Below are 1,007,287 nucleotides of genomic sequence, written 5' to 3'. Positions count from 1 at the left end.
TAAAAAAGTGCTTTTCCTTAAAAAGGCATGGTGAGCAGTAGTGTTAAAGCAGATTCACCAAAATGCGAATCAATAAACCCAACTGTGTAAATTTAAAAAAAGTTTGTGGCACTAGTAAAATAGTTCTTGTAGTCTAATACATATCATTCCAGTTATAAAGCTGCATGTGAAAGAAAACGTAAACTCTGGTTATGCGGGACACATGGCTGTAATATAAAACACCAACACATTTCACTGCCTTAAAGAGGAACAAAGGGTACCACGTTTTACAATGCAATAATACAAGGTAATGTTTAATGTATAATTTAGACAGTCTTAACTGATGTAATTAACTTTGCACATGTGCTGCTTAAAACAAAACATTTTGTTATTTTGTTTTACCTGTTCACTTCTCCTTTGCTGACCATTTGAAAGATGTAGGACTTTTTTAAATGCTGCTCAGCTGCTCTGACCATGATTTCCTGGAGGAGGCAGAACAAAGATGAAGCAGAGAAAGCAAAGCATTAAAATGATCTTAGCTCAATGTGCCTATTACATTTGAGTCAGTGAGACCTGGTCTTGTATGTTTGTGTCCTCATGTCAGTGACACACTCAAAGGCCTTCTTTGTTGTCTTTCTGTAATTTCTCATAAACGATTACTGCATTTCAATAAAAAAACATGAATTTTGTAAATGTTTATTGTAAATAAATGTACCTATTTTTATTCAAAGTTATACTGGCATGATGTATGTATGTATAGGTTCAGCAGCTAATAGAGACATGTCACACCTCTCATTTTCACACATTGAAAATTTGATGTTGAAGTTTCATTATTTTGTGGTTACTGAGATGGATATGGTTCAGTTTGATCTGACAGAGTGGGATCGCCCCCTGCTGTGTGACTTGACTTAGGAGCTGAGCTGTGATGCTGAGCACAGACAAAAGTAGTGAATAATGATTCCCACAAGCTTTCTCCAGATCACACTGCAAAAAATAACACAAATAAGCCAATGACTGCAATCACTGGGAGGAACAGATCATTTCTTTCCCATTTCCATCTATTATTGAAATGCAGCAGTTAATTATTTTACTGGTTAGCTAACTCTTAGACCTGTATGGGCAAATCAAAACGTCTGTAGTTATATTCAATTCTCGATTTTCACTCCACATCTGCCCCAATGGCCATATACAACATTCACCTTAAAATACTGATAGGGCCAACAAGTAAACAAAGTATTATATATATATATATATATATATATATATATATATATATATATATATATATATAGTAACCAATTTAGTTTAGGACAATGTAAACATCTAGCTAGGTTACTCTCATTTTAGCTCTTTTTTAGCTGCCTGAGAAAAAATACTGGCATTACATTAACTAGATAGCTAGCTAGTTGTCAGAAGTTCCACTGAAAACACGCCTTTTGATTAACGTTACAATTATATGAACAGTCTAAAATAGTATAAATTTCTCTTGTATTATAAAGCACTGATATGTGTTTATTTTATTTGGTTTAACTAAGTTGCTTCTTAGCTAGCGTATTTGGAGCTAACGTTAGGCTAGCTAACATTAACTAACCTTACATAGCTAAAGTTAGTTTTTGCTGCTAGCTAAATGCGGTGTAATTTTTTCACCATCATTTTTGAAGTGTTCATGCACTTTAAAGTTCTTGTCGTTGCCATTTTGTAACGTTATTGTGAGCTGCTCAAATGAATTCTAAATAAAATAGTTTTTGCATCATTTGTAAAACGCTACCCAAGTCAAAAGGCAACTAGTTGCTAGCTAGCTATCTAGCTAACACTAGCTCCAAACCCTCAATGTTCTCACCTTGGTAGGTTAACGCTAGCTAGATTGGGTGGCATCTTCTTGGGGTTAAACAAACTGAAGCATTTACTTTAACATTCACCAGAAAACAATGGTGGAAGGTGGAAATGTAAAAAGGTGGGAAACAATCCAATAAAAAAGTCAATAGCGTTGTTCCCCTGGCCGACATTTTCGACCGTTAATTCCCAACAGGAAGAAGGAGGACGACGACGAGCCGCAATCTTTGTTTGGTTTGAGAATTTGAGACGCTGCTGTTCATTACAGGCACACTTCAAGAACTCAACAAAAACCAACAAACATCGTGTATATCTGCAATATTAGAACTTCAAATATCAGTTAGTCTTTTTATGAGTCGCTTGGAAAAAGCAGTGAAAAGCGACGTCTCTCCAGAAGGTAGTTAAATAATAAAATGATAATAAAACCTTCTTATTAAAATAGATTTGTAATTGTCATTTAAAAGCACACTACCTATTTCCCTCAATAAAAACAGTATAGCTAGTAGTATCCCTCCTCTCTGGCCACCATATATGGGCGTCCTCACATTCAGTAACCCCTCCCATGTTTAAAAGAAAAGCGTTTGCTTACCTGTCTGTCAGTGGGAGTCACCGCTAAATTCATAATAATCTTGAACTGGTTTAACATTAGTTAGTCTGAACCCCGTCCTGACAGGAGGGTGTATCTAGAGCTGTTTATAGCATATCTGTGACATGGACAGCCAGGGGAGGAAAGTGGTGGTCTGTGACAATGGGACAGGGGTAAGTTTAATATCCACAATACTGTGTCTGAGTGAGTATTACTAGGTTGATTTTTCCAGTGGAAATTATATTGAATTTGAATTATGTTGTATGTATAACATTATTCATATTAATCTCGTATTACTGAGAGAGATTTATACAAACCTAACAGGGGTTATGTTTTGAAATGATTCTTCTTACAAAACATGGGACCAGGATGTGAATCTGTGCGCAGAGTGCAGCCTGATTCCACATCTGTCTGGACTTGTTATCTGCCTCATATGTGCACACACTGCCATAAATGGCTGTGATGCTTTGAACTGAGCAGCAATTGGATGAAAAACAGGAAGAGAGATTTGAAGTGATACAACCTCAGGAGTGGCTGTTTAATACTGTACTGTTGCATTTAAATGTTGATACAGTGTAGGTGAAAAATATGTGGTGTGAATCGTACCTGAAGCCAGGAACTGGCTGTAGCGTATTTTGCCACTGAGAGGAATGTGTTGCACACCTTCAGGTTAAGGAATGTGTCTATGGCCACAAAGACAAGTTGAGACAGTATAGTATGAGGTGTAGTCATGACAGGCAGACAGGTAAATAGTCTGCCTTAACTATATACTATTTAGAGGCCATGTAACCCTATTGTTTTTACACAATGTCTGCGAAATAAACAATTACATGTGCTTTTAAAAGTGTAATGAAATTGCAGTTGCAAGAGATAATCTGGTAAATGCATTAGAGCAATACACTGCAGGTTCATTTCCTGGATGCAGATTAAGTGCACAGCTGGATTAAACTGAACAGAACTGATTTATCAACAGATATTTTCCATAGAGCAGGCTTACGGTGCAGGATTGGTTCAGGGTTATACAAACAAACTCTTTGTTTCAGTCAACCTGAACCAATGAGAACTTTATTCACACACACAAATGTGTTTCATTCTCACATCCTTTCTCAGTTTGTTAAATGTGGCTTCGCTGGATCCAACTTCCCAGACCACATCTTCCCTGCTATGGTGGGTCGACCAATCATACGGTCAAACAACAAAGTGGGCAACATCGAGATAAAGGTAAAGTTAGATTCAAATAAATAGACAGTGCTCGCTGCTTGTTTTGGTGTTTGTACCAAAATGAATGTGTCATTTGTCACATACTGTCTTTTGACCCAGGACCTGATGGTTGGGGATGAGGCCAGTGAGTGTCGCTCCATGCTGGAGGTGTCCTACCCCATGGAGAACGGCATTGTGCGCTGTTGGGAAGACATGCTCCACCTGTGGGATTACACCTTTGGTCCTGGCCGCTTGAACATTAATCCATCAGAGTGTAAGGTATAAAACAGCTGGGCAGATGTTGTACTGTATGCATTTTTTTATTCTGCTAAATGCTGTATGCATTTTATATTTTGTGTCCTTAAAAGAAGCCTGTCTCTAAGCCTGCCTTGCTTCTTTCACCAAGGTTTACAAAAAAACTCACTGGTTCAAGGTTTCAAAATAAAGCTCAGGAACATCATGTATATACAGTTTATCATATTGTGACATAACATGAAGTAACAAAAGAAACTTGATTAGGACTAAAACTCAGTTAATTGTAATCAACCGTGTGTGTTTATGCTCAGTGCTCCAGTGTTGCCCTATTGTACTGTAATCTCCAAGAATTGAGAAGTTTTCATATCATGCCTGGAAACACACTAAACATTCTGCTCTCTCATTTTTACTTCTTCAAGATCTTGTTGACTGAACCACCCATGAACCCAACCAAAAACCGAGAGAAAATCGCAGAGGTCATGTTCGAGAAGTACCAGTTCCACGGCATCTATGTGGCGATTCAGGCCGTGCTCACTCTGTACGCTCAGGGTGAGACACGAGCACTACAGCAGCTTCCTGCTTTCAAATGAATATGTAATGGATTAAAGCCTCTGTAATCTGACCTCTAGGCTGTACTGATTAATGGACAGATTTACAGAATATGGTTAATGGTTCAATGAAATAGTCTACTGAGAATCACGCTGGTCTCCAGGTTTACTTACTGGTGTGGTCGTTGATTCGGGGGATGGTGTCACCCACATCTGTCCAGTGTACGAGGGCTTTTCTTTACCCCACCTCACACGCAGGCTGGACATTGCAGGACGTGAAATCACCCGCTACCTCATTAAGGTGACTCTCAGCTCAGTGTTTTGTACCTAGAAAAACTGGACAGAAGCCTTTGTGTAAACAAGCATGTAAAAAAAATGACAAAAGCACCTTTTAATCCCCAATCTAACAAGTCACTTTTTACATATCTTCTCACCATCAGCTCCTGCTACTCCGTGGCTACGCCTTCAACCACACTGCTGACTTTGAGACTGTGCGTATGTTGAAAGAGAAGCTCTGCTATGTGGCATACAACATTGATCAGGAGCAGCGTCTGGCCACAGAAACCACCTATCTGGTGGAGTCATTCACGGTACACTTTTGTAAAAACGACATTTCATTGGAATAATTTGAAAAAAATATATTATAAACTTATTGCCCTCTGAATATTACATATATAAGCTACATAGTATATGCTTAGGATTGTAAATGGCTCCAAAACAGTCTTGTTTCTCTGGTGAAGCTACCTGATGGGCGCCAAGTGAGTGTGGGTGGAGAGAGATTTGGGGCTCCTGAAGCTCTTTTCCAGCCTCACCTTATCAACGTTGAGGGAGCAGGAATGGCTGAGCTGCTGTTCAACACCATCCAGGCGGCAGACATTGACCTCAGGTCTGAGCCTCATTGCTGCTGTCTTTAATTAACCTGTACAACTATAAATATAAAAAAGGAAAGGAACACATGGGAAAAAACAGTGCTTGAAATCTGACTTTTCCCATCTACCATTGGTTTTTCTTTGCAGGGCAGACTTCTATAAGCACATTGTGCTGTCAGGCGGGACCACCATGTACCCCGGCCTTCCATCCAGACTGGAAAGAGAGATCAAGCAGCTCTACCTGGAGAGAGTGCTCAATGGAGATACTGACAAACTATCAGTAAGAACTTTAATACTCATGGTAATTCTGCTGTAATGGAGAATGATGCAGGGGAGATGCTGGGGTTTAGAGTATGGTCGAGTCTATTTGAAACACAGCAACATCAGGATATTAAATAAGATGTTATACACCTGTTGATACTCTATAAAACCTTTGCATAAATGCCTTAAACCATTAATGTAAAACGACATAATCTGTAGCATAAGCCAAAGTGTCAACATAATACATTTTCCATTAATTTAATGAATATTACATGATATATACGGTATACTGACATAATACTTTTTTCTCATTTTTGTAATACAAACTGCATGTACAAAACAACTCAGCTCAAGATCCACTTACTCACTTGTTGTGTCAGTCTTTTGTATCAGTCAGCTGCTGTATCAGTCTTCATCAGCAGATTGTTCAGTCAGCATGAATTTGTCACATTTCTACATATCTAAGACTCACAATTAGAGCAGGTTCAGAAGTTTTTGATAACATGACAAAGTGAAGACAGAAAGTAAGTGGACCTTGAGTTAAGAATGTTAAAAGAAGTGCAAACACACAGAGAAGCTCAGAAATACAGGGCACTTTTGATGCATAAACCTTCAGTTAAACATAAAGGAGGTAATACTGTTTATGACATCTCCCCTCTTTTCTCTTCACCTGTGTAGAAGTTTAAGATCCGCATTGAGGACCCTCCCCGTCGTAAACACATGGTGTTCCAGGGCGGAGCGGTGCTGGCCAACATCATGAAGGACAAGGACTCCTTCTGGCTAAGCAGGGCAGAGTACCAGGAGAAAGGTCTGGGAGCACTGCAAAAACTGGGAAGTGCAGTCCGATAAAAATAAAACTAATTAGGGAAAACAACATCCACCAAACATTCCAGACATTTAAGTTTTTAGAAAGTTCACTTAAGTGTTCAGCTAGAATTAAAATTATTTGTTTCAGCCATTAAGACAGGACTTTTGGAGTGAATCTAACCGCATGCTGTGCCTTGGACATTTCTTGTATAAATGGTTATGTTTTATATATGCTTGAAAAGACCTCTGACTGATGTAGACAATGTAAAATGCTTAAACTAAACTTAAACTTTTCAAACTAGAGGAGGAATGCAGTTTCTAAGATTTATTTTTGTTATACTATTGTCAAGATAAATTGTCAAATGTTATAAAAAAAACATTTTCCGAGATGCTCTTTTCTGAAATGATCATGCATGCCAACCAACCCTTGTGCATAAAGTGTGTATTTGCTGTTTTGCATGTGCCAAATAAATACCAGTGCCCATATTAGAAGCCACAAAACTTAGTGTTAGTATTTGCTGCACTCTGCTGGTTGAGCTGGTTTAAGACAGCAAAAAATTACTGTTCACAAACCCATTGCTGTACAAAACTAGATCTAACCACATATAGTGTACAGATATTGCAATTTTTTATTGCGATACTGAGTTACCTGACAAAATACAGTAATGTGTTTCTACACATAAAAGAAATAGTGAGCTCTCACAATGAACACATGCTTCACACACACACACACACACACACACACTCGCTCGCGCACACACACAACACACGCTTGTTGTGGAGCTTTCGATTGTATCACACACCACATTCGCAGAACCTTCACATTAAATGAAAAAGCATGCAATAATGTTCAAAAACACATCACAGTCCTTAAAATGAGCCTCCTTCAGCAGGTTAAAACCTGCAGATATGTTGAAAATCCATACTTAGGTTTGATATCTATCCAACAAATTGAACAATTAAAAGTTAATTTTAAATACACAATATGATAATTGATAATGACACTGAGTTGAACAGTCAGTTGATAGTGATGACTTGCAGCAGGAGCCACCAGAAGCTGGTGACGTTTACATTCTACCAGTCTCTGAGGACCTGGTTTATTGGTCAGACTGTCCTCTCGGTCCAGGTTGTAATGCAGTATTATTTTACAGTATGGCCAAGAGAAACAGTAGAACTCAAAAGCAGTGAACTGAAATGTGAAATGAATGCATTTCTGAAAAGATTAAACTCTGTCACAAAAAAGATTTTAATACATTCGCAAGTCATTCAATAAATCTGTTGCAGGCTGCCTCAGTGTGTCGACGTGATGGGTTTTTTTTCCTTCTCACATGGTTTAAAAACAGAGAGCTGATGCTTTTCTATCACTTCCCTCCTACTCGCCTATTACTCCACCTGCCAAAAACGCTTAATAGAATACGCAAGCAAGGAGGAGAGTCTGCGCTTTTTCTCAAAAAAGTACAAATAAAATTGTCTCTGTGGGTGATTCTAAAAATACACGGCTGATTTAAAGCTTCCTTTCAGCTTATAAACCCGATTTCTTTCAAAGTAAACACTTGTATTACAAAATTGCCCCGTTTGTATGTTTGTTTTTGTTACTTTGGTTTTAAGGTTCAGTCTTGGCTATAATACATCTCACCTTTTAGTCAAACTATATTCCAGGGGGTATCCCCAACAACTTTAACAATGTTTTTCTCTCCAAAAATCTGCAGACTTTTATACATAAAGGTGAAGTAATAAAACAAGTGTCTTTTAGAAGTTGCCCAGTTTTATACTGTGAAAGGGTTACATCACCACACGGGGACAATTTGCCTTATTGTGTGTGTACAGAAAGTGGTTTCGTTTCCAGGCAACAGCAGTCACAGAATTTGTCTTTGGATTTGAGTCTGCTCACGTTTTAATGACGCAATCCCTTCATGGTATAAGTCTGGGTTCATATTTCAAATAACAACCAATGTCATTTATTACATATTTTTCCATGTCACAAATGGTACACTCCTTTACACTAGCAGCAACACTGAGTGGTACATAGTACAACTTTTGGCAACAGTCCCTATGTTGGTCCTGCTCTGCATGTTTGGTCCATTTAGGGAAGTTTACCATTTGTCTGCTCCTAGTCTGGAGAAGGGCTGTAGTTTTTCACAACAAGTCCTGACCCACGATGAGACACAACACACCGCCGGAGAGAAAGAGACAGAATAAGAGAGAGAAAGAGAGAGAAAACAAGAGTGGCCATCCATCTCCTCCTCCTCCTCCTCCTCCTCCTCCTCCCTCCTTCCTCCATCCCTCCCACTCACTCCTCACACACTGACTCGCTCAGGTCCACGGCGCCACCTCTGGTGAGTCGCCGCATCTTGCTGAAGTCATGGTCGGTCCTCAGATAGGAGAGCGAGGGGCCTCCCTCACTGTGGCTGGCCAGGTCCTGGGGCTGGGCCTGGGGCGGCAGGGCCCTCATCTCACCGCCGCTGCGCCAGTACAGGGTGTATTGCTGCGGGTCGGACACTCCAAAGGTGGCGGCACACAGCTGTGCCAGGGCCTGGCTGGTCTCCCCGGCTCTCCACTGCAATGTCCGCACAGCGCTCCGCTCCCCGTCCTGGAACAGTATCCGAACGCACCTCTGGGTGGAGAGGAGGAGAAGGAAAAACAACAATTAGAAAGAAAAAAAGAGTAACTATATGCTGTATTCATGCAAAACCGAGTTCAAGAGGCTTACAGAGTGAAGGGCAAAAGAGGGGGAGGAGAGAAAGGTGAAGCCAGAGGAGGAGTGAGAGCTGTGGAAGCACACAGGTGGATAATCCACTAGAATAAATGAGCCAAAATGATGTTTGAAAAGAAATTTTAACTAAAGCAAAGCTTATACTCCGCCCCCCACACACACTCACACACAACTAGCTGGTCCAAGAGCTTAATATGAAAATCATCTTCATACAATTTCTCTTATTTCTGCTGCATATTACAGCCTCATTGACAAACTCCCAGTATTAATCCACTAGAGCATGTCCACGTCCAATCTCATCAAATATAATCCATTAGCTCACTCTGTCTTGGTCTTCAGGCGATGTTTTCTCTCAGCACTTTAATCCAAACAGAAACTTTTTGAAAAACACAGAACTCATAGAAGTAAAGAGTCTGTCTCAACAACTCACACTCTTTAAACACTTAGCGGCAATTGTGCTGTACCTAAGTTATTACATAATGTCAGATTCAACCACCTACAGACGCCCTCACAACTCTCTTTAAAACACACACGATGAAAACATACTGAACATAATCCTTTTACCAAACATCCAACCTTGAGAATCCAGCGAGAATCCTCTTCTCTGCCACACACACACACACACACACACCACCCAACCTATCTGTACACACAACCTTTTCAACACACACACACGATACACAAAGTGGCCAAATATGCTAAAAAAAGAAAAAAAAAAGAAGAAAAAACACACTAGCAATTACAATCAACAGGTCTGCCATCATCAAAACTTACAGAGTCACTGAGCTCCTCGCTGTCCGTGTGCATATTGTGTTTGCCTGCTTCGATGGGTAGATGCAGCTCAATAAATTTCATGTTATCTGACCGCCCACTTCTTCATAGCACTTGGCTCACTGATCCCCGCCTGTGTCAGAGGAAAATCTGGCTGCCGGGTGAGTTAGATCGGCTATTTGAAGCCAGGAGAGGCACCACGTGATGAGACAGAAACGTTGTGGATGACAATGCCTTTTTTCTATGGCATCTGGTGAACCTTCATACCAATCTGGGGGCCCGGAAAGTGATAATGAGAGTGTAGGGAAAAAAAAAAAAAAATCAGGTTGTGTGTGTGCATTAGTCCATCATAAGCCGGCAGCCCCAGATCAGCGGATTACCTCTAAAAATGTCTAAAAACTAATCCCCTCAAATGAATTTGAAACGTATTTGCACGCAAAGGAGGGAAACCCAGGTGTGTTGTCTGACTTCAGGTGAATGGGCTGCTGTTAGAGTGAAAATATTAACTTTTTTCTTGAGCTCTAATAAATTTGAATACTGCCTTCACGTTCCTTAAGCAGGAACAGCACCTTTAAATTGAACACGGGTTACTGTTACTTGTTGTACCTCCACCTGCCACTGTCAGATTTAGGACAATCTGATGCTGCGCAGCATGAAATGCCATCAGTATAATTAATGTAACAGTTGACCTCTTTGGATGGATTATCTCTTGTTTTGTCTCTGTGCCCTTTGAAAGACAATCAACAGGGTTCAACACTGAATTGTAAATGTGTTGATAATTCTGAGTGTCTATTTAAAACTTCCAGATTAGCCAGAATTGCTAATTAGCTAAAACTACAGGTGTCGCTCATTACAGCCACAAAAATCATGTTTGATGCCAACTAATGATGACTGCAGGTAGTTGTTACGGCTAAATCACAGCTCTTAACAGCACCGTGTACGCTCATCACTTCCAGCATTTTCCTCCCATGACCATCCTGCTGTAGCCATAAACACCTAAAGTAAAAAAGTATATTATATGGTTTTACACAAATTCTAAAAACAAATATGGTATTTCCTCTAACTGTTAAGTGCCATTCAGTTTTGCCATTACAGTATGTCATTCACACGGCCCAGCAGAGACTATCTCAGAGAATTATTTCACTGCATAATAAGGAGTTCCCACTGTCCACACATCAATCTGCACTTCACACAGGGCATCTGTGTGTGACAGCTATAAAGTAGATTACTCTACTCACCCACACATAATGCTACCAGTGTTTCTGTGCTGTGCTACTACGATCAAAGAATCTGGTTCCTACCTGGTTCTGCTGGTTCTCCTTTTGTCTCTGGGCTTCACGGCTCCGTCTGCAGCTCCACTCCTTCAGTGTCTCCTGAGCCTCTGGTGTCAGGCAGCCTGAGAACGGCTGCTCCCTGTCCAGGCTCTGGATCAGACACAGACTGGCATACACACTGGTCAGGTAGTACCCACCTGGAAGCAAAAAAAAGAGGAGATATTATAACACCACATACCATTAATCTGTGCTTGTAATGACAGACTTTCACCATTAAAACTTCTCTGTTCCACTGAGTTTATGGCTTTGCACTACTGCAAACTATTACAAATAACAGTCTCAGGAAAACATTAGACTGGAACATGGTCATCAGTGTGAAGTACAGGTAACTAGTAGTACACTGTAATGCATTTTTATCATTTTACCACCTTTTGTTTTATTTACTGTTTTGTCTCATTGCTCTCATCAAATTCATTTTGTGCATATCTATACACTGTTGTGAGCAAATAAAAAAAAAAGTGACTATCAGGTGTTGGAGTTGGTGGAGGTCAAAAACAAACAAAAAAAAAAAGATTGCACTTACATTCATCAGTTGCCAAAGACGAATGTTACTGTTGTTCTGGTGTGGGACAGGGAACTGTTGTCTTTACAGCTTGCTGCAGTGTCCCAAAGTAACCAAAATCAATCCATTTAAGTAATTATGTACTTATGTACAACAGATTGTTGTCCTGACCAATGTATTTGTCACTTATTTAATCCTACTTTAAAATGTAACCACCAGCAGAGCAGTGGTTATTATATATGATGTATTCTCTGAAGAATATATTATATACTTGAGTTCAGGTCATGTGACTCGCAGCAGATGCACATTTATCTGGAGGAGGGTTTATCCTGTTTTTGGGCCACACATGAAGTTAGTCATGTTGTGTGATTACCTAATGTCCGTGGATTTGTTAAACAATCGAAAGACAAAAAATGGTCCACAGCTGGTTCACTGAGCTACTGCTGAACGGCTGACATTTTGGGTTGAAGTCATACCTTCTCCTCCGAGCCAGGAGGGCTCCAGCAGCTCCATCATGTACTCCACCTCTATCAGGATATGAGGCCTGTTACACTCTACGATCACATAAGACAATGACGGCAGGAAGTCATCCCAGCTCACTTCCTGTCCTGCAAAGAAACCAACGGCAGTACAGTATAAGACTAGGTTAGGATTTTATTATTTTTGACACACTGTGCCATCAATTTTAATTTAATTATTGATATACTGCTGCAAAACATGGAAGATATTTGTCTTTTTTCTCTTTAGTAAGAAGAGGAATTTATCTTTGGGTGTTTGTGTACCAATTTGGACCAAAGACCTCTGAATCTGTCATGTTGCGCTCAGCATTTAAATGAAAAAAAGTCATAAAAATAGTCCCGCCACCAACTGTGTTTGAGGCATACAAGAGATTTGATTTAGCCTAGTGTAGTTGCTATAATAAGATTTGGCTAATAGCATCATATAAATATCAAATGAGACACTATGGACTAATTACAAACAATGCGCTGAGTATTTGATAGGATGATGCTTTAATTTCCTCCCACCAGCAGGAGGTTACGCTATAAAGCATACTGGTTATGCTACAGCTCACACAGATACAATATGTCTGACGTGGAGCTTTTGAAAGTAATATTAGATGTTGATTGTTGATCATTCCTTTTACAGGAAAGCTGTCATGCAGCAACTAAAGTATGTTACAGCAGAAAAATACTTCTATTTTTATGCATTTGATCATCTAATTATGTCAATGCAAAAGCTTGAAATCAGTGTTGTTTTAAATAATGACTTATAAACCTGTTCTTGCTTTAAAGCCTCAAAATCCCTAATAATAAAACCAGTGTGTTTTTGGTCTCACCATGTAAGGAGCCCATGGCCTTGTGAACGCACTTGCAGACCTGCAGCAGCAGCAGCACCTTGTCAATAGGTGAGTGCGTCCTCTGCATCAGGATCAGTTTTTGCTTCACCCTCTCTACCTCACGACTGTCTGGGACACCCGTCCGCACGCCGAGCCGCTCCATGGCGGCGTCCCCTTTCAGACGGAGCAGGTTCTGGGTGAGACGTTGGATGGAGCCGTCCTGATTGTGCAGTGCCACCAGGGCCTTATCAAGCCTAGACCTCAGTGGCCTGAGCACACAGGAGAACATGGCCCGTTCCAGCGCCAGATCTGGGGACAGAGGAATGGGTTAATTTTTTTTTGAGGACTGAAACCAAACATTTTGTGTAGGACATTTTGTTGAAGACTAAATTATGTTTTTTAATTTGTTCATTTGTTGGTAGAGAACACAAATATTAGGGAAAATGAAATGAAATGAAATCTGCCACATCCTGAATTTCTCTGCTGGGGGATCAATAAAGTCTAATTTTGACTTATCCTAATGTCCTGTTTTCATCATCAGATTGTACAGGTGTTAAATCTTTTTGTGTACAGGTTAAATCTTTTTTGTCCAACTTGTGTAAGATCAACACTTTAAACTCCTGTTTTTCCACCACCCTGTGCTATGTATAATTTCTCCATTTGCCTGTTTTGACTGCAGGAACTATTTTAGGAATAAATCCAGGCAACATGGGCAAATAGCTAAGCTGCAATCCAGCACTAGTACTGAAACGTGATGGTTCCAAACCTGGCAAACCCACTGTCAGAATGAGTCTCTGGGAAGATGTTCCCTGCTGTTGTTCGCCAAGACATAGTTACAGCACACAACCGCCCATAAATGCACAAATTGTTGTTTTTGCAGTGAAGATCCAATGAAAGCAAACAAATGACACAACACTGCCTGCACCACTACTTGCATATCGCTTGGGCATGTTGATATTTAGAAGCTAATGAGTAGTTAGTTTGATTGCAAACACTAAGCAACAACAGAGTTAGAGTTCTCAATTAATGACTTTTGGCCAAGCAGAATATAAGTATGGACAGAAGGTAAAAACAAAATGTCATGAACAGCCACTGTGGTCACTTTTAGGAGCCTCTAAGCGAATTTCACCCTTGTGGTTAAAGAACAGATTACTCATAAAAAAAGTTATTGCAATAATTTTCTAATTACTCAGCAGCAGAAGTCCTGTTTAATTTGTTACTTTCATTAATAAGTGGCCTTTAAACTCCATATCTATGTATATTTTGAATTTCCCTTCAATATAGTTTATCTTATATCCTCCGCACCCACACACATTTTTTGGATCTAAAGTGTTTCCACCGTTACATATGTGCAGAAATATGCAACAAAACATTAGAGTGAGCTTTGAACCTGCTGGTATGGGTGTGTTACTGAACATTGGACAGAGCCAGGCCAACTGTTTTTCCTTGTTTCAGCCCTTTAAATGCTAAATTAAGCTAAGCATCTCTTGTCTCTCGCTATATACTTAAGACACAAACATGAAAGCAGTATTGATCCTCTAAGTGTATTTGCCAAAATACTGCTCCTTTAAGAACATAAGAAATTAATGGTCTTAAAGCTAAAACAACACTATTTTTCCTTCTTCTCCTAAAAACACACATCTTGGAAATATAACTGTTCTTTTTTTAACCTGACAACAGTGATACGTAATACTGTAAATCATGTACATGTACAGTACACATGCACGTCCTCACACGTGGAAGCACGCACACAGTGATTCTCCTGTAGTTAGTGGGCAGTCCTGACTAAGTGGGTAACAATTCTCCAGTGCTCACTGTTTTCCACTCATCATCAATATCCTCCTCTCCCTCCTTCATGTTTCCCTGCTGCATAAAGCCCTATCTACCTTACTATATCATTCCCCCTTGTGATTAATCATTCACGCCCTCCACCCGATTTCTCCACCTCCCTCCCTCCCCTCTCTGCTCAATCCCAGCATCCATCTTTTACCAGCTCTCAAGAGGAACAGATTACATGTAACTTCATGACAGCCTTGTTAGTTACTGGCTAGACCCAAAGAAGTATATTTTTTCAGCTATTACGCAAAGATCTGTACCTGATTACATTTTCAGAGTAACCAGCCTATTTCTATCCCTCCCTCCCACCCTCCCCTGAATCGTGCTTCTTCAAGTGAGCGTGGGACTGTGATATCTTTTTATGATAAACGAGGGGGAGAAAAAAAAAAATGCAAATGCCTCCCACCAACGCAATGTGAGATAAATCAGAATCAGAGTGCAGGAAAGAAGGAAGGGAGGAAGGAAGGCAGCGGCCGACTGCTCTTCCCTGAAGCCTCTGCACTGCCAGCCGACCATCCATCATCACACATTTACACACAAACATACCTGAAAAATACACACTCAGCCGCACACAAAGGAGTCCAAAAAAGAAAAACCTACGCACTGTGCGTTGTGTCAAAAGCTCTATCTGCAATCTTTCCAAAGTAACACCCTGCGATGTCTTTACAATAGTAATGAGAATCACACTTTGAATGCAATGGATGGGAGTGCAGGCGCGTTGGGCAGGGCATTCCTAATGCTGTTTTCTAAATACCAGAGACTATATGAGCTCTAGTGAATGAGGCTCTACCCCCCACGCAAACTACTTTGTGTTGACAGTGCCTTTCACTGGAGCCTGGACAGCCCACCATTTATCAAAAAAGGCTGTCTGTTTCCATAGACCTGTGTCCTCTGGCACTGTGTTTATTGAATCAGTGTTTTCTAATGGTACAGTTTTTTTCCTCTCTCTCTCCTCCAGTCCTCTGCTGATGTGATAAAGTAATAAAGCATGTATATGAGAAATTCAGCTTGAGAAGATAGAGCCCACAATTTAATTCAGTACAGTCAGTTAAATTCAATTAAACAATGCACTCAGTGAGACTAACTTAAAAGTTTAGTTGACTTGCTAATTAAAATCAGAAGAATTTCAAAGAGAATCATGTAAAGCAACTTTTCTGTGTATAGTTCCACAACAGAAATATATCTGAATGTATTTTTAATGGAATTGGAAACACTCGTATAAGGCACCTTAGAGAAGATTTATAAGCACTAACTAATAGCTGCAATACTGTTAAAAGTTTGAACATGCCCCTCTGCTTGTAAGTGAAAGTGTACAGTTGTTATTCAAAGACATTCACATGGCTGTTTTCTTTTATACTTGCATTGGTTTGCTGAGATGGGCTTATGTATATATTAATGAGAACCATATGTTTGTTGCCTTTGTCTGTTCTATAACCAGCATTTGCCTTCTCTTCATACAGTTTTGAATCCAAATTTTCCACTGAAACTGTCTACTAACTGAAAATATGAAAAAGACTGAGCAAGTTATGAATAAGGAGCCTGTTCATAGTTAAACGTCAGTGGATGTCAAACAATTTTTAAAATGTTGAAATTCACAGATGAAACCAAGTGGGGAAAAGATAAAGCTTCAGCTTTCTTCTTTTATTTCTGCTACTAAACAGAAAAAATACAAACTTTACCCATGTTGTTTTCTGTTGGAGGCACTCAGTGGTCAACAGTGAAAGACTGGATGTACTGGGCAGCTCCCAGGTGTGAATATCATTCGTCAGGCAGTGTAATGAAAAGGAATTGGCACACTCCACTTTAACGAATGAAAGTGAATTGTCCATTGTGACGGTCCTGGCAGGTGTATTGTACCATAGGGATTGGCAACGAAAACCCAATGAGCCTCAAGTGCTAGATATCTGTATTTGAAAAACAGGTTTATGCTACGCCTCAAATAAGTGTTGTGCACTGATATGTACTGACACATTTATCCGGATTCTTTTTATTTACCTTTCTCATTCTCTGGCACCAGGGTTTCAATGGGAGGCTCCAGCTCTCCACTGTCCAGCAGGCAGCACTTTGCCTGCGACAGAAAGAGTCGCAGACTCTGCAGGACCTGCACAGAGCTCACACGTGATGAGGAAGAGGACGATGATGAAGAAGAAGGTGAGGTCAAGGATTTGAGCACCTCTCTCTGTGCCAGGAGGAAGTCCTGGACCATACCTCCAAAGATGGAGCGCCTGTCTCTGGACAGCTCCTCCACCAGTCGCGTCAGTCGTTTGTCCGGAGCAAAGAAACACACAAATGCTTCACTCATGCGGTGCAGCCCACCGCGGCCTCGAGAGCGTACAAGAGGGGGGCGCTGGTATGTCTGCATTTGGGTCTGGACCATGCTTTCTGAATCTGAATCCTCATCATTGTCCTCATCCATACTGCTGAAGGAGCTGCTGCTGTCAAGCTCAGCCAGGGAAGGAGCCGGGCGGCGTTCCAGGGCCAGAACCGCCACCTCGATGCCTGGGTCCTCTGCTTGAGCTGACTGCTGGGGTTTTGGAGGCTCCGCCACCTTGGCAGATGTCTTCATCAAGAAAGAAATAATATTTACAGTTGTCAGTAATATATGAGATATATAAATAAAGAATTATAATAAAATATTATAATAAATAAAATAATATAAATAAGATACATTTGAAACACGACTTTATATCACTGTCTTGGCCTTTTAGAAGCTTTTGAAACAGCACTTTCCAACCTTTTTGTCTTGTAACAATGGTCATTGTCAATCAGGGAATTAATTTCTTTTTTTTTCTCTGTAAGATGCCAAAGGAAATAAAATTATCCACTTATATTTAAGAATACAGGATTGCCTAAAACTGGTGACCTGTCCAGGGTGTACCCCTGCCTTCCACCCGAAAAAAAGCTGGGACAGGCTCCAGCAGATCCCTGTGACCCTGGTTAAGGAATAAGCAGGTATTGATAATGGATGGATGGATTGCCTACAAAGATAATTCAGGCAATATTTTTTCTGCCTTCTCATCTTGTTAATTGTCTTGTGATCCATCAGATTTACTTGACTCCTGTGATCCCCTGAGTGGGCTTGGAACTACTGTTTTAGAAAATGCGCAGCCAGAACGCCTTCAGAAAAAACCAACAGCATGCTCAAATGTATCCACATCAGTGTAGGCAAGGTCTGAAAGATAAATAAAGATCATAAAAGCTATTACTTGTGGCACATTGACAGACATCATGTCCTCCTCCTCTGCAGAACCAGGTGACACAGCCGGGGTTCTCCTCAGGACCCCAGCCCCTGCATGAACTCGCCTCTGTGGGTGACCATCAGCCTTCTGCAGCCTCTCCGACCCACTGGGCTGCTCTACTGATGGGGGAGGCGAGAAGGAGCCGACCCCCTCGAGAGACAGATTCATGGAGGTCTCCGAGAGCCGGAGCCGCATACTGCGCTTGAAGCGGTGCCGTTTATTGGAGGCACTATGGTTTGTAAGTTGTGGTTGCTATAGAAAAGAAAAAGTGGAATTAGTACTTCACCTTTTAGTACAAGAAACACTGGCTTTCTGTCATATATGAAGGTAGATTTAGAGCATTTGTAACGATGTGTGTGATGAGTCCTTGTCAGTAAATGATCTCAGGAAGATGAAAAGATGATAGAACCAAACAAACCTTGATAAACTCCAGCTGCAGAAAGAGTGGGTTGATGAAGCAGAGTTTGCCTTGTCTGCCTTGGGTCAGCAGAGTGCATCGGCCCTCAGTCATTGCTGTCTGGGCCTGGCTGCTGCTGGTTGATGCAACTGGGTCCACGGGTCCGTTCTGCATGTCTGAAGCACTTGGTGAGCTCCAGAAGTCTAATAGTGGATGCAGGAGGAAGAGAAGAGTTTTGGATTCAATACTAACAGGGACATTGCATCACCAAATCCATTTCTGTTCATAAAACTTGCTTTCAACTGTGCTTAAAAACTAGAGGAATAAGTAATTTGGTATTAAAATAATTTACAAACATATGCAAAAATGCAAAATGTCACTCTGACACAAAGGAATAAAGTGTTTTTCTTCTGTGAGCTGACTCGAGCACAGCCAGATTTTGCAGAACCATGGTGAGAAAGTCTCGTTATGCTTGAGCTGCAGTAAGTGACACATACTGCATGTTACTTGTGTCATTTTTAGCCATCATGAAGTCACAGTTTGCTCTCTGCTACTGTGCTGCCATGTTAAAATAGATGCAAGCTGGCAATCACTGCTTTAGTCAGTTATTGGTTTGTCTCACAGTTGCAGTATGTAACGTTCATTTTCACTTGGTCTCTAAAATGTGTTTTACCTTTGCTGAATAGAGACTGTTGCAGAGAAACTTCACTAAATCTTTAGAAATATTTTGTATGTATGCTAATGTAAGGCCAGGGATCATCAGTGTTATTGTATTTTATCATGAGAGGAATTTGAATTCTGAGCCAAATGTAATGGCAGCTGTTGAGACATGTTCCATTGGTGAACTGACTGACACTCTCATTAGCTAACAGGAAAATAATAATTATTATTTATTTATGTACCGTAGTAAGTTTAGCTTAAAAATGTGGAGGTCTACTGTGACTGTACCTTGTCCCATGTGTGAAATGGCTTCCAGCTGCCTGTGTGTTGCGGCTTTTGCGATGGCCTCTGGTAGCTGCAGCGGGAAAGGCAACACATCCCTGTAGACAAGAACAAAACTCAGATTAGACGTGTGATGAGTTTACCACAGGGTTTAACAAGCTCTTGTGAGAAGACTTTCCACAAAACTTCTGGCTTCTGCTCAGCCAAAGGCACATTAGTGAGGCCCAGCAGTGTTGTTGGGCTAAGGCCAGGCTTACAGCCTCTAGTTCACCCACTCAGGACTATGTGTGGACCTGTCAGGTTCCACCAAAACAAACTGAATATGACTTCTTTATAAAGCACAGGGATGTTATCATGCTGTCACACATTATTGACTATTATGTCATGATGTCAGTTAATATAATGAATTACCTGCTGATACAGTAGAAGGCCACCAGTCGACACAAATCAGGGAAGCTGAGTGCTGAGCTCTCCAAGGCGAATGCTGGTTATAGAACAGACAGAGTTTGATTGGCGGCTGTGGAGGCAGCAGGAGACCCGCACAGATTTAACAGAAAATGTGTTGCAAATTTTTTGGAGGGCCCATTCACATCACTTCACCCAGTAAGTGGATGAACCGCAGTGTAGCCCGAGACCAGAGAAAATGTGTATGTTATGTGTATTTCTCTAGCCACTGGTGCTTAATACATGCTAATCCAGCTGGTTTTATACTCACTGGAGTCCTCCTCACAGATGAAGCACTCCTTAACTGAGGAGGCACTTCTGTCCGCCGTCACTCTAAAACACAGCACCTTCCTCTGGCTGGAGGTGCATTTGCGCACCAAAAAGGTCTGTAAGCACCAACAATCACCACAGGTGAATGACAGGGAGGTCATTGGTTTTTTTCCCCACCAACAAAGGTGAAAACAGATGGTGCAAACAACAAAGTACCTAAATAATTTCTGTGTATGATTTATTCAAACAATCTGTCAGTTTAAATGTGTTTACTATCACATTTGCAAAAACTAAAGTTAATTGCACATAAACCTGCGTATGTTTTAACAAGTCTGCTAAGTCCCATTATTTTGTGTGGCAAACTGCCAACATGATTTTAAAAAACATGGCTAGATAAGATTGCCTTTATAAACACCAAATTCTTCTATTCTTTTATTAGACAAAGCTTGATTGGTCCTCACCCCAACGGGCTCTCTGAGCAGGATGTAGAGGGCAGAGTCCTGGCTGAGTGACAACTGCAGCCACACGGGATGTGTGATCAGCAGACGATCCAAGACGCTGAAGACACGCTGAGAGCCTCGCTGAGTACTGCCCACCGCGTGCATCTGAAACATAGATTTTATTGCACAAAACGTATTTAAGTTTCAATACTTTATTTTGTTTGGGCAACCAGATTAATTTGTGGTTAATCTGGATCCTGGGGTAAAAATCTGACTATAGGGCCCTACTGACGCAGATGACAGAATCTGATAGGGTCAACAAAGGTTCCCACCTGAAACTGGGGTGTTGGAGTTTAGGTTCAGTATTTTAACTAAAACAGAAACAATTAGGAGTTTGTTTTTTTTTTTAAAGAAATGCCTCCATTTTTTCAGTTTCATCTTCTCCATTATAAGCTGGTGCTCTTTTTCTTCATATTATATAATAGCAACAAACTCTTCACCTAAATCAGACAACTTAAAATATCTCAGATGGGTTTAGGAAACTTGAATTGTAACAAATTGTGCTTTTCTTAGTCTTTTTTATGAGAGTCTAAGGCCACATTATTAATTTTTAAAAAAACATGTTAGATCAATCAAATAATCAGTAAATGCAACACTAATCTGAATCCATAAACCATAAGTGGGACTCCAATTTTAGGCAACTTTTACCTGCTAAATAATTTGTCTCAAAACTTCAGCTCAAAGTTCCACTATTATATTCAAGCAGCTTTACATCCTCCTGTTGAGTCAATGTCAGCGCTGTGTGTTTGAGTGTTGCTGTTGATGCTGTAAACCTCTTCTCCTTCTGCGTTTGAACTTTCTGCAGAGATGCAGCTTTGCATGTACTTAAAAACAACATAACTCATTTTGAACTGTGTGTTATCCTTATTTTGGCCCTTTTCATATTAACATTCAATCCCAGATTTCCATTCTCTCTCTCTCTCTCTCTCAGATTGGCTTGCTGCTGGATGTCACACTGTGTGGGCTGCTGGTGAACGCTTGCGAGCGTAGCAGCAGATGGTTGCCATAGCAACCTGGGCCTACACATCCTACCAGGCATTCCCACTCAGTGAAACACCCTTTCGCTGACATGTTGGAGATGCGCGTGCGTGCACGACCATACAAACACACACATGTGCAAAGTATGAGCACACAAACATGCACACACACTGTGTTAAAGGGCTGACATGTTTTCCAGGGTGCGGAGGTGATTTATTTCCAGGCAGCTTTATTTATGTGACTTCACTTTTTCTCTAAGACTAAAAAAAATAAAATAAAATAAAAAAAAAATGATGCCACTAATAATCAGTATTTTTTTTAGCCACTTTCTGCTTCACATCAGACCACTAATGATCATTTCTGTGCAATGACTGTGCTGCTCTGAAATCAGATGCTGCAACCTGTTTCAGTGCTATTAACAGAAGCATTATGAACATTGTTTTCCTTGAAAAACACATTTAAATTCTTCACATTTTTCATCACCTTCTGCCACCTTTTTTTTATACAAGTTTCCCATCCTTCTGTGGAAACCAGTTATTCATACACCAATATGCGGTCAACAGTAGATGGTCAATAGTATTAGAAGGGTTAGAAATCGAGTACAAAAAAATCAGGGGGGGACAGTACATACAGTATTAGGCACAGGTTTTTGATGAAAAATGCAATTAAGCAAACAACTCCGGAAGACTATGAGAAAAAAATACAGCTTGGTAAGCCCATCCCCGAAGATGGAGTTTGATTACACTGGTACAAGTTTTGGCTAAATAAAACCAGTAAAAGTAAAGGCAGTGGCATGTTATTGGCTAACTTTACTATCTTGTGCTGTTACAGGTTCCATTTTTCACAATAAATAAATCAATAAAACACTTTGGATATTACTACCTGTAAAACAGGCACAGTTCACATGAGCACTTCAAGTCAACAAGCATCAGCATCTTTGAATTAGGAGTCAAATACATCTGATTTCAAGGTGTGCTTTAAAAATAAGGTGTGTGTGTGTGTGTGACTCTGAGTGGGCCTGCAGAGTCACCCCATTTCATATCTGCAGCCAACCACCACGCAGATCCACAGTCCGATGACCCAACTGCATACACAACCACACAGGGCTATAAGACAAGCAGAGATAAGACAAAAAAAAAAAAAAAACTAAGCACAAGACCCAAGTGCTTCGCTAGCCATTTCCAGGTCCGCCTTACATAAAATGCAATGCTGCCCACACACACAGAAAGACTTATGTAATTCCCTCAGAGAAAGAGAGAGACACAGAGAGGGAGAAATAAGAGGAGAAAGATAAAAGACAAAATCATGAAAAGAGCAAAAACACAGGACTGAAATTTAAAGCTGGGTAAGGAAACCACAACTTCAGTGGTGCCTGCAGCGCAGCAGTTCAAGCAGGCAGACTGGAAATGTAGTAAACAGGAAACATACACTGTATATCTAGCAAGGTGTTCATGCACCTGAGGGCAGTGGCAGCAACAGCAGACAGGAACTCAGTGGGACAGACCAGAAAGCCTGATGGGGATGAAAGCACTAAGCACTTAAGAAAAAGATGAAGAGGCTGAGAAAGACTTGTCTGAAAGGGGTTACGGCTAAGAGAGGGAGGAAAGAGTGCTGAGCCCAGAGTGGGAATCTGTGGGGAGTTGTAGAGGAAAGCAGAGTTAAATTATATTTCCTCTACTGGGGGTCAAGATCACTAGAGGGGTAAAGTAGGTATTTCAGAATAAAAACAATAGACTTTATGATAGAAATGTTGACTGACAACAGAAAACCTGACTAGTTTACACCTTTTTGCAGAGAAGAGGAGAAATTTGGACAGAGATGTGTACATATCTGCAACACTGGACAGAAGGACCGACTGATGCTGGCTGAGCAATGGAGTGACTCAAGCACTTCCAGAATACAATCTTTAACAGATCTGAGAAAGCACAGCAGGTGCCATAGGTATCAGTGTCGAACTTCATTTTCCTCTTGCCAGATTTATTAAGATTTTGAGGGCACTTGTACAAATAAAATCACTGATTGTGCAGTTCTGATGAGGACAGACAACATCACCAACTGTCACTCATCAGACCACAACATCATTTATGTGTTAACAACAGTTTGGTTAGATGGGATTCAGGGCTGCAGGAAGGCTTTCAGAGCTGGAAGGCAAGAAAAAAGTTACATCAGTAAAATAATAACACAAGGACAGAATTTAATATTTTTACAGAACAGTGTAGGATGAAAGAAATTGATAATGAGCAGCTGCTCAGTCTGATACAGATGGACAACGTCACTGTGCCCAGATTTGCAGGATGTAGTTTGTCCTCGTCCAGAGAAATGTCCTGTCAGGCTGCAGAGGAGCACAGTGATGCCCCAATGGAGCACCACTTTCAAGCTTATTTAAAACTCTACACACTGCCCCACCTCCAGATATCATATTATGCATTAGTGATCCAGATGAAGAAGAGATCAGGAGTCTTGTTAAGAGCACTGCCAGGTGTTTTAAGCAGAACCACCTGCAGTCTGGTATCTGTAAGGTGGAGGAGCTTGTAGCAGATTTCCAACAGAGCAAAAAAAAATCACCATACATCAACCAGAGGGAGGTGGTGAATGAAATAAATCATATATCAAACAATTCAAGCAAACTGGATAATAAGGAAGAGCAGGTTTAAAAAGAGTCAATACGTTTTTCAACATCGTACAATATAGAAAACAAGAGGATACGTCATAATTTTACTCTGAGAATGTGCCTAAATCTAAACTGCAATGGAAAACCTGTAATTATTAAAGTTTCAAGTCTCTTAATTGATTTCTATATAATACTAAACTGAACAGAAACTTGCACAGAAAATTGTCAGATTTGAAGTTAAACGCTAGGAATATGCAAATATAGAAACTGCTCCATTAAAATAAAGTTTTGCTCTTTACAAGATCAATAACTTCCAATACTTGGATATGGTAATTTTGCCTTCTTGATATTTTCACTGTCTCAACCTGAGCTTTATTCATAAGTGGATGTTGCCATAATAACAGATAGGAGAGAAAAACGTTAAACGGGGAAAAGAACTGCTCTATATACTTAAAATATCTTGTAACTGCATTGCATAATAACCTTTTGAAGAAGCCATCAGAGGAAAATAAGTTAAAATGACAAAAGATAATCACTGAATTTTCATCCAAAATAATTAGGCTAAAAATGCTGCTGATGTTTATTATTTCATTTTAATTTTAACTGCAAAGTCCGAAGACAGAGACTCGAGAGACAGCAGCAGAAGGAAGATGAGGAGGAAAGTGAATCCATGACAACATCTCCACCCCCTCGACACCAAGCTGATGCAGCTACAGACCATCATCAGCCTCTGCCTCATCATCCAAGGTGCAACAGAGAGTCTTCACAACACTCAGGATTCATTTTTCTGCACCAGTGTAACCTCCAGCCAATAAACATGTAATAATAGTGATACTGAAAACAGACAGCAATGGTGTGCACTTTGCTCATTGTCACATCCTACATACGGTATTTCCATCTGGAGTTTTTGATAAGCAGGCAGCTAGAAAAGCACATATCCTCTCAGTGTAAACTCACACATTTGCTTTTTATACTCTTGTCTTATATTTTGATCTTAGATTTTTTTTTTTCTATATGTTACCTAACACATATGCATAATCTGATGTAATGGTTGTCTTATTCTCAGTAATTCTCACAGGTCTTGCACATGCAAATGATGCTAAACTACATTTTTATTCTACTTTCATTAACTGGTTCCAGTTTTATGCTAAACTAGCCATTTCTAGAGTTGGAGTGGGTGTGAGTGTGTGAGGTTGTTTGTCTCTATGTGGCCCTGTGATGGACTGGTGACCTGTCCAGGGTGGACCCCTGCCTTTCACCCAAAGAGAGCTGGGACAGGCTCCAGCAGATCCCTGTGACCCTGAATAGATGATGGATGGACAGATTACCTGAGATTTCGCCTGCTGGCCTTTTAGAATCCAGCTTTGCAGAGTTGTACACTGCTTTGCTGCTTCCCTCGGTTCTCTCTCTGCTTAAGTCTCCTCCCTTAGGAAAGCTTTGTCTACTGAAAGCACCTGAAGTTAATATTACATTAAACGCCGTGCATTGCAACTTAAACATTAGCTACGAGTTGCCATCAAACATCAATAAATACAGTAACTTCTGTCAGTGACATTTGCTCGCTTATAGAGAAGTCATTACAACTTGAATGATCCATGCTCCACAGCACGGCTAGCAGCTAATACAAGTTCGAAAAAAGCTAACGGCCACGTTAACTAACGCTAAGTTAATTTTGCAAACCTATGTGGACATTGACAACATTTAAGCTGCGAGTTAGCCTCCTTTAGCTTCCTTAAGCTAGCTTACTTCAGCTAGGGTTAGCATAATACAAAACAACATTGCAGGACGTAAAAGTAACGTGACAAGCTACGCATTGTTCAGAAGCATATGTGCAGAATTTTTATTTTATTGACATTACTGTCCGACTGCTTATGCAATTCATCGTTAATTTTTCAAGACTCACCCGCAGCTTTTACGTATCATCAACGTCAAGTTTGGACGCTCTGTTGTCACATGACAGGGGTCAAAGGGTATGGCTTTGTACCGCTGCATTTCTATGTCCCCTGAAAGTACCTTTTAAGGATATGGTGATTTAATTTAGTTTGCCTTTAGTGCTTATGCACTACTAAGAAAAAAATATATAATTTTTCCCATAGCACACAGAGCGGGAGCTCAGCCAATGAGGACGAACGGGCTGTTGCCAGGAACGTTAGTCTGCTTTGTGCGTGAACTTAACATGGAAATTACACATATTTTAAAAACCTAGTATTTTATTCATAATAAATGTGCCTGCATCAATGTTCATAGTATTAATGTATCCAATCATTTTAACAACGATAAAACAATGCCTTGGTTAGTACTGAATAATCATTAAATAACTACGACTCATTAAATGCATTAGCTATTGAATGCTAAAAAATATTATTCTTTCTAAGCTCTTTTTATAGAATAGTTTTAGAGAACACACTCATTTGCTTCTTTTCAAGATTAAAATAAGATAATCAATACCACCATTTGTCATATAAGGATCAGTCTCACCTTTTTACACATAAATACTTAGGCTAAACTGCCAACTATAGATATAGCCAACAATATAGACACTATAGTGTCAACTTCACTTACTCTATAGTTTAAAAATACACCAATCAACACCTCACTTATTAATATGCTAAGTCTTGTATCTTCTTAGAAAAGTAAAAATGACAATTGTGTTCAATGTGAACAACAGTGTGAAGCAGATGTGAAGCGCCACACACTGGGGACGCTTCACATCTTATATGCTCTCTTTCTTGAGGACACACATACTTCACTTCACCTCTCTGTACAGGCTGACAGATACCAGATCTCCATCCATAAAGCATGTTTCTCTATTATAACAAAGAAAATAATAGTTGGCCACACATTAATGGGCAGCAGTTGTTTCCTCACAAACTGACTGCAAACTTCATCAACAAAACATGTCAAAACAACAACTGTGTACCTATTATTCATCTCTATTCATCACGCTTGACGCCAACCACAAGCATCAGTCTGTAAAATCTCTCATTTGCACAAGAGTGACCATGACGGTGGCTAAGTATAGCCAGCAGCCCATCACTGCATGCGTAGGATGACTAATGGAACAACATAATTGCAGTGGGCTATAAGTATCCACAGGGGGCAACAGTGGGCATGGGGGCCTGCCAACCGATGACAGGTGTCCATTTTAATGCCTACAGCAAAAGTGCTGTAGCGATGGCACTCAGGGCCAGTGACAAGGAAGTGAGAGCTCTGTGTTAATGCGTGTTTATTAATGTGTGTATATGAATGTGTCTGAGTGTGTGTATGACGAAGTTTTTCAAAGGCATTAGTATGAGTCAGAAGCAACACTTGGGCTGTAGGAGAGAAGAAGGACTGTTAGCATAACTGTGAATATTAATAATTTTAGAAGCATATCGGTTAACTGGTGAAGTGATTCAGAAAGGACATTATCACAAATAGTTGTCAGACCAGTGTGTGTGTGTGTGTGTGTGTGTGTGTGTGCGTGTAAGAGGGAGAAGCTGCAGACTATCCATCATGATGTCATAAAATCTTTAAACCGTCTCATATTTTTCCATGAGTAACCCACAGTGTCTTTCCTGGTTTTTCTCTGCAGTGTGATACTTAACTAAATTAAACTCTGCACTAACACTGAGAAAAACAGCTTTGACTATATAACACTCTGTATACATGCAATTATTCACAGAATACCTTTTATGTTTATTGCAGGACTAGAGAGATAATAGCCTACATATGATAATTTTAAAATGTGTTTCAATCAGAGAAGCTCTAAAATGAAATTAGAGGCTGTTTGAGGCTACCAGATGCCTCAGAAAAAGTTTTTAAAACAATATAAGCGAAATCAACATCATATTCATCAAAATATTGTTTGATGTGTGTATATCATGAGTTAATTTATTTCCCGGATCCACTAGGCTGTTGGCACATTTTCACATCACAGAGTACAATTTTAAAATAGATTTAGTACTTTTAAAACTTGGGCTATTCAAATGGAAAATAGTGGGAGGGGGTTAGGACACAACCTGTATGAGCCAATTCTGGTTCTAATTAGTGGGATAAAATAAATAGAGAAAAATGCAGCAAATTAGTAACTAATTAAAGTTTTAAAGGTCTGTACCCCCGCAGAGTCCTGAGAACAGGTCAAATGAAGTATGTTGAGGTTTTAGCTCATTGTTGCTATACTGTATGTTTCAGTTGCTTAATATTTTTGATTGAGTGAGTCTATCTTCTTGTCATCCCAGTGTTTCTTGGCTTGTTTGGAAATGCTGCACTTGCCAGCTTCATCCATCTGAACGGGTCATTCAGTGTGGCACTGAGTTTTGAGACCTAATTTTTCTCTCATAACAATAGGATAACTTGGAAGAATAACAGCCTGGGTCCACTTATCTCCTGTGAAAACTGAAAATCAACTCTCACTTGGTAGTGTCACTTCTTTAAAAACTAGACATTTCACAAATATAGATATAGATGTTTGTTAAATTACAAAAATTAAATAAAGATTGAATAGCAGCTTCAAATGCATGGCAACATTTACACTTTGTTTGAACTGAAGTTTTTGGTATTTGCACTTGTTCTTAAAAAGGTTCTTCAGCATCACATACCCTGCCTTTCCTTATCTTTTTTTGACCTCTCTGTGACTCACAGTGTGACTAATGACAGATCGACATGAGGAGCACTTCATGCGAAACACTACTTTTGTAAAGGACTGTTAGGTAATGTCAGAGGTTTTTGATAAGTAGGAGTGAATAACACCTCTAAAAACCCAATGCTTTTTTAAGTTTTGTTGGGGATGTTTTAAGCAGATGCTGCTTAAAGTTCAAGGCAGAACAGATTTTCTATTAATTTTCTATAATATTCATGTTTATCAGCATTTCCATCATTTGATTTAATCACTCTTGTGCCAGTGATGTTTTTTGCACAAGCTGCGCAAAAATCTTGTTAGAGAAAACCCCAAAACATGTAGAACAGTGAGCTAACAGACAAAATATTGAGCATTTTGAACAATTAAAAACTATTAATTTCCCCTATTTCATACATCTCCCTACACACCCATTATTTATAGTTCATTTTATTTCTCAGCCCTCTCAAAGCTTTCTACACCCTTATATGAATCGTTGAGTGTAGTCTTGACAATGACAATGAGGGATCACTTTCATCTTCCATTTTCAAATTGTGTTAGAGTGACCACAAGAGGACAAAAGCCTGCATTAATACTGCGCTCAGTGAAGCAGCAGAGGAGGGAGGATGTTAAGTCATCAGTTTCAAGTTGTCCTCTATTGTCACGTGTTTCTAATGTCTAAACCTTTGTCACAGCTTTCCAGAAAGACTCCAGCCAAAGTCAAAACAAAGCTCAGGTGTGTTGCTTCGGCCAGCCAGGTGTGTGTTTTATGACTCTGAGTGATCTCATGACACATCTAAAGAGTTACACCAAATCACAATGTTTGATTTTGTACTGCATCATTAAATCACTGTCGCTAGTAAACCATACTTTTATCCATCTATCTTCACATATTAAAGATAAGTGGGAGACTGAAATTGGCACAGGCATTACCTCAGAAACATGGGAATAGGCTTGTGAACAGGCACATTTGGTGACTAGCTGCAGTATCTGGAGAGAGCTCAGATGGGAAATTCTAACAAGCCTTAAGTAATAGTTAAATGGGAACAGGTTCAGACAAATACTCATTTTGTAGTCATGCTCAAGATTGAATAAATATTGCAAGGATGCATTTGATGCTCTTAAAGAAGTGTTCCAGTGTGAGATGCCCAGAGACCCTACAGTAGTTCTCCTTGGTGTACTCCCTCAAGGTGTTGGTGGTAGAAATAGTGTATATTTACTTCAAATCCTATTGTGAACAGCCATCAAGTGTTTTACATGTAAATTGTTAAATCCTGAAACCCCACCATAACAATGACAGGACCCAGAAGGTATGCCACATATGCCTTCCTGCTTCAGAAGCCAAACTTTTTAAAGAGGTGGATGCCCACAATGCCTCTGCTATTACAGCAAGATAATGGTGCAGAGTAAACCTCTCTAATTTAATATGATTTAGGCCACTTACAGTACACCCTCTCTTTCACTGCTTATTTCTCTCCTTTTCATTGCTTTTTATTATCATCACTTTTACTTTTATGATTTTTTTATTATTAGTTTATTATTAGTTTATCTTTGTGGAGTTTATATAATTTGGTGGAAATATGTTAAAATGGCAAGTGAACATTGTATTGGTTTTATACTATTGTAATTGTAAATATAATAATAAATAATCAATAATTGTAACGTCATTAAAAAAAAAAAAATCACTGTAGCTAGTGTATATATGTTGAAAAAAAAATTGGAGCTCCAGGCCAGATTGTCTATATTAGAGCTTTTATCTACTATTCTTACCTAAGAAAAATATAAAAATAAGCTTCAGAGATGATTTACTGGAGGTGGCTTCTTAGTGTAAAGGCACACCTTCTCATAGCACCCAAATGCTGGGATGACATTTTGGGATTTGGGGGTGTTGAAAGGTGCTATAACAAAATCAGGGAGTGAAATGTTTTTTTCCAAGCTGAACTTAAGCACATCTCATGGATGCTTAGCAGCTAAATGGAAAAATTCAAATTCTGTCAGTTCACTATCAATCATATGATCCATATGTGTTGGCAAGGGGCTGATTAATGGGCTTCATCAGGAGGTGTTGAGGAGGAGGAGCAAAAAAACATCTAATTTAACCATAGCAGTGACATCATGCCTTATTTATGCTGAAGTTGATTTTGTACATTTACCCTCTCTGGAGTGGTAGGATGAGTGGGGGTGTGTAGTAAAAGATGGTGTGGTGTATGAAGGAGGATGGGTGGTGTGATTTGCTGCTAATAGTAAGAAAATGGAAAAAGTGTTTTTTACCAAGTTACATAACAATCCATCCATCCATCATCTATACCCACTTATTCCTAATTAGGGTCACGGGGATCTGCTGGAGCCTATCCCAGCTCTCTTTGGGTGAAAGGCAGGGGTACACCCTGGACAGGTCACCAGTAGTTACATAACCCTTTTCTTTTAATGGTGGACACTTGCTTCAGGAATGAAACTCAGTTTTGGTTTCTATGTTGCGTTGCATGATGATGACACAATTCCTGAGCAGCGACGGGGGAAGCCTGCCATATACATGAGTCAGGTTACTGTAAAGTGTCTGTCTTGTGCACCGCTTGCTGCACTAAGGACAGACTGCTCAGCAAAGGACTGAACTCTGTCCAACAGCTCTGAGCGTCATGCTCGGGCACTCTGCAATCGCACTCCTCCTACACAACACAGGGCAGAATGCAGCCCCCTACACACGCATAAATATGTACACACATTTGGTCATGCCACCTTCAAAATTAACATGTCATTCCACACTCAACAATCAGAGACTTCATATAGGTAGCCTATGTAATCACAGCCAGGACTTGTAAAGCAATCAGTCCTGCATGCTCTGGGCCTCATCTGCATCAAACCCTCCCCAAAATCAGCAGACATGTAAAAGTCACAAAATGCCACTTACAGTAATGTGCCTCTCAGAATTAACGAGCAAAACAACAGCAAGGAAGTGGGAACATCACATCTACTCCCACGCAGGCAGGATGGCACTTCAGTTTTAAAGTTATGTAACAGTCCAATGGTGTGAGATTACATTCACTTTGCCCTCAGAGGGGAGACAAGAGATCAAGATACTTAAAAATAAAAGTCTGAGTGGCTAATTGAACAGTGTTCTGGCTCATAAAGGTGCAGCTCAGCCAAAACACAGGTGGCCAAATGATGTTAGTTCACCTCTAATCCAGTGAAAAAGCAGATTTGAAGTGATTTGAATGATCTCTCATGGATGCTTGATTTGATTATGGTGAAACATCAGCTGCAGGAAAACCAAACTTCTGCTTGTGCATGCAAAGAATCAAACTTTTGAGACTTTTGTTTGTTTGTTTTTTTCTGCAGAACAACACTCAGGTGTTTCCACTGACTAAACATGAAAGAAAAGCAAGCTCACAATGAGTCTCTGACAACCTGAGCATGAAATGTGGCAATGATTAGGTTTTTTTTTTTTGAACGCCTACACTTCACTGCAAATCTTTTATGGGAAATGGGCAATTTACAAAGGCAGCACTGTCACACCTCATTCCCATTGTCCTGATCGCTAATTGATTAATTGGCAGAGCTTGATTGTAAACGGGGACACATACGCATGAATCACTTAGTAGCATTGTTTACCAAGACGTCCCCTGGTGACCGGAAACTACGTTAAACAACAAACGCCGACGCGCTTTGAACTTGAGGACAGAAAGAAACCATCAAAGGGAGGAGAAAATATTCATACAGATATTGCAGCCATGCAGCCAACCCGCATGTGCCAACTCTCCAAGAACTATTTTTCCTAAAGCATGACAAGCAGTCGCACTTGTCTTTGTTTAACGCAAACTCCCCTTAAAAAATAACTTACCTTCGATCTGAAGGTGGGAACAGGTGCTGCGCGGCGCTGTGCGTGATTTGTTGTCTAATTAGGCGTCCAAGAGAGTTTAATGGTTATGTATGAAGACAGCGCTGAGCCTCTGAGTCCGAGCACCATGCTGTGGGAACACGGGCTTGTCAAGAAAATGCGCACAATACTGGTGACAAGGCGGAGGAGCGCATTTTTAATTCTGTCTGAGCATCTGAAGTGATACACAGTCACAGGAGAGACACTGTGTGTGCCCCCACCCTCCCCTCTCCCTCCTTCCTGATCCTGACACACACACACACACCAAAACCAAACCAAATCACATAATGCCACTGAAAAATCCTCATTATGTCTCTAACACATTAAAAACATATCCACAGAGGGTATTTTCCTGCATGACAAGCCTAAAAAATATTTCAATGAATAGATGTCTCAGCAAAACTCTTAAGTCCCATAAGGAATATTATAGGAAAAGCTCCAATGATAGCTGAGGGAGGATGAATATAAACTCTAATAAAATGATGCTGATGATGAGTATTTACTTAAAATGAGGAGGAAGATGACTAAACGCACAAGCTCTAATAATAATAATAAACAGCATAACGTCTATATCATATCATATGTTATAGAGCTATCATGTATAAACCATCCAAAAACTAGTTAAAGCCACAGAAACAATCTTTTTTCCTCCTGATATGCGCCATCACATGAAGTGCATGTAAACACAAGGGAAGAAAAAAAAAGTTAGGATATGAAGGTAGGAGTTGAATCATTTTGCATTTTTCTTGTGAGGCACATTAATCGGAAATATGAGAAACCGGAACTGGACTTTGACGCACGGTGAGCTATTTCTGGATTACTGCGTCCATCATTTATTTATTTATTTTTTATTTAATTTTTTTTTTCAGGTGAAGATGTGTGATTCCCACACTGGCCACCTGAGGGCGCCACAGGCCGTACTTTTTAATCTTCACCTGTACAGGGGGGCCAAGAATACCCATGATGTCACATTATGGCTCAATATAAAGAACAAAGGATGCAACAACAGAAACGTTTGGAGCTGGTGTTATTCTGTTTCATGTTTATGGACCTGGCAGTGATTTGAATATTGTATTGTAAAACTGATCAATCCAATCTGATCAAATCAACTGATCTATCATAAAATCAGAGGTGATGAACTGCATCATATTCAGAGGTAAATTTAATATCCACCCATTCAGGTTAAATACAAGGGCATGTGAATACAACACCACCTTTAACTATGATCTCAGTAATTCAATGTACACATTTCCAAAAACTTCAACAAAACCTGAATATTACAGCTTTAAGGGCTGTTGTAGTGGCCTGCATTAGATTGTAGAGGTGTTTCTAATAAAGTGGTCACTGTGTGTCTGTCCGACACAGCATCTTCTTCACGTATAGATCACATATGACCAGACACACGGATTGTTTTCTCCAGTAAAACTGTGTTTAACTGGTTTTTTTTTCTCCCACAATTGGAAGCTATTGTTGATTCCATTGCCAGAGATACAAATGGAAGGAGGCCGTGTCTGCTTTTGTGTTACCTTGTTAAGTTTAACAAGTAACATAATTAATCATACTGCTGCACAGAAAATTAATTGAAATACCACCCTCACCGCAGCCATGCCAAGTCTCAGACACTTTTATTTATGGTGTTACATAAGTCATTAGTCATTATTAGTTTTGTTACATTAATTAGATAGTAATATATTAATTTTAAATAGTGGTAAATAAGTATATGGCCAAAAATGTGTGGACATATAGTTTTGTGTACTTCTAGTATGTTTTTTGGCGGCTGAGGCTATTGGCTCCAATTGTTTTTACATTAAAGGCCATTCCAGCTTTGCAGCAGTGGCTTTGGGAAGGTCCTGTCCTGTCTGAACATGACAGAGATTTCCATTTAAAAAATAATTTTTGAAGTTTGATGCTGAAAACTCCCACAAACCATCTTCCTTGGCCGAACTGCAACTTTTTCTAATACTGCTGCTCGACTTCTTTTTATTGGCATGCAGTGAAGTATAGAATTGACTTTAAAATCTTATTGATTGTGTTAAAGGCACTCACTGGGCTGGCTCTTTTTCATATCATAGACATTTTAAACCCTCCGATCTCATCAAGATCTCTGACCTCTTCACACCTAAAGCTGCTGGCAGTTCCATCGTCTAGACTGGATTGTTACAGGAGATTACACTTTTGCTATTATGGAACAGCCTCCCTCCTGTTGTAATAACTGCCCCCGGCAAAACAAGGCTAGTTAATTTGTATAGCGCCTTTCAACGACAACGCAATTCAAAGTGCTGCACATAAAGCATGTAGGATATTAGGGAAAGAAATACTGTAAAAGGCAGAGTAAAACATACATAGATGGGATTTAGAACTTGGGACAGCCTAAACAGGAAGCCATCATTATACTGAAAAGTCTTCCTTCTTTTTGGGCATGAATATTTCTATTATTTGTCTGCCCTGACGTCACCTCCATCTAAGAACAGGCATGTCGGTTGTGAGCCAAGTCACTACACTACTACATAACTAATGCTTCTATGGCTGAATGACAGCAAACTCCTGCAGCCAGATTCAGAAATCCTGTAGAAAGCCTATGCAGCCTGGAGGCTGTTTTAGCAGTGGATTTATACCCATGGTCTTAGAACAAGATGCAATCAAATATGGATGTGCAGGTAGCATGTCCACATACTTTTGGCCATATGGTTAGTGTAATGAAGCAGGAGTTCAGGCATAAAGATGATTCGTGGCATTCCTATCCCATTTGTGATGAGATTAAGTTTGAAACATGGTAGTGTACCTTCTAATATACATTCATCTCTGTGAGCTTGTGTGTTTGAAGTGTTTTTTGGTGGTCTGCCAGATCCAGATGTTGTCTGGTGTCTGGCACTGGATCATCGTTATCTGGGCCTCAGCCAGGCTTCCTATAATCACATTCATTCTTATGCCTCTTTAATCTAATTAAGTTTGTTTTCTTCTTTCTCCCAATAAGACTTGTTTTCTTGTCATTTTCATGCCTCTCTGAACTAATTCTTGCACAAATGATGAGTGTAACTGTGAAATCCTGCCATTCTGACAATGACAATGACACTTACAAAATGATGGCTGACATGAGTGACTCAATGACTTTACAGCACTCAAGTTTTCCTCTATAATTTAGATGATGTGGTGTTTAGAGAAAATGTGTTCTTAAGCTCATCGCTGCTCTTTGCGCTTCTTGTACTTTTGTCTCCAGACTGGTAATACCTACTCTGTCTGTATTTTGGGACTAAATTACAAAACTGCAGACTCAAAATTACAGATGGTAGCCCTGTCTGCAGTGATGAAAATTTGGATGATGAAAATACCAAAATTAATATCCTGTAACTTTTTATTTTTGCTTGTTTTATATACAGCATCATGCACAATAGAATCACCTTCCTCAAAAAGTTGTACAGATAGAGCCACATTAGCTGTGCCCCAATCTGCCTCAATCTGACTCAATCTGACCAAACTGGAAGAAGAAACTACATTTTCAAGGTCATGATGTGTTTTTTGCATCCCATTTTCTCAAGCTGGGGTCTGCTAAACGCCTTCAGGATTGCGGGGTAGGTTGACGCTGCTTCAGATGTTGTGTGGCTCTCAGTGTTTCTTTGCTGGGTGTTTGCCATGTTAGGACAGCTTCCTCTCTCCAGCATTATTTCATGTGCCAAATCACTGTGGGCCAGTTCCTCCATCCACCAAGTGAGAAAACCACTAGTGTGGCAATCTGCAGCCACTCGGAAACCAGCAGCACAGAGCTAATGCTAATTAATTGGAACACATGCACTTAAGTTATCTTTTTTTCTTTCTGCCTTCTTGCTGTCTCTCTCACTGACACAGACACACACACACACACACACTCTTGCCGCCCACAGCCCTTCAGAGTGTGAACTAAAATGGAAGTGATGTGTTGTGGTCTCAGTGCTGTGCAAAGCATCTCTGACTCATAGAGAGAGAAAAAAGCAGGGATACAGACTCTGCTCATATAAAATACTGAGTGTGTGTGTGTGTGTGTGTAGGAATCATGTTACAGTCATGTCAGATATTATGTACTGGCTCATATACACCCTGGGCAGTTATGGAAACAAAACTGTGCTGTTTTTTAGGATTGCCCATGTCAATCATTAGCTCTTTGGGGAAGGTAAGATGACGAAGGGAAGACAGGTAGCTGCGTAGCAATAAAGGGAAGTGTGTATAAATCAGAAATGGTTTAACATCATAGTTACAGCAAAATATAAAACGTAGCTTTAAAAGAAAAAGGAACACTTACTTTTGAGATAATGATTTCATAAAAACAGAGATTCTTGTGGTTAAATATTTCAGACAGGACCTTTATTGCTTCCATAAAGTGCTGGAACAAGCTGATATACAATATATAGTACATCATTCTGTCAAATAGTAATGGGTGAGATTTTTTCTTAAAGCTAAATAAGAGGAAATTAAAAAGGAAAGTAAGGGGTTAAACTAATAATCAGCTTCAAAAAAGCTGAAAAAGAAAGGAAATTTAGCCAACCCATGGCCACCTATCAATAATAATAAAAACATCAGAGTGTGTATCCACACACCAACACACTATACATACGTGCCAAGACTCTCACATGCACATTTCCCACAATGCTCGAGGGCCGAGCAGCACATGACAACAGGCAGAAAAGCTGACTTGGTCTTCTGTGTCCCTGTTATTCCTGTGTCTGTCTGCGTTCACGCCCTTCATATCAGATCACTCCTGTGCTGCATGACTGCCGGGCTGGCACATCGCTCAGTCATGCCTCGACTCTGAAACTTACAGCTGAGTCACAGATTCAACCAAGAAACCAGATCCAGAAAAAAACATCGGTGGGCTAGAATGGGCAGGTAGAGTTACGCAGGCCATAATCTGACATTAGTTTAGTTAAACTTCAGTCTGGTCAAAAAAAAGCATGAAACTGATTTTCAGAGTGAAAATTGAAGGTGTTTGCCACATGGACGACAGACAGAAGGATGTGACCTGTAATTAAATTTTTTTTTTTTGCCAAGCAGTCAGCGTCACTATAAAAACTATTGACATTTAGTAATAGAAGTCTGAACACACTAAAGCAGAAGGTTTATACCGCCTGTAGATGACTGTAGCTGGTGTTTATTGGCTGGAAAAGACGTTGGGTTGGGTTTAAAAGTGTCCAACAAAATGTCAGACCGTGCGTCCCGCTTTGATACAAGGACATGACTAACGTTTATACATTAACTCAAGTTAACAATGATGAATAACACTGCTGTTAACATGTGGACAGGCCATTGTACAGGCCACTTAGATTTAGTCTACATTATATTTTTGGCCTATAAATGTTTATGGGTGATGTCAGTGATTAAAAGAATTATAAGCTTAGTTGTATTTAAATGCCAGTAGGCGCCAACCTGACTGACTAACAGGAGTGTGTGTTCTGTGTGTATCTCTGCATCTGTGTAAGAAAGACAGAAGGAGAACAAATAGAAAGGGACAGCCTGAAGCCCCATATCAGAGCCCATCGACTGGAACAGACATTTCATAAAAACGTTCTGACACCAACATCTGTTCAAACCGTCAGCTGACGTCTCCTGATCTCCTGCAGCTGTCCCCGCTCTCACTTTACCATCATCGCAGAGTTTTAGTGCGTCTGAAACACTGAAGTTAACATCCCACAATATAAACTAAAATCTGTGACAGTGTCAGATGTACTGCCCATCAACCTGCAGGTATGTTTGGCATTACTATGTCTGTAAAAACACATTACTCAATTTACCTATCTTTGCAACTCATTAAAAATGATTGAGAGATAACAGTGAAGGAGCCATGCCTATATTTCTATTTTTGAGGGTTTGTTACGATATAAAGTCTAGATTTGGACTGGGATTTAAAATATTCATAGTAATTCCCTCCATCTCAAAAATAAACAGCTTTAAGATGGTGTTTAGTCATGTGAGCACTGATGTATATTATATTGCTTTATAAATCACACTGCACTGGCATAAAACACAAAAACAACAACATATGTTGTTATTCTAAACATTCATATAGTCAGTTGTTGTGAGTAGGTTGCATTAGGCACTAATGTGAACATAATCCAGGGCTGTACAAAAATCCCTGTGTCACTTTACTTCCTTCTTTTGTCCATACATGCACACAGACGCTCCACCTCCAGCGTTTTCCTCTTTGTCTAAGTGGCACCAGAAGCTCTTACATATAATATATTGCATAAGCCTGTCCCTGCCAACACCATCAAGTCATCTTACAGAAAATCTTCTAGACAGAGGGAGAAAAGGAGCCAGAGTGTGAGAGAGGTGAGGGTGTGATGGACGTGTGTTTGCGTGAAGGCGAGAGAAGGAGGGAGAATATGGTTAAGTATCTTTTTCCACCGAGGGGGAGGGGTGGTGAAGCGAGGGATGTGTAAAGTGTGGACTGACAGGCGTGACAATCACACCTCTGGATGACTAATCCCTCCTCTGCCATCGCCAAATTAATCTGTTAACTGATGAGAGGCCCAGATGATTGACAGGTGGATCGATCAATACATAAAATAAAAGAATAGTCGTAACAAAAGATAAATATACAGTATATTGATTTATACCAAAATATATCTGTGAGTCAGCTTTAACAAAGCGATTTCCCTCTTGAGATCAAGGCTATAATATGTTTTTTTCATTGAAAAAGACTTCCAGAGAATATTTGAAATGAAAATCAATACATTTCCTTTTGTATAAGTCCTAGTTTTTATGCACAAACACACAATATATTATTATGATGTCCACTCTCTTCAGATGAGACTGGGCTTTGTGTCCCATCCTGTATTAAGTCTTTTCAGACTTTCATTTTTTTTTTATCAGCACTTGGGAGCGGCACAGAAAGCTGTAAATGCAGGAGTCAAATGTTCTCACTGTATAACATTAGAAAAACGTATGTAGCAGGACGTTATTTGATTTTGCAATGATTTGTCGGTCTGGATTTTAATGGTAATGTTTTGGTTGATGCGTCGCCAAAATGTGTAATTCGAACACAGATCTACTCTGGAAAACTGTCTCGTCTTGACAAATTAACAGCGTTGAAAGTTCAGCCTTAACTTTAGAAATAGGACGCACCATTCCTGTGAAATCAGACTAAACACACTTTTCTTAGAGAAAAGTAAACTGGTCGTTTTGGCCTCTTTTCAAAGGTAACACTCTAAAGTTTTTTTTTTCCCAAGCAGTCAGCGTCACTATAAAAACTACTGGCATTTAGTAATAGAAGTCTGAACACACTAAAGCAGAAGGTTTATACCGCCTGCAGATGACTGTAGCTGCTGTTTATTGGCTGGAAAAGACGTTGAGTTTACAATGCCACAGACAACCATCACTTTAAAAGTGTCCAACAAAATGTCAGACCGCACGCACTTCCCACTTTGATACAAGGACATGACTAACGTTTATACATTAACTCAAGTTAACAATGATGAATAACACTGCTGTTAACATGTGGACAGGCCATTGTACAGGCCACTAAGATTTAGACTACATTATATTGTATATAGTGGTGACTTTATCTGCAGAACAAAAAAGATCAAAATCAATTTCACAAACACACAATATATTATTGTGATGTCCACTCTCTTCAGATGAGACTGGGCTTTGTGTCCCATCCTGTATTAAGTCTTTTCAGACTTTCATTTATTGTGTGTTTTTTTTTTATCAGCACTTGGGAGCAGCACAGAAAGCTGTAAATGCAGGAGTCACATGTTCTCACTGTATAACATTAGAAAAAAGTATGTAGCAGAACGTTATTTGATTTTGCAATGATTTGTCGGTCTGGAGTTTAATGGTAATGTTTTGGTTGATGTGTCGCTAAAATGTGTAATTTGGAAGAGCGATCTGTGTGTCAGTGTATCCCCAGACAGTATGAAGCTTTGTCTCTGGGTCAGATTGAGGTTTGATTTCATTGCCATCAAGGACACGCACACAGTTGTGTTTCCTTTACTTCAGAGGACATTACAGTGACTTTCATTCATTTCCTGCAAACATACCCTAACACTTGCCTGAGCCTTAAATGAGGACTTGGTTTTTGTGCTCAAAAGGAAGTCCCCACATTGTAGCTATGTAAAGAAGTCTATGTCCTCACAACATGAGTAATACAAGTACACACACACAGCATGACGCATGCTTTCAATCCGCTTTCAAAGAAGGAGTCTTCAGGGACAGACAATAGCAGCACATGCATATATTTGGACAAGTAATGAGGGCACAGTCTACCAATTAAGAAGGGCTGGTGTGTGTGTGTGTGTGTGTGTGTGTGGACCAGTAGTCCCGGCAGGGGATGGAGACAGAACCCAGCGGAGGGGAACCGACCCCATTCAGAGCTGGTAATCCAATTCTTAAAGCTGTCTTTCAGGTGGAGGATAGTGTGTGTGTGTGTGTGTGTGTGTGTGTGTGTGTGTGTGCGCGCGCGTGTGTGTGTGCAGACCAGTCTGGGTGGGATTACTGGGTAAAAACACCAGAGAATGGCTCTTCAATGTGAATGCAAAGCAGAAGAGCCCACAAATTACCCTCCTCCTCTCTTCTCTTATAACCATTCATTTGTCTTTTAAATCCATGTTTCCCGCTCTCGGGGGTCATGCGGACATTTAAGACCACCACGTCATCCCTTCTCCTGCACCACCACCACCAGCTCCTCTCTGCCCTTATGTTCGATAACCCAATAATAGTGCTTTTACCCAAGGCTCAGGTTTCACACTCTTGCAATTTGGGACGCTGAACATGGCAAAGAGACCCAAAAGAGAAAGAAGAAAGGGGAGAGGAACATTGTGTTGAAAGTATATCTGAGGTCAGACCGTTTAAAGATTAGACATTAGTTTAACAAAATAATGAAACGCTGGGTTTTTTTAAACAGCAAGTTTAAAAAGATCAATTTCTGGGTTGCCAGGTTATTAAAAATCCCTTGCTTGTAAGTCATTAATAAATGTTCCGTGCAATAAGCAAGAAAACTGGTTTATTAGAAGGTGGTCTACTACTGGGCAGCCAAATGTAATACTCCTACATAATACCTGTCTCAGATAAACTATCAGTAACATAAACAGTAGTGGAAAGAAGTTTCAGTTTATATCCAGAAACTTTGCACTTCGTTGTCAGCAGATGAAGTTTTGCCTCCTGCTTCTTGTCACTAAAAAGTTCGTTCTGGCTGCTCTGAGACAGGAGGTCTTAGGAGTAGCACCACACTCCTGAACTCTGCATAAATTTACAAGGTGAACCATGACTGAGTTTTATACCTCAAATTTCAGGCGAGCAAAGAGACATCTGTCCCCTGCAAAAACAGACCTTACATCCCAAAGTGGGAAAGATAAAGAAGATACACATCAGCCAGAAACTGGCAACCCAAAGGTTTTTCTGGCTTACAATAGATATATAAAATACCACAAAATAATTTAGAGAACGTGTTTTCAGATTGATCTTTGATGTAGACTTTGACTCTTCAACAAGAAATTGTTATAACAGTAACACTCTGGCTTTGAGGCCGTGCTGAAGCCTCTGGCCCCTGAGTCCTGATGGGCCTAGCTCATAACACAGAAACAAAATGAGCAACAAACAGACTAAAGTGAAAAACAGTTGAAATAATCTCACCCCATTTAAAAAAAATCACTGAAGCTCAATGAAAAACAAAAGAATCTTGGGTTTGATGTGGTGAATTGAGGAAGTAGGCGAGAGGAAAGTGGAGTAGAGTCCACTGAATAATGTAGGAATGTATGCTTTGGACTTCTGCATTATTGAAGCAAGGCAACAGAAGGCACTGCCCCCTCCTCAGTGAAAGTTACTGGCCCTCAAATGTTGAGTAAAGAAAGCATGGCCTTGTTTTGAAACACAACACGCATTGGAATTTCAAAAGAAAATCCTGAAACTCGAAGGTGGGATATATAATTCACCTGCGTTTTGTCAAAGCCAGAGGTGTCTGAGAAATCTTAGAAAAGAGAGATGGTGTGAGGAAAAAGGTGATGTATTTACACTTCACCTTCACCGGTGGTGAGCTTTGAGGATTTGTTTCTGCCAACATCATGTTTTATAATCATTTTTAAGCTATGTTGGCAGAAATTCTGCCAGTGAAGGCCAGATCGAAGACTGAAGAGACACTGGGAATACAAAAAAAGTGGGCGTGAGAAAGAAGAAGATGAAGAAGAGCAAGGGAAAAAAAGAAAAACGAAATTGAGTGTGTGAGAGAGACTGAAAGAGGGAGAAAGAGAAGGGCTGGATATGAGCAGGGCGAAGGGTCCCCTGTAAGGCCCAGCAGGTCTCGACAGGCTGCAGGAAGAATGGGGCTCTGCAACAGAACGGCTGTTATTTTCTTTGTGAGCCCGGGAAACCAGAGATGCTCCTCTGCTCGGCTACTGAGTGACATCTACCGCTTAGGGAGATGACACACACACACGCACACACACAAACATCCACACGCATTAAAACACACACTGGAAGAGACGCACACTCCCACAAACCTATATACATATGCACACAGACACACACACAGACATCCCTGCATCCTCTAAATGGCTAAATATTTGCATAAACTGCTGTTCCAATTATCTTCCTGTCTTCCTCCTCTGCTCTTTTATCTGTGGGTGAAGACAGGTCTATGTGAGGTTTAATGAAAAGCGAGACAGGCCCTGTCATCCCTCTCACACTGCCTGCAGATTCTTCCTTCATTATGCTATAATAACAAAATGGGTAAAAACACCATAAAAATCAAGAGGTCTTCTGTCAGGCCATAGTCGTAATGAGGACTTGTAGCATCTAAAGTACAATATACACATAGATTGTAAATAACAAAAAAATGTGCCACAAATGATCCAATCCCTGCTTCATGGACTCTGGCTCTAATGTTATTTAAGCATGTAAGCTGCTGAGAAAGGGATGTTTTTAGACACAGCAGGGATCCCTTAAAATTTGCATTTTTTGCTAATGTCCTGAAATACGAGCTAAAAAGTAAAAAGCTGAGTGTTACTTGTCCCTAATGCTATGGAATTACAGCACCTTAAGCTGATTGAAACTGAAGAGCAAAATTGTTTTTCCACCTTCGGCCTGTGGCATTTCTTATGCTCTTTGTAGCTCCGCACACCCACACACTCACTTCTCCGCCGCGGTTGTGCTTTCTTGTTTGATGTTTAGAGCTAATGGAGGAGTTTCCACAACCTGCCAATAATAATGGCATAGACAAACTCGAACACACACGTGTGCATTCAAACACAGCAGAGAAACACTAAGGCACAACAATGTACTGTATGTATACACAACTGCAGAGACACATATAGACAAACGCTGCTTTGAAGCTACAACTGAAATCCACTAAATCCATCAGTATGCAAACACCGTGGATGAGCACAAGAGAATAAACACACACGGGTTTCCACTCTTTTCTCTCCCTTGCTCACTTCAATATAGAGCGGGCTTCACTCTGCAGAGAAGTGTTTGTTTTATTTTAGATCATAGCTCCTGTGTGGGCTTGGTGGGTGGGGGGGTCAGGGAGTGGTGCACTGCAGAGGGGAGAGTGAGGGGCGCTTTGAACTGCGGTCACTGGAGTCTTACTTAACAATGGGGCTGTGGGCAGAGGCTTTAGGTCTGCAGTCACATCAGATCCCCTGCAGGCTGGTAAAGATGAGAGTTGTGTGTGTGTGTGTGTGTGTGTGTGTGTGTGTTTTTTTTAATGTGCTTTATGGATGTTCCCATGAATCATTATCATGTGTATACCTGTAGATCCACACATGCTGCTGTAAGGTGTGATAAAGAGGTAAGGTGGTGACAGCCTTAAAAAAAGAGTGAACTCTGTTTACCTGCATCATCATCCAGTGATTCTGTCAAATAACATTGTCTTCCAGATTTAAGCAGATTACAGTGATCAAAGCTATTCTGCAGGGTGGGAAGTTTGGATTTTAGGAAAAACCTGGGAACGTGTATCGGATATTTATTGCCGTGGTATTCTAGATTCAACTGGACTGAGATGCTGGAATGAGACCCAGAACAGGCTGTAGGGATTATACATAATATCTGACCTGTATTTGGGTGATTTTGCAATAGAGTTGGATTATTGTTCAGTGCTTGTTGTGGTACTGATTGCTGTGATGCAACAACACAGTTGCTTGAGCAAGATTAAATGGTGCAGAAAAGTACCCTTCCTGTTTTATATGAAATATTTAGGGTCAATAAAAGCTGATCATGTGACAAGAGTTACCTTCTTGTTTAGAGGAGAGATGCACGTCACCACTCCATGCTCTACCTCCCATCTGTCTTCTCACCAGTCATTTTCCACTGCCTGGAAAAAGAGGGGATTATGGGGCATAATAAATGGTCAGCGATATACCAGGCTCTGTCTAAAAACGTGGACTGCCTCGGTTTTCTCCTGCCTATATTGTATCCAGTCTAGTCTTTGCATGGACAGACAACTTTGAAGAGAGCCAGTCCCCACAGACACCACTGTGATTGTGTTTGATTAAGCCATTTGTGAATCTGCATGTCTGTACGTGTCACTTTGTGAATCTGTTTGTAAAGAGAAGCTGTGTTTTCCTGCGGTGCCTTCATAAGTGTCAACTTGTGCACAAGTATTTGTCTATTTCACGTTTATGCAGAGCCAAATTTGGCCCTGGCTTTCTCCCTCAGGCATACCTCCACTTCCCAGACACACACACACACACACACACACACACACACACACACAGAGAAAGAGAGAGGGATGTGGACTAATTAACTCAGCCACAGAAATTAGACCTAACCTCCAGCCCTTCACTGGCTCATTTAAACAAAAACAACAAAACCAACTTCAGCTGATGGCTGTCCATCCGTCTGTCCCTCCAGATAAAACTTGATCAGCAGCCTGGCCGTCTGCTGCCTGGTGATTAAGGCTGACAGAAGTCCATTCAACCCAGAAAAGCAGGCTTTCCTCTTTTTCCAGATCCTCTCATCACATCATGGCTTCATTCCTTCATCTGTTCACCCCCCTGTTTGACAATCTTTCCATGCAAAAGTCTGCATGACATTATAAATGCAGTTTCTATAATATATATATGCAGGTCAGCTATGATGTGTGTGAGGTCAAAGAAGCTGATTATGGCAGAAATTGTGGTTCTGGTAAATTTACTGTGATGATTGCTTTTCTTCAGCAGATCAAAATTCAGATTAGGCAGACAGCTATAGACTAGTGTGGGTAGGTTGAATTTAGAGACTCAGCTCGACCTCAATAATTACCATTTCTCAGCTAATGCAAGGTGTTCCTGCCTTTTTCCTCTGAACTTTTAAAACTTACCCAGCTCAGAAAAAAACTCTCTGGCTTCACCAGCTGAGGTCTCGCTCACTCAATTATATAATTCCTGCCTCAGAGAAACACGTGTAAAACTATAAATTTGTTCTCTGCAGAGGAGAGAGTGAAAGCGAGAAGAGATTCAATGTCACTACCACCTCTGAACCAAGCCGAGCGGTTATTCAGAGAGGGGATGAGCGCACATTATCAGGGATAAGCTGCTCTAACAGCCCACCCAGCCAGCCTCCTGCGCTCCTGCATTGTTCCAACACCCTCTGACTCACAGTAAGGCAAAAATACATCGAAACCTCAGTGCCGCTGTGCCTCCTTGCTGTGTGACTCACAAAGCTGGACTACATTTAGCCTGCAACATCCGCCGCCAACACAGCCTGACAAAAGACCTGGGGAGCTGTGTGCATCGTTCTGCTGGTGTTAAAGCTGAACTGTTAAGGCTGTGCTTAAAAAAAGGGATTGGTAACTGTGGTAGAAATCAGAAAATTGTGACCACAGGACACTAAAAAGAGACCTAAAGAATCTGACAGGAAACCAGTTTGATTTCAGTTTAAGAGAATATATTCTAAAGGCAACAAAACAGCAACAAGCCTTTTGTGAATCTGCTTCAATTGTCTCATAACTCAAAAGTAAGTTATTTTTCATACTATTACTAAAATGAATTATGTGGTTAGAACCGGTGTCAAAGTGCATTTGTATTTAATCCAGCCACCATTGTTTCTTTCTGTGATTACAGCAACACGAGGCAAACATAAAGGCTGAAAATGCTCTTTCTTCCATGATAAATAGGTACCTGACATTTTAGGCCCAATCACAGAGCAATCAAGGCAAAGCACTTGAGCTAAGCTATGACAATTCACTGCCTGCAATTTACCCAGAGATCCACTTGAGCACAAATGCATAATACTATAAATTTTTGCACAGAACATCATGTGCACAACACATAATAGGTGGTTATAGGATTGATAAAATCCACTGCTGGGGCTTAGATTTTCCTCCGTAAATGCTCCTCTGTGTTTGTTGCATTATTGGCGTTTGAGGTCTCCTTTTGGTTTTGTGCTGTGAGGGAATTTGTGGTTGAAAGGCCCTTGTGTACATATGTAAAGGCCTATTTATACATTAACAACGGATGTAGTATGTTTGAGTGGATGGTGCGCATAAGCAGCTGTGTGTTTGCGTGTGTGTTGCATGGGAGCTAAATGTGATCTTGTGAGTTCATGTAGCCTGATATCCCAAATGAGTGGCCATTGTGTAAACCACTCCATTATGCTCTCTTGTCAGGGGTTTTCTGTGTAGAGGATGTTCATCTTAGCTCCAATGTCATGTAATACAGGACGAACAGCAACCAACTAGTGTTTACATAACATAAGTTAGTACATCATCTTAGGTTGCTTTTTTAAATATGCTAACATTTTCTAATAGCAGAAACAAAGTATTTTGCCATCAGTACTGGACAAATTAACATTTTGGCTTGATGATGGTGCTAGAGGAAAAGTCCAGGATGATCAAATGTGATGATCAAACTGATTCTATCCTTAGGGCAACATGAACATATGGACAACATGTATGGGCAATCCATCCAATAGTTGACAGAGATATCTCAGTATGGACAAATGCAGTGTGCCTGTATCCTTGCAAATAGCATGCCTAAAAGGTCAGAAACTCTGACAAAGCTATTAAATGTTACATTCATGTAAATTTCCATCTATATACAGTGCAAGCTGTAGTGTTTTCGCATTTTATTCGTTGGTATTGTGATGTTATAGCATTACTGTAATTACGGTAATTACACCTATAATTAACAATTATTCTGTAATCATATAAAATGATTCTATAAGAGCACCGAAGAGAGCAAAAACTCAAAAACAAACAAAAAAAAACCTGAGAAGAAAAACAGAGGCTATTGGTCTGGAGGGTCACCTCACAGCAGATGCCGCCATGGCAACAGCAGGCCATAATGATAGACAAGCAGAGGGGGACACAGCATCATGATTGCTTCAATCACTGTCTTATCAAACACACTGCTTTGCATTTTGTTTTTGTCCCTGTGAGAAGCAATTTGTTCATTCATTTAGGCAGGCATGCTAGATGGAGGTAATTTCAAAGGACTGATTGCAGGCTGAAATGTCTGGTTTGGGTCTTCGGGGAAATAAAAACCATTTAGAATCAGAATCTTAATTGAGCAACTGTCGCTGTGTGTTATGTATCGCCGCTGACGGAGAGCGTGTGCGTGCGTGTGCATTGCTCTAATATTCAAAATAATCCAAGTCAGTGCATATCTGAATAAATCTGCATTGAAAAGAGAAACTGCAGAGACAAAACCACGTTCAGTTTCAGATGAAGTGAAATCATTCAAACTTTATTCATCACCATCCATCATTACAAAGCTTTGGGGCCCCTAGCTCTGATTGTCGCCAGCTATTTGTTTTAAGCCCCATCACCCACCCAAACTCTTCCACTCAATAACAAAAAAAAAAAAAGGACTGATTCTTCTCAGTTCACAGATTGGTTTATAAACAGAGGATGGAGATAACTGATGAGCATTTCAAAGAGGCAAAGCAGGGAAATGCAGTCAGAGAATCATCAAGTAAGCCGTTTTCACCCAGTGACGATGAACTGGCTCAGCAAACACCCAAGAAATTTCCTCTGACACCACAAGAAAGAAGCCCATTGACATTTTCTAGTAAACTTAGAAAACTTATACAAAACAACAGCTTTGCAATGTCACAAAAGAAGTAGGGGCAGCTAATGTGAAGAAGATGAGATTTTAGTCTAATGTTTTTACAGCCCGTCTGGCATATTCTAAGAACAACAGCCAACACTTTAGACATGACAGCATGGCCATTACTGAAACTCTCTAACAAGAAGCCGAACAGCCGGGCGAACAACTCATACAATCAAAAAAGCACTTAGAGAGATTCACAGCCAGGGAAAAAATAGAGCATAAATGAACAGTTGGGGGGAAATAAAGGCATTTTCTGCAGCTGGCTTCCAGTCACACATGGAAGGAAAAGCATTAGCAAATACTGTACTACTTATTATTTATTTGACCACTACAGAACTGCATTTAAGCATCAGGTTATGTAAGTACTAACAGTACCTGAAGATATCCCAGCTGTTTTCAGTAAACATCAGGTTAAAGGTTATTTATCATTTCAAGTTTGCTCATGGAGACCCAAACAGGTTTTTAAAAAAATTAAATAAATAATCACAATAAATACAGACAACTCTCATGAAAGCATGAAAACAACCTATTAAACCTTTAAAACCTGTTAGGAAACTTTATTTCATCCTCCGTCCGACATTAACAGAAGTCTTTTATTTCATTCCAGTAATTTTTATTTCACAATGTCCTATTTCCAGAGCGGGATTCAGAGCAGCCAGTCACATAATTGGCTAAATCTCTTAATCATGGTCGACGAAAAAACGACTGTGGTGGCATCAGGAAATAAAACATTGGTAAAAATGCAAGCATATCTTAATTGAAATGAATTTTAAAACATAACATACAAATAACATACAGTGACCATGAAGGGAGACAATGAAAAATCAGCAAGCCAAACTGAGCTTGAAAAATATATTAATCATAATTAATGTTATTTTTTTTGCTTCATTCATCCATTGTCACATTATGTCATAATGTATTATTAGTTAATATAATATTAACCACTTAGTCTCTGCACATTAATTCAGGAGTTTCAGTCAAAGCCAAAATAGTTTCTAAGCAGCTGATTTCACAGATTCAATTATAGCTGAGAATTCAACTAAATTAAAGATACTAGCTCCACTGTTGCACAGAGAGTATAAAAGTCACACTGAACATGGGCATTATAGTTGAAGGATTCATTCTACTAGTACACTTAATGTGTATTCATCCTCAGCTGAAAATAGTCCCCAACAAATAAATATTATTTACTCCTGCTGCATAAATGTTTTCTAAAAATGACAGTGTCCAGCTGTTTTAGAAAATCAGTCATTGTGTCTTTTTTTTTAAATTAAACCATATATTTGTGACTAGTTTTTAGAAATGTATGTCTTTAGTAGAAACCAGAAACATTTTAAGCCGAGTGTCACAGAGAGCATGCGTAACTTGACAGGTGAGAAACATTTGTTTTTTTGGTCTCTTCATGGAATAAACAGAAAAAAATATAAATAAAGTCATTTTTCCAGTGTATGTCTCTAAAATTAATATCAAATGTAAATAAATTAAAACTGTGCTGTGCATCTCATGCTTTTAAAGCTGAAGTTCCCTCAGTAAGTTCAGATAAGCACACTTTAAACTCCAATATTCACAGGCATCTCATCAAACTATGCATCCTCTGCTCAGGTCTGTTTTCCACCTGCTCCCCTTTTTTTATTCCTGTCAGAGCAGCAGTGGTTTCCGTGGTTTTCATTATTCTAACCTACAATGTGACAGACCACAAAACCGACTGTGTGGTTGAGCACTTAAGCACTGCTGAATGAAAGATTTATTTTAAAGCGACAAACCCTGTGCTGTTTTCAGAAGTGGTCTTTGTAGGTTTGCATTATTTAAAACACGTATAGAACGAACATTTATACTGTTGCCACGTCCCTTGTTTCTGTTGCCTGAAGCGGTGTACTGAACACCAGTGGCACAGTTTTTACCCAGTGATTCAAGAAAATGTGAAAAATACAGAAATGGGACTCTGTAAGTCCCAATAATCAATAATACATAGTTTTAATAAACATACAGAATTAACTTTTCTTGCAGCAGCAACTTGGATGGTCATGGGAAAAAAAAACATGAAGTAAAGAGACCCACTTCCTCATGTTCATCCCCACACAAATATACAGACATACTTTCTCTACACTTCAGTAACTTAGCGGCGCACTGCTGATCACCGCGGGAATAAAAGAACATCAGTGACACATTACATATGAGCCGAATGTGTCAAAAATAGAGCAGAGCTGAGACAAGTGATGAGCATCGGCCTCACTTTGTCCTCTTGCACTTCCAGGTTTAAAAAGAGCTGCCTTCACCTGGTCCAGCTTGCCCGCATGGCCGTGTAACCCAAGAACATGAGCCATAGGACGGCCGGGAGGGCAGGCGATTAAATATTCAAACATTGCAACACATTGAATTTTACATGTGAGCTTAAGAATGAAACCCCACATTCAGAAACCTTGTTGCCACTAAAAGATGTGATCCCAGCTGGTGGTCTGAGGGGAGACCACAATCACATGTGAACCTGGGTGCAGAAAGCAAAATGTCATGGCTGCTCTCTGGTTGGTTGGCCTGACCAAGCGGAAGCAGCGGGGAAGAGAGTTTGGAGGAGGGAGAGCAGGATCCAGGGAGGAAGCCAGAGAGGTCGAAGGCTGAAGAGACACTGTGTGTATGTGTGGGAGTAATAGCAATAATGGGTAGCCAAATTGAGATAAGGTCTTTTTCTGACCCCACTCCCTCTTTAGCTTTAGAGTCCAGAATTTGTTAGAGTAGAACAAGATTGTTTGTGCTGTTGTTAAAAGTATGGAAGTGAAGACAATCCCTTTTTGTCATTATGGCTCTCTCAAGAACTTTAAGTGGCATATCCTAAGGGGAGGGCGGAAAGAGAGCTCCAGGAACAGAGAATGGAAACAAGTAACATGACACTATACTGGTGTGACACAAACAAAGCCCACTCTGTGCCTCACAACAGGCCTAATATCGCCACTTCCCCCATTGAGTCCTGGTTGTAGATAACAGATTTGCTTCAAAGAACCACGTTCACCCAAAACCCTCTCCCAGCCACTGTTGTCAGGCCAGCAGAGGTGTGCAATAGAGTCAATACCCAGTGTGGATTTCTCCCACTCTTTTGTCTGCCAACCCTGATACTGTTTCACGGACCAGAGAGGGGAGAGATTCAAGTTCAAGTTCATTCAAGTTCCCTTTCCTTTATTTTTCCTAATTTATTTTTATGTCAAACTTTATTTGGAAGAGATAGGAGAGAGACTGATTCCAGAAGAACCCAGAATTTTCCCAAGGATTCAAACACCCCTTTCCCTCAGAGCCAACCACTACAGTCTCATGGGCTGGATGGGTGGAACAATACAGTCTGTTGGGCGCTCACATTATATTCAAGTCTCTATTTTCCAGTGAAAGAGGTCTGGGTCTGTGAAGATTTAGTCCCTAACTTTGTGGTCTGACGTTGATTTCCTGTGGCAGATTTCGGGGTGTAGGTGGAACCTTTTCCTGAGGCAGGGCCAGAGACCGCAGGCAGTGATTGACTGTGGTGCAGTTGACTATGTCGAGGCAGGACTGTGCGTATGGGCTGCTGGGGCGTATGGGACTGGTGTAGAGGTTGGCGCTGATAGCTTCGGCGGTAGCGCAATGATTGGGAACGTAGTAGAGAGCGTGTATACTGCACTTCTGGGATAATGAGCTTGACGCAAAGCTCTTGGGCCTGGCTCGAGAAACCACGGCTGATATTTACCGGGAAGTCATAGCCTACAATGTCAACTTCTCCACTAGGCTGCCAAGGGCGGAAATCCTTGTTTTTGATCTGTGTAGCTGAGCGGAGAAGCGGCAGCTGTTCACCGAAGCAGCTTCTCATCAGCCTCTCCTGGGCTTGCTGAAGGAGGCGCACCTCTCTGGCCACACAAGTTAGACCAAGAGCCGACAGCTGGCGCCACAGTGAGGCATTAAAGTGGTCATAGAGACGTGCATCTAACGAATTCCAGGCGCGGATCTTTGCAGGAAGGCCTGGAGTCAGGCTCCGCTTGGAGCTCGGTGTTCGCATGTTGAGCTTGACATACAGAATGTCATCAAGATCCCAGGAGAGGAGATGACGAAGGAGTACCAGTGACTCATCAAAGTACTCAGCAATCATCACCAGGGAGAAAACCCGCTCCACCTCTGCCACAAAGGTCTGCGCATATGCCACATCTTTTGGTGAGCGATCCTTATCTCCACCCAAGTCAAAGGTCAAGGTGTTGTGTGCGTACATGGAGTCCTCTTCATCTGGCTGGTAGTAACGCCGGGGATCTTCTAAGAAAGCTTCCAAAGAGCCATTGGGGACCCTCTTGAAGCTCTCACAGTGCTTGTTGTAGTAAGTGAACAAGGATTCAAACATGGAGCCAGGCTCTCTCAGTATTGTGATATATATTGTATCGTTCGGCATCAGATGTCGCAGCTCTGTCTTGTTGAAGCGCATGTGGCTGGTGATGATGTTCGGCGGTACGGTGTGTGGGTGGACGAAGCGGGTGGTGAAGGGACGTGGGTAGCAGAACTGGTGGCTGCAGGCCTGCACGGGCAACGCCACCATCAGGCGGTTGCGTTCTGCAAAGCGGAACAGCACGTTCTGCATGGTGGTGCTAGCTGTTTTGTGGGTCTTGAGGAAGGCCACGTTGGTGTGCTTAGGTTTCAAGCCCGGGGCAGGATGAGAGCGTAGAGCTGGACAACCGAGGTAGAAGCCCTCAATAGTCCTGGGAAAAAAGAAAACAAAGTGTAATCATTTATTTGAAGCTCCATTAGCTCCAGAAAAGGGGGTAAGTGCTCCAAATTAGAGATATAATTGCACTAGACAGATAATGAAAGATACTGATGTGTAGAAAAGGACAGAGGTAGTATAACTATAAAAATGTGCATGTGGGGAATTTAAATGAGAGGAGACAAAGAAGAGTGGGCAGACAGTGGAACAGCATAAAATCATCTGAGGAGGGAGTATCAGAATCTGAGAGTGTAGGATAACATGAGGTGCGTCTAGTTTGCTGTGATAAATACATATTACTGTATAATTTATTTACTTTCAATGGAGTGTGACGATATATTGTGTTATCCTTCACAAAATTCAGGTATCCAGACTGATAATGCACAGGCACGATCAAATTAATATTTGTTTCATGTGTAAAGAGTTTCCTTTTTAACCTTATTTTGTGTGCTTGACATTCCTGGATGTTGGCCATGCATAGCATCTGCAGTGTGATGGTGAAAATGAAAAGCAATTTAAGTAGCAACACTTTAAACCTTTGTATAAAAAAGATGACAAAAATGAAACAGGGTGCATCAGGAGTGCTACGCTCTAAGATGAATATTCATGATACAAAAGCTAAATATAAAATTAACAGACAAGTCCAGTCATAGGTTTTACATGGAAGCAGTCCCAAGAAATACAGCATGTAATATTCACTGGGGATACCAGAGTGTCAGATTTTAAAAGGTGTGGAAGTAATATGCGAAAAGTGGAGAGATAAGGGGCAGAGCAAAATCCCTCAACAAAGTCAGCAAAGTCTTCATGAGCAAAACTTTAAGTTGAAAAGGGCGTGAGAACAGAGTGCAGGACTGTCAATTCTTTACAGCCCCTCTTCTCTTATAATTGGTCCCTAGACTGACTTGGCAGTGCTCAAAGTCCCCATATCTGAGTATTATAATGGTCCCTTTAAAGGAAGAAGGGACTGCCAGTGTCAGATTTTTCATTAGCAGCATTAAGGCCCTATAGAAAGATGGGGGGGGTATGTAATGTGCATTTGCATAAGTGTGGGGCGTGTTTCAATCACTCACCAGCTCAAGTGGCTCCCTTGGTGCAGCAAAAGACTGACAGTACTTATGGCAACAACGACCAGGAATATCTTCTTCTGCAACATCTCTTTATGCTTCACTGGGACTGTGGGAGACACAGGAGAAAAAGAAGAAGAAGAACAGGGTGAATACAGAACATAAGCAAAGGTGGAGCATGAAGGCGTAAGGAGGAGACCAGGTGGAAGTGTAATGAAAAAATTGAGGATAAGGTGGAAGGAGAGAGATGGTGGAAACAGGTGAAGAAGAGTTTGATGGAGGTTGAGAAAGGTTGAACAGAAATAGAAATGAGGAGCACAAGGATGGGGAAGAAAAGGGATGAGAGAAAATGAGAAAGAGACGGGCACAGTTAACACATTAGCAGGAGAGGGTAGTGGGGCTTAGTTTTTGTCACTATGTAATAATATGATGAATGATAGCTTCATTACCTTCCACAGCTGTAAGAGTAATATTCTCTGTTACACCGTTTTATAATCTCTTGGCTCAAAGTCTAGACAGATGGCCCAGTGCATTAGAACCCATCAGTAATGAAAGCAATGCATATGTGAAAAAACCAACAGCACTTCACAGTGAGAATGCTCTGTGACAGAAACTATTCATGTCACTTGACCCACTGAAACCCTGCAGCAATGGAACCTGGGAAGGAGTCCAAGCCTCTCTCGTCGGCATCTCACTTGCATAACAATGGCCAACTTCTCTCTCCTTGATTACACTGTTCTGTCACAACTCGTGTTACTCCTAGAAGCTGTATTTTACATTGTATAACTCCATGTGGAATATGCTTTTATCCAAATCACGGTGCATAGTGCATGAGTGCATCCATTTCAAGCATGGATGGTCCCAGTGGGAGGCTACTGGCCATGACAGTGTCACTGCCACCCACTCAAGTAAACACAATCATTAAAGGTTTGGTAGACAGAGACGGATTTTGGTAAAGGAGCTAAAAACGCTTTAACTTTGGCCAAGCATAATGATATTTGAATTTAGACTCATGCCATCTGTTTTCAATAGTTTTAAGATCACAAATAATTGTTTTCTTTAGCGAATCATCAGTCATTGACACTGGAAATAAATTACTTCGAGTATGAAATGTCCAAAAGCAATGAGCTATAATGTCAGTACTATTTTTGTAATCAAGGAAATGCTTTGTGATACTACACTTAATGTCACAAAATGAAAATCTGACTTGCAGGAATAGTTAATGAATAAAACACCACCATGAAAACAATTAAAGCAGCAGACAACACCAAGCCTCCGTTTTATGGAAAATACCGAGCTCATAAATAGAAATGCGATCATTTCATGTGCAAATTAAGCAACTGTGGTGAAGAAACACTGAAGTGCAGGTTCAAGTAAAATCACAACATGTTTCCCAAATAGTAATTAAGCATTCATTGAATATTTCACAGCTGACCTCGTGCTGTGATGAAGATTGAGAGAGAAATGTGAATATGGACATTAACCCCCCCTCCAAATAGCTTGAACAGCTGGGACTGAGCTGCTTCAGTGGCTGTGCTCAGTGGGAACGTGGGTAAACACATGCACAGACACACACACGTGCACATAAAACACTGAGCCTCTAATACCAAACAGCCACTGATGCTCTCACACTAATTGGTGCACAGTTCATTGTAAGCACGGCTTGATTACTTTTTGGGATGTGTCATTGCTCATTGTAGTTTTTTCAAAAAAAAAAGTCAGCTGAGTGGCTTCGCTTCTTATAGGCATTGTTACAGTTGCACTTATTTCGGAATCATTAAGTGCCTTGCTTTAGGGCACTTTGACAGATGTTGAGGGAAGGGAGGTTATTACTTATTCATAACCCCAATGTACTCAGCCGTTCTAGAAAACCTCTAGTGTACAGCTAACCCCTTTTTAGGCTTTTATTACACAGAAGTGTGGGCAATTTGGTGGTTTTCATAACTTGCACACTGATGAAATGCTACAGGGGCAAAACTGCCACACACACACACACTACAATTTCCTAGATATTTCCCAAGGAAATATCTTCAAACAGGCTGATTTGTCTAATCAACAGTTGCATGGTAAGTCTGACCAGGTTTTTGGGCTAGACCTAAAGTGGTTTTAATGTACCTGTTTGCTATGGAGATTGAGGGTAAGTTAAATAGAAATGATGAGAACTGGTGTGCTGTCTTTATCTAGGGGGTGTATCTCCTGTCAGACATAGCGGAGCTGCCCCTCTGGGCTTCAAGTTTGTTGTTGTATTAGTGCTGCAGTACACTTGGTCAGAGCATTGCTTGGGAACACGGCAAAGAATACGGGGGGTCACCATATAATGGTGGACATGCTGCTCTAATGGTACCTGCTGCAAGCCAACATATGTAACTGCATGAAGACTAGGGCTGATTATCTACAAGCATGTTCTTGGTTAGGCAGGTAAGCACCAGACATGGTAGTTCGGTTCAGACTGCAGCTGTTGTAGTATGCAACCACTCTCTCTGCGCCGCCCTCCCTCTGTGAGAGCACCGCCCCGGCTCTCACACTGCTGGCATCGGTACCTAAGATGAACGGCTGCTGGGGATAGGGATAACCCAACACTGGTGCGTCAATCAATGCCATTTTGAGCTGCTGAAAGGTGCCGTTGTATGCTTGAGTCCACGTAAAGTCTCGTCCCTTTTCAGTCAGCCGGTGGAGGGGGCTGGCAATGCTGGCGAAGTCCATCACCAACCTCCTATAGTATGTCGCCAGCCCCAGGAAACTGTGGCACAGTGGCTTTGAGAGAAGGGCCAGATGGGACTCAACAGAGGCAAACTTGATGCACTTTTAAAGTTGGGAAAAGATTCCTTTATACTATTAAATAGTAAATATATAAATAAATAGTAAAATATACTATTAAATATACTATTAATTTCTTTATATGCTTCTTCTCTCTTTCACATTGATTGTCTGAACAGTCGGAGTAGTTAGAGGTATTCATGCTTTCCCTTCTTCTGAAGCAGGCATTTGGTCCCATTATACATTGTACAGGATTTAAAAAAAAAAAAACAATCTTCAGTGATTTGAAAATTGCTTGAACTGGATAATCCATAAAGATGTCTGTCAAGACATACTCTAAAAAAACATTTCACCTTAGTAACTATATCATCCTGTCCATTTGTCCAAACAACGGATGGCAAAAAAGTGTCATTATACTAAATAACACAAAAACCCTGAAGATGTGTTTAGGTTAAATTTAATATTAGAAGAGGCATGATTGTCTACAAACCAAAAAGAAACTGGGTAGAAAGTTGTGGTTGGAAGGCATGCAAGACAATCTGGCAGAGGACAAAGGAAAACATACACTATATGCTGGGAGGTTGATGAGGGAAATAGAAACAAGAGTAATGAGATGACAGGGGAGTGACAGTTCAAACAATAGGGCCACAGTCAGAAATGAGACTGTGACACTCAATCTGAGTGAAAATCACCTGAAGCTAAAGGAATCGACTTCATGAATGAAGAGCAGAAGAAAAATCTGTACAGTCCACATTGGCTACATTAGCTAATGAAACAGAGTGACTACACATAATAATGTGGTTGTGCATTAATAATAATGCAGCATTTATTCTATAAAAATCACAATTACCATAAAAGTACAGTGACTTTTGCAGGTAGAAACACATGAACCTACCAGAGTGATAGATACCAAAGTGTCAAGTTGTTATATCAGTAGTCTGAAGACATCCATCTTAGGTTAAATGGAGACTCTATCTACCATAATTGAATTATTCTCTAAGGAATAATCCAGCCGGGATTGAGGGTGATGTACCTGTGAGAGGAATGTGTATTGCCTAACATTAGGGTGACGAGAACGGCAAGCATCGCAGAGACCAAAATCACTCATGTATCGTTTTAGAATGTCTACAGATGGCTTGACTAGGAAGGATCCGTGCGCATGTATGGATACGCACATTGTGAAATCGAACTTTCTAAGTGATTCCAGTCATGAGACGTACAATGTTTTGAGTGTAAATTGCTTACCATGTTACCATAAAGAAATACGAGAGGAGAGGAAAGTTACTACGCGTTAGTGGAGCCAGGGAGTGGACTCATAGTCGCAGTACAGCTGTTGATATGCAGTTTCTTTACTGCTGTGACCACTTTAGACCCACCCCCCATAAATTTCTTATTTCAGATGGGAATAGGATTATGCATTGACCCAGGATCTCTATAGGGAAGTGGTCGTAAAACTTATCTTAAAACAAACAGGAGGCCAGTGAAGGGATGCTAACAAATATATGCCTTGAAAAGAGAAGCAAAGGGACCAAAACTCTGAATAGTCAGTGCCATTTTTGTTTGAGCTAAATATTATCAAGTCAGTTTTACTTTAGTTTGCAGCCATCCATGTTTTGACATCTGAGAGGCAGTCAGCCAAGGATTTTAGGGCCAGTTTGTTTTACAGGGAGGTACAACTGAATATCATTAGCAAAACAATAAAAACACAAGCCATATTTCTTGACAATGAACCCAAAGGGGTAAATATATGTCAGAAATAACATCATGCCTGGCTCTGGTGGTGGGGAGATAGGTGGCCCTGGGAAAGCAGTGGTCTATCTGTGGGGCACTGTTCGCCCCGGGGCCAGCACTTGCAATACCCCCGTATTGGGCCTGGGGCCTGCTGTATTGCTGACATAGTATAAGCATTGTTATTGTTTATATTGTGTATGCATCACTGCAGTTCTTGCTTTCTATTGTCTGTCTTTTTCACTCTTGTCTATCTATCTTTCTCTACCCCTATCCCTTCTGTGCCCCCAATGCCTGACTTGTCTTGTAGGTGGCGTCATCATGATAAACATGATCTATTCATTAAGAGGAGTTGATTCAACACCTCTTGGGAAAGCAACTCTGTTGGCTTAAAAAGGCATCCAGAGCCTCAATACTGTATGCCAAGAAGTTGGACAGGACAGGTTTTAAAAAGAAAGAAAGAAAGAAAAAAATTAAGCCAAGAATAGACCCTTGTGGGACACCAGAGGAGAGAGGGGCAGGAGAGGAAACAGGAATACTAGTGCAGTACCTGAAACGCCAAGCAGGTGTTCACAATTAGTGTCAAAATCTCTGGAAAGATTCAAAAATAACAGGGCAGCAAATTTTCCTGTATTTGTAGCCCACAGTAAGTTATTAAAAACCTTGATGAGTGCTGTTTTAGTGCTAGCGTTAAAGCTAGACTGGTGTATTTCAAGTAAGCATTTCAAGTTACTTAATGGTCTCTTTTGAAAAAAGAGAGATCTACGGGCTCAAACCAGGTAAATAGAGAGGCACTAACACCAGTGGGAGTTAAGTCCATAACAGGAGAAATCTGAAATTTAATATTAAATAGTTTCTCATAAAAAAAAAAAAAAAAAAAAAAATAGCTAGGCTCCTTGTGGTAAGAGGAGATAGTTCACAGCCCTGAGTGTGTGTGTGTATATGTGTGTGTGGGGTAATGGAGGTAGATCATGTGTCACAGAGTTAATAAGAAAGGGATTTAAGTGGCTCACCCCTTCAACCAGCCGCATCTGCTGCCATCTTGTCTGCCCCTCGCCTCCTTCTGAACCAACGATCTGGCCTCTTTAATTAAAAAGGTCTGATTGAGTTTTTGTAACGATCGCTGAAGACATGAGTGCAAAGGGAGCCAATGCTTTAGAAAAAAGGGGATGGACAGAAAAAAAGTGTATTGTGTATTGATTTGATGATTAAGTGAGGGATAATCCACAAGGATGTGTGCGCTCTGAAGGATTTCATCACGTGACATGAAGGTAAAGAACCACATTATGAGAGGAGAAGGGTGGCAGCCTCGATGGAGTGCTTTAACTAATCCTGTAAGGCAGACCTCAGAGTAGGTTATCATTATTATTACATTGTGGTCACTTGCCAAAGACTGGAAATAATAGCACTCACCATTTTCTACTTAAGGTTTTCGACTGCATGTAGATAAAAAGAAGGCAAAAGTTAGTCCTTCCCTTGATGAGTTAATGCCCAATTTGTTTTAATATCTGGCAATTAATTTCAAGCTGAATTTGCATTAAGGCGCAATATCAAATTAAAATGTTTTTATATAGAGGTCTGAGTAAATACAACTGTACACAAAGTGCTTTACAAAAAAGCTTACAAAGCTTGGATAAAACCGTTCCAGTAGACCAGGAGCGTCTTCCAGAAAGCAGATTTAACAAACTGTGAACCTAACCCTGAACTCTGAGTTGATTAAACTTGAACAACTAACTCTGAGTCGACTAACTCTGAGTTAACTGCGTGCACAAACTCAGATACAACGATTCACCATAGCAACAGAAAATTAAAGTCTACGTTTTTCACTCAAGTTGAATCAAAAATTCTTATGCGGAACAAAAAATAGGTACGTTTTTCTATTTTCTGTTTTTCCATTGCCTTTTTCATAGACTGAAAACTGTAAAATCAAGTTAAAAACTTAATTTTACACTGTATTAACAAGTATTAGAAAATTTAAGAAGAAGGAAATCCTTTAGGACGTCACTTTTACTCACTGCAGAACTTGTGAACATACTATTCTAAGAACGTGTGTATATTCGTACAATCATATTTAGCTGAGTTTGAACTGAGTTCATACAATCATTGGTGAGGTGCACAGCTGGTGAATACTGGAAAGGAGGAGCAAGCATAGTAGTTGCATTGAAATCATTAGTAAACTGACAAAAGTGAGTATTACAAAGTAGATTTTTCTTTTTTTAATAAATTGATTAAAATATGAGTTTTTTTGTTTACAATGATCTTGCCCTAATAAGTCTGGACAGTTGCAGGGTTTGTGGTTCCTCAATTCTTGTTTTGGTTCCCTCATCATTTTTGTCATTGTGCTCAACACAAGATTTGCTGTGTCGCTAATACAGCCAGGAAGGAGCAGCGCTAAGGAAAGATGGAAAGTCAAACAGGTTGGATAAAAAAATCCAAAACCTAATGATTTTTATTATCTTCGCACGGATGTGAGGATGAAAGATCAGTAAAGACGACACATCTCGAGCAGCAAAATAAAACACAACAAAAAACACACAAATAAACAATGTGTCTGAACTTGCATGCGAGCACTGGATCTGCTTACAAACATAATATGATTTCAGGCGGAGCTGTGCGAAGGAATTATTTTCACATTTCTTTTTATCTCTCCCTGCAGGTAATTCAAACTTTATTTCCTCTACACTTCTTTTTCCTTCTGTCTCTTCTATCTTTCTGTCAGTTTGCCTTCATTTCTCCCAGAGGTCTTCGGTGTTTTTTTTTTAGGTTTTTTTGCACATCACTGCTGCTGCTGAGAGAAAATGCAGCACCACCAAAATGTCAGTTTTTGTGAATCAATGAAAACAAACATAAGAGGTTTGGAAAGAGGTTTGTCTTCTGGTATGTATGTTCTCAGGACAAGTGTGTCGCGGTGCCAGTCTCCGCAGTGAGACACCCAAATGGAGAATTACCACACAGTCATAATACACACCGAGAAGCAGAAAATAACTATTGTAATTATGCACAGGGAAGCAGTAAAGACAAAAGCAACATGCACTAAATGGCAAGGGAACAAACAACTTTCGGTCCCTACACACACACACACAGATGTTCACCGCACACACGCTTTTCCCCACAGAGCCACACAGACACACAGTCGACTGCAGCCTAATGAGCGTATGAAGGTCATGTGCAGTCCTCCGGGGCAGCAACAGCAGCAGCTGCTTCACTCTGTGATCATCTGTACTGTGCTCATATGATGACCTTTGACCTCAGGGACTTTTATACATTAAAGAGTAAGTTGATCTCACACACACAGACAGACAGACACACATATTAGACTGTTGTGCCCCATTCTCTGGCATATGCATTTCTGTGTCTGAACCAGACAACATACAAAACCACGACAGCGATACCTGATGAACATATGCCAACGCACAAACACACAGACCACCAGAGAGATGGCCCGTGCTCAGGCTACCAGTAACAGGATGACCAAGGCCAAGGGCAAAACCCACCGTACATTTGTACAGCTGAGAATAGAGCCACATTAACACAAGCGCACACACACAGACCTGAGGGGAGCATTAGCATTTGCTGCCCTTCAACAACAATGTGGGTAATACTAGTTTTCCAGCAGGGGAGTTATCCTGGTGCAACAGCCTGCATGAGTTAACATAAAAGCGAGATGGGGAGGCAAGGATTAAAGGGTCAGTTCACACAAATCACTACTACCTATGGTGAACAGTACAAATTAAATTTTTGTTAGTTGAAAGCAGAAATGTAAAAATCACATCAAAACAAAACTATCTACATGGCCGAATAAAATGGGATATGTTTTAAAGCCTGTGATGGGGGCGACTCAGCACCCACCCTCTGAAAAGTCCTCGAGCAAAACACTGGATCCCTCTCAGCCTGAGGGCTGCGGACCTCAGAGAGCAGCTCAGCAATTTTCCACCCTGCAGGGATCAATAGGTATCACGTCTGATTACTACTGTTTACAGGGAACAGTGACTTGGACTTGACTTTTTCTTTTTTTCCCCCAAAGTTGACCTTGTTGGAGGAAAAAAAAACAAAAAACCAAGGACTAGAGTGGAGGTGAAGCCTAGGATGTGCTGGTAACAGCTGCCTGATACAGAAATGTGTCTTACCATTAACATCTGAAGCTGTTTGAGGGCAAAGACTTCATTCTTTTAATGACTTGAGGATTTAGCAAGCGTGAATGTTAGGACCATTTTTTAAGCTATGCAACACACTGTAGAGAGCTTCTGTATAAATCATGAGGGTCTGGTTATGGGGAGAGTGAATAAAAAGCATGATTATGTTTTAAGAAATCCTCAAAGGCTATTCTTGATGATCTAAGAAATTCATTCATTTTCTAGGAAGGAGGTCTGTTTTTATCTAAGCCTCTATCTCAAAAATCAATCTAAGAGATGAAGCTTGAAATTATTTTCCTCAGTTGTGCCTGTTGCCTGTCCGCCTGCTGCTCCATCCCTTCACATGCTATTTGGTGAAGCTAAAGATCCCAAGAGCAGAGTTATTTTTAAACACATTTCATACTTAGGTTAGATGGGTAGGTCAAGTCAATATCGAGTCTTGTTGTCCACTGCTAAAAAGACAGAGGTTTGTCTTTGCTGGAGCAGCAAAAAAAAAAAAAAACCTCTGTAAGATGCTTCCTGCCTCTGCAGCACAAAGTACTGTAGCCGTTGCCTCATATTAGATCAGAATATACATTTTGTTACCAGGATAAATGTACTACATCAGCGGGATTCAAACACTGCTGCAGGACTCAAGGCTTTTGGAGGAGCCTTGAGCTGAGGCGGATCACAGCAGATCATAGCTCCTGTGCGAAGACATTTTCTGTTATTGCTCTTTGCCCACTGTGTCCCTCCCACCCTCATTACTTGAATCTTAACTGCACCTCTCTGACTCTCCCTCCCCCTTCCTCTCTCCATCACTCTACTCTCCAACCCTTTATCTTTACAGTAAAGACAGTCTGAGCTCTCTGGCCAGTGATCCTATGGTGCTTTTTAAGCATCTGCACCACCCTGTTCCTGGACCTGTTAAAGAGACAGAATCAAATCCAGTGCCTTTCTGCACTCGAACATGTACACCGCTGTCTCCGCTCGCATGTGTGCTGCATGAGCGCGCCTGTCAGTGTGTCTGGATCATTACTTGTCTGCAGGGTAGACTCCCTGTGGACCCAGAGATAGAAGCTTTATCTCACCCTAAATGACTCCCCAGATAGGATGATGAGAGAGCGCCAGAAAGAGGGAGAACACGGGGAGAAAATGGGGCGAGTGGAGGAGAGGGAAGCCACAGGCACTGAGGGAGGATGATGTGATTTGACTAAAGACAAAGAGAGAACAAGGGAACATGGAAGGAGAAAATGAAAGGGGCCTGAGAGTAATTGAGCGGACAGAATCAACATCAGGCCTTGTACTTGTGTACTTATTGATGAAAGCCTTTTAGATCATTTCTTACCGGCAAACGCCTTAAGCCAAATCCAGAGAGAGAACAAGAGGGAGAGACAGAGAACATCAGTGAGACAATTCAACTTCTTGTTGTTCTTTCTCCTTGCACATAAACACACTCTCTACAGCTTAATCCCACACTGGGATGTGTTGTTTTCCTCAGTGTGTGATAATGTGTGAGTAATAACAGGTTGAAGGAAAGCTCTTCACCACATTTTTAAGCAAGATTAAAACTGTCAGTATGGCTTATTAGAGCTGCTCGTCAGATGGTCACCTAGATTTGGAAACAAAACACACACACACACACACACACCTTTCTGGCATCAGGATTAGGGGGTGGCTGTGGGTTTTTTCATTCTCTGCTCTCTCTATTTGAGTGCAAAGCCATGAACGACTTCCTCTGAGAGACCGTCTGCAACTGGGAGCCGTTACCCCTGCATTTATATGATTCTTGCATCTCGCCCCCTGTCTGTGTTGACCAGCTTTTCACTCTGCCTTCCAGTGTGGCTCTCCAGAACAATATAAACTTCTTCTATCACTGTCCTTTTCCAGATATCCCTGCCCTACGCACTGCTGATCACCTTGATCAGTTGTGTTCAGCCAATCAGAAACTGGAAGGGCAGGGATAGTTGGAAGACCTGCAGGACAGTAGCGCTTGAGGACCAGGGTCCTGGTTCTTATTACATAACCCAGTCTACAGCTAAAGTATTAAAAGCACAGCAGAGCTTTGAACCAAATGCTACCACAACATGTTGACAATAACAGTTTTCACCAGATATCAACATCCTAAAAACTATTTAGCATGGTTACCATCTTTAGGGTTGCATGATACCAACATTTTCACAAAAATACAGTGCTCCATAGCACTGAAATGCTGCTTTTTTTGGATGAGTGATGGGTGTGTTTATATCTATGGTTCAAACCAGCAAGGACGTGTGTGTGTGTGTGTGTGTGTGTGTGTGTGTGTGTGTGTGTGTGCGTGTGCATGCACAGAGTGAAGCACTCTCAAAAATATCACTCCCTCTTTATTTATCTGCATTCATATTCTTCTCAGGGAACTCAATGTGCTTTTGCGACTCAGCTGTTCATTTACATAAGACGCAGGCTCCTCCCTGCCAAATTAATTTGACGTTGTGTGGCAAAGCCCTAAACCTCCACCACCAGGTAAAATTAGAGCCTCCAGCCAGTCAGACTGGAGTCACATCAGCTCTGCTATCCAGGTTTGTTGCTTTTGATGATGTTATAGAAATGCAGTTGTAGGTTTGTCACAAAGCCCCCTCTGCCTCTGCTTTGTACTTCAGCTTAGTGCCAATAACTAGCGCAGTGTCGAGGGAGCTGAACAATCCAGCAGGTTGGTTTGGACCGCAGCCTATTTTGCATTGCTGGTTTTATTGGATGACAGTTTACATTGCTGCACTGTGCTACTAGGAGTTTTTTCCCCCTTCTGACTAATAATAAAAGAGGAGGCCCCACTTCATCAGCGTGGCAAACAAGCAAGAATTAAGAAGATAAACATGCCAGCACTTTTCAGCTGTAAAACTCTCAACATACTGTAGCACTATGAGCAGCTACTCTGTCCATGTGTAAATAGTGGTGCCACACACACACACACACACATATATATATATGTAACATCAGTGATCCCCCTTCATCTGTAATGATTATTAGAATAAAGCTTTGACTATACAATTCTAAAACATTCCATCTGTCACTTTAAGGTCTTCATTTTCCCCTTTAGTCTGGACCCTATACCGAGAACTGCATCTCGTAAAAGACTTCACTGGGTTTGTGCTTTATTTGCAGAATTAGAGTGAGTTAGATTTTCTCTGTCTGGTGAAGCATAATAAAACTTTAGAAACCTAAAAGGACAACCCAAGTGTATACATAAAAGGTAGTGCCAGTAGTAAAATTAAAAACACAAGATTAGAGCAGCTCTGTTAATTGAGTAATAACTCTGAATAAATTATTTTAATTTTTCTGGGACATCTGAAGATTTATTTGTATCATTATGATGTATTTGTATGATGATTGGAGAACAACAAATCCTAAATGCTGTCCCTCTGCAGTTCTGCTCTGCTCCTGACTGTCTTTCTCATTGTAGCTCACTACGAAGTTCAGCCCAGAACATCAGCAACAGATTCCAACATTTGCCGATAAACCTATTTTGTCCACACATTTCCAAGATTCAACTAAACTATGTGCGTGGCTCAGACAGGAGGGACGCCCTTGGGAGGCCCTAATCATGTTTCAGATACAAATCTGTCAAACTGTTGCACCCATCTGGAACTGTTCTTCTTGTTTTTATTGTTAATGCGTTTACATAGATGAGTAACATCTTTACTGATTAAACACTAACAAGCTTTAAATAAACAGCAGTGCCACCCACAGTAAACACACAGCAACAATAGATGGACCCAAAACCCATAGGCTGACTGAGCATTACCAGGAAGTTTAGGAAGTTTCCTAAAAGTTGCAACAACCATAAAATAATAATGTGTTAAAATTCTTTGTGACCACACTGCAAAAGCAAGGAAACAGAATTCAATAGATGATGCAAGATCTCGCAAACAGATGCCATTAACCCTAACGCTGAACCCTAACCCCTCCTGCCTTTACACCCGCACTGTTGCATCTGCAAACACAACACGGTAATGAGCCGATAAGCCCCCACGCAACCATCAATACACAAGTTCAAAACATACTCGATCAATGTAACATCGCTCTGATAGCGGAAATCTCTGCGAGCAATTAGACAGCACTTGAGAAGGTGCTGTCCTCCTTCATATCCAATTATGACTGGGTCAAATGGGCTTAATTAGGTGTCTAGTTTGTTGATTATTGCTAGAGCAATACTGATAGAAGCAAGGTCCCTGGTTAATTCTGGTTGCGTCTGCAGTGATAATTGAGAAATTAAAAAGCAAATAAGCCGTCATGTTGTGGTCTGTATTTCAGGATAGATGATGGAGTAATTAGTGGGATGTGCAGACAGAAAGGATGTCCAGTTCTGATTAAACCTGGCAATTAGAGGTGTTTCATTCAAGGACTAGCAATGAATAATAATCAAAGATAAAGACAGGGAAGTAAAACATTTAAATCTGAAGGCAACTTATTAAAATAAACTAAATATAAGTCTTTGCTTATATTTAGTTACTATCCCAGCATCATTTAAGGCAAAAAATGACAGCGATGGAAGGAAATGAGCAGGTGGAAATAACAGATATTTGGCAGGCAGATGATCACACAGATGAGAGACAAACAAAACGTGTTGAGCTGAGGGAAAATATGTGGACAGATGGTCGTCGAAACGATAGAGGCAGGTTGAAGGAAGAGCAGACACAGGAGGATAAAAGGACAAATGGATGAAACAAATATGGCTGTCCACGAGTTGACGTTTTTTGTTCACATTCTACAGTGAATGCAGAAACGGGGAAACAAAGCCATCCTCATCAGCGAGGTGCTAATAAAGCTGTGCTGCCCAGACAATAACCATGAAAATGATTATACCGGCAAATATTTAAATTAAGGTGCTTTACTGTCATTTTCTACTTCATTACATCCTGAGACGATGTGCACATGACTGAAATAAAAGCATTTCTATAAAAGGCTTGGGCTGAAATTAGTTTTGTGTTTTTACCCTCACTAAAAGAATAATAATACGAGATAAGAAGTGTTAGGAATGGATTAAACGGTGGAGCCATGTAACATAAGCTGCAAACATTAGCGTGTACAAATGCCAGCTAGAGACATTGTGTTTCCAGCCAACACATACATTTAATTAGAAAAGACATAACATAAGCCTATTGTCAGCACGCTACAGCAGTATACTTGTCTGTGTTTAAAATCAATGCACAGCTCTTAAAATTTGTATTTTGATGCCAAAACCTGGTGTTTAAACCTGAAATTATAGTTGTGGAAAGTGAAACACCAACTGACAAAGTTGCCCTTAGTGCACTATTTGTTTAAAACTAGCACCGGAGCAGAGCACGCTCCATCTGCTGCCGGGAGCGGACTTTACCTTTCAACTACAGGATGTCTTTCCATCCAATGAGCCAGCCCTTAGCACCTTTATATACCCAGAGTACTGATGCAGGCAAGAGAGACCCACAGAGGGGAAATGAAATATCAGGCAGAGGGCAGCCAGACAGGGCAGGTGAGGCGGCAGTAACAGTGATCGCCCTCCTGCCACTGAGGGAAGCTGTGTAAGACCGTAATCAGATTTCACACACCACTCAAGCACCTCAACCAAACACTCAGACCATGCTGCTGAACTAATGAGCATGTGTGTCACAGGAAGAGTGAAAGAAAAAGGAAAAGAAGGTGTTTATGAAACAAAAAGTGTGTGTATGTGTGGGCGGGAGTACGAACGTGCTGGGACACGCATGAACGTCCACATTTGTGTGTCTATATAAACAATTTGTGGATGCAGTGTATATGTTTGTACACTCAGCTGGTGTGTAGGTATGTTAGTCTGTCTAACCACCTGCTTACACACCTGTATTTACTGTGTTTCTGTGCCATGCTTACTTTTGTGTATATGTGTTTATATTTCTGTCTATTCTCTAATCTCTGTAAGACCCAACAGAGCTTGAGCATAAAGATATTTTTGGAAAGACAGGACCTTTTTTCCTGCTCCTTACTTCTTCAACTGGCAGTTTTAGTGTTGAGCTTAGAGTTAGACTAGGTTAAGTTAAGTTTTAGGGTATGGTGTGGTGGTTTAAGGAAAATTCTGGTTCGCTGTGTATCTATGTGTGTGTGTGTGTGCATTCTGCTCTCTGGAATCATGCTGTTCGGATGCAGCCAAGCTCTCTGTAATAGCCTGATAACAAAGACCCTCCGGCCAGAAAACGGATTAATTAAGGGGCCAGACAGGAACCCCCAGGGGAGGACGCCCTCTACACCACCTCTCAATCCAACACACACACACACACACACACACACACGCACACACGCACACACACACACACACACACAGACATTGGTGTGAATAAATAAAACACTTGGTGCAAAAGCAGGACATCATAAAGTCACAACCATACACACAGATAGACATGGGAAAAGAACACGCACACACACACTGCTGGTTTAAAACAATTGTCACGCCCTGAGTGTGTAAAGTCCTTCTCTAATGACGCTGGTAGTGTTGGTACGACTCTGGAAAAAAACACCCTTTGCACTTTACAGGAGCTTTTATTCCCAATGCCAAGTCAAATATTTCACTGCTATAAATCTATTAGTATTTAAATGTCAACACTAAGTAATCAGTAGTGAATAAATAAATTAAAAAAAAAAAACATGTAGCTCAAACTTTACCAATGCATTTGTTGGCACTGTTCAACCCTTGGAAGGTGCCCTATATTTATGTTTCCAGTGTTTCACTGTTTACTTTCTGAGTAAGAAGTAATATAGACCAATGCAAAAAGCTCTTTATCACTGCTATTCAAAAGTCAGTGTCGTCACATGTTCGTCTGAACCCCAGCCTTCCTGATGAAGCCCTTCATTGAACCAGCAGCTGAAAAGCGATATTCAGTTTGGAGTGTCTGGTTTCTGCATTAACCGGTGCAGTGGATTCTATAGATAGCGTATCGTGTGGCTCGTTGTTATGAACCCCGGAGTAGATGGCCGGCACACTGTCCCCTTACTGACCAGACTCATTTGCTCTCCTGGATGAACTGTGTTTTGTTTGATGTGGCTTTCTGTGCTCTCTAAAGCTTGCCTTTCTCTTTAGAGGAGGTTTGTGTTTCCCAAGTGTTCATGGGAACAGCACCACTCTGGGAAGGACGTATTTACAGCACCCGACTTCTCCAACCAGAACTCCGACCGACTTTTCGCCCAGACTCAGCCAATGTCCTTATGGATTTTGAAAACTGGTCTTTCCACTTTTCTAACTGGCATCAAGTGTTTTACTATAAAATACAGTGCTGTGTGCTTCTTTTTAAGCTCTTATATCAAATGACTGAGCAGTCCAACACTTCAGTTTTACATGTATTACTAAATTCTCTCTGAACAGTGTCATCTTACTCCTAAAACAAGCCAAACATTAGTCAAGTAAGGCAGTAAAGCACTGCGCTCAGGTCAGTTAATATACATTAAAGTCTCTAAACGTCATTTTAATTAAAATACTTACAGCACATAAATCTGAAGCTCAGATAATCAGGACTAAAATTAGGTTCAAGGTTTGAACTGTATCTCATTTTTGAACCTGAAAGGATTTGGCAAACTGAGAAATGTGTCTGACCCTAACATCCAAACTGAGATGCTCTCAGCATTCATAATAAATAATGGATTTCATGTTGTGCAGAACAGCAGGGCAGTCCAGATACAGGACTTTGCCCCCATAATCTTTCTGCCCACACCATTTTAATCCAGGGTCTGCTGGAATCTGGCTGCTGGACATCTACAAGTAGATGAAAATGTTCGCACCAAGGCCAGCTCACTGGATCCAGGCCCAAACCGCAACAAAACCCTCGCCCATCTGTCTTCATCTGGCACCGACGGCAACAGACAGAACCATAGCTAACACACCAGCAAAATAAAAGCCTTTTAAATTTTCGTCAAGGGCTAAAGAGCCCTTTAGAATACATTTTTAATTACCTGAAAACATTTTCAAAGCCTTCGCTCCCTCATTTAGGAACAAGTCTGTTAATGCACAGATGAATCTTATTCAGCTGGGGACTGAGTGGCTCTTCTGGGGATCCATTTGACTCAACGACAGCAGCAGCAAAGGGAACGAGAGGTCATTTTCAACTTTATGCACACTCTGTAAGGATGCTACAACTCTAATCTGGCCTCTAATCTGAAATATGGTAGCATTGCACATCCAAATCAATTTGGTCCCAAGCCACATTGAGGATAAAATGCACCTTTGCACTAATGTATCAAAGTGGCTAAAAGTTGGCAAGTGTTCAGTGTTTTTTGTGTGTCTCTGTGTGTGTGTTGTGTGCATGCTTATATGCTTCTGCGAGGAGGGTTGCTCTTGGCCAGCATTAACCAAACAGGGGATCAAGTAGATAGTGTGTGTGTGAGTGCATTTGTGTGTATGTGTTTTGCAAACAAGCCAGGGTCAAACCAAGAGCTTTGTTAACATGGTGCATTAATCTCACTTGGGCTCACGTCCACAGTTTGCAAAAAAAAAAAAAAAAAAAAAAAAAATACAAATACACACACATCCCCATAGGTCTCTGTGGTGAGCCGAGATGCTCATTAGTAAATTTTTAATCACAAACTCTCTAATCACTCAGAGTCGATCTTAAACACCAGTCACGACCTCCACTAATACGCAGCAGGAAGACCTGAAGAAAGAGGCCAACATCTCATCCTCCTGCACCCTGCGCTGTGGGCCCATGTTACACTGCTGTCAATACCAGCTGTCCAGAGAGGAACAAGACAGTCCTCTCTGCCTGTAGTGTCCTCTTGTGAGTCTGAACTTTGTGCTGCTCTGCCCCTCACACTGAAAGCTTTACAGAGACTATCATGGCTTCTGCGGCCCTCTGCAAACTGCTGCCCTTCTTTTCCCCACGTCACCGTCAGGAGGGTTTTTCCTCCTCGTGTCATCTCTCATCATCGCAAGGAAGAATTTCATCTCAGTTGGCTTGACAGGTCGAATAAAGGTTAAATAACAAAGCAAGGTGAATTTAGCGAATCCGACTGTGTCAGTATTTGTGAAAAATCGTGCTGACATTTCTTGCAACATAGTCTAATTGTGCAGTGAAAATGAGTGTGTGCGTTAGAGCTGGAGCTTCCCATTTTCACCAACTGACTTTTATTGATTATAGCGTTACCATATAAAATATTAACTATCACTGACAAAACCCCATAACAGTGACATGAGGTAAAATAATGCATTCAGCCTGGCAGGCACATGATACACTTAATGTATGATATGAAACGTTTAAGCTCAAGAGCCCTCAAACCTTCGCCTTTAAGGCAACACCTGCAAACAGCCTGACTGACGGCCTGAATCTGTGTCACATGCCAACATTTCTGGGGGTTTGTTGCTCCCCTTCCAGGACACTATACAACAAGCAGCCATAGCTCTCTATATCACTGACTGTGTAACAAAGAGCATTGCCTTTAAAGGGCATCCTCACTCGAAAAAGACTCTTGTGATGTGGTTCAACACAGAGGTGCAGTTAATCTTCGTCAGCACAACGCACTTTATCATATTGGCTTTTTTTAAGAGGCTTTGTGTGTGTGTGCGTCTGCATGCGAGCACCTATTTATGAATATGTGTGTGTGTGTGTGTGTGTGTGTGTGTAACACTCCCTCTCCCCCTTCGCCTCCTTCGTTATTCCCTGCACTGCTATTCTCCAAACAGAGCACACATTCATCACTCGGTCTTGTGCCTTTCTTATAAACATGCCAGGAAAATTTTTTTTTTTTTAAAAAAACAGAACTTTTTCAGGACTGTGCTTGTAAATGACCTGCCACAAAAAAGGTTTATTAGGTCAGTCCCTCTACCTTCTCGAAACCTACAGAGGAGTGAGGCAGGTGGACAGACAGGAGCAGGAATGGACTGAAATATGGAGGGAAAAAGGTAACGTGGGGAAAAGTTATGCAGTTAGTTCAAGTAAAGAAGAAACAAGAGTGGTCTCCCACAGGTCCAGCCATTTTTAGCCAAAACGATGGCATTACTTTAAAAAAAAAAAAACAGAATGATTAAGATCAAGATGTCATCTGTCTTATTTTTCATCATTTTGTGCTTTTTATTGCAGACCAGCACCTGCGAAGACTTTATGGATGTCTGTGCAAAAAGAGCCTATTACAGCTTAATGGAGCCACAGGTGATGCCTTCAAATCGTTTTGTCCAAAAAACAGCTGAAACCCCATGAGATATAAAATGTCCAGTCACAGTGTCTCTATGTTAGACTGATTCTGGGAAATAAATCAAATTCGACTTGTCATCCACAACTGTTTGACAGTCATGTAACTGGTTTTTTAAATTATTTGTCGTATGTTGATATATTGACCACTGATGTTAACTCTTATACAGCACTTCTCTAAAAGTGAAATCACAAACTGCTTTACGGTCAGAAGGTAGAAGAGAGCCGTTAAGAACAAAAACAACGTGGAGTGACGTGCAACAAAACAACCATGGGACATTTATTTCATGAATCACAAACAAAACAACAAAAACATTACACGTCAGTGCAAAGCGTGGTGAATAGACAGGTTTTAAAGCGCATGACTGAGTTAGTGGATCCAACTATTGCACAAACCACAGCGCCACGAGTCTTATATTTTGAGCGAGGCACAACTGGAAAGAGCCAAAATTGGATTCAAAAGCTCAATAATATACGACTGAGCCAAATTGTGTAGTGATTGTTGGCGTGAGAGCGCGGAGAGAGAGTCAACCTCATCAGGGCAGAGGGAAAAAGTTGAGCCAACTTACACACAAACACAAACCAATCAACTAATGGAATCAAAGCTGCGTTATGGAAAATATTGGACACATGCAACTATCCGGGTTAGTAGCGCGTGCCACAGCCTATAAAGCTCCAGATATAAATAGTTAGTCATTCATTATTGCCCCCCACCCCCCAAAAAAAACAAAAAAAACACACACACACACACGCGTGGTTAATCTCTGCGTGCGGTTTAATTCATATTTGTCGCCATAGGTGTTCACGCGCGCTTAATCTACCCGAACAGGTAAGAATCAATCATCCCGACAAGCCTCGGGCGCTCAAGGAGACAATCGAGCTAAACCCATCCCCAGTTTCATCCTCCACACACACACAGGCACAAAATGCGTGTTACAGGTCACAAACGACAAAAAACATCCCCTCCAGAGGTCTCGTGCCGCCAAATGTGGGCCAGGTCAGATTAGATTTTAGGCTCGTTGTGAATAAAATCACTCCGCCGCGCATCTCCAAATGGCACACATGAAAATATTTTTCTTGTGGAGAAAGTATCACCCGTCCAGCCGTGATTACCCCTAAACGTCTCCTAACAGATGGGCGGGCAGCGCTGGCACAGCAGAAACGAACAGAAACGCGTCTTGTGCCACACCGGCCCCGTTTTTGTTCCAGCACATCAGACTACTTTTCTACAGTTGGGGACAAAAGACGTCATGTTGGACGCGGGTGTGGATGTTGCACAATGTGAACACACCGTCACCCACCTTTGTCATCTCAGATGATGTGGCGGTGATTTCTCCCCCTAGACCTGCTCCGTGTCCCGGCCAGCCGGCTGCCTGCACCCGCTCTCCTCTCCTTCTCCTTCTCTCCCCCTGTTATGCTTCTTTTTGGAAAAGCCTCCGTCCCTCCTGCTCCTCGTCGTCACCTACGGTTCGGTTGGTGTCGGTGCTGTTTGGTGATTGTCGGTGTCGCAGTCAGTCACGGAGGCGGCAGCCGACCTGTCTGTCATCGGGAGCTTCTGTCGACTCTTCTCCTCGTGTAACAAAACGGGAGACGGTGCTTCTCCTTCTCTCTCCCTCTCTCACCCCCCCTCACTCCCACCCCCCTCTCTCTCGCTCCCCCCCCCCCCTCACTCCCACCCCCCTTCTCTCTCTCTCCAGTAGCAAATGCGTGCGTGTGTGGCTGTGATGCGGGAATGCGTACTGCAGGGCGCACGCAGGCACACAGCGAGCACATATGGTCCACAACGCGCGCGCACACACACACACACACGGACACATTAGCGCGCATGAACAATTCTCTTTTCTCTAATATTTCAGGCACTTGAAGTACATGGTGTATATTCTTGAGATAATAACTCATTGTGCGGCTCCTGGAGGGATGGCGCTTTGCACAGGATTCACTGGATGAAACAACAGCAATAAAGCCCTTGAACCTTGAATCTTGGACCTGGTTGTGCCAATGAAGATTATTTTATTTTGATCTGGAAACTTAATAGCAAGGTAGTTACATTTTTATATAAAAGTTTGCAAACAGAGAAAATTCAAAGTGCTATAGAGAGTCAAAGTAAGGGATTAACAACATTAAATACAATAAGCATGAAAACAAAGACAAGTCAACTTTCAGTGATTTGCCAAAATATGTAAATTTGGAGCAGTCAGGGGTACATTTAAGGATCATGCAAATGCAGGACAGGGGCCCCCTCAGGCATTCTTCACAGTTTTGTCCTAACAGCAAGTGATGGTGGTATTATAGAGGATACTGACTGTAATGGATGCAAGTATTTCCCTTGGGTTTTGCCACCATTCCTCCACATAAACCGTTCTCTCAGCTTGCTGCTGCACCAACTGGTGGCTCTAGATTATGATCTTGTAAGGCTGATTTAAAATGTAAAAAAAGGGAACAGTCAGCAACCTGTGAAAACTAGCAAGTCCTCAAAAATAACCAAAAAATACTGCCTTCCAGTCGTTTCCCGATCTGACCCTCTGCTCAGCAGGAGCTGCGAGGACCTCCTAAAACCTTTCCAAACCACTATCTGACTGAGAAATCCTATGGTTAGGGTTTGGTTTCAGCTGTGCATAAAAGCAGTAAATGCTATGGCAACATGGTGGTTTATTTGGGAAATGACAAATGACTGGGAGGTCTAGTAAAAACAGTATTGTATAAGATGCAGGAAGGGGAACGTCTGATGTTAAAATGCTTTTTGTTGCTTTATGTTTTTGGATCCTTGGAACAACTGTGGTATTTTCAGCCAAATCTGTTATATTTTATTTTCCCAACCATTTCCTCTAGTATTAGAAACTCATACATTTATGCCAGCAATACTGAATATGGTATATTATTAATTTGACACCTTTTCTATGCTGTTTTATTTTTAATGTGTTTCATAGTGAGTTTCACCTACTAAGTAGCAACTTTTAAAAGTTTTTATGTTGTAGAATAATTTTCCATGCAGATTAATGTGTTGTAGCCTATTTAAAAGATCATTTAGAGCTGGTCACTTTGTGTTAGCTTTTATTTCTCACCTCTACATTTGTCCAGCGGGGCTTAGGATTCTTGCTGGACGGTGACAGCCAGCTTGAGTAATGATCTGGACTCGATTATGTAAAGATTTAATGAGTTATTGTATTTGGTTTTCACGCTGCACTATATTTCCTCCTCCATGTCGGTCGATATTCCAGGAAGGAACAGTAGACTTTGATTAGGCGTTGCTATCTCTCCTTGCTATTGATTCTCTCTGTGATGAGCTGTAGAGTTTGTCCATAGCTTGTTAAACACCAAGCTGGTATTATAATTCATCGCATTCATTGTGTTAAGCGTGTTTGTCGGGTCAGCAATAATACATGACACCTCTGCGTTGAATGGGCAAAATGTATTTTAAGGAGCTGTTTCCTGATTGATTGGATGGACTCAGGGCGTCTTGTGGTCTGTGGCTGACTTCCGTCAGTGTAAAGTTTCTTTTCCACATGACTCATTGTTTCAGAGTACGCTTTGACTTTACTGCATGGTATTTATCTCTAAAGAGATCTAGTTATACAGTTTTACTTACTCATTTGCTGCAGTAATATTCTACTGATACTGGTAATGACTAATCCTGCCTTCCACCCAAAAGAGAGCTGGGATAGGCTCCAGCAGATCCCTGTGACCCTGGTTAAGGCATAAGCGGGTATAGAAAATGGATGGATGGATGGATATTTTATGATTCATGACATCAACCTTACTTATAATTACTTTCATCGATTTTAATTCACACTGGAATTGGGCAAACATGAAATGGGCAAAAGTCTAAAAGTGATTACACACTCTTGGGACATGGTTTATTTTCGGTCATGAGCCTTACTCTGAAGTGTATGTCCTAATACACACCATCTACAGCAAGAGTTTCATTATTATTTAGAGTTTTTATGATAATTTAGCTAAATTAAAGGCTATTCCTATTATTTTGATTTATAAGCTTTGTGTGGACTGGGACTGATCAATTTCCTCAGTCAGCTGCTTAGCAATTTTATAAAAGCCAAAGCAAGCATCCATCAGTTTCCAGTAAGTGAATGTTATAGTCCTGTGTGGTTTATTTTTCTAAGAGTAAAACTAAAACAAAGTTACTGCCCATATATTTTTTACAAACACAGAGCGCCTACAGAGGCGGTGGGCTCCAGTGCTAGACACCATCCTCTGGACACGCTTGGTCTCATTTTATATTTGAGCTGTCAGGGTGCAATCAGCAAACACGGAGAGCACTCCAGCTGGGCTGTGACATTACTCCGACCTCTGCGGGGTCCCACACACCACCAACAGGCCACACCACTCCTCTTGGGAGCTGAATAATTCAGCATCATGAGGTTGTGGATGGTGTCACCTAAAGCACAGCCGCTGGTCTGAGTCTTTATGGGATCAGCCAGGCTAGAAAATGTATGTGGCACAGTTTTGGATGCCACAGGAGAAGAAAAAGGAACAGAGCATCTCTGGTCATGGTTTTACATTATTTTTCTTTTTTTCAGCTGGAGGAATCGGTTTTGTGTGTCTGCCTGCATGAATGTGTAAACATATGTGGGAGAGAATGTAAGCAGAGACAAAAGGTAAATGTAGAGATGTGTTGATGCTGAGAATCCAGTGTGTGTTATTGAGATGATCTAAACTGGCTGCCTAAAATGTGACTGTACAGCCAGAGTTTGGTGAGTCATGAAACAGGCCAGGTGGTGTTATAAGTTTGTTTTTGAAATGTAGCAATGAGTTTTTCCAAGTTTGACTAATCGACTGTTTACAGTGCACTGTAAAACATGAATTCAATATAAATTATGGATTCATGGAATCAACTTTCTCCAGGTACTCTGGTTTCCTCCCACAGTCCAAAAACATGTATGTCAGGTTGATTGGTGACTCTAAATTGCCCATAGGAGTGAGTGTGAGTGTGTGAGGTTGTTGGTCTCTATGTGGCCCTGTGATGGACTGGTGACCTGTCCAGGGTGTACCCCTGCCTTTCACCCAAGAGAGCTGGGACAGGCTCCAGCAGATCCCTGGGACCCTAATTAGGAATAAGTGGGTATAGATTATGGATGGATGGATGAACTACAACTAAGGTGTCAGTAACTGGAAAGTCTTTTAATGAGAGATGTGAATTCTCTCCAAAAAGAAGCTATGCTTCCTAATACATTTCATTAATTTCTGCTCAACCTTCAGTGACATTCCCCTCTGGGTTATTATGGATTTCTATATGATGAATTACTTTTTGTAAAAACTCTTTGTTTTGATCAATCCAAGTGAACTAATGGTTTATAGATTTGTTGCTAATACACCAAGTGAATTTTTTGATTAATTATTGAGAACTAAATTTCTCGTATGTTTGTTTGGTCAATAAAACTGATTCTGATTCTTAAATCCTTTGATTTGTTTATGCTCAGTTTGTTATTGCTAAAGAAGAGCAATGCAAATTTAATGTGCAATGTAACTCTTCTTCAAGGACATCATTTATTTAAGAAAGCAATTAAATACTACAGTAAACAACTCCTGGCATTTTCCTGACTTACTCTTTTTTTATTTGCTGTTGTGTCATACACAGGCAGACAGTGCAATCAGTTTCCAGCATTTAGGGCATTTTTGCTGAAGCTAATTTGCAGCTCCCGTCTCTGTAACTGTCATGCCAAAGCTGTGTCGAAGGCTCTAGAGTTTTGGCATGAACAAACACAGCTTGGACCCTTCTACAATTAATGATCTGTCAGTCCTCAGTGTCCTAACCTCAGCAAGAAACCTAGCTGCCACCAGGCCATATGATCTGAAAATTGAACCATAGATACACTAATGATGTATTTTTGTACATGAACACATTCCTCTAAGCCTGTATCTTAGAGTGACACATACATAAGCAGCCTAGTCTCCTGCAACCTAACAACTGCAGCCAATGTTAAGCTTCTCTAGCACTAAAATACGTCTTTCTTTTGTCTCTGTCACTGGAATGTGTAACAAAGGTCAGAAATGTGGGCACAGATGAAAACTGTGATCTTCAAACTCTGAAATAAATCATCTGAAGTTGGTTAGATTATTGAAATACTGTGCTCACTGTCAGAACCTTACCAAGGAAAGACATTGGATTATCTTTGTGTTGTTGTGGTTGTCTCTTACATCCGAATGTGCTTGTTTTAGTTGACTTCTCTGTGTAGGACAATGTGTCTGCCTTGCTCTAAAAATAACGTTGTGCTTGCTTTGCTTTCTTATATTGGTCACTGAAACACGAGCTGCTTCACCTTCTTGAAGTTTTCAGTGTGAGATTATGAGAGTTGAGGTCAGGACTAATGGGAGGACAGAGAGCAGGGAGAGCGCCTCATTTAGTACAGATAAAACCTCTTCTGTTCCTATCTAGGCTGTCAACACTGCCCTCTTCAAACACTCACATTGTTCTTTATCATCTCCTGTCTTGTGCTGTTTCTGTTCCTTTTCCTCAACCTCTTTCTAGTCTCTTCTTCCTCCTTCTTGTTTGTTCCCTCCATCACTCTCTCACCTCTAATCCTCTCGACTACTCTTGTGTTGGGCGGCGTCGGAGCAGTGATTAAGTTTCATGCCACTTTCTGACTCGTGTGTGTGTGTGTGTGTGTGTTCTGTATGTATATTTGTTTATTAATGAAATCCCCCTCCCTCGGGCGCAGGTGTCACTGCAGCTCTCCCTTTTCCTCCACTCCTTTGAATGCTATGAAGAGCTCAGTGCTGAGGATCAACATAAGGCCAGAGGTTCTAGATAGTTTCCAGTGCGCTGAATAAATTAACTGCTGGTGTGCAGGGTGATGTGTGTGAGACAGGCAGGAAAAGTCTGTGTTGATGCGTTTTTGAGCTCGGAGCACAATGGCTCAGCTCTCTCAAAAGCCTGTGGTCATATTTCTGAGGTCAAAGGTCAAAGCCAATGAGCCACGAGACACAGAAGGGGCTGTGTTCTGGCTGAGCTGCCGCTAGGCTTTCTTCTGTGTGAAACATTGGCCTGTTGGTGTTTTTTTTTTTTATTTAATGACAGCCGTGTTTCGGGATCAACACACATGGTAGACCAGTGCACGTGCGCGTGCACGTGCGCATGGTGAATATGTGTCACCGTCTAAACTCAGCCTGCTAAATTTAGTTAGTTGAGGTTTGATTTAGAAGCTTTTATTTTAGACTTGTGACCCAAATTTTATGCCATATCATGGCGATCTGCAATGTCCTATGGCTTATCTGTGCCATCAAACAAATGCCAGGAGGTGTGAGAGTGACGCTGACACAGACACACACACACACACACACACCCACACACACTGCTCTCCTCTTAGCCGCTACAAATTTGGGAAGTAGTCACCAGCTTAGTGGTGGGCTCCGATATCAAGTGCAAGAGCTTTAATCTGCAGCTCAACATTGTGACAAACTATACACATCATGAATTAAAGTCCACCACATACCGGATGCAGCACTTGACATTACTGCCTACAACCTTCATGGAGATTTAGTTTTATCAATATACTACAATCCTGTGTCCACATATCCATCTTCTCTGCAGCATGACCCTGTTAACAGCCATTAAAAGTTTATATGTGTTATTGTGCATATACAGAACAGCTGAAGTGTTTCACCACAGCTTGAAAATTAGTCCAAATATGTTCAGAAAATGATGTTTACATAAAAACAATAAACAGTATTTGATTTTATGCATCCAGCTCATGACATGCCATGGGTTTTCAGATCTTTCACTGAATTGATTGATTGAGGCCAATTGACTGAATTCCTCCCTGGTTATTTAAACGATTACAACATGTTTGTCGAATTATTACTGGATTTATTTGTCCAATATACCTGTATTGATCCCAAGAAGGGAAATACAGGCATTGTTGCTGCACAGGACAGAAATATTCACAGATTTATAGACTAACTAAAAACAAACACATAGAAGTACATCCAATAAAAAATAAGAACGATATGCAGTACACGTACAGTACTCCCAACCAGCGCTGTAAACTAATATTGTAATACTACCTCTACTGAAGTGACATAGTGATGTTTTTAATAGCATCCAAGTCAGCAAAGTGAAGTATACTGTATATAGAAGTAAAGTGATACTATCTACTGTGACAGCATGCACCAAAATACTGTATTATCTTAGGTAATCATATCTAGTTTTAGTGTTACTATAAAGTACAATACTAGAAAGTGTAAAATAGTATGAAATAATTTTTTAAAAACTCAATTAAAATTAAATTATTCTACATTTACTTGAGGAAAAGGTCTGAGTGCTCCTTCCACCACCATAAAAACCTATCACTTATTTGTCAGATGGATTAATAAAACACGGGAGAGACAAAAATGAAATGACTTGCAGTTACAGGTAACTGACACCTGATGGCGGTAACGTGCAGTAACGTCACTATGACCTCACAAACATGGTGGAGGCTGTCAGCAGGTACAGTCAGTCCACTTCCGTTTCTTAAAAACTGTTTAGTTACCTATTTAATCAAGTTCTCAGCGGCCGGGCGGTGACAGGATGGACTCAGAGAGGCCAACCAAGGTTTGACAGACGCTTTTTTTCTTACGTTATAGCGTCACGTCTGAGTTTCATCCACAAATGAATCGTCAAAAACAAAAACAGGGCTACTCTGCTCACTGACATGTGCAAGTGCAGTATGGTCGCGTGTTATTAACCACAGCTGCTTTGTGCCACAGCTGGAGTTTGCAGTGCAGATGACGTGTGAGAGCTGTGCAGATAAAATCAGAGCCGCTTTGGAGGCTAAACCAGGTGAGGAAGCATGACAGTGTATTGTGGAAGTCACCTGTCACCATGACTCAGCAGTTTCCTTGTCATGCCCTCATGTTTGCCTACAAGTAATACAAGTACAACAAGTATTGTATGTTTCTGTAAGTAATATTTTACTGTAGCTAATAGTGTAATGAATAAAACACTAAACATTCACAATGTGTGGCAATATCAATAGCTTATCTCGCCGTCAGTCAACATTACAAATATGTTTAACAAGTGTCAGTTCTCTTGTATTTGATTATAAAGTCCAGTGGTTTGAATGTGTTTGCAGGAGTGCAGTCCGTCAGTATTGATGTCAGTAAAGAGCAGGTGCTGGTGGAGTCCGCTCTGACCACTGCAGAGGTGCATGCTCTGATAGAAAGCACGGGGCGCAGGGCGGTATTGAAAGGTATCGGCGGATCAGAGCAAGGTGAGAAACAACAGGGGTAAAGCTGAGTGTCAGATGTTATTATCTTTTTAGGTCTGGGCAGGACATGTCAAGTTCCACACTGTCAAGTACTGTCCAGGGTGTACCCCTGCCTTTCACCCAAATAGAGCTGGGATAGGCTCCAGCAGATCCCCGTGACCCTAAATAGGAATAAGCAGGTATAGATGATGGATGGATGGGATTTGGAGGCGGTCAAGGACATACTATATGCAATCTGATATGTAGTGTGAATGCAAATTCATCCCTGACCACATTATAAGAGTGTCAAGTCAAGTTTGTAGGACATTTATCACAGTGACACAGAGTTAGTTATGGTTGATTTGCTCCTGCTCAGCATATCAGACATATCTGTCGGTATTCCAGATGATATACGAATATCTGCTTCTGTAGCTTATATGTCTGTGTGATTTTATATTCAGCTCACAGTTTTCAATGTCAGCTTGGAAACATAATCTGATCAGAGGCATTCACTCGAGACGGCTTTGTGATGCATCTTCGTTCTTACTCTATATGCAGACAACGCTCGGTGTCACTAAGATTTAAGCACAATCTGGATGTATCTAAACGTGACCAAGGTCACAGTCATTGACATACAAATAGTTTATGCTCTGTATATATTTCTTTGTTACAGACCTGGGTTCAGCAGTGGCCATGCTGGCTGGTTCGGGACCAATCCAGGGGGTGGTGCGTTTGCTGCAGCTGTCTGAGGAGCGTTGCCTGATTGATGGGACCATTGATGGATTGGAGCCTGGACCCCACGGCCTCCACGTCCACACTCTGGGGGACCTCACACTAGACTGCCTCAGGCAGGACCACAACAAAGACACAACATAATAAATTTATAGACAGAAAACACTGATGCATTTTACAGTATTCAGCTTAAGTTTTAACAACCTGGACATTCCCACAATAGCTGAAAGGACTGACATTTTTAAAAATAGAGTTTTCTTTTAAAAGTATGCTCTAGTGGTCCTCGATATAAAAATGCAGGAGTCTACCAAATAAATAAATTATATTATAGCTTTATTATTATTTAAAGGTGCCCTGTGGAGTTTTCTTGTAAACAACAGAAGTTATGTTTACATCCAGCCTTACTCACCAGGCACATTGTGTGTATCCTTAAGCTGTAACAAATGCGGTGAATACATTTCCTTCCTACTAAAACATTTACAAAGCTGATTTTTTTTAAAATGTATTTAAAATCCTAATTTGTACGGCCATATTTACTTCCTCACAGTCTTCTTCTCTCCTGCCTTTGCTGTCACCTCGCATCACGTTTCGGCGTTGATTAGTGAAATACTAGTGAAATACACCATCATGTCACCTTCATGTGCATGTAAGTGCTCACATATACGAAAAACTAAACATACTTCAGGTCAAAAACTCCACAGGGAACCTTTAATGTTTTATTCAATTTTCCAGCATTCTTAATGTTAACTCCTGCCTAAAGCAGGTTAATGTAACAGCCCTTGATCTTAATTATATAGAAATGTATATTATGATGCCCGTGAACCTCAGCTCTTATGGAGGGCAAGTAAATGTCAAAGAAAATCACAAATCACAAATATATAAACCATTCAAATGCCTTGTATACAAATATCTCTCTACCCAGCATCCTCATAATCCTTTCCTGTGGTGGCATCACATTAATTATATTTTATGTTATTTCTGCAGTTGTGGAGAGCACTATAATCCCTTAGGAAGACAACATGGTGGTCCAGGGGACTCTGAAAGGGTACAGTCTTACAGTCTTCATACTTCATCCTTCATACAATGATTCATTTTTATAGGCTTAGAGCCTACTTGCTCTGTTGTAATGATCAGCTGTGCCAGAACAGTTGGCTGTAAGAGGATCAAGGAGCCCGTGTGAGGCAATAAGAGCCTTGTATCATAAATTCTGACCAAATCACCACTTATATATAATAAAGCTTCAACACAAGCCAAATGGAAGATGTGATACCCCTTTCAGATGACTAGACTTGTCCCACAGGAGCTGTTTTAAGCAGTTCGTGTTCCAGATGCTAAATCCTCAACAGCATGTGAAAGAGCTGCTGCAACTCAGAGACAGTGTTTTTTGCCATTCATGTTGTATAGACGTGTTATTTCTTCACTGTGTATTATTTAGTTATGTATAATTTTCACATGCAGTCTTGTTGTTCAGCATGTAGGTGATCTGGGAAATATTATTGCTGGACCAGATGGCAGAGCCTCATTTAGACTAGAAGACAGTCAAGTGAAGGTAACACACACACAAACACACACACACAAACACACAGAGTCATATTTGGCACTGGTAGTAAGCCATGTAACTGTGGTATACTGTGTGTAATAGAGATTTAGAAAGCAGATATGTCAATATATCATTTCCAAAATAACACCACATGGCAGGTTTTAATTTATTAATACCTTGCAGGTATGGGATGTGATTGGTCGATCGCTAGTAGTGGACGCTGGGGAGGACGACCTGGGTCGAGGTGGCCACCCTCTCTCAAAGCAGACTGGAAACTCTGGTGAAAGGTGGGTCTGCAGCACCTGTTTGAAGTTAGCACATACAGAATAAGGTCAAGACAAGATGGGAGGTACTATATGCAGTCAGCTTGGCGTCCAGTTGTGATGCAGGCGACATAATATGACGCCTCGGAAAGAACACCGAAAACAACATTCAAATTTTGCAAAACAATCTGAGAACTGACCTTGAGTTGGGATCGTTTTGTTAAAGTACTTCCACTGTAGTATTCCTACCAAAACAAAGGACAAACTTTGATATGATTAGAACAATCTATAATTCATTACAGTGCATTAAATAATTTTATCAGCACTTTAAAAACCATTTGGCAAACAGTGAGACCATTTTTTTCATTGTTGTAAAAGGACTTTTATCGTTTCTGTCTCTCCGTTATAGACTGGCCTGTGGGATCATTGCCCGATCTGCAGGCCTTTTCCAAAATCCCAAACGGATTTGTGCCTGTGATGGGGTCATGCTGTGGGAGGAGAGAGACGTGCCGATAGCTGGGAAGGGTCGGAGCAAGGCCAATACAGAGACGCCACCAGCACACCTCTGAACCTGGGGCACACACTCATGCCAGTTTGAGAAATGAGAGCATCTCAGACAGAAACGCGAGGACATTTGTCCAGAGCTGAAGCGAGGAAGATGGAGCACTGAGAAATGTGTTTTCCAGTCGGCTGGACACACTGAAGAAAAACTGCCTTATTTTGTTGAAAAATGTCTCTGTGATAAAGTCTGTTGCAGTTACGTGTCCTGTGAGGATTTTAAATAAAGTAAAGCACATTAAAACAAGCCAGAACCTTCTGGAAGTCACCTCTGATTAGCTATATATATATATATATATATATATATAGTTTCTAAGTGTCACTGGGATTAATGCCCTTCAGTGTCTGTGTTAATTATCTAACTTAGCTAAAAAGAGTAGTAGTGAAAAAGTATTTTATATCAGCTGGCACTGTGATTCCCAACGAGGCTCCTTCATGGTTTCTGCAGAAAAGCTTTGAGCCACTGACTATTTTAGACATTCTCTGGTTAGAAATTTCATTATGGTGAAAATGCAATATGAAATTCAAAACTCCAACCTGCTGACACTTGTTGATTTCTGTTAACACATTGAATATTTTCCCTTTTTCGATGAACACATCGATATTGTGTGCACCACACTGGGTGGTAGCAAGTTTTGCATTGATTTATTTTTTTTTTCAAATTGAACATCTGTCTCCTCCTGCTGATGCCTGGTTGAGCTTACTCATTTTTTTCCAAATGTCCTTTCACACCTGTCTCTGGAAACTGAACATGTTGATTAAAAAATGATGAATTCACTTCATAGACCCAACTACATTCAATTTTCAGCCATGTAAAACAGAGAAAGGAAGAAAAACCTTACGCACAAGAGGCCATGAATATAACCTGACATGGATCTGTGAATCTTTAACAGAGTCTCTATTAAATAATTTTGCACTTTTAATTGTCTGTAAAATGTCTTGTTATTCTATAGCACACACAATGAGCTCTTAAACTGAGGCCACTCACTTGTTGCTCGTCCCTTTGGACTCAACCCTGGGTCTTTTGGAGGTGGCTTTTATTCATGCAGTGGCCCTAACAGATCAGACCTGTGTGCACGACCTCAGTGTGATTGTGCTTGTGTGGTTTCAGAGGTTTTTGTGAGGATCAGCATCCTCTAGGTGCAGCAGCAGCAGCAGCAGCAGCAGCAGCAGCCCTCCCCCTCCCCCTCCGCAGCCTCTCCAGCAGTATGCCCGACATTCAAACGGAAGCAGGCGCTACCATTTTGAAATACAGCACCGCCTAGGTAAGATGGTAGATCCTTTTATTTAATCGCCTTTTCCGCAGCGTTATTCTCATCCGAGCCGCATGGGAGGTCATTAATTCCGATTCGTCTTGAAGTTGGACTGTTTTTTGCGGGTATGTTTCAGCGACAGAGACTGTTAGACCGTGTGTTCGCACAGGGATCAGTCGGTGTTACACTGAATTCATTCCTGTGCTGTGGGGGAAAAATGTATTTGTGTTGTTACACAGTATCGATCTCCTATCGAGAGCTTGTTGTTAATGTGCGTACACTAAGTGTTTATTAACCGTGACGTCTCCCGCGTAGTGAGATGCGTGTGTGTGTGTTTATTTTTTTTAATATTATTTATCCGTTTCCCCGCATTAGGACTTGTTTTGTTTTTGGTGAAAACCAGCAAGCATCTCGTCTCGTCATTCACATTTCCACAGCGGGCTGAGCTGACGCCGTCCGACGTGTCAAACCTCAACTAAACCTTTTCAACTAAAACTCTTTTAGACGCGCGCGCGCGCGCGCGTGTGTGTGTGTGTGTGTGTGTGTGTTTTTAACTCATGTTGTACATGTGAGGTGGAAATGTGTTGACTCGGCGTCGTGCTGCGTCATCAGAAAACCAGCTTCCCCCCTCAGATGGAAGCGGTGTGTGTGCAGCAGCCATATGCAGGGGGCTGCTCTCATATATATATGTATGTATTGTCTCTGCATGCTGAGGCAAATTACTTGCATCTCTATAGACAGATTTTCTGTGAGGAAGAGGAGGAGGAGGAGGAGGAGGAAGTGTAGTCCATACAGTAGCAGCTGGGCTGAGTCTTAACCAAAAAATAGAAATGTCATTCTCTGGTGTCATGTTCCACTTTGCCCTTTGATTTACAGCCAGTCATAAAGGTTATTCAAGCATAGTGAGGAGGAGGAAGGGGGGGGGGGGGGGGTGTTGGCCAACCTGTGGCAACACTCCTAAGCTGCGTATGGTGCGTTCAGGGGCCCGGTGAGGGAGGACCTTATGAAATGTGCTGCATCTGTTTGAACACAAATGTGTCATTGAGCATCCTGAAAGGCTGGAGGTTCTTATCATCATCATCCTCATCATCATCAGGGTCTGCTTTGTGAGGGTGACTCAGCTCTAAGATATTTAATGAGATCCCTTCAAGCTAAACCTCCAGATCCTGACTTATTGCAGTCTCTCATTTGAGGGAAAGTTGGATAGTTTTCTACGTGTTCTTTTTCTGCTTGATGATTCTTGATGGTAGAGGTTTTTTGTTTTGAATTCAAAGTACGACTGTAACGGTTAAATTTGAAGTTGCTTTTTTTCCCCGAAGCAGCACTGTAGCACTCAAGTCTTTTGAGTCCTGTTCCTTTAATCTGAAATCAGCCGCACCACAGCCTCACAGTGTCTTTGAGCCCTGAAAAGAAACTTAATAGCAGGGTCTGCAGTCTCCCTGTGTTCTGCAGATCCCCCTTTGTGTTCAGATAATTGCACTCCAGTGCCATCGCCTGCTCGTCTGCTCACTGGAGAGCTGGAGATGTGGCGCCGTGCTCACTCTGCAGATGTTACATCTGTGGCAGCTGATAGTTGGACTGTGTAATTACACACTTTACTCATTTCCATCCATGCACCTCACTCCTCTGTTTCTCTGCAGCACCATGGACAAGAGCCACACAGTGAAGCTCTTCGTGGGCAACCTGGCGTTGGACACTACCCAGGAGGAGCTGTCAGCCATCTTTGAACCCTACGGCCAGGTGGTCAGCTGCAGTGTGCTACAACAGTTTGCCTTCGTCCACCTGCAGGGCGAGGGTGCCGCTGAGCGCGCCATCCGGGAGCTCAATGGACGGGAATTTCGTGGTCGGAATTTGGTGGTGGAGAAGTCGAGGGGAAGGCCGCTGCACTCCACCAAGGTGTTTGTGGGAAATTTGAGTGGGATGTGCACCACTGAAGATCTACAGCAGTTGTTCCAGACGTTTGGGAAAGTTCTCGAGTGTGACAAAGTTAAAGGTGAGCGAAGTCACATTTAAGTTGTTTTAAATGTTTCTCATTCACATCCTTCCCAGGTTGTGCTTGATAGTAGTAGAATCAGTGTATGTTGAGGTTTGAGAGCCTGCAAATGTAAAGTTAACAATATGACCATGTGATATTTTAGGATACACAAGTTGTTATAATGCAAAACATAATTAACTTGCTATTATAAAGATGAATAAAGTGCTTTTATTTTGGTAAAATAAGTTTCCCACAGATGTTATAACTAAATTCCCCTGACTGGTGCTGTGATCATAATTGTTGTCCTCACTCTCAATGACAGCCAGGCATTCCTCTTCCGCAGGCTATGCCTTTGTTCACATGGAAAACAAGGAAGATGCCCTCCAAGCCATCGAGGCCCTGCACGGCACCTCATTTAAAGGCCGCCCTCTGTCTGTAGAACTGTCCAAAGTCCAGCCCAGCAAACAGGCACCTACAGGAAAAATCCCCTGTGTTAACTGTGGAAAGCAGGGCCACTACGCTGGAGAGTGCCCTGTAGGGAAACCTTCTCTGGAGCAGTACCAAAGCCAGGCGGCGGTTCTGGCTGCGGCTGCTGCTGCAGCCGCCGGCCTGCCTCTACAGGTCCAACAAAGTGTGCACAATTCAGTCTACAACACCTCCACATTTGATCCCACATATGCAGCTCTGACCGGGATCACCACAGGCACACGCACTGATGGAAACCCAGTGAACCCAGCTGTTTATGGTGCTCTTGCCAGTCAGGTGTATGGTGCCAATGTTGCCAATCAGCTTTATGGAACAGTTGTGAGCCAGGCAGCTCTCACATCAGGCGCCACCCAGGTGTACAGTTCGATGACCCCCAATATCTATGGCCAGGTGGCCGCATCTCCAGCGGCCGCAGCTGCAGCTGCTGCCTATACAACTCCAGTTTACACCCCAGCTGTGGCCAACCCTCCCGTTTATCTGGCTGCTGCTCCTGGGCTAGAGATGCCAACTGCAGCGGCTGCTGTAAACCCTGCTTACACTGTAGCTCCAGCAATTTATGGTGCGGCCACACCAGCATACGCTCATATAAGCGCCATGGGAGCAGCGGACCCTGCTACAGCCATCTTTGAGGCAGCCAGGCAGGCACATTACTTTGCCCAAGGCCAGCAGGTTGTGGCTGAGCAGCAGTCGGTGGCTGCTGCTGCAGCGGCAGCGGCTGTGACAAAGTCTGGTGAGAGGGACCGTAGTCCCCTGAGGAGGTCGGCACCCCTGCTACCAGACCCTGTGATGAAGCCGTTCATTTACCAGAGAGCCAAGCCACGCCGACCCCTGCTCCCCACACCAGCTGGCCGAGCAGCAGAAGAGGCAGTTGAGGCTATAGAGGACCCCATGGCCAGGTAGGAAAGATTCTTAGATTTTCATTACTTTTTATAGTGTTAGTCACACGTTTACCGTCTCCTACATTTCTGGGCTGATTATTGCTTTTCTGCATGTTTATTTTCTTTTTTTTTGCTTTATCACTCTCTTGTTGCACTCTTTGTCTTGCTAACTGCCTTCATAAATGCACTTCCTGCCTACCTAAACCCTCCTCTTCGTCCCTTAACCCACGACCCTCAATTCCCCTCTCCTCCCTTCTGTTAGGTATTATGCAGAGTACTACCAGCAGCTGCAGCAGTACCCCCAGTTCCAGTATGCCTATCCCCCACCAAGCACAGTGACAGCCATCCCTGGTATGCCAGGAGTGCCAACTGTGCCAGCAGTTCCTGCGATGTCTGCCCAGCCGGTTGCTACGCTGGATGCTCTCAGGCCAGTGGTCCCCACCGCTGCGGCAGTGGCAGCCGCCATGGCTGCACCCAGGGTGTATGAGCCGCCGTTGCCGCCGCCCACACGAAAGGAGGCCATCCTCCGCCGCCCCGAACTCTCCCTTCACACACCTGAGCCCCCCTTCCGATAGTCACACACAACTCTCTGCCCCCACCGCTTCCTCTTTGTCCTGAAACCCCACCCCACCCGCACCCCTCCCACCCCCACACCCCACCCCACCCCCCCAAAACTTGATCACCTTACAGAAGCTGTATGTGTGTATATGAGGGAGTGTGTGTGTATGTGTGTGTCTGGGGGCTGTAAGTGTGTGGGGTAGGGTTTGACACAGGGGTCTTACTGGTTTATTAACCTGCTTTGCGAGGGACCTGAGCCGCTAACCTTGGTCCTGTGTGCACACAAACAGTGCAGCCATGAAAAGGAGACTCTCATCTGGCGTATGGGCATTCTTTGTGCTTCTCAGTTTTACTTTTTTATTGTGCCAGTCTCACACTTGTGCCAGTATTACACTGACCTAGTCAGTTGTTTCATATGCCTTTATTTCTGCAACCCAGTTATGATTTTCTAAGGCCAAATCTACAATTAAAGGGACATTGGTTTTCAAATCAGCCATCCTCCTTAGGCCTAGATGATCAGTTAGGGCAGCTAATTTGAAACCTTTTTTGCCTTATGTTGACGAGTTTAGATTTGTAATGTAATCGGAAGGGAAGTCAGACAAGCACATATATTGTGTCTTGGCTGCAATGCATTGTGTCCAGCAGAACCATGGTTGATGTGTTTTGGGGGAAAAGGGGGGGGCGGGTGGTATTTGTCTTGAATGTGATGCAGACGGTTGTATGAATGAATGAAAGTGAGAGGTATGTGCGGGCTTCTGGCCATGCAGTGCACAAACTCAGCAGCTAAGACTGCTCCTTGCAGGAAAAAAAAAAAAAAAAAAAAAAGAAGCACACACAATACATACTGCAATGTATGTTTGGATCTCTCATTTACACCTTTCCTGAATCCCCCAACCCCCACCCCAACCTTTAAATACAACACTGAAAGACACTGCTTCACCTCTCTTTCTCTTTCTAACTACAGCTGCCTACCTCTGATAGTAAATTTCAGTGTTTATTCTTTTCTTTTTATACAGTTTCACACATCTTACCCAGTCAGTTTAGGGAGGAGCTGCATTTCAGTGACACTGACTTTTGTAGATAGTACTTCTTCATGTTCAGAGGCCTTTTTTTTTTTTTTTTTTTTAATAATCTATGTGTTTTGTTTGTTTTAGTGCAGTTTACATGTAATACAAGTCAAACTGGGGTGTAATTCATTGTAAATGGAAAAAACAAACCCTTGTATGACTTTGAATGAGCTGTTTACAAAGGATCTTTACATTGCATCCTGTTAGGAATTGTGATAATATGTGACAAGCTCAATTATGTGCCTATGAGTGAAGTGCATTAAGTGGAGGGATCTCCCATTTTAAGTGCTTTTGACATTACGTTTTAATCATTTCAAGGGAGGTTTACAGGAGCCCTCTGGAGCTTAGTATCTAGAAGGGTACAAGCTTTCACCTGTATTTGTACTCCTGTATTAGATTTTTCTTTTTTCATATCATAGTGTTTTAAAAAGCCACAGACTGAGCCTCACAGGTTCACTATTAGCCACTGGTTTTAAACAGAAATGACAGTAATAGCACCAATGAACTGAGATATGGGGCAGTGTCTTCCAGTCGCGCAAACTATCCTTCTTTTTCCAAATACCAGACCTGCTTCAGATTTTAATTGCAAAAAATAAAAAATGTTTGTTTTAATTCAATTGCTGCATCTTATGGGTGGGGTTTCCCACATCCCTGATGTTGGGATATTAATAAAATACAATCTAGACTAGTCTGTTTTACATACGCAAGTTTATCCTCACTGGCAAATTCCACCCATCTGATTCTGCAATCACTTAAAACAGTCACTTAGTGTTTTTTGCAAGGACTATTTTGCAGCGGTCTGATGCACACACAGACATGCCCTCTGAAATCACCTTACTGCCTCACTCTTTGCCCCCTTCCCTCTCCCCCTGTGGTTTTTAGTGGTGAAGAGACTTTTTGCATCTCACAGTGTAATCTTTGTGTCGTATATACAGGCCCATACCAGTTGCATCTTTGTAGAATTATGTGGTTTGCGAAATGTCGTTTGCCCTGTTTGAGACCCAATTTTTTAGAGAAGTCTTTAATTTTGCCTTTTTTTAAGGAAAAAGACAAAAGAAAAGTAAAAAAAAAAAAAAAAAGCATGCTTTTTATTGAGAATGTGTATATTATAAACCTTACTATAATAAAGAATGTGTGGCTGACTACTGTGGTAAAGAAGGGTTTGGAGATTTCCCCTTCTTCTTGTTTATGTTGTTCTTCTCCACTATCTGTTATTCTTGTGTAAAATGACCACCAGACCCATTTGACTGGGAACCCAGGGGGAGACAGGTGTAGATGCTGGCCCTGCTTTGCTCTCTTTGGTCAGAGTAAGTGCAGGTGAGTGCTCCTTTCTCTCTCCAGTGTCTCAAACTGTGTGCAAACCAACATTTATATCAAAGGGTTCGCCCTTGAGTAAATGCGTATCAGTACTGAATTTTGGCAGGAATGGTTTGGGGATGGTCCTTTAGATTGATTTCAATGCAGAAAGGACAAAACACACAGTGTGAATTCATGTTGAGAGCTGGGGAGAGGCACACAGATAGAATCGCCTGGGTGCATTTTGATCTGTGGAGCAGTCCTGTTCCTGGGGCTGATGGGTGTGTGTCTGGTCTGGTCTGGTCTCTCCCTGCTGCACCAAATTCTCCCTCTCCGTATGTCTTTGTGTCCACTCTACTCTCAAACCTGCATGTGTGATAATCTCTAACTCTGCCGTAAACAAAAACCCGCGACAGTCCAGCTCTGAACTAACTATCTCAACTGAATTAGGTCACCGGGCCACCTGGAACAGCCAGCGTGCAGCTGTGCGTGAACGTGGCGGCGTGAGCCATGGGGACGACTTTTAGCGCGACGCCACTGCAGTGGGAACTTGTTCTCTCTCTCTTCACCACCAAGGTAAATGAAAAAAACAAAAAAAAACAAAACAAAAACAACAGCACTGACCTCTCCTCTCCCCACCTGCCACCCCTTCCTTTGACTGTGCCTTGACCAAACACTCCTCCCCCTCCTCTCCTCTGCCATCACCACATCCCCCTTTCCCCACTCTGTAATTCCTCCTCTGCTGCAATGGCAGTGCCACACCTGCAGCCTTGGGCTTCTCCTTGGTGGGGGTGGTGGGCAGTATGGGTCTAGGACCCTCTCCACAACATGGAGACCTGTCTCGCATCAGCATACAAGGCGATTGACTGTGTCCTGCTGTTTGTTTGAACTAGTGAATAAAGTGTGTGCTTGTCCTTGTTTGTGTGTGTGTGAGAAAGAGAGAGAGTAACAGAAAGAGATCATGGATGCCTGAAAAACTTTAGTTGGTGTTCCACTGATTGGCGAGGCTTGGCACATGCGGACACACCCCTACCCTTCCCCTGCCCGCTAGTGAACTCCTTTTCACCGCCGTATTCGCCGCCCTCACCCCTCTCCCTTACCCTTCTCCCTCACCCCTCTCCCTCCCTCCCTCCCTCCCTCCCTCACCTCTTCCCTATTCCCCTTTCACCCCACCCTACTGTCCCTATGCGCCTCTCCTCTCCGCCGTTCACACACAACACAGCGCTTTTTCCGCCGCCACCGCCGTCGCCACCTTGGATCTGGGTTCGTGGCTCTGGCTCAGACTCAACTTCCCAGAACCACCCACCTAACCCAACCTCCCCACCCTCCTTTGTTGCCATAGAGGCCTGGGCTTGCCAATGGACAGTGTATGTGTGGTGGCCCGCCGCCGGACTCCGTAACATGACAGAGAGAGACTTCAATGTCGGACCAGTCGCTTTGCTAAAACTGTTGAATGCTGGGTTTGCTCCACATGGCTGTGGAAGGGATCTTAACTCCTGTTTCCCAAAAGAACTTAGCTTCAATACTTCAAAAATAAATTCCTACCTTTTGGTCCCTCGCAGCCTGTGTGCCAATCAGAAACATCCTATAAGATAGGCCTAGGTATGAGGCCAGTCTGACCTGTAGATTCTCATCAATCTCAGGGTTCCTATAGGACTTTTCTGGTATGGCAGTGCTAGTTCTCTAATACTGTAATACTGGGATCAGCTGGACTGGCTGTGTGCTCTGAGTGTATGTGTTCATACCTGTTAAGTTTGTCCATTTGCTAAGGCGGGGAGCTTAACCCTCACACACGATCCCACGCTCACTGGCTTTCAGTGTGTCAAATGAGTTGTCTGGTATTTGCTCTAACAGCTGCAAGATGGCGTCAAGGCAGAGAGGGCGTTGCTTTCTGTCCACCTAACAAACAGAAGGGAAGAAGAAAGGGAAATGAATAGATGAGTTGATTATAAGGTGAGTTGGTAGTGGGAGTGCCCCCCCCCCTTTAACCTCACCTTCCTGATCTTGGAGGACCCTAGTGTTGATTTTTTTTTTTTTTTAGTTTAATGACTATAGTGTGTTGTGATGATGCTGCCTTACTTCTTAGGTCTCAGATCTCGGATGCGCTTTGTCTTTATTTACTAAACTAAAATTCCATTTTTGCATTTACTGCCAAGATAAAGCAAATGCAATCTTTCCAGGAAGAGCAATGCAAAAAGCCAGTTAAAATGCTCTTGAAACAAAGCTGCTGCAAAATGAATAAATAAGCACTGACTCCCTTCTCGGCCTCCATGATCAGGGCACATGTTTGCTCTAATTTCTTTCCCTCCAGCCACCTCATCCTCCCCCACTCTCCCAAATCCTTACTAAAGGCTTCTTCAGGTGCTTGCGAGTCTGGGCTTCCAGTGCTTCGGTGAATGCAGCCATGCATCTCTAAATTGCCCCCTGCTCTGAATTCACAGCCACACTGTACTGACAGCCTAAGCTCCCCGCAGCCTCTCCCCTACTTCCACTTCCTCAGCAACTCTCCCCCTCCTTCTGTGGTATGGTCAGCCGAACTGTAATCCAGATGCTCTTTATGCACGTCTCTGTATGATTGTGTTGTTTTGATGGGATCCCGCAGGTTACAGCTGTTCTCCTGCAGCAGGTATCAGCTGAGATGTGCAAGTATGTGCATCTGGAACAGAACCCAGTCCTGTTAGGTTTGAGCACAACCCATACAGACCATATTGCCTTTTCAAGTTGAGATTGAGATAGTTTCATAAATGTGAATCCTCCTTTTTCAGATAAAGATGCTAGCGGTCATACCTCAGCCATTACCTCAGTCACAGGGGATGGGCACACCATGAACCTTTGCAGAATGCAATAGGATTCCTTTTCATTTTCCTGTATGAATGAAAAAGTTGATTATGATTACGTTCTGTAGAGAGTTGCTATAAAAATGGATCATTCTTGATGCTTCAGGGCACAGTGGTGCTGTATTGACTTGCATTATATTCTGAGGTGTTGCTGTTATTTTGCCCACCCACTGAGTGCATATGTTTAACAGTCACCAGAGGCCAGTTCTGTCTTTCTCTGTGGTCCATTTCATGATCAAATCTGGCAGCGTTGCTTTACGTTTACAGCGATCAACTTAAATTCCCTCAGCTCAGTAGTAGCACAATAATGTACCTAATGGTAACCACAAATAGTCACACAGTAGCTAAACATCATCAAGTAGGTTAATGGACCAAGCCCTGTGTAGTTACATTTGAATGCTTGATTAATTATAATATAAATTATTCTAGTTTCCAAAGACAAATCAAAGATGACAGAATGGTGTGTCATCTCCAGAGAATAGCAATCTGCTCATTTCAAGGAAACTGTTCCAGCACAAAGCTGAACGGGACGGGGGTGGGTTTTAGTTCATGAATGTTAGATGAAATGTTTAACATGTCAACATGTTTACTGTGAATGAACAAATTCTGATCTAAAATCATATTATTTGGGTGTCTGTTCATATATATATGCCTTTTAAACATGTATTTCTTAAAACGAGGCAGTTTTCAATCTGCATGCAAGTCATGAATAAATTAATTTTTCTCATATAAGTGACTGAATCTTTTATTGTAATTGGATTTCTGGATCGAGAATACAATGAATATGTCCTAACAGATTGTTGAGTAATTTGTGCAACAGTTTATAATTTGAAACGTCAGTATAAACTCTGCATTTACTTGTAGTCTGAAGCAGCGTGGAATGAGTTTTCGCAGAGCTATTTGCTTGAAGTGGTAACTGTTTAATTCATTAGACTCAGCATTTTTGAGAATTTGGGATTCAGCTCTGTGATCCCTTTTTTTTTGGGAGAGGTTGACTGAAACTACAGCAACAGGTGCGTTGCACAGGCCATGAAAACGTCTGTGGGGCAAGAGAACTTAAATGACACCTCTCCACACCACTCACAAACACCCTTAAACCCGCCCGCGGGAGACTACCCCGCCTTTTAAACCTTTTTAGGGTCAGAACCTGATACCCAAGCTGTCAGTTCTCATACTTATTGGGGTGCGGTCACGTGTGTCACTTCGACCAGGAAAGGAGCACCGGCCAGCAGGGTCTTCTGGTAGTGGGAGCACCACCTCAGTACAGGCACCTCGCACCAGTGGAGTCTGGTCTTTGCAGCCCCTAACTGTCTCTCCCCTCGAAAGGAGGTTCTTGCCCTCACGGCGTCGTCGTAGTAGTTTCTATCACTCATTTTTTTTACTGTAAGCTGAGGAGGACGTGAAAAGTCCTGACAGAGGCGGCACGATGACAGCTGTCGAAACCCATATAACATACAGCAACTCCTACACGATCCACCATGAAGACACGTACATGACCCAAGAGGAGGACTGGGACAGGGACCTGCTCCTGGACCCAGCCTGGGAAAAGCAACAGAGGAAGGTAGGTTTGGATCTGGAGGCGTGGAGCAGCGAGCGACGATTGTGCCACCATGCGTAATTACGCACAGATTTACCCATGCCCTCACGAGTGCGTTTTTATGCATTTTAACACGTTAACATGACAGATAGGATTATTTTCACAGTCACCGACCTCACCCTAATTATGTGAAGACTGAACCAGCCCAACATGAAACTGAGCATCTGCGCCTAACCAGTCCTCGCACCTGGCACAGGGCTGCTAGAAGCTGTGCGGGCAGATATTTTAAGCCATGAAACTTTCTCAGTGTTGTCTTTCAGTTACCCCCGATTGCCTTGCGAAGACTGTCTAAATATAATCCACCCTCACCAGTCCCTACTCTACATTTGAATCAGTATTTATAAAATCCATATTCGTTGATGTGATTTTAAAATCCTTACACTAAGCTAAAGTATAGGTGCAAAACGCAGCACTGATTGCAGAGGCAGAGTTTGCAGTGAAGGGACAGAGAAAAATACAAACAGTCAGTGGGATGTAAATAAAGCAGGATTTCCAACCACGATCAGCTGATCCTGTTTTATTGTCAGAAATGTGCACCACTAAAGTACAATATCAGCTGTAACAGCTCATCCAGCGTGTGGTCCACAGCCTTATAGACATACCTTAAATGTTTGTGTCTCTTTTACTGATGAATACAGGAAACAGGTAGACCAATAGCAAAAAAAGAGAAATGGTAAAATGTCCAGCCTGTTGTTATCTGTGTTGGGCCCGCCGTTGCCTTGGCGACCAGCGAGCCCAACAGGTGCGTTTAATGAGCGTCGACACTGACGCAGCTGAGGCAGGAATCAACAGTAACAGCAATAACGCAAAGTTTAACGCAGGTTTGTCGTCTGCCATTTCACTCCAGTGTTTAAGATTAGTGGAAAGAGCCTTTTCTTTTAAAAGCATCTTTGCTTTCACATCTTATCGTTAATGTACATCTATTTTTAGCCGCGCTGTGTTCGCCTTGGTGAGCTCCCGGAGCAGCTTAAAATAAGTCACAGGTAGGCCAACAATAAATGCAAGTTCTAAGTTTTTATTACTATTAGATTTTTTGATATCAAGGTTTGAGAGTAGACTATTTTAGGCCTAGATAGTGTGCAAATACACTACAAGTCAATGAATGTTAGTCATTGATTAATTAAATCTCCAGTTAACCTCTTCTATCAGTCTGGAACAAAGAAGTGCCAAGTCTGTAGCTAATGACTGATAATATTGGGATATGAAATACAATAAATAACTTTTATAAAGATAAATACGCCTAAACAGTAAAACCGTTAATGAAGGAATAACAGTGACTTGGGGCCAAACTCTGTGATTGGCTGAAAGTGATTCCCAGCTTTGAAAAGTGGTTTAAAAGGTTTCTAGATGCTATGAAACAAATTTTGTTTTCTTTTGTTCCAGTCAAATAGAAGAGTCTTTCAGAAATGTTTGCAAAACCGCTGTAAGTGGTGTTTGAAAGAGATGCACTTTGCATGGCTCAAACATAATCATTGGAGGAAAAGAAAAAAATAAAAAGCTCAAGACTGTAATGGCTACTCTGCACAACGTGGGAGACACAAACTGGTGATATCAACCAAAATATATTCACTGGCTTTCAATTCAGTACAATTTAGGTTTGCCATTTGCTTTGTTGTTGGATGACTGCACCAATGCATTATTTTAAATGTTGAGTGATACAGACATCAGTGTGTATTTTGTTGCTTGGCTTTTCAGGCTTTAAAATGTTATTTGTCATAGCATGCCTGCTCTGTGGTTTTCTATAGTCAAAAGTTAGATAAAATAATTAGACACATTTTATTATTATTAAAGTTGGTATTCTTCCATGCCAAAAGTACATATTAACACTTTTATACAAATTAAGATCCTTTTTTTTTTTTTGCATTCTGTTTCCTGCACCTGTCACAAGCCCACAGGGATAATTTAAGTCCAGTCTAATTACATCCAGCCTGCACTTTTGTGGCACATTACAGCACAGGGCAGCGCAACAGCAGTGAATCTGCAGTATTATCCTGCCAATGTAAAATGTCCCCCCACATATAGAGCTGAGGCAGTGTGACAGGGTGAGAGACCCCAACAGATGGCAACAGAGAAGTAAAGAGAGAGAGAGAGAGAGGGGCTGGTAGATATACAGCCTGGGTTGGTTTCTCAGACCTACAAATAAACATCTTCCTAAAAATACTTTACAGCTTGCTGTGGTGCAAACACCCTCCCTCTACGCCATGTTTGCTTTCTGCTGCTCTTTTTTACAGTCAGGTTGAATACTTCCTTTTACCACTATGCCTGAAACACCCCTTTGCAGATTCTCTTTCCTTTTTCCGTGACAGGCTTTGTTCAGATTTTCTGTCTTTTGTCTATTTGGAGACTTGCCCTTTCTTCACCTCATGCACCTGTCAATCTTTTGCATGTAAGACGATATAATAGGCCTTGAAAAACCCTGCACAGTGAAGCAAGCCCCTCTCTGTAGTCTTCCCAGGGGAGTAGGTCATCGTACTCCATTGCTCTTCGCGGCATGTAACATCTAGCTTGAGGAGCTGATATCAGCCCATAAATATAGCCAGTGCATCCTTTTGCAATGTAATGAATATGAAAGGAAATCCTTGCACCACCTGTTCTCTCTTCTATCCTTGAAATTTCAGTGGAAAAAGCTGCTCACCACTTGAGGCAGTAGTAAAGTGTTTATCAATACACAGAGATGCTGAATCTGATACCGGTCATTAGAAATAGTGTGTGCTTGCTGTGCACGTGGTGCCCGTCCGCGTGTTTGAATTGCGCATCTCGACAGTGGTTTATATTTATCATGAAGCAGCTCTTAGAGACGGCCAGCTAAATGATTCATGGCCTGGTTTGGAACAGGAATTTAATTTAATAGGAGTTGGCAAAAACTATGATACGTGTTGCATCGAGTGAAAGGTTTCAGATGGAGATCTGGCATTATTTCATCTCGGAGATAGTCTTTCCGCAAAGAAATTGTAATCCTAGAAATAAGAAGGGCTGGGTTGTCAGGACAGAAGTAGATGTTTCCCTGAACTCTCAAAGCTCATTGATATCAGCCCTCTCCTAGATGCCGGGCTGACAGCTTGGAGAGGTCTTACTTGAGTACAGCTACAAAACCTAGTGATCGGTAGAAGAACGATCACTAGGTGTTTAAAGATTAATGCTCACTGCAGAGAACTGTACTCGCTAGACCATCAGTAAAGCTGAACACGTGGCTTTTAAATTAGAGAAAAGTGTGTGATGGTTGGTGGCTATATGCTGGTACACAGTACTGCAGGCACTTTGACTTATTACTCATTATATAGGTGAGCTGAGAAAATAAGATTGTTGCTAACCCTATCACCCACATGACTTTATGCATAAATACATGCATAAAGGAAAATAGGCCCAGCCTCCTGATCAAGTTGGCAATTTTGATAAAAGTAGTTGGTATGTTTGTTCACTGGGCTACACTTTTAGTTTTATACTCAACATTATAATCATGGGATGGAAACAAAGACCAAATAAATGTTGCGATAAAATAGATATGACCGTGTCCTATTTGTCGCTATCATTTGGAGTAATCCTGCCAATGAATGTGATGCCAGTGGTAGAAAGTAATTAGGTGCATAACTCTACTTAAATACAGTTCTAAGGTATTTGTACTTTACTTAAGTTTCTCAATTTTGGCTACTTCATACATTGACTTCATTACATTTCAGAGGAAAATATCGCATGTTAGTTGATAACTTCAGGTACTAGTTACTTTTGGGAATGTATAGAACAAAATATAATATAATCATAAAACTTCATTGATCCACAAACTACCAAGCAGTATGTAAAATAACTTAAATTATAATCCTATATGTAAGTTATTAGCTCCACCTTAACCATCTCAACACAATCAGGTGTCAGTAAATATGAACATGAATCAGTAATATAAAATACATCAGTGTGAGATGTGACATTGGCTAAAAGGCTTTGGCATTTTCTCATAAACACTTTGTGCTTTTTTTTTTTTTTTTAATGGTACTTAGATATTTGTTTTATTTATTCCACAGTGTGTCAAATGAAAGAAGAGACCAAAAGAATGATCACTGACAGCCTTAAGTGTTGAAAAGGTAGATTCAGAAATGTGATATTTATCTACTCTAATGCAATGCTGAGAAAGTAGCTCTCCAACAGTGCTGTGTAATCTAATCTGCTCTCATCTAATCTCATTTTGCACTTTAATGACTCCACAGGATCACTGATTTCACCTCCTCTCTGATTTTTTTTTCTTGTGAAACAAAAACACTGATTCTCCTCATGTAATACTACAGAAGTGATTCGCATTGAGTTTGGTTTTTTTGTAAAATCTTTCTTGATTTGTATTTGACAACAACCTGTAGTAACCTATGTTTCAGATTCCTGCAAGTGTGAGGCATTTCTGCCTTCAGGCCAGCATGTCTGTGTTTGTTTTTATTTATTTAGTCTTTGGGAAAAGGTGCATACCAGCTAAATAGTTTAGCCATGTTAACAGGAATGTCTTTGCTTTTTATATTCCTGATGTCCTCAACTAAACTTGGTGCATGTTCTTTTTAATGTCAAGCTGATGATCAGCTAAATTAAAAATACTTAAATCAGAAACACGTCTTGGCCTCAACTGGGACTATTAAGGAGGAAATTGCACAACTGCTTTGTAATTCAATGCATTAGAGCTGCTCCACTGAACTGTGCTCACTTGCCCAGGTTACTATACCTAATCCCAAGATGCAACAGGGAGAGTGAGCATCTTAGATGTCCACCCATGATTCACTCTGTTGGGGTCATGTGATGCCAGTGCAGGAACAGTTACCCAGTTGAGTTGGTTTCTGGACCTCTCAGCAAAATTGCCCTCACCAGACCGGTGGGGGCCAAAATAAAGCAAGAAACTTTAACAATGGTTAAGGCGTGGGTTTGTGTGGGGCACAAGATGAGAGAAATGCCACTTTTACAGCCAAGACGAAAAGAGCAGAGCTGATTTCCTCCTTGTCCCTGCTTGTATGTGTGCGACAGAAAAAAAGTTAAGGTTTACTCCAGGTTGTCAAATTGTGACAAAATGGGATTAATGGGAGCAGTGTCTTGTATCTGTGTTGTGTGATACATCTAAAGGGTATGTGTTCGATGGTTAAACATAAGTGGAGAGGTGAGAGAGCTTGCAATCAGATCAAATGGCAGTTGCTATTCCAGAAGCTGTGTCCATGTAGGGAGGCTTCTATAAACTGCTTTAGTACAGGAGCCCTGGGAGGCCAAAGGAAGGGCTGAGGCGCTTGTGTGTGTGTGTGTTTGTGTGTGGGAAGTGTGTTTACAGTGAATTTTGCAGAAGAGGTCTTACCAGGCAGTTTGAAGACAGAAAAGCTCTGACAGTGTTGTAACAAACGCAAACACACAGTGGAAGATGCAGTGGCGGTGTCAGGATCCACCAAATGAAAGCAGAAATGATGATTGATGGGCTGTGAGAGCAGCTGTCCTGATCTCATCAGTCCAGTCCTGTGGGTCTGTAATAGAATAAAATGTTGGGTTAGTTAGAAAGTATTGCCTGGAGGACAGCGGTGCTACTTCTTTTATAGTTAATTCTGCAGTTTTGTGTTTGTGCAAACAAACTAAACTGAACTAAAGCTAAAAATAAAACCATTCTGTGTTGCCAGCAAATGAATGTTTGAGAAGAGTAGCAGTACAGAGCTGCAGCCTTCCCAGTTGTCTATTATTCTTTGGGCTCAGTGCTGCTGTTGAAAATAGAGACCTGTGTTTATGATGAAGCAGAAAGCCACGAGCTGCCAAGTCTTTGACCTCAGTACCAAATGACACGAGTTACATGGCTGAACACCTGCAAAATGTCAACTCAGGTCCTAATTGTGTCAGACCCAAATACTGAATTTATGTCGATCATTCAGCTTCCTGCAGTAATGAGACGACCTGAAAAATGAAGCTCTGTTATAAAAAATGACCTAAGCTCATGATGTTGGGACTGAATACTGGATATTTATAGGTAGGTGGGAGCAGAAGTTACAGTCATCAGTTGGAGGGCTGCTGAAATGATGGGTCTCTTATAATAGGACTGAGGTCATCAAGATATCATTATGTACTTTATAATGGCTTAAAAAGCTGCAGTCCCTGGAGCATTGCTAGATCTAGTTAAAATATTAAAATGTGATCAGATGATCATAGTTTTTGTCTCTATCTTGTGACTGCCATGTTTAGATTTGGTCAAAACCTCCAAGTAACATAATGAAATCAGTTGAGAGACCACTAGAGCCTTAAATGACCTTTCTGTGGTTTTCAGAGGCTGAAGTATGATGACAACGCTGACAGTGACTTGTTCTTTGGCTAAATAAAAGCTGGGTTGCACTTTACTGTAGAGAGCCTTAGGTCGATTTCACACACACAGGCCCCCATGATCATGGTTCCTTTTAAGATGGAATTACCTGACCCCAGATCTGCCTGGACAGTTTGCCTCTTATTTCAGAGAAAGAACTCACCTACTAAAATTAGACACAAGCATCCCCCTTCCTCTCCCATCCCCCCACCCCCATCCTCCTCCCCCTCCCCCTCCTCTTCAGGCCAGCCGCACTGTCATAAATCCTCCACAATCACCTACATCAATTTATCTCCCTCGTCAGACTCTGAGTCCAGAGCTCATTAAATGACAAAAGACTCGGCATACTGCTGCCCCCGAACATGAACCTGGACACTCACCTTTATTTTCTACTATCGATCATGCTGTCAGTCAATTCATCTGATGAATTGTGTAACAAGACAAAGCGTGACAACTGTATTAGTGTGAACAATGAAAGATAAGGATGTTATGTTTGTGACTGTGTACGTGCAGTGCAAGCAGACAGCGAGCATTACGCTAGAAAATCAAGAAAAAGTGCCGTTCTGGTATTTTTCCATCGCTGGCATTTCAGGCTGGGATCATCATTCCGGTTGCACATCAGCCTGAAGCCATGTGGCAGTGCAACACAATGTAAAACGCCACAGTGCAGCAATGCAGGACACAATGTTTTCCCCCCACGCTGAGCCCAAGCAATTAATATGACAACAAGGACAGATGGCGGTGTCAAAACAGCTGATTGACTGAACCAGGTTGGTCATCTGTTCCCTCGAGCTGTTCAGGAAATCAGCTGCAGACAGAAAATAGAGGACCTGGGTTATAGATGCTGTGGTGCAGCATTATCAGGATATATTGTTATCTCTTAGAGCACATACACATTTAAATGCTGCAGGTGATGTTGCTGAATATCAGATATTGTATGTAAACACTGCTTGGCATTATGGGTACACCTTTTAGAGATGAGCCCAATATCATGCTCTGTTTTGTACAGACTGGTTTTAAATCTATGAAACATTAGCATTGTTCTTACTGCATCTGTGAGTGGACTGTCTTTCATCAGCTGCTCCACCTGCTCTCTCACCAGCTAAAACCCCCTGTGCCTACAGTTTATCTCACTGGAATCTGGCACAGAGCTGATACACACAGACGTTGACTAGGAGAGGTGTCCTAGGCTTTTTATCCTCCGAACGCAGACGTAAATCCGTTGGTTTGGCCGGGGGCCCTGTATCAGTGGCCAGCAGTGTCCCCTGCTGTCAGCTTGTTAATCCTTCACAGAGAAAAGCTGGAAATGAAGACTGATAAATTGATGTTAGGAGCAGATTTGTTTTACAGTTCAACCTGCTGAAAATGTAACACGAAACTGCTGTTCACAAAATACTTACCAAGATTTTGTTTTGATACAAGAAAACTTCTTCCTATGTGCCTGGAAATGAGTGCAGCAGGGCAGTGCCTTTTATGATACCAACAACTGACCCATGTGACCTTTTGTGCACTTCCTCCTCTGCTGACAGCAAAGTTGTTTTTTTTTTGTCTAGCACCGTAATATCTGTTTTAACCTTTTCATCTGGTGCTTTTCCTTCCCACCATGTTTATAACACACAAAACCTGGGCTGCAACTAACAGTTATATTCTTGATTCCTCACTGCCTAAAGCTAAAACTAAGACATCTGTGAAAAACGCCAGTTAAAATGTACCAGAGCCCAGTCCAGAATCCAAAAAGGTGTTCATTTCACTGAAAAAGAAGCATTTTGACATGAAACTTTTATTGTGTCCGATCTTTTTGTATGATGATGTTTGAGTTTTTCCAGGTAGACTGGTGGTTTATTAGTAATTCATGCTACTGTTTATAGTGAATTATAATAATAAACGTCACCACAGATTATGTGCAGCTGCAGAGGTGAGGTAACCCAGTGTATTTATAGTGTGTAAGAGGAAGCTGCTCAGTGTTGCTCACAGCAGTTCCTCGCAGTATGTGTAATAGTTGTTGAAGTGTTACGTGGGGATTAGGGGTGAGTCCGTGGGGCAAGAGAGTTCAGGCAGGCCTGTTAGAGGTTTGTGTTGGGGTGGGTATTGGGGATCAACAGTTGGCTCTTATGTCATTGTTCCAAATCGTTCGTGTGGCACCCAAGTTAAGGCGCCCAGGTCTGTTTGAGGGGTGGTGCTATTTACAGCCCACAGGGGGTAGAAAATAAGGAGTTTGGGGGGGGGGGGGGGGGGGGGTGTCTCCTAGTGGCTCCTAAATGTCGGCTACACCTGTCGTATGTTGTAACTCATCCACGATCCCTCCCACCATCACAACCATGTTCCTGTCACTTTATTGACTGTTGAAACTCTGCAGAGGAATCCAGGCCGATTGTTTACCAGAGAATCCTGATGCCAGAAGGTGATGTCAGGCATAGTTAGTTAGATAAACAAACACGATGCTGTGTGAGCGACGCAAATGCAGTATTGTTGTTATGACCGCACAGAGCCAGTTTTGCAAGTTCTATTAAAATTGTCAATTGTCTGTTTCACTTACTGTCATGCTCAGCTGGGATTGTGGCCTGGTCAAATAATCTCCTTTTTTTTTTTTTTTTTTTTTAGTCAGCATTAAGATTTGAGAAATGAAAGTGTTTCCTAGATGTTCATACTTGTCGAAATATAGCAAAGTGTCTATTTATATTGTCATTCTTATACTGTTGTGTTTATAGATTTCACTTTTGACAGTGACAGAGAAATTACCAGTTAAGTTCCAGTAGTTTAAAATCCAGCATGACACTGTTTTCTGGAGTGTCTCCAGGACACAAACACAGCAAACCTTCCTGTTTCCAAAGTGCTGTGTTGTTTATTTATTTATTTATTTTATTGACACTTGCTGAGTGTTGATGGGGGTGTTGTTTGTCCACTCTGAGCTGATATGGCTCAAGGGTGGCTGTTTGAATCTGTCAGAAGCATTAGGCTGGAGGACTTGGATGAAGGCTGTCACAGTGTCGGCTGTCTACGTTCTTCTGCTGTGCACAAATCTAGAAAACATGGCAGCAGTTGTTGCAAGTGGTTGTTTTCAAGCTATGGCACGCATATGTGGATGCAGTTAGTACTGAGAAAGATTAGCAATTCTTTATATATTTTCTGTTTTTATTTACTGATGGGATGAGTTCAGAAGTAGAGCTCAGTAGTGGAACAGTTTCACTTCATCAGCCCTGACAGATGAGAAAATGAGGCTCTTTTCCTCCACTCAGTTGTTGCTGACAGCTTGTTACATTAGCGTCCTACTGAGACTTTGAATGGCCATTGATAATGGGAAGTTGTCTGACATTATTTATCTCTTACATTATCTAATCTTTATTTATAAGGTTTTTTAAGCACAAGTTGGATATGGTTGTACTGGGTGTCCATTAAATCTGTTCAGCCCATGCTAAACAAGACAAAATGAAAAACATAAGAGTCATTTATGGATCTCACTTTGGATGAAATTGATTCTTAGTGTTTAAAAAGCTAATAACAAACATGAGCTAAAATTGCAGTGTGGGGTTCTGTGAACCTTTTTGTGTTTTGTGTTTTTAATAACTACTGAACTGACCTATGGTTTGTTGACAATGGGAGCTGCAGGTTTTTTATCGTAAGGTAGGGTACACATTCTCCTCTACGTGCAAACACTTATTCCTGTCAGACAGGTGGACTGAGGTGGCAGCGGCACAAAAACGTGGGGCTGCAATAAAGCTACAGAACAACTTTGATATTTAATGTTTAAGACTTTAAATTAGGGTTTATATTTTCACATGCATTATTTAGTCTCCCTGCAGTATTTAATGTGGTACAGCCTTACACAGCTTCCTTTAAAAAGTTTCTCTGCATGCATTTGGGAACGATGCATCATAAACACAGTGACCTTTCAAACAAGAGAGCGCAGTGTTTTTATGTGCATCTATTATTGTGTACAATGTGAGTGGACTGTGGTTATGTGCCATTCGTGGATGTGTGTGCGTGAGTCCTGGTGAGCAGGTGTGTGGCAGAGGTAGCTGCAGTGGACAGGTGTGAATGGAGTCAGTCATGTCAACCTTACAGGCAGTGACACACAGCAACTCATTCACAGACAGATTAGAAATGATACAGTTAGAAAAAGAAAGAATAGAAAGGCAGAGAACGGGCAAATTAAACTGTGCTCATTGAATAATGTTCAGCTTTTAAGGTCTAAATAAAATTAACTTTTTTCTTCTGTAATAATATTTGTAGATATATGAAATGTATTTAGATTGTTTAACTAAATCGGCTTAAAGGAATGAGTTTAGGAGCTCAAACATAAAAAAGGGATGTGTTACCTCAGTGCTACATTTATTTGAACCAGCAGGACCTTGGGTTTAATGTTGGGCTTAAGGTTCAGAGCTGAAAGAAAGTTGTGTTAGTCCATCATGAGCACACAAGGTGATTCTCTAAGACATGTACATACAATAATATAAGATTCATATGTGAATTACAATGGTTCTTCTACACAGTGTGTTCCTAAATTAGCCCTATTAACCCTCTACATATTGTTTCCTGCACCTCCTCATATTTTTGTTTACCCAGGCTTTGTGTGAATGGACTACACAAAACCTCCAAACCTTGAGCATAATAGATGATAGATGCACCAGCAGATTTCCCTAAATAGATCAGCTGCTGTAATTAAATTCACACATATGTGAGAAACACTGGACACCGGTGAGGAAACACTGAAGAGGTTAGGTGTGCACTAAGACTGTCCTGCAGTTTGATGTTACCATCTATCTGATTAGCTGAGGTTTAAGGTCTGTTGTTTATTTCTATGTCAAAGGATGGTTTGAGACAGACGAACGGAGCTCGCTAGATGTGAAGTGCAACTTGACATAGCTGGGGTAACACTCACTGTGGGCTAATCAGCAGATCAGCCACAGCTGAAGTGTGTGTGTGTGTGTGTGTGTGTGTGTGTGTGTGTGTGTGTGTGTGTGTGTGTGTGTGTGTGTGTGTGTGTGTGTGTGTGTGTGTGTGTGTGTTGGAGGGCAAGAGGCACAGTATGTACAGTGTGTACCTGTTACACACTGTAGCTGCAGCCAAAACAGGCCACTTTGAGTCTTCGTCCTCTGTGGGCAGAGCTGTCATTGCTGACAGTAGTGAAGGGCAGAAATGCCTTTATTCTGCTGTAACCACACTACGTCAGCACCTGGCTGAGGTAAAATAAGAAGTGCAGATATTAAACAGGTCTGTTCAGAAACTGCATCTTACTCAAGGCTTCCCCTGTGAGGGCAGCAGCAGTAACTCCAGGCAGTGCTGTAGTTGCATCAGCTCTTCGACAAACAGTCGAACCGGCTGACGTTATTAAGAGCTGGTTCAGATGGGAAGAGTGTGTGTGCGTGTGTGTGTGCGCACGTGTGTGTGCGAGCTGTGTTAGGGGGTCAGCAGGCCTGATTCCCCTTGGGAGGATTGGGGGACAGACATAGTTATGACAGGCATTCATAAGGGCTACTGTGACTTTACTGTGACAAAAAGGACGTATAAAAAATACAAAGCCTCGGCTAAGCAGAGCCGGAAAAGACCGACAGGTGTGGACTGACAGTGGAAAAGGAACTGGGGGGATGCCAGGATGGACTGTGCCTACAGCAGGCATTAAAACAAACCCAGGGGATGAGATAATAGAGATGCAGAGGACTAATTGAATAATCATAGCTCTCGCTGTCACAGGTACTGCAGATAATTGTTTTTTTTTTTTATCCTGCTGTGCTTTGTTAAGCATTTTGGATTTAATGAGAGTGGGATTATGTTTGCACCAGCTTTATTAGGTTAAATGGATCCTTGATTTCAATCACCATGAGTTTAGTTTCTCACAGCTCCTGCCTCAGTCTTCCCGAAAGTTTATTTCATCTTTTGTCATTTTCTTCAGTCCTTCCTGTCCTTTTCTCGGTCTGTTTCTGTCTTAGACACTTACAGTTCACCTCAGGAATCCTGCCTTCTCAGCTGTCCGCTGGTGTCCCATAGCAACTTGATTTAGCCTCCTCCACCTCCTCCTGGCCGTCTCCACCCTCTCTCCACTTTTGTGTCTTTTCCCTTCCTCTACCTAATTTAGCCCCCACCCCTGCCCTCCCCTCCTCCCTGCTTCTTGGGCCCTCCTCCTCCCTCACGCACCTCGACTCCTCTCAGGCTTGGCCTTGTGGCCTGTGCGTGCTGGATTAGGAGTCTTTCTAAATTTGGTCATGCATGGCAAAGGAGACGAGCACCTGCCAGGACCCCGACTGGTTGGACAGGCGGCCTCTTCTCCTCTCCAGCCCCTTACATCAAATTACACCAGGGCCTGGGCATTCCTGTCGCTCCTCTCACTTCACTGCCTTTCTCTTTCTGCAGCTTTCCTTCTACATGGCTTTCAAATTCAGAGATCTGAATGGAATCATGTGTTACAGGCTTTTAGTTTTTTTTTTTTTTTTTGTCTGAATGTTGTCATATTTGAAGAAAGGTCAATGCAAGTCACCATCAAGTACCAAAGAGTCAAAAGTAATCATATAAAGTATTAATTTGAAAAAATACATTATTGGATTATTTTGCAAGAAAACCTGTTGTAGTTTCCAGAAAGAATCAATTTGGTTTCTGTCCTGTGCCCACGCAGCACTTTAATCTGCATCCTTTCTTTGTAGACCTGCCAATTTCTCCACCTCAACCAAACATTAAAACTTCAAACAAAGTTTGAAAGTTTTTTTTTTTTTTTTTTTCAAATTGAAAATGCAAATGGATAATGTGGGCACAGTTTCAACAACATGAAGTCTTGGCAAACTTCATTTTCAGCATTAAAATGCATAAGCCAGGATATTAGTAGCAGTTGTCAAACAATTAGATTCACTGGATAAGTGCTGTAGACTCAGGTGCATTATGTCTAACACTGTAGTTTTTCTTCTCCAACTCGACTTTCACTCAGTTACTGCTGAGGGTTTTTCTTTTTTTTTTTTACCTCCCTCCATCTCTCTGTCAAATGCTCCAGATGCTTCTTCTTCCCCTCCTCCTCTGTCACTCTCTCTTCTGTCTGTCTCCAGTACTTTGCTTCTCTGTCCATCTGTGCAGCTCCAGTCATCCTCTCGCTGAACCTATCTTTGCTAATTTATACATCTCTCCCTGTGCCTCTGCTCGGTGTCGTCACTCCGCCCACACAATCATCTGTACTTAGTTATTCAGCTCATGTACTTATTCTGCTTTTACACCCACACACCCTCCGGTCCAAACCCTGGCAAAGCTTTGCTGTACAGTAGCAGCCCTAACACAAACGCACACATACAAACACTCGAGTTTGAACACACACATCTCATATTCACACAAGCAGCCAAACACAGTGAAGGCCTCTCAAAACACCATTCAGCGATTGATTGAATGGCATGATGGAACCAACTGAATTGTCCCTGACATCCGCCACCGACGCCATTAGGCAATTTTCCAGACAGACCAAAAACAAGCACTCAGCGGCTGAGAGCCACGTACATTTTCACCGTCTTCATTCAGCACTATCACCTAGCAAACAGTTTGGGTTCTGAAATTATAGACCTGGCACCTGCTTTTACAAAATTGGACAAACATGGGACTTTATAGAAGCAGAACATTAATAATCTAATAGAGGTCTTCCAGTGATTTTCCAAAAGGACATTACCCAGTTATTTAAAACCACAAGTCAGTTTTCTCTTGTTCAGGACTGTTGAATCAACAGCAGCTGTCGGACCAACGTGTTACTGTGTCTCTGTCAGCAACCAGAGTCGTAACAAGGTCACAGATTGAAGTGGACAGTTCAGGCCTTACTAAGCAGCGTTGGCCCTGCTCTCAGCAGCAGAACAGTGTATTCCAATGTGCGGCTCTTTCTGTCAGTGTGTGAATGTATTTGTCACACAGGTGACACTGTCTCTCTCTCTCTCTCTCTCTCTCTCTCTCTCTCTGTCAGACCTTCACAGCTTGGTGCAACTCCCACTTGAGGAAGGCTGGGACACAGATTGAGAACATTGAAGAGGATTTTAGAAATGGCCTGAAACTCATGCTGCTGCTGGAGGTCATATCAGGTGGATGTCATTAACACACACACACACACGGATAATGTGCCGTGTTTGCCCATAATGCTGTTTGGAAATGCTTCCAGGATCAGGTTTTGCTTCTATTTGGTAGAGACACACTGTGATCAGCTGATGCTCTTAAATGATTATTTTAGATTTAATCATTTTCTCAGTTGCACTGTCAAGAAGACACATTCATCATCGTCACATCTGAAAATAAAGTGATATTTCTATCCAGACTTATAAAAAGTTGTTTTTCTGGGCACCGATGTTTGGACTGAAGGACAAGCCCTGGTGATGAAAAATAAATATTAGCACTGTAACTGATCCATTTCTCAATCAAGGGCTCAGTCTAAGAAATGTTAGAAGAAAATGGAAAAACAAGCAGATCCTCTGAAACCAGAGAATGACATCTTGGCTTGAAGATTTGCTTAAATAATAGTTGACAGATTGGTCAAGCAACAGTTTTAGTAAATATTTTTCTCATGTTTCAGGTGAGAGGCTGCCCAAACCCGACAAAGGCAAGATGCGTTTCCACAAGATCGCCAACGTGAATAAAGCCCTGGACTTTATCTGCAGCAAGGGGGTCAAGCTGGTGTCTATTGGTGCAGAGGGTGAGAGTCCTGCTTTATACTAACAGCCTTACATTATGATCCTCCTGGTGCTGCCTGTTTTCATTATTTAATAATACACAGTCATGGACCTATTTTTGAGCACCAGATGGCTGAGGCAGTTTACGGCATCAGGAGAATTCAGATGAGTTGACGACACATCATCTACCTGGGAACTAACTTGACAAATTAGCTGCAATTCCTATTTTTAAATTTTGTTTATTCTAAGTGACCATATATTATTGAAGCTGTCCTTGACCAGTTTGCTGACTTGGACGTTTTGTCATTTTTGTTACACATATAAAAGTAAAATGTGACTTCCATATAACAAAATAAAGGCATTTAAAAATGTATTATTGAATATAATTAAATGGTTCTACAGGAAAGTAACAGCTAATACACTGAAGTTAGAAGATGTTGCAGCTAGTGAGAAGTGGAGAGATGAATTAAAATAATGAACATCTGTAATAATAGTAACCAAGTTTAAAATTATAGTCATTGTGGGATTTTGAGTCTTTACCCTCCAGATCGCGATGATTCTTTGATGCTAAACTGACTCAACAGGTAAAAACTGCTCAGACAGTTTGTGAAAACACACTGAGATGTTCCCTTGTGCAGCATTTACACTGCAGCACATCAAAAGCAATTAGTGAATTTCTGTGTGACTTTGATTTTCTTCACTCCAGCTGCAGTCAAGGTTTCGTCTGAGCCTTCGGGCTTCATGAAATTTAACAGCACAAGCTTCAAATGGCACATACTTAAATTTGTTTCAATAGCAGAGTCATGAGTGAAAAGCCTGATTTTACTCTATTGCTGTAATTACTAATGTGTGTGTGTGTGTGTGTGTGTGTGTGTTTACAGAAATTGTTGATGGCAATGTGAAAATGACCCTTGGTATGATCTGGACCATCATCCTGCGTTTCGCCATTCAGGACATCTCTGTGGAAGGTTTGTGATTATATAAACTGACTTTTACAAGTGTGTGAACATTAAAAACAGCTTAAAGAGACGTGTGCCTGTTAAAGGTGGTAAGTCATCAAATCGTCACCCCGATAAAACTGTCACTTTTGCAAGTCAGCTTTAGAACAGATTAAATAAATCATGGCCTTGGACGCTGTAAGTCTTCTTCTCATATAACCCTTGGCAAGACATTGAATATGGCGTATAAGAAAAAAAACTAAGAAAACCTAATAAAAAAATCAATTTGTTTTTGTGATCAGACTACCAAGCTGTGTGACCTCTCACCAAAACATTCAAATTCTACACTTTCTTCTATCAGTCACGTGTGAACTGAATGTCACATCACCAAGACTTCCCAAATTTCATGACTCCAGCTGTTACATACCTCTGTGCAGTAAATCACATTATTTTATTTATTCCATCGAGCACATTTCCCTGAACTTTATCTGCACCGCATTTAATTTCATTCAGCCTCTGTTGTCAGGCAGATCCACTCAATAAAATGGTTGTTTATAAAGACTCAGACCTTGTTCACCTTGTCCTCCTTCCAACCTTTGACCTTCACCTTCAAGCCATTTTCTTTAACTCTCTTTTTATTAGCCCTGTTCTTCTGCTCCTTTGTCATATAGCTGGAGTCCTCTGCCACTGACCTCTATCCAACCTCTCATAACACCTCAATCCTGCACCAGCGCAGGGAAATATCTGTAAACTACAAGCTGCACTAACTTGACTCTAAAGGTTGCTTACTACAGGCAGAAAAATATATTAGCTACAGCCAAATTGAGCCGCCTCTAATCATTTGCATTTCCTCCAATTTCCCTGCATATGTCCGCTTCACCTTTTAACTCTCCTCCTTCCTTCATGAGTCAAACCTGTTTTCATCTCATCCTGCTTCACCCTCTGATAACCTGCTTCTTGCCATTATGCTTCCTTATTTCAATGAAATGTCTAAAATGCTCAGCATCTCCTTCCCTCATGTTTTGCAGAGACCTCTGCTAAGGAGGGTCTGCTGCTATGGTGCCAGAGGAAGACTGCCCCCTACAGGAACGTCAACGTGCAGAACTTCCACATTAGGTTGGTCTACAACACAGAACTGTGGAATTAACAGTGAACTGCAACCATTTATCTTACTGCTTTATAATTGATCCTTTTACTATCTTTCTGCCTCTATGTTCCAAATATCTTTGTTTTCTTCTGCCCTCATTTACGATCAACACCCTTCACTGTTTTATTACTTACCTCTTTGCTTTTCCTCATCCTCTCTTCCTGTCTTCACCCTTTGTCCTGCAATTCTTCTCCTTTACTCGCCCTTTACACTTTCTTTCCTCCCTGGTGTGTCTCCTAATTTTTATTCACATGGACTGTCTTTTTCCTCCTCTTCTCTTCTCAGTTGGAAGGACGGCCTGGCTCTGTGTGCCCTCATCCACAGACACAGACCTGACCTCATTGACTACTCCAAACTGAGAAAGGTGACCTGTCCTTCCTCCCTTTTCTTCTATGTTTGTACTGAATCATAATTAATGGTCTCACATCTGTTCATTGCTCTTTTGTTTTTTAATTTCAGTGCTATGTTTATCTGCCTTTTGGGTGAAATTGTGTGGAAATACTTTATTCTGTTATTTCTGCACCATATGCTTTCTAGTATTTAATGTTGCAATACTACATTTGAAGATTAATCGATGAATTTTTGTCCCTGCCAAATTGTTGGCCGAGAAGATAAAATCCTCTTAAAACAGTGTGGGATAGAAACAGAAACCACATCCACACACTTACAGCTCGATGGCCAACGGCTGCTAAAAATCTCTGACAGACAGATTGGTGTTTTACATGTCTGTCTATTATTTGAAAGCAATTGTGTGTGTCTGCAGGATGACCCTATCGGTAACCTGAACACCGCCTTCGACGTGGCTGAAAAGTACCTAGACATACCTAAAATGCTTGACGCTGAAGGTGAGGCTGACAAAACTGTGAAACAGATAAACAGAATGACAGATCTCTGCAGGATCCTGTCTCTGTGGCATTAGTGCTGTCACACGCTCACGAACCTCCACTACAGCAAAAACCCATAACGGCAGATGGTACCGCACAAGGACAAGAGGTCCTTCTTATTTGAAATTCAACCATCTGCATTAAAATATTAATGTTTTTTAACCCACTTTAAAAGCCCTGAGGGCTCTGACCTCAGAAATGACTATTTTGCAGGCATGTGTCCTAAGTTGACTCATAAGAGCAACAGTAAATCCTAATTGTTTCTAATTCATGTCAGTAATCTTTTCTGTGTAATTATTATTCTTAAATTGAAATAGTGTAGCTATAGATATATATTTTTATAATGATTTTAAAACACTAACCAGGAAAGGTGTATAAGAATAAATTAACCACATCCTGTTTTTTTTTTTTTTTTTGCCCTCAGATATTGTGAACACACCTAAACCCGACGAGAAAGCCATCATGACCTACGTGTCCTGTTTCTACCATGCCTTTGCTGGTGCTGAGCAGGTTAGACAGTGTTTAACGTTGGTGGATTCATATTTTTAAAGAGAATAATACTCTAATCTCACTGTAAGCTGTATTCAAATTTTACAGTTTTCTAAATGATTAAAGCAGACTCAAAAGCGCCAACATGATATAACTGCATGACTGATGAATAAATGTGAGAGGACTGGTTGTTTATCCTGCTTTGTAAACCTAGATTAAATGTTGTTACTCTCTTCCTGTCAGGCTGAGACAGCTGCCAACCGTATCTGCAAGGTGCTGGCCGTCAACCAGGAGAATGAGAAACTGATGGAGGAGTACGAGAAACTGGCCAGTGAGGTGAGAAACAGCTGCAACCAGATACTCCCACTCTCCGTCTGTCCTGCTCATCCTCCTCCTGCAACAGCACTTTCAGCTTTTCTCTCTAACTTTCTGATCCTCCTTCTGACTTTATATGACACGGTGCAAAAATCACTGCAGGCAAATCAACAATACGATAGTGTGAAGAATAAAAGCAGCTACGAACAGTATACATATAATTTACTGAAATTAAGAAAATATAGACTAATGCACAAATGTTAGCAATAACTCAAGTGACCATCACAGGTTTCTACATCACCTTCAGACTGTAGTCTTACATACAACAAATGAATGCAAAGCACAAACTGAACCTTTTGAATACTCTTCAAATGTCCTTGGCTTCTGTAGCTGCTGGAGTGGATCCGCCGCACTATCCCCTGGCTGGAGAACCGTGTGGCAGAGAAGACCATGCGTGCCATGCAGCAAAAACTGGAGGATTTCCGTGACTACCGCCGCGTCCACAAGCCACCCCGTGTTCAGGAGAAATGCCAGCTGGAGATCAACTTCAACACCCTGCAGACCAAGCTGAGGCTCAGCAACAGGCCTGCCTTCATGCCCTCTGAGGGCAAGATGGTGTCGGTGAGCAGGGACACATTTTCCTCTGTGTATTATCGTTGCAGCCTCATTGTGGATTTTCAGGCTTTCACCTCAGTTTGAAGGGTTATGTCTTCTTTTGTTTTAATTCAGTCACATTCTGAAAAGTTACTTTTTCAAGTCACAATCACTTGTCAAATAGATGATTCCTAGAAGCCAGTTGCAGTAGATCTAATAAAACCTCTGTCTCTCCTTCAGGATATTGCCAATGCCTGGAAGGGCCTGGAGCAGGTTGAGAAGGGCTATGAGGAGTGGCTGTTGACCGAGATCCGTCGTCTCGAGAGACTCGATCACCTGGCTGAGAAGTTCAAACAGAAGTGCAACATGCATGAGTCCTGGACTGCAGGTCAGAACAAAATGAAGACATTTTCCAGGATTACAGGCTCTTTTTATTTCTCTCATTGCTCTTTGTGAAAACAAATAGTCAGATTGGTTGGATGTTAAACTAAAGGAAGCACAAGTAAGACCTATCTGTAGTTATTTATGTGGATAATAAAACGTCCTAATGAGTTGTAGCCGAAGAGACGTGCTAGCTGCAGTGCAGAGTAAACAGAAGACAGACTGACTAAACAGAGGACAGACTAAAATCAGGGCAGTGTATTGAAAAGCAGTCTTAGCTTTACATTGAAACAGTTCTACCCCAGATCAAACATCTGTATATTTCAGGTAAGGAGGACCTGCTCTCCCAGAAAGACTATGAGTCCGCTTCTCTGATGGAGATCAGAGCCCTGATGAGGAAGCATGAAGCCTTTGAGAGCGACCTCGCTGCTCACCAGGACAGAGTGGAGCAGATCGCTGCCATTGCCCAGGAGCTCAAGTAAGACAGGCTGGGAATTGTGCAAATGTTTTAAGGGTTACTGCTGGAAAAATATTAAAAAACTACAATTTTAGATGCTATTTCACCTTTTGGATTGGAGTTCAATGTTTTTAGTGGTTTTATTTGGTATTTTATTGGCGCAAACGTGGAGCCTTGACCTCCTGAGGAGGAAGAGGTGATGCAGAGGAGGATAAGTGGAAGGGAGTAAGGGATAAGAAGAAGGGCAATGATGTTTCTATTGAAAGCAGCAAGGCGTATCTGAAAATTGTAGGAGGTAAAGGAGAGGACAAAGTGAGACTCGAGTATTTTAAGAGCTGTAATGGTCATGAGAAGGAAGATACGTGGAGAGCAGTAAAAAACAAAAGATGCAACACACGAATGGAAATCATACTAATGAGAGAGATGAAAAGATAAAAGGATGTTTCATGAATGAGCAGAAACCTCTGATCTTACCATTTCGTTATTCGTTGCTAGTCCTCGTGGGGTTTTTTTCCCCAGATTTGTGATGCTCTCTTTGATGCTATATACAGTAATATATGAGCTGTTCACCACCATAATGCTGAGTATGCCACCCATCATTTATCATTCCCTACTTCAAAAACAGATATTATGCATAATGTTCTCAGATGACCCCTCAATTGCTGGATACAGTTTGGTTAAATATAGTACATTTACACATATTTGGGGAAAATGTGACTGAAAGTGGCAGTTACTCTGCTTCTTCTTTTTTCTTTAGAAAATAATCGTAAAGCAACAAACATTGACCTTCAGCTTTTTTATCTGACCTGATGATTTTTCCATGAGCCTTAAATTAAAGAGATATTATGTCTCTTACAATGAGCCAAAGCAGAACAATGCATGACAGATTTGTTTCTATTATTTTGTCCACGCCTGTCATCCCAGTGGGAGTAGCATGAATAACAAACAGCGCTCTGTAAAATGCAGCACAGTTGAGCAGCAGCCTCCAAAATGATCAGTTAGCACAGTGAGCTGCAATTTAATTTTCACAAGTGTAGCTCACTAAGGGTGTTGTCTCCCCCAGTGAGCTGGACTATCACGATGCTGCCTCAGTCAACTCCCGCTGCCAGGCCATCTGTGACCAGTGGGACAACCTGGGTACCCTCACCCAGAAGAGGAGGGACGCCCTGGAGGTAAACACTGTTAAATAGTTTAACCATGTTGAGGCAACTTAGTCTTTGGGTTGTAAAGTTCCATTAATATAGTAGAAATAACACATTTTACACGTGTTTCAGTGTCTAAGATCTTGTTAAAGTACTAGTGTTTAGTCTTTCACAGCAGCCACGGCTCCTGTCCACACCTTTGGTTTGATAATGTGTTTATCTCTTTCTGGGCCTGTAGCGTGTGGAGAAGCTGTGGGAGACCATCGACCAGCTGTACCTGGAGTTTGCCAAGAGGGCAGCGCCCTTCAACAACTGGATGGATGGAGCCATGGAGGACCTGCAGGACATGTTCATTGTCCACAGTATTGAAGAGATCCAGGTACACTTGGCACCATGCATACAGAACACGAACAAAAAAGCATTATTTCAATATATGTGTCTTATTTGTAATGTGGACTATAAATCACTGTACTAATGATTATTATTAAAAAAAAAAAAAAAAAAAAAAAAAAACAGCCCACTTTGAACAAAATGACTGAGACAATATCTTTACTGCCCTCAATGGTATTAACAATCTAGCAGTGTTGCAAACCTAAACAGTGCAAAGCAGGTTCCCTTTAGGTAAAAACCTGCTCACCTCCTGTGTTATCACATATAGAGTCTGATCACCGCTCATGACCAGTTCAAGGCCACTCTGCCCGAGGCCGACAAGGAGCGCATGGCCACCCTTGGCATCCACAATGAGATCCTGAAGATCGCCCAGACCTATGGCATCAAGCTGTCTGGCATCAACCCTTACACCAACCTCACCTCCCAGGACATCACCACTAAGTGGGACACTGTGAGTTGAATTTATTATATCAATAGTTTGCCCAAAATCTAGCAGAATGGCCATCTGCTTTTAGTTCTGGTTTGTGTACATTGACCTCATGTGAACAGGAAATGTTAACTCCGCGTGCTGCTTTTGGTCATCTGGCTAATAATAAGCACAGCACATATATAGCGATGGGTCAGAAATAGCACAGTACATTTAGGTTAGAGCGACACTGAGTACTGCTGGCTGTGAGCTCTCGACTGCAGAGCACAATCTGTCAATGCAGTCTGTCTGACACATATCAGACCATCTGTGCTGAAAAAACAGGTCTGTTTCCGTGGCAATCACAAATAACTAGTTGGTTAACTGCTTAACCAGCTTGACCACATGTAATTTGCAAATATAAGTAAAATGCAATGGCTTCTCCCAAACTCATTGAAAAATATTCAAACTGGGTCTGTAGAGTTGAAGCACTATGTTGAGCAAAACGTAAAAAATAAAGTTGTATAAAGAGGAAATTTAAAATTGCAGGTGAAGCACCTTGTGCCCCTCAGAGACCAAATGCTTCAGGAGGAGGTGGCTAGACAGCAGGCCAACGAGAGACTGAGGCGCCAGTTTGCTGCCCAGGCCAACATTATTGGACCCTGGATTCAAACCAAGATGGAGGTACAGTGTTTCTGTAACACTACAGTGTTAGTGATAGAAAAGGAAACTCCTCTGTTGTACACAAACACATTAAAGGCATCTGACTTTTTAGCTGGGACATTGGTATTTATCCAATATTGACACATTTTATAAAGTTTTAGAATGAAAACATTTTATTGATTCCAGTGGGTGAAACGGAAAAAGTTTTTTAGATACTAGTATTTTAATTCCTGATCACATCATTTAGAAATAAACAGCTGTTTTAACGTAACTGTAGATATCAATGTACAAATAAGAAAAAAATGTAAATAACTTCCTCTCAGATCTGTATTTGATTTAAAAGTTCTGTTGCTTCCTGCCTGCACACCTGCAGGAGATCAGCCATGTGTCAGTGGACATCGCCGGCTCCCTGGAGGATCAGATGAACAGCCTGAAGCAGTACGAACAAAACATCATCAACTACAAATCCAACATCGACAAGCTGGAGGGAGACCACCAGCTCAGCCAGGAGTCCCTCATCTTCGACAACAAGCACACCAACTACACCATGGAGGTATGTAAATGTTAGTGAAGCCAGACGGACCTGACGTCTTCCAGCTGTTCTTACCCCCTACTTTTTTTTCTTTTGTTTCACGGTTGTCTAAATCTTGTTACCTCCACCACTGCAGCACATCCGTGTGGGCTGGGAGCAGCTGCTCACCACCATTGCCAGAACAATCAACGAGGTGGAGAACCAGATCCTGACCCGTGATGCCAAGGGCATCAGCCAGGAGCAGCTCAACGAATTCAGAGCTTCCTTCAACCACTTCGACAGGGTGAGGCATTCACTGACCCTGCTGGATTCACATAGTCACATATAGAGAACTTTAAACTATATGTCTCCAAATGTGGTTGATTTAAAGGTTGCACTGGTGGCAATAGACAAGTTTTCATAAGAATCATGTCTGTCTTTTAAAACGTCAATATCAACCTGACATATGCACGATCATTAATCCACGTTGTATTTTCTCTTGCAGAAGAGAAACGGCATGATGGACCCAGACGACTTCCGTGCCTGCCTCATCTCCATGGGCTACGATCTGGTATGTATTTTCTGAGCAAAATCAATTTAATCTTCTTATTTAACTTTTTAGTGGCATTTTGTTAAAGAGTAAAGCTGGCCATTTTCTATATTAGTAGTATTTATAATAATCTGGCCTCCCCCTGTGTACAATGAGAACATGTAAACGTAGAAGATTCAAACACAAAGCCATTCTGTCCTGTTTAAACAGTAAATGTCTGAAGTATTAAATCATTTTCTCTCCCATAGGGTGAGGTGGAGTTTGCTCGTATCATGACCCTGGTGGACCCCAACAACACAGGTGTGGTGACCTTCCAGGCCTTCATCGACTTCATGACCCGCGAGACCGCTGAGACCGACACTGCAGAACAGGTCATGGCTTCCTTCAAGATTCTGGCCTCAGACAAGGTGAGTTAAACAAACACACCATTGCCTCACCTTTACACAGAAGAATAGCTAAACTATCAGTGTGTCAAGTTTTTACAATCAAGATGAGAAGAATTGGAACGGAATAATTACACTAGCAGACTAGTACATTGTATCACCAGTCAGAGGTGAACATGTAAACATCCCAATGATCATTTTTTAAAATTGCAACCATTAGCTAGATGATTAAACCTACAGAAACAAGATCCATATAACCCTGTAATGCTTTCTCAATTGTTGTTTTAGCTTGACAATGCTAACTTGGAAAAAAAGGCTGGTAATTTTATATATAAACAGTATTTGAACTCTCCCCATTCTGAGAACTGACTGTCCTCACAGTTAATGTACGTCAGTGTCCAACATGGATTAGTTTAGTCGTCATTTGTTTTTGTTGAAAACCAGTTCACACTTGAGCCAATCAAACCTTCAAACAGCTGTAAGTCTTTACAAGGTCTGAAGCAGAGTAAACTGTGAATGTGTGAGCTCAATGGAGCTCTACGAAACAGACCAATAAGATAATCCGGGTTGGACACATTAACTGTGAGTAGAAGTAGTTCATTGTTTTAGTCTCTGGCTAATGACCAGTCCTTACCTTTTATAGCTGAGCAGTTCAAATCACAATGATTTGAAGGCTGTTACAGATCTTTAACAATTTGCTCTATGAATCACACCTCACTTCTCTCTCCTCTCTCCAGAATTACATCACAGTGGAGGAGTTGCGCAGGGAGCTACCACCAGAGCAGGCCGAGTACTGCATCACCCGCATGACCAGATACGTTGGGCCCGACAGCCCCGTCGACGCCCTGGACTACATCTCCTTCTCCAGTGCTCTCTACGGCGAGAGCGACTTATAAACACAGTTGTTTCCCTTTACCACCTCCTCCCATCCCTTCTTCTCATCTCCCCCTATTTCTCCGATTTGGAGAAAGCAATTTAAACCCTTCCACTGTCCTGCTAATCTTAACCCTTCCCCTTTATTCTTCCTTCTCCCATGCCCCATTACGATGTCTAGAGAAGGTGAGTAGAAGACTCTGCTCAAATCTCAGAAATAATGTTCAGACTCATTTCTTTCAGAGTGCCTTTAAAGACCAGAAGTGTGCCAGGTATTGCACAGAACTTATGTAAGCAGCATACATTTAACATACTACCTGCCACCTTTAGGAGATGCTTAACAGAAGGAGACAATGAAGGATAAAGACGGTTAAAGACACCTGAGTTTGAGCAAAGCCTCCTGCTCTCCTCTCTCTCAGATGACATTTTTGTAGAAGGGTAATTAAAGAAGAAAACATGATAAAGCTGGTTGGTTGTGTATTTGTGCAGATGCATGCCTATGTTTAAGTTTAGAAACTGTCTTTGAGCCTCTGGCTTGTCCTTAAAGGACAGGTTTTGGATTTTAAGGTGGTCTCAAAACAATACTGACGAGCCCATATGCACGTGAGAACAGGTCTTGGTTGGAACTTTTCCTATGCTCCACAGTGACCCTAAACCTGGACGGCGACTACACTGTGAAAAATGAAGGACAAATACACAACCATCGATCTGTGCAAAAATTCACTCCAAAGCTTTTCTGAGGTTCAGATGAAGCAGCAGTCGTCACACTAAGCTCACTCATCAAATTCTTTCAAAGTCTGTTTCCCAGGAAAGTAGTTCCCTGTTGAGCTGAGGCGGAGGGATACTTTTTACAGCTACTCTCCTGATATTCGTCTTAAATTTTGGAAGATACCAACTTGATTGAGCTTGGTGGAAGAAGCTGCAGCTTCATCTGAGCCTCAGACAAACCTCAGAGTGGATTTGCACAGAATGAGGGCTGTGTATTTGGCCTTCATTGTTTTTGTTTTTTTTTTTTACATTGTAGGTACATTCAAGGGGAAATGCATCAGGTTTGCTGTAGTTGTTAGGAAAACACACATCTAAGATCTGTTCCTGTGCACATATGGACACATCTGTATGGTTTAAGACCAGCTTGAAAACCCTGGAACCTATCCATACAGCCAGCATCACTAGGAGTTTAAGATTTCATTCAGCAATGGAGTTATGCCAGTCTAACACTGAAAGTCTCATTCACACTTTCTGTTTAAAAAAAAAAAAAAACCAAAGGAAAAAAAGAACATACCACGGCACTGTGAAACCTGAACATTAAAAAGATCAGATTCAACCTGCAGATCTTAAAACCTTGAGGAGCTCAGGAACAAAGGGAGGGTGAATGAAAGCACATAAAACTTTGAAGCGCTAAGAAATAAACAGAGCAACTCAAAAGCAAAGCACTGTGGGTAAATGCAGACAAAGAGAGGCACATGGCTGGATGGGAACTCAGGAATGAAGACAGGAGGACAAAATTACAGCCAGAGAGAATGATCCCTCATACCTCTTCCCTCTGTCCAAACTCCTTTAGCTTGAGACGCTTTTAAGCCAATTTTAAATGGCGTGAAGGAGGGACACAGACAGAGAAGAGGGGTCGAGCAGTGAGAGACAACAGGGCACCAGGAAAGTACTGTACATAGGACCACAGCAGGCCTATGTCACTGAGGAAGCGTATAGGGTTTTGGTCCTATTTTAAATGATAAGTCAGCCATGATAGCCAGTGCGAGTTGACTCGTGATATTCCCTTCATCTGTGCTCCATTCTCCTCCTCTAACTCATTCTGTCCATCATCAGCAATGCCACAAAAAACTCACTTGCACAGTTGAATTTTAAAAGCCACAACTTGGAATAAAAAAGGAAAGTTATATTACTAAACAGCTGTTTGTGTTTTTTGTTTTTAGTACAACTAAACTACAACTAAGATCAATGTCCAAATTATTTCTTTTTGTTTACACCTCTGTCTGGTTAGTCCCATTACACTATAGAAACCTGTTTGGTTCAGTTTCCTGGTCCACACATTCAGGGTTTTTGAACATGAAACCTCTCATTTCTGGTTTGATCTGAGCTGTACAGAATACAATAGAAACTTGGCGACCACTAACCTCTGTGCAGAGGTCACATGTTATGGTTATTGCCAGCAGAGGTGAGAAGGGAAATCTAGGCATCTCTCCTGGGCGTAGCGTGTCCAGCGCTCGTCGTCGTCTCTGTGCGTTAGATACCTGCAGCACGTCCTCTGCTCGAACTCCCTGAGGTCACACCACAGCTGGAAGTCCTGCAGGAGGAAGAGGTACGAGGATCAGGAAGGGGAGAGGACCTTGAAATGTACCTGAAAAGATGCATGTTTTCCTTTCAAGGTTTACATCTTATTTACCATGTATTAAAAATACTGAACGTACATTTCAATTTATTTCTAGATTTAACTTAGTATAAAAATATGACTTATTTTGTTATATTGCAAATCTTAATTACAATTAATCACCATATAATTAAAACTAAAGAATTAGGAAAATATTTTTTCCATCTTTATGCATTAATGATGTACTAAAGGTAAATGTGCAACATAATCACAGAAGATTCAGACAGATTACATATATTTGGACACTCATTATCACAGGAACTAAAGAACCCCCCCCCCCAAAAAAATCCTGAAAACATGATCTAGGTTTTTTTAGTCTCACCGTCACAATGGACAGAACCCTTCTGTCATTTGGATGTAAACATGCACTGACCTGCAGCCAGGGGTGTCCCAATGCTTTTCCCACACTGAACCTTCGCCTCACAGACACCTGCAGCAGGTTATTGATGAGACTCACAGCTGCAGGGGGAGAGACACAGACTTATTAAACATCTTTTTAAAAATGGTCCACTGGAGCCACCCAGTGGACTAAAAAGGAAAATGAGAACAATATGGCTGTCAAACCGTTAAAAAAAAAAAAAATGCTGAGGGAAAAAAAAAATCCTGGTGCTCTCCAAATATTCATGAATATCTAAACACACCAGAAGATTTTTTTGGTGATTGCAATCATGAATAAAGCTTCAATCTTATTCACTACTTCAGTAACATTTAGTTGCTGTGATATGATTTAAAATTGTATGTTAATACTGTTGCAACACTCATACTGATGATGCATTCAAGGACACTCAAGTCTGATTTCTGCCAGAAGGCATCATCATCTCACAAAACAGAAATCCAGCTTACCCTCAAGTGAGATAGAGGCCCAGGTTTGGCGTGGGTACATGAAGGCAGCGTTCGTGATCTGCTGCTTGATGTCCTCGTCCTCGTTGAACGGGAACGTGCCGCTCAGGCTCACGTACATGATGACTCCAACGGACCACATGTCCAGGGAGCGGTTGTAGCCGCTGCTGCTGATCACCTCGGGCGCTAGGTAGGCCGGCGTCCCCACGACCGAACGACGAAACGACTTCTCGCCGATGATGCGGGAGAAGCCGAAGTCACACAGTTTCACCTGCCGCACAGAGAAAATTGATTAAAAGCGCTGTTGTGAAAACTGTCTCCTGTCCTAAATGAATAAAGTGATTAAATCCCACCTGAGGAAAAGGGTCTGCAGAGGACAGAAGTACATTCTCAGGCTTCAGGTCACAGTGAGCGATATGCTTGAAGTGCAAATACCGCAAAGCCTCAAGGATCTGCATATACACACACATAACGCTCAAAAACATGGTGGTTACAGTACAATATGTTCTCAACATCTTTAATGTTTACTGAGGAACAGCTCTTAAACCATCAGAACTAACATTACAGACTGGGACATACTTCATGTACCTGCATGACCAGGAAGCGTGTGGTGCGTTCAGGGAGTCTGCCTTTCTCACTGGACATAATCATCTCCAGCATGTCTCCGTGGAGCTTCTCCATGACGACAAAGACGTGCTCGGCGGTCTCGAACATCCCCTCCAGTAGAACCACGCCGGGGTGGGAGAGTTTCTGGACAACACAGAAAGACACACACGCATATATGAGCTGTTGCAGTAAATAATTGTACAAAACTACAACAGAAATATGTGTCAGCACCTGCAAGATGGACACTTCATTCCTCAGCTGTGTCTCTTGTTTGGGGAAGCGCGTCTTGTCGATGACTTTGATGGCGACGGGCCGACTTGATGTCCTGTGAGTTCCTGAAGAAGCAGAAATGAGTCACTTATGTAACGTTATTTCACCAGACACTCAGTTCCAGCCTGATGTTAGTGCAGTGCTCTGTCTCTGACATTTAAGGTTATTCTCAGCCAGTTTTTTTTACTGTGTTGAGGGTCATAGTTCAAAAAACGTTTTAGTCTACAGAAGTTTTGGTCTGTTTCAAAGATCCATAATTCCTCTTTTAATGGAGAGATCAAATTCAAGTAGTACTTAAATTACTGCAATTCCTTAGTGACCTAAGAGTAGGTTGGTCTGTGCACAGTAAGTCAAAATGAACTAAAAAGCAAGCAGTGCAAAAATGTCCCAGCAGAATTAAAAAAACAAACAAACAAAAAAAAAAAAACAATCTAACAATGTGGTCAAAGTCAGCTCACCTCTGTAAACCACTCCAAACTGTCCTGAACCCAGCAGCTCTTCTGTAAAGATCTGATACACTGAGCTGATGTCCTGAAACACAAAACCACTGTGCCACACTGTCTTCACAAGAGCAGGTTATAAATTCTGCAGTGCACAAGTTTATTCTTACCGTGCTCTGTCTGTGTGAATGTTTACCTGTGAACAGAACACAATCATTAGGACAGTCTGTTTCATAAATAAAGGTTCATAAATTTAAGCGCAAGTATCCTGAAATTCTGAAAAATATTCTGATTTCTGGTTCATAAACCCTCCTCACCCTGGTTCTCCTCGCTGCGGCCTGTGCCGCTCTGCACGGGCATCAGAGCCTGACGGATTGCGTCCTCCCAGACGGGCCCGTCCTCTCCAGCCACCACACAGTACACCAGCGAGGCGGTCACCACCTCAAACGAGTGGGAGCTGTTGCCAGGCAACGAGGGCATGGAAAGTTGGGCGGGTCCTCGGATCCGCAGCACCTCAGACAGTGGGATCTCCTGCAGGACAAAGAGGGAATTTATCAAAATTCCATGTTACATTAAAATATTATACATAATAAAGTTCTCCAGAGTTCCTATTAACTGATTATACTGTCAGTGGTAAAACAAAATATACTGGTGTTACTTTATAAAAATCTGTTTCCCCAACTCTGTCTGATGTAAAGAAAACAGTCTAACTAATTTTTGGTATAGTGAGTACAGTACAGTACAAAGATCTAACATCTACCACTGAAGCATTTTCTTCTACCTTGTAGTACTTGGTGCTGCTCTCATTCTGGTACAGGGTGATGCTCTTACAGTCCAAGGTCCAGTAATGACGTTTTCTCTGGGTTACGAAGAAAAAGAATCAATCTTCAATCAAGTCTTTCATTTGTGTGGGGAGGTTATGACCTTATTATTATTATTATTTTTTAAGAAGAGTCTCCCTGGTGAAACTAAGGTTAAATGAAACGGAAGAATTATAACCAGAACAACTTATGTTTGTGTGTCTCTCACCAGTGTGTCAGTGTTGGTGTGATGCAGCAGCCATCCCTCTCTCAGGACTCCACCGACTCGCCTCTTGCTGTTGTGCACTGACTGAACGAGCCTCATCAGGGGGATGTAGCTGCTGAAGCAGGGACTGATGGAGGGCAGGAGGACAAAAGACAAGAAGTGAATGAAAATGGCTCATTTTGGGATGAAAACAGAATTTGCCACTTTACTGTTCAGCAACAGACAGTTGGGACCTGTGAAAACACCCCCGATTGCCTCTAGGGGGCAGTATGCCCCAAGCTCACTGACAACAACAAAGCCTATAATATAGTCACTGATGAGAAATAGGAAAGGTGAGTGTGTGTGCAGGTGACACATGAGGACAGCTGTGAGTCAAAGTCATGACATCAGCACCGGACATCTTTCAATGGGATGGCATCAAAATAAATGAACAACCCACTGACCTCATGGGCTCTCGTGGTTGGGTGTCTTCATTGGGCAGCGAGTCTCCGTCGGTCAACATGTCGTCGTCAGAGATATCTAGTGTTGTTGTACTGGTGAGCTCTGACTCATCCTCCTCTGGGTCTGGTGGGCAGCTGTGACCAACTTCTGTGGATCCTGGGAATATAAAATCATACGTACACAAACAACAAGTTAGACCAGTGACAGATGTAATAGATCTACACATAATGTCATTAATTAGTAGAGTAAGTGAACAGGACAAGCTGATTATCATTAAATGCCTGTTTTGTCCAACCAACAGTCCAAAAACTAAAAAAAGTCACATTTTAGAAAGAGAAATAAACTAATAATTTCCATTTTTGTTTGATTCATGAGTTAAATCCCTTAATCCAAACTGTTGTTTTTTTAACTTTGTCCATGCTCAACATTAAAGGTGAAGAAATAAAATAAATTTAACAGGGAGACAGTAAAAGAGAACAGTATAATAAAAGGTAGAGCTAGACCCACAGCTCACAATGTGTCCCTACTTTGGTTAAAAAATACAATATCAAAAGCATCAAAAAAAACAAAAAAAAAACAAAAACATAATGGAGCAACTCACAATACAAAAACAACACAAGAAGTAATGTTCAACAAAGTCTGGCAACAGGATCAGCCTGATTTTTTGTTTACCCTCATGAGCGCCTGTGGTGGAGGAGGATACAAAACAAACTCCTATCTTGAATAATTTTTCCACTAACATATACAATTTCTTAGTATTTCTATTTCCAGAAATGATGATTAATGTTCAGGATCATAAATCTACAAATATAGACATACAGGATATTTTTAAACCTTAAATAATAATAAATCCTCTGAAGAAAATGTGTTTTCTGGTAAAATCTTACTAAATCTCATTAGGTTTGATCACACTGTCCTGATACATTGTGACTAATCAGCTTCACAGCATGGGCAAATGTGATGTTTCTGGGAATTTAAATCAGGCTGAGCACTGAATCTATCAAATATTCTTAAGGGTGAATCAGCACTGACTCATCACTGCTGTATGAGAACATCAAGGCAGGAAACAACCATGATCAGAGGCCAGAGTTACAAGCCAGGAATACTAAACAGGAACCAAAGGTCCAGAAACTGTTTCTCACCTTCCCCGTTCATGCCTCTCCGCTCTCCCGGACAGTCTCTGGGGACTAAAGGCTCACAGCGGCGATGGCAGTTGAACCTACAGTCTGAGAAGACAAAGAGAGGAGGGGTAACGGGTTCAAACACCGGCGAAAAAAAAAAAAGGGACGAACCTCAAAATTTGTTTTTACATTAAGATTCTAACAATATATTTATAAAGTCTAGGTTATTAACTAGTCAAACTCCAACATGACCAGAGGGACTACATACAGCCCTCCCACCTGAGCACTGTAGCCCTTGTCTGAAGAGCCCTTTGAGCAGTCGATGGCAGTACTGGCAGACGGTGGGTTTGGTGTAGCTGTGGATGTGGAAGGTGTGAGGGACCTGAGCCCTGCTCCTGCTACTGTATCCGACTCCCAGCCAGACCGGAGGCTCTGCCCAGGATGGAGGTCTGGATGAGGGCTTAGACTTGCTAATCTGGTGAAGCACAGTGAGTGAACATCATCAAAAGCAAACTAAAAATCCCCCTCTTCTGCATTAATATATGATTCAGACAGATGATTCATTCCAAGTATGTGCAAACATTTAAAAAGAGGCTTCAGTAGAAATCAAGGGACATTTTTATTAATTAGACAATTACAAATATTTCCTTACCTCTTCTAGACTGCCTCCTGCCTGACTGGACAGCGAGTGTGAACGGGGTCGACGAGGAGGAAACAGAGAGAGGCTGGTGCTGACCTGCCGTCGTGCTCGACTACAATCATTAGCCAGCTGGAAAGCGCAACGCTTATGGAAGTCTAAACCACAACCTGAAGAGAGGCAGAGGCTGATTGTGGTTTTGCGAAAGAGTACTCATCAGTCAGCTGTATAGTGACACTACTGAGCCGCCATAGCATGTGATGAGGCATCTAAATAGTTTTACCTTCACATTTTAACCCCTGTCGAACGAGGCCCCACAGCATTTCTCCGCAGTGGTGACAGAAAGTGGGAGTCCGGTACGACTGGACCGCCAGGGAGTGTGGACGGATCCTCACCTCAGTCACTGAGGATGATCCTGAATCAAATCAAAAAGACGACGCAGAATATGTCACACGAACAATCTCTAGTCAAGTTATATGTATATATATATATAGTTATATAGTAGTATTATAGTAGTATAATAGTTATATATTATAGGATATATATCACTTAAGCAGAGATACTTATTGGAGAGTATTACCAGCAACCTGATCTTTCTCATTAATTCATATAGGTGGAACAACATTGACTGACTGGTCTTCTAAAAGACCACCTGAGCAAAGCAGTAACAACAACCCATACTTATAAAGTGTTTCCCTTAAAATAAGACTTCCATTTCTCACAAATAACCATATCTTATCAAACAAAATCCTTCATGCATGAATAAACTGTTAATAAGTCAAGGGGACAATGGGATAAGGGGCCAATAGATAACTGATCTGTTGTCCTCTAACCTGCGATGATGACCTCGATGAAGTCTCCATCTTGCAGCTCGTCATGATCTGACATTCGGTGCAGCAGCTGCTCGGAGGTGGGCTGATGTCTGAACAGCAGAAACTTCTCTCCGACGCCCATCACGCTGCACTCTGGAGCCTGAACACACAGACAGTGTCTCAGCGTTTAGCCATGATAGAAGCTAAACATAAAGCCCTTTGAATGGCTGCGGTGTGTGGAAGACACAAACATTTAGATGATTTTCATGCTTTAATGCACAGGGGGTGGTGTTACACAAACCTGCACAGTACAGTATCATTTAAAATGTACATTATAAAATGACATACACGCAGCATAGTGAATGCACACAAAGACACCCTCTTTGTGCGCTGACCCTGATGCCGATAAACACGAGAAGATCAAAGTGGAAAGCAGCACTAGTGCGAATTAGTCAGCCTGGTGTGTTTGTGTGTTTGTGTGTGTGGTGTGTGTGTGTGTGTGTGTGTGTGTGTGTGTGTGTGTGTGAAACTGAGAGGGAGAGGTTGTGGTTGGAAAGTTTTCTGTGCTGCTGTCAACCACAGTCCCCTTAACAGAGGCAGTGTGAAGACCAGACCAGATGTCACACACACACATACACCGGCACCTGCAATTCACCAACGCTGGTGTTTAACCTCAACGACTTCCTATGCAGCATTAACTTACTGGCTGTGTGTGAGACTGGGATACACTACAGCCAAACCCTCCACAACATCATTCAAACTGAGCATCAGTCAGCAATTGGATGCTCATGAAAACCGCATTAAACACTAACCTACACAATCCTCCTTCATGACCTTTTCAAAGTCCACTTCCTGACAGCTTTGAGAGGTCTGACAGGGTTGAAACGTCTAACAAATATTTTCCATGTGGGACTAGGTTAAGGGTTGAAGCAGGTTGTCATCAATTTGCTTGCTGCAAAGTCATTTTAGTTTTATTCCTCACTTTGGTTATAGACTGAGAGTCATGCCTAAAAAAAAAAAATACCAGTTGCCCTCATACAAGTACTGATTGCTAGGCCTACTTTTAAAACTCTGTCTCTGATACGTTTTAACCAACCTACCTGTCAGAATGACGTTGCAATATAAAGAGCAGGCTACTTTTCTGACCATCTCTATTCACCCACCCACTCACAAATATCAGTTTGACGATAAATCACCCAGGTCTGGATCCTTAAAGTGATACTACATCAGTCTAATGTTGCACTTCCATAAAGATTAAAAGGTTTAAGTTAATTAAAGTATCAGTGTGGCGTTGCCCATGCTTTTATTCCACTGTGATGTTTTGATTACCTTGCGCTCTATGATCTCTGCAGCCAGCCTCTTGGCATGGCGGTAACTCAGACTGCCAGCAGGGACGCGAACCATCTCCCTGAATAGGCCGAGCTGAAACTGGACCAGAGCCAGCACTTTGGAACTGGAGGGAGTCACTGCAGACATGGAGAGTGCACCTGTAGAGAAATTTTAAATTATTATTATCACACCTGTGCAGTTTTATCTTTGTGCTACTGAAACAAAAACAGAGATAACATCTCTGTATACTTAACAAGTAGTCTTACCTTCTAATCCTGGTTCAATCAAGCAGCAAATTACCACCTCAGTTCCAGAGTTGTATCTCAATGATGTGACAGCTGGTCAGTTTGTCATTGCGCTGCCAATACTTCACATCAACTCTGCTGGGTCTGGTTTCCTTTTTGTGGAGCTCAGCTGTCGATAAGACAGGAAGTTACAAAGAAAGCATCACCGCTGCAAAGGCTGTGACAGTGCAGCATATGGGTAACACCCCCAGCCATAGCTGTGAAGACAGACATGCATATACTGACACATACATACACTTTGAAATGGTCAAAGCCACATCTGTCCACGCCCAAAGCTGATTTTGAATAATTTCTTTATGTGAACGTACATTTACAAGACACAGAATCAGTTTGAAAAGTGGAATTTGGATTTATTGAAACTTTGATAAAACACACATTAGGTTGTTCCCTTCATAATAAGATCATCAGCAGTATGGGTGTTGCATTTAAGAGTCCCTACAACATATACAAGAACCTTACACCCACTCCATAACTATCTGGACAAGTTCAGCAGAAAAACAAAGATCTGATTTACTGTAGCTTTGAATCAAAACCTTCCAGCAACAGAGATTCAAGATACATATTTACAATTGTGACTTAGTTTACTGAGCAACATAGTGTCTTCATTTTCATGTATTTATGGAGTTCACGATTCCCAGGACACCACCAACACTGTTCCAACCCAGGCTGAATAATATAAAGAAGTGATTAGTAGTAGTATTATGTAGTATTGCTATTATGGTGGTTATAGTGACATGAAGCACTAATTTCTATACTTTTTTTTTTAGGTACCTTCAACAACAAATTAGTGTTTTATACATGACTACGTGGATTTTAGGATTGTGTTTGATTAGATGAATTTCCTGATTCTAGTTTGTGTGTGAATGCAACATACAGTAAACATACACAAAGGTCATACACTGATTACTCTATACATTATTTGCTGCAAACAACACTTAAAGCACTCCCCCCCGACACCTTTCCAACGCACTTCCAATTTTAACATCTTGCTTTAACACATACTTGACATGTTCTCAACACGTATCTTCATCTTTATTACATCTTCTCAAAACCGAAAACTCAGCACAATCAGAAGCTGTGTCACTCTACAATGTGACTTCAACAAAGGTGATTTCAAAAAGTGTGACTTTAGTTTATTTAGGCATACGGCAACAGTGTGCATGCAGCAACACTGACAAACTGCGTTCACAACAATCCTGCGTCATCCCATTGTTGAAATCACACTCGGGTCATCAAGACTTTACTGTTCTGATTATCTTGGATTAGAAGACTAAGGAGAAAAGTAAAAAAACAAAACAAAACAGTGGAGTCTGCTTTTGACTTCACATAAAACATGTACATTCTACAGACACTTCTGTTGGTATTGGTCTTCTTTTGGTCAAGCAACAGCACAACACACAATTCCAGTGTAAGTGATAACAATAAAAAAAAATTCAGGACCTTCAGCATAAAAGTTCAGAGGCAAAACAAAATTCACTGAGGATGGATGGTCGTCAGTCAGATTTTTGCGGGCATTTGATTATGACTGATGAGCCCCATCTAGGTCAGCAGTGAAATGCGACTGAGGATTGGTTTGTACACATTGCTACACATCCAGCAACAATAAACAAGGGGGAAAAAAAGATTAAAACACAAAAGGAAGAATCCCATTTTTCAAAGTTAACGTATTGTACAGTATTGTACAGTAGTCGATGCACTTCAGCAGCTTTGAGTGAATACTTGTTACCCACATTTTTAAATAAGATTTGATTATGATGTGAACATCATGATTGTAAACAAAAGTTATTTTTAAATCTCTCCCACATCATTTCACTTAAATATTATTCAGATGTCTCCCTGTTTTGTCAGCCTGAAATTCCAACGCAAAAAATGTCTCATTAGAAACAGAAGTGGGGGAAGAGCTACCTGGAAGCAATGACTACAGTGCATGATTAAAGTTCCTGTAGTACCATAGAAGTAATATTAATAAAAATGTTTGAGATGTATTTCTAAATTTACTTTCTGGCCCCTTTGCTATTTCCACATTAATGTTTGCTCTAAGCAGGAGAAGATCCAGTACCACATACAGTACTGTCATGCTCAAAGTCCTTTTTGAGCTTAGAGCAAATGTCAGTGATTGAGGTACTAAATCACCAGCATTTTCAACATTTTAATGAACAACCTATTTTTCCTTCATTTCCAGTCTTCTCCCTTTAGATAAGTAGCATTTTCCAACTCTTTAACCCATTAATGTGTACAAAAAAAAAAATCAAAGTGCTTTATATACAAACAATGAAATAATTTAAAACTGTATATACATAAAAACAAGAAGGCAAAAAGTGAGGTTTAAATGGTTAGTGATGTTTTTTGGAAAGAAATCCGGTTTGCTTGTATTCTTTTTTCTGCTTTCTTGGTTGTAAAGGATTTTACTGTGTCATCTGTAGTATGCATTCAAAGAATGATAAGCATCAACAAACACTTTGTGCTACTTGTGAAACATACCAAAGTGCAATGTGTGTCTTTGAACTGAAACCAGAGTACCTTCAGCCTGCCTAAGGTTGAGTGTCTACATGAGTGTCTATTGAGGAAACAGATATGTCACAATGAGAATTATGTTGCTTTGCTACAATTGCTATGAGGCAAAAACACGAGGCGTTCAGGTGCAGACATTCCACTTTCTAGAAAGCAGCATGCTGATAAATGTGTATCTAAATATTCTCTTTTCTGATCTGTGGCAACAGTTTGTACAGCAAACAGCAGCAGAGACTATGATGACATGTAGTGTGGTAATGCTTTTTTCACTCTTCTTTCAAAAATATGCTGCAAGTCTATGATCTCTGTTCTCGAGCTTAAAGTGTGTGCGTGTGTGAGATCAAACCAAACTGAAAACAGCCTTTCCTCATTGGACAGCTCTGTGCCCCCCGAGTCCCACCTCTGGTTTCTAACTAGCCAATCAGGGAGCTGCGTCTGGATAGGTCCACATTGCTTGCACTAAGTCCCCTGGAGTCCGACAGTCCAGAGTTGGTGTCCTGACAACAGAAGTAAGTGTGAATACAAGAGTATATAGAGTACATACTACATATAAATTCTATATAGTTCCCTCTGAGTCAGCTGTACTTTTATCATCATCATGCCATTTTGGGCACTATTACAAATCAATAAGCCAGACTGATCTGACAATATTAGATTCAAAGGATTATTGCCCCGATGTCATTAACGAAATGGATTTGTCAGTTATTTAACAGGATTATCTCAAAACAGATTTTCCTTCTGAATCTGTTAACAGTTTCTGTGTTAAATTTTTGAAAACGTAATATACTGCGACATAAAAGCCGTTACAAGATGATTTTGAGTTCAATCATGTGGCAGCTGTAATGAATAAATGAATAAAATCTTCTGTACCTGTGTGGTCTCTTCAGTGCTCTTGTTGAGGAAGTTGAGTGAGCTTGCTCTCTTCATTCTGAGCAGAAGAAGATAATTTAACACTGAATTCAAACGATAAACTTAATACAGATCATTGGGTGAAAAGTACAAACAAGACCACCAACTTTTTTTAATCTTTTTTGCCTTGTAATTTCACTTAAATAAACAATTAACACAGAATATGGTGAGAGTCATTAGTTGCAGTCTTACACCTAACGCCTCAATGATTTTACTATGAGGTCATATTTACGCACAGACAAAATCTTACCCTGGGTTGCGTGGCTCCTGAGGTCCACTCCCCTGCAGCTTCTTCACCAGCATCTCGCTGCTCCTTCTCAGGGCGTCACGAATCTTCCCGAAGGAGCCACTACGACGCAGAGACCCATTACCATCCTGTAGAGAGGGGGGGCGGTTTAATAGAGCTGAGGTTTTAATTAGAGCTGAGAGCAGAGGAGAAAAAACATTTCTCTTTTGTTGTGTCATGATTTAATTGACGAAGGCATTACTACATTTATTAATATTGAAATGAATTAATATCTGTAAACTGACCCCGTTCCACTCAGCAGATTCGTCACCCTCGCCCTCCCCACGCTGCGCCCCTGGCCCATTGATTCCCTCCCTGCTGTGTCGTCTGTCGCTCCCTCCACCCACTCCGTCCTTCAGCAGCTCCACCACCTTACTCTGGTTAATAGCGTCTATACCCTGAGACAGTGGGACAAAAACAAAGATTCAGAGTGTTGAAGGGGGATGGGCAAAAAATATTGCCTTTTCCACAAAAGCTTACACAGCATGTGTACTTTAATGATTTTTACTACAATGTGCACAAATTAGCTTCATGACTGATCTTTAAATCAGTTTGGTGTAGTTTATGGGCTGATAAATCATTGCTGGAGTGTCTGTTGAACTAATCCTGCTTTTTAACTGAAAAAAGAAAACGTTGAAAAGAGCCCAGACGATTAATTTAACAGCACTAATTCAACCAGTAGCTCAACAGTAGTCAGGAGTGTTTGTGTGGTACCTGTTTCCGTGACTTGCTGGCACACTCCTCCAGAGTTTCTGCTGCCTCCAGCTTCCCCTGGCGACGATACAAAGCTCCCAGGCTTTTCAGGGTTGTGTTCACTGTGGGGCTGCAAAAGAATCCATCCAGTTATTTCTTTTGAATTTACTTTTTAGAATGTGTGTAACCATGTATAATAATCCTAGCTTTATAAAATGGTTTTAGTGACTTGTATTTTTCAAATGAAATGGAATCAAAAACTCTTATGTTGCTTTAAAGAAATTTATCAGTATAGTTTCTTCTGTCACAAGGTTTAAACAGAGGAACTTTTATGGCAAAGGGTGGGAAATTATGGGACTGTTCAGTGGTGATGCCCCTGAAACTGACACCAGTACACATTATTGGGTTAAAGCATTGGAAAATGCTACTTATCTAAAGGGAGACAACTGGAAATGAAGGAAAAATAGGTTGTTCATTAAAATGTTGAAAATGCTGGTGATTTAGTACCTCAATCACTGACATTTGCTCTAAGCTTAAAAAGGACTTTGAGCATGACAGTACTGTATGTGGTACTGGATCTTCTACTGGTCCTGCTTAGAGCAAACAATGTGAAATAGAAAGTAAATTTAGAAATACACCTCAAACATTTTTATTAAAATTACTTCTATGGTACTACAGGAACTTTAATCATGCACTGTAGTCATTGCTTCCAGGTAGCTCTTCCCCCACTTCTGTTTCTAATGAGACATTTTTTGCGTTGGAATTTCAGTCTGACAAAACAGGGAGAGGTCTGAATTGTCTTAGCTATGCAAGAATCAATTTTGGTAAATGGCAAAATGCAATTACCATATTTCCTGGACTATAAGTCACACTGGAATATTAGTCACTTTCAGCAAAAACAGTCTTGTAAAACTGAAAAAACTTATACAAGTCATATTATTTTTAGCAGTGAACTGACATATCTTACTCACCTGTCCACCTTGCAGGCCTTATACCAGCTGCCATACTCTACATATGGACCAGAGTCCTTGCGTTTGCCCTGAGAGAAAGAGAAGGAGAGAGATAAGGGAGTTGGAGGAGTCAGAGATGAAACATTAGTCCATTAAACAGCCTATTAAAAATGTCTTTGCCATTTCTTCAGTCTGTTGCTCTCCATCACTTACTTTGCTGTCTAGTTTATTTTCCATAATGGACTATGTGCCTGCCAATGGCATCAATGGAAAAGGTCAAACTGAATAACTGACCTTGCTCTCCTCTCGCTCCTCTGCATGCATCCAGATTGGCTTGTTATCATCTGCAAAATGAGAACAAATGAAAAATCATATGAATGCCATTTGATACACAGCATTATTATGTGTGCATGATATCACTGAAAAAAGTTACACCAGGAAGTTAACAAATTTGAAAGAGTACAAGATAAATTCTCTGGAAAAATAGCAAGGATCCCTGGAGTGAGCTATTTTCCAATGGAAAGCCTCTGTGTCTATGTAAACAGATGATTTCATACAAAACACACAGCTGGGAGGCATGTGAGCACATAAAGGTTCAACAGGCTTAGCAGCAATGGGAGGGAAACATCAACATTAAGCCTCTCCGCACGCTTTGACAGCACAAAATAATCCTATGACCTGCTAAGAGAAGCAAGGGCCACAGGAGGGATGAGGGTGCGGCCAAATCACAACCTAAATCTCACAGCAATTGTCACAGGAATAGGATGACTAACAAAGAGGTTTCACATGTTAAAGTGTAATAAACTCAGAAACTCTTCATCATTTAACAGAGTTATTTGTGATGAAGATTTGGCTGTGTATTAAACACTTACCTGGTCAGTATGAACGACTATACTCAAACCTGGTGCACATAAACCAGCAACTAGTCTTCTCTGCAGAGTTGAGGTAATTCAGGTGGTTCTGACCAGGATGTTTTTATTTGCTCAGTTCAGTGTGACTCAGCAACTTGACAACTTACTATTAACAGATCCAAACTCCTTCTCGTGTGCCCTGGTCAGGATCTCTTTGTACAGAGTCTCAGCATCTTTGAACTTCCCCTGCTTCAGGTAGCATGTAGCCTGTGGAGGAACAACATGGACAACCCATTATCCATATGGTAAAACCGCTCTATTGACATAAACCCAAAATAAAATAAAACCAATGAAATCAGAATTTTTAAAATATGTACATATTAACATATCAAACATAAGACTTTCGAAAAAGGTTTAAAGTTTATCTTGAACTTTAAATAGAATATATTACATGTCCAGTGTCTGTTTTATTGTACCAATTAAAAAGCACCCACCAGATTATTTTTGGTCTTAGCCACATTGGGGTCATCGGCTCCCAGTTTGGACTCATATATCTCCAGGGCTCGTCTGTAGTAGTACTCCACCTCGTCATACTTGCCCTGGTTCTGACACAGCAGTGCCAGGTTGTTCAACTGCTTAGCTACATCTGGGTGGTATTTCCCCAGCACCTGGAGACAACAGAAACAGAAATTTTTGAGGATATGGACACGTTAGCAGAACGAAATCAAATGACAAATTTATGAGAGTAGTAATAAGATCTTACATGATCCCTACCTATCTTCTGTTTAGAGAGGATGTTAGATCAATTACCAAAACTACATTTTTGCAGTTAAGACCTGACATTGGTGCTACTTTATACCTTCTCTCGGATCTCCAGCGCTCTCTTGCAAAGGGGTTCAGCCTCCTTGTATTTGCCCCTCTTTCCATAGAGCACAGCCAGGTTGTTGAGCGTTGCAGCCACAGCTGGATGATCCTTCCCCAGTGTCTTCTCTCTGATGGCCAGGGCATCATTCAGGAGGTGAGCTGCTTCTTTGTACTTGTTCTGGTCCCTGTAGGATGAAACAATCATTTAATTTTATTTGACAACCTCAAAAAAAGTACATGTTGTGAAACACCTCCTCTCGATGCCTCACCTGTACACCAAGGCCAGGATGTTGAGCATGGTGGCTACGTCAGGGTGGTCATGCCCTGAAGTCTTCTCCAGGTCTTCCAGGGCTTGTTTGCACAACGGTACGGCCACTTCATACCTCCCCTGGGAGGCATACTGGATCACCAGATTGTGCAGAGTCCGGAGGCGGGCTGGGATCTCATAACCTCCCTGCTGAGCTGCCACCTCTCCACTGGGCTGTGCTGTAGGACCAACAGGTTGGTGGTGCCAATTAATTTTCTGCCAACTGACTAATTATCAGTTCTAAATTTTACAAACTAAAGAAGAACAGATGCTAGTTACCTTACTACAAAACTACACAGATAACCATAAACAAAAAACATGACTGGTCTCCAAAAGTAGCAGTTAAATAAATAATCATCTTGTATTTTATCTAGAACATGCACATAAAGAGACCAATCTTCCGAAGAGCATTTATGAGTATTTAGCCAGTGGTAACTAAACCAAGAAGCAATTACTGCAGCTGCTTCCGTTTAACTAATGCAGAGGAAGGCTGGACAAGCTATACATTGCACTGTGCTGCATGAGCCTTCTTACAGCTGCAGTCTAAAAGTCCATTTACAAACATGAACTTCTGTTTGGCATTAACAAAAGTCACAGCTCCTGCTTTAAATATGGTTTATGTCCTGTACGTGTGGTAGCATGTGTGAGGTGTAAACTGCAGGTTTGCTACATATAAAAGTAACTGTGTGTTAAAACCAAGACTAGAGAAGAACTATAAGTTCAGGCTTCTGGGTAAGTTACTGGCACTAAAAGGCATGACTGTGTTGAGTTGGCTTCATTTTGACACTCTGGACTTTCCTTAATGTACCAGCCTTCGATGAATGAATATTGTGTAGCTATATTTGTTGATCTGGAAAAGGCATTTGATACAGTGAACCATCGTATATATCGCTGGACAGGTTAAGAGACATAGGCCTTTCAGAGAGCTGTCTGGCTTGGTTCAGAAGTTACTGTACTGGTTGTACACAGCCCATAAGGGTAGAGAGTTTTTTGCCAAATCTTCCATCCCTGTTTAAGGGTGTTCCCCAAGGATACATACTGGGTCCTACACTATTCAATATTTATATTAATAACATTGTTCATGCTGTAGAGAGTTCTCATATCCATCTGTAGGCTGATGATACCATTATCTATACATCCAGTCCTTCCTTGAAATCTGCATTGTCTTTACTGCAAACCAGCTTCAATAGGCACTTTTGAATCTTCATCTAATACTAAACTCAAATAAAACAAAATGCATGCTCTTCAGTAAAATTCTACCATAAATCCAGTGTCCTACAAAAATTACCTCCCTGGACAGTTCTGTGATTGATTTTGTTGTCTTGAAGTATCTTGGTATCTGGTAGACAACTCACTCTCATTTGAATTTTTTATACTGTACATATTGTATTTTTTTTGTGAAGTGTATCCTGGATGAATGTGTATGTGCTGTAGATGTTTTTTCTCTTTTGTACAGCCTGCTGTTTATGCTGCCTTTTGGCCAGGTCATCAAAACAAATGAGAATTGGTCCTCAATTGAATTACCTGGTTAAATAAATAAAATTGAATAGTACGATTTTAATAAAACAAAACTATTATCAAATGCTGGTTTCAGGGAGACTCTCCCCCTATAGCTCTCTTCATAAACATATCAGTTACATACAGCACTTACCTCTCCTTTTATCTCAATACTAATGGGCGACTTTGCTTGATCCCTGTATAATGAACTGCTCCTCTGTGTTGTATGTACCATAATACCGATCTAATATCTAAACTTACACAGTGAATAAAAAAAAAAAAAAATCGATATGTGTGCTCTGTCTTGTATTTATTGTGTATTCGTCTGTTATATTGCTTCCACAAAGGCTTTGTAATGTACACTACAAGAGACTTGACTCGAGGGTTAGTTATTGTTACTGGGCGGAAAAGGTCAGACATGCAAAATCACTGTGACTACTGACTGCATGACCAATTCTACCCTCTTCCTGTGGTCTACCGCTGCTGGTTACTCTCCTCCAGTTTCAGTCACATGATCATTTAAAATGAAATCATATGCTTTTTCTGCTAGAAGTACTCAGTAGTTTCTAGTTTGGGCATTTTTAGACTTAATACTAAGGAGCCAATTCTCAAATGTCAGGATCTGCTTTTTTATTTTATTATTGTAAATTGAATAACAAAAAACAAGCAATTTGAACATTTTACCTGGAGCTTTAGAGAAGATGTGTAAATATACATCAACATCGTAACATGCACAGTTAATATCTATCAAAGTCAAGCTCAGTCCTGTCTGAGGTCTAATCTCCATTGCTGATGACATACCTGGTCCCTGGTCATCATCATTAGGGAATAAGTCATCCAGGCTGTCCTTTGAAGTGTCTCCTCCTCCGCTTCCACCCCCACCGCTGCCACCAGAGGTCTGGCTCTTGTCCTCTGACGGTGACACATCGTCATCAAACTTCTTGATCTGATTCATGAACTCCAGGTGCTTCTTCTCCTCCTCCAGCTGGGCGACATTCTGCTCACTGCGCTGCAGCTTGTGCTGTGTTCCAGCTAGCTCGTCCCGCAACCATTGATTCTCCTGGCAGAGCCGACGCACCTGAGCACGCAGCTTCTGCTTCTCTGACTCCACAGCGCTCAGGTGGCTGGACAGCGCAATGATCACCTGGGGAAGACAGATGATGTAAATGTTAAAAATGAGAAAATTTAAAGATGCCATGACATTTTTCAACTAAATTGTTGCTTGCTTGTTAAATTTAAAATAACACTCTAAAGTCTTAGCTTAGTCTCACCTGAGCCTCTCCCAAACCGAGCTCAATGGCCTCCAGACTCTTGCGTAGCAGCCCGGACTTCTCCTGAGCAACAGGTGGCTGGCTGCAGTCCAGCAGCGAGTTGAGAAGCTGTGCGTGTTCACCACGCAGAGTCTCCAAGCCCTGCATGACAGCCTTGGTGTTGAGGACGATCTCATCCTGGCTCAGTCGCTCCAGGGCTTCTTCGCGTGGATACACCATAGTGGACATTGCCTGGTTTCATACACACTGAGGAAATAAGAAAAATAACATAAGGGAACAAGAATATTGACAGTGTTTTATTCATAATGTGGCCAGGAGGGATTTTACTGACAGCTGCTCAGCGCAACCACATCCTTTATCTAGTGTCCACTGAGGTCCAGTGGAGAATTGCTAAAGTGTGTCTAGTCCTGAACAAAAAGTCTTAGTTTTTTACTGCGAAACTCCCATGATATAAATATACATCTCCCAACTATAGCCTGGTCTGTGTGGAAAGATGTGACACAGCAGTTAGTCACTTTTCATGCTGCGCATGAGGCCAGAGGGTCTAAATATTGACCATCTGTAAATGAAACCGTTGCAGCAGCAGGAGGACAGAGGACTCAATTGTGCAACATCGTGACTTTCTCCCTTTTCCTGCGTTGATGATGGAGGTGCACCTGTTCTCCTCTACTGCTCCATCGCTCCATCCTCCCCCCTCTCTCTGTCTGTCTAGCTCCCTCACTCACCCATCCTCCTCTCCCCCTCCCATCCGCCTTACACACTGACTGCAATGCACCATTATCCACTCTTCCCTTCAAGTTCACCGCTTCCAAAACACAGAGGGAAGATGCAAAACTTAAAAAACAAAAAAAAAAGCATCCAAAAACTCAGGTTCTCAGATATTGATGCATATTTAAATAGACTATTTTTAGTTGTGAACACATCACAGAGCCGCTGGATGGTTGAGGCCTGTTCCTGGGAGGAGAGGCAATGTTTGGCTTGGCAGTAGATCTATCAAGGTGACCGACGATAGAAAGCACTGTTCAGAAAGGACACAGCTATAACAGATGATTCAGTAAATAATTAGCAGTCACTGACAATACGTTGAATTGTTAACTTAGCTTCCCACATGTAAACTGTTTGTAAACAGTGCAGGCCCGATCTACAATGTGTTACACAAAACATACTGATGCATTTAAATGAGTCGCTTATACGCCAATATATCTAATGCCAAATATGAATATGAAACTACAATGTAAAAGAAATGAATGTTTAATGGGTGGCAACACTAGCGGATGCGGGTGACACGTTTATCTCGCGGAGGATGTAGCGTTAAGGTTTGTTTTGACAGCTCGCTACAATACCGATAAATTTCCCTCACAGTTAATAAACTGATATTTAGATTTGATAACTTGAAGCCTACATAAATGTGTTTAATCTGGATTTTACCTTCATCGAAGACAAGTGCGATGCCTTCTGTCCCTCGAACAAAGCAGCAGGATAATGTTGTGATGCTCCAGAACAGGCAGCAACTCGGCAAATGCGAAGCAAACTGTTTCCTGATGCACTCTTTCAAAATAACACGTCGTTTTCGGTTTTAGTAGCGTAGAGCAGGTGATCAGTGTGGACGAAATCGTATTATATGAAAACAGGGTCCTTTATGTCCAAAACGCAATCCAGCAAAGCGAATTAAAGTTAATGTAATTTTGTAATGAACACTAATCTGACTGTTACACGGACATAAAATTTACTTTGAAGGAAACCGGACGCTGTTAGCTACCGTTACATGTCCTTTTCATTTCACGCCTCTCACGTTTTTTGGCCCGTAAATACGCACCAAAATAGTTCACGTACCACCGAGTTAACTTTAATGAGATTAAAATCACAAATTAAGCCCGTAATTTAAATAACAGCCGCCTTGGCCGGCTCCTTAGGCCAACTAGCGTTATCTTCCCCTTCACCTTGACTTACCAGGCTGTCCCTTGACAATGAAAGCTTGTGCAGGCCGTTACTGACTGCTTATCCTCACTACGCTTTCCTTCAGTAAAAAAAGGTGATGATGTCGTTAAAAATGCTTCAAATGTGACAAGTAGGAGTCGAAAATGGCTGTTCACCCTCAGCCAAAGATGAAGTAAAACATCAAGATGATTGGCTCACGCTTTTGTCATTTTCCCAAGAGGGGCGGGAGACTACTTGGCGCATGCGTACATACGAAAGCTGCTCCCTTCGCATCTCCTGTCACTAGCAGGGGTATCTTCTATACTTCTTTAATTTATTTATTTATTATTTATTTTTTACGTCTGTCTAAAAAGTACATCGAACATTTTGAAGATCTGAAGATTTCCATCTATCGTATAAGATAACCTGACAAAAGAAAAGAAAGCCTGAGCTACAAATCAGGAATATTTTTATTTTAAAAAACAAATGTAACAATGAACATTTCCACTTTTCATCCCACATCTGTTTGATTGACAAACATAATAATGAAAAAGCAATACTACAAACTGTGTCAAATTAATAAAAAAAAAAAAAAACAGAAGAACTAAATATAACAAGTACTATCTGATATGTACAAGCATTATAGTTTGTTTATTTATAATTATTGTTATAGGCAAAAAGGCAAAAAAGCTGAAGACAGCTGCTGAAGAAACAATGGCATGTGCAAAATACTTTTCACAAGTCCACAAGCTTAGGGCACTCTCCTCTGAGCAAAATCTCATCAGGCAGAAATCTACTGCTTTCACAGGCAAATACCGTTCCCATGAGGACAGATGGCAAATTTACAAGCCATGAAGGAACGGGAACAACATCTTTATAGGGTGATTTTATAAAGCTAAGCTTGTGGAAGCCTGGTGAAGATCACTCTCTCATCGCCAGAGCAACATTTTTCTGAGGATGGTGGAGAGAAAAGACACTGCTGATCACTGACAGAGATTATTGATGGACCGAACAGCTCCTAATCTCTAACCACGACTAGTCAAAGACAGAGAAACCATCATTACAGCATCACAGGTACAGAGGTACAGGTACAAACACACAGGAACAAGTTCAAGACTCACACACAGAACAGCCAGGATTTTTAGAGACTTTAGTAATTGTGAGTGAAGTGGAAAACGGCCTAAAGGGGATAGAGACCGGAAAAATGGCAGAATGTTGTCGCGATAGAAAATCATTCAGTTCCTCCAAACATTGAAATGATAACTTAAAAACAAAAATCGTTATGTTAATGTTTTCAGCTAACAGCACCCCCTAAAAAGACACAGATCTATCTGACCATAATCACATATTTTTCACATTTTAGGTTTGGCAGGGATTTTATTTTAATGCCTCACTTTTAGTGGAAAATTTCTGTTTCAGTTCAATCAATGAACAGTTTCAAGCAAGAGGCATCAAGATATTATGACTTTACACAATTTAGGAAACGTTTAGCTTCTCATTTAAGTGATTAAACAGCACTACAAAGCAAAGAGCATTGTGAGTTAGTTAGAGGATGTTTCTAAAAGCAGATACAAGATCACTTGACCCTCCACATTTAAGGTTTAATTAAAAAAAGTGTTTCATTCCAAAATGTTATATAATCTTTGGAAGGACTTTATGAAATCCAATTGTCAATTAAAAAAAATATACATATAATAATGCACCACAGTGACTCTTAAAAGTCAACGCTTACTTCAATAATATTTTTTAAGATTTGATTATGTAGTTAGATTTTACATTTCCCCTTGAGGATTAATAAAATATTCAATCCATCTATTTATCCACCTATTTATCTTAAAGTGCCCAAACTCGCTGCCTACTGGGGTGGTGGAACAGTTCATTTTTAAAATCTGATGTGAACTGTCATTTTGGGGTCACATAACACTAAATGATTTTATTCTCTCAAACATATAAACCAATTTTCATACATTCAAATATTTGGAAGTACTTCAAATCAATCAACACCAAACCGAGCGTTTGTTCAGTGGTGACAGATGAGCTGTTAATCAAACAGAGTGAACAAACAAGTGAGCTCCAAAACCAATAAGCCTGAAACCTTGTGTAACAGGCGCTGTCCAACAGAAGAATGAGCTGAGTGTGAGACATGCCGCTGAGTGTAACACTGTAACACCAACTTTCTAATCTATTTTCAAACCAAAACTGCATTTAAATAAACACACTGGCATTAACGCTATTTAAAAATCTACTTTGCTAATACTTCACTGGAGATATTAGTGTTACGATGTAGGTGACACGAGGCAGAGCTACACGAGCTTAGTGAGCTTTTAACAATTAATTATTAGAAATGGCTAATGCATATGCAGCACTGAATTTCAATCTATTTTTTCACTTTAAACGAATTTATTTTGGTGATTTTTCTTTTTTAGTGATTAAAAAAAAAATAGAAATCTGCATTTGCCTTGTGTCAGGCTACAAAGTAAACAAGATGACCACTGCAGTTTGGCAGCCCAAATCTGATAGTGATATTGATCATGACCACATCATCAGCACACAGTGCTAACACACATACACACATGCCCTCTGTCACATGGTAGAAAAAAGTATTTCTTGTATTTAGTATTTTTTTTTTTTTGTTTCTGACCACATTACATTTATTTCACCACACACACACACACACACACGCACGCACACACACACACTTGTTACCAGTTACTGTACACTCACTAATCACCGCACGACATCTTAGAGAAAGCATGTAGCAGACCGGTGCCAAAATAACTCATAAATGAAGGTTATTACAGGGCTCGAGAAACGGGAATGCTCAAGAAATATACATTTTGACCAGGTCTGCTGTTTCCACTGATAAAGCTGCCAGTCTGCTGCCAACAAAATGAGGATTTTCGGGGGGATTGGTGTCAGCATTGTGCTTTATTGCATGTGATTAACTCCCTCTTATGTGTTGTAAATAGTCTTGGAAAAGCAGGACTTAATGTAGGAAATCCCCCTCCACTCCCATCAATGCTGAATTTTGGATTGTTTAAATATGCATTTTATTGTTTCAGTTTTCCTGTTGCATATTTGGTTGGATCTGCTGTTAAGAGGGTTAAGCTGTATTTCAGCAGCAAACACTCAGGTCCATGTGTAGTTGTAAGTGCATAGCCAATAAGATAAAGAAAACTGCACATTAGAGAAGCCCCTGTCCTGAAGTCCTGGGACTCTTCACAAAAATGCACACTATGCATCACAAAACAGCATTAAAGGGAAGGATTTATTCATTTTCACTAGAGCACTATTAAAAAAAACCCCTCCCCTTTGTTTATATTCTTTTTTTAAAGGAAACATTTGATATATTAATAACTTAACTTATTTTGGTAGAGAGATAAAAAATAAAATTGAAGTTTATGTTGAACATGTAGGGGAGAAATTCATCACATGCCAGCCTTTTTTTTTGGCAAATGCAAAGCAAACTGTTTCCTGATGCACTCTTTCAAAATAATTTTATATGTGAGCAGAGTAGACTTTTCTGTGTGTTCTCATTGGCTCATGCAAACACTGAAGCCCTGCTGCATTATTTTTTATTTTGAGTTACTGTTTCCGGCGCATGACTGGTGTATCTGTTAGTTCGGACCATGCACGTGTGGATCAGAAGTTGTTGGTCAGACTTAAAGTTGGTGATGTGTTGCATGCTATTGCATTCCATAGAACGGAAACATAAAAGGCAGTTAGCTAATAAACTTGTGCTGTAAACCCCTTGCAAACACACACACGCACACACTGTACATTCAAATGTGCATACACACTTGCCGCACACACATACACATTGAAAGGGGCATTAAAGTGACTAGTAACAGGGCCGCACCGTAAAGCCACCCTCCTCACCCTCCCCCTTCCCCCAAAGAAGATAAGACGACTATAGCGAACGTGAAACTAAAGAAGGAAAAATAGTCCCGCTGCTCGGCATCTTTTCTCAGCCCTGTGGGTGCTGGCAGGTGGGGGTCTGTGTGCGAAAGTGTGACAGGATCGAGGAGAGTCAAAGGTCAAGTCAGGGTCAGAGGAGTCGTAGGGTGCTCACCCCTAGGAGGGGGGTTTGCTGTAGCCAAAAAGTCCGACAGGTAAGTATTTGACATGAGTGGGCCACTGGGCGGCCAGCTGGAAGAACTTAACATCATTCCACTCCACTCCGTCTATGGACACTGGAGAGAAGAGACACCAAAAGTCCACTCATTTATTAGGAAATAAAACCAAAACCATCCTTAATGAGGAGTGAAAGTGCTGCAGCAAACACAGGAAACTGAGGTGCTGCATCATCCTAATTGCTCAGGTTACCTTTCAGGATGGTCTGTTGCTGCTTGGCAGAGCAGATGAGTCGGCTAATGCCTTCAATGACTTGGCTCTTTGAATCCACATCCTTTTCTTTTGGCTTCTTTCCCAAGAAGATGGTGGGGACTAAAGAGGGAAACAGGGAGACAGACACTAATATCAACAGCATTTCTCAAAGGAGAAATGTGAAATGTGAACAGGACTGTGTGTGTGTGTGTGTGTGTGTGTGTGTGTAAAATAAAGGGTGTAGCACAACAAACTGAGTGTAAGAGCAAGAGACACTTATATGTATGTAGCTGCCATCTTATCCCATCTGATAAAACTTACTCGTCTCATCTCTCTCACCTTTCTTGTTCTTCTCCTTGGTGACCACAGTCATGGCCATGGTGCTGACCTGGGCCTGTGGATCGCTGATGCCTCCTCCTGGCAGCCTGCTGACCTGCAGTGAGCGGAAGGCGCTCTTCAGCGTGTTTTTACAGCCTGTGTCACGTCGCTCCCCCTCCCGCCGCTTCTCAGCGAGCGAGGCCAGCCAGTAGTCCACCTGTAGGCCGATTGCGTCCACACCGTGAGACATGCTGGGGCTCCTGTGGACAGACAGGTGGTCAAAACTAAAACTTTCCCAGCAAAAGGACAAATCAGTTGCTTTATGATATACTCTGAAGCGCTGATCTACTGAAACGACAGTTGCAGTGAAACATTTCTTTATCCCTTCACACACTCTGCTTTGTGCCTCTGCAGCATGTGATCTGCCACAATTCATTTCATTTCAGTCTGAGTTTAAAAAAAAGGTGGATGTCACTGTTGAGAATTTGTATATTTTGTTCAGCACTTGCCCTAAATGTATTCTGCTCAGACAGTGCTACAGTCTGGCACATCAAAGAGGAACTGCACTTTTCATGGCACTTCTTTTTTCTCATAGCCGTGGTTACCGTTACTGTGCACGGCAAAAGTGCTAATATATGATTAAATGTAGTTTAATCTATCCAAACACTATGTGAAGCAATAAACCAAACACCAGCTGCTTCCTTTAAAACCTCCTCTGCTTACACACTTTAATTCAGTACTATGAAATAATCATAATCTACACAGTTTGAGTTTATGGGTTATTTTCCAACCCTGAAAAAGAGGGTGTGGAAATTTGGAAACAATATGATATGAAGCCCTGAAGGGTTTGGATATGAAAAGCAGAAGAAAAGGGAGAAAAAAAATAAGATACCGTGAAGTTGAGGAGGCAAAAAAATGAAGTATTACCCTTGTACGGTCAGGACGCTGCCCATGGAAGGGGAGGAAGGGGGAGTGGCCGCCTCTTTGATCATCCCGGTTGGAGAGCCATGGGAGGGTGGAGATGTGGATGGAACAGCCAAGCTCACAGCCACGCCTTCTTCTGTATCTCCTGACAAATCATGAAAAGGGGGAAACATCAGTGCTAAATCCAAGCAAACTCACCTTTCGATTCTGTGTGTGAAAAGTGCACAAAGTGTTTCCAAGCGCTTACCTGTTGGAGATGGGCCAGACTCTATGAGACCAACCTTCACTACCTGGTAAACAGACAAAAAAATAAAAAAAATAAAAAAAATCAAGAAATCTGAATGATCAGCAGCAATCACTTCTCAACCTAAACCTCCTGCAGTTCCATCCCAAACCACATTTTATCACTAAAATCTTACCCCAATAAAGGGAATGAATTTCTGGTAGGAATCTTCATCTCGCCTAGAAAGAGAGAGAGAAACAGAGAGCATTTTTGATAGTCGAAATTGTTGATGCTATGTTTTTATGCATAATATGGAATCTGTACTCACGTCCTGTGTTTACAGGTGAGCATGGCCTCAGCAATGGGCAGCTGATGTGTGATGGTTGCCCCGCTGATGTACTGGGTGATTCTCCCCGCTACATCCAAGGGATCTGGACATCACATAGAAAGAAACCACAGATGAAAGCAAATAAACGTGTCTGTGCATGTGATGACAATAGAGGTTGCATGTATTGGTCTGTAGGACTTACCTATCTGTGGTGGTTCAGAGCGGCTAAACATGTCTCTCCAAGCCCCGTCCAGAAAGGAAGAGCTGTAACGGTTGTCAAGGGTGCCAAGGTGCTTAGCAACCGGATGGGAGCCTGATTAAAAAGATAAGAAAAATTGAGAAGAAGGATGGAAAAAAGAGGATGGATTTGGATTAGAAGAAAAACCAAAACCTTGGCCAATCAATGCAACATAAAAGACACAATCCAATCAGGAACAGACGCCTGAATAAATTAAGTCACTTCTCGAGAGGTTCCCTGAATGCTGCTACTCATCTCTGCTGGAACAAGAGCTTCTTCGTCACTCTCTCTCTTACCCAGTGGCACCACCAGGAAGCGCATGTGGTTGAGCCAGTCAGACGTCTTGTTGGCGAGCTGAGTGACGAAGAACTGCAGGATGGCTCCGAGGTAACTCTGGCTTCCCACCGCCACCACCTTCACTGCTCTGGGCATGGACGAGTTACAGTTACAGCTACAGGGAGAGAGAGTGGTGTTATCAGTGCTGTGTGGAGCCAGATCTGCAGGAGCCTCACCAATTATTACTGGCATAATTAAGCCTTTGTGTGTTTTCATTTTCCTTAATATGCATTAGAAAATGACAGGTCATTAAAAACAAACAGAGAAACACAATACAAGTAAGAAAAACAGAGATATACAAAGTATTTTTAAACATTACCAGAAGTAAAGATGTATATAAATGTCTGAATGTTTCAATTGAGGACTCACAATTTCTGGATGCGAGTGAGCACAGCAGACAGGACCGCCTGGATTTCAGCCGGCGAAATCGTGCAGACCACCGGGTGTCTCTGTACCTGGAGCTGCTCTGCAACATACTGCAACACACAAAAAAGTGAGATGTACTGTAATGTGGAAAACCAGCCATTATTGTTTTGACACAGGGAAAAGCTTCGCACGTGCACATGCCACCGTACCTGCCCCTGCCAGTCGGTTCCATTCACGAGGATCAGGCTCTCTGGGAGCGCCGAGTCCGACAACAAGATCTGGTTCAGCTGGTCAATGACTGCCTTCCTCAGGATCTTAGCAAACACAGATAAATCCAGAGTGCGTAACCCACCCCTTCAGCAACACATTTACTCTTCAGATGACTCATCAGCACATACATTATTCATTTCTGAGCTCCAGGCGAGTTGTACTTTATCAGGATGCATTTTGGGAAAAAAACAAGAAGGGAGTGGGTAGAACAGGACACAAAACAAATAAAACATCTTCCTTTTTTAAGTGTAAATTCCTATGTGGGAACACTGCAAAACGCATATATCATTTTGTATGTTTGGTTAGAGTGATGCAATAATTTATGATGAGGAAAATTCCCTGACTCAGATGCTAACAGAGATTTTCAGCACCATACCGGTGTGCTGTGCGCTGTCCCCAGCTCTGGGGATCGCTCCGAGTCTGAGCTGTTGGTGCGTTCACTCAGAGGTTTGGAGAGTTGTCGCTCCTTCATGGGAGTGCTGCTGCGCTTCTGTCGGGGCGTGTGGCCTCCATCCAACCTGGTGGTGGGGGGGGGGGGATAATAATTTTATTTCTAATTTCTAAATGCTAAGCTAGCACAACCTTGAGACTTCTATCCAGAGGACATATGAGTGTGTGTGTACAGCGTGTCAGACACGTGTCACCACACCACTCTCTCTCCCTGTAGCTGTATGTGCTTGTCCCAATGATTTAGCTATAAGTTCCCACCCAAATGAATGTAATATATAATAATTGTTTTTTTTTTTCTTAATTTGGGTCATTTGTTACCTTGGAGACGGCATGGACTGTATTTCACTTTTGCTCTTCATGGGTGTACAGGGTTTCTCTGCCACTGACACCATGATGGAGGGACCGACGTCAGCACACAGCTCCTGATCTGTGAACTCCTACACACACACACACACGCACACGCACGCACGCACACACACACACACACACACACACACAGAGACAAACACAGAGTCCAAAAGATAAACTATCAGTGTCAAAGAAAGGAGATACTTGAAATCCTAAAGTCATCGTCTCCAACACTTCATCAATCTTTGCTCCTCCCCGTCACTCTCTTTCAATCTGTCTCAATTACAACACACAGTCCCCTCTCAAATTGATATTAACAAAGATCCCTATGCACCATTAATTCCGTCTCCTTCACAAACATGCTCAGCACACATTTTTATCAGTCGTACCAGTGTGTCAGTCTCAGAAAGAGCCTCCTCCAGGTTGCGGCTGCGGGATGGCTTCATCTTCTCTAGAGGAGGCTGCTCCCCCTGCTGGGAAGACAAAGGTGCTGCACTCAATCTACAGGCTTAGTGAGATTTGAGAATCAGTAAATAAAAGGGACAGAAGCCATGGAGTTCAGCTTTACTGGTCTAAAATATCAACAGTGACGTCAGGAATATTTTTGGTTCAGATGACACTTTGGATCCTATTTCACAGTAAAAAAAAAAAAAAAAAAAATTTAACAAAGACAACCACTCTCAACACTAAGAGGAGAGATTGCAGCAGTTTGAATGCAGCGGACACATCCAGCGGGTGAGATCACACACTTTGTATTGAGCAGATGATGACATTATGAAGCTAATGGATTTTTGTTCCATCAAGGAAACATTAGAAAAGAATTAAATGTTACATCAATGCAATGTGCACCACTGCAGGGGGTGATTTTCATTAGCTTCTGATTCCAGACATTTACCACATTAGTGCAAGTCACACATTGTTTTCACGCCTGTGTTGCTTCATTTTATGGCATACACTGTATTCCCACAGTATATATCACCATATATTTACTGCCAATGTTTCAGTGTATTTTTATTGGGTTGTTATCTTGCTACATTTGAGTGTGAAGCACTTTGTAAACTTACTGTTAGGTCACTGCTATATGAACAAAGTTTACTTATTATGACAGTATTGGTTAGGGGCCAAAGAAATAATGTCTAACCATGAGATGAGGTGTGGGATTCCAAAAAAAATAAAATAAATTTATATCTAAAAGTGTGCACAGCAGATTAAGACTTTTATCGACATATCACGGTGGTTCCCAACCTTTGTGTTTATGAGCTATTAAAACGAAGCTCATGCAAACCGTCATTATAAGCTGCATATGTTGACTTGTTCAACAAGTTCAACCAAAGAGTGACTACTCCTTCTCAGAGTATTTATCGGCATATGCTTCAGTGCCCTAAAGAAATGCCATATCCAGTAATTATTTGTTGTGAGACTGAAAAAATAAACTGCTAGCTATGTCACAACACCTCCTGACATTTATCTCTTTAGGGAATCACAGACAAAAAGAAGCTCATAGAGAGCTTATAGAAAATCCTTCATGTGATTACTAGCTGGAGAGTTTTATGATGAGTTGTAGGTGTGTTCTGTACTTGTAAAATCTGTCTTGTATACAAGTTCCAATGCGGTCTGGCTGCAGAATCAGACAACCTTTGGGGGACAATAAATATTTACTGCAGTCAGATCCTGGTGAAAGGGGAATAAAAATAATAATAAAAAAAAAAAAAACAGCTCTAGCCATTCAGGTTTTCTTAAGCACTGCACCCACACATACTGACGCTGTGGGCGACGCTTCCTCACAGATCCCAGTTACTCACCGGACTGAAAGTGTCTCGGCCCAAGCTGCCTTTGCTGTTCAGGCTGCCGATCTCTGTCTGTGAGCTGGACTGAGACATTCCCTCAAAAAACGGCCTGAACAGAGACACAAGAAAGCTGTTTTTAAAAAAAAAACAATACAACAATTTAACACATTCAATGCAAAACTGGCTAGATTCTGTCTCCTGTTATGCTTTAAATAATGAGCCATATTCACCATCAGAGGAGTCTCTGAACTGTTGTTCAGTGAGACCTGTGAGATTTTGCGGTGCCAAATGTGACATTGTCAAGTGTCTTGTGTTCGTCCTGTTACCTCAGTTTAGGCTTGGGTGTGCTGAGGATGCTGTCCGTCTCCTCCATCTCCGGCCCGCTGTCGCTGGGGTTGTACATCTCCAGACTGTCGTAGAGCTCGTCCAGGTCCTCCTCCACCTCCTGGATCTGCTCCCTGGACACGTGCTCCAGGCCAAAACCGACCTGGACGACACAGAGCAGACCACATAACCAACAGACACACTGCAGTTCAGCTTTCCATTTCCATACAACCTGGATCTACTGTATTAGCACGTACATTTGGATTTTACTCTGAGTTTATAAAGTTTGAGTATTAATAATTAATGCATTAATAAACAGGAGAAAAGCAGCCAGACAAACACCAGTGTATTGTTCAGAACACAGAAACACACACATACACACAGATGAAGTACTATGAGCAGCATGACATCAAACACACACATTTGGTTGATGGATTCACTCCAGAAACACATAAACACAGACACATTCCTGTTCTATTTTAATCTACAATGTTTAGTGTCTTTTCTTTTGAGCTGCCAGCTGAATCTCAGTTATTCTGCCACATCTCTCCCACACAGCTCGCTGCGTCCTCAAAGCCAAACCGAAATCCATGTTGACTTCAGCAACACGTCTGAAGCAGACACACACGTTGAACCTTTCACATGGAGTGGAAGTGTTGATATGTGATATAAGTTATATCAGGAGGGGAGCAGCCGTGAGAGGAGACAAAAAAAAAAAAAAAAAAAAAGGTGTGACAAATAAACTGTGGTGCTTACCTCATCAGTGACTTTAAACCTTTTCAGCAAGGCGACAAATTTCTGCTTGATGTTGGGTTGCTGAGAGAGAAAATGAGAAAAGATTAGGGATGGTATGACAGTCAGGAGATGGATGCTCAGGAGTGTGAGGGGGGTGTGTAGTATAGGAAGGGACGACAGGAGCGAGCTATAGAATTTCGAGTGCTCTTTTCACGCCCGATGACTCAGAACAACAACAGGCTGTTAATGGATACAACATGGGGATGTGCGCCTCAGGGGCTTCTCTTGAAATATGTGCGTGAAGTCGCTCATCAAGCATCTGGATAATTTAAAAAAATGTGTTGGAAACAGCTGGTGTGAAACAGTGATGTCACTAAATCTGGAGCCCTCCACACATCTTAATACAGAAACAATATGATGCCACTGGGCAAAAATATAATATTACATTATACATCACCACAGCTCTCAGTGCATTGTGGTTAGACAAATGGGGTGCTTATTAAAAAGGCCAGAAAAATATATTTAACAGATAGTAAAACAACAGATATCCAAATCCAATTTGTAGAGCGACCACTGTAGTGTAACTGATTTATACATATTTAAAGGGACTCTAGTGTATAATCGCAATCTCATTTCTCTTCAGTTTTTCCATTTTCGTTTTCTATTACCTGAGATCAGCAGTATCTTCTTAATCAGACTATATTTTAAAACAATCTCCTGGGTGTTTTCAGTAAAAACATTAGAAACCCAAAAAAGACTTCATCAGCAACATAATGTCTGAGTGGATGTGGAGAGCTGTAGTGTTGTAGGGGTTGTGTCCTAATTTGGTGCTAGAAAGAGGCAGAGGGTCGACTTCATGCCGTATGGGAATGTATATATGTGTGTATATGTGTGTTACCATGTGCAATTTGCAATACAGGGCAGAAGGAGTTATTGTTATTGCGAGTATTGGTGGTGAGCTGTGTCAGTGTTTGCCTCCTGGAAAACTGGCCTAAATAACGTGTATTGAGAATGAGAGGGAGCAAATGGATTTATGAAATAAAAATAAAAAAAAACAAGGGAGGGGGAGAGAGAGGGGGGAGCAGATAGATAAGGAGAGCAGGTTGAATAAGGTGAGGTAAGAGGCAGCAGAAGGGGGGGAGGTTCAGCGGTGCAGTCAAATCAAATTTTTTTTTTTTTTTTCATGAGGCAGGTTTGCTGCAAATTGCTTTACCGACAAAACAAGCAGGTAGCGAGATGGGGCGCGAGATGGAGAGTGCAGATGAATGAGGGGAGGTGAGCTTTTTCTTACTCTGGTGATGGCGGCGTTGGAAGGCAGCTTACGCCTCGGCTTTTTCTTCCTCACCTCCTCTTCTTCGTCAAATAAGTACTGAGAGGGAGGGGGACACAGAAGGTGAGATGGGTAAGGAGGGGTAACAGATTACTAATAACTGGGCCTTTTGTTTTTTAAATGAAATGACAACCCTCAGCAGTCAGAATTATACACACACAAAAAAAAAAAAGTGAATTAACCCTCAAGTTGAAACAGATCTGCTGTGACTCGTTTATTGCGTGTTGTTGCGACTCTATCCTTTCTAGTCTCGGTGCTTCAGCCAGTGTCCTCACCCCTGCACCATCACCTCACGCTCTTTATCTTCCCTCCTGTAGCTCAAGCTTTCCTCCATTCCTCCTTTCATCCTGTTCAATCTGGCCCCCAGAGCCTTGTTGCTCCCTTCTTATCCCCCTCCTTTATCTTTTTTGCTCCTTTCACTCTCTCCTCCATTCTCTTGCACTGATGGGTGCTGAGCCCTATCACATCCCCCTGAGCGCCGTTGCTTTCTCGCTCAAAATCCCAGAAAGCAGGTGACAGGAGAAAAAGAAACACAATCTCTCTGCTGATGCTTACATCAGTTTGGATCTGAACCTGCTCCCTGTTCACTGAAGGACACATCACAAGCAAATGAGGATGAAAATGGGCCAAACCCCAATCAGTAATTCAGTTTGAGCAAAAGCATAGACTGACTTCTATGGCTGCCTTCTTCTTGTTTTTTCTCTTACTAATCAGTGCACAGCTGAAAATCTTGCATGTTTTATACATGCAGAAGAAAATCTGGAACTATGGAAATGAATTAAAAAAAAACTGAAGTAAATTGATAGAATTAGTTTTTGTACATCTTATACTACTTTTAATGCAGACATTTATGATGTCTGCTCCTCATATGGTTTTAATAGCTATTATCAGAGTATAAAACAACAAAAAGGACATATTTACTCATGATATCTAAAAAAAAAAAAAAACTTCATATTTAAGCCTTCAACAAACAGTAGCTTCAAGCATCACAAGGCAAATTAAGGACAAACTGGGAGATAATATTTACACTACTTCCTAAAGTGACAGAGTGACTTAAGAAGGCTAGATTAGTGAAGTTAAAATAATCACTTGTTGCAGCTAGTATCACACAACACACCTGTCCATGAATGGGGTCATCACTGCCCTCCTGTTCTGAAGAGTAGCTCTCTTCCTCTTCTTCAGAGTAGTTGTCGATGTCTGGAGATCGGTCTGGGAATGCAGAAACAAGGTTAGTTAGAACACAGAAAGGGTAAGATGATGGGACACTAAATAAAGCAAAAAGCCTGTCCTCACCAGACATCTTGGCTTTGGGTGCCTCGTGGTCGATGGGCTGGCTGGACAGGGAGTAGACCCTGACCTCAGCGACAGGCACTGACGCATCCTTCAGCTGGCTGTGGAGCCCCAGAACCTGGGCCCCCTCGCTGGGGTGCTGCATCACCTGGACGAAGGAAAACAGATGAGACTGTGTCAGATCACAGTGGAGTTAGGTTCTCATTAGACTGTAGGTTTTAAAACTATTTAACCTCACAATTGTACAAAAGTACCATCTCTGCATGAATTTAACATCAATGTGGCACTGCCTGTAAAAACAGGAAAACACAGATACAGTTCTATGTCTATATGTTTATTTTTTCCCCAAACTCTACACCCTTGTATGGTTTAGATAAAAATCTGACAAGGTCCCAAAGAAACTGTTTTCTTACATGAGCTGCATCTGGACGGTAAATAATACTGCACAAATGGAAACAAGACTATTACTGAAGGAAACAACGTCAGATGCATAAAGCTCCTAAATAAAGGAGACTTCTTTCAAGAGCGGTCCTATTATACACACAGCAGAGATAAACAAAGCACAAAACGTGATTTAAATAGCAGAGAAGGAGGAATACAGCCAGACTAGGCAGACAAAGGCTCTGCAGATACAGGGGGAATAGGGAGAGAAAGGTTAGACAGCAGCATGTCAAGAACAGGAAGATAATGGAGGAAAAGACGAGGCTAAATATACAAAAATAACAGTCAAACACAACATCAGACCGTCGCCGACGACGACGGATGAAATGCAAACGTGAGGGAGCAAAAATCATCTTGCTCTGCTGCTGCAGCGAACAGCAGCTTCACGCCTCCTGTGTGTGTTTGTGTATCTACCTGAGCGACACACAGCCTCCTGATCACACTCAGAGAATGAAGTCTGAGCAGCTTATTACAGAGACGACCATAGCCACACATTAAAGACGCATACTGACATACATCCATTCACCTGGGAGATGCTCAGCTAACCTGCGTCTGATGCTTTAAACACTGCTGTTAAATGCTGCTTTCTAAAGCTTCGAGCAGCTGGGAGAAAGACAATTATGCAAATTGGTTCAAGCAAACATTATCAAGATTCAGGTTTCTGTTCTGAAATTCTGCCGTGGCTTTTTAAAACCCATTTATAAAAACTACAGAGTGAAACTACTGCATTGACTGATGTAATGCATTATGTCGTGCAGCATGTGGTGAATTCCTTCCTAAAACACACGTTTATCACACAGATAATAACAGCTTTTAAGTGTGACTATTTTCTCTTTCCATTACTGCGAAGCATTATGTGCCCTGCATGGCAGAGAAATTACAAAATGAAAACTGCAGCAGAATGAGGTGAAATTGTGCAAATCCTAGTTAAATGGCAGAACAAAACAAAAAAAAAAAAAAAACTGTTATGACCACAACAGTCAGAGTCGTGTTAGGTAAAAACAAAAAAAACAACTACAAAAAAAATTTGCTAAAAATATTGAACCTGTGAGATATTTTTAATGTATTTTATTACTAAAATGAAAAACAACTTCTCAGTATCATGAAAGCACATGCACAATAAATGACAAAACATTTTAGGCCTTGTTACTTTTCCTCGCGTTTAAAAATAACATCAGGTAGTAACGTGACATCCTGAGCAGTTCTTTACTGCAAAGCATTTATGACTTTGGTTCAGCAGTTCATTTTCACTGCTGGGTCAGTGGAAACTGCCTGTCATGTTGAAGAAGCTGTCAAAATGACATATCTTTGTAACTTCTAATGAGAATGTCTGAACTGAAAAATCCAAGCGAGTCCCCTGTAGCATTATAATTTCTCTGACACACAGAGCTTTAGGCGGAATATGCCAAGTGAATGTCGTTCAGGGACTTTTACTGTGGCTGGGAAGGAAAACGAGTTTGAACCTTTCATGCATATGAATCTGCATTTGTGTCCTTTACCCTCTGTGAAGCACTTTGCAGCCAACCTGTCTGCTGAAAGAACCTCATGAATAAAAATGTGACTTTATTTTACAGAGGCAGCTCTCGACAGCCGGCAGGCATCGCCCAAGACTTAAGTAACACAATAGTGTTGGTACAGAAGCCGTTTCATCGGGACTAGCAGTTTGCCTTAGGGTTGTTTGTACTGTATAAGCTTTTTCTCTTTTTAGTTTCAGTTTAATTTGCTTTTGATAGGAGAAACATCCTGGAAACCAAACCTACGTCTTCATTAACTGTATCCTCTTCTCTTTATAAATGTTTTGTGGTCAGACACAGCCTATGAAAACTAGAAAGAACGTCCACACACACACACACGAAATCAAACTTATTTGTAACAGCTTCATTTTGTGGTAGACAGAGGATGCAGGAAGCTTTTGGCAGAAGAGCTCAAAATCTAATTGGAAAGTTTGATCTATGGCGACATTTATGGTGGGCGAGAAAAGAACAGTGGGACAAAGACCGAAATCCAGCGTGCACTTTGTTGAATTGAGTTTAGATGAAAGTTAAATGAAGGTTATCCGGTTACTGTGATAAAAATTTCCTCATGATAACAAAGAAATATGGAAGAACAGATCTGTAGCATGACAAAAAAAAAAAACATCCCCTTTCTTCTAGTTCGAAAACACTTTGTGATGACGTTGTGAAAAGAAGTTAAACTGAGATCAGCCTGAAGCAGGACGCAGACGCTGTGCGCTTAGGGAACTGAACTTGTGACTGGTAGTTTGTCGGGTCAACAGCTCGGATCAGTTGGGACATTTGTCTGGCTGAAGAGGATGCGACTCTGCTGACTTGACAACTCACTGCTGACGTGCCCTCAAACACGAAACATAACCTCCATCTGCTGTTGGAGCTGCTCTGTGCCAAAAATACCCCAAAATGTTCCAAGCTGCGTGCATGCGGCCTTTCCTCCATCTACCTGCACTCATTACTTCAGTCACACACTTTACACTAAATTAGTTTAGTTTTGGTAAAACTGTAGTTTTTTATAATTTGTGCACCAAATGCTTTTAAATGGTATTTTTAAAATTCTATTTACCGTACACTTGTTTTTAATAATCACAAAGCTTAGATTTTATTTAGATTAATAAACAGATTCCCAGATGTTTTTCAAAATAATTAGCCCTCACTTGCTATCAAAACTTCATCAGTGGCTTTAAGGAATTCAGGGGAAAATGGATTTGTAATTGCAGCAACAGTATAAAGAGAAAAACACTTGTTTAACAGTAGATTCTAGGTATTATACCTCGGCCATGTTGATAAGACCCAGGGCCAGAGTCTTGTAGCCCAGGATGGTGCGATTCTTGTATCGCTTCCGTCTCTGCAGCATGATCTGAAGCTTGTTGGCGTCTCTTTTCAGGAAGTGTGGGTACTGTGGGTACAAACACACACGTCAGCAAACACATGCCCAGGTGCAGTCACAACAGCAGCTGCCAGGCAGGTGATTGACCTGTTCAGACCAACAGAGAGATGGCATTTGTTTCCTAGGGTCAGGGTAATTAGGATGAACTAACAGGCTTGTGGTGCAACAGCAGTCCTCTGGTGCCTCTGGTGTCAAACCCTTTAGCCACATCTGAACTATGACATAACCCACCATTAAAGTGCTCACCAGATGCACCACAACTGGAACAAAAGAAACTCCTGCAACAATGTGCAAAGTAGTGAAGTAACTCTGCTTTTCTGTTTTAGCAGGTTTCCTCTCTGCAGAAGGTTTAATGTGCCACGTGTGGCTCAGTGCACTGAGTCAGATCCAGACAGAGAAATTCCCTGAGCCTTTAGAAACATGGTTCATGTTATTTTTCCTCTGATTACTAAAACATAATATGAATTTGCTGTGGCTTGTGAGAATTTTTCTTTTGTTATTTTGGATTTATTTCAAAAATGTGAAATCTCTTTAGCTTCTGGCAGTTCTCATGATCTGGTGAGAAAATTAAGATTTAAAATATGTTATGATAAGATTGGTTTTGGTTTCTAATTAAATAAATATAATAAAGACAAAACCTATTTAACCAATTTCTATCAGACAGAAAAACGTAGAGGTTTTGTTTGCCTTTGAGACAGACAGGGACCTGACTTTCCTGAACCTGGGCCCGTACCTGCAGGGAGAAGGTGAGCTGCAGGTCGGTTTCTGTCAGCCCTGCTGAGGACAGCAGGATCTCATTGGAGCGCAGGATCCGCTTGGAGCCCTGAGGAAGTGACGGAGGGAGAAAAGAGAGAGAAAAGATAACAGATGAAAAGATTTCTATTAGCGTGCCCTGGCCAACTCCAGCAGCCAAAACAATGAACTCTCATCAACCGCATGCAGAGAGAGGAGCGTGGGAGAACCAGAGGCCGAGCAAAAGGGAGGTGAAGAAGATGAAACTGACTGATAAGGGGGAGCAGAGAGGGGAGAATGTGTGAGTGGCAAGAAGCAGCATGGAAGAAGAATTAAAACAGCTTGAAAAGCTTTATGTGCCAGAAACAGAGAATCCAATGGTGTATGTAGTTAGAAAACAAGACAGAGAAAATGAAGAGTGAACAGAAGCTAAAGAACATAAACGGATGTCTTAACATCTTAATCTGGATAATTTACTAAATTACAAGAAAATTGTTGGTTTATATCAGTGAACAAACTAGAGATAAACACATAAAAAAAAAAAAAAAAAAAAAAAAAAGAAATTGGAAGTGAATAAGGAGAAATATTATGCATGAAAAGCTCCACAAAATAAACCAATATACAAAATTTAAATGGAGTCAACAGCAATGAGGCCTTTAAATCCCCAAACTGACAATCTTTATGTTGCGGGAAAAAAAAAAAAAAAAACTTTTAATACTGTTGACAGACAGAAAGCTGTAAACATCTCTATTCCTCGCAAGCATAAGCGGAAAGTCATTTAGTGTTCACACACTGTGGAGGAGCTGCAGAAAGGCTTTTGGCTGTAAAAGGGGAGGAAGTGTGTCCAGAGAAAATAACCTGACTCAGCAAAACAATGAACACAGCAGAAGTAGAAAAAGAGGAAAAAGTGATACTCTGTGGTTGATTCAACATTTCAACATCTACTGGTCTCTTGGGTTGACATACATAATGAAAAAAAAAAAAAGCTTCAACACAGTTTTGGTGATTAAAGATAAAGAAATCAAAGTGACTGTGGTCTGGTGAAATAGTCCTTTTAAATGTGATCATTACTGCATTTAAACAGTCCTCCTGCTGTCGCTTTTGTTTTCTGGCTGCAGAGGCACCTCATACCTGCAGTTTGACTGCGATGACCACAGAGGTGAGGTCTTTATCCAGCTCCTTTAGCATGATCAGCTTCTTCAGAGTCAGGTTGAACAGCCTGCAGGAAACACACAAGAAGACCAAATATCAGATTTCACGCTTCAAGCAACATGTCATCAACGATTCATTCATTTACCACAGAGCTAGGCTGTCAGGTTTGGCCAACGTGTGGACAGTTTACCAAAAAAATTTTTTTTTAAAAAACTGCTTGACACACATTTGTCATCAACGCCTACTTAAGATATTTATACTGCTTATTATTTCCCTGCTTATGCAACTCCCTGTGACTAACATTAGTTCTGCCTGGAGAGTGTGAAATGGATAAGAAACTGTCAAATCGCTCACCAGTGATATACTGTATCTACAACTTGTAACTCAACAGAGCTTGCATTTGCGTTTCTGAGTGATGGTACCTAAACATGGCTCTGCTGGCATATCACTCCATCTCATCAAAAAAAAAACAAAAAAACAAAAGCATTAAGCATGAAATGCAACTGTAAAGATGAAGCAACAGGCATACGTCGAAGCCCTCTATATCATCAGACTAAAGCATAATATAAACTAAACGTACATATGACGTCATGGGCTCAAAACCAACTTATAATTATGGTAATCTGTCATTAGCTTCCTCTTCCATCCCTACATGCTCTCTCTGTCAAGAGGACAATCCAATAAAGCAAAATAAGAGAGGCGTGTAGAGCAGCTTTGTGTTTTAGTGGATGACAAGTTGTTCGAAAAGATTTAATTCAGTCCACAATGGGAATGAAAATGGTTTGCTATTTTTATAAGTCCTTTTATCCAACTGTAGCCAACGCTTACGTCAGCACAAAAACACAAATATAACTATATTGGATACCTTCCATTTGCAGAAACAAGGGTTCATTTAAGTACAACCTGTACATTAGCCATGAATTTCCTTCTTAGTCACAGTAAACACACGCACACACTCACACACACGCACGCGCGCACACACACACGCACACACACACGCACACACACACACAAGAGGCTTAAAGTGTTCGAAGACACAGAGACATACAAGACCAGAAGCACTTAAAGAACTGAAATGGAATCAGAGAAACGACACCACACCCAGACGGCAACTGTGCAGCCAGGGGTCAGTCTGTTCAATAATTCATCTCAAAGGCTTTAAAGACAGAAAGAAAACCACGAAAAACCGAGCTGGTGGGAGCGTCTGGGGGGATATCAAGAAAAGATGACGAGAAACAAAAGGGAGGGGGGAAAAACAACATCTTCACAAAGAGTGATACGAAGTAAAAAGGCAACCACAGACAGGCTGACAAGAACCAGAGAGAAAGGAAAATTACATAGAAGGGAGATAGAGGAAAGTGACAAACTACAAAAAGGAAATTTCGAGACAGCAATGAATATGGAGAAGAGGGGAAAAAAAAAAAAACAAGCAGACAAAGACAAGAGAAGAGAGAAGGCAGGAGAAAGAAACATGAAATAGAAGAAAAAACTGAGATCTGTGGATGACAGATGCTGACAATGTGTCGGGAAAGAGATTAGCTGTCTGGCATCACAAATATGAAAAAGTCTTATTTTATTCAAAACAGCAGAAGATGCATTTAACATTCCTAATATGTTCCATGCATACAAGAAGAGTCTAGCTGCCGGAGAATAAGTGACTATCATCACGTCACATGCAGTGCAGTGCTGGCACAGGGAGTGGAGGTCAGAGCCTAGAACAACTCTGCATACAGGCAATAAAGAGTCGACACAATCAATAATGAAAACAGCTGCCAAAGCTCCATATAGATCAATCATCCAAACAGGACAGAGGTTATCTGATGACAACCAGGGAGAAGGACTGATACATAGATAGATACACACACACACACACACACACTCCAACTTCAATGCAACTCTTCATGACAAATAGAAAGATTAAAGGCAGCGAGAGTGGACAGAAAACTCACAGCTCAATACAAACACACCCTCAGCTCCCTCTCATCTCACCTGGGTCTCCATCCAAATCCACCCCACTCAGTGCCTTTCATTTTTCTTGCAGCACTCCCAATCCAGCTCTAAAATTGACTTCAAGTGGCCTCGGCCGCTGATGCAACCACTGAAAAACCCGGCGACAAACACCAAGAGCATTTTCTTTTTAATCCCAGGGCTTCCTGCACGAGATCAAAGTGGACAGGCTGAACCTATGTAATAAAAAACGAATCCATTCTCTTCCCTCTGATGGAGAAAGGACAGCTAAGATCAGCTTGTGTCTTCACTGCGGGATGTGAATGGAGTGAATCAGGGGAGGACAGAGGAGAATGGGGGAGAGATAAGGGACATTCAGCCTGAAAGACTGAGAAAATCTGCTTAAATTTAGCAGACAAAGCCAAATGCAAGCCACACTAGCTTATTTGAATTAGCACAAAACTCTATCTAGATCCTGGTATTTAGGTCACTGGGCTACATATAAAAACGTGAACTTCTGCACTACTGCGATCTGCTCAACTGGAACACATTTTTCAGCAGGTAATGTGGAAGGATGGCAGCTCGCCCCACTACACTTTGTATGACGTCAGTCTTGGCAGTTGAGGGCCTGCACCTGCTCCGTAGCGTTTCCCTCCTAGAGTGCGATCAATCAAGAAGCTGATGAAATTTGAAAAATGATTATGAGACCACAGTGGCCTTCGCAATCAGACATCAGAGCTGCTGGGTTATTGCTTCAGAGGGTCCTAAACCAGTGGACACCCTCAAATCAGTGCAGAGCCAGTACTGAAATAGAGGCAGAAATCCTCAGTTTACTAATCAGGTAGCAGAAAACTACTCTCTTAATTCTTAACTGCTCAGTGGATCATTACTTGCATGATGTAATGGCTGCACAAATGCTGAATTTCCCTTGAGGAAAAACTTACAGTAAACAACTAATCAGTACTTCATTGTTACTGAGTAAATGGATGCAAATACCAGTGGGATTTCTGCAAAGGCTAAAACACAAGCTTTCCATTAAAGCATCACGCAGGAACTCATTTTACTGCTTCTCGATCAGGTTAAGGATCAGACATCTCTTTATCAAAAGGGAAGATCCTTAAAGGAATTTATAAGCAATTCATATAAAAACTTGTAAGTAATGAGCAGAAAAATCTGAAAAACAGGATAGAAATGACAGAAAACCATAAGCTTCTAGTTTCATTCATTATTTTTACATTTATCCCATAGGACAATTTGCAGGCTACCTTTATTCAGCCACCGTAAACACCTATAGATGAGACGCTGTCTTAAAAAGCACAGCTACAGCCTTGACTGCGGCACAGCTACACTTACAGTAACTTGTCCCCACAGCTGACAAGGGGAACCACGCATGGTAAAGGTCAAAACAGTCCGCCTGCCATGAACGTTTCCTCTCCAATCCAATTCACACTTGTCTGCTGTGCCTCCTCAGCAGCCTGTCACGACACCTCAACGGTCACTAGGCATTATTATCAGAGAGCAAAATAAATCAGGGTGTGATGGCAAGGAGGAAAGGAAAAATCTTTCTTGTACAAATATTTACAAACCATCTATAGAGCAACAGCTGGGATATAATTATAGGCTGCAATTCATAATGGAAAATACAACAGGCCAATTTGTCTTTTTAGTGAGTTTGGCTTAGCCAGGATTTTGATTAATTCCCACTAGGCTCCAATTCTCTGTGGACCTCACACATACTGCACTTTCTAGCATGAGGGTGATCTGATAAGATGGAGAGAAAAACTAGGGGTGAGAGACAGGCTCTCATTAAAAAAAATTACACCACATGATTGTACAATTTGGACACTGTACACAGAGAGATCTGTAAAATACCCATTAAAAATGCATTAGTTACTTTTGCACAATAAAGTGTATTTATTTAAACTGTGGTGAGATTTTAGTTCCTTCATCCATGCACTTTGGTCAGGTATACTACCATCTGGTGAAATTGCTATTTTCACTAAAAGAACGGAGGCTGACTCCTGATTGAGTCTCTGCATCCATCCTGCATGTTCTGTCAGTTTCTACAGGCTTGGTGGAGCATCATGCTCAGTAAGACGTAAAGTAGCGGTTACTCACAAGTGCACTAAACTGGCCAACGCTTTTCTGTGGTTTGCCAAACTGCACTTCACTTATTATATCATCTGTTGCAGCCCTTCCTGTTAAGCACCTACAGACGATTAAACAATCGTCTGTAAAAAGTTCAGTCAGGTGCAGTTTGAGTAAGGCTTGTTCCTTTTCACTTGTTAAAGTCAATACTGTGAGCCCCTGCCAGGTTATAGGCTCCCATCGAACGCTTGTATAAAACGATACATCATCTCGAGGATGTGAGATGAGTGGGGCAGCTTTCCAGTTGCAGCATAAGTGACATATATCTATCATATGCACACTTATTTTCACCACTGTTTCAAATGCACATAATGTCTGGAGCATGCCACAGCCCCAAGAAGTGAACAAGTTTGTTACATATCAGAAAAATAAAGAAACCACAAGCAAAATCTTTTCTGATACTAAATATAATAAATTGAATATTCAGTTAAATGATGTCAGGTTTGCCTCTGGGAATGGTAAGTGTTAGCTGGAATTTCTATGTTGTTGCGTTTCTCAAAGTTAAATTACCAGTAGGTAATTAGTTGAAAGTTTTTGACATATAATTCATATGTTGATGAGGACCATGCAATAGGGTCAAAAGCTCTGAAACAAGCGAGTAATTAGAGCCTGAGTTGAGACTGGCCCATCAGTTTGGATTTTTGATGAGCATTTCATTATCTCATTTACACAAACATGCCAAATATTTGCTGGTTCCAAAGTTCAGTTGGCAGTTTTTCTTGGTTTTAGATCATTTTACATAAATTAGTATTTGGGAGGCTTTGACTAATCAGCAGTGAATAAATGCTCAATTCCCCTTTGGCTGCTAACGCCTCGTGTTTTCCCAGCTATTCGTCCTATTTGTTTATGTTTATTTGCTGGGAGAAAAGGCATGGGCGGATGAAAGGAGGGAGCTGACTGGTAGAGAGCAGCTCGATATTGTCTGTGGGAAGATTGACCTCTGACATTTTACAAAGGCCAGTCTCCACAGTCATAAAACAACAAATATCAAATAGAAGGAAGGAAAAGCAAGTTGACGCATGATGTAAAAAGAATCAGTATTAGCCATCACTAATTTACATTGGCTTCAGAAACTATTCAAACCCCTTTATCTTTGGCATACTGTGTTTTGCTGTGGATATAATTTTAAACCTTTTGGCAGCACCGAACAACAGACACACAGTTTGATGACAGTTTGCCATATTAACCTGTTCCTCTGTTGTGAGACACTTTAAAATGATACACAAAAGCAGCAAATCCTAAGATTTTGAAGCTTTCTGTACAATGAATGGTTCTGGTAAGTACAAGCAGACAACAATACAGTAACAATGACGAATTTAACCACAAGTGTGCGGGTGTGTGTGGGTGTGAAGGCCTGTGGCTTTAAGAGGAAGATGCTTATGGTTCCCTTGACAGGAGTCCGTCATGGGAAGTGTGACCTTGTCATGTCGTGCAAGACAAACAACACACTAAGTACACAGTAGGAAAAAATGCATTTTCCACTGACCTTCAATCCACGTCCTCTAATTTACCCCTCGATAACTGTGATCAGTGACGGTGCCAACTGTGACGTTGACAGAAAGAGTGAGTGTCTTAGCCTTCGTCTTTATTAGCTTCTGCTGCCCCTCTCCTCCAGACTCCTTATCAATCCATTACATGGATTAGACCACCCCTGACCCCACACCCAGGCCAGATGCTGCTTGTTTTTGGCTGAGTGACAACCAGTGGGTTTTACATAACAGAAACAATATTCTGAATCGATGTCAGTTTCATCACAATGTCCAGTCAATCTCAAACTGATTTTTTTGGATGTTCCAATAAATAAACCACAAATCAAAATAAAGAGATGAAGTAAACAGTAAACAGTGAATATTGAACATACCCGCATGAGTACAAAAATACGATTTATACTTTAAGTACTTCAAAATGAAAACTACAAATAGAAGCTAAGGGACTAATGAATGGTTAGAACATGACAGTGCCTTTAATATGAGCTAAATCAGATACAACATGACGGCAGAAAACAACAGGATGATGTTAATGAAAACAGTTTCCACATATCGATGTATGTGACAGAGCTGCAACAACAGCAAACTGAGAATTAACTGGCAACTATTTTGACAATTGAATAACTGTTGAATAAATGTAGTCTTCATCTGAAGAAATAGAATTTGCTGGTGTTAAATGTCATAACAAATAATGAGCAGATTAAACAACCGTAAAAATAGTTTGCTGAAGCCTCGGAACTACTAACCAAGATGACAACAGATGCTCAGAGAAGCAAACCATGATCCAGTAATGCTAGTCACGTCAGAAAAAACAAACATTAACTCATTTTGTTTAGTTCACTCTCATCAACCCCACTAAGCTGCCCTCCAGCAAGCCCCGTAGCCTGATCTGTTCCACTGGCAGGACACAGACTGTGGTTGCAGCTGGTGTTGCCTCTTCAAGGCAGGAAGAGTTTCAAAATAAATGCCTGAGCTTTGTTTGGACAAAAGAGCACTTGCTGTTTATTGTATGATAGATTACCTAAAATGCTTCGAGCCACATTTAAGGACGAGACCAGACTTGTATAAATGTGCAGACTAAAGCTAGAAAAACAATAGCGCAGTGCACAGCAGAGCTATCACTCAAGCTGTCAGTATAAGCCATCAATGTGTTGTTTTCAGGGAGGAAACTTTATAAAAAAAAATCCATCTGACAGTTCAACATGATATCATGTTGTTTTAATACACCCTGGCATGATTTCATAACTTATTTCTACTAATTTAAATGACATGCGATTCATGATCTCCATTAGAAACATCATTTTTCATGGTATCACCGTACAGAAAATGTTTATTATATATTATAATAAATGTTTAATTAATAACTAGCTAGTCAAATATTTAACTAGACACGTAACAACTGAAACTATCAGCACTTACTCAGCAGTTAATGACATGTTTTAGACATCAGCTTAATCACACACTAGCATACAGGGGAAATGGACACACCAGAATGTGATCAAAGTGGGTTTGTGTGTGTTTAAGTGCCAGCATTTGGTAAAGTCAGCCAAACCCTATTTCCCCTTCATACACACTTTCAAGAGTCACTTTGATCTCGGAGGATTTACGGCCGAGCTTATAGGCCTTCACACACAGATACACACACATCTGTGCAGTAGCACTTTTTGTGTGTGTGTGTGTGTGTGTGTGGGAGATGAAGTAGGTTTTGATGCTGAGGTGGTCAGTGAACTTACCAGTGGTCTTCACGTACACATGCACAAGCCACACAGTCACTCCGTAAAGACAAAGAGGGAGAATCAGCTAGAGAAAGAATGAAAGAAAGGGCTCTCCCAACAATATTTGGTAGTGCGGACACTCACAGGCAGCAAAAATAACAAGCGTTTGGTTCCTCACTAACAACAGTCTTAAAATAGCTCTCGGCTGAGTGGAGACGGCCTGTAAAGATGTCAACAGTTTGGCAGAGCAGCGCTGAATCATTTCGCCTCCTCTTGCTTTTATATTAAAATGCAAACAGCATAATTCTTCTGAAAACAGATCTCAAGCACTCAGTACATTATTAATGAGTGACAGCGTAGCATGAGCTGGTGAAGTGTAGACGTGTCTCGACTGCAACAACACACTGTGTGGTTAACTATGTTTGACCTTGTAGGCAAAGAAAATGTATGTGTGAGCCTTCAAAAACATCTTATAGCACTCTCTGATTTTCATGTCACCTTTTTAGCCATTAAACGACAGACTGATGAGAGCCTAGCGTCATTAAAGTAATGAGTAGGAGGAGCAGAAATGAGGATCTGGTTATCTTCTGTTCCTCTGCTGTGGTCAAAGAGACACAGACACTGTCACTGCTCATTTTACTCCAGTGCTGATAGAAGGAAAACATGCCTGATACAAAAATAGCTGCTAAAGAATGAAGTAGTTTCGTTAAAATGATGTCACGCATGAGTTTCACACTAACCCACAGCAAGAATACTGAATTTATACACCTGATGACCTGCTCACACCAACCAACAATAAAATGCTTAGTAGGATCCCTAGAAAGGACTAGCAATGGATGGAGAACATCTAAAATAATGCATGAATGCTACCAAGCCATAAGCTCAGAACATTTTCCGGACTTGCACTTGCAAGATCACATTATCTCGACTTCACGCCCAAAGTTTCACTTTCGAGAGTGTCGTCGAGACGGAGATCTGCCTACGTGAGGTCCCCAAAGAGCCGAGGACCTGTGGTTGCCTTTATTTTATCTGAAAGCCCCTCTCTCTAAAGAGCACAACCTGCCTGCAGAGCAGAATGAGTCATAAAGCTCTGCAGTCTGCTCTGCTTCTCATCCATGACCCTCTGACATCTTTGTGACAGCCAATGAGCTGCTGGAGGAGGCGGGACCTACAGAGTGGAGAAGGGGCGTGGCGTTGGGTGGCCAAGACGTCAATAATGGGGGAGAGAAATTGTGTTAGGGCTAAAGATGGGGTTGGCGCAACCCTGAGCAACGCACGTGTGTATGTGTGTGCAGGTGTGTGTGTGTGTGTGTGTGTGTGTGTGTGTGTGTGTGTGTGTGTGTGTGTGTGTGTGTGTGTGTGTGTATAGCCTATACCCCCCAGCCTGGTCTCACTTATCATGCTGGTCACAGAGGCGGTTAGATTCCAGTGAAGCTCCCACAGTTTTGCAGCAGACTACTGATCCACTAACATAAAAATGAATAGGGACCACAGCAGAACGTCTGTTAGTGAAGAAACGACACGTTCTTGAAGGGGTGTGTTTGAATGCTTCTGTGTTTTTACAGACACAGACAGATCAACAACGTTTTTGCCAATCTATGTTTCTTTTCAAGGTAGTGTTTAGATTTCATCTCTACCTTGTCTGACTGCAGATGAAACACAGCGCATAAACATGTGAAACACTTAAACACACCACAAAATGCTCACTTAAAATTCTAAGTGCATCATACGCCAGCTAAACATAAAACCTGCAGCAGATGCATATTAAACAGGCTGACTGCTGGATTCTCAAACGGTTCTGGTTGGCACGTCAATTAAATGACTCAATAAAAATAAAAAGCTATATCCCGAAAAACAAATATCAGCCGAGAGTGGGAGGAATCACATCTAACGTTGTCTGACTCATGGAGCTGGAGATGTGTTTGATTTGATGAACAATCTCGTTCTAAAAAGTATTGCTTGTGACTGTCAATCTTTCTCTTAGTTAGCCTGATTCAGCTTTCAACAGCGTGCCATGGTTTTCATCAGCAGACAGTTGTCTCAGATAACTGGCTTCCAGAAAAAGCTAGTACTCGAAGTAGAACTTACATTAATGTTTTAGCATTTGTTGAAATCCACTCCTGAACACTGGGAGGGAACCATATAAACATGTACACAGAGGAAGCGAATTGCGGTTCAGCAGATCAATACGCATGACTGCTTTACTATTATAAAAGGAGGGAGAGAGAAAGAGGGAGAGAAGAAGAAAAGGGGAAAAGAGCAGCAGGAGAGCAGGGAAACAGGACACTAATCCAGTAGCTTTTAATATAGTCTGTGTTGATCCAATCTGCATTTCTCCAGTCGCATTTAAAAGCCAGCGTCTGCCTCTATTTATTATGGTTAAGCATTGATTTAATAACTGTGTCCCAGACTTTGACTGATCCACTGGTGTACCGTGCCTTTAAGAGCCGCTAACCAGATTAGTTTACTTTTCAAAATAGTGTCTCAGAGTCTGTTTGATACCAGATGTAAAATTCATATCTTAGCTTTAAATGCCGCTTCATTAAGATTTCAGTCTGTAGCTGTGAGTACATACAAAAAGCTCAGTCACTTTTTTACTATTTTAGAGGCTGGTGGAGGGATGTAAGAGCTCATCACCTCAAAAGCAGAAAATGTCACCAAATTCATTATCTTCTGCTTAAAATACATGGAAATTGTTCTTCCCAAAATGTTTGCTCATATCTGTATAAAGAATTACAAAGAGGCACCAACACAGTAGATTTAAAACTCACCTTGACATACAGGGTGCGTTTCAACAAATCATAAAAGCGAAGAACAACGTAACATTAAACTACCTTTCATCAGCTAATGGCTTTGGGAGACGTCGGCCTCCTGTTGCCCTAATCTTTTCGCCTGTCTCTGCTTTTGTTGTTGTGGTTTCAGTACCTGTGAGCTTCCATGGCAATCTAGAAGTGCTTTATTAGGGGTTATAATTAAATGCAGTGTGAGACATGACTGTAGTGTGGCCACTGACGTTCTACTGGATAAGAGACGTTGGGTTTTTGCCAGAGAATTGTGTTCAGGTGGATAAGAAGTGAAATGACGCTGACCTGCCAGGCTCTGTTCCTCCTCTATGACATTTCCCTTTTCCATTGTGTGTGTGTGTGTGTGTGTGTATGTGTGTGTGTGTGTGCGTGGAAGAAAGACAACCAGCATTTATTAACTGAATCTATTAATAATTCCGCAAGCCTGAGCCTGTCACTGTGGGTGTTTAAGCGTTTTTCGTGTAACTAACTGGATGTAATATCATTTGGAAGGTGTGTTTCCTGCATCGGAGGATGGCAGGCTCTTACAACATGGGTCACGGTCACACTGACAACACATTAGGACATCAGGAAATGTGTTTTTGTGTGTGTTGCAGGCTTATTGTCTCCTTACTCTCGAATTTCCCCCCATTTCTTATCTCTCCCAGTAACACAAGCTGTCCACCACTGTCCGCCAACAAAGAGCACGACTGTCCTTCTGCTTTTCATCTCCTGCCTACTCTCTTCTCTCTATTCAAGTCTTTTTCCATTTCTCCTCTGGCAATCTATGGTTCTACATCCTCTCCATCTGTCTCATCTGATGGTGCCTCTGTTTCCTTCTATCCCATCATCCTGCTCCTCCTTCCGCTCCAGTTTTCACCAATCAAACCAGCCCCTGCCTTTTATAAAACTGGTATGCAGGTACTTTACTTTTTCAAAATCAAATCCCCCCCCCCCCCCCCGCCTTGCTCCAAACTAGGCACGAGTGTCAGAGCATCTTGTATCAGTCACACTATATTACAATCGAAGTGCCATGTATTGAAAGCATAGGGCTACTGTTGGACCATCATTTGCTGAGTAAAAACAAGATGCATTAAGTTTTGTCTGATTCAACTCGGGATATGACACTGATTGATCAAGACTGCACTACCTCCACTATCTCATTTCCAGGGGAAAACCAATACGTCTGTAAGTAAGGTTGAAGTGAGGTGTAAAAACCTCAACATGCAAATCCAAAAAAACAGCTTCAACACGATTTACAAAATCAAGAGGTATGAAAAGTAACTGGGTTGAACTTTGGAGCTAATTCTGAGCTAATTCTCATTCTGTAATACAAAAGTTTGTAAGTGTCTAACTTCAAATGTGTGAAGATGCCTGAGGATGCTAAACATCAGCACAAACAGCTTATGAAACACCCCAACACTTCCCACCTCTGTGCAGCGGCACGCTTTTAGTCGACAAAAACACCCCCCACCCACCCCCACCCCCACCCCTCCACCCTCACCCCACACACACCCTTCACACAAACTGCCTTCCTACTCCATCCTGCATGCACCAGGTCAACTTGCGATGTGATGAGCTCCTACATGGGTGTTTGCACTGGTGAATAAGCACATCAGCCTGCCAGCACGTGTGTGTGTGTGTGTGTGTGTGTGGTGTGTGTGTTACTGAATTTAAACAGTGAGTAAATATATGTGTCAGAGTATGTGGAGAACAACAGAGTGAAAGAAAAAAGAGTGGGTGAGTGTATGTCGGCATAAATAGGTTATAGGTCTCACATAACATGACGGTGGTGTGTGTGTGTGTTGTATATTCAGTACAACCATGGACAACATGTACTATATGCACCACTGAGCATGTGGTTTCTTCATACTGCTAGACCATAAAGCAGTTAATGTATGTCTCTATCAGCGTGTGTTTGTCACACACACACACACACACACACACACACACACACACACACACACACACACACACACACACACACACACACGTTTATATGAAGCTTCTTATTGAACACTACTGCCCCACGCGTGCACATGTGTCTGCGTGTGCTCAGCTCAGACCAAAACCTGGCACGACTCTTCACTGTGTGCTTTTGCCCACAGCAGGGGAGCTATTTGAGCATGTGACTGCATGTAGGTGGTTAGGCACTCCATTTTTTATTTTTTATGTTGTTATACTAAGCTATCTAGTATGCGTATCGGTACGTGGGTGGCAGCTGCCTGGTTTTGGAAGGAATGTGAGCTGTGCGTGAGTCTTAGCGAGGTGAGCTTTCAATCAAATCCCTGGATGAAATGAAAGATGGACAGATAAATAATGAGCACAGAGCAAACAAGTGAGACAGTGAAGGTGAGCACATCGAGTTACAGCGCATGAACAATGTTGTGTTGGTGACGAGGGTAGGGGGAAAAAAAGCAAGTCACTCATGAAACTGTATAGATGTATGAATGTGTGCTGTGCTTCCCCTGGGGGGCTAGAGTGCCATCTGCACACCGACATGCAGCTTTGCTCTACATCTCAGCTGGAAAAAAAATGTTTTAAATATATTATATATAAACATATATATAATATATGAAAAAAAAAAACAAGGTTCACAGATCACATCCAATCTCCTCTACAAACACAGTTATACACTTATTAGACTGTTATGTGACTCCTAAAAAAATATGACACAGGAAGAGATAAGCAGCGTTTTTCACAGCAAGAGTGACAAAAAGCAGAAAGCAGCATATGGCCTGTGAAACAGAGCATTAGAAACCAGGAAGACATGGACCTTATGGTGCCTTCAGTAGGTGTCGCACACACAAGCCCAACACAGATCTGACTTTTTTTTTTTCCCAAGTCTCTTCGACATTCACATGATTGTAATGCAGAGCATTAAGGATGAAGTGTCACTTCTGATAGGAAACCAGAAACGAATATTGATATTTGTCCTCTGCACTGTGGTAAACAGGCAAAAAACCTGATGTAAAAACAAACAAAAAAAAAAAAAAAAAAAAAAAAAGCAGGAACCCCTTAACATCATTCATTGTTGCTGAATTTAACATCATTCATTGTTGCGGAATTTAACATCATTCATTGTTGCTGAATTTACAGTGAGAATCACCTGAAAACACAACACGGTGTTTCCATTTCAAAGCTCAACCACATGTAAGGACTTTCAGGGGCTTTTAGGATGGGAAGTACCAGTTTAGTCCAGCCAAAGTTTCAATAGACTTCAATCCACACATATCTTTGTTTTTGAATAGGGAGTGCACTGTGGGGTGTTTGCTTTGTTTCAACAGCATTTAACTCCTACATGAAGCATAATAACTGGTAATGGACAAACAGGTGGAGAGGTAGAAACTCAAGAACACAGGAGGGAGAAGCAAAAGATGAGGAGGAAACAAGGGTGACAAATAAATTAAAGTGGAGGAATCTGCCATCTCTATTCCTTTCCAACAAATCACCCTGACTTTGATGTTGTCCTTCACTAATAACGCCTCCCTTTTTATTTTTCCTCCCATCAGCCTTTCCTCCCCCTCCCCCTCGTCCTCCTCCTCACCTTCATCCACTTGAGCTCATTTTAGTCTCCTTCACAGGCTAATCCTTTTTTCTCCCCTGCCATCTCTCCCTTTGGCTTCACTCTCCCTCCGCCCTGACTTCTCACAATGGGCCCTCCTCGCCTTGTTCTCATCATCCTCTTCTCGTCCCCCTCCGCCTGCCTTGTTTCATCATTTGTGCATGATACATATTTTCTCTGCTTTACCCAGGCCCTTTAAAAGGCCATTTTGTTACCACTCCATTATTCAGTGTGACATTGTCTTTTATTATGCCCTACACAGTCACTACTGAATTATGTATTCAGACAGTTTGATGTTGTTCTCGGTTCGTTAACTAATGTACGTGCAGCACAGTTGAGCCTCTTTAAACAAAATGGTAGTAAATGCTGCAAAGAACGGTTTGCTGGATAAATGATCGATAACGTGTCACAAAGTGACCTGGTGCAGAAAAATATAACAGCTCCAAAGCTGTTCTACTATTTTCCTATTATTTAACTGTATGCAGACAGAAGCCGGGTTGGAATACTAAGATCTGAGATCTGAGATAATATTGTTGGCCAGCTGTCTTCAACAGACATTTACAATCAGCCTACTACTATTCTATAGTATCTGTTGCTGGTATATGCTGTTTTTTCCATTCATCCATCATCTATACCTGCTTATTCCTTAACCAGGGTCACAGGGATCAGCTGGAGCCTATCGCAGCTCTCTTTGGGTGAAAGGCAGGGGTACACCCTGGACAGGTCCCCAGTCCATCACAGGGCCACATAGAGACAAACAACCTCACACACTCACACTCACTCCTATGGGCAATTTAGAGTCACCGATCAACCTGACATACATGTTTTTGGACTGTGGGAGGAAACCAGAGTACCTGGAATAAGCCCACGCATGCACTCGAAGAACATGTAACCTCCACACAGAAAGGTGGAGGTTACCTTCTTGCTGTGAGGCAACAGTGCTAACCACTCAGGCACCATGCTGCCTTGTGCTGTTTTTTAATAGGAAACAAAGAAAGAATATTTAGGGTTTGGTGTTGATCTGACAAACCAAGTATTTTGAATATTTCACCTTGGGATCTAAGTAAGTCTGATGTGAATTTTATCACAATTATTTACTTTTATTCCTCCAGTGTCCCAACAAGACCTCCAATGGGCTCGGTCTGTAAAAGTAATGTAAAGTAACAAAATATAAATAGACAAATAAAAAAGAAAAAAAAAACAGACATAAAAGAGAAACACCAGACCTTTTTGAATTCCTGAAAAAATGTGAGACGTGGGCGACAGCTCAGAGCCCTGAAACCAGACTAACCTCCCCCTTTTCTCTGCTATGGAAGAAGACTCCCCACCAAACCCTCCCTCCTCTTTTCCTCTTTCTTTGCTGTGCCTCTGTAGAGAGCAACAGTCACCCTGCTGACATGAGCTGACACTGTAGCCTGAAGCAAAAACACCCCGCCAGGACACGTACACACATGTGCACACAGCGAAGCGCTGTTTGATGTAAGCCGCTAGGTGAGGCAAGACGATTTGCGCTCTGTGAAGCATACAGTGGTACTGCAAGGCACACAAATACACACTAAATCACAGATACACACACAAAACAACCAGCGTTTAAGTGCAAGGTCAGCCAGGACACTGATTTGAGTGCTGCAAAACATACTGTATAATGAAAGCAAAAACAGAGCATGAATAAACAACACACACACACACACGCACACACACACACACACACACCTTCTACCAACACTTGATGTAATGTGCAGGTAAGACAGGCCAGATTCAAGCACAGCAACAAATGCATGATGCTTTAAAGCACAATGTGAACATACACCTGTGTGCGCGCACACGCACTCACTCACACTCACACACACACACACACCATTTACTGCAACAGCAAGGTGAGGCAAGAAACAGCTGTATTGAAAATTATACCAACATAAACACACACATACCATCCTTTGAATCAACAGGCCCAGAGTCACAGCAGACCAGCATGTGATAGAATAGAACAATAGAATAAGTTGAGACCAGATAAAGGCTCAAGTACTTGTTGTGAAAAGGCTTAATGGGATGATAGCACGGGCACACAATAACACACCGCCGTGCATTTGATGAGAGGCTCAAGGTGAGACGTGAAGCAGCTTTCAGAGCAGCAAAAGGTGATAAATATAGTTCCCACCACCATCTCGCTATTAGAGCTGTAGACACTCTTCTATCCTCTGAGATCTGACTGGCAGTCTGAATATACAGTATAAGGCACAAAGCGTTGAACTGAATGGAATCCGTTGCATTTGGCATGTGACTGTAGATTGAACACCCCCACTACTGTGTTTTACCCTTTCATTCTTTTCCATTTAGCTCTGCCTGTGCCCATCACTAAAATCCAACGTACCTCGAGGAAATCTTAACACACAGGCAGAAAAGGGGAAGTTTTATGCAGTAGCACAAACACACACGCCCAAATTTGTTTTTGTCAGCTAGGAAGACATCACAGTGACACTGCTTTTACTTAGCTACACTGATACAAGGTAAGTATAACAACCTTCGCCCCAGGTGAAGTACCATGTTCCATATACCGTATTCTAGTCTAACCTTGATTTTAGTCTCAGCTCTAAAATCTAATTATTTACCCTCCTGTGCCCGAATGAGAGGTAAATCCTCATTATGTGACTCTGCAAGAACAAACGCACATGCACACATGGGCTGAGGTGTCACAGCCACAAGGCAAGTACACACTTACTTTCGAAAGAGAGCAGAATTCAACTCTACATGCACACATTTACACTCAAACACATATTATAGCACATTTATCTCTGTCAGTATCATGTTTACATCACAAATAAGCACCTTGGGTCAACTGGAGGTGGGCATGTGCTGCTGCATTCAGTGACTGCACGAAAACAAAATAAAAACACCATGAGCACAAGTTTATCATTGTTGGCAAGTCATGTTTTTGCTAGTTTGCACTTTGTTATCTGGAGCAAAGAGCTGTTTTCTGGTTTCTCCTGCTCTTGTGGGCCTGTGAGACTAAGCATGTGACCTGCAGTGTGTGTGTGTGTGAGTGTGAGTGTGAAGAGATAAGACGGTGCTTCTGTTGAGAGAAAGTGGAAAATGTCTCTTGCTATCAGACCTACTTCACGTCCATGTAGCTGTGTTCCATTAAATATGTGCGAGTTTACAATGAAAACAAAGCTGCTCTCGATTAGAGCACCCAGCAGGAATACTCTTTTGTTGTCCCACACACACACACACACACGCACATAATACAATTGACTCTTCGTTAAAGCGATTACACATTAATGAGCAGAGCACCCACCTAATCCAGTTTAGCTCGAGACAAGGAGACAATGCCATCAGAGCTCGCCATCCACAATCGTGCACAACCGCACGTTGCTGGATTGGTTACCATGGACCAGAAAGCCTCTATCTGAGTGGGTGATCATATGAGCTTCCTGGTTATCGACCAATCAATGCCACTCCTGCCAAACACAGGCATCATGAGTGTCACACTGACAGTGTGAGATGACTTCGGGGGCAGCAGCTGAGCCAAAAAGAACACTCAATATATTTGGTTTTTCCATAGGGTGTCTCTTAAAATATCTTGGTCTGTAAAATGATTAAACCTGAACCTAAACCTAAAAAACAAAACAAAACTGCCTATTAAAAAAAATATATTTGGTGAATATGCTTATTTGCTTTCTCACCAAAAAATAAAACACAACAAAAAAAATATTAACAAAAATAATAATTGTCAGGGTTGTTTTATTTGCAAAAACCCCAAGCTCATGCAGAATTGAAGAAATGTCGCAACATTAATGTTAGCAATCCTTTAACATGGGCACTGTGTCAAGGTCAATCTGTGTTAAGTGCATTATAAGCTTGTGTTATCACCCAGGGGAATGGGTGTGTAACCTGAGCCAGGGAGGATTACAGTCGTGCACATGCAGTATTTGTGTGGATATAAACTAACAACGCACGGACACAGATTTGTTGAATGTTGAGCTATTTACATCCAAGTGTGCGTCATGTCTATATTGTGAGTTTATGTGGGTGTGTCACTGCAATATACCCAAAATACTTGGAAGAAACGCAAAATATAAACAGGTTGGCTATAGATTATGTCTCATATTCTTAAGTATCAGGTCAATCCAACACAAGGCTGAAAATGGGATTATACTTTGTCATAACATGATCCAGTGTGAGTCAGTGTGTGTGATTATGTACCTGTTGTCAGCATGGTTTGTGTTTCCCACACACTATGTCCTTTCATGCAACTGGAAGCCTGTGTCCTTGTTTGTAACACATTAGATAAAGCGAAGCATATGTCAGTGACATTGTTGGTGAATTGGTGTCACTACACCTTAGAAATGGAAATCTGTGTGTGTGTGTGTGTGTGTGTGTGTGTGTGTGTGCGCCAGATGAAGGTCTATGACTCCACACAGGGATCACTGCCAGGAGACACAAACGGTGTCGCTCTCAAAAAAAAAAAAAAAAAGCACATAAACATTACAATACCGCAACAAAAGCCTTCTCAGACCACAGCAGTGTCATCGACCACAACCTCTACACTGCTGCAGCAGCAGCAGCAGCAGGAGGACAACTCAGCGTCACCACACATATTCTCATCTCCTCTTCCTCTGTCTAACCCTGCGTGAGAGAAATTAAAACCAGTGCCGCCACCAGACAAATTATTTCTGTTTGTCTGCCACAGCCACTTCATCACCAGGAGACTCCTTCCTCTTCCAACACCTCGAGAGCTTTAAAAATACAGACAGGCCGATAATTAGCCATATTGGCCAGAACATAAAACGACTGGAAATTACATTTGGGAAAAGCGGGGGGTCATATAATACCGAGGATCCAACATCAACACTGCTGCATTGCAGGTTGTTTTGAAGTTTAATGTTGCTGGTCCAGTCATTTTCTTCAAGTCAGTTAATAGTGCGTTTAAAGTGTTTAGTTAGTTACAGACTTTCTAATGGCTTGTGTAACGTCTTCTGCTGCCATGGAGGAAATAAATTCCTGACACATGAAAATGAGTCAGAAGCGTATGCATCAACGTCTTTTCAGGCGAGACATACCAAGGACTAAATCATCTGTCAAGCAGCCAAAATCTACAACGGTCACCGACTGTGTTCATAAGGAGGTGAAAAACACTGTCAGTCTGAAAAATACCAACAGCCTAAGAGTGTGTGAAAGTGTGAATATGCGACCGAAAGACAAAGCTAAACAAATGTACGATATACACCAGGGGAAGTAATTTGTGTCTCACTTTAAGGGAGAAACATATTTGAGGAAGCTCAAGATTATTTTAATCACAGTTCAACCAGTCTTGGTTTTAAAGTCTCATTCCATTACCGATAATTTTCTTTTGAATAAATTTGAAGCCACCAAACTGACATTGTGACCCAGTGAATTTTTATTCTTAGGAAGGTCAATAAAAGAGCATTTACGGCACCATTAGGCATTAGAGCACAAAAAGACATAGCAGTGAAATTCTTTTGAGTGGGTTAGCAGCTTTTTAAAGCTGGGTGAGAGGTTTGGCTGCAGGTTTACACAGCCTGCCAGCCTTCAGGCTGCTGAGAAAAACATTTTAAAGCTCCCTTCACTGCGACAGCCATGTCAAGTGTAATATTATTGCTATGAAAGCTGCATATATCCATGTGTCTTTGCAAAGCCAGGAAGAAACAGACGGTTAAAGTCAACAAAGACCATATATGTCGTCTCTCATGTCTCCCTGGGGATCGGGGCTGGAAGGCTGCTATCAGAAATGGTAAACAATCATGGAAAGTTGGGCTTTGCACTTCACACTCTGTCTCCTTCAACAGCCGCAGAGGAAACTTCAGACCTCTCGGCCACTCAGCTGTGCGGAAGAACAAGCAGCGCCGGGGCAAGTGGCAAAGCCCAAGCTTCTTAATGAACACCACCACCCCGTGCACGTGCGGCTGCGTGTGCATGACAGCCTGTTGGCGCTCACTCCTCTTCTTTCCGTGTGTGTGTGTGTGTGTGTGTGTGTGTGTGTGTGTGTGTGTGTGTGTGTGTGTGTGTGTGTGTGTGTGCGCTAGGCAGGAGGGGCATAGGGGGCAGGGTGGATAAAGTAACGCCGACACTCGAGGAGCGGCGAGTGTCATTCCACTATTGTGCTGCGGGGCAATTATAGCAAACGAACAAACGCACAATGTATAATTCAGCACATCCTTCATTCCTACACTGCACTTCTTCATGCCAACAGTACTCATTACCAGGCCTGTAGATAAGCATTAAGCTTAATGCAAAGACCCTGCTGTCTGTTTATTTATATGTATATTTGTAGCTGATACTGCTTTACTTTTAACTGATGCTCTTTCGGGGAACGTACAAAAGAGCTCAAGAGTACTGGAAATAATTTCTGGGTAAATAAAAACGAACATTTTAAAAGGTTCTTGACATATATGCTACACTCTCTTGCACCTTCACTAAGAAACACACATGCATAATTGAGGATTCCAATGAATGTGCTTGTCACTGTGATTCAAAATCTCTGATAACTTGGTTTACAGGACACAGTGCTTTGGTTCATCAGTTTAAGCTTGTGTCCTCCCCATAAATCAGTGAACCGTGCAGCCCAGAAGATTGAAAGTGGAGTTTTTGAGGATTTTTTCTTTGATTAGAAGAGGAAATCAAGTGGTTGATACTGTTGACCAAGTGCTAAAATTAAATAAAATGCACAAACTATCTGTTCTGGGTGAAGGCGAATCAAATCTAAACTATAAAAGAAAATAGTTTGGCATTTTGGAAGAAATCTGGTTTACTGGCACTTCCTGCAACACTTTATTTTAAGGTGTTTCAATGCCAAGTTGGGAACTACTGGAGTGCATCAAGCATTAAGGGTTCTCTATGGTACAAGTCAAGTCTCCACACTCCTTCCTATAGACCTGATCTGTGGCTGCTCTGGGAAAGAGACTCCCTGCTCACTCATGGTATGGGGGCTGCAGTAAAGCACAGCACAATAACCTAGCATCTGTCTGTAGACCTACGTTTCGGGACTTTCCCTCTTTGTGGCACGAGGATGCTGTCTTTAATAAAGCTCATCGTGGAGCTCTGCGCCTGGGCCCATTCCTGTAAGGCCTAAAGCAAAACAGCTGCATGAAGAGGCCTCAAGCTAAACTCTGCTGGAATCTGCAGTCCAAACCCCTTCATGGTGTGAACAATGGCCGCCACTGTCAACAATCCACCTGACTGGACACACTTGAGAGCTGCATATCTCACCACAGCCACACAATGTGTGAGGTTTGGCTTTGAGGCTGGTGGAGCAGCTACTACTCAGTGGGATCATTTGGCTGTAGGTGAGATGAGGGAGAAGAACCAAGGAACCAGGCAGAGAGGAGAGTACCAGGTTTACATAAGCTATGTGTGTGAGAGACACTGCAGAGAGAAGTAGCTGGTCTGGGGCCGGTGAAATTATTTATTCCTATGAAGTAAAGAATAGAATAGAAGGTCAGGGAGGCACAAAACAGAAATGACCTCAGAGGCACTCAAGCTGTGTTGATGGCGGTATGAGGAAGGGTGGAGCTGATTTTGAGATGACTGTGCTTCTGTGCCCTTCAAAACAAATATATGGGGGATCCTGCTTGTTCATACTCGCACAAAGTTTGACTGCGAAAACAACTGATATCATCTCTCACTCTCGAATATTTCCTGTTACTCCCCACCGAATACGACAGAAAATACCACAAAACAAACAGGACGCTGTCGATATGTTTAGAATTTTTCCAGGTTTCTCGGCAAATCGGGATTCGGAGGCGGCAGCTGAGCACATGTTTGTGCCTGCCAGGGCGAACTCAACCCACAACACTTAGAAAAAAACAAAAAAAAACATACCAAGTGGCGCAGGAAGAGGTTAGAGCAACAACACCTCAGCTAGAGAGGGGGAAGTTGTCAGTCCTTGTTGCAAGCAACAAAGATGAAGCAATATGAAAGACAAAACTCCAAAACACCATCAGGACTGAATTTCTCTGTGGACGCCAGTTCTGATTGCTGTGGGAGACAGTGGCACATTTTAGTATTAGCCATGTTTTCTGTGACTTTTCTGATGCCTCTCTAGGAGAAATCCTTTTTAAATGAGGAAGACAGAGCCACCACTCCTACTTTCATCTCCCAGTCTCATCCTCTGTTTTCCTACAGCCCCCTTTCTGTTGCTGCAACTGCAGTGAAATCGAACATATTTAACGGACCATGAGGCTTGCAAAAAAATAAGACATCTGAAATGACATTTCAAACTCACGTCAACGAATTATTCCAAATCGGCAGTGGATTTTAGGACACGAACACAACAAATGCAAGAACCTGCATCTCAAATCAAAAGTCAAGTTAAAAAGATATTTAAATGAATGCTAACAATGGATGTTTTATTCAATACAGGTCCAGGACTGGATCATTTATTTACAAGTGCATGACACATAACCACATTCACACACACGTTGGCAAACATTAGGAAGCAAAACATACCCTTGGGGCTTAGCTTCTAACGCAGTAAAGCCCCAAAGCATTTTAGAAAGCAGCATTAAGATGTCAACATGTGAGCTTTGCGTGATGCTTTTACCGGCACGCTTCATTTCTACGAATTGCTTTCAGGAACCTGAACATCTGGGCTCATCTGCAAGGATGCAGTTCAGTGCACTGACCCGGAAACACGACAATTTAAAAGGCAAATTTACATTTTGAGTTATTGGACATCACGATTAATTACAGCATGACAGCCTAAATGTTTTCGTCAGCTCAAAAGATCAGAATAAATAGATGGGATTTCCATTTTCTACACTCCTCTTTGCAGATAGATTTGCTGTAAAAATCCATCGCCGGCTCTCCAGCTGTATATTTAGCCAGGGTTATGAATCACATGAGAAGCACTTCAGTCCCAGTGGTTAACCTTTGACCTTGAATCCAACTCAAGACCATAAATACAGGAAGACAGACGTGGACAGGGCGAACGTATATTAACATCACATCCGATATGTTTCTTCTCAGCACACAGCTATCACACAAGCGGGTGCATCTGCTTGTGTCAGCAGGGTGACACAAGTGCCAGCCAGCTGAATCCCTTTAGGTGAGTGTCTCAAACAAAGGCGCCTACTTGAACGTCTTTTGTTTAGGACTGAGCCCGGGTGCAGAGGGTGTCTCGCCTACTGTGACCTTGCTGCATTGCTCACAAGAACGTGCACAACAACTTTCAGTGCATCGTAACCTAAACCGATCAACGTGTCAGGGGAAACCATGGTGAACATATTTTCAGAAGTGAGTCATTTCTTTGTGCACAGACACCTCGAAGATCACTCCTACGTTCTTCTTCTCCTCCTAAACAATATATCCCAGAGCGTGATGCTACAGCTGTATTGTGTGCCCTTCTACAGTTGCAGTGACGGTCTGCATCACAACGCTTCATCAATCTTTGTGTCTGCATTGATCGGCTGGACAACAACTGAGGCTATCTGCTATGGAAAATGCTACAGCTGCCCCAATACAAACAGTCTTATTAGGAGAGGAGATAACCAGGAGCCAGGGCTGTTTGTAAAGATTGGGAATTCTTTGTTTATTACTGGTGGTAGTAAAACTGTGGTCTGAGGACCCCAAAGGGTCCTGCTTAGGCTAAAAAGGGTCCAATAGAGAATAGAGAATAAGTAAGTACCCTAATTAGTTTCAGTGTAACATATGGCAAACAGGGTGTTTGGTCTGTGTGAAATCCCTCAGTGTACATAAACAGACTGGGTCATTTACCATCCACAACCAGCCTGAAAATGATAAGTCATGCTGGGGCACATACCTCGGCACACAGCTGGGTGAGGAGCGGTCCACCTCCCAGGTAGCGTACAGGTTCATGTGGACCGGCCGGTTGGAGGAGATGCTGACCGGCTTGGAGGGCTGCATGTGCGGCGAAGGTACGCCTCCAGTCCGCGGGAGCCCTCCGCGCTCCGACATGCTGGAGGCTGAAGACGAGCTTTGAGACGGAGCTAATGCGGGGAATATACGTGGTCGCCTGGCTTCTCTCGGTCCTCCTCCTCCTTCTTCCTTCGCCTTATTATTTCAAGCTTTCAAGCTCCTGTTGGTGCAAATGCGTAAAAACGCACCCGTGTGCAGGCGGAAAGTTGACCCGTTCCGCGCTAATCGCCGCCTGATAGTGAAAACATTGCAGTCGTCGGGGGGTTGTACCCGAAAGGTAGGTGGCAAATCCCCCCCGCCCCGTCTGTCTGCGTCTGTGCGAGTGTCCGCTCTGCGTCCCTGTGCCTCTGCCTGGACTCGGATCCGTGTGCGCGGCTTGTTTATCGATGCAGGAAGCGGAAATTTCAGTCGCCGAAGTGGCACAATGAGCAGAAAGCAGCGAGCTACGCCTCTTCGGGTAGAGGACGCACAGCCACTCCAGAGAGAGAGAGAGAGAGAGAGAGAGAGAGAGAGAGAGCGAGAGAGCGCGAGAGAGAGAGAGCGAGAGAGCGAGAGAGAGGGAGAGAGAGAGAGAGAGCGAGAGGCCAATAGTAGGCTGTGGCTCTGCTGCCGTGTTTTTCAAACCACTGCTTTCCTTTTATTCTGTTTTTAAACCGAACTGTACTTTATACACAGCCTGTCACTACTGGTTGTACTAATATTAAAGCATTGCCTTAATAAACATGGATGCATGCAAACTAGTTACTTATTCAGGTGCATGTCAACAAGGCTAACTAAATAAACAAACATAAACAGAGGGCACACTAAACACTAAATACTGAACAAGATGAATAAATCAATTAATAAGCATTTTAATTATGTTTTTATTATTAGTAGTATACGATCATGTTTTAATATTTAAAGATTTCATTTAACACTAATCATAATACACTCTGCAGCATAGTAATGTATAATATTATAGTATATTGTGTATAGTCTAGTGCAATAGTCTAGTTATTGTGTGTGTGTGTGTGTGTGTGTGTGTGTGTGTGTGCATGTCTTTCTGTCATTGTGTGGACATATTTTATTATGATACCGTTCTTGTGAGGACATTGGCTGGTCCTCACAACCTCAATTTTGAGGGTTAAGATTTCAGGGTTAAGGTTAGAATTAGGTTCAGGTTAGGCATTTAGTAGTGATGGTTAGGGAATGCATTATGTCTGAGTGTCCTCACAAATAGTGAGACATGACTGTGTGTGTGTGTGTGTGTGTGTGTGTGTGTCCCAGTTTTATTAATGATGTAATAATGTGGTCAATTCCAAACCATTTTCGAGTCTGGCTGATACTAGTATCAGTCAAACATAAATTAACTCATAGTGTATTGATTTACCCATAATTCAGAGATACTGTATATATTTGCTTGGGGCTGAAAATGGTTTGGTTGTTTTAGGCAAATCAGCTAACAGTAGTAGTTTATGGTGTCACACTGGTAAAAAGGTCAATTTATCACAGGCCTCAAATCACAGGCCTGTAAAATTCCATATTTTCTATTTATCATTAGATAAACATACGAAGCAGATGATTCGTACCAATTGCACAGAGTGAGAAAAGACTCTTTGTCTTCACAATGGCATTGATTAAACCATAGATAACCTTTGGAGCCAATATTTACTCATCATTCACTGTTTCACACTCACATTCCCTGCAGTTACACTTGTGTACACACAGAAATATTTCAGCCGTTTTTTGTGTTTTGCTGAGGATCAGAATCGGCACATTTGTGAACTATTTTTGGCCCATGTGACACTGACTGGAGTCACAGGTGTTGCTGAAACGATTTCTATTAGTCATACACACAAGCAAGCTTACACACCCACCCATCGTCTTTCGGCTGTAAAACCGGTTACAGTCTGTGAATTTACCTCGTTTTCATTTCAGTTTTGCTCTTCTCCTGTAATGACGTATGTGAAAACCAGACATATAGAGGAAGCCCAGCTTTGGCTTAACACAACAGACTTGGTGCTGATCAGAAGGTAAAAAATGAAGCATACATTTTTCCAAATAGTCTCAAGCTCTAATTTGTGCGAAAACAAAACACATAAATGCTCGTGTGCTATGTATTTGCCCACCTTTGCTTACACTCACTAACTAAAAGCTGCCTGTTTCCACTGAAACGCAAACCACACTGCAGCTTTGCCAGGGTTTGGCTGCCTGTCACTGCAGCATGAAACAGGTGCACTGTTCGCACCCTCAGGTGACAAAGGGAGGGCTGTGATTACCATCTCTGAATGCAAATATGCATCAGAAAGTGACCTAATCGCTCCACGGATGTCCCAAGAGGGTGAGCTGCCATCAGCTTGACGTTATTCTAATGGTAGATTATCACAGCTGTGATCAGGGCTTTCACCAGCATAATGTTCTTGATGTGTTTCTGAATGGTTTTCAAACGTGTGTTGCTTTGACAGGCTGGTGATACGCTCGTAACTGGAATAGAAATTTAAAAATGTGTTATCTCCTGGAACAGTTATGTATATTTGTATCATGAAGACAGCCTGATTTTCGTTTAAAACAAAAGCTGGTCTCATTAGCACTCCCTCGTAAAATGAATGTCTAACAGTCGGTGAAATCGGCTGGTTCATTGATGAGCTAGAATTAAAACCACACAGTGTTTTTGGCTGGCGATCCTTGTTGCTGGTCTGTTGATCTGGATAATCAGCTAAATGACTTAACCCCAACCCCTGCTCTTTTTAACTGTTTCTCTTACAACCAGCTCCTTCCATTTTTAAAGAGATTAGAATCAGCAGATTAAAACATGGTCACAGGATCATCCTGCGTTACTTTGTACACATAGCTCCAAATCTGCCAGGTCACCAAATGAGACTGCACGACCTCCACATTCAATCAATCAAGTTTATACCAGCTCGTATGCAACCCAACTACATATGTAGTTCTACACAGGATGATTTTACTATATATGTATTGTGTGCAGTGTTATTGGCCAAGACGACATATTGAAATCACTATATACCACAAACGAGCAAGAATCATGTTTGTGGTATAGAAGCAGGAAGCAGTGGGGTTTTGGTATTTTTTTCAGGAATTGCTTATCAATACATCAACTCATTTCAGCTCTAACACTCTATGATCATTTCACTATATACTTCTTAAGTGACTGTAGAAAATCAATTCATTAATGTAATAATGGTAATTTAGGAATTAAGACTGTTGATTGCAGGAATAATCAACAGTAAAACACTGAATGATGGGTCTGAGTGGAAGCCTATCATCAGCCTGTCCCCCCCATGACAAACCAATGAGGCTACAAGAAAACAAATTTCAGCTTCATGCCAGGAAATCATGCCATTCACTCCTAGAGATGCTTAAGTCACAAAAGAGAAACTGTAAACTTATATTGCCTTGTACTAATGGCTGAGCCAGCGTGCGGCTGCTGCAGCTATTTAGGTCACTGTGCTTCCAAAGTGGTCAGGTGACTGATGTTTAAAGTTTTTTACTGCCCCCTAGCTGTAGAAACACAGATCACAGCTTGGTGTTTTGGAAAAAGCAGCAAAACCTTTTGTGTGTTTGGGAATTAATGAGTCATTACATGAAAGACTGACGCATTAACGCTGCAGTCCCTCATGAATGCAACGTTCCCCCAACATCCTTGTTCATGCTGAGATGACATCAGCAACCAGTAAGGTGGTGCCCCGAGACAGCCACACCTCTGTGGTCTCATGCAATTAATATGAAATAAAAATAGGATTTGGTTTCAATAATATATAGAGGTTTGAAAACATTTGTCCGAAACCCTAAAAATATAAAATGGCATACTTCAGTGTCCTCAGTGGTAGCTGGCTCCATGCAATTACTGTACCAGTAAATAAGATGAAGAAAATGAGAGCACTCACTGTTGTGTATTATCTATTATAACATAAAGCCTTCAGAAGTCTCAAAGTAATCAAATGGACATCTTGTGGCTGAACAGCTGTGAACTCCTGTCATCATTCCATTTATTTACAAAATCCAATGGCTACAGTAATAAAAAAAAAAAAAAAAAAAAAAAAAAAAAAATCAATATGTAAAATGTGGGGTCAAACAGAGAAATCCATGTCACCCTTCTCAAGAGACAGTGATTACATGAGATGCATCGTGACAGTACATTGTCTGTACATTGTCTACTGAGTTTTAAAAAGAAACAAAACATATATTTATTGTTACTGCTCTAATGGGCGATTGGTGTTGCTTTCTGCATCCTCTGAAGTTCCAATCTAAGTACAGTTCTTCCTCTTTCATTTCCTGTTGTGGCTTATTCTCTCGTATCACTTGTGCTTGGTGTTTCAGCTCTAGAACTTGAACTCTTTGTACTTCTTAGCACCGCCTCGTGTGTCCTGTGGTTGGGCCTTCCTCTTTTTTTGCTGCACAGTGAAAATTAAGTAGAAAGGAAGCGGGGGGGGGGGAGATTAATATTCAAACGTCACTATGTGGGGAAAACTGAAATGACTAAACTACCAGCCTTCACTTTCCTTTAGTTTAAAAATAAAGCTTCTATACAGTCATGCATTAAAATAACTTCAATATTTCTATAATAACCATCTTTCATGTATTTATAGAACAATTATACTACAGCTGTATGAAAACAGAAATAACTAAACAGGACATATATTTAATCTATATCTATATATAAAATTAATACCAATCAGCAAGCAAAAACATAAAACAAGAATGTTTATTTGTATGAAGGACTATAACTTAATGCAAACACTGATTATATGCATATGTATGTACCTTCTGTTTGGCAGCATGCTCAGCCACCATGTCGCTGAAGTCCTCCTTCTCCACCTGGGCCTGCTGCTCTCTCACATGCTCCTCGTACTTCTGGGTCATGGCCATGGGGTCCAGCTCCAACTCTTCTGGGGCCAGGGCCACCTCCACACCCTGAGACTCCTGCCCTCCACCTGCCTTTCGTCCTGCCATGGCCTGGAGACAGTGAAGAGGAAAAACAAAGGCACAGGAGGAGATTTAAGGCATGGCTACAGGCAGCAGCATTTTCACTGCTCTTGGACATAATTACATACACAAAGATCTCATAAGGCGTTGTCTTACCGTTGACATGTCATAGATGTGTGTTGAGGCCATCATGGCTGCTCCTACAGGGCCAGTTCGTCTCTCAGGGAGCACTGTGAACAGCTGTGGCGTCTCATTTCTAAGAAAACAACAGCATGGTCAAACCAACAGCTTCAGAATTTAACATCTATTTGTAATTCCTCATTTTCTACACAAAATACAGTTTTAGAACAGGACCAGATGTCTAAATAATTGGTGGTTATACAGAATTTATTTCAAATTTAGTACAGCACAACCCCATGCACACTTGTTTTAATAAACGATGAGAAATTCTATTATTTTCCTTATTCCAAATCCCTACACTAAGCCCATAAGATCAAACTGAACCCAAACAGCAAGAGCGCCAATGTTGGGATTAAACAGTGAATTAAAACAGTTGTGACAGTACAGAGCGACACTCACCCGTCCATGGCCTCTTCGATCTTTTTCTTCCTCAGCTCAATCAGTTCTGGAGTCTCCATCCCGGCAGGTACTGATGAGAAGCCTCCAGGGGTGATCAGTCCACTGGAAAACACGAAGTACAATACATCATGAATTTATCCATGCGTGCATCTCTGTATGAATGTTTAGCACTACATGACATGGTATGGCACCACATACTGCATAAGTACCTATCGGCTGGTGTGAAGAATCCAGTTTCGTCCGGTTTCTCCTCATCGCTCTCCTCCTCTTCCTCTTCCTCTGATGATTCCTCGTCTGAAGGCTCCAGCTCTCCCCAAGGTGTATGGTCCACCTCCTCCTCCTCCGCTTTGGCCTGGACACGCAAACACACACAGTTTACAAACCTCAGGAAGGTTTAAATCTTTTAAGTTCTTAAATTTAGTTTAACAGTTTTACATTTTTATTCTGAAATTACATGTCCTTCACTTCATTTGTTTCTGCCACTGTTTAAAAGGTGCAGTTGACAATGTGATGACATTTCCAAAACACTGCTAAGTCTAGAAAATGTTTTTCTTATCCTGTACAAACTTGTAAATACCAAAAAATTGGATGTTGGTGTGCATGTGTGGGTGGGTGAAAGAGGATGTGTTGCCTTGTTACCTGGAAATCTGCAGCATTTGTCCCAAACACGTCACCGTAAAGAGGTTTGCCCATTTCATCTACTGGCGGCTTCCCCCAGCCTCCGGCGTGATAACCAAACGTACAGTTCTGACAGAAAGAAATAGAAATGTGAAGACAAACATCTAATAAACAGCTTTTAAATTTGCACCACAGTGTTATTAACTTTTTGAATGGAAAGAGTATGATTTGTACAAGTAGAAAAGTTCTCTGAAGGAGGATATGTTTTACACTCCCTTACGTCAGGAATGGGAGAGTTGAGTCCAGGGATCTTCAGGTTTGGGTATGATGGCGGAGGGCCGTACCTCTGCATAGCTATAAGCCAGGGAGGAGGCACCTTGTGGGCATTCTGGAAAAAAATAGTTGACAAAGTAAGTTGCCTACTCAGCACTGCTTCCTCAATAACATGTTTTTTTTTTTTTTTTCCTTTTTAAACAGAGGCCAAGTCAAAGCTGCTCCACTTGGATTCTTTGTGGAATACTGAGCCGGTCTTCTGAGGGTTTATTTGTGTAAATAAGTTTAGTCAATGTTTATTCATCCATGCAACTGTTTAATGCAACTGAAGATTTGAAAAGAAAAGGTTGTCCAGGTGAATTTGACGCCTGTTATTATCTCAGGTGTCGTGTTCCTCTTCTTGTTACTGTCGTGTTTCTGAACAATCAAGTGTCATCTTACAAGAGGAGATTTGCTTTCACAGCCTGGATATTCATACGTTAAACAGCAGTGACAAGTAAAGCAACACAAGAAAACAGAAAGTGACACTAACAAGGTAACAATAAGGCAACAACAGTATGAAGTAGCAGATATATAATGCATTTTGTATTTTGAGAGAATCTGCACCTCATTTCAAAGTTTTGCTAACTTTGGGGTTGTAACTTCTTGTGCTTTAGCTCACTAAATTAGCAAAGAATTATAACAGGGATGCTTACAGGTCCGACTGGCATGCCCAGAGCAATTCGCAGCTCATCAGAGAGATCACCTGGCTTCTTCTCTTTCAGACGAGTCTCAAACTCTTTACCCTGCAGAGATGGAGAAACAACAATACAGGATTACTTGTGGGTCTTCTCTGTACAAAACAGCTTGAGACACAGTCATCATTCATTTCGAGCCAGGGTGATCGCAAATTCCCCAATGGAAGTAAAGTCGTTTTAGCTATAAAATAAGAAAATGGGACGAAACTTAAATTCTCAGGGTACCTCGTAGTAAAGGTCTCCATGGATAGTTAACTTGGGTTTAATCTGCCATTTGAAGAAAGCATCGTGGAGTTTCTGATAGTCGATGTCGATCTTTCCCATCTTCGGTCGTACCTTCTCCCTCATTTTGGTTTTCATGGTTTTAGCATCCTCCTGTCAACAGATAAAGATGTTTGTACTGCATTGTTGTGCACAAGACAGGAAAGCTTAAGTGCTACTGTACCTTTCAAACCCACCTTCTCCTGTAGGGCCTCCCTCATCTCCTGGATTCCTGTCCTCTTGATGAACTCAGGCAACTCAAAAGGAGGTTTCTCTATGCCCCTCTTGCCCTGCAGATACTTTCTTTTGAAGCACCAGTGGCGTGGGACTGGCACTGTGTTCCTGGTGGCCTTTAAGTGCACCAGCAGTTTGGGCTCCTGGGCTGTTACATCATGCATTTCCACTACATCAGGACGGGCCACCAGCTGAGGGAAAGATGCAGGAGGAGAGATTAGATGAAAAGCTACTAAAAAAAAAAAAAAATCATCCTTCCTTTCAGACTGCAACAACAGGCTGAAAATCTACAAATCCAATTTATTTTAACAGGACAAATGGATTGGGAATATTTGTGTACCTGTTTGAGTTCAGCCACAGTCAGTCTGTTCATCCTTCGCAGCTTCTTCTTGGACAGTTTAGGTGCATCCTGCTTGCCTTCCTGTACATGACAAAATATTTCAAATGTTTACCATGTAAACAAAGGGGATTTTCTTCACTCTGGGCTGTTAACAGATGGGAGGATTCAAACCTCATCGCTTTCATCGCTGTCTTTCTTCTCCTCCTCAAATCCCTTTTTCCGCAGCACAGCGGTCTCCTGCTTTTCTGCCTTTTCTGGCTCCTTCTCCTTCTCTTTCTTCACATCATCTGTCAGCTAAAAAAAAAAAAAAAAAGAAGAAGAAACCAAATAAGTGCAAAAGAATTTTCAATCATCATTACAGCAATTGAGAGTATTCTTCCATAGAAGCAATGTGTCTCTCACCTTGAACGCCTCAAAGATCCTTTTGAAGAAGATGTAGTTGGGGTCGTAAATCTCCGGCTCCTCTGTGACATACTCGATCTCCACCTCTGTCTGCTTATCTTTGTCCTTCTCCTTGTCACCACCTTCCTTTTTCTGCTGCTGCTGCTCTTCCTGCTCCGCCTGCTCCTTTTTCTCCTGAGCTCGCTTCTTCTTGCTCCTCCTCTTTCGGTTCCGGCGCTTGCGATTTTTCTGAGGAAAGGGTTGGTTTTACAAGTTCACAGGGCTGATTTCAGGTGATAACTTGCAAATTTGAAGACCCAGAGAGAACTGACGCAGTAGTGTGAAAGCTCTATGATTAGTGTAGGCTCTTTTCACAACAGCAGCACACATGACTGCTATGATTTGCAAATAAACATTGAATTTACCTCAGGATTACCATAATTCACAGTAGTACAACAGTATTGTGCTTTTAAAAGAAAGATGTGAGGGAAGACTTACATCTTTCTTAGACATCTGGTTCTCATCATCTTCAGTCTCCGACATGACTGGAGCAGAAGAGTTGGTCATATCCATCTCTGCTCCCTCATCATCATCTTCCTCTTCTGAAGAGCAGATATAAGAAAACTTGATAAATTAGATTCCAATTGCCACAATAAAAGGTGCACTGACAGACCCATAGCGCTGGTGTTGATTCCTCTCTTAGTTTTCTCAGTTTTTTTCTTTGGCAATGAGGAAAAATTCAGCTGACAATACTGACCTGTGGGGTCAGTGAGCTGCTCCTGTCTGATCTCCTTCAGCTGGAGGATCTTCTCCAGAGCCTGAGGGATCTTGGGCCCACTGACGCTTACCTCCTCATTCTGCCAGACCTGAAACAGAACTGGCCATTTAGTAGGATGTAAAGCAGAAGGTTGACCTCATCTATCATTTTATGCCCCACTACCAAAAACTGTCATCACTTTTGCGAAGTGCATACGCCTCCCGAATTACAATTACATAACACACACAGCCTGCTCACCTCTCTGTTATCCTCTCCTGGAGGAGGTGGCACTCTCTGTTTCTGGGTAGGTAACATACTGACACCAGGAGGCAATGGCCCACGAGGATCCAAACCTACACACAAACAGTTTGCAGGTCATTTTAACTTTTTGTTTTGGTGTGATCATTTACAACAAACCTGTGATATAAAAATCAGCTCTAAAAATTTTCTGGACATCAACAAGCTTCACTGGCAACAAAGGTTGACAAAAGTTGCGATGGATCTGAAATCTGAACATTATTACTGCATCACCTACATACTGTACCTCTCACTGTGCTGACAGGTGGCATGGGTCTGGAGCCCGGACCTTGCATCTTAGCCATTTCCTGCTGACGCTCCTGTTCCAGCAGCACTGCAGCCTGACATACAAAGAGAGCAAAAGGCATGAAACACATCTTTTTAAACAGCACTGAATTCAATCTGAAGAAATAAAAAAGAATTTAGCACCACGAAAGACACACATCTATTTCTGAAACTTTCTTTCATAATAAAGTAAAACTATTTATCTACTCATCATTTATATTAGTGATGTTATGAGACAAAGTGACTGTATATTCATCCCCTCACCCTTTTCTGCTGCTCCAGAAGATCCTGTTCATCCATGACTCGAGAATCACCCTGTGATGCAAAAATAAAAATCAATGACTGTGCAGCTCTGTAAAAACAAAAACTTGTCCTGCACCATTTTGAAAGTGCTTGTTGGAGATATGCAACAAGTGGATTACACAGTCAGTAAACCTGTTTTCCAGCCATCCTCACCTGCTGCTTGGCCCTTTCCTCCTGCTGTAACACCATGGCTGCTCTCTGCTGAACCATTTTCAGCTGATCATCCTGTGACAGGCCAGGAGGAGGCAAACCTGGGGGCTCCATGCCCATGTGTATGCCAGGTGGAGGGGGCCCTCCAGGCATCATGTTCATCGCCTGGAGCATGCCCATACCAGGAGGCATAGGTGGCATAGGCATCGGGGGCATAGGAGGGATACCTGGCATCTAGGAGGGGAGAAACACAGGAGACTGAGGAGAATATAGGGCTGTAAAATAAAAACAGACTAAGGCTCTGAGATGACACTCCTCTTATACACAAATTTACAAAACACAAACTTAGTTCAACCTTTCTTTAGCAAATTTACATATACAACATTGTGATGTAAGGAAATGATCATAATATACTGAGAAAAAAACATTAAGTCATGCATTACAGCAATTTAATAATGTTTTTTATATAAGCAAAAAGTTTTTATAGCACTTACCTGAGGGCCCATTGATTTATCATCAGTAGGTTTGCTGAGGATGATCCTAGTCTGCAGAGGGAGACAGGCAAATAAGAGCCTTCTGACCCATGATAATATTAGAAGTAGCAGTATCCAGTGAACTGCTTCATAGTTGTTAAATACATTTTTTAAAACCTCTTTAAAATCTCCTTTCTTAGCAACTGATACTGATAAATCCTTATTTTGTACCTTTCCATTTTCATGTAGGTGGAAAATGCTCAGTAGCAGAAAACTGAAAATGTACCAAACTGCACTCACACAAAGCACAACATGATAACAGACACACACCCAACTCAATATCATTTCCTGTTAAAGTTTCACAGGTAAAACTAGAGACACGCAGGCCAGGCGCATATTTACCTGCATCATATAGCCTTTCAGTCTGTCAACCAGCTCCTCTCTGGGACCTGGAGGAGAGGAAATAAATTTAAAATGTACAAGGCGCTGTTAACACGAGTCTGAATAGCTAAAAGTTGTAATGAGTCTATGAGTTTAAAGTCAGCCATGGTTCGCCACAACAGCTTAAACAGCTCGATGTTAAATGCACAAAGTCAGCCTACCCTGAAGATTAGCATCCAAACCAACTAAACTAATGGGCTAATTATCCAAAGGAGCAAAGAAATACTATCAGTGTTGCTTTGTGAATGTAGCGTTTATTAATTAGCAACATATCTGCACATTGAGTGTGTTATTATGTGCTTTAAAAAGTGTAAACACATTTTGAGGCCTAGCTTCAGCTAACTGCAGCTATTGCGTTTGATTAGCTAGCATTAGCAAACGACTAGCTACTGTTAGCGAAACACAGCCCCTCTTCCAGTCGTGTCCTACCCATTGTCGGTGCTCCCAGCTCCGCAAGCTTAGCCTGGAGTTCTGGGTTGGTCCATGTGTTCAAAGCCGCAATAGCACTCCCTAAATCGGACGGGAGAGACTCGGTGCCCGGTGGTCCGTCGGATGCCATGTTGAGCTTCTCTCAATGGAACAACGGCGGCAGCACGCAGGAAACAACCACTGCAAAGCGTGATGGGAAATACACACTGCCTTATGGGAGATGAAGTTGAAAGAAGGATCGTTGCATTTACACTTTGCAACCTCTAGATATCAGTGTTGACTCCTTGCTTAATATCTTTGAATCATTATTTATATGCTCGACGTGATTAGATGCCCCAAATAAACTATTTAAATGTAGTTTTACATTGTTTTAAAAATAAAATTTATAAGATTAACTTATTCAAAATGTTCATTTAGGTACAAAAGATAAATTAAATTAGCAACACATAATAAAAATGTATAAAATGTTTAGTTGCAAATCAAAGACAGCCAAAACTACAGTAAAAATGCAAATCACATTCATACTTTTTAATACATACATTCAGCCTTTTTAATGTATCTGGTCGAGGCTAATTAACTGTTCGGTAGTTCAGGAACGTATCCTACTTTATTAACAAACAATAGTGTTTGTATATTAAATATTCATAGTATAAAAATACTTAAATGCACAATACAGGAAACACATATAGTGTTTATACTTTCTTGGATCCAGCGCCAGTTTAATGTTAGATACCTGCTTTGCAATGCAGGGTAAGCTCTAAATAAATAGAATATAAAAACGCATCTGGCAGTTTAGTGGGCACTGCGCAGACGCAATATGAAGGAGGCGCATTGGATCAGTACATCAGTGTAGAGGCAATAGGGCGTTTCCAAATAATAAGGGTTGGTGCAGAGCAGGGGAGGGTCGACTTATACTAAACATGGAAGGCAAATGAGAAAGTCAAGTTGCACATTTGAAGTATAAATAGCTGCATTTTGAAGGAAACTTCGGGCAAGGTAAATCTAAAATTCACTCTTCAACATTGTTTTTACAGCTTGTGTCAGGCTTCAGGGAGGTGAACACTTTAAAACAGGACATATGAACATATGAACCTAGTCTGAACTTTTTTTTTTCTCTCAGGAGATCGTGAAGTGGCCTTTTGTGCCGTTGTGTTTTGCAAACATCCTAATCATGTAAATCAAGACTTGTATTTCGTTGCACTTTCCACGAAAGTAGAAAAACATGAAGTTTGACAGTGTGTGCGGTTATCTCCGCAGTCTCCTGCCGTCTCATGCATGTTGTTCCGCTCTGTGTATACGGATATAATCTTTGATGAAGTTAGACTAAACGCCCGTTGTTCGTGTTGCAGTAAAGTTGCAGTTTCACAGCTGGTCATTGTATTTCCTCTGAGGCACCACACCTACCATTAGATTACAGTCTTATCCGTGTGAACCATATGTCTATCTAAAAGTTTTAATATGCATCAGATTATACTTTATAAATGTACTCAAACGGCGTGATGTCCGACCACGCAGTTTCTAATAGTCGCATCCTACTTGTACTATCTGTCTTTAAGTCTTTGGAGTTGTAAATGTTGTTTCGTCACACACTTTGATAAAATCTCTCCCAGGGCCACTGTTTAACTGCAACATTTGACACTGTGTGCGTGTCTTGTTTCTCTGCAGGTCTATTTTCTCTATGGCCTTAAAGCAAACACTTTGACTATTTCATTTCACACTGTTTGGAATATGAACCCCTGTATGCAGAAATATACCAGAGGCGCTCACAGCACAAATACTGGTCCTCATACACCCACAGCCTTAGTTAACACCAGCACACATTCAAACAACCTAACAGTTCAGACATATATCAGAAGAATGTATTAACAGGATGTCAGCTGCTGAACTCATGTGACCCCTGTGGGCCCTTCAAATCTGTCTTTATCGTATGTTTCCTATCTTCTTTCTGCTGTATTTATGATACATATGCTTAGTAAAAATCAGCTCATATGGATTATTGTCTGTAGTTGCATTAAATGGTCTGTTATGGAGGAAAAATTAAGCTGATGCCTTTGGAGGTGTGTTGCAATTCAACTTTGTGTTGTAAGAAATTTGCTTGTGAAAAAGCATGCAAGCTTCTTTGAACAGTATGAGTGTGGGCATATAGTCTACTGCTTGCTGTCAGTTCTCATAGATGTCACTTCCTACAGTATGGCAGAGGACATCTATGTGCATGTGTGTGTCGGGGAGATAAAATATTAATTATGGGTTGAACTGATGTTGGGCAGAATGTGGCCCAATAACACGAAGGGCAGATTTGGAAGAATAAGACTGAACAACCAAAGGGTCTAGAAATTGAAGAGAGCTGCTGTACATTTCTGATGCAGTAATGTGAGTGTACCTTGTTGTGATAGTAGTGTTAGTGGTAACTGTAGTGAAATCATTGAATCTTGCATAATTTTGATCTGGAAAACTGCTGTTTCATGTTCTCAGCAGGCTTATTTTTCAGACGCTGAACAGGGCCACTTTTAATGGGTGTGGTTCAATGTCTGCAATAAAAACTGATCCTGCTCTGCTGTTCTCTCTGAGCCAATAAGAGCCAAACCCCTTTCAGCTTCTGCTGTGACTGACAGTTGGGTCTTGAAACGGGAGAGTGTAGTTTGGATAGCACAGAGTTGTGGTTGTAAGAAGCCACAGAGCTGAAAGAAATAAGAAATGTTAAAAAGCTAAGCATGCCCTTTGTGCAAACTTATTTCCTTTGTGTTGGGCAAAAATAGAAAGAGAGAAAGAAAGGAGCACGAAGCAGGAACTATGAAGATGTACGAATAGAGATGAAAGCTCCAGTTCTGTCAAAAGTTTTAGGTGGCACTAACTTCCACCTCACTGGCATTCCTTAATGAAGTCGGAGAGAGCTTTTGCTTGTTCTTTGTCTTGTGCATTAAGAGTCACTGTGTTCACCACCAATACTTACACAGCGTCACATCCATGATTACACATGGACAAACACTGTGTGCACGTTCACAGGTGCACCACATATATGCCTATTGTGACTAATCCCTTTTCTATGTATATATGGCATGTGTGTTTGCAGTTGAGTGGAAAGAAAAGGGGAATGTTTGTCAGCTGTTTAAATCCCAAATGTGTGCATACAGTAGAACATGTATATAGCTGCTGCTTTAGTCTGTGTAACTCTGAGATGTGACTTTTTTTTCAGTCTCTCATCTTTAACTTCTTTCTTTTAGGGTTTAGCTGCAGTGGGACGAGGAAGGATTGACCCTCTGTGCTCCTCATGGTGTCAGGATATCTCTCTCCAGAGCCTCAAATTTTTTTTTTAGCTTTTAAGCTTCTTCATATGTGATTGCTATTGCATTTGAAGCGTCTCGCTATAGTTGAGCTACAAGTACCGGAACCAAACAGCAATCCTTGTTTCATCAATTTTTAATAGCTTCTTAATAGCTACTGATGTTTCATTCCGATTTATAACTGAGCCGTAACCATCTTATATCTACATAAGTGCCGCCGCAGTACTTTATATAGAAGCTGTTATAATAAGTCAGAGTTGCTTCATTTATTATTGACTTATCTACCACACATCAAATATCCAATAGTGACAGTTAATCCTCCGCTGTTAACGTAACAAGCTCAGGATGGCAGTAGAGGAGCCTATTTATGCCACAGGCATGGCCCAGAGGCTGAGAAGCCAGTGGGATCGCGACGAGGGTCTGGGACAGAACCACAATGCGGTGAAGTTTCTGGGTCAGGACTACGATTCTCTGAAAGCCCAGAGCCTCCAAAGCGGGAGGCTGTTTGAGGATAGTCTGTTCCCGGCTGCTGTATCATCGCTGGGATTCAATGAGCTTGGACCGAGATCCTCCAAGACCTCTGGAGTCCGCTGGATGAGACCCACGGTAAGAAAGGGAGGGAGGGAGAGAACACTAATAGATCTGTTGTGTGTTGGCTAGTGTTGATGAATTGTTGTTCTACACTTGGTGCTTGTCCTTTTGCAAATCACGCATTATATTTTCAGATCTTAAATATAGTTTTAGATTTTAAATATATATAACTTAATTATTGAATACACACATTATGGTCATTTGAGATTATTCAATTAGAATCAGGTCCTTTATTCTTACTTTTTCTTATTATTTTTATTCTATGTCAAAGCTAAATTGCCCCTGCTTGTAATAAAGCCACTGACTATGAATCTTTTCAGTTGCTGTGTTCAGGTGCAGTAGGAAAGGTTCAACAGCTGGCAATTTGCGATCTTTATATTGCAATAATTTAATTTAAGTGATTTATTACACAATATGTTCCTTTTTGGTTTTACTTGGCATCTGATGTTGCAACAATCCAGGGTGTGATTGCAATGCTGCTAGTCAGCTCTCTAAGATATGGGCACTTGAAGCCAGCACCTGAAAATAAAGGGAAATTTTGTTAGGTCTGAAAAAGTTATTGGTAATGTTTAGGTCAAAGTAATCCTTTTAATATGAATTATTTGACTGTTGACACCAAGTTATCTCAACTCTCAGGTAAATTAAAATGCTTTGTATCTTATTATTAAAGTAGACATTATCTGCAACATGCTATAAATGATATCTATCAATGAGCCATATGACTGTATGAATTATTGTTAAGGAGCCTTAAAGTGGTGTTTAGTTAAAGGATATTTATATACTCCTACTTCCTACACCTGTATAAGTGTCATCCAACAATGCAGCTTCTCCCATTACACACAATGGACAGGGTTTTAACCAAAATACGAATGAATCGAATCCATCAGCGCAACGCCTGTAACCATTGTAACTGTACACAACAGCAATGGCGACAATATTTTTACCTTTCCAAAACACTTGAGTTTCATCTGTTGCTTGGTAACTGAGCCTTCTGTCAGAGATGACTGGTAGATTTAGTTTGGTTTCACCAGTTTGTGACTCTCAGAGAGGTAATGGGCATATAACATGTCTTCATGTTGATTTATTCTTCCATGCACCTGCCCAGGCATACAGTTCTTTTCTGCTTGCCTTTTTCTAGTCCGCTCTCTCTTCACTGCACACTACATAATGTAGGTGAATGAAGTGTGACTTCTTCATTCGGTGTTGTCACGACAGCCCAGAAGAAATCACATTCTCATTACTGTTGAGTGTCCACATACCATGACAGGCCGCTGCTCAGCGCTGTAATAAAACAACACAGGTCGTGATCATAAAAGCTCTCAGTGTTGTGATCATCGCTATGCCTGCAGCCACTTGGCTCTTCCTGCAGCTCTAGTCTGAGTGTGTGTGCATGTTTGTCAACATGTGTAATGCCTTTGTGTATGTGTGTGTGTGTGAGCTTTAATGCTTCCTGGGGGTCTCCAAAAAGTCCATCGTTTCATAATGCATGTGCTCCTGCCTGCACCAGAGGATCTGTAATATTTACACTGCATAAGAGGACTTTTGATGTTCACATTCACCTCAAAAAAATCTGTGCTTTGTGTGAGCCTGGAAAGAGAATCTTAAATCTGTGTGTGATTACTTAGTGTTTTTGTGAACTCTGGTGTGTGTGCAGCTGTATTTCTTTACACGGCTTCTCCTGGGGTTTTTTCATGCTCAGTACACTGAGTAGAAGATGCTTTGAGAAACACTAGAATGCAACATCTACTATATCTGCAGGTCCAAGTGTTAATTTTAACAGTACACTTTCATAAACCAGATACAGTAAATGTAATGTTGAAGCACTAATTTGCCTGTTTATGTGTGTGTGCATGTCACAGGAGTTCTGCAGGCAACCTGAGTTCATCGTGGATGGAGCTACTCGCACAGATATCTGTCAGGGAGCTCTGGGTAAGTCTTGCTGAGGGAGTTGCATGATTCAGCTATTTAGGCGAGAGGAGAGCAATGTCCGAGATTTAATCTGCTAGAAATATTAAAGTGAAGAAGGCTGGAGCCAGCCAAATGAAAACAGGCCATTGGACGGGAAAGCTGCCAGTTTCAGTCCAGTGTCTGTTTGGGAAAGCCTGGATGTAAGTTAGGAATAAGTAACTCCTCTCCCCCTCTCTTCTCCACTGAGAACATGACCATGAACTTGACACTAAACTCTTAACATTTAACTACTAACAACTAAATCATCAACTGTAGTACCAAATTGAAAACATATCCGATAGAAAACTTCTTGCCTCACTGCCTCACCAAGAAGGAAGGGAAATTAATATGGGTTAAAGTTGTACTTTAATATTTTAGCAAGTATTGTCATAAAGAATAGGTGGAATATATTATATATTTTAACAAAACCACTGTTCTAGGACATTGTACTCAATTGTATGCCTGGCAGTAACCAGTTCCTCCTTCCTCCTTGCATGTGCAGCTGTAAAATAGCCTAAGCTCTTTTGTCAAATTACCAGGTTTTTAAAAAAAAAGTCAAGGTCAACAGAGAAAACTGAACCAAGATATGAGTGACAGGTAGAGATGGACAGCTTGAAGGAGAGAGAGAGAAATGGAAGAGAGTTAACAGTCAATCCAGCAGTTCCAGTAACAGTTTATTGCCTGACACAGCTGTATCTATAATTAATGCTTTGTTTCTCAACCTCACATCTGTAAACAAGGCAGCCCTCCCTCTGTTTGAGTAGCCCTGGCAGCTCAGAAAGCAACCTCCTCCATTTCCAAATGAAATAAATGCTTTACCCAAACAACCCCGTCGCTCCCAGAGCAGCAGCTGCACTGCAGAACAGTAACCCCAAAAATGTTGAGCTACAACACATCATGCATCATTTTGTTTTACAGACAAAATACACCATGAATGACTAGTCTTGATCAGTGCTGTGGGACCATCTGTTTTATGACCCAGCAGCTGTTATCTGAGTCTGTTGATGATCAAATACGATATGAGAGCACACCAATCAAAATGTTACAGTCCTCCTGTAAAAGATTAAATATTACTACCCCTTTGGAGCTGACTGGATTATTACAGATCACAAACCACAGCCTGAATGTGTGATAAAACTGCAAACAGTCAGACACCACGACCATCAGGGTGTTTCTCCAGCTGAGAATGTTTTGCAGTAAGATATAGCATACTGTTTCTGTGGCTTTAGTCCTTTGTGTGATTCGCAGAAACAACTGCGTTAAGTTCAGTGGAAGGAGTGCCTCTCCCATTTCTCAAGGGCAAAGCTTGTTCAGACATTCCTGTCTCTTGCCTTTGCTGAGCTGTTAATGGGTGAATTCCAGTTTTTTCAGTGCCCCCACTGCATCTCCAAGTGCATTCAGGTTTTATCTCAGCAGCATGAATGAATTAGACCTAGGGGGAAAAAAATGACTCATAAAAGGAGAGAATGTGGTGACAGATGTTTTAAGCGCTTCCAACGTGGGAATGGATTCACTGAAATTTATAGATTAGTTTGACATTAATGTTTAGAACCTGTTTTACAAATACAACCTGATGCTGTCCATGTTAACGTGCACTCAGTGAGCAGGGGAGGGCTAAGTAAAAATATTTGGCATTCATGGTTGGATAGGAGTAATTCGTGTGTGTGTGTGTGTGTGTGTGTGTGTGTGTCTGTGTGTGTGTTTTCACAGGGGATTGTTGGCTGCTGGCAGCCATTGCCTCACTGACCTTAAACGACAACCTCCTCCACAGAGTGGTTCCTCACGGCCAAAGCTTCCAGCACGGATATGCAGGGATCTTTCACTTTCAGGTGCCGATGGTTTCACTTCCTGCATTGACACACTCTGTAAATCACAACACCTCACACACAACTCACAACATGCAACTGTGTCTGACTATGGCATATTAGCTGTAGTGTCGGTCTGAATGCAGTTTAGCTGTGATGTTGTTTTTTTAATTTCTGAAATTTCTCCTCTTTTATAGCTGTAGTGATTTACTTATTTGTTTATTTATTTTTGTTTGGAAGCCACACTGAGCAGCTTGATAAATGAAGAGGCTTAATGATTCTACAGTCTTCTTTCTTTCTCAGCAGTACTTGATATTTCAAACTAGATAGTCAGTGGCAAGCTGACCTCTCAGATCCACACCCAGTCAGTCAATACACTTCAGATGGGAGGATTTGAGTCACCATCAAACAGATTTGAGCACACTCTCCTAAAGTGACCAACACCCATCACTTTATCTGTCAAGTTTTTTTTTTTTTCTTTCCTAGAAAGATATAATCATTCTCACACGTCTAGATAAAACTACCCCATACAGTCAAACCCCGAACCTCCACCTGAAGAACCGGTCCTGCTGCTTTGTGACATATATTCAAATTAATTGCTCTGTTTCTGTCTCTGTGGTGTGAGTCTCCGACAGACTGCACAGCCTCATGAGGTGAACTTTGCTTTGTACGCAACACCATTACCCGTGTGAAGGCAAACACAAAACCACAGGCGCAGATATGACGAAAGCTGCTGCAGACGCAGGTGACACCAAGCTTGAAGCCTCCTATGCTGCAACAGCAAATGTTTTCAGTCCAGGGTGAGATAGGGAAATCTTGCAGCAGAGGTTTATATGTATGATTCTAAATTTGAATGTGGTTTATTCTACAACCAAAATGAACAAAATAGGTCAAAATGTTGGTCTGAAAGGAACTCTTAGTAGAGTTCTGCTATAGATGCATTAATGAAGAAGGTTGTGGGTTGTCTGTTTGTGTGTGTCCCCTCTTGTGTTGTCGTCAGTCAGCCATATTGTTCCTCCAAGAGGTGGATTCAGCCCAACAGGGCATTTGGTTCTCAACCACCCGCTCATCAATCTGTCATCGTCTGTACACACACACACACACACACACACACACACACACACACACACACACACACACACACACACACACACACTCTCTCTCTCTTGAGCGGTTGCCTTTTATCTGACAATCTTGCAGCAACTTCCTTCCTCTTTCTTTCATCTATAAATCCATTTGCAGGTTTTAAATAAGAATCATCTCTGTATTACCACATTTTTATTCCTCTTTCACATGCGCTTTTATTGTGTTCTGTAGTCTTGAGTGCTTTACCCAAACAACCCCCTTGCTCGACAATAAGCGAGGCATCTTAAACTGTTTCAGCTCCAGCGAGTGGGTGCACATGTTTGATCTCTCCCTAGTGTGTCCATCCGTCTGTGTGGTGTGGATCCTGTGAAGCTTCTCTAGTGAGAGGAAGCTGTAAAGCCCAGTGTCTACAGATGTCATCTTCCCCATTGATTAGAAGCAGCTTTATATTTTAACACTTTAGGAAAATGAACTAAAAAAAAAAAGTTATCAATAATTTTCCACCATCTTGACCTGTTTTGTCCCAGAGTGTCAGTCACCATGTATTCAAAAGGAGCGAGATAGGGAGGACAGGAGGAAGTAAAACTGGGAGCAGACAGGAAGTTCTGACACATTAAAGTCACGTATTATGTGCATGGGAACCAACTGATGCATGATACACATGAAAATTAACACAATGTTCATCCTGAAGAATGACAAATCAACCTGGCCACTGTCGGTTGGCACATATTGTACACACACATACATGCAGGTTATAGTATAGTAAAGAAATCCATTTGTCTCGCTTTAAGCATCCTTTTCTCTTTTTTTTTTTGGTAATCATCCATGTTCTGAAGCATCTGTGAGAACTCGTTTTAGTTCTGGGACCTGTTGTGCTGGAGCTGACTCATCTGATATAAGAGGATCAGTAAATACTGTCTCATACACACAGTCAGTCTTTGTGCTAAATGGACTGGAAATAATAATCTGCTTTGCTCTGAAGGCTTTTTGTTTGTTTGTTGAGCTTGTGTCACAACCAGTACATATTTTTTATCTTTGTGTGTTTCTGTTACTTTCAGTTTCCCATTTTTCTTATCCGTTTTATCAGTTTCCACTCTCTGTTCACTTCTGTGTGCTGTTGAGTCTTCCAGGGATTCCCCGCCTTTTCTGCTGTCTTTTTAGGCCTTTAAGCCTCAGGATATGTTACTCAGACCTGGATGAGTCATCCCCAAAATGTTATTATGTGTGCTGGCAGTGGGAAGCTTAATTAGATTGAGGATTATGGAAAAAATGGAGGGGGGAGTCAGTGTGAAGGAGCGAGGTAGGCAGACAAAAGGAGGGAGAATAAATGATAAAGTAGGCAATCTCAGCCATCTCAGGCAGAAAAAAATAAATTCGCTAACTAGGGCAGAATTCTTTATTCATTTCTTAGTGTAGTGCATGTACACAGAAAGCCTAAACAGTATGTTTAAATGCATTAGGAGATGTGGTAAGAGTTTATTTCCCATAATGAAGCTGGAAAATGCACTCACATCTCTTTGAAATAAAGGCTCAGCAGTTTCATTGTGATGGGTTAAAATGAAGAAGTTGTGTGTTTGCGTGTGTGTCCCTTTTGTGTTGGCATCACTTCACATATTGTGACACTACTCCTCCCAGAGGTGGATTCAGCTCAGCAGACCGTTTGGTCCTCATCTGCCCACTCATCTGTCATCCGGCTGCACACATATCTTATACACACACACACACACACACACTGTTTTATTTGACAACATTTCTGCAACTTCCTTCCTCCTCTTTCGCTCATCAATTAATCCAGTTACCCTTGATAATGCTGTATCACTGCACTGCTCTTCTCATGTGTTTGTATTGTACTCCTGTCTTAAGGTTTCTGTATCTTTCCAGCTTGTTGTCAGTTTGCAGTACTTTTTTTTTTTTTCTTGCATTACTACAAACTCTCTTAGCACAGCTTGTGCATTTACTGTCTTCACCACTTGTTTTAATGCTTCAGTCCTGGTCAGTCTTTGAGCAACAGGCCACAAGCATGAAGGCCCAGGAAAGATACTGCAACCTCATCTTTTAATATTCCTTGAGAGATTTTAAACAGGTCATACTCTCTTTTTGCGCTGAAATGCAGAACCTTGTTTTACCTTCTATCATGTTGACAGAGTGGTTCTTTGAAATTATATAACGTTTCAGAGAACCTGTCACAGGGTTTTCTCCTTCGTTTTTAACCTGGAGAATTAATGGTTTCCAGTGACAGCAGGTGAGTAAGTGTGAACAAAGCCAGCTGACTCATCCCTGCCCTAGTTCGTTAACCAGTGTTTTACTTGCAATAAGTGTACTTAAGGAAAGAGACTTTAATGCTGTGTATTTGACCTCTGAATCTATTTTGGGGTTGAAGCACCTAAGCAGGCTGGGACCTGCAGCATTTCTCAGATATCAGGTTTGTCTAGTTTGTGTGGTGAATGTTCTTCTTCTCTGTCCTTTTCCTGCACTCTGTGCTCCAAACTGCAGTAAATTTGAGCTGAGTGAAAGAACAGTCGACGTTACATTGAGCCAGCTGCATGAAAATTTAGACAGCACCAGAAATAAGATCGGGCTGATTGAGCTCTGATCAATGGCACACAGTGGAGCTTGCTAATGGAAAAATGGGGGCATATTTGTTAGGTGAGTTTTAATATTGGTGTTTTCTTCTGTCTTCCTTGCAGTTCTGGCAGTTTGGTGAGTGGGTGGACATAGTGATCGATGACAGGCTGCCAGTGAAGGATGGGAAGCTGCTGTTTGTCCACTCAGCAGAGGGAACTGAGTTCTGGAGCGCACTGCTGGAAAAAGCCTACGCCAAGTAAGACTAATGGACGGACAGGACAGCATTCGAAATGTTCAAATCCCTGACACTTTCAGTCTGTGTACAAGTCGGAGTTATTAGATACATGCATCAAACTATCTGTAATTGATTTACTTTTTTTGTCTCCAGACTGGAGGATTTTTGTTCTAAATCTCCAAACTAGATGTAGGGAATGAGTACAGGGAACCCGATTGCGAAATACTTGAAATTCTTAAAGATGCATGAAACAAAACTGTAGTCCAGCTGCTGCAGTGGACAGCTGTTCTCTCAGATGTGAATGTGTGGAGCTGTAAGAGTGAAGCATTGCTCACACCAGTGAGTGCCAAGTGGGCCTCCCAGACGGAGACACAGCAGAGGGATTTTAAGAGGAGTGTGATGTAACAGTGAGATTAATGTTTTGTTAAACACTGTTAGTATCTAAGTACATGTACATGTATGGGGGCTTTGCATACCGTAGAGTACCCAATGAGCAAACTGTGCCTCTCAGCATTTTTCTTGTCCTCAGTCCTCTACTTTCACAGTGAGACTACTATGAAGCAAAAATAAAATATACCTAATAATTCTTGATGTGCTCGTTGAACGCTCATTAACCTTTGTGTTGTGTCTCAGGTTGAACGGCTGCTATGAGGCTCTGTCAGGCGGCAGCACGTCAGAGGGCTTTGAGGACTTCACAGGTGGCGTGACTGAGATGTTTGAGCTGACTAAACCCCCTGCTGACCTGTACAACATCATGAAAAGGGCTATAGAAAGAGGATCACTGCTGGGCTGCTCCATAGATGTCAGTACTGCAACATTTCTGCATCCAAGTTTGTCATAGCAACAGAAATAATGTCAGTGTTGTGTTCACACCTTGTTTCTGCTGCCCCCTAGTGACCAAAGCACCATCTATCTAACTGGCCAAGAAAGCCCAGTACATCTCTGCCAAAATAACAGACGTGTTGAAGTAATAGCAACAATATGTTTTCACCAGTCAAAAAATGGTAAAATTATCCCAAGTACAATCATCAGAAACAATCCATTGACCTCCAGTATGTTTTTTTTGTCGACTCCTCTGCTGTAGATCAGCCATGTCTAAACCTTGAAAGCTGGGAATTTTCTATATTTCACAAAAAGTATTCAGTCTATCTCATATATCTATTATAGATGAGGATAATTTGATTAAACTGTAAATAACTTAGAGTGAGTGTGTGCTGTAATGTTACAAATGTGGGGAATTTAATCAGTGACACCAGTAGAGGGCAGCAGAGCTTAGCAGCCCTGTGGTTAAAGATTCAGGCTGGCAGGGATTCAGTGTAATTGTCAAGGTCAGTACAGTGATACAGATGTTTGCAGGTAGGAGGGTCTGAACTCTGGCTGTCATGATGAAGGACACTTTCTGTAATCAGTAAGCCTCTCTGTACTGCTCTGGCTGTGTATCAAGAGCTGCCAGTTTGGCTCACCTGGCATAACACAGGCAGAGACTAAGAGCTTTCTGATCCAGAACCAAATACATGGAGCTTGGCTCATTTTTACTCTGACAAGGTTTAAATGAGACAAAGACAAATGACAGTGTGCTTACAAGCAGTGTTTTCAATGTGGCAGACAAATAAATGTACATTGGAATTTAGAGGTACTAGTATAAAACAGTCAGGAGAGCATCTTCCTGCTGATCTGACTACTATCATGTGTTTTTAAATTAGTTAAAACAAACAAGCAATGATGGTCATTCTGCTAAGAGATTTCAGTTTGCGGATACCCACCAACACACACACACACACACACCATCTTTGTACTGATTTTGTGAAATGTGTTTTAGACAGTAGTGACCTGTTTCACTCTCTCATCATTAGATCAGCAACTCTGGAGACAGGGAGGCTGTTACGTTCAAGAAGCTGGTGAAGGGGCATGCCTACTCTGTAACTGCTGTGAATGAGGTGAGAAGGACTGTGGTCTGAGCAGATACATGCTGCATGGACATGAAATGGTTTTTAACCTGTCTTTTACTCTTCAAACACACATTCAGCAGCAAAGACTAAACACATACATCAACACTGATCCATTTGCACAATTTCATCCTTAAAATGTCCATGACTTGACTTGTGCCACATATTACATAGGTTTCAGTGTCATTCCTTTAACGTGTTTGGCTAAGAGGATGCACTTTAGCTCAGATTTATGTGCTTGGGTTCAATTAAAAATTAACTAGCTGAATTCAAAGTCAACAAGAGTTATAGTCGGGTCTGTGTTATTGTTCGCCCTGCAGTATGAGCCCTAGTTGGTTCATTTTAACACAATAATATCACAAGGCGCTACCAACTTTGTAAGGCACCAAAAGACTAGTGTTGACACTGGCAAGGCAAAGACCAGACCAGCCCAAGAGATATACTGGAAAAGTTTCATGCTTTGTTATCAAGTCTACAGGACCAGTTGCTGTTTTTCTTCCAAAACGGATCAACCTTGCAATGTGTGGTATTCTGTACAAACTGAGTAACAGCGATCATTGTTCTGCAAAATCACCTTCAGTGAAATTACATCCCCAGTTTCAATGTCACATGATGAATAAAGCCCAGACAGCGTGAACACTTTGCTGTGACCTGTATCTTCTCCAACATATTCAAATATGGTTTCTACATTTATTTTGGTGCATGTTATTGTAATGATTCATTACAGACTGACTCACAGGAGATACAGTGGGTTTGTGAAAACCTTCAGCAACATGCAAAACATAAATGTTAGCCGGTTTTTTTTTCACCCTTAGGTGCCATACAGGGGAAACATGACCAAACTGGTTCGCATCAGAAACCCCTGGGGGGAGGTCGAATGGACGGGCCCCTGGAGTGACGAGTAAGATTTTACTTACTGTGATCGCAAAGAAAAAAATGGCAGGAAAAAAACACATGTATCTGTATTTTTTGTGAACTAATCAGCTCCAGAGAGTGGGACAGTGTGGATAGGTCCGTCAGAGGGCAGCTGCAAAATCGCAGTGAGGACGGGGAATTCTGGTGAGTCTGAACCTTTTGCCTCCTGCAGCAAGTGTTTCTGATTTTAGCAACTGAAAGATATTCAACTATGACATCACCAATGAAGGCATCCACACTGTCGTAACTGTGTACCTGTTTCCGTCTGTCAGGATGTCGTTCACTGACTTCCTGCGCGAGTGGAGCCGTCTGGAGATCTGTAACCTGACGCCCGACGCCCTGCAGAACACCCAGATGAAGAAATGGAGCACTTCACTATTTCAGGGAGAATGGAGGAGAGGCAGCACAGCTGGAGGCTGCAGGAATTACCCTGGTATGAAGTGGTGAAGGAAGGAAAGGGGCAAACAGGATCCCATGATGGTCTAAGTCCTGGCCCTGGAACACTGAGTACCCCGTCTTTTATTTGGAAGGTCTTAAAGGAGGGAGGAAGGATTTGGATTAGTTCACTAAAAGAATGTGAACCAGTGACTCCCATTTAAACAACAAATCCTGAAACAATGGCCAGTTTTAAAATAAGTGTCCTGTCATGAACGCAGACGTGTGGAGCTGGAATCTGTTATTGTTGACGGTGGCCTTAAAATCTGTGGTTTTATTGACTATACTTCGATTAAAAACTTTCAACTTTTGTGTAAACACTAATTATTCATAATCTCTCCAGCAGGGTTGGATCCTGTTGATGATTTTCTTGGTGTTTGTCTTTCATAATGTATCAAATTAACGTGAGCATGAAAGGAAGAATCTGACTGCTTCACCTCTCGTCTCCAGCATCATTTTGGCTGAACCCACAGTTTAAAATCGCGTTGCAGCACCCGGACAGTCCCGACAAACCAGACTGCAGCTTTTTGGTTGCCCTGATGCAGAAGGACCGCAGAAAGAAACGTAAAGAGGGCAAAGACATGGAGACCATCGGGTTCGCTCTCTACGAGGTTATATCTCTTTTTCTTTAAAGCCAATATTCTACTTTCATTTCTGTTTTTTAATTATTCCCATCGTATCACTAATGACAATCATTTCCATTTCTTGTTTACAGGTTCCAAGTGAGGTATGATCTTCGCCTTCTGGTATTCAAGAATACAAAATTTACATTTAACTTTTCACATAATTTGAGAACATAACTGCTCGTGCCAATCCTGTCAAACCTTTGCACTGATCTGAAGATTAACTCTCCCGACCGCTCTCTCTCAGTTTCTGGGCAGGACGGGTGTCCACCTGAAGCAAGACTTCTTCCTCAGACACGCTTCCAGCGCCCGCTCCGAGCTCTTCATCAACTTGAGAGAGGTCAGCTCGCGGCTGCGGCTGCCGGCCGGAGAATACGTCATCGTCCCGTCCACCTTTGAGCCAAACAAAGACGCCGACTTTGTCCTCAGAGTTTTCTCCGAGAAGCCTGCTAACTCTGAGTGAGCAGAACAAACCACTATACTTATAGAAGGATCCAATTAAGTGTGCTTGAAAACAATTCTATGACCTAAAGTATTTAACACAGTGTAAACAAATCATTCTAAAAAAACATTTAATAAATAGTAAGAAACTCTGAACTAAGAAACTAAAATGGATAAAGTAACTGTTTTCCTCTTTCTGCTTCAGGGAGCTTGATGACCAGATTAAAGCAAATCTTCCACCAGAGGTGAGAAGATAAGACAACTGTCTCATAACACATGACCCTCAGTGATGTGTGGAAAAGCCCCACACTGAACACATTTCTGTTTCAGGTTCAGCTGGATGAGAGCCAGATCGACGAAGGCTTCAAGAATCTCTTCAGGCAGCTGGCAGGACCGGTAAACGCTCGCACAATAGGAGTAGTACTGATCAGTGATATATACAAAATCCCATTCAACATGTTTGACCTTCTCTGTTTGTGCCAACAGGACATGGAGATCAGTGTGACGGAGCTGCAAACCATCTTGAACAGGATCATTAAGAAACGTTAGTTTGCTTTACCAGTTTTAACAGTAACAGCAAAGAAAATTCAAACGTTCACGTCCGTCTCGTTGTTTCTTGTGCTGACAGATAAAGACCTGAAGACTGACGGCTTCACGAAAGAGTCTTGCCGCAGTATGATAAACCTCATGGATGTATCCTTACTATGAAATGAAATATGCAGCTAAAGCGTCTCACAACGTTAATAACAGTAATTTTCCTCTAGGATTGATTTACCTGTAACGGCCCATTTTCTCTCACCTCTGGATTCTTTCATGTTGACCTCCTGTGACGATACAAATGCAATAAAACCTTTGTTCTGCTGTCATAGTTGTCGACCATGAAAGTTGATGGCATTCCTTAATTTTTCTGCTCAGACGGACGGCAGTGGCAAGCTGGGCCTGACAGAGTTCCATGTACTCTGGGAAAAGATTAAACGATATGTGGTGAGATTAAACATTGATCGGTCAAGTAGGGACATCTGGCTAAATAGTATTGATTTAGTTTCACTGCGTGTGCGTGTGTGTGTGTGGGCCTGTTTTATTTGTCTTTCAGTCTTTTCTTTTTTGTGTGTTTCCATCTCTAACTGCTTGTTTCTTTCCACTTTCTGTTTCTCTTCTTTTTTGTCTTCTACTTTCTTCTTTCTCTGTCTGTCCCTATCACCCTGACAGACCGTATTCAAGAGTTTTGACTTGGACAAATCAGGCACCATGAGTTCCTATGAGATGAGGATGGCACTTGAATCTGCAGGTACTGTCCCTTTTCATTTAAATTTAAAAAGTCCTGACTGGGTAAAAAGCTTTTCTGACACTTTGATTACTCTGTTGTAAAATCTTTGTTGTCTTGTGGTCTGATCTTCCGTCACCAGGTTTCAAACTGACCAACCACCTGTTCCAGCTGATCATCCTTCGCTACACGGAGGATGACATGGCTGTGGACTTCGACAACTTTGTCACGTGTCTGGTTAGACTGGAAGCCTTGTTCAGTGAGTTCGATTAATGTGTACCTTAAAGGAATAGTTCACTTAATTTTCATCCCGTGTTCGTCACAACTTCACAGAGATCAGACCCAGATTGAAAAAATTCCATTCGTAAGTGAAAATATAAATCACTCATGTGACACTTTTTAAAATAAGTTACTCTGTCTCTGCAGAAACCTTTCAGACTTTGGACACAGATGGAGATGGTCAGATATCCCTCAACTTCTTCCAGGTATTCTATTGAACAGAAGTGCCACCATGAACTGACATCATTTCAAAGAACTTCTTAGCTATTTATGCAGATTTAATTTATAAGACTGTTTTATTTGATTACAGTTTCTATGCTGATTTATTCCCTAACTCACATCTCTCGTTGTCCTACAGTGGATCACCCTGACCATGTTTGCCTAGAGATGAGAGGACTGTCTTACTTTGCACTGCGTCCTGCTGCAGCTCCAGGTCCTGTATCTGTTGTTTCAGAAGTGCCTTTTCCCCTCCAGTTCTTCTTCTTCTCCATACTAAAACATTGCAAATTTCATTTTTACCGTGCCTGTATTGGAAACGTCTGCAAGGCTTTAATAGGTCTATAATTGCACCGACTGTCAGCTTAGCAGCTTTCTGAACATTTCTTTCAGGTAGAGCTACTCTAGGGGCAGAAATAATCTTATTGGATACATTTCAGCAGGTGGAAACAAAAACAGCTAAACATTTTTATGGTTAAAAAAAAAAAAAAAACTTCAATATATGTAGTATTTAAAAGAAATGCTACCCATAATATTTTGTAGCTAGAAAAACCAAACCTTGTAAGAAGGTAAATGAAAAATGAACGTACTAATAAACACTTCATTATTAAACAAACAAATAATGCACAGAGATTGAAGGAACAATGGGTATTAATTTCAAATGATATTTTATTGTCATCTCAGGAGTTTTTATTTTGAAGGATTTTGCATAACAGCTGATTTTTTTTTTTTTTTTTTTTTTTTTTTTGGTCATGGGCTGCTCCAACTTTATTTGCATGATCTTATTTAATCTTCAATATAAAAGTGATGACACAATTGGGGAAAGAAATAATTTATGAAATGTTTTCGATTATTTGACCAGAATTTTATGTTTCTCATACAAATGTATCTAATTAGTAATTATGTTTCCCATACTGTGCTGTAACTAAACCACTAAGATTATTTTTTCCAGACCTTAAGTCTGCAGGTTTTGTCTCTCTAGGGTTGCCAGGTTGGGCCTGCTCTCAGTCATGATAACCAGTGCCAGATTTAGCTGATGTGGGGAGGTGTAGTGTGTCACCTAGCTAGTTCTGCAGTTCATTATCTCTGCTCGGCCTTTGTAGCAACACTGCAGGCCTGGAACTTTCTGTTTACATCTTGTGCCAAACTCAAGGGTCCACTTGACTGGACCACACAGTGCAAACACAACTGTGGTGGGCTGTTTCATAGGGAACGTGTGGAATTATATTTCTTTCTAATTAATCTTGTTGAGGTCTAATGCATGCCTGTTTATCATTATGAATGGCACTTTTTAAGACTGTTTTGCAAAAATGAAAAAAAAAAAAAAAAAAAAAAGAACTTTTATATCTTAACTAAAAGTGGATGTTATCTGGGTTTAAAAAGGGATGTCAGTCTTGCTTCATGCTGCAGTTTCAAAGAAGCACTCAGTATCTTTGGTGGAGGTGAACTATTACTAAAAATGAATGGATATGTTGTACACATGTGGTGTTACATATGATCTAGTGTCTCCCTGTCCTGGGAGAGCTATTTGGAGGATTGTATTCCAAAATAATACATTATGAATTTGACAAATTTTGTGATTTTGTAAATAGAAGAGTGACTGCCAGCTTTCTAACCCCGGGATTTTGCAGTATAATGCTTATGTAACATTAACTAAATGTTTACAGTGGGAACATTCTGGGTCCTTTTTGATCCACTCTTCATACAATACATTGGTTTACTGTTTTTTTCTGTTAAACTTCAATACTCACTTTCAAAATAAACATGGGAAGGTTTTCATGAGATTCTGAATCAATTATTACATTTAAATGTGTATTGAGTCTAGATGAGAACTGACAGTTACTGTGGCAAAACTATTAAAATGAATGAAAGTACATGGCTTCTCTTTATGCCCCAAAGAACAACACAGACAGTATAGTAATAAATAGCACTTTTAGTAACAATATTCATATTAAAAAACAAGCCCAGTAAAATACATTAAGTCCACTAATGTACACATTTCAACAAGATGATAATAAGATGTTTACAGCAGATTTTGGCTCATTAAGTTAAATTGCAGACATTTATACAGGCCGATCATATAAGTTAGAACAAATAAACCGGGTTTAAAATGATACAAAAAAAAAAAAAAAAAAAAAAAAAACAGATCTGTGACTTTTTCACCTGGAGCCGCTCGGTACAGGAATGTACGACATCAGATGAGGTGAAGTGACATGAAAACAAAGGCAGTGTGCGTTTTGTATATGTCTAAATGAGATTCTTGTAATGGCTACGATGCTATCAGCTTTTGATCTAAGACTAAAAATAATAATCTAGTTGGGATGGTCTTTGGCACAGTAGCATTAAATGTGAACCATAACCACTTTAAGTCTCTATTAGTCATACTAAAAGGCTAAAAAATCTAGCTCCTAACATGCACAGCAATCACTTAGGCGTAGTTATTGTGCTCGATCCTGGTCACCATGGTGGAAACCAGACGCTCCACCTGCTGTTCTCGCTGCTTGCCTGTCTCAAGAACCTCTTCGTGATTGGCCTTCTCTTCGCTGTCATAGTCCATCACCGCCTGGTTGGTGATGAGGGACAGAGCGAAGACACGCATGCCGCAGTGACGGGCAACGATCACCTCGTACACTGTGCTCATGCCTGGTGAGGAAAAGAGGGCATGTAAGATAAAACCTCAGGATAAATATAAAGATACCAGGGCAGATATAAAAAGGATAAATATGTTTATTTTTACCACGTAGAAACTGACTAGGGGTCTGATGTTTAAATCCAAAGTCCAGCTTCAGGACATTATATTAAACATTATAGTTTTGATTTCTCTTTCTGTGTGTTAAGAGGTGTGTTAAAATCTTACATATGAGCAAATAGAAAAGTCTTTTTTAATGTGGTTTTGAAAGTACAGTATATTATTCATGTCTTATTGCAACTATAGAATTACCAGTACTGTAGTGACCAGTGTGAGGTCCATCAAAAAATGACTTACCCACAGCATCAGCACCCAGTCTGTGCAGCATGCGACACTCAGCAACAGTCTCGAATGAGGGGCCCCCCAACACACAGTACACTCCCTCCCTCAGGAAGTCTCCATAGCCAAGCTCCTGTCCCACGTCCATGGCCAGCTGCTGCAGCTCTCTGTCGTAGGCGTCGGACATGCAGGGGAAACGCACGCCGAACCTGGGGGAGGAAGTGCATGAACAGACTGAATGCTGGGAGCAAAGGGGGGGAGCAGGCCTGGTCCTGACTTAGCTGAATATCTGCAGTTTGACAGGCCTAATGATGCAACTGAGTTTGTTGCAACTGCTCACTTCAAACTATATGTGTAATATGAAATGTCTTTGAATGTGCAGGATGTTTACAGACTTTTTTTTTTTTTTAAATCCTGACACACTTACCTCTCATCGTTGGGTCCAGCCAGCGGATTATTGCCGGCGAAACCAGGCATGTTGAGATGGTCTTTGATGATCATAATGTCCCCCACTTTAAAATCTTGATTGAGGCCTCCGGCTGCGTTGGTCAGCATCACTGTCTCCACACCGAGCAGCTTAAAGATGCGCATAGGCAGTGTAATCTGGAAACACACACACATATGTATAGTCATATAGTTGTGTAGTCATAGCAGGCACTTTGGTTGAAAGGATCTTTAAGCAGTATGACTGCATGTACAGCATTTTTAAAGGCGACTGAATGCTCCTGAAACTTGTAGAGGCACACACACCTTCTGGATTGAGTAGCCCTCATACAGATGGAAGCGTCCCTGCATGCAAACACACGGTCTGCCCTTCAGTGTGCCAAACACTAGCCGCCCTGCATGACCATGCACTGCAGAGAAAGAAGTGGGTGAACATCAACAGTACACGAAAACCAACTGCAGCACCTGTTGCAGCTTATCTCACCGGTGCTCTGTGGAAAGTTGGGGATGTCCTTGTAGTTGAAGGCAACCTGGTCCTTTAATATGTCAGCCAGACCTCCGAGCCCTGAGCCGCACACGATGCCCACTGTGGGTCGAATGTTTGTCTGGGCCATTAGCCAATCGGCGGTGGCCTTACAGTCCTCGTAGGTGTAGCTGGATGACATGTAAAGAAGGTTGGATGTTAGAGTGACCACACAAACCAAAATCACAGCAGAAGTTACTTCATCTTTTAAACAAGCACAGCGAGATCAGCAGCACTGTGTGATCTTCTTATTTTAGATTTTTTATACATTTCTGCAGGAGACATGCCTTCTTTTACTACTGAACTGCAATACTGTCAGCTTTTCTTAGCTTCTTTACACAGCTGTCTTTGCCTTTCAAATATTATCAGGTTACAGGGTAAGAGATTTTTTTCTGGGCAGCAGGCCGGATCTCAGAACTACTAGTCTACAAATAAGGATAAGACTTCTGATGACACTCTCTCTCTCTCTCTCTCTCTCAGTGGTGACGATACTCGTGGGCTATGCGCAAAAATAGCGTTTTAAAAGCTCATAAGTTAATGTTAGATGTACTGAAATCCTCAAGTTTACAAGTTTTTCATTGTCTCATGTTCCCCACAGCGCATGTCCAACATTTTTGCCACCCCCTCCGTCCCCCCTCCCTCGAGACATCCCCAATATATATTTTGGCCCACTGTCCCGTCATGCCCATGAAGACGCCATGGGCTCAGGAGTATCGAAACAGGAAAGCTTAAAGTAACTACAGTCTGAAGTGTACTCACCCTTTGCTTGTCTCTGGAAACATGGCTGAAGATTAAAAAAGTCTATGGTAGAGTTCAAAATAAATGTGTGACTGAAAAGTTTTTTTTTTTCAACTCTTGTTCCCACAGCTGCAAGACGCTGAATTGAAGCCCAGTTGTTTGGAAATAAAATGTATTATTATATTAAAATGTGGCTTTTTTTGTTGTTTTTTTTTTTTGTCTTCTGGTCTTGAATCCTCTTGAACTCGTCCGTTGTTCTCACTGGTCTTTGGAGGAAAAGCGCAGACGCCGGGATTATTATAGGACCCCCCCCCCCACACACTCAGGGCCACTCCCTGCGCTCCTCCTCTGCTCGAAATGACGCAGGGTGGATGCTGCAGCGTAATTGGTCGGTCAGACACACCTTCAAAACAGCGTGCTATTTAACCAATAACACTGTATATCACTGTGTATCATCTGTTCTTCATGTCCACATCACTGGCAGGAAATGACAACTGTTGTTCAACAATGATGGAACATGTTGTTATTGGCCAGCACTGCAGTTTTTCTGCTAAAGTAAAGTATTTTCAACATGACTCAGCCCCAGAGACATCACGTGTCTACTAACAAAACTAAAATAACATCAAACTTTTTATAGAATAATACATGTATAATAATATAAAACCTCTACACAAGTACTTTTATTTTTGAAAGTAGATAGTGTTTCCTGATGATACTTCTGTACATTTACTTAACTAAAATATAGTATTCAGAGTATTCAGAGTATTTGAGAGTATTTTGGTTGCTTTTACTTTTTCAATAATTCTTTTGTTTAGGCTTAATGCAGAATTCAGGCCAATAAGTGTGGGACATTCTCAGCAGATGTACAGATCTGATTCAGAAACAGGGGAGGGGCACTTGAGTTGACAGGACTTGTTTGTTGATGTTGCCGCAGATTGTGCAGGTCACTGACATTACATATGGAGGATAACACAGGTGAATACAGGACAAAGGTCACCAAAGTCTCGTCAAAGTCAGACACCAGACAAACACTGAGCACCTACAATGCGACATGCATCCTGACGTTGTTGGACCTTGTGTTGCTGTGGTTCGGCACTGACGCACCGTACAAAATCTCAGTGTTTGTCAGCTGCCTCTCTGTTCGGGTTCTGGCTTCTTCATATCTCTTGTTCGTTTTAAGGACAGCTGGGAATTTTGTCTGATAAACCTGTGTGAGTCACTGACCTGTCTCCCCGGTTATAGCTAATACGCCTTTGGCTCAGCCAATGAATGAGGGCCATCTGACTGCAGTAAAATGACACAGTGTAACTCATAACATGTTCCCCAGTTGTTTTTTTTTATTTTACAGTCAATCGCAATGTCAATACCTGTGTTCTTGAAGACTCTCCCATTACAAACTCTGATATCAGGAAAAACACAGCAGCCATGAAAAACACAGACTGTTTATAAGCTTCACTGGTAGCAATTTTATTTATTCAGATTTATGCCATAGCCAGAACTACAAACAATACTAATATTTATGTACTTAAAAGTCCTTGTACTTTAGACGAACATGTGTGCTGAAAGGTAAAAACATTTCAGACCAAATTTAAAAAGAAAACTACCACTCAGCATGGTTTTATATTTCCTTACAAACTCCATACAAATACATATGACATAGCCAGACGTGTTCTCCATTCCACATGGAGCATGGTGGATATGTGCAAATATTTTTAGCGCTGAAATACTAGTCTTGCTTTTCTCTGGCATTGGCACTTTTCTGAAAACATAGAGAATTGGTTGTTCTGATCACAGTGTCCTACGATACAAGCAAATATATGCCCAGTTGCCATAACAAAGTTACATAACTTTCATGGTCGAATCGACCATGTGGGAAAAACTGTGTGTAAAAGGTTGATCTGACTTTGATCCATGATTGGACATGAACGTTTTCATTGGAACAGAAGTTACAAGTCGAGTTCTTAGAAAATTTGCCACAATTTTAAAACGATAGAAGCATTTGCTGTTTACAAGTTACACATAAATATACTATATGTGTATGTATGGATGTATGGACAGTAATGCTAGTTAGATATTTCATTCAGCAAAATTTAACAACTTTGAATTTTGCAGAGAATCTAGCTCTTTACCTTTTTCCTTGTGTTAATGTAATGTGTATGCAAATTATTTCAATGCATATTGTCTCACTTATACTGTGCCTCTGAGGAGTGTGTGCATGTGAGAGATAACCACCAGATGGAGTGAGTGATTCATGTTAAACTTATCTATTGTGGTTTTGTCAACTTTAAAAAGGTATTTAACACCAGTCACTTAAAAACCACAACATCTTGCATATATCCTGTCTCATTAATGCAGAGCATGAACAGCCACAGAAGAAAAAAACACCCATTTGGGAAAGTAAGAGAATCTGCAAAGGAGGTGTTTTGTGTTGCTTGTGTGTGTGTGTGTGTGTGTGTGCGTGCGTGCGTGTGTGTGTGTGTGTGTGTGTGTGTGTGTAGGGGTAATGGAGCGCATTTGAAATGACAGACTAGAAAGAGAAACAAAAGTGGAGCTCAACTTGATGGAAACACAATCTTCATCCCGGGGCCAAAGAGACAGCTCCACAAAGAAAGGGGTGGAAGAAAGGAAGACGGAGGTGCCAAAAGACACGAGCCTTCCGACTGGTCATCACCGTCACTCCGCCATCACCTCTTTCTTTCTCTCCTTCCTCCCAACCTCCTCTTTCATCATCTCTCCACAATCTGGCCTCTAGTGCTTCTGTTCCTGCCTGTTTCACTTCCTTCCTGTTTTTCTTTGTGTACTCTTACATCTCATTGTCTTTCCATCACATACTTTTTCTAAAAGTCTCATCAGTCTGCAAACAAAAGAAAAACAGTGTCGCGCTTAGAGTTAAATATGACACAGAGCAATACTGAGCCTCAGGGTGCATAGTACAGAGTTCAGTACAATATTGGAACATATGAGTCTGGCCTTTTCTCATTTAAAAGGGTGACAAACTCATTCTGAAGAGATTATGGGAAACATACATCTGTTTAACATTTAATCTGCAGTTCAGCATCTCTCTAATGATCTTAAAAATCTTGATAGATTTGTTTGAACTATATTAATCAGCTGCTTTATGACTTCAGGTGAAGCTCTTCACCCAGCAGGCCGAGGATGAAAGAAGCCATAAAAGACACATATAACCTAGGCTCCTGTTGATGGAGGGCCCCATTGCTCTGGGTAAGTGGAGCCCCAAACTCTGCAGGGCCAGAGAAGGTGATGAGGAGGAACAACAACCGCTGGAAGGTGGGAGGGGCCCTCGCAGATTGATGTGTGTGAAACCAGCCGGGCTAAATATCGCCCAGCTCTGGGTTTATTGTGCAGCGTGTCTCTACTGCAGATTCATGTCTCTGGGGTTTGCCTGGGGTCTCTCATCTGAACATACAGTAAATTTAACTCCTGTCAAAACAGCATTAAAAGGCGAGCTTTGAATGGTGCACTGACACAATGCCCTTTTTACTTTCTATAAAAAACTCTATGTATAGACACAGACTAACTCTGTAAGGACGTAGACCTTATACCTTGTTATATTCATTTGTTAGCTGTTGCATAATCTCATAATACAGATGTAGTGTATACTGTCGTTCACCTGTGGAATCATAATATTTTAAAGTGAATAGCAAATATGTTGATCATTTTTTCATATTGTTTCAGTAGTGATTAGTAGTAGTTTCAGAAATAAGTCATCCTGGTCATCCTGTACGGTCCATTCAAAGCAGGACCATGACTTTACCTCACGACCCCCCTCCGTGCAGGCGGACGTGGCACAGCTTCACAGAAATACACCGACTTTGTCCATTCACGGCACGCTTGCCAACGCAAAACTGAGCATAAGAGCCAAGTACAGAAGAAAAAGGCACTGTTTTCTTTTCTGTCTTTCATTTGTAAATACCTCAGCTACAGCGCAACAACTTCCAGGCTTGTATCTTACAGGCATCAAACATTTACATGAGAAAGTTGACAAAGGCTGAAACAGCGGAGGAGGCTTCACAACAAAGAGGCCCATTTATAGCGTACAGTCAGAGAGGGAGGGTAGGAGGAGAAGCTGGGAGGAGAGTTGAATTAATGAATTAAAAATGCTGTGAAACAGCGGCTGACTGAATGCTTTTGGGTTTATATAGAGGGGCATGCAGGGGGTCCTGGAGGAGTGGACAGCACAAGCTTCTTTGACTTCTCTCGGTCCGGACACACAGGGATGCCTCTCCGCTTCACATGCGAGAAGAACTGCAAGCTGTGCTCATCTGGTTACATAATGAACCAGTAACAGGGAGCTGGAACCGGTACCACCAGTACCAGTGTGCTGGGAGACACTGACTGACCGCTGGCTAGTCCTCATCCAGGCCTCTCTTCTGACGGGTTTCATGTTTTTTCCTCCTGAGAGCTTTTCCTTTTTGAAATAAAGGATGACACCGGTGTAGAAGAACTCCATAAGAAAACTAAGAAAATAATGTGATGTCAAAGTGAGAGGTCATGCAAAAAAAACAAAACATGTGTGCGCTCTCAATAAGTGTACATCATTCAGAACCCTGAGGCATTGTCTTGACTTGACTGTGAGCTGTAGCTTTTCACGTTTACTAGACAGTGAAAATCATTAGGTTTTTTCGGTTTCAAAGGTCTGGTCAAAGTGAAAGTCAACAGAAAGGTAAGAGACACAGACTCATTTCTCATCTTTATCTGTTGTATCTGCTTCTTCCTATCAAGACACAGCTTCTCTCACAGCTTATGTGACTTCTGTGGTTCCATGAATGTTGGTGTAATTATAACACTATTTATTTCAATATAACCAAATGCATTCAACTAAAGAGCCCTGCAATATACATATAAGAGCTTCTATATTTACCATACTGCATTTAATAATACACTTGTCCACTATGTGCTTGTTTTTGGCTGTGATGTTGTTATTCTATCCTTACACTAGTTCATCCCTGAGTGTTATGATGTTGGAAATGATCAGAGACGATCAGAGGTCAACAAACATGTGCTCAGTCCTCTAAAATCTATTGTTGTGTTTACGACGCAGAGGGATATTAGCAGTGTGTAAGAATAAACACTGTCAAATCTGTGCCACTCTCTGTGCCACAGATTTACAGCAGAGAGTCAAGTCTGCGACCGACTTGAACGAAAGCCGTAAATGTCAGGACTAAATTATTGCCCAGTCGCCGGCAGCTGCTTTCCATTGTTTAATTTAGATCAATGTCATAAGTCTTCAGCAACTAATTCTGGACATAGACGTGGAGGAGACCGGTTTGGGGAAGTGTTAGATTTAGGTAGCGGTTCACTGGGTGCAGACACATTCAGACATAAATCTGATCACCATGGTTACCACTCACTTTTACTTCCTGTTGTTACTGTAAAATCCACATTAAGTTAAATGAAGCACAAATCAGCCACAACACAAATAAAAGTGCCAATGAATTACATTTACACACAAGCAATTATATTTATGGGAAATATCAAAAAATGATGTGTGTTATCACCAAACATGAGCAAACCTGAGCAAACATAAATTAGAAACCTTTTATAAAGTGTACATAGTTCAACCAGGACTCCTTTGAACCAGCATTACTATGATCGCCCTATAACTACATGAAACATGTTTTATATTATTTAAAGTGCAGTGTATCCGCTCCTTAATATTTGCCATATTTGCTGTTGTCAAGCAGTTTTTTTTTTTTCCACAGAAATCCTCAAGTTTTTGGGCTTCAGAGACAGTTTTGGGGTTTCTGGGGTATCAGGTCTCATAGAGGACCAAGATTTAAATGATCAGATGTTATTCAAGCGCAGAAAAAAAGAATAATTGTGTGTGTCTGTGGGAGCTCTTCTTCTTACTCCTAGAAGTTATACATATGATAGAAGTTAGTTTTGAGTGTGTAAGGTGATTTTTCTTTTGTTTTAGCTTACTTCAAGAGCTGATTTCTCTGTGGCCTCACTTGCACCTAACAGTGATGATAGATTGTGTTTCTGTGCACAAATCACTGCTAATTCGCTGTGAATATAAAGAGACTGTGAGACAACAGTAGCTCATTTGTATGGCAATGTGTGGTGCTTAGTTTGGCTCCAGTAAGTTTGTGCTTTTTATCGTCTGGTGCTGGCTGAGCAGATGCAGTTTTGGCGCGGCCTGTGTTAATGTTTGGACAGTCCTTTCAGTCCGGTGCAGAGTCTGCAGTGGTGTGGACGGCGTTCACAACCATTCAACTTGTGCTGTATTGAGCCTTTTCATAGCGGTGTACTTCCTGCTAGGGGTTTTTATGGATGTGCAGGGGTGCCGAGTAGAAGGGATTACTCTCTCCTCTGGAATACTAATGACCATCTTTTGTCACTGACCTGTTTCTTCCACCTTCACTCCACATACCTCTTCCACTCTTTTGTCACCCGATCCTCAATTCTCTCTCAATCCTCCCATCAAAACCAATTATTCTCTCTCTTCTTCCTCCCATCGCGGCCCACTCACAATGCCAGGCACCGCGCACTCACACGCAATCAAACGCACACCACACAAACACACATGATTCGACGCTCAGGCCCGCTCTCCTCTCCCCGTCTAACTTGCTCTCGTTTCACTCACTCACTCACCCAGTCGTATTTTTCAATGGTGGCTTTTGTCCCTTTCATCTCTTCGAAAACAAAAGATTCTTGTGAAAACAGGACAGAATGAAGGAGAGGGAAGGACAGAGAGGAAGAAATCCTAACCTTGAGTGTGGTCATCCAATGGTCACTCTACCAGAGAGAGAATCCATCACTGTCAAACTGATACTGTCTGTAACATTTTTGAATTATTATATTCAAATATAATATATATTATATTCTTGCAGCTTTACTAAAAACTGCAACTACTCTAGAAAATCTCAATTTTAACTTGTGTACTTGATTTTAAAGCTGCACCAGTCAGTACTTGGATGCAAACAATGGAAAAAAATGACTATGTAATATAAGAGAAGCTGCACACAGACAACATTATCATTAGGTTTCCATGAGGGTGGAGTGGGGTAAAACATTGTTGGTGAATTGGTATCTTCCAGCTTCTGATTGGCTGAACACACCTGGTCCACGTAATCAGCAGTGGGTGGTGCAGGGATAGTTGGAAAACAAGCAGGACAGTGAACCTGGAAGAACATGGGTTTGATTTTTTGTTGATTTATCAAAAAATGCTGATGGTGCCCTGTGTTAGCTAAATTTGTAAATGGCCAATACATTTGGCATAATATATTCATATCAACAGATTAATGTCTTTAGTAGAAACAAAGGAAATATGGCCTGAGTGCAACAGTCAGGGTAGGGAGGTTAGAAAATATGTGTAAAGTGTAAAGTATTTACAATATGTGTAGGCAGGAGCTCTGTGGGGTTCAGAGTTCAGCTGGAGATGGATGCTCTCTACCACATGGGCCTCCTCTTGACCCCCCCCCCCCCACCCTCCACATCTTAGTATTCAGAACACAGACATCAACACAGATCTCTATTCATTCCCTCAGTGTGTGCTCCGGCATGGAGAGAGGAGAGAGTAGGGTCAGAAAGGACAGGAAAGGACAGAGCGTATCAGATCACCCGGTTTCTAGGCTCTTGTTTGTGTTGTTTTGTTTTTGGGTTTGTTATATTCACTCCAGAAAGCAGAGGCAGCTTGAGACAAAAGGGCCATTTAGCAAACTGTGAGTGAGGGCAACACAGAAGGACAGAAAAAGAAAGACATGGAGAAAGATAAACTGCAGCGTAGAATAGGGAAACACTGACAGGACTGCAGAGGGGACGATCTATGCAGTGACAATTAGTGTGGGACTCCTCTTATTTACACTTGTACTGTCTCATCACATGACACCACAACTCTGACACTGGCATTCACTTTATACCTGCATGACAAGCACTTGTGTTGAGTAATACGTGATGCTGGAGTCGCATGGGAATAAAAGATCACCCATATGAGTGTTAATTTGCTGCTGTAACAGATGCTTTAGAGATGTGATCACAATCATCCACATCTTTACTGTATGTAATAGCAAAGTCATGATAAATACCCAGGTTTCACAGCCAATAAGTGAAAGGTAGAGTATGAAAAGAGCTTTAAGCAAAGTGGGAAAGGGGCGGTCACCAGTTGGAGATCACAATGACCATTTAGTTTCTTACTGTGTTTTATGTGTGGAATAACAGTCAGTAGTGTGTCCTCATCCCAATTCATTAGCCATCTTGCGCAACTGACATGTGAATGAGCCACCATTATCATGCTTTTAATGTGAAAGAACAGCTGTGCTTTCATGCTGAAAGAGGGCTTTTATTTTGACAAAGCCAGCTGCCTCCAGTGAAAGGAGAAAGAGGGGCTTAAATGGACCACCGTGGACAGCACCGAAACCGTCCGGTTAAAAAAATGTGCTTCTAATCTCCTTCTTCTTCTTCGTCATTATCTACCTCTCCCCCAGAATGTTCCACTCTGCCATTTGTCTCATTCATGTGGTTATTTTCTGTTTTTGTGCACCATCCTGCCCCTTTTTCATTTGAACTCACCTGCTGTTCATTTGGAGCCCTCACAATCTGCAGCCTTTCTCCTCGCCATCTTTCTCCTCTTCTTTTCTCTTCAACCATACCTGCCCTCTTCTTCTTACCACCTGTCTCTACTGTCTGTCTCCAACCAGCTGCAGCACCAGTCATGACCTCAGCCACCCCCCCCTCCTCTGAAGGCTCTTCCCCTCAGAAAGTATGCCACTCTCAGACGCAGACGGACATCACCAAGCCCCTGCTGGCCTCCACGGGGGGGACTGGGGGCGCAACTGCAGGTGGAGGAGCTGGAGGCCCCAATGCTCTGCGAAGGAGGCGCCGTGTCCTCTCCAAAGATGGGCGAAGCAACGTACGCATCGAGCACGTAAGTGGGCGAAGTGCACTTTACCTCCGCGACCTGTGGACAACTTTTCTGGACATGCAGTGGCGCTACAAGTTCTTCCTGTTCTCTGCTACCTTTGCTGGGACCTGGTTCCTCTTTGGAGTGCTTTGGTACCTGGTGGCAAGGGTTCATGGAGACCTGCTGGGTAAGGATGAGAGACTTTTATACAGTAGAACCAGCAGAAATAGTAAAAACAAAAATCAGTAAAAACTACAGAGGACAATGTGTTAAAGGTCATTCGACGCCAGTTAGAACATCTTTACCACTTGTCCGCACTTCTCTATTCCAGTAAAGCAACACTGTCTTGAAACTGACACAAAGGTTAATTTCTCACACTGCAGACGTGGAAGTGCACAAGTGCTTTTCGTGATTGGTTAACAATGAAGAAAGACACAGAAATGTGGAAAGAGCATGAGAAAATGTTCACTGAAGGACAAAATGTTTCTTGATAGTTTGTACATAGCCCTAATTCATGATCATCTATTCTTCCTCCCCACCTCCTCCAGAGTTTGACCCTCCCTCAAACCACACGCCCTGTGTAATGGAGGTGAAGACCCTGACCGGGGCTTTCCTCTTCTCTCTGGAGTCTCAGACCACGATTGGCTACGGTTTCCGGTGCATCACCGAGGAATGTCCCGTTGCCATCGTCCTGCTCATCTTTCAGCTGGTCATCACCATGGTCATGGAGATCTTTATCACTGGCACCTTCCTTGCAAAGGTAGTCACGTGTAGCTTTAGGTCTGCAGAAAAACCACAAAGAGTAATTGTCAAAGAGGTGGAGCTCATTAGAAATTTAGTGGCAGGCACTGTACTCTGCTGTCTTCTTTATTCTAGTCCAGGACTTGCCTAGATTTGCAGCAGGTTTAGATAAGTTTTGAGCTTCTACACATAGTAGCATGGTAACTGAAAGGGCTAAAATTAAGCATTATGCTGATATGTATTTTTACCTCTTGTGGTTGCATTTGACCATCTTGTACCACACTGCTCCTTCAATGTGCAGCTTTATTTTGTATTAATGTAAATGCACTAATTGCATTTGCTTAAATATTGTTTCTATATATTAAAGGATCTTTTGGTATTTTATGATTGTGTTGAAAAGTCATCTGGGGACATTGCAACTCACTGGTGGCTCAAAGATTTTTTTATAAACCCTCTAAGTTATCAGTTCTGCTTCCGGACTGTGCCTGTGTTGAGCATTACCACATCAAACTGTGGAAAGCATCACTATCTCAACAGTTTCTCCCTCTCTAGCAGTCTAACCACTTTTTATTTTTATGTTCCTGTATGTTGCACTTTCCTTTTCTGAACATAGCTTATTGTAGCTTATTATAGGGCAGGTTATCTTGTACATAGAGAACTCAAATGGCCTGTAAATGAAAATATTGTAAATATGCGGTAACAGGAATATACTACTAAGGCTGACATGTTTTTCTTCTCCTGCAGGTTGCTCGCCCCAAAAAGAGAGGCGAGACGGTGAAGTTTAGTCAACACGCTGTTGTATCAAACCATGAGGGGCGGCCCTGCCTCATGATCCGAGTGGCCAACATGCGTAAAAGCCTATTATTAGGATGCCAGGTATGCAAACAAAAGCCCCTATTGAACATATTCTATTTGTGTAGCAGTCTGATTTTATTATTTGCATAGGTGATGTGACAACTAAGTAACCCTCCACTCATCAAATGGGCTTTGTAGTCTCAGCTAGGCTTTCTTCCTATAAGTGGTTAATGTGCACCTGTAGTAAGTAAATCCATTTGAATGCTTGCTGGTGTGAAATGTAGTGACTCAAGCATTGACTGAACATGTCAGTCAGGACGTGTCGCTCTTGATGGAGGCCTTGGCCGTGGCAGGTATTAAACCTGGGGCCTTTTGGTTACAGGATACCTTCTGCAACCTCTTGGCTACATTTACTGACTCCATCTTGGCTCCCAGGTGACGGGGAAGTTACTTCAGACATCACTGACAAAGGAGGGAGAGACGGTGCGGCTGGACCAGCGCAATGTGCCTTTCCAGGTGGACACATCCAGCGACAGCCCCTTTCTCATCATCCCCCTGACCTTCTATCACATCATTGATGACAACAGCCCCCTCAGAGCCTGGGCAGCAAAAGGTAGACTGTAGAGCCCTCTGCACAGTCCAAGATGGGTCTTAGAAATTTTGGAAATCTATTGAAAGTTGATATAAAACTTTAGGTTTATTATATTAAATGGTTCATTTTTTCATGAATATTGATATATAGACAATTTCATAATTACAAGTGAAAACAGTGTCACCACTTTTGCTTGTATTATTGGAAACTATGAAATTCAAATACCAATAAACTTTAGCAACAGCAATTACTTAAAGACAAAATGTCCAGTGTGCGTCATTAAAAAGCTGATTTCTTTATTTTAAATCAAGATTTTCATGTTTCTTGAGGGTTTACATTACAGTCAGTATAGATGTGTATGTAGGTGTGCTGGTATTTACAGTCATGTGCTGCGTGCTTGGAGTTGGACTGCTACGGCACTGGAGGAGCAGGTTTCTTTGGCTGGAATGTGTGTGAGCATGATTGCCAGGGACACCCCTCATTAGAGGACAATGCTGTACAGTGCAGGGTGCTGACACGAAACCTGCAAAGATCCAACCACAGCAGCACAGATCTCTCAGCAGTGGAAGCCACAAAGGCAGCAGAGCTAACTTGACTGATCAAATCACAGTAAATCGCTGTATCATTTACACTGCAGTCTTCTGTTGACGGTGCCTATCGTTTCATTTCTTCATTTCCAGATAGTATAATTATTGCCATATTAATAGGATTATAAATAGTAGAAGGGCACTGAGCATTTGATACAAGCTTCCACTGGAATATCATGTGAATTTCCTCCATGCGAGACATTCAATAAGAAGACCTGGACACGTGGTGTTAGTCCATGGGAGAGATGTCACTATGGTCCAAATGACTGAGCTCTAGTATCAGCACAACCCCCTCAACCACACAGCATTGTCATATATGTCATTCCACAAACAGACAAAAACTGAGGATGTTGGTTAACACTCTATTAACCCAATCAATGTTCTCTGGCAAAGAACTGCCAGAGAAACTATTCTGAAAGTTTCGGTTTTCTTCATATCAGATCTCTGTGGTTGCCGTGTGCTCTGAACAGCTATAGATAAGCAGGCAGGAAGTCTAAAATGTCACACAAGTTAACAGAATACAAGTGGCTGAAACAAGGCAGGGGATTAAACGCTACAGCAGGAATTTAGAGGAATGCACAACCTGGCAACGAGGACCATTTCTCTGTACTAGTCAGGTGCCACCTAAATTTACTGTGTAATATAGATGGAGCCCTCGTTAGAGAATCCCTCAACCATGTTTGTGTTGCTGTGAGTCCAAGCAGTTGCTAAACATTGTGTTTTGGCCCTGGTGGGAGCGGTACTGCATCTGGGTTAGGCTAAGGACTGTTCACACAGATGAGCCTGTTGATGCAGGTGTGCTCTTGTGTCGGTGCATATGTCTTTTAACGTATCCTTTGTGTTACGGTGTTTGTGCATTGACAAATGACAAATACATTCTGCACACGCTTTTAAAATATGTTAAAAGTCTTTTAAAGGAATGTTTCCAACATGCGGGAGCTTTTACTTTCTGTGTGAGTGTGTGTCTCTTTCACTACTCACACACAATCTTTTTTACTGAATGAATCAATCTGTGACCCAGGCTACAAATTTTCAATACAGTGCAGGCTGGATGCAACAACTAAAACACTGTGGTGCCCACTGAGGCCGTATCATCTGTGCCCAAACACTGATTGTTAATATATAGTGACAGTGGATCCAATAACATAAAAGGATCAGTAAAGCTAATTTTAGCACGGCTTTGGTTTTCTGCCTCACAGCTCACAACAACTCACTTCCAGCTGTAGCAGCCAGCTGTTCTCTAATAAATCCACTCTACCTTCTTCTCTCTGCTCCAAACGGCTCCTAATTTCTAGCTTTACTCATGTCATAATTACTGTGGTTTATAAAACCTAAGTCCTCGTCATAAGCTGCATATGGACTGTTTTGTTTTTTACACAAGAGCGGTCAATTTTAAAGCTGGTTTTCAGTTTCTTTTTTACTGTAACATAATTGTAAAGGGGTGAAAACCACAAAATCAGTTCCTGTCTGAAAAGGCCCAAACTAATATGGAAATATATGGTTTGCTTTAAAACTACTAATTGTTTCTAAAGGTTTTTAAAGTCTAGATATGAAAAACGTTATCGTTATCTTCTGTCCTCCAGGTGGTGGCTGGACAGACCCAGAGTTGGCTGACTTTGAGCTGCTGGTGATTATGAGCGCCACGGTTGAGCCGACCTCCGCCACCTGCCAGGTGCGAACGTCGTACCTTCCAGACGAGATCCTCTGGGGCTACGAATTCCCCCCTGTTGTCTCCCTGTCCCCCTCAGGAAAGTACGTGGCAGATTTTGCCTTCTTTGATAAAGTGGCCAAAACCAAAACCCCTCCACATTTCAAGCAGGCCCTGCCGCCGAGCCCTCCGTCACAGGCTTCACATTTCCATGGCGACAAGGAGGATGGGACAGCTGCGGAGAAGATGCAACTGGAGGAGAGCTACAGGGGAGAGGAGAGGAGGCGAGAAAGGGGGCGCATCAGGGACAGCAGCCCGCTGAGTGTGAGGATTAGTAATGTTTGAAGGAAAAAAAGAAGAGGTTGTGGAAAGTTGATGTGAAACTGAAATATGGTAAAAACAAAGAAAAAAAAAGAAAAGAAGCTGCTGCTCAACAGAACACATGAAAACAATAAGTCTCCCACACGCAACACTCTGCCTACACACATTTAAACTGTGGACCTTATGACAGGAAAATAAACACCTGTGTGCTGCATTTCCGGGCCTACTAACCACACAGGCGCACTACCAATGTGCTGTTGCAACCACAGGTTTTTAGAGAAGACACTGTCAGCAACTGCAAAGAAAACAACTTACAAACCTGATATGTAAATTGTGCAGCACTATATTCATTTTTCACTTTCATGAAAGGACATGGTTTACTGTAACTGGTGGATACTCAAAACCCTGCAAAAATCTTTTTTTAAGCCACTTTCATTTTCACTTTTACAGATCACAGGGTAGTTGTAATAACACAACCTGATTGCAATTGAAGCTGGTTTAGAAATGAATGTGTCTTTCTAGGAGAAGGAATATCACTGAACTTGATTCTGGTAATTGAACTAAAGGATTTAAACTGGAAATAAGCTAAAAAGAAAATTAAGAACGTAAGAAGTCACTTACATCTAAATTTACAGATTTTATGGAGCAAAGTTGAACCTCTGAATTGGATGTTAATCACAAGAATTACTGTACTGTTTTTCTTTTTTTTATTAATAAAATGCCTGAAAAAGGTTATTTTTTAATGAAGGAATATTACATATTTTATATACCCGATAGTTTTTAACAACATCGTTACTTCTTAGACATGAGAATATTGTGCTCTTTGATATGAATGTTAAATATGTTCAATAATAATAATACTAAAAGCACTTTAACTTGAAGGAAACGTGGCATTTCACATAAAGGAAATAACTGATCTAACTCTGAAATGTAATGCACTGTAGTAAAGGGGGTTATATGTTTTTGTTTGAGTGTGTGTTTTTTGTATTTTTTTTGTTCTTTGTTTGTTTGCAAATGCTTAACATTGTGTGTGATAATACTATTTTGCATGAATCTTTTTTGTGAAAAGTTTCAAATGTCATGCACAGTATGTGTTTTAATGTACAGTATGTGTGAAAATATTTTTTCCTACGTTCATTTCTTTATGTCGTGACATTTGATAAACAACGTTACTTCTGTACATTACAGCACGCCCCATGTTTCACTGCTGCCACTGAGACATCTGAATTTCAAAGTAAAGGTCTTCGGTTGGTAGGAACTTTTTTTTATACTTAAATGTGTTTTTGTTTCCATAGTCAAGAAAGCATGTTATTGCCTGATGTTGATTGTTAAAAAATATAAAGTGCTATTCAAATGAAATCCTGCACTGCTACAAACAACTCCAATGAGTAATACATAATACATGTAATACCATAAAGCACACCGGAAAAGAATGACTCAAATTACTGGAACATATCAGTCTAACTGGTAATGTATTTTTAAGTGCCTCTTAATAAATTTGCTATTTACAATAAAACTTTATGTGTTTGCACAAAACAGAAAGATTTTTGTTAGCCTCCAACCAGAATATACATAAGAGAAAAAAAAAACACCCAAAACAGTGGTAATATTTTCTCATAATCATTTCCATCCATCCATCCATCATCTATACCTGCTTATTCCTAACCAGAGTCACAGGGATCTGCTGGAGCCTATCCCAGCTCTCTCTGGGTGAAAGGCAGGGGTACACCCTGGACAGGTCCCCAGTCCATCACAGGGCCACATAGAGACCAACAACCTCACACACTCACACTCACTCCTATGGGCAATTTAGAGTCACCAATCAACCTGACATACATGTTTTTGGACTGTGGGAGGAAACCCATCTCATCCCATTATTTTTGTGTAGATACAGACTGATTCATTCTGGGTTGTTTTATTTGATGTAGCAGATGAAGGTCAGCCTCACATCAGTCCCTCCTGCAGTTAATTTAATAAGGTTTTACTGCTTTAACTGATCAAAGTGCTCAGTGCATGGCCAAACAGTGCGGGTCTGGGCAAGTCTCTTCCTGCAGGAACCTGATGGGTGAAGGGTGGAGTCAAACCTGGTGGGCAGAGTCTTGTTAAAAGGGAGATTCAGCTCACCTGGTTAGGGTGCACCACACACTGTTGTCTTCCCTGGTTTTCACTCCATTTGGTTTTGTGGTATTTAGGTTGTTTGTAATCTTTTATGTTAAGTAGAACTGTAGTAACTCTTGGTTTCACAGCAACATGTGCTTTTCCTAAGCTAGGTTCAGTGAATTGTTTTGCCACAGTTTAGGCTGCAAATGAAGTATACAGGTACTATCGCCTAGAAGTAGATTAACTGAGCTTCTGTGACTAATGGAGAGTCGAATATAGTCAATGCAGACTTTATAAAGCTGTGGGTGTTTTCTGATGAAGACTGTTCAGAAGTTACAAGACCTGTAAACACCATGGGGGACCACAGTCAGAGCCTCTGAGAATAACCTTTATCGTGAAAAGTAAGTACTACTTGCCTTTACTCAGTTTTTCAAAGCATCAAATTTAGATTATTATGAAAGTCCCCAAGGCAGAGTACTGTTATTCACCCTGGTGCTTTTTTAATTCTCAGGTGAATAGTTTTCACTATTGCTTTGATGGGTGTGAAATCCACAGTGATCACATTTTAAGCAGGTGTTTTGACCCGCTGAGCTGCACATATCTAGCAGGCTGCAATTATGTGTCCTACATGAGTCTATTTCCTGCACAGCTAAACCAGAGGCAAACCTCACAGTCGCATCACTTGATTGCAATGGCATTCAAACCCCAACCATGTGTTTATCTACAAATATATAGTGCAAGGTAGGGAGACTGCTTCTCTCTCTCTCTCTCAAAGTGCTGTTAGGACAAGGGGAAACAAACAAGTGGTGAAGAAAAGCCTTCATTTTGTAGTGACTCCACAAAAATCAAAATGCAGAGACTGTGATTGAAAATGAATGCAATCAGAAAACCGCACTGACTAACCATGGAATCAAATGTGTTGAGAAGTAACACATGGAAAAATTTTAGTTTCAATATACTAACAGTGGATAAAAGTATGACTACCTTAACTACATGATCACAAAAAAATTCCTGCTCACCTTGAGCCTCAAATAAGATGAATGTGCACCTTAATTCTACTGTATAGATTATGATTACATTAACAGGCTAAACAAATCTTTGAGTCTAGATGAAACTTTTTTTTTTTAAAACTTTTTCGTGCACCGCTTCCTGACCTTTGTAAAACACCTGCTCTGATCGCTGTGTGACATTCATGGTTCACTGCACTGCCATACCCGTGTACAGCTTAGTTTCCTGTTGTACACCAGTTAACATTGTGTGCAACACGCCTGAGGTGCATTGAAAATGCTTTTTCTTCTGATTTGTTGGATTAATGCAGGTAAGATAAATTAAATGAATTCATGTGGATGTTAAATGTCAGAAGAAATTAATCAGTTTTTTAATAGACAGCATGAGGTACTGTAGAAACAAGACTCTATGTAGAATGTACGAAATTTAATGTAGGAAATTTCTCATTTATTTGATATTTCCTTTTTTTTTTTTTTATACCAATGCCACTATGTTAAATTTGGGAATATAATTTTGCATCCAGATATATTTAGTTCACTAAGAATTGTGTATTGTATGTAAGGTAAATGTTGTAAGGTGCAATGATGTGTTTTCTTTTACCGCCAATGTTTCTTACCAGGGGTCATGGCTGGGGAACCTTCAGTCATGCATTACCAACTAAAAAACAGCTCAGTATGTCTACATGTAAGAAATCCGCCACCATATGAACGTGCCCTGTGGGAATTTGCTGAACAAATTGTTGCTGGCGAAGGAATCAACAACCCCAAATATGCAGGGAAATTGGATTATAAAAACCGCTCTTTGTGTATAAAAGAGTTGACTGATGCAGACAGTGGCACCTACAAATTCTCATTTTATGACCCTGATTTTAAATCTAAATCGGAGAAACACACAGTCATTGTTCAAGGTAGGTTCTATGTATTAATTTGACTTTAGATAGTAGCTTGTTCAGCTTTATAAGTTTAAACATGTCTGAGTTGTTATTTACAAATAGTCGCCAGCAGAGGGTGCCATTACACCAAGCCCCATTAACTTACCTGCCTGGCCCACTGTTGCAGAAATTGTTCCTAGACCTGTCATCACAGTGTCGGCACTACGCTCCAACCTGTCGGCTGAATTCTGCAACATCACAGTCAACTGCTCCATCCACAATGACTGGGTGTCATCTGTCTGTGATGAAGACAGCTGCAGAACATCTCAGTGGTCATTCAGCAAGGTCAACATCACCATCTCCACGGCCAACAGAACTCTTGTCTGCAGTGGGCACAACCATGTCAGCATGAATAATGCTTCCGAAAACATAAGCACAATGTGTAAGTATTATGTGTTGTCTTTAAATAGCAACTTATTGTGTTTGTTGAATTATTAATTTGCTCACTTAGTGTATTCAAGCTCAACCTCAACCTCCTCATAGTAATATTTTATTTGTCAGTTCCTTTTTGTGTCTGATGATAATAATAATGATGATACATTTTTGTGTCTTTCCAGGCTTCATTAAATCTGATCCTGAACATGAGAAGGAGTCACAGTCGCCCCTTTTGATAGTAATAGTTATTTTATTTTTCATGCTTCTCTGTGGATTTTGTGTTTTTTTCATTAAGTGGCAGATTTCAACACAATATAATCACAATCAGGTAAGCCTCATTACTGAGTAACATTTAAACCATAATTATCATAGAACTAAAAAAAAAAAAGGAACAATCTGATGACAGGACAGGTGCACTGCTGTTTGAATACAGTGATCTCAAGTTATTAAAAAATAAACCAAATAATTTTACAAGGATGTAAGTTTTTCTTTAATGATGGGAAGTACTTGTATTGAATTTGAAAACAGATTTTATTTCTTATTTCCATGGACAGACATCTACTGCTCAGTTGAGACAAAACCAGACGGTGGTAGCACAACCACAGCCTGAGTCTAGAGTCTCTACATCTTCTTCCAGTCAAGCTGAGGCCTCTTATGAGAATGTGGAAGTCGCACGGCAGAGCCAACGCAGCCAGACCAGCAGCACGCGAGAGGAATTGGGATCCATGCAAAGTCAGAAAGTAGATACCGTCTACAGCGTTGTACAAGTACCACCTGTGGCTCCTCCGCTCGGCAAGAGCGAGAGCAGTAAAGATACAAGAGGACACAAACCTGAGGCTTCGGCCCAGGGTGAGGCAGTGTCCTCCATGCAAATTGACACAGTGTACAGTTTGCTGCAAAAGCCAAAACATTCCAAGTCACAGCAAAACCAACAGGTCAGTCAGGATTTTCGGACACCAAAGATATGAACAAGGCAAAGATGGCACTCTTATACCCTGTGAAAACCAGCATGACGTTAAGGACATTTAGATTTCCTTTAAATTTATTTTGTACAGTGTTTCTGTGTTGTGGTATTTAATTTTCAAGTAGGTTCTTTGTAATTCACACATTTAAAAAGATCTGTAACTTTATTTTTTAAAATCAGTGTTGCCAACAATCACAAGGACAGAATTATGTCATGATAATTTAAGAGGTTCATTAAAATCACTTATTAAACCCCAGTTAAAATTAAAGCTTTTTCTTTAAGTGACCACAAGGGGGAGTCATACTACCCTAACCCTACTCTGCCCTAACCAACACTCAACAATCGGTTCTCCTCTTATTGACCAGGGCTGATGTCTCAGCATGTCGACCTCATATCATCACATATCCAGCTGTGACTGAGTCAAAAACCTGTAGTTCACCCTTAATGCTGAGTTTGTGAAAAATTTCAATCTTATATTTTTCATATTGTTTTGACTTTGTTTTTTTTTTCTTGTCCAGATTCTGTTTATCTATCTTACTTAGCAGACTGGGCTTAGTCGCAGATGATTTAATCACAGGTCAGTCTAGGAACGGATCATGTTGATATTATATATAATTATGTAATATAACTGGTATGAAGTTAAATCAATAAGAATTTATGTTAAACTAAAATCTCATTGTTTTTCTTGACAGATCATCAACCAATACTGCATGTCATTCACTGTCCATATAAAGTGTTTGATCAGTAGAAATTAGCACATTGTGGTTGTATAGACTTGACTTAATATTTAACTATTAGATGAATAGTCCATTAACTGCCTCAATCTAATTATTGATATTGTTAGATATTCTATTAGTCTATTTCTATTAGTAGTGCAAAAATACAAAACCTTCACTCCAATAAGTTTATTTTTATTTGACAAACCTGCAGGTGAATCCAATAATGTCACATAACATTTGAATGGAAATGAGAAATAATGACAAATGAAAAACTTGACTTTAATGCTAAAATGTTCTGTGGATATGTCGCTATAGTGTAATGCAAACTGTTCACTGAGCTGTGTGTATTTCTGTGCTGTCTCTAATTAGTGCTGCAGTACCACAATAAGAGAAACAGGCGTTGGCTCAAACCAAGTGTCTGCTGTCAGGACGATGACATGTTTGACACCTGCCTGACCACAGTCAGCAGCCTGAGGTCAGAGGAAGCACTGAAGGTGCAAAACCTTCCTGCTTGGTTTGTTTTCTTCTGAGAAATATATAGAAAATATATTGAGCATCCCTTTTCTTATGTTGCTACGTGTTATCGACATATTCATTGTCATTCTTTTACTAAAATGTGTTTTTATTGCTGTATTATTTCTACATAAATTATTGATTTCAATTTTCACCACATGAAAAACTGACATTACAGATTCCTGTGTGTGTATATATATATATATATATATATATATATAAATCTCACACCTCTTTGGTCACAAACACATTTGCCCTGGTGTGAATGTGGTGACAGTTGTGTGTTTTCTCCTCTGACATACAACTTTCTGTGTAAAGAGGAACTGGAAAGTTAATTTTTTTTAACTCATGCTAATAAGAAGCTGCTTGACCTGTTTGCTCAACGCAACATGGTTGTTGCACACAATGGTTATTTCAGCATTTTGTTTACTTTATTTCCTCTTTTTACATTTAGTTTCTGAAATCATTTTAGAAACATGGGGTCAAAACAAATTACAGCTTTTTAAATTACAAATACTCTATAAAATCCTGCAAGTGAAATGAAATGTATCATAAATGAAGGTCTTCTGCCCTGTCTTAGTTTTTAACAAATGTCTTTAAAGGAATTCAGTTTAATTACATTTAATGTTTAATATGTAAATATCACCAGACTCTCACAGGCTGGAGCAGGATTAGGATTAGAGTGACTGCTGGGAGAGGATGTCATCTGTTTTTGGACAAGCTCTGTTTTTCACATCAGTTTTTAGGAAGTTTATCAATAAGATCGATTGTATCATTTCTGAGCATCAGTCAGAAGTGTAGCTGTTCCCTGTTTGATTTTAGTCTGAGACGTTTATCATGTTGCTGAAGACCAGACATTGCTGTGTTTGTTCTGTTTCCCATGAACTGAATGAGACAGCCCAGTATGCAGCTTCACCTAAAGACCACAACGCCCATTAGCTGAGTGTCAACACACAGTTAAATCACATGGTGACTGTTGCTGTTGAAAACTGACAAAAATGACTTTGGTTCATTTTCTCAGTAAGAAAAACCTCCTGAGTGTTGATCCTGACCCCTGTGTTTTCCTTTAAAGCTGTAGAGACACAGGCACTTTAGTCACTGTGGAAGGGAAATGATCTGTTTATTTGTCATATGTTAAAGTTGGATCATGACAGTTTCATGGAGAAAAGTTTGCATGTCTCATTCACAATTATTGTTTCATTATAAAATGAGCACATAGATCAAACAATTCCACTAAATAACTAGGAAAGTGTACATGAGATGAGAAGCTCTATATTCTTCAGAAACAAAAATGTATTTTGCCATTTACTTTTTATGGACGGAGTTGACACGGGATGATTAAATGTTACACCAAACCTTGAGGAAGAGTCTTTCACCTTCACCCAAATGGGTTTTCAGTTCATGGTCTTATCTGATCAAAGGGCAAAATGAACAAGTGGAGAGTGCTGCTAAATGTAATGGGACGAATAGAATCAAGTCAAATTTATTAATATAGCAAATTAAAAACAACATCCAGTTGAGTAAAGTATTTACTCATAACTGCACAACTGGACACTAAACAAGGTGAGGGTACATGATATGTACACAGATGTGCAATAGTTACTTAGTTATTGTTAATGACATTTGAATTGAAGAGTTTAATGACCAGGCACAAACCTTTGCACAGCAGACAAGCTAATATATTGTTGCAGTGAGCAGGAAGTCTGAACATGTCAGTGTGTTGTGGTTAAAGCCATTGTAGATGTGTGGGTTTGTATAAAAAGGACAGAAGAAGAAGAGGCAGGGTGTACTCAGGAGGAGGAGCTGAGAAATATTCTGATGTCATTTTACTAAATAAGAAAAGCAGCTTCTCAGTCTCTTCCTCTTCTTTTTTCTGTGACATTATTAATGTGAGACAGAGACATTTCTCAGAAGCAGAGCAGCAGAGTGACAGTGTCAGTGGATGTGAAGATGGGCCACACTTTTCTCTGTGTGCTGTCATTTTGCTGTGAGTACATCAGTGGTTTTCCACTTCTGTCCCTTTACAGGTTCACTCATGTTTTGATGTTTTTATCAACATGGTAGTTTTGTAGTTGCAACTTGGTCACTGATTTGGCTTCGCTCAGAGTGGAGGACAGTGTTAAATCCACTACTGGACTAGTTATTGTTGTACAGTTTATTGGTAGATGTGTTGCACAATGAACTGTATTGTCTCAGGTTTTTACTATATAGTTTTTCTTTTATTTACATAAATAACACCATTTCAAATGTTTTCAGTATCAGCTGCTTCTGCTGAATCTCCACTTGGTCTTTAAATGTTTTAGTGTTTTATCATATTGACTTCTATCAGACTGATCATGGCTAATGAGCTTTTATTCTTTATTTTAGGGCTGAATATCCTTTTCTGTGGAGAAACTCAAGGTGAGTAGTTGCCTTTATCTCTTTATTTTCTCATTTATACAATATTATATATACTATATACTATTATTTATATAGTATTATACAATTATATACTATAATATATATATATATATGTCCTCCTGAGACCCAGCCCACTGACTTGTGTCCCTTGTAGTGGACAGTTTGTTCACATCCAAACGGTCCTATGGTCCACTACAGTGGACATGCTATAAAATTAAAAATAAAAATAAATTTAAAAAAGTCTAAATTGTAACATGTTTTTTTTTTTAAATAGGTAGGAAATTACAAAAAACAAGAAATTATTTTCCTTGGTTCTCAGGAGGATAAATATATATATATATATATATTATACTATGATATACAATATTATATATATATAATTGTCTCCCATTATGAGTTACTGAAACCATTTTAATCACATATTTTAGTTTGGATTTTATCATGTAGACACCATTTTACTTATTGTATAAATATAAATTATTAAATTACCAGATTAGTGTCCAAAGGGGTGACAGTGTATATTCTATTTATTTTTTGTATTAATTTTGGATTTTATTGACAGTTTTATGCATGTTTATATACTGTAGAATGATCAAATGTTACACTGAACCAGTCTGTTACCTTTATTTAAATGGGATAAATCTCTTCATGCTCTTAACTGATCAAATTAAAAAGACAAAATAATGAAGAAATGGAGTGTTAAATCCAATGAGAAGAACAGATCTCAATTGTTTTTTCTGAAGATTTTAATAAAAAGTGTCTTATTAATTGTTATTAACAGACACATTAATGCTCACAGTTTGAGTAGAGGGATTGGTAGATAGATACTTTATTCATATTGGTAATGGAGGCAAACATGTTCTGTTATTTGGTGTTTAGATGATGATGCTTTATAGTGATGTTGAACACTTGACTCCAAAATCTGTAGTTATTCAGTTGTTGAGCTCTGGTGGCAGCAAAGTCCATGACACGTGTTTCACATTATCATCAAACACATTAAACCATTCAGTGAGACCTGTGTCCTGTATGAAAACATCTGTGTTAGTTCACTTCATATAGACAACATTTAAATTCAGCTAAATGTTTTCTGTCAATACATTTGTGGTTTGGAGTCAGTGTGTTACTGTTTGGTCTGATTTCATAAACACATGGAACCAAACAGGCTAAACCTCAGCAAAACATTATGTATAATGTCAAATATATGTTGTTTCCATTGTGTTATTTAAATATGGAAATACTTTACATTATCATCATTTTCTTGTTTGGTTGTTTTTGTAGCTGTAGAAGAAACTGGAGTCAAGGCCACTGTGACAGCAGACAGAACAGTCATACCAGCAGGAGGCAGCGTGACACTGACCTGCTCTGTGCAGGACCCTACTGTCATTAAATATGACTGGTTCAGACAAACCTCAACCAGTAAAAAGGATTTTTACAAAGAAGCTGGTGGATCAAACAGCGTCTCTGTCTCACAAGGAGGAATTTACACCTGCAGAGGACTGAGAAAGGAGACACAATCTATCACAATTGAAAGTGAACCAATCACTATTCTGGAAACTAGTGAGTTTACACATTTACTCTGGAATAAAACAACATGGATCCTTTAAATGACTAAAAAGCACCTGAAGTGTGGAAGAGATCAATGTGTGATGAAAAATGAAACATGATGAATGAAAAACTAAAGTCCAGGAACTTTTATGTCTTTGTGAAAGTTTGAAATCAATAACTAAATATTGATCATGGTATTAATGTAACATTTGTCAGATCCTTTAATTGATGAACAGACACAGTAGAGAAGCTGAAGCTCCTTCATTAATACTGTTCAGATTCATGTTTAACCATCTGATCCTGGATAAAACCTGTGACTTCTTCATGCAGTGTTTGTGGATTTGATTGTGTGATAACTTATTAAACATTGTGATATAAGCTGAGTGTTGATGAGACAAAGGCTGTGGTTGTGAATAAGGAGGTTCATGTGTATCTAAACTCTGAAGGACAAACACTGATCATACAAAAGATGTTAAATATTTTGTTTTTAGATGATGGTGGCTTATAGTGCTGTCTAACACCACAGCCTTTTCTTTTGTGTTGTTGTTCTAGGTTTTGCAGAAACTGGAGTCAAGGCCACTGTGAGAGCAGACAGAACAGTCATACCAGCAGGAGGCAGCGTGACACTGACCTGCTCTGTGCAGGACCCTACTGTCATTAAATATCACTGGTTCAGAAAAACCTCAACCAGTTATAAAATTTTTTACAATGAAACTCGTGGATCAAACAGAGTCTCTGTCTCACAAGGAGGAATTTACACCTGCAGAGGACTGAGAAATGAGAGATCTGTCACACCTGAAAGTGATTCAGTCACTATTGAGGAAACTGGTGAGTTTACACATTTACATTTTGAAACATAATGAATGAAAGACGTATGTCCAGGACCTTTTGAATCAGTAACACAATACTGTTCAGATTCATGTTTAACCATCTGACCCTGGATAAAACCTGTGACTTCTTCATGCAGTGTTTGTGGATTTGAATGTGTGATAACTTATTAAACATTGTGATTTAAGCTGAGTGTTGATGAGACAAAGGCTGTGGTTGTGAATAAGGAGGTTCAGCTGGTCGGGAACACACATCAGTGGAAAAATGGCTGAAATATTTTCCCATTTGTAAAGTTGATGATAAATTGTGCTGGAAGTTGAACATGCTCTTCATGTCCACATCTCAGCATTTGTTGTTATTCCATAAAGAACATAACATACTTTATTAATGCTGAACACAAAGGGCCTGACTCTTGGACCTTTTATTGAATTCATTTTGGAGGATCACTGTCGCCCTCTGTAGGCTCAGTTTCAGATTCTCTCCTCAGGCTGTGGTTCTCTGACAGAAAGATGTTTCCTAACACTTTACTCTTATATGTTCTAAATATCAGTGAATCTCCTGGTTTCATCAGTTTCATGAAGATTCTTTGCTGAATCTTTTCCTAAATGTGTTTCAGTATTTTCACTGAGCTGCTGGTACAGAAACCTGGATGTTAGAAACAAGACTCAGCTCCAGAGGATCATCACAGTGTTGTCCAAAATAACTGGGGGACAAACAGCCTGTTCTGTCTGCTCTGTGTAAATGTCTGTGCAGACTAGTAGTATTTTGGAGAACAGCTGTCACCCTCTGTTTGCTGAGTTTCAGCTGCTGCTCCTTAAAAACGTGCTGACAAAGTCCTTTTACCTCTGGAGAAAGTTCTGCTCCTGATGCCCAGTTGTTACTTTTCTTCTTGGTTATTTTGTTTCTTTACGTTGTTTTTTAAAGACACTGCTCCAGATGTTTTCATCTGTCTGTGACTTCAACTGATTTTGTTGATGTTATTTTATTTATTTAATATTACAAAAATCTAATTGTCACTATGGACAATAAAGATGATTAACATTAGAAACAGAATGAACATTTTTCTGTAGATTTTCTGTCTCTGTTAGTTTCCTAACTGTGTTTTTCTGTGAACAGTTCCAGATGAGGCCACTGTGACCCTGCAGCCCAACTGGCCTCTGATATACAGGGGTGAGACCATCACTGTCAGATGTGAGATTCAGGGAGGTGGACGAACTGAATGGACGTATGAATGGAAAGCAGACAAGTTAGACAGACGTCCAACACACAATGAATACAGGATCACTGCAGCTACTGAGTCTGACAGTGGAAAATACAGCTGCCGGGGTAGAAATGACTATTTATTGACAGAGTGGAGTAAAGTCGTCACACTGACTGTGTCAGGTAAGATGAATAAATGTTTGTTGTACATTTCTTTTGACTATGTTTAATCTAAACCAGGAGACAAAACACCAGTTTTTACAGGCACTGAGAAAAATGAGTTGTTTGAAGGAGTCCATTGAACTTTATGGTTTTTACTCCCTGTGACTGTCCAGATGTTGTATGTCTCCAATGCTGTTATGATGCAGATGTTTCAGTGGTTTTAGTGCAAACTACAGCTGACACTTGATGCACATGGCTGCCACATAAATGAAGTAGAAAATATCAGATGACACGTGTGTTAGTGTTTGTCTGAATATCTTTTCAGATACAAGTCATTCAGTTTAATTCCAGTACAAACCTCCTGACTGGGTCAGTGCTGCATAACATCATGAGTGTTTAACCACTTTTCTTTGAAGAGATGTTGTGGAATTGAGTCCAGTTCTTTTCCAGTCTAATAGTCATTGGTCCTTTTTGATTTGGGTAAAATTTAGTTTAGATTTGAAAAGTTTCCACTGAACAACTTTATCTTCTGTTTAACATAAAAATATACAGCATATTTAAATAAAGTCAAATGACTAAAAAATCTTGTGAATCTGTTATGTTATTCTGTTATACAGCAACATCTGTTAGAGGCTAAAAATACTTATTTTTGGAACAAATCCTGTTTCAACCACTGACCTGTTTTGTTTTTCTCTGTAAACTGAACAGCAAACACACCCCAGGCCTCACTCCGAGCAGACAGCACAGTCGTACCAGCAGGGGGCAGTGTGACCCTGACCTGCTCTGTGGACGGCTCTGAGGGCTGGAGATACAGCTGGTTCAGACGAAGCTCAGAGTCTTTTGGAGCTCAGACCATAAGAGATGATGCAGCACAGTCCACTGTCAGTATTTCAGAAGGAGGCATCTATCACTGCAGAGGAAGAAGAGGAAACATCTTCTCAGAGAACAGTCGTACAGTGAGGATTGAGAAAACTGGTGAGTGGAGGGTTTGTTTAGAAATGAAACATATTCAATATTCATTCATGGTCAACATCACAACACTTGAGGGTCTTAAGTTTGAAAATGAAGTTTTCATTCTTTAAATGAGATTAAATTGGTGGGATGTCATTTGTGTCTCAGACACACAGATTTTCTTTTTTTCTGAACAGTTTCCAACAGGGTCACTGTGACTCTGCAGCCCAGCTGGTCTCAGATATTCGTGGGTGAGACCATCACTGTCAGATGTGAGATTCAGGGAGGTGGACGAACTGAATGGACGTATGAATGGAAAGCAGACAAGTTAGACAGACGTCCAACACACAATGAACACAGGATCACTGCAGCTACTGAGTCTGACAGTGGAAAATACAGCTGCCGGGGTAGAAATGACTATTTATTGACAGAGTGGAGTGAAGTCGTCACACTGACTGTGTCTCACAGTAAGTCAAGTCATATTTCATTCAAACTATGGTTGTTTTCAATCTGCAGCTTCTGAAATACAAGAATTCACTGGACAAAAAGACTTTATTTCAGTTTTAATTTATTAAAACTGTATTTCACAAAAAGATGATCAAAACACACTATATCCTACAATAAATCTGTTACACTGACCAATAAAAATCAGCAATAAAAGACAAAATAAATGTAATAAAATCTACACATGAACAGAACCAAAACAAACATTTATGGTAATAAGGCTAAAATAATAAATGACAACCAGTCTCTAAAGGTTGAGTCATGGCAACTGGACTTTCAGTTTTAAGTCAAAATCTTTCACCACCCATCCAGGTGGCTTCATCAGTCTGAGAAAACAGCTGGACTGGAACCTCCAATATGTCTCCCAGGTTGGTTTCACTCCACCACTAGACCCATAGGTTCACTAGTTGAGCTATGGAAATCAGGTGAGAGTCGTTAGACCCACACCCCCACAACTCAGGGGGGACCAAAATTTCCAAGTACCAGTTAGAAACCTGTCAGCAGCATTCTGGACCATCTGGAGGCTCCTGAGGTGAGATTTTATAAGATCAGAAAAAAGAAAACATTTTAGTAGTCCAGTCTGCAAGAAACAAATGTGTGAATTATTACTACTTCAATTTCTGACTTACCTGAGAATATTTTTAATCTTGAAATGACATGAAGCTGGTTAAAAGCTGATTTGGTCAGTCCTTGAGTGACTGATCAAAAATGACCCAAAGACTCTTGGCAGTTGAAGTTTGTGTAACATTACAGTTACCAAGTGTTAATGTCCTGGTCACAGAGTGTGTCCATGTGTGGAGGACAGATTAGCAGAAATCTGTTGTTTTTTTGCCATTTAGGAGAAGAAAGTTCTGTGTCATCCAAAGATTTACAGCAGTAAAACAGTTGATGTCCAGATGTTCAGATTTAATCACGATTAAACTCAGAGAAATAATGAAACTGACTTGCAGGTATAGTTGGAGATCATCAGCCTAACTATGGAAATTAATATCAAAACTGTGGATAATTCTACCAAGAGGAAATATCTAGAAAGAGAAAAGTGCAAAGAACAGAGTCTTGTGGTGCCAAAGTGTAGAGCTGAGACAGTAGACAGGCTGTTGTAAAATAAAACACATTATAATTTGTATTTTATTTGTAGCTTAGAAAACTGTGTGTAATATAAATGTTTCTTCCACTAAATCAAAGTGAACTTCAGACAGTCAGTAGTGAATCACCTCCATAGGGTGAAAGATGTTTGGAGTCAGTTCACTGTTGTCGTCTCATGACACGTCTGCACATTTAACATTCAGGTGTTATTGGACCAGAGGCTGCACACATGAAAACTGACCCAATTCAATCATTCTTAGCAAAATCATCACATAAAGAAACTGTCATTTTAATATATTTGCATTGTGACATGGATACAACCATCTGAACAGTGACATGTTTTTATCTGGAGATTTTTCTGTCATTATTATAAAAAAGTAAATATTAGTCAAGCAATGGAAGTGGTGAAGGAAGTGTTGAAGTTTGGGAATTAGTGTATGTACTTAAAGTGCAAAAGTTGAAGTACGCAGCATACATGTAGAAAAATAGTCATTGGTTTACAGTTCTCAATAAATTTATTAGACCTCCAGTCATAGAGAGATCAGAAACATTGTAGGAGCTTGTCAAGACATTTTATCACTATAACAGGAATGAGGAATTTCAAATTGATCACATTTCTCTAACCAGCAAACTGGACTTCTCTTAAAAGTAAAAACTGAATCAAGCAGAACAATTACCCATTAAAACTTATCTTTCCCATTAAGGAATGTAAACAACTGAAAATTGACATCCAAATAAAACATAACCTGGGGTTTCCTTTTGGTGGTTAAATTAATTAGCATAAATTTCACTGTATTTATTCTAAACATCAGGTAAACCAAAGGCCCAGCTGAGTGCTGATGACACAGCTGTACCAGCAGGGGGCAGTGTGACCCTGACCAAATCAAACTTCATCAGTCATCATTTTAGATTTTTCAGAAACTGTAGAAAAGTATTTGTTATTTAGGTAATTATACTTTAGATAGTTCACCTTTATATTTGTATTATTTGTTTTCATCCTGAGAAAATCTGTTTCCACCAGATCAGCCCAAACCTGTCCTCAATGTGTCTCCATCATGGCTGAGTCCTGGAGCCTCAGCAACTCTGAACTGTGAGGTTGAACATCCATCTGCAGGATGGAGGTTCTACTGGTATAAGGCTGTTCCCAAACTATCAGGCGACTCCTACAGCTATGAGCTGCTACCTGGAAACAGCAGTGGGACTGAACAGGATTCCTACATGGTTCATGGTCAGACACACACAGCAGGATATGTGTGTAGAGCTGGAAGAGGAGACCCAGTGTTTTACACTCAGTACAGTGAACTGAAGTTGGTCTGGTCTGCAGGTCAGTTTGTTTATTTCTTCATCTTGGTCTTTCCAGTTGTTTGTCTGTGACCAAATAGTCCTGAGAAGTAAAGTCTGTGTCAGTATGATCCTAAAGGAAACTATAGGATTATTTCTGTTGCAGTGGTTTAATGTTACTGTCCAGTTGTGTTTATCTCACAAGTTCATCATGTTGTTTGTCAGATGTTGATCCAGCAGCGTCTCTCACAGTGAGTCCTGACAGAGTGCAGCACTTCACCTCTGACTCTGTGTCACTGAGCTGTGAGGGAAACTCTACTGAGTGGAGAGTCAGGAGGTTTCCTGAGGACAGGTCCCTGTCATGTCCCTCTAAGTGGAGAATGACTGGATCCACATGTAAAATCTCCACTTCACAGTCCAGTGCTGCAGTGTACTGGTGTGAGTCTGGATCAGGAGAGTTCAGTAATTCAGTCAACATCACTGTCCATAGTAGGTTTTATTAGCTTTTAATTTTATTTCATTTTGTTACTGCATGTGAATTATTTTCAAAATCCTATTACATCAATTTATTTGTGCTGAAATTATAGAGCACTGAAAAAGCTCAAGACTTGTGTCATTGAAGTGTTATTCATGATCACTTTATATAAAAAATTAAAATCCATTGCCAAATAATACATATTATTTAGATGCTAATAAAATGCACAGTTAAGAATTTCTCCACATGTTTAGTCAGATTTTTATTTACAGATGATCAAACTTCTAAAGTATTGTACAATCTATAGAACATTGTAGAAGCTGTTTGTTTTTTGGTAAGAAGTTTCTTTAAAGAAACAAAGTAGGTTGTGAGTCCACGAGACCAAGTTTCAGGTCTTATAATGATCCTGTAAAATAAAGAATCATCTGTTCTCATCATTGTACATCAGCCTGTTGTGAAGATCTGCAGCAGCTGATCTGACTGAAACTGTTTTCCAGATGCAGATATTATCCTGGTGAGCCCAGTCCGTCCTGTGGCTGAGGGAGACTCTGTTACTCTTGGCTGCAAGTTGAGAAAAGACAAATTAGTTTCCAGTGTGTTTTTCTATCTAAATGACAAAGTTATCCATAATAACAGCAGAGGGGAGCTGAGTATTTCTGCAGTGTCAAAGTCAGATGAAGGTTTCTACAAGTGTCAGTTCTCAGGACAAGAGTCTCAACAGAGCTGGATGTCAGTTACTGGTGAGTAGATTGAAAACATGTCATGATTTTCCTTTTTTAGGTTTTGTAGATATTCTTGTCTTTCCTAAAGCTTGAAATCACCTGACTGATTTTTGTAAAAGAAATGAAGTTCATTCATATTGTATTAAATCTTGTTGTTTCCAGTAGCTGTGTCAGGAACCTCTGTGTTTCCTGTGCTGCTGATCGTTGGGCTGGTTTGTGGATTCATACTCATTGTTCTCCTGTTCCTGTTGTTTCGCTACAGACGCTCCAAGGGTGGGGTTTTTTTATTTCTAATATTTGTTTATTTATTACTTTCTCTGTAATTAGACAAATACACAGATTATTTAGATCCTTTAAGTTAAAACTTTATTTTATAAAATCATGTAACAACACATATCTTTTTTCCCAGGTGCATGCTTCACGAGGTTGGTACAACACTCTTCTTCTGTCTTATCATCAGCTCTTTCAACTTCTCTATTGAATTTGTTTTTATTATGTCTTAGGGGGATCCAGTCAGAGAGAACCAGACCAGGTTCCACTACAAATCACGGAGTCTATGAAAATGAAACTCCTCCCAATGAACTGTCCTCTTCTCTCCATGGTTGACATTTAAACTAACCTTTATGATTATTATGTTTATTTTATTGTTAACTCTTCATTAACTCTCACATTCTGGTCAGATGTTTTTTTTTTTGCTTTCTTTCACAAGCAGAAATCACCAAAACCCCCAAATCAACCATTTGGACAAACAGTCTGAAGAAATTCTCATGTCCCTCACTGACCACATGGACAAAAGATCAGAGTTAACATAAAATATTAGACATCAAAAATCCACAAATTCACTGTTTGATCATAATAATATATACGCACATGATAACATTGTGTTTATAGTATAACAGTATTTTTATAGTTTTGTTTGTGTCTTATTAAATAACTGCAACCACAGAGAAAGTTATAATTTTGATAAAACTTTTATATTTATTTGGTGTAATGGAATTAAAATGATTACTTAGACTTTGTTTTTTGGCACTTTTACTGTAAATAAATAATACTCGTCTGAATCAAAGACTTGAAAAACATTGATTTCCTAGTGATCAATGAAAGATGTTGTCATTGTTTTTCAGATGCAGGTCAGTCCCAGGATGTTACATATTCTGTCATTGAATTAGAAAGCATTGGAAAAAAGGGTGAGTAGTCCAAATAAATAAAATGACTAAAAAACACTTAGAGACATTTTGACCTGTGATGTCTAAAAAGTATCTTAATGTGAAAATCTTTACAGGAAAACATCATAAAGCAGAGAAGAGCCCTGTTTACTCTGAGGTGAAGACCAGACATGCAGGTACAGTCATGCTCAGTCAGAAACTACTGACGTGTCCCATCATTAAAAGTATTAAAAGTATTTAATAAAGGCCAACATGCAAATCAGTTAATCTCACTGACCTTAAGTTGCTATGACATAGGTGCTACCACTAGGTGGTGACAAAATTTTACATATGTACAAATTCTACACAGATATGGCATCAAACAATAGTTTTCTGTTCTTTCTGTTCTCTAGTGATGTAGTGTGGCAGATGATGAAATATATGGGTTTTTATTCTGCTGCCAGTTTGTCTATTCTTTAAAATTATGGCTGCAGATCAAGTTGTGTCTGTACTTATCATTAGAAACATACAGAGTCATCATTTGTCTTTACTCAACCACAGCATCATGACTCAGACCAAACTGTCAAACAAGACAAGCCACAAAAAAGCACCTTTGTTCAGGTGTCACTATGTGTTTATGTGAGAGCATCACAGGTTTATTCTCATTTCATTGTACCTGTCAATCCAACTCTTCATCCATCAGCTGTATGTATATCTCTGCTGAACAAAGAAATCCTGAGATCTGCCTTCTGTTTTAGATAACGTGTGTCTTCATTCACCTAAAGCTGTAATTGTCCAACAAGTTGAGCACAGTCATGTATATGATGTGATGAATATTCGTAAAACAATCGCCTGATTTTAATAATGTGTGCTTATCTTGTAGATAGTTTTCAATCTAATCATGTCTCCATTGACAGGAAACATTTCTGCTGCAGCAGCTTATGAAGTTGTTTACTCTGAAACAGCTGTTGGTAATAATGCTGCTGTGTAATGTGAATACTGTACAGATTTTTTCTACAGGTAATTAAATGGGTTGTAAATGACAATAACATGCCATAACACATCCTTACATCCTGATTAACCCTGTGTTTTGTGGTTTTATTGCAGGTCTGTAAACAGAGACAAAACCAAAGAAAAACTCTTGGGAGCATTTTGTAAAACTATTGTGTGCAGTTCTTCAAATATCAGACACGCTCAGTGTTTTCTATTGTCAGTTTGTTATTAATCTATATATAAAGGTCTTATATTGGATGTATATAATATTCTCTTCTAATAAGACTTAAGGTTGTTCCTGTTAAGTGTTTATACACTGTGTTATTATTATTTTTCTTTTATTGCAATTATTTTGTCATTTATTTGTGAAGTTATTACAGGACATTTTTAGTGCAGCTTTAAAGTCAGAATCTTTTTCAGTGTCAGATGAGGATGGACACCAGCATTTACTTTTACTGTGTATCTGTGACAGTCCTCTACATATAATGTACAAACATGTACAGTTAGGAATTATAGGCAAAATATCTAATTCATCTTCTCTGGTAAGACTTTTATACGTCAATAAATATTTGTTTAGCAGTAAGGAGTTACAGGTGTTTTTGTTGTTTTATATACTGTAATGATTTACACGGTTTGGTGTCATGGAAATTCTGTTGTTCAAGAGTCAGAGAAAGGCCTTTCTGGGTTTTCATTACACTCACAAACTGACTGTCGGTCATCAGTGAGTTCCTTTAAGCTAAGAGCAACTTCCTGAGGCCCATTTTAAGGAACAAGTCAGATTCATGTCAGCTGTGTGATGGCAGAAATGTCAGAGACGGATGTTTTAAAACCAGAACAAATATAAAATAAAGCATCTTCATGACGAGATACCACTAAGTGTTGGTGTAGTGAAGGCATGTTTTACATCATGAACTAAACAGCACATAAAGCAAAATGAGACTATAAAAACAGAGCATCAATACAATAGTGTTCAAATTTTCAGGTTTACAGTTTATACAATACTGAACACTGAACTGTACAATATTGAGTATTTATTGTAATTCTCTACTAATACCTGGTAGAGGGCAGGACATTTCTGACACCAACATCTGTTCCTTAATCCCACTACATTACTCATACTTCTGTTTTAGGGTGAACTTAGTCAATTCCTGTTGGTGAAGTTATGAGCAAACCTGAAACGAGAAGAAACGAAATGATTCTGCGGTGAAGTAACTAACTAATATTTCATGTTACAGCACTGGAGCTCAACTTTGTGATTTAGACTGAAAAACTTGACACATTTTTGTTGATGTGGTTTTGACACTTACACCATTTAATGCAATCACCAACCAAGAGTTATTGAGCTTCTGCATGGCTGCAACATCTTTGACAGAAAGGAAATGAAAACATCTGTTGATGCTGCTTCACACATCATTCTACTTCCCCTTTATGGTTCATCAGTTTAATGAGAATCACATTGTATTCTTCATTTTAATAACATTTTAATTTAATATTTTTGCAGTGTTAGTAGTAGTTTTGTAATCTAATGTGGAAAAAGCTGAGAAGTGATCATTTACGTATTTTGTAAAATATTCATCCATTTTGCTGTTAAAGCTATTTTTTTATTATGTATTGCCATAAAACACCACCATAGGTTTAGAGTAATGTTTCTACAGTGCTGGAAGAGGAAGTGTCAAGCTGTCAAAGTATGTGTCAATCCCAGTGTTGTGTAATTTTTGTAAAAGGGAAGGAAACAGAAACAAATATGAGAGATCCTCTGATGTGATGTTTATATAAAACGAAGCTTGAGTTTCTCCACAGTTTTTGGTTTCTCTTCATGTGTCAGTGCTGGATGTGAGGATGGGAAACATTTTGCTCAGTGTGCTGGAGATTTTCTGTGAGTAAACCATCAACTAATGTCACAGATGAAGGAAAATGTTGTAGTGAGAAAAACACAGATTGGTTCAGTTTCCCTGAAGGTTTGGACAGAGCAGACTTGTTACCAGCTTTGCTGTTCTATAGACTTCATGATTGAATGTGGAGGGCTGTGTTAAATCATTATAGAAAACATCATTAGTTGTTGTGTTTATTGTATCACTTGTACTAAGTTTCATCCTTTATTTCAGTGCTGAGTACACTCCTCAGCTCTGGACACACTCAAGGTAATTACAGTTTTACTTTTCTTCTGCTTTAATTTAGTCACTTAAGATGAATCTCAACCTTCTGTTTCCTACTGAACTTCTGACTTTTCTCTTTGTATTTTCACATTTTAAAAGGTTGTGTTGAGTAAACTGTGTAGTGTTGTGTGGATGTTGTTGTGTTTTAGATGCTGTGCTGACCCTTGAGCCCAGCTGGTCCACTTTTTTCACTGGAGAGTCTGTTTCCTTCATATGTCACATGAACGAAGGAAAAGACACTGACTGGAAATATAAAATAAACAAGGATGGTCAAGAGTTTCATCAGTACGTTTCAGAGAAACGCTTCATGTTTCAACCTCTGTCTACAAACTACAGTGGTGAATACCAGTGCTTTGGTCACCACAACAGCTCACAGTTTACCAAACAAAGTAATAAAGTGACTTTGACTGTATCAGGTAAATCATCAGTGTTTTATCATCATGTACATGTTGATCATGACTAACATAGTTATTTAACATAAGTTATTTATGATCCCTGAATTTCTGAATTAACAAATGTAGCTGACAGAGCTGTTCAGTGAGGACAGAGCTACTTTGAACAAAGTCAGAACTGTGACTTCAGGACAGTAACACTTTGTTTTAATTTGTCATTTAAAACATGTTTGAGTAAAAAATACATTTTATTGAAAATATAGTGTCAGTGTCAGGTTCAGGTCTTGTTGGGGTGTGCACAGATTTCCTCAATAAGACTACGTGTATTCATGAGAATACATTACATTTATTTCTAGTTAACAGCAGATAGACCCAGGGCCACAGTGAGACCAGGATCAACCACCATACCAGTAGGAGGCAGTGTGACACTGACCTGCTCTGTGGACGACTCTGATGGCTGGAAATATGTCTGGTCCAGACGAAACTCAGTTTCTACTTTTGATCAGATCATAAATTTATTAGACCACCAGTCATAGACAGAACAGAAAATTTTAGGGGCTTGTCGAAAAATGTTATCACTATAACAGAAATGAGGAATTGAACACATTTCTCTAACCAAATTTGGCTCAGCCCACTGGGCTTCTCTTAAAAGTAAAAATTGAATCAAGCAGAACAATTACCCATCCATCCATCCATCCATCCATCCATCCATCCATCCATCTTCTTCTGCTTATCCGGGGCCGGGTCGCGGGGGGCTGTAGCCGAATCAGGGATGCCCAGACTTCCTTTTCACTGGACACTTCTTCCAGCTCTTCCGGGGAGACACCGAGGTGTTCCCAGGCCAGCCAAGAGACATAGTCCCTCCAGAGTGTCCTGGGTCTTCCCCGGGGCCTCCTCCCCGTGGGACATGCCCGGAACACCTCTCCAGGGAGGCACCCAGGCGGCGTCCGGAACAGATGCCCGAGCCACCTCAGCTGACTCCTCTCGATGTGGAGGAGCAGCGGCTCTACTCCGAGCTCCTCACCCTATCTCTAAGGAGCGGCCAGCCACCCCGTTAAGGAAGCTCATTTCAGCCGCTTGCATCTGAGATCCTGTCCTTTCGGTCATGACTCAAAGCTCATGACCATAGGTGAGAGTAGGAACGTAGATTGACTGGTAAATCACCTGGTCATTCTCACCTTCTCGTCAACTGGTCCTTCTTCACCACGACGGACCAGTAGGCTACAGTGACCGCATTACTGCTGCCGATGCCCTGATCCGTCTGTCAGTCTCATTGATACTTAAACTCCTTCACCTGAGGCAGCATCTCTCCCCTGACCCTGGAGAAAGAACAATTACCCATTAAAACTTATCTTTCCCATTAAGGAATGTAAGGAAACAACTGAAAATTGACATCCAAATAATAATAAAAAAAAACAATATTTTTTATTTATATTTTATTTTTATGTATTTATATTTTACTCTTAAATACTACTGTGACTAAAAATCTTGCACATACTGGTGTATTAACCTAGATGTTTAAATTTGTCATATCAACAGTAATAACCAAAGTGTCACCTTTACTTTGATATCAACATGATCCAACATTATCAAGCAGGTCCAGGGTTTAACAGGTTTAACCATTACAGAAAAGAAACACAGAAAGAATTTGGTACTAACCAAAACTGTCTGCTTTTGGTAGCTGTGGCACAATCCTTACACTGAGTGGTGGTCTAATCAATTTGCTTCTCACTGTATTTATTCTAAACTTCAGGTAAACCAAAGGCCCAGCTGAGTGCTGATGACACAGTCATTCCAGCAGGGGGCAGTGTGACCCTGATCTGCTCTGTGAAACCATCATCTGGATGGAAATACCACTGGTACAGAGGTGACACATCTTCTGAAGTCCTGACTGGACAAGATGCAGTTTCCCACTCACCTGGACAAATCAGTGTGTCACAGGAAGGACTGTACTGGTGCAGAGGAGGAAGAGGAGACCCAGTTTACTACACAGAGTACAGTGACTCAGTGACAATCTACAAATATGGTGAGTCTGGTAAAACTTTCATGGAATACAAAGTGCAGAGAAACCTATTGTGTATTTATGAATATTTCAGAATAAAACTAATGGTGTGATGTTGATTTAACCTGCTGTAATTTTTGTTTTGTTGTTGCTGATTGTTGAACATGAACAGTCCCAAACAGGGCGGTTGTGACTCTGCAGCCCAGCTGGTCTCAGCTATTCAGAGGTGAGACGGTCACTCTCAGATGTGAGATCATGGACGGAGCAAACACTGAGTGGGAGTATGAATGGAAAACAACTAACTCACTGAAACCTCCAACACAACATGACTACAAGATTCAACCTGTTTTGTCATCAGCCAATGGAGAATACAGGTGTAAGGGCAGAAGTAAAGGTTCACAGTCTTCAACAAAGTGGAGTGATGCCACCACACTGACAGTCTCTGACTGTGAGTCAAATCAAACTTCATCAGTCATCATTTTAGTTTTTTCTGAAACTGTAGAAAAGTATTTGTTATTTAGGTAATTATACTTTAGATAGTTCACCTTTATATTTGTATTATTTGTTTTCATGCTGAGAAAATCTGTTTCCACCAGATCAGCCCAAACCTGTCCTCAATGTGTCTCCATCATGGCTGAGTCCTGGAGCCTCAGTAACTCTGAACTGTGAGGTTGAACATCCATCTGCAGGATGGAGGTTCTACTGGTATAAGGCTGTTCCCAAACTATCAGGCGACTCCTACAGCTATGAGCTGCTACCTGGAAGCAGCAGTGGGACTGAACAGGATTCCTACATGGTTCATGGTCAGACACACACAGCAGGATATGTGTGTAAAGCTAGAAGAGGAGACCCATTATATTACACTCTGGACAGTGAACTGAAGATGGTCTGGTTTGGAGGTCAGTTTTTACTTATTTTATTTTTTCCCATTTCTCTTCATATTGTTGTTTGTTCTTTCTCATTCTCCCAAGAAAACAAAAGTAGTTTTATCTCAATAAAAGAGAAATCAGCCTTTTTTAAAAGATAAATTAACCTGTTACCACAAGAAAAAACAGCTTTATTATTATTTCTTATTATCTTAAGAACATAATTCTCTCCTGATCTTGATATAACAATGTTAATTAAATCATTTCTAGTACAGTGTTTTTCTTTTCGTCTTATAAATTCATCCTATTCTAGAAAGTATTTATATTTTGTTGTGACTGTACATTTTACTAAATGCTGTTTTTCACTGACTGTACTGCTCCAACATGTGATATTTCATTTAGATCCATTAATACAGTTTCAAAACCTCATTTAATTTTTTATATAAGGAAACTGTGTTAAATTGAAGCATGTTACTCTTTATAACTAAATACATATATTTCATTTCTTCACATATTTCAACAGGTTTTTACTCATAAAATGTTAATAACTGCAAATAAATGTCCCATAATGACTTTTAAACAAACTAAGCCTAAAGGATTGTTTCTATTGTCACACAGTTCAGTATATAATTTATTAGCTTTTATCAGTTTCTTTCTATTTTTGCTGCTTTGTTGGTCTGAAGCACATTGTTTTTCTGTTTTATTGTTTGTTAGTGTCTTTATTATTTGACTCTATGTATCCACACAGACTGTGAGTAGAACAGAGAATAAAAGTGTAATATGTGATATTTCTAACTGTGTAGTGTTGTGTGGATGTTGTTGTGTTTTAGATGCTGTGCTGACCCTTGAGCCCAGCTGGTCCACTTTTTTCACTGGAGAGTCTGTTTCCTTCATATGTGACATGAATGAAGGAAAAGACACTGACTGGTTTTACAGATTCACCAGTGATGGCAGAGAATTTATTCAGTACAACTCATATAAGAAATACACATTACAACCTCTGTCTACAGGCAACAGTGGTGAATACCAGTGCTTTGGTCAGCAGAAGAGCTTGAGGTTTATAAAACATAGTAATAAAGTGACTTTGACTGTATCAGGTAAGTCAGAACTTATTTATGAACCTGTTTAAATAATCACTATAATTGTGTTAATATGTGCAGTATAAATGTACCTGTGTTTTAATCTAACATCTTTGTTTGAATAACCTGAAATATTGAGCAGGATAAACTTTATTTTTTCATGGTCTTTTCTCTCAGATTTCAATAGTTATTAAAAAGTTCTGTTACGACTTGGCTGTCGTGTGTGTTTGAGGAAGGAGACACACAGATACAGTGGTAAAGATTAGTTTTATTAGTATTAGGACGAGATGAGTGGAGTCTCAGTCCAGGAAGTTGAGGTGCAGGTAGTGAAGGCTGAGATGACGACCTGAGAGAAAAACCCTCAGTAAATAAATATTCTCTTAAGAGAGAAAGTCAGCCAAGGTGAGGAACTACCTGGTAGGCAGGCTGTCTGATGAACTAGAGATGTGACTCAGGAAGATCGGGGCTTTTATTGTATGGGATGTGGAAACTGGAGGGCGTGCCATCTGGCCTCACACACCTGTGGAGACTTAGACAGACGAGGACGACAAACACAGAAGGAAAAAAGGGGAAATGAGTCACAGCTGCCTCATGACAAGTTCACATGTGCTGTGATCCAGATTTATTGTACTTTGTATGTCGGTGTAAATCACCAACGATTAAAGATCAAATCATGAGAAATAAAACAGATTCTTCAACATCAATAATCTCACAATTATTTGTGGGTCAAACACAGGACTGAATCAGGCTGAGTAGGAAGAGAAATGTGGAATTTGTGACTTGACCTGAAGGTTTGTGTCACGTTGTGATAAGAGATTCAACATATGTGACATAAGAAAACACCTAATATTTCCTGTCTTGTCTCCTTTTAGGTCATTTCCATTTGAATAAATGACGTGTTTTATTTTTATAACAGCAGATAGACCCAGGGTCACAGTGAGACCAGGATCAACCACCATACCAGTAGGAGGCAGTGTGACACTGACCTGCTCTGTGGACGACTCTGATGGCTGGAAATATGACTGGTTCAGACGAAACTCAGGTTATACTGAAGCTCAGATCAAGACAGAGTCTACAGACAGAGAGATCAGAGTTTCAAAAGGAGGAATCTACAGGTGCAGAGGAGGAAGAGGAAAACCAGTTTTCTACACTGATCCAAGTGTTGACGTCACCATTAAGATAACCTGTGAGTTTAATTATTGTGTTTGGAATAAAAAACATACTTTCCCAGTAACAATTTTAAACCTATGAAGTTTTCTCTGTTGGTTTCATATTTCTGTTTGTGTCCCAACTGGATATTTTTGGTGTGAACAGTTTCCAACATGGTCACTGTGACCCAGCAACATGACTGGCCTCAGATATTCAGTGGTGAGACCATCACTGTCAGATGTGAGATCCAGGGAGCTGGAGACACTGAGTGGGACTATGAATGGAGAACAACCAGGTCAATCACACATCGGACACACGTTAATATCTGGACCTTCACAGCTTCTGGGTCCAGCAGTGGGGACTACATGTGTAAGGGCAGACTCAGAGGGGACTGGTATTCTTCAACAAAGTGGAGTGAAGCCACCACAGTGACTGTATCACGTAAGTTTTATTTGTTATGTTTTCATCTATTGTCATGTCCACACACACAGGACACCAAGGAAAAATGCTGCTGGAGCCTCTTGAGTAACAAACTGTGGTTGTTTTCAATCTGCAGCTTCTGAAATACAAGAATTCACTGGATAATATGAAGCAAAGGACATTTTTTCATTTTTCTTGTTTCCACCAGATCAGCCCAAACCTGTCCTCACTGTGTCTCCATCATGGCTGAGTCCTGGAGCCTCAGTAACTCTGAACTGTGAGGTTGAACATCCATCTGCAGGATGGAGGTTCTACTGGTATAAGGCTGTTCCCAAACTATCAGGCGACTCCTACAGCTATGAGCTGCTACCTGGAAGCAGCAGTGGGACTGAACAGGATTCCTACATGGTTCATGGTCAGACACACACAGCAGGATATGTGTGTAAAGCGGGAAGAGGAGACCCAGTGTTTTACACTCAGTACAGTGAACTGAAGTTGGTCTGGTCTGCAGGTCAGTTTGTTTATTTCTTCATCTTGGTCTTTCCAGTTGTTTGTCTGTGACCAAATTGTCCTGAGAAGTAAAGTCTGTGTCAGTATGATCCTAAAGGAAACTATAGGATTATTTCTGTTGCAGTGGTTTAATGTTACTGTCCAGTTGTGTTTATCTCACAAGTTCATCATGTTGTTTGTCAGATGTTGATCCAGCAGCGTCTCTCACAGTGAGTCCTGACAGAGTGCAGCACTTCACCTCTGACTCTGTGTCACTGAGCTGTGAGGGAAACTCTACTGAGTGGAGAGTCAGGAGGTTTCCTGAGGACAGGTCCCTGTCATGTCCCTTTAAGTGGAGAATGACTGGATCCACATGTAAAATCTCCACTTCACAGTCCAGTGCTGCAGTGTACTGGTGTGAGTCTGGATCAGGAGAGTTCAGTAATTCAGTCAACATCACTTTACAGAGTGAGTTTTAATCACATTTTCCTGAATGATTTTAACATGATGTTTTGTTACTTCATTTATTGAAAGACTGATTCTACAAAGGTTCAGTCTATATTCTGACACTAACCTGCCAGTCTTCATTTCATTTCTACCAAATCTTTGCCAGATGACAAATCTTCTTTTCAGCCTAAATTTGAATGTGATGTTTGTTTTACCAAAATCTGCTCAACAGCTTCAGTCAGTTCACAGTAAATATATGTGATGACGTTTGGCTGCTTCAGTAAAATGGGATTTACTGATGTCATTTGAAACTAAATAAAACTGTTTCTAGTCTGTCATTTTTATTGATTTCACTGTTTGTCTTCACTCCCTGCTGTGTTTCAGTGTCTCTGACCATTTATTTAAATTTCAAGAGCACCTTAAGGCGTCTTGGATCATTTCTATTGGTGACACAGTGAGAACGAGGCCATTTCTTTTGTCTTCAGAAATGTTCTAACATGTTTTACTTGTTTCTTGATCTTTAAAAACCTACTGAACACACACATGTAGAAAGGTGCATTTACACTACAACACATTGAACTTGTGTATATACAAATGTCAGTGATTTGCTACTGTGAACTTCTTCTTTAAAGTAAACAGTAAATATATTTGAGATTTGTTTCCATCTGCACCAGCTGATGTTTGACTGAAGCTTCATGTTGTTTGACTGACAGATGACATCATCCTGCTGAGTCCAGTCCTTCCTGTGACTGAGGGAGATCCTGTTTCTCTCAGCTGCAAGTTGACGACAGAAAATCTTCCCTTTAATGTGGAGTTTTATAAAAATGACAAACTGGTCCAAAGTGACACCAGACTGGAGCTGAACATCTCTGCAGTGTCAAAGTCTGATGAAGGATTTTACAAATGTAAAGTAATGAAAGAGTCAGCACAGAGTTGGGTTTCTGTAAAATGTGAGTAGGAATAAAAACATTTCTTCAGAATTTTTTTTCAGATGTGTCTGATGTAGAAATGTAATCACTACATTTGTGTTTGTTTAAATATGCATGATTATTTGTTCCACCAGTGTCCAGACATGAACAAGTCTCATCATTTCTTGTGCCATTGATCACTGGGTTGGTTTGTGGAGTTTTCCTGATTATTCTCCTGATGCTGTTGTTTTGCTACAAAAAGTCAAAAGGTGAGTTTTTTTCTTTTAATTCACTAAAACCCCAAAATCACAGATGTGTCGTGATTTAATTCCATGTCCTGTAGTAATAAACAGAACCATGTTTTTATTGATTCACACTTTATCAGGTTGGTCCAACTGTGTCTTCACTCATTGGGAATAAAACAACAGTACAGTACATGTTCCTTATTCAATCTGTTCTGTCTACTACACAGGTTGGGGGCCCACCAGGTCCCAGAGCACCAATCAGAGCCCTGCTATGGACCACATGATCAACCAACAGGAAGCTCAATGCACTGAATATGCTTCTGTCAATGGTCAGCCTGTTATATTATCATATACTGTTAACTCTAACATTATGTTTTTGGTTTACTGACCTGAAGATTATGAAAATGATTTAATGGGATTCAAATAATTATTGACTTTATTTCCTGTAGATTATACTTGTCTCTATGAATCAGTCAAAAGCCCTGAAGGTGCTGAAAATGGTACAGTATTCACCTTTTAGTTAACATGGAGAAGTCAGAAAGGATGTTAGTGTAAATGACTGATTCTCTCTGTAATAATAAAATCTATATTTCAGATGAATCCAGTGAAGTCACATACTCTTTGATTGAGCTTAAAAATGTTGCTAAGAAGGGTGAGTATGTTATTTTATGTAAGAGCCACATGCAGCAAATAGAAAATAGTTGAGATGCTGTTGTTGTCCAGCAGGGACTAAATAAATCATGTGATTGTTGTAACAGAGAAGACAAATGAAGCAGAGGAGAGCTGTGTTTACTCTGAGGTGAAGACTGGATCAGCTGCAGGTACGTGTCATTACATCACTGACTCAGACTGCTGAAGCTTCATATCAGCACAGAGAAACTTTAAACCCATTTTTACACAAATGAGGACTGTGGATGTGATGAGCCATCACTGACACTGAACGCTCTTTAGGAAGGGATCTTGTAATGTGCAGGTGTGAACAGGAGGGAAGATTAGAACAAGCAGAACCTGATGTTGTTTTGAAAGAGAAGAGCAGACCACATGTTGTTATTGTCTTTATTCTGCCTCTTTGTCCGTCCACATGTAACTGTTGTTCAAATAAAAGTTGAAAAATGTCTTTTGTTTTAGATGATAACCAGCTGTACGCCCAGGTACGCTCCCACAATAAAGCTAAAGCCAAGAAAAAGAAAAGTAAGTAAAACCTACATCCACCTGAAGATGTTATTGTCCAACAATATATTTCAGTATTTGTAAAATGGATTCATTTTAGCAATTTTATGTTTATTTTGATGATATCATCATTTTTCTTTCCATTTTCTTAAATTATTACTTGAAATTCCTCCTGTCAGATTATTATTATTATGGCCTTTTCCAACTAATATGATCATCTGTTAAAATCTTGTGCTTTGTGTTGGGTTTTGTGCACCATGTTTATCTCACAGTACAGACATTTATGTACCAACTAGAACAGAGCAAATTGAAATGTCACATTTGAAACTAATCTATTTTGAACTGTGTTTACAGGGAAACCAAGTCCTGAGGATGAAACTGTTTAGTCTGAAGTCAGAACAGGAGCAGCTGTTGGTAATAATGCAGTGAAAACATCATTTTGTATTGATGTATGTACAGATGAGTAAATGAGAATTAGAAATTAGAAAGCCTCTTTAATTTTTGAGTGACCCTATATTTAAATAAATAAGGTCATTATGGGGAAAAACAGTGGAATGGATGACAACATGAAAAACCACATCTTTGTTTTGACAATATTTGCATCTTTTATACTGTAACCATTATATACACGTCTGCTCTGCAAATATCACAGTATTTTGTGCAGTTAATCTACAAGTAGCTCATTTAAAGGAAATGCATCATAGTAATTTAACCCTCTGTTGTACCTGACAGGGAGACGACACATTATCACCTATAATAGTTTAAATGTTCCCATTTAGTGTTTATCTACTATAGTTATGTTTTATTGTTAGTTTTTAAGTTTAAATGCAGCTACAATATGTTAATTTTCCTCTGCCATTGTAAAACGTATATAACAGGTACTGTATGTATTTATTTTCACCAGGATGAAGTAAACAACGTTTGTCCTATGGTTTATTCTAATTTTGCATATATGTGATGTTTTTGTTTCTTATAGTGACCCTACAGTGTGAAATAGATTTATCTGTTCATGTTCAATTTATATCAGCTCATAGTGAAAAACTGGATTTATTATTGTGATCTACATTTTAAAGGAATAGTTTGTGATTTTTCCGTTGGTGTTAAAACAATGTTGAGGGATATTTATGTCTGTGAGAACAGGTTTCAGTCATTGTCACTTCTACTCTCCACACTGATCCTGAACGTCCATCTTCGGTCCCCAATGGTCCCCTGCCCTGCTTCTTTTCTGACTAACCCTTTACCCACTGCTGATTACCTGGATCAGGTGTGTTCAGCCAATCAGAAGCTGGAAGATACCATCTCAGATGAAGGTGGAAGTTAGAGAAGACAAAATGCATTGATATCTTTCATCCTGGACCTTCACTTTGAGTCGGAGATCAGGATCAGGGAAGATGATCACCTTTTGTCAAGGTGAACCTGTATTTGAGTTTGTTTAAGACTTGATCAGTGGACGGGGACCAGGCAAAGATTGATTTACTAGAGGTGAGGTGGTGAAATGGAGCCGCCAAGGTGCTAATTATAAAAACTAGCAAAACCCTGGAACCTCTGAAGTTGGTTGTGGTTTTCTTAGGGGTCGGTCATTCACTAACTTCAGCTCCTCTGGCTGGATCCATCTCGATATGTACTGAATGAAACATGACAGACTGGGAGTGGAATGAAACTATCATACAGTTGTTGGTTACTGAGAGCCTGTACCTGGATTATGGATACAAGGGATTCCAGAGGGATCTGTATCTGATGAACCAGGTCCCTGTAATGAAGTTTGCATCAGCCCCAGAATCAATAAAAATAACCAGAATAATATGATGGTTCTTGATGCTGAGCGTTACCTTCATCAATTATCAGAGAGCAGGTGCCGTGTTCCAGCACTGATCCGGATCTTTTACCAGACAAGCCCACACAATCTGACCAAGTTGTGCCACAGAAGATGCACAGCTTCAGGATCAGGCACTGCTCTCTTGCCTCTGAGAGACTCTCCTCTGGGAGGCTACTTTAGTTTCTGCTCCTCCTTCCATGACTGCCCTGATCTCTGACTCCTGAGCTCCCCCATGTGTGGAGATGGAGTACTGATGCTTGGAACCAGCCTCATCGGTTTTGGAGTCCAGAAAGACTGGGTCCCCTCATTCCTCTGTCTGTGGCAGGTGTTGAGGGAACCAAGAAAGTCAAGAGGGTGAAGGTGAAACTCTTGGTCAGGACAGGAACAAAAATCAGGCTTGTGGTGAGTGACAAGGCAAAAATATGAAAAAAGAGGAGGCAAAAACAGGCAATGACAAGCAGGATGAGACAAGAGGTAAAACGACACACTGGACAATTAGACACAGGTTTCAGTGAACAGGTAAAGAGTGTGATCAAATCAGTACAGAGAGGGTGAGACCAAAACAGGAAGTCATATCAAAATAAGAGTCTGCAAGCACTGGATCAGGAACTGGATCAGGACACTGTCAGTGAATTTTTATGTTCCACTAATTGTTTAATTGAAGTGTAGAATCATGTCACAGTGTAAACGTAACAAACGTTGTTACATATTACACAAGTTACTTATGAGCACATCTCCTTATATCAGTGTGAATTCACATATATCTGAATATATATGTGTGCACAGCATGTCCACCTAGCTGCACCAGTGCTTCATGTGTCTGCTGTGGAGGCGTTCAGGGACCATAGTGACTGTTGGTCAAAACACAGTTATTTTAAGACACCAGTGTCTGATGGCAGGGCTGTGGCAAATAAGGAAATTCTTTGACTTTAGCGTTTGCTATTGTTTTCTACATGTTCATGTTGACCAAAATATAATAATTAATGCTGAGAGAGGCAAAGTGTCCTTTGAACATACTAGTTCTGGTGAATGCTCAGTCATTGTTCATGCTATTGCAGTAACACATCTCTGTGGTGTGAAAACAAACTGTGGTTATTTTTCAAAGTGACAAGTTGTGGTGTTTTTCTTGTCAGTGTAGCTGTGAAAAATAACTTGATGGGGAACATCACACATCACACTATGTGTCCAGCTCAAATATGCTGCTACGTTATCTGTGAAATGTAGCTGTACCATTTCTACTTTGTGTTTTATTTGACAACACAATTAATGTTCTAACTCACATTAAAAAGTCAGAAGCAGAAACACTAAGAAAACAGAGGACAGAGAGGAGGAAACAGGGAGAGAGACAGACATAAACACACAGTTTGGACACTTGGTCACTTTAATCTTGGTCTAACTACAACTGTATGTGTTATACTGCAGTTTAGCTTATATTCTATATATTTAGCAGATGAATTACTTATTAGTACCTGTGGGGATTTACTGTTGATTTATACAGGTGGTACTTTGTCTCCAGCTGGCATCTTGATAAACTTTGTACCTTTGTGAATTCAGTTTCCTCCTTATAATAATCAGTTATGGCCTGTTCCATCATATTTTTATTTGGTTCTATATTTTCTCTTTTGTAAAAAGAGTCGACTTAATTTGTAGCTGCAGTGGCCGAGCAGGAAGTGTAACCATGACAATCAAGTGTGTGGCCAAAACCAGAAGTGTGACTTTGGTGGAGCAGAGAAGGAAGCAGAGTTGATCGAATGATAAACTAAGAAAACTGATGTGATACTGAACTAGTGTCTTGTGCACAGTTCAGTGTTTCTCTTCATACGCTGCAGTTTGAAGTTTTGCCTTGAAACAAAGTGGAAATATTTGTCAGAGGCAGAACAACAGAGTGTCAGTGATGGATGTGAGGATGGGACACACTTTGCTCTGTGTGCTGTCGTTATTCTGTGAGTACATCACTGACTTTTACCAACATGGTTGTTTTGTAGGCAGGATATTGGCTGGTGACTGGGCTCAGTTTGGATCAGAGAGCTGTGTTCAGTCATCACACAAAGATAATGTTGCTTCATCAGCAGTGTTCATTTGATGTAAACATTATACATGTTCTACATTATTCAGCCATAGTTGTCCCTGATGACAATAGAGGGGGGATTTCAGAAAGTCGGTTTAGTCAAAACTCAGAGTAGTTTAATCCTGAGTTGAGGGAAACTCAGAGTTTGTGTTTCCAGAATCACAGATCATTTAAACTCAGAGTCAGTTACTGTGTAATTTACTAACCTGCTCTCTGACAGGTTTTCTTGAAGAAACTGAGTTTCTGTGTCTCCTTCCTGTGGAGTCTGCAGAAGCTGTCAGACCGTTTCATTTCCTCAGTCATACAGTTCATGTTGAAGTGTTGATCAGAGCACATTCATTTTCAGACGTTTGCACCAGGAGAAGCAGATAAAATCCTGATTAGACAGTAGTTGAGGATGTTGAGATTAAAAACTAAATATAATATTGAGGAGGATTGTAATGATTTGCAGGTGAAACACATTGAAACTGTATTGTTTTTGGAATGAAAGCTACTTTATGTTCAAATAGAGCCAATGGATAATGTTTAATTTCTTTAATGTATCAAATAAGGTTATAATAATGAGCCTATACCTTTCCTGTCTGTATGATGTTCTTATATTTAATTTGAAGCTGCTGCCTGATGCTTATGTATTTGTTTCTGTCAGTTTGATAATGTCTGAAGTTTCTTCCTTTATTTCAGTGCTGAATCCACTCCTCTACTATGGACACGCTCAAGGTAATTACACAGTTTTACTTTAGTTTCTTTCGATTTTTTAACAGATGAATCTGCTTTGTTGGTCTGAAGCACATTGTGTTTCTGTTTTATTGTTTGTTAGTGTCTTTATTATTTGACTCTATGTATCCACACAGACTGTGAGTAGAACAGAGAATAAACGTGTAATATGTGATATTTCTAACTGTGTAGTGTTGTGTGGATGTTGTTGTGTTTTAGATGCTGTGCTGACCCTTGAGCCCAGCTGGTCCACTTTTTTCACTGGAGAGTCTGTTTCCTTCATATGTGACATGAACGAAGGAAAAGACACTGACTGGGAATATAAAATAAACAAGGATGGTCGAGAGTTTCTTCAGTACAATAAATATAAGAAATACACATTACAACCTCTGTCTACAAACTACAGTGGTGAATACCAGTGCTTTGGTCGAAACAATAGCTCAGATTTTACCAAACATAGTAATAAAGTGACTTTGACTGTATCAGGTAAGTCATCAGTGTTTTATTACCATGTACATGTTGATCATAAATAGAACTTATTTATTAAACCTGTGTGATGATGTGTCTGGATCCTGTTTCACCATAATAGTGTTAATATGTGCAGTATAAATGTAACATCTGTATTTTAATTGTTGTGTAAACATTATTCAGAACATCCTGAATTACATTAATTTAACAAACCAAGCTGCTGAGTGAGCACAGAGCTGTTTGGAACAAAGGAAGAAGTTTGACATCAGGACAGTGACACTTTGCTTTAATTGAATGAGCCATTTTCAGCTTTTATTTGACATCATTTAAACCATCTGTTGGAAATCTGAGTTAGATTAGTTACTAATGTCCAGATTGTGGTTAGGTCTTGATTCTTTCATTTGTTTGTGTTTGCAAAAAATTGATCACATTATAACTTGATCATTTATTTCGCCTGTTTAGCTTTTAATGGACTGACTGTTGGAGGTATATTGTGGGTGGGGTTTGGTTTTAATTTTACTTTGTTCAGTTCATTAGTCTATTTTATGTTAATGGGCACTTTGGTTAACTTAAAGTACTCACATACTATACTTAAGTAGAAGCACAGATACTTGCATATTTCATATATTATGACTGAAAGAGCGGTGCAAACATTTAAAAGCCTTATGAAAAAGAGCACAGGAGATTCACTTGAAACCAGGCAGACAAGAGCGATGTTCAGTTATCAGTCAACTACTGGAAAATCACCTACCCAGCTGTTGTGTGGACATAAGCTGAGGTCTACCCTAGATCTGGTTCACCCTGACTTCAGACGTCTAGTGCAAGACAAGCAAATGAAGCAGAAGTGTTACCATGACCAGCGAGCCAGAGAGCGACATTTGAGTGTAGGTGATGATGTGTATGCCAAGAACTTCAGTTCAGGACCTACCTGGATTTCAGGAACAGTACAGAAAATGACGGGGTTGTACAGCAGACAACTGGAATGACACCAGAGGACCCTGTATCAGAGACTTTAAAAGGGAGAGGAGCAGCTTGAACTCAGAAGATCTACAAGAACGAGGAAGTTGCCCAGTTACTTCAAAGACTTTGCTTAGATTAGTGGTGAGTTTCCTGAGTTCCAGGGCAAAACTGCATCCTGGACCTCACTGGGATGGAGGCAGTCTACCTGAAGCCCTTAGCTTAGGCTGTGTGATAAATTGTAAAAAAAAAGTGTTTGTAGCTGATTTGTAGAAGATTCATATAATGCAACACTCCCTGGATCCTTTTCTTCCTCCATGACGCCCTGCAAGTTTTCTCTCTATCATAAGCTGTACACTCTCTAGCTAGTTATGTCTTTTACGTCACGTTGTCATCCATGGAGGGTGAACACGAAACGTTGTTTTGATAATGTAAGGAGTAGAAAGTACAGATATTTGTGTTTAAATGTAGGAAGTAAAAGTGAAATGTCGTCAGATTGAGGAAAAATAAGTAAAGTACAGATGCCTGAAAAATCTACTTAACTACAGTAACAAAGTATTTGTACTTTGTTACTGTAGGAGGAAGAGGAAAACCAGTTTTCTACACTGATCCAAGTGTTGATGTCACCATTGAGAGAACCTGTGAGTTTAATTATTGTGTTTGGAATAAAAAACATACTCATAAACACATGGAACCAAACAGGCTAAACCTCAGCAAAACATTATGTATAATGTCAAATATATGTTGTTTCCATTGTGTTATTTAAATATGGAAATACTTTACATTATCATCATTTTCTTGTTTGGTTGTTTTTGTAGCTGTAGAAGAAACTGGAGTCAAGGCCACTGTGACAGCAGACAGAACAGTCATACCAGCAGGAGGCAGCGTGACACTGACCTGCTCTGTGCAGGACCCTACTGTCATTAAATATCACTGGTTCAGAAAAACCTCAACCAGTTATAAAATTTTTTACAATGAAACTCGTGGATCAAACAGAGTCTCTGTCTCACAAGGAGGATTTTACACCTGCAGAGGACTGAGAAATGAGAGATCTGTCACACCTGAAAGTGATCCAGTCACTATTCTGGAAACTGGTGAGTTTACACATTTACTCTGGAATAAAACAACATGGATCCTTTAAATGACTGAAAATCACCTGAAGTGTGGAAGAGATCAATGTGTGATGAAAAATGAAACATGATGAATGAAAAACTAAAGTCCTGGAACTTTTATGTCTTTGTGAAAGTTTGAAATCAATAACTAAATATTGATCATGGTATTAATGTAACATTTGTCAGATCCTTTAATTGATGAACAGACACAGTAGAGAAGCTGAAGTTCCTTCATTAATACTGTTCAGATTCATGTTTAACCATCTGATCCTGGATAAAACCTGTGACTTCTTCATGCAGTGTTTGTGGATTTGATTGTGTGATAACTTATTAAACATTGTGATTTAAGCTGAGTGTTGATGAGACAAAGGCTGTGGTTGTGAATAAGGAGGTTCATGTGTATCTAAACTCTGAAGGACAAACACTGATCGTACAAAAGATGTTACATCTTTTGTTTTTAGATGATGATGGCTTATAGTGCTGTCTAACACCACAGCCTTTTCTTTTGTTGTTGTTGTTCTAGGTTTTGCAGAAACTGGAGTCAAGGCCACTGTGAGAGCAGACAGAACAGTCATACCAGCAGGAGGCAGCGTGACACTGACCTGCTCTTTGCAGGACCCTACTGTCATTAAATATGACTGGTTCAGACAAACCTCAACCAGTTATAAAAAATTTTTTACAATGAAACTCGTGGATCAAACAGAGTCTCTGTCTCACAAGGAGGATTTTACACCTGCAGAGGACTGAGAAATGAGAGATCTGTCACACCTGAAAGTGAACCAGTCACTATTGAGGAAACTGGTGAGTTTACACATTTACTCTGGAATAAAACAACATGGATCCTTTAAATGACTAAAAAGCACCTGGAGTGTGGAAGAGATCAATGTGTGATGAAAAATGAAACATGACGAATAAAACATAGTCAATATTCATTCATGGTCAACATCACAACACTTGAGGCTCTTAAGTTTGAAAATGAAGTTTTCATTCTTTAAATGAGATTAAATTGGTGGGATGTCATTTGTGTCTCAGACACACAGATTTTTTTTTTTCTGAACAGTTTCCAACAGGGTCACTGTGACTCTGCAGCCCAGCTGGTCTCAGATATTCGTGGGTGAATCAGTCATTGTCAGGTGTGAGATTCAGGATCCAGGACACACTGGGTGGAAATATGAATGGAAACCAACAAATGTCGTCACATCCCCAACACAAAATGAAATCAGGATCAGTGAAGCTACACTGTCCCACAGTGGGGACTACAGGTGCCGGGCTAAAGGAGACTTTTATGTCTTGACAGAGTGGAGTAATGTCGTCACACTGACAGTGTCTCACAGTAAGTCAAGTCATATTTCATTTAAACTATGGTTGTTTTCAATCTGCAGCTTCTGAAATACAAGAATTCACTGGACAAAAAGACTTTATTTCAATTTTAATTTATTAAAACTGTATTTCACAAAAAGATGATTAAAACACACTATATCCTACAATAAATCTGTTACACTGACCAATGAAAATCAGCAATAAAAGACAAAATACATGTAATAAAATCTACACATGAACAGAACCAAAACAAACATTTATGGTAATAAGGCTAAAATAATAAATGACAACCAGTGTCTAAAGGTTGAGTCATGGCAACTGGACTTTCAGTTTTAAGTCAAAACCTTTCACCACCCATCCAGGTGGCTTCATCAGTCTGAGAAAACAGCTGGACTGGAACCTCCAATATGTCTCCCAGGTTGGTTTCACTCCACCACTAGACCCATAGGTTCACTAGTTGAGCTATGGAAATCAGGTGAGAGTCATTAGACCCACACCCCCACAACTCAGGGGGGACCAAAACTTCCAAGTACCAGTTAGAAACCTGTCAGCAGCATTCTGGACCATCTGGAGGCTCCTGAGGTGAGATTTTATAAGATCAGAAAAAAGAAAACATTTTAGTAGTCCAGTCTGCAAGAAACAAATGTGTGAATTATTACTACTTCAACTTCTGACTTACCTGAGAATATTTTTAATCTTGAAATGATATGAAGCTGGTTAAAAGCTGATTTGGTCAATCCTTGAGTGACTGATCAAAAATGACCCAAAGACTCTTGGCAGTTGAAGTTTGTGTAACATTACAGTTACCAAGTGTTAATGTGTCCTGGTCACAGAGTGTGTCCATGTGTGGAGGACAGATTAGCAGAAATCTGTTGTTTTTTGCCATTTAGGAGAAGAAAGTTCTGTGTCATCCAAAGATTTACAGCAGTAAAACAGTTGATGTCCAGATGTTCAGATTTAATCACGATTAAACTCAGAGAAATAATGAAACTGACTTGCAGATATAGCTGGAGATCATCAGCCTAACTCTGGAAATTAATTTCAAAACTGTGGATAATTCTACCAAGAGGAAATATCTAGAAAGAGAAAAGTGCAAAGAACAGAGTCTTGTGGTGCCAAAGTGTAGAGCTGAGACAGTAGACAGGCTGTTGTAAAATAAAACACGTTATAATTTGTATTTTATTTGTAGCTTAGAAAACGGTGTGTAATATAAATGTTTCTTCCACCAAGTCAAAGTAAACTTAGTGAATCACCTCCATAGGGTGAAAGATGTTTGGAGTCAGTTCACTGTTGTCGTCTCATGACACGTCTGCACATTTAACATTCAGGTGTTATTGGACCAGAGGCTGCACACATGAAAACTGACCCAATTCAATCATTCTTAGCAGAATCATCACATAAAGAAACTATCATTTTAATATATTTGCATTGTGACATGGATACAACCATCTGAACAGTGACATGTTTTTATCTGGAGATTTTTCTGTCATTATTATAAAAAAGTAAATATTAGTCAAGCAATGGAAGTGGTGAAGGAAGTGTTGAAGTTTGGGAATTAGTGTATGTACTTAAAGTGCAAAAGTTGAAGTACGCAGCATACATGTAGAAAAATACTCATTGATTTACAGTTCTCAATAAATTTATTAGACCACCAGTCATAGAGAGAACAGAAACATTGGAGGAGCTTGTCAAGACATTTTATCACTATAACAGGAATGAGGAATTTCAAATTGATCACATTTCTCTAACCAGCAAACTGGACTTCTCTTAAAAGTAAAAACTGAATCAAGCAGAACAATTACCCATTAAAACTTATCTTTCCCATTAAGGAATGTAAACAACTGAAAATTGACATCCAAATAAAAACATAACCTGGGGTTTCCTTTTGTTGTGCCAACAATAATATTTTTAATTGATTTATATTTTACTCTTAAATACTACTGTGGCTAATGATCTTGCACATACTGGTGTATTAATCTATTTAATGATCCCAGACACAAGATGTTTGCAGTAATATACACTATGCTAAAGGCTACATACACATAAACAGAAGAAAGACTGCTAAAAGCTCAACAAAACCCAATTTTGGAAAACAAAATCACAGTCAAACTACAATTCTAGTAGAAATAGAAATTTCTAATGTATAACTTGGCCTTTTGTGTCAAAATATCTTCTTTTGTCCCAAAAGTTGATTTACACCAAGATATCTTGTTGGATTGTGCATAGATAGTAAAAGCTTTATAACTTTGCTCTGGTTAAATTTATTTATTATCTTTGCACAAGTGACAATCAGATGTTGTCTTCATGCTTATTTTTGGATTTTTAGGCTGCAAGAGCATAATTTTAGAGGGGATTATCAATATAAATGTGTACATATATTTATGCGAAATGAAACCCAAAACGTTTGGTGTGTTCCATCTTGATTCGCTCTTACCCAGTAGCTAGATGTTTAAATTTGTCATATCAACAGTAATCACCAAAGTGTCACCTTTACTTTGATATCAACATGATCCATATAGACCTTGCAGATGCAAAAAAAACTTTAGTCATTTTATTATATTATTTTAGTTATTTCTCATTTTCAATCAGGCCCAAGGTTTAATAGGTTAACCAGAAAAGAAATGCAGAAAAAAAACTTGGTAATAACCAAAACCTTTGGCAATCCTTACATTGAATGGTGGTTTAATTAATTTGCATAAATTTCACTGTATTTATTCTAAACATCAGGTAAACCAAAGGCCCAGCTGAGCACTGATGACACAGCTGTACCAGCAGGGGGCAGTGTGACCCTGACCAAATCAAACTTCATCAGTCATCATTTTAGATTTTTCTTAAACTGTAGAAAAGTATTTGTTATGTAGGTAATTATACTTTAGATAGTTCACCTTTATATTTGTATTATTTGTTTTCATCCTGAGAAAATCTGTTTCCACCAGATCAGCCCAAAGCTGTCCTCACTGTGTCTCCATCATGGCTGAGTCCTGGAGCCTCAGTAACTCTGAACTGTGAGGTTGAACATCCATCTGCAGGATGGAGGTTCTACTGGTATAAGGCTGTTCCCAAACTATCAGGCGACTCCTACAGCTATGAGCTGCTACCTGGAAGCAGCAGTGGGACTGAACAGGATTCCTACATGGTTCATGGTCAGACACACACAGCAGGATATGTGTGTAGAGCTGGAAGAGGAGACCCAGTGTTTTACACTCAGTACAGTGAACTGAAGTTGGTCTGGTCTGCAGGTCAGTTTCATCTTTTTTTAGTTTTATTTTTTCCCATTTCTCTTTATATTCATATTTTCTTGTAATTTCTAGTACAGTGTTTTTCTTTCGTCTTATAAATTCATCCTATTCTGTAAAGTATTTATATTTTGTTGTGACTGTACATTTTACTAAATGCTGTTTTTCACTGACTGTACTGCTCCAACATGTGATATTTCATTTAGATCCATTAAAACAGTTTCAAAACCTCATTTAATTTTTTATATAAGGAAACTGTGTTAAATTGAAGCATGTTACTCTTTATAACTAAATACATATATTTCATTTCTTCACATATTTCAACAGGTTTTACTCTTAAATTGTTAATGATGATAATTGAAAATAAATGTCTCATGACTTTTAAACAAACTAAATCTAAAGGATTGTTTCTATTGTCACACAGTTCAGTATATAATTTATTAGCTTTTATCAGTTTCTTTCTATTTTTGCTGCTTTGTTGGTCTGAAGCACATTGTTTTTCTGTTTTATTGTTTGTTAGTGTCTTTATTATTTGACTCTATGTATCCACACAGACTGTGAGTAGAACAGAGAATAAAAGTGTAATATGTGATGTTTCTAACTGTGTAGTGTTGTATGGATGTTGTTGTGTTTTAGATGCTGTGCTGACCCTTGAGCCCAGCTGGTCCACTTTTTTCACTGGAGAGTCTGTTTCCTTCATATGTGACATGAATGAAGGAAAAGACACTGACTGGTTTTACAGATTCACCAGTGATGGCAGAGAATTTATTCAGTACAACTCATATAAGAAATACACATTACAACATCTGTCTATAGCTGACAGTGGTGAATACCAGTGCTTTGGTCAGCAGAAGAGCTTGAGGTTTATAAAACATAGTAATAAAGTGACTTTGACTGTATCAGGTAAGTCAGAACTTATTTATGAACCTGTTTAAATAATCACTATAATTGTGTTAATATGTGCAGTATAAATGTACCTGTGTTTTAATCTAACATCTTTGTTTGAATAACCTGAAATATTGAGCAGGATAAACTTTATTTTTTCATGGTCTTTTCTCTCAGATTTCAATAGTTATTAAAAAGTTCTGTTACGACTTGGCTGTCGTGTGTGTTTGAGGAAGGAGACACACAGATACAGTGGTAAAGATTAGTTTTATTAGTATTAGGACGAGATGAGTGGAGTCTCAGTCCAGGAAGTTGAGGTGCAGGTAGTGAAGGCTGAGATGACGACCTGAGAGAAAAACCCTCAGTAAATAAATATTCTCTTAAGAGAGAAAGTCAGCCAAGGTGAGGAACTACCTGGTAGGCAGGCTGTCTGATGAACTAGAGATGTGACTCAGGAAGATCGGGGCTTTGATTGTATGGGATGTGGAAACTGGAGGGCGTGCCATCTGGCCTCACACACCTGTGGAGACTTAGACAGACGAGGACGACAAACACAGAAGGAAAAAAGGGGAAATGAGTCACAGCTGCCTCATGACAAGTTCACATGTGCTGTGATCCAGATTTATTGTACTTTGTATGTCGGTGTAAATCACCAACGATTAAAGATCAAATCATGAGAAATAAAACAGATTCTTCAACATCAATAATCTCACAATTATTTGTGGGTCAAACACAGGACTGAATCAGGCTGAGTAGGAAGAGAAATGTGGAATTTGTGACTTGACCTGAAGGTTTGTGTCATGTTGTGATAAGAGATTCAACATATGTGACATAAGAAAACACCTAATATTTCCTGTCTTGTCTCCTTTTAGGTCATTTCCATTTGAATAAATGACATGTTTTGTTTTTATAACAACAGATAGACCCAGGGCCACAGTCAGACCAGGAACAACCACCATACCAGTAGGAGGCAGTGTGACACTGACCTGCTCTGTGGACGACTCTGATGGCTGGAAATATTACTGGTTCAGACGAACCTCAGGTTCTACTGAAGCTCAGATGAAGACAGAGTCTACAGACAGAGAGATCAGAGTTTCAAAAGGAGGAATCTACAGGTGCAGAGGAGGAAGAGGAAAACCAGTTTTCTACACTGATCCAAGTGTTGGTGTCACCATTAAGATAACCTGTGAGTTTAATTATTGTGTTTGGAATAAAAAACATACTTTCTCAGTAACAATTTTAAACCTATGAAGTTTTCTCTGTTGGTTTCATATTTCTGTTTGTGTCCCAACTGGATATTTTTGGTGTGAACAGTTTCCAACATGGTCACTGTGACCCAGCAACATGACTGGCCTCAGATATTCAGTGGTGAGACCATCACTGTCAGATGTGAGATCCAGGGAGCTGGAGACACTGAGTGGGACTATGAATGGAGAACAACCAGGTCAATCACACATCAGACACACGTTAATGTCTGGACCTTCACAGCTTCTGGGTCCAGCAGTGGGGACTACATGTGTAAGGGCAGACTCAGAGGGGACTGGTATTCTTCAACAAAGTGGAGTGAAGCCACCACAGTGACTGTATCACGTAAGTTTTATTTGTTATGTTTTCATCTATTGTCATGTCCACACACACAGGACACCAAGGAAAAATGCTGCTGGAGCCTCTTGAGTAACAAACTGTGGTTGTTTTCAATCTGAAGCTTCTGAAATACAAGAATTCACTGGATAATATGCAGCAAAGAACAGAGATCTATTTGTATTTTACCTTTCTCTAATATTTATTCTAAACTGAATATACAAGTAGTTAGTGAGGTCAAATATAACACACTTGAAGTATGACTCAGTGTGGTTTATATTTTGTTGTCTTTCTAATGCAAAGCTGCAAAAGTACCCAGACATAGCACAATAGTATTAAGACGTGTCTTGTACTTCATTTCAGCGCTGCCTGGTCAGCCCTCTGTTAAAACAATGAAATACCTTTGGCACAAAATGTAATCGTAGAAACTAAGATATTACAGGTACTACAGGTTTCTAATGTAACGAGTTAGGCACAGACTATTCAAATACGTAGCCACAGTGTCCAAATACTTATGGCCAGAGGTCAGTCTAGCTGCATGGCTAACAACTCACACTTATTGGGAATAAACAGGCCACTTTCCAGCTTCACTTATGACCCTCTATCTTAAGCCACACATATAAACTTCTCTCATGCCTCCTGCCCTGAAAAAGTACACAGACATAGCACAATAGTGTTGTTAACACGTGTCTCTTGTACTTCATCTCAGTGCTGCATGTTCAGCCCTGATACTCTTCTCCCTGGCAAATACACTATTTACTTGTGTGCAGGGAAACTGGAGCACAGATAGATGTAAATAAACTAAACCATAAGGTAAATGTGCCAAAGAAACAAAGAAACCACAGGAGCTCACAGTTTACAAAACATAGAAATAAAGTGACTTTGACTGTATCAGGTAAGTCATCAGTGTTTTATTACCATGTACATGTTGATCATAAATAGAACTTATTTATTAAACCTGTGTGATGATGTGACTGGATCCTGTTTCACCATAATAGTGTTAATATGTGCAGTATAAATGTAACATCTGTATTTCAATTGTTGTGTAAACATTATTCAGAACATCCTGAATTACATTAATTTAACAAACCAAGCTGCTGAGTGAGCACAGAGCTGTTTGGAACAAAGGAAGAAGTTTGACATCAGGACAGTGACACTTTGCTTTAATTGAATGAGCCATTTTCAGCTTTATTTGACATCATTTAAACCATCTGTTGGAAATCTGAGTTAGATTAGTTACTAATGTCCAGATTGTGGTTAAGTCTTGTTTCTCACATTTGTTTATTTTCAAAACTTAAACTTTCATGTAAATATCTAATAGGGCTTGTGTGTTTGTGAATATTGAACAGAAGAATTTGAAGCAATAACCCTGTAGCATTAATCTTGTCTCAGACACACCAGATCTTTAGTCTAAATTTAAAACTTGCATTTTTGGAATTGTGTTTAATGGATTGACTGACTTTAGTGCATGTTTTATTATGTCTAGTTTCTTTATTTATCTTTATTGTCTCTGTGAAGTGTTTTGGTCAGTTTGTATGTGTAGAAGTTAATATATAAATCCATTCTGATTGATTCGTTGATTTAAAAACACGTGTGAACAAATTATAACCTGCATTGAAAATATATTGTCAGTGTCAGGATGAGGTCTCCTCCACAGCTGAATCCTTTTTTCTCAACCAGTTGATTTAACCCAGATGTCTTAAAGTTGTTTTTGTTGTTTGGTGTGTGCACAGATTTGTACAATAAAGTTACCTGATAAAAAGGTTAAGAAAATGTGTTTTATATACACAAGATTACATAGAATATATTTTCAACGTTTTCTGTTTTGTTTTTATAACAACAGATAGACCCAGGGCCACAGTCAGACCAGGAACAACCACCATACCAGTAGGAGGCAGTGTGACACTGACCTGCTCTGTGGACGACTCTGATGGCTGGAAATATGTCTGGTTCAGACGAAAATCAGGTTATACTTTTGATCAGATCAAGACAGAGTCTACAGACAGAGAGATCAGAGTTTCAAAAGGAGGAATCTACAGGTGCAGAGGAGGAAGAGGAAAACCAGTTTTCTACACTGATCCAAGTGTTGACGTCACCATTAAGATAACCTGTGAGTTTAATTATTGTGTTTGGAATAAAAAACATACTTTCCCAGTAACAATTTTAAACCTATGAAGTTTTCTCTGTTGGTTTCATATTTCTGTTTGTGTCCCAACTGGATATTTTTGGTGTGAACAGTTTCCAACATGGTCACTGTGACCCAGCAACATGACTGGCCTCAGATATTCAGTGGTGAGACCATCACTGTCAGATGTGAGATCCAGGGAGCTGGAGACACTGAGTGGGACTATGAATGGAGAACAACCAGGTCAATCACACATCGGACACACGTTAATATCTGGACCTTCACAGCTTCTGGGTCCAGCAGTGAGGACTACATGTGTAAGGGCAGACTCAGAGGGGACTGGTATTCTTCAACAAAGTGGAGTGAAGCCACCACAGTGACTGTATCACGTAAGTTCAGGACTGTCCAGGGGAAAATGGTCAGATTTAATTATTATTAAACTTAGTTAATGTAATTAATGAAACTGACTAGGAGGTATAGTTGGAGATCATCAGCCTAACCATGAACGTTAATACCAAAACTGTGGATAGTTCAATATGTATAAAGAGAAAAATAAAGGCCAAAGCTTAAAACTGAGAATGTAAACAGACTAAATAAAATGTTATTTGTGTTTTATTTGTAGACTACCCATTAAAACTTATTTTTCCTTTTAAGAAATGTAAGTAAAACAACTGGAAATAGGCATCTGTGTAAAAAAATAATTATGGGGTTTGCATTGATTTTTTTTTCTTTTTTTGCAACAACAATAAAAACAATTTGATTTTACTGGTAAAAGAACTTCAACAAAAAGAAACATAAAAAAGCTGTAGCTCAAATGTGTCTGCCGGTCATTTAGAGTCCACACTTTGACTGATGTTTTTGCCCATTTTATTCTTCATGAAGATTCATACATTCATACTCTGAAGCTTCTGACACACAGTGAAAACTATAAACAAAAGTGACAACATAACATATACAATCTGAATAACAATCAATGAACACACACTCTTTCCCAAATAAAGTAATACAGTTTATCGACAACTTGTTAACAGTCACCGTGTTCACCAACAGAAAGGAATAATAACGAGACAGGAAGAAATACACTAGAGAACCCGCCAGTTCTCTTTGTTATTCCCGCGCTATACTTTGCCCCTGTGCCATGGGTCACATGACTCCACACAACTTTATTGACAAGGATGAACACAACAAAATAGTTATTAAACAAACAGCGTTCGATGACTGATGACTTACATAAATTAAATTATGAGCCATAGAGTCAGGTTCATGGCGTTTTCTCGCAACATATGGAGGCTTAACGGCGTCAGCTACATCAAACCTTATTCTGGGATGTGGTTTTATAAATTTGCTACTCACTGTATTTATTCTAAACAGGTAAACCAAAGGCCCAGCTGAGTGCTGATGACACAGACATTCCAGCAGGGGGCAGTGTGACCCTGACCTGCTCTCTGAAACCATCATCTGGATGGAAATACCACTGGTACAGAGGTGACACATCTTCTGAAGTCCTGACTGGACAAGATGCAGTTTCCCACTCACCTGGACAAATCAGTGTGTCACAGGAAGGACTGTACTGGTGCAGAGGAGGAAGAGGAGACCCAGGTTACTACACAGAGTACAGTGACTCAGTCAGGATTGACACAACTGGTGAGTTTGACAAGATTTGAAACACACAATGTAGAATCTGTTGTGTATTTATGACTCAAGGTTGAGGCCAAAATAACATTATCTGAAATTTAACCTTTTGACATTTTAATGTTTCTTCTAAAAAAAAAATCCTTGGACAGTCCCAAACAGTGTGGCTGTGACTCTTCAACCCAACTGGCCTCAGATGTTCAGAGGAGAGAATATCACTGTCAGATGTGAGATCCAGGGAGGAGACACTGAGTGGGAGTATGAATGGGAAACAACCAGCTCCAACAAACCTCCAAATAAAAATGAATTCAGGATCAGTTTTGTTTCTTCAACCCACAGTGGAAACTACAGGTGTCAGGGCAGAATGAAAAATATAAAATATAAGACGACAGAGTGGAGCAATTTCATCAACCTGACAGTGTCTGACAGTAAGTCAAGGCATATTTCATTGAAACTCAAAATATAAACAATCAATTTATATTTGTTCAATTATACAGTTTAGTTATTTTAGAAATTATTTTATAATAAGTTGTGTGACATGCAGTTCTGTAAGACATTGTATTCAGTCTGAATAGAGCAACATGTTTCATCCTGAGAAAATCTGTTTCCACCAGATCAGCCCAAACCTGTCCTCACTGTGTCTCCATCATGGCTGAGTCCTGGAGCCTCAGTAACTCTGAACTGTGAGGTTGAACATCCATCTGCAGGATGGAGGTTCTACTGGTATAAGGCTGTTCCCAAACTATCAGGCGACTCCTACAGCTATGAGCTGCTACCTGGAAACAGCAGTGGGACTGAACAGGATTCCTACATGGTTCATGGTCAGACACACACAGCAGGATATGTGTGTAGACCTGGAAGAGGAGACCCAGTGTTTTACACTCAGTACAGTGAACTGAAGTTGGTCTGGTCTGCAGGTCAGTTTGTTTATTTCTTCATCTTGGTCTTTCCAGTTGTTTGTCTGTGACCAAATTGTCCTCAGAAGCAAAGTCTGTGTCAGTATGATCCTAAAGGAAACTATAGGATTATTTCTGTTGCAGTGGTTTAATGTTACTGTCCAGTTGTGTTTATCTCACAAGTTCATCATGTTGTTTGTCAGATGTTGATCCAGCAGCGTCTCTCACAGTGAGTCCTGACAGAGTGCAGCACTTCACCTCTGACTCTGTGTCACTGAGCTGTGAGGGAAACTCTGCTGAGTGGAGAGTCAGGAGGTTTCCTGAGGACAGGTCCCTGTCATGTCCCTCTAAGTGGAGAATGACTGGATCCACATGTAAAATCTCCACTTCACAGTCCAGTGCTGCAGTGTACTGGTGTGAGTCTGGATCAGGAGAGTTCAGTAATTCAGTCAACATCACTTTACAGAGTGAGTTTTAATCACATTTTCCTGAATGATTTTAACATGATGTTTTGTTACTTCATTTATTGAAAGACTGATTCTACAAAGGTTCAGTCTATATTCTGACACTAACCTGCCAGTCTTCATTTCATTTCTATCAAATCTTTGCCAGATGACAAATCTTCTTTTCAGCCTAAATTTGAATGTGATGTTTGTTTTACCAAAATCTGCTCAACAGCTTCAGTCAGTTCACAGTAAATATATGTGATGACGTTTGGCTGCTTCAGTAAAATGGGATTTACTGATGTCATTTGAAACTAAATAAAACTGTTTCTAGTCTCAGTCATTTTTATTGATTTCCCTGTTTGTCTTCACTCCCTGCTGTGTTTCAGTGTCTCTGACCATTTATTTAAATTTCAAGAGCACCTTAAGGCGTCTTGGATCATTTCTATTGGTGACACAGTGAGAACGAGGCCATTTCTTTTGTCTTCAGAAATGTTCTAACATGTTTTACTTGTTTCTTGATCTTTAAAAACCTACTGAACACACACATGTAGAAAGGTGCATTTACACTACAACACATTGAACTTGTGTATATACAAATGTCAGTGATTTGCTACTGTGAACTTCTTCTTTAAAGTAAACAGTAAATATATTTGAGATTTGTTTCCATCTGCACCAGCTGATGTTTGACTGAAGCTTCATGTTGTTTGACTGACAGATGACATCATCCTGCTGAGTCCAGTCCTTCCTGTGACTGAGGGAGATCCTGTTTCTCTCAGCTGCAAGTTGACGACAGAAAATCTTCCCTTTAATGTGGAGTTTTATAAAAATGACAAACTGGTCCAAAATGACACCAGACTGGAGCTGAACATCTCTGCAGTGTCAAAGTCTGATGAAGGATTTTACAAATGTAAAGTAATGAAAGAGTCAGCACAGAGTTGGGTTTCTGTAAAATGTGAGTAGGAATCAAAACATTTATTTATTCATGTATATTAGGGGATGTGCTGTTATATATTTGTGTGTATTTAAGTGTGTTAATATTTGTATATTTTTTATTTGTTCCACCAGTGTCCAGACCTGGAGTCTCATCATTTCTTGTGCCATTGATCACTGGGTTGGTTTGTGGACTTTTCCTGATTATTCTCCTGATGCTGTTGTTTTGCTACAAAAAGTCAAAAGGTGAGTTTTTTCTTTTAATTCACTAAAACCCCAAAATCACAGATGTGTCGTGATTTAATTCCATGTCCTGTAATAATAAACAAAACCATGTTTTTTACAGATTCACACTTTATCAGGTTGGTCCAACTGTGTCTTCACTCATTGGGAATAAAACAACAGTACAGTACATGTTCCTTATTCAATCTGTTCTGTCTACTACACAGGTTGGGGGCCCACCAGGTCCCAGAGCACCAATCAGAGCCCTGCTATGGACCACATGATCAACCAACAGGAAACTCAACATGAATATGCTTCTGTCAATGGTCAGTCTGTTATATTATCATACAGTATTGTTCAAAATAATAGCAGTACAATGTGACTAACCAGAATAATCCATGTTTTTAGTATATTTTTTATTGCTACATGGAAACAAGTTACCAGTAGGTGCAGTAGATTCTCAGAAAACAAACAAGACCCAGCATTCATGATATGCACGCTCTTAAGGCTGTGCATATCATGTGGCATTCAATCAGTGAGGTCATCAATTTTGTGAAAAAACAGATGTGAATCAGGTGGCCCCTATTTAAGGATGGATCCAGCACTTGTTGAACATGCATTTGAAAGTCTGAGGAAAATGGGTCGTTCAAGACATTGTTCAGAAGAACAGCGTACTTTGATTAAAAAGTTGATTGGAGAGGGGAAAACCTATGAAGAGGTGCAAAAAATTATAGGCTGCTCAGCTAAAATGATCTCCAGTGCCTTAAAATGGAGGGCAAAACCAGAGAGACGTGGAAGAAAATGGAAGACAACCATCAAAATGGATCGAAGAATAACCAGAATGGCAAAGGCTCAGCCAATGATCAGCTCCAGGATGATCAAAGACAGTCTGGAGTTACCTGTAAGTACTGTGACAGTTCGAAGACGTCTGTGTGAAGCTAATCTATTTTCAAGAATCCCCCGCAAAGTCCCTCTGTTAAAAAAAAAGGCATGTGCAGAAGAGGTTACAGTTTGCCAAAGAACACATCAACTGGCCTAAAGAGAAATTGAGGAACATTTTGTGGACTGATGAGAGTAAAATTGATCTTGTTGGGTCCAAGGGCCATAGACAGTTTGTGAGACGACCCCCAAACTCTGAATTCAAGCCACAGTACACAGTGAAGACAGTGAAGCATGGTGGTGCCAGCATCATGATATGGGCATGTTTCTCCTACTATGGTGTTGGGCCTATTTATCACATACCAGGGATCATGGATCAGTTTGCATATGTCAAAATACTTGAAGAGGACATGTTGCCTTATGCTGAAGAGGACATGCCCTTGAAATGGTTGTTTCAACAAGACAATGACCCCAAACACACTAGTAAACGAGTAAAGTCTTGGTTCCAAACCAACAAAATGAATGTTATGGAGAGGCCAGCCCAATCCCCAGACCATAATCCAATCGAGAACTTGTGGGCTGATATCAAAAATGCTGTTTCTGAAGCAAAACCAAGAAATGTAAATGAATTGTGGAATGTTGTTATTGAATCATGGAGTGGAATAACAGCTGAAAGGTGCCACAAGTTGGTTGACTCCATGTCACACAGATGTGAAGCAGTTATAAAAAACTGTGGTCATACAACTAAATATTAGTTTAGTGATTCACAGGATTGCTAAATCCTAGAAACAAAAACGTTTGTACAAAATAGTTTTGAGTTTGTACAGTCAACGGCAGACACTGCTATTTTTTTAAACACACCCCTTTCAACTAATTTCCCAGTTGCACAGCCTTAAGAGCGTGCATATCATGAATGCTGGGTCTTGTTTATTTTCTGAGAATCTACTGCACCTACTGGTAACTTGTTTCCATGTAGCAATAAAAAATATACTAAAAACCTGGATTATTCTGGTTAGTCACATTGTACTGCTATTATTTTGAACAATACTGTATACTGTTAACTCTAACATTAACATTTATGTTTTTGGTTTACTGATCTGGAAGATTATGAAAATGATTTAATGGGATTCAAATAATTATTGACTTTATTTCCTGTAGATGATACTTGTCTCTATGAATCAGTCAAAAGCCCTGAAGGTGCTGAAAATGGTACAGTATTCACCTTTTAGTTAACATGGAGAAGTCAGAAAGGATGTTAGTGTAAATGACTGATTCTCTCTGTAATAATAAAATCTATATTTCAGATGAATCCAGTGAAGTCACATACTCTTTGATTGAGCTTAAAAATGTTGCTAAGAAGGGTGAGTATGTTATTTTATGTAAGAGCCACATGCAGCAAATAGAAAATAGTTGAGATGCTGTTGTTGTCCAGCAGGGACTAAATAAATCATGTGATTGTTCTAACAGAGAAGACAAATGAAGCAGAGGAGAGCTGTGTTTACTCTGAGGTGAAGACTGGATCAGCTGCAGGTACGTGTCATTACATCACTGACTCAGACTGCTGAAGCTTCATATCAGCACAGAGAAACTTTAAACCCATTTTTACACAAATGAGGACTGTGGATGTGATGAGCCATCACTGACACTGAACGCTCTTTAGGAAGGGATCTTGTAATGTGCAGGTGTGAACAGGAGGGAAGATTAGAACAAGCAGAACCTGATGTTGTTTTAAAAGAGAAGAGCAGACCACATGTTGTTATTGTCTTTATTCTGCCTCTTTGTCCGTCCACATGTAACTGTTGTTCAAATAAAAGTTGAAAAATGTCTTTTGTTTTAGATGATAACCAGCTGTACGCCCAGGTACGCTCCCACAATAAAGCTAAAGCCAAGAAAAAGAAAAGTAAGTAAAACCTACATCCACCTGAAGATGTTATTGTCCAACAATATATTTCAGTATTTGTAAAATGGATTCATTTTAGCAATTTTATGTTTATTTTGATGATATCATCATTTTTCTTTCCATTTTCTTAAATTATTACTTGAAATTCCTCCTGTCAGATTATTATTATTATGGCCTTTTCCAACTAATATGATCATCTGTTAAAATCTTGTGCTTTGTGTTGGGTTTTGTGCACCATGTTTATCTCACAGTACAGACATTTATGTACCAACTAGAACAGAGCAAATTGAAATGTCACATTTGAAACTAATCTATTTTGAACTGTGTTTACAGGGAAACCAAGTCCTGAGGATGAAACTGTTTAGTCTGAAGTCAGAACAGGAGCAGCTGTTGGTAATAATGCAGTGAAAACATCATTTTGTATTGATTTATGTACAGAGGTAAATGAGAATTAGAAATTAGAAAGCCTCTTTAATTTTTGAGTGACCCTATATTTAAATAAATAAGGTCATTATGGGGAAAAACAGTAGAATGGATGACAACATGAAAAACCACATCTTTGTTTTGACAATATTTGCAGCTTTTATACTGTAACCATTATATACACGTCTGCTCTGCAAATATCACAGTATTTTTTACAGTTAATCTACAAGTAGCTCATTTAAAGGAAATGCATCATAGTAATTTAACCCTCTGTTGTATCTGACAGGGAAACGACACATTATCACCTATAATAGTTTAAATGTTCCCATTTAGTGTTTATCTACTATAGTTATGTTTCATTGTTAGTTTTTAAGTTTAAATGCAGCTACAATATGTTAATTTTCCTCTGCCATTGTAAAACGTATATAACAGGTACTGTATGTATTTATTTTCACCAGGATGAAGTAAACAACGTTTGTCCTATGGTTTATTCTAATTTTGCATATATGTGATGTTTTTGTTTCTTATAGTGACCCTACAGTGTGAAATAGATTTATCTGTTCATGTTCAATTTATATCAGCTCATAGTGAAAAACTGGATTTATTATTGTGATCTACATTTTAAAGGAATAGTTTGTGATGTTTCCAGTTGGTGTTAAAACAATGTTGAGGGATATTTATGTCTGTGAGAACAGGTTTCAGTCATTGTCACTTCTACTCTCCACACTGATCCTGAACGTCCATCTTCGGTCCCCAATGGTCCCCTGCCCTGCTTCTTTTCTGACTAACCCTTTACCCACTGCTGATTACCTGGATCAGGTGTGTTCAGCCAATCAGAAGCTGGAAGATACCATCTCAGATGAAGATGGAAGTTATATCAATGCATTTTGTCTTCTCTGTTTCATCCTGGACCTTCACTTTGAGTAGGTGATCAGGATCAGGGAAGATGAGCATCTTTTGTCAAGGTGAACCTGCATTTGAGTTTGTTGAAGACTTGATCAGTGGACGGGGACCAGGCAAAGTTTGATTTCCTAGAGGTGAGGTGGTGAAATGGAGCCGCCAAGGTGCTAATTATAAAAACTAGCAAAACCCTGAAACCTCTGAAGTTGGTTGTGGTTTTTTTAGGGGTCGGTCATTCACTAACTTCAGCTCCTCTGGCTGGATCCATCTCGATATGTACTGAATGAAACATGACAGACTGGGAGTGGAATGAAACTATCATACAGTTGTTGGTTACTGAGAGCCTGTACCTGGATTATGGATACAAGGGATTCCAGAGGGTGTCAGGGCTCGGGGAATTATTATAAAGTTTGGACCAAAAGATGCGCCCACTCTGGTACTTAAAGGTTCAACTCAAGACTTTTATTTACAGGGTAGGAGAAACAGGAACCAAAACAGACCAAGAAGGGGCAGGTCTAGGCAGGGTAACACAAGGACATGAAATATAAACAGGACATCAGGAATCAAGGCAGGGGGGTCTACATGAAAACATGAACATAGGACAAGGACACAAGGTCGGAGGAATCTGGGTCACACACACTCGGGGAGACGCACCAGATCACACAGACACTTGAACAAGAAAACGAGGAGTCAGGGCATGAAGGTCTGGGTCACACACACCTTGGGAGACACACCAGACCACACAGACAATTAAACATGAGAACGAGGAGTCAGGGCATGAAGGTCTGGGTCACACACACACCTTGGGAGACGCACCAGACCACAAGAGAACAAAACACAACTAGGGAGTTATAACATGAGGTAGTCTGGGTCACACACCACTGGGGAGACGCACCAGACTACAAGGAAACAAGAACGAGGAGACAGGGAGTCAGGGCATGAGGTAGACTGGGTCACACACACGTACAAAGAGGGAGACGCACCAGCCTACACAGAGAACAGAATCATAGACAAGGACAACAGGGCAAGAGAACACAGAACAAGAGACGAGACAGTGACACAAGAACAGGAAACATGGGGGAGAGGACAGGGAACAAAATAAAGAAGGCAGAATACTTAACTTAAAGCTGAGGGTACCAAAGTAACCCGGAATCCAAAACTCCAAAAGAAAACAAGTGAATCAAATAGGGTCAATAGATATCTTGACAGGGACTCTAGACAAAGCGTAACAGAACAGACAACCCGGCAACTAAACAAAGAGCAACCAAGGTATAAAAGGACCGGGCACAAAACAAGAAACAGGTGAAAACAATCAACCAAATTAGATTAACATAAAGGAAACAGAAATAATCAAAACCAGTTCCTGTCAGGATCCTTCAAAATAAAATAACAGGAAGTCCAGAGAAATGGATCCTGACAGAGGGATCTGTATCTGATGAACCAGGTCCCTGTAATGAAGTTTGCATCAGCCCCAGAATCAATAAAAATAACCAGAATAATATGATGGTTCTTGATGCTGAGCGTTACCTTCATCAATAATCAGAGAGCAGGTGCCGTGTTCCAGCACTGATCCTGATCTTTTACCAGACAAGCCCACACAGTCTGACCAGGTTTGCCACAGAAGATGCACAGCTTCAGGATCAGACACTGCTCTCTTTCCTCTGAGAGACTCTCCTCTGGGAGGCTACTTTAGTTTCTGCTCCTCCTTCCATGACTGCCCTGATCTCTGACTCCTGAGCTCCCCCATGTGTGGAGATGGAGTACTGATGCTTGGAACCAGCCTCCTCGGTTTTGGAGTCCAGAAAGACTGGGTCCCCTCATTCCTTTGTCTGTGGCAGGTGTTGAGGGAACCAAGAAAGTCAAGAGGGTGAAGGTGAAACTCTTGGTCAGGACAGGAACAAAAATCAGGCTTGTGGTGAGTGACAAGGCAAAAATATGAAAACACAGGAGGCAAAAACAGGCAATGACAAGCAGGATGAGACAAGAGGTAAAACGACACACTGGACAATTAGACACAGGTTTCAGTAAACAGGTAAAGAGTGTGATCAAATCAGTACAGAGAGGGTGAGACCAAAACAGGAAGTCATATCAAAATAAGAGTCTGCAAGCACAGGTCAGGAACTGGATCAGGACACTGTCAGTGAATTTTTATGTTCCACTAATTGTTTAATTGAAGTGTAGAATCATGTCACAGTGTAAACATAACAAACGTTGTTACATATTATACAAGTTACTTATGAGCACATCTCCTTATATCAGTGTGAAATCACATATATCAGCCATGGCCTGTGAGAAGAAGCTGTCTCGCTGTTAGATCTCTCAAGGAAGCACAACACTGTATCTTTCATCCGAGGCTTTTCGATTATTCTGAACAGCAACTTCACATCTGCACGATCACAACTAACTCTTCATCCCCCTTTTCCTTCTTCTTGTACCCTCTCCTTCCTACTTACCACCTTAATTACCACTTGGAATGAAAGTCTGTGAGTGTTATAGCATATCTGCAAACAGGGGTGGCTGTTTCAAATGATCTGACGACATCCAGACCCAATTTTTTCCATGGGTCCTCAGGAAACTGAACTGGCTGCAGCACTGGCTGGGGGGAGTTTTGTCATTGGACTGGCAGGGAATGCATGTAGATACAGTTGACTGGACCTGAGAGTCCATCTGCGGCCACCAGTAAAGTTCCTGTAGTCTCTGTTTTGTACGCACTACTCCCTGGTGAGCCTCACGTGCCAAGGAATTCACAGTGTGTCGAAGGGCTACAGGGACTAACAGCCTTGTTCCTCTGAAAATTAAAGCATCTTTTACTGAGAGTTCGTCTCTCACTCTGAAATATGGAATCATGTCCTGACTCACTGCTTTGATGGAGGGTGGCCAGCCACGTGTGATTTGCTGTCATAGTTTTTCCAGTTCAGGACAAGCAGCACAAGCAGTTTCGAAGTCAGTCACAGAAAGAGAGCTCAGTGTCGAGGAAATGAACGCAACAATTTCAGGCTCCACATCAGCAGAGGAATCTGCAGGTGCAGGTATGGGAAGGCGACACAAGCAGTCTGCTGTGTGATTCAGGGAACCAGGTCGATAGACAACATCGTAGTCAACACAAGGCAGACGTGCTGCCCAGCGAGCAATCAGCATTCCAGCTTTTCCCATTCCCGTTCTCTAATCCAGGACAAAGCTGATTAGTGACTGAACGAACTGCTCCTTGTGTTGACACCTTCTGAGGTGTGTTGCCAGGTGTTCATTCACTCACAATGAGGTGTTTGTATTTGAATGTGGGTGTGGTTCCATAAATAAAGAATAAAAACTCAGATCAGCCTCTGACTGATGACAAAATGGCGCTCTACTGATGTCACATGAAGTAGCCATGTGAGGAGCACGTGAAGCACACAAGGCAGCGTGAGCGCTGAACATATTCGTCTTACAGAGCGTTCATTTATCCAATATATATATAAATATTTATATATGTATATAAAATACTAGAAAACACATTATTGATCAGGTAATAATTATTAGAATAAGATGAGCAAGAAAAATACTCACTTTCTTCGAGGACGCACACTGATCAACACCTGCAATCACAACTGACAGCTGTTTCTCCATTTTGAAGCCTCTTTGCTCACTCACTTAATACTGGAAGATAAGTCCAAAGATAACCTCGAGGCTTGCACTAAACCACGCCCACTTCACGGACATGCTGATGAACTGAGTCGACTCTTTAAAATGAACAAATCTGAACACTTAAGACTCTTTTGTACAGCCGCCCCCAAATTTGTTTAAGCAAATTTGCCAGTGGTAAAAGTTAGTTAGTTCTTGGTGTCAGGGGGTAAAAAAGGCAATTCAATCAACTTAGTCACTGGTCTTGTGTATGTTTGACCCTCACATTTACCTTTGCTGTTCTCACCCTACCATCTGGATTAGGAAGAATGGAGGAGACTGTGCCAACTTTCCAAAAAGCTCTTGGAAGCTGCTCATCAACAATAAGTACAACAGTACCAAGTGCAATGTTCTCCTTCTCTCTGAACCATTTCTGCCGTGACAGCGGGTCTTCCTTACTATTGACTGTGTGTGGGTAGTCCATGTGAGGTCCTCAGTGATGTGAACACCAAGGAACTTGAAGCTATTGACCCGCTCCATTGGAATCATGTCGATGGTAATGGGGGGGATGCTCACTGGTCCGCCTCCTGAGATCCACCACCAGCTCCTTGGTCTTGTTGATCAGAGGGAGGTTGTTGTTGTGGCACCAGTTAGTCAGGGTGCGCACCTCTTCTCTGTAGGCTGATTCATCATCGTCGGTGATCAGACCTAGAAACGTCGTGTCATCTGCCAATTTGATGATGACACTGGAGCTGTGTGTGGCGACTCAGTCATGCGTGTAAGGCAAGGCAAGTTTATTTCTATAGCACAGTTCATACACAGAGTAATTCAAAGTGCTTTACAGAAATAAAAGACAAGTTAAAAGCACATAAGCAAAAATCAACATAAGAAACAGCAAATAGTGGAAGATGAACTTGAAATAAAATTAAAGGAGACTGAGTGCAGATAAATCACTTTGGATAAAACACTGTCAGTTGTTATATGCTGGTTGGTTCGTATGGCACCAACATGTTAGCGATGTACGGTGGTGCTGAGCCATGAAGAGACCTATACACAAGCAGTGCTGTTTTAAAGTCTGTTCTCTGAGAGACAGGAAGCCAGTGTTTGTACTTCCTGGTTCTAGTCCGGACACAAGCAGCAGCGTTCTGAATGTACTGCAGCTGCCTTACAGCTCTTTTTGAGAGCCCCGTGAACAGGCTGTTACAGTAATCTAACCTGCTAGAGATAAATGCATGGATGAGTCTCTCCAAGTCTGGTTTCGACATGATCCCTTTGATTCTGGCAATGTTTTTGAGATGGTAAAATTCAAGTCTGAGTCCATGATTACTTCTAGATTTCTAACTTGATTTTTAAATTTTAGAGAAAGAGACTTGAGGTGACTGCTGACACTTTCTCTTTGTTTCTGTGGCCCAAAGATGATTATTTCAGTCTTGTCTCTGTTTATTTGGAGACAGTTGTTTTGCATCCACACAGTGACCTGTTCAATACAGTGACACAGTGAATCGACTGGTCCATATTCACCTGCTGTGAGTGATATGTAAATCTGAGTGTCATCTGCATAGTTATGGATGTACAGGAGAGGACCGAGAACACAGCCCTGTGGGGCTCCAGTGTTAAGGGTCAGCGGGTAGAAGATGTTGCTGCCAACTCTGACCATCTGCTGTCTGTCTGTCAGTTCTTGCTGTAGGCGAACTGCAGTGGGTCGAGTGATGGTGGTAATACAGAGTAGATGTGATCTCTGATAAGCTTCTCTAAGCACTTACTGATGATGGGAGTCAGAGCAACAGGGCGCCAGTCATTCAAGCAAGAAGCTTGGGTGTCTTCTTGTAAAAATCAGTTATGGCCTGTTCCATCATATTTTTATTTGGTTCTATATTTTCTCTTTTGTAAAAAGAGTCAACTTAATTTGTAGCTGCAGTGGCCGAGCAGGAAGTGTAACCATGACAGTCAAGTGTGTGGTCAAACCCAGTGCAGAGGTGTGAATTATGTGGAAAAGAGGAGGAAGTGGGTTATTATATTAAGATATTAAGAGGTTATAGGTGTGTCACTGAACTAGTCTCTTGTGCACAGTTCAGTGTTTCTCTTCATACGCTGCAGTTTGAAGTTTTGCCTTGAAACAAAGTGGAAATATTTGTCAGAGGCAGAACAACAGAGTGTCAGTGCTGGATGTGAGGATGGGACACACTTTGCTCTGTGTGCTGTCGTTATTCTGTGAGTACATCACTGACTTTTACCAACATGGTTGTTTTGTAGGCAGGATATTGGCTGGTGACTGGGCTCAGTTTGGATCAGAGAGCTGTGTTCAGTCATCACACAAAGATAATGTTGCTTCATCAGCAGTGTTCATTTGATGTAAACATTATACATGTTCTACAATATTCAGCCATAGTTGTCCCTGATGACAATAGAGGGAAAGTCGGTTTAGTCAAAACTCAGAGTAGTTTAATCCTGAGTTGAGGGAAACTCAGAGTTTGTGTTTCCAGAATCACAGATCATTTAAACTCAGAGTCAGTTACTGTGTAATTTACTAACCTGCTCTCTGACAGGTTTTCTTGAAGAAACTGAGTTTCTGTGTCTCCTTCCTGTGGAGTCTGCAGAAGCTGTCAGACCGTTTCATTTCCTCAGTCATACAGTTCATGTTGAACATTCATTTTCAGACGTTTGCACCAGAAGAAGCAGATAAAATCCTGATTAGACAGTAGTTAATAATTTTTCTTTACTGATGTGATTGTATTTATGATCAGTCAGTCAGTGATCTTTCCTCCACAGTGTGGATTTATCCTCAGTTCAGTATAAACTCTGTAGGCTGCCCTCTTCATTTATTACACTGACACTGAGTAGATTGGCCTATTAGAACAACTGTGATTTCACTTGATTTCAGTTGTGTAAAATACTTTTCTTCATTGGTCAGACTGATGTAAAATTAAGTTTTAGCTCAATTTTCTATCCATGACATATCCAATGGAAAAATGAAAAAACTGATATACCTATTTTTCATTTCGCAGCAGATTTTCTGATTCCACTTGTTTGACCTTTTTTCCCTGTTGTCATGGTGAATCGTTGTGTCTGACCTCCATTGATGATGACTTTTCATAGTCCTCCTGCACACTGTTAATTCAGGGTTAGTCAACTCAGAGTTCAGGGTTAAGTTTGTTAAACCTGCTTTTTGGAATAAATCCCCAGTAGTTTTATTGTGTCTGTGTTTATTCTGTATTTGTTTCTGTCAGTTTGATAATGTCTGAAGTTTCTTCCTTTATTTCAGTGCTGAATCCACTCCTCTACTATGGACACGCTCAAGGTAATTACACAGTTTTACTTTAGTTTCTTTCTATTTTTTAATCAAGATGAATCTGCTTTGTTGGTCTGAAGCACATTGTTTTTCTGTTTTATTGTTTGTTAGTGTCTTTATTATTTGACTCTATGTATCCACACAGACTGTGAGTAGAACAGAGAATAAAAGTGTAATATGTGATATTTCTAACTGTGTAGTGTTGTGTGGATGTTGTTGTGTTTTAGATGCTGTGCTGACCCTTGAGCCCAGCTGGTCCACTTTTTTCACTGGAGAGTCTGTTTCCTTCATATGTGACATGAACGAAGGAAAAGACACTGACTGGGAATATAAAATAAACAAGGATGGTCGAGAATTTCATCAGTACGTTTCAGAGAAACGCTTCATGTTTCAACATCTGTCTACAAACTACAGTGGTGAATACCAGTGCTTTGGTCACCACAATAGCTCACAGTTTGCTAAACAAAGTAGTAAATTGACTTTGACTGTATCAGGTAAGTCATCAGTTTTTTTTTTTTGTTACCATGTGGATGTTTATCATGACTAATAGAACTTATTTATGAACCGGTTGAAATAATCACCATGATTGTGTTAATATGTACACTATAAATGTAAATGTATTTACATCTTATAGTTAATCTTATAAACATTTTTTAGAATAGTCTGAATTAATTCATTTAGGACACAGGAGGAGATGACATGAGAGGAGCTTGGTGCATGATGGGAAGTCCCCAAGCAGACCAAGCCTATAGCAGCATAGCTAAGGGAGGGGGAAGTGGTTGATATATTACCATGAGACAACAAATTTTCTCTGTGACCATGAAAATATTAGTTGTAGTACCAATACTTTATTATACACTTGTTTTTAAACAAAAACACAGTAATAACCTATTTTTTTCTGTATTTCTCGTCCTAAACAATAGAAAAACCAAAGGCCCAGCTGAGTGCTGATGACACAGTCATTCCAGCAGGGGGCAGTGTGACCCTGACCTGCTCTGTGAAACCATCATCCATCCATCCATCCATCCATCTTCTATACCCGCTTTTCCTGTTCAGGGTCACGGGGATCCGCTGGAGCCTATCCCAGCTCTCTCTCGGGTGGAAGGCAGGGGTACACCCTGGACAGGTCACCAGTCTGTCGCAGGGCCACATATAGACACACAAAGACAGACAACCTCACACACTTGAAACCATCATCTGGATGGAAATACAACTGGTACAGAGGTGACACATCTTCTGAAGTCCTGACTGGACAAGATGCAGTTTCCCACTCACCTGGACAAATCAGTGTGTCACAGGAAGGACTGTACTGGTGCAGAGGAGGAAGAGGAGACCCAGTTTACTACACAGAGTACAGTGACTCAGTGACAATCTACAAATATAGTGAGTCTGGTAAAACTTTCATGGAATACAAAGTGCAGAGAAACCTATTGTGTATTTATGAATATTTCAGACTAAAACTAATGGTGTGATGTTGATTTAACCTGCTGTAATTTTTGTTTTGTTGTTGCTGATTGTTGAACATGAACAGTCCCAAACAGGGCGGTTGTGACTCTGCAGCCCAGCTGGTCTCAGCTATTCAGAGGTGAGACGGTCACTCTCAGATGTGAGATCATGGACGGAGCAAACACTGAGTGGGAGTATGAATGGAAAACAACTAACTCACTGAAACCTCCAACACAACATGACTACAAGATTCAACCTGTTTTGTCATCAGCCAATGGAGAATACAGGTGTAAGGGCAGAAGTAAAGGTTCACAGTCTTCAACAAAGTGGAGTGATGCCACCACACTGACAGTCTCTGACTGTGAGTCAAATCAAACTTCATCAGTCATCATTTTAGTTTTTTCTGAAACTGTAGAAAAGTATTTGTTATTTAGGTAATTATACTTTAGATAGTTCACCTTTATATTTGTATTATTTGTTTTCATGCTGAGAAAATCTGTTTCCAATAGATAAACCCAAACCTGTCCTCACTGTGTCTCCATCATGGCTGAGTCCTGGAGCCTCAGTAACTCTGAACTGTGAGGTTGAACATCCATCTGCAGGATGGAGGTTCTACTGGTATAAGGCTGTTCACAAACTATCAGAAGACTTCTACAGCTATGAGCTGCTACCTGGAAGCAGCAGTGGGACTGAACAGGATTCCTACATGGTTCATGGTCAGACACACACAGCAGGATATGTGTGTAGAGCTGGAAGAGGAGACCCAGTGTTTTACACTCAGTACAGTGAACTGAAGTTGGTCTGGTCTGCAGGTCAGTTTGTTTATTTCTTCATCTTGGTCTTTCCAGTTGTTTGTCTGTGACCAAATAGTCCTGAGAAGTAAAGTCTGTGTCAGTATGATCCTAAAGGAAACTATAGGATTATTTCTGTTGCAGTGGTTTAATGTTACTGTCCAGTTGTGTTTATCTCACAAGTTCATCATGTTGTTTGTCAGATGTTGATCCAGCAGCGTCTCTCACAGTGAGTCCTGACAGAGTGCAGCACTTCACCTCTGACTCTGTGTCACTGAGCTGTGAGGGAAACTCTACTGAGTGGAGAGTCAGGAGGTTTCCTGAGGACAGGTCCCTGTCATGTCCCTCTAAGGGGAGAATGACTGGATCCACATGTAAAATCTCCACTTCACAGTCCAGTGCTGCAGTGTACTGGTGTGAGTCTGGATCAGGAGAGTTCAGTAATTCAGTCAACATCACTTTCCAGAGTGAGTTTTAATCACATTTTCCTGAATGATTTTAACATGATGTTTTGTTACTTCATTTATTGAAAGACTGATTCTACAAAGGTTCAGTCTATATTCTGACACTAACCTGCCAGTCTTCATTTCATTTCTATCAAATCTTTGCCAGATGACAAATCTTCTTTTCAGCCTAAATTTGAATGTGATGTTTGTTTTACCAAAATCTGCTCAACAGCTTCAGTCAGTTCACAGTAAATATATGTGATGACGTTTGGCTGCTTCAGTAAAATGGGATTTACTGATGTCATTTGAAACTAAATAAAACTGTTTCTAGTCTCAGTCATTTTTATTGATTTCACTGTTTGTCTTCACTCCCTGCTGTGTTTCAGTGTCTCTGACCATTTATTTAAATTTCAAGAGCACCTTAAGGCGTCTTGGATCATTTCTATTGGTGACCCAGTGAGAACGAGGCCATTTCTTTTGTCTTCAGAAATGTTCTAACATGTTTTACTTGTTTCTTGATCTTTAAAAACCTACTGAACACACACATGTAGAAAGGTGCATTTACACTACAACACATTGAACTTGTGTATATACAAATGTCAGTGATTTGCTACTGTGAACTTCTTCTTTAAAGTAAACAGTAAATATATTTGAGATTTGTTTCCATCTGCACCAGCTGATGTTTGACTGAAGCTTCATGTTGTTTGACTGACAGATGACATCATCCTGCTGAGTCCAGTCCTTCCTGTGACTGAGGGAGATCCTGTTTCTCTCAGCTGCAAGTTGACGACAGAAAATCTTCCCTTTAATGTGGAGTTTTATAAAAATGACAAACTGGTCCAAAGTGACACCAGACTGGAGCTGAACATCTCTGCAGTGTCAAAGTCTGATGAAGGATTTTACAAATGTAAAGTAATGAACGAGTCAGCACAGAGTTGGGTTTCTGTAAAATGTGAGTAGGAATAAAAACATTTCTTTATTCATGTGTATTTATGTGGATGTGCTGTTATATATTGGTGTGTATTTATGTTTAAGTGTATTAATATTTGTATGTATATTATTTGTTCCACCAGTGTCCAGCCCTGGAGTCTCATCATTTCTTGTGCCACTGATCACTGGGTTGGTTTGTGGACTTTTCCTGATTATTCTCCTGATGCTGTTGTTTTGCTATAAAAAGTCAAAAGGTGAGTTTTTTTTTTTAATTCACTAATTGTTTTCCTGCTGCTGCATTTTGGGAAAAAATAAACGGTGAGACCTTCACATACTTTCTGAGAATTTTCTGAAAACCACTGATGAATTCAGATGTTTTGAGATAAAGCAGTAAAACAATGTGATTACAAAATAATGTAATACTGTTTGTATTTTTAACAGATTCATGTTGCAACAGGTTGGTACAACACTCTTCTCTCATTTTAAACAGAATTTTTTACATTTTCCTTAGAAAAGTTTCAGTGTTTTCTGTGTTTCAGGCCCAGTCAAGACTCTGCTACACAACAAAAAGTCAACCAGGATGAAATTGAGGATTACTCTTCTCTTCTTCATGGTCAGACTTAAACATGTTTATTTTCACACCATTGCTAACACTCAGTTTGTAGTCAAGATATATATTTTTTTTTTTAAGTGACTAAATTTGACTTTGTCTTGATTTTCACTGACCTGTAGGTGATTTTTGTCTCTATGAAACAATCAGAGTCTCTGCAAACACTGGACGTGGTACAGTATAAACTTTGATTCATGTGAATCTGTCAGATTATATGATTATTACTGAATGATCAAAATTCATGTTGCATTATAATTTCAGCTCAGCCAACAGATGAATCCAGTAATATGACATCTTCAGTTCAGGCTGGAGGTCTTGACGAGAGCAGTAAGTCCACATGAAAGACTTTATAATAATAATGAAGTCACTGATACTGCAAACTGCAGTCTGATTGTAGATAAGTGTGTGTTCAAATCCATTCATGTGATCATCTGAACAGGGGGATGTGACGACACAGAGGAGAACTCTGACTACTATAATGTGAATCCTGCTGCAGCCTCAGGTACAAATATCACCACCACAGCCACTGAGATATTACTGCTCATATTATTCCATTATTCATAATATGAACTAAACTAATACATTGTGTATCTGGGCTGTGGCATTAGAAACCAAATATGTCCTAAGTCCAGTCCAGGAGTACAGAGTAATCTGAACTACGTTAGTGTTCACATGCAGTACTGATTCTTGTGCTGCATCAAACACAATATTTCCACACCACTTGGCACAAGACAGTTAGAGAGCAGCATCACATCTACATTATGTGTCTGTTTGTCAGTGACATTTACTGTGGTTTGGTTTCAGGTCCATAAAGAGAAGTGCATCATCAGTAAAACATCAGACATGTGGACAACAACATGAAAAACAACATTTATGTAGAAACAGATTTGACAACATTTATATGCTGTATAACTGCTGTGTACATTTTAGCTTTCCAAACAGCAGATACACAATATTGGTGGTCCTGCCAAACTGCACTGGTGCAGAGAAGGCAAAAGTATCAAAAATGAGGAGCAAAAACTTGTCTCATTTGAGCCCAATGGTAGATGTGGTTGATATCTATTAGGTGGTGGTAAAATCAAACTTGGTCACAATCTGTCAGCAGGCACAAGAAAACAGCTGGCTGGAAGATATTAATGTCAGCAACATACAATCTGATAATGACAACAGGGATGAGGAAGGTAAAAATACATGTTGGACAATTAGACATTAGAGTCAGTTATCAGGTTAATGAGCATGATCAAGTTAATTAGGCCAGTTAATACACAGCAATAATGTGTCCTACCATAACTATGTAGATGACACTCAGATTTACATTTCACTCACAGCTGGTGAATATGGACCAGTCGATTCACTGTGTCACTGTATTGAACAGATCACTGTGTGGATGCAAAACAACTGTCTCCAAATAAACAGAGACAAGACTGAAATAATCATCTTTGGGCCACAGAAACAAAGAGAAAGTGTCAGCAGTCACCTCGAGTCTCTTTCTCTAAAATCTAAAAATCAGGTTAGAAATCTAGAGGTAATCATGGACTCAGACTTGAATTTTAACAGCCACATTAAATTAATTATTTAATGTGGTTTAATTATTTAACTATTTGCTGTCTTTTATTTTAATTTTTGACTTGTCTTTCATTTCTGTAAAGCACTTTGAATTACTTTGTGTATGAATTGTTCTATACAAATGCAGTAACACATCTGTTGTATGTGTGAAGAGAAGCTGAGATGTTCATTTTCAAGGTGACAAGTTGTATTTGTAGTAAAGTAATCTAGTATTTGTAAAGTGGATTCATTTTAGTAATTCCATCTGTTTATTTAGATGATATATCATATTTTTTGAAATTCCACTTGTCAGATTATTATTATGGCCTGTTCCAACTAATTTGATCATCTGTAAACAGCTTGTGCTTTGTGTTGGGTTTTGTGCACTATGTTTATCTCACAGTACAGATATTTATGTAAATATGTACAAACTAGAGCAGAGTAAATTGAAATGTCACATTTGAAACTAATCTATTATGAACTGTGTTTACTGGGGCCGGTTCTTCATACATCACTTATTACATCTGAGATCAAAAGACCCATCTGAGATGATATGATCCAGCTAATCACTATCTGGCTAATTTGGTTCTTGGAACACACCTGTTGTTGATGATTAGTGTGGCTGGATTGAGTTATCTGAGATCATTGTGTGTCCATGCTCTGGTTTAAAAGAAGCTATGTATCGATAGTAGAAACACTGATCAGCCAAGCTGCTATTGGTTGCCCACAATGGTCAAAGAGCGTGCAGGTGATTTTATCACTTATTACAGTATATGTTATAGACTTGTCTTTTTTTAATTTTCATAATTACTTTAATCTTTTATATTAGAACCACCAAGGGACCCACTAGAAACTAGGAACAAGTAAAGGTGAAATATAAGAATATTTTACAAAATGCTAATATTAACTACATATACAGTCTTTTGTCAAAAGACTGAAATGATGTGCTTGTTTGTTTATATCAGCAACTAAGAAAAAGGCAGAAAAAAAAAAAAACAGGTGACAGTCAACCCTCAGATTTTTCAGACACTGAAATCTTCCCTTTAGTCGCCCAAAGGTCATTTCAATACGTGCCCTTGTCCTGGCTAGAGCTGCAATGTAACAGATATGTGGCCCAGGGTTGGGGTCAGTGTATGGGGTCATAAATCACTGCCTACAGGCAGAACCCCTGTCCCACAAGTGTGTAACAATTGAAATTAATACTTTTCTTACCACATTCAAATAATGTGCATAAACATGACTCTGAACATTCTTGAGTCATGCACAGATCCTGTCCATTTATCTTCCACATTTGTGATATGGCACATAGAGTCACACACCATCTAAGACATTTTAGTCAATCAACTGTGTACTTATGGAATACATTCTTGTATATATTACCAGTCTACAATATTAAGAATTGTAGTAACTCACCTGCACATTTATACAGTGAACCCCCTTTAGGTTTACAAAATCCCCTTCATTGGGGCCTGGAGGGGCCTTGATATGAATGTATGTGTAACTAGTAATGTAATGCAGTAATGCAGTCTATGGCACCAGTCACATTTGGAAAGCCTGGGAGGATCAGGAAAGATGATCACCTTTTGTCAAGGTGAACCTGTATTTGAGTTTGTTTAAGACTTGATCAGTGGACGGGGACCAGGCAAAGATTGATTTACTAGAGGTGAGGTGGTGAAATGGAGCCGCCAAGGTGCTAATTAGAAAAACTAGCAAAACCCTGGAACCTCTGAAGTTGGTTGTGGTTTTCTTAGGGGTCGGTCATTCACTAACTTCAGCTCCTCTGGCTGGATCCATCTCGATATGTACTGAATGAAACATGACAGACTGGGAGTGGAATGAAACTATCATACAGTTGTTGGTTACTGAGAGCCTGTACCTGGATTATGGATACAAGGGATTCCAGAGGGATCTGTATCTGATGAACCAGGTCCCTGTAATGAAGTTTGCATCAGCCCCAGAATCAATAAAAATAACCAGAATAATATGATGGTTCTTGATGCTGAGCGTTACCTTCATTAATTATCAGAGAGCAGGTGCCGTGTTCCAGCACTGATCCTGATCTTTTACCAGACAAGCCCACACAGTCTGACCAGGTTTGCAACAAAAGATGCACAGCTTCAGGATCAGGCACTGCTCTCTTTCCTCTGAGAGACTCTCCTCTGGGAGGCTACTTAAGTTTCTGCTCCTACTTCCATGACTGCCTTGATCTCTGACACCCTCAGAGAGGGTGAGACCAAAACAGGAAGTCATATCAAAACAAGAGTCTGCAACCACAGGTCAGGAACTGGATCAGGACACTGTCTGTGAATTTTCATGTTCCACTAATTGTTTAATTGACGTGTAGAATCATGTCACAGTGTAAACATAACAAACGTTGTTGCATATTACACAAGTTACTTATGAGCACATCTCCTTATATCAGTGTGAATTCACATATATCTAAATATATATGTGTGCACAGCATGTCCACCCAGCTGCTCCAGTGCTTCATGTGTCTGCTGTGGAGGCGTTCAGGGACCATAATGACTGTTGGTCAAAACAGTTATTTTAAGACACCAGTGTGTGATGGCAGGGCTGTGGCAAATAAGGAAATTCTTTGACTTTAGTGTTTGCTATTGTTTTCTACATGTTCATGTTGACCACAATATAATAATTAATGCTGAGAGAGGCAAAGTGTCCTTTGAACATACTAGTTCTGGTGAATGCACAGTCTACTGTATGTTCGTGCTATTGCAGTAACACATCTCTGTGGTGTGAAAACAAACTGTGGTTATTTTTCAAAGTGACAAGTTGTGGTGTTTTTCTTGTCAGTGTAGCTGTGAAAAATAACTTGATGGGGAACATCACACATCACACTATGTGTCCAGCTCAAATATGCTGCTACGTTATCTGTGAAATGTAGCTGTACCATTTCTACTTTGTGTTTTATCTGACAACACAATTAATGTTCTAACTCACATTAAAAAGTCAGAAGCAGAAACACTAAGAAAACAGAGGACAGAGAGGAGGAAACAGGGAGAGAGACAGACATAAACACACAGTTTGGACACTTGGTCACTTTAATCTTGGTCTAACTACAACTGTATGTGTTATACTGCAGTTTAGCTTATATTCTATGTATTTAGCAGATGAATTACTTATTAGTACCTGTGGGGATTTACTGTTGATTTATACAGGTGGTACTTTGTCTCCAGCTGGCATCTCACTAAACTAGTCTGAGTCTATACCTTCGTGAATTCAATTTCTTTGTTACTGTGTTCATTATCGTCAAAATGCAATATTTTCCGTTTGTTTCCTCCAGAATAAAAGTCAAAGGCTAACTCTTGTCCTCAAACAACAAATGCAAGTGTTACTAAAAATAATTATGGCCTGTTCCATCATATTTTTATTTGGTTCTGTATTTGTGTTTTATACCTTCATCTTCTTTGGTAGAAAGAGTCGACTTAATTTGTAGCTGCAGTGGCCGAGCAGGAAGTGTAACCATGACAATCAAGTGTGTGGCCAAACCCAGGGCAGAGGTGTGAATTATGTGGAAAAGAGGAGGAAGTGGGTTATTATATTAAGATATTAAGAGGTTATAGGTGTGTCACTGAACTAGTCTCTTGTGCACAGTTCAGTGTTTCTCTTCATACGCTGCAGTTTGAAGTTTTGCCTTGAAACAAAGTGGAAATATTTGTCAGAGGCAGAACAACAGAGTGTCAGTGCTGGATGTGAGGATGGGACACACTTTGCTCTGTGTGCTGTCGTTATTCTGTGAGTACATCACTGACTTTTACCAACATGGTTGTTTTGTAGGCAGGATATTGGCTGGTGACTGGGCTCAGTTTGGATCAGAGAGCTGTGTTCAGTCATCACACAAAGATAATGTTGCTTCATCAGCAGTGTTCATTTGATGTAAACATTATACATGTTCTACATTATTCAGCCATAGTTGTCCCTGATGATAATCCAGTAGTTTTATTGTGTCTGTGTTTATTCTGTATTTGTTTCTGTCAGTTTGATAATGTCTGAAGTTTCTTCCTTTATTTCAGTGCTGAATCCACTCCTCTACTATGGACACGCTCAAGGTAATTACACAGTTTTACTTTAGTTTCTTTCTATTTTTTAATCAAGATGAATCTGCTTTGTTGGTCTGAAGCACATTGTTTTTCTGTTTTATTTTCTGTGTTACGTGTTGGTGGAGTGTTGGAGAGAAGGAGAGGCGTTAGACCCAAATGGAGGACAGGAAAACAAGGTTTTTATTCTCCTGCAATAACCAGGGCTCAGGAACAATACAAATAGTATCCCAATGTAACAGTAACACAATATATTCTTAATGTGACGGTATTAGTACACAAACGCACAGTAACTATTGCCAATGCTTCCACAACACACAAGGGGGAGCAGGGCACATATGGATAAGGAAAAAGATAATTGACTCAGGTAAGGATCACAGTTAATTAGTGTGTGAAGCTGCCGGGGATCAGTGCAGGGGAAAAAGGAAGTCCTTACAAAGTAAGGGTCCCAAGCAGGAAGTCCCAAATTGGGAATCGTGACAGGGGAGGGAGAGAAGAGTCAGGCTGGGGGGAAGATACTCAGGTTGAGGGAGAGTATTCAGACTGAGGGAGGGAGTGAGGTCCCACGAAGCCAGGGGCTAAGCATGCGTCAGTGATCGAGGAATTGGGGTAGAAACCCTGGGAGCTGCTGGCGAATCTGGGAAAGACGGCGGGGAAGCCTGTGACATGGCGAGAGGGCAGCACAGTTCCCGCTGTGCATCACCTGGTGTAACCTGGTGTAACTTCAAAAAGGAGTAACAAAAACAGTTCTGACACAAAATGGCGTTCAGCTACTGCATCCCAGGATGAACAAAAAGTCGAACTGACCCAAAACAATGGCATGGTAGCACCATCTACTGGCGGTAACTTTCTACTGCCCTACATGTCCACACAGACTGTGAGTAGAACAGAGAATAAAAGTGTAATATGTGATATTTCTAACTGTGTAGTGTTGTGTGGATGTTGTTGTGTTTTAGATGCTGTGCTGACCCTTGAGCCCAGCTGGTCCACTTTTTTCACTGGAGAGTCTGTTTCCTTCATATGTCACATGAACGAAGGAAAAGACACTGACTGGTTTTACAGATTCACCAGTGATGGCAGAGAATTTATTCAGTACGATTCATATAATAGATACACATTACAACCTCTGTCTACAGCCTACAGTGGTGAATACCAGTGCTTTGGTCGGCAGAAGAGCTTGAAGTTTATAAAACATAGTAATAAAGTGACTTTGACTGTATCAGGTAAGTCAGAACTTATTTATGAACCTGTTTAAATAATCACTATAATTGTGTTAATATGTGCAGTATAAATGTACCTGTGTTTTAATCTAACATCTTTGTTTGAATAACCTGAAATATTGAGCAGGATAAACTTTATTTTTTCATGGTCTTTTCTCTCAGATTTCAATAGTTATTAAAAAGTTCTGTTACGACTTGGCTGTCGTGTGTGTTTGAGGAAGGAGACACACAGATACAGTGGTAAAGATTAGTTTTATTAGTATTAGGATAGAGACGAGTGGAGTCTCAGTCCAGGAAGGTGAGGTGCAGGTAGTGAAGGCTGAGATATAAAAAAAGAGAATTAAAACAGATTCTTCAACATCAATAATCTCACAATTATTTGTGGGTCAAACACAGGACTGAATCAGGCTGAGTAGGAAGAGAAATGTGGAATTTGTGACTTGACCTGAAGGTTTGTGTCATGTTGTGATAAGAGATTCAACATATGTGACATAAGAAAACACCTAATATTTCCTGTCTTGTCTCCTTTTAGGTCATTTCCATTTGAATAAATGACATGTTTTATTTTTATAACAGCAGATAGACCCAGGGTCACAGTGAGACCAGGATCAACCACCATACCAGTAGGAGGCAGTGTGACACTGACCTGCTCTGTGGACGACTCTGATGGCTGGAAATATGACTGGTTCAGACGAAACTCAGGTTATACTTTTGATCAGATCAAGACAGAGTCTACAGACAGAGAGATCAGAGTTTCAAAAGGAGGAATCTACAGGTGCAGAGGAGGAAGAGGAAAACCAGTTTTCTACACTGATCCAAGTGTTGACGTCACCATTAAGATAACCTGTGAGTTTAATTATTGTGTTTGGAATAAAAAACATACTTTCCCAGTAACAATTTTAAACCTATGAAGTTTTCTCTGTTGGTTTCATATTTCTGTTTGTGTCCCAACTGGATATTTTTGGTGTGAACAGTTTCCAACATGGTCACTGTGACCCAGCAACATGACTGGCCTCAGATATTCAGTGGTGAGACCATCACTGTCAGATGTGAGATCCAGGGAGCTGGAGACACTGAGTGGGACTATGAATGGACAACAACCAGGTCAATCACACATCGGACACACGTTAATATCTGGACCTTCACAGCTTCTGGGTCCAGCAGTGAGGACTACATGTGTAAGGGCAGACTCAGAGGGGACTGGCATTCTTCAACAAAGTGGAGTGAAGCCACCACAGTGACTGTATCACGTAAGTTCAGGACTGTCCAGGGGGAAATGGTCAGATTTAATTATTATTAAACTTAGTTAATGTAATTAATGAAACTGACTAGGAGGTATAGTTGGAGATCATCAGCCTAACCATGAACGTTAATACCAAAACTGTGGATAGTTCAATATGTATAAAGAGAAAAATAAAGGCCAAAGCTTAAAACTGAGAATGTAAACAGACTAAATAAAATGTTATTTGTGTTTTATTTGTAGACTACCCATTAAAACTTATTTTTCCCTTTAAGAAATGTAAGTAAAACAACTGGAAATAGACATCTGTGTAAAAAAATAATAATGGGGTTTGCATTGATTTTTTTTTCTTTTTTTTGCAACAACAATAAAAACAATTTGATTTTACTGGTAAAAGAACTTCAACAAAAAGAAACATCAAAAAGCTGTAGCTCAAATGTGTCTGCCGGTCATTTAGAGTCCACACTTTGACTGATGTTTTTGCCCATTTTATTCTTCATGAAGATTCATACATTCATACTCTGAAGCTTCTGACACACAGTGAAAACTATAAACAAAAGTGACAACATAACATATACAATCTGAATAACAATCAATGAACACACACTCTTTCCCAAATAAAGTAATACAGTTTATCGACAACTTGTTAACAGTCACCGTGTTCACCAACAGAAAGGAATAATAATGAGACAGGAAGAAATACACTAGAGAACCCACCAGTTCTCTTTGTTATTCCCGCGCTATACTTTGCCCCTGTGCCATGGGTCACATGACTCCACACAACTTTATTGACAAGGATGAACACAACAAAATAAATAGTTATTAAACAAACAGCGTTCGATGACTGATGACTTACATAAATTAAATTATGAGCCATAGAGTCAGGTTCATGCAACATATGGAGGCTTAACGGCGTCAGCTACATCAAACCTTATTCTGGGATGTGGTTTAATAAATTTGCTACTCACTGTATTTTTTCTAAACATCAGGTAAACCAAAGGCCCAGCTGAGTGCTGATGACACAGTCATACCAGCAGGGGGCAGTGTGACCCTGACCTGCTCTGTGAAACCATCATCTGGATGGAAATACCACTGGTACAGAGGTGACACATCTTCTGAAGTCCTGACTGGACAAGATGCAGTTTCCCACTCACCTGGACAAATCAGTGTGTCACAGGAAGGACTGTACTGGTGCAGAGGAGGAAGAGGAGACCCAGGTTACTACACAGAGTACAGTGACTCAGTCAGGATTGACACAACTGGTGAGTTTGACAAGATTTGAAACACACCATGTAGAATCTGTTGTGTATTTATGACTCAAGGTTGAGGCCAAAATAACATTATCTGATGTGAATTTAACCTTTTGACATTTTTATGTTTCTTCTAAAAAAAAAATCCTTGGACAGTCCCAAACAGTGTGGCTGTGACTCTTCAACCCAACTGGCCTCAGATGTTCAGAGGAGAGAAGATCACTGTCAGATGTGAGATCCAGGGAGGAGACACTGAGTGGGAGTATGAATGGGAAACAACCAGCTCCAACAAACCTCCAAATAAAAATGAATTCAGGATCAGTTTTGTTTCTTCAACCCACAGTGGAAACTACAGGTGTCAGGGCAGAATGAAAAATATAAAATATAAGACGACAGAGTGGAGCAATTTCATCAACCTGACAGTGTCTGACAGTAAGTCAAGGCATATTTCATTGAAACTCAAAATCTAAACAATCAATTTATATTTGTTAATTTATATAGTTTAGTTATTTTAGAAATTATTTTATAATAAACTGTGTGACATACAGTTCTGTAAGACATTGTATTCAGTCTGAATAGAACAACATGTTTCATGCTGAGAAAATCTGTTTCCACCAGATCAGCCCAAACCTGTCCTCACTGTGTCTCCATCATGGCTGAGTCCTGGAGCCTCAGTAACTCTGAACTGTGAGGTTGAACATCCATCTGCAGGATGGAGGTTCTACTGGTATAAGGCTGTTCCCAAACTATCAGGCGACTCCTACAGCTATGAGCTGCTACCTGGAAGCAGCAGTGGGACTGAACAGGATTCCTACATGGTTCATGGTCAGACACACACAGCAGGATATGTGTGTAGAGCGGGAAGAGGAGACCCAGTGTTTTACACTCAGTACAGTGAACTGAAGTTGGTCTGGTCTGCAGGTCAGTTTGTTTATTTCTTCATCTTGGTCTTTCCAGTTGTTTGTCTGTGACCAAATAGTCCTGAGAAGTAAAGTCTGTGTCAGTATGATCCTAAAGGAAACTATAGGATCATTTTTTTCTTTCTTTCATTTTTTTTCAGCTGCATCTGATGTAGAAAAGTAATCACTATATTTGTGTTTGTTTAAATATGCATGATTATTTGTTCCACCAGTGTCCAGACCTGGAGTCTCATCATTTCTTGTGCCATTGATCACTGGGTTGGTTTGTGGACTTTTCCTGATTATTCTCCTGATGCTGTTGTTTTGCTATAAAAAGTCAAAAGGTGAGTTTTTTCTTTTAATTCACTAATTGTTTTCCTGCTGCTTCATTTTGAGAAAAAAAACAAAGGGTGAGACCTTCACATACTTTCTGAGAATTTTCTGAAAACCACTGATGAATTCAGGTGTTTTGCGATAAAACAGTAAAACAATGTGATTACAAAATAATGTAATACTGTTTGTATTTTTAACAGATTCATGTTGCAACAGGTTGGTACAACACTCTTCTCTCATTTTAAACAGAACTTTTTCCATTTTCCTTAGAAAAGTTTCAGTGTTTTCTGTGTTTCAGGCCCAGTCAAGACTCTGCTACACAACAAAAAGTCAACCAGGATGAAATTGAGGATTACTCTTCTCTTCTTCATGGTCAGACTTAAACATGTTTATTTTCACACCATTGCTAACACTCAGTTTGTAGTCAAGATATAGATTTTTTTTAAGTGACTAAATTTGACTTTGTCTGATTTTCACTGACCTGTAGGTGATTTTTGTCTCTATGAAACAATCAGAGTCTCTGCAAACACTGGACGTGGTACAGTATAAACTTTGATTCATGTGAAGCTGTCAGATTATATGATTATTACTGAATGATCAAAATTCATGTTGCATTATAATTTCAGCTCAGCCAACAGATGAATCCAGTAATATGACATCTTCAGTTCAGGCTGGAGGTCTTGACGAGAGCAGTAAGTCCACATGAAAGACTTTATAATAATAATGAAGTCACTGATACTGCAAACTGCAGTCTGATTGTAGATAAGTGTGTGTTCAAATCCATTCATGTGATCATCTGAACAGGGGGATGTGACGACACAGAGGAGAACTCTGACTACTATAATGTGAATCCTGCTGCAGCCTCAGGTACAAATATCACCACCACAGCCACTGAGATATTACTGCTCATATTATTCCATTATTCATAATATGAACTAAACTAATACATTGTGTATCTGGGCTGTGGCATTAGAAGCCAAATATGTCCTAAGTCCAGTCCAGGAGTACAGAGTAATCTGAACTACGTTAGTGTTCACATGCAATACATCAAACACAATATTTCCAGACCACTTCATTTAGAGATTAAAACTGTTGCTGTTCTTTGTGACTATCTCACCACAGTCCACAAACAGATGTGCTGTTATTTTGTGTTGATCTGATCTAGTGGTTCTCAAGCTTTTTCTGTCAGGTTCCCCTTTGGAGAAAGAAGAATTTCAGGGCCCCACCAACCCCAGCAAAACTGCAACAATAGCACAAATAAAACTTCGTTTGAGAAACACTGATCTGAACCAACCATCATATCTAATGAATGCATAGCACTGTCTAAACATTTGAATCACTTACACACATCAACAACTTTGGCACAAGACAGTTAGAGAGCAGCATCACATCTACATTATGTGTCTGTTTGTCAGTGACATTTACTGTGGTTTGGTTTCAGGTCCATAAAGAGAAGTGCATCATCAGCAAAACATCAGACATGTGGACAACAACATGAAAAACAACATTTATGTAGAAACAGATTTGACAACATTTATATGCTGTGTAACTGCTGTGTACATTTTAGCTTTCCAAACAGCAGATACACAATATTGGTGGTCCTGCCAAACTGCACTGGTTCAGGCTCTTCCTCTCATGAGTCCTGTGATCCTGGGCTTCCAAGATCCTGCACTGGTGCAGAGAAGGTAAAAGTATCAAAAAAGAGGAGCAAAAACTTGTCTCATTTGAGCAAAATGGTAGGTGTGGTTGATATATATTAGGTGGTGGTAAAGTCAAACTTGGTCACAATCTGTGGTCAGCAGGCACAAGAAAACAGCTGGCTGGAAGATACAGTGGGTACGGAAAGTATTCAGACCCCTTTAAATTTTTCACTCTTTGTGTCATTGCAGCCATTTGCCAAAATCAAAAAAGTTCATTTTATTTCTCATTAATGTACACTCAGCACCCCATCTTGACAGAAAAAATCAAATGTAGAAATTTTTGCAAATTTATTAAAAAAGAAAAACTGAAATATCACATGGTCATAAGTATTCAGACCCTGTGCTCAGTATTGAGTAGAAGCACCCTTCTGAGCTAGTACAGCCATGAGTCTTCTTGGGAATGATGCAACAAGTTTTTCACGCCTGGATTTGGGGATCCTCTGCCATTCTTCCTTGCAGATCCTCTCCAGTTCATTCATCTTTCCTTCAGTTGCAACCAGTCGTCCTGTCCCTGCAGCTGAAAAACACCCCCACAACATGATGCTCCGACCACCATGTTTCATTGTAGGGATTGTATTGGACAGGTGACGAGCAGTGCCTGGTTTTCTCCACACATACCTCTTAGAATTAACGCCAAAAAGTTCAATCTTGGTCTCATCAGACCAGAGAATCTTATTTCTCATAGTCTGGGAGTCCTTCATGTGTTTTTTGGCAAACTCTGTGAGGGCTTTCATGTGTCTTGCACTGAGGAGAGGCTTCCGTCGGGCCACTCTGCCATAAAGCCCCGACTGGTGGAGGGCTGCAGTGATAGTTGACTTTGTGGAACTTTCTCCCATCTCCCTACTGTATTTCTGGAGCTCAACCACAGTGATCTTTGGGTTCTTCTTTACCTCTCTCACCAAGGCTCTTCTCCCACGAAGGCTCAGTTTGGCTGGACGGCCAGGTCTAGGAAGAGTTCTGGTCGTCCCAAACTTTTTCCATTTGAGGATTATGGAGGCCACTGTGCTCTTACGGACCTTGAGTGCTGCAGAAATTCTTTTGTAACCTTGGTCAGATCTGTGCCTTGCCACAATTCTGTCTCTGAGATCCTTGGGCAGTTCCTTCGACCTCATGATTCTCATTTGCTCTGACATGCACTGTGAGCTGTAAGGTTTTATATAGACAGGTGTGTGCCTTTCCTAATCAAGTCCAATCAGTTTAATTAAACACAGCTGGACTCCAATGAAGGAGCAGAACCATCTCAAGGAGGATCAGAAGAAATGGACAGCATGTGAGTTAAATATGAGTGTCACTGCAAAGGGTCTGAATACTTATGACCATGTGATATTTTATTAATTATTTAATGTGGCTTAATTATTTAACTATTTGCTGTCTTTTATTTGAATTTTTGACGTCTTTTATTTCTGTAAAGCACTTTGAATTACTTTGTGTATGAATTGTTCTATACAAATGCAGTAACACATCTGTTGTATGTGTGAAGAGAAGCTGAGATGTTCATTTTTCAAGGTGACAAGTTGTATTTGTAGTAAAGTAATCTAGTATTTGTAAAGTGGATTCATTTTAGTAATTCCATCTGTTTATTTAGATGATATATCATATTTTTTGAAATTCCATTTGTCAGATTATTATTATGGCCTGTTCCAACTAATTTGATCATCTGTAAACAGCTTGTGCTTTGTGTTGGGTTGATGTTGTTGATGACTAGTGTGGCTGGATTGAGTTATCTGAGATCATTGTGTCCATGCTCTGGTTTAAAATAATTTAATTTTCCTAATTACTTTAATCTGTTATATTAGAACCACCAAGGGACCCACAAGAAACTGGGAACAAGTAAAGGTGAAATATAAGAATATTCTACAAAATGCTAATTTTAACTACATATACAGTCTTTTGTCAAAAGACTGAAATGATGTGCTTGTTTGTTTATATCAGCAACTAGGAAAAAGGCAGAAAAAAAAAAAAATCCCTCAGATTTTTCAGACACTGAAATCTTCCCTTTAGTCGCCCAAAGGTCATTTCAATACGTGCCCTTGTCCTGGCTAGAGCTGCAATATATATGTGTGCACAGCATGTCCACCCAGCTGCACCAGTGCTTCATGTGTCTGCTGTGGAGGCGTTCAGGGACCATAGTGACTGTGGGTCAAAACACAGTTATTTTAAGACACCAGTGTCTGATGGCAGGGCTGTGGCAAATAAGGAAATTCTTTGACTTTAGCGTTTGCTATTGTTTTCTACATGTTCATTTGTACCACAATATAATAATTAATGCTGAGAGAGGCAAAGTGTCCTTTGAACATACTAGTTCTGGTGAATGCACAGTCTACTGTATGTTCGTGCTATTGCAGTAACACATCTCTGTGGTGTGAAAACAAACTGTGGTTATTTTTCAAAGTGACAAGTTGTGGTGTTTTTCTTGTCAGTGTAGCTGTGAAAAATAACTTGATGGGGAACATCACACATCACACTATGTGTCCAGCCCAAATATGCTGCTACGTTATCTGTGAAATGCAGCTGTACCATTTCTACTTTGTGTTTTATTTGACAACACAAATAAAACACAATAATGTTCTAACTCACATTAAAAAGTCAGAAGCAGAAACATTAAAAAAACAGAGGACAGAGAGGAGGAAACAGGGAGAGAGACAGACATAAACACACAGTTTGGACACTTGGTCACTTTAATCTTGGTCTAACTACAACTGTATGTGTTATACTGCAGTTTAGCTTATATTCTATATATTTAGCAGATGAATTACTTATTAGTACCTGTGGGGATTTACTGTTGATTTATACAGGTGGTACTTTGTCTCCAGCTGGCATCTTGATAAACTTTGTACCTTTGTGAATTCAGTTTCTTTGCTACTGTGTTCATTATCTTCAAAATGCAATATTTTCCGTTTGTTTCCTCCAGAATAAAAGTCAAAGGCTAACGCTTGTCCTCAAACAACAAATGCAAGTGTTACTAAAAATAAATATGGCCTGTTCCATCATATTTTTATTTGGTTCTGTATTTGTGTTTTATACCTTCATCTTCTTTGGTAGAAAGAGTCGACTTAATTTGTAGCTGCAGTGGCCGAGCAGAAGGTGTAACTTTGTCAAAGTGTTTTGTGGTCAAACCCAGGGCAGAGGTGTGAATTAGGTGGAAAAGAGGAAGTGGGTTTGGGTGACTGAGATATTAAGAGGTTATAGAAAACTCTTATGTGTCACTGAACTAGTCTCTTGTGCACAGTTCAGTGTTTCTCTTCATACGCTGCAGTTTGAAGTTTTGCCTTGAAACAAAGTGGAAATATTTGTCAGAGGCAGAACAACAGAGTGTCAGTGCTGGATGTGAGGATGGGACACACTTTGCTCTGTGTGCTGTCGTTATTCTGTGAGTACATCACTGACTTTTACCAACATGGTTGTTTTGTAGGCAGGATATTGGCTGGTGACTGGGCTCAGTTTGGATCAGAGAGCTGTGTTCAGTCATCACACAAAGATAATGTTGCTTCATCAGCAGTGTTCATTTGATGTAAACATTATACATGTTCTACATTGTTCAGCCATAGTTGTCACTGATGACAATAGAGGGGGGATTTCAGAAAGTTGGTTTAGTCAAAACTCAGAGTAGTTTAATCCTGAGTTGAGGGAAACTCAGAGTTTGTGTTTCCAGAATCACAGATCATTTAAACTCAGAGTCAGTTACTGTGTAATTTACTAACCTGCTCTCTGACAGGTTTTCTTGAAGAAACTGAGTTTCTGTGTCTCCTTCCTGTGGAGTCTGCAGAAGCTGTCAGACCGTTTCATTTCCTCAGTCATACAGTTCATGTTGAAGTGTTGATCAGAGCACATTCATTTTCAGACATTTGCACCAGGAGAAGCAGATAAAATCCTGATTAGACAGTAGTTAATAATACTCTCATTTAGTTAGTAGAGTTTGCCTGTGATTTTTCATTGTTTTTTGTGGAATAAATCTCTGACTTCTCCTGCACTTGGGTCCTTTCCCTTCATTATTTCAACACTGCTGTCGCTGTGTTGGTTTTGTTTCAGAAAATATGTTCATGCGATCAAGATTGATTTGAGTTTTGTAAAATTATTTTTTCATTTGTTAGACTGGTATAAAATTTAAGTTGATTTTTTTTATCCATGGAATATCTGATGGACATTTGAAATACTGACATATTTTTCATTTTGCAGAAGATTTTCAGATTCCACTTGTTTGACAAACCTTTTTTCCCTGTTGTCATGGTGAATTGTTGTGTCTGACCTCCACTGATGATGACTTTTCATAGTCCTCCTGCACACTGTTAATTCAGGGTTAGTCAAACTAATCCTTATGTTGAATCTCTGTATGTGTCCAGCTCAAATATGCTGCTACGTTATCTGTGAAATGTAGCTGTACCATTTCTACTTTGTGTTTTATTTGACAACACAATTAATGTTCTAACTCACATTAAAAAGTCAGAAGCAGAAACACTAAGAAAACAGAGGACAGAGAGGAGGAAACAGGGAGAGAGACAGACATAAACACACAGTTTGGACACTTGGTCACTTTAATCTTGGTCTAACTACAACTGTATGTGTTATACTGCAGTTTAGCTTATATTCTATATATTTAGCAGATGAATTACTTATTAGTACCTGTGGGGATTTACTGTTGATTTATACAGGTGGTACTTTGTCTCCAACTGGCATCTTGATAAACTTTGTACCTTTGTGAATTCAGTTTCCTCCTTATAATAATCAGTTATGGCCTGTTCCATCATATTTTTATTTGGTTCTATATTTTCTCTTTTGTAAAAAGAGTCGACTTAATTTGTAGCTGCAGTGGCCGAGCATGAAGTGACAATCACGTGTGTGGTCAAACCCAGGGCAGAGGTGTGAATTAGGTGGAAAAGAGGAGGAAGTGCGTTATTATATTAAGATATTAAGAGGTTATAGAAAACTCTTATGTGATACTGAACTAGTTTCTTGTGCACAGTTCAGTGTTTCTCTTCATACGCTGCAGTTTGAAGTTTTGCCTTGAAACAAAGTGGAAATATTTGTCAGAGGCAGAACAACAGAGTGTCAGTGCTGGATGTGAGGATGGGACACACTTTGCTCTGTGTGCTGTCGTTATTCTGTGAGTACATCACTGACTTTTACCAACATGGTTGTTTTGTAGGCAGGATATTGGCTGGTGACTGGGCTCAGTTTGGATCAGAGAGCTGTGTTCAGTCATCACACAAAGATAATGTTGCTTCATCAGCAGTGTTCATTTGATGTAAACATTATACATGTTCTACATTATTCAGCCATAGTTGTCCCTGATGACAATAGAGGGGGGATTTCAGAAAGTCGGTTTAGTCAAAACTCAGAGTAGTTTAATCCTGAGTTGAGGGAAACTCAGAGTTTGTGTTTCCAGAATCACAGATCATTTAAACTCAGAGTCAGTTACTGTGTAATTTACTAACCTGCTCTCTGACAGGTTTTCTTGAAGAAACTGAGTTTCTGTGTCTCCTTCCTGTGGAGTCTGCAGAAGTAGTAATATTCTCATTTAGTTAGTGGAGTTTGCCTGTGATTTTTCATTGTTTTTTGTGGAATAAATCTCTGACTTCTCCTGCACTTGGGTCCTTTCCCTTCATTATTTCAACACTGCTGTTGCTGTGTTGGTTTTGTTTCAGAAAATATGTTCATGCGATCAAGATTGATTTGAGTTTTGTAAAATAATTTTTTTTCATTTGTTAGACTGGTATAAAATTGAAGTCGATTTTTTTTTTATCCATGAAATATCTGATGGACATTTGAAATACTGACATATTTTTCATTTTGCAGAAGATTTTCTGATTCCACTTGTGTAATGAACTTTGATTGTGTAATGAACTTTGATGTGTAATGTGTTTGACAAACCTTTTTTCCCTGGTGTCATGGTGAATCGTTGTGTCTGACCTCCATTGATGATGACTTTTCATAGTCCTCCTGCACACTGTTAATTCAGGGTTAGTCAACTCAGAGTTCAGGGTTAAGTTTGTTAAACCTGCTTTTTGGAATAAATCCCCAGTAGTTTTATTGTGTCTGTGTTTATTCTGTATTTGTTTCTGTCAGTTTGATAATGTCTGAAGTTTCTACCTTTATTTCAGTGCTGAATCCACTCCTCTACTATGGACACGCTCAAGGTAATTACACAGTTTTACTTTAGTTTCTTTCTATTTTTTAATCAAGATGAATCTGCTTTGTTGGTCTGAAGCACATTGTTTTTTCTGTTTTATTGTTTGTTAGTGTATTTATTATTTGACTCTATGTATCCACACAGACTGTGAGTAGAACAGAGAATAAAGTGTAATATGTGATATTTCTAACTGTGTAGTGTTGTGTGGATGTTGTTGTGTTTTAGATGCTGTGCTGACCCTTGAGCCCAGCTGGTCCACTTTTTTCACTGGAGAGTTTGTTACCTTCATATGTCACATGAACGAAGGAAAAGACACTGACTGGGAATATAAAATAAACAAGGATGGTCAAGAATTTGTTCAGTATAGTTCATATAAGAGTTACTCATTACATCTTCTTTCTACAAACTACAGTGGTGTATACCAGTGCATCGGTCGCCACAATAGTTCACAGTTTACAAAACATAGTAACGAAGTGACTTTGACTGTATCAGGTAAGTTATCAGTGTTTTATTACCATGTACATGTTGATCATGACTAATAGAACTTATTTATTAATCCTGAATTTCAATTAATTAATGAATTTCACTGAAGGCAGCACGATGGATGAGTGGTTAGCACCACTGCCTCGCAGCAAGAAGGTCCTGGGTTTGCAACCTGGCCTTTCTGTGTGGCGTTTGCATGTTCTCCCTGTGCTTGTGTGGGTTTTCTCCAGGTCCTCTGGTTTCCTCCCACAGTCCAAAAACATGTATGTCAGGTTGATTGGTGACTCTAAATTGCCAATAGGAGTGAGTGTGAGTGTGTGAGGTTGTTTGTCTCTATGTGGCCCTGTGATGGACTGGTGACCTGTCCAGGGTGTACCCCTGCCTTTCACCCAAAGAGAGCTGGGATAGGCTCCAGCAGATCCCTGTGACCCTGGTTAGGAATTGTTGCATTGTAACAAATCGACTGTAGAATTTACAGTAAATACCTGGAAATAAAGTTTTGTAAAATTTGCTTTTAATTACTGTAAAAAGAATGACAGTATATTACAGGATACCTTTTACAGGGTTGTGTTGTATGTAAATTACAGCAATGTATTGTTGTTTTTACAGGAAAACAATAATTAATTGTAATCTAGTTTACAACATTATCTTGTATTCTGTTCAAATTACAGAAGTTGCCAGTAAATACCTGTGTACTTCACAATATAATATTTTGTTGTAGAATATTTTACAGTTAATTTCTGTTTTTTACATTAACAGCTTGACAAATTATACATATTGTGAAGTGTTTTGAATGAGACCTGGCTTGCTGTTAAACCAAAATTCATCAACATTGCATTTGTTTCAAATAAAACCAGAGTCAGAGCTGTAACAATTTTTTTTAAAATTAAAACTCAATTTTACAATCGCTTTCAGAACCAGAGGTTTGCATATGACTTAAGCTCAAAGCCATTCAAAGTCCATTACTCACCTGAGAAAAGAGGAGACTTGAGGACTAACTGAGTTGTTCCTCTTCTTTTGCTGAGCAGCTTTGCCATCTTGGTGCCACTGGCTGGGCTGATTCCAATGAGACGTCTGAAATCACAAAATCACATGACAAGAAACCTCTTAAGAAAACTGTGCTCACAGCTGTTTAACACAATAAACACAGCTCTAACTAATCACATGTCAAACCAAGCACAGCTCCAACCAGTCTAATTGGTGCCACAACCTAAAGACAAGTGTTTCACTACCACACCTAAAACGTTACGTAAAGTGCAGCAAGATGAACAAACTTAGCTTACTTGAGCTAAGGAAGCTGCTAAATCAGCATAGAGCTCATCCTGAATGTCACAGAAAACAATTACACACTCGGACGCAATCACATAAATGACAAATATTCTCACCTCAAAATTGTCTTCAGCGATGTGTGTTGTCACTGTGCCTTCAGAGGTGGTGTTCAAGCATGGGGCTTCCCTCTACACTAGCTAAACGATACACAGCCTCACATTCGCTTACCAATTAGATTTACGAGTTCATGTCGGTATATGAGTCCAAAGTAATAATAAATTATCTTAGGAGTAGTTAGATATTTACAGCAAAACCCGGCTCCCTTACCTCTAACAATGTTACATGCCCCACTGTTCGGCGGGCTAATGCATGCAGCTAGCTTTAGCTTCACTTAAGCTCGTTTTAGTTAACTAACTAGCTAATGTTTGCTAAAAAACACTGCAGACTGTATATACAGAATTTAACTGTTATAGCATCATCTACAATCACAGCACAGTCTGCCTGAAATTTTGCAACATGTTAATGTAGAAAAATTCTGTTAGCGACTGTAATAATTTTGGACCCATGATGCATTGCGATATACAGTTAAACTAAAATGCCAGACAAAACAAGAAGTTGCTGTAAAATTTTACTGTAGAAATTACAGCAGTTTGTTACAGTGTGGGTAGATGATGGATGTGACTTCAGGACAGTGACACTTTGCTTTAATTTGTCTTTTAAAACATGTTTTAGTAAAAAATAGATTTTATTCAGCTGAACCTGTGTTTTCCTCATTCAAACCCAAAGTATAGAAGAAAAACTAAATTAAATTGATTTATTCCCTGATGTCTAAAAGTTTTTTTTAAACCATCTGATAAAATGGTTTTTCTTGTTTTAAGTACATTTAGTATATTTCTATATGGAAAAAAAAATTACCTGACCTCAAGGTTTCTGACATATTGTGATAAGAGCCTAAATATTTGTGACATAAAACATACCCAATATTTCTCGTTTAGTATTTTTAGATAATTTCCATTTGAATAAATTAAGTTTTGTTTTTATAACAGCAGATAGACCCAGGGCCACAGTGAGACCAGGAACAACCACCATACCAGTAGGAGGCAGTGTGACACTGACCTGCTCTGTGGACGACTCTGATGGCTGGAAATATGACTGGTTCAGACGAAACTCAGGTTGTACTTTTGATCAGATCAAGACAGAGTCTACAGACAGAGAGATCAGAGTTTCAAAATTAGGAATCTACAGGTGCAGAGGAGGAAGAGGAAAACCAGTTTTCTACACTGATCCAAGTGTTGATGTCACCATTAAGATAACCTGTGAGTTTAATTATTGTGTTTGGAATAAAAAACATACTTTCCCAGTAACAATTTTAAACCTATGAAGTTTTCTCTGTTGGTTTCATATTTCTGTTTGTGTCCCAACTGGATATTTTTGGTGTGAACAGTTTCCAACATGGTCACTGTGACCCAGCAACATGACTGGCCTCAGATATTCAGTGGTGAGACCATCACTGTCAGATGTGAGATCCAGGGAGCTGGAGACACTGAGTGGGACTATGAATGGAGAACAACCAGGTCAATCACACATCGGACACACGTTAATATCTGGACCTTCACAGCTTCTGGGTCCAGCAGTGGGGACTACATGTGTAAGGGCAGACTCAGAGGGGACTGGTATTCTTCAACAAAGTGGAGTGAAGCCACCACAGTGACTGTATCACGTAAGTTTTATTTGTTATGTTTTCATCTACTGTCATGTCCACACACACAGGACACCAAGGAAAAATGCTGCTGGAGCCTCTTGAGTAACAAACTGTGGTTGTTTTCAATCTGCAGCTTCTGAAATACAAGAATTCACTGGACAATATGAAGCAAAGGACATTTTTTCATTTTTTCTGTTTCCACCAGATCAGCCCAAACCTGTCCTCACTGTGTCTCCATCATGGCTGAGGCCTGGAGCCTCAGTAACTCTGAACTGTGAGGTTGAACATCCATCTGCAGGATGGAGGTTCTACTGGTATAAGGCTGTTCCCAAACTATCAGGCGACTCCTACAGCTATGAGCTGCTACCTGGAAGCAGCAGTGGGACTGAACAGGATTCCTACATGGTTCATGGTCAGACACACACAGCAGGATATGTGTGTAGAGCTGGAAGAGGAGACCCAGTGTTTTACACTCAGTACAGTGAACTGAAGTTGGTCTGGTCTGCAGGTCAGTTTGTTTCTCTGCCCTTTTCTAAGAAGCAGATGTTTTGTCATCACCTCAGTTCATCCATGTTTTGATTCTGACCAACATGAAGTATCTGATCCTCATGTTGACTAATAATTAGCTTCATGCTAACTGGATGATTTTACATACTGGACTGGGCTGGGCTGAATTTCCTGGATTTTTCTGTCCTTTCCAGTTAATCTGCAGACATGAGGAAACAAAAGAGAGACATGAGAGTTTAACTGAAATTTTATAATGAGAACTTTTCCTCTGGATATTTAAGCTCATCCTACTGTTTATACAGATTATCAGCCATGACATGTTCAGTTAACAGAGTTTGCTCAGTGGTCTGGTTGGTGTCCAGTGTTTGAGCTCATCCTCAGTAATAAAAGATCAGAGTAGGAATACTGTATTTTGAATCTTCATGTCTGAGCTTGGTCTGATCCTTCTTTCATGTTGTCAGATGTTGATCCAGCAGCGTCTCTCACAGTGAGTCCTGACAGAGTGCAGCACTTCACCTCTGACTCTGTGTCACTGAGCTGTGAGGGAAACTCTACTGAGTGGAGAGTCAGGAGGTTTCCTGAGGACAGGTCCCTGTCATGTCCCAGCTGGACATCAATGACTGGATCCACATGTAAAATCTCCACTTCACAGTCCAGTGCTGCAGTGTACTGGTGTGAGTCTGGATCAGGAGAGTTCAGTAATTCAGTCAACATCACTTTCCATGGTAGGTTTTATTAGGTTTTAATTTTATTTCATTTTGTTACTGCATGTGAATTATTTTCAACATCCCATTACATCAATTTATTTGTGCTGAAATTATAGAGCACTGAAAAAGCTCAAGACTTGTGTCATTGAAGTGTTATTCATGATCACTTTATATAAAAAATTAAAATCCATTGCCAAATAAAATGCACAGTTAAGAATTTCTCCACATGTTTAGTCAGATTTTTATTTACAGATGATCAAACTTCAAAAGTATTGTACAATCTATAGAACATTGTAGAAGCTGTTTATTTTTTGGTAAGAAGTTTCTTTAAAGAAACAAAGTAGGTTGTGAGTCCACGAGACCAAGTTTCAGGTCTTATAATGATCCTGTAAAATAAAGAATCATCTGTTCTCATCATTGTACATCAGCCTGTTGTGAAGATCTGCAGCAGCTGATCTGACTGAAACTGTTTTCCAGATGCAGATATTATCCTGGTGAGCCCAGTCCGTCCTGTGGCTGAGGGAGACTCTGTTACTCTTGGCTGCAAGTTGAGAAAAGACAAATTAGTTTCCAGTGTGTTTTTCTATCTAAATGACAAAGTTATCCATAATAACAGCAGAGGGGAGCTGAGTATTTCTGCAGTGTCAAAGTCAGATGAAGGTTTCTACAAGTGTCAGTTCTCAGGACAAGAGTCTCCACAGAGCTGGATGTCAGTTACTGGTGAGTAGGTTGAAAACATGTCATGATTTTCTTTTTAGGTTTTGTAGATATTCTTGTCTTTCCTAAAGCTTGAAATCACCTGACTGATTTTTGTAAAAGAAATGAAGTTCATTCATATTTTATTAAATCTTGTTGTTTCCAGTAGCTGTGTCAGGAACCTCTGTGTTTCCTGTGCTGCTGATCGTTGGGCTGGTTTGTGGATTCATACTCATTGTTCTGATCGTTTTGTGTTGCTACAGACAATCCAGGGGTAAGACCTTTTTCCTCTGATCTAAGAGGTTTAAGTCCTTCATCATTTATTATGTGGATTATCAGAGGAACAACTTACAATACAAACCATGTGACATCACACGTCTTTTCTTTTTTCCAGCTCCCTGTTTCAGCAGGTTTGTACAACACTCTGTCTTCACTGTTCTCCATCTTAAAAACAGCAGGAAACATGTTTCATTATTAAATGCAACTTTGACTGATTATCACTAATATGCATTTGTATAAACTCCATGTTTCAGGTTCAGTCAAAGAGCCAATCAGAGCTCTGCTACAGAGCAAGCAGTCAGCCAGTATGAGAATCAGCCAGTATACAGCTCTCTTCTCCACGGTCAGTCCTTCATCTCGTTCTGAACGCTGCCACAGCTTTTTCTAACGCTCAGCTTCTGATCAGGAGCCGTCAGGAAATGTTTTGGTCCATTTGTGTCCAGCTTTACAGAAGTGCCCTCAGCCCCTCTGCTGCTGCTTTAACACTGTCACATGAACCCACATGTGACCTGAGGAAGCTCTTAAATCTGCCTTAATATCACAGACATGAGGGACTGATGGGACTTTGTTTTGACTCTCACTGACCTGTAGGTGATGATTGTGTCTATGAAACAGTCAGACGCCCTGGAAACACTGGAACAGGTACGGTATCAACTCTGATCAACATATGGGCAGTTTCTAATGAAAGAGTGTGTTGTTTAATACTTTCATGTGATCCTCTTAACAGGAAGACATGACAACATGAAGGAGAGCTCTGACTACTATAACATGGATCCAAACTCAACCACAGGTACATGTTTGTTAGTGTTTAAAATTTCTCTCTGAATCTAATTACATCTGATTTTAATGTAGTTTTACAATGAAAATACACGACACAGCTGTTATATTTGGTACATCATAGTTTTTATACTGAATAGATGTTTGTTTTTAGGATTTTAACTGCATTTCATGTAAAAATCTGGTTTTATTCATTTCCTTCTTCATGTAAGGTCCTGTTTTCATTATTTGTCCTATTTGTAATTATTTCCCTGACTCTGTGATTATGTGTGATTTTGTTTCAGATCCATAAAAGATCAATACATCAACAAAACAGGAATGAATATGGCTGTTTTCTTCTTGACTGCTCCTTTGTTGTTCTGCTGGTTTTAAATACCAAATGTAGCCTCCTTCCTATTCTGCCAAAGTTATAGTGTCTTTTTCCAAGTCATCAGTTTTCACAATACAACCTTTATTGGACAGAATAACAATAATAAAAAGTTAGGAGCACTGGTTTTCTGGGAAAAGCTTCATGATGGACTGAAATTTTTTTATAACTCATGCAATGTCAGGTTGTGTCCAGCAGATGTCGCCATATTTGAGTGTGTCAGAGGCTTTGACACAGTGACCTGTTTGAATAAATCTTCCCAAACCTGTCCTCACTCTGTCTCCATCATGGCTGAATCCTGGATTCTGCAGTGATGATAGTCTGATCCAAAGTGAGGACAGAAAGGAGCTGAATATCTGCTAAAATATTCTGTGGATATGTCGCTATAGTGTAATGCAAACTGTTCACTGAGCTGTGTGTATTTCTGTGCTGTCTCTAATTAGTGCTGCAGTACCACAATAAGAGAAACAGGCATTGGCTCAAACCAAGTGTCTGCTGTCAGGGCGATGACATGTTTGACACCTGCCTGACCACAGTCAGCAGCCTGAGGTCATAGGAAGCACTGAAGGTGCAAAACCTTCCTGCTTGGTTTGTTTTCTTCTGAGAAATATATAGAAAATATATTGACCGTCCACTTGTTGGCACCAGTCATTGGACTGTTCAAAAATCTTCTTTTATAAAAATGTCATTTTACAACTTTGTGTGTAAAGAGGAACTGGAAGGGGATTTTTTTTTTATGCTAATAAGAAGCTGCTTGGTCTGTTTCTTCTCAGGCCAAAGTTGCCCAACACAACCTGGTTGTTGCACACAATGGTTCAGGGTTTGGTTTAATTGATTTCCTGTTTTTGCATTTAGTTTCTGAAATCATTGTAGAAACATGAGGTAAAAGCTAAAAAAAATCTCCTTCATTGTCACTTCTGAGCATCAGTCAGAAGTTTAACTGTGTCTTGTCTGATTTTAGTCTGAGACGTTTTTCATGTTGCTGAAGACCAGACATTGCTGTTTGTTCTGTTTCCCATGAACTGAATGAGACAGCCCAGTATGCAGCTTCACCTAAAGAGGTGTACTGGACCTCAAATAAAGATTGGATGATTATTCTTTGTACAGCCTGATCTGTCCTTTGGAGTGTGTTCTTGTCTTATTTGGTTACGGAACCAAACCACACAGTGATGGACGAGCAGTGAAAAGACTCCCCTGTACCACCAGCTTCTGGGGCAGTTTGGACTTTTTGAGTAGACACAGGGAAAACATCCTCTGCTGTGCCTTCCTGATGATGGTGCTGATGTTGGACATCCACTTTAGTTTGTGGAAAATTGTGGAGCTCAGAAAGTTGAAGGTCTCCACTTGTTATCCACTGACAAGGTAAAGCGTACGTCTTCCTGTAGTTGATCAGAGACCTCTATATGTGTCCAACTCAAATATGCTGCTGAAGTGTTTGCTATGTATTTACATATTTTAACAGGAACTGTGTAATAAGACTAATAATAAATATATCGTGTGTGTGTGTCCGTGTGTGTAAAAGTCATGAGCTCATACTGATGTATCACTTCCTTTCACCCACAGGTCTTGGTTTGTCCTCATGTATTTTCAAGAATTAAAGTGGAAACATTTTCAGATGCACAGTGTCAGTGCTGCATGTGAGGATGGGCCACACTTTGCTCTCTGTGCTGGGGTTATTCTGTGAGTACATCGACATTTGTCTCTTTAAATGCTGCACGACGTGTTTTAGTGGTTTGTTCAAAGTGTGAACAGGGAAGCTGTGTGGTGACAGCAAACACGTGACACTGCTGATGATTCAAAAGTGTATACTGTTTATCATTGTTTTTAAAAATGTTTTCATTCAGCAGGATCTTAGTCACTGAGTGACTTTATAGTGGAGGACTGTGTTGTGATAATGTTGATGGAAATGTGATAACTGATTTCTAGATTATCCAAACATTCATCCACTGGGCGTGTTTTTCTTTCTTTTGTCTAACATATGAATCTGTGTTGTAGTGCTGAATACAAACCTCTACTGTGGATACACTCAAGGTGATTGCACAAATTTCCTTCTTTCCTGTGTTCACCCCCAAAAAATCATCACTGTAGTTTGTCCTTTTTCTTTTAATTGGGTTTTTGTGATCATTCCAGATGTGGTGCTGACTCTTCAGCCAAACAGATCTGTTTTTTTCAGTGGAGAGATTAACTTTACAATTGAGATGAAAGTAACAATGCAAAACTGCAACTACAGCATTCACAGGAAAGATGAACAAGTTGTTTCCTGTGGCATCAAAAAGTCCTGTTCACTTAAGATACAGAAGAACCACAGTGGTGAATATTGGGCCACCGTTCATCACCAGAGCACAAATGTTATAAAAAAACTGAGCAACAAAGTGAATCTGACTGTATTAGGTAAGTCATGAATTTGTTCAATACCAAGTTTATCGTCATATAAAACTTAACTCATCAATGTACCAGGTTGGTGTGATCATTTATACATAACGTGATCATTTTGAAATTAGATTTTTTTGTTTGTTTTTTAATTTGATAATGTGATTATACATTATACACAAAACAGAGGTAGTGCATAGAAGCGATACACATTGCATCAACTGACAGTGTTAACACAGTTACTATATTAGAAGTATGACACAAATGTGTGAGAGCTCCTGGCCCCTAACAACGATGTGCATTTGTGCTATATTCAGTGATGGGTGGAGATGGTTTCTCATCACACTGCAAATGTTCAGTTAGTATATTTAAAACACTTAAAACACATCTGGAGGTACTGTTACTTTAAAAAAGAAAAAATAAGCAGGGTAGAGACATTGTACATGATGTTCTAAGAAGAGTCACAGTCACACAGCAGGTTTTCATCCTGAGAAAATCTGTTTCCACCAGATCAGCCCAAACCTGTCCTCACTGTGTCTCCATCATGGCTGAGTCCTGGAACCTCAGTAACTCTGAACTGTGAGGTTGAACATCCATCTGCAGGATGGAGGTTCTACTGGTATAAGGCTGTTCCCAAACTATCAGGCGACTCCTACAGCTATGAGCTGCTACCTGGAAGCAGCAGTGGGACTGAACAGGATTCCTACATGGTTCATGGTCAGACACACACAGCAGGATATGTGTGTAGAGCTGGAAGAGGAGACCCAGTGTTTTACACTCAGTACAGTCCAACTAGGTTTGCCTGGTCTGCAGGTCAGTATATAAATTATTTTTCTGTCACCAATCATATAATTAATTCTCGTGTTTTCTCATATTTGGATTATTATAATAAATAAGGTAAATGATCATTGTTAGCACTCCTGTTACCATGCATCCCCTTCCTGTTTCTTCCTGTTTAAGCCTTGGCATATATCAGTAAGAATTTGAGCCCTTGTAGACACAGCAGATACATAGCAGGTTTAATTCTTTACTTTATAGTCATACAGGTGTAGAGGCAGACAACAACAAGGCAAACATGGCTGGTAAAAGTTGGTCACTTCCTTTACTCACAGTGGTTAAAGAGAGCCTGAATTAATGATGGAGCACCAACTAATGAGAAAGCATTATCTGGGTTGAAAGTTGGGACGTGCTGTGCTGTTTATAGTGTGTTGATCCCCTTATTAAACACTTTTCCACGGACTTGGTGTCACTGAGCTGTGAGGGAAACTCTAATGACTGGAGAGTGAAGAGGTTTTTTAAAAAGAGCCTGTCAAAGTGTAATGACTGGGGGACAATGACTGGATCCACGTGCAAAATCAACCAGTTAACAGTGAAAACTGCAGTGTACTGGTGTGAGTCTCCGCCACATCATTACAGCAATGCAGTCAACATCACTGGACAGAGTAGGTTTTAAATAATGTATGGTTTATCATTTTTAGTCATTCTGTTATCTTGCTTCATCTTTAGGATTTAAATGTTCATGTAGTGATGTGTTGAAGAGCAGCTTGAGCCTAACATGATTTTAGTAAGAACAGATAGTAATTACAATATTTATTAGTATAGGCATGAAAAATGCAACCACAAGGGGGAACAATCCAGTGTCTTCATGTGCCGGTCCCAAGTCCAGGTAAATGCAGAGGGTTGTGTCAGGAAGGGCATCCGACATAAAATTTAAGCCAAATCAAACATGCGAATCACAAATACGACTGGACCACTGGTGCTGTTGACCTACAGGGTGCCAGTGGAAATTGGACTACTGTTGGTCGAAGCAGGAGAGGAGGAAGGCGTGTTCGTACGCAAAGAGAGAAGAGGAAGGGCAGGAGTGTAGGACTTAGAGTAGGGACTTTGAATGTAGGGACTTTGTCAGGGAAAACTAGAGAGTTGGTTGATATGATGGAGAGAAGAAAGGTGGATATCTTGTGTGTTCAGGAGACCAGGTGGAAACGTAGCAAGGCCTATAGATCAGGAGCAGGGTTCAAGCTGTTTTATCATGGTGTGAATGGAAAGAGGAATGGAGTAGGAGTTATCCTGAAGGAGGGTTTTGCTAGGAATGTTCTGGAGGTGAAGAGAGTGTCAGATAGGGTGATGAGTCTGAAGCTGGAAGTTGAAGGTGTGATGTTGAATGTTGTCAGTGGTTATGCCCCACAGGTAGGATGGGAGTTAGAAGAGAAGGAGAAATTCTGCAGGGAGATGGATGAGATGATTCAGGGTATCCCTAGTGGTGAGAGAGTGGTGATTGGGGCAGATTTCAACGGACATGTTGGTGAGGGAAACAGAGGTGACGAGGAAGTGATGGGTAAGTTTGGTATGCAGGACAGGAATGCAGAAGGACTGATGGTGGTAGACTTTGCAAAAAGGATGGAAATGGCTGTAGTGAACACATTTTTCCAGAAAAGGGAGGAGCATAGGGCGACATATAAGAGTGGAGGCAGGAGCACAGAGATGTTTCAACCTCACAGACGTTTCAACCTGAAAGATCAGTGACTGCAAAGTAGTGGCTGGGGAGTAGTGGAGGCCAGGCTGAGGTCAGAAGTGAGTATTTGTGAGCAGCAGTATGGTTTCATGCCAAGAAAGACTGGAGCTGAACATCTCTGCAGTGTCAAAGTCTGATGAAGGATTTTATAAATGTAAAGTAATGAAAAAGTCAGCACAGAGTTGGGTTTCTGAAAATGTGAGTATAATAAAAACATTTATTTATTCATGTGTATTTATGTGGATGTGCTGTTATATATTGGTGTGTATTTATGTTTAAGTGTATTAATATTTGTATGTATATTATTTGTTCCACCAGTGTCCAGACCTGGAGTCTCATCATTTCTTGTGCCATTGTTCACTGGGTTGGTTTGTGGAGTTTTCCTGATTATTCTCCTGATGCTGTTGTTTTGCTATAAAAAGTCAAAAGGTGAGTTTTTTTCTTTTAATTCACTAAAACCCCAAAATCCCAGATGTGTCGTGATTTAATTCCATGTCCTGTAATAATAAACAGAACCATGTTTTTATTGATTCACACTTTATCAGGTTGGTCCAACTGTCTTCACTCATTGGGAATAAAACAACAGTACAGTACATGTTCCTTATTCAATCTGTTCTGTCTACTACACAGGTTGGGGGCCCACCAGGTCCCAGAGCACCAATCAGAGCCCTGCTATGGACCACATGATCAACCAACAGGAAACTCAATGCACTGAATATGCTTCTGTCAATGGTCAGCCTGTTATATTATCATATACTGTTAACTCTAACATTAACATTTATGTTTTTGGTTTACTGATCTGGAAGATTATGAAAATGATTTAATGGGATTCAAATAATTATTGACTTTATTTCCTGTAGATGATACTTGTCTCTATGAATCAGTCAAAAGCCCTGAAGGTGCTGAAAATGGTACAGTATTCACCTTTTAGTTAACATGGAGAAGTCAGAAAGGATGTTAGTGTAAATGACTGATTCTCTCTGTAATAATAAAATCTATATTTCAGATGAATCCAGTGAAGTCACATACTCTTTGATTGAGCTTAAAAATGTTGCTAAGAAGGGTGAGTATGTTATCCTATGTAAGAGCCACATGCAGCAAATAGAAACTAGTTGAGATGCTGTTGTTGTCCAGCAGGGACTAAATAAATCATGTGATTGTTCTAACAGAGAAGACAAATGAAGCAGAGGAGAGCTGTGTTTACTCTGAGGTGAAGACTGGATCAGCTGCAGGTACGTGTCATTACATCACTGACTCAGACTGCTGAAGCTTCATATCAGCACAGAGAAACTTTAAACCCATTTTTACACAAATGAGGACTGTGGATGTGATGAGCCATCACTGACACTGAACGCTCTTTAGGAAGGGATCTTGTAACGTGCAGGTGTGAACAGGAGGGAAGATTAGAACAAGCAGAACCTGTTTCATTGTCATATGAGAACCTGATGTTGTTTTAAAAGAGAAGAGCAGACCACATGTTGTTATTGTCTTTATTCTGCCTCTTTGTCCGTCCACATGTAACTGTTGTTCAAATAAAAGTTGAAAAATGTCTTTTGTTTTAGATGATAACCAGCTGTACGCCCAGGTACGCTCCCACAATAAAGCTAAAGCCAAGAAAAAGAAAAGTAAGTAAAACCTACATCCACCTGAAGATGTTATTGTCCAACAATATATTTCAGTATTTGTAAAATGGATTCATTTTAGCAATTTTATGTTTATTTTGATGATATCATCATTTTTCTTTCCATTTTCTTAAATTATTACTTGAAATTCCTCCTGTCAGATTATTATTATGGCCTTTTCCAACTAATATGATCATCTGTTCACATCTTGTGCTTTGTGCTGTGCAGAGTAAATTGAAATGTCACATTTGAAACTAATCTATTTTGAACTGTGTTTACAGGGAAACCAAGTCCTGAGGATGAAACTGTTTATTCTGAAGTCAGAACAGGAGCAGCTGTTGGTAATAATGCAGTGAAAACATCATTTTGTAATCATTTATTTACAGAGGTAAATGAGAATTAGAAATTAGAAAGCCTCTTTTATTTTTGAGTGACCCTATATTTAAATAAATAAGGTATTTATGAAAAAAAAGTGGAATGGATGACAACATGAAAAACCACATCTTTATTTTGACAATATTTGCAGCTTTTATACTGTAACCATTATATACACATCTGCTCTGCAAATATCACAGTATTTTGTACAGTTAATCTACAAGTAGCTCATTTAAAGGAAATGCATCATAGTAATTTAACCCTCTGTTGTAGCTGACAGGGAGACGACACATTATCACCTATAATAGTTTAAATGTTCCCATTTAGTGTTTATCTACTATAGTTATGTTTTATTGTTAGTTTTTAAGTTTAAATGCAGCTACAATATGTTAATTTTCCTCTGCCATTGTAAAACGTATATAACAGGTAGTGTCTGTATTTATTTTCACCGGGATGAAGTAAACAACGTTTGTCCTATGGTTTATTCTAATTTTGCATATATGTGATGTTTTTGTTTCTTATAGTGACCCTACAGTGTGAAATAGATTTATCTGTTCATGTTCAATTTATATCAGCTCATAGTGAAAAACTGGATTTATTATTGTGATCTACATTTTAAAGGAATAGTTTGTGATGTTTCCAGTTGGTGTTAAAACAATGTTGAGGGATATTTATGTCTGTGAGAACAGGTTTCAGTCATTGTCACTTCTACTCTCCACACTGATCCTGAACGTCCATCTTCGGTCCCCAATGGTCCCCTGCCCTGCTTCTTTTCTGACTAACCCTTTACCCACTGCTGATTACCTGGATCAGGTGTGTTCAGCCAATCAGAAGCTGGAAGATACCATCTCAGATGAAGGTGGAAGTTAGAAAAGACAAAATGCATTGATATGTTTCATCCTGGACCTTCACTTTGAGTCGGAGATCAGGATCAGGGAAGATGATCACCTTTTGTCAAGGTGAACCTGTATTTGAGTTTGTTTAAGACTTGATCAGTGGACGGGGACCAGGCAAAGTTTGATTTACTAGAGGTGAGGTGGTGAAATGGAGCCGCCAAGGTGCTAATTAGAAAAACTAGCAAAACCCTGGAACCTCTGAAGTTGGTTGTGGTTTTCTTAGGGGTCGGTCATTCACTAACTTCAGCTCCTCTGGCTGGATCCATCTCGATATGTACTGAATGAAACATGACAGACTGGGAGTGGAATGAAACTATCATACAGTTGTTGGTTACTGAGAGCCTGTACCTGGATTATGGATACAAGGGATTCCAGAGGGATCTGTATCTGATGAACCAGGTCCCTGTAATGAAGTTTGCATCAGCCCCAGAATCAATAAATAACCAGAATAATATGATGGTTCTTGATGCTGAGCGTTACCTTCATCAATTATCAGAGAGCAGGTGCCGTGTTCCAGCACTGATCCTGATCTTTTACCAGACAAGCCCACACGGTCTGACCAGGTTTGCCACAGAAGATGCACAGCTTCAGGATCAGACACTGCTCTCTTTCCTCTGAGAGACTCTCCTCTGGGAGGCTACTTAAGTTTCTGCTCCTCCTTCCATGACTGCCCTGATCTCTGACTCCTGAGCTCCCCCATGTGTGGAGATGGAGTACTGATGCTTGGAACCAGCCTCCTCGGTTTTGGAGTCCAGAAAGACTGGGTCCCCTCATTCCTCTGTCTGTGGCAGGTGTTGAGGGAACTAAGAAAGTCAAGAGGGTGAAGGTGAAACTCTTGGTCAGGACAGGACCAAAAATCAGTCTTGTGGTGAGTGACAAGGCAAAAATATGAAAACACAGGAGGCAAAAACAGGCAATGACAAGCAGGATGAGACAAGAGGTAAAACGACACACTGGACAATTAGACACAGGTTTCAGTAAACAGGTAAAGAGTGTGATCAAATCAGTACAGAGAGGGAGAGACCAAAACAGGGAGTCATATCGGCGTCCACCCAGCTGCTCCAGTGCTTCATGTGTCTGCTGTGGAGGCGTTCAGGGACCATAATGACTGTTGGTCAAAACACAATTATTTTAAGACACCAGTGTCTGATGGCAGGGCTGTGGCAAATAAGGAAATTGTTTGACTTTAGCGTTTGCTATTGTTTTCTACATGTTCATGTTGACCACAATATAATAATTAATGCTGAGAGAGGCAAAGTGTCCTTTGAACATACTAGTTCTGGTGAATGCACAGTCTATGTTTGTGCTATTGCAGTAACACATCTCTGTGGTGTGAAAACAAACTGTGGTTATTTTTAAGTGACAAGTTGTGGTGTTTTTCTTGTCAGTGTAGCTGTGAAAAATAACTTGATGGGGAACATCACACATCACACTATGTGTCCAGCCCAAATATGCTGCTACGTTATCTGTGAAATGTAGCTGTACCATTTCTACTTTGTGTTTTATTTGACAACACAATTAATGTTCTAACTCACATTAAAAAGTCAGAAGCAGAAACACTAAGAAAACAGAGGACAGAGAGGAGGAAACAGGGAGAGAGACAGACATAAACACACAGTCTGGACACTTGGTCACTTTAATCTTGGTCTAACTACAACTGTATGTGTTATACTGCAGTTTAGCTTATATTCTATATATTTAGCAGATGAATTACTTATTAGTACCTGTGGGGATTTACTGTTGATTTATACAGGTGGTACTTTGTCTCCAGCTGGCATCTTGATAAACTTTGTACCTTTGTGAATTCAGTTTCCTCCTTATAATAATCAGTTATGGCCTGTTCCATCATATTTTTATTTGGTTCTATATTTTCTCTTTTGTAAAAAGAGTCGACTTAATTTGTAGCTGCAGTGTCTGAGCAGGAAGTGTAACCATGACAATCAAGTGTGTGGTCAAACCCAGAAGTGTGACTTTGGTGGAACAGAGAAGGAAGCAGAGTTGATCGAATGATAAATTAAGAAAACTGATGTGATACTGAACTAGTCTCTTGTGCACAGTTCAGTGTTTCTCTTCATACGCTGCAGTTTGAAGTTTTGCCTTGAAACAAAGTGGAAATATTTGTCAGAGGCAGAACAACAGAGTGTCAGTGCTGGATGTGAGGATGGGACACACTTTGCTCTGTGTGCTGTCGTTATTCTGTGAGTACATCACTGACTTTTACCAACATGGTTGTTTTGTAGGCAGGATATTGGCTGGTGACTGGGCTCAGTTTGGATCAGAGAGCTGTGTTCAGTCATCACACAAAGATAATGTTGCTTCATCAGCAGTGTTCATTTGATGTAAACATTATACATGTTCTACATTATTCAGCCATAGTTGTCACTCATGACAATAGAGGGGGGATTTCAGAAAGTCGGTTTAGTCAAAACTCAGAGTAGTTTAATCCTGAGTTGAGGGAAACTCAGAGTTTGTGTTTCCAGAATCACAGATCATTTAAACTCAGAGTCAGTTACTGTGTAATTTACTAACCTGCTCTCTGACAGGTTTTCTTGAAGGAACTGAGTTTCTGTGTCTCCTTCCTGTGGAGTCTGCAGAAGCTGTCAGACCGTTTCATTTCCTCAGTCATACAGTTCATGTTGAAGTGTTGATCAGAGCACATTCATTTTCAGACGTTTGCACCAGGAGAAGCAGATAAAATCCTGATTAGACAGTAGTTAATAATTTATCTTTACTGATGTGATTGTATTTATGATCAGTCAGTCAGTGATCTTTCCTCCACAGTGTGGATTTATCCTTAGTTCAGTATAAACTCTGTAGGCTGCCCTCTTCATTTATTACACTGACACTGAGTAGATTGGCCTATTAGAACAACTGTGATTTCACTTGATTTCAGTTGTGTAAAATACTTTTCTTCATTGGTCAGACTGATGTAAAATTAAGTTTTAGCTCAATTTTCTATCCCTGACATATCCAATGGAAAAATGAAAAAACTGTTATACCTATTTTTCATTTCGCAGAAGATTTTCTGATTCCACTTGTTTCACCTTTTTTTCCCTGTTGTCATGGTGAATCGTTGTGTCTGACCTCCATTGATGATGACTTTTCATAGTCCTCCTGCACACTGTTAATTCAGGGTTAGTCAACTCAGAGTTCAGGGTTAAGATTGTTAAACCTGCTTTTTGGAATAAATCCCCAGTAGTTTTATTGTGTCTGTGTTTATTCTGTATTTGTTTCTGTCAGTTTGATAATGTCTGAAGTTTCTACCTTTATTTCAGTGCTGAATCCACTCCTCTACTATGGACACGCTCAAGGTAATTACACAGTTTTACTTTAGTTTCTTTCTATTTTTTAACCAAGATGAATCTGCTTTGTTGGTCTGAAGCACATAGTTTTTCTGTTTTATTGTTTGTGAGTGAATTTTCTTTTGGTGCCTGTCGTGAAAACACAAATTGTTCTTCGCCGTTCGGCGGACAGGCAGACAGGAACGGGAAACTAAGGCTGTGGTCGGTATCACGTGTACACACATTATAAGTGCCATAATGCTCTGGCACGAAACAAAGGGACACAGGAGATATATATACACAGAAACTAATGACTAATGAGCAATCGAAACACAAAGCTACCTTGGATTAACACAAACAGAACCGGAACACAGGAAACTGACCAAAATAAAAGACAAACAGGAAACAGATCTCGGGGCCTAACAGTAACTGCAGTTCTCTTTATATGTTTTGCTTTCCTAGCGTGTGATATAAATAAACACCAAGCCAAACTCTGTTCAAAAGCCAGGATATGAGCACCTTGCTCGTTTAATAGTCCAATGTGTAGTTTACACAATCAAACTCTGCGGCCATTGAACAGAGTAAAACTGTAAATGAAATAAAAGAAATATAGAAAAATATAGCCTCGAGCGAACCGCCTCCCCCGGTGCACCGCCCCCGCGAGCGACCCGCGGCCGAAGCCGGCCTCAAACCACGTCGCCGGCCGGGTCACCGGGAGCCTTTTGAACGACGGCACGAGTCCGAGCCGGAAAGCCGAGGCGGAGGATTTTTTCCCGATCAACGTGCGCTTTAGAGACAAACGGCGAAACACTTCACATGTCCACGGTAACCACAGCAACAGTTGAAAGCACAGCTGCGCATTTCCAGATGTACAGAGACACAAAAACACACAGACACACATATTAAGACATTAACAAACATATTCAGCCACACAAACCGTTGCACACACCGTGGACACACGCAGACCAGCAAACCTACACATTTATCATTGTAAATGTTCATTTGACTGGACGCAGAATTCAGACCACATACAGACACACAGAAATGCAGGACCAACAGCAGCAGATATTTTTTTCAGCCATTGCACCTTTAAGCTTAAAACTGCCTTTGAAAAACAATGCTGGATGTCAGTCATTGCCACAGAAACAGCGTGGAAAATAGAGCTTTACTGCCACCTGATGGCAGAACTGAGGATGTGCTCCCAAACAACACTCAAGTCAAGTCTCTTGATCAGCAGAGTAAAATCCAGCTCAAGCTTTCTTCCTTCATTATTGTAGATGGTTTTGGCACTCCTAAAACAGGACCCCAGCTTGGCTTGATACAGTTTTCCACAAACACTCACTGACAGTGCACACATTTCCAGATGTACTGAGACACAAAAACACACCGACACACATATTAAGACATTAACAAATATATTCAGCCACACAAAACATTGCACACACCCGTGGACACATGCAGAACAAGAATCCTACACATTTATTGTCCTAAATTTGCATTTGACAGGACTACCAAAGCTGAGGTGGGGGATTTTGTAAATCACTCCAGAGGCCACAGTACAAATCAGAAGCTCACATTTTTCACATCACAGTGAAAAGAGTATTGTCTCTCAGAAAACACAAGATTTATTCAATGCCAAGGTCAAACTGTGGATACAGTCACCTCACTGGGAGCCTTTTAAGTCAGAGGAGAATTTGCACCAGGAAAGGTGAGGTGTGGGATTTTGTTAACTGCTGCAGAGGGCACATCTCTTAGGCCACAGTGATACAGGCACATACAGACACACATACAGACACACAGAAATGCAGGACGGCAGCAGCAGCAGACATTTATTCAGCTATTGCACCTTTAAGTTTAAAACTCATTGAAAAACAATGGAGGCTGTCTGCCATCGCCACGGCAACAGTGTGTAAAATAGAGCATGGCTCTCATTGGCTTTTTTGATTGGGATGCTGTAAAGGCTTTGTCTGCAAAATCTGCTACAGTTTTGACAAACTAAAATGTGGCTCGCCATTCAAACTTGAAAGCTCTTACAAAGGGGGCGCCACTGTGCCCATTGTGACTTTGATCGGTCACATGGGTTCAGGCCTACAGGGAGTGTAAGTGATTAAAATTTGACAACACAGCAGCTGCAGATATTGCTACAGCATTTGCATTTCTTTAAGTGTAAAACTCCCATAGAAAATGAATGGTCGGTGTCTGTCATATCCAAGGCAACAGCGTGGAAAATAGAGCATGGCTCTCATTGGCTTTTTTGCTCAGAATGCCCTAAAGGATTTGTGTGTAAAATTTGGTCTATTTCTGACAAACTAAATTTTGGCTCTCCATTCTAATTTTTGCAAATTTTCAAATTGTTATACAGGGGGCGCTATAGCGCCTACAGTGATTTTGTTAAATCACCTGGATTCAGGCCCCCGGGGTCTACAATTCATCATTTGGTCCGATTCCAATCCGACCATGCGTGCGCGATCTGCGACACCTCGAAGGTGGGAAAAACCTACGCCAACTTGCCGCGCCCGCCAAAGGAAAACCGTAATACTTATTCAAAGAATATGGATAACTTTTGCAGCCCCATGAGTCTAGGTGACGCTGGCCAAAAATGAGCACAATCGGTCAAAAGCCCAAGGAGGAGTTCGAAAGAATACGAGGTGAGCAAAATCAACGAACTCAATGACCTCGAGATAAACTCCCAGCTGATGGACTTCCTGTTGGTCACATGACCTGGACACACTAAGCTTTTTTGCTTGGCCTGACATGAAGAAGAGATGTGCCAGGTGTGGTGACTGTACGATGAAGAAAATGTCAGCGGGCCTCCCATTGGCGTAATGTATTTTGACTTTTGTCGGGGGCGCTGTAGAGCCATTCTTTTGAGGTCGTTTATGAAACCCATAAAATATCACATTTTCACGCGATTCTCAGGGACATGCAAATTTTAGTGAGTTTTACACACGTTCAGGGGGTCAAATTTGAGGGAGTAATAAAAAATAAATAAATAAATAATAATCCTAACAATTTCCAGGCCCACGCCCGCGCGGCACCCACATATTATACATTTTCGGAAAGGTCTCGCGCATTGCCACGTGATGGCGGGGTGCGGGTAGACGCTAGACGATGCTTAAAGACGCTTATTATATGCTTATGCTTATTATAATAGTCCCTGCGCTTGGACCTTTGGTCCTTGCTCGGGCCTAATTATCAAACTGTAACAACTTATAAGTTCAACAAATACATGTATACGGATACATGGCTAACTCCGAGGCAAGTTAGGAGCATGCTCCATGCAGGGCACTAGCGTAACTTGCGATTTAAATGCGTGACAACATTGTAAGGCTTGCTGCGTTACAAGCTTTCTGCTTCTCGGGTTCGCTGCTTCCCGTTAATCAATGTGCGTCGCTCCTGGAAACATCAAAATAAGAGTCCTCACATAAGAATTTCCACAATAATGGCAGGAAAAAGTAAACTTATACAGAACATTATAGCACCACAAAATATAATATTGGCAAAGGCAAATGTCTTTAATAAATTGTACACAGCCTCTATCAGAGGCAGAACAGTAACAGATGCCGTTAAGCTGAAGAAGGAGTCCTATTGAGCCTGGTTGGCTTGTGGGACTTCTTGAGGCAGCTGAGATGTACCGGCAGGCCAAGTGTGCTTTGGTCTGTGCGGTGGCAGAGGCAAAAACTGTGTTACAAATAAAACAATATTTGTTCATGACCGCAAAAACTGAAGTTTTCTCTCTTTCTCTCAATGTGTTTATTTGGGGGGACCAGTTTCCAACAAAGCTGTGATAACACAGAGGCCCAGCTGGTCACAGATAATCAGTGGAGAGGTGATAACTCTAACATGTGAGATCCAGGATGGTGCAGACACTGAGTGGGAGTATGAATGGAGAAGCAACAGCTCAGAAACACGTCCATACAGTCAACACTGGGTTTTCACTGCTTCTGCTTCCAGTCATGGAAACTACTGGTGTAGAGGTAAAAAGAAAATGGACCCTTATACCTCAACAGACTGGAGTCATCCCATCACACTGACTGTGTCATGTAAGTTTCATTGTTGTAATGTAATATTATTCATTATTAATGCAATAAATATACATTGTGTCCATTTAGTCACCTTACAGTTTAAAAAATAATTTAAAGGTGTCTTAATATTTTTGTTCTAAATTGAACAGCTCATAAACCTCAGGCCAAACTGAGTCCTGACAGCACAGACATTCCAGCAGGGGGCAGTGTGACCCTGACCTGCTCTGTGACACCATCATCTGGATGGAAATACCACTGGTACAGAGGTGACACATCTTCTGAAGTCCTGACTGGACAAGATGCAGTTTCCCACTCACCTGGACAAATCAGTGTGTCACAGGAAGGACTGTACTGGTGCAGAGGAGGAAGAGGAGACCCAGTTTACTACACAGAGTACAGTGACTCAGTGACAATCTACAAATATGGTGAGTCTGGTAAAACTTTCATGGAATACAAAGTGCAGAGAAACCTATTGTGTATTTATGAATATTTCAGACTAAAACTAATGGTGTGATGTTGAGTACAGTGACTCAGTCAGGATTAGGAAAGCAGGTGAATGTAGTTTATTTTGAAATTAATCAACATTCATTCATGATTATCATCACATTAAGTTTTATTTTTTGGATTAGAAATAGATGGTTTTAAGTTAACAGGTCTCAGTGGGTCACAATCACTTTTGTCAGATGAGATTATCTCCTCCACTGAAACATTTTAATCCATGTGTACATATTTTCTACACAAGACACAATTTTTCTTTAAATTTGACCTGTAATATTGATGAAATGGCCACATTCTCTTTTTATAATTTAGAACAAATTTTCACTGATTTGCTGGTACTACGGTGGCCGAGAAGGGCAAACGTGCTGCAAAACAAAAACGCTGCAAAAGAGAAACGCTGCAAAACAGAAACGCTGCAGAAGAGAAACGCTGCAAAACAGAAACGCTGCAAAAGAGAAACGCTGCAAAACAGAAACGCTGCAGAAGAGAAACGCTGCAAAACAGAAACGCTGCAAAAGAGAAACGCTGCAAAACAGAAACGCTGCAAAACAAAAACGCTGCAAAAGAGAAACGCTGCAAAACAAAAACGCTGCAAAAGAGAAACGCTGCAAAACAAAAACGCTGCAAAACAGAAACGCTGCAAAAGAGAAACGCTGCAAAACAGAAACGCTGCAAGAGAGAAACGCTGCAAAACAGAAACGCTGCAAAAGAGAGAACACAACGGAAGTGTGCCAGGCCGATAGGGGGACCCCGAACTGAGGGGTGCAATGAACAAAGAACTTTTACAGAGGCGAGAGAGACACATGTAGTGACATAAGTCACGTCTCATTTTGGAGGTTGCATAATGACGCAGGTTATAGTGTTGAATTGCAAAAGAATTGAATGAGCGACCTCTGATGATTGTTCTCATGTGCTAATATGTGCTAACAATGTTCTGTTACATTTGTTTACTTGATCAAAATGTCATACAACGTGGGGGGGTTGGGAGATCTGAAGGTGCGTTTTCCATTTGTTACTTAACACTTGGCCGTCATCTTTTACAACATTGTACTTTTATAATACTGTAAAACATGACGGCCAAGTGTTTAAAAAATAATAAATGTAAAACGTACTCTAATGCCCGCTAAATTCACAGCCAGCAGACGTTCTTTTGTCACTTTGCTTTATTAAGTTTTTAGTCAGAACAGGTAACAGGTAACAGGCTACTGTTTCAGCCGTAGCCACGCTAAGTAGGGATGGGAATATCGACTCTCTGGAATCGATACTTCCATACTTTGGAGTCGATACTTTCTTAAGTATCGCTCGATACCACTCCTAATAAAAAACGTGCAATTAGTTTTCACTTCTGAGAGTTTTGGATATGTGAAAACCAGCCCAAGCGTATTTTAAATGGTCTTCCGTATCACATGATTATGGCAGCCAATCAGATGTCAGAGCTTTCCAGAGCCAGTCATGCACTGCAGAAGAAAGTATTACTCTCTCCATTCTGCAGCGTGGAGGGACCTCCTCCGTCTCAGTGCTGACAGGCACGGCAGCATGAAGATAGAAAAAGAAGCATTGTGTGGTGCTATTTTTCACCCACTACGAAGGGAAATGCTATTTATTTATTATCATTTTATTATTAGCATTTAAACAAGTATTTATGTTCATGAGCATTATTCATGTTGCCATTGCAATAAAGATATTAATCAACACTGTGCAATAATGATTTTCCTTTAAGGTGCAGAAGGTATCGGTATCGTCGATACTGACCCTGTAGTTACTTGGTATCGGATCGATACCAAATTCTGTGGTATCGCCCATCAGTAACGCTAACTCCCCTCACCGAACAGCTCTCTCACCCTCCCTTTCTTCCCTCCACACACACTTCTTCCCTCCTCCCTGACCCATCTCCCTCTAGCTCACCCTACCGACTCCCCAAAGAACACCCTGAACAAGACAACAACCTATAGTCATTACAGCACCTTCAGATCTCCCACCCTGCAACACCATCCCCCCCCCCCCCGCCACGTCTCCCGACGTTGTATGACATTTTGATCAAGTAAACAAATGTAACAGAACATTGTTAGCACATATTAGCACATGAGAACAATCATCAGAGGTCGCTCATTCAATTCTTTTGCAATTCAACACTATAACCTGCGTCATTATGCAACCTCCAAAATGAGACGTGACTTATGTCACTACATGTGTCTCTCTCGCCTCTGTAAAAGTTCTTTGTTCATTGCACCCCTCAGTTCGGGGTCCCCCTATCGGCCTGGCGCACTTCCGTTGTGTTCTCTCTTTTGCAGCATTTCTGTTTTGCAGCGTTTCTGTTTTGCAGCGTTTCTGTTTTGCAGCGTTTCTGTTTTGCAGCGTTTTTGTTTTGCAGCGTTTCTGTTTTGCAGCGTTTCTGTTTTGCAGCGTTTCTGTTTTGCAGCGTTTTTGTTTTGCAGCGTTTCTCTTTTGCAGCGTTTTTGTTTTGCAGCGTTTCTGTTTTGCAGCGTTTCTCTTTTGCAGTGTTTCTGTTTTGCAGCTTTTCTCTTTTGCAGCGTTTCTGTTTTGCAGCGTTTCTCTTTTGCAGCGTTTCTGTTTTGCAGCGCGTTTGCCCTTCTCGGCCACCGTATAGTACAGTAGATTTTCAGTCAGCTGGTCGGGAACACACATCAGTGCCATCATAAAATGGCTGAAATATTTTCCCATTTGTGAAGTTGATGATAAATTGTGCTGGAAGTTGAACATGCTCTTCATGTCCACATCTCAACATTTGTTGTTATTCCATAAAGAACATAACATACTTTATTAATGCTGAACACAAAGGGCCTGACTCTTGGACCTTTTATTGAATTCATTTTGGAGGATCACCTTGAAGTGATTTTATTGTCCATGGCTGCTGAATTGACTTTGTTTATTTAACTTTAGAAAAACCAAATTGTCACTATGGGACAATAAAGATGATTAACATTAGAAACAGAATGAACATTTTTCTGTAGATTTTCTGTCTCTGTTAGTTTCCTAACTGTGTTTTTCTGTGAACAGTTCCAGATGAGGCCACTGTGACCCTGCAGCCCAACTGGCCTCTGATATACAGGGGTGAGACCATCACTGTCAGATGTGAGATTCAGGGAGGTGGACGAACTGAATGGACGTATGAATGGAAAGCAGACAAGTTAGACAGACGTCCAACACACAATGAATACAGGATCACTGCAGCTACTGAGTCTGACAGTGGAAAATACAGCTGCCGGGGTAGAAATGACTATTTATTGACAGAGTGGAGTAAAGTCGTCACACTGACTGTGTCAGGTAAGATGAATGTCATTCATAAGAAAATGTTTCAGTGTTTTTCTTTGACATACTTATATATTAGGTTATTAAATGTGTCCAGTAAATGGCATAATGCAACAGAAGTGTCTCTATTTCTTCTTCCTGTTTCCACATTCAATAAGAGGACTGGATTTTTGGTTTTTCCAGTCCCACGTTTCCTCTGATATCACGTCTGAGGATTGAACTGTCAAAGGCGTTTTTTTCCACTAGCAGCTGTACATGTGGACTAGTACGAACATCTTATGATGCACCTGTTTTAGTGAATATTACAGCTGACATGTTATCTAATTGATCTGGGATGTTTCTGATCTGTACAAAATTTAGTGGAACAGTCTGGTGTCATGAGCATCATCTTGTGTTGCCAAATGTGATTCACACCAAAACTGTAAGATTATGGGGAAAAATGTGTGTGACAAAAAAATTGATCCATGTTACGACCATTTTTAAAATAACAGGGTAATTTTTATTGACCTGTTTTTTTCTCTGTAAACTGAACAGCAAACACACCCCAGGCCTCACTCCGAGCAGACAGCACAGTTATACCAGCAGGGGGCAGTGTGACCCTGACCTGCTCTGTGGACGACCCTGATGGCTGGAGATACAGGTGGTTCAGACGAAGCTCAGAGTCTTCTGCAGCTCAGACCATAAGAGATGATGCAGCACAGTCCACTGTCAGTATTTCAGAAGGAGGCATCTATCACTGCAGAGGAAGAAGAGGAAACATCTTCTCAGAGAACAGTCGTACAGTGAGGATTGAGGAAACTGGTGAGTGGAGGGTTTGTTTAGAAATAAAACATATTCAATATTCATTCATGGTCAACATCACAACACTTGAGGGTCTTAAGTTTGAAAATGAAGTTTTCATTCTTTAAATGAGATTAAATTGGTGGGATGTCATTTGTGTCTCAGACACACAGATTTTTTTTTTTCTGAACAGTTTCCAACAGGGTCACTGTGACTCTGCAGCCCAGCTGGTCTCAGATATTCGTGGGTGAGACCATCACTGTCAGATGTGAGATTCAGGGAGGTGGACGAACTGAATGGACGTATGAATGGAAAGCAGACAAGTTAGACAGACATCCAACACACAATGAATACAGGATCACTGCAGCTACTGAGTCTGACAGTGGAAAATACAGCTGCCGGGGTAGAAATGACTATTTATTGACAGAGTGGAGTGAAGTCATCACACTGACTGTGTCAGGTAAGATGAATAAATGTTTGTTGTACATTTCTTTTGACTATGTTTTATCTAAACCAGGAAACAAAACACCAGTTTTTACAGGCACTGAGAAAAATGTTGTTTGAAGGAGTCCATTGAACTTTATGGTTTTTACTCCAAGTGTCAAGGGACTTCCTGCCGGGGGACCTTTACGCTGAAGGGACTTCCTGTCTACCCCCTGCTCTGGTCCCCGGCAGCTTTACTTTGGTTATTTGTGTTCATTAGTTTCACCTGTTGTCTATTGTTTATCCCTTTCACCTGTGTTTAATCACCTGTTGTGTTTTCCCTATTTATACCTCCCTCCATCCTTTGTTCCTCGCTGAATCAGTAGTTGCTGTAAGTTGTAGTGAAAGTTAGTTTGTCTGGACCGACGACCGACCCATCCGGTCATTCCTTAGTTTTACCGTTTCATCCAGTTCCCGTGTGTTTTTGTCTTTTGAGTTTTGTATTTGTTGCCCTGGAAGTCCCAGGAGAAATAAAGCCTTTGTTGTCCTGCATTTGGGTCCTACCTTCTCTCCCGCACCTCCACTCCGACACCAGTACATGACTCCAAGTGACTGTCCAGATGTTGTATGTCTCCAATGCTGTTATGATGCAGATGTTTCAGTGGTTTTAGTGCAAACTACAGCTGACACCTGATGCACATGGCTGCCACATAAATGAAGTAGAAAATATCAGATGACACGTGTGTTAGTGTTTGTCTGAATATCTTTTCAGATACAAGTCATTCAATTTAATTCCAGTACAAACCTCCTGACTGGGTCAGTGCTGCATAACATCATGAGTGTTTAACCACTTTTCTTTGAAGAGATGTTGTGGAATTGAGTCCAGTTCTTTTCCAGTCTAATAGTCATTGGTCCTTTTTGATTTGGGTAAAATTTTGTTTAGATTTGAAAAGTTTCCAATGAACAACTTTATCTTCTAGGGCTGTTCAATTATGGAAAAAATCATAATCACGATTATTTTACATGTTTACTCAGTGATTTTGGAAATATGTTGTATTTATTGAAGAAAAAAATGAATAATCAAAACAAGTAATAGAAAATATATTCAAATGTACAAACAGCGGTCCTGACACCACCACGTAGTAAACCCCATAATATGTTTGTGATCCACGTCCACTTCTTCGAATCCAAACTTTCCAAACAACAGAATTGCTTCTTCCTGTTTTGTTGAACAAAGACTTCTGTGGCTGCTCTCTTGCTACACTCGAGCTGATTTTTAAATGGCACCAAATATCACATACGCCACTTGTTTCACTGACAGAATAGGCTGAGAGAATTCGGGTGAAAAGTGCATCCGCGTGATTCAGGCCAAAATAACTGGAATAAAAACGGAATAATGCTTTTTTTCTCGATTACATAGTTTTTGTGATCATTGAGACCCGAAGTCAAAATCAAAATTCGCACAGCACAATTATTTTCTATGTTTAACATAAAAATATGCAGCATATTTATTATATAAAGCCACATGAAAAAACTGTGAATATGTGAAAAGCCTGAATATCTTGTAAATCTGTTATATTAAGTTAAAAATATTTATTTTTAGAACAACTCCTGTTTTAACTACTGACCTGTTTTGTTGGACATGTTTGCTGTTTGTTGTTTTGTTGTTTTGTTTCTTTTGTTGTTTTGCTTGATAGGATCAACACTGATACCACTGTTAGGATTAACATTTTATTATCCAACATTATCAAACAGGTTCAGGGTTTAACAGGTTTAACCATTACAGAAAAGAAATACAGAAAGAATTTGGTACTAATCAAAACTGTCTGCTTTTGGTAGCTGTGGCACAATCCTTACACTGAGTGGTGGTCTAATCAATTTGCTTCTCACTGTATTTATTCTAAACATCAGGTAAACCAAAGGCCCAGCTGAGCACTGATGACACAGACATACCAGCAGGGGGCAGTGTGACCCTGACCTGCTCTGTGAAACCATCATCTGGATGGAAATACCACTGGTACAGAGGTGACACATCTTCTGAAGTCCTGACTGGACAAGATGCAGTTTCCCACTCACCTGGACAAATCAGTGTGTCACAGGAAGGACTGTACTGGTGCAGAGGAGGAAGAGGAGACCCAGTTTACTACACAGAGTACAGTGACTCAGTGACAATCTACAAATATAGTGAGTCTGGTAAAACTTTCATGGAATACAAAGTGCAGAGAAACCTATTGTGTATTTATGAATATTTCAGACTAAAACTAATGGTGTGATGTTGAGTACAGTGACTCAGTCAGGATTAGGAAAGCAGGTGAATGTAGTTTATTTTGAAATTAATCAACATTCATTCATGATTATCATCACATTAAGTTTTATTTTTTGGATTAGAAATAGACGGTTTTAAGTTAACAGGTCTCAGTGGGTCACAATCACTTTTGTCAGATGAGATTATCTCCTCCACCGAAACATTTTAATCCATGTGTACATATTTTCTACACAAGACACAATTTTTCTTTAAATTAGACCTGTAATATTGATGAAAGGGCCACATTCTCTTTTTATAATTTAGAACAAATTTTCACTGATTTGCTGGTGCAGTAGATTTTCAGTCAGCTGGTCGGAAACACACATCAGTGGAAAAATGGCTGAAATATTTTCCCATTTGTGAAGTTGATGATAAATTGTGCTGGAAGTTGAACATGCTCTTCATGTCCACATCTCAACATTTGTTGTTATTCCATAAAGAACATAACATACTTTATTAATGCTGAACACAAAGGGCCTGACTCTTGGACCTTTTATTGAATTCATTTTGGAGGATCACTGTCGCCCTCTGTAGGCTCAGTTTCAGATTCTCTCCTCAGGCTGTGGTTCTCTGACAGAAAGATGTTTCCTAACACTTTACTCTTATATGTTCTAAATATCAGTGAATCTCCTGGTTTCATCAGTTTCATGAAGATTCTTTGCTGAATCTTTTCCTAAATGTGTTTCAGTATTTTCACTGAGCTGCTGGTACAGAAACCTGGATGTTAGAAACAAGACTCAGCTCCAGAGGATCATCACAGTGTTGTCCAAAATAACTGGGGGACAAACAGCCTGTTCTGTCTGCTCTGTGTAAATGTCTGTGCAGACTAGTAGTATTTTGGAGAACAGCTGTCACCCTCTGTTTGCTGAGTTTCAGCTGCTGCTCCTTAAAAACGTGCTGACAAAGTCCTTTTACCTCTGGAGAAAGTTCTGCTCCTGATGCCCAGTTGTTACTTTTCTTCTTGGTTATTTTGTTTCTTTAGGTTGTTTTTTTAAAGACACTGCTCCAGATGTTTTCATCTGTCTGTGACTTCAACTGATTTTGTTGATGTTATTTTATTTATTTAATATTACAAAAATCTAATTGTTACTATGGGACAATAAAGATGATTAACATTAGAAACAGAATGAACATTTTTCTGTAGATTTTCTGTCTCTGTTAGTTTCCTAACTGTGTTTTTCTGTGAACAGTTCCAGATGAGGCCACTGTGACCCTGCAGCCCAACTGGCCTCTGATATACAGGGGTGAGACCATCACTGTCAGATGTGAGATTCAGGGAGGTGGACGAACTGAATGGACGTATGAATGGAAAGCAGACAAGTTAGACAGACGTCCAACACACAATGAATACAGGATCACTGCAGCTACTGAGTCTGACAGTGGAAAATACAGCTGCCGGGGTAGAAATGACTATTTATTGACAGAGTGGAGTAAAGTCATCACACTGACTGTGTCTCACAGTAAGTCAAGTCATATTTCATTCAAACTATGGTTGTTTTCAATCTGCAGCTTCTGAAATACAAGAATTCACTGGACAAAAAGACTTTATTTCAGTTTTAATTTATTAAAACTGTATTTCACAAAAAGATGATTAAAACACACTATATCCTACAATAAATCTGTTACACTGGCCAATAAAAATCAGCAATAAAAGACAAAATAAATGTAATAAAATCTACACATGAACAGAACCAAAACAAACATTTATGGTAATAAGGCTAAAATAATAAATGACAACCAGTCTCTAAAGGTTGAGTCATGGCAACTGGACTTTCAGTTTTAAGTCAAAACCTTTCACCACCCATCCAGGTGGCTTCATCAGTCTGAGAAAACAGCTGGACTGGAACCTCCAATATGTCTCCCAGGTTGGTTTCACTCCACCACTAGACCCATAGGTTCACTAGTTGAGCTATGGAAATCAGGTGAGAGTCGTTAGACCCACACCCCCACAACTCAGGGGGGACCAAAACTTCCAAGTACCAGTTAGAAACCTGTCAGCAGCATTCTGGACCATCTGGAGGCTCCTGAGGTGAGATTTTATAAGATCAGAAAAAAGAAAACATTTTAGTAGTCCAGTCTGCAAGAAACAAATGTGTGAATTATTACTACTTCAACTTCTGACTTACCTGAGAATATTTTTAATCTTGAAATGATATGAAGCTGGTTAAAAGCTGATTTGGTCAGTCCTTGAGTGACTGATCAAAAATGACCCAAAGACTCTTGGCAGTTGAAGTTTGTGTAACATTACAGTTACCAAGTGTTAATGTGTCCTGGTCACAGAGTGTGTCCATGTGTGGAGGACAGATTAGCAGAAATCTGTTGTTTTTTTGGCATTTAGGAGAAGAAAGTTCTGTGTCATCCAAATGAAAATGTGTTTTACATACACAAGATTACATCGAATATATTTCCATTTGAATAAATGACATGTTTTGTTTTTATAACAACAGATAGACCCAGGGCCACAATGAGACCAGGAACAACCACCATACCAGTAGGAGGCAGTGTGACACTGACCTGCTCTGTGGACGACTCTGATGGCTGGAAATATGACTGGTTCAGACGAACCTCAGGTTATACTGAAGCTCAGATCAAGACAGAGTCTACAGACAGAGAGATCAGAGTTTCAAAAGGAGGAATCTACAGGTGCAGAGGAGGAAGAGGAGAACCAGTTTTCTACACTTATTCAAGTGTTGGCCTCACCATTGAGATAACCTGTGAGTTTAATTATTGTGTTTGGAATAAAAAACATACTTTCCCAGTAACAATTTTAAACCTATGAAGTTTTCTCTGTTGGTTTCATATTTCTGTTTGTGTCCCAACTGGATATTTTTGGTGTGAACAGTTTCCAACATGGTCACTGTGACCCAGCAACATGACTGGCCTCAGATATTCAGTGGTGAGACCATCACTGTCAGATGTGAGATCCAGGGAGCTGGAGACACTGAGTGGGACTATGAATGGAGAACAACCAGGTCAATCACACATCGGACACACATTAATATCTGGACCTTCACAGCTTCTGGGTCCAGCAGTGGGGACTACATGTGTAAGGGCAGACTCAGAGGGGACTGGTATTCTTCAACAAAGTGGAGTGAAGCCACCACAGTGACTGTATCATGTAAGTTTTATTTGTTATGTTTTCATCTATTGTCATGTCCACACACACAGGACACCAAGGAAAAATGCTGCTGGAGCCTCTTGAGTAACAAACTGTGGTTGTTTTCAATCTGCAGCTTCTGAAATACAAGAATTCACTGGATAATATGAAGCAAAGGACATTTTTTCATTTTTCGTGTTTCCACCAGATCAGGCCAAACCTGTCCTCACTGTGTCTCCATCATGGCTGAGTCCTGGAGCCTCAGTAACTCTGAACTGTGAGGTTGAACATCCATCTGCAGGATGGAGGTTCTACTGGTATAAGGCTGTTCCCAAACTATCAGGCGACTCCTACAGCTATGAGCTGCTACCTGGAAGCAGCAGTGGGACTGAACAGGATTCCTACATGGTTCATGGTCAGACACACACAGCAGGATATGTGTGTAGAGCTGGAAGAGGAGACCCAGTGTTTTACACTCAGTACAGTGAACTGAAGTTGGTCTGGTCTGCAGGTCAGTTTGTTTATTTCTTCATCTTGGTCTTTCCAGTTGTTTGTCTGTGACCAAATTGTCCTGAGAAGTAAAGTCTGTGTCAGTATGATCCTAAAGGAAACTATAGGATTATTTCTGTTGCAGTGGTTTAATGTTACTGTCCAGTTGTGTTTATCTCACAAGTTCATCATGTTGTTTGTCAGATGTTGATCCAGCAGCGTCTCTCACAGTGAGTCCTGACAGAGTGCAGCACTTCACCTCTGACTCTGTGTCACTGAGCTGTGAGGGAAACTCTGCTGAGTGGAGAGTCAGGAGGTTTCCTGAGGACAGGTCCCTGTCATGTCCCTCTAAGTGGAGAATGACTGGATCCACATGTAAAATCTCCACTTCACAGTCCAGTGCTGCAGTGTACTGGTGTGAGTCTGGATCAGGAGAGTTCAGTAATTCAGTCAACATCACTTTCCAGAGTGAGTTTTAATCACATGTTCCTGAATGATTTTAACATGATGTTTTGTTACTTCATTTATTGAAAGACTGATTCTACAAAGGTTCAGTCTATATTCTGACACTAACCTGCCAGTCTTCATTTCATTTCTATCAAATCTTTGCCAGATGACAAATCTTCTTTTCAGCCTAAATTTGAATGTGATGTTTGTTTTACCAAAATCTGCTCAACAGCTTCAGTCAGTTCACAGTAAATATATGTGATGACGTTTGGCTGCTTCAGTAAAATGGGATTTACTGATGTCATTTGAAACTAAATAAAACTGTTTGTAGTCTCAGTCATTTTTATTGATTTCACTGTTTGTCTTCACTCCCTGCTGTGTTTCAGTGTCTCTGACCATTTATTTAAATTTCAAGAGCACCTTAAGGCGTCTTGGATCATTTCTATTGGTGACACAGTGAGAACGAGGCCATTTCTTTTGTCTTCAGAAATGTTCTAACATGTTGTACTTGTTTCTTGATCTTTAAAAACCTACTGAACACACACATGTAGAAAGGTGCATTTACACTACAACACATTGAACTTGTGTATATACAAATGTCAGTGATTTGCTACTGTGAACTTCTTCTTTAAAGTAAACAGTAAATATATTTGAGATTTGTTTCCATCTGCACCAGCTGATGTTTGACTGAAGCTTCATGTTGTTTGACTGACAGATGACATCATCCTGCTGAGTCCAGTCCTTCCTGTGACTGAGGGAGATCCTGTTTCTCTCAGCTGCGAGTTGACGACAGAAAATCTTCCCTTTAATGTGGAGTTTTATAAAAATGACAAACTGGTCCAAAGTGACACCAGACTGGAGCTGAACATCTCTGCAGTGTCAAAGTCTGATGAAGGATTTTACAAATGTAAAGTAATGAACGAGTCAGCACAGAGTTGGGTTTCTGTAAAATGTGAGTAGGAATAAAAACATTTATTCAGCATTTTTTTCAGATGTGTCTGATGTAGAAATGTAATCACTATATTTGTGTTTGTTTAAATATGCATGATTATTTGTTCCACCAGTGTCCAGACCTGGAGTCTCATCATTTCTTGTGCCATTGATCACTGGGTTGGTTTGTGGACTTTTCCTGATTATTCTCCTGATGCTGTTGTTTTGCTATAAAAAGTCAAAAGGTGAGTTTTTTCTTTTAATTCACTAATTGTTTTCCTGCTGCTGCATTTTGACAAAAAAGTAAAGGGTGAGACCTTCACATACTTTCTGAGAATTTTCTGAAAACCACTGATGAATTCAGATGTTTTGAGATAAAGCAGTAAAACAATATGATTACAAAACAATGTAATACTGTTTGTGTTTTTAACAGATTCATGTTGGAACAGGTTGGTACAACACTCTTCTCTCATTTTAAATAGAATTTTTTATATTTTCCTTAGAAAAGTTTCAGTGTTTTCTGTTTCAGGCCCAGTCAAGACTCTGCTACACAACAAAAAATCAACCAGGATGAAGTTGAGGTTTACTCTTCTCTTCTTCATGGTCAGACTTAAACATGTTTATTTTCACACCATTGCTAACACTCAGTTTGTAGTCAAGATATAGATTTTTTTTTTTTAAGTGACTAAATTTGACTTTGTCTTGATTTTCACTGACCTGTAGGTGATTTTTGTCTCTATGAAACAATCAGAGTCTCTGCAAACACTGGACGTGGTACAGTATAAACTTTGATTCATGTGAAGATGTCAGATTATATGATTATTACTGAATGATCAAAATTCATGTTGCATTATAATTTCAGCTCAGCCAACAGATGAATCCAGTAATATGACATCTTCAGTTCAGGCTGGAGGTCTTGACGAGAGCAGTAAGTCCACATGAAAGACTTTATAATAATAATGAAGTCACTGATACTGCAAACTGCAGTCTGATTGTAGATAAGTGTGTGTTCAAATCCATTCATGTGATCATCTGAACAGGGGGATGTGACGACACAGAGGAGAACTCTGACTACTATAATGTGAATCCTGCTGCAGCCTCAGGTACAAATATCACCACCACAGCCACTGAGATATTACTGCTCATATTATTCCATTATTCATAATATGAACTAAACTAATACATTGTGTATCTGGGCTGTGGCATTAGAAACCAAATATGTCCTAAGTCCAGTCCGTGAATACAGAGTAATCTGAACTACGTTAGTGTTAACATGCAGTACTGATTCTTGTGCTGCATCAAACACAATATTTCCACACCACTTGGCACAAAACAGTTAGAGAGCAGCATCACATCTACATTATGTGTCTGTTTGTCAGTGACATTTACTGTGGTTTGGTTTCAGGTCCATAAAGAGAAGTGCAATTGTATTGTCAGAGTAGAAACGTTCTGTATATGCTTAAGCCCAAGTTTCACATGTGTTTAAATGATGTGAAATGTAGGGCTTGTTAAAATGGTCTAAATATATAAGGCCAGAGAACATCAATAATCGTGCCATCCCTTTCCTGCAGTGCCCTCTGCTGACGACTGAGTGAACTGATGAAAGACCTTGTCCTCAGCTGCCAGTGCACATGAGGAGATCCTGACTTTAAGACGGACGGAGTCATTAGGCCACTTATCTTGGACTGTATATGTTTATATTGGTCTGTACCAGCCATTGTCGCTCTTAGAAACAGTTGTGTGTGATACGTGTGAGACAGTAAGTACGACTCATCTGAACTGTGTTGAGGACGAGTTCCTTACTAATTGAAAATCATCAATTGCTACTTGCGTGTGGATTGTTGGTGTTTGGCTGTTCACATTTGTATATGTCTCATGCAGATAAGTAGTGTCTCAATTCTTGCTATGAATAATATTTGTTGAAGTTTCTAAGCATGTTCGTTTTCTGCAATGGGAACTCGTCACAGTATCTCAATTTAGTAGATTTATTTGTATTGAAGACTCATCAGCATGTACATTGACCTCTCCTTGTTCAGAAAATCGCAGTTAGTTGCAATAGCATCTTTCCAAAGAGAAGATGCTATCCTTAGCATTACACAAACTTTTGTATGAATATGTGACTATCTGGGTCTATACTGGTGGGGAGTAACTGTGGTTTAGACTTAGCTCTCCCTTCGTTGGTGCTCAGGCCAGTGCCAGCCTCTTGGCACTTCCATCAGCCAGTCCCATGCGACAGCGCCCCATCTGTGAAATCTTAAGAATTCTTTACTGACCGTTTCTAGGTACTCCTCATTCTGAGGTTATCTGACTTGTAACACGTTTACTAAGACTGGTTTCTGAGTGTAGCCACTTCTGCTTCTCTCTCTGTTCCTAGTCACACTATGCTGCACTCAAGGTCACTTACCTTTGCAAGCAGTTGATACAAGCATATAATAACTTCTAATCCCTACAAGTTTCTATGGAGGCTTCTTCGAGTAGTTGGAGAAAACAGCTTGTTCCTAAGTTGTGGAGGAGAACACAAGGGATGTTCATCCCTAAGGAGACAGATTCAGACATTTTAAGCTTATTTGTCTTCTGAATGTAGAAGATAAGATTTTCTTTAGTGTAGTGGCACAAAGTCTAAGTTATAGTAATAGATTTGACACCTCAGTACTTTAATGGCTGGCAGCTAGTTATAGTTTGCAGCAAAAGAGTTAACTACAGCGTGGCAACAGTTAGAGAGAGGCATTATGGCAGGATGAGCAATATTTCCATAGTTTTTACCATCCAAGTGGGTGGAAGCAGGGAGAGTCTTCAGTCGGGACAGCAGTTATCACCAATATGTGTATATATGGATGACATAACAACCACTGACTAGCACTGTGCCAACAGTGGTGCCTGCAGTTTTGTCATTGCCCCTGACAGTTTACAATGTAAATCCATTTCTAAGCTAGAGAAAACATTCAGTGCCTCCATTAGAAAGTGCCTGGGAGCACCAAGCTGTCTAAGCTGTGTGTGCCTGTATGGCAAAAGGATTTTGGAGTTTCAGTGTGCTAAGGTTACACTGGAGATGACATGGTCAGAGTCTAGAGATGATGTGTGAAGCACAGGAGCAACAGTCCCAGCAGGGATGAAGTGGAGCCCAAAGGAGGCAGATGTGCAGACTCAGGTAGATCTTAGACACAGGATGTTTCAGGGTGTAGATAAAGGCAGGGACGGACTGTCAGTTGAGTTTAGATTTAGGAAGTCAGCTCATGGTGCCTCAGGAGATGGTTAGTACCACTTTAGGACAATCTAAGACCAGATCTTGTCCTGAAGCAGTGGATTGTATGTTTTGTGGAAGGTGTAGTTCCCTGGAAAGACACTGTAGAAACGAAAGGATAAAAGTTCAGATATACAGAAGCAGCTATGGAGACAGAGCAGTGTGGCTGGAAAGTCGGTGTCCACCCAGTGGAAGATGGTGGTTGAGGGTTTGTTGGAAAGTCAGTCTTGTCTCTGAGTTGAACTACCCCTTCATAATAATGATGGTGTATGCCTGCAGGACAACAAACATGATGCTCTGATTTGTATTGAATTTACTGATTTGTGTTTCTCTTTATTAGCATCTAATATTAGATTTAAGCTGATGACTCTTACATTGCCTGTAGGTGTGAATGTGAGTATTTGTCTGTATCTGAGTCAGTCCTGTGATAGACTGATCTGTCCAGGGTGTACTCTGCCTCACTCAAACATTTCAAATTATCTTAGCTCACAGGAAAATCATCTCCTGCATTAAAACCTGAAATTGTTTATTCTGAAGTCAATGTTTTGGTAAAAATGCTTTCATAGAACTTGCATAATGCCTTTATCGCTATTATATTCATTATTAAATGGGTTCAAATGGGGTTTTTTAATGTCAAATATGCATCCTTATAATATATCTTAATAGAATATAATGTGTATATATATATTTTTTTTTTTTCTTTCAGGTCCATAGCGAGTAACTGTTACTGTGCTTTTCATGTACTGTATAACCAACTCTCTTGTCTTTTAAAAATGGATTAATGGATATTTTTTTTAACCCAGGGGTTATGTTGCAATTATTAAAAAGCTTGGTCTGTAACTATTTTCTGCAGCAATAAACTCTTTTCAGTCCTGCAGTGTTTTGTTTTCCCTCTTTTTTTTTGTCTGAGTATTACAGTACTTTTATTGTTAGTGTGAAGCAATAGATGCTCAAACTCCGAGTTGTATATAGTGTTGACGTGGGAGGCAGCTGCAGTTTCTTCAGTGTATTATATCTGGTAGGTAAATACATTTAATTTTCTCATCATTTGTCACAATTTTCTAATTTCTTTTCTCTTCTTCAGCAGAAGTTTTCAGATTGAGCTGAAAATATTCCGTGCTGCATGTGAGGATGGACCACACTTTTGACTGTGCTGGGGTTATTCTGTGAGTACATGAGAAATATTTTCTCTTTAACAGCACAGCTGAAGAGAAATACAGTGATGATAAAGATTTACTGTGATGGTTTGTCAAGTTTTTGTTACAAAAAACAGCAATAATGTAAATCTGACTGTATTACGTCATCACATGTGTCATAAGTTTATCATATATAACTGCACTCATTTACTGTATGGCTGGTGTGATAATTTATACATAAAGTATGATCCATAAAATTAAAGACAAATAATGAGCTGGAACCGTTTGTGATGGACATAATTGAAGTTCATACAGTGAACACAGCACGATGCAACACCTTCTGCAGCCTTAACAGATACTATATTAGAGGTATGACACAAGCATGAATGAGCTCTTGAACCTGAGCTACTTATGTGCAAAAGTGCATTTGTGCTGTAGTTGGTGGCAGGTGGTTTTTTAAGTGTTCACTTAATATATATTTAAGATGTTTATGGGAAGCATGCATTACATGTTTTCAGGCAGTATTTATAAAAAAATAAAAATAAATAGTTGATAGGCAGCATACAGACATTGTACCTTATGTACCAACAAGCATCCTGTTGTTCAGCAGGTTTTCAGCCTAAGGAAATCTGTTTCCACCAGATCAGCCCAAACCTGTCCTCACTGTGTCGCCATCATGGCTGAGTCCTGGAGCCTCAGTAACTCTGAACTGTGAGGTTGAACATCCATAAGCATGTAATACATCCACATGCCACATACAGTGCATAACTAAGCTGTGCTTTTAACTTGGTACATGTTGCAGGACACTGCTGTCTGTGGTACCTTGTGTTTTACTTATCTAATCTCTCTGCATTCAGCTGTTATTAGTCATGGAGAGTAGTTCTGTAGTTTCTGGTCTGAGATTGAAATGTTTTTGACAAAGCTTTGTTCTTGGTGTTTGTGGTTGTGAAATGGATTTTAACCATCTTCTTCCTCATTCTTTATTAGCAAATACTAGAAATAAAGATTTGATTGCTGTGTGCAGAAAGATAAGTACCAGAGATGATAAAGGTTCCAGTGTGATGACTCTGATGAAACATCAATTCAGTGACATGATTTGTAGGAGTGAAGTTGAGTTTATCACATACTGAGGCTTGTTTCTTCTCAGGCCTCTCAGTTGGCTGTGGCAAGTATTTAGCAGCTAGTGGTTTACAGTGTTTATGCCCATGTTGCAAGAGCAAGACCGAGCACTTGTTCCTGTCTGTTTCTGAGAGACTTTACTTCTTGTGTGTGCTGTGTTCGGAGCACAAGTCAAGATGTGTGCACAATATGGGGGAATTTCAACAATGTCACAATGTTGTCACAAGATTCGCAAGCTGCTATTCTTGCATTGTCTTTACATCAAATGCTTCTTTTTGTGTAAAATAAGATGTTTAAAATTACAGCTTAATTGTGGTTATTCATTAATGTCCATCTTCAAGCTGCGCTGTGACAACTACTGTGATTTGAGCTGACAAGTGTGTTTTCTGAAAAAACTCCTACCAATGTGTTCACTGTTGTCAATGTTGAAAATACGCACTTCTGTTCTTAAATGAATTCTGGTTATGAAAGTTGTAAAGTGTGATAGACAAAGTAATAACAAACTTTAACTAGACCTACCCAGTCTACCAGTGTTATTTACCAGGCTGTATTGTCTGTCTGCTTTCAAAATGTTAAATTTACATAATCTTCATAATTTAAAAAACATAATAAAAAATGAATCCACTATTCTTTCTATCATTGCTCTCTTGTGACTTATGTACACACCAAACACATGACATGAAGCAAAATTTGGTATTTGCTATTTCTCATTTGCAGGGACAATGTGGTGGGTCACAGTGTATGTTGAAATAAGTAGTTACACCCAGTGTAATGTCTTTTTTTTTTTTTTTTTTTTTTTGAAGAAAAAGGAAATAAGCTTACTTCCAGAAAGAAGTGGTAGAAAACCTCTTTTCTCCCTCTATAGCACAATTCATACAGAGTAATTCAAAGTGCTTTACAGAAATAAACAAGTTAAAAGTACATAGACAAAAATCAAAATAAACAGCAAATAGTGGAAGATGAACTTGAAATAAAATGAAAGGAGACTGAGTGCAGATAACTTATACAAGACAATTTTTACCACACAGGTTTCATCCTTTTAGTAAATGTGCCAGAAGTATTACTTCAGTTTGCTTTAAATAATGGTTATCAGCTGTTTCCCTGATCCTGGTCATTCATGTAATCTGATAAAGGCACGTCGAGAAATGCTACTTCAAGTAGTGATAAGTCGTGTTGAAATTAAAACATGACATTAAATATATCAGATGGCCTTATGTTAGTGAAAGTGTAAAAATTAACATCTGTTATGTTAAGTTACAGCGAAACATCGAATCATTGGGAGGCATTACACAATCGAATGCATCTGCCTTGCAAATACATTCGATTGTTTTCTTTCTTCACAACACAGGAGGTAAGGGTGCAAGTGCACTCTGAATATTGCACACAAACTAAAATGGCATATATGATGGAATTTTAGTTTCTTCCATTAAATTCTTTATTCAGTTTTTTATATTTCTACTCTTAGTTTATTTTTCTTCTACTTTTTGAGTCCATTTATATTTGCAGTGGTCAGGCAGGAGGTGTCATCATGATAAAGTGAACTGTTGTCAAACCCGGTGTAGTTGAGTTCTGTGCAAAAGGAGGAGGAGAGAAACTCAGAAAAAGTCTCTCCCACTTCTTTCTCAGTTGCAGTTCCACATTTTGTCTGGGGACAAAGTCAGTGCTGGAGGTGAGGATGGGACACACTCTGCTCTGTGTGCTGAGGTTATTCTGTGAGTACATCACTTTCTCTGAGTAAATGGTACAGAAGAAGAAAATGTTCATAGTGTGAAGAACAGTGTCAGAGGTTTGTCCAGTTTCTCACTGAGTTTGAACAGAACAGACTTTTTATCAAAAGGTAGTTTGACCTGTAACATCCCGATTGTTGGTTTGACTCAGTTCGGACTGGAAGACTGAATCAAACACACTGAAACTGTTATTTTTCCACAGTCTGTGTGTTCAGTCTAATGTAACAGCTTTTTTAAGTGTTTGATGTCATTTATCCCTTTAACTGATAAAATACAGAATATCAGCACAGAAATGTGTGAAGTTGTTTTAGGATAAACAATAGCTGCTGCTGCTGCTGCTGCTCATTTCTGAAGTATTTTCTCTTTCAGTGCTGAATCCACTCCTCTACTGTGGACACACTCAAGGTGAATGGACTATTTGTTTGTGTTTTGTTTTTGCTCAATGTGTGTTTTTGTATCACTTTGTGCTTATATTTTAATGAACCACCATAATCAATATGATTGTATGAAGAAGTTATTTTTTTGTATAAAAAAATTTCTTCCAAGCATATTTTTATCCATATCCATTGATACTTGATGTTTTTAACGATCATGGAGGATAATTTTACTTTTGTTGAAGAGCTTTTCATTTTCATGACATGTTCAGACCAGCAAATGCTGCTCACAGGAACACACACACTTAAGGACAACAGTGTGAAACTTTAGAAAAGTAATGTTTAAAACTGATCAAATCTGTTTAGTTTTCAACATACAAATTATGAACATTTACAATCATGAAGTAATGATTTTTTTTTTTTTTTATAAGACTGGGCTGAGTTTTAAACAGATTTTCCAATAACTGTTTCTCTAAACGTTGAGACTGTGTTTTGTTAAATATGTTCTTACAGACATGTAATTTTAACTAACCAGTGCATCCAATTCATACTGTTCAGACAAAATGAACCAAAGTATGTACTGATAAATTAAAATATGTGGAATTTTTGATGGTGCATCCAAGACGTTGTCTAACTTTACTCTTTTTCTATCTTAAACAGAACCCAAGGCCACATTGACAGCAGACAGAACAGTCATACCAGCAGGAGGCAGCGTGACACTGACCTGCTCTGTGCAGGACTGGAAATATCAGTTGTTAAGACAAACCTCAGATATTCCTAAAACTCTGTCCTCTGAAGTTGGTCAATCAAACAGTTTCACCATCTCACAAGGAGGCATTTACAACTGCAGAGGACTGAGAAAGAAGACCAATGCTTTCACATCTGAAAGTGATCCAATCACCATTGAGGAAACTGGTGAGTTTACACATTTACTCTGGAATAAAACAACATGGATCCTTTAAATGACTGAAAATCACCTGAAGTGTGGAAGAGATCAATGTGTGATGAAAAATGAAACATGATGAATGAAAAACTAAAGTCCAGGAACTTTTATGTCTTTGTGAAAGTTTGAAATCAATAACTAAATATTGATCTTGATATTAATGTAACATTTGTCAGATCCTTTAATTGATGAACAGACACAGTAGAGAAGCTGAAGTTCCTTCATTAATACTGTTCAGATTCATGTTTAACCATCTGATCCTGGATAAAACCTGTGACTTCATTAACATTAGAAACAGAATTAACATTTTTCTGTAGATTTTCTGTCTCTGTTAGTTTCCTAACTGTGTTTTTCTGTGAACAGTTCCAGATGAGGCCACTGTGACCCTGCAGCCCAACTGGCCTCTGATATACAGGGGTGAGAACATCACTGTCAGATGTGAGATTCAGGGAGGTGGACGAACTGAATGGACGTATGAATGGAAAGCAGACAAGTTAGACAGACGTCCAACACACAATGAATACAGGATCACTGCAGCTACTGAGTCTGACAGTGGAAAATACAGCTGCCGGGGTAGAAATGACTATTTATTGACAGAGTGGAGTAAAGTCATCACACTGACTGTGTCAGGTAAGATGAATGTCATTCATAAGAAAATGTTTTAGTGTTTTTCTTTGACATACTTATATATTAGGTTATTAAATGTGTCCAGTAAATGGCATAATGCAACAGAAGTGTCTCTATTTCTTCTTCCTGTTTCCACATTCAATAAGAAAAATGGATTTTTGGTTTTTCCAGTCCCACGTTTCCTCTGATATCACATCTGAGGATTGAACTGTCAAAGGCGTTTTTTCCACTGGCAGCTGTACATGTGGACTAGTACGAACATCTTATGATGCACCTGCTTTAGTGAATATTACAGCTGACATGTTATCTAATTGATCTGGGATGTTTCTGGTTTGTACAAAATTTAGTGGAACAGTCTGGTGTCATGAGCATCATCTTGTGTTGCCAAATGTGATTCACACCAAAACTATAAGATCATGGGGAAAAATGTGTGTGACAAAAAAAAAAGATCCATGTTACGACCATTTTTTAAAATAACAGGGTAATTAAATGAACCTTGATTTCTGGAACAAATCTTGTTTTCAATATTGACCTGTGTGTTTTTTTTTTGTTTTGTTTTTTTTTTCCCCCTGTAACAGCAAACACACCCCAGGCCTCACTCCGAGCAGACAGCACAGTCATACCAGCAGGGGGCAGTGTGACCCTGACCTGCTCTGTGGACGGCTCTGAGGGTTGGAGATACAGCTGGTTCAGACGAAGCTCAGAGTCTTCTGCAGCTCAGACCATAAGAGATGATGCAGCACAGTCCACTGTCAGTATTTCAGAAGGAGGCATCTATCACTGCAGAGGAAGAAGAGGAAACATCTTCTCAGAGAACAGTCGTACAGTGAGGATTGAGAAAACTGGTGAGTGGAGGGTTTGTTTAGAAATAAAACATGAATTCATGATTATCATGAAAACTGAAGTTTTCTCTCTTTCTCTCAATGTGTTTATTTGGGGGGACCAGTTTCCAACAAAGCTGTGATAACACAGAGGCCCAGCTGGTCACAGATAATCAGTGGACAGGTGATAACTCTAACATGTGAGATCCAGGATGGTGCAGACACTGAGTGGGAGTATGAATGGAGTAGCAGCAGATCAGAAACACGTCCATACAGTCAACACTGGGTTTTCACTGCTTCTGCTTCCAGTCATGGTGTACTTTACTGGTGTAGAGGTAACAAGAAAATGGACCCTGATACCTCAACAGCTTGGAGTCATCCCATCACACTGACTGTGTCATGTAAGTTGAATTGTTTTACAGTTTCATTAACATTGGAAATGTGATGCTTTGAATTCCCACCGTCTCTGTCTAATTAATGCAATAAATATACAGGGTGTCCATAAAGTCTCCTTACAATTTAAAAAATATATTACAAAGGCAAGTGAGATATCTTAATCAGATTTGTTCTATGGACTCAGAGGTTATTAAAGTTCCTTCTACAGGGTTATGTTAAAGATATTGTGTAACGAACAAAGATAAGGGACATCACTGATCTGAAGCAAAAGATCACTGATGCCATTGCCACCATTGATCAGGCTATGCTAGAGCGAACAGGGCAAGAAATCAAATACTGTCTTGATGTGCTTTGTACAACTAATGGTGCCCATATAGGGTGAATTAAATGAGGCTAAAAAACTTCAATATCTACTCCTCATTTTGTAATAATTTCCACATACTTGTTTGTTCATTTGCTTTTGTAATACTTTTTTTTTTTTAATTAAGAGACTTTATGGACACCCTGTACTTTCATTCAACACTTAGTCAACAGTGCAGCAAAACATAACACTCAAGGTTTGAGCTCTTTACATGTGAATTGAATCCAGTTGTTTTGTCTGCAGGTTAAATACAGAGGTAGTCATTATTGGTCCTTTTTGAGTTCAGGGCAGTTTTAGACATGAAGAACCTCCAGTGCAGAACAGTAACAATAACATCATTTGTTCTGTCTCATTGGTGCGCAGCCCTCTGGGCTACCGCTATGGGTCATATTCCCTCTTCACGCCTGCGCACTGAAGAGAAATTCATTTACACCCACCCGGGGTGGGCCCCCCTCGCCCGAAATGAGTGTCCACATGTCCGCAGCTCCCATATATAAGGCGGCGGTTCTGCTGGCCCACTCCCCGGAGGAGTTCTGCCAGCAGACGGTGGAACTAGTGGATCATTTGAGCTCTTTAGGTTTCACCATAAATTAGAAAATGAGCGCGCCCCAGCCCACTCAGTCCATAGTGTATCTGGGGATGGAACTGAGCTCATTACAAATGAGGGCCTGACTCTCAGAGTAGAGGTCGGCGACCCTCTCCTCCCTACTGCGTCACTTCGCTCCACGCAGAGGCGTCTGGGCTCGATCGGTGATGCGCCTTCTGGAGATGATGGCAGCGGCTAATCCGGTGGTGCCGCTTGGCTTATTGCATACGCGGCTGTTTCAGCGCTGCTTTATCCGACTGAGGTGCGACCCAGTACGTCACCAGTGACGTTATACTATCCCTCCTCCAGTCAGTGGTTCTGGATCTGCTTTACTGAAAATAAAATACCCGCGCTCTGACCCAAGGGGTTCCCCTCGTCATTCCATCGAATCACGTGTCAGTGTTCCGGATGCTTCCCTGCCTCTCCCGGACGGTAAAGGGGGAGTGGACGATCAGGGAGGCGGCGCATATAAACGAATTAGAGCTGCTCACAGTGTGCAAAGTTTGCCAGCACTTTTCTCCACTGTTGAGGGGTCGCTACGTCCGGGTCCGAACTGACAACACGACAGCTGCGTATTTTAACCCAAGATTATGTGAATTGGGCGCAGCCTTGTGGGCTGTGGGCCCCACTGATCCCTTGGGCCGGCTGAAGAAAAGACCGGTTCGTTTTCTTAGGGAAGATCTTGCCCGAACCGCCGCCTTATATATGGGAGCTGCGGACATGTGGACACTCGGTTCGGGCGAGGGGGGCCCACCCCGGGTGGGCGTAAATGAACTTCTCTTCATTGCGCAGGCGCGAAGAGGGGATATGGCCCATAGTGGTAGCCCAGAGGGCTCCGCCCAATTCACAGAATCTTGGGTTACGATACATAACCAACATTTCTGATGATGGTAACAAGATCAATCTGTGGATGTTAAATTACTTTAGTGTGGACAGTGGGCCTGGATGTAAACTGGGTGAAATCTGTTCCACAGAAGACAGTTGGAAGAACTCTTCCTTAAAAAATGTGTCCAGAGTTAATGACCATTGATTTATTAACAATTCTGTTTTAGTCATTGGCCTATTATGTATTTCTCTGTAAACTAAACAGCAAATAAACCCCAGGCCTCACTCCGAGCAGACAGCACAGTCATTCCAGCAGGGGGCAGTGTGACCCTGACCTGCTCTGTGGACGGCTCTGAGGGCTGGAGATACAGCTGGTTCAGACGAAGCTCAGAGTCTTCTGCAGCTCAGACCATAAGAGATGATGCAGCACAGTCCACTGTCAGTATTTCAGAAGGAGGCATCTATCACTGCAGAGGAAGAAGAGGAAACATCTTCTCAGAGAACAGTCTTACAGTGAGGATTGAGAAAACTGGTGAGTGGAGGGTTGGTTTAGAAATAAAACATGAATTCATGATTATCATGAAAACTGAAGTTTTCTCTTTTTCTCTCAATTTGTTTATTTGGGGGGACCAGTTTCCAACAAAGCTGTGATAACACAGAGGCCCAGCTGGTCACAGATAATCAGTGGACAGGTGATAACTCTAACATGTGAGATCCAGGATGGTGCAGACACTGAGTGGGAGTATGAATGGAGTAGCAGCAGATCAGAAACACGTCCATACAGTCAACACTGGGTTTTCACTGCTTCTGCTTCCAGTCATGGAAACTACAAGTGTAGAGGTAAAAAAAAAATGGACCCTGATACCTCAACAGCTTGGAGTCATCCCATCACACTGACTGTGTCACGTAAGTTGAATTGTTTTACAGTTTCATTAACATTGGAAATGTGATGCTTTGAATTCCCACCGTCTCTGTCTAATTAATGCAATCAACACTTTCGTTCAACAATTAGTCAACAGTGGAGCAAACACACCCCAGGCCTCACTCCGAGCAGACAGCACAGTCATACCAGCAGGGGGCAGTGTGACCCTGACCTGCTATGTGGACGGCTCTGAGGGCTGGAGATACAGCTGGTTCAGACGAAGCTCAGAGTCTTCTGCAGCTCAGACCATAAGAGATGATGCAGCACAGTCCACTGTCAGTATTTCAGAAGGAGGCATCTATCACTGCAGAGGAAGAAGAGGAAACATCTTCTCAGAGAACAGTCGTACAGTGAGGATTGAGGAAACTGGTGAGTGGAGGGTTTGTGTTGTTCGTTCATTCATGGTTAACACCTGAAGCTCATACAATATAGTTTTATCATTTTATATATTTTGTATGACCTATACTCACATTTGGGTTTAGTATTTTGTTTTGTAATGTTGATAAAATTCTGAATAAATGTCACTGTGTGTGACACAAGAATAGGACCTGGTACTTACTGGATATGCTCATTTATCATTGATTGTTGTTTATGCTGTCGACCATTTACTGAATGTATTTTAAAGTTTTTCCATAGTTTCTTTTTTTTATGAGTTTTCCCCAAAACAAGTGCATTAGTGGCTTATTATTATTGCTTGATGTGATTTCTGTCAATGTGTGTAATAAACCTGGTTTTAAAAGGGCTGATTAATGCTAATTATTCATTGCAGGGTGCAGGAGTGAAAAGTCTTCATTTACTGCTCCGTTCATCACTGGGCTGGTTACTGGAATTTTCCTGATTATTTTCCTGCTGCTGCTGCTGCTGCGTTTTGGCAAAAAGATAAAGAGTGAGACCTTTTTTCTTTTTGATCATTTACTGAAAACCTGAATACACATGTTTTGACATTACACAGTGGGACAATATGATAATAAAACAATGTAATTGTCTCTGTTTTTTAACAGATCCACATTGGACCAGGTTGGTACAACACTTTTTTCTCATTTTGAACATAATTCTTCACATGATTTTCATGATTATCTGCGTTTTAGGTTCATTCAGTTTCTGAACATCAGTCAAGACTCTGCTACAGAACAAACAGTCAACCAGGATGATCCTCAGGTTTACTCTTCTCTTGTCCATGGTCAGCCTCAAACATCTTTATTTTATTTAACTGTGTCTAACACTGTTTGTAGTCAAGATATAGAATTTTTTTTTTAAGTGACTAAATTTGACTTTGTCTGATTTTCACTGACCTGTAGGTGATGTTTGTCTCTATGAAACAATGAGAGTCTCTGCAAACACTGGACGTGGTACAGTATAAACTTTGATTCATGTGAAGCTGTCAGATTATATGATTATTACTGAATGATCAAAATTCATGTTGCATTATAATTTCAGCTCAGCCAACAGATGAATCCAGTAATATGACATCTTCAGTTCAGGCTGGAGGTCTTGACGAGAGCAGTAAGTCCACATGAAAGACTTTATAATAATAATGAAGTCACTGATACTGCAAACTGCAGTCTGATTGTAGATAAGTGTGTGTTCAAATCCATTCATGTGATCATCTGAACAGGGGGATGTGACGACAGAAAGAACTCTGACTACAGTAATGTGAATCCTTCTTCAGCTCTAGGTACAAATATTACCACCACAGCCACTGAGTTGTTGTAGGATTACTGCTGAAATTACATTTCCAGTTAAAATGTCATGACCTTTTGTTTTACTAATTGTAATTCAACTTGCAGTTTTAATTGATAATGCTGTTACGTAAACACAAGGAAAATTCTGCTTTTGCGTGATTGATATTTTCATAGAATGGGCATACATACATACATACATACATAAAAAAACATTAAAAACATGGGTGTCTCAAAACACTCCTGCTAACACGGTACAGATAATGATGTATTATCTAGCTGACAAATGATGTAAAAAGTCAGAGCAGTATCACATCTTCTCTCTCTCTCTCTGTTTTTCAGCTTTTCAATGCATGAGAGAAATCCATCAGCAAAACAACAGACGTGTGGTTAAAAGAGTATAACAAAATAACATTTATACTTAAATCCAGCAACAGTAGATACACAATATATTTGAGGACTTTGATTTCAGGTCATATGAAAGATTTTCATGATGTAGATTTAAATCCATGTTGAGGTGGAAAATGGAAAAAAATTTGCTTTAACTTGCAAATCACTTCAATCATTAGCTTGTGCTTTTTGTTTTTTATTGTATTTTCTGCTTATGACTTGCAAAGGCACTTAAATGTTTTTGAAATATGTTTCTTTTGGTTATTTTAGCATTAGTCATTTTATATACATGGGCAGTTTGATTGTGGTTGTTTATAAGTGTAAGGAAATAATTAATGTAAGGGGAAAACTGAGTTTATATATTATTGAGCTGATTTAAGGTTCTGGGTGTGTAGGTCTCTGTGTGTCCCTGCAGCTGCTCATTTGTCATGTAGGTTTAAACAGACCAGGAGGTGGAGATTTCCAGTCACTGTAAGATTATATTGGAGAACACTGTGTTTTTGTTCACATCTTAGCAAGCATAAATTTACCTACCTGTCAAGATGTGAGAGTTTTTATTTTTCCTACGTTTTAATTGAAAATAAACATTGATAAAACACCTTTTGTATATATGTGTTTTATAAATTCACTTTTTGTACCGTGCTAATCAGATAATATGAAATGATGCCAAATGTGCCAAAAGGACCTGTAATAATTATTGGAAGTGTCATCATGTTAAAGTGAACAGTGGTCAAACCCAGTGCAGACGTGCTGAGTTCTGTGGAAAAGGAGGAGGATCATTTTAATAAAAGGTAGTTTGACCTGTAACATCTCGATGGTTGGTTTGACTCAGTTCAGACTGGAAGACTGACTCAAACACACTGAAACTGTTATTTTTCCACAAATTGACTGATACTTGACGTTTTTAATGATCCTGGGGAACATGTTTGAGTTTATTCCCATTGATTCTCATTCCTGAATATTTTAATACACTTTTTTATTTATTTATTTATTTTATTTATTTATTTATTTTTTTCAGATGAAGTGTTCACACTATCACATTGACTACAGGCATGGTGTGCCGGCTGCTACAGTGACTTATGTCTCTTATAAACCAATGGAACAGGCTAAACCTCAGCAAAACATTATGTACAATGTGAAATATAAGTTGTTTCCATTGTGTTATTTAAATGTAAATATTTTACATTACCATCATTTTATTGTTTGGGTGCTTTTGTAGCTGTAGAAGAAACTGGAGCCAAGGACGTGTTTACAACTGCAGCAGACTGAGAAAGGAGAACTCTCACAGTTGAAAGTGATCCAGTCACTATTTAGGAAACTGGTGAGTTTAAACCTTTAAACAAAAACGATTAAAAGAAAGTTTAAGTGTATATAATACATTAACTGTAAATGTTGAAATATTAAATTCTTTATATTGTTTTTACTTTTTTTGTCCAGATTCTGTTTAGAGACTGGTCTTAGTTGCAGATGATTTAATCTAAGCTTCAGTCTGGGAATGGATCATGTAGTGATGTTAAATGATATATAATTCTGTAATATAACTCAACTGATATGAGGTAAATATATCATAATTCATATTATACATAATTTTATATATTATAAAATCTCATTGTTTTTCATGATAGGACACCAACCAGCTGTCCACATAAACTGTTTGTTGCTGGATCAGTAGAAATCACCACGACGACTCAATTTCTACCACAAAACAACTTCACACCTTTTTGGCCATAAACACATTTACTTTTCTGTAAGTGACACAACAGTTGTGAAATTATTTTCTATCACATTAATACAGTTTTGTGTGTAAAGAGGAACTGGAAATTTGACTTTTTTATTTTCCGTTTTTTTTTAACTTACGTTAATAAGAAGCTGCTTGGTCTGTTTCTTCTCAGGTCAAAGTTGCCCAACACAACATGGTTGTTGCACACAATGGTTATTTCAGCATTAAGTTTACTTGATTTCCTCTTCACCTAAAAACCACAATGGCCATTTGCTGAGTGTCAACACAGTTAAATCACATGGTGACTAAAGTTGGATCATGACTGTTTCATGGAGAAAAGTTTACATGTGTCATTCACAATTATTGTTTCATTATAAAATGAGCACATGGATCAAACAATTCCACTAAATAAGAAAAGTCTGGATCATATTTTCTGTCAAATTCACTGAGCAAAGTAATGAGCCCACACATACAAGACATGTTGCACATGTCAGTATACACAGTATAACAACACATTTCTGACACCAACATCTGTTCAACATCTGTTCCCACTTCATTACACATACTTCTGTATGTAAGAAACAAAATAATTCTGAAGTGAAGTAACTAACTAATATTTTTTTGTTACAGTACTGGAGCTCAACTTTGAGATTTAGACTGAAAAACTGGCACATTTTTGTTGATGTGGTTTGTTATGACCCTGGGTCATTAATAATGTTGCTGTGATTTATCATTGTGATTGTTGTCAGCTCTCTCTCCTCCCCTGGTTCTGTGTTTGTGTGTGTGTGAGAGAGAAGGAATGACTGGGTGTGGAGTTATAGGTGGATCCATGGGGATTGGCCCATTTGAGTTAAATTGCTGTTTCAGGATTGGTCCAGCCCTTCCCTGAAGTCTATAGAAGCACCAACTGACAGCAGCCTGGTCTCCACTCCACCTCTGCCTCTCCCAAGGGAACAAGACGCTGTATATTGTGAGTTCTGTGTACTTGTGAGTCGTAACCTTAGAGAAATGAAGTTGTGAATACGGTAAATATTACACTGTACATATTGAGCACAAGGTAGCACTTAATAGGAGTGAGAAGCCCTTTTATGTTGTATTTGGTTTTCTCCTGTTTCTGGATTTAGAAGTTTTCTTTAGTTTTGTTTGGTCAGGTAAGGTTAGGGTTTGTAGTAGAATTTTGCTTTGTTGTTTTGGGCATTTGTTGGACTCTAAGGCAATAAATTTCTCGTTTGTGCTGCTGGTTTCTTCTTGAGAGTGGGAAAGTGTGGAGAAAGCAACCCTGTTATGTCTGGGTTTCCCCTCGGCCGGGGCATAACAGGTTTTACACCATTTAATGCAATAACCAAAAAAGTATTATTGAGTGAGAAGTTTGAAGCTGCTAAAGTATGTGTCAATCCCAGTGTTGTGTAATTTTTGTAAAAGGGAAGGAAACAGAAACAAATATGAGAGATCCTCTGATGTGATGTTTATATAAAACGAAGCTTGAGTTTCTCCACAGTTTTTGGTTTCTCTTCATGTGTCAGTGCTGGATGTGAGGATGGGAAACATTTTGCTCAGTGTGCTGGAGATTTTCTGTGAGTAAACCATCAACTAATGTCACAGATGAAGGAAAATGTTGTAGTGAGAAAAACACAGATTGGTTCAGTTTCCCTGAAGGTTTGGACAGAGCAGACTTGTTACCAGCTTTGCTGTTCTATAGACTTCATGATTGAATGTGGAGGGCTGTGTTAAATCATTATAGAAAACATCATTAGTTGTTGTGTTTATTGTATCACTTGTACTAAGTTTCATCCTTTATTTCAGTGCTGAGTACACTCCTCAGCTCTGGACACACTCAAGGTAATTACAGTTTTACTTTTCTTCTGCTTTAACTTAGTCACTTAAGATGAATCTCAACCTTCTGTTTCCTACTGAACTTCTGACTTTTCTCTTTGTATTTTCACATTTTAAAAGGTGCTTGTACACAGATTGTGTTGAGTAAACTGTGTAGTGTTGTGTGGATGTTGTTGTGTTTTAGATGCTGTGCTGACCCTTGAGCCCAGCTGGTCCACTTTTTTCACTGGAGAGTCTGTTTCCTTCATATGTGACATGAACGAAGGAAAAGACACTGACTGGGAATATAAAATAAACAAGGATGGTCAAGAGTTTGTTCAGTACAATAAATATAAGAGTTACACATTACAACATCTGTCTATAGCTGACAGTGGTGAATACCAGTGCTTTGGTCGTAACGACAGCTATTTTACAAAACGTAGTAATAAAGTGACTTTGACTGTATCAGGTAAGTCATCAGTGTTTTATTACCATGTACATGTTGATCATGGATACTAAAATTTATTTATGAACCTGTTTAAATAATCACTATAATTGTGTTAATATGCGCAGTATAAATGTGCCTGTGTTTTAATCTAACATCTAAAACATTTTTGTTAGAATAATCTGAAATATTGAGCAGGACAAATTTATTTTTTCATGGTATTTTCTTTCAGATCACAATAGTTATTAAAAAGTTCATGTGCTGTGATCCAGATTTATTGTACTTTGTATGTCGGTGTAAATCACCAACGATTAAAGATCAAATCATGAGAAATAAAACAGATTCTTCAACATCAATAATCTCACAATTATTTGTGGGTCAAACACAGGACTGAATCAGGCTGAGTAGGAAGAGAAATGTGGAATTTGTGACTTGACCTGAAGGTTTGTGTCATGATGTGATAAGAGATTCAACATATGTGAAATAAGAAAACACCTAATATTTCCTGTCTTGTCTCCTTTTAGGTCATTTCCATTTGAATAAATGACATGTTTTATTTTTATAACAACAGATAGACCCAGGGCCACAGTGAGACCAGGATCAACCACCATACCAGTAGGAGGCAGTGTGACACTGACCTGCTCTGTGGACGACTCTGATGGCTGGAAATATGACTGGTTCAGACGAAACTCAGGTTATACTGAAGCTCAGATCAAGACAGAGTCTACAGACAGAAAGATCAGAGTTTCAAAAGGAGGAATCTACAGGTGCAGAGGAGGAAGAGGAAAACCAGTTTTCTACACTGATCCAAGTGTTGACGTCACCATTGAGATAACCTGTGAGTTTAATTATTGTGTTTGGAATAAAAAACATACTTTCCCAGTAACAATTTTAAACCTATGAAGTTTTCTCTGTTGGTTTCATATTTCTGTTTGTGTCCCAACTGGATATTTTTGGTGTGAACAGTTTCCAACATGGTCACTGTGACCCAGCAACATGACTGGCCTCAGATATTCAGTGGTGAGACCATCACTGTCAGATGTGAGATCCAGGGAGCTGGAGACACTGAGTGGGACTATGAATGGAGAACAACCAGGTCAATCACACATCGGACACACGTTAATATCTGGACCTTCAGAGCTTCTGGGTCCAGCAGTGGGGACTACATGTGTAAGGGCAGACTCAGAGGGGACTGGTATTCTTCAACAAAGTGGAGTGAAGCCACCACAGTGACTGTATCACGTAAGTTTTATTTGTTAAGTTTTCATCTATTGTCATGTCCACACACACAGGACACCAAGGAAAAATGCTGCTGGAGCCTCTTGAGTAACAAACTGTGGTTGTTTTCAATCTGCAGCTTCTGAAATACAAGAATTCACTGGATAATATGAAGCAAAGGACATTTTTTCATTTTTTCTGTTTCCACCAGATCAGCCCAAACCTGTCCTCACTGTGTCTCCATCATGGCTGAGTCCTGGAGCCTCAGTAACTCTGAACTGTGAGGTTGAACATCCATCTGCAGGATGGAGGTTCTACTGGTATAAGGCTGTTCCCAAACTATCAGGCGACTCCTACAGCTATGAGCTGCTACCTGGAAATAGCAGTGGGACTGAACAGGATTCCTACATGGTTCATGGTCAGACACACACAGCAGGATATGTGTGTAGAGCTGGAAGAGGAGACCCAGTGTTTTACACTCAGTACAGTGAACTGAAGTTGGTCTGGTCTGCAGGTCAGTTTGTTTATTTCTTCATCTTGGTCTTTCCAGTTGTTTGTCTGTGACCAAATTGTCCTGAGAAGTAAAGTCTGTGTCAGTATGATCCTAAAGGAAACTATAGGATTATTTCTGTTGCAGTGGTTTAATGTTACTGTCCAGTTGTGTTTATCTCACAAGTTCATCATGTTGTTTGTCAGATGTTGATCCAGCAGCGTCTCTCACAGTGAGTCCTGACAGAGTGCAGCACTTCACCTCTGACTCTGTGTCACTGAGCTGTGAGGGAAACTCTGCTGAGTGGAGAGTCAGGAGGTTTCCTGAGGACAGGTCCCTGTCATGTCCCTCTAAGTGGAGAATGACTGGATCCACATGTAAAATCTCCACTTCACAGTCCAGTGCTGCAGTGTACTGGTGTGAGTCTGGATCAGGAGAGTTCAGTAATTCAGTCAACATCACTGTCCATAGTAGGTTTTGTTACGTTTTGTTTTTATTTCATTTTGTTACTACATGTGAATTATTTTCAACATCCCATTACATGATTTAATTCACTGTATCATACATCTCCGTTGTATAAATATACAGTCGACTTTGTGAGTTTGGTCCTTTTACTGTGTGATGACAAAACACATGAAAGTTTATCACATTTCAGCAGCATCAAAACCTGGATGGTAGGTCCTAAAGTCACATGTTCTTTGTTCCTCAAATAAGTGTAATCTCAGATGTGCTGAAAATACAAATCACTATACAAGCTCAAGATTTGTCTCACTGAAGGTTTATTCATGATCAGATTATATAAAAAAATGTCTTCTGATTTTTGTAAAAGAAATGAAGTTCATTCATATTTTATTAAATCTTGTTGTTTCCAGTAGCTGTGTCAGGAACCTCTGTGTTTCCTGTGCTGCTGATCGTTGGGCTGGTTTGTGGATTCATACTCATTGTTCTGATCGTTTTGTGTTGCTACAGACAATCCAGGGGTAAGACCTTTTTCCTCTGATCTAAGAGGTTTAAGTCCTTCATCATTTATTATGTGGATTATCAGAGGAACAACTTACAATACAAACCATGTGACATCACACGTCTTTTCTTTTTTCCAGCTCCCTGTTTCAGCAGGTTTGTACAACACTCTGTCTTCACTGTTCTCCATCTTAAAAACAGCAGGAAACATGTTTCATTATTAAATGCAACTTTGACTGATTATCACTAATATGCATTTGTATAAACTCCATGTTTCAGGTTCAGTCAAAGAGCCAATCAGAGCTCTGCTACAGAGCAAGCAGTCAGCCAGTATGAGAATCAGCCAGTATACAGCTCTCTTCTCCACGGTCAGTCCTTCATCTCGTTCTGAACGCTGCCACAGCTTTTTCTAACGCTCAGCTTCTGATCAGGAGCCGTCAGGAAATGTTTTGGTCCATTTGTGTCCAGCTTTACAGAAGTGCCCTCAGCCCCTCTGCTGCTGCTTTAACACTGTCACATGAACCCACATGTGACCTGAGGAAGCTCTTAAATCTGCCTTAATATCACAGACATGAGGGACTGATGGGACTTTGTTTTGACTCTCACTGACCTGTAGGTGATGATTGTGTCTATGAAACAGTCAGACGCCCTGGAAACACTGGAACAGGTACGGTATCAACTCTGATCAACATATGGGCAGTTTCTAATGAAAGAGTGTGTTTTTTAATACTTTCATGTGATCCTCTTAACAGGGACACATGACAACATAGAGGAGAGCTCTGACTACTATAACATGAATCCAAACTCAACCACAGGTACATGTTTGTTAGTGTTGTATGTTTCCTGCTCTGTGTAAGGTCCAATATTCATTGTCTTATTTGTAATTATTTACATTTATTTATGTGATTTTATTTTGCTTTGGAAACACTGGAACAGGTACAGTAGAAACTTGGTCAACATGAAGCTGTTGGAAGCTGCAGTGTTTAATGACATGACACTGTGATTTTTATTATAATTGCCACTCTCTAATGAAAGAGTCTTTTTTAATAACACTTTGATCATTTTAACAGGGAGACATGACAACATAGAGGAGAGCTCTGACTACTATAACATGAATCCAAACTCAACCACAGGTACATGTTTGTTTAAAATTTCTAAAGCTAATTACATCTGATTTAAATGTAGTTTTATTCTGAAAATACACGACACAGCTGTTATATTTGGTACATCATCATTTTTATACTGAATAGATGTTTGTTTTTAGGATTTTAACTGCATTTCATGCAAAAATCTGGTTTTATTCATTTCCTTCTTCATGTAAGGTCCAGTTTTCATTATTTGTCCTATTTGTAATTATTTCCCTGACTCTGTGATTGTGTGATTTTGTTTCAGATCCATATAAAGATCAATACATCAACAAAACAGGAATGAATATGGCTGTTTTCTTCTTGACTGCTCCTTTGTTGCTCCTCATGCAATGTCAGGTTGTGTCCAGCAGATGTCGCCATATTTGAGTGTGTCAGAGGCTTTGACACAGTGACCTGTTTGAATAAATCTTCCCAAACCTGTCCTCACTCTGTCTCCATCATGGCTGAATCCTGGATTCTGCAGTGATGATAGTCTGATCCAAAGTGAGGACAGAAAGGAGCTGAATATCTGCTAAAATATTCTGTGGATATGTCGCTATAGTGTAATGCAAACTGTTCACTGAGCTGTGTGTATTTCTGTGCTGTCTTTAATTAGTGCTGCAGTACCACAATAAGAGAAACAGGCGTTGGCTCAAACCAAGTGTCTGCTGTCAGGGCGATGACATGTTTGACACCTGCCTGACCACAGTCAGCAGACTGAGGTCATAGGAAGCACTGAAGGTGCAAAACCTTCCTGCTTGGTTTGTTTTCTTCTGAGAAATATATAGAAAATATATTGACCGTCCACTTGTTGGCACCAGTCATTGGACTGTTCAAAATTCTTCTTTTATAAAAATGTCATTTTACAACTTAGTGTGTAAAGAGGAACTGGAAGGGGATTTTTTTTTTATGCTAATAAGAAGCTGCTTGGTCTGTTTCTTCTCAGGCCAAAATTGCCCAACACAACCTGGTTGTTGCACACAATGGTTCAGGGTTTGGTTTAATTGATTTCCTGTTTTTGTATTTAGTTTCTGAAATCATTTTAGAAACATGAGGTAAAAGCTAAAAAAAATCTCCTTCATTGTCACTTCTGAGCATCAGTCAGGACGTTTAACTGTGTCTTGTCAGATTTTAGTCTGAGACGTTTATCATGTTGCTGAAGACCAGACATTGCTGTGTTTGTTCTGTTTCCCATGAACTGAATGAGACAGCCCAGTATGCAGCTTCACCTAAAGACCACAACGCCCATTAGCTGAGTGTCAACACACAGTTAAATCACATGGTGACTGTTGCTGTTGAAAACTGACAAAAATGACTTTGGTTCATTTTCTCTCTAAGAAAAACATAAAATGGTGTATACATGATGAAAGAGAAAAACCTCCTGGATCAAACATGGATCAAATAATTCCACTAAATAAGAAAAGTCTGGATCATATTTTCTGTCAAATTCACTGAGCAAAGTAATGAGCCCACACATACAAGACATGCTGTACATGTCAGTATACACAGTGAACATGTGTTCACAGTGTCAGGGACATGAAGTTTACACTGTGATGGGATTAAATGAAAATAAATGGTCCTAAGTTTCAGAGATGTGCAATAGTTACTTAGTTATTGTTAATGACATTTGAATTGAAGAGTTTAATGACCAGGCACAAACCTTTGCACAGCAGACAAGCTAATATATTGTTGCAGTGAGCAGGAAGTCTAAACATGTCAGTGTGTTGTGGTTAAAGCCATTGTAGATGTGTGGGTTTGTATAAAAAGACAGAAGAAGAAGAGGCAGGGTGTACTCAGGAGGAGGAGCTGAGAAATATTCTGATGTCATTTTACTAAATAAGAAAAGCAGCTTCTCAGTCTCTTCCTCTTCTTTTTTCTGAGACATTATTAATGTGAGACAGAGACATTTCTCAGAAGCAGAGCAGCAGAGTGACAGTGTCAGTGGATGTGAAGATGGGCCACACTTTTCTCTGTGTGCTGTCATTTTGCTGTGAGTACATCAGTGGTTTTCCACTTCTGTCCCTTTACAGGTTCACTCATGTTTTGATGTTTTTATCAACATGGTAGTTTTGTAGTTGCAACTTGGTCACTGATTTGGCTTCGCTCAGAGTGGAGGACAGTGTTAAATCCACTACTGGACTAGTTATTGTTGTACAGTTTATTGGTAGATGTGTTGCACAATGAACTGTATTGTCTCAGGTTTTTACTATATAGTTTTTCATTTATTTATTTTACATATTTTTAAATCTTGCTACATTTTTACAACATAAATAACATTTCAAATGTTTTCAGTATCAGCTGCTTCTGCTGAATCTCCACTTGGTCTTTAAATGTTTTAGTGTTTTATCATATTGACTTCTATCAGACTGATCATGGCTAATGAGCTTTTATTCTTTATTTTAGGGCTGAATATCCTTTTCTGTGGAGAAACTCAAGGTGAGTAGTTGCCTTTGTTTTCTCGTTTCCTTCATCATTTATATATTATTACATATAATATTGTCTCTTTTTATGATTAATTGTAATACTCTCAATACTATTATCCATCATCATGTAAACACCATTTTACTTCATGATACTCTATAAATGATTAAATTACCAGATTAGTGTCCAAAAATATGAAGCTGCTTAATCTTCAGAAACATTTTATTTTGGTATTTACTTTTTATGGACAGTGTTTTACATGTTGATGTTGGACGATCAAATGTTGCACTGAACCTTGAGGAAAAGTCTGTTACCTTGACGACACAAATGGGTTTTCTCTTCATGGTCTTATCTGACCAAAGGGCAAAATGATGAACAAGTGGAGAGTGCTGCTAAATCTAATGGGCCCAGTGGATCAGCCACAATTGGGACTGATTTTAACAAAAGATAAAAGATTATACTAAAAATCAGTCTAATTGTTAGACAGGAAGTGTTTCTGCTCTCACTTTGAGGAGAGACGTGGCTGCCGCAGTGCCTTTTCTGTTGAACTATCAAAATTGAGAAATCACAATATAAAAGCTTCACATACAGATGTGTGACAAATGATATAAAGTGTCTAAGTAACAACTTCAGTGATTGTTGGTGTGTTGTATATTCTGTGTTTGTGACCACTAGACTCCAAAATCTGTAGTTATTCAGTTGTTGAGCTCTGGTGGCAGCAAAGTCCATGACACGTGTTTCACATTATCATCAAACACATTAAACCATTCAGTGAGACCTGTGTCCTGTATGAAAACATCTGTGTTAGTTCACTTCATATAGACATTTAAATTCAGCTAAATGTTTTCTGTCAATACGTTTGTGGTTTGGAGTCAGTGTGTTACTGTTTGGTCTGATTTCATAAACACATGGAACCAAACAGGCTAAACCTCAGCAAAACATTATGTATAATGTCAAATACATGTTGTTTCCATTGTGTTATTTAAATACTTTACATTATCATCATTTTCTTGTTTGGTTGTTTTTGTAGCTGTAGAAGAAACTGGAGTCAAGGCCACTGTGACAGCAGACAGAACAGTCATACCAGCAGGAGGCAGCGTGACACTGACCTGCTCTGTGCAGGACCGTACTGTCATTAAATATGACTGGTTCAGACAAACCTCAACTAGTAAAAAGGATTTTTATAAAGCTGAAGCTGTTTCAAACAGAGTCTCTGTCTCACAAGGAGGATTTTACAACTGCAGAGGAGTGAGAAATGAGAGAAAATCTGTCACACTTGAAAGTGAACCAATCACTATTGAGGAAACTGGTGAGTTTACACATTTACTCTGGAATAAAACAACATGGATCCTTTAAATGACTAAAAATCACCTGAAGTGTGGAAGAGATCAATGTGTGATGAAAAATGAAACATGATGAATGAAAAACTAAAGTCCAGGAACTTTTATGTCTTTGTGAAAGTTTGAAATCAATAACTAAATATTGATCATGGTATTAATGTAACATTTGTCAGATCCTTTAATTGATGAACAGACACAGTAGAGAAGCTGAAGTTCCTTCATTAATACTGTTCAGATTCATGTTTAACCATCTGACCCTGGATAAAACCTGTGACTTCTTCATGCAGTGTTTGTGGATTTGATTGTGTGATAACTTATTAAACATTGTGATTTAAGCTGAGTGTTGATGAGACAAAGGCTGTGGTTGTGAATAAGGAGGTTCAGCTGGTCGGGAACACACATCAGTGGAAAAATGGCTGAAATATTTTCCCATTTGTAAAGTTGATGATAAATTGTGCTGGAAGTTGAACATGCTCTTCATGTCCACATCTCAGCATTTGTTGTTATTCCATAAAGAACATAACATACTTTATTAATGCTGAACACAAAGGGCCTGACTCTTGGACCTTTTATTGAATTCATTTTGGAGGATCACTGTCGCCCTCTGTAGGCTCAGTTTCAGATTCTCTCCTCAGGCTGTGGTTCTCTGACAGAAAGATGTTTCCTAACACTTTACTCTTATATGTTCTAAATATCAGTGAATCTCCTGGTTTCATCAGTTTCATGAAGATTCTTTGCTGAATCTTTTCCTAAATGTGTTTCAGTATTTTCACTGAGCTGCTGGTACAGAAACCTGGATGTTAGAAACAAGACTCAGCTCCAGAGGATCATCACAGTGTTGTCCAAAATAACTGGGGGACAAACAGCCTGTTCTGTCTGCTCTGTGTAAATGTCTGTGCAGACTAGTAGTATTTTGGAGAACAGCTGTCACCCTCTGTTTGCTGAGTTTCAGCTGCTGCTCCTTAAAAACGTGCTGACAAAGTCCTTTTACCTCTGGAGAAAGTTCTGCTCCTGATGCCCAGTTGTTTTGTTTCTTTACGTTGTTTTTTAAAGACACTGCTCCAGATGTTTTCATCTGTCTGTGATTTTACTGTCCATGGCTTCTGAGTTGACTTTTATTTAATTTTAGATTTTCTGTCTCTGTTAGTTTCCTAACTGTGTTTTTCTGTGAACAGTTCCAGATGAGGCCACTGTGACCCTGCAGCCCAACTGGCCTCTGATATACAGGGGTGAGACCATCACTGTCAGATGTGAGATTCAGGGAGGTGGACGAACTGAATGGACGTATGAATGGAAAGCAGACAAGTTAGACAGACGTCCAACACACAATGAACACAGGATCACTGCAGCTACTGAGTCTGACAGTGGAAGATACAGCTGCCGGGGTAGAAATGACTATTTATTGACAGAGTGGAGTGAAGTCGTCACACTGACTGTGTCAGGTAAGATAATAATATAATAATAATAATAATACATTTTATTTCATGGCGCCTTTCAAACTCTCAAGGTCACCTTACAGAGAGAAAAAGGAAGCATACAGCATGAAATACATAGAGTGCATTAAAACAACAATAAAATCAACAATGCATTAACAGAGGGCCAGAAAGTAAAGGCAAAAGTGCGGAGCATCCAGGAGGTGGGCGATGCACAGCAAAAGCAAATTGAAACACAGAAACCCAGATGACAGAACAACAAATATGAAACAATATGAGACAATATGAAATAGGCAGAGGGTGGTAGAACATCACGGGCTGCTTTGAGAAGTTAAGACAGTTAGGTGGAAAACACTATACGGAACAGATACGTTTTGAGTGATGATTTAAAAGTTGATAAGTCCGGAGACGACCGGATGCGATGAGGGAGAATGTTCCAAAGGCGGGGCGCAGTGTGGCTGAAGGATCTAGCGCCCATGGTGGCCAGGCGCACTGTAGGGGTGCAGAGGAGAGTGGAACTGGAGGAACGGAGAGTACGAGGCGGAGAATAGATGTGAAGTAGATCAGTGATGTATGGTGGGGCAATAGAGTGGAGGGCTTTGTAGGTGAGAAGGAGGATTTTATAGTTTATACGGAAGGACACAGGGAGCCAGTGAAGTTGTTTAAGGACAGGGGTAATATGATGTGAGAATGGAGTTCTGGTGATGATTCGGGCAGCAGAGTTCTGGACAAGTTGAAGTTTATGAAGTGATTTGAGAGGTAGACCAGTGAGGAGTGAGTTACAGTAATCCAAACGAGAGGTGACAAAGGCATTAACGAGTATGGCCGTGCTATCGATGGTGAGTGAAGAACGGATGCGGTTTATGTTACGGAGATGGGAGTAGGCTGACCGGGTAGTGGTATTGATATGCTGAGTGAAGGAGAGAGTACCGTCTAGGATGACACCCAGGCTTTTAACTTGGGGGGAGGGGAGGACAGTATTGTTGTCAATTAAAATGGAGAAGGTGCTGGTTTTAGAAAGGGTGGATTTGGTGCCCACGAGGAGAATTTCAGTTTTGTCGGGGTTGAGTTTCAAAAAGTTATGGGTGAACCAGGATTTGATATTATGTAAGCAGGTAAGGAGGGAGGGAGGGGGGAGGGTAGAAGATGGAGCAGCAGAGAGGTAGAGCTGGGTGTCGTCTGCATAACAGTGGAAATTGATGTTATGTTGCCTAAAGATATGTCCGAGAGGAAGGAGATAAATAATGAAGAGGAGGGGCCCCAGGACAGAGCCCTGGGGCACGCCACAACTGACAGTAGAGGGCTGGGAGTGGAAGTTCTGGAGATGGACGGACTGGGTGCGGTCAGAGAGGTAGGAGGTGAACCATGAGAGGACCGAGCCGGCTATGCCGATGGAAGCAAGGCGATGGAGGAGAATATTGTGCGAGATGGTGTCAAAAGCTGCAGTTAGGTCAAGGAGGATGAGGATGGAGACAAGGCCAGAGTCTGCGGCTACTAGGAGGTCGTTGGTGATTTTGACCAGGGCAGTTTCAGTGCTGTGAAGATGGCGGAAACCAGATTGAAAGTGTTCGTATAAGCTATTGGCGGCAAGGTGGGTATGGACCTGGTGGTGGACAACTTTTTCAAGAATTTTAGAGAGGAACGGGAGATTGGAGATAGGGCGGAAGTTGTTAAGGTTCGCAGGATCGAGGCCAGGTTTTTTTAGGATTGGTGTGATGATGGCTGTCTTGAGTGATGGGGGTACGATACCAGAACTGAGGGAAGTGTGAATAATGTGGGTAAGATGAGGAAGGAGAGAGGGGAGACAGAGCTTGACGAGGTTGGTTGGTAGGGGGTCAAGTTTACAGGTTGAGGGTTTGGATTTGAGGATCAATGAAGAGATAACGGTGGTGGGTGGAATGATAAAACTCGAAAGCGGGGAGGATACTGATAGACAGGGTAGGGTACAGTGGAGGCAGTTCGCAGTGTCACAGATGGGGGGAAATTGCTGGTGTATATTTTCGATTTTTGATGAGAAGAAATCCAGGAAGTTATTGCACAAGGTGGTGGAGAGTGAGGGGAAGAGAGGAGTATCGGGAGGGCCCAATAAATTTTTGACAGTGGAGAAGAGGGAACGCGTGGAGCCAGAGGCGGATACAATAAGAGAGGCATAGAAGTCAGATTTTGTTTGGGTAATGGTTTGCTTGTACTTCAGTATGTGGTTTAGGTATAAGTCCTTGTGGGTGGATGAACCGGTTTTTTTGAAGAGACGTTCAAGGCGACGGGCTTGGGTTTTGAGGAGGCGGAGTTCGGGGGTGTACCACGGAGCAGAGTGCGTAAAGGATACAGATCTAGTTTTGAGTGGGGCGAAGTTGTCGAGTAGATTTCGTAGCTCACGGTTGAAATTGGATAACATGTTGGAGAGGGACGGTGTATAATTAGAACATGAAAGGTTGTTGAGAGCAGCAGTGAAGGAGGGGAGGTCGATGTTCTTTAAGTTACGGAAGGTGATGGTGCGGGAGAGGTGGGTTTTGAAGATAGGTAGTTTGGAGTTAAAGCAGACTAGTTTGTGGTCGGAGAAGGAGGTGTCGAGGGTAGAACATGACTGAGCTGTGACGCCAGAGCAGCAGACTAAGTCGAGGGTGTGGCCTAGAGAATGTGTTGGGGAGGTGATGTATTGTTGGAGCCCAAAGCTGTCCAGACAGGAAATGAAGTCTTTTGTTGTGGTGTTGTTGGGATTGTCGAAGTGGATGTTAAAATCACCAAGAAGAATTATGTTGGCTGACAGAGAGATGAGGTTGGCTAAGAGGTCAGACAGTTCATCCAGGAAGGTCGGGTTGGGTTTTGGTGGGCGGTAGATAGTGGCCAAGAAGGTTGGTGTGTGACCGTGAATACGTGCTATGAGAGCTTCAAAGGACTGAAAGGTGACAGTGGGGTGGATGGATATTTTGTATTTAAGGTTGAACAGTATGGCGAGGCCGCCACCGCGTCCCGAGAGGCGTGGATGGGTGAGATATGTGAAACCAGGAGGAATAGATTGATTAAGTTCAGTGAAGTCGTTGGGCTGCTGCCAGGTTTCAGTTAAGCACAGGATGTCGAGATTGTGTTTTAGAATAATGTCAAAGATGAGGGATGCTTTTTGAGAGAGGGAGCGAACGTTAAGTAGCCCAAAATGAGTGTTATGGAAAGGTGTAGAGTCCATGTGTCTGGGGATGTTAGCTAGAACAGAGTGGTTGATCAGGCGTATACCAGGTTTCCTCGGCTGAGGTCGGGAGGATGACCAGATGGAGGGGATTGGTAGTATGGAGTCAGATAGTCAGGCTTGTGGGACAGAATGGACAGGTTGTCCAGTGTTAGCGTGTGGGGTACAGTGAACTGCATGTTGAATGTTGGTGGAAAGTATATGGGAGCCCAGGCGGTTGGGATGCAGACCATCTCCTGCAAAGAAGGCAGGTCGGTTCCAGAAGAGGTTGAAGTTGTCGACGAAATGGAGATTGTAGGACAGGGAGACAGACTTGAGCCAGGTGTTGAGATTGAGGATTCTGCTGAAGCGGCCAGAGCCTCTTCCAAACGTGGGGATGGGACCAGACATGAAAATAGTCTTACCACAGTTGCTTAGGAGGTGGAGGAGAGAGAGAAAATCCTTTTTAGTTAGTTCAGACTGGTGGAGTGACGTGTCACAAGTTCCGATATGAACAATCATTCTAATGATGGAAGACGGAAGTGTTGGCAGTAATCCAGGAAGCATGGCCAAGATGTCTGAGGTCGTAGCTCCAGGGAAACAGTGAGTAGTGGCGTTGAAAAAGCGTACATTCCTTATAGTTGAGTCTCCGATGATTAACGTGGTTGGGGGGAAAAGGGGGCGTGGAGAAGTCGCCAGTAGTTGGCCGTTTGAGTCCTGTCGTCTTGTTGACTGGCGGGGAGGCGGGGCGGTGACATCAGGTGCTGAGGTGGAAGATGGAGGCGGCAGTTCGGTTGGTCCGTAGCTAGGGTGCCCGTGAGTGTGCCTGAGCACGGCCTCGCGAAGGATCCTACGGCGCACGGATGTAGTAGCTGAGCGGGATGGAGACTGTTTTCCGCCGGGGCAACGGGCTTCGCGAGGAGGAGGAGGAGATGAATAAATGTTTGTTGTACATTTCTTTTGACTATGTTTAATCTAAACCAGGAAACAAAAGACCAGTTTTTACAGGCACTGAGAAAAATGAGTTGTTTGAAGGAGTCCATTGAACTTTATGGTTTTTACTCCAAGTGTCAAGGGACTTCCTGCCGGGGGACCTTTACGCTGAAGGGACTTCCTGTCTACCCCCTGCTCTGGTCCCCGGCAGCTTTACTTTGGTTATTTGTGTTCATTAGTTTCACCTGTTGTCTATTGTTTATCCCTTTCACCTGTGTTTAATCACCTGTTGTGTTTTCCCTATTTATGCCTCCCTCCATCCTTTGTTCCTCGCTGAATCATTAGTTGCTGTAAGTTGTAGTGAGAGTTAGTTTGCCTGGAAAGTGAGTTTTTATGATGACCGTCCCATCCAGTCATTTCTTAGTTTTACTGTTTCATCCAGTTCCCGTGTGTTTTTGTCTTTTGAGTTTTGTATTTGTTGCCCTGGAAGTCCCAGGAGAAATAAAGCCTTTGTTGTCCTGCATTTGGGTCCTACCTTCTCTCCCGCACCTCCACTCCGACACCAGTACATGACTCCAAGTGACTGTCCAGATGTTGTATGTCTCCAATGCTGTTATGATGCAGATGTTTCAGTGGTTTTAGTGCAAACTACAGCTGACACCTGATGCACATGGCTGCCACATAAATGAAGTAGAAAATATCAGATGACACGTGTGTTAGTGTTTGTCTGAATATCTTTTCAGATACAAGTCATTCAATTTAATTCCAGTACAAACCTCCTGACTGGGTCAGTGCTGCATAACATCATGAGTGTTTAACCACTTTTCTTTGAAGAGATGTTGTGGAATTGAGTCCAGTTCTTTTCCAGTCTAATAGTCATTGGTCCTTTTTGATTTGGGTAAAATTTAGTTTAGATTTGAAAAGTTTCCAATGAACAACTTTATCTTCTAGGGCTGTTCAATTATGGAAAAAATCATAATCACGATTATTTTACATGTTTACTCAGTGATTTTGGAAATATGTTGTATTTATTGAAGAAAAAAATGAATCATCAAAACAAGTAATAGAAAATATATTCAAATGTACAAACAGCGGTCCTGACACCACCACGTAGTAAACCCCATAATATGTTTGTGATCCACGTCCACTTCTTCGAATCCAAACTTTCCAAACAACAGAATTGCTTCTTCCTGTTTTGTTGAACAAAGACTTCTGTGGCTGCTCTCTTGCTACACTCGAGCTGATTTTTAAATGGCACCAAATATCACATACGCCACTTGTTTCACTGACAGAATAGGCTGAGAGAATTCGGGTGAAAAGTGCATCCGCGTGATTCAGGCCAAAATAACTGGAAAAACGGAATAATGCTTTTTTTCTCGATTACATAGTTTTTGTGATCGTTGAGACCCGAAGTCAAAATCAAAATTCGCACAGCACAATTATTTTCTATGTTTAGCATAAAAATATGCAGCATATTTAAATAAAGCCACATGAAAAAACTGTGAATATGTGAAAAGCCTGAATATCTTGTAAATCTGTTATATTAAGTTAAAAATATTTATTTTTAGAGCAACTCCTGTTTTAACCACTGACCTGTTTTGTTGGACATGTTTGCTGTTTGTTGTTTTGTTGTTTTGTTTCTTTTGTTGTTTTGCTTGATAGGATCAACACTGATACCACTGTTAGGATTAACATTTTATTATCCAACATTTTATTATCCAACATTATCAGGTCCAGGGTTTAACAGGTTTAACCATTACAGAAAAGAAATACAGAAAGAATTTGGTACTAACCAAAACTGTCTGCTTTTGGTAGCTGTGGCACAATCCTTACACTGAGTGGTGGTCTAATCAATTTGCTTCTCACTGTATTTATTCTAAACATCAGGTAAACCAAAGGCCCAGCTGAGTGCTGATGACACAGACATTCCAGCAGGGGGCAGTGTGACCCTGACCTGCTCTGTGAAACCATCATCTGGATGGAAATACCACTGGTACAGAGGTAACACATCCTCTAAAGTCCTGACTGGACAAGATGCAGTTTCCCACTCACCTGGACAAATCAGTGTGTCACAGGAAGGACTGTACTGGTGCAGAGGAGGAAGAGGAGACCCAGTTTACTACACAGAGTACAGTGACTCAGTGACAATCTACAAATATGGTGAGTCTGGTAAAACTTTCATGGAATACAAAGTGCAGAGAAACCTATTGTGTATTTATGAATATTTCAGACTAAAACTAATGGTGTGATGTTGATTTAACCTGCTGTAATTTTTGTTTTGTTGTTGCTGATTGTTGAACATGAACAGTCCCAAACAGGGCGGTTGTGACTCTGCAGCCCAGCTGGTCTCAGCTATTCAGAGGTGAGACGGTCACTCTCAGATGTGAGATCATGGACGGAGCAAACACTGAGTGGGAGTATGAATGGAAAACAACTAACTCACTGAAACCTCCAACACAACATGACTACAAGATTCAACCTGTTTTGTCATCAGCCAATGGAGAATACAGCTGTAAGGGCAGAAGTAAAGGTTCACAGTCTTTAACAAAGTGGAGTGATGCCACCACACTGACAGTCTCTGACTGTGAGTCAAATCAAACTTCATCAGTCATCATTTTAGTTTTTTCTGAAACTGTAGAAAAGTATTTGTTATTTAGGTAATTATACTTTAGATAGTTCACCTTTATATTTGTATTATTTGTTTTCATGCTGAGAAAATCTGTTTCCACCAGATCAGGCCAAACCTGTCCTCACTGTGTCTCCATCATGGCTGAGTCCTGGAGCCTCAGTAACTCTGAACTGTGAGGTTGAACATCCATCTGCAGGATGGAGGTTCTACTGGTATAAGGCTGTTCCCAAACTATCAGGCGACTCCTACAGGTATGAGCTGCTACCTGGAAGCAGCAGTGGGACTGAACAGGATTCCTACATGGTTCATGGTCAGACACACACAGCAGGATATGTGTGTAGAGCTGGAAGAGGAGACCCAGTGTTTTACACTCAGTACAGTGAACTGAAGTTGGTCTGGTCTGCAGGTCAGTTTGTTTATTTCTTCATCTTGGTCTTTCCAGTTGTTTGTCTGTGACCAAATAGTCCTGAGAAGTAAAGTCTGTGTCAGTATGATCCTAAAGGAAACTATAGGATTATTTCTGTTGCAGTGGTTCAATGTTACTGTCCAGTTGTGTTTATCTCACAAGTTCATCATGTTGTTTGTCAGATGTTGATCCAGCAGCGTCTCTCACAGTGAGTCCTGACAGAGTGCAGCACTTCACCTCTGACTCTGTGTCACTGAGCTGTGAGGGAAACTCTGCTGAGTGGAGAGTCAGGAGGTTTCCTGAGGACAGGTCCCTGTCATGTCCCTCTAAGGGGAGAATGACTGGATACACATGTAAAATCTCCACTTCACAGTCCAGTGCTGCAGTGTACTGGTGTGAGTCTGGATACGGAGAGTTCAGTAATTCGGTCAACATCACTGTCCATGGTAGGTTTTATTAGGTTTTGTTTTTATTTCACATTTCCCTGTATATGCAGTTTTCTCAACATCCCAGTACATGATTTAATTTACAGTTTACTGTATCATAGGACACAGTTGTATGAACATACAGATGACTTTTTAGGATTTTGACCCTTTACTCTGCTGTCTGGTGACACAAACTTTAACATCACAACTCAGCATCAAATCCTGGGTCCTAAAGTCACTTAGATCTTCTGTTTGTCCAAACAGTATAAACACAAATATGCTGAAAATACAGATCACTACACAAGCTCAGGATTTTTGTAAAAATGTTGTTATTCATGATCACTTCATAAAAAATAGTCAAAAAGAAAATAAACAAACTAAAAGAAATCCATAATAATATAGTTTGTTCAGGTGCTGGTCAAATGTTTGAAAATAAAAAAAAAAGAAATTCCCCAAAAAATGTTTAGTCAAGTTCATGTTTTTTTTTACATGTGATCAGAACTAAAATGTTTATGTCTGAAGTTCAAAAGTATTGTACAATCTATAGAACATTGTAGAAGCTGTTTATTTTTTGGTAAGAAGTTTCTTTAAAGAAACAAAGTAGGTTGTGAGTCCACAAGACCAAGTTTCAGGTCTTATAATGATCCTGTAAAATAAAGAATCATCTGTTCTCATCATTGTACATCAGCCTGTTGTGAAGATCTGCAGCAGCTGATCTGACTGAAACTGTTTTCCAGATGCAGATATTATCCTGGTGAGCCCAGTCCGTCCTGTGGCTGAGGGAGACTCTGTTACTCTTGGCTGCAAGTTGAGAAAAGACAAATTAGTTTCCAGTGTGTTTTTCTATCTAAATGACAAAGTTATCCATAATAACAGCAGAGGGGAGCTGAGTATTTCTGCAGTGTCAAAGTCAGATGAAGGTTTCTACAAGTGTCAGTTCTCAGGACAAGAGTCTCCACAGAGCTGGATGTCAGTTACTGGTGAGTAGATTGAAAACATGTCATGATTTTCCTTTTTTAGGTTTTGTAGATATTCTTGTCTTTCCTAAAGCTTGAAATCACCTGACTGATTTTTGTGAAAGAAATGAAGTTCATTCATATTTTATTAAATCTTGTTGTTTCCAGTAGCTGTGTCAGGAACCTCTGTGTTTCCTGTGCTGCTGATCGTTGGGCTGGTTTGTGGATTCATACTCATTGTTCTGATCGTTTTGTGTTGCTACAGACAATCCAGGGGTAAGACCTTTTTCCTCTGATCTAAGAGGTTTAAGTCCTTCATCATTTATTATGTGGATTATCAGAGGAACAACTTACAATACAAACCATGTGACATCACACGTCTTTTCTTTTTTCCAGCTCCCTGTTTCAGCAGGTTTGTACAACACTGTCTTCACTGTTCTCCATCTTAAAAACAGCAGGAAACATGTTTCATTATTAAATGCAACTTTGACTGATTATCACTAATATGCATTTGTATAAACTCCATGTTTCAGGTTCAGTCAAAGAGCCAATCAGAGCTCTGCTACAGAGCAAGCAGTCAGCCAGTATGAGAATCAGCCAGTATACAGCTCTCTTCTCCACGGTCAGTCCTTCATCTCGTTCTGAACGCTGCCACAGCTTTTTCTAACGCTCAGCTTCTGATCAGGAGCCGTCAGGAAATGTTTTGGTCCATTTGTGTCCAGCTTTACAGAAGTGCCCTCAGCCCCTCTGCTGCTGCTTTAACACTGTCACATGAACCCACATGTGACCTGAGGAAGCTCTTAAATCTGCCTTAATATCACAGACATGAGGGACTGATGGGACTTTGTTTTGACTCTCACTGACCTGTAGGTGATGATTGTGTCTATGAAACAGTCAGACGCCCTGGAAACACTGGAACAGGTACGGTATCAACTCTGATCAACATATGGGCAGTTTCTAATGAAAGAGTGTGTTTTTTAATACTTTCATGTGATCCTCTTAACAGGGACACATGACAACATAGAGGAGAGCTCTGACTACTATAACATGAATCCAAACTCAACCACAGGTACATGTTTGTTAGTGTTGTATGTTTCCTGCTCTGTGTAAGGTCCAATATTCATTGTCTTATTTGTAATTATTTACATTTATTTATGTGATTTTATTTTGCTTTGGAAACACTGGAACAGGTACAGTAGAAACTTGGTCAACATGAAGCTGTTGGAAGCTGCAGTGTTTAATGACATGACACTGTGATTTTTATTATAATTGCCACTCTCTAATGAAAGAGTCTTTTTTTATAACACTTTGATCATTTTAACAGGGACACATGACAACATAGAGGAGAGCTCTGACTACTGTAACACTATGTCATGTGTATAAATTAATGTTGTTGTATATCTGTATAGAAGGTGTTGTTCGTCATGGACGGAGTTCCTTTCATTATGTGCATTTAAAGCTTATTTTTCTGTGTAATATGTGGCAAGAAAATTCAACTTTCTTAATTAGCTCTGAGCATTGTGTCTGTTCTGGTCTTGAGTTGCATGAGTTTGAATCACTTGTAACACAATCCCATTTATTAATGTGTCATTTTCACAGGCCGATGCTGTGACAGGTTGGTGTGACACACTTTTCATCTCCAAGTTAACATTTAATAAAGTGCTAAATATAATTTACCAGCTGCTACTAACTACTGCATCTTTTTAAACTACGTGTTTCTGTCAGGTTTCGAGGAATTATTCTTTACTTTAGGACCAGTAATTGCCCACTCTGGTACTCAAGGTTCAAACAAGACTTTATTTAACAGAACTGGCGAAACAGGAAACAAAACAATTAGCAAAGTGGGGACGGGTCAAGGCAGGGAAACCCATGGATATGAAACATGAACACGGGACAAAGACATGGACATCAGGGAACAAGGCATGAGGGTCTGGGTCACACACACTTAAGGAGCCACACCAGACACACAGGGAAACAAGAGCATGAATACAGGGAATCAGGGCATGAGAACACCAGGGGATAAAACATGAAATGAGACAAAGACACATGAACAGAGGACATGGGAAAAGACCAGAAAACTAAATTTAAAAAAAGGAGGCAGAATACTAGTGATGGGCAAATGATACCGAGGCTCTGGAGCTTGTGTCACTCTTCCTGAAGCGGAGTGATTCGAAACACTGTGTCGAGGCTTGTATCAAAACACCAGTGTCACGTGACTGATGACGTTTGAACATCATCACTGTTTCGCTTCACTCTTCATTGCTTCAAAGTGTTTCAAAGCTTTTCATTGGCTCATAGTCTTTCAGTGTGTGTCATTGGCTCATGGCGTTTCCATGCATTCTGAGGCAATGACAGCTTGACAGGTTTGACAGGTTTGAGTGGTTTGGTGCCATACCAGCTATATAAGATGCATCATTCTGCTTCAGGATTTGGAGAGTGAGAGTGAGAGTACTTTGGCAAGTTTCACGGCGAGTCCCACCAATAAGCGACGTTCTAAAGTTTGGGATCATTTTGATCTCAAGAGGTCTGAACTTTTACTGCTGTCATGGGATTGAAACAGTGCCAGTACTTCATTCGTGCTCTTTAGAGGTTGCTATGGCTTCAGTTGTCCACCAGATGTCACCGTCACTGAAGTCTCGAAGCTTTGAATCTTTTTCGGCACAATTGTCAGAAAAGCCTCAGTGCTTCATGAGGCTTCACTTGCCCATCACTATCAAAAATCCAAGAGAAAACAAGTGTATCAACAGGCTCGAACAATGTCTAGCAGGACTCAAAACCATGCATTAACAAACAACCTGGCAAAGGACAGTGGCTAAACCAAGGTATAAAAGGTAAGGGACAAAACAAGGCACAGGTGAAATCAATAACTAATTGGGGCAACAGTCAAGGGAACAAAAAACAAAAACTAGTTCCTGTCATGATCCTTCAAAGTAAAACCAAAACAGGGAGTCAAGAATACGGATCATGACAGTTTCAGGTTCACCCAGACACAAAGAGTGAACGAGGATGAATCTCAGCAGCATGTTTACTCCGTACTTCTTCATGGTCAGTCTTCTGTTGTTTTCCAACAGTTTAATCCTAAACACTTTTTCACAGAGGTGATTCTTCAGGGGAAACATGTCAATAGAGTATAGAAATCTGAGTAAATTGTAGCAAATACTTTGGTTTATTGACAAATATTTGGTACTTTTTCTTTCTTTCATTATCACTGACCTGTAGGTGATGGGAGTGTTTATGAAACAGCAAGAGGCTTTGAAGATGCTAGAAAATAAAGGTATGGTCTAAACTTTAACCTGGGGCTGTTTACTAACTCAGCAATTCAAATTATGGATTAATTAGCAAGACAAATGTTAGTGTTGTCTATGAATCAATGAGAAGCTCTGAAAATGTCAGTAATGAACTTGACAACGTTTAATAAGTAAATACTCAGTTTAATTTAAAGGCTTTTATTCTCTCCTTTGTCTCTTTTCTACAGCTGTCTTTACAACTTTTTCAGATGCTGTGAAAGCATATTTGGATTAGCCAAAGGAAGTCAAAGATTATTATGAAATCATGTGATGATGACATCTCCATTTGATTTTGAGCATGTTGGCCACACACTGTTTGTATCTACTTTTGAACTTCCAATTCATGTTTGAGTTGTGCTGTAAAGCGTGTCTATTCTAGCTTGGTTCTCTCTTTTTTTTGTAATATCTCCTGTCCAGTATCATTACGCTGCCATTGCGTCACTTCTCCTTTCAAATGAAGTTTTGCAAATGTGTTACGTGTTAATTACATTTCAGAGTTTTGTCATGTGCTTCCCTAAATGGGAGGAAAAATACAAAAAACAAATAAATAAATGCAATAAATAAACAATAAATACATATAAAAAATAAATATAGCCTTTTAAAACAGTGTCTTCCATGGGAAAAATGTTCTGCATGCATTTCCTAAATTGTAGTAATAGAATTCATTGTAAATATGTTTTAAATGATATAACTTCATGCCACATACAGTGCATAACTAAGCTGTGCTTTTAACTTGGTACATGTTGCAGGACACTGCTGTCTGTGGTACCTTGTGTTTTACTTATCTAATCTCTCTGCATTCAGCTGTTATTAGTCATGGAGAGTAGTTCCGTAGTTTCCGGTCTGAGATTGAAATGTTTTTGACAAAGCTTTGTTCTTGGTGTTTGTGGTTGTGAAATGCATTTTAACCATCTTCTTCCTCATTCTTTATTAGCAAATACTAGAAATAAAGATTTGATTGCTGTGTGCAGAAAGATAAGTACCAGAGATGATAAAGGTTCCAGTGTGATGACTCTGATGAAACATCAATTCAGTGACATGATTTGTAGGAGTGAAGTTGAGTTGAATTATCACGTACTGAAGTTTGTTTCTTCTCAGGCCTCTGCTGGCTGTGCCAAGTGTTTAGCAGCCAGTAGTTTACAGTGTTTATGCCAAAGTTGCAAGAGATTTTTGTCTCGACAGACCACTTGTTCCTGTCTGTTTCTCAGAGAATTTACATCGCTTTTTGTGCGTTGTGATCGGAGCAGAAGTTGGGTTGTGTGCACAATATGGGGAAATATGTGTAGATGATGATGTGACAATATGCTGCTGAAGTTGCAATCTGGTATTCTTGCATTGTTCTTAAGTGAACTGCTTTTCTCTCTGTTTGTAAAAAGAGATCTTTAAAATTACAAATTAACTGTGGTTATTAATGTCCTTCTTCAAGCTGGGCACTGACAACTAATCTACTTGACATTGTTGAAAACAGACACATCTACAGAACATTAGTGTTTATAGATTGAGCTAAATTTAGCTTAAATTTTACTAATTAAAGAGAAATCAAATGTCTTAACAGAAACTTGTCTGTTTATCTACAGAAAAGTGGATTACACCAGTCCAGTTTTCACACCTTGGCCTTCCTGACATTCCTGATCTTGTTTTTGTTTTTCTTGTTTTTCACAAAAAAAGTTAAAGCTGCCTGTCATCATTCTCATACAGTATTTTTATACACACAGTTTAAATATTCATACATTTAGTTTATACAGGTACAGGCTGTTTAGTGTAGGTAAGACATGCACAGAAAAGGACTTGTAATAATTATTGTCACTTCCATCACAGATTTCTCATTTTACTGTTTTATTTGAGTCAGTCCATTTATATTTGCAGTGGAGGTCAAGAAGCGTCATGTTAAAGTGAACTGTGGTCAAGCCCAGTACAGAGGTGTGAGTTTGTACAGGAAGCAGACATGCACTAAATTGTCTTTCTCAGACGCAGTTACACATTTTGTCTTGATACAAAGCATCGGTGCTGGATGTGAGGATGGGAATAGGGTCTGTGCAAAGTCATAATGTAGAAACTGTCTACAGCATTTTGCAAGTTCTACATGTGGCTCCTTCAATTGGCAAGACTGACAGGTGTAAAAATGTGAAAGGACACCAGGAGAGAGATGAGGCTTCGGCCCAGGGTGAGGCAGTGCTCTGAGTGTAAACTGACCTAGTGTACAGTTCGCTGCAAAAGCCAAAACATCCCAAGTCACAGCAAAACCACCAGGTCAGTCAGGATTTTCAGAAGCCAAAGAACATGATCTCATGAATGTCTCCTGTGAAAATCAGGATGATGTAAAGGATTTAAATTTCCTTTTAAATAAAACCTTTTTATGGATTTTGTAATTATGTGCAGTTTTTGATATTGTTGTTCACTTATTTAAAAAGATTTTTAAACCTGGTTTAGTTTCTGTGTTACAAAATATCACAGTGACAGCATAATGTCATAATTCATTAGATTCAGAGATAGGAAAGTATTGGTGTGACATTTTCCTGCTTGGTTTATTTTCTTGAGAAATATATATTGACCATCCCCTTCCTTATGTTACTTGTCATTTGGGTATTCAAAATTATTCTTTATAAGAATGTGTTTACAACTTTTGTTTGTTTTTTAACTCTGGCTAGTAAGCAGCTGATTGGCCTGTTTCTTCTCAGGGTTTGCTTTCATTAATATCCTGTTTTTGCATTTAGTTTCTGAAATCAAAATTGAGACATGAGATAAAAACAAAAGAAATTCTGTTTGTCATTTCTGAACATCATTTATCATGTTGCTGAAGACCAGACATTGCTGTTTGTTCTGTTTCCCATGAACTGAATGAGACAGCCCAGTATGCAGCTTCACCTAAAGACCACAACGCCCATTAGCTGAGTGTCAACACAGTTAAATCACATGGTGACTGTTGCTGTTGAAACCTGACAAAAATGACTTTGGTTCATTTTCTCTAAGAAAAACCTCCTGAATGTTGATCCTGACCCCTGTGTTTTCCTTTAAAGCTGTAGAGACACATATTGCAAGTTTCTCTTAAATTCAACAAGGAAAGTATTAAATCCATGATATATGCTATACATGCCTACACAGTATAATCATACGTATAACTGTAAATTGTGTATGAGTATACACAAAACACACACCTCATCGCAATAGAGGCTTTGTGGAAATGAATGCAGTGGCCATTAGGGTACAACATGACAAAAACGTGTCAGGGACATGAAGTTTACACTGTGATGGGATTAAATGAAAATAAATGGTCCTAAGTTTCACAGATGTGCAATAGTTACTTAGTTATTGTTAATGACATTTGAATTGAAGAGTTTAATGACCAGGCACAAACCTTTGCACAGCAGACAAGCTAATATATTGTTGCAGTGAGCAGGAAGTCTAAACATGTCAGTGTGTTGTGGTTAAAGCCATTGTAGATGTGTGGGTTTGTATAAAAAGACAGAAGAAGAAGAGGCAGGGTGTACTCAGGAGGAGGAGCTGAGAAATATTCTGATGTCATTTTACTAAATAAGAAAAGCAGCTTCTCAGTCTCTTCCTCTTCTTTTTTCTGAGACATTATTAATGTGAGACAGAGACATTTCTCAGAAGCAGAGCAGCAGAGTGACAGTGTCAGTGGATGTGAAGATGGGCCACACTTTTCTCTGTGTTACAGGTTCTCTCATGTTTTTATGTTTTTCTCAACAGTTTTTTTTCTTTCTTTTAGGGCTGAATATCATTTTCTGTGGAAAGACTCAAGGTGAGTAAGGGCCTTTCTTTTCTCGTTTCCTTTATCATTTTTGTAAACACCAGGTATGTTTTTCGTTTTTTCTCTTTATTTTTATTATTCTGTCGTTTTTCGGTCGCTGTCTAGTCCTACACCGTTCGACGTAGAAACTTCATTCGAACACCGTCGTGTTCAGCTAGATGAGGAGACGGTTACTTCTATTTTTTTTGGCGATATCTTTTATATTTTCCGAGATATTCCAGGTTTTGTCGGAATTTTTTTTACATAGAAATGAATGGAGAGAACGTTAAAAGCCCCTTCAACTTTGTCCACTTTCAGCTTTAACTGTGTCCGCATACTTTCAGAAGTAAAACTTTTTTTTTTTTGTACCAAACACACAAAAAATAATGTGTTACTCACATCTAGATAAGGCATCTGCTAGTAGGTTTTCGGAGCCCTTCTTATGGCGGATGTCTAGATGATAGACTTGCACCATGAGAGCCCATCAGCATTAGTGGCTGGTTGTGGTTGTACATTCGGGCGAGAAATACGAGTGGGTTATGGTCAGTGTAAACTATGATAGGAAGATGGCTGGAACCAACATATACTTCAAAATGCTGTAGAGCTAGTATTAATGCCAATGTTTCCTTCTCAACTGTTGAATACCCGGTCTGGTACTTATTAAACTTTCGAGAAAAATAACAGACCGGATGTTCGATACCCTCCGAATCGTCTTGGAGAAGAACAGCTCCAACTCCAACATTGCTGGCGTCAATGTCGAGCCTCAAAGGTTTGGAGTGATCAGGAGATCGTAACACAGGTGCATGACATAACAGAGCTTTTACACATTCGAAAGCACTTTGGCAGTCACAGGTCCAGTCAAACCTCTCTTTTGGGCTAAGCAGATCAGTTAGGGGCTGAACAACTGTCGCAAAGTTTCGGCAAAAGGTGCGGTAGTAGCCTGCCATTCCTAAAAATCTACGTAGCATTGGACGTGTAGTAGGTGCCGGAAAGTTAGCAATAGCCTGAATTTTTTCTTCCACAGGGCGCACCTGTCCTTGGCCAACTTCCTTACCTAGGTAACGTACAGTGGCTTGGCCAAATTCACACTTGGCAAGGTTCAGAGTCAACGACGCTTGCGCGAGTCGTTTAAAAACAGTGCGTAACACATCCATGTGTTCAGACCAGTGTTGTGTGTACACAACAATGTCGTCCAAATAAACGCTGCATTCTTTAATATCCTGTAGGACAATATTCATCAGCCTCTGAAAAGTGGCTGGTGCGTTACACAACCCGAACGCCATAACTGTGTATTGCAATAAACAGTCGGGCGTGACAAAGGCAGATATTTCAGAGGCACGTTCAGTCAAAGGGACTTGGCAGTACCCTTTTAGCAAATCTAATTTAGATACAAACCTAGCAGATCCAACATTATCCACACAATCCTCCAAGCGAGGAAGTGGGAATGAGTCAGGCACAGTAACATGGTTTACCTTCGGGAAGTCAGTGATAAATCGTGGGGTACCATCAGGTTTGGATTCCACCAAACAGGGGGAACTCCACGCGCTGTGACTAGGCACGGCAAAACCATGTCGTAACAAGTAATCTGTTTCAGTTTTCATTACTGCACGTTTTACAGGGTTTACCCGGTATGGATGCTGTTTCATTGGTTTAGCATCCCCGACATCTATGTCATGTTTCAGAACATTTGTGCGAGTGGGTACATCACTAAATAAACAAGGAAAAGCTTGCACAAGCTGTTCCATGTCAGCTTGTTGTTCGTTGCTCAGATGAGTCAAACGTTTCAAGTCTACTTTTAACTCATCGGAGTTTGTAAGCCTACCCGTTTGACGTGCTGTAGGGTATGTTTCAGGTTCCCTGTACTCAGGATTATCTAGGTCAACATTTTGTACGTTGACCGCGGCACTAGTGTGGGTTATAACTGGTTGAGGAATATCCACATTAGCAGATTCTCGGGTAAAATATCGCTTTAACATGTTCACATGGCAAACTCTTCTGTTCCGACGGAGATCGGGGGTGTGAACCACGTAATCAGTCCCACTAAGTTTTTTTTTTTTTCAATCGTATATGGTCCATCGAATCGAGCATTTAAAGAGGAGCCTGGTTGAGGTAATAACACCAAAACCTGGTCTCCAACAGTAAACTGTCGGGGTGTCGCAGTTCGGTCATGGTGGCGCTTCATAACAGTTTGTGTGTGTTCTAAGGTTTCTTTGGCAAGTTGATTCGCCGTATGCAACCGCTCTCTAAATTTGCTTACATAGCTTAAAACGTTACATGCTGGTGCATTAGCGTTCAGCATAGTCTCTTTGACAGCTTTTAGGGGGCTGCGCGGATTATGCGCGAATACTAGTTCAGAGGGACTAAATCCTAATGATTCCTGTTTGGCATTACGTGCCGCAAACAGCACAAAAGGCAAACCTTCATCCCATTCCTTTGCTGTTTCCAAGCAATACTTACGAAGCATACTTTTTATTGTTTGGTGCCACCTCTCCAGGGCGCCTTGACTTTCCGGATGATAAGCACTGGAGGTCACGTGCTGGGCCTCCAGAGTTTTCATTAACCTGTTGAAAAGTTTTTGACATGAAGTTTGTTCCTTGGTTGCAAAATATGTCAGTAATGCCTTAACGATAATGGGGGCAGTGATTCGCTTTAGCGGTAATGCCTCCGGATATCTAGTGGCGGTACACATTATGGTTAACAGATATTGATTTCCGCTGCGAGTTCTAGGCAAAGGACCTACACAATCAATAATAATCTTACCAAATGGTTGTGTCACTACCGGAATTGGACAGAGGAGGGGCACGGGGAATACCCTGATTCGGTTTGTCACCCCCGCTATACCTGGAGTGGACTCTGCCGCTACTTCATGCTTGCAAGGATGTTTTGGAGCTGCCGGTAACTCCGTCTCGGATTTCCCTGTCTCTGCAAATAGAGGCATAAGAAAACTAACCCCAATGCAAACATCAGTATGGGCACGAGCTTGGGATCTGGTAATGGCACATACTGGAAATAAGGAGGACTCCGTTTGCATGCTAGACGTCATAGGCACACCCACCACCTCTAAGGAAGGCAGTACTTTTCCACCCGCTATATCATTTCCCAACAACAATGCTACACCCTCTATAGGTAGTTCATCACTCACCGCTATAGGAAAGTAACCCGTCACCAACTTAGATTTTATATAAATCGTATGGATGGGTCTGGGGGTGTAACCCATTTCAATCCCCCTCAGGATGGCACTATAACCACAGGAGGAGTCTGGGGAGAAGGGCAGGACACTAGACAGAATGATAGATTGCGATCCCCCCGTGTCTCGCAACATGGTTATGGGTTTACGCTCAGTCTTCAGTGAGGGATATACAACCTTCCAGGATAAAAGGTTTAAAACATGGATCAACTTTTCCCTTACCGTCGTGTACAACCTTGTTCATAATAAAACCAACGCCTTTTGCGTGGGCTCTTTTGGTCTTTTGTGACAGTAAAAACATTGTCTTTCCGCCGGCACATTGCTCTTTAACCAAATATCGCCCCCACCTGAGGTTTTTGACAAACGAACCTTCGTAACAGGTTTAAACGTGTGCTTATGAATTTAAGTAAATTCATCGGCGAGCACTGCCGCATCAGTCAATGTTTCCACTTTCTGTTCATTTAAATACGTCACCACACGGTCAGGAAGACACTCTTTAAATTCCTCCAACAAAATTAACTCTTTCAGAGCATCAAAACTGTTCACATTACATGATTGACACCACTTATCGAACAGATTCATTTTTAATCGTGAAAACTCTATATTCGTTTGTTGTGGGTTCTTCCTTAGTTTCCTAAACTTCTGCCGATAAGCTTCAGGTACCAATTCATATGCACGTAATATGGCACTTTCAACCTTCCCATAGTCCAGGCTGTCTTGCAGAGGAAGAGCCGAAATAACTTCTCGGGCTTTTCCTTGCATCTTACATTGAATTAGCACATCCCAAATTTCTTCAGGCCAGTGCAATGCAATAGCTAGCCTCTCAAAGACTTGAAAATATACATCCACTTCAGTTTCTCTGAACACTGGAACTGAAGTAACGTGCTTCCTTACGTCAAAAGTGGGTGTCACACTGCTGACCCGAGGGTCATCAGGGGTTTCATGCTGTGGTGCTGCCATCTGCTGGGCAACATATGGACGTACATGGGACTGGCCTGCAAGTTCCAATTGCCGAATTCTCACAGCCGTGTCTGCCTCAATCTGCAGTTTCTTTACTTCCAGATCGAATTGTATTTGTCGGGCCCTCTCCTGGGCCTCAAGATGCATACGGGCGAGGCGGACCTTCAGCCGTGCCTCTACCCTAGACCCGGATCCAGTCAATGATGAGGGATCGAACCGAGGCAGACTGAATGGTATCTTACCTGTCTCGCCTTCGTCCCCATCACTGGCTCTGGCGTCTAGGGGTTCCACCCCCGCCTCTTTACCTGGCACATCAGTGCTGGCATTTGGGTCTAATTTCTTGGCAACATCCGGAACAACAGTAGGATGCAGGATTCCCCGCTCGGTCAGAGTGTCCACCAATAACACTTTCAAGTCGCGCTTAGCGATTTGTTTGGAGAAAGGGACCTCAAAGCTTGTGGCAATTAACACTAGATCCACTTTCTTGCACTTGTCCAGTAGTTCCAGAGTTGGAGAAACCAAAAACAACTCGGCGTAATTAGTTGCCATACTATACGACACGCTTTCCAATGGCCTGAAATGCTGTGGGTTTTTGGCAGTTCAAAGACAGAACAATCCCGGATGAGCCCCCACTTATGTTACAACCCAATAAGGTCTAGGGGAAGTTTGAGGAAGTAACATTATTATGCCAGATGTAAGAAAGGCAAATGATATTTATTTACAGGTCAAGGAAACAAAAGTACCTATGGTCTCTTTACAATGTTGTACAGAAAACAGGGTCAACACTGGAAATAAATGCTCTAGCAGAAAACCACATAAACAAAAAGGAAATCCTAACACAAATCCGAAACTCCAGGTCTTAACAATCACAGTCAACATAAGAACCAACATAAGGAGAGTGGGGTGGCTGACTAGACCAACCCGCACTACATCAGTCAAACACTGTGTACGTAACCAAACAGAACAACGATAAAACTTATAGAGAAGTAACGCCAGCTAAGCCGCCACGCGGTGTACAAGCCTATAGCGAACGCTGACACACAGAAGTCTAAGGAAGAGAGCCACACCACACCAAGGTGAAGTGACCATGGGTAAAGAACAGCCAACCCGAGCGGTGGAAACTACGGGGTCTAAATACGTGATGTGCTGAGGTGTGGATAGTTGATTGGTGGGAGGCTGGAGCGGTTGGCCAATCAGGCGAAAGAAGTGCGGACCATGGTTGATCGCCTTGCAGCTGCGGATTCGCGACTCCATCGGCCAATGCCAAACCAAAACAGCGCCACCATCCGGTCGGAGGTTGTAGTTATGGATGCCGATCTTCTTAACCGGGGCGGCCCCAACCGGAACACACAGGAAAACAACAACACAACGGAGGGGACGAGAAACAAGTAGGCCGGGGGCCGTAACAACTATCAAAATTGAGAAATTTAAAATAGAAAAGCTGATCTTACCAACCATGTTCTGTTATTTGGTGTTTAGATGATGATGCTTTATAGTGTTGAACACTTGACTCCAAAATCTGTAGTTATTCAGTTGTTGAGCTCTGGTGGCAGCAAAGTCCATGACACGTGTTTCACATTATCATCAAACACATTAAACCATTCAGTGAGACCTGTGTCCTGTATGAAAACATCTGTGTTAGTTCACTTCATATAGACAACATTTAAATTCAGCTCAATGTTTTCTGTCAATACATTTGTGGTTTGGAGTCAGTGTGTTACTGTTTGGTCTGATTTCATAAACACATGGAACCAAACAGGCTAAACCTCAGCAAAACATTATGTATAATGTCAAATATATGTTGTTTCCATTGTGTTATTTAAATATGGAAATACTTTACATTATCATCATTTTCTTGTTTGGTTGTTTTTGTAGCTGTAGAAGAAACTGAAGTCAAGGCCACTGTGACAGCAGACAGAACAGTCATACCAGCACGAGGCAGCGTGACACTGACCTGCTCTGTGCAGGACCGTACTGTCTTTAAATATGACTGGTTCAGAGAAACCTCAACCAGTAAAAAGGATTTTTATGAAGATACTCAATCAAACAGAGTCTCTGTCTCACAAGGAGGATTTTACAACTGCAGAGGAGTGAGAAATGAGAGAAAATCTGTCACACTTGAAAGTGAACCAATCACTATTGAGGAAACTGGTGAGTTTACACATTTACTCTGGAATAAAACAACATGGATCCTTTAAATGACTAAAAATCACCTGAAGTGTGGAAGAGATCAATGTGTGATGAAAAATGAAACATGATGAATGAAAAACTAAAGTCCAGGAACTTTTATGTCTTTGTGAAAGTTTGAAATCAATAACTGTGGTTGTGAATAAGGAGGTTCAGGTGTATTTCTGAACTTTGAAGGACAAACACTGATCTGTACTATGTTACATCTTTTGTTTTTAGATGATGATGGCTTATAGTGCTGTCTAACACCACAGCCTTTTCTTTTGTGTTGTGTTTCTAGGTTTTGCAGAAACTGGAGTCAAGGCCACTGTGACAGCAGACAGAACAGTCATACCAGCAGGAGGCAGCGTGACACTGACCTGCTCTTTGCAGGACCCTGTCTTTGAATATGACTGGTTCAGACAAACCTCAACCAGTAAAAAGGATTTTTATGAAGATACTCAATCAAACAGAATCTCTGTCTCACAAGGAGGAATTTACACCTGCAGAGGACTGAGAAAGAAGAGAACTGTCACACCTGAAAGTAATCCAATCACTATTCTGGAAACTGGTGAGTTTACACATTTACTCTGGAATAAAACAACATGGATCCTTTAAATGACTAAAAAGCACCTGAAGTGTGGAAGAGATCAATGTGTGATGAAAAATGAAACATGATGAATGAAAAACTAAAGTCCTGGAACTTTTATGTCTTTGTGAAAGTTTGAAATCAATAACTGTGGTTGTGAATAAGGAGGTTCAGGTGTATTTCTGAACTCTGAAGGACAAACACTGATCTGTACTATGTTACATCTTTTGTTTTTAGATGATGATGGTGGCTTATAGTGCTGTCTAACACCACAGCCTTTTCTTTTGTGTTGTGTTTCTAGGTTTTGCAGAAACTGGAGTCAAGGCCACTGTGAGAGCAGACAGAACAGTCATACCAGCAGGAGGCAGCGTGACACTGACGTGCTCTGTGCAGGACCGTACTGTCTTTAAATATCACTGGTTCAGAAAAACCTCAACCAGTTATAAATTTTTTTACAATGAAACTCATGGATCAAACAGAGTCTCTGTCTCACAAGGAGGAATTTACACCTGCAGAGGACTGAGAAATGAGAGATCTGTCACACCTGAAAGTGATTCAGTCACTATTGAGGAAACTGGTGAGTTTACACATTTACTCTGGAATAAAACAACATGGATCCTTTAAATGACTGAAAAGCACCTGAAGTGTGGAAGAGATCAATGTGTGATGAAAAATGAAACATGATGAATGAAAAACTAAAGTCCAGGAACTTTTATGTCTTTGTGAAAGTTTGAAATCAATAACTAAATATTGATCATGGTATTAATGTAACATTTGTCAGATCCTTTAATTGATGAACAGACACAGTAGAGAAGCTGAAGTTCCTTCATTAATACTGTTCAGATTCATGTTTAACCATCTGACCCTGGATAAAACCTGTGACTTCTTCATGCAGTGTTTGTGGATTTGATTGTGTGATAACTTATTAAACATTGTGATTTAAGCTGAGTGTTGATGAGACAAAGGCTGTGGTTGTGAATAAGGAGGTTCAGCTGGTCGGGAACACACATCAGTGGAAAAATGGCTGAAATATTTTCCCATTTGTAAAGTTGATGATAAATTGTGCTGGAAGTTGAACATGCTCTTCATGTCCACATCTCATGTATTCAGTCTGAATAGAGCAACATGTTTCATCCTGAGAAAATCTGTTTCCACCAGATCAGCCCAAACCTGTCCTCACTGTGTCTCCATCATGGCTGAGTCCTGGAGCCTCAGTAACTCTGAACTGTGAGGTTGAACATCCATCTGCAGGATGGAGGTTCTACTGGTATAAGGCTGTTCCCAAACTATCAGGCGACTCCTACAGGTATGAGCTGCTACCTGGAAGCAGCAGTGGGACTGAACAGGATTCCTACATGGTTCATGGTCAGACACACACAGCAGGATATGTGTGTAGAGCTGGAAGAGGAGACCCAGTGTTTTACATTCAGTACAGTGAACTGAAGTTGGTCTGGTCTGCAGGTCAGTTTGTTTATTTCTTCATCTTGGTCTTTCCAGTTGTTTGTCTGTGACCAAATTGTCCTGAGAAGTAAAGTCTGTGTCAGTATGATCCTAAAGGAAACTATAGGATTATTTCTGTTGCAGTGGTTTAATGTTACTGTCCAGTTGTGTTTATCTCACAAGTTCATCATGTTGTTTGTCAGATGTTGATCCAGCAGCGTCTCTCACAGTGAGTCCTGACAGAGTGCAGCACTTCACCTCTGACTCTGTGTCACTGAGCTGTGAGGGAAACTCTACTGAGTGGAGAGTCAGGAGGTTTCCTGAGGACAGGTCCCTGTCATGTCCCTCTAAGTGGAGAATGACTGGATCCACATGTAAAATCTCCACTTCACAGTCCAGTGCTGCAGTGTACTGGTGTGAGTCTGGATCAGGAGAGTTCAGTAATTCAGTCAACATCACTTTCCATGGTAGGTTTTATTACATCCATCCATTTTCTGTGCCTGCTTTTTCCTGAAAGCCAGGGTCATGGGGATCTGCTGGACCCTATCCCAGCTCTCTCTTGGGTGAAAGGCAGGGGTACACCCTGGACAGGTCACCAGTCCGTCGCAGGGCCACATATAGACACACAAAGACAGACAACCTCACACACTCACACTAGGTTTTATTACATTTTTTTAAATTTAATTTTATTACTGCATGTGAATTATTTTCAACATCCCATTACATGATTTAATTCACTGTATCATACATCTCCGTTGTATAAATATACAGTCGACTTTGTGAGTTTGGTCCTTTTACTGTGTGATGACAAAACACATGAAAGTTTATCACATTTCAGCAGCATCAAAACCTGGATGGTAGGTCCTAAAGTCACATGTTCTTTGTTCCTCAAATAAGTGTAATCTCAGATGTGCTGAAAATACAAATCACTATACAAGCTCAAGATTTGTCTCACTGAAGGTTTATTCATGATCAGATTATATAAAAAAATGTCTTCTGATTTTTGTAAAAGAAATGAAGTTCGTTCATATTTTATTAAATCTTGTTGTTTCCAGTAGCTGTGTCAGGAACCCCTGTGTTTCCTGTGCTGCTGATCGTTGGGCTGGTTTGTGGATTCATACTCATTGTTCTGATCGTTTTGTGTTGCTACAGACAATCCAGGGGTAAGACCTTTTTCCTCTGATCTAAGAGGTTTAAGTCCTTCATCATTTATTATGTGGATTATCAGAGGAACAACTTACAATACAAACCATGTGACATCACACGTCTTTTCTTTTTTCCAGCTCCCTGTTTCAGCAGGTTTGTACAACACTCTGTCTTCACTGTTCTCCATCTTAAAAACAGCAGGAAACATGTTTCATTATTAAATGCAACTTTGACTGATTATCACTAATATGCCTTTGTATAAACTCCATGTTTCAGGTTCAGTCAAAGAGCCAATCAGAGCTCTGCTACAGAGCAAACAGTCAGCCAGTATGAGAATCAGCCAGTATACAGCTCTCTTCTCCACGGTCAGTCCTTCATCTCGTTCTGAACGCTGCCACAGCTTTTTCTAACGCTCAGCTTCTGATCAGGAGCCGTCAGGAAATGTTTTGGTCCATTTGTGTCCAGCTTTACAGAAGTGCCCTCAGCCCCTCTGCTGCTGCTTTAACACTGTCACATGAACCCACATGTGACCTGAGGAAGCTCTTAAATCTGCCTTAATATCACAGACATGAGGGACTGATGGGACTTTGTTTTGACTCTCACTGACCTGTAGGTGATGATTGTGTCTATGAAACAGTCAGACGCCCTGGAAACACTGGAACAGGTACGGTATCAACTCTGATCAACATATGGGCAGTTTCTAATGAAAGAGTGTGTTTTTTAATACTTTCATGTGATCCTCTTAACAGGGACACATGACAACATGAAGGAGAGCTCTGACTACTATAACATGGATCCAAACTCAACCACAGGTACATGTTTGTTAGTGTTGTATGTTTCCTGCTCTGTGTAAGGTCCAATATTCATTGTCTTATTTGTAATTATTTACATTTATTTATGTGATTTTATTTTGCTTTGGAAACACTGGAACAGGTACAGTAGAAACTTGGTCAACATGAAGCTGTTGGAAGCTGCAGTGTTTAATGACATGACACTGTGATTTTTATTATAATTACCACTCTCTAATGAAAGAGTCTTTTTTTTAATAACACTTTGATCATTTTAACAGGGAGACATAACAACATAGAGGAGAGCTCTGACTACTATAACATGAATCCAAACTCAACCACAGGTACATGTTTGTGTTTAAAATTTCTTTCTAAATCTAATACATCTGTTTTTATTGTAGTTTTATCCTGAAAATACTCGGCACAGCTGTTATATTTGGTACATCATCATTTTTATACTGAATAGATGTTTGTTTTTAGGATTTTAACTGCATTTCATGTAAAAATCTGGTTTTATTAATTTCCTTCTTTATGAAAGGTCCAGTTTTCATTATTTGTCCTATTTGTAATTATTTCCCTGACTCTGTGATTATGTGTGATTTTGTTTCAGATCCATAAAAAGATCAATACATCAACAAAACAGGAATGAATATGGCTGTTTTCTTCTTGACTGCTCCTTTGTTGTTTATCCATCCATCTATTTATATTTGTCATGAACTTGGTCGTGGTCAGGAGCAAACTTCAACCAAAAACACAGGAGTGAAGGGAAAGGGGCTTTATTGAACCAAAAAACAAGATTAAACAAGAACTAACACACAAGGCAGGAGTACACCAGGACATGGAACCTGAACATGAAGACAAGACAGGGACTCAAGGGCAACAAGGCATGAGGGTCTGGGTCACACACAAGGAGGACTCACAGACCTAGGGGGAAACATGGACATGAAAATCAGGGAAGGCAAGGAAGGAGCACACAAGGGCATCAAACATAGAAAAAAGACACATGGACAGAGGGACAGGGAATGGACAGAGGGGTGCCAAAAACACAAAAGGAACGAGACAAACACACAAGACAGTGGCAACGTAGTAACGGAAAAATAAACCAGAACAACTGAGTGTGAAAAAGGAGCAATCCAGGAACAACATAATCCAAAAGGAAAACCAGGAAAACCAGTGGCGTAGGGTGGCAAAAGAAGTCTGGCAAGCAAGGCATGGGCAGCACGACAGATAAGGTAGGACAACAGACATGGTACAACAGACAACCTGGCAAAGGGCAGTGACTGAAACATGGTACTTAAAGTGAGGGAGAAAACAAGGCACAGGTGAAAACAATGAACTAATCAGGTCAAAAGGTCAAGGGAACAGAAAACAACCAAAACAAAATCCTGCCATGATCCTTCAAAATAAAACGACAGGAATTGCAAAATGCGGATCATGACAATCTTCTTCTTCTTCCTCTTATGCGGGGCCGGGTCGCGGGGGCTGTAGCCTAAGCAGGGATACCCAGACTTCCTTTTCCCTGGACACTTCCTCCAGCTCTTCCGGGCGGACACTGAGACGTTCCCAGGCCAGCCGGGAGACATAGTTCCTCCAGCGTGTCCTGGGTCTTCCCCAGGGCCTCCTCCCGGTGGGAAATGCCCAGAACACCTCCCCAGGGAGGTGCCCAGGGAGTGTCGTGAACAGATGCCTGAGCCACCTCAGCTGGCTGTCACCACTACGGACCAGTACACCGACCGCATTACTGCTGCTGATGCCCGCTGCTGCTGGATCTGTCTGTCAATCTCACGTTCCGTCCTTCCCTCACAGGATCCCAAGATCCTTAAACTCCTCCACCTGAGGCAGGATCTCTCCCCTCTACTGGAGATGGCAAGCCACCTTTTCCCGATTGAGAGCCATGGCATTGGACTTGGATGTGCTGATTCTCATCCCAGCTGCTTCACACTCAGTTGCAAAACCGCCCCCCCCGCACACCTGAGGTCCTGGCTCAATGGAGCCAACAGGACATCATCATCTGCAAAAAGCAGAGATGAGATCCTGTGCTCCCCAAACTGGAACCCTCCGGCCCCTGGCTGTGCCTAGAAATTCTGTCCACCTAGAGTTTAACATGCTGTTACAACCCAATATAGTCTAGGGGAAGTTTTGGGGAGTAACATACGTTTCCAGGCACGGGAATGTAATCAGGTATTTATTTACAGGGTACGAACCAGCGATTCTTACAGAAAAATACAAATAGGAAAATGGTGTGACACTGGAGTAAACACTATTTTAACAGCAATAAATAACAAAGAACCAAAGAAGAAAACAGAAACAACCCCAAACTCCAGGTCTAAACCAATACAGTCAACTTATAAAGTAACAAAGGGAGAGCTAGGAGGTTGACTAGACCAGCCTGCTATATAACATTAACAGCGCTAAGAAATGTTACCAAAACACAGATAACACAATCCCACAACAGGGGTAACAAACTAGAACCGCCACGCGGTGTACAAACCTATTTAATCTAACACAGAAGTCTGAGAAAGAGTCACAACATCAAGGGTGAAACTGACCACGGACAAAGGCACAGTTTCCCCCCGAGCTAGTGAACTCTCCGAGCTCTAAATGCGCGATGGGCTGAGGGGTGGATCGCTGATTGGTGGAAGGCTGAAGCGGTGGGCCAATCAGGCGAAGAGGCGCGGTCCATGGTTGATCTTCTTGCAGCTGCTGTTTCGCAACCCCGTCGGCCAATGACAATCCCGAACAGCTGCACCTATCAGTCGGAGGTGTATTTCAGGAATCCCAATCATCCTCTTCGTGGCGCACTCAGACAGAGCACAAGAAAACAGTACGGGGGGGGGCGAGAACCAAGAAGGCCTGGGGCCGTAACACCCCTCCCCTTAAAATTTTTGCACAATCCATATGCAACTCATGCACAAAAGTTTATCAACAAGAATAACACTATTTTGTCTATACCAAACAAAATTTTTGTTACTCACATCTAGATAAGGCATCCGCTAGTAAATTTTCGGAGCCCTTTTTATGGCGGATTTCTAGATGGTAGTCTTGGACTGTAAGAGCCCATCGCATTAGTCGCTGGTTGTGGTTGTACATTCGGGCGAGGAATACGAGTGGGTTATGGTCGGTGTAAACCAGGATAGGAAGGTGACTGGATCCAACATATACATCAAAATGCTGTAGAGCCAATATTAATGCTAAAGTTTCTTTCTCAACAGTTGAATACCGAGTTTGGTATTTGTTAAACTTTCGAGAAAAGTAACTAACCGGGTGTTCAATGCCCTCCAAATCGTCCTGGAGTAGAACGGCTCCAGCCCCAACATCACTGGCATCAATGTCGAGCCTAAAGGGTTTAGAGTGGTCAGGGGATTGTAACACAGGTGAATGACATAACAGAGCCTTTAGACATTCAAAAGCACTTTGACAGTCAGGGGTCCATTCAAACCTTTCTTTTGGGCTAAGCAGACTAGTTAGGGGTTGAGCAACTGTCGCAAAGTTTCGACAGAAAGCACGGTAATAGCCTGCCATTCCTAAAAATCTACGTAGCATTCGCCGTGTGGTGGGCACAGGAAAATTTACTATAGCGTGAATCTTCTCTATGACAGGGCGCACCTGTCCTTGGCCAACTTCCCTACCTAGGTAACGTACCGTGGCTTGGCCAAATTCACACTTGGCAAGGTTTAGCGTCAACGACGCCTGTGCGAGTCGCTCGAAAACCTTGCATAACACATTCACATGTTCTGGCCAGTTTTGTGTGTACACAACAACGTCATCCAAGTAAACACTACATTCTTCAACATCGTGTAAGACGATGTTCATTAGCCGCTGAAAAGTGGCAGGGGCGTTACACAAGCCGAACGCCATGACTGTATATTGCAATAAACAGTCAGGCGTAACAAAGGCAGCTATTTCAGAGGCACGTTCAGTTAACGGGACTTGCCAGTATCCCTTTAACAAATCTAGCCTAGATACGAACCTGGCAGAACCAACATTATCCACGCAATCCTCCATGCGAGGGAGTGGATATGAATCAGGGACAGTAATGTGATTTACCTTGCGGAAGTCGGTGATGAATCGCGGGGTACCGTCAGATTTGGCCTCCACCAAACAAGGTGAACTCCACGCGCTGTGACTAGGGATAGCAAAACCATGTCGTAACAAGTAATCCGTTTCAGATTTCATTACCGCACGTTTAACGAGGTTTACCCGGTATGGATGCTGTTTTATTGGCCTAGCATCTCCAACATCTATGTCATGTGTTAAGACGTTGGTGCGAGTGGGTACATCATTAAACAAACAAGGGAAATCTTTCACAAGCTGTTTTATGTCAGCTTGTTGCTCTGGGTTCAAATGAGTCAATCGTTTAGAATAACTCTTTAACTCCTCGGAGTTTGTTAGTCTACCAGTTTGACGTACCGTAGGGTATGTTTCATGTTCCCTGTCCTCAGGATCATCTGGGTCAACATGGTGCACGATGACTACGGCACTAGTATGTGCTGTAACTGATTGAGGAATGTCAGCATTGGCGGACTCTCGGGAGACATATCGCTTTAACATGTTTACATGGCAAACTCTCTTTTTCCGACGGCGATCGGGCGTGTGAATCAAATAATCCGTGTCGCTAAGTTTATTATCAATCGTATATGGACCAGTGAAGCGGGCATTTAGGGAGGAGCCCGTTTGCGGTAGTAATACCAAAACCTGATCCCCAACAGTAAACTGTCGGTGTATTGCGGTTTGGTCATGGTGGCGTTTCATGACAGTTTGGGTATGTTCTAAAGTCTCTTTGGCAAGCTGGTTTGCAGTATGCAACCGCTCCCTAAATTTGCTCACGTAACTTAACACGTTACATGCTGGTACATTCGCATTCAGTATAGTCTCTTTGACAGCCTTCAGCGGACTGCGCGGAGTATGTGCAAACACTAGCTCATAGGGACTAAATCCTAATGATTCCTGTTTGGCATTACGTGCAGCAAATAGCACAAAAGGTAAACCCTCATCCCATTCCTTTTCCGTCTCCAAACAATACTTACGGAGCATACTTTTTACTGTCTGGTGCCACCTCTCCAGGGCACCTTGACTTTCTGGATGGTAAGCACTAGAGGTCACGTGCTGGGCCTCCAGAGTTTTCATTACCTGTTGAAAGGTTTTTGACATAAAGTTCGTTCCTTGGTCCGTTTGGATTACCTGCGGTAGTCCAAACGTTGCAAAGTATGTCATTAATGCTTTAATGACAATGGGGGCCGTAATTCGCTTTAACGGTAGGGCCTCCGGATATCTAGTAGCGGTACACATTATAGTCAGCAAATACTGATTTCCATTTCGAGTCCTAGGTAAAGGACCTACACAATCAATAATAATTTTACCAAATGGTTGTGTCACTACTGGGATTGGACAGAGTGGGGCACGGGGAATACCCTGATTGGGTTTCCCGGCCAACTGGCAAACATGACAGCTACGACAGAATTTACCTACATCTTGTTTTAATCCTGGCCAGAAAAAATGTTGCAAAATGTGATGATACGTCTTTGTAATTCCTAAATGTCCAGACCAGCAACTTTCATGGGCTAATGACAGTACCTGCTGCCTAAAGCTCTGCGGCAACACGACCTGCGTCACGTGTCCCCATTCATTATCTTTACTACCGGGCGCATACCATTTTCGCATTAGTACCTCATTTTCCAGGTATAACTGAGCACGTTTGTTAGATTGGGCTGAATTTGACCTAGGCATATTGTCCTTCCTTTCCAATCCCTCAAAGCACTTGTATAATGTGGGATCCAGCCGTTGTAACTCGCTAAGCCGTTTGGCAGGTACAGCGGTTGTCACCTCCTCCATACCTGAAGGGGACTCTGCCGCTACTTTCAGCTTGCAAGGGTGCTTTGGAGCTACCGGAAACTCGGTCTCGGTTTTCCCTGTCTCTGCAAATAGAGGCATGAGAAAGCTATCCTCAATGCAAATATCAGTATTGGCACGAGCTTGGGATCTGGTAACGGCACATACAGGAAATGGGGCAGACTCATTATACATTTCAGGCGTTATAGGCACATCCACTACCTCTAACGATGGTAGTACTTTTCCACCCGCTATGTCATTTCCCAATAACAAAGCTACTCCCTCTATAGGTAGTTCATCACTCACCGCTATAGGAAAGTAACCCGTCACTAGCTTAGATTTTATATAAATCGTGTGGATGGGTTTGGGGGTGTAGCCTAGTTCAATCCCCCTCAAGATGGCACTATAACCACAGGCGGAGTCTGCGGAGAAAGGCAGAACACTTGACAGTGTCGCTGGTTCGTACCCTGTAAATAAATACCTGATTACATCCCGGACGAGCCCCCACTTATGTTACAACCCAATATAGTCTAGGGGAAGTTTTGGGGAGTAACATACGTTTCCAGGCACGGGAATGTAATCAGGTATTTATTTACAGGGTACGAACCAGCGATTCTTACAGAAAAATACAAATAGGAAAATGGTGTGACACTGGAGTAAACACTATTTTAACAGCAATAAATAACAAAGAACCAAAGAAGAAAACAGAAACAACCCCAAACTCCAGGTCTAAACCAATACAGTCAACTTATAAAGTAACAAAGGGAGAGCTAGGAGGTTGACTAGACCAGCCTGCTATATAACATTAACAGCGCTAAGAAATGTTACCAAAACACAGATAACACAATCCCACAACAGGGGTAACAAACTAGAACCGCCACGCGGTGTACAAACCTATTTAATCTAACACAGAAGTCTGAGAAAGAGTCACAACATCAAGGGTGAAACTGACCACGGACAAAGGCACAGTTTCCCCCCGAGCTAGTGAACTCTCCGAGCTCTAAATGCGCGATGGGCTGAGGGGTGGATCGCTGATTGGTGGAAGGCTGAAGCGGTGGGCCAATCAGGCGAAGAGGCGCGGTCCATGGTTGATCTTCTTGCAGCTGCTGTTTCGCAACCCCGTCGGCCAATGACAATCCCGAACAGCTGCACCTATCAGTCGGAGGTGTATTTCAGGAATCCCAATCATCCTCTTCGTGGCGCACTCAGACAGAGCACAAGAAAACAGTACGGGGGGGGGCGAGAACCAAGAAGGCCTGGGGCCGTAACACATGCACTGAGAACTGGTCTGACTTACTGTCAGCAATGTGAACCAAGCTCCTGCTCCGTTTGTACAGAGACGGGATAGCCCTTAGGGTTTGCAAAGGGCCTCGATGCCATACTCCTGGAGCACCCCTCGCAGGATGTCGCGAGGGACGTGGTCGAACGCCTTCCCCAAGTCCACAAAGCACATGTGAACTGGTTGGGCAAACTCCCATGAACCCTCGAGCACCCTTGTGAGATTATAGAGTTGGTCCAGTGTTCCACGACCGGGACAAAAACCGCATCGTTCCTCCTGGATCTGAGGTTCAACCACCGGCCAGATCCTCCTCTCCAGCACCCTGGCATAGACCTTCCCAGCAAAACTGAAGAGTGTGATGCCTCTGTAGTTGGAACACACCCTCCAGTCCATCTTCTTAAAAGGAGTGACCACCACCCCAGTCTGCCAATCCAGGGGTACTGTCCCCGATTGCCACGCGATGTTGTACAGGCATGTCAGCTATGACAGCCCATCAACATCCAGAGACTTGAGGTACTCAGGGCGGATCTTATCCACTCCCGGTGCTTTGCCACCGAGGAGCTGCTGAACTGCCTCAGTGATCTCAGCTTGGGTGATTGGATGGATCAGCCTCCGAATCCCCAGCCCCTGCTTCCTTTATGGAAGACATGTCGGCAGAGTTAAGGAAATCCTCAAAGTATTCCTTCCAATATCCCCAGTTGAGGTCAGCAACTCCCCACCTCCCCTGCATACAGTGTTGGTAGAGCACTGCTTCCCCATCCTGAGGCGCCGGACAGTTTGCCAGAATCTCTTCGGGGCCGACCGGTAGTCCTTCTCCATGGCCTCACCGAACTCCTCCCATACCCGGGTTTTTGCCTCCGTCACCACCTGGGCTACAGCACACTTGGCCCGGCTGTACCCGTCAGCTGCCTCAGGAGTCCCACAAGCTAACCGGGCTCGGTAGGATTCCTTCTTCAGCTTGACGGCATCCTTTACCTTTGGTGGTGGACACCTTACATAAGAGGACACCATGGCTTCGTTGTTCTACTGGTTTTAAATACCAAATGTAGCCTCCTTCTCATTCTGCCAAAGTTATAGTGTCTTTTTCCAAGTCATCAGTTTTCACAATACAACCTTTATTGGACAGAGTAACAATAATAAAAAGTTAGGAGCACTGGTTTTCTGGGAAAAGCTTCATGATGGACTGAGATTTATGTTACTTGTTTGAGTGTGTCAGAGGCTTTGACACAGTGACCTGTTTGAATAAATCTTCCCAAACCTGTCCTCACTCTGTCTCCATCATGGCTGAATCCTGGATTCTGCAGTGATGATAGTCTGAGGACAGAAAGGAGCTGAAAGCCTGAATATTTAGATGACTCTCCACACAGTTGGCTGTTGGTGTAATGAGAGAAATAATTCATTTTCACTTGTGTTCTACAGTATGAGCTAGATTAGTAACCACATATGTCACTTTGTTGCTTAGTAGATCAGGTTCTCTGTCTTATTTATAATTATGTCTTATTTGTAATGTGTTTAGCAGATTTAGAAAGTGCTGTGTGAGATATTCCTGATGGATGCACTTGTTATGGCTAAGACACAGATCAGAGCTATGGAAACTTTGCACAAGATAGTTTTACAACCTGAGACGTTGTGTGTTTGTTGAACAATGACTGTTTATATTGTGCTTCATGTTATTCATTTGACATTATGCAGGACTTTAAGTTGTCTGTTTATCTTCAGCAGGCTCAACTACTACGTGTCTTTACATGCGTTTTCATACAGTATGTTTGTACAGATACCGTTTAAATATTCCTACATATACTGGTGCTGTCTGTTTACTGTATGTATGACATGCACAGATAATATGAAGTAATGCCAAATGTGCCAAAAGGACCTGTAATAATTATAATAATAATTTTCCAATAATTATTGGAAGTGTCATCATGTTAAAGTGAACTGTGGTCAAACCCAGTGCAGACGTGTTGAATTCTGTGGAAAAGGAGGCTCATTTTAATAAAAGGTAGTTTGACCTGTAACATCTCGATGGTTGGTTTGACTCAGTTCAGACTGGAAGACTGAATCAAATGTGTGTTCAGTCTAATATAACAGCTTTTTTTAAGTGTTTGATTTCATTTATCCCTTTAATTGATAAAATACAGAATATCAGCACAGAAATGTGTGAAGTTGTTTTAGGATAAACAATAGCTGCTGCTGCTGCTCATTTCTGAAGTATTTTCTCTTTCAGCGCTGAATCCACTCCTCTACTGTGGACACACTCAAGGTGAAAGGACTATTTATTTTCTCATATCCAATTGTTATATTACTTAAATTTTTCTGTTTATATTTTGTAATGTTTGTATTATATTGACCAGATTAGTGGAATTGGTAAACTCAGCAGAACATGTTTCACTGTTTGCCAGTCTGTTCCCATTGATTCTCATTCCTTAAGATCTTAATGTGAATGAATAATGAAATTTTACAGATGATTTTTACAGATACTATCCCTTACATCATTGTCTTTCTTGGTTGTTTTTGTAGCTGTAGAAGAAACTGGAGCCAAGGCCACTGTGACAGCAGACAGAACAGTCATACCAGCAGGAGGCAGCGTGACACTGACCTGCTCTGTTCAGGACCCTGCTGTCCCTGTGTGAAATGGTGCCCTCTCTGCAAGTTGACACAGTGCACAGTTTGCTGCAATACCTAAAAAAAATCCCAGGTCACAGCAAAACCACCAGGTCATCTAAGCCTTGGGTGTGGCCCAGGGACTTCATGGTGCCCCCCTTAATGTGAGTGAGTCTTGTGGTTGGCATGTCATTTCAGGTATACACATCAAACTTGGTAGATGTATGAATCTCTCTACTATAAACATTTTTTACATATGCATTGCTATAGCAACGCCCAACAGGAAGTGAGATATTTTGTGTGTTTTCACCCACAATTAATTTAACATACTTATTAGATCTTTCATGACATTTGTGTCAAATTTGGTATACATGATGTCAACATATTGCAGATGTCAAATTGTGAGGCTTTTTTTGAAATATGACAGAATATTGTTACAATGAATTTACACCTCTCACCAAATAAACAGGAAGTGTATTTAAAATGCATTCCTTGACAAACACCAAACACATGTAACATGGCAGACTGACAGAGCCACCGTGTGGCAGGCTAGCACTTAGAGCTTCCTGTGTCTAAAGGTTGTTGAATTTGACACACACTCATTAGTTCTGTACATTTGATGGACTTCTCATGTTGAGAGTACAATATTAGATGGAGACATGTCAGGGCTTGTAGCTGTATTTTCTAATTAGTGCTGCAGTACCACAATAAGAGAAGCAAGCATTGGCTCAAACCAAGTGTCTGCTGTCAGGGCGATGACATGTTTGACACCTGCCTGACCACAGTCAGCAGCCTGAGGTCATAGGAAGCACTGAAGGTGCAAAACCTTCCTGCTTGGTTTGTTTTCTTCTGAGAAATATATAGAAAATATATTGACCGTCCACTTGTTGGCACCAGTCATTGGACTGTTCAAAATTCTTCTTTTATAAAAATGTCATTTTACAACTTTGTGTGTAAAGAGGAACTGGAAGGGGATTTTTTTTTATGCTAATAAGAAGCTGCTTGGTCTGTTTCTTCTCAGGCCAAAGTTGCCCAACACAACCTGGTTGTTGCACACAATGGTTCAGGGTTTGGTTTAATTGATTTCCTGTTTTTGTATTTAGTTTCTGAAATCATTTTAGAAACGTGAGATAAAAGCTAAAAAAAAATCTCCTTCATTGTCACTTCTGAGCATCAGTCAGACGTTTAACTGTCTTGTTTGATTTTAGTCTGAGACGTTTATCATGTTGCTGAAGACCAGACATTGCTGTGTTTGTTCTGTTTCCCATGAACTGAATGAGACAGCCCAGTATGCAGCTTCACCTAAAGACCACAACGCCCATTAGCTGAGTGTCAACACACAGTTAAATCACATGGTGACTGTTGCTGTTGAAAACTGACAAAAATGACTTTGGTTGATTTTCTCAGTAAGAAAAACGTAAAATGATGTATACATGATGAAAGAGAAAAACCTCCTGGATCAAACATGGATCAAATAATTCCACTAAATAAGAAAAGTCTGGATCATATTTTCTGTCAAATTCACTGAGCAAAGTAATGAGCCCACACATACAAGACATGCTGTGCATGTCAGTATACACAGTGAACATGTGTTCACAGTGTCAGGGACATGAAGTTTACACTGTGATGGGATTAAATGAAAATAAATGGTCCTAAGTTTCACAGATGTGCAATAGTTACTTAGTTATTGTTAATGACATTTGAATTGAAGCGTTTAATGACCAGGCACAAACCTTTGCACAGCAGACAAGCTAATATATTGTTGCAGTGAGCAGGAAGTCTAAACATGTCAGTGTTGTGGTTAAAGCCATTGTAGATGTGTGGGTTTGTATAAAAAGACAGAAGAAGAAGAGGCAGGGTGTACTCAGGAGGAGGAGCTGAGAAATATTCTGATGTCATTTTACTAAATAAGAAAAGCAGCTTCTCAGTCTCTTCCTCTTCTTTTTTCTGAGACATTATTAATGTGAGACAGAGACATTTCTCAGAAGCAGAGCAGCAGAGTGACAGTGTCAGTGGATGTGAAGATGGGCCACACTTTTCTCTGTGTGCTGTCATTTTGCTGTGAGTACATCAGTGGTTTTCCACTTCTGTCCCTTTACAGGTTCACTCATGTTTTGATGTTTTTATCAACATGGTAGTTTTGTAGTTGCAACTTGGTCACTGATTTGGCTTCGCTCAGAGTGGAGGACAGTGTTAAATCCACTACTGGACTAGTTATTGTTGTACAGTTTATTGGTAGATGTGTTGCACAATGAACTGTATTGTCTCAGGTTTTTACTATATAGTTTTTCATTTATTTACATAAATAACATCATTTCAAATGTTTTCAGTATCAGCTGCTTCTGCTGAATCTCCACCTGGTCTTTAAATGTTTTAGTGTTTTATCATATTGACTTCTATCAGACTGATCATGGCTAATGAGCTTTTATTCTTTATTTTAGGGCTGAATATCCTTTTCTGTGGAGAAACTCAAGGTGAGTAGTTGCCTTTGTTTTCTCGTTTCCTTCATCATTTATATATTATTACATATAATATTGTCTCTTTTTATGATTAATTGTAATACTCTCAATACTATTATCCATCATCATGTAAACACCATTTTACTTCATGATACTCTAAAAATGATTAAATTACCAGATTAGTGTCCAAAAATATGAAGCTGCTTAATCTTCAGAAACATTTTATTTTGGTATTTACTTTTTATGGACAGTGTTTTACATGTTGATGTTGGACGATCAAATGTTGCACTGAACCTTGAGGAAACGTCTGTTACCGTGACGATACAAATGGGTTTTCTCTTCATGGTCTTATCTGACCAAAGGGCAAAATGATGAACAAGTGGAGAGTGCTGCTAAATCTAATGGGCCCAGTGGATCAGCCACAATTGGGACTGATTTTAACAAAAGATAAAAGATTATACTAAAAATCAGTCTAATTGTTAGACAGGAAGTGTTTCTGCTCTCACTTTGAGGAGAGACGTGGCTGCCGCAGTGCCTTTTCTGTTGAACTATCAAAATTGAGAAATCACAATATAAAAGCTTCACATACAGATGTGTGACAAATGATATAAAGTGTCTAAGTAACAACTTCAGTGATTGTTGGTGTGTTGTATATTCTGTGTTTGTGACCACTAGACTCCAAAATCTGTAGTTATTCAGTTGTTGAGCTCTGGTGGCAGCAAAGTCCATGACACGTGTTTCACATTATCATCAAACACATTAAACCATTCAGTGAGACCTGTGTCCTGTATGAAAACATCTGTGTTAGTTCACTTCATATAGACAACATTTAAATTCAGCTAAATGTTTTCTGTCAATACGTTTGTGGTTTGGAGTCAGTGTGTTACTGTTTGGTCTGATTTCATAAACACATGGAACCAAACAGGCTAAACCTCAGCAAAACATTATGTATAATGTCAAATATATGTTGTTTCCATTGTGTTATTTAAATATTTAAATACTTTACATTATCATCATTTTCTTGTTTGGTTGTTTTTGTAGCTGTAGAAGAAACTGGAGTCAAGGCCACTGTGACAGCAGACAGAACAGTCATACCAGCAGGAGGCAGCGTGACACTGACCTGCTCTGTGCAGGACCGTACTGTCATTAAATATGACTGGTTCAGACAAACCTCAACTAGTAATCAAGTTTTTTACAAAGAAGCTGAATCAAACAGAGTCTCTGTCTCACAAGGAGGAATTTACACCTGCAGAGGACTGAGAAAGGAGACACAATCTATCACAACTGAAAGTGATCCAGTCACTATTGAGGAAACTGGTGAGTTTACACATTTACTCTGGAATAAAACAACATGGATCCTTTAAATGACTAAAAAGCACCTGAAGTGTGGAAGAGATCAATGTGTGATGAAAAATGAAACATGATGAATGAAAAACTAAAGTCCAGGAACTTTTATGTCTTTGTGAAAGTTTGAAATCAATAACTAAATATTGATCATGGTATTAATGTAACATTTGTCAGATCCTTTAATTGATGAACAGACACAGTAGAGAAGCTGAAGCTCCTTCATTAATACTGTTCAGATTCATGTTTAACCATCTGATCCTGGATAAAACCTGTGACTTCTTCATGCAGTGTTTGTGGATTTGATTGTGTGATAACTTATTAAACATTGTGATATAAGCTGAGTGTTGATGAGACAAAGGCTGTGGTTGTGAATAAGGAGGTTCAGCTGGTCGGGAACACACATCAGTGGAAAAATGGCTGAAATATTTTCCCATTTGTAAAGTTGATGATAAATTGTGCTGGAAGTTGAACATGCTCTTCATGTCCACATCTCAGCATTTGTTGTTATTCCATGAAGAACATAACATACTTTATTAATGCTGAACACAAAGGGCCTGACTCTTGGACCTTTTATTGAATTCATTTTGGAGGATCACTGTCGCCCTCTGTAGGCTCAGTTTCAGATTCTCTCCTCAGGCTGTGGTTCTCTGACAGAAAGATGTTTCCTAACACTTTACTCTTATATGTTCTAAATATCAGTGAATCTCCTGGTTTCATCAGTTTCATGAAGATTCTTTGCTGAATCTTTTCCTAAATGTGTTTCAGTATTTTCACTGAGCTGCTGGTACAGAAACCTGGATGTTAGAAACAAGACTCAGCTCCAGAGGATCATCACAGTGTTGTCCAAAATAACTGGGGGACAAACAGCCTGTTCTGTCTGCTCTGTGTAAATGTCTGTGCAGACTAGTAGTATTTTGGAGAACAGCTGTCACCCTCTGTTTGCTGAGTTTCAGCTGCTGCTCCTTAAAAACGTGCTGACAAAGTCCTTTTACCTCTGGAGAAAGTTCTGCTCCTGATGCCCAGTTGTTACTTTTCTTCTTGGTTATTTTGTTTCTTTAGGTTGTTTTTTAAAGACACTGCTCCAGATGTTTTCATCTGTCTGTGACTTCAACTGATTTTGTAGATGTTATATTATTTATTTATTATTACAAAAATCTAATTGTCACTTTGGGACAATAAAGATGATTAACATTAGAAACAGAATGAACATTTTTCTGTAGATTTTCTGTCTCTGTTAGTTTCCTAACTGTGTTTTTCTGTGAACAGTTCCAGATGAGGCCACTGTGACCCTGCAGCCCAACTGGCCTCTGATATACAGGGGTGAGACCATCACTGTCAGATGTGAGATTCAGGGAGGTGAACGAACTGAATGGACGTATGAATGGAAAGCAGACAAGTTAGACAGACGTCCAACACACAATGAATACAGGATCACTGCAGCTACTGAGTCTGACAGTGGAAAATACAGCTGCCGGGGTAGAAATGACTATTTATTGACAGAGTGGAGTGAAGTCGTCACACTGACTGTGTCAGGTGAGATGTGTCATATTAAAATGTAATTTTTTACAATTTTCTTGAACTTGTTTTATCTAAAAAAGAAAAAATTCCAACTTCTTTTTTTCTTCTTTTCCTTTGGCTGCTCCCTTCAGCGGTCGCCACAGTGAATCATCTGCCTCCATTTAACCCTATCCTCTGTATCCTCCTCACCCACACCAACTATCCTCATGTCCTCCTTCACTACATCCAAGAACCTCCTTTACCAATGTTCACTGTCCCTCCTCTAAACATGTCCAAACCATCTCAATCTGGCTTCTCTGGCTTTTTCTCCAAAACATCTAACATGAGCTGTCCCTCTGATGTCCTCATTCCTGATCCTATCCATCCTCATCACTCCCAGAGAGAACCTCAACATCTTCAGCTCTGCTACCTCCAGCTCTGCCTCCTGTCTTTTTCTCAGTGCCACTGTCTCTAAACCAGACAACATTGCTGGTCTCACCACTGTCTTGTCCACCTTTCCTTTCATTCTTGCTGACACTCTTTTGTCACACATCACACCTGACACTTTCCTCCACCCGTTCCAACCTGCTTGCACACGTCTCTTCACTTCTTTTCCACAGTCTCCGTTGCTCTGGACTGTTGACCCTAGGTACTTAAAATCCTCCACCTTCTTCACCTCTACTCCCTGTAACCTCACCGTTCTACTTGAGTCCCTCTCATTTACACACATGTACTCTGTTTTACTGCAGCTAACCTTCATTCCTCTCCTTTCCAGAGCAAACCTCCACCTCTCTAGATTTTCCTCCACCTGCTCCCTGTTCTCACTACAGATGACAATGCCATCTGCAAACATCATAGTCCAGGGAGATTCCTGTCTAACCTCATCTGTCAGCCTGTCCATCACCACAGCAAACAAGAAGGGGCTCAAAGCCAATCCTTGGTGCAGTCCCACCTCCACCTTGAACTCCTCTCTCACCCCTACAGCACACCTCACCACTGTCTTACAGCTCTCATACATGTCCTGCACCACTCGAACATACTTCTCTGCCATTCCAGACTTCCTCATACAAAACCACAGCTCCTCTCTCTGCACCCTTTCATACGATTTTTCCAAATCTACAAAGACACAATGCAGCTCCTTCTGGCCTTCTCTGTACTTCTCCATCATCATTCTCAAAGCAAATATTGCATCTGTGGTTCTCTTTCTTGGCATGAAACCATACTGCTGCTCACAAATGCTCACTTCTGACCTCAGCCTAGCCTCCACTACTCTTTCCCATAACTTCATTGTGTGACTCATCAACTTTATTCCTCTGTAGTTTCCACAACTCTGCACGTCTCCCTTGTTCTTAAAGATGGGCACCAGTATACTTCTCCTCCATTCCTCAGGCATCCTCTCACTCTCCAAGATCTTGTTAAGTAGCCCAGTCAAAAACTCGACTGCCACCTCTCCTAAACACTTCCATATCTCCACAGTTATGTCATCAGGACCAACTGCCTTTCCACTCTTCATCCTCTTGACTCCTTCCTCACTTCATCCTTACTGATCTTTGCTACTTCCTGCTCCACAACAGTCACCTCTTCTATTCTGTGCTCTCTAACATTTTCCTCATTCATCAACTCTTCATAGTATTCCTTCCATCTTTCCATCACACTTGTGGCACCTGTCAACACATTTCCATCCCTGTCCTTGATCCCTCTAACCTGCTGCACATCCTCCCATCTGTGTCTCTCTGCCTCGCCAACCTGTACAAATCCACCTCTCCCTCCTTAGTGTCCAACCGATCATACAAACCCTCATACGTTCTTTGTTTGGCCTTTGCCACCTCTATCTTCACTTTACGCTGCATCTCCCTGTACTCCTGTCTGTTCTCTTCTGTCCTCTGTGTCCCACTTCTTCTTAGCTAACTTTTTCCTCTTAACACACTCCTGAACTTCCTCATTCTACCACCAAGTCTCCTGATCTGCTTTCCGCTTTCCAGATGACACACCAAGTGCCCTCCTATCTGTCTCCCTGATCACTTTAGCTGTAGCTGTCCAGTCATCCGGAAGAACCTCCTGACCTCCTAGAGCCTGTTTCAGCTCCTCCCTGAAAGCCACACAACACTCTTCCTTTTTCACATTCCACCACTTAGTCCTCTGCTCTGCCCTTGTCCTCTTCATCTTCCACACCACCAGAGTCATCCTACACACCACCATCCTATGCTGTCTGGCTACACTCTCCCCAGCCACTACTTTGCAGTCACTGATCTTTCAGGTTGAAACGTCTGTGAGGTTGAAACATCTCCTGCCTCCACTCTTATATGTCGCCCTATGCTCCTCCCTTTTCTGGAAAATGTGTTCACTACAGCCATTTCCATCCTTTTTGCAAAGTCTACCACCATCTGTCCTTCTGCATTCCTGTCCTGCATACCAAACTTACCCATCACTTCCTCACAACTTCCTGACCAACATGTCTGTTGAAGTCAGCCCCAATCACCACTCTCTCACCACTAGGGACACCCTAAATCACCTCATCCATCTCCCTCCAGAATTTCTCCTTCTCTTCTAACTCCCATCCTACCTGTGGGGCATAACCACTGACAACATTCAACATCACACCTTCAACTTCCAGCTTCAGACTCATCACCCTATCTGACACTCTCTTCACCTCCAGAACATTCCTAGCAAAACCCTCCTTCAGGATAACTCCTACTCCATTCCTCTTTCCATCCACACCATGATAAAACAGCTTGAACCCTGCTCCTGATCTATAGGCCTTGCTACGTTTCCACCTGGTCTCCTGAACACACAAGATTTCCACCTTTCTTCTCTCCATCATATCACTCTCTAGTTTTCCCTGACAAAGTCCCTACATTCAAAGTCCCTACTCTAAGTCCTACACTCCTGCCCTTCCTCTTCTCTCTTTGCCTACGAACACGCCTTCCTCCTCTCCTTCTTCGACCAACAGTAGTCCAATTTCCACTTGCACCCTGTAGGTCAACAGCACCAGTGGTCCAGTCATATTTGTGATTTGCATGTTTGATTTGGCTTAGATTTTATGTCGGATGCCCTTCCTGACACAACCCTCTGCATTTACCTGGACTTGGGACCGGCACATGAAAACACTGGATTGTGCCCCCCTGTGGTTGCATTAAAAGGGAAAAAAATTCCAACAATATTGTAAATTTCTAAAATGTTTATTTTTCAGTTTTGAATCCAGAACTGAAAAGTCGCTTTTACTGAAGCTTCTGAAATATAAGAAATAATATGCATCAAAGAACAGAGCAGTGTAGTTTGTACTATATCTTTCCAACGCATAAAAAAATATTTCATTAAATTATAGTGCTCTAGTTGACATGACATTTGTGTTGTTAGGGTCATTTCCGATCCAGTTATGAAAATATTATCAAGCAATAATTAGAGCCAAACTGAAATCATAAGTGTACTGTCAGCCAACACACTGACAGCCAACAACTTTCCCCAATCGTGAGCTTTAGGGGATTCTCATTTTGCCTTGTTTTCCAGTATACCTGCAAAAAAACAAAACAAAGATGGGCATGTCCAGACATGTGAGGTCAATTCAGCATAGAGTTGGTGACTTGCAGAGTGCACATCTCCAATTTGCAGCATCCAAAATAAGAAGAGGATTTACAGTGAGCCAAGTTCTTGATCATATTTTTGGTGAAAATGAGGAAGAGAACACAGAGCGGCATACCGATACAGATGAGCCAGTTTCTGAGGACAATATGGAGTATCATCCAGAAGACATAGACATATCTGATGAGTCTGATGAGGAGTTCACCAGTGGTGAAGCTGCTCCCGCTGACAGATTCAAGTCCTAAAATTGGAAGATCTGTTGGAGCTCAGTACCTCATGATGTTTATGGCAGGGCAGCTGCTGCAAATGTCATCAAAATGACCCCTGGTCAAGGTTTGCTGTAACAAGAGTCAGTGACATCAAAACATGTTTTGAGCTATTTATGCCATTGTCACTAAAAAGAATCATCATTGCTATGACAAACATTGAAGGTGTTGATGTCCTCATCAATGCCTTTCCACGTGTTGCCATGGATGTTTTTTCCTGGATGCTTATATTGGTCTTCTTCTTCTTGCTGGAGTGTACAGATCCTGCAATGAAGCCACTGATAGTCTCTGGGACACTTCAACAGGCAGACATATTTTCCGGGCAACAATGTCACTTCAGACTTTTTAAATGAAATCAAGAGTCCTCAGATTTGAGGATTTGACAAGCTTGCCCCTATCAGGGATGTCTGGGAGAAATGGGTGCAGCTCCTTCCAGTGATGTTCAACCCAGGGTCAGAGGTGTCTTGTCCCTTTCCCTGGAAAATGCCCTTTCTGGCAATACATGCCCAGTAAGCCAGGGAAGTATGGCATAAAAATCTGGGCAGCCTGTGATTCAAAAACTAGCTATGCCTGGAATGTACAGATTTACACAGGCAAAGCTGTGATTGGCATCCCTGAGAAAAACCTGTTAATAATATTAATATTAAAATAAAAAAATAAATTAAATTAATTTGTTTAAGAGATGTGTTCTAATACTCCTCAGTAATAGTCAGGTAACACAACAACCTTTTAGTTATTTAGTGATTCTCTTGAGGTTCATTTTACTTTTTTTTAAAAATTTAAATTAAGGGGTATACTGACAAAAAAAAGGCCCAGAGGCCAACACCAAAAATATTAAAACCATTTTTTTTATGGATAAGGAAGTCTAACAAGGTAACCAAGAGATGAGAAACAAATTGGATAATACATAATAGTTTGTGTATTTTGCAGCTGATTTACCACGGGTCAAAACCGATGAGAGGTGGTAACAGAAAGTTAACACAGGAGGAAGGTTAAAAGCGGTAATTCTGTCAGCTTCTTCACAACAAGAAAATTCCAAATTACATTGCACAGCCTTCAGTAAAAGTATAATTTATGCCCTGTAATTCACATATTATGCTTTGAAATGATCCAACTTGACTTTTACTTATGTAAACACACTCAGCAATAAAGAAACTCAAATCTCTTTGATTTTTTTTTTCTTCTCCCCAATGAGCCTAGATTTTTCTTTTTTATTATTATTTAATCCTCTGTTGTCTTTTTGTATCATTATCTTGTGAAGCTTTATCCTTCCTAACAACTTTTTGTTTCACCATCAGTCACAATATGTTCAGGACAACTATATAGTACATAGAATTAAATTGCTAATGCTGTTTAATCATTTATTTTGATGGATAATGACCAAATTAAATAATCCACAACAAATAATTTCTGAGTTAATAATAAAAGAAAACCCTAGTTAAGTGTAAAGCACAAACTGAGCATACTGTATAATGGTTTTACAGCATTAGTCAAATAAGTAACATCAGTCAGCAGAGCTTTCACGCTTTGTCTTGAATCACTAATTGAGATTGAAAGTTTTTAGGTCTCACTTACTTTTAGTCCAAAAAGAAACTAGTTTGATTTGTACAATTTTAACTTTAAATGCTGATAATTTAAATTTCATCCCAACAACTTTTGACAGCTAATAGTTTTTACAGCCACTATTGAAAAGTCCATGGAACTTTTTGGTTTTTACTCCAAGTGACTGTCCAGATGTTGTATGTCTCCAATGCTGTTATGATGCAGATGTTTCAGTGGCTTTAGTGCAAACTACAGCTGACACCTGATGCACATGGCTGCCACATAAATGAATTAGAAAATGTCAGAAGACACGTCTGTTAGTATTTGTCAGAAAATATTTTCAGATACAAGTCATTCAATTTAATTCAACTCAAAGCCTCTTGACCCCTTTGGTGCTGGATAATGTAAGAATAAGGAATGTTTACCACTTTTCTTTTAAGAGATGTTCTGAATTGTCTCCATCAAAATTCTGTTTTCTCTCTACCATAAAAATGTACAGTATATCTAAATACAAATAAAATGACTGAAAAGACTGAAAAGAATAACTGTAAACAGTTATATATTGTTAAAAGATTCAAAGATATGATTGACAAGGATTGAAGTGAAAAAAATATTTCTGTAGTAAATCCTGTTTCAACCACTGACCTGTTTTCTCTTTCACTGTAAACTGAACAGCAAATAAACCCCAGGCCTCACTCCGAGCAGACAGCACATTCTTACCAGCAGGGGGCAGTGTGACCCTGACCTGCTCTGTGGACGGCTCTGAGGGCTGGAGATACAGCTGGTTCAGACGAAGCTCAGAGTCTTCTGCAGCTCAGACCATAAGAGATGATGCAGCACAGTCCACTGTCAGTATTTCAAAGGGAGGCATCTATCACTGCAGAGGAAGAAGAGGAAACATCTTCTCAGAGAACAGTCGTACAGTGAGGATTGAGAAAACTGGTGAGTGGAGGGTTTGTTTAGAAATAAAACATGAATTCATGATTATCATGAAAACTGAAGTTTTCTCTCTTTCTCTCAATGTGTTTATTTGGGGGGACCTGTTTCCAACAAAGCTGTGATAACACAGAGGCCCAGCTGGTCACAGATAATCAGTGGAGAGGTGATAACTCTAACATGTGAGATCCAGGATGGTGCAGACACTGAGTGGGAGTATGAATGGAGTAGCAGCAGCTCAGAAACACGTCCATACAGTCAACACTGGGTTTTCACTGCGTCTGCTTCCAGTCCTGATAGCTACTGGTGTAGAGGTAAAAAGAAAATGGACCCTTATACCTCAACAGCTTGGAGTATTCCCATCAGACTGAATGTGTCACGTAAGTTGAACATCTTTCACATTTTTTAATTTGTTAAATTGATTTTGTTAGTGACCATAAACAAATAGCTTCCCATCATGCAGTAGTGTATTATGATGGAGTTCAGTAATTAGTCCCCAACACTGTGAGCTGCGTCTTTGGAAATGTGTTTTTGGTGATAGCAGCCAAATGAATCTGGGAATATTAGCAGACTTTAGTGAGAACAGGAGGCCTGGATATAAGTTGTGTAAGATTTGTTCAACAGAAGACACCTGTAATGACTCAGTAAACATATTGACTGTTACACAACTGATGAGAGTTTGTGACCAGTCATTTTTATTACAAGGTATTGAAGTGAAAAAAATATTTCTCTAGTAAATCCTGTTTTAACCACTGACCTGTTTTGTTTTTCTCTGTAAAACGGAACAGCAAATAAACCCCAGGCCTCACTAAGAGCAGACAGCACTGTCATACCAGCAGGGGGCAGTGTGACCCTGACCTGCTCTGTGAAACCATCATCTGGATGGAAATACCACTGGTACAGAGGTGACACATCTTCTGAAGTCCTGACTGGACAAGATGCAGTTTCCCACTCACCTGGACAAATCAGTGTGTCACAGGAAGGACTGTACTGGTGCAGAGGAGGAAGAGGAGACCCAGTTTACTACACAGAGTACAGTGACTCAGTCAGGATTGACACAACTGGTGAGTTTGACAAGATTTGAAACACACAATGTAGAATCTGTTGTGTATTTATGACTCAAGGTTGAGGCCAAAATAACATTATCTGAAATTTAACATTTTGACATTTTTATGTTTCTTCTAAAAAAAAAAAATCCTTGGACAGTCCCAAACAGTGTGACTGTGACTCTTCAACCCAACTGGCCTCAGATGTTCAGAGGAGAGAATATCACTGTCAGATGTGAGATCCAGGGAGGAGACACTGAGTGGGAGTATGAATGGGAAACAACCAGCTCCAACAAACCTCCAAATAAAAATGAATTCAGGATCAGTTTAGTTTCTTCAACCCACAGTGGAAACTACAGGTGTCAGGGCAGAATGAAAAATATAAAATATAAGACGACAGAGTGGAGCAATTTCATCAACCTGACAGTGTCTGACAGTAAGTCGAGGCATATTTCATTGAAACTCAAAATCTAAACAATCAATTTATAATATTTGTTTATTTATATTTTAGGTATTTTAGAAATTATTTTATAATAAACTGTGTGACATACAGTTCTGTAAGACATTGTATTCAGTCTGAATAGAGCAACATGTTTCATGCTGAGAAAATCTGTTTCCACCAGATCAGCCCAAACCTGTCCTCACTGTGTCTCCATCATGGCTGAGTCCTGGAGCCTCAGTAACTCTGAACTGTGAGGTTGAACATCCATCTGCAGGATGGAGGTTCTACTGGTATAAGGCTGTTCACAAACTATCAGACGACTCCTACAACTATGAGCTGCTACCTGGAAGCAGCAGTGGGACTGAACAGGATTCCTACATGGTTCATGGTCAGACACACACAGCAGGATATGTGTGTAGAGCTGGAAGAGGAGACCCAGTGTTTTACACTCAGTACAGTGAACTGAAGTTGGTCTGGTCTGCAGGTCAGTTTGTTTATTTCTTCATCTTGGTCTTTCCAGTTGTTTGTCTGTGACCAAATTGTCCTGAGAAGTAAAGTCTGTGTCAGTATGATCCTAAAGGAAACTATAGGATTATTTCTGTTGCAGTGGTTTAATGTTACTGTCCAGTTGTGTTTATCTCACAAGTTCATCATGTTGTTTGTCAGATGTTGATCCAGCAGCGTCTCTCACAGTGAGTCCTGACAGAGTGCAGCACTTCACCTCTGACTCTGTGTCACTGAGCTGTGAGGGAAACTCTACTGAGTGGAGAGTCAGGAGGTTTCCTGAGGACAGGTCCCTGTCATGTCCCTCTAAGTGGAGAATGACTGGATCCACATGTAAAATCTCCACTTCACAGTCCAGTGCTGCAGTGTACTGGTGTGAGTCTGGATCAGGAGAGTTCAGTAATTCAGTCAACATCACTGTCCATAGTAGGTTTTATTAGGTTTTAATTTTATTTCATTTTGTTACTGCATGTGAATTATTTTCAAAATCCTATTACATCAATTTATTTGTGCTGAAATTATAGAGCACTGAAAAATCTCAAGACTTGTGTCATTGAAGTGTTATTCATGATCACTTTATTTAAAAAATTAAAATCCATTGCCAAATAATACATATTATTTAGATGCTAATAAAATGCACAGTTAAGAATTTCTCCACATGTTTAGTCAGATTTTTATTTACAGATGATCAAACTTCAAAAGTATTGTACAATCTATAGAACATTGTAGAAGCTGTTTATTTTTTGGTAAGAAGTTTCTTTAAAGAAACAAAGTAGGTTGTGAGTCCACGAGACCAAGTTTCAGGTCTTATAATGATCCTGTAAAATAAAGAATCATCTGTTCTCATCATTGTACATCAGCCTGTTGTGAAGATCTGCAGCAGCTGATCTGACTGAAACTGTTTTCCAGATGCAGATATTATCCTGGTGAGCCCAGTCCGTCCTGTGGCTGAGGGAGACTCTGTTACTCTTGGCTGCAAGTTGAGAAAAGACAAATTAGTTTCCAGTGTGTTTTTCTATCTAAATGACAAAGTTATCCATAATAACAGCAGAGGGGAGCTGAGTATTTCTGCAGTGTCAAAGTCAGATGAAGGTTTCTACAAGTGTCAGTTCTCAGGACAAGAGTCTGCACAGAGCTGGATGTCAGTTACTGGTGAGTAGATTGAAAACATGTTATGATTTTCCTTTTTTAGGTTTTGTAGATATTCTTGTCTTTCCTAAAGCTTGAAATCACCTGACTGATTTTTGTAAAAGAAATGAAGTTCATTCATATTTTATTAAATCTTGTTGTTTCCAGTAGCTGTGTCAGGAACCTCTGTGTTTCCTGTGCTGCTGATCGTTGGGCTGGTTTGTGGATTCATACTCATTGTTCTGATCGTTTTGTGTTGCTACAGACAATCCAGGGGTAAGATCTTTTTCCTCTGATCTAAGAGGTTTAAGTCCTTCATCATTTATTATGTGGATTATCAGAGGAACAACTTACAATACAAACCATGTGACATCACACGTCTTTTCTTTTTTCCAGCTCCCTGTTTCAGCAGGTTTGTACAACACTCTGTCTTCACTGTTCTCCATCTTAAAAACAGCAGGAAACATGTTTCATTATTAAATGCAACTTTGACTGATTATCACTAATATGCATTTGTATAAACTCCATGTTTCAGGTTCAGTCAAAGAGCCAATCAGAGCTCTGCTACAGAGCAAACAGTCAGCCAGTATGAGAATCAGCCAGTATACAGCTCTCTTCTCCACGGTCAGTCCTTCATCTCGTTCTGAACGCTGCCACAGCTTTTTCTAACGCTCAGCTTCTGATCAGGAGCCGTCAGGAAATGTTTTGGTCCATTTGTGTCCAGCTTTACAGAAGTGCCCTCAGCCCCTCTGCTGCTGCTTTAACACTGTCACATGAACCCACATGTGACCTGAGGAAGCTCTTAAATCTGCCTTAATATCACAGACATGAGGGACTGATGGGACTTTGTTTTGACTCTCACTGACCTGTAGGTGATGATTGTGTCTATGAAACAGTCAGACGCCCTGGAAACACTGGAACAGGTACGGTATCAACTCTGATCAACATATGGGCAGTTTCTAATGAAAGAGTGTGTTTTTTAATACTTTCATGTGATCTTCTTAACAGGGACACATGACAACATGAAGGAGAGCTCTGACTACTATAACATGGATCCAAACTCAACCACAGGTACATGTTTGTTAGTGTTGTATGTTTCCTGCTCTGTGTAAGGTCCAATATTCATTGTCTTATTTGTAATTATTTACATTTATTTATGTGATTTTATTTTGCTTTGGAAACACTGGAACAGGTACAGTAGAAACTTGGTCAACATGAAGCTGTTGGAAGCTGCAGTGTTTAATGACATGACACTGTGATTTTTATTATAATTGCCACTCTCTAATGAAAGAGTCTTTTTTTATAACACTTTGATCATTTTAACAGGGACACATGACAACATAGAGGAGAGCTCTGACTACTGTAACACTATGTCATGTGTATAAATTAATGTTCTTGTATATCTGTGTAGAAGGTGTTGTTCGTCATGGACGGAGTTCCTTTCATTATGTGCATTTAAAGCTTATTTTTCTGTGTAATATGTGGCAAGAAAATTCAACTTTCTTAATTAGCTCTGAGCATTGTGTCTGTTCTGGTCTTGAGTTGCATGAGTTTGAATCACTTGTAACACAATCCCATTTATCAATGTGTCATTTTCACAGGCCGATGCTGTGACAGGTTGGTGTGACACACTTTTCATTTCCAAGTTAACATTTAATAAAGTGCTAAATATAATTTACCAGCTGCTACTAACTACTGCATCTTTTTAAACTACGTGTTTCAGGTTCACCCAGACACAAAGAGTGAACGAGGATGAATCTCAGCAGCATGTTTACTCCGTACTTCTTCATGGTCAGTCTTCCTTCACCTTCTGTTGTTTTCCAACAGTTTAATCCTAAACACTTTTTCACAGAGGTGATTCTTCAGGGGAAACATGTCAATAAAGTATAGAAATCTGAGTAAATTGTAGCAAATACTTTGGTTTATTGACAAATATTTGGTACTTTTTCTTTCTTTCATTATCACTGACCTGTAGGTGATGGGAGTGTTTATGAAACAGCAAGAGGCTTTGAAGATGCTAGAAAATAAAGGTATGGTCTAAACTTTAACATGGGGCTGTTTACTAACTCAGCAATTCAAATTATGGATTAATTAGCAAGACAAATGTTAGTGTTGTCTATGAATCAATGAGAAGCTCTGAAAATGTCAGTAATGAACTTGACAACGTTTAATAAGTAAATACTCAGTTTAATTTAAAGGCTTTTATTCTCTCCTTTGTCTCTTTTCTACAGCTGTCTTTACAACTTTTTCAGATGCTGTGAAAGCATATTTGGATTAGCCAAAGGAAGTCAAAGATTATTATGAAATCATGTGATGATGACATCTCCATTTGATTTTGAGCATGTTGGCCACACACTGTTTGTATCTACTTTTGAACTTCCAATTCATGTTTGAGTTGTGCTGTAAAGCGTGTCTATTCTAGCTTGGTTCTCTCTTTTTTTTGTAATATCTCCTGTCCAGTATCATTACGCTGCCATTGCGTCACTTCTCCTTTCAAATGAAGTGTTGGCAAATGTGTTACGTGTTAATTACATTTCAGAGTTTTGTCATGTGCTTCCCTGAAGGCAAAGACAACTTTATTTGTATAGCACCTTTAATACACTACGCAATTCAAAGTGCTTTACAAGGCATATAATTTCATTAAAGCATTGAAAACAGCATTTAAAAATAAAGACATTTAACATAAAATAAATTTAAATCAAGTAAAGTAAATTAAAATAAGACATAAAAGCACATTAAGAAAACAAGGATGAACAATTATTCGAAGGCAACAGTAAACAACAGAGTTTTCAGTCCTGATTTGAACGAGCTGACAGTTTGAGCAGACCTCAGGTGTTCAGGAAGTTTGTTCCACAAGTGAGGAGCATAGTGACTGAATGCTGCTTCACTTTGTTTGGTTCTGGTTCTGGGAACACACAGTAGACCTGTCCCAGATGACCTGAGGGGTCTGGAAACCTCATAGGGAACTAATATATCTTGGATATATTTTGGTCCACAACCATTTAGTGCTTTATAAACTAGCAATAAGATTCATTTTTGGGGCCAAAAACAATCACTTCTGTCTTGTCTGTATTGAGCTGGAGAAAATTCTGGCGCATCCATTCTTTGACTTGATTAATACACTCACATAATAAAATTAGAGGACTATAATCATGAGATGATACTGATATATAAAGTTGGGTGTCATCTGCATAGGTATGGTAGTCAATGTTGTAGTATTCCATAATCTGAGCAAGGGGCAGCATGTAGATATTGAATAAGAGAGGACCAAGAATAGACCCTTGAGGAACCCCACATTTCATTTTTGTTCACTCAGACTCATAGTTACCAAGTGAGACAAAATAGTCTCTATCTTGTAAGTAAGATTTTAGCCAATTTAACACTGAGCCAGTAACTCCCACCCACGCTTCTAGTCTATCAAGCAGCACATCATGATCAACTGTGTCAAATGCAGCACTGAGATCCAGTAGTGCTAAAACAGAGGTTTTGGATTCATCATTATTTAAATGTAAATCATTTAAAATTTTAATAAGCGCAGTCTCGGTGCTGTGGTGTGCGCGAAATCCAGACTGAAGTGCATTAAAAAGATTGTTTTGCACCATAAATCTGTGAATTTGTTGAGAAACTACTTTTTCAATTATTTTTCCCAAAAATGGAAGATTTGATATTGGCCTGTAGTTACTTACTGCTGAAGCATCTAGATTAGGCTTTTTAAGAAGAGGTTTTATAACAGCAGTTTTTAAGGCCTGGGGAAACTGCCCTGACTGAAGAGAACTATTGACAATCTGCAATACATCTGGAGCTAAGCTGTTAAAAACATTTTTAAAAAAATTTGTTGGTAAAATATCAAGGCAGCATGATATAGATTTTAATTGTAGAAGTGTTTCTGCCAGAGCTCTGTGATCAAGGAGATCAAAATGTTCTAGATTAACTGGAGAACAAGGAGGCACAGGTGATATTGTCATGTTCCTAGGACTGCAGCTAGACATAGTTTGTCTTATCTTTGATATTTTGTCTGTGAAAAAGGCTGCAAAATCATTGCATGACTTTTTGGACAGCAGTTCAGAAGGAAAAGAGGTGTGCTGGGTTTGTGAGTCTGTCTACAACAGAAAACAATGTGCGGGAATGGGATTTCCTCCCTAAATGGGAGGAAAAATACCAAAAATAAATAAATAAATGCAATAAATAAACAATAAATACATATAAAAAATAAATATAGCCTTTTAAACAGTGTCTTCCATGGGAAAAATGTTCTGCATGCATTTCCTAAATTGTAGTAATAGAATTAATTGTAAATATGTTTTAAATGATATAACTTCATGCCACATACAGTGCATAACTAAGCTGTGCTTTTAACTTGGTACATGTTACAGGAGACTGCTGTCTGTGGTACCTTGTGTTTTACTTATCTAATCTCTCTGCATCCAGCTGTTATTAGTCATGGAGAGTAGTTCTGTAGTTTCCGGTCTGAGATTGAAATGTTTTTGACAAAGCTTTGTTCTTGGTGTTTGTGGTTGTGAAATGCATTTTAACCATCTTCTTCCTCATTCTTTATTAGCAAATACTAGAAATAAAGATTTGATTGCTGTGTGCAGAAACAGAAGTACCAGAGATGATAAAGGTTCCAGTGTGATGACTCTGATGAAACATCAATTCAGTGACATGATTTGTAGGAGTGAAGTTGAGTTGAATTATCACGTACTGAAGTTTGTTTCTTCTCAGGCCTCTGCTGGCTGTGCCAAGTGTTTAGCAGCCAGTAGTTTACAGTATTTATGCCAAAGTTGCAAGAGATTTTTGTCTCGACAGACCACTTGTTCCTGTCTGTTTCGCAGAATTTACATCGCTTTTTGTGCATTGTGATCGGAGCAGAAGTTGGGTTGTGTGCACAATATGGGGAAACATGTGTAGATGATGATGTGACAATATGCTGCTGAAGTTGCAATCTGGTATTCTTGCATTGTTCTTAAGTGAACTGCTTTTCTCTCTGTTTGTAAAAAGAGATCTTTAAAATTACAAATTAACTGTGGTTATTAATGTCCTTCTTCAAGCTGGGCACTGACAACTAATCTACTTGACATTGTTGAAAACAGACACATCTACAGAACATTAGTGTTTATAGATTGAGCTAAATTTAGCTTAAATTTTACTAATTAAAGAGAAATCAAATGTCTTAACAGAAACTTGTCTGTTTATCTACAGAAAAGTGGATTACACCAGTCCAGTTTTCACACCTTGGCCTTCCTGACATTCCTGATCTTGTTTTTGTTTTTCTTGTTTTTCACAAAAAAAGTTAAAGCTGCCTGTCATCATTCTCATACAGTATTTTTATACACACAGTTTAAATATTCATACATTTAGTTTATACAGGTACAGGCTGTTTAGTGTAGGTAAGACATGCACAGAAAAGGACTTGTAATAATTATTGTCACTTCCATCACAGATTTCTCATTTTACTGTTTTATTTGAGTCAGTCCATTTATATTTGCAGTGGAGGTCAAGAAGCGTCATGTTAAAGTGAACTGTGGTCAAGCCCAGTACAGAGGTGTGAGTTTGTACAGGAAGCAGACATGGACTAAATTGTCTTTCTCAGACGCAGTTACACATTTTGTCTTGATACAAAGCATCGGTGCTGGATGTGAGGATGGGAATAGGGTCTGTGCAAAGTCATAATGTAGAAACTGTCTACAGCATTTTGCAAGTTCTACATGTGGCTCCTTCAATTGGCAAGAGTGACAGGTGTAAAAATGTGAAAGGACACCAGGAGAGAGATGAGGCTTCGGCCCAGGGTGAGGCAGTGCTCTGAGTGTAAACTGACCTAGTGTACAGTTCGCTGCAAAAGCCAAAACATCCCAAGTCACAGCAAAACCACCAGGTCAGTCAGGATTTTCAGAAGCCAAAGAACATGATCTCATGAATGTCTCCTGTGAAAATCAGGATGATGTAAAGGATTTAAATTTCCTTTTAAATAAAACCTTTTTTATGGATTTTGTAATTATGTGCAGTTTTTGATATTGTTGTTCACTTATTTAAAAAGATTTTTAAACCTGGTTTAGTTTCTGTGTTACAAAATATCACAGTGACAGCATAATGTCATAATTCATTAGATTCAGAGATAGGAAAGTATTGGTGTGACATTTTCGTGCTTGGTTTATTTTCTTGAGAAATATATATATTGACCATCCCCTTCCTTATGTTACTTGTCATTTGGGTATTCAAAATTATTCTTTATAAGAATGTGTTTACAACTTTTGTTTTTTAACTCTGGCTAGTAAGCAGCTGATTGGCCTGTTTCTTCTCAGGGTTTGCTTTCATTAATATCCTGTTTTTGCATTTAGTTTCTGATATCAAAATTGAGACATGAGATAAAAACAAAAGAAATTCTGTTTGTCATTTCTGAGCCTCAGTCAGAAGTGTAACTGTGCCCTGTTTGATTTTAGTCTGAGACGTTTATCATGTTGCTGAAGACCAGACATTGCTGTTTGTTCTGTTTCCCATGAACTGAATGAGACAGCCCAGTATGCAGCTTCACCTAAAGACCACAACGCCCATCAGCTGAGTGTCAACACACAGTTAAATCACATGGTGACTGTTGCTGTTGAAAACTGACAAAAATGACTTTCTCAGTAAGAAAAACCTCCTGAGTGTTGATCCTGACCCCTGTGTTTTCCTTTAAAGCTGTAGAGACACAGGCACTTTAGTCACTGTGGAAGGGAAATGATCTGTTTATTTGTCATATGTTAAAGTTGGATCATGACAGTTTCACGGAGAAAAGTTTGCATGTGTCATTCACAATTATTGTTTCATTATAAAATGAGCACATAGATCAATATATATTCTGTCAAATTCACTGAGCAAAGTAATGAGCCCACACATACAAGACATGCTGTACATGTCAGTATACACAGTGAACATGTGTTCACAGTGTCAGGGACATGAAGTTTACACTGTGATGGGATTAAATGAAAATAAATGGTCAGAAGTTTCACAGATGTGCAATAGTTACTTAGTTATTGTTAATGACATTTGAATTGAAGAGTTTAATGACCAGGCACAAACCTTTGCACAGCAGACAAGCTAATATATTGTTGCAGTGAGCAGGAAGTCTGAACATGTCAGTGTGTTGTGGTTAAAGCCATTGTAGATGTGTGGGTTTGTATAAAAAGACAGAAGAAGAAGAGGCAGGGTGTACTCAGGAGGAGGAGCTGAGAAATATTCTGATGTCATTTTACTAAATAAGAAAAGCAGCTTCTCAGTCTCTTCCTCTTCTTTTTTCTGTGACATTATTAATGTGAGACAGAGACATTTCTCAGAAGCAGAGCAGCAGAGTGACAGTGTCAGTGGATGTGAAGATGGGCCACACTTTTCTCTGTGTTACAGGTTCTCTCATGTTTTTATGTTTTTCTCAACAGTTTTTTTTCTTTCTTTTAGGGCTGAATATCATTTTCTGTGGAAAGACTCAAGGTGAGTAAGGGCCTTTCTTTTCTCGTTTCCTTTATCATTTTTGTAAACACCAGGTATGTTTTTCGTTTTTTCTCTTTATTTTTATTATTCTGTCGTTTTTCGGTCGCTGTCTAGTCCTACACCGTTCGACGTAGAAACTTCATTCAAACACCGTCGCGTTCAGCTCGATGAGGAGACGGTTACTTCTATTTTTTTTGGCGATATCTCTTATATTTTCCGAGATATTCCAGGTTTTGTCGGAATTTTTTTTACATAGAAATGAATGGAGAGAACGTTAAAAGCCCCTTCAACTTTGTCCACTTTGAGCTTTAACTGTGTCAGCATACCTTCAGCTAGAAACACCATTCGACCTTTAAACGGGTCAGAAGGCATTAATCTACACGTCTTGTATTCAGCTTTTTGATATCATTTACGGTTTTTTTAATCGCAGTTTACGTTTTATGTTTTTTTAGGCGTTTTCTGAATTTTACATTGGTGTGTATGGGAGAGAGCGTTGGCTCTTCAGCTTTTTTCAAATTTTTTGTCTCTTTTCTTCTCTTGTGTCAACGTTCAGCTATATAAACAATTTATATATCAAAGTAGTAGAGATTTTTGTCTTCTTTCAGATAATGCTGTTCTCATTTTGATAGGACCTATTCCACCAGGTGGCCAAACCCACAGAGAATGGCTGCTCTATCTCTCATTCACTCCCATTATAAAAGAGCTCCAGGAGTTCTGGTGAAAAACAGAAATGAAGGCTGTTTCTAACTCGCCACCAATTCTTCATTTTTTGGAATATCTTCACAAAGTCTTCACAGTCTCTTTGTTGAATCCTCCTGGCACTGTTAGTGAAATAATTGTTTTGATAGGTCTTATAGCTTTTCTGTAGTCCTCCATTTTGTGAGGTGAAGTTTTCTCAGTTTCTCCATTCTGCGTGTGTAAAGTGCTGTGTCACTCCCCCTCCCACTCTGGGCTTAGGTCACCATAGCAACAGCTCACAAAGCAATAGCAGGGCAACAGCTGCCTGTGGTTGGTAATTAAGAATGACTGGCTGCCTAATGTCCACTACTTACGCATGGGGACTATTCTCAGCTATTTAAAGCAAGTGACTCTGTGGCTGTTTTCAATGTCAGCCATGGTTTCTGACATGGTCAGACTTTCACAATAAAATGAAAGATATTACATTTTTTTAAAGTAGAAGGAATATTCAACATGAACTCCAGATTCTAGTATAAGGTCTTATGAGTCTTGTACAGCATTTTGGCCTTTCAAAATAAAAGCCTTTTTATAGCATTTTCTCAAAATAAAAGCCCTGAAACAGCAACATGATTTTAAAATGGTCGTATACAGCTTCAGGCACCAATTGAGGTCATTTTTAATGTCAGCCATGGTGTCTGCTCCCAGGACATGGTGAGACTTTCACAATAAAAGTGTATAGTTATTTATAGGACGATATTACACTTTTGTAAAATATAAGGAATATTCAAAATACTGTACAGATTCTAGTATAAGGTCCCGTGAGTCTCTTGTAGCTCTTTGTCCTTTCAATTTATACCTCTCGATTATTCCAACTGCGTCAGGCGATTCGAAATGTGCTTCAGTTGTTTAACGGCCAGCAACGTGGCTTGCCTCAAACTTTTTGCAGCAGTCACCAGTCTAGTTAAAAATAATATTGTCTCCATTTATGATTAATTGTAATACTCTCAATAATATTATCCATCATCATGTATACACCATTTTACTTCATGATACAATATAAATGATTAAATTACCAGATTAGTGTCCAAAAATATGAAGCTGCTTAATCTTCAGAAACATTTTATTTTGGTATTTACTTTTTATGGACAGTGTTTTACATGTTGATGTTGGACGATCAAATGTTGCACTGAACCTTGAGGAAAAGTCTGTTACCTTGACGTCACAAAGGGGATTTCTCTTCATGGTCTTATCTGACCAAAGGGCAAAATGATGAACAAGTGGAGAGTGCTGCTAAATCTAATGGGCCCAGTGGATCAGCCACAATTGGGACTGATTTTAACAAAAGAAAAACAAAAGATTATACTAAAAATCAGTCTAATTGTTAGACAGGAAGTATTTCTGCTCTCACTTTGAGGAGAGACGTGGCTGCCACAGTGCCTTTTCTGTTGAACTATCAAAATAGAGAAATCACAATATAAAAGCTTCACATACAGATGTGTGACAAATGATATAAAGTGTCTAAGTAACAACTTCAGTGATTGTTGGTGTGTTGTATATTCTGTGTTTGTGACCACTAGACTCCAAAATCTGTAGTTATTCAGTTGTTGAGCTCTGGTGGCAGCAAAGTCCATGACACGTGTTTCACATTATCATCAAACACATTAAACCATTCAGTGAGACCTGTGTCCTGTATGAAAACATCTGTGTTAGTTCACTTCATATAGACAACATTTAAATTCAGCAAAATGTTTTCTGTCAATACATTTGTGGTTTGGAGTCAGTGTGTTACTGTTTGGTCTGATTTCATAAACACATGGAACCAAACAGGCTAAACCTCAGCAAAACATTATGTATAATGTCAAATATATGTTGTTTCCATTGTGTTATTTAAATATGGAAATACTTTACATTATCATCATTTTCTTGTTTGGTTGTTTTTGTAGCTGTAGAAGAAACTGGAGTCAAGGCCACTGTTACAGCAGACAGAACAGTCATACCAGCACGAGGCCACGTGACACTGACCTGCTCTTTGCAGGACCCTACTGTCTTTAAATATGACTGGTTCAGACAAACCTCAACCGGTAAAAAGGATTTTTATGAAGATACTGAATCAAACAGAGTCTCTGTCTCACAAGGAGGAATTTACACCTGCAGAGGACTGAGAAATGAGAGATCTATCACAATTGAAAGTGATCCAATCACTATTCTGGAAACTAGTGAGTTTACACATTTACTCTGGAATAAAACAACATGGATCCTTTAAATGACTAAAAAGCACCTGAAGTGTGGAAGAGATCAATGTGTGATGAAAAATGAAACATGATGAATGAAAAACTAAAGTCCAGGAACTTTTATGTCTTTGTGAAAGTTTGAAATCAATAACTGTGTTTGTGAATAAGGAGGTTAAGGTGTATTTCTGAACTCTGAAGGACAAACACTGATCTGTACTATGTTACATCTTTTGTTTTTAGATGATGATGGCTTATAGTGCTGTCTAACACCACAGCCTTTTCTTTTGTGTTGTTGTTCTAGGTTTTGCAGAAACTGGAGTCAAGGCCACTGTGACAGCAGACAGAACAGTCATACCAGCAGGAGGCAGCGTGACACTGACGTGCTCTGTGCAGGACCCTACTGTCTTTAAATATCACTGGTTCAGAAAAACCTCAACCAGTTATAAATTTTTTTACAATGAAACTCATGGATCAAACAGAGTCTCTGTCTCACAAGGAGGAATTTACACCTGCAGAGGACTGAGAAATGAGAGATCTGCCACACCTGAAAGTGAACCAATCACTATTGAGGAAACTGGTGAGTTGACACATTTACTCTGGAATAAAACAACATGGATCCTTTAAATGACTAAAAAGCACCTGAAGTGTGGAAGAGATCAATGTGTGATGAAAAATGAAACATGATGAATGAAAAACTAAAGTCCAGGAACTTTTATGTCTTTGTGAAAGTTTGAAATCAATAACTAAATATTGATCATGGTATTAATGTAACATTTGTCAGATCCTTTAATTGATGAACAGACACAGTAGAGAAGCTGAAGTTCCTTCATTAATACTGTTCAGATTCATGTTTAACCATCTGACCCTGGATAAAACCTGTGACTTCTTCATGCAGTGTTTGTGGATTTGATTGTGTGATAACTTATTAAACATTGTGATTTAAGCTGAGTGTTGATGAGACAAAGGCTGTGGTTGTGAATAAGGAGGTTCAGCTGGTCGGGAACACACATCAGTGGAAAAATGGCTGAAATATTTTCCCATTTGTAAAGTTGATGATAAATTGTGCTGGAAGTTGAACATGCTCTTCATGTCCACATCTCAGCATTTGTTGTTATTCCATGAAGAACATAACATACTTTATTAATGCTGAACACAAAGGGCCTGACTTTTGGACCTTTTATTGAATTCATTTTGGAGGATCACTGTCGCCCTCTGTAGGCTCAGTTTCAGATTCTCTCCTCAGGCTGTGGTTCTCTGACAGAAAGATGTTTCCTAACACTTTACTCTTATATGTTCTAAATATCAGTGAATCTCCTGGTTTCATCAGTTTCATGAAGATTCTTTGCTGAATCTTTTCCTAAATGTGTTTCAGTATTTTCACTGAGCTGCTGGTACAGAAACCTGGATGTTAGAAACAAGACTCAGCTCCAGAGGATCATCACAGTGTTGTCCAAAATAACTGGGGGACAAACAGCCTGTTCTGTCTGCTCTGTGTAAATGTCTGTGCAGACTAGTAGTATTTTGGAGAACAGCTGTCACCCTCTGTTTGCTGAGTTTCAGCTGCTGCTCCTTAAAAACGTGCTGACAAAGTCCTTTTACCTCTGGAGAAAGTTCTGCTCCTGATGCCCAGTTGTTACTTTTCTTCTTGGTTATTTTGTTTCTTTACGTTGTTTTTTAAAGACACTGTTTTCATCTGTCTGTGACTTCAACTGATTTTGTTGACGTTATTTTATTTATTTAATATCACAGAAATCTAATTGTCACTATGGACAATAAAGATGATTAACATTAGAAACAGAATGAACATTTTTCTGTAGATTTTCTGTCTCTGTTAGTTTCCTAACTGTGTTTTTCTGTGAACAGTTCCAGATGAGGCCACTGTGACCCTGCAGCCCAACTGGCCTCTGATATACAGGGGTGAGACCATCACTGTCAGATGTGAGATTCAGGGAGGTGGACGAACTGAATGGACGTATGAATGGAAAGCAGACAAGTTAGACAGACGTTCAACACACAATGAATACAGGATCACTGCAGCTACTGAGTCTGACAGTGGAAAATACAGCTGCCGGGGTAGAAATGACTATTTATTGACAGAGTGGAGTGAAGTCGTCACACTGACTGTGTCAGGTAAGATGAATCTGTGTCTTTCATATGAAAATATCTTGTTGCTTTTGACTGTGTTTTATCTAAATCAGGAAACAAAACACTTTGTCTCACAATCTTATAGCTCTCTTTAGGCCACTTGTCCTTAATGTGTTTTATTAAGGAAGGATCTCAAAGATCGATGTTGGGGTTGATCAAGCTTTTTTTTTTTTTAATCTGATTATCAGGTTTATTAAGCAGGAACCTAAGTGTTATCGTTTATTTTATTTCAGCTGTCACAGGTTTCATAAATGGAGAGTACAATCAGCATCATGACAGCAAAAACGTCTCTGATATGGAAATATTTTTACTTAGAAAACTGAAGCTGTCCAGCAGCCACTTGTACTGTCTGATTGTATTATTCATTTTAAACTTTGTATAAACTTTGCTTTGTCCCTGTGAGATCACCTCTGACACACACTGATAATATGTCACAGGTTTTTTTTTTGATATTTTTTTATTTTGTTTAAAATCTTTTTCTCTTCTGGTGGTGGGCTTTCCTCTGTTCTCATCTGAATCATTGATTGTGTGAAGCTTTATCCTTTATAACAGAGTTTTACTGTTTCACCATCAGTCACAATATGATCAGGACGACTGTTCATCAGTGGGACAAGTGTCTTACGTGCTGGAAAGTAAATCAACAATGTTTTTGAACAATTTAGTTTGATGCCTAAATAACAAATTAAATAATATTTAATTGAAGATAAAACCAAAACTATTTTCTCTGTTAATAATGAGCAAAAACCTATTTAAATATAAAGCACAACCTGTATGTGTATATTGGTTTTACTGCTTCACCCAAATAAATAACAGCAGACATAAGTATATATGTATATATATTTCTTATGTATAAGTATACATAAGACATTATATTTTAGGTATTTTATTATTATTTTATAATAAGTTGTGTGACATACAGTTCTGTAAGACATTGTATTCAGTCTGAATAGAACAACATGTTTCATCCTGAGAAAATCTGTTTCCAATAGATAAACCCAAAGCTGTCCTCACTGTGTCTCCATCATGGCTGAGTCCTGGAGCCTCAGTAACTCTGAACTGTGAGGTTGAACATCCATCTGCAGGTTTGAGGTTCTACTGGTATAAGGCTGTTCCCAAACTATCAGGCGACTCCTACAGCTATGAGCTGCTACCTGGAAGCAGCAGTGGGACTGAACAGGATTCCTACATGGTTCATGGTCAGACACACACAGCAGGATATGTGTGTAGAGCTGGAAGAGGAGACCCAGTGTTTTACACTCAGTACAGTGAACTGAAGTTGGTCTGGTCTGCAGGTCAGTTTGTTTCTCTGCCCTTTTCTAAGAAGCAGATGTTTTGTCATCACCTCAGTTCATCCATGTTTTGATTCTGACCAACATGAAGTATCTGATCCTCATGTTGACTAATAATTAGCTTCATGCTAACTGGATGATTTTACATACTGGACTGGGCTGGGCTGAATTTCCTGGATTTTTCTGTCCTTTCCAGTTAATCTGCAGACATGAGGAAACAAAAGAGAGACATGAGAGTTTAACTGAAATTTTATAATGAGAACTTTTCCTCTGGATATTTAAGCTCATCCTACTGTTTATACAGATTATCAGCCATGACATGTTCAGTTAACAGAGTTTGCTCAGTGGTCTGGTTGGTGTCCAGTGTTTGAGCTCATCCTCAGTAATAAAATATCAGAGTAGGAATACTGTATTTTGAATCTTCATGTCTGAGCTTGGTCTGATCCTTCTGTCATGTTGTCAGATGTTGATCCAGCAGCGTCTCTCACAGTGAGTCCTGACAGAGTGCAGCACTTCACCTCTGACTCTGTGTCACTGAGCTGTGAGGGAAACTCTACTGAGTGGAGAGTCAGGAGGTTTCCTGAGGACAGGTCCCTGTCATGTCCCTCTAAGGGGAGAATGACTGGATCCACATGTAAAATCTCCCCTTCACAGTCCAGTGCTGCAGTGTACTGGTGTGAGTCTGGATCAGGAGAGTTCAGTAATTCAGTCAACATCACTTTCCATGGTAGGTTTTATTACATCCATCCATTTTCTGTGCCTGCTTTTTCCTGAAAGCCAGGGTCATGGGGATCTGCTGGACCCTATCCCAGCTCTCTCTTGGGTGAAAGGCAGGGGTACACCCTGGACAGGTCACCAGTCCGTCGCAGGGCCACATATAGACACACAAAGACAGACAACCTCACACACTCACACTAGGTTTTATTACATTTTTTTAAATTTAATTTTATAACTGCATGTGAATTATTTTCAACATCCCATTACATGATTTAATTCACTGTATCATACATCTCCGTTGTATAAATATACAGTCGACTTTGTGAGTTTGGTCCTTTTACTGTGTGATGACAAAACACATGAAAGTTTATCACATTTCAGCAGCATCAAAACCTGGATGGTAGGTCCTAAAGTCACATGTTCTTTGTTCCTCAAATAAGTGTAATCTCAGATGTGCTGAAAATACAAATCACTATACAAGCTCAAGATTTGTCTCACTGAAGGTTTATTCATGATCAGATTATATAAAAAAATGTCTTCTGATTTTTGTAAAAGAAATGAAGTTCGTTCATATTTTATTAAATCTTGTTGTTTCCAGTAGCTGTATCAGGAACCTCTGTGTTTCCTGTGCTGCTGATCGTTGGGCTGGTTTGTGGATTCATACTCATTGTTCTGATCGTTTTGTGTTGCTACAGACAATCCAGGGGTAAGACCTTTTTCCTCTGATCTAAGAGGTTTAAGTCCTTCATCATTTATTATGTGGATTATCAGAGGAACAACTTACAATACAAACCATGTGACATCACACGTCTTTTCTTTTTTCCAGCTCCCTGTTTCAGCAGGTTTGTACAACACTCTGTCTTCACTGTTCTCCATCTTAAAAACAGCAGGAAACATGTTTCATTATTAAATGCAACTTTGACTGATTATCACTAATATGCCTTTGTATAAACTCCATGTTTCAGGTTCAGTCAAAGAGCCAATCAGAGCTCTGCTACAGAGCAAGCAGTCAGCCAGTATGAGAATCAGCCAGTATACAGCTCTCTTCTCCACGGTCAGTCCTTCATCTCGTTCTGAACGCTGCCACAGCTTTTTCTAACGCTCAGCTTCTGATCAGGAGCCGTCAGGAAATGTTTTGGTCCATTTGTGTCCAGCTTTACAGAAGTGCCCTCAGCCCCTCTGCTGCTGCTTTAACACTGTCACATGAACCCACATGTGACCTGAGGAAGCTCTTAAATCTGCCTTAATATCACAGACATGAGGGACTGATGGGACTTTGTTTTGACTCTCACTGACCTGTAGGTGATGATTGTGTCTATGAAACAGTCAGACGCCCTGGAAACACTGGAACAGGTACGGTATCAACTCTGATCAACATATGGGCAGTTTCTAATGAAAGAGTGTGTTTTTTAATACTTTCATGTGATCCTCTTAACAGGGACACATGACAACATGAAGGAGAGCTCTGACTACTATAACATGGATCCAAACTCAACCACAGGTACATGTTTGTTAGTGTTGTATGTTTCCTGCTCTGTGTAAGGTCCAATATTCATTGTCTTATTTGTAATTATTTACATTTATTTATGTGATTTTATTTTGCTTTGGAAACACTGGAACAGGTACAGTAGAAACTTGGTCAACATGAAGCTGTTGGAAGCTGCAGTGTTTAATGACATGACACTGTGATTTTTATTATAATTGCCACTCTCTAATGAAAGAGTCTTTTTTAATAACACTTTGATCATTTTAACAGGGACACATGACAACATAGAGGAGAGCTCTGACTACTGTAACACTATGTCATGTGTATAAATTAATGTTGTTGTATATCTGTATAGAAGGTGTTGTTCGTCATGGACGGAGTTCCTTTCATTATGTGCATTTAAAGCTTATTTTTCTGTGTAATATGTGGCAAGAAAATTCAACTTTCTTAATTAGCTCTGAGCATTGTGTCTGTTCTGGTCTTGAGTTGCATGAGTTTGAATCACTTGTAACACAATCCCATTTATCAATGTGTCATTTTCACAGGCCGATGCTGTGACAGGTTGGTGTGACACACTTTTCATCTCCAAGTTAACATTTAATAAAGTGCTAAATATAATTTACCAGCTGCTACTAACTACTGCATCTTTTTAAACTACGTGTTTCTGTCAGGTTTCGAGGAATTATTCTTTACTTTAGGACCAGTAATTGCCCACTCTGGTACTCAAGGTTCAAACAAGACTTTATTTAACAGAACTGGCGAAACAGGAAACAAAACAATTAGCAAAGTGGGGACGGGTCAAGGCAGGGAAACACATGGATATGAAACATGAACACGGGACAAAGACATGGACATCAGGGAACAAGGCATGAGGGTCTGGGTCACACACACTTAAGGAGCCACACCAGACACACAGGGAAACAAGAGCATGAATACAGGGAATCAGGGCATGAGAACACCAGGGGATAAAACATGAAATGAGACAAAGACACATGAACAGAGGACATGGGAAAAGACCAGAAAACTAAATTTAAAAAAAGGAGGCAGAATACTAGTGATGGGCAAATGATACCGAGGCTCTGGAGCTTGTGTCACTCTTCCTGAAGCGGAGTGATTCGAAACACTGTGTCGAGGCTTGTATCAAAACACCAGTGTCACGTGACTGATGACGTTCGAAAATCATCACTGTTTCGCTTCGCGCTTCATTGCCTCAAAGTGTTTCAAAGCTTTTCATTGGCTCATAGTCTTTCAGTGTGTGTCATTGGCTCATGGCGTTTCAATGCATTCTGAGGCAATGACAGCTTGACAGGTTTGACAGATTTGAGTGGTTTGGTGCCATACCAGCTATATAAGATGCATCATTCTGCTTCAGGATTTGGAGAGTGAGAGTGAGAGTATTTTGGCAAGTTTCACGGCGAGTCCCACCAATAAGCGACGTTCTAAAGTTTGGGATCACTTTGATCTCAAGAGGTCTGAACTTTTACTGCTGTCATGGGATTGAAACAGTGCCAGTACTTCATTCGTGCTCTTTAGAGGTTGCTATGTCTTCAGTTGTCCACCAGATGTCACCGTCACTGAAGTCTCGAAGCTTTGAATCTTTTTCGGCACAATTGTCAGGAAAGCCTCAGTGCTTCATGAGGCTTCACTTGACCATCACTATCAAAAATCCAAGAGAAAACAAGTGTATCAACAGGCTCGAACAATGTCTAGCAGGACTCAAAACCATGCATTAACAAACAACCTGGCAAAGGACAGTGGCTAAACCAAGGTATAAAAGGTGAGGGACAAAACAAGGCACAGGTGAAATCAATAACTAATTGGGGCAACAGTCAAGGGAACAAAAAACAAAAACTAGTTCCTGTCATGATCCTTCAAAGTAAAACCAAAACAGGGAGTCAAGAATACGGATCATGACAGTTTCAGGTTCACCCAGACACAAAGAGTGAACGAGGATGAATCTCAGCAGCATGTTTACTCCGTACTTCTTCATGGTCAGTCTTCTGTTGTTTTCCAACAGTTTAATCCTAAACACTTTTTCACAGAGGTGATTCTTCAGGGGAAACATGTCAATAGAGTATAGAAATCTGAGTAAATTGTAGCAAATACTTTGGTTTATTGACAAATATTTGGTACTTTTTCTTTCTTTCATTATCACTCACCTGTAGGTGATGGGAGTGTTTATGAAACAGCAAGAGGCTTTGAAGATGCTAGAAAATAAAGGTATGGTCTAAACTTTAACCTGGGGCTGTTTACTAACTCAGCAATTCAAATTATGGATTAATTAGCAAGACAAATGTTAGTGTTGTCTATGAATCAATGAGAAGCTCTGAAAATGTCAGTAATGAACTTGACAACGTTTAATAAGTAAATACTCAGTTTAATTTAAAGGCTTTTATTCTCTCCTTTGTCTCTTTTCTACAGCTGTCTTTACAACTTTTTCAGATGCTGTGAAAGCATATTTGGATTAGCCAAAGGAAGTCAAAGATTATTATGAAATCATGTGATGATGACATCTCCATTTGATTTTGAGCATGTTGGCCACACACTGTTTATCTACTTTTGAACTTCCAATTCATGTTTGAGTTGTGCTGTAAAGCGTGTCTATTCTAGCTTGGTTCTCTCTTTTTTTTTTGTAATATCTCCTGTCCAGTATCATTACGCTGCCATTGCATCACTTCTCCTTTCAAATGAAGTGTTGGCAAATGTGTTAAGTGTTAATTACATTTCAGAGTTTTGTCATGTGCTTCCCTAAATGGGAGGAAAAATACAAAAAACAAATAAATAAATGCAATAAATAAACAATAAATACATATAAAAAATAAATATAGCCTTTTAAAACAGTGTCTTCCATGGGAAAAATGTTCTGCATGCATTTCCTAAATTGTAGTAATAGAATTAATTGTAAATATGTTTTAAATGATATAACTTCATGCCACATACAGTGCATAACTAAGCTGTGCTTTTAACTTGGTACATGTTGCAGGACACTGCTGTCTGTGGTACCTTGTGTTTTACTTATCTAATCTCTCTGCATTCAGCTGTTATTAGTCATGGAGAGTAGTTCTGTAGTTTCCGGTCTGAGATTGAAATGTTTTTGACAAAGCTTTGTTCTTGGTGTTTGTGGTTGTGAAATGCATTTTAACCATCTTCTTCCTCATTCTTTATTAGCAAATACTAGAAATAAAGATTTGATTGCTGTGTGCAGAAAGATAAGTACCAGAGATGATAAAGGTTCCAGTGTGATGACTCTGATGAAACATCAATTCAGTGACATGATTTGTAGGAGTGAAGTTGAGTTGAATTATCACGTACTGAAGTTTGTTTCTTCTCAGGCCTCTGCTGGCTGTGCCAAGTGTTTAGCAGCCAGTAGTTTACAGTGTTTATGCCAAAGTTGCAAGAGATTTTTGTCTCGACAGACCACTTGTTCCTGTCTGTTTCTCAGAGAATTTACATCGCTTTTTGTGCGTTGTGATCGGAGCAGAAGTTGGGTTGTGTGCACAATATGGGGAAATATGTGTAGATGATGATGTGACAATATGCTGCTGAAGTTGCAATCTGGTATTCTTGCATTGTTCTTAAGTGAACTGCTTTTCTCTCTGTTTGTAAAAAGAGATCTTTAAAATTACAAATTAACTGTGGTTATTAATGTCCTTCTTCAAGCTGGGCACTGACAACTAATCTACTTGACATTGTTGAAAACAGACACATCTACAGAACATTAGTGTTTATAGATTGAGCTAAATTTAGCTTAAATTTTACTAATTAAAGAGAAATCAAATGTCTTAACAGAAACTTGTCTGTTTATCTACAGAAAAGTGGATTACACCAGTCCAGTTTTCACACCTTGGCCTTCCTGACATTCCTGATCTTGTTTTTGTTTTTCTTGTTTTTCACAAAAAAAGTTAAAGCTGCCTGTCATCATTCTCATACAGTATTTTTATACACACAGTTTAAATATTCATACATTTAGTTTATACAGGTACAGGCTGTTTAGTGTAGGTAAGACATGCACAGAAAAGGACTTGTAATAATTATTGTCACTTCCATCACAGATTTCTCATTTTACTGTTTTATTTGAGTCAGTCCATTTATATTTGCAGTGGAGGTCAAGAAGCGTCATGTTAAAGTGAACTGTGGTCAAGCCCAGTACAGAGGTGTGAGTTTGTACAGGAAGCAGACATGCACTAAATTGTCTTTCTCAGACGCAGTTACACATTTTGTCTTGATACAAAGCATCGGTGCTGGATGTGAGGATGGGAATAGGGTCTGTGCAAAGTCATAATGTAGAAACTGTCTACAGCATTTTGCAAGTTCTACATGTGGCTCCTTCAATTGGCAAGAGTGACAGGTGTAAAAATGTGAAAGGACACCAGGAGAGAGATGAGGCTTCGGCCCAGGGTGAGGCAGTGCTCTGAGTGTAAACTGACCTAGTGTACAGTTCGCTGCAAAAGCCAAAACATCCCAAGTCACAGCAAAACCACCAGGTCAGTCAGGATTTTCAGAAGCCAAAGAACATGATCTCATGAATGTCTCCTGTGAAAATCAGGATGATGTAAAGGATTTAAATTTCCTTTTAAATAAAACCTTTTTTATGGATTTTGTAATTATGTGCAGTTTTTGATATTGTTGTTCACTTATTTAAAAAGATTTTTAAACCTGGTTTAGTTTCTGTGTTACAAAATATCACAGTGACAGCATAATGTCATAATTCATTAGATTCAGAGATAGGAAAGTATTGGTGTGACATTTTCGTGCTTGGTTTATTTTCTTGAGAAATATATATTGACCATCCCCTTCCTTATGTTACTTGTCATTTGGGTATTCAAAATTATTCTTTATAAGAATGTGTTTACAACTTTTGTTTTTTAACTCTGGCTAGTAAGCAGCTGATTGGCCTGTTTCTTCTCAGGGTTTGCTTTCATTAATATCCTGTTTTTGCATTTAGTTTCTGATATCAAAATTGAGACATGAGATAAAAACAAAAGAAATTCTGTTTGTCATTTCTGAGCCTCAGTCAGAAGTGTAACTGTGCCCTGTTTGATTTTAGTCTGAGACGTTTATCATGTTGCTGAAGACCAGACATTGCTGTGTTTGTTCTGTTTCCCATGAACTGAATGAGACAGCCCAGTATGCAGCTTCACCTAAAGACCACAACGCCCATCAGCTGAGTGTCAACACACAGTTAAATCACATGGTGACTGTTGCTGTTGAAAACTGACAAAAATGACTTTCTCAGTAAGAAAAACCTCCTGAGTGTTGATCCTGACCCCTGTGTTTTCCTTTAAAGCTGTAGAGACACAGGCACTTTAGTCACTGTGGAAGGGAAATGATCTGTTTATTTGTCATATGTTAAAGTTGGATCATGACAGTTTCACGGAGAAAAGTTTGCATGTGTCATTCACAATTATTGTTTCATTATAAAATGAGCACATAGATCAATATATATTCTGTCAAATTCACTGAGCAAAGTAATGAGCCCACACATACAAGACATGCTGTACATGTCAGTATACACAGTGAACATGTGTTCACAGTGTCAGGGACATGAAGTTTACACTGTGATGGGATTAAATGAAAATAAATGGTCAGAAGTTTCACAGATGTGCAATAGTTACTTAGTTATTGTTAATGACATTTGAATTGAAGAGTTTAATGACCAGGCACAAACCTTTGCACAGCAGACAAGCTAATATATTGTTGCAGTGAGCAGGAAGTCTAAACATGTCAGTGTGTTGTGGTTAAAGCCATTGTAGATGTGTGGGTTTGTATAAAAAGACAGAAGAAGAAGAGGCAGGGTGTACTCAGGAGGAGGAGCTGAGAAATATTCTGATGTCATTTTACTAAATAAGAAAAGCAGCTTCTCAGTCTCTTCCTCTTCTTTTTTCTGTGACATTATTAATGTGAGACAGAGACATTTCTCAGAAGCAGAGCAGCAGAGTGACAGTGTCAGTGGATGTGAAGATGGGCCACACTTTTCTCTGTGTTACAGGTTCTCTCATGTTTTTATGTTTTTCTCAACAGTTTTTTTTCTTTCTTTTAGGGCTGAATATCATTTTCTGTGGAAAGACTCAAGGTGAGTAAGGGCCTTTCTTTTCTCGTTTCCTTTATCATTTTGTAAACACCAGGTATGTTTTTCGTTTTTTCTCTTTATTTTTATTATTCTGTCGTTTTTCGGTCGCTGTCTAGTCCTACACCGTTCGACGTAGAAACTTCATTCAAACACCGTCGCGTTCAGCTCGATGAGGAGACGGTTACTTCTATTTTTTTTGGCGATATCTTTTATATTTTCCGAGATATTCCAGGTTTTGTCGGAATTTTTTTTACATAGAAATGAATGGAGAGAACGTTAAAAGCCCCTTCAACTTTGTCCACTTTGAGCTTTAACTGTGTCAGCATACCTTCAGCTAGAAACACCATTCGACCTTTAAACGGGTCAGAAGGCATTAATCTACACGTCTTGTATTCAGCTTTTTGATATCATTTACGGTTTTTTAATCGCAGTTTACGTTTTATGTTTTTTTAGGCGTTTTCTGAATTTTACATTGGTGTGTATGGGAGAGAGCGTTGGCTCTTCAGCTTTTTTCAAATTTTTTGTCTCTTTTCTTCTCTTGTGTCAACGTTCAGCTATATAAACAATTTATATATCAAAGTAGTAGAGATTTTTGTCTTCTTTCAGATAATGCTGTTCTCATTTTGATAGGACCTATTCCACCAGGTGGCCAAACCCACAGAGAATGGCTGCTCTATCTCTCATTCACTCCCATTATAAAAGAGCTCCAGGAGTTCTGGTGAAAAACAGAAATGAAGGCTGTTTCTAACTCGCCACCAATTCTTCATTTTTTGGAATATCTTCACAAAGTCTTCACAGTCTCTTTGTTGAATCCTCCTGGCACTGTTAGTGAAATAATTGTTTTGATAGGTCTTATAGCTTTTCTGTAGTCCTCCATTTTGTGAGGTGAAGTTTTCTCAGTTTCTCCATTCTGCGTGTGTAAAGTGCTGTGTCACTCCCCCTCCCACTCTGGGCTTAGGTCACCATAGCAACAGCTCACAAAGCAATAGCAGGGCAACAGCTGCCTGTGGTTGGTAATTAAGAATGACTGGCTGCCTAATGTCCACTACTTACGCATGGGGACTATTCTCAGCTATTTAAAGCAAGTGACTCTGTGGCTGTTTTCAATGTCAGCCATGGTTTCTGACATGGTCAGACTTTCACAATAAAATGAAAGATATTACATTTTTTTAAAGTAGAAGGAATATTCAACATGAACTCCAGATTCTAGTATAAGGTCTTATGAGTCTTGTACAGCATTTTGGCCTTTCAAAATAAAAGCCTTTTTATAGCATTTTCTCAAAATAAAAGCCCTGAAACAGCAACATGATTTTAAAATGGTCGTATACAGCTTCAGGCACCAATTGAGGTCATTTTTAATGTCAGCCATGGTGTCTGCTCCCAGGACATGGTGAGACTTTCACAATAAAAGTGTATAGTTATTTATAGGACGATATTACACTTTTGTAAAATATAAGGAATATTCAAAATACTGTACAGATTCTAGTATAAGGTCCCGTGAGTCTCTTGTAGCTCTTTGTCCTTTCAATTTATACCTCTCGATTATTCCAACTGCGTCAGGCGATTCGAAATGTGCTTCAGTTGTTTAACGGCCAGCAACGTGGCTTGCCTCAAACTTTTTGCAGCAGTCACCAGTCTAGTTAAAAATAATATTGTCTCCATTTATGATTAATTGTAATACTCTCAATAATATTATCCATCATCATGTATACACCATTTTACTTCATGATACAATATAAATGATTAAATTACCAGATTAGTGTCCAAAAATATGAAGCTGCTTAATCTTCAGAAACATTTTATTTTGGTATTTACTTTTTATGGACAGTGTTTTACATGTTGATGTTGGACGATCAAATGTTGCACTGAACCTTGAGGAAAAGTCTGTTACCTTGACGTCACAAAGGGGATTTCTCTTCATGGTCTTATCTGACCAAAGGGCAAAATGATGAACAAGTGGAGAGTGCTGCTAAATCTAATGGGCCCAGTGGATCAGCCACAATTGGGACTGATTTTAACAAAAGAAAAACAAAAGATTATACTAAAAATCAGTCTAATTGTTAGACAGGAAGTATTTCTGCTCTCACTTTGAGGAGAGACGTGGCTGCCACAGTGCCTTTTCTGTTGAACTATCAAAATAGAGAAATCACAATATAAAAGCTTCACATACAGATGTGTGACAAATGATATAAAGTGTCTAAGTAACAACTTCAGTGATTGTTGGTGTGTTGTATATTCTGTGTTTGTGACCACTAGACTCCAAAATCTGTAGTTATTCAGTTGTTGAGCTCTGGTGGCAGCAAAGTCCATGACACGTGTTTCACATTATCATCAAACACATTAAACCATTCAGTGAGACCTGTGTCCTGTATGAAAACATCTGTGTTAGTTCACTTCATATAGACAACATTTAAATTCAGCAAAATGTTTTCTGTCAATACATTTGTGGTTTGGAGTCAGTGTGTTACTGTTTGGTCTGATTTCATAAACACATGGAACCAAACAGGCTAAACCTCAGCAAAACATTATGTATAATGTCAAATATATGTTGTTTCCATTGTGTTATTTAAATATGGAAATACTTTACATTATCATCATTTTCTTGTTTGGTTGTTTTTGTAGCTGTAGAAGAAACTGGAGTCAAGGCCACTGTTACAGCAGACAGAACAGTCATACCAGCACGAGGCCACGTGACACTGACCTGCTCTTTGCAGGACCCTACTGTCTTTAAATATGACTGGTTCAGACAAACCTCAACCGGTAAAAAGGATTTTTATGAAGATACTGAATCAAACAGAGTCTCTGTCTCACAAGGAGGAATTTACACCTGCAGAGGACTGAGAAATGAGAGATCTATCACAATTGAAAGTGATCCAATCACTATTCTGGAAACTAGTGAGTTTACACATTTACTCTGGAATAAAACAACATGGATCCTTTAAATGACTAAAAAGCACCTGAAGTGTGGAAGAGATCAATGTGTGATGAAAAATGAAACATGATGAATGAAAAACTAAAGTCCAGGAACTTTTATGTCTTTGTGAAAGTTTGAAATCAATAACTGTGTTTGTGAATAAGGAGGTTAAGGTGTATTTCTGAACTCTGAAGGACAAACACTGATCTGTACTATGTTACATCTTTTGTTTTTAGATGATGATGGCTTATAGTGCTGTCTAACACCACAGCCTTTTCTTTTGTGTTGTTGTTCTAGGTTTTGCAGAAACTGGAGTCAAGGCCACTGTGACAGCAGACAGAACAGTCATACCAGCAGGAGGCAGCGTGACACTGACGTGCTCTGTGCAGGACCCTACTGTCTTTAAATATCACTGGTTCAGAAAAACCTCAACCAGTTATAAATTTTTTTACAATGAAACTCATGGATCAAACAGAGTCTCTGTCTCACAAGGAGGAATTTACACCTGCAGAGGACTGAGAAATGAGAGATCTGCCACACCTGAAAGTGAACCAATCACTATTGAGGAAACTGGTGAGTTTACACATTTACTCTGGAATAAAACAACATGGATCCTTTAAATGACTAAAAAGCACCTGAAGTGTGGAAGAGATCAATGTGTGATGAAAAATGAAACATGATGAATGAAAAACTAAAGTCCAGGAACTTTTATGTCTTTGTGAAAGTTTGAAATCAATAACTAAATATTGATCATGGTATTAATGTAACATTTGTCAGATCCTTTAATTGATGAACAGACACAGTAGAGAAGCTGAAGTTCCTTCATTAATACTGTTCAGATTCATGTTTAACCATCTGACCCTGGATAAAACCTGTGACTTCTTCATGCAGTGTTTGTGGATTTGATTGTGTGATAACTTATTAAACATTGTGATTTAAGCTGAGTGTTGATGAGACAAAGGCTGTGGTTGTGAATAAGGAGGTTCAGCTGGTCGGGAACACACATCAGTGGAAAAATGGCTGAAATATTTTCCCATTTGTAAAGTTGATGATAAATTGTGCTGGAAGTTGAACATGCTCTTCATGTCCACATCTCAGCATTTGTTGTTATTCCATGAAGAACATAACATACTTTATTAATGCTGAACACAAAGGGCCTGACTTTTGGACCTTTTATTGAATTCATTTTGGAGGATCACTGTCGCCCTCTGTAGGCTCAGTTTCAGATTCTCTCCTCAGGCTGTGGTTCTCTGACAGAAAGATGTTTCCTAACACTTTACTCTTATATGTTCTAAATATCAGTGAATCTCCTGGTTTCATCAGTTTCATGAAGATTCTTTGCTGAATCTTTTCCTAAATGTGTTTCAGTATTTTCACTGAGCTGCTGGTACAGAAACCTGGATGTTAGAAACAAGACTCAGCTCCAGAGGATCATCACAGTGTTGTCCAAAATAACTGGGGGACAAACAGCCTGTTCTGTCTGCTCTGTGTAAATGTCTGTGCAGACTAGTAGTATTTTGGAGAACAGCTGTCACCCTCTGTTTGCTGAGTTTCAGCTGCTGCTCCTTAAAAACGTGCTGACAAAGTCCTTTTACCTCTGGAGAAAGTTCTGCTCCTGATGCCCAGTTGTTACTTTTCTTCTTGGTTATTTTGTTTCTTTACGTTGTTTTTTAAAGACACTGTTTTCATCTGTCTGTGACTTCAACTGATTTTGTTGACGTTATTTTATTTATTTAATATCACAGAAATCTAATTGTCACTATGGACAATAAAGATGATTAACATTAGAAACAGAATGAACATTTTTCTGTAGATTTTCTGTCTCTGTTAGTTTCCTAACTGTGTTTTTCTGTGAACAGTTCCAGATGAGGCCACTGTGACCCTGCAGCCCAACTGGCCTCTGATATACAGGGGTGAGACCATCACTGTCAGATGTGAGATTCAGGGAGGTGGACGAACTGAATGGACGTATGAATGGAAAGCAGACAAGTTAGACAGACGTTCAACACACAATGAATACAGGATCACTGCAGCTACTGAGTCTGACAGTGGAAAATACAGCTGCCGGGGTAGAAATGACTATTTATTGACAGAGTGGAGTGAAGTCGTCACACTGACTGTGTCAGGTAAGATGAATCTGTGTCTTTCATATGAAAATATCTTGTTGCTTTTGACTGTGTTTTATCTAAATCAGGAAACAAAACACTTTGTCACACAATCTTATAGCTCTCTTTAGGCCACTTGTCCTTAATGTGTTTTATTAAGGAAGGATCTCAAAGATCGATGTTGGGGTTGATCAAGCTTTTTTTTTTTTTAATCTGATTATCAGGTTTATTAAGCAGGAACCTAAGTGTTATCGTTTATTTTATTTCAGCTGTCACAGGTTTCATAAATGGAGAGTACAATCAGCATCATGACAGCAAAAACGTCTCTGATATGGAAATATTTTTACTTAGAAAACTGAAGCTGTCCAGCAGCCACTTGTACTGTCTGATTGTATTATTCATTTTAAACTTTGTATAAACTTTGCTTTGTCCCTGTGAGATCACCTCTGACACACACTGATAATATGTCACAGGTTTTTTTTTTTAGATATTTTTTTATTTTGTTTAAAATCTTTTTCTCTTCTGGTGGTGGGCTTTCCTCTGTTCTCATCTGAATCATTGATTGTGTGAAGCTTTATCCTTTATAACAGAGTTTTACTGTTTCACCATCAGTCACGATATGATCAGGACGACTGTTCATCAGTGGGACAAGTGTCTTACGTGCTGGAAAGTAAATCAACAATGTTTTTGAACAATTTAGTTTGATGCCTAAATAACAAATTAAATAATATTTAATTGAAGATAAAACCAAAACTATTTTCTCTGTTAATAATGAGCAAAAACCTATTTAAATATAAAGCACAACCTGTATGTGTATATTGGTTTTACTGCTTCACCCAAATAAATAACAGCAGACATAAGTATATATGTATATATATGTCTTATGTATAAGTATACATAAGACATTATATTTTAGGTATTTTATTATTATTTTATAATAAGTTGTGTGACATACAGTTCTGTAAGACATTGTATTCAGTCTGAATAGAACAACATGTTTCATCCTGAGAAAATCTGTTTCCAATAGATCAGCCCAAACCTGTCCTCACTGTGTCTCCATCATGGCTGAGTCCTGGAGCCTCAGTAACTCTGAACTGTGAGGTTGAACATCCATCTGCAGGATTGAGGTTCTACTGGTATAAGGCTGTTCCCAAACTATCAGGCGACTCCTACAGCTATGAGCTGCTACCTGGAAGCAGCAGTGGGACTGAACAGGATTCCTACATGGTTCATGGTCAGACACACACAGCAGGATATGTGTGTAGAGCTGGAAGAGGAGACCCAGTGTTTTACACTCAGTACAGTGAACTGAAGTTGGTCTGGTCTGCAGGTCAGTTTGTTTCTCTGCCCTTTTCTAAGAAGCAGATGTTTTGTCATCACCTCAGTTCATCCATGTTTTGATTCTGACCAACATGAAGTATCTGATCCTCATGTTGACTAATAATTAGCTTCATGCTAACTGGATGATTTTACATACTGGACTGGACTGAATTTCCTGGATTTTTCTGTCCTTTCCAGTTAATCTGCAGACATGAGGAAACAAAAGAGAGACATGAGAGTTTAACTGAAATTTTATAATGAGAACTTTTCCTCTGGATATTTAAGCTCATCCTACTGTTTATACAGATTATCAGCCATGACATGTTCAGTTAACAGAGTTTGCTCAGTGGTCTGGTTGGTGTCCAGTGTTTGAGCTCATCCTCAGTAATAAAATATCAGAGTAGGAATACTGTATTTTGAATCTTCATGTCTGAGCTTGGTCTGATCCTTCTGTCATGTTGTCAGATGTTGATCCAGCAGCGTCTCTCACAGTGAGTCCTGACAGAGTGCAGCAGTTCACCTCTGACTCTGTATCACTGAGCTGTGAGGGAAACTCTACTGAATGGAGAGTCAGGAGGTTTCCTGAGGACAGGTCCCTGTCATGTCCCAGCTGGACATCAATGACTGGATCCACATGTAAAATCTCCACTTCACAGTCCAGTGCTGCAGTGTACTGGTGTGAGTCTGGATCAGGAGAGTTCAGTAATTCAGTCAACATCACTTTCCATGGTAGGTTTTATTACATCCATCCATTTTCTGTACCTGCTTTTTCCTGAAAGCCAGGGTCATGGGGATCTGCTGGACCCTATCCCAGCTCTCTCTTGGGTGAAAGGCAGGGGTACACCCTGGACAGGTCACCAGTCCGTCGCAGGGCCACATATAGACACACAAAGACAGACAACCTCACACACTAGGTTTTATTACATTTTTTGTAATTTAATTTTATAACTGCATGTGAATTATTTTCAACATCCAATTACATGATTTAATTCACTGTATCATACATCTCCGTTGTATAAATATACAGTCGACTTTGTGAGTTTGGTCCTTTTACTGTGTGATGACAAAACACATGAAAGTTTATCACATTTCAGCAGCATCAAAACCTGGATGGTAGGTCCTAAAGTCACATGTTCTTTGTTCCTCAAGTAAGTGTAATCTCAGATGTGCTGAAAATACAAATCACTATACAAGCTCAAGATTTGTCTCACTGAAGGTTTATTCATGATCAGATTATATAAAAAAATGTCTTCTGATTTTTGTGAAAGAAATGAAGTTCATTCATATTTTATTAAATCTTGTTGTTTCCAGTAGCTGTGTCAGGAACCTCTGTGTTTCCTGTGCTGCTGATCGTTGGGCTGGTTTGTGGATTCATACTCATTGTTCTGATCGTTTTGTGTAGCTACAGACAATCCAGGGGTAAGACCTTTTTCCTCTGATCTAAGAGGTTTAAGTCCTTCATCATTTATTATGTGGATTATCAGAGGAACAACTTACAATACAAACCATGTGACATCACACGTCTTTTCTTTTTTCCAGCTCCCTGTTTCAGCAGGTTTGTACAACACTCTGTCTTCACTGTTCTCCATCTTAAAAACAGCAGGAAACATGTTTCATTATTAAATGCAACTTTGACTGATTATCACTAATATGCATTTGTATAAACTCCATGTTTCAGGTTCAGTCAAAGAGCCAATCAGAGCTCTGCTACAGAGCAAACAGTCAGCCAGTATGAGAATCAGCCAGTATACAGCTCTCTTCTCCACGGTCAGTCCTTCATCTCGTTCTGAACGCTGCCACAGCTTTTTCTAACGCTCAGCTTCTGATCAGGAGCCGTCAGGAAATGTTTTGGTCCATTTGTGTCCAGCTTTACAGAAGTGCCCTCAGCCCCTCTGCTGCTGCTTTAACACTGTCACATGAACCCACATGTGACCTGAGGAAGCTCTTAAATCTGCCTTAATATCACAGACATGAGGGACTGATGGGACTTTGTTTTGACTCTCACTGACCTGTAGGTGATGATTGTGTCTATGAAACAGTCAGACGCCCTGGAAACACTGGAACAGGTACGGTATCAACTCTGATCAACATATGGGCAGTTTCTAATGAAAGAGTGTGTTTTTTAATACTTTCATGTGATCCTCTTAACAGGGACACATGACAACATAGAGGAGAGCTCTGACTACTATAACATGGATCCAAACTCAACCACAGGTACATGTTTGTTAGTGTTGTATGTTTCCTGCTCTGTGTAAGGTCCAATATTCATTGTCTTATTTGTAATTATTTACATTTATTTATGTGATTTTATTTTGCTTTGGAAACACTGGAACAGGTACAGTAGAAACTTGGTCAACATGAAGCTGTTGGAAGCTGCAGTGTTTAATGACATGACACTGTGATTTTTATTATAATTGCCACTCTCTAATGAAAGAGTCTTTTTTAATAACACTTTGATAATTTTAACAGGGAGACATAACAACATAGAGGAGAGCTCTGACTACTGTAACATGAATCCAAACTCAACCACAGGTACATGTTTGTGTTTAAAATTTCTAAAGCTAATTACATCTGATTTAAATGTAGTTTTATTCTGAAAATACACGACACAGCTGTTATATTTGGTACATCATCATTTTTATACTGAATAGATGTTTGTTTTTAGGATTTTAACTGCATTTCATGCAAAAATCTGGTTTTATTCATTTCCTTCTTCATGTAAGGTCCAGTTTTCATTATTTGTCCTATTTGTAATTATTTCCCTGACTCTGTGATTATGTGTGATTTTGTTTCAGATCCATAAAAAGATCAATACATCAACAAAACAGGAATGAATATGGCTGTTTTCTTCTTGACTGCTCCTTTGTTGTTCTGCTGGTTTTAAATACCAAATGTAGCCTCCTTCTCATTCTGCCAAAGTTATAGTGTCTTTTTCCAAGTCATCAGTTTTCACAATACAACCTTTATTGGACAGAATAACAATAATAAAAAGTTAGGAGCACTGGTTTTCTGGGAAAAGCTTCATGATGGACTGAAATTTTTTTATAACTCATGCAATGTCAGGTTGTGTCCAGCAGATGTCGCCATATTTGAGTGTGTCAGAGGCTTTGACACAGTGACCTGTTTGAATAAATCTTCCCAAACCTGTCCTCACTCTGTCTCCATCATGGCTGAATCCTGGATTCTGCAGTGATGATAGTCTGATCCAAAGTGAGGACAGAAAGGAGCTGAATATCTGCTAAAATATTCTGTGGATATGTCGCTATAGTGTAATGCAAACTGTTCACTGAGCTGTGTGTATTTCTGTGCTGTCTTTAATTAGTGCTGCAGTACCACAATAAGAGAAACAGGCATTGGCTCAAACCAAGTGTCTGCTGTCAGGGCGATGACATGTTTGACACCTGCCTGACCACAGTCAGCAGCCTGAGGTCATAGGAAGCACTGAAGGTGCAAAACCTTCCTGCTTGGTTTGTTTTCTTCTGAGAAATATATAGAAAATATATTGACCGTCCACTTGTTGGCACCAGTCATTGGACTGTTCAAAATTCTTCTTTTATAAAAATGTCATTTTACAACTTTGTGTGTAAAGAGGAACTGGAAGGGGATTTTTTTTTATGCTAATAAGAAGCTGCTTGGTCTGTTTCTTCTCAGGCCAAAGTTGCCCAACACAACCTGGTTGTTGCACACAATGGTTCAGGGTTTGGTTTAATTGATTTCCTGTTTTTGCATTTAGTTTCTGAAATCATTTTAGAAACATGAGGTAAAAGCTAAAAAAAAATCTCCATTGCCACTTCTGAGCATCAGTCAGAAGTGTAACTGTTCCCTGTTTGATTTTAGTCTGAGACGTTTATCATGTTGCTGAAGACCAGACATTGCTGTGTTTGTTCTGTTTCCCATGAACTGAATGAGACAGCCCAGTATGCAGCTTCACCTATAGACCACAACGCCCATTAGCTGAGTGTCAACACACAGTTAAATCACATGGTGACTGTTGCTGTTGAAAACTGACAAAAATGACTTTGGTTCATTTTCTCAGTAAGAAAAACGTAAAATGGTGTATACATGATGAAAGAGAAAAACCTCCTGGATCAAACATGGATCAAATAATTCCACTAAATAAGAAAAGTCTGGATCATATTTTCTGTCAAATTCACTGAGCAAAGTAATGAGCCCACACATACAAGACATGCTGTACATGTCAGTATACACAGTGAACATGTGTTCACAGTGTCAGGGACATGAAGTTTACACTGTGATGGGATTAAATGAAAATAAATGGTCAGAAGTTTCACAGATGTGCAATAGTTACTTAGTTATTGTTAATGACATTTGAATTGAAGAGTTTAATGACCAGGCACAAACCTTTGCACAGCAGACAAGCTAATATATTGTTGCAGTGAGCAGGAAGTCTAAACATGTCAGTGTGTTGTGGTTAAAGCCATTGTAGATGTGTGGGTTTGTATAAAAAGACAGAAGAAGAAGAGGCAGGGTGTACTCAGGAGGAGGAGCTGAGAAATATTCTGATGTCATTTTACTAAATAAGAAAAGCAGCTTCTCAGTCTCTTCCTCGTCTTTTTTCTGAGACATTATTAATGTGAGACAGAGACATTTCTCAGAAGCAGAGCAGCAGAGTGACAGTGTCAGTGGATGTGAAGATGGGCCACACTTTTCTCTGTGTGCTGTCATTTTGCTGTGAGTACATCAGTGGTTTTCCACTTCTGTCCCTTTACAGGTTCACTCATGTTTTGATGTTTTTATCAACATGGTAGTTTTGTAGTTGCAACTTGGTCACTGATTTGGCTTCGCTCAGAGTGGAGGACAGTGTTAAATGCACTACTGGACTAGTTATTGTTGTACAGTTTATTGGTAGATGTGTTGCACAATGAACTGTATTGTCTCAGGTTTTTACTATATATCAAATGTTTTCAGTATCAGCTGCTTCTGCTGAATCTCCACCTGGTCTTTAAATGTTTTAGTGTTTTATCATATTGACTTCTATCAGACTGATCATGGCTAATGAGCTTTTATTCTTTATTTTAGGGCTGATTATCCTTTTCTGTGGAGAAACTCAAGGTGAGTAGTTGCCTTTGTTTTCTCGTTTCCTTCATCATTTATATATTATTACATATAATATTGTCTCCATTTATGATTAATTGTAATACTCTCAATACTATTATCCATCATCATGTAAACACCATTTTACTTCATGATACTCTATAAATGATTAAATTACCAGATTAGTGTCCAAAAATATGAAGCTGCTTAATCTTCAGAAACATTTTATTTTGGTATTTACTTTTTATGGACAGTGTTTTACATGTTGATGTTGGACGATCAAATGTTGCACTGAACCTTGAGGGAAAAGTCTGTTACCTTGACGACACAAATGGGTTTTCTCTTCATGGTCTTATCTGACCAAAGGGCAAAATGATGAACAAGTGGAGAGTGCTGCTAAATCTAATGGGCCCAGTGGATCAGCCACAATTGGGACTGATTTTAACAAAAGATAAAAGATTATACTAAAAATCAGTCTAATTGTTAGACAGGAAGTGTTTCTGCTCTCACTTTGAGGAGAGACGTGGCTGCCACAGTGCCTTTTCTGTTGAACTATCAAAATAGAGAAATCACAATATAAAAGCTTCACATACAGATGTGTGACAAATGATATAAAGTGTCTAAGTAACAACTTCAGTGATTGTTGGTGTGTTGTATATTCTGTGTTTGTGACCACTAGACTCCAAAATCTGTAGTTATTCAGTTGTTGAGCTCTGGTGGCAGCAAAGTCCATGACACGTGTTTCACATTATCATCAAACACATTAAACCATTCAGTGAGACCTGTGTCCTGTATGAAAACATCTGTGTTAGTTCACTTCATATAGACAACATTTAAATTCAGCTAAATGTTTTCTGTCAATACATTTGTGGTTTGGAGTCAGTGTGTTACTGTTTGGTCTGATTTCATAAACACATGGAACCAAACAGGCTAAACCTCAGCAAAACATTATGTATAATGTCAAATATATGTTGTTTCCATTGTGTTATTTAAATATGGAAATACTTTACATTATCATCATTTTCTTGTTTGGTTGTTTTTGTAGCTGTAGAAGAAGCTGAAGTCAAGGCCACTGTGACAGCAGACAGAACAGTCATACCAGCAGGAGGCAGCGTGACACTGACCTGCTCTGTGCAGGACCCTACTGTCATTAAATATGACTGGTTCAGACAAACCTCAACTAGTAAAAAGGATTTTTATAAAGCTGAAGCTGTTTCAAACAGAGTCTCTGTCTCACAAGGAGGATTTTACAACTGCAGAGGAGTGAGAAATGAGAGAAAATCTGTCACACTTGAAAGTGAACCAATCACTATTGAGGAAACTGGTGAGTTTACACATTTACTCTGGAATAAAACAACATGGATCCTTTAAATGACTAAAAAGCACCTGAAGTGTGGAAGAGATCAATGTGTGATGAAAAATGAAACATGATGAATGAAAAACTAAAGTCCAGGAACTTTTATGTCTTTGTGAAAGTTTGAAATCAATAACTAAATATTGATCATGGTATTAATGTAACATTTGTCAGATCCTTTAATTGATGAACAGACACAGTAGAGAAGCTGAAGCTCCTTCATTAATACTGTTCAGATTCATGTTTAACCATCTGACCCTGGATAAAACCTGTGACTTCTTCATGAAGTGTTTGTGGATTTGATTGTGTGATAACTTATTAAACATTGTGATTTAAGCTGAGTGTTGATGAGACAAAGGCTGTGGTTGTGAATAAGGAGGTTCAGCTGGTCGGGAACACACATCAGTGGAAAAATGGCTGAAATATTTTCCCATTTGTAAAGTTGATGATAAATTGTGCTGGAAGTTGAACATGCTCTTCATGTCCACATCTCAGCATTTGTTGTTATTCCATGAAGAACATAACATACTTTATTAATGCTGAACACAAAGGGCCTGACTCTTGGACCTTTTATTGAATTCATTTTGGAGGATCACTGTCGCCCTCTGTAGGCTCAGTTTCAGATTCTCTCCTCAGGCTGTGGTTCTCTGACAGAAAGATGTTTCCTAACACTTTACTCTTATATGTTCTAAATATCAGTGAATCTCCTGGTTTCATCAGTTTCATGAAGATTCTTTGCTGAATCTTTTCCTAAATGTGTTTCAGTATTTTCACTGAGCTGCTGGTACAGAAACCTGGATGTTAGAAACAAGACTCAGCTCCAGAGGATCATCACAGTGTTGTCCAAAATAACTGGGGGACAAACAGCCTGTTCTGTCTGCTCTGTGTAAATGTCTGTGCAGACTAGTAGTATTTTGGAGAACAGCTGTCACCCTCTGTTTGCTGAGTTTCAGCTGCTGCTCCTTAAAAACGTGCTGACAAAGTCCTTTTACCTCTGGAGAAAGTTCTGCTCCTGATGCCCAGTTGTTTTGTTTCTTTACGTTGTTTTTTAAAGACACTGCTCCAGATGTTTTCATCTGTCTGTGATTTTACTGTCCATGGCTTCTGAGTTGACTTTTATTTAATTTTAGATTTTCTGTCTCTGTTAGTTTCCTAACTGTGTTTTTCTGTGAACAGTTCCAGATGAGGCCACTGTGACCCTGCAGCCCAACTGGCCTCTGATATACAGGGGTGAGACCATCACTGTCAGATGTGAGATTCAGGGAGGTGGACGAACTGAATGGACGTATGAATGGAAAGCAGACAAGTTAGACAGACGTCCAACACACAATGAACACAGGATCACTGCAGCTACTGAGTCTGACAGTGGAAAATACAGCTGCCGGGGTAGAAATGACTATTTATTGACAGAGTGGAGTGAAGTCGTCACACTGACTGTGTCAGGTAAGATGAATAAATGTTTGTTGTACATTTCTTTTGACTATGTTTAATCTAAACCAGGAAACAAAAGACCAGTTTTTACAGGCACTGAGAAAAATGAGTTGTTTGAAGGAGTCCATTGAACTTTATGGTTTTTACTCCAAGTGTCAAGGGACTTCCTGCCGGGGGACCTTTACGCTGAAGGGACTTCCTGTCTACCCCCTGCTCTGGTCCCCGGCAGCTTTACTTTGGTTATTTGTGTTCATTAGTTTCACCTGTTGTCTATTGTTTATCCCTTTCACCTGTGTTTAATCACCTGTTGTGTTTTCCCTATTTATGCCTCCCTCCATCCTTTGTTCCTCGCTGAATCATTAGTTGCTGTAAGTTGTAGTGAGAGTTAGTTTGCCTGGAAAGTGAGTTTTTATGATGACCGTCCCATCCGGTCATTCCTTAGTTTTACTGTTTCATCCGGTTCCCATGTGTTTTTGTCTTTTGAGTTTTGTATTTGTTGCCCTGGAAGTCCCAGGAGAAATAAAGCCTTTGTTGTCCTGCATTTGGGTCCTACCTTCTCTCCCGCACCTCCACTCCGACACCAGTACATGACTCCAAGTGACTGTCCAGATGTTGTATGTCTCCAATGCTGTTATGATGCAGATGTTTCAGTGGTTTTAGTGCAAACTACAGCTGACACCTGATGCACATGGCTGCCACATAAATGAAGTAGAAAATATCAGATGACACGTGTGTTAGTGTTTGTCTGAATATCTTTTCAGATACAAGTCATTCAATTTAATTCCAGTACAAACCTCCTGACTGGGTCAGTGCTGCATAACATCATGAGTGTTTAACCACTTTTCTTTGAAGAGATGTTGTGGAATTGAGTCCAGTTCTTTTTCAGTCTAATAGTCATTGGTCCTTTTTGATTTGGGTAAAATTTAGTTTAGATTTGAAAAGTTTCCAATGAACAACTTTATCTTCTAGGGCTGTTCAATTATGGAAAAAATCATAATCACGATTATTTTACATGTTTACTCAGTGATTTTGGAAATATGTTGTATTTATTGAAGAAAAAAATGAATCATCAAAACAAGTAATAGAAAATATATTCAAATGTACAAACAGCGGTCCTGACACCACCACGTAGTAAACCCCATAATATGTTTGTGATCCACGTCCACTTCTTCGAATCCAAACTTTCCAAACAACAGAATTGCTTCTTCCTGTTTTGTTGAACAAAGACTTCTGTGGCTGCTCTCTTGCTACACTCGAGCTGATTTTTAAATGGCACCAAATATCACATACGCCACTTGTTTCACTGACAGAATAGGCTGAGAGAATTCGGGTGAAAAGTGCATCCGCGTGATTCAGGCCAAAATAACTGGAAAAACGGAATAATGCTTTTTTTCTCGATTACATAGTTTTTGTGATCGTTGAGACCCGAAGTCAAAATCAAAATTCGCACAGCACAATTATTTTCTATGTTTAACATAAAAATATGCAGCATATTTAAATAAAGCCACATGAAAAAACTGTGAATATGTGAAAAGCCTGAATATCTTGTAAATCTGTTATATTAAGTTAAAAATATTTATTTTTAGAACAACTCCTGTTTTAACCACTGACCTGTTTTGTTGGACATGTTTGCTGTTTGTTGTTTTGTTGTTTTGTTTCTTTTGTTGTTTTGCTTGATAGGATCAACACTGATACCACTGTTAGGATTAACATTTTATTATCCAACATTTTATTATCCAACATTATCAGGTCCAGGGTTTAACAGGTTTAACCATTACAGAAAAGAAATACAGAAAGAATTTGGTACTAACCAAAACTGTCTGCTTTTGGTAGCTGTGGCACAATCCTTACACTGAGTGGTGGTCTAATCAATTTGCTTCTCACCGTATTTATTCTAAACATCAGGTAAACCAAAGGCCCAGCTGAGTGCTGATGACACAGACATTCCAGCAGGGGGCAGTGTGACCCTGACCTGCTCTGTGAAACCATCATCTGGATGGAAATACCACTGGTACAGAGGTGACACATCCTCTAAAGTCCTGACTGGACAAGATGCAGTTTCCCACTCACCTGGACAAATCAGTGTGTCACAGGAAGGACTGTACTGGTGCAGAGGAGGAAGAGGAGACCCAGTTTACTACACAGAGTACAGTGACTCAGTGACAATCTACAAATATGGTGAGTCTGGTAAAACTTTCATGGAATACAAAGTGCAGAGAAACCTATTGTGTATTTATGAATATTTCAGACTAAAACTAATGGTGTGATGTTGATTTAACCTGCTGTAATTTTTGTTTTGTTGTTGCTGATTGTTGAACATGAACAGTCCCAAACAGGGCGGTTGTGACTCTGCAGCCCGGCTGGTCTCAGCTATTCAGAGGTGAGACGGTCACTCTCAGATGTGAGATCATGGACGGAGCAAACACTGAGTGGGAGTATGAATGGAAAACAACTAACTCACTGAAACCTCCAACACAACATGACTACAAGATTCAACCTGTTTTGTCATCAGCCAATGGAGAATACAGGTGTAAGGGCAGAAGTAAAGGTTCACAGTCTTTAACAAAGTGGAGTGATGCCACCACACTGACAGTCTCTGACTGTGAGTCAAATCAAACTTCATCAGTCATCATTTTAGTTTTTTCTGAAACTGTAGAAAAGTATTTGTTATTTAGGTAATTATACTTTAGATAGTTCACCTTTATATTTGTATTATTTGTTTTCATGCTGAGAAAATCTGTTTCCACCAGATCAGCCCAAACCTGTCCTCACTGTGTCTCCATCATGGCTGAGTCCTGGAGCCTCAGTAACTCTGAACTGTGAGGTTGAACATCCATCTGCAGGATGGAGGTTCTACTGGTATAAGGCTGTTCCCAAACTATCAGGCGACTCCTACAGCTATGAGCTGCTACCTGGAAGCAGCAGTGGGACTGAACAGGATTCCTACATGGTTCATGGTCAGACACACACAGCAGGATATGTGTGTAGAGCTGGAAGAGGAGACCCAGTGTTTTACACTCAGTACAGTGAACTGAAGTTGGTCTGGTCTGCAGGTCAGTTTGTTTATTTCTTCATCTTGGTCTTTCCAGTTGTTTGTCTGTGACCAAATAGTCCTGAGAAGTAAAGTCTGTGTCAGTATGATCCTAAAGGAAACTATAGGATTATTTCTGTTGCAGTGGTTTAATGTTACTGTCCAGTTGTGTTTATCTCACAAGTTCATCATGTTGTTTGTCAGATGTTGATCCAGCAGCGTCTCTCACAGTGAGTCCTGACAGAGTGCAGCACTTCACCTCTGACTCTGTGTCACTGAGCTGTGAGGGAAACTCTGCTGAGTGGAGAGTCAGGAGGTTTCCTGAGGACAGGTCCCTGTCATGTCCCTCTAAGGGGAGAATGACTGGATCCACATGTAAAATCTCCACTTCACAGTCCAGTGCTGCAGTGTACTGGTGTGAGTCTGGATCAGGAGAGTTCAGTAATTCAGTCAACATCACTGTCCATGGTAGGTTTTATTAGGTTTTGTTTTTATTTCACATTTCCCTGTATATGCAGTTTTCTCAACATCCCAGTACATGATTTAATTTACAGTTTACTGTATCATAGGACACAGTTGTATGAACATACAGATGACTTTTTAGGATTTTGACCCTTTACTCTGCTGTCTTGTGACACAAACTTTAACATCACAACTCAGCATCAAATCCTGGGTCCTAAAGTCACTTAGATCTTCTGTTTGTCCAAACAGTATAAACACAAATATGCTGAAAATACAGATCACTACACAAGCTCAGGATTTTTGTAAAAATGTTGTTATTCATGATCACTTCATAAAAAATAGTCAAAAAGAAAATAAACAAACTAAAAGAAATCCATAATAATATAGTTTGTTCAGGTGCTGGTCAAATGTTTGAAAATAAAAAAAAAAGAAATTCCCCAAAAAATGTTTAGTCAAGTTCATGTTTTTTTTTACATGTGATCAGAACTAAAATGTTTATGTCTGAAGTTCAAAAGTATTGTACAATCTATAGAACATTGTAGAAGCTGTTTGTTTTTTGGTAAGAAGTTTCTTTAAAGAAACAAAGTAGGTTGTGAGTCCACAAGACCAAGTTTCAGGTCTTATAATGATCCTGTAAAATAAAGAATCATCTGTTCTCATCATTGTACATCAGCCTGTTGTGAAGATCTGCAGCAGCTGATCTGACTGAAACTGTTTTCCAGATGCAGATATTATCCTGGTGAGCCCAGTCCGTCCTGTGGCTGAGGGAGACTCTGTTACTCTTGGCTGCAAGTTGAGAAAAGACAAATTAGTTTCCAGTGTGTTTTTCTATCTAAATGACAAAGTTATCCATAATAACAGCAGAGGGGAGCTGAGTATTTCTGCAGTGTCAAAGTCAGATGAAGGTTTCTACAAGTGTCAGTTCTCAGGACAAGAGTCTCCACAGAGCTGGATGTCAGTTACTGGTGAGTAGATTGAAAACATGTCATGATTTTCCTTTTTTAGGTTTTGTAGATATTCTTGTCTTTCCTAAAGCTTGAAATCACCTGACTGATTTTTGTGAAAGAAATGAAGTTCATTCATATTTTATTAAATCTTGTTGTTTCCAGTAGCTGTGTCAGGAACCTCTGTGTTTCCTGTGCTGCTGATCGTTGGGCTGGTTTGTGGATTCATACTCATTGTTCTGATCGTTTTGTGTTGCTACAGACAATCCAGGGGTAAGACCTTTTTCCTCTGATCTAAGAGGTTTAAGTCCTTCATCATTTATTATGTGGATTATCAGAGGAACAACTTACAATACAAACCATGTGACATCACACGTCTTTTCTTTTTTCCAGCTCCCTGTTTCAGCAGGTTTGTACAACACTCTGTCTTCACTGTTCTCCATCTTAAAAACAGCAGGAAACATGTTTCATTATTAAATGCAACTTTGACTGATTATCACTAATATGCCTTTGTATAAACTCCATGTTTCAGGTTCAGTCAAAGAGCCAATCAGAGCTCTGCTACAGAGCAAACAGTCAGCCAGTATGAGAATCAGCCAGTATACAGCTCTCTTCTCCACGGTCAGTCCTTCATCTCGTTCTGAACGCTGCCACAGCTTTTTCTAACGCTCAGCTTCTGATCAGGAGCCGTCAGGAAATGTTTTGGTCCATTTGTGTCCAGCTTTACAGAAGTGCCCTCAGCCCCTCTGCTGCTGCTTTAACACTGTCACATGAACCCACATGTGACCTGAGGAAGCTCTTAAATCTGCCTTAATATCACAGACATGAGGGACTGATGGGACTTTGTTTTGACTCTCACTGACCTGTAGGTGATGATTGTGTCTATGAAACAGTCAGACGCCCTGGAAACACTGGAACAGGTACGGTATCAACTCTGATCAACATATGGGCAGTTTCTAATGAAAGAGTGTGTTTTTTAATACTTTCATGTGATCCTCTTAACAGGGACACATGACAACATGAAGGAGAGCTCTGACTACTATAACATGAATCCAAACTCAACCACAGGTACATGTTTGTTAGTGTTGTATGTTTCCTGCTCTGTGTAAGGTCCAATATTCATTGTCTTATTTGTAATTATTTACATTTATTTATGTGATTTTATTTTGCTTTGGAAACACTGGAACAGGTACAGTAGAAACTTGGTCAACATGAAGCTGTTGGAAGCTGCAGTGTTTAATGACATGACACTGTGATTTTTATTATAATTGCCACTCTCTAATGAAAAAGTCTTTTTTAATAACACTTTGATCATTTTAACAGGGAGACATGACAACATAGAAGAAAGCTCTGACTACTATAACATGAATCCAAACTCAACCACAGGTACATGTTTGTGTTTAAAATTTCTTTCTAAAGCTAATTACATCTGATTTTAATGTAGTTTTATTCTGAAAATACACGACACAGCTGTTATATTTGGTACATCATCATTTTTATACTGAATAGATGTTTGTTTTTAGGATTTTAACTGCATTTCATGTAAAAATCTGGTTTTATTCATTTCCTTCTTCATGTAAGGTCCAGTTTTCATTATTTGTCCTATTTGTAATTATTTCCCTGACTCTGTGATTATGTGTGATTTTGTTTCAGATCCATAAAAAGATCAATACATCAACAAAACAGGAATGAATATGGCTGTTTTCTTCTTGACTGCTCCTTTGTTGTTCTGCTGGTTTTAAATACCAAATGTAGCCTCCTTCTCATTCTGCCAAAGTTATAGTGTCTTTTTCCAAGTCATCAGTTTTCACAATACAACCTTTATTGGACAGAATAACAATAATAAAAAGTTAGGAGCACTGGTTTTCTGGGAAAAGCTTCATGATGGACTGAGATTTATGTTACTTGTTTGAGTGTGTCAGAGGCTTTGACACAGTGACCTGTTTGAATAAATCTTCCCAAACCTGTCCTCACTCTGTCTCCATCATGGCTGAATCCTGGATTCTGCAGTGATGATAGTCTGAGGACAGAAAGGAGGTGAAAGCCTGAATATTTAGATGACTCTCCACACAGTTGGCTGTTGGTGTAATGAGAGAAATAATTCATTTTCACTTGTGTTCTACAGTATGAGCTAGATTAGTAACCACATATGTCACTTTGTTGCTTAGTAGATCAGGTTCTCTGTCTTATTTATAATTATGTCTTATTTGTAATGTGTTTAGCAGATTTAGAAAGTGCTGTGTGAGATATTCCTGATGGATGCACTTGTTATGGCTAAGACACAGATCAGAGCTATGGAAACTTTGCACAAGATAGTTTTACAACCTGAGACGTTGTGTGTTTGTTGAACAATGACTGTTTATATTGTGCTTCATGTTATTCATTTGACATTATGCAGGACTTTAAGTTGTCTGTTTATCTTCAGCAGGCTCAACTACTACGTGTCTTTACATGCATTTTCATACAGTATGTTTGTACAGATAGTTTAAATATTCCTACATACAGTGGGTACGGAAAGTATTCAGACCCCTTTAAATTTTTCACTCTTTGTGTCATTGCAGCCATTTGCCAAAATCAAAAAAGTTCATTTTATTTCTCAATGTACACTCAGCACCCCATCTTGACAGAAAAAACCAGAAATGTAGAAATTTCTGCAAATTTATTAAAAAAGAAAAACTGAAATATCACATGGTCATAAGTATTCAGACCCCTGTGATCAGTATTGAAGCACCCTTTTGAGCTAGTACAGCCATGAGTCTTCTTGGGAATGATGCAACAAGTTCCTTTTTCACCTTCCACCACTTGGTCCTGTGCTCTGCCCTTGTCCTCTTCATCTTCCACACCACCAGAGTCATCCTACACACCACCATCCTATGCTGTCTGGCTACACTCTCCCCAGCCTCTACTTTGCAGTCACTGATCTTTCAGGTTGAAACATCTGCACAAGATGTAATCAATTTGTGTGCTCCTGCCTCCATTGTTATCTGGGAATGAATCATGTAGTGATATTAAATGACATATACTTATATAATATAACTCTACTGATATGAAGTTAAATATATCATCATTCATATTATACTAAAATCTCATTGTTTTTCATGACAGATCATCAACCAGAGAACACTCAATTTCTACCACTTAGCAACAAACAGCTTCACACCTTTTGTGGTCATAAACACATTTGCTTTTCTGTAAATGTGACAGTTACTTGTAATTATTTTCTATGATATCAATGCAAAGTTGTGTGTAAAAAGGAACTGGAAAGTTTTTTGTTTTTTGTTTTTTTTTTTTTCATTTTTTAACTCATGCTAATAAGAAGCTGCTTGGTCTGTTTCTTCTCAGGTCAAAGTTGCCCAACACAACATGGTTGTTGCACACAATGGTTATTTCAGCATTAAGTTTACTTGATTTCCTCTTCACCTAAAAACCACAATGGCCAGTAGCTGAGTGTCAACACAGTTAAATCACCTGGTGACTAAAGTTGGATCATGACTGTTTCATGGAGAAAAATTTGCATGTGTCATTCACAATTATAGTTTCATTATAAAATGAGCACATGGATCAAACAATTCCACTAAATAAGAAAAGTCTGGATCATATTTTCTGTCAAATTCACTGAGCAAAGTAATGAGCCCACACATACAAGATATGCTGCACATGTCAGTATAACAATACATGTGTACATATTATGAACCATATACACAAAACATCACAACACATGCTGTGATGTGAAGGCACATGTACAACATGACAACACAATAAAGTGTTAGGGACATGAAGATTATTGTCTAAAGGTGTGAAGTCACGTATGTTTTAGAAATGAAGTGTATTGGTGTTTTATTTTTGTGTTATATATCACAGTTTGATGGACAGTGGTCATTTTTGAATGACAGTGACAATATATGGATGGCGTTATGTTATAGTATTAAAAGATTCAGGTTTAACCTGAGTAGAATACTTAATATTTTAAGTTTGTCTCTTCATACAGTGTCTGTGAAATACTTTAACTTGGTGTTAATAAATCACACTACTTGGCAGAGGGGGGACATTTCTGACACCAACATCTGTTCAACATCTGTTCCCACTTCATTACACATACTTCTGTATGTAAGAAACAAAATAATTCTGAAGTGAAGTAACTAACTAATATTTTTTTGTTACAGTACTGGAGCTCAACTTTGAGATTTAGACTGAAAAACTGGCACATTTTTGTTGATGTGGTTTGTTATGACCCTGGGTCATTAATAATGTTGCTGTGATTTATCATTGTGATTGTTGTCAGCTCTCTCTCCTCCCCTGGTTCTGTGTTTGTGTGTGTGTGAGAGAGAAGGAATGACTGGGTGTGGAGTTATAGGTGGATCCATGGGGATTGGCCCATTTGAGTTAAATTGCTGTTTCAGGATTGGTCCAGCCCTTCCCTGAAGTCTATAGAAGCACCAACTGACAGCAGCCTGGTCTCCACTCCACCTCTGCCTCTCCCAAGGGAACAAGACGCTGTATATTGTGAGTTCTGTGTACTTGTGAGTCGTAACCTTAGAGAAATGAAGTTGTGAATACGGTAAATATTACACTGTACATATTGAGCACAAGGTAGCACTTAATAGGAGTGAGAAGCCCTTTTATGTTGTATTTGGTTTTCTCCTGTTTCTGGATTTAGCAGTTCAGGTTAGTCTTTTCTTTAGTTTTGTTTGGTCAGGTAAGGTTAGGGTTTGTAGTAGAATTTTGCTTTGTTGTTTTGGGCATTTGTTGGACTCTAAGGCAATAAATTTCTCATTTGTGCTGCTGGTTTCTTCTTGAGAGTGGGAAAGCGTGGAGAAAGCACCCCTGTTATGTCTGGGTTTCCCCTCGGCCGGGGCATAACAGGTTTTACACCATTTAATGCAATAACCAAAAAAGTATTATTGAGTGAGAAGTTTGAAGCTGCTAAAGTATGTGTCAATCCCAGTGTTGTGTAATTTTTGTAAAAGGGAAGGAAACAGAAACAAATATGAGAGATCCTCTGATGTGATGTTTATATAAAACGAAGCTTGAGTTTCTCCACAGTTTTTGGTTTCTCTTCATGTGTCAGTGCTGGATGTGAGGATGGGAAACATTTTGCTCAGTGTGCTGGAGATTTTCTGTGAGTAAACCATCAACTAATGTCACAGATGAAGGAAAATGTTGTAGTGAGAAAAACACAGATTGGTTCAGTTTCCCTGAAGGTTTGGACAGAGCAGACTTGTTACCAGCTTTGCTGTTCTATAGACTTCATGATTGAACGTGGAGGGCTGTGTTAAATCATTATAGAAAACATCATTAGTTGTGTTTATTGTATCACTTGTACTAAGTTTCATCCTTTATTTCAGTGCTGAGTACACTCCTCAGCTCTGGACACACTCAAGGTAATTACAGTTTTACTTTTCTTCTGCTTTAACTTAGTCACTTAAGATGAATCTCAACCTTCTGTTTCCTACTGAACTTCTGACTTTTCTCTTTGTATTTTCACATTTTAAAAGGTGCTTGTACACAGATTGTGTTGAGTAAACTGTGTAGTGTTGTGTGGATGTTGTTGTGTTTTAGATGCTGTGCTGACCCTTGAGCCCAGCTGGTCCACTTTTTTCACTGGAGAGTCTGTTTCCTTCATATGTGACATGGACGAAGGAAAAGACACTGACTGGGAATATAAAATAAAAAAGGATGGTCAAGAGTTTGTTCAGTACAATAAATATAAGAAATACACATTACAACATCTGTCTATAGCTGACAGTGGTGAATACCAGTGCTTTGGTCGGCAGAAGAGCTTGAAGTTTATAAAACATAGTAATAAAGTGAATTTGACTGTATCAGGTAAGTCAGAATTTATTTATGAACCTGTTTAAATAATCACTATAATTGTGTTAATATGTGCAGTATAAATGTACCTGTGTTTTAATCTAACATCTAAACATTTTTGTTTGAATAATCTGAAATATTGAGCAGGACAAATTTATTTTTTCATGGTATTTTCTCTCAGATCACAGTAGTTATTAAAAAGTTCACGTGCTGTGATCCAGATTTATTGTACTTTGTATGTCGGTGTAAATCACCAACGATTAAAGATCAAATCATGAGAAATAAAAAAGATTCTTCAACATCAATAATCTCAAAATTATTTGTGGGTCAAACACAGGACTGAATCAGGCTGAGTAGGAAGAGAAATGTGGAATTTGTGACTTGACCTGAAGGTTTGTGTCATGTTGTGATAAGAGATTCAACATATGTGACATAAGAAAACACCTAATATTTCCTGTCTTGTCTCCTTTTAGGTCATTTCCATTTGAATAAATGACATGTTTTATTTTTATAACAGCAGATAGACCCAGGGTCACAGTGAGACCAGGATCAACCACCATACCAGTAGGAGGCAGTGTGACACTGACCTGCTCTGTGGACGACTCTGATGGCTGGAAATATGACTGGTTCAGACGAACCTCAGGTTATACTGAAGCTCTGATGAAGACAGAGTCTACAGACAGAGAGATCAGAGTTTCAAAAGGAGGAATCTACAGGTGCAGTGGAGGAAGAGGAAAACCAGTTTTCTACACTGATCCAAGTGTTGACGTCACCATTGAGATAACCTGTGAGTTTAATTATTGTGTTTGGAATAAAAAACATACTTTCCCAGTAACAATTTTAAACCTATGAAGTTTTCTCTGTTGGTTTCATATTTCTGTTTGTGTCCCAACTGGATATTTTTGGTGTGAACAGTTTCCAACATGGTCACTGTGACCCAGCAACATGACTGGCCTCAGATATTCAGTGGTGAGACCATCACTGTCAGATGTGAGATCCAGGGAGCTGGAGACACTGAGTGGGACTATGAATGGAGAACAACCAGGTCAATCACACATCGGACAAACATTAATATCTGGACCTTCACAGCTTCTGGGTCCAGCAGTGAGGACTACATGTGTAAGGGCAGACTCAGAGGGGACTGGTATTCTTCAACAAAGTGGAGTGAAGCCACCACAGTGACTGTATCACGTAAGTTTTATTTGTTATGTTTTCATCTATTGTCATGTCCACACACACAGGACACCAAGGAAAAATGCTGCTGGAGCCTCTTGAATAACAAACTGTGGTTGTTTTCAATCTGCAGCTTCTGAAATACAAGAATTCACTGGATAATATGAAGCAAAGGACATTTTTTCATTTTTTCTGTTTCCACCAGATCAGCCCAAACCTGTCCTCACTGTGTCTCCATCATGGCTGAGTCCTGGAGCCTCAGTAATTCTGAACTGTGAGGTTGAACATCCATCTGCAGGATGGAGGTTCTACTGGTATAAGGCTGTTCCCAAACTATCAGGCGACTCCTACAGCTATGAGCTGCTACCTGGAAGCAGCAGTGGGACTGAACAGGATTCCTACATGGTTCATGGTCAGACACACACAGCAGGATATGTGTGTAGAGCTGGAAGAGGAGACCCAGTGTTTTACACTCAGTACAGTGAACTGAAGTTGGTCTGGTCTGCAGGTCAGTTTGTTTATTTCTTCATCTTGGTCTTTCCAGTTGTTTGTCTGTGACCAAATTGTCCTGAGAAGTAAAGTCTGTGTCAGTATGATCCTAAAGGAAACTATAGGATTATTTCTGTTGCAGTGGTTTAATGTTACTGTCCAGTTGTGTTTATCTCACAAGTTCATCATGTTGTTTGTCAGATGTTGATCCAGCAGCGTCTCTCACAGTGAGTCCTGACAGAGTGCAGCACTTCACCTCTGACTCTGTGTCACTGAGCTGTGAGGGAAACTCTACTGAGTGGAGAGTCAGGAGGTTTCCTGAGGACAGGTCCCTGTCATGTCCCTCTAAGTGGAGAATGACTGGATCCACATGTAAAATCTCCACTTCACAGTCCAGTGCTGCAGTGTACTGGTGTGAGTCTGGATCAGGAGAGTTCAGTAATTCAGTCAACATCACTTTCCAGAGTGAGTTTTAATCACATGTTCCTGAATGATTTTAACATGATGTTTTGTTACTTCATTTATTGAAAGACTGATTCTACAAAGGTTCAGTCTATATTCTGACACTAACCTGCCAGTCTTCATTTCATTTCTATCAAATCTTTGCCAGATGACAAATCTTCTTTTCAGCCTAAATTTGAATGTGATGTTTGTTTTACCAAAATCTGCTCAACAGCTTCAGTCAGTTCACAGTAAATATATGTGATGACGTTTGGCTGCTTCAGTAAAATGGGATTTACTGATGTCATTTGAAACTAAATAAAACTGTTTCTAGTCTCAGTCATTTTTATTGATTTCACTGTTTGTCTTCACTCCCTGCTGTGTTTCAGTGTCTCTGACCATTTATTTAAATTTCAAGAGCACCTTAAGGCGTCTTGGATCATTTCTATTGGTGACCCAGTGAGAACGAGGCCATTTCTTTTGTCTTCAGAAATGTTCTAACATGTTTTACTTGTTTCTTGATCTTTAAAAACCTACTGAACACACACATGTAGAAAGGTGCATTTACACTACAACACATTGAACTTGTGTATATACAAATGTCAGTGATTTGCTACTGTGAACTTCTTCTTTAAAGTAAACAGTAAATATATTTGAGATTTGTTTCCATCTGCACCAGCTGATGTTTGACTGAAGCTTCATGTTGTTTGACTGACAGATGACATCATCCTGCTGAGTCCAGTCCTTCCTGTGACTGAGGGAGATCCTGTTTCTCTCAGCTGCAAGTTGACGACAGAAAATCTTCCCTTTAATGTGGAGTTTTATAAAAATGACAAACTGGTCCAAAATGACACCAGACTGGAGCTGAACATCTCTGCAGTGTCAAAGTCTGATGAAGGATTTTACAAATGCAAAGTAATGAAAGAGTCAGCACAGAGTTGGGTTTCTGTAAAATGTGAGTAGGAATAAAAACATTTATTCAGCATTTTTTTCAGATGTGTCTGATGTAGAAATGTAATCACTATATTTGTGTTTGTTTAAATATACATGATTATTTGTTCCACCAGTGTCCAGACCTGGAGTCTCATCATTTCTTGTGCCATTGATCACTGGGTTGGTTTGTGGACTTTTCCTGATTATTCTCCTGATGCTGTTGTTTTGCTATAAAAAGTCAAAAGGTGAGTTTTTTATTTTAATTCACTAATTGTTTTCCTGCTGCTACACTTTGGGAAAAAAATAAAGGGTGAGACCTTCACATACTTTCTGAGAATTTTCTGAAAATCACTGATGTATTCTGATGCTTTACCATAAAACAGTAAAACAATGTGATTACAAAACAATGTAATACTATTTGTATTTTTAACAGATTCATGTTGGAACAGGTTGGTACAACACTCTTCTCTCATTTTAAACAGAATTTTTAATATTTTCCTTAGAAAAGTTTCAGTGTTTTCTGTGTTTCAGGCCCAGTCAAGACTCTGCTACACAACAAAAAGTCAACCAGGATGAAATTGAGGTTTACTCTTCTCTTCTTCATGGTCATACTTAAACATGTTTATTTTCACACCATTGCTAACACTCAGTTTGTAGTCAAGATATAGATTTTTTTTAAGTGACTAAATTTGACTTTGTCTTGATTTTCACTGACCTGTAGGTGATTTTTGTCTCTATGAAACAATCAGAGTCTCTGCAAACACTGGATATGGTACAGTATAAACTTTGATTCATGTGAAGCTGTCAGATTATATGATTATTACTGAATGATCAAAATTCATGTTGCATTATAATTTCAGCTCAGCCAACAGATGAATCCAGTAATATGACATCTTCAGTTCAGGCTGGAGGTCTTGACGAGAGCAGTAAGTCCACATGAAAGACTTTATAATAATAATGAAGTCACTGATACTGCAAACTGCAGTCTGATTGTAGATAAGTGTGTGTTCAAATCCATTCATGTGATCATCTGAACAGGGGGATGTGACGACACAGAGGAGAACTCTGACTACTATAATGTGAATCCTGCTGCAGCCTCAGGTACAAATATCACCACCACAGCCAATGAGATATTACTACTCATATTATTCCATTATTCATAATATGAACTAAACTAATACATTGTGTATCTGGGCTGTGGCATTAGAAACCTGCTGCCTCAAACACTGTATTTCCAGACCACTTCATTTAGAGCAGGGGTGTCAAACTTACGGCCCGCGGGCCAGATCAGGCCCGCAAACGGGTTTAGTGCGGCCTGCGAGATGATTTGAAGTTTAAATTAGCTGCAATTTTTCAATGAAAGAAACTGCTGTTCTAAATGTGTCCACTGGGTGTCGGAATAGCAATTATGTTAAGCAGGCAAACTGTTTATACCGGGGCTGAGCAAGTAGGCCTATACCTGCTCAGCTGGCCTGGAGCTAGCTGCCTTATCGGTCCGGTCCGGCCCACTTGGGAATAGATTTTCCTCTATATGGCCCCTGACCTAAAATGAGTTTCACACCCCTGATTTAGAGGTTAAAACTGTTGCTGTTCTTTGTAACTATCTCACCACAGTCCACAAACAGATGTGCTGTTATTGTGTGCTGATCTGATCTAGTGGTTCTCAAAAGTTTTCTGTCAGGTTCCACTTTGGAGAAAGAAGAATTTCAGGGCCCCACCAACCCCAGCAAAACTGCAACAATAGGACAAATCTAACTTTTTTGAAAGAAACATCAATATTATAACTGTTCTTTTCACTTTCATTCAAATAATTCGTTGCGCAAATTAAAAATAATTAAAATTTTTGCCATAATCCAAACACACAGTACATCTTTCTTCATCTCGTTCCACATTCCTTTGAGAAACACTGATCTGATCCAACCATCATATCTAATGAATGCATAGCACTGTCTAAACATTTGAATCACTTACACACATCAACAACTTTGGCACAAGACAGTTGGAGAGCAGCATCACATCTACATTATGTGTCTGTTTGTCAGTGATATTTACTGTGGTTTGGTTTCAGGTCCATAAAGAGAAGTGCATCATCAGCAAAACATCAGACATGTGGACAACAACATGAAAAACAACATTTATGTAGAAACAGATTTGACAACATTTATATGCTGTGTAACTGCTGTGTACATTTTAGCTTTCCAAACAGCAGATACACAATATTGGTGGTCCTGCCAAACTGCACTGGTGCAGAGAAGGAAAAGTATCAAAAAAGAGGAGGAAAAACTTTGAGCCAAATGGTAGGTGTGGTTGATATCAATTAGGTGGTGGTAAAGTCAAACTTGGTCATAATCTGTGGTCAGCAGGCACAAGAAAACAGCTGGCTGGAAGATATTAATGTCAGCAACATACAAAAGCCAAGACAGAGGGATGGCAAAAAGTTGCAGACAAATTAAAGGTGTAAGTAGTGACTGTGTTAGATGTTTTTATCACTTATCACAGTATATATTATGTACTTTTAAAAAATTTTATAATTACTTTCATCTTTTATATTAGAGCCACCAAGACTGAACATTCTTGAGTCATGCACAGATCCTGTCCATTTATCTTCCACATTTGTGATATGGCACATCGAGTCACACACCATCTAAGACATTTTAGTCAATCAACTGTGTACTTATGGAATACATTCTTGTATATATTACCAGTCTACAATATTAAGAATTGTAGTAACTCATCTGCACATTTATACAATGAACCCCCTTTAGGTTTACAAAAGCCCCTTCATCGGGGCCTGGAGGGGCCTTGATATGAATGTATGTGTAACTAGTAATGTAATGCAGTAATGCAGTCTATGGCACCAGTCACATTTGGAAAGCCTGGGAGACAATCAATTCATATTTACAAGCTTGGTCTCATTCACATGATTTTCATTAACAAGTTCAATGTACCTGAAATGGTGAAAAAGCTTTTACAACTTGGGGTCTTAACTAGTTTGGAAAGACCACAAAAACACCTAAAAACTGCTTGAGGGCCAAGTAAACTTTGTGAATGACAGGACAGACAACACTTTGGCCAAGTTCTCCACATCTGCAATAAGATAAAGGAAAGTGCCACTGGCAAAGAATCTCTGCAGCTGTTGTTACTCTGAGTCAAACTTTTAATATGAGGGTCCAACAAATTCATTATGTAAATGGCCAAGACATGGCTGCAACACACTTCCCGTCTCACCTCCGCTTATAAAGCCGCGATCTAATCATGTTTACATGAAATAAAGCTGTTTACTGACCTGTTGCTATGACAACAACTTCAGGATGAGCGTCGAAGAACCAAATAATCCAAGATCATCAAATCATCAACAATCATATTGAGATAACTGTTAGTGACGTACGAAGAACAGGCCCCTGAGGATGAAACTGTTTATTATTATTGTGGAATGGATGACAACATGAAAAACCACATCTTTGTTTTGACAATATTTGCAGCTTTTATACTGTAACCATTATATACACGTCTGCTCTGCAAATATCACAGTATTTTGTACAGTTAATCTACAAGTAGCTCATTTAAAGGAAATGCATCATAGTAATTTAACCCTCTGTTGTACCTGACAGGGAGACGACACATTATCACCTATAATAGTTTAAATGTTCCCATTTAGTGTTTATCTACTATAGTTATGTTTTATTGTTAGTTTTTAAGTTTAAATGCAGCTACAATATGTCAATTTTCCTCTGCCATTGTAAAACGTATATAACAGGTAGTGTCTGTATTTATTTTCACCAGGATGAAGTAAACAACGTTTGTCCTATGGTTTATTCTAATTTTGCATATATGTGGTGCTTTTGTTTCTTATAGTGACCCTACAGTGTGAAACAGATTTATCTGTTCATGTTCAATTTATATCAGCTCATAGTGAAAAACTGGATTTATTATTGTGATCTACATTTTAAAGGAATAGCTTGTGATTTTTCCAGTTGGTGTTAAAACAATGTTGAGGGATATTTATGTCTGTGAGAACAGGTTTCAGTCATTGTCACTTCTACTCTCCACACTGATCCTGAACGTCCATCTTCGGTCCCCAATGGTCCCCTGCCCTGGTTCTTTTCTGACTAACCCTTTACCCACTGCTGATTACCTGGATCAGGTGTGTTCAGCCAATCAGAAGCTGGAAGATACCATCTCAGATGAAGATGGAAGTTAGGGAAGACAAAATGCATTGATATGTTTCATCCTGGACCTTCACTTTGAGTAGGTGATCAGGATCAGGGAAGATGATCACCTTTTGTCAAGGTGAACCTGTATTTGAGTTTGTTGAAGACTTGATCAGTGGACGGGGACCAGGCAAAGATTGATTTCCTAGAGGTGAGGTGGTGAAATGGAGCCGCCAAGGTGCTAATTATAAAAACTAGCAAAACCCTGAAACCTCTGAAGTTGGTTGTGGTTTTCTTAGGGGTCGGTCATTCACTAACTTCAGCTCCTCTGGCTGGATCCATCTCGATATGTACTGAATGAAACATGAATGAAACTATCATACAGTTGTTGGTAACTGAGAGCCTGTACCTGGATTATGGATACAAGGGATTCCAGAGGGATCTGTATCTGATGAACCAGGTCCCTGTAATGAAGTTTGCATCAGCCCCAGAATCAATAAAAATAACCAGAATAATATGATGGTTCTTGATGCTGAGCGTTACCTTCATCAATTATCAGAGAGCAGGTGCCGTGTTCCAGCACTGATCCTGATCTTTTACCAGACAAGCCCACACAGTCTGACCAGGTTTGCCACAGAAGATGCACAGCTTCAGGATCAGGCACTGCTCTCTTTCCTCTGAGAGACTCTCCTCTGGGAGGCTACTTAAGTTTCTGCTCCTCCTTCCATGACTGCCCTGATCTCTGACTCCTGAGCTCCCCCATGTGTGGAGATGGAGTACTGATGCTTGGAACCAGCCTCCTCAGTTTTGGAGTCCAGAAAGACTGGGTCCCCTCATTCCTCTGTCTGTGGCAGGTGTTGAGGGAACTAAGAAAGTCAAGAGGGTGAAGGTGAAACTCTTGGTCAGGACAGGACCAAAAATCAGGCTTGTGGTGAGTGACAAGGCAAAAATATGAAAAAACAGGAGGCAAAAACAGGCAATGACAAGCAGGATGAGACAAGAGGTAAAATGACACACTGGACAATTAGACACAGGTTTCAGTGAACAGGTAAAGAGTGTGATCAGATCAGTACAGAGAGGGTGAGACCAAAACAGGAAGTCATATCAAAATAAGAGTCTGCAACCACAGGTCAGGAACTGGATCAGGACACTGTCAGTGAATTTTTATGTTCCACTAATTGTTTAATTGAAGTGTAGAATCATGTCACAGTGTAAACATAACAAACGTTGTTACATATTACACAAGTTACTTATGAGCACATCTCCTTATATCAGTGTGAATTCACATATATCTAAATATATATGTGTGCACAGCATGTCCACCCAGCTGCACCAGTGCTTCATGTGTCTGCTGTGGAGGCGTTCAGGGACCATAGTGACTGTGGGTCAAAACACAATTATTTTAAGACACCAGTGTCTGATGGCAGGGCTGTGGCAAATAAGGAAATTCTTTGACTTTAGTGTTTGCTATTGTTTTCTACATGTTCATGTTGACCACAATATAATAATTAATACTGAGAGAGGCAAAGTGTCCTTTGAACATACTAGTTCTGGTCTATTTTTGTGCTATTGCAGAAACACATCTCTGTGGTGTGAAAACAAACTGTGGTTATTTTTCAAAGTGACAAGTTGTGGTGTTTTTCTTGTCAGTGTAGCTGTGAAAAATAACTTGATGGAGAACATGACACATCACACTATGTGTCCAGCCCAAATATGCTGCTACGTTATCTGTGAAATGTAGCTGTACCATTTCTACTTTGTGTTTTATTTGACAACACAATTAATGTTCTAATTCACATTAAAAAGTCAGAAGCAGAAACACTAAGAAAACAGAGGACAGAGAGGAGGAAACAGGGAGAGAGACAGACATAAACACACAGTTTGGACACTTGGTCACTTTAATCTTGGTCTAACTACAACTGTATGTGTTATACTGCAGTTTAGCTTATATTCTATATATTTAGCAGATGAATTACTTATTAGTACCTGTGGGGATTTACTGTTGATTTATACAGGTGGTATTTTGTCTCCAGCTGGCATCTTGATAAACTTTGTACCTTTGTGAATTCAGTTTCCTCCTTATAATAATCAGTTATGGCCTGTTCCATCATGTTTTTATTTGGTTCTATATTTTCTCTTTTGTAAAAAGAGTCGACTTGATTTGTAGCTGCAGTGGCCGAGCAGGAAGTGTAACCATGACGATGAAGTATGTGGTCAAACCCAGGGCAGAGGTGTGAATTAGGTGGAAAAGAGGAGGAAGTGGGTTATTATATTAAGATATTAAGAGGTTATAGGTGTGTCACTGAACTAGTCTCTTGTGCACAGTTCAGTGTTTCTCTTCATACGCTGCAGTTTGAAGTTTTGCCTTGAAACAAAGTGGAAATATTTGTCAGAGGCAGAACAACAGAGTATCAGTGCTGGATGTGAGGATGGGACACACTTTGCTCTGTGTGCTGTCGTTATTCTGTGAGTACATCACTGACTTTTACCAACATGGTTGTTTTGTAGGCAGGATATTGGCTGGTGACTGGGCTCAGTTTGGATCAGAGAGCTGTGTTCAGTCATCACACAAAGATAATGTTGCTTCATCAGCAGTGTTCATTTGATGTAAACATTATACATGTTCTACATTATTCAGCCATAGTTGTCCCTGATGACAATAGAGGGGGGATTTCAGAAAGTCGGTTTAGTCAAAACTCAGAGTAGTTTAATCCTGAGTTGAGGGAAACTCAGAGTTTGTGTTTCCAGAATCACAGATCATTTAAACTCAGAGGCAGTTACTGTGTAATTTACTAACCTGCTCTCTGACAGGTTTTCTTGAAGAAACTGAGTTTCTGTCTCCTTCCTGTGGAGTCTGCAGAAGCTGTCAGACCGTTTCATTTCCTCAGTCATACAGTTCATGTTGAAGTGTTGATCAGAGCACATTCATTTTCAGATGTTTGCACCAGGAGAAGCAGATAAAATCCTGATTAGACAGTAGTTAATAATTTATCTTTACTGATGTGAATGTATTTATGATCAGTCAGTCAGTGATCTTTCCTCCACAGTGTGGATTTATCCTCAGTTCAGTATAAACTCTGTAGGCTGCCCTCTTCATTTATTACACTGACACTGAGTAGATTGGCCTATTAGAACAACTGTGATTTCACTTGATTTCAGTTGTGTAAAATACTTTTCTTCATTGGTCAGACTGATGTAAAATTAAGTTTTAGCTCAATTTTCTATCCATGACATATCCAATGGAAAAATGAAAAAACTGTTATACCTATTTTTCATTTCACAGAAGATTTTCTGATTCCACTTGTTTGACCTTTTTTCCCTGTTGTCATGGTGAATCGTTGTGTCTGACCTCCATTGATGATGACTTTTCATAGTCCTCCTGCACACTGTTAATTCAGGGTTAGTCAACTCAGAGTTCAGGGTTAAGATTGTTAAACCTGCTTTTTGGAATAAATCCCCAGTAGTTTTATTGTGTCTGTGTTTATTCTGTATTTGTTTCTGTCAGTTTGATAATGTCTGAAGTTTCTACCTTCATTTCAGTGCTGAATCCACTCCTTTGTTATGGACACGCTATAGGTAATTACACAGTTTTACTTTAGTTTGTTTCTATTTTTTAATCAAGATGAATCTGCTTTGTTGGTTTGAGGCACATTGTTTTTCTGTTTTATTGTTTGTGATTGAATTTTTTTTTTTGGTGCCTCTCGTGGTGGCAATCCCCGAACCCGGTGGTGGACACTGGAAGTAACAGATGCCGTTAAGCTGAAGAAGGAGTCCTATTGAGCCTGGTTGGCTTGTGGGACTCCTTGACACAGCTGAGAGGTACCGGCAGGCCAAGCGTGGTTTGGTCTGTGCGGTGGCAGAGGCAAAAACTGTGTAATGTTTGTTTACAAATAAAACAATATTTGTTCATCGTCGGAAAAATGCTAAAGTTTTCTCTCTTTCTCTCAATGTGTTTATTTGGGGGGACCAGTTTCCAACAAAGCTGTGATAACACAGAGGCCCAGCTGGTCACAGATAATCAGTGGAGAGGTGATAACTCTAACATGTGAGATCCAGGATGGTGCAGACACTGAGTGGGAGTATGAATGGAGAAGCAACAGCTCAGAAACACGTCCATACAGTCAACACTGGGTTTTCACTGCTTCTGCTTCCAGTCATGGAAACTACAAGTGTAGAGGTAAAAAGAAAATGGACCCTTATACCTCAACAGCCTGGAGTCATCCCATCACACTGACTGTGTCACGTAAGTTGAATTGTTTTACAGTTTCATTAACAGTGGAAATGTGATGCTTTGAATTCCCACTGTCTCTGTCTAAATAATGCAATAAATATACAGGGTGTCCATAAAGTCTCCTTACAATTTAAAAAATATTTTAAAGTCAAATTAACACGTGTCACGATGAAGATCACTTCGATACAATTAGTATTTTGTGTGGCCATCATAATTGCAACTTTTGCCACATCAAGGTTTGATCATCTTTTGTTTTTTTACTGTGTAAATTTGCATAATTTGCAATGACCATAATTATCTCAATATATTTGTTCTAAATTGAACAGCTCATAAACCAAAGGCCCAGCTGAGTGCTGATGACACTGTCATACCAGCAGGGGGCAGTGTGACCCTGACCTGCTCTGTGAAACCATCACCTGGATGGAAATACCACTGGTACAGAGGTGACACATCTTCTGAAGTCCTGACTGGACAAGATGCAGTTTCCCACTCACCTGGACAAATCAGTGTGTCACAGGAAGGACTGTACTGGTGCAGAGGAGGAAGAGGAGACCCAGTTTACTACACAGAGTACAGTGACTCAGTCAGGATTGACACAGCTGGTTAGTTTGACAAGATTTGAAACACACAATGTAGAATCTGTTGTGTATTTATGACTCAAGGTTGAGGCCAAAATAACATTATCTGAAATTTAACCTTTTGACATTTTAATGTTTCTTCTAAAAAAAAATCCTTGGACAGTCCCAAACAGTGTGACTGTGACTCTTCAACCCAACTGGCCTCAGATGTTCAGAGGAGAGAATATCACTGTCAGATGTGAGATCCAGGGAGGAGACACTGAGTGGGAGTATGAATGGGAAACAACCAGCTCCAACAAACCTCCAAATAAAAATGAATTCAGGATCAGTTTTGTTTCTACAACCCACAGTGGAAACTACAGGTGTCAGGGCAGAATGAAAAATATAAAATATAAGACGACAGAGTGGAGCAATTTTATCAACCTGACAGTGTCTGACAGTAAGTCAAGGCATATTTCATTGAAACTCAAAATGTAAACAATCAATTTATATTTGTTCATTTATATAGTTTAGTTATTTTAGAAATTATTTTATAATAAACTGTGTGACATACAGTTCTGTAAGACATTGTATTCAGTCTGAATAGAACAACATGTTTCATCCTGAGAAAATCTGTTTCCACCAGATCAGCCCAAACCTGTCCTCACTGTGTCTCCATCATGGCTGAGTCCTGGAGCCTCAGTAACTCTGAACTGTGAGGTTGAACATCCATCTGCAGGATGGAGGTTCTACTGGTATAAGGCTGTTCCCAAACTATCAGGCGACTCCTACAGCTATGAGCTGCTACCTGGAAGCAGCAGTGGGACTGAACAGGATTCCTACATGGTTCATGGTCAGACACACACAGCAGGATATGTGTGTAGAGCTGGAAGAGGAGACCCAGTGTTTTACACTCAGTACAGTGAACTGAAGTTGGTCTGGTCTGCAGGTCAGTTTGTTTATTTCTTCATCTTGGTCTTTCCAGTTGTTTGTCTGTGACCAAATTGTCCTGAGAAGTAAAGTCTGTGTCAGTATGATCCTAAAGGAAACTATAGGATTATTTCTGTTGCAGTGGTTTAATGTTACTGTCCAGTTGTGTTTATCTCACAAGTTCATCATGTTGTTTGTCAGATGTTGATCCAGCAGCGTCTCTCACAGTGAGTCCTGACAGAGTGCAGCACTTCACCTCTGACTCTGTGTCACTGAGCTGTGAGGGAAACTCTACTGAGTGGAGAGTCAGGAGGTTTCCTGAGGACAGGTCCCTGTCATGTCCCTCTAAGGGGAGAATGACTGGATCCACATGTAAAATCTCCACTTCACAGTCCAGTGCTGCAGTGTACTGGTGTGAGTCTGGATCAGGAGAGTTCAGTAATTCAGTCAACATCACTTTCCAGAGTGAGTTTTAATCACATTTTCCTGAATGATTTTAACATGATGTTTTGTTACTTCATTTATTGAAAGACTGATTCTACAAAGGTTCAGTCTATATTCTGACACTAACCTGCCAGTCTTCATTTCATTTCTATCAAATCTTTGCCAGATGACAAATCTTCTTTTCAGCCTAAATTTGAATGTGATGTTTGTTTTACCAAAATCTGCTCAACAGCTTCAGTCAGTTCACAGTAAATATATGTGATGACGTTTGGCTGCTTCAGTAAAATGGGATTTACTGATGTCATTTGAAACTAAATAAAACTGTTTCTAGTCTCAGTCATTTTTATTGATTTCACTGTTTGTCTTCACTCCCTGCTGTGTTTCAGTGTCTCTGACCATTTATTTAAATTTCAAGAGCACCTTAAGGCGTCTTGGATCATTTCTATTGGTGACCCAGTGAGAACGAGGCCATTTCTTTTGTCTTCAGAAATGTTCTAACATGTTTTACTTGTTTCTTGATCTTTAAAAACCTACTGAACACACACATGTAGAAAGGTGCATTTACACTACAACACATTGAACTTGTGTATATACAAATGTCAGTGATTTGCTACTGTGAACTTCTTCTTTAAAGTAAACAGTAAATATATTTGAGATTTGTTTCCATCTGCACCAGCTGATGTTTGACTGAAGCTTCATGTTGTTTGACTGACAGATGACATCATCCTGCTGAGTCCAGTCCTTCCTGTGACTGAGGGAGATCCTGTTTCTCTCAGCTGCAAGTTGACGACAGAAAATCTTCCCTTTAATGTGGAGTTTTATAAAAATGACAAACTGGTCCAAAGTGACACCAGACTGGAGCTGAACATCTCTGCAGTGTCAAAGTCTGATGAAGGATTTTACAAATGTAAAGTAATGAAAGAGTCAGCACAGAGTTGGGTTTCTGTAAAATGTGAGTAGGAATCAAAACATTTATTCAGCATTTTTTTCAGCTGCGTCTGATGTAGAAATGTAATCACTATATTTGTGTTTGTTTAAATATACATGATTATTTGTTCCACCAGTGTCCAGACCTGGAGTCTCATCATTTCTTGTGCCATTGATCACTGGGTTGGTTTGTGGACTTTTCCTGATTATTCTCCTGATGCTGTTGTTTTGCTACAAAAAGTTAAAAGGTGAGTTTTTATTTTAATTCACTAATTGTTTTCCAGCTGCTGCATTTTGAGAAAAAAGTAAAGGGTGAGACCTTCACATACTTTCTGAGAATTTTCTGAAAACCACTGATGTATTCTGATGCTTTACCATAAAGCAGTAAAACAATGTGGTTACAAAACAATGTAATACTGTTTGTATTTTTAACAGATTCATGTTGCAACAGGTTGGTACAACACTCTTCTCTCATTTTAAACAGAATTTTTTACATTTTCCTTAGAAAAGTTTCAGTGTTTTCTGTGTTTCAGGCCCAGTCAAGACTCTGCTACACAACAAAAAGTCAACCAGGATGAAATTGAGGATTACTCTTCTCTTCTTCATGGTCAGACTTAAACATGTTTATTTTCACACCATTGCTAACACTCAGTTTGTAGTCAAGATATAGATTTTTTTTAAGTGACTAAATTTGACTTTGTCTGATTTTCACTGACCTGTAGATGATTTTTGTCTCTATGAAACAATCAGAGTCTCTGCAAACACTGGACATGGTACAGTATAAACTTTGATTCATGTGAAGCTGTCAGATTATATGATTATTACTGAATGATCAAAATTCATGTTGCATTATAATTTCAGCTCAGCCAACAGATGAATCCAGTAATATGACATCTTCAGTTCAGGCTGGAGGTCTTGACGAGAGCAGTAAGTCCACATGAAAGACTTTATAATAATAATGAAGTCACTGATACTGCAAACTGCAGTCTGATTGTAGATAAGTGTGTGTTCAAATCCATTCATGTGATCATCTGAACAGGGGGATGTGACGACACAGAGGAGAACTCTGACTACTATAATGTGAATCCTGCTGCAGCCTCAGGTACAAATATCACCACCACAGCCACTGAGATATTACTGCTCATATTATTCCATTATTCATAATATGAACTAAACTAATACATTGTGTATCTGGGCTGTGGCATTAGAAACCTGCTGCCTCAAACACAATATTTCCAGACCACTTCATTTAGAGGTTAAAACTGTTGCTGTTCTTTGTAACTATCTCACCACAGTCCACAAACAGATGTGCTGTTATTTTGTGTTGATCTGATCTAGTGGTTCTCAAACATTTTCTGTCGGGTTCCCCTTTGGAGAAAGAAGAATTTCAGGGCCCACCAACCCCAGCAAAACTTCAACAACAGGACAAATCAAACTTCGTTTGAGAAACACTGATCTGATCCAACCATCATATCTAATGAATGCATAGCACTGTCTAAACATTTGAATTACTTACACACATCAACAACTTTGGCACAAGACAGTTAGAGAGCAGCGTCACATCTACATTATGTGTCTGTTTGTCAGTGACATTTACTGTGGTTTGGTTTCAGGTCCATAAAGAGAAGTGCATCATCAGCAAAACATCAGACATGTGGACAACAACATGAAAAACAACATTTACGTAGAAACAGATTTGACAACATTTATATGCTGTGTAACTGCTGTGTACATTTTAGCTTTCCAAACAGCAGATACACAATATTGGTGGTCCTGCCAAACTGCACTGGTTCAGAGAAGGAAAAGTATCAAAAATGAGGAGGAAAAACTTTGAGCCAAATGGTAGGTGTGGTTGATATCAATTAGGTGGTGGTAAAGTCAAACTTGGTCATAATCTGTGGTCAGCAGGCACAAGAAAACAGCTGGCTGGAAGATATTAATGTCAGCAATATACAAAAGCCAAGACAGAGGGATGGCAAAAAGTTGCAGACAAATTAAAGGTGTAAGTAGTGACTGTGTTAGAAGTTTTTATCACTTATCACAGTATATATTATGTACTTTTAAAAAATTTTATAATTACTTTCATCTTTTATATTAGAGCCACCAAGACTGAACATTCTTGAGTCATGCACAGATCCTGTCCATTTATCTTCCACATTTGTGATATGGCACATAGAGTCACACACCATCTAAGACATTTTAGTCAATCAACTGTGTACTTATGGAATACATTCTTGTATATATTACCAGTCTACAATATTAAGAATTGTAGTAACTCATCTGCACATTTATACAATGAACCCCCTTTAGGTTTACAAAAGCCCCTTCATCGGGGCCTGGAGGGGCCTTGATATGAATGTATGTGTAACTAGTAATGTAATGCAGTAATGCAGTCTATGGCACCAGTCACATTTGGAAAGCCTGGGAGACAATCAATTCATATTTACAAGCTTGGTCTCATTCACATGATTTTCATTAACAAGTTCAATGTACCTGAAATGGTGAAAAAGCTTTTACAACTTGGGGTCTTAACTAGTTTGGAAAGACCACAAAAACACCTAAAAACTGCTTGAGGGCCAAGTAAACTTTGTGAATGACAGGACAGACAACACTTTGGCCAAGTTCTCCACATCTGCAATAAGATAAAGGAAAGTGCCACTGGCAAAGAATCTCAATGCGATGCAGTTTGTGCTGTTGTTAATGCAGCTGTTGTTACTCTGAGTCAAACTTTTAATATGAGGGTCCAACAAATTCATTATGTAAATGGCCAAGACATGGCTGCAACACACTTCCCGTCTCACCTCCGCTTATAAAGCCGCGATCTAATCATGTTTACATGAAATAAAGCTGTTTACTGACCTGTTGCTATGACAACAACTTCAGGATGAGCGTCGAAGAACCAAATAATCCAAGATCATCAAATCATCAACAATCATATTGAGATAACTGTTAGTGACGTACGAAGAACAGGCCCCTGAGGATTAAACTGTTTATTATTATTGTGGAATGGATGACAACATGAAAAACCACATCTTTGTTTTGACAATATTTGCAGCTTTTATACTGTAACCATTATATACACGTCTGCTCTGCAAATATCACAGTATTTTGTACAGTTAATCTACAAGTAGCTCATTTAAAGGAAATGCATCATAGTAATTTAACCCTCTGTTGTACCTGACAGGGAGACGACACATTATCACCTATAATAGTTTAAATGTTCCCATTTAGTGTTTATCTACTATAGTTATGTTTTATTGTTAGTTTTTAAGTTTAAATGCAGCTACAATATGTCAATTTTCCTCTGCCATTGTAAAACGTATATAACAGGTAGTGTCTGTATTTATTTTCACCAGGATGAAGTAAACAACGTTTGTCCTATGGTTTATTCTAATTTTGCATATATGTGATGTTTTTGTTTCTTATAGTGACCCTACAGTGTGAAACAGATTTATCTGTTCATGTTCAATTTATATCAGCTCATAGTGAAAAACTGGATTTATTATTGTGATCTACATTTTAAAGGAATAGCTTGTGATTTTTCCAGTTGGTGTTAAAACAATGTTGAGGGATATTTATGTCTGTGAGAACAGGTTTCAGTCATTGTCACTTCTACTCTCCACACTGATCCTGAACGTCCATCTTCGGTCCCCAATGGTCCCCTGCCCTGCTTCTTTTCTGACTAACCCTTTACCCACTGCTGATTACCTGGATCAGGTGTGTTCAGCCAATCAGAAGCTGGAAGATACCATCTCAGATGAAGATGGAAGTTAGGGAAGACAAAATGCATTGATATGTTTCATCCTGGACCTTCACTTTGAGTAGGTGATCAGGATCAGGGAAGATGATCACCTTTTGTCAAGGTGAACCTGTATTTGAGTTTGTTGAAGACTTGATCAGTGGACGGGGACCAGGCAAAGATTGATTTCCTAGAGGTGAGGTGGTGAAATGGAGCCGTCAAGGTGCTAATTATAAAAACTTGCAAAACTCTGGAACCTCTGAAGTTGGTTGTGGTTTTTTTAGGGGTCGGTCATTCACTAACTTCAGCTCCTCTGGCTGGATCCATCTCGATATGTACTGAATGAAACATGACAGACTGGGAGTGGAATGAAACTATCATACAGTTGTTGGTAACTGAGAGCCTGTACCTGGATTATGGATACAAGGGATTCCAGAGGGATCTGTATCTGATGAACCAGGTCCCTGAAATGAAGTTTGCATCAGCCCCAGAATCAATAAAAATAACCAGAATAATATGATGGTTCTTGATGCTGAGCGTTACCTTCATCAATTATCAGAGAGCAGGTGCCGTGTTCCAGCACTGATCCTGATCTTTTACCAGACAAGCCCACACAGTCTGACCAGGTTTGCCACAGAAGATGCACAGCTTCAGGATCAGGCACTGCTCTCTTTCCTCTGAGAGACTCTCCTCTGGGAGGCTACTTAAGTTTCTGCTCCTCCTTCCATGACTGCCCTGATCTTTGACTCCTGAGCTCCCCCATGTGTGGAGATGGAGTACTGATGCTTGGAACCAGCCTCTGTGGTCATGGAGTCCAGAAAGACTGGGTCCCCTCATTCCTCTGTCTGTGGCCGGAGTTGAGGGAACCAAGAAAGTCAAGAGGGTGAAGGTGAAACTCTTGGTCAGGACAGGAACAAAAATCAGGCTTGTGGTGAGTGACAAGGCAAAAATATGAAAACACAGGAGGCAAAAACAGGCAATGACAAGCAGGATGAGACAAGAGGTAAAATGACACACTGGACAATTAGACACAGGTTTCAGTAAACAGGTAAAGACTGTGATCAAATCAGTACAGAGAGGGTGAGACCAAAACAGGAAGTCATATCAGCATCCACCCAGCTGCATCAGTGCTTCATGTGTCTGCTGTGGAGGCGTTCAGGGACCATAATGACTGTGGGTGAAAACACAATTATTTTAAGACACCAGTGTCTGATGGCAGGGCTGTGGCAAATAAGGAAATTCTTTGACTTTAGTGTTTGCTATTGTTTTCTACATGTTCATGTTGACCACAATATAATAATTAATGCTGAGAGAGGCAAAGTGTCCTTTGAACATACTAGTTCTGGTGAATGCACAGTCTACTGTATGTTCGTGCTATTGCAGTAACACATCTCTGTGGTGTGAAAACAAACTGTGGTTATTTTTCAAAGTGACAAGTTGTGGTGTTTTTCTTGTCAGTGTAGCTGTGAAAAATAACTTGATGGGGAACATGACACATCACACTATGTGTCCAGCCCAAATATGCTGCTACGTTATCTGTGAAATGTAGCTGTACCATTTCTACTTTGTGTTTTATTTGACAACACAATTAATGTTCTAACTCACATTAAAAAGTCAGAAGCAGAAACACTAAGAAAACAGAGGACAGAGAGGAGGAAACAGGGAGAGAGACAGACATAAACACACAGTTTGGACACTTGGTCACTTTAATCTTGGTCTAACTACAACTGTATGTGTTATACTGCAGTTTAGCTTATATTCTATATATTTAGCAGATGAATTACTTATTAGTACCTGTGGGGATTTACTGTTGATTTATACAGGTGGTACTTTGTCTCCAGCTGGCATCTTGATAAACTTTGTACCTTTGTGAATTCAGTTTCCTCCTTATAATAATCAGTTATGGCCTGTTCCATCATATTTTTATTTGGTTCTATATTTTCTCTTTTGTAAAAAGAGTCGACTTAATTTGTAGCTGCAGTGGCCGAGCATGAAGTGACAATCAAGTGTGTGGTCAAAACCAGAAGTGTGACTTTGGTGGAACAGAGAAGGAAGCAGAGATGATCGAATGATAAATTAAGAAAACTGATGTGATACTGAACTAGTCTCCTGTGCACAGTTCAGTGTTTCTCTTCATACGCTGCAGTTTGAAGTTTTGCCTTGAAACAAAGTGGAAATATTTGTCAGAGGCAGAACAACAGAGTGTCAGTGCTGGATGTGAGGATGGGACACACTTTGCTCTGTGTGCTGTCGTTATTCTGTGAGTACATCACTGACTTTTACCAGCATGGTTGTTTTGTAGGCAGGATATTGGCTGGTGACTGGGCTCAGTTTGGATCAGAGAGCTGTGTTCAGTCATCACACAAAGATAATGTTGCTTCATCAGCAGTGTTCATTTGATGTAAACATTATACATGTTCTACATTATTCAGCCATAGTTGTCCCTGATGATAATCCAGTAGTTTTATTGTGTCTGTGTTTATTCTGTATTTGTTTCTGTCAGTTTGATAATGTCTGAAGTTTCTTCCTTTATTTCAGTGCTGAATCCACTCCTCTACTATGGACACGCTCAAGGTAATTACACAGTTTTACTGTAGTTTCATTATTACATAGTAATAATGTGACTTTGACTGTATCAGGTAAGTCATCAGTTGTTTTTTTTTTTTTTACCATGTGGATGTTTATCATGACTAATAGAACTTATTTATGAACCTGTTGAAATAATCACCATGATTGTGTTAATATGTACAATATAAATGTATTTAGATCCTATAGTTAATCTTATGAACATTTTTTAGAATAGTCTGAATTAATTCATTTAGGAGACAGGAGGAGATGACATGAGAGGAGCTTGGTGCATGATGGAAAGTCCCCAAGCAGACCAAGCCTATAGCAGCATAGCTAAGGGAGGGGGAAGTGGTTGATATATTACCATGAGACAACAAGTTTTCTCTGTGACAATGAAAATATTAGCTGTAGTACCAATAATTTATTATACACTTGTTTTTAAACAAAAACACAGTAATAACCTTTTTTTTCTATATTTCTCGTCCTAAACAATAGAGAAACCAAAGGCCCAGCTGAGTGAAGATAACACAGACATTCCAGCAGGGGGCAGTGTGACCCTGACCTGCTCTGTGAAACCATCATCTGGATGGAAATACCACTGGTACAGAGGTGACACATCTTCTGAAGCCCTGACTGGACAAGATGCAGTTTCCCACTCACCTGAACAAATCAGTGTGTCACAGGAAGGACTGTACTGGTGCAGAGGAGGAAGAGGAGACCCAGTTTACTACACAGAGTACAGTGACTCAGTGACAATCTACAAATATGGTGAGTCTGGTAAAACTTTCATGGAATACAAAGTGCAGAGAAACCTATTGTGTATTTATGAATATTTCAGACTAAAACTAATGGTGTGATGTTGATTTAACCTGCTGTAATTTTTGTTTTGTTGTTGCTGATTGTTGAACATGAACAGTCCCAAACAGGGCGGTTGTGACTCTGCAGCCCAGCTGGTCTCAGCTATTCAGAGGTGAGACGGTCACTCTCAGATGTGAGATCATGGACGGAGCAAACACTGAGTGGGAGTATGAATGGAAAACAACTAACTCACTGAAACCTCCAACACAACATGACTACAAGATTCAACCTGTTTTGTCATCAGCCAATGGAGAATACAGCTGTAAGGGCAGAAGTAAAGGTTCACAGTCTTTAACAAAGTGGAGTGATGCCACCACACTGACAGTCTCTGACTGTGAGTCAAATCAAACTTCATCAGTCATCATTTTAGTTTTTTCAGAAACTGTAGAAAAGTATTTGTTATTTAGGTAATTATACTTTAGATAGTTCACCTTTATATTTGTATTATTTGTTTTCATCCTGAGAAAATCTGTTTCCAATAGATAAACCCAAACCTGTCCTCACTGTGTCTCCATCATGGCTGAGTCCTGGAGCCTCAGTAACTCTGAACTGTGAGGTTGAACATCCATCTGCAGGATGGAGGTTCTACTGGTATAAGGCTGTTCCCAAACTATCAGGCGACTCCTACAGCTATGAGCTGCTACCTGGAAGCAGCAGTGGGACTGAACAGGATTCCTACATGGTTCATGGTCAGACACACACAGCAGGATATGTGTGTAAAGCTAGAAGAGGAGACCCATTATATTACACTCTGGACAGTGAAATGAAGTTGGTCTGGTTTGGAGGTCAGTTTTTCCTTTTTTTACAAAGAATTTCCCAATTTCTGTTTATATTGGTCTTTCCAGTTGTTTGTCTTTGTATCAGTTTCTTCCTATTTTTGCTGCTTTGTTGGTCTGAAGCACATTGTTTTTCTGTTTTATTGTTTGTTAGTGTCTTTATTATTTGACTCTATGTATCCACACAGACTGTGAGTAGAACAGAGAATAAAAGTGTAATATGTGATATTTCTAACTGTGTAGTGTTGTGTGGATGTTGTTGTGTTTTAGATGCTGTGCTGACCCTTGAGCCCACCTGGTCCACTTTTTTCACCGGAGAGTTTGTTTCCTTCATATGTGACATGAACGAAGGAAAAGACACTGACTGGGAATATAAAATAAACAAGGATGGTCAAGAGTTTGTTCAGTACAATTCACACAAGAAATACACATTACAACCTCTGTCTACAGCCTACAGTGGTGAATACCAGTGCTTTGGTCGACAGAAGAGCTCGAAGTTTATAAAACATAGTAATAAAGTGAATTTGACTGTATCAGGTAAGTCATCAGTGTTTTATTACCATGTGGAGGTTTGTGTTAATATGTACACATAAATGTAATGGTATTTAGGTCTTTAGTTAATTTTCTAAACATTATGTAAAATATAGAACTTTATGTGTATTTGTTTATGATTAAAATAAGGTTTGTTTTTTTTTATTACCCTTATCAGTCCCAAAATGGGGAAATTCCATTACCACCCAAATTGCACACACAAACCATGAACACACACCCAGAGCAGTGGGCAGCCAGTGTTGCAGCACCCGGGGTCCGGTGCCTTGCTCAAGGGTCTCACCTCAATCATGGTATTGAAGGTGGACACGTGGGCTATTCACTCCGTCCCACTGACAATTCCTGCCGGATAGGAGATTCGAACCTGCAATTTTCAAGTTATTCCATCCATCTTCTTCTGCTTATCCTGGGACGGGTCGCAGGGGCAGTAGCCTAAACAGGGATGCCCAAACTTCCTTCTCCCTGTACACTTCCTCCAGCTTTTCCACGCAGACATTGAGGGGCTGAGAGACATAGTCCCTCCAGCATGTCCTGGGTCTTCCCCGGGGCCTTCTCTCAGTGGGACATGCCGGGAACACCTCCCTACCTCCCTAGGGAGGCGCCCAGGAGGCATCCAGAACAGATGCCCTAGCCACCTCAGCTGACTCCTCTTGATGTGGCGGAGCAGCGGCTCTACTCCGAGCTCCTCCCATGTAACCAAGCTCCTCACTAAGGGAGCGCCCAGCCACCCTGTTAAGAAGCTCATTTCAGCTGCTTGTATCCGAGATCTTGTCCTTTCGGTCATGACCCAAGGCTCATAACCATAGGTGGGAGTAGGAAAGTAGTTTGACCAGTAAAGAGCTTTGCTTTTCGGTTCAGCTCTTTCCTCACCACAATGGACTGTCAATCTCATGCTCCAACCTTCTCTCACACTTGAACAAGATCCCAATATACTTAAACTCCTCCACCTGAGGCAGGATCTCTCCCCTGACCTGGAGATGGCAGGCCACCTTTTTCCGGATGAGAACCATGGCCTCGGATTTGGAGGTGCTGATTCTCATCCCGGCCCACTTCACACTCGGTTGAAAACCACCCCAGTGTAAGCTGAAGGTCCTGGCTCGCTGGAGCCAGCAGGACAACATCATCTGCAAAAAGTAGTCCATGACAATAATTAACAGAAGCGGTGATAAAGGACAGCCCTGCTGGAGTCCAACATGCACTGGGAACAGGTCTGAATTACTACCGGCAATGCGAACCAAGCTCCTGTTCCATTTGTACAGAGACCAGATAGCCCTTAGCAAAGGGCCCTGGACCCCATTCTCCCAGAGCACCTCCCACAGGATGTCACGAGGGATGGGGTTGAATGCTTTCTCCAAGTCCACAAAACACATGTGAACTGGTTGTGCAATCTCCCAAGAACCCTCAAGCATAGAGCTGGTCCAGTGTTCCACAAACGGGACGAAAACCTCATTGTTCCTCTTGAATCCGAGGTTCTACCATCGGCCGGATTCTCTTCTCCAGCACCCTGGGAAGGTCTATCCCAGGTCCTATCTATCACGGTCCTTGTTCTTGTCCTCTTCATAAAGGAGTATTATTCTTGGTGATTCCTGACCATGAAAAGCCCAAACAATAAGGTTATGATTTTTCAGCTGTAAGAAAAAAGTGTTTGTTTACTTAATATATTCTAGATTGCATCTTCATATGATTTATTGAGAAACTGTGGACAGACATATACAAAATATTCAGGATTCATGTGATTTATATTGTCCTACAACAATATATACATGTTTTCATCCAGTAAAAAATCTGTTTCCATCAGATCAGCCCAAACCTGTCCTCACTGTGTCTCCATCATGGCTGAGTCCTGGAGCCTCACTAACTCTGAACTGTGAGGTTGAACATCCATCTGCAGGATGGAGGTTCTACTGGTATAAGGCTGTTCCCAAACTATCAGGCGACTCCTACAGCTATGAGCTGCTACCTGGAAGCAGCAGTGGGACTGAACAGGATTCCTACATGGTTCATGGTCAGACACACACAGCAGGATATGTGTGTAGAGCTGGAAGAGGAGACCCAGTGTTTTACACTCAGTACAGTGAACTGAAGTTGGTCTGGTCTGCAGGTCAGTGTATAAATTCTTCCTTAACTTTTTCTTTTCTTGCTTCTTTTTGTTTTAAGATGAGATCAAATTTACCCATAATCAGAAGAAAATGAACCTTATTATCTCGATATAGGACAGTAATTTAATCATAATCTGAATATATTGGCGTTAAAAGTAATTGCTTGGGACACTAGTTATTGGTCGTTTAATAAAAAAAAGTTGAATGTATCATTTTAATCAAAATTTAACTGACAAAATCTTCTTTTTTTAATTTTATGGTCAGTCAGACAGTTGTGTATAGTGTATGTATTTTTCAAAAGTTATGACCCTTCATCATGTTGTTTGTCAGATGTTGATCCAGCAGCGTCTCTCACAGTGAGTCCTGACAGAGTGCAGCACTTCACCTCTGACTCTGTGTCACTGAGCTGTGAGGGAAACTCTACTGAGTGGAGAGTCAGGAGGTTTAGTGATGATACTTGCCTGTCATCCTGCATCTACTGGGGGAGAATGAATGGATCCACATGCAGCATTGACAGTGGACTGTACACTAAAGCAGTGTACTGGTGTGAGTCTGGATCAGGACAGTTCAGTAATGCAGCCAACATCACTGGACATAGTGAGTTTTAATCATGGTTTGTTCATGTTAGACCAATGTTTCTAATCAGAGCACAGCATCATCTGCTGAAGCTTGACATTTACATTCATTTACTGTTATTTGACAAAGATAATCACCTCACTCATCTCTAGCTGCTGAAATAAAATCTTACTAGTTACTTTGTCCTTCAGGTCAGAAACAATTAGTGCAAATAGGAGTGCAAGGATTTAAGTAGAACTAAGTATAACTGTGACACTTTACATGAGCTCACATGTGTTCACTTATTGAGCAGTGGTTATTTCTGCCAGTCTGTGACATTAAGAGTTCGTCAGAGTGACAGCCTGGGGGAAGAACCTGTCTCTGTGCCAGGTGGTTTTGGCATACAGTGCTCTGTAGCACCTCCTACAGGGGAGAAGTCTGAACAGTTTATGTTCAGGGCAGATATATGCAGATATGCTCCCCCCTCATTTCCTCACCATGGACCAGTACAGGTCCTGGATGGAGGGAAGATCGGCCCCGATGATCCTGTCTGCATTCTGCTCCTGTCCTGTTCAGTGGCTGATCCAAACCAGACAAATGACCAATGTTTAAAAGTAGAATCAGTGTATTTTATGTGATTTCATCCATTGTTTTGTGTAATAGAACTTCATGTTTCTTCTGTTCTCATCACTGTTCTCATTGTCAGCTTTTTTCCATCTCATTTATACAGTAATAGACATATTTATAATTTCAGGATCCAGACCTGAAGGTTTTACCTTTACTGCTCCATACGTCATGTGGGTGGTTGGTGGAATTTTACTGATTGTTTTTCTGCTGCTCCTTCTGCATATCTGTAGAAAAATAAAGGGTGAGACCTTTTCTTTGGGATTATTTATTGAAAATCACTGATGTATTCTGATGCTTTACCATAAAACAGTAAAACAATATGATTACAAAACAATTACTGTTTGTATTTTTAACAGATTCATGTTGGAACAGGTTGGTACGACACTCTTCTCTCATTTTAAATAGAATTTTTAATATTTTCCTTAGAAAAGTTTCAGTGTTTTCTGTTTCAGGCCCAGTCAAGACTCTGCTACACAACAAAAAGTCAACCAGGATGAAATTGAGGATTACTCTTCTCTTCTTCATGGTCAGACTTAAACATGTTTATTTTCACACCATTGCTAACACTCAGTTTGTAGTCAAGATATAGATTTTTATTAAGTGACTAAATTTGACTTTGTCTGATTTTCACTGACCTGTAGGTGGTTTTTGTCTCTATGAAACAATCAGAGTCTCTGCAAACACTGGACATGGTACAGTATAAACTTTGATTCATGTGAAGCTGTCAGATTATATGATTATTACTGAATGATCAAAATTCATGTTGCATTATAATTTCAGCTCAGCCAACAGATGAATCCAGTAATATGACATCTTCAGTTCAGGCTGGAGGTCTTGACGAGAGCAGTAAGTCCACATGAAAGACTTTATAATAATAATGAAGTCACTGATACTGCAAACTGCAGTCTGATTGTAGATAAGTGTGTGTTCAAATCCATTCATGTGATCATCTGAACAGGGGGATGTGACGACACAGAGGAGAACTCTGACTACTATAATGTGAATCCTGCTGCAGCCTCAGGTACAAATATTACCACCACAGCCACTGAGATATTACTGCTCATATTATTCCATTATTCATAATATGAACTAAACTAATACATTGTGAATCTGGGCTGTGGCATTAGAAACCAAATATGTACTAAGTCCAGTCCAGGAGTACAGAGTAATCTGAACTACGTTAGTGTTCACATGCAGTACTGATTCTTGAACTGCATCAAACACAATATTTCCACACCACTTGGCACAAGACAGTTAGAGAGCAGCATCACATCTACATTATGTGTCTGTTTGTCAGTGACATTTACTGTGGTTTGGTTTCAGGTCCATAAAGAGAAGTGCATCATCAGCAAAACATCAGACATGTGGACAACAACATGAAAAACAACATTTATGTAGAAACAGATTTGACAATATTTATATGCTGTGTAACTGCTGTGTACATTTTAGCTTTGCAAACAGCAGATACACAATATTGGTGTTTGATTTTAGATCATATGAAAGATTTCTGTGCTGAGGATTTAATTCCCTGTTGATCTAAGCATCAATGGAAAACTGAAGTCATTTGTTTCCTATTGATGATCATCATGCACATTATTGTTTCACTTGTTTATTTTCATTTTAGTTTCACTTCATATAGGTTTGGTTGTATTTGGTTATACTAAGTGAAAGGGAATGACTATTAAATGCAGGAAAGAGGAAGAAAATGTGTTTTGTGTTTTGAATGTTGTGAAAATCAGCTGTATATATATATATAATATATATAAGGCCAGAGAACATCAATAATCGTGCCATCCCTTTCCTGCAGTGCCCTCTGCTGACGACTGAGTGAACTGATGAAAGACCTTGTCCTCAGCTGCCAGTGCACAAGAGGAGATCCTGACTTTAAGACGGACGGGGTCATTGGGCCACTTATCTTGGACTGTATATGTTTATATTGGTCTGTACCAGCCATTGTCGCTCTTAGAAACAGTTGTGTGTGATAATATAATATAACATGGTTTCTTTTGAGTGTTTCCTTTCATCCAACCATCATCTGCATTTACTGACAGAATGAATCTGCCTACATCTGTGTGCTAGTGCTTTTTTTCTATGTTGGTGATTTGGATTATGTTCCTTTTTCTGGCCTTTTCGCTTCCTTTTCTTCTGTTCAGATTGTGTTTTATATGTATTTAAGCTCTGTTTCTTTCCCGTGGACTCAAAAACATCTGCCAGGTTTCTTTCCTTCTTTCTTGCCAGTCCTGTCACAATCTGTGTTTACTTCCTGATGCTGGACTTTTATTTTGTAGTGTTTCCTGTCTGCAGTCTGTCTCTGATTTCTGTTGGTTTTACTTTGTAATCAGTGTCTGATTGTCAACTGTGCCTTGTTGTCTCCCTTCCCCCACACTATATCAGCCATTTCATTGTTACCAGGTACTGTTTGTGTTTCCCTTGTGTAAACTTCCTTCCTATTCCAGCTTGAACCTTTGGGTCTCCTGGTATCTGGCCTGTAATTGGGTTTCTGTCCTTAGTCAGTCACCCCCTGACATCCTCTTGTTCCCTTTTCACTGTTACATCAGTTTATCAATAAAACTTTTCACCAAACCTCTTCCTGTCTGTCTGGTCTACATTTGGGTCGTCATCTCAGTCATTTGTGGTGATTTATGGCATGTGTACAAATACTGTACTGAGATTAGGACTAAAATCATTTTTGGTTCTTTTTTTCTTGAACTTGAAGGAGTGGTGGAAGCTGGAAGCTGTATTTAGGAAAGAAATGTCAAGTCCAGGTAGCATGGTGGCTGAGTGTTTAACACGGTTGCCTCATAGCAAGAAGGTCGTGGGTTCGCAACCTGGCCTTTCTGTGTGGAGTTCGCATGTTCGCCCTGTGCTTGCGTGGGTGTACTCTGGTGTCCTCCCACAGTCCAAAAAAACATGCATGTCAGGTTGATTGGTGACTCTATATTGCTGGGATAGGCTCCAGCAAATCCCCGTGACCCAGGTTAAGGAATAAGTGGGTATAGATAATGGAAAACCTCAGTACTTTAATGGCAGCTAGTTATAGTTTGCAGCAAAAGAGTTAACTACAGCATGGCAACAGTTAGAGAGAGGCATTATGGCAGGATGAGCAATATTTCCATAGTTTTTACCATCCAAGTGGGTGGAAGCAGGGAGAGTCTTCAGTCGGGACAGCAGTTATCACCAATATGTGTATATATGGATGACATAACAACCACTGACTAGCACTGTGCCAACAGTGGTGCCTGCAGTTTTGTCATAGCCCCTGACAGTTTACAATGTAAATCCATTTCTAAGCTAGAGAAAACATTCAGTGCCTCCATTAGAAAGTGTCTGGGAGCACCAAGCTGTCTAAGCTGTGTGTGCCTGTATGGCAAAAGGATTTTGGAGTTTCAGTGTGCTAAGGTTACACTGGAGATGACATGGTCAGAGTCTAGAGATGATGTGTGAAGCACAGGAGCAACAGTCCCAGCAGGGATGAAGTGGAGCCCAAAGGAGGCAGATGTGCAGACTCAGGTAGATCGTAGACACAGGATGTTTAAGGGTGTATAGATAAAGACAGGAATGGACTGTCAGTTGAGTTTAGATTTTGGAAGTCAGCTCATGGTGCTTCAGGAGATGGTTAGTACCACTTTAGGACAATCTAAGACCAGATCTTGTCCTGAAACAGTGGATTGTATGTTTTGTGGAAGGTGTAGTTCCCTGGAAAGACACTGTAGAAACGAAAGGATAAAAGTTCAGATATACAGAAGCAGCTATGGAGGCAGAGCAGTGTGGCTGGAAAGTCGGTGTCCACCCAGTGGAAGATGGTGGTTGAGGGTTTGTTGGAAAGTCAGTCTTGTCTCTGTTGAGTGAACTACCCCTTCATAATTGTGATGGCACAGGAAAAGAAACTGTCCTTGTCTGGTTGTTTTGGTGTACAGTGGCCTGTAGCGCCACACAGATGGGAGACATTTAAACAGTTTGTGAGGGGTCTGCAGAAATCTGTCTCCTCTGTCTGTTCCTGTCTTATTTGGTTACTGAACCAAACCACACAGTGATGGACGAGCAGTGAACAGACTCCCCTGTACCACCAGCTTCTGGGGCAGTTTGGACTTTTTGAGTAGACACAGGGAAAACATCCTCTGCTGTGCCTTCCTGATGATGGTGCTGATGTTGGACATCCACTTTAGTTTGTGGAAAATTGTGGAGCTCAGAAAGTTGAAGGTCTCCACTTGTTATCCACTGACAAGGTAAAGCGTACGTCTTCCTGTAGTTGATCAGAGACCTCTATATGTGTCCAACTCAAATATGCTGCTGAAGTGTTTGCTATGTATTTACATATTTTAACAGGAACTGTGTAATAAGACTAATAATAAATATATCGTGTGTGTGTGTGTGTCCGTGTGTGTAAAAGTCATGAGCTCATACTGATGTATCACTTCCTTTCACCCACAGGTCTTGGTTTGTCCTCATGTATTTTCAAGAATTAAAGTGGAAACATTTTCAGATGCACAGTGTCAGTGCTGCATGTGAGGATGGGCCACACTTTGCTCTCTGTGCTGGGGTTATTCTGTGAGTACATCGACATTTGTCTCTTTAAATGCTGCACGACGTGTTTTAGTGGTTTGTTCAAAGTGTGAACAGGGAAGCTGTGTGGTGACAGCAAACACGTGACACTGCTGATGATTCAAAAGTGTATACTGTTTATCATTGTTTTTAAAAATGTTTTCTTTCAGCAGGATCTTAGTCACTGAGTGACTTTATAGTGGAGGACTGTGTTGTGATAATGTTGATGGAAATGTGATAACTGATTTCTAGATTATCCAAACATTCATCCACTGGGCGTGTTTTTCTTTCTTTTGTCTGACATATGAATCTGTGTTGTAGTGCTGAATACAAACCTCTACTGTGGATACACTCAAGGTGATTGCACAAATTTCCTTCTTTCCTGTGTTTGTTTATTCACCCCCAAAAAAATCATCACTGTAGTTTGTCCTTTTTCTTTTAATTGGGCTTTTGTGATCATTCCAGATGTGGTGCTGACTCTTCAGCCAAACAGATCTGTTTTTTTCAGTGGAGAGATTGTTAACTTTACAATTGAGATGAAAGTAGCAATGGAAAACTGGAACTACAGCATTCACAGGAAAGATGAACAAGTTGTTTCCTGTGGCATCAAAAAGTCCTGTTCACTTAAGATACAGAAGAACCACAGTGGTGAATATTGGGCCACCGTTCATCATCAGAGCACAAATGTTATAAAAAAACTGAGCAACAAAGTGAATCTGACTGTATTAGGTAAGTCATGAATTTGTTCAATACCAAGTTTATCGTCATATAAAACTTAACTCATCAATGTACCAGGTTGGTGTGATCATTTATACATAACGTGATCATTTTTTTTTTGTTTGTTTTATAGTTTGATAATGTGATTATACATTGTACACAAAACAGAGGTAGTGCATAGAAGTGATACACATTGCATCAACTGACAGTGTTAACACAGTTACTATATTAGAAGTATGATACAAATGTGTGAGAGCTCCTGGCCCCTAACAACGATGTGCATTTGTGCTATATTCAGTGATGGGTGGAGATGGTTTCTCATCACACTGCAAATGTTCAGTTAGTATAATTAAAACACTTAAAACACATCTGGAGGTACTGTTACTTTAAAAAAGAAAAAAAAAAGCAGGGTAGAGACAATGTACATGATGTTCTAAGAAGAGTCACAGTCACACAGCAGGTTTTCATCCTGAGAAAATCTGTTTCCACCAGATCAGCCCAAACCTGTCCTCACTGTGTCTCCATCATGGCTGAGTCCTGGAGCCTCAGTAACTCTGAACTGTGAGGTTGAACATCCATCTGCAGGATGGAGGTTCTACTGGTATAAGGCTGTTCCCAAACTATCAGGCGACTCCTACAGCTATGAGCTGCTACCTGGAAGCAGCAGTGGGACTGAACAGGATTCCTACATGGTTCATGGTCAGACACACACAGCAGGATATGTGTGTAGAGCTGGAAGAGGAGACCCAGTGTTTTACACTCAGTACAGTGAACTGAGGTTGGTCTGGTCTGCAGGTCAGTTTGTTTATTTCTTCATCTTGGTCTTTCCAGTTGTTTGTCTGTGACCAAATTGTCCTGAGAAGTAAAGTCTGTGTCAGTATGATCCTAAAGGAAACTATAGGATTATTTCTGTTGCAGTGGTTTAATGTTACTGTCCAGTTGTGTTTATCTCACAAGTTCATCATGTTGTTTGTCAGATGTTGATCCAGCAGCGTCTCTCACAGTGAGTCCTGACAGAGTGCAGCACTTCACCTCTGACTCTGTGTCACTGAGCTGTGAGGGAAACTCTACTGAGTGGAGAGTCAGGAGGTTTCCTGAGGACAGGTCTCTGTCATGTCCCTCTAAGTGGAGAATGACTGGATCCACATGTAAAATCTCCACTTCACAGTCCAGTGCTGCAGTGTACTGGTGTGAGTCTGGATCAGGAGAGTTCAGTAATTCAGTCAACATCACTTTCCAGAGTGAGTTTTAATCACATGTTCCTGAATGATTTTAACATGATGTTTTGTTACTTCATTTATTGAAAGACTGATTGTACAAAGGTTCAGTCTATATTCTGACACTAACCTGCCAGTCTTCATTTCATTTCTATCAAATCTTTGCCAGATGACAAATCTTCTTTTCAGCCTAAATTTGAATGTGATGTTTGTTTTACCAAAATCTGCTCAACAGCTTCAGTCAGTTCACAGTAAATATATGTGATGACGTTTGGCTGCTTCAGTAAAATGGGATTTACTGATGTCATTTGAAACTAAATAAAACTGTTTCTAGTCTCAGTCATTTTTATTGATTTCACTGTTTGTCTTCACTCCCTGCTGTGTTTCAGTGTCTCTGACCATTTATTTAAATTTCAAGAGCACCTTAAGGCGTCTTGGATCATTTCTATTGGTGACACAGTGAGAACGAGGCCATTTCTTTTGTCTTCAGAAATGTTCTAACATGTTTTACTTGTTTCTTGATCTTTAAAAACCTACTGAACACACACATGTAGAAAGGTGCATTTACACTACAACACATTGAACTTGTGTATATACAAATGTCAGTGATTTGCTACTGTGAACTTCTTCTTTAAAGTAAACAGTAAATATATTTGAGATTTGTTTCCATCTGCACCAGCTGATGTTTGACTGAAGCTTCATGTTGTTTGACTGACAGATGACATCATCCTGCTGAGTCCAGTCCTTCCTGTGACTGAGGGAGATCCTGTTTCTCTCAGCTGCAAGTTGACGACAGAAAATCTTCGTTTTAATGTGGAGTTTTATAAAAATGACAAACTGGTCCAAAGTGACACCAGACTGGAGCTGAACATCTCTGCAGTGTCAAAGTCTGATGAAGGATTTTACAAATGTAAAGTAATGAAAGAGTCAGCACAGAGTTGGGTTTCTGTAAAATGTGAGTAGGAATCAAAACATTTATTCAGCATTTTTTTCAGCTGCGTCTGATGTAGAAAAGTAATCACTATATTTGTGTTTGTTTAAATATGCATGATTATTTGTTCCACCAGTGTCCAGACCTGGAGTCTCATCATTTCTTGTGCCATTGATCACTGGGTTGGTTTGTGGAGTTTTCCTGATTATTCTCCTGATGCTGTTGTTTTGCTACAAAAAGTCAAAAGGTGAGTTTTTTTTTTATTCACTAAAACCCAAAAATACAGATTTATTGTGATTTAATTCCATGTCCTGTAATAATAAACAGAACCATGTTTTTATTGATTCACACTTTATCAGGTTGGTCCAATTGTCTTCACTCATTGGGAATAAAACAACAGTACAGTACATGTTCCTTATTCAATCTCTTCTGTCTACTACACAGGTTGGGGGCCCACCAGGTCCCAGAGCACCAATCAGAGCCCTGCTATGGACCACATGATCAACCAACAGGAAACTCAATGCACTGAATATGCTTCTGTCAATGGTCAGCCTGTTATATTATCATATACTGTTAACTCCAACATTAACATTTATGTTTTTGGTTTACTGACCTGAAGATTATGAAAATGATTTAATGGGATTCAAATAATTATTGACTTTATTTCCTGTAGATGATACTTGTCTCTATGAATCAGTCAAAAGCCCTGAAGGTGCTGAAAATGGTACAGTATTCACCTTTTAGTTAACATGGAGAAGTCAGAAAGGATGTTAGTGTAAATGACTGATTCTCTCTGTAATAATAAAATCTATATTTCAGATGAACCCAGTGAAGTCACATACTCTTTGATTGAGCTTAAAAATGTTGCTAAGAAGGGTGAGTATGTTATTTTATGTAAGAGCCACATGCAGCAAATAGAAAATAGTTGAGATGCTGTTGTTGTCCAGCAGGGACTAAATAAATCATGTGATTGTTGTAACAGAGAAGACAAATGAAGCAGAGGAGAGCTGTGTTTACTCTGAGGTGAAGACTGGATCAGCTGCAGGTACGTGTCATTACATCACTGACTCAGACTGCTGAAGCTTCATATCAGCACAGAGAAACTTTAAACCCATTTTTACACAAATGAGGACTGTGGATGTGATGAGCCATCACTGACACTGAACGCTCTTTAGGAAGGGATCTTGTAATGTGCAGGTGTGAACAGGAGGGAAGATTAGAACAAGCAGAACCTGTTTCATTGTCATATGAGAACCTGATGTTGTTTTAAAAGAGAAGAGCAGACCACATGTTGTTATTGTCTTTATTCTGCCTCTTTGTCCGTCCACATGTAACTGTTGTTCAAATAAAAGTTGAAAAATGTCTTTTGTTTTAGATGATAACCAGCTGTACGCCCAGGTACGCTCCCACAATAAAGCTAAAGCCAAGAAAAAGAAAAGTAAGTAAAACCTACATCCACCTGAAGATGTTTGTTACAACCCAATAAGGTCTAGGGGAAGTTTGAGGAAGTAACATTATTATGCCAGATGTAAGAAAGGCAAATGATATTTATTTACAGGTTAAGGAAACAAAAGGGACCTAGGGTCTCTTTACAATGTCGTACAGAAAACAGGGTCAGCACTGGAGATAAATGCTCTAACAGAAAACCACATAGACATAAAGGAAATCCTAACACAAATCTGAAACTCCAGGTCTTAACAATCACAGTCAACATAAGAACCAACATAAGGAGAGTGGGGGGGCTGACTAGACCGACCCGCACTACAGCAGTCAAACACTGTGTACGTAACCAAACAGAACAACGATAAAACTTATAGAGAAGTAACGCCAGCTAAGCCGCCACGCGGTGTACAAGCCTATAGCGAACGCTGACACACAGAAGTCTAAGGAAGAGAGCCACACCACACCAAGGTGAAGTGACCATGGGTAAAGAACAGCCAACCCGAGCGGTGGAAACTACGGGTCTAAATACGTGATGTGCTGAGGTGTGGATAGTTGATTGGTGGGAGGCTGGAGCGGTTGGCCAATCAGGCGAAAGAAGTGCGGACCATGGTTGATCGCCTTGCAGCTGCGGATTCGCGACTCCATCGGCCAATGCCAAACCACAACAGCTCCACCATCCGGTCGGAGGTTGTAGTTAAGGATGCCGATCTTCTTAACCGGGGCGGCCCCAACCGGAACACACAGGAAAACAACAACACAACGGAGGGGACAAGAAACAAGTAGGCCGGGGGCCGTAACAATGTTATTGTCCAACAATATATTTCAGTATTTGTAAAATGGATTCATTTTAGCAATTTTATCTGTTTATTTTGATGATATCATCATTTTTCTTTTCATTTTCTTAAATTAATACTTGACATTCCTCCTGTCAGATTATTATTATGGCCTTTTCCAACTAATATGATCATCTGTTAACATCTTGTGCTTTGTGCTGTGCAGAGTAAATTGAAATGTCACATTTGAAACTAATCTATTTTGAACTGTGTTTACAGGGAAACCAAGTCCTGAGGATGAAACTGTTTAGTCTGAAGTCAGAACAGGAGCAGCTGTTGGTAATAATGCAGTGAAAACATCATTTTGTAATGATTTATTTACAGAGGTAAATGAGAATTAGAAATTAGAAAGCCTCTTTTATTTTTGAGTGACCCTATATTTAAATAAATAAGGTATTTATGAAAAAAAAGTGGAATGGATGACAACATGAAAAACCACATCTTTGTTTTGACAGTATTTGCAGCTTTTATACTGTAACCATTATATACACGTCTGCTCTGCAAATATCACAGTATTTTGTACAGTTAATCTACAAGTAGCTCATTTAAAGGAAATGCATCATAGTAATTTAACCCTCTGTTGTACCTGACAGGGAGACGACACATTATCACCTATAATAGTTTAAATGTTCCCATTTAGTGTTTATCTACTATAGTTATGTTTTATTGTTAGTTTTTAAGTTTAAATGCAGCTACAATATGTTAATTTTCCTCTGCCATTGTAAAACGTATATAACAGGTACTGTCTGTATTTATTTTCACCAGGATGAAGTAAACAACGTTTGTCCTATGGTTTATTCTAATTTTGCATATATATGATGTTTTTGTTTCTTATAGTGACCCTACAGTGTGAAATAGATTTATCTGTTCATGTTCAATTTATATCAGCTCATAGTGAAAAACTGGATTTATTATTGTGATCTACATTTTAAAGGAATAGTTTGTGATTTTTCCAGTTGGTGTTAAAACAATGTTGAGGGATATTTATGTCTGTGAGAACAGGTTTCAGTCATTGTCACTTCTACTCTCCACACTGATCCTGAACGTCCATCTTCGGTCCCCAATGGTCCCCTGCCCTGCTTCTTTTCTGACTAACCCTTTACCCACTGCTGATTACCTGGATCAGGTGTGTTCAGCCAATCAGAAGCTGGAAGATTCCATCTCAGATGAAGGTGGAAGTTAGAGAAGACAAAATGCATTGATATCTTTCAATCTGGACCTTCACTTTGAGTAGGTGATCAGGATCAGGGAAGATGAGCACCTTTTGTTAAGGTGAACCTGTATTTGAGTTTGTTGAAGACTTGATCAGTGGACGGGGACCAGGCAAAGATTGATTTCCTAGAGGTGAGGTGGTGAAATGGAGCCGCCAAGGTGCTAATTATAAAAATTAGCAAAACTCTGGAACCTCTGAAGTTGGTTGTGGTTTTTTTAGGGGTCGGTCATTCACTAACTTCAGCTCCTCTGGCTGGATCCATCTCGATATGCACTGAATGAAACATGACAGACTGGGAGTGGAATGAAACTATCATACAGTTGTTGGTAACTGAGAGCCTGTACCTGGATTATGGATACAAGGGATTCCAGAGGGATCTGTATCTGATGAACCAGGTCCCTGAAATGAAGTTTGCATCAGCCCCAGAATCAATAAAAATAACCAGAATAATATGATGGTTCTTGATGCTGAGCGTTACCTTCATCAATTATCAGAGAGCAGGTGCCGTGTTCCAGCACTGATCCTGATCTTTTACCAGACAAGCCCACACAGTCTGACCAGGTTTGCCACAGAAGATGCACAGCTTCAGGATCAGGCACTGCTCTCTTTCCTCTGAGAGACTCTCCTCTGGGAGGCTACTTAAGTTTCTGCTCCTCCTTCCATGATTGCCCTGATCTTTGACTCCTGAGCTCCCCCATGTGTGGAGATGGAGTACTGATGCTTGGAACCAGCCTCTGTGGTCATGGAGTCCAGAAAGACTGGGTCCCCTCATTCCTCTGTCTGTGGCCGGAGTTGAGGGAACCAAGAAAGTCAAGAGGGTGAAGGTGAAACTCTTGGTCAGGACAGGAACAAAAATCAGGCTTGTGGTGAGTGACAAGGCAAAAATATGAAAACACAGGAGGCAAAAACAGGCAGTGACAAGCAGGATGAGACAAGAGGTAAAACGACACACTGGACAATTAGACACAGGTTTCAGTGAACAGGTAAAGAGTGTGATCAAATCAGTACAGAGAGGGTGAGACCAAAACAGGAAGTCATATCAGCATCCACCCAGCTGCATCAGTGCTTCATGTGTCTGCTGTGGAGGCGTTCAGGGACCATAATGACTGTGGGTGAAAACACAATTATTTTAAGACACCAGTGTCTGATGGCAGGGCTGTGGCAAATAAGGAAATTCTTTGACTTTAGTGTTTGCTATTGTTTTCAACATGTTCATGTTGACCACAATATAATAATTAATGCTGAGAGAGGCAAAGTGTCCTTTGAACATACTAGTTCTGGTGAATGCTCAGTCTACTGTATGTTCGTGCTATTGCAGTAACACATCTCTGTGGTGTGAAAACAAACTGTGGTTATTTTTCAAAGTGACAAGTTGTGGTGTTTTTCTTGTCAGTGTAGCTGTGAAAAATAACTTGATGGGGAACATGACACATCACACTATGTGTCCAGCCCAAATATGCTGCTACGTTATCTGTGAAATGTAGCTGTACCATTTCTACTTTGTGTTTTATTTGACAACACAATTAATGTTCTAACTCACATTAAAAAGTCAGAAGCAGAAACACTAAGAAAACAGAGGACAGAGAGGAGGAAACAGGGAGAGAGACAGACATAAACACACAGTTTGGACACTTGGTCACTTTAATCTTGGTCTAACTACAACTGTATGTGTTATACTGCAGTTTAGCTTATATTCTATATATTTAGCAGATGAATTACTTATTAGTACCTGTGGGGATTTACTGTTGATTTATACAGGTGGTACTTTGTCTCCAGCTGGCATCTTGATAAACTTTGTACCTTTGTGAATTCAGTTTCCTCCTTATAATAATCAGTTATGGCCTGTTCCATCATATTTTTATTTGGTTCTATATTTTCTCTTTTGTAAAAAGAGTCGACTTAATTTGTAGCTGCAGTGGCCGAGCATGAAGTGACAATCAAGTGTGTGGCCAAAACCAGAAGTGTGACTTTGGTGGAACAGAGAAGGAAGCAGAGATGATCGAATGATAAATTAAGAAAACTGATGTGATACTGAACTAGTCTCCTGTGCACAGTTCAGTGTTTCTCTTCATACGCTGCAGTTTGAAGTTTTGCCTTGAAACAAAGTGGAAATATTTGTCAGAGTCAGAACAACAGAGTGTCAGTGCTGGATGTGAGGATGGGACACACTTTGCTCTGTGTGCTGTCGTTATTCTGTGAGTACATCACTGACTTTTACCAACATGGTTGTTTTGTAGGCAGGATATTGGCTGGTGACTGGGCTCAGTTTGGATCAGAGAGCTGTGTTCAGTCATCACACAAAGATAATGTTGCTTCATCAGCAGTGTTCATTTGATGTAAACATTATACATGTTCTACATTATTCAGCCATAGTTGTCCCTGATGATAATCCAGTAGTTTTATTGTGTCTGTGTTTATTCTGTATTTGTTTCTGTCAGTTTGATAATGTCTGAAGTTTCTTCCTTTATTTCAGTGCTGAATCCACTCCTCTACTATGGACACGCTCAAGGTAATTACACAGTTTTACTTTAGTTTCATTATTACATAGTAATAATGTGACTTTGACTGTATCAGGTAAGTCATCAGTTGTTTTTTTTTTTTTACCATGTGGATGTTTATCATGACTAATAGAACTTATTTATGAACCTGTTGAAATAATCACCATGATTGTGTTAATATGTACAATATAAATGTATTTAGATCCTATAGTTAATCTTATGAACATTTTTTAGAATAGTCTGAATTAATTCATTTAGGAGACAGGAGGAGATGACATGAGAGGAGCTTGGTGCATGATGGAAAGTCCACAAGGAGACCAAGCCTATAGCAGCATAGCTAAGGGAGGGGGAAGTGGTTGACATATTACCATGAGACAACAAGTTTTCTCTGTGACAATGAAAATATTAGCTGTAGTACCAATAATTTATTATACACTTGTTTTTAAACAGAAACACAGTAATAACCTTTTTTTTCTGTATTTCTCGTCCTAAACAATAGAGAAACCAAAGGCCCAGCTGAGTGCAGATGACACAGACATTCCAGCAGGGGGCAGTGTGACCCTGACCTGCTCTGTGAAACCATCATCTGGATGGAAATACCACTGGTACAGAGGTGACACATCCTCTGAAGTCCTGACTGGACAAGATGCAGTTTCCCACTCACCTGGACAAATCAGTGTGTCACAGGAAGGACTGTACTGGTGCAGAGGACGAAGAGGAGACCCAGTTTACTACACAGAGTACAGTGACTCAGTGACAATCTACGAATATGGTGAGTCTGGTAAAACTTTCATGGAATACAAAGTGCAGAGAAACCTATTATGTATTTATAAATATTTCAGACTAAAACTAATGGTGTGATGTTGATTTAACCTGCTGTAATTTTTGTTTTGTTGTTGCTGATTGTTGAACATGAACAGTCCCAAACAGGGCGGTTGTGACTCTGCAGCCCAGCTGGTCTCAGCTATTCAGAGGTGAGACGGTCACTCTCAGATGTGAGATCATGGACGGAGCAAACACTGAGTGGGAGTATGAATGGAAAACAACTAACTCACTGAAACCTCCAACACAACATGACTACAAGATTCAACCTGTTTTGTCATCAGCCAATGGAGAATACAGCTGTAAGGGCAGAAGTAAAGGTTCACAGTCTTTAACAAAGTGGAGTGATGCCACCACACTGACAGTCTCTGACTGTGAGTCAAATCAAACTTCATCAGTCATCATTTTAGTTTTTTCAGACTGTAGAAAAGTATTTGTTATTTAGGTAATTATACTTTAGATAGTTCACCTTTATATTTGTATTATTTGTTTTCATCCTGAGAAAATCTGTTTCCAATAGATAAACCCAAACCTGTCCTCAATGTGTCTCCATCATGGCTGAGTCCTGGAGCCTCAGTAACTCTGAACTGTGAGGTTGAACATCCATCTGCAGGATGGAGGTTCTACTGGTATAAGGCTGTTCCCAAACTATCAGGCGACTCCTACAGCTATGAGCTGCTACCTGGAAGCAGCAGTGGGACTGAACAGGATTCCTACATGGTTCATGGTCAGACACACACAGCAGGATATGTGTGTAAAGCTAGAAGAGGAGACCCATTATATTACACTCTGGACAGTGAAATGAAGTTGGTCTGGTTTGGAGGTCAGTTTTTCCTTTTTTTACAAAGAATTTCCCAATTTCTGTTTATATTGGTCTTTCCAGTTGTTTGTCTTTGTATCAGTTTCTTCCTATTTTTGCTGCTTTGTTGGTCTGAAGCACATTGTTTTTCTGTTTTATTGTTTGTTAGTGTCTTTATTATTTGACTCTATGTATCCACACAGACTGTGAGTAGAACAGAGAATAAAAGTGTAATATGTGATATTTCTAACTGTGTAGTGTTGTGTGGATGTTGTTGTGTTTTAGATGCTGTGCTGACCCTTGAGCCCAGCTGGTCCACTTTTTTCACCGGAGAGTTTGTTTCCTTCATATGTGACATGAACGAAGGAAAAGACACTGACTGGGAATATAAAATAAACAAGGATGGTCAAGAGTTTGTTCAGTACAATTCACACAAGAAATACACATTACAACCTCTGTCTACAGCCTACAGTGGTGAATACCAGTGCTTTGGTTGGCAGAAGAGCTCGAAGTTTATAAAACATAGTAATAAAGTGAATTTGACTGTATCAGGTAAGTCATCAGTGTTTTATTACCATGTGGAGGTTTGTGTTAATATGTACACATAAATGTAATGGTATTTAAGTCTTTAGTTAATTTTCTAAACATTATGTAAAATATAGAACTTTATGTGTATTTGTTTATGATTAAAATAAGGTTTGTTTTTTTTTATTACCCTTATCAGTCCCAAAATGGGGAAATTCCATTACCACCCAAATTGCACACACAAACCATGAACACACACCCAGAGCAGTGGGCAGCCAGTGTTGCAGCACCCGGGGTCCGGTGCCTTGCTCAAGGGTCTCACCTCAATCATGGTATTGAAGGTGGACACGTGGGCTATTCACTCCGTCCCACTGACAATTCCTGCCGGATAGGAGATTCGAACCTGCAATTTTCAAGTTATTCCATCCATCTTCTTCTGCTTATCCTGGGACGGGTCGCAGGGGCAGTAGCCTAAACAGGGATGCCCAAACTTCCTTCTCCCTGTACACTTCCTCCAGCTTTTCCACGCAGACATTGAGGGGCTGAGAGACATAGTCCCTCCAGCATGTCCTGGGTCTTCCCCGGGGCCTTCTCTCAGTGGGACATGCCGGGAACACCTCTTATTCTTGGTGATTCCTGACCATGAAAAGCCCAAACAATAAGGTTATGATTTTTCAGCTGTAAGAAAAAAGTGTTTGTTTACTTAATATATTCTAGATTGCATCTTCATATGATTTATTGAGAAACTGTGGAAGGACATATACAAAATATTCAGGATTCATGTGATTTATATTGTCCTACAACAATATATACATGTTTTCATCCAGTAAAAAATCTGTTTCCATCAGATCAGCCCAAACCTGTCCTCACTGTGTCTCCATCATGGCTGAGTCCTGGAGCCTCACTAACTCTGAACTGTGAGGTTGAACATCCATCTGCAGGATGGAGGTTCTACTGGTATAAGGCTGTTCCCAAACTACCAGGCGACTCCTACAGCTATGAGCTGCTACCTGGAAGCAGCAGTGGGACTGAACAGGATTCCTACATGGTTCATGGTCAGACACACACAGCAGGATATGTGTGTAGAGCTGGAAGAGGAGACCCAGTGTTTTACACTCAGTACAGTGAACTGAAGTTGGTCTGGTCTGCAGGTCAGTGTATAAATTCTTCCTTAACTTTTTCTTTTCTTGCTTCTTTTTGTTTTAAGATGAGATCAAATTTACCCATAATCAGAAGAAAATGAACCTTATTATCTCGATATAGGACAGTAATTTAATCATAATCTGAATATATTGGCGTTAAAAGTAATTGCTTGGGACACTAGTTATTGGTCGTTTAATAAAAAAAAGTTGAATGTATCATTTTAATCAAAATTTAACTGACAAAATCTTCTTTTTTTAATTTTATGGTCAGTCAGACAGTTGTGTATAGTGTATGTATTTTTCAAAAGTTATGACCCTTCATCATGTTGTTTGTCAGATGTTGATCCAGCAGCGTCTCTCACAGTGAGTCCTGACAGAGTGCAGCACTTCACCTCTGACTCTGTGTCACTGAGCTGTGAGGGAAACTCTACTGAGTGGAGAGTCAGGAGGTTTAGTGATGATACTTGCCTGTCATCCTGCATCTACTGGGGAGAATGAATGGATCCACATGCAGCATTGACAGTGGACTGTACACTAAAGCAGTGTACTGGTGTGAGTCTGGATCAGGACAGTTCAGTAATGCAGCCAACATCACTGGACATAGTGAGTTTTAATCATGGTTTGTTCATGTTAGACCAATGTTTCTAATCAGAGCACAGCATCATCTGCTGAAGCTTGACATTTACATTCATTTACTGTTATTTGACAAAGATAATCACCTCACTCATCTCTAGCTGCTGAAATAAAATCTTACTAGTTACTTTGTCCTTCAGGTCAGAAACAATTAGTGCAAATAGGAGTGCAAGGATTTAAGTAGAACTAAGTATAACTGTGACACTTTACATGAGCTCACATGTGTTCACTTATTGAGCAGTGGTTATTTCTGCCAGTCTGTGACATTAAGAGTTCGTCAGAGTGACAGCCTGGGGGAAGAACCTGTCTCTGTGCCAGGTGGTTTTGACATACAGTGCTCTGTAGCACCTCCTACAGGGGAGAAGTCTGAACAGTTTATGTTCAGGGCAGATATATGCAGATATGCTCCCCCCTCATTTCCTCACCATGGACCAGTACAGGTCCTGGATGGAGGGAAGATCGGCCCCGATGATCCTGTCTGCATTCTGCTCCTGTCCTGTTCAGTGGCTGATCCAAACCAGACAAATGACCAATGTTTAAAAGTAGAATCAGTGTATTTTATGTGATTTCATCCATTGTTTTGTGTAATAGAACTTCATGTTTCTTCTGTTCTCATCACTGTTCTCATTGTCAGCTTTTTTCCACCTCATTTATACAGTAAGAGACATATTTATAATTTCAGGATCCAGACCTGAAGGTTTTACCTTTACTGCTCCATACGTCATGTGGGTGGTTGGTGGAATTTTACTGATTGTTTTTCTGCTGCTCCTTCTGCATATCTGTAGAAAAATAAAGGGTGAGACCTTTTCTTTGGGATTATTTATTGAAAATCACTGATGTATTCTGATGCTTTACCATAAAACAGTAAAACAATATGATTACAAAACAATTACTGTTTGTATTTTTAACAGATTCATGTTGGAACAGGTTGGTACGACACTCTTCTCTCATTTTAAATAGAATTTTTAATATTTTCCTTAGAAAAGTTTCAGTGTTTTCTGTTTCAGGCCCAGTCAAGACTCTGCTACACAACAAAAAGTCAACCAGGATGAAATTGAGGATTACTCTTCTCTTCTTCATGGTCAGACTTAAACATGTTTATTTTCACACCATTGCTAACACTCAGTTTGTAGTCAAGATATAGATTTTTATTAAGTGACTAAATTTGACTTTGTCTGATTTTCACTGACCTGTAGGTGGTTTTTGTCTCTATGAAACAATCAGAGTCTCTGCAAACACTGGACATGGTACAGTATAAACTTTGATTCATGTGAAGCTGTCAGATTATATGATTATTACTGAATGATCAAAATTCATGTTGCATTATAATTTCAGCTCAGCCAACAGATGAATCCAGTAATATGACATCTTCAGTTCAGGCTGGAGGTCTTGACGAGAGCAGTAAGTCCACATGAAAGACTTTATAATAATAATGAAGTCACTGATACTGCAAACTGCAGTCTGATTGTAGATAAGTGTGTGTTCAAATCCATTCATGTGATCATCTGAACAGGGGGATGTGACGACACAGAGGAGAACTCTGACTACTATAATGTGAATCCTGCTGCAGCCTCAGGTACAAATATTACCACCACAGCCACTGAGATATTACTGCTCATATTATTCCATTATTCATAATATGAACTAAACTAATACATTGTGAATCTGGGCTGTGGCATTAGAAACCAAATATGTACTAAGTCCAGTCCAGGAGTACAGAGTAATCTGAACTACGTTAGTGTTCACATGCAGTACTGATTCTTGAACTGCATCAAACACAATATTTCCACACCACTTGGCACAAGACAGTTAGAGAGCAGCATCACATCTACATTATGTGTCTGTTTGTCAGTGACATTTACTGTGGTTTGGTTTCAGGTCCATAAAGAGAAGTGCATCATCAGCAAAACATCAGACATGTGGACAACAACATGAAAAACAACATTTATGTAGAAACAGATTTGGCAACATTTATATGCTGTGTAACTGCTGTGTACATTTTAGCTTTCCAAACAGCAGATACACAATATTGGTGTTTGATTTTAGATCATATGAAAGATTTCTGTGCTGAGGATTTAATTCCCTGTTGATCTAAGCATCAATGGAAAACTGAAGTCATTTGTTTCCTATTGATGATCATCATGCACATTATTGTTTCACTTGTTTATTTTCATTTTAGTTTCACTTCATATAGGTTTGGTTGTATTTGGTTATACTAAGTGAAAGGGAATGACTATTAAATGCAGGAAAGAGGAAGAAAATGTGTTTTGTGTTTTGAATGTTGTGAAAATCAGCTGTATATATATATATAATATATATAAGGCCAGAGAACATCAATAATCGTGCCATCCCTTTCCTGCAGTGCCCTCTGCTGACGACTGAGTGAACTGATGAGCTGCCAGTGCACAAGAGGAGATCCTGACTTTAAGACGGACGGGGTCATTGGGCCACTTATCTTGGACTGTATATGTTTATATTGGTCTGTACCAGCCATTGTCGCTCTTAGAAACAGTTGTGTGTGATAATATAATATAACATGGTTTCTTTTGAGTGTTTCCTTTCATCCAACCATCATCTGCATTTACTGACAGAATGAATCTGCCTACATCTGTGTGCTAGTGCTTTTTTTCTATGTTGGTGATTTGGATTATGTTCCTTTTTCTGGCCTTTTCGCTTCCTTTTCTTCTGTTCAGATTGTGTTTTATATGTATTTAAGCTCTGTTTCTTTCCCGTGGACTCAAAAACATCTGCCAGGTTTCTTTCCTTCTTTCTTGCCAGTCCTGTCACAATCTGTGTTTACTTCCTGATGCTGGACTTTTATTTTGTAGTGTTTCCTGTCTGCAGTCTGTCTCTGATTTCTGTTGGTTTTACTTTGTAATCAGTGTCTGATTGTCAACTGTGCCTTGTTGTCTCCCTTCCCCCACACTATATCAGCCATTTCATTGTTACCAGGTACTGTTTGTGTTTCCCTTGTGTAAACTTCCTTCCTATTCCAGCTTGAACCTTTGGGTCTCCTGGTATCTGGCCTGTAATTGGGTTTCTGTCCTTAGTCAGTCACCCCCTGACATCCTCTTGTTCCCTTTTCACTGTTACATCAGTTTATCAATAAAACTTTTCACCAAACCTCTTCCTGTCTGTCTGGTCTACATTTGGGTCGTCATCTCAGTCATTTGTGGTGATTTATGGCATGTGTACAAATACTGTACTGAGATTAGGACTAAAATCATTTTTGGTTCTTTTTTTCTTGAACTTGAAGGAGTGGTGGAAGCTGGAAGCTGTATTTAGGAAAGAAATGTCAAGTCCAGGTAGCATGGTGGCTGAGTGTTTAACACGGTTGCCTCATAGCAAGAAGGTCGTGGGTTCGCAACCTGGCCTTTCTGTGTGGAGTTCGCATGTTCGCCCTGTGCTTGCGTGGGTGTACTCTGGTGTCCTCCCACAGTCCAAAAAAACATGCATGTCAGGTTGATTGGTGACTCTATATTGCTGGGATAGGCTCCAGCAAATCCCCGTGACCCAGGTTAAGGAATAAGTGGGTATAGATAATGGAAAACCTCAGTACTTTAATGGCAGCTAGTTATAGTTTGCAGCAAAAGAGTTAACTACAGCATGGCAACAGTTAGAGAGAGGCATTATGGCAGGATGAGCAATATTTCCATAGTTTTTACCATCCAAGTGGGTGGAAGCAGGGAGAGTCTTCAGTCGGGACAGCAGTTATCACCAATATGTGTATATATGGATGACATAACAACCACTGACTAGCACTGTGCCAACAGTGGTGCCTGCAGTTTTGTCATTGCCCCTGACAGTTTACAATGTAAATCCATTTCTAAGCTAGAGAAAACATTCAGTGCCTCCATTAGAAAGTGCCTGGGAGCACCAAGCTGTCTAAGCTGTGTGTGCCTGTATGGCAAAAGGATTTTGGAGTTTCAGTGTGCTAAGGTTACACTGGAGATGACATGGTCAGAGTCTAGAGATGATGTGTGAAGCACAGGAGCAACAGTCCCAGCAGGGATGAAGTGGAGCCCAAAGGAGGCAGATGTGCAGACTCAGGTAGATCGTAGACACAGGATGTTTCAGGGTGTAGATAAAGACAGGGATGGACTGTCAGTTGAGTTTAGATTTTGGAAGTCAGCTCATGGTGCCTCAGGAGATGGTTAGTACCACTTTAGGACAATCTAAGACCAGATCTTGTCCTGAAACAGTGGATTGTATGTTTTGTGGAAGGTGTAGTTCCCTGGAAAGACACTGTAGAAACGAAAGGATAAAAGTTCAGATATACAGAAGCAGCTATGGAGGCAGAGCAGTGTGGCTGGAAAGTCGGTGTCCACCCAGTGGAAGATGGTGGTTGAGGGTTTGTTGGAAAGTCAGTCTTGTCTCTGTAGAGTGAACTACCCCTTCATAATTGTGATGGCACAGGAAAAGAAACTGTCCTTGTCTGGTTGTTTTGGTGTACAGTGGCCTGTAGTGCCACACAGATGGGAGACATTTAAACAGTTTGTGAAGGGTCTGCAGAAATCTGATTTATTTGGTTACTGAACCAAACCACACAGTGATGGACGAGCAGTGAACAGACTCCCCTGTACCACCAGCTTCTGGGGCAGTTTGGACTTTTTGAGTAGACACAGGGAAAACATCCTCTGCTGTGCCTTCCTGATGATGGTGCTGATGTTGGACATCCACTTTAGTTTGTGGAAAATTGTGGAGCTCAGAAAGTTGAAGGTCTCCACTTGTTATCCACTGACAAGGTAAAGCGTACGTCTTCCTGTAGTTGATCAGAGACCTCTATATGTGTCCAACTCAAATATGCTGCTGAAGTGTTTGCTCTGTATTTACATATTTTAACAGGAACTGTGTAATAAGACTAATAATAAATATATCGTGTGTGTGTGTGTCCGTGGGTGTAAAAGTCATGAGCTCATACTGATGTATCACTTCCTTTCACCCACAGGTCTTGGTTTGTCCTCATGTATTTTCAAGAATTAAAGTGGAAACATTTTCAGATGCACAGTGTCAGTGCTGCATGTGAGGATGGGCCACACTTTGCTCTCTGTGCTGGGGTTATTCTGTGAGTACATCGACATTTGTCTCTTTAAATGCTGCACGACGTGTTTTAGTGGTTTGTTCAAAGTGTGAACAGGGAAGCTGTGTGGTGACAGCAAACACGTGACACTGCTGATGATTCAAAAGTGTATACTGTTTATCATTGTTTTTAAAAATGTTTTCTTTCAGCAGGATCTTAGTCACTGAGTGACTTTATAGTGGAGGACTGTGTTGTGATAATGTTGATGGAAATGTGATAACTGATTTCTAGATTATCCAAACATTCATCCACTGGGCGTGTTTTTCTTTCTTTTGTCTGACATATGAATCTGTGTTGTAGTGCTGAATACAAACCTCTACTGTGGATACACTCAAGGTGATTGCACAAATTTCCTTCTTTCCTGTGTTTGTTTATTCACCCCCAAAAAAATCATCACTGTAGTTTGTCCTTTTTCTTTTAATTGGGCTTTTGTGATCATTCCAGATGTGGTGCTGACTCTTCAGCCAAACAGATCTGTTTTTTTCAGTGGAGAGATTGTTAACTTTACAATTGAGATGAAAGTAGCAATGGAAAACTGGAACTACAGCATTCACAGGAAAGATGAACAAGTTGTTTCCTGTGGCATCAAAAAGTCCTGTTCACTTAAGATACAGAAGAACCACAGTGGTGAATATTGGGCCACCGTTCATCACCAGAGCACAAATGTTATAAAAAAACTGAGCAACAAAGTGAATCTGACTGTATTAGGTAAGTCATGAATTTGTTCAATACCAAGTTTATCGTCATATAAAACTTAACTCATCAATGTACCAGGTTGGTGTGATCATTTATACATAACGTGATCATTTTTTTTTGTTTGTTTTTTAATTTGATAATGTGATTATACATTGTACACAAAACAGAGGTAGTGCATAGATGCGATACATATTGCATCAACTGACAGTGTTAACACAGTTACTATATTAGAAGTATGACACAAATGTGTGAGAGCTCCTGGCCCCTAACAACAATGTGCATTTGTGCTATATTCAGTGATGGGTGGAGATGGTTTCTCATCACACTGCAAATGTTCGTATAGTTAGTATATTTAAAACACTTAAAACACATCTGGAGGTACTGTTACTTTAAAAAAGAAAAAAAAAGCAGGGCAGAGACAATGTACATGATGTTCTAAGAAGAGTCACAGTCACACAGCAGGTTTTCATCCTGAGAAAATCTGTTTCCACCAGATCAGCCCAAACCTGTCCTCACTGTGTCTCCATCATGGCTGAGTCCTGGAGCCTCAGTAACTCTGAACTGTGAGGTTGAACATCCATCTGCAGGATGGAGGTTCTACTGGTATAAGGCTGTTCCCGAACTATCAGGCGACTCCTACAGCTATGAGCTGCTACCTGGAAGCAGCAGTGGGACTGAACAGGATTCCTACATGGTTCATGGTCAGACACACACAGCAGGATATGTGTGTAGAGCTGGAAGAGGAGACCCAGTGTTTTACACTCAGTACAGTCCAACTAGGTTTGCCTGGTCTGTAGGTCAGTATATAAATTATTTTTCTGTCATATTTGGATTATTATAATAAATAAGGTAAATGATCATTGTTAGCACTCTTGTTACCATGCATCCCCTTCCTGTTTCTTCCTGTTTAAGCCTTGGCATATATCAGTAAGAATTTGAGCCCTTGTAGACACAGCAGATACATAGCAGGTTTAATTCTTTACTTTATAGTCATACAGGTGTAGAGGCAGACAACAACAAGGCAAACATGGCTGGTAAAAGTTGGTCACTTCCTTTACTCACAGTGGTTAAAGAGAGCCTGAATTAATGATGGAGCACCAACTAATGAGAAAGCATTATCTGGGTTGAAAGTTGGGACGTGCTGTGCTGTTTATAGTGTGTTGATCCCCTTATTAAATGTTGTTTTTCAGATGTTCATTTGGGATCAGTGTCGGTCAAAGTGAGTCCTGACAGGGCCAAACACTTTTCCACGGACTTGGTGTCACTGAGCTGTGAGGGAAACTCTAATGACTGGAGAGTGAAGAGGTTTTTTAAAAAGAGCCTGTCAAAGTGTAATGACTGGGGGACAATGACTGGATCCACGTGCAAAATCAACCAGTTAACAGTGAAAACTGCAGTGTACTGGTGTGAGTCTCCGCCACATCATTACAGCAATGCAGTCAACATCACTGGACAGAGTAGGTTTTAAATAATGTATGGTTTATCATTTTTAGTCATTCTGTTATCTTGCTTCATCTTTAGGATTTAAATGTTCATGTAGTGATGTGTTGAAGAGCAGCTTGAGCCTAACATGATTTTAGCAAGAACACATAGTAATTACAATATTTATTAGTATAGGCATGAAAAATGCAACCACAAGGGAGAACAATCCAGTGTCTTCATGTGCCGGTCCCAAGTCCAGGTAAATGGACTTAAAGGGTTGTGTCAGGAAGGGCATCCGACATAAAATTTAAGCCAAATCAAACATGTGAATCACAAATATGACTTCCATACCAGATCGGTCATGGCCCGGGTTAACAACAACTGCCACTGGTGCTGTTGACCTACAGGGTGCCAGTGGAAATTGGACTACTGTTGGTCGAAGCAGGAGAGGAGGAAGGCGTGTTCGTAGGCAAAGAGAGAAGAGGAAGGGCAGGAGTGTAGGACTTAGAGTATTGAATTTGAATGTAGGGACTTTGTCAGGGAAAACTAGAGAGTTGGTTCAGGATATGATGGAGAGAAGAAAGGTGGATATCTTGTGTGTTCAGGAGACCAGGTGGAAAGGTAGCAAGGCCTATAGATCAGGAGCAGGGTTCAAGCTGTTTTATCATGGTGTGGATGGAAAGAGGAATGGAGTAGGAGTTATCCTGAAGGAGGATTTTGCTAGGAATGTTCTGGAGGTGAAGAGACTGTCAGATAGGGTGATGAGTCTGAAGCTGGAAGTTGAAGGTGTGATGTTGAATGTTGTCAGTGGTTATGCCCCACAGGTAGGATGGGAGTTAGAAGAGAAGGAGAAATTCTGGAGGGAGCTGGATGAGATGATTCAGGGTGTCCCTAGTGGTGAGAGAGTGGTGATTGGGGCAGATTTCAACGGACATGTTGGTGAGGGAAACAGAGGTGATGAGGAAGTGATGGGTAAGTTTGGTATGCAGGACAGGAATGCAGAAGGACTGATGGTGGTAGACTTTGCAAAAACGATGGAAATGGCTGTAGTGAACACATTTTCCAGAAAAGGGAGGAGCATAGGGCGACATATAAGAGTGGAGGCAGGAGCACAGAGATGTTTCAACCTCACAGACGTTTCAACCTGAAAGATCAGTAACTGCAAAGTAGTGGCTGGGGAGTAGTGGAGGCTAGGCTGAGGTCAGAAGTGAGTATTTGTGAGCAGCAGTATGGTTTCATGCCAAGAAAGACTGGAGCTGAACATCTCTGCAGTGTCAAGGTCTGATGAAGGATTTTACAAATGTAAAGTAATGAAAGAGTCAGCACAGAGTTGGGTTTCTGAAAATGTGAGTATAATAAAAACATGTATTTATTCATGTGTATTTATGTGGATGTGCTGTTATATATTGATGTGTATTTATGTTTAAGTGTATTAATATTTGTATGTATATTATTTGTTCCACCAGTGTCCAGACGTGGAGTCTCATCATTTCTTGTGCCATTGATCACTGGGTTGGTTTGCGGAGTTTTCCTGATTATTCTCCTGATGCTGTTGTTTTGCTATAAAAAGTCAAAAGGTGAGTTTTTTCTTTTAATTCACTAATTGTTTTCCTGCTGCTGCTGCATTTTGGGAAAAAATAAAGGGTGAGACCTTCACACACTTTCTGAGAATTTTCTGAAAACCACTGATGAATTCAGATGTTTTGAGATAAAGCAGTAAAACATGATTACAAAACAATGTAATACTGTTTGTATTTTTAACAGATTCATGTTGGAACAGGTTGGTACAACACTCTTCTCTCATTTTAAACAGAATTTTTTACATTTTCCTTAGAAAAGTTTCAGTGTTTTCTGTGTTTCAGGCCCAGTCAAGACTCTGCTACACAACAAAAAGTCAACCAGGATGAACCTCAAGTTTACTCTTCTCTTCTTCATGGTCAGACTTAAACATGTTTATTTTCACACCATTGCTAACACTCAGTTTGTAGTCAAGATATAGATTTTTTTTTAAGTGACTAAATTTGACTTTGTCTTGATTTTCACTGACCTGTAGGTGATTTTTGTCTCTATGAAACAATCAGAGTCTCAGCAAACACTGGACATGGTACAGTATAAACTTTGATTCATGTGAAGCTGTCAGATTATATGATTATTACTGAATGATCAAAATTCATGTTGCATTATAATTTCAGCTCAGCCAACAGATGAATCCAGTAATATGACATCTTCAGTTCAGGCTGGAGGTCTTGACGAGAGCAGTAAGTCCACATGAAAGACTTTATAATAATAATGAAGTCACTGATACTGCAAACTGCAGTCTGATTGTAGATAAGTGTGTGTTCAAATCCATTCATGTGATCATCTGAACAGGGGGATGTGACGACACAGAGGAGAACTCTGACTACTATAATGTGAATCCTGCTGCAGCCTCAGGTACAAATATCACCACCACAGCCACTGAGATATTACTGCTCATATTATTCCATTATTCATAATATGAACTAAACTAATACATTGTGTATCTGGGCTGTGGCATTAGAAACCTGCTGCCTCAAACACAATATTTCCAGACCACTTCATTTAGAGGTTAAAACTGTTGCTGTTCTTTGTAACTATCTCACCACAGTCCACAAACAGATGTGCTGTTATTTTGTGTTGATCTGATCTAGTGGTTCTCAAACATTTTCTGTCGGGTTCCCCTTTGGAGAAAGAAGAATTTCAGGGCCCACCAACCCCAGCAAAACTTCAACAACAGGACAAATCAAACTTCGTTTGAGAAACACTGATCTGATCCAACCATCATATCTAATGAATGCATAGCACTGTCTAAACATTTGAATTACTTACACACATCAACAACTTTGGCACAAGACAGTTAGAGAGCAGCATCACATCTACATTATGTGTCTGTTTGTCAGTGATATTTACTGTGGTTTGGTTTCAGGTCCATAAAGAGAAGTGCATCATCAGCAAAACATCAGACATGTGGACAACAACATGAAAAACAACATTTACGTAGAAACAGATTTGACAACATTTATATGCTGTGTAACTGCTGTGTACATTTTAGCTTTCCAAACAGCAGATACACAATATTGGTGGTCCTGCCAAACTGCACTGGTTCAGAGAAGGAAAAGTATCAAAAATGAGGAGGAAAAACTTTGAGCCAAATGGTAGGTGTGGTTGATATCAATTAGGTGGTGGTAAAGTCAAACTTGGTCATAATCTGTGGTCAGCAGGCACAAGAAAACAGCTGGCTGGAAGATATTAATGTCAGCAATATACAAAAGCCAAGACAGAGGGATGGCAAAAAGTTGCAGACAAATTAAAGGTGTAAGTAGTGACTGTGTTAGAAGTTTTTATCACTTATCACAGTATATATTATGTACTTTTAAAAAATTTTATAATTACTTTCATCTTTTATATTAGAGCCACTAAGACTGAACATTCTTGAGTCATGCACAGATCCTGTCCATTTATCTTCCACATTTGTGATATGGCACATAGAGTCACACACCATCTAAGACATTTTAGTCAATCAACTGTGTACTTATGGAATACATTCTTGTATATATTACCAGTCTACAATATTAAGAATTGTAGTAACTCATCTGCACATTTATACAATGAACCCCCTTTAGGTTTACAAAAGCCCCTTCATCGGGGCCTGGAGGGGCCTTGATATGAATGTATGTGTAACTAGTAATGTAATGCAGTAATGCAGTCTATGGCACCAGTCACATTTGGAAAGCCTGGGAGACAATCAATTCATATTTACAAGCTTGGTCTCATTCACATGATTTTCATTAACAAGTTCAATGTACCTGAAATGGTGAAAAAGCTTTTACAACTTGGGGTCTTAACTAGTTTGGAAAGACCACAAAAACACCTAAAAACTGCTTGAGGGCCAAGTAAACTTTGTGAATGACAGGACAGACAACACTTTGGCCAAGTTCTCCACATCTGCAATAAGATAAAGGAAAGTGCCACTGGCAAAGAATCTCAATGCGATGCAGTTTGTGCTGTTGTTAATGCAGCTGTTGTTACTCTGAGTCAAACTTTTAATATGAGGGTCCAACAAATTCATTATGTAAATGGCCAAGACATGGCTGCAACACACTTCCCGTCTCACCTCCGCTTATAAAGCCGCGATCTAATCATGTTTACATGAAATAAAGCTGTTTACTGACCTGTTGCTATGACAACAACTTCAGGATGAGCGTCGAAGAACCAAATAATCCAAGATCATCAAATCATCAACAATCATATTGAGATAACTGTTAGCGACGTACAAAGAACAGGCCCCTGAGGATGAAACTGTTTATTATTATTGTGGAATGGATGACAACATGAAAAACCACATCTTTGTTTTGACAATATTTGCAGCTTTTATACTGTAACCATTATATACACGTCTGCTCTGCAAATATCACAGTATTTTGTACAGTTAATCTACAAGTAGCTCATTTAAAGGAAATGCATCATAGTAATTTAACCCTCTGTTGTACCTGACAGGGAGACGACACATTATCACCTATAATAGTTTAAATGTTCCCATTTAGTGTTTATCTACTATAGTTATGTTTTATTGTTAGTTTTTAAGTTTAAATGCAGCTACAATATGTTAATTTTCCTCTGCCATTGTAAAACGTATATAACAGGTAGTGTCTGTATTTATTTTCACCAGGATGAAGTAAACAACGTTTGTCCTATGGTTTATTCTAATTTTGCATATATGTGATGTTTTTGTTTCTTATAGTGACCCTACAGTGTGAAACAGATTTATCTGTTCATGTTCAATTTATATCAGCTCATAGTGAAAAACTGGATTTATTATTGTGATCTACATTTTAAAGGAATAGCTTGTGATTTTTCCAGTTGGTGTTAAAACAATGTTGAGGGATATTTATGTCTGTGAGAACAGGTTTCAGTCATTGTCACTTCTACTCTCCACACTGATCCTGAACGTCCATCTTCGGTCCCCAATGGTCCCCTGCCCTGCTTCTTTTCTGACTAACCCTTTACCCACTGCTGATTACCTGGATCAGGTGTGTTCAGCCAATCAGAAGCTGGAAGATACCATCTCAGATGAAGATGGAAGTTAGGGAAGACAAAATGCATTGATATGTTTCATCCTGGACCTTCACTTTGAGTAGGTGATCAGGATCAGGGAAGATGATCACCTTTTGTCAAGGTGAACCTGTATTTGAGTTTGTTGAAGACTTGATCAGTGGACAGGGACCAGGCAAAGATTGATTTCCTAGAGGTGAGGTGGTGAAATGGAGCCGCCAAGGTGCTAATTATAAAAACTTGCAAAACTCTGGAACCTCTGAAGTTGGTTGTGGTTTTTTTAGGGGTCGGTCATTCACTAACTTCAGCTCCTCTGGCTGGATCCATCTCGATATGTACTGAATGAAACATGACAGACTGGGAGTGGAATGAAACTATCATACAGTTGTTGGTAACTGAGAGCCTGTACCTGGATTATGGATACAAGGGATTCCGGAGGGATCTGTATCTGATGAACCAGGTCCCTGTAATGAAGTTTGCATCAGCCCCAGAATCAATAAATAACCAGAATAATCTGATGATTCTTGATGCTGAGCGTTACCTTCATCAATTATCAGAGAGCAGGTGCCGTGTTCCAGCACTGATCCTGATCTTTTACCAGACAAGCCCACACAGTCTGACCAGGTTTGCCACAGAAGATGCACAGCTTCAGGATCAGGCACTGCTCTCTTTCCTCTGAGAGACTCTCCTCTGGGAGGCTACTTAAATTTCTGCTCCTCCTTCCATGACTGCCCTGATCTCTGACTCCTGAGCTCCCCCATGTGTGGAGATGGAGTACTGATGCTTGGAACCAGCCTCCTCGGTTTTGGAGTCCAGAAAGACTGGGTCCCCTCATTCCTCTGTCTGTGGCAGGTGTTGAGGGAACCAAGAAAGTCAAGAGGGTGAAGGTGAAACTCTTGGTCAGGACAGGAACAAAAATCAGGCTTGTGGTGAGTGACAAGGCAAAAATATGAAAGAACAGGAGGCAAAAACAGGCAATGACAAGCAGGATGAGACAAGAGGTAAAACGACACACTGGACAATTAGACACAGGTTTCAGTAAACAGGTAAAGAGTGTGATCAAATCAGTACAGAGAGGGTGAGACCAAAACAGGAAGTCATATCAAAATAAGAGTCTGCAAGCACAGGTCAGGAACTGGATCAGGACACTGTCAGTGAATTTTTATGTTCCACTAATTGTTTAATTGAAGTGTAGAATCATGTCCCAGTGTAAACGTAACAAACGTTGTTACATATTACACAAGTTACTTATGAGCACATCTCCTTATATCAGTGTGAAATCACATATATCTAAATATATATGTGTGCACATCATGTCCACCCAGCTGCACCAGTGCTTCATGTGTCTGCTGTGGAGGTGTTCAGGGACCATAATTGCCCTCATTTGGTTCACTTTTCTTTGACCTGTTTAGTTGATTGTTTTCACCTGTTTCTTGTTTTGTTCCTTGTCTTTATATACCTTGGTTGAACCATGTTTTAGTTGCCAGGTTGTCTGTTCTGTACTGCTCTGCTAGAGCTACTGTTCTGAGAGCTGTTAATACATTGTCTTGAGTCCTGCTAAAGACATCGTTTTCGAGCCTGTTGTTACACTTACGTTTTCTGTTGGAAATTTGATTATGGACTGTCTTTTGTTCTCCCAGCTTTAAGTAAAGTATTCTGTAGTGATGGGCAAGTGAAGCCTCATGAAGCACTGAGGCTTTCCTGACAATTGTGCCGAAAAAGATTCAAAGCTTCGAGACTTCAGTGACGGTGACATCTGGTGGACAACTGAAGCCATAGCAACCTCTAAAGAGCACGAATGAAGCACTGGCACTGTTTCAATCCCATGACAACAGTAAAAGTTCAGACCTCTTGAGATCAAAATGATCCCAAACTTTAGAACGTCGCTTATTGGTGGGACTCGCCGTGAAACTTGCCAAAATACTCTCACTCTCCAAATCCTGAAGCAGAATGATGCATCTTATATAGCTGGTATGGCACCAAACCACTCAAATCTGTCAAACCTGTCAAGCTGTCATTGGCTCAGAATGCATTGAAACGCCATGAGCCAATGACACACACTGAAAGACTATGAGCCAATGAAAAGCTTTGAAACACTTTGAGGCAATGAAGCGCGAAGCGAAACAGTGATGATGTTCGAACGTCATCAGTCACGTGACACTGGTGTTTTGATACAAGCCTCGACACAGTGTTTCGAATCACTCCGCTTCAGGAAGAGTGACACAAGCTCCAGAGCCTCGGTATCATTTGCCCATCTCTACTATTTTGTTTCCTTTTGGTCTTTGTTTCCTGGTTCTTTTCCCCTGTCTCCTGTTTATGTGTCTTTGCCTCGTGCCATGTTTCTTGCCCTTGTGTTTCCATGCCTTAAGTCCCTGTGTACCATGTTCTTGTTCTTTGTGTAGTCTGGTGCGTCTCCCTCTATGTGTGCGTGACCCAGGCTACTTCATGCCCTGACTCCCTGTCCTCGTGTTCATGTGTTTGTGGGTCTGGTGCGTCTCCCCAAGTGTGTGTGACCCAGACCCTAGTGTCTCGTTCCCTGGAGTCCATGTATGTGTTCATGTCGTGTCCATGTGTTTCCATGTCTTCATCTGCACCTGTTTAGTCTAGTTTCTGTTTATTGCTCTTGCTGTATTTAGTTAAATAAGATCTTGTTTCGAGCCTTGAGTACCAGCGTGAGCGCATGTTTGGTCCTAATCATTTATAGTCATCCCCAAATCCTGACAATAATGACTGTGGGTTAGAACACAAATATTTTAAGACACCAGTGTCTGATGGCAGGGCTGTGGCAAATAAGGAAATTCTTTGACTTTAGCGTTTGCTATTGTTTTCTCCATGTTCATGTTGACCACAATATAATAATTAATACTGAGAGAGGCAAAGTGTCCTTTGAACATACTAGTTCTGGTGAATGCACAGTCTACTGTATGTTCGTGCTATTGCAGTAACACATCTCTGTGGTGTGAAAACAAACTGTGGTTATTTTTCAAAGTGACAAGTTGTGGTGTTTTTCTTGTCAGTGTAGCTGTGAAAAATAACTTGATGGGGAACATCACACATCACACTATGTGTCCAGCTCAAATATGCTGCTACGTTATCTGTGAAATGTAGCTGTACCATTTCTACTTTGTGTTTTATTTGACAACACAATTAATGTTCTAACTCACATTAAAAGTCAGAAGCAGAAACACTAAGAAAACAGAGGACAGAGAGGAGGAAACAGAGAGAGAGAGATAAACACACAGTTTGGACACTTGGTCACTTTAATCTTGGTCTAACTACAACTGTATGTGTTATACTGCAGTTTAGCTTATATTCTAAATATTTAGCAGATGAATTACTTATTAGTACCTGTGGGGATTTACTGTTGATTTATACAGGTGGTACTTTGTCTCCAGCTGGCATCTCATTAAACTAGTCTGAGTCTATACCTTTATGAATTCAGGAGTTTTTTTTTACTTTGTCATTGAAGTGCAATATTTTCAGTTTCCAACAGTGTGAACCACGAAGGCTAACTCTTGTCTTCAAACAACATATGGAAATTATTTATATAATCACTTATGGCCTCTTCCTTTAAAATTGTTTGGTTTTGTATTTTTTAATTCCTTTATCTGGTTTTGTAGAAAGAGTCGACTTAATTTATAGCTGCAGTGGCCGAGCAGGAAGTGTAACCATGGCAATCAAGTGTGTGGTCAAACCCAGTGCAGAGGTGTGAATTAGGTGGAAAAGAGGAGGAAGTGGGGTATTATATTAAGATATTAAGAGGTTATAGGTGTGTCACTGAACTAGTGTCTTGTGCACAGTTCAGTGTTTCTCTTCATACGCTGCAGTTTGAAGTTTTGCCTTGAAACAAAGTGGAAATATTTGTCAGAGGCAGAACAACAGAGTGTCAGTGCTGGATGTGAGGATGGGACACACTTTGCTCTGTGTGCTGTCGTTATTCTGTGAGTACATCACTGACTTTTACCAACATGGTTGTTTTGTAGGCAGGATATTGGCTGGTGACTGGGCTCAGTTTGGATCAGAGAGCTGTGTTCAGTCATCACACAAAGATAATGTTGCTTCATCAGCAGTGTTCATTTGATGTAAACATTATACATGTTCTACATTATTCAGCCATAGTTGTCCCTGATGACAATAGAGGGGGGATTTCAGAAAGTCGGTTTAGTCAAAACTCAGAGTAGTTTAATCCTGAGTTGAGGGAAACTCAGAGTTTGTGTTTCCAGAATCACAGATCATTTAAACTCAGAGTCAGTTACTGTGTAATTTACTAACCTGCTCTCTGACAGGTTTTCTTGAAGAAACTGAGTTTCTGTCTCCTTCCTGTGGAGTCTGCAGAAGCTGTCAGACCGTTTCATTTCCTCAGTCATACAGTTCATGTTGAAGTGTCGATCAGAGCACATTCATTTTCAGATGTTTGCACCAGGAGAAGCAGATAAAATCCTGATTAGACAGTAGTTAATAATTTATCTTTACTGATGTGAATGTATTTATGATCAGTCAGTCAGTGATCTTTCCTCCACAGTGTGGATTTATCCTCAGTTCAGTATAAACTCTGTAGGCTGCCCTCTTCATTTATTACACTGGCACTGAGTAGATTGGCCTATTAGAACAACTGTGATTTCACTTGATTTCAGTTGTGTAAAATACTTTTCTTCATTGGTCAGACTGATGTAAAATTAAGTTTTAGCTCAATTTTCTATCCATGACATATCCAATGGAAAAATGAATAAACTGTTATACCTATTTTTCATTTCGCAGCAGATTTTCTGATTCCACTTGTTTGACCTTTTTTCCCTGTTGTCATGGTGAATCGTTGTGTCTGACCTCCAATGATGATGACTTTTCATAGTCCTCCTGCACACTGTTAATTCAGGGTTAGTCAGCTCAGAGTTCAGGGTTAAGTTTGTTAAACCTGCTTTTTGGAATAAATCCCCAGGAGTTTTATTCTGTCTGTGTTTATTCTGTATTTGTTTCTGTCAGTTTGATAATGTCTGAAGTTTCTTCCTTTATTTCAGTGCTGAATCCACTCCTCTACTATGGACACGCTCAAGGTAATTACACAGTTTTACTTTAGTTTCTTTCTATTTTTTAATCAAGATGAATCTGCTTTGTTGGTCTGAAGCACATTGTTTTTCTGTTTTATTGTTTGTTAGTGTCTTTATTATTTGACTCTATGTATCCACACAGACTGTGAGTAGAACAGAGAATAAAAGTGTAATATGTGATATTTCTAACTGTGTAGTGTTGTGTGGATGTTGTTGTGTTTTAGATGCTGTGCTGACCCTTGAGCCCAGCTGGTCCACTTTTTTCACTGGAGAGTGTGTTTCCTTCATATGTCACATGAACGAAGGAAAAGACACTGACTGGGAATATAAAATAAACAAGGATGGTCGAGAGTTTCATCAGTACGTTTCAGAGAAACGCTTCATGTTTCAACATCTGTCTACAAACTACAGTGGTGAATACCAGTGCTTTGGTCACCACAATAGCTCACAGTTTACCAAACAAAGTAATAATGTGACTTTGACTGTATCAGTTTAGTCATCAGTGTTTTATTACCAAGTACATGTTGATCATGACTATTTATAAACCCTGAATTTCTGAATTAACAAATGTAGCTGACAGAGCTGTTCAGTGAGGACAGGGCTACTTTGAATCAAGTCAGAACTGTGACTTCAGGACAGTAACACTTTGACACTTTATTTTACTTTAATTTGCCTTCTAAAACATGTTTGAGTAAAAATAATCTTTATTGAAAATATATTGTCAGTGACAGGTTCAGGCTTCTTGAACAGCTGAATCCTTTTTCCTTTTTCCTACAATAAATCTGTTACACTGACCAATAAAAATCAGCAATAAAAGACAAAATAAATGTAATAAAATCTACACATGAACAGAACCAAAACAAACATTTATGGTAATAAGGTTAAAATAGATTTACTATGTGTAATATAAATGTTTCTTCCACTAAATCAAAGTCAGTGATAGTCAGTTCACTGTTGTCGTCTCATGACACGTCTGCACATTTAAAATTCAGGTGTTATTGGACCAGAGGCTGCACACATGAAAAATGACCCAATTCAATCATTCTTAGCAAAATCATCACATAAAGAAACTATCATTTTAATATATTTGCATTGTGACATGGATACAACCATCTGAACAGTGACATGTTTTTATCTGGAGATTTTTCTGTCATTATTATAAAAAGTAAATATTAGTCAAGCAATGGAAGTGGTGAAGGAAGTGTTGAAGTTTGGGAATTGGTGTATGCACTTAAAGTGCAAAAGTTGAAGTACGCAGCATACATGTAGAAAAATAGTCATTGATTTACAGTTCTCAATAAATTTATTAGACCACCAGTCATAGAGAGAACAGAAACATTGTAGGAGCTTGTCAAGACATTTTATCACTATAACAGGAATGAGGAATTTCAAATTGAACACATTTCTCTAACCAGATTTGGCCCAGCACACTGGACTTCTCTTAAAGTAAAAACTGAATCAAGCAGAACAATTACCCATTAAAACTTATCTTTCCCATTAAGGAATGTAAACAACTGAAAATTGACGTAAAAAATATTTTTTATATTTTAATTTAATTTATTTATATTTTTCTCTTAAATACTACTGTGACTAAAGATCTTGCACATACTGGTGTATTAACCTAGATGTTTAAATTTGTCATATCAACAGTAATAACCAAAGTGTCACCTTTACTTTGATATCAACATTATCCAAAATTATCAAGCAGGTCCAGGGTTTAACAGGTTTAACCATAACAGAAAAGAAATACAGAAAGAATTTGGTACTAACCAAAACTGTCTGCTTTTGGTAGCTGTGGCACAATCCTTACACTGAGTGGTGGTCTAATCAATTTGCTTCTCACCGTATTTATTCTAAACATCAGGTAAACCAAAGGCCCAGCTGAGTGCTGATGACACAGACATTCCAGCAGGGGGCAGTGTGACCCTGACCTGCTCTGTGAAACCATCATCTGGATGGAAATACCACTGGTACAGAGGTGACACATCCTCTAAAGTCCTGACTGGACAAGATGCAGTTTCCCACTCACCTGGACAAATCAGTGTGTCACAGGAAGGACTGTACTGGTGCAGAGGAGGAAGAGGAGACCCAGTTTACTACACAGAGTACAGTGACTCAGTGACAATCTACAAATATGGTGAGTCTGGTAAAACTTTCATGGAATACAAAGTGCAGAGAAACCTATTGTGTATTTATGAATATTTCAGACTAAAACTAATGGTGTGATGTTGATTTAACCTGCTGTAATTTTTGTTTTGTTGTTGCTGATTGTTGAACATGAACAGTCCCAAACAGGGCGGTTGTGACTCTGCAGCCCAGCTGGTCTCAGCTATTCAGAGGTGAGACGGTCACTCTCAGATGTGAGATCATGGACGGAGCAAACACTGAGTGGGAGTATGAATGGAAAACAACTAACTCACTGAAACTGTTACGGTTCTGCCAGGTTTTGCCCCTGGCAATCACCTCAATTCATCTCACCTGTGCCCAAGTCCCTCACCTGCACCTCATCTGAAGTCTCCCTCTGGCATATATACATTTCCCACACTCCAGTCTCCGTCCGATCTCGTAACGAAGACACGGACCTTGACTCTGTCAGGATCCATTTCACTGGACTTCTGTTTTCTTTTATTTTGGAGGATCCTGACAGGAACTGTTTTTTTGGTTATTTCTGTTTTCTTTACGTTGATCTAATTTGTTTGATTGTTTTCACCTGGTTCTTGTTTTGTGCCCGGTCCTTATATACCTTGGTTGTTCTTTGTTTTAGTTGCCGGGTTGTCTGCTATGTATGGTTTTGCGTACTGCCAAGACAGCGTTTTGAGCTTTTGTTAGACTCGTTTTGATTATGGACTGCCTTTTGTTCCTCCAGATTTAAGTTAAGTATTTTGTCTCCTTTTGGTCTTAATTTCCTGGTTCTTTTCCCCTGTCTCCTGTTTTTGTGTCTTTGCCTTGTGCCATGTTTCTTGCCCTTGTGTTTCATGCCTTGTTTTCCCTGGTTTACGTGTTCATGTTCCTTGTGTGGTCTGGTGCGTCTCCTTAGCCGTGTGTGACCCAGATCCCTTCATGCCTTGATTCCCTGTTCATGTTCGTGTTCCCTATCTGGTCTGGTGCGTCTCCCTCGAAGTGCGTGTGACCCAGACCTTCATGCCCCGACCCCTGTCTTTCATGTTCAAGTGTTTGTGTGATCTGGTGCGTCTCCCTAAGTGTGTGTGTGTGACCCAGATCCCTCCGACCTTGTCCCCTTGTGCCCTTGTCCCATGTTCATGTTTTATGTGGACCCTCTTGCCTTGTTTTCGTATTTTACGTCCTTGAGTTTCCCTGCCTAGTCCTGTCCCCTTTGCCTTAGGTTTTGTTTTGTTTGCCGAGTCTATGCAATAAAGTCTTGTGATGAGTATTAAAGTACCAGTGTGGGCGCATCCTTGGTCCTAAAACTAATAGAAGTTCCTCGAAACCTGACAGACTCCCAAAGAACTCTTAAGTTTACCTGTGCCTGTTTTCTGGTTTTGCTCTTGATTCCTGTTCTTACCCCGCAATAAACAACTTTGGTTATATTCCTTACCCCTGTGTCTGCCTGTGAGCGTTACAGAAACCTCCAACACAACATGAATACAAGATTGAACCTGTTTTGTCATCAGCCAATGGCGAATACATGTGTAAGGGCAGAAGTAAAGGTTCAGTCTTTAACAAAGTGGAGTGATGCCACCACACTGACAGTCTCTGACTGTGAGTCAAATCAAACTTCATCAGTCATCATTTTAGTTTTTTCAGAAACTGTAGGAAAGTATTTGTTATTTAGGTAATTATACTTTAGATAGTTCACCTTTATATTTGTATTATTTGTTTTCATGCTGAGAAAATCTGTTTCCACCAGATCAGCCCAAACCTGTCCTCACTGTGTCTCCATCATGGCTGAGTCCTGGAGCCTCAGTAACTCTGAACTGTGAGGTTGAACATCCATCTGCAGGATGGAGGTTCTACTGGTATAAGGCTGTTCCCAAACTATCAGGCGACTCCTACAGCTATGAGCTGCTACCTGGAAGCAGCAGTGGGACTGAACAGGATTCCTACATGGTTCATGGTCAGACACACACAGCAGGATATGTGTGTAGAGCTGGAAGAGGAGACCCAGTGTTTTACACTCAGTACAGTGAACTGAAGTTGGTCTGGTCTGCAGGTCAGTTTGTTTATTTCTTCATCTTGGTCTTTCCAGTTGTTTGTCTGTGACCAAATTGTCCTGAGAAGTAAAGTCTGTGTCAGTATGATCCTAAAGGAAACTATAGGATTATTTCTGTTGCAGTGGTTTAATGTTACTGTCCAGTTGTTTATCTCACAAGTTCATCATGTTGTTTGTCAGATGTTGATCCAGCAGCGTCTCTCACAGTGAGTCCTGACAGAGTGCAGCACTTCACCTCTGACTCTGATGATCGTCTGATCCAAAGTGAGGACAGAAAGGAGCTGAATATCTGCTAAAATATTCTGTGGATATGTCGCTATAGTGTAATGCAAACTGTTCACTGAGCTGTGTGTATTTCTGTGCTGTCTCTAATTAGTGCTGCAGTACCACAATAAGAGAAACAGGCGTTGGCTCAAACCAAGTGTCTGCTGTCAGGGCGATGACATGTTTGACACCTGCCTGACCACAGTCAGCAGCCTGAGGCCATAGGAAGCACTGAAGGTGCAAAACCTTCCTGCTTGGTTTGTTTTCTTCTGAGAAATATATAGAAAATATATTGACCGTCCACTTGTTGGCACCAGTCATTGGACTGTTCAAAATTCTTCTTTTATAAAAATGTCATTTTACAACTTTGTGTGTAAAGAGGAACTGGAAGGGGATTTTTTTTTATGCTAATAAGAAGCTGCTTGGTCTGTTTCTTCTCAGGCCAAAGTTGCCCAACACAACCTGGTTGTTGCACACAATGGTTCAGGGTTTGGTTTAATTGATTTCCTGTTTTTGCATTTAGTTTCTGAAATCATTTTACAAACATGATGTAAAAGCTGGGCAGCATGGTGGCTGAGTGGTTAGCACTGTTGCCTCACAGCAAGAAGGTCATGGGTTCGCAACCTGACCTTTCTGTGTGGAGTCTGCATGTTCTCCCTGTGCTTGCGTGGGTTTACTCCGGTTTCCCCCCACAGTCCAAAAACATGTATGTCAGGTTGATTGGTGACTCTAAATTGTCCATAGGAGTGAGTGTGAGTGTGTGAGGTTGTGTGTCTCTATGTGGCCCTGTGATGGACTGGTGACTTGTCCAGGGTGGACCACTGCCTTTCACCCGAGAGAGAGCTGGGATAGGCTCCAGCAGATCCCCGTGACCCTGGCTTTCGATAGAAGGAATCAAAACGGGGTATAGAAGATGGATGGATGGATGTAAAAGCTAAAAAAAATCTCCTTCATTGCCACTTCTGAGCATCAGTCAGACGTTTAACTGTGTCTTGTCAGATTTTAGTCTGAGACGTTTATCATGTTGCTGAAGACCAGACATTGCTGTTTGTTCTGTTTCCCATGAACTGAATGAGACAGCCCAGTATGCAGCTTCACCTAAAGACCACAACGCCCATTAGCTGAGTGTCAACACACAGTTAAATCACATGGTGACTGTTGCTGTTGAAAACTGACAAAAATGACTTTGGTTCATTTTCTCAGTAAGAAAAACATAAAATGGTGTATACATGATGAAAGAGAAAAACCTCCTGGATCAAACATGGATCAAATAATTCCACTAAATAAGAAAAGTCTGGATCATATTTTCTGTCAAATTCACTGAGCAAAGTAATGAGCCCACACATACAAGACATGCTGTACATGTCAGTATACACAGTGAACATGTGTTCACAGTGTCAGGGACATGAAGTTTACACTGTGATGGGATTAAATGAAATGAAATGGTCAGAAGTTTCACAGATGTGCAATAGTTACTTAGTTATTGTTAATGACATTTGAGTTGAAGAGTTTAATGACCAGGCACAAACCTTTGCACAGCAGACAAGCTAATATATTGTTGCAGTGAGCAGGAAGTCTGAACATGTCAGTGTGTTGTGGTTAAAGCCATTGTAGATGTGTGGGTTTGTATAAAAAGACAGAAGAAGAAGAGGCAGGGTGTACTCAGGAGGAGGAGCTGAGAAATATTCTGATGTCATTTTACTAAATAAGAAAAGCAGCTTCTCAGTCTCTTCCTCTTCTTTTTTCTGTGACATTATTAATGTGAGACAGAGACATTTCTCAGAAGCAGAGCAGCAGAGTGACAGTGTCAGTGGATGTGAAGATGGGCCACACTTTTCTCTGTGTGCTGTCATTTTGCTGTGAGTACATCAGTGGTTTTCCACTTCTGTCCCTTTAGAGGTTCATTTACAGGCTTATTTTACATATTTTTAAAACTTGCTACATTTTTACAACATAAATAACATCATTTCAAATGTTTTCAGTATCAGCTGCTTCTGCTGAATCTCCACCTGGTCTTTAAATGTTTTAGTGTTTTATCATATTGACTTCTATCAGACTGATCATGGCTAATGAGCTTTTATTCTTTATTTTAGGGCTGAATATCCTTTTCTGTGGAGAAACTCAAGGTGAGTAGTTGCCTTTCTTTTCTTGTTTCCTTCATCATTTATATATTATTACATATAATATTGTCTCTTTTTATGATTAATTGTAATACTCTCAATACTATTATCCATCATCATGTAAACACCATTTTACTTCATGATACTCTATAAATGATTAAATTACCAGATTAGTGTCCAAAAATATGAAGCTGCTTAATCTTCAGAAACATTTTATTTTGGTATTTACTTTTTATGGACAGTGTTTTACATGTTGATGTTGGACGATCAAATGTTGCACTGAACCTTGAGGAAAAGTCTGTTACCTTGACGACACAAATGGGTTTTCTCTTCATGGTCTTATCTGACCAAAGGGCAAAATGATGAACAAGTGGAGAGTGCTGCTAAATCTAATGGGCCCAGTGGATCAGCCACAATTGGGACTGATTTTAACAAAAGATAAAAGATTATACTAAAAATCAGTCTAATTGTTAGACAGGAAGTGTTTCTGCTCTCACTTTGAGGAGAGACGTGGCTGCCACAGTGCCTTTTCTGTTGAACTATCAAAATTGAGAAATCACAATATAAGAGCTTCACATACAGATGTGTGACAAATGATATAAAGTGTCTAAGTAACAACTTCAGTGATTGTTGGTGTGTTGTATATTCTGTGTTTGTGACCACTAGACTCCAAAATCTGTAGTTATTCAGTTGTTGAGCTCTGGTGGCAGCAAAGTCCATGACACGTGTTTCACATTATCATCAAACACATTAAACCATTCAGTGAGACCTGTGTCCTGTATGAAAACATCTGTGTTAGTTCACTTCATATAGACAACATTTAAATTCAGCTAAATGTTTTCTGTCAATACATTTGTGGTTTGGAGTCAGTGTGTTACTGTTTGGTCTGATTTCATAAACACATGGAACCAAACAGGCTAAACCTCAGCAAAACATTATGTATAATGTCAAATATATGTTGTTTCCATTGTGTTATTTAAATATGGAAATACTTTACATTATCATCATTTTCTTGTTTGGTTGTTTTTGTAGCTGTAGGAGAAACTGAAGTCAAGGCCACTGTGACAGCAGACAGAACAGTCATACCAGCAGGAGGCAGCGTGACACTGACCTGCTCTGTGCAGGACCGTACTGTCTTTAAATATGACTGGTTCAGACAAACCTCAACTAGTAATAAAGATTTTTACAAAAAAGCTGGTGGATCAAACAGAGTCTCTGTCTCACAAGGAGGAATTTACATATGCAGAGGACTGAGAAAGGAGACACAATCTATCACAATTGAAAGTGATCCAGTCACTATTCTGGAAACTGGTGAGTTTACACATTTACTCTGGAATAAAACAACATGGATCCTTTAAATGACTGAAAATCACCTGAAGTGTGGAAGAGATCAATGTGTGATGAAAAATGAAACATGATGAATGAAAAACTAAAGTCCAGGAACTTTTATGTCTTTGTGAAAGTTTGAAATCAATAACTAAATATTGATCATGGTATTAATGTAACATTTGTCAGATCCTTTAATTGATGAACAGACACAGTAGAGAAGCTGAAGCTCCTTCATTAATACTGTTCAGATTCATGTTTAACCATCTGACCCTGGATAAAACATGTGACTTCTTCATGCAGTGTTTGTGGATTTGATTGTGTGATAACTTATTAAACATTGTGATTATTTAGGGACTAAGGAGGGGCCCCAGACCTGTTCTCTAACACAACCACATGCTACACTGAGAAGATTTTCTGTCTCTGTTAGTTTCCTAACTGTGTTTTTCTGTGAACAGTTCCAGATGAGGCCACTGTGACCCTGCAGCCCAACTGGCCTCTGATATACAGGGGTGAGACCATCACTGTCAGATGTGAGATTCAGGGAGGTGGACGAACTGAATGGACGTATGAATGGAAAGCAGACAAGTTAGACAGACGTCCAACACACAATGAATACAGGATCACTGCAGCTACTGAGTCTGACAGTGGAAAATACAGCTGCCAGGGTAGAAATGACTATTTATTGACAGAGTGGAGTAAAGTCGTCACACTGACTGTGGCAGGTAAGATGAATAAATGTTTATTGTACATTTCTTTTGACTATGTTTTATACAAATAATGAAACATTTAGTCCAATTATCTTGTGTCTCTTTAGGCCACTTCGTATTAAATGTCTGTTGTTCAGGAGGGATCTGAAAGATTGGTGTTTGGGTTGAACAAGCTTTGTTTTTTTTTTTTTGTTTTTTTTACCTGGTTGTTTTCAGCTTTATTAAACACAAACCTAAATCTGGTACCATGAAAATACCAAACCATAGGTACCATCAAAATATACAGCATATATAAATATATATATAAAATCAAGATGACTCAACAGTGTGTGTGAACTGTGTGGAGCCAAACCAGTGTCATGGTGCTCCTACAGTGTGGTGTCACATCAATGTCAAAACTAGAGGGTGCAGGTGCAAAAAGTGTGTGTGTGAAATTCACACAAACAGAAAGAAGAGCTGCACATATGTTTAACATAATATAAATCTCAAGCAGAATTTTTTTTGACCTTAAATATTTTCCCGGCTCTCGGTTTGATAATTGTGCTCAAGTACCAAGTGGATTTCCTTTGACCGCTCTCTGTGCTTGACTGAGATTTTTGTGCATGACATGACCTGAGAATTCGCTGGACAAAAAGACTTTATTTCAATTTTAATTTATTAAAACTGTATTTCACAAAAAGATGATCAAAACACACTATATCCTACAATAAATCTGTTACACTGACCAATAAAAATCAGCAATAAAAGACAAAATAAATGTAATAAAATCTACACATGAACAGAACCAAAACAAACATTTATGGTAATAAGGCTAAAATAATAAATGACAACCAGTGTCTAAAGGTTGAGTCATGGCAACTGGACTTTCAGTTTTAAGTCAAAACCTTTCACCACCCATCCAGGTGGCTTCATCAGTCTGAGAAAACAGCTGGACTGGAACCTCCAATATGTCTCCCAGGTTGGTTTCACTCCACCACTAGACCCATAAGTTCACTAGTTGAGCTATGGAAATCAGGTGAGAGTCGTTAGACCCACACCCCCACAACTCAGGGGGGACCAAAACTTCCAAGTACCAGTTAGAAACCTGTCAGCAGCATTCTGGACCATCTGGAGGCTCCTGAGGTGAGATTTTATAAGATCAGAAAAAAGAAAACATTTTAGTAGTCCAGTCTGCAAGAAACAAATGTGTGAATTATTACTACTTCAACTTCTGACCTACCTGAGAATATTTTTAATCTTGAAATGATATGAAGCTGGTTAAAAGCTGATTTGGTCAGTCCTTGAGTGACTGATCAAAAATGACCCAAAGACTCTTGGCAGTTGAAGTTTGTGTAACATTACAGTTACCAAGTGTTAATGTGTCCTGGTCACAGAGTGTGTCCATGTGTGGAGGACAGATTAGCAGAAATCTGTTGTTTTTTTGGCATTTAGGAGAAGAAAGTTCTGTGTCATCCAAATGAAAATGTGTTTTACATACACAAGATTACATAGAATATATTTCCATTTGAATAACAAGAACAATCCCAGGTTTCTTTTCAGCACTGTAGCCAGGCTGACAAAAAGTCACAGCTCCGTTGAGCCCAGTGTTCCCTTAGCTCTCAGCAGTGATGAATTTATGAGTTTCTTTACAAATAAAATCACAACTATTAGAGATAAAATTCAGCAGATGCTTCCTATACCTGCAATAAATGAATCTTTTACTACAGTAGCTCTTGAATCATCTGTAGGACCTCAGTTATGTTTAGACTGCTTCTCTCCTATAGATCTCTCTGAATTTACATCAGTAGTTGCTTCATCGAAATCATCAACGTGTCTCTTGGACCCCATCCCGACTAGACTGCTTAAAGGCACCCTGCCATTAATGAACTCATCTTTATTGGACTTGGTAAATTTATCTCTAGTATCAGGCTACGTACCACAGGCCTTTAAGACTGCAGTAATCAAACCTTTACTCAAAAAGCCTAGTCTTGATCCAGGTGTCTTGGCTAATTACAGACCAATATCCAACCTGCCATTTATTTCTAAAATCCTAGAAAAAGCTGTTGCTAAGCAGCTATCAGACCACTTACACAGGAATGAACTATTTGAAGATTTCCAATCAGGATTTAGAGCACATCATAGTACAGAAACAGCACTGTTGAAAGTTACCAACGATCTTCTCTTAGCCTCAGATAATGGACTTGTTTCGATACTTGTCCTCCTAGACCTTAGTGCAGCATTCGACACCATTGACCACAACATCTTATTACAGAGACTGGAGCATGTGATTGGTATCAGAGGAAAAGCGTTAAAGTGGTTCCAATCCTATTTATCGGACAGATTCCAGTTTGTTCATGTCCATGATGAACCTTCCACACAAACAAAAGTTAGTTATGGAGTTCCACAAGGTTCTGTGCTAGGACCGATTCTGTTCACCCTGTACATGCTTCCTTTAGGATATGTCATTAGGAAGCACTCTATTAATTACCACTGCTATGCGGATGACACTCAGTTATATCTATCTATTAAACCTGTTAACACAAACCAGTTAACCAGACTTCAAGCCTGTCTAACTGACATAAAGGCTTGGATGACCAGTAACTTTTTACTTTTAAACTCGGAGAAAACAAGTCATTATATTTGGGCCTAAAAATCTCAGAAATAACTTTTCTAAAATTATAGCTACTCTAGATGGCATAGCCCTGGCCTCCAGCACTACTGTAAAAAACCTTGGAGTTATTTTTGACCAGGACATGTCCTTTAACTCACACATAAAACAAATTTCTAGAACTGCATTCTTTCACCTGCGCAACATTTCCAAAATTAGGAACATCCTGTCTCAAAATGATGCAGAAAAACTAGTCCATGCGTTTGTTTCCTCAAGGCTAGATTACTGTAACTCATTACTATCTGGATGTCCTAATATCTTAATAAAAAGCCTCCAATTAATCCAGAATGCCGCAGCCAGAGTCCTGACAGGAACTAGCAAGAGAGATCATATTTCTCCTATATTGGCTTCTCTTCATTGGCTCCCTGTAAAATATAGAATAGAATTTAAAATCCTTCTTCTCACATACAAATCCCTTCATAATCAAGCTCCTTCATACCTTAAAGACCTCATAGTACCATATTATCCCAATAGACCACTTCGCTCTCAGAGTGCAGGCCTACTTGTGGTTCCCAGAGTTCTCAAAAGCAGAATGGGAGGCAGAGCCTTTAGCTATCAAGCTCCTCTCCTGTGGAACCAGCTCTCAGCCTGGGTTCAGGAGGCAGACACTCTCTGTACTTTTAAGGCTAGACTTAAAACCTTCCTCTTTGACAAAGCATATAGTTAGGGCTGGCTTCAGGCAACCCTGAACCATCCCTTAGTTAGTTATGCTGCTATAGGCCTAGACTGCCCGAGGACCATTGGTGCACTGAGCTCCCCTACCCTACCCCCCCCCTTCTCTCCCACCTCATGTATATTCCACCATTGAATGTTACTAACCTTGTGCTCTCTCTCTCCCCTAGTTTGTGCTCTCTCCCTCCCTCTCTCTCTCTCTCTCTCTCTCTGTACCTTCTGCAGGTGTCCCTGGTCCTGGAGCTGTTTATCGCTGATGTGCAGTTACTGGCCCCACCAACTTGCAGTGTCTATTTGTTGTTTATTGTTGCTGTTCTTTTCTCTCTGCTCTATCCACTCACCCCAACCGGTTGAGGCAGATGGCCGCCCAAACTGAGCCCGGTTCTGCTGGAGGTTTTTTTCTTCCGTTAAAGGGAGTTTTTTCCTCTCCACTGTCGCCAAGTGCTTGCTCATAAGGGAATTGTTGGGTTTTTAGTTTTAGTTTTTGTAAAGTGCCTTGAGATGATTTGTATTGTGATTTGGCGCTATACAAATAAAATTGAATTTGAATTTGAATTTGAATAAATTACATGTTTTATTTTTATAACAGCAGATAGACCCAGGGCCACAGTGAGACCAGGAACAACCACCATACCAGTAGGAGGCAGTGTGACACTGACCTGCTCTGTGGACGACTCTGATGGCTGGAAATATGACTGGTTCAGACGAAACTCAGGTTATACTTTTGATCAGATCAAGACAGAGTCTACAGACAGAGAGATCAGAGTTTCAAAAGGAGGAATCTACAGGTGCAGAGGAGGAAGAGGAAAACCAGTTTTCTACACTTATTCAAGTGTTGACGTCACCATTGAGAGAACCTGTGAGTTTAATTATTGTGTTTGGAATAAAAAACATACTTTCCCAGTAACAATTTTAAACCTATGAAGTTTTCTCTGTTGGTTTCATATTTCTGTTTGTGTCCCAACTGGATATTTTTGGTGTGAACAGTTTCCAACATGGTCACTGTGACCCAGCAACATGACTGGCCTCAGATATTCAGTGGTGAGACCATCACTGTCAGATGTGAGATCCAGGGAGCTGGAGACACTGAGTGGGACTATGAATGGAGAACAACCAGGTCAATCACACATCGGACACACGTTAATATCTGGACCTTCACAGCTTCTGGGTCCAGCAGTGGGGACTACATGTGTAAGGGCAGACTCAGAGGGGACTGGTATTCTTCAACAAAGTGGAGTGAAGCCACCACAGTGACTGTATCACGTAAGTTTTATTTGTTATGTTTTCATCTATTGTCATGTCCACACACACAGGACACCAAGGAAAAATGCTGCTGGAGCCTCTTGAGTAACAAACTGTGGTTGTTTTCAATCTGCAGCTTCTGAAATACAAGAATTCACTGGACAATATGAAGCAAAGGACATTTTTTCATTTTTTCTGTTTCCACCAGATCAGCCCCAACCTGTCCTCACTGTGTCTCCATCATGGCTGAGTCCTGGAGCCTCAGTAACTCTGAACTGTGAGGTTGAACATCCATCTGCAGGATGGAGGTTCTACTGGTATAAGGCTGTTCCCAAACTATCAGGCGACTCCTACAGCTATGAGCTGCTACCTGGAAGCAGCAGTGGGACTGAACAGGATTCCTACATGGTTCATGGTCAGACACACACAGCAGGATATGTGTGTAGAGCTGGAAGAGGAGACCCAGTGTTTTACACTCAGTACAGTGAACTGAAGTTGGTCTGGTCTGCAGGTCAGTTTGTTTATTTCTTCATCTTGGTCTTTCCAGTTGTTTGTCTGTGACCAAATTGTCCTGAGAAGTAAAGTCTGTGTCAGTATGATCCTAAAGGAAACTATAGGATTATTTCTGTTGCAGTGGTTTAATGTAACTGTCCAGTTGTGTTTATCTCACAAGTTCATCATGTTGTTTGTCAGATGTTGATCCAGCAGCGTCTCTCACAGTGAGTCCTGACAGAGTGCAGCACTTCACCTCTGACTCTGTGTCACTGAGCTGTGAGGGAAACTCTGCTGAGTGGAGAGTCAGGAGGTTTCCTGAGGACAGGTCCCTGTCATGTCCAACCTGGACATCAATGACTGGATCCACATGTAAAATCTCCACTTCACAGTCCAGTGCTGCAGTGTACTGGTGTGAGTCTGGATCAGGAGAGTTCAGTAATTCAGTCAACATCACTTTACATGGTAGGTTTTATTAGGTTTTTTTATTTCACATTTCCCTGTATATGCAGTTTTCTCAACATCCCAGTACATGATTTAATTTACAGTTTACTGTATCATAGGACACAGTTGTATGAACATACAGATGACTTTTTAAGAACTTGACCGTTTACTCTGCTGTCTGGTGACACAAACTTTAACATCACAACTCAGCATCAAATCCTGGGTCCTAAAGTCACTTAGACTTTTTTTTAAATGTTGTTATTCATGATCACTTCATAAAAAATAGTCAAAGAAAATAAACAAACTAAAAGAAATCCATAATAATATAGTTTGTTCAGGTGCTGGTCAAATGTTTAAAAATAAAAATTCCCCCAAAAATGTTTAGTCAAGTTCATGTTTTTTTACATGTGATCAGAACTAAAATGTTTATGTCTGAAGTTCAAAAGTATTGTACAATCTATAGAACATTGTAGAAGCTGTTTATTTTTTGGTAAGTAGTTTTTTTAAAGAAACAAAGTAGGTTGTGAGTCCACAAGACCAAGTTTCAGATCTTGTAATGATCCTGTAAAATAAAGAATCATCTGTTCTCATCATTGTACATCAGCCTGTTGTGAAGATCTGCAGCAGCTGATCTGACTGAAACTGTTTTCCAGATGCAGATATTATCCTGGTGAGCCCAGTCCGTCCTGTGGCTGAGGGAGACTCTGTTACTCTTGGCTGCAAGTTGAGAAAAGACAAATTAGTTTCCAGTGTGTTTTTCTATCTAAATGACAAAGTTATCCATAATAACAGCAGAGGGGAGCTGAGTATTTCTGCAGTGTCAAAGTCAGATGAAGGTTTCTACAAGTGTCAGTTCTCAGGACAAGAGTCTCCACAGAGCTGGATGTCAGTTACTGGTGAGTAGATTGAAAACATGTCATGATTTTCCTTTTTTAGGTTTTGTAGATATTCTTGTCTTTCCTAAAGCTTGAAATCACCTGACTGATTTTTGTGAAAGAAATTAAGTTCATTCATATTTTATTAAATCTTGTTGTTTCCAGTAGCTGTGTCAGGAACCTCTGTGTTTCCTGTGCTGCTGATCGTTGGGCTGGTTTGTGGATTCATACTCATTGTTCTGATCGTTTTGTGTAGCTACAGACAATCCAGGGGTAAGACCTTTTTCCTCTGATCTAAGAGGTTTAAGTCCTTCATCATTTATTATGTGGATTATCAGAGGAACAACTTACAATACAAACCATGTGACATCACACGTCTTTTCTTTTTTCCAGCTCCCTGTTTCAGCAGGTTTGTACAACACTCTGTCTTCACTGTTCTCCATCTTAAAAACAGCAGGAAACATGTTTCATTATTAAATGCAACTTTGACTGATTATCACTAATATGCATTTGTATAAACTCCATGTTTCAGGTTCAGTCAAAGAGCCAATCAGAGCTCTGCTACAGAGCAAACAGTCAGCCAGTATGAGAATCAGCCAGTATACAGCTCTCTTCTCCACGGTCAGTCCTTCATCTCGTTCTGAACGCTGCCACAGCTTTTTCTAACGCTCAGCTTCTGATCAGGAGTCGTCAGGAAATGTTTTGGTCCATTTGTGTCCAGCTTTACAGAAGTGCCCTCAGCCCCTCTGCTGCTGCTTTAACACTGTCACATGAACCCACATGTGACCTGAGGAAGCTCTTAAATCTGCCTTAATATCACAGACATGAGGGACTGATGGGACTTTGTTTTGACTCTCACTGACCTGTAGGTGATGATTGTGTCTATGAAACAGTCAGACGCCCTGGAAACACTGGAACAGGTACGGTATCAACTCTGATCAACATATGGGCAGTTTCTAATGAAAGAGTGTGTGTTTTTTAATACTTTCATGTGATCCTCTTAACAGGGACACATGACAACATAGAGGAGAGCTCTGACTACTATAACATGAATCCAAACTCAACCACAGGTACATGTTTGTTAGTGTTGTATGTTTCCTGCTCTGTGTAAGGTCCAATATTCATTGTCTTATTTGTAATTATTTACATTTATTTATGTGATTTTATTTTGCTTTGGAAACACTGGAACAGGTACAGTAGAAACTTGGTCAACATGAAGCTGTTGGAAGCTGCAGTGTTTAATGACATGACACTGTGATTTTTATTATAATTGCCACTCTCTAATGAAAGAGTCTTTTTTAATAACACTTTGATCATTTTAACAGGGAGACATAACAACATAGAGGAGAGCTCTGACTACTATAACATGAATCCAAACTCAACCACAGGTACATGTTTGTTTGTGTTTAAAATGTTTTTTTGTTTTACTCTGAGAATAAACTGCACAACTGTTTTACTTGGGGCTTCACATTTACTGTACTGAGTACTGAATGTTTTGTTCTTTTAGAGACTGTGATGATGTGTCATGTTGTTCCAGGTCCATGAAAAGTCGTTCATCAACAACAAAGGAAGAGCAGCGTGGACGACAATATGGGCAAATACATAGTTTTTTTTTTTTTTCTTATACAGTTATTTTGTCCCTGAACTTTTAAAGCTACAGCAGCTTTCATCCTTTTCTTCTGCATCAAACAGCTGCAGCACCTTGGTGATGAGTTTCGGATTTCTGATGCAGACAGAAGAGTTGAGTCCATGTTTCTATGGACAGAGTGCTCACTCAGAGTGAATTAATAAATAGTAGCAGCCTTTACTCTGGGTGATGTTTTTCTTATTTGGATGCAGGCAGAGACAAGACTCTGAAGACAGTTGGACTTTTTATGCTTTATATTAAAATAAAAAGATTCAAACTAATAGAGGTTCAATGTTGTATTTAAATATGCATCTTTAACTGTAGTATAATTTTTTAAAACATTTTTTTAATGACTTCACATTTTAGTGATTTCATCCTGGGATTTAGTGTTTTAATTTGAAAGTATTTGGGTGTAAGTCACGTTCATTTACTACTATGATGTGATTGATTTGTTTTTTATTGATATAAATATATAGGGCAAGAATTCCTCCTGTTGTTCTCTGCACTCTTCCCTGAACTGTCATTCCTCATCCAGCCTCCAGGTGTCCCCAGAGGTTCCTCCTGATCCTGCTCTGCACAGCTGCTTTCTTCTTCTCCTTTCGGGTGCTCCCTTCAGGGGTCGCCACAGCTAATCATCTGCCTCCATTCAACCCTATCCTCTGTATCCTCCTTACCCACACCAACTATCCTCATGTCCTCCTTCACTCCATCCAAGAACCTCCTCTTTGGTCTTCCTCTAGGCCTCCTTCGTGGCAGCTCTAACCTCAGCATCCTTTTACCAATGTAAAACACGTCTCTTCACTTCTTTTCCACAATCTCCGTTGCTCTGGACTGGCTACACTCTCCCCAGCCACTACTTTGCAGTCACTGATCTTTCAGGTTGAAACGTCTGTGAGGTTGAAACATCTCTGTGCTCCTTCCTCCACTCTTATATGTCGCCCTATGCTCCTCCCTTTTCTGGAAAATGTGTTCACTACAGCCATTTCCATCCTTTTTGCAAAGTCTACCACCATCCGTCCTTCTGCATTCCTGTCCTGCATACCAAACTTACCCATCACTTCCTCATCACCTCTGTTTCCCTCACCAACATGTCTGTTGAAATCTGCCCCAATCACCACTCTCTCACCACTAGGGACACCCTGAATCATCTCATCCATCTCCCTCCAGAATTTCTCCTTCTCTTCTAACTCCCATCCTACCTGTGGGGCATAACCACTGACAACATTCAACATCACACCTTCAACTTCCAGCTTCAGACTCATCACCCTCTCTGACACTCTCTTCACCTCCAGAACATTCCTAGCAAAACCCTCCTTCAGGATAACTCCTACTCCATTCCTCTTTCCATCCACACCACGATAAAACAGCTTGAACCCTGCTCCTGATCTATAGGCCTTGCTACCTTTCCACCTGGTCTCCTGAACATACAAGATATCCACCTTTCTTCTCTCCATCATATCCTGAACCAACTCTCTAGTTTTCCCTGACAAAGTCCCTACATTCAAAGTCAATACTCTAAGTCCTACACTCCTGCCCTTCCTCTTCTCTCTTTGCCTACGAACACGCCTTCCTCCTCTCCTGCTTCGACCAACAGTAGTCCAATTTCCACTGGCACCCTGTAGGTCAACAGCACCAGTGGCGGTTGTTGTTAACCCGGGCCATGACCGATCCAGTATGGAAGTCGTATTTACCCAGACTTGAGATGGGCACATGAAGACACTGGATTGTGCCCCCCTGTGGTTGCATTGCTCTGCACAACTGCCTGTCATTGTATAAATGACCCATTTCTGACTGCCACACCCATCACACCTGGTTTCATTTCCTTCATCAGCTCTCCAGTTTACCTGCTGCTGTTGTGTTGGAGTGTTTGTCTTGACTAAGAGTTTCCTCTTGTGCCTTAACCTGAACCTAATTTTGACCATGAAGGTCGGGAGGTTAGGCTGCAGGAAGTATTGCTATTGTTCGCTTGGATTCACAGTAAGTCTGTTGTTTGCTATTTTTCAGCCTCTCTGCTTGTGTTGTCTGTGCTCTGTGCCCAGTTTTGTTGTTCTCAGTGCTACTTGTATCATAATGTGGAATTTAACCCGATATACTGCTGCTGTGTTGAAATCTTTATCTGCTTCATTTTGGTGATTAAAAAATTGAAGCTTTAGCTCTTTTACAGTTTTACTTTGACTTGTTTGAAAAACCACATGGTATAGGTCATGTGTGTAAATCAGTGTTCTTGTATATCTGTATAGAAGGTGATGTTCATCATGGAGGGAGTTCCTTTCATTATGTGAATTTAAAGCTTGTTTTTCTGTGTAATATGTGAAAAGAAAATTCAACTTTCTTAATAAGCTCTGAGCATTGTCTGTTCTGGTCTTTCTTCCTCCTGCCTGCATGTTTACATTATCAGCCACTTGGTGGTGCCATGTTGCCTGTTAACCTGTGGTCGCTTGTCTTTTTAGATGCTTCTTTGAGTGTTTTAGTGTATGAATAGTGTGTAATACGTTTGGTGATGTTACACTATTAGATACAAGTTTTTTTTTTTTTTTTTTTTTTTTTTTTTTTTTTTTAAGAAGTCAGTTTATTATTTGACACGTTTCATGATCTGTCTTTCTCTCTTCTCGCCTTGAACATGTTTCTTATCTAAAATTAGATAATATGACAGTTTAATGTAAAACAGCTAGTTGTCATTTTGCTAAAGATCCTCACAGTAATGGTAATGAATTTTCCATTTCAGAGCAACTACTCATTTGTAGGGGACCCACAAATATGGGTCAGCGTGGTCCGATAGTCGATATCATAAGGGGCAAATATGGTGACAAAGCGGTGGCATGCCTTTTTATTTTTATTCTTGCTTATGTATTTTTAACCTGTCTTTCATTTCTGTAAAGCACTTTGAATTACTCTGTGTATGAATTGTGCTATATAAATAAACTTGCCTTGCCTTACTCTTCCTCTTCTGCTTATTGCCCTGCCCCTTTTCAATAATAGCAGAGCTGATTAAACCAGAAGAGGAAGTTTGTCATTGCTCACCTAATAGACATGGCCACCAGCTGCTTTCACTCTGTCTTTACATACAGTGCTGTGCTCTTGTTCAGGGTCTTCCTTCATGGTAGGTAGGCATTGTATCAATGCTCATAAGGTTTTGCAACTGTTACTTTTTGTTGATGCGTGTTTGCATGAGCGTTAGAGCTGCAATGATGGTTGTCAGACTTTCAATATTTACAGGAAGTTTGCATCGATCTTCAGTTGTTACTTTTTTTGTGCGTTTTATTTTAAATTTCTGTTGAATTGTCAGCTAAAGATGAGATCTTGACAAATGACCGTTAGACATTTATCTTTGTAAATAATCACACTTTTACTCGTGTTCCAGATGTGGAGGCTTCCAGCTGTGAGCGTATCATCCATAAAAAAGTTGGAGACACTGTGGTTCTCTCCTCATGTTTACCACCTAAAAGAGTCACTGTAGCATATTGGCAACACAAAAATCAAAGAGTTGTAGAGAAGGATACAAATGTAACCACACATCACCAGCTTAAAGGCAGAGTATCACTGAACCTCACAGATTTCAGTTTAACAGTGAGACAAATGTTATTTTTATTCTGCTTAAAGGAAACTAGTGGTGAGTGATGATAGGAAACAGAAGAGTACCAAAATAAAACTTTGTTTGTATCCTGTCACACTGTAACATGCTGTTATGTGCTGTTGTCATGTCTTTATTACATGTATGTTGATATTAAACATGTCATTCTACGATCGACTTCCATATGTTACATTAAAATACAATTAGACACTGCTACACTCATGTGTTTACTTGTGTGTTCCAGATGTGGAGGCTTCCAGCTGTGAGCGTATCATCCATAAAAAAGTTGGAGACACTGTGGTTCTCTCCTCATGTTTACCAACTGTAGGAATCACTTTAGCATATTGGCAACACAAAAATCAAAGAGTTGCAGAGAAGGATACAAATGTAACCACACATCACCAGCTTAAAGGCAGAGTATCACTGAACCTCACAGATTTCAGTTTAACAGTGAGACGACTGACTCTTCAAGATTCTGGTGACTTCAGTTTTGTCTCAGAGGTGAATGACCAGCAAAGAAAAACAATCATCATCACTCTGCAGGTTCATGGTGAGATGTTTGTGATTTTGGTTCAGCTTTGTAAATGTTGTGAAGCTATTATGTAATTGTATTAATGGGCATTCATAAACAGTCTGCACAGACTGAAATACTACTGTCCTGCTGTTTCATTTTTACTCTAACCATAAATCTAACGAAGAAATTAATCTTATTTTATTCCACCATATTGCCATCTTTCTTCTCATTGTCTGTTGCTTCCTCAGAGTCCATAACTAAGGAGCCTGACCTGACTTCCAACTCCACCTGGGATCCCTTAAATGAATCCTGTACAGTTTGGCTGCAGTGCAGTTCAGCCTCTGACACCAGTGTCACCTACAACTGGGCCGTTAGGAACCAAACCCACAGTGGCTCCAGGCTGCAGTACATCATCAGACCAGAGGATGGAGAAACCAATTTTACCTGCACAGTTTCCGATTTTGTCAGTAAGAAGAGGGCATCTAAAACAGTGACGTGTCATAAGAATGTGTCAGGTATGTGCACTGAAAATAAAGTATGAATTACATCATGTTTGCATAGATTGGAAGTATTAAATACATTTGTCTGTTATGCATATGATTAATTTTCACTGGTAAGGTTTCAGATGAAATGAAACATCTGGAATTCAGACAATATGTTATTAAATGATTGTGTATTAATAATCCAGTCTGAGAGAAAGAATCTTTCTGCTTTAACATTTTGATGAAAAACTTGTAGATTGTTGCTTTTTCTTGACCCACTTATTTAGAGACAAATTACATACTTGAAACACAAGATGGTGTGGGTTTGACTATAAATGTTAAAAAAGCTTCTTTTTTTTAAAATATATAAACACGTTCACCTCCAGTGAACCCAAAGTCTTCTGAAAGATGGTTGGTTTGTGGATTTGCAGATGTTTTACTGCTGTTGACTCAGCCTGTTGGTGAACTATACTGTACTTGTAGATTTCATTTTTTGCTGTTATTATTTAAGGGTGCATTTCAGCTTTTTAGTTACACTGCATTATGCATACAGGTCATGCATTTGAGTATTTGGTCAGCAGCCCCTTTTGAACACTTAATTATGTTTAGAGTGTAGGTCATATATTGTATACATAATTTTGTGTGAGGTGTTGTAGCCTTCCTATATGTCATTAGTTCAGTAGCACTATGATGTGATGAGAAACCAAACCTCAGTGTAACAAGTTATCTGTCCCTGAAATGGACTTTCTTCTTTGAGACATATTATTCTTAAGTGTTGATGGTTAGATGTTGGTTCATGTCCTTCATGTTGTTGTAGGGTCCAGGCCTGTACATGTTGGCTTGTTGGTCTCTGGGCTGATTATTGGAATTGCACTGATTACTGTGTTGCTGCTGGTGCTGCTTTACTACACAAAGTCAAAGGGTAAGACCTGCTCTTCCTGATGTTATCTGGTCACATGATTCTGAAGTCATAACAAGCTGTGGTGTCACTTGTAACACAATCCCATTTATCAACGTGTCATTTTCACAGGCCGATGCTGTGACAGGTTGGTGTGACACACGTTTCATCTCCAAGTTAACATTTAATAAAGTGCTAAATATAATTTACCAGCTGCTACTAACTACTGCATCTTTTTAAACTACATGTTTCAGGTTCATCCAGACACAAAGGGTGAATGAGGATGAATCTCAGCAGCATGTTTACTCCGTACTTCTTCATGGTCAGTCTTCCTTCACCTTCTGTTTCCCAACAGTTTAATCCTAAACACTTTTTCACAGAGGTGATTCTTCAGGGGAAACATGTCAATAGACTATAGAAATCTGAGTAAATTGTAGCAAATACTTTGGTTTATTGACAAATATTTGATACTTTTTCTTTCTTTCATTATCACTGACCTGTAGGTGATGGGAGTGTTTATGAAACAGTAAGAGGCTTTGAAGATGCTAGAAAATAAAGGTATGGTCTAAACTTTAACATGGGGCTGTTTACTAACTCAGGAATTCAAATTATGGATTAATTAGCAAGACAAATGTTAGTGTTGTCTATGAATCAATGAGAAGCTCTGAAAATGTCAGTAATGAACTTGACAACGTTTAATAAGTAAATACTCAGTTTAATTTAAAGGCTTTTATTCTCTCCTTTGTCTCTTTCCTACAGCTGTATTTACAACTTTTTCAGGTGTTTACTCTGATTTGGTTCCAGGTCCATAGAACCATTTGGAATGGTTTTCTAGCCCAGTAATTGCAGTGTGATCTATGATGCTACATGCAGAAGTGCTGAATGAGCTCAGTCAGTGTTGATTAGTAAGAAAATCCCATCAACAATTCATAATGTGATTGTCAGTTGTTAAAAAGCATGATGCATGTGTTCACCTGTACTTAGCTGTGTAGATGGCTGCCACTATAACTGGCCGTCAGTGGTGTTATCACATGGGCACATTTTGTAGCAGGTAGTTCACACTTTTAGCCACTTGGTGGTGTCCTCTGAGATTCTCTCTGCTAGTTCTTGTGCATGTAGGAGGTGTAAGCAGGATGCAGAGGTTAATGGATGTGCCTGTTTGACATGTTTGTCATTTTCTATTCCCTCATTTAAGTGTTATGTCTCACTCAGTTAAATTAATAACCGATACATACATGAGCATTTTAGTTACTGAGAATATATATTTATTTTAAATAATGTATATAAGTCCAGTTTTGTGATATCTGAAAGCAGCACGAACTTGCTCAATATGATTGACATGTACATGAAGTGAAGACATTTCCAGGTATGCTTTAAATTTGATCCAATAAAAAGAATAATGGATCCATCATGAATTTTATTCCATGTATAAGAAATAGTCTGATGTATAGTCCTAACCATCAAAGTGCTCCTGCCTTTCTGCAAGTGTTTTTGCTGCCTATTACTATGAAATTATGTGCTGATGGCCTCTGTTTAATTTCATCTACACAAAGTTTGAATTTGTTTGTGTTGTGTTGTCAAGTGTTTCTATGTTGGTTCTGTTTTTTTCCTTAAATACCTCACTGGTTAGTATTTTATGTTGCCACTGTACCACTTCTTCTTTCAAATGAAGTCTCAGCAAATGTCTTAATTGTATCTCAGTTTTGCTGAGACATTTTAGCAGAACCAGTGTTTGCTGTGACCAAAGAGAGCAGCAGTGGTCAATGTTTGATCAGTCCTTAAAGGCATTGATTTGTATAGTCCCCTTTTTGGTCATAGCCATTCAGAAAGAAGTGTACTTCAATAAGCTAATTCAAAAACCTCTATCCTTTTTACTTTGATTAAATATGCTGCTCAGTGAACGGTGCTTGTTCTGTATTAAGTAGACCGCTTGCTTAGGTATTGTCCAATAGTGAATTTCAAGGGAGAAGCTTTAGCATGAATTAATCAAAATTTCTTACAGCCTGTTTTTAAAAGCTGGTTCTGAGTAGCCTGAATAATAATTGCATATTTAAAGATGACGTATCTTGTATGAATTTTCTACATGTGTACTTTCTGGCAATAACAAAAGGAATCGTCAACAGCCATGTCTACAGCTCTGTGAAACTAACATGCTGATGTTTATCAGATATGTTTATGCTCTGTCCTTAAAACTTGCAGACATCAAGTGTAGAACTGTGTCTAGTTGCCTGCTCTTCAGGTGGGCAGCATTGTCACATCCGTCTTCCCTTTGCGTGAAAAGGCCTTGAAGTTTACTGAAACCACTTGCAGGTCAGAGTGCACAGACCACCCCTGCAGAAACTCCCCACTGCAATGTGCATGCAAGTGTGAATGCTGTTTAGCCTTCGGCGTATCTTTTTTTTTTTTTTTTTTTGTCAGACCAGTGAAACCACAAGTGTTGCACCTAGTGACAGTGGTTAAGTTTCTTGCTCAAGACCCCTCCTGTCACTCACTATTCAGCTTCTAGCACCAAAGTATGAGTTCTAATGTCAACTTAAGTCTTTTAGAAACTACTGTGCATAGAACCGCTTTTGTTGTATCTATACTTCTGAAGAAATACCTCCCACAATTTTTATCAGCGGCATGGATTTCAGCAGCTCTGCACTCCACTAACCTAAATCAAATTTTAGCACAGGCATGTGTCATTTAAGTTGCAGCTGTATAATTGATGAAATGTTTGAGAGATAAATCATGATAGGCCTCACAGGCTGTGAAACTCGAAGTCGCAGCTCAATCCCACATGCATCCGCTTTTGCTGTCCGAGATAGAGATGGGCTTTATCTTGATGCTGGGTAGTTCACTTCCTTTTTTTTTTTTTTTTTTTTTTTTACACGTCTCTATGATGCAGTTTAACTACAACTTCTAACAGTTAAGAAAAATGATCTTGATTTGCTGTGTGAACGACAGTAACTTAGAAATATAGTAGGGTAAAAATCATATTGAGGTCAAATACATGGCGTGACCTAGTTCCCATCCTTCACGAGCAGGGCTTGGATTCCTAGTAGTCTTGAGTTTTGGTGTAGTATGTAAAGCTAATTTTATGATGTTCCTTTGAATGTTTTCTTGCAGTTGTTCCTGAGGAGTATGAGCTTTGTTGGTTTTCATTCTTAGCATTGTTGGACTAGTTTATACCTCCAGATAAACCTTCTGAATAGCAGGAGCACTCTCAACCTGCACCACACACCCAGAACTGTGTTTTTTCCTGTTCACTACAGTGGTCCACTTTCATCTTGAATTCTGTTCAACTCCTACTCATCTGCCTGTGAACATTTGGCCGCGCCCATTGTCGCTGGACCCTGTAGTTCCTCATCTCATTGACAGTCGTTCTCCATTCTGGCCCCACACGTTTGAGTAAGTTCTCCACTTAGGTCAGGGCAGTGGAGTCACCAACTCCTGCCACAGGTCAAAAAGCCAACTTCTTAAACTAACATCATCTCTCCTCATTTAGAAATAGCTGATCACTGGATGAGGCTTCTTCCTGCCACAGGCTTATCACATGTGGACATTTATCTTTAACATATCTGGCACAGTTGCCCGTAGCCTGCAGATACATTGCTTGTCAGTTTGAGGGCTACTAGTTAATAGGAAATAGCTAAGTGAGTCAATCTTTAGTACTTTTTCACCTTATAAAGATTTGTGGTGATGACATGGTACAAGAAAAACTATATATGCATGTGTAATATATATTCATACACACACACACATATATATATATATATATATATATAATCTCAAGTGCTTCCTTTATCTGTTGTGTGCAGTGTGAGAGACCTTACCAGAGCGACCGCTGCTGCTTCTTCCTGTGAAAAACCTCCTCCTACTCTCCACCCTCCCCCCCTCCTCATTTGTCATAGCGCAGTTTGATACTGTAGATCAGTAGAGGAAGCAGATGATGTTCCTCTTATCACAGAGATGGTTGGTGGTCAACTTTGCTGCTTCTTCACATACAGTTTTGTGCTGCTCTTTGGGGTCTGCCTCCTCGGTATGTACGGTACACCTTTACTCTTGCATTTATAGATTTTTTTTTTTTTTTTTTTTTCTTGTTTTTCACTGTTATGAGTAATATTTCCTTTCCGTACTATGCCATGTCATCAGAATAGAACGTGTAGGTGTACAATATTTACTGAATGTGTGGATGTAGTCTTGGCAAATTACACGTCTTGCTTGTAAAAGGGGCTGATAAGTTTTTTTGTTTGTTTTTCCCTCCTGATAATTGTTTAAATGCAAAATATCTGCATGTCAACTGCACCAATGACGAACACAGCTGTGGCTTCGAAGCTACAGTTGTTAGACTACACTGATTTGACAACTGGGATTAAGAATTGAAATCCAGACAATACTGCAGTGTTCAGAAAAGTGTTTTTCTTTTGTTTTAAAAAAAAAAAAAAAAAAAAGTTTTCATGAGGGTTAACATTTATTGAAAATATGGGCTTCCCACTTCTTTCAGTATAACTTCATGAATAGGCAAACTATGGTCTGGTAGGGTTTTTTCATTTGCATTGTGGACACAACGTGTCAGCAAATTTTCTGCTGCATCTGCTTAGAATCTAGTCTGAAAATCCTGATGCAACACATGGATGGGTCATTCTTTCTCTGCTTCCTCATTGTTTTTAAGAGAATTTGTTATACTCCTGTAATGTGAAATCGGCCTATACCACTATAAACCACAGTAACTGTTTTGACATGTATAAAGGGGTGTGGATATTTTTAGCATATTTGAAGGGAAGTGTATTTAAATATTGAGTCATAAATCTCTTGAAATTAGTCATAAGGTATCAGTGTTTTAATATTGTATGGAAATGGGAGGCTTCTCAGCAGCTGATGATATTAGGACATTTTCTTTTAGTTCATGTCCAATGTGACAACAGAAACTGGTAAACCATCCCATTTCCTTAGTATTCACCAGCAGCAGCACTGACTGAAAGTTCAGTGGCAACGCTAGTTACTTCTGTAAGTGACGTCAGGATCTGTGTCTACAATGGTTTTACTTAGAATTTGAGGTAATTGTAACCTGGCCAGCTTCAACATGACAAAGATTATTGTGCTACCAATATGAAACTGTCAGTGGTGTCAGCTATTGATAAACAGGTGCAGTTCACACCCACAACAGTGGCTTTGAATTTGGTTTTAGTTTTTTTTTTGACTTTTTTTTTTTTTTTTTGGTTGGAATTTTTTCTTTCTAATGAAGGCCCAGCAAATGACTTTTCAAAACATGACTCATAAGAGCAAAGTCACTAGCTAAAATGACTTGTAGATTAAGATTAGACAAATGTTATTTTTATTCTGCTTAAAGGAAACTAGTGGTGAGTGATGATAGGAAACAGAAGAGTACCAAAATAAAACTTTGTTTGTATCCTGTCACACTGTAACATGCTGTTATGTGCTGTTGTCATGTCTTTATTACATGTATGTTGATATTAAACATGTCATTCTACGATCGACTTCCATATGTTACATTAAAATACAATTAGACACTGCTACACTCATGTGTTTACTTGTGTGTTCCAGATGTGGAGGCTTCCAGCTGTGAGCGTATCATCCATAAAAAAGTTGGAGACACTGTGGTTCTCTCCTCATGTTTACCAACTGTAGGAATCACTTTAGCATATTGGCAACACAAAAATCAAAGAGTTGCAGAGAAGGATACAAATGTAACCACACATCACCAGCTTAAAGGCAGAGTATCACTGAACCTCACAGATTTCAGTTTAACAGTGAGACGACTGACTCTTCAAGATTCTGGTGACTTCAGTTTTGTCTCAGAGGTGAATGACCAGCAAAGAAAAACAATCATCATCACTCTGCAGGTTCATGGTGAGATGCATCTGATTTTCTTACCCAATTAACAAAACCTAATAACTGTTCTAATCCTTAATAAATTCATTCATACTGAATAGATGCCATAGGATTTAACCCAATGCTTGTATATGCTACTTTGGTATTCTAATTTGTGTGTAATGGGATGTACAATCTCCAGTGTTTCATTGTTATAATTGTGTGTTACTCTAAATCATATGTAAAACTATGACAAACATCTTTCTTTTTTTTTTTCTCATTTTGTCTTTTTAAATGGTATTTGTTTACTTAAAAGCCAAAACTTAAATTGTTTGTACAATGTAGCTTGTGCTCACATTATTTCTTAGTGGCTCTCTGTCAGATAAGATTCTCACCAACTTTGAAGAAATGCTACGCATCCACTCTTGATCAGTTTTGGTTGTTGTCCTTAGTCTTAGACCAGACGGTAAATCAGGACAAGCATATCAAAGCGTTCACTGTGGTGAATTCCCTGATATGTTGGGCTAAAAATAGCACATTTGCAAAGCTTTGCATATATACATGTTTTTGATTTTAAGACATAGGTTGACCTGACCTTCTTTCACCTCAGAGTCCATAACTAAGGAGCCTGACCTGACTTCCAACTCCACCTGGGATCCCTTAAATAAATCCTGTACAGTTTGGCTGCAGTGCAGTTCAGCCTCTGACACCAGTGTCACCTACAACTGGACCTTTAGGAACCAAACCCACAGTGGCTCCAGGCTGCAGTACATCATCAGACCAGAGGATGGAGAAACCAGTTTTACCTGCACAGTTTCCGATTTCTTCAGTAAGAAGAGGGCATCTAAAACAGTGACGTGCAGCAACAGTATGTCTCAAATATCAGAACCATGTATGTGCACTGAAGTAATTGGAGTTTATTAGTGTTTCTTGTAATTCTTGCTTTTTCAATTTAAATGAGCTATGAGCTGACTTAACTTCAGTGTTTTCAGTCAGAAATCGTAATTTTCTGTTACCTTGGGCTATTACTGTCATAACGTTTTTAATACCATCATTTGCAGGGTCAAAGAGTTTGGTCTTTCTGTTGAGCATAGCAGGAGGAAGTTTGCTGATTGTCATTGTTTTTGGTATAGTAGTGGCTGTTTGCTTCAAGAAAAGACACGTTGGTAAGAAAGTCCTCATTGTGTGTCATTTTGTGACATTTTGCTTCAGCATCTACTGCTTTACTCAATTTGCTTTGGCCTTGTCTCTTGTAACATCAGACAGTGTCCCAGAGGAGCCCACCGTGTATGCTGAAGTCACAGACATTACAGCTCAAGATGTAAGTATGCATGCATAGATTGACTCTGCATACTTTGTTTTTCATGTCTGTTTTAATGTGACGCCAGTGTTGATGTGTGTGTTTTTATTTATTCTAATCCGTGCATGTGCGAACCTCCTGGGGACGTCTACCCTGAAGCCATGTTCGTTTTATGAAACCATTAACAACAGAGTCGGCTCGCTCCCACGTCAAATAACAGCAGGGGTAAGAGTTCAACACATCTAAATTATGAAGTGTACCATTATTCTATATATCATACCAATAATGTAACAAGATGAATCTGTGCTTGATTTTCTTTCATTATTTAAAAAAAAAAAAAAATAGCACAAATATGAAAGAAGACATTTGGTTCTATATATAGATATATATAGATCTATATATATCATAAACACCAAACTCTAAAAGCACAAATTAGGCAACTATGACTATAAATGTTGGAATATTTTCTATGCATGAAAGATTTAAAGAAGTTTTTATTTTTTTTGTTAATGCAAAATGTTAGTCTTTCATTTATATAGCCTCACTTTAAAATACTTTCTGGTAGATAATTTCATATATAATGTGACCATGCTGTTAACAGAGCAGATCATCTAATATTTAGAGATCTTATATGATTAAATTATGCATGTGACATTTGTCTTGCATTTGAATGTCAAACTTTTTATTTTTTTATTTTTTCCCTCATTTCTCACATTTAGCCACAGACTGTGTATGATAAGATTCAGCTCAGTCGTGTGAGGAAGGCTTCAGCGTCACCCTACCAAGACATTTCATAGAGGGCAATGTGTGATGTACAGCTTTGGGTAAACAAGTGTAAATGTGGACAGATATTTTTCAGGACCTGAGCACCTTTTGACGGTGTTGTATATTCTATATTTTATTTGTAATGTATATTTAATAATTATGCAGAGTTTCTATATTAAATTTAACTTTATTGTAACAGTATTTTTGTGATTATTCTGTTCAGTTCTTCGTTTTAGACTGTAATATGGGCACAAATCTATAATTTATATAAAAACAGGTACAAATGCAATATTCTGGGAGATAAACAAAGCTTCCCACAGTGATCAAAGATTTGAATACAGGCTAGAATGAAGCCAGCACGTCAGCTTGTCTGTATAACTAGTCTGTACTAGAACTGCATGTTAATTCAATGAAATGCAGAATTAGATGCAAAGGAAGTTTAGGCATAATTAGTGGTTTCGTATGTGTTTTCTAACAATCCTGTGTCCACCTATATTGATGCTTTAGCTGTCCAACTAGCTCTGCCAACTAGATGAACAGCTAAGAAATTGAAAAAGTGAATTAGATTTCAGTTAGTGGTGTGATGAACGGAGTGAAATCTTAAACTGGTGGAAATCACCAGTTGCTTGTTTACAGCATCTATTAACCTCAAGCCTGAGGTCTTAGTCTGCAAGTGAGATGTTATGACGTGGTCTCGAGTCGGCCAGTTATAACACCTCACCTTCTTTCTGTCAATATAAATAGCTTTCAAACTTGATGCATGATCTACTCAACACTGCAACCACCTTTATGTGCAAAATAGTTTTTCATATCAAGTCTGTTTGTTGACAATAATTTAAAACTGAGATCATGTATAGTTTATTTGCAAAATGCTCATATAATGAAACAGTAGTATCTAACATACATAACATACATAATCCTACAAACACATGCAGGATTTTAAATGAACATTCAAATCTGAAATGCTAGTACCTGTATTTAACTTGCAGAGCTCACAGAGCATTAACGTCAAACTAAGAAAACTAGCAGGACTGTTTTCAGGGCACACAGACATTTTTACAGCGATTAAATAGCACTTTACATGGAAAATGTTATAGGTTGAAAAACCTTCAACACTAAAGTAGAAAACACTACAGGCGAGGCATGTTTACATACATTCTTCAAAGATATACATGAGGTGGACTCAGCATCAGTACAACACAATTCTAACAACATTGGGAATTTGTTTGTGAGTTTTGAAGATACAGTTTCTGTAGCTGTAGTGGAATTGTTTTAGTTGCACGATTGTGTTCATCTGCTGCACATTCTCTTATATTTTCATATCTCTTATTTCACTTTTTCATTAAATAGCCAGTGTACTATTTAACCAAGAATATTTTCTGCTTTTACAAATGCTGTACCCTACACTCTGAATACAGCTTGGTCTTTTCTCAGTCACCGTTACTGTTGCTCTCAGTGCAGTAATAACAGGAGCAGGAGAATTGTTTCTATATAATCATTACTTTGCTGATGGGCACAGTTTTCCTGAAAAATAAAGGGAAATGCAAATGACCGTAAGAAACGGTGACAAATTTAATAATTGATAATTGAAAAATTTAACATTGCTCTGTGAATTACATACCTCTGAGGGTTTTCAATACATCTGAGATTTTTTCTGTAAAAAAAAAAAACAATGTTAAATGGCCATCTGAGCCTTGGGGCTGTTTTTAGTAATGCAATTAATATGATTTTATATTTAAAGTTAATGTAATCTCATGAGCTATAGATAGTTCATAAGTGAAACAGGCTAAGGACAAACTTAGCTCGATGTGTGGGTTGCAAGAGTGTAGGAAAAGGGCAGGTTATGACTATAGCTGACAAAAGAAAGTGGTGCATGGCAAGCAGCAGAAACTGCAACTCTGTTTTCACTCTTTCCAAACCTCTGACCCATTTTCCTACGACCACCACAGTCAGAGCAATGTGTGTGTCAAACTGAATATCAGTAGAGAGAGAAGGATGATCCTAACCATTCTGTGCAAGGTTGCCAAACCCCCTAACCCCACAGTGTCTCCAACCACTACATTCATAGCCTTGATTGTGGTACAGGCTTGTAATTGTATGTCTTTCAAAAAATTAAATTGAATTTTATCAATTTAACAGACAAAAAAAAGCCTTAGGTATGCTGAGTATTAAAGCATTGATCCATTATTAAAAAGTGATTGTTTATGAACTGACTTATTAATCTTAAAATTAAACTTTATACATATAACAGTGCAAACTTTTTTATGGCACATCCAACACATACTAATTCCAAAAATAATATTCAAATAAATTAAATCAAAAAATGCTGTTAATGTCTATCTCTCCTGGGCTTCTTTAAGCACAGCTTGTGATTTGCCTTTAGAGGAAGCAGCAGGACGAACAAGATTTCCTACGAAGATCCTTTTTCTCTCACCTCTAAAAACGTACACTAGGATTATTAGTGCACTTGTCACAAGACCTCCAAGGAATAAAGCAGCTGTTCTTTCTCTGACGTGACTTGTAGGTATGTCCACTGAAACAAATAAATCATATACAGTGAGTACGGAAAGTATTCAGACCCCTTTAAATTTTTCACTCTTTGTGTCATTGCAGCCATTTGCCAAAATCAAAAAAGTTCATTTTATTTCTCATTAATGTACACTCAGCACCCCATCTTGACAGAAAATAACAGAAATGTAGACATTTTTGCAAATTTATTAAAAAAGAAAAACTGAAATATCACATGGTCATAAGTATTCAGACCCTGTGCTCAGTATTGACTAGAAGCACCCTTTTGATCTAGTACAGCCATGAGTCTTCTTGGGAATGATGCAACAAGTTTTTCCAGAGATGCTCAATTGGGTTTAGGTCAGGGTTCTGGGTGGGCCAGTCAAGAACAGTCACAGAGTTGTTCCAAAGCCACTCCTTTGTTATTTTAGCTGTGTGCTTATTTAACTCACATGCTGTCCATTTCTTCTGATCCTCCTTGAGATGGTTCTGCTCCTTCATTGGAGTCCAGCTGTGTTTAATTAAACTGATTGGACTTGATTAGGAAAGGCACACACCTGTCTATATAAGACCTTACAGCTCACAGTGCATGTCAGAGCAAATGAGAATCATGAGGTCGAAGGAACTGCCCAAGGAGCTCAGAGACAGAATTGTGGCAAGGCACAGATCTGGCCAAGGTTACAAAAGAATTTCTGCAGCACTCAAGGTTCCTAAGAGCACAGTGGCCTCCATAATCCTCAAATGGAAAAAGTTTGGGACGACCAGAACTCTTCCTAGACCTGGCCGTCCAGCCAAACTGAGCAATCGTGGGAGAAGAGCCTTGGTGAGAGAGGTAAAGAAGAACCCAAAGATCACTGTGGCTGAGCTCCAGAGATGCAGTAGGGAGATGGGAGAAAGTTCCACAAAGTCAACTATCACTGCAGCCCTCCACCAGTCGGGGCTTTATGGCAGAGGGGCCCGACGGAAGCCTCTCCTCAGTGCAAGACATATGAAAGCCTGCATAGAGTTTGCCAAAAAACACATGAAGGACTCCCAGACTATGAGAAATAAGATTCTCTGGTCTGATGAGACCAAGATTGAACTTTTTGGCGTTAATTCTAAGCGGTATGTGTGGAGAAAACCAGGCACTGCTCATCACCTGCCCAATACAATCCCTACAGTGAAACATGGTGGTGGGAGCATCATGTTGTGGGGGTGTTTTTCAGCTGCAGGGACAGGATGACTGGTTGCAATTGAAGGAAAGATGAATGCGGCCAAGTACAGAGATATCCTGGAAGAAAACCTCTTCCAGAGTGCTCAGGACCTCAGACTGGGCCGAAGGTTCACCTTTCAACAGGACAATGACCCTAAGCACACAGCTAAAATAACAAAGGAGTGGCTTCGGAACAACTCTGTGACCGTTCTTGACTGGCCCAGCCAGAGCCCAGACCTAAACCCAATTGAGCATCTCTGGAGAGACCTGAAAATGGCTGTCCACCAACGTTCACCATCCAGCCTGACAGAACTGGAGAGGATCTGCAAGGAAGAATGGCAGAGGATCCCCAAATCCAGGTGTGAAAAACCTGTTGCATCATTCCCAAGAAGACTCATGGCTGTACTTGCTCAAAAGGGTGCTTCTACTCAATACTGAGCACAGGGTCTGAATACTTATGACCATGTGATATTTCAGTTTTTCTTTTTTAATAAATTAGCAAAAATTTCTACATTTCTGGTTTTTTCTGTCAAGATGGGGTGCTGAGTGTACATTAATGAGAAATAAAATGAACTTTTTGGATTTTGGCAAATGGCTGCAATGACACAAAGAGTGTAAAATTTAAAGGGGTCTGAATACTTTCCGTACCCACTGTAACTATGGTATGTCATTATACAAGACTGTAGGATACTACATGATTTCATATATTTTTTTCAAACTGCATATTGAAAATATGTATGAGTAAAGCAGAAAACTGCCATAATAAAGATATACTGCCATGAGCAGGATCTTTCTTATGGCAGTATTGTATTGTATTGTGTTGTTTGTTTCATATTCCAAAATGTGTGTGGTTAGTCAAATCACCACAGTGTTAACCTTACCATCACACTTTGAAGTGAACACAGTTGATGCGTTTTGCGTTTCTGTGCTGCAGGTGCAGGTGAAATTGACAGGGTTCTGTGAGGTGCTAAGAAACGCTACGAGAAGTGGGACGTTGCCATCTTGTTTACTTCTGCTGTAGGTCAGCACAGAGGGAGGGTTAACCTCCCAGTGGAAGGTAACACCTTTATCTGGAGTAGAACAATGCACCTGCATCCAGCAGCCTTCTCTTGTAGAGACAATAGGGATACTCCTTATGGTCGGTTTCTGGAGGCGTTCTGCAAATGTTTAAATTGGTATTGCTGGTTAGATGCAAAAACATGTTTTGGACAAAAATATTAAATAAGATATTAATATGTGACTGTGTAGCATTGTGCTACGTAAGATTTTTTTAAAAAAAGAAGTGAAACATTTGTTTGCTCATGTGGTCACTATGAGCAAACCTTTGTTGCAAAATAAAGAAAAAATGAGGTCAATGAATATACATATATTTTCCCACCAGGGTATAAAACAGGCTCAAACTTGGATGAGTCTTGACACTTACGTTTTACTGTGAGCTCAATCTTTCTTATGCTCTGGTTTCCATTATTGATGAGGTTCACAGTGTATTCCCTGGCATCTTTTGTGTTCAGGTTGTGAATCGTCAGGTCACCTAATGAATAACAAACATTAAACAGCCACTGCCAGAAAAGAAGTCAAAATAATGATTCCCCTACTGACCGCCAGCTGATAAATGTTCTCTCACCTGAAGTTTTGTCGAGACTGAGCCTTCCTTTATACTGACTGAGGCGGTCAGTGTTTATTTTCCCATTGTAATAGGTGGCAATCCAAGTGGTGTTGGAAAATACTGACCACTCAATTCTGGTCAAAATCCATGACGGGTCAACTCCTGAGGGCAAGGTAATATTATGTCCAAGGTAGCCGGAGATTTTACTAGGCGGTTCAGCTAGTACCCCTGTGAAAACATTTTAAGAAATATTCAGTGACAACATACTGTGTCCAGTCTTTCAGGGTTAACAGAGCAAACAAGCAACCTGAATAATACTACTAATATTCAGCAGGTATAATGTTTACCATGTTCACCTTTTTAGTTTAGTGTGTTATTATATTAATATTTGCTTATGGACACTAAAGAAAGTACGTCTGCAGCTGCTAAGGGTTAGGTTGTTGGGTATGAAGGTCATAAAGAGATGCATTAACAGAAAATATGGCAACGGTGATAACGATAGGGGTCGTACTAAATGTCTGTACTTGAACAACAGTGAACTATATAGACAAGGCACACTATAGTATGTTAAGGCTCAAATCTTCTAAGTAGCAAATCATTTTTTAAGCTGACTAACATATATCCTATACATCGAGGGGTGGACGACATGAGTTTAACACAAGTTTGTCATGAAGCTCCAGTCAGAGGCGTCTGTATTTCCTACTTTTTCTTTTGGCTCATTTTATGTCCTAAATAACAAACATTCTACACTTGCCTTATTTCCAACATTAAACATTTAAGCAAATATCAGAAAATTTAAAATTTGACTTAGTATAAAAACGTTTATGTATTGAATTAGGGTCTTTTTGACCCCCCATCTCTGTGCTTCTGTTGTTTTTCTGTTTCCGGAAGTTACATACTCTGTTTAAATTCAAATATAAAAGAGCTTTTGAAGGTTTAGTCTATTAGCTGTGGATTAATGATAATTACAGTGAATAAAAAAAACAGGACTTACCTTGGAGGAACAGAATCACCAGGACTTGAAGTCTCATCGTAACGTTTAAACACTCAAGACGACTGTCAGGCTATACTTCCTTTTTGAGTGTCACTTCCTTCGTCAGTACAAGCTCTAACCACGTGCATCAATCACTTGCAGCAATCATATGTCAACTCTGTGCTCCATCGTGAGTTATTTATTTATATACTAAAAACTTATTTCTAACTAAAACACCTAAATACCTGAAACACCCCAAACTCCCATCAGACATCACATCAGTCAGACTCAGTCAGTATACCCCACCCCCCTTCACAAAACATTTCTAGTCCACATGCAGTCAGTGATCAGTTTACAGTATCAAGAAATAAAAACTAAAAGTGTAAAAACTTTTTGCGTAAACTCCCACTGATTGTGCCTTTCAAGCACGACTGAACAGAGTAATAGTCTCTGTTTTCACTGTGCCAATACTGTAGTATTTCAAACATGTTTCCACTGGCTTAGTTGCTTCTAATTTCTGTAGCTAGATATTGGGTGTTGTCCTGATATTGTCCATATTTACAGAACATTGGAAATTTCTGCATATCATATAGAAAAATGACATACTCCCACACACAGATTACACTTCCTGTGATTTATGACTCATATGGACCAGATAGCTTCAAATGAGCTTTTATTAACACCTTTTTACAAGAACTGACTCTTAAAAAAAACATAGTAAGGAAACAATCTCACTTTTAATAACAATGTTGTTCATAGACAAGTGTCAGGAGCTTTGTTTCAGTCCAGCCAAGTCACAGCCAAATGATGTGAATTAAAAAAAACAAAACAATAAAATACAATCCAGAAAACTGCCTCAGAATGTACAGAGAAACTGCTTGTGAGTGGCATGAGTCTGTACCTGTAATGTAAAAAGGACAAAGGACATCTTATTTACAAATGACGCACAAATATACACACGCATATCTCAAACAATGGATGGATTTACCCACTAGGTGCCTGCTGTTGACTGCTAGAGTACACCGCAGCTTCTCCAGAGACCCAGAAACCCACAGGTTCTCTAGAAACAGGTCTAGTAATGTGTTAGTTTAACATAAGATAAATCTGCTAATATTTTAATAAGTGATAAAATTTCAAATAAGTGTAATGCTTTCTGATTTTGAACAGTTTCTGTGTCAGCTAGTAACACGCACACATTCACACAGTCTCAACACAAAATGTCAAACGTAATAACAGTAACTGTAATAACAAGTTGCCAAAACAGATGCACTTCAGCAGCACTTGGCTGTGCTCCGATTCATCAGGATTAAAACCTCACACACGGCCGAGTGTCACCAAACATAAACCGCTCCTATATCGTATCTTAAACGTTGTATTTGTTTCAATGTAAGCAATATAAACTCTAAAATGGGAGAGTACAAAAACTAAACGGAAAAATGAAAGCGGTGTGTTCAGGAAATGCTCAGTGTTTTAGAATCCATCCAGTGTTTCTTACATCATGCATCATCTGACAATCTGCATATCACCTTTTCACTATTCAGTGGAATCAAAAACCGAAGTAGTGGTTCAAAAGCAGTTTCATCTGTGAAGTGATCAGTACATCCAGTTAGTGTCCAAAAAGCTGAACGTAACTAAGGGGACCTTTTACTTCACCTTTTCTAAATCCTGTTTTTAGCCTGTAAAGGCCAAATCCACAGCAGACAAATCTAAAAATGGGAATAAGACATGAGCACAGCTCTGACAAAGAAGTGAACTAAGACATAGTCTGACTGTACACGAGAAAGGTCAGTTGTTCCTTCACACTCAGAAGACTTTCATAATGTAACCCAGCCTGTCGACACACTACGCAGGTATATTCATGGAGTATTAATGTAGCATGAATTACAGATGGCTCTGATGTACAGACTCAAGTTGTCACTCCCTTTTAAGCTGAAGGCTTGAAGCTGAAGGAACTGAAAGCATTCTGCAATAGTCAGCACTTTTCATATAAATTTACCAGAAACAGAAGAGAAACAAATTTAGAGAACCAGGGATATTTCTGTTGTCTTGCTTATGTTTTTTTTTTGTGTAGTCATGATAGTTTACCTACATACACTTCGTGAACCTGAAAGTTTATTATCAAATAAAAATAAAACAACTATGTAATATCAAAAGGCATAAAAAACGATACCCTGAAAGCTTTCACAAAAGTATCTTTGAATCATCCTCCTCCTCCTCTCGCCTATTATTCATCTCTGTCCTCCTACACAGACGTCTCTGATTGGAGCTTCATGACAAACTTGTGACTTTTGGGGTCGATGAACTCTTCTCCCAGACACAGGAAGGGAAGGGGCGTCACAGTGACCACTAGAGAGAAGTCCAGCCGTCTCAGGGAGAAGACCTGGCCTTGGCGCAGGGAAGCTGTCACTGGCTCCTCGCTCACCAGCGTCCACTGGCGCCCCCTGCAGTTGTCCAAGTACTGGAGGGTGGGGCCTGGGCTCAGATATCGCTCTAGGAAAGCCTTAAAAATAGAACCACACAAAGATACGATGAGTAATAACACTAACACACACAACTGCTGAATAAAATGTGGGTGATTGATGTGAGATACCAGGATAAAAAGTGTATGCACTTACTCTAAAGTAGATATATACATAAAGGGAAGGAGTGTAAAAGTTAAAAACAAAACTTTAAGTCTTTAAAATTTTAAGAATAAAAAAGTCTTCTTACTTTGGGGGTCATGTTGTGTGTGATGCAGAACTGCAGGTGGTTGATGATGCTCTCCATGCTGTGGTACGACTGCTGCCGTGTGGCGCGTAGGTACTTCTGCATGGCCCGAGCCATGGGGGCGAAGATGGCTTGTGCTGCCTCCCTGGGGTCCATCAACTCCCGTGGGTGTTTCGGGGAGGACGTGGGCACCTCTTCTTCCTGGTGACGCCTGATGTGGGTGAAGGCCTCTTCCACAGCAACCACAAGTCTAGGAGGAGAAATGGCTACATGAGTGAGACACTAGCTATTTCTATCTTTCTATTCTCATGGATTGTTTACACCTCATTATATCCTTCAAAGGAAGTCTGTAATGTATATATTTTGTGTGTGCATGTGTGTATTTCTTTGGGTATGTCCTCACCTGGCCTTGCGTTTGCGGACCCTCCGCTCCACCTCTGCCTCCTCGTAGTAGTACTCGTTGTGGGAATTGTCTCGTCTCCGAGCCGCGGCTGCAATCATGGCCCTGGATTGACCTGTGGAGTTATTAGTGCTGTTCTCTGAAACCCAGAAGTTACAGATGATCAGTCCACTGGACTTACATGCAACCCAGACTATCTGTGGCATATCTACCAGATACAGCTACTAATTTGTTCATTTTTAGCATATAACTGTTTCTTAAATTCAGTTTACCCTCAAATTAGGGCCACACATAAGATTTTACCTTCCCCCAAGTTGTAGACCTTGAAGGCAGACATCTTCTTGGTCAGGATGGACTTGGGCAGGTTGAGCAGGGCGGGGTTATAGACCGGAAAGTCGCTGTAGTACTGGTCCAGAACCCAAATGGCTGCCCGCTGAATACTGTGTTGCACAAGGCAGAGAAAGAAAAACAGACTTCCTCCCTTAAACTGACACATCTAAAAACAACACAGAGCTGTTATCAGCTAATCTCAACCTCATGGCCTCTCCTTCATACACATGGGGGAAGTGGTAAACCAGCAGAAAATGACACTGCCTCTGTGCTGCATACGTACAACGGTGAAAGCTACACACCAGACAAAGAGAAGGACTGAACTGTTGCCTCCTGTACTGTGTAAAATGAGGGCTGAATGCCAAGTAGTACAGGTACTCTGTGTTTTGTTTTAGCAAATGTAGGCACTTAGTTGCATAGTCATTAGACACTACACACGACTGAGGTTATCTGAGTTAGTGCTCAGTTGTGCACTGAGGACTTGCTAGTTGGAAATTTAAAAAATAGACAAACTAACACACACACTAACCTCAGATGTCCCACATTGTAGAAACGGCTAACTCCGTCTGTTGTCCTCACCACCTTCAGACAGAAAGCAGGCTGCAGGTGTCTGACCTCCAGCAGCACCAGGGCTAGGTACTGAATGAACAGCAGTGCATCCACTAGAGATGCAGCATATCCCACAATCCCCCGGTAGTCTGTCTCTCTGGGCTCCAGCACCCGCACTCCGTAGAAGAGCCAATAGGACGCGACAAAGAGGAAGACCAGTGCCAGCAGCAGGCAGCGGAAGATGAAAAAGCGAGGCAGAGTGGCTCTGGGTGAACGGAGGAACAGTGCCCACGTGGAGATGAGAAGGATCAGGAGCTTAAAGGCCAGGGAAATGTAAAGGCCCTCACATGGCGTGCCGCAAGGGTCCAGTATGTCCCGCCACAGCAGCTGTGGGAGAGCCAAGAAGGCCAGAGGAGTGACCAGAGAGAAGAGCCCCAGAACAGCTCCGAGTGCCAGACTGAGGTAACGGCGGCACTCCAGCGGTGAAGAATCCTGGAGATCTTTAGAGATTCGTGTCAGGTCCTCATTGGAGATGCTGTCCACAGAAGTGCCGGTGACCACGGTGGTGGTTTCACCCCAGTTATCATCCTGGAGAGGAGAGAAAGATGAGTCTTGATGATAATAACTCCATTAAAAAACAAATCTTAGAGGAAAGACTGTAAATAAACTCTGACCCGGTCGTCTCCGTCTAGTAGCGGCTCTCCAGGAGCCTGGATTGTCACTGATTTGTCACCCCGGATGCTGCTGTCACGACTCTTTGACCGATACCTGTCCCTCCTCTCTCTGAAGAGATATTAGACACAGGGAAAATAAACAAGACATAATTAAACAGAAATATGCTGTATATTGTTTTTGGTTCTCAATGTTTTTCATCTCAGAGTTCAAAGCCCCTGGGTGTCTGGAGAATATTATCTTTCACATTATTTTGCTAATTCCTATACTACCACTGGGGGGCACTACAATTGGCTTTCTTATTCAACAGTGTTTCTAATCATGTACAGTACCATTTTATTTGTTTACTGATCTTTTTTGTAAGAGTTTACTCTATTACTCATTATGAGCTGATCTCATTGTTGTTGCAGCTCTGTTTTCAATGTGGTACGCTCTTCTGCATGCTCTGCGGTTCTGTACCTGTGTTTGCGGGAGCTTCGTGAGTGGGACGACTTGTAAGAGTAGCCCGAGTACGTCGACTCGTTGTCCATGTCGGAGGCTCTCGGTGGGCAGGGCTTCTGGGCCCCACCTGCCCCCAAGCCCTTCTCCCAGACCACACCCAGTTGGCTTTTGTGGTTGCTGATGGACTTACTGGAAAGAGCCAGAGGAAAGCGCAGCAAGTCCACTTTACTCCTGAGGGAATCTATCTTGGAGGCCCTTGGGGGTGGGGGAAGATGGGAGAAAGGCAGGGTGAGAGATGAATGAGTGTGCAAACAGTGTGGGAGAGAAAGTGCAGCAAGGGAGGCACAAAGAAATGAAGAGAGAATGAGAAAAGCGAAAGATAATTTGTCACATCAGAGAGCAGTAAAAGCGTCTCAGAGGGAAACATCCCAAGAAACAGAACCAAGAAGAGAGACAGCATTGTTAAAATGTTGGCACTGAGGGGTGTGTGAAAGTTTGTGTGTGCTTGCATTTGCACAGGACATAGCTGGGCTCATTCTTCCGCTTTAGGAGAGGTTTATGAGGAAACTCAAGTGATTTGGCCCTGAGTTTGTCTTTAGCCAATAAAGGCCAATTATGCCCCGTTCTATTCTGAGCTACAAGTCTCGGGTGTGCAGGATGAGCAGGAGTGCAAGCAGAACATCAGAGCAGCTCAGACATGTTCCAATTTTGTATATGAGCGACTCAAGCGAAGCTGAAATTTTGTTCTTTTGTGCAACGTTAGACCACATGTTCCGTGTCACAGTACACAGAGGAAATACATTTAACTTTGCTTCCATCAGCTTGATTTGAGCCAGCATACCTCAGTTTCAGCAGTGTTTTGTTTGATGTGTGATACGTACTCGCCCAGGCGCCACATTCCCCAACTGTCCCCTGTGGTCTCCAAGGGCAACTGAGCTTAGCTACTACAATGGGGATGAATAGGAGGCTATGGGTGAGAAAAGACAGGAGGGGGGAGATTGACATGGCAACCAGAACATCAACTCAGCACCCACCCCCCCCCTTCTCCTTATCCTTCAACTATGCACCTCAGAAGACAGAAACAATCACAAATCATTTACCAGGCTACGACCCTGGCTGAATTGTAAGAATATTTCTCCTGGTGTCTACAGACTTGAACTCTTTTTCTGCTCTACGTTACGAGTTTGAGTTTTCATCTGAACAGAATACAGTGCTTGTTTTACCAAAAGGGCTGTAAGACAAGCAGACTCTTAATCTAATAACAAATCTCCTTGTGCTCTCAATTTGTGCCGTATCCTCCTGTCTCCATCCTCATCATTACACGCCTCAGATTTCAGTAATGGCTTTCAGGTGATCCATGCATGGACTCCTCAGCTGGGACAACTGCAAGCAGATACAACGCTGTTCTTGAAAGGCGCCGATCTATAAAACATCATCTTGGCCTCAACTTACCGGAAGACACAGGAGAATTTGAAGTCGGCTAAAAGAAGACTCAGTGGTCTGATGAAACCAAAACCGAGTTTTTTGCCGTAAGACTGAACACCATTTTTGGTCAAGCAGTGCACATCATCCTCACTTGTGAGTGTGAAGGAAGAAATCAATGCAACTTACTACAGGAGTAATCCGGAAGGAAAAAAACCTAACTCCTGGGAGAAGATTTGTTTTCAGGAAAGAAAATGAGCCCAAGCATGACGCCACAGCTACACAGGAATGACAACAACAATGTTAATGCTCTGGAGTGACTGCATCATCATCACCCATTATCTTTTGGTCTTTATGGAGCTGGTATGACTCACAATTCAAAACTCCATGACTGGCATAAACACACCAGCTCGTTCTGTCTCCCACCCTGTCAATGCCATCGATCGCTGGCGAGCCCCACCCACTGTAATCAATCCACAGCTGATTGATTTACACTGGAGTCCATGTTCAGCATCATGTGGCACTAGAGACTTTCCATGTGCTGCTGTATAAACAGTCATTACACTGTAACTAATGTCATACACATGAGGATACAGGCTAAAACCTTTCTCTCTGCAGATGGTGTGAGATGACTCTAATAGACGCAGTTGTGGGATTTGTCATCTTTGAATTAGTCAGATCACTCCACTTGCATTGTGAACAGTGTAAAAGCTTATTTACAGTAAGTGAAGTGGGGGGCCTCCGGGCCTCAGGGTGGCAGTGGGTCAGTTAGTCATAGCTGCTACAACTGTACTGACTCTCCCAACCTAAAAAACCCGTCTTCTTTACACTACAAACAACCAGTACGAGTGAAGATCGTGATGACCAGCGGCCGGTGTACCTGCCAGAGGAGGGCTGAGTGCGCTTTGATTTCAGACCAGCGCGAACACGGCGAGTGGGAGACTGAGACAAAGCAGAACACACCCAAGATGAAGCGGTGATGCTGTGAGGCTACTGGTGAACACAGAAAACTCACATGCGTTTGTGAAATTAATATATCGAACGCGTAATGTGTTCTATTTGGCACATCCGTGCGTAAAAGCGCAAAATGGATAAAGTGCACCGATAAGAAAACCAACAGGAAAATGTATCGTGCGTTTACGCCAGTGGGGAAATTCAGGTTTAAATAAATTTGTGATCAGTACAGTTATCTCCCAGCTCATCAGTCCTGACAGAAGATGCGTCTGAGGACGAATTAGGAAATGAAGAAATAATGCCATTGTGAATGCAAGCAGCACGGTTGACCCATAATGCCTGCAGGAATATCTTACCGCTCTACCCAAGAGGAGAAAGCCACAGCCCGCAGCACAATGAGCCCAGCAGCGTCTCCAACAAAAGTGCCTCCAAATGCTCCAGATTCACTTTCCCCCGACGCTCATCTCTGCACACTTTCCGTCTCATCTACAAGTGTAACGCAGTCTTCTTCTTCCTCGATAAAAAATTGGTTTTGACCAAAAATCGAAGCATCGAACCCGCAACAAAAGGCAGCGAAACGCACCTCATCCCGATCCCGGATCTGCTGTGTGGCAGCGGAGCCCCGCTGAGCTGAGGGGGGTGTGAGCGGACATCCAGCACCGGCTGAGAGCCACAGACCGGCAAGTTAGATAGATAGTAATCGCTTCCGGTGACGGTTTTCAAAATAAAACCGATATTTTCCACTGCGACAAACGACACAAAAATCCCCTGAAACTTAGCCTATATATCTTCATGCACACACGTGTGTATATACAGTGGGTACGGAAAGTATTCAGACCCCTTTAAATTTTTCACTCTTTGTGTCATTGCAGCCATTTGCCAAAATCCAAAAAGTTCATTTTATTTCTCATTAATGTACACTCAGCACCCCATCTTGACAGAAAAAAACAGAAATGTAGACATTTTTGCAAATTTATTACAAAAGAAAAACTGAAATATCACATGGTCATAAGTATTCAGACCCTTTGCAGTGACACTCATATTTAACTCACATGCTGTCCATTTCTTCTGATCCTCCTTGAGATGGTTCTGCTCCTTCATTGGAGTCCAGCTGTGTTTAATTAAACTGATTGGACTTGATTAGGAAAGGCAAACACCTGTCTATATAAGACCTTACAGCTCACAGTGCATGTCAGAGCAAATGAGAATCATGAGGTCGAAGGAACTGCCCAAGGAGCTCAGAGACAGAACTGTGGCAAGGCACAGATCTGGCCAAGGTTACAAAAGAATTTCTGCAGCACTCAAGGTTCCTAAGAGCACAGTGGCCTCCATAATCCTCAAATGGAAAAAGTTTGGGAAGACCAGAACTCTTCCTAGACCTGGCCGTCCAGCCAAACTGAGCAATCGTGGGAGAAGAGCCTTGGTGAGAGAGGTAAAGAAGAACCCAAAGATCACTGTGGCTGAGCTCCAGAGATGCAGTAGGGAGATGGGAGAAAGTTCCACAAAGTCAACTATCACTGCAGCCCTCCACCAGTCGGGGCTTCATGGCAGAGTGGCCCGACGGAAGCTTCTCCTCAGTGCAAGACACATGAAAGCCTGCATAGAGTTTGCCAAAAAACACATGAAGGACTCCCAGACTATGAGAAATAAGATTCTCTGGTCTGATGAGTCCAAGATTGAACTTTTTGACGTTAATTCTAAGCGGTATGTGTGGAGAAAACCAGGCACTGCTCATCACCTGCCCAATACAATCCCTACAGTGAAACATGGTGGTGGGAGCATCATGTTGTGGGGGTGTTTTTCAGCTGCAGGGACAGGACGACTGGTTGCAATTGAAGGAAAGATGAATGCGGCCAAGTACAGAGATATCCTGGAAGAAAACCTCTTCCAGAGTGCTCAAGACCTCAGACTGGGCCGAAGGTTCACCCTTTCAACAGGACAATGACCCTAAGCACACAGCTAAAATAACAAAGGAGTGGCTTCGGAACAACTCTGTGACCGTTCTTGACTGGCCCAGCCAGAGCCCTGACCTAAACCCAATTGAGAATATATATATATATATATATTCATTATAATCTGAATATTTAATTTTAAAAGCCACTTACACTAGGGCCAACATTAACAGCTGACAAAAACCCTCAAATTCAAAGATCAAAAAGAGATTTGTTTATCCAGTTTCTGTTTAATCTCACGAAACACATGAATCCGAGAAATGAACTCCTTTTTTCCTTCTGTGCAGCTAACAATCTCACAAATTTTCAAACAAAGAAGAAAATAATTTATACACCTTTTTTTTAAATCATATCTACAAAAATAAAATCAAATATGAGCACCTAAGGCTTTACAGAAAAAAAAATTAACACATATAAAACAAGTGGGTCTGATCTATCACATGAGTGGACAATGTTATTTTTTTAAAAAAGGACACAAAATATGAAGACAATGAGATGATAGTTAAAGATGTGTATGTATACAGTAGTTTGCACTGTGCCGGGGAAATTTTATTTGTGCAACTTTAAAAAAAAAAAAAGAATCAATTATAGCTTTTTTCAGCCATAATGTTTTTTTTGTCAATATACAAGATAAATGCATGAAAAAAAATCAGCAAAGAAACTGCAGAGGTAGAAACTGGAGATGACAAATGCTGTAGTTAGAAGGAAGGAAGAGAAAATGAATGATTTTTAAATACATCGTGATTTTGATTCAACCAGCTTAAAGTGATAATCTGACACTTTCTGTTTACTACAGTCAGAAGCTTAAACTGCAAGTGATGACCATGCACATACTTTGACATAAGTGTTAAAATGAATCTTATTTTTTTGCATTTGTGAAAGAAACTTTAGTTTTCTAGTGTGAGATGTTTGAAAATAAGCAGCCAAAATGTGAAGCAAAAAAAAAAAAAAAAACAACAAAAACAAACAGTTCCCTTCAAGACCTCTGATACTTTACTTTGGTAGAACATTTTTACATTTGAGCACAAATTCCTCTGAAAGTTCAGGCTCAGCCACTAAAATCAGCTGCCCCGGTGATCAGTAGCACTGCTCCAATTATCTTTTTTTTTTTTTTTTACACATATACACATGTGACAAATGGAGCACCACACTTCATTAACTTCTCCTTCTTAAGGGTGAAAACCTTCCACCAAGCAAAGTAACTGGTTTTAATGGCAGAAAAAAATGATATTTTCAGTTTGTCAGTTCTGAAGCTGGTAGATAGCCTGGGTACCTCACTGAAGCACTCCTGTTAGTATTTGAAACCAGCTCAAATAAAAGTGTGATGATGCCCAGCTTGATTAGAGACTTAAAAAACAGAAAAAGGCTTTAAAAAAAAAAAGAAAAAAAAGACATATTTTCGGTTAGTGTATATTAGAATTGGCTCCTTACAGATATAGGTTGAAAAATGAAAACCACTTGGCTTAAATATCAGTTCTTGCTGGTTGCACGTGCCTCAACCACGGCGTTCAAAATGGTTCGGAATATCTAGAACAACAAATTACTCCTACGTGTGAGCCAAGAATAGTTAAAGGAACAGTTCAACCTTTTTGGAAACGCGCTCAGAAGATCAAAACCACTCTCATATCCGTGCAGAGCTGGGGCTAGAAGCCTGTTAGCTTAGCTTAGCACAAACACTGGAAGCAGGGGGGAACAGAATCCACCACCCAGCGTCTATAAAGCTCACCAATTAAGTTGTATCTTATATGTCTATTCCATACAAAAAAGGATATGTTAACACAAAATGTAATATGTTACCTATTGAGCTCTAAAGGCAGCCTATAGCCCCCCCCCCCCACTCCATGTCCACACTCTACGCTAAGCTACTTGCTGTAGCTTCATATTTACTGCACAGGTATGACAGTGGCGATGACTTTCTTAGCTAACGCTGAGCAGAAAGGCAGATCAACTTGATTCCCAAAATGTTTAGCTGTTGCTTTAAATAAATGTGTGCTTCGCCTAACTGTGCTGCAGTCATAGAACAGCTGCATATAGAAGGGTTAGTGACATGGATCATGTGCATATGTTTGTTTTTTACCCCAGTACTGTACAAAGCTTTTTTCTTTTTGTCCAAATAAGATGTTCTGTTCAGATCCATGTATTTGAACATTACTTGGTAGAGTCCTTTCATGGCTTTGAACGTGGGCTAGTGGAGTATTAACACTATGTATGGCATGACCATTATGGGGAGAAAGGTAGAAGATGCTGGTTCACAGTATTTACCGTGGTGTTTACACAGACAATACACTGGAGAGGGCTTAAAGAATGCACAGTCGAAGAGCAGACAGGCAATGCCAGCGGCAATATTTGGCAGCAATTTGAGTAAAAAAAAAACGTGTTCTCACTCAAAATTCAAGTTTCTAAGTTTAAACCTATGTTTGCCCTGTTTCCTTACATGTCGCCTACATTGCCTGTCTTGAGCTGAGCCCCCTAAAACATCCAAAATCTCCCAGTCTTAACCATCACAACTTGACATGATCAGAACAGCTGCATGAATCCGCTGAGCTTGTTACTTGCATCGCTGAGATTCCTGTATGCCTCTGAAGCAGCACAGAAAATAAAACCTGCCAGCATTTTAGTAGTCAACAGCGCAGTAGTGTTTCCAGAAAAAGGACTAAACATGTGGACCACGTAGTGATCAATGTGGTGCCGATTCTGTAGCTCACAAGATGGTTTAGGAACGGCATGGCTGCGCATCTAGTGTTTGTCCCACAGAAATGAATGAAACAGTTAAACGATGGTTTGCTTACCCAGTGCAAATAACCTGAATTATATAGACACAGTCCTTCGGCCATTGTGGCAGGTGAACTCAGTGTAAAGCAACCAGTGGAGGAGGGAGGGGACTCCCAGAGGCCATTTTGGCTAAAGTGCCTGAGGCGTCTCCAATCCCTGATCTGTGCACTGTGGAGGACGTACATGAGAGGGGTGAATCTTGGGTAAAGTGCTGGGGTGATGGATCCCTTGGATTTTTACTTAAATTAACATTTCAACACTTTTCTGCTCTGTTCCTCAACCAACTCTTAAAAGCAACACATACAACTCATTTTCCTTCACGAATATCCAACTTGGTTGTTTTTTTTTTTAAACTTTTAGTTCTTCCAGCGTTTCCTTTTCTCTTCATCAGTCAACTTGTCTTCTGCCGTTTTGCTCCTTCATGCTCTTTCCTCACTTGCCCTGGACTCACTCATGTCAGCGCTTCAGCTGACCTCAGAAACCCTGGTGAGTCCGACCAGCTTGCCGGCATCCGAGAGAAACAGAAAAACAAAAACGGCTACAGTCGTTCTTAGCTTCTGCTCCACTGGCCTGTGTATGCAGGGATGAGGGTGAAGACAGGCGGGGCTAGGATGCCAAAGTCTGACAGTGGGAACATATGGGTGTGTCCGTACGCCAACAATTAAGAGTGAGTGACTGTAAGTAAAGCCACTCCAGTGATGTCAGAATCCAGTCGATTGAATCTTCGGTTCTGCTGAATTTCCCTCTTTGCCTGGATGTGTTAAAGAAATAAAAAAAGTATGCAAAAGAATTGTAACTGCAATGGCAATAATGGTTTTTCTAAGATTTAAGATGTGAATTGAGTTGAGAGCCCACTCACCGTCTCCTGAGCCGCGATCCAGAGACGGTGTCCTGGAGACGGTTGCTGAGTGGCATTGTTGGTCCTCAGACTCTTGATTGGCAGGAGACTCTCTGAGGGTTTTCAAAAGCTTGTGATGTGCCTTTTCTATTTCCTGTAAAGAGGAACAGCAGAACATCAGCAGATACTGAGAGGTGAAATGCAGTCTGCTTGTGGGTCTTCTTTTCAAATAGTTAAATGTCACATATGTCCTCACAAGTGGGGATATTGGCACTTGCAAACCGTTAAAATAGGCAGGTGTATGTTTTTCACCATGTGTTTTTGCGCCCTCTAGTTTTGACATTGATGTAATGCCATAGGGACCCACTTTAGTTCACTTAAAGGCTTTGTGATGTGAGCTGTCTGTTACAATTGGCTGAGAGTTAATGGACACAGACTGATCATCGGCTGTGTCAGTTAAGCCACCTGGTTCCCACGTAAACACAAACTCACTTTCAAATGGCGCAGCTTGTCCATCAATCCCTCAATCGTGTGAAAAATCTCATCCGCGTTGCTGATTACGTGACTCTGATGCCCAGCCTGCGAGCGTCCCTTTTGTTCTTCCTGTTCCGGTTGCTCAGCCTCTGACAGGCTGGACTCTGCCTTGTAGGCTGGTGTCTCCTGTTCTTGCTGGGTCTGTGATGACATCACTTCCTCCAGAGGCTGGGGGAAGTGGCTGGCAGTGGGTGTGGGAGGGTCACTGAGGTCATCAGTGATGCTTTCTCCCTGCTCTGAGGGCATTACCAAGTAGAAAGTATTCCCTAAAGCAAAAGGATGTGTGTGTTGGTGAGTGACTACAGGAGCTTATAGAATACATTCTGAAAAACTGACTGATTAAATACTACAGAACAGACTGATTTAGTCATCATTACCCTGTGCAGTGGCTTCGCCTCTCTCTTTAGATGATTGGTTGGAGAGGAGGGTGACATCATTGTTGATATCATCAGGGACAAAAGAAGAAGAAGTAGAAGGACCCGCAACCACAGCTATGCACAGAGGATAGAAGTGTGGAACAGAAAACAGTGTGGAGAGGTTTTTGTATAGAGTTTTGTATAGTGTAAGGGGTGAGAGAAGTTGAGAGGTAGACCAGTGTTGGATCAGTGTGTCATTGTGTTAACGGCAAGCAGACAAAAGAGAAAAAAAAGATTGTTGCGTAAGAAACAAAAATAATCACCACATGCCAAAGAAACATGCAAAGATGTCATAGGTGTCTGCTTTTCCAAAAACAGACAGCTGAACAACACTGTTTTCTCAAGGGATTGAGATTAAGGTTTAGTGTTGTTCATATTTCAGATTTAAAATTGAAAAGAACCTAAGAATTCAGTCATTTCACATTGATCAGCCAACTGTGCAGAAGAAGTAAAGATTAAAATAATAGACTTTTGTGATCCGCTACCTTTCCTTACGACCTGAATTTTGGGTGGTCCAGAGTCTGATGGTAGAACCTGTTCAGGCTCAGTCTTCAATTCATCAGCGCAAAGGTTGAGGACAGTCTCCAGTGACTCTGGCTGGTGTCTTTCGGTCATCGAGCTCTTTTCATTGGCCATCTCATTGGTCGGTGTGTCATCAGAATCGTGGCTCACTCCCTCTGCTTCCAGGTCTCGAAATATGAGCTGTCGTAGTGTTTCAACTGTAGAGACACAACATCAATTCCTGATTACTAGCCGTTTAATGAACAGGAGGAAAAAACAGTAACGTAAAGTCATTTGGTTAATTTCCTTTTTCTTGTAAATAGAAACTTACACTAAATGAATAAAAATATATTGGGACTGAATTACACTCAGCAAAGATAAAATTAGTCAGCTGCAGCTTCAAGCTGCCCTCTCACCGTCTTGTAAAGCAGCCTCTGCCACGCCGCCTTGTCTTTCATCACAAATGAAAGCTTCTGACTGGTCAGTAGGTGTGTCGTCATGATCAATGTTGTTGGAGGAATGAGTCTCCATGGAATCTGACTGCTCTGTCAGTGAGTTGTCTGGAAGATTTCAAATTGTTGGACATAAAAAAAAAAAAAACACTTTAAATCTGCTGTCGTTCTAGATTTCTAACAGACAGGTGAAGCTGATGATTATAACATGATTGTTACCTGCATAGACATTGCTGCCAGTTGAGACTGGGGATGCACTGCGTAGACTGGGGGAGCTAGAGAAAATAGACGATACACATTAAGCGTAAACAAGGTATCGTCCAGTTTATGACTTGATGAAAGCCTTTAAAGTTAGGAATGTAAAAGTTGACTTATAACAGTAATAATAATGCTCAACATGTCTTTAAACTAATTCAAGTGGCCCTCTTGAAAAGGACTCCTAATACATTCCTTTATTAATTATTCAAGAATTTCAAATTTCCTCACGGTATAGATCCATGATTGATCAGGGGCGATGAACCACCAGTTGATGAGATGGTCTTTTCGAGTAAATCTTTCCAGCTTAAAAAAAAAAAAAAGAACACATCCTGTAAATGAATTGCTATGAAAAACAGATAGTTCCAATGTAAATATCATCTATATTAAAGAGATTACGTGTTCTTCTCTGATGATGTCCCAGCCACAAGTTCATAGATCTGCCTCTCTGTGGTGCTGATGATGTAAAGGGCTTTGTTATCTAGATAGAAATCACGATATGTGGACATTTGATCAGTGACACAAGAAAAAAAAAATCACTTGTATACCCCAAAATTTAGAATGAGACATATTTAAAGATACTTCAGTACCTGTAGCTACTGAGCGGACCAGCAGTGAGTCCAGCCTCACCAGGGGGCTAAAGGAAGTCTTACTGTCCCCGCTGACCACTCCACCTCCACCCAGCCAGCGGGATGGATATCGCAGCTGCAGCCGGTCATCTGGGCCCCTCTGAAGGAGGACCAGGCAGTCTGACAGCAGCAGAGCTTGGATCTCTGATGGAGGGATACAGAGGAATGTTATTACAGGGTATGTAACCAAACTGATGAAACTTTTTTTTTTTTTTTTATCAAAGACTCAGATACTGACCTATCTGCTTATCTTTGTTAACTTTCCAGGTGAGAGGACCCTCATGAATCATCCTCTTGGTGGTGAGATCCAGACTCTGTAAGTAAAACTAAATTAGATTTTAAAAGGACAGATGACAGGTGGAAACAAACCAGCTGAAACAAACTGTTCTGTCACCTTGAACTGAGGTGCAGCATCCAGCCTGCGTTGGTATTGGCTGAGGCGTTGACGATGCTCTGTTTCCCTGACGACCTCGTTGACAGCCTGCAGTATCCCTCGGCAACAAGCCTGGGCGCGCTGGAGTGATGGGAGGTCTGATGTACCAGCTACAGGAAAAACAGTATTTTTTCTTTAAAAAATTCACACCTTTTATGATTTTCTGGTTCTTATAACGTGAACCTCCTGATTCCTCACCCTCTGTGTGTTTAATGATGTTGTCCAGTAGCAGAGGGTACTTGGTGAGTCTCTGCATCTCTGACACCAGCAGGTCTTTGAGCTGCAGCCTCCGACAGTGAGGACTCGCCTCACACTCCTGAACAAATGTCAGACACATATTGTGTAAATATCACGTCTATGCAACTATAATGGAAAACACAGGCACAAGATAAAAAACAGGGCACTATCTTCCCGTTATAGGAACGTATTCACAAATATGTAAGCTGACAAAGAGAAACCAAAAAAGAAGTCCTGAATCATGGTCTTTCACAAGCCAAAAGAAAAGTACATTAGTGCATGACTGTGTGTGTACCTGGATGATGTGGGCGAAGCGGGGGTCTTTACGCTGTTTGTTCTTGATGAGCTCCAGAGCCTGAGACTGCTGGCTGCACAGCTGAGCTGCTTGCTCTTGAAACTCATCTCCAGCTGCACCTTCAAACTGACATACACACACACACACACACACACACACACGCACACACACAGAGCGCTCCAATATTGATTTACTGAACATATTAGACATTCACTTAAATGTAAACAGGAGGTGATTAAAACTGAAATGAAATGATGGAGGGTGAAACTGATGGCTGGGGATTAATGATAAACTCACCCTGGCCAGCATAACGTCCCCAATGTCCTGCACTATTGGAGTTTCTCTTCGCTTCTTCATCGCCTCACACAGACTTGCTGCAAAGGAGCAACATAAAAGAAACATCAACATGAGATTAAAAGAACCTAAATCATGTAAGTAAATATATATTACTCTGAATTTTGTAGTAGGACAGTAATGCTATTTTTAGTTGAGTTTCATGTATTAATTTGAAAATATGCTGAAATGGACTTGACTATAGGATTCACTCTATTAATTTCAGACTTTCTGGAACTGCATATAAAAAACCCTGACACACACATCCACCCTTGCAGACAGACAAAGACTGACCATGGAGTTCGTAGACCTGGGGCAAGTTGGGGAAGATGCAAGCCAGCTCATCAGAGTTCAGCACAGACCTCATCTTTTGGAAAAAGACCTGGTCCAGGACCCTCAAAGTACGCAGGTGGGACACCTCAGTGGTGAACAGTTCTGAAGATGATAAGCAGAGAGGTGCAAATTGAGAGATAGCTGTCTTAATTCATAAGATGTTCGTGAGAAATGTGATTTATGAAAAAAGTTGCTGTTTAAATATTACAATCATAGATACATTTGTTTAAATGACCTCTTACCATAGATGACAGCCTGCCTGTCCACTTCTCTTGGGCTGAGCGTGGTAAGGAGCTGAGGAGACACCGTCTCCTGCCAGTTCTGTGTGTCACACACCTCATCCTCCAGCGCTGCAGCATCCGGAAGCAGGGCTAAAGGTGAGTCCACGCTCCTGCACAGCAGACAGACCCAAATGCACATGGGTGGATGGTCGGATGAAGAGACAGTGACAGAAAAGAGACACACACAAATAGACAGAGAGAAATGTTAGTTAATAATTACCCAGCTTTCTTTTTTTTTTTTACACTAACACAGCTATTAAAAGCACCACAACAGTATGGGTAGCCCTGAAATTGAAAGATGCTGACACTTTTACATGTGGGAAATGTATGTACCATCTTTGATGTCCTTTCATAAAATGACTTAATTAATGTTGATCTATCAGAAATCAACTATGGGGACAATATGGAAACTCACCTGCGTCTAGACCGAGGGGTGTATGGGGGTGTAGGGTTCTCTAGAGACCTGAGTTTGGGAGAGAGTGGAGAGAGAGATGACATGAGGTGAAAACCTACACTGATCACAGGGTGATCGTAAGGGTGTTTAGGAGTTATCTCGACTGTAAAGCTTTTACCAAGAGAGGTGCTCAGATTCCGCAAGGTTTTTAGTAATTGATGACAAATTATCCTGCTGTGAAGGATGCTACAAAATGTCTGCACCTGGCTTAGTGAATCTTTACCGTGCAGAGCTGCTAGACGCAGATGAAGAGGCACTGTGCTGCAACAGCCTGAGGCCTGGCCCCTCCCTCTCCTCTCCACAGTCCTCCATATCCACATCGCTTCGCGAGCGGGGGACAGACTCTGTTCCCGAGGCACCGCCACGCCGACGCCCTTCTCCCTGAGCCTTTAAGGACTCGCTGCGTGCCAGACGCACTGAGACCGTAGGGCCGTCCATGCTTTCTTCTCCCAGGCTGCTGGATGAGAGCCTCTGGGGGTCGGCAGGATCTCCCCCCTCCTCTCCTGTTGGTTCTGTGTGATTCTCAAACTGCTGAATGATGTTTCTGACATTGCCAGGACGGACTGCACACAAAGATATTTAATTGTGTAGTATAATAAAAAATTATTCCTATTATCATTGTTGCTATTTTTAGCAGAAAGGGATGACGTGATTCATTTCATTAACAAAAACAAGTATGATTGTCAAAAAGCAAAATTTAATTATAAAGCAAAAACAAAAGTTCAATGATTAAAAAATAAATACCTTCAGTGGGTGACAAGGGGACATGGAATGCTACAAAATCAAAATGAATCAGAAAGAAATAATGAAATCAGAATAACATGTGGACGAACAATGAACAAAAAGAAATCAATATTGTCAGACAAAATACAATAGTGAGGAAACTGATGTACTCATGAGACCAGCACGACGATTAGAGTGATTTTAAATGTGTGCATGCATTAACCCTTTGACCATCAAGTTGGTTTTGATATGAGATAAAATGAATGATTCATGATAAAATATTCCTGAGTTCAACCACTGGCTCAAGGAATTATTTGTCGTTCTATGCATAATACTTACTGGAATGGGATGTGGCTCGGGGTTTGCCGATGTACTTCAGTATGGGATTTCTCTTTTTATCCTCTCCATCTTTCTCTTTTTTCATGCCACTTAACTGTGGCCAAAGAAACCATGAAGTCATGTTGAAAATCAGTATACATCTTCTTTTATTTATGGACATGTCTCATAGGAATAACAGCTTTTCATGAGTTTGCTGTGTTTTCTGGGGGAGTCAAACCTACCTTTTTTGTCTTTAGGAAAGCCAGCCACTTCTCCTTCTCTGTGCTCAGACCAGGAAAGACCTTGGAGTCTCTTAGCTTGATACCAGAATGACGCAGATATAGTAGCACTGCTGATGCCAGAGGAGAACTGAGGGAGAAGAGTGAAGAGAGGAGATGGACAGAAACAGGCAGAACAGACATGATGAGGAGGAAAAAAGAACCAGAATGAGAAAAATGAGAATCGAAGGAAAGGTGTGAAGATAAATAAGCAAGCTGATGAAGTTAGGTACCTTCTGTCCTCTTCATGCTTTGATCTGGAGTAAGAACAGAAACGAGAAGGTTGTTAACACCCTTAACAAGAAATAACAAGACTCTCAAAGAGGCATTTAGGTTAATTCCTTCAAGTTAAATCCAGTTCACGCAAGTGCAACCACTGGTTGTAGGTAAGAAAGTGTAGTGTCTGTCATGTGATGCAAATCAGCCTGTGAGTGTATAAAAGCAGAGGTGTAAATGTCATGTGGTTTTCAGTAATGATAATGACCTTTGTTATTACAGCTTGGGTGAGTATCTCTTTTCGGTTCGTAATAACCATTTTATTGGGCCCCTCACAACTAACCTTGTTGCCAGGCAAACCTGGTTTAACAGTGTGTGTGTGCGTTTATGTGTGTATTTGTGTGTTCAGAAAATCAGTTTCATGTAAACTTTTTTCAATATGGATGTACAGTTTTAATCTACTTTTAGGCATAAGGCTAGAAATATGTTGATGTGTACCAAACCAAAAGATTTCCTCTATTTTTAAATCATTTACATGAAAGTGAGTCAACTTGTCCAGAAAATAATACCTTGTTCTTGTCATGAATCTTAAGTTGCTGTGAATTTTAGTTTCTGGCAAAAGTAAAAACATGATCAAACAGCAGTATGTAAATAAGACACAGACTCACAGGATCTCCCAGAGGGCAGTGACCTGTTTGTCCACCACCTGTCTCTCTTTCGCTGGGTCACCATCAAGGTGCTGCAGGTCTCCTTCTCCAAACAGAGAACCGAGACCCATCATCTGCTTGTTCCTGTGAAGCACAAGTAAGCTAAGTAGACATCTTAGACAAAAAAATAAAAGGGAGACAAGTCTAAGTTTTCACTGACTAACTGCCAATGTTACAGACGAAAGGAACGTACCTGTAGTCCTGGATTTGGTCCTGGATGTCTGGCAGTACCTGCTGTTGGAGCTCAGACAGAGGTCCTCTGATGTCCTCCTGGGCATGAAGTCGACTTTCTGAAGGGACGAGGGACAGAGAACAGCAGGTCAGTAAACAGACACGTACATAACATTAACAACACAGCCATAAGGATCAGTCATCTTTCCAGCTCCAATGTCAGATATAGACAACTGAAGTCCAAGCCTTTAATTGACTCTTACCTATATCTGTGAGATACTCTTCTCGCACTTTAATTTTCAAGGGCTGTGAGAAAAAAAAGTAATGATCTTGTAATCTGTCATGATAATAAGATCAAATTCAGGGCTTATAAGCATTGTGTAACATCACACTCTACCATTTTTTTTCTTTCTAAACCAACAATGTAAATGTCTCTGGTACATAAGATATTAGTCACTTTTTTAAATTAAAAATTAGGTATAAAATTATTAAAATAGGTTTGTACATACAGCATCTGGGTCCAGGAAATGGGAGCAGATCTGAGGTGCTAGTGCACGAGCGTCTTTCGTACTGGAGCTTAGGTAGGCCTCCACCGTCAAGTAGAACAGCTAATTTAGACACACACAACCATTTACATTAGCAACAAAACCCAGATATACACATGGCAACACTGAAAATCGATGTTTCTGTTTTGTTTATCCAAACAAGTAGAGTTTGGTTCCATTGCTTCCAAAGAACAAATAAAGAAAAAAAATAGGGGTGTCAGAAAATTATGAGTACAAACCCAACACATCGTTTGATTATGCTTGTTTAAAGCTAATGTAGACTATAACAAAGACTGACCAGAGGGTTGGGATCCAGCAGCTGGGTGAAGATATATCTCATGAACACCATCATGTGTGCCGGTCGTGACTTTAACAACTCAATGTCCTGGAACGGACCGTCCATCTGCAAGACAAAAGGGAAATAGAAATAACTGCATAGATAAAGGAAACTATAAAGTGCAGGGTAGATAAAGGAAGAAAATACACAAGCAGCAAAAGAGGGCTAAAAATCACACTAAATGTCCTTCTCACCTCATTAAATGCATAGCCATCATCATCTTCATCCTCTTCCTCAGGGCTGATGATTTGGGCTTTTCCACCCTTTGAACAAAGATGCACAAAGGCAGAGATTTCAGACAATAGAAAGCACCTGCTCATATGCTTGAGCACGCTGACGGCAGTACGTGCACTTGCAAACGAGTAGGATAATGTGAAACACAGGATGAATGTTGTGGTGATGAATTATCTTCTCAGTCTCATGGCTTCTCTCATACATTTTAAACAGCTATCTAAGTCACGGTGGTGCATGGCAGAAATGGAGAGGAGCAGACGACGTGGAGAGCATGGAGCGACATATCTAATTTTGTCGTGGAGGTTCAGAACACAGTGAGTTAAAACCCTACAGCTATTAATGCAGGCCTTGTCTCCCCTCTTCCTGTCTGTCTCTCTCTACCTCCCTCTCGGGTTTAGACTCTTCGCAGATTTATTTCTACTAGAAGAGATGCAATGATCCATATCCTGTTTGATATTGAGAAGTAAATAGCAAGCAATAATCTAGTAGTCAACTAAGAGTTTCTGTCTGATAATACCTTAGCAGAAAGGGGCACTACCTGTGTGCATTTTCAGTGTGAGTGAGCTTCTTCTTGCCATGAACGTTTAAAGTGAATGCACGTGCATGTGTCTATCTCACCAAATGTGTGTCGGAGCTCTGCCGTCGGTGTAGGGGGGTCCTGAAGGAGGATGAAGGGGAGGAGTGGGGACTCTCAAAGGCCTGGTGAGGAGGAGGGAGGGAGGACGAAGGGGACGGAATGAGTGGGACAATCACATACACAAACACACACATACAATCGTGGTAGTTTATGAAAAAAGGCACAACTGTGCAGCCCACCTCCATGTCTCCTTCACTCGAGTCCACTGACAGTCGACCTATGAAAGAGCAGAGGAGTTTTAAACCATTTTGCTAATCTGTAATCAAATTAATTCATGAATTAAGCATGCTAAATATTAGCAGTCCAGAATGAGGAAAAAATCTGAGATACAAACCTTCCCCAGCTATAACATAGCTACTGATGAATTCTGATCGCGTGCCGTCCTGGAGAGGGCGAGTAAAGCATCAGTTAATTTTCAAGACAGGAGAGGTGACGTGGTGACTGATTATAAAATCTGAAATCATCTTATATTTTCTTATTATACTTTTACATCAAAATCCATAATTTTCTCATTTACCACGTCTTGCTGGATTTTGACCCTGACTTGGTGTGCTCTCCTCTTGGCGCTTTCAATCCTTTCCCCTAGTGATGGAGATGGATTCTTCATCCACTCCTCCATCAAGTCCTGCAAGTCAATCAGGTCTAGTTAACAACAACACATTGCAGTTACAAAACACCATTGTAGCTAATGTGCAGATAGCATCATGAAACGCAGAGCTTAGATTTTAGTGCGTCATGGATTCTTGCATGGAAATGACCTACCATTTTTACGGACTAAAAGTCGTACTTGTTTTACTCTTCTGGCTTGTGGTGTGACTTATGTACTTCTGTTTGTTTTTATGCCTAGCCTACGTTCTTCACAGGCTAATTTAGACTATAATTGGTATGTAATGTGTGTACCTGAAGTTCAGCCTCTTCCTGCTCCAGCATTTTCCTGAGTATCTCAGTGGCGTGTTTCTGCACTTCTGGGTCCTAAAAAACATATTAACAGAACTTGTAAATCACTAAATCACTATAATGTTATAAATCAAATGACAATCTTTCTTCTATGAAGCTTTATTTGCTCTGTATTGATTCATGCTCATAGAAGCTAGGAAATGAGTGTCAGCTACGCAATATCAATATAATTTCACTAACCTGTAGTGGTTTGGGTCCAGTGATTCTTTGGGTAGGTGTGCTGCTCATTCCAGAGGGCAGGGGTGGAGGTGGAGGGGGTGGAGTGTCCCCACTCAGAGACGACCTTTGATTGGATGTGAGGTCAGTGGGGAGGGGCTCCAAGGGCAATGAGGCTGCCGAAGGGGGTGGTCCTTGCAATGTCATAGCTACATACGGCCCAGCTTCGCAATGATAAAAACAACAATATATAAACATACCAAACACATAAAATAATAACAGGACTCTCTTTGTATTTGAACTCACATTTGATGAGCTTTACCACCTCCTGATGGGACATGGAAGACACCGGCGAACCATTAACCTGAGAGAGGAGACAGATGGACAAGAAGGAAATCAACACTCAAAAAAGGAGGAAACTAAATAACACTCAGATTCAGTGTCTGTAATAGAAAGTAGTGAAAACCTTTATGATTCTGTCCCCTTCTTGGACCCCGGCCTTGGCTGCAGCACCACCTGTAAGGATGAATGTAGGCATACAGTATAAATATATAATCTTAGAAAAACAGCTTTTGTGGCAGTTTGTTGGAACATCTGTGTGCATTAGCACACACCAAATGTGCACATGTCTCACCTTGTCGGACGTTCTGCACCAGCTTGATTCTCTCTCCACATACTGTGAAGCCAAAGCCGAGTTGGTCCTTCTGCACAACAACACATCGCTGGACAAGACCTGGACCTGGCAGATAAAAACCAGAAGATCTACAATTTAATCAAGGAACATCAAATGATATTAAGTTGATTCTGAAACAGCTGTAATTACCCATACTCTCAACGAGGATGTCAGCTGCTGGCTCCCTCTGGTGTATAGCAGAGGTTTTGCGCTCTGAGTCCCCAACAGTCAGACTGCTGAGCCTGAGTTTGAAGAGATGAGAAGAGAAGCTCAGCGTGAAACAACACTAAGCAGGTCATTTTAGGGTTGCAGGGTTAGAGGAAGAGATGTGAGATCTAAAGGGACAAAATGCAGAGGAGGGAGGATCAGTGGAGGAGATAAAAAGTGATGGCCAAGGAGAAAGAAGACAAACTTACAATGGTACACAGAGCAATAAGAGATTGGGGGGGGGGGGTCACATGGCCAGATGTGGGATAGATACAGTCAGAATCTGAGTGAGTATATGAATAGCATAGGAAACAAGAATGCAGTTGACATGAAAACTCACCAAGCAGCAAAGGGGCTGAAAGCGAAGCATGATTGAAAGAAGAAAAGATAAAGACAAAAGGGACAAAAGAGAAAAGAGAGGAATTCATAATGATGACCATTTCTGAAGACACAGAAAAACTGACCAAGAGGAAACAGCTTTATAATCACTGAAAGCAGCCATAGGCTCTAAGAATACATTTATTTAAGTGTGTATCACTCGAGAGACTCAATGACTGGTTGGCTTAAAGGACAGCTATACTTTCAGTACGGCGTAAACATTGTTTTTGAACTTAGGTGTTAATATGACACTTAGAGATGGATATGAGTCAGTACATCCCAATGACCCGAAGCACACCTCAAGCAAATAAAATACACTTGTATGCATACCATTTCTTTTTCCTCATAGGTAACATTAACCCCAAAACCTGACAGAGGCTCTCACTGGAGAGCTGTCCTACCTTAACAGGTGGGCGTTTTTCTTATTGGCTGCCCTGGAGTCACATGACACACACAGACAGCAGTGGGAAGTGACGGGCATGTGCACAAGAACGCTCACATAAAATAGTTGACAGCAGGAAAAACAGGATAGACACTGGGATCAAGACAAAGAGGCATCAGACAAACAAGCACAGAAACAGCGTGGGGCTACTCAGCCAATGTGGTGATGAAGAGCAGTAACAACCAGGATGAACTACAGTACAATGAGTGTTTTAGCAAAGGCAAATACTGCAGGTGATGCTGACATTAAAGCAAGAGATAAGACACGTACTTTAAATTATACTGATGTTAAATATGTTGCCTAAATTTGATTTAAAGTAAGAATTCTAAGGTTTTGTCACGAATACATGCAGTATTTTGTCCTTTCCTTGTCCGAGACAACAGCTTTTTCATCTCACAGCCTGTCTGACCAGTTTTTCCAGTGATCACACTGGTCAGATAAAGACACATCAATTTTCTGATCTGCAAGCGCCACATTTTTGAACGAGTTACTAAAATAAAAACAGAATGTTAACCACATTAACGGAAACTGCCTGGGTGTAATAGGTATGAGGATCATACCTGTCCAGTGTGGAAGTTGGCTGGCGGAGACTCATGTCTGCAGCCTGGTGACACTCCTCTCCTTCCTGGTGCGGGATCAAAACGGTCAATGGGCCTCTTTTATCATATTCCCCATCACCGGCATCATCACTGTCATCTCTGTCCTCTTCAGTGGGGCTGTCTGTTGTGCTCTGATCAGATCCTCAAGCTACTTAGAAGCTGGTTTTGGTCAGACAGACTGTCCTTCATGTTCCCATCCACCCAAGTGGTTTGAGTGAAGAATCAGTAGGATTGATAAACAAAGTGCAGATATAACTAAAGTCCACAGTATCCTTCTTTAGTAGGTCACATTAGTGAGTCAAAATAAATATTATATCAAAGCCTGTTAGCGGCTCATTGCAGTGGTTCAGCTGTAGTGGAAAAAGTCATCAATGATGAATGAATGGATGATATGTGTCTCTATCAACGGCACTCATGCATGTGCAGTGTCTGTGCAAAGCTAATTAAGGTCAAAGTAACTGATGTCCAGATAACACCACAGGATTGTCTTGAAGGATTTTCATTGGTAACTTGCAATGAAATACTAAACACACACATACACACACACACACAAATGGAAAGGTCAGACTTGTTTACCTGTGTGTCCTCCAACAACAGTGCCAACTTGAATATGCAAAGTGAGTTGTTTTACTGTAGCGATACTATCTGTGCTGATGTGTGTGTGTTATCTAATGCAAACTACTCGATAAACAAAACGTACCTCGGTAAAAAGTGAATTTCCAAGCCACATGTAACTAACAGTAATTACAGGCTAGCACACTGTAAACAACAGACGACCCAGACGGCGGCGCTGGCTTTACATTAGTGTCGCCCACGAACCAATTACCCGGTTAATTAGCATTAGCCTGCTGCTAGATTAAATGTGCTCTCGGTTGTGAGTTGTGACTTATCTAGTTTAGCTGATAGCGGAATGTTTGTGGCCTCATATATCCAGCTAGCGTTAGCTCGCTGGAGTTAGCTCTACAGGCGGGCCGGCTTCAAGCCGCGGCATGGCGTTGATGCTCACACCGACAGAAAGCGCTGCCTACCCGGCTTTCAGCTGCGCCACGAGTCGGTTCTTTGAAGCTAGCTAGATAGCTCTCCAGCTACGTGTGCAAGGTGAAAGGGCAGCATGAGCTTAACTGCGGGTGAAAATGTGGATACTAAACTCATCGAGATAGTAGCAGCACATGTATATTCCAGCTCGGTATATCCCAGAGTCCTGATTTTGGCCAAATCCAGACACTACAGCTCCAGTTGGCCAATACGATTCCCGTAGAGCTCCCCCTCAGATCTTCTTTCCAAAACACAGAGGAAACCCGGGATTAGCTTCTCTCTGCCAGGACACTCAGGATATAATCACAATCTCTGTTGCATATGTTTATTATCCATTTATTATTCCCAGCTCCTTTAAACTATTGATCTGTGCTGTGTTGTTATCCTGTGTCTTGACTGGCTGCTGATCCTCAAAGATCGTACGTACAAACAGAGCACCACTGCGCCTTCGTCTGTCTGGACCGCAGTACTGCACACAACTGTATAACAGTAAAAAAAAAAAAAACTAGAAAGTACTGACTTACTGTTCAGTCTTTCTTTAAATATGTCAGAAATTATTCAGAAATACCGACTGAGTAGCGCACTAAACCCTGTTTGTAGCCTACATAATCACCAAGTCAGAGACATTCAAATCTCAAAGAGATCTGTGTTCATAAGAGCAGAAAGTTATTCATCCACATTTATTGTAGTTTTTCTTTTGCTGGCTCTGCATTAAATGGATTTTCAAGCTTATATAGTCTTTATATGGCGTTTTGGTTGATATTGTTATTATTATTGCTTATATTGTTGTGACAGTCACATAGCTGTAATAATGTGATATTAGTTTCAAAATAAAACACATGGCTCCTATTGCAACAGGGCATCTTTCATAAAGATGCATAAGATATGTTTTACTGCAGTTATTTTCATATCACAGCCCGTTTTTCACTTCTTTATTTACATACAGGAAGTTGGGGGAAGGGGCTGCATTAAAAAAAAATAAGTCATTAGTAAAATTAATGTTGTTCATTGTCTGAGAACGATGGTAATTTGACATAGTGTTTATTTTTCAAAATGACGCAACATGAGCTTTTTCAGAAGAGGAAATGCTTTGACCTAACTGAGGCCTGATCCGTGCTTCTACATTTAACCAAATATGGCCAGTGTGGGGCGTGGGGACTCATTGCTGCTGGATGGGAGAGGGGATGCGTCTCCAACTCCGCACGTTACAGGAACTTTAAGCGTCTTGCATAAAGGTGAAAGATAACTCCGACCATAGAAAATAGGTAAGATCAACCTTCAGACTTACATTTTTTTCATTCAGAGAGCTTAGTAGCTGGTGTTTCTCGTCGTCTATTTTTGGAACAGAGCCGATTAAAATGCCACACCACTGGGCGCGGTATCTCCGCTATGTGGGCCGGAAAAAAACCCTTATCACTCATGTAATATGCTGGTTATAATGTGTCCGTTACACAGAGTATATCCTTAAAGGTAGATTATGTCTGATGGTTTTATTACAGTGCTGTGCTGTGTTCTGCTGGCAGCCCTAATTCTCTTAAAAGAGGATACAACAATATATAAAGCTTTCCGGGTGTACCGTTGTTGAAGTTGAAGTTGAAAACTCAACTCTCTGTTTGCGTGCCCTCGTTTTATACCAGTGTACATAATAAACCATAACATTTAAGGCGTAAGATTTACCTAGATTTGTGTATGAACCAACTGCATGGTATGTATACTATCAACCACAAAATGTCAACCTAAAGCCTGGATTCCTTTTAACAGAAAGGTCATGTGGTGGCAAAGCCTACACCACACACCCACATCTTTGCAAACATGCTACAGCTGTTAGCTCAGCTGTTAACCAACAATTGTTTCAGGAAACTGGGTGAAAAAGCATTTCTGGTAAAAACATTGCAACAGAAATGTAAAGATGATGAATTGAAGCTTGTGTTGAATCAGTTTTTTTTAGATCTGTGATTCTAACTCCAGGCTTGAGTCCCATTGTGTCTGACAAACCAGTTTAAGTGATTGTTTGGTTTGTTAGTGTGGCCTCCATTAGCTTTTCAAAGCTGCTTCCTATGTATGAGTGTCCACAGGAAGTGTGGCACTGCACTTAATGGCTAATGAAGCTAGTGGTTTTCATAGATTGCCTTGTCAAAATGAAGGGCTGTGAAGTTTTCATCTGGGAATGGTGCTCGCATGAAAGATGCCCAATCCCCTGGACCTGTAGGGTCACACTAATAACCTTTTTACTTTAACAGTTCAACATTGTGACCTGTAATCATAATCTGTATGTGTACAATGCAACAGATCATTTTTAGTTTAACAGGTTAAACACCAAAACAATGCATAAATACTGCAAAGATACAGGCACGGCCACACACTGCAGGTACATTTCTTTATTTCAGCAAATTCTGGTAATGCAATCAGAAATGTGTTGTAAACTAGAGGAAATAGGACGTTCAGATAGCAACAGGAGTGCCCCACCCCCACACCCATTAGTACCCAATATAAAGCTTTCCCTCTATCGTAAATTATAGTATCTGACAATAGAGAGGTCTTACTTTTTAAACAGCATTCAGATCAGTCAGCACAGAAGCAAATGCATGTTTTTTGAGGGCAGGAAATGACCGCACTTGTACAATCAACTATCATGTCTGTGCTTGACTATGAGTATATTGCTTTGTGCTCCTGCTGCTTTGTCACCTTATGTAGTTTAACATTGTGTTTTGCCTCTCTGGACAATATCAAACTCAATACTATAATGTGATGAAGACTGGCCTTCCTTAAATAGGATCATTTTTATTTATAAAGGTCTCCTGCAAAAGCTGTCTCTCACTGGCTCGTCCAACTGGGCGATTTTAGAAGTTTAGCTATGAATCAATTTAATGATGTCTGTGATTGTGTCTCATCCTCAATCTGTTGATTCTATTACCATATATAAACAAAATTGACCTGACTTGATATTTTAAATCCACTGTTTTTCGGACACTAGAGGGCACCAATATCAAACTCTTCATTGCACCATAAATGCACTCATCTTACTTTCGTTTTACAGTGAGGGAATTTCCATCTTCTTTAAGAGGCAAAGCCCCATCTTAAGTATAACTACTCGGTGCATGTAACAGCTTGAACAGCCAACCAATATTTATTGCACAATCCTCAGTCTTTACACAACTTTAGTTTCAGCTTAGAGTAGTCAGTCAGAGATGAACTACTTGTTGACTAATAAATTTGATTTGCACCCATGGCCTTTAGACATTATAGTTTTGTTTTTAATGTGAAATATGATTCATGACAGAGATTCAGAGAAGTAAAAATGACTGCGGTTAAAAGTGGACACCAGACAATGCATTAAAAGATGCATCAGTAAGATAAATTACTGCATTTTATTTTTCATCTGATCACGTTTCTTCTTTATAATGTTCTTTTTGCAGAATATGTGACAAACATCAGCCAACACAGGATCTCTAATTCAGTATTGAGACTCATTTTAACCCTTGTTGGACTACAAAAGTCACTTTCAACTCCAGACTGACCAGGATATCCCACCATGCCACTGATCGTGTTTCCCACCTCCCAGCTGCTATGGGTGCGTGTAGCTGCCCTGCTCTTCACATGTGTGGCGTTCAGTGTCGCAGCACACGGAGCCCACCTGCCCAGTGGAAGCATGGCTGACTGGTGCATATTCTGCTGGGCATTCAGTTTCGCCTGCACCCTGCTGGTCTTGCTGGTGGAGCTGTTCAGTCTCCAGACCCGTGCACCAGTGTCCTGGTCCAATTTCCCCATCACCGTTGCCTGCTATGCAGCCCTGCTCTGCCTCTCTGCCTCTGTCATCTTCCCAATCTTTTTCCTCAAGAAGCAACAATCATATGGTGAGATTCGTGACTACCGCATCGCCTCCACCGTCTTCTCCTGCCTGGCAGCTATAGCCTACATGGGAGAGGTGAGCCTGTCTAAAGCGAGGCCAGGAGAGGTGGCTGGTTACATGGCTACAGCTCCAGGCCTGTTAAAGGTGTGCCAGACCTTTGTGGCCTGTGTCATCTTCATCCTGGTCAGCAACCCTGTTTCTTATGACCAGCATGCAGCGCTCAAGTGGTGCATGGCCGTATACTGCATATGCTTCATCCTCTCCATGGCCGTGGTGGTGCTGTGTGTAGGAGAGTGCACCGGTTGTCTCCCCATCCCCTTCTCCAAGTTTTTGTCAGCATATGGTCTCCTGGCAGCTATCATGTACTTGACTGCTGCTATCATCTGGCCCGTGTTCCAGTTTGACAAAAAGTACCAGGGAAGAAGCCACAGCTCAGAACTGATCGCCGTAGCTGTCCTCACTGCCTTCAACTTCCTGCTTTACCTCGCTGACCTGGCCTATACCGCCAGATTAGTGTTTGTCCAGGGCTGAAAAGTGACAAAATGAAGGAGGGAGATACACAAAGCAATAAATAGATGTAAAGGGACTAATCAGTCTGATGCTGAAACACCACACACACACGTACACACATAATGTATTTTGGTGTCTGTTTGTAAAATGCTGAAATTAAATGTCCTGTTAAAAGTGAAAATCCAAAAAGCTCACTTACAGTATGCATGTATACATAGTACACTGTGTATTCCCAGATATCTGACAGTATTTCACCTCAGATTTTTAAGTGTGCAACACAAGTACAATTTAAGGTGAAAGATCTTAATGTGGGATTTTATTTGATGGTTGTGAAAAAAAATAAAAGTCCACTGAAGTCAAACACACTGGAGATCACTGAAGAGCAGCAAATGTGCAAAAGTTTTTCTTTTTTCTTTTTTTAAAGTTATATTGGAAAGAAATGATCTGAAAAACATAAGGGGCTGGTTTCTGATGAGGCCTCCATGTGCAAGGCTCCTATACCGTCACAACCTAAAAGAAAGATGGGTCTGAATCTCCTCCTTATTATCTTATGTGTTAGTAAAGACTCGTGTTGAATAAAGTCTAAAAATAAATATCTATCTTTTTCTGTCTTTCTCTCTCTCTCTCTCTCTATCTATCTATCTATCTTATTTAGAGAGATCTATTAGCAGAAATGGAATATATTATTCACTAATATGTTAAGGATGTTATGCTGTATTTTCTGGTGATTAGTGTGTAATCACCAGAAAAGATAAATCATTGCATTTTCTTTTATTGGGAGGATATGTATTAAGTGTATCTGAGACACATACCCATTCTTAGTTTCTGTTTCTGTGAAATACAGATAATTTGATTTCATCACAATCTAACAGACAGATGTGTTCACTTTCTTTAAGGCTTGTCTTGCCAATAACCCATCAGTACTGATCTGAAATAATGCTATTTGAATGAAATGCATTTTTCAGTTAAACCAATAAGCAGCAAAGGAATGTGGTGTGTGCTGTGATTGTGATTACAACATAGAAAGATAACTGAGAAAATCTAATTCAACTGTGAGATGGTGTGAACAGGAAACATACACCCAGGATATGTAGCAGAGTCAGGAAACCATCATTCTGCACTTTTTTTACTGACATTGTGGACCGCAAATGAAGGGTAGCACTTACTTACCAAAAAGAGCACAATACACAATACAATGTCACATGTAGACATTTGACAACAAATTTTGACCTCTGTACAGCTGCTGTACCTTAAATAGACACCAAGTCATTTTGTGTAGCTCAGAGATAGTTAGGACTACCTAGAAAAAAGGGTCTGATCCCTGAAACATGGGTTAACCTCTGTCACCCCGCCCCCTTTTTTGCTAATGGCCGAACAACACGTAGCTAAATTAAATTTTAACTGTTTAATCTGGGTAATAAATTTTATTAGCTGAGCTAATAAATTTGGGTGTGGTTTGGTCAGATTTCAGATTGTCAGTTCTATGAAAACAAAAAACAAATGTCTTTGGTGTTTGATTCAAATATTCAAGACCTTGGTTCATTGAAAAAGATCAAACCACCTCAGACTACAAGAGGAGCAGAACTGTTTCTATCAAAGGTGTTAGAAAGTCTGCCACATTGTCCACTGTGCCAAAAGGTTGATTGCTCAACAAAGTGCGGAAATGAAACTGGCGCACAAACTTAGGGTAGTTATAGGAAACGTTGACATACTGACACTGACGGTCTTGTCACTCTAACTCTCACACCACAACTGCTTCACTTTTGACAACATGGATGGTAAGTTATTTTTTTAATTTACTTTTTCAAAACAAGAAAATATCTCTAAATACCATAATCTCTCTCTTTATTGATTTATTCTTAAAACTGTACATACTGTATAAGCATCTCTGAATGACAGGATGTGTGGTTTGAGGTGCCATGAGAAAAAATTGCCTCATTTTATGTATTGAAACCATCCGTTAACTTTATGCTAATGCAGCTATTTTATTAGCATTAACTCCTTTCCATTTTAATGTGATTTCTGATCAGTGACAGTTTTCTTCTAGTTGAGATTATGTGCATCTTCTTATATGTGACAATAACCAAAGGAAAAGCACAGCACTGATGGATATTATTCTTTTCAGCATCAAAGAACACAAGAATTGTCCTCTTGGGGAAAACTGGAGCTGGGAAAAGCAGCTTGGCAAACACCATAATTGGAGAGGAACTCTTCACAATCGACCATTCTCTAAACTCTGAAACAAGGCGATGTCAAGCAGAAACCAGATCAGTCAATGGAAGAAGAATTACTGTGATTGACACTCCTGGTTTCTTTGACACAGACAGATCTGAAGACCAATTGAAGCCTGAGATACTGAGATGTATCACAAAATGCGCTCCTGGGCCTCATGCTTTTCTCATTGTGCTTAAAGTGGAGAGGTTCACAGAGCACGAGCAGGCTGTCATCACTAAAATATGCCAGTACTTTTCTGAAGAGTTACTAAGATATGCCACAGTTCTCTTTACTCATGGTGACCAGCTCCCTGAAGGAATGACACTCAAGGACGTTGTTCACCAGAATAAGTTTATGAGTGAACTAGTGAAGAAGTGCGGCAGCCGGTGCCACATCTTTGACAATAAATACTGGAGTGAAAATCCAAAGGATGAATACAGGAACAACCAGGTCCAAGTGGAGGCGTTACTCAACACAATCGACCAGATGGTGATGGAGAACAATGGAGACTGCTACACCAACGAGATGTTTCAAGAAGTGAAGGAAGAAATAAAGCAAGAGGAGGAGGCCATTAGACAGACCTCAGGAAACATGTCGGAGGAAGAGATCAGAGAGCAGGCTGAAGTCCGCGTCTTAGAAAGGCTGTTGATCAGATTGGCAGGTGTTACAGCAGGTGCATTGTTGGGAGCTTTGTTTGGTGTTGTGGTGATGGTTGGAGTAATTACTCAAATTTTAACTGAGTCTTCAGAGTCAATAAAATTACAACAAGCTGCATCCAAAACAGCATCTGCTGTAGCAGCAGTAGCGTTTGGAGGAGGAGGAGGAACATTAGCAGGAGGAGCAGCAGGAGCAACAGTAGCAGCAACAGGATTGCTCCTAGGCACAGTTCCATTGGCATGTGCTGCAACCGGTGCAGTGAAAGGAGCTCTTACAGGATATGATGCAGCTGATGGAGCAGACACACCATGGGAAGCAGCAGAGAGGGCATTAGAGGCCGTCAAGAGTGAAGCTCAGTCTGTCTTAGATAAAGCAAAGAATGCTTTTGACAGACTAACACTGGCAAAGTCAGAAAAGAGACAAACCCTATAACAGAATGTGAGTCTTGAAAAAGGGGGACAGAGAATTATCATTTAAAATTTAGGTCTCCCTTTAGACCTCATGAAAATCTTGTCCTAATCTATAATTAATCATCAACCTGGTTATGTTTTTTATTATACATTTCATGTGAATTTCAAACTTTTTTTATTTTCTAATTTCTTGGGCAATGTGTTTCATGTGTTTTCCTGTGCGGTGCTGTAACCCCAAACCAGAGAGATAAAACATTCCCCACAGCGTTCATAGATAAACTTGTCTTTCTGTCTGCACTTAAAATACTGGCCACTGTTTCCTGTTGATAACCTGAAAATATCACTTAATGTCTGAACTCTGAGCTCAACATCCAAAAAAAGTTCTTTCTGCATTATCAAGCATTACAAAGTTAAATAGAAAATAATAAAGTGAAACATAAAAAAATGTCTACTCTCTTATTGTTTGTTGTAATGTTTAATTTTAATGTGATATAAATGTACTAGTTAATTATTTATATATATATATATATATATATATATATATATATATATATATATATATATAAATATATGGGGCAACCACCAGCCACCTCCTGTACATGGATGACATCAAGCTGTATGCCAGGACTGAACGAGACATCGACTCACTGATCCATACCACCAGGATATACAGCAACGACATTGGAATGTCATTCGGACTGGACAAGTGTGGTCGAATGATAACAAAGAGAGGGAGAGTTGTCAGGACTGAAGGAGTTGAACTCCCAGAAGGCAGCATAGCGGATGTTGAGGGCAGCTACAAGTACCTTGGAATCCCACAGGCAAATGGGAACCAGGAAGAAGCCGCAAGGAAAGCAGCCACAGCCAAATACCTACAGAGGGTAAGGCAAGTCCTAAGAAGTCAGCTAAATGGGAAGAACAAGGTTCAAGCCATCAACACCTACGCCCTGCCGGTCATCAGATACCCCGCTGGCATAATAAGCTGGCCAAAAGAGGACATAGAAGCCACTGATGTCAAGACAAGGAAGCTCCTCACAATGCATGGAGGACTTCACCCAAAATCCAGCATCATGAGACTGTACGCTAAGAGGAAGGAAGGAGGCCGGGGACTGGTGAGCGTCAGAGCCACCATCCAAGATGAAACGGCCAAGATCCATGAGTACATCAGGAAGATGGCCCCAAGCGATGGAATACTTAGTGAATATCTCAGGCAACAGAAGCCCGATGCAGAGGACGAAGAGCAAGAACCATCATGGCAGGCCAAACCCCTGCATGGCATGTACCACCGACAGATACAAGAAGTGGCTGATATCGAAAAGTCCTACCGGTGGCTGGAAAAAGCTGGACTGAAAGACAGCACAGAGGCACTGATCGTAGCGGCACAAGAACAGGCCCTGAGCACAAGATCGATAGAGGCCGGGATCTACCACACCAGGCAGGACCCCAGGTGCAGGCTGTGCAAAGATGCCCCTGAGACAATCCAGCACATAACAGCAGGTTGTAAGATGCTAGCAGGCAGAGCGTACATGGAACGCCATAACCAAGTGGCCGGCATAGTGTACAGGAACATCTGTGCCGAGTATGGGCTGGAGGTCCCAAGGTCAAAATGGGACACGCCTCCAAAGGTGAGGGAGAATGACCGAGCTAAGATCCCGTGGGACTTCCAGATACAGACCGACAAACAGGTGATGGCTAACCAACCGGACATAGTAGTGGTGGACAAACAACAGAAGAAAGCCGTAGTGGTAGATGTAGCGATCCCAAGTGACAGCAACATCAGAAAGAAGGAACATGAGAAGCTGGAGAAATACCAAGGGCTTAAAGAAGAGCTAGAAAAGATGTGGAAGGTGAAGGCAACAGTGGTCCCCGTGGTAATCGGCACCCTCGGGGCTGTGACCCCCAAACTGGGAGAGTGGCTCCAACAGATCCCAGGAACAACATCAGAGATCTCAGTCCAGAAGAGCGCAGTGCTAGGAACAGCTAAGATACTGCGAAGAACCCTCAAACTCCCAGGCCTCTGGTAGAGGACCCGAGATTGAGGAAGACACACCACCCATAGGGGTGAGACGGGAATTTTTATATATATATATATATATATATATATATATATATATATATATATATAATATTAGAGTATATTAGTTCTGTTGCTCCTCTTGCTTGGAGAAAACGCCTTGTAATATCACTTTTGAACACCTGGTGGCAGTCTCATATTGTTTCTTCTTTGATCACAAGCCAACGAATGAAATCCCCAACATCCTCTCCTCTACGATAGTTCACGTGCTATCGGATTGTGATGAATGTGCCCCCCTCAAGTCGTAATTTCCACTTGGAAATTGGGAAATAATTTGGATACATGAGTTGGGATAACCTGTGACGTTTTCATCATGACGGAGAGCACCGAAGGTTCTGTCGCGAATGATAAATAATTCCTTTTTTAACCATTCAGCTGCTGTTAGCTATTGATAATTTTTTTTATACAGCTGTAATGTGCTCTCTACTTACAGTTGGCATGTTATTAAAAATGCCGTTGCTGTTTGATGAACCAGAGCAAGTGCTGGAAGTCTACAATCCGCCATCCTTATTTTCGTTCGACTTCACAAGGGAAATGTCAGATTCCCGACAGCACGTGAAGGCAGCAAATCAAAAGAGGAAGCAGAGACTTTGCAGAGGGGACAAATACACGCAGGGTGTTCGTTCAATTTAAGTCTATATTGATTTTGCTCGAACAACATGGTTGGTAAGTTGAAATTACCTGAGTTTCATTACTGTTTGTTCATATTTCTTACTCAATTTATAAACTATGAGGTATTTTCCGGAAATTTTGGCTAAAGTGTCTAAAATGACTAAACTGACTAAAACGATTTGCAGCATCCTGTCGGTTAACTATTGGAAGCATATCGGTGGTAGAAAATGGAAACAGTATTAATGAAACATGCAGCTGAAAGGAAGAGCCATTTTTTAATATATACTTGTGACGCATCAAGCCAGTGTTATTTATCTGGCCATTAACATCTTACCATTATAGTCCATGTTGTCCATATCTAAGCTGTTGCTTAGGGGTTTTATATTTATATAATTTTATATGATATAAATGTATTTTACTTTCTGTTTTCTGTCTTTCACTTTCTCTCTCTCTCTCTGTCTCTCACCCACACAATGTGTGCAAGGCTTCACCCTTTCACTTTCTTTTCTTAAAAAAACATGGATAAATGTGGTGCTTGTTCTCAGTTATGGCAATGCTTTGTCAAATTGTCACCACTAATACAGTAATGGACATATACGCACATTGTATTGTGCAAACTCACGGTCTCCACTGTAAAGTTCAATTAAGTCCAATTTTACTTCTTGTTATTTAGACAATTAATGCCTGCGTGCATTATTTCTGGAACTCCACAAATGAATAGAAAAGCCAGATCCTGACACAAACGAACATTAATCACTTTACACTGTTGTTTGTCTTTTCTAGTCCAAGAAGTGGAAATACTGAACAAGGTGCTGAACATTAGACAGTCATCTGGAAACATGGCAGAGGAAGAGACCATCAGTAAGTGTAACAGGGGCTCTATGAGGTCATCGGTCAATTTGAAGAAAGCTTTTGTGGGACCAGTGGATATAGTTTTGCAGGAAATCATAGTAGCAACAAGAAGAGGAAAAGAGATAACATCTGAAGCAGAAAACACAGCAAACAACACACAGAAAGTTAAAACACCACTGGGACCAGAATTTGAAGGGGTGACTGGGAGTGGAACCATAGTGCCAGGTAAGAAGTGTTCATTGTTGGAAAACAATAATAGAGGGTGCACATTTGTGTCATTTTGTTCAATAGCTTAGCTGAAAGAACAAAAACAAATAGCATATACTGAGGACGGGCATTTCTCTCTACCCTGACCCCATACTAATGTAACTCTTACGTATTTTGCTTCTCTAGTCCAGACACTGTCAGCTGTCATCGCAGGAACAGCTGGACCTGGGAAAAACATCAGAGGTAACATATTGGGACAGACACAATTATTCCTGTGCTTCCAAGCAAATTATTGCTAGACATAGTCTTAATTTTGAGGGAAGAAGAATATATTACCACACTAAAATTTGTTGACAAAAGCAAGTTCAGAGGGAGGTTTTTTGCATTGTGAATACTCATTTTCACCATAAGCAAGCTATCAATGTGCATGTGTCTCTTTAAATTGAAAACCATTTCCAAACTTCACGTGGTAAATTAAGAGTATAAGCTGAAAACGAATGCATAAGACTAATTTTATATAATTATTCTTTTCTAGTGCTAAGAAGATACAGGATTGTCTTACTGGGAAAAACTGGTTCTGGAAAAAGTAGTCTGGCAAACACCATATTGGGAGAGGATGTGTTCAAGATAAATCACACTCTCACTGGTGGAAAAAGTGAATGTCAAATAGAGTCCAAATCTGTTCATGGAAGAAGAATTACTTTGATTGACACACCTGGTCTCTTTGACACAGACAGACCTGAGCATGAGATACAGAGGTGTATCACAGAGTGCGCTCCTGGGCCTCACGCATTTCTCATTGTACTTAAATTGGAGAAATTCACAGAGCAGGAGCAGGCTGTCATCACTAAAATGTGCCAGTATTTCTCTGAAAAGGTTTTTAACTATGCTGCAGTTGTCTTCACCCATGGTGACCAACTATCTAAAGGAAAAAAGATTGAGGAGTTTGTGCATCAGAATAAAATTCTCAGTGCTCTGGTGGAGAGGTGTGGAGGCCGGTGCTACGTGTTTGACAACAAATACTGGAAAAACAAAGAACAGGGTGAATACAGGAGCAACCAGCTCCAGGTGGCAGAGCTTCTCAACACGATAGAGAAAATGGTGAGGGAAAACAAAGGCACCTTCTACACCAATAAGATGCTGCAAGCAATGAAGAGGGAAGAGGGCAGCAAAACATCAGTAGGACACCTGCAACAAGAAGACACTGACAATAAGACAAACAGTGTCTCCTCCAAGAATGTGAGGATGAAACTTTCAGGGCCTGCAGCAGAAGCATTTTCAGAAGCTTTCTTCAGGTCAGCTGTCAATGCATCACAGGAAACTGAAGAAGCAACAGAAGAAACAGAAACTGAAGAAAGGACAGAAGATGTAGGAAATGAAGAAGAAAAGGTGGAGAAAAAAGAATCTACAACAGAAGCAGATGAAGTTGATAAAGAACCTAAAGAAACAGAAAAAGAAAATGCATCAAAGGAGACTGGAGAGGAGAGAGAAAATGGTAAACAAGAACCAAAAAGCACAAATCAAACAAGTGGATTTGGAAGCTTTCCGAGTGCACTAGGAGCATGGCTGTTTGGAGTAGGAGCAGGGGTGGCAGCTGCTCTTGTGGGGTTGGGGTCTGCAGTAACAGGAGTAGTAGCAGCAGTAGCATCTGCGGTAGCAGGTGCATCATCAGCAGCAGTCTTGGTATTAACTGCAATAGCAGGAGCTTTAACAGGAGCTTTAGCCGCAGTAGCAGGAATAATATTTGCAGCAGTATGGTGGGTAAGAAAAAAAATAAACCAGTTTAAAAACTGGGTGAAAGATCTTTCACAAGTTATTTCAGAGCAACGTGGGATCATATTGCTTGTGGTCGTCTTCTACTTATTGCTACTGTTGTCAGTTTATTCCCAAATACAGGTTGCTGGGACCCTTCTCTTATTGTTTGGGATAATATTGATGCTTGTGTTTTCACTGGTATTATTCTCGTTGTTGTAGAAAATCTAACAACTGATAAATCTAAGTCGACCGATAAAGTGTAGTGCTGCCATGATAACCAAAAAAGGTTCTCATACTGCATTTCATACTTCATAATCAATGTATTTACATAGAACATTAAAAACAACAAATCTAAGCTAAAGTTAACGTATTGAAGACTATTTCAGATCTAAGTAATCAGTAATCATTTTGTTATATCACAATACCACAATTTTTTGTATCTTATTTTACTTGGACTTCCAAGATCATGAAATTATTTTCTGATGGAGGAATACCAGCATAGGGCACTAAGAATAACTTGTGTGAAAATTGTTCACTGAAATGAGATAATATGGAACTGGTGGATGTTCATTTGGGACAGAGATGATTTGGAAATGTACAATATACAATAAAACAATAAATCATACTCAAGTCTTTTGTGATAGTTTTTTTCTTATCTATTAACGTACAACTGTTCTGCAATCAATTTTATGATGTTAGTAATGTTCAATTTCTGTTCAACACAAACACAGAGGTGTCAGTTACATGTTATATTTCAGTACTGTGGTCATTGTGCACAACAGGTGTTTCAAATATTCTGCCTATAGTTGAAAGCAGCTTTATGGGTAATGTAGTCCAGTACAACAATGCCTTTAACGATGTCTGTCAACGTCATCAAAACTGAACTTTAGGAGCTTTGTAAAGAAAGATGTTATAGCAGGGCTGTTGTGTTGAGTTGTTATATTGTACAGGTGTGTCAAATGATGGGACTTTATGTGAGAAGAACAGGTTTGACAAGGATATGTTCTTGAAAGTGAAAGTGACTATTTTTGTCAAGTATGGTGACCCATACTCGAAATTCCCCTCTGCATTTAACCCACCCAAAGTGCACACACAGCAGTAAACACTCGCACGGAGCAGTGGGCAGCCGTTGCTGCAGCGCCTGGGGAGCAGTTGGGGGTTCGGTGCCTTGCACAAGGGTCTCACCTCATTGAAGATGGAGAGAGCGCTGGCTTATTATCATGTTTCTTACATCAGAGTTGTGGAATAAAGAACATGCCCAGTGCTCAGTAGATAAGAAATAATGTGCTGCTTTATGACTGAAGTGACGACAAGTCATAAGTGGCCAAATCCACCTGAGTTATATATATACACTCACTTGACAGTTTAGCTACACCTAGGTCTCTGTTATTTTGTCACCCTTTTTTATATCAGCAATGCTGTTAAATAATAGAAGCACCTCTCTCTACAATGCTACAGTTCCACAGCAGCACAAACTGCAGCCTTCAAAATAATTGAATCAACCTCATGAAGGAGGATTTATTGTTGAATTTTGACTACATGCTGTGCCAGATGTCTGTATAAGTTATATTTTTATTCAACCATTTAAAAGAATAAAACAATTGTTTGTATATTTTAGCTTCTTGGCACGTATCTTAGCTTCTTGGCACATAACAAGCTTTGTGCATATTAATACACTTATATAAAAAAAGAACGTCCATTGTGTGATATGCTCATTCCCTTCAGTTGCCACTGAGAAACAAGTCAGACAGGAAGAGAAACAGCAAGAGGCAAAGAGGAGGAAGACGAAAGAAAACACATCTTCGAGATCTGCCTAATGTTATATCCCTGTGCTGATTTATTTTTTGTTTTGGAAACATGAGTGGTAAGTCTCTTATTCTTATAAGTTCTCTGTTAATAGCATGCACACACACTCAAGCCTCTGAAGGTATATATAAATACATATACAAACAGCTTCTAATGATATTTTCTTAATAATTTCATGATTTTTGTTAACCTTTATTGGAAAGTGATATGAATTGGATAATTTAAAAATCACTAACATTCTTTTAAAATCGTCATGCCCCAGTGCAGTCCATTTTAAATGATTCACTTTAGCAACTAGGACACAAAAGCCCACTAAATGCACATATTTTAAAACTGATTTTATTGTGCAAAATCCCTGGATTTAATACAGTAAATATGTAATAAGATCTTTTATTGTAGCAGCAGCAAAAATGCAATGCAGTCCTCTATACGTAATTACTCCACCGTCCTTAGCAATTCCAGAAATAAACCAGAGTAATTAATTTTTTTTCTTACAGTGAGAACAACAAGGATTGTGGTTTTGGGAAAAACCGGAGCTGGGAAGAGCAGCCTTGGCAACACAGTATTTGGAGAGTCTGCTTTCCAGGCAAACCATTCAGGCAAATCTGGAACAATCAAATGTCAAGCAAAACAAAAACCTGTCCGTGAAAGAGAGATTATGTGGATCGACACTCCTGGGTTCTTTGACACAGACAAAAAAGAGGAAGAAATGAAGCCTGAGATACTGAGGTGCATCACAGAGTGTGCTCCTGGGCCTCATGTTTTTCTCATTTTGCTTAAAGTGGAGAAATACACAAAGCAAGAAGAGAATCTCATTAAAAAAATACTCAAGTATTTCACTGAGATAGTCTTCCAACATGCCATTGTTGTCTTTACTCATGGAGATCAACTGGATGATGGAGTGAGGATTGAAGAGTTTGTCAGTGGGAGTGAGGCTCTGAGTGATCTAGTGAAGAAGTGTGGGAACAGGCAGGAAGTTGTTGATAATAAATACTGGAAGAGCAACGAGGGGGATGAATACAGATCCAACAATGTCCATGTGGAGGAGCTACTCAAAACAATTGACAAGGTGGTGATGGAAAACAATGAAGAGTGCTTCACCAGTGAGATGCTTCAAGCAGTGGAGACAGAAATAGAGCAAGAGGAAATGCAGATTATACAGTCCTCTCCAAACATTTCAGAAGAGGAAATCAAATGTGAGGCTAAAAACACTGTCTTTAGAAACCAGTTAATCAAAGCTGCAGGCGTTACAACAGTGGTAATGTTGAGAGCTTTCCTTAGGGTAATGACACCATTGTGGCATTAAGATTATGAACAGCAATAGGAACAACAGCAGGATAAGAGCAGATACAGTAGCAAACGTAGATGCACCAAAGGGAGCAGAACCATCAACACCATCAGGTACAGCTAAGAAACATCAGGAGCCATAAGATGTTGGCAGAAACTGGTGCAGTTGACATATAGTTTATAATTTTAAAAAGTCTATTCTCCTATATTCATGTTTTCACGTTATCTGACTTATCGGTAAAGGTTCACATTAAAGTCTGGGCTTGTTATATCTAATAGAGAATGTTTAACCAATGTTTGCTGTGTTTTAGAAGTAATCGGTATGACTTTTGTAAATCCTATGTTTTATATGATATTTTTCCATCATAACCAAATACCAACAAAGGAGAAATAAATATGTTAAATATCTGTTTTTTGAATTCATGTTGAAATCTGGACCTTGTGAGGTAAATTTTGTTTTTATTATTGACATTGTCTTTGTTACAAAATGGATCATTCTTCAATAAATTATCAAATCAAATGTATTTCTAAGTGTCTTTTTATTTATTTATTTTTGCTAAACCATCATTTATCCCATCATCCAGGTGGCCTCATTTCCACAAAAACAAAAGCCTGATACAGTTTATTAGTCTATATTTCATTTCATTCGTCATTTAGCCAGCTGCAATCTGCTTTATTTGAACATCCGGTCATTGCTATGGAGACCAGTGACAAATTTAATTTCACATATTTAATAAGTGATATTTGGTTAGAAGCAAAAAATGAACTGGTTAGAAAGACAGTATCATCCTGAAATAGTACAGGTAGGTGGGATGTCATAGCTACATCATGTATATTTCAATGTGATTTTTTTAATATGATCATTGTTTAATAAATCAATCAATAAATGAAATTAAGTAATTTTAAAAACATGTACCTTTGTATTAAAATGTAAACAAATGTGTCATTTTCAACTGTGGATGTTACATATTTACAACTACATGTTTCCAGATATTTGTATGTTTGTATATTCCCAAGCTTTAGAATGTGTGCAAAAGCCTTGGTTGACTCTACAGAAATTAAGGTACTTTATTAAAACAAGGGCAGTACCTGTTAATCCTTTTGGCTCAAACCAGGAATCAAGTCAGACAGGTAGAACTAACAATGCAAAAGGCACGTCATAGTAAGAGTACAAACGAAAAGACTTGCAGTTGAGACATCTCCTGGATCCGAATACTGTTTTTCACTGACTTCTGTTTTTACAGCATGGACGGTAAGATCTAATTATTTCTACCAGCTTCTGTCAACAATTTGCAATAATACTTATCTTTTTAAAATCAAAATCAGTGTGGTGCTGTCATGTTTGTTGTAGTTACTTTTATGAACGTTATTTCATTTTAAATTTGCTATTATAAAATGATCTCAGGTAGTTGTCAATTTAAACTAAATTTAAACAAGCTTTAACCAACCAGTATTCGTGGATTATCATATTCTGTGACCAAAGTTTTTTGATGTTCAGCTCTATTACACTATATAATATTTTTTATAGCATAATAAGTGTGAGTGAGTGGGGGAAAAAAACTTTTGGACAAATTACCTACCAAGAGACAACTGTACTGCTGCACTAATACAGTCATTGTTTTCTTTATAGGGCCAAACACTAGGAGGATTGTCCTACTGGGAAAAACTGGGGCTGGGAAGAGCAGCCTGGCCAACACCATATTTGGAGAGGAACAGTTCACAGTCAACAAGGCTCTCAACTCTGAAACAAAACAATATCAGGCCAAAACCAAATCTATCAATGGAAAAATCATCACTTTGATCAGCATCCCTGGTTTTTTTGACCTAGGTAGGCCTGAGGAGGATATGAAGCCTGAGATAATGAGGTGTATCACAGAGTGCGCTCCTGGGCCTCATGCTTTTCTCATTGTTCTCAAAGTAGAGAGATTCACTGAGCAGGAGCAGGCTGTCATCACTAAAATGTGTCAGTATTTCTCTGAAGATGCTCTGAAATATGCTGTGGTTGTCTTCACTCATGGTGACCAGCTCCCTGAAGGGATGAAAATTGAGCAGTTTGTCGAAGAAAGTGAGGCTCTGAGTGATCTGGTGAAGAAGTGCGGAGGCCGGTGCCATGTCATTGATAATAAATACTGGAAGAAAACACAACAGGATGAATACAGGAGCAACCAGTTTCATGTAGCAGAACTGCTCAACACTGTAGAAAAGTTAGTGATGGAAAACAATGGAGGCTGCTACACCAACGAGATGCTCCAAGCAGTGGAGAGGGAAATACAGAGAGAGGAAGAACGCATTAGACATTCATCAGGAAACATGTCGCAGGAAGAGATCAGACAGCAGGCCAAAATCAACGTCTTTAACAAGCAAAGGGATAAGATGTCACTAACATGGATTCAAGGTGTTGCGGGCCTGGCACTTGTAGCAGTATTTGCAGCTGTCTTAGCTATGATGATGAAAGTAAACTCTAAGCCAGAGCTGACAGAAGCAGCACAAGTATTTGAAGAGTTTACAGATGTGGTAGCAGAACAAATACATCCACCTGTGTCTCAACCACCATTACAGACCATTTGAAACTGTCATGAACAGACTTAATGGTCTGTATGAAAGAGCATGCAATCCTTGGAACCCGTTTGAATAAAAAACAAACAGCAAATGTGCTAAAAGATGTTCACAGTGACATATAAATTGTTTCAATAATGTATAATATGTCATTTCTGCTTTCAAATCATTTTATTAACAGGGAGATATAAAACTGATAACATGTTATGAAACTGATTTGTTTTAGGTCATATTTTCTGTACATCTGAAGGATCTTTCTAAAGTTAGAAAGCCCTGAGAGTCCTCCAGCTTAATCCTCTTTAGGTACTGATATTCTGTTTTTGGATATTTTCTGTATATATTTGTATCTTGGTTATCAATGTATTATGAAACAATAAAAGAGCTTATTGGTCCAACATCATTTCAGTTGCTTTACATTTTTTAATCTTCACAAACACTTTTAAAGAGAAGGGCTGACAATCCCATATATTTTATTGTCAATCAGCCAAAAAGCTCAAAACAATTTTTTGCTTTGTGACTAAAATAAACTTAGATAATTGTCCACATTTACAGGAAAGGAGTTGCCACACTCACAGATCTTATTGTTTCCAGTCTGTTTACTTGTACTATTGTTTCTCTGTTGCTAAGTGTGAATGTTGCCAGCAAAAAGGAATTAAAGAATTAATTAAAATTAATTTGTTTATCACAGAGACAAAACACTCCCTAGAAAGGTATGAAGAGGTTCAGCTTCCATTGTTCAATTTTAATTCAAAAGGCACTGTGGGTAGGGCACCTGAAATATCCACTTCTGAAATCCGTTACACCAACTGTACCGTAATTACAAGAAATGATGCGCAACAGTGGCCACTCAGCTGCAGGTTTTACGGTTTCTGTCTTTGCGGCTCATCTGGCCACATTCTCCTGCAAACACAGTCAGACTCTTCCTGATCCTGATCAGATGTTTCCACTCTTCAAAGCCAGTGTTTAGCTTTATTCGCCTTTTCGCAGGAGGTCGATGGATGATATTCACCAACATCCTGTTTTCTTTGAGAGTCACCGGCTGAACAAAAAGCAGAGGAGGGTGATAGAAAATTATTTTCGTATTCGTCGCAAATCAGGTGGAGGTGAATGTGTCCTGAGGAGCGTAAAAGACAATGTCTACTGTATACTTTTCAAGGATCAACAAGGTAGGTGACAAAACACTGTCCATAAATGACCAGTTCATGTTTGAAATTGATTTATATTGTAAATTGTCGGGTAATGTTGGTTGAGACGCTTTTGTCAATATAAACTATTATATTTAGGTGTTTAGATCAAATGTCTATGGGGCCTCTCATTAAACAGCTGTAAGGTTTTTGGGTTAACTATTACAGTAGTCTATATTATAGTAACCGTAGTAATATAAATATAGGCTACTATTTAAGTATAGTATACTTTTTTAATATACCATTATGGGTTGTTATCTGGAAACAGATTTTTTTTTGATTGTTTTTTGAGAAAGTGAAACTAGCAGAGACAGTGCTGCCAGTGTTGTCACTTTCAGGTGCTGAGTTTCTTCAACAGGGTGTTGGCCAGAAATTATACTCTAGCATGTATCAAAAGATTACTGCAATAGTTATATATAATATTGTTTTTTTTCAAATATTATTTAATTTTACTTTTCAACACAGATGAAAAATGACCTGTATGGAATGTTAATAGGAATCTTGAATTTGTTTATGAATTTTTAGGTGAAGACTTTATTGTGGACAACTCCTCTCAATGTCCCAGGTTCACCTTTTTAAATAATAAATAAAATCTTTTCCACCCAGTATCATATGCATCGTTCTTTAAATCTTTCTATAGTTTAAAAAGAAATCTGATAATAGCATAGTTACATTCTGACCTATTGTTTTATAGCTAACTAGCTGATGATCTGTTGTCATACAGCTAGGCTGTTGAGGTATTGTTTTGTTTACCATAAGAGGAGAAGAATTTGTGGCATTTCTTGGTTTAACCCTCCCAAGTGTAGATTAAAGCTCGCTCTTGTCCTTAATCTATATCTGAATCCTCTGTTTAAAGTCACAATACTTGTATGCAGCTATCACAAAGAGACCTACTGTGGTAATTTGTATAGTGTTGGAAAACAATGCAAGTTGACACTCAGTTTAGAGAGTTGTTGATCACAGTATTGGTCTAATGTTGTTTTTGGGAATTGATTTAAAATTCACTACAGGGTGCAGTAAAAGATCTTCTTGGCTGGGTTTTACACCAGCCATTCTCAACCTGACTTCCACTTTTGAAAACCAAAGTATCAAAGTAGCGTTGTTACAGGCCACAACTTAAATCCATCCACATTCAGCGGGTTGGCTGGTGAATTTCATTAAAAATATAAGCCTAACGTAGGGCTACTGTGGTCCAAAATTAGTTTTTGACCTTTATTTTCCAATAATATATGGTAGGAATAAAGGAAGAGAAAATCTGATTTGTGTAAAAAGAACAGTGATTCACATATGTACAATAATAAATGTCACTTTTTTCTGTCCTAGATCAACAAAGAGTCCTGCAGAAATCCAAGCATGTTGTGGAGTTTGCAGATGGTCCCCTGGTGATCACTGTCCAAGGCAGCCTAGAGCCTCACACCTCCTCGACCATCACCACCTCCACTCCAGACCAGGATTTCACAGCCTCAGCCCAGGTTAATACAACATTACTGTCATGCAGTCAAGGTTGTATTTTCCAACTTATGCAGTTTCCCTTTTTACAGTGTCTAGTTTGATGTAGTAGCTCAATGCCAATCAAAACATACATATTACATATACACTTTATAAATATGCTTTTAGAAATAAAACACATAAAAAAATGGTTGTTTCTGTTATTTTTTGAATGTCTCCTTTTAACACAGAGCCCAGAGACTATTCCTACATCCTTCAGAATGAGTAATCTATCTCTATGTATATTTTAAAAACTGAGTATTCACCCTCACCTTGTCTCTTACTGGTGGAGTTTAGCATTTGAACAGAACTGAGCTAGAAAAACACCACTGATGGTCCTCATTGGTCTTAGAAAGGACCAACCTAATGCCAGAGTTTCTGGAGAGGTAATGGGAATGTACAGTGTCAGATACACTGTCTATTCTCAGGGAAACACTATTCTGTAGCACGAAATGTAGTAGCATTTGTCCCATTGGTTTAAAGAAAAAGCTGCAGACTTTAATGTGAATCTCACCACTAATTATTTTGTAAGTAATAGCCAGTATAATAGTTTGTATTTTTAAAACTGTTGAACATGAAACACCTGATTTCTGCAATACATATGTTTCTGTATTCATATTAGGTTCAATGCTTCCTTGTATCTATAGGTCGTCAAATTTGTCCAGGACGATCTGCAACACAAAGGGTTTACAAAAGATGTTTGCCAGACAGACCAAGGTGGGTGTAGATATTAAATCACAATTTTTTCAATTTTGCACTTCCAATTTTTTGATGGAATATCTGATATATATTTGGTCTGAATTGAACATAATGAAGTATGAATTTGGTAAGTTTATTCTGTCAGTATTAGAAAATGTCTAGTTCATTTTCATTTCTTCATTTCATAATTTATTTCATTCATTTAATATGCAATACAATACAAATGAACAATAGAAAACAAAATGTTATGAACAGAAGGAGCAGAAAGTACAGACTTATATCTGCCCCTTATTTACAGAAAACAGTAACTGCTCAACACCGTTCATAGTTCTGTATATTTTTTAAACAATTATTAGTGTTTGTGTTGTTTTCAACCAATTTAGCCAACTATAAAGAAACATGGGTGGAAATGTGAAGACATTACTCCTTAAAAAGAAAGTAAACACTGGACTGTATTTAACATATTCTCTTCTAGCATCACTTACAAAGAGGATCGTCCTGCTGGGAAAAACTGGTGCTGGGAAAAGCAGCCTGGTTAACACCATATTTGGAGAGGAGTTGTTCAAGACAAACCATTCTCCCAACTCTGGAACAAGAACATGTGAAGCAGAAACCAGATCTGTCAATGGACGAAGCATCACTTTGATTGACACTCCTGGTTTTTTTGACACAAGGAGGAATGAGGAAGAATTGAAGCCTGAGATAGTGAGGTGTATCACAGAGTGCGCTCCTGGGCCTCATGCTTTTCTCATTGTGCTCAAAGTGGAGAAGTTCACAGAGCAGGAGCAGGCTGTCATCACTAAAATATGTCAGTATTTCTCTGAAGATGCTCTGAAATATGCTGTGGTTGTCTTCACTCATGGTGACCAGCTCCCTAAAAGGATCAACATTGAGGAGTTTGTCAGTCGGAATGAGAAACTGAGTGATCTGGTGAAGAAGTGTGGAGGCCGATGCCTTGTCACTGATAATAAATACTGGAAGAACAAAGAGTACAACTACATGAGCAATCAGGTTCAGGTGTCAGAGCTACTGAAAACAGTTGACAAGATAATTAACGCAAACAATGAAAACTACTACACTAATGAGATGCTACAAGCAGTAAAAAGAGAAATACAGATGGAAGAAGAGACCATCAGACAGTCATCACCAAATATGTCACGGGAGAAGATAAGAAACAAAGCTACAAAAAGTGTGTTTGAAAGGTTATTGATCAGATTTACAGGTGTTACAACAGGTCTGGTGTTAGGAGCTTTGCTGGGTGTGGCAGGAATGTTCTCATCAGTTTTTAACAAGTCACCAGTTCAGATTCAGAGTAGTTCAGATTTTGCAGCACTTGCGTTAACACATGGAATAAAAGAAAGAGTTTTGTTTGCTGCTGAAAGAGGAGGAGTAAAGGGTAGTAAGATAGGGTATAGTGCAGCTGAAGTAGCAGAAAATCCAATGGATGCTGTTCAACTAACAGCTGATGCTGTCTGGAACCAGTTTGAATAAAGCACAGGCAAAACAGAGAAAAGAAGAAAGAGGCTGATTTTTTTTTAATGTAAAACATACAACTCATGTTTGAAACAACAAGAGAACAATGGGCTTCTTATTTTAGACCTTGGTAAGGTTTAGTGATCACAGTGTAATAGCTGTTAATATCAATAGTATAGGGAAAAAATGTATATTTGTTTGAGATGTGATTGATGATCACATGTTATTTCTATATCAAAGTGAAATGCTACTAGTTGGGCTCATGAATGAAATTATCTATATTCATCAATTTATTTGACACTTTCTGTGATTGTGAAATGCTGAATGTTTTTGTTGGATTTTTGTTAGTTTAACAAGTAGCCATTTACAGCTGAGTACTGTACTGTGCTACTGTACTGTACTGTACTCTCACTTGTACTGTGACACTTATAATCAATTAGCAAACTTTTTTTTAGTCTGAGAAAAAAATTTATCTTAGAAAGCTAATATATATATATATATATATATATATATATTCTATAGTGTAATGGCTTTTGTATATTTTTATTAAGTTGTGTGCTTTGTAGTGTTTTCCCATCTTTGTTTCATTGTGCGTTATTTTAAAATTACTAAAAACAAGATGTTTTATTCAGAAAATATACGATTTCCAAAGCCTAAAACATTTTCATACTCTGAGAAAACATGGCAAACTAACATCCATGCCCACTGTTGCTGTTAATAAACACAGTCAAATAATATTCTTTGCCAGCGTCTCCTCCTCCTCTCTCAGGTCGTCTGAATGTCGACTGTCGCTCCAAACTTTGTCTCAGCTACCGACTTGATTACCTGCACTTTAAAGTCTGCAGTACAGCTCTTTGTTTTGGGGCACTTTACTTGAGTATTTCCATTTTCTGCTACTTCATTCTTCACCTTTTCAGAAGAAACTATTGTACTTTTACTTTGCAACTTTTATTTTTTAACTACAGTTACTAGTTACTTTTCAGATTCAGAAATATTAAACTAAATAAAGTATAATCATAAAACTACTGACGTTCAGGAGGAAATTCACAAGGTGACCAGCAGTATGTAAAACAACTTGACTTATAATCTTATACCTTAGTTAACATTAGCTCCACCTTCACCAGCTGCAACATTAAAGTGATGAACACAATAATGCATCAATAAATATCATCCAATAATCTAAAATACATTAGTGAGAGGATGGCCATTGATTACTTTTACCTCGTTTACTTCAATTACATTTGGCTGCTAATACTTTTATGGTATGTTTGGAGACAATTTGTGTATAAAGAAAAGACAAGCAATAAAATATTGATCCAGTAGGTGGCACCATGCGCTATTTTATAAGTAAACTACAACAGATGCGCTCTGATTGTTGGAGGTGTGCAGCTGTGCAAGCTCCGCCTCGGGTGCGCACATGTGAAGTTCAACAAAAATGGCTGAGGGGACGCAGGAGCGTGGCGCCGATTTGGACCAGAATCATTTCTGCTGTTCAGTATGTCTGGAGCTGCTGAAAGAGCCAGTCACCATCCAGTGTGGACACAGTTACTGCAAAAGCTGCATTGAGAGTTGCTGGGACCAGCAGGAGCAGAAAGGGACGTACAGCTGCCCTCAGTGCAGGGAGACCTTCAGTCCCAGGCCTGTGGTGCACAGGAACAACCTGCTGGCTGAGGTGAGGAAGTTTCTATCTGGAGACAATGTTGTAACTATATTCAGATCTTTGTTTTACTATTTACTATATACTATATATTACTATACACAGTTGTGGTTTTGGAATAATTAGGTTACACCATGTGGTCCTTTTTTTTTTCATTATTGTGTTCCAGACCTGTAAGAGAATTTATTTTGTTTTTACTAATCTGCTTCCTAACTTTATTTATTTTTATCAAATAATCTGATTTTGTGTTTGTTTTTGAGATGCTACAGTTTTGTTGAGGAATCATGGGATCTATCTCTCTCTGTCTGTCCATCTCCACACACAGAATATCCAGTGTAGATGATTTTGAGGACTTGATAAATGCACAGTCTTCTTTTTTTTATCATCCCAAGGTTGTGGAGGTGTTAAAGAGGGCAAGCAGTCACCAGACTTCTCCCTCTGCTCCTCTGGCCTGTGCCGGTCCAGCCGATGTTGCCTGTGATTTCTGCTGCGGCTCTAGCCGGAACAAAGCCACTGTGTCTTGCCTCACGTGCCTGGCATCTTACTGTCCAGCTCACCTCGAGCCTCACTACAGTTTTCTTGTGCTAAAGACCCACCAGCTGGTCTCAGCTACAGTCCCGCTGCAAGAAAAGATGTGTTCGAAACACAACAAGCTGATGGAAGTCTACTGTCAGACAGACAAGATGTGTATCTGCTATTTGTGCACTATAGATGAGCACAGGCGCCACTGCTCCCTGTCAGCTGCAGCAGAGAGGGCAAAGGAGCAGGTAGGAACAAAAACGCAACAGCACTAGTTAACAGGAAGCTAGATTTCACATTTTTTATAAGATCGGATATGATTGCAAAATAATCATTTACTTACTTTTTACTAATCATTTTAGAAACAACTGATTGTGACACAAAATACAGTCATGGAGAGACTCCAAGCGAGGGAAGAGGAGCTGGATGAGCTGACTGAAGCTCTGACGGATTTCAAGGTGTGGAATCAGTATGTGCCAGGCTCTGTCACAGTAGTCACCACTACAGATGTATGGTTTTACTTTGTGATTCTCTTTATGAGAAGCTTGTATTTAAAGAAAAGGGGGGTTCATCACAACTGCATGTAGTCCGGATGTTGGTGCTGCCTTATGACTGACTGTTTACCAGGATGCAGAAATAGCTCTATGCAGCAGATCCACCCAAACAGCAGATATTGTAAACAAAACGTTTTTAAAACTTTTTTTTGTTTGTTTTTTAAATATGAACAGTGTTGTAGCCAGACTGCAGTGGCGTCCTGTGATGAGATCTTTGATGGACTGATCTCCTTCATAAAGGCAAAACGCACTTTGGCAACCAAGTTGATTGAAGGTCAGGAGAAAACGGCAGTGGCTCAGGCTGAAGCGCTGCAGCTGCAGCTGGAGGAGGAGATCTCTAAGCTGCAGAGGAGACACACTGACCTGCAACAACTTTCTCATACAGATGACCACATCCATTTCATTAAGGTACAATACACTTTTCAGTGTGATGTGGAGCACCTTAATCTTTCTGCTCTTAGTGTTTCTGTTACTCTGTATAATCTTTATATCAGTCAACACATTCACAGTAACTGTAGAAGTTTATGACGTGCCAATTTCAGCTCAGTTAGTTTTAAAGCTAAATGAAGTGTGACACCTGCTGGCCAAAGCTTGACAGCAGCACCAGATGGCGACCGTATTAGATTAGATTAGATTAGATTAGATTCAACTTTATTGTCATTTAGCAGAGTACAGGTACAGAGCAAATGAAATGCAGTAGATATCCAACCAGAAGTGCAAAGAAGCATTAAGTACTAAGTGCAGGTAGAGTATGGTTGTGTAGACAGTAGAGATGAATAATGTACAGTGTATAGATAAATAAATACAGGTTTACCATATAACTAATATAACTAATATATATGTACAATATATTGCCCGGGTATATGGGCAGGCTATGGAATATTAAAAAAAAAAAAAATATATATATATATATATATATATATATAATGTATAGTATGGGGTGTTAGCAGTGCAAGTCCTGGGTGAAACAGTGTAGGAGTAATGTAAACTGATAAACAGTGCAATACAGTCAATGTAAACATGTAACAGTGCAAATAGTAAAATGTAAACAGGTTACTAGAAATAGCTTAAAGTGCAAATGCTAGACAGGAGGTGAAGTTTTGTTCAGCAGTGCTACAGCCTCTGGAAAGAAGCTGTACCTGAGCCTGCTGGTGCGGGAACGCAGGCTCCTGTATCGCCTGCCAGATGGGAGTAGGCTGAAAAGACCATGATTTGGGTGGGTGGCGTCCTTGACAATGGACTTGGCTTTGTTTGTACAGCGTTTATGATATGTGTCGTGGATGGAGGGGAGTTGGGAGCCAATAATCCTTTGAGCAGATTTCACTACTCTTTGCAGTGCCTTGCGATCAGCAGCGTTGCAGTTGCCGTGCCAAACAGAGATGCAGTTAGTGAGTATGCTCTCAGTGGTACAATGGTATTAGAGCATACAAATTGTTTTTTCACTGCAACCTGTAACTATCTGGTGATCTGTTACTGATGGGACCAAAATGAAAAAATGCAAATTGCATCTTTACATTGTTTTTTTTAATCGACATAATTTCAACACATTGTGTGTGTTTTTACATCCAGCAAGTCAGTTGTAGATGAAACATTTAGGTCTGTCAGTGTTAGCACATTAATACTAGTGCATTCATTTTTACATTGAACCCTAATGCTGTGATTGCATTAATTTTAACTACTGTATATACTGTAGGTGGCTTAATCTGCCGCAGTGCATCATAATCTAAATATCTGTTTGTAGTGTCATTCTGGTCCAGATTTATTCAAAAGACAGCTCTTCATGAACTGAGGACAAAAAACTCTTTTCAGTTTTATAATCAGTTTATAAAAAAAATCCTAATTCAAATTACCAAAGTATACTGTACAGGTAGGCTATGAAAATTTGTAGTTTGAAAAGTAACAAGTAACTACAGCTGTCAAGACAAATGCAGTAAAAACCCCAATATTTGCCACTTAAATGTAGTGAAGTATGAAGTTGTATAATATGGAAATGCTCTTTCTTCTGGTCTCTGTCCAGACTTTCCAGTCTCTCTCCACCTCCTGTGAATCTCCAGACTTGCCGCCTGTTGCTGTTCTTCGTCCTCAACAGTCGATGAAAACTGTGATTGGCTGCGTCTCTGAGCTGAGAGACAACATAGAGAGTCTTGTGGGTAAAACATGGCCAAGGATCGCTGCCGAAGGTACCTGAGAGATATAAGAAAAGCATATAGTGGTCAGGTCCAAAGGTATTTATTAGTTTTTCTTTTTCTTTGTTAGTGTCTACTATCAACGTTGTTCTGCCACCTGTGCCGAAGACCAGAGAAGAGTTTTTACGCCGTGAGTAACACCTTTAAGCACAGTGCCACAATGTACCAGTACAATTATTTATACTGATTATGTTTTTCCTGCTTTGCTCTCCTGTTAGATTGCTATCCTCTAACACTGGATGAGAACACAGTCAACATATATTTGTCCCTTTCAGAAGAATACCGGCGGGTGACAAGAGGGGATTATAAGAATTATTACTGTGCTCACGGAGACAGATTTACCACCAATATCAAGCAGGTGCTGTGCAGACAGGGTTTGTCAGGGCGGTGTTACTGGGAGGTCAGTGCAAGTGGTCCAGGCTGGTCAGTGGCGGTGTCGTACAAAGGCATCAGCAGAACATCGTATGAATCAGAATTTGGAAAGAACAACCTGTCATGGAGTTTAGAGTGCTCCTCAAGTGGCTGTACTTTCCAACACAAATCTCAAAGCAAGGCAGTGTCAGAGGTTAAGCCCTCCAGGGTCGGTGTATACCTGGATTATGAAGCAGGCACGCTGTCGTTTTATAGCATCTCTGACACCATGACCCTGCTCCACAGGGAGCACACCACCTTCACTGAGTCTCTTTACCCTGGCATTGGGTTGAAGGACACACGCAGTGGCTGTTACGCAGAAATAATGAAGATATGGTGATAAACTTAATGGTAAGGTTTTTGCATAGGAGAATGCCTGAATTCTGCTCTACCCAATTTTTTTTTTTTTTTTTTTTTTTTTTTTTTTTTTGTTGGTGCTGCTTACTCAAACATTTTCCCTGTTTTCATTTGTTGAAGAGTTTTTGTATCAGTTGTCTCCGGTTCATTTCACATGAACAAATGCAGCAAAATTTCTACTGTTACTCCACTTTGTTTCATCATGTCAGCGGTTGTGTCTGATTTATTGCACATAATTTGGGATGCTTGTTAAACGCCATGCTGTCATTTGTTATATTTGGATTGCCAGTGTGTTGGAATATCTGTATTTGCATAGACTGCTGCAAAAAGTCAGGAAGCATTTTGTTCAAAATTGTTTATTTACATTATTGAGCACATTGGAGCATATCTCTGCAGAGGAGTATATTATGGATATTTTTTTTAAAGAGAGAAATTTAAAAAATAAAGGTATGTTTGGCCCAGTTTATTACTGTATATATTTTGCCCTTTAGTGTTTTCAGTAATGTGATAATAGTCGGGTCAGGAAATACTTGTCATTGTCTGTTGTTGTGCAGTGTTTTATGTACAGTAGGCTACATGTGCTGAATATAATACTGCACAAACACTTAACCAGTATCTGAAAGTTGAAATGGTACTTTGTCCAAAAACATGTATGTCAGGTTGATTGGTGACTCTAAATTGCCCGTGAGTGTGTGAGGTTGTTGTAGATAATGGGCTTGCTGAGTAGAAGGAATGACTAGCGTTTTTTTTTTTGGCATGCCAGTCCCTATGTCTTCCCCTCTATAGAAGTCCTTAACAGTATACTCAGCTCAGACAGGACAAGTGTCTCCTGGGATCCAGATGATGTCACATTTACAAAAACTGCAGTTAAATTGATTCATATTTTGTCCTGTCATACAGAAAGTCACACTTTCTGCCTCTCGCTGAACGTCAAGTGTTTTAAGCCATATTAAACGTCCCTTTACTGCAGTTACACCAACTGTGCCGTAATTACATGAAATGATGCGCAACAGTGGCCACTCAGCTGCAGGTTTTACGGCTTTTGTTATTTGAAGCTCTTGTTGACTGGGGTAACAGCCAGACCCCGATCAGATGTTTCCACTCTTCAAAGCCAGTGTTTAGCTTTATTCGCCTTTTCGCAGGAGGTCGATGGATGATATTCACCAACACCCTGTTTTCTTTGAGAGTCACCGGCTGCACGAAGAGCAGAGGAGGGTGATAAAAACTTATTTTCGTATTCGTCGCAAATCAGGCGGAGGTGAATGTGTCCTGAGGGGTGTAAAAGATAATGTCTACTGTATACTTTTCAAGGATCAACAAGGTAGGTGACAAAACACTGTCCATAAATGACCAATTGTTTTATATTGTAAATTGTCTGGTAATGTTGGTTGAGACGCCTTTGTCACTTTATTGTATTTACATTTTTAGAGGAAATGTCTAGAGAGCCTACCATTAAACAGCTGTGGCAGCTATGTCGTTAGACATAATCATTCTGGGCTTCACATCTGAAATTTGAGCTCAGCCGCAAACATACTGGGTCCTGTCACAGGTTCTAAGTCAAGGGAAGGTGCAAAAACTAAAGCTTGCTGTGAGAACACCCAGTCTCCCCTTCCTGAATATTTCAAGAAGAAACATAAAGTCGCATGACTTTACATAACTTGTGGTTGTCATGCAAACCAGTGGAAAAATTTCTGCAAAATGCAAAGTTGTTACATACTGCGCTGTGAGTCTCACCAGTGAAACCATTTGCTTCCCTTTGCAAATTATTGTGGCCACCGAAGCGTGGACAAAGACGGTACAGTGGATTAGTGTTTAGCAAGAATGCAGCAAGAAGGTTCCTGGTTCGAAACCCGCCAGGGGCCTTAATGTGTGGAGTTTGCATGTTCTCCCTGTGCTTGTGTGGGTTTTCTCCAGGTACTCTGGTTTCCTCCCACAGTCCAAAAACATGTATGTCAGGTTGATTGGTGACTCTAAATTGCCCATAGGAGTGAGTGTGAGTGTGTGAGGTTGTTGGTCTCTATGTGGCCCTGTGATGGACTGGGGACCTGTCCAGGGTGTACCCCTGCCTTTCACCAAAAAGAGAGCTGGGATAGGCTCCAGCTGATCCCTGTGACCCTAAATAGTAATAAGTGGGTATAGATGATGGATGGACAAACAATTATTTCTTACAAAAATAATTATTAAAAAAGTGTTTTCTTAATATTTATATTCATATCACTATAGAAACTGAATGCCGGAGATGAACTGAAAGAAATTAACAAAAAACAGGGTAAAAAGACTTGTTTTAGATGGGAATTAAACCTTTGAGTGTGTCTGTGTAATAAGTTTCCATTACATTATTTGTTATATAAATAGGTGAAACCTCTCCAACCAAGGATGTCTATCTCCCTCCAAAATATAACAGCCCAGTGCAATCATGACTTAACCCCTGGTTATTACAGTTGCTGAAAACACCCCTGGTTTAACTATTACAGTGTATTCAAGTAGACTATACTAAAGTATATGTAGAGTCAGAGTAAACTAAACTCAACAAAACTGGCCCCCAAACAGTGAAATGATTAAGATATATAGGTTTTTTTTGAGAAAGTGAAACCAGCAGGAGCAGTGCTTTCAGGCGCTTAATTTCTTCAACAGGGTGTTGACTGTAAATTATACTGAGCATATATCGAAAGATTATCACAATAATTTTACACTGTAAAAGACAAAGTTCTTGTTTTCATTCACATCAGCTGAATGACTGCAGAAAGTAATGGGTCAGCTGTTCTGGATAAAACATGGGTCTATATTACAAAGGAAGAAGGGGAAAATATTCCTAAATTCACTGGCACAAATGGAAGAAAGACAGATGATAAAATAAGTCTAATGTACTGTAGTCCTAAATTAGTTTTTGACCTCTACCCTTCCTTATTTTCTAATAATATGTGGTCGAAATAAAAGAAAACAAAATCAAATTTGTGTTAAAAGAACAGTGATTCACATATGTACAATAATAAATGTCACTTTTTCTGTCCTAGATCAACAAAGAGTCCTGCAGAAATCCAAGCATGTTGTGGAGTTTGTAGATGGTCCCCTGGTGATCACTGTCCAAGGCAGCCTGGAGCCTCACACCTCCTCGACCATCACCACCTCCACTCCAAACCAGGATTTCACAGCCTCAGCACAGGTTAATACAACATTACTGTCATGCAGTCAAGGTTGTATTTTCCAACTTATGCAGTTTCCCTTTTTACAGTGTCTAGTTTGATGTAGTAGCTCAGTGCCAATCAAATCACACATATTATATATACACTTTATAAATATGATTTCAGAAATAAAATGGATAATATAAATATGTTGTTGGTGTAAAAGATGAAATCATCATTTAAATTTGTCATTATAACACAGAGCCCAGAGACTATTCCTACCTCAACACCTCCATCAAGTCGTGAAGACTATGAACTACAACTTGATTCTTACCTCCTCCGTTACCTACATGAATGTCCTGAGGCGTGGGAAGAACTGGAGAAAGAACTCACCACTGTTGGCTGCTCAGCTCAGCTTTTCCCAGAGAGAGTTTTAGTCCGGAGATCAGCTCAAGCTGCTGCTACAGATGCAGTTAGAAATTGGAAAGCTCAGGTAGACAAACTGTTTGAGGGCTACATGGTCCACTATGAGCTGGACCCTCACAAAGTCAAAGCTTTGCTTCAGTCCTGCAGCTTTAATCAGAGCACAGATGAGGTGAAGGTGAAGGTTTACAGTGAGATTGGTCTGGCTGTTGTTGTTGGGGAATGTTCTCAGGTGGACGCCAGGTTGGAGGATGTAGAGGACTCAACTGTTAGACGTCGAGAGTCGCGTTTAAGTGAGAAGCAAACCAGTGTACGTCACCTAGGTGAGGCCAAACTCCGACTCCTCTGGAAAGATTTTGACCTCAGTTTAAGACAAGATTTTTCAGGAGTGAAGGTCTCACAGGGAGAAGCAGGTGAGCTCATTTTGGAAGGATCTGTGGAGGAGATTCTTGATGCTGTAGATTTGATTTCTAAGAAGGAGACTTTGGTCTTAGAAAGAAAAGTTTCTGATATACGCCCATATTTTTTGGCTTTCCTAAAGAAGACTTATGGAGGTCCAGGGGTGCTGGGTGACTTTTTAGCGATTGGTGACAAGGTGGAAATAGAGTTACGGGACACAGAGCTATGTTTTCTCTCCCTCTCTGCTGATAAACTGGATGATGCAGAAAAGAAATTTCAAAAAGAATTCAAGGACGTCAACATTGATGTTCCTAACTGCTCTGTTGTTTCATCTGAGCTTCGGGAAAAGCTTAAGTCCAAGACAAATGAGATGAACCAAAGTCAGTGTAGAGCTCTGGCTGTGTTTGGCTCAGACAGCACAGTGTATTTACTGGGCCACACTAAAGAGGTTGAAGAGCTGACTGAAACTGTCACACAGTTTGTTTTGGAGCATTCTAGTTTGCAAAACACAGTCCAGCTCCCTTTTCCAGTGTTAGCACAAGATTTACCAGAATTACTGCAGCTGCATGGTTTTGACTATTCAGGGGTGATCTTCCATCCTGTAACATCTTCCTCAAGGCCTATGGTGGCACTAGAAGGTCCAATAAACAAAGTGACTGAGGTGAGGAACAGACTGGGTCCATTTCTGGACACAGTCACTAATGACCAACTTGGGACAGTAAGATATTTCCAAAATCCAACAGGAAAACAAAACCCCCTAAGTCTTGGTCAGTCTATGTCTCAGGACCAGAATCACACAACTAGTCAAACTTTGACATCTTTGAGCTTAAGTGAGGAAAACACAGCAGTTGCTAGCTACAGGCTTCGTGGTGGGATCCAGGTGCTGGTGTGTCACGGTGACATCACCAAACAGGATGCTGAAGCCCTGGTGAACGCTGCCAATGAGGATCTGGACCACTGTGGAGGTGTTGCTGCTGCACTGAGTAAAGCAGGTGGCCCTGAGGTACAGGAGGAGAGCAAAACTTTAGTAAATAATTGTGGCAAAATTCCCACAGGTGATGTGGTGGTGACCACAGGGGGAAATTTAAAGTGCAAGAAGCTGCTGCATGCTGTTGGACCTGTAGGTGGGAAAACAGGTGGCAGAGAAAGATCATTACTGGAAAAAACTGTCAAGTCTGCTCTCCAATTAGCAGAAATTATGGGGTTGACATCTATCGCCATGCCTTGTATCAGCTCAGGTATATTTGGTGTTCCTGTTGTTGTGTGCTCTGAGGCTATTGTAACAGCTGTGAAAGAGTTTGACAGTCAGGGAGGGCAAAGTCTGTGGAAGATCATCCTGATTGATAACAGAGGAGAGGTGGTGAGGGCCATGCAGGACGCCTGTGACAGGCTTCTCCGAGGGACAAGTACTGGAAACAGTTCACCAAGTGATTTGGGGGTCCAGGTGGGAGCTGCTGGCCATGACACAGCAAGAGGAGCTGGAGCTATTAGAGAAGGTATCACTGTGGAGGTCATTCAGGGCACTATTGAGACCCAGCAGGTGAGAATCTGATCAAAGTCATCGTTTTCATTGAATATGTTTCTAAAGTCAGAACCGAGTCTATCTTATGGATCATTTTTAGTGAGGCAATGAGAAATCTAGACAATCTATATAAATCTAATTATTTTGTAAGTAATAGCCAGTATAATAGTTTATATTTTTAAAACTGTTGAACATAAAACACCTGATTTCTGCAATACATATGCATCTGTAATCTGTATTCATACTAGGTTCAATGCTTCCTTGTATCTATAGGTTTTCAAGTCTGCTCAGGAAGATTTGCAACACAAAGGGTTTACTAAAGATGTTTGCCAGAGAGACAAAGGTGGGTGTAGATATTAAATCAATTTTTTTTGCTGAAAAATCTGATATATATTTGGTCTGAATTGAACATACTGAAGTGTGAATTTGGTCAGTTTATTCTGTCAGTATTAAAAAAATATCTCATTCATAATGCGTAATAGCTTTTTTTAAAAACAACTATCAGTGCTTGTGTTGTTTTCAACCAATTTAGCCGCTGGCATTTTCCACAACGCATCTAATCTTTATTATAGATTTTGCCACATAGAATATGAGTATGGTCTTAAATTGTATATTTAACTGTAATGAAACATGGGTGGAAATGTGAAGACATTACTCTTTAAAAATTAAAGTAAACACTTGACTGTATTTAATTTTTTTCCTGTAGCATCACTTACAAAGAGGATCGTCCTGCTGGGAAAAACTGGTGCTGGAAAAAGCAGCCTGGCTAACACCATATTTGGAGAGGAGTTGTTCAAGACAAACCATTCTCCCAACTCTGGAACAAGAACATGTGAAGCAGAAACCAGATCTGTCAATGGACGAAGCATCACTTTGATTGACACTCCTGGTTTGTTTGACACAAGGAGGAATGAGGAAGAATTGAAGCCTGAGCTAGTGAGGTGTATCACAGAGTGCGCTCCTGGGCCTCATGCTTTTCTCATTGTGCTCAAAGTGGAGAAGTTCACAGAGCAGGAGCAGGCTGTCATCACTAAAATATGTCAGTATTTCTCTGAAGATGCTCTGAAATATGCTGTGGTTGTCTTCACTCATGGTGACCAGCTCCCTGAAGGGATCAACATTGAGGAGTTTGTCAGTCAGAATGAGAAACTGAGTGATCTGGTGAAGAAGTGCGGAGGCCGATGCCTTGTCACTGATAATACATGGTGCAAGAATAAAAAGCAGAATAACTACAGGAGCAATCAGTTCCAGGTGGAGAAGCTACTCAACATTATAGACAAGATGGTGATGGAAAACAATGGAGACTACTACACCAATGATATGCTACAAGCAGCTGAGGTAGAAATAAAGAGAGAGGAAGAGAACATAAAGCAGATATCATTATGTGTGACACCTGAAGAGATCAGAGAACAGGCTAAAACTACTGTGTCTAATAGGATTTTGATTCAACTTGCAGGAATTACAACAGGAGCAGTTTTAGGAGCTTTTTTTGGTGTGGCAAAAATGGTTGTATTGGTTGCCAAAGCTGTGAAGAACGTCTCTGATTCATTCAGAATTGCTCTCCCAACACTGGTAAGCACAGTTGGAGCAGCAGCAACACCAGAAATAGCAGTAGCAGCTGCTGTAGGTATAACTGCAGCTGCAGCTGTAACAGGAGGGGTAATTGGTGGTATTACTGGACATGAAGCAGCAGCAGGAGCAGAAACAGTATGGGAAGCTACAGAGAGGGCAGCTAAGGCTGTCTTTGACAAAGGAAAAGCCTCTTTAAATATTCAATAAAATATTTTTTCAACCATTTGAAGTAAATGGAACAATAACACATTATTAATCTCTGTTGCAGTAAGAGATTTCTATGTCTAGTGGACATGGAGCAGCATTAACATTAATGTTGAATCATGAGGTGAAGGGAGCCGCAGGGTCAGGTGATAATTCTTAATGGGTTAGTCAGTACAGGGAATGATTTGCACATCAGGCATAATTAGCTGATCTATTGATGATGAAAAACTGATTAGTGCATATTTTCCAAAGGGCAAAGACGAAACCACTGCAACAACGAAACAACGAAAACAAGTTAACAATAATAGTGACTCCAGTGAAGTTAGCGAAGTTAGTGAAGTGTACATTATATGAAAATTTTGGGACATTCACTGTAATTAAGTAAATAAGTTCAGTATCCTTCGCCCATATCCCAGGCCACACTGTCCTGCGAGTGCCCGGTCATGTCAGATCTTGGAAGCTTATCACGACCCAGCCCGGTTAGTACTTGAATAGGAGGCCGCATTAGAAGACCAAGGGCCGTTAGTCTCAGCCACTGAGATTGCAAAAGCCAGTGCAGTCTTAGTGCCAGTGCCAAACCTGAGTAAGTGAGAGGGTTTCATCAGCAAGGACATTTGGCCATCTCTTTATGTACATTAAGCCAGTGTTTATTTGTTACAAATTTGTTGCTCAACGATAAAAGATTTCTCAGGTTTCTCCTGTGTTGCTGTTGTTTTATTGTAGGACTGCCTGTGGCTTCACTGCACCTGCACATTCTGTGTAGCAGGTGGCTCCCTTTGTTTGACGTGTTCCAAGTATTTTTTTCCCCCATGCAAGCAGGCCAAAGTTACATTAGTTCTACTGTATTTACTGTTTTTCTTTGTTTGTTTATGATTTCCATTGTAGCATTTTTGTCATGCGAGTCCCTACATCTTCCCCTTTGTAGAAGTCCTTAAACAGTATAATCAGCTCAGACATGACAAGTGTCTCCTGGGACCCAGATCTTGTCACATTTACAAAAACTGTGCAGTCAAATTGATTCATATTTTGTCCTGTCATACAGAAAGTCACACTTTTCGACAATCTGTGTACATCAATTGTTTTAAGCCATATTAAACGTCCCTTTAGTGCCGTTACACCAACTGTACCGTAATTACAAGAAATGATGCGCAACAGTGGCCACTCAGCTGCAGGTTTTACGGCTTTTGTTATTTAAAGCTCTTGTTGACTGGGGTAACAGCCAGACTCCGATCAGATGTTTTCACTCTTCAAAGCCAGTGTTTAGCTTTATTCGCCTTTTCGCAGGAGGTCGATGGATGATATTCACCAACATCCTGTTTTCTTTGAGAGTCACCGGCTGCACGAAGAGCAGAGGAGGGTGATAGAAAATTATTTTCGTATTCGTCGCAAATCAGGCGGAGGTGAATGTGTCCTGAGGGGTGTAAAAGATAATGTCTACTGTATACTTTTCAAGGATCAACAAGGTAGGTGACAAAACACTGTCCATAAATGACCAGTTCATGTTTGAAATTGATTTATATTGTAAATTGTCGGGTAATGTTGGTTGAGACGCTTTTGTCAATATAAACTATTATATTTAGGTGTTTAGATCAAATGTCTATGGGGCCTCTCATTAAACAGCTGTAAGGCCTTTGGGGTTAACTATTACTATAAGTATATTGTACGAGTATACTTTATTCATAAACTATTATGGATCCTAAACACTAAAAGTTTCGTTTTCTCGATGAAGTGAAACCAACCGAAGCTCTTCTGCCAGTGTGAACACTTTCACTTTAACTGCTGGTTAATTTCTGACCCATAGCTGTCATTTTTAGTTAGATGTGGCTTTACAATTTATACAAAAATATAAAATAATGACATGATTTTAAAAAACAGCTAATTAAGTGATGGTTTCTTAAAGTCCTGGGTAATGGCATAAACAAAGTTTTAGATATTACAAGGAAACACTGACTTACGGCTAAAATTTCATTGAAAAACATGTGGATCATTTTTGACCAGTCTTGTACATTAAAAGGTACAGAATAGGTTACACCTCAGAGAGGTTCTTTTAATTCACTGACATGAATTTAATTTTAAAAATGAATAAAAATAAAGTAAGCCTAATGTACTGTGGTCTGAAATTAGTTTTTGGCCTTTATTTTCAAACAGTATGTGGTAGGAATAAAAAAAGAATCTGATTTGTGTTGAAAGAACAGTGATTCATATATGTACAATAATAAATGTCACTTTTTCTGTCCTAGATCAACAAAGAGTCCTGCAGAAATCCAAGCATGTTGTGGAGTTTGTAGATGGTCCCCTGGTGATCACTGTCCAAGGCAGCCTGGAGCCTCACACCTCCTCGACCATCACCACCTCCACTCCAGACCAGGATTTCACAGCCTCAGCACAGGTTAATACAACATTACTGTCATGCAGTCAAGGTTGTATTTTCCAACTTATGCAGTTTCCCTTTTTACAGTGTCTAGTTTGATGTAGTAGCTCAGTGCCAATCAAATCACACATATTATATATACACTTTATAAATATGATTTCAGAAATAAAATGGATAATATAAATATGTTGTTGGTGTAAAAGATGAAATCATCATTTAAATTTGTCATTATAACACAGAGCCCAGAGACTATTCCTACCTCAACACCTCCATCAAGTCGTGAAGACTATGAGCTACAACTTGATTCTTACCTCCTCCGTTACCTACATGAATGTCCTGAGGCGTGGGAAGAACTGGAGAAAGAACTCACCACTGTTGGCTGCTCAGCTCAGCTTTTCCCAGAGAGAGTTTTAGTCCGGAGATCAGCTCAAGCTGCTGCTACAGATGCAGTTAGACATTGGAAAGCTCAGGTAGACAAACTGTTTGAGGGCTACATGGTCCACTATGAGCTGGACCCTCACAAAGTCAAAGCTTTGCTTCAGTCCTGCAGCTTTAATCAGAGCACAGATGAGGTGAAGGTGAAGGTTTACAGTGAGATTGGTCTGGCTGTTGTTGTTGGGGAATGTTCTCAGGTGGACGCCAGGTTGAAGGATGTAGAGGACTCAACTGTTAGACGTCGAGAGTCGCGTTTAAGTGAGAAGCAAACCAGTGTACGTCACCTAGGTGAGGCCAAACTCCGACTCCTCTGGAAAGATCTTGACCTCAGTTTAAGACAAGATTTTCCAGGAGTGAAGGTCTCACAGGGAGAAGCAGGTGAGCTCATTTTGGAAGGATCTGTGGAGGAGATTCTTGACACTGTAGATTTGATTTCTAAGAAGGAGACTTTGGTCTTAGAAAGAAAAGTTTCTGATATACGCCCATATTTTTTGGCTTTCCTAAAGAAGACTTATGGAGGTCCAGGGGTGCTGGGTGACTTTTTAGCGATTGGTGACAAGGTGGAAATAGAGTTACGGGACACAGAGCTATGTTTTCTCTCCCTCTCTGCTGATAAACTGGATGATGCAGAAAAGAAATTTCAAAAAGAATTCAAGGACGTCAGCATTGATGTTCCTAACTGCTCTGTTGTTCCATCTGAGCTTTGGGAAAAGCTTAAGTCCAAGACAAATGAGATGAACCAAAGTCAGTGCAGAGCTCTGGCTGTGTTTGGCTCAGACAGCACAGTGTATTTACTGGGCCACACTAAAGAGGTTGAAGAGCTGACTGAAACTGTCTCACAGTTTGTTTTGGAGCATTCTAGTTTGCAAAACACAGTCCAGCTCCCTTTTCCAGTGTTAGCACAAGATTTACCAGAATTACTGCAGCTGCATGGTTTTGACTATTCAGGGGTGATCTTCCATCCTGTAACATCTTCCTCTGGGCCTATGGTGGGACTAGAAGGTCCAAAAAACAAAGTGACTGAGGTGAGGAACAGATTGGGTCCATTTCTGGACACAGTCACTAATGACCAACTTGGGACAGTAAGATATTTCCAAAATCCAACTGTGGGAGCTGCTGGTCATGACACAGCAAGAGGAGCTGGAGCTGCTGGAGAATGTGTCACTGTGGAGGTCATTCAGGGCACTATTGAGACCCAGCAGGTGAGAATCTGATCAAATCTGTTAAGACTAGAGATTTTTTTTATCTCTTTCAGTGAATATGCCTTTAAAGTGTGAACAAATCTGGACAATGTACATGAATTAAAAAAGTGGAATATTAAACCTCCACCTTCTCTCCTCCTAGGTGGATGCCCTGGTTTCTCCCATGGTTGTCCATGATCCTCTCTCTACCCGTGTTGGAAACACTTTGTCCCAGTTGGTTGGATCACAGCTGCAAAAAAGGTTTAGAAAGGAAGCAGGAGAAGACGGGCTGCCTGGGGACACTGTTCTGGTGGAGGATTTGCCTGGACTTCCATGTAATGCTGTGTTCTTCCCGAGCCTCATTCCCTGGGATGAGGACCAAGATGGAACTGCAGTCCAGGTATGAAAGTGGAGAACTTTCTGTGTATTTCCTGTGTCTATCAATGAAAATCATTCAGTTATCACCTTTTATAGATTCTGAGACTGTGCATCAATAAAATCCTAACTTCATGTGAGGACAGAGGGTTTGGATCTGTTGCATTCCCCGTACTCGGAGCTGGGATTGCCCTGCGTTTTCCTGACAGAGTAGTATCCAGGGTTCTCCTGGAGGAGGTTCATGCATTTGAACAGAACCGAGCCAGCAAGACACCATTCCTGGTCCGCATTGCCATCCACCCGAATGACAAAGACTCTGGAGAGGTAATGGGAATGTACAGTAGCAGATACACTGTCTATTCTCAGTCAGCCACTGAACTGATTTAAGTCTATTCTTTAGCACAAAATGCGCTAAGTAGCAACTGTCACATCTATTTATAAAGACAGCGTGCAACACTGATTATTTTGAAGTAATAACCAGTATATTGGTTTGTATTTTTGAAACTGTTGAATATTAAACAGTTAAGCTTTTTCTGCATTAGATATGTATCTACTGGAATTCATATTAAGCCCAATGCTTCCTTTTGTCTTTAGGCCTTCAAGTCTGTTCAAGAAGCTTTGCACCACAGAGAATTTACAAAAGATGGTTGCCAATCAGACCAAGGTGAGTGTAAATGAGTGGATCCCAAAGTGGGTGTCAGGACCCTAATGGCAGTGCAGAGATATTGTGGGGGAGGAGTGTGTGTGTGTGTGTGTGTGTGTGTGTGTGTGTGTGTGTGTGTGTGTGTGTGTGTGTGTGTGTGTGTGCGCGTGTGCGCGCGCGTGTGCGTGCGTGGGTGTGGGGTGTGGTGTGCGGGCGGGCGGGCGGGTCAAGAGGCATGAGGCATTCTGTTGTACTGATAACATGAGGTGTTTCAGGACAGGAGGAACTTTTTCATGTGTCTAACAATCTTTGGAGGAAGTTCCCCTTTTGTTAGGTGTCCATACTGCAAATACTGTAAAAGCTCTTAGCTGTTTTGTTTAGCTCCTGCTTCAGAGCATTACACTTAGCCATTGCCGGCATTTGTATGAGTTAATTTAGAAGTGTAAGCAAGAGTTTTCACAAGGAACAAAAACAAATGAACTCAAGCCGAAGTCCAGGTTGCCTGCACAACACAGAAAATTCAGAGAGATCTTGATGGATAAAACCAAAACTTAAAAATATTCTCTACATTGTTGAATATTGTGCAGCAGTGACGTCACTTTAGCAACTACCAGATGGCTTAAGCTAATTAAATGTTCCTACTTGTGGAATGAATGGACAAGAATGTGAGAGGGCTCCCAGCTAAACATAACATGAAAACAGAGGATGAGTAAACTCAACACACAGCTTAGATTAGATTCTGACAGTTTAAAAGTGAACAAATTAAAGACGCTATTTTGTTTTTCCTAATGAAAAGTTGCAGATTTTTATGAAATGCAATGTGTAAAATGAACTTCAGTGGGTCTGGAAGTAAAAGGCGTGCCTGCGTGCGTGCGTGTGTGTGTTGGGGGGTTGGGGTAGAAAAATATGATATAAATCGGTGAAAATATTCAATCACAATTTTGCACTGTTAATTTTCCTTTGGCTGGTTAATTCTCTCAGTATAACATTTTTGTTCAAATATTTTCTAGTGTATGTTGCCAATTTAGCCATTGGCATTTTCCTGTGTGCATCTCATCTTTATTGTATTTATGTGCCACATAGAGCATGAGCATATTCATGAATTGTGCATGTTGCGAACACGAATAGAAACATTAAGAAATTACTCTTAAAAAAGAAAGTAAACACTTGACTGTATTTAAATTTTTTTCCTATAGCATCACTTACAAAGAGGATCGTCCTGCTGGGAAAAACTGGTGCTGGGAAAAGCAACCTGGCTAACACCATAGTTGGAGAGGAGTTGTTCAAGACAAACCATTCTCCCAACTCTGGAACAAGAACATGTGAAGCAGAAACCAGATCTGTCAATGGACGAAGCATCACTTTGATTGACACTCCTGGTTTTTTTGACGCAAACAGGAATGAGGAAGAATTGAAGCCTGAGATAGTGAGGTGTATCACAGAGTGCGCTCCTGGGCCTCATGCTTTTCTCATTGTGCTCAAAGTGGAGAAGTTCACAGAGCAGGAGCAGGCTGTCATCACTAAAATATGTCAGTATTTCTCTGAAGATGCTCTGAAATATGCTGTGGTTGTCTTCACTCATGGTGACCAGCTCCCTGAAGGGATCAACATTGAGGAGTTTGTCAGTCAGAATGAGAATCTGAGTGATCTGGTGAAGAAGTGTGGAGGCCGCTGCCTTGTCATTGATAATAGATACTGGACAAATTCACAGCAGAGTAACTACAGGAGCAATCAGGCTCAAGTGGCAGAGCTGCTCAACACAATAGACAAGATGGTGATGGAAAACAATGGAGACTACTACACCAATGATGTGCTGCAAATAGCAAAGGAAGAAATTAAGAGAGAGGAAATGAACATAATGCAGTTTTCAGGAAACATGACACCTGAAGAGATCAGAAAACAGGCTAAAACTAATGTGTCTAATAGGATTTTGATTCAACTTGCAGGAATTGCAACAGGAGCAGTGTTTGGAGCTTTTTTTGGTGTGGTAGCAAAGGTTCATCCAGACACGAATGTTGGGAAGAACACTGCTACATTATTTCAACTAATGAAAAGTGTTCCAGTACTACCAAGCACACCAATAACACAAGGAGCAATAGTGGCTGCAGAAGGTGCTTTTATTGGATATAAAGCAGCTGAGGGAGCAGAAACACTATGGGAAGCTGCACAACAGGCAGCTAAGGCTGTCACTAACCAAAAAGCCCCTTTCGATATGCAGTAACAGAGTTTTTCAACCATTTGAAGTAAATGGAACAATAACACATTATTAATCTCTGTTGCAGTAAGAGATTTCTATGTCTAGTGGACATGGAGCAGCATTAACAATGTTGAATCATGAGGTGAAGGGAGCTGCAGGGTCAGGTGATAATTCTTAATGGGTTTGTCAGTACGGGGAATGATTTGCCCCTCAGGCATAATTAGCTGATCTATTGATGATGAAAAACTGATTAGTGCATATTTACCAAAGATAAAACCACTACAGCAGCTACAGCAGTAAAAAAAAAAAAAAACTTAATATCAGTGACTCCAGTGATGGTGATGGCAACTGTTTATTATTTTGTAATCTTCACTGTAATTAGGCTCCATGTGAAAAGTGTACCTTAATTATCTACCAGTAAATTGGATGTGGATGATAAGGTGTTGGATGATTAACTTAACTCATCTCTTTCTGTATATGAAGCCGTTCTTGTTCAGATTTCTTCTTTGTCACTTTTGTTTTATCATAGGACTATCACTTTACTACACCTGCACATTCTGATCAGCAGGTGGATCCCTAAAGTAAAAATGAGCTTGTTTAATTATTTGCCACTTGAACGTTTTCTGTCACATCCTGTAAAGAATTGGCGGTTTAGCAGTGCTAGCTCTGCCTGTCATTCACAGATTAATCGATTTTAGCTGAAGGGTTAGTATGTAGATGAAATTTAATTCATCCTTTGACATTGTGTTTAAAACATTTTACCAAAACCTTGCAGCTAGGTCAGCTTGGCTAGACTTTAATTTGTTATGCTAGTTTTTGTTTTTTTGTTTGTTTTTGATAGCCAATAGTTGGTCATGAAGAATTAAAATCATTGTTAACACTTGTTTATTTCAATTATTTACACTATTGAGCATATTGGATCATAGCCACACAAAGGAGTATATTTATTATATGTTAAAAAGATATCGCGACTGTAGCAGAGCATTTATAGACATATGAGTCTAAACAATCTGTATTTTCAGATCAAATTTATTAAATAGGTCTACAATACATTTTGTAGTTTAGTGTTTTCAGTAATGTGATAATATTTGTGTCAGGAAATACTTGTGATTCTTTGTTGTTCTGCAGTGTTTTATGTAACTACAATAGGCTACAGGAGCTGATAGTGAATATAATACTGCACAAACACTTAACCAGTATGTGAAAGCTTCAGACAGAAAACAAAGGCTGCTGAGTAGAAGGACTGATTGTACAATTTTTGTCATGTGAGTCTCTACATACGCCCTCTATAGAAGTCCCTAAGCAGTAGAACTTATGTAGTCAGCTCAGACTTGACAAGTACTACAGGTTTTACAGCTTTTGTCATGAGGCTCTTCTGGCCACATTCCATATGTTTGAAAGTGTTTTATATGGTAAATTGTCTGGTAATGTTGGTTGAAACACTTTTGTCAATATAAACTATTATATTTAGGTGTCCTGGGCCACACTAAAGAGGTTGAAGAACTGACTGAAACTGTCTCACAGTTTTGGAGCATTCTAGTTTGCAAAACACAGTCCAGCTCCCTTTCCCAGTTTTAGCACAAGATTTACCAGAATTACTGCAGCTGCATGGTTTTGATTTTTCAGGGGTGATCTTCCATCCTGTAACATCTTCCTCTGGGCCTATGGTGGGACTAGAAGGTCCAAAAAACAAAGTGACTGAGGTGAGGAACAGACTGGGTCCATTTCTGGACACAGTCACTAATGACCAACTTGGGACAGTAAGATATTTCCAAAATCCAACAAGGAAACAAAACCCCCTAAGTCTTGGTCAGTCTATGTCTCAGGACCAGAATCACACAACTAGTCAAACTTTGACATCTTTGAGCTTAAGTGAAGAAAACACAGCAGTTGCTAGCTACAGGCTTCGTGGTGGGATCCAGGTGCTGGTGTGTCACGGTGACATCACCAAACAGGATGCTGATGCCCTGGTGAACGCTGCCAATGAGGATCTGGACCACTGTGGAGGTGTTGCTGCTGCACTGAGTAAAGCAGGTGGCCCTGAGATACAGGAGGAGAGCAAAACTTTAGTAGAGTATTATGGCAAAATTCCCACAGGTGATGTGGTGGTGACCACAGGGGGAAATTTAAAGTGCAAGAAGCTGCTGCATGCTGTTGGACCTGTAGGTGGGAAAACAGGTGGCAGAGAAAGATCATTACTGGAAAAAACTGTCAAGTCTGCTCTCCAATTAGCAGAAATTATGGGGTTGACATCTATCGCCATGCCTTGTATCAGCTCAGGTATATTTGGTGTTCCTGTTGTTGTGTGCTCTGAGGCTATTGTAACAGCTGTGAAAGAGTTTGACAGTCAGGGAGGGCAAAGTCTGTGGAAGATCATCCTGATTGATAACAGAGGAGAGGTGGTGAGGGCCATGCAGGACGCCTGTGACAGGCTTCTCCGAGGGACAAGTACTGGAAACAGTTCACCAAGTGATTTGGGGGTCCAGGTGGGAGCTGCTGGCCATGACACAGCAAGAGGAGCTGGAGCTGCTGGAGAATGTGTCACTGTGGAGGTCATTCAGGGCACTATTGAGACCCAGCAGGTGAGAATTTGATCAAATCGGTCAAGACTAGAGATTTTTTTATCTCTTTCAGTCAATATGCTATTAAAGTCAAAAAGAAATGTGGAAATCTTCCCCTCTATAGAAGTCCTTAAACAGTATAATCAGCTCAGACATGACAAGTGTCTCCTGGGACCCAGATCTTGTCACATTTACAAAAACTGTGCAGTCAAATTGATTCATATTTTGTCCTGTCATACAGAAAGTCGCACTTTTCGACAATCTGTGTACATCAAGTGTTTTAAGCCATATTAAGCGTCCCTTTAGTGCCGTTACACCAACTGTACCGTAATTACAAGAAATGATGCGCAACAGTGGCCACTCAGCTGCAGGTTTTACGGTTTCTGTCTTTGCGGCTCATCTGGCCACATTCTCCTGCAAACACAGCCAGACTCTTCCTGATCCTGATCAGATGTTTCCACTCTTCAAAGCCAGTGTTTAGCTTTATTCGTCTTTTCGCAGGAGGTCGATGGATGATATTCACCAACACCCTGTTTTCTTTGAGAGTCACCGGCTGCACAAAAAGCAGAAGAGGGTGATAAAAAATTATTTTCGTATTCGTCGCAAATCAGGTGGAGGTGAATGTGTCCTGAGGAGCGTAAAAGATGATGTCTACTGTATACTTTTCAAGGATCAACAAGGTAGGTGACAAAACACTGTCCATAAATGACCAGTTCATGTTTGAAATTGATTTATATTGTAAATTGTCGGGTAATGTTGGTTGAGACGCTTTTGTCAATATAAACTATTATATTTATGTGTTTAGATCAAATGTCTATGGGGCCTCTCATTAAACAGCTGTAAGGCATTTGGGTTAACTATTACTATAAGTATATTGTACGAGTATACTTTATTCATAAACTATTATGGATCCTGAACTGGATCCTAAACAGTGAAAGTTTCGTTTTCCCGATGAAGTGAAACTAGCAGGAGCAGTGCTGCCAGCGTGGACACTTTCAGGTGCTGAATTTCTCTAACAGGGTGTTGACTGTAAATTATACTGAGCATATATCAAAAGATTATCACAATAATTTTCCTCTGTAAAAGACAAAACTTTAGTTTCCATTCACATCAACTGAATGAAATTATGAAGTAATCGATCAGCTGTACAGGGTAAAAGATGGTTGTCTGACGAATAATCAGGTCATTATTATTATTATATTATATATTATTAGACAGATGATAAAATAAGTCTAATGTACTGTAGTCTTAAATTAACTTTTGGCCTGTACCCTTCCTTGTTTTTTAATAATATATGGTAGAAATAAAAGAAAAGAAAATCTGATTTGTGTTAAAAAAACAGTGATTCACATATGTACAATAATAAATGTCACTTTTTCTGTCTTAGATCAACAAAGAGTCCTGCAGAAATCCAAGCATGTTGTGGAGTTTGTAGATGGTCCCCTGGTGATCACTGTCCAAGGCAGCCTGGAGCCTCACACCTCCTCGACCATCACCACCTCCACTCCAGACCAGGATTTCACAGCCTCAGCACAGGTTAATACAACATTACTGTCATGCAATCAAGGTTGTATTTTCCAACTTATGCAGTTTCCCTTTTTACAGTGTCTAGTTTGATGTAGTAGCTCAGTGCCAATCAAATCACACATATTATATATACACTTTATAAATATGATTTCAGAAATAAAATGGATAATATAAATATGTTGTTGGTGTAAAAGATGAAATCATCATTTAAATTTGTCATTATAACACAGAGCCCAGAGACTATTCCTACCTCAACACCTCCATCAAGTCGTGGAGATTATGAACTACAACCTGATTCTTACCTCCTCCGTTACCTACATGAATGTCCTGAGGCGTGGGAAGAACTGGAGAAAGAACTCACCACTGTTGGCTGCTCAGCTCAGCTTTTCCCAGAGAGAGTTTTAGTCCGGAGATCAGCTCAAGCTGCTGCTACAGATGCAGTTAGAAATTGGAAAGCTCAGGTAGACAAACTGTTTGAGGGCTACATGGTCCACTATGAGCTGGACCCTCACAAAGTCAAAGCTTTGCTTCAGTCCTGCAGCTTTAATCAGAGCACAGATGAGGTGAAGGTGAAGGTTTACAGTGAGATTGGTCTGGCTGTTGTTGTTGGGGAATGTTCTCAGGTGGACGCCAGGTTGAAGGATGTAGAGGACTCAACTGTTAGACGTCGAGAGTCGCGTTTAAGTGAGAAGCAAACCAGTGTACGTCACCTAGGTGAGGCCAAACTCCGACTCCTCTGGAAAGATCTTGACCTCAGTTTAAGACGAGATTTTCCAGGAGTGAAGGTCTCACAGGGAGAAGCAGGTGAGCTCATTTTGGAAGGACCTGTGGGGGAGGTTCTTGATGCTGTAGATTTGATTTCTAAGAAGGAGACTTTGGTCTTAGAAAGAAAAGTTTCTGATATACGCCCATATTTTTTGGCTTTCCTAAAGAAGACTTATGGAGGTCCAGGGGTGCTGGGTGACTTTTTAGCGATTGGTGACAAGGTGGAAATAGAGTTACGGGACACAGAGCTATGTTTTCTCTCCCTCTCTGCTGATAAACTGGATGATGCAGAAAAGAAATTTCAAAAAGAATTCAAGGACGTCAGCATTGATGTTCCTAACTGCTCTGTTGTTTCATCTGAGCTTCGGGAAAAGCTTAAGTCCAAGACAAATGAGATGAACCAAAGTCAGTGCAGAGCTCTGGCTGTATTTGGCTCAGACAGCACAGTGTATTTACTGGGCCACACTAAAGAGGTTGAAGAACTGACTGAAACTGTCTCACAGTTTGTTTTGGAGCATTCTAGTTTGCAAAACACAGTCCAGCTCCCTTTTCCAGTGTTAGCACAAGATTTACCAGAATTACTGCAGCTGCATGGTTTTGACTATTCAGGGGTGATCTTCCATCCTGTAACATCTTCCTCAAGGCCTATGGTGGCACTAGAAGGTCCAAAAAACAAAGTGACTGAGGTGAGGAACAGACTGGGTCCATTTCTGGACACAGTCACTAATGACCAACTTGGGACAGTAAGATATTTCCAAAATCCAACAAGGAAACAAAACCCCCTAAGTCTTGGTCAGTCTATGTCTCAGGACCAGAATCACACAACTAGTCAAACTTTGACATCTTTGAGCTTAAGTGAAGAAAACACAGCAGTTGCTAGCTACAGGCTTCGTGGTGGGATCCAGGTGCTGGTGTGTCACGGTGACATCACCAAACAGGATGCTGATGCCCTGGTGAACGCTGCCAATGAGGATCTGGACCACTGTGGAGGTGTTGCTGCTGCACTGAGTAAAGCAGGTGGCCCTGAGATACAGGAGGAGAGCAAAACTTTAGTAGAGTATTATGGCAAAATTCCCACAGGTGATGTGGTGGTGACCACAGGGGGAAATTTAAAGTGCAAGAAGCTGCTGCATGCTGTTGGACCTGTAGGTGGGAAAACAGGTGGCAGAGAAAGATCATTACTGGAAAAAACTGTCAAGTCTGCTCTCCAATTAGCAGAAATTATGGGGTTGACATCTATCGCCATGCCTTGTATCAGCTCAGGTATATTTGGTGTTCCTGTTGTTGTGTGCTCTGAGGCTATTGTAACAGCTGTGAAAGAGTTTGACAGTCAGGGAGGGCAAAGTCTGTGGAAGATCATCCTGATTGATAACAGAGGAGAGGTGGTGAGGGCCATGCAGGACGCCTGTGACAGGCTTCTCCGAGGGACAAGTACTGGAAACAGTTCACCAAGTGATTTGGGGGTCCAGGTGGGAGCTGCTGGCCACGACACAACAAGAGGAGCTGGAGCTGCTGGAGAATGTGTCACTGTTAGAGAAGGTATCACTGTGGAGGTCATTCAGGGCACTATTGAGACCCAGCAGGTGAGAATCTGATCAAATCTGTTAAGACTAGAGATTTTTTTATCTCTTTCAGTGAATATGCCTTTAAAGTGAGAACAAATGTGGACAATTTACATGAATTAAAAAAGTGGAATATTAAACCTCCACCTTCTCTCCTCCTAGGTGGATGCCCTGGTTTCTCCCATGGTTGGCCATGATCCTCTCTCTACCCGTGTTGGAAACACTTTGTCCCAGTTGGTTGGATCACAGCTGCAAAAAAGGTTTAGAAAGGAAGCAGGAGAAGACAGGCTGCCCGGGGACACTGTTCTGGTGGAGGATTTGCCTGGACTTCCATGTAATGCTGTGTTCTTCCCCAGCCTTATTCCCTGGGATGAGGACCAAGATGGAACTGCAGTCCAGGTATGAATCTTTCTATGAAACTTTCTGTGTATTTCCTGTGTCTATCAATGAAAATCATTCAGTTATCACCTTTTATAGATTCTGAGACTGTGCATCAATAAAATCCTAACTTCATGTGAGGACAGAGGGTTTGGATCTGTTGCATTCCCCGTACTCGGAGCTGGGATTGCCCTGCGTTTTCCTGACAGAGTAGTATCCAGGGTTCTCCTGGAGGAGGTTCATGCATTTGAACAGAACCGAGCCAGCAAGACACCATTCCTGGTCCGCATTGCCATCCACCCCAATGACAAAGACTCTGGAGAGGTAATGGGAATGTACAGTAGCAGATACACTGTCTATTCTCAGTCAGCCACTGAACTGATTTAAGTCTATTCTTTAGCACAAAATGCGCTAAGTAGCAACTGTCACATCTATTTATAAAGACAGCGTGCAACACTGATTATTTTGAAGTAATAACCAGTATATTGGGTTATATTTATAAAACTGTTGAACATTAAGTACCAGTTAATGTTTTTTCTACTTTATATATTTTCTACTTAATACTTGCTAAATATTAAGCCCAATGCTTCCTTGTGTCTGTAGGTTTTCAAGTCTGTCCAGGAAGATTTGCAACACAAAGGATGTACAAAAAATGTTTGCCAGCCAGACCAAGGTGGGTGTAGATATTAAATCATAATCTTGCACTGCCAATTTTGAGCTGAAAATGAGATATGTTTTTGGTCTGGCTTGAACATACTGAATTGTAAATTGGCAGGTTTATTCTTTCAGTATTAGAAAATATGTCATTCATAGTGCTGTATAGTGTTTGTTATTTTTCTTTTTAAATTGCTTTTAGTGTCTGTTTTGTTTTCAGCCAATTTAGCCACAGACATTTTCGTGTGTGGAACTAAGATTTTTATTGTATTTATTTGCCGGATAGAGTATGACCATGCTCATGAATAGTGTTTTGAATTGTAACCAGAAACATGGGTAGAAATAGGAAGAAATTACTTTTTCAAAAGGAAAGTAAACACTTGACTGTATTTAAATTTTTTTCCTGTAGCATCACTTACAAAGAGGATCGTCCTGCTGGGAAAAACTGGTGCTGGGAAAAGCAACCTGGCTAACACCATATTTGGAGAGGAGTTGTTCAAGACAAACCATTCTCCCAACTCTGGAACAAGAACATGTGAGGCAGAAACCAGATCTGTCAATGAACGAAGCATCACTTTGATTGACACTCCTGGTTTGTTTGACGCAAACAGGAATGAGGAAGAATTGAAGCCTGAGCTAGTGAGGTGTATCACAGAGTGCGCTCCTGGGCCTCATGCTTTTCTCATTGTACTCAAAGTGGAGAAGTTCACAGAGCAGGAGCAGGCTGTCATCACTAAAATATGCCAGTATTTCTCTGAAGATGCTCTGAAATATGCTGTGGTTGTCTTCACTCATGGTGACCAGCTCCCTAAAAGGATCAACATTGAGGAGTTTGTCAGTCAGAATGAGAATCTGAGTGATCTGGTGAAGAAGTGCGGAGGCCGGTGCCATGTCTTTGATAATAAATACTGGAAGAAAAACAAACAGAATAACTACAGGAGCAATCAGTTCCAGGTGGAGGAGCTGCTCAACACTATAGACAAGATGATGATGGAAAACAATGGCGACTACTACACCAATGAGATGCTACAAGCAGCTGAGGAAGAAATAAAGAGAGAGGAAGAGAACATAAGGAAGTTTTCAGGAAACATGACACCTGAAGAGATCAGAAAACAGGCTAAAACTAATGTGTCTAATAGGATTTTGATTCAACTTGCAGGAATTGCAACAGGAGCAGTGTTAGGAGCTTTTTTTGGTGTGGCAATGATGGTTGTATCAGTTGCCAAAGCTGTGAAGAACGCTCCTGGTTTATTGCAATTTGTGAAGAGTGCTCCAGCACTAGCAAGCACAGCTGCAACAGCAGGGGGAGAAGTAGCAATAGTAGCTGCTGGTGTGGCAGTAGGTGCAAGTACGTCAGCTGTAGCTATAACAGGAGGGGTACTTGGTGGTATTACTGGACATGAAGCAGCTGCAGGAGCAGAAACAGTATGGGAAGCTACAGAGAGGGCAGCTAAGGCTGTCTTTGACAAAGGAAAAGCCTCTTTAAATATTCAGTAAAAGAATTTTTCAACCATTTGAAGTTAGTGGACCAACACCATATTAGTTTGTTTTGCAGTAACAGATTTCTATGTGTAGTAGACATGGAGCAGCATTAACAATAATGTTGAATCATTAGGTGAAGGGAGCCGCAGGGTCAGATCAGTGCATATTAACCAAAGCACAAAAATGAAACCGCTGCAACAATGAAAACGAGTTAACAATAAGTGACTCCAGTGATGCTGAGAGGAAACTTAACTGATCTCTTTCTGTAATTATTTATTATAAATGTATTGGTCAAAAATAAAAGCACTGATTGCTCATGTTTCACCTATGTCCCTTTTGTTTTTATAGTATTGACTATCACTTTCTTGCACTCTGATCAACAGGTGGCTCCCTAAAGCAAAGTTAACACAATTTTTTAATCAGTAGCCACTATAACATTTTCTGTCTCATCCTATAGAGTAGGTGCTGTAGCAGTACTAGCATTTCCTGTTATTCACATATTAATTCACATATTAATGGCATGTACATTGAAGTTTGAAACCTTTGTCACTCGCTACCTGTTGTAGTGTTCGACCAGATGTTTTCATCACAACTGGCAACTGAACTAAAACAACAAAAAGTCTGTGGTACCTGAGAGCTTTGTCTTAATGCACAGTGTTACACACTTGAGTTCAGTATTTTAATGTTGTGATCAATAAGCATTTTATAAAACCAGTTATTAAACTACATATAAAATATGGGCCTTGTTTCACTGCGTTAACACCAGATATGCATCTTTACCAGCTGCTATTTTATTATAGTTAAAGAAATCTGGTTATTTGGTATTATATTCAAATTTCAGTTTCGCTTTCTAGAAATTAAAAACAGAATGGATTGAACAGGCAATGTGTGATATATCCAGACCATCATGCACCTTCACAGTGGTTGGACTCTGGTTTGACCCTGGCTGATTGGTGAGTGTTTCAGACTACAGTACATGCACTGCAGATGTTAACATTGCTCCAAAACCTCAAAAATCAAGATAACCCTGATGATGTCATAGTAATGCCATCAGGATTAGCTTGACTTCAGATTTTATGGGACTGAAAAATCCCCTTCAGTGCCACAGAGGACATGATAAAGCTGTTTTCACAGGGTGATGAGCACTAACCGTGATTCATGAGCAATCCATTCAACTGCCTGTCCCTTTACCACATTGTCAAACAGCACACAGGTGATGTTAATTAAAGTGGGTGGATGTTGAGACTGAACCCAACAATCTTTATTATCTGCTGTACTGAGTCCCACCTTTCCTGGTTGGACAAGATGGTCCTTGTTTTCCTCAAGTTCAGAGAAATGGAACTAAGGAATAGTCCGGTCTCTCTGTGGACCTGATAACACTGTAAGATGCCTTAGAAGCAACATCAGCAGTATGGAGTTCAGCTGGACCAAGGTCAGTTCAGCTGTTTGATATGTCTGGATCTTCTAACTGAACCCGTTACTATTAACTGTGAACAGAATTACTGCAGAAGCTGCCTTGACATTTACTGGGACCAGGTTAAAAAGAAGGGCGAGTACCGCTGTCCTCAGTGCAGAGCGACCTTCAGTCCCAGGTCTGTTCTACAGGGAAACACAATGCTGGCTGAGGTAACGGCAAAATTATAGCCTGTTTTCTGTTTATTATTTTTCAGGACATTTCAAAAGTTACATTTTTTGTATCAATCCATGAATTACATTATTGGGCTGTTTCACTTCTGTTTTACCCTTTTCTGCCTGTGCCGGCCCAGCAGATGTCGCCAGTGATTTCTGCTGTGGGACCAAATCCAGCAAACCCACAATGTCTTGTCTGACATGTTTAGCATCTTACTGTCCATCTCACCTCAAGCCTCACTACAGCATTTCTGTGTTGAAGACCCACCAGCTGGTCTCAGGGACAGTCCCACTGCAGGACAAGATGTGTACAAAACACAACAAGCTGATGGAAGTCTACTGTAGCAGAGACAAGCAGCTCGTTTGCCCTCTGTGTGCTGTAGATGAACACATGGACCACAAAATAATTTCTGTTTCAGAACAGAAGGCTATCACAGAGGTAATGCAGAAACACAGTCAGGCTGAGGGTTTAAAATATAACACATTCGCTTCATCCACTCATCTGTCCAGTTATCAGAAGCTGCTGTCTAATGTGTGGTTTTTTCTGATTTGAGTTAGCACGAGCTCCTGCACTCTCATTAGAAATAATCGCACTTTCGGTCTTTCCAGAATCGTCTGGTTTTGAGTCAGATGAAAATTCGAGTCAGAGTCCAGCAGAGGGAGACTGAGATGAAGGAGCTCTGCCAAGCTGAGGAGAATCTCAAGGTGTGAAAAGACAAGACTTAGTGTTGTATGAACCTGTGTCTCAGCTCAGAGTTATACAAAAAAGAAATAATGTACAGTATTTCACACTGACCATCCTTTAAAATCATTACTATAGTCAGGATTATTAGCCATGTTATATCTGGTTCTTTTTAAGTTGTAGTGAATTCTGAATTTTAGCACCTGGCATATAAATTCCTGTGTAATACAATCTTTTTTTTAATCTGGGCCGTCAGAAGGTCAAAGGTCAGTACCAGCCTGTGAACGGTGCCACTACACCTGATAAAGTTTTATGACAATGCTCAGTTGTGTTTTAGCTTCTGAAAGGAAAAAAATCATGATGTGTGCCGACAGAGCTGCGGCCAGACTGCTCTCAGAGACTGTGACAGGATCTTCACCGAGCTCGTCAGCTCTGTGCAGGAAGACAAGAGAAAGAGAGACAGAGAGATAAGGAACTGAAGCAGCTGTTGCACATTGACGACCAGATACATCTGATACAGGTAGCACAGGCCTTTAGTAGTCATTTGAATAATAACTTTAATAATATTTTGGCAATATTTTTTGTTTTATTTCTCCTCAGATTTTTCAGTCTCTCTCCACTTCCTGTGACTCACTGGACTTTTCACCTGGTGTTGGTCCGTTACGATCCTTCAGCCATGTGACTGACTGCGTGTCTGAGCTGAGGGATAAACTTAGAGACTGTCCTGAAGGAAACATGGGCCAAGATCTCTGCCGCAGGTAACAAATGGGAAGGAATAACCCCTCCTAAATTGTCTTTAATGATGTCCAGTACTGTTTAGTAAATGAGTGTTGTTTCATTTTTACAGTCTCTTATGTTGACTTCTCACCATCACCAGCACTAATCACCAGAGAAGAGTTTTTATGGTGTAAGAAATACAGTTTAACCTGCTTTACATCCATGCAGTAATTGTCCATTTGACAGTGGATTTACAGTTTATATGAAATTAGTTTTCCTGGCAGATTGATGCCCCCTCATACTGGATGTGACCTCAAATTACTCCTATCTTCACCTGATAGACAACAACTGCAGGGTGAGGCTTTCCCCCAGCCCCTATTCTTCTCTACCAGACAGGTTTATGAAATTTCCACAGGTGTTGTGCAGGCCCTTTCGCCTACAAGATTGGAGTGTTTCTGGATTATAAAGCAGGTACTCTGTGTTTTTATCATGTCTCTGAGCAGATGGTTCTGCTCCGCAAAGTCCAGACCACATTCACCCACATTCAAATATGAATGGTATTGTATTGGTGTGTTTGCACAGCTGGTGAGGTTATGGTAGTAACAATCTGTGTCTAGTGGGAATAGTATTTTTTTTTTAACTACATGCTGCAGCATAACTTCCCACAGTTCGTTGTCCCTGTGCTTCTTCCATTAACTACTTCCTTGGTGTAATGAGCAAGTAATCTACAATCTCACTTTACAAGTTTGTAGTTTTCTTTTTCTTTCACTTTTGTAAATTTCTTCTTGTCCCTTTAGGCTGCGTGAGATTTATTGGCATTAAAAAATTAGCTTTCAGTTCGCGTTTGCAGTTCAGATGTAATCAGGGAGCAGTAGATAATGGAGCATAAAGCCTGCGATAAAAGCTGCTGTATCCCAAGTGAAATAAATCCACACAATTGTGTGTTATTTTCCTGCTGATGTGTTTTTGTTGTGCATGATCTAGTATAGATGCATATCCTGAGGGCTTTTACACCTTAGAAGCATCAAAACAAATGGTAATTTATTTATTTTTTTCACCTGTGACCTGAATGACACATAGGGGGGCTGAGGAGTAGAATGGCACAACCTTTACATTGCAAAATGTCTTGGTTAGCACTGATCTGACAGCAAAATGGGCTTGTGTTCTAAGTTTCTATGCAGAGTTCAGAAATTTTCCCACTGTCTGCAAATGTTTAATGTGGTTGCTGCGGTTTCCACCCGCAGTCTGCAGATATGTGAGTTAGGTAATTGCAGTTAGTATGAATTTTCTCTTTAGTACATTGGCAGCCTGCCCAGCTTGTACTGTGTCCTTGCCCCAAACCACAACACATTCTTTAAGTTTTTTGTATAGTCCATGGTGTATTGCCATAAAGGCCAAGCAGGGCAGATTTGTATACCACAGTTCATAGTTCTTTAAGGCTAAGTAATGTTTTAACAACATTTAAATGAAACTAAAATGAAATAAAAGACAGACACAAAACATGAAATATTCACTATATGACCAAAAGTATGTGGACAAACTAGTCTTAGTATAATGTGATCTAAGGCAGCTTTTTTTAATGTCAGCTGGTCAGTACAGTATGACAGAAAACAGTTGATGATGTGGTTACTGAAAGCATTTTGTGTGAAAGCAATACAAAAGGAGTTTGGTCCACAGAGACTGCTGTTTCACTGACTGTGTGATGAGGTTTGATAATGTGTGGCTTCTGTTTTGACCAAAGCATGTTAGCAATAGAGAAAAACTGTAACAGTTGACCTAAGCATAATATGCACACTGACATATATCACAACTGTCACACCAGACACAAAATGTTATTGATGAATTAGCATCTTAGGAGTCTGTGCTATTTGCAGTGTGTTTCTTTATTTGGTTGTGTTTTCTCTTTTTGCTGCACATTTCTGTATTTGGTAGTGTTATGTAGTGTTTTCTCTCTTTGCAGAGCATTGAGCACCTTTGGGATGAACTTGGATGCCAACTGGGAGTAATATCGTCCTCTTCCCGGGAGCTGGGTCCTGCACAGTATCTTCGCTGCTCCCTTAACTGTGCTCTTCTTGACATATGTGTGTGTGTGTGTGTGTGTGTGTGCGTGTGTGCGTGTGTGTGTGTATATGTCTGAATAGGAGCAAACTTGTGCAGCTATTTTGTAAAATCCAAAAGCTTCTGCATCCTTCGTGTCGATAATTCACACTTCAATCCGATGGGAGTGAACTGCATCTTGTGCAAGAGTAAATAGAAACGCATTGGCAATGCACACTTGGAATTCCTCACTCAACATGTGGGGATGTTGACAGACAGCCACAGCAGAGGCAGTTCCGATAATGAGGACACACCTTCCCCTCTCACTGCACTGCATGTCACAGCAAGAATGACAAATCAATGGAGAGACACAAGAGAGAGAGAGAGAGAAAGTGGGTGGGGGCAAAATGTGGAGAGAAGAAAAAGATAAAAAGAAAGGGAAGAAAATGTAAGTACATGCAGTAGCAATATATCTAATGTACAACATCTTCAGGCTTCCTTTGCAGCTCTTGGTCCCTTCTTTCCTCTGGTAGGATTTACAGTCTTGGTGAGTCTGTCTCATTTTCTAATCTCTGAATTATGAGTTTCCATTAATTTCTGTCTGTAACAACACTCAACAAATCGCTACTGTCAACTGTAGTTATGCTGCTACTACTGTGGGAGAGGCTACTGTCATTTTTGTTTCTTTTCTGCAATAGAGAGACAATAGAGTATATCGAGTGTTTCAATTGGTCTTGTGACATTATTGTCACATTTATCTGATATTTGTGATTTATTTAAATATAAATATGCCAGTTTATGTAACTACGTATGTGTAATTATGCTCTGGATCTATTTGCTCTTTCCGTCGGCATGATTTTTCTCTGTAGGCGGAACAGGTGAGTTTTGGTAGGTATGTGCATGAGTCAGAGGACACACAAACACACCTTTTGAGTCAGTCAGGTCTTTGGTGTGCTAATTTATTTTGCAAGGGCCTCTGTTTTAATAAATGGCAAGAAAAAATGAAAACTGGTGAGCAAAAGTCAGTGTTGTAATGTCCTGAAAGAAAGGGGTTACCACTAGACAAAAACAGAAGAGGCATTATGACAACAATACCAACAAGCTGCTTATAGTTGGTATATAGTGTCTTTTTGGTGGTTCATTGCACAATATGTCACAGTTTCATTGGTTGCTGCTGCTGAAGCCAATGTAAATGTGGTTTGACAGTTTCTGATGTCTTTTTGTTCTTCTCAAACCTTGAAAACACAGCTTTCCCATAAGAAGTGCTTCAATGCATGAAGAACATACTGTGGTGTACCTTAAACTAGGCCATGAGAAACTAATGCAATAAATAAAACACTTTGTTTTATTTGCATAGATATTTTAAGTCATATATCAAATGAAGGGGGATGTTATCTTAGTCAGTCATTTCTTTTTTTTTTTTGCTTTTTTTTTTGCTTTTTGAGTTTCCACATTCATAATGACTATTCAAAACTTTAACTAATTACATTTTTAATTTATCTTTAATGCATGATGGTCGACATTTAGAATCTTAACCTTTCCCTGAACTGAAGTAATCAGATCTAATTATGACCTATAATTCAGGGTTTCAGAAACTGAACTGTGCATTTAAAAAATATAAAAACAACAAAACTATAAAAATGCAACCAAATATTTTCTTCTCACCTAAATGAATAGCCCACCTTAGTCCTTTACAGAAAATACCACCACTTTCTAAAGCAACAAAGAGACAGTCTCCACTAGATGTGGTTGCAACTAAATGCTTCTAACTTCATCTTTGTCACTAAGCAGCCTGTGTCACTAACCACATGTATTATGAAACTACTTGTTACTCGTCACTTGTGTTCTCACCACAACAGCATGGGATTAACCCTGTAATAATCCCAAATTACAGAACAACTTCCAAAGATACATCAAGAGTAAACATTTGATTAAGTTATTCCCCTTATTACTCCCATAATGGGGAAATTCCATGACCACCCAAAGTGCACACACACACCTGGAGCAGTGGGCAGCCAGTGCTGCGGCACCCGGGGAGCAGTTGGGGGTCCGGTGGCTTACTCAAGGGTCTCACCTCAATCGTGGTATAGAAGGTGGACAGGGCACTGGCTATTCATTCCATCCCACCGATACGACCTGAGACTGCAATTTTCAGGTTACAAGTCTGACTCCCATCCATTAGGCCACAACTGCCCACGATGTGAAAGAGCTCTGACCCTTCATAGCTTTCACATCAGCAGTGTTGAGGGTGTGTGTGTGTGTGTGCTTTTAGCAGTAGTCAAGATATGCCAAACAAGTGATGACATGTCACCTTTTAGAACTCTTCCAATAATATGAAATCATTGCAGTAGAAATATTTACCTGGCGGGATCCTATTTATGTTAAATACAGGATGATTATCTGCTGTATGTAAGAAGATAAGTATTTAAAACATGGGTTCTAATTACATACAGAGAGGATACTGACGTTTTTTTGCGAACATTACTCAAACATCATTAATTACGATCTTTGTTGCCATGTAGGGATACCTATTTTGTGTGGTAGTACGTATGTGAGCACCTGTTTATGCAGCTCATTGGCACAGAGAGGATAAATCCTAAAGGAAACGGCTATAAAGTCGTGTATATTTCCTCTCTATTATGATTGGTGTTTTTGTATGCCACCTTAATTGTTGATTTTTATTTCTAAATATTTTGATATATTTTCTGCGTTATGCAAAGCTCTTTAAATTGCTTTATAAATTGCAGAATAGATTATAGGCCTCCTGCAAATAAACTTGCTTCATCAGGTCGAAGGAGAAAGTTACAAATTTGGGACGGAAAGATCTTGAAAATAATCCAACGTGGTGACTGTTGCTCTCTGCTCGTGTCTGGTCTCGTTGTTAAAGAATCAAGAGTCCCCGTTAAAACCTGTTAAACTTGCATCACACTCCCACGCTTTCCTGCAGAAATGCATACTTGAAACAAACTTCAGGCCTGTGCCAGACATAACTTGGGGCTTCATTCAGAGCGGGAACTCTTCATTATTTACCTAATCTCTTAGGTAAATGTTGTTTTGGAATGAATTTATATTAGAGTAGGTTGATGTAATTAGAGAGGTTTTTACATGTCGTAGCTACCTTTTAAAGAAACTGCCATGGAGATGTTGTTTTATGTCAGGATCCTGGTTTGTTCCTGCTTTGGACTTTTATTTTGATCTTCATTTCCTGTATTGCCCTCAGCTAGATTCTGTAACTTCACTTAATTAATTTTGATTAGTTTCTCTTGTTCCTGTCCCGTGCCCATTAATCTCTGGGATCTGCCTCACCTATGAGATTCTGCATAAAAGCAGGGCTGTGTCCAACTGTGTCCACCCTAGTCCTTAACCCCTCAGTCAATATATAGTGCAGCACTATATAGTGGACTACATAATGCACTCCATTTGATAACGGCCTGGTGGTCTATTCTGCCCATCTAGTGACCATCGCTGCTCACTACTTTTTACAATGCATTGTGGGAAATCTTGAGTTTGTAACTTTCAGTTAGCTGTGATTCAGACTCCCACTACAAACTGGCGTACTCACTTTTTAGGGACCTAGATAGGGAGTAGGATGGACATGGTTTGCAGCCACACACCCTTAGCCAGTTCATGACGTTACCTTTCGCTGCTCACCATCCAGCCCTGCCTGACCAAGACCTGATTGCTGGATTATGGATTATGGATTCCTGATGGCTTTACCCTGATCCCTGAATGCCTTACCTGTTTTTTGATAACTTAATCTGATTCCTGAAGGCATTATCTGACTCCTGATGGTCAAACCTGTTTCCTGAAGGTCTTACCAGTTTCCTGAAGGCCTGACCTGCTTTCTTGATGGCCTAACCTGTTTCCTGAAAGCTAACCTGATCCCTGTGAGCTAACCTGATACCTGAGAGCTCACATGGCTCCTGAAGGTAGACCCTGATTCCTGAAGGTAGTACCTGCCTCATGAGGACCTAACCTGATTCCTGAGGTCCTAACATAATTCCCGAGGGTTTTCCCTGATTCCTGAGGACCAAACCTGACTACTAAGGACCTAACCTGATTCCTGAGGTCCTAACCTAATTCCTGAGTGCCTGACCAGGACTTTTAAGTAAGAGTTCATTTGACTGCCAGACTCGAACTACTAATAAGCCTAATTTGTTTTCCTGAACGTACTCCTAGGTTGCTGCCTGTTCATAGACTTCCCTTGGTTTTGCTAACTGTATGAACTAAAGCTGGGTTTTGACTTTGTTTCTGCCTAGTATATTTAAGCTATTCATAGGTGGGTTTATGTTCGGAAGCTTTAGGTTCAATCTCTGTATTGTTGCCTGGTTCCCCTGAACATCTATCACAGCCACTTATCTGTGTGTTAATAAACACCATAAAACCCAGTCTCTTCTGTCAAGCTTCTTACTGAGCTCAAGCAAAACCTCAAATCCTGACAGTTTTATATTGGTTTCAAACAGCCCCGTGAAAACCGCAGTTTTACTCTGTTTTCCTTTTAATGTGTTTTAATATTTTCTGTGTTTTATGTTCCTTTAAAAGGCAGGAATAAATTGATGTAAAGATTTGATGAAAGCCAGTCACCGGTATTCTCTCTTTGGCAGGTAATAAAAATGGCCATGCTTAGTGTTCCTTCCATGGCCAACTCCACATCCGTCAGCTCAGGGAATGAGACTATTGTGGGTAACACACCTGCCACCGCTGTGGGGGCCCTGATCCTGAGCCTCGTCTTTCTTTTGGGCTTTCCTGGAAACATCTTCGTCATCTGGAGCATCCTGGCACGTGCCCGAAAACAGTCGGTCACCACCCTCATCATCCTCAACCTAGCTATAGCCGACGGCTCTCTGATGGCTCTCACCCCATTCTTCATCACCTACCTGCTTATGAAGAAGTGGGTGTTTGGGAAAGAGATGTGTAAGATTCTCTTTTACCTGTGCCTGGTGAACATGTACGCCTCCATCCATCTCATCATGCTGATGAGTATCTACAGGCTGGTGGCAGTGCTGTTTCCGAAGCGTGTCAGCTTTCTCACCAACCAGAGGATCATAATGAGGATTCTGGTGGTGGTGTGGGTGCTGGTGATAATTGCGTCTGTTCCTGCAGCTATCTTCAGAAATGTGCAGAAAAACGTGTGTGATTCATTTCATCAGACAAACAGCCAGGTGAGTGAACATGAACCCAATACATTGTCTTCATACATTGTATGATCTGTATGGCTGCACAATCCTCTAAATTTGTTTGAGTAATAGGAAAATAAATGGAAGGTTTTTATTTTGCATCAGATTCTGGGTCTGCAGCATGAGGAGAATATTGCACATCTGGCCTAATTTATTATAGACCATTAGTAAAACTCTTATTTATAGTAAACATTTTAATTCATAGCATTAAAATACTTGACATAATGCAAAATTGTATTTATTATTAATTCTATTTTCCATCTATTCTGTTTTATTCCCCTACACAGACGGTCATCCAGTATACTCTGGAGCTCACGTTGGGGTTTTTAATTCCCTATGTGGTCATCTTAGTCAGCTACATGTGCATCTTGCGCCGCATCCGACAGACCAAATTCCGTCGGCGAATTCGTAGTGAGAACCTCATCCTGGCCATTGTGTTGACCTTCTGTCTCTTTTGGTTGCCCTACCATGTTGTCAACATAGTGCAAGTATGTCCCACATCCTTTGCCAAATACAACACATTCTTCCAAGCATCATGGATGTGCATTATATCATCTTTAAATGCTCTCACCATGTGTGGAGGATGATATTTGTAAAATACAAAGAGATGCTGCTAATTACATTTCCCCTGTTATTAACTAAGCAATTGCCTATCATCCTCAGGTTACATGGGCTTTATGTCCCGAGGGTCCAGTAAGAGATTTGTAAGTAATAATGCAACATTTTTCATGTGATTATTTGAATCATTTCTAAGTGTTGTCAACTGTTGTAAACCAAGTGTTGTAAACTGCACCTAGTTCTTAAGAGGAACATGAATATGTTTGTTTTTCACAATGTCAAATCTTTTTTTTTTATTGAAAATTAGAGATTACATTTTTTTTTTTTTGTCTAATAAAATGATCTGCTTATCTCTCCACCCATCAGGTTGTATAAAATATGGTCTCGTAGCCGTGCTGTCACTTCTTCCATAGCCTTCATCAGCAGCTGTGCCAACCCAGTGCTCTACTTCTTCGCAGGAAAGTCTTACATCCGTCGTGAAGGGCTGGCCTTCATGGCCCGCTTGTTTGAGGGCACAGGGCTGGACTCGGCCTCCAGGAAGAGCCGACAGAACAGCCAGAACAGCCGGGACAAAGACATGGATGCAGTCATGCTAAAGGACAAAGAGCCGAACTCTGTCTCAAACTCAAGCTCTAATGTCAAACCGACAAAGAATGGGAAGTAGAGGACACAAGAGGCAGCAGACTTGATGCTGGAAGTGTTACTCTGGAGGGAAAAATAAAATTGCTAAGGCCTTTAAATTCCTTCTTCATCAGGTCACTTTGAGTTAATTGTGCACAGCTGGTTTCTGCCTTAAAGAAGTGCCTCACGTGCTTCATAGTGAATCTTTCTTCCAAAACAGGCTGTTACAGACTTTGAAAGTGATGTGACTTGGCGCTCTGCTTCTGCACTGCTTACCTGCTGGAGCATCCCTTTAATGACACTGTTATATTTGAGTGGTGCTTAAACCTCACAGATATTATGGGATGTGAGTCTTGTTCTACTCTGAACTGTTTCACCAGAAATAACAGTGGAGTATTGTCCTGGACTCTAACACTGCTCACCAACCCAAACACCCCGTTTAATTCTACATCGACCCTCAAGCAGAGGTGCTGTCAGGTGTTTACTGTACTTTGCTGTAAAGCCAATATGACTTGTCTGTGTTATTTTGTTTTACTTGTTAAAAAATGCCTGACAGAAGCTCAGAAAGGTTAAAGCTTATTAGAAACGCTGATTACTGACAGTCAATTAAAGTGAAGTTGAGAGTTCAGGTTTGACAAAGGGACTGGATTTTATTCCTTTGTATGCATTGCAGTTTTTTGTTTTTTTTTAATGTTTTACTTCCTTGAAGCTGTATGAATGTATTTTTAACCACAGAGGAAGAAGCTGTCCACTCTATTATCAGCTTAAAATAGCTAAAATAGCTATGGTGAACATGTCAGTGAGCAGTTTACCATATATTCACCCAGATGATAAAGAGTATTGTTAGCATTCAGGTATATTTCTGGCCATATTTTAGTTCTGCTTTGACCTTTGGCTCTTAGCTGCTAAATGCTAATGGCACTGAGCAGGGAGTGTTCAGTGCTCCCTCATGTGGTGTAAAATGAGATTAATGAGGCAGTTAGTGTGAATGAAACCAGGAAAAAATTATGGAAATTATGGGCCATAAAATCAAAACAATGAGCTAAAAGATGCTAAAATAGTTAGAGACACACAGTGAGGTGGTAGTTCTCTATAGGTTTCTTACCACAATGGACCCCTTTCACAGCACACGTAGTCATTTGATGTACTGATAATATCAAAATAATGGTTAGAGCAGCTCTGCAGCCCCGAAGATGAATGTGTTAATATTTTCATTGTGTCCACACAATAAAATAATGAAACAGAAAAGTACAGAATGAAGCAACACGTCTTTTCCAGAAAACTCCCAACCTCATTATGCAACTCGATACCTCCTGTCCTTCATAAGGAACTTTAGAGCAGTGATGCAGTGACAGTTATTTGGAAAGGGGAATACTGTAGATCGCAGAGGTATGATCTAAAAGTCGTGTATCAACAAGACCCTGCCGTTTAGTAATGGAACATCCAACCCATCACATATTCAGCTCTCTTAGTTTAAAAAAAAAAAAAAAGATATCACCAGTTTTGCAAAATTTTCTGATGGTCTGGGATATCTGCTCGTCTCTCCACACTGAGGTTGGTAATTTTTCATTTTCAAAATATCTCACTTATGCCCCTGAAACAGCATTAGCTTAATTTTCGGATTCATAATTTCTGTATTCTAGATGGCTGCACAGGAAGTGATGCTGTAATGAAAACTGACGTGTGCCTTTTTAACTGCGGTCGGTAATAGTCAAATGCAATAGTAAATTAAAGGCGTAGGAGGAACAGTAGCTACAGTGCAACCCATTGAGTTGATGCTGGCTTCCTGTGGTCACTGGGTTTCCTGTCACATGTTCTTTTTTACTCAATATATATATATATATATGTATACACATATTTTTTTTCTTCTTTTTTGTTTTTGAAGTTTTTACCCACACGCAGTCTTCAAGTAAAAAGGGAAACCCAAGAGTTAACAGTACATCTGACGCAGTGTGAAACACAGTGGATTTTTTTGGCTTCAATAAAGGACATCATCATTTAAAGGTGAGAATGTGAGTTTAATATAATTCATAATTGTTATTGCTTAACAAAAACGTTACATTTATAAGATAGAAGTGGAACTCAACTATCTCCGGTGGGTTTTCTGTTTTCTAAATAAAAGTAAAGAGTCTGAAATAATATTGAAAGCCTTGAAAGAATGAGGACTTTTATTTTGTAATACAGACAGCAGTTTTCCGTAGAATGTGTATAAGTCTTCCTTTAGGGGAAAAAAGTAAAACCTTTACAGCGATCCTTTATCTTTTTCATTTTTTGATGAGCATGTGCTATAAATAAACAGAGATTCATCAAACACAAACTGCTTAGTAAGATTCTACATTTAGATTTGTTTGAGTAACTTTTAAGTTTAAAAAATAATTGAGAGGCTATAATATTTTTCAACACTTTGATCCGTAGATTTAAAATGCACTCTTACTTATTTCTTTTTATTTGATTAAAACAAACACCCAGAAAACACAGGCAGTAACATGAGTCTCAGACTTCTGACAGTACAGTGCAGTACTTAATGAATTTGTTTGCTGAAATAAATGTTATAGGTTGTCACATAAGTCAGGCGTTCTGTGATATTTGACAGTGTGATTATTACAGGAAACCCTTCTGTCCACTATGTTCTTGTGCTCTGTACTATGTAACCCAGATGAAAACAATATATTGTGCAATGTTCTGAGCACTGAATCACATTCACACCTTTCAAATCTTAATGCAACACATCCTGTTTCCTGTCTGTTTTTTGAAAGGTTGTGTCACTTTCGCAGTAGTTGAAACCAAACGATGGCATCCAATATCACTGCCACTACCTCCCAGCAGGCATCCTCTGCCTCTTTTTCCCTGCCCATCTCTGTCTCAGCCCAGGTTGGCATCGTCATCCTGACCCTGGCCCTTGTGCTGGGCCTGCCTGGGAACCTGTTTGTGGTTTGGTCTGTGTTCTGCCGGGTAAAGAAGCGCTCAGTGACCTGTCTGTTGGTGCTGAACCTTGCTGTGGCGGATGCTTTCGTGCTGCTCAGCGCCCCCCTTTTCCTACGTTACCTGGCTGGAGGCCGGGGCTGGGAGTTTGGCTCAGCGGCATGTAAGCTGGTACATTACCTATCGAGTGTGAACATGTACGTGTCCATCTTCCTCATCTGCCTGATGAGCATGGACCGCTGGCTGGCCGTCACAAGGCCTTTTCTGTCCCAGAGAATGAGGACCAAGCGATCCCTGCTGGGTCTTCTGCTGGGGGTCTGGGCGATGGCCTTTATCCTGTCACTGCCAATGCCTTTCTACCGCAGGTGAGCCAAAAATTTTCTATTCCTTAATATATTTATTAAAAGCCTAGTTTTCAAGGACAGTTTTCAATGAATGAAGTCAACTTTAAAGCAACAGGTTTTATTGCTGGAAATCTACTTAGGAATATTTTGCTTGATTCTTTTTTTAAAGATATCTTCATAATCACATGACAGTGTGGTGCAGCTCAAATGTTGGTTGTTGTGACCAGGTAGTCTGGAGGTTAAGTCACATGACCATAAGCCACACCTGTATTACAAATTTGTAGTGTAGTAGTGCAGGGTTACACGTGCAGATTTGTATGTGGTGCACATCAAAGTGAACATTTCCTCTGCTTCTCTGACAGTAATCTGAGAAAGACACTGCCAAACAACATCACTTTGAACTTCTGTATACCATACCACTGGAACAGTGTGGGCCACCAGGTCTTCCAGTACCTGTTTGAGACCATCATGGGCTGCTTGGTTCCCTTCTCCCTCATCAACACCTGTTACTCCTCAGTCATCTGCCGTCTGCAGAGTGCTAAGTTCCAGCGCAGAGAACAGGGCACCCGCCTCATCCTGCTGATCATCTGTACCTTTGCAGTTTTCTGGCTGCCCTACCATATCATCAACATCATAGAGGTGGTTTGATTTTTTTGCTTTTTTTTTTTTTTGGTGATGGGAGTGGGGTTGTTTGTTTCACATGGGCTAGGAAATGACTACGTTAGATTCTTAACATTTAACAAGCCTACATTTTCCATAATCTGTTTTGGGGTACTTTAATGGGGTTTCTGTCTTTCTACTAACCTCCCTTCATTCTCTACATCCTCCAGGTGGCTGGTCTGTTGCAAGACAGTAAATCAGTGATCAAGGCTGCTCATACAGCCCGTCCAAATGTCACAGCCTTTGCCTACTTCAGCAGTGCTATCAATCCCATTCTCTACGTGTTTGCCGGCAGCTCCCACATCCGCCAGGCTGGCCTCGGCTTCATGGCCAAACTGTTCGAGGCCACCAACTCGGAGAGCAGGAGCACGTCTACCTTCAGCCGTGGCCGCCACAGCAGCTCTTCACCGGATGAAAGCTCAGTCCTGCACACACTGTCAGTCAAAGTGGGAAGGTCCATCAAAGGCAAGAATAAGGAGAGGATTAATAGTGTACCAGGCAGAGAAGCCGTTACTCTGGCCAGTGTTGAGCAGCTAGAGGAACACTGAAGCCATTTTATTTTTCCTAACTTTCTAAATCAATTAGACCCAAAGTGTGTTGACCCAGGCTTTTATGTTCATGAGCTACACGGAAAAGTCAGAAAACTAATATACAAAATGAGAATTACTGAATAATAATCACTTATTTTTATATTTTAAGTGACTTATAGATTGGTTATTTTTTTAAAAATAAGCCCAAATAACATTGCTTGAGCAGTGACATTTTATTTATTATAATTTTAATTACATGTATTGTATATATGTATTTGGGGATGCTTTCAAAAACTAGTGTCATTTAAATCCTTTGGCAAGTTTTTTTCTTTTGTGCATCTGGCCTAAAAGTCTTTTTGTTTTTATTTAGTAGTCATTTCCTTTCTTCATAATAACTAATTTATTTTGTGTATTTGTTATATACGAGGTCCACACAAGTACTTCAAGTACTATAGCTTGTAAAATGAACTGGCTTTTTTATACATGCGTGAAATGACAGTTTCTTATGCAATGTGTTGAGCAGCACAAGCAGGACATTGCATAAGAAACATCCTTCATTTCACTCTCATGCTACACTCTTTCCTCTGTTTCATAATATCTGAGGGAAATGGCCAAGTTAGAAGATTTTGAAAGTTTAATTGGTCATGGGGTGTAGATCTGGGTTCAGATTTCCTGTATTTCAATGTCATTTCTAATACGAGTGACTGGATGCTGAATTTTTTATATATGGTTTTATATATAGGATGAATAAGTCGCCCTTTTTTAAATATACTTTTTAATAGACTTTAATAAAGCTTATTCTTTTACTTCCTGTTTTGATTTATATTGCCACTGATTTCTGTTATATTTGAGAGAACTATTTAGGTGTTAGGTACACACTGAAATAGATTATTTGATTTGTGGGAGACAGTTTGTTTTGATTGTGTATCTCTTTGGCAGATGAACTGTGTTATCAAAAAACAAGTTATTAAAAACTAAAACTTCCCTTTTAAGATCTCAAGCAGTTCAATAAATTCAGACAGGATACATCTAGAGTTGAAATGTGACCTAATTTTTCAGTTTTGTCATGTCTATTTAAGCAGGAGTGCCAACAAAAATGACGGGCGGCTGGAAAGAAAAGTCTTTCATGAGAAACTAATACTTTATTATTTACAGCAGAGGAATCAGACGTATGACTGTATTAGTTTGTCATAAGTGCTAAGTTTACAGTTCCTCTTTTGACAATCTACATATGTAAGTGACTCAGAAGAGCTGACAGCCAACTTTGTTACATAACAGAGACAGCTAGAAACCTGACACCTGATACTTGCAAGTTTGAGCATTAACCCTCAGTCCCATTAGAGCTTGCAAATAAAATGAAAGATTAAAATCTGTAGCCATCTAGGCTGACATTCTGGTAAATGATCTGACAACAGATTAAAAGGGGAAAACAGGAAGATGAAGAATGAACATACAGTAATCAAAAAGATTTAACATTTATGCAACTGAAAGATTTGAAAGATTTGCAATTGCACAATTTTTTTATCTTGCCAGTCCAACACACACACACACGGTACTGTTGAAGTGGGTTGACAGGAAGCTGTTTATGAATGTGGTGTGATAGATAACAGATAAATAGGACAAAACTGTCAGATTTTCTGTTGTGGCTTGTGTGACCTCATTTAACATCTTTTTAGCTGAAAGGGAAATGTTGGAGACGCATTTTGGAAAAAAATACTTTAAAATGTTTTCAGTCCAAATTTGACCCCTGTCTGATCTTAAAACTTAGTTTTGCTGAAATGTTTTTGACTACAGCCCATCCTGGAGCCAGAATAGAATCAATCCGTGCTTTAGTTAAAAGCTTTAATGCTGGTCAACCAGTCCTGTAGGCAGCGGCAGGCAACAAGCTGCCAGATCTGCATATGGATGTGGCATAGCGCCCAGGTTTTCCCAGCACTGCTCCTTAGGGTCATAGCGATGCACCCACTTGGTATCCCTTGCTGTGTTTGCTGATGACCCCCCCACCACGTACAACTGTCCATTAAGCACTGTTGCCCCTGGAGACAAATGTGGCCATGGCAGGGGGGGCACGAAGGACCAGGAGTCATGTGTGGAGTCATAGAGCTCACAGAGTAGTTGGTCTCCAAAGCCCATCCAGAGGGGCTGCAGACCACCAGCTACCACCAAGCCTTTACCCAAAGCTAACATGACATGACCTGCACGTCCCGCTCCCACGGTCATTGGCGCCCTGGGAGAACTGCCACGGGAAGGACTGTACTGCCACATGAAGGGGAGGCAGCACTGATGGAGGTCGCAGCCTCCCGAGATGTAGATCTGCCCGCCCAGAACAGCTGCAGCATGGCCACAGACGGCTGTGCTCAGAGGGTGAGCCTGCCTGAGAGGGAGGACACCCAGAAATACGAGAAGGATGAGGGTGTGTATCAGACAAAACTGATGAATCAGCCTCTAAACTTCTGTAGTCTACACATTTCCTCCAAAGATCACCACAAAGTTGTGTCAGAACAATCCACTTGGAAAATACAATACAACAGAGTAACTTTTTGAATGCATGTTAAGTCCAAGTTTCCCAGATATGTATTTAGATTTTCTATGTACCCTCACTGTAGTATTATACTGTACCTCCAGGTGTTTTCCTCAGGATTGTAGTACTCCACAGCATCCAGGTATTGGCTGTCATCCTGGTTACCACCCAGCACGAAGACCTTGCCTTCCAGACACACAGCAGCAAAGTAGTTCCTCTGATAAATCATATCGGGCAGTCGTTCCCATTTACCTTGAGACATGTCAAACCTTAAGAGGGAAAAGACGTCTGAGTCTAATGGTATATGTTTGTTTTTTTATTACACTGTGAACTTCATTAATTTACAATGAATACATTTTACATTTATTGTAAATTCAGACTTTTATTTTGGTAGGCTGGAGCAGGACGCGCATCCAGTGACGTCATACACGGTTTGACAGACCTGAATTAGAGAGAGATGAGAAACACCTGTCCGGCCAGGAGAGCAACAGGTTTGCTCATCGGTGCACCGACACCCTCTGGATATAATTGACATAATGGATAATGGACATAATGGACATAATGGACATAATGGACTGTATGCTTTTTTTTTTTTCTTACAAATTTGGGAACTTTGCATTTTTGACTTTTACACAGAAAAAAAACCCAGCAGCCGAAATGGATACTGGGATCAGCAGCGTGATACGGAGCCTGATCCTGCAGCTGTAGGTGAATAAAGGTGCGCTCACACTGCGCTCTGGCAGAGAACAGGGTTCTGGTGTCCGCGTCCTGGCTCGGAGCTCTCACCATAGACAAACGAAATGGATTTCAGGACTCAAGCGGGGCCTAGCACGGTACGGACCGCTAAATGTGGGTATACTCTAAGTCTACACATACAAACCTGAAGCATCAGCTTGACCTTGGGTTTACAGCTGCAAACAAACCTGATAAAACTAAGTTTACAGATACACACCGAAATATACACACTTACTAATCTGTGTTTACAGATACAAACTGTGTTGCAAACACGCATTTATCAGTGATGCAATATGCTGGGTGTCCTAGCAGGGTGATTAAGGATGATCTAGGAATGAAAAAAGAAGTATTATGTATATGACAGGAAACACTGAAACATAGGCTGTTTGCTTGGTAAAAGGAGGATGGCTGCAGTGTGTTCATGTGCCATGTAGCCTACTCTAAGTCGAAGTCCCATCCCTGGACCATGTAACAAAATATCAGCAGCTCTATTCTTTATGACTCTTACCCTAGCTGTACCCTACCTTAGAGCAGACTTAAGGATGTCCAGTGCTCCGTAGTATTTGCGTCCTCCCAGAATATACAGCTTGTTATTGAGGAGACAGACACAGTGTCTGAACCGGGCTGGGTCAGGGAAAGTGGCAAATGGTTTCCATTCTATGTTTTTCATCAGACCAGGTCCACGGTGGAACTGCTGAGCAAACCACAGGGTCTGGCTGGGAACCCTCTTCATTAATTCATCATCGACAGTGTCCCCACCAACTAGAACCAGGGCCTGCAGGGTGGAAATATATGTTTGTATTGACTGGTGTATTAGAAATGTCAGAGAGGATTCGACAAACGCACAAAACAATAGTGTTGTACAAACAGGTGTGGAAGTGCAGACTGATATTAAAGATTGCATCTGCCTGGTTTGGGGTGCGGGGTTGGCACTCTGGCCCTCTGTGATCCCCCTCGAGCAGGCTTTGGAGAGTGTGCAGTGTTGCTCTAGCATTGGGGCTCCTGTGAAGGAGGTTGCATTTCAGGGCCTCCTGGAGTTCAGAATAACTGAGGAGGGGGAGACGAACATGGTGGAGCAGGCGTGGCAGAAATGGGAGTCTTTCTTTAGGGTTGTCCTCCACCCAGCTCACTACTGTCCTGAAAACCACCATCTAAGTATAAAGAAGAAGCCACTTCAGAAATCCATTCAGATGTGCAGCACAAGATGTTAAAAACAAACTGGGATACGTCAGGATAAGACATGGTTTTGGCAAAAATGAGGTTTTGGGGATTCCCCAGTATAAAGGTTATGAATATGATTCATGAATAGCCAACGTACTGTCAAATGGGATTTTCATGTTCCTTATTTAGATTTTCAGAATGCTGTATTGTGGCCAGGTATAATAAAATCTTTTTTCTAAACAAAGTTGTGAAAAACTCTAGACAGTTAATTTAACAAATGAGCATTTCTCAGTAGCTTATGTAAAAATACAAATCATTTTTATGTGCTGTCAATTCTTAAACATTATAGAAATTCAGATATAGTCATATACATCAAAATTACAAAAGAAACTAGTAGAGATAAAGTTAATGTTACCTCACTCTCTACACTCAGTGAGTCCTTCTCAATCAGCCTGGTCAGGAGGGAGCATGGGACATCCTTAAACGTCTCCCCAGCATAGATGCACTGGAAGTGGGCTAGGATATACTCCTCTGCTGCCTGCCCCAGCTGGACCAGCCCATAGGTCTCAGCCAGGACAAGCACATCCAGACAGGTGTTTTCATCCATTCGGTCCCGCAGGAAGTCGATGCACAGAGAGAGAGCCCCCTGCAGCTGGAACTGAAGCAGCGCATCTGTGAGCTCCCAAATCTGGCTCCAGCCAAGTCTCACCTGACCCGTGTAGATGAAACCTAGAATGGATTCAATGACGTGGGCTGGAACACCACGCAGGCACACAGTGTCCTCATTGGATTCCCTTAACCCTCCACAGAGCAGGGCCCGAAAATAGTCCCCACCTGCTGCTAACATCACACGGTGTGCTTGGAGATGTGGAGGGGTGATAAAGGAAGCATGAAAAGATGGTGTGGGGGCGGGAATCACAACAGAGCAAGAGAAAGGCAAAAGGGCAAACAAAAGTCAGTCTGCACAGACCATAACTACTACCTCCTCCAGCCTGCATAACAAACAGCTGATAGCAACATGTTTATGAAGATTTCTAAGAAAAGGTTACTGGGAAATTCAGCTGAGGCGAGAGATGCACTTTCACAGCAAGCTGTGGTTAATTTTGTTATGGGGAGGGTTGTCTTGTTTCTTACCTGCATATCTCTCTCCACTCTCTGCTTGTATTGTGACATCACATCCTACTCCCCTCTGCCACATGTCCCTGATAACCATCAGACTTTTGTCCAGCTCTGTGGCAGCAGAGGTTGCGGTAGGCGCTGTGCACTTTTGCATCAGCCTCTGCATCTCTAGATACCTGCAGGCATTCAGCACCTCCTCCATTAGCCCTTCTTTTCTCAGGTCCATGGCCACGTACCCACAGTATGCAAAATCCAGAACAGCCCTTAAGCCAACTGGTGTTAAACACTGAGCTTTTTCCCCTACTCTAAATGTGGACACGTGCTTTGAGTCGAAGAATGCGTCAGGGGTTTCAGTGGAAGCTGCCAGCACCAGTCTGTGAGCTTGGAAGGAGCTGCCCCTGAGTGGGAAAGTACAGTCTAGAAGTAGACCATCTTCCTGAAGCCTATGTAGATGACTGAAGAGGATGTTGGAATATGAGGGGAGGATGTAAGAAAAGAGACCTGGGTCTTTGAGGAGAGTTGAAGAGGTGAGGTGAGGGATATGATTGGCTTTAGAGTCTGGCATGTGCTTTAACCCCATGGCTGTGGTATGTTTTTGGTTTTGCAGACGAGCTCTTGGTGTGCCTTTGTGTCCAACATCATCCATGTTTGATTCACTTTTACCTCTTACTCTTCTTTCCAACTCCACCTTTTCCTTTTTTTCCTCCTATAAATCCGCCTCTGTCACCAGGTCCACCTTCTTGTCACAGTGAAGACATACCAAGATGTATCAAAGTGCATGGTACAAAGAAACAAACAGAAAAGCAAGTCGTAGGAAGGAACCATTAATGCTGTATTCCTGGGAATGTCGTTGTTAATGCACTAATTCACTTTTACATCAGACACGCAGTGATTACACTCGTGACACCTGAGGTGTCAGTTTAACCTCGCCTACGAAGTGAACAGTGCCATGACTGACACTGACAATTTCCCAGGAGGTCACGAGCATGTATAAAGTTCAATGTTAGTATAGACACATGCACAATCCTTATTCTCCTATACCATGTATGGTTAGTTATACCAATTTCTGACATGAAAAAAATCTATTTCTATAATTTGCCAGTTAGGAAACATAGTCAAACTGATTTTAATTTTGTACTAATTATTGTTGTAAGAAGAGTCTTCACTTTTTTACAAATATTATCTGAGTTTGAAACAAGACCCTGTGCGTACACCTACCTTGCTGATTCCTCTACCAGTGTGTGTAAGTGTGTTTATGAGCTCCCTGCCAGGGAACAATGGCATTATGAGCATGTAGAGTGCAGGAGGCGATAAGGCAGGTTTAATTATAGCACGAAAATGTGACTCTGGGGTGAAATGGCTGCATCCTACTTTTCCTTTTTAATGCGAATGAACCAAGAACAGACTGCATTTTGTTATTTAAGCAACAGTCATCTTGTTTTGAAGTGTTTTGTTTTTCCAGAATATCTGGTTGCATTTAAGTGTATTGCAAACATGGGGATTTCAGCCAACCAACCCTTAGGTTCTAATTATTTTCTATATGTAAAGACATGAAAATGTGTCCAATACGTTATTTGCAGTGTATAAGTGTAAACATGAACAGAAATACACTATTCTATTTGATCATATATGGAAAATACAAATTTCAAAGCATAAAAACTTACGATAAAATGATAGTTTAAAGTGTGTACAGTTCATGTTGGTGTCTCTGTGAAACAGAAAAGAAAATAACAGAATAAAATAGTGGGCCCCCATAATCTGAGTGTCCTCTGGTGGACTGTTGATGTTTTACACATTGTTATATCCAGCACAGTCAACAATTCTGGGAAAGACGTAGGATGTGTCTGTCACCAAAAAATAATCAGGTCAGGTGATGTCTTATCTTTAAACATCTGAAACACGTACAATTGGCACCAAATTGTGCGAATTCTTGACTATATCCTTCTAATCAACAACTTAAACCAGCTAATTTTAAAGAACTGATGAGCTTTCAGGAAATAAAAATGTGGCATTTAAAATAAATTTGCTTAAGATAATGAAGATGATAATAAATAAATAATAGTATATGATATAATAACAAAGACGTAAAGCCACTAATGGTAAATCTTTGGCAGGAGATTGCAAAAACAAAAGGAAAAACAGAAAAATGAGTTTTTATTATTTTACAATGCAACATGACTTATACTCTGTGAAAGTTTTTCTGCTATGATGACTTTAACTAACCCTGCACATTTTCACTTTATCCCAAAACTTACTGCTGTCACCAGAATCATGAAATGCAACACTTGTTTTATTGTGTAACAAAGATTTATTTTCCCACAAACCACCTGACAAACAGAAAATAAAAGGTCAAGGTGTAAATATGGGTTAAATGTTACTCCTTATCACTCAAATATTATTGTAATACTATTTTTCAAAATTCAGATATAGAAAGCGGTAGAGGCAGAACTATTTGTTTTGTTTTAAATTTAATGTAGACAAAAGTGTGTGTGTGTGTGTGAGGGGGGGGGGGGGGGTGGGACCATACAAAGGAAGATGGGAGTGGATGTCACTCATCTGACTGAAGATATAAATTTTAAGAGCCTCAGTCTAAAATGCTGATGAACACCTCCGTCACCTGGAAAAGAAAACCCCTGAGTGAGTACTTCAGATTTTTTTGCTTTAAATTTTGTTTAAAATGCAATATAATCCATCTTTTTCATATATCAGTCGAGGTTGTAGTAACTGGAAAGATGAGTGATTTGCTGACAGTGGTCTAGCAGATTTGGAAAAAAAAAAAAAACAGAAAAAGGATATTGCATCAAAAACAAGCTCAACATCTTGTAGAGAAGGAGACTCCCACACAGCACCAGAAATCAAATTACTAATTATCTGGCACTACTGCCTAAAACCAACCACAGTCCTACCTAGTTCCTCTTTATTAAAATGCTTCTGTTCAGAGTTTTCTGATTGATCTTCTTTCCAGGTCAAAAGACAGAGTGATCAGCTGGTGGTTTTAAACTCGACTTTCTGGTGTTGAAAAAAAAAAAAAAAATGAAATATCAACTTTTTCTTTATTTTTTTATACACTGTACACAGGAATCTATCAGACGTGACAATGGGGCAGTTGACATCCAGACGTGACAGTTTGGTCCCGGGCATTTTGCCTCATTGTCGCTCTTCAGCCAATGAAGAAGGACCTCCCAGGTACTCGTCGCACCATTTTGATGGCAGCTTGCAAGATGTTAACCTTCAAATTCCTTCCATTGCTGTCACAAACATGGACTCAAGGTTTGTGCCACCATTGATATTCCTTTAGGGCAGATGATTCTCAAAAATAATAGCTGATGTCGCCTTAATTTTAGTTTTCAATTTGATGAGTCATTTTTGTGAAAATCAGCTCCAGCACATTTGCTATAACTTGTCTTCTCTTATTTCAAATAACACATGTGCTTGGGCCTCCTCTGTAACAGTGGATCAGACCATCAGGGCTCAAAGATGGAGCTGCAGAGATCTTCCCTGTACAGCACATTAGACCAGGTGCCACAGCTGGAGCATTATACTAGCACACTTCCACACCAGCAGGCGAGGAAACGGCCTTCTCTGGAGGCTCTCCGCAAGGCATTTAAGGCAAGTTATTCATCTCTGAAAACTTGTATCGTCTTGTTCCCCTACAGATAGGCTATCATTCTTTCATTGTTATATTCACAAGCTGTTTTTGAATGTTTGGAAAAGTTGGATTCACCAGAAGTATGCTTTTCCCCCTCTATGTTTAACCAATATTTCATATGTGATAGTTTTGTCCTGTAACTTTATCAAAAGAAAAAGGGTCAAATAAAAATTAGATTTTGGTGATGTTAATATGTTATGTTTCCCTCTTTGCTTGAATTGCAACATTTTCAGGAGGCAGAGGCAGGGATGGAGGTGCCGGACACCACCACGGACTCAGGAGACAGCACTGTTCCAATCACTGACAGTGGAAATGAAGACTCAAAAAGTCCAAAGAAGAAAGCTCCTGTTAGACTTGGCTGGGTGGTTGGAGTTAAGGTAGGCTTTTTGTATTTTTACATTCATTCTCTACAACATGGACAAGAGTCTGACTAACAGTTGTTTATTTAGTTGCCTGATAAATGAATTAACATTACAAAAATCACAATCAAAAACACTTGTGTTGTTTTCCATGGTCACAGATTCGTTGCATGCTGAATATTTGGGGAGTCATCCTGTTCCTCCGCTTGTCATGGATCACTTCTCAGGCAGGCATCTGTGAGTTTTCCTTCATTTCTCTGCTCAGTCCAGTTCATTCATCTGTTTTTTTTTTTTAGCTCTATCACTGTAGGTCCAATCTTATCCCTGCCTGGGATAAGCAAAAGAAAATGGATATTTTTTTTGTCCCCCCCCCCCCCTGCAAAGAAATAAACCATAAAAAACCCCAAATAGTACTGATGATAATGTTGTTATAATGATCTATACCATCCCCTCTCTCCCCATGTCAGTGTTAACATGCCTTATTGTCATGATGTCGGTGACTGTGACTACAGCAACTGCCCTCTCCATCTCTGCAATCGCCACCAATGGGAGAATAATCTCAGGTCAGTCACTTCCTATGTCACCAGGTTTCTATATGCTGAATAGATACTGTATGTGGCTTTGAAAAATTGAAATTCGGACTCAAATTCATAAAAAGATTTTTAAAAGATTTCATACAAAGTCAAAAATATATAAATGCGTTTTTATTTAATTGTGCAATGTTTTGAACCAAATGATGTACATTTCTAAAGCACCTCTGATATTTATTCAGCATCTGTTCGATGATTCTATGTCGTGTTTGTGTGACTCTTCGGGGTACAAAATAATTTTCAGGTGGGACATATTTCTTGATCTCTCGCTCTCTGGGTCCTGAAATTGGGGCACCCATTGGGATGGTCTTCTCTTTCGCCAACGCTCTGGCTTGTGCACTCAACACAGTTGGTTTTGCAGAGGTGGTTCGTGATCTAATGAAGGTACTCATAATACTTCAGAATATGACTCACATTCATCTGAAATGTTTTTTTTTTGTTGTTTTTTTTTTTTTACTTTACAGAAATATTTCTGAAATGAATAAATAAGTACTGTAACAACATATATCAGAATATCTTAACCAAATAATATGGTTTGGTTGGTTATTATAGGACGACTTTGGTACTGTCATTGTTGATTCAGTCAATGATGTCCGTATCGTGGGTGTGATCACTGTAACTATTCTTCTGTTCATTTCACTGGCTGGAATGGAGTGGGAGTCAAAGGTGAGCATATCCTGACCCAGCTCATTTTGCCTGTTTGAATTGGCCCTAAAATGTCCTCATGTCTTACTTGGACACATATTTTCTTTTTCTTTTTTTTTTTCTTCTCTCCTCTCTCCATTTGTGTCTGTCTCTCAGACCCAGATCTTGTTCTTTATCGCTCTCATGATCTCATTTGCCAGCTATTTGGTGGGCACAGTCATTCCCCATGGAACAATAAAACAAGCCCAAGGCATCTTTGGATACCGCGGTGAGTTTAAGCTTCTCCAGATAAACTAAATTATCATTTGTGTCACTAAACATATTTGACAAAAGATTGTAAAATAAATCACTAGATACATTCAGCGCCACCAACACAATCTGTTTTCTTAATTTAAAATGTCATGTCATCATAAATTGGAACATTTTTGAACCTTGAGTTTATTAGATCACACAACTGTTTCTTATTTTCCCTCACCAGGTGAGATCTTTGTTTCAAACCTGAAGCCGGACTGGAGAGGACCTGACGGCAACTTCTTTAGAATGTTTGCCATTTTTTTCCCCGCCACCACCGGCATCCTGTCTGGAGTCAACATCTGTGGAGACCTCAAAGTACGGAGGGGAAGAATGACGATATATATACCTCTTTAACAACAAGCATTTACAAGAACTACATCAATAATGACTTCTAAATATAAAATATTATTTCTTTTTGCAGGACCCTTCTACTGCTATCCCCAAAGGCACCCTCCTAGCCATTTTCTGGACTACCATCAGCTATTTAGTTGTTCCTTTAACTGTTGGTAATCTACTCGCTTGACATGCCTTCATTTTGTTTCAACTTTCTTTTGGACTGACTGTTTTCACTGAGCTAGAAAGGTGCTAGGTACTGTAGTTTGATACAGTAGGCACAGCAAAAGAGGATTTACCATTTAGGGGCAGTATCATTGGCGTACTGCATCAGTGTGAGACAGTTACTGAGCTTAAAACTGCAGAAAAAGGAGAGATGAGTCAAACCTTGACATGAAACAACATGAAAAGTAGATAAGACCTTTCAAAACTTTGCTGCTACTCATCAGGGTGAGAATATAAAATACCTCTGGCTAAATAAACATCTTATAAAGTCATTGATTCCAACTGCTAATAATATAAACACAATAATACAGACGGGAATATCTGCACAACAAAAAGAATCCAGACTGAAATATACTTTTTTTTTTTTTCCTCTACAGGGGCATGTGTCTTACGGGACGCTTCTGGTAATATAAGTGACATTCTGACTGTGAATAGCACTGGGGTTTGTGTGGGTCTTGCATGTAACCTGGGCTGGAACTTCACAGACTGCACCCAGACACAGTCGTGTCGTTATGGTCTGGCCAACAGTTTACAGGTACTGTAAGTCTTTTTGTAAAATGTAAATATTAAATTCTTTTTTTGATTTTTCCCTAATCTTTCCATCCTTTGCAATTATTGTATTAAAACTAATATGCTCATTTCAGTTTTTTATGTTCTTAATTATGACACTTCCAACCAGGTCCTGGGCCAAATTTCAGCTTTCTACTACCTCATCACCCTAGGTGTCTTTGCAGCCAGCTTGTCATCTGCTCTTGGCTTCCTAGTGTCCGCTCCTAAAATCTTTCAGGTAAGAAACCACAGGCAAAACCTGGTGTTTAACTGATATGTCTATGTTGTAAGAGCAGCTTTTAACAAATCTACTTTTGTTGTAGTAGTTTAGGGGATGATTTGGAGACTTCAGTGAGTTGATGCAAGGAGAGCAGTTGAAAACGTTTGTGAATTGCTTCTAGTGCCCGATATGTCCTTAGCCCAGACTCTACATAATTTTGTTTAATATTAATTTAACACCTGTAGCATGATCTGGCAACCCCCACATTAAGAGCAACTAATGTAAAATAAAAGTAGCAACAACATGAGGAATGCTTTACTGGACCAACATATGGTGGAGAGTTTTGTTTTAAAATCTTTTGATTTCTGCTTTATCTGCCAGTGTCTGTGTAGAGACAATATATACCCATACATTGGGTTCTTTGGAAAGGGATATGGAAAAAATGATGAGCCTCTCAGGGCTTATATCCTCTGCTATGTGATTGCTGTTGCCTTCATTGTTATTGGTGGGTATGATCTAATAGTGTTTCATAGCTGTTTTTATATGCTACTCTTGTTGCAAAAGGGTTGGGTCTGTAATGTATTATTGATTCCCCATGTCAGCTGAGCTGAACACCATCGCAGCCTTGATCTCCAATTTCTTCCTGTGTGTCTATGGCCTTATCAACTTCAGCTGTTTTCACGCTTCAATCACCAACTCCCCTGGTGAGTCTTCCACTCACACACTACATTACACCCATACCAGGCACAAGCTCTCCAGAATTAGACAATATCAGTTCTTGTGAAATGATGATGGCTAAACATTAAGCTCCAGTAAACTTATGAGATCATGTTTTGACCACACATGGTTTTCTCCAGAGGGAAAAAAAAAAGGTTGCCAGGTGTGAGTGAAAATGACACATTTTGACTAGTTAATGACTAACTCATGTTTCACCACTATCAACCAACAGTGCCTTTTAATAAGAAACAGGAAATGAAATCAGTAGCAGTGGCTTCCTGCGTCAAACACTTTGCTGACACGTCAAAGCGCTCACAAAAAAAAAAAAAAAAAAAAAAAACAACCAAAAAACACGCTTTCCTTTTCATCTAAAGATCAGATGGTAGATCTGTTTAGTGCAAATGTTTCCTCTATCATAGTCATCCTGTAAATATAGACTATTGCACTCTGGTGACCTGTATGTTTCGTTTTTCAGTGTAGATATTTCATGGTTTTGTTAGATGTAAAAGCATCAGGAAATTAGAAGTAGGAATAAAAACTGGCATGTAGCAACGCTCACTAGTTAGACTGGGGACTGTTGCAGCTCTTGGTCAGTGCCTCCAACCCCTATACCACAGGTGTCCACAACTGTGAATATTCCTAAAAACTAAAGAGTAACAGTATTTTTTGATTAATATCACCAAGCCGTTTCATTTTCCAGCCCACAGAACAACCAAAGGTCTGTAAGTCTATAAGTCTATGTGCTTAATTAGACAGAGCCATGTGATTATGTGTTTTGTCACTGTAGGTTGGAGGCCTGCATTTCATTACTACAGTAAGTGGGCGGCTTTGTATGGAGCAGTAATCGCTGTACTGCTGATGTTCCTCTTTACCTGGTGGGCTGCTCTCGTCACCTTCAGTATTATCTTCTTCCTGTTTGAATATGTCAACTACACTAAGCCAAGTGAGTCAAAAAACATAGAGCATATTTTCAAATTCAATGTTTACCGGGAGAAAAAAACACATACAGTGGGTACGGAAAGTATTCAGACCCCTTTAAATTTTTCACTCATTGTGTCATTGCAGCCATTTGCCAAAATCAAAAAAGTTCATTTTATTTCTCATTAATGTACACTCAGCACCCCATCTTGACAGAAAAAAACAGAAATGTAGAAATTTTTGCAAATTTATTAAAAAAGAAAAACTGAAATATCACATGGTCATAAGTATTCAGACCCTTTGCAGTGACACTCATATTTAACTCACATGCTGTCCATTTCTTCTGATCCTCCTTGAGATGGTTCTGCTCCTTCATTGGAGTCCAGCTGTGTTTAATTAAACTGATTGGACTTGATTAGGAAAGGCACACACCTGTCTATATAAGACCTTACAGCTCACAGTGCATGTCAGAGCAAATGAGAATCATGAGGTCGTAGGAACTGCCCAAGGAGCTCAGAGACAGAATTGTGGCAAGGCACAGATCTGGCCAAGGTTACAAAAGAATTTCTGCAGCACTCAAGGTTCCTAAGAGCACAGTGGCCTCCATAATCCTCAAATGGAAAAAGTTTGGGACGACCAGAACTCTTCCTAGACCTGGCCGTCCAGCCAAACTGAGCAATCGTGGGAGAAGAGCCTTGGTGAGAGAGGTAAAGAAGAACCCAAAGATCACTGTGGCTGAGCTCCAGAGATGCAGTAGGGAGATGGGAGAAAGTTCCACAAAGTCAACTATCACTGCAGCCCTCCACCAGTCGGGGCTTTATGGCAGAGTGGCCCTACGGAAGCCTCTCCTCAGTGCAAGACACATGAAAGCCTGCATAGAGTTTGCCAAAAAACACATGAAGGACTCCCAGACTATGAGAAATAAGATTCTCTGGTCTGATGAGACCAAGATTGAACTTTTTGGCGTTAATTCTAAGCGGTATGTGTGGAGAAAACCAGGCACTGCTCATCACCTGCCCAATACAATCCCTACAGTGAAACATGGTGGTGGGAGCATCATGTTGTGGGGGTGTTTTTCAGCTGCAGGGACAGGACGACTGGTTGCAATTGAAGGAAAGATGAATGCGGCCAAGTACAGAGATATCCTGGAAGAAAACCTCTTCCAGAGTGCTCAGGACCTCAGACTGGGCCGAAGGTTCACCTTTCAACAGGACAATGACCCTAAGCACACAGCTAAAATAACAAAGGAGTGGCTTCGGAACAACTCTGTGACCGTTCTTGACTGGCCCAGCCAGAGCCCTGACCTAAACCCAATTGAGCATCTCTGGAGAGACCTGAAAATGGCTGTCCACCAACGTTCACCATCCAACCTGACAGAACTGGAGAGGATCTGCAAGGAAGAATGGCAGAGGATCCCCAAATCCAGGTGTGAAAAACTTGTTGCATCATTCCCAAGAAGACACATGGCTGTACTAGCTCAAAAGGGTGCTTCTACTCAATACTGAGCACAGGGTCTGAATACTTATGACCATGTGATATTTCAGTTTTTCTTTTTTAATAAATTTGCAAAAATTTCTACATTTCTGTTTTTTTTCTGTCAAGATGGGGTGATGAGTGTACATTAATGAGAAATAAAATGAACTTTTTTTGATTTTGGCAAATGGCTGCAATGACACAAAGAGTGAAAAATTTAAAGGGGTCTGAATACTTTCCGTACCCACTGTATATGTTCATCATGTGTGTGTTCTTTTTGTTTGTTTTTTTTTCATACCTGTATCACTTGTGTTGTGTTATTAAACCCACAGAGGTAAACTGGGGATCGTCAGTACAGGCAAGTACATACAACATGGCTCTGTCATCCTCTGTTTCTCTTTCCGGGGTGGAGGATCACATCAAGAATTTTAGGTGAATAACTTAAAAATCTGTTACATTATTTATCAGTAATCCTTAAATCAAATGTCCATTGGTTATTGTATGTATGTAAAATTATGGAGTGTCACTATCATCTAAGCAACACTGTTTGTAGCATGTTTTAAAGTATCAAGCCAGTAAACTGCATAGGAGTATCTATGTGTGGCTATATGTATGACTTTAACTTTAATTTCATTCCCTAAGTATATTAGAGCAGTGCTGTATTTATATTTGGTCTTCTGCAGGTGATTATCAGTGGTGATGGTCCCAATTGAAGCAGCAGCTGTTATTTCTCGTCTGTCCTCTTCTTTCAGGCCACAGTGTCTTGTCCTGACTGGGCCCCCGAACCAGCGACCTGCACTGGTGGACTTTGTTGCATCTTTCACCAAACACATAAGCCTCATGATCTGTGGAGACATCATCATGGTTAGCCATTCAGTTTTACTCCAAAAGGAAAATAAAAGCGATGATTTATGTCGTCGTCCTCACAGTAGCTGTTCAATTCCAACATCTTCTGCGTGTTTCTGTGACATCAACCTGTTCCTCACTCCTCTAGGAGGAGGAGCGGCAGACTCGGCCACAGGATGCCACAGATTTGTTGGTGAAGTGGATGAACAAGAGGAAAGTGCGCTCGTTTTATACTCCTTTGAGTGCAGACGGCCTCAGAGCTGGAGCACGAAACTTGCTGCAGGTACATTTTTCATCATGTCTTTAGCTGTAGGAAGTAATTACAGCTTTAACTGTACAAAACACATCTGCTGGGAACAGTTTCAGATTAACAGCCTGTTAAAATGATCAATCTCATGCTCGTAATTTTGGCTGATGGCAACTAGTTTCTTCAGTGTCCATAGATGGCTACACATTACTTACTGTATATAAATATTTTTTCTTCTGTTTATAGCTTTTGTTTACCTCCATTCTGATGTACTATACATCGTTCAGTACTACATTTATTCATAGTCAGTGTAAGGACTAGGACTGTCAATATTCATACATAAAGGATGTTTCCTCTTTGTATTTTCACCCTGAATCCTTCAAAATCCCTTGTGGTGTCATTTGCCATGTTTTTAAGGCGTCTGGTCTTGGCAAACTGAAACCCAACACTCTTGTTCTGGGCTTCAAGTCAAACTGGAGGGAGAGTTCTCCTGAAAGCATTGAAGATTATATCAACACCATATAGTAAGTTGGTCATTATTAATAGTACAGTTTACAGAGGGAAACAGGGAATATTTGCATTCTATATTTAAGTTTACTAGCCTTTAAAAATGCTACATTATGTGCTTTTCTTTGGTCTAGTGATACCTTTGACTCTAACTACAATTTGTGTATCTTGAGAATGATGGATGGGCTGGATATCATTGAGCATTTTGAATTTGAAGGTTTGAAATCCACATTTCCACAATCCTTAAAATTTCTCTGTGATTTCCTATTAGAATTTACCAACCATCAAACCAAGAAAATAGTTGATGTAACATCTTTCCTCTAGTGAACCAGAGCTTTGAGCCTGATGAAGTAAGAAATGACAACCAACAGTCCTCTGATGTGGCATCAGGTGAGTGTTACATTATTTTAAGCTCTCCAAGTTAACAGCATCACAACAACAGCAACACACGTTTAACATAAATATGACAACTACCTCACTCTTCCTCCCTCTGTTGTCACAGTTGAGGACATCTCCGATAAAGGCGACAGCGATCAGATCAAGACAGTGTTTCAGAGCGACCAGGGCAAGAAGACCATTGACGTCTACTGGATAGCTGATGATGGGGGTGAGTCCAGAGAGAAGGTACAGTAGATCTGACAAAGCACAGTGCACTGTTGATTTGGCAACCTATTGATATGTGTACAACATCAAATGCATGTAAACTACTAGAGATATGATTATAATCATACAGCCATCTCATTAATGTTTTAAAGGTCTGACACTGCTGGTGCCTTACCTGCTCACCAGGAGGAAACGATGGTGCAGGAGTAAGGTCAGGGTCTTCATTGTGGGAGATGAGCAGAACATGGACGAAAGTCACAAACAGTAGGTTTTCTCATTGAGGACGATCAAGGTTTTGTTCACACCCCTCTACTTTTTTCTCCTTCCCTGCTTTAAAAGGTAAAATCAATTCACAATGCACAATATACTGTCATGCAATGTTGGATACTTTCAAGTTTAAGTGCAGTTCAGTGTGAGGACAATTAAGTTCAATTTATTATCAAAACTTATACAAAAATCTTTTTTAATCAAATATTTGTTAATCCAATCCAGTGCTTTTAGTCATGTCGGCTGTTTTGTGCGATAAATAGAAAGTTCTATTCAATTCTGTTATAATATATAACAGGGTTGTACTGAAAGTGTTTTTGTTTTAGGATGATCGCTCTACTGAAGAGGTTTCGTCTGGATTTTAATGACGTTATAGTCATGACAGACAGTGAGAAGCGTCCACACTCCAAGAAGTATGTCAACAAACCCCTGACATTCACTATCAAAGTTACAACACACCAGAAAACTTGGCATTTGTACTGATATAAACCAGTCTATGACACAACTATGTGTCCTGCAGAGCTCACTAACTTGCATCCCGTTGTTCCTGTCACTTCTCAGCCTGAGTAGGTTTGTGGACAGTGTCGCCCCCTTCAGGCTATGGGATGAACAGCAGGAAGGTGTCTCAGCTCAGGAGTTGAAACAAAATGCCCCATGGAAAATATCTGACAAGCAGTTTGAGGCCTTCAGACTTAAGGTAGGTGTATATTTCTATGTTTGCATGTGTATCCTGCATGTCCAACATGTGAAGCAACATGTTGTCCCAATATATGTCATCCACACTGTCAAATGTCTCTTTTTTTATGAGCTCTTTTAATTACATGCACATGTAAACTGTCTCGCCTTCTTTTTTTAATTTGCAGTCATTTACTTATTTGTATCTTCATCCTTTCACAGACTGAGAGGAAAGTGAGACTGAACGAAATCATCAGGAGGAATTCCCAGAATGCTGCACTTGTGCTAGTGTGAGTAGAGTTTGTTATTCAGCTTCAGGTTATGAATGAAAGTGTCACAGCATGGAGCACATGGAGCATTGACAATATAGTGTAGCCGTAATATCTCATGGTCATTGAAAGTTTCATTTTGAAATCATGAACACCTGCTACTGTAACAGCCTCCGTTCATGTGTGAGGAGAAACCTGAGTGCAGACATTACTTCCATACAACCACATGACCATTAGTGATATCTGTGTTCAGGGCTTGATTTCAGTGCTGTGTGCAAGCCAGTCCTGTTCTACTAAACAAAACAAATATTTATAGACCAGGAAACCTTGAAAAAAGTTATAAGCCCACTAAAAACATTGATTTCTAAAGCATTCAGATTTCTGTCAAGTAGAACTATTTGCCCTTATTATTTGTCTTGTATGTGCTGTGAATGTTATGAAGAGGGGCTGCTTTAAACAAGTTGTGAGTGGTCTTGGTCTGGTCCTCTTGTAGTTTTGTTCCAGGCTTTGCAATTTCATTGTCATCGATACATATACACAAGCCTCTCAGTACTGAAGAATGAAAACCGTACATTGGGATGAAAACATATCACAGCATGCACTAATTTGACTCGTGCAAGGTTTTTATCATATGTCAAGTACATGCTGCATTTCCTCTTGTTTTGTTATGTTTGTGTAAATGTGATGGTTTTCTCAGGAGCCTTCCGGTGCCACAGAGTGACTGCCCCAGTGCCCTGTACATGGCCTGGCTGGATACTCTGACCTGTGGGCTCCACTGTCCTGCGGTGCTGATACGAGGAAACCAGCAGAACGTCCTCACTTTCTACTGCCAGTAAATCCTGGGTCAGATGGGTGGAGGATTGTTACAGGCAGGGATATTTGGAGACAGTAAATTAAAACAAACAGGACACAATAGTATAGTAGTAATAATGAATAGAAAACAATGCAAGACACACTCAGACCCAAAGTGAATTAGTTTTGTCCAGGTAATAAGCTAATCTGAGGTACATCAAGATGGATATGATGTCCTGGGTTCTTCTGCTAAGAGACACTCCTAAAAGATACTCCTTCATTTGGTGTTTTGGTGATGACGAGCGCACAATGTAAGTTTAAAATGTTTGTTTGGGCTGAGACTAGTGTTGTGAAGGCTTTAGTATTGTTTGATTTTCGTACTGTCTCTAGTTTGTGGTTCTCTATTCTCATCCATTCAGGGTTTTCCTTTAATTTGGTACCTGTGTGTATGTATTGTACATATGTATGCTGCTGTTCAAAAACTAGCTAGAGAAGCTTTTTTTTTTTTCTAAGATTGGAATTACAAATGTCGAGGCTCTTAGTAATTTCTAAATAGTATATTTGCTAAGGATGCATGAGGTTTTGGTTTCTGGTATATTATTGGCCAGTAAGTGGGCTAAATTGTGGAGGACGCCCTTCCCCATATCCACAGTCTGGTTACATGGGTTAATTCAGCATTTTACTCTAGATTATGTTGTGTACTTTTTATCAATCTGTCTTCAATCAGTGATTATATTTAAATCAAATAAGTTGTGAGATGAACTTCTTACAGGGGCTGTTATTCCCCTAATTTGTGAGTATATGTGTGAACATGCATAAGGTTTTAGGAATTGATTTTTCAAAGAATTTGTCAATAAAAATTGTTGAAATTTAGAAATGATTGTTGTAGTAATAGAATTTCAGCTGATAATTATGTTGATAAAGTGGAGAATGGCTGCAAACTGGGGACAACACGTTTTCTGTCAGTGTTGCTGTTTATATGAGGATGGTGCTGAGCTTCTCCACATTTCAGTGAAAACAGCAGGCGTTACTGTGGTAAGTACAAGTCATAGAGGCATTAGACATGATACAAGATCACATAATATAAAGTACACATGGTGTTCTATAGTTTTAAGAGAAAAGGGGAGAAAATTATGACATTGGAACAAAACCTCAAAAGACAGTAACTCACCGACTGAAGTAGGTGTATTATCTCATTCTCTACACGAGTCCTTCTCAAGCACCCTGTCTGGGAAGCAGGAGGGGATGTGCTTGAACTTCTCCCCAGCAGAGATGCACTACAAGTGGGCTAGGATATACTCCTCTGCACCAGGTGCTTTCATCCATTCGGTCCCACAGGATGCAATAAAACAAAGTTCCCCGCAGCTGGAACTGAAGCAGCAAAATCTGTCTCCAGCCAAGTCTCACCTGACCCATCATGTAGATGAAACCTAGAATGGATTCAGTGACGTAAGCTGGAACACCACGCAGGCGCACAACGTCCTGTGTGCTTGTAGAGGTGGAGAGATGACAAAGGAAGCATAAAAAGATGGAGAGTGGGAAGGGAATAACTACTGCAAGATAAAGGCATGAACAAGACAAATGGCAAACTAAAGGAAGGTTTCCTCAGCAGAGCTGCTCAGTAAATGACAGTGGATAAAAATTCCAGATAAAATCTTCTGCAGGGCTGGACCAAACCACAGACTAACTCCACCCAATGACAAAAATGCATGTTAACTTAATCATCAGCATTAAGTTAATACAGACCTCTTACATTTCCTATGCTTATACCATACTGTTATATAATTAGATGCTTTTTTTTTGCACAGCATGTTGGGTAAGCCATGTGTCATGGAGAAACATTAGTAAACAGGTTTTCAACATAATGTGAAACATCTCCTGTAGATGCTAGAATGAAGAAGTTACTCATTTATGACTGTGTTGGTCTTATCCCTGACACAGGGATGCACTGCATGTTGCCTGTGGATGCAATAGGAAAACAAACTGAATGCCTGTGTCATGTACTGCCTTTCCCTGGACTTAAGTGGTGGAAACACATCTACAGATGTCCACAACTCTTTGTGTTCTTGTAGTATGATCAAAGCCTGTTACGTTCGGCAGCTGTGGTGGCTAAAGTGCAGAAGTCCAGAAGTCCCTCGCCCAGAAAAGTACATAGGCAAGTGAAGAGTGTATTTCACAAAGACAGAAAGGCCAAAAAGGGAGCGCCAAGATAAGGAAAGAGCAGGGAAGCAACAATGTAAGCACATATTCACCTAGATATGACACACACACTGATTACTCTCATGGCTCCCGAGGTGTAGCTTGTCCCTTATACATGTAACCTCATTACAAAACGAATTGTCAACAATGCTGTTTTGACTGACACTCCCAAGTTCACAGGAGGTTACAAGAAAGAGTCACAGAAACGCCACTCAGTTACACAATCCTGATCATCTGCTATATTGCCCTATAGTAAGTGTAGGAAGAGCATTATCTGATTTTGACAAAAACAAATGCACCAAATATTTCTACAGTTTAACAGGAGATGTGATGTGCAAACACCACATAATCCATTAAACTGTGAGAGGAGTCTTATCTCTTATCTCTTAGTGGAACAACAGTCTGAGTAGACCTCTACCTTTCTGATTCCCCTACCACTGTGGGCGTAACAAGTGTCTTTGACCAGGGCACAATGGCAATGATGATTTAATAGTGCAAGTTTAATTATAGCAGCTATTGGCACTATGAAGAATACGCTGCAAGAAGTTTCAACCATAAAAAATTAACATATGGAGTATGGAGCCTGAAACACTTTGTTTTCTTAAACCAAAGGAAAAGTGAGAGGCTGAGAGAGGGCATAGCAGCATACTTTCTCAATGCCATTTAAAAATGTTATTAAAAATACAGTTTTTAGGAATAGTGAAACTGGGATCTAGGTGGCAGGCTGCCTGTTGCTTACATAAAATGTCTGTAATGAGACAATCCTTAAAAGACATAGACTGATGTTTGGAGTTTTTGCAAAGATGTTTGAATGATGCAACATTATGTTAGAGTGACTGAAATCCAGAAATCTTATTTTGAAAAGCTGGTAAAGTAAGACAATAGAGTACCACACAGAGAATAACAGAGTTAATCATAGTTTGATGCTAATTTTAGTGTTTCCCTGAAAAGCAGAGGAGTTTCTTTTCCACTTTGACGTAGTAAAAAATTACTACATCATGTACAGTCAAAAGTTCAATGAAAAAAGGTTGAATCAGTCACTAAAGATGACATCCGTTTAGTTTGTCTCATCTTACATCTAAAAAAACATATTTTCATTCTATAATTATTTTTGCAGTTTCCAAAATAGAAATAAATCCAATTTCATTTTAAATCCAAAAATGAAAAAAATGGAACAGTACTAATTTTGATTATTTCATTGAGGACACTGGAACAATAGATGAATGAAAATGAACAAATAATATTTATACATATATGTTTGAGTGTTAGATTGTTGTTAAATTGTTGTGGTGTTACTTTCTTGTCATTTCCTCTCTTTCATATCACATATTGTAGTTTCTGGAATAAAATACAATAAAAATATCTTTAATGAGATCTTACATTTTTTTCAGTGTAGACAAGGTGATGATAAATGTGTGTGTGCGCGTGAGGGGGAGGAAGAAAGATGAGGAACGGGAGGGGATGCTACCTACCTCATCGAAGATATAAAGAGCCACAGTGGGAAATGAAAGAAGGAACAATTTTAATCTGCTGCCAAATCCATATTCACCTGGAAAAGAAAACCCCTGTGTAAGTACTTCAGGCTTGTTTTTTCAGCTAAATATTTTAATAATTAAATGCGTTAACTTTTCTTGAGAAGGTTTAATGAATTTGCTGAGTTTCAATGGTGTTCATCACTTGACGTCTAACTCATCAATGGAACTGCTCTACTCATGATCTGTAACAAATGCACTTTGGTCTTGCTGGATAGTGTTAATCTGTTTAAACACATAATGCTTGTAATAGAGTCCAAATGCAGTTTAGGAATACCGTTTAGATGTGCTTATAATATAAAAGTGTTATTTCATTTATACTGAAACAATTACCAGATTTCACCACTAATCATTTTGTTAACTGAGGAAAGGAACTTGTTTGAAGTATTTACCAACTGATCTGAATGGCTGCAGAGGAAAATGTATTTAAAGCTGCACTGATTAGCTTTTTTATGAAAGGGAACCTCCACTGATTTTACAGATCAAAGGCTGTTTACAGGTTTTGGCGATTACTGCTGCATGTGATAGTGAAAAGAGTGAAAATAGTTTCAGAGCAAGCTTCATGAAATGTGCTAATTGCCTCTTTGGGCTGAAGACCACAAGTTTGACATTTTGGAGACCCTGAGGTTTGGAGATAAAAAGAAATTAACTTCAGGCCTCTGTAACCCACTTCTCACCTCTGCTTAAGACTGGCAGCTTGAGGCTACATTAGTTGGTATTAGCATAATACACTTACAGCTCAAAACTAAACTGTTGGTGATGGAGTTGGGTAACGTAGGTATCAGGATTTGAAAAGCAAATTTTTGACTTTTGAGTCCACTGACCAAAGATTGGGTCAAGACTGAATTAAAACCATAAATTAATCCAAGTGATACACAAGTTCACCTAATGAGCATCTTAACCATTATTTAGCTAATAATGTTCAAAACTGGTTACCATCATTTCATGTCCAAAGAAACGTAATTTGTTAATGTTTAAGCATCAACTGTTTTAGCCTTTTTTCTCCACACTTTCACAGAGGATTAATAAGACGTACCAATGGGGCAGCTCAAATCCAAACATCACATCCCTTGTGTTCACTTCTCAGCAAATGATGAAGGGCTCCCCAGGTACGCTTCACACCAGTTTGACACCTGCAACCAGAAACAAGATGGTAATCTCCAGATTCCTCCAACCATTGTTGTCTCAGATGTGGATTCAAGGTTTGTGTTGTTTGTTCCTAGTTTCCATGTTCATTTCCAACAAAGATATTTAGATATTTCAGGCAGAAATGTCGATTTGATAATGTTGCTTTGGCATTTTATTTAAGGTCAATTTCAGTGTATTTTCTTTGACCCCCTGTCTTGCAGTACCTCAGACCATCAGGGCTCAAGGATGGATCTGCGGAGATCTTCCTTCTACAGCACCTTAGACCTGGTGCCACAGCTGGACAATTATACTAGCACCCTGCCACACCAGCAGTCAAGGAGCCGGCCTTCTCTGGAGGCTCTCCGCAAGGCATTTGAGGTACGGTATTATATTTGTGAAAACCCATCCATCCATTCTCTATACCCGCTTACTCCTTAACCAGGCTCATAGGGATCTGCTTGAGCCTATCCCAGCTCTTTTTCGGGTGGAAGGCAGGGGTACACCCTGAACAGGTCACCAGTCCATCACAGGGCCACATAGAGACAAACAACCTCACACACTCACACTCACTCCTATGGGCAATTTAGAGTCACCAATCAACCTGAAATACATGTTTTTGGACTGTGGGAGGAAACCAGAGTACCTGGAATAAGCCCACGCAAGCACAGGGAGAACATGCAAACTCCACACAGAAAGGCCGGGTTGTGAACCCAGGAACCTTCTTGCTGTGAGGCAACAGTGCTAACCACTCAGCTACCATACTGCCCCATTTCTGCAAACCATGTATCAAAAAACATATAAAGTATGCATTACAGTGCATACATTTTTACAGTGATCTGTACTGTTTCCTGATTCATGAATGACTCCTGCACTGAAATAGCACTGAATATTCAGGGTCAGAGGTTATTAGTTATTGCATAAAAAACTCCCTGGGAGGGTTAACCAGTTTACGCGTAATCAGAAATGATTACTATATATTATTATGTCATCTGATGATTTATACATGTATCATATACGGCCTGTAAATTATACTTTCATTATTGTTTAGTTCATATTTACACTTGTTTTGAGTATTTAGGGTAGAGACTAAATTGTGCTCAGTGTTTGCAATCATTTGTACCCTAAAAAGGCTGATAAGTGTCAGGTATAAATTGAACCTGACAAAGTTCACTTGTATTTTTCTCAGGAGGTGGAGGCAGGGATGGAGGTGCCACACACCACCACAGACTCAGAGGTTAGCAGCCTGCCAGTCATTGACAGTGGAAATGAAGAGTCAAAGAGTCTGCAGGAGAAAGCTCCTGTCAGATTTGGCTGGGTGACTGGAGTTATGGTGAGTGAAGCTTGTGTTTGAGCATATTGCACATAAAGACCTGTAAAACATAGATCAGTGTGCCCTTTATTGCTTATTTCAACCTCCCTAGATATGAATCAACATTACAAATTTCACAATAAAACATTCACGGAGCTGTTTTTCTTGACCTCCGGTCACAGATTCGGTGCATGCTGAACATTTGGGGAGTCATCCTGTTTCTCCGCTTGTCATGGATCATTTCTGAGGCAGGCATCAGTGAGTTTTATATCAGTCATTCTTCTGTTGAGTTAGTTTCTTTCATTCCTCTTTTTTCTCCGCTCCACCTGCTCCACTATTGCCCCGTCATATGCAACTTTTGACTTTATTGATACCTTCTTTCTTTTTATCTCAGTGTTGACCTCTGTTATTATCCTCATGTCTGCGACGGTGACCTCAGTAACTGCCCTCTCCATCTCTGCCATCGCCACCAACGGGAGGGTGATCTCAGGTCAGTTACTTCTTGTGTCTCCAGACCCAAAAAAGTCATGTGCCTGTGGGGGGTTCAAGCTAAATGTCCAATTTACAGTTTCGCATCTTTTCTGTGTTACCAGTCTTGTTCCTGTGTGACTCCTCTTTTGTCTAAAATCATTTTCAGGTGGGGCCTATTTCATGATATCCCGCTCTCTGGGTCCTGAAATTGGTGGACCAATTGGGGTGGTCTTTTCTTTCGCCAACGCTCTGGCTTGTGCACTCAATACTGTTGGCTTTGCAGAGGTGGTCGTTAAACTAATGATGGTACTTGTGTTTTACCCTAAAGATAAATATATTTATTTTACATGATGGACCCGATAAGGCAAAAAATCTCTGATACAGAGTTGTTATAGTTTCCATTACAGTATGTTAACTCTATACTGAGTTTTATTTTACTGGGGTTTTTATGTCAGATAATTTGGCTTTAACTTAGGTAATCTCAGCTTCAACAGGTTGAACCAGAACAATTTGACCATCTAAAATGAATAAACCTCTATTGTACATATATATAAATGAATGACTAGTATTTGCAATATTACACAAAGGTCTTAAGATAATTCCAGACTTTAATGACTCCCCAAAGCCCAGTACATTTTTAAATTGAAGTGATTTTAAAAATAGATGTCGTAGGATGCAAACATACCAGAATACTATGAGGCTGAGCTCAACGTCCTTATGTGTGTGTGAATGATTTGGTTGATTAATGCAGGAGTTTGGTATCGTCATGGTCGACGAAATCAATGACATCCGTATTGTGGGCGTGATAACTGTGACAATTCTTCTGCTCATTTCTCTGGCTGGAATGGAGTGGGAGTCGAAGGTGAGCACCTCCTGACCCCATCTCACTTCATTTGTTGGAAATAATAAAAATCTCCTGATGTTTTATCAGACCTTTTTAATCATGTGTTTCTCTTTTTCTTTCTTCCCTCTCCATCTGTCTTTGTCTCTCAGACCCAGATTTTGTTCTTTATAGTTCTCATGGTCTCCTTCTCCAACTACTTGGTGGGCACAATAATCCCTCCCAGTCCAGAGAAACAGGCACAGGGCATTTTTGGATATCACAGTGAGTTTAGGTTTCACAAAGTAATTCTATTGATTCCGTGTCCATAAGAATATGTTTTCTTAGTTCAAGTTTGTCAACAAAAAGTATCAACACTTACAACAAAAAAAGTACTGAAGATATTATTTTGACAGATTTTTGGTGCTATCCATATGTTATGTCAAGTTTTATTTTATGTCTCATATCGTATGTGTTTACAGTTTATCAGATGACAATGAACTATTTATGTTCTCTATCACCAGGTGAGATCTTCTTAGCAAACCTTAAACCAGACTGGAGACTGGGAAACAACTTTTTCCAGACATTTGCCATTTTCTTTCCATCTGCCATTGGCATCCTGTCTGGAGCCAACATCTCTGGAGACCTTAAAGTATGAGAAGATGACAAAGATGTATTTCTTACACCATAGTTTACAATGAGAGCGGCATGTTGATTTGTATATTATTTCCTTTCTGCAGGACCCTGCTACTGCTATCCCCAAAGGCACCCTAATGGCCATTTTCTGGACTACAGTCAGCTATTTAGGGATATCTTTCACTCTTGGTAAGATCCTGGTTCACCATGCTTTTATCCTGATGATTTGCATCCATATGGTTACTTGTCTGAACTGGTAGGTGTTATTTGGGATGTGGAAGGAGAGACAGCAGGCATGGAAATGAGGATTTAAAACAATAAAGGTGACATGCTATTGGTACTATAAGGAATTACATGTCTCAAGCACGTGTCAAGTGCCTGAGAGGTGATATGCATGTAAATATATCAGAAACTAAGACAAATACAAACCTTTATGGTAGAAAATCAGTCCAAAAATATCATAATAATGCAGACCACAATATATTAAATCTTGACTGTTCTATTTTGATCTGCATTCTGCTCCAGGGTCATGTGTCATACGGGACGCTTCGGGTAATATAAGTGACGCTCTGACTGGAAACATCACTGATGGCTGTGTGGGATGTAACCTGGGCTGGAACTTCACAGAATGCACCTTATCAAAGTCGTGTCAGTATGGTCTGGCCAATGATTCAAAGGTACCATTCGGTTTCAAAAGGCCTCGTGTTCAACCTGGAACAAACATACCTTTCTCTGTCCAATAACAATATGAAATCCTCATTGCTGCTTCTCACATTCATCACAATGTCAATTCCAACCAGGTACTGGGCCAAATTTCAGGTTTCTACTACCTCATCACTGCTGGTGTCTTTGCAGCCAGCTTGTCATCTGCTCTTGGCTTCCTTGTCTCTGCTCCTAAAGTATTTCAGGTGAGAAACCACAGGGAAAAACTTAGTGCTAAATTGCCTAATGCAACCAAGTAAATGCCATATTAAATATATTAATGAACAGTTATAGTGCCATCTTTCTTTTTTTTAAATAAAATATAATTAATACATCTCTTTGTGCTGAAGTATCCTCTGACAAATAAAACTGGCACATTTTTGTGTATAAAGAGGCCTTTGAGTAAGAAAAATGTATAAATGTAGTAAAATGCTAACACAAATGTTTTATAACCTTACATTTTCTCTCTTATCTGCCAGTGTCTGTGCAGAGACAAAATATACCCATATATTGGATTCTTTGCAAAGGGTTATGGGAAAAATGATGAGCCACTCAGGGCCTATATCCTCTGCTATGTGATTGCTGTGGCATTCATTCTTATAGGTGGGTATGACTCACTGATTCATTGACTCGTTGAGTCACCTCTTTGTTTTTCTATTCTAAACTCTCATATCTCTTGTTATAATGATTCAGTATGTACTTTAGGAGCGAACATTTCAAAGAGTCTTTAATGTGATTTTGATTTCTCACCCATGTTCGTTATAGGTAAGCTGGACACCATCGCAGGCTTGATCTCCAACTTCTTCCTGTGTTCCTACAGCCTCATCAACTTCAGCTGCTTTCACGCGTCGATCACCAACTCCCCTGGTGAGCTGCCTGCAAAAACATTAGACACTAGTTCTGCAGAATAAATGTCAGTTTAGCTTGTTTGTTATTGTGATTCAAAATGACATATAGCTTAATGAAACAAAAACTGTGACTATGGGATATTAGAGATTCTGTGTTATGCCACCTGAAAGTCCTCTGTTTCTGACTGTCATCAGGTTGGCGACCATCATTTCACTACTACAGTAAATGGACGGCTTTGTTTGGAGCAGTGATCTCTGTAGTTCTGATGTTCCTGTTGACCTGGTGGGCTGCCCTCATCACCTTCAGTATTATCTTCTTCCTGTTTGGATATGTCAACTACACTAAGCCAAGTGAGTCAAGAACACAGAAGATATATTTTCATTTTCAAATCCAGGTATTCACTTTCACACCTGCATCACTTGTGTTATTAAACCCACAGAGGTAAACTGGGGATCGTCAGTACAGGCAGGTACATACAACATGGCTCTGTCATACTCTGTTTCTCTTTCTGGAGTGGAGGATCACGTCAAGAATTTTAGGTGAGTGGTCAAATCGAAATTATTGACTGACACTATTTATTTATTAGAGCAGTGCTGTATTTATATTTGGTCTTCTGCAGGTGATTATCAGTGGTGATGGTCCCAATTTAAGCAGCAGCTGTTGTTTCTCGTCTGTCCTCTTCTTTCAGGCCACAGTGTCTTGTCCTGACTGGGCCCCCGAACCAGCGACCTGCACTGGTGGACTTTGTTGCATCTTTCACCAAACACATAAGCCTCATGATCTGTGGAGACATCATCATGGTTAGCCATTCAGTTTTACTCCAAATGGAAAATAAAAGCGATGATTTATGTCGTCGTCCTCACAGTAGCTGTTCAATTCCAACATCTTCTGCGTGTTTCTGTGACATCAACCTGTTCCTCACTCCTCTAGGAGGAGGAGCGGCAGACTCGGCCACAGGATGCCACAGATTTGTTGGTGAAGTGGATGAACAAGAGGAAAGTGCGCTCGTTTTATACTCCTTTGAGTGCAGACGGCCTCAGAGCTGGAGCACGAAACTTGCTGCAGGTACATTTTTCATCATGTCTTTCGCTGTAGGAAGTAATTACAGCTCTAACTGTACAAAACACATCTGCTGGGAACAGTTTCAGATTAACAGCCTGTTAAAATGATCAATCTCATGCTCGTAATTTTGGCTGATGGCAACTAGTTTCTTCAGTGTCCATAGATGGCTACACATTACTTACTGTATATAAATATTTTTTCTTCTGTTTATAGCTTTTGTTTACCTCCATTCTGATGTACTATACATCATTCAGTACTACATTTATTCATAGTCAGTATAAGGACTAGGACTGTCAATATTCATACATAAAGGATGTTTCCTCTTTGTATTTTCACCCTGAATCCTTCAAAATCCCTTGTGGTGTCATTTGCCATGTTTTTAAGGCATCTGGTCTTGGCAAACTGAAACCCAACACTCTTGTTCTGGGCTTCAAGTCAAACTGGAGGGAGAGTTCTCCTGAAAGCATTGAAGATTATATCAACACCATATAGTAAGTTGGTCGTCATCAGTGGTGCAAGTGAAAGCAAACAAAGACATGTAGAGCCTCAAAACAAAAACATTTATGGTTCTGTTATTAGTCTACTGAAAATGAATGATTAGGTAACTTTGTATAATGATAAAAAAATATTTCTTGCAATGCATACTATGAAACAATATGTTTAACAGTGAACAATACCTAATTCTGCATTTGGCAAAAGCAACAAGAAATCTGCAATCACAGTCTTTGTATTGAGAGCTACAGTAATATTAAGACTAGCAAAATCAACCAATCATTTAAGATTACTGGGTCTCATTTTCTTCTCATATTGTTCTTCTGTCTAGTGATACCTTCGACTCTAACTATTGCTTGTGTATATTGAGGATGATGGACGGGTTGGATATCTTTGACCAGTTTGACTTTGAAGGTGTGAAAACAACACATTAACTAAAATTTTCTCTGTTCCTACAAAATGAAATTTTTCTAATTTAATGAAACGATGGTTGAGCATGTGATGTCTGTCCTTTAGTGAACCAGGGCTTTGAGTCTGATGAATCTGTAGAAAATGACCATCAGTCTCCTGTGAGGCAATCAGGTGAGCCTTACTGTCTACCTACATATAGATTACCCATTAGATAACTGTATTCTGGAAGATGCTCACAATAGTTCTCGTTCTACTCATTCAAGCACCACACGTACATTTTGAATAAAACAGCACTCTTCCTCCCTCTGTTGTCACAGTTGAGGACATCTCCGATAAAGGCGACAGCGATCAGATCAAGACAGTGTTTCAGAGCGACCAGGGCAAGAAGACCATTGACGTCTACTGGATAGCTGATGATGGAGGTGAGTCCAGAGAGAAGGTACAGTAGATCTGACAAAGCACAGTGCACTGTTGATTTGGCAACCTATTGATATGTGTACAACATAAAATGAATGTAAACTACTAGAGATATGATTATAATCATACAGCCATCTCAGTTTTTAAGGTTGGACTTAATAAACATTAATTTCACCCTTTTCCTTGAGTAAGATCCTCGTCTTTTGTTTTAAAGGTCTGACACTGCTGGTGCCTTACCTGCTCACCAGGAGGAAACTGTGGCGCAGCAGTAAGGTCAGGGTCTTCATCGTGGGAGATGAGCAGAACATGGATGAGCGCCGCAAAGAGTAGGTTTCTCTGGCTTTGTATTCTGGTGCACACAAGAAATGGTTTTGGTCCTGTCATTGAATTTCCAGTAATGCTGAAAAATCAAGAAGCCTTCTATATCTTGGGTGTACAGTTATTTTAAATGTATAGAGATATGCTGCATCTCTACTGTACAGTCATCTAGTATCTATGCAGGTTGTTTGAATTGTAAGCTGATGTATTTAGTGCCATACACTCTGTGGTGTAAGATGTGCTGTACTGTTTTGTTTTAGGATGATCGCTCTACTGAAGAGGTTTCGTCTGGACTTTAATGACGTTATAGTCATGACAGACAGTGAGAAGCGTCCACACTCCAAGAAGTATGTCAACAAACCCCTGATATTCACTATCAAAGTAACAACCCACATTGAAATCTGAACAGTTATGCTGAAATATGTCATGAGTCAATTTCAAACAATAAAGTCTTAAAGCAGCTGTATGCAGAACATTGTTTTATGAATGCGAGGGCTAGATGTGAGCAGTTTTGTACAGTCTGCCCGTTCCTTAGAGAAACCTGACTTCTGTCCTGTTGTTCTCATCCCTTCTCAGCCTGAGTAGGTTTTTGGACAGTGTCGCCCCCTTCAGGCTATGGGATGAACAGCAGGAAGGCACCTTAGCTCAGGAGTTCAGAGAAAATGCCCCATGCAAAATATCTGACAAGCAGTTTGAGGCCTTCAGACTTAAGGTAGGTGTGTGTGCGGCTGTGTGTGTGTACTCCTATGTCATGTTGTCCTTTTATGTTGTCCTCACTGTCAAATGCTCGTATGAGCCCTCTCATTTGCATGTTCATCCTTTCCTCTCATATTTCTTTCCTCCTTTCACAGACTGAGAGAAAGGTGAGACTGAATGAAATCATCAGGAGAAATTCCCAACATGCTGCTCTTGTACTTGTGTGAGTACAGTTTATTTTATTAAAGTTCAGGATTTGAAAGTTTAAGGAAAATATTAAACAACTTCAGATTTGCTGCAAATTGAGCAGGTTTCTTTGAGATCCTGCAGACTTGACCTAGATGATAGTCAATCAAATCACCACTATGGCCTCCCTCCACCCTCATATTCCCACCATCTATCTCAGAATTTAGTTGGTTCTGTTTTAATTGTTTTTTATTTATACAAGCCTTATGCAATATAAACATTTAATAAATGGTTATAGTATGATGTTGGTATAACTCTAGCAGCATCAGGGACTGAAAGCCCCACAGTGATGTCCACAGGGATGCAAAGTTATATGCATAGCCAACAGACCATGGCTATTTCCATGGTCTCATGATTCCAAGTAAAGAAACATTATATCCCTTTTGATTTTTTTTTTTACTGCACAGCCCACACTAATTTGACTGTGTAATGTTTTAATCAGAGGTCATACGCAAGCAGAATTTCCTAATATGAGTTTTGTTATGTTTGTGTAAATGTGATTCTCAGGAGCCTTCCGGTGCCACAGAGTGACTGCCCCAGTGCCCTGTACATGGCCTGGCTGGATACTCTGACCTGTGGGCTCCACTGTCCTGCGGTGCTGATACGAGGAAACCAGCAGAACGTCCTCACTTTCTACTGTCAGTAAATCCTGGGTCAGATGGGTGGAGGATTGTTACAGGCAAGAATATTTAGAGACAGTAAATTAAAACAATGAACGGTAAACAAAGGGAAACCTCTGCACAACCTTGAGCTGGGAACACAATACAGGACTCACCCAGACCTGCAGAAAATGAGTTTTATCCAGGAAACAGGTAGATTCCTGGTGTGCTGTCCCGCTACATAAGCAGCTACAGACACTGTAACTATGAGTGCACCAGAAATCAGCATGAAGTGTCTCACCAGAGCAGAGCTCCATTGCTGCAGCTTCATTGCTCCTTGACATATATCACCAGGTTTCTGGAATAATGATAAAGAGATAAACACCTCTCCTCTTTGATTCAGACATAATAATAAACTCATGTGCTTTATAATATCACTAATAACCTAAGTAGTTTTGAGCCATTTGACATTACCCTGTTTGTTTACGTGATGCTTATATTTCCCACAGCATGTCCACAGTACTGTTGATGTTGTGAAAAAATTACTTTGCATATACTTTGCCTAGATAAAAGTAGCAATATCACAGTTTAAATATTCTTCACAGCAAGTAAAAGTCCTCCTGGACCTTTGAAACCTATTTTATAAATTTGCCATTTGTTTTATGTGTAATGTCTGAAGTATGTAGCCGAGTATCTGAGTATCAATATTGGAAATTATACTTAAGTATAGTGTCCAAGTAAATGTACAGTAGTCAGATGTCACCAACTGTACCAAGACAAATTCAAGCCTTTTGCATTAAATATTTATAATTTACTGTGAAACCACTTATTCATGGCATTAAATAACAATTACCTGTCAACTAAATAGACTTAAACTATATTTAATGTTTTATATTCCTGTACAATTATGTTATTGTTCATATTGTCTGTGAGAATGGTTATTTTTTCATGGTGACCATGAGATATGTTGTGTATGATATTTAAATCCAAGTAAAATGAAACAAAATAAATAACTATAGAAATTTGGCAAAAAGTGCTGCTCTTTACTTTCTAGGTATTGAAAAATCCCTATTTTCAAATATTGAGTTATATGTACAGTTATTTCAATATTTTCCCCGTAGTTTGTGTCTTTTATTTTTTATTATAAATGTCTCTATTTTACAGGCTAAGTTTATGTAATGTACATTTTATCTGCTCAGTACTGTGCAGTGTTATTTCATCTATAATAAATTGCAGTTTGCAAATACAGACACAGATCTTACTGTTAAGATCTGTGTCTGTATTTGAATAGTAAAATATTGAGATCTGTGTCCTCAGTATTTTACTATTCAAATACAGTACAGCCTTGATATACAACTGTGATCAGTTTCCATCAGCGCAGAGGAAAGAGACATCAGCGCAGAGTGAAGCTGAAGAGAGCAGCAAACCTCACATGTAAGTTAAGACTCTGCTCTATCACATGTTCATATGTCCTTATAATTAATTCTTATTCATTCAGTAATTCTGTGTATTTATTATTTTATGAACACTGAGCAGATCTCATGACACTTAGCATTTTAAATGTCTTTGGACACATTAATGGACACAACATTGTATGTTGCAACATATTGCACTAAATATTACATGTAGAGAGGTTTTTATGTGTTGAGGGATAGTTTTGAATCCTTAGTTGTTGTGAAGTGCACATGCACATGGTTAAACGGAAAACAGCAAGAAAGGAAAATAAATTATGGAAACTATATTTAGTTTGTGAAACGCAAAAATAAAATGGCACAGAATTGGATACGAATGCAACTATAAAACTGTACATAGCTTGTGTTAATGTACTTTCTCATTGCATAAAACAAATTTTAACACTGTGAAACCTCCAGGTAAAGTATTTCTTACAGTCGATAGACTTGATGAAACTGTGTATGTAGCACAACACAACACTTCTTTTTCCAGATTACTGAGTTATTGTGAAATGTATTGTGATTTTAAGAGAATATATTAAGAATCACATTTATGAGGTGTTAGTGTTAAAGTCATCAAGCTTGGTTCAATGTACACTAATGTTGAATCAGTTTTCATCTAACAGAGCAAAAATGACGTGGAGTCTGTTTCTGCTCACCCTGATGGGTAAGTGGATCAGCTTTCCAGATTCTGCTATGCTGCACTTTATTTCTCATCAGATAAAAATGAAAAAATAAAATAATAAACTGGACTCATAATTTCAGCTGAGTAAGAGGTATTGTGTGAAGTGTGACCTGGGTTTTTAATTATTTTGATTTCATGCCATCAGCTCCATAACTGCAGTTTTTTTGTTGTTGTTGTTTTTAGGTCATTGTTACTTTTTCACTTGCCAGCTCTTTGAGTACCATTTTATTAACGAGCAAAAGACCTGGAAGGAAGCCCAGGCATACTGCAGAATCAATCACACTGACCTGGCCACAGTGTCTAACATGACAGATATGAAAAGACTACTAAAAAACTCTACATCTACAAATAACCAAAACAGAGCCTGGATTGGTCTGTACAATCAAACAGGTGATAGGACATGGCACTGGTCTCTGCCAGGGTTGGAGATGAATAAAACTGAGATAAAGTGGAATGATGGAGAACCAAACGACGATCCACACCCTGAGAACTGTGGGTTTATAAAGCGCAATCAGACACACAACGATATATTATGTGGCGATATATCTTGTAGAGAACCAGGTCCTTTCATCTGCTACAATGGTGAGAATATAATAAACCCATGATTATAAATTCAACATTTATTCTTGTCTAGAATTTATTTTTAGCCTTTTTCATCTTTTCACAAGATCAATACAAAAACTGTGTAGTGCTTCAGAAATGTCATAAAATATTAATCTAAGTATAACTTAACAAGGAAATTGTTTAGAAATATTTTGCTAAATTAGTTTTGACTTGATAATGCCACTGGATGAAATGTCAAATGATTATAAGTTATTCCTTATAAGTTATACTGATCATGTCTGTATATATTACCAAATTCTAACCTGGTGGTGCTGAGTCAAATGCTTTCTATGTCTAAACCAAGATGTTATGCTGTAATATTAAAGGACCTCAAAATATCTATTTGTACAAAACACATGAAGTGAATCAAGTCTGTCTAATCCACAGAGACTGAACAAAATGATAAAAGATTACATGTGATAACAGTTTGGAAGAAATGGTTAGAGGCTCAGCACTACTGCAGAGAACATCACACAGATCTGGTCAGTGGACAAAACCAGATAAATGATGAACTAAATAAGAAGCTGAGCAAAGACCAGTGGTATGCAATCGGACTGTTCAGAGACACCTGGGGTTGGTCAGACGGGAGCAGTTTCTCTTTCAGACACTGGAATCAGGCGTTTACTGATGATGACACAGAGACATGTGCCATGACCCTGTTGAATCAGGACGGCACATGGGACAGTGATGATTGTAATAAAAGAAACCCTTTCTTCTGCTATGACGGTGAGTTTTCAATAGACAGCTTCATTTTAATAACACTATAAGCAGTATTTAGACATAATTACTAATACAGTTATTTACATTTTTTCTTTTTATTTTGATAAGTCACACTGACATTTGATGATGCTGCTAGCTGTCAAACTATTTTCACTGGATTTTTTGAGATGTACTTAAGTTAAAATGTTCAAATATAAATCTAATTTTAACACATTACTGGGATGTTAAAAGTGTTACTGGATATATCAAGTCAGGCTTCATCATCCTTTCAAATGATTAAGTTGTAACATTGTTTTCAGTGACTTACTGAGATAATTCATAATGCTACATGTGTATTGTTATTTTTATTATCATGTGGTGAGCCTTGAAGCTTTGTCGTGTACAGGAAGTGTTGAGGGCAGCAAGTACACGGGTTTACAGTGGGTCGTAGTTAATTGGTTTTGTTGCAGTTACAGTAGTTGATTGACAAGACTGGTTGTCTTTGACCAACAACAGTTTGTTACTGTCTCATCCATGACAGATAAAGTGATCTTGATCAATGAAAACAAGACCTGGGTGGAGGCCTTATATTACTGCAGAGAGAAGTACCATGACCTGGTCTCCATCACTAACCTTGACGAGCAGAGATGGATCAAGGAGAAAGCCAAGAAGGCAAACAGTCCCTACGTGTGGCTGGGAATGCGTTACACCTGCAGTCTGGGTTTCTGGTTCTGGGTCAATGACGAGGTAATAACCTATGAGAACTGGGCCGCAGGTCGAAAGACCGAACACTGTTTCATGTCTGGAGCCATGGACAGTGGAGGACAGCATCAGTGGGTCAGTAAGCAGGAAACTGAGAAGTTTAATTTCATCTGTTCTAAGTGCTGAAACACATTACTCTCAATTTTAAACCCCTCTACTCGCTGATAACATACTCTACATTCATTTAGTCACTTTGTTTTAGTGGTGTAGTACTTCTGAAGTCTATATGTGCTTACTGCATGGCAGGCTGGGAAATGTAGGAATCACAACCTAAGGAGGAGAGAAGATAAATTACTAAGAGACTTATAGTTCAAATTGCAAATAGGGGGAAAGTGACCACACCTACAATGTATCAGTTAGTATCTACATACTGTCAGTTTCATACTAACCCTCTAGTTTTACAATTGGAGTACTTTTGTTTTCATTATTCCTTTTGGAGAATTATTATTAGGATAATATATCTAGAAGTAATAATTTAAATAATACAAGTGAATATGAATGATCGGGAGGTTTTAAATTTCAGATGAGGCCAATATATGTTTCTCTCCTAATGTGTTGGTTTTTAAATGCACCTCTTGATGTTAGATTTTGCACCATATCAATAATATTGTAGTATATATACCAGTGTCAATGTTTTTATAGTTTTTGTTAAGATCTGGTGATGGGAAAATGTGTAAAATAATTCTGGTTGTTGTATTTTTGAGTTTTATGTCATCAGTTTATTGCATTTGCTGTTCAATCATGGGTTTAGGACATATTCTTTATGTTAAGTATTTACACATCTGTATGAGAGATGTTGCAGAGGAGAGCACTTATGAAAGAAAACTATCACAACTTAATGAGTAGAAGTATTTATTGAAGGAAAAAGAACACACTCTGAAATGGATTTCCATTAAAATACTCTTTATGTTTTAATGCACGGTGAGTTTCACAAACGTGTGCATGGGTGTCATTTTTAAACATCAACTTATAAAGAGTGGTGGTGGGGAAAAGTACTCGGATGCTTCACTTAAGTAAAAGAAATAAGGAAAGGAAAATATTGTATTATAGTGTTAGTTATTTTATGTGGATGCATCAAATCATAAGCAGCATGTCACTTTGCAGCAAATTTAAAGTCTCTGTCTGTTTTTAGTTGTTTTGCAACCACACAATACACGTGTTTCCCCATAAGCCAACACTGGTTTCATCTGTATTGGGTTTCAAAACCTTTTTTTTCTATAAAAGCCTAATTTTAAAAGTGACTGGGCTGTGTGAAGGTCAGAGCACTGAGGCACAAATTGGCTTGAAAGTCGCAAAAAGAGGAAACCCGAGTACAGTGTTGGAGTAGCTACCTTTAAATTTACCTACTGTAACTTTCCATCTGTCAGATTCTGTCTTGTTTTGTTGAATACAAGGGGCCAAACCCACCAGGAAATCAGCAGCCGTGTGTTTCCTGTAAGTCACGTTACTTGTTTTGGAGACAGCTGATCTATAAACGCTGCAGCACAAGTGACTCAGTCTGCTCCGTCGCTCCGCAGACCTATAGTTGGTTTCATTTCAAGAAGCGACAGAAAATAAGTCGCACTATGGACGGCACGTACCGGTATCCTGTTTACTTCGACTGTCCCGAACTGGACAATGAGCAAATCAGGAAGATCGAAACCTATTTTAAAATTCGCCGTAAATCAGATGGAGGAGACTGCGGCTCATTGACGAGAATAAATGAAGTTTACTGCATCGCCTTTAAGGATCCAGCAGGTACAGTAAGACACGTTCACATGTCTGTTTGCTGAACTGGGAGTTGTCAGTGAGTTTACTGTTTGTGCAAGTGAAAGTAAACCTGTTTTTTTTTTTATAGGGCCCAGTTTTACTGACAAATACGTCCAGCCTGACTTCTCATATTGCTTTTTCCACATATGGTTCAGTGTATAGGAGATTTTCAAAATTTAGAAATGTGTCATTCTAGTTTCACTTTTACTTTACTACAAGAACAATGAACCCAGTCCCATGATCTACAGTCTGTTCTCTGTCCCTGCAGACCTGCAGGCCATGTCAGTAAAAGCGTCACGCAGTTTGAAAGCATGGATGGTTCGGTTCCTAATAAGTCATGTCAGATTCTGCCATCACAGATCAGCAAAGAGTCCTGAACAGACCTGAGCATGTGCTGGAGTTTGCAGCTGGTCCTCTGGTGTTGACGGTGCGAGGCAGCCCAGGGCCTCACAGCTCCAGTCCCATCGATACATCAACCCAAAGACAGTCACTAAGCCCAGACTCCCAGGTTAGTGTGGTAAAAATGACCTTTCATCTCATGCTCACTTAGTATATGATGATGAAAAAGAAGAGGTGACAATGTGAGGCATAAAATAATGTTCACCCTCATCTAATGTTAAAATGTTAAGTTTAAAATGAAGAAGCCTTAATCATTTCTTTATGTTCTTAACATCTTCTTTATTGATCTATACTGTGTTTTTCCAACACCAGAGTCAGCAGTTCACCAATACTTCAAGCTTGCCCCCAACTGGTGAAGAGTATGAACTACAACTTGATTCTTACCTCCTCCGTTACCTACATGAATGTCCTGAGGCGTGGGAGGAACTGGAGAAAGAACTCACCACTGTTGGCTGCTCAGCTCAGCTTTTCCCAGAGAGAGTTTTAGTCCGGAGATCAGCTCAAGCTGCTGCTACAGATGCAGTTAGAAATTGGAAAGCTCAGGTAGACAAACTGTTTGAGGGCTACATGGTCCACTATGAGCTGGACCCTCACAAAGTCAAAGCTTTGCTTCAGTCCTGCAGGTTTAATCAGAGCACAGATGAGGTGAAGGTGAAGGTTTACAGTGAGATTGGTCTGGCTGTTGTTGTTGGGGAATGTTCTCAGGTGGACGCCAGGTTGAAGGATGTAGAGGACTCAACTGTTAGACGTCGAGAGTCGCGTTTAAGTGAGAAGCAAACCAGTGTACGTCACCTAGGTGAGGCCAAACTCCGACTCCTCTGGAAAGATCTTGACCTCAGTTTAAGACGAGATTTTCCAGGAGTGAAGGTCTCACAGGGAGAAGCAGGTGAGCTCATTTTGGAAGGACCTGTGGGGGAGGTTCTTGATGCTGTAAATTTGATTTCTAAGAAGGAGACTTTGGTTTTAGAAAGGACAGTTTCTGATATATGCCCATATTTTTTGCCTTTCCTAAAGAGGACTTATGGAGGTCCAGGGGTGCTGGGTGACTTTTTAGCAATTGGTGGTAAGGTGGAAATAGAGTTACGGGACACAGAGCTACGTTTTCTCTCCCTCTCTGCTGATAAACTGGATGATGCAGAAAAGAAATTTCAAAAAGAATTCAAGGACGTCAGCATTGATGTTCCTAACTGCTCTGTTGTTCCATCTGAGCTTCGGGAAAAGCTTAAGTCCAAGACAAATGAGATGAACCAAAGTCAGTGCAGAGCTCTGGCTGTGTTTGGCTCAGACAGCACAGTGTATTTACTGGGCCACACTAAAGAGGTTGAAGAGCTGACTGAAACTGTCACACAGTTTGTTTTGGACCAGGCACACATAGAAGGCAAAATCATCCTCCCTTTCCAGGAGTTAGTACATCTCTTACCAGAATTACTGCAGCTGCATAGTTTTGATTATTCCGGGGTGATCTTCCATCCTTTAACATCTTCCCCAAGGCCCATAGTGGTCCTGGAAGGTCCATCCAATAAAGTGACAGAGGTCAGGAACAGACTGGGTCCATTACTGGACTCCCTTGTTCAGCATAGAGTCATCATAGATCTGCCAGGTGCAGTAGGCTATTTTGAAACTCCCTTTGGAAAACAGAACCTTTTAAGTTTTGCTCAGTCTCAGAAGTGTCTCATACAGCTGCAAAAACAATCTCACACTACTGGACATAATTCGGCATCTGCAGTTACTAGCTACAGGCTTCGTGGTGGGATCCAAGTGCTGGTGTGTCACGGTGACATCACCAAACAGGATGCTGATGCCCTGGTGAATGCTGCCAATGAGTGTCTGGACCACTGTGGAGGTGTTGCTGCTGCACTGAGTAAAGCAGGTGGCCCTGAGATACAGGAGGAGAGCAAAACTTTAGTAAATAATTGTGGCAAAATTCCCACAGGTGATGTGGTGGTGACCACAGGGGGAAATTTAAAGTGCAAGAAGCTGCTGCATGCTGTTGGACCTGTAGGTGGGAAAACAGGTGGCAGAGAAAGATCATTACTGGAAAAAACTGTCAAGTCTGCTCTCCAATTAGCAGAAGATATGGGGTTTACATCTATCGCCATGCCTTGTATCAGCTCAGGTATATTTGGTGTTCCTGTTGTTGTGTGCTCTGAGGCTATTGTAACAGCTGTGAAAGAGTTTGACAGTCAGGGAGGGCAAAGTCTGCGGAAGATCATCCTGATTGATAACAGAGGAGAGGTGGTGAGGGCCATGCAGGACGCCTGTGACAGGCTTCTCCGAGGGACAAGTACTGGAAACAGTTCACCAAGTGATTTGGGGGTCCAGGTGGGAGCTGCTGGCCACGACACAGCAAGAGGAGCTGGAGCTGCTGGAGAATGTGTCACTGTGGAGGTCATTCAGGGCACTATTGAGACCCAGCAGGTGAGAATCTTGCATGAAATTATTCTCAATTCATGCAAGTTTTGCGACTTGATTCAGGTGTTTTTATCAGCTAATTGGTAATAATTGATGGGTACCTGCACCTGTTTGTATAAAGATCAGATGCTGAATATTCTTTTTCTGGGCGGTACATGGTGGATAGGATCACTTATTGTACATGTTGAAATGTATTTTTTTAGGTGGATGCCCTGGTATCTCCTATCGTTGGCCATGATCCGCTCTCTACCCGTGTAGGACATGCTATATCCAGTGTGGTGGGACCTCAAATGAGTCAAAAGTTTCATAAAGAAGCAGGAGCAACAGTGCCTGGTGACACAGTTCTGGTGGAGCGTTTGCCTGGGCTTCCATCTAAGTCAGTGATCTTTGTCAATCTTGCACCCTGGGTTAATAACCAACATGAAAATGCAGTTCAGGTGAAAGCCTATGTTCACTTAGCATGTCTAAGTAGTTTTTATTTATTTATTTATTTTATTTTTTTGCACAATTACATTTTTTTCTCTGTATGTTGATGTGCTATTTAAAAACTAAAGGAAGCAGTAATTTGTATTATCTTGAATCTTCCAGGTTCTGAGGCAAGGCATAAGAAGGATTTTGGCTACCTGCTCGATCAGGGTCTTTAGGTCAGTTGCTTTCCCTGTGCTTGGGACTGGTGCTGTTCTGCGTTTTCCTCACAGCGTGGCATCCCGGGTTTTACTTGAGGAGATCAGTGTATTTGAACAGAACCCAGCCGGCAGATCACATCTCCTGGTGCGCATAGTTGTTCACCCTAATGACAAAGAATCTAGTAAGGTAAGGCAGATACCGTTGCCATGCCCTGTAACGTAAAATAGACTACAATAAACAACTTAGTTGTTAAATATTCGATGTCTTTGATATATTGACCAAATATGTCATTTATTTATTTGGCTGCCCGGTCGTGTTAGGAAGGGCATCCGACGTGCCAAAAAATTTGGATTAATTGATCCACTGTGGTGACCCCTAATGTCAGAAAAAGTCATTTATTTAGTGCATCATACAGATCTGGTTGATGTTAAAACTATTAAGTAGTGTAGTGAGTTATAAATGGCAATCTTTGTTTCTACAGGCTTTGCAGTCTGTCCAGCAAAATTTGCATCTCAGAGGATTCACAAATGATGTTAACCAGGATCAAGGTTGGATATTTTCTTTTCAGTATCAGATTAAGTTTACTAACATCTTTAGGCTGCATGAATCACCTTAAGACCACAAGGAATCAGAAAAATAGACCGTTTTAGCAAACTTACACATCCAATAAATACAAGACAATAATTATTTACTAAAACCAGCTGCCTGGTTCTGCTGTAAATCAGGTTGATTTGTAAATCACTGGTGGGAGTGAAACCAAAACAATGAACTAAAAGAGGCTAAAAATGATTATTGTAAAGCCATAGAAAAGCAACTGGATTCACTGTTTATATAAAAAGTCTTACTACAGATCTAACAGAACTGAAAGTAAGATGTTAAGCCATGACTTTATTTTCTTTTTTATTGCCACAACTTTAGCTTCCTTTTACCGTCATGTCTCCACAACAAATGATGCAATCACGGCCATACTGGGCAAAGTCAAACTTTACATGGTCCATGGCGACATCTTAAATGCAGGCACTGATGTCATTGTCAACACAACCGATTTCTCAAATAACCCGGCCGGTAAGAACTAAATGTTTTCTTTACATATACATGTATAGGACTTCAGACTTGTAAAAGGTTTATAGTACGCTACCCTAGTGTATGTGCTGTAGGTAGAGTCCTAACTGTGTATTCACACTGCACAGGTGTCTCCAAGGCCATTCTGACTGCAGCAGGGCCAACTGTCCAGGCAGAGTTAGCAAGATGTAAGCCTTATACATTTTCACCAAACACTGGCAGGTCCAACATGATGCATTTTATCAACTGTTAGTTTTGCTTTTCCTTTTCAGTTGGCACTCCACCAGACTACATGTGCACCACAGGACCGGGGTTGCTTGGTTGTAGGGAAATCATCCATGCTAGTTTTATGTCTGATCCCCAGGTGATCCAAAAGAACTGCAAAAAGATACTGAAGATGTGTGAGGACAGAGGCTACAAATCAGTGGCCTTCCCAGCCATCAACACTGGTTTGTACTGTGTGTGTTTGTATATGTCACCTCCTGAACATCTGTATTGTGAAAAAAATGATTCCATTACATTCCAAAAAATGTTCAGTTTAATGGAAAAACAAAAGTTAGTTTGAGAGCCAGTCACTACAACAATATAAATACCATCACTTGATGTGTATTCACAATCATTCTTTTATGTGTGTTAGGTGCGGCTGGTATGGACCCTGATAAAGCTTGTAAAGCCATGTTGGATGGCATGGCTTCAACTATTAGAGACTTGAAGCCAAATTCCCTCTCACATATCCGCATCGTCATCCTTCAACAACCGGTCTTCCAGGTTTTCAGGTCAGAAATAAATCTTGTCCTTGCAGCAACAGATACTTGGAGAGGATGTTACAGTTTTAGCTAAGTCCAATTTCTTGGTTTGAATTATCTAAACTGTAATATGTGTTTACAGTACAGAGCTGGAGAATCGCCTTGGACAAATCGCCCCTCGTCACAACCTGAAAGGTTTGTTTTCAGCTATAAGGCTGGAAAAGTTTGTTCTCTTAGTTGTCAGTGCCGAAAATTATTTGGAATAGAGAATAATTTATTAGGCCATGAGGCAGAAGTACAGGCATTAAGCTTTAACTTTATGTTTAATTAATCATTACATTGCCCACTAATGCAAATATTTGTATTTAGAATAGGAAAATAAACCTTTTTTTTGTAGAGCTCAGTTAACATGTCACTATAAACAAGACTCTATAGCTACTGCACCAGCAGGGTGAGGTTCTACATAGACAAAGCTCATTAAGTGCATATTGATTTTGTGTGATCTCTGTAAACATCACACAAAGGAAGATTTATGGTGAGTTGTCATAGCCTTATTGGTTGTCTTTCTTTTGTAATTTTGTGTTTTAGAAAAAGCTAAACAAAAGCTCAAAGAGTGGCAAGAGAAGTTTTCTAGAACCTCAGCATCTTCAGCATCTGAGGAAAAACCACTGATCTCCTCAAAGCCTCAGCCTGCTGCACTAAGTGTGATTTGTTGTGGTTTGGACATCAGGACCATCAAGAGAGATTTGGAAGGGATCTTGCAGAATCAGCTGTTAGAGAGAGAGGTGGATGTGTGTGATTTTTCCAGGCTTGATGACATGGAGCTGGAAGCAGTGCTGACAAAAGTCAAATTCTTAGGTATAAGTCTGGAGCACAGGAGACGCCAAATTCCTCAGAGTGCAACTGGCAACAGAGCAAGAAACGCAGCTAATGCCAAAGCAACACATTGGTCAGTATCAGGAGAGGAGGTCTATGTTCTGAAAGGCCTGAAACAGGATGTTTTGAGCGTCGCAGATCTCATAAACAGAGCGGTGCACAAAGCACTTCGTGCCGATATCCAAGACAAAAAAGAAGCAATGTTGGGTCTTGGAGTCCAGTGGTCAATTAAGGATACAAACGGAACCTGGCAGGAGATGAGCCTGCATGCCAACTACATGCTGGAAGATGCTTACATGCGCAAAGATGTGTCTGTAGATGTTATACCACCAGATGGCGTGAAGGTAAAGGTAAACCTGAAGACACAAGAAGCCACAAATTGGACAACAGGCATCACATACAAAGTGAAAAGGAGCGCATCTTCAGCAAGTATGTCACATTTTGTTGTTCCCTGTTATTTTAAAACTGGCTCTAAGTTATGTTAAAACCATTCTGTTTTTTTGTTTGTTTTTTTTAAAGTGAAAAAGTTTTTTAAAGTCTAAAATTATAAGAAGAATATATGTCTTCTACTTTAGCTCTAGAGATGCCAGAACACTGGGAGCCAATGGAAGAAGAAGAAATGTTTAAAAAGGTGGAAATACAACCTAACTCACTAGAGTACCAGACTGTAGCCCAAGGTTTCCTCAAAACAGCCAATTTCACCATTCAAAAAGTGAGTATGAAAACACCAAGAAACACCTATACAGTGTACAATAAGTAATTGATTTATTTTTATATTTTTTTATTTCAGATTGAGTGTGTGCAAAATGTCTACCTGTGGTATGCCTACACTGTGTGTAGGGAGCGTATACTGACTAAGAATGGTCCAGCAGAACTTGGGGAAAAGACTCTCTACCATGGCACATCAGCAAGTGCATGCATGTGCATTGAACGGGACAGATTTAACAGGAACTTTGCAGGACAACATGGTATGGAGCTTTGATGTGCATATGTCAGTCAGTCAAAAATGTTACATTAATACCTCTTAAAAGTACTTTTCTCACATTAAATACATTATCAATCATTTCTAAAAGTTAGGAACGTTTGGTATAAATATTAAAATTAAACAGCTTTAATCAGCTCTGTCAAGCTTCAAATTTGCTTAACAGATAATGTGGTATTGAGCTTCCCAATCAGAAAAACAAAAATGAACTGTTCTTTAAAGTTTTTTTTTTTGTTGTTTTTGTTTTCTTGTGTGATCACAGCTGCCATGTATGGAAATGGAGTTTACTTCGCAGTCAAAGCAGGCTATTCTGCTAGCAGATTTTCTCCACAAGACAATTCAGGCCTGAGGCGGCTGTATGCGGTTCGTGTCTTGACTGGCCGTTACACACTCGGGCAATCTGGCATGAACGCGATCCCTGCTCGAGGCAACGACCCCACTGACTGCTTCGACAGTTTGGTCGACAATGTGCAGAACCCCTCCATGTTTGTGATCTTCCATGATGACCAGGCCTACCCAGAATATCTCATCACCTTTAAATGAGGACAAGTGATAAAAGTCATGGATCAAGTGTGATGACAATGATCATCCTTGTTAAATATCACAAAATAGCGATTACTCTGCAGTATACCTTAAGTTTGATGAGTTGCTTTCCTGAGTAAATCTCAGGTACATAGAAGCACTTTAACAAAAACAACCAGACAAGGTCACACATAGAAAAATGTTTTTTCAGCTGAACAAACTAGCAATCTTGTGAATACGCCTTGAATTGACACTTTCCTTTTTTAACTTTTCTCATTTAATCAAATCCTGTGGTATTAATCTCTCAGTGCAATAACTCGCAATGCAATACTGCAAATACCAGCAGCTTCTTAAGTATTTTCATTTATTCTACCTTGTCCTTTAATAAATTTACATCAAAATTCATTAAGATAAAAAAATTTTGAAGTTTTGCCAAAAAACATTCAACTGGTTATAAATGCCAAGACATTATGAAGTAAATAATACACCTTTATTAACAAAATCATGTAATAGAGTATTCATATGTTCATGTGTTATGTTGTATATTAAGAAAATGGATATTTTCATAAGTCCAATTAAAACACTAAAATCTTAATCAACGGGTTATGGTTAGAGGGTCACAAGGTAGTTCAAGCAAAATTGCAAAAAAGATTGTACACTTTAACATATATAGAACCTTTTGGGAAATAAAAGTAATTCTTAAAATGTTTCAAATAGCTTAATCAATGAAATATAGAAATGATTCAGTCTTATGATTGCTCTGAATGTGCACCTATATGCAGAAAAGCCAATTTCCTCCTGGTTCCTTGACAAAGCAGCATTTAAGTGATGGAAGCTTATCTTTGGTGATTCAAATTAAACTGGGCCTGCGGTATGGAAGTGTTTTGTCTGGTTTTGTCTCTCTGAGGAAGTCCATCTCAAACACTAACATTGATCTCCATTGCCTCCCCTGTTGAACAGCACGAGATTCAGTTGAAACAGAATCCGTTTGACCCAGTACCTATAAATAGCTAGTTGTTTATGCCGTGAAGAAAGTTGAGTCTGAGCAAGACAGAAAGGTCGGGGGTGAGAGAAAGATTTGTTAAGGCGAAAAAATAAACATGAAAACAAATTCATGAAGGCAGGACTGTAGACTTTAGGTAGTACTTTGAAGTGACGGCTTCTTACTAACATGGAGTTTACCAGGCGTTATTTGCCACTGGAATGGGAAGAGCGATGGAGGAGAGAGAAGGAGAGGAGGAAAAGTTTGATTGAAGAAGGTGCAGAAGGAATAGAGCAGGACAAACGTGAGCTGAGGAGGATTGTTGCTTACAATGACTCTAGGATGGGTCTGCCAAGTTGGATGGATAAGAAAGAAGGGTCAGAGGTCAGGACGAGTGGAACTAGTCTGGAGGTAACTGGGGTACATGGCGGTAAAGGTCTAGGTGATAATGTTCGGACATACAGCAACAAAACTCACCCTAAAGAAGTATTCATGGTAATGAAGGAATTCTGGGACTCATGTCTTCTCACAGACCTGACCCTGGTCACTGAAAATGGACATAATTTCCATGTACACTCCCCTATCCTGGCTGCTGTGAGCTCCTTCATCCTGGAGACACTAAGGGGAAAAAGTCTACAATCAGACAATGAAAAAGACGTAGGGGTCCAAAGGTGGTCTCTGCCCCTGGCTGAGGTTGATCATATAGGACTCCAGGCAGTTGTGGAGTTTGCATATACTGGTGCTGTATTATCTTTAGACACAGACAGTATGGCCCAGATTAAGGCTGCAGCTCAAGTGTTGGGGGTTCCTAGAGTGATGGATCTCTGCAATAAAGAGGAAAGAAAGAAGAAAGAAAGTACCAAGGAAGAAACGCAAAAAATATCTGATCTTGAACAGATGAAGATGACTCTTCAGTCCATTGAGCAGCTGTGGGCAGACAGAGTGGGATGTGATGTGAGTTTGGATGTGGATGGCACTTTATTCCACGGTTAGTAGGCATGTCGTTCTGCAATCTTCATATTACTTGATGGTGATTATTTGTTAGTGGCCAAAATTGAAATACTCATTGTGTATTTCTCTAGTCCACAGAGTTGTCCTGGCAGCAAGCAGCGACTATTTCCGTGGCATGTTCACCTGTGGGATGAGGGAATCCCATCAAACCTGTGTTTCCCTTCCCTTCCTGTTAGCCTCTGAGTTAGAGGTTCTTATTGGGTGCTCCTACAGTGGGGCCCTTTCGCTCAGCTGGGACAGTGTCTTTGAGATTACCTGCACAGCCCTCCAGCTTCAGTTCCAGCCTGCTCTTACGCTTTGCCTCGACTTCATGCGACAGGAAATAGGAGCCAGTTCTTGCCTGGATGTGGCATCTTTTGCCGAAGCCTATGGGATGTCAGAACTCCTTGAGGACGCCAATGACTTTGTACTGAAGAACTTCTGGGAGGTGTCAACCACGACAAAGTTTCAGGACCTACCAGCAGAGAAGCTAATAGACTTCCTCTGCTGTGATGGTCTGTGTGTGCCATCAGAGTTGGCTGTTTTTCGAGCTGTAATCTCGTGGATCGAGGCTGATCCTGAGGAGAGAATGGGCCAGGCTGGCTTACTGATGAGGGGAGTCCGCTTCCCCCTCATGACCTTTCGAGAGTTCAGGGAGGTCAGGGCTATTAACTTGCGCATGGAGTGCTTTGGAAACAAAGAGGTGGAACTCTATGGCTCTGCACTCAAAGAATTTGGTTTTAGCCTTCCAACCCAAGATCTGTGTCGGATCAGGCGCCCCAAAGATGCTCTGCTTTTAGTCGGGGGAGACCAGCTGACCCCAGATGTGGGTCAACGTGTGCCAAGCAGGGAAGTGTGGTTTGCAAACTCACTGCACAGTGGTACTGGGTTAGTAAAGGACATAGAGTGGAGAAAGTTGTGTGAGATGCCAGACAAGCCAAAGTTCAGGCACGGTGTGGCAGCAATGGAGGGGAAGCTGTATGTATTTGGAGGATGTTACTTCTACACCAAGGATGACATAATGAAATCCGTGTACAGGTAAAAGACACGTATATCCTCTTCTCACTTAGTAACCAGACTGTCACACTGATGCATAAATGTGGTCTCATGTTTTCCATTTTCACTTTATAGTTATGATCCCGGGCAGGACAGCTGGAAGAGGCTGGCTGACATGCAGGAGTTTAGAAGTAATTTCTCAGTGGTCTTACATCAGGAGCGCCTCTATGCCATTGGTGGAGATAAAGAGATCAACACCAACGTAGACAGTGTGGAGATGTACAACCCAGAGAAGGACTCATGGAGGTAAGACTAGTGATGTAACACTTAAAACAGGCTACCAACAATAGAATAAACCTTTCAAAGAAGTACTGGGACAAGACATTTCCAAAATCACATGTACCAAGCAGTCATAATGCTTAAAACTATTTATTCAACTGTAAAAAAATATAACATTTAAAAGAAAATCAAGGATGAAAGTAGTGATTTCACTTTTTGATCTTCTGTCCTTAAGTTGTCCAGCAGATGTCGCCATTTAGACTAAATCATATACTTCAAAAAAATCTAAAAGTAAAAATAAATTAAAGTAAAATACTTGCAGCACAGGTGCTTCAAAGTGATTCAGTGGTTCAGTAACCTTTTCTCCATCACTAGGTAAGATAGAAGAAGAACAGTTAAATGCTGATTAGTATTTTGTTATGGGGGATTTGCACTCCCAAACCAGTAGGGGGCAATCACACTTTTGGAGGCAGCTTTCACAGATATGTAACACAATGCACCTGTGCAGTGGTGCAGCTCATACAAACTCAAACTTTCCAGAGGAAGAAAATCAAGAGAAAACAAAGTCATTTATCATCTGAGCTTTTTGCTGCCACAGTATTTTGTAAAAACAGCACTACACAGGGAAATGGAAAGACAACTTGACAATACGGGAGTGACAAAATGTAAGTTGGCATTATATGAGATGATGAATTTCAGCAGCTGCATGTTGCTTTTATTATCTGAATGTCCTGGAAGTTTGATAATTATTCTACATTAATGAGGACCTGTCCTGTGTGGAGGTCTTTCTACCAGCTGTCTAGCATTTAGTTTTCCACTTGCCTGACATTTCTACACAGAACATGCGTGTTCCAGTACTTTGCAATGACACCATGACATGGCACAACAAACCATAGTCCCTGAGGGCCTTAGGCTTCTCTATGAATTGCAAAGGCATACATAGCTTTTTTTTAGTTTTTTTTTTTAAAGTTTACATAAAACCATTTCTGTCTTTTAAAAGTTATATTTGATCTAGCTTTCTCATAAAGGCGTCCTAGTAAAATGAGACCACACTGATATCTAGTGAATTTTAATGCTCTGTAGCAGTTGCTCCCCCATGACAGCATTTTTGTTTTACATATTAATCACATACACACATTGAAATTCATGGATTTTAAATTCTGTCTAGTTTTGAGAGGGATATAGATGCTAGGCTGCACTTCATTCCTGTGTGATGCCACTTATTTCATTTTTCTCAGCTTTGTCCATCCTCTGGACCAGGCCCTGAGTGGATATGCTGTCACTGTTGTAGATGGAGGAATTTTCATCTCTGGAGGTTTCGACTGTAAGTATGTATGTCTGGTTTCAATGTTCCTGTACCACCCAGAGAGAGGAACCGTCTATCTGGCAGACATGGCCCATGACCGGGCCCAGCACTGCATGGAGGCCCTCCGAGGCCATCTTTACGTTGCCGGAGGAGTGTGTAACCTAAGGAAATTTTACACTGACCAACAAGCCTGTGAGGTTTATGATCCTGTGGCCGACTCCTGGACTGCATTCGCATCACTGCCTGTGCCACATGTGAGTGCAGCCTCAGCCGTCCTGGAAGAGAAGGTCTATATACTGGGTGGATACTGTCAGGATGACTACAGTGAGTCAGGACTGGTCCACCGGTTTGATCCCAGCACACAACGATGGGAAAACATGGGCAAACTGCCGGGGCCTGTTACTGACATTCGGGCCTGTCTGCTGCGACTTCCTCAGCACTTTAGAGAGTAACTGGATAACTGACATGATGCATTGAGGTGAAATAATCAAAAGTGCTACATCTACAAATATGGCAAAGTATCAACAATAGAAAAAACTAAATAAATGCTTATTTGACATAATCTACAAAACTGTTCAAATTTGTCTCATTGTCTACTAACACTACTTGTATTGTTAAAGATATAGTATGAATTAAGTCCAAAATAACTGTTTTCTTTAAATGCCAGATCATTTTTGCCTCTATATTATCTGATTATTCCAACATTGCTGAAGGACATTTTTTCTGTAAAAGGAAACATTTTAATACTATTATCTTCATTTTTAAATGCAATTAAATTCTACAACAATGATATTTTCAGAGACTGCTACAAACAATTTTAAAGTATATACTGTATATCAGTTGATGGAAATAAATAATATTCATTTTAAAGATATCTTTGCTGTATTTGTTTTGTTTTTGTTTTTTTGTATTTTCTTCAGTTTAGGTTCAAGCTCCATCTCTGTAGAGTCCATTCAAGCTTCAAATGCCCTAAATGTAGCCTTAAATTTCCAGCTTCTTGTTGAATCAGAGATCAGATCAAGCTGAAGTCAGCCCTCCTCATTCCCTGTCATTGCCTGAGCCCCTGCTGGTGTAGATCCACATCCCACTTCACATCTTTCAAGTAAGTGTCAAATTATTTGAATTATTGGTCTGCAGTGGTCTTGTCAGGAAATCAATAGGCTTCTATTGTATTGAAATTGCTTAGCTAGGCCTTTTAACTTGGTCCATCTGATGTTAATGAGATATACACACTGTGATCTCTATTTTATCTATTTTGTTACCTACCTGAAATTTTTCAAGCATTTTATATTGGTTTGTCATCGCTTAAATTCACTTTATAGTCCTTTCACAAACCTGTCCATACTTTGCATGCAGAGCATCTCATTTGGCCCATATTGAGCTGCTACTGTTTGTTATAACTCCAGGCCTCTTGAGAGGAATGTTCCCCAATTTGAGAATCGCTAGAACTGATGTCAACAGGAATATAGTCTAGTTTTTGTCAATTTATTATTTATAAAATACAGCTGCAAGTGTCAATAACAGGACCAAATACTTCCGGTGCCACAAGCCCTGACATGTCTCCATTTAATATTCACTCGCAACATGAGAAGTCCATCAAATCTACAGAACTGAGAGTGTGCCAAATCTCACACCTCCAGTGCTCGGGTCCTAATAAGTATATACTCCTCCACAGGTCCACTACGTTAAACTCTGACCTTAGATCAGCTTCAAGCCATTCAACTTTTTGCTTTTTTGCATAGCAGATAATATTTTAAATATGACATGTTATGTTTACTGTGTTTTATGATGAAGATTTTTTTAAATCCAAACGAAACAATACAGTAGGTAAAGGAAAAATCATCCCAAATATGGGAAATTGTTATGATTGAAACTAAAACATAAATAATTTTATTACAGTACCTTTGGGATACAGTCCTTAACAGTATAATAGTCTTGGCATGCCTAAAGGTTAGATACAAAATCATCTTGATCAAGGTATTATGATTGACAGCATCCTCATTTCTTGTACACTGGAAAAAAGTTAGTTAAAAAATAATGTTAACACACAATAACTAACCTGAATTTCAGCATCATTAAACCTTCTATTCAACTACAAAAATGATCTACTTCCTCTCACCATGTTTTACAAACGGAAATGTGGTGGTAACCACAGCAAAGATGCTCGTATGTCACTGTTTGGCCCCGGCATTTGGCCCATGTTTTCCCATCTCTGCATGGTGGGATCATAACGATGGACCATCTTGGTGTCACTGTAGTCCTCCTGGCTGTACCCGCCAAGTACATAAAACTTCCCCTCCAAAACTGCACTTCCTGCTCCTACATGTGGTAACACTAGAGATGTGAAGGTAGTCCAGGAGTCAGCCGCTGGATTGTACACCTCACACGCCAGCTGGTCAATGATACTCATGTTATCATCTGTGGAGATTCCACCTGCTACATAAAGACATTCACCCAGGGCCTCCATGCAGTGATGAGCTCGAGGTGCAGTCATGTTTGCCAGATAGGTGCTCGCTTTCTCTGGGTGATACAGAAACATAGACGCAAGACACTGGTAGTTACTGTTCAGACCTCCTGAGACAAAGATCTGGCCTTGTAAAACCTTTGCTATATGTCCACTCAGAGGCAGATCCAAAGGCCAGGTAAAGCTGAAAGAGAAGCAAAGTTTTTATATGATTGTTCAGTTTAGATTTCATGCAGTAACCAAACAACTGGTGAGTGAAACATTAATAAAGCAGCTGATGCGAGTTCTTCCTGAACTAATCTTATGCTAAGTCTGGTCTGTATTGTCAGCTCAGGACTGGGAGCTTGATTCATATGATGATGATTTACTTTATTGGTTTGGACTCCAAGCCTATAAATCTTTTACATTATAGACTATGATACATGAATGTCCTATAAAATCTTACCTCCAAGTGTTTGCAGTTGGGCAGTATTGTTCCACACTACTAATATAGTCAGGGTTACAGTGTCCACCGATGGCATATATCTTTCCATCCAGTACAACCACAGAAAAAGCGCATCTCTTGTCCTGCATTTCAGCCAGGTTCTCCCAGCTGTTTTGGAGGGGGTCATACCTATAGATGTGGAGAGAAATACAAGAGAAACTGTGAAATATGTAATTAAATCTGTAAATGATTGATCTTAGATTCCCTGTTACCTGCAAACAGAATTCAGCGTGTCCCCAGTACCATAATACTTCTTGCCCCCAAACACATAGAGTTGTCCTTTAAACACTGCCACCTCATGACTGAACCTTGCCGGCTCCGGCATCTCTCCCAGCTTCCTCCACTCCATAGCCTTTTTTATTCCTGTGTGGTTCCTTAGGGAATTCCCAAACCAGAGTTCTCTGCTGCTGCTCCAGCTCCCCAGGTCTTCAGAGATCTGGTTGCCTCCAATCAAAACCAGACTCTCTTTTGGTAGATAGATGCGACACTGGCTCTGTGGTGAAGTCCCATTTGAACAGAAATCTTGAAAGACGGCTTCATAGAGCTCTGCTAGGCTTTGATCAGACCACATCTTCAGAGACTGGACTTCTTTAAAATCCTTGAACGTCATAAGGGAAAAGTGGACAGTTTTCATCAGTTCTTTAGCAAGCTCAAGTCTTTTCTTAGGCTTAGCTTGAATCCATGTCACTACTGCTTTGAATACAACAAGCTCAGATGGAACACAGAGTGAGTGACTGTTCAGGTATTTAAGGAGCTGTTTTGCTGGCAGGTCCTTGAACTTTGAAGTGCATGCCACCTTCTGAAACTGCCGCAAGACAAAATCGTCGGCAGCCTCGAGAAGCTCTACCATCTCGTAAGCCTCAGCAAAAGATGCCACATCCAGGCAGGAGTGTGGATTAATCTGTTGCTGCAGAAAGGTGAAGCACAAGGAGAGGGCTGGTTGGTGCTGGAGCTGCAGAGCGGTGCTGGTGATTTCAAAGACACACTTCCAGCTAAGGGGCAGAAACCCACTATAGGAGCAGCTAATCAGAACCTCCAGTTCTGAAGCCAACAGGAAGGGAAGGTTCACACAGGACTGCTGGGACTCCCTCATGCCCAATGTGAACATGCCACGGAAGTAATCACTAGTAGCAGCCAGGAGGACTCTGTGGACTGAAGGCAACCTAGCACTGGTTAATGGGGATGACACTTTTTTTTAGCAAAGTCAAAACTAGAGGGAAGTGGATGTGTGATCCACAGTGCTGCTGTTATGCATACATTAACTACTGTGTTTGGTGGCCAACTCACCATGGACCGAGTCTCCTAGAGCTTCCAGGATGACATCACAGCCCACCCCATCCATCCACAGCATTTTAATGCACTGAAGGCTGATCATTTGTTCCACAGCTGAGACTATTTCCTCTTTCTTCTGCCCTCTGTTTTTTGTGGACTTTTCCTTGGTGCAGAGCTCCAGCACCCTGGGGGCACCCAGTATTTGAGCTGCAGTCTTTATCTGGTCCACTGTGTCTTTGTTCAAACATGATATGAGTCCTTTGTAAGCGAACTCTACAACTGCCTCTAATCCAACGTGATCTACCTCTGGACCCAGAGACACCGACCACCCGCGGACTTTAACATTTGAATCCCCATCTTTTCCTTCATTGCATCTCCTCAGATGTTCCCAAATAAAGGAGCTGACAGCAGCCAGAACAGGGGAGTGTACACAGAGGCTCTTCCCATCCTCTGTGTTCAAAGTTAGGTCAGTGAGAACAGAGGAGTCCCTGAACTGTGTCAAGGTGTGGAAAATGCCTGTGGCATGATGGTCTTTGCTGTAAATCTTTACCACATCTTCATCATTGCTACCTACTTTGTCATCCATTGAGTGATCTTCTTCCTCTTCATCTGTTGACTCCTCTTCTTCGTGATGCTTTTTGTGATCATCTTGAAGACCTTTTACTGCATCTGACAACTTTCTGCTGTATTCTTGATTATTTTCCTTAGATGTCCAAGCTCCTAAATCAATTTTTTCTCTTTCATTCTCCCATGATTTATAATCAGGATCCTCATATTGTTCTTTATCCTTAACTATTTCATAGTTGTAACATGTAAATTCCTGGTTTTGAATATTTCCATCCTCCGATCTTCCTGTCTCTTCTCTAAGGTTCTGTTCAACATCATCTTCCTCCTCATCACTCACCTCCATTTCTGCCCTGCAACTCACCCGCTCCATCCATCTCCCCCTGTTTTTCTCCATCTCTCTCCTCCATTCCTCCCACTCTTGCTGGAGACGTGAATTCGCTACTGCCATACCATCCGTTATAACTCAAATCTACACCAATCCCTCTAATCCTTCAAAACATTTACGCCTTTAAAAGACAAAAGATTGCAAAAAGCTTACTTTTTGTATAGTTTAAGAGCGAGCATGTATGTCCAGGTCAGTGTATGGATGTCGCTATTATTGTTCCAAGCAGCTCCACTCCTTATCCCATCTGCAGACACCAGCTGTGCTGTCTGTCTGTTCCTCCTGCCTCTCTCTCCTCTTGTAATGTGAATGTTCAAGCCCCTGATTCCTCATATATCCAAAGGTGCTGCTATATAGCATGTATTTTATCACTACGTAGGCAACAAGAGCCCTAACAAAATATTGTGAGGGGTTGACACACTAAATGTTTGACTGTAATTCTTTATATAATTCTCTTACACTGTTTTGTTTCCTTGTTCGTTTCCTCACTTTATTACCTTATCTCCTTTACTATGTATTATATTTAGACAATCATGTATGTACACAGGTTTACAGTTTCAGAGTAATTCAGTGATCATGCTCTCAAATTCTTACATTTAAACTGTAAAGATTTTGCAAGTAATAAACAAGTGAATGGTTTAGCCCTGGGAGAATAGCTGGATATCAGACATCTTGGGGAGACTTGGCAGGCATCGTTATTTATATTACTTGTGGATCTGTATTAAATGTTGAGGGGGTCATCGGTGGGATCACATTACTCCTCCACGTCTAAACACTGGAATCTGGGTCAAGGATCGTGGGGGTAAGGAAAAAGCCAAAGGAGCAACAAAGCAACACTAGTTACACCTGTTGGCTTAGTTTGCTGACAGAGTAAACAGCTGGGTCACATTTTAACCTTGGCTGGATAAATATCTTGACAGGTCACAAGCAGCTCTGAGCCTATATCCTCCCCCTTGTGTTTCCACACTGTTAGTAATAGCAGCTTTGTTTGTAAAGTCCTTCAGTTTTTATTAAATATGAGCTACTTTCAAGCTGCCAGTTTTCTAAATTGGATTGCACCTATAAAAGTACATCATATCATAGTGCCAAAGTTACAGTTTAAGAATTAAAGAATTAAGTATGTTTGCATATTCAGTTTCAGTTCATATGTATACTGTGGTAGTGGTCTCTATGAACAGTTAAATTGACAGGTTTCACAGATGACAACTGCTTGATTTATGAGTTATTTCTGTATGTCAGCTGACATTACATGCACTTTTCCTCCTACTGTAAATGCTCTAAATGACCGTTCTGTAAGTTTATCAAGACAGAGTGAGTTTCTATGGAAGTGCTTTGCAGTTGAAGCACTGCGAGTGGGTGTGCTGCAAAAGAAACTGATGGGCAAGACCTCCATTTAAAACGAACTCCTACCTGAGGAAACAATTGCTCTGCCACTCACGTGTGAGGTGTGACACACACGCACACACACACACACAGGGAGATTTCAACACGCAGACAAGTGAGTCAGGTCATTAATCAAACCAACGCAAAAATAGTTGATGGCACTTAAATAAACTTGAGCTAAACATTTTACATTTTGAATCTGAAGTGCACTGTTTTTCTCCACATCAACTGTGTTATGATCAAATGTCAGCAAGCTGCAAAGAAGGCTGGGACACACTGAAAAAAACTGCACAGCCACCACTGAGCTCGACAGTGTGTTCAAAGACTAAAAATAAATTTTATATTGACGACAACTTTCAGACTGCCAGAGCAAAATGGGGTGAGTGCAGATTTTCATGAACAAAGTATATGTGTTTGTTTAATGTCCCATGCTAAGTTTAGCAGATGTGCATATTTTTTTTTATTCACATTGTCACCTACAGTAAACTTGTGGCTCATAAACTACTTATATAAAAACTGTTTTCTCTGCAGGCAGGATTGTTGTCATGGCAACATGAGCAGCAAGAGGAGTGATGCACACTAACCTCATTATGGGACCCTCCCCATCAGGCCCCTTTCTCAAGAGCAGTAAGTATTGCTGGGATATGCAGTCTTCTTAACAGAAGTAGTAACGGACAAGTAGTATAGGAAAAACATCTGGACTCACTTATCAAAGAACTGACTGATACTAGCTTTATCCCACTCTCATAAAGTAAATGTGATGCTACGGCCAGCTGCTGGTCAGTTAGTAAATAAATAGGCCTCTGAATCTCACTTTAGCATGCTACATCTGGCTTCTTTTTTTTTTTTTTAATCTCACAAAAACTCAAGAGTAAAAACAAGTGGTTTAATCGATGGTTCGTATCAGATACTCCATAACCCCTCAAAAAACCCACAACTTGCTATTTTTAACCTGCTGCTGTCCACAAAAAGAAGCTGTTTTTGACAAAATACAATCTGATTTTATTGAACTTTTATGGCCAAGTGAAACAGAAATGAACATACACATGGAAATAATTTTAAGATGTAAAACAGACAAAATGGAAGAAAAATATATAGAGATTTTTTTTTTTTTATCAAATTAGCTAAACTTGATCTTAACTTTTCTCTACATGAATTCAAGCAGCCTCAGAGCAGTGTGAAAAAAAGCATGAATTCCAAATCATTACAAAAGCATAACATTAAATATACAGTACACAGAAAAGCCACAGCAAAATGGCTTTTCCAATTATTTCAGCTAGAAATATGAAGCATGACTGATTGTCAAGCTCACCATTCTACTAAATAATAACTAGTAATTACAGACAACTATTATTAAATATGATAGTAATGTTTCAACTGTAAGACTGAACTAGTTAAGTGTTTTAACTGTTTAAACATAATTGAGTTCCACTAAAGCTCATTTTATTTTGAGGTCAGCTTATTTTACTAAAAACATACACTAGTGCAGGCAGGAAAAAAGAACAAGATGAAGGATCCACCTGTTTTTAAATCAGTCTGCAACAAGTAAAGTAATACATGTACAGATGTACTGTTGATCATACACGATGAGAGTTATATCAGGTCTCTCCTGCTATTGCTTTTTAAAATGGGCCATGTTCTATTTTAAAACCATAAGTCCCTGCATTTATAAAGTGTATCCCTCAGGGACAAAAGGGGCCAAGAGGGCGATGATAGTGCCAAGGACCTAGGAGACAGCAGTTAAGATGCCGCGGTAAGGACAGAGAAATTGCATAGATCAGCGGCATTGCTTTTCATACATTTTCCTATTGAGCCTGTTATTTCCCTGTTTGGGTATACCTGCACAGCCATGAAACTTTGCCCCCACCTACTGCTCCTGTGGCTCGTTAGAATAAGGAGCAAGACAAGAAGTCTATTTTTACAAACGAGGGGGTGAGGACAGAAGGTGAGACTTTATGAGCCAGCAGCAAGCACAGGGTTTCATACGGAACAGATTCTAAATATAAATGTATATAGATAGTTATTTTGAAAGGTACAGTATGAAAGACGTTCCTACTTCAGCATGTTCTTTGTTTAGTTTCAATGGAGTCAAAAGGCCAACTGTCCCTAGAAACCAAAATGTTAAAGTAAAAGACTTGCAAATGTGATCAAATGTATTCTGGGAGCAAAAAAAAAAAGTTCCCAGTTCAATACTTCTATAATATAAAGGGCCGCATCTATTAAAACATGTTTCTTTGTTAGTGTGCTAAACTTTCTGAAGCACCGTACTTTTGTTTCCATTTTGTGCTATCCACTACATGTCATGAGTCAGTGGTATCTTCTGGATTTTTGGATCAGGCGTAGGCCCATGGTAAGAGGAAAGACACAATAACAATGACAAGGGAGAGGGAGAGAGGCAGCGAGAGGAGGAGGACCAGTGGCAGAGAGAGGGATGACGGCCACAGAGACATCAGTTTGGATCCTCGGGAAAGTTCGGCGGGACAGTTCTTCGTTTCAGCGTTTGGCCTACAGATGACCAGAGGCCTGACCTGTGATATGCTCTCCTGGAAGACAGACAGAGGACACAGATGACTGAAAGTAGGTGTTGTAAGTTTGACTTTTTCCAAGAGTCTGTCTAACCCATTTGATAACAGTTTATTTCTAATGTTTACATGCTAACTCAGGTTATGATGGAAAACATGGCCCACAGGCCGTCAGAGGGTTAATGGAGTGTTTTAAGATAGGAAGATAAGAACTAAACTATTTTTTAATCCATTGTTTCATCCTTAAAAATGTAATTCAAATATCTCAATTCCATCATAATTAAGGAGGTCATGTGTTTCCAATGGTGTGTTGGGCCATTTTGATAGGCTACCAGAATATAACTAATATTCACGCTCACATTATGATAGAAAACACAGTCAGCATTTCTTGGCATGTTACTGCCATCAACTGGCGAATCGAATGAAACAATAGCAGAGGAGTGTGTATTGAGTGTGTATTTTCATGCTCAACCATATTAAAAAATAAAACAGGGACACATGAATAAAAAAATGTTGCTCTGTAGCTGTTAAGAAAATTTGGCACAGATGCTACATTGGCCATTTATGTAACATTTTGGCAACAGTGTGAATCCAGAATTAAAAACAAAATCACTGTGATGTAAATTGCTAAGGTATAAAAGTCTATTACAGCTAGAGGAACACATTTTGTTGCATGTGCAGTGTATGACTTAGACTTCCCATTACTGTCCTCTTTACCTCCAGTATGGTTCTGCTCTGTCCCCTGTCGGGACTGAGCCTGAGGTTCCAGCGATGGGATCTGTGACTCCGCCCACCATCATCTTCACTCTCGGTAGTGTCTTGCCGCGCTACTCGTGGACGCTTGCGTCTCCGCGAGCTGATTCGCTGGAGAGAACCTGGCTCCTGGAGCCTGAACCAATCAAGTTAAAAGCACAAGGTCAGAAAATTACAAGGGAAGAACTGAAAACAAAGGAATATTGTGTGTGAATATGCATGTTTGTGTTTGTTCATGTCAAACCTGCAATCTGTATCCTCTATATCAGCATCTGCATCACTCTCTCCCTGAGGGTCAGACAATACACACTCTTCCTGCAAAAAATGACACACACAAATACAAAAACCTATATACATAATAATAATAATATAAAAAGCAACCAAAATAATATGCATAAAACATACTAGACGCTGTTACACTGGGTAAAGTATGACAACTAATTTTCTTTTGAGAAAAAAAATGTAATGTCCTTTTCATCACAGCCCCCACGCTCACTGTATACAGCTTTTATTTTGAAGTTGTTGGATGAAACACCAGTGAATCATCACCAATCACTACTATTTAACCAAAAACCCTGGCATGATGATGGTATTTGTCAGTATGAGTGTGCTCATGCGTCACGTTGTATTATCACCACCGCTATTATGCATGAATCAGCTGACACCTCTCCACATGATTAATGAGCTTAGAGACTCTCAATCTGGCAGTCCCTTTCTGGCTCATGCATCTATAGCGCATTATTTGTTCAGTCGAATTTCTTTGTGTCTCACCAAAACAACACTCGCACATTACCTCAGTGCCGTATCCTTCAGAGTACCTGGTTACCATGAGTCCATTTTTTCCACAGTGTTCACACAGCAGTGTGCCCTGAGAACAGAAAGCAAGACTTCAGCAAGTATGAACTGACAATCTGACAACAGCACGGACACTTCCTTTAAAATATAGAGTAGGAAACATTAAAATATAAAGTAGAAAACACAGAGACGAGGACAGAGAGAGAGCGAGGTCAGCGGAAAGTTAAAGGCATGTATTTTGAGCATGATTACAGATGAAGGAACACTCTGTGATCTGAGCAGGTTGAGCGATGGCCACAGACGCTTAAGTGGGAAGCCTGAGCACTCACCGGCGTAGGCGTATGTGCTTCTGAATTAAGTGTACAGGGACCAGCCTCGCACAGACAAGCTACATCTACCTCTCCACAACTCGCCCCCACCTGAGACACACCGAGACAGAGAGAGAGGAAAAACAACTGTGATCTGTTGACTTGCTGCATTTTTAGCTCCTCTTCCCTTTTATCTTTAGTGTACAGGTGCACTGAGTTAAAGAGTGAAGCTTTGATGGACACAAGCTTATTTCATATAAAGCTGTATCATTTAGATTAGATGAGGAGACAGTCATTTGTCAAATATCATCAGAGGAACTTTAATACTGTGGATCAGCAATGAGATTTCTGGCTTTTAACCTTTTCCACCTACTTGCATTTTGAAATGCTCAAAAGTGGAGGATGATTGACTGGCAGAGTCAGACATTTGAGTTATGAGCGCTGATCCAAGGGCTTCAGTCAACAGAGAAATTAACAGCAGGGATGTAATAATTGTGTTATTACATGGGGTGTTACAGTTGGGATACGTGGTTTCATCACGACTATCAGCTATTCATCCTTATTGTGAAAACATAGGTTTGTGTCAATGACACTGATTCAAAGTGCCACATACGGGTTTGTGAGCTATACGAGTAACAGGTCTAAATAAACAGTCTCACCTCACAGTCATTGTCAGACATGTCTTGGGAGGAAAAGAGGCCGTGGGAGTCAGATTCCCTCCGCAGCATGACCTCTGACCTGGCTCACACACTCACTGCTGGGACACATACACAGCAAACAGACTGGTTAAATAACAGTAGAAATGACTGAGAACTTCTTCCTTGACATTGAGGGTTGATTAATTTCCAATAGAAACCAATATATTTTTTGCTGCACTTGAGTTGTGTTGCATTATGGTGACTGACTTTGGTTGTTTAATGTCTTTTAGAATGAATTTTGTCCAATGTAAATCATAACAGCTTCTTCTATTAAACACACTTTGGTGATTATTTTGAATATGAATTTACCTGCATTGGTCAGAAAACCTCATATAGGCCTATGTAGATATATCAGACAACTTTGTGATGCTGCTTTCTACTGTGTCACTCTTTAATCAAACTCATAAATGAAATACTAACGTCCTTTATATCAGTCATAAGCCATAACTAAATACACATTTTCCCAGATAAAAAAAAATCACTTTAACTATTTTTAAAACCAGTAGTTCCACTTTATAAACCCTTGTGATTTTATTGCAATTGTGAAATTGTGCCCTATTATAAAGTAGCAACAAATAGTCTTATTGATAGCCATATATTGAAAATGACCACAATGCCTAACCCTGTCTACTGGAAGTACTAGTAGATGTATATAATATAAAAATACCAACCTTTTCTTACTACTATATATGTCCCTTTAGGTGTGAGCTAAGAGCATATTCAAAAACTGAACAGAGATTTTAATGATAAATGTGTTTCAGTAACTGAATGTGTTTTTATTGATATTATAAAAGTAAGTAATAATTTCCAAATCAAAGCTCTTTTCTTCTAAATACAGAGAATTTATGGCAATAATCATAATCCATGTTTTCCCGGAAGGGGGGGGGTGTTTATGTAAATTATCGAAGTCAATACAAATCAACGCAAAAATAAATTGATTAATAAAATAAGATACATTTAAAAAATAGTTCCCATGATGCTGTGCTAACACAAGCAGCAGGGTTGTGTTATCAGAGATTTGTCATCACTGTAACATCTGCTCAGCAGTGTCCGCACTCCCATTACGTAATAGCCTACGACAGTCAGTACTGGACCCGGACAACTTTTTACATAAAGGTGAGAAGTAAAAAAAAAAAAAAAAAAGATACCGTGAACATTAAGATCATGTTTTGTAAAGATGAAAGATATTCACGCAAGTAAAAACATTTTCATACAGACGTAGGTGGAAAACGAAAATAACTCTTAATTAGATGCGGTAATAAAAAAAAAAAATAAATAAAAAAAGAACAGAGTGACCCATCTTACCTCTAACGCATCCTGTCCGGGAACATGGAGTGAAGCCATAAAAGATGCAGGTTTCGTCTTTAGAGGATGAGCAGGAGGACGCGGGGAAGCCATGAGCTCGCGCTGCTTGTGGATGTTTGACATTGTAGCAAATCCTCGATGTGACGTCAGCCCCAACGATGACAGCTAGACACGGATCGGGAAGCGCGCGCCCCCCAGGATAGCGAATGTTCCCAAAACAGCGCGGGAGCGCGCAAAGGCATCAGTGGTAAGTTCCGTTTAAAGACTTTCAAAATAAAAGAAGGAAATGTCTAGACCTACATACTGTGACAGTGGAATAAGATGAATAATTTTATGGCCGATGGGGTTCTATGTATTTTACATTTTAGAGTTAATAACAGTATCGGAAGCTCATTATTTCAGTGACAAAGATTTTTTGTTACCTATGTCTGTGCTCTTTATGTTTGCAGTTTTATTCCCTTTAAATTGACAACTTCAGCACATCTGTAGTTCTTCATACCAAACGTTTAGAATAAATTAACATTTGCTGATTTTATTCCACCTGTAGGTCAGTTCTCACTATGGATCACCCTGATCTGAAGATGGACCTGTGAACCCTACCAATCTTCAGGGCCAAAGGAGCGAGCAGCCACGGCATTGTTGCAATGACTACTTGATGCTTAGCAGCATGGTACATAGGTATGTAATTGTCTTTCAGGATAATGACAACTTTAGCTGCCTAGACAGAAAGTGCACATTCAGAAGTGTAGCATATTGAGTGACCTTGCTTTAATCAAAACTCAGCTCATCTTTTTTTAAAATTTTGTTTGCACAAAAGTGCAACTATTGCTTTATTCCATATTAGTATCAATACATATTAAAAAAAGCAATTTAATTATTATGCTCTGATCAACTTCAGTCTCACAAAACTACTATAACCAGTGTGAAATATATCCCTTTTATTAATTATGAAGTATAGGTGTGAGAGTCCCAGGACAAAATTCAGTGTTTAGTTCCTGGTCCTCACAACCTAAAACCATTAACATTCTCAAAGCAAACTCATAATGATCACGTATAATTTTGGCCATGATCTTGATCTTGCACTATAAGGACCCTCAGACAGTTGGACTACATTCAAAGCCTATGGATAGACAGAGAAAGAGAAGAAACGAGATGCACACATTTATAGGCACTATACCACACACACACACACACACACACACACACAAAGGCAAACTTAGAAGTTCTAGGGCAGTTTCATCCAAGGAATTCACCCAGAAATGTTCGTTCCCACTGGGAATTTGTGTGTTTCAGTAACTGCATCACATCTTCACCAAAGTATTGTACAGGCAGGACAGCTGAGATCAGCTTAGTACTGGATCAAATTCAGTTCAATCTTAAATTGTATGTATTCTAGCACATATATTAGCTTACGATTATTTGGATTTCTCAGTTATAAGAATATTTTTTGTGGTCTAACACATAAAAGCCTGTAGTTCTCTGACTACTCCCAGATGTTACTGCTAAGAAATAAGAAGTTGAAGAGGAACATCTCGGTCCTCATTGTCAGTATACCTGAAAACCTTCTACTTATAAATGAAATTCAAAAAGAGCATAAGTTTTCCAGATAGAGCTCATTTTTTGCCTAAATGTTCCATTAGCATTGCTGCCTCTAAACAGAAGGGCCACTGAAAGAGATAAAGTGTAATTAAGGGAGACCTAATGGCTGAGGGAGGGATCCTCATTATGGCTGCATGTCAACCATGCAAATGACTCCTGTGGGCACAACTTTATACTGTATGTTTTGGAGCAAAGTTACAAGCACTGCACAAATATTATCGACTCTGAAGGATAGAGATATTTTCACAGAATGTTCTTTTGCTATAATTTCCTCACTCAGTTCCCCTGCAATGTTTTTGCAGTTGTGCACACGACAGCCTACTGTTTTATTAAAGAATATTTCTTCCTTTTTAAGATGTTGTTGTGCAGTGCTGTGCATAACGTGCTTTTTAGGACAATGTTTTGGATGAAGAGGTGCACGTTCATGTCTGTCAGTATATACTGAATCTTCGTGTCATATCTTGGCTTATCTAAGCGGCTTTGATTATTGCCATTACTATATGCTGATGTGGTATCTATGAGGTAGCATGTCATAAAAAAAATGGGCGCAGGGCAAAATTTGGTCAATCGTGTTCTTTAATGTGCTTGCAGGGAAGAAAGGGGGGCAGAAGAGGAGGGAAGTAACAGATCTTCAGAGGCAGATAGAGAGGTTTGTGTATACACAAGAGGCAATACAAACAGGAGATGCAGGCTCGATAAGGAAATTAAGGGAAAGGGTGCAACTCAAATAAATGAGGACTGTTGGACCAACAGACCAACGTGCCTCTCTTTCTCTCTATTTTGCTTTCTCTCACTCGCTGTCACCTACAGAAAGAAATAGAGAGAGATGAAAATCAAGGGATAGCTGCAGAAGCACGTCATTTGGATATTCTGGAAGCGCTGCAGAAGTGCGTTCTTTGGATTTTCTCCTCAGAATTGGATACAGGACTAAACACAACCTTTCAAAACCCGCATGAAAAATGATTCTCTTCTACTGAAGTTCCAGGTCTCTGGCGTACAACCAGGAGAACAGGCAACATCTGGATCAAACGCGGACAAGCACTGCACCCAAGGCAATTGCAGGTTACAGGGTAGTGACAACAATCAGAGGTGGTTGGTAGATTGTGATTTGTTTGTGTGAGTTATGGACTTCTGTGGTCGACAAGTGAAGCAGAGCATCCACAGACATTTAGAGGGATATACAGATTCTGTGAGGTGGTTTCTGACTGCAGAGTAAGAAGACTAGACAGGAAAGGAATCGAGTTTTTCTTTTTGTGCAGCATAAGGAATTAAACTAATAGACAGGTGGTCAAATGCCATTGTTTTTATTTAATATGAAGCACGAGCATTTTCTCAAGCACCAAGAAATTACAATCTGATTTGTCAAAGTAATGCTATTAATTATTAAAGCAACTTTCTTGAGTCATAGACAACACTGAAGGACTAATGAAGGATTCAGATCAAACCAAGGATAATCCCCTGGCCTGGGATGTTGAACAATCCTGGGGTTCATTCTTAAAACCAGTTCCACGTCTGTGCCTTAACACCTTGGATTTCTCAGACCTTTGGGATGAAGAAGAAAGTACAGAGGACGAGGGAACCAGTTCAACCAGCGAATCATCAACAAGTCTCCAGGCCCCTCCAGCACCACCTCCTCTTCCTCCTCCTCCACTTGCCCCAGCACTGCCCGTGGCCTCCCCTAAAGGTGCAACTATTAAATGTCGTACTTTGAAGCTCCACTGGCGGGAACTGCAGAGTTTGCCTCCCCTTCCCAGGATGACCCGCTTTGGGACTCAGACTATTTGGGCTCGTCTTGAGCCGGTGCATCTGGATACAAACCGACTGGAGTACCTATTTGAATCTAAAGGCAATAGCACCTGCTTTAATGTGGTTTCTGGGCGTCAGGTAAGCTCGAGGAATATAAATTGTAGTTCTGTAATGAAGCAACCACAGTTTTAGTCCATAATCAATCCATGTGGTTCTACATCAGGTTTTTTGTATATAAAATAGGGAAATGATGAGAAAAACATTTATATGACCATTAGCTAAAACTCCCTTTGTAGGCTAACAGCAGCCTATAATAGATATATACAGCATTGTTTGAATTTAAACCCCTTAACTTTTTACACACTTCACTGTGTTGTAGATTTAAGTCAGTACTGTATGTATAGTGTCTTGATGAAATCACTTTATATTTGTCTATATGTTCTAATACAGAAGCAGCCAGCAGTCTCAGTATTGGGGATGAAGCGGAGTAACATCATAACAATAGCACTAAGCAGTCTGCCCCCTCCCCGCCTCCTTCCTCCTGCTATCTACAGTATGGACAGCAGTGTGCTTGACAGAGAGGATGTTCAGGTACAGTAGAGATCATGTCCTGCAGCATTTAAGCCTCAACATTTGATTAACTTCTAAAGTGTGCTTATTGTTGAATAGGCAGTTCAATGCCGTTGCCATATTTTTATTATGGCAAAACCAAACCTGAGACAAGAGAAACATGCCAAACAGTCCTTAAGTCCATCTTTTTTCACATTTCTTATAAAACAGAGGCTGCAAGCTCTAATCCCAACAGAGGAAGAGCTTTGCCTGATCAAGGAGGCCAAGACCCAGAACCCCCATTCTCCTTTGGCCCCGGCTGAGCTCTGCCTGCTCACTTTGGGTGAAATCCCACACCTGATCTCCAGGCTTCAGCTGTGGGCCTTCGCTCTGGACTACGACTCCTTAGAGAGGGTATGTGAAAGTGAAATAAAAATGCAATGAAACAGAAATTGTTTACTTAAAAGCATTTCATGAAGATGGTTTTACCACCCTCTAAGAGACAGAAGCGACAAAATCTTCATTTGTAATAAAACCTAGAAAATTTAGATAGTTAGCATGAGTATTAACATGACAACCACAATTCCACCCACACAAACTACATCATCAAAAAACCCACAATCACGGTTTTGTCAGACAAGTCCTTAGCTGGGAATACTGTGCAAAAACTCCATGGCGATGACTTCTTCTCACCAAAGATGTCACCAAACCAAAAATAAAACACGCATTTGATGTCTCGCCTACATGAGTCATTATCCTCTAAATGTGTCCTCCCTCTTAACAGGAAATTGCTGAGCCTCTCCACCATCTGAAGTTAGCCATGGAGCAGTTAGCAGCCAGCCAGACATTTAAGTGTATTCTTGCAACTGTGCTAGCGATCGGTAACTTTCTCAATGGATGTAAGGTGGGTGCGTTTATGATGCCAAGCTTTATGTCACACATCTTTAATGCAGTCTTGAATGTTTGTGAGTCTTTTTTATTTGCGCATCACCAAGGCCCGTGGGTTTGAGCTGAGTTACCTGGGCAAGCTGTCCCAGGTGAGAGATACGCACTCCCGCCAGCCCCTGCTGCACCATGTCTGTGTACTTCTGCTGCAGCTTTACCCACAATCCTCTGACCTCTACTCTGACATCACAGCTGTTACTAAAGCTGGAAAGGTGCGTAGTTGCGCCTGTGTGTTTGTGTGTCTCTTGAGTGTATCTGAGTGGGAGAGAAGATTATTTGAAATTATAAATATTGAGATGAAATAAAGATCCCCACAACTTATTTTCAAGATCTGGTTGAACGGGAATATAAGCCAAGTCAAAAACTAGACTTAAAATCAATGTAAGAGCAATCCATTCTGAAGCCACTCTTTTTTTCCATCTTTACAGTGCGACTACTCCCTAGTACAATCCAACCTTACTCAGCTGGAGGCCCTGTGCAAAGCATCATGGGAGCAGTTGAAGGTACTGGAGAAGGCTGAGGAAAAGAGGAAAGGAGGAAAGGGGGAGAAGAAAAGAGGAGGAGAGGGAGGGGATGATGCCTCAGGCCCAGAAGGTTCACTCCGTCACCGACTGCCGAAGATTTTGAAAGAGTGCGAGGACAGGCTGAAGGTCCTCAGAGCTGTCCATCGACGAGTTATGAACAGGTGCTCTAGATATTTCATATAGAAAATAACAACTGCATCATGAGGCCAAGTGTCTGTTAGTGTCTGTTTGCTGTTAGTTAACATCAATACCACTAATTATAGTAATTTTTTTTCTCTTCATAATTTTGTCCCTGCACAGGTTCCACTCTTTCCTCTTATTTCTCGGCTACTCCAGAGCAATGGTGAGAGACACCAAGGCAGAGGACTTCTGTAAAACCATCAGTAACTTTTCTCTAGAGTACAGGACCACACAGCAAGCCATCCTGCTTAAGAGAGAGCGGGAACGACAGAAAAATGGAGCAGAAAGCCCAGGACCGAACACTCCTGTAGGCAGGAGGAAACGTCACCAAACTCCAACACAGGTTTTAATTTGAGATGATTTAACCAAGAAATAGAAATCTAGTTAAAATTAGAAAAAAAAAAATTTATTATTCAATATCTGATTCACCAGGTGAGCGAGAAAAGTGAGGAGCAGTGTAAGCTGGAGGAGGTGTTGAGAACACCTGACTCCACAAAGAGGTTGGATGCCACCCTCCCTCGAAACCGCAGGAGGATGACTGACATCAAAGGTACCTAATGTGATACATAATGAATCTTTCTGAAAACACACAATATCTATTGAATTTTTTCTCTCTCAAAACCTGTTAAACTAAAGCACTATTTGTTTACTCCTCAGGTCCGTTCTCACAGAAACTGAAGTGGTGACCCTTGTTTGAGATTATTTATGACATTATTATTAATCAAATCTTGCAGTACGATGTTGTTTAGCAGCAGAAAATAGACAGGTGCCTAGTAATATATGCCTTTTGGGTTTTACTAATTTTTCTGGTCAAAAAGATCCATTAAAATCTGTTTCAATAAAAATATGTCACAACGCATACTTGTGTGTGTCTAAGAGAGACAGAGAGAGACAGAGAGAATTAGGGACAAGACTGAGTAAGGTAAGGAGGAACCAATACCAACAGGAATACACAACAGACTTCACTTACACTTCTGAGTGCTGCCACGTTTGGAACAGGAGTACAGGAGCCTAATAAAATCCTTCAGTGACTGGAGTCACAAAAGCTGCCTCCTACTGATCACATCTAAAACCAAGGAGTTTGTAGTGGATTTTCAAAGGTCTAAACCTCCTCCTTATCCAGTCAGCATCTGTGGTGCGGGCATTGAAGTGGTGCCAGCCTGCAAATATCTAGGCATGCACCTGGACAATAAGTTAGGGTGGTCACTTAACACAGATGTACAATATAAAAGAAAGGGCAGGAGGCTGTGGTGGAGAGACGTAGACAGAAAAAGGCAGAGGCCATCCTGGACCACACTGACCATCCCCTTCACAACATCCTGATGGAGCAGAGAAGCAGACTGATGCAGGAAATCCTTCATCCCCACTGCCATCAGGCTCTACAACACCTTGGCCAATGACAGATGACGACTGACTAGTGATTTATTACTGATTTATTACCTACAAGATTACCTGGATTTCCCTTTGGGATGAATAAAGTTTATCGTATGTCTTTTTGATACAAAGTATCCCACATTGTTCTAAGCTGCATTCTATTCTAGATCGCTTTATATTCAAAGCAAGTGTTACGTTACGTTCTATTCTTTGCTACATTTCGTTACATTGCGTTACATTGTGTTCCCGAACTGCGTGGGATGTAATTTGTGACATCATATCTGTTTTCCTCACGCACGCACGATACGCGCTTTGCGTGTTGACGTCAGTCGGGGATTACAGCTCTGTGTGCTGATGTCTCAAATAAGAAAGCGACTTTCCCAAGACCAGAAATGGGGTTGTAGTTTCGAGTATGCGTTCGCCTTGAGTTTCATCAGTCTTTGTGTTGGCCAGCTCATGAGTGCTTTTCAAAGCAGTCTGCTACAATATACAGTCGTCATTCATGAGCCCGACTGGCAGCCTCAGCTACCAATCGTTGAAAAGTATAACTACACGGGGCGGCTTAAATATCCAATCAAAACCTGGGATGCAGCAGTGGGTGTGGTGTTTCTGTCGTGTGTGTATGAGTCGACGCCATTTCGTGCCCACTGGTTTCAAGGTGATACAATCAGCCTGCAGAGCCGTAAGCGGATCTTTACCTACACAAGTAAAAACAGCATTGAATTTTACTCATTTTTAGTAATAAGCTCCTGGTGAGTATTTTTAACCGAGAGATTTTTTTCCCTGTTTTTTTTTTAATTTTTTTTCCTGACTTTGAACCGTGTTTGGGACTTTTTGTTTTTATTTTTCATGCATTTTTTTCTGGCTGGTATTCCCGAGACAGTGTTGGCTTTAGTGGCGTTCATTTTGTGATGGCAATGTGAGCTGCGCAGAAACTAGTTTTAAGTAGCTTCCACGACTACATTTTTGCTTTAATTTTTCGAATAAGACATTTTAAAACCTCAGTTTTTCAGGGCTGCTGTGTTACCTCATTGTTTATCTGGTTGTGGTCATATTTCCGAGGAAAGACGTATGGAATAGTGTCCCAGTCTTTTCTGGACTGTGTTCAAAACGGGTCGCCCTTTTTCTGGAAATATGCTTTTAAAAAGGTTTTCATTTTCGTCCTGTGATTTGCCCCCACCTGTAACTTGATTTGCAGTCGTTGGCATTGACTCATAAACCGTGCTTTTCGTGTTTTCTTTGTGATTTTGGCAGTGCTGACACGATTTATCTTCTGCAGCGAATCTCTCAGGAATGATGTAATTTTTCAGGCAAGATTTTTTTTTTTTTTTTTTTTTTTTTTTACCCAAAGACAAATGGGTGCGTTTTTTTTAAAGAAACAATAACACAACCATGTTTTGATGCAGTGTGCAGTCATGGACTTTGGGATTTCTGTAGCATTGTTGCAACATAATTTGTGCATTTATTAATTCTGATATAATCATTAAAGTTTATTTGCAGATTGAGAAACCATTCAGTCGCAGTTTATTCTGAGCTGTGGAGCTGCTTAAACACAGGAAATCCTACAGGAGGGCCTGCAATGATCTGTAATCAGGCCTAGACCTGTAAATTGCTCTTTTCCTTTCTTGAATTTTATAGCTTTATAACTGATAAGTTAGTAAAACACCATATTTAATGTGAAACAAAAGTTTATTGTGTGAAGTCAGGGTAGACTGGCAGTTGGCTACAGATCCCACAACTGCAAGTACCCTTCTGTTCCCTCTACTGTACCCCAAACCCCCCTTTGGCCCAAACTGTGTCCTCTAGAAGTGTCCTTTGAACACAAGTCCCTCCAGGCTCCAGGGGGCACTGTATAACCCTTTACTCTGGCCCTCATAAGGAGAACCAAGTACATAGAAGACCTTAACACAGTGTGGATTGATTTATACTTAGTTGTGATTTGGTAGACAAGTCAAAGTGGCAGTAAAGGCGAGGCAGTTCGGCAGATCTTTTGCTTTTCTAGTTTTTATACCCTGTCAATTCGATTTTGTACAATTTTCTTTTCTAATATTACGTTTTTGTTTCCCCCTGTTTAGTTTTTGAAGCCGGTTTTTTGATCAGCGGTGAATCGTAAGTTGGTCTCAACCTTTTTTTTTTTTTTTCTTTTTTTTTTTTTTCCTTCACCTCAACTTATACATCTTTTTTTTTTTTCTATTCTATTTTTGTTTTTACCCCTTTGTGATTTAGCTCCTTTCTCCCCATTTTGGATTTCCTAGAGCAAGTAGCATGTAGTGTTTTTTGTGCTGTGAAAATATAAATTCGGCTGCTTAATTTTCAAAATGTTTTGTACTAGTGGCCTGTTAAATTACCCTCCTACATGTTCTCAGTTGATGACAATGAAAAATACCTAATGTCTACTAGTGTTGAGAGCCAATTGTAGCTAATTGCTGAATAACCCTCAATCTTACCTGCATTCAGTCCTTGGGTTAAGGACTGGCACTGGCAAAGGCAAAACAAGTCTTGATTTTTGCTGCCTTTTGCTTTGTCAAGCCTTGTTTTGTTTTATTTTTTCTTTTTGAGTGTGCATGTCATTTCAAAGAGTCAATTATAGTGCATTATCCACACAAACAAAGCTACCTGTTCTTTAAGAGGCATTGCTCATATTAATAGTGATGACAACCTGTAGTAGGTATGTTGTCATTAAATCAGCATGCCAACTCAATGCTATTATTTACTTATTTAGTAATTACAAATATGTATTAAATATTTAATTCATGTATTTCTATGTTCTGTTACATGCATATTGCTAGTTACTGGATGTTTTGCCTCTTTTTGACATCCATCATTAGTTCCATGATTTAAAAAAAAAAAGTAATTGAACATCTGAGCTTAATATTATATTCCTATTTACAACCTCCTCTATAATTTTACATTCTAAATCTACATGCTGAAAAAATACCCCAAAAAGCTGCACATAATGTGCACACTGTGTTCACCACAGAGCTGCTCTGTCTGTTATTTTTGTCTTGTCCGTCTGCAAGCATGAGTCCTGAGAGCTGCTGTTCCAGTGTCTTTCACAGTTGAAGCACAAACATTAAACCACTCACTCACATAACTGATGTGTTGTTATGAACCCACTTGCCAGCCAAAAACAAACTAAAGCTTTATAGTAAATGCCATTATATCTCTGGATGTCTATGCCCTTGCGCTATAAAGCCCAGATGAGGCAGTAAAGCCCAGATGAGGCAAAGTACTGGAGGCGCTACTGCTATTAGAAACTATCATGTCTTATTTGATTTCATACTGGCATTAATGGACACTTTTAGTATGAAGTGCCAGAATGTTGAATTTGGAGTCAAAATACCAGGGGATGTAAATGTAATGTGATCCAATGTAGTATCCAAGAATAAACACCACCTCCAAAGCTTATATTGTTCAATTTTTTGAGATCATTATGTGCTTATTCAAATTGATGGAAAGTCTGGCTTTTCTCACTTACAGGAAGTTGCCAAAAAGAAAAAACCTCAATCATAAACATGGTAAACTCTTAAAACTGATGTTTACACCTAAGTGGTTCTGTTACTACATCGTGTTTTTCACTGTGATTCATAATCTGCCAACACAGACGAAATAATAGTGTGCTTGGGGAAAAGAGCCATAAAGTGGGTGACATTTGCCAAAGAGGAAAAATACATTAGCCAAACAGGACTAGTGTTTACAAGTAGATAATCACTGACCAACATGATAGTGACTGAACAACACTATAAACAAGTCTTAACAATGACCAATGAATTATCACCTTTCAACAAAATCTAAACATCATAAGCTGCACCATTTTATCAACAGAGCTGTTATATTGAGGTTTTACTGTAACTTTGTCCAGCCTGTGTGTGCATTTGGGTAATAACGCTCTTCTCAAATAAAAAGTATTTCTAGTCTGACAACTTGCGGTCATTAAAATCAAATGTATGTCTATAAAGCCTTGGTGGTGCCACTTGAACCCCAGCTTTCCACAAAGAATTCCAAACATTTGCTAAGTGCTCTGGGATAGCAGCATCCCAGTCCCCTGTCATAAAACCCACCCACCTCCAGTGTTGTAGACACTCAGTGGGCTTGCCAAACAATAAAAACCTCTCAGCTAAATCATGTAGAGGGAGAGCAAAGAATTACGCTTTGGCCAGACAGACTATAGCAAACCCTATAATCCCCTGCTAGTAGCTGCTGGCCAGAAAGTGGGAAGCTGCTGCTGGATTACAGTTTAACCCTGCTGGCAGCAGTGTTGTGTTTTGGCCGGTGAGATATTGCTACATAATGGCTGAAGTGGTTGATAATAATGTGAAGGGCTCTCAGGATTGAGAGGGAATTAGCAAAAATAAACACAGGTAAACACACAAACACTTAATGAATAAAGTCAGTGTGAAGTCACCCTGGGTTTATTATGCATGATTTCAAATTTGCAACAGAAAAAAATCAAAACATTCATCTACATGTGGTGGGCAAAATAACAGCGCTCTATGATTCTGGAGCAGGGGAGGGACAACTTTTGTCAGTATAGTGTCTTTGTGTTTGGCACGGGCCTTCATACTTAGGCTTTTCACCCATTGCACCTTCATGTAACTTTGTAAATGTATTTTATTTAACAGTAGTTCATGACAATCTGGTCTCTTTGGACTTGCCTTTAAGCTTTAATTCTTTGATATTTAAATGAGGTGCTAGTGTAGCTGCCTATTTAATTGTGTTTTTCAATAACCACTACCCGATTTGCTGTTGCATGATTTACAAATGATCCAGAGCAACAGAGAAGTCTCAAAAGTCATGATAACAAGTGACAAAAAACTACACAAGATGAGGATCAGGGATTATTAAAATGTGTTTTATATAGACTTCAAAGGACATTTAAGTATGATCTGGTAATGTCATGCAAAGTAAATCTTATTTTTATCTGATTGAGGCTGTACTAAACAATATTAGGATTTACTTCTACAACAAAAGCAGAGCATTATAAGCTTCATCCTAGCAGTGTTACAGTAAGAGCAATATAGAGACGTTGAACATTGAACATGCTCATGATTGCATATAATTTCAAGTTAAATTTTGTGTTGTCATAACAAGCGACATTTATCCTACAGGTTTTTTTTTTTTTTTTTTTCACCCCCATTGGCCGTCTCCATTTTTTAAACTTTTTTATGAGCACCTCCTGAAAAGCCCCTCCCTCTTTTTTAAGCACTAAAAACATTTTTTTTTTGGAGGTGTAGTACAGTAGATGTCTCCCCACTGTCACCAACTCCATCTCTCATAGTTCCTCGACGACCCTCTTCTCTCCAACAGATTCAGACAGGCAGGCAGACCTTCACCGACCCAAGTACAGACACAATGGAGTGAGTGCTGGTTGCTACATGACCGATCACACTGTCTATTCTGCTGTCTGACATTCACTTTTGAAGTATCTCTCTCTTAAAAGCACAAACACGCCTTTTGTGTGTGTGGGTGTGTATGTGTAAAGTCTACAGTCCCTATGGAACGAATCCACATGTATTGTAGAAGTTATAATGTTGGATTTTCATGTTCACATCAGTTAATAGAATAGCATTATGGTATTATGTCTAAATCATTATAAGTGGTTGTTCTCTATTAATAGATGAGTGTCTGCTGTGTGTTTGTAGTTTGCTTTGACCTGTAAAAAGTGCTGGAACAATTAGTTGATTGACTGTCACTTAAACATGAAATGTTGGAAAAATGACCAACTTGCACCACTTGAAATTCACTTGTTCACATATTCAGAATTAGTATTTGGAAAGCTTTGGAATTGTGGTTAAATAGCTTTACTGTTATAGTTTTATTTGCAGTATTTGGTAATGATAAATTATTTTTCAGGATGAACTTGGTCACTAATAATCTTCAAATTGCAAAGTTCCAAAGCAAATTAAGAAGTCCCTGAACACCACCTTCTCTACCTAGTATCTTTAATCTAACACCTTTTTTCTACTGATTCTTCCCTCTTTCTTTACGCACCCCCCTGGTCCACCTCTCCCTACCTGCCTCCTCTCCCTCTTGTCTAGTTGGTCGTCGTCGTCCTCTACCTCCAGCCTGATGGCCAGCAGCAACGTGACCAACAAGACCGACCCCCGCTCCCTAAACTCCCGCGTCTTCATTGGCAACCTCAACACTCTGCTGGTCACCAAAGCTGATGTGGAGGCCATCTTCTCCAAGTACGGCAAGATTGTTGGCTGTTCCGTCCACAAGGGCTACGCCTTTGTGCAGTACTCTAATGAGAGGAACGCCAGAGCGGCTGTAGCTGGCGAGGATGGCCGTATGATTGTGGGACAGGTCCTAGGTGAGGTGATTTTTTTTTTTTTTTTTTTTTTTTTTGTCGGGTCGATCCTAAAATAACATACCCTCAAGTGGCAGGGAAGGACTCATAGCTGTTAATTGAAATTTCACACTTTCCATGACATTTGTCCTGCATTTTCCCCTGTTCTCTGACAACTCTTAATTGTTCTTTTGTTTGTCCTCCTGCAGACATCAACCTAGCAGGAGAGCCGAAGCCTCACAGATCGAAGACAGGGAAGCGTTCTGCAGGAGACATGTACAGGTTTGTACTCACTGTTTATGTTAAAACATCAAGAAATGTATTCCAATAATTCAGCATTCAGACAAGTATTATCAGTATTGTCATTTAATCTTTCTGATGCATCCCCACTCTTTCTGCAGTTCCTCTTTTGAATTGGACTATGATTTTCAAAGAGATTACTATGATAGGTAAGCTTTCTGCTCTGTAGATTTTAAGATAATTGCTAGATAATTGCTCATGATTTTTTTAGATCTGTGAACCATTTATTTGCTTCTTGTTGAAACGTTGATTGCCTAAATTTAGTAAATGCACATTTTTTATGGTTACATACAGTGGGTACGGAAAGTATTCAGACCCCTTTAAATTTTTCAGTCTTTGTGTCATTGCAGCTATTTACCAAAATCAAAAAAGTTCATTTTATTTCTCATTAATGTACACTCAGCACCCCATCTTGACAGAAAAAACCAGAAATGTAGAAATTTTTGCAAATTTATTAAAAAAGAAAAACTGAAATATCACATGGTCATAAGTATTCAGACCCTTTGCAGTGACACTCATATTTAACTCACATGCTGTCCATTTCTTCTGATCCTCCTTGAGATGGTTCTGCTCCTTCATTGGAGTCCAGCTGTGTTTAATTAAACTGACTGGACTTGATTAGGAAAGGCACACACCTGTCTATATAAGACCTTACAGCTCACAGTGCATGTCAGAGCAAATGAGAATCATGAGGTCGAAGGAACTGCCCAAGGAGCTCAGAGACAGAATTGTGGCAAGGCACAGATCTGGCCAAGGTTACAAAAGAATTTCTGCAGCACTCAAGGTTCCTAAGAGCACAGTGGACTCCATAATCCTCAAATGGAAAAAGTTTGGGACGACCAGAACTCTTCTTAGACCTGGCCGTCCAGCCAAACTGAGCAATCGTGGGAGAGGAGCCTTGGTGAGAGAGGTAAAGAAGAACCCAAAGATCACTGTGGCTGAGCTCAGAGATGCAGTAGGGAGATGGGAGAAAGTTCCACAGTGTCAACTATCACTGCAGCCCTCCACCAGTCTGGACTTTATGGCAGAGTGGCCCGACGGAAGCCTCTCCTCAGTGCAAGACACATGAAAGCTCGCATAGAGTTTGCCAAAAAACACATGAAGGACTCCCAGACTATGAGAAATAAGATTCTCTGGTCTGATGAGACCAAGATTGAACTTTTTGGCATTAATTCTAAGCGGTATGTGTGGAGAAAACCAGGCACTGCTCATCACCTGCCCAATACAATCCCTACAGTGAAACATGGTGGTGGGAGCATCATGTTGTGGGGGTGTTTTTCAGCTGCAGGGACAGGACGACTGGTTGCAATTGAAGGAAAGATGAATGCGGCCAAGTACAGAGATATCCTGGAAGAAAACCTCTTCCAGAGTGCTCAGGACCTCAGACTGGGCCGAAGGTTCACCTTTCAACAGAACAATGACCCTAAGCACACAGCTAAAATAACAAAGGAGTGGCTTCGGAACAACTCTGTGACCGTTCTTGACTGGCCCAGCCAAAGTCCTGACCTAAACCCAATTGAGCATCTCTGGAGAGACCTGAAAATGGCTGTCCACCAACGTTCACCATCCAACCTGACAGAACTGGAGAGGATCTGCAAGGAAGAATGGCAGAGGATCCCCAAATCCAGGTGTGAAACACTTGTTGCATCATTCCCAAGAAGACTCATGGCTGTACTAGCTCAAAAGGGTGCTTCTACTCAATACTGAGCACAGGGTCTGAATACTTTTGACCATGTGATATTTCAGTTTTTCTTTTTTAATAAATTTGCAAAAATTTCTACATTTCTGTTTTTTTCTGTCAAGATGGGGTGCTGAGTGTACATTAATGAGAAATAAAATGAACTTTTTTGATTTTGGCAAATGGCTGCAATGACACAAAGACTGAAATATTTAAAGGGGTCTGAATACTTTCCGTACCCACTGTATAAATATGTTTAATGCCTGGAAATGTCACTTTGGGCCTTTTGCTGTCAGAATGTACTCCTACCAATCCAGAGTGCCTCCACCTCCACCACCATTGTCCCGTGCTGTCATCCCTTCAAAGCGTCCCAGGGTTAGTTTGAGCGGAGGAGGGAGCCGGCGAGCCAAAACAAGCTTCTCCTCATCTTCCAAGAGCAGCCAAAGGACCTCACGTACAAGTAAGTCCCACACAGAGTTATCCATGCTTTCCTGCTGTGCTCCCTTCCATACTTAATACCTGTCTCTTTAAAACTTTCCTGCTATTTCTTTTCCCACAGTGAAGGTAGATGATCTGCAGACTATCAAGAGGGAGCTCACACAGATCAAACACAAAGTGGACTACCTGTTGGAGAGCTTAGAGCGCATGGAGAAGGACCACAGCAAGAAGTCAGGTGAACCTTAATGAACTGATGGTAATGGAAAATGTGTATTAACAACAAAATATATGTATATATGTATAAAGTGCTCCATCCAGTGCAGAAGTTAGAATGAATCAGAAAAGCCTTTGTTTTTACTATAAGAATTTCTTTATGTTTTGTGACCAGCTTTTTGGCATAAAACAGTTAACATTGCATCTGATAGCTTTTCTTGCCAATGTGTGACTGCTTAATACCAAAAGAAGGTAAATCCGTCACTACAAGTGCAGGAGTTGCACATTTTGGTTAGTATTATAACCATTTTCATAAATCACAAGATCTTCCCTGTAATTTGTACTGCATTGGGATTGCAGGGGAGTCATGGAGGAGCATATGCACATTTTAAATATATAAGTGTTATCCTATGAAATGTTCAGATGTGGCCAATGTGACAGTATGCATTTGGTTTCTGTAAAACAAATGGTTGCACCTCCCTTGTAACTTGAGGGGATTGAGAAGCTATCCTCTGTTTATGTTTGTGGCCTTTGTGAATTCATGCTTCTCTTACTCTTTATGTCACATCTTTCCCATCATTGTTTTAGAGATGAAAGGCTGCAAACCAGAGCCTGGTGAGGTGTCCCCACTGCACTCATCAGTCTCCAGCAAGAAGGAGGACAGCCTGAAACGGGACAGAGAGAGCCAGGAGCTGAATGACTCTGAGGACGAGGGTGATCTGCTGGATGATGAAGACGAGGTGAGGGCAGCGAAGTGAGCGAAGTGAGAGCTGTCACTGTTCTTTTGTTGAAAATACAGTTGTTTTTAGTTTACAGAGTTGCTTTTGTATTTTCCTTCTGAGCAGCTGAAAAGCCGGGGGAGAGATGAGGATGAGGAGGAGGAAGGTGAGCAGGAGGAGGGAGAGGACGACGGCGATAGCGCCAATGGAGAAGACTCCTAAACACTACATAGGCAGACAGACAACACATGCACATGCACAATAATATTGTGTATGATTGTATCACCACACCAGACTTGTACACAGTGGTCATGTGCTTATATCTGCTGAATTGACTGGACATTTATATAAATTGTACTATTGATATTGCTATCACGCACACATATACATTTCATAAATATGTCATGTACTTGTCTATATTTACCAATTTTCTTTTAAATGAGTAATTTTACTTTCTACCCCTTTTTGGATGCTTTTGTGTTTTACTTTTTATGAATGTTGTCTCCCACTGGATAAATGAAAATTAATGTGTTACCTTTTGACTAAATGCCAGTTCATTTGAATAAATATGAGTCTCTAGTTTAGAAAATAGAAAGAAGAAAATCTAAGCCTAAATCTGTTGTTGTTTTTAGATTGTTATTGACTTGTTGCCAAAAACAAAACAAAAATGATCATCTAGAAGTGGTTGCCACTGAAACAAAACTGGCAAAACAAATCCAGCTGCTGCACAGCTGCTTCTTAGCCAGCAGGTGGCAGTGTATTATAACAACTGACCGCACAAAAGACTACAGGGACTAATTTCTTTTATTTACAAAAAAACATCATCCTCTGCTTGTCAGATACTAACAGCATGTATAAATACTCATGTCAGACCGCACAAATGCTCCCATGAAGTCCTCACTGTTCTGAAAATGGATTTGTTTTGTTTGTTGCAGAGGTGTTACGACCTTAATTGACCTTGACTTGTATAATTCAGTGATACTCCATGCTTGTCTGTTTCTATTGATGTTCTTTTTATCATTTGAAAGCACTGGTGAAAATGAATAAACATGTTTTCCAAGTTGGATCATGTTTGAGATTTTGGTACAGCCGACATTGAATGCATTCAGGTGCAGTGTAAGGCCTGTGGGTCTTTTGTGTGACATTAGGTTGGAGCTTTATAAAAGGTGGATCTGCACAGAGAAATGATGGATTGTGCAATAGGATAAGAGTATGTTTAAAATATGTTGTGTGGATATAGGTTTTAAGAGGAGACAAATTTGGGCAGGAAAAGGCTTGAGGTTTTTATTACCTTGTCAAAAACTTGTTGGGTTGGTATTTTGTCACATTCCTTTAGATGCACACATGCAGGATTTCTTCCGATGATTATGATTATGTAGGATAGTCTTAGTATTGACAATATTCTCTATAGAGCATACTGGGGAGAAGGCAGAGGAGATAGATTTTTAGAAGTACTACAGTTCCCATAATGCTTTGGGAGCGCAAAACAGGAAATACTTCACCATTAGGTCATTTGAGTCTCGTATTTTTGCCTGAATTGATCGATAATTTGGCAAAGAGGCATCGTTAAAAGTTTCCCGAATTGGCTATGAGAAGTTACAGTTTACAGCTTACGCATGAACGTACAGACAACTATCGCTGCGTTACTTTTATACTGAGGTAAATATTAAAACGTGTTGTTTCTCGGGCAAGTTCTGGAGCCATGACCACCGTGGTTTTTCATTGAGATTCAAGCTGATTTATGGACGTTTTCTTTTTAACGGACAGCGGAGGCAATGAAATTCTCAGGAAGGGTGAGTTACGTTTAATGTAAATATATGTGCATCATGTTAGTGTGTCATGAAAATTGTGTCAGTCTGGCGCTGAGGATTTTAAAGTACCTTAATTACCTTTTAGCTCAGGCAGTATCTTTACCTCAAATTTGTTTATACATCTATTTATTTATCTATTTATTTATTTATTCTGTCTGTTTGTTTGCTTACTAACTGTGAAAGATACTTGTTAAATCTCATCAAAAACACTTTTCTTACCTGTAACTTGGAAAACTCAACATTTTTGATGAAATCTTCTACACACAGAAGCTAAAAAATTAAAACAAATATACTTGAAGTTAAGTTCGTTTTTTCCACGCCTTCATTACCAGTGACCCTAAAAAACTAATCAATACGCAGCTTCCTTATTAATATACATGATATACAGGCCTTGGAGCTTGGCAATAAATGCAAGTGCAGAGAGCTGGAATGCAATGAGGAAAGAAGGATAACTAATCAATAAGCAGCCATCTTCAGGGTGAAGTGTGGTTAACTAGGGGGAGGCAGATAGGCAGAGGGGGGTAGATAATGAGAACAGGATGAATGGATGGATGAACAGGCCACAAAAGACTGCAGACAGCTGGAGTAGAAATTGACGGAGAGATGAGAGGAAGAGCAGAAAAGAGTTTGTGGTGTGCGTCTGGTGGGGGTTGAACAATATGGAAACGGTTTAACGGTTAAAGAGTGATTGCAGAGCTCTGCTTTCTGTTACAACATCAGCTAGTGGTAGTTCTTATGCAATGGATAGAAAATGTTTGTGAAGATGTCTTACAAAAGATGGAAAACATGAGCATTTTGAGTCCATTTCAGGATTATTTCTACTTGTTTTTCCACATTTTTTTAAATCAGGTGAACAGAGTATCAGTCATATTCCACAATAGACCCCAAACACTGATGCTCCTTTATTCTATGCAATGAATGACAGCATTTTGAAGAAGGCCATAAAATTTCCTGTAGCAGATGGGACAACGAGTTGCTTTGTGTTTCTATCACTGATCATGTAAGTGTTTCTGGATTCAAGCTCTTCGCTCACATCTTTGTAATGTATTTCTGTATCTGCACAGATATGTCCCCATTTCAAATTAGTTTAAAATTTTGAAAATAAAGCTTTAACCCACAGGACTTGATGGGGCACTAGTTACAGAGAGGGAGGCATGTAACAAAACGCCGTTGAAGGAATCACTAACATCCTCTGTATTGTATAGTTGTAATATGACACTTAACTTTCATTCAAATTCATTCCTTTAGTTCAGGATCACACGGTATGGAGCCTAAACGATTTCATTATCAAATACTATATTCCATTTCTGCTAATAGATCACTCTAATTATTACACACTGAACCTTTGTAACCCCCATTGACAATTTATAGGCTCTATATGATGTCACATGAAAATGAAGTCAGAGTGAGTGCGGTGCAGTGGGAGGTTAATGTGTGATCACTTGCACGGAGGAGCTTCTCGATGAGCAAATGCACATTTACAGATTTACTGTTGCTGCCACCCTCACCAAGACAAAAACATTATATCTGGCCTTTAAATTGTACAATGTGTCTCAGCATGTATCAGTCTTGTTAAAGTACGACCGCTGACAGCTCTCTGTGGAGCTTTTAAAGCAAGACACGTCCTTTGCAAGTCCTTTAGATAAAGCCAACAGCAAAAATGATGTGATGACAACATAGACATCAAAAGGTGTCCTTGGTAGATTATCTGCACTACATAAAACAATAAGCAACCATTATGTGATTATAGTAGAGTCTCTAAAATAGCAGAATGACACATTGAATCAGTGCTAAAGAGCGCATGGAGAACCTAATATGGAGTTGGAAAAATTAAAAAGCTAGTGTTTTAATAGCTAGCTAGCTAGCTAATAGTTTTATTTTGGCTGAAACAAAACTGTGCACAGATCACCTACACCCAAAACGGTACCCCAACCTGAAAAGGACTTTTGTCATGGTGGTCGCTTTGTTTTGTCACAATCGAAGAAGCTTGAATAACATTAATCACAGCAGCATTCAGTTTACGCGTGCCAGCTGAGCCTGCTGTGTGCATGCTGGCTCAGCTGGCACAACTAAATGTGGCCAAGCCTTTAATAATGTTATTAGTTACACCTGTGTAGCTAATAACATTACTAATAGCCTCATATACTGGTTTTTCCTGCTGTGACAAGTCACCATGAGTAGTTTGTAATTGGTAAAATACTTTCTGGCCCGTTATAGATTCAGTTAATGCCAAATTATACAAAACATCAAACACTTTCCTTCACTCCACCTCCTTATTACTCTGAAATTCCATGATGATTCCATGAGACTTATGTAATACAGATTTAAATTATTAAGTATTAAAGGGTCATATTGGAGAAACATTGTGTTAACAAGCATTATTTGACATTGAGAGCTTAACTGAAATTTGTTGTTTGTTTGGTGCTTTGACTCAAAATGCCAACATCTAATTTATTGTGAGCTGCAAGTTTTGATTTTCAGGTATTTATACATAACAATTTATTGCAGCACAATGCTGCATTGACATATTTAAACAAAAATGATGATGTCCCAGGTGATGCAGATTTACAGATGGGTGGGGACAGAGGTGATGGAGAGGAGAGGAGGGGGGTAAAGGCGATGCAATAATCCGAGCTAAAGAGAGGTCAAAGCTGAGAGAGAGAGAGAGAGATGAGAAGGGTGTGAAAGAGAAGAGGAGGGTGGAGATGAGAGCAAGGAGTACTGCAGGGCTGCAGAGAGGTCGAGAGGCAGGGAGAGGTGGGAGGAGGGATAGAGAGATGGAGCTGTAAGGCTCCGGGGTGATTTATCAAATGTCACTGGGAGCTCTTTGTGTGAACGTGTGTGTGCGTACTGTATGTGAAAGAGACAGTAAGGAAAGAAGGAGCATGAAATAAAAACACGACGAAAGAAACCCAGAAAAGTATCTCAGCCTATGTGAGTGTGAGTCTCAGAATGAAATATGTGTGAAACATAGGAAGAGAAAACTTGGCTGCCTGTGGGTGTATTCCACTGGGATTTCAAGCAAAACAGCCAACTGTACAACTTAGTAAGTGTGTGTGTGTGTGTGTGTAAAACAATCTACAATAACCATAAGGCAACTTGTTCTAACATTAATTTACACTTAATTCTGTCCTATTTGTTTTGGTGTGGTTGTGGTATTAGAAACAAAGACACACACCCACATATACAGGGGACAGACCACATGCTGTAGCAACCTGCTTCTCTCAGTGAAACTTATCATAAATATTGATACTAATCAATTGTGCATGCTGCCTTTTATTTCTGCTCATAAGAAAGTCAATCTAGTGGCTCTTCCTGGCAGTCGCTTTACTGTACCACTGTACATTCCTGCTCAGCCCATCTCTCCAGCCCCCAGAGATTTATTCTGAGTTATACCACATCCCTCTGTGAGTTGAAATCAAGACAAGCTGAGAAATGTGCCCTAACAGGCATGTTTATCCACCACAAGGCTCAATCTCATACATCTCTGTGGATTCTGTTCTTTATGAAACAAGCTGTACAACTGGTTGGCAGTGAATTGGCAGTGACCCAGCTACGTCTTATATTTAGTTATATGGTTGTTGTGTCTGCTATGTAAATACTACTCAACCTTCCCATTACTAGAACAGTAAACCTATGACCAAGACAGACTTTCTCACATTTTATCTCTTTTACTTATATTATCATCCGATGTGTTTCCTCGATGGGTGTCCTCTGTGTTTAAATTATTTCTATTAATAATTGAAATATTGTTGCAGCACTAGCACCAGACACAGGCGAAATTTGTTTACCTGGGATTCTGGCATTCAGATAGATTCTGTTATTTTTTTTCTTCTGTTGTTGTTTGTTTGTTTTGGTGGGTCTTTTTTTTGTTTGTTTGTTTTGTTTTGTTTTGTTTTGCAGTGTATACCAGGCATTTTCCAACATCTAACATGGAAATGTTTGTGATAGTAGAAAGTCCTCCTTTTTTGAGGTTGACCTGTGGCTGCACTTTTCTGCACTTAATTTAGCCTTACAAAGAAGAGCCTGACTGTACCAGTGTTTGTGAGTGTTTGTTTTGAATAGCTTCGTGCAGTTGTTGCCCTGTGACTAGCCTTATAGCTGGTGTGAATATAAATGAGAGAGAAAGAGGGTTTTCACCAAACACAAAGGGGAAGAAAGAGAAGAAGAGGAGGAGGACGAGAGGAGGAATTGTTGCTTTAGGCTGTTTGGCCTCTCGCCTCTTTCTCTCCCTTTGGTCGTGTTCTGCACAGGGAGGAAAAGTTGAATTATCTCTCTCTTTTTTTCTCTCACTTTCTCTGTTTAGCTGTATCTTTTTAAATCTGCATGAGCTTTAAGCATCTCTTCTATATTTACTACTCTCCCTCTGTCTTTATGCTTTTTCCCTACGTCTGTCCATTATTCTCTCTTCCTCTCTGTCTCCCACCATCATTTTATTTTCACTACAATTCATTGCTCCCCCCGCCCTCCCGCCATATCTCTTTCCATCTCTGTCCATCCCTCTCAATGCAGAGCGATTGTTGTCAGATCTGACTGTATAGCCTCAGATTAGATCTGACCCTGCCGCTATAATCAGCCCTCAGCAGCCCCGCTCCTCACAGATAATCTGCTTCTGTTCAGGAACTGAAAAATCTGCCAATACATCTGTTTTCCATTGTAATACATTTATATATGTACACCACACTGACATCGCTGTTCAAGATGCATATAAAGACAAATGCAGAAAGTTCAAACCCTGCATTTAAAAATATAAAACATAATAAGTAGTTATGGGGAAATCCAATGTGAAGTAAATCCAAAGTAGTTAAAAGTTTATTGAAACATTAGTGTTTCTATGTTTAGTGTAGCACAGTTTCTGTAACTGTAAGACACAACTTTTAAATGAAAGAAACTGCTTTCATCCTAAAAAAGCTAAAGCTGCAAAATGTATTTCCATCCATCCATCTTCTATACCCGCTTTTCCTGGCTCAGGGTCACGGGGATCTGCTGGAGCCTATCCCAGCTCTCTCTCGGGTGGAAGGCAGGGGTACACCCTGGACAGGTCACCAGTCTGTCGCAGGGCCAAAATGTATTTGTTACCTTTAAATATTTCAGTTATATGTGCTTGATTGTTTACTGTCAATATGTGGTTGATTATCTGATGGCTACCTGATTAATGAAAGCAGCTACAGTAAATATATCTCCTTTGTTGCAGCTTGAATATTGTCACTTTCATGAACCAACCACCTTTTTTCACATCCAGTCTGGCGCTTTACATTTTAGACTTTAACTAAAACATTCAGCCCTGTTTTTACTGAGGCCTTTGATCTGTAACCTGTAAGTCATGAAAAAGGTCATGACTAAAATCCCAGTAGAATATACTCGTATTGTCACTTTATTAGATTGTCTGTCATTGTCTTAGAATATAACAAATAGTCTTCTGTTCACAGTTTTATTGGACTCATTGTATTATAGATACAAGTACAGTCAGTGCAGTAGATTATATTAATAACTTTAATGAAATTTTTAGGAGTCCCACATCCCAGAGTTGTGTTTTCATGTAGTGTTTTAACACACTGTACTATCAGTGTGTTTGATGTTTTTTGCTTGCTTATGTGAAATCACCACAGTACATCTACAAGTATTCCTAAGTGCTAAAAAAACATCAGGATCAGCAGTACATCACATTTTTCTTGTGGTCCCACAGAGGCTTTCTGTCCGTTTGGTGGAAGCTTGCTGTCTCGTTTTGTCATGTCATTGGGGCCAGGGCCGCTTTCCAACACATTAATATTCATCAATATTGCTTTAATCTCTAAAAATTGGGTTATTGGCAGTTGTAGATGATTGTGCCTCTGTGCCCTCTTTCCTCTCTCTAGTTCAGTCGTCTGTTTGTGGCTACTGCTTTGTCGCTGTATATTGGGGAAAAAATGATAAATGCAAAAAAAGAGAAGAAAGTAGGGATTGGTAAGACGGGAGAGACAGATCTAATATGGAAAGAGACGAAAAGAAAGGAGTTGTATAACAGATGGAGGAGGGGTACGGAGGAAATGAGAGACAGAGTGAAAGAGACAGCTGTGACATCATGACCACTTTAAGTAGGTCAGGCACGAAGTTGTGATGTCACTTACACTGGAATCGGCCCACTGGACCAATCACATCCACAGAGACGCCCCCTTTTTCCACCGCCATAGGAAAATAAACTGCATCCCCCTCCCCGTCCCCCTAGTTTTCTGCAGCTGTCTCATATCATACACACACACACATGCACACACCCAGTCACAAAGACATTCTTGTGTGGCTATAATCACTGACATTAAGAGTAACAGTAGACCACTATAATCCCCGAGGAGATACAGTAACTTTTACTTGTTTGCCCCTCTCTTCTTTGTCCTCACCTCCTCTTCCCCCCCACAACTGCTTCCTCTCACAAATGTCAGCTCTCACCAAAGCCTCTCAGAATGTGCTAAGAAGGACGTCTGCACCACACATCACAGCACAGCTATTTCTGATCTTCTTTTGATTTTTAGCATCAAATACTGAATTGTCCTATCAAGGCTTGATAGGAGAGTGTTCAAGTCTGGGTTTGTGTATCTGCGTGCGTGTGTGCGTGTGTGTGCGTGTGCGTGTGCGTGTGTGTGTGTCTCAGCAGTGGCAGGCAGATTTACGCAGAGGCAGAGGGGATTCTAACATGAGAATAATCTGGAGGATGAGAAGATGTGCTAGTATAGTCGCTTAACATGGCAATGATGGTACCAAAGAAATTTAATATAGTGTTATGGCACAGAGAAAGGACCAAAAAGATTTGAAAAATATATAAAAATATGTTTTAAAAAAACATGTGATGCCAGTAAGCTTATTACGTGAGGTCAAACAGGAAACAGAAAATATTGAATGTTCTCAGATGAAAGGGGAAGAAATGAGACAGTCACTATGAACTTAATCACCACCTGAAACACTACACTTGAGTTGAGTTAGGCACGTTCACATCTTCACCTCATACAGTCAAAGTGTAAATGACTTAGAATAATGATCAAGCATGGGTGGAATAATCATCGTCAGCATTACTGTCAAGTTCATTCTCTCACCTTAGAATAAGTGTCAGGCCTGTCGCTGAAGGAAATGAGCATATTAGATCTGATGAATCATGAATCGATGTGTAAAGGCTTACGTTTTTGTTTGAAGGGAAAGGTTCTCACAGTGTTCTGTTGAAGAATAAGAGGAGGAGGCTGCAGGTGGAGAGCCAGTGGAAATTCTTTGGATGATTTCTTTTTTGTGTGTATGTGTGTGTGTGTTTTTGGTGAATTAGGCCAGAGGACACACAGGCAGTTAAGGGTTGATGAACAGCAGTTGGTGTATAGGTTTTTGGTTTTCTTTTCTATTGGGAAGACTTGACAACTACAGCAGTTAAAGTTGATGAGGTACTTGTGAGGAATCATCTATTCTCAGATCAAAGGATGTGAACTGAAACATGTATAAAAATGTAAGGACATTCAGCCTGTGTGCACATAAACAAGGCATGAAAACTTTCACTGGTGCTTCATGGAGATCCAAAATGTTCAGAATTAAATAAATAAATAACATTTTATTTCAATAAATATACACAATTGCATGACATGACCATGTAGTTCTCAAATAATGAAACACATCCTTACAGTGAAGCTCATTATTTAGTGATTTTTATTGTTTTAACAATTTTATTATTATGAAACATTATTTCATCAGGCTTGTTTTGACAAAAGAGTTCATTGCAAAAGCCTTTTTTAAAATTCCAGTAGCTCTTATTTCAAAATGTCATTGGCTGTTATTTCACTGTGCTGTGTTCCCCCAGTGTCTTTTTTTATTTCACAAGGCAGTTTTTCAACAGAATGACTTTTTCAGGCAAGGCCAGGGGGGCGGGACCATCTGTGCACTGTGTCCATGTTGAATCTGCACAGGAGCAGCTGTCTTCCAGTGTTGGATGTCCGCTTTTGAAATTCCAGTTGAAGGACTCAAGACTTTAGTGCTTTCTGGCATAAATGTCCAAGATATAGCTAACATATTTGCTATATCATCATTTTGCTATATCTATTCTTTTTGCAGCCAGTACTTGGGCGACAACGCTAAATATCCAGCAGCCAGTCACATAACTGGTCCTGCCCTCATGGCCTTGATTGACAGACAAAGTCATTCTGCTGCAAAACAGCTTCGTGACATAAAAGCTGCTGGAAGGGGTTTTTCCTATAAAATGATTTCATAATGTCTTGTTTAAGAAACTTTTAAATACAACTACTCTAGTACTATGCACTACTACTAAATAAATATTTATTATCTTATTGCTACTATGTTTATTTTTTTCTCTTGATTGTTTTATTTTGTGTTTGGCAAAGTTGACAGGAAACACTTTCATTAGGTTTTTTTTTTTTTTTTAAACCATAAATAGAAACCAGATGTGTGTAACCTGTAGCCTCTGACAGAGTTGTTGGTGTATTCAGTGCTCCCATCTCAATACTATCAACTCAGGAGATCGATCAGAGGATGGAACAGGATGTTCAGGGTCGGATGTGCCAAGTCAAATTGTCCTTGAGGTGCATGCTGATTATCTGTGTACATAGTGGCTGCTTCTGTGCCTATTTGTACTAAATGTACTCAAGTAAAAGTACCAATAGACATACTCCATTACAGTACTGCCTTCACAATCTAACTTATCAGCAAAATGTAAAAGCATAAAGGTAAAGGTTTTACCTCTTTAAGGCTCAAACAGCTGCTTTAATGTGTGTAAAGGGGCACCAGACAAAAAAGCCAATAACCACTGCTTTAATCTTTCACAGTGTTTTGTTTTCTAAATATGTCATATGTTTTTTTTTTTCCCCTTCAAAATCTTAAAATAAATGGAAACTACAGCTTCTTCTTCCTATTTTCCTTCCATCAGCATTAACCCTCAAGGTTGGAGGGTAAAGAGGGGAGACGGCTCTGGGGCTGTGATTGTATGTCTGCATATAAAAGGCAAAACAGTGTTATGAGGTCAATTACAGTTTTTAAAAGGAGCCTAGTTTAGCCAATGAGGGCCACCAGGGACCAAGTGGAGCTGCAGCATGTTATCCAGTCTGACTTGAGCCCGTTGAGAGAAAGAGACAGGGAACAGGTGGATTCATAGCATGGACAAAAGTAACAAAACTGCAGAAGATAAGCTGATATGGAGGAGATGAAAGTGGAGGAGTTTAAAACTACAAGCCCTGAAGGTCTTGTTCAGTATCTGCAGAACAACCAGAATGGAGAAGATAAATGATACAGACATTTGGCTGTTAAAAGTTGAGGGCTCAGAGGCCTCGATGTTGCTGATCATTCCCTGTGTTTCTTTATAAGGAATATGAAAGATTAAAAAGTAATGGAAATGGTCTGAGGTCTTTGATATTTTGCACTGTAATTGTTGACCTAAAAGAGCACAGTGTGTGTGCAACACTGGGCTACAGAATCAGTTGCTGATTGCGATAAAGGTGGTCATTGCCCTCAGGCAGAGGTAGAACAGGAACATGGGGTTCATCAGTTTCGATCTAACACTGATTATACATAAAAGACCGATCAAGGAGGTTTTTCAAATCTTGACATGAACTTAACACTAAATTTAAAAAGAGACAACAGTTTTCTGCTGCTACAGTCAATATTTTTTAAATTAACAGCAAATCAAATGACTGTGTAAGTGTGAAAGGAGTCGCTCAGGGTGATGAACCTACAGATAATTATCACCTAACTCTGCAGTTCCTTTTAGCTCCATGTATGCAGCATCTTTCAGCTTGTTATGGTCGTCTGCCCCCCCAACATTTAGGTTTTAGTTCTTTCTTATCACATCAGTTCTTGCTGTTGATTGCAGCAGTTTTTGAGTAAAAAAAAAAATCTATAAAAGCCATGCTAGCTCATCAGCACGAGTGGCTGATAAACAAAGTTAGCCTGAACATAATGAAACAAAGAGCAAGATGTTTCTCTCAGTAGATAGCAGAGACCAGAAGCATTCATAAGATGACTCCTAATGAATTTTATCTGGTTATGTAAATTGACAATATCAACTTGAAATGCTGTCACTTTTGTGTTTGCAGTGATGGATTACATGACTGACTACCTGAACCTGCTGTGACTTTTCCCCCCAAGGTTCAGTTATGATGAAGCTAAAATATCATCACTTTAATAGCACTATAATGAATTATACCACACAGGCTGATATTTGATTGACACACTCGGTGAACTTAATTAGAATAGAAAGGTTGGCAGAAGGAGCATCCTGCACAATCAACAGTCGTAATCGGATATAAACTGTTTTGAAAAATGGAAAGGCTGCTCAGAATACAAATGTGTAAAGTTAGGTGGCGCAGGTGCTGCTGGGTCCTCTAGCATTTTGAATGTTTTGTATAAATATAGTGTTGCAGGCAGCAGCAGTTAAACACTCTCTAATGCTTAACCTGTAGCCGTTGGCTTGTCTTTATAGCTCAGCAGCCAGTATTATATCGGAAAACAAACAAAAGTCTTTCTACGCTGATTATTCTCGGTGTGTCCTGACTGTGTGTCAGGTGTTTATTTCTCCATGTTACTACAGCAGTTGGGCATAGTTTATTCCTCTTGCTAACCTTTTTATTGGCAGTGGTACAGAACAAAGCCACGTGCTCCTCTAAATGACATGTTTATACTTGAAGGCATTTGTCTGTTTGCTGGAGTACAGACTGAGGATGCTGAGTCACATCTTGTCTAAAACTCCAATCAGATGTTCACAGCTTATGCTGGACCTCCAGTGTGGCCGCCAGAGGGTGTGTTACATCACCTGAAAGCCCCTTAAATCCAGCTAGGCTGCACAGCTGGTGGGCCAAGATAAGAACATGACCATTGATATATAACTGTAACTGCTGTAGCTGTTGCTGCAGTGCACCACAGCAATTTTCTCTGCACCTACCCATTCTACTTATAATTGAGCTAATGATTTAACAAAATATCTTTTTTTAACCACTGACCTTGTACTTTCTACTGAAATAGAGGCATAAAGTTTCAGCATATGTTTGAGCAAGACCGTTTCTTATCTTTTTAGGGTTAAAGCGTTTGTGTTGTGTTGACTTGAATTGAATTCACAATGGTGCAATAACTTGTCTAATTGTGCATCAGTGTGGTTGGAACAAATATCTGGCTCGCCACAGCATGATGGGGGCACAGGCTGGAGGATCATTACGTAAGGTGGTTAATTTAGGGCCGCAGAGAAATTTTAAAATGCCAACTGTGATGCAGATAACATGTTGAGTGAGTTTTATTCCAAACCCAGCCACTTGAAAAACTGAATTATTTTCCACAAATAATATTTTGCTGGCAAGCAAATGTAATTTGAAGCATCTCTCTTCCTACAAAATTCTCAGTGGCAATAGCATAATAATATTTTTACAATACAGCCAGAACAGCTTTAATAAATCCTTCACTGTTTTGAGACAGAAAAAAAAAACTCCAAACACATATGTTCTAAATTTGTAAAACTCATATTGTTGCCTTTTTTTTGTTATAAAGACAGCTGGGAAGAAAACAGGAAACGGTTCAGTCATCCAACAGCAATACAGATGAACCTATGTGTGTCACTTGGGGAAACTATGACCTGACTTACATAACCACAGTGCTAATGAATGTTGTTCTGGTTCCCAGCAGCTCTGCGCTGGGATCAGTGAACAGAACAGTAAAGTTTCAGCTGGAATTACATGTGTCATGTTTATTTTCCCTCTGCTCATGTAATGAAAGAGCTCATTATATACTGTGGCACTTACCGAGTCATGTAAGTTCACTACTTCATGGTCAGAAACTAAAAACTGAGAGAAAGTGTTTGGAGAAAATGTTAACAGTAAAGTTTTTACGTGTCATTATACAGTATTTTTTTACTTTAAACTTAAGGCTACCAGGCTACATCACATAAAGCTTTTTCTCATACCTGTTAATCCCTATTTGAGTAAACTGTAAGACAGTATGTACCAAGTCCAACACCCTCAAGCTCAAATGTCTGTAAACGTTTTTCCACCCTCTGGCTCACTACTATTGCTATGATAACAAAACAAACCTTGTTACACATTGTAGTCACAGTATGTCTAAAATGTAATCGTTTTTATTCTAGTCATATGATAAGGATTTGATTTAATTATATAAGCATTTGGAGATGGAAAGGATTGTCAAAGTGAAATGCAACTCTCATTCCTCCAGGGGACAAGAGGGAGGTGGTTGAACCCCCATGGAGGACACTTGGAGTCCCGGTCTGGCCAACCAGATGGAAGTCTCATTGTTGGACTCCTTGAAGCCGAAGCATTCCGCTCCTGTTCCTCTTCCTGGCCAACTTTTCACTCCAGGTGTGTTTGTTTATTTATTGGCTCGAGCCCAGGCGGGAACGCTCGCACGTTCTACTCAGTTCCACGAGCCCAACAAGGGTGGACTGTACCAACGTGAAACCAGGGGAGGGGGGAGGTGGAGCTAAAAAGAGAAACACGCTGTTTGCTCTTGCTCTTCAGCGTTTAGTCTGGTTCAGACCGGAGCTGTCACAAGGTGAGTTAAAAATACCACCTTTAACAAAATGAAATCAGTCATGCTTACACGCATTTGTTGATAGTTTATTGACAGATAACTTTCTACCACCCCTAAAAAAAAAAACAAAAAAAAAAACTCCGCTCCATCTTTCTTGTGTGATTGACCGCTCCATATATTTTTTTCCCCCTGTGCTGAATTTTCCTCCTGCTGGAGAAAGGAGAAAAAACAACAACGGGAAAACTGAGAAGAAGAAGAAGGCACCGCGGAAAAAAAAAAATAAAGGAGGTGGAGGAAAAGTGAAATAACAGGAGATTAACGGAGAGACTGGGGGAACAGGTTGGAAAGAGACACAAGAAGACATTGCGCAAGTGGACGAGACTTGCCATATATTTTGAGAAGTCACGGCTTTTGTGTGAAGATTTTTTTTTTATTCCGGTGTGCAGATTAAACGGTGAGTTTATTCTGTGTTTTTCGCTCTTTATGGTAGTGGAGAGAAAGTCAGGGAGTAGCCTGTGCAGATTGGGCATTGCTCATTCAACAGTCGTGCAACAAGGCAATAAATCGAAAAAAAAGAGAGAGACTTCTGTGTTAGTGCGCAGGGAAGCAAAGTGGACCCGTATGTTTATTTATGCACAATGCAAAGTAATGCATTTTTCCTTGACTGACCGTGAAGCTCACCGCCTATTAACAAATAGAAAAAAAAAATCCCTACAAACTCTACAAAACAATCAGATGTTTTTTGTTTTTTTTTTTGTTTTTTTTTTTTTTTTTGCATGCCAGGGAGTGTTAAAAGTGTGTGTGTGTAATGGAGTGGGTGTTGTTGACGCGTACATGTGGCACCGCCAGCGGGTCTTTGTTCCTCCACTCCACCCCCCCCCCACCCCACACACACACACACACACACACACACACACACATCCAACCCCCTCGGCCCTGGCATGACAGCTCACTGGCATGGCCCAAACCTCCTGCTGACAGAATAGAGGCCAATATTGACATCCCCGTGTCACATGTTCTTGAATCATACATGAACTTGACCCCCCCTCTCCTTCCCCACGATCTCCGTCTTGTCTCGCAGTTTAAAGGCACACCACTGTTCTTTGTTTGGGTTGTTTGAAACTGCGGTCTGTACCGAGCGGCTGACTCGTGGTTAAATACCTTTTTCTTCTCATGACAGAAAGGTTGTTTGTGTCTCTGACTCAGAGGGAGAGGCACTTAGACTGGGGCTGTTTTTTGGGGGGGGGGGGGGGTAGGGGGCCTAGAGGGGTGCTGTGGCTCTTGGCGCGCCAGAGGAGGATTTTTAATGTGTGTCAATGTCAAAGGGAGGTGTGCCCCGTGTGTGCGGTCACTGGCTCAGTGCTGGATCGGATAAAACCATTCAGAGAGAGAGAGAGAGAGAGAGTGGCTAATAGGGCACAGCAGTCCCGTCAAAAGATGCGTCTCCCGTCTGGGTTTTACCTGTGTGTGCAGTGCCAGTCCAAGGACACGAACACAGCACATTTACACACTTGCACACCTCTGCTCTGTCTACACTCCGCTCAGCGGACAGGTTTTCACTGTGCTGCAAGCTGCACGCACGCACGCACGCACACAAGCAACTCTGCGCGCAGATTCCGTGAGTCATGCCGCATTTGGAGACTCGCGGCCTCACTGCTCCTTGAGTGAAGTGGAGTCCCTGCTGATAAGGCGCGCGCGCACACGCACGCGAAGTCCCGTGCGCGCGCCCAGACAGGCTCTTCTGGAGTAGACGACGTTCCAGAAATGCAAAAAATGCACGCGCGCACGCGGGCTCTCCACGAGCTATGCCAGAAATGACAGACTGCATGTGTTGAGATTTGGAAATGCAAGCACACGCACACACACGCACACACAGAGTGTATTGTTTGTCTTTTTTTTTTGGTTGGAATTGCTGGTGGGTGTGGTGTTGCCAGCAGGCTTGTGTGCATAATTTTGTCACTGTTTGTCTCAAACGAGTGTTCATTATTCCAGGAGAGGCCACACACTGAAAAGGCAGGGGGTCTTGATATCTCATTTTTATGCCAGTTACACAGTGTCACTCTTCACTGCTCTTAGCCGCACAACCAGATTTCTCAGAATAGTGTCCATTATGATCATGAGTCGAAATGATTGAGGATGCAGCACTTTGGGAAAATAACACAGTGGGTGCAGCACAAGCTTCCCAAATATTTCCAAATGGCTCAGACAGTTGTGTTCAAGTGAGACAAAAATAATAGACAGGAATTAGTTTTCTGGATTAGTTATTTTGTTTAAGTGTCTCTGTGTTTGTGGTGGAGAATCACTAGGCCTGCTCACATTGTATTGCATCTCCGACACACAGTCTTGAATGCACACTTTTCTGAAAATTAGAAGCAGATTAAAAATGCAAGAGGATGGAAAATTATTCCACTTTATTACCAGATTTTTTTCTTATCAACTCAGAAGAATCGAAGAATCAACCGGTTGCTACCGTTCATTTTGGACTGACAGATGACCTTACAGATGACCTTTGCAACTATCACAGCTTACTAATTCTGTATACTTTCCAGCTGACTAAGGTTTTTAGTGAGGACACTGTTACTTTGACTAAGCCAGGCTGCTGACGTGTCAAAGCAGAGATTTGTGGAGTTTTTCTGGAGTCATGCGCATCTGTCAGGGCCCAAAATAAACTCTTCAGCTGGAACAGATGCCCTTTGGTCTGATGCTACATCCCTGAGCGTTTGTGTTCTGGCAAGACCAATAATCCAAGGAGATCATCTTATTGACATCATTAAACTGTGATGGATGGGAGCAGTTTAGCTCAGTCTTCTCTGCTAAAGCTTTTTGTGACCCCTAAACAGAAGCAACCTTAAATGATGCCATAAGAGCTATTTTGCATTTGCTGCAAAGTTTAGATGATGACTGTATTTCAGTGTCTTTGCACCACTGAACTGGTTGCCATGATGGCTATTGATCAGTCTGACCTCATTAAAGACTAGTTGCACCATCATTGAACTTTGACTGTGTTCTTTTGCATTATCAGTTATAGTCTGACCTTCTGCACTCCAGGGAGAGTGAACCCAAAACTCCCCAGGGCTCCTAACACTTTTTTCCCCATTATCCCTGTAATATATATATTTTTTATTGTGTATGCTAAATTTTGGTAAATACATCATTTTAATGTGAGACTGAAAAAAAAAAATACCACAAGGCTTTGCTTACAAATTATTTAAAAAAAAAAAAAAAAAACGCACCTGTGTTAACTACATTTTAAGAGCTTTGCTTCTACATATTTACTCAGTCTGGTGTGATGGTTAGCCATTAGTTAGTAAACTAATGTTAGCAAATATTACAGTTGCATAACTGACATCACAGTCAAGATACATCTGTTGTCTGCTTTTTGGTTTTGTAACTAACTGTGTTTAAAAGATGGTTAAATAGAGTTTATTGTCGTAAAATTTTTTGTGCTTTTATCACTATAGTAAAATCCACCAATTATTAGTAAAATACTGAGTAAAAATCCTGGGAATACAGTAGTGTTTGAGTGCCTGTTGTTAAAAATGTGAGTGCTTAAACCACAACTGCTCTGATAGCAAACGTCGAACATTGCAAGTGAATATTTGCTCCATTTGCTGAAACACAAACATACTTCCTTGACTATAGCATACTGTAGGTGAGGGGGAAAACTTGAGTGCTTTCTGATTGTCACGCTGCCTGCTGACTATGCCAATATTAACATTTACTCCGGCAGTGTTTGTTAACCTGTTAAACAACACTAGGACGCCTTTAATTGTCCATTTTTGCTTTCTCACCTCGCTACATTGCAGTCTTTTAGAAAAAACATGGACACGTGGTATCACTGAAACAGGGGATCCTACTGATTACAGAAACATTGTCCCAAGCTTATTACAGAACTGCAGTATAGCAAGGTGAGAAAGGGTGAGCGGGCAAACAAGGATGAGGGCGTCCTAGCTGAGTTTGACAAGTTAATGCACTGTTGACTGCAGGGAAAGGCAACATGCTTGACCTGTTTAAGGGGTCATGGTTGTGCAGTGATGAGGCGAGTTCAGATCTCAGGGTTGAGGTGACCTTAAATATTTTAGATTCACACCTGAAATCCAAAGCTGACACATCTTACTGAATGATTACTTATATGACAGTAAAGGCATGTGATTTATTTTTAAATTAGGTTAAACAATGCTGGTCTTCACAGTAATACAGGTCATTATGTACAATATTGAAAAAAATGAGTTAATTTCCTGACTATAAATAGGCCACAATGATAAACTGCCTGAAAATCTAATTGTTATATCAGCTTCTAAGCTCTAATTGATGCTGTGAAACACTTCCAACACCATTGTAGCTAAATGTGTAGATGTGCGACAAACTGAGCCTGTAAGCAGCTATAATTGGACTCAAGTATTTCTTCTGACGGATACAGGTTCCATTCAGGTCCCAACTGCTCATAAAAAAGTCTTTGTCCTTATGTTGAGGTGTTAACAACACTAAAATAGCCTTCTATATAAGTGCTTGGCAGCTGTTGCATCTTGTATTCTTGTAGCAAGTCGACTGTGTTGAGGTGTTTGATGGTATTTCACTGCTGATTGTCGTGTTATAATTTCCTCAGGATGTGGAGATCAAAACAGAGCTAAAAGAACAGTTAATATTGGACTCAGCCTACATGCATCAGGTGGACATGAACAGACTTGTATATGATTGCTACTGTTGATACATGCTTGCTAGATGAGTAAATAGTCAACTGCTTCCTTTGGCATTCACTATAACAACTTTATAAGACAATGATAGTTTGTCAGATGTACAGTTACTTTTAAATCTTATAGCTACAGCGTCTGTCTTATATTGTTTTTTTTAACTTCATATTGTTTCTACAATCATATACTGTAGTATGTTCTAATTGTGTGTACTATGTACTATTACAGATGTACTTATGTTGAATATTTACAGGTTCAAGCTTTGCAAATATGAGGATTTGATGGTTTTCTTTGTTGTATATAATAAGATTCTGAGTTTTAAAATGCTGGGCAGAGAAAACAATTCCATATATTATGTGATATTATATATTTTATTTTGTAGTAAAGAAGCTAAATCTAGACATATTATAATTTCTGCTCTCCTTCACACGCTGCAGTTGTGTCCTGTATCTGAGTGTAGCTACTGTGACTAACATTGTCTAGTGTTGCACTTCTGCCTGTTGGCTCCAACAGAAACACAGATTCTTCTCTGTTGACAGAAGATTTAACACAGTGTGTTAAACCCCAGCCAACATGACACGAGAGGCCATTGAAAATGCAAAACAAACACTGAAATTTGTTCTTACAGGCTATTGAAAATTTATTTGGAAGCCAAAGCATACCTAACACAGCTGAAATATTTTTCCCAGTCACACTTACTGAGGCTTCATTTAGTTTATTTGACTTCTCGTTTTTAATGGCTAATTTTAAAAAAAGGAACAGAAAAATCTGCAGTACATGAATAGCAAACAACAGCTATATTTTGAAAGAGTTCACCAGATACCGACTGGTTAAAAGGTTTTTCAGTTGAATTTTGCCCTTAATTAACCGGCAACATAGTCATGGACGCCAAAGGCTCAATGATGCACATGGGGAGCAATAGCTAGCCCATCTGGTCTGATCCCACAGAAGAGCTGCTGTAGCACAGATTGCTGAAAAACTTAATATTGGCTATGATAGGTGTTAGAGCACACAGTGAGTAAATCACAGCTTGCTGAGTATGGGACTGTGTGGTTACAGACCAGTCAGATTGCCCCTGCTGACCCTGTCAAAACCACCTACACTGGGGCACAAGAGTGTCAGATCTGGACCGTGGAGCAGTGGACGAAAGTGGCTTTGTCAGATGAATCAGAGTTTCATTTACATTATGTGGACATCAAGGTACTGTGTGTCGTTTACCTGTCAAGATGCTGAAAAAACAGGCCTTTCCATGGTGGCCCCCACCTCAAATCTGTGGCCTACATCTTGGTGTCACATATCAGACAACACCTTCAGAGGGCTTGTAGAGGATCAGAGAAGTTTTAGCAGCATAAGAGAGACCTACTCAATATTAGGCTTGGGGCTTTTATGTTGTGGCTGACCAGTGTAAGTTTGGAAGCAGTGTAACCGGAGTGTAACATGAGGTCAGATGTTTTTTTTACGGTACAACGGAGAAGAGCACATTAGCGTATGGCTGAGACAGGGTGGAAGAATACACATTGTAAGATCAGCCTAGTCTGAATCAATTCTGACCAAGTGAGTAACATTGTTGTGTGTTTTTCATTTGAATAGTTATTATCGGTCATGGCCTGTGATTATTAGTCTGTTTGTGAACAAAATATGGTTTTTCTATTTTTTATGTCCTGTGTAGGCAGGCGTGAGCAGTTTCAGCATCTGGGTCAGTGCGTATGGATTTTTTGCTGTGTAGGTGTATGAGACTGCAGCAGTCTTCATATGCTACCATCTAGACCAGTGTGGGGAAGATTGTGTGTGTTTGTGGGGGGACTGCTCAGTCTTTTTGCCAGATGGCTAGAGGCCAGATACAGATAGGCCAGGCAACACAATGCCCTGTCTGTTCTTACAAGTCCAAACAGCTCTTTACAACACCCTATTTATAGACAGATGGCTCTGTTCAAACCCCATTCATATTTCTCAGGTTGGATATGTAGAGTAGAGTGGGAAGATGTAATATTTTTTTTCCCAAAAATGTGCTGTGTAGTGCAAATATAAACACTCGCTGTCAGTTGATTTCTGGATAGAGGTGACCTAAATGTGTCCAAATGTGGATCCAGTCTTGTGCTGTCCGTGGAGATGGTTCACAGTGTGTGTGTGTGTGTGTGTGTGTGTGTGTGTGTGTGTGTGTGTGTGTGTGTGTGTGTGTGTGTGTGTGTGTGTGTTTTCTCCAAGTGAGTATTACAGAATGCACAGTTACATAATCAGGAATGTTTATCACTAGAGTCACAGGCATAAGATGAGCTGTGCAGGACAGAAAATAAACAGCAAGAACAGGTTAGAGAATAAATGTTTGTACCTCTCTGGTACACACAAAGTCCACATGAAGTATTTATATAGTAGATTGTCTGCAGTTGTGTCTTAGCAACAGGGGCCCCTGTCATGATGGAGGTCCGGTGAAGAGATGTCTGTAGGACAGTAACAGATAATATGTAAGAACAGGAAGACATTTAACTGAAATTTCTTATTGACCTAAAAAGCTGTGTACAGCTGTGTGACAGTAGGTAAATAAAGATCACTAAAGTGGGGCAGATTCTAAATGTTTAGAAAAATGGCCATAAAGAAAAGCAAAAGAAAGAAGAAAGACAACTCAAGTACAATTAGGTTTTAAAAAAAGCCTCAGAAAGAGATGTGAAAGATGACTGCTTCAGTCGGCTTTATTTCTTGGCAGAATCGTTAGAAGAAATGCACTAATTTTAGGATGTGTGAAGCTTTTTTGTGCAGCTATATTTTGAAATGTTTCACCAGGCACAGACTGGTTAAAAAGTAAATCATGATTGATCTTAACATGTAACGTTTAAGGCCTGATCAGGATGAAATGAGCTTGAGATGGGATGAGTTAATAGTATTCCCTCGGTTGAATGTGCCGGGAAGCAACATGAACCGGCTGTCACCACAGTTGTCATAAATCTATTTTAATCTCTTTTTTTTAATGTGTGGATATAATAAGACTTCATTTTAAACGCCCAGAGGAGCTGGGTTCTGTAAAACATGCAACTTAAATAGTTAGCCTTTTAATAACTTGATTACGGGGAAGCTCATTTCTATTTGTAGGTTTTATAGTTTGAGAATTAAACTTCAGCAACTGTGCAGAGAATATGATATTCACTGCAGCTTTGTGCTGGGTGTAGTAGCTCCGTCTCCCTCCACATCTCTTCGTTTTCCTGCTCTAAGCTGACAATCAGATGCAGCACCAGTTTAGCCTTTGAAACTCCACACCTAATCCATTACTTATTCATATGCAATTAATTTATTTGCATAATCAACCACCAATGTGATAATCTGCTCATTAAATGTTAATTTCTGAGTTCATAGCCACAACTGTTTGACATCATTTAGTCCTGTTTCTGTCCAGGTTCTGCAGTAATAGATGACTGCAGTAATAATGTTTTCATAAAGCAGGAGAACATTTTCCTGTTGACTGTTCTCAGTTTGATGATAGAGGCAGAGAAAGTGTGAACAACGATGTATCACTGATGACTGAATGATGCCGTAGCAGTTGGTCATCTTCATGTTCCTGCACAATAACCATGTGTTTAGTGTGACTCACTGGTAGTAGATATGTATGTAGGTCTTGTTTGTTGTTGATGATTCGATGGCCAAAAATAAATGGACACGTGTCTTTGGACTTTTATTGTTATTGTTGTACATGGTTTGGTCTCGTCCTTTGTGTCCCAGTTAAGGGAAAGCTTAATGACGCAACATATGTTTGTATTTTGTGTTCTTGCAGCACTGAGGCAACAGTTTGGCAAAGGTCTGTTACTGTTGCAACACAAGTCAGCTCCGTAAAGAAATGTTTTTTTAAGAACTCGACTGGCCTGCACAGAGCCCTGACATCAGCCCAACCCAGCTAGTGTGGGATGAGCTTGAATGTGGAGTTTGAGCACACATCACATATGGGTATAAAGTTAAACTGTCGACATCATTTTGGCTACAGTGTGTGTCATCAATGTTTTGCAGTTTGGGTTCTGCAGTGCTGGTAGGACAAAATTTCTTTTTAAATTTTAGACATTTTGTAAACTAAAGAAGCCACTGATAAGGTTATCTGTGTCAAGAAAAAGTACAGATAAGGCTTTAGCTGCGTTCTAAATATATGTAAAAGAGAACAGTGGGAATAGCCCTCTACCATGTGTACGCCATGGTAGCTATGTATTATTAAAGTGTTTTGGGAGTTGCTGCCTTAAGAAAAGCTGTTCTATGTTTGGCCACAGCAGTAATCAGCTCACCGTCATTGGACCATCTATCTCTATCAGCTCTTAGCCAATGGCTCCGACATATCAATTTACCCTGGCATGAAGGTCAATTAGTATGCATGCATTTGTGATTGCATGCTTCTCTGTGACTGTCATCATGTCCTCGTCTATGACCTGAATCAAAATAACTGATTCAGCTCTGTTTGTTTTTTTGTTTAATGTGGCTAGATAAATGCTCACAGCTCTAACCTGAACAGAAGGAACCACTGTCTTTTATAGACTCACATAGGAGTTGAAGTAATTACTGGTTCACTTCATGTTTTCTTTGCGATACAGTCTCACACCCATTAGGCAAACAAAATAAAAGCCTATCTGTCAAGTGCCATTAGACATTCAGAGGCGTACAGTGGGGAAGGAGAATTTAAATCTTATAGCTAAACAGATAAAAGAGTCAGAAAACAAAAAACACATGCTTGTTCATTATCATCAACACCATGTGTTCTTCTCGTCTGTGCATTAGTCTTCTTGGTAGTTCTTGTTTGTGCCCCCATGTTTACCATTCTATTAAGTAAGAAATTGTCTTCATTTGATTATTACAGAAATAGAACTATTAGAAATTATTATTTTAGGATGTTTGTCTTTAAAACATTCAGACATTTTGTAAAAGGTGGCACCTTGATATTATTTTGTTGTGTTGATCCCTCCTGAAGAACTCTACAGTCTTCTGCAATCAATGCCAAATAGAACTGAAGCTGTTCTGGTGGTGCAACACATTACAAAACATTTCAGTATTACGCAATGGCTAAAAAGGTTGAACATACAACATCAGGATGAATAGATATAAACGAATATCTTAGCAAAACTGGGTAATTCAATCAATTAATCTGCTATACTTTTGTAATTCTATTTAGGATGCGGTCGATTATCTGCTCCATTAGTGAATAACCCTTGTCAAAGAACAATCTAATCTTTCAAGATGACAGAGAGACTGGATATCTGAGTGAGGTGAGGTTATGATGGAGGGAATAATAGGCAGCCTGAAAATGAAAAGAAGAGCTGAGCTGAGCCGCTGAGTGATGGATGGCAATAGGATTTGAGAAGACAAGGGGCCAATGTGACGTGCTGAGAGACAGAGAGAGAAAACAGGCCTTTCTAAGCTGTGCCTTTTGGAGAGCCAAGGTGATCAACGTGTGCCCATGCAACGCTGTGGGAAGAAGCACAGGGGAATTGAAGATGGGGGGGCTAGGATAGGCTTAGCCCAGAGAGGAGACAAGGGGAGCTTTGGCTCCGCTCTGGGTCTCCATGGTGGCTGCTGTTGTGCTCTTTTTGTCTCCAGACATTTGTCGCTCATTTTTCTCTCACATTTTCTGTCCTTGGACTGTGTTTTGTCCAGCAGACCTAGCAACAGACACCCCCAAAATACCTCAAGAGTCAAGCTGACTGCAGGGGAGTGCATGTGCTTAGAAATATACAGTAGCAGTTATTGATGTGAGCTGCATGTATGTTTATAAGTTGTTAATCCCTAAGCGATAAAGCGAGGCTTGGTGTTATATCAAACTACAAATATATTTTTTACTCCAAACCACAAGCTAATACTCATTAAAAATGTATTGTCTGGCATTCACATATAGCATCAACTCAAATAAAAAGACCATCAATACTTGACATTATAGGCACTAATATGTGGTAGGATATAAATAAATAATGAGATAAACATATTAAGATGCAGACAAATGATTTTCTTTCATATAAATAGATTGTGCTTGTTACCAAAAGTACACAACTCTCCAAATACTGTCCATCTGAGACAGACACAGGTTCAGTACAGCATTAACAAGCAGTGAAAAGCTGCACTTTGTTTCATTTGTATCTTTCTTTGCATATAGCAACTGTACAAAACTAAATTCTGCTTTTCGGTCTGTCGGCAGACCTCGGGCGGAGCTGCTCGTCATTGTGCCATGCATTTAACACTGACGTACTGGTACCCAGGTGTGACAACAGTCAAGTACTGCAGACTAATGTGATTTCCTTCAGGACAGAGAGCAGATTCAGTCCTGGGAGTGTTTATGTCCTCAACACCTGGGTCTGTCCACTGTGTCAATGTATGTGTGTGTATTTGTGTGTCTGCAGGGTGATAAATCTGTGTGTTGTGAGATGACAACACACAGATTTTGTTTTCACATTTCACTATTGTCAAGTGGAATCGATAAATCTCCGGTGACATTAGTTTGGAATAGCAAACAAAGTACCTGCCTTTCCCTTTTGAAATTGTATGTGTTTCCTACCTTATTACACATTTCAGAGCAAACTGGAGGCAGAGGAGCCTGACCAGACCTCAACACTTTACGATCAAAAGTATTACAGACAAGTCCATAGGTCACAGGTGCAAGGAGTTTAATGCAACCCATACTTACATTTTATGGTGACCAAGTCAGACTGTATAAGACTAACGTATCAAGTTCCCCCGCTTCTTCTGTATTTCACCTCAAAGGTCTTACCACCCTCTCAGGTTTTGCAGTCCTAAACCTCAGCATTGATGCTCCTGCAGTACATGTTGAAGCAGCCATGCATATCCCTCGAATGCCACAGGTCTAACCTTTCAGCGTTTCAGCCTTTTGCCTACAATCTCAATATAGGTGACCTTAATTCTCAGTGCCCTACTTTAGTACGCTGTATGTGTTTGGGTATGTCTGTCTGAATGCCTGGGTGTGTCGCTGCAAATACTGGCAGCACCAAAGGCAAAAAGAGACCAAATGAAAGAAAAGAGCCGTGCAGCAGAACTGTTTGCCTGGTTTTTGTTTTTCCTTTTGTTTGCTTCAAAAGAATGATGAAGAGACAGAAAGAGGATGGCAGAGATGAGACAAAGACCTGCAGAGAGATAGAGAACAAGGAGCGATGACTGGCAGAAATTGACTGAGACGTGAATGAAAAGTCAGCAGCTTGACGAAAGATGGATGGAGCAGTGGGGGAAGAGTGCCGAGCTGTGAGAAAGAGAGAACGAGAATTAAATACAGCGAATGAAGGCAGATGGAGCAAGAGAAAGTTATCTTGTTTGACACCAGCTTGTTATGTCAGCTCTGCAAACAACAATTTAGTGGTTGATTTAAAAAAAAAAAAAAAAAAAAAAATGCTGAAGCTCTTTTATTTCTGCCTGTGATGAGTTTTTCTTGCAATTTGGCAGTCTGTGATAGTTGTTTCTGTTACTGTACAAGGAAGACTGCAACAAATGGCACCTTCTGATGATAGAAATGCAAACTGTGATATTTCCAGCTTTGCTGGCAATAGAGCTGGGCAAAAGTTTTTCCTTTAAGTGCTGGACTTTCATATGTACTGTTTAAAAATGCACTGCCTTTAACGGCCTTCATCCCTGTAACAGCCTTTCACGCTTTGTGCAGTCCAATATGGCTGAAGCCCTTGAATACCTGTTTCTTATAATTTGCAGTGTGCATGTATGCAGATCACCATAAATGTAAAGCAGAAAAGATCTAACCTGACCATGGACCACAAACTGCCTTTTTAACATTTTGCTGTTTTTATTCAGTCTGTTTACAAAGTTCCTGGCCTTGATTCGCTGCAGAGCTTCCTTTTTAAAAATGTGTTATATATTCAAAGGAACAAAGAAAGTAACTTATGAAATGTGCTGAGAGAAAACAGACCACAGGAGATATATCAAGGATTTTTCTGGGGGGGGGGGGGGTAGTTAAGTCTGGTCCTGGAGATCCACTGCTCTGATTGTTTTCCAACTATCCCCTACATTCCAGCTTCTGATTGGCTGAACACACCCGATCCAGGTAATCAGCAGTGGGCAGGACAGGGAGTGTTAGAAAACATGCAGGGCAGCAGATCTCCAGGACCAGGGTTGGCTATATGGATAAAAAATCTCAGCTACTGTCCATTTAACTAAATATAATAACTTTAGTGGAATTTGGAAGTGGGGAAAGAGTTTATAGGTTCAGTACTTTATTCCCTAAACATCAGGATTTATTAGCTGAATGTACAGGTTTGAAGAGTAAGGAAAGGCAGCTACAGTTAAACCCTAAGGGGAAAAACATGTATGAGCCAGTCACCACCTGTACTACTTACAACCCGCTGAACTCTGACACACAGTTTTGAAGCTAGTAGTGTTTCTGTTTGGATCTCTGCCAGTTTGTTCAGTCAAAAATACTTGCCAAGCAGGCGGGTGAAGGCAGAAGCCAAAGACAGTGTTGTATTTAGACAAGTGGAGATGAAAACCTGAAAAGAAAAACATTCAAAAGAAAAGATAACATTAAGTTTTCTATAAATATACAGTAGTGGTGATAAAACATATAAATACTATAAGAATCAAGATCAACAACAAACAATTTATACCACAATCATAGATTTTATTGCAATTATCAGATTTGAAACATCAACCTCGAGTCACCTTAAAATATCAACAGCAGGCAGCAGCCAAATCCTGCTTTATTTGTTCAGTGACATATCACCAGACCTGCAGCTTATAGTCATATGTGATCTCAGTGTCAGTGTCAGGCTGTTGGCAGCCTGAATCCAGAGCTACTGTGTGGTGACATTGCATTGCGTCAAAGGACAAAGAGACGGAGTCAGGAGGAGAAAACAGGGCGAAAAAGGGGGTAGGGGGAGGAATGACAGGAAGGATTGACGGAAACAGACCGTGACCTCTTGGAAAGAGACGGTCTGTTTTCAGTGGATCACTGAAATGCCACTGGTCTGCACAGTTATGAATGTGTGTAAAATGAATTTGGATTAATTTATTTGGAACAATTATGCAACGGAGCCTGATATCTGAGACATGAAACCTGTTCAGTGCAACAGATGAACTGAACAACTGTTGTCTGACAGCTGAAATGTAGAGTAGAGGCAAATGAAACAAGGCAATGCCTTTTTTGTTTTTCTCATTTTCTGAGCTAACACTGTCTTTTCCCTGATTTTTAGTCCCCCTCCCTTCTTGTTCTTCATGCAAATCTGTCTTTTTCTCTCCATCTCTCTGTTTCTCATTCCATGGTGACAGACGGTGCCTCCTGTGCAGTTTAGCAGTTATTACACGCTCTGAAACACACTGATTTGGAGGAGGCAGAGATAAGGAAAGATGGGCGATGGAGGGAGTTAGGCCGATTAAAATGTTGCAGCATCAGGAAACAGCGTGTAAGAAGGGGAGCGTCTATATAAATGTATTGATAGAGAGAAACTGACGTATAACGTTGAAATTACTCAAGCCGCAATATGGTCATGTGACTAACTTGGCAGCTGATATACTGTAACTGCTCATATCATTGATCATTGTGTGTTATTTGGTCAATATTCACATTTAGTGGATTTCATGTCTACACAACTGGATAAATTATTATAAAGTGCTCCCTCAGTGCTTTGTCTAAAGTCTATGGAGCTAATTTTCTGAATGAGAGCACAAGCAAATTATATAGTTTTCCAGTAATTCAAAGTTTGGAAAACATGCATTCAAAGCGTATTTTTTACATCGGGCATAAAAGTTCATCCTCAGCTTGAGAATAGTAATGTGACAAAAAGGAGTTAGTGCAGAGTTACAGTATAAAGACTATTGGCTTTACATTTGTTGGGAGGTAAGATACAAGACTTATAATCAAGCCAGTGCTGTGCTACCACTATCACTAATCACTATCACTAATGCCAACATTAAATTAAGACACTAATAGTCATTCACCCAACAAAAATGCAAAGCAAAGTTTTGATTCCAGCCTCTCAATTATTTCTAACTAAAGATGAGCGTTCATTACATTGATTGCTGGCGGCTCAGGCGTCATGCTGCAGATATCCTGTTATACCACAACTTTCTCTTACAAACACCCAAATGGAGTAATACCAGAGACCTATTAATATACAGAGAGGAGCATGTAAAGAAATGTACTCTGGCCATGTCAGATATATAAAAATAGTTAGGGAGGAGCTATGGCACAGAATCTACATCCAGACTGGTCAGGTTTAATGATATATGGCAGTAGTTGCTTACACCTGCTGAAGTCTTTGCGCAAGATAGTGAAATCCTACCAGCTCTACATCCGAGCCAGTGTGAATGTGATAGATGGCGAGGGCATATTAACTGCAGGAAAGCAACTAAAGACCTTGGCAAAGCCCCAGTCCAGAATCGTCACTGGTAAAGGCATTGATTATACAGCATTTCAGAGGCTAATATGACTCCTAGGGTCCAATTATTTTTATCAACAGTAAATATTGTCATTTGAGAGGCTGAATTTAGATTAACAGATGTCAACTAACTATAACTCAGTTACTGAAGTAAGAGAGATGAGTTGATTCTCATGCAGACTGATAATGCCTCAACATAAAATTTTTAACTAGTCAACTGACAGAAAATTAACCCACAATGATTTTTTGTGATTGACTGGAGCCTCTTTTACAGTGAGGAGCAGGCAGCACTTGGTATATTTACACTGAAAGAGTCTCAAGTGTATATACAGTACAGCTGTGTCACTATTGTGTCACTTATGGTAAGTGGATATATGTAGCTGGATGGTATGGTATGGCAGAAGGATTGATGATTAACCTTTTGTTTGTGTTTGGTTTTAGGGTGAAATGTTACATTTTAGTTCTGTGCTCATGGGGAAGATCAAAATCTCCAAAATTTCTACTAGAAGAAAAATCTGAGGTGGTAGATTTTTAATTTGGCAAATAAATCAGTTTGTGGGGGCTTTGTGTTTACTGTTTGAATTTAACAATGAATGAAATAAAGTTACAGTGACACAGAAATGAGAAAATCAATAAAGTGATGGACATGGAGGGAGACAGAAAAATACAATAAGTGTAAGTCTAATAAATAGATGTATGTACAGGGAGACGAGGAGAACCTGTCAGCTCTGTGTGTATGTGCTGATGGGGGTTACTCCGGTGACTAATCATTTCCATTTCCAGAGAGACACAGGCCCCCTGGGGCAGCAGTTCATTTTCTGATGAGTGCACACACACACACACCAACACCAACCAACTTGCTTCATTCTTCCTCTGATGTAATGCCAAAGCTGCACATAGACTGAAGTCATCGGTTTTTGAGAGCATGAATTGTGCACAGACATGAAGACATGACTCGCTTACTCACACTTAAGTCAAAAGGTCCCATATTACAGGTTTGCATGTCAGGTTGAACATCAAGCTGCCAGATAGCTACAATAACAAACTTTCTGCTATCTTATTATATAATATTAATATTTACATTTAACCTTTTAAAAAACCTGAAAACAAAACTAAAAATGCTGTGGTGTGACAAGTAGGATTTTCAAAATAAAAGAAATATACAGTACATGAACAGGAAATAAAAACATGACATTAATATGAAATAGTAGTGCTGAAAATGAAAAGTACAGCATTTAGAAAAAAGGGGAAAATTATATTACTTTATATCTCCATTTGCAAAGCAAAGTGTGAAATTTTACAGACCTGTTCATTTAAGTATGCCTACTATTTACTGTTAGAATTACTTGTGCTTACAGTGGGTACGGAAAGTATTCAGACCCCTTTAAATTTTTCACTCTTTGTGTCATTGCAGCCATTTGCCAAAATCAAAAAAGTTCATTTTATTTCTCATTAATGTACACTCAGCACCCCATCTTGACAGAAAAAAACAGAAATGTAGAAATTTTTGCAAATTTATTAAAAAAGAAAAACTGAAATATCACATGGTCATAAGTATTCAGACCCTTTGCAGTGACACTCATATTTAACTCACATGCTGTCCATTTCTTCTGATCCTCCTTGAGATGGTTCTGCTCCTTCATTGGAGTCCAGCTGTGTTTAATTAAACTGATTGGACTTGATTAGGAAAGGCACACACCTGTCTATATAAGACCTTACAGCTCACAGTGCATGTCAGAGCAAATGAGAATCATGAGGTCGAAGGAACTGCCCAAGGAGCTCAGAGATAGAATTGTGGCAAGGCACAGATCTGGCCAAGGTTACAAAAGAATTTCTGCAGCACTCAAGGTTCCTAAGAGCCCAGTGGCCTCCATAATCCTCAAATGGAAAAGGTTTGGGACGACCAGAACTCTTCCTAGACCTGGCCGTCCAGCCAAACTGAGCAATCGTGGGAGAAGAGCCTTGGTGAGAGAGGTAAAGAAGAACCCAAAGATCACTGTGGCTGAGCTCAGAGATGCTGTAGGGAGATGGGAGAAAGTTCCACAAAGTCAACTATCACTGCAGCCCTCCACCAGTCGGGGCTTTATGGCAGAGTGGCCCGATGGAAGCCTCTCCTCAGTGCAAGACACATGAAAGCCCGCATAGAGTTTGCCAAAAAACACATGAAGGACTCCCAGACTATGAGAAATAAGATTCTCTGGTCTGATGAGACCAAGGTTGAACTTTTTGGCGTTAATTCTAAGCGGTATGTGTGGAGAAAACCAGGCACTGCTCATCACCTGCCCAATACAATCCCTACAGTGAAACATGGTGGTGGGAGCATCATGTTGTGGGGGTGTTTTTCAGCTGCAGGGACAGGACGACTGGTTGCAATTGAAGGAAAGATGAATGTAGCCAAGTACAGAGATATCCTGGAAGAAAACCTCTTCCAGAGTGCTCAGGACCTCAGACTGGGCCGAAGGTTCACCTTTCAACAGGACAATGACCCTAAGCACACAGCTAAAATAACAAAGGAGTGGCTTCGGAACAACTCTGTGACCGTTCTTGACTGGCCCAGCCAGAGCCCTGACCTAAACCCAATTGAGCATCTCTGGAGAGACCTGAAAATGGCTGTCCACCAACGTTCACCATCCAACCTGACAGAACTGGAGAGGATCTGCAAGGAAGAATGGCAGAGGATCCCCAAATCCAGGTGTGAAAAACTTGTTGCATCATTCCCAAGAAGACTCATGGCTGTACTAGCTCAAAAGGGTGCTTCTACTCAATACTGAGCACAGGGTCTGAATACTTATGACCATGTGATATTTCAGTTTTTCTTTTTTAATAAATTTGCAAAAATTTCTACATTTCTGTTTTTTTCTGTCAAGATGGGGTGCTGAGTGTACATTAATGAGAAATAAAATGAACTTTTTTGATTTTGGCAAATGGCTGCAATGACACAAAGAGTGAAAAATTTAAAGGGGTCTGAATACTTTCCGTACCCACTGTATGTGCGGGCGTTTGTAAACTATCCTGTACATCACAGAGTAGGCCATTTGTTTTCCAAAGTAATGGTTTCCTTAAAGGGGAACTCCATCAAGATATTCAATGCTAAATTGGTAGAGTGCTCTTTCATCTAGATGTAGCACATTTTGAGGTGGAGCATGTCAGTCTTTTTATATTTGGCACAGTGTACAGTAATAAATAATATTCATTCTAATTATTTGTCAGCCACATTAAGTCTGTGGGATATTTACAGATGTGTGGAAAAGCACTTTACCATGCATGGACTTGCACATCTGCACTTGTTGAGTCTGCAGTTTGAACTCCCAGACCTGTGGAGAGATCAATGTGGGAAAATGAAATAAACGTCTCTCCGTGTGTCTCTCCTCTCTCCCTGAACAACCATCTTTGTGATGGCCTTAGGCGCTTTTAAATCCTATCTGCTCCACTGGCGTCATAGCAACATACACTGCAGTTGTAAAGGTGTCTGAAAATAGGTAGTGTGCGTGACTAACCCTCCTCAGATAAAAGTAATGCAATACAGTCTTTTATCCTGCACTTCTTTCTTATTAGCTACTCGTTTGTCCTCCCCTCAGGTGGTTGCCATTTCTCACAACCATGTCTCTGCCTCTGCCTTCATCCTTCTGGGCTTTTACTCTTGTTGATCACACCTGCCTTTAATCCATTCACAATTTTTTCTTAATATTTCTTTTCCACATTTTTTCATTATTTACTAATAATTTGTGACATGTTCTGTCTGTCTTATTATGTGTGTTTTTTATACTGTATATGTTATGTGTTTTTTGTTAGTATGTCAATTAAAAATGTGTCCATCCACTTACCCACGTCTCCTCTTGTAGCTCTTTCTTTCTCTGTCCCACAATCCTTTTCTTCTCAACTCTACTGGCACTAATCACTAATTAACTTTCATGAGGTCCCACAGCCCAAACAAGTCCCCAAGAGGAAAACAGCTACATACAGTATTTAATTGCACACTGTTTACGTGTGTCGACCTCTGTTTTTTGTGCGCCTCTGTGGCCACGTCAGTGTCACAGTGCTTCTCCAGAGGCGACAGCAAAGTTAAAATGTATGCATTGTTACAGTACAGAAAGCAGAACACCCTGAGAAGCTGCAGTCATCTGATATTTATGTTTCTTCTACCTGTACAGGAGGTGACACCATGACAACAGAAATGCAGGAGATCGCCATCACAGAGGATAAACCTTTACTCACGGGTCAGGCTGACACCGCCAAGGTCAGAGAGGATGCTACACACACACACATACAAAAACGTATACACATATAGGCACATTGTAATTTTTAATTTCTGCAATGACAGCGTGCAACATACACTGCATACCACTCTGTGGTGCAGTGCATGGAGCAACAGACACAACCACACATAAGGTCACTGATTTCATGTCATCAGTGAATGTAATATAGGGAGCACAGAAAAATGGGAGAATGAGTATTTATGTGTGTGTGACTGAGGAGCCACAAAAACAAGGACTGGCTTGTGTTAGCATTTGTGTCCTTGCAGTGCATATGTGAATGAGTGTGTGTGTGTGTGTGTGTTCGCACTTTTGAGTCAGAGCAAAGCCTGCAAGTGACAGTGTGTTTCAAACACATCTATGCATGACTGTGTTTAAATGTGCAGCGATGTGTGCATGCGCTTGTGCACAGCTGCAGCACTGGGTCAGATGAGCCCGGCTGACGTCAAAGCCCTGAGGGAGTGGGAGCAGCCCCTCTGCTGTGCTGCGCTGATGTTGCCGTGCAGATGCAGGGCTGCAGAGCAGAGCGGTTTGTTTCTCATGGCTGACACCTGCTGGACAAAAGGGAACTGCAAAACTAAAACAAAAACATGACTACAGATTTAAAGAAGGACAAAAGAATTGGATTGTATGTGTTTAATTAACATCCAGCAAGTTTCTGCCATTAATCAAAGGCAGCATTGCTCCACAAAGCCTGATTTTTAATTTTATCCAATGCTTTTTGAAGAGATTTGAAGCAAAAGTATCCAGACATGCACTGACATGCACTGAATAAGAAATCTTTATGAAAATAAACATTTTTCTAATTAAACTCAGAAACCCAAATAACCTAATGAGAACTACTGAAACAAATCCAGATATTTTTGATGTTTCAGAACAAATTGAGCTATAACTGTATTCAATTTAATAAACTTCATGGAGGGAATCAGCATTGGTTCTTCATGAACCACTTTAAAATTACATTATGACACAATAGCGTGTGAAAGGGAAATCTGAGTAGGAAATGTAATGAAGAATGGGGTGGTCTCCTGCCTGCCTACCACATGCATTTGTGTGCACTCTGTGCCATTGCACATGAATCCTCGTGCACAGGTCTCTGATCGATTTTTAATATGATTTCTATGGATTGAACTAGTTACCATTATAATCCAGGCAGGGAACATCTCTCCAATAACCAAATCCCCAGGACTCCCAGTGATGATGCCCAAATCCCACCTGCAGTTCAGCTTCCAAGACTACTAATTTTCTAAGAGTTTATTATGCTAGCAATTTATTATGCTGGTAAATGGATCCAAGGTTGCGAATGAACAACCCCACTGAAAACCTCCCACTGACAGACTTCCTCTGTGTAATCCCCAGCACCCAATAACTATGTGCTCTTCTGAAGAGGTTCTCTATTGCTTTATCAGAAATGTAGTGCCGCCCATTCTGGCTGTGTGGGTGTTAATTAGGAAGCAAACCCTCACTTAACATGAAAGGGCTATGAGCAAATAAAAAGCTGAGAATTTTCTTTCACATATGCTTTTTTTCATAGTACACAGTGAAAAGACAAAGCACATTTTATTCTAATGTCCCACTTCAGATTCTTTAAAAAGCAATATTCAATGAAATGGATCACAGAGCATCTCAAGAAGTAAACGCTGGACCAGTTTTTAAATGACTCAAATCTGAGTCCTTTACACCTTTACATTTTTATGCAATGTGGATTCTGATATTCTTCTGCTTTTTGAAGATGAATATATTCCCCTCTAAGTCTACACACACACTTCTCTCCACTGATTAATGACTGAAAAGTGAAGTGATATGTCTGCTTGAATAAAAAAGTCCAAATTTCACATGAACAGCTTGTTATAATTAGACTTCATTCACTTAATTCTCACAGGATGCTGAACTGGCTGCAAGGATACTCCTGGACCAAGGACAGGTGAGACTATTCAGATGTGTGGTCATTTTTTTTCTGAGTTAATAAAACATTGGCGCATTTTTATCTGAATAGTCAAAAGTAGAAAACAAAATCCTAATCCAAATCTCAGGATTGTTAAAAGTTTAGACAATGGGTATAATATGGTATGATGGGGTAGTGTATAAAAGGAATCAAATTTCTGTGGGCAGAATCAGCACAGTCCTTCTGAAGATGTCAGAATCAGGTTTATAATTTGTTTAAGTAACAGTTGTCCTTGCTGTCTTCAGGAGCACAATGTTGAGACCCCACATGGTGTTCTGCACGTGACTCTGCACGGCACACGAAACACCCGCAGGCCCGCTATCCTCACCTTACATGATGTGGGTATGGACAGTGAGTAGCCCTTTTGTTTTTCTGACTCTTTCTCAATTCTGACTCACACAAAATTCAAATTGTCGATGACTTTTTTTTCACCTCTCGCTTCCTCTCCTTCTGTCCGGCAGGTAAGAGCTGCTTCTCCCCTCTGTTTAAATTTGAGGAAATGCAAGAGATTGTCAAGGGTTTCACCCTGATTCATATTGATGCTCCAGGACAAGAGGAGGGGGCTGCTCCGTACCCACCAGGGTATGACTCCCTCTGTGTTCTGCTGTAACCTTGTTTTTGTTTGTTTAAAGTAAACGTCTCAGAAATGGAAACAATCTTCTGTGCTAGGCTTAAACCTAATCTTTTCCAAAAATACTTAACGTTCTCATCTCTCACATCTTCCTCCTCTCTGGTCTCTAATACTCTCTTGTCTGAGGTTTAAAGAAAATCCTTTTCTCTCTCTTTGCACACTTCTAATTTCTTCCCCCTCGCACATCTCCATCACTTCTCTGTCTTTCACGATTATTTTAGAGGATCAGGATTTTCTTGCATGTATATTCATGGACCTTGACCTTTTAACTCAGGCTTGTGATTCTAAATCAAAGCTCATTTATTTTTTATCTTGTTTTAAATTCCTGTGGATTTAAGTGTCAGGGTGTAAGGGTAAAAAAACACACACTGATATCTGTGTTTATATCGTGCCACCTCATATGACTGAGATCCGTTGTGCTTGCTGTTTCAGTTACCAGTATCCATCCATGGAGACCATTGCAGAGATGATCCCTGCTGTCCTGCAGTTTTTCAAGTGAGTTAAACATGTTTCTTTTCATTTTTTCTTTTGACGTGAACACAAGCAGAATTTCATTTGGCTTGTACACAGAGGGCCTGTAATTTGATGCACATGTTGTGCTGTTACATTCAATACAGATGGAGTCACACCTTTATTATTTTTCTTGAGATTACAGTAGGCATAGATTCGGCAAGCATTTACCACTGTCCACAACTACCATGTATTTTTATTACATTAGTAAGGAAATTGGAAAGCTGATAATCTGTATTGGAGCAGGACTGTATGCTGTATATGTACTCTGTGTGTCCAAACTGTGAACTTGCAGTAGGGTGCACTTTTATTTATCCTATTGAATCCCATGTGACTGTACAAGAAGACTCCTTTTTGTAGCCTTTTAAAGATGCTGCTGCACAAACAGCTCAAATGACAGTGAAAAAAGTGGATCTACACAACCCACCTGATGGAAGTCATGCAGGATGAGGTGATATAAATAAAAATACTAGCAGGGAGAGAAACAGTGCGCCAGTGTTTTCCAGTGTCTCTCCAGTGCACCAGTTATTTCGATGCAGTGCCGAGTGCAGTTGAAAACGAACCAAGGTTCCATATTTAAAGTAACTGGCTCAGGCCACATTCAGATGGAAAATTCGTTTGGCATAATGTGTGAGATTAACTGCGTTTGTCCTTCCTGTCAGCTTCCGAACTGTAATCGGAGTGGGTGTGGGAGTAGGAGCTTACATCCTCTCCAAGTTCACAGTGAGTGTCATGTTTAGTTGAACCTCTAATAATCTGACGTTTCTCTTTATTAGTATTTTTAGTCTGTTTTGCATTAGGAGAGTATTTGCTGGTACTTCTAGTTGTGTAATTGTGTCCTCAAGCAGTCCTGGTACATGGTAGTGAGCAGTGATAAAAGTACTACTTTATGACATTTTAAAGGAGAATTAATATCATGCATGAATATGTCTTCTCTTGCAAAAGTCTGTGTCAGATGTGTTTTAACCCAAAACAATACTAGACAAGAAATCCATTCCAATACCAATTTTAAACTTTCTACATTATGGTATTCATATTCATGAAAGCTTATAATTGACATTTTAAATAATTCAAATCTGAAACAATTGACTGTTGCTCATCATCTACCCATTTTTTCTCCTTAGCTTGCAAATCCAGATTTGGTGGAGGGTCTGGTTCTGATCAACATTGACACCAGCGCCCGTGGCTGGTTGGACTGGGCTGCCCATAAGGTACATTTTGTTGTTTCTTTTCTATTGTCTTCTTTTCTTTCTTTTTCTTTTTTTCTTTCTTCCTTTTCTTCCTCGTCTGGACAGCATTGTCCTGTACACAGAGATGCATGTGGCATTTTAATCTATTTATCCTTATGGGAGTTCTTCATCAATGTAAGTTTGCTGTGGATATGAGGTTATGTGCCTAGATGCATGGCCTGTGTGTCCTAGAGTAGTTTTGATTATGTTATTGTTTTATTAAATGATGAACAACCCGATTGATTTTGTTTTCTTTTTCTCTGCCTCTCTAGCTGAGCTCTGTGACCTCCTCCCTCACAGAGCAGATCCTGGCCCACCTGTTCAGTCAGGTACAGTGACAAATGTCATTAAGTAATAAAAAATAAAAAAAAATAATCTGCTCAGTTGTGAGTATTTTGTAAGTTTGGGTTGTTTCTCTGTTCATTTGTAGGAGGAGCTGTCATCAAACACAGAGCTAGTGCAGTCTCACAGAGAGCGGATCTCCAAAGCCACTAATATGGCCAACATAGAGCTCCTCTGGAAGATTTACCTGGGGTAAACCCACCCGCTGATATCATTACAGAAACAACACTCATATACTCCTCATCAAACCAGGACTAAACTAACCTAATCTTTTTCTCCTCCAGCCGCAGAGACTTGACCATTGACCGCAGCAACCCTTTCAAGTAATCAGTCTTGATTAAAGCAAAATATTAAATCTAAAATCCTTGTCCATATCTCCTCTAATCTTTAATTCTCCAAACCTCAGGTGCCCAGTCATGTTGGTGGTCGGTGACCAAGCTCCACATGAGGAGGCTGCTGTAAGTTTCAGCTGCTGTTTTCAAATCTAAAATGTCTCCTTATGAGAATCTGAATGGTGTTGTACTGGAGTGTTGTTGTGATGTTTACTGCTTTTCCTTCTGTGGCCACTAGGTGGAGTGCAACAGCAAACTGGATCCCACAACAACTTCATTCTTAAAGGTGCCTGACCCTCATGTCTTTCCACGCACTGTTTAGTGTTAACACACACAATTGAACAGATAGTGTTCGTTTACTATAAACAGACACCGACTTCCTAAACTTTATTTTGTCATTCAGTGTGACTCATGTCCTGCGTCTCTCCACAGATGGCTGATGCTGGTGGCCTTCCTCAGCTGACTCAGGTAACAAAACACCTTTTAAAAATTAAGTCTGACCGGAGGTGAAGTCCATGATTATTTTTTATTGTTGGCATGTCTGCCAGTTATTTAGTTTAGTCCAAAGGAGTACATCGCTGCTGTGTATTTTTTGCTTGAAAATGTGTAATTATTTTTTGTGTTTAGAAATTCACATTAACTGTAACTTATTTAGCTGAAAATCTGGGCTTTCTAGTCATGTAGATTTAAACTGTTCCCCTCAGCTGCCACATGGGGTCACCAGAATACACCGATACCTAATTCATGTAATGATTGTTAATTGTAGAGCTAGAATGTATAAGACAACCTCTCTTATTGCATTTACAGCCTGCTAAACTGACCGAGGCTTTCAAGTATTTCATCCAGGGCATGGGTTACAGTAAGTTGACTTTCACAAACAAAAAAGATTTTATGAAACAATGACAACATGTGCTTCATTACCAAAAACATGGCAGAGGGGGGGTGGTTTTCCAAATATTCACATGATTAATACTAGATGATGTGTATTAATCCACAGCTGAAAATCCTTCCTAAAAAATGCATGATTTACTGCTGTTTGCCAAATGTTTCAGGAGACTTTTGAACCTTTTTAAAAACTATTAAATGATATACTGGTGAGTATAGACTGTCACCAGTGAACAAATGGGTAAGTGAAGTAGGAACATTTTTAGAGCTACGTTAATGCAGTATTGCTTTTAGTGGTTTAAATGATTTTTGTGTGTTTGTGAAAGAAAAATACAGTGTAATATGAGCCTTATCCCTTAAGTGTTACATATTGTTTTCATTGCAAGTTGTGAATCTTACTATTTCTTCCTGTCCATTTCTCCACAGTGGCTTCGTCCTGCATGACGCGCCTCTCCCGCTCCCGTACCCCGTCCCTCTCCTCCTCCTACTCCATGGATGGGTCCCGCTCTCGCTCCCGCACCCTGTCCCAGGGTTCACAGGGTGGCCAGATGCCACCCAGCCCCTCCCAAACGATGGAGGTGTCATGCTGAAAAAAAAAGTTAGAGATCTAAACCAAGAGAGAGCGAGAGTAGAGAGAAAAGAGGGCTAAGGCAAAAGGTAGGGAAAGATGAATCATGACAGTAATGCAGGAACGTGATGAATAGGTTTCTTATTGGTCGCTAAACAACTCCCATCATTCCCCACAAAATGCAGAAGAGGTAGAAAGACAGGGAGAAGGAGAGGGAAGGAGAAAGAGAAGCAGAGGTTTCAGAGGAAGCTAGAAATCCTCTACATTCTGCACCACATACAAAGCTCAATTCTTCTCCTCACTCCCCCCTTCCAATTTAACAAACAGTGGATTGTGCATTTCCATAATGGGGGTGGGGGACGTGTGGAAAGAATGGAAATGTCCAGCTCCCTCCTTTTATTGAAACCTCTGTCAGCCAATTGAGCCCTTTAATTAAGATAAGGCGTGTGGTGCATAGAGACTGCACACCTTGCATTATCCAGTAGTATTAATCCTGAAAATGGTAATGTTGATGCTGATTAATATGTTGTTGATGATATTGAAGCTAATGATGATGTAATAGAAAAAAAAAAAAACAGTAACACTTTTCTCTTTATTACGCAATGAGTTTAAAATGACATAGATTAAAAAAAAAAAAAAACATACTCTAGCAGAGATACTTATTATAATGATGTGTCTACTACTTTTTATGCTAGTTTTCATTGTGTTCATTTTTATTGCGTTAGTTGGATTTTATTTTCTTACTTGTAACCTGCCTCAGCAAGGGGCTGACACCACTGATGGGTTGATCTGTCATGTGGCAACAGCCAATGAGAGCCATTGTACTGACTACTTCCTCCTTGATGTTGCCAGGTTGTTTATGTCTTCCATTGACCCCGTCTATAAGTGACTGTTTTGTTTTCCCATTGAATTTGAGGAGATGGATGGAAGCTTTTAGTGTTTTCTTATTTTTCTTTCTTTTTCTTTTTCTGGACTATCTGGGAGTTGCATGCCTGGTATCAGCCCATGTGAATACTGACAGGATTATATTTTTCTTTTCTATTCTGCTAATGAGCTGTGTGCATGTGTGTGTGTGTGTGTGTGCTGTGTTGTTTGCTTGGAGTGTTTAGCGATCGTGATGGTCGGCAGGTATGCATAGGTGAGACTGATGGTGTGCGCTTTGCAGTAGCCAGCTAGCACCCTATTGTTAACACTAGTCTCACACTAAATAGTGCTTCCAACATTTCTGGCAGTCTTGCACTGTGTATCCTAATATCTACGCTCATGTGCCACTTACCAGGGAGTATTACACACTAAGCAGCATGCTAGAATGGATATTGCATTGCATTGCAGGTATTGCCAGAAGGGATCACTGTGTTTATCATCTGGGTTGTAATCTCTTAGCCTTGCCTGTGCATGGATACCTCCTAACAAACCCAGCTAGCATACTTGAGTTTATGTGTGATGTGAGGTAAAATGAACACACGCTCCTCTCCTGTAACAAGCAGCTTTTTTTTCAAGCAATGGGGTCAAGAGATTTGTGTTTGCATGTGACTGTTGCAGTAAATATGTGTGTGTGTGTGTGTGTGTGTCTGATGAAGTAAGTGTGAGGTGTATGGAAGTGTTTGTATCGTCTAAGCACAATAACGCAGCAAAGAGGGAAATGGCCAGGGTCCTATTGAAAAGTTTAATAATTGTGAGACCAACCAAACTCCCCGAGATTCACTGACGACAATGAACCAGCCCCTTCACTGCCACCACAGAAAAAGGGAATAAAAATGTTGCACATTTTGACAAAAGATTTATTCCTTTCTTGTTTTGATAGTGAAAAACAATTAACCAACATGTGTACCTTAAACCAACTGATCTGGAATTGCAGGCAATAAATGATCTTACTGACAAAACTAAGCAGCCTGAAATACTAGAAGTATTTGTGTTCCAAATTTTGCCATCAGAATTGCTATGAGCAAAGTTTGCACCTAATTTATTGTCTCTCTGAAATCCTTCTAAATTATTATATTTCAGCAGTAAATCAACACAAAGCTTACCACTGCCCTGTGATGTGTAGCCAATGGACTGTTCGTACTTTTAAAGGACCCGCATTTGAACCCAAGCCGATATCTTTGGAGCGCATGTGTATTTTTAAGCGTGGCACCTCCATGCACACATTTGTATTCTGATGCAGCTTTGCATCTGGTTATTTTCTTTAATTTGCAGTATCATTTTTATGAGTCTAACTGGAGGTTGCGTGTTTCTTTCACGTGCTGTGTAGTGCTCCTTTCCCAAAGCTGTTGGATGAAATATGGATGGATTGATGATTTTGTTGACAGTGACAGGAAAGTCAGTGGAGGGCCTCAGATTTAAGCTGATACATGGATGTTATTAGTGATGGTACTGAGGATGATGATGATAATCTGTCTGATTTCTCTCTGGCCCATCACATAAGGTGACGCACAACCAGTGCCTGAAACACTTGTGTATTTGATGAAGCAAAAACGAACCCAGATGTTAAGATGGTTTTTGCTATAAGGTGTGAAATGTGACATCACACCAAGATGCATGTTTTAGGCACATTCATTGCTATCAAGAGGGGCTGAAAAGTAGATTAGAAAGGTTTGGCTGAAATCAAAACTCAATCAGAGTGGGAAACCCTACCAAATAAAGAATAATAGGTGGGGCCTAGAAGAAGTATTTGCCAAATAAGGAAAAGGAGTGGTACTTTATTGTGGAGAGCTGAGCGGGGCTGTGCGATTGTAAATGCTTGTCCATTTTGTCTTTCGTTTGTCTCTTAATTTTTACTTTTTTCATATTTTTCTTTCTCCTCTATGTTTTGGATTTTTTTTTGTTTATCTCTGTGAAGTGTTAGTTTACTGTCCCAATGTGCTCCCAAGTTAGTTAACCGTGTGATAGTTCTTGTGTAACTTTTTTAGCATTAGCGCTGATAAGGGAGAATAATATAATTAACAAGTAAAAAACTTAAAGGTAAAGAGAATACAATCAGATTTACTTGTGTGGCTAATTTCTCTGTGTAACACAATGAACATCTTAAAGAGCAAACATACATAATAATAATAAAAGCATAAGAAAAATATCCTGTCTTCTGTTTTGTATTTCCAGAGAAGATACTGTTTATATTTTGCATTTGATGTGTTATTGTTGATTGGTTTGTTTTGTTGCTAAAACACCTTTGCATTTCCACACATTAGGTACTGAAAAGAAGAAATGACATAGGTAAGTGAAGCAAAACCCTTATTTCAGAAAAACCAGTGAAAGAAAACTTCATATTATTTTATATGAGCACATGGCTTATAACAGGAGATTTCAAATAGAAATAGATTTCAAATAGAACTTCAAGTGCAAGTTTTTTAAAACCTCAATTAACCCTCTCAGTTCTTTACCTAAAATATTTTAGTTGCAACTTCTGTAACCAGTCATTTCTATATGTTGTATTTGTAGAAGAAAAACAACGGTTCATGCATAGCTTAAAATGTTTTATACGGTGCTACTAAATGTTGTAGCTACAGTAATTCTAGTCCCAGTGTAGGTAAGTCTCAGAACCAAATTATGTAATACAGTGGCAGTGATTGGTTAGATTTAGGGCCTCTGATTGTGATTGTGAGAATAATTGTAGTGTAAAATTTGTAGTGTCTTATAATTTAATCTAGTCTGACATATATAATTACATACTGTAGTTACATGCATTTAAACTAACTACAACATAATGTTTGTAAGAAGAAATGATTTGACAGTATCAAACTGACTGATCTTATTTTAATTAAAAGCATCAAATAAACTGGCCTTGTAAAGGTCAATACACTCACTTCAACTCCATGATCATAACCAGGATAATTCACAAAGAAAATTTTAAAAATGGACATTGATAGAGCAAGACAAGTTTACAATTTCATATTTGTGCAATATATATATTTCACAAAAATACAATAGTAAAATATTAACATTACCTAACTATAAGTGTTGTGTTAATAATATAAAAAAGAAAAATCTTCAGTATGTTGATTTATTTGACTTGTCTAAAAATGTCCCATCTCTAAATATTGAGCTTCAGCCCTTTTACTGATTTAGTACATAGGTCACATGGATTTCTATATATGAAAGCAAGACTGTTTTCCCTCATGGAGGGTTTGTTACAAACATAGTCTCCAAACAACATGACTGTATATTGTATTTTTCCATTGTTGCCATATACTTGTATATACAAATTTGTTCAATCCATAAATCATTTGAAAAACCACTTTCTCTTTGCAAAGTGATTAAAAGTGTGGTGTACTGCACTGCGTATCTTTCTGCAAAATCCAAATAGAGTGCGCCTTGTGTTTAGGGTGTAGACATGAGTCAACCCCAGAGATTTCAGACTCTCAAGTTTCATTAAAATGTCAGAAGAGGGATCATTCATGAGCTGGTACATCCAGAGTGGATCTCTGAACCTGAAGAAAAACTCCAGTGAAGCCACTTTTTTTGCTAATGGGAAAAACTCTGTTGATGGAACCAGGAAGTTGATTAACTTCTTCTCCACCTTCACATCCTCACCATGGTCTCTGGCTCTCTGCAGCTTCTTGATGGCCTCATTTATATTTTTCATTAAAAACCACAACACTCTGGATCTGGCTATCATGTCCTCGTCGAATCTGGTGACTGAACAACTGTGCAGCTCCTTGATGTCTTGTGTGGAGTATCTACAAGTGACCTCAACTTCTTCACAGTAGAGCTCAACAGACTTCAGTGCATTTTGCAAATCTTCCAGAGCTTGGATGATGCAGTTTTGATCCTGATGTTTGCCTTGTTGTGTTAAAGATGCAAAAGCACGGTTGTAATATGCAATAGCTGCCCAACAGTGGTCCTCCTGTATGGCTTTACTGTACATCTGGATACTGTCTGCAAGGAGGCCCTTTTCACGCAGCTCATTGCCAAAGACAGTGTAGTGGTGCACGTTTGATGAGGGTGATTGTCTTTGGCTGAGTTTCAGTCTGGCTCGGTCTAAGTCTCTGCTCAGTCTGTTTTTCAGATCCGGGAGAGAATCAGTTTCATTGAAGCTTGTGAGTAGCCACATTCCCCAGAATTCATTCAGTGCAGACACATCTGACTGTGCTGGCTTGTTGTTGCTGCGTTTGTACAGGTCATCTAGAATGACCAGATACTGACTGAACAGCTCCTCCTTCCTCTTTATTTTTGTGATGTCACGTTCCAAGTAGCTGCTTAGTTCTTCAGCCACTAACTCGTCTCTGACCTGTTTGGCTATTTTTATTTCTGACTTTTCATTTAAAATATGTGCCAGCATTGAAGTCAGAACTTTAGATTCTTCATAACTGTGGTGTTTCTGATACAATCTCAGCTGCATCACAAACAAATTTTGATAAAGGGGAGTCACATCTATAATATTTGTCAATAAAAACAGTTCAGAAAGAAGTTTGTTTCTCAAAACCAGCAGTTGAAGTAGTTTTGATAAATGATTGGTGCAGATGATGAGCTGAGCAGACCCAGGAGATCCTTGTCTTGCAGTGCGGCCAAAGGCCTGTGCTTCCACACGAGCGTTCTTGGGCAGGAAGGTTTGCACAACAAACAAACCTCCAGCTCTGTTTACTGTGTCAGAAACCTTAAGATCTGTTCCACGACCTGCAAGGTTTGTTGCAATAATTACCTTTCCTGCTTCAACATGCTTAGAAAAGACTGCAGTATTGTCACTGTTGTTGTTTATGTAAAGCTTTTTATTGCAGACTTTATTTCCAAGAGCATCGTGGACAGTCTTTGCTCTCTTGATGCTTTCACAAATGACCAACACAGCTCTTTCCTTTCTATAAAGATTAGGTTTGGTTTGTGCAGTAACAACATCACAGATTTTTTCAATCCATTCTTGTTCATCCGTTACGACGACTCCTTCAACCTCAAACAGCTTCCTGCGTTTGAATGTCGGAATCTGACAGGTTGTTATGCCGTTGTAGATTTTCTGCAAAGTCTCAGTCTCTGCTTGTTGGCCAAGAGTCCCAGAGATGCCAAATATCTGATCTCCATACTTCTGAAGCAAACCAACATTGGACATATAGTTAGTGATGGCTGTCATATCACTCAGCTTGCACTGATGTTTCATTTCAAGAAACTGATGTAGTCCATCTGACCATTTCATGAAGTTCTCAACAACACCTGTGCAGCTGTAGTCCACAGGCACTAACCCATGTTTCTCAATGACATATTCATGATCATTCTTCATTTTATGGGCATGGAATGCTTTTTCAATCCAGACCTTCAGTTTGGATTTGACAAGATCTGAGAGGAATCCTGGGATGTAGCAGATATTTTGATCTTTGTTCAGTTCACACGGTGTAAAACGTAAAGCTTCTTTTATTGTTGCCTCTACAGCTCTCACCACACTCTCTTCATCAGAATACATGTGCTGACTGTGCATGTATTGATTAACAGTGGCCCATATAAGCGCCAGGAGTGGATTGAGGTGTTGCAAAGCAGGCATATCTTCACTTAAATAGACCACATGGAGACCTTTATCCAGCATCAAGGAATCCACTTCATCCACAACTGCACACTGGATTTCCCTTTGTCCAAAAGTGTCCATCCTGTGAAAGTGCTGCTTCAGCCAGTCTCCAGCAAACTCCTCTGCAGTACCATAAACAACCTGACACTGGTAACACCTTTGAAGGTCTTTGCCTTGTTTGTTGATGTTGCTGTTGACAGTAATATTCAAACGTTCATAAAATGTCTTCCATTCTCTCATATCTCTTTCTGCAAGAACTGGTGAGCTGGACATGATGTCTACTTTTTCTCCTCTCATAGCTCGAAAAGCTGCAAACATTGCCACAATACACGTCTTTCCCTCTCCAGTGCCGACCTGAATTAACCGGCCAGTTTTGGATAGAGCCATAAGACACAAGCTGACTATCTGTGTCAGTCGTGGTCTGAAGTGAGTTTGTTCTGCTGCTCGACAGAGCGTCAACACGTCCTTTTTCAGGCCTCTTAGCTGTGAGCCACCATTGATTGAAGTAAGAGCTTCATTAACTGATGACACAGTGTCTCTCACCTCCAGTAAAAGCTTTTCATCAACTTGGTTTAACTTTTGTTGACGGATTTCCTCAATAATTTCATCCAGTTGCTTTTCTGTGTCATCAGCTAAACATTTCTTAAGATTTTCATCTGTGACAGTTTTGTCTTGGACCAGCTGAATAAGTGTCTTTCCTGTTTTATATTTCCAGCTGGGAGTAATATAATTAATCTCTATGCAGTGCAGTATTTGCAACATCCATGAGCTGAGACCTGACGTGTTAGTTGGTGCTGACTGAAACCTCTCCAGAAGAGATCTGAACAAGTCAGCGACATCTGTTTTACTCCATTTGATATTTGTGACCAGTCCTTGCAACTTTTTGAGAGTGAGCTCTTCTGCTGTTGGATTTGTGTCAGACTCATCCATTTTGTAGAAAAACTGTCAGATTGGGTCACAACAAAAATAGAGAAAAGTAGCATTTTTAGATTATTTTATTTTATTATATACAATACACACTTTCTACATAGTTTTTAATGACAGCGCAGTAATATCATGATACTGTTCTGTTTACTTACTGCGTTAAAACTAAATATGTGAATGTGGGCGTGCTCCTGAATGTGTTTTTAAAATATTCTCTGCAGCACACATTTATGTATTTAACAGATTTCATTCACAATTCATATTTTTATTCTCTCCATTGCATAGTGTCATTGCTTTGATAGTCAATAATGCCTCAAAATGCAGGTATTACAAGTACTGACTGTAGTGTGTAGTTTAACTGTTTTTATTAATGCATTTGATGGTAATGGGCTGATACTCACCTGTTAATGAGATGAGAACGATGAGAGGACGTGTGGATCTTCACGACGCCTGAGATGATCTGCAGCCAGAGAAGTCAAGTCCTTCTTTAAATATTGTTGTTTTTCTTTCATTTTCACCAGCCTTGCCTTTGCACCGCCCTCAGAGCACTTCGTGGCATTTTGGCCATTTACTGTAAGTAACTTATTCTGTTTACAGGTGGCGATTATTTCATTAGGCTCAGGAGCAGCTCCACAGATACTGTTTCCCACAAAAACCCTATCTTCTTTCATTTCCCGCCCAACTTAACAAACCAGCCAACAGCCAAACATATTAAGACATATGACCAAAACTGTTTTTAAACAGCATCACATTGTGTTCCCTGACAATAGTCTAAAAGCAGTATTTGCTGTTTTGGGAGCTAAATAAAAGGGCATCGAATCAAAGCATCAATATGTAGCTCTATCTGTCTATTATAGTTTACTAACCAGTAAATAGTCTTTAATTTCATTCTTTCTTTACTGACAACTCTCTGCCTTTGTGGGCTGGGACTGTTACATGTGAGAGCCTTAAACAGGAAATGCCGTGTGATGGTTTGTTTGGTAGTCAAACCATGGCTTGGTAAATGTTATCTCCCATCAGAATTCCCCTGCACGTGTGGTTTCGGTGTGCTTTCTCTTTCACTTTCTTGAATGTCACAATGTTTGACGAATAAAGAGAGAGATCATATTTCTCCTATATTGGCTTCTATTCATCGGCTCCCTGTAAAATACAGAATAGAATTTAAAATCCTTCTCCTCACATACAAATCCCTTCATGATCAAGCTCCTTTATACCTTAAAGACCTCATAGTACCATCCCAATAGACCACTTTGCTCTCAGAGTGCAGGTCTACTTGTGGTTCCCAGAGTTTCCAAAAGCAGAATGGGAGGCAGAGCCTTTAGTTATCAAGCTCCTCTCTTGTGGAACCAGCTCCCAGCCTGGGTTCAGGAGGCAGACACTCTCTGTACTTTTAAGGCTAGACTTAAAACCTTCCTCTTTGACAAAGCATATAGTTAGGGCTGGCTTCAGGCAACCCTGAACCATCCCTTAGTTATGCTGCTATAGGCCTAGACTGCCCGAGGACCATCGGTGCACTGAGCTCCCCTACCTATTGTTGATATGTACATTTGAGCAATTTTCAATAACATTTTCAATAACACGCTTTGTTTTAAACATCTTGCTGTATACAATGGTTTGTGATAAAACTTAGCATCTATGGGAAAATGCAAATCTCATGTTTCTGACCCCACCAAGTATAGTACAATCACAGACTGTCCACAAGCTCACTGGTGCCCTGGGAGGAGATCCCCCAGGACACCATCTACTGATTTATCAGGAGCAGGCTGAGATGTTGGTGTGAATGCATACACTCTTTCTGTAATGACTGCACTCTGCCTTTGTAGGATTGGACCTGCACATGTGAGAGACATAAACAGAAAATGGTGTGTGATAAGATGTTTGGCAAAAGTCCCACTTTGGCTTGATAGATGTTATCTACCATCAGAATTCCCCTACATTCACCTGTTGTTTCAGCACTTCACTTTCACTTTCACTGAGTTCCTTCACTTTCTTGAATGTTTTTATCAATCATATTCTTAATATTTTAATCCAGCAGTGTGTGCACACTAAACAATTGATATGTACATTTCAACGATTTTAAATAACCTTTTGTCAAGCTTTGCTTTACACAGGTTGCTGCATACACAAGTTTGTAACAGAAATTGGTTGATCCATATCTGGGCGAAGAGCATTAAGGACAACATCCACCGACTTATCAGGAGCAGGCCCAGATGTTGTTGGCAATGCATACAGGCATGTAGGGGTCATACAGATTTCAAATCTGAAGCAACTGATGCAACTTGGATGAGCCTGTTATTTGAAATTTTCACTTTGATTTTCAGTGAGATTTTAAATACAGTCCTTCATGGGATTATGATTTTGGTTTCCATTGACACCTGTTGTGTCACTTTTTTTCTGAACAAATCATATAATGTACAATATTATAGATTTCAATTTGGACAATTCGTTCATCAAGGTCTGATGCCTCTAGCCCAAAGTCAGCTGCGATTGGCTACAGCCCGTGTGACCCTGGATGTACCAGGATAAGAGGTAGCTGATGGAAAGATGGATGGAAGGTAGGATGGATATGCCAAAACAATGTAAGAATAAGTAAAATAATTTAGTGTATGATGTTGAGTTTGAGCTGGTTTTGATGATAACGTCCAAACAGCACCAGCAGAAAACAACACACTTTAAAAGTAGAATAATAAACAGAACTGATCCAAAGACTCTTCATTTTTAAAAAGCTTCTGCCATCTGCTGGACAAATGACAGACAACACTTTCCATGTGTATAAGAGCTATGAAAAGCATTTAGACAGTTTGCATGCTAATCTTATCACTGATATGTATTTATTTATATGATGTGTAATATAACTACAGTATACACCCAGGATTATTTGCAGCCATCATTTTAAAGACCCAGAGTCTGTAATTGAGTAGTGTTGTGCTTCAGTATGAGAAGTGAAGGACATTCCTGCTAGTCATAGCACAGTGAAGTTGTTCATCCGCCCTCATGGTTACAATAATAAATGTGCTTAAGGGTATGAAAGAGGTTTAGGCAAAAAAAAAGGTTAAGATACAAAAACGACCCTTCATTGAACTACCTGATTGCAGACCCAACTTGAACAAAATTAAGTAAAAAATACAGTCCAATATTAAAAGAAAAGCTTTAATTGTTATGACATCTATAGTTTACTTATTGTTTTATGAAGTTTGTAGGTCTCCTTGGATAAGAATGAGTGCAAAATGAATGTAATGTAATCTAAAATACAGATTCAGTTCATTATTCTTAATTGGAATATTTGAAAATCTGCAGGTGGTGCAGCTGATAAAAAAAACATACCTGTCTTTGATACGCAGCCTGATATTTAGATGGTAATCTATTGGTTCAAAATAATTCTTCTTGTTATTTTATTTTAATAATCTGATAATTCGATAAAGCATAATTCTAGACAAAAGGAACATCTTTGCATGCAAGAAAGTAGTCTTTTACATGAAAACATGTTTTTCTCTACGTTGTCTTTATAATACATAATTGTTGATATAATGATACTGATGAAGAATAGCTGTAGCTCCTTTTGCACCAGATTACATTGGTGCATTTACATTTACATATGGATAAAAAAAAAACACATGTTGTGTTGCTCTGTTTGTTTTTATTTGATTTGTTACATTTTTAGATGCCACATTGTGTTTGAAGTGGGTGTGGGTCAGTAATGAAAACAGAGAAATCTCTTATCTGTCATCACACATGAGCCACACCAGCCAGTGCAGCTGGGCGGGGAGAACCGGTTCGTTTGCATTGACATAAAGAAGGATGAGGATGCAGGTGTGAATGCACCACAATTAGGAAGAAACTGGAAGTTTTATAGACTGTCCTGCAAAATAATAGTGCAAAACATCTTCTCTAAAATAAATGATTACAACAATTTTTTATTGTTTTTCAAATTCACCAAAATTACTACTTTGAAGACAATCTTGATTAAATTTAGGAAATGTGAATAAATACTGTAGATACGAAAAAGTTGATTCAACATGTTAACTGATACACCTGGATGGCGTAAGAACGCCACCGGGCATGCGCAAGAGAGCCTTTATTTTGAAAAGTCGTTGTTCCGGATGTTAAGGTATTTAGCACGAGCGCACAGGTGCGTGTACCTGATAACCAAGGTGGACTCTGCAGACCTCAAAGACATGATGCGCTGCGGTGCTAAATAAACCAGCTTCGGTTAAATTCGGTAAACTTCGTAATATTAAAAAAAAAAAACTGCTGACAATGAAGAGCGACAGAGCCACGGTAAGACTTTACACTATTTTATTTTAGTCACGAATTTAAAGCAGGTGGTGGGTGCAAGCTAATTATCGTGTTTCTGTTTGAAGAAGGGGATGTAAAATAGTTTCCGGCGTGTGAACTTATTTGTTTACTTATTTATTTTGCACTTTGTAAAATGTTTGTTAGGACAACGGGGTGGAGGACAGCGGTCACGGAGACAGTTCAGCCGCAGACAACGCATCTGGGGAAAGACGAGCTGTGAGTACGACCTGTGCCAGAAAAGAAGTTTCAGTTTAAGGAGCAGTGAAACTAATGGCTACTCTTTTACTCTGAAAACACTGTACTTAAATATACGTTTTAAATATTGTGACTTTACTGGGCTATTTCCGTTTTTTGGCTACTTTTATATATTAAAGAAGGAAATTTAATTTTATCATTTTACTGCACTGAACTTATCTGACAGCTGTACTCTACTGTTAATAGTTACTTTTCAGATTAAGAGTTGACATTAAAGCAACTGCCATTTAAAATACAATGTGAAGCTTTACAAAATAAAGCAGAGCTCCTAGTTAATCCAGTATTTCACAAAAAGGGATTTTAAATGAACAATCCAACAGTGCAATAACATTCAAACGGCCACTTTTACTTTTTTGCTTAAGTATGTTTGTGAATGCAGGACTTTCACTTTTTATCTACTTACTTATTACTTATTTATCTAGTACTTATTAGTACTTATTACTTACATAAATGCTTTTTTAGTACTTCTGGGATTAGGATTGTGTGTGTGTGTCTGGGTGTGAGTGTTGGATTATAAAAACAATACGCCCTAGATTCCATCCACCTTGATATGTAAGCCGTTTTATTTATAAGTGTAAGTCATCAAACAAGTAAACAACCTAATCAGTTCACTCCAGTGTGTAGAACTTCCTGTTTTGCTGTGAGGGCTTTGTTTCTGTTGGCATCAGCAGCTTGCATGTTTAGTCACAGTGATGTCAGCACCGTCACGTCTGCTGTAGACAAAACAGGTTTTCAGTTTGAGTTTGTTTTTACATGTTTTTGGAGAGGCACTGAATTAAACAGGCAAAGAAGTAGCCATCACAATTATACAGCAATCCAAAAGTATTATTTTGAATAAGATACACCGTAATGCTATTGTCTTTGTTTGTCCAAGCTCAACAAGCTTACTGGCACAAAGAAATGTCGGCAGCTGATGATCGTCTGTCTTCTTTACAGAGTATTGTGACACTGCAAAGTGTGCTGAAGAAAGTATCCCCGAGCCCTTTCCATAACTACAAGGTCTGTGGCTACATGAATGCCTGAAGTAAAACATTACAATCACATATATACATTCTGCTTCAAAGTCTCAAATACCCAGTAAGCCTAAGGGGAGTAAGGGGAATTATGTTTGTTACAATCTTTATTCTCTTTTAGCATCTAGGGGACGAATATTTAAATTTTATTTGATAATGTGGGTTTTTTTTTTCTATCTTTCTCCCCTCAGACTCTTGTTTCATCGTCTTCGGACTCCAGTGGATCATTTGTGAATGAATCTCAAAACGCGCAGGTTAGAGGCTACTGTCAAAAGCAGCTTTCAGCTCTGCACAGACACACAGGTGTAGGTTTGGGATCCTTGTTGGGAGAACACTACATCACCTGTCTAGTACTGAATGCATTTTAAAGACACTCCCAGTTATGTTGTTTTTGTTAAAACCCAGAAGTGATGGCAAACCAAATTTTGTTGCAGAAAACAAGTAGTGTGTTAACAGTCAGGGGTGTAATCGTGTTATAGTTTGCATTGCATTCCTATCACACAGGTTCACAATGTATGAGATGTGTTAGATCAGCATTTATAATTTTATTTTTTTTGGTTGTGTTTTTTGTTGTATGCACTGCCAGCCTCTTAGCAAGTGATATTTCTCTTGTCACTGTTTCAGAATAGGGTACAGGAACTGCTCCATTTTAGCCTTAAGGTATATTTTTAGACAGTCATTTGTCTGACTTTGAACACTTTATCAACAGTCCAAATGACACTTCCACTTCTGTCTCATTTTTCTTTCATTGTTTGTCAGAATGGAGTCAATGGAGATTTGACCAGAACAAATTCTTTGTACGAGTATGCTTTGGTGAGTACTGATTTATTTGAGATTTGTTTTTAAAAACCAAGACTTTCAGATTTTCACTTTTTTTGTTCCTATGACTTTGTGTTCTACCTACAGGCATCAGGCAAAAATGGTCATGTAATGATGAATGGAGGAAAGGAAACCTCAGAGGATGTCGATTTAAAAGCAATCTTTGTCCCTGTCCCGGAATTTCAGAGCTCGCCTCTGGATCGTCATCTGAAAATCAAGACTATAGCAAACAGCAATGAGATTTGTGAACCTCAAAACCATATTCAAGACCCCTTCCAGACATCGGCCGTCAGCACTAACACATCTGCCAATGGCTATTCTTTTCATGATGTAACCCTGAACTCACCAGACCTATTTAGGGCAAATCCAGACAAAGCACAGAACCCATCCAAAACCCTGAAATCAAAAGACTCTGACCTCTTTCAAGGTGAAGTGGGAGACCTTTTCCAGACTCCTAAAGGAGAGGTTTTATCCAGTGCTGCAACTGCTAACAAGGGGAACCTCTTTGATAAATCCCCCAGTGTTTTTGTGGACCCATTCATATCACCTTCAGACAAGAAGGATGATGTGTTCTGGTCTCCACAGCTGACAGTGTCAAACCCATTTTATACTGCCACAAACGGTGAAGCAGATTTGTTTCAGGCTACACACTTTAAGGAAAATAAATCAGATTCCTCAACTATGTTTTCAAAAGAAATCTTGGGCGTCTTTTCATCCTCATCCACAAATGCGGTCAACCCATTCCCATGCCCACTTAAAAGGGATTTATTCCACGAACTCTCCAGTTTGGATGACCCATTTGGCACTACTCCCTCGAAACAATATGACCCTTTCCAAGATGTTTCAAATGGGACTCCAGACTTTGTGCAACCACTTTCTTCAGTGAGTAAGAGTGAAGATATTTTTGCAGTAACTCCCAAAAATGCTGCCTCTAAAGGCTCATATGCTAAACTTCCACTCAACAGTCCATCAGAAGTGAAGCTGGACATGCTATCACCACAAGATCTTTTCAGTCCAGTACCATCAGAATCTCTTCAGGCCGTCCAACCAGAGTCTTTCCACAGACCGCAGGACATTGTTTTGACAACTCCTGAGGGAACCAAACATGATATTCTTGAGCCATGTCCCTTTTCTCGCTCTAGGAATCTGGCCATGCCACACAGCCACTCTCCAGCTGGACTGTCTCATGTATGTAACAGATGCCATATGATATGTGGAGGGCCATAAAATCAGTGTTTAATAGCAATATTTTACAGTTTGTGATGTTACTTTGAAACGTTTTCTGATTAAGACATGCATTTCTTAACCTATAACCAAACCTGCAGGTACTGACCATCAGGCGTCCACCAAAGCCACTTCCTCGTACTAGACCACCCAAACCAGAGTCGTCGTCACCCAGCCCGGGGTCGTCGTCACCCAGACTGGGGTCGTCATCACCCAAACCGGGGTCCAAACCGGGGTCATCGTCACCCAAACCGGGGTCGTCGTCACCCAAACTGGGGTCCAAACCGCGGTTGTCGTCACCCAAACCAGAAACGTCACCCAAACCGTGGTCGTCGTCACCCAGACCAGGAACGTCACCCAAACCAGAAACGTCACCCAGACCAGGAATGTCACCCAAACCAGGAATGTCACCCTCACCGGCAAAGCCTGTATGCTAAAACACAATTTAGAATAATGTTGTCATCTATGTGTGTTTAGCGCTGTTATTCTTGTTACTGGGTTTGATTTGCTGTTAATGATGTTCTTTGTCTTTTTGTGAACTGTGATTAGATTGGACTTCAACCAGCTGTACTAAAAACTTCTCCAAAGCCAGCTTTAAGAAAGCTCCCAAAACCGCTTTTTGGTTACAAATCAAAAACTCCGGTACGCATGCTGTTTAATTTGACTCACTCATCTTAAGCTACAATATGTTCAAGTGAAGTACTGTATATCTGATGAGTGACATTTAACATGTCATGTGTGGAAGGTATGTGTAGCCATTAAGTTAGACTGTAGGTAGGATGTAATTTTTCAAAGAATGTCTTTTCAGTCTTATTTTCTTTACAGGAAAGTAAACCAGTCGACGCTGACGACTACGTTGTCTTTGAGGACATCCTGCTTCTTGGACAGGTATAACAATTAATGAAACACTGAGACAGCAGTGAACCTAGGAGGCTTCATAGTGTATAATTCAATAATATGTACATGTTAAATAGAATAACCGTATAGTAGTTTTATCAGTGGAGCTAAAAATGAAAAGGTCTGCTCCTACAAGGGGGACATTTTTCCTGATGGTGGCATTGGAGGACAAATCTAGACACATGGCACTAAATTGTGCTTTGAAAGCAAAAATATACAGATTTTGTCTTTGCTTGTCTTTTCAGAATAAGGTCAACTGTATGAACAAGTTTTGTTTTATTACAGGAAATGTGTGTGGAAGACTGGCCTGAGGACAGTCCAGAGCTTAGCCCTGGCTTCAAACCAGTAAGAAAATATTGTCAGATAAATTGCACCGTGCCAGGTTCACGGCAGTGTTCTCTACTTAAAATGAATGTTGTGCCAAATACATTTCGGCTAATGAGTAATATGTTGTTTTTCCTTTCTTCAAGGCTGGAAAGTTGAGACTACGGCGCGAGTCACTAATGGTAAAGGACCATTCTTATAGTTTTCATTGCTCATTTTTTAAATAGGAAAATTAAACTTAACTAAAACTAAAATTAAACAAGCCTTAACCTTTCTCATAGGGGAAGGCAGACTCTGACGGAGGAAGTGGTGAGGAACAAGATCTCTCTGGAAGTCAGAGCAAGGTAAATTGTGACGCTTAACTTATTTTGCAGTGTTAGACATTCTACCATTATCAGTGTGTGTTACTACATACAGCTTAACCTCCAGTATAAACATTTCACACAGAAAAAGGAGAGGAGATTGTCCCTGCTCTCCAGAAGAGGCTCAAAGGTAAATGAAGTAATACAAAAAAGCAGCTTCTCTCTACTGACTTCATGTTCGTCATCATAATTGTAATGATCATCACTTTTTAGGATAAGTTCCCTGATAACACGAAAGACAGGAAGAGCCAGACACAACCCACTGTTCGTAAATCCTCAAAGGTAAAAGTCTCACATAGGAGCTCAAACTCTGTGTTGCATCTAAAGGGTTAGTCAGACAGACATTATTATTATTATTATTATTGCATCATATCTAAACACCAGTGCTCATTTGGAAGTTTGCTGCCTCTTTTCAGGAGTATTCAGAAACGTACATGTCAGGAGAGAATGAGGATGGAGAACAGAATGGGATCGATTACAAAGTATGTTATCTTTTTTTTTTTTTTTTTTTTTTTTTTTTTTAAACAATGTTTTGCTATTTATGTGAAATGTGAATAAACCAGTTGTGTTTTAACAATGTGATCTTTTGTCACCAGAAGAAAACTCAAAAACACAGAAGAGCTTCCATTGCTACATCTGAGCCAGAGGCAAAGCACATGAATGGACATTTACATGTAAGTTGTACCAATGTGCTTTAGTAAAAGGACTTGGGGTTCCCTTAAAATATTCTTTTGGGAGTGCCAGGCCAGTGTTATCCAAGTAGACCAGCATGTCAATGTGTCCACGGCCACTAATGAGTTTTCTGTGTAATGCTACTACAGGAGGACGGCACCAGTAAGAAAAGTGGCAAGAAAAACTCCATAACACGACAGTGGTCGGAGGTAAAGTACCAAACCAGCAGGAGCTCAGCTGATCAAAACACTGTGGATCCTTAAATGTCTGTTGCAGAGAAGGTGCAAGAGAATGAGAAACGTTAAAATGTTTATTTCAACTTTAAAAGATAGTTATTTGCTCAGATTCTCACAAAAATGAAGTAAAAATCATTCATTTATATTCCAAAGTGATAATGTGATAGATTTTAGTCTGGGGATTAAAAGGTTTATTTTTCCTTAAAAGAAAAATGTTTGTCTTCCTAAACATGATGATAGCATGTTAGTTTAATGATGCAGCGATCATTTTCAACAGGGCACGGTTTTGGATGACATCACTGGTGAAGATGAAGATGAGGAGGAAGAGGAAGTGGAGGGAGAACCCACACATGGAGAGGTTGACAGTGATGAATTTTATTTAGTTTCCTTTAATTAATGTTACATTAACATTCTACCCATTTATGTTTAAAAGCAGCTGATTTTGACTCAACCATTTCTTTTCATCATAGCATTATTTGTTGCCATTTAAAGACGTTTTTGAGCATTTCAATGGAAAAACTGTAAATATTTTGGTATTCATTCATTGGCAAAATTTAATCTTTTTGTCTCCAGAAGAGAAGAAAGAAGAAGTTGAAAATTGGGTTTGTGCCACACAGGGGATTTGCCATCACTTTAGAAACGGTATCAAACCTCTGCTGTACTTTTATATTTCTCTATTTCACAGCATGTGTGTTCATACCTTAATGAGTGGATTACATGTTCTTTCCAGACTGATGATAGATTGAAAGGAGCGCATGGCTATACACCTCACAAAGGCTCAAAGGTACGACTACATACATTTGAATGCAATGGCTTGTACATATGTGCTTTGCTTATACATGGTATGATTGGTATGAGAATGTCTCTGTAGTGCAACATTTTTGGACTTTTTCTTTTTTTTTTTTTTTTTGCCTCAGGAGTTACAAGATGGAGTTTTAGGCGCACATGGCTACACACTTAGTAAGATGTCACAGGTAAAGGTTACCTTTTAACAATCAACAGACCTCAGCTTAATTGTTTCCTGTGAGTCGTTTTTGGAGATTGCTTTGAAATGTTTTTTTTTTTTTTTTTTTTTTTTTTCCATTGAATGTTGCAGTTTTGCAATAACTGGCTTGGAGGTGTCATCTCTTTGCATCTAGAAAGAATATTGCAGAAAACAATCACCTTGCTTCTGCTATTAAATTATTGTCCGTTTTTAACATTTTAAGTTATTTCACTCTTAGGATTATCCACTTGATGGTGTAGAAGAGATAAAAGCCTCAAATCTTCAGTCAACTAGCAAGGTACTATTTTTCCATACTTTTATGCCAGGAAAAAAAAAAGTTGATATTTTAAAACATTGGGTATGGTTTTAGATGTGAATCCTGGTTTATTCAGGAAGAGTAACAGTTGTTTCCAATATGTTCCTCAGGCTGCTTTCCAGGACGACGAGCAGTGGCTGAAAACCCAGCATTGTTCTCCAGAACTGAATGGAGACCATCTTAATGGGGTGGAAGACTGCAAACCTGTAACTGCCTTTTCTCTGATTACTTTACTTTTCTTGACTCAACATTTCATTACCCATGTTTTCACTTAATGTTTTTTTTTTTTTTTTCCCTTCATCAATAGAAGAAACCAGCAAAGTTGAAACTGCTGCAAAGTCATCGAAGCTCTAAGGTAAATGTGACAGTTCTGGAAAATGGTAGGTGCTTTTGCTCAGTTTGGGGTTTTCCTAAATCTAAATGTTTTTGGTTTTAGGAGGACTTGAATTACACCACCCCTCAGAAAAAGAGTAGCTTCTCAGCAGAGTTGGATGATGAAGAACTAAACAAGATGGAAGACATCAAACAAGTACTTAATACCTGAACGCAATATTTTACAAGAATTCCTTTATTTAATTGTTTTAATTTTGTGATGATTTCAGTAACCTTATTTTTTGCTTTTTGTTATCAGAAGAATCGCAAACTCAAAGGTCTTGTTTCCAGGAAACACAAATCTAAGACAATTTATAGTCCAGCAGAACGGAGTGAAGCAGTTGGATTCAGCCAGCACCTGCCGCAGTCGTCACCCAATGTATGTTTAATGATAGTTTAATATACAACGTAAGAATTGCACATTATTGTATAACTGAGCTGCACTTGTTTCATGGCAGGATGCACTTGCTGATGATGAAATTAAAGGAAAATATTTCCTGAGTCCTGGGGAGATGTATGAGAGCGAAGATGATGAAGTGAAAACCTGCAAACCGGTAAACTTTTTAATCTGATGTTCATGTTTGCTGCTCCTTTTTGGATTATTAAAATATTTTTTAAATGATTCCTTTTTTTTTTTTTTTTAACAGAAGAAATCATCCAAACTCAAAGGCTTCAAACACAAGGCTAAGGTGAGTGCACAGTTTAATTCCTGGCTACCAGGCATTTTGCTCTTACAGTAACTCTCACATAAAGACAACAATCGTATTCTCTCTGTCTTGCCAGAGCAAAACCACGCACCTAGACTATGAAGAGCCCCCAGGAGCTACATCTAGTGACTACCTGTCTGACGCTGCTAAGGTTAGTTCATATGTTTTTAAAAGTGGGTGTATAAATTCAGTCCATGAGCTTACTTAGCCAGACCTTGGCACAAAACTGGGATTCTTCAGTCAGTGATTTCAATCAAACTGGAATGTTGAACAAACATCTTTTGTCTTGTTGAAACTGGTTTGCATTAAAGTCGTAAAAAAAAAAAGAAAATCCAGTTGTCATTGTTTTCCAGACCCAGTTTTACTTCTGTTATCTATCCATCCCATCTTGCAGCTGTCTTGCTTGATAAAGTAATACCCTTAATGTCGACTCTGTCTCTAACCTACTTTGTTTTGGTGTCGTTTTTCACTGAGTTAGACCTGACCAGCTTTATGAAAAGTCACTTTCTCATCAGCTTTACAGCCTGATACGGTTCTGTCTGCATTCAGTGCCTGCCTGCGTAGTATCAATGTCTGCCTATATGTTGGACAATGATGAAGTTGTCAAATGCACAGTATTTCCAACCATTCCCATAGAACTGATGAGGCTAAACACTCATTTCACTATTGTACACTGATGGGTTGATAAGAAGCCGTGTTACCAAATCCTGATAGTAGTTTTCTGATGCAGCTATGATATTCAAATAGAGTTAGTCTTAATTAGGAATAAATAGGAAAATGCTTAAAATACTTATTCTATAAAGGAGCACTTTGCTGATTTGTTGTTTGCTTTCCATTTAGTTTTAATCTCTCTGCTCCCACAGGACATAATACCTTTAACACGTTACTGAGCTGGTTCTGCTACATGTCAGGCATACTGTACCAACATACAAGCTGAGCAGACTGTAAAAACAGCGTAATATATACACAACTCTATTAAACTCGTGCCAAGTTTGATGACTAATCAGTGTGAATATGGTAAGGTATGTAGCAAAGGCCTATTGAAGTGCATGCTGGCTTGTTTTTGTTACATCCACCCTCCCCCCACCCCCAGGCAGAGTGGCTGGCTGCTCAGAAGGATGAACAGGCTGTAGCTGGTTTGAAGGATGAAGATGAAGAAGGGGTCAGTTTCTTTCAGTAATGAATATGCACATACTGGCTTCACCACTATGCAGTTTCTATGTATGTTTCCACTTTTTAATTAATGTGGTGCTCAAGTATGAATCATGCTTGTTTCGTTACAGGACACCGATAGTTTGATGGAGTGGTGGTACACTGTGGAACGTGAGTCACAATCGGACTTCGTTTCAATAACCGATTCAGATAAACCTGAGGATTTGTATGTTGTTTCCTTTCATCAACATCAATCACATGGTGTTTTTTTTTTTTTTTTTTTTTTTAATTTTTTTGTTACAGAATGGGATGAGGTGCCATCAGACGATGAGGACAAAATCCTAAAAGAGGATGAGTCTAAGTATATCTGCTAATTTACTTTGGGACATTGGTTTGATACTAATCAAGTGTTATCTTTTGGGTATAGAAGATTTAACGTGGCTCTGTGCCATGACGAAAATCAACAGTTAATGGACTGCTTCTTTGCAGAGTATTTGTAAGACTAACATTTTTTTTTGGTTTCCAAATAAATTCTAGGTCATTCACCATCTTGGCAGACAAGGTTCACCGTGGCTTGCGTGTCTTCATCAAAGTCTTTACAGAGCGAGCGGAGGTCCTGTGGCAGTCCATAATCGTGCTCCACGCCATCGCAGATGATATCAGCAACTTCCACCAGAAAACCAAGATCGCCGGCATCACTGGTGGCACCACCACAGCTGTGGGTGGAGTGACGGCCGTCACTGGTTTAGCTTTAGCTCCCTTCACCTTTGCAGCCTCTCTGATAATTACAGCTGTTGGTGTGGGTGTGGCAGCAGCTGGTGGAATTACCTCAGCTTCAGCAGCCATCTCAGATAATGTTAACAACATGCACGACAGGAAGAAAGTAAGTTGCAGTTTTACAATGTCTCCTGCAAATTCTCTTTATATGCAGATAATTTGCAGTGAATGTGTTGATGTACAACAAATAATACTGTAAGTATAAGTTAGAGGAGCTTGACTTTGACAGCACAGTGTGATTAGCCCTGTCCACTTTTTTGCCCAGTGACTTTTCAGTGTTTAACCTAGGACCACAATTTTTGCCCATCTTTCCCTAGGTGGAGGAAGTACTGCAGGAATATGAGAATCACCTGCTGGACATTGCAAAGATTCTGCACTTTGTCAATCAGGGACTGTACAAACTCCGGGGCCATCCTTTTCTCAGGTCTGGCACCCAACACTACTCAGAGGACTGGGAGATCCGTAGGGCTGTCCAGATGATCAGTATAGTTGACTCACCGGTGATGCGTGGAACAGAAATAGCAGATGGAGCTGTGGCCTCGGTCCAAAGACTCTTCAAAGGCATGGACACCTACTTTGTCAAGGATTCCCGGGAACTGAAGAAAGGCTGCAAGAAAGAGATGGTGGCTGAAGTAAAGCAGGTAGCTAATGTTCTCAGTGACATGGTAGTGGGGCTCAACACCATCAGAGAGGAGCTACAGGAAGCTATTGGAGAAGTGTAAGAAACACTGTGCATGATACCACTTTAACGGTAGTTACTTGTTAAAGATCACCAACGCCCTCTCCTGGCTAGATGAGGGTACTGTCAGCCAGTTCTAGCATTAAAAAGGATGTGGAAGGCAGGCAGTTTTAAGAAACAATCCAGCTGACATCATACAACCTTCTGCAGTATTCTGGCAAAAACAAAGTTAAGCTTACTGAAGTCATTTTTGTTGTGATTTTGTCACAGAGCTCTTTGAGATTTTAGGTTATTCTTAATTTATGTATTTTTAAGGTGTTTACCTTACACAGGGATTGATCAAAATATTAGGAACATGGACACCTTTTGTACAATTGATGCATCGGGTTAAAGGTTTACATATGTAGTGTATCAAGTTGCACTTTGGTGGTCAAAGGTGGTTTAAATTCACATCTGACACAGCCCTCAACAAAAATTATATATCCATTCACGTATTAAGTATTTTTGTGGGATCATGGTATTAAAATTTATTATAGTGCCACTACTTCCTGTTACTTTGTCTTGTTCCTGTATCAAATATTGTAAAATTCAAACCAATGTGATGAAAAATCTACAGTGAGTAGCAGTTGCTGGCAAAATATCTTTGGATACATTGTAGAGTTGGTAAGTTTTTTTTAAATTAATAGCATGTACGTATTTTTCATGTTGAGTTAAAGTAAATTTAGCTTACTGCTAAGGCTGTTTGTAAATTCTAACTTTTTGCTCACATCTTCTAATGCTGATTATTATTTTAAGTTTTCTTTAGAAAGAAAATGTGATCCTTAAGTATTCACAATAAAATTAAGTCTTGTTTTTAAGAGCTCAGTGGTGTGACTCTTCTACATATAATTTGGGTAAAAAAAATAAATAAAAATGTCACACTCCAGCAGTACTAATTTGGTAAAGCCTCTGTGGTTTTTAGTCTACTGGTAAACTACTTCTAAAGTGATACATCCCTGTGTAAAAATATTATTGCACAAAACAAAGATGTTTGATTCTTTGTCTAGTTTGTAGGAACATTTCGCACGCACATGTATTGAATGTAGTTTTATACAGATTCCGTTTTATTGTTCTTTGTATATTTTGCCTACAAAAATATCTTGGCAGTTTTGTTGTTCGGTGTGGCCTCTATATAAATGTTCTGTGCATATGTGTATTTAATGTTCTGATAGTCTAACCTTGATCATTTTAATCAATGTGTCTCTGTAATATTCTATTTAACTGTCCAGAAAAATGCCTATGTTGTAAATACAGAAAGATTTCCATTGTCTTAACCTCCCAATCCACTGCTGCAGTCTGTCTCAGTGCATTTTTTTGTGTAATTTTAACCTAAACAAAAAGTGCCTGTAAGGATCTTGGGATATTCTACGTTTATACATTCAGATATTTTAGTGAATCTGTGATTAAAGACTATTTCCAGAAAAAAAAAATGTTGCTTGCAAATTCTGGCTTAAGGTGAAGCTCCTGCCCTTCCAGTGCACATGTTTGTATGTGAGTGGTATCAGTGCAAAAGAGGAGAAAATATTAAGTTGCGTTTATACTAAGCCTGTAATTGAAACTATCTAAATCCAAAAACATAGAACAAAGTGCCTGAAGGGGTCATGCCCTAGTGATGAAGGAAAGGTCAAAAAAACAAGCATGTGACCATAAACTCCTCGGTTCAGCAGCTTCAAACCTGCGTCATCAAACCCACTGCTGTGCCCTTGAGCAGTGTATTCAACAAGCTGCTGACTGTGTGCGTGAGTGTCATGGAATCCACCGTGAACAAATAAAGGTTAAACAAAAAAACATGTAATACAGGGTCTAAAATAAGTCAAAACGCGCAGTTACAGGTCTGAACGTGTGTGGAGACACCCTGCGTCTGAGTCAGCTCTGCTCGGATCCATCTAAGATTTTGCCCAAACAGTCTGTCTGTACGTTTTGGCGAGAACGAAAGGAAGTGAACAGTTTAAGTATTTTAACTCATTTCTTCCTCTCTGCCTTCAGAATGAGGTTTCCCGTCCGCCCTTCCTCCCTGGATTATGCGTCACGGCGCAGCGGAGAAATCTCAGGAAGGCGACTAACAGTCGGGGATGCACATGTCAACACGCCACGGATTTACTTCTTTTGACTCAACACGGAGATAGGCACCGTGTAGATTTCTTTCTTGTTCTGTCACATTCCTTTGACCTTGCAGACACAATGGGCAGTGCGGTTTGGTAGTAACGCGATGACCTTTTCTTCGAGCGTCACACGCCAAACTTTAAAAGTCCGGCCGAACTAGACGTTTAGTGTATTTTGCTTAAACTTCGACAAAAGCAACTTAAAGACTTGTTACCGCACACTTGGACAATTCAAATTGGCCAGGTTCATTTGCAAAAAAATGGCTACATCGTTTGTACATTGTAACTTTTACTTGATCACACATAGATACTCAATTTTTCCGTGTAATCCATCTTCACAGACCCTGCGGCATGGTCAAACAGTACTGTACAAACAGTACCTACTGTAATTAGGAAAGTTTTGTTAAATACGCGATCATTTGTAAATCTTAATTAGTGATATTATATAATATTTTATTTATTTATTTTTTCACATTTTGTGGGTCGTATGACCTGCTGCTTAAAAATCTATTCCAAATTTTAGATGTGTATGCATTGCAGAATCTAAAACCTTTGTGACTAATGCTATTTTTCTATTTTGAAGAATATTTGTGAAGATGTTCTAAACACTAGCCTACTAGTATTATTTTCAATATAATATAGTCTTATATGCCACTATGGTGTTTGAATTATTACAATATATCAAAATATGCTTTAGTATAGTGAGTGGTGTAAAATTGGCCATAGGACAGTATGACATGAAAAATATGCCTTAGTATAGTGAGGTGTCTAAAATTGGCCAGACATCGAAAATATGCCTTAGTATAGTGAGGTGTCTAAAATTGGCCATAGGACAGTATGACATCAAAAATATGCCTTAGTATAGTGAGGTGTCTAAAATTGGCCAGATATCAAAAATATGCCTTAGTATAGTGAGTGGTTTAAAATTGGCCAGACATCAAAAATATGCCTTAGTATAGTGAGGTGTCTAAAATTGGCCAGACATCAAAAATATGCCCTAGTATAGTGAGTGGTCTAAAATTGGCCATAGAACAGTATGACATCAAAAATATGCCTTAGTATAGTGAGTGGTCTAAAATTGGCCAGCCATCAAAAATATGTGTTAGTATAGTGAGGTGTCTAAAATTGGCCATAGAACAGTATGACATCAAAAATATGTGTTAGTATAGTAAGGTGTCTAAAATTGGCCATAGAACAGTATGACATCAAAAATATGCGTTAGTATAGTAAGGTGTCTAAAATTGGCCATAGCACAGTATGACATCAAAATATGCCTTAGTATATTAAGGTGTCTAAAGTTGGCCAGATATCAAAAATATGCCTTAGTATAGTGAGGAGTTTAAAATTGGCCAGACATCAAAAATATGCCTTAGTATAGTGAGGTGTCTAAAATTGACCAGATAATAAAAATATGCCTTAGTATAGTGAGTGTTCTAAAATTGGCCAGACAACAAACATACGCCTTAGTATAGTGAGGTGTCTAAAATTGGCCATAGGACAGTATGACATCAAAAATATGCCTTAGTATAGTGAGTGGTGGGAAATTGTCCAGACATCAAAAATATGCCTTAGTATAGTGAGTGGTCGGAAATTGGCCATAGGACAGTATGACATCAAAAATATACCTTAGTATAGTGAGTGGTCTAAAATTGGCCAGACAACAAACATACGCCTTAGTATAGTGAGGTGTCTAAAATTGGCCAGACATCAAAAATATGCCTTAGTATAGTAAGGTGTCTAAAATTGGCCATAGCACAGTATGACATCAAAATATGCCTTAGTATATTAAGGTGTCTAAAATTGGCCAGACATCAAAAATATGCCTTAGTATAGTGAGTGGTCTAAAATTGGCCAGACAACAAACATACGCCTTAGTATAGTGAATAGTCTAAAATTGGCCATAGGACAGTATGACATCAAAATATGCCTTAGTATAGTGAGTGGACTAAAATTGGCCTGACATCAAAAATATACATCAGTATAGTGAGGTGTCTGAAATTGGCCAGATATCAAAAATAGGCCTTAGTATAGTGAGGTGTCTAAAATTGGCCAGACATCAAAAATATACCACAGTATAGTGAGGTGTCTAAAATTGGCCAGACATCAAAAATATGCCTTAGTATAGTGAGTAGTCTAAAATTGGCCATAGGAAAGTATGACATCAAAAATACGCCTTAATATAGTGAGGTATCTAAAATTGGCCAGACATCAAAAATATGCCTTAGTATAGAAGGTGTCTAAAATTGGCCATAGGACAGTATGACATCAAAAATATGCCTTAGTATAGAAGGTGTCTAAAATTGGCCATAGGACAGTATGACATCAAAAATATGCCTTAGTATAGAAGGTGTCTAAAATTGGCCATAGAACAGTATGACATCAAAAATATACCTTAGTATACTGAGGTGTCTAAAATTGGCCAGACATCAAAAATATGCGTTAGTATAGTGAGTGGTCTAAAATTGGCCAGACATCAAAAATATGCCTTAGTATAATGAGTAGTCTAAAATTGGCCATAGGGCAGTATGACATCAAAATATGCCTTAGTATAGTGAGGTGTCTAAAATTGGCCAGACATCAAAATATGCCTTAGTATAGTGAGTGGTCTAAAATTGGCCATAGGGCAGTATGACATCAAAATATGCCTTAGTATAGTGAGTGGTCTAAAATTGGCCATAGGAAAGTATGACATCAAAAATATGCCTTAGTATAGTGAGTGGTCTAAAATTGGCCAGACATCAAAAATATGCCTTAGTATAATGAGGTGTCTAAAATTGGCCATAGGACGGTATGACATCAAAAATATGCCTTAGTATAGTGAGTGGACTAAAATTGGCCTGACATAAAAAATATACATCAGTATAGTAAGGTGTCTAAAATTGGCCATAGGAAAGTATGACATCAAAATATGCCGTAGTATAGTGAGGTGTCTGAAATTGGCAAGACATCAAAAATATGCCTTAGTATATTAAGGTGTCTAAAATTGGCCATAGCACAGTATGACATCAAAATATGCCTTAGTATAATGAGTAGACTAAAATTGGCCATAGAACACTATGACATCAATAATATGCCTTAGTATAGTGAGGTGTCTAAAATTGGCCAGAGATCAAAAATATGCCTTATTATAATGAGTAGTCTAAAATGGGCCATAAGACAGTATGACATTAAAAATATGCCTTAGTATAGTGAGTGGTCTAAAATTGGCCATAGGAAAGTATGACATCAAAATATGCCTTAGTATAGTGAGTGGTCTAAAATTGGCCAGAGATCAAAAATATGCCTTAGTATAGTGAGTGGTCTAAAATTGGCCATAGGGCAGTATGACATCAAAATATGCCTTAGTATAGTGAGGTGTCTAAAATTGGCAAGACATCAAAAATATGCCTTAGTATAATGAGTAGTCTAAAATTGGACATAGGACAGTATGACATTAAAAATATGCCTTAGTATAGTGAGTGGTCTAAAATTGGCCAAACATCAAAAAGATGCCTTAGTATAACGAGGTGTCTAAAATTGGCCATAGGACAGTATGACATCAAAATATGCCTTAGTATATTAAGGTGTCTAAAATTGGCCAGACATCAAAAATATGCCTTAGTATAGTGAGTGGTCTAAAATTGGCCAGACAACAAACATACGCCTTAGTATAGTGAATAGTCTAAAATTGGCCATAGGACAGTATGACATCAAAATATGCCTTAGTATAGTGAGTGGACTAAAATTGGCCTGACATCAAAAATATACATCAGTATAGTGAGGTGTCTGAAATTGGCAAGACATCAAAAATAGGCCTTAGTATAGTGAGGTGTCTAAAATTGGCCAGACATCAAAAATATGCCTTAGTATAGTGAGTGGTCTAAAATTGGCCAGACAACAAACATACGCCTTAGTATAGTGAATAGTCTAAAATTGGCCATAGGACAGTATGACATCAAAATATGCCTTAGTATAGTGAGTGGACTAAAATTGGCCTGACATCAAAAATATACATCAGTATAGTGAGGTGTCTGAAATTGGCAAGACATCAAAAATAGGCCTTAGTATAGTGAGGTGTCTAAAATTGGCCAGACATCAAAAATAGGCCTTAGTATAGTGAGGTGTCTAAAATTGGCCAGACATCAAAAATATGCCTTAGTATAGTGAGTGGTCTAAAATTGGCCATAGGACATTATGACATCAAAAATATGCCTTAGTATAGAAGGTGTCTAAAATGGGCCAGACATCAAAATATGCCTTAGTATAGTGAGGTGTCTAAAATTGGCCAGACATCAAAATATGCCTTAGTATAGTGAGTGGTCTAAAATTGGCCAGACATCAAAATATGCCTTAGTATAGTGAGTGGTCTAAAATTGGCCATAGGAAAGTATGACATCAAAATATGCCTTAGTATAGTGAGGTGTCTAAAATTGGCCAGACATCAAAAATATGCCTTAGTATAGTAAGGTGTCTAAAATTGGCCATAGGAAAGTATGATATCAAAATATGCCGTAGTATAGTGAGGTGTCTGAAATTGGCAAGACATCAAAAATATGCCTTTGTATATTAAGGTGTCTAAAATTGGCCATAGCACAGTATGACATCAAAATATGCCTTAGTATAATGAGTAGACTAAAATTGGCCATAGAACACTATGACATCAAAAATATGCCTTAGTATAGTGAGGTGTCTAAAATTGGCCAGAGATCAAAAATATGCCTTAGTATAGTGAGTGGTCTAAAATTGGCCATAGGGCAGTATGACATCAAAATATGCCTTAGTATAGTGAGGTGTCTAAAATTGGCCATAGGGCAGTATGACATCAAAATATGCCTTAGTATAGTGAGTGGTCTAAAATTGGCCAGACATCAAAAATATGCCTTAGTATAATGAGTAGTCTAAAATTGGCCATAGGACAGTATGACATTAAAAATATGCCTTAGTATAGTGAGTGGTCTAAATTTGGCCAGACATCAAAATATGCCTTAGTATAGTGAGTGGTCTAAAATTGGCCATAGTGCAGTATGACATCAAAATATGCCTTAGTATAGTGAGGTGTCTAAAATTGGCCAGAGATCAAAAATATGCCTTAGTATAGTGAGTGGTCTAAAATTGGCCATAGGGCAGTATGACATCAAAATATGCCTTAGTATAGTGAGGTGTATAAAATTGGCCAGACATCAAAAATATGCCTTATTATAATGAGTAGTCTAAAATGGGCCATAAGACAGTATGACATTCAAAATATGCCTTAGTATAGTCAGTGGTCTAAAATTGGCCATAGGAAAGTATGACATCAAAATATGCCTTAGTATAGTGAGTGGTCTAAAATTGGCCAGAGATCAAAAATATGCCTTAGTATAGTGAGTGGTCTAAAATTGGCCATAGGACAGTATGACATCAAAAGTAAGCCTTAGTATAGTGAGGTGTCTAAAATTGGCCAGAAATCAAAAATATGCCTTATTATAATGAGTAGTCTAAAATGGGCCATAAGACAGTATGACATTAAAAATATGCCTTAGTATAGTGAGTGGTCTAAAATTGGCCATAGGGCAGTATGATATCAAAAATACGCCTTAGTATAGTGAGGTGTCTAAAATTGGTCATAGAACAGTATGACATCAAAATATGCCTTAGTATAGTGAGTGGTCTAAAATTGGCCATAGAACAGTATGACATCAAAAATATGCCTTAGTATAGTGAGGGGTCTAAAATTGGCCATAGTCATTCGACATACGACAGAATCGACATAATTTGATGTCCTATGACATCGAAAATAAGCCTTAGTATAAGGTGTTAAGAATTTGCAAGATGTATGACATGATTTTGTTTTATGTAATAGCAACATGCATTGCTCTCTACCAGTGTCATTCTAACTAATTACAGCAGATGGTGCCAGATTCATTTAAGTGTTCTTAACTTAGGAGTCTTTCTGTTTGTTTTTTGCGTCGATATCATCAACACAGTGAAAATGTATTGAATATGTTTTGAGCTTCTGGTGTATCAGAGTTACATCAAGTATGTTTCACCCACCTGTCTCTTAAATTATCATTAGGAAAACCTGAGCTATCTGCGGTCATCACTCCTGCAGCTTTGGAAGTTTGAGTGATGGCACAATAATGAAACTAGTAAGTCAAAGAATTAATAAAATGCTGTTTTATTTGTGTTTTTCTTCCATTTATTTAGATGAAGGTTTTTGTACATCTAGCAAAGCAAATATGCTGTCTACCATGAAGGCAGCTGTTACAAATTATTGACAGCTAATTCATTATTTTCAATATTAACGTTTGAACAAAATGGCAGGTCATACTCAAGTCGTAAACACATACCATTTAGCCACAAGAATGCAAAGCATCTGACAAGGAAGAACAAGATATGCAAAGTTGCTACATTATTAAGATGTTTTCTGAAAATTGTTTTGACAGACAACAATTCTGGGTAAGGTAAACTTAGTTCATCCTTCCCACACTGATGACATTTGATAACAACACTGTATAACAAGGGCCTTAATGGAAAGAGTCATTATAAATTTCAATTAAACATAATCATGAAACTTTCCACCCATCTTTGGTTTTGGAACAAAGGTACATTTCTTTGTGTTACTGGTTTGACTTTAACAGCATCCTTTCTGCATCTGAAACAAGAACATCTATATATTTTAGTAATGTTACTTTTTTATGTTTACTTTTGGCTCCACAGGAATCTGACACTCTAGCATTGACGTGAGTTAGTAGGGAACGTTGCATGGTAAGTCTACCATCTTTCAAACACTGAGCCAATGCTTTACATGAAGTCATACAAATTAAAACAAATGTAGGAACATGTAAATAAAAGGAAATTTGTAGGTATGGTATCGTATGGTAGACAGTTTGTAGCATACCCAGCATAGAAAAATGAACCACAGGTAGGGGAAACATAGATTTGAATGTGACATCAGAAGAGTGATGGAATTATGACACTTATGGTTTCCCAGGTGACTTATACTACTAGTTGTCCCATGTCTCTCCATTTCCTGTTGGCAAGTGCTTGTCCTATCATATGACAACTCTGAGCTTAAATTACCAAGGCAAGCCAAGCAAGAGAAAATTAAAAGTATGTCAATTTGCACTTTTAAGGCCATACACATCATAAATGTATTAATCTGTGCTGTAGACTTACTGTAGTCTACCTCCTCTATTATATCTTAAATTTGAATATAGACACTATTCCACTATTGTTTTTCACATAAAACCAACATACAAGTGGTTTATACGTAATGCTGGTTATACAGATGAGAAAGAATGTAATTATCAATTGTTAGTTTTATCACTTGTTTATCTAATTACACTAAAAGTAGTGATTAAGACAGAAAGAAATGTCACTTTGTGTGGCATACAAAATTAAATTCCAGCCACTCGTGGATAATTCAGAATATAAATCTTTTAAATACAGGCCAACAGAATGCATGCATTCTTGTGAACTATAAAAATAATCAAGACACATTACATTTAATACCCGCTATAGAAAAGGGTGAGGCCGTCATTCAGGTTGTAGCTTTTAGTTTGTTGTTCCTGCCTTCACAGAATGTTGAGGCTTTGACTTTTTGAAATTATCTGACAGAAGCGCCTGTGGCCTCCTTCATAATGACTTGAAATGAGTCATTCCTGTGCCCTGGAACTACACTTTGTATGCCACACCCTGCCTTTGTATGCTTAATTATTTTTCTTGTCTTTAAAATTGCTAGTTACTACAGCAGACTGTATCACACACTGACCCTTCTGAAAGATGAAGTAAGTGTGTGGCACCAGTCTGTTCCAAAAGGCGACTAAGGTTCAGATGCTGTAAATGGCCTCAGGGCCAGCACCCAGTGACGGAGCAGCCCTGGACCCTCTAAATGTATGCTTTATTTTTGTGTTCTACACGTATCTACGGCATTATGTGACACTTGTTAATGTATTTTTGATTGATTTCCAGGATGAAGATGGCCTTTTGGGTTGGTGGAGAACAGCAGAAGGTATGCTTGACATTTAGTTTTGATGTGTTGATCCAAGTCCTTTTAACTTCTAGTTACAATAATTTACTTTCTGTGCTTCAGGCTGGAATGCATGGAGTGAGGCAAACCAGGATGATGAACCACCTGACATGTAAGTAAACATTTTATAAAATAATGACTTTACAAGCAAAGACACTGATCAACCACAACATTGAAACCACTGGCAGGAAAAATGGGCCAATTTTAAGGATTTGAGCAACTTTGACTAAGGTCAACTTGTGAGGGCTTAGACAATCAGGTCAGAGCACCTCCAAAATAGCAACTATTGTGGGGTGTTCAGACCTGGACAGTGAAGCAATAGACAAAGGTGGCCTAGTTGAAAGAATCATATTTTCTTTTTACATCACATGGACATCTGGGTACTGTGTGTCATTTACCTAAGGATGGGCTGCTTCCATGGAGGCCCCACCTCACACCTCCCAGGATATAAAAGATAAATATCATCTTCAGCGGTCTCGTGGAGGATCACAGCTGTTTTAGCAGCACAAGGGAGACCTAGACAATATTAAGCTGATGATTTTACTGTTGTGGCTGATCAGGATATAGAAAAGTTTTATGTCCTCTCAGTATCAGCCTTAAAAATGTAAACAATCTAGATGGATAGCACCATGTATTCACTTGATTCATATTTCTGCCTTAGAAAATAGATCATCTGCTTATATCTTACAAGTAAGATTAAGCTGTTGATCAAGCATTGGAACATAATGCTGTACCAAATGTCTGTGTACAACACAGACATTTCTTCTGCTCTTTTTCTTTATCTTTTGAACTGAGTGTAAAATGTTTTTCTTGTCCTGGTCTCAGAGTGGTGGAACAAGCAGCTGATCGTGTCTTCATGGCAGCTCGTCTCTTTGTCCACTTTTTCGACCAGCATGATGCCTCCCTGCAGCAGCGTATCCTGGAGCTCCTTGCTATAGCTGATTCAGCTGACGTTTTCCATAAGAAAACAGTCACGGCAAGTGTCGGTGGTGGGCTGGCTAGTGTTGCCGGGTCTGTCACCGCTATTGCCGGTCTCGTTCTGGCACCCTTCACTGCAGGAACGTCACTCATTGTCACAGCTGTAGGCATTAGTGTAGCTACAGCAGGTGGGGTGGCGTCTGCTTCAGCCAACATCACAGATACAGTTCATTCAAAGACAGATCGCAAGAAGGTGGAAAAAATGATCCAAGACTACCAGGAGGAGATGAAGGACATCAAGGAGTGCCTGGAGTTTCTGCAGGTGAGAAGATAGAAGACAGCTTTTTATCCACTTGGTTTTAGTTGCATGCAGAGTCTGAAAATATACTGATAAAAAGATGACCTCAGTTATTTTACTCACAGTACGAATAAATTATATTTGCCTCAGATTTCAAATGCATAGATTTTTTTTTTTTTTTTTGACATGACTAGAGATGTTAGCTGAACAATATTGCATCTCTCATCATGGAAAAGTCTGAACTGTCTATTACACCATTGACTTAGACTGTGAAATGTGTTTACATGAATCTCTTTTAGCTGGTTTGCTAATAGTCTTGGCCTGTAAAACTGGAGTAGAAGTGTGAAATAATATTCTGCATACATTTAACAACCACACTAAAACAGCCTAATTAGCTTAAAATCTTCAGTTTTAACAATAATATGAATTTCAAAAATATATAAAAGTCCTAATATAAAATCTGTACCCTGTCTGCCTTACAGGAAGGGATGGAGATGCTTGAGGAGTGGAACTTTGAGAACTACGCTGAGAGCATCTCACAGAAGTACCTAAACCATAATGTCAAACATGTAATGAAGGAGGGCGGCCGAGCTGGGAAGGCTTTGGTGATCAATACAGAGAATCTGATTAATACCGTTCAAGTCCTCAGTGTGGCAGGTGGTGCAGCTAAAGCTGCACAGGTGATGAGCGTCACTACCGGAGTTATGTCAGGCCTCTTTCTGGCTCTCGATGTGTTCTTCCTGGCAAAGGATTCCATGGAGCTGAAAAAGGGGGCAAAGACAGAATTTGCTGCTAAGATCAGAGAGGTTTGTAAGGAGCTGAAGGACGGGCTGCTGGAACTGAACCATATCAAGAAACAGCTGCAGAAAATCATGGATGGGATAGAGGATGAAGAGCACTCTAAGTCTGATCTGGAGAAATGTAAGGTTTCAAAACTAAAAGACTAATAAAAACTCCAAATCAAAGCCACAGTGTCTTAGTCCCTTCGAGGTGAAATCAGGATGTGAAACTTTAAAATAAATTTTGAATGTGATTAAATGACAATGTGATTAAACATTTAGACATATGATTTACTTCTTGAGATGTTCATTCTTTTCAATGTTACAAATCTGTGTTATCACAGGGTGAGCATTTACAAGACATGCTTCAAAAATTGCTCCACAAAAATTCTAAACTGTCCTTTCTGATGTCCAACGATCTGGAAGAAAATGAGTTAACACAAATGTTAAATGTACACGTTCAAAAATCTATTTTCAATGTTTCAAATCCAAGTTTCAGTGTTACAAATTGTAATTCTGATTTCACCCCATAAATCCTAGGTCCAAAATCTCCAAAGCAAACCTTGACAAAAAAAACAAAACAAAAAACAGTTCAGCTAATTAAAAAATTATGTTTCAGCAGAAGTTTGTAGTTTTTCACCTTGACATTGCTCTTGAAAAGTCACTTTGCATTAACATGAGAACTTTTTTACATTATATAAAATATTTATATTTGGTCATTTTAATTACATATTTCACCTACTGCATTATCATCTGTGGAAATTGTTTATTTGTAATAACAGTACTTTCCTATTTTTTCTGTCCCTTTTTCCATCACTGGACTTGTTTCAGTTGTGAAAAGTTCGACTACATACCAAGTAAATAAATAAATACAAAGTAAATGAAGCAAAACTTTTATGTAGCAAAGTACTGAGGGTTGGACCGAGGCGGGACCACCTTGTGCTCAGAGAGTATTGTGATCTTAGGACAAACCTGCTGGTCTGAATTTCAAAACCCCTTTTTGTGAATTTCATGCTAATCACATGCTGCTAATCACATCTTGCTCATCCAGCATTTCAAGAGTTGTTTACAACTGCACACATACCTGATGTTGGCAACATGAAGTAACATGACACTGGTACCAAGGGGTTATCTTTCTATCCACTGCAACTCCTCCTACAGCCACCTGCAAGTGGAGGCACCTGCATACACAGACAATGAATGGTAATACATTAAAACAAAAATAATATAACATCTAGGGATAAAAAAGTTAATGGTAAAAAAACACCCAAAACACTGAAGTTTTGTTCTTGTGAAGAAGAAAATACATAGAACTCAGATCATTTAACCCTAACGCAGACCAGAAATAAACATATTAAACAAACAGGTTAAGAAACTCAGACAAAAGATGAGACAGGTCTCACGTAATGCGGTGGTGCTTAACATTTTTTCTACCCTGTGCAAACATGGACCTTCTGTCCTTAGCTCACATATGAGGTTCAGCAAGAACAACTGAGCATTTCCTCATTTGTGTCTTTCTGTGCATTCCTCCCAACAGGAATTCACTATTATCTGATTAAAGCATTTGTATCTCAGTGCTAATATCAGGCACTTTCAGAACAAACAGACTCTTGCAAGAACTACCTAACTTATTTTTCTATTTGCATTTGCGTCAGCAGTAGGAACACTTGAGTGATGTAAGCTGACATTTAGACATTTAGCAACAAAGATTTTGTTTCCCTTAAACCTGTCCAATTCTCTGAAATTCTTCATAGAACAGAGGCCCAGTAAAGACTTTAGCATCTGTTCTTTTGCTGGTGCTGTTTACACTGTCGGTGCACACTTACAGCATTCATGGTTCCTGTACTTACTTCCAACACTTACAAAACCTATAAAAAAGTTCCTCAGGTCTGACAACACCTGTAGGCCCACACAGCTTTCAGTAGACTTTTGGTTTGTTTTTAATGTCTTTTGCCACACGTCTTAACTGTTGGATTGATGATTATATTTCTGTGGATACTTCCTACAACACAATTTGCCCAGCAGCAACTCGACTCAGACTTTGACACGGCCTGTTTCTGGTCTTGCCTTCCTAACCCACCACTAGCTCCAAAGAAAATCACTGAATTTTGTCATTACTTGGCTGCCATGCCATGCACAAGACAAGTTTGACTTGCTTGCCCTTGTAAGCATGCTTATCAAGGCTGTTAAATATTCAACCTAACCATCCACTACATCAAACATTTTACTGTTGTGTGCCACATCTTGAGATATAAAGCAGCTTGAGTTTATGGGCTTCATGCTTTCTGAACCATGTTGAACTATGGCTCTAGAGGCATTTTGGTATGCGGTAGGTACAATATAGCAGCAATCTGTACTGAGTGTTAAAGGGATACTATCAGAGAGCACTTGAGGTTTTTAATTCTTTAGAACAACTCTTACGTACTACAAATGCTCTATGTTCCCGACAATAAAGTAAATAAATAATTTAATAATTTTAAATAAATAAATAAACTTAACTGTTATTGTAAGGTGTTACATAGTGTAGCTCCTCATGCTCAGACCCTCATTATTACCTTTTCAACTAAACCCTGGAAAGAAAGAACATGCCTAAAGGATTTACAATAACATCAACAGTGGGAACGCAGCTATGAGGAGCCTTGGCACCTCTTTAAAGGCTGAGTCTATTTTTACAGTAACAGGAAACAGAATGACTGTGTACACGAAGGAAGCATAATAAAGAAGTAAATATTTTGACAATACTGTTCATTACTCAAATCTACATTCTTTCTTTAAAAAAAAAAAGATCAATTGTGTTCTGATGTCTGAATGGGGATAAAAAATTGCATAAACTATTAACTAAAAACAACTGGCGTGCAGATGTACCCTGGTGTTTTTTCAATATCTACTTTTGTGACTAGACTGGCAGAAAACATGAGAATGAGGAAGAAGATAAAGTCTGCCGCCTTATTTACTGTAGCACCTATATGGAAAAGCACCAATCAACACTGTAGATGAACAGGTGGAGTTGGATGTTTTTTGTACTCATAGACCAAACTTGAGCAAAGCAAACAAAGAACAACTCATACAAAATAAAGCTACATGCAAGTTTGGTCAATTTAAATTTGCGCAGGTAACATTACAACTAACTATAATGATGAAACCAATCCCAGCTGACATTGGGCAAGAGGCGGGGTACACCCTAGATAAATTCCTGTTTTACCACAAGGCTGACACAGAGGCCCCTGGGAAACATTGGATTTAAGCCTGGAGCCTTCTGGCCATTAGGCAACAGTAATAACCACTAATCTTTGACATTTCAAAACTGCTTCATATACATAACTTTTCAGCCATATTGCCCATATGGATCATGAATATTTCATTTGCTGGGTATCACAAAATTCCTCACAATGTGACACCATATGGTTGGTTCATTATTATTTTTAGCATTCATAGAATATTGCAGCACTGGCACAGGAATCCTCAGAATTGGTGACTTACATTATATGTGTTAGTTAATTCTGACACTGAACAATAAAGCAATTCCTACATCAGATTCACCCATCCATACACTGTGCCACAAAAGCTTAATTCAACATTAAGGGTAATAAAGGTAACCTCTACCTTTTCGATGAGGAAGACTGCTGTAGATAAAGAAAACTATAGACAAATGAAGGTATACTTGGCCCCTTAGTACCATGATTTATTAGCCGCAACTTCAGGAACAGATTGGACACTGAGGGCAACACGAAATACTTCCTCATACCAACAGTGAACTACAATGCCTTTTGGTCTTGTCAATGCAAAAACCAGAAATAATTAACTCAGACAATAATTGTCCTGCTACGTCTACTGCCTCCATTGTGATGGCTTTAAAAGTAAAACAGATACTTTAACAGCAAATACACAAAGTATGATCTGCTATATTTTTGTTAAACTTGCAAAACAAAACAATGACGAGCCTTGGCAGTGGTCCACTGGAAATTGTACCATCAGATGTTTTTTTTATTTCCATCTAGTCCGAAAGCTGGGAAATACCTTCTTCGTCAAACACACTGCAACACATCACATAAATATGATGTATGATGTCAATACTGTGCTGATGACTTATTCTACTGTTAATAGATTGCATTATCCAACCTGTATCCAATTCATCACAAGACTATGTGCTACAGATAAAACTTGTTTCAGAACAACAGATCTCTACAAAACCATGACCAAGATTCTCACGTAACACTATGACTATTTACCGTCATGAATGACGCTAATAGCAAAAGAAAAAGTCATGCTCTACAAAACAATTCACATACAAACAATTGTACTCACATTTATTATACCCGGATTGTACCAACAGAAATTCTTGCCATGTTTAACCACAGATGACAGGTGTTATTTTCTAACTCTTCAAGGCAACTCATACAACTAGAAATCGTAAATCTTAACAGAGCCATATGAAAGAATCTCACAGGACACAAGTGACAGGCTGCCACTAAATTCTCTGGGAGCTTCCAGTGATATTTTCATGGCATCATTATAAGCCACTATATGTCTCTATACTGTATACTTCTTATAACTGCACAAAAAATGTGCAGCATAAAGAGAAGAGCAAAAGGTTTCACAATAAGGAACATTTTACATTGTATTGTCCATGCATGTCTGTCAAATCTTCAGTAATAAAATGACCTATGTATTTAACAACAACAATCCTAAACCATATTAAGTCATATAGCTAAACATGCTCTAATTTACTGGCTGTGAATATAGAAATAACGCCTCTCCTGTTATCACACTTTTATACAATTTACAATCCTAATTAAATAACATCCATTGTCTATTTTAACAGATGGACAGTTCAGCGTTGCCTAGACTTGCCTAGACTAAAAACACAATAGGGACTTTGAAACACACAAAACAGCTTCTACTTCCAATGACAAACCAGTTTTTGGTATCGTCTCACTGGTCTTATGACTACCTCAGTAGCTTAGTGGTGTACTTTGTGTGGAGAGCTCATTAAAACAGATAAATGGAAATTGTAAATCAAGCACAAAGGTGTTTTGAACTGGCCACAATTCATTCAAATGATATGTTTTAATGAGCCCTGCAGTGGAAATCTTGAGATTTATGATTTACTTTTGAGATAAATATAGAATATGTCAAAGTTGCATGAAAAAACACAAGGCAGTCACAAACCTGCACTAATTCTGACCAATTCTCTAACTTCTGGAGATACTCAGACTTTATACCTATCAATCTGATTTTAAATTAAGCTGGTTTTATAATTGAACTAGAAAAAGGGTTTGGACTTACCTATAAATCACTGTCTAACAGGCTTCCCAGGAAAGGATTAGTGAGCTAGACTCAACCTTAGAGTTAGACTCCAACTGTAAACTTACAGTTAATCATAAAGTATGTTTAAAGCTAGATGCCCTTAGTATTATTTATTTCACTGATTATAAAAAACAAAAAATAAAAAAATAAAGATGTGTTTCACATGTGATGTTAAAATAGATGGTTTTACTAAATCCTTAAAACACATTTCTTCTTAACTTGCATTAGGGTACCTCAGCAGCTGCTATTGCTTTGTTATTTCTAACCTCTTTTTAATTTTGCTAATTTTATGAGCCCTTAGTGGTGTTGTATTTTGTACAGTGTGGTGAGACTCGGTTGTTTCCTTATCTTTATCAGTCTTGTAGGTTACGAGAAATGTGAGCCCTAAATGCATGGAAACTCTGTCACAAAGCAGGTTAAACGTGCAGTGACCTAGCAAAATTCATGTGTGGTTTCCATCACACGCCCTAAACCTCTATTTCCAACTCCACCCTCTAAAAATATCACTAATGATGTCAGAGATGTTTTGTCAATTTCTTTGGTTACTTGACTCTTCCCCCTGCTTTGTATAAATAGTGGCACAGAGTGAACAGGTGTCACATCAGAAGCAGTCGAACTGCAAACCACACCTGAGAATAAACTACACAAGGAACCAGGAGCTGCATACACTTTTCCTTCTGAACCAACTTTTACCCATCATTTGAACGGAAGCTAAGAAAATCTACAGGTAAGCTAAAACAACATTCAAGATCTTAATATCTATTATAAAAATCACTTGAAGAAGAATAGTATATGGTGTATATGGAATGGACAACAAGTTACTCTTCAAATCTAATCTGGGTTTATTATTCATTGGAGATCTTATTATTTATAGTTTAAAAATGACTATTATAGTAAGTAACTGATTATCTTAATTGCCCCAGGTCAGTCCTAGGATCGATAGAGGCTAAAATAAAACTGATCCCATGAAGATCCTTATTTATAACTACTGCCGTAATGCTTAACAGGGGGTCTTCTCTCTCTCTGCTCTCCTATGGAGTGGCCCTCCCACCCCTACTTTCTGCAAGGGATGAGCTACAATGTTGGCTAATCATATCCACAACACCACCTATATTCCACCAGGAATATAGACACTACATGCAATTTATCAAGCATCTACTGAATCCAAAGAAATGATCACCACCAGTTTGCCTCTAGTCAACTCGCTAAATTCCCAAGGGTGTTCCCTATCCTTTAGCTACATGTTGTGAAACAGTTTGATTTGATTTAATGCAACTGTTGTGTCTAATTAGCTTTTTAACGGTTCATAGTTACATAGTTAACAGAGTTCATAACAGCTAAATTATGTCAGACATGCTTAACTGTGTTAATGAAAATACTTCTACATTAAACTGTTGGTTTTACAGTATTACAGTTATTACAGAAAATTGTCACCTTGACAATATATTGTTTCATTATTTTACAAAAACAGGTATCGTGTTTCAAATGGAATATTATGGTACACCTAAAACCAAATGTAATGAAAAAGTTCTATGATTATGTTTCTTCTATATGGTTCATGTTTAGTAACATCATTTTCTCTAAACTAAAGCAATAGTAGCAATGTTTGTGAATGCACTGCTATGACAAACTGCTGGTTAATAGATAATGTCTTTAGTATGTCTAGTAAAATATTTCACCTTTAAATATTTTCCTTGAGCATATCTGATACAGTCTGTTTTACTCCATAAATAATTGCAGATGATGTGTTCCATTATATTATTTAAATGAATAATGTTATGATATTTACTCCAGGCATGGACACCAGACTGGTCCTCGCTGTCTTGTTTGTGGCAGGAAACATCACATTAGCCACCGTAACCGCTCAGAACGAAACAGTGTCAGCTAACACAACACAGTCAGCTAATTTCACAACACCTGCACCAGGAACCAACTTAACAGCCAACGTAACAGCTCCACCAGGGACCAACGTAACAGCTCCACCAGGGACCAACGTAACAGCTCCACCAGGGACCAACGTAACAGCTACACCAGGGACCAACGTAACAGCTACACCAGGGACCAACGTAACAGCTACACCAGGGACCAACACAACAGTGTCAACCTCTCCAGGAGTGTCTGTAACAGGAAACAACACGACATTGGCGACAACCCAAGCTCCACCACTGGAGTACAATGACACAGTGGAGTCTCTTAGTGTGAGCAATGCCAAAAACCTAGGAAGAGTGGAACAGAACAGAATAGAATAGAATGCAGTAAAGTCAAGTTTATTGATGGTGTTGTAATTTATCAAGGTGTGCACTATACTACCCACTTAACATTTATCGTTTTTTTTTTCTCCCTTGCAGACAAATATTTCTAGGACAGGCTGTAGGAGCCAACAGCTCTGCATGGCTCAGCCGTTAGACTGCGACCCTGCAACAGGATCATGTTACTTTCTTGCTGTCAAGCAGAAGAGTGGTCAAAACTTTGAGTTTGAGCTCGTAGGAGAAGCAGATGGCTACCTGGCTGCCACAGTGTCACCCAACATTGAACTGGTATGTCAAGTTCTATCACTTGGAAGTCTGCAGCTCAGCAGTTAGACCAGGTTGACTTTAGGCCAAAGCATTGGTAGTTAAATTCCACGATTTTCTAGTTTACCTGTCAAAGTGTCCTTGGTCAAGACACCAAACCCCAAGTTACAGCCCAGTTCCATCAGTGTATGAGTGTGTGAGTGATTGTGTGCACAAATAGGTGAATAGCCTAATGGTGTAAAAGCACTTTTGAGTGTAGATAACTGCTATACAACTATAAGATTATTAAACCCTTAACACCTTTTTTGTATTCATATGTGTAAACTGCTTATGGTTTGAAACCACAGGGAAATAATGCCTCAACCTACGTCTGTGCAAAGAAAAATGGAAAGGTTTTTTTCATCAGCACTGTCAATGAAAACGGCAAGCTGAAACAGAAGAAGGTGAGTTTTATTTACGTAGTAGCTGCAGTAAAACGGGATCAGGATACGTGTATTACATCTGTTGAAGCCCAGATATACTGCAGTCTGTCATGCTGTTTTATTCCTTTGTTGCATTTTTTTGATTAAAAAAAAAAAAAGTAAACTTAATGAATATAGACTTCTAAACAGCTGCATAACAGGCTCAAAATAGTCAGTTATCTGGCTAACAACAACAATAAAAAAAAACAACATTTACTTAAATGTAATTTTGTAGTAAAAACAGTGACTTCATAGGCTTAAGGGATAATCAGTATGTGCAATACTTCACACAGAACTTAATGCTCAAGAAATATCTAGGCAAAAATTAATTCAAACTATCACAAACTGCAGGTTATATAAATATTTCTTAGACCAGCAGTTCCCAACCCTGGTCTTCAAGGAACACTGCCCTGCTTGTTTTCTAACTTATCCCTTCCTTACCTACTGATTACCTGGATCAGGTGCATTCAGTCAGACAAAAGTGGGAAGGGCAGAGGTAGCTGGAAAACAAGCAGGGCAGTGTTCCTTGAGGACCAGAGTTGGGAACCACTGTGTTAGACCACTGAAAACTCACTGTCTTCTTTGCCAACCGTCTTTACTATCCAGCTGAATGTGAATTCAGTTAAAGGCAGGATCAATGGACTCAAAATTGAGTGTTCATTTGCTGCCACCCTACCAAGCCCTGTTACTAAAGCATCAACATCAACATCCATGTCAGTCGCAATCTCTACTGGGACCTACGACAGCAGTAAGCCAACATACTGTATATCATTTTTATTTTTAATATTAATATTTTTCAATGTAATAAAAACATGAATCTTTTTCTTTCTCTTGTTCTCTCAGGTACTGATGGTTTGGGAACCCCCAAAACCTTATTTCAGAGCGCAGTTGTGGAGCTCACAAATGTTAATGCGTCTGTCGCCAATGTAGCTAACACTACTAACACCACCACTCCTACACCTAATCATGCCATCACACTCCAGCAATCACTGACACAAGGTAATCAGAAGATATTATTTTGATGGATTCCTAAAACTACTGTATCTTGAATTTAAAAGAAGAGCAAAGGTTGTACAATGCCTAATAATTGTTTTTCTTTTCTGACATTCTTCCCTATAGCTCTGCTGATCACTATGGGTGTGCTCTGTCTGGCCATGCTATGACAAAACTGAAGCCCCAAGGAGTCAAGAGATAGGAAGCCATAACCTCCTTTTCGGATATATAGGCTACTCAATATAAACCTCTCACAAAAGGTCTACTATACATACTTGATTTATTTTTAGGATTACGTTGAATTGTTTATCAACTTACCTTAGCTGAAAACAGAAGCGTGATGAAGGGTCAACATTCTTACACAGCTTTCTGACTGCTTTCATACCTATTACATAATCAGAAAATAAGACAATTTATTTTAAGACTTTTTATGTAATCCAAATTACTTAACTGCAGACAAAAACATTGTATCTGCACTACGTATAAAGCTACATGTGCACTCATAACAGCCAAAACTTATTTTGCGTGTCACTATCCATTTACGCTAATTTTTTAGGTTTCTTGGGACACACAAAAGACAAGCAAAAAACTATTTTCTCCTTTCACTTCATGATGATGCCAATAAATGGTAGCGTGTTTTGCATTACGTTTTTCTAGGTGGTGTGAATGTACATACTGTTGATAACTCAATGCTTTTGCAATGAAGCCTTAATGGGCTGATATTTTTGTTGTGCAAGTACACATGCAAATGAACAGCTTGTTATAAAGGAGGCTATATACATATATATATATATATATATATATATATATATATATATATATATATAAATTATATGGCACCAGATATTAATGAACTGATTTTGCACATTGCATGATGTAAAAATTTATTTTCTATAGAATATTTTTAAATAAATATTTTACGAACGCTGATCTGATCTTCATGTGACTAAATCAATTGTCAGATTGTCAGAGTAATTAAATATTTATACATTTATTTGCTGCAAAGAAATTCAATGTTTACCATAGGTTCACCTGTGGCAGCTGGTTAATAATGAGTTAAATTTAAAAAAGTTCAAATAATGGCATATGTTGTCCTAATGCAACAAATAGAAACTGACATTAGTTAACTTATAATGCTCTACCTTACTGCAATTTACCTAACATTAAGTAACATGGGACACCTGTTAACTAACAGTTAGTTGACAATTTAGTCTCAAGGATAATTTTATGCATGAAAATATATTTGCCCTTTAACAGTAAAGAAATAAATTGCATTGCACTATCAATGTTAACCGTGGTAAGGTTAGCAGTAGCTAATGTTAAGATAAATTACACTATTGCAAAGGCAGCTGGCTTAACTTATTGCAGCTAATAAAAGTGTTGTCACTCTAGGCTCGGTTGTCTACAAACACAGTCCTGTGGCCTTCAAATGGCGCAGTTAGTTAACGTTACCTAGTGTTAATCTTGTTTTAGTCTGATAGCTAACATTAGTTAACCTGGAATCCGAAGTTAGCGTTGGAAAGATAACGTTACAGCTAGCTAACATAACCTATAGTAATCAACTCAGTAGCACCAGCAATGTTAAGTTCGATTTTAGAAATTTTAGCGGTAATAAGGAGTGAGTGAAACTGGAGTGTATGTAGTTGAGAGATAAAAACATTTCAGCTGGTTAAAGTTAACTAGCTAGCGTTAACTAAGTATCACCGGTCGTGCCGCCTTTTAAGTTACCTAAGCTAACGACTAGCTAGCTAGATAGCTAGCGTTAGCGTCGTCGTCGATTTCTCACGCTAAGTAACATGACTTTGAGAGAAAATCAGAAAGCAACCACGTTATTCAACAACACATATCGCTATTGCTTTTTACAGCACAAAAGTGGCTATAAATCTGAATAAAACACATTCCACGGGCTAGTAAAATAAAGAAAACGTTTCCTCTTACCAACTGACCAAGATGCTGTTTAGCCAAACAAAGATGGTCACCGGAAGTGACATAACAATATATGTCTTTTCATCATCCGCTCCGTCGTTACTCTTCGTCTATTTTCATTTCTAATATTGTTAATATAAACTAAAAACTCCGTCTTCGTTAAAAAATTTAATATGTACGTTCTCAGGACACACACAATACCGAGACATTTATATTGGGGTGTACTGTACTGTACAGTAGGGTAGTACTACTGAAAAAGTTAGGAAGCAACTGATGGATTTATTTTCCACTTTGTATGAAATCTGAAAGATTTTGATGATTTGTGGTCACTACTGGTCAAATAAAAAAATGACAACACAACAACCTACACTAGAACATAACTATGAATAATTATAAGTAATGAAGTCACAATTACCAGCAATGAACCCATCTATATCTAGACAGTTTCCCATCTAACTAGTTAAATAAATAAATGGGATTTCAGTGTAAAATCAAAAATTTGGCACAATTATGGTATCATTTAGGGTCAGTTGTGGCTACTTTTTGGCTGCAGACCGTATGCTCTGTTGCTCTGTTGTGACTCTGTTGCTTTGCCTATTAAATTTGCCATCCTTTAACCTGAGATTTGCCTCGAAGTGGACTTTAAGACTCTTTATGTGACATTTAAAGCTAGTTTGGTAGTACAAAATAGGTTTGCGGTTGGTTTTGGCCTACTCTTTGTTTGATTTTGGCAAATTTTGGCATGCCAAATTTGTGCCATTTGTGCCATACATCCACCCTGAGCTTCCTGTCAGAATATATAGACAGACACACACACACACACATGGATGTGCACAGGATAAGTGATATAAATAATGGGTGCATGGACAACATGAAGTAGCTGCTTTAAAATTGTTTAATAATTATCTAATTATAAAAGTTGAAATAAATGCAGGGACAAGGTTGAATTCAAAAAGCAGGTGTCCATCTGGGTGTCTTGCCCTTCATGCAAACATGAGTGACTGTAAATTTACATGTTCTCATGTGCTTGAACAAATTGACCAGTATGCAGCTGACTATCCTCAGAGAAAAACTACAGCTACAACTTGTAACCCTGTGTTTAGTTCCTGTGTATCAATCTTAATGTCATTTTATTCAAGACCGTTCTAACTTTGACTGTGGAATCGTGTACAAAGCCATGAGTGTAATTCAGTGTATTTGGACCCTTAGTGGTAAGATACAGCATCTTATATTATGCTTTATTTAATCTGTTTATTCTGGATTATTATTTGTATTAAATTATGATGTGTTAATTTATCTATCTAGTGTGTATTGTTTTTATAATGTACTTTAAAAAGTTTCCACTTTTCTTTTTATTTTGTTCTGTTTTTTGGCCATTTGGGGCAGGAAAAACATCAAAATAAGGTTTCATTACCAAATTCCAGACTCTTTAAATTGTAATTGGTAATCTGTTAGTATTTCCTTGACTACATTCACACCTAGCAGGTATAAAGTTACCATTTAAATGGAGTAGCGCTTATGACACCTTTATAAATATAAGTCCAGTATTCCCTCGATCTATTTATTCATGCTTTACTTAGCAGCAATGTTGACAAGAATGCTATTCCGGTCAAGTTTGAACCTTTTCTTTCATTTCAGGATTTCTGTTTAAAATTATTTGTTCAATAATTGAGTAATATTTACTGTGATTCATGAACATATTGTTATTGTTTATATCATTTGATAATGGAGACAAAGTCACGTACTTTTCTATCTCTAATGATGTTGTCCACTCTTATCAGTCATTTTCCTCATGCTGATATATGGAGCAATAGCAGGTAAACTGTATTTTTTATTCATAACATTCTATGGTTTATGCTGCGTAACTATTAATAATATATTTTTAATCAACAAGCAGATGTTCTCCAAAATGTGGCACTGAATAAAATTGCTGTCCAGTCTTCACAAAATGGCACCCTTGGTGATGCCAGAAAGGCAGTTGATGGGAACAGAGATGTGAGTTGTCTAAAAGCAGTCTGCACCCTTACCGTAGAAGAAGCTGATCCCTGGTGGAGGGTTGACCTGCAGGCTGTGTACAGAATTACTGGTATAATGATAACCCACAGAAATGAATATGTAGACATGTTAAATGGTGCAGAAATTTGGATTGGAAAATCAAGAGAACCCACAGAAAATGTCAGGTAAAATGGCTTGATGCAGACCAGTATAACAAATCTGTAGGAAGATGTTACTGTTCTCACCTTTTCTTTCTTTTTCCTTTCTTTTTTCCACACAGGTCTGCAGTCATCTCTAACATTCCTAATGGAGACACGGTTTACATTTCTTATAGCGTTATAGAGGGACGTTATGTCACTGTGCGTCTACCGGGAAGCAAGAAGGTCCTAAGTCTCTGTGAAGTTGAGGTGTTCCATTCAGACTATGGTATTAATACATTTCATACGATGTAGATATGTGTGGTACAGTAACTAAACTTTTCAGTCTGTAGCCTGAATTTTCAATTTTCTATTTGGGTTTCCAGCATATTCTCCCAATGTGGCACTGAAAGGGCATGCCACCCAGTCATCAACACTCTCTGCTTTTACGGATGCCTCCAAAGCCATTGATGGGAGACGGAACTCATTCTACAGCTCTGGGTTCTGTAGCCACACTGCCGAGAATGAGGCCGATCCCTGGTGGAGAGTGGACCTGCAACAAACATATACAGTCACAACAGTAAAAGTGACCAATAGAGGGGACTGCTGTGCTGAGAGACTGGGCGGAGCTGAGATCCGAATTGGAAACTCATTGGACAATAATGGGAATAACAACCCCAGGTGTGTTAATATGAATTCATAACATTCAGCATTTAATATGAAATGTATTAAAGTTATAAAAATAATATTTCATTAATCACATGTAGATTTCAGGTTTATTCATGGATCCCAAATAATACATACAACTGATGGATTCTTCCTGTAGTGCCACACCACATCACTGACATTTCGGATTCAATGAAATGCATCAACAACTATTCATGGATTGCCATGACATTTGGTTCAAACATGGTTCAGAATGAATTGTATTGTTGTTGGTGATCTTCTGATCTTTGCATTCAAAATGTCAATGTGTCCAGTACTTCAGTTTATAACCAAATGCATCCCTACCAGTCTCAGCTGCATTTTTGTGTCTACTTCTAATCACCAAACATTAGCATGCTGAGATGTTAAGAACTAAACATGATAAACTGTAGTCTACCTCTTACAGCCAGCATGCTGGGATTGCCATTGGCATCTGGGTGAATTACAGCTTTGTGAGTTTACACCTGAAATAAGATTAGCAGCAGGCAAAGGGTGATGACATTCATAGATTATGTTTAAAAAGCCTAATGTTGTTCCCTTCTGATGAGAAGCTCACAAGATAACCATAACCATTTTGCCACTCCTTCCACTGTCAGGTGTGCCTTCATCTCCCACATCAGAGCAGGTAAAACCAAAACGTTCCTCTGTGAGGGAGGCAACATGGAGGGTCGCTTTGTGAATGTGATTATCCCTGGAACTAGAAAGACTCTCACGCTGTGTGAAGTGGAGGTATATGTTGCCCCAGAAGGTACTGCTCTAACTCTCTGTCTTTGATTCATTAAAACACAAGTGTCTTATACTGACTCAGTCCTGTCCTCCCCACCCCCTTTTCACTACAGTGGAAATTCTGTCAAATGTGGCCTTAAAGAGCACAACAGCACAATCAACAACTTTTGACTATGTATATACGAAATCCTCTAATGGCGTTGATGGGTGTAAAAGTCCAAACTATCTTGATAGATCCTGTACCCACACTTCGGGACAACAAAATCCCTGGTGGAGGGTAGACTTATCAGCTGTGCATAAGATCAGTGCTGTCGCTGTCACTAACAGAAAGGACTGCTGTCCTGAAAGGCTCATTGGGGCAGAGATCCTGATTGGGGACTCACTATTGAACAATGGCAACACAAACCCTAGGTGAGGCATAATATGTACAGCTTAAATATTTTAATTACTTTATGAATTAAAGATGAATTACAAAACGTGTTATTTCTGATAATTTGTTTTTTTGCACAATTGCTAACTAAAATTAAGTTTGCATTTTCTCCCTGTCAGATGTGGTACTCTCACATCATTAGATGATAGACCAGTATACCTTGTACATTGTCCAAACATGGAAGGTCGCTACATCAGTGTATTCATCCCAGCATGGAGATATATGACAGTGTGTGAAGTAGAGGTGTATGCTTCTCTGGCAGGTATGGATAACTCTGTCTGTAGACAACCAAACCAAAAACCGATCAACTTGTCAATACTGGATTATTCCTGATCAGTGCACTAATCCTGTTAGATTCTAGGGTATGAGCATATGTTACTGTTTTTTGCTACAATGTTTAAAGCTAGACAAAGCAAAATGCATAAAGTAAGATTTTTATTGTTGCTTTTATGTTTTTTTTTTTTTTTTAATTTAAAGTTTACTACATAGACGCAAAATGATAATAAGCTATAATATATTCGGCTGCATGGGTGCTTACTCTGGCTTTCAATGTTCTGTTTTCATTTTGGAACCAAAACTCACCAGCAAACAAGACAAACCTGTTTCAAAATAATGCGTCAAACACAAATGAGAGCAGAAACTGAACAAAAATTCTCTCTCTCCAATGTCAGGAGTTGGCAGCACTCCTACTGCACCTCCTCCTCTGAGACCTTCACCTCCCACTGTGAGCATTCTGCTGAGTGACAGGAATGTGACAATAGTGGGAGAGAGGCTTTGCTGGTCTGATGCCTTGTTGTATTGTAGACGTCACCACTGGGACCTGCTTAGCCTTCAGAGCCAGGAAGAGCAGAGTCAGGTGGAACAGCTGCTGAGCCGCAACCCTTTCCCCCTCACAGACCATGTCTGGCTGGGGTTGCGCAGGTACTCTGCACTTCCATTGATGTGTTAGAGATTTTGTTGATGTTCTGATTCAGGGCAACCATGTAATTGAGCAGGTAGTTGCTTAGTCACACACAAGCACAGCTCAACATGACGAAATATAAATTAGCAGGTGTAGTTTTTCATTAATATAATGACCTTCTACAGTTACAGTATTGTGTAGTACAATAACACAATTCTAAAGCTCAGCAGAAGTTTTACATAAGATCCTTTAAAGGCACTGTGGTTCCATCTTTATGCTCTGAATACAATGATTTTTCAACAATGGCCAAACTAACACCAGAAACTGGATCATTCTGGCACAATGCAATTCCCACCTGACTATTTTCTTTAGGCAAAAAGCCTACCTTTTGCACAGAAACCATCTGTTAAACACATAAGTGCAATTTCAGCATACACACTGATAAAAGTCAAAGTTGCTGGACTAGACTACAAAGGCAGCTGCCCTACCCAGTTCTTTTTCTATTTAGTCCATATATTTTAGGATTTAAATTTTGTCAGGCAAGGCAGGTTTATTTGTTTAAGCACATTTTCATACACAAAGGCAATTCAAAGTGATTTACATACAGCAAGAAAGAAAACATACGAAGGCAAACAACATAAAAAGGACAGTTCAAAGGAAAGAAAGTAAACAATACATTTAATAAAAGTTAATAAAATATATAAAAATCCATACACATTTAACAACAAAATTCACAGGATAAGTAAAAGTGATATATTATTCAAAGGCAGCAGGAAAAACAACAGTCTTCAGCATAGATTTTAAAATACCAATGGTTTTCATTTTAATAATTGGTTCAAATCTTCAAGTCAGATGTTGTGTGTCTCTGCAGTTCCTCATTTGCATTGCTGCCATCCCAAGCTTGGATGCTTTGCTGATAACTCTAACCAAAGCCATGCAAATGACAAATTAACTGTGGCATTAGAATTGCAACAAGTTGGCAATTTGCTGACTTATCTAGTCGTACACAGCACTTTAGAAAATGTTTTAGTTCTGTCAAACATTTATTAGTTCCATGTTTCCAAAAGTATTTGCAGCATTTTAATGTTTTTCATACTACTACCCCGAATATCTTTGTGTTAGACTGACTTAAATATCTTTGAAGGTCGCCTTGAGTTTTCAGAACTTAAAGAACTTATGAACTTTTATAGACAAATTGGTTTTATCAAAGAAAGATAAGAGTAAGACAAAAACTGTTAGTTATAGCCTTAAATATATATCTTCATAAAGAAAAAGTTGAATTTAATCTGCATTTTTAGAAATATTGTTTTAGAGAAAACAGAAAACTGTTGCTATAAAGAGTGATTACACAGCATAGCCTAAAAGCACTGTACATTTCATGAACAGCAACATTTTGTTAAAGCTTTCAGAAATCTATTTGGCAGATACATAATGGGTGGGACGTGGTTCTGGATGTCTGGAGATTCAATGCAATTCACAAAATGGTCATACAACTCTGCACGTCAATACTACTCCAGCCCCTGTGGAGCCATGCTTGGTGGAGTGAGTTTCCTTTGGGAAGACCAGCCTTGTGAAGAACCCCTCAATTTCATCTGCCAGTCAGGTTGGGCATATGCTTCATTTGCTTTAATGCTTGTAAATATATATTGTACATTACTTCAGTTCTTTCACTTCCCTTGCCTCTGCCCCTCTAGATCCAATGACTGGTTCAGAAAGAGTACAGTACTACAGTACTTTCAACAATCAAGGTCTGTAACAAGGATGAATAATATATACTGTAATAACTACTTTAAACTTCTGTACTCCTTTTATGATATCAACTACAGCATAGATGGCCCTTCATGATGCCACAGTATGTTTTCGCACAGAGACTTTCCCACACAAAACACAATGATACTATTATTTTTGTGTCTTCTTTTAGGCCTACTGCATATTTTATTTCATTATCATTTCATCTTGCGTGACGTGTGAAAAAATGTAAAAGAGCAATGTAAATTCAAATATCAGTAGTGATGCTCATTACATTAAAGGTAGTTATATTTGCATTGAGACAACAGAAAATATTCTAGGGTTGTACATTTTTTTCTGTGATTCTTTGACTGAAATTCAAGTAAATAATTTCTGTTACTGTGCTAGTGTGTCAAAATATGCTATAATTTGCAAACAGTCACTGTATTAGAGGTACAAATTAAGCTCAATGGATGAATTGTTGAATTGAACATAGCTAATTATTAATAAACAAACTATAAACTATACACAATGGTATAATCTTTCCTTTCAATTAAATAGAATAATTTGAAAGTCCCAGACACAAAGAAATAAAATAATAGCAAGACAAAGGTATGCTTCTCTAGGGCGTTTTCACTAGGTGTGACAGTTTCTCATGACACATACTTTCAATGATGAGTGAACAATAAACCTATTATAACAGCATCCTGGGTAATGTAAACAGAGCTAGAGAAACAGATTGGACATGCCGACAGACAGTTGCTGGGTTGGATATTTGACTGGTTCTTCTTGTCCTTCTTGCCACATATCTTTGCTGGGTGACTTGAGTTGGGTGACTCACTACTTAGATCAAGATTATTCTACCACGACAAATGATAGAAATTTTAGTAGATGTCAAATGTGTTGAAATGCTTCTGAAAGCCATTATATCACTTTGCATTTGCAGCATCACATTTGATTCACCATCAGTTTGTCAATCAACATGTCCACATCTTTTTGTCACAATTCTTCATTGTTTTTCGATGAACTAAGAGAAATCATATAAAAATGATCATATAGATTGAACCTAAAAGCTAGAAATGAAAGTATATGTTCCTAAAAAGTATATAAGAAATGAAATGAAGAGGTAAATATCTTTCTTTACCTATTGTAGTAATATTTATTTATTTATTTCATAATTAACTGATATTGTAAGTGGCACGAACATTATAAACCACCTCATTTTACAGCAGTTAGTTTCCTCTTTTTTCATTATTGCAATATCACACATTCAACACAGGTAGGCGCTGCTGGACTATTATAATGCACTACAGTCCTTCACTTGCTTATGCATCCAGTGAGAAACTATTATGAGGAAATAGAGAACTAAAAGACATAAGAAATAGTGAGTCATAGTAACTCCAAGCAAGTGTGACCATGTTTATACATGGGGAAAAAGTAAGTCCTCTCTCACCGTGATATAAACATTTCTCCACTGCCGGTTTACTGAATTACAAGAACACATGGTTTTCATCAGTAGCACTGTAAATAACATTCAAAAGACAGACATTGTGTTACTTTGAAGGTGACTAATATTTTATCAAGAGAATTATATCTATAATGCAGAAGTGGCCAACTTCAGGAACCCATTTTAAAAGTTGTTTCCTGGATAAAATCAAAGTGGACTTATGTTCCCATGAAACCTGGCTAACACTTTCAATGCAAATCCCTTTAAAGGGCCATGCCACCAACTTTCTAAAGGAATAACTGTGTTCCTACTTGGTCTGTTTCAACAGGTGATGCCATCAGGCTTGTTTTATACTAAATTGCTAGTGTGGCCTTTTTTTTACTCTTCTTTCATGTCAGATGGGTGGGAAAGGAGCAGTTTTAGTGACCAAAGACAGATAGGTGTAACTATCTGTGACTCCAATTTGGCAAAGGTTTGCTTATGGTGATGGTTCTCTGCAGAAACAAGTTCATTTTGGCGAATATTATTAGAGTAATTTAAAATGACTGCACAAGCCAATTTTGTCAAATTAAATGGAATTATGAATAGACTTAATTATCACCCGGTGAGAATAAAGAACATGCAATTTCACCATTAGCCAAACAATAAAACAGAGGGTTTTTTTTTTTTTTTTGGTGCAATTACGCATGGGTGGGGTAACAGCTTGTCATTGTCTATTCATTTATGTTACTCTGGGAGGAAAAACGGAAAGTTTGAGTGCGGAGAGGGACTGTAGTGCTCTTGTTAGGTAAGAGGAGGCGAGGGGGGAGGATATGGGAGAGAAGAGGGAGGTGGGAGTGCGTGGGACTGCTGGGCAGACGGAGAGGGGAGGAAAAAAAACTGCAGCTTGGACATTCCCAGGCTGGGCTATATAGCGGTAAGTGTGCAGGGGAAGAGATCAGGGCTGTTTTTACACACTGAAATCATAAAAAAAGAAGAATTTGAAGGGAAGGAAATCATATAAACGAGGTAATGGAGGCTCTTTGATTATAAATCTTTGAATTATAAAGTTTTTTGCGGAAAATGTCGAGAGGAAGCGAATCCATGAAAGGAGCTGAGGACTATGTAGGAATTCCTGACTGAAGTCATGGTAAGTCCCCTTTTTGTAAGCTCCAGAGAAATCAAGTTTGTCTGAAAATACTGCGAATATTTGAATAAGAAAGAGACTTTGTTGTGGTTCAGGCTGTTGCCATCTATCACAAAACCTTTCATATCTTTTTCAGATACTTAAAATGCATATGAACTGGTTTTAATTTGAGTCCTGGGGAAGGCTGACATCAATGGTGTTTTTGTTTTTGACCTATGGCAAAATGACATTTTAAATTTGTCTTAGAAATATATTAGAATCTATTTTTAAGGTCTGCATATACTAAACAACCAGACTCCCACATGTACATTAACTCAAAACAGCATCACTGATATAGGTTATTCATTTGATTTGGGAAGAAGTTTAGTCAGCAGCTGCAACTCTCAGTTTAAAGCTTGTAAAGTTGTCAAATCCCAGTGGCAGCAAATTATAATGACAAGATTGAAGTTGTGTGACGTTGGTGATTTTTGTGGTTGGCTTGCAGAGGGAATTAGGGGCTTCACTAAAACGAAAGAGCTCTCTGTTGCATCTCTGGGGATTTTGTTTACCCTCCCCACCCACTTATGGTCTGATCAGTGACATACAGAGGCAGAGAGACAGGGAGATGGCAGACGCACACAGGCACACACAGAAGAGCGTAAATTAAAATCAGAAGGATATTAACAAACAAAAGATCTAGATCATATTCCCGCTTCTGTGTGTCGGACAGGGTGGAGCAGTTTGGCAGGGAGAGGGAGCGAAAAAGCAGAAGGAAAAGGAGAGTCGGAGTGGAATAAAAGAGGAGGGTAGAGTTACTTTTTATTTTAGGAGACTTGGACTGCAGGGACAGTGGTTTCAGTGATGCCGCATTTTCCACATTGGACCTGGGAGAAAAGGGGAGAAAGAGAAAAGGAAAACGAAGAAAAAGTAAGAAAGGGGGAACAAGAGATGGCATGGACGTCAGCAAGGGAAGAACATGTGCAGTTTAATCTTCCTCAGTACCCAGCTGGGAAAGTTTGGGACTGAAAACAGATGTGTGCACAAGAACTCATTTAGTCACAGCAAAATCCCAATTGTATAGAAATTCATCTATTTCTATCACACCAGGCTCTTTACTGGTAAATTTAACTCATCTGCGGAAACAGTATGAACAAACCTCAATCATCCAGTTCAATAATTAAACACACAGAGCAAAGGAGGTCTGTATGTTTACATCCATACTTGCTCAGGGATATATATGGCTGCTAACACATGCACACACACACGCACGCACGCACGCACACACACACACAGTTTCTTTGCCAAGAGTATGGCAGAGGGCATTTCCATTCCCTGTGCCTGGAGAGCTCTGATGTGAAGTACCAGTCCTTGAGTTGGTCCAGGGAACTGACTAATTAAAAAAAAAAAAAAAATCTGATGAAAATAATAGAAACAATTTCTGTGTTGGATTTAACCTGCTTAGAGTTTTAAGTTAGAAGGGACACTGGAACAACCCAGACAGAGTCAGGGATGTCAGGCTTTCTTCAATGGAGTTTCCTGTGATTGTCAAAAGACAGACAAATACTGAGCAGGCAGACCAAGGACAGCTACTTCTGCTTTTTTTTTTTTTTTTTTTTTGACTTCTTTATTGAGCATCCAAGCACTGTTCCGCTTGGTCCAATTTAGGGCTGCAGTGGGCTGGAGCCACCCACAGCTATCATTGGGCGAAAGGTGGGGTACGCCCTGGACAGATGACCAGTCTCTCACAGGGCTGACACATAGAGACAGACAGACACTCACATTCACACCTACAGGCAATTAACCTAAGACCAAACTGCATGTCTTTGGACTGTGGGAGGAAGTACCCAGGGAAGACCCACAAAGACATAGGGAGAACATGCAAACTCCACACAGAAAGGCCCTATCACTAACTATATTTCTTCTCAGCTCTATGGAGCATTTTACCATCCTTCAGTGCATTATTGTGGTTTTGAGGCTTACAGCTGTGGTGTTATGGCTTAGTCTCGATTTTCGCCACAGCAACCAGGTGTTTTCAGTAATTATGCTCTGATAAACTACCTACTTCAACCAGCAAACGGAAAAAACTAGTGACTAGTTGGGGAAAAAATAAACACCCCCTAGAAAAAAGAAAAAAAAAAAAGAGTAAATATAAAATTTGCCTGGTTGAAACACAAGCACAAGTGCAAATTGATGCTAAAACTGGCCTGTGTCTGCTGAATGTCTAAATAAGCAGCTAAGTTAACAAGTTTGCACTATCAACAGTTTGAGTTGATAATGACAAAAAAGTCACTTAATGAGGGTTTAATGGATAAATCCAGTTTACAACTTGGATTTCTATCACTTACTATGGGATTATATGTACTCTCCAGACTGACACAGCAGCATGTCTTCAAAATTGAATGGGACAAGAAAGGAAACACAAAAAAACAGATGATCATAAAGAAAGCCTAATGGGAGAAACACTTATTTTATGAATGGTAAAATCATTTCCCAAATTGTACATTGTTAACATCGCAGTTTATAGCCTGCCTGCTTGGTTAAACTTCAGTCTAGCATGCTTGACTTGTTTACATTCTGTCTGACTGTTTGACCCCTCATCTCTTGCCCCATTTGATCATTGCAGAAATGTTGCTGTAGTCCCAGATTTCAGTAGTTAATTTGGTAAGAACAGTGTGGTTATAAGTAAGAGAAATGATACTCCAAACTGGGCTACCTCAAAAGATGTCTCACACACAAGATTTAAAAAAGGAAATCAGTGTCAGGCCTCTTCATCCTCTTTTCTCTTTGTTCCTCTTTCGCTTTCCTGTCTCCTCTCTACACCTCCCCTCCTTTTCTGTTCCCTCTTTCTCTGTCAGCATCTTTCTCATTTTTTCCTCCTGATCTTGTCATATTCTATCACCCATCTATTTTCAAAGTTCCTTTCTGCTCTATCTCTCTTCCTCTCTTCTCTCTGTCCTTCATGTACTGTAAGGGTCTACATCTGGTTTCTATCACGGTTGCTGCTGCTCTTGTTTCCCATCGATCTCTCCCATTAGTCAGCCTCCTCCTTCTCTCTTTTCCTCTTTGTCCCTGAACCCTCACTCACTGTCTGATTCTCTCAATGTCTCTCTGTCTTTTTAGGATTTTTAGCAAATACACTTGCCATTTTCCCACATTCGCTATTTGATTTGTTCTCTCTCTCTTATTTTTTCCTGTAACTCTCCCCATCTCGATTTTTCTTTCTGTGCCAGGCATCTGTTTGGAAGACAACCTCTGCCTCTTCCGTTACAGTCCGCATAGAGGAGAGAAAGACAGGAAGTCTGACGCAAGAATGACATACCCTGGTTCTGTGTGTCCATATTTGACACAAACAGGAGGATGTACACTCATGCACAGTGTACTGATTGTCCTTACTGCCTCTCCACGTGTCACATTAACACACACTTTTCCGGTGACTTAATGCCCATGCACCATAAATAGCATTGGACAAAGTAAACCCATTGGTTTTGGTGTCCATATTGTAATTATACATACTCTGAAGAGTATGCAGGAGAAAGCTGTGGTACTCAGTCAACAGGCAAACAAACAAGAAATATTACATAATTAAATCCAGATAAATAAATTGTGATGCATTATTATAGCTTAAGATGAGACTTTACTGGTACCCAGTGAGGAAATTCACAAACAACCCAGAAAGTAATTAAAATATTTGACCACATGTCCACTGATACTGTTTTATGAAGATTTTCAGTGCATAGCTGTTTGATTCTCAACAACGACAACAACAAAGCCTGAAAATACTTCCCCTGCTTTTTCTTAGAATGATAATGTGACTTAAAAACACACTAAGGGGTCACTCAAATCAAGTCTATTAACTTCTTAATCAAGTATAAAACAGTCACATGCCACTTCCCTGTTGAAGGCCTAGAATAAACTGTCATGTTTCTTGCCAAGCTCCTAATGAGGATCTGTTCTTCATCATCTTACTAGTTTGGTTTTATTTGGTGATAATGCGTGCACAGCTAGTTTTCCAAGGGACGTTGGAGGCTGTGCAGTATGAATACAGAGTTTCTAGTCCAGATGCATCATATTACATGCATGCTTTTGTCTGCAACAATTTGCAATATCTGACTGAAGAATCCTAAGTAATTCACTTAGGAGTAAGTGAATTACACCTATAGCACTTTAAAAAGAAGGCACCAGATTTTACTTGAAAGGTTCCTTCTGTCTTAGAGTCTCAAGAGTAATCTAATTTACAAAAAAATCATCAGGGCTGCTTTGATTCAAGTGCACATATGCGTCTGTGTCTAATTGCATTAGATGCATTGGTACTATAATCTGTAGGCTAGACAGTTGTAAAGTTACACATGCATCAACTTGACCATCTATGCAGGCAACACACACAACAAACTGTGACTGTTTTGCTAAAAACACGGATTTTACTAGATATAAGCAACATTCATTTTATAGCATTGTGTGGTTTGGTGGAAAAGCAGCATCATTTTTTCCTCTCCCTATTAGACATCACACACGGTGCATTTGAGTGATTGTGCTTCCAGACTGAAATTCCATTCTTCGGATGTTAGTGGTATATCCTGTTGAAAGCTGCGTGCAAACACAAAGAGACTGAATATTGAGGGGCAAATGGGGGGGGGGGGGGGCGTGCTGGTTGCATACAGTACAATCACACATCCAAACCAAATATTGTTACAGGCTAGCTAGGTGGTGACTAAGTGTAGTTATTCTGCCGGTTTCAGGAAGAACAAAAGTGTGATTACTCTAAAAGGCATTAGAAACATACCAGTGTCGAGTGTCCAATCAGCAATACGCTTTAGTTTTTACTATAATTTAAGATTGTGTAAACTAAGCCTCGAAATGGTTTTTGTCAAAGAGGAAGTTCCTGCTGGCTTGCCTTGAAAACTCCTGAAACCCCCATTGTGCTTTTATTAGATTCAGTATCTTCTTTCAACGAGCCAGAAGGCCGTTTGAACCTCTTTTACAAGGACTGTGTTTTTTAGAGCATGCTCTCTGACAAACTGTTGTTTACTATCGTCCAAGGGAAGAGACACCTCCTCCTGCATGCATGATGTCTTTGCGCAAACTTTTATATGGCTGATTTAAAATCGCTTAGTGGATTATGCAGTGAAGATTTGTGCACTGTTTCAGCACAGCCTGTTTGATGTCATAATATATGTTGAGTATAACATCATATGATAGCATATGATCATCAGTTTAAACATCTAAATTATACAAATGTCCACCATTTAATGTAGACGTTGTCTTTAAATTTAATACTAAAGTGTGTATTTTTTTTAAATAAAGACAATATAATATAATAAGACATGTAGTTAAATGTAATGGGAGAAATTTGTGGAGTGGTTCCTTTGAGCTGTGCCATTTCTCCTTTATGCAATTTTTCAATGTAACAGGCAAAGTTTGGATTTGATTTTAGATAAATCACTGACATGGACAACTATGACTTTTAAAGTAGGCATTTTACGTGTGGTTTCTAAAGACAGTCTCTTGGCATTTTTTTGGACTAACATGTCCCTTGAGCTACCCTTCTTCTGGAAAAACTGAGCTGTGTTCAGCAACATTTATCTTACTGTTGTCATTCGTTTGGTTTTTTTTTTCATGTTGCCATATAAAGTAGCTCCCATCCAAAAAGTTTTGTTACTATGGAAAAATAAATTTGCATGATTTTGAGCCTGGTGCCACTTTGCTGTTCGTGCCATAGGGGTTGAAGTCACAGTAGAAAAATCTGCTTTGCAGGCAGGAGAGTAGATAAGGAACAGAACATCTTACATCTCGTGTGTGATCCTGAGCAACCTCAGCAGAGCAGGTCTCTACAGGGTTATACTGTAGAGCTAATGGGGATTTTGCATCTGCTTTGTTTACAAGTCTCAACCTATCGCTACTACAACTGCTTGTTCTCTTCTGTGCCTAACTTTTAATTTTTCCTCTCTCTCATCCAAACTTGGATAAAAAACATTTTCAGTTATGACCAGTTATTTGTTTCAGCTTTAGCTTGAGTAGAAGATTTGCTGAATTTATTTTGTTAGGGCTCTTCAGTTTAAATTGCATTTGAAAAAAACAAAACAAAACAAAAAACTAAGAAAAATAAAACTAGTTCGTCTCAAATACTTCTCAATACTCATTTTATCCTCTGCTGTGGCTCAACCCAAACCACTGTTGTATACAAAAACAAACCTGAAAAAAATATTTTCAAATACTGTTACTAGGTCTTCCTCTGAACCCCCCCCCCCCTCCCCCTCCCTCCTGCACCACCACCAGCTCATTCGCTCCTGGCTCATGCTCTCACTAGCAGCGCTTCTTTTTTCCGTACACTCTGTTCTCCCATTCTGGGTTTTCTCCCATGGCTTTTCTGTCCATCCCCACAGTTGTTGTAGGTATTCAGCACAATATGGTGTCTGTTGAAGAGAATCCAGATGTAATTGTTGTCAGATGACAATCGGAGAGTCAGACGGAGGTGAAATAAAAAAGTTGATTTTAAAACAATTTCAAATGAGGAAAATAGAGAGCAGAGAGTGGGGTGAAACTGAGAAAAGGAGGGAGAGAAGGAGATGAGAGGTTGGTGAGGAAATGTGAAGGGAGGGAGAGAGAAAGAGAGAAGTTGGAAAAGAGAGAAAAGTGTTGCAGGTTGTCATGCCAACAGTCTATGTAGAAAAATAAACACTAAGTGTTGCGTGCTCTGCTCTGTCACCCTCCACCTCACGGGCTGGCCCACTGTTAAGATGTGTGTGTGAATGTGCATGCAGCTGTGCATGCATGTACGGTGTGTGTGAGTGTGTTTTGAAGAATAGCACTAATTGCTGGACTCTGTTGTTCTGGGGGTTCTTACATTTTCTCTGCCTTGGAGGAAATGTTTAACACTCCCCAGACCATATAACAGGAAGTTGAAAGTGGAGTATGGGTGTATATATGTCTGTGTGTGTGTGTGTGTGTGTCAGCAGAAAGTAACACAAGCCTGCTGTTAAACACAAACACAGAGTTGATTCACCGTGCCGTTATGAATTAACCCTCTCTTGCCATCTTTGTCTTTCTCAGGGTTCAGAGGCAATGGAGGATTGTGTGCAGGGGGCGCTGTCGTCGCTTTATCCTCCTTTTGAGAGCACTGCACCACCCCTCCTCTCCCAGGTAGCTTTTACAGCAATTAACATGGGGATATAAATAATTCTGATTAAATGATAAAGGGGTGTTGGAGTATGTGGGGAAGGTGATGTTATGTGCAGATAAATTGGCTTTCCCCAGACATAAACTGCTGCTAGATGCCAACACAAACAAACTCTAACCTGCTGGGTAATTATAGTCACACATGCTTCCTCAAACTGTGAGCTTGATATGACTTGTTTCACCAAAACTGCAAACTATTTCTGCTTTTAAGTCATCACATTATTGGAAGAAAGTGCAGTCAATCTTCTGCCAATTACCAATGCATTGTGGGAATTCTTTATAGGCTCTAATATCTTCAAATTCAAAGTCATGGTGTGTTTTTTTGTAATTTTAGCTTCTTTTCTTAAAAGCCAGTGGACTAAAGGGCCTTTCAGCTAATACTTTTGGGCCATTGTGAGTTAGCATTTATATATATCTAATAATTGGTTTATTCCAAGTTGCCAATCTAATTTCGTGCTGTGGATAAAACTGCTTCATAAAGTAATGTAGATGTATCCTTGGCAAATTTCTTGTTTTAATTTCTAATTACATGGTGGTTGAGTCAAGATGATTCATCCCCTCTAGCGCAAATGAAACCTTTTCAAATTTCATTGGATACCCTCAAAAATGAGTTGAGGTCTAGCTGAAACAAAGGCTGCTCTGTAAGGTATACACCAGGCGGAAATATGACATTGTTTTGTTTTGTTTGCATAATTATCTAAGTATCTAATGCTCTCTATCTAACAGTATTTGCTCAAGTGTTTCCTGTCGCTTTTTGCACCCTACCCAGGTTTTTTCAGTCCTGGAGTCAACTTACCAACACGACAGTCTGCGGTACCTCCTGGACTACTTTGTTCCGGCCAAGCATCTCCTGCACAAACTCCAGCAGCATGCCTGTGTGAGTTACAAACTGCAAACACATATGAGAACACACACGTAGCTGTATAATCAGAAGCAGAATCATCTATCAACTGCAGAAAGGACAGTGTGATAAATCTGTCAGCTGTTAACCGTTTGATTTATTTGGTGAAAAGTGCGAGGTCACAAGCTACACAGTGAAGTTTGAAGCTACATCTGAAGTCATCTGAAACCAATCCAAGTCAAGTTTCTAAAAGACAAGTTCAAGTCATGTCAAGTCCCAACAACTTCTAAAGGCATGACTTCTTTCCAGGTTTTTTGTGGAAAGTTGATAGTTGACACAAGCCCAAATCCAGGTTTGAGTCTTAGCAGAGCATTACACCAGTCATATTCAAGCTAGGTAACCAGTCATAGTAAGGCTTCATGTGTGTTCATGTTAATTGAGACAAGTTTTAAGTCTTAAGTTCAAATCAAGAGTTAATTCTTCCTAAGGCTTTGATTGCTTTTGTATCTTTTGGGATAAAGCCCTAGTCAGTAGAGACAAATCCAAGTCAATTTTCAGTTCATGTCCTGGTGTCAAATCTTCAGTCTAGTATCACATTACATGGTGACATGAAGACTCCAAAGTTCAAGGCATGTATGATTTGACACGTGCATGACCCTGTGCAGTTACCGACTACACTGCAGAGGGTCGTGTCTGCTCTAACACACTAGCTGGCTGGTAAAATTAGTCACACTGGCTGGTGAAATTTGAGCTTTACAAGCTGCTGTTAAAAGATATGCTTTGGATGCTGCACAGACAGAGATGAGTTAAATAAAGCATAAATACAAGAGTCCTGGTTGTAATATTTTGACTCCCACATACACAAAAAAAAAAAAACGCATGGGTATAGTATGAAATTGGTCACAATGTGCAGACATACCATTTCCACATTGTGTCCTCACATCACTCTCTCACACTTTCTGCTTTGTAAACACAAAACAAGACATACAAATGAGGTGCAACATGTGATTATCTCAAAGCTCTAATGTTTAAACTGAACAACTTTTTTTCAATTTTATTTTACTTCTGGAAACACATACCAAGGTAAAGAATGCATGATGTTAAATACAAACATGGAGGCTAAGATCTTCTACAACTTTCCATGTACACTTCTTCTAGACTTACAGACACACATGCACAGGCATTGTGAGCAAACTCTGTTTTCATTGTTGCTGAGTGGAGCTGCCTGGGATGGGAGTTAGACCGTGAGTCATGACAATAATTCCTTCCATATGTGACTGTGTTGCTGCTGTGAGAGAAAAGAGAGAGTGAGCACCAGAGAAGCGGTGGGATAGAAGCAAAGAATGAACATGGCTTTCATTCACTGTGCCTGCATTCACGCATGTGTGTCTGAAAAAAGAGAAGATGCAGGAGGTTGCAGACTATAGTAGACTGACTGAGGAATTTTTCAGAAGTGGGAGGCGGGTAGAAGTAGCAAACACTGGGGCACATTGAGGGAGAAGGAGGCAAAGGGCGGAGGGTCAGAGAACACACAGAGTTACAGGATGTAAACTTTTTAAGAGAGGAAAAGTCAGACATGCTTTTTAAATGCTAATATCTACCCTCAATTACCTGATGTTTGCTTCGATGAAACTTGTCCTGGAATCTTGCTGTAAAGGAAGGAACCTGAAAAAAAAAGACTGGAATGGTCGATTAGGAATATAATTTCAACATGTCTTGTGAGTCTGGAGGGCACAGAGGTGGAGGGAGCAGTCTTGTGTCAGATGATTAAATGTGACTGGGAACAGAAAAGAGAAATTCTGGATGAGTCTTAAACCCCAAAGGATAAAAAGCGATATAGATCTGACACAGCATTGATTAAGGTGCGAATAGTGTTTAGATTAAGGAGTTTTCCCTAAACATATCAGTTGATTAATGGTGCATCAGATTCCACGAGAGGCCTACCCTCTTTCAGCGTAGTTCACTGAGTTCCCAAGTAAATGTTTCTTCAGAGTCATTGTGGGATTTTCTATATTTAAGCCTATGTTGTTTAGTGTCCCTGATTTACACTGACTTTCTCTCCATTTTATGTTTTCCCCTTATAAAACAATGGACTGCTTTAACAATTGCTGGATGTTGGTCATTTACATATGCCTGACTCACACTGGCTTTGTGCAGCTATCTAGACTCTTCTCACTGTGTCATGCTAACTAAGCAGTTTTAAGCTATAGAAAACACAGTGTGACTCTCATGTTTGTCATCTCTATGTGGCACTGTTGAGCTGGCCTGGTATCAGTTCTAGAAACTCGACACATCAAAATAACTAGACCAAGCACAACCATCCAGGCAGGCTCCAACTGGCTCACGTGGACTGCAGTTTATGAATGGGAGAGCAAGATTGTGCATGTGCATTAAATAGAGTTAGGTTTTGGCAGGAGAGAGCAATATAAAGAGCAGTGAGTGCAGTACACAACCTGGAGAGGTACAAAAGAGACTTGCTAGACAAGATTAAATCTAATGCAGATGTAATTTTTAATTTTTTTTTTTTTACATTGAATACACTCTCTGACTTTCTCTTTCCAATTGTTTTTGATATCTCAGTCTCAGTACCTGGGCTGCTTGTTCCTCCACTCTGGCTGGCCTCTGTGTCTAGGCGAGAAGGTGGTTGTCCAACTTTCCACCTTGGACTGGAGGCTCCTCCGCAGCAATGACTTCTACTTGCAGGTGGTGCCTTTCTCTACACGCTGCCCAAGGCTGGCCCTAAAATGTTTGGCCCCCGGGGGGCGCACTGTTCAAGAAATTTTGGTACCCGAGTCACAGCACCCTCTTGTGTTCACCACTGAGTGGCTGCACAGCATCAACAGAGAACGAGGCCACAAAAGAGAAGGTGAGGAAAGGACATCCTGTAGTGTACCATTCATACACTGTGTTCACTGTCAGTTGGTGTTTGTTGATGCAACAAATGAATGAATGCAGGAAAATTTGAACGATTTATTCTCTCTCATCTTTGCACAGTTGGAGGTGGACTTGACACCTGCCTGGTCAGTACATGTGATGGTGTGGTTCGACTTCCATGGAAAGAGGTTGTGTATCCAAAATTCATCCACGACCCCTCTGAAGAGCTAGGCTTGATGTCCAACCACGAGGGCTCCATATCCAACCGTCTCCCCAGTGAGGGGGGAAGCAGCCTTGGAGGCTGGGGTGGTTCATCCTCTGGAGAACTGGACTCTTGGTCATGGGATGAGGAGGAAGATGACAACATACCACCAGATGGCTTGGACTCAGAGTCTTCACTCTCTCGGCGAAGGCGCAGTGAAGATGGTCTTGGGCGGACAGCAAGGCACTCTCAGCTGGATGGAGACTATGTGGAACTGTTGGAGCCCAGAGGGGGTCCTGATGGAGGGGTTGACCCAAGGCAGAGGTATCTAGAAATGCATGGAATCTGTAAGACTAAAACTTTGCCTCTGTGCAGGAGAGGTAAGGCCATCAAACTCCGCAAAGGAAAAGCTTGGGGATATGGGAGAATGGAAAGGCCAGGAAGCTTTCGGGCAATTCTTGGTGCCAAAGGAAACTCTGTGACCCCCAAAGATGAAACGATACCCCCTCGGCCTTCACCAGGAGTCACTGAATCTGGCAGAGGGAGGCGGTCTTACTCCTCCTCTGTCCATGACTCTGATGAAGGAGATAAAACAAGCAGAGATGACTCTGAGGGTCTAGAAAATCAACTTTATTTTGGTGGCTCATTCAAAGAGAGGAGGCCAGGTGTGGGCAGAGAAAGAGATAGCAATGGCCTTTCACAGTCATGCAGAGATGACCACAGAAGCAAAGACTCTGAAAGTGGTGACAGTTTGGTCACAAATAACATTCATGACTTGGCGAACCACAAAGTTGGCCATATTATAGAGGGCCACTCGGATCATGGCTCCCATTCAGACTCGGTGTTTGAGGATACTGATAAGCCACTGAGCGGAGACAGTGATGCCACCACCCCAACATCAGATGTACCAGAGAGACCATTCACTGGAGTCTCAGAAAGTGAAGAGAATCCTAACAGTGGCTCTAAAGTAAAGAGTTCGTCTAACCCAAAGCTGGCAGAGGAAAGGGGTGAAAGAAAGACAGAAGACAGAGTGTGTCCCAGGGGAAAGGAAGTTAAAACTGCAGGATTCAGGGCACCAAGGTAAAGATTTATTTCTTATTTGTTACAGTTTTCTATAACTATTTGTTCACAAGGTACAGCATGTCTAAACTTAGAAACATATAGGCCTGAAGTGGCTGATATAAAGACACTTAAACACATTCTAACAAACATTATGTCTAAACAATATAATTATTAACTTTCTGTTGTACTTCATTAAGACCTTCCTGTGCTTTGTCTTTAGAAGGAAAAGGAAGGGAAAGGGGGCCAAAGGGAGGGCTAGGTCTGGTGGCCGTGCACATCAAAAGGGCATGAAATCACAGGGTAAAACTCCACAACCAAGCACCACCAACACCTCTACTTCAACAACGCTCCCAATCACAGAGGAGAACCAGCTGGGGCAAACAGAACAGGCCTGTGAGCCTGATGGAGTGCCCACCAAAACAAATGAGGATACAAACATAGGCAGTGCAGGTCTGAAGGAAACTGAATGTGTTTGCATCAACATTAACATTTCTAAAATACCCCATTCAATAGTTTCTATAATGTTTGTATCTTTTGACAGAGACAGAAGTCCAATCTTTGCCTGTCTGTAATGGCCAATCAGGCACATCCTTAGTTAATTGTTCTAATGAGGATGCAGGATCAGGAGAGACACATCCTGACCAGCTAAACGGTATTACATCTAAAGATCCTCCCCTGCTTAGGGATCTGGACACAAAGCTAATCCAGTCAGGAAAGCTGAAGTTGACAGGCAAGTCTCTTCTAGGTTGTACTTTTTCCTATGTTAGTCAGCAGTCAACTCTTTTAGTATTGTAGGTGTTCGACCTTTGTCTTTGTTGTTGTCCAAAATACATACTTAGACTTGTAACTCTTTACCCCTTAGCATGATATTGTTCACACTTAACATAATATTGTATAAATAAAAATGACTACTATTACAAGGGTGTCAAAACTATACACACATGCAAGACACAAACACTGTTCATTCAGTGGGACTTAAACTCTCTAAGGATATCACTATCTCAGATACCTGTCATGGGTAAACATCCATAAATCCACTTTAAAATGATAGGAAAAGGGTATAAATATACACCATAGGTATTATATCTTAAAGAGTCTTGTTATAGTTTTAGCTTGTTCTTCTCTTGGCTTTCCCACTTAACTCAAGGCCTACTCTGATGTGTCCTAACCACAGGTACAGTGGACAGGTTGGGGCGCGCTCTGGTTGTGACAGAGACAGATGCATCAGAGGAGGGCTTCTGTGAGGAGGAGATGGCTCAGGTCCTGGCCTGCTACCACAGAATCACACAGTAATGCTATGTTCTGCGTTTGTTTTATTCTCTCCTTTAGGATAGATTGACTTGACTTGCTTTTTGCTGACTTTGCCAAATACAGCAGAAGGTGGGGTTAACAAAACGCAACATGTGCCAAAAAAACAAAACAAGAAAAACTGTAACAAGTCAATTACCACCCACTTGTTGCTCACAGCAGGTCTAAACAAAGGTTAGTTTGCAGGTTTGGGAATAAATGTGATCCTAACATGCAGAAGGCCAATTTATCCTATAAATAGTAGTAACGTGTAGCATTTTCTGAGAATGTCTAGATAATGCAGTGAAAAACTGCATTTTTTTAAACTTAGTTTGCTCCTATTCTAATCCCAAAATTACATCTCCCCCTCCACCCTCATAAGGCCTGCGGCCAAGGAAAAAGGTCTCACAGTGTTAATGGACAGCAGACGCTCTCCACCCTCCTCCCTTTGCCTCTCTGCGCTTAAATTGTTCCAGGTGAGACAGAAAGAAAAACAACATTTAGCCAAATTTGCTAACCTTGTGTGCTTTAATTTGCCCATAGATGCAATCAACTAGCTCAAGCACATGTGGTTCTGCGTGTGTTCCAGGTGCTGGTTCCTGGCAGTCTTGGATCTGTTCTGGTTTTGGTGGAAGAGCAGCAGGAGTCCACCTCCTTTAATCTGGAAGGACCAGAGGTGACCTCTGCAAATCTTATGTTTGCAGCTTATGTACAAGAACACACTGGTGTTTTGTTTGTTGGCGATTTTCTTTTAGCTCAATCAGTTTTATATCTTTTATTTGTCTAATCACGTCAAAGCCACAGCGGTAAAGCATGTGGAAAAACATTGCCCATAAAAGCACATATATAAAATGCAAAAAGGGCAAGAGGAAATAACATTTCATAAACCGTGCTTTGTTTCTGTCTCGTGTTAATCTTGATCAGTGTCAGATGTTCTCCAGCTCTTAGGTGGAGTACACTTTCATATTGTGCATGGATCTAAACAAACAGAATTTCCATACAATTGGTGCATCTTTTTGCACATAACTTCCATTTTACCACTAAATCAGCTCATTGCTGAGCATTGAACAGCAGAGATCTTTCTCCCATGAAGAATTCTTTTTCTGCCATGTGTTTTATATTTTAACCTGGCGGAGCTAAATCTTTGCATGTTAAAAGGAAATCCTACTCAAAAGATGTTAACCCAGAAAAAAAAAAAAAAAACAGCTGTTGGCTCTGCACCTTGCATTCCCTGGCCCATTCTCTTGTTTGGTAGTAATTGCTTTTATTCCCGCTGATACATTAACAAATGAAGATGACGCAAATGTAATAGAACACGCTTTGCTTTCTCAGTTCTTTCCCTTAAAGAAAGCTGAAAAATGACTGTCAGACACTTAGAAACAAGAACAAGCAATCAATGCAAAATATGGTTTTAAGTCCATGTTAAATTAAAAATGTAAGACTAAAGCACTTATTTCCTCTTGCCCTTTTGCATACAGAATGATGAAGATCACCCTCCTCATATTCTATGTTGAATATTTTTTAAAGATTAGCTAAAGATTCCTATATCTTTCTGACTTATCTCATTTCCTGCCCTTAATTTTTATTATCCTGGCCTGTCTAGATCCACACGGTGCGAGGAACAGGGGTGCTTCAGCAGTACATAGATAAGCAGCAGCTGCCCAAAGAGATGGATGGAGACTTCACCCACTGCCACTCAGACTGGTTGGCCTTCAGAATAGTGAGAATCTGCAGTTTAAAAAAAAAAAAAAAACAAGATGTACTATTTGTTTTTGTTTAGTTTTTTTTTTTATACTTAACCTCCTACATTGTACCCAGATTTTTCTGTATTACATGGCAGAGTGACAAATCCAGGGCAGCTAGTGCTCTAACCTGAGTGTGCATTAGACTGGTTGTAAGGAAATTGGGCAGAAAATTGTCACTTGAGGCATTTAAGATTGACTGATATCTACATCTTTGCTAAATTACACAGACTTATTTTTACTTTCATGTAGTACATTTATGCAGCCCAGTCCCTTTTGAGCATAACATTTCTGGTATCCAATGTAGAGTACATATGGCTCTCTGGAGAAGCTTTTAGCATATTGACTGTGGAATTGATTCCAGGGTTAGTTTTTTCTGTGAAGCTGGTTTTTGGTTGAGGGACTTTGAGTTCTTGGACTAGAAGATAAAAGCTAATTTCAAAACTTACAGAAACAAGCTGAGGTTAATGAGAAAATTTTATCTTTCTCTCAATAATTAAACTTAGTGCAGAATAAATACAGAGGAAACATAAAAAGTCTTAACACTCAACATTAGGTTACACAAAGAACTGATGACAGTCTAACACGCTGGTTTTGCTTCTTTTCTCATGGACTAGAAGGGGCAGAAAAGATTTCATGCAGTTTCATACTTGGACTTGTACTGTCTTTATTTATGTATGTGTTTTTCATTTATTTGATGTAAAAACTAATATTTCACTCTTACTTTTCCCCCCTAAAGAGTCTGGAGAGCCTGACAGAGCGTTGTGAGAGCGCCCTCTCACTGCTAGGAGAAGCACTGCAGTCTATGGAGACTGAGCCAATGCCAGACAATATCAAGGTACACCAAAGCTAACAGTGTGTTTGTTTCTCATTTACTACATTTCCAAGAACCAACATTAATAAGCATGTTGCTCTTTTTCAGGAAGTTCCTCTGAGCATTGACAAACACAGACAGCTCATGGCCAGCGTGCTGGCCGACAAACGCTTAACTGAACTGCAGCAGAGGGGTGGGGCCTGGCTGGCTGGACTGACTAATAGCACATCTGGTCTGGCACAGAAATCACCAGACTGCAGGTACAATGTTTAAACTCAAATTGTGGCAGAATTTGTGTGACTTTTACTGTCACTTTTCATTTTTTACTTCTAGCCCAAACTCACAAATATAAAGAAACAAATGAATATACGTGTATTTACTGTGAAGTCCTGCATGTAGCATAACATTGAAAACTGGCAATGTGTCTCCAAACAAGGAACTGATCAATAAACGAGATGAAGTGGAAGAATATATGTATATATATATATATATATACATATCTATTGGCAGATTTAGAGCTTCAGAACTCATTACTTACAGTTGCAGTATGTGGGTCTGATATACTTGGATAATAAAAGGCATAATAATAGGCTTCTTCTTGTTATGATGCTAATGAGTAAATATATTGTTGGATTATACATTAGGCCTTTTGAAGTTGTGCTGATTTAGAATAGGAAGCCATGGGACACAGAAAAGTTTTTAATTAGGCAAATACTCAGGCATGTAGAAACCAACTTACACAAGCAGGTTGATCCCAGGGGCATGAATTGGATCTGCCTGTCCTTGACTTCCCCAGTCTAGGTTTTGATTGAAGGCTTATTTTCTCAAAATGAATTATAGGTTAAAAATATTTCTCATCATAAACACACAGTTGTTTGTTTTTTTTTTTTTTTTAGAAAAATGAAAAGCAGCTGGCAGAGAACAGAAAGTTCAAATGAAATAGGGGACAAGGCTGTGCAGTGTTTGTTTGTGGCTGACTATAGCTTAAGATGATCTAAAGACTGTTGTGTTTGTGCTTGCTCTTCCTTCTCCAGTAATGAGTTAGGGTTCAGTCTGAATAATGAGGCCAAATACAATTATAGACAGGATTGATTTACTGTTGGTCTGCAGAGCTTCTTGTTTTCCATAAATACATCTATTCTACCAGCTGAACAGTCTGAGTTTTGTCTAGAACAAAAACAGAGAACATTTTTTTCTTTCAGTTATTACCTGGTAATCTTTGACTTTTGACCCTTAGGGCTGCTCTTGCTGCGACTTCTAAACTCTACGACAGTGTGGATGACGCCCTCCACAGACTTGTTCAGGTATCTAATCAGAGAGGTCGTGACCTGGAAGCTCTGGGACGGCTGGCGGGACTGGTGGACAAACTGGAAAAGGTGTGTGAGGAAGGAAGAGGCTATTTATCTTAACAGTGTTCAGTCTTCTCATGCAATTCAATAAAAGTCTTTATTGTACAGCATTACACTATGAGTTTGACTTGCTTTGAGTCCACCCACTCCCACTTGTCTACTGTTGACCAACAGGGACTGGTTGGAAACTCCCATATTTGCTGCTATTTAGTGGTGCCTTTCTGAACAATGTGTTTTATCTAAACCATGCTTCTCCTCTACTCCCTTGTCTTGCTCACACACACCACAACAAGGTGGACAGTATAGTGTTGAATTCCAGTATACTTTTCTGTTTCATATGAATTTCTTCATTCCTGTGCTGGGTTTCACTTTGCTCATCTGTCCTTTTGTCGCCTATGTACAGTAAAATGTGTTGTGTCCTCCTCTCACCCCTCACTCCCTCTGTGACTTTACTCCACAGTGTGACAAGGAGATTGCACAAGTCCAGTCACAGCTGGAAGACTACAAGGATCCTCCTCTCTCCCTCAGCAGACTTTCACTGAAACAGCAGAAGTTCAAAACTTTTAGAGAAACAGCCAATGTGAGTCTTCGATACATGTATATTTGCATTTTTTGACGCAGTATTCCTCAAAAACCTATATACAGCACAGAATTGCCTGCATGTGTGTACGTACATTTGTTTGCATGCGCACAAAAAACACAGTATAATAAATAGATTTCAGATTATATACTACATAAAACTCCTAATTGCTTTCAAGCAAGACTATTGTATTGTATGTAATGTTAAAAATCAAATAAGCAATAAACTATTGCTAAGCTCAATGCTGCTATGGGCTTTACAGATGTAGCCCTCTGGTGTAACAAAAAACTGATAAACAACACAAGCTGGTGATCGTTCTGGTTGGTGCAGACCAAAAACAGAGCCAAAAGAGAGTCAGTAATGGACCCTGATTTGCCATGTGGCCAGAAAGACAAAACCAAAATAAAGCTCATGCTGCTATAATATATAATATATAACTGCTGGATGTTTAAATAAGATCTGTTTGCTATCAAGTTCCCTATATTAACTTTAAATGATGCCAGAGTTAACAGCTTATCTCTGCTTCCCTCCAGTGGTGAAAAAATAAAATACTGCTGGTTTAAATCTTGCACAAGGTGTGATGGTAATAGAGAAGACTTAAAACACTTTAGGGTATTTCCAGGCAAAGACTTTACAGGGAATCTTCCTGAATCCTTTAGGAACTGCACAGCGAGACCCTGTCAGTACTCAGTGATTTGGAGGGCTGGTGTGAGCTGGACTGGGCAGGCCTGACTGACGTCCAGATCCGACTCCCTCCTGTCAGGGAGAAGCTGAGAGACATGTCTCATTGTCTGTCTGATTGCTGGACCACCCTGGATAACACACAAAGGCTGCTGTCCACACTGACTGAGGTAGAAGAAGCCATCAAGAGGTTATGACCATGCATTAATACTTTAAAATCTTCCAAAGGACAAACTGCAATCATGTTTTTTTCTCTGTCTTGCGCAGGCCACCCAGTGGTGCGATGCAGTCTCCTCCACCTCCTCCTCCCCCTCTTCTACCACCTGCCCTCTGGCTTCCCTCCCTCCCATCCCCCCGTCCCGTTTCCAGGACGCTCGATCTTTAGCCATAGAGCTTGGTGGTGGGGCACTCCTGGATCTCTGGACCCAGACAGTGGAGCGCTACCAGCGTACTGTAGCACAGGTCAAACCCCGCTTCCTCCAGTCTGACAGGACCCAGAATCAAGGCCAAGGAAAGTCCAAGACACCTTCAGCTAGCAGCCTGTGGGACCTGATGGGTCCAGAGGGAGAGGGCGACTGGGGGCTGGGTGCAGGAGAAGGAGGGCTGCAGTCCTGGGGATCACTGGCCTCGCTGTTCAGACCGCAAACCTGCTCCACACTGAAAATAGGAGAGGATAAAGGGAATAAAAAAGAGGGAGCAGGAGGAGGAAGTGGAGGAGGAGCTGGGGGAGCTGGAGGTGGGAAGTTTTTGCAGAACCTCTTAAATCCTGGAAAGAAAAGTGTGAGTTGGTGCTTTGTTTTGTATTGAATACTAAAATACCTCACCTATTTTCATCAACTCATCTTTTCATAGGAGAAACAACATGTGCTTATAGTTTCTTTCAGCTCATTCTTTTGCTTTTCTAGCCATGAACTTCACTGTTCTGATTTTAATCTGTCTAGTCTAATGTCATGTTTATATCCATCTTCTTTCAGCCCACAGAGGCCCCACTCCCACCTAAGCCACCCAGAAAGCGCCACCCAAGCTTTGACCTCCAGGCCCTTCTGGCACCCCGCAGAGGCACGGCGACCCCGAAAGCTGCTGAGTCTCCGGTGGTCGGGGCGAGCCGGAACTCCCCCATGTCCTGGCTTGGGAGGCGGGCGGTAGCTGACCCTGTTGTCACTACAAGCATGGCTACAGCTATCCCTGGATGGGGCGGAGGAGGAGCTGGAGGGGTGCTGATCCGAGGAGTGGAGGTCAGCAGCAAGGAGGTTGTTGATCACACAGGGTCACCACGGCAACACGTGCTCCTGAGTAGGACCGAGAGGGAGACGGGTACAGACCGAACAGGTTCAACTGCTCAGAGGTGGGTTTGTGTCTTTTTTTTTTTTTCTTTTCATTTTTGTTAAAATGCGATCTTTGTGAGTATTTTACTGTGGGAGAAATTGAGTTGGAGAAGGTTGAGGGTTGGCTTAGAGCTCCAAAACAAAACCAACATTATAAATTTCACCAGGAGAAAGCCAAGCCGAGATGTGAGAAGTGATTCATCCTTTTTGGAATAATTAAGTAAACTTAAGTCTGTTTTATCAGTCGGCGTGCAATCTTAGATACTTTCATTATCACTAACCATCTGATCTCTGTCCATTGCTTACAGCTATCTTCACACCCACGTCCCCTCTTATTTCACCATTTGTTTCTCTTCTGCCAACACACTCATCTATTTTCATTTACTTGCTCTCCTCATTATCTCTTTGTTTCTCCCATTCTTCCCATCCATCTCGCAGTAAGCTGTACCTGCTCTGGTGTAGGATGCTGAGCTCAGAGAGGCAGTATGTGGCTGTGTTGAAGGGTGTAGAAGAGACATATCTCCCCTTACTGGAGCTCTCAGACACCCCAGCCTCCATCAGGGGGAAGGCAGATGCCCTCTTCCCTAACTGGGCCAGCCTCTGCACTTTTCACTCGCAGAACCTACTTCCTGCTATGGAGGGCGCCCTCGTGCAGAGCTTATTGCAACAGGACTGCTTCAGCAAATATGTAAGTTCAGGAATTTGGGGTCAACAGTAAAGGAAAAATATAATTATGTTGTTTTATCATACGTTTTGACTACTGAGATCACAGCACAGTCTTTCTGGCTTGTTACATAAAAATCAGTGGCTACCTGCCATAATTCATCACAGGTTTTGATATGTTGAGGCGTGAGCTGTTCAGTTTAAATGAGTAAACTTTTAACATAGCATGGTCTTTGTGCCCATTCATAAAGCCAGAGAAATCACAAGAAATATTTTTTCCCTCTACTCCTGTCATGTTGTTTCATTTGTATTTCTTATTCCCACACAGCGGGAGCAGTTTCTGCAGTATTCCCACTACATCAAGACTAAACCAGAGCTGGACTCTCCGCTGGTGACACAGGCTGCCGATTTCTTTAAGGTACGAATCATAATGGAGCTGCTGCCTAATTAAATTCTTGACTCTCCAAAACTTCAACTTGTTGTGCCCACAGAGATTCCAGTTTCAGTCTTAACAGGTTTTCCCTAATGTGTCTTTGTGCTGTTCTACTGTCACCTTCTTCCAGTAAATATAATTTCAATTAGGGAAATGTGCCCAGCTTTCTCATTGATTATCACACATTCCTAAAAATAGACACATAATAAGGGGATTTAGGGTCATAAAATTTTTATTTGGTTATTTTGTTTTTGAAAAATCTGTTAAGCCACACTAAAGAACACCATTATGAGTAATTTAAAAGCACATCACAAGCACAAACCAATTAAAGTTGCTTTATTCAACGGTGGCTGCAATTAAAAATGAGCTGTATACAGTAAAGCTAATTACATGTTTAATGTACACTAGAAAAGCCAATTAAAGGCGGATTATGGAGAAAGTAATTTGAGCTCACAGGCTATAATGAACTAAAACTGATACATCAACAGCATTGTGAGATTACTAAGAGGACTTTGTAGAGATCACAGTGCTCAAGATCACTCAGGCTACATTCAAGTTATGAGTTGTCACATCAAGAAGCATTTGTGTGACACCACCAGCAGGAGGCAGCGTGAGCTCATGGCACATCCGGCAGCAGCTTTAAAACAGCTTGAACACATTGTGGGTTATGGTTGCAAGAAGCTTTACAGTTATCGTGATGGTGATAGACATGAAAGTGGTGTTCAGGCGAAATGATGATAATGGTAATCACTTTGGTTATGGTGGTGATGATTGTTATGACAGTGAATACAGGAAAACCACATATGGCTACTGTCAGTGGAAACACAGGAGAGAAGAAAGATCAAAATGTCATTATGCTTGTACTATATTTGAACTTTTCTACTAGAAACTGCAAAATCAAGCTTCGCCGTGCAAAATATAATGACCAAAACAATAATTATACTGAGGACTAGGACTAGATTAAGCAAAAAAAAAAAAGCACGTAAACAAGGAATATCAGTAGATTCTTGTTATAAAAGTCAACCTAAATGGCTGTAATAACCATTAATGAACAGTTGTACAGCTCTCTATATAGAACTATATAGGTTTCCCATATTAGACACAAATTAGTGAATATGTATTTAGTTCAGATGTGACATTTTTACTTCTGTTCACACAGATGTGACAGATCAACCAGGCAAAATAGGCAACTTAGGAAATCAGCAGCGATTTTACTTGATATGAATAATGCAAACATATGCGTAACTCAGATGCCAAAACAAAATTTAATTGCAATAATAGCATCATCTGTGAGGTGATTAACCAATTGAGTATGCCGAAATCAACTATCAACAGCAACCAGTTAATAAACTATTCAAGGATGTGAGCAATCATTAATCCAAGCAAAGAAAAACTGATCAAAAATGAATCATATCAAGAATTTGTTAATACCTGAATTCAAATCAGACCCAAGGAAAATGCCACTAAATCTCACTACATCAGCTAGAAATGCAATGTCAAATCCATTAGTAAGAAACATCACATTCAGCGTCTATCACCAAAATCCACTGGAATTACACGTTCAGATCGTCACCAAGTAAACAGACCATTCATCAAGCATACTAACACAGTATGCTCATTAGCAGATCCAAAGCATTTCTCAAATAAGAGATAAGCAACTGAAGGATGTGAGTAACCATCAAACTAAGCATGAAATTATCTACAGTTTAAGGGTGGAACTCAAGCTTTATATCTGATAATAAAGAGATTTAAGTCATTCCTTTTCTCAGAGTGTCTAATTTCACCTTTCTTTCCCTGCCAGTCCTGAGACAAGCACGTCTAAAGTTTCCTCTCCCTGCACCTCCCCTCCTCTCTCTCCACCCTACTGCAGTCTAAACTCCCTGCAGCTTCCCCCCTTTCCCCTCTGTCCTTCCCTCACTGTCTTCAGGCTCCCATTCAAAGACTGGAGCAGTACTGCGAGGCCCTGGTGGAGCTGGGAGGACTAAACCCCACCTCTGACTCCGCCCTCTCAATCCTGAGACACGCCCAGCGGCACGGCGAGGACCTCCGGGCCAGTGACCTCATCGTTGGATGCCCGGTGAGAATGCCTGTCCCAGTTAATGACTCTGCAACTGCAAATCAAGTCCCACTTTCTTTTCTTAGAGAGAGAAAAAAACATTCATCCTGATGAGGCCAGAGTGATGGAAGAGATGGAATTGTAGCAGTTTTAAGAAAGAGGGACTGTATGGCTACTTATTTAAATATGAAATATGTTTAAAATGTACTTATATTGAATTAATTTAACTCCAACTGCATAATCAAAACTTAATTTGCATTTTTTCCAATTGTTTTTACTCCTGGAAGACATCATGAGGTTTAGTGCAATATGGCCAAGGTTACTCTGGGCTACAGTGCTCAGCGTTTTCTTGGATTAGGAAAAAAAGGAACTTTGGAGTGTGTGTGGACATAAAACCTGAGTGGAAATACCATCAATGTAAGCAGTGCTGCTTCTTAGAATCCTGATATTTTTTTAATGAGAGTCTCAATAAGGTTTTTATTTAATCTTACTCAGAACACATACAGAGGGAAGTAGCAAAAAAAAAAAAAAAAGGAAAGGAAAAGGAAGCAGGAGGGAAGATCATGTTTTCTTAGATAAAAGGCACACTATTGCAAGCAACATGGAATTTGGAAAACAGCCTTAACCTCTATTAAAGTCAGAAAACACTATGTGCACTTGCCCCATATTGTGCTCCTCTGACACAGCAGTATCACTCAGAGCTGGTCGTGACAAACATTCAACTCCCACGCACACACACACACACACACACACACACACCTCTCCCCCCTTTCTCGAGCAACGGGAGAGATTATGGCAGCACAAACACTCCCATTGAGCTACTTTAAATCACACTGCAACAGCTCTCCAAGTAAAATGCCTGTAAGTGCAGGTGTGTGTGTGTGTGTTGGTGGTTGTGGGTGTTCATAATGTGTGTGAAGCATCACTTATATGATGACCCACACATCGTTAGAGTTACAAAAATAAAGTTTTGCCGGTCAATGGTAGCAGTTCTTTTAATTTTAATGTCAGAGTGGTTATGGTTGAGAAAGCCTGATGTATTGTCTATGTTGCTCTGTTTGCTGAGTGTCTCTGTGTCTTGTAGGTCCTAAAGGGGCATTACATAATGTTTGTCTTTTATCAACCTCTATCTCCCTCTGGTAGGAGTCACAGCAGCATCACAAAGTCTGAACCCTGTAATTGACATGAACAATAAAATCTATTTTTTTTTACAAAAGGCATGAGTCAGCTGGCCAATTAGAGCGAACATCTAACAGAAGGAAGCATCCTTGGAAAGAGGGAATATGTCATGAGGAAAGCACTGTATAATAATACTCCTTTGTCCTTTTATTTGTTGAATGGAGAATAAAGCTTTTCAGTCTTTTGTGGTTGAAATGTCTCCAAACACCAAAGAAAATCTGAGTAGGTGAACGAGGGAGGGCTTGAATTTTTGTGTCGACATTCCTATAGTGACTGTCCGGCTGTACATTTCTGTGCTATGGGAGAAGCAAAATTGTGTTTATGGCTGTTCAGAATGTTTTTGTCGTTTTTACAACAATTCAAGAAATCTGCAAAAGGTCTGATATTGTAACAGTTTGCTTTTCCAGTACAGGCTTTTAGAGTTTCTTACTTTTTTAAGACACTTAATAAACCTAATGAAACAGAATTGAAAACAAATGAACTTACTTCAACCCACTGGCAAAAACAACATGATCTTAACTAAATTCAAGGCTAAATGGCCCCTTAAAATTGAAATTAAGATGGTATCTTTTGCACATGAAGGCCTCAGGCTCAGGCCTCAGGCCAAGATAAGTGCATCCTAATTTGTGCATGTGTGTATATTTGTGTAACGTGTGGTTTCAGATCCCTGTGGCAGAACGTGGCGAGCTGGTGCGGCAGGGCGAGCTGACGGTGTGCGGGGGAGCACGGAGGAAGCGGGTGGGTGTGAGGAATGTTTTCCTCTACCAGTACGTTGTCATCTTCACCAAACAGAAGAGCCCCAGTCCGGGACGCACCACCTACAGCTACAAACACAGCATCAAGGTATGCAGCCCTCACACTCACATACTCTAATCTTTTCTGTCGATTTTCATTATCTCTCCCTCATTCAAGTGCTCTGTGCTTGAGGAGTTTCAGAAAATGACCTTCTGCACTGATTCAGTAGGAAGAAAACATAGACTGAGTCTGACATTGTTACTTTGCTGATTGTATGAGAAATGCCAATGACACGATGGTCCAACTAAAATGTAAAAATATTTATACATTCCACATTTTTGTGTTACTTTTCATTTCTTTCAGTTCATTCTGCTCTCTCTCTATTCCACTAGATTTGTTAATGGGAACATCTCCATCCTCTTTTCTCTGCAGACAGGTGAGATGGGTCTGACTCAGAGTGTTGGTGAGGATGGAATGAAGTTCGAGATCTGGGTCCGTCAGGCTCCTCGGACCAAAGACTGCGTCACACTACAAGCACAGGACAGGGAGGACAGGGAGGCCTGGACTCATGACATTGCCCATCTGCTGTGGACACATGCTATCAACAACACAGGTGACCTTTGACCCCAGAGGCCTCGACTTTAGACTCATTCTCTAAAATCCACAAAAACTGTTTACAAGTGTTTATATTATAAAAGCTAGTTGTATGCATCTTTAAGAGTATTACTGCAAATACATTCCCTCACAATCACTAAACTCACCACTGTGAACTAGACAGTGCCATGAGTCAACTGTGGAAAAATTGTAATACTTTACAACATATTTTTGTAACTATTAGTATTTTCTTAATTTTGCATCTTAGTAAGTTTTTTGATACAATCCCAGCATGCACTGGTTGCACACCTTCAGCAAGTGGACAAATTTTTGTTCATTTGTTTTATGCCGATTTTCCCAGGCACAAGGAGCTGCTGGCTATCACGTCATATTCATCGCCTGGTATCTATAAACCATGCAGTGCATTATATGTATAGTTCACTTCCTATAGTTGGCTTGCAGCAGACATATAAGAGATAGACCAAGTTCATAACTACTCTTAGATCTGTGTTATTCCCCTGAAAAAGTAAAAATATCCAGTTATGTACTGTAGTATGTTTTACATAAATATATCTTGCAGCTGCCGGTGTACAGAGTATGTGGTTTCTGTAAAAACATTTTGTAAACTGTATTTTTAAAATCATCCTTCTGATCTCCTCCCAGAGTTGTGTCTGAAGGAGTCACTCTGTATGGGAATTTCCAGTAAGCTGCTGCTGGACGCCACAGGAACTCAAGGCTCAGAGCTGGACTCCATCTGCAGCCTCAATGACCGAGGTAAGCGCAACAAGGACCACATGTGTAACCCCATTAATGTACAGTATGTCAAGAACGCCTCAGGTACTAGGAGCAGTAGAGTTAAGGGAGCCTGCACAGGAAGATAAATATTTTCGTGGATGTTTTGAAAGGGAAATGCTTTTTGTGGGAAATTATTTTCAAAGTTAAAAACACCAGTTTGCATCACTGGACCTAAAACCACACTGATATCTAGAAGTATATGACTAAAATTGAAAATTGAACACAAAGAAAGGTTATGTTTGGAAAAAAGTGGGTAATCATAAAACAATTCAGTCTTTAAAGTTAAAACCCTGCACTTTGACCTCTCACAGATACAGATACAGTGAGGCTAAAGCATTTTCCTGTTCAACCTGTGGTCTCAGGAAGCCCATCGGTTTGACTGTAGGCGGCGAGATTACTGGATTGTTCAAATTTGCTTTCTGAGCAGAAAGTAATGTGTCCCTGAGATTACAGAAAGAAAACAAAACAGGTCTTGAGTGTATCTCCCCATGTGACAAGGTAATAACGTGGTACATGTTTTCTTTTTTCAATCTCATGCCCCCAAGCTAGTTTATGAATTTTTGATATTTGCCTCACACTGAGAATTTTTGAAGAGCTGTGACATGCCTGCAGAGAATATGCGGCGCAGTCTAAAAGCTTGACTATGGAAACACATTTTACTTCTGCTATGATCAAATCACAGCCCCACCAATGTGTCTCCCTTAAACTTTGGTTTCGTCTGGATTTCTCTATTGGATCCATAAATAAACACAAGGAAAAAAATAAATACAAGGAATTTCATCCTAGAACACTAGTACGCTGTTTAAACATGATCTGATCGGTCGCTAGCTGCTAGCATTTTGGCCACGTACTAATGCATAAAGCAGTATTTATAGAGATTTTTTTTTTTTCTCTGAAAATGAAACTGCTAAGAACAGTGAGATATGAACCAAAACAATAAAGCCATAAAATCAAAACAATGAGCAGAAAGACACTAAAATGCTGAGGGGAGCTGCAGAGTTGGATCATTTTCTGGTGTGTTTGTTAGCACGAGTTAATCTTTCACATTCTGCATACTGATTAAATTAGCTGTTAATATAAGAAACATAGGCGCTGCTTTAACAATATTATACGAAGGTCTTCAGCCAGAATGCCCAGCCCTATTCCTGTAGAAAACTGGCTGACAGGTTAAATACTTTCTGAATAAGTAAAACAGAGCTTGATTACAGAAATAGAGTAAGAGACACTAAAACAGCAATCACTATCTTCCTTTTACTTAATGCTTAGAGGAACATGAGTGCTCTTCTCCACCTACACTTACACAGTCAACAACAGGTTCACAGCAGTTCCCTGCTGAATACAGTGAGTACAGTTGTAAATCTACCTGAAAAATGCAGGAAATTACTGAGATAGAACCAGAGAGGCAGGCTGAGGGAAAGTTATGATCTTTGTCACATACGGTGTCTTTATGGACACTATAAAATAATGTAACAAGACTAAGGTTCCCCTTTAAGAAGAGAGGTCCATCCACACATTAAAAACATAAACAGCCAATCTGAAATACAATTCCACAGATTCCAGACACACCATCCAGTCTCCAAAGGCCGCCGCTGCCCTAGAGCCAAAGTGATTTCCCATTCATAGTTCAGTGTAATGCACATACTGCTCACCAGGTGTCTCATTGAGTGCAGCAACTCAGGATTTCAATGCATGAATTGTCCTCCGGGACAGAACACGGTGTTAGAAATTCATTGAACAGGATGAGGAAAAATGCCTTCTCACTCCGACTCCTCTCTCTTTGTCTCTCCCATACCCTGTCTGCCTCCATTTTTAAATTCAAGAAAACATTATGATCCAGTGATTTTTACATTATAAAAATGCCTACATGCCACACTAATGTAAATGGAAAACAATCCAGGCATATAAATCATGCGTGAATACCGGATTGTATTTTGGAATTGTTATTCTACTACCTGCCTTGCAGTGAAGTGAGGGAAGGATGCATGTTTTATGTATGTCTAACACCTGCTGGATATATTTTGATGCTTTCTGTTAACCTATTACCACCCACTCTCTCTCTCTCATATATACACACTCACACACACACACACACACACGCACTCTCTCTCTCACACACACACACACACACTCTGTTTCTCTCTCAGTCCACAGTAGCTGCTCTGACTCTTCCTCTGTCGGCAGTCAGAAGGAGGGGGGATCCCCGGCGTGTGGGAGGGAGCCCAGGAGAAGCTCCGGATCAACAGGTTACTCACAGGTGGGTTCAAAATACACTCCCATATCATGCAATCCAGTGACTCTGAAGAAAATCTTTTTTTTTTTTTTTTTTAATATTTGCAAAAATTACTCAACACTTCTCCATGGTTAAATATAGATTAGAAATGTGAAGAATGTGAAGTGAGGAGAGAAGAAACTGTAGAAAAAGAGTGAAAATAATGAGGGAGAGAAACAGAACTGCATTTTTCAGTGTGGTCACATAGTTACGCAATAAAATCTAATTTCAAACATCTATGCTAAACTGATGTTTTTTCAAGTATTTTCTCAAGAATCTCCATGATTTTATTTCTTTTAGTAAGATGTATTGAAAATCCAATTTTGGGTTTATATACAATATCTACGTGCAGAGTCTTCTATTAAGTATTTCTCTATTTTATACAAAAGATAAGAAGTATCTTGTTTCTGGGTAATATTTGGTGGAAAAGGCCCACGTTTGCTAAAAATGTACACACTGCATCAGAAGAAAATGTATGTAACCTATGTCTGAGGTTACTATGGTGAAAGTGATGGTTTCATTTAGGTGATTTATATACAAAACGTTTCTCAAACAGTTAAATCATCTCTGTATGTTAGTGAAGACAAGAGTGCATGCATCTTCTTATGTGGCTGTAAGGAAACAGCAATGCCAGCCTGCCATCTCCAAGGTAGTGTTTAAATGAATTTGCTCTGTGCACACATATACACAAACCCACACAGACACACACACACACACACACATTCTCTCAATCTCGTTATCTAGCAAACAGAATATGACAGATTGGCAAACAGACTGCGCTGGGAACAGATTGACAGACAGACGGACACATGCAGCCCAAACAGTGTAGGGCAAACACACAGACAGCGATATGCACATATTCAGCAACAGAGGGAGGATTGCCACTTGTGCACACGTACGTGCACACGCGCGCACTTCTGCACAGTATTTAAAATGTCACTGTTTCTGTTTTTTTTTTCTCTCTCCTCCTCAGAGTCAGTCTCCCTCTACAGCTGTGTAACTGTCATCTCAATAAGAGTAAGTTACTCTGTTTATTAGGTTTCTTTCTCTGTTGTTGCTTTCTTTGCATCTGCTGTTCGTATCACTACAGCTCTGCATCATTGCCTTTCTAATTTTACACTTTTTACTGATTCCTTACTTTAGCTATTCAAAGAAATCACAAGGGTATTGTGGAGCTTGCTTAAGATTTTTCTTCTAGATTTCTGTAAATGCAATAAAATTCAGTTAATATAATTTTATTTTGGTTTCTTCTTCAGAAACTGGACCCTGGACTTTTTAAAGGTTTAAACATCTCATCAAGTCAGACTGGATTTCAGGGAGCAAGAGAGAGAGACCCCTTTGGACTTTATTTGAACTTCTCCCACATACTTGCTCTCCTTCCCCCTTTCACCTCCCTACAACAAATAAAAAGCCAGCAGATTATTAGGCGGAGCAGCACTCCACTGCTTTCCCCCATTTTAAACCTCCCACTTCTGATATGAAAAAAAAAAAAAAAAAAAAAAAGCATCCAAAAAGGATCAAAACTGCCCAGTTTAAAGCATGACAAGCACCAGCGGGGCTCTCTGCACTCCGCCATTTTGGATCTGCCAGTCTCAGTTGCTGGCAGAGTCATTGACACCAAAGGCACTTCAGCCACACAGTGCGGCCATTGTCTGCCCTGCGGCTCCCCACTAGGCCAAACCACTTGGTCTGAACCACTGACTGCCTGGCTGGCTGACTGTACGCATCACATGCTCCAGCATCTGATAATAAACAGGAAGTAATATGCAGGGCGTAAATCCACCGTAGGATTGCAGATTCAGAATGTATTGTGTACTTTGTCATTTTCATAACGCTGAATGAAATACTGTAGGCCTGTTTTTTTGTCCTGCCTGTGAAGAAATGCAGAGCAGAGGCTAGGTGCGATTGCATCTATGTAAATGAGGAAGGGGTGGGATGAGCATGCACGCACACTCAAATACACACACACACACACACACACACACAATGTCCCTCAACACATGCAGTCATTCTTATTGTTATAAGACAGTGGAGCACTGTTTACATTTCACATGCTCACACACACTCACTGAGGCCATTTTACAGCCTGGTACAGTGGCTAAAGCAACGGCATCTAACTACATAGGCTACACTAAGCGTTGCCTTGATGATGAACAGGAATGTCTTTATCATACCCGACTATTATCCGACATTCTGTTAATGTGTTTGTTTAAGCTAATGGTAGTGTTTTTATTTACAGTGGTAAGGATTTAAAGGCAAAACGGTATTTAGTCTAAGTGGAACTTATGTCAGCAACATGAGCTTCTTGGTGCCTTAAAGATGTTCTTCAGTGTACTGATGAGAACTGTTAATGAATTTAATGTTAAACCTTTTAATATAAGGTGCCATATTCCGTATGCCTAAGGTATAAAATGGGTGTTTGTGCAATGTCGATATGTGTACAATGAACTTTTATTTCTATTGTCAGCTTTCTTGATTGGAAGCTTCTCTCCATAAAATGGAGAATGGTTGATCTGTTTGATGTTATATAGTCCGGATTTACTGGTTTTGTGCTTGCGGCCAGAACCCATTAACTGCACCTGATGTTTCTTAAAGAGGTAATTTAATCAAATCTGTTTTCTAGGTTGTTTTTCCAAAGAAAACCTAGAAAGCCCTAAAATATTTTCCTTTGGTTGTTTATGAATTTTGTGTTTCCAAGATTGTTTCACATGGCACAGTTGTAATGTTTGGAGAGGGGAGGGGGGAGGGGGAGGGATTACTTAGCTCTAAATTTTCAAGGAATGGTTTCCACTTTCATGTGCAAGAGGAGAAGACTGACACTCTCATGACTGTATGGCAAATATGAAGCTAAAGCAAACAGGCAGAGGCTTAACTTAGCACCAGGAGTGGGAACAGGAAAACTGGTCGCCTGGCTCTGACCAAAGATAACAAAAACCACCTACCAGCACCTCTAACGCTCTCCAATTAACACTTTAGGCCTTGTTTGTTAGTCTGGACAAACATTTCATGGTATGATTATCTTGGCCAGGGTTCACATTATTGGCGATTAGCTCAATCATAGCTGAAAAAAAAAACCCCCACACATTTTAAGGGCTGAGATGTGTTATTAAGGTTAATTTGGTGCTGCCTTTGTTAGTTCCACATTTTTTGAAAGACACTTATTTCTTGTTGAGAGTTACACATGAGAGTGCTATCAGTCTTCCCATCCGACTGTGAGGAAAAAGGTGACTGAGCAAATTTGTGAAACCATTCCTTTCAGATACTGTGCATCAAAACTAACAGAACAAGAGATAAAAATTACTTCCACCTTTGTAGAACAGCAACCTACCCTCTAATTCTCTGTCAGACTTACTGGAGATCCTACACACATCGCCTTAATAGTGAATGACAAGGAAACAAAGGACAAATTCATAAGATATTCAGAACTGGTCACTTATGTTACAGAACAAAGGTTTTGATATTTCATACAATGAGTAGTTCAGATGTTCTGACAGCAAGCATACAGTCGGTAAAACCAATCAACATCCAGTCACCGGTTTTATTGGATAAGGTGTATTAAAACAATACCGCGCTTAAGGTACAATATGAAAGCCAGCAGCAGCGGGAGGTCAAGCTCATATCTGCAGACAGGAGCAGCACTTTGTCGCTGTTATCAGATTCAGCACGTTTCATATCTGCATCCAAATTCAAAAATTGTAAATGGCTATTGAGCTTTTTCTGAATCGATATCTAATTTGTTGGCTTGGAGAAGCCCCGTACACTTCATAGCCTTTAGCTGTTTGGTACATTGCGTTATATTGGAAGCAATGTAATGAACACCATCTTTCATTCTTATTGCAGTATAGATTGTCATATGCAGAATCCCTCACTTTCTTATGCCATTACGAGGCAGTATTAATGTATATAAACTTTTCTCTTGCTCTTTTTCTATGACAACTCTGCCTGATGTTTACATTTTTGGGAAGGAATTTTGAAATTGCATGTTATGCCTATTTGATAATTGTTTTTATATATATCTGTGTTGAATTAAAACTGAATGGAAGTTCCAGACCTCTCAGAGGGGATTTAACCGGGGGGTTGTGGTGGTGTTAGGGGTTATGCTTGATCGCCGTAGCAGGTCTAACCTCAAAATGAGGCCTGTAACCTCGTAACCTCGAAACTTGCTGTAATGAGTGGGGTCTCTTCTCTGAAAGCCAGCTGTGCTGCTGCTTCCACAAGGCCTCGCAAAGAAAAAACCAGAGTGATTAGATAACTACAGTGCAGCGCCATATCACATACTTTCTGGGATCAAATTCTCAAAAGGAGGGGAGGGCAGTTCGAGAGCACGAGTGTGTGTGTCCATCTGTGCATGTGAGGGGACATAGAGAGAGGAATGAGAGATAAAGGCTGAGCAGGGAGAGGGGGAGCAACAGGAAGGGGCAAAACTGAGGGAGAGAGAAAGGGAGCGACAGAGGAGAAGGACAGGAGACAGTAGGTGGGAATGATGGGAAATGAGCGAGGGCGAAGGGGCAGACAGACAGAGAGGCACAGTCAAGGGGGAGAGCAGGAGCACGAGGGGGAGAGGAGGCAGGGGAAAAGGAGAGGAAGAATGGAGAGGGGGGCTTATAGAAAGAGGGAGACACAAAGTAGAGTTAGAACTTTTTTTTTTCTTCCAGTGGAGAGAACTAAGAGAGGGCTGAGAGAGCTGCAGAAAGGATGAAGGAGAGAGAGCGAGCGGGGTAAAAGGGGGGATGTTGACAAAGCAGCGAGACTGTGGCGAACAAAGAGAACGTGAAGAGAATGAGTCGGGGGAAACATCAAAGGGATTTTTCAGGCCTGGTTACCGGGACAACAGACATTTGCATGCGATTAGCTTTTTACATCATATTAAGAAGGGTTAGGGTGAGGGAGGGAGGAGGGGAGAGGGTGATGGAGAGAGGGAGGCAGGGAACTATAGATCATACACACACACACACACACACACACACCCTCACACACTGTATGAGACAGTGTGAGGCAAAAAAAAGAAGGAAAAAGAGGGACGTTGGTCATCTCACGCGGATAAACTGACTTATAAGCATCCAGCCAAGCGTTTCTTTTGTAAATGAGAGTACATGTTGGGGGGAGATAGAGTAATATGCCAGTGCAGACATTTTGGAGAAGGGAGGTCAAGGAAGGCAGGGTGTATTTTTTGTATTTTCTGCTTTGAATACAAGTTTGACACCAAAGCACTGAGGAATCTGCCACCAAAATGACCCTTTAAACAAACCCATGAACACAGATTTCAGGTTAACAGCATGATTTGTGCATATTTTATTCTAACACCGTTTAGGCAAATTCCTTTATAAGCTTTTTTCACTTTATTAAACTAGAATTTTTTTTTTTTTTCCCTTTTAGGAGCTGAACATACACGATAACCCAGACTAACAAATAAATCTGATAAAACAGAAAAGGATACAAAGAGAGAAAATTAGCAGTAATGTCAGATAAATCAAACAGCATTATGTAGAATATAAAAACATAAAAAAAAATGTTCAGATGAACTAAAGGAGGATGTGTAAGTAAGCCATTGCATCAAATTATTTCATGAATATTTTTCATGTATGTTTGTACATGAATTCCTAGTTGCACAGACTATCTAGACACATAAATGTAAACATATAAGTATCGGCATATATTTACCTTCCAACAAAGATTTACATATACAGTACACCATGTTTGCACACATGCAGTGCATAAATCAATCAAAAAAAATGCACCTCACACAACCTTCCCTGCAATCATAAAAGCCATTAAACATGTTTCTATGGGCACACACCCTCCGGCGTTTTACACATGTAATATTATCCTGCCATATCTCTCCTCCACCTCCCTCCCTCCCTCCTTCGGTCCTGTCTCTCCATCAATCCATGTCCCTTTCTTTCCCCTCCCTCTTTCCTCTCCATCTCCATCTCCATCCCTTACTCACTCTCCCCTCCTATCTATCCATCTTCCTCCCTCCCTCTTAATCTCCACCTCTCCCTCCTCGTATCTCTCCTCCCCCATTTTTTCTTATGTTCCCTCATTCTTTTTTTTTTCTTTTTTCTTTCTCTCTGGCCTGCTCTGCTCTTTCTGTCTTTCTCTGAGTATGTGTGATGCTTCAGTGCCCTCAGTATTGTGGCTGCATTGTGCCAGTAGGCGTCGCCGCGACAGCCGTTGTCACGGCAGCATTGTGATGGGGGGGTGAGAGGTGATGGTGTGTGTGTGTGTGTGTGTGTGTGTGTGTGGTGGGGGGGAGTGTATTACAGTATCAATACCCTGACACTGCGACAAAAAGGACAGCAGCCGTAGCCACATATCACTCCACCTCTGCACTCCTTCTCCTCCTCCTCCTCCGTCGTCTCCTTCCTCCCTCTTCCTCCTTGCGGCCCCCCCCCCCATTTCCACCTCCTCCTCCCTCCGAATCAATTCCTCCTCCCCTCCTCTCAATTGATTTCCCACCATATCTCACTGAATATGTACATATTGATCCCCTCCTCCTCCTCCTCCTCACCTCAGCTCCATCCCCTCACTCTTTTCTTTCTCTCCTTCTCTTGTTTTTACTCAGACTATCTATCAGATTTCACCCCCTCCATCTATGCCCCCTCCCCAACCCCCTCGCCCCTTATCTCACTCCATCTCTTGCTCCCTTTCTCTCTTACTCACTCACTTTCGCTCATCTTTCATTTCATCTCCCCTATTCTTTCCCTCTCTCTGTGCCATCTCTTCTGCCCCCCTCACTCCTCTCTCCATCACACCTCCTTTCCCCATCTCCCTCCCTCATGGCTGTTTTTTTTTTTTGTTGTTTTTTTTTTGTGTTTTGTGTGTGTGTGTGTATGTCTCACTCACTCTCTGCATATTAATTGGTGAATTTCTGCTGCAGCAGAGAAAACAATCAAAGCGTCAGGGGCGGGTGACGATGCCATTGTGGCAGCCGCAAACACGTACACATATGTACCGTGAGCATACACACAAACACAAACAGGCAGGGGAAACACACACACACACACACACACACACACACACACACACATACACACACAGAGTACAGTTGCAGAGACACAGCAACAGACAGAGCATGCATACATATATGCACTTGTATAGACATATATGCTGCTGATATACAAAATGTGCTCACACACACTCACACACACACACACACTGATATACTATGTACACACACTGAGACAAGCATGCCCTGCACATATGCCACAGACTTAGTCAGTCACTCTCAGATACACAATAGCAGGCTTACAATGGCTGATCCAGGAGATATGTTCTGCGTCAGCAAAGACATATTTGAATTTCCAGCGAACATTTACCTTCACACAGTATGTGAGCACATCACATTTAAATGTTAATACCAAGGCCTTTCGCTGAAAAACATTTAGTCTAACAATTAACTGATACTTCTTCTATACAAGCACGGCAAGGAAAAGAAAATACACAGAGGTCGAGATTACATTTAAATACTGTTTGTACTGAATCTCCATTACTGAAATAAACACAATCAAAGTATTTAAAAGATAGAAAATGAGGTCAACAAAATAAAGAGAGAACCATTTCTGTCCTCATCACTAAAGAGGCCATTCTACTGGATTTCGGTTGTTGTACCTTACTCTCTAATGCTTTTTGATAAAGGTTGAGAGGTGGTGGAAGAGGTGCGTGGGCTTTTCCACTCCACAGGCATCCTGGCCTACGTGCTGCAGATTTGACTCTCTGCTTTTCGTTGTTGTCTTTTGCCCTCATACTGTACACTCACTCACACATGCAAGCTACTTACATTGAAAATGAAATCCAAAAACGATTTGGAAGAAAAGTAAAATCTGGGTGTAACTCAGCACTTGAGACTTTAAAATGCTGGAGCCGATGGAGCTGATAAGGCCGGTGGCTAAAAGTCTAATGAAAATATTTTCAGTAAATCAAGAGCCAATTTGTTTAAATAACTTCATCTAGAGAAAGGATAATAGCATACAACTCTGTTTTCAAGGCTTACAGCAACTTACACAACAAGTCTGAGGATCCTGAAACCCAGGGTGAATCCAGACATTCACTCTCAAAGGTGTAAAATAGCTTTTTTACTGAAGGGCCAGTCCTAAGTTGCTGGAAAACATCCTTCCTGTTCCAGCTTTGGCAATATAGGCACATTATTTACAGTTGAGCATTTTCACGCCCACAGATATACTGCAGTTTTAAAGTGTAACTGCTGAGAGAAGGTGCTGGACACCAATTTCAGGTTTCACCTTCGGTGAAAATTTAATCAGTGTGAATATATTAACACTGAATGCACTGACAGCCAATGGGAAGAGGTTCTCTCATAGTTTTGAACTAACTGAGAATTATGACCCATCTCTCTAGTTCTTTCACCCACTTTTAATTTATTGTTTTTGTTCTAAAGCCCCCTCCAGTCGAAAACGTGTTTTACTTATTGTTACATCACTTGGATGTTTGACCTTCATTGTGCAGAATGATGCATGTGCAGAGTTTGACACTCGAGGGCCGTTTTCATGTTCAACCGCTGGAGCGGGAAAGTTTTTCTGTGCTCAACTTAAACTGGAGTTTAGGATTTGTAGGCACAAGCCTGATTTTACGCCAGTCTGAATGTGTGAGCAGGCACATCTTTGCAAACACATTAGCCACGTTAACTTTATTTAGGCAACAATATGTCAGCGATCTGCGTCTGATTGTTCAGCTAAAATTGATTTAATGTTGTTTGAAAGCAGATAGGGGCAGACTGCAAACTGCCTTCCAGGCATGACAGGACAAATAGGATGACGCAGGGAATTATTTATGCAAATGATGTTGGTTCTGGTGCATAGGTTTGAGGAGATGTGCACCTGCTACGACTAATCCAATAGCAACTGAAAAAAGCAGGCCCAGCCATATAGGAAAGTGTGTATCACAAGATTGGACCAATATAAAATAATGCAAATACTTTTAACAGTGAAGATTTAATAAGTTTTGCTAGAAATACTGCACCTGGGTGGCACACTTTGAATAAGTCCAATGTTGACTGCATGTATTTTTACAAACCAATAATGTACTTTTACTGTGCCTTTCCCACTGCTGCTATTTCTTCAAAAGGGACCCTCCTGGAAACCTCTTGACGGACTGCTTTGTGCCCCTGACCTTATGTTGAGAACCACACATCCAAATATGTGCACTTTTAACTTCCAATCCTCAGTGTGGCCATGTGCTTCCGGGGTGGCTCACCACAACGTTTGGCTTACCTCTCGCCCCTGTCACCACTTTTTACACACTTCATTTGGTGTGAAACTTTTTTCTTCTTCCAAGCCCTCCCCCCCTCCATCCCTTAACTCTGCCCCTAAAAAATGCCTCTCTAAACTGTCAGCTACCCAGCCACCCCAGATGCCATATTTAGGATACAAATGTGAAGAGATGACAGCGTTGTAAAATGGTGCCTGTGCTGAGATTATAATTAACATTTCCAACCTACATCACTCTCCCTCCCACTTCTCCTCTGCTTCTCTCTATTCACTCACTCCTGTACAATAAATGGGAAAAAATGCAAGAAGAAAGGAGAGAAAGGGAGAAAGAAAAGAAAGGGAGATGGAGGAGAAGGAGGAGGAGAGAGCGAGAGAGAGAGAGAGAGAGAGAGAGGGAGAAAAGAGGTTGACCAAACGGAGGGAGGAGGGAGGGGGAAACGGCGTATGCTTGTATACAACCCTGATTTCCATTTTTTTCCCAACTCGTAATGTATTTAATTCAAGTGAAACGTAATCATGACGTGTCGTGTCATTAATCTCCTCGCCGCCTCTCCCGTAAGTACACTGAGTCTTTACTTTCAACATATATCCTATATCTTCATTTATCTACTTAGATTTTTTTATTCTACCACTATGTTTACATAGACACTTTTATGCGTGGTGGCACGAAACACCGGTGACGAAACATTTCCAAAATTGTTGTATTTATCGCGACTGTTGTCCTTCTTCTTCCACGAGCAACACACGGGATAATGGCCAATATAGTTGTTGTTGTTGTTGTGTCTTATTTCTCAGGTCACTTTGCGTTTTGCTTTTTTTTTTTTTTTTTCCGGATTTATGTGCAGTTTGGATTTGTACGCGTGTGCGCGCTTGCATGTGAGTGACTGGCACGAAGCATGTATGTATGTATGTTATGTATGTAACCGCGCGCTCCGTACCCACTTTACGTGTGTGTCACGTATGTAAGCCGGTGGATGTGCGCCCGTGGACCGACGTGCATGTAGCCTCCGAGTCCTTTTCCAGCCGTGACGTGACAAAAAAAAAGAAAGAAAGAAAGAAAGAAGGAAAGAAGAAGCGGAGAAATGCACTGTTCTCCACCCGGAGAGAAAATAAATAAATCCGAAAAATCCCCAGCGTGATGTTTAAATAAGTGGCTTCGATGAGTCAACTCGAAATTAAACGCGACTTTAAAATGGTTGCAAGTGCACGAAAAGTGACTCGGAGTGGTTTAAAATGTATTTTCTTTTAATCCCCGTAACTTTAACCAAGTTCTCTTGGCTCGTATTCGCGCGATGAAAGCAGTTTTGAAATTCGGCAGCGTTATGACCTCTCCTCCTTTATCTCCCTTTAACCTCTCGGTAAAACGGCGTCTGACAGAAAAAAAAAAAAAAAGTAGCTTTCACAAAAAGAGGTACAAGTTCTCGGTGCGTAACGGAGGATTTCGATAAGCTGCAGACATGTTGTCCGGGCGTAAAAGTGGATTTTTGCGTGTTATCAAGTTGATTTAAAAGGGTAATTTATTGGAAGATGTCATTAGCTTGACTAATTCTTTTGTTGGGCACAGATTAGGCATTGTGTTGTGCATTGTTTTCCAGATTAGCACCGTCACTCTCATCTGGGATGTGCGCAAAAAACGCATCCACAGGCTGTAATAGTGATTTATAGCCGTTTTACTTTTGCCCACCTTTTACTACAATGTTTACTACAACCCGTTTAGTTGTCCTAACATCACCTTCGGTGTCTACAAGCTCTGAAAGTAGCATAGCAAGTGTGGCATGCAGCGTTGAAGCCGTGTGTGTGTCTCTGTGTGTGTGTGTGTGTGCGCGAAACGCGTGTTGCCAAAATTGTATTGTGTAAAGATAAGTTACCGCTTTTTCATTCCTCGTTTAACAATGTGCGTTTTTTTTTCTCCTTTTGGACACGATGTCGCTTTTTTGTGACTGACTGGCAGAGGATTCGAGATGAAATCCATGATGGCACTTTTTTTTTTTTCCTCCTCCCGTCCTCTCCCTGCTCGCTCACTCGTCTTTTCCCCTCCCTTAATCTTTTGTATAGAAAATTTAAGAACAAAATGGAGCAGGGGAGAGAGCGATAGATAGGCTGACATGACACACACAAGCCACCCCCGACTTCTCCAAACTACATCCCACTCTTTATCGTTTTTCATCGCATTTTTTCGGCAGCGGGACTGTGTGTGGACATCATGCGCGGGCAGGGTTAATCTGATTTTAGTGGCGGAGTTTATTAGTGCATTGTTTGTTGATGGTTATTTATTTCATTAATGTGCCTCTAATTGAGATGGCCGCGAGAGAGAAGAGGGGAAAGAGCGACTGAAAATGGTTGCACGTTATTGACGCACATCATAGGGGCGAGGAGGAAATTCCTCTTGAGATAAGGCGCAGACGTGTCATCTGGGTTGACCAAAGACACTCCCGTCGCCTTTTCTATATCCAGTGGAATATGTTTAGGGATCCTGAAATGCCCTATTTTTAAATCCACCCGAAATGTCACACTTTGTAGAGCATGTGCATAGTGGAAGTAGGTTGACATTGCTGGCTTGTCCTACAATCAGGAATGTTGTAGAGGGTCCTTAACTCAGTTTACTTCATCTTTTTTTTTTTAAATTCCATTTATCATTTTTACACCTAGAGTCTGAAGTACAGAGATACAGGGACCTAAACTACACATTATCCTTAAAAAAATCCACATGCAGGTTGAAAGCAGATACAATCTGTGAGAGATAAGGAAAACCTTCTGCACACTGTTGTCAAAATGAATGTTTTTCTTCTGCTTCTTGCCCACTACAGTGACTTTTACTAACCTACTAATGTTGACCAAAGCTTCTAAATCTTGTCTTTGTCCAGACTTTGCCACAAACTATAGAGACGAGCGCTTTTACATATTGTCTCCTAGTCAACAGTAGTCACTAAAGTATCACCTATCTGTTGGAAAAGTATTCTACAGGCTGCACTTTTAGATACAAGATGATGATTTTATATTACAAATACACACCAGAGACCTACAAAACACTCTACCAATGTTAAAAGGGGTCTAATGGTTTTGCTTTATTCAGACCTCTCTCTCTCTCTGCTTGTTGTGTTCAAGTAGGATTCTCCTCCTCCTCCGCCACCATCAACACTGCCTCCTCCCCATCTTTGTACATGTTGTACTGTATTCGAGGGGGCACATACACCCCATCCAGGTGGCTCTTGGGGAAGAGATTGTATGTGAGGGAGAAAGAGACAGAGGGAGAGAGTAAAAGGAAGAGGAGTGTAGCACCAATCAAGGCTTCTGATTGATATAATTGGGTCATTAGTGCGCTGCGGGAGAGGCACCTGCTTGCCCTCAGTTAGGGAGAATCTACTGCATTGTGACATTTTGAGACTGTTGAGAGTTCTGCTGGCTGCTCGGGATTAGTGTGTATTTAGAGCATTAAGGTCTTACTTAAATAGTACACCACGTTTTTAGACCAGCTTCAAACTTGGACAGGTAGTTAACTTTCCTTTCTGTACCTTTGCCGCCGACTAACAGATCATAACTTTGGGAAGCTAAGGAGGGCAAAGCAGGTCACGGCACCAGCAGGAAGTCCCGCTGTGATTTAAAACGCCAGGCCAAACAAAACATGGAGCTTCAGTTGTCTGATCATCAAGAGATGGCGAGCCTAAGGGTTAGTTAGAGAGGCCGGAGGCATTAAGATGTCAGTATGCTACAACAGGAGTGGTTGTCAGGTGTTCAAACAGTGTCGGAAAACTTCTTCCCCCAAAATTTTTCCCATGTTGGAATCGGCGGGAGGCTGCAACTGACGATTTCATCAACTTCACAAAACAGACAATTGGACATCAGTGCTCACTTTACACAACAATTACCCATGTCTACACAGACAAGGAAATATGGCAGCTTTGAACATTTATAAAGCTTTTTTAATGAACAACCGAGTGCAGCATTAAAATGTCTTATGGGAAGGTCTGTCGGAAAGATCATGTGCAAACCTCTAAGCCCTTTTAGATGTCTTATATATGTGATACACAAGGAGGTCACAGTCTCGGGTTAGTATCCCTGGAGCTTGTGGGTAGTCTGTGTCTTGCTCAAGGACACTCCAGAGGAGAGGCTGTTGCTGATGAAACAGTCTGAAATCTTTCTTATGGATCAGAGTGTTCATTATTTGATTGACAGTTTTAGCATCAGTTTAGATATTTGATTAGAAATTAAATCATCAGGAAGGTGTTTGTTTCACCCGCATGATTGATCCATTTCTTTGTTTCTTTTCTCTAAGCCCCTGCAGGTGATGTTCACCATGCACCGATAAGCCTTTTAGGAAGAACACATCCAGTGATTTGCTTATGACATTTGCATGCTCCACAGCAATTCTTCTTTTATAGCTTCAGTCTTGTAATCCCGAATCAGGCAAGTCTCTCAATGCTTCCACTCGGTGGTTTAGACACAACATGGCCTGTATGACTTGGAGCGTGAGCCTTGTTTCTCTGCCGAGATGCTGTGATGTTTCCAACGTTCAGATCTGGCACCGCCGCGTCGCTCCCAGTTCGGCGCTCCGCAACTGTGGGGAAGTGTGGGCTCGTGTTCTCTGCTGGAGGAGGAATTCATTCAGAAAAAGCACGAGTAGCAGCTTGAGAAGAGATGGAGATGTAGAGGAGAAGAAATGGAGCGGTAAGGTTAGATGGGAAGACACAAAGATACCAGTGGGGCAGGACATTTTTTTCTTTCACTTTTTTGCTGAATTTTGCAGGTGGCCTCTGCAGATCTAGCATAATATGAAAGAGCTGAGGACAGATTGGGGCCAGGGCTGAACTTCTTTATCTATCCCACAAAATGTAAATGAAAAAGGTCAGCCATATGTCACTGTTGCCATTTAATGGAGATTTCCCAACAGCAGTATGAATGTCTGTAGTCACAGTTATAATGCAGACCTTGAACCATTTATTACGTTCCCTTCTCAGAGCAAAATGATACACAAAAGTTTTTTTGTATGAGGGAGTTGCATTTTTGCAGTAGGTGTTGGAGACACAGTGGAGAGTTTTCACCGTATCGGTGCTGGAGCTGAGGACGAAGGGAGAGGGAAAGCGCAACTCAAAGTTGGAACGAAGCGCGGAGTGAATCAGGGGGTTCAGGGAAAGGTGAAGTAAAGGAAATGAATACCGTCTGTGGGGAAGTTCGCCACGTGACCATGTGATAAAAACCACAGGGCCAAATTATACTGTACCACACACAGTGTGGACTCTCTTCTCTTTCTCCCGTCATTGCTCATCTTCTATTTCATACAATTTTTTTTTTTTTTTTGGTCAGCCACTCATACACCCACTTTTCTCCAAAGGACACCTCAGGCTCAGGTAATGCATCAGAAATAACTATACACTTGTAAGGAGTCACTGAAGTACACACACACAACTCCCGGACACGCACTTTCATTTAGCCAAAATAGCAATGCCTATTTTTAGTAGCATGGAGGAGATGTGCAACAAACGCATACATACATGCACAGACAGCAAACACAAAGGTAGTTGTAGCACACCTTTAGTGTTGTTTCAGGGCAGAGGTCACAAAATAGATTGAAGATGTAATAACATGATCAACAAGCTATGAAAGCAGCAAAACTCTGCATTACTTAAATTGATGCTTATTTTTTTCCAGCTTTCTCAAAACTTTGATTTTTTTTTTTAAATACTGCAGGCCTAACCATAAAATGACAAAAATGGAACCCTCTAAGTAGAACAAGTCACACTGTCAAGAGCACGTAAGACATAATTACACACACTGACACTGAGGCTTTGCAAGGCAATAAAGGGTAACAAGCCAAATAAGTTATGAGCCTGTGCCAGTGGATATACAGAGACCACCTTAGTATACAGCCACATATTTACACTCATATCATTAAAGTAAATCTGAGCAGATATTGTACTTCCTGCCCACACACTGTTAAAAACACTAAGTGAAAGGAGTTCACACCCTCACATTTACAATTATGACGTGTAGGCATGTACAGACCTGCACTACCTTTCTTCACAATAACAGTGTACTATTGGGTCCATATTTACACAATGACTTCAAACCCCCCTCAAATTAAACCTGCCTGAACATATTGTGCTCCAACTCCCTTGGCAATTGACGCTATGTATGACTCAGCAACCGCCACCCCTTCCCCTATACACCTTGTGCCATAAGTGTGGGAGGAGTAATCAGTATTTAAACAATTTTTGGGTGGTAAACGAGGAAGTTGGCATATTGACCTCTGTCATAAAAACTAATTTCCAGTTAAGGTAATTCAGTGCTTGAAATCAGTTATCATAGCGCCCACAATGTTGCACCGCAATTACGGTAATGACAACATCATGGCAATGCTTAACACAACGATACGGTTTTAAGCTATCATTACTGTGTGAATTGCAATCTTGTAACATCGCTGTGCACACTGAAAATTTCAGGGTCTGGTAAGGGTTGGGGGGGGGGGGGGGGTGGATCAGCAAATGTGCAGAAAAAACCAGTTCCATGCATTTTTCTCTTCATACTTTTGACTGACTGTATGATTTAGTTGGATCACATTTGCACCTGACATTAAAAATGGATTTTCATAATGCACTTTCTTTCTACATCCCTTGCAAAACAACGCCAGCATCACCTCTTCATACAGTATCATTTAAAACCCGTTTAGTTGACTGGTTTTTCCCTGTGTTTGTTGGTTCATTTACACCAGGGTTTATGTGCTTCTCCTCCTCCTAATTTCTGTCCCTCATCCCCCCCCCCCCCTTCCAGAGCCGTTCCCTGCATCCTTTGCTCACCTTATCTCCCTCTCTTCATCTATCCTAATTTTATTGGCGTGGCAAGGCCAATAGTTGGCGACAGCCACCGTCACGGTAGAACAATGCATTGTGATGGTGATATTCATATGATAATTCCATCAGACTTAACACTGCTGCAGATACATGTAAATCTATTTTTTCCTTTCTGTAATGATCTCTGTCTGTGTGGATGAATGTTTCTTTATGTTGACTTTTTAAATCATCTTCAAATCTGTTGTTCTTTCTTCATGTTAAAGCCCAGCTACCATGATTTCTCCTTTTCTGTTTTTCTCCCCACTTCCCCTCAACACCATGTTGGCAATCACATTAAATCATTTTCATTCACATAGCTTCTGACAACATGTTTTTCTTAACACTGCCCAGTTTGTAACTGCACTGTATGTTTCCCTCTGTCTCTCCCTTTCTTTCTCTCTGTCTGCCTCCTTTCTCATTTTTGCTCTTCGCCATGTTGGCAGGGCCCAATCTACCAGCTGATATCAGCATTCCCTGGCACTCTGCCAACTGGCAACACTGCAGGAGAGAAAGAAAGAGAGAGGGAGAGAATGAAAGAAAATTAGTGAATAATAGACGGAGGGAGGGAGCAAAGCATGAGAGGGGGATGGGAGGAGTATGAATCAGGGAGAGAAAGAAAGACAGAAGGGAAAGGAAGACAGGGAGAGAAAGAACAATAATGGTGGATTAAGAAAGGACTCTGAGTGTGTGTCTGTGGTTGTGTGTGAGTGTGTGAGTTTATGTGATTGATATGGTGTGATATCCCTGTGAGTCATAGCTGAGCTGAAATGTCAACTGGCTACATGAGAATCTCTTTGTCATCCAGCCTCAGTGACACACACACACACACACACACACACACACAGACACACAGACACACAAATCCAAGTGATCATATAAACACATATGTGACTATACGAGCACGTGAGCACGAATACGAGCAGCACACCTGCAAACACAGATGTTCCATTGTTTTGCCACAATGATTGATGACCTTTTGTTTTGTTGTGGGCGCCTCTGCTGCTTCCCAACTCCAGCAAATGATGGGCAAAAATGGCCGATGTACAACAATCCAGTCTAACTGATGTAAACTGCTGTGCACTCAAAATGTTTGGGTGTGTGAGCCTGCTTGCCAAAATGTTTGTGTTCAATATGCTGTATATCACACTTTACATTTTAGCTGACTCTGTTATCTGGGGTGATGGTTGCAGTACAGTAAACACCACAGAAGAATAAGCTTACATTTTTGCATTGCTTGAACAACTAACCATGACTAAGCACTGTATGGGTCAAAGCCACCACACCCAGGCAGTAGATTTAAGAAACATTGCTCTGCATAAGTGCATGTCTGCTCTATGTATGTGTGTGTGTGTGTGTGTGTGTGTGTACGGTCCTGATTTAAGTAAAAAGCTGCTACTGTGTACAGGAAGGGCGGGTGGGGAAGTCAAAACATTGCGCGCCCATCCTGTTTGGGACAGTCCATGTCCTGTGGTGGTGCCCTTAACTCCTAAACACACACTGACACACAAGCAGACACACACTGATGCACATTCACACTCCGACTAATCATCCCATATGTGCTAACAGTATGCTGGAGTGCATTGTGAGCACATGCAGGAGGCATAACAGGTGTACACCTGTTACACATCCAAGCACATACATACTCCTACATAGGCGAAGACCAAATGAAGGAATTTCCTGATACTTAACATTTACATGCATTTAAACATGCATTAAATGCATTAAAAACCATTCACCCAACAGGACTAAACTGAGTGTGCATCTGATTCTCAGGATTTTTTTAGATATATGGTAGAATACATTCAGTTTCAGTGCAAACTGCTTTATATCCTTTCGAAAGGATTGTCATCACTTTTGTCATCATGCAATCATATTTTTTTTTCTTCCAGAAAACAAAAGGAGGAGGCTGCCACAGAAGTGTGTCCCCCATCAGCCGAGACACTAAAGAATGGCATAACATCACACACACTGCTGGTAATTTTCTACTGTTCTCATATACACTTACATCTACAGTGCACATCCATTCATATGCCAACATACAAACCTCTTAAGCAAACTAATATCATTTTATTATATATGTGTTTTGGCCGTTTCCACTGGTCAAGGTCATTTTACGGTTGAAGATAATTATGCTCAACATGTAAATTTAACCTTTCCTCCAAAGTCCTAAACTACTGATCCTCCGAAGTCATAATCTGTGTGTGTCTCTCTCTCTCTGTTTTGTTCTTATAGAGGATGGATTCTCCACCAGAATGTGTGTTGTCTCTTTCTCGTGAGCAGCCCCAGTCTCCCCAGACACTGCCATCTCTGGACCATAGCCCCCAGGCCTCTTCTCCTCACACGCACCTTTCTCTACCTGACAGCCCTGTTATCCTACCTATTCACAGCCCAGAATCTTCTCCTCAGAGCCAGGACACTTTACCTTATTTCCCCCTCTCTCCCTTCCCCCTACATGTGGAGAACAGCAACAATCACCAGGATGCCGATGAAGAGGATGATGAAGAAGGGCTGGAAGGCGTTCCTTCATCCCCAACTCCAGCAGTGGCTTTGTTCCCAGGAGGAGGGGGACAAGAAGTTGGATGCAGCCCTTGTTTGGACACCTCTCCACCAGCCACACCATCAGCACCACTTGTTGGGTTTGGAGCCCTGGAACTGGCCCTCTCTTCGGGGCAGAGTGGAAACTGCAATGATGAGCTAGACTTGCAGCTATTCCAGAAAGATACTGTTACCAGGGTGATACCCGGAGTGGGTGGGGCCTCTTCAGGACCCACACTCAGGTTTCCCTGTCATGTATGCGGGAAGAGATTCAGATTCCAAAGTATTTTGTCTCTTCATGCCCGAGCTCACAGTCTGGACCGAGACCGCCGAGCTTCAGCCCTCTATCGAACTGGACTACCGTCAGCACCCCTAAAGCAGCATCTCAAACAGAACCACAAAGATATAATCCATAATCACAGAAGTCACACAAGCCAGCGTTTACTGCCAGGGACTCTCATACAGCATCTCACAGAAGAAGATGATGCTGATGGTGAGATTAAAGGTCCAGATGATGGCCTACAGATTGACCAGAGCCCACACTTTTTACTTGATGACAGCACACCACTGACCCCTCCACTTACAGAGGATCCCGTGTCTGTGACCTCTCCCTATTCCTCTAACACTGGGGAATGTGTGTCTACTTCCACATCTATGTTTCGCTGCCATGCCTGCAAAGGAAAATTCCGCACGGCTTCAGAGTTGGCACGTCATGTTCGCATTCTCCACAACCCTTATAAATGTACTCTTTGTCCTTTTTCTGCCAGCCAAGAAGAAAGCCTGGCAACCCACTTGCAGGAGTGCCACCCCTCCCCTGAGGTGTCTGCTTTGCAACCAACCTTCAATTCCAGGCCAATCATTGCCACCCCTGACACTCCTGTGCCCACTCCAACCCATACTCCAGCACCAACCCCAAGTACTCCACAGATGATTTCAGCTGCTACAGGGGCTACGTCCTCTTCACTGCCTGCATTTCGCTGTGATACTTGTGGACAGCGGTTTACCCAGTCTTGGTTCCTAAAAGGACACATGCGAAAGCACAAGGATTCCTTGGACCATAAATGCCAGGTATGTGGTCGAGGCTTCAAGGAGCCTTGGTTCCTCAAAAACCACATGAAAGTACATCTTAACAAGCTTGGGCTGAAGGCTGGGCTGGGAGCACTTGGGGGACCAGGCGGTGCTGAGCAGCAGGCCAAAGGCTCTGCAAGTAACCAGTCTCTTAATGCTCTCTACTCTAGCCTCCTCCTGGCCCAGCGAGGAGGTGGTAGAGGTGGACAAGGGAGATCAGAGAGGGATAGTGGAAACCAAATGGGGATGAGCTCAAGCAAGTCTGCCATCCTGGGCTACCTGGGGTTGCCCAGTGATGGCAGCGGAGCCAGCTGCATGGAGAGACTTCAAGCAGTAGCTCAGGTTGCAGAGATGGGAAATGGGGGTGGTGGTGGCACTGGTGGCTCTGGAGGAGGGGACTCAGGAAGAGGAGGGGGAACAACTAGAAGCACAGGTGAACCTACAGCAACTTTATCTGAAGGTGGGGACCAGGCAACCTGGTGGCAGCTGGTGGCTCGCAGTCTGGCAGTTGCTCAGCAGCAGCAGAGAGCCCACCAGCGTGGCCAGCAGCAAGTCCAACGTGGCCCAGGACGGAACTCTGTGATCGCAGACGCTGACCAAGTCAGGGCCTACCTTGGGGGCCTAGATGCAAGAGAGGAGTCTGGAGGAGCAGGAGGGCCATGGGAATGCCCAGACTGTGGAAAGCTATTCCGCAGTCTGCAGCAGGTGGTGGTTCATGCTCGTGTTCACACTCAGAGGAACCAGAAAGTAGGTGGTGGCGAAGAGGATGGAAGTGGTAACTGTAGAGGAGCGGGGCAAGGAAGAGGCAGCAGTGACGTGAGACAGGAATCTCAACTAACCAGTGATGGATCCCAACAAACAGGAGAAGCGAGACAGGAATCAAAACTGCACAGTGGTGGAGCACAACAAGCCGGAGCAGCTACCAGGTTTCACTCTGTCATCTCAAGCTTCAAAGGTACAATCACATCTGCTTTTTTCTATTTTGTCGTTTGAGTTGTGGTTGTTTGCTCACATGTAATAGTGTTATTATCACAAGAGCATACTATTTTCATACTGCTTTTCTGATGTGATAGAAACTCTCATGGGGCCTTACACACCAGCTGTTATCTTTCTATTTTTTTCACCTTTTTCTCCACTTGCAGGAGAAAATGGCTTGACAGCAGTCTCCTCCATACCTTCACTTCCCACCAGGGAGCGAGTGCGTGGTAGAGGGATAAAGGATTGCCCCTACTGTGGTAAAGCTTTCCGCTCCTCACACCATCTCAAAGTGCACCTGAGAGTTCACACAGGTGAGAAACTGCTGTGAGTTTAACAAACCACATTTACTTTCTTAACCTTTACAATTCCCTGGAAAGGTTTCATTGAGCATCCTCGCTTTTGCAGCACTACCTTTTTTCTTTTTCACACATTCACCCCAGGGAGCTGGCCAGCACTAATCATAGCCCTCCACTGCAGGCCACTGAGCAGCTCCACTGGAGTAACTCCTGCTTAAATGCCTTGCTCAAGGGTATATTAACAGTTAGTTTTAGGAAGGGGTGTGGGTGAGATCAAGACACTCCAGGGAAATTTTAGTAAAATGCTCATTTCGCTCACTGGAGTAACCTCAACCTCAAGAAGGAAACAAAAATATATTTGTTTCCACAGTCATAGTACTCCTTTTTCTGTAACTTAATTTGCCAAAATCTAAATTGTGCAAAATAAAAACTTATTTGGTATAGGATTTTTGAGAACATATATAAAAGAATATGTTTACAGATTTACTTTTTTCTGTCAGTGTCTATCATTTTTCTTAAATTTAGAAATAAAAGCCCAACACACTTTCTAACAAACTAACAGTTTTCCAAGACAATGACTAAAAGACCTCATTCTGGATTTCTGGTGACAAGTGAGTAGGACTTAAATGAAAATTGTGAACACTCACAGCAGTCATTCACGTTCTTAATTAATGATCCATATTCATAAGACTTTATCAGCATGAGTCATTGTCATTTTTTATTATTTGCCTTCGCTTGATGTATTTGATCGAAATTAAGACCTCGCTTCAATTTTTGAGATGCCATGAATCCTCAGCAAATGGTAACTGGAGCTCATTCAAGCCTTTCTAGAAAGACCCAAAACACATTCAATGAAATCTATTTAGTATTGCCATCATCTACAGCTGACAGGACCTATCACATCACAGCTATATTATTCATCAAATTATAATAATCCTCTTTTAATATTACTGTCCTCTTGAGAATATAATTTCACATCAAGAGTTTTATCCCATCGTTTTTTTTCTTTTTTGCTACAGCAATAAAGTCAGATATGCCTACATGTGCCTCTCTGTTCATAAGCCAAGCTATGTTCCTCTTGTGTGATCAGTTCTTTTGTTTGTATGAATAAGATTATTGGCGCTTTTCATACACAGTACATATCCTGCTGGTGATGTGCCTCCAGCATGATGTCCCCTCCTCTTTATCTTTCCCAGCAGTGTAATTTATAATCAGTGATGGAATACTGCCATCTCCCTTTAAAATGTATAACTACATTTCCCACTCTACACTGCCCAAAGGATCATATATGTAAATTGCAAAATCTAGCAGTAATATTACTGCTGGCCTTTTTGAAATAAGTACTGTAGCGTTTTTGTCAATCTATTTCGCAGACAGCCATGGTTTTCATTTCTGTATGGCATAAGAACCAATCAGCAGTCCCTTGAGACCTGGCCTTTAAATTTCAACTGAGGACTTTCATTGTTTCACATGACAGCCTGATTTTTCTGACTTTTCCACTTATTTGGTAATATTCATTGAGAGGTGCTACTTGTGTCCAAAGCCATTTTTAAAATCTACATTTATTAACCTATTTTCTCTAGGTGAGAGACCCTATAAATGTCCCCACTGTGACTATGCGGGTACCCAGTCAGGCTCACTGAAGTACCACCTCCAGCGGCACCACAGGGAGCAACGCAATGCCTCATCATCCTCTTCCAATTCCTCCTCTACAGGTCTCGCCTCTACTATCAACAGTATGAGCTCTGGAACCTCTGGGCTTGTCAAGCACCGCCGGTCCCAACACAACCACTACCCAGTCAATCAAGGCACAAATGATACCCCGTCCTCTCGGACCAGCCAGCAGTCCTGGCTGCTGGGGCTTCCAGACCATCGGGAACATCGAAAGGCCTTGGCGGCTCTAAGGGATGTCGACTTGGAAACCCAATACAGGTATTTGTCTGGGGTGATGGGAGCCCTTTATCAAGGTGGAATGGAAGGAGGCTGGATTAGGGAATCCCCCCTACCAAAGGCCCCTAAAGTGTCCCGGCGTAAGCCCCTTACTACCAGCCGAATGATTCAGTCATCAAATGACAAAGAAGGGACTGCACCTTCAATCCAAGAGGGTGGCTTTGAACCGCTGGATCTCTCTCGTCGTCCTTCCCCTGGCCTAGGGGGCATGGAAGAAGATGGTCTCCTAAGTATAGGGGAAGGAGCTGCTGTCAGTGGCGATAGTTCACTGGGGGTCAAACTAAGCCAGTGTTTGTTCTGCCCATTCCGCACGTCATCAGCAGAACTGATGGCCATGCATCTCCAGGTAAACCACACCAGTAAGTCTAAGCGCAAAAGAAGCTCTTTGACTACCTTGAATGATGACGCAGCCCCAAAGGCCACCAGAACAGATCAATCAGAGCTTGATTCCATGGGGATATGGAGGCACGTGAGCGAGGCTGAGTCCCAGGCACCCCTGAAGGAGTGGTCCTCAACCCAGGCCAAGACTCTCAATGGGCTTTCTGAGCATAAAACTGAACATCTGGATGATGTTGCTGACCACCCAGACTCCAGTGTGGCCTCAGTATCCAAGAATGTAAGAGTGCCGCTTAAGAGAAAAATGGAGGAGGAGGAAGAAGAGCAGGAAGAGGAGATGGAAGAGAACAGCAGTCTGGAGGATTCACAGGACCATGATCTGAGGATGTCCCTCACTCTTTCGCCAGCCATGAGTTCAAACCACATGGTAAGAGAGAAAGAAAGAGTGTTAACAGATTAAAATGATTTTAGATGACACTATTGAAATTGGAGAGCTTTGTTCAATGTTTTCAATTATGTTTGCCACAGAACTGAAGAATGAGCTGGAAGCTTTGCAGAGAGAAAAGGCATTTAGGGTTAAATGATTTGCTCCTTAATACTTAAGAAAAATGTGAGTCTTGAAAACTGATGCTTCAGCAGGTTTTGAGAAAAATCACAGCTGTTATATTCCCACCAAAATGATTTGTCTTCTTCAGACAGTGTGGTCCACCACAAAACACGGTAAACTGCCAGTAAAACGAGTATGGATGCCTTTTTTTCAGGATTTTTAGCCTACACACCAAGATGGATGATTTTTGAGATGATCTCCTATTTGATACATGAAAAAAAAAAAAAGCTCTATGTCAGATCCTGCATCATTCCAGAGTCATGGATTTATTCCCCAATACAATGAACCGTATATCCCAGACTCCTATAATGACCAAGTTGAAGCCAGCTGTGACAAGACGCTCTCCTGACTGATCATTAAACAGTTTGGAACCATAAGCTCTAAGTTCCTCCTCAACCTACACAGACAAGAAAAACAGAGTTTATTCTAGGACAGTTTCAAAGCTGTGAACCTCAGCTAAACTATGTGGTATTATTTTAAGGCATGAGGCGACTGTTGCAGGCCATGTACTTTCTCTCAACTGTATATCACTGCCTTGTTTGTCTGAAAAGTGTTTCTAGACAATTGTTCTAAAGAAAAACAAAGTTTTTTTTTTTTTCATTTTCAATTAGTGCCTGTTTATATGTGTTTTAAAGAGAGTCTCTGGTATTTCTGCGCATTAAGGTTCTGTTTCATTTTATCTTGAATATACAGGTTAACACACTTTAAGTGCAGTATGTTTGTTAAAAGTGGGTCTAGGGTGTTGTGAATAGTTAAGTTGTAAAAGAGATACTACATTGTGACGTATTCTCCTTGACACAGACGGCAGCTGTTTGTGCTTCAGCTTTCAAAAGAAAACAAAAAAAGCAAGTGATAAACACAATGTATAATGTGATGGAAGAGGTCAAAGAGGTCACAGTTCAAAAATTCAGTGTTTACTGTGGTGCTGAACGTGCGTTGCAGTTGTTGCAGTTACCAAGGCAACTCAAGGTCACCCTAGATGTGTGGAAAAGAACAAAACAGAGCGGGAGCCTGTTTGAGGGCAGCAGGGACGTCTCTCGAGCCCCCGAACACAATCAACTGACACAGTCTTCTAAAGAGACTGAGACTTAGCAACTGTGTCAAACACAAACAATTTCATTTTTTTCTCCATAGGAGAGAAGACTCAAGGTAGAGAACGAAAAAGAAAGCAGTATCCCTGCCAAACAGGACTAAAGCTGAGAACTGTACTCATAGGGTATGGTGTCTTTTTTTTTTTTTTTTTTAGATGAGTAGATTCCCTCTCTTCTTTTTTTTTTTATAAGAAAAGAAAGACAATGGTAGGAGTAATTATTAAAACACTAACAAATGCATAGACATCCCAGTAGAATATGTGTAGCTTTTGTAAAGACAAGAAAAAAAACAGACTTTTGTTTATTTTCATTTCAAGATGCTTACAGAAAAAGGTTATCAATATAGGTAATATTGATTATAATGTTTGTGAGCTAAGACTAGTTGGAATGTCTATACAGAGCACTGTGCAAGGTTTGAGTTCCCAAAGTAGTTGTTTTTATTTTGGATTTTATCGATAGACCAAACGTTTATTCTATGGAAGTTGTCACTTTCTGTTGTCATTTAAAAATGTGTAAAGCTGTGGTTTCGTTAGATTTACCCCAAAATCAATCAGTGTATCACGTATCCAACCACTGAACTGGTTGTTAAAGAAAGTTCAAAATCAAAATACATCATTTTTGTGAATACATAAATACAGAGACTGCTATAAATTAAAAAAAAAAAAATCTCATGATAAATTCTTGTGGTTTTAAGGTAGGGTTACAAAAAAATATGAATGTGTGACAGTAATATCCCCTTACACTGGTTAACAACCATTATTTATCTAGTTTGACTACTTCTTGATGGGGTATTCTATGATTGCAACCACACCTTAATGTGCATTAATGTGTTTAAGTTCTTTTTCTTAGAGCACCTTATGAGTTTTGTAGTGAAAGTCCCTTAGTGGTGTCTCCTTAACAACTACTGTCAATGCCACCGTGCCTTCTGTTTCAAGCACTTCCTGGTGTATTTTGTAAAACTCACCAAAAGCACTTAGCCTACATCTACACTCTCCCTTTCCTCCCTCTCCTGCCCCTCCACTCCTCCTCTTCTTCTTCTCCTTCATCATCTCAGTCCATTTTCCTAATCTTTTTCTCATTTCCCCTGTCCGCTCTTTCTGGTGAGCAGCTGTTTTCGTACCAGATTTCTCTCCTACAGTTCAGGCCTGTTCGGCCTTAAACGAGGTCACTAGGCCTCATTACAATCTAGCCTGGCTAGACCCATAAAAGAATGGACTACCTAACCTTTAAACAAGTAAGAAAATCATTAGAAATGTAGTGCTAGGCTACTTTTGATCTCAATACTAGCCCTTGGTAAACCAAAGCCCAAGTCTAAGACTAATTAATCTTGTATTTAATCTTATGACGTGCCAAAACATGTCCAATGTGACACTAAAGCATGTATCAACTTCAGAATAATTCTCCTCCCCTGTCCTTTATCTTTTCTCATACTTTATATCTTCAACCCCTCCTCCCTCATGCTTGCTCTTGCTCCATGTTCCATACTTGTCCGGAAACTATCTCTATAGCACCACTTGAAGGTGACGTGTACTATCTGGTATTGAGGCCTTTATTAGATTTTTATTTCAGTTTGTGTGGTGTTTGTTCAATGCCGTTGAGATGGAAAATGCTCTTCTTATAATGATAATTATTATTGTTTTGGCATTATGGTTAAAAAAAAAAATCAACAAAAAATAAGAGAAATGTGTTGTTGAATGTTGTACAGATAGCACTAGAAGATGTTGTGTTTTTTTTTTAAAGAGAGCACAAACCTGAGTGATGGTCCCTTCTACTCCTTTCGCTGACAAATGGGAATAAAACGGCCTACCAATCATTATAGATGTGATGACAGATTTCCAAAATAAACCTTTTGTCTAAGCGGTGTTCATCCTCGGAGGCTTGAATGTAAAAAGCAGCCTCTAAATCAAACGTCAATCCACTTTTTTTGCACAGCAAGATAAAGGATCAGTAGAAGCTTGTCTAAAACAAGGTGCAATACAGATAGACAGTTGATCTATCTAAACAATCTGTTACATAATAATATAATCAAAAAGTTGCTAATTTCACATGAAAAAGTGAGGTTGTATCAGACTTGTTTTGGTCGGCCACCAACCACAGTAGAAAACTATGAAAACTAGTTTCTTATTGAAAAGAGTTTCAAACTATTATGTAATTATCATCATTTGGTGTATTCCTGTGAAAGCTTTTAGGATAAAATCTGTGTCAAAGGTGTAGTTCCCCGTTTCTGAGAGGACCTTCCCACTGAGACATCCATTAACCGAGCAAAACGAGGGTGAGCTCACGTTTTTAAAAGTCATGAAAATACAGAAAAAAAGGCATCTTTGAGGTTTGCTCCACTCTGAGCTAAGTGGGAAAAATTCTAAAAATGAGCCACAAAAATAGCTATCTGTTCACATTCACACGTGCTGTCAACTGCATGCGATGTGGCACCCTTGTGATTTTTCAAACATACCCCAAATATGGCACCTTATCTCCTGATTGTGAATCAGAATATTTCACCAAAGGGATACGATTAGTTTAATGGTAAACAGACAAGCTGATCCTACACACAGAAGTAATAAGTAATCACTGAAGATGTAGGTTTTCATAAAAACAACAAAACGTCGTGAGGTGAGGGGTCCATCCTGGGTTTGGGCTCTTGTGTAGCTGACTGCCATTGCAGTGAGGGAAAACTGATCTAACATAGTAGTGACTAATATGACTTTGTGGACAGATAAAAAAATAAAAAATAAAATAAAACCCATTAGAAATAAATAAACACAAAGAAAATAACACCGTCTCTCTCGTTCATGTCTCTCAGCAGCAGATGACACTTGTGCCATCAATCCTTAACATGTATTTATCTCTTTAACTGTAAGAACTTGTTTATGATGGACTACAATCCAGACTGAGATGAACTGCTTCAAACTACAGTGCCTAGTTAATGGGGAGCTGAAGTGACTGCAGGGAAAGGGAGCCTTCTTGTGGCTTTGAGCAGAATTGCAGGAATGTTGTACATTTTAAGGGCCTCCCCCTTTCCCTCCCCCTCCAGCCTGATCTTCGTTTCTGCACAAAGGTCATAGAAATAGTTTAACAGTGTCAAAGATGGAAAAGTTTTGTGACATGCAGTGTGAGGACGTTACAGCTGAGTTTAATATTAGAAATGTACATTTCTGCATATTAAGTGCTATTTCATTAGCATTCTGCAGCAGTGGTTTACATCCTTTTTTGGACTAACTGTGACCCAAAGGGAGATTTCCTTGCTAAAGAAATACACTTAAGATATTTTTGAGATCAGTTGATAAATAATTGTTCACGCAGAACAGGCACAAATCTGAGAAAATAATAATTTTAGCAAAGATAATTTTATTTCTCCCTCCAGTGAATCATCTTGTGTGACCACCAGATCTGTCTTTAGATCCTGTGTGGGTGTCCCGTCCCCTCATGGCTGGGAGTCAGAGTTCGACAATATAAAACCAGTTTGGGCATTGACAGGATTATGTTTGATAGTGTGAATCTTAGTTTCATGTGAAGATCCTTTGGCATATCTAGCGGGCAAGTGGCAAAGGGTATTGCAATCATAATAATAAAAAAAAAGTGTGTAACTGACTGATTAGAAAAGATCTATGATTTTATCATTTCTGATGTTCCTTTAGGCTGAGAAGAAATTGTGTGCATGACTGTGCAGTAACTTGGGTAATGTTCCAACTAATACTGCAGCTTAAATCGGTTTCATCTATGCCACATGAATTTTCAGCAACAGTTTAGAAAGTACAGATGCTTAAACCCTTAATTTGAAGTGGCTGCAGTTAACAGAGGATCTGGTTTAGGGGCTGACCTGTTTGGACCCTGGGTTTAGACCCTGATGGCCCAGTTGGTAACCCTACATATTCCTTCCACCACAGCTATTCCTCCTCACTGCAGTTCAGTGGGAATGTTGTGAGCTGCAACGACCATTTAAATAATGTGGTTGTCATCGGGCATCAACTAATTATTTCCCAATTATCTGTACCTGGAGAGGGTTTACAGCACTCTAGAGGTCCCAAACCAGAAGCAGTTTGGAATTTCATTGTCAGGTTTCATATATGACTAAACGGCGCCCTCCAGTGGACACACTCATCACAGGAATGATGGGAAACCAACTCCTACTCTCACATTCACGAGGTCATTTTAAACCCAAATTACAAAAATCACACAGTGACACACAATAGCACTACTTTATATGTAAATGAAAGGTATCTTGATTTTGGTTTCCAATCCCAAGAAATACACCTAACATGACCAAAGTCAAAAAAAAAAAAAAAAAGGCTTGCAGAAAACCGGGTATCAGCGATGTGCCCTTCAAAATAAAACAGAGAGCACCTTCAAAATAAGAGTAACTAATATGAAGACAAGGAAGCTCGTGGATGAAAGATTCTGAGCTCACACTTTAAATAAGCTACAATACAGGCATTTAATAAATACACACTAAACATCATCAATTAATACCATTCTGTGAACGCAAGAGTTAAACGCCGCAGGCTTACTCTTCTTATTATATACCTATTAGCCTACATCCCTGTAATAGGGCAATAGTCTGCTCCCTGGTGTACTGAGTGGGCGAGAGAGAGAGAGAGAGAGAGAGAGAGAGAGAGAGAGAGAGAGAGAGAGAGAGAGATCTTGCTGTCCACAGAGCGCACCGGTACAGACATTAAAGCTTCCTTCCATCATCTCCACCGGAGGAAAACTGAGCGTCACTTCACTCTGTCAGTCTACTGGTCACTCGGTGTCACTCGGAGCCTCCCGCAGGCGAGAAGACTGTTTTGTCATCTCCTACAGCCTGTCCTAGACACACTGCAGCACTCCTCTACGGTTTGGCTTCGGTTCTGACAAGAGCTGAAGGCAGAGAGAAGACTGAAGTCCACTTCTGCTGCAGAACTCCCCATAGGCGCACGGTTCCAACATGAGCGAGGTGAGTGCTTGTTCGTGTTGAAAAGCATAAAACGTGACCGATGTAAAGGTTAGTTCAGGTTTACAAGAATCGGTGCAGGCTGTAAGTGCAGTTCTTTCAGTTATTTCACGCGCTTTTCCCCAATGAGCGCTAATTTTCTCTCCATCACGTAAAAACCCCGCGTTAATATCACGCACCTGTACGGCATACACCAAGTCATTTAATGCGCAAGTAATTAAACCTGTTATTTCCCTCTCCATAACCTCTCCGCCCACTCACTCCTCACCATCATTCCCCCAAAAATCCGCAACCAAGGTTCGTTTAAAAATCAGAACACAATGTTTTAGCGCAGCGCTCTGGCTTGGCTGTGGTCCCATGTCTGACAGCAACACTGCAATGAGATGTGAGCAGCAGCAGTGACACCAGCGCGCATCGCCAGTGGGCACTATGAACATCTGCTGGATCATGAGAGTTCCCCAAAGTGGGGTGTGGGGACCTCCAGGGGAGCTCGTGGGTGTTCTTAGACTGACTGGCCATTTATTCATCTGATAAGGGGCTTGTGGGTATCCATGAACATGCTGGAGATAAGAACTTGTTTTCCCTGCAGTTAGAAAGGAAAGCTTACTTTACATAAATGATGCATCATATAAAGTACCTCATTTCCTGCAGAACCACTGCATGGATCATTCTCAAACCTGCTGCATATGCAACATTTTCATCCTTGCATAGTAAAGTAGATTTTTTTATGATGGAAATGGGGTTTTGATGCTGCAGGCATTTGCGCTAATGGAGCACGAGGGTGTTGTATAGTTGAAGCATACTAATATTTATGGACGCTTCACTGACCACTGACAGTAAAGCAAAATTTCATGTTTAGTTTTATATTTACCTATAATGTAGGTTTGCATATCACTGAACCCATCGATTTTACTGCTGAGGTACTTTACAGTGAAGAGCAGAAGTACTTACACTCTCCAAACGCTGCTTCAGGATACTTAGAGTATAATCCTTAAAGTTTAACCTGCAGGTTGACCCCAGAGTAGCTGTACAACGGAAAAGAAAAGGGGTTATGGCTGTTTGTAAGAACCTTTAATATTCAGTATTCTTCAGACCTCCTGGTAACAAGACATGACTTCTAATTGGCCCTAGAATGAAAATGATAATCAGGCAGATAAAAAGGAAGCTGCTCTGTAACCTACAACCTCAAACATTATGTCTTGCGAGCAGGTGCGGTGGCGGCCACTCAATCGATCAGTTCCACATTGATAAAAATGTCATGGAGGTCCTTGTGGAGTGATTATTTTCACTATTAAGTCACAGCAGCAGAGAACATTGCCCCTAAGGGACTGTTCGTTCTCCATATTCTGTGTTTCTATGGTCCTCACCATTCTCTTTCCAGTTGTGGGCTGAAGGGAGGTGTCACCGTCTTTTGATATGTAGCAGATCAAGGCACTACTGCACATGGGGGAAATGAAATGTAAACACAGAATCATAGGTAGAACATAACTAGAAATGGCTGAGTTTTGGATGCCTGGTTTCCCTGTGTCTGTGCAAAAATTCCTTTCTTACTTAAAAACATCAAATCTAAAGATCAGAGGAAATATCGCTTCCTGAGTTCCTGTGTTCTTCTATTATAATGTTTCTCTAAATTAAATCTAAAATCATCAGTCAATTAATCAATTACTGCAGGTACAAATGGTAGAAAAAAATTCTTATGTTAATATTTTGCACAAATGACCTCTATTAAACTCTCCTGTCCCAGTGAGAATAAACTATTATTTTGAAAAGTGAGAGAAACTTCATCATATGCAGAACATCTATATCCTACACATGCAACACATTTTAGCTGCTCACTCTTAAGGCAATGTACCAATGTACCCATGCCATCCTACTTCCCAGTGCACATTATTTGGACATATAAAAGTTGAACCTACAGCCTCATGTATTAGACTGTAGATATGCCACAATTGCAGTGAATGGGGTATTTACAAATTTAGATAATTTAGACATATAAGTGTCTAGAGATGCATGAACGTCTACATGATGAGCCTCAGTGTTTAACAACCTATAATGACATTTACTAACGTATTAATTATTGCAACAAAACCCCACAACAGAATATCTTAATATGCACTTCCTCTTGTTTTAATTTGCGGAAGAAGATTGAGCTCATGTGTCATAACCCTACAGTCTATGAGGCAGCTACACACAGTTCCGCTGAAGTAATGGCGATGAGCTATCAAACTGCACCTTCCCTCTGCTTTGACAGACTGTCTCCTCCAGCTGAAATCTTGTCACCCGCTGCCTCATTTCCTCCTCTTTCTTTTCACGAGCCGCTATTCATCCCCCTCCCTTTCTGCCTTTGCATTTTTCCCTCTAAAGGCTTGACTGTATTCTCCTTAGCAACAGCGAGAGGACTCAGGCGGGGTATTAACACTCGCACACGCACATCCGGGAGTTAACATCTGCACAGCATGAGGCAGAGAAGTCAAAAAGAGAAGGGGAGGGAGGAAATTTGTTAAAGGGGGGCTGATGCTTTTAATTTGTAGGAATATGAATGGACCTTGCAGTGATAGAAATGAGTTTGGAGATGTTATGTAAGTCATGTTTTGGCAGTGGCTCCACTTTTGACAGCTGTTTGGTGGATTTTTCTTTTATCCCTACTCCTGCTCAAAAACAGGACGGCATTAGGAAAAAAATAAGAAGTCTGGGGAGTCATTTTTTAATACTTTCAAAATAAGACCAGTAATCCAAAAGTGTCTTCACGTACAGCAGAGCGTGTGCACGCATACACACACGAGAGAGAAAGGTAGCTTGCTCATTATGCTGGTAATTAACACTTAACTGGCATTTCCCCCGTCACAAAAGCCTACACTGTTCCCAACAAGCTGGCAGGGGATAATTACCAGGGTCTGATGTGGCTCAGAGGCCAATCTGGAACTACTGAAGTAACACTGAGAAAGCAACAATCCCTGTTTCTCCTTGTTAGTCTGACTCTTTCCCTCTGTCAGTCTCTTCTCTCCTTTTTACTTTCCTCCTTTTCTTCCTCTTTCTCCACCTCCTGCCACATGTCTTCGCTCCACCTGAGAATAGGGTAAAGCATCTGGCATGTCTGGAAATCACTGGCTTTCCTTTACTCCTTTCATGGAAGTATAATCTTTTTATTTCTGTCTATAAATACATTTCTGCTGAGCTTTTAGAGGCTTTCTGCTGCCTCTCTATGCCTTACCCCTCCAACATCTAGTGCACCACTAAGCCCTGTGTGTGTGTTAAGAAATGTACTGTGTGTGTTTTCAAAGAATACAACACAGAGTTGTGCAGAGTCAAGCACAAGATGAGAAAAGGGCACCAGCACAGGGTGTGTTTGTCTATTAAAGGAAACCTAAGTGTGTGCTGTCAGTGTCTGGGTTGTTGCACCTGCTTTTTTAGCCACAGTTTTTATATATTGCACCATCACTATTGTCCCCTCCTTTGGCATTCAATCATCTGCTTCCATTTCCCAAAGGGGCAAGGCAGCGAGTGTTTATCTGCTATCAAACGATGAAATGTTATTACGGGAGTGTTTGATGCCATGGATGAAAGCTTTGAATATCAATTTTAGATTACTAAAGATGTGTCTAAGCTATTGGAGCACTTACTTTCTCCTTCTTACCTGCTGCATTTACACATATACAATAATACAATAATATAATATAATAATGAAATAGTTAAAATTAATCTTGGAAAATAGGCCCTTGGATATAACATTCATGCTCTACAATCACTGGATCTTTAGTGCAACTGTTTTGTCTATAAATATTTCAGATTAAACCAAAGATACTCATGACTGGCCAAATGTTCTAAACCATGATCTCAGACAGGTCACCAAACCTTATCCCCATCTACCCCCAGGAATCACAAATATTTCTGCATCGCTTCCGTACCACACAGACCCACACCCACTGACTTATATAAAGCCATTAACCGGCATTGTGCTATTTTTAGTGGGCAGGTACAGCGTGTTTCAGCATGAAGAGATTGTTATGGCTTGAGAACAGGGGCTGAGGGGAGCTGAGCTGCAGAATTTAACAGATGGAGGAATGGGTTGGTGATTTTAAAAATGAAAGTGGTCACTAATTGAAAGGAAACCCATGGCTGGATAAACAAGATGCCTAAATGCACCAAAACTAAGGCTTTTACTTTTTTTTTAAATATAATGTTAGTATGTCACAATACTGATCACATTTTCTTCATGCACATGTTGAGATAGGTAGATTATACATTACTTAAGTGTACCTATGGCTCAATAGAAGTTAAGCTCTTAAATTGGAGGTTCTCTAGCTAAGGATTAAAAGGCACATTTAATAATAATCTTGTGAACTTTGTGTCCATTTTAGTTTGTTCTCTTTGCTAGACTAGATCTTATCAGAGTCCATTACAGCTCTAATTCTGATTATATTAAAGCCTAAAGTTCACCCCACAGCCCCTCAGAGTCCATTAGAGTCTGCAATTAGTCTCTAAAAGCAGCAGTCTGAATAAGCAGAACTCCTGGCTGCATGGAGCCTCAGCTTAAAAACCTGGTCCACTCATCCACAGGACAGTCAGTACATATTTCTACACACTCAGCACCAACGCACATCTGGCTGCCCAGCCAAACTCAGGCTGTTAGCCGAATGTCCACAGAAGAGGGATGGAGACTGGAGGTGGATGGAGAGGGCGAAAGCAGAGTAGATGAGATGGAAACGACCACTGGGTGGGTGTAAAATGGAAGGGTAGAGTGCAGATGAGGACAGAAGAGATGAAAAGAGAAGAGAAAAGAGTCCACCCAGGCTAAAAACACTGACTGCTTATGAAAACTATAACGATAAAAACAGCCCCCAAGTGGCATATGTTATGTAAGAGAAGAGGAGAAAAGAGGCAAAGATACAGGAAACGGATGGTTGAAGACAAAGAAAGTCCCAGCCAGGGATCTTGTATTCCACACTGGATCTCATCATCTCATTTATTGTCCTGTTAATGCTGCACATGGAGACAGTTGTTACATGGAGGCATTCCTCTAAGTCATTACAAAGTTTTACTCTCAATTATCAACTGGCTGCTTTCAGTAGATGTAACGTCAAAGTGACTTTTACTTTCTGACTTTTTGTGAGAGAAAATAAATTGTAATGATGCTGCAGCACATTTTCACACATTGCTAAAGAGGATAAAACATTGTTTTACATACAGCACTTGTAGTATCTAAGCTTCAAGCCTCTGGATGGATGTTTATTGGTGATCACACTGTCAACTTCTGTAGTGCTCAGACTGACCTGAGATTAAAATGAAAATATAAAATTAAAATTGACGCCATGGGGGGCATTTTTAGGATAACTCAGGTGAAACCAGAAAAAATACGTTCTTACTACAAACACTTTGACTTAATTTGTTGGCAGAGATTCTTTGGAAAGTTGTACAATTTACCTTTTTTCTTAACATTTTAAAGACTAAACAATTAATAATTTTCTCATGAAAATAATCAAGAGGTTAATCCATATGGAAAGCTGTTCGTAGCAGCCCCAAAGCCAAAAGATGAATCACTGTCTGTAAAATAATGACCAGAAATGCTCCCTGAAAAATAAATAAATAAATAAAACTCTAAACCAATGAGTCCGGGCTCTACATCAGAAAATAACAGTGAGCTGATTTGAATTTTAATCATCTCTGACAACTGTAGGACTTTACATAAGTAATTTGATATTTATTAGATTTATCCCTGAAGATTTGGCTTTGAGATCAGGGAAGATGGACCAGCTGGGAAACGGATAAAGAAATGTGACAGAAGTGAGACGTAAACAGCTTGGTAAGCTGTAGCTATTTCCCCCAAAGGAAAACCTTGTTGTAAATGAAGTGTGGGTGAGAGGGTGTGAGAGTTTGGCGAGGGGGGGGGGACGAAGCTACATGTGTTTCTCGCTTCTGTATGTGTGTGTGTTCGTCCATCTGGACTCCATACGTACGCCAGCCAAGTCTTTTCTGAATAGATCGTGTACGGTCCAATCTTTATCACACTCTAAACTTTCTTTTTTTTCCCCTTTTGATTACCCTCTTGCGACAATACATGTCTCTTTCTCGATATCTTGCCTCCCTCTCTCTCTCGTACTCTCTCTATCACCTTCAGTGGCTCCCCAGGGCGGCCTGCTAAATGCTGCAATCTGTCTCTGTCTTCCATCCTCACCCTCCCTCCCTCCCTCCCTCTTTTCCTCAGCCTTTCTGCGAGACTCTCTGCTCATGAATCACAGCCCTAACTACTATATGTAAAAGAGGGAAATCCCTCACTAGAGACCCAAAAATGGAGATGGGGTGATAAAGACATATCTCAAGTGGGGGCAGAAGTTTGGGCCAACTAGTCATTTGTGATTAAGAGGGAGGGAGTGGAAACAATAAGAGAAGGGACAAAAGGATGGAGAGATGATCTGAGAATCATTGTATGGGGATATTAGAGTGAGAGGTTGAGTTTCAATTTCATTTTTTAGCCAAACTGGAAAGTTAATTTGCAACACCATTAGAAACAGACAAAAAAAAGTGCAGAATTAGAAGCTATTAAGGTTGCTCTACTTCACAACAAGGCAATTATTTTCTTACAAGAAGTTGCAGTGTTATTTTCAAGGAGACTGATGTCCTTCCTTGCAGTCATTTGCAGTTTATTTCAGAATTAATTTCAGAGGAGAGGACTTTAGGTCAAGTCTTTCTCAGTTTCCAATGAGGATGTTAAACTTTTCACTTTTCCTCTGCAATTATGTCTCTTTTTCTGTCAATATCCCATTTTTTCCTTTATCATCTCTCACTTTCTTAGTTTAAGTGTCTCAGAAATGTCCCCATTTTAATCCTCTTACTGACTATGACTTACATTTTCATCTGTCATGCTGTCCCATCCCTCTGCATCGGAGATGCCCGCTGACCCTTTTTTTCAACCATTAACCTGATGTCACCAGCTGCACACAGATGGACACTGTTCTGAATAAAAGCCTTTACTGACACTAAAAGAAGCAGGGAATTAGAGATGCTTAGAAGGAGATGAGGATAAGAATGTATTCTGACAGGTGTCATGTCAAGCTTTAATTTTGTGCCACAGAATCAGGTTTTAATCATTTTTCCTGCTGTATGACAAAACAAATATATAATGGAAAAAAGGCACAGATGTGCGTCCTCAAACACTGTCCCTTACTTTGTCAGGTTGCATCTTTTTCCTCTGCATTTTTCCTCAAACCTTTGCCTTTTAGCTTTTATGTTCATGTTTGCCAAGGCCAAATGTCCCTCCCTCCTTCCCTCCCTCCCTCAGCTTATCAAACATGCTGAGAGTGGATCCTGTCTAGGTTAAAGTCTGTTTTAATGCCTCCTTCACTCAGAGCTTCTCCACTTTTCACTGTGTGATGTGTGCTAATGCTGAACATTCAGCCTCTCTCTCTTTCTCTCTCGCTGCAGTGTTTCTCCCCCTTGCTGCAGCCAGCCTTGCTCATATCTCTGCAGTCTCTCTTTCTACCTAATCACATCTCACCATTTCTTGTTTTGTTCTTTGCTGTCTTTTGCCTTTATGTTTCACCATTTCTGCAGCATTGCCACATTACAAAAGCTTATAAGTCTCTTTCTCCTGCTCTGTCTCTCAAATAGGGTGAATCTTCTCTGGAAGACATGTGATGCATTGCTCTTTAAATTACAATCATCTTAGTAAATTAAACCTCAAAGCTGTATTTGTGGTGTATATAGCTTTAAATGGGATTATGACATTAAGAAGTGGTGTCATCTTTATAAATTGGCAGTTATGTAGTAGGCTACTAATGTCTAAGTAAACATTTCTTTTAATAACCTTCAAATTATGATGTAATGTGTTTTAAAGTTTAACAAGAGGGGGAAAAAAGCCGTCACAGGTTACTCCTCTGGTTCACTGCTTTCAGTCTGAGACGACATTCAAATTGTACATCCAGGCCTATCCAGGGCAGACAATAACATTCACGGTAGATGGTAAATACCCAAAAGACCATCTATTAAAGGCCTATTACAAAATCAACACTGAATGTCCACCTTCTACCACTTGTTAAGGGACTTCAAATAAAAGTCTGAGGTCTTATGACCTAAAAAACTACTCTTCTGTTGATGTTTTGGTTAAAAAAGTAGCCAGTCATTCAGCCCCACTGTCAAACACACTCATAGCTGCTGTGTTTGTTTTCTTTCTGTATCTACCTCTGCCTCCTTGCCTGTCATTTGAATTTCGTCTCTGCTCCTTTGGCCTTGCTCTCTCTCTCTCTCTCTCTCTTTATGTCATCACACCCAGTCTCTCTCGCTCTCACCTACAAGACACATACTGTATACACTCACAGTCACTGAACATTAGTCTCCTTCCCTGTCTGGCTTTGAACGTGAGATCGGGATTGGCTGTTGACCCCCATGGGTGTCTTTTTGCACATGCGCACACAGATACAATCACACACATCATGTGGAAAACACCCACACAGATCAGCACATCAGCACATCAGCACACTCATGCATGCTTGCAGACCTAGGTACACACACACACACACGCGCACACACACACACACACACGCACACACACACACACATGCAGAGCAATGATGATGAGTTATTGGCAGGGCTGGAGTGACAGGCCCTTCTTCACCAACTCCTCCATGCTTTGTTGGAGATTGTGTTATGTATGGGTCATTTGCTACATGGATCATAAAGTGCAATAAAGACCGAGTTAAGCAGGGATAGGCGGTTATACACACACTTACACGCACATGAATATGCATAGAAACACACATTTGCACATGCCCTCTTTTTTTTTCTCCCCCTGCTGTCTGACACTATATTGCATAATTACAAAATCTCTCTGGATCTCCCTCCTCCTCTCTGTCGGTTTACCTCACTCGCTCGCCTGTATCATTGACTCACATGTCTGCAGGAGTAACACTCACAGGGTGGTGGCAGAATGGCAAGAAAAGCTTAAGGACAGAGGGAGAAACTTAAAAAAAAGAGAGAGAGAAACAAGAAGGAGCTCAGGAAGAGAAGCTGTTAGAAGTATGACAGCTAATGAGGGTTCAACAGGGGAAGTGAGTGTAGGGTAGAAGAAAAACTGTGAAAGGGGGAAAAAAAGGACTGTTTTAATGAGGGTTTGCATCTTCTACTCCAAAAACATTACATACTAAGCAACATAAAGTAATTCCTTTTTTGGTCTCATCACAAGAAACTCACATAGTATAACACAGCAAAAAAAAAAAAAACTAGCTATATTGAGCCTATTAACCAAGTTAAACAAAACAATCACACACAACTAGTTCAATTCTAGTTAATTTTACTCACAGGAGAAAAAAAGAGAAATATAAAATTGTTTTGCAGGAAAATTACATCTACGAGGGTGGTTAAGCCATTAAGACCAAAACAACCAGCTAAAATAAGCTAAAATGCTAGATGATAATTTTAACTGTTCCTGTTACACATTTGATCCAATGTTGATAGAAAATACGGATCAGTGTGGCTTTAAAAAGCTCAGTAAGCGGGAAAACAAATTTGATTTCAGTGGGACAAAAAAACAGAGAGATGGTAGATAATAAAATTAGATCACTTGGCATCGGGAGTTAGAGATGTTAGCTGTAGTTCAGCCCTGCTTTGTGTTGTCTTCTTCTCAGATTTGACACATGACAAGGGGAATCCAGTTTATGCAAAACACCATACAATCTTCTGTTTTTTTATTCAGTGTGCCAGGAAATGATTCTGAGCAAAATATGATACTATCAGGATGTACTGTTTGGCACAGTACTGCACATAACACAGACAGACGAACTCAGTGTATGTGGGCGCCTCGGTAGTTATTAATAAAATTAGACACTTGGACTATTTCATTATGACTGAACACGCTGCAACTTGGCAATCATAAAGTTGCATGATTGTGTGTATCTTACACTACATAAAATACTTTAATACGGTTAAGTGACAATATAATGTTGTTTCTCTGCAGCTGGCATCCACTAACTCTGCTAACAGCAGCCAGACGACTGCAGCTGACAATAAAGGTATGTCTGATTCTTTATACCTGACTATAGAAAATGGCTTTCTGGGGAAACTTTGGTCATGTGCAATAAGATTTCCATCCAGATTGAAGCACAAACAAAATTTAAAGACTGTATTTTGCATTTCATCTTGTTTGTGCAAAAAAAGTTTGCTAAGGGTTGTTTTTTATGATTAATACATTAAGTAAATTAAGGCTGCAGAGAGTGGCATTTGCTGCTAAAGTAGAAACACAAATACATCAGTGGAAGCAGAAACATCAGTAAATCTACTGGCAAAAGTGTTTAAAAGGCATATGTGCCTTCCACAACCATTTTTCTGTCTGCCTCTGGGTTTTTTCTGACTGTGCTCCCTCTTTGATCATCCACAACACAAAAATCTTGACACTGTTTTATGGAGGTCAGTCTACCGATTTTCCATGAGCTGAGCAACTGAGACGATGCCCCATTTTGGCACGAAACACCAGTGTGCCAGCCAAGAAAAGTTGGCTGCAGCTTAACTTTTGTGCAGCACTCATTGCTCATGAATAACCAGTTCCAGCACTGAAGAATTTCCCATCCATCAATGCAACACCAGGCTTGGATCAGCCAGTGGTGAGGCTGCTCGTCATATACGAATACACAATTTCTATCCCCCTCTCCACCTTTTTGTGTTTTCCTAGCCCTTCCAGAAAATCCCTAAGGCAGAGTTCACCTACTGTAATGGCTGTGTTACCCAGCAGCTTACATACAAGCACTGAGACAACATACAGTGGAGATGTAGGCAGCCTAGGGCTATAAATAGTGGTCTGATTCATACGCTTGTCTGTCTGACATACATGTACAGCAGGTGAAGGTACATAAACGTGTATATTCACACACTGTATTTATTCTATTCGTTTTTTTAAGCCTTTTTATCAAATGTCATTTTATTTTTTATATCATTTTGGCAGGATGTTTTACTATTTGTTCATTTAACTCTTATTTTTAAATGTTCTTAAATGTTGTTGTTGAATCCCTGGGTGGATTTTTAGTTGGGAGAACATTTTATGTACAAAAATAACTGGAATAAAACCATTTAATTTCAGTGAAACTACTAACTGCTTTCAAACTCTAAACAGCCACTGACTGGACTTTTTTTATTTTTTTATTTTCTGAAAGAGGAAATGAGCTGTTACTCAGAAGTGAAAAATAATGGTGACATCTTTGGTTTCAGAACACCCACAGATGTTCTTTGGCCTTTTATAAGAACACAATTTCCACAGATTTGTTCATCTGCATTGTGTGCTGTTTGTTCATCCACACAGCTCTTTGCAGGAGTTACTGCGTAATAGTCCGTCACACAGCGTGGTTTTAAAGCACTATCCAAAACTGACTTGTTACTGTCAGTTAGGCACATTTATAGTCTGTAGCTTCTATCACCTCTATGTTTTTGTCTTTGTAATTTTTCTTTTCTCAATCAGAAATGGGATCTTTTGAATAGACTTGAATGGTTCCAAACTGCTCAAATGTTTTGTGCAATGACAGGCTCTTTATTTCTGGGTCTTAGTCTGAAATCAGTCCCCTATTCACTGTAGAGGATTTATTTTTTCCTCTACCTTTGACAATCTACCAGTTTAGACAAGACAAAAACTGACTGGAATCCTGGTAATGCACTGAAATATTGACAGAATGACTGACACATAATAGCTGCTCTTGTTGTGTATTAACCTCCACCCTTTGCCCTCCGCCACCTCCAGAGAAGGCATCGGCGGCGAAGCCCCAGGAACAGGAGGAGATCGACATTGACCTGGAGGCGCCAGAAACGGAGAAGGCAGCGCTCGCCATCCAGAACCAGTTCAGACGTTTCCAGAAGAAAAAGAAGTAGAGTGATTGACTGATTAAAAGAGAAAATGAAATCAGAAAAAAAAATTTAAAAGGACAAAAACAAACAAACAAAAAAAAAAAAACACCTTTCCTCAGATGTACAGAAATACATTAAATGATTAAGATGAGTGATTATTTGGGGGTGGGGGGCATAGTTCAGGTTTTATTGTTATATTATGCAAAGTGTCATGAAACGCCTTTCTGCATGAGTGAGACTGATATATTGCAGCTGAAAGAAGCAAGAAAGAGAGGAAGATGAGACAAGAGGTGGAGATTTGGAACTTATAATCTAGCATGAACAAATAATGTAACCTGTCGTCACCACATTAATCTTGGCACATGTCCCTACATATCACCTGTGTCCCTCGGTGCTCCCAAACCTGACACCTCGATCCCCTCCGTCCTCGCACGCAGACTGCACGTGAGCACACAGAGGTTCTGCTTCAAACCACATGAACAGCTCTCTCTGCTGACTGACAGAACAAGCACACGTCCTTCAACAGGAACGCACAAAAACAACACGAGCACACTCTCTACTTTCCAGGATCTTTTCTTTCCGCCTCTTTTACTGTCACAGGCTTTCTTTCACTCTCTGTCTCTCTCTGTATGGAAGAAAATGAGACCGAGTAGATGTCTCAGGTGTAAAACCACCTCAGCATGGCCTCCTATGTAGGCCAGATATTGTATCGCCTCTGCCAGTCTGATCTCACAGGTGACAAAGGTGGTGGTCATGGAAACTGGCTGCTAACTTGCGCAGTCAGGGGTAATTTGCTGCAGACAAGATCAATACGTGGTGGAAACCAGGCATGCTGCATGCTCACTTGTTAAGGCCTCTCACACACATTATGGTCAGTCACTGATGCATTCGTGAGCATAAAGCGTTTGCGTTTACGGCGTTTAGATCTTGTAATGCTCCCTCAGTGACACCTGATGCTGTTTAATATCAATGAGCAGTGGAAATTCATTCAAATATTCATACCTACCAATTTAAAAACATCCATTCAGGCAGCTTTAAATTAACTATGTGTTATTAGATCTGAAGATGTTGCCCTGGTGCCAGTGTCCCTGTCCTTGATATCCCAAGGACAAGAAGTAATAATAAATAATTCTCACAGTTTCAATTTGATTAAATTAACAATGGCTGTGGTTTGGCACAGTTTGTGAAGGCTGGTAATGTAATATAATACTTTAATATATCTCATTTGTAAACAGATTTTTTTTGTGCCAGGCAACTATCTTGTAAGACTTAAATCTTGATTGGTAAAACCAAAATGGTTTAAACTGTGCAAATAATGCCTTAATATATGACATCGAGTTAGTTAGCCCTAAAGTTTAAAGGTATAATGAGAAATTTAATGCAAAATGTATTTTCATTCGGATATAACCCTGTTTGGCTTCCAATAAATTTGTGACCTTGGAAACAGTTTTGAGATAAATAAATGAATAAACAAGCAAACAAACTCAAGGTCCACCTACTAATTTCCTTTTAACTGCATCTCATGCTGTTCCTCAGATCAGGGAATATGCTCAGTTGTCATGGAGATTGAAATGACAACCGATCCATTTCCATGACAACTGAGCAAACACCATCTCCTTTAGGAAGTCTGAGATGTGACTGAAAGCTCTGGAAAAGCTAGTAAATGGATCTTGCGTAAAGATTTTTCTGTAAAATTATTTTCCTTTGCTATGGCCTCTGTACCTTTCCACTTTTCTTACCCAACCAAGAACAGTTTTGGACTCCAGCAGGGCAGAAACCAGGTCAAAAGCCTCTGATACAGAAGGTAATTTGCCCACCTATACAAGAGGCGTCATAATGCTGTACACATTTACAACACTTAAACTGTCTCTGGCTGAGAGCCCTCAACCTTGCTTGGTGTTGGGTTTCTCAGTGCCCTGGGTGGAAACTCAAACCTCCACATCCTTAAATAAACACTTGCTAATGATTCTGAGCAGATGCCAGTCATGAACCTGAGCCCTGTCACCTTTAGACCAGACAGACGCTGCAGCTGATGGATGGAGACAGAAAGAAAGATAAAAAAACCCATCATTCTTGATTTCAGACTGAAACTTTGCAGCAGTAAATATGAGAGCACACTGTACAGCTGAAGGATTCATACTATATACAAATCCTGACAATAGCTATAACACTCACTCCCACAAATACTCCTGCTTCACCCATGTGCCCACCCCTCTCCAGCCTCAATGTATGTAGCACACTGATCTGCTTCTAAAAAGCCACTTACTCTCTACTGCTTTAATAATAATCTCACTAATTACTCAAATTATTATTGGAATGTAACCTCTTTTCTATTTCGAGGACACGAAGCGGTTGCAAAAAAAAGCTGAAGCAGCTCAAGCCAGGCATCATCGCCGCTCGCTGTTCGCTGTCACACCCCCGCTGTTTCCTTATTTCTCGTGGAGTGACATCACCTGAGTTTGATATCAAACCCTCTTTTATCCCCTAACTGGATTTGACATGGTTTTCAAATAATTACCTGACATATATTCAGTAATACGGATTTAGGTGGATTTGCTTTAGCGTTTGGCATTTTGAATAAACACTAATTCTTAAAAAACGTTAAATCTGTGTGGGTTGATCCAGTGTAGATACGTTTATGGTTGAGCTCAAAAGGATTGAAAAATTAGGAATACAGCACAGTTGAGCTTACTGGACACCAGTGAGATTCAACCTCCTTCATGTACAAGGTACAGTGCATGAAAGTTTATCCAGAAAATACTCACGTAGATTCTGAATTTCATACAATTTGTCCAGTTAATCTGACAAATGCATTAACTATATATTCAACAGTGATCGCTGATGATGTATAGTACTGTATATAAAGAGGGAAGATCTTGAATCATCACAGTAAGACTTGTTCAGGAGCCAGATGTGTTGTAATTGAAAACAGCGTCTCTGTCTGGAGGCTGTAAATAGCTACCTGTCACAACCTAACGAAGCTTAATGTTGCTTGGCAACAGACACAACTCAAGACAGTAACGTCAACCCAGTCATTTCAATGTGAAGCGTGATTTGTGATAAGCCTTGTGGATTTGAGGCGGTAAGAGATCATTGAGGTGAAAGGTCACAGAGCGTCTGCAGCTGTATGTCTTATGCAGCAGCACTTTTCTCTTTTACTTGTAGCTGCTAAGAATTAGTGTAAGGCAAAAGGATCACATGTCACTTTTGCCCTATGGCTGAGTGAAATGTGAAAGAAGAGAAAAGACTGAAATTCAGCTTCAAATGGAAATTTAAAGGCATCAAAGTCACAGATCTCACTGGTCAGTTTGCATGTAGTCAAATCTTAAATACATAAATTCTCCTAATCCTGTTCTTGTCCAATAAGCAACTCTTTACAATTTATCACAGGACAGATGCTGCCCCTTTTCCAGCAAACTGTTCAAAGTGAAATGTTTTAGGTTAGATTTGTCAAGGTAGCATACTCCATCCTAATTTATATTTTGTCCAATATATAAGCATAACTTTTGGCTGAGTTTTAGACATTTAAGCTCTTCCCAGTAATACAAATAGGGACACTGGGCTTTATTTCTGCCACTTTCTTTGTCAGTGCTATGTATTTCTGCTTTGTAAGCCTGACCTCATTGTACTTTCCCTGAAGGCAACCAAATGCGGGGTTCGGCGAGCACAGCATGCTTGCTGTGAATAAGGGGAAAGGATGATGAATGGAGAAAAGCTACATATAGTTTGTCCAAGATGGCTTAAGTAAAGTCCCTACATCCTCCTCACAAAACCTCCTGACGTCACGGCAGACAAGAGCTTGGCAAAGAACGGCCAGGGCTGTTGGACGAACCATTTAAACACTACAGTGTCTGTACAGTCTTGCCCCAAATCCATGCTTGCTAACTTAATATTCTCCTCCGCTTTTATATGTTTATCTACACCTGGTTCTTATTATGCTTGACAAGAATATTATGTACTTGACAGTGAAAAGTAATTGGCGTGGTATAATAGCGGTGGATATTTGGGCACAGCTTTAAAGCCTAGAAATGACATCAAAGCCATACTTTAGAGAACAAAAACGTGTATATACAGAAGATCTTGTACATCCCTTCTTTATGTTGTCTGCAGTGTTTTAAAGCAACAGTCAAGAAACCCTGAAGACGATGAAATCAAGTGCATGCCACTAGAATGACCATATTATATAAAACACGTTTTATGTTAAACATCTTTTTTCACAATTAGGACAAGAAAGCGTGTAAAACTGAACTTTAGGTTTAGCTATAGATGATCGGACGCTCACAGTATTGAGCTGAGGTGGGGGTTTACCCTTCACAGCATGGCCAATCGGTGACCACTGTCCTTTCAGGGAGGCATCTGCCAATCAGGAAGCTCTACAGGGCCCCATCTCATGACCCACAAACCTTCTTATTGCCTCATCACCTCTTCTACCATAATGATTGATGCTTTATTACTAGTTCACTGAATTCTCTTTATATGATTTCACATGGTTACTTGCATTGTTGTGAACCTCTCCGACTTGTCTTGTTGTGTTTTTGATGTGAATGCATGTGAAAATCCATATTTGTATGTTTTAGACTCTGAATTCCCTCTATGTATTCTGACATTTCAATCTAAGGTGCGTTGGATTTTAAGAAATGGTGGCTGAGGTGAGAATGCACAAGAACACTATTTGTATTGTGTTTTCTGCACTAAATAAAATTTGCTGCATATTGCTTTGAACTGTTATCAATTTTGCTTTTGTCAATGTTGTTAGTTATTTGTTCTTCACGTTGCTCAGTCTACCCAGACTGACAATCAGGCTACACTGTACATTTTACCACCAGACACCAACCATTTCTGATGAATCAGTCTCCAAGTGGGACGTCCAGAATAATTCCAATTGCTTTAAGAAGCTCTTTCTGACCTGGACCCTTCAGGGGATACTAGTATTGCTTTGAGGCCCCCTGTAGGAGCTGGTTTCAATCTGGTCCCCCTCTGGGTGCTGTTCCAGTTCAAACAGGCTTGTGGGTGACACTAGAGAACATGCGTACTTCATTACAGTGCTGGAATGTAGGAATTTGGAGCACTCAATTATACTCTGGGTAAATAGGACACTGTGTCTTTGCATATCCCCTTGACACAAATGCGTTTTCATATTGTATGCCAATAAGGGTCAGAGAGGTCTGGAATGTTTCAGCTGTCCCATTCAAAAATAGATTTGTCTCTCTTAAAGTGAAATAAAATAAATTTTTAAAATCGAACATTTGAAGACCACTGGTGGAACACAACTAAGTACATTTTCTCAAGTACTGTAAAATCTTGAAGTACTTGGGGATTAGAGGTTGAGTTTTGTGATTCTTATAATTGTACTCCACAATGTGGATCTGACAGCTGTATTTGTAGTCATTTTTCACATTCAGATTAATATCACAAAATGTAATAAATAATAAAAAAAATTAGGCCAAATTATTGTATAATAGGACTAGATTATTAATCCCCAGAGGAAATTCACAAACTACTCATCAGTATTTAAAATGATTAAAAATTCAATTCACAAACATCACAGGGCTAAAATAAAACAGAAGCCCATGTTACTCTACAGCATTTATGGTCACTATGTTCTGTACAGTGCACGTTACGTAAAGAAATAGTGTAGAAAGTCAGAGATCATCCTACTTTGTTTATAGAGCTAAGAAAAGAGGGGAAAACTCACAGCCATGTGTGCTTAAGCGTTGTTGTAGTTGTAACATCAAGATAACTTGACTAAACCGTGTTTTATAGACCCTGAATAAACATTTCCAAATGATCTTGAAATCTGTCTTCATATATGTTTGGAAAGGTTGCTTGGACAAAGAATAATGAAAAGGAAACAATTTTCCAATAGCTGGGCTCAGCCTACCTTCTTTGACCTTGGATCTCATCACTGAGCTTGAACAAAAGAAAATCCTGCAGCTTTGTGTTCAGTAGTTTTGTCTTTGGAGTCCATGATAAGCACAGCGATGGAATTTCACATGTGTCTTGAGCTTCAACATCTTCAACCTCAAAACGTCTTATGTAATCACATGATGAGGAGGCATGTTGTGTGCATTTTGTCTTTCCCTGGGTCTTTATGAAGACATATGCAGCGAATATTTCAAACTGCAGAACATAAGACAAGACAAGATCAGATCACATGGCATCAGATGAAATCACATCTGTGGGGGGAGGAAATAATGTTCCTGTCAACTGAAGCCCTTGTGTTTGGCTGCTTAAGCTGTTCAAGAGGAATATGGTTGCAAGAAAATCCCACATTGGCTCAAAGAAAAAAAAAAAAAAAAAAAAAATCTACATTTTCATGTCTCAATTGCATTTGAAAAACATGAGTCATTACAGAAACAAAAGCCCTGAGATGCATGAAAAGGTATTACCTGATACGGGTGTGATACACATATTACAGTGAAAGAAATCATGGGAGGACACAGAGATTCACTCCCCCAATCCACACACACACACACACACACACACTAACACAGAAAGAGAGAGCAAATATACAGCAACAAGCTCGAGTGTAAGGATAGAGCAGCTCACAAAGTAAGTGCTGCATGTGAATGAAGCACTGCAGTGTTGTAGCTTTTTATAATCTGCATATGCCTGGGTGGTCGATGCCACAGGGAATAATAGGAAATTTATAAAAAAAAACAAACAAACAAAAAAAAACTGTTCCATGATTGTTCGACTGTAAATCAAAGCATTTCAGAAGCAGTGTATTTTGGGTTTTTATTAACCACTTGGATGGTTTTGGCTTCCTCCACATTTGTTTCGCATTTACACAGCTGCATATATTCTCTCTTGTACGCAGTGACAGTTCCTATAAAGCAGAGACTGCTGAGGTCGATGGAAAACCGGGAGCTGGGAAAATTCTCCTCTGCACAAGAGATGATTCATTTTAACATTTAAACAAGCAGTGAATGCTATTTCTGGAACAAAGGTAAAAGGGGACAACAAATGTAAAGCCCATATTCTGTGTCTTATTTTAGTGTCTATTGGATAAAACAATGAAAAGAAGATAGATCAACAATATGACATTAACATGCTTAATGTTTAGACAGTACAATATTTAAAATGCTGATCAGTGCTATCTAAAATGCAAATGAGCTTAAATTTCTGACCTGATGATGGGACTAGACGTATTTATATAAAATACATTGTCATTTTCAAAATCCAAGCAAATCGTTCAGTAAAAGCAACATACAGTTTTTACTGTTTTCCCCAGTTTCCAGTGCTTTTCTAAGCAATACCAAGCAGCTAGTTACAGTGCATCTGACACAGCCCTAACTCCTTTTAAACTTGCTGTGTTTAATGAATTTGTCTGTTTCAGATACAATGGTGGATACATTAATTTAACCATTAACATAATCAGATTTGTGGCTTCATAGTTTTTCAGAGACAGAAGCTGCTAAAAGAGGAAGGTGCAACTTGAGCAACTGAAGGTCTGACTGCAGTGAATTCATGTGTTAATTTCATGACGCTCTACTAATTCAGCGTGAATGAGTTGATTATTAAGTGCATGATTTTCATTCAGCATGAGCTAATGAAGCAATTGGTGGCTGGATCAGTTGTTAATGGCACTGGTGGTGATGCAATTATGTCACTGATTAAAAAATAAGCTGTTCGAAAACACTCATTTGGAACAATCAATTATTCAGTCTGTGCCAATACTCTTACATAACAACGGAGAGGCCGGGTTCGTTAAATGTTCAGAAATGTTCCAAAACGCTTTGTGAGCAGCAGCCATGGACACCAGCTCAGCTTCAGTGTCCTTGAACAAGTCAGTGTCAGCTCCTGAGCGCCTGATTCCACTTCCTCTGGGGAAAAAAAAAAAAAAAAAAATCCCCCAGATGGGATCAATAAGAAGATCTCACTGTGTTATTAAAAGTGCTAATGGCAACACAACTGCCTGTTTACCAGATCTAGAGATGACACATGATCAGACTGAGGAGGCGTCGTCTGAGCTGTGGGTTTTATTCTCTTGTTGCTGGGGCAAAGCGAGGTTATCAGTAACATAGAGTGTGACACAATCCACACTGACCATTAATAATGTGGACTGGCTCTACCATATACCCTCTGAGGAGGCGGGTTCCCTGATACCCTCTCTGTGAAATCAGAGAGCATTTCGAGGAAGACAGAAGATGACACAATACATGAGGTGGAGAGGGAGGGTGGGCACAGAATAAGCAACATGCTGAGAAGTGAGATTAAAAATTATATGGAGATCCGGCTTAGTGGTTTTCTGTGTGTGCTTTAGGGGACTGAGGACAATGCAGCAGAGAGCCAAGATGATGAGTGGGTTACCTCACACTGCAGACGTGTTTGTTTGCAAACAGGGGTTTTCCACACTCTTCAAATTATGACCCGAAAGAGAGAGAGATGGAGGTGCAACATGAGGGAGTTTAGAGTGAGATGCATGGAGGAAAAGGAGCCCTCCCTTCAAGATAGGAAAAACACATTGCAGTGTAGCTTCTGCTAAGTGCTGGATTGCAGGGAAAAAGAAAAAAAAAAAAAAACAGGAAGCAGTGGAGAGAATAATAGAGGGAGAGACAGCAAAAGAGAATGAGATACTTTCTATTTATAAAGCTGAAAGAGAATATTTGGATAGCTTTGTGGAAAATAAAAGAGCAAAAAACAAAAGGGGAGTAAAAGTAAAAGACGGGCAGATGGTTGAAAAAGACGAAAAGATGGATGGGTACAAAAAGGAGCTGCCAGAGGACAGAGAGAGAAAGAGAGGATTGACAAAGGAAGAAAGAGACGAGGAGGAGGAGTAAATTTATCTTGGTTGCGACCGGGAGAGAAAGCAGAATCTCCCACTCCAAAAAACTGTAGCTCTGTAACATCCTGCGACAGACACAGTCACTGCAGTGGGTTTGCTGTAGGGCTGCACTGATTAGAGCTGCATGGTTGCCTGCCCACTTGCACTTACAGGGAAATAATCACATGCTAAAGCAAAAATTATGGTTGAGAGTGTGCAGGTACAGCACAAACATCTATAAGTGCACTAGCCCCTGTCATAGAAGACAGTTCAGACACCTAGAAAAGTATTAGACATCCTCCAAGAAAGAAATGGTCAAAAGGCTAATCCTAGTAACAACACAAGCACAGACACATTCTCCATGGAACCAGGGGAAAATGAAGATGTTAATGTTGCAACAGATAAATAAAGATGCAGTGGCATTTGCAGGAAATGAGGTGGATCAATATCACTCCATAGACCAGGACAAGTGGCCACTCGCAACAAAATTAGTAATGTCTTACTGACATACAGTAAAAGCTGTCAATACTTGGCAATACAAAGAAATCAATGTTTTTGAGGCTGGGCTGCATGTGAGGGTCATAAAATCAAAAATAGTAGAGAAGCAATGGAAGAAGATAAAGTACAATTAGATGAACTTTATTTCAAATTGGACTACTGGATGTTATCTGATTGTAAAGTATCAGACATTATTGGTTTTACAGCATTTGAGTGCAGCATCTTTCTCCCTGACACTGATCACCTTTGGAAATTTGTTGTGTCAATAAGCTGAGAATTTGAATCCACACTAACTGTACATGCAGGCCTATACATTAACTGCTGCATAGGGTAAAATGCACAAATGACAGTGTCTAATCGCAGATGCTGCCAACCCAAGACTGCCCACTACTGGTTGAGAGAAAGTATTGCAGTGTGAGATATTTAAAACTTCTGTCTGCACTAAACAAACACTAAAAACATCTACACTGGAATGAAACAACCTCAGTACCTAGGAAAGTAAAAACCCTAACAAACAATATTCAAAAGCATCAAGAGAAGGAAGAAAATGTGTTACAGGTTCACATACATATATAAATGAGAACATACACTAACCAGAGATAAGATCTGAACAAATAAACCCAGTAAAAAGAAGTAAAAGACATTTCTCGACTGTCATATATGAACAGACAACCAACAGACACACAGGAACGTCAACCTTCACATTCTCTACAGGGCGGTTGCATCTACAGCACAATATTAATAAACATGGCTATTGCTTTGAAGTTGAGGGAAGTGCTTGTTCTGAGGCCTAGTTTCTTGCACTTACATCAGATTAATATAGGACAGTTCAGACACTTCTGTGTTCAGCTATTTTAGGATATTATCAATGCAGACTTTTCTATTGCTCTGTAAAACAACATGTCAAACTCAAACTGATAGAAAAACCACATGACACAGCACATAGGCTGCATTTATACATGAATACATTCATATAAAACCCCATTTAAAAAACTTGGAATCTAGACCTCAAGACTATATTGGTCATTTGTGATAATATGTATGATTACAGAACAGTTTTATGTTACAACAAAGAGCATTTAGTAAGGTGTCCTACCTGCTTGCTTGTGGCCATCTTGTTTCTCCACAGGCTGATTCAAACATCCATTGAGAACTTTGATCCCAGTGTAAAAAAGTCCATTGATTAATCCACCTTATGTATGTGAAAACCAAAGGCACAATGACTAATATAATATAATATAAAGTAACAGATGTTGCTGAATTTCAGTTTCAGCCTTAATCTGACAAACTTTTTTTTCATTCTTCACCGTTGACCTTAATGGCAGCCACAGACAACAGAAACTTTAAGGTGGCTGCTGCAGCGCCCCCTACTGTACTGGAGTGTGTCACTTTCATTTATCACTAAAGTTTGGTGGTCACATTATGGACAAGATGAAGGTTGGATAAATGTCTTTTTTATGGCTTTATAGCTAGTAATACATATATTAAATATAGCTGTTTTGACTATCTTATTATTTCAAACATTAAATTAAAAAGACGGAAAACAGAAAGCATTTTTCTGTGTTCAAAACTTCACCAAACTAACTGTGATCAGACCAGGAGTAATAAAAGCAAACAGAACGTCAGAGTATTATGTACATATATGTGCTCCAGCTGCTGTAACCATAACAAGGCCACAGCTAATCCCCTCTCCCTCTAAACCTAGGTTTGTTTACATATACTTCCAAAAAAAAAAAAAGCATTTCTGGTCAAAGACCTTCCTTTTAGGTCGATCATGGAACATGCTAAAATGTAGACAACTTTGGTCAATCATTGCAAAGTGTTTTTCCAGTGCAGCTACAGCAAAGGTTCAGGGAAAACCTGTTCAAATGAAACACAGTCTTTAGTCTGAACTGAGAGCGTGATAACAATTTGGGTGTGTCGCACTGAGAGTGGGAGGGCCGCTTTCATAAAAAGTACCTGAGCACCTATAGGTGTGTGACTCTGAGCAGTAGCAAACCTAACAAGTACATGAAGTGAAGGACAGCACTGGTTCACATCAGAGGAAACCATGCAGAGTAAGTTCTACTTTATTTTAAACCTCCTTATCAGTAAGGGCCCTTATTTTGTTTATATGACAGGTTATATATAGTTTGTTTTTTAAGCGCTCTTGCTTGCCCCATAAATACAATAAAAGAATCGCAAACACATTTCTGCACTGAAATATTAGAAAAAACCTCGTTCATAAATGAGAAGCATATATTTCTTCGATTGGATGGAAGTGATCAATAGTTAAGAATTGTTATTTAGCTGACCTAATGTCTTCAAAGTATGCCACCCTGGGTGATATGTTTAAATCCTTTCTCATTCAGCTCTCAGCTCCCTGTTACACAACAGAAATAACATATAATCAACATTAACGTCAGCAAACAATCACAAAAAGTAAGTGTGTGTGAGAAATATTTCTAAATAATTACCCTACAGGATAAAAACCAACAGCAGTTTGTTGTAGCACAGTAAGTGTCCAGTATTTTCCATTGAACCTGAAACAGGTGCTTTAAAGTGGAAGGTCCTGAATTTCTGCATTCCTTAGATGGTTTCTCACCCACTGCTGAGCAGAGTGGCACTTTTTAAAAACACTCGTGCGTCATGTGAAAAGGCTTTACGGTCTCTGCTGCTGAATATTTGAAAACTCTGAGAAGGAAAAAGCTGTTTTCTGATCCCAGAATGGTTCTCCTGTTACTAAAACTGCTTTATCTACTTCTCTTGATCATTGTGTGAAAATGTGAATTCAAAAATGCATAAAGGGACTTAAACTAATAATCTTATAGTGCAATTTTTATTTGTTTTAGTACTTCAGATAGAAACTGAGCATATTAAATAAATAATCTAAAATACATAATAAATAAAGTGCATTATTATTTTATATGTTTTAGCCACTGGGCATCGGTTCTTCTCATGTTTCCTCAGCCCAGTATGGGTTAATCAACACAGCATTTAAGCATATTTGTAGGGCATGCTGGTCATTTGGGTTCATTTAAGAAACACCATGTCACCATTGTGGTTAATTGATTTTCATGCACTATTAAAAAACAAAACAAGCTGAATTGTGCACACCAAAAACAACTTACATGTCAACATGTCAATCTTAGTGAAATATTCATTATTCAAATGTTGCACGGGATCCTGAAATCCATTCTGCAGCATAATTGTGAAGGTGTGAAAGACCCTCTTGACATGCTGGAGGCCAAACAAGTCCTGCAGTCTATTAGATATGAGGTATTTTGTATATCTAACGGCATACCAGACGTGTGCACCTAACCTATCACATCTCTCTGTCTTTACCTGCCTTCCCTCTTTCTTCCAGGCATGACCTCTCCAAGAGGCCGGGTCCTCTCAGAGGAGCAGTTCAGCTGCTCCATCTGTCTGGAGGTGTTCGTAGAGCCTGTTTCCACACCCTGTGGCCACAGCTTCTGCAAGGCCTGCCTTCAGGGGTACTGGAACCACAGTAAGAGGTTCTCCTGCCCCATGTGCAAGAAGACCTACTCCAAAAAGCCTGAGATGAGTGTCAACAGAGTCCTGGCTGAAATCTCCTCCCAGTTCCAGGGACTGGTAATGGCTGGAGGGACTGGTGAGGGTGGAGTGGCTGAAGCTGCCACTTTAAGGGGATCCACACTAAATCTCAGTCCAGCTGCTGGCCACAGTGGCTCTCTAGGGCGGGATACTGGGGAGTTTGCCCGAGCTGGAGAGGTTCCCTGTGATGCCTGTCTTGGGAGGAAGTTGAAGGCTCTCAAGTCTTGTGTTAACTGTCCCGGATCTTTCTGTGAGACCCACCTCAGACATCATAAAAAGGTCAGCTTCCAAGGTCAAACAGCCTGACTGAACTCATGATCTAGAGTTTACCTCACAGCCAAATCCTGTTCATGGGTCCCAAACACAGTTCTGTTTTTCTTCCTACATGTGCACATTCAAATTCATGTCTTTCTCTCCTTTCTGCAGGTAAAGGCTTTGGCATCTCATCGTCTGATTGAACCCACCTTACACCTTGAAGAGAAGATCTGTAAGAAACATGAGCGTCTTCTGGAGGTCTACTGCCGCAGCGACCACACCTGCATCTGCACAACCTGTGCTGAGACCACACATAAATCCCATGATCTTGTTTCTATTGACCATGAGTGGAAGAGGAAAATGGTGAGCTATGGCCATTCAAAATAAGAAATAAAACAATGCTTATGAGTAGTAGAAAAGCATGTGGTAGGATAAGAAAAGCATGAGATTCAATGGTGGCACATACAACACCACAAACTAGTTTGTATTTTGAAAGTATTCTAAAGAGAGGTTGGTTTGATTTGTAATGATATAAATATATATCAATATTATTTTCAGTAATCTACAACCTGGTCTTTGTTTTCCAGAGTAATCTTGGAAAGAAGAGATCGGAGCTAAAACATTTGATCAAGGAGCGAGCCAAGAAACTGGAAGAGATCAAACAATCCATAAAGGTCATCAAGGTAAGATTACTCAAGGTTTAATGGATAAAGGAGAACAGCTATTAACACAGCTCTGTGTGTGTGTGTGTGTGTGTGTGTGTGGGGATGTTATCACAGCTCAAACAATCTGGAAGACAACAAAACAGCATGTTTGAACATTTTGATATCAATTTTTAATTCTTTGGAATATCAGACGTGCAAGTATTGGCAAGCAGTGACATCTCTCAAACTAATACTGTGTTGAAAATAAGTTTATAATTTATCTCATTAAGAACATAAGCTTTACATCAGCTTTAACGTACAAACTATGCAGCTACAAATTGATTATCTTCTGATAAAGTAAGTCAGTATTTTGCACCAAAGTGCCATGTACAGTAGCTGACTTTAAATTAGCTATAACATCTTTTGAAGTCTGAGTTCGACAAGCAGTCTGCTGGTCTTACTGTCTTCCTGTACTCTATGTTAAATATTTGCCCGGTCTAATCTAATGTAGTGCTTCTCATGCAGTGAAGCGAAAATGCTTTATTTGCACATTAAGTAGCTCTCTGATTCAGGCAGGGCTAATAAAACGTGAGCAGGCTGTTGTTTAAGAGCACTCTGACAGGCCACACAGTTGCTGTTGCTATGATCTTTCAGATAATCCTGTCTCCTGCCTGTCTGCTGATTTACTTTGTCAGAGAATCTAAAAAAAAAAAACATTTGCGCAGGAGCCTACGTTGCGAAGACTGGTTTTCTTCTTCGTACACAGACTCACATTTGAGGTCATCAAACCGGTGTGACCAGTGTTAATGTTTACCTTTATTTTTCCACACCCTGTTTTTACATCACTGTACAAGTGCCTGAGGGCTCATGTTTGCATGTCACTGTGACTTGGAGAGAAAGACACTGACGCATCAACAGATTATTTTAGGTCCTGGAGCAGAAAAACACACCAGAATAAGAGAATTAACTGTATATATTCATATATTTAAAACACAAATACACTTAACTTTTGTATAATTATGTTGGGGCATTTAAAAAGAATTTGAGATTGAAGAAAAATGGTGTTTGCCTGCACTCGGCTGGGGGAGGACGTAACCTGTTAATCCAGTTGTACAAGCAGCAGACAGACAGTGAGCTACTCAAGAGAGATTGGACCAAAAAAGATTCCTGAAACCACAGGATTTAATAGGCTGTTTTGTTAGCAGCTATTTGGTTTTAATGATTTTATATGAGGCCTAATCCTGCCTGGCACTAGCTGAGGCAGAAAAGAGAAATAGAACCAATGTAGGCATTTTATAATTTTAAATTTAAATTTGATCATTTTTCTTTAGATACAGCCAAAACGTTGATAATCTGGAAATTAGTTTTTTAAAGTGCACTAGACAAAAAACATGTAAAAATTGAAGCAGTAGAGACTAAAGTATCTTGATTTTAACTGTAATCTGTTTTAATTTCCACTCAACTAATCTTGGTGTTGATGGCCTTATGATGTATACACATATATCCACCTTAACCTCTGCCCCTTGTGGACTCCTCTGCAGGCCAGTGCACAGAAGGAGCTGGAGGAGAGCTGGCAGGTGTATGCTGATCTGCAGCGTCTGGTGGAGCAGAGTCAGGCGGAGCTGGTGGAGTTGATTGCCTCACGGCAGCGTGAGGCAGAGCATCACGCTCAGGAACTGGCTCGAGGTTTGGAGAATGAACTCAGCCAGCTGAGGAGGAGGAGCAATGAGCTGGAGGCCTACGCAGAGACCCAAGACAGAGTGGTTCTCCTTCAGGTAATACGCTCTGCCAGGTGACATAACAAAACCAGCGGCAGACATTTCGGAGGGCTAACTTGTGGCTGCATATTTTAAAAATACCTGTCAAAACTATACACAGTATTTAGACATAACTGTACAGCCAATTATGCACTGGATGTCCATGGTTGCACCAGCTGTAGCTGCTGCTGTAGGAGAGTCGTGACATAACATCAAAGTCTCTATGAGCAGAACCAGCTGTTGTGGAAGTTTCCCCTTGTGCATTTATCCTGCGCTGTTGATGTTGATTCTCTTCCACATGAAAGATCTCTTTGAAGTTTCTGATTATAAATTATTATTTTAACTAAGATAAGGGGAAGTAAACACATTAAGCCCCAATTTCTCAAACAGAGACAAATACACTCAGTGTCTTTTTTCAGTACACTTCTTATATAAATTTCTCCATTTAAAGTGACAACATTTGATATATGCATTACTAGATTTAGATTTACAGAGTGTCAGAAAATGTCTAAATCTGGTACTATTAAGAGTGTTTAGCCTCTAAATAAGTAAAAGCAGTTTAGTGCTGAACACAGTCCGATTTTTTAAGATCTGCTCACTTCTCCATCAGCCTCATTCTTAGTGTGCTCTTTTTGCTGCAAACACTTATTTCCCCTGAGGGATCATTAAATTTTTATTTCATCTTACCCCGTGTAACCTTCCTCTTCTATTTGTAGAATCTGGCAGCGATGCCACCCTCACCGGAGCCCACTGACTGGTCGACGGTCAGCATCAACACTGATCTCTACCTGGGAACCATCAGTTCGTCTGTCAGCTGCCTGATGGACAAGTTCCAGGAGGAGCTCAAGAGGCTGTATGGGAGAGGTACACAGGCAAAGCTATATTTACAACAAAAACAACAAAACAGTTAGTTATAAGAGATATGCCAGTGAATCTGTTATAAACACAAATGTGATATGCTACAAAGATAACAGGGCGTCATACACTATGGCTGGACAAAATAACAGAAACACCTTGCAGTAATGTATTCGCATTCAGCAATACTGCAAAGTTTGTGTTTGTAAATGCTGGTGAAACAGATTATAGTATTAAAATATAATCATAGGTCGATAGTATTTATTACACGTTTTCTAAATTTTTAGCAACTTTTGGTGTCAATTGAAAATCTCTCATGCCCAACTGTGCTGGGAGTCTCTGTGGATTATCCCTGTCCTGTCTGATGCCAACCACACTTCCGGTGCAAAATCCAAATCAGCACTTTGAAATAGAAAAGTGACTCAGCATTGCACCATACTCCCACATTCACACACACACAAGATGGTTGAACAGATGGAGGTTGTGTTGATGCCACATTTCATTCAGTTGCAGTGAATCAGTGCAGTGGGGACAGAGTGATGACTGACTGAAGGCAGCACATGTCTTGCACATTTACAGCTCTTGGATTAGATCTGGATGTTTACCACCCACACGTGTTATCTGCTTTGACTTTGACTCTGTAGCTGCTGACTGTGTCTTTCTGTTTCTCCCTCTCAGAGCTCCGGAAGGTGCAGAACTATTCCAGTGAGTAACACTTTAAATTGTCAACCTGGTGATATCAGTAGTTTGCACTTGTGGTTTGTTTGGGGCAGGAAGCCAGGGGGTGGAAAACAAGACCAGGAGTTTCTGGCAGAGCAAAATAAGCTTTAATATGTAAAGTTCTCCTAGTTGTCCACAAGATGGTGCCACTTCTTCACAAAGACATGAGAGATGAAGTCGGGGCAGACATTTAAGAGTGTTGAGGTCACTGTCACAACTTTGAACACAACTACTCAACTCAAGCTCTACAGTACATTTCTGGTGTATCTGTACTTGAGTGTCTTTGATTTATACTTCTTTAAACTTCTTTTTCACTGTATTTCAGAGGGAAACTTTGTACTTTCACTGGATTTGATTATGGCTGTGAACAGTTACTGTGATTTTATATAAAAAAAACAATATTCATTTATAAAATATAAGGGATAAGCGTAGTTTACTGCCTCGTAAATCCACACAGGCGTTTGACCTTTCTGTCATGATAAAAACTCTGTTCTGTCCTGTTCAGGTGAGGTGATTTTGGACCCCACCACAGCCCAGAAGAACCTGGTTGTATCTGATGACGGCCGCCAGGTGAGGTACGAAGACCGTAAGACCTCCCACTCTGAAGGTCCAAGGCGCTTCAGCCCCGCCCTCTTTGTCCTGGCCCGAGAGGGTCTCAGCTATGGGCGACACTACTGGGAGGTGGACGTGGGACGCAAGATGGCCTGGACGCTTGGCATTGCCCGTGCCTCAGCCCAGCGCAAGGGGGAGATCCAGCTGAGTCCTGAGGGGGGATATTGGTGCCTGTGGCTCAAGAACGGGGAGGTGAAGGCTCTGGCATCGTCCCGTCTGCCACTAATGTTGTCTTCCCAACCCAGTAAAGTTGGAATCTTCCTGGATTATGAAGGAGGCCAGATTTCATTCTATGACGTGAAGGCACGTGTGCATCTCCACACCTTCATCGATACTTTTAATGATAGTCTCTACCCAATCTTCAGCCCCTGTCTTAACCAGGATGGGAAGAACGCTTCTCCTCTCATCATAACCCCTGTAAAACACACATGAGACAGTCAGTCCACATCATCTTTTATAAAACATCTTCAGGACAAAAATGCATAGATAGTGTTGGTGCAAAAAAAGACATTTTGTGCATTTTGAGCCCCAATTTTATCCCATATTTGGTCTTAAAATATGAAAATCATCTCCAGAATAACTTTATGGATGTTTTCTTTCCAAAGCACTCTACCTCCGACAACCTCCAAAGTGATGAAACTAAAACTAAAATTGGGCTCGATACAGATCCTACACATACCACAAACCATTCTGTTACCTGACTGACATAGTACAGACAAATATATTTATAGATTCATTACTAACCAATAATTCTTTCATATATATACTCAAATTGTATAAAAAAATCAACTAGAAGAATGTTTTGGTGTGAAGATCTTAAATGAATTATTCCAAAGGCCAAATTTTAATCTGTACTTCCTAATTTGTGCAGCCCTGGTTTAATTGGCTGTGTCATTGATTGATGCTGTACGTCTTGCACTTTTCTTACTGTGTAAGTCTTTAACTCTAATTGCAAAGATTTTACAGATTGAAACAATGAAGATAGATCTAAATGTAATGAGATATTGGTGCACAAATGGCAGGTTGTAGCTTGCAAGAACTATTTTTAAAACTTAAAGTGGGCCAAGGAAGAAGCATTAAACTACACTATACTGTATTTTTGTATGAATAATGAAGTGATTGCATTTGTACAGTGTTTCATAATGTGTTCAATAAAGATGATCAGAGAGATGTGCATTGGTGAATGGACGTGTTTTTCAGGTAATAAGGGGAGATTTTTCTTTTAGCTTGTTCTCATTGAAAAGCATCCAGCTCCGAGGCTTTTGTTATCGTCTTTAAAGCTGCATTAATCAATATTTCTGTATGAACAATGGATATTTAATGTGATATACCCTGGAGTGGTTTGGATTTCTTTCGTTTTTAGTTCATTTGGATATTATTAAATAAGACTAACAATGAACGCAGAAATCAGATTCTCCCAAGTGTTAAAATCACAGCTCCTGCTGCTTTTAGGGCCACGACTAGAGCATAAATTTGTATCTGGGGCAAAAGGAGAGGGAGGGGCGGAACGGGGTATTATTTTGGGGCTGAGGTGTGTGTGGTGTGGGGGAGTTGGAGGTGACAGTGGTTATAGCCTGTCTCATATGTCAGTGCAAAGAGGAGTCGCGAGGCAGCTGCTCTCTGGTGAGTGCCCCCATGTCTCTGCTTTTCCTGTTAGTCTTCACTCTCTGCTGTGTTTAAATTTCTCTGCTGTCACGTCTGCTTTTCTGTGCACTAGTATATACCTCCTATGGGAGTGCTCTCATTGATGTACATGTTGAATTGTTTAAAAAAAAACTGTATTTGACTGCAGAGCTGAAAATTTGTTTTTGTTGCATTCATCTTAAGACAGATTTAAAAAGATGTTATGATCAAGCAAGTTTGTGTTTTCGTAAAAAAAAAAAAAAAGACCTATATTCTTGTTACAACATGAAAGCACTCCAAGACAGGTCATGAACTACATTAATATTTTTGGAAAGATGTTAATCCAGTCTGCCATGAATACCTAGGCCTCAAGCAGAGAGCTGCCTGTGTTAAGAGTCAAAGACTTTTAGCTCCACATGCACCCAGTCTACTACTGTAGCTAATGAAACAAGCCTGATATATTAAAGTTTATGTAAAGATGCAAATGTTTTGTTAAAAAGAAAATATGTTGAGTTAAATATTTAAGGTGATAGAAAGAAGAACGACATTTAATAAGCTGACATTAACTTTTCAAAAAAATATATACTGAAATTGCAATTGATTGGTTGGTAAGTATTAAGACATGACTGTGAACCCTTAAGGTATTTCAAATCATTTAAAAACAATGTTGTTTTTACACAGTTTGTCCAGAAGGGGGAACTAAAACATTTGTTTCTCCTCTGTGAAAGCTCTGGCTCATTATCCGGATCTAAAGGGAATATTGTCAAAATTCTTTCTTATGTTATATAATTATACAAAACAATAGGAGTTCAATATATTAACTATATTATGATTAATATAGACTGATGTAACTTCAGCTGACAGAACCTATAATACAATTATTGGCTGGGATTTGTAATGGGAAATGAGGCCTGTCATCCTTTTGCTTAGTAGACTTGCTTGCAAATGACCCTAAATAACCTCATGCCATCTAACCCTAGTGACCTCAATATCACAGCAGGTTTGATGCCCCTTTCAAAGACTGGTAGCTTGTGCTGAAAATGACCCTGCCTCTCCGCCGTGTAGGAATGGCCACAACTGGGAACCTTTCTGAAGAGCAGGTGCACTGCTCCATCTGTCTCGACGTCTTCACCAACCCCGTATCTATCCCCTGCGGACACAACTTCTGCCAGAGCTGCATCCTGGGATACTGGAAAACCAGCCTTTTGTATCAGTGTCCCATGTGTAAGAAATCCTTCCACAAAAAACCTGATATCAGTGTTAACACCGTGCTGAGGGAAATTGCAGAGCAGTTCAAGGAGATTAGGGTTAGAGGTGGGGAAGGGAAGGTGAGCAAAGAGGAGATAAAGGGGAGAGAAAAGAAGGGAATAATGGAAAGAAGGAAACCAGAGGACGAGGAGAGACTTTTGGAGAAAGATCAGAAGCAGCATCTTATGGAGGAGCTGAAAGAGAAACAAGAGGAGAGGAGAAAGAAGGAGGGAATGAAGGAGAAACCAGCAGAGAGGATGCCAGGACAAGAGGATTTACCACCATTAATACCTCCAGTAAGCCCCCAAAGCTCTCTTCCGCCATCACCAGTGTTCAAGGTGTCCTCAGCTCAAGGTGCACCACCACTTCTTCCCAAAGCAGCATCACCTCAAATGCCTGCTTCTCCCTCTCCTCAATTCTTACCCTCACCTCCTTCCTCTTCCCTCTCTTCGCCCCCCTGGGAGGAGGTGCTGTGTGACGTTTGCCTCGGGGAAGGCAGGCCGAAAGCAGTCAAATCCTGCCTTGTGTGTCTGACTTCCTACTGCGAGGAGCACCTGAAATCTCATGCCGCCAGGTTCACCAAGCACAAGCTGATGGCGCCTGTGGCAAACATGGAAGACCGGATGTGTCCAAAGCACGAAAGACTCCTGGAGCTCTTCTGTAAGAAGGACCAGACCTGTGTGTGTGTTCTCTGCACTGAGACGGACCACAGGGCACACTACACAGTACCTGTGGAGAGAGAATGGACAGAGAAAAAGGTGAAATAGACTCATTATTATGCTTAGACACAGTTTAAAGGTTGGAATAATGCTTCTTTGGGGTAAAACCACTTTCAAGGTAGAAATCTATTTGCTGAAGGTAATTTAGAATTTGAAAAATGTGCACTGGAGTTTCTTCACATGCCACATTACACACAATTCAATAATCCTTCCTCAAATCGCACCTGAAAACAAATGAGATGGCAGTTCATATACTGTAGGTCTATCTATGGGCACAAACAGTCAGATGTCAGATGAGATACTGAAACAGGTCTTGGTGCTTAAAGCAATGATTGTGTAGCTTTTATAAAAGTGAAGAGTCCTCAGGCCTAAAACATTAGACAAACACCTTATTGACAAATGGAAGGTAAATATGTGGACCATACATTCTCTATACAGCTTAGTCCAATTCAGGGTCATGGTGGGTGCTGGAGCCCATCCCAGCTGACACTGGCTGAGAGGCGGAGCACACCCTGGACAGATCACCATTCCATCACAGGGGTGACACATAGAGACAGGCAAACACTCACATTCACATCGATGTCTGCGTGTCTAAGACTGGGGGAAGAAAACCCACGCAGGCACACAGAGAAATTGCAGTCTCCACACAGAAACCCAGAATGTTCTTGCTGTGAGGCAGCAGTGTTAACCACTGCATCGCTGTGCCATCCAGATATGTGGCCCTTAAACAAACAAACAAAAAAAAACAATTACTTCTCCACTTAATCTAGAATCAACTAAGTATCTTTTGAAATGATCGACTGTGTCATCAGTTCTGTTTCTGTAAAATCATGTTCAGGCGCAGCTGAAGAGAACAGAAATAGATGTCCAGCAGATGATCCAGGACAGAGTGAAAAAGGTGGAGGAGATCAAACACTCTGTGGAGCTCAACAAAGTGAGTCCTCCTGAGATCAAATACAGACTGTTGTCACACACACACACACACCAGAGATTGCATTTACACACATGATTAATAAAAAATAGACTTGTGTGTTTTATTCTGTATTTTCAGGCCAGTGCTAAAAGAGAGATCGAGGAAAGCATGCAGGTCTTGTCTGAGCTGGTGCGCTCAATCCAGAGGACTCAGGCTGAGCTGGTTTTGGCCATAGAGGAGAATCAGAGGCTCACTGAGAGTCGGGCTGAATGTCTCATCGCTGAACTGGAGCTTGAAATTGCTGAGTTGAAGAGGAGGAATACAGACTTAGAAAACGTGGCACGCACTGACCATATTCACTTCCTAAAGGTGAGAGCAGCTGTTTCAATGAGCAAAGTTAGGGACATATGTATGGAAACTCTAGTCACCAATCATCTCAGTCAGAGAACTTGAAATTGAGATCTACCTATACAATATATAGCCCAAATAGTAAATTTGGATTTAATTGCAAAGATGAGAGTCATGGTTAATGTTTTTATCTCCATTGTTTTTTAAGGGTGTAAACAGGGTAAAATAACTTCCACTATTTGTTGGCAGAAAAATCAGAGCGTTTACATTTTGTATGTTGCAACAACATCACCCTCTTCTGGTTCCTGATTTTAATGCAACACAGTCCAAATACACTGTAGATTGGAGGTGGATGGATACAGTGTAAATGTTTGAGGAGGACTCAGTCTATAAGAAAAACAATATGGCTGATAATTACCACTGAAGGTTTCGTAAACTAAGGTGATTACCTTGCAATTTAGTGGAACTGTTTACTAACCTGTTTCTAAGTTGATTCTTGTGCTGTTTCTCTCTGTAGAGCTTTCCGGCCCTTAGCACTCCTCCTTCTGTTAAAGACTGGTCTGACACCAGTGTTCCCACTGACGTATGTGTAGGCATGATCAGGAGATCTGTGTCCAGACTGGAGGAGACATTAAATGAATTGATTGGCAAACTGGCTGATAGTGGTAGGGTTTAATTCACTGTTTCAATATATCTTTCAAAAATATCTCATTTTGATTTTAAGATGAGACCATTAGCAGCAGTGGCAAGACGCAGTATATCTGAAGAAAATTTTGTCTTCTTTTTTTTTTTTTTTTACAGAGATCAAAAAGATATTGAAATATACAGGTAAACTTTTATTCTTTGTTTCATTTAATTTTAGTTTTCATTTTTGGTTTCATTTAATTGTCCTCTAAAATCACATGAAGAACAACTCCCTTATATTTTATGTTTCTTCAGTGGATGTTAGTCTGGACCCTGATACAGCCAACCCATGGTTGCAACTTTCTCAGGACAGACATCAGGTGAGACACCTGGGAGCATGGCAGGACCTCCCAGACCACCCTGAGCGCTTTGACACAGTGGTCATCGTTTTGGGACGTGAGGGCTTCACCTCGGGGAGACATTACTGGGAGGTCCAGGTGGGGGAAAAGGATGACTGGTACCTGGGGGTTGCCAAATCTTCAGTCAAGAGAAAGGGAAGGATCTCTGTTGGCACCACTCAAGGCTACTGGGCTCTAGCTATGAAGAAAGGCCAGGGGTACCGGGTGTCAACATCTCCACCTTTTCTTCTCCCCCTCAACCCCAAGCCCAAACGAGTGGGCGTGTATGTGGACTACGAGGAGGGGCACGTGTCGTTTTATGACGTAAGGGCTCGGACTCATATTTACACATTCAAAGATACGTTCACGGAGAAGATTCTCCCCTTTTTCTACCTGTACTGCTGTGACAAATCCTCTGATACCATTGTGATCTGTCCTGTGAATGAGAAAGGTCTGATCAAGCAAAGCTAAGGACATGACAATTAAACCAGCACTGAAAAGCCTTTATGCAAATGAGGACTATAATTTGTTGTAGCAGTAACTATTTTTATGACATACAGTTGTATGTATATTTACTACATGTGTAATATAGCTCAATAAATAATTATAGGACACCATGCATTCAGCATCTTATCATGGAAGTTTAACAAAGCCTTAAAGGGACAGTTCAGCCTTTTGGGAAGTACATTTGTTTGACTTTCTTGCTGAGAGTTAAATGAGAAGATTGTGTCCATTACATATGAAGCTGTAGCTAAGAGACAGTTAAGTCTAGTATACAGGCTGGGAGTGGGGGAATCAGCTAGCCTGGCTCTGTCCAAAACTACCAACATCTAACTGATGTTAGATGCTTCTAACTGAAGCACCTATATTAATACCACATCTATGTAATCTCCACAACAATAATTCAGACTAGGTACTTCCTGTAGGTGTGAATGTGAGTGTGAATGGTCAGTCTCCTCACAGAACATTTAGTAAAAACACAAGTGTATTTTCTAAAATGTACTGTTCCTTTAGATGCATGATATGTCAATAAATCAGAAAAAGTGTAATTTTACTTTCCTGTTGTAATGTCTGCATGTTACTTTGTAATTGTGACTGGCTGTATGATGAAGTGTGTTTGTGGGTAAAAAAATAAATGTTCTTTAAAAATCTTTCCAAATGTGACTATTTCTGGCTTCATGGGGTTTTTCGAAAACACTAAGTTTCGTTTCAGTAAAATGCTGTCACGTAGCCACGCCCACTAAAGTAACTGCAAATGCCTCAGCTCCTCCACTCTCTCTGTGAGCACTGAATTGACTGTAGCGCCTCAATTCCTGTGTGGTCTATATGTGTAAGTGTGTTCAGGCGTCTGCAGTTTACAAAACAACCTACACACGATCAGGTGAGCCACTCTTCAATTCACTTATCTGTTTTTTTTGGTTTCATTTTCTTTCAAAATTTCCAACCATAAGATGTGCAAGTTGATTCATGCAAAAATGACTCATTGGGCGGAATCATTGTGTGAATTGTAAACAGCCTGTAAACAGAGTTGAATTCACTATAGACTTACTAACCTTTTCGGCTCTTTTTCCCAGTTTTGACATTTGTATTTAGCAACTTATAAACACATGGTAGCATGTATGTTAAAAAAAGCATAAAAGAATAGAAATATAAAGCATATGAATCATATTTGCTCCTACAGAGATCCAAAAATGTCATCGTGCAGTATCCTCGCCTCATTGCCGGAAGATCATTTCAAGTGTTCCATCTGCCTGAATGTTTTCAGCGACCCGGTCACCACACCTTGTGGTCACAGCTTCTGCAATACCTGCATCAGTGGGCACTGGGACAACAGTGAGTTATGCCACTGCCCGGTGTGTAATAAAAGATTTTATGGGAGGCCTGAGATCTCCACAAACACGATCATTGAAGATATTTCGATGCAAATAAAAAAAAGAAAAGCGGTGACATTCGAAAGCACTGATGCACCGTGGCAGGTGAAATGTGACGTGTGCACAGAAACAAAGTTCAAGGCCCTGAAGTCGTGTCTGGTGTGTTTCACGTCTTATTGTGAGGCCCACCTAGAACCTCATCAGAGGGTTCCCTCTCTGATGAGACACAAGCTGATCGACCCGGTGGAGAACCTGGATGAGAGGATGTGTGAGAAGCATGAAAGGATCCTGGAGCTTTTCTGCAGGAATGAACAGATCTGCATTTGCATGCTGTGCAGTGAGACAGACCACAAAGACCATGAGATAGTGCCTGTGGAAGAAGAAGGGGCTCTGCAGAAAGTAATACAGTTTAAGATATTTTAATTTAATTTATTTTGTTAAATGCCCAGAAAGCAAGTGAACTTTATATGAAGACGTGACTGGCCTAATAATGTTTAAATTCTATATTTCAGGAAAACATCGAGTCCAAAAAAGCAAAGATCAAAATAATGATTGAGGAGAGAATGCAAAAAATAACTGAATTTACTGTTTTCTCTGAAATGAGAAATGTGAGTATTGAGGCAAATTTTGCCAAGATTTTACACTCTCGTATAAATCCATGCTAATTATGTGATTTTCTTTATTATAGGAAAAAACAATCAAAGAGATAGATGATAGTGACAATCTCTTCAACACTCTGATGAGTCAAGTACAAGTGATACAAAGCAGACTGAGATCAAACATTGAAGAAAAGCTCCGAAAATCCCAAGAGAAAGACGAAGCAATGGTTGAAGAGCTGCACAATGAAATCATAGAACTGCAGAGAAAGCAGACAGAGCTGGACGAGCTCTCACAAAACGACGACCACCTCCAGCTTCTGCGGGTTTGCCAACACTCCCACAAGCCACAAACATTCACTGCTAGATAATGGAGTGCTAAATTAACAATATGTGCCTGTTAAAGACAATATGTGTGACAAGCTCCTCTTATTATCTCGTTTCCCTTCCTTTACACTTTTTTCTCACTAATTGGCTCTTTAAGAAAAAAACTGCAAGGCTGGTTCAGGGCAACACAATGTTATGACAGAGGAGTGGAGAACCCAAACCCAATGCTCTCTTGCCAAGTACTTTATAAGTACTAAGTACTAAGTAAATAAGGAGCTGCTGGCTCCAATTGCAGTATATTTTCTATGCAGGCACAAGAATGAATCAATGTTCCCAACTACTCATGGAAAGAATGTGAATAAACTTACAGTAGTTCTCAAAAACTTCAAATGGTCCTGTGCCACTCAAGGTCATGTGTCTGTGAATCATTTCAGACTTTGCAGGCACTGCGCACCACATCAGACATCAAGGACTGGTCTACAATCAGGGTTTACTCAGACCTGTGTGTGCAGACAGTGAGGAGGGCCATGTCTCACCTCGTGCACGCCTTTCAAGCAGAAATGAAAACTCTGACCAACACAGGTAATAGTGTATCTGCTACATAAACTTAATTCGTGAAGCTGTATCTGTTCCATAGGTTTCCTTTAATTATGTTGTGTTTTCTTATAACAGAACTGATTAAAATGAGACAATATAAAGGTACGCTCATTAATACATTCATTTTAGTTGTTAGGTTTAATACTACTAAAGCTGAGGGTTTTAACTAAGCTTAACCTTTACAGAGCCAGTCACCTTTGACCAGGCCACTGCAGGTTCCTACCTTGTGGTGACTGAATTTGGGAAACGTTTGAAGTACTCCAGAACTGCAAGTCCCTCACTGTCTGATGACTCTGACTATTTAAAGAGGTTTAACTGTCCCATGATTTTGGGGAACAAGGGCTTCACCTCTGGGCGGCACTACTGGGAAGTCCAAGTGGGCCTGAGAAACAACTGGGATGTTGGTGTTGCCAAGGAAACTGTAAGCAGATCATGCATGGTCACTCAGAAAGAAAATGGATTCTTTTCCATTGGAAAAAGAGGTTTTGATTATCAGGTTCACTGTAAACCCATCAGGGTCCTCTACTTGTGCCCCAGGCCAAGATACATAGGAGTTTATCTGGACTATGAGGAAGGCAGAGTCTCCTTCTTTGATGTCAATTTGAAGTTGCATATTTACTCTTTCACAGGGGAGACCTTCACTGAGAAACTGTTCCCGTACTTTTATCTATACAGCGGGGCAAAGAAGTCTGAGCCTCTGATTATCACATCCTGCTGATGGTTAATCTAGTACTACTGTCCTTCTGTCAGTTTTGCAAGCTAGGATATTAACTTGCTAGTTCTGGAAAAGGGGTCTTAAAATTTGACTTTAAGGCCACATACAGGATATTATGCTAAATGAATAATGGTAAACCTGCATTTCTTCATTCCCTTTATTTCCCAGGTAATTCTTTTACTACATCCTTAAATACACCACTAGACAGCTAAACCTTGACTGGGTTAGTTAACGTTCAAAATCTGCCTCTACTTGAATAAAAATCGATGCACAGAACTTAGCATGTGAAGGTATAATCAGTTATGTATTTCACATTATTTCACAATCTTGTAATGCCATGATGATTTTCCTATTTTTTGAATCATTCAATGAAAACCTATTGATTTTTCTCACTAAAATAAAAGTTGAATACAGTATAAACGTGTCTGTCAGTATTAGTGCTGAAATAAACATTTAATGTTATTGTTGTCCTTTTTTGGACTTGAAGTGTTGTGAGAAGACATCACCTCCTGCTTTATCAGGTGTATATGGATTTACAAACATCCAGGAAGTCAGAGTCCAAAAGGGCCACCCTCTTTCCCAACAGTGACAGGTGTGTCTGTACCTATACAGAGGAGGAACAAATGGATATGAGTCACTAAACTCTGTCAGAGCCTCGGGTGCCAAGCAGGAATGTAAAAGAAAGGTATGTGAGTTTTACATTATAATTTTAATAATCAAATTAAAAATCTACTGCAATTATCAAAAGTTGACAAGTATTAAATGGCTGTGTCAAGCTGTGTGCTGAAATGTACAAGAATTTGATATATCGTGTATAATCTGTGGATGTTATGATGGAGTCACTTTCAGTTTCAAGTCAGAACAAAAATCCACAATTAGAAATATATTTTCCTGGAAATAATTTTACCCAGTGTATTTCTGACAGCTGCAGAGTAACAACATGTGACAACATTTGATGTTGAACTAATCCTTAGTATAATTACAGAGAATATGTAACTGACTGGTTGGACCGTGTACAATATTTTGAAATTTCCACATGGCTCTGACGTAAGATCCTCACCCCCCCTTCTGAAGAAATACCACATACAATACAGCCTATGAGTAATACTCATAGCTGGAGGTTACTCTCTTGTTAGCATTGCATGGCTCATACTTGTTACACAAGAAAAATAATAAAGTCTTGAATGTGGAACAAATAAACTGCCATCTACATCCAACACCAACACCACTGACTTCACTCAGTCAGAGACTCAACTGACCTAAATTCACATACCATTGCTCTCAATGAAACATATATTACAATATAAGTTTGACTGCCCCACTTATTCATATATTATGTGTTAACCTTTACAAGCAGTTTCACATGTGGTAAGCTAGAATGGCTCACATATAGAAGTGAATAAGGTTAACTGGGATTTTCCACTGTCCATGAAACTACCAGTCCCTTTGGGTCTCAGTTGTCCAGAAATACAATACAGTGCAATACAAGTTGCCACTGTACTCTGTATTGTACTCTGACAGTAACAAAGAGGTACTAAGGTGTACGCCTGCTAATACAAGTCTTTGTTTACTCTGCAGATATACTCTAGCAAGTGGATTAATCTATGCATGATACTACCACATCAAAGCAGAACACAGTTTGCTTGCGTGTATGTGTACACACATGCAAAGTCAGACATTTTGACCGAATGTCAGAACCTCCTAAGTGCTGCATCTGCCTGGACAGGTTCTCCAGCCCTGTTTCCCTCCCCTGTGGACACTGCTTCTGCCTGGGCTGTATAGGAGAATACTGGAGGATCCATGGGGCCTGTCAGTGCCCCCTCTGCAAGGCCTTCTTCCCCACCAGGCCACAGCTCAAAACAGCCCAAACACAACAAGATGAGGATGCAACTGTGCCTTTAAAAGCAGGAGAGGTCATATGCGATTTCTGCCCAACAAAGCACAGAGCAGTCAAATCCTGCCTGGTGTGTCTGGCCTCATACTGTGACGCTCACCTGGAGCCACATTACCAGAGTGAAGATCTTGGGCGCCATCTGTTGATCAGTGTGGTGAAGAACTTGGAGGACTCTGTGTGTGGGTTGCATGGGAAGCAGTTGGACAGGTTCTGCAGGAGCGATCAAACGTGCATTTGTGCCATGTGTTCCCAGACAGATCACAGAGGACATCACATTATTTCTATTAACAAAGAAGCTGCAAAGAAGAAGGTAAAATCAAAATAAAGCACCATATGGGGAAACCAGCTCAAACTTTGTATGAGGTAGCTTATTTAAAGTTGCTGATCGTGATCATATTGATCGTGAAGGGATATTTATGAGGAGGATAAAATCAAATACAGAATGCTGGGTGTCTCTGTACTGCTGCTGCACAAAAGTGGTGGGAAAATCTACTTGTTTATATGTTCAAGATTTTGTGTGATTGTTTGTGTGTCAGTGATCTGGTTTTCTAAATAAGTACGTAGTACAAGTATCAAAATCTCTGTGATGGAAAAACCATGTGTTTTGCATCAGCTGTCAAAAACATACAAAACCAAACTGACATCAGTGATGAGGTGTGGTCAGACTTCATAGTTTCAACCCTGAGAGAACAATGCAACAGTAACATCAGCAGAGTATCTTTTTATATAAATGACACCGTATATATGTTGCTTGTCACCTGCCAGACCAGTTCTACTGACGTAATGTATTTCCACAGGTTAAACTAAAAAGGGGAAGGATGAAACTTCAGCAAGCGATCCAAGACAGACTGAGTAAAGTTGAGAAAATCAGGCTCTCTGTAAACCTCTGTGCAGAAAATCTAAAAGAGGCCTGGGCAGAAAATAAAGAGCTCATCAAACAGCTTGAGGAAGAAATCTCTCAGCTGGAGAGGAGAAACGCTGAACTGGAGCAGCTCTCCCAGACTGAAGACAACCTCAACTTCCTACAGGTCTGCATCAAAATCAAAATAATATTTGTGACAATAAACAAACAATGCACAATAACCACCGATCCTAAAATGCAATCTCTCTCTTGTCTCTACAGAGATTTCTATGCACCGTTTAATGACTGGACAGACTGGATGAAATAAAATTGTTAAATAATCTACAGCCACATACCAAGTTAGATAATATGTCACAGCACGACATCAAACTCTGGAAGAGCATTAAATTTGAAGATTCAATCCATTCCCACACCTGTCCATTAATCATAAAGCTACACCTAGCAACATGTTAGCTCAGTTTAGTATCAACAGAGCAAACTGGTAATAAACCTGCCTAATGATATTTGTGAAATTCAGTAATCAACAGAAATGTTTTATTTATTTAATCTGTACAACAAAACTAAGCCTTAAATCAACCAACTCATTATTTTATGGGTGGAATATGAGTTGTACTATTCCTAGGCTGGATTTATTTGCCAGGCACCGTAGCAGATACCCCAGGAATTTACTTACTCAGAAACAAAAAACAGTTTGGTGCATAGCCGCATCATCAATTATCATTTTTACATATCTGTATAAACAAGTATAAATTTCATTTCAATCTTAATTAGTGAGCCTTACCAATGATGGTAACTATAATGTATTCACTTTGGACAGTGCCAGACTGATTGATTCTTAGACCATCATTTCATCAAACTCTCTACCATTTTTGCATTTTCCAGAATATCGAATTTCTTCTTTAACAGATCAGTTTGAATATATTTTGTGTTGAAATGCAGCAATTTATTTGTTTATAATATGCAAACCGTATATTCATACAGAATACATTAATGTTGATTAATGGACTACAAACTTAGAGAAACAGTAAACCTCAAGGACTATAGTACTTGCTTAAGTCAAGTAAATATAAAAAACTTAACTCTAGCAAATAGAAAATATTTCAATATGTTTTGTGAAATGATTTATAACTACCTGAATGATGTTATTTGTTGTAAGAATAGTATCATCTTATATATAGTTTCAGTATTTTCTGATTTTAAACATTTAGTTTTTTTACCTTCCTTATTTTTTCATGTCTTGTTGGAAGTAAGCTCTTGTGCAAGAAACCAGTCTAATAAACAGGTTTGACAACAAGTGACAGACAGTAAATTTTAAACTTGTCAGAATAAAACCACCTGACAAGGCCAATATTTGATCTATGCAAGCTTCACACACAACACGCCCTACAGCAGACAGGTATTTGGATTGCTTATTTGCATGCTGACGTAAAGGAAATTACTGGCTAGGTTTCTAAAAGAAACGAAACTTAACAGAGCGAGGAAGGACACAAACACACACAGACACTCTAGTGGAAAGAGACCGAAGCCTGTGAGAGAACACAGATCTCAGTACCCGGGAAGTAATTTTATACTCCACATGTAAGTGTTTTATGATTACATTTCATCCTTTTACTTACTCTTCTTTTGATGGTTATTACTTTTACTTCAACTCGCTGACATCAGTTAATGTACATGGCACTTATGTTTTAAAATATGCTAAATTAAACTCAGGTACCATCGCAGACAGGACTGTGTGCACCTAACTAATGGTTTAGGGATGTGTGTGTTTACTGATTTAATACACACATTCAAAAATGAATTCAAGGGTGTGTCTCTCTTCATATTGTAGAACTACAACAGTATTAAAGTTTTATTTATTAATGTTTGTTGTGCAAAAATATATATGCAGTTTTTGGTATGTGTCCATTAAAATGTATCTGTATAAACTTAAAACAGTGTTTTAAATTTGTTGAATTTAAATATCTAATTGTGGACTTTAATTATAAGCTACACATGTTTATAGCAATAATAAAGCACACACAGTATGTTAATAACTCACATGTAACCTTTGAAAGGAAAAATTACACACTTATGAAAGTTAATATTAAATTTATGCAACTTGGCTCATTTTAATGCACTTGCTGATTTACAACCTCGCTTGATCTGGTATAACACATAATATTAACTTCAACAAATTTAAAATATTCTGTATAACTGAAGCTCCTGATTGGCTGAGCACACCTGATCCTGGTAATTGGCAGTGGGTAGAGCAGGGATAGCTGGAAAATTAGGAGGGCAGTGGCCCTTGAGAAACATGGGTTTTTGTGCCCCCAAGCCCCTTTAGATGATTACTGCAGTATAAAAGAAAACCAATGCCAGTGAATTCTTTTGAAAATACTTTACTGTGAAATTACAGTTGTAACCTAACCTAATGGGGCTCTCTTTAAACAGACATGGCCTCTGGTCCTACATCGTTCAGTGAGACCCGCTCATTGGACAAGGATCAGCATCTAACATGCTCCATCTGCATGGACATATTTGTGGACCCGGTCACTACCATTTGCGGCCACACCTTCTGCAAGAAATGTCTGCACTTCAACTTGATGTACAATGACAGATCCTGCCCCCTATGCAAGACGATTTTGACCAGAATCCCAGATGTAAATATTGTTCTGAGGGACATCATCCAACAACAAAAAAAGAAGAACGATGATGTATACACTGGGAAAGATGGTGAAGTAGCCTGTGACATTTGCACAGGCGAAAAACTGAAGGCTAAGAAGTCCTGCCTTGTGTGTCTTACCTCATATTGCTCGACCCATCTGGAAAATCACTATTCTACTAAAAGGCTGGAGGGCCATAAGCTGGTAGCACCTGTGAAGAACCTGGATGAGAGGGCCTGTCTGAAGCATGGACGCCCCTTGGAGCTGTTCAGCAGGAGGCAGCAGAGGTGCATTTGTGTTCGCTGTCTGGATGAAAGGCCAGAGGAGCTTGTTGCCATTGAAGATGAACAGGACATGAAGAAGGTCAATGACAATAAGAAACATTGGATAATTGTCAATTCAAGTCTTAATGGTAGTAAATAAATATTTATTTTAAGTAATTGCAATACATAATTGTTAGGATGTAGAATGGAAAGGTGATTGTTTGAATGTTTGGGATATTGACTTGTTTGTTTACTGTAGGCTAAACTTGAAAACACAAAGATGGATTTACAAGAGAAAATTAAGAAGAGAGAAACAAAAATGGATGAGATTAAAGCTTCACTAAACAGCTGCAAGGTAAACTGTAAGGGAGACAAGCATTAATGATCCTGGAATAACCTTAAATCAGAAATCATACCTGCATAACTTCCAATATTTTGAATTTTTTTGAATAGTGTTCCATGTTTTCCTATCTTCAGGACCATCTGGACAATGAATGGTGGGATATTGAGGCCGTGTTCACTGCTGTGATCGCCATTGTGGAAGAAGCCCAGGCAAACATCCTCCAGCCACTGAAGGACAGGAGGCAGGTTCTGGAGAAAGATGCAAAAAGCCTCGAAGAGGAGTTGAAAGCAGCAATAAAAAAACTCAAGGAGACCATCTCTGAACTGGACAAAATATCTACATGTGAGGACCACATCCTTTTCCTGCAGGTGACTCAACATTTAATGCCATTAATCGGATGTAGTGTTTCACACCTGAGCTCTTAATTAAATAATGTGGCATTTTAATCAAAACATTTTTACCAGATCACCTCCTAATGCTTTGTTTGCTGGTTGGTCGATCTTGTCTGCTTCTCAGAATTATCCCTCTCTTGAAGATGTGGATGGAAGAGACTGTTCAGAGATGGAGTTGGACACATCACTGTGTTTTGGGACCATGAGAAAAACTACATCAATCATGATGGAACAAATTCAACTCCAACTGGAGAAACTGACCTCCATTGGTAATCATTAAATTGTTGGTGAAATGTTCAAAACTAAAATGCAAAGTTAGAGGACCCTAACTATTTTTTTCACTTTTTCACTTTCACAGAACTTAAGAGAGTCCCAAAGTTTACAGGTGCGTCATAAATGCTTTTTTCCTAACAGTATGTTTGAAAAATTACCTTTTTGTTGAAATTATAAATTTTTATTGACCTGTGCTTAACAGAGGATGTCAAGCTGGATCCAGCTACTGCACACAAACGCCTTGTTGTCTCTGACGATGGGAAAGAAGTGAAAGATGGAGGAGAGGACCAGGGTGTGGATGATACCCCGGAGAGGTTTGACATGTTTTGCAGCGTCCTGGGGCTCAACAGATTGACTTCTGGGAAGTTTTACTGGGAGGTGGAGGTCAGCAACAAGACCGGATGGGATCTGGGTGTGGCAAGAGGAGATGCAAACCGGAAAGGGAAAATCTCCCTGCATCCATACAACGATTACTGGGTCATTGTACATTATGAAGATGATAAGTACACAGCTGTGACAAAGTCACCAGTTCGTCTTTACCTCAAGGAGAAACCTGAGAAGGTTGGGGTGTTTGTGGACTATGAGGAAGGTCTCATCTCCTTTTATGATGTGACGGCTCAGTCTCACATCTACTCATTTACTAAGTGTTCATTCAGAGATGCCCTCCTCCCATATTTCAATCCACATGTAAAACAAGAGGAGAAAAATGCAAACCCTTTGATTATTTCTGCTGTGGATGAAGAGATGATGTGTGATGAACAAGGGAAAGCTGGTTCTCTTTAACATACCCTGTGCAATGATCTAGACCTGAGATTAAAATAAATAACTAGGACAGAAGAAGCACCTACAAATTATGTGTCCTGTTTTCTATTAACATGGTTAAAACTGAAACTACGTGTTGTGACACCAGGGAATCAAATTTCAAGTGTGAGTGAGTGAGTGTGTTTGTGCACCTGGTATTACATTGTAGGACCCGAAACCTGTTCATATGCTCACATTGTGGAGACTTGACCTTCCTTTCATCTGGTCCCCACAATGTGATTCACTGAATATTATGGTGATAACCTGGTGCAAGGTTAGATTAAGGTTAGGGAAGGAGTAGTCATGGTTAAGGTTAGGGAAGGAGTAGTCATGGTTAAGGTTAGGGAAGGAGTAGTCATGGATAAGGTTAGGGAAGGAGTAGTCATGGTTAAGGTTAGGGAAGGAGTAGTCATGGATAAGGTTGGGGAAGGAGTAGTCATGGTTAAAGTGGGGGAAGGAATAGTTATGGTTAAGGTTGGTAAGGAGTAGTCATGGTTAAGGTTAGGGAAGGAGTAGTCATGGTTAAGGTTAGGGAAGAAGTAGTCATGTTAAAGGCAAATGCAAAGGCAAAGGCAAATGTATTTGTATAGCACCTTTCATACACTATGCAATTCAAAGTGCTTAAGGGTAGGGAAGGAGTAGTCATGGATAAGGTGGGGGAAGGAGTAGTCATGGATAAGGTTGGGGAAAGAATAGTCATGGTTAAGGTTGGTAAGGAGTAGTCATGGTTAAGTTGGGGGAAGGAATAGTTATGGTTAAGGTTGGGGAAAGAATAGTTGTGGTTAAGGTTGGTAAGGAGTAGTCATGGTTAAGATTAGGGAAGGAGTAGTCATGGTTAAGGTTGGGGAAAGAATAGTCAAGGTTAAGGTAGGTAAGGAGTAGTTATGGTTTAGGTTAATTCTCCAGCAAATGTAAGTCAATGTAAAGAACCAAAAACACAACTCTCTCTCTGTCCTAATGCATGTGTGTGTGTGTGTGTGTGTGTGTGTGTGTGTGTGTGTGGTTGGTCTACAAAGAAGGTGAGGTGCTGTTACTTAATTCAAACTTTTGAATTTCAAAATCTAAATAAAAATTATAATATACATTGATATACAAATTTTTTAAACCAGTTGGACAGACTTTCTAACAAAATGAGGTTCATGTGAGGACAGAAAAAAAAGCAGCTCCCAAATTTCTTGTTTCCTGCTTCAGAAACAAAACTGAAAGCAGAAACAAGGAGCCTGCCCTAACAAGCAGCACAGCAGGAGTTGAGTCTGGTGAAACCAAAGCGGTACCAGAACCCAGAAGAGCTCACGGTAAGATACAAATTCATCCAAATGCATGGTAGGATACACATTCATACAAACTAGTGAGTGCAGCATTTACAGGAAGCAAGCTGTGAGTCAGCTTTACTGTTAGATATGTATTTCAAAATAAGGGAAGCTTATTTATGCTTGAACTTATCAAAGTAGTCTAATGCATCAGACAGATAATCTAATTAATAATATAGAAATATAGACATAATGCATATGATTAGCTACACATATAGATAAATATATAAAGTTAGTCAGTGATGAAGTATAAATGCTGACTGAGGCCTCCATCTAATTAGAAAGCATTTAATCAGACCTAATTTAAACCTTAGTCTTAGTCACTGTCAGTGTCAACAGTAATGTTTAATATGTTTTCTATACAGACACATGCCAGAAATGAGCCTCCAGGTTTGTCACTGTAGCTGGTCCCAAGTGACGAGTTGAACATTTGATGTTGAACTAATCCTTAGTATAATTACAGAGAATATGTAACTGACTGGTTGGACCGTGTACAATATTTTGAAATTTCCACATGGCTCTGACATAAGATCCTCACCCCCCCTTCTGAAGAAATACCACATACAATACAGCCTATGAGTAATACTCATAGCTGGAGGTTATTCTCTTGTTAGCATTGCATGGCTCATACTTGTTACACAAGAAAAATAATAAAGTCTTGAATGTGGAACAAATAAACTGCCATCTACATCCAACACCAACACCACTGACTTCACTCAGTCAGAGACTCAACTGACCTAAATTCACATACCATTGCTCTCAATGAAACATATATTACAATATAAGTTTGACTGCCCCACTTATTCATATATTATGTGTTAACCTTTACAAACAGTTTCACATGTGGTAAGCTAGAATGGCTCACATATAGAAGTGAATAAGGTTAACTGGGATTTTCCACTGTCCATGAAACTACCAGTCCCTTTGGGTCTCAGTTGTCCAGAAATACAATACAGTGCAATACAAGTTGCCACTGTACTCTGTATTGTACTCTGACAGTAACAAAGAGGTACTAAGGTGTATGCCTCCTAATACAAGTCTTTGTTTACTCTGCAGATATACTCTAGCAAGTGGATTAATCTATGCATGATACTACCACATCAAAGCAGAACACAGTTTGTTTGCGTGTATGTGTACACACATGCAAAGTCAGACATTTTGACCGAATGTCAGAACCTCCTAAGTGCTGCATCTGCCTGGACAGGTTCTCCAGCCCTGTTTCCCTCCCCTGTGGACACTGCTTCTGCCTGGGCTGTATAGGAGAATACTGGAGGATCCATGGGGCCTGTCAGTGCCCCCTCTGCAAGGCCTTCTTCCCCACCAGGCCACAGCTCAAAACAGCCCAAACACAACAAGATGAGGATGCAACTGTGCCTTTAAAAGCAGGAGAGGTCATATGCGATTTCTGCCCAACAAAGCACAGAGCAGTCAAATCCTGCCTGGTGTGTCTGGCCTCATAATGTGACGCTCACCTGGAGCCACATTACCAGAGTGAAGATCTTGGGCGCCATCTGTTGATCAGTGTGGTGAAGAACTTGGAGGACTCTGTGTGTGGGTTGCATGGGAAGCAGTTGGACAGGTTCTGCAGGAGCGATCAAACGTGCATTTGTGCCATGTGTTCCCAGACAGATCACAGAGGACATCACATTATTTCTATTAACAAAGAAGCTGCAAAGAAGAAGGTAAAATCAAAATAAAGCACCATATGGGGAAACCAGCTCAAACTTTGTATGATGTAGCTTATTTAAAGTTGCTGGCTGAAGAACATCGAGACAAAAATATTCCTCTATCAAAAAAAAAATCTATTCAATAGCAATAATACACATATTCCTGCTACATTTCCAGTGGTCTGGGTACATGTATGTCACCTCAGATAACCTACCTTTATTATATGAAAACTCCTAAAACTAATCAAGTTTAATTTAATTCAGTTTTGTTTGTATAGAATAAAATTGAATAAAATCACAATAGATAGAGGAGAGGAGCTTGGTGCATAATGGGAAGTCAGGCAGTCTAGGCCTATAGCAGCCTAACTAAGGGAGGGTTCAGCATCACCTGAGCCAGCCCTTAACTATAAGCTTTGTCAAAAAGGAAGGTTTTAAGTCTAAACTTAAAAGTACAGAGGTTTTCTGCCTCCTGAACCCAGACTGGGAGCTGGTTCCACAGGAGAGGAATTTGTTAACTAAAGGCTCTGCCTCCCATTCTGCTTTTGGAAACTCTGGGAACCACAAGTAGACCTGCACTCTGAGAGCGAAGTGCTCTATTGGGATCATATGGTGCTATGAGGTCTCTGAGGTATGATTGATCATGAAGGGATTTGTATCTGAGGAGAAGGATTTTAAATGATATTCTGGATTTTATAGGGAGCCAATGAAGAGAAGCTAATATAAGAGAAATATGATCTTAGAACTCTGCCAGCAGCAAATCAATACAGAATGCAGGGTGTCTCTTTACTGCTGTTCACAAAAGTGGTGGGAAAATCTACTTGTTTATATGTTCAAGATTTTGTGTGGAAGGACTAAACATGTTTTCAGCTATTTCTAGCAATAACATATCTTTACTGACCACAAGAGAAGATCTGGTCTTCATTGTAAGAAACATTATGAACATGTCCTCTTTTCAACACACATGTATACAAAAATACCACAGCTAATGTGTCAATGATCTGGTTTTCTAAATAAGTACATAGCATCATAAAAGAGGAAATAGAATAAATGGCTCTGTCATGCAAGTATCAAAATCTCTGTGATGGAAAAACCATGTGTTTTGCATCAGCTGTCAAAAACATACAAAACCAAACTGACATCAGTGATGAGGTGTGGTCAGACTTCATAGTTTCAACCCTGAGAGAACAATGCAACAGTAACATCAGCAGAGTATCTTTTTATATAAATGACACCGTATATATGTTGCTTGTCACCTGCCAGACCAGTTCTACTGACGTAATGTATTTCCACAGGTTAAACTAAAAAGGGGAAGGATGAAACTTCAGCAAGCGATCCAAGACAGACTGAGTAAAGTTGAGAAAATCAGGCTCTCTGTAAACCTCTGTGCAGAAAATCTAAAAGAGGCCTGGGCAGAAAATAAAGAGCTCATCAAACAGCTTGAGGAAGAAATCTCTCAGCTGGAGAGGAGAAACGCTGAACTGGAGCAGCTCTCCCAGACTGAAGACAACCTCAACTTCCTACAGGTCTGCATCAAAATCAAAATAATATTTGTGACAATAAACAAACAATGCACAATAACCACCGATCCTAAAATGCAATCTCTCTCTTGTCTCTACAGAGATTTCTATGCACCATTTAATGACTGGACAGACTGGATGAAATAAAATTGTTAAATAATCTACAGCCACATACCAAGTTAGATAATATGTCACAGCACGACATCAAACTCTGGAAGAGCATTAAATTTGAAGATTCAATCCATTCCCACACCTGTCCATTAATCATAAAGCTACACCCAGCAACATGTTAGCTCAGTTTAGTATCAACAGAGCAAACTGGTAATAAACCTGCCTAATGATATTTGTGAAATTCAGTAATCAACAGACTTATATATAGTTTCAGTATTTTCAGATTTTAAATGTTTTTTTGTTTTTTTTTTACCTTCCTTATTTTTTTCATGTTTTGTTGGAGGTAAGCTCTTATCCCATAAACCAGTGACAGAGTAAATTTTAAACTTGTCACAATAAAACTTGCTGACAAGGTGAATATTTGACTTATGCAAGCTTCACACACAACACACCCACAGACAGATAATTGTATTTCTATTGCTTGTATTGCATTTACATGATGACGTTCCTCTTTGAGGAAGGCAAATTACTGGCTGGGACTCAAAAAGAAACGAAACTTAGCAGAACGAGGAAGGACACAAACACACACACACACACAAACACACATACACACACACACTAGTGGCAATAGAAGGAAAGAGACTGAAGCCATTGAGAGAACACAGATCTCAGTACCCGGGAAGTAATTATATACTCCACATGTAAGTATTTTATGATTACATTTCATCCTTTTACTTATTTTTCTTTTGATGATTGTTACTTTCACTTCAACTCACTATCAGTTAACAATGTATGTGACAGTTGTGTTTCAAAATGAGTTTAATGCTAAATTAAACTCAGGTATGATTAGAGACAGGACTGTGTGCACCTGGTGTGGTAGTGTATGTGTTTACCGATTTAACACACATATTCAAAGAGGAATTAAAGGGTGTGTCACTCTTCGTATCGCAGTGCTACAACAGTATTAAAGTGTTGTAATAGTGTTTGTTGTGCAAAAAGATATATGCAGTTGTTTTCATGTCCATTAAAATGAATCTCTATAGATTTTAAAGTGTGTTGAATCTGTTTATTTTAAATGTTTACTTTGCATGTTTATAGCATTAAAAAAAAGTATGGTTATATCTTGCTTAATTAACATCTGATAACAATAACAAATTTAAAATCTTCTGTATAACTGAAGCTCCTGAATGGCTGAGCACACCTGATCCTGGTAATTGGCAGTGGGTAGAGCAGGGATAGCTGGAAAATTAGGAGGGCAGTGGCCCTTGAGAAATATGGGTTTTTGTGCCCCCAAGCCCCTTTAGATGATTACTGCAGTATAAAAGAAAACCAATGCCAGTGAATTCTTTTGAAAATACTTTACTGTGAAATTACAGTTGTAACCTAACCTAATGGGGCTCTCTTTAAACAGACATGGCCTCTGGTCCTGCATCGTTCAGTGAGATCCGCTCATTGGACAAGGATCAGTATCTAACATGCTCCATCTGCATGGACATATTTGTGGACCCGGTCACTACCGTTTGCGGCCACACCTTCTGCAAGAAATGTCTGCACTTCAACTTGATGTACAATGACAGATCCTGCCCCCTATGCAAGACGATTTTGACCAGAATCCCAGATGTAAATATTGTTCTGAGGGACATCATCCAACAACTGAAAAAGACCTCAGAGAAGAACGATGATGTATACACTGGGAAAGATGGTGAAGTAGCCTGTGACATTTGCACAGGCGAAAAACTGAAGGCTAAGAAGTCCTGCCTTGTGTGTCTTACCTCATATTGCTCGACCCATCTGGAAAATCACTATTCTGCTAAAAGGCTGGAGGGCCATAAGCTGGTAGCACCTGTGAAGAACCTGGATGAGAGGGCCTGTCTGGAGCATGGACGCCCCTTGGAGCTGTTCAGCAGGAGGCAGCAGAGGTGCATTTGTGTTCGCTGTCTGGATGAAAGGCCAGAGGAGTTTATCACTATTGAAGACGAATGGGACAAGAAGAAGGTGAATGCAAATAAGAAACATTGGATAATTGTCAATTCAAGTCTTAGTAGTGAATATTTATTTTAGGTAATTGCAATACATAATTGTTTGAATATTTGGGATATTGACATGTTTGTTTACTGTAGGCTAAACTTGAAAACACAAAGATGGATTTACAAGAGAAAATTAAGAAGAGAGAAACAAAAATGGATGAGATTGAAGCTTCACTAAACAGCTGCAAGGTAAACTGTAAGGGAGACAAGCATTAATGATCCTGGAATAACCTTAAATCAGAAATCATACCTGCATAACTTCCAATATTTTGAATTTTTTTGAATAGTGTTCCATGTTTTCCTATCTTCAGGACCATCTGGACAATGAATGGTGGGATATTGAGGCCGTGTTCACTGCTGTGATAGCCATTGTGGAAGAAGCCCAGGCAAACATCCTCCAGCCACTGAAGGACAGGAGGCAGGTTCTGGAGAAAGATGCAAAAAGCCTCGAAGAGGAGTTGAAAGCAGCAATAAAAAAACTCAAGGAGACCATCTCTGAACTGGACAAAATATCTGCATGTGAGGACCACATCCTTTTCCTGCAGGTGACTCAACATTTAATGCCATTAATCGGATCTAGTGTTTCACAGCTGAGCTCTTAATTGAATAATGTGGCATTTTAATCAAAACATTTTTACCAGATCACCTCCTAATGCTTTGTTTGCTGGTTGGTCGATCTTGTCTGCTTCTCAGAATTATCCCTCTCTTGAAGATGTGGATGGAAGAGACTGTTCAGAGATGGAGTTGGACACATCACTGTGTTTTGGGACCATGAGAAAAACTACATCAATCATGATGGAACAAATTCAACTCCAACTGGAGAAACTGACCTCCATTGGTAATCATTAAATTGTTGGTGAAATGTTCAAAACTAAAATGCAAAGTTAGAGGACCCTAACTATTTTTTTCACTTTTTCACTTTCACAGAACTTAAGAGAGTCCCAAAGTTTACAGGTGCGTCATAAATGCTTTTTTCCTAACAGTATGTTTGAAAAATTAACTTTTTGTTGAAATTATAAATTTTTATTGACCTGTGCTTAACAGAGGATGTCAAGCTGGATCCAGCTACTGCACACAAACGCCTTGTTGTCTCTGACGATGGGAAAGAAGTGAAAGATGGAGGAGAGGACCAGGGTGTGGATGATACCCCGGAGAGGTTTGACATGTTTGGCAGCGTCCTGGGGCTCAACAGATTGACTTCTGGGAAGTCTTACTGGGAGGTGGAGGTCAGTAACAAGACCGGATGGGATCTGGGTGTGGCAAGAGGTGACGCAAACCGGAAAGGGAAAATCTCCCTGCATCCATACAACGATTACTGGGTCATTGTACATTATGAAGATGATAAGTACGCAGCCATGACAGCACCCCCAGTTCCTCTTTCCCTCAAAGAGAAACCTGAGAAGGTCGGGGTGTTTGTGGACTATGAGGAAGGTCTCATCTCCTTTTATGATGTGATGGCTCAGTCTCACATCTACTCATTTACTAAGTGTTCATTCAGAGATGCCCTCCTCCCATATTTCAGCCCACATGTAAAACAAGAGGAGAAAAATGCAAACCCTTTGATTATTTCTGCTGTGGAACAATGTGGACAGAGTGTGGAAAGTGATGAAGAGATGATGTGTGATGAACAAGGGAAAGCTGGTTCTCTTTAACATACCCTGTGCAATGATCTAGACCTGAGATTAAAATAAATAACTAGGACAGAAGAAGCACCTACAAATTATGTGTCCTGTTTTCTATTAACATGGTTAAAACTGAAACTATGTGTTGTGACACCAGGGAATCAAATTTCAAGTGTGAGTGAGTGAGTGTGTTTGTGCACCTGGTATTACATTGTAGGACCCGAAACCTGTTCATATGCTCACATTGTGGAGACTTGACCTTCCTTTCATCTGGTCCCCACAATGTGATTCACTGAATATTATGGTGATAACCTGGTGCAAGGTTAGATTAAGGTTAGGGAAGGAGTAGTCATGGTTAAGGTTAGGGAAGGAGTAGTCATGGTTAAGGTTAGGGAAGGAGTAGTCATGGATAAGGTTGGGGAAGGAGTAGTCATGGTTAAAGTGGGGGAAGGAATAGTTATGGTTAAGGTTGGTAAGGAGTAGTCATGGTTAAGGTTAGGGAAGGAGTAGTCATGGTTAAGGTTAGGGAAGAAGTAGTCATGTTAAAGGCAAATGCAAAGGCAAAGGCAAATGTATTTGTATAGCACCTTTCATACACTATGCAATTCGAAGTGCTTAAGGGTAGGGAAGGAGTAGTCATGGATAAGGTGGGGGAAGGAGTAGTCATGGATAAGGTTGGGGAAAGAATAGTCATGGTTAAGGTTGGTAAGGAGTAGTCATGGTTAAGTTGGGGGAAGGAATAGTTATGGTTAAGGTTGGGGAAAGAATAGTTGTGGTTAAGGTTGGTAAGGAGTAGTCATGGTTAAGATTAGGGAAGGAGTAGTCATGGTTAAGGTTGGGGAAAGAATAGTCAAGGTTAAGGTAGGTAAGGAGTAGTTATGGTTTAGGTTAATTCTCCAGCAAATGTAAGTCAATGTAAAGAACCAAAAACACAACTCTCTCTCTGTCCTAATGCATGTGTGTGTGTGTGTGTGTGTGTGTGTGTGTGTGTGTGTGGTTGGTCTACAAAGAAGGTGAGGTGCTGTTACTTAATTCAAACTTTTGAATTTCAAAATCTAAATAAAAATTATAATATACATTGATATACAAATTTTTTAAACCAGTTGGACAGACTTTCTAACAAAATGAGGTTCATGTGAGGACAGAAAAAAAAGCAGCTCCCAAATTTCTTGTTTCCTGCTTCAGAAACAAAACTGAAAGCAGAAACAAGGAGCCTGCCCTAACAAGCAGCACAGCAGGAGTTGAGTCTGGTGAAACCAAAGCGGTACCAGAACCCAGAAGAGCTCAAGCTAAGATTAAGGGTAGGGAAGGAGTAGTCATGGATTAGGTTGGGTTAATTCTCCAGCAAATGTAAGTCAATGTAAAGCCCCCATGAGGACTGAGAAAGCAACTCTGTCTGTCTCAGTGTGTGTGTGTGGTCGGTCTACAAACAAGGTGAGGTAACTTTTGAATCTCAAAATCCAACAAAAAGTTATAATATACTTCGAGTTAAGCAATTTCTTTTTCTTTGGTTAATATCTCTGAGTTTTTACACCAGTTGGACAGACTTTCTAACAAAATGAGGTTCATGTCAGGACACAAAAAAAAAAAAAAAAAAAGCAGCTGGCATCATTTCTTGTTTCCTGCTTCAGAAACAAAACTGAAAGCAGAAACAAGGAGCCTGCCCTAACAAGCAGCAGAGCAGGAGTTGAGTCTGGTGAAACCAAAGCGGTACCAGAACCCAGAAGAGCTCACGGTAAGATACAAATTCATCCAAATGCATGGTAGGATACACATTCATACAAACTAGTGAGTGCAGCATTTATAGGAAGCAAGCTGTGAGTCAGCTTTACTGTTAGATATGTATTTCAAAATAAGGGAAGCTTATTTATGCTTGAACTTATCAAAGTAGTCTAATGCATCAGACAGATAATCTAATTAATAATATAGAAATATAGACATAATGCATATGATTAGCTACACATATAGATAAATATATAAAGTTAGTCAGTGATGAAGTATAAATGCTGACTGAGGCCTCCAAAGAAAGCATTTAATCAGACCTAATTTGAAACGGTCTGTTTAGCAGTATCTTCCTAAATGAGGAAGATGAGCTTTTGCAGTTGGAGTCACCACAAAATGAGCCTTAAATAATGTTTCTGGTACAGAATTTAAGAAGTAGCCTGCAATACAATAACAGTAAATATGGAGGACTCAGTCACCAAATTTACTCTTACAGACAGACTGAGCTCAGAGGTGATTCATCTCATTTATTCTGCAATGTGATGTTTGCTCTGAGTAAAGTTGAGTGATTCACATCCTTAAATATACTGTAACTTTAGTCCATTACAGGTAAAAGTATCCCTGCATTAAAACTACACAGAGTACATCCTGTATCAGACAAAATAACTATAGGAGGATTATAACACAGGGTGATTACTGCTGATGCATTAAATAACCACCATTCTGGCTTTAGCTGTTTTGTACTATGTACCACCTGTGCTTGCAGTATAATGTTTTTAACAGATGTTACTCAAATCAAGTAAGTCACTGTCAGTGTCAGCAGTAATGTTTTCTATACAGACACGTGCCAGAAATGAGCCTCCAGGTTTGTCACTGTGGCTGGTCCAAAGTGACGAGTTACCAGGGCCTGAGAGTTCACCAGGGGAGGATGGGATGCACAGCCAAGGGTGCCAGGGTTGCAGAAAGTGAACAGCAGTACATCTATGTAAACATGGGAGTTACAGGCATCCAAAAGGACACCAAGCTGGATGTCTGCACCTCTTTCAAGACTGGTTAGTTTTACTCAGACTCCTGTTTATAGATTGCGTGAGATTTTGTGCCCCACAAATAAACACACATACTAACAAACATGGCCAGATCAGTAGAGTGAGAGAACAAAACAACAAATAGGTTAAAAAATTCCAATATGTGCTAAACTAACTAACTAACATTATTTCAGTTTTCTCAAATACAACAGACTACTATTCAGAAATGAGCATCCAGGTCTGTCATTGCGGCTGGACCAAACTGACGACGTATCAGGGCTTGAGAATTCACCAGGGGAAGATGGGATGCACGGTGAAGGGAATGAGGATCCCGGAGAGGAACCAGTATGATGGAAAAAAGCCTTGGAAAGTGGATGAAAGGGATTGTTGGTCAGATAATAGAGTGACAGTCAAAAAAGAGGTACGGTGCATTACAACAGTTCACCGATTCTTCATTAAGTGGAAATATGTCGTCTACAAATCATCTGTTCCTTCCTTTATTCATTTATTTACCAGTAAAATGAACATATGCTTTCAACTTTCTACCTTAACCTGATAGAACCTGCTGGAGCTAGCAGTCACAAATGTCTACACCAAATCTGCAGCATTGAGCAGCACAACCAAGGAGGAAAACAAATCACGTATGTACACTAAATTCAGTCAAAACAATATTTTTTTTTTAAGCAGTCTGAATGAAGGGAGAAGCAGAGGCAGCGACTGATTATATTCTTTCACTACAGCTTCTGCAACTTCACGCCGCCCTTCCAAAAGAGCCACAAAGCCAAAAGGAAGCCCTCAGCTATGGGATTTTTCTACTCTTCTGATGGTGAAGCAGATTCATAAGGAGTTGAAATTATCTGTTTGAAAGACAAAGTATGAAGTGTAATGTGTGAACAAAATCTTTCAGGAGAATGAATCAATCAGGGAGCACCCAACACTAACAGCAGTGGAACCTCAGGAGAAAAAAAAGAAGCAGCAAACATCAAAACAGGTAACTTCTGTCACCTGCTTTCATCCTTTAAGACCATCCTGTATATTTCAACTTCACTTTGTTCAAGTGTTTTTAGTGACTTTTTAACTGTATTAGAAAGTTGACAGTGGACTCATGGGAAATTGGTACAGCGACAATTATACTGACCAAGCAACAACAAGAGCCACAATCAAGGAGGAGCCCAAATCATGTATGTAGAGACAAAGTTGCAGTATAGTCAAGATTTTCAGTGAAATGAAACTCACTGGTTAAAAATGACTCTTTTCATTGCAGCATTTGTAACTCCACAAGCCTCTTTCCCAAAAGCCAAAAAGTCCAAGTCTGTCCATCACCTGCAGGATGTCTCTGTATATCCACAGGTAGAGCAGACACACGAGTAGTTCAGATTCTCTGATTTCAGAATGACTAAAGTAACATTAAAGCAGAATTCTCATTTCAGCTATTTTTAGAAACTTTCTGCCCATTTTTAGGAAGCATACAGAGTGACGGCAGGACATTGGAGCATTAATGCTGAGTGTCTGGAAAGTAGCATAAGTTGAATAAGCATATTCAGTTTTTTATTTCAGCTGGATAGGTTGGTCAGAGAGCCTCCCATTACTCCACCCCCAGTAGTCCGGCCTAAGGTACGAAGCTGTTTAAATTCAACCCCTTTTCATTTTTTAAGCCCTTTATCTTTATTTAACATTTTCCCCTCAATTTGCAAATTGTAACATGCATTTATGGTAATAGGTGAATGAATTCATTGTGTGTTGTATCATTACTGAGTGCTTAATATCTTTCAGGTGAAGAGTTTGGTGAGGGAGCGTCCAACAACCACATATCCAGCAACAGCAGCGCGACCTATGGAGGAATACAAGGAGGATCAAATGTTATCAAAGGTGCTAAGCCCATCAATTCAAACACTTTATAATGCAATTTAAATTTTTTAAACCTTTTGAAGCAGAGCAACTGTGCCTCTGATTTTAGCATGGGTGTTTTTAGTCCTATTTGAGCAATTGTCCATGTTACATCACAACCAACACGCACGCACACATGCACGCGCACACACACGCACACACACACACACACACACACACACACACACACACCCTCACACACACACACACACACACACAGGAAAAAAAAAATTTGTATGGTTAATATTAGGCCAGGATGAAAATCCATTTAATTCCAAATGCCATAAATTATAATACAAATTAAGAACTCAATTAATGAATTATAAACTGAAATTAAAATGGAAATGAATTTAACTGTCATTAACTGTCTTCTACTGTAATTCTTCACCTTTGCCTGTCAGAACGTGCCACTGTCACCAAAAACTAACTCTGCAGCAGCAGTCATAATCAAGGAGAAACCCAAATCACGTATGTACAGTACAGCATTCCAGTTAGGCTCAATGAAGATTTTGCATGACAAACTGGACAACTCAATAAGGTTGGACCTGTCCTGATCTGCTTTCACAACAGCTTGTGAAATTCCAGAACCGTTTTTCCAAAGAGGAGCAAACCTGAAGTTAGTGCGTCATCTGCAGGTTTCAACAGGTCCTCAGGTAAGCCAGATTTATCAGAAATCTTTTACTATAAACTGAAACCAATACAGTCCTTTCCTTTTTTGAAGCAGCCCAACATGCTGCTTCATGTTACATGCACCGATTCGCCTTGTACAGTTAGTTCTGACTGTTTTACTGCATTAAAATAATTGACACAATTTAGGTGAATGGACTGACCAGGGAGTGTCCACAAACTCCACCTCAGGTAATAGTCCAGCCTCAGGAGAAAGACGGGAAGGATCCTACACTGTCACAGGTACCCCCCTGCAAAAATTGTTACCACGTCTATGTTGCCTTGATTGAAAGCTGAATGAAGTATATTAAAAACTGCTGTGACATTCAAATGATTTCATTCAAGGTGAGACGAGAGAGAACTGAACCTGAATTACAGCAGGAAATTCAGATAAGAGAAGAAAAAATGATTAACAGAGCAGCAGAGAGAGCATGTGAGGTACTACGGCAGAGATTAAGCTTTTTTCCCCCCTTTAGATTCTGTGAAATCTGTTTTGATAACCAAAATATAAACATAATTACAGGTGCCACTAAGAATCCTAAATAATTATCCTTGCTTGCAATTAAAATGCATGTGTGTTGGTAAAGTGTTAAAAGCAGACCATCACATGCACAGTGTATTTTCAAGTAAAATGACCAACTACTATCTTTCTCAAACAGGAAACATCAGATTCAAGCGCCAAGACTGGAATGAGCAGTGCAGCAGTGGCAGAAGTCACAGCAGAAGAAAATACCAAATCATGTATGTGGTCAATATTGTTTATTCAACACAGGGACTTGCTAAATAATCAGGAAAACAAAGCAGTTGTCTTCTTTCTCTGTAGTCCATGAATCTGCAGGGCCTGGTTTCTCCACTGCCATGAAGGTACAGCAACACTCGACTTACTAATGACCTTATACAGCAGAACCAATTTAATTCCAAATCATTTTTCCGTTTTTCATTCTCACATTTGCCTGTGTAGCTTCCAGGAAGAATTGTTTTTTGGTGTTTAATATTTTTCAGGTGAAGGAACTGGCTCAAATGTTTTCAGCTGCCACAAACCAGAAAACTACAGTTCGGCCAAAAGAGAAACAGAAAAGCAAACTATCACAGGTAGTAGAGCCCGTACAAAACAAAATTATTACTTGCTGCAAGATGGTAGAGACTGGCCACAGCACCGAAAGTAACCAATGTTCCTATGTGTCATTTCTTTTGGGACCATGTTTTTAACCTTTCAGGATGAATTGCTTTCTGTTAGTACAATATAAACATTATTTATTAGATACATGCCAACTTTATATCTTTCAGGTCCAGCAACAGCCTCATAAGTTTTCAGCCAACACAGCATTGGAAACAGCAGTCCAACCAAAGGAGAAATCACAGGTGCAGTACCTTTATAGTAGTGTATCCATCGGATGGATCACCATGACATTTTCTACAGACAGTCATGATCCCCAGATGATGAACTGTACTGTCACTGATCCTAGACTGTTGGTAAAAGAAAAAAGAAAAAAAAAATCACATTAAAATGGTCAGAATCACATTCAGGGTTTTTTTTTAATGCATTTTAGATCAAATTGAAGATTGTGACAACATCAAATGATTTATCCCCAAAAACTCATGTGCATAAATATCTAAATAACTAAAAATTGTATTTTGTTTTTAGAAAACACTTTAATTATTACTCTTCCACATTTCTCTGGCAGAAAATGCCAAATACAACAAGTGCTACTACCCCAATGACTCCAACAGCCGCAGAAGCCATGACTGAGGAGGATCCCACACCCTGTATGTAGTTAAATCATGGTTTATCAGATGCAACACGTTGCCAAGTAATATGGAAAATTAACGAAATGTGGTTGAAAGTGACCATTTGTTTTTTTTTAAAACAGCATGTGCAATCTCAGATTTCCCCACTGGTATGAAGGTAAATCTGATTTGACTGTCTGTGGATCAAACCATTTCATAGATGTACAGAAGTTACATGCACACTCTTTCCTGTACTTTTGCCCTGTTTGCATTGAGTGTTTTACTTTTTTCAGGTGAAGAAACTGGTCCAGATGTTTACAGCTGCCACAACACAGAAAACAGCAGCACAACCAAAGGAGAAACCCAGAAAAGAACCAGATACGGCACAGGAGGTAGACCCTTTGTAAATCTCACATTTCACCTCACTGAAGTGCCAAAAAGTAAATGACCAGCATAGATCATAACATGGCCCAGAGTCCATTTAGTCTTGATTATGTAACTGATCAGTTACACTCAGGCCACTCACCATGTAAAATACCTCAACATTTAGCAACACATTCAAACTGTGCTGTTCACATAAAGCTCTGTGACAAAAAACATTTCATTTGCCACCATCAGCAGGTCGACTTTTTTGTTTTGTCCAATAACATATGACCAAATAACGGTTGGCAGGAACAGGTTAAGAAGCTAAAAGTACAAGTAGCTTCACATAAATTAAAGAGGAAAATCACACAAATCAAAACATACCTGGTACCCAGGCCGAGACTATGGGCTCTCCTACAAACAGGTCTTCTCAGTCGCTCACACTCCAAATGTTATTCTTAACACAGTGTTTATTCATAGTATTTGTAAGGACAGCATGACTCGGGTTAACTGAGTGAGCAGCATGTTAAACAAAGCCCAGACTGACACACTGGCTCCTCAACAGGTGTTTCTAATGAGCATGGATGAGCTGGTCCCAAACGCTCTGAGCCATAAAGATCATTTAAACATCACACTGTGCAGCATATTCACCTCCCAAATAAACGGTTTGGGTTCGAGTAGCGTCCTCATTTTCAGTGTTAAGCTGATGTTACTGATCTACTAGTTTAACATGTGAAGGGTATAGCATTTTAACTAGAAATCATTTGTGTGCAGTAGGAAATCATATATTGCAAGTGGGAAGTGACCCCATTAAATCTTCCTGCAAACACTGTGGATTTTAGTCGAAACCACTGGCTTTAAAATTTTATTAAATATGAAGGAAAATGAGACCAATAGAAAATTAGACTAAAGCAAACAAAAATATATATATTTATACTTATACTTTTTTATTAAAAGACTAAAATGAAATCAAAATCAGGTGCCAAAACTAACACTGGTAGGAACACATATGTGGCTGCAAGAAACTATGCTGCTTGTATGTGTAAATACATGTGGTTACATGGTGCCTACACATACTTATAACCCTTCTGTGTAAAATGATTTTAGGAAAGAAAAGACAGAATCACACCTGATCTAAAGTGTAATACCCAAATGAGAGAACAAAAGCTGGATGAATGCAGGTTATCTGCCCGCGAGGTAGGCTGAGACATTTTTAATTTCTTTTCTCCCTGATATGATTTGATATCCACACCTCACCACTGTCCATCAGCCTTTTCAGGGCAGCTTGGATGCTTCAAGGATGGAGATCAGGAGTGTGTTCTCAGAAGTGATGAAAGTTGTCAGGGATGCTGAGCTGAAGTCCCTCGGCCTTTCACTCTCCACTCTGAGAACTGCAACATCGACAATGATGGAACAAATTCAACAAAAACTCTCCTCTCTTGGTGACTCTACGAGCTTAGCAATTGTTATATTTTAATTATTTTGTATTGTATGAATATAATTGTAATTTATCATCATGAATTAACTAACGAAACAATATACTCTCCCTCCCCCCACAGAACTTAAATGGATTTCCAAGTTTGCAGGTGTGTGTAAAAAAAATTTTTAGTGTTATCTCTAGTCTAGTAATCTAGTAAAATGCACACTACCTGCTCAGCCCCTAAGGGCAGACATATTAGTAATAATTACAGTAAGATGTTAACAAGGTGGAGCATTTAGCAGTTAAAGATGTTTGTTGAGCCCAAACACTATATTACATAGGTAAATATAGTTATATATATAGGTTATATAGGTTGTGTTGTAAGTTATGTGTAGCTGAATGTGTGCAAACGGAAATGCAGTGAAATCCTTATAAGGGCAAGCATGTATAATATGCATGTATGACTTGTCTTTCCTGATATTAGCAGAGTTATGTAAGCTTGGCTTTTTTTTTTTACACCAACTCTAGTGGATGTAAAGCTGGATCCAACCACTACACAGCAGTGCTGTGTGTCTGCTGATGGGAAGAGCGTGAGTGATGGAGGAGAGAAACAGGATGGTTGTGATCCAGGGAGGTTTAGCAGCGTCCTGGGGATCAACAGACTGACCTCTGGGAAGTCTTACTGGGAGGTGGAGGTTGGCACTAAGACCAGCTGGGCTCTGGGCGTGGCCAGAGGTGACGCAAACCGCAAAGGGAAATTCTCACTGAACCCAGACAATGGTTACTGGGTCACTGTGCATTATGAGGGCGAGCAGTACGCAGCCATGACAGCACTACCTGTCACCCTTTCCCTGAAAGAGAAACCACGAAAAGTGGGAGTGTTTGTGGATTATGAGGAACGTCTTGTGTCCTTCTATAACGTGACGGCTAAATCTCACATCTACTCATTTACTACCTGTTCATTCACAGGAGACATCTATCCCTATTTCAGTACTTACCTTAAAGATGAGGGATTCAGTGTTGATCCTCTGATTATCTCAGCAGTGAAACACCAGTAATTATACATGTTGTTGTGATGGTGTGTGTGTTCAGTGTTCTTCTTCAGCTGTTTTACATTGGACGGTACATGTAAAAGCTGCAATGTTAGTGTTTTATTCAGTTCAATTCAGTTTATGTGAATAGTCAACACAATCATCACAGGATATTTTACATAGTAACCATTCTGGTTAATGTTGTTTTTATACAGTAACTAATCATTAGGGCTTTTGGATATGTTGCAATGTTTATCATTTTGTTTTTGCTATATCCAGCTATTGGAATAAACATTTCAGACCTTGTTATTTCCTAATATGAGGACATCTTTTTTTTTTTTTTTCAAAAACTACTTCCTGTTCAAAGACAGCACTTATTTTTTGCACTTATCTGGTCCTAGTAATCCCAAAATACTCTGTTTAGAAAATCCAGGTCGGGTTTTAGGTTTAAAAGCTGTGTAACTTCAACTTTACCAAAATGAGAGTGTTGCTCAAACGGATGAAGAGGAGGATAATTTGTGTTCTGTGTTTGTCAAGCCTCGGGATAATTTTGTCTGAAACGAAAGTGAAACATCTGAGAGGAGAGAGACAGAATAAGTATCGGGAAATGAAAAACACAAACCACACAGAGGAGCATCGAGGTTAGAGACCACAAGGTAAGCAGCAGGACATCTAGTCTGATTTTGTTTTTTTACATGACTTTACATCACATCGCGATATGTGAATATGATAAACCAGTTTATATGATCAGTCACTTTTGTTGCACGGGCAGAATAATATCGATAAATGAATCAAGAAGTTAATTAAAGTTAAAGTTATTTTTAAAAAATGTTTAAGGTTAAATTAAGATTTCAGCCGTGGGTTTCGTTATTATTGTAATTACGGTAAACTGGGAACGGGTACAAATCTTTTTGTACTTCGCTCATTTTCTTTGCACAACTTTAATATGTTAAATTTGTCTGTTAGCTTCTACCATTAAAAATTAGAATTATCATAGTTATATAATTGTGATAATAAACTAATTTGTATTTGAATAGAAGAAGTCAGACCCATACATAGGAAGAGTTGAAATAGTGTTGCAACAAACACTAAACTACATTGAAATAGTGCAAATTAATGTTTATTTGCATATTTCAACTGTTTTATGATCAAAGTAACATGAGAAGTAAAGTTAATGTGCCTAAAGAAAACCCTAATTAAGGCTCCTGCTGGGAAGGCAGTTAATCTTACTATGTTTCAGTGTTTTAGTATTGTAGAATATAATATGTAGTATATTACACAGTAGCCAGCCCATGTTCCTCCAACTATCTCTGTCCTGATTGGCTGAACACTGCTGATCCAGGTGAGAGATAGTGGACAAACAAGTAGAGCAGTGGCTTTTGAGGCAAGGGCTTGGCTACAAATGGTATATTGCACATTGTATAATATTGTATTAAATTATAATATATAATATTTATTTAGAATATTGAATTAAAGCCCACACTTATCTGCTGTTTACCTGCTCAAGGAGGGCACATGGATCTGGTAGATTTCAGATTAGAGGGAAAAGACACTGTTGCAACCACCCTCCACCTACATCAGTGTTTGACATAAGAAGGGAGGGGCAGTACGCTAATACAAATATAGCCTAGGTAAATCACAGGTATCAGGGCGTGTACAAAATATGCTGAATACAAAGTAGAAGTTGTGACTAAAAAAAAGCTTGTTTCAATAGGCTGTTTATGCTGCTGTCAGAATGAAAATAAGTCTCAGGTGAAAATTTAGACTCATTGTAGCTCAGAGTCCAATATTTCTGCACATTGATTGATTTAGTTATACAACGTCAGACTACATGAACATTATGCAATTTAAAATTGCTTTAGGTCACTTTTATGCTCTGTTGTTGTCTGGCTGTGTGCAATTATATTCTTCACCACTAGAGGGAGACTAATCACTGTCATAGCATTAAAATTTGAATTCAATACCTTTTCATAACTTCCTTCCCAGGAGGTCTTGAGTCCAGTTTTTTCCCTGGAGAGTGGAACAGAGAAATGATTCAGGAAAGCCAGGTCTAGGCAAAATATGTTTGTGCTCAGAAATGTCTGATTTTCTTTAAGGACAAAACTCACAGTTTCAAAAGAGCATAGAAGAAAACATATAAAATACATACCATGTATATTTGTCTTTCAGAGTTACTCAACACATCCAAGATGAGCCTCCAGGTTTGCCACTGTGGTTGGTCCAAAGTTACAACTCACCACGGCCTGAGGACTCACCAGGGGAAGATGGGTTGTACACCCAGGGGAATGAGGATTTCTGAGGGTGACCAATACACATTTAACCGTTCCCATTCTACACTTAACTTCATGGTACCTCCACTCAAACTAGGAGATATTTTCAGCAATTCTATAATGTCGGGTGAGTGACACACAATTGAATTTTCCATCTTCACTATGCCCAAAGTATTTAACACTGGTGTCTCTAAATTAGCTGCTGCAAAAGGTGAAATGTAGGAAATGAAAGTAGTAACAGTAAAAATTGTGGAGAAAAGAAATTTTGTAGTGCCTGTCACCTGCATGGGTGCTTTCCCAAATTATTGAAATGTGTTGTTGTAGCTTTAAAGACAGAATTTGTTTAAAGAAATCATTTAAAGGACAAAGTGTTTTGTTTTTTTTTTCAAAAAAAGATACACAGCAACATCGAAATTAAGTCTTCCATAATTTCTCAAGCAGACTCATCAGACAAGAGCCTCCAGGTTTGCCACTGCGGTTGGTCCAGTTATACATCTTACCAGGGTCTGAGAATTCATCAGGGAAAGATGGGATGCACACCGAAGGGAATGAGGATCCCAGAGAGCGAGCAGTACCTCTGGAGAAACCAGTGGGAAGATACTCATCTGAAGGCCATCGGACCAAGTCACAGTACTCCAGTCAAGAAGGAGGTAGATTCAAACAAAGTAGGAGATTATGTCAAGCCAGATGTGTTACATAATCAACTCAAGGCCTAATTTGTTGTTTGCATATATATTATATGGATAACAAAGTTATGGGACAATTTTATGCCGTCTAATGCTCGCAAGTAGATAAAAGCATCATGGGTCACTATGACTGATGAGGCTAAATGTGAAGATTTTAAGATGAATAATCCACCCTCTCACCTCTTCCTGACAGAGCGTGCCTGCATCTCGAAACCTCCAAACAAATCCCAACACCGCACAAGCTGCAGTAGTAGGATTAATCCAATCATGTACGCATTTCAAATGGGATTTTTAATTCTTTTCACATCAGGAAGTAATACTCAGAAAATCAAAAAGCTGTGTTTAACAGTGAGTTGTTTTCTTTTTCCTATAGGGGTTGAAATTCAGCAGCAATCTGCACAAACGGGTGCAAACCTGGACATGTATCCTACAACCACAGACACCACAGTGAAGGAGACAAAACATGATTGTATGTATTATAATGGTGTGCATTCATAACAGGAACAGAACCAGAATAACATATGGAAACAATACACAGCAGCTTTGTTTCACACTCACCATCTTTCTCCACAGTCTTTCAGACTCCGTCACACTCTCATCAAACCACAGCCAACCAGCACAAAACCCGTCGAGCGCTTGATTTCTCCACTGGTGCACAGCTGGTAGGACAGCAAATTCTTGCCAATACATTATCGTGTTTTTACCTGCGACTTACAACTTTATCCTGCTTTTTTGTAATCGTGTTACCACCTCATCATTTCCAGCTCAGCCTGAGTGCTTTCATCCTTTAGGTGCAGCAACACTTGTGGGAAATTCCAACAACCACAGCTCAGGAAACAGCAAAGGACAAAGAACACTTTCTAAAGGTATGGTGACTGTGTTATTATACCTGACACACAGACATTTAGCTCAGTTGTAACTAAGACTGGTTGTAGACAATTGATCAGATTTGCCTCTATTGGCTCTTTTATTTAAAGGCAAGACAAGACCGCATGAGGGCTGACTTAAAGCAGAAAATTAAAACCAGAGAATGCAAGGTGGATGAAATCACTTCATCTGTAAAAGCCTGCAAGGTAAGCTGCTGCAGATTTGACTTTTTTGATTCTGGCTTTGATTAATACATTTTGGTTTTGATGAATAAATCTCCATCATTAACTCTTTTCAGGGCAGTTTGGATGCTGAGTGGCTGGAGATCAACAATGTGTTCTCAGAGGTGATGAAAGCTGTGGAGGATGCTCGACAGAAAGCCCTTCAGCCTCTGGAGGAGAGGTTGGTCTTGTATGGCTCGGTAACAGTGATAGGCCTGACAGCTTCAACGGTAGAGCGAGGCAATAACAATATGTACAATATGTTAACTTTTAAGGAGACGGAAAGTAAAGAAAGAAGCACAAGGTCTGATCCAGGACCTGAAAAGAGAAATTGATAAACTCACAAAGACCATCAATGAGTTGGACCAAAACCCAGACTTGCAGGTATCTGATGCAGAAACAGTTGGTTAAAAATACTTTGCATATATTTGTGATTCATTGGAAGGGCCTCAGACTGACAATGTGACATTGCCCCCTTGCACACACACGCAGGTATGTCCTGCAACTGGCCTGGATGAATCTAAAGATTGGAAAAACATTAGTGTTGACACTTCTTTCTCCTTTGGTACCCTGAGAACTACAACTTCAGCAATGATGGAACAAATTCAGCAGGAACTGGAAAAACTCTCTCCTGTTGGTGAGTGAATCTGTTTCTCAAGTGTTAGATCTCATTTATTCAAGACCTGCATTTAAACTTGAATCCATTTTTCCACAGAACTCAAGAGGATTCCCGCATTTGCAGGTAACAGTGATTATTCTTTCTATCTTATTCTAAATGCCTTACTGGATATTTTGTGTGGCTAATGTCAGGCCATTACTAAGACAGATATTCTGGCAAAATATAAAGACCTTTTGAAATTAAAATAAGAAAATGATTAATCAATAAAAATTTCACAAAACTAATTCAGGTCTTTTTTTTTTGTCCTAGAATTTCATGTGTTTTTATTCTGAATATCTTCAGATATACAGCTACTTTATGTAAAATAAACATCAGGCATAAAAACCAAATCATCATCTCACTACTCCATTAAAGTTGGAAAAATGCAGATGTATCAAAAGCAGCATGTGTGGTACAGATGTTTCTATGTCACTTGCAGTGGATGTAAAGCTGGACCCAATGACTGCGCATCCGTTCCTTGCCCTTTCTGATGATGGGAAGGAAGTGAGAGACGGAGGAAAGAAACAGATAGTTCCCAGCACTCCAAAAAGGTTTGACATGTTTGGCAGCGTCCTGGGGATCAACAGATTGACCTCTGGGAAGTCTTACTGGGAGGTGGAAGTCAGCAACAAGACCGGATGGGATCTGGGTGTGACAAGAGGAGACGCAAACCGCAAAGGCAAGCTGTCCATAAACCCAGACAGTGGTTACTGGGTCACTGTACATTATGAGGGCGAGCAGTACACAGCCATGAAAGAGCCACCTGTTCTTCTTTCCCTCAAAGAGAAACCTCAGAAAGTGGGGGTCTTTGTGGATTATGAGGAAGGTCTTGTCTCTTTCTATAACGTGACGGCTCAGTCTCACATCTACTCGTTTACTAAGTGTTCATTCAGTGGTGAGATCGTCCCGTATTTCAGTCCACATCTTAACCAAAATGGGCAAAACTCAAATCCTCTGGTTATTTCCACTGTGAAAAACCAGTAATGTGGTGTGCTACAATACACAACTACATATAAATTATACAGAACCAGTGAAGTACATTATATTTAGCTTTATGTAGGTAAGCAGAGCTTTATTTATTTTTAAATTTTAGTTCATTTTAGTTTCAAATGCAAATAAAATGCAAATAATATCCTTTTTGCAGAGCTTATGTTTTCAGTGCCTTATATTCAGGAAACATTGAGGAAGAATCAACCACCATAACTGTATTACACATATTATATTTAGCCTTTGTTGCAGTTATAATCACTTTTGCATATATAGTAGCTGTTGATTTATCTTTGTCAAAATATCTATTTTGGTCTAACATGTTTCATCGTGAAAAGAAGAAGTGATGTTTCTTACTCTCACACTTTCATCTGTGCCGTTTCCTTTATTGAATGTGTAATGAGAAACGTTTTTAAATGGTACCCTCAAATATTTTCTGTGTTTTACTAAATATTTTTTGTGGTTCTGGTAAGAAAAAAGTAAAAAATAAATATTTGACATTATGTCTGTTGAGTGTCAAAAATAGTGTGATATACAGTTCTCACCTCATAGCACATAGACCTGTACTGACCACTATTACTACTATAAATATTACCATTTTTACTATGTGGTTATTTTAAAACACTTACAGAACAAAGAGTTATGAAAAGATGTGCTGTAGGTCTGCTTTAATACAGAAAACATGCCACAGTCTTTCCATATTCTTAATTTAATGAGAATAAAACATTTACTGTGAACAAAATTGTACTGCCAGCACAGTTTAATTAGGTATTTGAGCTGTATATGAATATAATCCTCAGGAGAAATGGATGATTCTGAGGTGTTTAAATAATAATTAAAAAAATAATTTTTAATTGTAATGGAAATAACCTGAAATGAGTCATAGCTCAACCTTGGCTGACCAAGAAACCAGAAAAGGTAGAAATGTTTGAAGTTGACCATACGTGTGTATCTGCACCTAAACGCACAAACACCTGTTCCCCTTCCTGCAGCTGCACAAAAGCTGCGTTGCCTCCGTTATCGGCCCCGTCGTGTGACGTTTGATGGTCATAGGTCATCGTCACGAACTGGTCGTTTTTGATAAGTGATAGACTTGTTCGTTTTGAGCCTCCAGAATGATAAAAAAAGGTAAAGTAGTAAACACCTGTAACAGGTGCAGTGAAGATGCCTGTGGAAACAACATCTTTGTCAGTTCAGTACACATGCCTACCTACTGTATTATCACATCAAAATGGTGAGTCATGTAATGCATATATGACATTAAACATAACACTCCCACATCTTGTGTAATGGGTAATGTTACCTGTGTATTGATTGTACGCATTGCCAATGTTTATCAACACTTTTTTATAGATCAGTGTGGTGTCTGTGGTGAAGGGTCCAATGGATCCACTTCCCTCAAGTGCTGCACTGAAAATGACCCGTTTTCTTTCTGTGCACACAAACAAACAGCAAATGACACATTCATTTCTACTAAACATCACATATAACACCAATGATGTAGATGTAGATGACGTATTTACAGCATATTCTAATTTCTTGCAGATGATCATGGTATAAGACAAATCAGCTCTACACACAGCTAATTATCAGGGACATCCAGTGTAAGTCATCAGACATTCAGTCACAAGTCAGATCAGATTTTGTTACCTTTGCTTTTTGTTTCTTCAATGTGTTTCTCCGCTTCCTTCAGCCTGTTTTCCAAAGCCCCCACTTTTTCTCTCATGGCTCCGAGCTCTGTGAGGACGTTTTGCATGTCAGGAGAGCAGCCAGATTGCGTCTGGGTCTTTTCTGTCTCAGTAACTATAGGATTGTCCTCTGCCAGTAAAAACTGGACTATCCCTGGGTTGCAGAAGAGCAAAAAGACTAAAACCATTGCACGATTCATCTTCCAAGTCGATTTAAGATCTATCTTCCACACTCTAAATCATTTGGCCACATTGGCTGTTCTTATGTGTTTGGATTGATGATTACTTGTTAATCTTTAACATCTGTTGTAATACATACATATCTCTCTTATCTGTCTGCTATGACACAACAAAGGCTAAAAAAAATAGTCCTATTTACTACATGTACAGTAATTTAAAACAACATATCTGTGGACCAAAATATCTGAATAAGACCCAGATCGACAAATACCCAAACTTTTAAAGCTTAAAACCTTTTACTGTCACTTTTTCAGTATTTCCATAATAGTATTCTATCAACTGGTAAAGTGAAAACACATGACATTGTGAAAGGGGTCTTATGTAAGAATAAACATTGGGGAACAGATGACTAAAAACAGCTGCTAATTTAATTGGTCACTCAGGCCAGTTTTATCTCTTATCTGACTTATTTGTTGACATTTTGTCCACATGGTAAGCATGACGTGTGACAGTTACTGGCAGAAGAAGACATACTTACCTAAAGTCCTGGCAGACAAAACCAAGCAGGGAGGTTCAGTCAACTAGGGTGAGAGTACCTGGACAGTTCGCAGGAATAGTGTTTTTTTTTCAATATACTGAAATATTTTTAGCACAGGTGTGGTTCTGATATATGTTAGTGCATAAGATTTAGGTGACCTGTCCCACAAATGTGTGGCTCAGTATTCATCTGTGGGGTCCAATGCACTAAAAATATTTTCTGGTAGGTACTGCTCTTGCAGCTGCAATGGTCATGTAATTGCAAGCAAACGTGCAATTATATGCCCAATTATATATGCAATCTGGTAAACATTACAGTTAGCCTTTCTTCATATATTGACAGACTGATACCTTTTAATTTTACGTACTAAGAAAATGGAAATAGCGATTCTGGCATGTGCATAAGTTTTGGCACCTTCTACTTCTAAAGTGTAAATTGATTCGTTACGACTTGCAAAGCACATTACTGTTTGGGAGTGTGAGCTGATGAAAAATTCTGAATTCTGTTCAAACCTTGTGGTGACAGTAAACACACAAGGGCCCCTCTAAGAGAATCTGCTCATGCAGCTTGAACTTTACTTGAAGTGGCATTTAAGCAAAATGAATAAAGATAACATCAGTTATTAAAACAAAAGATTAAAATTAAGATGTGGTGTTAACCAAGAAAACTTTGATATAGTGGTGATAACAAGAAGCACTGTTTATAACATTTTTTTTTTATTTTTTAGTCTTATTTTTATTACAAGAGCAGAAACAAATTACATTGTAATTTTTTTATTATTCAGTTTTGTAATAATTTTCCAAGACTGTAATGGTCTTTAAGACTGTCCAGTGAGTTTAAGTTTTTGTTTCTGCTCTTCATCAAGTAGAAAACATGTCAGGAGAGATGGGTGAATCCCAGTATGTGACATTAGGTAAAAAATGTTAGCCTTTGTTAGCCTCTTTGCTCACACTGTGAACCTCAGAGGTCGAAGGTGAGCAGATTTGTACACAGTAACAAAAGAGATATAACACATATTGCAACTCTGTTCTTCAATGGAGATGCAAATCTTCTGCCTCCTACAAAATCCCCTTCTTTAGGCGACAGTAAAGGTTTCCCTTAGGGCCATTATGTTTGTCCCTTACAGGAAACCATACAGGAAGCAAACAGGCACAAAATATGTTTGCTGCAAGATGTTAGAAAAAAAAAAAACTGATGCTACTTTTAGGTTTTGCCATTTCTGGCTAAATTATGGACATTTATTCATCATCGTCGTCGTCATCGTCGTCATCGTCGTCGTCATCGTCGTCATCGTCGTCGTCATCGTCGTCATCGTCGTCATCGTCGTCGTCGTCATCATCGTCATCATCGTCATCATCGTCGTCATCATCGTCGTCGTCGTCGTCGTCATCATCGTCATCATCATCATCATCGTCATCGTCATCATCGTCGTCGTCGTCGTCATCATCATCATCATCATCGTCGTCATCATCCTCATCGTCGTCATCATCCTCATCCTCATCGTCATCATCTGGGTCAATCTTTCCAGACAGAACATCCTCAATCCAGTGCTCCAGCTCATCAGCTGTGGGCATGTCATCCTGATCGTCCATTTCCAGCCACACACTGTCGGCCTGCCAGAGAGAGAGACACAAAAATCTCTTCAAATGATGAGATTTGATCACCCAAGTTCAGTACAACATCCAACACAGTCTCACAGTGTAGCTGTCTGCAAATTCATTACTATGAACAACCTGTTTGACAGTTTTCTGTGTAACACTCACACCAGTTTCTCATTTTAGGTTATTGCAACAGATAAGAAATTTTGCTTACGTCCTCGACATCAACCACACCAATCTGAGGAGAAGCGAGGTCAATGCGGAAAGTCTTCTCCCAGTATGGAACCAGCTGAGATACAGACAGAGGGAAGAATGTGGTCAGGCTTATATACCCAGGTACAGTTATATCCTTTTAAATGCTGTAAATAGACTGTGAATGAACTTATTCTTTAAAAAAAAAAGCATGTACGCACAACAACGCACAAAAAAAAAAAAAAAAAAAAAAAACAAATCAACTGAACTGCATGATTGGCTGCTTGCTGATATACAGTTTGGGTGGGAAATATTCATACCAGGGGGAAATCGTCAGGGTCGATCCAGATGATGCTGAGGTTGGGGTTGTAGGTATTCTCGCGTGCCACCTCCTTCAGGATTTCCAGGAATTCAAAACCATCTAGAGAATAGTTGAAATGTCAGGTCAGTTTGATATTTGATCGTGCTAGTGATGTAATCACTATGTGGGTAATATCACTGCTATAATTATAATGTTGTATATAAGATTATAACGTTATCAATAAAAATGTACCTGGGTCATCTTCCTCAGCAAAGGCAACAATGTGCTCCCCATCAATGTCATCCTCCTGTGGACACAAAAAGGGTGAAAAAAGATGGATGTCACATATGACAACTGCCTGATATGAAAGGCAACATTTTTGGGGGATATTATTTTTATATTTAATAAACTTTGAATGTCTTACCCAGATTTCATACATGCTGTGAGGCTCAAGCTTCCTGAGAGTTGGCCTGACACATTAAAATAACCAACAAAAATAAAAAAGAGCAGTTTTCTCATCAGCACTTAGGATCTGGTTCCGTTTACACAGATGTGTCCATGTAATTATGAGCATGAGATTATACAGACAGTTCAGTATCACACAGGGCCCCACCTGTCATGCTGTTCAATATATTCAACAAGCTCATCCTCAGTGTAGGGCTTTCCTGGAATGGTATCAGGCTCCTCCATAAAGGGCTCATAGAAATCAACTTCATTCAACTTCAGCTTCAGCTTTTTGGCGATCTGAATGTGAGAATCAGAGAGTAAATTAAAGTTGAAAATATTAAAATTATCAGCAAGAACATTATTGAAAATTTTAACATGGACAACTCAAAATAAACCTTGGGGTCAAATGTGGCAAAGAATTTGACAAAGGGGTGGAACTCCTCCGCAGCATCATCGTACTCAATGAAGTCTGGATGGAGAACATAAGGAAAAAAGAGATTATAAAGTCCATAACAGCAGAGTCTTCCTCTAAACTGATGATTTTAAGACCAGTGTCATATGATCTGCTTTAAGTTCAGACTTCAGGCCACAATCTTCAACCTACGACGGGATTTCTCGTTCTTAAAATAGCCGACCAGCTTGATGACCTCATCGTTGTTGAAGAAACCCTTCAGCTCGCGGTCGTTATCGATGATCTCCACTGGTTCTTCAATCACCTGATGATGAAGTGGAACAAATTTGAGTTCTGTAGGTAAATATGGAAATAACTTGGCACCTTCCCTCCTTACTGAAATAAATTACTTACATCATAGAGAAACTCAACCAGGGTGTCAGCGGCCAGCTCTCCATCATATTCAATGATCTCATTGTCGGCAAAGATGTAGATGCTCTCCACCTCATCCAGACCTGGTGAGAGAAAAGTTTTTCCTATCAACAAGCTTCTTAATATTCATGTATTCAATATTTATATTTTAAAACCCTGTAGCATGTATTGCTTCTTGAAACAATAAAGACATATTGTGCAAAAACAGCTTAAATAAAAAACATAAGCATTTTTGTTTTTTTTCCCTGTCTGTCCACACCCAGTGGACAGTTGTGATATCTTTAGTGAACACTTGAGGGCAAGATTGTTGCATATATTGTCTAGTCAAGGCCTCAGACACTGACTTTCTGCCTCCCCACAATTAGGAAATTTGACATGAATTAATAATCAACATATTTTAATACTGAATGATGGATTTTTACGCTTTAGATTTTTTGTGGCCATGGCTGTACTTGCATATCTGCTACATTATCAGTCCTACTTTTTTCTTTGCCGTTTAAATAAGTAATTAAAAATCAATCATCAGATGTTGAATGCATTTTCCCCAGACTCCATTGAAGACTGGCTCCATAAATTCTGTTCTCCATGCTGATTATAAGACCAGGAAGAGTTTGTGAGATGTGTACCATGTAATCAGTGAAATCAGTGACCATGAGAAAAGTGGTGGGACTTGATGGAAATAGTTGATTAACACCCTGCCAAATGATTTTCTTTTCTGCTGTTACATTTGACAACTGGGCTCTATTTTCACCAGCAAGGTCTCTGTCAGAGACTGGCAGCCTTACCCAGCTTCTTGGCAACAGCAGAGCCCTTCTTTTCATCGACCAGGCCAAAGCCAATGTCCTCATCATCAAGATCGTCCAGAACTTGGGCTGCAAGCTGAGCAGAGGGGCAAAGAGTGAAAGGACAGGGAGTGAGGGAGATAAAGAGAAAGTCATTTTGAACTCGCAGAACTCCATTAGAAACATACTTTCAGTTTCATTTACACTACTAAACCCTTGGCATTACATCTCAACTTCAAGGCCTTAAAAGCAAAACCTCTGGATTGCTGCCTTGCACTTTCTAAATCGGAGTGAAACTGAAGCCAACAATTGACAGCCCTCAGAGCCACGGTGAGAGGAGCGCGGACAGGTTTCCCTAGGAACAAGAGGGGCAGAACTTGAGCCAGCTATGTCGAGGGGAAGAAATGCTGCAACAGGTGTGGTGGAAAGGAGAGGAGCTCATACTTTGCAAAAGTAAAGCCGCTGCATACATGCACATAAATATTTACACATACTGTAAATACACAGACTCAAGCACATCTGTGACATAAAAACAGACATTTATTTATTTTTTTCCTAACTAGATGATTTGTCACTCAGCATATAAAATAATGACCGCCCCTTTAAATGTGAGGTTACGTATGAAGTAAGTCAAAAGCATGATGTAGTGCCTTGCAAAGCAAAATGGGTAACATTCATAAAATGGATAACATTCATAAAAGGCCCAATCAGCAACACCATCCATTCTTTTGGTATCCATAATCCAAACACATTAGCTCATGGTTGAAACCAGGGGCCAGTTCTTTTCTAATCTTATTAGCAAGATTGGCCCATTTGCTTTGAAACAATAAAGCAAGATAATCACCACGGAAGAGCTCTTGGGAAAGGCTCCACTCACAAGGTTTTTTATTTTATTTTTTTACTTAAAGGGGTAAGTACTCCCAAATATGAAAAATAAATTTTCTCCCTCCCAGGTCTGTCTAAACATGCAGAAAGTTTCAGTATTATTTATACACTTTTAGAGGAATTGTTGCTAAGATTTGGATGAGTACCACTGTCATATATATCTGTCCAACATGACGCTACATGAAGGTCAGCAGTCGGTTACATTAGCACCTGAAATCATGCTGTCACTTGCAGCTCTATCTTTAGGAAGGGACTTTTCTCAGCTAAGTAATAGTCCAGCACATAACCCTGGCAATATGCAGGGTGTCACTTATGAATTAAACAAAGAAAATATCATGTAGGGATTAAAGAGTTTAAGAGGATCTTCTTACTTTGGGACTCTCTATCTAAAGTCTTTACACTGAGTTCAGTTAACTGCATGATGGCTGTAGCTTCATATTGCTAAGACGGATATGAAAGTGACAATCTTCTCATCTATCCACGTGTGTATTTTCCAAAATATTAAATCTTTCAGTAACTTCTGTTCTACCCAATCTTATTATTTACTGAAGGTGAATGGCAATTCATTTGTGCTAAAGCATAAAAAATGATTTGCATATACAGCACAGTAGAAGTCACTGTCGACCATTTTTAGTTGACTGTGGGTGTTTGAGTGGAACATAATTCCAATTCAATTGTTCCTCATTGAGTTAGAATTTTTCAAGTGTAAGTTTTCAATGCTGTGAGCATCGCAAATGAAACACCATTCACTTCCATTGTTCTGAGGTGATCATAGATGTTTCAGAGTCAAAGTGACCCTTAATGATTCCAGACAGCTGAAAGAATGGATGAATGGGTGAGATGATGGATGGATGGATGGATGAATGAACATGATAGTTTGATTAATAGATTAGATGGAAGCCTTCTTTTCAAACCCTTACTTCTCTTTTTCACAAATATGTATTCAAACTGCCACAGCCCAAGCTGCTGCTGGACTTTGAAAGCAGTTCAGTCTTCACTGGTCTGTGATGTCTGTTGTTGTTTCATGAACTTTCCTGGCTTAAAACTAAACTGCAGTCAAAGAGTGGAAGAAAACAATCAGCAGATACTGCAGCAGCAGATGTTTTCCAAGTTTCGCAGCCCAGCTTTACAGACCCATAAGGCAGACCTCAACATACCTGAGTGATAAGTGTTGCTTGACTTGTGATCAACTGCAAGAAGAGGTAATGCTTTAGGGTAAAGCACAATAGTCAAAACCTCCAGGTTTACAACAAATCGAGTGGCCTTCATAGGAGACAAAATAGGTCCAAACTGAAACACTTAAGACTGGGTGATTAAAGCCTTGTATGCAGGGGACTATCATTACCTGAGGACCTCTTGTAATTTGTACTAAATGCAGCTGGTTTGATTGATCTCAAACAAATTTGCCATGTCAGTAATCCAATGAATAAAAATCTACCGGAAAGTGTCCACCATATTTAACAAGCACAAATCTCATATCTCAGTTTTGTTTAGATTTGTTACTGTAAATCCCAGTCTTCTTTTTTCTAAATGTGTTTAAATCATTTGTTCTTTTTACTTTAAGATAATACATCTTTGGGATATTGTATATTTCATGTCCTTCCCATCTACAGATGAGGATTTAACGGTGAATTTGAAGTAAACAGCCTTTGTTTTTACTGTACACAGTATCAGAGGTCAATTCCTAAACCTCATTGGAGGTAAGAGGTGATGCTAACTGCGTGTGACTGGGACTTAACAAAAAAAATCAATTATTGAATTATTTTTGTGTGGACTGTGCAGTGCAGTACAGTTAGTATTGATAAAAGAGGTGAAGCTTTACAGCAGGGTAGGAAGTGAAGCAGGGACTCCCAGAGCTCTATGGGGGTAGGTAAGATGGCCTATTGAAAAGCAGAAAACAAAGCTGAGATCTTTGTCATATAAAAATCAGTGTTGAAAGTAGAGGAGAGAAGGCAGGCAGGGCACATGTACTGCACACTTCACATCCATCATCTCCTCCAAACATGCTCTTCAGCTTTGACCTCACTCAAAATTTCTACTCTCTGGTGTTTATGTCTCTTCATCATAATCACCTCCTTTCTTTCCTTCTCTCTGTATCCATCTGGATATTTTGTCATAAGTTAGTTTCCAGACACCCCGTCACCCTTCCTCATCTGTTCCCTTGCTATCACCCAACCCCGTCCAGGAGACGGAGTGCACAGAGCCAAGTGAGAGGTCGGCAGTGTAATCGTTTGGCTCCCAGTGCCCAGTCACCGTCAGCTTGTCAGGTGAGACAAAATGAGTTAGGAGAGCCATGGTGAGCTGACAAAAACACGATCCCACTGCACTTGGCACCAAATGATGAGCTGGGAAAGGGAAGGCAGTGAGCAGTGCAGTAGAGGCGTCACATTGCTTGCAATATAGTTTCCCAAATGTTACTCAGCAGTATACCCAGTAAGTCATTAAAATTAGCTTAACAGCTGCAACATTAAAATTATGTATAATTCAATAATCTACATGGTTCTGACTGAGACATTCTGCATAATTAGTACTTTTACTTTTTGCACGTTTTAATATATTTTACTGATGTCATGACAAATACATGACATCAGTTTCCAAGCACAAGGGAGAGTATGGTGATGCTGGTGAAGGCTTTTAAAACAAAACAATTAACCGTCGAGAGCCAGTTTTGGGTTTGTCCTTTTTGGGCTACTGTAGAAACATGGCAGTGCAACATGGCCACCTCCCTGAAAGGAGACCCGATCCTTATATAGATTTAAAAGGCTCATTCGAAGATTAAGAAAATGGTAGTTTCCACTCATTTACACACTAATAACATATTTGTGAATACTATATTTCATTTCCGCTCTAAATATTACACATTACACCTTTAATGAAGCAAATAACTGATGACCCAGCTTTAACATTTATATAATATTTTGTTGAATATCATTAAATGAAAAAAAAAAATGTCATGCAGTTTCATTCTCTGTCATTTGTCTAAATCACATATCTACTTGTACATGGTAGCAAACAAAGCAAACAAAAAATTCATGATGGGATGAGCAGCTGAGTTACATGTGTATGTGTCACCTTGTCACTCAGTAGAAAATCAAGGGACACAAACACACGCTCAGACTGTAGTAACTTCCACACCAGCTGCAGAGCTTTGCCGTTAGCTTTGTTGCCATTAAGGTTTTTATGGGTTTGTGTGTGTGTGTGTGTTTACGTTTTGGATATTTGGGTCAATAATTGAATGCTTCCACAAGAAGATGCTATTCACTGTATTTCAGTTAAAAAGGTCCTTTCTGTTTAATATTAAAAGTATGTATGATTTATAGTAAATGTGCCACAACAGGCAAAAGACAGTACTGTGGTGCTCAGGTTGACTCATACTGCATGTGCATATTAGTAGGAAATAAGTGCCCAATCATAAAATAGCAAATTTATCTATCTCTAATTGTCTCTAGCATCTGAAAAATTGCTGAATCTGTATTGGAAGGAACACTAAAAGGTTTTCAAAAGCAGCATGATTTCCTGTCTTCCTGTATAGGCATCTGCCCTGGGATCTCTGCAAAATTGGAAGCTCAGCCAGCTTTCCCCCCCTTCAGCTAGATGGTAAATTAGTAATGGCTGCTGTAATACATCAGGACATTCTGGATTGGGTTGTTACATAACTTTCCACTGTGGTGGTCATGAAAGATTCAGATACAACAGCATATAAAATACACACTGATTTGACTGCACTGTCTGGAAGAAGATTATTTAGGATTTTACACAGGCATAATATGGTTTTGATTTCCCGATTAAAGACATTTCATCCTTCCACTTCTTTGAAATTATGGTTTACTATTTTCATATCTTAATTGCACGACCTGGCCTCATGGGAGATATGATGAAATGCATGGAAAGCATTTTGAAATCTCACAGGCACACAAGCTGATTCACCATAACAACTTGTGAGGGCAGAAGTGACTGAGACCATCTGGGAATGACTCATTTTGAAAGCAATAAGCCAAAACACAAACATGCCACATAACAATCTCACAATCCCTCATGCATTTGTCAAGCTTGTTTTGGTGAGTTACATGATCAGGGCAAAAAAAAAACAACCTGTTCCAAGGACAAGCATCTGTTATTTCACTGAAGTTTGATGGGAGATGCAGAATTGCTGCTAACCTTAAGAGCTTCTGTATTTGCATGTCAATAAATGACTGCAGGTGCAAATTACAGGTGGTAATAAAGGTGATGTTGACTGGGACAACCTTTGTATGATAGGAAAACCTTTCATAGAGCAGGCCCATGCAGTGAAAAGTAAACATGCAGTTTTTAAACAGTTCACAGTTTTATGTTTAAGTGTCTGTATCCAGACATCCTGTCACATCTCATTGAACTACAAGAGGATGCATTGCTGAAGACCACAAACTGAGTTAGTTGATATGAGACACTTCTCTATTTTGCAGCTGCACTTCAGAACCGGGGCTCGCGATAGTGCTCCATCAATGATAAAGTCTGTGGCAGCTGAATATGAGAGGGGTTTCTTCCACAGTAAAATACATCCACAAAAAATTATACAATCTATCATAAAATTAAAATAGGCATCACTAAATTCATATGCCTGAGAAAGGGTGGGGGAACTACTCCATGCTTTAATCCAGTAAATCAGCTTTAGTACAGCAGTTCATCATATAAAATACCTCTCCTATATCTCCTGAATAGGCAAAAATTCAGATATCCAGGTATCATATTGTATTGCGTATCTTTAGGTCATATACATCACTTACCACACAGATGCTGTCATGCCTGTGGTTAATGAGATATCTTTCTATTTTGGACAGCGATAAAACACATGAGAAAGTCAGAGGTATAGAAAAAGATATTTGGGATACTTGTAACAGGCAGCAAAGTGTATGGAATCAAAAACAGCTGCAACCCTTGAAATCAATAGGCAAAAGAGCCTATTATTAATCCTTTACAAACAACAGGTGGGATGTGACATGGAACAAACTGGATGAGCTGGAACAGCAGCCTGACTGGCAAACAAACATCTCTACCCATCATCACTAATGAGATGTCATAAAACCAAGGACACTTTATCTAAACATAACTCCTGTCACATTCAATGACATCACATCTGACAAATTTGGGTCTTCATTTAGTGCCTCCTTCACACTGTTAATTGGGGGATTGAGGAAGGAAGGTAAGAGGAGGTCGAGATGTGATCGAAATGTGATTTTTCATTCACCTCTCTCACACGATGTGACAGCAGGGTAACTTAATGGAGTGAAAGGTTCAGTACTGACAGCCAAGATGAGGACTGAGAAAAGTAAAACTGGTCTTCTGGAAAAAAAAAAAAGTAGGCTTTTCTATTTTTTTATGTAAAATTTAAAATGAAAAATAGAAAAGTAAAATAAATAGTTTAAAGATGAAGAACCTAATCTTGATTTGAAAAGTAAAAGGACCACAGGGACTTGGCTTTTTGGCCTGGTCCAAGATAACTCTGGTCATGAGATCTCGTCCTATACACATTCTGAAAGTGGGGTGTCGATGTCTGTCACTTAAAATCAAAGTCAACAATAGTTATGGCTACATATCAGGTTCACAGGCTGTTGCATAGGATGGACATGTTTTGGAAAACATGCTTTGGAATGTCTACTGATCCTGATTTGGAGGATTTTACACTTTATGTCTACTGAGAATTGCAATGCTGGATTATTTTATGCACTGCTTACAGTTTTTATGGGTTTTCATTAACCTGGTAGCTAACATGTCTGACTGGCCCCGACTTTCGCATTTGTTATTGTAGTTAAACTCTACAAGTTGAATGCACAACATTTTCTAATCTACATCCTGAAAAAAAAACTTTTTCAATGCAATGCAGCTATCTTATAATACAGGGCTTTACCTGAAAAGTAAAGTTTGATGTTTTAGGATTGCCAAATGAATATACAAGCATTGAGAAACTGGAGTCATTCAGCTGGGTAAGGTGCATTTCATAAAACTGCACATAGGATTTGACCCCATCTTCTTCTCATCCTCTGTTAATGCCATCCACAACCATGTAAGCATGAATTGTGTTGTACCGGTAAAAGGAGGAGGGCTCCTGCAGTCGGTTTGGGTAACGGTTGCCACAGCGACAGTCTGACCTTTACTCAGATCTCTCGGTAGATGGAAATAGATTAGACAAAACAAAGCCGAAGCCTCATTCAAACCACGAAGGTTCCCTGCACATTATGAGATTACTTGCTGACTTATGACATATGTCACGTTTCTCAGTTATGAACATAATTTCATGCCCACCTGTGGGGACATGGAGACAAGTTTAACTGTTCTCCCACACTAACAGCAACAATCACACATCATTATGTTATTATTTAGAGTTAATGGTACTGTTAGAGTACCATGGACACTATATTAATATACCTCATTAGCATGCTAATATTTGCTAATTAGCGCTAAACACAAAGACAAAAGCTGAGGGCAATGGGAAGTTTGGTTATAAGCCACAATATAAGATTAACTTTAAGTGCACAATTTTTCACATGTGGCTGGCACTCTGGTAGAAACATTTTATTTACCAAGGCCAATTCCTCCTGAGGCTAACCTTGTTGGTGGTAGCAAATCTTATGGCAATAATAATGTAGTGACATATGAAATGAAATAATTGAAATAGAAAGATTTCACCACAAAACAAAAAAATGTTCATTTAAAAATGGCATTGGAGGAAAATCTGGGGGACATCACCTGCTCACTACCATTGTAATCTTGTTCTCTACTCTATTCACAGCTGTCATTTCATACAGGAAATATTTCCAATCTGCCAAAACACTAAGCTCCACAAAGGCACTAACATGAAAATGAAACACTGCAGTGGGTTGTTTCTATTTAAAGCCTGTCAGAGGTAATCTTGACAACTACAGTATGTGATGATTATGTCGTTACAATGTTGTGTCTTCACTGAATAGTTATGTGGTGCTTAGTATTTCTTTAGCTGTATCTAGCTCTATGTTATGTGCTTTTATGTTGTTCTGTGTCTCTTTTTCTTATTTTTCTATAATTTGAAAATCAGCCTTCCCATGGACTGCTTTTGAAAATCAAATAAACACATCAGTAAAGTAACCTCAATTAAAAGTTGCGCCTTGCATCGGTTTTATAAATTGCATTTTTTTAATCTCTTAAGGTGATATTAAAATGATGAAAATGATGTGGCTATTGCAACCTTTTCATACATTTTACTGGGGGGGGGGGGGGGGGGGGGCAGGATGCCATAGCAACAATATATGCATATAAAAAGGGTGCAAGTAAAAGATCACTGCAATCTGAGCTGTGTGGTGTGCAGTGATTGATGAGTATGCATTTATAGTAAGCAATATGCCAAAGGTCAGAGTTCAAGCACAGAGAGTGACAGAGAAAGAAAGAATATGCAGACAAGGCAGAAACAAGCAAATCAGCACCAGCGTTCCCAAAATTAGCCAGGGGACCTAAATTTTTCATATTTCAAATCATTCTAATATGTTGAACCAGTGTAACATGTAAATGTTATCCATTTAACTACAGCTCTGGATTACTTCAGCTGCATGATATTTGGTCTGAGTCACAATAATGAGAGGTATTTTTGACTGTAGGTGCTGTAAGTGTTGCAGGTGGGGCGGTCTGCATCTTTATCTTAAGTCCAGCTCATCGTGATTGTCAACTCTATCTCACGTCTGATGAATTTCCTTCCAGTTCATTAAACAGATTACTCACTCTGCACAGACTGAACATTAGACACCTGTGATTACTCTCCCATTAAACTCAGTAATTGCATGAGAACTACTTTAAACCCCTTTTGCTGAGTTAAACATGAAACGCTACAAAGAATGACCACTTTATCATCAACATATAAACAAATGTTAATGACTGTTGTTGCTCACAGGCAAATTTTTATTTTACATAATGTCTAATTGAATAAAGATTAACTTCAATTGGTGAAGTTGAAGATGAAATGTCCATCTATTTAAATTTATAATGTAAATCTACATGTAGAGTTCCTATATATGACAGCATGAACCTTTCTTTCATTGACTAATACTGACAAACATCAGAACTGTATAAAAAGTGACAGCAATTAGCTCATAAAATACATATATTCAGGCTAAAAATGCCAAAAAAGAAAGTCTTGATCACACTGTGGTATACCTACAGCACTACATACAGCATCATTGGGTAAATGCTCCGTTTCTATTCACACTGGGTTGTCAAAGAGGAAGCTGTGTTAGAAAAGAAGAAACTAAATTCTTTCATTCTGACAGTATCTACAGTGTGAAAACCCAAACAGCTAAAGGCAGAACATGTTGAAAGTGTCTGCTTTAATAATTCATACTTCCTGATTTAAAGGTGGTAATGACCAGCTATTTTAAGCATCCCCTCCCAAGCACCCCGAGTGGATTGGTTAATGGTCATAACTGGCAGGAAGTCAGTAACAGTAACAGAGTAACAGTCCAGCAGGGACTTGTTCCAATAAGCATCACTTTCTCTAGCCAAGAAGCACAACTTGGCAGCACTGATAGAAAATTGATCAGATCCAATGACTTGGGTGTGTAAATGATGGTTTAGGACCACAGCCTGCACCCAGAGGGGTATGTAGTAACACAAAACAGTACACTGTGTGTTGCCTGACAGTGCTGAGGGAGCAGTAGCTGAGGGAAAATATGACCCTAAACTTTCTGTCAGTCCAACGAGGGCTATAAACCTCTTGCTAAGCATGCAGCCCTGTCCCAGGCTATTTACAGAGGTGACTTATGCAGGCTGCTGTAATATACACTGTGCCTCTGTGAGAGGACACTGCTGTTCTGACAGGCAGAAGATTGCTGTGGTAAATACATGGACTGACAGTGGGGCCCAGATGCATTAAATGTGCCTGGTAGGGAGTCTTTAGTTGTCCAATAACAGGATGCATAGTGCAATTTCTTCTATTGACTAATTACAGCCACACTGGAGCAATTTAAGAGTAAGTGCCAGGCTCAAAGGCACCTCTGCAATAGCTATTGAAAGAGATAAGACTAATTTATGGCGTGATTTGCAGACCTACTGGCCTTTTCTCCACTAATTAGACCCTCTGGTTAACTGGTGGTTAACCTGAGCTGTAAATATGATGCATCATATCGCTTGACAAAGTAAACAATAGATCAGGTTCCTAACATATTAACGGATCATTTGAAAATGCTTTGTTGAGTCCGAAGGGTCTCTCAGATTTATGTTGTCCATGTTATTTTGCACATTTTAATGGCATCCAATAACTTGATGAATGAAGGTAATTGTGTTTCCTGGGTGTATCAGTAAACTGAAGTCTACATCGATTAAATTTCTTCTCTAACGTCAGAAGCCAATCGCATAAATACATGAATGCAAGTTACCTAGACAATCTGGCTGATGATCACTAAATCTATTTGTATATGTAAAACGTTTTACTTCATAAGTTGCAAAAATTGTCAAAGCAGCCCCCCCAAAAATTCTGACATCGGAAAGACATGAAAGGAGGCAATTTCAAATGGCATTCAATGATTTGAGGTATACTAGTACCTGTAGCAGACAGCAATCAAAACTGCCAAGGTGAACTCAGTGAACTACCCACCAGCACTATATATGCTGCTTCACAGCTTTGCGCCATGTCCGGTCATGATCCAGTTACTATTAATAACATTAATAATCCCTTAGTTCTTTCCTGGTTTTCAGGTGATGGGCAAGTCCACTGTGTCAACACAAGCCGATTCATCCACAATTCAGTGATTTGACATGTGTCCCTTTCATAGTTTCCTATCTCATGACACCACTTCCTCTGGTCTACAATATCTCCTTTAGGTCAAAGTCTATCCATTCATACTTGGCAGGATACCACACCTGAAGGGTCCACGAATCCTTCTACTTCTCCTCATTTGACAGCAGCTCTAATACTTCCCATATGAAACCCTAAGTGCCAAAGACATAAGTGTGCCCAGGATTCCCCAGACTGGAGCCAGATTCTCCATGTGAAACCCCTTCCCTTCCTTCCCCTAATTCCCATCATGACCCTTCCCCCACATGGACAACAGATTCATCCAGTGTCACGCTTTGGCGGAGACCCACCTCCAAAGCCAGCTCCTCTATTTGAAACTGCTTCATGGCACCCCGGTTCCCATCCACATTTTTGTGGTAGTAGATCACCATCACATCGTACTTCTTCATGATGGACTTGTAGTTCTTGGCATTGAGGACATGGACACGGTCTTTGCCATCATATTCAGGGACCTCCAAGCCCATCTCCCCCCAGGACAGGGTCCCCATAGACAGGAAGACCCCTAAAAACACCCACACCCACTTCATGGCTATCGTCACCTGTTGGACACAAAAATGCCACTTCTCAGAGCCTTAGCTGTTGGTGTGGGGTAGAAAGGAAAAAAATACACTTGAGATGTTTAACTTTGTCCCTAACGCAAGTTGATGTCAAGCAGGGAGAGTTAGGAACAAAATCCTCTTCCTGTCCCCACTGGGCTAGAGAAGAGCACTTCTGTCCGTGTAACCTCCCTTTAAAAAAGAGCTACACGTGGTTTAGCTGACATCACTGCCCACAGAAAGGGGTGGTGCCTTTTTTGTGGACGCAATTTGCTACGAGAGTAGGCAAGATACTGGTCCCTCTCGTCCAAGAGAGGGGCAGCCAAAAAGTAAGATACTCAGTGAGTGGGGTTGGTGTGGTGGACTCCTGAGCAGGGGTCAGAAAAATAGCAACTGGGTGGTACCATGGGTGGAGCTGTGCTTTGGTCATGCAGCCACCTGTTTGAAGCCATGGCTATGAAAAGGGACAGTGATTGTGGTGGGTGTTTGGAGAGCTAGAGATTCCAGCTTGGTGTCTTGGAGGACTGAGAGTATGGACGAATGTACGGTGAGAACTTGAGGAAACAAGAGGTCCAAAATGCCATTCCCATATTAAGTTTGGCAGAGGAGCCAGACTCTTGCTAAAAATAAGTCATCAGTGGGACGACACTAAGCAAGATGGCGTCCACGCAGAGTGTCAGGGGGTAGATGTGCTATGAAGGCACAGATGGATGGAGAGAAATGGAGAAACAACCACACATTTGTTTGTCCACTAACTCACATCTAAAGCAAATCCCATCATGATGTCTGGCCGGTTAATGCCAGGGAAGATTTTGAATTTGGGCATTTTAATAATATTTATTTGCTTTGCACTTCAGAATTAAATCCATTAAACTGCAAATTTCTAGCTGTTTTTAATGTAACTACAGACTGTATTAACCTGAGGCACATGTACAGTCATATAGCCTGTTTTAACCCAAGTCAGCAGCATCACTGTTACATTAGAAAAACAGATGGTCATGGGAAATACTGTCAGAAGGTTTTTATTTTTAGGATGGAAATGATTTCTGTCTGGATTGAAGGGAAGTAATATACTATATGCTTTTGTGTATGGCGGCTTTCGTGGAATAGCTGACACATCAAATTCACATATGTCATATTTCTATACGTGCAGCGTATATTTTAGAAGGATTGATAGTGTGCTCAATTATTTTTATTATGTAACACTACATTACAAATCACAAAACTGCCTGAAGAAGGAGGAATTGAAGGAAAGAGATCGCAGACATACAGTGAGAAAGTGAGACGTAAGTGGCAACACTCAGTGTGAGATCATGTCAGAGATTAGTTTACAATGAGAAAGAGGAGAGGGTCACTATTAATAACAGTGTAAAATGATCATCCTCGTCCTCCTGCCAAGCGTGGTGGATCAGATCACCACATGGGCAGGGGGCATCATGGATGGTGCAAACTTTCACATGTTAATATATTTGAACTCCTAGCATGTGGTGTGTAAAACATGAAATTCACTGCATGGGATCATATTTTTAAGATACCTTAGTTAATTTAGAGGCAGAGTTTCATTGCTGTAAAACAGTTCAAATCAAATTTAGCCACATTCAAAACTCCAAAAAACTAGTATTTCACTTCATCAGGAAGATTTAACACAATACACATGGATTAACATCAAAATCTCTGCAGCAGAGGCAGCAATAACTTGACTTAACATATTTTATTAGACTCTCGCTTCTGTTAAATATCTAAACATATCTCAAACTCTTCTTTTCCTCTTATAGCCTTAAAGCTCAGATTAGACCAAACTTGTCTGTAGTCACAATTTGCAGACAAGTGCATTAAAACAGTCTTCCCATGCTGATGAGTGCCTGGCTCCACATATTCACAGGTACAAACAAGAAACAAATTTAAAAAGATAAAAAATAGGAAATAGTTTGAGACCAATGCTCAGTTAAAAAAAACAAAAAACAAACAACAAAAAAAAAAAAAACATGCTGTATAAGTGTATCGCTGTTTATAAAAAAAAGTTAGGGTCAGACCAACAGAAATCTTTTTAACTTTTCATTAAGTAATTAAATGGGAGACATAATTCAATGTGAGCTTTAAAACTAAAAAGTGGATAAGTTTATTTATTTATTACTGATAAAACTCAATGCAGAAACTCTGTGTGTGTGTGTGTTTTAGATGCATGTACAGTATGTGACCACTCCTAACTGTTGCACCTCTAAGGTAAACAGCTCCCTCCTCTGGCAGTTGCACCAATGAATCATTCATTGCTTTTGCACTTTACGAGGTCAATCCTCCCCCTGCCATCCCTCCTTTGCCCTCTCCTCAAATCGACTCAAGCAAGATCAGTAATAACCAGCGTCTCCACCGTTTGTGCCGAGCTCATTAAACTGTGTCTGTGTGCTGTTGCTATAGCAACGGGAAGGTTGACTCAAAGTGTTCGCTTCTTCAGATGCAAAAGCAGAATGCACACTACTACAAATCCTGTATATCTCATTTGGATGAGGACAAATTGAAGCAAATACAGTCTATCCATCAATTACAAAGAACAGTGTATATATGTGTCTAAGTCCTAGAAATTAGTTTTGCTCTCATGGAATTTTACCACAATAAATGGACAGTGAAAAATATCCACATGTTTAAATGTCTTATCTGATAAGATGTTGATTATCATAGAGGGTGAGAATGATGCATCTGTGCTGGGGTGCTAATGAGATCTAAGGGCTCTATGACAGGTAGACAGAGTCATGGGGAGATGGGGAGAGGTGTGAGGTGTAAGGTAAATTAGGTGAGGGTGAGAGAGAGAGACAGAGAGAGAGCTTGACAAGTAAGAAAAAGATGAGGAAATGAAGGAACAACAGCATTTGGACAATGCAGTTCCTAGCAGGGTGTAGCACACCTTGAAGTAACACCAGGCAGGCAGAGAAAGAACCAAAATGCAGACTTAGGCAGACTGGCAGGCACAGCAGTAAAGCTCATACAAAACAGCCTTACCTGGGACTGAAGCAGGGACACCAGACGGGCAGAAAGCAGGGACGAAACCAGAGTCCAATCAGAGGTTGAAAACACACAAGTAGTCCAATAATACGTATTCCAGGTGAATAGACAAGAGGCAGGGTCCAAGATAAGCAGAGTCCACCTACAGGTAACCCAATATAACACAGGCAAGGTCCAAGGGAACAATCAAGAGTCAAACTGAGTCCAAATACAGGAAAATCCAAAACAGAACAAGTTAACTCAGGGCAACAGGCTGGTGGCAAAAACGCTGAGGCTGAAATTCACAAAATGGTAAGAACAACACTCTGGGACAGAAACAAAGGAAACAGATCAGTGTAGCACTGGTGCTAATCAAGTAAGTGGAGACAGGTGTGGTGGGTGTGGCAGTCAGGAACTGGGTAAAGAGGAAATGGGAGGGGGGTATGGAGAGCAGAGGGAAAATCTGGAGACACCTGGAAACTGGATTAGGGCCAACAGAAAAACCAGAAGGTAAACTATCTTATTAATATTTTTAACACTATTTCTGTAGTAAAACAAGTTTAACATCCATTCCATATGATTGCTACAGGTTTCATAAAATGTAAATGATAAAAAATAATGTAGGGTATGCAATAACCATTCATTCACTGTATAAAACAGCAGTAAAGGCATTAAACTGAACAGTTAAAATAACTAGGTACATGGGTGTGCTTGTTTTACATCCTGCATAGCACGAGCGGGTGGTGCGTTGATAGTCTCTTCATGTTAACAGGATATAGTGGAGCTGGGATGTAATTTTCTCCTGTAAAAGTGAGTGATCCTAGAACATTTTAGAAGAAACCCAAAGAAGGACTGAATGTCCACATTATGATTTGGCATTTGTGCACAAGAGAGGACATTAAATAAGAGAGTAGAAAAGAGGGAAGCATGCCCATGTGACTAATAACTAGGCAGTAATCAATGTGAATAATAAGTGCAGGGTAATTATGCACGGTGGAGATGATGGAGCCAAGCTTGAAGACTAAGCACAGGAGAGACACAAAAACACACTTACATTTGCATCCCAGTGTTTAAAAAAGGATAAAAAGCCTAAAGCACTATATTTCCCTTGGAGTTTCTCAAATGTGCGTCTACTTTAAATATGTCCATAAAACATGACATTTGTTTATTACTGCAGTACAATACATGAGACCTTAAACGCAGAGTGTAGTTGGAGCACATAATATTTAATATGAAATAAAGAACTGTAAGCTTTTTGTGGACATGTTTCAGCATCTCATCATGTTGGATACTCCAAAAGACAATTGAGTATGATGACTGCCAAACATGTCACTCTGTTTCTATTTGATGGAGCAGTGCAGCCATAAAAGTGTGCGCATGTTTTCCATAGGATACAAAAATAATGATGCTTTCAAAGAACGATGAATGTATTTCAACTTTCAAATGATCGCTATGTGGTATTATGTCCCACAGGCAACAGAAGTGGACAACCTCACATGACATCGACCAGTTGCATGACTTCATTCGTGTTTTCTTCTGTTTTGAATTACATCACCATACAGCAGCAGCAGGGCAGGTGTGAGATTTAATGTTTGAGTTTAATGAAAAAGTAGTTTGTAGTAGTTTGTCAAATCTGAGTAATCTGCCAAATCAGATCCAAGTCACAACCCCACACACTCACTGCCACCTCCCACCAGGACTGCTCTGGCCCTAATGCCCGCTCTCTTTCTGTCCCCCACCCACGGTCCGTATGCTTTGCGTGAATGCTGCGAAGCGTCTCCCTGCAAGGCTGACTCTCTGTCCTGCTCTGACACACACATGCTGACATGTCCAAAGTTACAAAAAATATCACCCAATAGTCTAAATTTCAAGGCTGGAATTTGTTTCTCACATAAAATCCGACAGTACAAAAGAAAAGAAGGTTTAAAAAAAACACAAATAAAAGAGAAGGTGCACAGATAAACATGAAAACACAAAGAAACACACATATCCTTCTGGTAAAGTGGTGGGTTGGCTCTCTGTGTGAAACACAGGCCAGCCTCTCAGTACTGGTGTCCAAGCAACCAGAGAGGGCAGAAAAGAGTGTACACACACACACACACACACACACGCACACACACACACACACACACACAAAGACAGATACACAGAGTTTCTTTGACATGCAGTTTTGTATTATTAGCAGTTAAGGCAGTGACATGTCTACTAGAATAGAAAGAGGGAGCCAAATTTTTTTTTTTTTACAGTTCAGTGGTCCTGGTCTTTCAGGTGAGATACTTTGAACCTGACTTCCAGGCCGGCACTCGGCTGTGAATAAAAGGCCAATGCAGTTTGACTTTATGTTGGATTCAATACTTCAGTCTGGTGTCAAATAAAGCTTAAGGCTTGAATTTGTTTCAGTGTAGCTGAAAAGCAGACAGAAGCATGATAAATAGCATTCTCCAAGATAATACTTTATATTCTGTTGCTTAAAAGGACCAATTTACCAGTTTTATTTATTTTACTTTTGAGTTGTTTTCTTATTGGTTTCTAAAAATATTAAAAATAATAATAAATAAATCGACAGTATTGCTGAGCTATGGGCTGCGAGACATCATGTTTGCTGTTGGCTTGTATTATTTTGTTGACGCAGTGGTTTTAGTGTGGTGCTGCTGGCTGTAAGCTGCCAACATTTCCAACTGCTTCAGGCTGCGCACTTGGTTTCCAACCACTTTATTTTCCTCGCTCAGAATGCACTGGAGAGAATCACCCCGTCACACATCACCCACGTTGGCCCACGGGGGACGGCATTTGTATTCACCATGAATATTTGGTAAGTCAGTGAATAAAATGTGAATGCGGTGAAACACACCTAGTTCAGAGGCATTTTCAGACCTTCACTGCTCGTTTTATGACCATTTGAGGGGTCTGGGTCTGGAGCAGGAGTTCATTTCTGACTCTAGTGCGTACATTAATGCCAGCACTGTGGGACCATTTAGTCTGTCAAGAAATGTCAGTATGAAGAGACTCTTGGACAGTTGGTTGATGACTGGAGGATGAGACGTTGCTTGGTAACAGAAAAACGTGACAGACTGAGTCTGATCAAGCTCGAGCCGAGCAGTTGGCGTGTGTAGGATGGGTATACGTGCTGTAGTAACCATTGTGTGTGTGAGAACTGTATAAACCTGTGGATTAGGGGTAAGACGAGTGAGGGGTAATGCTAATGTTTGAAGCAGGGTCAAGAGGTTTAAGCTATTTGCAATCATGGCTGCATGCATTTAGGAGCCTAAAGCAGATGGCTGTTCAGTCTTTTATCTCCTTTTATAAAAGATGTGTTAGAGTCACCAATGACATCCAAATGGTGCTGTGATGAATAATGACTAAATAAACTAAAGGATTTTTATTTTTGTTCATTGCATTATATGACACATATTGGTAACATTAAAATAAGGATGTTAACCGATGTTAAAGATGAAAATCATGACATGTGGAAAGCGGAAAACACATATTGTGGCCATGAGCTGATACTGTCTGAAGAAATACTGAAATCTGTAAAACTATGAATGAAAACTTATAACTCCAAAGATCTGATTATTTTTGTTGTTCACATCCAGATTTTCTGGACCAATGTTTTCATTCATATGGAGTCATGCTTCTGTCCACATGATAAATAGTGTACTCTACTTTTGATCTCTACCAATACCTGAGAGAAGTACTGCATGTGGCTGTTTAATGTGCAGTAAGTATTCTACTATGTTCACCATCTAGCTGCAAACTGTGCAGTGTGCAGTTTGATGCTGAGCAGGTGGTGTACAGTCACTGGGCTGTTAGAGCCTTTTCACTGAAAACAGCTGCCTGCTGCGACCAAAAAAGAAATCTGCCAAGAAATCTGTTACAACTGAGTAACTGCTATTCTGAAAGAATTCACTGTGCCTCTAAGGGCCTAAACTGTGTGAACTAATTTTACTTGCATTTTCCCTCTTTCTCCTGTACATGGGTACCACTTTATTCAAGACCCTGCATTAGGACATGTTTGAGAATCAACATGTTACTCAGTGCACGTACACTGCATGTAATATGCAACCTGTTTATATGAGTCTGTCATTTTATTCAGTTTGCAGGGATCATTTTGTTGATCACTGGTTTTCTACCAGCTACCAGATTACCGGTATTCTTCCTCATCATCTCCTGAATTTACAACACTGTCCTGAAGTCATGTACATTATGCACACAAAAATAGAAAATACATCTGATTCATTTCTAGGCTTTCATTTCTTAATAACAAGCTGAGTAAATGCACATCTTTTTTCCAGCTGCTGTACTTTCTATAATATAGAAGCCAGAAAATACAAGTAATGGCCTGTAATCTACACCTCTGCAGGTTTCATAGCGACACCTAAAGTGACAACCCTTTTAGGCCATAATTGGAAATTGTAATTGTGCCCTGGCTAACAGGCCTTATGGGGATGGTATAATTAAGAAACTGCCAGTAATGGAGACCAGAATGTCTAACCCAGACCTGGCCTAATGCTGCTGTGTCTGGCTGTGGTAAAATCAGAGGAAGCAGACATAAAAAAATAGTTGCCTAACTTGACTTGATTAGAAACCTCTGTATGATCCTTATTTTAATGTTACCAATATGTGTCATATAATGCAATGAACAAAAATAAAAATCCTTCAGTTTATTTAGTCATTATTCATCACAGCACCAGATCAGGAGGTGATTAATGAACAACGCTGAGGAGTCACGACAAATTTGGATGAAGCTGGAGTATTTTGGGAGAAAGCAAACAAAGTCCTGAATGACTCAAGTCACCCTGTGGATCTTGACTCATGACCATCATTTTAGAAGGCATGTTTTTTTCCTCCTCATGTTATCAGGCTAAATCAGAGAGTTACTGCTGTTGCTGAAGGCTTACTGTAGGTTCAAGGCATTTGTTGAAGACTATTTATTCCATTTGTGTCATTATTCATTATTATTCATGAAACACAGCAATGTAAAAATATTTCAAGACATCTAATTACTCTTTTCTAGGCCTATTACTGTAAATATCCGAGGATATCTTATCAAATGTAGGTGACGTGACATGATGGCTGGGATTTTATAAAAAAAAAAAGTTTATAAAAACATAACATAAACAACAACAGATTGCTATAATGATAAAGAAATAAATACATCATAAAGGAGGGAAAGCACTAGGAACACACCTCAATTTAAATATAAAGCGCTAATCTCAAAGTTCACATCTGTTGTCTGGTAATTGTGAACAGTAATTGGCAATAATACAAAGGGCATAATAATAACTATGATTTTCTATAATGTTCATAGGAGTAGTAGTAGTGCTTTTAGTAATATCATTTAATCACAGGAGGGAACAGAGCAGAAAGCCTCAAATGATGTCGTGGCTTAACAAGGGAGCGTTGTCTGTCTGTTATCAGCCGCCTGCTTTGTTCACTTGGTCATTACAGCTCTGAGCTGACTGTCTCTGTGTTTATAATGGGGTCTGATGCCCTGTGCTGCTGGCCTGCACTTAGTGCTGCTGGTGATTAGAGCCCAACCTTTAATTTCAGCTGCAGAGCAGGTGTCGCCGCACGGCAGGACGAGGAACGGGGGCGTGAAAGTGACAGCAGGGACAAGAACAGGAAATGAACAAAGATAAGAATGAAAACACGTCTGAGTGTATAATCAGGAAAAAAGTCTATGAGAGAGGATTTTAAAAAAACTAAAGAGGCAGTGGATGATGACTGAAGGCAGCTGAATTGACAGAACAATAACAATAACAAATTTTACACATCAACGACTGTATACAGGTGCAGGAACAACTCAGTCATGTTGATTGAGACAGGAAATCCTCTACAGTCCACTCCATCCACTGATTCAGACCAGAAAAAGTTAGAGCAACATCTTCCAACAGGCTTTTTTCTGAGTATAGTCAACTTCTTGGCTTTTTGAGTTGGGCGGGTTTACTAAAAAACTGTAAAATTACAATTTGACTCTTCACTTGGTATCAGATTCCAAAATACTTCACCTGTGTAAAATATCACCACTCCACCAGAACCCAGTCCAAATGTGCCCAGGAAGATCCAAATGAGGAGCCTTTGTGCTGCTGGGTCAAAGACATCTCCAGACACCTGAAAATCAGAGCAAAGAAAAAAAGAGAAAGTAAGAGCAGCAGGATAAAAGATCTGAATGAAAGCGACACAGTGACTCTGCATTTTCATTGTTTCTCGTTCCACTGACTCATCCCTCTTAAAAAGCACACTGACACCGAGTGACACAACGGTCCCTCGCTCTCTATTGATCTTTCTCTTCGGTTCTTCCTTCCAATTTTCTCTCTCTCCCTCTCTTTGTCTTCCATATGTGGTTTCTTCTTTTCATCACTCTCTTTCTTCCTTCTTTCACTTGCTCCCTCCTTTCTCCACAGCTGAACCCTCAGAGCTGTTTTGTTTGAGAGAACTTCCTCTCTGTAGGTCTTTCTTCTCTCCGCCAATAAACGAGCTGGTCTTGTGATGGGAAACAAGAACTTCCCTATTTTAGTCTGCTCTGGGGAAAACAGACACAAAAACACAATCAGGCACACACACAAAGCCGTATACACACACTGTTCCTACTCTACAGACACATAAGCACAGATATACAAATACACACTACACCAGCTTTAGTAATATTGTGTGTTTTAACCCAAGCTTATATTTATATATTTGTGTGTGTGTGTGTGTGTGTGTGTGTGTGTTAGAGAGAGAAGAAGCTTAGCTTTGCATTCGATCTGGATCCTGTTTGTCAGTTGAGACCACCACTTCAACATCCCCAGGATGCAAACACACACAACACACACAATTTTACACAAAGGTACAGAGTTCCACAGTTCCTGTCCCAATCCTGTGCACTTTGGTCTCTCTCCTGTCATTTCCCCTCCAGCCACCAGATGTCCTCGGACTTTCCCCCTATACGCGATGTACTCTGCCCTTCACATCTGTTTACCCATTCCCCAGTGAGACTCAGGCATATAGACCAGCTGTTTTCCCTGTTTCTTTACATGGTTTTCATCTGCCTGGTCTGCAGTGAAAAACAGTTGTTAAGCTGAATGAAAAGTGTGAAGATTTCTATTTGTTCCTATTTATTAATGTATTCAGATTTGACCCCTTTGATCAGTATGAGGACTGGCCCACCATCACAGAGGTATAAGTGGTTGAAGTAAGAGATTTTGGTTTGGGAACTGAGCATGTTAAATTCTTTTAGACCTGCTAACTTGTTAATGCTTCATACTGCAGCAGTGTTTTCTTCACTGCGGTGCCACTGCCCTTTTCCCATTTCACCGTTTTCCACAATTCAAACTTCTAATGAAAGCTTCTTGTTGCCATAGCGAGCCAGAGAAAATGAACTTTATGTTAGAAGGAATTTATTTGCTTAAACACGACAAAACTCCCAAAACTAAAATAACACCCCAACCAACTGTTGCAGCATCAGAACTACAGAAAATGTTTTCTTATCTTTCATAGACAGAAATTATTCGAAGTATTGTTCTCAACCATTGTTCGTTGTGACAAGACAAAGTCTCTGAGCTGTGATCTGTCATGTTGAGAGCATTTGCATGAATCCCAGCATGCTAATCATCATATACCCTCCCAGGCAACCAGAGCTCATCAGCTGACTCATACATCACCCACTGAGAGATATCTGACATGTAAAGTATTAGGTAGAAAAATAGCTTTTTGTTTACCACTTCATTTTTACTTTTTGGCAAGTATTGGTGCATTTTATTTACGCCAAATAATAGCATTAATTATTTCATCTCTTTACATTAAACATAAAAAAAAAAAAAAGGAAAGGGGCTAATTTGCATCCAGGCCTGTGTGGATGCTGGTGTGTATGTGTCACTGTGAATCTGAAGAACATTTTCTGTTGCACCAATGCAAATGAATGTGGCTTATTATACCTTAACTATTAACAATATCACTATTGTTTCAACCAAATCAGTCAGTGAGCACATTCATTTCTCTGGTCACAGGTAGAGGAAATACAGATGGCATGAAGACCTTTACATAACTTTAAAATTGAACATAGTGATCACACAGTTGTTGGCTTTTATAAAGTAATGAGATATAACTAAACTTACATTACTTTATCACTTACATTACAAAATTAAAAACTTAACACAGCAGTCCCGGGGAGCACAATATTACATCTGTCTAGTGTTGCCATAGCGAGTTTAGAAGATGAAATCCAAATATTTACAAATCAAATCCTGGGTCCGCCCTGGGTACAGTATCTAGAGGAGAACAGTCATTAGTGTTATTTGCAAAATGTAAAGCCAGTTTTACATAATTTGCATGTAGTTTGCTAAAGATAGTATGTCATGTCACATAGTTTACGTCTTAAAGCATGTGTGTCCATTTGCATGCAGACTCCATCCATGCCTGAAGACCTGAAAACAAAAGTCTAATTCATGTTGAGAGATTTGAGGATCAGCCTCATCATGAGTTGCAGCCCAGCAGGAAATTCACAACTGTGACTATGGCTGACAAAAAATGAGCTTCAAGGACTGAGGGTCATGAGATGCACAACAAAGTTTTAGATATACCCAGACCACAAAATAGTCGCCATGGTGACTAGTTTTTGAGCGATGCAGTACATCCCGCATTACAGTGAAAAGGAAAACAACTTCAATTTGTTATTCTGTACTTTAAAATATATGTTTTAGAATTTGTTCATATTAGGTGTTTGGATGTTCTGACCTCAGGGTAAATTAGTGTTGTCTGTTTACCAGTAAAAGGAAAACACATATATTCACACCCACATGCACACACGTACCTTTGCAGCCAGCAGAACAGTTTCTGTCAGTGGCTTCCTGTGTGGTTGTGGCCCCTCTGTTTCACAAAACCTGCAAACATCCAAGGGCTTAAGTTACACTTAAAGACTCTTCACAAGAGCTAAAACAGCTGTGAGCTCGACGCCCACACAAAAGCATTTTTGAAAACTTTGGCCTTAAAAATGGAAGAAGATTTGTGCCATTCAATGACAAATCTACCCCGAAACTATTAAATACTGATCTGGTGTGATATCAAGTTATTTCCAGCATAAAAACAAATCTGTTTTATATAATGCTACAAATGAAGAAGGTCGTAATTTACCTCAAATCGGGTTAACTTGGACAAACTTTCATGAAATGATTGTTTTTTACTGTGCCTTTTCTTAAACTTTAGATTTAAATTGTTTTTAAATGATTACAATCCTATTTTCACACTTGTTTCTATTTTAATTGAACTACAGGGTACCTTTTCTTTCAGCATGCCAGAGAAAAGAAACTGATGGATGATTTAACTTCATTTGAGGGATCAGTACCCAGCAGCCCAGCTCCAGTTGGCTCGCTGTCACTTTTAAAAGAATGGAGTTGGGGCTGGAGAAGGAGGAGGTGGGGTGGTGGTGTTTTAGGATGGTGCTGTGATGGAGAGAAAGAAACAGGAGGAGGGATTTGTGAACCGGATAGCGCGGTGACATCAGCCTCGAAAAATGTGTGTGTGCAAGCGTGTGTGTGCGTAAGTATGTGTGTGCAGTGCCTGAGAACCAGCAGAATAAGAAGAGGAGGACAGAAAGAGCTCTCACTCTGCTCTTTTTCTTCTTAGAACCAAAGTTCAGGCAAGAACAATATAAAAATGAACATTTTCTTGAAAAAGCAAAACCTTTTTTGTCAATAAAATGCCTTGGGCTGACATTTTTCGGTGTTCAGTTTAGATGTTCACCGAGCATTTGTTCTACTACAGCTCTGACACATGCATTTCCTGTGGTGTATGTTTGAATGCAAATGTGTTTCACTTTGTGAGATACACCGGAAGCCTGTTCAGGATGTTTATCTTCCTTCCAGTGCGCACAAGAATAGGTGCCAATATGTTTAGGCCTGACTACAGCGTATAAAAGCGGACATTAATGAAAGAAATGCGTAAAGAATAAAATGCATTTCGAAGTTAAAATCTATTGATCGTTGGTGTCGGTGTCACTAGTTAGTCCTCTTTTTTTGGTTTTTGTTTTTATCTCTTTTGTGCACGTAAATAATATAGTGTATTATTGTCTTTGGCTAAAATAATCTGCATGTGGTGTAACTGTCTGAAATGTTCTTATTTTTGGTGATAATCATCTTCAGTCTTGTACATCTCTTTCCTGTTCCCCTTTTGGCAATTGCAGAAATTTGTACATTAAAAAAACAAACAAAAAAAAAACTATCCTTTAAAAAAATGTGACAAATGTGCAGACCTAATATACTATCACT

The 1,007,287-nt window shown here is 40.1% G+C and overlaps 66 protein-coding genes and 7 long non-coding RNA genes across 117 annotated transcripts; 56 read left to right on the top strand and 17 right to left on the bottom strand.

Annotated features, from left to right (window-relative positions):
• The first annotated feature begins 2,390 nt into the window (after window positions 1–2,390).
• LOC113138328 (actin-related protein 2-B) lies at window positions 2,391–7,626 on the top strand. The gene is made up of 9 exons (XM_026320657.1): window positions 2,391–2,571; window positions 3,509–3,619; window positions 3,719–3,877; window positions 4,273–4,402; window positions 4,566–4,702; window positions 4,842–4,991; window positions 5,142–5,287; window positions 5,418–5,550; window positions 6,210–7,626. The coding sequence occupies exons 1-9, from the start codon at window positions 2,524–2,526 to the stop codon at window positions 6,378–6,380; spliced, it is 1,185 nt and encodes a 394-aa protein (XP_026176442.1). The 5' UTR covers window positions 2,391–2,523; the 3' UTR covers window positions 6,381–7,626.
• A 1,002-nt stretch (window positions 7,627–8,628) lies between these two features.
• On the bottom strand, window positions 8,629–20,727 carry rin1b (Ras and Rab interactor 1b). Its single transcript, XM_026298731.1, has 11 exons — window positions 20,584–20,727; window positions 20,124–20,238; window positions 19,820–19,892; window positions 19,415–19,506; window positions 18,488–18,669; window positions 18,037–18,321; window positions 16,826–17,390; window positions 12,995–13,303; window positions 12,135–12,266; window positions 11,124–11,293; window positions 8,629–8,952 (listed from the first exon to the last, which is right to left on the bottom strand). Exons 1-11 carry the CDS (start codon window positions 20,725–20,727, stop codon window positions 8,629–8,631), a joined length of 2,391 nt encoding a protein of 796 aa, XP_026154516.1.
• Window positions 20,728–48,414: 27,687 nt separating this feature from the next.
• Window positions 48,415–74,753, bottom strand: gal3st3 (galactose-3-O-sulfotransferase 3). Its single transcript, XM_026313222.1, has 3 exons — window positions 74,496–74,753; window positions 54,447–54,549; window positions 48,415–53,371 (listed from the first exon to the last, which is right to left on the bottom strand). Exons 2-3 carry the CDS (start codon window positions 54,527–54,529, stop codon window positions 52,033–52,035), a joined length of 1,422 nt encoding a protein of 473 aa, XP_026169007.1. The 5' UTR covers window positions 54,530–54,549; window positions 74,496–74,753; the 3' UTR covers window positions 48,415–52,032.
• A 6,854-nt stretch (window positions 74,754–81,607) lies between these two features.
• Window positions 81,608–86,249, top strand: ccs (copper chaperone for superoxide dismutase). The gene is made up of 8 exons (XM_026299423.1): window positions 81,608–81,742; window positions 81,898–81,970; window positions 82,263–82,400; window positions 83,050–83,224; window positions 84,093–84,153; window positions 84,580–84,657; window positions 84,832–84,935; window positions 85,321–86,249. Exons 1-8 carry the CDS (start codon window positions 81,719–81,721, stop codon window positions 85,478–85,480), a joined length of 813 nt encoding a protein of 270 aa, XP_026155208.1. The 5' UTR covers window positions 81,608–81,718; the 3' UTR covers window positions 85,481–86,249.
• A 364-nt stretch (window positions 86,250–86,613) lies between these two features.
• Window positions 86,614–92,829, top strand: rbm14b (RNA binding motif protein 14b). Of its 3 annotated transcripts, none has more exons than XM_026318428.1 (4): window positions 86,614–86,734; window positions 88,363–88,715; window positions 89,020–90,079; window positions 90,324–92,829. In XM_026318428.1, the coding sequence occupies exons 2-4, from the start codon at window positions 88,367–88,369 to the stop codon at window positions 90,634–90,636; spliced, it is 1,722 nt and encodes a 573-aa protein (XP_026174213.1). In that variant the 5' UTR covers window positions 86,614–86,734; window positions 88,363–88,366; the 3' UTR covers window positions 90,637–92,829. The 3 variants fall into 3 exon arrangements, with proteins under 3 accessions (XP_026174213.1, XP_026174224.1, XP_026174205.1); XM_026318439.1 differs by having other exon boundaries at window positions 86,710–86,847; window positions 89,041–90,079; XM_026318420.1 differs by having other exon boundaries at window positions 86,710–86,847.
• A 4,416-nt stretch (window positions 92,830–97,245) lies between these two features.
• actn3b (actinin alpha 3b) lies at window positions 97,246–123,744 on the top strand. The gene is made up of 21 exons (XM_026316061.1): window positions 97,246–97,380; window positions 111,627–111,741; window positions 112,227–112,346; window positions 113,205–113,291; window positions 114,290–114,377; window positions 114,694–114,772; window positions 115,172–115,253; window positions 115,717–115,802; window positions 116,025–116,117; window positions 116,487–116,717; window positions 116,931–117,078; window positions 117,399–117,549; window positions 118,592–118,700; window positions 118,909–119,049; window positions 119,329–119,511; window positions 120,016–120,150; window positions 120,503–120,682; window positions 120,798–120,944; window positions 121,146–121,211; window positions 121,439–121,597; window positions 122,311–123,744. Exons 1-21 carry the CDS (start codon window positions 97,246–97,248, stop codon window positions 122,467–122,469), a joined length of 2,694 nt encoding a protein of 897 aa, XP_026171846.1. The 3' UTR covers window positions 122,470–123,744.
• Window positions 123,745–124,584: 840 nt separating this feature from the next.
• prkd4 (protein kinase D4) lies at window positions 124,585–132,758 on the bottom strand. Of its 2 annotated transcripts, none has more exons than XM_026316071.2 (19): window positions 132,621–132,758; window positions 132,355–132,512; window positions 131,047–131,185; window positions 130,497–130,628; window positions 130,229–130,383; window positions 129,856–130,051; window positions 129,598–129,681; window positions 128,458–128,611; window positions 128,018–128,141; window positions 127,770–127,847; window positions 127,306–127,519; window positions 127,159–127,184; window positions 127,007–127,079; window positions 126,510–126,613; window positions 126,261–126,422; window positions 126,026–126,124; window positions 125,676–125,943; window positions 125,206–125,291; window positions 124,585–124,748 (listed from the first exon to the last, which is right to left on the bottom strand). In XM_026316071.2, the coding sequence occupies exons 2-19, from the start codon at window positions 132,499–132,501 to the stop codon at window positions 124,605–124,607; spliced, it is 2,385 nt and encodes a 794-aa protein (XP_026171856.1). In that variant the 5' UTR covers window positions 132,502–132,512; window positions 132,621–132,758; the 3' UTR covers window positions 124,585–124,604. The 2 variants fall into 2 exon arrangements, with proteins under 2 accessions (XP_026171856.1, XP_026171867.1); XM_026316082.1 differs by having other exon boundaries at window positions 124,703–124,802.
• Window positions 132,759–132,984: 226 nt separating this feature from the next.
• Window positions 132,985–144,891, bottom strand: klc2 (kinesin light chain 2). 3 transcript variants are annotated; one of them, XM_026298702.2, is made up of 14 exons: window positions 144,749–144,891; window positions 142,799–143,044; window positions 142,329–142,671; window positions 139,993–140,209; window positions 139,719–139,908; window positions 139,354–139,527; window positions 139,027–139,126; window positions 138,303–138,352; window positions 138,030–138,097; window positions 137,080–137,188; window positions 136,611–136,763; window positions 136,330–136,454; window positions 136,041–136,098; window positions 132,985–135,667 (listed from the first exon to the last, which is right to left on the bottom strand). In XM_026298702.2, exons 2-14 carry the CDS (start codon window positions 143,024–143,026, stop codon window positions 135,584–135,586), a joined length of 1,899 nt encoding a protein of 632 aa, XP_026154487.1. In that variant the 5' UTR covers window positions 143,027–143,044; window positions 144,749–144,891; the 3' UTR covers window positions 132,985–135,583. The 3 variants fall into 3 exon arrangements, with proteins under 3 accessions (XP_026154487.1, XP_026154488.1, XP_026154489.1); XM_026298703.2 differs by lacking the exon at window positions 144,749–144,891 and adding an exon at window positions 144,227–144,388; XM_026298704.1 differs by lacking the exons at window positions 132,985–135,667; window positions 136,041–136,098; window positions 136,330–136,454 and adding an exon at window positions 136,902–136,982 and having other exon boundaries at window positions 136,661–136,763.
• A 276-nt stretch (window positions 144,892–145,167) lies between these two features.
• pacs1 (phosphofurin acidic cluster sorting protein 1) lies at window positions 145,168–187,516 on the bottom strand. Of its 3 annotated transcripts, none has more exons than XM_026327162.1 (24): window positions 186,955–187,516; window positions 163,511–163,598; window positions 162,381–162,470; window positions 161,531–161,656; window positions 158,312–158,456; window positions 158,136–158,227; window positions 156,980–157,057; window positions 155,710–155,769; window positions 154,956–155,116; window positions 154,645–154,738; window positions 153,232–153,312; window positions 152,813–152,931; window positions 152,421–152,562; window positions 151,984–152,088; window positions 151,778–151,884; window positions 151,369–151,523; window positions 151,037–151,147; window positions 150,835–150,937; window positions 150,703–150,745; window positions 150,531–150,573; window positions 150,287–150,428; window positions 149,381–149,619; window positions 149,042–149,161; window positions 145,168–148,908 (listed from the first exon to the last, which is right to left on the bottom strand). In XM_026327162.1, exons 1-24 carry the CDS (start codon window positions 187,107–187,109, stop codon window positions 148,790–148,792), a joined length of 2,718 nt encoding a protein of 905 aa, XP_026182947.1. In that variant the 5' UTR covers window positions 187,110–187,516; the 3' UTR covers window positions 145,168–148,789. The 3 variants fall into 3 exon arrangements, with proteins under 3 accessions (XP_026182947.1, XP_026182941.1, XP_026182955.1); XM_026327156.2 differs by having other exon boundaries at window positions 153,232–153,315; window positions 186,955–187,515; XM_026327170.1 differs by lacking the exon at window positions 186,955–187,516 and adding an exon at window positions 180,472–180,524 and having other exon boundaries at window positions 153,232–153,315.
• A 3,599-nt stretch (window positions 187,517–191,115) lies between these two features.
• Window positions 191,116–198,684, bottom strand: sf3b2 (splicing factor 3b, subunit 2). The gene is made up of 22 exons (XM_026329309.2): window positions 198,555–198,684; window positions 198,087–198,133; window positions 197,706–197,756; window positions 197,215–197,445; window positions 197,023–197,073; window positions 196,721–196,814; window positions 196,435–196,529; window positions 196,177–196,285; window positions 195,918–196,021; window positions 195,441–195,668; window positions 195,210–195,332; window positions 195,039–195,119; window positions 194,662–194,889; window positions 194,429–194,578; window positions 194,162–194,251; window positions 193,474–193,581; window positions 193,215–193,322; window positions 192,785–192,927; window positions 192,576–192,677; window positions 192,153–192,252; window positions 191,835–192,026; window positions 191,116–191,464 (listed from the first exon to the last, which is right to left on the bottom strand). Exons 1-22 carry the CDS (start codon window positions 198,682–198,684, stop codon window positions 191,393–191,395), a joined length of 2,637 nt encoding a protein of 878 aa, XP_026185094.1. The 3' UTR covers window positions 191,116–191,392.
• A 740-nt stretch (window positions 198,685–199,424) lies between these two features.
• On the top strand, window positions 199,425–217,960 carry capn1 (calpain 1). Its single transcript, XM_026329324.1, has 22 exons — window positions 199,425–199,550; window positions 201,776–202,441; window positions 204,286–204,355; window positions 206,084–206,202; window positions 209,952–210,085; window positions 210,698–210,866; window positions 211,918–212,001; window positions 212,826–212,911; window positions 212,995–213,069; window positions 213,198–213,358; window positions 213,811–213,971; window positions 214,076–214,087; window positions 214,231–214,442; window positions 214,630–214,669; window positions 214,755–214,820; window positions 214,911–214,968; window positions 215,053–215,117; window positions 215,340–215,408; window positions 215,634–215,712; window positions 215,831–215,947; window positions 216,115–216,173; window positions 216,326–217,960. Exons 2-22 carry the CDS (start codon window positions 202,181–202,183, stop codon window positions 216,350–216,352), a joined length of 2,124 nt encoding a protein of 707 aa, XP_026185109.1. The 5' UTR covers window positions 199,425–199,550; window positions 201,776–202,180; the 3' UTR covers window positions 216,353–217,960.
• Window positions 217,961–218,096: 136 nt separating this feature from the next.
• On the bottom strand, window positions 218,097–221,105 carry pnp5a (purine nucleoside phosphorylase 5a). The gene is made up of 6 exons (XM_026329362.1): window positions 220,878–221,105; window positions 220,080–220,249; window positions 219,902–220,005; window positions 219,579–219,754; window positions 219,170–219,360; window positions 218,097–218,826 (listed from the first exon to the last, which is right to left on the bottom strand). The coding sequence occupies exons 1-6, from the start codon at window positions 220,898–220,900 to the stop codon at window positions 218,612–218,614; spliced, it is 879 nt and encodes a 292-aa protein (XP_026185147.1). The 5' UTR covers window positions 220,901–221,105; the 3' UTR covers window positions 218,097–218,611.
• A 3,832-nt stretch (window positions 221,106–224,937) lies between these two features.
• kcnj10a (potassium inwardly rectifying channel subfamily J member 10a) lies at window positions 224,938–235,955 on the top strand. 2 transcript variants are annotated; one of them, XM_026329351.2, is made up of 6 exons: window positions 224,938–225,540; window positions 229,517–229,906; window positions 230,268–230,479; window positions 231,205–231,336; window positions 231,691–231,868; window positions 234,018–235,955. In XM_026329351.2, the coding sequence occupies exons 2-6, from the start codon at window positions 229,531–229,533 to the stop codon at window positions 234,425–234,427; spliced, it is 1,308 nt and encodes a 435-aa protein (XP_026185136.1). In that variant the 5' UTR covers window positions 224,938–225,540; window positions 229,517–229,530; the 3' UTR covers window positions 234,428–235,955. The 2 variants fall into 2 exon arrangements, with proteins under 2 accessions (XP_026185136.1, XP_026185125.1); XM_026329340.2 differs by lacking the exon at window positions 224,938–225,540 and having other exon boundaries at window positions 228,959–229,906.
• A 577-nt stretch (window positions 235,956–236,532) lies between these two features.
• Window positions 236,533–240,037, top strand: LOC113125197 (uncharacterized). 2 transcript variants are annotated; one of them, XM_026298530.2, is made up of 5 exons: window positions 236,533–236,904; window positions 238,131–238,418; window positions 238,570–238,824; window positions 239,000–239,145; window positions 239,372–240,037. In XM_026298530.2, the coding sequence occupies exons 2-5, from the start codon at window positions 238,136–238,138 to the stop codon at window positions 239,783–239,785; spliced, it is 1,098 nt and encodes a 365-aa protein (XP_026154315.1). In that variant the 5' UTR covers window positions 236,533–236,904; window positions 238,131–238,135; the 3' UTR covers window positions 239,786–240,037. The 2 variants fall into 2 exon arrangements, with proteins under 2 accessions (XP_026154315.1, XP_026154314.1); XM_026298529.2 differs by lacking the exon at window positions 236,533–236,904 and adding an exon at window positions 237,039–237,821.
• A 331-nt stretch (window positions 240,038–240,368) lies between these two features.
• Window positions 240,369–485,385, top strand: LOC113125193 (titin-like). The gene is made up of 81 exons (XM_026298523.2): window positions 240,369–240,975; window positions 242,912–243,000; window positions 243,381–243,413; window positions 244,692–244,970; window positions 245,511–245,786; window positions 246,903–247,169; window positions 247,857–248,123; window positions 248,297–248,566; window positions 250,711–251,013; window positions 256,611–256,877; window positions 258,607–258,879; window positions 259,028–259,303; window positions 259,452–259,754; window positions 260,552–260,818; window positions 261,717–261,986; window positions 262,115–262,390; window positions 262,578–262,880; window positions 270,446–270,712; window positions 272,230–272,292; window positions 272,470–272,745; window positions 273,824–274,096; window positions 277,020–277,322; window positions 277,956–278,222; window positions 279,124–279,390; window positions 279,519–279,794; window positions 281,629–281,895; window positions 282,024–282,299; window positions 283,282–283,554; window positions 283,695–283,970; window positions 298,980–299,282; window positions 307,804–308,070; window positions 308,644–308,913; window positions 309,042–309,317; window positions 310,297–310,410; window positions 310,444–310,569; window positions 310,714–310,993; window positions 322,422–322,684; window positions 322,813–323,088; window positions 348,367–348,639; window positions 349,951–350,220; window positions 351,208–351,474; window positions 351,603–351,878; window positions 352,066–352,368; window positions 372,608–372,871; window positions 373,419–373,685; window positions 373,814–374,089; window positions 387,817–388,089; window positions 422,438–422,704; window positions 428,731–428,994; window positions 429,096–429,371; window positions 429,780–430,055; window positions 430,198–430,473; window positions 430,661–430,760; window positions 445,716–445,918; window positions 446,379–446,505; window positions 461,120–461,256; window positions 461,839–461,946; window positions 462,067–462,082; window positions 462,206–462,294; window positions 462,543–462,593; window positions 462,679–462,741; window positions 462,997–463,059; window positions 465,568–465,600; window positions 466,628–466,906; window positions 468,113–468,379; window positions 470,273–470,545; window positions 470,694–470,969; window positions 471,118–471,420; window positions 478,364–478,630; window positions 479,133–479,402; window positions 479,531–479,806; window positions 479,994–480,296; window positions 480,479–480,742; window positions 481,437–481,673; window positions 481,786–481,896; window positions 482,085–482,100; window positions 482,183–482,256; window positions 482,373–482,423; window positions 482,512–482,577; window positions 482,690–482,752; window positions 483,720–485,385. The coding sequence occupies exons 1-81, from the start codon at window positions 240,938–240,940 to the stop codon at window positions 483,725–483,727; spliced, it is 17,538 nt and encodes a 5,845-aa protein (XP_026154308.1). The 5' UTR covers window positions 240,369–240,937; the 3' UTR covers window positions 483,728–485,385.
• LOC113125200 (uncharacterized) lies at window positions 301,105–301,532 on the top strand. Its single transcript, XR_003295124.1, has 3 exons — window positions 301,105–301,250; window positions 301,370–301,420; window positions 301,509–301,532. It is a non-coding gene; the product is annotated as an uncharacterized LOC113125200 (long non-coding RNA).
• Window positions 312,334–313,250, top strand: LOC113125201 (uncharacterized). The gene is made up of 3 exons (XR_003295125.1): window positions 312,334–312,481; window positions 312,594–312,656; window positions 313,231–313,250. It is a non-coding gene; the product is annotated as an uncharacterized LOC113125201 (long non-coding RNA).
• On the top strand, window positions 327,973–330,393 carry LOC113125204 (uncharacterized). Its single transcript, XM_033325720.1, has 4 exons — window positions 327,973–328,083; window positions 328,399–328,434; window positions 328,534–328,794; window positions 329,284–330,393. Exons 1-4 carry the CDS (start codon window positions 328,047–328,049, stop codon window positions 329,667–329,669), a joined length of 720 nt encoding a protein of 239 aa, XP_033181611.1. The 5' UTR covers window positions 327,973–328,046; the 3' UTR covers window positions 329,670–330,393.
• LOC113125202 (uncharacterized) lies at window positions 353,987–354,497 on the top strand. The gene is made up of 3 exons (XR_003295126.2): window positions 353,987–354,172; window positions 354,253–354,326; window positions 354,447–354,497. It is a non-coding gene; the product is annotated as an uncharacterized LOC113125202 (long non-coding RNA).
• Window positions 360,822–369,677, top strand: LOC113125194 (titin-like). Its single transcript, XM_026298524.1, has 16 exons — window positions 360,822–360,931; window positions 361,316–361,351; window positions 361,981–362,235; window positions 362,627–362,893; window positions 363,469–363,735; window positions 363,837–364,112; window positions 366,145–366,411; window positions 366,513–366,785; window positions 366,892–367,170; window positions 367,571–367,687; window positions 367,803–367,818; window positions 367,890–367,981; window positions 368,100–368,150; window positions 368,239–368,304; window positions 368,417–368,476; window positions 368,823–369,677. Exons 1-16 carry the CDS (start codon window positions 360,895–360,897, stop codon window positions 368,882–368,884), a joined length of 2,421 nt encoding a protein of 806 aa, XP_026154309.1. The 5' UTR covers window positions 360,822–360,894; the 3' UTR covers window positions 368,885–369,677.
• LOC113125198 (uncharacterized) lies at window positions 446,520–450,252 on the top strand. The gene is made up of 8 exons (XM_026298531.1): window positions 446,520–446,642; window positions 447,231–447,338; window positions 447,459–447,474; window positions 447,598–447,686; window positions 447,935–447,985; window positions 448,071–448,133; window positions 448,664–448,679; window positions 450,042–450,252. The coding sequence occupies exons 1-8, from the start codon at window positions 446,534–446,536 to the stop codon at window positions 450,196–450,198; spliced, it is 609 nt and encodes a 202-aa protein (XP_026154316.1). The 5' UTR covers window positions 446,520–446,533; the 3' UTR covers window positions 450,199–450,252.
• Window positions 485,386–488,129: 2,744 nt separating the features above from the next.
• On the top strand, window positions 488,130–496,203 carry LOC113125195 (Fc receptor-like protein 5). Of its 2 annotated transcripts, XM_026298527.1 has the most exons (16): window positions 488,131–488,268; window positions 489,343–489,378; window positions 489,773–490,045; window positions 490,360–490,635; window positions 490,775–490,880; window positions 490,962–491,050; window positions 491,237–491,539; window positions 491,722–491,985; window positions 492,680–492,916; window positions 493,029–493,139; window positions 493,327–493,342; window positions 493,425–493,498; window positions 493,614–493,664; window positions 493,753–493,818; window positions 493,931–493,993; window positions 494,505–496,203. In XM_026298527.1, exons 1-16 carry the CDS (start codon window positions 488,232–488,234, stop codon window positions 494,510–494,512), a joined length of 2,010 nt encoding a protein of 669 aa, XP_026154312.1. In that variant the 5' UTR covers window positions 488,131–488,231; the 3' UTR covers window positions 494,513–496,203. The 2 variants fall into 2 exon arrangements, with proteins under 2 accessions (XP_026154310.1, XP_026154312.1); XM_026298525.1 differs by having other exon boundaries at window positions 488,130–488,268; window positions 490,775–491,050.
• A 2,529-nt stretch (window positions 496,204–498,732) lies between these two features.
• Window positions 498,733–514,757, top strand: LOC113125228 (uncharacterized). The gene is made up of 24 exons (XM_026298567.1): window positions 498,733–498,890; window positions 499,169–499,204; window positions 499,694–499,966; window positions 500,115–500,390; window positions 500,539–500,841; window positions 501,103–501,369; window positions 503,180–503,482; window positions 503,811–504,077; window positions 504,790–504,903; window positions 505,019–505,034; window positions 505,115–505,188; window positions 505,304–505,354; window positions 505,443–505,508; window positions 505,621–505,683; window positions 510,396–510,716; window positions 510,899–511,162; window positions 511,857–512,093; window positions 512,206–512,316; window positions 512,514–512,615; window positions 512,743–512,793; window positions 512,889–512,945; window positions 513,052–513,114; window positions 513,445–513,507; window positions 514,565–514,757. Exons 1-24 carry the CDS (start codon window positions 498,854–498,856, stop codon window positions 514,594–514,596), a joined length of 3,447 nt encoding a protein of 1,148 aa, XP_026154352.1. The 5' UTR covers window positions 498,733–498,853; the 3' UTR covers window positions 514,597–514,757.
• On the top strand, window positions 509,100–509,902 carry LOC113125203 (uncharacterized). The gene is made up of 3 exons (XR_003295127.1): window positions 509,100–509,210; window positions 509,526–509,561; window positions 509,670–509,902. It is a non-coding gene; the product is annotated as an uncharacterized LOC113125203 (long non-coding RNA).
• Window positions 514,758–517,589: 2,832 nt separating the features above from the next.
• On the top strand, window positions 517,590–541,275 carry LOC113125196 (Fc receptor-like protein 5). Its single transcript, XM_026298528.2, has 9 exons — window positions 517,590–517,753; window positions 518,032–518,067; window positions 518,556–518,828; window positions 518,977–519,252; window positions 519,399–519,701; window positions 519,963–520,229; window positions 521,051–521,353; window positions 539,515–539,650; window positions 541,155–541,275. Exons 1-9 carry the CDS (start codon window positions 517,717–517,719, stop codon window positions 541,156–541,158), a joined length of 1,635 nt encoding a protein of 544 aa, XP_026154313.1. The 5' UTR covers window positions 517,590–517,716; the 3' UTR covers window positions 541,159–541,275.
• Window positions 531,284–532,632, top strand: LOC113125199 (uncharacterized). Its single transcript, XR_003295123.1, has 3 exons — window positions 531,284–531,433; window positions 531,546–531,608; window positions 532,120–532,632. It is a non-coding gene; the product is annotated as an uncharacterized LOC113125199 (long non-coding RNA).
• A 3,502-nt stretch (window positions 541,276–544,777) lies between the features above and the next one.
• On the top strand, window positions 544,778–554,014 carry LOC113125224 (Fc receptor-like protein 5). The gene is made up of 9 exons (XM_026298563.1): window positions 544,778–545,584; window positions 545,819–545,851; window positions 546,878–547,156; window positions 547,630–547,896; window positions 551,790–552,059; window positions 552,188–552,463; window positions 552,651–552,953; window positions 553,136–553,399; window positions 553,983–554,014. Exons 1-9 carry the CDS (start codon window positions 545,548–545,550, stop codon window positions 554,012–554,014), a joined length of 1,761 nt encoding a protein of 586 aa, XP_026154348.1. The 5' UTR covers window positions 544,778–545,547.
• Window positions 554,015–565,241: 11,227 nt separating this feature from the next.
• Window positions 565,242–569,425, top strand: LOC113135556 (SLAM family member 9). Of its 2 annotated transcripts, none has more exons than XM_026315691.2 (7): window positions 565,242–565,366; window positions 566,893–567,198; window positions 567,770–568,027; window positions 568,221–568,325; window positions 568,422–568,480; window positions 568,619–568,684; window positions 569,179–569,425. In XM_026315691.2, exons 1-7 carry the CDS (start codon window positions 565,297–565,299, stop codon window positions 569,254–569,256), a joined length of 942 nt encoding a protein of 313 aa, XP_026171476.1. In that variant the 5' UTR covers window positions 565,242–565,296; the 3' UTR covers window positions 569,257–569,425. The 2 variants fall into 2 exon arrangements, with proteins under 2 accessions (XP_026171476.1, XP_026171467.1); XM_026315682.2 differs by having other exon boundaries at window positions 567,770–568,051.
• An 827-nt stretch (window positions 569,426–570,252) lies between these two features.
• LOC113121417 (uncharacterized) lies at window positions 570,253–575,678 on the bottom strand. Its single transcript, XM_026291886.1, has 7 exons — window positions 575,525–575,678; window positions 574,549–574,758; window positions 574,348–574,455; window positions 573,806–574,081; window positions 571,659–571,757; window positions 570,846–570,878; window positions 570,253–570,748 (listed from the first exon to the last, which is right to left on the bottom strand). The coding sequence occupies exons 1-7, from the start codon at window positions 575,559–575,561 to the stop codon at window positions 570,723–570,725; spliced, it is 789 nt and encodes a 262-aa protein (XP_026147671.1). The 5' UTR covers window positions 575,562–575,678; the 3' UTR covers window positions 570,253–570,722.
• A 620-nt stretch (window positions 575,679–576,298) lies between these two features.
• On the bottom strand, window positions 576,299–583,601 carry vangl2 (VANGL planar cell polarity protein 2). The gene is made up of 8 exons (XM_026333232.1): window positions 583,334–583,601; window positions 580,620–580,856; window positions 580,163–580,271; window positions 579,469–580,076; window positions 578,913–579,049; window positions 578,613–578,748; window positions 578,213–578,459; window positions 576,299–578,003 (listed from the first exon to the last, which is right to left on the bottom strand). The coding sequence occupies exons 2-8, from the start codon at window positions 580,688–580,690 to the stop codon at window positions 577,746–577,748; spliced, it is 1,566 nt and encodes a 521-aa protein (XP_026189017.1). The 5' UTR covers window positions 580,691–580,856; window positions 583,334–583,601; the 3' UTR covers window positions 576,299–577,745.
• Window positions 583,602–585,792: 2,191 nt separating this feature from the next.
• Window positions 585,793–602,754, bottom strand: arhgef11 (Rho guanine nucleotide exchange factor (GEF) 11). 3 transcript variants are annotated; one of them, XM_026328543.2, is made up of 40 exons: window positions 601,232–602,753; window positions 599,795–599,886; window positions 599,606–599,710; window positions 599,438–599,487; window positions 599,278–599,335; window positions 598,996–599,195; window positions 598,759–598,830; window positions 598,376–598,483; window positions 598,193–598,241; window positions 598,038–598,075; window positions 597,840–597,920; window positions 597,182–597,250; window positions 596,949–597,053; window positions 596,615–596,713; window positions 596,369–596,411; window positions 596,128–596,224; window positions 595,896–596,018; window positions 595,245–595,268; window positions 594,976–595,102; window positions 594,755–594,848; window positions 594,437–594,466; window positions 593,916–594,255; window positions 593,654–593,701; window positions 593,200–593,348; window positions 592,919–593,059; window positions 592,589–592,665; window positions 592,292–592,417; window positions 591,958–592,075; window positions 591,721–591,869; window positions 591,565–591,640; window positions 591,288–591,470; window positions 591,097–591,178; window positions 590,929–591,003; window positions 590,662–590,717; window positions 590,407–590,550; window positions 589,975–590,208; window positions 589,451–589,564; window positions 589,032–589,339; window positions 588,561–588,693; window positions 585,793–588,452 (listed from the first exon to the last, which is right to left on the bottom strand). In XM_026328543.2, exons 1-40 carry the CDS (start codon window positions 601,264–601,266, stop codon window positions 588,403–588,405), a joined length of 4,302 nt encoding a protein of 1,433 aa, XP_026184328.1. In that variant the 5' UTR covers window positions 601,267–602,753; the 3' UTR covers window positions 585,793–588,402. The 3 variants fall into 3 exon arrangements, with proteins under 3 accessions (XP_026184328.1, XP_026184338.1, XP_026184345.1); XM_026328553.2 differs by having other exon boundaries at window positions 599,801–599,886; XM_026328560.2 differs by lacking the exon at window positions 589,451–589,564 and having other exon boundaries at window positions 601,232–602,754.
• Window positions 602,755–603,421: 667 nt separating this feature from the next.
• Window positions 603,422–607,540, top strand: LOC113124894 (myeloid-associated differentiation marker homolog). The gene is made up of 2 exons (XM_026298062.1): window positions 603,422–603,570; window positions 605,722–607,540. The coding sequence occupies exon 2, from the start codon at window positions 605,838–605,840 to the stop codon at window positions 606,684–606,686; it is 849 nt and encodes a 282-aa protein (XP_026153847.1). The 5' UTR covers window positions 603,422–603,570; window positions 605,722–605,837; the 3' UTR covers window positions 606,687–607,540.
• A 518-nt stretch (window positions 607,541–608,058) lies between these two features.
• LOC113124889 (GTPase IMAP family member 7-like) lies at window positions 608,059–610,391 on the top strand. Its single transcript, XM_026298048.2, has 2 exons — window positions 608,059–608,443; window positions 608,791–610,391. The coding sequence occupies exons 1-2, from the start codon at window positions 608,437–608,439 to the stop codon at window positions 609,966–609,968; spliced, it is 1,185 nt and encodes a 394-aa protein (XP_026153833.1). The 5' UTR covers window positions 608,059–608,436; the 3' UTR covers window positions 609,969–610,391.
• Window positions 610,392–612,525: 2,134 nt separating this feature from the next.
• Window positions 612,526–616,083, top strand: LOC113123294 (uncharacterized). Its single transcript, XM_026295210.1, has 4 exons — window positions 612,526–612,686; window positions 613,416–613,709; window positions 613,878–613,934; window positions 614,227–616,083. The coding sequence occupies exons 1-4, from the start codon at window positions 612,680–612,682 to the stop codon at window positions 615,663–615,665; spliced, it is 1,797 nt and encodes a 598-aa protein (XP_026150995.1). The 5' UTR covers window positions 612,526–612,679; the 3' UTR covers window positions 615,666–616,083.
• A 1,093-nt stretch (window positions 616,084–617,176) lies between these two features.
• Window positions 617,177–618,881, top strand: LOC113123445 (GTPase IMAP family member 4-like). Its single transcript, XM_026295528.1, has 2 exons — window positions 617,177–617,310; window positions 617,750–618,881. The coding sequence occupies exons 1-2, from the start codon at window positions 617,304–617,306 to the stop codon at window positions 618,556–618,558; spliced, it is 816 nt and encodes a 271-aa protein (XP_026151313.1). The 5' UTR covers window positions 617,177–617,303; the 3' UTR covers window positions 618,559–618,881.
• A 796-nt stretch (window positions 618,882–619,677) lies between these two features.
• Window positions 619,678–621,376, top strand: LOC113123402 (GTPase IMAP family member 7-like). Its single transcript, XM_026295432.1, has 2 exons — window positions 619,678–619,791; window positions 620,170–621,376. Exons 1-2 carry the CDS (start codon window positions 619,785–619,787, stop codon window positions 621,105–621,107), a joined length of 945 nt encoding a protein of 314 aa, XP_026151217.1. The 5' UTR covers window positions 619,678–619,784; the 3' UTR covers window positions 621,108–621,376.
• Window positions 621,377–622,012: 636 nt separating this feature from the next.
• LOC113123305 (uncharacterized) lies at window positions 622,013–626,445 on the top strand. Its single transcript, XM_026295235.1, has 4 exons — window positions 622,013–622,261; window positions 623,603–623,751; window positions 624,415–624,484; window positions 624,942–626,445. The coding sequence occupies exons 1-4, from the start codon at window positions 622,090–622,092 to the stop codon at window positions 625,955–625,957; spliced, it is 1,407 nt and encodes a 468-aa protein (XP_026151020.1). The 5' UTR covers window positions 622,013–622,089; the 3' UTR covers window positions 625,958–626,445.
• A 915-nt stretch (window positions 626,446–627,360) lies between these two features.
• On the top strand, window positions 627,361–632,136 carry LOC113123301 (tripartite motif-containing protein 16-like). Its single transcript, XM_026295222.1, has 7 exons — window positions 627,361–627,611; window positions 627,989–628,363; window positions 628,478–628,573; window positions 628,844–629,077; window positions 630,687–630,849; window positions 630,926–630,985; window positions 631,074–632,136. Exons 1-7 carry the CDS (start codon window positions 627,375–627,377, stop codon window positions 631,604–631,606), a joined length of 1,698 nt encoding a protein of 565 aa, XP_026151007.1. The 5' UTR covers window positions 627,361–627,374; the 3' UTR covers window positions 631,607–632,136.
• Window positions 632,137–632,696: 560 nt separating this feature from the next.
• LOC113123257 (protein mono-ADP-ribosyltransferase PARP14-like) lies at window positions 632,697–639,472 on the top strand. The gene is made up of 5 exons (XM_026295107.1): window positions 632,697–632,944; window positions 634,638–634,786; window positions 635,008–637,107; window positions 637,363–637,432; window positions 637,796–639,472. Exons 1-5 carry the CDS (start codon window positions 632,773–632,775, stop codon window positions 638,866–638,868), a joined length of 3,564 nt encoding a protein of 1,187 aa, XP_026150892.1. The 5' UTR covers window positions 632,697–632,772; the 3' UTR covers window positions 638,869–639,472.
• Window positions 639,473–640,036: 564 nt separating this feature from the next.
• LOC113123263 (uncharacterized) lies at window positions 640,037–646,950 on the top strand. Its single transcript, XM_026295120.2, has 7 exons — window positions 640,037–640,328; window positions 641,106–641,254; window positions 641,476–642,873; window positions 643,016–643,252; window positions 643,327–643,551; window positions 643,822–643,891; window positions 645,067–646,950. Exons 1-7 carry the CDS (start codon window positions 640,157–640,159, stop codon window positions 646,089–646,091), a joined length of 3,276 nt encoding a protein of 1,091 aa, XP_026150905.1. The 5' UTR covers window positions 640,037–640,156; the 3' UTR covers window positions 646,092–646,950.
• A 2,105-nt stretch (window positions 646,951–649,055) lies between these two features.
• On the top strand, window positions 649,056–655,296 carry LOC113123251 (protein mono-ADP-ribosyltransferase PARP14-like). Its single transcript, XM_026295093.1, has 7 exons — window positions 649,056–649,308; window positions 650,016–650,164; window positions 650,386–652,503; window positions 652,645–652,881; window positions 652,960–653,184; window positions 653,464–653,533; window positions 653,924–655,296. Exons 1-7 carry the CDS (start codon window positions 649,137–649,139, stop codon window positions 655,009–655,011), a joined length of 4,059 nt encoding a protein of 1,352 aa, XP_026150878.1. The 5' UTR covers window positions 649,056–649,136; the 3' UTR covers window positions 655,012–655,296.
• Window positions 655,297–660,344: 5,048 nt separating this feature from the next.
• ltb4r2a (leukotriene B4 receptor 2a) lies at window positions 660,345–667,907 on the top strand. Of its 3 annotated transcripts, XM_026295352.1 has the most exons (6): window positions 660,487–660,608; window positions 663,873–664,169; window positions 664,666–665,223; window positions 665,526–665,726; window positions 665,902–665,942; window positions 666,163–667,907. In XM_026295352.1, exons 3-6 carry the CDS (start codon window positions 664,675–664,677, stop codon window positions 666,458–666,460), a joined length of 1,089 nt encoding a protein of 362 aa, XP_026151137.1. In that variant the 5' UTR covers window positions 660,487–660,608; window positions 663,873–664,169; window positions 664,666–664,674; the 3' UTR covers window positions 666,461–667,907. The 3 variants fall into 3 exon arrangements, with proteins under 3 accessions (XP_026151146.1, XP_026151129.1, XP_026151137.1); XM_026295361.2 differs by lacking the exon at window positions 663,873–664,169 and having other exon boundaries at window positions 660,345–660,509; XM_026295344.1 differs by lacking the exon at window positions 663,873–664,169 and having other exon boundaries at window positions 660,483–660,608.
• Window positions 667,908–667,912: 5 nt separating this feature from the next.
• ltb4r (leukotriene B4 receptor) lies at window positions 667,913–671,679 on the top strand. 3 transcript variants are annotated; one of them, XM_026295296.1, is made up of 4 exons: window positions 667,913–667,971; window positions 669,174–669,704; window positions 670,046–670,322; window positions 670,514–671,679. In XM_026295296.1, exons 2-4 carry the CDS (start codon window positions 669,208–669,210, stop codon window positions 670,889–670,891), a joined length of 1,152 nt encoding a protein of 383 aa, XP_026151081.1. In that variant the 5' UTR covers window positions 667,913–667,971; window positions 669,174–669,207; the 3' UTR covers window positions 670,892–671,679. The 3 variants fall into 3 exon arrangements, with proteins under 3 accessions (XP_026151081.1, XP_026151090.1, XP_026151071.1); XM_026295305.1 differs by lacking the exon at window positions 667,913–667,971 and adding an exon at window positions 668,299–668,429; XM_026295286.1 differs by lacking the exon at window positions 667,913–667,971 and adding an exon at window positions 668,303–668,421.
• Window positions 671,680–672,691: 1,012 nt separating this feature from the next.
• On the bottom strand, window positions 672,692–677,626 carry LOC113123458 (kelch-like protein 33). The gene is made up of 6 exons (XM_026295566.2): window positions 676,425–677,626; window positions 675,706–676,148; window positions 675,038–675,280; window positions 674,654–674,904; window positions 673,493–673,663; window positions 672,692–673,247 (listed from the first exon to the last, which is right to left on the bottom strand). Exons 1-6 carry the CDS (start codon window positions 677,053–677,055, stop codon window positions 672,716–672,718), a joined length of 2,271 nt encoding a protein of 756 aa, XP_026151351.1. The 5' UTR covers window positions 677,056–677,626; the 3' UTR covers window positions 672,692–672,715.
• LOC113123275 (solute carrier family 12 member 3-like) lies at window positions 673,560–692,367 on the top strand. 4 transcript variants are annotated; one of them, XM_026295145.1, is made up of 29 exons: window positions 673,560–673,694; window positions 673,789–674,243; window positions 679,488–679,679; window positions 679,862–680,018; window positions 680,292–680,435; window positions 680,579–680,654; window positions 680,885–680,980; window positions 681,252–681,391; window positions 681,560–681,673; window positions 681,809–681,920; window positions 682,131–682,261; window positions 682,368–682,452; window positions 682,882–683,039; window positions 683,184–683,291; window positions 683,655–683,778; window positions 683,876–683,977; window positions 684,778–684,933; window positions 686,714–686,813; window positions 687,134–687,245; window positions 687,376–687,510; window positions 687,892–687,998; window positions 688,116–688,198; window positions 688,306–688,371; window positions 688,484–688,588; window positions 688,737–688,848; window positions 689,178–689,264; window positions 689,413–689,548; window positions 689,749–689,816; window positions 690,493–692,367. In XM_026295145.1, coding segments are annotated over exons 2-29 (3,147 nt in total). In that variant the 5' UTR covers window positions 673,560–673,694; window positions 673,789–674,241; the 3' UTR covers window positions 690,632–692,367. The 4 variants fall into 4 exon arrangements, 3 of the variants coding, with proteins under 3 accessions (XP_026150930.1, XP_026150949.1, XP_026150939.1); XM_026295154.1 differs by lacking the exons at window positions 673,560–673,694; window positions 673,789–674,243 and adding an exon at window positions 678,959–679,046 and having other exon boundaries at window positions 690,493–690,631; XR_003294948.1 differs by lacking the exons at window positions 689,749–689,816; window positions 690,493–692,367 and having other exon boundaries at window positions 688,771–688,848; window positions 689,413–689,467.
• On the bottom strand, window positions 687,116–688,887 carry LOC113123467 (uncharacterized). The gene is made up of 4 exons (XR_003294964.1): window positions 688,760–688,887; window positions 688,456–688,616; window positions 687,309–687,534; window positions 687,116–687,226 (listed from the first exon to the last, which is right to left on the bottom strand). It is a non-coding gene; the product is annotated as an uncharacterized LOC113123467 (long non-coding RNA).
• Window positions 692,368–694,275: 1,908 nt separating the features above from the next.
• LOC113123283 (solute carrier family 12 member 3-like) lies at window positions 694,276–705,368 on the top strand. Its single transcript, XM_026295185.1, has 28 exons — window positions 694,276–694,355; window positions 695,337–695,520; window positions 695,668–695,824; window positions 696,633–696,776; window positions 696,938–697,013; window positions 697,150–697,245; window positions 697,393–697,532; window positions 697,978–698,088; window positions 698,220–698,331; window positions 698,571–698,698; window positions 698,787–698,871; window positions 699,208–699,359; window positions 699,483–699,590; window positions 699,864–699,987; window positions 700,150–700,251; window positions 700,428–700,583; window positions 700,673–700,772; window positions 700,922–701,033; window positions 701,164–701,298; window positions 701,680–701,786; window positions 702,119–702,201; window positions 702,304–702,369; window positions 702,516–702,620; window positions 702,830–702,941; window positions 703,194–703,280; window positions 703,510–703,645; window positions 703,785–703,852; window positions 704,383–705,368. Exons 2-28 carry the CDS (start codon window positions 695,357–695,359, stop codon window positions 704,519–704,521), a joined length of 3,105 nt encoding a protein of 1,034 aa, XP_026150970.1. The 5' UTR covers window positions 694,276–694,355; window positions 695,337–695,356; the 3' UTR covers window positions 704,522–705,368.
• Window positions 705,369–705,863: 495 nt separating this feature from the next.
• LOC113123359 (macrophage mannose receptor 1-like) lies at window positions 705,864–709,326 on the top strand. The gene is made up of 5 exons (XM_026295330.1): window positions 705,864–705,908; window positions 706,552–706,592; window positions 706,794–707,192; window positions 707,601–707,939; window positions 708,454–709,326. Exons 2-5 carry the CDS (start codon window positions 706,559–706,561, stop codon window positions 708,798–708,800), a joined length of 1,119 nt encoding a protein of 372 aa, XP_026151115.1. The 5' UTR covers window positions 705,864–705,908; window positions 706,552–706,558; the 3' UTR covers window positions 708,801–709,326.
• A 798-nt stretch (window positions 709,327–710,124) lies between these two features.
• Window positions 710,125–718,928, top strand: LOC113123223 (protein mono-ADP-ribosyltransferase PARP14-like). Its single transcript, XM_026295045.2, has 15 exons — window positions 710,125–710,411; window positions 710,783–710,931; window positions 711,135–713,240; window positions 713,438–713,671; window positions 713,823–714,047; window positions 714,343–714,409; window positions 714,780–714,926; window positions 715,052–715,111; window positions 715,196–715,372; window positions 715,561–715,699; window positions 715,812–715,864; window positions 716,258–716,974; window positions 717,121–717,257; window positions 717,336–717,513; window positions 717,790–718,928. The coding sequence occupies exons 1-15, from the start codon at window positions 710,240–710,242 to the stop codon at window positions 718,068–718,070; spliced, it is 4,842 nt and encodes a 1,613-aa protein (XP_026150830.1). The 5' UTR covers window positions 710,125–710,239; the 3' UTR covers window positions 718,071–718,928.
• A 10-nt stretch (window positions 718,929–718,938) lies between these two features.
• Window positions 718,939–723,100, top strand: LOC113123288 (kelch-like protein 33). Its single transcript, XM_026295197.1, has 4 exons — window positions 718,939–720,019; window positions 720,114–721,059; window positions 721,153–721,323; window positions 722,535–723,100. Exons 1-4 carry the CDS (start codon window positions 719,221–719,223, stop codon window positions 723,052–723,054), a joined length of 2,436 nt encoding a protein of 811 aa, XP_026150982.1. The 5' UTR covers window positions 718,939–719,220; the 3' UTR covers window positions 723,055–723,100.
• Window positions 723,101–724,727: 1,627 nt separating this feature from the next.
• On the bottom strand, window positions 724,728–727,732 carry LOC113125190 (kelch-like protein 33). Its single transcript, XM_026298519.1, has 4 exons — window positions 726,838–727,732; window positions 725,763–726,702; window positions 725,512–725,679; window positions 724,728–725,250 (listed from the first exon to the last, which is right to left on the bottom strand). Exons 1-4 carry the CDS (start codon window positions 727,730–727,732, stop codon window positions 724,728–724,730), a joined length of 2,526 nt encoding a protein of 841 aa, XP_026154304.1.
• A 1,956-nt stretch (window positions 727,733–729,688) lies between these two features.
• Window positions 729,689–732,507, top strand: LOC113123474 (uncharacterized). Its single transcript, XR_003294965.1, has 3 exons — window positions 729,689–729,781; window positions 731,492–731,731; window positions 732,400–732,507. It is a non-coding gene; the product is annotated as an uncharacterized LOC113123474 (long non-coding RNA).
• On the bottom strand, window positions 730,275–735,717 carry LOC113123451 (uncharacterized). 2 transcript variants are annotated; one of them, XM_026295542.1, is made up of 7 exons: window positions 735,536–735,717; window positions 734,192–734,289; window positions 733,554–733,643; window positions 733,223–733,297; window positions 732,674–732,744; window positions 732,394–732,565; window positions 730,275–731,697 (listed from the first exon to the last, which is right to left on the bottom strand). In XM_026295542.1, the coding sequence occupies exons 2-7, from the start codon at window positions 734,258–734,260 to the stop codon at window positions 731,488–731,490; spliced, it is 687 nt and encodes a 228-aa protein (XP_026151327.1). In that variant the 5' UTR covers window positions 734,261–734,289; window positions 735,536–735,717; the 3' UTR covers window positions 730,275–731,487. The 2 variants fall into 2 exon arrangements, with proteins under 2 accessions (XP_026151327.1, XP_026151336.1); XM_026295551.1 differs by having other exon boundaries at window positions 734,192–734,286.
• Window positions 735,718–739,391: 3,674 nt separating this feature from the next.
• On the top strand, window positions 739,392–741,810 carry LOC113123350 (FH1/FH2 domain-containing protein 1). The gene is made up of 8 exons (XM_026295318.1): window positions 739,392–739,471; window positions 739,661–739,843; window positions 740,214–740,333; window positions 740,425–740,586; window positions 740,803–741,059; window positions 741,199–741,421; window positions 741,511–741,628; window positions 741,736–741,810. Exons 1-8 carry the CDS (start codon window positions 739,436–739,438, stop codon window positions 741,762–741,764), a joined length of 1,128 nt encoding a protein of 375 aa, XP_026151103.1. The 5' UTR covers window positions 739,392–739,435; the 3' UTR covers window positions 741,765–741,810.
• A 1,253-nt stretch (window positions 741,811–743,063) lies between these two features.
• On the top strand, window positions 743,064–752,892 carry LOC113123408 (heterogeneous nuclear ribonucleoprotein C). 9 transcript variants are annotated; one of them, XM_026295497.1, is made up of 11 exons: window positions 743,110–743,204; window positions 743,953–744,056; window positions 744,528–744,561; window positions 747,760–747,809; window positions 748,491–748,765; window positions 748,951–749,023; window positions 749,143–749,190; window positions 751,016–751,179; window positions 751,279–751,392; window positions 751,959–752,110; window positions 752,216–752,892. In XM_026295497.1, the coding sequence occupies exons 4-11, from the start codon at window positions 747,805–747,807 to the stop codon at window positions 752,309–752,311; spliced, it is 927 nt and encodes a 308-aa protein (XP_026151282.1). In that variant the 5' UTR covers window positions 743,110–743,204; window positions 743,953–744,056; window positions 744,528–744,561; window positions 747,760–747,804; the 3' UTR covers window positions 752,312–752,892. The 9 variants fall into 9 exon arrangements, with proteins under 9 accessions (XP_026151273.1, XP_026151256.1, XP_026151247.1 ...); XM_026295516.1 differs by lacking the exon at window positions 743,953–744,056 and having other exon boundaries at window positions 743,081–743,204; window positions 751,037–751,179; XM_026295443.1 differs by lacking the exon at window positions 743,953–744,056 and having other exon boundaries at window positions 743,081–743,204.
• Window positions 752,893–753,609: 717 nt separating this feature from the next.
• ndrg2 (NDRG family member 2) lies at window positions 753,610–795,182 on the top strand. 4 transcript variants are annotated; one of them, XM_026295248.2, is made up of 17 exons: window positions 753,610–753,882; window positions 766,069–766,211; window positions 785,569–785,654; window positions 787,553–787,594; window positions 787,861–787,966; window positions 788,077–788,197; window positions 788,679–788,741; window positions 789,419–789,479; window positions 789,881–789,967; window positions 790,258–790,314; window positions 790,416–790,519; window positions 790,612–790,650; window positions 790,734–790,785; window positions 790,898–790,945; window positions 791,092–791,127; window positions 791,467–791,518; window positions 791,971–795,182. In XM_026295248.2, exons 2-17 carry the CDS (start codon window positions 766,097–766,099, stop codon window positions 792,132–792,134), a joined length of 1,233 nt encoding a protein of 410 aa, XP_026151033.1. In that variant the 5' UTR covers window positions 753,610–753,882; window positions 766,069–766,096; the 3' UTR covers window positions 792,135–795,182. The 4 variants fall into 4 exon arrangements, with proteins under 4 accessions (XP_026151033.1, XP_026151042.1, XP_026151049.1 ...); XM_026295257.2 differs by lacking the exons at window positions 753,610–753,882; window positions 766,069–766,211 and adding exons at window positions 766,254–766,404; window positions 766,604–766,837; XM_026295264.1 differs by lacking the exons at window positions 753,610–753,882; window positions 766,069–766,211 and adding exons at window positions 766,261–766,404; window positions 766,600–766,837.
• A 244-nt stretch (window positions 795,183–795,426) lies between these two features.
• Window positions 795,427–800,348, bottom strand: LOC113123269 (protein translocase subunit SecA-like). Its single transcript, XM_026295133.1, has 2 exons — window positions 799,919–800,348; window positions 795,427–799,535 (listed from the first exon to the last, which is right to left on the bottom strand). Exon 2 carries the CDS (start codon window positions 799,521–799,523, stop codon window positions 796,329–796,331), a length of 3,195 nt encoding a protein of 1,064 aa, XP_026150918.1. The 5' UTR covers window positions 799,524–799,535; window positions 799,919–800,348; the 3' UTR covers window positions 795,427–796,328.
• Window positions 800,349–803,490: 3,142 nt separating this feature from the next.
• LOC113123233 (nucleolar protein dao-5-like) lies at window positions 803,491–816,021 on the top strand. Of its 4 annotated transcripts, none has more exons than XM_026295070.1 (34): window positions 803,491–803,795; window positions 803,958–804,029; window positions 805,005–805,067; window positions 805,273–805,335; window positions 805,841–805,894; window positions 805,988–807,088; window positions 807,226–807,552; window positions 807,674–807,766; window positions 807,950–808,012; window positions 808,307–808,366; window positions 808,492–808,527; window positions 808,627–808,689; window positions 808,793–808,837; window positions 808,921–808,989; window positions 809,124–809,189; window positions 809,304–809,381; window positions 809,529–809,588; window positions 809,893–809,973; window positions 810,189–810,257; window positions 810,346–810,399; window positions 810,533–810,589; window positions 810,839–810,898; window positions 811,027–811,122; window positions 811,224–811,271; window positions 811,353–811,445; window positions 811,551–811,667; window positions 811,747–811,842; window positions 811,936–811,977; window positions 812,072–812,146; window positions 813,089–813,157; window positions 813,279–813,318; window positions 813,451–813,508; window positions 813,685–814,030; window positions 814,242–816,021. In XM_026295070.1, the coding sequence occupies exons 1-34, from the start codon at window positions 803,775–803,777 to the stop codon at window positions 814,644–814,646; spliced, it is 4,140 nt and encodes a 1,379-aa protein (XP_026150855.1). In that variant the 5' UTR covers window positions 803,491–803,774; the 3' UTR covers window positions 814,647–816,021. The 4 variants fall into 4 exon arrangements, with proteins under 4 accessions (XP_026150855.1, XP_026150865.1, XP_026150846.1 ...); XM_026295080.1 differs by having other exon boundaries at window positions 809,307–809,381; window positions 811,548–811,667; window positions 814,242–816,020; XM_026295061.1 differs by having other exon boundaries at window positions 811,227–811,271; window positions 811,548–811,667; window positions 814,242–816,020.
• Window positions 816,022–822,775: 6,754 nt separating this feature from the next.
• LOC113123385 (apolipoprotein L6-like) lies at window positions 822,776–827,330 on the top strand. Of its 3 annotated transcripts, XM_026295398.2 has the most exons (7): window positions 822,777–822,851; window positions 823,423–823,470; window positions 824,447–824,598; window positions 824,677–824,716; window positions 824,798–824,846; window positions 825,560–825,974; window positions 826,433–827,330. In XM_026295398.2, exons 3-7 carry the CDS (start codon window positions 824,548–824,550, stop codon window positions 826,895–826,897), a joined length of 1,020 nt encoding a protein of 339 aa, XP_026151183.1. In that variant the 5' UTR covers window positions 822,777–822,851; window positions 823,423–823,470; window positions 824,447–824,547; the 3' UTR covers window positions 826,898–827,330. The 3 variants fall into 3 exon arrangements, with proteins under 3 accessions (XP_026151193.1, XP_026151183.1, XP_026151173.1); XM_026295408.1 differs by lacking the exon at window positions 824,447–824,598 and having other exon boundaries at window positions 822,776–822,851; XM_026295388.2 differs by having other exon boundaries at window positions 823,423–824,598.
• Window positions 827,331–832,612: 5,282 nt separating this feature from the next.
• Window positions 832,613–836,771, top strand: LOC113123379 (probable GPI-anchored adhesin-like protein PGA18). Its single transcript, XM_026295374.1, has 7 exons — window positions 832,613–832,763; window positions 833,831–834,234; window positions 834,385–834,573; window positions 834,897–834,992; window positions 835,617–835,758; window positions 835,854–836,009; window positions 836,130–836,771. The coding sequence occupies exons 2-7, from the start codon at window positions 833,833–833,835 to the stop codon at window positions 836,171–836,173; spliced, it is 1,029 nt and encodes a 342-aa protein (XP_026151159.1). The 5' UTR covers window positions 832,613–832,763; window positions 833,831–833,832; the 3' UTR covers window positions 836,174–836,771.
• A 2,919-nt stretch (window positions 836,772–839,690) lies between these two features.
• LOC113125188 (uncharacterized) lies at window positions 839,691–842,871 on the top strand. The gene is made up of 8 exons (XM_026298516.1): window positions 839,691–839,746; window positions 839,900–840,109; window positions 840,205–840,350; window positions 840,448–840,742; window positions 841,363–841,514; window positions 841,606–841,903; window positions 842,042–842,184; window positions 842,594–842,871. The coding sequence occupies exons 1-8, from the start codon at window positions 839,691–839,693 to the stop codon at window positions 842,869–842,871; spliced, it is 1,578 nt and encodes a 525-aa protein (XP_026154301.1).
• Window positions 842,872–846,846: 3,975 nt separating this feature from the next.
• Window positions 846,847–877,260, top strand: arhgef40 (Rho guanine nucleotide exchange factor (GEF) 40). Its single transcript, XM_026295037.2, has 27 exons — window positions 846,847–847,127; window positions 854,151–854,240; window positions 855,046–855,153; window positions 857,698–857,983; window positions 858,112–859,273; window positions 859,476–859,705; window positions 859,797–859,985; window positions 860,430–860,544; window positions 860,925–861,018; window positions 861,132–861,218; window positions 862,146–862,262; window positions 863,024–863,122; window positions 863,207–863,358; window positions 864,336–864,474; window positions 864,908–865,027; window positions 865,687–865,878; window positions 865,976–866,488; window positions 866,683–867,053; window positions 867,472–867,721; window positions 868,025–868,114; window positions 870,000–870,206; window positions 872,028–872,207; window positions 872,532–872,712; window positions 873,357–873,467; window positions 875,633–875,742; window positions 876,731–876,774; window positions 877,014–877,260. The coding sequence occupies exons 1-26, from the start codon at window positions 847,125–847,127 to the stop codon at window positions 876,755–876,757; spliced, it is 5,223 nt and encodes a 1,740-aa protein (XP_026150822.1). The 5' UTR covers window positions 846,847–847,124; the 3' UTR covers window positions 876,758–876,774; window positions 877,014–877,260.
• An 8,168-nt stretch (window positions 877,261–885,428) lies between these two features.
• Window positions 885,429–903,438, top strand: znf219 (zinc finger protein 219). 2 transcript variants are annotated; one of them, XM_026296349.2, is made up of 6 exons: window positions 885,429–885,536; window positions 893,695–893,779; window positions 894,038–896,363; window positions 896,551–896,697; window positions 898,398–899,395; window positions 900,710–903,438. In XM_026296349.2, exons 3-6 carry the CDS (start codon window positions 894,041–894,043, stop codon window positions 900,767–900,769), a joined length of 3,528 nt encoding a protein of 1,175 aa, XP_026152134.1. In that variant the 5' UTR covers window positions 885,429–885,536; window positions 893,695–893,779; window positions 894,038–894,040; the 3' UTR covers window positions 900,770–903,438. The 2 variants fall into 2 exon arrangements, with proteins under 2 accessions (XP_026152134.1, XP_026152126.1); XM_026296341.2 differs by having other exon boundaries at window positions 898,266–899,395.
• Window positions 903,439–928,661: 25,223 nt separating this feature from the next.
• Window positions 928,662–942,096, top strand: LOC113125183 (uncharacterized). The gene is made up of 15 exons (XM_026298511.1): window positions 928,662–928,732; window positions 930,022–930,506; window positions 930,654–930,845; window positions 931,070–931,165; window positions 932,668–932,901; window positions 933,600–933,747; window positions 934,417–934,443; window positions 934,964–935,491; window positions 936,523–936,693; window positions 937,759–938,699; window positions 939,499–939,594; window positions 939,712–939,942; window positions 940,439–940,586; window positions 940,723–940,749; window positions 940,861–942,096. The coding sequence occupies exons 1-15, from the start codon at window positions 928,726–928,728 to the stop codon at window positions 941,412–941,414; spliced, it is 3,885 nt and encodes a 1,294-aa protein (XP_026154296.1). The 5' UTR covers window positions 928,662–928,725; the 3' UTR covers window positions 941,415–942,096.
• Window positions 942,097–942,227: 131 nt separating this feature from the next.
• On the top strand, window positions 942,228–945,511 carry LOC113142656 (E3 ubiquitin-protein ligase TRIM39-like). Its single transcript, XM_026327760.1, has 7 exons — window positions 942,228–942,324; window positions 942,625–943,213; window positions 943,327–943,422; window positions 943,503–943,736; window positions 944,172–944,319; window positions 944,410–944,436; window positions 944,520–945,511. Exons 2-7 carry the CDS (start codon window positions 942,635–942,637, stop codon window positions 945,050–945,052), a joined length of 1,617 nt encoding a protein of 538 aa, XP_026183545.1. The 5' UTR covers window positions 942,228–942,324; window positions 942,625–942,634; the 3' UTR covers window positions 945,053–945,511.
• Window positions 945,512–945,625: 114 nt separating this feature from the next.
• On the top strand, window positions 945,626–948,209 carry LOC113142668 (E3 ubiquitin-protein ligase TRIM47-like). Its single transcript, XM_026327788.1, has 4 exons — window positions 945,626–945,734; window positions 946,628–947,253; window positions 947,741–947,971; window positions 948,067–948,209. The coding sequence occupies exons 2-4, from the start codon at window positions 946,654–946,656 to the stop codon at window positions 948,085–948,087; spliced, it is 852 nt and encodes a 283-aa protein (XP_026183573.1). The 5' UTR covers window positions 945,626–945,734; window positions 946,628–946,653; the 3' UTR covers window positions 948,088–948,209.
• Window positions 948,210–948,358: 149 nt separating this feature from the next.
• Window positions 948,359–952,833, top strand: LOC113142650 (E3 ubiquitin-protein ligase TRIM39-like). Its single transcript, XM_026327747.2, has 7 exons — window positions 948,359–949,383; window positions 950,236–950,810; window positions 950,970–951,065; window positions 951,188–951,421; window positions 951,570–951,714; window positions 951,804–951,830; window positions 951,921–952,833. Exons 2-7 carry the CDS (start codon window positions 950,238–950,240, stop codon window positions 952,499–952,501), a joined length of 1,656 nt encoding a protein of 551 aa, XP_026183532.1. The 5' UTR covers window positions 948,359–949,383; window positions 950,236–950,237; the 3' UTR covers window positions 952,502–952,833.
• A 913-nt stretch (window positions 952,834–953,746) lies between these two features.
• On the top strand, window positions 953,747–957,370 carry LOC113142675 (E3 ubiquitin-protein ligase TRIM47-like). Its single transcript, XM_026327798.1, is given in 4 exon segments — window positions 953,747–953,814; window positions 954,886–955,511; window positions 956,789–957,019; window positions 957,115–957,370. Coding segments are annotated over 3 exon segments (852 nt in total). The 5' UTR covers window positions 953,747–953,814; window positions 954,886–954,911; the 3' UTR covers window positions 957,136–957,370.
• Window positions 957,371–957,477: 107 nt separating this feature from the next.
• Window positions 957,478–960,835, top strand: LOC113142643 (E3 ubiquitin-protein ligase TRIM39-like). 2 transcript variants are annotated; one of them, XM_026327734.1, is made up of 7 exons: window positions 957,478–957,825; window positions 958,533–959,119; window positions 959,245–959,340; window positions 959,463–959,696; window positions 959,845–959,989; window positions 960,079–960,105; window positions 960,196–960,835. In XM_026327734.1, exons 2-7 carry the CDS (start codon window positions 958,538–958,540, stop codon window positions 960,801–960,803), a joined length of 1,692 nt encoding a protein of 563 aa, XP_026183519.1. In that variant the 5' UTR covers window positions 957,478–957,825; window positions 958,533–958,537; the 3' UTR covers window positions 960,804–960,835. The 2 variants fall into 2 exon arrangements, with proteins under 2 accessions (XP_026183519.1, XP_026183510.1); XM_026327725.1 differs by having other exon boundaries at window positions 957,479–957,825; window positions 958,536–959,119; window positions 960,196–960,834.
• A 1,149-nt stretch (window positions 960,836–961,984) lies between these two features.
• On the top strand, window positions 961,985–970,921 carry LOC113142615 (uncharacterized). Of its 5 annotated transcripts, none has more exons than XM_026327657.2 (26): window positions 961,985–962,207; window positions 962,405–962,508; window positions 963,336–963,547; window positions 963,715–963,941; window positions 964,080–964,161; window positions 964,261–964,346; window positions 964,428–964,511; window positions 964,608–964,701; window positions 964,785–964,870; window positions 965,078–965,134; window positions 965,294–965,389; window positions 965,809–965,875; window positions 965,978–966,060; window positions 966,224–966,316; window positions 966,419–966,511; window positions 966,733–966,814; window positions 966,897–966,937; window positions 967,076–967,165; window positions 967,361–967,435; window positions 967,759–967,840; window positions 967,945–967,979; window positions 968,095–968,193; window positions 969,272–969,361; window positions 969,435–969,606; window positions 969,724–969,750; window positions 970,113–970,921. In XM_026327657.2, exons 3-26 carry the CDS (start codon window positions 963,349–963,351, stop codon window positions 970,640–970,642), a joined length of 2,670 nt encoding a protein of 889 aa, XP_026183442.1. In that variant the 5' UTR covers window positions 961,985–962,207; window positions 962,405–962,508; window positions 963,336–963,348; the 3' UTR covers window positions 970,643–970,921. The 5 variants fall into 5 exon arrangements, with proteins under 5 accessions (XP_026183442.1, XP_026183454.1, XP_026183447.1 ...); XM_026327669.2 differs by having other exon boundaries at window positions 961,986–962,207; window positions 963,733–963,941; XM_026327662.2 differs by having other exon boundaries at window positions 961,986–962,207; window positions 963,730–963,941.
• Window positions 970,922–970,969: 48 nt separating this feature from the next.
• LOC113142636 (E3 ubiquitin-protein ligase TRIM21-like) lies at window positions 970,970–976,807 on the top strand. 2 transcript variants are annotated; one of them, XM_026327701.2, is made up of 13 exons: window positions 970,970–971,271; window positions 972,785–973,012; window positions 973,324–973,535; window positions 973,765–973,840; window positions 973,945–974,040; window positions 974,145–974,233; window positions 974,363–974,437; window positions 974,549–974,644; window positions 974,737–974,840; window positions 974,935–975,043; window positions 975,152–975,296; window positions 975,375–975,401; window positions 975,757–976,807. In XM_026327701.2, exons 2-13 carry the CDS (start codon window positions 972,805–972,807, stop codon window positions 976,299–976,301), a joined length of 1,782 nt encoding a protein of 593 aa, XP_026183486.1. In that variant the 5' UTR covers window positions 970,970–971,271; window positions 972,785–972,804; the 3' UTR covers window positions 976,302–976,807. The 2 variants fall into 2 exon arrangements, with proteins under 2 accessions (XP_026183486.1, XP_026183496.1); XM_026327711.2 differs by having other exon boundaries at window positions 970,971–971,271; window positions 973,327–973,535.
• A 187-nt stretch (window positions 976,808–976,994) lies between these two features.
• LOC113142682 (C1q-related factor-like) lies at window positions 976,995–978,486 on the bottom strand. Its single transcript, XM_026327811.1, has 3 exons — window positions 977,955–978,486; window positions 977,608–977,736; window positions 976,995–977,472 (listed from the first exon to the last, which is right to left on the bottom strand). Exons 1-3 carry the CDS (start codon window positions 978,190–978,192, stop codon window positions 977,192–977,194), a joined length of 648 nt encoding a protein of 215 aa, XP_026183596.1. The 5' UTR covers window positions 978,193–978,486; the 3' UTR covers window positions 976,995–977,191.
• Window positions 978,487–979,409: 923 nt separating this feature from the next.
• casq1b (calsequestrin 1b) lies at window positions 979,410–994,305 on the bottom strand. Its single transcript, XM_026327773.1, has 11 exons — window positions 993,822–994,305; window positions 982,857–982,950; window positions 982,054–982,154; window positions 981,853–981,964; window positions 981,644–981,717; window positions 981,415–981,545; window positions 981,226–981,271; window positions 981,054–981,108; window positions 980,821–980,921; window positions 980,523–980,597; window positions 979,410–980,323 (listed from the first exon to the last, which is right to left on the bottom strand). The coding sequence occupies exons 1-11, from the start codon at window positions 994,056–994,058 to the stop codon at window positions 979,949–979,951; spliced, it is 1,401 nt and encodes a 466-aa protein (XP_026183558.1). The 5' UTR covers window positions 994,059–994,305; the 3' UTR covers window positions 979,410–979,948.
• Between the last annotated feature and the right edge of the window lie 12,982 nt (window positions 994,306–1,007,287).

Source organism: Mastacembelus armatus, chromosome 18 (assembly GCF_900324485.2).
Source record: "Mastacembelus armatus chromosome 18, fMasArm1.2, whole genome shotgun sequence".
Lineage (NCBI taxonomy): Eukaryota > Metazoa > Chordata > Actinopteri > Synbranchiformes > Mastacembelidae > Mastacembelus > Mastacembelus armatus.
The sequence above is the reverse complement of the archived record's forward strand: the minus strand, read 5'-3'. Positions and strand labels throughout refer to the sequence as shown.

Excerpts from the sequence above, each read along its gene's own strand:
- capn1 (XM_026329324.1), top strand. The coding sequence starts at position 202,181 with ATGGCAGTAGAGGAGCCTATTTATGCCACAGGCATGGCCCAGAGGCTG. Across the intron at positions 215,118-215,339 it reads GTATGATAAACCTCATGGAT|ACGGACGGCAGTGGCAAGCT; the intron begins GTATCCTTACTA and ends TTTTCTGCTCAG. Across the intron at positions 215,409-215,633 it reads AAAAGATTAAACGATATGTG|ACCGTATTCAAGAGTTTTGA; the intron begins GTGAGATTAAAC and ends TCACCCTGACAG.
- rin1b (XM_026298731.1), bottom strand. The coding sequence starts at position 20,727 with ATGCACGCGGTGGGCAGTACTCAGCGAGGCTCTCAGCGTGTCTTCAGC. Across the intron at positions 13,304-16,825 it reads GGTGCCAGAGAATGAGAAAG|ATCTGGCGCTGGAACGGGCC; the intron begins GTAAATAAAAAG and ends CTCTGTCCCCAG. Across the intron at positions 11,294-12,134 it reads CTCCTGGCTCGGAGGAGAAG|GTGGGTACTACCTGACCAGT; the intron begins GTATGACTTCAA and ends TTTTGCTTCCAG.
- LOC113123301 (XM_026295222.1), top strand. The coding sequence starts at position 627,375 with ATGGCTGAGGGGACGCAGGAGCGTGGCGCCGATTTGGACCAGAATCAT. Across the intron at positions 628,364-628,477 it reads CAGAGAGGGCAAAGGAGCAG|AAACAACTGATTGTGACACA; the intron begins GTAGGAACAAAA and ends TAATCATTTTAG. Across the intron at positions 630,850-630,925 it reads GCCAAGGATCGCTGCCGAAG|TGTCTACTATCAACGTTGTT; the intron begins GTACCTGAGAGA and ends TTTCTTTGTTAG.
- LOC113123251 (XM_026295093.1), top strand. The coding sequence starts at position 649,137 with ATGGATGATATTCACCAACACCCTGTTTTCTTTGAGAGTCACCGGCTG. Across the intron at positions 650,165-650,385 it reads ATTTCACAGCCTCAGCACAG|AGCCCAGAGACTATTCCTAC; the intron begins GTTAATACAACA and ends ATTATAACACAG. Across the intron at positions 652,504-652,644 it reads GCACTATTGAGACCCAGCAG|GTGGATGCCCTGGTTTCTCC; the intron begins GTGAGAATCTGA and ends CTCTCCTCCTAG.
- LOC113142668 (XM_026327788.1), top strand. The coding sequence starts at position 946,654 with ATGCATGATACTACCACATCAAAGCAGAACACAGTTTGCTTGCGTGTA. Across the intron at positions 947,254-947,740 it reads AAGAAGCTGCAAAGAAGAAG|GTTAAACTAAAAAGGGGAAG; the intron begins GTAAAATCAAAA and ends GTATTTCCACAG. Across the intron at positions 947,972-948,066 it reads ACAACCTCAACTTCCTACAG|AGATTTCTATGCACCGTTTA; the intron begins GTCTGCATCAAA and ends TTGTCTCTACAG.
- LOC113125195 (XM_026298525.1), top strand. The coding sequence starts at position 488,232 with ATGGGACACACTTTGCTCTGTGTGCTGTCGTTATTCT. Across the intron at positions 490,046-490,359 it reads CATCACACTGACTGTGTCAC|CTCATAAACCAAAGGCCCAG; the intron begins GTAAGTTGAATT and ends TAAATTGAACAG. Across the intron at positions 491,051-491,236 it reads CAACCTGACAGTGTCTGACA|ATCAGCCCAAACCTGTCCTC; the intron begins GTAAGTCAAGGC and ends TGTTTCCACCAG.
- LOC113123283 (XM_026295185.1), top strand. The coding sequence starts at position 695,357 with ATGGGGCAGCTCAAATCCAAACATCACATCCCTTGTGTTCACTTCTCA. Across the intron at positions 695,521-695,667 it reads GTCTCAGATGTGGATTCAAG|TACCTCAGACCATCAGGGCT; the intron begins GTTTGTGTTGTT and ends CCTGTCTTGCAG. Across the intron at positions 703,853-704,382 it reads CATGCTGCTCTTGTACTTGT|GAGCCTTCCGGTGCCACAGA; the intron begins GTGAGTACAGTT and ends TGTGATTCTCAG.
- ccs (XM_026299423.1), top strand. The coding sequence starts at position 81,719 with ATGGACTCAGAGAGGCCAACCAAG. Across the intron at positions 83,225-84,092 it reads CTCACACTAGACTGCCTCAG|TTGTGGAGAGCACTATAATC; the intron begins GCAGGACCACAA and ends TTATTTCTGCAG. Across the intron at positions 84,658-84,831 it reads TAGAAGACAGTCAAGTGAAG|GTATGGGATGTGATTGGTCG; the intron begins GTAACACACACA and ends AATACCTTGCAG.
- LOC113124894 (XM_026298062.1), top strand. The coding sequence starts at position 605,838 with ATGCCACTGATCGTGTTTCCCACCTCCCAGCTGCTATGGGTGCGTGTA.
- LOC113123451 (XM_026295542.1), bottom strand. The coding sequence starts at position 734,260 with ATGCTGCGGAGGGAATCTGACTCCCACGGCCTCTTTTCCTCCCAAGAC. Across the intron at positions 733,298-733,553 it reads AAGCACATACGCCTACGCCG|GGCACACTGCTGTGTGAACA; the intron begins GTGAGTGCTCAG and ends TTCTGTTCTCAG. Across the intron at positions 732,745-733,222 it reads CTGAAGGATACGGCACTGAG|GAAGAGTGTGTATTGTCTGA; the intron begins GTAATGTGCGAG and ends CATTTTTTGCAG.
- LOC113125188 (XM_026298516.1), top strand. The coding sequence starts at position 839,691 with ATGTTGTCCACTCTTATCAGTCATTTTCCTCATGCTGATATATGGAGC. Across the intron at positions 841,515-841,605 it reads GGTATATGTTGCCCCAGAAG|TGGAAATTCTGTCAAATGTG; the intron begins GTACTGCTCTAA and ends TTTTCACTACAG. Across the intron at positions 841,904-842,041 it reads AATGGCAACACAAACCCTAG|ATGTGGTACTCTCACATCAT; the intron begins GTGAGGCATAAT and ends TCTCCCTGTCAG.
- LOC113123257 (XM_026295107.1), top strand. The coding sequence starts at position 632,773 with ATGGATGATATTCACCAACACCCTGTTTTCTTTGAGAGTCACCGGCTG. Across the intron at positions 637,108-637,362 it reads GCACTATTGAGACCCAGCAG|GTTTTCAAGTCTGCTCAGGA; the intron begins GTGAGAATCTGA and ends TTGTATCTATAG. Across the intron at positions 637,433-637,795 it reads TGTTTGCCAGAGAGACAAAG|CATCACTTACAAAGAGGATC; the intron begins GTGGGTGTAGAT and ends TTTTTCCTGTAG.
- LOC113142650 (XM_026327747.2), top strand. The coding sequence starts at position 950,238 with ATGGCCTCTGGTCCTACATCGTTCAGTGAGACCCGCTCATTGGACAAG. Across the intron at positions 950,811-950,969 it reads ATGAACAGGACATGAAGAAG|GCTAAACTTGAAAACACAAA; the intron begins GTCAATGACAAT and ends TGTTTACTGTAG. Across the intron at positions 951,066-951,187 it reads CTTCACTAAACAGCTGCAAG|GACCATCTGGACAATGAATG; the intron begins GTAAACTGTAAG and ends TCCTATCTTCAG.
- klc2 (XM_026298702.2), bottom strand. The coding sequence starts at position 143,026 with ATGTCCACTATGGTGTATCCACGCGAAGAAGCCCTGGAGCGACTGAGC. Across the intron at positions 138,353-139,026 it reads GGAGTTTGGATCTGTTAATA|ATGATAACAAGCCAATCTGG; the intron begins GTAAGTTGTCAA and ends CTCATTTTGCAG. Across the intron at positions 135,668-136,040 it reads GCACTGAAGAGACCACACAG|GACACCAACTCTGGACTGTC; the intron begins GTACAGAAGATT and ends TTCTGTTGTCAG.
- LOC113121417 (XM_026291886.1), bottom strand. The coding sequence starts at position 575,561 with ATGAGACTTCAAGTCCTGGTGATTCTGTTCCTCCAAG. Across the intron at positions 574,759-575,524 it reads GGTGATTCTGTTCCTCCAAG|GGGTACTAGCTGAACCGCCT; the intron begins GTAAGTCCTGTT and ends ATGTTTTCACAG. Across the intron at positions 571,758-573,805 it reads GTTCACTTCAAAGTGTGATG|TGGACATACCTACAAGTCAC; the intron begins GTAAGGTTAACA and ends TATTTGTTTCAG.
- ndrg2 (XM_026295248.2), top strand. The coding sequence starts at position 766,097 with ATGGAGGACACTTGGAGTCCCGGTCTGGCCAACCAGATGGAAGTCTCA. Across the intron at positions 787,595-787,860 it reads TACTCCTGGACCAAGGACAG|GAGCACAATGTTGAGACCCC; the intron begins GTGAGACTATTC and ends TGCTGTCTTCAG. Across the intron at positions 790,315-790,415 it reads TGGCCCACCTGTTCAGTCAG|GAGGAGCTGTCATCAAACAC; the intron begins GTACAGTGACAA and ends GTTCATTTGTAG.
- LOC113125228 (XM_026298567.1), top strand. The coding sequence starts at position 498,854 with ATGGGACACACTTTGCTCTGTGTGCTGTCGTTATTCT. Across the intron at positions 499,967-500,114 it reads AGTGACAATCTACAAATATG|TCCCAAACAGGGCGGTTGTG; the intron begins GTGAGTCTGGTA and ends GAACATGAACAG. Across the intron at positions 512,094-512,205 it reads GAGTTGGGTTTCTGTAAAAT|TGTCCAGACCTGGAGTCTCA; the intron begins GTGAGTAGGAAT and ends TTGTTCCACCAG.
- prkd4 (XM_026316071.2), bottom strand. The coding sequence starts at position 132,501 with ATGTCTGCAGTGACTCCCTCCAGTTCCAAAGTGCTGGCTCTGGTCCAG. Across the intron at positions 130,052-130,228 it reads CAGGAGGCAGTCTAGAAGAG|ATTAGCAAGTCTAAGCCCTC; the intron begins GTAAGGAAATAT and ends GTGCTTCACCAG. Across the intron at positions 127,080-127,158 it reads ATTCACACAGACAGAGCACG|GACATCAGCTCAGTGTATCA; the intron begins GTAAGAATAAAC and ends TTTGTGTTTCAG.
- LOC113142656 (XM_026327760.1), top strand. The coding sequence starts at position 942,635 with ATGTCATCGTGCAGTATCCTCGCCTCATTGCCGGAAGATCATTTCAAG. Across the intron at positions 944,320-944,409 it reads GAAAACTCTGACCAACACAG|AACTGATTAAAATGAGACAA; the intron begins GTAATAGTGTAT and ends TTCTTATAACAG. Across the intron at positions 944,437-944,519 it reads TAAAATGAGACAATATAAAG|AGCCAGTCACCTTTGACCAG; the intron begins GTACGCTCATTA and ends TAACCTTTACAG.
- LOC113123263 (XM_026295120.2), top strand. The coding sequence starts at position 640,157 with ATGGATGATATTCACCAACATCCTGTTTTCTTTGAGAGTCACCGGCTG. Across the intron at positions 640,329-641,105 it reads ACTTTTCAAGGATCAACAAG|ATCAACAAAGAGTCCTGCAG; the intron begins GTAGGTGACAAA and ends TTTCTGTCCTAG. Across the intron at positions 642,874-643,015 it reads GCACTATTGAGACCCAGCAG|GTGGATGCCCTGGTTTCTCC; the intron begins GTGAGAATCTGA and ends CTCTCCTCCTAG.
- LOC113123269 (XM_026295133.1), bottom strand. The coding sequence starts at position 799,523 with ATGGATGAGTCTGACACAAATCCAACAGCAGAAGAGCTCACTCTCAAA.
- LOC113125190 (XM_026298519.1), bottom strand. The coding sequence starts at position 727,732 with ATGGAGGTGAGTGATGAGGAGGAAGATGATGTTGAACAGAACCTTAGA. Across the intron at positions 726,703-726,837 it reads TCTAGGAGACTCGGTCCATG|TCCACAGAGTCCTCCTGGCT; the intron begins GTGAGTTGGCCA and ends GGTTGCCTTCAG. Across the intron at positions 725,251-725,511 it reads CCAACTGCAAACACTTGGAG|CTTTACCTGGCCTTTGGATC; the intron begins GTAAGATTTTAT and ends CTTCTCTTTCAG.
- LOC113125194 (XM_026298524.1), top strand. The coding sequence starts at position 360,895 with ATGGGACACACTCTGCTCTGTGTGCTGAGGTTATTCT. Across the intron at positions 366,786-366,891 it reads CATCACACTGACTGTGTCAC|TCAACAGTGGAGCAAACACA; the intron begins GTAAGTTGAATT and ends TTCAACAATTAG. Across the intron at positions 367,982-368,099 it reads TTACTCTTCTCTTGTCCATG|GTGATGTTTGTCTCTATGAA; the intron begins GTCAGCCTCAAA and ends ACTGACCTGTAG.
- LOC113123288 (XM_026295197.1), top strand. The coding sequence starts at position 719,221 with ATGGAGTTTACCAGGCGTTATTTGCCACTGGAATGGGAAGAGCGATGG. Across the intron at positions 720,020-720,113 it reads GGATGGCACTTTATTCCACG|TCCACAGAGTTGTCCTGGCA; the intron begins GTTAGTAGGCAT and ends GTATTTCTCTAG. Across the intron at positions 721,060-721,152 it reads ATAATGAAATCCGTGTACAG|TTATGATCCCGGGCAGGACA; the intron begins GTAAAAGACACG and ends TTCACTTTATAG.
- ltb4r2a (XM_026295361.2), top strand. The coding sequence starts at position 664,675 with ATGGCCATGCTTAGTGTTCCTTCCATGGCCAACTCCACATCCGTCAGC. Across the intron at positions 665,224-665,525 it reads TTCATCAGACAAACAGCCAG|ACGGTCATCCAGTATACTCT; the intron begins GTGAGTGAACAT and ends TCCCCTACACAG. Across the intron at positions 665,727-665,901 it reads ATGTTGTCAACATAGTGCAA|GTTACATGGGCTTTATGTCC; the intron begins GTATGTCCCACA and ends TATCATCCTCAG.
- LOC113142615 (XM_026327657.2), top strand. The coding sequence starts at position 963,349 with ATGAGCCTCCAGGTTTGTCACTGTGGCTGGTCCAAAGTGACGAGTTAC. Across the intron at positions 966,512-966,732 it reads CAGCAGAGAGAGCATGTGAG|GAAACATCAGATTCAAGCGC; the intron begins GTACTACGGCAG and ends TTTCTCAAACAG. Across the intron at positions 968,194-969,271 it reads AACCAGATACGGCACAGGAG|GAAAGAAAAGACAGAATCAC; the intron begins GTAGACCCTTTG and ends AAATGATTTTAG.
- LOC113123233 (XM_026295054.1), top strand. The coding sequence starts at position 803,775 with ATGAAGAGCGACAGAGCCACG. Across the intron at positions 811,123-811,223 it reads GGGTGGAAGACTGCAAACCT|AAGAAACCAGCAAAGTTGAA; the intron begins GTAACTGCCTTT and ends CTTCATCAATAG. Across the intron at positions 811,272-811,352 it reads AAAGTCATCGAAGCTCTAAG|GAGGACTTGAATTACACCAC; the intron begins GTAAATGTGACA and ends TTTTGGTTTTAG.
- LOC113123458 (XM_026295566.2), bottom strand. The coding sequence starts at position 677,055 with ATGGATGATGTTGGACACAAAGGCACACCAAGAGCTCGTCTGCAAAAC. Across the intron at positions 674,905-675,037 it reads AACCCCGCACCCCAAACCAG|GCCCTGGTTCTAGTTGGTGG; the intron begins GCAGATGCAATC and ends TCCACCCTGCAG. Across the intron at positions 673,248-673,492 it reads CCTGAGGAAAACACCTGGAG|GCAGGCTCACCCTCTGAGCA; the intron begins GTACAGTATAAT and ends CCTCCCTCTCAG.
- LOC113123359 (XM_026295330.1), top strand. The coding sequence starts at position 706,559 with ATGACGTGGAGTCTGTTTCTGCTCACCCTGATGG. Across the intron at positions 706,593-706,793 it reads GTTTCTGCTCACCCTGATGG|GTCATTGTTACTTTTTCACT; the intron begins GTAAGTGGATCA and ends TGTTGTTTTTAG. Across the intron at positions 707,193-707,600 it reads TCCTTTCATCTGCTACAATG|AGACTGAACAAAATGATAAA; the intron begins GTGAGAATATAA and ends TCTAATCCACAG.
- gal3st3 (XM_026313222.1), bottom strand. The coding sequence starts at position 54,529 with ATGTTGCAGAAGAAGATATTCCTGGTCGTTGTTGCCATAAGTACTGTC. Across the intron at positions 53,372-54,446 it reads CAAGGGAGCCACTTGAGCTG|GACTATTGAGGGCTTCTACC; the intron begins GTGAGTGATTGA and ends CTTTTTTCCCAG.
- LOC113123350 (XM_026295318.1), top strand. The coding sequence starts at position 739,436 with ATGGACAGCAGTGTGCTTGACAGAGAGGATGTTCAG. Across the intron at positions 741,422-741,510 it reads GTCACCAAACTCCAACACAG|GTGAGCGAGAAAAGTGAGGA; the intron begins GTTTTAATTTGA and ends CTGATTCACCAG. Across the intron at positions 741,629-741,735 it reads GAGGATGACTGACATCAAAG|GTCCGTTCTCACAGAAACTG; the intron begins GTACCTAATGTG and ends TTTACTCCTCAG.
- pnp5a (XM_026329362.1), bottom strand. The coding sequence starts at position 220,900 with ATGTTTCCAGAGACAAGCAAAGG. Across the intron at positions 220,006-220,079 it reads CAACTTTCCACAGAGCACCG|TGCATGGTCATGCAGGGCGG; the intron begins GTGAGATAAGCT and ends CTTTCTCTGCAG. Across the intron at positions 218,827-219,169 it reads ACTGGGTGCTGATGCTGTGG|GCATGAGCACAGTGTACGAG; the intron begins GTAAGTCATTTT and ends TTTCCTCACCAG.
- LOC113123275 (XM_026295145.1), top strand. Across the intron at positions 680,019-680,291 it reads CTCTCCGCAAGGCATTTAAG|GAGGCAGAGGCAGGGATGGA; the intron begins GCAAGTTATTCA and ends CAACATTTTCAG. Across the intron at positions 682,453-682,881 it reads AGTTGTTCCTTTAACTGTTG|GGGCATGTGTCTTACGGGAC; the intron begins GTAATCTACTCG and ends TTTCCTCTACAG.
- actn3b (XM_026316061.1), top strand. The coding sequence starts at position 97,246 with ATGACAGCTGTCGAAACCCATATAACATACAGCAACTCCTACACGATC. Across the intron at positions 117,079-117,398 it reads GCATGAGTCCTGGACTGCAG|GTAAGGAGGACCTGCTCTCC; the intron begins GTCAGAACAAAA and ends TGTATATTTCAG. Across the intron at positions 121,212-121,438 it reads TCTCCATGGGCTACGATCTG|GGTGAGGTGGAGTTTGCTCG; the intron begins GTATGTATTTTC and ends TCTCTCCCATAG.
- LOC113123305 (XM_026295235.1), top strand. The coding sequence starts at position 622,090 with ATGGATGATATTCACCAACATCCTGTTTTCTTTGAGAGTCACCGGCTG. Across the intron at positions 622,262-623,602 it reads ACTTTTCAAGGATCAACAAG|ATCAACAAAGAGTCCTGCAG; the intron begins GTAGGTGACAAA and ends TTTCTGTCCTAG. Across the intron at positions 623,752-624,414 it reads ATTTCACAGCCTCAGCCCAG|GTCGTCAAATTTGTCCAGGA; the intron begins GTTAATACAACA and ends TTGTATCTATAG.
- LOC113125198 (XM_026298531.1), top strand. The coding sequence starts at position 446,534 with ATGACTGGATCCACATGTAAAATCTCCCCTTCACAGTCCAGTGCTGCA. Across the intron at positions 447,687-447,934 it reads ATACAGCTCTCTTCTCCACG|GTGATGATTGTGTCTATGAA; the intron begins GTCAGTCCTTCA and ends ACTGACCTGTAG. Across the intron at positions 447,986-448,070 it reads CCCTGGAAACACTGGAACAG|GGACACATGACAACATGAAG; the intron begins GTACGGTATCAA and ends TCCTCTTAACAG.
- arhgef40 (XM_026295037.2), top strand. Across the intron at positions 859,986-860,429 it reads AGGAAAGCTGAAGTTGACAG|GTACAGTGGACAGGTTGGGG; the intron begins GCAAGTCTCTTC and ends TCCTAACCACAG. Across the intron at positions 872,713-873,356 it reads ACATGCTATCAACAACACAG|AGTTGTGTCTGAAGGAGTCA; the intron begins GTGACCTTTGAC and ends ATCTCCTCCCAG.
- LOC113125204 (XM_033325720.1), top strand. The coding sequence starts at position 328,047 with ATGGGCCACACTTTGCTCTCTGTGCTGGGGTTATTCT. Across the intron at positions 328,435-328,533 it reads CTACTGTGGATACACTCAAG|ATGTGGTGCTGACTCTTCAG; the intron begins GTGATTGCACAA and ends TGATCATTCCAG. Across the intron at positions 328,795-329,283 it reads AGTGAATCTGACTGTATTAG|ATCAGCCCAAACCTGTCCTC; the intron begins GTAAGTCATGAA and ends TGTTTCCACCAG.
- kcnj10a (XM_026329340.2), top strand. The coding sequence starts at position 229,333 with ATGTGGTTATTTTCTGTTTTTGTGCACCATCCTGCCCCTTTTTCATTT. Across the intron at positions 229,907-230,267 it reads GGTTCATGGAGACCTGCTGG|AGTTTGACCCTCCCTCAAAC; the intron begins GTAAGGATGAGA and ends CACCTCCTCCAG. Across the intron at positions 231,337-231,690 it reads GCCTATTATTAGGATGCCAG|GTGACGGGGAAGTTACTTCA; the intron begins GTATGCAAACAA and ends CTTGGCTCCCAG.
- arhgef11 (XM_026328543.2), bottom strand. The coding sequence starts at position 601,266 with ATGAGTCTCCGCCAGCCAACTTCCACACTGGACAG. Across the intron at positions 596,412-596,614 it reads ATTTCCTGGACCCAGATGCT|CCCTTGAAAATTAAAGTGCG; the intron begins GTATGTACAAAC and ends TTTTTCTCACAG. Across the intron at positions 589,565-589,974 it reads AATTCAGGTCGTAAGGAAAG|CTGTGGTTGCGGGTCCTTCT; the intron begins GTAGCGGATCAC and ends CTCTGTGCATAG.
- LOC113142636 (XM_026327701.2), top strand. The coding sequence starts at position 972,805 with ATGAGCCTCCAGGTTTGCCACTGTGGTTGGTCCAAAGTTACAACTCAC. Across the intron at positions 973,536-973,764 it reads GTACTCCAGTCAAGAAGGAG|AGCGTGCCTGCATCTCGAAA; the intron begins GTAGATTCAAAC and ends TCTTCCTGACAG. Across the intron at positions 973,841-973,944 it reads AGTAGGATTAATCCAATCAT|GGGTTGAAATTCAGCAGCAA; the intron begins GTACGCATTTCA and ends TTTTTCCTATAG.
- ltb4r (XM_026295296.1), top strand. The coding sequence starts at position 669,208 with ATGGCATCCAATATCACTGCCACTACCTCCCAGCAGGCATCCTCTGCC. Across the intron at positions 669,705-670,045 it reads CCAATGCCTTTCTACCGCAG|TAATCTGAGAAAGACACTGC; the intron begins GTGAGCCAAAAA and ends CTTCTCTGACAG. Across the intron at positions 670,323-670,513 it reads ATATCATCAACATCATAGAG|GTGGCTGGTCTGTTGCAAGA; the intron begins GTGGTTTGATTT and ends TACATCCTCCAG.
- LOC113123223 (XM_026295045.2), top strand. The coding sequence starts at position 710,240 with ATGGACGGCACGTACCGGTATCCTGTTTACTTCGACTGTCCCGAACTG. Across the intron at positions 714,410-714,779 it reads TGATGTTAACCAGGATCAAG|CTTCCTTTTACCGTCATGTC; the intron begins GTTGGATATTTT and ends CCACAACTTTAG. Across the intron at positions 717,514-717,789 it reads GAACTTTGCAGGACAACATG|CTGCCATGTATGGAAATGGA; the intron begins GTATGGAGCTTT and ends GTGTGATCACAG.
- LOC113135556 (XM_026315682.2), top strand. The coding sequence starts at position 565,297 with ATGGTTGGTGGTCAACTTTGCTGCTTCTTCACATACAGTTTTGTGCTG. Across the intron at positions 567,199-567,769 it reads CATCACTCTGCAGGTTCATG|AGTCCATAACTAAGGAGCCT; the intron begins GTGAGATGCATC and ends CTTTCACCTCAG. Across the intron at positions 568,052-568,220 it reads GTCTCAAATATCAGAACCAT|GGTCAAAGAGTTTGGTCTTT; the intron begins GTATGTGCACTG and ends CATCATTTGCAG.
- LOC113123408 (XM_026295488.1), top strand. Across the intron at positions 749,024-749,142 it reads TCTGCAGGAGACATGTACAG|TTCCTCTTTTGAATTGGACT; the intron begins GTTTGTACTCAC and ends CTCTTTCTGCAG. Across the intron at positions 752,111-752,215 it reads TGCTGGATGATGAAGACGAG|CTGAAAAGCCGGGGGAGAGA; the intron begins GTGAGGGCAGCG and ends CCTTCTGAGCAG.
- znf219 (XM_026296341.2), top strand. The coding sequence starts at position 894,041 with ATGGATTCTCCACCAGAATGTGTGTTGTCTCTTTCTCGTGAGCAGCCC. Across the intron at positions 896,364-896,550 it reads TGTCATCTCAAGCTTCAAAG|GAGAAAATGGCTTGACAGCA; the intron begins GTACAATCACAT and ends CTCCACTTGCAG. Across the intron at positions 899,396-900,709 it reads CCATGAGTTCAAACCACATG|GAGAGAAGACTCAAGGTAGA; the intron begins GTAAGAGAGAAA and ends TTTTCTCCATAG.
- LOC113123385 (XM_026295398.2), top strand. The coding sequence starts at position 824,548 with ATGGCCTCAGGGCCAGCACCCAGTGACGGAGCAGCCCTGGACCCTCTA. Across the intron at positions 824,717-824,797 it reads TTGGTGGAGAACAGCAGAAG|GCTGGAATGCATGGAGTGAG; the intron begins GTATGCTTGACA and ends TCTGTGCTTCAG. Across the intron at positions 824,847-825,559 it reads GATGATGAACCACCTGACAT|AGTGGTGGAACAAGCAGCTG; the intron begins GTAAGTAAACAT and ends TCCTGGTCTCAG.
- LOC113125193 (XM_026298523.2), top strand. The coding sequence starts at position 240,938 with ATGTTTGACACCTGCCTGACCACAGTCAGCAGCCTGAG. Across the intron at positions 259,755-260,551 it reads GAAGATGGTCTGGTTTGGAG|ATGCTGTGCTGACCCTTGAG; the intron begins GTCAGTTTTTAC and ends GTTGTGTTTTAG. Across the intron at positions 446,506-461,119 it reads AGGAGGTTTCCTGAGGACAG|GTCCCTGTCATGTCCCAGCT; the intron begins GTCCCTGTCATG and ends TCCTGAGGACAG.
- LOC113125197 (XM_026298529.2), top strand. The coding sequence starts at position 237,788 with ATGCTTTTTCTTCTGATTTGTTGGATTAATGCAG. Across the intron at positions 237,822-238,130 it reads GATTTGTTGGATTAATGCAG|GGGTCATGGCTGGGGAACCT; the intron begins GTAAGATAAATT and ends GTTTCTTACCAG. Across the intron at positions 239,146-239,371 it reads CACAATATAATCACAATCAG|ACATCTACTGCTCAGTTGAG; the intron begins GTAAGCCTCATT and ends TTCCATGGACAG.
- LOC113125224 (XM_026298563.1), top strand. The coding sequence starts at position 545,548 with ATGGGCCACACTTTTCTCTGTGTGCTGTCATTTTGCT. Across the intron at positions 552,060-552,187 it reads CGTCACCATTGAGAGAACCT|TTTCCAACATGGTCACTGTG; the intron begins GTGAGTTTAATT and ends TGGTGTGAACAG. Across the intron at positions 552,954-553,135 it reads GAAGTTGGTCTGGTCTGCAG|ATGTTGATCCAGCAGCGTCT; the intron begins GTCAGTTTGTTT and ends GTTGTTTGTCAG.
- LOC113142682 (XM_026327811.1), bottom strand. The coding sequence starts at position 978,192 with ATGAATCGTGCAATGGTTTTAGTCTTTTTGCTCTTCTGCAACCCAGGG. Across the intron at positions 977,737-977,954 it reads TGAAGAAACAAAAAGCAAAG|AAAGAAAACGGGTCATTTTC; the intron begins GTAACAAAATCT and ends TTGTGTGCACAG. Across the intron at positions 977,473-977,607 it reads TGCGTACAATCAATACACAG|GCATCTTCACTGCACCTGTT; the intron begins GTAACATTACCC and ends TTGTTTCCACAG.
- sf3b2 (XM_026329309.2), bottom strand. The coding sequence starts at position 198,684 with ATGGCATCCGACGGACCACCGGGCACCGAGTCTCTCCCGTCCGATTTA. Across the intron at positions 195,120-195,209 it reads ACAGCGATGAAAGCGATGAG|GAAGGCAAGCAGGATGCACC; the intron begins GTTTGAATCCTC and ends TGTCATGTACAG. Across the intron at positions 194,579-194,661 it reads GGGAGGCCCTACAGGAGAAG|GAGGATGCTAAAACCATGAA; the intron begins GTGGGTTTGAAA and ends ATCTGTTGACAG.
- LOC113142643 (XM_026327734.1), top strand. The coding sequence starts at position 958,538 with ATGGCCTCTGGTCCTGCATCGTTCAGTGAGATCCGCTCATTGGACAAG. Across the intron at positions 959,120-959,244 it reads ACGAATGGGACAAGAAGAAG|GCTAAACTTGAAAACACAAA; the intron begins GTGAATGCAAAT and ends TGTTTACTGTAG. Across the intron at positions 959,990-960,078 it reads GGAGAAACTGACCTCCATTG|AACTTAAGAGAGTCCCAAAG; the intron begins GTAATCATTAAA and ends TCACTTTCACAG.
- vangl2 (XM_026333232.1), bottom strand. The coding sequence starts at position 580,690 with ATGGACAACGAGTCGACGTACTCGGGCTACTCTTACAAGTCGTCCCAC. Across the intron at positions 579,050-579,468 it reads TACAATGTGGGACATCTGAG|TATTCAGCGGGCAGCCATTT; the intron begins GTTAGTGTGTGT and ends TGTGCAACACAG. Across the intron at positions 578,004-578,212 it reads CACACAACATGACCCCCAAA|GCTTTCCTAGAGCGATATCT; the intron begins GTAAGAAGACTT and ends TCTATTTTTAAG.
- LOC113123294 (XM_026295210.1), top strand. Across the intron at positions 613,710-613,877 it reads GAGTGGAACCATAGTGCCAG|TCCAGACACTGTCAGCTGTC; the intron begins GTAAGAAGTGTT and ends TTGCTTCTCTAG. Across the intron at positions 613,935-614,226 it reads ACCTGGGAAAAACATCAGAG|TGCTAAGAAGATACAGGATT; the intron begins GTAACATATTGG and ends ATTCTTTTCTAG.
- LOC113123379 (XM_026295374.1), top strand. The coding sequence starts at position 833,833 with ATGGACACCAGACTGGTCCTCGCTGTCTTGTTTGTGGCAGGAAACATC. Across the intron at positions 834,574-834,896 it reads TGTCACCCAACATTGAACTG|GGAAATAATGCCTCAACCTA; the intron begins GTATGTCAAGTT and ends TTGAAACCACAG. Across the intron at positions 836,010-836,129 it reads CCAGCAATCACTGACACAAG|CTCTGCTGATCACTATGGGT; the intron begins GTAATCAGAAGA and ends TCTTCCCTATAG.
- LOC113138328 (XM_026320657.1), top strand. The coding sequence starts at position 2,524 with ATGGACAGCCAGGGGAGGAAAGTGGTGGTCTGTGACAATGGGACAGGG. Across the intron at positions 2,572-3,508 it reads TCTGTGACAATGGGACAGGG|TTTGTTAAATGTGGCTTCGC; the intron begins GTAAGTTTAATA and ends ATCCTTTCTCAG. Across the intron at positions 5,288-5,417 it reads GCGGCAGACATTGACCTCAG|GGCAGACTTCTATAAGCACA; the intron begins GTCTGAGCCTCA and ends TTTTCTTTGCAG.
- pacs1 (XM_026327156.2), bottom strand. The coding sequence starts at position 187,109 with ATGTCGGAGCGCGGAGGGCTCCCGCGGACTGGAGGCGTACCTTCGCCG. Across the intron at positions 158,228-158,311 it reads ACCCAAAGCCAAGATGTCTG|ACCGATCTCCAGACATCGAC; the intron begins GTGAGGACAGGC and ends CTGCATTCCCAG. Across the intron at positions 151,148-151,368 it reads CTTCCTGGTGGTGCCACTGG|GCTCCCATCCGGTTGCTAAG; the intron begins GTAAGAGAGAGA and ends CTTTTTAATCAG.
- LOC113125196 (XM_026298528.2), top strand. The coding sequence starts at position 517,717 with ATGGGACACACTTTGCTCTGTGTGCTGTCGTTATTCT. Across the intron at positions 518,829-518,976 it reads AGTGACAATCTACGAATATG|TCCCAAACAGGGCGGTTGTG; the intron begins GTGAGTCTGGTA and ends GAACATGAACAG. Across the intron at positions 519,702-519,962 it reads GAAGTTGGTCTGGTTTGGAG|ATGCTGTGCTGACCCTTGAG; the intron begins GTCAGTTTTTCC and ends GTTGTGTTTTAG.
- casq1b (XM_026327773.1), bottom strand. The coding sequence starts at position 994,058 with ATGAAGTGGGTGTGGGTGTTTTTAGGGGTCTTCCTGTCTATGGGGACC. Across the intron at positions 981,272-981,414 it reads TATATTGAACAGCATGACAG|GCCAACTCTCAGGAAGCTTG; the intron begins GTGGGGCCCTGT and ends TTAATGTGTCAG. Across the intron at positions 981,109-981,225 it reads ACAGCATGTATGAAATCTGG|GAGGATGACATTGATGGGGA; the intron begins GTAAGACATTCA and ends TTGTGTCCACAG.
- LOC113125183 (XM_026298511.1), top strand. Across the intron at positions 939,943-940,438 it reads ACCATATTCACTTCCTAAAG|AGCTTTCCGGCCCTTAGCAC; the intron begins GTGAGAGCAGCT and ends TTCTCTCTGTAG. Across the intron at positions 940,750-940,860 it reads AAAGATATTGAAATATACAG|TGGATGTTAGTCTGGACCCT; the intron begins GTAAACTTTTAT and ends ATGTTTCTTCAG.
- rbm14b (XM_026318428.1), top strand. The coding sequence starts at position 88,367 with ATGGACAAGAGCCACACAGTGAAGCTCTTCGTGGGCAACCTGGCGTTG. Across the intron at positions 88,716-89,019 it reads CGAGTGTGACAAAGTTAAAG|CCAGGCATTCCTCTTCCGCA; the intron begins GTGAGCGAAGTC and ends TCTCAATGACAG. Across the intron at positions 90,080-90,323 it reads ATAGAGGACCCCATGGCCAG|GTATTATGCAGAGTACTACC; the intron begins GTAGGAAAGATT and ends CCCTTCTGTTAG.